Genomic DNA, 1,072,227 nt, shown 5'->3' with positions numbered 1-1,072,227 from the left:
TAGACAATATCTGTACAGACGTCGCAGATATTTATAAGAAAAATTATTTTATATCAGAGGGAGACTTTGTACAAAAGTCGATTGCTTGGGTACTTTTGTCTCATTCGTGTTTCAACCGTGAAGCAGTTGTGTTTGCATTGCTGTGTTTCGGTTTGAAGGGTGGGATATGGCGTGAATTTACTGGATACAGAGGAATAACACCCGAGTCCTCAGGAATGGCAACGCATGAGGGGTATCATTATTCTTTGTTATGTCCATGGTACTGCTCATATATATAGGCGACGGTTACCATTTTCCATCAGGTGGGCCATCAGCTTGTTTGCCATTCTAAGTTGTATAAAAAAAAAAGAAATTATTACAAAATAAATAAAAGTAAATAAATACGAGATTGTATTAATAACACTAATGCGAGTCGAAACATTATTTTGTTTTTAGTTTTAGTCTGTTTATCTGTTTATGTATTTACTCTAGAATCACGTAAAAACTGCTGCGTCGAATTGAATGCGGTGTTCGCTGTTATTTTCTTTAAAGTCGAACTTAAAAAGTGATGTATATTTTATATTGACACATTATCTACAAATGGTCTCTTTTATTGTTTTTTCTACTTCTGAAATCCATGTGTATGAAGACGTGAATGATCCTCCCCCATAGACTGCCTTTGCCATTTGGGATATTTGCCAGTAGTTGCCACGCTTGGCAGGCATGTTGGCAACTACAGTTAATCTCTGGTCATGTTTTAAAAGGAATGCTGCTGCCCATCAGTCGACCATAAAGTTCTCTTAGTCGCTTATTATGACACCCACGGGAAGGGAAGGGATGATCCATTCTACCGAGGCCGCACGGCGAATACGCATACATATATTATATATATATATATATATATATATATATATATATATATATATATATATATATATATATATATATATATATATATATATATATATAAAATTGGAACTTCTTGTCCCATTTTGTTCACAAGTCGAATGTCGTGACATTGTCACAAACATATAGTTCTACGGATCACAAAAACCTGTCCAAACAAATCTGAACCCATCAACGCCATGTTGAGGTAAAACTAGTATAACAGGAATACATTTTATTGTAAAATATAAAAATAAACGGTGTTGTTTAGAACGAACAATATTCTTAGAATATAAACATAATAAACCGACAGATCACAAAGATATAGATGTGAAATCTAGTGACTGCGTCAATATCTAAGAAGAGCATGGCTGCCATAATATTTGTCCACTATTTGTTATTTAAATAATTTAAGATTTTCCACAAAAAAAAACTCGTTTTAAATTGTGGCAACACTCATCATCATGTTCCTACCTTTATCCCAATTATTATTTGGGGTCGGCGTAATATGGTTTTATTTTATTTTTAATTGAACACATTACAAAAAAAAAAGTCTGGTACAAAATTCTCATTCTCTCCCAGTCAACCTTTGGCAAAACAGAAGTTTAATTATGCGGTAAAAAAATTGTAAATTGTTGCAAATAAATATTGACACGTACGTATCGATATTGACTTACAAATCACGACACATACAACGGAGAACTACTGCACATTATGATTACTTATATAAATATACATACATGAATACATTAAACAATCGTCAAGACGTCAGTGGTGTTCTTCTCTAGAAATCTGTCCGATTCTAGAATACATACGGGTATGCGACCCCGGCCTCCCGAGCCGTTGCAGTGTCCCAGTCCTTTCCGCAACTGCAGTGTCCTCCCCTTTCCTTTCCCACATAAGTCCTTTATTCTTCTTATTTATTAATTTCCTTTACGCATTTCCAATGTTCCCTTCCTTTTTTCCTCAATCCTTTCCTCCATACCGTAGGTAGCGGAAACCAACAACAAATGCATTCCCAAAGAGAGCGCGTAAGAGCTGCGTATGCGACATCTGTTTAAATCCGTATCTGTGGAAGACGACGCCCACGAATCCAACGTTCATGAAGTAATCATATCAATATTATGAAGAAAATTATATATACAACAAAATCGTCTTGAAGAAACTTCAAAGGCAAAGCAACTTTAAACTTTAATGATGAAGTGCTAAAAGTTAGAATAGCTCGTCATAGTATTGTAGTGTTGGTGATGATAAAATTTGCATAAGCGTGTAAGTACCGTAGTATTGTGTTGACAGCAAATGGTGCTGGTGTTATTCGACACTTAGCTGGCCAGTAAGTACAATGTATGTATATATATATATTATTTCAGCCGTTGACTGTCCACTGTTGGATATAAGCCTTCCCCATAAGGGGATTATTGTCAGTAGTTGCCACGTTTGGCAAGCGGGTTGGCAACCGCAGTTAGGCTTTTAGAGATGTTTTAAGAGGAACGCATCATCATTCGCCCTCCCTTAGTCGCCTCTTACGACACTCACAGGAAAGGAAGCGGTGATCCATTCCATGCCGAGACACATGTGGCGATGTAAGTATAAAATATAGTTTGGGGGGTAAGGGATTGTTAGTAATGGAGACTGAGAATCCCATTGCTAGCAATATACCCAACCAGGTCGACCTCCTCGCGGTTCCCCCTGGAAACTATCATGGTTAATTCCTGATGAATTCATCATGATGGGCTAACTGGCATGTTTCCATTCTCATCTATCACCCTTCACTGGTGCTCCGCCAGCGTATCCCGTTAGCGCAGGCGGGGTTACCATACCATTTTCACCCATCAAAAAAAAAAAGTATAAAATGTATGTTTACATATTTTATTGGAAATATAACACTTTTCAACCGACTTCGAAAATAAAGAGGTTTTCAATTCAGTTGTATTTTATTTTATGTCTTGTACTTTATAACTCCGTCAGTTATAAACATATTTGGAAAACTCTTTTTTTTTTATCTAAAAAGATATACATACAGAATAGTCTCGTAGAAATTTTATCAAAATCGATTCAGTACTGTAGTTTTTAAATCATAACCCTACTTTTTGAAAACAGTTTTTTTTTATACAACTTAGAATGGCAAACAAGCTGACGGCCCACCTGATAGAAAGTGGTAACCGTCGCCTATAGACATGAGTAGTACCATGGACATAACAGAGTATACTGTTTCGCCCATGATACCCCCCATGCGTTGCCATTCCTGAGGACTCAGGTGTTATTCCTCTGTACCCGGTAAATTCACGCCATATCCTACTCTTTAAACCGAAACACACTTCAAAAAAAGATTAAACGAACCCTGAAAACCTGATTAGACTCTAATTTACACATAAAGGTAACAAACATCTAGAAGTCATATATATTTTTGAGTGTGTATTACACAATAATTTCGTAAACTCTAAACCGATTTTGATATAGCTTTTCGCGATCGATAAGGTTTACTTTGCTTATTAAATTAGTCACTGTGTTTTGTTATTTACTTATTAGATATGTATTTGCGCTTTATTTCACCACTTAAAGAATAAATATTAATTTATTTATCAGTTATTAGTGGGATCTGTTATTTACTGTTTACAAGCAATTTGCAGACAAACTTAAACATGTCACAGAACAATAGACATCACGGAATACAATATGACAACTTTCTTTCAAATAAAGAATTTCGGTGGAAAATGTGTTATAATTTTAATTATTTTATATATCAATTAATTTAACTTTATGGACACTCATTATTATACATGGTTTCTTTCATACATGTGCTTATATTACTTGCACAGTGCACACACCCACTCTAACTTGCCTACCTCGCTTTGGAATTATAATTTTTGTTTGTATAAATAAAATCCGTTATTGGCTGTATTCATAAGAGACTTAGCATGTAAGTTATTTTTTAAGAGCTGTGGATTTTTGTATAAAATAAAATAAAAAAAAAAATTAAAGAATAATAATATTAAGATATAGTGAAATTAAAAAAAAAAATTTCTACGTTAAGAATAACAGTAATAGGGTTTAATTAAACCTATTCGAGTTGTACAGTGTAACATACAAGCGTGTAAAACATTTGTCTATGGTATTTCTTCTCGTTTGTTGGTAGTGGCAACATTTTTGTTACATTATTACCGGGTTGCCAGTATTTGTTATCAGGGAGGGAATCAACGCGCGATAAATTGTATGGTGATAGAGATTCCTATAACCACGGATTCTTGGTACATTCATAACTCAGCAGGTATCTTTATGATGGGCTCGAACAAAGGGCTTGATTATCTCTTTATTCTGTAAACGACCGAATTAAATAGTTAAAAGAGGCTGGAATGTTCTGGACTTACGAAGGCACGTCATGTGGATAAAGGACTCTCATTTCGGACAACTCATTTGATGCTCTCAACGATGTGTGATAAAAAAAAAGATGTTTAGATAATTTAGACAAAATTATTTTTACTTCAAATTAATGCATGAAGCATTTTACAGTAGTTAGTTAGTGGTATTACAAAATCGTTATCAAATAAATAAATGCGTATAATATTAAAATTAATAAGATTTTTACAAGTTTACTTTCAAAATATAGTTTTTTTTTTTTCTAGTCAACAAGACATCTAATAATTTAGATTAAATTAATTTATTATTTATTTAATATACTCTAGACAATTTAGAGCAGCGATTTAATAATTTGTCTGAAGATGCCTCATTTAGAGGTGAAACACGTGTCACAAAACGTGCGTGAACAAAATATCAGTCGGAGATTGATGGCTAATATGAAAGATTGTGGAACTTCTCGTAGTAATAGGCATAGTAATCAATCTTCGGATGTTGGCAGTCACACACTAATGGTAGTGGAAATAAACAAAATTATTCTAACCAACTGATGTCTAAATTAGTCTAGATATTCTTGGTTGTACCCCAAAATATAAGTTGTCTTATTCTTATAACACAAATTATCCTAGTTTAACGCAGCAATTGGTGTGACTGTGTGCTACTTATTTATTCATTTAATAATAATAATATAATTTATAATATAATTTATTTGTTGAAAAACACGGTATACAGATGTTAGCAATAATATGTTAGGAACAGGCGTGTTTTGCCAAAACAATGGCATGCACAATTTTTATATTTATGGTATTTTTAATATTTATTTAAAGTCTAATACAGCCTTTCTCAAAGTGGGCGATAACGCCCTCTTGTGGACGCTGCAGGCCTAAAAAGGGGCGGTATGAGACAAAGAAAAAAATGGGGGCATTCTGTAAAGGCTTGGAGAATGATTTGTAATTGGAAGTAATAGTAGTTTTTAAGTAGGTTGAAAAATGGGGGCGCTAAAAATTAATTTATTCTCAAAGTGGGCAGCAGACAAAATAAGTTTGGGAGCCCCTGGTCTAATACATCGTCTGTAACGCGAATACGCCATATATAATTTCGTCCCAACGGCGTATATAAAATAGTTGGAGTTATGTCGTTCGCAGGGGAGCGATTATCGTCGTATCTCCCGATGGTGTCGCATATTGTTCATCACTGCACTGTAGATATTTCGAGGCGCATGCTAATTGGTACCGGCCGCGGGCTCCGCATGCCATGCATAGTCCTCACAACATGTTTATTCACTGTTCCTACCTACCATATATTCCACTTTCGTATTTTCCCGCCGTTTTGAAAGCTAGAAAGTTGGATGTGCACAGTCAAGACATATAAAGCCTGATGATACTTCTGTATAGCTTTTTATTAAATCAAATTTGCATGCTTACAATTTTAAGGCAATTAAACAGATGTCAAAAAATTCTGTGACATGGCCATTGCAGGTTTTTTTTTAATAGATAATAATGGAATTGTAACCCCGCCCGCGCTATCGGTATACACCGACGGGCCACCAGTAAAGGATGATAGGCGAGTATGAAGTAGGTCAGTTAGCCCATCGTAACGAATTCAACAAGAATTGTTCACGATGGTTTCCAGGGGGAACCACGTGGAGGTCGACCTAATAAGGCATATTGCTAGCAATGGGGCTGTCAAACTCCATTGCTAACAATCCCTCCCCCCACCCCCGATAGCGCGGGTGGGGTTGCCATTCCATTATCATCCATTAAAAAAAAACTATACACCCCATGTCGTAAGTGTATACCAATTTTTACAGTGGTCGGTTAAACCGTTAACGCGCTATGAGGTAACAAATTAACAAACTCACTTTCACATTTATGATATTAGTAAAAATAACAAAACCACAACCAATAAACTCAATTACGTTGCGTACTACTAAAAAAACCACGACTTCAATTATAAAAAAAAACACTAGTTACTTTTGATTTAAAAACTAAACTACTGAACTGATTTTGATGAAATTTCCACCAATCTGTAAATATATCGTTTCAAATAAAAAATAAAAAAAATCCCTCCATTCCTTGTTATCTCCGCGAGCGTTATGAATATTTATATTCAAGAGACAAACCACTTCGCCCACAGATACGATTACTTCTAAGAACTCCACCACATCATACTCAGGCTTTTGGGAATTCCTTTACAGTTATATCCATTCGACTATGGAATAGTCTGCCATCCGAAATAAGGGAATTGACAAGTATAGGCATGTTTAAGCGTCGTCTAAGGGAGCATTACTTATCACTATGCTGATGTATCATGTATATGTGTATGTATATTTATATATGTTTATATGTGTATATATTTATGTATATGTATGTGTATATATGTGTATATGTATGTATGTGTAAGTATATGTGTATGTTTACAGGATTTATGTATTTTATGTAATTTATAATGTGTAGTTTGTATTATTCTTTGTGTATACATATCTTATGTGTTTATACAATGTACGCAGATTGTATGACTGTCTATTTTTATTTTTAAAATAACACAATTTACATGAAAAGGTTTTGCTGGAAGAAATCTCTTATTAGAGATAAGCTCGCCTTTGTACATTATGTTTCAAATGAATTGTGATTAACATTATATTTTGTGTACAATAAAGTATAAAGAAAAAAAAAGGATTTTCCAAATCAATTCACAATTGACAAAGTTATGAGACGATAAACATTAAAAAAAAACATACAAACAAATTAAGTACGTTCTTTTTTAAATTGATTGAAAACAATGAGAAAAATCCTATAAGTTAACGTACCATGACATTAACAGCAAATAGATGTAACCATATCTACAATAATTGAACGCAATGTAATCTCCACAATGATGTTACATCTGGATTTATTGAACGCTTTTCTATTACGCTTAACCGCATCGAATTTAATTAGCTGTTCACACGGAAGGATGCCAGAACTAAACGCAAACAATTCTCCTCTCTCTCTATATAGTATAAAGCTATTGTTACATTGTCAAAAATTGTAATTAATAAATGTGTCATTTGATACCACGGGGGTGTATGTACATGGGTGTTATTTAATGGGTGAAAATGGAGTGGTAACTCCGTCTACGCTAAAGGTATATGCTGCGGGAACTACAGTGAGTGATATGTAAATATGAAAATAGGCAAGTTAACCCATCCTGCCGATTTCCACAACGCACGCAAGCACGCCCCCCCCACACACACACACACACGCGCGCACGCACGCACGCACGCACGCACACTCGCACGCACACACACACACGCACGCACACACACGCACGCACTCACGCGAACACACACACACGCACAAATATTTTGTATGTTTCTCTAATAAACTAAAAATAAAGTTACTATAATTGTAAGCTTCCTTTAAAAAAATAAATAAATAGTAAATTGAATATATATAATGTATAATGAGAAATAATTAACACGATAAGCTCAACAATCATAGTAAGTACACGACGTACTCCAAACTGATACCACTTTTATAGTTCCACTAGTGTTTTATATATATATATATATATATATATATATATATATATATATATATATATATATATATATATATATATACATATCAAAATTATAATTTTAAAACATTACATCGACAGATACAAGGATGGTATGAAAAAATTCTAATAATTCTTTTTCTTTTTTCAAATATATTATATGGCTTCTTTCCAGCCATTACCAGTAAGAAACAGCGTTATAACAGCTGGGCGGTTATCTCGCAAAACAGACTAGTTCCGAATTAATTGCCGCGAGCAATCATCCGGGCGAACTGAAACCGATATCTTGGCTGAGATGAAATGCTACCAACTGTTATTGGCTCTAACATAATTATAATAACAATAACTTCTGTGAATAAACTAATTTACTATCTTTATTCTTCAATAATATATTTTTATTTATTTATTTAACTCTTTATTGCACCATAAATAAAAATATACAATGACAAGTGAATAATTCAAATGAAATACAGTAACATAAATACAGATTGAAATATACACATAAAGGTATATTTTTTTTTATTATTATGTAACTTAGAATGCCAAATAAGCCCACCTGATGGAAAGTGGTAACCGTTACCTATAGACATGAGCACTACCATGGACATAACAGAGTATACTGTTTCACACATGATACCGCCCATGCGTTGCCATTCCTGAGGACTCAGATGTTATTCCTCTGTAAATTATGTAAATTCACTGCCATATCCAACCCTTCAAATCGAAACACAGCAATGCAAACACAACTGCCCTGCCTGCGTTAACGGTATACACGGGGCACCAATGAGAGATAACAGGTGACGATCAAAGCAGGCCAGTTAGCCCATCGTGACGAATTCAACTAGAATTAACCGCGATGGTGTCCAGGGGGAACCACGTGGAGATCGACCTGATAGGATGTATTGCTGGCAATGGGCCAGTTAGACCCCATTGCTAACAACTCCTCCCCTCCTCCCAACTTCAATTGTTCTATAAAAGATATCCAGTAATTTGCTCACCAGATTACCATTGTTTCTGCCTACTCTAATGGGAGACAGGCGTGACAGATATGTATGTATGTATGTATTACCTCTAGGGAGCAAATTTTAGATGATATTTCGTTATAGCTCGAAAAACGATCTCTTACGTAGCTACAACACAACGTTAGAGAAAACTGTGATCAATGTCACAAACGCAAATAATAACACACCATGTGTGTGTATTTGGTTTTTTGATTATCACAGACTTTCTACACGGGTTACGTTATCATTCACTGACAAATATACCTACACACACTTTCTCATGTAGATATTGTGATGTAATACAATTAGATAGGGGGGGAAAGGGATTGTTAGTAATGAGATTTAACAGCCTCATTTCTAGGAATACACCCAATCAGGTCAACTCCACTCACCTCTCCACGCGGTTCCCCCTGGAAACCATAGTGGTTATTCATTTATTTATTTATTTATTTGAAAATTACTCACCACACTTACAGTCTCCCAAAACGTGTAGTGAGCCACAGGTTTATTTTACAAACTTACAAACTTTAAACAACATTATAAAAATATATCTATTTTGTCATTTAATATGTCAATATTTGGCTGCTGAGCAATTTCTTGTCACTATGGGCCAAATGACCTGTCATCATCCTCACCTGTCACCCTTGACTGGTAACCCGTCAGTGTATACCGTAAGCGTAGGCAGGGTTACCATTCCACCTCTATCTATCCATTTAAGAGCTGCGCTCTTGTCGGTGGAGCAGTAGATATAAATTCAGGGCTGTGATAATGGATGAGATAATATCATAATTACCTATGTTACATATAAATATATAAATACATAAATGTAAATATGTAGTGTATACATGTACGTGTATACACTACATATTTACATTTATTTATATCATACTACCTTATCCACTCATTTTTTATATACAACTTAGAATGGCAAACAAGCTGACGGCCCACCTGATGGAAAATGGTAACCGTCGCCTATAGACATGAGCAGTAGCATGCACATAACAGAGTATACTGTTTCGCCCATGATACCCCCCATGCGTTACCATTCCTAAGGACTCAGGTGTTATTCCTCTGTACCCAGTAAATTCACGCCATATCCCACGCTTCACACCGAAACACAGCCATGCAAACATAACTGCTTTATGGTTGAAACACGAATAGGACAGAGGTACCCAAGCAATCGACTTTTCTACAAAGTCTCATACATTTATACCTCTTTACAATTGGTGACCATGAATTTGTATTATTTAATCATTGCTGTCAATATCTGAACTGTAGCAACATGGATTTTAATTATTTTATACATCAATTAACCTGACTTTATGGACACTCATTATTATACATAGTTTCTTTCATACATGCACTTATATTACTTGCACAGTGCACACACACACTCTAACTCGCCTACCTCGCTTTGGAATTATAATTTTTGTTTGTATAAATAAAATCCGTTATTGACTATATTCATAAGAGACTTAGCATACAAGTTGTTTTTAAGAGCTGTGGATTTATGTATAAAATAAAAAAATAAAATAAAAATAAAATCTTTACCCATAAAAAAAAAATACAGGTTCTTGTATCTACATTTTGAGAGACAGTTCCGAAGGTGGTACTCGCTTAATTAAATTTTGCTGGTCGACTTCTAGACAATAAAATAAGTAATGATCGAATTACTACCTAACCGGATACCATGCAATCTATGTAAATTATATAAATGCACAAATCATCTGTAACGTAACACTATACCTAGTTCCAAGTTTTTTTTTTTAATAAATGTAAAAGGCAAGAGGAAATGGCAACCACAGTCTTTTAGAAAAAATTTAAGAGGGATGCTGATCCCCATCCCCTTACCGTTAATTAGACTACATTAGTTCTCTAAGTCGCCTCTTACGACACCCACAGGAAATGAAGGGGTGGCCAGGACCGGGACCGGGACCACACGGAAAAATTACATGTTACCAGTTATTATATAAATATTTTTAATTTATAAAAATTCAATTATATATTATCTGTACTTAGATCGAGTTAACTTGATTATAATAATATGCTAATAACCGCTCCAAATGCTAAACAGAGTCGACAGAGTGGCACAAAACGAATTAATTCGCTTACTTGCTATTAAGCGTATTAATTTTTTTTTTTATTTTCTTTTCCAGAATGAACGATGCATTTGGAGCGTGGTAATCATGTACATATATATAGTCAGCAAAAAAAAGTACTAAATATACCTATAACTTTTCTTTTAATTTTTTTATGCAACTTAGAATATTAACCGTCGTCTATAGACATGAACAGTACCATAAACATTTTATTATATATGATTGCCAAAGAGTATATAACCAAGGGGTATTGCTTTACGCTACAACATGTCTGATGTCGATATCATAGACAACAAAATAAAAAAAAATTAAAAAAAAGTGAATTTATTTAATACTCATAATTAAATGGTTGACGTGGGTTCAAAAGCGGACCTACTTACCCAAATGGGATGTTATATGTATAAGATTTATTTACACATTTTATTATACTTATAAATTTATGTTTGATCCCTTGTTTCCGCCGTTTCTTTTAGTCCGTCAATTCTTTAATCTTATCAAACAAACTAACTAATCAGAAATTATGCGTACAAAGAGCGTCCAATGTCAATAATCATGATACACCTAAGTACTACCTTTGAGAATTAATAATTAAAACAAAATTGCAAAATAGTAAATAATAAAGTATTAAATGACTATATATAAATTAAGAAAATATTATGAATTGCCAAGAATTAACACAATTAATAGATACTTATTGTGAAATTAATAATCTACATATTTATAAATTAAAAAAAAAATTAGAAAGCAGGTTTTTTGTTACCTACATAGAGTAAGCGTAGCTTAACCGATGGGGAAGAAAATAACGTGTGACGACCTTAAATATATTGAAAGGAGTCAGTGGATCCAGATCGCTCAGGACCATTCCTCGAGGCAGTCTATGAGGGAGGCCTATGCCCAGCAGATAATGGCTGAAATTATGATGATAATGACATAGAGCAAGTTATCATTACATGTTATCTACAGCGTTATAATTTGCGTCTTCAATTCTGTTATGAAATTATTACTTTTGATAAAAAAGCTCTGGTGATGCAATGAGTTTTTAAAGATATTCTTAGACGATCAAGTAACTTGAGTTGAAAGCACATATGTTGCTTATAATATAAAAAAGAAGAAGCAATTACGTATCTATTCCATGTATAGTTTGTTTTGTGGCCTGTAGAAAAACTGATTAAGTGTGCAATTATATATTAATGAATATAATAATGGAAGAGGAATGACTGTAGCACAGATCAAACAATCGCTACATGATATAAGAGTTGACACTGTTGTACTCGATAAATTTAAAAATATTCTATGCAATCAACTAGCTGTATAAACAATAAAAAAAATATCCATAGTACCATTTATAATTTTGAAAAGAAGCGTATATAATTTTTTCTTTCCATTTTTGTGTACTTTATATAAAAGTCGTTTACTTGGGCACCTCTGTCCCATTCGTGTTTCTACCGTGAAGCAGTTATGTGTTTCGGCTCGAAGGGTGGGATATGGCAGTGAAGGAATAATACCTGAGTCCTCAAAAATGGCAAAGCATGGGGCTATCTTGGGCGAAACAGTATACTTTGACTCTGGTATGTCCATGGTACTACCATGTCTATAGACGACGGTTACCACTTTCCATCAGGTGGGCCGTCAGCTTGTTTGCCATTCTAAGTTGTATAAAAGAACACAACACAGCCATGCAAATAAAACTGCTTCACAGCAAAAATATAAATAGGGTAGAGATATTCTAGGAGATGACTTTTATATAACATCTGTCTAAAATATTGCTATTCATAGCTATTATAATAATTTAATTTAAATATTTCAAATGACTTATGATATAAATTTTTAAAATACTATTAACTGGTTGCACGCCTAAATTTTATACAAACTTACTTTATTTGAAGTGAAATATATCTGGATAGAATATAATCTAATATAATCTGTGGTCATTTGGCTGATGGCTTTCGCCAAAGTCACAATAAATGAAAAAAAATCTGTGGTCAGCCCCATATTGCCAGATTGGATATTTCTTCGCAATTTTGGGTCAAACATTTTCTGTTTGCGCAACCTTGGAGACATGAAATTCTTAAAGAAATGTTTAGAAAAAAGTAAAACGTACTTGAAAAAAGTTTAGTATATGTTTTTGACTGTTTTAATATTTGTAAAGCGATTTTTAAATATATCGGTACTGGTATATATTAATAAAGGTAATAAAACAAAGGATAAGAAATGTTAAATGAAGAGAATTTTTCTTTTTTCGTTGCTTTTTTTGTAATTACTTTGTAATTACATAAAAAAATATAATATCATGACACATGTTTGTTAGGTAAAGTGAACGAAATCCTATCGATTTGGAGGATTATTTCACATTTGGGTAAATATTAAAAATAGTATCTGGCAACCCTATAACCAACAGTAGTCTCTAGTTTTCTTTAATTAATCTGTAATCATTGATATTTTGTCTTATCGGTTTTCATTTTTATAATTTTTATAAATTTTGTATTCATAATAACATAAACAAATAAAAATTACATCAAAATCACACATTAACTAGTTAAATTAAAGTTTTTATATACATGCCAGAACAAAAGGCAGTAATAATATTATAAAACGACCATGGACGATATAGAAAAGCTTAGTTGTAGTGAGTGCTTCTCTCATTAAATAAAATTAAGTCTTTATGCAATTTAATATCGCTAATATATTACCCTTGTTCTAGAAGAAGAGATATTAGAAGTTAGTGATATGGAACATTCAGCCAACGACGAACACAAGGATGCCGATGATAAACCTAAAAAAAAGAAGAGAAGACGCCGTGAGGTAGATATGGTTAGTTGCATCTAACTTCATCTAAATTCTATTTATTTTTTAATTAAAAAATCACAGGAATCCAATTTATACTTCATACTGCAGCTGCTATCTTCGCTGTTCTGTTAATATTGACGTCCACACGCAATTACAAAATCGCAAGTCAATCGCCGATCACTAAAGATGCTACTGTGTAGACTATTATTATTGCTTTTGTTATTATGAGTTTGTGGTTGTTCAAAATACCTTTTAAAATTTATGTAGAGTAGAAATTAAGTAGATCTACATATATATTAAATTATTTATATTAACTTTCCGTATTAAATCTCATACACACACAGAGGTCTCTCATGTGGTCACTGCCTATATTCTATCTCTTACAACTTATTGCTGTTACAATTGATCATCGTGGCACACCCTCAAGTCTTCATAACATTATTTACACTTTTAAGCTTCTGACATTTTAATTTTTAATTTTTTTTTTTTAATTTCATACTATTAATTTGCTATCACATTCACTTCTTTCTTAATCTTTTATTTAAATCATAATATAGAATTAGTTTTGAATGTTAGAAATAATTTGTCATGAAGGCACTTATTTGCAGATAAAATTATCTGACGATGATGATACTGATGACGAGGGGTTGGCCAAAAAGCTGATACGACGATTGAGTCCCGGACCAAACTCCCCGGCATCACATAGAGAGCCTCGTACATGTGTACTGAAGGTATTATACATTTATGTAACAGCAGAATATCCAATTAGAATAGCAATAGTTATAAAACATTAAAGCAGGTTGCGACTTGATCATTTATAATACATTCAGACATAAATTCATAGCAATATTTCATTTTTGTCACCAATCTCATAGTTCGGAAACAACCAATATTGTCATCGATATATAAAAAACCTAAGATACACAGTTAAATATTAATTATATTATTAATTTAAATTGTACATTCATTTCTAATCATGCAGTGACGTTTGTAAACACATTTTGTAAAAATGTGACTGGGAAAAATAGTTTGAAGTTTCATATTTATTATTAACAATTATATTCCACTCATGTGGAGTTCTAAGACTTATTTCCTTTAATTTCAATGTAGGTCAATATTGAATTGGAGTATAAATCTAGCATTTTTTCATATTTATCTTATGTAAAATAAAAAAAAAATATGAACTATGTTATAAATAGCTTTTTTTTTTATAAAATTAAGTAAAAATAATATCGAACTCATACAGGCCAGTCAAAAACGTCGCCCCCTGTCCCGTCTCCTGGAGCAACTACTGCGTAACCTGGAGAAACGTGATCCGCACCAGTTCTTCGCGTGGCCTGTGAATGACAACTTTGCCCCTGGATACTCCACCATCATCAAGAGGCCAATGGACTTCTCCAGTATAAAGCAGAAGATAGATGATAATGAATATAAATCCCTCAATTGTTTTATTGTAAGTATTCATATAGCAAAATTTGAGAATTATTTGAAAACTAACTTTTATACATGACTTTGTCTGTATGACCTATATGTGTTTACTGACTAGTAAAAGTAGCCGACGTGCTTCATCCTATATATGTGTACTAAATTTCTAAGCTGTTAAGATGCTATAAGATACAAAACAAGCTTCAGTGTTTTACGTCCCAGTGTTCCGCCTCGTGCTGCGGGCGACAGCTCCCAGAAGACTTGGAGATAAAGCTGAAACAATTTTCAAAAATAATAGACATAAACTCAGAAAATTCGTGTTATATGTGTGTATATATGTATATATACATACACATATAGTATTAATACATACTTTAAAAAAATATTGTCACCTTTTTGACATAAACAGCATCTTTGACAATATTATACAGAGATTATGTAACAATTGTCCGCAGAGTGACTTCAAACTTATGTGCAACAATGCCATGAAGTACAACAAACCTGGCACAGTATACCACAAGGCGGCGAAGAGACTCCTCCACGCTGGCCTGAAGCAGCTCACGCCGCAGAAACTGCGCCCGTTGGGAGATATACTGACCTATATGTACGAGATACCTATACGAGAACTTGGATTTGATATCGGAAAAATGGATGTGGTAAGTACTTCACCATTATACTCTGGATTAACTAGTATACGCCTATCTTAATATAAGAATCTTAAGCGACTTTCATCTGAATCTACTTGGTAATTTAACCAAGACAAAAATCTGCAGGTTAGGCATAGCCACATGTATTGTTTCTGCATTCTGTGATCTTAAAATTATTTATGTCTCTTTAAATACATCATTATTATGTTGTATCAATTTAGACCTATTAGTGTATTTATAATTTCTAATATTAAAATTAAAAAAAAAAATTGCACACAATGTTGGACAGAATTTATTAAAGTGAATTAAAAATATATATTTTATATGCACTGCAACCAATGCAACAATGTTACTGATTTAAATGTAACTGGATAATGCCTGTACATGAAAGATATTAAAAAAATAATATAAGGAGTTTTTTAATTGGAGCTATAAAAACTATAGAAATTTTGTTTGTCTGTCTGTCTGTCTTAATGTATGTTTGTTTCGGCATCACGCAAAAAATACAATGCCAAATTAAATGCGGTTTTTTTTACTGTTGTATCCCTAAAGGTCTAATTTATATTATCCGGTTTATATTTTAAGCGAAGCCACTTAGAAGTGGCATGTATGAACTAGTGGGCATAAAGATAATATTTCATACAAAATGTACGAACACAATGTTATGCCCACTAAATTATGTGTGAACCTCAAAGATTTATGATGATATCATGGACACATGGTATACCAGGGTGTGGCCCAGAAGTTGATCACAGAAGTGATGTAGGTAGCTTGAGAATAAATGAGATAAAGCAAGAACAAAAATGATAGCTTCAAATGCCACACTCTTGGGAACATTCCATGTAGTGTGACATGTGACTTTAGTTACATTAATACTTACCGATTACTTACTTCATTAATGAAAGACTGTCCAAAAAAACTGACTTCAATTGTGACAAAACCAGTTACTTTGATATAAAAACTGAACCTATTTTGATAAAACTTCTATCAGACCAATCTGTAAGTATATCCTTTCAGATAAAAAAAAAACAATTTTCCAAATCGGTTAAGAACTGACAGAGTTATAAGGATACAAACAAAAAAAAATTCGGTCAAATAGAAACCTCTTTATTTTTGAAATCTGTTGAAAAAAAAACTATTTATTGTTTTCAAAATCCTTATAGTCGCCATATATATTATTTTAAATTACAAGATTTTATATATTAAAAGTTTGGCCGAATCTCATGAGACGTAAAGTCCTGTGGTCCGGCCGTAGAATAGGCCACCCCTTCCTTTCCCGTGTGTGTCGTAAGAGGCGACTAAGGGAGGGCGAGGGATGGGCAGCAGTGTCTCTCTTAAAACATCTCCAAAGCCTAACTGCGTTTGCCAATCCGCCTGCCAAGTGCGGCAACTACTGACAAAACACCCCAAGGGGGAAGCTTATGTACAGCAATGTACAATTAAAGGCGTGATGATGAGTTGAAGATGATTAAAGTAAAATATTAACTGTTGATCCCGTAGAGTAAACAGTGGTGAAACAATATTAAAATTTCCAATTAGGTAGACTGTCTATTCGATTATGACGTTTCCTATATAGTTTATGTTATCCCAGTATTGTCCAGGCAATTGGTGTGATTGTCTGGTACCATTATTTTACATTTTTGTTTCATGTATTTATTTATAATTTAGTTAATTTATACAAGAAATGAAATTGAGTTCATTAGCGGTATATAATACTAGGAATATAAGATCTTTTAACAGGTAGACAAGAAGTGCCTACATTTGATTGTAAAATTTGTGGATTTTACAGTAAAATGACGTCCTATGGCCAATGTGCCCCAAACCAGCGGCGTCGGATCCTCTCGTATTACGTAGTTTTAATACTAATTTATTCTATATCATTGGAACATTTCAAAATACCACTAATTACCTCAGTTTCCTTCTGTATACAATTATTATTTCAAATATTTATTTGTGTCATTATTATATGTTGTAAATAGATGTGAATCCTTGGTACATAAATGAATGCAATTTTTTGCAAATTGTGTAAATGGTAATCACATGGAATTGTATGTAATATGTCTATATACCTGTATCTATGTACCTATATATCTGGATTCCAAGCTCTCGGGCAGTATCTAATGAAATCAGTTTCTAAATTTAGCTACATAATAAGTGGACATGAAATTTGTTTGAAAAATTAATTGGCACGGTAGTCTATTTCGAATAAAAGCCATCTAGACATTTAGACTACCAAATGGGTCAATGAAATTTGTCAATGACATAATAACAGGGTTTTTTTTTTTAAATTAATAACTAAATAATAAAGTTTGTATACTCATGTTAATATTGTTTTTTAATGAAAAGAAACAACTTAAATTAATACAAAATTGGTATGGGAATAGAAATTGAAACTATTCGAAATATGTGACTAAATTAACGACAATACACACTGAAAGACTATTTTTAGTATGAATCGATTGTTTTAACAATTGTTTCATTAATGAAAATAAAAAAAATATATATATCAAACCAAATCATGGAAAAACATGACAGTTGATTTTACAAAGCAGACATAACTTGTTGATAATCGAAATAGTTAAACTACCTTCACTGTAAATATTTATGTTTACCGACAACACTATCTGAGTATTACTAAAACGTTGAAAAATCGCTTTTTGCAATGCAGCCTCTTAGGACGTACGGGCGAAAGGTGAACATTTGCAATATTTTACATTTAGGAGTACGTAGTGTTCTGTATTTAGTAACATTAGCGATTTATTTTGCTTCACGAGGTATGAGTGTTGTTTTGTGGATTTATTAGACGATGGATTCCCATTGTGCATGTGTGAATTGCCTGGATTTTGGTTTTTGAGCTATACATAATTAATGGCAAGTTAATACATGAATATATATTTTATTTTTAAATAAACAATTGTATAAAAAAAGTGAAAATTATATGAATTGTGAATAGCTCACGGACCTTCCCGCCCAGCAAGGCTCCTCCTTCAAAATGAAGCGAAATTATACTTTATGTCAACAGCACAAGGTGTTAAAACGCAGCAGCCCGATGAAGAGTGGTGGCTCAGAGGCGGAGGTGGCGTCGGACGGTCAGGACCGCCAAGATTCCGGGGACAGCGTGAAGATACAGATGGAGGCCGCCAGGGAGCAGCACCGGCGTAGACTGGCGAAGAAAGGTGAGACAAACCTTAAATATTTTACTCGACCCACTGAAACTGCGCAGAGATGTTGCATCTCTGTGGATCTTCTACCGAATTTATCATGGGGAGTGCTCTGAGGAGTTGTTCGGATTGATACCTGCTGCTGACTTTCACCACCGTACAGCCCACCATAAACTAAAATTTCATCCCAACCATCTGGACGAGTGGTAGCGGCGTTCCATCGCGCGTTTTTCAAGGCACTTTCTTCCACGTACAACCACTCTTTGTAATCAACTTCCAGCAGCAGTATTTCCAAACCGATACGACATTATAACCTTCAATAAAAGAGCATATTCCTTTTTAAAAGGCCGGCAGCACACCTGCAATGCCTTTGGAGCTGTAGGTGATCATGGGCAGCGGTAGTCACTTACCATCAGGTGAGCCGCAAGGTCGTTTGCCCCCTGTGTTGTAAAAAAAAATAGAAGAAAAAGCAATATGGTTCTGATTTGATAACGTAAAAAAAAACTTTTTTTATGGGTGTAAAAGGAATGGCGACCCTGCCTGCACCATCGGTACACACGTTTCGATATGATATCCGATAGGCTGGGATGGTAAAAGCTGGCGGGGCACCAGTGAGAAATGATGGGTGAGTATGAAAGGAGGTCAGTTAGCCCATCGTGAGGAATTCTACAAGAATTAAACAAGATGATTTCCAGAAGAAACCGCGTGGAATCGACCAGATAAAGTGTATTGTTAGCAAAGCAGTTATTAGATCCTATTACTAACAATGCTTATTTTAACTAATGGTTACATAAAAAAATAATTCCTTAACATCATACTTCTGGTGTTTCCGCAGAGGAGGATACGATCTTCCTCTATATTACCAGAGGGATACTTTTTACAAAAGTCATTTGCTTGAGCACCTCTGTCCAATTTGTGTTTCAACCGTGAAGCAGTTGTGTTTGCATAGCTGTGTTTCGGTTTGAAGGATGGGATATGGCGTGAATTTACAGGGTACAAAGGAATAACACCTGAGTCCTCAGGAATGGTAACGCATAGGGGTTATCATAGGCGAAACAGTATACTCTGTTATGTCCATGATACTGCTCACGTCTATAAGCGACGGTTACCACTTTCCATCAGGTGGGACATCAGCTTGTTTGCCGTTCTAAGTTGTATAAAAAAAAATATTAGCCCACTGTTATTATCTCTTACATCATATTACAAATTTACTTGCAGCATTCCCACGTATGGACGCGGAGGGCAAAACGACGCTGTGCCTCGTCACACACACGGTGGAGGGCACCGGGGAAGACAAGCCACTCACCCTCGGGCGTTACATAGGCAAGCTCACGCAGGGCACCGGCTCGTTGCACAGTAAGTAGAACATTCATTAATTTCTTAGCCACTTCTGATGAATTAATTACTAGTAAGTAATAGGTAAGTGCCACACGATTACTCCACTCGACTGGTCCTGGAGACAGGACACCCTGTTGATGGAGGAGAAAGAGGAACCGAGCACCGAACAATTGGGAGTACAGCCCAAAACTCCCTGATCTTTGTCCATTCAGAATAGTTTGTTTCCTATATTGGCCTCGATCGGGTTTGAATCTGTAATAAATGTTTTATTTATTGTTTTTGAGGAAAACTTAGGGCTGTAATAACTTAATAATTAATTATACATGACAACAATAAGCTAATTAGAAGCTACCACATATTGTTAAGATCCAATACTATTTCTTAACATAAAATATTTTTTATTGTAAAACCATAAACTAACAATGTAAATTTTATATATGGAAACACTGATTAATGTAGCATTGCAACACAGCGATCTGTTTTCGCAGCTCTTCCTCCATCAAACATCAACAAGCTACGGCCTTGTTGGGAATGGATGGCGCTACCTAACAATGTCGAATATTATGTATTATTATTATACTCCCCAGCCCCCCGCGAAGACCGCAGGAACCTGGCGAAAGGCGTGAAGCCGCTCAACTACGGCCCATTCAGCTCGTACGCGCCCTCTTACGACGGCACCTTCGCCACGCTCACCAAGGAGGAGTCTCATCTCATATATCACACATTACGTGAGTATATCCATATCCATGTATATTTATCATCATAACTACCTATCAAGGGCCATAGCTGTACTCATTCCATAAGAGAACTTAAGTGGAACGATAACTTCGCGGGCTATGTTGGTTTACGCTGGCGAGCCACCGGTGAGGTATGATAGGCGAGGATGAAACCAGGTCAGTTGTTCCATCGTGACGAATTCAATTTTTTTTTATACAACATAGAATGGCAAACAAGCTGACGGTCCACCTGATGGAAAGTGGTAACCGTCGCCTATAGACATGAGCAGTACCATGGACATAACAGAGTATACTGTTTCGCCCATGATACCCCCGTGCGTTGCCATTCCTGAGGACTCGGGTGTTATTCCTCTGTACCCAGTAAATTCACGCCATATCCCACCCCTTAAACCGAAACACATCCATGCAAACACAACTGCTTCACGGTTGAAACACGAATGGGACGGAGGTACCCAAGCAATCGACTTTTGTACAAAGTCTCCCTCTGGTGAATATAATTAGTTTTCAGGAAGGACCGTTTGGGAGTAGACGCTAACAATATTTCGTATACAGGCGGAATTGCTAGAATCCTTTTATTGCATAACTATTAGGCTTAATTCTTTGCTAGTTGCCGCTAACCTGGGAATTAAGGAATATAATTATACACAAAATTTAAAACAATATTTTAATATTTTTTATATATGCTATAGACAAAATCATTCCAAATATCTAATAATTCATCATCATGTCGTTTTACCGTACCTACCAAATCGTGTGGTCCTAGCATAGAATAGGCAACCCCTTCCTTTCCCGTGGGTGTCGTAAGAAGTGATTAAGGGAGGGCGAGGGATGGGCAGCAATGCCTCTCTTAAAACATCTCTAAAGCCTAACTGTGGTTGCCAATCCGACTGCCAAGCGTGGAAACTACTGCCTAGACCCCCAAGGGGGAGGCTTATGTACAGCAGTGGACAGTTAAACGCTGATATAATGATGTGGATCCTAAGGAATTGCAATGCATGAGAGGTGCCAGGCACAGACGACAGCCACCAGCCACTTTCCCAACTAGCTTGTTTGCCATCCTAAGTATCATAAAAAAATATATTATGTCAATATATATTTTAGCTAATTTTAAAAACACATTCTCTATTCACCTATGCTTTTTATGAATATATAATAATTATGTCTTAAGGATATATTATGCGATAACTTCAATCAATCAATCAAATCAAATTAAATCAATTCAATTAAACCGATTGATTTTAGGTAATCCTTTTATCAATCTATTTATTTATTTATTAATCGACAAATTTCACTCCCATCTTGATCCCACCATTGGAGTAAGTTATTGTAAAACATAATTTAATGTTTTGCACAGCATCAGAGACTGGACAAGGCAACGAGGAGCTGCTGCGGTTCGCACCGGACTCGCCCTGGAACCTGTTCTACGACATGGAGGCCCTGTTCCCCGACAAGAAGCAACAGTCGGAGCCTGCGTCGCCCAAGGACGACAATGTAATATTTGTTGTGTTTACACTTTTTTCCTTAAAATACAAGTTTTGAAGACATAAAAGTAACACCGGTTATTGGATTAAAATTGATGCCTATAAAATCGTAGGCAGCTAAACGACATAAAATCTAATAGCATAACATAAAATTTCTATAGGAAAGCATTGTAGTTAATTTGAATAGCTAAAACTTATGTGAAGCAATCATCTATTGAATTTAAAAAGCTATACCTATATCAAATACCTCAAGAGTTTGTTATGCCATATTATTATTTATTTGTTAATTAGTATGCTTTTTCCTTTAAAATGATTGTACACTAAGTATAAATAGACAGTAATTTAAATGTTAAATCTTATCAGTATCACAATTGCTAGGAGACTAAATAAAGATAAAACAAAACAAATGATATGAACTTCCGCAAGATAACACCCGCAAGACAACACCTAGTTCAATAAAATATGTAAAAGTTATAATATTAATAATTACTATTACTTCTGATGTTTTCAAATATTTAAAATATTTGAAAACATCAGAAGTAATAGTATTAATAATAAATTTATTTACTATCAGAACACTTTTGGTTTCCAAAGAAAGACTTTGTACAAAAATCATTTGTTTGGACGCCTCTGTTTCATTCATGTTTCTACCGTGAAACAATTCTATTTGTATGGCCGTGTTTCGGTTTGAAGGGTTGGATATGGCCTGGATTTTAAAGGGTACAGAGGAATAACACCCGAGTCCTCAGGAATGGCAATGCATGGGGGTATCATGGGTGAAACAGTATACTTTGTTATGTCCATGGTACTGCTCATGTCTATAGGCGATGGTTACCACTTTCCATCAGGTGGGACGGCCCACCTTGTTTGCCATTCTAAGTATTATAAAAAAAAAACTTTTTAGAATTTAAATAATCAGAAATATTAAAAGTTGTTCATTTGTTTATAAAAATTGCCACAATTCACTAAGCTCAAGTCTTGATTTAAAATTTCAATCCAGGACATATCGAAGATCAAAGTGGACATAGATGAGCTCCGGTCGCTGTCCGAGTTGGGTATCGACGTGGACTTCCTCAACGACGTCGAAGAGGACATCATTGCCTCGCAGCACGACTACGGCATCGCGAGCGCGCTCAAGCACACGTACGAGCTGCTCGTCAAGCTCGAGAAGGAGCAGAGAGACAGGTCAGTAGTACACAATAATATTTTTTTTATGCAACTAAAAAAAAAGATTAATGAACCTATCCGATAGATAGATAGATACTCTTTATTGTTTCCTCCAAAAGATTACAATAGTAAACTTATTATAAATATAAATAATTACAAGAAATAATCACAATGAGAAAACAATGGGCGACCTTATCGCTAAGAGCGATCTCTTCCAGGCAACCTTTGGACGGAGAGGAGTAATTATAAACAATTTGGTAGGAGGCACGATGAAAAATTTAGACTGTAGACTGATAGACTTTAGTATCGGTCACCTATGGCTATGAACAGTATCGTAGACAACTCTGTCAACATTAGTGTCTAAGTGTCGCTTGCGCACTTACATTTGACGTTAGAATTTGAATCAATGTTTACTAAAATTATAATGTAACGGATACGTTATGTTTGATGGATACTACTTATAAAGATTTGCATGCTTATATGGCGAAACCTACTGAACATTAAAAGACAAACTGTAACATCATATTATCTATGTTTCTGGCAAATAAATTATTATTATTATACAACCTGGAAGAAAAATTAATATGTGTTTTTCACTGTATGCAATCATGGGATATGGCGTGAATTTACTGGGTACAGAGGAATAACACCTGAGTCCTCAGGAATGGCAACGCATGGGGGGTATCATGGGCGAAACTGTATACTCTGTTATGTCCATGGTACTGCTCATGTCTATAGGCGACGGTTACCACTTTCCATCAGGTGGGCCGTCAGCTTGTTTGCCGTTCTAAGTTGTATAAAAATAAAAAATTTAGATTCTGGGTGGTTGTAGTCATTATATTTTTTTTAGTGTTTAATCCAAGGTTGATATAAAATGCCGACTTTCCGATATAATTTTCCATATATTTTTTACGCCTTATTTGACAAGATAATATTTTTTTATTTCTACATTATAGCAAAGACATGTTACAGATACTGCCTTAACATACCGCCCGCCATGGACACGCTGACGTGTCCATACCATTGTACCGACTACAAATTCACATAAAAAAACCACAAATACATATCTAACTAATACCAACTCCATACATACTTAACGGAACTTAACATAGGAGCCAAATTCTTATATAACTTAAAAATATGCAATACAAATCTTTTAAAAATATTTTTATTCAGACTTCCACCGATATTTTGGTTTCACGCTAACTAGGTTTCTGTTGTACTTTTTTTAAACTAGTTCTAGAAATTCTGCACCACATATAAGAAAATATAGCAAGCTTGAAAACTATTTCTGGTAAGTATAATACATATAATATTATATATCAATTTGTTGTTTATTTAATGGCATATTATATCTACTTTAAATTAACTATGTTATTTTTGACAATTTCTGATATCTGTTTATTATTTCCGCTATATTACTGTTTTATAATTTTCCTTAAGTTATTTATTTCTATATTATTTTTGTACATGTATATCTATCACTATACATTTATTTATTAATACATTTTATTTTCCTTTTATAGCATGTATCGTATTTGAGATTCGTCTCAGAAATATTTTTATGTTCTCTTACACTGTCATGATAAGGTACATTTACCCTATATTCTTTATTTTTCTTTTTAGTTGCCTTTCCTTTTTCGAAATTCACTTGTTTGGCACGTCTTTTTATCTTTAACTTCATTATACTCTGTTACTCTGTAATGAAGTTTTTGTACATTGTCTTAATCCTCATTAAAATGTACTAATGATAGAAACAAATCTCTAAATGTGGACCATTCTAAGTAATTTCCAGTAAAAATTGGAATATTTATTCTGGGAAACTGAACCTGAGATGACTTTGTACTACTCTCCGTTACATTTGCTTCTACTTTCTTATCAAATTTATTTAAAATTTGTTTTAATTCACTTTTATATTCTAAATATAGCTTTTCCGTCTTATCATAAACCTCTTCCGTTACATAACCTGAATTATTTAATTGACCTGAGTCACTACAATGCATAAGTTCTCTGTGGCCAGAAAAGAATTCAACCCATAATGACTCTACTATCTCGAGTCGTGTTTCGATATATTCCTTAGTGAGTCTATCTTTAGGATTCTTTGTAAAATTTGATTTATTTTTCTTTATCCTTGAATGTAAATCGTATTGACATTTAATAATAGAATCCACGTTCGTTAATGTTAAAGAAAGTTAGTTCTATTCTAGTAGCAGAACAATAAAAACAAAACGTAAAACAATGAAATTTGATAACTACGAACAAAAAGTTCTCATTGTCTAATAATAATTACATTATTATGCAACCTTCATAAAATTATTATACGTACAATTTTCAAATTTCGAACGCAACGACAACTCTCGGTCTAAGAAAAAAATAAACTTTAATTATAACACAACAAAATTCAAATGTTCGTGAAATTATTATACCACTAAATTTGAAAGTCCGTAAAATTAATCGATAATTTTAACAAGAAATGTTTATCTGCTTTCCTTAATATGCAAAATCTTCTATGAATTCACTACTTTAATGTTATTCAACATTATTTACCCACTTTAAAATATAAAATATTTATAAAACAAACAGAGCGCATACACAACTCGCACCGAAAGCATATAATTAATTTGCCGTAAATTTTATTAATGTTCCGTGCACCATCTCAAGGTGCTCCGTGTCTCCGTGTCGACAACCTCGAACTGGATACCGCTCATACGTCAATCCTTCAGGAATTACCACCTGATTCATCTAATGTTACTACGTCGAACCTTGACGCCTTGCAAAAGTAGATGATATACAATAATCGCTGCCAATTATGACTTTCCGATATAATATTCCGTATATTTTTTACGCCATATTTGACAAGACAATATTTTTTTATTTCTACATTATAGCAAAGACATTACAGATACTGCCTTAACAGTAAGGGGTATGTTCAGAATTTGCGAAACTATAACAAATGCTGCTAGAGCAGTGAAAGTAGAGGTCTGTTTTTTAAATTCTTTAAAGTGGACGGTGTTTAGTCGTCTTTCTGTGGAGACTTTACTGGTCTTGATTTCTTACACAAGTTGTTTATGATTAGTCTTCACAATGAAATGAGATATATTTGCAAGACCCTTGTACTATGTATTCCCAGTATTATTGTACACGTAATAATGAATGTTGATTATAATAACTTCGTATGTAGTAGAAAATGTTGGAGAAAACCTTCCGGGATGCTGGCATTAGTTTATTTTATTGGAATGACTATTGTCAACCATCAACCATAGTTTTAATGTTTCTACTGGATAGAAGGTTCATGATTTCATAATCCTTCGGAAAGTCTGTATGAGGGTTTCTGATAAAAGACCACGCTGTCAAGTCCAATCGAAAATGTTGTTAAATCTAGGCTAACAAGTAACATCTGACTTTTGCTTTCAATGGAAAGTACCTAGTAGGGATTCGAACGAATATATGGTAATTAAGGTTGCATTAAACTCTTTTTCCCTTTGCACTATTTTTCTGTCTAGACATATCTGCCGATTGGGACTGGTAGAGAGAGGGAGAGAGTTGTTTATGGTAGCACGTGGGTAGTGTGATACTGATAGTATATGTTGTGCTGTGGCAGGCTGTCGGCGCCGCCGCCGTGGCACCTGCAGCTGGCGGCGCGAGCAGGCGGCGCCGAGCGTGAGGCGGCGCGGCTGGCGGCAGCGTGCCTGCGCGGCATGGCGGCGCGCGTGCCGCCCGCCAGCCTCGCGCCGCTGCCCGCGCTGCGCCGCGCGCTCGGCGTCACGCTCGACCACCTCGGTGAGTAGCACCGCCACACCGCCACACCGCCACACCGCCACACCGCCACACCGCCACACCGCCACACCGCCACACCGCCACACCGCCACACCGCCACACCGCCACACCGCCACCACCACACCACCACACCACCACACCGCCACACCGCCACACCACCACACGACACAGGGGGGAAGGAATTATTAGTAATGCGGACAACCAGTCTCGTTGCTAGCAATATGCCCTACTAGGTCCACCTCCACGTGTTTCCCCCTGAAAACCATCCTGCTGAATTCCAATGTACTCGTCAAGATGAGCTAACTACTGACCTGCCTTTCATTCTCACCTATCATCCTTCACTGGTGCCTCGCCAGTATAACGTTAGTGCGGGCGAAATTACCATAATTATCAATTTTAAAGAAGCCACACACCAGCACTCTATACACAAACTCGCACCGCGCCGCGCGCTCAGCATATCGCTTGACTACTTTGATGAACTCTATCTCCAAATATATATATATAGTAAAGCAACGTCCCGCCACCCATGTAATACCCAATAGTGATGAAGGGATGTCTGAACAAATATACCTCCAACTATAAAAGAAACACCTTGGTGAGCACTTCATACCAGCACGCATTCGCACCACAGTATATAACTGCGGAGAAATTTAAAAGACAAATAATTCTCTCTGCAATCCGCACTTTAAACTCATCCACTCTTCTCCCCGACAGACACCCCGATGGCGGTTGACGACTTCGAGCTGGAGATGCATGAACAGCGCGACACAGTCTCCGACCTGGACTCGAGGTCCAGCCATGACAAATAAGAACATACAAGGAACCGAAGAAGAGATATTGTTTACAATATTTGTAAAAATAATAGCAATTAATATAAATTAAAATCCTTTAAGTATTATTAGTTTTTTTTTTTTTTTATTTGAAAACGACAACTGCCTTTCTCAACTGAAACTGCATGGAGCGGTAGAAAAATATTAGTAAAAAATGCATCTTCTACAGACTACCTGAGCATATTTAAGTCTGATATACGTATAAATGAAAATTCTGTTAATGCCCAATAATAGTACCTACTACAAATAAAAAAATCTATTAATAAATTTATTACTAATTTAAAATATGGTTATCTCTTTTCTATGTTCTATTGGAACAAACTAGTTCAAGTTCGCCGTTGACTAATGGATATACTCTAACACATTGTACCAATGCTTTTTTTAATCTATGATAAATAATCCCGTCAGCGCTATCAATATCGTAATAGTCGTAGAATACTGACGGATCCGACAAAGATTACATATAAAGATCCGTCAATATTCTACCACTATCACGATATATGTACTGTTGTCGAGCCACTAGTTGATATGATAAGCAACGATAAATTCAGATCAGTTCGCTATTTTAAGGGAAATAAAGAATGTAAAATTTAAATTTGTTATTAAAAATTTATAAATTCGTGCATGTAATGGAACGAAACGTATCGTTTGACAGTGACAGATGACTGACGTTTGATAAAGAGTGAACGACAAATTATCTTTTTGAAGACTAGGCAGCATGGTCTCCGACCTTAGCCTGTTCCAAACGGAACAAACGTATTAAAAAAAAAAAAAAAAAAAGAGTGAACGAATGTGTTTGGTGAGATGTGTTCGAGCGAGATATCAGATAATTTCTAAGGCGTAAGATAGAAAATAGAAAGGATTCGAAAAGTTCGCGAAATTTCACATACACCATTATTTATTTATTTATTTTTGTGGTACAACAACGGATTACAAACAAAACTTTTAACAATAGAATACAATAGTAGCATTATAAGCTTGCAATCCAATTATAGTTGTACTCAACATTCACAGAGATGAAACAGAATAGGTTGATTTTTACTACAAAAAAGAATTAATGATAAAAACTACATACAAAACGAGAATCAAAAACAAAACTACCAAACTATGCTTATAAACTATTAGGTTATCAATGTATGTGAAGTGCTTCGATACAACATTCGATTATATCGAATTCATTAGGAATTTTAAAGACAATGGTTTCTAAAGTGGTCCATGTCGAAGTAGATACGACAGGATATGTTGCTAGTAACAACTCCACTAGACTCTAGTGCTAGCAGTCCCTACACCTCGTCGCCCCCCGACGCACATTAAATGTCCTAACCGAAGACGAAAGTCTTTAACCACTGCGTGTTGTCAGTGATGAGCTATGAAACTGAAACATGGTTTTACACGATTACCCGTGTAGATAGATAGATAGATAGACAGATAATTTATTTGCATCACTTACAGCACACACAAACAGCAAAAGATACAAAAGCAAAGTGAAAAAAAATGAAAAAGATACATGTACAAAAGATTAAAAAAAAAAAACCAAAAACAAAATCAGAATGCATAATAAATTTTTTTTTTCTTCATGCGTGTGCCACAGTAATGCAAAAAACGTACAAACGCTTTAAATTATTCGGCGAGTTATAGAGGGGCTATGTTCGGAGTTTCTTTGCGTGAAGGAATCCGAATTGAAGGTAACTTCAAAACAACTAAAATCGCCGATATAACCCGAAGGATAAGCAAGCTGAAATGGCAATGGTCTGGTCACATAGCTTGAAGGAGCTATGGAAAGGATAAACTTCTTATATCGGTTATGCGCATAGATATATCATAGGGAGACTTTGTACAAAAGTCGATTGCTTAGGTACCTCTGTCCCATTCGTGTTTCTACCGTGCAGCAGTTATGTTTGCATGGCTGTATTTCGGTTTGAAGGGTAGGATATGGCGTAAATTTACTGGGTACAAAGGAATAACATCTGAGTCCTCAGGAATGGCAACGCATGGGGGGATATCATGGGCGAAACAGTATACTCTGTTATGTCCATGGTACTACTCATGTCTATAGGCAACGGTTACTACTTTCCATCAGGTGGGCCGTCAGCTTGTTTGCCATACTAAGTTGTATAAAAAAAATATTCCTTTGCATCAAAAATATGTTTCACCCCATGAAATAGAAGCAACAGTTTCAATTGTCACATAATTAATATAACTCTCGCTATGATCTATTAGTTGCAAACAAGTATCAAAATTAGTTCAGAATTGTAGTAACATAGCTATAAAAAATACAACAAGTTTATATTTAATATTTCATATTTTTTTATAGTATTAGGTAAAAGCAGCTGTATTATTCGTTTCTACAAATAATACTATTTTGTGAGGCTTCGTTTTTTGTACGGGATCGACTAACTGAAAGTAACCTAATCCAGAGGTTAGAGTAACGGCTGTAACCCTTCTTACCCTCTAAATAAATAAGGTCGCTGCAAAGTGACTATATACCTATTTCTTCTTAATATAAAATAAAGTAATACGCAAACTTTTTATAGGAAACAGTTTATAGAATTATGCTGATTATTACGGGAACCCAATATGAATTGTAGTGGAGAAACGAACTACCAGTCCCGTTGATAGAAATATACCTCATACAGGTCGACCTCCACGCGGTCCCCACTGAAAACCATTTCTATCTGACCTGCCTTTTCATTCTCGCCTATCATCCCACACTGGTGCCGTGCACGCGCTTCCTTCCAGAAATGTGATAACTGACCTGCTTTCATCCTGCGACCTGCTGCCTATCAACTGTCACTGGTGCCCATCGTGACAGGGGGGAGAAGGGATTGTTAGTAATGGGAACTAGAAGCCCCATTGCTAGCAATATACCCTGTCAGGTTGACCTCCTCGTGGTTCCCACTGGAAACCATCATGATTGATTTGTTGTTAGATTCGTCATGGTGGGCTAACTAAACTGCTTCATTCTCACCTATCATCTCTCACTGGTGCCCCGCCAGTGTATACCGATAGCGCAGGCGGGGTTACCATTCCATTATCATCCATTAATAAAAATCTGTTTATAATACATGGGTCGATTCTAGAACAGTACACTAGAAAAACCATAGACATAGTATGACGTAGTCTAAGGGGAAAACATCCCACAAAGTGACCTTTCACCCGTGTCACACGTCATCGACGTAGACAAAATGATTTCCTATGAGTATGAATGAGGGTCGCGTGTGACCAGGCGCGCGCCGGCTCTCACACGCGCGGCGCACGCGTCGCGTCCTTCGCGAGGGATCCACGCATTGGGGGAGTGTTGCCGCCGTGAAATTTTGCTATTATATCAAGTACCTACTCGATCAGGCTTATTTTTATGCCATTTCAAAACGGAGTGCTCTGGCCCAGTGGTAAAAGACACCCTATCTCAAATATCATGAGTTCGTATCTGGTTGATAATAAAAATTATGTATAAATTTAAGTTTTCGGTGATGGAAAACACCGTTAACTAAACTAAATTAATCTGAATAATGGCGGTAGACTCGACCTACGCCACATTGGATTCTAACATGCTTGCCTAATTGTAAACTTGTCAACGAAAACGGGACAACTTTTTGTCAGCTAATTTGACAATTAGCTGACAAAAAGTTGTCCCGTTTTTAGGACTCGACGCTCTATCTATATAATATAAGATACAAAAGCATAAATGAATAAATTTTAAAGATTGATGCCAATGAGGATTCATTTTGAGCAATCGGTTTATGTAAAGGTTGTGTCAAATGTACTTATATGTCATTAATCACAATATGTTATAGATTTTTTTTTACGGTTGTTTAGGCCATGACCTTGGCCTGTCTACGTTAATTGAAGCTGTCGCTGTACAATACGCTCGATAGCGGGAAAGGGATTGTTAGTAATGGAGACCGAGAATCCCATTGCTAGCAATATACCCAACCAGGTCGACCTCCTATGCGGTTCTCTCTGGAAACTATCATGGTTAATTCCTGATGAATTCATCATGATGGGCTAACTGGCCTGTTTTCATTCTCATCTATCACCCTTCACTGGTGCTCCGCCAGCGTATCCTGTTAGCGCAGGCGGGGCTACCATACTATTCCGGACCACCGCTCCCATAAAATTGTATATAGTCTTATAATTATTGTTACTTTACAAATAGAAATAGTTTATAGCTTTACCTTTAATAGTTTTCATAATTTGATAATGTTCGATACAATATTTCATATAGTTTATAGTCTTTTATAACCGATAGTTGATAGGAATAATATAAATTTGTCAAAAACTTAAAGAAAATGTGTGTATACATAATAGTAATTAACAGAATTGTTTACAATTACATAAAATAGATTATAGAATAAGAAATGTTCATAGAAAAATAGAAATTGTTGTTAAAACGAGATAGAAAATCCTGAGTCTTCAAAGCTCGAGCTCTGAGGGCTCGCAAGTCTTAAAGGCTCGAGTCTTAAAGGCTCAAAAGTCTTAAATAAAGGGTTCGAGTCGAAGCTCGAGCTTTATTTATATATCTGATAATATTAAAATGAAATATTTTTATTTAATTGTGGTAAGTACGTATAAAATGAAATAAAAGGATAGAAAGTAAGAATATTTTATTATATAATGAATGATAATTCGATTTTTAACCGTGCATCTACCAATGCTTCTACCTTCTCCCAAGAAAGAATTCTGGCTTTCTTCGGAAAGAATGCTGGCCATATAGAATAAACTTCATCTAAAGGTCATTTATGTTCACTTGTTGATTTTTATGTTTTAATAAGGACCCAGATGATGCCTTTTCGTTTCGTTCACTCTGTATAAAATCAACATCGCCATGACGTGATTAATGCCTTTCCAAAATGGAGTGCGATGTTTTAATAGAAAATATATGACGGCATACCTTGCACAACAATTTGTATTTCTATTTGTGTTTCTTAAATGCTAAAGCATCATATTCTGTAAGCGAAGTATCAGTAGTATCAAACTCAATGTCTTCCGATGTTACATTATCTTCCTCAATCATTTTGTAAATCTAACAAACTTTAACCAGTAAAAACTACGATAAAATGTATTATTACTTAAACCAGGCAAACTGCACTACATGAGTGGCGTATACAAGTAATTATTACAATAATATTTATAGTAATGTGGGTAGTTCTAAAAACTAGCGATAACACTAAGTCGATGATTAAATGAGTCGAAGACTCGGGAAACTCGAGCCTTTTAACAACTCTAGCCATACATATGAGGTCATATCTATGAAGTCATATATATATAGTCATATCTATGTAGTCATATCTATGGAGTCATATCTATGAAGTCATATCCATGGAGTCATATCTATGAAGTCATATCTATGAAGTCATATCTATGAAATCATATATATGGAGTCGTATATATGGAGTCATATCTATGAAGTCATATCTATGAAATCATATATATGGAGTCATATCTATGAAGTCATATCTATGAAGTCATATATATGAACTCATATCTATGAAGTCATATCCATGGAGTCATATCTATGAAGTCATATCTATGAAGTCATATCCATGGAGTCATATCTATGGAATCATATCTATGGAATCATATCTATGGAGTCATATCTATGAAGTCATATCCATGGAGTCATATCTATGGAGTCATATCTATGAAGTCATATATATGGAGTCATATCTATGAATTCATATATATGGAGTCATATCTATGAAGTCATATATATGGAGTCATATCTATGGAGTCATATCTATGAAGCCATATCTATGAAGTCATATCTATGAAGTCATATCTATGAAGACATATCCATGGAGTCATATCTATGAAGTCATATCTATAAACTCATATCCATGTAGTCATATCCATGGAGTCATATCTATGAAGTCATATCCATGGAGTCATATCCATGGAGTCATATCTATGAAGTCATATCTATGAAGTCATATCCATGGAGTCATATCTATGAAGCCATATCTATGGAGGCATATCTATGAAGTCATATCCATGGAGTCATATCTATGGAGTCATATCTATGAAGTCATATATATGGAGTCATATCTATGAAGTCATATCTATGAAATCATGTATATGGAGTCATATCTATGAAGTCATATCTATGAAGTCATATCTATGAAGTCATATCTATGAAGTCATATCTATGAAGTCATATCTATGGAGTCTTATCTATGAAGTCATATATATGGAGTCATATCTATGGAATCATATATATGGAGTCTTATCTATGAAGTCATATCTATGAAGTCATATCCATGGAGTCATATCTATGAAGTCATATCTATGAAGCTATATCTATGAAGTCATATATATGTAGTCATATATATGGAGTCATATCTATGAAGTCATATCTATGAAGTCATATCCATGGAGTCATATATATGGAGTCATATCCATGGAGTCATCTATGGAGTCATATCTATGAAGTCATATATATGAAGTCATATCTATGAAGTCATATCCATGGAGTCATATCTATGAAGTCATATCTATGAAGTCATATCTATGAAGTCATATCCATGGAGTCATATCTATGGAATCATATCTATGGAGTCATATCTATGAAGTCATATCCATGGAGTCATATCTATGGAGTCATATCTATGAAGTCATATACATGGAGTCATATCTATGAAGTCATATATATGGAGTCATATCTATGAAGTCATATATATGGAGTCATATCTATGGAGTCATATCTATGAAGCCATATCTATGAAGTCATATCTATGAAGTCATATCTATGAAGTCATATCTATGAAGACATATCCATGGAGTCATATCTATGAAGTCATATCTATAAAGTCATATCCATGTAGTCATATCCATGGAGTCATATCTATGAAGTCATATCCATGGAGTCATATCCATGGAGTCATATCTATGAAGTCATATCTATGAAGTCATATCCATGGAGTCATATCTATGAAGCCATATCTATGGAGGCATATCTATGAAGTCATATCCATGGAGTCATATCTATGGAGTCATATCTATGAAGTCATATATATGGAGTCATATCTATGAAGTCATATATATGGACTCATATCTATGGAGTCATATCTATGGAGTCATATCTATGGAGTCATATACTATGAAGTCATATCTATGAAGTCATATCTATGTAGTCATATCTATGGAGTCATATCTATGAAGTCATATCTATGAAGTTATATCCATTTGTATTCTCCCAAGAAATAATTCTGGCTTTCTTCGGAAAGAATGCTGGCCATATAGAATAAACTTCATCTAAAGGTCATTTATGTTCACTTGCTGATTTTTATGTTTTAATAAGGACCCAGATGATGCCTTTTCGTTTTGTTCACTCTGTATAAAATCAACATCGCCATGACGTGATTAATGCCTTTCCAAAATGGAGTGCGATGTTTTAATAGAAAATATATGACGGCATACCTTGCACAACAATTTGTATTTCTATTTGTGTTTCTTAAAATAACACCATTTCCAACAAATACGCGGCTTTTTCGACACCATAGAAGATGCTAAAGCATCATATTCTGTAAGCGAAGTATCAGTATCCATATCACATACTCCATATATATGACTTCATAGATATGACTCCATGGATATCCAGTATCCAGTCATATCCATGGAGTCATATCTATGAAGTCATATATATGGAGTCATATCTATGAAGTCATATCTATGAAGTCATCTATGAAGCCATATCTATGAAGTTGTAGGCTACCAACCTCTTTCAAACCTATATAATTACAGAAAAATCAATAGTGACGTTCTTGACAATCTTCTTGTCTTAGCAATTTTACGGAACTATATTTTGTATCGCGACTTATTATATCTGAATTTATTTACTGTAAATATTATTAATTATACAATCTCGTACTAAATCTTTCTTTCTTTCACTCCTTCTGAATTTATATATATAAATATCATCAAGCCCACATCTCTACATCTCTACACTGGTGACTCCCTTTTGAACATTTTCATTCATCGATTTTTGGAAGAAAAAAAATGACGGAGAGCGGCACCGTTTCCACAGTACGAGACGACACATCATCCGAGGTATTTAAAGTCGCAATTAAAGTTCCACCATTTTGGCCAGAAGAGCCAGAGATATGGTTTGCTCAAGTCGAGGGCCAATTTGCTATTTCAAAAATTACCAGCGATCTAACAAAATTTAATTATGTAATCGGACAACTCGACCATCAGTTTTCTAAAGAAGTTAAAGACATTATTATCAGTCCGCCAGCAGAGGGGAAGTATGAAAAGCTGAAATTGGAGTTGGTTAAGCGCCTCAGTGCATCCAAAGAGAAGAAGGTGAAACAATTGCTAATGCATGAGGAGCTAGGCGACCGCAAGCCTTCGCAATTTTTAAGGCATTTGCAGAGCTTAGCTGGACCAAAGGTACCAGATGAATTTCTTCAAACAATTTGGACCAGCCGTCTTCCTGCTCATATTCAGACCATCCTTGTGGCACAACCTAACGCAGATTTAGATGTGTTAGCGGATCTAGCAGATAGAATTATGGATCTCGCACCACGTTCACCTCAAGTTGAAGCGACAGCTCGTGATGATGCAGCTGCAGGACCAAGTTCTAGCAATCATATGGCGAATGAAATAGCGGAGTTGCGCAAGCAAGTAAAGTCACTTACTATGCAACTAAATCGTCGCCAGCGCTCCAGATCTAGGAAGCCTCAACGTAGCCGATCAGCATCAAGGTCTCATTCTAATTATAAGAAATTTCCCGTTTGTTGGTATCACCATAAGTTTGGCAGTAAAGCTAACAATTGTGTCAAGCCATGCGATTACAATCAGGAAAACTAACAAGGCAATCGATAGCGGCGACCAGCGATTGCCCAACCTCCTGTAGTCGCCTTTTCGTTATGGATCGTAATACAAAGACCCAGTTTCTCGTCGACACCGGAAGCGATCTCTGCGTCTTTCCACGATCACTACTACGACAACGTCGGCCCAAGACCAACTATCAACTGCGTGCTGCTAATGGTAGCGTCATCGATACCTACGGTTACGCACATTTAAACCTAGACTTAGGTCTACGTAGACAGTTTCCATGGCGTTTTGTAGTCGCTGATGTAACAAAGTGTATTATAGGTGTAGATTTTTTATCCTTTTACAATTTAATGGTTGACTGTCGCAATCAACGTTTAGTAGATAATACCACTACACTCACTGCTACAGCTTCACTTTCACACCCATCCAACACAATACAGTCTGTAAAAGTTTTGATAGGTGATTCTAAATTTCATAATATTTTAATTGATTTTCCTGAAATTACACGACCAGCAGGGGTACATAGGACTATTTCACACAACACAGTTCATCACATACGCACTACACCTGGCCCACCCGTGCATTGCAATCCCCGGCGTCTTGCTCCGGACAAGTTGAAAATTGCCAAACAAGAGTTTGAGTCCATGTTGGCTAATGGCACAGCTAGGCCTTCAGAGAGTCCGTGGGCATCGCCATTACATTTAGCTCCGAAAAAAGATAACGGTTGGCGTCCTTGCGGAGATTACCGTATGCTAAATGCACGGACGATTCCTGATAGGTATCCGATTAGACATATTCATGATTTTACTCATTCCATTTCTGGATGTAAAGTGTTTTCTACTATTGATCTTGTTAAAGCCTATAATCAAATACCCGTAAGTGTTCAGGACATACCGAAGACTGCCATTACAACCCCATTTGGTCTATACGAATTTCCGTATATGACCTTTGGTTTAAGAAATGCAGGTCAAACTTTTCAAAGATTTGTTGATGAGGTGACTAGGGGATTGGATTTCTGTTACTGTTATTTGGACGATTTCCTCATTTTCTCCAAATCTGAAGTTGAACATGAGCAGCATTTACGTATTGTCTTTGCCAGGATGAAAGAATACAACATTGTAATTAATACTGCAAAATCGGTCTTTGGCGTATCGGAAGTAACCTTTTTAGGCTATAGAATTTCCGAAAAAGGTACTAGGCCCCTGGATACTAAAGTGCAGGCGATCAAGGACTTTCCTCCACCAAAAGATGTAAGGCAGCTTAGAAGGTTTTTGGGCATGATAAATTTTTATAGGCGTTTTCTGCCTCATGCTGCCCAAATCCAGGCTCCACTTAATTCTCTTTTGGCAGGTTCAGTTAAAGGCTCTAGTCCTATTAATTTAACTGGAGACACATTAAAAGCCTTTGAAGCCTGTAAAGAAAGTCTCTCGAATGCTGCACTATTAGCTCATCCAGATTGTGAATGTAAGCTAGCTTTAGTCACAGACGCCTCCGATACAGCTATTGGTGCAGTACTTCAACAATTTAAGAATGGTGCATGGGAACCTTTAGCATTCTTTTCCCAGAAACTCAGCCCTTCTCAACAAAAGTACTCACCATATGACCGAGAGCTATTGGCAATTTATAATGCTATAAAATACTTTCGTCATATGCTTGAGGCTAGACATTTTACAGTCTATACTGACCATAAACCGATCAGTTTCGCTTTCCATGAACGGAAAGCCAACTGTTCGCCTAGGCAGTATAGACATTTAGATTATATTTCCCAATTTACCACTGACATTCGTCATATTTCGGGTAAAAATAATGTTGTGGCTGATACATTATCACGTGTTGATGAATTGCAAACACCAGTCAGTTTGAAAGCCATAGCTGAAGCACAGGAAACTGATCCTGAATTATCTAATTATCTAGACGAACCAAATTCTTTACGTCTAGAGAAACGAGAATTACCTGGGAGTTGTATCTCATTGTACTGTGATATCAGTACAACAACTCCTAGACCATTTGTTCCTAAAACCCTCAGAAAGGAAGTTTTTGACAGCCTTCATTCTCTGAGCCACCCCGGGTCTAACGCGTCTGCTAAAATGGTAGCTCAACGCTTTGTATGGCCCGGCATCAGAAAGGACTGCAGAGTGTGGGCTAAGTCTTGTCTAGCTTGTCAGCGATCTAAAGTAAGTCGTCACGTGTCTGCTCCGTTGGGCACTTACGACTTACCTCGAGCACGATTTAAGGTAGTGCATATTGACCTTGTCGGTCCCATGCCTCTGTCTCAGGGATATCGGTATTGTCTCACTGCCATCGACCGTTTTACAAGGTGGCCTGAAGCAATACCGATAACCGATATTTCAGCTGAAACTGTCGCCAAGGCTTTACTTTCAGGCTGGATTGCTAGATTTGGCTGTCCTGAACAAATTGTTACGGACCGTGGCCGCCAATTTGAATCGGCGCTGTTCGAACAATTATCTCAGATTACAGGGTTCGAACACAAACGAACTACAGCCTACCATCCAGCGTCTAACGGCCTTGTTGAAAGATTTCACAGGCAGCTTAAGACTTCCATCATGTGTCATGCGAATAGTACTTGGACGGAATCTCTTCCGTGGGTACTATTGGGCATACGAAGTTCTTTTAAAGAAGACTTACAAGCTTCTTCAGCAGAACTTACCTATGGAGAACCTTTAAGACTTCCAGGCGAATTTTTCGACAACCATTTGGAAGGTTCTACTGATGTCACTGATTTTATGGCTCGTTTACGTTTATTCGCCAATAAAATCAAACCTGTTGCTGCTTCTCGTCATAGAAGTGACAAAATATTTATTTTCAAAGATCTTGCCACTACCAATTACGTTTTCCTTCGCGAAGACGCATTGCGTAGTTCTCTCCAACCAGCATATACAGGACCTTATCTTGTATTGCTCAGAGGTGACAAAACCTTTAAATTGCTAATCAAAGGTAAAGAAGTCACTGTTTCGATAGATAGGTTGAAACCCGCCTACATTTTAAACGATCACACCACACTTAACAACCAAGACACGAACAATTCTGTAGCTAGGACAACCCGTTCTGGACGTCGTGTCCGATTTACAGATTTTTATCGCCCTTAACCAGGTCTCATGGGGGGGAGTGATGTAGGCTACCAACCTCTTTCAAACCTATATAATTACAGAAAAATAAATAGTGACGTTCTTGACAATCTTCTTGTCTTAGCAATTTTACGGAACTATATTTTGTATCGCGACTTATTATATCTGAATTTATTTACTGTAAATATTATTAATTATACAATCTCGTACTAAATCTTTCTTTCTTTCACTCCTTCTGAATTTATATATATAAATATCATCAAGCCCACATCTCTACATTTCTACAAAGTCATATATATGGAGTCATACCTATGGAGTCATATATATGGAGTCATATCTATGGAGTCATATATATGGAGTCTTATCTATGAAGTCATATCTATGTAGTCATATCTATGGAGTCATATCTATGAAGTCATATCCATGGAGTCATATCTATGAAGTCATATCTGTGAAGTCATATCTATGGAGTCATATCCATGTAGTCATATCCATGGAGTCATATCTATGAAGTCATATCGATGGAGTCATATCTATGAAGTCATATCTATGAATTCATATCTATGGAGTCATATATATGAAGTCATATCTATGAAGTCATATCTATGTAGTCATATCTATGGAGTCATATCTATGAAATCATATCTATGAAGTCATATCTATGAAGCCATATCTATGAAGTCATATATATGGAGTCATATCTATGGAGTCATATATATAGAGTCATATCTATGGAGTCATATATATGGAGTCATATCTATGAAGTCATATATATGAAGTCATATCTATGGAGTCATATCTATGAAGCCATATCTATGAAGTCATATCTATGAAGTCATATCTATGGAGTCATATATATAAAGCCATATCTATGAAGTCATATATATGGAGTCATATCTATGAAGTCATATCTATAAAGTCATATCCATGGAGTCATATCTATGAAGTCATATATATGGAGTCATATCCATGGAGTCATATCTATGGAGTCATATCTATGTAGTCATATCCATGGAGTCATATCTATGAAGTCATATCTATGAAGTCATATCCATGGAGTCATATCTATGGAATCATATCTATGAAGCCATATCTATGGTGTCATATCTATGGAGTCATATATATGGAGTCATATCTATGGAGTCATATATATGGAGTCATATCTATGGAGTCATATATATGGAGTCTTATCTATGAAGTCATATATATAAAGTCATATCTATGAAGTCATATCTATGAAGTCATATCTATGAAGTCATATCCATGGAGTCATATCTATGAAGTCATATCTGTGAAGTCTACATGAATGGCGTATACAAGTAATTATTACAATAATATTTATAGTAATGTGGGTAGTTCTAAAAACTAGCGATAACACTGAGTCGATGATTCAATGAGTCGAAGACTCGGGAAACTCGAGCCTTTTAACAACTCTAGTCATACATATGAGGTCATATCTATGAAGTCATATATATGTAGTCATATCTATGTAGTCATATTCATGGAGTCATATCTATGAAGTCATATATATGGAGTCTAATCTATGAAGTCATATCTATGAAGTCATATATATGGAGTCATATCTATGGAGTCATATCTATGGAGTCATATCTATGGAGTCATATCCATGGAGTCATATCTACCAAATCATATCTATGAAGTCATATCCATGGAGTCATATCTATGGAATCATATCTATGAAGCCATATCCATGGAGTCATATCTATGAAGTCATATCTATGAAGTCATATCCATGGAGTCATATCTATGGAATCATATCCATGGAGTCATATCTATGAAGTCATATCCATGGAGTCATATCTATGAAGTCATATCTATGAAGTCATATCTATGAAGTCATATCTATGAAGCCATATCTATGAAGTCATATATATGGAGTCATATCTATGAAGTCATATATATGGAGTCATATCTATGAAGTCATATCTATGAAGTCATATATATGGAGTCATATCTATGAAGTCATATATATGGAGTCATATATATGGAGTCATATCTATGAAGTCATATCTATGAAGTCATATATATGGAGTCATATCTATGAAGTCATATCTATGAAGTCTACATGAATGGCGTATACAAGTAATTATTACAATAATATTTATAGTAATGTGGGTAGTTCTAAAAACTAGCGATAACACTGAGTCGATGATTCAATGAGTCGAAGACTCGGGAAACTCGAGCCTTTTAACAACTTTAGTCTATCTATGTAGTCATATATATGGAGTCATATATATGGAGTCATATCTATGAAGTCATATATATGGAGTCATATCTATAAAGTCATATATATGGAGTCATATCTATGAAGTCATATCCATGGAGTCATATATATGGAGTCATATATATGGAGTCATATATATGGAGTCATATCTATGAAGTCATATCTATGAAGTCATATATATGGAGTCATATCTATGAAGTCATATCTATGAAGCTATATCTATGAAGTCATATATATGGAGTCATATCTATGAAGTCATATCTATGAAGTCATATATATGGAGTCATATCTATGAAGTCATATATATGGAGTCATATATATGGAGTCATATCTATGAAGTCATATCTATGAAGTCATATATATGGAGTCATATCTATGAAGTCATATCTATGAAGTCATATCTATGAAGTCATATCCATGGAGTCATATCTATGAAGTCTACATGAATGGCGTATACAAGTAATTATTACAATAATATTTATAGTAATGTGGGTAGTTCTAAAAACTAGCGATAACACTGAGTCGATGATTCAATGAGTCGAAGACTCGGGAAACTCGAGCCTTTTAACAACTCTAGTCTATCTATGTAGTCATATATATGTAGTCATATCTATGAAGTCATATATATGGAGTCATATCTATGAAGTCATATCTATGAAGTCATATCTATGAAGTCATATCTATGAAGCCATATCTATGAAGTCATATATATGGAGTCATATCTATGGAGTCATATATATGGAGTCATATCTATGGAGTCATATCTATGAAGTCATATCTATGAAGCCATATCTATGAAGTCATATATATGGAGTCATATCTATGAAGTCATATATATGGATTCATATCTATGAAGCCATATCTATGAAGTCATGTATATGGAGTCATATCTATGAAGTCATATCTATGAAGTCATATCCATGGAGTCATATCTATGAAGTCATATCTATGAAGTCATATCCATGGAGTCATATCTATGAAGTCATGTATATGGAGTCATATCTATGGAGTCATATCCATGGAGTCATATCTATGAAGTCATATCTATGAAGTCATATCCATGGAGTCATATCTATGGAGTCATATCTATGAAACCATATCTATGGAGTCATATCTATGGAGTCATATCTATGAAGCCATATCTATGGAGTCATATCTATGCTTCATCTATTCTTATTTATTAACTACTTAACGCTAATCGACTGCAATTACGCATAAACCATGGACGGCTATTATTTCCACCCTAGGCACGGATGGAAAAAACCTTCAATACATGTAAATGAGACAAGTTAGTACGTATATACATAGTAGCTACCTGTTGTAACTATACCGGGGCCGGGGAGAAAGGGATTGTTAGTAATGGAGACTGAGAATCCTATTGCTAGCAATATACCCAACCAGGTCGACCTCCTCGCGGTTCTCCCTGGAAACTATCATGGTTAATTCCTGATGAATTCATCATGATGAGCTAACTGGCCTGTTTTCATTCCCATCTATCACCCTTGACTAGAGCTCCGCCAGTGTATATCGTTAGCGCAGGCGGGGTTACCATACCATTTTCAACCATTACAAAATCTATATAGAACCCCGCCTATCCAGACATTTAGCCCAGAGAACTGACACAGTTCTACACTAGATTGTAGTGTACTCCAGAGATCTCAAGATCGACTTCCAGTCAAAATTTCTAAATATATGAATCCGGATAATTTAAAAGTTATATCCAAGTACACACTCACACACGCACACGCACACGCACACGCACACATAGTCTGTATTTTGTAATTAACTTTGCCTAAGTTATATATTAGAAATAAGTTTTAATGTTAAGTTTATTCTTGCACTTTGTATCTAATTATTGTTACCTGTGTATTATAACACTAATTGGTCGCCGTGTATTTGTGTAGTCCATGGAGATGGGGCACTGGTGACTTGTAACACAGGTTCCTCTAAACCCACCGCAAGCACCAGTCTCTCACAAAATTGGTCTTCATATCAAATTGTACCTCAAGTTGTCACTTTATACTACCTTTTGTGAAGAGAAAATGAACCATTCATTCACATTTACGTTAACTACATACTTGTTTTTTTTTATTTACCATCATTAAACTGCCCGTCATTCTATTCCCATAACAATTTATTAGTTCCCATAATTATATAGAGTTAAGTATGTTTTTATATATCCTAGAGTGCCCATTAACTTTATTACTCGATAGTATTGTCCATTAATCATTAATTTATAACTATATGTTCTAACTTTATGAAACATATATTCGTATAAATTAAGATTGTGTTTCATAAAAAAACCGATACCAGAACAAAAGATACCAGAGATACCAATAATAATATTAGATTATTAATACATTTGAAATAAATTAGAAATTAGAATACCGGAACAAACATATATAAATAGACATGAATTAAAAAAGAAATGGTCTGGCTTGTATTGTTCTTATTAAGACCCCTAACATCGATATCACTGGGGGGGGGGGGGTGTAGTAATAGTAATGTGGACTACCAATCCCATTGCTAGCAATATACTCTATCAGATCGACTACCACGTGGTCCCCCTGGAAACCATTGTACTGAATAACAAATGTATTCATCACGATGGGCTAACTGACCTGCCTTTAGGGAAAGGGATTGTTAGTAATGGAGACTGAGAATCCCATTGCTAGCAATATACCCAACCAGGTCGACCTCCTCGCGGTACTCCCTGGAAACTATCATGGTTAATTCCTGATGAATTCATCATGATGGGCTAACTGGCCTGTTTTCATTCTCATCTATCACCCTTCACTGGTGCTCCGCCAGCGTATACCGTTAGCGCAGGCGGGTTACACTTCCATTTGGATGAAAATAAAAAATAAAAAAACTATATCGCACCCATAATATCGACGTTAGCTAGTTACAATTCTATCATATTAGTAATATGGTACCAGTTCGCGCCTATACTGCTCAGTTTGCTCCCACTTATCAGGCCTTATTCCTCCGCTCAATTCTCTGATTGCTCAGCAGCCTCAGTTATTGATATATTTAATGACAAAATTGATATATTTTTAAAATGTTGTTTAAAGTTTGTAAGTTTGTAAAATAAACCTATGGCTCACTACACGTTTTGTGAGACTGTAAGTGTGGTGAGTAATTTATAAATAAATAAATGTAGTTATCTTTATATCATCCTGCCCTTATCCCTATTGTTTGGAGTCGACGTAATATGATTTTATGAATCTTCTTCTTCCTACCCTTATCCCAATCATTTGGGGTCGGCGTAATATGATTTTATCCATATTACAAAAAGATTTGGTTTTTAGTTTTACGACCGGCCACCTGCCTGACGTCAACCCTCTTTGGGAATGCATTTGTTGGTGATTTCCGCCACCTACGGTATTGTGGAAAAGATTGAAGAAAAAAGGAAGGGAACGTTGGAAATGCGTAAAGGAAATTGGTGAATGAGAGGAATGAGGGACTTATGTGGGACAGGAAAGGGGGGGGGGGACACTGCAGTTGGGGAAAGGACTGGGACACTGCAGCAGCTCGGGAGGCCGGGGTCGCATACCCGTATGCCCTTATTCTAGAATCGGACAGATTTCTAGAGAAGAACGCCCCTGACGCATGATTTTATGAATATTACACAAAATTTTTACTTTTGGAAAACCAAAAGTCTAAATTTTGTAAAGCATCACTTTCGGTTCAGTGTCTCATGTACCATGTACAAAATATCAGTGCTTTGCTCTTTTGAGGGCAAAGCAATAAACTTTGTTGTGACCATTTTGTGTTACTGTGGCACGCGCATGAAGGAAAAAAATGAAATTGTTGTTTTATATATTTTGCTATTAGTTTTTTTTTTTCTTTTTTTTTTGTTTTTAATTCTTTTATCTCTCTTACTGTGTATGCCTGTATTATGTGTATGTTTGTATTGTTATTTGTGTGCTGTAAGTAATGCAAATAGATTACCTATCTATCTACCATATTTATGTATATGCTCATAAACTTATTTAAAAATATTATAATGTACACTTAGATATGACTACAATTTTATTATAGGTATTTCAACGTGATTTACTTGGAGACGTTATGTGGGTAGAAGTCGGACGGCGTCCCACGCTATCTGCGCGACATACTTGGCGGCTGTACTTACACATTTCAACGGGCAACCTGTAACAGACAGAAGCGTGTGGGTCACGTGACTCGTATATTGTATACTTACTTTAGAAAAAAGTTTCGTAAGTATATATAATATAAGTAAAAAATTTTAATGTAATTACTACAGGTTTAACTTACATGTAATTCGATCGAGAAAGCTTGACTAGTTTCGGGATCAATTCGTGATCCTTATACATGAGCGGCTGTGACGCGAACGAGAGACTGATCTCTAAAAGATAAACCTGTAGTTATTATATTAAAAGATTTTTACATTTCCTGTCAATTAAGAATCTCACTAGTTTCCTAAATATTGTACTTCATTCCGTCGCGGTTTCTCCTAACACAAGCAATCTTTGCTTAACAGGAGATACCAAACCCTGTAATGTAACTAACTACCTTTGTATAAAGAAATAAATTTATTATTATTATTATTACTTTTCCACCAACTTCCTTTACTCACTCTCAATATCCTCCTCCTTTCTCCTAAATCCTATTCCCCATACCGTAGATATTAGATATCACTAAAACGTATTTTACTAAACTAGGTGTTGTCTTGCGGAAGTTCATATCATTGGTTATTTGATTACAATTATATTGTTTAATTCCGCTACCATTAGTATGTGTGCGACTGCCAACACTAGAGATTGACCACCACTATTACTACCAAAAGTTCCACAATGGGATATGGCGTGAATTTACAGGGTACAGAGGAATAACACCTGGGTCCTCAGGAATGGCAACGCATGGGCGGTATCATGGACGAAACAGTATACTCTGTTATGTCCATGGTACTGCTCATGTCTATAGGCGACGGTTACCACTTTCCATCAGGTAGGCCGTCAGCTGGTTTGCCATTCTAAGTTGTATAAAAAAATGTTTAAAAGTGGACAACGAGTAGGTTGTGAAGATGATGATGATGGTGATGATAGTATAATATAGATAACACACACGAATAAATGTGTAGATTAAACTATGTATCACATCTCCCATATATATGTAGAACTAACAGAATTTTTCATCGTGCCTCCCACCAAACTGTTTATAATTACTCCTCTCCATCCAAAGATTGGCTGGAAGAGATCGCTCTTAGCGATAAGGTCGCCCATTGTTTTCTCATTGTGATTATTTCTTGTAATTGTTTATATTTATAATAAGTTTACTATTGTAATCTTTTGGGGGAAACAATAAAGAGTATCTATCTATCTATTTGTTGTAGTATAATATAAAACTATAGTATAGTTTCTGCCTACCCTTATAGGAGACAGGTGTGGCAGATATGTATGTAGATACTTAATAAAAGAACTATTAACACTTTCAATATTTTTTCAGAGCCAAAACGAAAAAATAGATTTTGAGAAACATCGTTTATTTTTTTTTAACGGACCTTCCACTTAATTTTTAATTGGATTAAAATGTCGACTATACAAAGTGGGAATAAGGAAAAATATTTGATTATTTCAATCAGAGTGGGTGTCGTAGTGCAGGCCAGAAATAAACAAATTTCTGGCCTGCACTGCGACACCCACTCTGATTGACATACAGACTTTAAAAAAAAAAAGGTTATTTATTGTTTTTTTTTTTTTTTGTGTATGACTCCGATTATGCTGGTTCCGTTTGCAATAAATTTTTAACTCATTAGTATGATTACTGAAACGTGAGGTAATTATTTATTTTCTTTATACAAATTAGAATGGCAAACAAGCTGACACTTACCATCAGGTGAGCCACGTGCTCGTTCGCCTATAACCGTCTCCAAGAACACAGCTATGCTATAACAAAATTCATCATAATCGATTCAGCGGTTTAGACGTGAAAGCGTAACAAACAAACTCACTTTCGCATTTATAATATAATATTAATTAGGATTCAAGCGAAATATATTTAACTAACAACGCCATCTAGTGTAACTAAAATCTCTATATAAAACTACATTTCTTAAACACAAGCGGTTAATCACCATTTACAAATTTATTATAATTTTAATTGTTCAACAATAGATGTTGTTTAATCGTTCAAAAGTGAATGATAAACAGAGCGAATGTTGGACTTACCCCACAATCACCACCCCATCCACCCCGCTGTCACAAGGGAAAGGCAATCAAACAAAAAATACTTTACAATCGGAATCAACAAAAATAAACTTTATTTTTTTAGCTATAAAGTGTTGTTTGAATGTAACAGATAACTTTGTGTTCGAGAAATCAAATACAGTGTGTGAGTAATGTTTTTTTTTTTATTGTGAATTGTGTTTGTGGCTCCCATCAGTGGTATTGAATCGGTATAATTATAACGGTTGTGAACTCATGCCTGCCTCCTATATTTACCAATCATTTTTTTATTACTTAATATAGTAGCAGGTACTTTTATTATATTATAAATAATAATAAAAAAAAACAAATAAAAACTTACAAATAATAACAAAGAATTCAAATTTTAATGTAATAATTACCGACAATCGGTGGGGAAGAAATGTTCTTGAGTGGCGACCCCGTACGGGCGAACGCAGTGTAGGACGACGCCCTATTACATATAGTGACGACCTGAAATGCGTTGCAGGGAGTCAGTGGATGCAGGTAGCTCAGGACCGTCTCTTATGGTAGTGTATGGGAGAGGCTTATGTCCAGCAGTGGACGGATGATGACTGAAATGATGATGATGATGATAATTATTACATTCACGTTTACTTATAAAGACTACAAGTGACAGACTTCAAATCAGGTCGACCTTCGCCCGATTCCCCCTGGACACCATCCTGACAATTTTATCGTTGAATTCGTCCCGATGGTCTAACTGACCTGCCCTTTCATTCTCACCTATCATCCCTTACTAGTGCCCAACCAGCTTATACCGTTAGCGCAGATGGAGTTGCTATACCATTATCATCCATTAAAAAGAGACCGCGCGTATACCAACTATGTTTAATACAGGAGCCCAAACCTTCTAATCTTTTACTATGAAATAAGCGGTAGCCTTGGTCGCTACTCAACATTTATTTAAAATTCCATCTCTACATCCCTAGGGATAGAATAGTCACGTCAATATAGTAAAAAGAGTGTCTCAAACGGGGAAAAAATAATAAAAACAATTCCCTTCCGAATACCCTTTTTTCATTGATTCCGTAAAAGCATTACCTACATAGAGATTAAAATTGAATTTCTTTCATTTTGTTATCATAATTCATTTAGTATCGACGCAGTTGTACCGTAGAACGATTTTTATTCGCGTTGAAAGGGTATCAAATATAAAAAACAATAAAGTGTCCACTTTATATTATATTGTAAATAGATAGATAGATGTTTATTGTTTCCTCCAAAAGATTACAGTAGTCAACTTATAGTTACAAACAATTACAAGAAATGTTCACAGTGAGAAAAAAAATGGGCGACCTTATCGCTAAAAGCGACCTTGCGGGCAATCTTTGGATGGAGAGAAGTAATTATGAATAGTTTGAGAGGAGGCGATGAAAATTTTGTTTTTAAAAACACATGGAGATGTAACCCATGCAATATACTTATACATAGACATAGACATACACATACACATATACATACACATACACTTACATATATACATATACAACACAAAGTTAACCAGACGCATAACTAACTTAAGAAGATGACAACTTCTGGATACTTAGTTATTGTTGAATTTGTAAAATTAAAAAAATTGGGCAATACTTCAGTACTTAATTTATATTTGAAAATAAGTTTCGTAAATAAACATTATATTTTAATGTAACTACTACCTGCTTAACTTACGTGTATTTTAATCGTGAAAGCTCGACTTCTTTCGAGACCATTTGGGATCCTGGACGCGAAACATAAGACTATTAACTAAGAGTCCTGAATTGTCCCGAAACTAGGTTTTTTTAGTGTTTTCAAGATTTTTCGTCTAAAATAAACTTAATTTAAACCGATATTTATTACATTAAAGTATTTGGAAAAATGTGAATTCATCAAGAATTAACCATGATAGTTTCCAGGGAGAACCGAGCGAGGAGGTCGACCTGATTGGGTATATTGCTAGCAATGGGATTCTCAGTCTCTATTACTAACAATCCCTTTCCCCCCTATGATCGTGTATTAATATTAGGGGTATTCTTCCAATAATAATAATAATTACAATCACAACATGTTTTATTTTTCATTTCCATTACAATCTGCAGTACAGCACACATCACCATAGAGTAATTACCGATACAGAGCACCTCCACAGACTATATCAAATTCAAATTCAAATTCAAATTCAAAAATCATTTATTCATGTAGGACATTTTAGCCGCTTATGAACGTCAAATTTTTACATTATAATTTTATTTTTTTCCCTACCGTCCAGTTCGGTATATAGATCCAATTGAGAAGAACTGGCAAGAAACTCAATTGAATTACTTTTTTTTTTAAAGCCAGTTTATTTACAATGTATATTTATATAGGTGTATATGTCTAACATTAAATGAAAATTCAGTGCATGAACAACTACTGCCATGCACACTCGTCATTCAAGTAATCGTTTAGTGAGTAATAGGCTTTGCTCAGTAAATATGATTTAACAGATGTTTTGAACTTATTTAAGGGTAATTCCAACATATCCTTTGGTATCTTATTGTAAATTTTTATACCTATTGCCATAAAAGACCTATTAACTTTTTCTAAACGATACTTGGGGACAGCAAGTTTGTCTTTAAATCTAGTATTAATATTATGAATATTGTATTATCTGGACATAACATAAATAATTTGTCACAGACTGTGTCGTACTTTTAATGAATTTTCAGGTAAATGTCCTTAAATTGATATCGTCAACTCACGTCTAAACGCCTTCAAAAGCATTTTACAATCAGCCATCAAGTCTCTTTGACATGTCCATATTTTAATGTATTTTTATCATTTGCATGTACTTCACTGTTATTTACCACATTCATATGCTTTCTTTATATAACTTTATAATTTAACACTGTTTGCCGACTGCTTTAACCATACTCGTGTACTGTGTGTACACGAGTCTGGGTCTCAATCTAGTTCATACTATTGTCTGTCTATAAATGTTTATCATGTTATTGATTGTAACCTGTTGTGTCCTGGGGGGAAAGGGATTGTTAGTAATGGAGACTGAGAATCCTATTGCTAGCAATATACCCAACCAGGTCGACCTCCTCGCGGTTCCCCCTGGAAACTATCATGGTTAATTCCTGATGAATTCATCATGATGGGCTAATTGGCCTGTTTTCATTCTCATCTATCACCCTTCACTGGTGCTCCGCCAGCGTATACCGTACCATACCATTTTCACCTATCAAAAAAAAACCTGTTGTATATACCTTTAATAAATAAAAAAAAAAGATTGCATGTTTATTTTAATAGGACTTCTCATATATACCTAGAAAAATAATCATAAAAACAATTTAATTTACCGAAGTATCCCTAATGCCATATTTATTATATTATTTATTATAATTCATTATACTCATACCATTATTTGCCAGCAATTAATATTATAAAATTAACTACTATGTGGTCCCAGCATAAAATGGGTCACTCCTTCCATTCCCGTGGGTGTCATAAAAGACGACTAAAGGAACTTAATTGTTAAGGGATGGACAGCAGCGTCCCTCTTAAAACATCACCAAAGCCTAACTGCGGTTGCCAACCCGCCTGTCAAGCGTGGCAAATACTGGCAAAACCCCCATACAAAGGGAATCTGTGTTCAGCATTGGACAGATACTGGCTGATATAAAAAAAAACTATATTATAAATCACTTACAGAACAAAAAATAGTAGTCCTTGTTAATTAACCAAAATATACATACATCCGTAAATCATTAATCTCATTTTTTACAAAGGACAAGGCAAAAAATAAACATACGATGACAAACCTGGCAATTTTTTTTATCCTATACCTTAATAAACTATTTCCCATTACTTTTTTTTTTATACAATTAAGAATGGCAAACAAGCTGACGGCCCACCTGATGGAAAGTGGTAACCGTCGCTAATAGACATGAGCAGTACCATGGACATAACAGAGTATACTGTTTCGCCCACGATACCCCCCATGCGTTGCCATTCCTGAGTACTCAGGTGTTATTTCTCTGTGCCCTGTAAATTCACGCCATATCCCACCCTTCAAACCGAAACACAGCCATGCAAACACAACTGCTTCACGGTTGAAACACGAATAGGACAGAGGTACCCAAGCAATCGACTTTTGTACAAAGACTCCCTCTGGTGACTATTACTACAAGAGACCTACCGTATTGTACAAACTTCAATATAAACAGTGAATGTCAGATTAATCTTTTAAACAAACAAAAATATCGATTATTTGTAGATTTATAAACATCGATGGCTAATCAAATTCCCATAGAGTTTCGCACAGAGCTGAGTGGCGCATTATTTTGCGAATTGCAAGTGAACAATAGGACACTAGCTACAATAGAGCGTACCCTCTGTTACCACCTGTCCTAATATCCCACCGACTCTTCTCACGCCTACAAAAAACGGGTTATAGATTAAAAAAATAATGTGCCCTCAACTTTTTACTGTACAAAACACGAGTAGGTTTTGTTAAAGACCTGGGAGACATACGGTTGTCTGTGACTTAACAATTGAATATTTCTTTTAATGGAAACCGTCATCAGTGTGCGCTGACGGAGTACCGGTGAAGGATTTTAGATGAAAATGAAGTCAAAATAAATTACCCATTATGTCATTTTTCCTAGTAATTAACCACGGTAATTTACAGACAGTACAGTATAAAGATCGACGCGAAAGCGCGCTCTCTCTTAGGGGGAAAGGGATTCTTAGCAATGGAATTTGACAGCCCCATTGCTAGCAATATGCCTTATTAGGTCGACCTCCACGTGGTTCCCCCTGGAAATCATCGTGAACAATTCTTGTTAAATTCGTCACGATGGGCTAATTGACCTACTGCATCCTCATCTATCATCACCAGCCCCGCCGGTGTATACTAATACCGCGGGTTGGGTTACCATTCCATTATCATCCATTAAAAAAAACTCTCTCTCTCTCTATCTCTCTCATACACACACACACACACACACACACACACACACACACACACACACATACACACACACACACACACACACACACACACACACACACACACACACACACACACACACAATTATTTTTACTATATTTATTTATTTTGTACGTATTAATAGCTACGACACAGCACTAAAAATATATTGTCAATTAAGCTTAGCTGTCCAAAATGAACTTCTTTTTTTATTGTTACTAACCTCGCCCAACAACCGAAATAAGTGTTAAATTAAGTCAATAAATTAGCAGGTATACGTGAGTAGCGATTGTAATTCTTTCTAAACTGAGACGGATTAATAAAATTAAATTACTACATTTAGATTTTTAAGCAAAACACTCGAGTATTATTACCGTATTATGTCGTTGTCCATGTATTTTTAGTAACATTTAATTAATTAGCTAATATACCTAGATTGGGGGGAAAGGGATTGTTAGTAATGGAGACTGAGAATTCCATTGCTAGCAATATACCCAACCAGGTCGACCTCCTCGCGGTTCTCCCTGGAAACTATCATGGTTAATTCCTGTTGAATTCATCATGATAGGCTAACTGGCCTGTTTTCATTCTCATCTATCACCCTTCACTGGTGTTCCGCCAGCGTATCCCGTTAGCGCAGACGGGGTTACCATACCATTTTCACCCATAAATATATATATATATATATATATATATATATATATATATATATATATATATATATATATATATATATATATATATATATATATATATATATATATATATATATACCTAGATTGTAAGTCCGATAATCAGCACATTCAGAGGCACACGTATATAAAGCTGCTGATATTGTCTTTGTATAGTTTGTCCTAAGAATGGATGATAGTGTTTTCGGCCGTATATTTTTTTTATGCAACTTAGAATGGCAAACAAGCTAACGGTCCACCTGATGGAAAGTGGTAACCGTCGCCTATAGACATGAGCAGTACCATGTGCATAACAGAGTATACTGTTTCGCCCATGATACCTCCCATGCGTTGCAATTATATGCATATAAATATAGTAAAAATATTAATGTAATAGTTACATACAACCGGCATTAATTAGAAATTTTATTACGATACGCAATTACAAATATTTACTAAAATTTGTATGGTATGGCAATAGAGTTATATCTATTTTTATTATTATTATTTCAGCCATTAACTGGCCAATGCTGAACATAAGCCCATAAGGAAAGTTTTGCCACTAATTGCCACAGTTAGCAGTCAGGTTGGCAACCACAGTTAGGTTATGGTCATATTTTAAGAGGAACGCTACTGCCCATACCTCGACCAAAAGTCGCCTCTTACGACACCCACGGGAATGGAAATTGTAGCCCATTTTAAGCCGAAATAACACGGTAATTTATATCTATATTATATTTTGAATAAGAATAAATGTATTGAACTCAATCTTGATGCGTGGACATTTAGTCGCCAAAGATAAATCTAATATATAAAATTCTCGTGTCGCGGTGTTTGTTACCAAACTCCTCTGAAACGGCATTACCGATTTTTATGAAATTTTGTGTGCATATTAGGTAGGCCTGAGAATCGGCCAACATCTATTTTTCATACCCCTCAATGATAAGGGTGGCCCACACCTAAATATTTTTTTTTTTATTTTATTATGATTAAGCATTGAAAAATACATACAAATTCAAACTTTCACGCTTTTACAATAAACTCCTGTTTTTTAATCGCGATTTTTATATTCTGTAATAGAGTTGCAAGATGGCAATCGAATATAATAATTGTAGTACGAGAAAATTTCATGTATATTTCTAGAAATAATGTATATGGTAAAACAACGTTTGCCGAGTCAGCTAGTAGAAATATAATTTTATTCGTCCTCCTGTTCATGACAATTTATATATATATATATATATATATATATATATATATATATATATATATATATATATATATATATTATATTTATTTATATATATATATTCTTAACTAGCGATCCGACTCGGCTTCGCACGAGTAGACAGAATTTTCGAAAATCACTACATAGTATAATAAAAAAAATTCAGCCAATTTTACTGATCGGTTATTTTATAGCATTTTATATGTGACTTTTACATATAACTTTCTTATTTACGAACCAATTGAAACATAACAAACGCTATTTAGCGTTTGTTATGTTTTAATATTTATTAAGTGAACTAAACCGCAATGCATTAGTGAAAACCGCATTCAAATCGGTTAAGACGTTTTTGATATTAGTGTGCACAAACATACACAGATAAACAGATAAAAATTCTAAAAATAATCGTTTTATGTTCTGCTGCGTTCATAAATATAATAGTTTTTCTTATATATCTTCCATGTACAGACAGCGACCAGTTGCGTTTTTATTATATAATATATATTGATTGTAATAAAAAATATAACAAAAAGTTTTTATGCCAATAACAAATTTTGTTGGAGTTGCCAACAATTAACAAAGTCCGTTTAAAATTCACAAAGGAATTGCGTAATAAAGAAATTCGGTGAAATTAAAAAAAAATCTTCTTATTTGATATTGGTTTAAAAATGTATAATACTTTTAGGTACCTGTGTTTAATTCAAGTTCAATACCACACTGCAGGCACAATGATCCCATTATGTGGCGACAAAACGGCACTTTTTACCAACTGCCTATCGTAAGACGATAGCTCTGAACGGATTACTAACAGCACAATGCCCGCTATAGGATTGACTCCTTTTGATAACAAATCTGATGGGATTAGAACTCTTTCGAGTGCGGACAGATACGCGACACTTTTGTTGAAAACACTCCGTAAAAAAACAATGTGTGCACGCATAACAAACCATGCGTGGTTATCAAGAGCTGCTACAATCACGGTTGATTACAACGGGAGAGATTTTTAGGCGTTAATTTCAATATGTGATAAAATTTTTGTATTAAAATCTTTTAGATAGGAATAATTATTATTTTACTGATTTAGGTGTTATCTTGCGGAAGTCAATACCATTGGTTATTTGATTACAATTGTTTAATTCCGCTAGCATTAGTATGTGTGTGACTGCCAACACTCGGAGATTGACCACCACTATTACTACCAGAAGATCCACAACCTTCCATATTAGCCATCAATCTCGGACTACCATTTTGTTCACGCACTAACGAGGCATCTTCAGGCAAATCAATAGAAATAGAGAGAATAGATTGTTTGAAAAATGTATTTACACAATAAATGAATTTTAGAAATATATTAATTGTGTGTTGTATATATGTAGTTACTTGATTTTTCATTGAAATTGTTATTATTATTAATTCAGATTAATTATTATTATGTTATTTGTATGTGAAATTGTTGTATGTTTGTGATTTTGCACTTGTACAGTCTAAAACTCCTATCATATTCGACACAATGTAATATTGTTATAGAATAAATTGAATTGAATTGATCGCTACTCGAAACCTAGTTTAACCGGTCGGCGGTTAACAGAAGCCGGTTTGATTCGCAGTTTGGAGAATTTAATAGATATTCCATGAATATACTTCATTTTCATTGTACAAAATCAGAAAAAATACAAGCAACAGTAAAATAACTATTGAATAAATATTGGTCAAATAAAAGATTTTTTTTTTATACAACTTAGAATGGCAAACAAGCTGATGGTCCACCTGATGGAAAGTGGTAACCGTCGCCTATAGACATAAGCAGTAACCATGGACATAACAGAGTATACTGTTTCGCCCATGATACTTCCCATGCGTTGCCATTCCTGAGGACTCAGATTTTATTCCTCCATACCCAGTAAATTCACGCCATATCCCACCCTTCAAACCGAAACACAGCCATGCAAACACAACTGCTTCACGGTAGAAACACGAATGGGACAGAGGTACCCAAGCAAACGACTTTTGTACAAAGTCTCCCTCTAGTAAACAACGCAGGTGGTAAACGAGCATGCGGCTCACCTGATGGTAAGTGACTACCGCCGCCCATGGTCACCCACAACACCAACGGCATTGCAGGTGTGCTGCCGGCCTTTTAAAAAGGAATATGCTCTTTTTTTGAAAGTTATGTTGTCATATCGGTTCGGAAATACTGCTGCTGGAAGTAATATAATATAAGTAGGTACTATTTTCTCGTGTTCTCTCTTTATCTTCCTTATTCCTGAGTCCTCAAGAATGGTAACGCAAGGGAGGTATCATGGGCGAAACAGTATACTCTATTATATCCATTGTACTGCTCGTGTCTATAGGTAACGGTTACCACTTTCCATCAGGTGGGCCGTCAGCTTGTTTGCCATTCTAAGTTGCATAAAAAAAATAGAAAAAAATCTTTCAGTTTCATTCTCTCCTATTGTATGTGTATTTTAGGATTTTTATGTATATATATATATATATATATATATATATATATATATATATATATATATATATATATATATAGTGCTTTGTCTTTTACGTGTACCCAATGGTAATTTGCCCTTAGTATAATATGGCATCGTATAGCATTTACCCTTAGTATAGTGTCCGCCATAAAAAGCTTATCGTACGCAAACACAATTAAAATATCGTTAACCCAGTTATGAGGGGAACTTGATGAGAGACTCACTAGGAATTTCAGCATCTTAAAATTATATCGACTCTATATAATAAAAGACTTCACTGATTGTCTCTAAATCTGGATTAATAAAGTTTGTTTATTGAAAAAAATATTTTACCCAAGCATCTGATATTGTTTCGACATGTAGGAAGTATTATAACTTTATTAATAACAACGAAGCGATGACAACGAACCCACGTTCGCTTCCATGTTTTTTCAATTGCACATTAATTATAAAAATATGATTTTAATATTTTCATAATATTGTATATCACAATATATATGTATATGTTGCAGTCGAAACTCTTAATCAGTCAAAAGTTTTTTTGAACGCATGCTTTAGTCAATAATACTTATGACTAAAATAACAGTTAAAAATGCTTAACCTATTTTAACATAACCGCAAATATGCGGGGGGAAAGGGATTGTTAGCAATGGAGTTTGACAGCCCCATTGCTATCAATATGCCTTATTAGGTCGACCTCCACGTGGTTCCCCCTGGAAACCATCGTGAACAATTCTTGTTGAATTCGTCACGATGGGCTAACTGACCTACTGCATCCTCATCTATCATCCTTTACTGGTGCCCCGCCGGTTATACTGATAGCGCGGGTGGGATTACCATTCCATTATCATCCATTAAAAAAAACCGCAAATTTGCAGTCAAAAGTACTTTTGACTGGTTAAGATTTTTGACTTCAACATATATTTTTTATGTATTATTAATGTGTACAATAAAGTATAAATAAATATTGTATAATAATGTTAAAATACTTATTACAGTCGAAAGGAACATCATCTGATTTTAAATGTGTTTAAAAGGCAACCTGACCTTCTGGGCGGGCGGCGCAACGCATGGCGGGCGGCACGCCGACGCGACGGCGCGACGTCGCCAACCGCGGCCGACCGTCCGCCGGCGTGTGCGCCGGACATTCCTGATTATTTGCTAACACTAAATAAATGTAATTGAATTAGCTTGTTACTTTTCTACATATATATACAAATTAAAACAAAAATTGGTGGAATTGGACAACCAACATCAAAGTACGATAAGTAAATGCGACGAACTGCAGGCTATTATCGATTCATTTGACCAGTGTCGACATGCTCACGATAGTGCGTTAAACCGTATCCATGAGTTGGAATGCCAACTTGCCGAAGCTTATAATGAAATAAATACATTAAATAGTAGAATGTGTGACCAAGAAGCTGAAAAAACTATGACGTTATATGCCGAATTAATGGACCACAGCTTATGCGATAACCCACTTTACAGCAGCAAAAATACTTCCAAGACTAGAAAATCTATATTTTCGAAGAAAAAACCGAAATATCTTATTAACAGAGAAAAAAAAAGTAGAAAATATATGAAAATAAGTAAACAAATTAAGAAATGTAATAAATATTTGACAAAATATAAAAACTGTGTTTTAAAAACAGATATAGAAACTGAGGAAAAATTCGATAACTACTTGAAATATTATGAAAATCAATTCTGGAGTAACAAATTACAGTTTGATACAAACACTACTAAATTATTGCTGCATATAAAGGAGTTGGAATCTTCATTGCAGTCTATTAGTGACAAATACACAAGTGCCCAAATTCAAATATACAAACATAATGTGGTGGTCAAGGAATTGATTGAAATCAATTCAAGAGAACCAAGTGGTATATTGGAACAAGTGGTGGAAGAAGAACCAAGCAGCACCACAAAACCCAATAGTCTTTCTTTACCTATGGTACCAATTGCTACTCACACACAGTCAAATTTATCATCTGACGACTTTACCCGACGACAGATACATAATAGTAATACTGTATAGTACTCAGATAGAATAGGAATTAACTTAGGATTAATTATGAATAATTGTATGTCAGAACAAATCGTAAATAATTGTATACCCGATGCCCCATTTAATTATATTGTAAAACAAATGTTATGTAATCAAAACAATTACAATAAACACACTACTATTGTATTTTTGATAGGAAATAGTATAGGTATTTCTCAGAAGGACTTGAGATATCTTCTTAAATCTGTCTCAAATATGACTATAAAAAAATTTATTATATGTACTTTTCCTTATTCGGTTTCATTGTCTCGAAATCAGAACCAACAAATTTATAGACTTAATACTTTAATGTATAACATGAGCTGTTTTGTTGAAAATATTCATTGTTTTGATACAAATAAATTTGTAAATAATTTTAAATTGACTGAAGGTACATTGTACCTCTCACAATTTTACAAACGACAGTTAGCTACATTGTTAGCTTATAATATTTTACATAGTCCTGTTATAAATAGTATAACAGTTAAACATAAAAATTGTATAGGATTTAGTAATTATACTAATGATTATTTAAACTTAGTTTACTGACAAAGAGAAAGCCAAAACATCTTAAACTAGTTCATCAAAATATTCAAGGCTTTCTTGGCAAAGAATTACTAATAGAATTATTTTTAAATGAATTTAATATTGACATTCTATGCCTCACTGAACATTGGCTAAAAATGACAAACATGTCAATTCACATACCGAATTATAAAATCCAGAGTGTATTCAACAGACAAAACTCTATAAGAGGAGGGTCTATTATTTTTGTAAATAAAAATATTAAAGTTAAAGAGCGTAAAGATATAGTAGCACTTTCTAAGGAATGTGTTGTTGAAATCTCATGTACAGAGTTGGATAAATATATAATTATATGTGTATATAGACCCCCAAACTCAGACTACGTCAAATTTGAGTCCATCATGGAGGATGTACTGAAATTAGCATTTAAAAGTAATAAATCTATATTAGTATGCGGGGACTTTAACGTGGACCTTCTAATTGATAGTCCTATGAAGACAAAAATCAATAGTTTGTTTAAAAGTTTTGGTCTAGTTCATGTCTTCTTAGAACCGACGCGAATTACATGTAATACAGCAACATGTATTGACAATATATATTGTAATTTTAATATTTTAAATAAATCTATCATAAATACTTTACCTTCGGACCATTGCGGACAAAGTGTGACATTTACATGTAATGAAATTACGGAAGATACCTATAAACTCTATAGACCAACAACAGCATATAAATTGCAGAAATTCAGAGATAGATTAAAGGAAAGCCTACCTTTTTTAAAGTATGATGATAATAATATAAATCCTAGTACATTATATGACCGATTTTTCAATATAGTAAAATCTCATTTTGATAATAATTTTCCAATTAAGAAGTCAAAGATTAAGAATTCAAAATTTAGTGAATGGTCTACGTTTGGTATTAGAAAAAGTAGAGAGAATATGTATCAACTGTATGATATCAAGAGCTATTTGCAAGAACCTATTTTTGTTGAATATGTGAAAAATTACTCAAAAATATTTAAAAGAGTGTGTAACGCTGCTAAGATCCTTCACTTAAAACGTAAAATTACAACATCTAAAGACAAAATAAAGACTACGTGGAACATAATAAACACGGAAATAGGTAACAAAAAGTCTCCTCAGTTAAAATATAGGCTGAAAACTGAAAATGGTATCGTTGATAAAAATGATCAAGTTGCTCAAGTTTTCGAAAATTTTTTCTCAACAATACCTTTAAAAGCAACAAAATCATTAAATTCGTCACCTGATTTAGCTAAACAATTATTAAAAAACACTGTGAGTTCCTGTATCTATGATTTTAGGTTTCATTACATAAATTCTTCTTGTATAATAAAAGCCTTTAACTCTCTCAATCTGAAAAATACGGAAGATATTTGGGGTATGTCAGTAAAGGTAATGAAATCTGTAATAAATGAAATTGCTCCTCATCTGGCTATAATATTTAACAAGAGTATTGATCAAGGAGTGTTTCCAGATCTAATGAAAGTTAGTAAAATAATGCCGTTATTTAAGTCTGGTGATAAGGAAAACCTTACTAACTTTAGGCCAATCTCAATTCTACCAGTATTTAGTAAGATTTTCGAAAAATTAATTCTTCTACAAATGTTAGACCATTTTAATTTACGTGACTTACTCCACAAGCAACAATATGGATTTACAAAAGGACGATGCACTGTTGATGCCGGCATTAATTTAATGCAATGCATTTTCAGTGCATGGGAGAATTCACAAGATGTAATTGGTGTATTTTGTGATCTTTCTAAGGCATTCGATTGCGTCGATCATAAAACTTTATTAATGAAGCTTGAACATTATGGAGTTAGAAATAAGTCTTTAGATCTCTTAAAATCTTACTTAAATTCAAGAATTCAAATAGTAGAAGTAAACGGTGTCAATTCTAGTGGATCTTATATTGAAATGGGTGTGCCTCAGGGATCTATTTTGGGTCCTTTTCTTTTTCTTGTATACATGAATGACTTACCGTATCATGTTCAAGATTTGTCTGATATTGTATTATTTGCTGATGACACTTCACTAATGTTTAAAGTGAATAGAAATACACATAACCTTGACCATGTAAATGTTGCTTTGTCTAAGGTTTTGATATGGTTTACGTCAAATAATCTAGTACTTAATTCAAAAAAAACTAAATGTATCAGATTTTCCATATCCAATACTAAGCAAGTGAATACCGCTATTAGATTAGACCACCAGGATTTAGACTTTGTAGATAGAACCACTTTTCTTGGCATAGTAGTTGATTATAAGTTGCAATGGGGCTCCCATATATTTGAATTAGCCAACAGGCTGAGTTCAGCTGCTTATGCTGTTAGAAAAATCCGACAATTAACTGATACAATAACAGCTAAGCGTGTATATTTTAGTTACTTTCACAGTATCATGTCATATGGCATTATATTATGGGGGAGGGCTGCTGACATCGATACAATCTTTGTACTGCAAAAAAGAGCAGTTCGGTCAATATTTAATTTGCCTTCTCGGGAATCTCTTAGGGAATATTTTAAGCAAACAGGTATACTTACTGTTCCCTCGCAATATATATACGAAAACATTATGTATGTACGTAAAAATATAAATCTTTTTAAAAATAACAGTGACATACATAATTTCAATACAAGAAATAAAAACAAATTGAATGTTCCTTGTTATCGCCTTAGAAAAGTCAGTACATCTTTCATGGGGAACTGTATACGTTTTTATAATAAACTTCCAGATGACGTTTTACAATTAAATGAAAGAAAATTTAAGACATATATAAAAAGGACTCTCTGTACAAAAGCATATTATAAATTAAATGACTATTTAAATGACAAAACTGCATGGATTTGAATTTTGTATTAATGTGAATTGTATTGTAAATGTAATTATTGCATTTTTTCTTAAATCAATATTATTTTCTATAGTAATTATTATAATTATAGATTGACGTATCATAAGTATCTGTAACAGATGTATATGAATAAAGATGATTGATTGATTGAAAGAAAGGCTTAATAAAAAAATAAATAAAAGAAAACTTATTAAAATATAAGTAGTAATTTATTTTATATCACTATATTTCTCTTATTTATTAGTTTTTTTGTATGTATGTACCTGAGTGTATGTACAAAATTTTTGTATGTATGCACCTATAATAAAAACATTAATACTCCTTTTGATATATTTAATTTTATAAATACATTTATATGCCAACATAACAATTAAAATACAAACGAAAAATATAACTTTAATTTATCTTGTTTCATTAACTTTTTTAATCTTTGTTCAATTAAGCTTGATTCACTCGAAAAAAATACTTCAAACAGTACAGAGGGGGCGCTGTAAATATGAATAAAGCGTTAGGTACTAAGTCAGTGAGTCAGTAAATCCATATATACCTACAAATGATCCCACGCTTCTCAGCCCACCCCTTCTCCCAGATAACATTCACACATACACTCCGGCGAATAAAATTGCATTTCCTAATTGTTACTCATTTTCCCACCGTGCGCCTGACACGCGGCGCTGTGTACCACCCAGTGTGAAGCGATACGAACTATATTCAACTCTATTATTTCACATTTAAACTATAAAATCCTTTAAGCGACATAATAACAAACATTCATAATAGTTAATGTGGCGTTTGACCCCCCAATTTCAGTTTAATAACTCCAAGCACTATCAAAATACAGTCCACATTCGCTTATTTGAATTACGAATCGAAATTTGTCTAAAAAAAGTTTTGCAACTTTCAAATGGCATAACAAAAGAGCGTTATTACAAAGGAATAAAGGTCACAATGGCATTGATGGTTGTATGTTGAATTTGTAAAAATAAAGTATGGTATCCACAGGGCGAGCGCTAAGGGTGGCGGCACACGGATCGCACGCGGCAGCACACTCCAGTGGCGTCGGTCCACGCGCATGCACGTGTCGCCTCCAGATACCGACGAAGTGTGGCCAAGACATTGATAAGACGTGCCTTATTATGCACCTTAAGTGATAGAGTGACAATAACAAACACGGCTAGTGACGGTAATTAAATATTAGTGACCGTAATAAGTGATAGATTTTTTTGTGTATTTGAAAAAAGTGACTATGGAATACCATCACCGTCATATGGAGCAGTCCAGTTCCTCGCTGCAGCCTCATCAGGGGCAGCCCCAGTGGGGGTACGGGTGGGGGCCGCCGGCGCCGGCGCCTGCGCCGCCAGCTCCTGCGCAACGCAGTAAAAGAACCCACTCGGAGAGCGAAGACGATGCGTTTTCAGAAGAGAGCAGCAAAGATGCGCAGTGAGTATATAGCTATGTTTATTATTGGTACACGTGTTTTTTATATTACAATATTTTTTGTAGCAATTAGTAATAAATAAATCAATTTTTTTTTTATTTTATTTATTTATTTTCTCCACAAATCTTACAGAAAGTTAAATGAAAAAAAAAATACAACTATATATGTATGTATAATTTAAATGGTCTGTAAAACTTGTGGGAGACTGGACCCAAATATTGAAATCAAATATTTCAAAATTATAAATAAATATTTAAGTTTAATGCTTTTAACATATTTAAGAGTTCTTTTTTATGATAAATTTTAATTAACATCGGTTAAATAACTGAGTACTTGCTTAATTTACATAATACAAGAAAATAAAATATATCCTATTGTACCTTAGTATTTTTTTTACAATACTATTAAAAAGATATTAATATTTTAATTATTACTTTAAAAATATAATATCTATAATTTTAAACACGCCTGTTTGTAAAATATTCGTATATTAAAAAAAGAAATAAAAAAAATGTTTAACATGAACAACAATTAACTCCATATCTACTCTATCGAATAATTCCCACAATACAAGGATTCTAACAAGATTCTCATTGGAATTAATATACAAAATACCTGCTAGCAATAGCAAACTACGAATCATACATTAATTAACCAAATTGAGTGATTTGTCACGTTGTCGTAGTTGTGGTTACGTCGTAGCGTCAAAGGTTGTACGCGTGTAGCGCGTGCTACGGAATGACACGCGTCATTCTAATCACAAATAGTAATTCTGTTTTTACTGATTAATGATAATAATAAAGTTTATTCTCTTCACAATACTAGTTGTACATCTATTATATTCTAATATATTTATTTTTGAAGGTAACATAAGTTAATGTAATTATATTGTAATAATATTGTAAAGAACTGAGGGCCTACCAAGAAATGTTTTCCGAAATTTCGGAGCCAAACGAAACAGACATTTGATGTTAAAATTACATAATACATGCCGTTTGGAAATATTAAAAATGTTAAAATATTGTTCCTTTGGACTTTTATTATAAGGATGTATGACGAACGAAATGTGAAACTCCATTTATTGGTCCCATTTTGGTATAAATAAAAACACGAAATTGAGTCCGAAATTTCGGAATTACATTTCATGGTAGACCCGCTGGTGTCTGAAATAGGATAGACCTGTGTCACAGATCACCAGGTCCTCACCCCACGGTGTTGGCACTATTTTACAATTTGTTCTGGTTATAAATATAATAATAACATTAATATATATATATATATATATATATATATATATATATATATATATATATATATATATATATATATATATATATATATATATATATATATATATATATATATATATATATATATATATATAGTTAAGGTTATACAACCGATATATCCTACACACACTTACACAACGTAAATTATTTTAATAATATTTCCATAGTTGTAATGTAAATAAATAAATTTAATACGTAACTTTCAGTAAGTTTTCCGTGTCATCGTACGTCAGACTCAATAACCATGTTTTAAGTGCAGTTTTACAATTGAAGTACGAATATCAATATGTGTTCTAAACACGATTTATGTTATTATAAATATGATAAATATTTATTTATTTATTTAACTCTAAATAAAAATATACAATGGCAAGTGAATAATTCAAGTGAAATACAGTAACATAAATACACATTGAAATATACACATAAAGGTACAAAAGGCGGTCTTATTGCTAGGGCAATCTCTTACAGACAACCTTTATATAGATTTATATATTTTTTCCATTGTTTTAATAAGTAAACCTGTTGTTAAGACAGTATTCTTTACTGAACTTCCCCCCCCCCCCCCTCCGTTATATACATAAGCTTTATATGCATTCTGTATAAATAACTATACAGACAACCTTTGGTTAAAGGAGAACAGATAGAAATGGGCAGGTGGCGCAGGAGTGAATTCATAATTTTCGTGCATATTTTGTTAAAACACATTTGTGACAAATAAATATTTGTTATAATAATAAATATTCATTACCAATATACCAATAATTGTAGCAGATATAAAATTGATGTCGGTGAAAATTTAGTAGAATACTATGTTTTACCATAGGAATAAGCACTAGGACGTAGGGATGCTATATAATTAGCAATATGTATGTAGTATAGGCCTAAAAAATCGAAGACAGCTAAATCCAAGTCTATTTTTTTTATACCACTGAGGTGGCAAACAAGCATACGGCCCACCTGATGGTAAGTGGTTACCGTTGCCTATGAACGCCTGCAATACCAGAGGTATTACGCGCGCGTTGCCGACTCTGAAGAACCCTCTTTACCCCTTTTTGAAGAACCCCATGCTGTGTCTGTTGGGAAAACCTCGGCAGGGAACTCTATCCAATATTCAAGAAACTACAAAAACTAATATTTTGTTAAGGATATGGAACGATATTCTATATTTTAAACCAGATTGAAAATGAATTCGATTTTATGGCATTTAGCTACCTTTGATTTTATAGGCTCTTTTTTTTTTTAGAGTTACGTCTATATACTGGTCTAACAATGAATATAATAAAAGTCGGTTATTCAAAAAATAATATTTGATAACAGACCTTTAACATATTCAAAAATAGATATCCGACCGATATGGGTGATTTCAATACAATTAATTGTTAAGCTACATTTATATTTTTAATGACAAACAAACTGACTATTGCTCTATTTTTATTATTATGTCAATCATTAACTGTTCACTACTGAACTTAAGGGAGTCCTATATTCAGTACTAGTGGCCCGTCCCGGCGTCGCACGGTTTGAATTTTTTAACATTTCCCTTCACTGCTCTGCTCCTATTGATCGTAGCGTGATGAAAAGTATACTATAACCTGGTCAGGAGTATGAAGAATAATTGTACCAAGTTTCGTTAAAATCCGTCGAGTAGTTTTTGTTTCTATAATGAACATACAGACAGACAGGCAAAAATTTTACTGATTGCATTTTTGGCATCAGTATCGATCACTAATCACCCCCTGATAGTTATTTTGGAAATATATTTCATGTACAGAATTGACCTCTCCACAGATTTCTCTAGAGATTATTCTGTAGGTAGACAGACTGCCATAGTAATAGCTTTTCACAGAATGATATATATACACTTTTAGAGGAAACAATACAGAGTAACTATCTTTCTATGTATATCAGGTCAACTGGTAAACAATCATACGCCACTTTCCAGATCCCCAGGTGGCGATTCGTGCCAGCTGATGACGCGGAAGCGACGGCGCGGCGTGATCGAGAAGAAGAGGCGCGACCGCATCAACACCTCGCTGACGGAGCTGAAGCGACTGGTGCCGGCCGCCTGCGAGAAGCAGGGCAGCGCCAAGCTGGAGAAGGCGGAGATACTCCAGCTCACCGTTGACCATCTGAAAATGTTGCATTCCAAAGGTAGGTTAAAATTTCATTTCAATCTTATATATTGATTTCCAATTTAATTCAACCTCCGAAAAAAGGAGATTTATTTAGATTTTCAATATCTCTGTATTCTGTCTGTATTGTACACGATATCTTCATTTAATTTTGTGGCGATTGAATCGTGCTTTCTTATAAAATATACACCAGTTTACTTTTTTTATGCAACTTAGATTAGCAAGGAATCTACATGATGGAAAGTGGTAACCGTCGCCTATGGACATGAACAGTACCATGGACATAACATTTGGGTGATCCATTTCTACACAGCAAGTCAGTGTGTTGTGGAGCTTTTTTTTTATACCACTGAGGTGGCAAACAAGCATACGGCCCACCTGATGGTAAGTGGTTACCGTAGCCTATGAACACCCGCAATACCAGAGGTATTACGCGTGCGTTGCCGACCCTGAAGAAACCTCTTTACCCCCTTTTGAAGAACCCCATGCTGTAGTCTCTTGGGAAAACCCTGGCAGGGAGCTCATTCCACAACCTGAGTGAGAGTTTGTTTGACTCTTAATCGCCTGATGTTTCTCCCAGCACTAAATCAGCAATGTGAACGAAAAAAAATCAGCATGTGAAAGAATACACTGTTTCGCCCATTATAAATGCATTACCACTGATCAATTGGTCTAATTTTTACTTGATTATAAAATTTTGTTGAAATCCGTTCAGCCATATTCTCATAGCAATGTGTAAATAGAAAAATAAATATTAATTTCCAAAGTAATTTGTCTAGATTTTACTACATTTTTCTATGCCTAGCTAATTTATTCGAATAATTACCCAATATAATGTATAAACATACAGTCTTTCCGATACAATTTTATAACAGTTATAATTTAACTGTATTTGCAAGAATATTTAAAAATGATTTAAAATTGTTCTCTTTTATTGTACTCGAATCTGTTAGAGCAATACAACGTTATATCTTGGAAATAGCAATAGAAAACTATTCCCGTTAGTTACCTGTGTTCGAAAGACTCATATCAGACATTGGCTGCACATTTCCGCTTCCTGCAATTAATAAAATGCATAAAATACTTTGTAAAACGTAAAGAAGTGCATTCGTAACTGTACAACTGACGATAAAAACTACTTGGCAGGTCACAAAAGCAAATGTGTGCAGTTATTTGATTCGCTTTTCCTGTTTCTCGACTACCTTAAAAAAAGGAGCTTCTCAGTTTAGTTTCATGTGTTACTTATTTTGTTTTCATTTATTTATTCTTTATTGACCATATTACAAAAAAAAAACATTTGGCTGGCTTAACGGTATATAGCATATTTATTATAATTATATTAGCCATTTTTACCAGAGGGAGACTTTGTACAAGTCGATTGCTTGGGTACCTCTGTTCCATTCGTGTTTCAACCGTGAAGCAGTTGTGTTTGCATGGCTGTGTTTCAGTGGGATTCGGTGGGATATGGCGTGAAATTACTGGGTACAGAGGAATAACACCTGAGTCCTCAGGAATGGCAACGCATGGGGGTATCATGGGCGAAACAGTATAGTCTGTTATGTCCATGGTACTGCTCATGTCTATAGGCGACGGTTACCACTTTCCATCAGATGGGCCGTCAGCTTGTTTGCCATTCTAAGTTGTATAAAAAAAAGGTAGGTAGTACAAAACACTAATGATCATCAAGTCATTTTTTGTAATTTTACTACTTCACAAAGTAAGTCCAACCAAGATGAAGATTCACGAAACTTGATTACCCTTTTCATACAAATACTACATGCCAAATGCAACTAAAATTTGAATATGATATATTATATATGATGTATTATATTATTCTCAATTTTGTGTATATAATATATGACATATACGTGTAAGTATATTTGTTATTTATATATATTTATTCGTTTATATATGTAATTTTAGTATGTACGTATATCAATAATTACTAGTACCGCATTCGAGTATTCTGACACTTCCCTATGGTTGACTGGGAGAGAATGCTTTTAGCATTAAGTCCGCCATGTACACATATATGTACTAATGAATAAATAAATGTGAATACTATACACTATAATACGCTATATAATTAAACCTTATTTCCCATTTTATAAACAAATTCGAGACTACGTCAAAACAATTTATCGGTATTCTACAATGATAGAGAACGCATGCGGGTCGTTACCGCATCGGTGGCGTCCCGTCCCATCCCGTCCCGTCCCGCAGCGCGCTCCCAGCTCGTCCCGACATTAGATGCAGTTGTTTCCCACGCAGTCCTCCCTTCCGGGTCCACGCGACAGGTGGACCAATTTTTTATGCTCGACATTCGAGTATACAGGAATTTGAGAACAATATGATATTGCCGACTGCGGTGCTACTGTTTACGAGGTTCTACTTAAACGGGAACTTTACCACAGTCTCTATTGCTAAATAATTAATAATATTATATAGGTAGATAGATAATTTATTTGCATTACTTACAGCAAACAAATAACAATACAAACATACATATAATACAGACCTACACAGTAAAAAGAGATAAAAGAATGAAAAACAAAAAAAATCAAACTATTGATTGTATTTTTTAAAATAATTATTTACAATAATGGCAAGTAAATTTCATGTAAATATGTAAAGGAGATATCATCACATTATCATCATCATCTCAGCTTTTAACTATCCACTGCTACTGCATACAGTTTGCCAACCGCAGTTAGGCTTTGGTGATGTTTTAAGAGGGACGCTGCTGCCCATCCCTCGCCCTCCTTAGTCGTCTCTTACGACATCCACGAGAAAGGAAGGAGTGGTCTATTTTATGTAGGGATTATACTGCAGATATAAAGTAAAATAATATAAATAATTATAAATCATTGTTATAAATATTAAGTAGAATGTTACTATTAGAATGTTCACCACAACGTTATTGACAAATGTCTCTAATTATCCTCTTAGTCCCAAAGGCATGAATATATTTTTATTTAATTTTTTACTATAACAATGGTAATGAAATATGTCGCCGTGTGCTCCCATTAAATGAACTACCCCTTCCTTTCGCGTAAGTATCATAAGAGGCGACTAAAGGATCCTAATAGTCGATAGATGGACAGAAGCGACCCTCTTAAAACATCATTAAAACTTTTTTTTTTCAACTTTGAATGGCAAAATAAGCTGATGGCCCACCTGATGGAAAGTGGTAACCGTCGCCTATAGACATGAGCAGTACCATGGACATAACAAAGTATACTGTTTCGCCCATGATACCCCCCATGCGTTGCCATTCCTGAGGACTCAGGTGTTATTCCTCTGTACCCAGTAAATTCACGCCATATTCCACCCTAACCTAACTGAGTTTGCTAACCCGCCTGCCAAGCGTGCCATCTACTGACAAAAACTTATCGGCAAGCCCTATGTTTAGCAGTGGACAGCTCACGTTTGATATAATAATGAAAAATAATTCGAAATGATTCATACAAACCGCTCTTCCTTCCGAGGTTACTGTACCGGAGGGCAATCACGTGGATGCCTCCAATTAGTGGTTTACCGGACAATGACATATCGACCGTACTAATTCGTCCACAGGTCAGTGTCTAAGTTTTAATTCGCCGTCGTTGACCGCGTGTTCAGCGGTTCCGAAACCGCACGTTTACCGGACATATCCGGTTTCCGGTTTCACTAAAGGTTAACTATGAAAAGATGATTGGCAAAACAATACGTGTATGATAGTTTACATGAAATATTAACTAATTGTTGATAACTTACTTGTTTTATTTCATTGTTTAATAATATATTAATAAATGGAAGAGATCGCTTTTAGCGATAAGGTCGCCCATTGTTTTCTCACTGTGATTATTTCTTGTAATTGTTTATATTTATAATAAGTTTACTATTGTAATATTTTGGAGGAAACAATAAAGAGTATCTATCTATCTATCTATCTAATAATCGAACTTCATTCTAAATGTGTTTTCAGCGAAAGAAACTAAGAGAAGAATTAGTTTTAACCCGTGACTTTATTCGTTTCATCCGGTTATTTTTTATTAAATACTTATTTTATTAGTGGGAAAGGGAAAGAAAGAGATTGTAATAAAAAGATTTAGCAGGTTACCCTTCCATGCGAATCTAATTTAATCGTGGTTAATTCTTGTAGACTTCATTACAGTGTATTAACTGACCTGCTTCATCCTCACCTATCATCCTTCACTGGTGCCCCGCCAGCGTATACCGATAGCGCAGGCGGAGTAACAATTACATTTTCACCCATTAAAAAAAATACTTATTATTTTCTGTTCCAAATTGTGCCTTATATATAATATTAGTAATAGTAATAAGTAATAGTAATAGTAATAGTATATAATAGTGCCTTATAATAATAACGCCTTCTATATATAGAAGGCGTTATTTTCATATATAGAAGAACTCTTCTATATATAAAAGAAATCTTCTATATATAGAAGAACGCCTTCTATATATAATAGTATACTATTATATATAATTTTTAGAGACATATGAGCTATTTAAAAATTTCAAGAATATTGTCAGATTGATTTATTATACAAAGAAATGACAACATACATACAAACAAACCTTTATCAAATTTTTTGTATTAGTCAGGAAGAAGAATGTTTACATCTCCTGAAAGTACTCACGTGTAATAGGAAAGTAAAGTCCATTATCGACTTAAAAAATATTAATTTAATATGCGACTGGCCACAAAAAAGTATAAAAACTTGACCACACCATCAAAAGTCGATCAGCTGAGTATCAATTACCGGGCCAGGTAGGACATACAGACCGACACCTGGCGCCGACAAAAACACAAACAGGAAGCGATACAGATAACGTACCTACACGAAACAAAGTCGGGACTTAGTGGCTTATTATTTGTCTCTCTCACTACTAAGCAGAGTTGTCGAATTGAAAAAAAAAATAGTATTCCGATATTAAATGGGTTACCTTTGCCATGTTAGCCGTGCCAGTTATATAAAAATCACGTGTCCGCCCCCCACGTGGATTAGGTGGTCGATCCGGACGTATGGTTAGACTTTAGGGGGCTTATTTACTTTATTATTTAACTCTTTATTTCACTTAATAATAGGTATTTTAGGGCCGCCCTAGACGGACGTATGTATGTCGACTAAATAGGCGACGTGCTAAAGAAGGGCCAAATTAAAAGTACCCGTAACCGGCGAGCGTGTATGAAAAGATTGATGAATGTGGAAGAAGCGAAAGAGGTTTGTTTGAATCGAAGCATTTGGCGTTCCATTGTTTCTGCCTACCCTAATGGGAGACAGGCGTGACAGATATGTATGTATGTATGTATTTCACTTAATATATAAAAGAAGGCGAGTACAAAAGAGCATGAAAAGGTCGAAGTGTCACAGGTTATTCTGCCTGAAAAAGTCCGTCTTTCAACAATAATAATAATAAATTAAAATATACAATGACAATCAGAAAATTCAATTAAAATACAGTAAGATAATATACAGATCCAAATATAAACATAAAGGCGGTCTTACTGCTAGGGCAATCTCTTAAAAATAACCTTTGATTAAAGGAGAACACATAGTGGGTAGTGACCCAAAAGTGAATGAATAATTTTTACACGCATAAAATACATAAGCTATAAATATTGCACAAAAATATAAAATACATACCATTTACTAAGTTTATCTATTAATAATTAAAGGTTTAAATAAAACCGACTTTCGTCTTGATCACATTATAAGTAAATATATATATATATACCAGAGGGAGATTTTGTACAAAAGTCGATTGCTTGGGTACCTCTGTCCCATTCGTGTTTCTACCGTGAAGCAGTTGTGTTTGCATGACTGTGTTTCGGTTTGAAGGGTGGGATACGGCGTGAATTTACTGGGTACAGAGGAATAACATCTGAGTCCTCAGGAATGGCAATACATGGGGGGTATCATAGGCGTAACAGTATATTCTGTTATGTCCATGGTACTGCTCATGTGGACCGTCAGCTTGTTTGCCGTTCTAAGTTGTATAAAAAAAAATACCAAAACAGATTACATCATTTTAATATAAAAAAAAAATAATAATCATCACAATTAATTCACAATTGAGGATCAAGCATTTTGTTTAAAAACAATATTTGTTAAAAATTAATATTTCTACATTTAGAAATTGCATTCACCGCCTACGTATTTCTCGGTTCGCCCAATGCTTGACTGGTAGAGAACACCGTCCGGTGTTTATAATAATAATAATATACTTTATTATCCAGACTACAATGTGGTCCATTTTGTTAGTAACAATTTTCTTACAATCTATGTTAGTAAAAAAAAAAACAAATTGATTTAATTAAGCAATTCACCCAGATGTGAGCCAGCCGACTAGATCAGCATCTGAATGAAATGCCCAATTATAGGCGAGTTATATTTCTCGCCTGTTACTTTAAGTCCGCCATATGTACATAGAATTTTACTGTGCATTAAAGTTTAAATAAATAAATAAATATTCAAATTTTTTAATTTAATTTCTTAATTTAATTCAGACAACTTGAGTCTATTTTTTGTTAATAAATAAGTAATTAAAAACTATGTTATCAGTTAATTACTAATAGGTAACAATCTAGTCCTCTCGACAGGCAAAATATATTAAACGGTTTAAAAAGCTCGTTTTTACTAAAGTTCGTTAAAAACTATAAATTTATATAATCTAGACATGACTAGTATTTAATGCAATAATGAATAATCTGTTAATAGTCCCAAGAATTCTATTCTATTTCTTCCCAATGAGATCGGAGTCAACCATACTAGTGTAACACTTTCACAGTCAAAAACAAATTTAAAGTCTCCTCCAAAGAAACAAGTTGCTAAGATCTTTATTTAGTTATTAAGAACTTTATTTACTTATATTACTTATTTAAACAACGAAACAGGATTATTTAAATGAAACTTGATCGGATTTTAAACAAGTTGAAGCTTTGTTTCTTCTTAGATAAACAATTCTATTTAGATTTTTTTTTATATATGGAAATGCTATGGTAACGGTATGGGATGGTTAATGTTTTCAGGATTCATGTATACATTTTTTTTTATACAACTTAGAATGGCAAACAAGCTGACGGTCCACCGGATGGAAAGTGGTAACCGTCGCCTATAGACATGAGCAGTACCATGGACATAACAGAGTATACTGTTTCGCCCATGATACCCCCCATGCGTTGCCATTCCTGGGGACTCGGGTGTTATTCCTCTGTACACTGTAAATTCACGCCATATCCCACCCTTCAAACCGAAACACAGTCGTGTAAACACAACTGCTTTACGGTTGAAACACGAATGGGACAGAGGTACCCAAGCAATCGACTTTTGTACAAAGTCTCCCTCTGGTAAATAAGTGAGTTCCTTACATGACTTCTAAATACCCGAATAGATTTTTTAATGAATGACAATGGAGTGGTAACCCCGCCTGAGCTACCGATATAGGTATACTGGGAGTCCGAATTACTAACAATCCCTTCTATTAAGGCGGGGCCTTAATAGATTTTGATGTATGGGGTAGGATTAGAATCTTTCCGAATGGTCGCGTACGATGCGGTTTCAGAGATGTTTTCTCCCACGAATACTTAGATTATGGAATGAGCTCCCTGCCGAGGTTTTCCCAAGAGACTATAGCATGGGGTTCTTCAAAAGGGGGATAAAGAGGTTTCTTCAGGGTCGGCAACGCGCGCGTAGTACCCCTGGTATTGCAGGCGTTCATAGGCTACGGTAACCGCTTACCATCAGGTGGGCCGTATGCTTGTTTGCCACCTCAGTGGTATAAAAAAAAATAACACTGTTTAAATTTTTTTTAATTGTTCGTTTTCGGCAGCTTGTCGTGTTTTTTAATTTACGTAACAGAACGTTGCTTGTTTATCTACATCTACACTAATATTATAAAGAGGAAAGATTTGTATTTTTGTGTGTATGTTTGTAATGATTAAACTTAAAAACTACTTTGCCCATTTCAATAATTTTTTTACTGTTAGAAAGCTACATTCACCCTGAGTATCATATATTTATTGCTAGAAAAGATTAGGAATCCTTACTAAAACTTTAGTAACGTAACTCAAGGTGTAAAAAAATGCTATACTCGTAAAATATCTTTGGTCGCGTGCGCTGCGGAAACTACTGGTGATAGAACAAAAGTATGTTCTACATATAATATTGAAGAAAACATCAATAACTACAAAAAACGTCGCGATACTATACGTCCAACTAGTATCGTTATGTCACAATGACCACTTTTTAAAATGTAAAAATGTCCGCCCGTGCCGAAGCCGGGACGGGCCGCTAGTCTTTTAATAAATCTATTTAATAATGGCGAATAAAACACCATTATGAAAGACATTGCAACACATTTCATATGATGATAAGTAGGATTTGAAACCAGTAAAACCATATCTCACGCACAGTACATAATCTGTTATTGACTTACGGGAGGGTAGCCGACCCTCATGGTGCCGGGGTGGGACGCGGGAGTGCGCGGGGTTCCCACGCTACCCTGGACAAACAGACGGACCGATAAACGCTAATCTAAGCTGACTGATTGTATACACAGATAACTAAATATTACAGCTTATTTGCTAAGTTGGGTAAGATTGCTGAAATCTAATACCTATGTTTTGGGGGGAAAGGGATTGTTAGCAATGAAGTTTGATAGCCCCATTGCTAGCAATATGCCCTATTAGGTCAACCTCCACGTGGTTCCCCCTGGAAACCATCGTGAACAATTCTTGTTGAATTCGTCACGATGGGCTAACTGACCTGCTTCATTCTCACCTATCATCCTTCACTGATGCCCCGCCAAATTTAACCTAACTTTTTTTGTAAAATCATTCACCATAAAAAGTTACATCATCAGCAAATAACATGAACTGTATTTTATTAAAAAAAATCCAAGCGTATCCGCGCCGGATCACTAGCAAATATGCATGTTTTTGCATATATATATGTATACATAATAAACTTGTCTATATATGAAAAAGAACGAGACGCCAGATGTTATTGTCTCGTTCTAACTCAAGCAGATAGTCGTTTGCCATTTATCATTATTCTTTCACGAAAAGACACGTGACCTCTGTCTTCATTTGGGAACCTTACTCATATATAAACATACTTTGGTACGTCTGTGTTTATGTAATAAAACATCTAAACTAAATAAAACATTAATTTTTTTATTAAAATGTAAAAAATCCATTCAGAAACATTTTTTTTAATTATCGTTAAAAAAAAAAAAGTGGCCCATAGCTCTAATCTACATTCGCATTAACCAACCACGTCTATTCCATTGTGCCGAGTGACAAGCGGAAGCGTGTAACTATGCTTCCGAGGAAGGGTTGTCACACCTGCGGGGGAAAAAAATCATGCCAACTGCGGAAAGACGGATGGAAGGAAGGGGCCGACAATGGCGTCTTAAGATATTTTTAAGTGCTATCATTAAAAATTATTTCGGAATCATTTATTATTCCAATTCAGACTCAATAAATAATAAAATATTTTATTTTCATTTTGAAAAATAAAAAAAAGTCAATGTTAATACTCTAACAGTGATAACATTTTATAACTAAGGAACCTTTCCATGCTTTGCACATATATATGTTTTTGCACATTTTAAAAATAAAATACAATCCATACTCACTAATAATGTAGCTTTTGACCGTGCGGTCCCGGCATAGAATAGGCCATTTCCTTTCCCGTGGGTGTCGTAAGAGGCGACTAAGGGAGGACGAGGGACGGGCAGTAGCGTCCCTGTTAAAACATCTCCAAAGCCTAACTGCAGTTGCCAACCCGCCTATCAATCTTGGCAATTACTAGCAAAACTCCCCTCATGAGGAACGCTTATATTCAGTAGCTAATATGATGATAATGAATGTAGCTTTCAGGTGAATACATTTTTAAAATTGGTTAAGAATTTTTTGAACTTATCCAATACAAACAAAAAATCTTACCTCTATATATATAAAAGATAAAAACATAGATTTTTACCAGAGGGAGACTTTGTACAAAAGTCGATTGCTTGGGTACCTCTGTCCCATTCGTGTTTCAACTTAGAAAGTTATGTTTGCATGGCTGTGTTTTAGTTTGAAGGGTGGAATATGGCGTGAATTTACTGGGTACAGAGTCCTCAGGAATAGCAACGCATGAGGGGGTATCATGGGCGAAACAGTATACTCTGTTATGTCCATGGTACTGCTCATGTGTATAGGCGACGGTTACCACTTTCCATCAGGTGGGCCGTCAGCTTGTTTGCCATTCTAAGTTGTATAAAAAAAAAGATAACATTCCATAATTCAATAATAATAATATAATTTATTGTATAAATTACTTACAGTTTATCGTCCAGAAATTGCGAAACTGCTGAATACTATGCACTATCAATCAATGAATCAATTAATAATGAAATTAACTTAAAAATCGTAATTATTTATATAACATTTAAATAATAAATAAATATTACTTAAAAAAAAATAAAAAGTGCAATGTTCCACCTTAAATGAGACCACAAAATAGGACCTTTTATATCGATATTAAGCAATTTCAAGTATCCAATTAAATAAATAAAGATTACGTAGCAATGTTTGCAGCAAACTTTATGTTCACCCTTCGCCGTACGGCCCGGTGGCCTACTCCCGGGGCCAACTATTTTAGACCCCACATGTAATAATGAATGTTCCATTTCTTGAATTCTCTTATAAAACCCGCGAAGGGAACAAGAGGTCTATCTTCTCTGGCTTCCACTCGTCCCTATAGGAAGAAATCCGGACACTTGGGGATCCCGTTACGATTGTTCCATCTCTTTCCCGCCTCAATTGATCGCCATTCACTGTGGACTCGTACAACTTGTTGCGTAAGGGTAGACGCACGAGGGGCGTCGGGACATCTTGTTTTCTTGCATTTCATTACATTTCATTGTCCGCGAATCCGTGATTCTAATTGTATATATTCTCAAATTATATAAGCCTCTAATTATATATTTATATATTCATCTATATCTAAATTAATTTTTTTAAAGAGGAAAAATTTTATTGCCCGTTCGTACGTAATGGATAAACTAAAAAACCATTTAATCTATTTAAAAAATTCTTTCGCCTATTTAGAAAGCTACATTATCAGCGAGTAACGGGCTATATACTATTAGAAAAAAATTGCTAATTAAAACTACATACATACATACATATCTGTCACGCCCGTCTCCCATTAGAGTAGGCAGAAACAATGGAACGCCAAATGCTACGATTCAAACAAACCTCTTAAATGAAAACCTAACCTAATTACAACTAATATACAATTTATTTTAATATCCATCTGCCCGTACGAAGCCGGATTTTTTTTTATGGGTGAAAATGGAATGGTAACCCCGCCTGCGCTAACGGGATACGCTGGCGGAGCACCAGTGAAGGGTGATTGATGAGAATGAAAACAGGCCAGTCAGCCCATCATGATGAAATCATCAGGAATTAACCATGATAGTTTCCAGGGGGAACCGCGAGGAGGTCGACCTGGTTGGGTATATTGCTAGCAATGGGATTCTCAGTCTCCATTACTAACAATCCCTTTACCCCCTACGAAGCCGGATTAGCTAATATATAGTAAAATCATAATTATCCTGCAGAAATGATGTCATACGTGTGTATTTTATATATCACTGTGTGGTCCCAGCATAGAATGGACCATCCATTCCTTTCCATGGGTGTCGTAAGAGGCGACTAAGGGAGGACGAGATATGGACAGTAGCGTAGTGTAAAACCTCAGTAAAACCCAAAATGTGGTTACCAACGTGCCCACCTGCTAAATGTGGTAGCTACTGGCAAAATCCCTTAAGGAGTTAGTTTTATTATTTATAATCTTGTTTCAGGTCTGGATACATTCGCGTACGACCCCCAGAGATACGCCATGGACTACCACAGCATCGGGTTCAGGGAGTGCGCCGCTGAGGTCGCGAGGTATCTAGTCAGCTGCGAAGGCCTGGACATCCAAGATCCTTTACGCCTTAGGTTAATGAGCCACCTTCAATGCTTCGCTGCTCAGCGGGAACTAGCAGCGAAGTCAGCCAACTGGGGATACCCACAGTATCCCTCGACGCCTGTACCCCCGCAGCCCCAACATGGATACACGGAGTTGGGTCACAGGCAGGAAACTGCGACGAGTACCGCCACAGCGACAGTGACGGCACCCACAGCGATAGCGGCACCTTTATCAGCACCTCCAACTTACCCACACTACCCCCCAGCGCCTCCAGCCCCTCCCGCGCCCCCCGGGCCGCACCCCGCCCCGCCGGCCCCTCACTACCCCGCGCCGTACCCTCACCATCCGACGCATCATCAGTACTCCCAAAACAGTTCGAAACCCTACAGACCTTGGGGCGCTGAGTTAGCCTATTAGAACTGTTATATCAAATTTAATTTATGATTCCATTTAAAAGACAAAATTTAACCTAAACGATGTAGGGAGGAAGAGATTGTTAGTAATGCAGACTACCAGACACTTTGCTATCAATATACTTTGTCAGGTCGACCTCCACAAAGTCCCTTCTGGAAACTGTCGTGCTGAATTCCAGGTGTATTTATCACGGTGGGCTAACTGACTTGCCTTTTCATTCTCACCTATCATCCCTCACTGGTGCCCCGCTAGCGTATACCGTTAGCACAGGCGGGGTTACCGAAAATTTCAGAAAACGTAACATGCAAGTTGCCCGCATTTCACATAGCATTATTTATTTATTTATTTATTTTTAAAAGGTACGTCAACAGTGTAAATACAGACATTAATTTTAATTGATATACAGGGCTTGCATCTTGCATTTGCACCAATTACAAATGTACACAACATTTTCTTAAGTCATCGATTACATATTAACAAAACTGACACCAACAGAACAATAAAAAAAAACATACAGGCGATAACATAAGACAATACTTAAAATATACAATTATTAAAGTTATTAGAACAGTGCACACAGAATTAAAATTATTGGTTGTGGAAAAATTATGGTAGTATTACGAGAGAACTTTTAGAATTTTTGAATGACTTCGTACATAGCATGCCAGGTGCAGCCTACCGTCGTCTCTCAAACACATTTGATATATTTAACTATTGTACTACATTATACATATTTATATAATATAATTATTAATATTTATACATTATAATTACTCTAGCCACGATAAATTTATATCGCTAAGTCAGTGAAAACCTGTTATTGGCTTTTTATATGGATAAGTTGTTATTGTTTTTTTTTTTAGCTATAAATTGTAAGCTATTGGTTTTCCAATAAATAAATAAATCACAGAATTGATCGAAATATTTAATAACTCACAAATTTGTCGACTAGAACATGAACTCACGACCTCTGCGATTTAATATATAAATTGCCCAACGTCCCAAAATTCCAAATTTATTCTCGTTGTAATATTTCATGTAACGAAACATAATAAACGCAATTTACGATACTTTTGTGTTGGAAAACGAATTTTAATAAATTTTTATTTCATTCAGCCTTCAAACGTTCCAAGTAAAAAGCATCGGATCATCCGCCTATATTAAAAATGTCTCGCATCTCACGGTAATAGCATTTTTATAATGTAAGCCATATATTTAGAAATCTTAATATCATCGTTTTTAAATTACAAACAAGCCGAGTTCGTTTCCTATATATACCTATCAACATTCTGCATATTACGAGGACACGATTATATATCATATCTCAATATCCTTTTAATGATATCTACCAGAATCTACCAGAGGGAGACTGTACAAAAGTCGATTGCTTGGGTACCTCTGTCCCATTCTTGTTTCTACCGTGAAGCAGTTGTGTTTGCATGGCTGTGTTTCGGTTTGAAGGGTGGGATATAGAGTGAATTTACTGGGTACAGAGGAATAACATCTGAGTCCTCAGGAATGGCAACGCATGGGGGGTATCATGGGCGAAACCGTATACTCTATTATGTCCGTGGTACTGCTCATGTCTATAGGCGACGGTTACCACTTTCTATCAGGTGGGCCGTCAGCTTGTTTGCCATTCTAAGTTGTATAAAATTTTTTTATAATAATGGAATGGTAACCCCACCTGCGTTGACGGTATAGGTACACAGGCGAGGAACCAGTGAGGGATGATAGTTGAGAATGAAAAGGCAAGTCAGTTGGCCCAGCACGATGAATACGCTTGAAATTCAGCACAATTGTCTCCAGGGGTGACCACGTGGAGGTCGACCTGACAGAGCATATTGCTAGCAATGAGACTGGTAGTCCCCCATATCCCAATATAAGGTATACTATGATTATATATATACTTTATTGCACTTATAAATTACACAAATAATACATTTATAAATATTGTAAGCAAATGTGGGTTTATTTTTGCAAGAGATCTCTTCCAGCCAACCCAATATAGTAAGAAAGCATGTAATTTATATGGATGACTTAACTCTTCCATCTGTGAGAGGTGATTTATACTTATATGTATTTTTATAATTAATTTTAAATGGAATCAGTCAAAGTTGTAACCGATCTCAGAGTTTAAAATAAATGTCTAAATTATACATAGTTTTGCACTGTGCTGTTGTATTATATTATAATTTTATATATATATATATATAACTATTTAAGTTGTGTGATAGTAACATAGTATATTTGTTAAGTCTATTTAAAGTCGACAGTGTTAAAGCCAAATTGTAAGCTTTAATGGTAGGCGAAGTCTTTGATATATCGTGTACAAAGTTATTTATAGAAATAGATATTTATAAAAAAGAAAATATTAAAATATGTGCTCATTTGTTATTGAGAAATGGTTGTGAAAAAAGATAAAGTGATTAATAATTATCATACATAGGGGATCAATTAAAATACGTAATTGGAAGAAAATAAGTAATATTTTTTTAACATCAAACTTTTTTATATAAAAGACATAGATAGATACTCTTTACAGTTTCCTCTAAAAGATTACAGTAGCAAATTTATTATAATATACTAAAAATTTTAACGTACTTTATCCCTACGATATGTTGTTTACTTTATATAGATACTCAATTAACTTTACTTGTGTGTTCAAAATAGCTTAATCGACAATACAATGCTTTGATATGATATGCAAAGATGCTTTTTTTAATTATAAAGCACTATTATACCTACTTGTACAACAATTAGTCCATTACCTTAAGGTTGTCTTGAAAAGATTGCTCTCAGCAATAACACCGCCTTACTGTACTTATACAATTGTATCGTTGTGTTTGTAAATTGTCTTGTTTATTTCCTATATTGTATAATGCAAATAAAGTATACTCATTCATTCATTCATACAATATCAATTAACTGTACAGTATTGTAAATACACAAAAAAGTCTGCGATTGAATACAAAAAGGAAAATTAAACTATTTTTCTAGAGGAAATTTTTTTTTTTTACAAAACTAACCTTCCACACCTGTTAATTATAAAAACGGTGTCACTGTCCCTCAACGTGCTCGCCATTTGCTGTCGAATAAATTAAATACCTATCCACAGGTGGTCAACTAAGGTCAGAGTAATTAAACCGAGCGACAACCCTGGCCAGCTGTCCGTGCTGAGGGCGCAAACACCGCTACAAAACACAGGGGAGTCAACTGAATAAATTCCGTACTGCATGGCCGTGCCACTTCAATAATCGTATGGGATATCGCCACCCCTGTGTTTCCCACGATTGTCCTCCCTCTCTCACGTTACACACGGATGTTTCCCTCTCGCTCGCGCTCTACTTCCGTAGGAAGAGACGCAGGGTGCAAAAACATTGTTTTTATACATTCGTGTGTGAGCCGTGTGTCGGTATTCGTTTAAAATTGTAGGGAAGTGGGTGTTTGATGGTTGTTCTCAACGGGGAACTAATGTTATTACTGCTTGTTTTGAATTCCTTCCGAAATATACAGGTTTGTATTTGAACTACTTAAATTTATATAAGCGGTATTAAGAAGTATCCACTTATGGGAAAGCCTATTTTCACCAATAAACCTATTTTTTCCGGAGACTGTCCAAAAGTCGATTGCTTGAATACCTCTGTCCCATTCGTGTTTCAACCGTGAAGCAGTTGTGTTTGCATGGCTGTGTTTCAGTTTTAAGGGTGGGATATGGCGTGAATTTACAGGGTACAGAGGAATAACACCTGAGTCCTTAGGAATGGCAACGCATGGGGGGTATCATGGGCGAAACAGTATATTCTGTTATGTCCATGGTACTATTCATGTCTATAGGCGACGGTTACCACTTTCCATCAGGTGGACCATCAGCTTGTTTGCGATTCTAAGTTGTATAAAAAAATGACTTGCATTTTTTTATACAACTTTGTATTTTGGCCAAGTGTGGCAACTACTCGCAAAATAATAAGGGGAGGCCTATGTTCAACGATGGGCAAGTAACAGCTGATATACCTAATAATAATAATAAAATCATAAAAAATACACCCGAATTGAGAACTTACTTCTTTTTAAAGACAATTGAAAACAGTACCTCGACCGTTTCATTCTTTGCACATATTTTTTTGTTAAAACCATTTTTTAAATTCTTTATGCCCGAGAAAAGGAGGGTGGATTGTTTTTACAGCCGCAGTTAATTAAAATTTTAATAGGATAAAAATATTACGTACAAAGTACCCAGTGTCTGAATTAAGTGCTCTGACATAATGGAGAGGTGAAATATCGTTTACGTATATATATATATATATATATATATATATATATATATATATATATATATATATATATATATATATATAGCTATATCTTTGTCTATCTAATAAATAAATAAATAGTATGACTAAGAAGGGGAAATGTAATGTAAAATTACGTAAATTTTTCATATTGTTAATAATTTGCACGCCGACATAGAGGCAGAATATATATGTAAATGTAAACCTCTTTCATCGAAAACTACTTACATTCTAGCAAAATAAATTCATTTCATTTCATTTCTAGTCTTGTTAAAACTCAAAAACGGCTTGACCGAGTTAAATATTCCTATTTTGTTTCATTCGTTATAATACAGAAGTGATTTAAATGGAACAAAAATCTAAACAAACCCTAAAGTGCAACTGAAAACCCAAAAAACTTTTGTAAAATTCTGCGTCACACCAATTGACTAGTTCTCAATCTAGGAGTCTCTGTGTTACAAAGAAACCAGGCAATTAACATCTATAGACACCACTTCAAACACTCAGACCCAAACCGACTCAGAAAATTTCGATTCCTAAATCAGTCCGACCAAGAATCGAACTCGGGACCTCATTTTCACAAAGCAACTTGCCCACTACTGCCATAAACATCATAGCAATGGGGGAAAGGGATTAATAATGGGTTCTAACAGCCCCATTGCTAGCAATATATATATATCGCGTCAACTTCCACGCGGTTCCCTCTGAAAACCATCTTGGTTAATTCTTGTGGAATTCTTCATGATAGGTCAACTGACCTGCCTTCATCCTCACCTATCATCTATCAATGGTGCCCCGCCAGCGTATACCGATAGCGTAGACAGGGTTACTGTTCCATTATCAACAATTAAAAAAACCCTCACAGCAAAGGGAGGGAGGGATTGTTAGTAATGCGGACTACCAGTCCCATTGCTATCAATATATCCCGTCAGGTCGACCTCCACGTGGTCCCCCTGGAAACCATCGTGCTGAATTCCAGGTGCATTCATCACGATTGGCTAACTGACCTGTTCTTTCATTTTAACTTATAATGCCTCACGGTGCCCCGTTGGTATATACCGATAGCGCAAGCGGAGTTGCTATTCCATTATCAACCTTTAAAAAACCCCTCATAGGAATGTGGTTTTTTTATTGGTGATAATGAAATGGTAACCCCACCCGCGCTATCGGTATACACTGGCGGGGCACCAGTGAAGGATGATAGATGAGGATGAAACAAGTCAGTTAGCCCATCCTGACAAATTCAACTAGAATTAGCCACGATGTTTTCCAGGGGGAACCACGTGGAGGTCGACTTGACAGTGTATATTGCTAGTAATGGGGCTATTTGACCCCATAACTAACAATCCCTTTCCCTCCATAGGAATGTGGTGTTAAAGATGTCTTTTCCTTAGCCAGCGAGCGGTTTGTTACGTGATATTAGCCACGCGCCTGTCTATTGCATATCAACAGGTCAGATAAAAACACCACCCTTGGGGTGTGAACATACTGTCAATAGGGCAACGACCCTAAAGTCAATTCACCAAGTAACAAGAGCCCAAATAGTATTGGTTCTTCAAAGTAACACATACTTTGGAACTGTCTTTAGTATAATATTATTTTGATTTTCGGTTATTTTGATCTTTGCAATAATAAATAGTATTGTTTTTTTTTTTAATGTATATAACTATATAATTATAAATATATGAAGAAAGTAGATAACATCTTTATATCTGCTTTTCTATTAAATGACTAAATTTGATAAAAAAGTAAGATAACTAAAGATGTCAAATATGAAATAAAATAGATACTAGAAAATATAAATTAGTAGCGAGCCGCCTTGGCTTCGCACGGGTGCAATCCTGATACTAAATATACCTACATACTACAGAATGTCCTTATAAACAACGTTTAAAGCTTTTTTTGTCATTAGACAATACAAACATGATAAAGTGCTATTCGATGCGCTATTTAAAAGCACGCGCCGCCGGCCGTGCCGGTACCGCCGTACCGCTATGTATCTGCATATTAAATCTATAATATCTTCGGAAATATTCATTTAAATTACATGCTGTAAAGGGCTATATTGATCTATATTAAATGGTCAATGTATTTAAGATACTTAATTGGATAAAAATTAGTAGTGATTTTAGCCATTGGTATTATGGCCCATGTACTTTTTTTTTTATATAAATCAATACCTTCCGTGGCACAGTGATAGGCATAAGAAGAGAGAATAAGCGTATATGTTTTTTTTATCGTCAGACAAAAAGTCTTAACCTCTATATATAAAAGACAAAAACACAAATATTATTCATTATTTTTATAGCACTGAAGTGGCGAACACACTTTATGGCCCACCTGATGGTAAACGGTTACCGTAGTAGTACTGTTTTTGGTTCGATCTCAGTCGTGCCAATTTAGGAAACAAACTTATTTGAATTCGCGTCTCGATGTCTGGATGTTCTGGATTATACTCCCAGTTTCCCAGTTCCTCACAACACAAGGTAAGTCCTAACTTGAGAATCAGGGGATTGGCGTGTGAAACACAACAAATACGGTGGTAGCCTTTTTTATTAGACATAGGTTCATCACAATATAGGCTGACAATAAAATTGGCATTTCGCCCGTACGGCTTAGCTTGGCTTTCGCGTCCCTCCTGGCTGACGGTTTGACGTGCGGTGGTGGCTGTGGCTAGAAGGGGGCTTAGCTTGGTACGCTTGGCTGGCTAGTGGCGACATCTCGTGTTTGTAAAAAAAATATAAAAATCTCTGATTCTACAAGATTAATCGTATAAAATAGCATCCGCGTGAATGGGACATGAAGTAGCCTAATTTATTCTCTATCGTGTAGCAAATTTTAATAGCTATTGGTTAAGCAAATATGGCGCTAAGAGATAACAATCAAACAGACTTACTTTCCCCTTTTATAATATTAGTGAGCAATAAATATAATATTGGTGAGCAAATTAATAAAACTCCTCGCGTCACAGTCGCTCATGACTAAGGATCACGAACTGATTCCGAAACTAGTCGAGTTTTCGATCTTTTATTATACGTAAGTTCAACCGGTAATTATTACATTAAAAAAAATCCTGTCAATAAAAAAAGAATCTAAAACTTTTGATGGGTAGAATTAAAAAAAAATCGTACCCGTAACAGTGTGAACAAAGCCTTGCTGGCTGTCTTGTGAACTCATTAATTAGTCAACATATGTGCATACAATCAAACAAGAAGTCACAGAGATTACATAAGATAATATCATTGTTAATGACTCGTTTGAATTTCATCTCGTCTATTGTGGACGTGACCAATTACTTTGTTGTGTAATGTAAAATAATAAGTCTACGCATTTGCGCTTGCGCAGATAAGGGACAGTCCCCGGCGCACGTTTTGGTTTATTAAAATAGAAAACAGAAAATTTACAGGGTCCAGAGGAATAACACCTGAGTCCTCGGGAATGGCAACGCATGGCGGGTATCATGGGCGAAACAGTATACTCTGTTATGTTCACGGTACTGCTCATGTTTATAGGCGACGGTTACCACTTTCCATCAGGTGGGCCGTCAGCTTGTTTGCCATTCTAAGTAATATAAAAAAAATACATCTTCATATCAGCCGTCTGTTCACAGTTGAACATAAGCCTCCTCCAGGGGGGAAAGGGATTGTTAGCAATGGAGTTTGATAGCCCCATTGCTAGCAATATGCCTTATTAGGTCGACCTCCACGTGGTTACCCCTGGAAACCATCGTGAACAATTCTTGTTGAATTCGTCACGATGGGCTAACTGACCTGCTTCATCCTCACCTATCATCCTTCACTGGTGCCCCGCCGGTGTATACCGATAGCGTGGATGAGGTTACCATTCTATATCACCTTTAAAAAGAAAGGCTTCCTTCCTGGAGCGTTTGCCAGTAGCTGCCATGCTTAGCTGGCGGGTTGATAACCGCAGGAACGCTTTAGTGTTGTTTTAAAAGCAACGCTGCTCCTCATCCTTCGACCATTATGTTTTTTTAGTCGCCTCTTATCACACTCACGGGAAAGGAAGGAGTGGTCCATTCTATGCCAGGACCATGCCACGATAGTTCTGGTTATTCTTTTAAAAAATTGTATTTACTTAAAAAAAAAATTGATAGAAATAATTTGGGTTTATTCAAATTGAAATTGGTATGATTAGGTATACATATAAGGTATACATTAAATGGAATCGTAACACATAATTAACTCTTATTGTGGATTAGTTTGGTTTAAATTAGCATTGGCGTCACAGTATATTGTCGCAGCGTTACGGTTCCTAGTTAAGATAGCTAAAATATTACATTACATATTCATATGCAAAACGCTCGCACAATAACTTATGTATTACCTTTTTTCCTATCATCTTTATGAATAGTCGTTTCGTATTACGATAATTTTAAATAAAATAAATTATTTATACATGCTTGGTCGAGTTAGGAACGCCATTACCTATTTAAATTTTTTTATATATTATATGTATTACCAGAGGGAGACTTATCCAAATGGCAATATAACGCTTTGTTTTAAAATAAAAATAACATTTATTGAAGTAAACTTAATTAAGCATATATACAAATATGTAATTTATTAGTAATTAAATTTTAACATAGTTTTTAAATACATATACTAATAAGAAAAGGACTCAAAATTGTTTATAATAAATAAATTAATTAAATACTCACTTTTTTTTAAGCTACCGCCCAGTTTGTATTGCAGTTTCGACTGAGAAGAACAGGCAAAAAACACAGCTGATTCTTTTTTTTAAATAAAAGTCGAGATTACAACAAAAAAATTATGATACTCACAAACTTCATATTGATAAAAAGAAAAAAAAAAACTACAATCAATCACATAATTCTTGAACCGACCAGTGTTAAGGTCCAGATTAACTGAACTACTAGTAAACAGTGTAAAAATAAAAGTGTGTTTATTTGTTTATTTATAACTTCGGTGCGCCTTAACAACTCAACTAATACTTATGAAATTTAGCATGCACGTAATATTCAAGATGGCTACTTTTTATCTCGGTCACACAAACATTGCCACGGACACAGCTGTGTATTAACTAGCTAGTTTATTTTAAAATCTTATAGTTACATAGAGATATATATTTCTTCTTAAAATATATAATCTAAATATAAATCTAGCTACTTTATAACAGATATTAATGTAAAGTATATTCAATTAAATTTTTTACATGAATTACGCAAGTAGTAATTTCATATTTAAATTGTATCGTAAAATCTTTATTATACATAATTTATACTGAATACATTAAAAGATTTAATATACAATGGCGGACTTATCCCATAAAGGGATCTCTTACGGTCAACCTTTGAGAAGCTGAAAGAAAACTATAGTATGCACAAGGGAAAAAACAGTACAGCTTTATTTTTAGCATCCTATTTAAATTTTATCATTCTTTCATTTATCAAACATTTGATTAAATACCAGAAATCTGTATGTCTGTTTTCCGCATCGCAACAATCGCAAGAAATTACTATTACAAAAAAAAAAAAAAACTAAAACTAGCATTTCGCAAAGTATATGCAAACATTTTTTTTAGCTCAAGGCAGAGAGAGATACGACAAGTTTGAACAAATACAATCATTTGCGAGCACAAATACCGGAATTGTGCTCTCAAATAGCGTTTTGTCACTGACACGTGCGCCTGCGCACCGCGAACACATTCAATGGCCACTTACCGACATTATGTTTTATCATAACAAATATAATCCTCAAATTAACAAATCAGTACGTCTGTTTGTCTGCGGCCGCTGGAAAACTTGAAATACCCGTTTTCAGATTTAGCTAATACTACTGAGTCGAGCATTGAATATTGAGAGGGTATCGACAATGCAGGAAGGATTATGCCATATTTGACAAGCCATAATTATATAAATAATAATAATAATAAATATGTACATACATATCAGCGTCAATCGTCTACTGCTGGACATAGACTTCCCCCCTGGTGAGGTTTCGCCAGTACGAAGTAGTAAGTTGCTACGCTTGACAAACGATGTAGTTTTCAACTATGTGTCGGTTTGAAGGGTGGGATATGGCGTGAATTTACTGGGTACAGAGGAATAACACCTGAGTCCTCAGGAATGGCAACGCATGGGGGTATCATGGGTGAAACAGTATACTCTGTTATGTCCATGGTACTGCTCATGTCTATAGGCGACGGTTACCACTTTACATCAGGTAGGCCGTCAGCTTGTTTGCCATTCTAAGTTGTATAAAAAAAAAAAACATGCGCCGTATGTTCCGAGCTTAGAATGTACCACCCCTTCCTTTCTTTTCCTTTAAATGTAGTAGTAATAGTAGTAGAAGTAAATAATCGAGGAACAGGCAGCGTAGGTAAGATGAATAGAATGGGAAGGGATTATTAGTAATAGGAAGTTTAGTTCTCGATCAAGCAGTATACCCTATCAGGTCAACCTCCACGCAGTACCTACTTGAAACTTTAATCATTACTTATCATTCGATTTTCATTAAAAAAAAAACTGTACAACTGGCAACCCTATTAAAGTCACGTGCGACAGCGCGCGGTCACAAGTAGTGACGTCCGCCTGACCGACCCGGCGACCGTCCGCGCGACATACCTGCCTGCTGTGACGTAACACTATGCAACGTTACTTGTATACGTCAGAAACAGTTTTATATAATATTAACATATTTTATTGTAAAATTAAACTTTCGTCTTAACAAAACATTTTTTTTTATACAACATAGAATGGCAACCAAGCTGACCCACCTAATGGAAAGTGGTGACCGTCGCCTATAGACATGAGCAGTACCATGAACATAACAGAGTATACTATTTCGCCCATGATACCCCCCATGCGTTGCCATTCCTGAGGACTCAGGTATTATTCCTCTGTACCCAGTAAATTCACGCCAAACATACAAAACAAATTAAACAGAAGAAAGGTTCTTGAGCGGCAACTCCGTACGAGCAAACGTAGTTTAGGCCGACCCCTCCACTAGATGGAATGACGACCTCAAGTGCATTGCAGGGAGTCAGTGGATGCAGGTCGCTCAATACCGTTCTTGATGGCAGTCTATGGGGGAGACCTATGTCCAGCAGTGGACGGATAATGGCTGAAATGATGATGATAGCAACATTAGAGTAACAAATTAAAAAAAAGAATCAACAAAATCCATTTATAACTAGCGAATAATAATAATAAATAGATTTATTTTCTCTTCCCAATTCCATCACAGTGAAATACAATGAGAGGGAGGGAGAAAGAGAGAGTGAAATACAAATACCAGAGGGAGACTTTGTACAAAAGTCGATTGCTTGGGTACCTCTGTCCCATTCGTGTTTCTACCGTGAAGCAGTTGTGTTTGCATAGCTGTGTTTCGGTTTGAAGGGTGGGATATGGCGTGAATTTACTGGGTACAGAGGAATAACACCTGAGTCCTCAGGAATGGTTGCCATTCCTGATGGGGAGTATCATGGGCGAAACAGTATACTTGGTTATGTCCATGGTACTGCTCATGTCTATAGGCGACGGTTACCACTTTCCATCAGGTGGGCCGTCAGCTTGTTTGCCATTCTAAGTTGTATAAAAAAAAGACATACTTATATTAAGGTAATCAAATTATAAATTTAATTGTGTGAGACTGGTGCTCGAGATGGGTATAAGAGTACCTGTATTACAGCTCACCAGGGCCTCATTCCGCAGGGTTACTTACTAAGTACTTGTAATATAATAAGTAAATTCAATGTAATAAATATAATTTATAGGAAGAGATAATTAATTATAATTTTATATACATAAATAAATAGAAAAGTATATACAGTTTTTTATAACCTCTTTTTTTAATTCTGTTAAAGATTCTTCTTCTCCTTCAGTAATGCCTGCCTATTTTTTTTTAACAAAACATGAGCAGTATTTCCCAACCTTTTTGAACCAACCTGAACATTTATAAAAAAAATTATTTATATATTTATCTATGATACCTATCTAAATAAATGTTTCTAGTGGAATAAATTTAAATAGTTAAAGATAAAAAATTTCCTTAAGATCACTGGCAGCTGGTAGGGTGCCTAGGATACTTGCTGCATTTCCACGCTGAATAGCAATGGAAATGCGTTGACCAAAGTATAGGCCAGCCTTCTGGTCGCCAGAATTTTCCACCAGCCGGCGTGAAATCTTTTTAAAAAGATTAATGGCTTCGGGGCCCCATGGACCCAGAGTTTCAACTCCAAACGCCGCAAATATATATCCAAAATTTTTATGTCCCCACATACATAATTTTTCCTGACAAAGTTTACTTGACGACTCTAATCGCCCAGTTGATATTTTGGTAACGTCCAACCAAATTATACCTATTAAATATTTACAGCTTTTTTTTTATTTACTTTATTTTTTGTTAATGTTGGCACGAGCAATCGCTTCTAGTCCATTTTTTAATTGCCCCCCGCCCTTCATTATCAAATTGCCTCCCTGTGAGGCTCCACGTTAGGAAACACCGGTCTAGATTCTTTCCAGCCTAAGTCGTTAATTAAAATTTAATATAAATAATAATCAAAAATCCTAAGGTCAGTCTATAAAGAGAGGCCAATATTCAGCAGTGGGTGACGATAATACGTAATCAAACGAACTTTCGAATAAATTAAATTGCTTCTTCAAAACTATAATATATAATATACATACTTTTTAAGTAGGTATTTGGCGAAAATATCACTTAACATATATACAAAGAATATTCGCTTGAGTACCTCACCTTTTGAGTTCACTTAAAATGTCTAAGATATCTAAGTACACTTTATGACGTCAAACCTCCAGCAGCGTAAGATCACGACCTCTAAATAAAAATATCCACAAATAATTCGACAGGAACTCTTATATATACATACAAAAACCTATCAAAGAGAACCTGTTTGGTGTCGCGACGTCATTATAAGGAACACAAAGGGCTATCCCTTTGTCCGTAGGCCATTATCCCGAAAAAATGTGAACAAAAATATAATAATTGCAAACTGGTAGATACTGGTTCGACGAGATATTGTAAAGGAATATCTAGACTTGTTCTATACAAATATACCGTACCTATTTCAATAATCTAAACGCCGCATTCGTGAGTTACTGTTCAACCCAATAATAATCTGGTTATGAATATTATTGTTATTATTTATTTATTTATTTCTTTATTGCACAATAAAACTTTGTACAAGTGACGAGCTTAATGTCATATGGCATTCTCTACCAGCTAACCATTAGGTAAGAACAGAAAGCGTATGAAGAGCAGATGCGGTGAAAAATATGTAACATAATTATAGCAACATACTGATATAATTATACATAATAATACATAATAAATACACATATAATGTATATATATAATATATACATAAATAAATTGTTTATAAACTCCTCTCCATCCAAAGGTTACCTGGAAGAGATCGCTTTTAGCGATAACGTCGCCCATTGTTCTCTCATTGTGATTATTTCTTGTAATTGTTTGTATTTATAATAAGTTTACTATTGTAATATTTTGAAGGAAACAATAAAAAGTATCTATCTATCTATTTATTTCGAATAAGGCACACCATCAGTATAGTATATTATACAAAAATTCAAAAAATAATTTTGCTATAGCAGGCGTAGACAACATTGACTACAGATTACGTGCATATAAATGTCATAATATAATTAATTAATATAATCAAATTTTTTTAAAAGTTTATTAAGATATAATAAGATTCTGGTCAGGCTCCACTCACGAGGGCGCTACGTCTGCTCAATTTTTTCACTGTACTGCCACAGAGTTTCACAGAGCGGTAACAAATTACGCAGAAAAGAAATTTTAATATTTATTTTTTATAGCATAACTAGCTGACCCCGCAAACGTTGTTTTGCCATATACATTATTTCTAGAAAATATTTTTTTTAGGGGTGGGTCACCCTTATCATTGAGGGGTATAAAAAAATAGATGTTGGCCGATTCTCAGACCTACCGGATATGCACACAAAATTTCATGAAAATCGGTAAACCCGTTTCGGAGGAGTTTGGTAACAAACACCGCGACACGAGAATTTTATATATTAGATTAGATTTTTTTATTATAATTTTTTTTCCATTATTGTATCATTATAATGTTTTATTACGTTTTTATTATTATTATTATTTTCCATTATATTTGGTTCTTTAGTTTTCGGTGAGTGCATTGGTAAATCTGTAAAGCTCACCAAAAATATGTATATATATATAAATAAATAAATAAATAGTAATTCTTTCATTATTTCACTCCGGTCATTCAACTGGCAAGTTCATCTCGTTTATTTATTATCAAGTTAAGTTTCGTTCGCAATTGTTTTATAAATATAAAATTCAGTAAATTTCTGATTAGGTACCGAGTGAATTTCCCAAGAGAGATTTCGCCATTCGAGCGTGGATACTTTCTTCTAGAATTATTAGTGTATCACTAAATCTGTTTTATCAACGTGATGGGGCTAGCGTATTTCTTGTAAGTATGGTTTGGATCTCTGAAAATTATATCTACAATTATATATTTTTTTAAAGCATGGTTTTTAAATGATTTCCATTGATATTCGAACTTCTTCTCCTTCTATCCTTATATATATATATATATATAAAACAATTTATTTATTGCGCACAAAAGATTAATATATAAGAAATAGATGCTCAATAAGAATATATATATATATATATATATATATATATATATATATATATATATATATATACAAAAGAACTCATAGATGATATACTCATAGCTTACAATTTCAATAATTCAAATATTCCTATCTCTTCTTTACACAGTTACTTTAGTCCTTTGTAACCCTGTTGCTCCTAATTATCTTAAAGGGCGAAGTACTAGTCTAGTCCTCTTAGTCTAGTGCTAATGACCAACTTAGGTTAATGACCATACTTTGCGCAATGTCAACAACCTCCGACTCAAATTTCCCGCTCATTCTTCTTCCTTTTATTCTAATTCCTTTACTGTCCAGGCAGTTCGCCTGTGGAACTCACTACCTACTTTTATTCGATGCGCTCAAACTCTCACTAGCTTCAAAACCTCTGTTAAGTCCTATATATATATATATATATATATATATATATATATATATATATATATATATATAATAATATATATCACTTCCCATTAAAATTTACTACTCTTATATTTCTTATTTTTAATTAGTGCAGTAAAATATAACAAAATAATAATTACTGACTACAAGCACACCTGTCATCCCTCCCTCGTACACCTTCATCGTAAATCAATAATAATAATAAAGGGGGGTTTTATTTAATTAATTTAATATGTGGCACAATCATCTCTAATATATTTCTCAAAATAGCAATTATATTTTTACAAAATTAACAATATCAAAATTTTTTTTGATAAATATATAATATCTAATGTTCTCAAATAAAAATATAAACATTCCAGTTTTTATTAATTCCCATTGGAGTATTTAAGATTATTTTCCTGCGAGGCTCCGGGACCTTTAAAAAGGCACAATATGTACTGACAAAATATCGCTGCAGTAGGATTGTCAATCGCCAACGACTTGTCAATCAACTCGATTCACTGGCATTGTTTAGAGATGTTTCAACTCTTTGAGTCTTTTATGATATACTGGGTGTTGCCCACGACTTTGTCCGCATGATATTTGTTATTCCTGTTTATGTGTGTATCGATGTATATACCTATCTATTTGTTATGTCTGGGAATACTGGACCAAAATTAACAAATGACGTGTCGTTCTGACTCTTTGCCTTAAGTTGAAATGACTTTACTTAAAAAGATTAGGTACTAAGCTGTATAAATTACTATAGTTTTTTAACTATCCCACAGAAACTCTTTAATTTTCTGTGATTAAAAGTATAAACTGTTTCCCAATATAATTTAAATCGGTCCAACAATTTCGGAGATTAGCTCGAATAAACAGACAAACAGAGAAACAAGAAACTTGAAAAATATCAGGATGTGTTCTATTTTACCTCTAACATCCTTCGAATTCGGGTTTTAGCGTTTTTTTTTTTTTGTCTATGTACAGACATCCCAACCATCTGGATGAAATTTTTCTGATATCGCAGGTACTTATAGTACGCGGTAATTATTTACCATCGGGTAAGACGCATGCCCATTTGCCTCCTATGTTATAAAAAAGGAAATGTCCTAGGGTGGACACCGAACAATACTACAGTAGGTACAGCCCATCTGGTTATTCCTCCCCCCCCCCCTTCTTATATACACCTATGTTTATAATAGATAAAAATTGAATGCAATTTCTTCGCTATCTTTACAGTTCCAGCGTGATGGGTGAGCATGAACGCAGGTAAGTCTATATGGGTGAGATAGTGCATAGCATATGCAATAAAGCAGTGGGATTCCTAGGCACGAATGATATCTGTAATGTTGCAAACATTGCTGCACTGCCATACTGCGGTGTTCAGTTACCATCAGGCTAACCGTATGCTAATGCGTTTATCATTGTCCTAAAACACGTCTAATTATTATAAATAAAATTCAATAAAACAACATGATAAAATTGACAACTTTATATTTTTTATTACACTAACTTATCATTACTTATTGTAAAAATATAATTGTACGAAAAACTAATTATAATGCTGGCCAAATAAAGTAGATTAAATGAAAATTATTTGTTCCGCATCCTGTTTGGTCTTTCCGCGTTTCTGCTCGTAATTCTAGAAATATTTACTAGATATATACTTAAATATGTTCGATTTATAATGGCTATATAATATAATTATTTACAAAATAATATAAAATACAATACAATAAGATTGGATTAATATTGATAATATGTATCTCAAAACACAAATATCGTCATAGTCGTAGAATACTGACGTATCTATATATGTAATCTTTGACAGATCCGTCAGTATTCTACGACTATGACGATATGTGCCACAAAATCATGACAATTTCATGATCCTTAAGCTAAGATAACCCTGTGTTATACGATTAACCAACCAACGAACATCTGGAGAACAACCCAGAACTCCCAAAGTATCTGAGTAATCCGGTTTGTGAGTCCGAAATAATTTCGAAAAGTTTATTTATTATATACCAAACTGTACACATGTGAACTTATCCCTTAAAAGAATTTCTTCCAGTCAACCTCGAGAACACGAAAAGAGAAAGTTCATTACTTATAAAAGGGATTCTAAAATCAAATACACAAAAAATAATTAACATGAACTATAATAAAATAAGTATAAAATCAATATGAGATTTTTACTATCCATGTACTGTAGTGGAAGAGTACCCATACTCTATCTTTGGATTGCAAAAATTTATCGCTAATTGGCAAAAACATACTTGAAAGAAAGAAAGAAATAATTTAATCGAAGAAGTATGCGGCCCACACAGTAACTTCTTTTTAAAAATAAATAATTACTTGGGTGCTTTCTTAAATAAATCATAGATAGTATATATATATATATATATATATATATATATATATATATATATATATATATATATTCTCCTTCTATCCTTCTGTCGTCGTGTCATATATAAATCTGTCTTTTACCCGTATATATGGGCAAATATACAGATTTTTTTATATATTTTATTTTTTACGATATTTAATATTAGGTACAATAAACAGAAGTATAAGAGAGACAATGGGATAAAATTCCCCAAAGTTAGTTTCCCTCACAGTAATATAAATAATAATAAGCTGTATGTGAGCTAAGCTTTAGTTCCCCTTATTTATAAAATTACTATGTAAACTAAATAATAGACTAAATAAACTAGACTTCTTATAAAATTGTAAAATGGCATTCTTAACTTAAAATGTCAACATAGACAACAATTCAAAATACATAGAGTACATACCAGATTTTTAAATTACATACAAAAATTGATTGTACCACATTGAAGCATAATTGTACCAACTTGTAATTCAGATAACCCGATACAAAAGGAACGCGGACAGAATGTTCAAATCCTTACCGCTAATAGAATTTACACACTTGAGATCAACAGAAGTAAACAACTAAATATAAATACACTTAGAATATCACATTTACTTTGGTAATCTGTACATTTGAAAGTGCTGCTAAATATCGCCAATACCTGAAGGTCTACCATGAAATGAAATTCCGGATTTTCGGAATCAATTTCGCATTTTCGTTCATACCGAAATCGGACCAGTAAGTGGAACTCAATATTGTATATACATATCGTAGTAGAGATTGCTTGGTGATAAAGCCGCCTTTTGTACCTCTCATTATAATTTACTGTATTTTTTTTTTTTTTGGTGCAATAAAGTGTAAATAAATAAATATTTTGTTAGTCACAAATCCTACCATAAAAATCCAAAGTAGTTGTAGTTTTAACATCGAATTTGTGTTTCGTTCGGCCCCGAAATTTCGGAGAACATGTCATGGTAGACCCTCTGTTCTAATTAGAAACGGATGCAAGAATGCATCAACTGTCGTTCATCATTATCACAAGTCAATAACGATTTTTCAACACTGAATTATCTAAATGACCGTGAAAATTTCATACGAATTTATAAATAACTATGTGTATAATAAAACATTACCTTAAACACTTCCTGATTGTACCGTCAAGGAAAAATATTTTAATGCTGTTATTTTTAGTACTATAATTCTACATATTCTGTTTATTTTCTTTATAAATAAAAAAGAAACTAGATTAAATTTGATAATTTTTTCAACCTGACTATTTTAATGTTCTATCTCGGGTTATTATGGCCAAAGGACTATAACTGTAGGAAATATCAGTAAATACCACGCCTCGCCACGCACGCCAGTTACAAGATCTATATAATTTTAAGAGTGTCCTATTTTGAAAAAAAAAAAACTAAACTGTATTTCTTTGAAGTATTTGTAGAGAAACACTACAGATTTCAATGTTATTGATCTAAGAATTAATTCTATTTAATAACAAGTTTTAACATACTATTATTTTGGTAATATTGGGCATAAATTTTTAGCAAATCTGTATTATCCTGTTTATGAGCTTTTACATTATAATTTGTTACCGCCATTAAAAAGATAACATCAATATTATCTATAACATGTTTCTGGACGATAACTGGTGAAACTACACCATCTGATATGGTGTTTGCACACTACAATCAATGGACTTTCGATACTGGACTCTTTTACACTAGATTATCAACTGAATCGATAAAGCTGTCATTGATATGCTGTTACCAGCAACTTTATCCGCATAAATTAGAATGAAAATTTACTATTTGTTGGTCTTAGGATATTGTATTGTACTTTAACTTCCATAATCAGATTTTTTTTATCATATTTAGTATTAAGTTACATATTATCGTCATCGTCATCATATCAGCCTTTAACTGTCCACTGCTGAACATAAGTCTCCTCCTTGGGGGTTTTGCCAATAGTTGCACCCTTGTGGATTGGCGACCGCAGTTAGGCTTTAGAGATGTTTTAAGACCAACTACCTATCTCTCGCCCTCCCTTAATCGCCTCTTACGACACTCATGGAAAAGGAAGGGATGGCCTTTTCTATGCCGGGTTATTACCGTCATTATACCAATCGTTAGCTGTCCACTGTTGAATATCCCACATAAAGAGGGATTTGCCAGTTACGTATAATTTCACAAAATCAGTACAACATCTAGCAGCACTCACAGACACAATCCTATTTTTAATTTACACACAAGTCTTTAATCTTCAGTTCATAACGAACTAACTAATTCGATGTTCTCGTTAATGATATTCTGCGTTCTCTCATCATCACCGTCGTCACCCTTATCACTGTCTCTTTCCGTTTCCACTTCATAATCAAGGAGAGTGAATTCTGTACGGATGCTACTACTGTCTTCACTGTCGTTAACATTAAAATATGTGACGGTAGCATAACAAACAGGCGCCCTAACATGGGCTGGGCTGCTTCTAGCCGAGTCGTAAGCGGAATCCGACCTTGCTCCGTCGAAATTGGACTCGTTATAGTTCTCTAAACTTTCGTTCCTTGAGCTGTAACTATTGTAGCTGCTGTAATACGAAGTGTTCTCGTATGAATCGTTGTTCGCAATTCTCAGCGGCGGTAGCGAAGCTCTGCAAGCGCAGAAACGTTGGAGATCGATTTCCGAGCGCGCGTCGACCGTCCCGCTGTACGAAGGTGAGCGCATGAGCGCGGGCGATATGCGATTGCGCGGAGTCTTGCGGTTCTTATTTCTTTTGAATAGTTTAAAGGCCTGAAACAAAATAATATTGTTAATAAAAATTACAAAAACAAAAATCTAAGAAACTGCCAAAGTTTTGTATGGGCTCCTAACCCACCAATCCAGGGGGAAAAGGGATTGTTAGTATTACCCATACCCAACCATGTCGACCTCCTCGCGGTTCCCCCTGGAAACTATCATGGTTAATTCTTGATGAATTCATCATGATGGGCTAACTGGCCTGTTTTCATTCTCATCTATCAACCTTCACTGGTGCTCTGCCAGCGTATCTCGTTAGCGCAGGTGGGGCTACCATACCATTTTCACCCGTCAAAAAAAAACCCACCAATCCGAGAGACTTCATGTAAATAGTACATTTTGCGCTCTATTTTTATTTGCTCCGCAAATAATAAAAACACGTTTGCTCTGGCAAAACCGAACTCTTAAAAAAAACAATGTCAATGTAAATATTCTTACATCTTACATTCAAATCTGTTCAGGTAAAAGTTATGATGAAATTATGTAACTTACATACATACACGCATAAATCCTGGAAACATTATACTCTTTCTTTGGACAGTCGTGTAAAACAGCGTAATCTATGCTTATCGTTATACTACGTAACCATATGACGTTTATACACGCATATATGTTTTTTTTAATAGATGATAATGGAATGGTAACCCCGTCTGCGCTATCAGTATACGTAAGCGGGGCACAAGTAATGGTTGATAGGTGACGATAAATGTAGGTTAATTGGTCGTCATCAGTTATTTAAATGAGAATCAGAAGATCTCAGAGATGAGACCTTGAAAAATGGGGCAAGAAATTGCCATAATAGTTTGTTCTGCTTTCGATTGAGGATTCGCCCTCCAATTTCTAGAGTTTCTAAGCCGCCTCACAAGACCTCGGATGTATTTTTTTATGCAACTTAAAAAGGCAAACAACTTGACGCCCCACCTGATGGAAAGTGGTAACTGTCGCCTAAAGACATAAGCAGTAATATAGACATAACAGAGTATACTGTTTCGCCCATAATCCCCCCACGTGTTGCCATTCCTGAGGACTCAGGTGTAATTCCTATGTACCCAGTAAATTCACTGCCATTTCCCACCCTTCAAACCGAAACAGCCATGCAAATACGACTGTTTCACGGTAGAAACACGAATGGGACAGAGGTGTCCAAGCAAACGACTTTTGTACAAAGTCTCCCTCTGGTATGAGTAATAGCCTATTTTGAGTATTTTGAGCATTTACCTTTTTTATATTATCTGCTAATGCTTACTACATTGAGATATGACAACTTCCGAGTGCTACTATATTGTGTTCGTAATATACATTTACTAGAAGGAGACTTTGTACAAAAGTCGACTGCATGGGTACCTCTGTCCCATTCGTGTTTCAACCGTGAAGCAGTAGTGTTTGCATGGCTGTGTTTCGGTTTGAAGGGTGGGATATGGCGTGAATTTACTGGGTACAGAGGAATAACACCTGAGTCCTCAGGAATGGCAACGCATGGGGGGGTATCATGGGCGAAACAGTATACTCTGTTATGTCCATAGTACTGCTCATGTCTATAGGCGACGGTTACCACTTTCCATTAGGTGGGCCGTCAGCTTGTTTGCCATTCTAAGTTGTATAAAAAAAAATACATCGCAAAACATTTTAATGCGATAATTAAACTATATTTATGGCACATACGATACTATAAATAAACATGTCAAATATATGAAGAAACGTAACCAATGTTTATCTCCTTATAAACGCTACGCAATGCTTAATAAATTCAAAGTGATCCATGAATGAATTAAAGAAAGAAGACTCTTTATTGTTCCCTTCAAAGACTGACACAGATTATAAATATAAACAATATGTACACAAACAAAATTAATACTTAATTACATATACATACATTCTTTTTCTTTTTAAGCTACTTTTGATAGAGGAGCTATTCATTTTCATTTCATATCAAGAACTGTTCTGGGTAGTAATTCTCCAATAGTAAGATTCTGTAAAATTATAAACAGCTGCAGTGACCAGGTCGATATCAATTTTTGATACTCCAATTGTTTTTGTACGAAATATCTATAAATATATAAAATGAGTCGTGCTGCTGGATCTGCTTGTGGATATGGTGGCTTTAGTTGTTAGTTGTTAAGCATTTAATAATAGTTGTAAGCTATATATATATTTCTCCGTACTTATTGTTATACATGTATCAATATATGCTGTGTTTGCCTATAAAAAATATATAAGTGTAACACTGAGTTCTAAGCTCCATAATTGTATATATATATATATATATATATATATATATATATATATATATATATATATATATATATTTCATTTACTATAGATATTTTCTGCGATTACGTCCATCCATTCAATACCGACTTTTGCAATCAATACGGTTAACTTCCATATTTATTATCTGACGTTGAAACAGTTTTTTTTTTTTTTACAGAAAAAAACTTGTGTGTTTGTTGCGAAGCAAAATGTACTCGTAATTTGTTTTATCATTTTTTTTTTTTATTTTACTAGTATAATATGTAATCTATGTCGTCTGATCCCAGCATGAAAGAGGCCCCCTCATCCTTTCTCATAGATGTCTTTAGAGGCGACTAAGAGAACTTAATGGTCGAGAAATGGGCAGCGGCGTCCCTCTTAAAACATCATCAAAGCCTAACTGCGGTTGCCAATTCGCTTGCCAAGAGTGGCAACTACTGGCAGAACCGCTTAAGTTAAGCAGTGGTCAATTAACGGCTGGTATAATAATATCTAAATTCGTCATCATCATCATCGTATGAGCCTTTAATTGCCCACTGTTGAGCTGATCTCATTAATTTAATTAATCTATATTTAATTAACATTGATATGGCCACGCGATTCCGCGTTCTAAACTCAAACACTTTCAATGTCATTTACCCAGACATTAGAGGCACTTCTTGCGGAGACTTTGAACTTTATTTTTTACTTTGACATTCACTTTTTTTTATGGCAATTACTTTATTAATTAAATGTGATCACTAATTAAATAATATGTAGATCATAATTAATTTACAAAATATGTTGCAATAAGCATTTTTTAATCGAACAATAGTAAATTATTTTTTTGTTAAAAATTAAATAAATATTTTTTCTTTTTATATAGCTACAAAATTCAACATAGATATAATAGGTATAAAATGATTTCGCAACGTTAATTTCTTTAAATAACAGATATTGTAAGGATGCATCAGACGAAGGGTCGCATGATTGAGGGACATAAAAAAATAATATTTCAGTCTTTCACTCGAGGTGACAATTAAATGGAGTACCGATGACCTTGATAACTTGATGTTTTTGTGTGGAAATAACGCGCAATTGGTTTCGTTATCGCGAGTCCCAGATCATATCTGTTGTATCTACACTGGCAGTAGGTATTTTTTTTATAACAAAAATAACAATTATGTTATGAATAGATGTAATAGAATGATTAGTTAAGTGTTTTCAATATTTAGTTTATTTGATAAAACATTTAGACATGGATGAAAAAAAATCGTTTTGATTTTAAAAATCAAATGACTAAACCTTAGGTTATTAAAACGCGGAAAATATTATTTTTGCTCGAAACGACAAAATTTTAACAATCAAGGTTAGTTTTTCAACAATGGCTATATATACACAAGTGAAATCTAATTCATAAGATAGATAGATACTCTTTATTGTTACCTCCAAAAGATTACAATAGTAAACTTATTATAAAAATAAATAATTACAAGAAATAATCACAATGAGAAAACAATGGGCGACCTTATCGCTAAGAGCGATCTCTTCCAGGCAACCTTTGGATGGAGAGGAGTAATTATAAACAATTTGGTGGGAGGCACGATGAAAAATTTGGTTAGTTCTAGATATGGGAGATGTAATACATATAATAATATAAATATTATCCCTACTCATTATTATTATTATTATATATATATATATATATATATATATATATATATATATATATATATATATATATATATATATACTGGATGTTTTGCCCATAGAAATTGATTTATTTTTTTATACTTCAGAGGTGGCAATGGCAAAGGCAAACAAGTAAACAGCCCATCTGATGGTAAATGATCACTGCAGCACATTGACGCCTGCAATACAGGGGTGTCACGTGCACATTGCTGATACTGTAGTAACTTTTTAAATTCCTACAGTATTGTAGTCTCTAGGAAAAACTACAGCAGGGAGCTCATTCCACAGTCTAAGTGTTTACGAAAGGAATTCCCATCAAAACCTAACTGCACGCGATCATTTAGGTTCGTGTGTGTGAGGATGAATTCTCTGTCAGTAGCAAGTGGTGTACTAATAATTAAAAATTTTATTTTACACAAAAAAAAACTAATTACAATTGTAGCAAAACCAACTATTTTGATTTAAAAATGAATCTATTTTCATTTAATTTTTATAGGATCAATCTGAAAGTAGGTATATCCTTTCGAACAAAAAAATAATTCTCGAAATCTGTTTATAAATGACCGAGTTGTGAGGTAAAGAACATAAAAAAGTGACCCTCCCTCATGTGTCCGGAGAACTAAATAAAAGAGCTCAAAATTTTTTGTCATACAAATGGACTACGGACGTATCTGTGAAAAATATACAGTTATATGGTAAAATATTAAAAGATTTTTTTTTTTTATTTTCACCATTTATACACATCATATACAAAACAGTTGGTCTGAAATAAAAATTGATATAAATTTTACATTTATTATATAAGTAAATAGATATTATTATATTTATGTATTTATAAGTAATATTATAATGTATATTAATATTTAATTTAACTGTTTATTTGTAGCTAATGTATTGATTAGTATTGACGTTGTTTGTACAGTACTCGTGCATTTCGGCTGCCCGCTACATGCTTTCTCACTGTATTGGGTTGACTGGAAGAGATCTCTTTCAGAGATATGTCCACCCTTGCTCACAGTATTTATAAATGTATTATCTATTTAATTTACAAGTGCAATAAAGGATACATTTAAATTTTATAGCATGACTCGAAGTAGTGAACAATTTGATCACTTTATCAAAGTCGCCCGCCATATCTCATAAAATTATCACTGTGATGGCCAATCAACCTACTTCCATAAAATGAAATCACATCCCATAAAGTGTTAATTAATTGTCATTGAGAATTGTTCGGCCAATTGCTCGAGTCGTATCAGTTACGATAACAATACGAATATGTCACCAGTGCGATGCACACTGAAAGGGACGAACGACAATTCCAAGAGAGACAATACCAGAGGGAGAGTTTGTACAAAAGTCGATTGCTTGGATACCTCTGTCCCATTCGTGTTTCAACCGTGAAGCAGTTGTGTTGACATGGCTGTGTTTCGGTTTTAAGGGTGGGATATGGCGTGAATTTAATGGGTACAGAGGAATAACACCTGAGTCCTCAGGAATGGCAACGCATGGGAGGTATCATGGGCGAAACAGTATACTCTGTTATGTCCATGGTACTGCTCGAGTCTATAGGCGACGGTTACCACTTTCCATCAGATGGGCCCTCAGCTTGTTTGCCATTCTAAATTGCATAAAAAAAAAGATGCGAATTGCAACAAAAAAAAAGGTTTCAATTGTAACAAAACCAGTTATTTCAATTTAAAAACTATACTACTTAGCCAGTTTTGGGAAAATATCTATGAGATGTAAGTATGTATTTTTAGATAAAAAGAAATAATTTTCCAAAATGGTTTATAAATGACAGATTTAAGAGATAATAAACACCAAAATGTCTTCTTTTTAAAGTCGATTGAAAACTCAACCGTCGTAATTGCTGTTATAATTTCTACTTTCTCGTTCTCAATTTTCACTTAAGGATATTCCTTCAAAAGATCAGTCTGTCCGTGTATTTTGTTTTTTTTTTCTTTATGACTGGTTTCTTTTACAGTAACAATTTCTTTTCTTTTACATATATACATTTTAAATTGAAGAACAATATTTTGTATGTAACAGCTTTCAGAAATCCAACATTTATGTACATGTGTATAATCAGAGCAAAGAAGCAAATAATTTTATGATAATAAAAAAAAATTTGTTACGTTTACGTTACTTTAATTCTAGTTACGAACAATCGTTACTACGCCAATAACTGTCAATGCGAATCGGCCTAGTAACATTATAGAGACATCGATAATTTAGGAAGAAGGTTGCGCGATTAGGGGCAATAAAGTCGGTCCTAATAATTGGGAGCCAATGCGATAACGGGGCCGCGGCCTTTGCCCCAATGCCGCATGCATACTCCAATATTATGTACGTACATAATGACTACGGGTGTAATGGCTGCCGCTGAATTAAAATATAATATTTTGCAATTATATTTCGATTTTTTAAATTACTCTTAATTGTAAAAGTTAATTGTAAGAGATCCCTCTATGAAATTAGTCTGTCATTGTATATTAAATATTTTATATGTGTTCAATCCAATATATGTATGTATAATAAATATTTTACAATACAATATTTTTAATAGCTTTTAATCCATGCCATTTTTACAAATGTACCTGTAATTTCAAGTATTTCTGAACGGATACGACATCATAACCTTTAAGAAAAGAGCATATTCCTTTTTAAAAGGCCGGCAGCACACCTGCAATGCCGTTGGTGTTGTGGGTGATCATGGGCGGCGGTAGTCACTTACCATCAGGTGAGTCGCATGCTCGTTTGCCCCCTGTGTTGTAAAAAAAGGGAGTCAGTGGTTACCACGCATGGCAGACGGGTTGGCAACCGCTATTAGGCTTTGGTGATGTTTTAAGGGTGACGCTGCTGACTTTCCGGAATGCGTGCATTGTCCCGGAAACTCTTAATTTCCCTATTTCTTATGCAACTATAGTTGCATATTTATTATGCAACTATTATTCTTGATATACGAGAGGGCACTTCATATATGTAGTACATCATGTGATATCGTGCAGTGTGACACACTCGCGATACAAAACAATTCAATAGGCGGCGATAGCCTCAATTGGCTTACAAAGGAACTGCATAAATCGCTTGCGCTATTATTTATTTATTTATATACTTTTATACATTCACTTATAATTTAGATATAAGGTTATAAAAAAAACGTACACAAGCGGACTCATTCTTTCAAAGGATTTCTTCCAATCAACCTTAAGAATCCAAAAGGGGAGAAAAAATATTATATTATAATCTTTTAATATTATAAATGCAAAAGTTTGAAAAGATGGATGGATGTTTCGCTCTCTCAAATGGACGTCTCACGTTCTCTTTCACACAAAAACTACTGAACGGATTCGAATAAAATTTATTATTATTATTTTTTTAACAAAATTCACATCTGCCCTCTTAAGGTGATGGCAAACTAAGCCCAGGAGATACAGCTAGTTAGTTATACAATTAACACTGTTTCAGCAATACAATAATCATTCGACCCGGGATTCGAACGTACTAAGTCCTCAAAGTTATGTACGAATGAGACATTAAAACTATCGTCATGGGAATATTAGGAGGGGGCCGATAGAACACCTGCCTTCTGCTAACCATCGCACACCATACTCATGCAACGCCAATATGAATATCTACCACACCGTGACCAATAGTTGTTTTTATTCTACCCGTGTATTACCAGGGCCAGTGAATAATGGTAATCAATTAAGTTGATTTTTTTTTTATTCTACCAGCTCGATCTGATGAAGTAAATACCTTATCTCTCTCCAAGCGGAGAAGTTGTAGCAATTATAGTGCTAAAAGCACTTCAGCTGCTGCTAACGACATGCTTGCTTACTGTATTGGGTTGGCTGGAAGAGATCTCTGTCAGAGATAAGTCCACCCTTGCTCGCAACATTTATAAATGCATATACAATGTAATTTACAAGTGCAATAAAGAAAATATATATATATATATATATATATATATATATATATATATATATATATATATATATATATATATATATATATATATATATATATATATATATATATATATATATATATATATACCTATCAGGTTGACCTCCGCGCGGTTCCCCCTGGAAACCATTGTGACCAAATTCGTCGCGATGGGCTAACTGACCTGCCTTTTCATCCTCACTAATCATCCCTCATTGGTGCCCCGCCAGTGTATACCAATAGCGCAGGCGGGGTTACCATTCCATTATCACCTATTAAAAAAAAAAAACAAATACACAAACAAACTCACTCTCACATTTATGAAAGTAAAGACATTGTATTATGTCAGTTTAATATATTTACGAAGTTATGAATGTCACATATTGAAAGCAACACGCGCGTGAAATAAGCAGCGTCTCGTCCCAGCAACAAACCGTACCGTCAGTACTTTGTACTCCATATTTAAATATTCTGAACATTAGCATCGTTTTCAAAGGAATAAATAAAGTCTTACAAAGTATTTGCTACGCTTGGCAGGCGGGCTGGCAACCGCAGATAGGCTTTTGCTAATGTTTTGAGAAAGACGCTGCTGCCCATCCCTCGACCGTTAAGTATCCATCTATGCGTATACCATAATAGTGAAAATCCGAACTCATCCACTCTCTCTCTATTCTTATCTAACTTGACTTTCATTTGACTTTCCTCTTAACAGGGCCACTAATTCAAGCATTCTTTTCCAGCCAACTCTATTCCAGGCCATATCTTTGACTTCTCTATACGACCTATCTCCTAATGTTGGGGGGAAAGGTATTGTTAGTAATGGGGTCTAATTGACGCATTGCCAGCACCCTGTCAGGTCGACCTCCACGTGGTTTCCCCTGGAAACCATCGTGGTTAATTCTAGTGGAATTCGTAACAATTGGCTAACTGACCTGCTTTCATCATCACTTGTTGTCCATCCCTTACTAGTGCCCCGCCAACGTATACCGTTAGCGCAGGCGGGGTTACCATACCATTATCATCCATTAAAAAATGTCTTCAATTATTAAATCTCATCCTAAGAAGGTCGACTATTTTTTACACCTTAGATTTTTTTAATAAATATACCAAAAAATATATATATAAATACTTTTTATACGTTTACACAAATTGGGTCAACGATTGACGGTTGCTAAGACAAACAGTATAGAAACAAAATCGACTGCGCAGTTACAATATTCGAGTGTTTTCTATCGTAAGGAAACCGTGTTAGTTTACATGAGTAAATGGGGAACTATTAAATACATGGAACGTAGACAATTATTCATATCTATGTAGGCAGATATAAAATCTAATCCAATATGGATTGAGATCTGGGTTGAGTTTCCTACGTCCAAACAACGTAGTGGGTATACAATACCGGAAAATACCGAGTTCTACCTTATTAAATATATCACAGCACTATTCATCATCATATCAGCCTTTGATCATCCATTGCTGAACATAAGCTTCCCCCGGGGTTTTTTTTTTGATGGGTGAAAATGGTATGGTAACCCCGCCTGCGCTAACGGTATACGCTTGTGGAGCACCAGTGAAGGGTGATAGATGAGAATGAAAACAGGCCAGTTAGCCCATCATGATGAATTCATCAGGAATTAACCATGATAGTTTCCAGGGAGAACCGCGAGGAGGTCGACCTGGTTGGGTATATTGCTAGCAATGGGATTCTCAGTCTCCATTACTAACAATCCCTTTCCCCCTCCTCTTGGGGGGTTATGCCAGTAGTTTCCACTTAGCTGGCCAGTAAGTACAATATAAGTATATTATTATTACTTCAGCCGTTTTTTTTAAAGGATGATAATGGAATGGTAACCCCGCCTGCGCTATCGGTATACACCGGCGGGGAACCAGTGAAGGATGATAGGTGAGAATGAAGTAGGTTAGTTTGCCCATCGTGACGAATTCAACAGGAATTGTTCACGATGGTTTCCAGGGGGAACCACGTGGAGGTCGACCTAATAGGGCATATTGCTAGCAATGGGACTGTCAAACTCCATTGCTAACAATTCCTTTCCCCCCTACTTCGACCGTTAACTGACCACTGCTTTCTCCATAAGAGGGACTTTTGCCAGTAGTTGCCACGCTTGGCAGTCGAATTGGCAACCGCAGTCAGGCTTAAGAGATGTTTAGGAGGGATGCTGCTGGAGAGGGACGGGCCTCGCCCTCCCTTAGTCGGCTTTTACGACATCCACGCTAAAGGAAGGGGTGGCCTATTCTATGCCGGAAACACATGGCCAATAGCGTAATTAAGTTTATTTAATTGATTGTTTTTTTTTTTCGTTTGTGTACATATTTATAATCTGTATTGTTCTTTGAAGACAGCATTTTTCAACAGATTTCATTCATTCATTCGCAGCTCTGACATGATAGTAAAGAAGAGAGACTGTTCATCAAACCTCTTTGTGTTTCGGCTCAAACAGTCAACACGAAATTGGTTATACTTGCTATCTTGGACTGAAAAAGACATAGGTATAGTTTATACTCGTGAATCAATTAATCCAGATCACATGAACAAAGATCAAGCATAGACTAATTTTAAATAAAAACATGAATATCTTTATCTAATAACAACGATTTAAATTATTTTAATTAATATTCTACTAAAATTAAGCACATTAAATGTTAATTAAAGCGGGCATAATGTAATTTAATATATAATCACAACAGCATTCACGGGATCGCATGGGCGAAACGAGGCAAAGGACATAAAATGTACTCGGCTGCACGTAATCTGTGACTCGCAAAGCTTTCATTATACGTTCAAGATATAATATTAACGATAGAAAATATATACAGATATGTTTTTTTTTTTTTTATACAACTTAGAATGGCAAACAAGCTGACAGCCCACCTGATGGAAAGTGGTAACCGTCGCCTGTAGACATGAGCAGTACCATGGACATAACAGAGTATACTGTTTCGCCCATGATACCCCCATGCGTTGCCATTCCTGAGGACTCGAGTGTTATTCATCTGTACCCAGTAAATTCACGCCATATCCCACCCTTCAAACTGAAACACAGCCATGCAAACACAACTGCTTTACGGTTGAAACACGAATGAGACAGAAGTACCCAAGCAATCGACTTTTGTACAAAGTCTCCCTCTGGTTGAGAATCACGGAAATTTCTGTCCTATCTAAAGCTTTACTAAAGTAGCTCTCTTTGCGTGTACTGAGAGAAACAGCACAGTTCATTTTGACAGATATTTTATGGGCTAATTTTATTGATTTTTTTTTTATGTAGAGTCGTACAAAAATGATGGTATAAATGCGTGTAATTGTATATTTGTAAATTTTAGTTTTTTTTTTAAATAATGAATCCATGGCTTCGTACATGCCATGGTAACTAAATAGGTTACATTTGATTTATTTTTATGCAATTTAGAATCGCAAACGAGCTGATTGCCCACTAATATATAAAAAAGAGTCATAATATGAAAAATTACGTTACTTCTTTTATGTATTTTTCTTTTGTTAATTTTTTATTTTGTATATATACTCATTTATATCTTTTTTTTTCGTCTGTATCTACATCTGTTGTTATTTATTTGTTTGTAAGTAATGCAAGTAAATTATATATCTATCTATTCAGTGTGAGAGATTAAAAAGTTTATATCAATTTTCTACGGATATTTCTTTATACTCGCTTAAAGAGATGCTTTTTAAAGATTTCGATTTTACACTATAGGTAATATTAATTAGCACAGTTCCATTTATTAAATTATTAATAATTTAAGTGATTTAAATATATTATTTTAATACAATTTATCGCTTTTATATAACATACATTTTCTGCGATGTTTATTTTTGCAAATTTTAAGGTTGTCAAATATCTCCCTTCCGCCTTTTTGTCTTTTGAATTTCGCGCCTATGTACAAATTCATGAGAAGCAAGAAGTTCTTAACAGTGTTTATATTTATTAAACTGTAATGCACATTGAAACTATGTATTATACTCGTATGGCGGACTTAACACCGGACGGTGTACTCTACCAGTTAACCATTGGGCGAACCGAAAAATAAATAAGCGGTGCATTATTGAATAGAGGAAATATAAAAAATAATACTTAAAATATAAACATATAATTAAACTAATATATTAAATATATACCTAAAAATTAACTATAACAAACAATTAACTTTTTTAGAAGAACAAAAGAAACAATCTACGACTCAGAGTTACCAGCAAAATTAAGTTTAAAGGGAAAGTGACATTTGAAACTATGTATTATCCACTATACAAACCTATTGCGGATCATAAGGGCACACAATTTGTGCGTAAAAAGCCGTTGTAGATACAAATATAGAAATATTGCCATCACTCGTCGGCTCCCAGTACAACGGATTTTTACGCGACCTGAATGCTTTCAACGGTATTAAAATAAATTGAGTTATGTTTACACTTCCATTGGCAATCTATAAAATGTTAATAGAAATAAAAATCCTTAGAGAATCAATTTTTTCCGTACTTCTTTTTTTTTATACTACTTAGAATGGCAAACAAGCTGACGGCCCACCTGATGGAGTGGTAATAGTCGCTCATAGACATGAGCAATACCATGTGCGCGTGTGCGCGTGTGGGTGCGCGTGCGCGTGCGTGTGTGTGCGTGTGCGTACGAGTGCGTGCGTGCGCGTGCGTGCGTGTGCGTGTGTGTGTGTGCGTGTGTGTGTGCGTGTGTGTGTGTGTGTGTGTGTGTGTGTGTGTGTGTGCGTGTGTGTGTGTGTGTGTGTGTGTGTGTGTGTGTGTGTGTGTGTGTGTGTGTGTGTGTGTGTGTGTGTGAGAGAGAGAGAGAGAGAGATTATTGTTAAATTTAAAAAGTTATTCTTTCATAACAGTAAATTGAAATTGAAGCTTAAATTAACAATAAAAAAATTTCACCTAACCAACATAAATATCATATTAATTAGTACACACCTTATTTTGTCGTGAAGGGTAAAAAATTAATAGCGTATTGCCACATAATACCCTACTATTCACCTATGACATTGTCCACCGAGAGATCACCTACTAGTTGATTGATAGTAGTAACAGATACGAAGATCATATCACGATGAAGGCAAATGTAAGTACGTTCTTGGAAGAATACCTAAGCATACCGTTGATTGACACTTCATTACCTGTGACATTGTTCACAAAGGAAAGATAGATTACTAACATAGATTAGAAATAGTAGTTAGTAGTTATATTACCACAGATAAATTACTTCTAATATCTTTGTTCTAATATTATTTATTATATAAGATTGCAATTAGACAACGTCTGTCTGTACATTGGAGATGTGTTTACGAAAAATGTGTTTAAGAATAATTGATATGATTAATTTTAATAAAAAAACAATACTTCTTAACATATCAATAATTTTTATTTGTTTGTATGTGTGTCTATCTCTCTATTAGTCTGTATGTATATATGTATATTTGTTCTGGTATCACGCAAAAAGTACTACACTAAATTGGCTCCCTTTAAAGTTATACCTACTCCTGAAAGTCTAACTTAAAATTTGGTGTATATACATATATGTATTTAATATGTATTGATATTGTATCTTTCAAATTTATATATATATATATATTGATTTTATATTTATTTTAATTTCTGTTTTGCACTACTGCTGCCCATTTACTACTTCCTATGCCTCTTTTAGAGATAAGTTCGCCTTTGCTAACATTGTTATTAACTTATTGTTGTTACTGTATATTATAGTGCAATAAAGAATATATATAAAAAAAAAACCTTTTCTATATGGCGTAAGTGTCGATATAAAATATATATATTTAGAATGGCAAACTCTGGTAGGTCAGCTACTTCCAAAAACTACACATTCGAAGTTGCGGGAAAGTGGTAGTAGGTAAGAAATTCATACGTCATCACGAACTGACTGTTTGTTGGAAAATATTTCAGTGCCTATGAAAACATTATTAGGTCTGACGTCAGTAGAAATTCCAAATATGAGGTAAGTTTTTCAGACATATTGAAAGCATTGTAATTTTTCTTTTTCTTTTCTTGGACCTCTTGACATATGAGATAAACCCTTTTTAACAGAAACCGGGAATGTTTAAGTACCACGAAATGAGTAAAGATAAAATATTGAGGAACTCAAAGGGAAACGCCTCTTTTTATTATGAAATCATTTAAAAAGTTATAAAATTTAACAGATCTATATATGTATTTATTATTTTTTATGTTCATTCAAATTCTCGATCATTGCTATGTCGATATATATATGCACACAATGCGCCTAAATTCACACTTTTAGCTTATTTTCATTACAAAAATCATCTTAAAAAAAAAAAAGAAAATTATTTAAAAATGTAACGACAATTACCTAATAATTAATAAAAATATTTTTTATGTAATTTAGAATGGCAAACAAGCTGACGGCCCACCTGATGGAAAGTGGTAACCGTCGCCTATAGACATGAGCAGTACCATGGACATAACAGAGTATACTGTTTCGCCCATGATGCCCCCCATGCGTTGCCATTCCTAAGGACTCAGATGTTCTTCCTCTATACCCTGTAAATTCATTCCCATATCCCACCCTTCAAACCGAAACACAGCCATGCAAACACAACTGCTTCACGGTTGAAACACGAATGGGACAGAGGTGCACAAGCAAACGATTTTGTACAAAGTCTCCATCTCCTATCTGGTAGTATATCAAATATCTACATGGACCTAAAGGTAGTGCATTTAAATGTCATTTTGCAATAACGTGACTCAGTATATTATACATTCCGATCGCTAGCCACATTGTCTTCCAATAAACATAATGTATTCGATAATAATTCAATATATTATGGACTTTTTAAAGTAATTAATTACGCCCACAGTATGACACTTCCTGCGGCCAGTTGTTGCTATCAGACGTTATAAATCAATGCACTCAACAGTGCATCAAAACAAACGTTTATTACAATGTGTTCTCACTATATGACAGACATACACAGCTGCTGGTTTAGTTGATAACAAAATTAAAAATAAATTACATATAAGTAGTTATGTTTTTTTTTTTTTGGTGGATGAAAATGGAATAATAACCCCGCCTGCGCTAACAGTATTCGCTGGCGGTGCACCAGTGAAGGGTGATAGATGGGAATGAAAACAGGCCAGTTAGCCCATCATGATGAATTCAACAGGAATTAACCATGATAGTTTCCAGGGGGAACCGCGAGGAGGTCGACCTGGTTGGGTATATTGCTAGCAATGGGATTCTCCGTTACTAACAATCCCATTCCCCCAAAAACCCCATATTTTTTTTTAATAGATGAAAATGGTATGGTAACCCCGCCCGCGCCATCGGTATATACCGACGAGACACCAGTGACAAATGATAGGTGAGAATGAATGCAGGTCAGTTGGCCCACCATGATGAATTCGACAAGAATTAAACATGATGGTTTCCAGGGGGAACAGCGAGGATGTCGACCTGGTTGGGTATATTGCTAGCAATAGGATGCTCAGTCTCCATTACTAACAATTCCCATTTCCCCCCAAAACCCCCTATTGGAGAAGGCTGTGTTCAGCAGTAGACATTTAAAGGCTGGTATGATGATAATTACAAAGTTTTACACTAATGAAATTAGTAGAACAAGATTACAATTTGAAACAGTTAAAAATAGAAATACGATTTTACACAGTTGTTAATGTTTTTAAATATGCGTTGATGTAACTGTTCTTACTTTAATATTAGATCTAATATATAAAATTCTCGTGTCGCGGTGTTTGTTACCAAACTTCTCCGAAACCGCTTTACCGATTTTCATGAAATTTTGTGTGCATATTGGCTAACTCTGAGAATCGGCCAACATCTATTTTTCATACCCCTCAATGATAAGGGTGACCCTCCCCAAAAATTTTTTTTTTTATTTTTTGACATATTTTTCCATTTTTATTTTATTATGATTTAGCATTGGAAAATACATACAACCTCAAATTTTCACCGTTTTACGATCAAACACTGTTTTTTAATCGCGATTTTTATATGCTGCAATAGGGTTGCAAGGTGGCAATCGAATATAATAATTGTAGTACGATAAATTTTCATGTATAGTTCTAGAAATAATGTATATGGTAAAACAATGTTTGCCGAGTCAGCTAGTTTACTTATAATGTTTAAAGAATATTAGTGTTGTTAAGCCATATATGTCAATTATCTACAAGTCTGTATGTAGGCGTTTTTTTTTTCTATATAATCATTTCATCACTACATCATTTCATCTCTCTATATACTTACTTTGTACGCGTATGATTCAATTTTATCAATTAACTACAATACATAGATTTCTCCTTTTGTATATATTTCGATACACATTGTCTATTTTTATATACCATAAAAAAAATTGTAACTATATTTTTTTGTAATGACTGTTTGTACCGAAATAAAATAAAATAAAAAATAAATTATACGTATAGGAGTTCTCCCTAACCTAATAATTTTCATCGTGCCTCCGATCAAACTGTTTATAATTACTCCTCTCCATCCAAATGTTGCCTGAAAGAAGTCGCTTTTAGCGATAAGGCCGCCCATTGTTTTCTCACTGTGATTATTTCTTGTAATTGTTTGTATTAATAATAAGTTTACTATTGTAATCTTTCGGAGGAAACAATAAAGAGTATCTATCTATCTATGTAATAATTTACTTAACATTACTAATTGGTGCTACTAGGTTTCACTACATAAATATGTCAAACGTAATAACTGTCCTTCCGTCTGTTTTATCAGTATTTATCTAAAACGTTTGCATAGATAACTATGTCATAATGAACGCTTCACCACACAGACTTATCAGTGTAAATCATTCGGTGAATATGTCATTCTGTGGGGTGTCCACAAACAATAAATTAGAACAAAAATCAAATATAAGATAGAAGCATTGATGCTTCTAATTGATGAATCAAATACATCAGCCAATATGAAAACTAGTCAACTATGTCTAGTTTAAGTATTTCTTGGTCGCAAACCCAAATAGTGCAATAAAATATATATATATATATATATATATATATATATATATATATATATATATATATATGTATATATATATATATGTATATAATTTAAAGATACAATACTAATACATATATATGTTACAAACATACCTAAACCTAAATTGTATAAGTACAGTAAAGCGATCTTAGTGGTGAGTGAGACAACCTTATAGCTATTGTATAATTAACAGAATAAAACATTAAGGAAAATAATTATAAGTATTAAGTATATATAAGTACCTATAATAGTCAAATAAAAAAAATATATTAATAATAATAATAAAGTGATTAACTATATACGAGTATAATATATAATGTGGAAACCGCTAAAGTAATAGGATACTTTTTTTTTTGATCGGTGAAAATGGTATGGTAACCCCGCCTGCGCTAACGGGATACGCTGGCGGAGCACCAGTGAAGGGTGATAGATGAGAATGAAAACAGGCCAGTTAGCCCATTATGATGAATTCATCAGGAATTAACCATGATAGTTTCCAGGGGGGACCGCGAGGAGGTCGACCTGGTTGGGTATGTTGCTAGCAATGAGATTCTCAGTCTCCATTACTAACAATCCCTTTCCCCCAGTAATAGGATACTATTGCGTCTAATCCTGGGGGAAAACACTCGCATAACACACAAAGCTGTGGCTTCTATTTATATGACTCGAAGTCTACTAGTCTAATTTCGTAGGCAATGAAAGTAGTACAAATTTTCTCCCGTAAATTCTGTCCGTAGATTTTAAATAGTATAAGAATGTAAACTTAGATTATATAGGTAGAGCATCGAGCCTTGAAAATGGGTCAACTTTTTGTCAGCTAATTGTCAAATTAACTGACTCTTTTTTTTATCAGTATTCTATATTTTTTTTTATACAACTTAGAATGGCAAACAAGCTGACGGTCCACCTAATGGAAAGTGGTAACCGTCGCCTATAAACATGTGCAGTATCAGTCCATAACAGAGTATACTGTTTCGCTCATGATACCCCCTGTGCGTTGCCATTCCTGAGGACTCAGGTGTTATTCCTCTGTACCCTGTAAATTCACTGCCATATCCCACCCTTCAAACCGAAACATAGCTATGCAAACACAACTGCTTCACGGTTGAAACACGAATGGGACAGAGGTACCCAAGCAATTGACTTTTGTACAAAATCTCCCTCTGGTAATTCTATATACTTACGCATAAAATTTACATATACATAGTTAATAAATAAAATGAGTGTTTACGCATTAAAAAGATGGGAGAATTATAAGACAAAATTAATATAGAAGTTATAAAGGAATCACTCATAACTATTTATCATGCAGAATTGTATGAAAAAGTTAACCCGTTTTTCTCGACACATTTGTATGGAAACTATCTACATAATCTAAGATTTTGACTTACTTAATATCACGCGATCGTTTTCGTGAGCAGTCGCATTTCGCATTCCGCATCATATTTGGGTGACCTTGCAATAACATGAAGTTCGTAAGTTTATATTTTGTAGTTATAGTCCACCCGGCCCACCTAGACTACAGCTTACTTCACACTGGACTAATATTTGACTCACTACACACATTTTTTTTTTAATGTACCATGAGTAAAAATCCATTTTAACACGTTCGAGTAACAAACATTGTAACGTGTAAATATTTTTACAAACTTTCACATTTGTAACACTAGTATTCGTTGTAGGACGCTTTCGCGTCCAATAATAATAAGATGTATCTACAGACATCGGACAGTTAGAGTTTTATTATGTACATAACATACATTTAAATTGAATGTATGAAAAATAGGTGGCCGGGTTTTCAGCAGCAAAATGGTTCATGAACGAATAACAAACGTAAACACTGCCGTCCCACCTACAGATGCTTTATAGGTTTGGTTTGTGCCTGTTATTCTCTCGTCGGCGTTTTGTAGTATTATTTATTTTGTGGCGGCGCCCCCAATTTTCAACCAACTTCTAAAAAGAAGTTTTTAATATTAATAAATGGTAATATCCGATATCTATATATAGAGTTTTTCTGAACATTATTGACCACCCATTACGATATCGTCCATACCATTCGGATATCTATATTCATCACTAGCTGTTGCCAGCGACTTCGTCCGCGTTTCTGTCGTTTTTCGTAAAATAAGTAACCTATGTCCTTTTTTTTATACAACTTCGAATGGCAAACAAGCTGACGGCCCACCTGATGGAAAGTGGTAACCGTCGCCTATAGACATGAGCAGTACTATGGACATAACAGAGCATACTGTTTCGCCCATGATACCCCCATGCGTTGCCATTCTTGAGTACTCGGTGTTATTCCTCCGTACCCAGTAAATTCACGCCATATCCCACCCTTCAAACCGAAACACAGCCATGCAAACACAACTGCTTCACGGTTGAAACACGAATGGGACAGAGGTACCCAAGCAATCGACTTTTGTACAAAGTCTCCCTCTGGTGAGGGAGACTTTGGAAACTAATATTTAAATAAAAGCGCTTCAGAATCAATCCCAATGTGGAAAAAATAATGATACCTCTCCATCTTTTCCTATTTTAAACTCTTTTTGTATATCAAATTTATCTTCTGCATTTATAATATTTCTGATTAACTATTAGTTATTTGTATAAATTTGAAAACAACTCGACGGAAACGAATTGATATCAAAAAAAAAAAAAATGAAATCGCCCCGAATAGACGTGAAAGTACAAGATAATATAAATTGACGCCGTCGAATCGATGTGGTGTTGATTCGATCCTAATTTGATCGCGTTCAAATCACCCCACGGATTGGATTATTTTCTTGCGTAATAATTTAAATTACGGATTTACGGTTTTTGCACTTCAAGCTTTGGGTTTTGAAACCACTGGTCTCATCAAATTTGAATAACCGAACTTTGACTGCAGCCCTAGGGTCCTAAGTTTGAATCCCAACCTAAGCCTCTAACGCTCAGGATATGAATGAGTTCCTGTCGAAGTTTTCCACTACAGCATGGGGTTCTTCAAAGAAGCGATAAAGAGGTTTTTTCAGGGTCGGTAACGCGCGCGTATTGCCTCTGGTATTGCAAGCGTTCATAGGCTTCTGTGATCACTTACCATCAGGTGGATCGTATGCTTGTTTGCTACCCTAGTGATCATTTGATCACTTGCTTTATACTTCGAAGGACTCTAAAGCAGTCGTTCGGGGGGGAAGGGATTGTTAATAATATGGATCTAACAGCCCTACTACTTGTAATATAGGGTGTATCAGGTCGACCTCTACGGGGTTCTCGCTGGAAACCATCTTGGTTAAATTTTTATAAATTCATCATTACGGGCCAATTGACCTGTTTCCAATTGACAGAAGTACACAAGCAATCGACTTTTGTACAAAGTCTCCCTCTGGTGAACCACCTTTTCTAAAGTCGGTTAAAGTATGACCACTCCCACAAATGTCCTGTGTAGGTCCAATTGAAATTAACTATTAGAATTTATTAAAAAAAAACTGTAACACATGTTAATAAGGAACGCATGTCACTTTGATCGGCCGGAGCATCGAACCGAAACGGCTCTTATCTGAACATAATCACATAACGACGAGTTATCAATAAAACATAATATATAATTATAATAATTCATTCGTTCCAGATTTAACCTTTCCAATGTTGGTGCATCTAGAATTTTCTGGATTGCTACTCAAGATTTTATTACCAATAATGGTATTTACATATAAAACATAATATCTATCTAGTGAAATATATTCGACGTCTATTCAGTAATCTATCAACGTTCTGTAAACGTCTTTACATGTAATTTATTTAAAAAAAAATTATAATAAACAAATAATAATATTAAAATAATAGTAATAATACTTAATCACGAATTTTCTCTTTTGAAGGCAAAACAATAAACTGAGTTGTGGCCATTTTGTGTTACTATGGCACAAGCATGAAAGAAAATTTTTTTATTTTATTTTTTTATATATTTTGCTTTTTTTTTGTATAATGCATTCTTTTTTATTTTTTTACTGTATATGTCTGTTGTAAGTAATGTAAATAAATTAATATATCTATCTATCTAATTATCATAAATACATAGGAGACTTTGTACAAAAGTCGAGTGCTTGGGTACCTCTGTCCCATTCGTGTTTCTACCGTGAAGTAGTTGTGTTTGCATGGCTGTGTTTCGGTTTGAAGGGTGGGATATGGCGTGCATTTACTGAGTACAGAGGAATAACACCTGAGTCCTCAAGAATGGCAACGCATGGGCGGTATCATGGGCGAAACAGTATACTCTGTTATGTCCATGGTACTGCTCATGTCTATAGGCGACGGTTACCACTTTCCATCAGGTGGGCCGTCAGCTTGCATGCCATTCTAAGTTGTATAAAAAAAAATAACAAAAATATATAAACAAAAAGAATCATAAAAATTAAAATTAAGATATAGTAGCAAAGAAAAATAGTATGAGAGAACACGGGGGTAAACCGATCGAATCGATTGCTAAAGTAGTCATCAACATCGGTACAGATTTGGGGTAAATGTCGCGATATTAAATGTGTTAATTGTTATATTACTAACTGATCAATTGATTTTTTTAAGGATGACAATGGAATAATAACCCCGCCTACGCTATCGGTATATACTGACGGGGCACCAGTGATGATAGATGAGAATGAAGCAGTTCAGTTAGCCCAACGTGACGAATTCAACAAGTATAAAAAAGCGTGTACAATTTTTAATAGGTGATAATGGAATAGTAAGCCTGCGCTAGCGGCGCACCAGTGAGGGAGGATAGGTGAGAATTAAAAGGCAGGTCAAGTAGCCCATCTGGAATTCAGCACGATGGTTTCCAGGGAAGAGCACGTGGAGGACGACCTGACTGGGTATATTGTTAGCAAAGGGGCTGTCACACCCCATTAATAACAATTCCTTTCTCCTCCTCCCCAACAAATGAATATTTGGTATATGTATATTACTAGCTATATCCGGCGGCTTGGCCCGCGTGGTTCAGTACATAAAGTATCCCATATGCTATGTTTTTTTATTGGATGAAAATGGAATGTTAACCCCGCCTGCGCTAACGGGATACGTTAGCGGGGCACCAGTGAAGGGTAATAGATGAGAATGAAAACAGGCCAGTTAGCCCATCATGATGAATTCATCAGGAATTAACCACGATAGTTTCCAGAGGGAACCGCGAGGAGGTCGGCCTGGTTGGGTATATTGCTAGCAATGGGATTCTCAGTCTCCATTACTAACAATGCCTTTCCCCCCACCCCATATGCTATGTTAGGATATCTCTCTACACGTGTAGAAAGTTTCATACAAATCCGTTTAGTAGTTTTTGTTTGATAAAGTATCTAATAAACATCTATTCATACATCATTATAAACTTTCCCATTTATAATATAAATTCCTATTAATTGTGTATAATATTTTTTTTTTTTTTATAAATATCAATCGTATGCACCTACTTTGGTATTGCATTATTTACAATTCCAAAATTACTAACTACCCTACTAATTTGCTTCGTACTTATAGAAAAGAAATCTTAGATGAATTACGAAAATTTACAATCTAATTAATATTTAAAAATATTAAAAAAAAAGTACTTTAAACATATTGAACAAACAAAGTTTTTAAATTGTATTCGTGTACTAAAAATTTTGATATTTAAAAAACACATATAAACGTATACTAGTCGAAATGAATGCGAAAATAAACTCACGTTTAGCCACCGCCTCCTGGTCTCCGTCAAAAAATCAGTTAAAACCATCTTCACTGTCACTAGACACGAACTAACGTACGTAAGTTGTACGCTGTTGCGGTACGCACGGACGGACCGGCTGTCACAGTGGGAATGCGTGCTGAGGGAGCCGGCACGTTTGTTTTAAGTTTCGCACCGCCACCCTCCGCCTCCACAGACCCACTCCCCCGCACACGCACCCCTACTATCCACTTCATCCCTCGAGTCCTCGGGGACCACTGTCCATGGGAACATTGGGTACAGTAATTAAATTAGAATGCGATAAAGAAACGTACCTAAGCCATTGTGAAAAGGTTTTTTTACGGGTGAACTAAATATGCATTAGATAACGTAGATACCTACTGAGTTTATTTTTGAATATTATGTTGTTGACAGTCTCGTTTCTTATTGTAAGAAACAAGAAATTAATTGTATTGGACTATTTGTATTTGTTATTACTTATTCTCGTTTTAACTTTTATATAGTTTTTAGTAGGCTCAATGCTTTTAACTAAATAAAGTCCCGAATTTGATTCTCGGTTGGATCTAACATTATCAGCCCACTATACTTGACTGCTGGACATAAACACTTACGATCTGCAAATCCACTTTCAGTTATGACCTGTCTCTATACATCCACAAAATGATTGCCAATTTACGATCTCTCCTCCAAAAAAATGCCCACTAAATTATCAAGCCCAAAAGAAATAGAATATTATAACTACGACTGTACCCTCAGACATAAGTATGTAGTTTAATTTGTCATTACTTGAGGTTTATTATTTACATTCTATAATGTTATTTCTACAATAAAAATTATTAAGAATTCAGAACTTCTAATGACTTTACTTCTCTTGCTAAATACATCATTATTGGCATTTTAGTCGATTGGTTATTTACACGCACAACTAGTAACACCGTCGACTTATCACATATTGTAAATAATAGGATCGAGTACTATTCTTAATCTATGAGTAAGATGCAATAGCATAGATAACAAACAATAAAGATGACAGATAACAATATTCATTCTATGCCTCCACCGCCGAGAGTCAAGCGACGATATCGCGGTCATCTGAATAGCAAATAAAGCCACCGGTTCCACCACAGTATACGTGGAGTTGCGAACAAATAAATATTGCTTAAAAATGACTAAAATTGTGGACGCAGCGATAACCGAAAACGATGAAAATGTTTTGGAGGTACTTTGCAAGTTTGTAAATATTTTTTGCGTGTTTATGTGTAGATTGTTCTTTGCAACAAGCAGTTTTTTGTTCAAAGAAAAACAACTACTCGAATCGTCATATCTTCTTGTTCTTAAGATTCTTAATGTACCAACAGAGAAACAATAAATAATTTTTCATTCTGCATCATAAAATTAATACAGAACCAACACGGGAGTGAACCGAAACGATTACAAATGGAAATAAATACTGTATAGTACCTATATTATATTAGACTCGCCCCGATGTTGCACGGCTTAATTACAAAATATAAAATTTATATATTTATAAAAATGTTTATTTAGAACTTATTGCACATACAAAACATTCGGAAAAAAAATCTAAATGATAGTAAGACCGGATAATTCGTAGTGTTGCCAAAAAGAAGTAAGCGGAGAAACAAACTCGGACAACGACTTTGTTATTTACTATTTTATTACTGAAACACTATTTATTTCTTCAAATAAATATAAAAAATATATTAAAAGTATTATAATCAATATATTACTTTAAAATACTTTGTGTTTTTGCCATGTAATTCTGGCATAGAATGGAGCATCCCTTTATTTCCACTTGGTGTCATAATAGGCAACTAAAGGAACTTACCGGTCAAAGGATGAGCAGCAGCGTTCCTCTTAAAACATCATAAAAGCCTAACTGCAGCTTGACAACCCGCCTGCCAAGCGTGGCAACTATGACTGAACCTCCATTATATGGGAGACCAATATTTAGCAGTGGACAGTTAATGGTTGAGATGATGTCAATCAGAATCTGTATAATGAAGTTCCATCAAGACGTCAAACACAAATAGTGCACAATAGACTAAATGATCTAGTTTCAACTTTCAACCACTATTCTTCATACATACATCATTAGGCCCTCGCCTGCGTACACAGATAACGCAGGCTGGATCACCATTCAAATTTTTATATAAAAAGTAAAAAAAAACATTAAATATATTACATTTCTATTTTACACACGTTCATAGTATACGTGGGTGTGCCTTTGGCTGTTCATATGTAAGAGGAAACGTGAATGCAAATCTTCTGTGAGAGACGTTTACTCCTCCAGTCCAGACCTTGGGCACAGCATTGAAGTCGTATCCAGAGCACGACGACTATTATGTATTATATATATCATGTACACCTACAGTTGACATACGATATGTAAATTGCACCCACGTGTAATTTGAAAACTATTATTTTTAAGAGCGTCTCAAAAACGACCATTTTAATAGTAAAATTGTGTTCTACAAAAAAAAAACAATTTAAATCAGTTATTTTGATATAAAAGTAAACTACGAGGTTACTGGTGACCCAAGAGCTGGTAGCTACTTTGCCCAAAAGATAAGTTTGGCAATCCAAAGAGGTAATGCTGCCAGTATCTTGGGTACGCTGCCTCGGTGTGGTGCGTTGGGAGATTACTTTTAATTGTTATTAGTATTTAAGGAATTTTGTAAAAAAAAAAAAATACCTAATAAATACTATCTTCATATATAAAAAAAAAAAACTACTACATCTATTTTTATAACCTTTCTATAGGACCAATTGGTAAGTATATCCTTACAGATAAAATTTACATAAAAAGAATCCCACAAATCGGTTTAAAATTGAAGAAGTTATGCGTTGACAAATATTAAATTAAAAGCGTATAACCAGACTATCAAACACTTTCATTTTGAAGTTATTTGAAAAAACAAAACACGTCTGTATTTCTAAGCAAGATCCAAATGTAATAAATTAATTGATTCGTTGTATTTTCTAGTATGTAGCCGATTTTTGAATCGATTTTCATCATTATTTTTGAAATTGATACTGTTCGTTCTCATATTGGTTCGACATTAATCCGTCTATCTCGTAAAAATAAAATCCCTTTAACAATGTAAGAAAGGTTGTCTCCCTAGGGATAAGACCGCCTATTGTACCTTTATACCTATATTTTAACCTGTTCTTTAAGCTACTGTATTTCACTTGAATTCTCTAATTGTCGTTGTATATTTTTCATACAGTTTTAAAATATTAGTAGGACTTAGTTGGAGGTTTTAGAAATTCTAGCTGAAATTCATTGAACGTATTGCACATTCAAAGCTTTATAAAGAGCTTACGGTAGCAATGAACGGTATAACGAAGCTATAAGCATTTATTCGTATTTGCCGAATACAATTTAGTTTTCTTTATACTTTATTTATCTACATACTAGGTTAATCCCTAATAAGATAATCTAAGAACTGTTTGACCAGAGCTTTTTATAAAAATAAATTAATTTAAAATTATTAAACCTTAGATTATATTAATAGTGTCTCCATATAAATGCTTCAAGAAATGCGGATCAAGTTTACCTGATAAATAGTTATTATATTTTTTATTTTGTTTTATAATTTTTACATATTTTTAATGCGTAAAAACTCATTTTATTTAGTAAATAATTAAATATAGATACGTCAAAATACATTGTGTGCGTATGTTTATAGAACATTAATAAAAAAAAACAAGTCAGCTAATTTGACAATTAGCTAGCAAAAAGTTGACCCTTTTTATAGACTCGATGCTCTATCTATGTAATCTAAGTATTAAACATATAATTATGGGGGAAAGCGCATGCGCACGGAATGATACTATTGCTACCACCCGAATTAATAAAGTTTGTTACCGATATTCTTTATCTTTCTGTCTTTCTCTCTCTCTATATTTCTCTATCTGTCTCTTTCGTATAGATGACAGTAGACCACGTAGGGATCTGTCTAATAGATTCTTTTTAATACATGATAAACAAATGACAACCCCGCCCGCGCCAACAGTATACGCTGGCGAGACAGCAGTGAGGGATGATTGGTGAGGATGAAAAGGCTAGTCACTTTTGTCCAACATGATTCAGCACGATGTTTTGCAGGAGGTACCACGTGTTGGTCAACCTGACAGGATATTTGGCAAGCAATGGGACTGGTAGTTCGCATTACTTACATATCCCTTCCCCTCCCATGTCTAACAAGATATATAGTTAGTAAACAGGGTTGTTAGTGCCCATTATTAACAATTTTAGCTCTCCCCTACCATCAGAGTGCTAGTCTGAAATTTTAATTTGACATTATATAAATCTTTACTTTCGAAATTACTACAAGCAGTAGAACAAATCTTTTTTAACCTTTTAGTTCTAATTGCAGTATGATTTTACCAGAACTAAGCGAAGGAAAATATCACTTTTTGTTCTTTTAATTCTATTTTACATATATAAAAATAAATTTAGACTTCAAATTCAATAGAATACCTTCGCGGTCTATAAATTAAGTATACTACATATAATATATCCTTAGGGCACACTGCAATAAAGTACTCGGTCCCTACAGATTTCCAATTTCAATAAAAGCAGTCTTGCACAACAATGGATTAATAAAAATACTGAGAAGGTATCCAATGGCAAGTTATCACCTCGAGGCAACAAGGTTGTCCCCGCCACGTGTCCACCGAACGATTGCAAAGGAAAGGATTTATTTTAATAAAGTTACATGCACACAGGCTGCATCTTTGTGTACCTCCTATGTATATGTGGAGAAAGAATTATTGAAGGAAGTAATGGGGATATCAGTTCCATTGCAGGCAATAGAATTTGGAATCAATCAATCTTTTGGAATCAACTTCCAGCAGCAGTATTTCCGAACCAATACGATAACATAACCTTAAAAAAAAGCATATTCCTTTTTAAAAGGCCGGCAGCACACCTGCAATGCCTTTAGTGTTATGGGTGATCATGGGCGGCGATAGTCATTTACCACCAGGTGAGCCGCATGCTCGTTTGCCCCCTGTGTTGTAAAAAAACCCTATCATCTCAACCTTTACGCGATTTCCCCTGGAAACCATCTTGATTAGTTCTTGTAGAATTCACCAAGATGCTTTGGTATTAACTTACCTGCTTTCATCCTCACCTATCGTCTCTCTTCTCTAGAACTCCAATACGAATTGGAAAAATTTGTTTTGAATGATAGCTCATATCTTGAAGGAGATTATAGGCTATTCAACATCATAGTACGAAACCCGACGAAGCCGCAGGATGTAGTTAGTATCGTATAAAAAGGGAAATCTTTCTCAAAGTAGTCGCGTTGTCAAATGTAAAGTAGACAGTGTGTAAATGCCTTACTATAAGGGGCACTTTACCCCCAAGCCACGAGCTGCGGGCCACGCTGCCCGCCCTGTGACAAACAATATGAGTTAAGACACGCGGATGAATCGTTCTTCTAGATGAGGCATTAAAATTATTTATTTTATAGTTTATTTTTTAAAACACTTTTGTTCTTGTAATTCAAAGTGAAAATATAGAATAACATGTGAATAGATGACGTATAAAAAGCAACTTTTATTTTAATTTAAGTGTTTTGTTTTAATTTCAAGAGTTTACGAACCGATACGACATCATAGCCTTCAAGAAAAGAGCATATTCCTTTTTAAAAGGCCGGCAGCACACTTGCAATGCTGTTGGTGTTGCGATGATCATGGGCGGCGGTAGTCACTTACCATCAAGTATGCCGCACGTTCGTATGCCCCCCCCCCCCCCCCCCCCTGTGTCATAAAAAAACATTAAAAAAAAAACATAAACTATTCAGTTGTCTCTTCTAGATAATACCAGTTATGTAACAGTAACAATTGTAAGCTTTTATAGAGAACTACTTACCATACTTTTTATTGTATTTAGCATGATTAACTAGCTCCGCTTGCGGTTTCACTTACCTACGCAGTGCATTTTTATTTCCTATGGAAAAAAAAACACTTTTTTACCTCCAAATTCCAACGATGGAATAAAAAGAGTTATATAATATTAATAATAAATCTCTTTATTTTCAGGTATATACCCATAATTTACATTTATATATATATATATATATATATATATATATATATATATATATAGAGGGGAGTATGAAGAAAAAACCATTTTAAACGATTTAGAAACTTTCCATGTCATGTAATCAAAATGTAACTGTAATAATTTGTAGTAATATAGTAGTCCCGTGTGGTCCGTGTGGTCCCGGCATAGAATGGACCACTCCTTCCTTTCCCGTGGGTGTCGTAAGAGGCGACTAAGGGAGGGCGAGGGATGGGTAACAGCGTCCTTCTTAAAACATCTCCAAACCCTAACTGCGGTTACTTATCCGCCTGCCAAGCGTGGCAACTATTGACAAAGCCCCCCCCTGGAGAGGCTTATGTTCAGCAGTGGACTTAGGTTTTGCGACCTTAGGTGGAGTAAGGGTTTGCGACCAAAAAATACTTAAGATAGATACAGTTGACTAGTTTTCATATTAGCTGATGTACTTAAGTTTTTTTTTATGCAACTTAGAATGGCAAACAAGCTGACGGTCCACCTGATGGAAAGTGGTAACCGTCGCCTATACACATGAGTAGTGCCATGGACATAACAGAGTACACTGTTTAGCTCATGATACCCCCCATGCGTTGCCATTCTTGAGGACTCAGGTGTTATTCCTCTGTACCCAATAAATTCACTGTCATATCCCACCCTTCAAACCGGAACACAGCTATGCAAACACAACTGCTTCACGGTAGAAACACGAATGGGACAGAGGTACCCAAGCAATCGACTTTTGTACAAAGTCTCCCTCTGGTACCACTCCACTCGCACGTTTTAAATTAAGCGCATTGAACTGAGGTGAACTTGGCTCGAGGTGCTTTAATTCGAAGTCCTTTATTTACAACTTGTTAAAACACTTCCAGTAATCAAACTTCGTTAAATTGACATTAAGGCACCAAGAGTTACAAGAACATAGTTAATTAATTTAATTTATTCACCTCTGTCATTAATTTGTATCATAGTCCTCGTGTGAGATTGTCGCCCTCTAGTGTCAAGTGTTTTTGGCCACTCACTATAGGACATAGAGCTTCATCAAGATGAAGAAAGAAGACGCCACGCCGACATACACAGACCACCAGTGTATGTCGGCTTCAAACCCAGTGACCCGGAAGTTGTTGCCTCCGGGAGTTGAAGCCGGGGTAGTGGGGTACGCCCCGAAGCCCCTACCTCGCCCGCCCACACCATCTGGCGGGCAATGAGACGCCTTGATTGACTGATAGAACATAGATAAAAAAAAGACCATAAAAATAAAATATTGTAATCAATTTATTTTTATGCCTATCCAAAATAAACTGGTATGAGGAACGATCCAGCGCCTTTAGACAATTGCATGTTTCGATACATACAATATCGCTACCGCATGTGTGTATAGAAATGGCATGACATTGAGATGACAACGGTGTACAGCATTTTTTTTACAGCATAACCAAATAAAATAGTTATTAATTTAAATATTATTAATTTTTGCGTTTTGAATAGACACATTTATTTGCCAAAACGTTGGTTTTACAGATCTTGATTTATTATGTAAATTCATTATTAGGTGCAATAATAAAGTGAAATCTTATGTAAAGAATTATATAATTGAGAAATAAATTCAATATTTATGTAGGAATTACAATTAACAAAGAAAGACTATGCTTTTCGTAGACAAAACACTTTTAGAAAGAAAAAAAAGGTAAACATTAAAAAAAAATTATAGAGTAGAGAGTTACAGTCTATGTTATGTATAAATGGTTATAAGCGCAGTTAGGCTTTGGTAACGTTTTAAGAGGGACACTGCTGCCCATCTCTCGACCACTTAGTTTCCTTAGTTGCCTCTTACGACACCAACGGAAAAGGAAGGGCAGGTCCATTCTATGCCGGGACCACACATCTAACATACATAATATTGGGGGAAAGGGATTGTTAGTAATGGAGACTGACAATCCCATTGCTAGCAATATACCCAACCAGGTCGACCTCCTCGCGGTTCCCCCTGGAAACTATCGTGGTTAATTCCTGTTGAATTCATCATGATGGGCTAACTAGGCCAGTTTTCATTCTCATCTATCGCCCTTCACTGGTGCTCCGCCAGCGTATCCCGTTAGCGCAAGCGGGGTTACCATACCATTTTCATCCATCGAAAAAAAAAACATACATAATATTAACGATAAGGAAAGGAAATTCCATAAAGGAAATCTTTAATTAATTGTGTAAACATTCGTATGTTAATTGCATTGTGATTTGTTCTAACCCCATCTACGACTAATTTCCACGAACGTGTTTCTTGCAATCTCACACGACGCCGATATTGAAATGTAGCTTTAATTTCGAACTCTATTGCAATAGCTTAGAGTTCGTTGTGCACACAAACCTTCGTATCCGTTGTTGACGCGTATCCTTTGAGTTCAATCAACTAATATGTTTGATCGTTTTGTTTGTCAATCTTGTGCTGTTTGTTTGTTTTGTTTGTAAATAGTTTTTGAACTATATAATAAGTATAAGTATGCGTTCGGTGTGGTGACCGGGGAAGAGTAATGTTACTTCTTTCTAAAAACGAACCTATATTTATTTGAAACTAGCAGCTAGTTTCCCGGTTCCCCCTGAAAACTATCATGGTTAATTCCTGATGAATTCATCATGATGGGCTAACTGGCCTGTTTTCATTCTCATCTATCACCCTTCACTGGTGCTCCGCCAACGTATCCCGTTAGCGCAGGCAGAGTTGCCATACCATTTTCACCCATCAAAAAAACAAACCGAGCTTAGAATTTGGGACTATATTGAAAGCAATATTCCTACGACTGCTGAACGAATATCGTCAAGGTCAATCAAAATAAAGTTACAAGAAATATACCAATTGTATATGTCGTGAATGTATTTTTATTTATTTTAAATAAAAATCTGCATTTCAGTCAAAGTTTGCATTTTTTTTTTCATATTAGACAATTTGAATATTTTTTTAAATTTTACATAAACTGTCTAAACAATGTTTCATACAAAAACAATAAAGGGGTTTTGCATTACTTAAAAATAACTGCTCTTAACACCAATGTCTTTTAAATTCTTTCAAGGCCCAGTTAATATTAACATCTTTACTATAATGTGTTGAACTAAATCGAGAACAATATTAGAATTATTTAATAAAGTGGAGCGATATTCTCACAGTTCTGAATTTAGAAATTCGCCTAAAGGATTAAAACATTTAATATCAATCAAAGAAGTATCAAGAACGCCTGGCGACAACTTTATTAAACCTGTATTATTAAGAGTACCCACTTCAGGCACTTTATTTTAATATAAAATATTCTGTAGTGCTCAATTTAGGTGAAGTTACTGTCGCCTTTATCGAGGGTGAAATTAGAGGAGTTTAAAAGAGAATTCTACTGGAAAAAATATATATTTCTTTCAAATAAACATGTAAAAATATCGAAAAAATTTTTGCAGACTAAATACAACTAGATGCGCCATATTTTAAACGCACAATTGGGACTTAATGCGATATAAAAGCTTTTACAGGTAAATAGTACATACATACCTGTTTCTTTATGGAGGCATTTCGACGTGGATTGCACCATGTCGTGATCACGACAGGACCAATAGTAAGTAATAGGGCGTTGCTAGCAACCTACCTTACACAGAGTATCAGATCAACCTCCACGCAGTTCCTCCTGTAAACCATTATAGTCAATTATTGTAGACTTCGTCGCATGCCAACTGACCTGGTTCATCGTCACCAAACATCCCTCACTAGTGCCCCGTCGACGTATATCGATACCGCAGACAGGGTTACCATTTCACATCATCTAATGTTCCATCCCAACCATCTGGACGAGTGGCGGTCTTCCACCGTGCGTTTTTCAAGGCACTTTCTCCCTCGCACAACCACTCTTTGGAATCAACTTCCAGCAGCAGTATTTCCGAACCGATACGACATCATAACCTTTAAGAAAAGAGCATATTCATTTTTAAAAGGCCAGCAGCATGCAATGCCTTTGGTGATGAGATTGATCAAGAGCGGCGATAGTCACTTACAATCAAGTGAGCCGCATACTCATTTGCCCCTTGTGTTATAAAAAAAATCCATTTGAAAAAATAAAAAACTAATACTGGCAGGAAAAAGTCGTTTAGAAATTGGATGCTTACTTAGATACTAGCATCGCATCGTCTGTGTAAACGTGGAGCGTAAACAATCGATTAATATCTATAGCGGCGCACCCCTGGTGGCGCCACACGTACACTATACAGTAGTACAGTACTGGCCTGCACGCAGGGCTGCACCAATGGAAAAATATTTATTTATTTATTAAATATTCTTTATATTAAGTCCTTACATATGAAATCAGCGTTTTATCGTACTGACCACTTTAATCTGAAATATCTCCTCTTTGGTTAAGAATTCCAAATTCAAATTTATAAATTCATATAGCTGGTATATTTGAGTTTTGAACACAGTCCTTCATTTGTTTTTTCCTCGTTATTTTTTTCCTTGGCGTCGCTTATTACCGCACAGTGGAAAACATGAAATATCGGTATATTCACGAGAACGAGTTCTACCGTGGCACCAGTACTGCAGAAACAGCTCAAAGGATTAATGATGTGTACGGCGCTGGTGTCGCAAAAGAAAGCGCGGTACGTTTTTGGTTTCAACGTTTTCGTTCTGGAAATTTCGACCTTCAGTAACGGTGGACGTACAGACCGTAGACGGCCGGAGACCAAAGTGGAAAATAAAGAATTAAAGGCTGTTGTGGAAGTGAATCCATCACAAAGTACTTCAAAGATAGCTGCAGGCTTCGTGGTGAGTGATAACTTTGTATTAATCCACTTGAAGCAAATCGGGAAAGTAAAAAAAACATGAACGATGGGTACCTCATGAATTGAGTGAATCGAACTTGCAAACACGCGTCCACTGTTGTGTTACTTTGCTCAACCGACACAATAATGAAGGGATTTTAAATCGAGTCATTACTTGTGATGAAAAGTGGACACTGTATGATAATCGGAAGCGATCGTCGCAATGGCTGAACCCTGGAGACCCAGCCAAATCGTGCCCTAAACGAAAATTTACTCAGAAAAAGTTACTTGTGAGTGTTTGCTGGACTAGCGCCGGTGTCGTTCACTAACCTGCCAACTGACCTGCTTTATCCTCACTTATCATCAATCACTAGTGCCTCGACAGTGTATATCGATAGCGCAGGCGGGATTACCTTTTTATTATCATTTATTAAAAAGAAATCCCTTTTTCCAAGGCAACAAGATCATTTTAATAAATATAAATATTTTGGCAGCCCTATGTACTGCGTGATATGTACCATGTACAGGGTGTACTTGACACACACTACGTCGTTATCATAGCCTTAATATAGGATGGAACTAGTTTATAATGAGAGGATGATCGTTAATGATGGGGACTAGAGACCCCATCGCCAGCGACTTGTTAAGTCGTTCTCCTCTAGAAATTGCTTTTGGTAACCCAATCAGGATACTAAGTATTAGTATTGTAGTAGCAATGGAGTTCCATTTCTGACAATCTATATATATATAAAAATTAATGCCACTTTCCGTTGTAATTTTATAATTCAAGACGGGCTCACCTATCCAAACCAAATGTTTAGGCTTTGTTCGGACTATTTAGTAGACGGTTTATGTGAAGTTTGTACAAAATCGGTCGAGCGGTTCTTCATTTATCACATTTTTTGTGACAAATGAATACAATAAATGGCGGATCTTTTTATTAATAGGGATTTTTGTGTCAAAGTCAAACGTTTTTTTAAGATGGGAATTGTGCTGTCAAATTGAAACTGTTTTTAGTGTTGACAGTACAAGCATGTTGTTATGTTATTCATGCGGTCATTTCATTTTGGACGTGCTTCGATTAAAGCAAATTGTCAGCGATATTGATGTTAATTTTTTTTTATTATTTCACTATATACGTAGCGAAGCACGTACCGGGCCGCTAGTATATGTATATTTAATAGTGGATTAGTGTCCTGATTACTATTCGAAATATTTTAGTATGTTGAAATTATTTTTACTGCTACTATGTTTTGTTTATTTATTTATTTATAGGATTACCAATATAAGATACAGGGAAACATTTTAGTACAATACACTTGTGAATTATGACTAACTGTTCTCACAGGGGGAAAGGGATTGTTAGCAATGGAGTTTGACAGCCCATTGCTAGCAATATGCCTTATTAGGTCGACCTCCACGTGGTTCCCCCTGGAAACCATCGTGAACAATTCTTGTTGAATTCGTCACGATGAGCTAACTGACCTACTTGATCCTCACCTATCATCCTTCACTGGTGCCCCGCCTGTGTATACCGATAGCGCAGGTGGGGTTACCATTCCATTATCATCCATTAAAAAAAAACTGTTCTCACATTTGTTTATTTTATGCAACTTAGAATAGCAAACAAGCTGACGTTCCACGTGATGACCGTCGCCTATAGACATGAGCAATACCATGTACCATTTAGACGCTACCACAGCATGCTTTGTGTTTAAGGAACATTATATTTTATACTGCTATGGTCTAAAGCATACGGCCCGTCTGATAATAAACGGGGTTACCGTAGCCTATAGACGCCTATAACACTAGGGATGGCACGCGCGCGTTGCCAACCTATGCTGTAGTCTCTAAGGTAAGCCTAAAGTTAAAACAATTTAGCAATAATACCCAAAAAAATGTAGCCAAATACATACACACAGTACATTTTACCCCACTGTGGGAACATTGCACGGCGACTGTCCCACGATCGGCAAATCGCGGCGACACGTGCCCGCGAATTAATCTCCGTTCACCCCCAATCACCCCATTCGTGGAAGCATGGAACAATATGATTTAATGCAAAATAATAAAGTATTTTTTCCAATAAAACAATATTAGGTGGGCGTTTCTCGGTCTATCTAAATAAACGTTATTATTCTGAATTCAACTTTTCGGAATTCTGTTCGAATATTGATTGTTGCATTTTTTAACAAATTTTTTTAAAGTCACATTATTGTTTGTATTTTTTTTTTTCAATTTTCTTTATGTAGATTTACGTACGTTGTAGATGTCCTAAGAGGCAACTAAGGGAATGAATAGTCAAGGAATGGGTAGCAGCGTCCCTCTTGAAATATCACCAAAGCCTAACCACGGTTACCAACCCACCTGTCTAGCGAGGCAACTATTGGCAGTGCACCCTCTCATGTATTATATGAGTACAAAGCAGGGTTGCCATGTGTCTGGTATTCTATCGACCCGTTAAGTATTTCAGCACTTTATTATATGTTTGGTATGACAAAAAACCTGAAATATAGACTGTTTGGTATTTTTTTCTAATTAATTTTTCATCCTAATAAACAATTTAATTGTTAGAATTAACCCAATCGTGTGATGCACGGATTACGGATCGTGCATGATCCATTTTTTCTTGCTCGTGCACTGAGCACTTAATAACGTTTCTTAGTTCCTGAAACCTACATGGTCTTTTTCTGTTGTAATATTTGTTTGAAATGTAATTATGTAATTGAAAAAGGAAAAAGTAAGTCAGAAAAAATATAACTGTTATAATATTGTTATGTTACCACTTTCCATCAGGTGGGCCGTCAGCTTGTTTTGCCATTCTAAGTTGTATAAAAAAAAGTTTGCTAATTGCTCTTGAGCAATGGTACTTTGTATTATAACAATAATAAATAAATGATTAAAACTTTCTTTTCGCTCACTGTTCGGTATTTTTTTTAAAAGTCCTGGCAACACTAATACAAAATCGTTGGATAAATATCAATATGTTTATTTATACAGACTTATCTTAGACTTAGATATATAAACTACATTATAAATCTATCTTTTAAAATTTTAATAAGTGTTTTTATTATTTTTTACACAATTATACTTATTTGCCTATTTATAATAGGTTTTATGAAAGGATCAGCACTTATGACAATAAAACTATATTTATAAATAATAGATTTTCATCGTGCCTCCGATCAAACTGTTTATAATTACTCCTCTCCATCCAAAGGTTGCCTGCAAGAGACAGCTTTTAGCGATAAGGTCGCCCATTGTTTTCTTATTGTGATTATTTCTTGTAATTGTTTGTATTTATAATAAGTTTACGATTGTAATCTTATGGAGGAAACAATAAAGAGTATCTATCTATTTATATTTGACATATTTGTATATACTTACCATGTTTCTTGTAAATAAATATTCATTCATTCATTCATACGTTAATCTTTCATACTCAATAAGCACTTAAGAGGATTAAGTGCAAATTGAGAGCGCATAGCAATTTCGGAAAGCAATTAAATATTTTTGCTCGTTAAACAAAAAATTAACGCGCGCATTTGAGTCGCGCGGCGCGTGGCGCTCGCGTGCCGCGCATGCGCCGCACTTGTTGCCTCTCAATGAATCGTGACACATATAAAGCTTTTTAATGGAGATTATAAGCACTTTCACTCATTAAGTATATATTTTTACTCTATCATTATTTACTCTTCGCTGGATAACAGATTATTTTATATTTTGCATATTCGATTACCTATTTGAATCTATTACTCTGTTTAAAATGATGAAGTCGAAATATAGAAGGCATAGATAAAGAATACCTGCAGTTCCCAACGATTATGGTTTCATAAAAACATTATGATATTGATCACAAACATAAATTATAAAGCTTTTAAACAATATTTACCAGAGGGGGACTTTGTACAAAAGTCGATTGCTTGGATTGATGGTTTCAAGGGAAGACCACAAGGAGGTCCCCCTAACCGTGTTTGCTAGCAATAAGACTGGTAGGCCTGGTTATCTTTTTTTCCAGATAGTATTTATATTAGTTGTATAAAAAAAATATTAATATAAAATCTAATGCATAATTTATTTATTTTTTGATGTTACGAGTATATTTTTATTACCAGAGGGAGACTTTGCACAAAAGTCGATTGCTTGGGTACTTCTGTCCCATTCGTGTTTCTACCGTGAAGCAGTGTGTTTGCATGGCTGTGTTTCGGTTTGAATGTGATGGTGTATGGCAGTGAATTTACTGGGTACAGAGGAATAACACCTGAGTCCTCAGGAATGGCAACGCATGGGGGGTATCATGGGCGAAACAGTATACTCTGTTAAGTCCATGGTACAGCACATACCTATAGGCGACGATTACCACTTTCCATCAGGTGGGCCGTCAGTTGGTTTGCCATTCTAAGTAGCATAAAAAAAATATGATTAAATTTAATAATCGCTGACTCGACCACAATACATTTTTTACACAATTTTTTTTTAATAATTTGTATTTTTTTGGATGATATAATGGAATGGTAACCCAGGCGGGGTTAAAGCTAACGGTATACACCGATGGGGAAATAGTGAGGATTAATAAGCGATAATGAAAAGGCAGATCAGTTAGCCCATCATCATGAAATGTATTATCTATGCATCATTTATGTAAGTGTGTATCTACAATATATATAATACAATTTTATTTTTGGCTGTTACACAGGTTACACTCTGGGTTTGTTGTACGCGTCCGTGTAGCCTAACTTCAGGCTGTAGCTGAAAATCAGTGCTTTGCTTTTAAGCAAAACCATCACTGAGCTGTAGCCTATTTGTATCACTGCGACACACTTCGTGAATACATATTTCCATACTTTATCTTTTGTTTTATATTTTAAAAAGTAAATAATCTGATTGTATAAACTCATTTGTTAATTTACGTGTGTCATAAATGGCTCAAATAAAGTGTTTTTCTATCAATCTATCTATCATGAATACGCTTGGAATTCAACACGATGGATTCTAGAGGGGACCGTGAAGAGGTCGATCTGGTTGGGTATGTTGCTAGGAATAGGACCCTTAGTTTCCATTACTAACAATCCCTTCCCCCCCCCCCCATTAATTTGTATTTAACTTAATACGCAAATGCCAAAAAAAAACCCTAGTCACATTTACACACTGATCTTAGCCAAAAGGCCGAAAACGATAAGCCAATCATTTTCGTTATGTAGAAACGCAACTATTTAAACAATAGTGGTGTTTTTTATAGTCTTAGTTGCATCTGTAGCTATCAATATAATTTTTTTTTATTTTTTCTTTACTTTCAGTGCACTTACGTGCTTAGAGAATGACTTATATTCTTAAGTAGGACAGTAATGTTTTAAAATATTACCATAACAGAAAAAAGTGGAAGGAATCAAAAATGTTATTTTCTTATAAAAAGGGAGGTCCCACCGAGATTTGAACTCGGATTGCCAGATTCAGAGTCCAGAGTGCTAACCATTACACCATGGGACCTTCGAGAGGAGACTTGAAATCTTCTTTCACATTCAAAAGCTGTAATACTGAAATATCGGTAATTAGTAAAGATCGTCTATCATCGACCGTATCGCATTTTAGAAGTCAACTTCTTAATCAAACTAAACCTTATATCATTGACATAAGGCTAGTTTTTATTTAAACTTGTGAATTATAAATAAGCACCAGAATTCTGCTTCTTTAGAGTATGGAGATGTAAACATCAAAGGCCGATGGCATAGGTGTCCCAAGTCATACGTCTATTCACTTAAAGCTCCAGAGGGAGACTTTATACAAAAGTCGATTGCCTGGGTACCTCTGTCCCATTCGTGTTTCAACCGTGAAGCAGCTGTGTTTGCATGGCTGTGTTTCGGTTTGAAGGGTGGGATATGCCGTGAATTTACTGGGTACAAAGGAATAACACCTGAGTCCTCAGGAATGGCATCGCATGGTAGGTATCATGGGCGAAATACTATACTCTGTTATGATCATGGTACTGCTCATGTCTAGGCGACGGTTACTACTTTCCATCAGGTGGGCCGTCAGCTTGTTTGCCATTCTAAGTTGTATAAAAAAATGAATTCAAGCTCATTCTTATTTACTTAAGTGTTATATAGCTAACTTGAAAAAAAAAGCCCGAGTTGAAATTGTGCTTGAAATTTTAGAACTGTAGTCGCTATGTACGGATCTGTCTGTGTTTACAGTTTGATTAAATAAAAAAAACCACTTAGAATTTGATATATAGTAACATAATAGTGTATAAATATTAATAATTAATTTACTGATATCCATATTTGAATATTTGAAATCAATAAAATCTAACGGTGCAATAATAAAATCGTCTAGAAATTAAAAACATTGTGCTCGGTGATTGACTTACAGTTTGTAAAAATACGAGTATGTATGACTTAGATAACAGTCAATATAATTAAATAAATAAATAATAATAATATTTATTCAAGAAAGATACAGTTGCATAAGGTACATTTTACAATTTTTACAATTTATATTCAACGAGGAAATATCTGCATTACCATCAGTCGCCAAACCAGGCCAGACCTGTATCTTGGAGACTATGAGTGCGATTACCTATTTAGTACACTTTATTTACAAAAAAAATAAATAAGGAAAACTATATGAAAAGGTGAGTGCGTGTGTGTGTGTGTGTTTTTTTTTTAACTCACTTGACAAATATAACGAAATTTTAATTAGACGATGTCTGTACATGGAAGAAGAAAGAATATTTTTTTAGAAATTTTGTCTATGTATCTGTCTGTATATTTCAACCAGTATCACGCAATAACTACTGCGCCAAATAGCGGGGAAAATTCAAAATTTATAAATAAAAATAATAATACTAGTCATTTATAAATTTTGTTTTTAATACAAAAATCTATTTTTTTTTTCTATTATAAGCTGTGGAATTTACACACATTAATTTTGCATGCCTACAATTTAAAGCTATTTAAGAAATGTCAAAAACTTCTGTCACATGGCCTTTAATACGAGTATGTTAAATGTGTGTTCAAAGCAAATAAATATTACATTTTATTTCAAATAAAGTTTTTGCATAATGATTTGACACTTATCGAAAAAAATGTATCATTAAATAGTTAAGATTTGAACATTCACAAATATGTCAAACAGTATGTGATAATAATGAAAATTACTTATAAAATTAATTAGATAACTACTTAGATATTTTCAGCTAACTTCAAAAAGAAGGCTCCCAATTCGGTCGTATTTTTTTTGTGTATATTACCTCATAATATTTATATGAAAGGATATACTTACAGATTGGTCTCATAAAAATTTCAACAAAATCGGTTTTTTAGTTTAGTTTTTAAATTAAAATACCTGGTTAGGCTACAGTTGAAGTTGATTTTTATTTTTGTTGTATTACCAATACTGTATGTGTATATAGTACTATTTAGTAGTGTACACAATTTAATCATTATAATATATTTTTACCGTAAAAAAAAAAACTGTAACTTTTTTTCTTTAATTTAGAAATTCCTATTCGCTGACTTTCACATTTCTTCTTCTTCTTTTTTTAATGGCAATCGGTCGCCATTTTTTATTATACTATTTCTGCCATCGTCATGTATAAAAGGCTCGTAACTCGAACATTATTATTTTCTTAGAAGTAATATTCAAAATACATCACAGTCGTAACAGACAAATACGTATTATCCGATCGTATATTTATATATATTCAAAATACAGCTCTTCAATTTAAACTACATGTTCAACGTTGCCGCCATTTTTTAATTGTCCGACTTTTAAATTTTGAAATGAGTGCATATTCCCTTTAGTGTAGTGACTGAACGCGTACCTAACTCGATTATGTTATTAACATCATAATCGAATGTAAAGCGATTGGTTAACATCGATCATCGGTTTCGACAGGCGATCGTGCAGGAAGCCAACATGTGTCGTTGATTGCCAAGTGAAAATTTATTAAATTAACTTTGTATACAATAATATATACACAGATAAATATAAAAACAATTTCTTTGAATGCTACAAAACAGATGCAAGGTAGACTGTGATGCAGAGTATAACTCATTGGAATTAAATAAGATTTAACTATAATTATCAATTATCTAGTATAAATGTTATTATATTAAAAGTAGATTTTTCTAGGCATAGGCCTCCTCCATAGACTGCCATACGGAACTGTTCTAAGTCATCTGCATCCATTGACTCCCTGCAATGCATTTGAAGTCGTCACTCCATTTAGTGGGAAGTCGTCTTACACTGTATTTGCCCGTACGAGGTTGCCACTCAAGAAACTTTCTTCCCAATCAGTTGTCGGTTCTTCGAGCTATGTGACCAGCCCATTGACACTTCAGCTTGTTTAACCTTTGTACCACCATAGTAGCTACTTATTATATCAAACGGGTCATATGCTAATATTGTCACCCTCGTTGTTAAAAAAATGCATTTTTTTATTCGCATTATCAGACGCAAAATCGAGTATTATTTCAATATCAAACTAGGAAATAACCTATACACATATCCCTCTGTATTACTCACCATTATCATTAAATAAAATAGATTGCATCAAAGTTATCGAATGACCATACCGCTTTATTGCTTAACAATTAGTTGTCGGTCATACGAATGTCCTTTTATTCTGTAGTTCTCTACGATACTACCACAAGCTCTATATCTGCTGTATAGGGTTCAAATTTCTATGAAGCAACATTTCGAGGGTGTAACACAAAAGCTAACTGACCAGTGACCATGCAAGTGACCACTTAATTTATAACAAGTGTCCAAAGAAATAAAATAACACTCATCGTAATATCATTTTTATTTGTAACAATATTTACACAAATGTCCGGGACGGTCAGTATAACATGTAGAATAAGCATTATTTACATAAAATATGTATGTATGTATATATACAAATACATATTTTATATATTATTTATAAATAGAGTATTCTCAGTATACCTATTATTTTTAATTTCTAAACTTTAGAGTAACTTCACACAACAGAAAAAAGATTCTATAAAATACTTAATAAGAATATTTAATATGTACATGAGAAATAATAAAATATTTTTGCTAAATCTAGCTAGCTTACTTTAATCACCAGGCTTTGTATAAAAGTCGTCTGCTTCTGTACCTCTGTCCCATTCGTATTTCTACCATGAAGCAGTTGTGTTTGTATGGCTGTTTCAGTTTGAAAGATAAAATATCAAATATAGAAATAACTTTACAGTGTACAGAAGTATAGCATCTTAGTGCTCAGAAATGGCAAGTGTGAAGGGTATCATGGGCGATATAGTGTACTCTGTTATTTTGCTGGTACTGTTCATATATATGAAAGATGATCACAACTTACCATCAGGTGGACCGTCAGCTTGTTTGCCATTTAAGTCGCATAAAACAATTCGGCAAAACAAGCGACGTGCTGAAGAAGAGCCAAATTAAAAGTACCCGTAACTGGCGAGCGTGTATGAAAAGATTGATGAATGTGGAAGAAGCGAAAGAGGTTTGTTTGAATCGAAGCATTTGGCGTTCCATTGTTTCTACCTACCCTAATGGAAGACAGACGTGACAGATATGTATGTATGTATGTATGTAAAAAAATTCGGCTTAGTACATAAGTAGCTATTTTACGAATAATATGCTATAGTCTATAGTAATCACTTTATTGCATTCCTATTTATTTACGTATATGTATATTAAGTAAATATATATTATTTATTGAATGCCTTACTTCATTGGATTAGAAATTACTCAATGTCTATATATAAATTTTCATTAACAATCAAAACTGCATACTCATAAAACTGTACTCATAAATATACCAGTTGTAACCAAATCGTAAATCAAGCAATATATAATAAAAATATGCAATGAACAAATCAACTAAATTTATAACAGTCAACATCTCGTAAATCTATAATTGAATTAATCGGGTCCGACTCAAGTTAATCGAATTTAGTGGTTGCCCAATGAATGTGCCACTAATGATAACGTGTGCCTCGACAATTATAAAGCGCCCCATCCCTATTCAATCTGACCGATTGTACTTTTCGAAATTTAAAATTTGAATGTTTCTTTTCTAGAAACAAATAAAAGAGTTTTTTTTTTTTTATTTGATAAATAAATGTTAATATTTGGATTCTTTTTCATGTAGTATCTATGGTAATAATGTAAATGTATTACTCACATACAGCCCTAGTGCTTTTTTTTAAACTATTTACTCAGTGGTTTACACTTGTTTAATTCTTAACTTGCAGTATAAAAACAAAATTATATGCTGGTTCAAATAAAAATATCAGGTAATAGGTCAATAATATTCACATAGGAGTGTTAGACTTTCTTGGCGTTAAATACTACATAAGTCATATTATACCTTTAAGACGTCTCGTCGTCCATAGATACTTTTTATATTAAGAAAAGTCAAATAGTGAATTGTGTTTTCTTTTTTTTTTTGTGTAGTTTTCTATTTGGCTCTGATACTACCCACTTACTACTTCTTATGCTTATGTGTTAGGTTGACTGGAAGAAATCTCTTTTAGAGATAAGTTCGCCTTTGCTTATTTATTTATTTATTTATTACATCTACTGGATGAGCCTTACAGTCTTCCAATACGCTCACCCAGGAAATCATCAGTACAATAACATATTTAAAAAAGGAATAATACACATAAATAAATTTAATTTCTAAATTTCTGCACACTAACACCTTGTGGTCACTCGAAGAAACTCCGGTTATTGTTATTTGAACTATTTTGTTACTAATTTATTATTATTACTGAAAATTTTAGTGCAATCAAGAATATATATAAAAAATTTTACTTATTATCAAGATTACAATTGCAATCTTTACTTCATAGAGAGAATTCGATTTAATATTTTTTTTTAGATTTGAATTTCGGATACAGACTAGGTACAGAATTTTTTTTTTTCATTTGAGAACGAAATGTTAAGTATCACACACAAACCCAAGAGGTTTAAGTGGTACTAAAATCCATAGTTTTTTTTAATGTTAGTTAAATAATGCATGCTTTGTACAAAAGTCGATTGCTTGGGTACCTCTGTCCCATTCGTGTTTCAACCATGAAGCAGCTGTGTTTGCATGTCTGTGTTACGGTTTGAAGGGTGGGATATGGCGTGAATTTACTGGGTACAGAGGAATAACACCTGAGTCCTCAGGAATGGCAACGCATGGCGGGTATCATGGGCGAAACAGTATACTCTGTTATGTCCATGGTACTGCTCATGTCTATAGGCGACGGTTACCACTTTCCATCAGGTGGACCGTCAGCTTGTTTGCCATTCTAAGTTGTATAAAAAAAATATGTAGTTTATAATTTATTTTACAGCTAAAAGTAACTAATGATCACTCTACCACACCAATGAAATTGATTAAAGAAAAATTTAAACTGTCTGTCTGTATATTTGATGACAAGCGTGACCGATTGCAACAAAACAGTTTTTAATTGCATCAACATTTTATAGCAATGTTCACATTAATATTCATACATCTGTTTGTGTGGCGAGTTGCAGCGGTGACGAATGTGATCCGTGACCGATTTATGACACGCATTGCTACTTTTTATACAACTAGTGAACCCACCCAGCTTCGCACGTGTAAATGGAATTGTATGGCGTGTAAATGAAATAACAATACAGCCTTCTACTCGTATAGGTGAAATATTTTTTTAAAATAGATTACAATGTAACAAACAATCAAATCTTTGTTTATAATATCAGTACAAATAATTATAATTTTTGGAGCAATTATATTTATTTAGATTTTGTTCCGTAAGAAAATACATTATATATTTGAAATTTTTTTTTATACAACTCAGAATGGGAAACATGCTGACGGCCCACCTGATGGAAAGTGGTAACCGTCGCCTAAAGATATGAGCAGTACCATGGACATAACAGGGTATACTGTTTCGCCCATGATACCCCCCATGCGTTGCCATTCCTGAGGACTCAGATTTTATTCCTCTGTACCCTGTAAATTCACACCATATCCCACCCTTCAAACCGAAACACAGCCATGCAAACACAACTGCTTCACGGTTGAAAAACGAATATATTTGAATCATAACAAAAAAAAATGACTAGTAATCTCGATATTCCCATATTTAAAACAATAAAATCATAGATTAAGGATAGTCATTTTATTCAGAATCTTTTTAAAAAGCTTTTTGTACCATATTTTATTGGGCAACAAAGATATAAATCGTCTACCTATCTACAAAGAACAAGGAAGTGTCGCCTGGAATTTACAATTTATTTATAAAAAGACTTATGTACATTGTGTAAATAAATAGTGCTACACCTGTGTGCCTGTAACTATAAAAAACTAACAATTTATCATATATTGGGTTTGCTGGAAATTTCTTTCCGAAATAAGTTCGCCTTTATGCACTATTATGTTTAATTGTTGATCTAATATAATGTATACAATACAGAATAAAAAAATAATAAATCTACGAAAACGTAAAATTTATTATTTACCTGTGTTTGAAAAGCAAGTAAAAATGGAAGGTAGTAGAAATATATTAATGATATACACTGATGCTTGGTACTATCATTTCTTACGAAGATTTATATAAATTACGGATGAAATAATTTTCTCTGCATTTACGAAGAACTAGTTGTAACTTATGACTAGGCTGTATGGGGCATGCTCTTTGCCTGTCCAATTTTGAAGGAATTTTAAAACAAGAATTATTTGTAAAATGTAAAATAAATTTAGTAGAGTTATATAAACAGAGATTATTATAAAATATTACTATAACAGAAACTATAATATATTAAAACATAACCTCTATACTCGAGTAAATCCTATTAATTGATAAAATACTTATCAAAACGGTTTGAATTCGATTTATCGAAACGAATTTTAGTTACATTGTCTACCATTTTTTTTAATATATCGACAGATGATATCGTGAGCTTACGATTTCTTATGTCAATCCCATATAATTTCTACTGTTAATTTATCGAATCGATTAGTAGAATAAATTAATAAAGCTATGACGTGGCGTACACACGTACCTCTTCCTTCTGGGAAACGCTTAAGAAAACTTTTGAAGTGTGAGAATTTCTAAGTTAGAAATGCCTTTTGTAATAAGTACAATAGAAGAAGAAACTTGATCATTTGCCGAATATTGCTTAGTCGACCTAGGTAGGTATGTACTTCCGAAGTTTTAAAGAGAAGAGGCGCCAGCGGAACCCTTATTAACTTAACGAAGCCTTTAATTGCAATTTCGAATGAGACTTGTATACTTAGGTAGTACTTTTCTCTTTGCGAGGAAACAATTAATTAATACAAGAAAGGTAAAAGTTATATACATTTTAAAAGTGACAATGCCGTTTGTTTGATTAGAAAATGACAGTAAAAACAAGAGTATATTTTTTTTTTACTTTATTAAGAAATTTGTACTTTACCTACTTTATTAAAAAAAATACTTTATTAAAACTGTTATACAATTACATATTATGCCACAAAAAAAAAAAAACAAACCATCGACTTGAATCGCAAAACCATTTATTTCGATTTAATAACTAAATTACTGAACCAGCTTTGATAAAAAATTTATGAGACCAATCTGACAGATAAAAATATTTCCAAATCGGTTTCTAAATGAAGGAGTTCTGAGATAACAAACATAAAAGGCAGCCAAAGCCAAATTGACAACTTCTTCCTATTTTTTAAGTAGTTTGAAATAGGAATTTATCATATATAAAATAAAAAAAAAGATAAAAGATCAGTTTGACGAGACAGCATACGAGACGCGCCGTTATACCTACTGTCTAAAGTAAAAATTTCGGGTTAAAGAAGACTTCCGGATGAAGTCGAAACGATTGTCAGTCACAACAAACAGTCAGTTTATAAAATTCCTGTTAAAAATAAGTATATAGACATAATTATTATACCTATTTAAAACTGTTATTACTCTTTTGTATAAAAAAAAAAATAACATTAAACAGCGCTGTAATGAAAATACTGAATATAAGGCATTAATTCCTTCTATATCCAGCTGTGAACCTATTAAGCACTCATTGTTTTATTTAATTTCCATATTTTTAGAAATAATTAATTATTATATATATAATTTTATATATTATAATATAATATGTAAAATTATATTAGCAAAGTTTAAATAAATCAACCAATAGTGCCACCTATGTCCACTTTAATGCAACTTAATACTAAATAAATTCACAACAGATGGCAATACAATCGAATAAACATTTCACATTCAAATAAAATTCATAAGTATTAATTTTATTATAAACTAACGCTTTTTATGCATTCTACATTTACGTGTAAGATTGTAATTCACTTATGTTTCTATTTCAACATTCGGAACAACACTGCATTACAATTTGACAATGACAATTCATTTGAAAAAATTTTGATTTGACATTTCTAAATAAACAAACGTTACTAGCGCGTAAACCATATCGTACGAATCCGTATCGATTTTAATTGTAAACAGTCAGTAACACTGCTACAATTTATGTATTTTGTAAATAGTTACATATCGTAATTTGATCTTTAGCAAATAACATAGCTAGATGTCAACACAGTCGAAAACAATGCCTATATTAGAGTTAAAAGTTTACGTGAGAGTCGTCGCTGCGGTGTTCTCAGTAAGTAAATATAAATATCAGTTTACTGTTCCGCATACACATGTTTACCTTTTACAAAAACTTGATGATACAGGAGTAACGTTAAAACAAGTTTTAACGTAGGTGTTTTTAGCTAATATCTTGCAATTACCCCCCAATTTTGCCTCAAGCTTTATCAAAGATTTTTTTCTTTCTTTTTTTTTAATTCTTTTTTATTTTTAGAGAATTTATTTCTATTTAAATAGATCCCATTATTATCTTTGTCTCTTTGAAATTTGTATATCAAATTATGTTATTATAAATAATCTGTAGTAACAAAATTTTATTAAAATAATAAGTACCTATCCACCTATTATTTGTTCTAGATGTAAATATTGAATGAATGTCCCAAGCAGTCTTTAAAACTATAAGTCACAAAATTCTAAGAACTACCAACAACTAAAAAAAAAAAATAGTAAACATGGAAAATTCTTGTAACATAATTTGATAAAAAAAAATATAAGGGTCAATGTGAACCATAAGAGACATGTTATGAGAGATAAAGTATTTATTAAAAGTAATTTTCCATGATACACTTGCATAAAAATATGTTTGTTCAAATATGAGCATTCATTATATTGTACAAGATTGAAAATATTTGAGCTGAGCAAATAAGGCAAGGTAACAGAGTAGCTGTGTTTACATACTACTGTTATCAATAATAAAACTATATCCTATGTTCTATGTACATACATAAGCCCCCCACCTTTCTTTAGAAACTTGAAATCCATTTGCCAAACTTGGTACAATTTGTTAAATGTCTTAGGATATATATTTTTATGCACACAGATTGACAAACTAACGGCCTACTTGATAGAAAGTGGTAACAGAAACATGAGTGGGAATTAGATGCTCATTAGATCACTTTTATATAGTCACCCCCAGTTTCTATCCCTCTTTTTTTTTTCAAATTATTTAAAAATAATATAATTCAGAAAAAAAATTGCTATTTATTTGTTTACTATTATTTCAATACAAAAACATGATGAATGTTAAATAATTGTACCAAGAATAAGTATAAAAAGAAAAAAATTTACTTAGTTTTTTTTTAAGTTTTTTAAGGTTGGCTATCCTTGTCAACCTAATCAATATTTTAAGAGAGGAGGGATTGTTAATAATGGAGACCAAAGCCTGCATTGCTAGCAATATACCCAACTAGGTTCACCTCCACATAGTCTCCCTAGAAACCATAGTGCTGAATTCCAAATATATTCATCACAATGGGCTAACTGACCTGTCTTCATCCTCACTGGTATCTCTCCAGCATATACAGTTAGCACAGGTGGGGTTACCACTCTATCATCACCCGTTAAAAAAAAAATATTTTAATGATTTATCAAAATTTTCAGATATCATCATCAACTGCATTTGTGATGGTGTTGCTTCGTTTATTGTATCCAGATCTGTACTACTTAGAACCATTAGTTGGCAGTGATTTGGGTAAATATTTGTAATAATAAATTATATTAAAACCTTATCTGATAAATAGATAGATAACTTAAAATCTGATGTATGTTTCATCTTGATTCAATGTCTAAAAGTTGTATATTTTTTGAGTTTATTACATCTGAAATCCAGGTGTACAAAATAAAGAGTAAAAAGCTAATTTAGTTTAAGCCATAGCGTCAATAACTAACTGTAACTTAAAACATATTTTAGGATTTAATTTATCCATTTCCCACATTTCTTTAGAATAATTTTTAAAATATGATTGGGTATCTCACTCAAATATTATTTTGTTGTCTTTTTATTTATTTAGTTCTTTTTATATTTTCACAAACTTACACTTATAATAACGGTAAGGTTATTTATGCTTTAAACTTGAAATAATACAGTGAAACTACTTTAATTAGATGTTCAATTCATGTCTATAGGGTCGGTTATTCCATCAAGTTGACTATCAGCTTATTTGGTATACCAAGTCATACAAGACAATACTTTTCCATATTACTGGTTTTTACTACTTTTTTTTCTAATTTTTCATTAAATTGTATCAGATCAATATCTCGTATGACTAACCAATATTATTGGTTTTCATCTTCAAGAACTAATTATCGACCGTTATTGACACATGCTGCAACCTAAGATGAAGCATCATTCTCAACTAAAAAAAAAGTCCAATATTTAAGATTTATGGAGGGAAAGAAATATTTTTATTGAGTACTCACTAAAGATTAAGCATTTTCAATAAATAATTTTCTATAATTCTACCTTCCCATAACCATACCCTCCTTCTATAGTTTTTAAAACTGGAATTAACACTGTGATAGTGTTAAATTTTAATACAGTATTATATAGATAAAATATAATATATACTATTGTTATTATTTAATATTATACAAATTATAATTATGTAAATACTATGATCCTTATTGCTCGAAATAAATTACTATTTTATTCTATTAAAATTATCTCAATATCTCAGCCAGGTTATATTCATTCGTAGATAAATGGATATATAATGTATTTGCATTACCATCACAACAAACATAGACATACATAAAAAGCGATATAAAAGAAATACATATACAATATATATATATATATATATATATATATATATAAAAGAAAAAACATTACGTTTCGTTTCGTGCGTGTGCCATTAAAACACAACTCAGTTCATTGCTTTGCCCTCAAAAGAGCAAAATACTCCTATTCTGGCCAAATCATATCAACCGATAACTTTCCACCACTCTCTCCAAGTTCCCCCACAATGGGGAGTTGGCCAAGCTTGACAGGCAGGTTGGCTGTAGTTAAGCTTTGGTAATATTTAAAGAGGAATGCTGCTGCCCATCCTTCGACTTTGAAGTTCCGTTAGTCCCCTCTTACGACAACAAGGGGAAGGAAGGGGTGGCCCATTTTATGCTATACCGCGACAGCAACCAGGTATATACCTGAATGCCGTCGAACAGACACTATATATTCTGTTTGAATAGATGTTAATGAAAATGTAAACAAACAAATAATTGACAATCTGCTGATATTCAATAGTAGTACAAATAAAAAAATCGCTTAATTGTCTGAATGTTTCGATTTCTTAACAATTTCTTATTGTGTATACTTCTGTATCCATTAAAAAAAAAAACTTTAACGCCATTTCACAAATTTTCCTACTATGTTAATTTACATCTCTTAACACGTTCAGCGCCACGCGTATTTCTACAGCAATCCCGTTCAGGCCACGCGCGCCGCTTCGAAGCGCTGGTACTGCAGGAGCTGGTGTTTCCTATCGTAGTAGAAGGTAGTTTACGTTTGGAACGTGATTCCTATAAATTTTAAATAAATTTTCTGTAATTCCGTAAAATAGTGTAAAATTTTATAGCTCTCATGTTAGGCCGCGTCAGCCATCGGTGTCAGTGACAGCGTCAGACACCGATGGCTGACGCGGCCTAAACGGAAAGTCTAGTGTCAGCCACCGATGGCTGACATGGCGCTCAACGTGTTAAACACCATAACTTATGTACTGAAACCTTAATAAAACTACTTTCTCGTCATCCACAGTAATCCATTACTTCATATCCGGTCTGATGGTGGTGGCCAGTGGCATCGGCTTCTTGAACAGCTGCGTGGTGATGAACCGGAGCGCCGTGCACAACACCGGCCGGAACATCACCACGTGGTTACTGCTGGACTCGCTGTTCGAGACGAGTCGAGTGGTTTACGTGTTCATATGTGAAATAGTACTGAAGGGCAAGGGAACAGTACAGTTGTATGAACTGCTAGTCAGCGCTGCGCAATATTGTAAGTATCCACTCCGACAGCAGGGTTCTTCTATGCTACTTCATAACCTTCGAGAAATGAGCATATTTGTGATGTTTGTGGGTACATCATTAATGTATGACATTTGTAAATGTGTACCTACCTCTCAATCGGGATTTGCCAGTCTGTTGCCGGCATTAAAACGTATAGCTGATTAACTGTGTATATATTTAAAACTATATCCCAAAACAGTATATTTTGGCGACGAGGTATCAAACTCAAGCGTGCATTTAGTCATTTAGTGTAGTGGAAGTAAAATGGCTAGTAGTGGAAGCATGTTCGGTGGCAGTCTCAGCTTCGATCATAGAACGCAAGAATGGAGCATTTTTCAAAGCCGTTTTGTACAATATTGTGCAGCGAATGATATCGACGATAACACAGACAAGGCAGGGATAAAACGCCGTGCGTTGTTACTCACGGCGCTGGCTGAAGATACCTACCGAATAGCGATCGATTTGACCTTCCCGACCTCTGTGGAGGTTATCGACTACAAAGCGTTGATTAAAATTTTAAATAATCATTTCAAAAGTAAAAAAAGTTCCTTTGGCGAGCGACTCAAATTCAACTCGGCACAACAACGACCGGGTGAGGAGTTAGCGGAATGGGCAGCTCGAGTGCGGAATTTGGCTAAACATTGTGGATACAAAACTGAACTGGAAACAATGCTTCGAGATCGTTTTGTTCTCGGTATGGTGCCTTCGAAGGAGAAAGAAAAGTTATTTGCTGAAAGTGTCGAAACTTTGACCTTTAACCAAGCTTTGGAGATCGCTCAAGGTGTGCAGTGTGCGCGGCAAGCATTGCAAGGGGTGGACATGGATGCAAGTGGAAGAGTGCTGGCGCAGCCGGTGTTCGCGTTGCGTACAGAGCGCAGTGAGCGCGGCGGCCGCAGTGGCGACGGTGGCGGCGGCGGCGGCGGGACCGGCGGCGGCGGCGCGCCGCGGTCTGGCTCGGCGCCTGCAGCAACGGCGCGATTTTCGTCGCGAAATGGTGCAAATCGGTGTGATGTGTGTGGTTATAAAAATCATTCAAAAGATAAGTGTCGATATGCCGAGTTCACATGTAGGAAGTGCAATCAAAAGGGACATTTGTTACGGATGTGTAAATCGAACGTAAAAAGTAATTATTTTTTGGCTGTGGATGATGACGACACTGTTAAAGGTTATGATATGTTTAATATAGAATGCATTAATGGTGAGCCGATGCGGCAGGCAGTCGAGATTGATGGTTGCAAAATAATGAGCGAAGTCGATAGTGGTAGCGCTGTTTCTGTCTTGCCTTATAGTATATATCGGTCCGCGTTTGAAAAGAAAAATAAGCTTAAACCGTGTGAAGTTGTTTTGAATTGTTATAACGGGAGCAAAATCTCACCTGTAGGTTACATAATGACTTCAGTCACTTTTGAAGGTCGCATTAAACCAATTAAATTGTTTGTAATAAATACACAAAACAATCAACCAGCCTTATTAGGTCGGGATTTCATTAGCGCATTTGATTTACATTTGTGTAGGGTCGGTTGCAATAATTTAAATGTTGAAAATATTAGTGATTTATTAAAAAAAAAGTTTAGTGATTTATTCAAAGATGAGTTAGGTACTTTTAACAAATATAAAATAAATTTAAAATTAAAATCAGACTCGCCATTAAAATTTTTTAAGCCTCGCCCGGTACCCCTTGCTCTTCGAACAAAAGTAGAAAATGAATTACAACGTCTTTTGGAATTAGGAATTTTAGAGAAAGTAGAATATTCTGATTTTGCCACTCCTATTGTACCCGTTCTTCGGTCAGATGGTAATATTAGAATATGTGGTGACTTTTCAGTGACATTAAATAAGGCTATATATTCAGATAATTATCCATTGCCCCGCATTGAGGATTTGTTTGCTAAACTGCATGGAGGGGTTGAATTTTCTAAATTAGATCTTTCTAGAGCCTACAATCAATTAGTACTAGACGATTCAAAAAAATTTACATGTATAAATACACACAAAGGTTTGTTTATATACAACCGTTTAGTTTTTGGATTGTCAAATGCGCCATCTATTTTTCAACGGACAATGGAACAATTATTATCAGATATCGAGGGTACTTGTATATTTTTGGACGATATTTTAATAACAGGGGCGACTAAAGAGGTACATCTTAAGAGGTTAGAGGAGGTGTTAAGTCGACTGCAAGAAGCTGGCCTACGACTAAAATCTGACAAGTGCGAATTGTTCAAAGAATCGGTGGAATATTTAGGATTTAAAATAGATCGTAACGGCTTACATAAATCGGAAAAAAAAGTTGAAGCAATTTTAAACTGTACAAGCCCAAAAAATGTAAATGAATTAAAATCTTTTTTAGGTATGGTTAATTATTATAGATGCTTTATTCCTAACACTTCTAGTTTATTAAATCCACTGCATACTTTATTGAAAAAAAATGAGAAATGGAGGTGGGATGCGATACATGACGAGACATTTAATATGATTAAAAAGCAATTGGCATCGGAACGGGTGCTGGCGCATTACGATCCAGTGTTAGCCACTGTGGTGACATGTGATGCCGGTCCAGCTGGACTGGGCGCTGTGCTGGCCCAGCGGCAAAGCGACGGACGCGAGCGGGTCGTTGCTTATGCGTCTAGGTCACTTTCCAAAGCAGAACGTAATTACGCACAGATCCAGAAGGAAGCGGCTGCTATTGTCTTTGCTATAAAAAAGTTTCACTACTATTTGTACGGTCGTATGATTCCATTTACGCTTCGCACGGACCACAGGCCACTTTTATCAATTTTTGGAAGTAAGAAAGGGGTACCGGAAATGGCGGCCAATAGATTACAAAGGTATGCCTTATTTTTATCGGCCTACAATTTTAACATAGAATACATTAAAAGCGATCAAAATGTTGCCGATTACCTGTCTAGATCGGTATTACCGGATCAGAATTCCAGTAATAATGTAGAGGACCAAGCTTTATATATAAATTTTGTCACGGATACAATTTTGAAACCAGTGACTATAACAGATATTAAAAAAGCTACAGCTAGCGATAAATTAATTAAAAAAGTAATGGGTTACATCGAAAAAGGGTGGCCTACCAAGATAACCGATCCAGAATTAAGGCCTTACTATAACTGTAGAATAGAACTATCAGTTGAGAATAACTGTTTAATGCGTGGCCATAAATTAGTTATTCCGGCTATTTTTAGGGAACAGTTATTAAACGAATTGCACAATTCACATTTCGGAGTTGTTAAAACGAAAACGGAAGCTCGGAGTCGTATGTGGTGGCCTCAAATAGATAAGAATATTGAGCAAAAAATCGGCTCTTGTAGTATATGCGGCGCGCTTCGAAACGCGCCACCGCGCGCTCCGCTCGCGCCGTGGCCGTACCCTTCGCAGCCATGGGAACGTATACATCTAGATATGTTGTATATAGACGGAAAATATTTCATGGTAGTGATAGACGCACACTCTAAATGGTTAGAATGTTTTTTAATGACGACCACTACTACTGAAATGATTATTTCTAAAATATGTGAACTGTTTAGTAGGTTTGGGTTGGTGAAAACTATAATTACTGACAATGCTCCTAATTTCTGTTCAAATCAATTTGATGAGTTCTGTAACAAAAATGGAATACAACATTTAACTATCGCACCCTATCATCCACAATCAAATGGGCAAGCAGAAAACAGTGTAAAAACTATAAAAAAGGCTTTAAAAATTATATTACAAGAAAACAAAACACAGAAAACTATATTACAACAATTGAATAAATTTTTATTTGATTATAGAAATAGTAGTCATTGTACTACCGGTTTTTCTCCAGCCCAGTTGTTGTTGGGTCGGTCTTTACGTTGTAGACTCGACCTCCTGCTGCACGTGCCAAATGCGGATAGGACAAATAATTTAACAGAGTCAGTATCAGCTACAGCCAATTCTAATGTTGAAAATAAACAGACCTTACAGAGTAAACAATACGGAGGACATCGCAGAACTGATTTCAAAAAAGGAGATAAAGTTTTAGTTAAGCAGTATTATAATAATGGTAACAAACATATTTGGCAATTTGGGATCATATCTAAGGAAATCGGTTCTAGGATGTACAACGTGTTATTACCGGGAAGTAAACAGTATGTAAAGAAACATGTGGATCAAATTTTAGCTTATAGAGGCTCGGATAAAACTTATGAGGTTGATGATGTAAGCATTATTGGAAGCTTTGAACAAGAATATGAGAAGAGCACAGAGGGCCAAGAAGATTGCATATACGAGCAACAAGATCAAAACAGCGATTCTTCATTTCAATCATTACCGGAGAACATCCATAATAGTATGATGTCCAAATTGGGAGAGGAGCGAGCTGGTGGGGAGGAGAGAATATTAAGTGATAACAACGCGTCGAGTCCGATACCTCTAGGTTCGGATCCAGTGCAGCCTCTCAATGTGCCATCAACTGATAATAATGAACACACCTTGCGTCAAAGACCCCTTAGAGCGACTCGGAAAAAAATAAATTATAAATTGTAATTGAGATATTTTAGGCTGTTCATTGTTTTAGATAATTTTATACTACTGGTGGAGGGATGTGATGTTTGTGGGTACATCATTAATGTATGACATTTGTAAATGTGTACCTACCTCTCAATCGGGATTTGCCAGTCTGTTGCCGGCATTAAAACGTATAGCTGATTAACTGTGTATATATTTAAAACTATATCCCAAAACAGTATAATATTCCTTTTTAAAAGGCCGGCAGCACACCTGCAATGCCGTTGGTGTTGTGGGTGATCATGGGTGGCGGTAGTCACTTACCATCAGGTGAACCGCATGCTCGTTTGCCCTGTGTTGTAAAAAAAAATTAGAATGGCAATCAAGCTGACTGTCCACCTGATGGAAAATGCTAATCCTCGTCTATATCGAACACAAGAACAGTATTAGTGCCATGGGCATAACAGAATATACTGTGTCGACCATGATATGCTACATGCATTCCTGAGGACTCGGGTGTTATTCCTCTGCACCCTGTAACTTCACTGCCATATCCCACCCTTCAAACTGAAACACAGCCATGCAAACACAACTGCTTCACGGTAGAAACACGAATGGGACAGAGGTGTCCAAGCAAACGACTTTTGTACAAAGTTACTATCTACCTGTAATCACGTCGAGTTAGCCCCCGATCGTGAATTTAAATTGGAATATGTTGTTTCCAGTGCTGGACAGCTTCCTCTACTGCCAAATGATTCTCAGACACTAGTACAGGCGGGAATTATTCGGTTGACACTGCTATCCATCCGCAGCATGCGGTCGGCTTCCCGTGAGAATTAGTAAGTGTTGTTACATTTTAAAAGGCCTATATTTAGTATAAATAGTATTATTTATATTGACTAAAAATTTGGTTATATTTTTAATTAAATATAATGAAAAGGTTTAGGCGTCGAGTAGACGAGTGACAGCGTAGGCAATTGATCTAATAAATGTATAGAATTTAAGACACCTTTGGAACCAAAACTTCATTTTTTTTTATACGACTTAGAATGGCAAACAAGCTGACGGCCCACCTGATGGAAAGTGGTAACCATCGCCTATAGACATGAGTAGTACCATGGACATAACAGAGTATACTGTTTCGCCTATGATACCCCCCATGCGTTGCCATTCCTGAGGACTCAGGTGTTATTCCTCTGTACCCTGTAAATTCACGCCATATCCCATCCTTCAAACCGAAACACAGCCATGTAAACACAACTGCTTCACGGTTGAAACACGAATGGGACAGAGGTACCCAAGCAATCGACTTTTGTACAAAGTCATATTATATTAATGTCTTCTCATGAACTTTCTCAAGGGACTATATGTTATATCCCTGATGTTACAGGCATCCATAGAACGTTATGAATTATTGCTCAACAGGCAGACTGTATGCCTGATTTAATCCTCATTACATAAAAAAGTAAAAAAAAAAGTGTGGTCCCGGCATAGAATAGGCCACCCCTTCTTTACCCATAGGTGTCGTAAGAGGTGACTAAGGGAGAGCGAGAGATAGGCACCAGTGTCCTACTTGAAACATCTCCAAAGCCTAACTACGGTTGCCAATCCACCTGCCAAGCGTGACAACTACTGGAAAACCCTCCAAGGGAGGTGCTTACATTCAGCAATATTATAATATGATATAATATTTAAAAAAAAGTGTAAATAGACTGTATTTTTTAATTGTGCATCTTGGAAATGTTATATGGTTCCATACATTTGTAAACGCGAAGAAATTGCACGAATCGCCACTCGTAATCTACTCAGCACCTAAGCTGATGCAGCGTCAATTTATAGCAGCTAAATGTTATGCCAATGATTATTGATGCCTTATGCAGCAAATATTTCTTCAATAATCCCAAAGTGTAAATTTAGTAAAATACATCGAAGATCGAAAACTGTCGTCTACCAGGCAGCTTAAATATAGACCTTTTGAATGAATGATGCATCGCAATAAACTATTTTTATAATTTTACGAAACAGGACGGTGAAGGTAACTGTTACTTATTAGTTATTTCACCACAACTGTGATCAAATTAATATATTACGTAACTGGCAATTAATATAGGATCTATATAGCTCGTCAAGTTTGTTTGTGGCAGTTCTGCGGTGGGAAAACGTGCGGTGGAGGGAGGAGAGGTGTATATCTTTTTTTTTTTTTCATTTAAGTTTCCTCTTGTAGGTGCAACTAATTCATGCATTTTCCTCCAGCTACCTCTATCCCATATCTTTGACCTCTCTATACGACATGATACCTAGTATTTTCTTTATCTGTCCCATGTAGTTACTCCTCGGTCTTACCCTTCCTCTTTTGCCCTTTATTTTTCCGTCTGGGCAAATCTAGAGGGCAAAAGGGATATATCTATCGGTGACTAAATCTAAATTGGATGTAAGCAAGACATATTTTGCATGAGGCCCTTTGGTAACAGAGTCAGATTAATAAAATTTAAAAAGTGCAATTTTGGCCGAAAAAAATATTGAATTTTACGAAACGCGATGGTTTTAGCACCTTACGCCGCCTCTGGAGGGAGCACGTTATATACGCTCACGAAAATGCGTTATTTCCAGTTTTTCCACTATACTATTCAAATCTTATTAATAATTCAGTTGACAAAAAATTATACACTCACGAAATAATCATACAGAGTATAAGCAGAGACATCAGAGAGCATACCACTTACATAAAGAACACACAATGTGCATCAAAATTGTCGAGCAGCGTTGATTTTCAGCGAAGATCTAGAAAAATCGATATATTATGCATATTATATCGATATATTATGCATAATCGATATTTTATGCATCTACACCGTTTACCTCTCCGCCCGACCCTCTAGGGAGTGCCACGTACAAAGTTGACTGTGAACGGTGCATTCCAAAGACGACTGTAGTAGTTTGCTAAAAATTAAGTTTCGGTTAATGTACATCAGTTTGTTTCCTATTAGGTGTAGTATTTATATAGAGTGTCTTATGTTTATTTTGTGTGTTAATTAAGTATGCCAGCTTTGAACAGCTAGAATTATGGAACTCAATTCGTAATCTGAATTAGGCCTCTTCTAAAAAATTTTATTTGTTAGTTTAATTAACATAATTTAAAATGTAAGTGAAATTAAAATGATTCTTGTACAGAGAGGCCTAGATTAACGTCATGATAAAATATATACTGTGCCTCCTAATGTCAAAAATGTTATAAGTGTCACAGAATATGTAAAGATGAGAGCTATAAAAGCGAATGAAGCAAGAAATGTGTGTATGAGTCGAGTTCAGTGTCATAATTGACATATTATTGGTGTCTGAGGCCAGCCTTAGGGGTATTTAACCAATGATAAATTATCAAATTGTCACAGATGTTTGTTTGGAAGATTAATAATCTATATTCTCATTAATGGGTAAGTAAAATGTATTATAAGTTTATATTTGTATGAGATTCTTTAACTGTATAACCTTCAAACGCTAAATGAAAAATTATGGATAAGAGTTGGTCTAAAATTACCATTTTTGCAATTCACCTATTTGGCCATTTTCTATAATACTCTAATGAAATGCATGTGTTTCTATCGAAAATCACACTTTTATATTACTAAATTTTTTAAACTCGTTAGCAAAAAAATCACTTGTTAAATACAGCTATCGTGTCAGAAACTGCCAATTAGATGGATTGCAAATATGGACTGTTATGTAATTGTACTAAAATGGCCATTTTAACCGTCTGACAAATAATCTGAGAAATGACACTCACTTTATGGCACCTTGATTCGTAAAACTGTCCCCAATTGCCCCATTTACGATTGCCGCCGTGAATATATATTTACAATACTATATATAGTACCATGGTATCTTTTTTGTCAATATTTTTATATTTTTTTTTTTTCATTTAGCATCTAAAACCCCACCTAGTAAGTTTCATTTTATTTTAGGTTGTAGTAGATTTGAGATTTACAACTGTGATTATATACACAATATTTTATTAATATCACTATTTTAGTTATATTTAAGCTACTGTAATAAATCACAGCATATTTATATACTTGATTTATAATCATCACTTGTAGGAGTAAATGAAATAAATGAAAAACTCTACTCTCCAGGACTCGAACTTGCGTTCTGTCAGTATTACAAAGAGCTATTAAAATAGCCACATTAAATGAATCATATAATTAGCCTGCGAAACGGTACGTACGTGTTACGTACTCTATGTAATATACAAAATATGATTCGCCTAAAGCAGCTATTTTAACCTCCCGAGTCCACTAGCATACAGAGAGCCATTTTTTATTTCAATTCACATGTCACATTTAAAATTGTATTAATTGGCAACAAAAGAATGATGAATTTTCTTTGCTAGTCAAAAATTGTATTGCAATTTTTTATTTACCTCACGTATATTATTAAGATGAAATAAAACAAATTTTTTCATAGTTTATCTTTTTAATCAGTGTGGTCGTCAAAAAATATAGTAAGCAGCTATCAACACTCCAACAGGCTAACAGGTGGCGCTGCGCACGCCCCTTCGCGGCTTGCACACGGCGAATATATGGCACAAGTGTCGTGTATTAAGAAATAATCAAGTTTATAATACATTTTTGTCTGCATTTAGCACGGTTAGTAAAAAATCTTACATGTCTTTTCATGGAATTTAATTATTTGGAAATAAAAAAAGTTCTAATATGATATAGTTTATAATCAATCAATACAAAACTGTCTATACCAATAGGTACCATAGTAAAAATACCTATTTTAATACAGAGGCCTTTTTAACTCTCATGAAGTATTATTTCAAGACACTAAGACACGTTTGATTTTTGTTTACAAATTGTATCGTGTACACAAAAAATAATTAAGTACTTAGTAAGTAATGAGTTTTACTTAGTTTTATATTTAGTAAAATTAAGTAAAAAAAGAAAAAAAATAAGCGAAATATTCGGGACTTGACGTGAAGTCCAAAATTCGAAATATAATAACATTCGTCGAAGCATTTACTTAAAAAACATACATACACACATATATATATATATATATATATATATATATATATATATATATATATATATATATATATATATATATATATATATATATATATATATATATATATATATATATATATATATATATATATATATATTTTTCCTGAAATTACTTCTCCGAGTGCCTTGAGTAAATGAAATCCTAAGACTAACAGGGGTCACATATATAAATCAATATTTACAATTAAATTAATCGATTTATAAAAATAAATACATCAATAAATTGTTTCAAAAACGACAAATCGAGTCTATCGTGTGTATTACTATTTACACAAGATTTAATTTAGGACCCATCATCATTACAATATATTCATTACAGTAACAAGTTGACAAGAACAAAATACTACAATTTAATACTACCCTCATATTTATAAAAAATAAAACCTCATAAACCTACTTTAACTATTACAGTGTTTTGTCACTTTCATTCAAACTGAGAATTAAGCACAAAAGAAAGAGACGAAAACATCTCAATAGTTAAAATATGTTTATCCCTTTCAGACCCAAGATTTTTTTTCTTTCGGATTAAATGTATTTTCGTGTTTCGGAGCCAAGCCATCTTGCCGGCACGCACGAGACTACTACACCACCTAACCGCTAAAATGATTTCTTATTGGCTGGTTTAGAATCTCACTATCATGTTATTACAGCTTCGTGCGTAAAAATGAATTGCGCGCGGTTTTAGAACTTTTTAAAGTTACAACTCACGCCCGTATCGTTCAGGTCTGAAAGGGATATGAGAGTTTATATGATGTATTTACGAATTAGGAGTTAACAGTATAGCGAGAGAAAACGTCAATATTTCAAAGATACGCTTCCAACGACACGTGTGCCATCCGCCCTAATAATACAATGAAGCTACTCCTCACTCGTCGTTGTCCAACAACAAACTTATGATAACACTCAACGAAACCTTAACAATGTACAGTTTTGTTCGATTAACGACCTTATTCAATACGCCGACAGTGCACCGGCCAGTGCATGTTAAATGCACGTAATTAACATAATATATGGTGTATTAAGACGCAGGTTGCGCAAACTCAGGTCAGTATACAATGTCACATTATTTGTATCCAATTTGGAACGTACAGTTAGATTGTCACTGAAATAACTATATATTTTTAATGTCTAAAAATTCTTTGTTTTTTTTTTATATACTAAAATGGTGGCAAACAAACATACGGCCCGTTTGATGGCAAACGGAATTACCGTAGCCTATACAAGAGAAAGACGGTTTCGAAACTCTTCGACATTAGAGAAAGCCACCCTCACACGAGTAGCAAGTGTTGCAATTTTCAAAAATAGAACGCATCTACTTATATAAGATTTGTGAATACTAAAGACAACTTGAAATATACTAGTTATTTATTTATTATTATTTTTTTTTTACAACACGGGACAAACAAGCATGCGGCTCACCTGATGGTAAGTGACTACCGCCGCCCATGGTCACCCACAACACCAGCGGCATTGCAGGTGTGCTGCCGGCCTTTTAAAAAGGAATATGCTCTTGAAGGTTATGTTGTCGTATCGGTTCGGAAATACTGCTGCTGGAAGTTGATTCCAAAGAGTGGTTGTGCGTGGAAGAAAGTGCCTTGAAAAACGCACTGTGGAGGACCGCCATTCGTCCAGATGGTTGGGATGAAATTTTAGTTTATGTTTACCAATAAATAGAACTCAAAATACCTAATTCAAACCCCAATTTATATGTGAGATAATCAGACAACGAGAAGAAATATTTGGAATCTTCTAGAATGTTTTATTTTAGCTTCCTTATCACAGTCATAAATGTTAGCCTAGCAGCTTTACAAGTAGGCCCGATACGATTCTCTTGTGTACATAAAAATCAATTATTTAGTGACAATATTACAATCTTAATTATATTTATTCGTCATACTTATATTTTACAGACTGGTATACTGTTCCTGGATTCAATTTCTGTGACATTAGGATGCTAGTAGATATGAACACTTCGTAGTAACATGATGTCAATGGCCATATTTGGTATACAATGACAGAGACAATGGTGGTAAGGTGGTTTACTTGACAAATCATGTGTTTTTATGATATATAACGATCCTATATATCACTTTACAGATTACTGAACACAATATGATATTAGGTATGTTCATATCTGAGCGCGCCCTTGACCCTTTACACAAAGTCATGTTTACAGTAAGTAATCGAGAGAGAAAAAAATTTTACAAAGCAGCATTGTAGATAAGCAATGTAATTATTACGTTTTACTTATAATTTACCCTGTACATTAGCCTTGTTTACAGAGACGCTTACGTGGATCCCCATCGCGAGTCCCATCTTAGACAACGTTTCATCAGGTGAGACTTATCAATAGCAGGACAGTTAGGGAGAAAGGGATTGTTAGTAATGGAGACTGAGAATAGCTATTGCTAGCAATATACCCAACCAGGTCGACCTCCTATGCGGTTCTCTCTGGAAACTATCATGGTTAATTCCTGATGAATTCATCATGATGGGTTTAACTGGCCTGTTTTCATTCTCATCTATCACCCTTCACTGGTGCTCCGCCAGCGTATCCCGTTAGCGTAGGCGGGGTTACCATACCATTTACACCGATCAAAAAAAAAAAGCAGGACAGTTTCAATAGTAAAAAAATGCAGAGTTTAGTATGATACATAATAGATACATTTTAAACATATAATTATTGAGACCAATACACAGACATATTTAATTTTACTATATTAATTTTTAATATATTGGACATCAGTCGCAAGACTTATAACCAAATGCGTAGAAAAACATGTGATTTAAAAAAAAATCCTAGTCGTAAAATATTTTTATGAGGGCAACACATCTGTCCTCTTAATAATAATAATAAACTCTTTATTGCCTGCAATAGAGATGTATACAAGGAGTATTTGTACAGAACGTGCATATACAAGAGGCTGCCTTATCGCTAAAAACAATCTCTTACAGACAACCTGGCATAAATAGTAGATAAGTACAGAGAGAAAGGTAGATGGCGCTAGTCAGAGTCAATAAATACAAAAAAGAAATCAAACAAAATTCTAAATATTATTTATATAAAAATAAGATTACAATACATATATACATGTAAACATAAATATACAAGAATACTAAATAGATCAAAGTAAATCACATGTAGTAAGCATAGAAGCAAATTAGAGAGATAGGTAATGAGATTTTACCTGCCACTTGAACGAGGCAAGAGATTGTGCTGGTCTAATGGAAAGAGGCGATTAGTGATCTATTCATCATATATAGGCATGTATATAACTGTCATGCCTATAATTACGTGTCATTTTTAATGAGAGATATGCACTTGAAAAATAGAAAGAAAGTAGAGAGAAATATAATAACTCAATCATGACATTGTCAGATATCGAAAACAAAATATAAAATTTAAAAATATACTCTAAAAAGGTGCGTTCTGCACAGTCACTTTCTTCTACAAACATAGATGTAACCCTGGAGCCTCGAAGTACGCATCAAATTTACACCTCTGTAAACAAGGCCTTATAAAGAAATAGAAGGTAATGTATGCATAGCCCAATCGTCATCTTTGATTGCCAGTCAGCAGCGTATCAAGCACTCGCATTACAATACTCGACCAATAGAAAAAATACACGCGAAAAACTTCACACACTGCCGCCTTTAACAATTAAAAAAAATATTTATTACAATAAATATGGCTGTATACGATGACACTCTTGTTCCACTCCCGTATTATAATCATAAAAAAATATAAACCCACCATCGCGCGTATTCTGACGTCACATGTCCGAGCACTTGGATGGCACGAAACTAAAATATATATACATATATATACATATATATATATATATATATATATATATATATATATATATATATATATATATATATGCACTCATCACCTAATGTGTCCACTACGAATAATCACTCTGGTAAACATCTCGAAATTCATTACAACTATTGCTTGATGTACGAAAATACTATATTTTATAGATAATGGCACTTCTAATAATCTGTATTTTTTTTTATATATAGATATATATTATATCTGAAGGAGGAAACATTATATTTATAACACTAATCATTAGCAATATACACTCCTTCAAATGCTAATCTTATTGTACGATTAATCTCCACACGATCAAGTTCAATAGAAATGCATCGTAACTCGAATACAACAGCATTAGTAGAATTTCATTATATTTATTAACATTTCGCGTTCTGTTACTGGGTTTAGAGGACATCACTAAATTCATTGTCACAACCTACTACCGTATATGAATGTACAAGGATCGTGTTCTTACTATATGTATATTACAATATGAGAGATAATTTGAGATCTAAACAATAAGGAACTAAAATTATATCAATAATATGGATACCTAACGATTTCTGTTAATGAGAAAACATTGCAATAAAACTGGATTTGATCGTGGTGTCGTTTGACAGGACTGTTTCCGGGGTCCATTATGACACGTCATTCTAGAATGACAAGTTTTAAAAATAGTGAATGACGTTAACATTAAGCTCGGAATTATCAATCCTTTCAAATAAACGACACGATCGGAACGAGTATTACGAAAAATATATTAAATTTGAATAATTTTCAAAACTAATGAGCTATAATTGTGGATCTAGTCCCAAATAATATTTTCATGTATGAAAACGCGTTCTGACTATACGATGGCATATATTTTCTTTCCTTCTATTACACATAGTATTGAAAATGTCTTAACTGCGTTTATATTTTATATAAACCTACCAGTACCCTACCACAAACATTTCCTGTGGTGAGAACTATAAACACTGTTAAAATACAATTTACGAATTCGTTCTCTTTGAACGAATGATTTTCTTTCCTCTTTTATAATAATCTCATTCATTATTCAATACATTGACTCGCAATCATGCATTTTGCAGTACGAGAAGCCTAACTTCTCAGTGCATGTATTACAACACGCAAATTGCAAACCGTTTACAATAATACAATATTATGTAACCCACACAGGTGCAACGTTGACTAGAACGAAAGAAAATATATTGACTGTTCACCATAGAAAAATTAGCTATCATACACAGCAGTTATCGCGTTGGACTCCTTAGAAACCAAGCGCCATAATGCGTAACAACACTAATGTATCATTCTAATAAATTGCTGATAAATTGAAATTGTCTATGACACGTTTCGTTCACGATCGATAGAATCGATCGATTAAATCAATCTGCTCACGAAAATCGGACTGATTACCTATTCAGAGACAAATTACAGTTCGATCTACTCTATCGATCGTGTGTCGATTATAAATAGTGTTGTTCGCAGACATGTTAATATAAAACATTTCCTAACAGAAAACTCAACCAGTGGCGGCAGTCTAAACAGACAGTGACCGTCTATTGACCGATTCCAGTTGTTAAATCGTGACTAGACAAATATCGTCATAATCGTAGAATACTGACGGATCTGACAAATATATATAGATCCGTCAGTATTCTACGAAGCCTGGCTTTTTTATAATGTTTTTTTTTTATAATTTAAATGAATATTTTGATCTTAAAACTCATTAAATTAATAATAATTAACATGTAAACGAAATTATGTCTACTTTATTTTAATTTGGTTATGTTTACTCTTTGTCTTGTTAATTGTATTGTCAAATATTTCATATTTATTTGTAATCGAGTAATGGTAATAGCATTTGAATGTTTCGATGTTAATATAATTACCTGTTCTTAAATTGTAGCATGCCCGATAGGGTATAACTGTTGATACTGATGTCAAATCCAAAGCAATGGTTACTGCTATATGTATGTACACAGTTAGCAATAAAATTATATTTTATTCTATTCAAACTTAGATGCAGGTAACCTAGATGTGTTAGAAGGAGATTTGCAGTCGATATTCAGACTGGCCGGTACGCAGATGAAGTATATTTGAAAAGAGAATATACTGATGTTTACTGGGCATTTGGTATAAAAATTTATAAAAGCTATATCACAATTTATTCACTGTGATTTTTATATTAAGTTTAATTTATATACAATCTCTTTTTTCGTATATCTATATTGTTTGACAAAGAAATGGAAAACGTCAAAAAACTACCAACAGTAATTGTTAGTTCACGCATACAATAGAAAAAAAATGGACTGTTTTTAGTAAAACGATTATGGTCACTATCTACATATCTTTAGCGTAAGTAACGCGCAAGTGTAATCGAATAATTACGATTCAACAACTGATATTGATCGATAATCGATCGATAACTATCGAGACATGCCGGCACAGTCGAAGAGTGGCGATACGAAACGTCACGTACGAACAGCTAGGGGGATATGTCTCAGTATCCTTAACAGTGTAACCTATATATTATCTACACTAAAACAAATATTAACACACTACACTAGTTACTAGCCTATCTCTATGTCACCGCACAATTCATTCACTAATCTTGTGACACTAGTTCGAAAGAAATCATTCATCAGTCCATTAATGGCACGTCATTTTGGCCAAAACTGGTATAAATGCAAAAAGCCAATTAAAAAATAGGCCGATTTAGAGATCGGCGACTCAAAACGAGCCACTCCGATTTTAGGAACGCTGTACAATTGGCACCCCTATTGAAAGCACCTCGTATGGAATACATTTGCGGGTACAAATGATAGTGGACGACAGCGTTATGTATGATGCAGTGATATGACTGCGTATTCCTTAACTAGAAAACGTAAAAGCTATCAAATATGGACTATATTACATGAGAGAAGCACCCAATGTATTGATAGTTGCAGTTGTTCTGCACAATATGAAACACCGCATGTCCTTGATATCGACAGCCGTTCGACGCTCTCCTAGTTCGTACAAACTATACGACATGAGAGAGTTTTATGTGGGATAAATGTGCAAATAATTTAAAATTTAAATTTCTGTCTTCATGTTGCGAGATTGATTGTACGGACAAAATAGATAAAAAAAACGCACAAATCTCAGGCTAGCATTACATTGAATAGACATTACGCTAATGAAAAGAACAGTCGACAGTAATGTACATCTTATCGCCGTTTCATAAAATTTCACCATATTTTTCTTAGTATTTACAATAGAGAATTATGAACGACATCGTTCTTTTCGCGTAGTGTACTAACAATAAATGTTTAACAAATGAAAAAAAGGCAACGGGATATCTTCTCAATGTAGTACCATCTTTACCCTTGTCTTGCGACAATCCGACACATTATTAGATTGAGAATGGCCGGCAGCGGGATATCCGTTCAATGTGAAACTACCTTTAACGTGTTATGTGGCGGTATCAACACTAAATCTAACAACAGCGACGAATCCTAAGTATACCGTAGGTACAAAATACAACGCAGGCGGGTGCTCGATGATAAGATATCTGTTTCATGTGATTCTATCTCTATCCGTACGTAGTCATCAATACTGACGCCGCCGGTACGTGATCGACGACGGGATTTGCGTCCAATGTGACAGTACCCTTACCCGTACACGTAGTACATCACGACAGCGTGTCGGCGGTGGCAGCGGTGGTGGCGGCGGTGGCGGCGGTGGCGGCGGCTAGAAGTTCTGCTGGCGCTTGCGCTTGAGGTGTATGGCGTCGAGGATGGGCTGCCGCTTGCGCGTGTAGCGCGCGTGCAGCTGCTCGATCTCGGCCTCCATCTCCGCGTCCAGCCGCGCCATGCGCGCCTCCAGCTCCGCCACCGGCAGGAACGACAGCTGCACACACACGCGCACACATACTATATTCATATCCCGTCTATACTCGCTTTTATTATATTAAATTATGTACCCGCATTTTAGTTCAAATAAAGTTATTATTATTATTTTGTTTGTGTACATATTAATAATCTTTATAATTTGTATCATTCTTCATCTTCGAAGAATTAAGTGTTTTCATTCCTTCAATATTGAAAAAGTTTAAATTTGTCTGCCATTTTTTTTACTTAAATAAATATAACAATGCCTTACAAATATTTTAAAGATATATTTTTAAATCATTGCTATATTGAAAATATAAAAGGGAATTTATTCAGTTTAAACTGGTAACATTTAATTTTTATTGAAAGTTAACAATCATTGCGTTTTGTTTATGAAAACAATATTTAATTATAAAAAGCAAAATACAGGGTAATATTAGTACTAAGCAATAAACAAAGAAAGCATGAAACAAACCAAAATACAAGTTTTACACTACAATACTAAATTTTATGTAAATTGAATTAGTAAACTAAACACTACATACAGACTCGCCTTCTCATTTGATGTTAGTAAGAAATGTGATGATAAATTATAGAATCGTGATTTAATAAAAAATATTTTTTAATCTTTTAATTATTTCATTTGATTTTTATTTCCTGAACGATTTTCGAAAAAAGATTTTCTCAATTTGCCTTCACTTTTTGTGTGTTACACAAATTTAAAATTAGTTTTAACTATATTTTTTGTATACATACTAATTTTACCATGACCATAGCAAGGCATAGTTTTTTTTTGCAGAGTAAAATTTACTTATTTCGACAAAGGTTCGAGAAAAAAGCATCAATTCATACCTCGGCTGCATTCGCGAACGCGCCTGCGTGGTCACACATCTCGTCGTTAATCGATGTGCGTGTTGACGATTCAAGTCGCTTTTATTTAAAGTAAAATGTACTTGTTACATGTATAAAATGTTAGTCTTAGATTATATAGATAGAGTATCTTCATACAAATTGTTTGGAAAAAATATGTCAACTCATATATCCATGTGTGTGTAAATAGGGTTACCATAATGTGTATTAGTGGAAGATTTGGGAGAAAAAATATTTTTAAATTGAAAGTTAAAAAACGATAAAAATTTTAATATATTTAAAAAATAAGATATTTTATTATTATTATATTAATTCGTAATTATACTTATCATTACTAATTATTTTAATCATGTTTTCATTTTAAAATAATAAAAAATGGCCGCTAGTTTAATTAATACATGTATATTAATTTGTCATACGGACATATGTATAAAAAATAGTTCCCAAATCAAATAAAAAAAAACTTATCTGGGAAATTTTTAATCCAATCACTTGCAACACTGAAAAATGGCGCGCTTTTTATATAAAAAAAATATATGTGTCATAATTTAATCAGTCAAACGTCAATCAAGTAATCTGACTAGACGTTGACCTGTTATAGACAGTCGATGCTCTATCTACGCAATCTAAGATATTAGTGAACAGCGGGAGCACACGGGTCACGCGGGGCGGGTGCGGACGCGACTTACGCGGAGCGGACGCGGGCGCGGACGCGGACGCGGGCGCGGGCGCGAGCGCGAGCAGCGTGACGACGTGCAGTTGACTTACGAATTCCAAGTTGCCGTCGTCCGCGAACGCGCGCTGGAACGCCAGCGCGTTGGCCGCCGCCGCCTCCGCGCCCGTCACCGCGCTCTCAGCGCTGCAAACCGCCGTAGTCATTAAAAAAAAGTAAGGACACAAGGCATCCGAGCATGCAGCCGTTGGTAGTAAACAAATACCATCATTTTCCTGGGCTTATCCCAGTTATTTGAGGTCGGCGTAATATGTTATTCTTATAACATAATATTTTGGCTTTTGATTTTACGATTGACCATCTGCCTGCCGTCAGTCCTCCTTGGCAATGCATTTGTTGGTGGTATCCGGTACTTACGATATGGAGGAAAAAGTGACAATGTTGTGGGAAAGGGAAAGAGGTGGCAGTGCAGTTGCAGAAAGAATTTTTTTTTATACAACTTAGAATGGCAAACGAGCTGACGGCCCACCTGATGGAAAGTGGTAACTAATGGCCTCACTGCTAGTAAGCTCTGTCAGGTCAACCTCCACGCGGTTCTCCCTGGAAACCATTGTGATTAAGACTTGTTGCATTTATCATGATAACTGACCTCTTCCATCCTCACCTATCACCCCTCACTGGTGCCCCGCCAGTGTTCGCCGATAGCGCGGGCAGGGTCACCATTCCATTTTCAACTATTAAAAAAACCCTCCCTTTCCCGTGGGTTTCGTAAAGGGCTACTGAAAAAGGCAAGGGATGGGCTACAGCGTCCCTCTTAAAACATACCTAAAGCCTGACTACGGTTGACAATCCGTCTGCCAAGCGTGGCAACTACTGCTAAAACCCTCTAAGGTGTGTGTGATGTAATTAATTATACAATAACAACAAACTAGATTTTTGTAAAGTACTCATAGTGGCCGAGGCGATTTATTTTCCGAAGAAAATAGATCGATACTTCCTCCGCCTGGGCTATTGGTTCACGCTGACGAGGCACTACTGATTTTTTTATACAACTTAGAATGACAGACAAGCTGACGGCCCACCTGACCGTCACCTATAGACATGAGCAGTACCATGGACAGAACAGAGTATGCTGTTTCGCCCATGATACCCCCATGCGTTGCCATTCCTGAGGACTCAGGTGTTAGTCCTCTGTACCCAGTAAATTCACGCCATATCCCACGCTTCAAACCGAAACACAGCCATGCAAACACAACTGCTTCACGGTTGAAACACGAATGAGACAGAGGTGTTCAAGCAATCGACTTTTGTACAAAGTCTATTGAAGTGATTGCTGATAGGCGAGGGTGAAATTATCTCAGTTGATCCATCGCGACGAATTTTGATAAACTCAACCGAGTCAAATTTCTGCGGTAGTAGAGCTGCTCTAACAACTGACTATTCTACCCTCCCCCTCGTCACACTGGGTCAAGTTATTTATGCTTGGTGAAGGATCAGTAATGAGTGGTACGATGGTTAGTTGGGTACTGACAGGTCCTGGTCGTCGGGCAGCCGCCGCAGCGCGATGCCGCCGTTGGGCGCGGCGCCGAGGTGGTTGAGCTCCTTCTTCTCAAAGTGGTCCAGAAACAACGGCCGGTACTTCGGTCGGTTCGTGTCCATAGGATCCGTGTCGTGGCCTGCCGGCGGAGAGGAAATTTATTTATTTATTTCATCAACTGGATGAGCTTTACAGTCAATCACCCATCATATTCTCACCCAGAAAAGCATTGGTACAGTTTGAATAACTATTGTATGGATATTTTAATCAAATACTTGTAATTAATTTTTAATTTGTATTTAATCATCATTTTTTTTTTTCGTTCCTCTTGTTTGTTCATATTTTGCTTTTGTTAACTCCTATTTTTGTTGCTTTGTGTACAGTGCCTTGTTATATTGTTGCTACTTGTGAAAACCTATTAGTGGCTTATTTTGTGATTCTAAACTGTATCTTTTTGCAACATATACAACTTAGAATGGCAAACAAGCTGACGGCCCACCTAATGGAAAGTGGTAACCGTCGCCTATAGACATGAGCAGTGCCATGGACATAACAGAGTATACTGTTTCGCCCATGATACTCCCCATGCGTTGCCATTCCTGAGGACTCAGGTGTTATTCCTCTGTACCCAGTAAATTCACACTATATCCCACCCTTCAAACCGAAACACAGCCATGCAAACACAACTGCTTCACGGTAGAAAAACGAATGGGTCTACAACGTACTTTATCCATTATTAACATCTTTCATAATAATATTGTAGAATGCAATAAATTGAATTGAATTGAATGGGACAGAGGTACCCAAGCAATCGACTTTTGTACAAAGTCTCCCCCTGGTGAATTGAATTAAAAGTCCCACTATAGTTCTGAAACGACTGTGTCAGCCGTGTCGGAGAGTACTCACGTTTCATGGTGGCGAGGTCGAGGTCGAGGTCCGCGTCTGCGTCGGGCTCGTTGATGACCATGGTGCCGAGGTCGGCGGCCAGCTCGGCGTCGCGGGGCTCGCGCGCCGGCACCAGCGTGCCGTCGCCGCGCGGCTGCCGCATCGTCGCCTCCGAGTACTCCGCCTCCTGCCGCCGCCATCACCACCACCACGCACATCACATACACGCACCTCCACTGGCTAACACTCTCACCACGATTACTAGCAATACACCCTGACAGGTCCACCTCCTCGTGGATCCTCCAGAAAACCATTGTGTTCACTTCCAAGTGAATTCATCACGATGTGCTAACTGACCTGCTTTGTCATGCTCCTACCTACCTATCATTCCTCACTGGTGCCCCGCCAAAGTATACCAATAGACAGGTTACCCATCATTCCATTAACACCATTTAAAAAAAAATCGCCTATAGACAAAAATATAATCTGATACCTATATTTATTGCCATTCCCGAATATTAAGGTGTTTTTTTTAATGGGTGATAATGAAATGGCAACCCCGCCTGTGCTATCAATATACACTGGCGGGACACCAGTGAGTGATGATTGGCGACGAAGAAAGCAGGTCAATTAGCCTATCATGACGAATTCCACTAGAATTAACCACGATGGTTTCCTGGGGGAATCGCGTGGAGGTCGACCTGATGTATTGCTAGCAATGGGTTTATTAGACCCCGTGAATAACAATCCCTTTCACCCCAATATTAAGGTGTTATCTTACATACCCTATAATTTGACCATCATTTTTTAGCCATAAAACCGAAACATAACCACGCAAGCGCAGCTGCTTCGCGGCATCACCTCGAATGGAACAGAGGAACCAAAACAGACCATTTTTGTAGTCTCCCCGTGGATATCCACAAAAATAATCTAAATAATATAAAGGAACAACAAGCTGTTAGTCATGGAAGACCTATTTTCAACAGTGGCCACTCAAGGGCTGAGAGTAATTAATGATCTCTGAGATCTTTTCTAGAGATAAATCCACTTTTACTCGCAATATTTAAAACTACCTTATCTTAATTTACAATTACCGTAACGAATATATATATATATATATATATATATATATATATATATATATATATATATATATATATATATATATATATATATATATATATATATAATGTAAAGTGCTTTGCGTACGTACCGAGGCGAAGTTCTTGGCGTTGCCGGCGGCGTTGGCGGTCCTGAAGGCCTGGCTCTCGCGGATCTCGCGCGCCTCTGCGATCATCGTGCTCAGGATGCTGGGGTGCTTTGCATTGCCTGCCATTTACACACAGTTAATTTTTAACTTTCGCATTGTTTACACATATTTTTAAATACACTATCAGGACTTAACACGATGTAAAAGCTTTTACAGGTAAATAGTACCTACATACCTGCTCCTTTATTGCCAACGTTCCGACGTGGATTACACCACGTCGTGGTCACGACAGGACCTGTCTTGTTTTTTCATCCCGTTAAATCCCAATTGTATATTTAAAATACATTTACACTAGTGTCCGACCGAAACAGGTTTTACAGCCGAAACCGAAACCGAACTTTCGGCCTTGGTCTCAGTTTCAGCTGAAACCGAAACTTACTGAAACATATCTTAAATTTCTCTTCTATACTGAAATCTAGTGTATTTTTACATAATTATTTACACAAACACACAGATAGTTAAAGAGTAATATATATTTATATGTAAAAAGATATTAAAATTAGAACTTACTCTTGGAAATAAACTTAAAAAAAAAAACAACTTTCAGTTAGATACACACACAACACAAACACACACAAAGTTTCGGCGCGGCCGAAAGTTTCGGTCAATTTTTTGACCGAAACCAAAACTAAGGCTGAAAGTAGAAATTCTGGCCGAAACTAGCCGAAACCGAAACCGAGAGTTCGGTCAGACACTAATTTACACACATATACGCACTGGTAGTTACACTGTCAAAATTAAAAAAAAAACGGTGACTTCAATTGTTATAAAAATTAATAAAAGGCCAATAAGAAAATAGGTACAACAACATACCAATAAACTCGTGCGCAAGTAGGAACTCTGCGGTGGCTCTCTCGTCGGGGTTCTTCACCAGGCACTGGCTTACAAAGTCTATAAACTCGCTCGACCACTGGTCCGGCTCTCTGGAATCACACACCACAATAGTCACACAGAGTAAACATTTGCATTGACAAGCAGACGGGGAGGGGGAGGGGGGGATTAATATGCGCTGATGGCTACATAAGGACGAGGCCAGGTCAGTTTGCCGAATATAGCGAATTCACTACTCTTCTCCATCCAAGGGTTGCCTGGAAGAGATCGCTCTTAGCGATAAGGTCGCCCATTGTTTTCTCACTATGATTATTTCTTGTAATTATTTATATTTATAATAAGTTTACTATTGTAATCTTATGGAGGAAACAATAAAGAGTATCTATCTATCTATCACTAGAAATTAATTACCAAATTAAGGTGTCTAAAGAACTGTGTCGAGGTTGACCTAACAAGACATATTGTTAGCAATGAGGACTAAGATGCCCATTACCAGCAATACCTTCCCCCTGGAGATCGTCGTTGTTAATTAATTAATGTGTCCAATATGCATAAAAAATCTAGGCCTATGTCCATATATCTATATAACACTTGTAAATCATTAAATGATTACCATAAAACCCGTACGCACCTGAAAGAGGGCGGCGGTTTAGTGGGTATCATGAATATAGCGCGCATGGGGTGTATGTCCCCGTAGGGCGGTTTGCCCTCGGCCATCTCGAGCGCGGTGATGCCCAGCGACCAGATGTCCGCCACGCAGTCGTAGCCGATCTCCTGGATCACCTCTGGCGCCATCCAGAACGGCGTGCCGATCACTGTGTTCCGCTTCGCCATCGTGTCCTGTAACGTTGGGTCATTTAACTAGAAGAAACCACGAGAACTAGTATGGGACCCAAGGCCTAAGACAGGGAAAGGGACACAGGAGCCACCAAATAGTATTGCCTCTATAGAGCAGAGGTAGCCGACTTGATTAGGCCCAAGATCTACTATTTACTGCCGAAACCCTGTGCGATCTATAAGAGGCAACAAAGAGAATTTAATTGTCGAGGGATGTACATCTACATTATGTGGTTCGCTCTGGATATAATTATAAAATATTGTCCAACAGCGATAGTATAAAATTAACAAATGCCGCTAAATGAATGCCTCTGAGTCTAGTGCTTAGTCTAGTTAGAGATCAGGGGACAATACGTAGCATCAGTTTCCAAATAATCAGAAAGTAATATAATAATAGAATAAGAATAGAATTAGCAAAACAAGTTTTTTTTTTTTATACAACTTAGAACGGCAAACAAGCCGACGGCCCACCTGATGGTGGAAAGTGGTAACCGTCGCCTATAGACATGAGCAATACCATGGACATAACAGAGTATACTGTTTCGTCCATGATACCCCCCATGCGTTGCCATTCCCGAGGACTCAGGTGTTACTCCTCTGTACCTAGTGAATTCCTCTTCTACTGACATTGACTCTGGTCAACAGTGTCATGAGCCCGTATCCGGACTTGAATATATTGACTTGTAAACTTGTCGAGTTCCGCAGAATAGCAATCGATTATTTAAAAAGCGTCCAGTAATTAAATGTTTGTACATATTGTAATTGCTAAGAGAGTGAATTGGGAAACTGTCAAGCTCCCTTAGTTGGTAAACATAATAAATAAATAAATGATAAATAAAATACTACATTGACACTGCAAAAAAAAATTAATAATAACAATGTATCAAACAATTCCATTTATTTAGATATACATTTGACTAAAACTGGACTTAATAAAATTTCCTGCACCCTATAACCAGTGTCTTTCAACCAACCAAACCACCCACCTATAACCTGGGGTCTTTCAAACGTAGCATGAAAAAGCACTTAGTGAGGGAGCATAGTGCGGCCAACCGTTGGGAGTAAATCATTCTCTTTTCGGTTCATCGTGTTCATAGACCATGTTGCGTCTGTGTTCGCTCAGGTTGGTGTGTGTGTGTTTGTGTGTGTGGTGGAAACTTACTGTAAGCTGTCCAGCAACACCAAAGTCGGCAAGCTTCGCGTGCCCCTCCGTGTTGAGCAGAATGTTCCCCGCTTTGATGTCCCGGTGGATTTTTCTTCTCCGATGCAAGTACTCCAGTCCCTTGAGCGTGTCGCACAGGATCGTCGCGATCTCGTCCTCTGACAGGGTCTTCTTTCGTAACCTCATTATATCTGATACTGAACCGGCTCCACAGTATTCCATTACGATCTGGAAACAACAAATATATTTACTTTTTCATACCAGAGGGAGACTTTGTGGATTGCTTGGGAGTCCTCAGGAATGGTTGCCATTCCTGATAGGGGGTATCATGGGCGAAACAGTATACTCTGTTATGTCCATGGTACTGCTCATGTCTATAGGCGACGGTTACTACTTTCCATCAGGTGGGCCGTCAGCTTGTTTGCCATTCTAAGTTGTATAAAAAACAATACTACGTATAATAATAATAATAATAATACGTATAGACTTTAATCCAAATAATCAGCATTTGTTTATATATATATATATATATATATATATATATATATATATGTATATATGTATATATATATATGTATATATGTATATATATATATGTATGTATATATATATATATATATAAAAGATACTATTGTTATAATGAGTTTGTAATTCGTCCGTTCCTTTCTTTTGTACATGAATTTATTATTATTCACCAACTCACCCACAGGTCTGTATTCTTGAAGTAACTACCGTAGTACTTGACCACGTAGGGGCTGTCACACTGCTGCATGATGGAGATCTCCTTGATGATCTCCTGCAGGTCAGTGTCCACCGGCACCTGCTTGATGGCCAGCACCTGTCCGCTCTCCTTGTGTAACGCCTGCAATCGATCGACAGTACAACTTGTGAGTTGTTATACATAAAACAGATAAACACATACCAAGGATCCAAAGGGCAAAATCAATAATTTAGAAAGATTGGCTTTAGTACCGGGCGCTCCTGGGCAAAATTTTATGACGCAGCGTCCCGATGGCAAAAAAATGTCACCTAAATGCAATGTGAGCCGACAGAAATAATTTATACTACTGCGGATATCATCGTTTTTCAATAATATTATAATCAATGTTAAAAACATTGATATCGATCCAAATAATAAAACATTACTAAAAAAAATCTTTTGGCGACACGGTCCTGCTATTTAATTTCAAAGTAAAACCATCGAAGTTTATGGGACCCTTTACTGAAGCATTTTTCATTTTTTCATTTGCCCTTGAAATATATTATAGTGATTACTGTACCATCATTCATAATCAAAGTAGCAATCAGCAATAATAAAACTTATCTAAACTAACAACATATATATATATATATATATATATATATATATATATATATATATATATATATATATATATATATATATATATATATATATATATTATTGCTTGTATTATATTCCATATTTTCATCATTTCTCCATCTAAAGGTTGCCTGGAAGAGGTCGCCTTTTCGCCTTTAGATTATCATTTTTTGTAATTGTTTGTATCAATAATAAGTTTACTATTGTAATCTATCTATCTAATATTACTGAAAAAAACTTAACTGATTTAAAAAAAAAATACCTATTGATAGCAGCGAGTAACATAGGCTTTATTTTATTACAAAAAACCGAGTGAGGCCTGAACAGGTTTAGAATTCATTTATACAAAGCTACAAATAAAAAATCAAATAAATATCTGCCAAAACAGATCCCATTAATAGATATTTTCTACGTATTCGGCATTCGGGGAGGGTATTAGCTGCATCGTAAGGCGATTAACATCTGACCTTCGTAACTCGAGGGGTAAGCCGAGCGCCCACCATTTTTATGTTAGAGTGAGAGTATTTTATAAACCGTTATTTAATAATTAATGTTGTGCTATTCGGCGTGTCGGTCCTGGCATAAAATGGGCCAAGGAATGGTCTTGCCCGTGGGTATCGTAAGAAGCGACTAAGGAAGGACGAGGGATGGGCAGCAGCGTCCCTCTTAAAACATCTCTAAAAACTTAACTGCGGTTGACAATCTGCCTACCAAACGTGGCAACTACTGGCGAAACTCCCCTTATGGGAAAGGCTTATGTTCAGCAGTGGACAGTTAACGGCTGAAATAATAATTAAAAAAATATGCTATTGAATCACAATTTCTTCATTTCTTGCTCGTCAACATTATTATATTAATGGATATTCTATAAATGCTTATTGTATTCAAAGAAATTATGTAATTTGCGTGTCTATACGCTTAATCTCGTGTAATCTTTCTTTTTTTTTATTATTATTTTTCAGTGGTATTTCGTGGCTCACCTTTGGCCGCAACAGAATATCAGTGTTTTGCTCTTTTAGGGCAAAGCAAAAAGCTGAGTTGTGGCCATTTTGTATTACTGTGGCACACGTATGAAGAAAAAAAATTGTTACTAATTTTATGCATTCTGATTTTGGTTTTGTTTTTTTTTTTTAATTTTTGTACATGTATGTTTTTTTATCTTTTTTCACTTTGCATTTGTGTCTTTTGCTGTTTGTGTGCTGTAAGTAATGTAAATAAATTATTTATCTATCTATCTATCTGTCTATTGTTGTCCATGTGTTGTTGACATTGCGGTGGATGCGTTCAGAATCGTGCTTCTACAAGTCTATTGTATTGCCCTGTACTCCTGGAATAGAATATGTCACCCCTTCCTTTCCTGTGGGTGTCGTAAGAGGCTACTAAGGGGACTTAATAGTCAAGGGATGAACAGCAGCGTCCTTACGTCCCAAAGCCTAACTGCAGTTGCTAACCCACAATAAGAAGCCCATTTTCAATAGTGAACAATTTACGACTGATATAGTATAATATGATCAGTCTATTGTATTTATTGTTATAGTACAGTAAAACTTATAAAAAAAAGTAGCCAAGCTTTCTATAGGTGAGAATATTTAAAATCAATGAAGTAAGTTTTGAATTTGCACATTATAATCAATATAATCTTTCCTCTTTATATGTATAGAGTGTTGTTATTATTATTTTACCCCATTGACACCATTACGGATTATCGTTTTTTTTTACAACACAGGGGGCAAACGAGCATGCGGCTCACCTGGTGATAAGTGACTACCGCCGCCCATGATCACCCACAACACCTACGGCATTGCAGGTGTGCTGCCGGCCTTTTAAAAAGGAATATACTCTTTTCTTGAAGGTTGTATTGTCGTATCGGTTCGGAAATACTGCTGCTGGAAGTTGATTCCAAACAATAGTTGTGCGTGGAAGAAAGTGCCCGATGGAGGGCCGCCACTCGTCCAGATGGTTGGGATGAAACTAGTTTGTGGCGGGTTGTACGGTGGTAAAAATCAGCAGCAGGTATCAATCCGAACAATTCCTCAGAACTCTTCCCATGATAAATTCGGTAAAAGATGCACAGAGATGCAACATCTCTGCGCAGTTTCAGTGGGTCAATGATATATAAAACAAAATTTCTCGTTTACTTTAACTCAAAATTTATGGGGTGGCTTTTAAAAAAATATAAATCTGGAAGAAACGTCGTAATTAAGTGTGTTACGATTGTTTCTGGGGTGCGTAACGTAATGCAATATTTATAACGTGAAATGATTACTTACGCCACTCCAGTTTGGAGGTTTCTGGTCACGCAACCGTTGGGGTGGGCCGTGGAACACATCTGCTACACTTACAATTACGTAATGTACGAGTACAGTAGGCATGAGTAATATGGATACCAATCCGATACCTACATATTGAGTATTTCTGAATATTGATGGCGGAAAAAAGGTATCGCCCATATCGGTCGGACATCTATTTTCTAAGGTGTTAAAAATCTGTTATCCAATATTATTTTTGGACGAGACTTTTAACTTATTTATTATTGGATTAGTTTATAGTTATTGTAACTAAAATATATAGTTACTGTTACCAGAGGGAGACTTTGTACAAAAGTCGATTGCTTGGACACCTCTGTCACATTCGTGTTTCAACCGTGAAGCAGTTGTGTTTGCATGGCTGTGTTTCGGTTTGAAGGATGGGATATGGCGTGAATTTACTGGGTACAGAGGAATAACATCTGAGTCCTTAGGAATGGCAACGTATGGGGGGTATCATGGGCAAATCAGTATACTCTGTTATGTCCATTGTACTGCTCATGTCTATAGGCGACGGTTACCACTTCCCATTAGATGGGCCGTCAGATTGTTTGCCATTCTAAGTTGTATAAAAAAAAAAAAATTACGTAGCCCTAATGTAGAGACATGATTGATTGTTACGGTAGGACATTTCAAACACACGATACAAATATTTATAACTTCATAAACGTAGTTCTCAATTCGGTTTTTTCTTCAGTTTGTCACCTCAGACCTCCGTTAGTTGTACACCGATTTGGAAAATTCTTTTTTTATCTCAAAGGATATACTTACAAATTGGTTCCATACAAATTTTATAAAAATCGATTCAGTAGTTTAGTTTTTAGATCAAAATTACTGGTTATACATTAATTTTTTGGGACAACTGTAAAAACTCCTATTACAAACTCGTTTCTTGTTTGAATTTCGAACTCACCCTCGTGGTTATAGCTATAAAATAGTGTGTTGCTCCCCGAGTTAATACACATCACTGAGCTGTAAACCATATTGGATTGCTACGGCACACACGTGCGGACATTTTTATAAGCTCTGTGTACCCCATATTATTCGTTAGTAGTGTTATGCTCCTACATTTGTGTGCTAAAGACGTATTTTTTTTTTATTTATCCAAATATTTAAAATTTAAACCTTGAAACAGTATTAGATAGGTAAAAAAATAGTATTAAGTACTATTATGGATTGAAAAATGATATTATCGGTAAAGGCTCGAGTTTAGAATATAAAGTCATACGACAGTCAGAGATTGATGGCCTAATACAGAATAATTCAATATTCATAAAGAAAATAGGTAATTTTTTTATATCACTGAGGTGGCAAACAAGCATACGGCCCACCTGATTTTAAGTGGTTACCGTAGCCTATGAACGCCTGCAATACCAGAGGTATTACGCGCGCATTGCCGACCCTAAAGAAACCTCTTTACCCCCTTTTGAAGAACCCCATTCTGTAGTCTCTTGGGAAAACCTCGGCAGGGAGCTCATTCCATACTCGTCGTACAACCGCGTTGTACGCGACCATTTAGGCTGTATGGTGTGAGGGCTATTTTAATCACCATCGCGAAAGAAAATTCTAATGAACAAGAATTATCAATATCGATGCAGGTAGGGGGGAAAGGGATTGTTAGCAATGGAGTTCGATATTGCTAGCAATATGCCCTATCAGGTCGACCTCCACGTGGTTCCCCCTGGAAACCATCGTGAACAATTCTTGTTGAATTCGTCACGATGGGCTGACTGACCTGCTTCATCCTCATCTATCATCCCTCATTGGTGCCCCGCCGGTATATACCGACAGCGCGAGTGGGGTTACCGTTTCATTATCACCCATTAAAAAAAAATCGATGCTGAATTAGCGAAGCAGTTGCAGAACGTGCATACAAATAAAAATATAGACGGATTGAGAATTATCCATTACATCCATATTATATTATTCACTGAAGTGGTTATCAGAAGCTCTCAGCTATTACAGTAATAAACCTTTTAAAGAATTGAACATACATATTGCAACAATGTGTTTGTATCTAGTGTTTACCAGGGGGGAAAGGGATTGTTAGTAATGGAGACCGAGAATCCCATTACTAGCAATATACCCAACCAGGTCGACCTCTTCGCGGTTCCCCCTGGAAACTATCATGGTTAATTCCTAATGAATTCATCATGATGGGCTAACTGGCCTGTTTTCATTCACATCTATCACCCTTCACTGGTGCTCCGCCAGCGTATCCCGTTAGCGCAGGCGGGGTTACCATACCATTTTCACTCATAAAAAAAAAAGTGTTTACCTTGTAGACGCTGCCATATGAGCCCTCCCCTAATTTACAAATAATGTCGAAAACTTCCTCGGGCTGCCGCGTGAGACTCTCCTCGGATAGCTTCTTCAGCTCACTGCAACAAACACAACAATGATTACATTTTACAAATAAACGGTATATTTTAATGTAATAACTACTGCTTTAAGGGGGGGAGGGATTGTTAGTAATGGGGACTACCAGTCCCATTGCTAGCAATATACCCTACCAGGTCGATCTCCCCGTGATCGCCCCTGGAAACCATCGTGCTGAATACCAAGTGTATTCATCACGATGGACTAACTGACCTGCATTTTCATTCTCACCTATCATCCATCACTGATGCTCCGCCAGCGTATACCTTTAGCGTAGGCGGGGTTATCATTCCACTATCATCCACTAAAAAAAACTGCTTTAACTTTATTTTAATGCATGATAATGGATGATAACACTAGCGGGACACCAGTGAAAAATGATATGTGAGGATGAAGCAGGTCAGTTAGCCCATCGTGACGAATTCGACAAGAATTATTCACGATGATTTCCAAGGGGAACCACGCGGAGGCCGACCTGACAGGGTATATTGCTAGCAATGGAGCTGTTAAACTCCATTGTTAACCATCCCTTTCTCCCTACCGCGTTAACTTACGTGTAATTAGATAGAAAAAACTTGACTAGTTTCGGAATCAATTCGTGATACTTAGTCATGAGCAATTGAGATGCGAGCACGAGCCTGACAATATGCCTCGGCCCGCTATGTAATTATTAAATGAAATCCTTTTTTATCTGAAAGGATATACTTACACATTGGTCCCATAGAAATTTTATTAAAATGAATTTAGGAGTTTACTGTCTAAATGCAAATATCTGGTTTTGCTACAACTAAACTCGGTTTTTTTTTTCTAAGATCAGAAGACAATCTTAATTATTCTTAAAAATAATGAGAATCAACTAAAAGCGAATCGTTTATAACAAAGGTATTAGATGGAGCGTTCGTTTAATTTACTTGAGGCACTTTGTTTCAAACGCGCCGCAGTAAGAGCCATCTATTTGGGTGGCTCAAGACTGATCGCCGGTATATGATAGGTATTATTTAAACGGCCAGACGCAGACACATAATGCAATGTTAGGGACTACTCACACTTATTAAGCTCCATTCGCGTTTCGCTAAACGATTTTGGTCACACTTATACAGCTCTGGAAGAAAGCAGCCGCGTACGGCGTCGTAAGAATGAGAAAAGCATAGAGTGCTATCTCCGCTGAAACGCTTGTCTACTGCGTACGACGTTGAATATGCTGCATTTCGTAAAAATAAAATAATTATAATTACTATAAAATACGTCTGCACTCTTTAATGCTTACGTACATAATGATTACGCAATAATAAATCAAATTAATGCAGAAACAATACAGGTCGCAACTTGTCGACAAGGAGTGGCGAAACATCCCTGTAAAGAGCCGTTTCGCCGCGTTCGACGGTGAATGCGACGGAACAGCGCTGAACGCACTCTTCAGCATTCACATGATAAATACACATTTATCCTCATTTTATACTGGGTTGCCGCGAAAGCAAGAACAGACGCGGAAAGCTGAATGGATACGTACACGTCTACATACAAAATCGTTGTTTTCTATGGACAAAAGTTGAATAGAGTTGAATAAGTGTAAGTAGTCCCTTAGCCCGCACCACACCGAACCAATGTTTCCACATAGTGCAAATATATAAAGACGTACAATAACGAAAGTGTACGTAGAGTATATATCGGAGCAGAAACATAGAGATTTCTTGAAATTCGACGCACTTTTTCAAGACCTCTATTCAAATACAATAAAATAGCAAATATTCACCATCGTCATCATATCCGCCTTTAACTGTCTACTGCTGAACATCAGCCTCCCCTTTGGGGGGTTTTGCCAGTAGTTCCCACGTTTAGAAGGCGGATTGGCAACCGCGGTTAGACTTTAGAGATGTTTTAAGAGGGACGCTGTTGCTCATCCCTAGACCAGACCCTAGACCCTAGTCGCCTCTTACGCCCACCTGCCAAGCGTGATAACTAGCGAACCCCCCCCCCCTATAGAGAAGGTATATGTTCATCAGTGGACTGTTGAGATGTAAGATGGAATAGTCTTATATGAATAATAATTCCCTTTGTAAAATCCAAAACTATTTTTTCAATATAACATCTTAGTATGTAAGAGACTTTTTTTTTATACAACTTAGAATGGTAAACAAGCTGACGGCCCACCTGATGAAGTAGTCGTTGCCTATAGACACGAGCAGTACCATGGACATAACCGAGTATACTGTTTCGCCCATGATACCGTACCGCCCATGCGTTGCCATTCCTGAGGACTCAGGTGTTATTCCTCTGTACCCTGTAAATTCACGCCATATTCCACCCTTCAAACCGAAACACAGCCATGCAAACACAACGGCTTCACGGTTGAAACACGTATGGGACAGAGGTACCCAAGTAATCGACTTTTGTACAAAGTCTCCCTTTAGTAAAAAAGACGTTAACAAAACTTTTTCATTACGTACTTAGCAACATATTTGTGTGGCTTCTGAAACTGTTCAGTGACAATTATAGCTACCACGGTAATTATCCTACCATTAAACAAATCATAGGAATGCGCGTCTAATTTTACTGTTGTTGATTTATAGTTCTGCAGCGATAATGCTGCTCCTAAAACGCTCGCTTTAGCATTAGGGTTGTCAATCCACAAAGAATAGTATTAAATTAATATAAAACAAAAACTTGGAGCCCTATACTTATATAGTGCTCGAAGAATAATAACAAAAAAAGAACAAAAAAGTTATAGTAATGACTTATCATTACTGTAACTTTTTATGTCAATCATTATTTCTTGGCCTTAGTCACCACCAAGTACTTACTTATCCGTGTGGTCCCGGCGTAGAATAAACCACCCCTTCCTTTCTAGTGAATGTCGTAAGAGGTAAATAAGTGAAAGCGAGGGATGGGGAAACAGCGTTCCTCTTAAAACATCAAAGCCTAACTGCGGTTGCCAATCCGCCTGCCAAGCGTGGCAACTACTGGCAAACCCTTCCAAACATAAGTCTCCTCGGCTTATGTTCAGCACTAGATAATTAAAGCCTGATATGGTGATGATGATTCAGTACTTACTATTAATAGCAACAAAGCAAAAAAACACGATACTGGTATTTAATTTTACATGAAAGCGTTAACTAGGTTATAAATAATAATTCAGAAAAAAAAACTACAATACATAAATCAAATTAAATTTAGACAACCCTACAATTTCTTATCGATATTTTTTATTTTTTCATTTTGTATTACTGCATCTCAAAGCTTTTTAAATCCTATACCCTCCCACGTACTCGGCTTACGTCATCCACGGGTAGAAAATTCTGCGAATCTGGTAAGCGGGGTTTACTTAGAAAGAGACCTGTTGTTCTCTAAGCGGTAACCCTAATCACCAGCCACTTTTATGACCTCAGTTGACAGTGTCGCGTCGTCACCTGGACATCACCAAGTGGTGTGGCGGTTATTTTGAACACTGACGTCTACGCTGTGCGCTGCAGTTGTGAACTATTGCTATGTTACATTAACACTGCAGTTTTAAAGTTACAGTTTCAAGTGAAATAGATCCCGGACAAGACGGTTCTGTCTTTAAAAAGGTGGATCTTCTTATTTCAGATCTACTTGCAAACAACCGACTTCAAAAAGAAGGGGATATATGATTCGGTCGTTTTTTTTTGTTTCAATAATAATAATAAATACTATCTTTAATAAGGTCACTGGGACCCCACATAATTTTTTACAGTACTAATTTATGTAACCAGAACTCATACAATTTTTATACAGTATTAATTTACCTCATAATTCCGTCAATTGTTTTAAACGATAAGAAAAATTATTTTTATCTAAAAAGATATAATTTGCTAGTTGTTATAGTAAAGGAATTTTGTTGCGCTCAAATCATAGTTCCTTAGTTTTTAAATATTTCTAATTTATTTTAAATCTGGAATAAGGAACTATTTTGGTTATGATCTGATATTTGTTTGTGTATTATTTTTAGTTGATGTTTGATAAATTACGCTCGCTAAAAGTAGATATTAGTATAACATACCCCCTCCAATGAAAATAGCTGCATCCAAATCAATTTTTAAAAAGTTATTAAAACACCATTTATTAACTAAACAAAAACTTGGGTTGGTCGCCTGGTAGCGACTGCTTTCAACATAATAAATATTGTGGTGATTTATTTATATTGTATTTTTAATTAATTAATAAAATATATTATTTATGCATCATTTATATAAGTATGTATCTATATAATACAATTTTATCTTTGGCTGTTACACAGGTTACACTCTGGGTTTGTTGTACGCGTCCGTGTAGCCTAACTTCAGGCTACAGCTGAAAATCAGTGCTTTGCTTTTAAGTAAAACCATCACTGAGCTATTTGGGTCACTGCGACACACATGGCGAAACCATATTTTTATATTTTATCGTTTGTTGTATATTTTGAAAAGTGTAAATAATCTGATTGTATAAACTCATTTGTAAATTTACGTGTGTCATAAATGGCTAAAATAAAAAGTTTATCTATCTATCTATATTAAGTGCATGTTCATAGTTTCAAATTTCTCATTTAAGTGATTTATGTATAAATCTTTAGAGAAATAAAGATCTTAAACCGTAAACCGTATCTGATATTTGGATATCATCGTCGTCATCATATCAGCCATTATCTATCCACTGCTGGACATAGGCCTCCCCCATAGATCTGTTTTACAAGTATATAAATCTTTCTTTATTAAGGCAATAACATGGATAATATAAAAAAGATACTTTTAATAAAAAAGAACCGATTAATTTTAAAACTACGCTCTCTAACTGTATAAAAAAAATGGGGGGAAAGGGATTGTTAGTAATGGAGACTAAGAATCCTATTGCTAGCAATATACCCAACCAGGTCGACCTCCTCGCGGTCCCCCCTGGAAACTATCATGGTTAATTCCTGATGAATTCATCATGACGGGCTAACTGGCATGTTCTCATTCTCATCTATCACCCTTCACTGGTGCTCCGCCAGCGTATCCCGTTAGCGCAGGCGGAGTTACCATACCATTTTCACCCATAAAAAAAAACTATATAAAAAAAGCACGAATTTTGTTGTAAGCACGGATTACTGATAACAGTAAAGAGAGCGGAGATATAATCGCTGGAATATAACTTTTGATAGCACGGCTTGCACTTGCTACGTTCCCACGCATCGATTTATCAAACTATACAAACTTTGAGTACATCTAATAAAAGACAGTTCGGTTTCCTCACAATTTGTTAAAAAATAAGTTTAGGTAAACATCAAATGCAATTTATACCAGTCACGTGGCAACCAAGGACACAGCTCACCTGATGGTAAGCAGTTAGCGTAGCCTATAAACGCCTACAATATCAGGGGTATTAGGCGAGCCTTGCCAACCCTGAAGAAACCTCTTTACCCCTTTTGAAGAATCCCATGCTGTAGACTCTTGGAAAAACCTCAACAGGGAGCTCATTCCATAACCTGAGCGTTCGTGGGTGGAAACATTTCTGAAACCTCGCTATACGCGACCATCCAGGCTCCAAAATATGAGGGTAACTCCATGACAATAGCGAGTTATTCGATAGTAAAAAATGGTCCTGAGCCTAGTACGTTGCACACGCAAAGTGAGGCATAATATCTCCTAAAACTTAAGAATTTGATACCGCTTGCAACCCTGAGATCATCGACAATTCTCATAGCTCGTCGTTACACTGTATCGACGGGTTCAAGCTGATATCTAGGTGCTCCCGCCCATAACCGACAGCAATACTCCATGTGGTGCCGGTTTTGCGATTTATAGAGCAGTAATCGTTGATCGGGCGTGAAGTATTGCTCCGCTCTATTAAACACAATATACATATATAATTTGATTTAAAATGACCACTTTCAATTAATATGAGACAAACACGAAAGCAAACCCTGTAATCACAATTTTCCAGCTCTTACCCCATATTTTTTGTGATTGACGTAATAGTAAATCGTTTAATGAATTACCAAAACTAGTACCCAGTATTTCTAATATCATGGAATTGAATCTAAATCCTCTATTTCTAGAATTAGCACTACAATTATTGAATCTGTACTAATATCATAAAGAGAATAGATTTGATTGTTTGTAATGAATAACCCCCAAAACTACTCAACCAATATTAAAAAAAAATGTCACCTATAGAAAGCTGTGAAGTTTCCGTGTGGTTGCGACATAGAATAGGCCACTCCTCCCTTTCCCGTGGGTGTCATAAGAGGCGGCTAAGGAAGTACAAGGGATGGGCAACAGCGTCCCTTTTAAAAACATCTCCAAAGCCTAACTACAATTGCTAACCCGCCTGACGAGCGTGGTAAATAGTAGTAAAACCCCTCAAAGGGAAGGCTGTTCAGCAGTGGACAGTTAAAGGCTGATATGATGACGATATAAAGCTGTATTATCAGCGAACACCGTAAGCAAAATATTTATATAAAAAAAAATACAAAAAATGCATATCTCTATAATCTTCGCAACCCAAATTATCAAAATATAATATGTTTGATTTCGAATTATAATTTTTCTTTTTTCCTATCTATACACCCGTGCGAAGTCAAAGCGGATTGCCAGTAATAGATAAGTTTACAAAATCAACCCCATGAATAGAATGAAAAGCATTAACGATATACTCACAAAACACCACCCACAACACCCGCAGAGCAAATCCAGAAAGAACAACATGGCAGCGAGCTATTGAAACGAAAAGTACATACAACGGGCAGATACGATATCGGTGCTCTTATCTGCCCCATCCGTATCCGGACCCGTGTCATTCACTCGTCTATTTTGTTTAATTACAACATTTATTTTACGAGCTGGGGCTGAATCCAATGCCGTGTTCGAGCCGGGGCTGAATCCGATGCCGTGTTCGAGCCGGGGCTGAATCCGATGCCGTGTTCGATATTTGTATCTTTTGTGCCATTGTCTGCACACTGCAGATTATGCAGCATTCAAAGATTTTGTTACTCTCTTACGATGTTGCGTTGTAAATTTTTTTTTATACCACTGAGGTGGCAAACAAGCATACGGCCCACCTGATGGTAAGCGGTTACCGTAGCCTATGAATATAATAATATATCCAGTACTTATATTAATTGATATAGAAACCATTGGCACTTTTATAGACGTGTTCTGACAATGTATAACTAAATATTTTAAACTGACTACAAAAAGGAAGAAGTCCTCAATTCGGTTGTTTTTTTTGTTTATATTTTTTTTTTTGATTGATGAAAATGGTATGGTAACCCCGCCTGCGCTAACGGGATACGCTAGCGAAGTGGTGCTTCGTGAAGGGTGATAGATGAGAATGAAAACAGGCCAGTTAGCCCATCATGATGAATTCATCAGGAATTAACCATGATAGTTTCCAGGGAGAACCGCGAGGAGGTCGACCTGGTTGGGTATATTGCTAGCAATAAGATTCTAAGTCTCCATTACTAACAATCCCTTTCCCCCCTTTTTGTTTACGTTTGGTACTTTATTTGTTTGTTACGTTATGAAGCTGACTTCAATTGTGACACAAATTTTATTTAAAAACTAAACTACTGCATCGATTTTAATTAAATTTTTATGACACCAATTTGTAAGTATATATCCTTTCAAATATATGAAGACGGAGTTGGGGGGAAAGGGGTTGTTAGCAATGGAGTTTGACAGCCCCATTGCTAGCAATATGCCCTATATCGACCTCCACGTGATTCCCCCTGGAAACCATCGTGAACAATTCTCGTTGAACTCGTCACGATGGGCTAACTGACCTGCTCCATCCTCACCTATCATTCTTCACTGGTGTCACGCCGATGTATACCGACAGCGCGGGTGGAGTTACCATTTCATCATCACCCATATAAAAAAAAAAAAACTGACGGAGTTGTGAGGTAACAAACAAAAAAAAACCAACTGAATTGGAAACGTCCTTCTTTTAAAGTCTCTTGAAAACGATCAATTTCACAGATTGATGATGAACTATGTGTGCTGTAAGTAATACAAATAAATTATATATCTATTTGTGTATCTATATATCTAAACCAGCTGCTTTATAAATAACCTAAATGAGAGATGCACATGCAGAGGAAACTGTACACAAGTTGCTTGTTATTTTATTGTCGCGCACAACAAAATAACATTACATACAAATACATTTACCAGAGGGAGACTTTGTACAAAAGTCGATTGCTTGGGTACCTCTGTCCCATTCGTGTTTCAACCGGAAAGCAGTTGTGCTTGCATGGCTGTGTTTCGGTTTGAAGGGTGGGATATGGTGTGAATTTACTGGGTACGGAGGAATAACACCTGAATCCTCAGGAATGGCAACGCATGGGGGTATTATGGGCGAAACAGTACACTCTGTTATGTCAATGGTACTGCTCATGTGTATAGGCGACGGTTACCACTTTCCATCAGGTGGGCCGTCAGCTTGTTTGCCATTCTAAGTTGAATAAAAATAAATATAAAATAAAATACGAATAGTTTCACGTGGCTGCGTATTCCTCGGAGACACAGTCCATTTATAGAACAGTATAAAATAAAAACAGTTCGCGTATTGCTGAAAGGAGTACACGATTTACGACATACTGGCACGATATGACCTGAATAGGATATAAACAACTATGAATCTTTATAAACTGTACCAGACAGGACAGAACAGTAATAATAACATCTTTATATAATTGTTAATAATTGTTAGTAATGCGGCCTACCAGTCCCATTGCTTGCAATATACCCTCTCAGGTCGACCTCCACGTGGTTACCCCTAGAAACCATCGTGCTGAATTCCATCCAACCAAGTACATTTATCAGGATGGGCTAACTGATCTACCTTTCATTCTCATCTATTATATCATCTATCACTGATGGCCCGCCAGCGTATATCGTTAGCGCAGATGAGGTTACCATTCCATTATCATCCATTAAAAACAACGTGGCGGTGAAGAGTAAAAATTGTTGGTAACGGAAAGTAGAGATCTCACGCAGTCGACCTCCACGAAGTGCCTACAGGAAACCATGAGGTACTATCGTAGGGTTTATATCTAGGAAATTCATCACGATAAGTCAACTAAGCCGAATGCATTCTCACCAATCCTGTGCATCATGCACAGTGGTGAGAATATTCTTAGAAGCATGAATAGTGGAGTTCCTTATAATAACGTATAGTAAAAACTTAAATGGAATTCCCCAAAGTTGTCACGAAAACAAGAGTGAACGAGTACACGAAGGCATAGCTGCGGGCAATGACTTGTGCTATTATAAAATTTTTTTCAATAATGCAATTCGTTAATAGGGAAAACATTGTTCCACTTTATAGAACTACAACTTAAAAAATAATTGGAAACACGTAGGTCACGAGGTAACTACTCATATTGAAATACTTGTAAGCACTTTAAAATTAAAATTAAGCGATTACACTTCAGTGTTGTATGTTAAATAAAAAAAAAAAAACATAGCGCGATATATTATATACTCGCATACCATATGTTTTACTTATTATTATTTGTAACGATAAAAAATCAAAAGGTTACGCAAATCTGCTACATTTCTAAGATATGACTTCAAAACGTACCCCTGGGGACGATCATTGGCACTCATTCTGTCAGCGCGCCTTTTCTTGCACGTGTTGCAGTCAAGTGTCGGTGCACCACCCTCCCACACACCACTCTTCCAAAACACTAACCTGCCCTCACTATCCATGAGGAGTTATCATTGTCACAAACCAATAAACATTAATCGCGTACACAAGTCACCAACTTTCACAGAGTACAGTGATAACATAAACATTTGGCTGAATAATATTTTTATATAAGTCATTCGTTATCGAGATCTGTTATGTAAATAGTACACACGTTTATACCACAAAAGATTAGACGCTGCAAAAAGTTATCAGTGCAAAATGATTCATATTCCGGCACACATTTAGCAAAACAACTGAGCAAATAGTTTTATAACGATGATCCTTATAGCACACACAAGTTGGAGCGTTTACGTAACCAAGCGTGCGGCATCCATTCAAAGGAGACTAACAAAACTTCACTCCCGAAATAAACACTTGAATCCTGCCAGATCGCAGCCGGCCGAGAGACGGCAACACGACCGTTTCCTACAATGTCTTGAACCAAACTGCCTTTGATGTTCAATTCAAGTTTCCAAGTTCAAATTTCAAACTCGATTCTAGGACATGGTAGTTCTGTGCCAACTGGGAAAAGTCACAGCCTAGAATAGATCGTAAGATTTACAAGTTATCTTGGTGTTGGTAGTGTAAATTTCTTTGTTCGTTTAGAAAGCTCCTGCATGCTGACACACTTCAGAACTTTCAACCTGACTGGCAAATATGAAAAAATAAAACGCATCGACCTATATTCGCCATGGATTATGTATTTATCGGTTTGTAAAAGAAAGAGAAAGTAAGTGATAACACGCAAGGGCGCAAGTTAATTATAGACATAAATAAGTGCAACTCCACGTACTATGGACCAGTAGACTATAGAATAAAATATTTCGATAACAATGCAGATAAAACCAATAAATAAAGTCAATGCACACATGAAATCCATAAATCAGGAGGGAACATTAACTTTTTTAATGTCAGCTAGCTATGTGATGCGCGCACGCCGGACTGGCTCTGTGCGGCACTAGATAAATAAAACCGCGTGTTGGTCCATCTATAAATAATACACGCGGATCCTACTCGTTACATCGAGGCTGACACCTTCTGTTTGTAAGCTATGCACAGTTGTTACTGTCGTGAAAAAGCAAGCAACGATTGAAAACCAGATTCCATGAAACTTGTAATAGTTACAAAGCCGGTTTAAATGGCCATAAATGACTAAGACAACATAATCGAGAAGGACTTTTGTATTTAAAAAATGCAGGCAATAGTTCCGATGGTATGGCTGTAACTATTTATCATTCTTATAGGGATACTAATATTATGCAAAATAAATGGCTCGTAGAGTAAATTGAAGTGGGGTTTCCTCTGGGAGATACAACTGGACACATAACTTTTCCTTCCTCCTACACAAATGATTTATTTAAAAAAGTTCCTACATATCTGTTTATGAATTTGTCTGTTGTTTACTAAACATTTATGTCGATGACTTCAGCCACTAAAAGGCTATGCGTATAATTTTACTGAACATGCAAATTTTGCGGTTCGTCAAATTTATGAAAGATGAAGTATTATCGGAATATTTTCCCAGGAACTGCACAGATCACTTCCACATTTGTAATTGGCAAGAGTTGGCTGATCTAATATTAATGAGACGACATTCCTGCAACGTTTGGCACATTCGTGTTTCCGTTCCGTTTGCGATATTCTCGCGTGGGCAACCTTCGTACAATGAACTGGGGATAGAAGACACACTGTCTACTGACACCGATCTCATTGTCTATGCATGAGTGCGTATGCAGGACTAACAACCGCAAATAAATATAACTCTATTTACCATATCAAGGCATGTTTTGCGGGTAGAAGTCTTTTCAAAATTAGATATGCATTACGTCCACGTATAATGGCATGACGCGCTCTTATGTTATCCGAAATCCCGAACTCATCTAATATTCTTTGAATATTAAGTGAACTAACATACATATATATATATTGTTTGCGTTTTGAAACTATATTATGTTTATTATGTGGAATTGATTTAATGCTGTAGATTTTAACTAAACTGCTTATTGAACTATTTTGAGTACTAAAAAATGTAACTATGTAATGTATTAATTTACATGTTTTATTTGCTTAACCACATAGTATTATAATATTTTAATAACCGCTTTTATCAAATTATTTTTATAAGATATAGATTTACAAGCAAAATACTTTATAACTGACATTTGCAATACATATGGGAGTACGACCCAGATGAGCGTTCCCTGTTTTCTCACAACACAAAGTAGGTATCCTAGCTTGAGAACTAAAGTATTTAAATTGTTAATAAATACCAATTAAAATATGAATAGGATATATTTTAATCAACAATTAGTCATGCTATACGGAATATTAATTCTAAATCAACTCAAACCACCCAATTACCGAGAATAACCGCCTCGAGGTCCTAAAAAGGGCACGTGCATAATTTAAAATGTCGTTAAGCAAAACAAAGCCGCAATGTTAATCGTAACAACATTATTCGTAACACATAGAAAAAAAATATTCATAAAGGAAAAACAGTAAATATGCAAGCCGAACCAAATAAAGAACATTGTAATCCAATCAACATTGTGTTGGAAAAATATTTGGACTACGAATTAATATGGAACTTAAATAAAAGTAAATCCAATGGAATGCAAAAAGAATTATTAATAATATATTCAGAATTTGAAGTGAAATGATTACGAGACAAGTGCATCTAGGTCCTCGTACTTCTAGATTGTGGAATCAGTTCCTGTTTTCAATTTTCCCTTCACAATATAGGGAATTAAAAAACAACGGACCAAAAAACATTTTAATGACCAGGAACGGACAAGCAACTCCTCTCGTATTGCAAATGTTCATGAACGACGGTAGCTGCTTTCCATCAGGTGCACCGTCTGTTCGTTTGCCTGCCTAACAATAAAAAAACATTTCCATAGCAAAAAGATTTTTTAAAATTCATTCAAAATTGGGACTTTACCCAGTAATATAGCAGTCAAAAAAAGATACCGACAACATATTTTGGATGTCGTTTAAAAATCAAATACTGTCGTGGTGAATAATAACGAACTCATTATGGTATAATATAGTAGCAAATGGCAAGTGTGTGGGAAAGAGAAAAAAGCGCATACTGAAAGTCGAGACAGGTCAGCCAAGATCGACGACCCAGAAACGGCGAACGCTCGCTTACATAGACACATTGGAACATGAAATATCACACTTTACCTATACTATGATATCCGCCCACATCGACAACGTATTGTCCAATCCTATAACTGTAGGGGAAAGGGATTGTTAATAATGCAGACTACCAGTCCTATTGCTAGTAATATACAATATCAGGTCGACCTTCACGTGGGACCACGTATCTTGAAACCATCGTGCTGAATTCCTGATGTATTTACACGATGGGCTAACTGACCTGCCTTTTCATCTACACCTATCATCCCTCATTAGAGCCTCGCTAGCGTATACCGTTAGCGCAGGCAAGGTTACCATTCTATTGTCATCCAAAATCCTGTAACTGCGTACAGTTTGTATGAAACCCAAACCCGTTATATCCCATTCCGGGATATTCGGGTAATCATTCTTTAATTATACATTAAAATTTCAGAGTATTGAGGCATATTGGCATAGTATACAAGAATACCAACACAATGTACTATGAGAATCATAGTGTATCCTATGATGTTCATGGTACTATTACTATACATGTCTATTGGCGACACCTTCTAAATTTCAGGAAAAAGGCATACAATTTCTCTTCTATACTTATGTCGCACCTCCAGATTTAAAAAAATAAAAACCTATATCTTACAATTATGTTTGTATCTATTAAAATATTAACAAAATCTTTAAAAAAAATAGGATATAATGTAAAATTTACAGGCAGCAGGGAAACCACAGAGACAAAAAAATTAAAATGACCAAATGTAAACCAACAATATTGCAAATATTGTGAAACACATACCTAATTTATGATTATTATGCTTTTGAGGCAACTTTCATGTCTGGTTGTGTGCACGTGATTCGATAGCAGTCTGTCCTGTGACAACTAAGCAGAAAGGAATTTAATGATTTACAAATAATTTCTGACTAGCTTCTTGCTCGCTATCTCGTACGCGTGGAATTCAGAAATAGGATAAGCAAAGAAATAAACAACTTCTGAAGGGCATATCAAGCTTAAGGATACATCACTTTTTAAGTTAGATCTTAAGGAATATGACTGTGAAATCGCATCCAATTTGGTGAAGTAATTATTGCCTGATGCTGCGAAAAACATATAGGCAAACAGAAAGACAGAAAATTTCAAAAAAATATTGTTTTGGTATCTATTCGTCATCATATCAGCCTTTAACTGTTAAAGATAAGCTTCCCAGTTGGTAAGTTTTGCCAGTAGTTGCCACGCTTGACAGGTGGATTAGGAACCGCAGTTAGGCTTTAGAGTTATTTTCAGAGCAACGCTGCTGCTCATCATGCCCATGTCTCGTCCTTCCTTAGTCGTCTCTAATGACACTCACGGAAAAGGAAGGGGTCACCCATTCTATGCCGGGAACACACGGTGTTTGCATTTGGTATCTATTGCTCTTATTAAAACTTCCTATTTCATTCTGTCTTAATTATGGCCAAAGTACAAAATATATCATTTAGTTACAATTTTATTATATTAGTAAGATAGAGAAATGAAAGGTGTTCAAAATAAGTCCATACTGTACTAGATTGCTGCCGTGGAAATCCAATTATTTAAATATCGTATACATATTAACATGGACGTACATTCCCACAACAAAAACAATGACCGCCAATCTGGGCTATGAGCATCGACAGGATATTTGACTCACTAACATTGAATGCGCCTTAGTGGTAACAATGGCGCTCGTCACATAGTACTGTTCGTAAGTCATTCTGATTCGACTTAATGTTTATAATATGTAGATCACAAATGAAAACTAGAGGTTGACAGCTATTGTCAACAAGTTCCTTTGAATTAAGAACGACAAATCAATTTATTCGGAAGCGACTTCTATTCGGAAGGAAGAGGTGCTTAATTTATCGTGCATTCATTTGTGTTTTGAACTCATATTTATACTATTTTATTTACGTGTTAGTCCCATATTATATACTATACCATATCAGCTATTAGCCCTTCTTTGGATACTGGTGGAAATTTCCATCATAACATTGAGTGCCCAAATATTATATAAAAGAACAATTTTACTTTAATTTGATCGTGTCTGGATACTTTTTTAATGTCCATTGCAGAAAAAAAAAACATAGCTGTAATTTTTTTTTTTTCATTTTTCTTTTAATTTTGAACATGAATTATATCACCTTGATTTATTTCACCAATAAAAAAAATCATGCAAAGAAGGGTTAATTGTCTATCACTGCCTCAATTAACAGGCAGATTGACAACAGGCCTTTTGGATTAGGCCTTGGTGATATTTTAAGAGAGACACTGCTGCCCGCTTCTGGACTGTTAAGTTCTCTTAGTCCCCTCTTACGACCCTCACGATAAAAGAAGGGGGTGTCCTATTCTGTGCCAGGACCATACCGCAAAGTCCCATATAAATACTACAAAAAAATGAAATTGAAGCCGCGATTTTTCTTTATGGAAAAAAAACAAAATATAAACACACGATTACACGTTCTAATTTCAAAAAATTAAGAACTTATTTGTAATGTTCACACATAGTTAATTGACGAACGTTTCGTAAATACCTTCAAAACATTTATTTGATATTTGTTTATTAATCACAATGGAATTTATGTAAATAATTATTGATTTTGTTTGTGTATATATTGTTGAACTTTATAATCTGTCATTCTTTCAAGAGAACAATAAAGAGATATCATTCATTCCTTGAAATTAACACTTTTTTCTGCGTACCAAAATGTATTTGTTTGTACAGTATAAATATTATAAAGAGAATAAACTCTCATTTACTGCCTAAAGGAGAATCAAATAAAAATAGGTTTCCCAATGGCCACTTACAAGATTTGTACAAATGCTGACGAGCGTTACATTTGGCCTTGGACAATGAATCGTTTTGCTTCTGTGGACATTTTAATTGAGTTCAACAAAGTCTTCAAGACAGCCTTACGGTCAACAAAAATCGAAAACAATACAAAGTACATGCGAGTTCCCACGTGGTAATCACCTAAATATATTATACAATCATATCTGTACAATAACATGTCTGTTATGATTATTTCCAATACCTGATTATTAGGAGAAAGATATTGTTAGTAATGAGGATTAGTTGCCCCATTGCTAGCAAGCCCTGTCAGGTCGACCTCCACGCGGTTCCCCCTGGAAACCATTGTGACTAATACTTGTTGCATTCGTCACAATGGGCTAACAGACCTGCTTTAATGCTTACCTATCATTCCTCACTGGTACCCCACCAGTGTATACCAATAGCGCAGGCGGGGTTACCATTCCATTATCATCCATTAAAAAAAAACCTGAATATTTAAAAACAATGGCTATTTAGATCTTTAAAGTTATTTTCTTCTTTATAACTGAAAATGATAAAGAATGTAACGGTCCATTTACTGGGATTTGGTAACCATTGCCCATTGAAATGAACAGCATGGTATATTTCATGTCATAGTACTATGATTTCAATTCCGTAATACCCGTAGCACCCATCATACATTGCCATTCCTGAGGAATACAGTGGTATGCAATCGTTCCATGTAATTTCCTATAGTTTTGCCTGTCTTTGATTAACTAACATTGCCAATATACCCAGACAGCGGGTCTACCATGAAATGAAATTCCGAAATTTCGGACTCAATTTCGTGTTTTTGTTTATACCAAAATCGGACCAATAAATGGAGTTTAACATTTCGTTCGTCATACATCCCTATCATAAAAGTCCAAAGGAACAATATTTTAACATTTTTAATATTTCCAAACGGCATGTATTATGTAATTTTAACATTAAATTTCTGTTTCGTTTGGCTCCGAAATTTCGGAAAACATTTCATAGTAGGCCCTCAGATCTATCGAGTTATGACGAATGTCAACCTGATGGTAAGTATTGCCATAGCGATAAGATCACCTTTTGTACCTTTATGTCTAATTTTAATTTGTACTTTATGCTACTGTATTTCACTTGAATTTTCTAATTGTCATTGTACAGTTTTATGTTTTTGGTGCAGTAAAGAGTTAAATAAATAAGTAGTAATAAACATATTCGTGAAGCATCGAAGATATAGCATTAGAAAGCAAAATAAATAAAGATATATTTCTCTCCTACGCCAAATTTATTAAAGAATACATAGAAAAAAAACAAAGTAACTTAGTCGATATAAATGCATTACATAGTTCATTATAAATAACGAATCGTCATCATATCAGACTTTAACTGTCAACTGCTGAACATAAGCCTCCTCCTTGGGGGGTTTTTGCACGCCTGCCAAGCGTGGCAACTAACCACGCTTGGCAGGCGGATTGGCAACAGCAGTTAGGCTTTGAAGATGTTTTAAGACAACGCTGCTGCTCATCCCACGCTCTCCCTTAGTCGCCTCTTACGACACCCACGGGAAAATAAGAGTAGGTCTATTTATTTATTAATTAGTACATAACATATATGTGTACATGGCGGACTTAATGCTAAAAGCATTCTCTCCCAGTCAACCATAGGGAAGTGTAAAAAAAGTATGCCGGGACCACATTTATAATTAAATGTTGTAATAGCTTTGTTCTCACATCTGTGTAAGCTATTTATTTATTTTATTTCTCCACAAATTTCACAGAAAAATACATTTACATGAAAAAAATACAACTATATATATATATATATATATATATATATATATATATATATATATATATATATATATATATATATATATATATATATATATATATGTATGTATGTATGTATAATTATGCCATATAGCTATGAGAAATGAGTGAATATTTAGTTTGCGGTAAATAATCATAGCCCACATTGGATAAGTAAAAAATATCAAGAACTAAAACAAATCGGGAGCCATAAAAGCTATTTTGGAGTCAATTGACGCCGACGCAATCATTATACTTCTAATGCAAAGGACAACTAAAAGAAACTAGCACAATAATCTGCGAATGTCTTCAGTCTCGTCTGTGGGTGGATATTTTTATACACGTGGCGATATACAAAGAAATGTTTCATACAACTTAAAATGGCAAACAAGCTGACGGCCCACTTTGATGGAAAGTGGTAATCGTCGCCTATAGACATGAGCAGTACTATAGACATAACAGTGTATACTGTTTCGCCCATGATACCTGCCATGCGTTGCCATTCCTGAGGACTCAGGTGTTATTCCTCTGTACCCTGTAAATTCACGCCATATCCCACTCTTCAAACCGAAACACAGCCATGCAAACACAACTGCTTCACGGTTGAAACACGAATGGGACAGAGGTACCCAAGCAATCGACTTTTGTACAAAGTCTCCCTCTGGTTAAGAATTTCAAAGAGTGATAATAACACAATCACATGCTGAGGCTGGGGGGGAAGCAGCTCAGTTTCCATTAAGCTTCTATATTTGAGACGGTTTCACTCTGTATAAGTAGATCCAACTTGGTAAATTTTGCTCCACAAAAACAGCCACTAGTGACATCACTATTCTTATTTGAAAACGAATAAAGGCATCGCTGAACGAGATGATTCGTAGACACGTTACTTGTGCCATAAAAAAATTATAAATGTGAAAGTTTACAACAATGTATGGATGGATCTTTGTTAGTTTCACACAAAAACTACTAAACGGATTTCAATAAAATTTGGTACACGAATGAGTTATATCCTAACGTAGTGTAGGATACTTTATGTACTTACTGATTCATGCGAGTGAAACTGCAAAATACAGATAGTCCTATTAATATTATAAATGTGAAAGTTTGCAACTATGTATAGATGGATATTTGTTACTGTTTCACGCAAAAAACTACTAAACGGATTTCAATAAAATTTGGTACAGGAATGAGTTATATCCTAAATTAGTGTACAGGATACTTTATGTACTTACCGGTTCACGCGGAATACAGTGGATTTAAAATATTTGAATACAGAATGCGGAATCATGACTACTAGTAAATAGATAAGTACAATAGATTTTGATACGAATTTTTTGCTTCGCAAAGAACAACATGCGCTTGTGATGGTCCCATATTACTTTTGTCACGTAATCGTCTGTAACGCGAAAGTAAACCTTATCTATTTCTATACAAATATTAAAATCAATTTAGAATTAACGACGTACTTGATCTAGTAACATAATTGCGAAAAAACATACACGTAAATCAGGGCCTCTACCATGAAATTAAATTCCGAATTTTTTGACTCAATTTCTTGTTTTTGTTCATACCAAAAGCCTAAGAAACAGCGCTTAACATGTCCGTTCATCGTAAATCCTACCATAATAATCTAAGGGAACAAGATTTGAGCATTTTAAAAATGTTTAAACGGTATGTTTTATATAATTTTAACATCAAATTCATGTTTCGTTCGGCCCCGAAATTTTGGAAAACATTTCATGGTAGGCCCTCAGTAACTTTTCGAGATTGTACGGTACATATAGACACAAGTATCTGAACAAAATTCAATTATAATTCATACACACTATTGTATACACATACCTCCATCCGCTATTGATAATTCTAAATTCCAAATGATAATACAAACTAGCTAGCTAGAATTTTCGATTTATAACCTATCACTCTCTTATAATGTCGCTTTCTGTTGATGAATAAATGAACAAACAAACAATCAAATCTTTCCTTTTGTATTAATAGTATAGATATTGTATTCGATATTTTTGTGCATTATAGGTTTTTGTATTTTGTGCACGAAAAATTATTAATTCACTCTTGCGCCACTTACCTACTTCTATCAACTCCTTTAACCAAAGGTTGTCTGTAAGAGATTGCCCTAGCGATAAGACCGCCTTTTGTACCTTTATGTGTATATTTCAATCTGTATTTATGTTACTGTAATTCACTTGAATTATTCACTAGTCATTGTATTTTTTTTTGCTTATGGTGCAATAAAGAGTTAAATAAATAAATATTTCGTTATCACTTTGTTGTTTACTAATCGGGGCGGTGAAAAGTTGATCGACCTCGTGGGGCCGAAGCTTTTGAGGCTTACTCATTCATCGGGTAACAAGCGCACAAGAAAGCTACGCATAAAACCAGGAATTTACTGCACAAACTGGTTCGTGGCCGCTGTGTAGAATTGCAGATTCAGTTACCGGTTTAACACTGGGGATATTGTTTTGTTTGAATCGGATGCAATTCTGAATTGGGACTAATTTGTCAGACAATATTTTTCAAAACTGACCAAGACCCTGTATGTACACCGGACATGTACATCGTGTGTCTACAAATAGATTTTGCTCAAAAACAAACGGGCTTTTGCTTAAAAGAAAACGGATACTTCAATCGAGCAGTTTTTTTTTCCGCAAAAGAAAAACATGAAGAAAATTAATAGTTATTTTTTTTTATACAACTTAGAGTGGCAAACAAGCTGACGGCCCACCTGATGGAAAGTGGTAACCGTCGCCTATAGACATGAGCACATAACAGAGTATACTGTTTCGCCCATGATACCCCCCATGTGATGCCATTTCGCCCATGATACCCCCCATGCGATGCCATTCCTGAGGACTCAGGTGTTATTCCTCTGTACCCTGTAAATTCAACGTAATTAACGAATATGCTAATAGTTATACAGATTGCCGTGTAGTCTTTTTTATGGATGATGATGGAAAGGTCGGGGTTCCATTCCATCATTATCCATACCCTACGTTATCGATATACACTAGCAGGGCATCGGTGAGAGGCGATAGATGTGTATGAAAGCAGGTCAGTCAGTTCATCGTGACGAATTCCACTAGAATAAACCACGATGGTTTCCAGGGGGAACGGCGTGAAGGTCGACCTGATAAGGTGTATTGCCGGCAATGGGTCAGTTAGAGCCCATTACTAACATTCCCTTTTCCCCCTGCCGTGTAGTCTTGTCATAGAATGAGCCCTTCCTTACCCGTGAGTGTCGTAAGAGGTGATTAAGGGAACTTAAAAGGTCAAGTATTGGGGCAGTAGCTTCCCTTTTAAAACGTCATCATAAGTCGATAATATCATAGTTTTAATCTGCCTGCCAAGTGTTGCGACTACGGACAACCCCCCCCCCCATGGTAAACTGCAATAAAAACCACTCCTGTTCCTTGTGGTCTATGGAGGAAGCTTATATTGGACAGATAATGGCTGAAATGAATAATTATACTTGTAAATGAAGTACTTATTATAAATTTTTTTTGCAATGGAGGAATAAGGCATTGTTCAGCCACCAGTGCTAACAGTATACAATGGCGGGACACTAGTGAAAAAATGGCGGGAAACTAGTGAACAATGAAACTAAGGATGGAGACTTAACATCTTTCAACGTGAATTGAATCGCGTCATCTTCTTGTGACAATTCAAGCAGTTTTTTCAGCCACTCTCTATTATTACTATTATTGGTGCAGAAAATATCAAAACATTGGCAATATTATTCATGTACACAAGTACTGTTTACCTGTAATCGCACTGAGTTAATTGTGAATTTATAATATATGTAAACAATGTGAAATTTTAAAGCTAACTGAAAGCAAATCAGTTTTTTTTATAATACAAGAGGCAACCTAATGGTAAGTGACTACCTCTACTCATAAGCATCCGTAACACCAAAGACATTACAGGTGTACTGACAGCCTTTTAGTAAGGAATATACTCTTCTCTTGAAGATTACAATGTCATATTGGTTAATATATAAATACTACTGCTGGAAGTAGATTTAAATGCATGATTTTACATGGAGAACAATGCCTTGAATAATTGGCTTATTAAGACAAATTCACTGAGAATTAATTGCCATTGTTTCCAGGCTAGGCAGCAAGGAGTTCAACCTGACAGACCATGTTACTAGCAATGCAACCATTAATTCCTGTTACTATACATATACAGAAAAGAGAATACTCTACTCCCAACAGTTGGATGCACTATAACGCCTCACTAAGTGTATTTTTATGGTATGTTCGAAGGGATTACAGGATTAAGAAAAAGGCTTTCCACAATATAACTATATAGTTCAGGTACAGGTTTGCAGACTTATTTATTTAATTACAATATAAGATTATTTTATTACAAACTTTAATTGTGGAAAAACCAGTTAATTTGATTTAAAAACTAAATTCCTGGACTAATTTTAATAAATATTCTACAATACCAATATGGAAGTATATCCTCTCAGAAAAAAAAAACAGTCTCCTTCTTTTTAAAGTCAGTTGAAAAAAAAAAATAAACAATTCATTGACTCAATCATAAATCAGATTACTGGTGTTCATTAATACAAATAAAAAATTAATTATTTGATGAATGTTTTGATTTGTTACTAATTTCATGTAGAGGTATTTTTTAATATTACAAATTTGTTGACTTTTCATTAAGATCAACACAGACTATAAGTGATAGACATAGATAAACCACAGTTGGTTTTAAATTACATGTATCAAATGCATTTGGAATTTAATATTAACATTATTACTTAGTCATAATATTTGGTTCAGATTAAAATGTATTTGTACATATCATGATAAGTAATTTATGATACATTTAAATATTAAGAGCTTATATTTTTTTATTTAAAAAAAAAATGTTCACAACTATGAGATGGTTAACATATCACTCAATATGACCATATTAATGAGTATAGTACAAGCAAAAGGGATGTTCAAGTATGAAGGCCTATGTTCAGCAGTGGACACAACAGCTGATAATAATAATAACCCACAGATTGAAATCTTGTCTGTATTTTTTGCAATTAGTGTTATCTGTGACTTTATTGTTCCTAAAAGTTTTAGATTTAAAATTGTTATTTGTGGGTATTCAACATTCATTGTAGTACAATCTTATTATAATCATTTATTTCATGTTTGCATTATTGATATAAGTATGTCACCAGTGAAAATTGTAACAAAAAAATGTATGAGTGTATATTAGTCTTTACCTTCTTCTTAAAAAAAGAAAATAAAATCATAATAGGTGGGGACAGTTACAGATTTGAAAATGGAATAGTATTATTGACTGTTATACTTTTATAGAAACATGTTTATTGCCCATATTTATCAAATTATTTTTATAATAATACCTACTATGTAAATTACTACTGTTACTAAAACATGTCTAGTACATAAATAATATATTTACAATTAGAATCATTCAGCAAATATTAATAACTGAAAAAATTAAGTACCTATCGGCGTAACCTGAAAGCAGTCACATAACGGTTGTGTCTAGAATAAACAACGCGAGTGGCAAGTACCTAGCACCGGTTTCATCTACAGAATTCGAAATTGTCAGGTAAATGGGGCAATTGCAAATAAACTTGAAATAATAAATAAAATTAAATAAAACTTACCTTTTCGATGACGTTTCCGTCATTTTCGCTTGATCACTTTTCAGTCACACAATAGAAACACATAAACAAATGTTCATTATCTTTAGATTATCACTAAAGGTAAACTTATAGGCATTCTATGATGAATAAATAGAAAATATAATCAATAATAACAAAAGGGATTTAACAAAAAATTAAAATTAACTCCTGGTGGATGTACACACAATACACAATGTACAATCGCCGCTAACCGCCATCTGTCGTCTGTCTCGTCTGTCGATTTGCAGCTGTCAATTCTAGTTATCAATCACGTCTAGTTAATAATCACGTCATAGAATCTGCACAGATAATAGAGAAAGGTAATAAGTGATGCGTTTTAAAGAAGTTCAAATAGGTAAATGGGTATGTTATATCTAATATTCTTTTTAACAATCCTGATCTACTACGATCCACAGCAATATTTAACAAACCAGCGACATTTATGCATTATTTATTCAAATATTATTATCTTTACTTTTGCACTTATTTATAGAAGTCTTATTAAAAAACTATGTAGAGTGAATGAACCTTCATTATGTTTTTTTTTTTACATCGTTGTTATGGCAACTTGCTTATACAAAAGCATGGCCAATGGCCGTGTTCAAAATTTTCGTGTTTACTGTCATGTTGTCAAGTTATAATGTAACCGGGAAACAATTTTATTATTGATTAAACTTTTGTAGTTAATTGAATGTTATATGTAAGGGTAGATTGTGATTACGAAATAAATCTGGAATAATGTTCAAGAACACTTTTCAGTCAGGGTTTCTGTCAATTCTTTACAGTATAGGCAGTAAACCTTTACAAATCTGGGATAAAAAGGTTCGAAATGGGCACATAAAGAGGATAACAGACAACGATATACAGAGTTTAGTGCTGGAAATAGTTGGTACCAATGTTAGTACGACGTACATTACTTGTCCCGCCGATCCGAAGAAGACCCTCGGCATTAAGTTACCATTTTTGGTTATGATAATTAAAAACCTCAAAAAGTACTTCACGTTTGAAGTTCAGGTCAGTAGTAACAATAGATTTCATGTTAAAAACTGCAGTTAAAAGTAGCAGTTTTGTTTTTATTTGTTTTGACCCTATTCTATAATAAATAATATTATGGCTAACTTTCAGGTGTTAGATGACAAAAACGTTAGAAGGAGATTTAGGGCTAGTAACTATCAATCTACAACAAGAGTGAAGCCTTTCATCTGTACTATGCCGATGAGACTCGACGAGGGATGGAACCAAATTCAATTCAATCTAGCTGATTTCACTCGTCGAGCTTATGGCACAAACTATGTTGAAACACTTAGGGTCCAAATACATGCTAATTGTCGAATAAGAAGAGTATACTTTTCTGACAGATTGTACTCGGAAGATGAGTTGCCAGCAGAATTTAAGTTATTCCTTCCTATACAAAATAAAGCTAAGACAGCAGTTGCAACATAAAATTCATTAGTACAAATATAAATATGAAATGGTTTTATCAATAATTAATTTAGTAAATATACCACTAAGTCTATCTTATTTTTCTTAGTAAATATACATTCTTTATCACCCTTTATTATAAAGTTTTATATTTGTGTTGTCACTTGAAAATAAAAACACAAATAAATCCTTTTTTATTTAATACCAGATAAATACCTTTTACAATTTGGTAATATTATTTATCATTATGAAAATTTATATTAATGAAGTAGAATGAACACTATAATAAAGATTGCCTTTTATAAATAAACTCTCTTGAGTGGAACATGTATAAATTAATACTAACTGTACATGTGTGTATTTGCACAAGTATTGTTTTTTATCTAGGTGTCTTATCACTTTTTCTTACATGATACATAAATATACAAAAGTGGCTTGAGAACAAACAATGTTCAACTAAATTCCCAGTTAGTTACATAATTATGTTTAATTATAAATAATACAGGTACATAGTTATGTACATACCTGTATTATTTTTATTAGATTGAATCTGAGATGCCTTTTCTCTAAATTGATCTCTAAAATTAAAAATTCTATTTTATAGGTACCATAGTGAAAACTTTTTTTTATAAGGACTAATATATTTTAACTTTCTAATAGATTGAATTAAAAATTGTTATAATTTTGGTTTATGATGATTTATAAAACAATAATTTTGCAAAATAATCAAATTTAAATATTAAACAGCAAGCTTAAAGAAATGATGCGTCAAAATCGCCTCCATTTATTTACTAAAATGAGTAAAAAGTTAAATATTATGAGCACCATTATCTATTAATTTATTATCGTGACTTAATGAGACCAATCGTTAATTTTCTCACTCATTAACTTTCCGCTGATGGAAGATACGGTTAACAAATAATATGATCAACATGAACTGTCTCATGTTGATCATATTATTAATAGAGACAGTAGCTTTATCAGTGACATTCTATTTCTACAGGCGGCGATAGTAATGGATTTAATTCTCTATCTAGCACGTAGTTTTAGCTACTCTTGTAAAATGATGATGGATCAACAATAAAAACTTATAAACCGTTAACGGAGGCTATTAGACACGTGACAGACGTTTTAGTGTCTGTTTAGACCACAGATAATAATGATTCATTATTATCTAAGAACTGTCTGTGGCAGACAAACGTTTTAGTATTGCTTAGTACTAAATTAATTGATTACGTTTTATCGATTGTTATCCATTGTGATCCAGCCATTATCCATCTACTGCTAAACATAGGCCTCCCCTATAGACTGCCATTAGGAACGTTCATGAACCACTGCGCTGTCACTAACTCCCTGCAATGCACTTGAGGTCGTCACTCCATTTAATAGAAGGTTGTCCTATATTTTTTTTCGTTGGATTAAAATGGATTGGTTACTCCGCCTGCGCTAATAGGATATGCTGGCGAAGCACTAGTGAGCTACATCAGTAGCTGTCCCCTTAAGGGCAGTCGCCAATTACGGAATCCGGCCAGACCGACCGAATATAGATTATTTTGAGTTTTTTTTTAATGGATGATAATGGAATGGTAACCCTCCTGCGCTATTGGTATACGCAGGCGGGGCACCAGTGAGGGGTGATAGATGAAAATGAAAACAGGCCAGTTAGCCTATTATGATGAATTCATCACGAATTAACCATAATAGTTTCCAGAGGGAACCGCGTGAAGGTCGACCTGGTTAGGTATATCGCTGGCAATGGGATTTTTTAGTGTCCATTACTAACAATCCCTTTAGAGGGAAGGGATTGTTAGTAATGGGGAGGTTAGTCCCCATCGCTATTAATATACCTTACCAGGTCGATCTCCACGCGGTTCCCCTTGGAAACCATCGTTATTAATTTATCATTGAATTCGTCACGATGGGCTAACTGATCTGCGTATTCATCCTCACCAATCATCTCACACTGGTGCCCTGCTAGTGTATACCGATAGCGCAGGCGGGGTTACCATCATTCCATTATCATCCATCAAAAAAAAAAACAATCCCTTTCCCCCAAGGTTGTCCTATACTGTATTTACCCGTATCCGGGGTCGCCAGCCAAGAAATTTTATTCTCTATTGGTTGTTGGTTCTTTAAGCTACATAGCTAAGCCTAGTCACATAACTAGGCCATTGCCACTTCAGATTGCTTATCCTTCGGTTTATGTCTGTTACTTTGTTGTCTTACGAATATTCTTGTTTCGGATTCTGTCATGCAAAGCTCTCTTCCTCCTCCAAGTATAGTCCTCTCCATAGCTCGCTGAGTAGTTTAAAGCTTTTGCGTACGAGCAACTATGTAGGATCATGTTTCAGTTCCATAAGTCATCGCTGGCAACACGAACTGATTAAAGACCTTCGTCTTCCAACTTTAAAATATTTTGAAAGAGAATTCTCCAGCGTTGCACAGCCGAGTTGGATTTGTCGGTTAACTACTCGGTCGCATTTTTTTTAATAGACTATAATGAAATGATAACTACACCTGCGCTAACAATATACGCTGGCGGGGTACCACCAATGACAGATTATAGTTGAGAATAAAAAGGCAAGTCAGTTAGTCTATCGTGATGAATACATTTGGAATTTAGCATAATATTTTCTAAGGAGGCTACTTGGTGGTCAATCTGACACAATATATTGCTAGCAATGGGACTAGTAATCCGTATTACTAAGTTTAAAACTACCTACCTGCTTCTATCAAATAAGCAACATAAAATGTATCATAGATAATCTAAGGTATAAATAATATTGGAGTCAATTCTGTAAAAATTAATACGTATTTTTTTCACATGCTGCTACCTCGGTACAATATTTACCACTATTGTTTAATGTACCAAATAGAATTTACATTACTCACAGTCAGTCAGTCAAAATATAGGCAATTGTTTTATTGTCCATGTTTTTCATAAAAATTGATGTTAATAAATAGCTAGGTTTTTTAATGGCAATTGTCGATATCAATATTTTGGATTTATGAATATACAGATAGTAATGCAATACTATGGATATAAATTTGTTTTTTCATTGTGTTGTCACTATCTACAAAAAGGTAACATGCAATTCTATTTCTAAGTTTCATTGAGATAAGGCCGGTGTCAAATCTTACTAAGTAGTGATTAGTGATAACTTGTTCTGTCATTACCTATTTTACTTATCTATATGCAACTAAAATGTTTTTAGTTCTTCAAAAATATATTTCAATAATTATTATTTTAATTTTTATTACACAATGTAACGCTAATGATATTATAGGATGCGGTGGATTTGTCAAGAGTCATGTTAGTTTGGATTTTTCTAAAATAGATATAGGCTTGTAAGTTAACCTAACATCTTACATTTATCAGATTATTTGGATTTATTTTCCTTTATATTACTAAAAATAAAATTGGTTTTCTAGGTACACTAAAACAGGGAGTCTTAAGGAGAAGACAGAGTGCGCACCAACAAATGGGTATTATTTCCTACCGTTGTATGAAAAAGGAGAATATATTTTAAAGGTACATCCACCGGCGGGATGGAGTTTCGAACCATCCCAAGTGGAGGTGACGGTAGATGGCGAATCTGATAAGTGTGCAACTGGCCAGGACATTAATTTCTTTTTCAATGGCTTTGGCATTACGGGCAAAGTGATAACTGCAGGTCAGAAACAAGGCCCCAGTGGCATATCAGTTGAGCTGGTGAATGATAAAGGGGAAGTGAGGACCACGCTCACCACAGTTGGCGGCGATTTCCATTTTACCCCTGTTATACCTGGAAAGTATACTGTGAAGGCTTCTCATCCAAGGTATGTGTTTATGTAGTGTTGTTTTTTTTTCTAGCTTATTAGTATTCTATGGCTTCGCCCATTGTTATATCATGATATTGAATAGCCTATAACCTTTCACAAGGAATGAGCTATCACTTGCAATTTTTTTTTAATTGGATTGGTAGTTCCAGTAATTAGTATATTAAAAAACACACTCTTTTATTTTATTGCATTAGTAAAAATATATAAAAGAAAACTATTAATTTGACAGTATTTTTATGTATTTCATAAATTGTTGTATATATTATATACGTTGTATATGTTCTAGAGATTATATTTAAATTATGAGTTAATATTTTTAACCTGTCTTTGCATGATTTTTTTTTATTGGTGAAATCAAAGTCATGTAATCAAAGTGATATAATTCATGTTTAAAATTAAAGGAAAAATGGTTAAATCAATACATTTGACAGCTATGTTTTTTTTTTCTGCAGTGGACATTAAAAATTATCCAGACACAATCAACTTAAAGTGAACTTGTTCTTTTATATAAGTTTTAGGCATTCATTGTTATGATGGAAATTTCCACCAGTATGTAAAGAAGGGTTAAGTATTTTTTTTTTACATGAAAACAATGATTATTGTAAAATATTAAAATATTTGTATTTCAGATGGAAGTTAGAGCCAGCACAAGCTGTAGTGCAAGTGAAGGAGGGTAACACGGTTCTTCCAGAGGGTGTCCTCGCTGTAAAGGGTTATGATGTGAAGGGTTCTATAACATCATTTGGCTCTGTCATAAGTGGAGTTTATGTGCTCTTATATTCAAAAGAGGTTATTATAATTTTCAGTTTGTTACCACTAATTTCACATTTCATACATACCTAATCCTACCATGAGTGGTCAAATGACCCCTTTAAAATAAAGTATGTATCTTAATATAGAAAGAGATTTGAGCCAATCTGATAGTAAATAAGTAAATAATAGTAAGTTGTAAATATTGAAAAATAGGTTGTATGTATATTATGGGAAAAGTCAATAAGTTAAATTTTTTTTTATACAACTTAGAATGGCAAACAAGCTGATGGCCCACCTGATGGAAAGTGGTAACCGTCACCTATAGACATTATCAGTACCATGGACATGACAGAGTATACTGTTTCACCCATGATACTCCCCATGCGTTGCCGTTCCTGAGGACTCAGGTGTTATTCCTCTGTACCCAGTAAATTCACGCCATATCCCACCCTTCAAACCGAAACACAGCCATGCAAACACAACTGCTTTATGGTTGATGATACAATAACATTATACATGAAAATTTTTAAACTGAATATCAAGAATGGTCATTTGACCGCGCTTAGAAGGTTTAATGTTAAAAAACCTAACCAACCTTTCATAGTAACTTATCAATCTATTTGCTTACATGAGATATACTTTCTGTATCTGTATATATAAAAAAGTATTTTTTTTTTATCTAAGATAAAGTCTGCAAAATTATAAACTGCCTGTATGTCTTATGAGTATACTGCATTGATATAAACCACTTTGGGTGTCATAAATTGTCTATCTGTGTATTAAATCTCATTCAAACCCATCCACACATTTGAGTTACATGTTCATCATAAAATTAAGTTTTTTTTTGTTGATCCTATATTACCATTTCTTTTCAACCCTTTAATGTATAACAAGAGATGACTAGACGATCCTAGCAAATATTTTAGAGGATAGCTATGCATATGAAGGAAATTAACAATAAAACTACTAACCATGGTCACCATGGAAATAGTAGGTTAATATTCCTATATTATGGGGTAAGATCCCATGCCTAACATAATATGTTAAAGTAATGATAATTAACCAATAGATTACTAAATATATTTTTTTTTCTAAGATCTTTTTTATCAAATACAAATAACTTTATTTTGTTTGAAATGTGGTAAAAAGGATGGTACATAATTGGTAATAATACATTGTATACACTCTTCACCTATATCTATATTTTTTTGTCAGCAAAATCCCAAGTTTCGAGTGGAAGGTTGCAACACTGCTCTACTGCAAGGAGTCTCAGATGCACCCATATGCCATTCAGTGACTGACACATTGGGAGAGTTCAGCTTTGGACTTGTTCCCGCTGGGGAGTACAGGCTGGTAGTCCTCAACACACCGCCGGGACAAGTGTCTGTTACATACAATGTGAAGCCGGACAAAGTCGCATTCTCTGTGCTACACGACAGCTTGTATATCAAAGATGCCTTTGAGGTTAGATTTTTTGTTTTATTAATTTAAATTTATTTACAAATTACTTCGATAGTGGCTAAAAGAGTTATTTTGATTTAAAAGCTAAACTACTTAACAGATTTTCATAAAATTTCTATAGGGCCAATCTTTAAGTATCTGATAAAGATATATATATATATATATATATATATATATATATATATATATATATATATATATATATATATATATATATTTATATATATATATTTTATCTGATAAAGAATAATTTTCCAAGTTGGATTAAAACTGATGGAGTTAAGAGGTAACAAACATTCTTTTTTTTAAAGTCGGCAGAAAAGGAAACATTAACAAGTGTGTTCTCTTTTTCCATACAACATTTTGAATGAAATTGGCTTGTATTTTTTTTTTTTCTTATATATATCTTCAGGGATTTCCTAGCTAGAAAAATAATGAATTTATGACGGGTTGATTTAGTTTGTATCAAAATTGGTCATGCAACTGCTTTGAGTATTTCATTATTTTATAGTTTTACCAAATTTACACAAAGAATAGTTATTGTTTTAAAATTTTACAAATTATTTCTTTAATTAATATTTTGGGTTACCGCTTTCTACTAGGTGAGCCATCAGCTTCTTTATTGTCCCAAGTCGCATAGAAAATGTAATTGAATGTACCACAGGTGACAGGATTCACAGTGGTGGGCACGGTACTGGCCGCAGTGGGCGGCGCCGGCCTGAAGGGCGTCCGCGTGTTGTTGGACGAGCGGCCGGTCGCCACCACCGACGCCGCTGGCAAATACACGCTGCCCAATTTGCAGCCCGGCACTTATACACTGGAATTTCAACATGGTGAGTTGGGTTAAGAAATTATTGATTTATTTGTGAATATTGTTTGAAGATAAATAGATACTCTTTATTGTTTCCTCAATAAGATTACAATAGTAAACCTATTATAAATACAAACAATTACAAGAAATGTTCACACTGAGAAAACAATGGCGGCCTAATATCACTAAGAGCTATCTCTTCCAGGTAACCTACAAGCAATACACAATGTATTTGATCTACATTTCTTTCTTTTTTTTTTATTATTTTTTTTCAGTGGTATTTCGCGGCTCACTATTGGCCACAACAGAATATCAGTGTTTTGCTCTTTTTAGGGCAAAGCGAAAAGCTGAGTTGTGGCCATTTTGTATTACTGTGGCGCACGCATGAAGAAAAAAATATTGTTACTAATTTTATGCATTCTGATTTTGTTTGTTTTTTTTTTTTTGAAATTTTTGTACATGTATGTTTTTTTATCTTTTTGCACTTTGCATTTGTGTCTTTTGCTGTTTGTGCGCTGTAAGTAATGCAAAAAAAAAATATATTTATCTATCTACCTATAACCTTTAAGTAAGGTGTTTTTTTAATTTATTTACAATAATGGTTAGAGGTGAATGGACGTTTGGAATGAATGGTTGAGTGCAATGATGGTTGCTTCATCTGTCATACAGTGCGAAAAAAGAAGTAACAATTATAATGAATTAAATAACACTAGACTACAAATATTTTAACAGTTGCGTTATTAGTTATAGATATATACATGTAACATATTAGTTTGTTTGCTACCTTTATACTGTTTCAACAATTTTAACCAATTATTATGAAATTTGGTATACATTTACTATTTAGGATAGAGAAGTATATAGGTATAGGTGACTTATTGTCTTGGTCTGTTAATATGAGTTAATACTAGGATTGTATATGATGTAGTTTTAGATTATATTTTTTTTTATACAACTTAGAATGGCCAACAAGCTGCGGTCCACCTGATGGAAAGTGGTAACCGTCGTCTATAGACATAAGCAGTATCATGGACATAACAGAGTATACTGTTTCACCCATGATACCCCCCATGCGTTGCCATTCCTGAGGATTCAGGTGTTATTTTTCTTTTATTAAAGTTGAGCTGTTTTTGAGGCTGAATGTATATTATCAGAGGGAGACTGTACAAAAGTCGATTGCTTGGGTACCTCTGTCTCATTCGTGTTTCAACCGTGAAGCAGTTGTGTTTGCATGGCTGTTTCGGTTTGAAGGGTGGGATATGGCGTGAATTTACAGGGTACAGAGGAATAACACCTGAGTCCTCAGGAATGGCGACGCATGAGTATTGTTTGCCATTCTAAGTTGTATAAAATATATATATATATATACATATATATAATGTAAGGCTGTAGTAGGGTGCAGTAGACGAAGGTTTAAGGCGGTGCCACGCGCGTGTTACAGAGCAGTGCGAAGTGGAGGCGCGGCAGTTGTCTGTGCTGGCGGCGGGCCCGGCGCCGGTGTCGGCGGCGGCGGCGGCGGCGGCGGCGGCGGCGGCGGCGCGCTGGCGGGTGTGCGGCGGCGTGTCGCCGGCGCACGCGCGGCGCGTGCTGCTGGCGCCCGACACCGGCGCCGGCGACGTCCACACCGCACACACCGCACACACCGCACACGACGGTAACCACCACCACTTGTCTCTTTTTAAGACTGTTCCTGCTGAATTTTGCTGAAGTATGACATCGTCGGATTTAACAGTTGATTTTACTTTATACTTTATATTTAAATGTAACTTATTTGTAATTAAGTCGAGAACGCTCGACTAGTTCCGGGACCATTCGGAATCCTTAATAAACTATCCTAAATAAATAATGCTGATTATGTGTGATATAAAACTTCAATTGTCACAAATAACCAAGTCATGGGACTATCACATGTAAACACTATTATCAAAACCGATTCAGAATTGTCAAAGATATCATGTAAAATGAAAAAAAATACACAAGTAAACTAAAAAAATATTTTCATAATGCCTTAAAAAAACAATCCTTATATTATTAAATTAATTGTGCATATTTACAACACTATGGTTTTATATCCAGGTAAATGGTGCACTTTCCTGCCGCCCGGCGTGTATACAGCCAAAGTGGATGTCAGCGAACAAGAACAGAGAGATGGTTTGCAGTGAGTATATTTATTACATAATAGAATCTCTTAATTATTTCAAATACAGTTCAATAATTACCTCATATTTTCATATATGACATGTTACAATAGATAAATTGTTAATGTTCAAAATTACCCCAGGGGTAACTTTGAACATCAATAATCATAAAACATATTCGTCTCTTGAGAATTCACCAAATGATTAAAAATCAAGTAATGATCATTTGATAGAATTGTTTATAGATTATAATAATTATAATAATTTTGGTGGATGTCACTATACCGTATGACGAGAACCTCGTGAAAGCCGAAACCGAGAAAAAGAGAAAATATCTCGACCTGGCTCACGAGGTGACCGAAATGTGGGGGGTGGCGTTCACCGAAATCATTCCAATCGTTATGTCGGTGAACGGTCTTATCCCAACCAGTCTGGAACAACATCTCAGACGGTTGAGATTCCGAAGCAATTCACTCCCGCGAACGATGCAGAAGGTAATGCTTATAGATACTGCCCGCATTGTACGCCGGTTTCTCTCGCTGGGGCCCTGAACACCGGCCGATTGTGCTCCTGCCGGGGGTTAGTTGCCATCTCCTCTCCTTAAGAGGGGAGATGAGAATTTTAGTAAAATTTAAAGAATAGTAGTAATGTATCTTTATTGGCATAAATCATACAGCTTTTAAATTTAGAATTCCCTGATTTCCGGGTTTAATTAAACCTATATTTGAGAAGTCAGTGACTTCTTGTTTTAGTGAACAAATCAATTGTGGTGCAATAATAAAGAACATTTACAACTATAATGTAACTTATACAAATAGATAAATTATTGATTGATTATCATTGATCTGTTATTTTAGTTTTAAAATGGAACTCAATAGATGGAGCTTATTATATTATCTTCCCTTGTCCTAATCATTTGGGGTCGGCATATGGTTTTATCCATATTACAAAAAGTTTTGGTTTTTAGTTTTACGACCGGCCACCTGCCTGATGTCAACCGTTTTTGGGAATGCATCTGTTGGTGGTTTCCGCCACCTGTGGTATGGAGGAAAGGATTGAGAAAAAAAGGAAGGGAACCGAAATGCGTAAAGGAAATTGGTGAATGAAAGGAATAAGGGACTTATGTGGGAAAGGAGAGGGGGGAGCTTATTATATTATATATATATTATTTTTAATATTGCAAGGAAATTTATAGTTATTGCCTATAATCCAGTAAATAGGAATTTATACGGATTACAGTCCCCTCCTGTGTACAGTTTATGTACCTATTTCTAAAATGTTTTTTTGTTCTTTTCAGATTTTACCCACTCACTCAAAAGGTGTCGGTAGTCAACGCGCCAGTAGATGGCATCGTGTTCTCACAATTGAAGGGTCGGCTCACCGGAAAGATAAATTGCATAGTGCCCGCTGACTGTGCATCGTTGACAGTCACACTGCGAGCGCTGTCCGTCGACGGCGGCTACGTGGGCCAGCCGCTCACTACTGTTGCTAAAAGTAAGTCAAACACGTTACCTGGTGGTACCTTTACTTTTTTTTTAATGGATAATGGAATGGTGACCTCACCCGCGCTATCGGTATACACCGGCGGGGCGCCAGCGAAGGATGATAGGTGAGGATGAAGTAGGTCAGTTGGCCCATCGTGACGAATTTAACAAGAATTGTTCACGATGGTTTCCAGGGGGAACCACGTGGAGGTCGACCTAATAAGGCATATTACTAGCAATGGGGCTGTGAAACTCCATTATTAACAATCCCTTTCCCCCCATTGAGAATGCATTGTGATTAGCATAATAGTATAATCTTTATTTATTTAAACACGCTAAAGTCTAAGATGTTACATTAGGCAAAGAACATTCGTGCTTAGCTGACAACGTGATAGTATGCAAATTTATTTAACATTAGCGGCCTGTCCCGGCGTCGCACGGGTGGACGTCTTTACATTTTAAAAAATGACCATTAAGGCTGCACAGGCGACGGAAGCTTAAAAATGGAGTAACTCCTCCCGTTTTCCCAACATTTTCCTTCATTGCTCTGCTCTTATTGATCGTAGCGTGATGAAAAGTATACTATAACCTGTCCAGGAGTATGAAGAATAATTGTACCAAGTTTTGTTAAAATCCGTCGAGTAGTTTTTGCTTCTATAACGAACATACAGACAGACAGGCAGACAAAAATTTTACTGATTGCATTTTTGGCATCAGTATCGATCACTAATCACCGCCTGATAGTTATTTTGGAAATATATTTCATGTACAGAATTGACCTCTCTATATATTTTTTATAAGTATAGATAAACAACTAACATTTTGTTTTTTGTTTAGGAAATGTTTTACATCATAAAAACTAGGGGGGAAAGGAGTTGTTAGCAATGGAGTTTGACAGCCCCATTGCTAGCAATATGCTCTATTAGGTCGACCTCCATGTGGTTCCCCCTGGAAACCATCGTGAACAATTATTGTCGACTGCGTCACGATGAGCTAACTGACCTACTTCATCCTCACCTATCATCCTTCACTGGTGCCCCACTGGTGTATACCGATAGCGCGGGTGGGGTTACCATTCCATTATCACCAATAAAAAATATATATATATATATATATATATATATATATATATATATATATATATATATATATATAAACTATTTACATTCAGCCAAGTATACATTATCTTTTTAAATAAATTGGCATTGAAGTAAGTAAAGTTGTTTCCGGCGTTGTGGTTGTACAGACGGCGCGTATGAGTTCTCGGAGGTGCTGCCGGGCAGCGTGGAGGTGTCTGTGGAGGCGGAGGCGCTGTGCTGGCGGCGGCGGCGGCTCGGCCTGCAGCTGGCGCACACGCACGCCGCCGCGCCCGACTTCCACCACGTCGGCTACGCGCTGCGGCTACACCTCGACCACCCCATCGAGGTCAGCTACACACTACGCACCATACACCACCATACTAGCTTTGTAGCTTGTTCTCTTGTCAGCTAATATACTGTGTCGGTAGCATTCGTATAGCGTATCAGTACATTATGCCACTTATGTTTAAGATATAATGGTTCGTTATGAAATACCCATCAGTGTCACGAATCCAAGGCGTCCATTTTATAACAAGTGTTAAATACTCATATAAATGCGCTGTCGCAATGCACTTCTGTTATTGATTCTGGAGTCTAGTTACATACCTATATATACACATATATATATATATATATATATATATATATATATATATATATATATATATATATATCTTTATTTCTTCTTTATATATTGTCTTTCTATTGCTTATATGCGGAAGAGGTAATGCTGCAATAAAAAAAAATGAAATGAATTCTATTCTGAATACAGTTGTTATAAAATGCAAAAGTAAAGGTGTTTTAGAAGCTTGTCACACAGTTACGTTCAAATTGATGAACAGATTTTATTTAAATTTGGTTGGAAGCTCATTTTTTCTATTATTGTGTACATGTATTATTAGTGTGTGCAATAAAATACAAATAAAATAAAATTTTTGATTTTAGTGTCATTCATCACCATTTGATGTTACGTCATCACATCAGATCTATTTCATAAACTGAAAATTTACATTACGAAATTGTTTTGTTTCAATACAACTTAATGAAAAGTAAATCAAATTATATTGGAAATTGTCACAGAAATACTCTCTAGAATAGAATAGTTAGCTGTTTTTTGGTTATATCTTACGGTTGGGTCAATCCTTACATTTTCATCGAGCTTTCATTTTTTTTTTTATAAAAAAATAAAAAAAAAGCTCTATTAAAACAGACCGTAGTTTGTACATGCACGATGCATGAAGTTTCGTAATGTAAATGTTTTTTTTTAATGGATGATAATGGTATAGTAACCCCGTCTGCGCTATCGGTATACATTGGCGGGGCACCAGTGAAAGATGACTGATGAGGATGAAAGCAGGTCAGTTAGCCCATCCTGACAACCTCAACTAGAAAATAGCCACGACAGTTTCCGGGGGGAACCACGTGGAGGTCGACCCGACAGGGTATATTATTTTATCTTATTTTTCGCATATGGGGTCATCTAAGCCGATGCACGTCGACCCATACGGATCTTTCGTGCTTCCCCCTGCCTTATACCATCATTTCATAGATCCTATGTGTTACCCTAACGATATCCCGCGGTTCAAGATATCTGTAGTCCCGTGGCTCTGGATAAACCGTTCCCAATAGACTCATACGCATACTTGCCAACGAATCGCAGGTGCACATCAAGTGTTCCATGGATTCCGATTTGTCCCCCCACAGTCAACACACACAGGGTACAGGGTATATTACTAGTAGTGGGGCTATTTGACCCCTATTACTAACAATCCCTTTGTCCCCTAATGTAAATAGTACAGTAGCATAGTAAAGAGGTGCAGGTACAGAGCGAAGCGGTCCACAGATGGAGTACAAGAGCGAGGACGGGAAGGTGGAGGGCGTGTGGTCGGTGCCGCGCGGGCCCAGCGTGCAGTGCGTGGCGGCGGCGGGCCGCTACCAGCTGACGCCGCGCGGCTGCCACCGCTACCAGCCGCCGCACTACACCGCCCTCGCCGCCGCCCACCACCAACCACAGGTTCGGTTTTGACTAGAAATTTCCATACCACGTGTGACAATAGGAAATACTTTATTTTCAATTGCGTGTATAATATACTATATATATATATATATATATATATATATATATATATATATATATATATATATATATATATATATATATATATATATATATATTTTATACCACTGAGGTGGCAAACAAGCATACGGCCCACCTGATGGTGAGCGGTTACCGTAGCTTATGAACGCCTGCAATACCAGAGGTATTACGCGCGCGTTGCCGACCCTGAAGAAACCTCTTTACCCACCTTTTGAAGAACCCTATGCTGTAGTCTCTTGGGAAAACCTCGATGTTATATATGTGTATATATGGAGTATTGCTGTCACTTATGGGCCGAAGCACCTAGATACCGGCTTGAACCTTTCGACTCGTTGCAACGACGAGCTATGAGAGTTGTCGTTGATCCCAGGCTCACAAGCGGTATCGAACCCTTAAGTCTTAGGAGAGATTTTGTCTCACTCTGCGTGTTTTACCGCCTGTACAATGGATTGTGCTCAGAGGAATTGTTCAATATGATTGCCCACAGCTATTTTCTACCATCGTACGGCTCGCCATCAACAGGGAGTTCACCCTCATGTCCTACAGCCTCAATGGTCGCGTACTGCGCGGTTTCAGAGATGTTTTCTCCCACGAACACTCAGGTTGTGGAATGAGCTTTCTGCCAAGGTTTTCCTAAGAGCCTACAGCATGAGGTTCTTCAAAAGACGGGTAAAGAGGTTTCTTCAGGGTCGGCAACGCACGCGTAATACCTCTGGTATTGCAGGTGTCCATAGGCTACGGTAACCACTTACCATCAGGTGGGTCGTATGCTTGTTTGCCATCTCAGTGGTATAAAAAAAATGTAATTTTAGTATGTATGTATATCAATAATTAGTAGTACCGCATTCTAGTATTCTGACACTTCCCTATGGTAGACTGGGAGAGAATGCTTTTAGCATTAAGTCCGCCATGTACACATATAGGTACTAATGAATAAATGAATATGTGTCCAGGAGTTGCGTCTGACGGCGGCGGCGCACGCGGCCGTGGTCCGGCTGCTGGCGCCGGAGCCGGCTGACGATGTGCAGCTGCATCTCGTGTGTGGCTCGCGCACTGCCACTGCAGGTCCGCTGCAGCCGCGTCCGCACCCCGACGGCGGCTACGTCTTCGAGCACACGCTTTACTTAGCCGAGGTCAGTGCTGACATATATTTATTTACCAATTATTTTCCCGTATTTATATCTTGGCGGTAACTCTGATCTCCTTCCTTGTAACTGAATAAATGAAATTTGATATGTTCATATTTTGTATACAGGACTAATAGAGTTCACAGTAATTTTGTATTTTTATTAAGTTGTTTTTTTTTTTTTTTACTTTAAACAGATAGAGTAATTTTGTAGAGAATAATTTTTTACACTTTGTTGTATGTTATGAATTTTGAGTTACTTTGTTACCACAGTTACTCCAAAATGTAAAATTTGTCTTAATAATATAGAGTTAAAATCAGTAAAAGATTTATTTTAATAAATTGATAATTAAAAGAGTGCATATTAACATGAGTGCGATTTTTTTGCCACATAATAACATTCGCCAATAATTAGCATTTATTTGTAATAGTAGTAGACTTTTTTTTTTAAATAAATCCGACACTAATATTATCTATGTATTTTTTTTTTATACAACTTAGAACTGCAAACAAGCTGACGGCCCACCTGACGGAAAGTGGTAACCGTTGCCTATAGACATGAGCAGTACCATGGACATAACAGAGTATACTGTTTCACCCATGATACCCCCCAATTTAAATTGAAATTGTTGTATACAACCCTATTTTAGTAATCTGTAACAGTTTTATGGTTTCAATAATAATTATTAATGAATTGTTAATATTGCATCGTAATATTGCGTGTACGAATCGTGAGTGTTTTGGTCCCCGGAGCCGGATGGCGAGGCGTGTGTAGCGTGATCGCGTGGTGTGGTGCGCAGGGCGAGACGTGGTCGGTGGAGGCGCGGTCGCGGCGGCTGGTGGTGGCGGGCGGCGCGGCGCGGCTGGCGGCGCGCGCGGCGTGCGGCGGCGCCGGCGCCGCGCTCACGCTGCGGGCGGCGCGCGCGCTCACGCTGGCCGGCGCGCTGCGCCCGCCCGTCGCCGGCGCCGCCGTCACGCTCAGCGCCGGTCAGCACCTAGTATCACTATATTACTAACTAGCGAGCCGCGGCCGCACGGATTGCCAGTAGCGAGATCTAACTCTCTCTCTCTTCAGTCGTACACTCTTGGCAGAGTGGTCGTGGTTTTCACAATGACGGTGGATCGTCGGTGAGGCTCTCCTTCGCGATTGAGGTCCTCGCAATATGTCTCCATCTACTTCTGTTCGCCGCCGAGCGAGAGCATTCCACAATAGATTTCTGTGTGGCCGTTTTGATGAGGTCAGTCCATCGAGATCTAACAGCCTACCCTAACGGGTCGACCTCGACGCGGTTCTCCCTGGACACCATCGTGGTTATTTTTGATGAGTTCATCACGATGGGCTATGACGCGATGACCTGCCTTCTCATCCTCACCAATCATCCGTCACTGGTGCCCCGCCAGCGTATCCCGATAGCGCAGGTGGGGTGTCCATTTCAGTTTTCATCCATTAAAAAAAAACTAGCGACCCGCCCCGGCTTCGCTCGAATGCAATGCTGATACTAAATACACCTACCCACTAAAAAATCTCCTTATAAACAACGTTTACAGTTTTTTTTTGTCATTAGACAATACAAACATGATAAAGTGCTTTAGAGCGAAACGCGGCCTACGACGTGCTATTTATAATCACGCGCCGCCGGCTCAGCCGTTACCGCCGCACCGCTATATCCTTGCACTTTAAATCCGTAATATCTTCGGAAATATTCATTTAAATTACCTGCTATAAAATACCATATTGATTTATATTAAAAGGACAATATATTTAAAATATTTAATAGGATAAAAAATAATGCTGTATTGATTAAAATCACTTCATAAATAAGCCAATTTTCCCCATAAATTGTAAAGGATAAGAAATGATTATTGTTGGTTATCCTTAAGAGATAGATATATACCATCACAGACTTTTTTATTGACCTTCTTAAGGTGTACAATACTGTAGTACATTATTTTCATTTATCTCGTGGGTTCCAGCCAGCGTTTGCAATTTAAGCGCTAAAAAATATGTTTATTTACGAAATCATATTAGAAACCTCTAAATTTATCAGTGTTTCTCTACAATATTATGCATGTATTATACATATAAACCGTCCTCTTGAATCACTCTATTAAGAAAAACCGCTTCAAAATCCGTTGCGTATTTTTAAAGATTTAAGCATACATAGGGACGGACAGACAGTGACAGCGACTTTGTTTTGATTAAATATCAGTAAAAGACTGGGTCGTACTTTTGACAGCTGCTTTAATTCTCAACAACATGGCCGCCTCCCTAGTGTTGCCCTATTATAAATATTATATAAATGCCAAGTCAGCAACATATGGAAATATATTTAAAACATAATTCATTCTATTACAGACGACTTAAAACTAGTGCAAATAACGACAGAGGACGGCACATACAAGTTCGGCCCCCTAGACGCGTCCAAGAAGTACACCATCGTGGCTGAGAAGGAGTCGTACGTGTTCAGCGGCCCGGAGGGCCCGGACGACGACAGCGTCATCACGGCGCACAAGCTCGCCGAGATCACCGTCGAGCTGCGGGACGAGACCGACGACACGCCGCTACAGGTCGCTATACTTTTTTTTTTATACAACTTAGAATGGCAAACAAGCTGACGGCCCACCTGATGGAAGGTAGTAACCGTCGCCTATATACGCCTATAATAGAGTATACTGTTTCGCCTATGATACCCCCCATGCATTGCCATTTCTGAGGACTCAGGTGTTATTCCTTTGTACCCTGTAAATTCACGCCATATCCCACCCTTCATACCGAAACACAGCCATGTAAACACAACTGCTTCACGGTTGAAACACGAATGGGACAGAGGTACCCAAGCAAACGACTTTTGTACAAAGTCTCCCTCTGGTACAAATACTTGTATTGGTAAATGGCTTAATAAGTTTATCTATTTATATTTATAATAAATCTGTAGAGAGGTCAATTCTGTACATGAAATATATTTCCAAAATAACTATCAGCGGGTGATTAGTGATCGATACTGATGTCAAAAATGCAATCAGTAAAATTTTTGTCTATCTGTCGTCTGTATGTTCGTTATAGAAACAAAAACTACTCGACGGATTTTAACGAAACTTGGTACAATTATTCTTCATACTCCTGGGCGAGTTATACTATACTTTTCATCACGCTACGATCAATAGGAGCAGAGCATTGAAGGGAAATGTAATAAACTCCGTATTGTATGCCGGGAGCACGGTATGGGTGTTGTACTGTTAGGCTGAGCGTTGTCCCGTGCCGGCAGGGCGCGCTGGTGTCGGTGAGCGGCGGCAGCTACCGGCGCAACGCGCAGTCGGCCGCGGACGGCTCGCTGCGCTTCCCGGCGCTGCAGCCGGCGCAGTACTACGTCAAGCCGCACATGAAGGAGTACCGCTTCACGCCGCCGCACCACATCCTCGCCGTCGCCGACGGCCGCCACCACCGCATCACGCTCAAGTCAGGGACATTCACTACATTACTTCAGCTCACCCAAATGTGGCAACGTCGCAATTGTCTGTCGATTTGTTTTAACAATTTTCAATATTTCTCACAAATTTTTTAAAAGAGTATTATTTACCAGACTTTGCACTCGTATTTCTACCGTGAAGCAGTTGTGTTTGCATGGCTGTGTTTCGGTTTGAAGGGTGGGATATGGCGTGAATTTACAGGGTACAAAGGAAGAACACCTGAGTCCTCTGGAATGGTATCATGGGCGAAACGGTACACTCTGTTATGTCCATGGTACCGCTCATGTCTATAGGCGACGGTTACCACTTTCCATCAGGTGGGCCGTCAGCTTGTTTGCCATTCTACGTTGCATAATAAAAGAAAAAGTAGCTGTGCCAATACACTATGCTCTACTATAGGAACGTAGATGATTTTGACTTATTATTATTAGAAGGAAACTGTATACATATCATCATAATGCTCCTCGAGTCCAAATAGTAATGGCTTCAGGATACGGTTGGGTTTACCTCGTCGCTGTAATGTGTGACACATGTTTGCACGAGAGCGTATTGACGAATTTTACGTAATACAGCGCAAACGATTCGTTTCACTATTAGGCAGAGTCAGTGTTAGCTTTAACAGTGTTCTGGAGACTTTTTTTTTGATGGGTGAAAATGGTATGGTAGCGCCGTCTGCGTTAACGGGATACGCTGGCGGAGCACCAGTCAAGGGTGATAGATGAGAATGAAAACAGGCCAGTTAGCCCATCATGATGAATTCATCAGGAATTAACCATAATAGTTCTCAGGGAGAACCGTGAGGAGAGCGACCTGGTTGGGTATATTGCTAGCAATGGGATTCTCAGTCTCCATTATTAACAATCCCATTTCCCCCCGTTGGAGACGATTGCTAGTAAAATGGACAGTCCTATCCAAAAATATCGGATGGGATAGGTTAGAGTGTGTTGACCGCTCATTTTCTAACTTAATTTAAGTAAATTATAACAAACAAACTGGCCGTTGTGTTGTCTGAATGTGTTTGTGATGAGCCGTCCGTGGCAGGGCGCGGCGCGTGGCGTGGTCGTGCGCGGGCCGGCTGGCGGCGGCGGGCGGCGCGGGCTGGCCGGCCGTCGAGCTGCGCGCACGCGCTTCCGGCGACTGCCCGGCAGAGGGCGCGCTCACCGACAGCGACGGCGCCTTCAGGTAACGCTCGCCACTACACAGGGTACCGCTCGCCACAACATGGGGTACAGCTCGCCATAACACGGTGTACCGCTCGCCACAACTAGGAGTACCGCTCACCACAACACGGGGTACCGCTCGCCACAAGACGAGGTACCGCTAGCCACAACACGGGATAAAGCTCACCACAACACGGGTAACGTTGACCACAACGCGGGGGTAACGTTTATCACAATACGGGGATAATGTTTATAACGGTGCAAGGTGATATTTAGTGGTGGAGGAGGCGGGTAACTAGTATAACTCTACGAAGTTAACGGGGGTCCTTTTAATACTTAATCCTATTTATTATATTGTATAATTTCTTTTTCATGGAAAATTTATATTTTATTTTCTCAAACATGCTTGGAAATGTGAGCATTATTTTGATAATCTTCTTCGAGATAAATCAAAATTGCCGTACTGGCCAGATACACGCGGGCAGCGGCCGGCAAAAGTTGTATGAAAATCTATATCTGTCGTGTTTTGCGGCCAGATAAATTACTATGTAAACACATATCTGTCCTGTAATTTAAAAATGGATTGATCTTTTACTTCGAAACATGGCTACCAAGGAGGTAACTAATGAAAGGTTTTATTTAAATTTTGAACTGGCCTGCAAATAAAAAACTGTTTATTGGAAAAAAAAAACAAAGGAATATTATGGCGCGTGAAAAATTAATATTGTTCGTTATTCGTCATTGAACTTAAAAAGTAAAATTGTGTTTTTAATTTCCACACATTGTTTGAGAAAAGTACTATACAAGCCTTGGCCACAACTGGGCATTAATGGACTCACGTATGTGTGCCTCGGCTACGCCTCGGCTCACATTTGCACGTTCGTCCATCAATGCCTCAGTTGCTGGCCGCTGCAGTAATGTACTATTATGTAATTTTATGACTGATGTCACTGCATTTATTAAGTCACAATCCTATTTTAATTCATAGGTTAAGAAAGATATGTTTGTTTTACTTTACATTTTCCAAGTAATCATTGTCATCTATTGACAAAACACTCGTAACATTAACAGCAGTATGTTTGACGATACATTTTATAAATCCACAGAATCCGCGGTCTAGTGCCTGGCTGTGTGTACACCATTGAACTGAAGGAATCCTCGAATCCAGAGTTGGCTGGACTGAAGCTGGTTAAGGCGCCACCCACTATCGAGGTTGGTCAAATTTCTCATATTTATATATCTTGGCTTAATACCATATGGAGTTATATACTAGTCCACCGTAGACAGGAGTAACAGAAAATATTATGGACGATGCAATGTGCTGAGCACATAAAAAAGCAATATTAATATGAAATAGGAAATATATAAATAACATACATATAAATTTACTGGGTACAGAGGAATAACACCTGAGTCCTCAGGCATGGCAACGCATGGGGCGTATCATGGGCGAAACAGTATACTCTGTTACTGTTTCGCCCATACTGCTCATGTGTATAGGCGACGGTTACCACTTTCCATCAGGTGGGCCGTCAGCTTGTTTGCCATTCTTAGTTGTAAAAAAAAAATTACAGATAAAAGACAACAAGGACATAGAGAACGTGGTGCTGATAGCCCACCAGCGGCAGCAGGCGACGGACGCGAGCGTGGTGGTGTACACGCCGCTGGTGGAGCACTACCGCACGCTGCGGCTGCGGCTGGTGGCGCTGGCCGCGCCCGCCACCAGCCTGCTGGCCGCGCGCCTCGACCCCGCCGGCCTGTCGCACCACCTCAACCCCGGGCTGCTGGTCGCCCTGCCCCGCCTGCTCGCCGACAACGCCACCTACACCCTCCACCTAGACTCCACGCTCTCCAAGGCCACGCATCACTACGACGATCAAGTACACTACTTCGTCTCTGACGGACGCTTCAAGCATTTCTACATTGAGTTCTTGCCGAAGGTTTGCAATTTGATTATTCAATTTATTTTCTACAGACAGTTTATTTTTATACAGTTTGGAGAATGCGATATGGTAGTGAAATTACTGGGTATGGTGGTATAACACCACATTTCTGGGGGGGAAAGGAATTGTTACTAATAGAGACTGAGAATGCTAGCGATATACTCAACCAGCTCGATCTCCTCGCAGTTCTCCCTGAAAACTATCATGGTTAATTCCTGATAAGTTCATCATGATGGGCTAACTGGCCTGTTTTCATTCTCATCTATCACCCTTCACTGGTGCTCCGCCAGCGCATCCCTTTACCGCAGACGGGGCTACCATATCATTTTCACTCATAAAAAAAAATACACCTGAAATTCAGCACGATAGTATCCAGGTGGACCACGTGAAGGTTGACCTGACAAAGGATATTGCTAGCAATGGTACTGGTAATGTACATGTGGCGCGTGTGCACCGCGTGCAGGTGAAGAGCTCGGAGCAGGAGCTGCGGCAGAGCTCGCTGCTGGCCGTGCCGCTGGCGGCGCTGCTGCTGCTGGGCTACTGGCGGCGCGGCCAGCTGCTGCGCCTGGCGGCCGGGCTGGTCCGCCCGCAGCGGCCCGAGCGGCACGAGCGGCCCGAGCGGCCCGCGCGGCCCGACCTGCTGGACCGCGCCAGCATCCACCACATCGTCTCCTCCGTCAACGCCGCCGGCAGGAGGACCGCCAAGAAGAAGTTCGTGTAACTCTGTCGCTCCCTTCCCTTTGCTGTTATGTTACGAGGGTACTATTAAGCGACTACCGAAAGCAATTTCTCGATTCGTCTAATTTTATTGTAACTGTGATTATAAATTGTCTATGATAACATGGCATCATTATCGTCATATCAGCCGTTAAATGTCCACTGCTGAACATAAATTGGGGGGGGGGGGGTTCCAGTTCCTCCAAAATCCAAAAAATTAAAAATGTCAGTAAAAATATTTATAAGGCTTCAACCAAGGAATATAATACCCTTCTGACCAGATCACCACTAAAGATGTTCCAGCACAAACATAAATAGAGTACCACAACAGTATATGGTCACACATTGTAATCAAGAAGTTGGAGGGACGTGATATGTTAACGTAGACAATCTGCATGTACCCAATTCTAGTGTACTGTCAGCATGTTTCCCATTCTATATCACTGAAAAATAATTGTTTAAACCAGTCAGTACTATTGTACTTATTAAATTTAATATTATTCGTTTCAATTTGATTTTGTGATGTCGACATCTGTAATAGTACATTACTGCAGCGGTTAGCAACTGAGGCATTGATGGACGAACGTGCAAATGTGGGCCGAGGTGTAGCCGAGGCACACATACGTGAGTGCCCGCATGTATCTGGCCAGTACGGCAAGTTTGATTTATCTCGAAGAAGATTGTCAAAATAATGCTCACATTTCCAAGCATGTTTGAGAAAAGAACTATTTTGTATTAATTTTGTTACTAAAATATTTCTTAAAAACCTTAAATACATGCCAATGGTATTGTACTGGTATTTTTCATGATATTTATTTTGGAATATTGTGAAATATATAGATTAATTAAAATAAAATATGAAGGTTAAAAAAACAGTCATTTAATCAAACAATAATAATATTTTAATAAATTTGAACAAATTTCTTTTTTACATAAAAATAAATAGCATTCAAGTGTAATGTTATGAAGTTTTTTTTTTTTATAATTGTGATTATACTGAAAATAATTTATTCTGTTTTAAATAAATTTATTAGTATAATTATGAATTATGAAATGCTATTTAATTATTAAAAAAGTCACTAGATTAAATTAAATTGAACAATTCAAGTAAGTACATAAATTGTAATGAATTTTATTCAGGTCATAAAATATCTATAAATGTGAATTATTTATTTATTTAACTTTTTATTGCACCATAAATAAAAATATACAATGACAAGTGAATAATTCAAGTGAAATACAGTAACATAAATACAGATTGAAATATACACATAAAAGTACAAAAGGCGGTCTTATCGCTAGGGCAATCTCTTACAGACGACCTTTGGGTAAAGGAGTTGATAGAAGTGGGCAGGTGGCGCAAGAGTGAATTAATTATTATGTAGGTATTTGTTTTTTTAATACATATTCCTAATTCCCAGGTGAAGTAATGAATTAAACTATTGTTAATTATATACAATATTATTTTTAAATACCCTCATAATAAAATATAATTTATTTAAAAAATATACATCAAATAGTAATTTATTTTACAATTTATTTCCAATGATTTTTTTTTATTATATAAAGTTGCGGTACATAAGTGGATCGATTAATTTATTACATAGATGTTTTGTTGTTTTTTATTTATGAATTGCATTTACATTATGTGGAGATGTGTGATTTATTTCTGTCTTATTTAAGGGTGAGAATAAAATGGTATGTTGTTTATTGTTGTTTAATTATATAAAAAAATAAATATTCTTGAACATGTCGTCATAGTCGTACAAAAGTCGATTGCTTGGGTACCCCTGTCCCATTTGTGTTTCAACCGTGAAGCAGCTGTGTCTGCATGGCTGTGTTTCGGTTTGAAGGGTGGGATATGGCGTGAATTTACAGGGTACAGAGGAATAACATCTGAGTCCTCAGGAATGGCAACGCATGGGGGGTATAGGTATATAATGGTACTGCTCATGTCTATAGGCGACGGTTACCACTTTCCATCAGGTGGACCATCAGCTTGTTTGCCATTCTAAGTTGTATATAAAAAAAAATACTGAGGGATCTGACAAACAATACATATATAGATCCGTCAGTATTCTACGACTATGATTGTATACTCTGTTATGCCCATGGTACCGCTCATGTCTATAGACGACGGTTATCACTTTTCATCAGGTGGGCCGTCAGCTTGTTTGCAATTCTAAGTTGCATAATAAATAATTAAATAGAAATGGCATATTTTTTTTGTATATTTGATAAAGAGATGCCAAGATTATTTACTATTTGTGCCATGTATAGAAAAACGAACGTATCTTGGACTTGAACGAGCATTTCTTAAAAGCTATAATACTATATAAGCGAGACGTCTTCCAATATGCTTTCTTATATCTCAGTTCGAAAACAGCAACCTGCGTTAGAGGGCGCGCGCGCGCACCGTTTATCTATCGTAACATCTGTACCGCCGCTCGCAGTCCGCGAGGGTGCGTGGCTGGTGGTCCCATAGCTTTGCATTCTCTTTGCTGAAACAAACATAAGTTTGCTGAAACAAACACCGTTAGCGCAGGCGGGGTTACCGTTATATTGTCATCCATAAAAAAAAAAAAAAAATTTTATAAGGAAGGCCTATGTTCCACCAGTAGACAGTCAAGTGTAATGTTCCAATATTTTTTTTTTTTTAATGGGTGATAATGTAATGGTAACCCCACCCGCGCTATCGGTATACACCGGCGGGGCACCAGTGAAGTATGATAGGTGAGGATGAAGCAGGTCAGTTAGCCCATCGTGACGAATTCAACAAGAATTGTTCACGATGGTTTCCAGGGGGAACCACGTGAAGGTCGACCTAACAGGGCATATTGCTAGCAATGGGGCTATAAAACTCCATTGCTAATAATCCCTTTCCCCCCAATGTTTCAATATTGTCACATTTATAATCAATAAATTCTCTTACCGCGTAGAAACACTTTTGTAAGAGCCACTTCGACAGGGTTTGTTTGAATTGTTTATGACCTAATTCTTTATGATTCACTTGATGATATCGAACTCACTTGACGAAGTAGAGTGCGTACGTGGCGAAGAAGCTACGTCCGGAGCGCGCGTGTAACTTGCACAGCGCTAGCTTCTCACAGTCCTTCTCACTGTAACAAACATAATCTAATATATAAAATTCTCGTGTCGCGGTGTTTGTTACCAAACTCCTCCGAAACGGCTTTACCGATTTTCATGAAATTTTGTGTGCATATTGGGTAATTAATGTAATATTTTTAATGTAAGGGTGACCCACCCCTAAAAAATTTTTTTTTATTTTTTTTAACAATTTTTTTTATTTTTATTTTTATTTTAATATGATTTAGCATTGAAAAATACATACAACTTTAAATTTTCATCGTTTTACGATCAACCCCAGTATTTTAATCGCGATTTTTATATTTCGCAATAAGTGGTAAAACAACGTTTACGGGGTCAGCTAGTATTAATATGAAATTGGTGTTTTGTACGGGAGGAATATAAAGTCAATTTTAATACTAGTAAATAAATCGATACCCCCCCCCCCCCCCCATCCTTAAAGCTGTCACTGGGTTTACTACCGTATTGGTTCCACATTCATATTTCTTTCATGTCAGTTTGTCGAAAGACTGTTTAAAATTATGTTCCTCCTTGATGCATATCTCCTTGTTGTATATTGTATTAATGTGAATTGTATTGTAATTTTATTTTTACAATACAACTTTAACTGTGTACTTAGCTGACGGCCCACCTGATGGGAAGTGGTAACCGTCGCCTATAGACATGAGCAGTACCATGGACATAACAGAGTATACTGTTTCGCCCACGATACCCCCCATGCGTTGCCATTCCTGAGGACTCAGGTGTTATTCCTCTGTACCCAGTAAATTCACGCCATATCCCACCCTTCGAACCGAAACACAGCCATGCAAACACAACTGCTTCACGATTGAAACACGAATGGGACAGAGGTACTCAAGCAATCGACTTTTGTACAAAGTCTCCCTCTGATGAATGAAGTAAATGTAATTATTGTATTTTTTTTAAATTAATATTATTTTACATATTAATTATTATAATTATAAAGTGACGTATCATAAGAATCTGTAACAGACGTATGTGAATAAAAATGATTAATTGGTTGCATTCTATTGTAACCTTCGTTTGGTCCTCATCTTGGCGTATCCACCGTCGTCGAAGCTGCCAGATGTCAACGACGGGTTGATGAACCTCTTCTGCACGTTATGCACTTTATAAAACGTGTTCATTGACTCTGGAAGTAAATTGTTAGTTCGTGAACGATACGTATGTAAACAGTTATCGTAACATTATGAGAAGCAAATTATACCTCTATAAAAGGTACCTCTGTCCCATTCGTGTTTCAACCGTGAAGCAATTGTGTTTGCATGGCTGTGTTTCAGTTTGAAGGGTGGGATATGGCGTGAATTTACTGGGTACAGAGGAATAACACCTGAGTCCTCAGGAATGGCAACGCATGCGGGGTATCATGGGCGAAACAGTATACTCTGTTATGTCCATGATACTGCTCATGTCTATAGGCGACGGTTACCACTTTCCATCAGGTGGGCCGTCAGCTTGTTTGCCATTCTAAGTTGTATAAAAAAAAATATTTTAGTAATAATAAAAAGAACATTTTCACATCTATATAATCAATCAATACTTAATTAATCAATATTAAATTATCAATACTTATTTAATATACATATAATAAATCTGTGGAGAGGTCAATTCTGTACATGAAATATATTTACAAAATAACTATCAGCGGGTGATTAGTGATCGATACTGATGTCAAAAATGCAATCAGTACAATTTTTGTCTGTCTGTATATTCGTCATATAAACAAAAACCACTCGACGGATTTTAACGAAACTTGGTACAATTATTCTTCATACTCCTGGACAGGTTATTTATTTATTTATTTATTTAATACTTTATTGTACACATTAGTTATAAAAATATGACAGAGGTAAACAAAAGTACAAAGGCGAGCTTAACTCTGATAGAGTTTTCTTCCAGCAACACCCAAAGTGGAAAGGAGCATCAATGTCAGCGGATACAGCAGTGTACAATTTTTAAATAGCCAAAATTAAATTAATTAGATTATATTATATAGTACAAATACACACATACATATACATAAATATATACCTACATCTATGCATAAACCTACATATACATACACATATACATACAATATACCTACACATATAGATAAATAAATATATGTTCATAGAGATAGAAGATGCTCTTTAAGTCTACTCTTAAAAATATTTAGGGATTGACTCTCACGGATAGATATGGGAAGAGAATTCCACAATCTAGCAGCATGGACGGTAAAAGATCCACTATAGCGCGTAGATGAGTGTGAAGGGAGTTTGAGGATAAGAGATTTCGTCGAACGGGAGGACACGTCATGGGGAACTAGGAAATCAAAACGTTCACGAAGATAGGAGGGAAAAGTAGGGTTATATAGAACGGAATATAAAAACGACATTATATGAAAGTCTCGACGCCTTCGAATTGGCAGCCAATTCAATTTTGTTCTATAAGCGGAGACATGATCATATTTACGCAGACCATATATGAAACGTATACACAAATTCTGTAATCTCTCTAATTTGTTTAAAAGCTCTTCAGTTGCATCAAGGTAGGATATGTCGGCATAATCAAGAAGAGATAACAGTAGAGCTTGTGCCAAAGTAAGCCTTGTCTTAAATGGTAAGAATTTTTGCAATCGTATACTTTTCATCACGCTACGATCAATAGGTGCAGAGCAGTGAAGGGAAATGTTAAAAATGTCTAGCCATGCGCCAGTGACAGATGACTGATGAGGATGAAAGCAGGTCAGTTAGCCCTGACGAATTCAACTAGAATTAGCCATGATGGTTTCCAGGGAACCACGTGAAGGTCGATCTGACAGGGTACATTGCTAATAATGGTGCTTATCTGCCCCCATTACTAACAATTCCGTTCCCCCCAAAAAAAGGAAGGGGCGGCGCATTCTCTGTTATATTATAGTATTCTTTAATTAAAACTAACATTGCAACGTACCAATGTGTTCTGAACTATCCAAAGGTTTGGGTTTAGCACTGGCGCAAGCCACTATCACCAGCACGAGCGATACAATCTTCACGCACGCCATTGTTATTGAAATCTTGTTTTCACTTCACCAATTTTTTTTATAATAAAGTTTACAGTAAACGATGCGTTATATATAATTCGAAATCAGCCCACCACTACCGCGTTGTACGTGCTACTGACGCGCTTCGCACTTTTCTAATTATTTGAACATATTTGTTATATTTATATAATATTTTTGTTCAAATTATTTGTATAAATAAATGTATTTGTTGAAGACGCTCGGCTTTCAATATATTCTTAACGGTAATCCAGATAGAATTGTGTGTTTAAAGATATTTCAATTTGTTTTTTTAATGCAACTTAGAATGGCAAACGAGCTGACAGCCCACCTGATGGAAAGCGATAACCGCTTAGACATGAGCAGTACCATGGACATAACAGAGTACACTGGGAGGGGTGGGGGTGGGGGGAAGGGATTGTTATCAATGGAGTTTGACAGCCCCGTTGCTAACAATATGTATATAATATTTAAACCGCAGGGAGACTATACAAGTCGTTTGCTTGGGGTATCATAGGCGAAACAGAGCTCTGTTTTTTTTATGATAATGTTATGGCAACCCCACCCGCGCTATCGGTATATACCGGGGGGGCACCAGTGAAGAATAATAGGTGAGGATGAAGCAGGTCAGTTAGCCCGTCGTGACGAATTCAACAAGAATTGCTAACGATATTTTCCAGGGGGTACCACGTGGAGCTCGACCTAATAGGGCATATTGCTAGCAATGGGGCTGTCAAACTCTATTGCTAACAATCCTTTTTCCCCCAGTAATGGGTGTACCAGCCTCATTGGCAGTAATATATCCTGTCGGTCGACCTGCTCGAGGTTCTGTCTTCCTGGTAACTATCGTGGTTAAGCCTGGCTCTCTTAATTCTTCCATGATACTTAGAATAGCGCCGTGTGGTCCCAGCATAGAGCGGTCTTTTCCTTTCAAGTGGGTATCGTTTATAATTACTCCTCTCCATCCAAAGGTTGGCTGGAAGAGATCGCTCTTAGCGATAAGGTCGCCCATTGTTCTCTCATTGTGATTATTTCTTGTAATTGTTTGTATTTATAATAAGTTTACTATTGTCATCTTTTGGAGGAAACAATAAAGAGTATCTATCTATCGTAATAAGCGATTAAGGGAGAGCGAGGATTTTTAAACATCATTAAAGCCTAATTGTGGTTGCCAATCCACTTGCCAAGCATGGCAACTACTAGCAAAATCCCAATAAGGGGAGGTCTATGTTTAGCAGTGAACAGTTAACCAGCAGATAATCTGCTGGACTACCTGATGGAATGTGGTAACGGTCGCCTACTATCTCTGTAGTACAGTGTACTCTGTGATATGCATAGCACGTCTCATACCTTGCCATTCCTGAGGACAATGGTTTTAAGACTCCGCATACAAGCAAAGTTATGTGGACATTGTAAAGTGGACATTTGTGCATACGATTTCTATATAAATATCCTTTGTTTGAATACATTGCACTGCGATTATCACTACATTAGTTTTTTTTTTGATGGGTAAAAATGGAATGGTAACTTGCGCTAACGGAATACGCTGGCGGAGCACCAGTGAAGTATGATAGGTGAAGATGAAGCAGGTCAGTCAACCCATCGTGATGATATCGACAAGAAATAACATGATGGTTTCCAGGGGGAACCGCGTGGAGGTCGACCTCAGAGGGCCTATTGCTAGTAATGGAGCTATAAGACCTTATTACTAGCAATCCCTTTCTCCCCTCACTGCATTAGTTTGGCTCCCGGCTTGTTTACCAACTAGTTCCAGCAATACTCCACCAGAGTGCGTGTTCATGTAAACACCGCAAATAGTCATGAGTCATCTGGATATGGAACATCAGCTTACATATTATTTGTTATAGGACTTGTTTGTTTTGCAAACACTGTAATCAAAACTGGTAAAAAAATGGATGTAATCTCTTCACTGACGCACTTTGTATTCCCATGTGAATGAGGTTAAACGGTTGTTCATACATTTACATCATTGTTCATGTTTGTGCCGTGATCAATATAAATTTTTAAATAAATACTACGTGTGATGCAAGTGGAATAGTAATGATAGAGGGGTTTAAGTCTCGGTTGAAACATTTTTACAAAATGAGTAATTTATTTACGATTAAATTGTGTTCCATAAAAAAAAAAAAACGATTTTAATTGTGGCAAAACCAGTCATTTTGATTTAAAAACTATTTCTTTTTCAAAATTGTTTAATTATGACTTAACCCGTTTTAATAAAATTTCTATGGGAACAATCTGTAAGCATATCTTTTCAGATAAAAAAAATGATTATCCAATTTTTTTTTATGCAACTTAGAATGGCAAACGAGCTGACGGTCCACCTGATGGAAAGTGGTAACCGTCGCCTATAGACATGAGCAGTACCATGGACACAACAGAGTGTACTGTTTAGCCCATGATACCCCCCATGCGTTGCCATTCCTGAGGACTCAGGTATTATTCCTTTGTACCCAGTAAATTAACGCTATATCGCACCCTTCAAACTGTAACACAGCCATGCAAACACAACTGCTTTACAGTTGAAACACGAATGGGACAGAGGTACCCAAGCAAACGACTTTTGTACAAAGTCTCCCTCAGGTAAATTAGCTTACAACTGACGGAGTTATGACGTAACAAATATAAAAATATAACCGAATTGAAAGCGTCCTTATTGACGTTGGTTTAAAATAGACAAAACAACGTTGGCCCGGCTAGTTAGTAGCTAAAACAATAAATAATGAACTATTAATAAAATTATATCCTGGATACATTATGTGTTTGTGATTACGAAATGGCCTGAAATTGGAAATAAACATTTCATCAGCCAATCTTATATTGCGCAATATTTAACAAGAGTTGCCCATTACGGAGGTAGCTCAAATATAAAAATATAATGTCATTGTAAGTCTATATTAATAGAATTCACATAGACCAAACACATTTGGTAATTTATTATTAATAGTTATATTGTTTTAGTTAAGTTTTCTTGAAAACTCTAACGTTTTCTAAAATGTGCTAGTAATAACTTTAATACAGTTTTCACTATTCGTTAGTAGAGGGCGCTGATTGTTTTTTTTTCTATAAATGAAAATATTTTTAATTTAATGGAATATGAAAAAATCTATTTTTATATAATTAAATGTCATTTTATATCGACTTTTTAATGTACTATATTTAAAAGTAAACAAAATAAACATTTATCTGTTTGAAAGTAATTACAATTAGTTACACTAGATGTCTCTTTTCATTGTAAATGTACAGAGAGATTGCTAGAATTGTAAGGAACATTTCCGAAGATTCTCGACACCAGATCGCGCTCCAATCGATGGTATATAAAGGCGGAGGTGCGCACTGCGCATTGCAAGTAAACAAAACAGCGTTGAGACGTCAACTGAGCCCGAAGTGGAATACAAAACGAAACTTTAAAAATGTCACTGGTGCCGTATTGGTTGAGACATCTGAGGAATCTAGCCTACAGGGATCCCATCGCCAGAGTCTTCGAAGATCCCTTCGCAGTTTTCGCGAGAGATCCCTTTTTCCGCGACCCTGTGAAATACATAAGGCAAGTGACAGCGCCGTTGGAGTCCGATCATGGAATCGAAGGAATTTATTTCGATTCTGAGGTGAAAGTAGACGGGAAAAAGGTCGAAGTGCATTTGGATGTACAGAATTTTACCCCAGATCAGATTCAAGTGAAGACCGTTGGCAATGAAATCATGGTGGAGGGGAAAAAGGAGATTAAACGCGAAGACGGCTGGACCAGGAGCAACTTCGAGAGGCGGTTCCTGCTCCCCGAAGGTTTTCCCCCGGAACGAGTGGAGTGTCATTTCGACAAGGGTAAATTGAAGTTGGTAGCGTTCAGAGCGGAACCAGTTACGGAGAGGACCATTCCTGTACAGGACAAGTCATCGTCCAGCGGGGAGAAGTCATAAAGTTAAATAACATGATGTAATACTCGGTTATTAATATGTTATTATCATTTAATTAGACTGATTAATTTGTAATTTCTAGGATTCATAATAAACATTTACCCTGTTATTCATAAAAACTGAAACGTCTTATAAACATAGCTTTCGAAATGTTCTGTCAATCTCTTTCAAATTGAGAATTTAACGCACAAGAAAAGGACAAAAGAGTTCAATAAATTAAATAGGTAAATGAATTGAAGTTTTTATGAATAAGGGGATACGATAAAAAAGAATTGCCGGTTTTATTTCTTTTTACCTGAGATATCCTGTATACCTTAGATGGCAGTGTGGTCCCGGGATAGAATAGGCTACTCCTTACTCGTGGGTATTGTAAGAGAGCGTGAATTTACTGGGTACAGAGGAATAACACCCGAGTCCTCAGGAATGGCAACGCATGGGGGGTATCATGGGCGAAACAGTATACTCTGTTATGTCCATGGTACTGCTCATGTCTATATGCGACGGTTACCACTTTTCATCAGGTGGACCGTCAGCTTGTTTGCCATTCTAAGTTGTATAAAAAAAAGACAACCAAGAGAAGGCAAAGGATGGGCAGCAGCGTCCCTCTCAAAATATCTCCAAAGCCTGACTGCGGTTGCCAACCCGCTTGCCAAATGTGGTAACTACTAGCAAAACCATCTAAGGGGGAGGCTTATATTCAGCAGTGGACAGTTAAAGGCTGACATCATAATGGCACCCGAGATATTTATTTACCACTATTTTTAGACAGATTTATATGCGTCATACAAGCTGATGGCCCACCTGATGGAAAGTAGTAACGGTCACCATAGATACAAACAATGCCATGGATTTCTGTATCGCCTAAGGTGTTTTTTTTAATGGGTGATAATGGAATGGTAACCCCGCCCGCGCTATCGGTATGCACCGGCGGGACACCAGTGAAGGATGATAGATGAGGATAAAACAGGTCAGTTAGCCCATCCTGACGAATTCAACTAGAATTAGCCACGATGGTTTCCATAGGGAACCAAATGGAGGTCGACCTGACAGGGTACATTGCTAGTAAATGGGGCTATTTGACCCCATTACTAACAATCTTTTCCCCCCAATATAGATGGCTCTACTTACGTTGGACTGGTCATGCAATCGGATTTTTAGACGTTGAATTATTATATTATTTGCATGAGTGAGTGAAACATTAGTTAGAAGCCGAAGATAGGTCATTCCAGTTTCTACTGAAAATAGATCAAAATATACGTACATTTATATTATTAAACACTATAGTTGATTGACAGACAACGAACATAAACTGGTGTTTCTTGAACGAGTACATATCATCGTGGTCGTGTGGTCCCTGTATAGAATAGGCCACCCCTTCCTTTCCCGTGGGTGTCGTAAGAGGCGACTAAGGGAGGGCGAGGGATTTTTTTTTTATACAACTTAGAATGGCAAACAAGCTGACGGCCCACCTGATGTAAAGTGGTAACCGTCGCCTATAGATATGAGCAGTACCATGGGCATAACAGAGTATACTGTTTCGGCTGGGGGGAAAGGGATTGTTAGTATAAATTATATTATTATTAATATGAGTATAGTACAATTTCCGGATTATCCGAATATTCAATTATCCGGACTTATTCTGCATATATTTTATTAAGAGTACATACTATATGCCTCTTTAGATTGATCGTACATAACTCTCTTTACAGGGGGGAAAGGGATTATTAGTGATGGAGACTGAGAATCCCATTGCTAGCAATATACCCAACCAGGTCAACCTCCTCGCGGTTCCCCCTGGAAACTATCATGGTAAATTCCTGATGAATTCACCATGATGGGCTAACTGGCCTGTTTTCATTCTCATCTATCACCCTTCACTGGTGCTCCGCCAGCGTATCCCGTTAGCGCAGGCGGGGTTACCATACCATTATCACCCATAAAAAAAAATTTGTACAGTACAATTTCCGGATTATCCGAACATTAAATTATCCGGACTTATACTGCATATATTTTATTAAGAGTACATACTACATATATGCCTCTTTAGATTGATCGTACATAACTCTCTTTACATCATACCTTGAAGTAGTCGATAGAAAAATTGATGGTCAAATTCACTTAAGGCACACTCGTATTCATTGCTTAAGCGTTGAAATATTTAGCAATTCGTTTATTACACATAGATACGATGCATATAGATGAGATAGGTAGTATGAGATGAACTATTTATTAAATTTAAATTATTTACCAACATCTGGCTAACAATGATATGCCAATTAGAAGGAATTTTTAACATGTAATTATAATCGGTACTAATATTTTATTAGTAAATATTTACTTTAATCTATAGGTACTTAAAATAATCTATACTTAAAATAAATCTGTAGAGAGGTCAATTCTGTACATGAAATATATTTACAAAATAACTATCAGGAAGTGATTAGTGATCGATACTGATGCCAAAAATGCATTCAATAAAATTTTTGTCTATCTATCGTCTGTATGTTCGTTATAGAAGCAAAAACTACTCGACGGATTTTAATGGAACTTACTACAATTATTCTTCATACTCCTGGGCAGGTTATAGTATACTTTTCATCACGCTACGATCCATAGGAGCAAAGCAGTTAAGGGAAATGTGTCTGTTACATCAAAACCACTGAACCGTGGGAAAGGACATAGGTTACTTAATTTAGGAAAAACAACGGAAAGGCGGACGTAGTCGCGGGCAACAGCTAATGAACAATAAAATATTAAGATTTCAACTGAAAAGAAGTCAGAGAGAATTTTAACTAGACTTCGAGTACGCAAAAAATTACGGTAGCGGCATCTATTCCATGTGGATCTGTGGACGCGTTATAAATAGCCGTTTATTTTCAATCTATTTGCTGATACAAACATGCCTGATGGTTTGTATTGTACATTATTTGTACCCGCGGTACAGTGAACATAGTCGACTATTTTTGATTTCACATGGACACCAATCATTATTAATTCAAGGGGGGAAGGAATTATTAGTAACGGGGAGGTTAGTCCCCATCGCTATCAATATGCCTTATCAGGTCGATCACCACGCGGTTCCCTCTTGAAACCATCGTGACTAATTTATCGTTGAATTCGTCACGATGGCTAACTGCAGGTCAGTTAGCCATCGTGACGAATTCAACCTTTTCATCCTCACCAATCATCCCTCACTGGTGCCCCGCCAGTGTATACCGATGGCGCGGGCGGGGTTATCATTCCATTATCATCCATAAAAAAAAAACGTTATAAATTTATACTCATTTACAGGAGCTTACCTACGGACAACTTTACTAAATTAGTCGAGTATGGAATACTTGTTTAGAATTTATTTATTTAATTCTTTATTGTACACACCAGTTATAAGAATATGACAGAGGTAATCAAATGTACAAAGGCGAGCTTAACTCTAACAGTTTTCTTCCAGCAACACCCAAAGTGGAAAGGAGCATCAATGTCAGCGGATAGAGCGGTGTACAATATTGTGACAATTTTTAAGCAAACTAGTCAAAATTAAACTAATAACATTATATTTAATTGTATAAATACACGCATACACACACACACACACACACACACACACACACACACACATATATATATATATATATATATATATATATATATATATATATATATATATATATATATATATATATATATATATATATATATATACGGATAGATATGGGAAGAGAATTCCACAATCTAGCAGCATGGACGGTAAAAGATCCACTATAGCGCGTAGATGAGTGTGAAGGAATGATTTTGAGGATAAGAGATTTCGTCGAACGGGAGGACACGTCATGGGGAACTAGGAAATCAAATCGTTTTTTTTTTCTTCTTCTTTTGTGGCGTTCACAAAATCAAATCGTTCAATAATATAAATAAACATTTTTTTTTTAATTATTTTCAATACATTGAAAGGTTATACACGCATTAAAAAAAGGTAGGTACAACGACAAAAGCAGCAAAAAACGCGGTAAATAAAATAATGTTGCCACACACAAAAAAACAAATACAACCATTTTTTAACAATACTACCAATCTATTTATCTATTTTAATGCTAAATCCCTTGCGGGATAGGCATAGAGACAAGAGTGTCTAAGGCAAAGATTTTTTTTTATCTTTTTTATTTAGAGGCTTTTATCCCGAAAGGATATGTCAGCCTCATCATACCCTAATCTTAAAAAATACCTCACATACTTAAAACATAAATACATAAATAAATAATACATAATATCTTAGTAGTCTATTTTAATAAAGGAAATTATTGATACAAAAATATAGTAATTAAAGATTTTGCCATTCCGGAATATGGTTCTGCGAGTATATTTGAAAATACACCAAACTCCTGTCTATTGAGACTATATTTTTGTATCAATACTTCCCTTTGTGTTTTGTATTTTGTACATTCGGATATCATATGCTGAACACTGTATTAACTTATTATTATTAACTTATACTTAATTTCACGCCATCGTTTTTGTGAGTAGTCGCATTTCGCATCATATTTGGATGACCTTGCAATTACATTAAGTTCGTAAGTTTATATTTTATAGTTATAGTCCGTCCCGCCCACCTAGAACTACAGCTTACTTCACACTGGACTGATATTTGGCTCACTTCACTACACTCGAGTGTAATTCCAAACAGTAATACATGGTTCTCGCTGCGTACTAGTGCATTTTACATTTTTTGTATATTTTGTGTTTACCCATTATCATATTTGATATTATATATGTTTATATTATTAAATTAAATAATAAATATTTTTCTGTTTATTATAAATAAAAAAATGTGGCAGTGTACTGTGTGTATAGATAATTAATTGGCTTTGTAATTAGCATTGAAGTATGTCAGTTATTAACTTGAACAATGTGTAGAATAAAACCTTACGTTAACAAAAGAAATCTTAATATTTAAATACAATAATATTAGAAAGGCGATACGTTATATGTTTATCGCTTATTGTACTTGTTTATTTAATATCTGAAAACTAGTTACACTTATATTTTTAATTATTTACTATTTCTATGAGTATTATTTATGAATTAATTGTATGATTTATTCTACAATCAGAGCAGAGTGCCTGAGAGTAAGTTTCTTGGAATGTAATAAATATATATTGTGATGAGATATTAAATAACTTTAATGGATTCTTAAATGCATTAGTAATAATATCCCTTATCTATATACCTATTTATGTCAGAGAAGTGTTTACATTATATATATTTGTAGTGATTTTAAACGTTCAACAATACTTATGGCAGAATCACAATTGCCACCACTAGGTGAGTACCTACTTAATTTGTTTGGGGTTAATATTTGTGCACAACGGTGATAAACAAGCATACGGCCCGCCTTATAGTAAGCGGGCGTTATTATCTATGGACGCTTGTAATGTCTTATGACTCGTGTGCCTTCTGTTAACTCTTGTATTTAGTAATTTTAGGGGGAAAGGGATTTTTAGTATTTTTTTTATACAACTTAGAATGGCAAACAAGCTGACGGCCCACCTGATGGAAAGTGGTAACCGTCGCCTATAGACATGAGCAGTACCATAGACATAACAGTGTATACTGTTTCGCCCATGATACCCCCCATGCGTTGCCATTCCTGAGAACTCAGGTGTTATTCCTCTGTACCCTGTAAATTCACGCCACATCCCTTCAAACCGAAACAGCCGTGCAAACACAACTGCTTCACGGTTGAAACACGAATGGGACAGAGGTGCCCAAGCAATCGACTTTTGTACAAAGTCTCCCTGTGGTAGCCATATGTAGCCATTCCTGAGAAAGGTGTAATGCCTCTGTACTATAATTTAATATCTATAATTTAATTCTTAGCTAGTTGTGAATATGTTTCAGGTATCAGACATCTGATCGCGTTGAATCATATACTGGTTCGACAGAAGACGAGGCTGATAAAGAACAAGTACAAGGTGCTAGCTCCTGATGGCAGCGAGCTGCTGTACGCGAAGGAGGATTCGAGTGTACTCAACGCAATGCTGGGCGGCAGCCAGCGCTCTTTTCACATTGACATATTTGATATGGAAAACAAAGAGGTGAGGGAGTGTACACATAAAAAATTACGATTTAAAAGTGCTTGTAAACAAGTAAATAAATAATATAATGTAAACAACAAAATAAAGATGATTTGATATTGAATTTATTAATAAATAAATTAATTAAAAACTTGCTTATATAAATAGATTTTGTTCGTCGTAACACAAATGTTAAATTTCTTGCTTTTTTTTTCCTTTTTTTTGAAGTCGATTGAAAAGTATTTAGATTTAAAGCAGCATGGCTCGTTTAATGATAATTAAGATATAAATATGGTAACTCATGTTTCTGGCTCTCATGTTTCTTTCTGAAGTCCGTTGATAGAAAGAGAAGACATCATCTTTCTACCCTTATCCCAATTAGTATTTGGGGTCGGCGTAATATGTTTCCTATCCATATTACAAAAAGTGTTGGCTTCTAGTTTTACGACCGGCCACCTGCCTGACGTCAACCCTCTTTGGGAAGGGGGAAGGGATTGTTTATAATGGGATCTAACAGCCTCATTATTAACAATATATCCTATCAGGTCGACCTCTATGTGGTTCCCCCTGGAAACCATCGTGGTTAATTCTTGTGAGATTCGTCACGATAGGCCTGACCTGCTTTCATCTTCACCTATCATCCCTCACTGGTGCCCCGCTAGTGTATACCGATAGCGCAGGCGGGGTAACCATTCCATTATCATCCATAAAAAAAACCCTCTTTGCGAATCAACAACAATTTGGGCTAGAAAGAGAAATACTGCTATAAAAGTAATAACAAACAACAAAACAAACAAAACAATAATCTTGATAGTCTTTGTTTTTGTTTTTTAAATATTTCGTTATGGAACATACGACATTGTTCAATGGTGAAGTGTCCAGAAAGATCGATATTTTATTATTCGAATACCATGTACGATCATAGATATCATATTATATAGATATAATTTTTTTTTAATGGATGATATAGGAATGGTAATTCCACCTGCTCTAACGGCAGTGGCGTAACTATACCATTTGGGGCCTGTGGCAAATCCTGATGGGGTTCTATCAGTAAAAATAAAATACTCAGGTACAATGTAAAAAAAATCTGAGCTTGCGGCCTTTTGAGCCGGGGTACTTTGGGTCGGGGGCTCGTGGCATTTTGCCAGCCCTGCCACCCTATTGTTACGCCACTGTCTAAGGGTATATACTTGCGGGGCACCAGTGAGGGATAAAAAGTCAAGTCAGTTAGTCAATACACCTGGAATTCAACTATGGTTTCCAAGGGGAACCATGTGAAGGTCCACTTGACAGGCTATCAATGGACTGGTAGTTCGCATTAGATTACCAGAGGGAGACTTTGTACAAAAGTCGATTGCTTGGGTACCTCTGTCTCATTCGTGTTTTAATCGTGAAGCAGTTGTGTTTGCATGGCTGTGTTTCGGTTTATAGGGTGGGATATGGCGTGAATTTACAGGGTACAGAGGAATAACACCTGAGTCCTCAGGAATGGCAACGCATGGGGGGTATCATGGGCGAAACAGTATACTCTGTTATGTCCATGGTATTGCTCATGTCTATAGGCGACGGTTACCACTTTCCATCAGGTGGGCCGTCAGCTTGTTTGCCATTCTAAGTTGTATAAAAAAAAATAGCAGAAAGGCATTTTTGAATTCCGAGATACTCATCAGATAAATTTAGTATGGGCACGATCGACCCGGCTCCCAGGTATCCTGTTAGCGTAAACCAATGGAGGTTACAAGAGGTTACCATTTCATGTCATCCATATAAAAAAAAAGACCAAAATTTACAGGTGATCACCCTTCGCCGTCCATTCACGTTCGGACCGGACAAGATGGACGTGTCTGTTTGCGGGACGCTGGCTTGCGTGGTGCGGCAGAAATCCACCTTCCTGAAACCTGTGCTCACCATTAACGATGCCGTCGACCGGCCCGTGCTCAAGATCAAGGGACCTATCGGCCGCACCGGCATCTGTGATTTTGACGTATGTACCTTCTTTTTCTTCGAATTCCACTCCTATTGGAGGTTTTTTAATGACGTGAAGATGACAGGGCACCAATGAATGAAGATAGGTGAGGGTGCACTCGGGTCAGGCGGCTCATTGTGATGAATTCATCATCATCATCATATCAGCCATTATTTGTCCACTGCTGGACATAAGCCTCCCCCATAGACTGTCCTAAAGAACGGTCCTGAGCCACCTGCATCCACTGACTCGTTGCAACGCATTTCAGGTCGTCACTCCGTCTAGTGGGAGGTCGTCCTATACTGCCTTTCTCCGTACGTGGTCGCCACTCAAGAACCTTTATACCCCATCGGTAGTCGGTTCTTCGCGCTATGTGACAAATCCATTGCCACTTCAGCATGCTTATCCTTTGGGCTATGTCGGTTTTTTTTTATTCAATTTAGAAAGGCAAACAAACTGACGGCCCACCTGATGGAAAGTGGTAACTGTCGCCTATAGACATGAGCAGTACCATGGACATAACAGAGTATACTGTTTGTTTCGCCCATGATACCCCCCTTGCGTTGCCATTCCTGAGGACTCAAGTGTTATTCCTCTGTACCCTGTAAATTCACGCCATATCCCACCCTCCAAACCGAAACACAGCCATGCAAACACAATTGCTTCACGGTCGGTTATTTTGGTTCTTTTGCGGATATCCTCGTTTCGGGTTCTACGTAATGAATTCACTACAAATTAATTATGATAGTTTTGGGAGGGGACAGCATTGAGATGGAGAACATGAGTGGGATGACTGTCGCTGTGAGGAGTGAAGTGACACTGTAACTAACTACTAGCCACATATTATTGTATAACTTTATAAGCTTGTGGGGGGAAAAGGATTGTTAGTAATGGAGACTGAGAATCCCATTGCTAGCAATATACCCAACCAGGTCGATCTCCTCGTGGTTCTGCCTTGAAACTATCATGGTTAATTCCTGATGAATTCATCATGATGGGCTAACTGGCCTGTTTTCATTCTCATCTATCACCCTTCACTGGTGCTCCGCCAGTGTATCCCGTTAGCGCAGGCGGGGTTACCATACCATTTTCACCCATCAAATAAAAAAAAACTTCATAAGCTGGCAACGTTGTAGCTGATGAGTATTGATAAGTGAAGATGAAGTCATTTCTGTCTTGATGAGTTTACTAGGAATAGACGAATAACAATTCCGTCTTCATAGTGAAAGAGGGGCTTGAATGTATCTTTGTACAGACTTCCTCTAGCGACAAAAATGACGTCTTGGAGATGCGACTAAAGTGAAACTCAAAATCAAGCTTAATGTATTATTTAACCCTTCTTTGCATTATTTTTTTATTGGTGAAATAAATCAAGGTGATATAGTTCATGTTCAAAATTAAAGGAAAATGGTTAAAAAATAAATTTGACAGCTACGTTTTTTTTTCTGCAATGGACATTAAAAAGGTACCCAGACACGATCAACTTAAAGTGAACATGTTCTTTTAAATAAATTTTGGGCATTCAATGTTATGATGGTTTCCAACATTATGCAAAGACGGGTTATACATCGTAAAGATAGCTCCAATTTTTAAAGGAATGTATACCATTGTTGCAGATTTTAACACTGGACAAGAGGCAGATCGGAGTAATCAGGAAGAAGTGGAACGGAATGCTGCAGGAGCTGTTGACCGACATAGACTCCTACGAGATTCACTTCCCCCTCGACTTGGACGTGCGCTACAAGGCAGCTGTTATAGGAGCCTGTTTTCTAATAGTGAGTAACGTTTATACGTAGTCTTATTGGAGTGTAGCAACCAGTAAAAGCTTAGAACGGGTGGCGACTTGGGCTGGTGGGGCTTAGAGGAGCTAGGTCTAAGAAGGACGCAACAGAAACGACGCGTCAGTAAAAGATGGCGTCAAATTTGACATTGGTGTTTAATAGCGATTCAGTTAGATTTGCCTCCAAGAGAAAAAAAAAAAAACTATTTTCGACAGTGTTCAAAACAAAAGAGGTGGGGGGAAAGGGATTGTTAGTAATGGAGACTGAGAATCCCATTGCTAGCAATATACCCAACCAGGTCGACCTCCTCGCGGTTCCCCCTGGTAACTATCATGGTTAATTCCTGATGAATTCATCATGATGGGCTAACTGGCCTGTTTTCATTCTCATCTATCACTCTTCACTGGTGCTCTGCCAACGTATCCCGTTAGCGCGGGCGGGGTTACCATACCATTTTCACCCATAAAAAAAACGAAAAAGGTTGTTTCTCAATTTAGTTATATTTTTTTATAGTTGTTACCTTATAACTCCGTCAGTTCTAAATTGATTTAGAAAATCTGAAAAAATATCTAAAATGAATAACTTTCCCCCCATTCCAGATATATTCATCACGGTGGCCTAACAGACCTGCCTTTTCATCCTCACCTATCATCCCCCACAGGTGCCCCGCTAGCGTATACCGTTAGCGCCTGCGCTACCATTTCATTATAATCCGGAAAAAAAAATATTACATACCTACTCGTTTGGAATCTTTTACTGTGCGTTTCTGCTGTACCACTAATATTGTGATGTTTTCTCTTTATTTCAGGATTTTCTTTTCTACGAGATCTGAGGATGTGTCCATTATGTAGTCGACGAATGTGTGCTGATTGTGAAGACTGCTGACTCTCTGTTGTTCTTTAAATATGTCTACTATTTTATACCTTCGCCTTGTCGTCGGTGTTATACGAAGTCTGATAAAAAAATAACCGTTATTTTCAAATTTCGTAAGTTACGTATGTTCGATTTTCGCATTTTTTTTTCTGTTATGTTGGTACACATGTCTGTTATATATGTTGGCAATATCAGCCATTTTAGATTGTCAGTTTGTTTTTGACAGATAAAAAGGTTAGTCGTGTTTTGGTGTGCTCTTCGATTTTTTGCTATTCGAAAAAATGGATCAAAGAAACTGTGTTAAGTTTTGTGTAAAAAATGATATTAAATGCGCAAGGACATTTAAAATGTTAACTGTGGCGTTTGGCGAGTTTGCTATGAGCAGAACACAAATTCAATCGTGGTATAACCGGTTTAAGGAAGGCCGAGAAGATGTCAATGACGATGCTCGTCCTGGTCGCCCGAGTACGTCCACAACCGATGAAAACATTGAAGCAGTGAAGAAAATGATTTTGAATAATCGTCGAATCACTATCAGAGAGGTTGCTGATAATGTTGGCATATCGTTCGGCTCCTACCGTTTGCGATACCAAAAAGCGCGTTTTAGAAGTGTTTCGAGGATTGGAAAAAACGCTGGCATAAGTGTATTATATCTGGGGGGAGATTACTTTGAAGGGGACAAGATGAGAATGAAAACAGGCCAGTTAGCCCATCATGATGAATTCATCCGGAATTAACCATGATAGTTTCCAGGGAGAACGCGAGGAGGTCGAGTTGGTTGGGTATATTGCTAGCAATGGGATTCTCAGTCTGCATTACTAACAATCCCTTTCCCCCTATTCCAGATATATTCATCACGGTGGCCTAACTGACCTGCCTTTTAATTATTGATGAATAAATAAATACTTATTGAAAAAAATTAAAATAACATTTATTTTTTGATCAGACCTCGTATTTAAATATATATAATGTTTATCAATGTTATGTTTGTGCGATGGCAACACTAGACGAGGCGGCCATATTGTGGAGATGATTAAAAGATCTGTCAAAAGCTTGACACGGTCTTAGTTCACTCTAATTAAATTAGTAATAAACAAGTGAAATCGAATACATAACTAAAAGTCGGGATATAGTAATTAATTGGTTTTGACTGGGGTAAAATGTGTCCTATATGTCCGTTGTCCCAAAATAGCTACAGTAAGTTCTTCACGTTTAGTTAAAATCATGTTATTTTATTTATAACTAGATGCAAGCGAAGGCGTGAGGGTAGTAGTAATTAACTTAATTTGTTTTTAACGCATGTTAAAATGTTTTGGTATCCAATTCTTGTGTATTTCGTATTTAAATAAACAATAATGTTTATGAATATAATAAAAGAGTATATTCTATTTATTTTATACAATAAGTTTCTCATGGGTGGCGTCACAGCTTAATGCTCGAGGGACGGATAGCAGTCTCTCTTAATAATAATAATTATTTGCCAGAAACATATTTAATTAATATGTGTTATTGTGGATATTTATTTATAATAAAATAACTAATAATTTTATAATGCTGTTTCTTTATTCACTTATATTCCACAGATAGAGAGAAGAAATACTTTGCCGAACGCACCACGGCTGATAGGTTTTATAATAGTGAAATCATGAATATCCGGAGGCTTGGTAACAACATTTTCATTTATTGCATTAATTTTCTCTAAAATTGTATGGCAAATTGAACCATCTCCCACTTTTGAATCATCAGTAGCCATTGTAAATAATAACACAAATGCCAAAATTAAATGAAGTTATTTTATTATTTAGTAAATTAAGTTATTTAGTAACTGATAATGCAGTTTTATTGAAAAAATATAAATATACATAAAGAAATAAAAACTTATAACCAGAACATTCAAAAGCAACGGCGACCTATTCCACAGATAATATCTATATATATATTATTTTTATTATCATAGATTGAGAGTAGGCAAAAGCATAAACTTATACATTCTTAACAATATGAGGTTACAGTTTGTTTTTTTTTTTATTGTTCAATATGTTTCGCTATATTTAATAGCATGCAAATCTTTATAGAAAGTATTCATCAAACATAATGAGTCTTAAAACATCACCAAAGTCTAATCGCGATTGCAAACTCGCCTGCCATGTGTGATGAATTAAAACCCCCCCTGATGAAGGTGGTTTATGTTCAGTAGTGGACAGTTAACGGCTGCTATGATGATGATGGTGATGATGAAGATGATATAATAAGTAGACACCCATTATTAACAATCCCTTCTCCCCCACCAGTATTGGAGCTGTTAGACCCCCAAACCCCCTAACTCATAATTCTTTACCCCCCCAAGCATTAAAGTGATAATGATATTTAATTTTTACTAGATTTGGGTGAGAAAAGGTCACCCGCCAGCGCTATCGATATATATTTGTGGGGTACCAGTGAGGGAGGATGAAAGCAGGTCTGTTAGCTCATCGTGGTGAATTAACCACGGGAACGGAGATGAAGTTTTTTTTTTTTTTTTTTTTATATCAATCAATCAATCAATCAATGATCTTTATTCATATACATCTGTTACAGATACTTATGATACGTCAGTCTATAATTATAATAATTACTATAGAAAATAATATTGATTTAAGAAAAAATGCAATAATTACATTTACAATACAATTCACATTAATACAAAATTCAAATCCATGCAGTTTTGTCATTTAAATAGTCATTTAATTTATAATATGCTTTTGTACAGAGAGTCCTTTTTATATATGTCTTAAATTTTCTTTCATTTAATTGTAAAACGTCATCTGGAAGTTTATTATAAAAACGTATACAGTTCCCCATGAAAGATGTACTGACTTTTCTAAGGCGATAACAAGGAACATTCAATTTGTTTTTATTTCTTGTATTGAAATTATGTATGTCACTGTTATTTTTAAAAAGATTTATATTTTTACGTACATACATAATGTTTTCGTATATATATTGCGAGGGAACAGTAAGTATACCTGTTTGCTTAAAATATTCTCTAAGAGATTCCCGAGAAGGCAAATTAAATATTGACCGAACTGCTCTTTTTTGCAGTACAAAGATTGTATCGATGTCAGCAGCCCTCCCCCATAATATAATGCCATATGACATGATACTGTGAAAGTAACTAAAACTATAGAACTTAGAATGGCAAACAAGCTGACGGCCCACCTGATGGAAAGTGGTAACCGTCGCCTATAGACATGAGCAGTACCATGGACATAACAGAGTATACTGTTTCGCCCATGATACCCCCCATGTGTTGCCATTCCTGAGGACTCAGGTGTTATTCCTCTGTACCCAGTAAATTCACGCCGCACACACATTCAGTAAAGTCAACTTGACTTGGTATATTCCTAGCGCCCATCGCTATTTCATGCCACTAATAATCGCCTCTGAGATGCTTTAGTTGGTTATAACATAAATCTAAACATTAATCAATAAAACTAATAAATAAAATAATTAGATATTTAATATATTTTATAACATAATTATATATCTAATTATTTGAATGAAAGTTAAATTTTTAATAATTAATTAAAAAAATTTAAAAATCAAATTGTAAGGGTTGTTCCTGGAAACCTATAACCTACCAGCTGTATGTTCACCTAGGACATACATTAAAGCTGAGTGGAGCCATTTCAGTGCATTTTTGGATGTAAAAATGATTATTTTATGTTAATTTTTAATTATGGTAAATTAAGTTTAATTATATGTACATTTTATTTGCTCATTTTTATTTTCTCGTTTGTTGTTTATATTGTATTTTTTACATTGCACTGAATAAAATATTTTTCTTTCTTTCTTTCTTTCTATTACCACATTACTACCTACCGGATTTAACTGTAAATCTAAACCAACCAGAGCCCCACTCAAACACACACGAAAGATATCACAGTATTTATTTAAGGGCAACCAACAAAGTATACATTTATATCAATTTAAAATACATGATAATATGGTTACATTATAAAATGCTGCCTTGATTAAAGGACACAAAGACACGCGTAATCATATTATAATACTGTAAGAATGAAAAATGATAAAAACTACAGTACTACATAGGTATACAATAAATAGATAGACTACAGTAATATACTAGATTTGTACACTTATAATCTATACATATGTGCGATGATGCATGCGATGCTGTTAATAAGCTGATTAAATTAAACTATAGAATTTATACAAAGTATTTTACACCGTGCGTTTTTCAAGGCACTTTCTTCTACGCACAACCACTCTTTGGAATCAACTTCCAGCACTTCCTCTTGCTAGGTCCAAACCATCGTGCTGTATTCCAGATCCTGTCCTGAATTATTGCGATGAGCCAGCTTACCTGTCCGTTTATTCTTACCTGTCATTCCTCACTTGTACCCCACCAAGGCACAAGGCACTTCCATGCACAATCACTCTTTGGAATCAACTTCCAGCAGCAGTATTTCCGAACCGATACGACAACATAACCTTCAAGAAAAGAGCATATTCCTTTTTAAAAGGCCGGCAGCACACCTGCACTGCCGCTGGTGTTGTAGGTGATCATGGGCGGCGGTAGTCACTTACCATCAGGTGAGCCGCATGCTCGTTTGTAATAAAAGTGGATTTGAATTTGTTAAAGGTCGTGTTAATATTAATATTAGGCAATCGTGACAACTGACAGTATTGTGGGGGGGAAAGGGATTGTTAGTAATGGAGACTGAGAATCCCATTGCTAGTAATATACCCAACCAGGTCGACCTCCTCGCGGTTCCCCCTGGTAACTATCATGGTTAATTCCTGATGAATTCATCATGATGGGCTAACTGGCCTGTTTTCATTCTCATCTATCACCCTTCACTGGTGCTCCGCCAGCGTATCCCGTTAGCGCAGGCGGGGCTACCATACCATTTTCACCCATCAAATAAAAACTGACAGTACTGTAACTGCATTCTGTTAAATGCTGAAAAATGGTCCAGATTTGTCTTCAAACGCTTTGTATTAAATAGAAGATATGTACTATTTACTAATTATTTATTTTAATAACTAAATTAATTTTTATAATCGTTACAGCCAAATATTATTATTTTTCTCAAACGTGCTTGGAAATTTGAGCATTATTTTGACAACCTTCTTTGAGATAAATCGAACTTGCGGTACTGGTCGAGCAGCGGCCGGCAATAGTTGTATGAAAATCCATATGTGTCGTGTTTAGCGGCCAAATAAATTACTATGTAAAATCATATTTGTCGTGTAATTTAAAAATGGAACGATCTTCTACTCCGCAACATGACGATCAAAGAGGTAACTTATCAAAGGTTTAATTTAAATTTCGAACTGGCTTGCATATAGAAAGCTGTTTAGTGAAAAAAAAAGTATTTTGGCGCGTAAAAAACTATTGTTATTAGTTGTTCGTCAACTTCATCATTGGTTTTAAATACTTTTGTATTTGACAAAATGAGTTCAAGTGAAGACAATGAGTGTAATGAAATTATTTTAACGCCACCTGAAATTCAAGAGGCAGCAAGAGCCGTAGTAGAAAACTTGTTGCCGCCAAATTCTAAAGAAAAATATTCGAAAATCTATGAAAATTTCGTTCAATGGAAGAATGAAAGAAAATCGAAATCCTTATCCGAAAATGTTTTTCTGGCTTATTTCGGCGAACTCGCCAAGAAAGTGAAGCCTACAACGCTTTGGGTCATCTATTCAATGCTAAAATGCACAATTTTAATGAAACATAACGTGAATTTGAATAATTTCCGCGCATTATTTGAGAAAAGTACTATACAAGCCTTGGCCGCAACTAGGCATTGATGGACTCACGTATGTGTGCCTCGGGTTCCCCTCGGCCCACATTCACACGTTCGTCCATCAATGCTATTCTTGCCGGCCGCTGCAGTAATGTACTATTATTTTCGATCGACTTAAAAAAGAAACGTCAAATTTTACGTCAAATTCAATCGACATGAGAAAGAAAAGAAAGTCAGAACTGACGGAATTATGAGGTAACAAAACCTCATAATTCCGTCAGTTCTGAACCGATTTGGATTTTTTTTTATTTGAAATAATATACTGCGCATGGTGTCGAGTAAGCTTGTATTCAAAAGAAAATTGTCCAGTTATCTGTGAAATCAACAAATACAGCCATAACTACATATCACTTACTAATTAAATAAAGATAAATTTTTAATTATTTCACCGCATAATCACATTTCTGTTTTGTCAAAGGTTGACTGCGAGAGAATGCTATATAGTATTAAGTTCGCCTTTTGTACCAGACATTTTTTTTTTGTAATGCTAACCGCATTAAAAAATAAATAAAGAATAAATAAATTGTGATTCATAATATATTGTGAATCATAATTTATTTATAATCTGTTATTGTGTTTAAATAATATAGTTAATAATAAATATATAATACATAAATATAGTTTTGTTTGTTTTTGTCACAACTACAGTCGGTTTTTATTTTTGGGACACAATCTTTCATTATGTTTCATGCATTATTTTAATTAGAGCAGCTCTTAAATGCAGACACAAGTTATTAGCAAACAAGACGAGAAGTCGAAGTCGAGATGAGTTCATCAATTCGTCTATTTCTTATAGATAGACGGCGAGCGCAAGACGTTCATAAGAATTAATATTCAGCTAGAACTGACACTATATTTTAATATATATATATATATATATATATATATATAACCGGTTTAATTTACATGTAATTAGATCGAAAAAGCTCGACTAGTTTAAGAATCAATTCGTGATCCTTAGTAATGAGCGATAAAATTATTGACATTCTTTATTAATAAATATATTGTGTAGTATTCGTATGCGCCTGGCAATAGGTACAAACTCAGCTTTTGCTGGACTGATGTTCGATCAGCGCTGATTTTCAGTTTTCACCTAATCTTAACACTAGATACAAATACAAACTTGCTGTTCGGGTGGGGGGGGGGGGGGGGGGGAGGATTGTTTGCAATGGAGTTTGGCAGCCCCAAATATACCTTATTAGGTCGACCTCCACGTGGTTCCCCCTGGAAACCATCGTGAACAATTCTTGTTGAATTCGTCGCGATGGGCTAACTGGCCTACTTCAGCCTCACCTATCATCCTTCACTGATGCCCGGCCGGTGTATACCGATAGCACGGGTGGGGTTACTATTCCATTATCATCCATTTAAAAAAAAACTTGCTGTTCCGAAGGATCATTTAAAAAAAGTTAATAGGTCTTTTATGGGAATGGGCATTAAATGTTAATAAGATACCGAAGGATATTTTGGATCTGCCTTTTAATAAGTTTAAAACTGTTATTAAAAAACACTTATTGAACAAAGCCTATAAGCCTAAACTTTTAACACTTAACGACTGTGTATATACGTAATGTTAACAGTGATTTAAAAGAGCATATTTCTTTTCAAAAGGCCGGCAGCACACCTACAATGCGGCTGGTGTTGTGGGTGATCATGGGCGGCGGTAGTCACTTACCATCAGGTGAGTCGCATGCTCGTTTGCCCCCTGTGTTGTAATAAAAAAAATAAAAAAAAGAGCAACTGTTGTGTTTCTTTGGGGGTTTTTCTCAATAAATAACAACTACCCGAATTATGCTGAATATTAACAAAAAAATGACGATTTAAAAGTGCTTGTAAACAAGTCTATTTAAATAGAAATGATTTGAATTTGATGACTTCAGTCCATCGTAAAGAATTTACTACGAATTAACCATAATTATTTCTTATGGTAAAGGTCGATCTTAAAGGATAAATGGCAAATTTTTGACTTCTAGCAGCGGTTTTATCATATCGTCACCTCTATGGCAAATTAACGATTCTGCAGTTTTTTCAAATTTGACATTTCTTTAAAAATCTACATTTTGCGTCATATTACTTATTGTGGCTTATTTTCAAATTTCTATCTCTAACGGTTAAAGAAATCGAGTAGCTCGAATCCCCATATTTTTGTGATATACCCAAAGTAAACTTACGTAGCATATTGTTATAGTATTTTCTATAATAAACACTTTAATTTGAAAATTTCAATAATTTTTTATTATAATATAATCAATTTTTCAATTCTGATTTAGTTATTTTACATGAATGATTGCTATAACGTTGTTATTTAAACTGAAGTTCTCTCCAAAACACGTGATTTATACCTTTGTATATTTACAAAAGTGGCACTTTCGTAAGTTTAGTTTGCCAGATATTAAAATAAATGATTTTCTTTGGCAACTTACGAAACTGCCACTTTCGTAGATTTGCTGTTGTATAACTCAACACCTAGGAACTCTCATGTATGAAGGTGCAAAGTAACGAATATGCATTTATTTCTGATACTTGTAATATAATAATAATAATTCATTAAGCGCATTCAATAAAAAACAGGATTTTAAAACTAAAATGTTAGCATGATCTTTTACAGTAGTCTTCTGTCAAAAGTTATTTGCATTCTAATGTTTCAAAACGTTCCCCTGTAAAATGTATCTTTTTCAGTTTCATAACTTTACCATAAAGGTGACGATATCATAATATTACTTTGTTAAGTGCGAATAAACTGACAACCCTAACAACCCATGTGTGTGGTGTTAAGGGCAGGTAGCAGGTACATTTTGTCGGCACAGCCGTTTCCGCAAAATGTATGAGTGTCGTTTCTAGTCATTTTATTTATTCTTATGGCCGAGCCGCGTATAAAACTCGCTCCTCAATTACTTGAGAGCACCGGGAGGTAAGGTTCATTCAAATAATTCCGTTAGATGTGATGATTAAAGTCCGCGAGATTACTTCTGGCCGACACCATGTCTAGGGTTGTCTATGTAGACTTGTACTTACATTTGTTCGATAGGTACTCAATTTGCTGTACTCTTCTTATGTACTGTACTAATTAAAATGAATAATATTTTAAAGAAATTTATTACAGATTAGCTTAGAATAGTATTGAAAATATCTTCCGAGCGTAGTAACAGAACACAGAAGTATTTACATGATTTTAATTGACTTAAAAAAAAAGGAGTATTGTTATATTTTTTTTATCTTATAACTTCGTTATTTATAAACTGAGGACCTACCATGGAATGTTTTTCGAAATTTCGGAGCCAAACGAAACACAAATTTGATGCTAAAATTACATAATACATGCCGTTTGGAAATATTAAAAATATTAAAATATTGTTCCTTTGGACTTTTATAATAGGATGTATGACGAACGAAATGTTAAACTCCATTTATTGGTCTGATTTTGGTATAAACACAAATACGAAATTGAGTCCGAAATTTCGGAATTTCATTTAATGGTAGACCCGCTGGTATCGAGTTTTTTTTTTATCTGAAAGGATATACTTTTAGATCTGTCTCATTGAAATTTTATTAAAATCGGTTCAGTCATTCAATTTTGAAATCAAAATAATCGGTTTCCTGACATTTGAAGTCGGTTTTTGTGTGTTATTTTGTGGTACACAGTATTAAATGATAGACATTTTGTACTGATATTAAAACGTCAATAAATAGTCGGGGGGGGGGGGGGGGGTTAGTAATACTGACCTGCCTTTCCATTCTCAGCTATCATCCCTCACTGGTACCCCGCCTGTGTATACAGTTAGCGCAGGCGGTTTTATCATTCCATTATGATCCATTAAAAAATAAATAAATAAATAGGCAGGTATTTATATGGTTGGTTGGTTTGGTCATTTGGAGAGGATGGATGAAAGAAGAATTACGAAAGAGATTTATCGAGCAAGAATGAATGGAGATGTCGGTAGGGGCCGCCCTAGACGGACGTATGTCGACCAAATAGGCGACGTGCTGAAGAAGGGCCAAATTAAAAGTACCCGTAACCGACGAGCGTGTATGACAAGATTGATGAATGTGGAAGAAGCGAAAGAGGTTTGTTTGAATCGAAGCATTTGGCGTTCCATTGTTTCTGCCTACCCTAATGGGAGACAGGCGTGACAGATATGTATGTATGTATTTATATAGATAGATCAGCTGAATCCGCAAACGTTGTTCTGCCATACAAATTAGGAACAGGGACACCCTAATCACTTCAGTGGTATGAAATATACTTTACGACCTATATTACATTCTCATACCTATCAAATATACATAAAAAGATTCATAAAAATCGGTCGAGCCGTTTCGGAAGAGTGTGACCAAAATACCTTGACACGAGGCTTTTATATATACATTACATATACATTGATTGTTACATGACCTTGTATAATTAGTTTTGTAATTATCCAGAAGTTGAGCTATAAATATTTTATACTTAACAAAAACAATCAACATTGGTTTACAATTAAGGGTGTTTATATTTATAGCCTTGGCTGTGTGGTCCCGGCATAGAATAGGCCACCCCTTCCTTTCCCGTAGGTGTCGTAAGAGGCGACTAAGAAGAGCGAGGAATGGGCAGCAGCGTCCCTTTTAAAATATTTCTAAAGTGTTTAAAGCCTGACTGCGGTTGCCTATCCGCCTGCCAAGCGTGGCAACTACTAGTAAAACCTCCAAACAAGGAGGCCTATATCCAGCAGTGGACAGTTAAAGGCTAAAAAAAAATACACACATACATACATACATATCTGTCACGCCTGTCTCCCATTAGGGTAGGCAGAAACAATGGAACGCCAAATGCTTCGATTCAAACAAACCTCTTTCGCTTCTTCCACATTCATCAATCTTTTCATACACGCACGCCGGTTACGGGTACTTTTAATTTGGTCCTTCTTCAGCACGTCGCCTATATTATATCGATGATATATCTTTAGCTTTATTAATTTATTCAAAGTTTATGTTAATTTTTATTCTAATGTCTATATAAATGCGGGAGATTAATGAACTTACTGTGTTCTTATAGTCTCCGACAATTGTTACGACTTCATCCGGAACTTTAGGGGGCATTTGGCGGCTTGCATCGCAGCATCTCGCCTTGCACTGCGGGTCGCAGCTCGCGTAGCCCGTGATTACGTCGGTGCGGGCGGGAGTGGGGGGGGGGAGACAGCGGTGACTAGAGACAATATATATATTCTTTACTGCACTAAAACATACAGTAACAACAATAAGTTAATAACGATGTTAGCAAAGGCGAACTTATCTCTAAAAGAGATCTCTTCCAGTTAACCTGACACAGTGGCATAGGAAGTAGTGAGTGGGCAGTAGTAGTGCTAAACAGAAATTAAAATAAATATTTACATAAATTATAAATAATTATATGTATATATATGTCGGAGATGAGTAGCTGCATCTCGTGTAGTTATCGTTGTTGAATAACAATCGAAGAATTGTCAACATTTCTAAGTGTTTATTTTAAAAGTGCTCTACCTACTGTGGGCGACAAAGGAAACTAGGAATGGAAATTGGAAATATATGTGTATTGGTCAAAGGAACTTAGAAGACTAGGGCCGTGAAGGCAAGCCAAAAGGAAACAATAGACTTGCGTATCAATTTCGAAATTGGTAAATAATAATATATAGCTATAAATAATATATGTGGCCTGTACTCTTTTTTTTTATACAACATAGAATGGCAAACAAGCTGACGGCCCACCTGATGTAAAGTGGTAACCGTCGCATATAGACATGAGCAGTACCGTGGACATAACAGAGTATACTGTTTCGCCCATGATTTTTTTTTTTTTTTATACCACTGAGGTGGCAAACAAGCATACGGCCCACCTGATGGTAAGCGGTTACCGTAGCCTATGAATGCCTGCAATACTAGAGGTATTACGCGCGCGTTGCCGACCCTGAAGAAACCTCTTTACCCCCCTTTTGAAGAACTCCATGCTGTAGTCTCTCGGGAAAACCTCGGCAGGGAGCTCATTCCATAACCTGAGTGTTCGTGGGAGAAAGCATCTCTGATACCCCCCATGCGTTGCTATTCCTGAAGACTCAGGTGTTATTCCTCTATACCCAGTAAATTCACGCCATATCCCACCCTTCAAACCGAAATACAGGCATGCAAACACAACTGCTTCACGGTTGAAACATGAATGGGACAGAGGCACCCAAGCAATCGAGTTTTGTACAAAGTCTTCCTCTGGTCTAATCTAACTTTTATCATTGTACCGCTCGCCATCGACAGAGAATCTATCCTTACATGCTTGAAGCACAAGGTCACGTACAGTGCGGTTTCAGAGAAATTTTCTCCTATAAACGCTCAGACTATGGAATGGGCTCCCTGCCGAGGTTTTCTCTAGAAACTACAGTATAAAGTTCTTCAATAACATCTGAGTCCTCAGGAATGGCAACGCATGAGAAGTATCATGGGCGAAACAGTATACTCTGTTATGTACATGGTACTGCTCATGTCTATACGCGACGGTTACCACTTTCCATCAGGTGGGCCGTCAGCTTGTTTGCCATTGTAAGTTGTATAAAAAAAAAGCTATATAAAATAAAGTGTTCCTCCGCTTCTTAATGGTTTGTAGCGTGGACCAGTTGGACTAGCAATTTGCCTGTTCCCACAATTTTTACTCCGCGAATCCATTTACCAGTTCATTATTCCTCGATCCCAGTCTTTCAGATCTCCGCTGATTTAATAATGCTAATTTGTGTCAATTACAATTTAAAAATGCGATTTTTATTTAACAATGTAACATGATATTAAATAATTAAAGATAAGTAATTAATGTACAGAAAAAAAATATTTTTTTTTTTAATTTAATAGTAAATTAACAGAATATAAATCAATACATTAATAAAATAAATATTACATAACACAGCATCAAATGTGTACTCCAATATCTGCTCCGCATAACATTCACTATTTTTTTTTTTTATTGGATGAAAATGGTATGGTAACCCCGCCTGCGCTAACGGGATACGCTGGCGGAGAACCAGTGAAGGGTGATAGATGAGAATGAAAACAGGCCAGTTAGCCTATCATGATGAATTCATCAGGAATTAACCATGATAGTTTCCAGGGGAACCGCGAGGAGGTCGACCTGGTTGGATATATTGCTAGCAATGGGATTCTTAGTCTCCATTACTAACAATCCCTTTCCCCCAACATTCACTATTATAAATATTAGCAGAATATCAACTATAGATTTATATTAATAAATTTACAGTTTAGTATAAACACAGTTTAATTATGCTGGGGGGGAGGGGGGGGGGAAGTTAGTAATTGTGAGGTTAATCCCTATTGCTATTGATATACCTTACCAGGTCGACCTTTACTCGGTTCACCCTGGAAACCATCATGACTAATTTATCATTGAATTGGTCACGATGGGAGTTATGGAGAAAGAGCAAAGCTCGCCTTGCCATAATTCAAGGAGTACTGACACCAACACTCATGTATGGAAACGAATCGTGGGTATGGCAGAAGAAGCATGAAAGTAAGGTAAATGCTGTGCAGATGAGAGCTTTGAGAAGTATGTGTGGTATTACTTTAAAAGATAGAGTAAGAAACAGTGTGATTAGAGAGAAGTGTGGACTGAAAGACGATGTAGTGACAAAAATCGAAAAAGGAATGTTGCGTTGGTTTGGTCATTTGGAGAGGATGGATGAAAGAAGAATTACGAAAGAGATTTATCGAGCAAGAATTAATGGAGATGTCGGTAGGGGCCGCTCTAGACGGACGTATGTCGACCAAATAGGCGACGTGCTGAAGAAGGGCCAAATTAAAAGTACCCGTAACCGACGAGCGTGTACGACAAGATTGATGAATGTGGAAGAAGCGAAAGAGGTTTGTTTGAATCGAAGCATTTGGCGTTCCATTGTTTCTGCCTACCCTAATGGGAGACAGGCGTGACAGATATGTATGTATGTATGTATGGTCACGATGGGTTAATTGACCTGCCTTTTCACCTTCACCAATCATCTGTCACTGGTGCTCCGTCAGCGTATACCAATAGCACAGGCGGAGTTACCATTCCATTATCATCTATTAAAAAAAATATAACACTGCTGAGATTGTTATGTACATTGTTATATTTTCCACACATGCTGATAATTGGATTGTAATACGACATATTATTATTATAAATCGGTTTATAAAATAGTTTATGCATTCTTTTATCACCTGTACAAAATGGGAGGGAAAGGGATTGTTAGTAATGGAGACTTAGAATCCCATTGCTAGCAATATACCCAACCAGGTTCCCCCTGGAAACTATCATGGTTAATTCCTGATGAATTCATCATGATGGGCTAACTGGCCTGTTTTCATTCTCATCTATCACCCTTCACTAGTGCTCCGCCAGCGTATCCCGTTAGCGCAGGCGGGGTTACCATACCATTTTCACCCATAAAAAAACCTGTACGAGATGAAACAAGACTCAATAACGCGCTAGTGTTTTATTTCTAGTTTATTCAATCAATCAATTAGTTGTTTTATATATAAAAAAAACAATGTAAGTATCTAATACGCGTGTCCGTCAGTACAATCGCCAGACAAATGGACTCTTTATTATATTATCGGCCACTTAAAACTCAATTTATTCAGTGTATCCTTTTTACGATATATAAAGCTCATAAAAGGTTATTTTTATTTATACCCAGTTATTATTTACGAGCTTCTAGTGGGGGGTAGAGGGGGTGGGGGTTTGGTTTATTGTGAGTTGATAAAAAGTGGGGAGGGAGAGTGGCGAGTCTGGATTTTAAAATCCAATGGTATTCTTTGATTTATATAAGCATTTTTGTGTTGGTGGTATTTAAGTAATTTGTAAAGACATTTGTCGGATATTTGGGTACCTCTGTCCCATTCGTGTTTCAACCGTGAAGCAGTTGAGTTTGCATGGCTGTGTACAGAGGAATAACACCTGAGTCCTCAGGAATGGCAACGCATGGGGGGTATCATGGGCGAAACAGTATACTCTGTTATGTCCATGGCTCATGTCTATAGGCGACGGTTACCACTTTCCATCAGGAGGGCCGTCAGCTTGTTTGCCATTCTAAGTTGTATAAAAAATATATATATATATATATAGTTATCCGAAGTATCTAGCTAGTAAGCTAGAGCACGTCTTCGGCTGTGTGGTCTTTGAAATTAAATTAATTCATAAATATGATTGAACCTGCCTCCCATACGAGTACATAACATCTGTGCTCATCATAATATGGTTGCAAATTTTTAAAGAACAAGTGTTTATTTTGAACACTTTGATAACTGCCTTATCAAAGTGAAGTTTAACATCAAAATACACAGTGATAGCGTTTTTGAAACTCGTGATACTAAAAAGTGGCAATAATATATTTAAATTATATTGGAAGTGACACACAAGTTTTTACTCTCAACGGTTGGCCGCATTATCCCAAAGAGGGTTGACGTCAGGCAGGTGGCCGGTCATGAAACTAAAAACCAAATCTTTTTGTAATATGGACAAAACCATATGCCGACCCCTAATAATAATTGGGATAAGGGTAGGATGATGATGATGATGGTGATTGGTTGCATTATACCAGTTTACTAAGTGTATTTTAGCACTATGTTTAAAGGATCCGAGGTTATAGGATGCAGAAAAAACGTCTTCGAAAAGGCCATTCCACATTGTTACGGTATAGTCTATGTAAGAATTGGCAAACTTATCTGTACGCGAGATCTGGCAGTCTACTGTGTATTGACCGCTACCGTGTAGTCGCTAATCCATCTTTATGGTGCGACATCAGAAAGGGAAAGGCAGAATGTGGGAATGGTTCTTCTGAGCACTCCTTATGGAATAGACGGTGGAAGATACTATGGGAGGTTATATCTCTACAAAATCGCAGAGGTTCTAAAGTTTTCCTCGCCTCAGTGTAGTAATGTGTTGTATTCTTTAATATCTGTGCTTGGGGGGAAAGGGATTGTTAGTAATGGAGACTAAAAATCCCATTGCTTGCAATGTCTGGGTATATTGCTCAAGTGACTTGACTTGAGTCAAGTCGACCTCCACGTGGTACCACCTGGAAACTATCATGGTAAATTCCTGATGAATTCATCATGATGGTCTAACTGGCCTGTTTTCATTCTCATCTATCACCCTTCACTGGTGCTCTGCCAGCGTATCTCATTAGCGCAGGCGGAGTTACCATTCCATTTACATCTATTAAAAAAAATATCTGTGCTTAAAATTTTTTACTATTATACTTGTACATTCGGCATTACGACTCATTGTCAAACTACCCGCAGATGTATATGAAACGCAGCAAAAGCCTATAACGATACGCAATATTACCATTATTTGTGTTTTAACACGTAAAAAGGAACGGCTACGTGAATGCCTGAGTATTACTCTTTATTTAGTCAACAAGCAAACTTGATACTTTGATTTAAGGTACAATTTTGCTTCTCGGAATAATCGTGGTGTAGTTTCCTTGGTGTTATATTTTTCAATCGATTTCAAAAAAAAAATAAAGTTCTTAATTCGGTCTTTTTTTTTTTTTTTTTTCATGTTTATTACCCCATAACTCCGTGAGTTGTAAACCCATTTGGGAATAAGCACGCCATCAGCAGGAAATCCATCCTCATATCCTAGAATCAAAATGGTAACGCAGCTTGTGGAATTATCTTCCTGCTGAGGTTTTTCCTAAAGATGCAAGCATGGGGTTCGTTAACAAGGGTGTATTGAGGTTTCTTAAGGGTTCGCAACGTACGCGTGACATCCCTACCGTTACAGATTTCCATAGGGTACGATAACCCCGTTTACCATTAGATGGGTTGTACGTTTGTTTGCTACCATAGCAGTATAGTTTTTTTTTTATCTGAAAACACTTATTTTCGGATTGACCCCATAGAAATTTTATCAAAATTGATTCAGTATATTAATTTTTAAATCAAAATTACTGGTTTTGTCGCAATTGAAGAAGTTGACAAAATTTTTTCTGGAATACACACTTAATTATTATTGATTATTTTTAAAAGGTGTTAAGGCCAATATTTATTTATGTTCTATTCAATCTACTTTAGATAGTCTCTTCCTATGTGTTCCAGCACTTTAGCTATCGAACTGAGACGTTGATCCTAGAATATACGTACGGCTCGCCATCGACAGGGAGTTCATCCTCATGTCCTACTAGAGATGTTTCCTCCCACGAACACTCTGGTTGTGGAATGAGCTCCCTGCCGAGGTTTTCCTACTACGGTAACCACTTACCATCAGGTGGGCCGTATGCCTGTTTGCCACCTCAGTGGTATAAAAAAAATACGTTGCAGATAAATCTACTAAGTCTAAGTCTATTAAAAAAAAAATATTATTGCATGTACTTCATAATTTACTTTGAAATACGTTTTTGCCATCAAAATTCAGATTTCTAGTGACAAATTAATAAGTATATTACTACATTATTAACGTTTTAGTTCTTTATCAGAGTACTTCTTTAATTATCTTTCAGAAACGTAGAAAATTATTTCAATTGTTTTTGACAGATAATTGCGCCGTTGCTGTACGTCGTCATGAACGTTCTCAAGACAAATTTTAGTTTTTGCAAAAACCAGACTTTGGAAAATGGTCTTTCGAATTAGTTTTGGTTGCTAAATATGGCTTTTATAGATATTTAAATGGAAAAACTCAGAAGTAATAAACTGTCAGATTTATCTACTGACTTCCAAGACTATAAATGTCGGTCGAGTCGTTTCATTTCTGCTTTCAGATTATTAGATTAGATTTCATTAGTGTGAATGATTCAAAAGTTATTAGTTATGTGATTTATTTATTAGAATGGGCGTAAACGTTTATAAGTAATTATAGTTATAGGTAGTTTGTTGCAGCAGTTGTGTTTGCATGGCTGTGTTTCGGTTTGAAGGGTGGGATATGGCGTGAATTTACAGGGTACAGAGGAATAACACCTGAGTCCTCAGGAATGGCAATGCATGGGGGGTATCATGGGCGAAACAGTATACTCTGTTATGTCCATGGTACTGCTCATGTCTATAGGCGACGGTTACCACTTTCCATCAGATGGACCGTCAGCTTGTTTGCCATTCTAAGTTGTATAAAAAAAAGGTAAATATTTAATTTTAAATTTTCGCATTGTTTACACATATTTTTAAATACACTATCACTTAATGCGATGTAAAAGCTTTTAAAGGTAAATAGTACTTACATACCTGCTTCTTTATTGCCGACGTTTCGCAGTGGATTGCACCACGTCGTGGTCACGACAGGATTGAAGTGAGCGGCGTCTTCGTCTGGCAGCTCGTGCAGTTTCTTCGTGTACCCTCACATTGTCACTATTATTATCTAGAGCTACCCTACACACCGCATTTACGATATCCACATTGCGTTTAAACAATTTGCGCGTATTTTTAGTGTACTGATCACTGGGTCTCATGCTGATGAAAACCTATTGAAATTTATTGAAATAGGTAAGTATATTGGTAAAAAGATAGTGAATGTAGCTCAGTTGGATAACGCTTGACAACGGTTCGGAGGCTCTAAGATCGAATCCCGGTCTAAACGTCTGATTTTCAAATTCATGTTTAGGTCATTTATCGCGTGATCCAAATATATTCTGAGAAATTGTTTGGTTTGATACCTGCTGCTGAATTTGACCATTGTACAACCTTTTACAAACGAAAGTACCACCACACAATTGCTTTAGTGTTACCACCTGATCGGGTGATCATGAGTGATTACCACCACCTATGATCACCCGATCATGGGTGGTGGTCGTACAACCATCGTAAAATCGAAAGTACCACCACATCTGTAATTGCTCTAGTGTTGCGGGTGATCATGGGTGGTGGTAATCATTCACCATCAGGTGGAGCCGCATGCTCGTTTGCTCACTGTGTTATTAAAAAAAATAACGCATTAGAGGGCACGTAAAGCAAGTCTGAGGTTGCCGGACGACAACGTTATCGTCATCAGAAAATTTATAAAAAATGGTTGTTTTAAAAACTGATTTTAAATGTAGTCCGCTTAATGACAGTGAAAAATAAAGAAACAACGAAATTCTATCATTATGCCCGAAACAATTTTCCAATTTATTCCTGAACGTGTAATGTATTTTATTAAAAAAAAAAAAAAACAAACACACAGATTAGTTTTTTAACATCATTAATCAAGTCAATTTGAATTTGTCGTTACGCTACTCCAAACCGGTGATTACCAAGTGCAGAGTCGCGCTGTGTTCACATTACAGACGGCAGGCGTGGCGTCCTTAATCACCGCAGCGCGAGTGTGGTACCCATTGTAAAACAGCACAGTGGGCAGACCACTCGACCGCGAAATACGATAGCGAAAAATCTCCATAGAAGAGTGAAAACGGGGGCGCCGCTAAATCAGTGCCCCTAACACCCGTGAAAAGGTTCAGATAAACGAAAACAATTCTTCGGCGGAATTTATTTGCCCCTCTAATTACATTAAATGCCCTCCCCCCCCGCGCTCCTAGCGACACCCTCCCCCCACTAACCCGGTTAGGGAGTAGCCACACGATCCCGCTCGTGGTTTTATAGCTCAGTCAAATTTAATGCCGGTATTAATTTTCTGCCGGTTTTTATTAGGGGTGCATCGTTGTAAAACACCTTTATTTTATATTTTTGTTAACGTTTCGTCCAAGTGGTGGCTTTTTTCTGCCTTATTTTTCAAGTTTTTCATGTAAAATAAATAATCAAGTTGGCAGTTTTTTTTTGTGAATCATGAATTTACAGTAAGATACGAAAAATGTTTTAGCGCGCACAATTTATTTTATTAATTTGAAAATACTGAATAAATTCCAGTCTAGCTATGGGTAATATGGATGCCTCTAATGGATGGTTTACGTTTAGCAGTAAAAAATTAATATGACGATTTTTTTATTATTATTTCAGCCTTTAACTGTCCATTGCTGAACATAAGCTCCCCCATAAGAGGAGTTTCGCCAGTAGTTGCCACGCTTGGCAGGCGGGTTGGCAACCGCAGTTAGGTTTTTAGAGATGTTTTAAGAGGGATGCTGCTGCCCACCCCTCACCCTCCCTTAGCCGCCTCTTACGACACCCACGGAAAAGGAAGCCTAGGCCTATTCTACGCCGGGATTATACAGCATAGATATGACGGCGTACGGGATATCACGATTACCTGCCTTTAACTACCTCATCAAATATAGATAGATAGATAGATAATTAATTTGCATTACTTACAGCACACAAATTACAACATAAATATACAAAAAAGTGAGATAACATAAATGATAAAAAAAAATACATAAAGCTAAATACAATTTTCGTTTGTGCGTGTGCCATAGCAATACAAAATGGCCACAACTCAGTTTATTGCTTCGCCCTCAAAAGAGCAAAGCACTGATATTCTGTTGCGGCCAAAGGAACGAATATCACAGTGGAGTATACACATTTATTATTATGTTTTTTTTTTTTATGAAAATGGTATGGTAACCTCGCCTGCGCTAACGGGATACGCTGGCGGAGCACCAGTGAAGGGTGATAGATGAGAATGAAAACAGGCCAGTTAGCCCATCATGATGAATTCATCAGAAATTAACCATGATAGTTTCCAGGGAGAACCGCGAGGAGGTCGACCTGGCTGAGTATATTGCTAGCAATTGGATTCTCAGTCTCCATTACTAACAATCCCTTTCCCCCCTTTATTATTATATTGGGATTTAAAACAAACAAATCTAATTCCATTTATTTACACATGTGTTACCGTACTGATGCTTATCTGGATGAGTGTATTGAGTGATTGTAAAGCTCACTCAATTGATAAAATATTAGAGGGAGACTTTGTACAAAAATCGTTTGCTTGGACACCTCTGTCCTATTCGTGTTTCTACCGTGGAGCAGTTGTGTTTGCATGGCTGTGTTTCGGTTTGAAGGGTGGGATATGGCGTGAATTTACTGGGTACAGAGGAATAACAGCTAAGTCCTCAGGAATGACAAGGCATGGGAGGTATCATGGGCGAAACAGTATACTCTGTTATGTCTATGGCACTACTCATGTCTATAGGCACCGGTTACTATTTTCCATCAGGTGGGCCGTCAGTGTGTTTGTCATTCTAAGTTGCATAAAATAAATAGATAGATAGATAGATACTTTTTATTGTTTCCTCCAAAAGATTACAATAATAAACTTATTATATATATAAACAATTACAAGAAATAATCACAATGAGAAAACAATAGGCGACCTTATCGCTAAGAGCGATCTCTTCCAGGCAACCGTTGGATGGAGAAGAGTAATTATAAACAATTTGGTGGGAGGTACGATGAAAAATTTTGTTAGTTCTAAATATAGGAGATGTGATACATATAATTCACTAGTAACGTTTTATCTACGTAGGCACAGATAATATAATACTATGATGTAGGTATGCTATTATTTAATACAGTTTTGTCATAATATTCGTTGCGTATAAAACTTTTAGCCAAATTATATTCTATAAATGTGAAATGAATAGATAGCCCACGAATGTGGTTTGTATGTAAATGAACGTATTAAACGTAACTATAGGCATGCGAATTGCGTTTAATATTAAAATATTATTATGTATGAGTAGGTATAACGTTCGAGGCTAATTCTGCGGTTTCTCTTGAAGCAACGGTAATTATCTACTACGAATTTATGTTTCTGTAAATATAACTATATAATATAGTATAAAACAAAGTCGCTGTCGCAGTCTGTCTATCCCTATGTATACTTAAATCTTTAAAACTACGTAACGGATTTTAAAGCGGTTTTTTTTAATAGATAGAGTGATTCAAGAGGAAGGTTTATATGTATAATACATGCATAATATTGTAGAGAAGCACTGATACATTTAGAGGTATCTAATGTGATGTCGTAAATAAACATATTTTTTTGCGCTTACATTACAAACGCTGGCTGGAACCCACGAGATAAATAAAAATAATGTATTACAGTATTGTACACCTTAAAAAGATCAACAAAAAAGTCCGTGACGTCTATCTCTTAAGGACAACCCACAAAAACCATTTTTTATCCTTTACATTTTACGGGAAAAAAATGGCTTATTTAAGAAGTGATTTAATGCAATACAGCATTATTATTTATCAAATTAATTACCTTATATACATTGTCCATTTAATATAGATCAATATGGCCCTTTACAGCATGTAATGAATAAGCATGCAGCATGTAATAAATGAATATTTCCGAAGATATTACAGATCTAAAATGCTTATTTTGTATTATTAATTGTTATTTTCTTTACCTATCCCAAAATTGAAGTACCGCGTTTCACGTGAAGTATTCACTGTTCATCCCAAAGGTTGACTGATAGAGAATGCTACTAGCATTAAGTCCTCCTTTTGTATCTTACTTTATTTTGGTCAATAAAGTTATTTAAATAAATATAATAAATATATGTAGAAATATAGTGAGGCGCACAATACTGGAGAGTAAAGTCTTGTGTTTAATAAATGAAATTGTAAGGCCATCACAAATCACCGTGAATTAATGTCATTGAAATTAATAAAATCGGCTCAGTGCCTACTCCCCCTCCCCCCCTCGCCCCCCACAAGTCACCGCCGACTGGGGACGATCACCTGTAGGCCTTCTGCAATACCTCTCATTGACGATTCAATTAAATATTTAATCTCATTGGCATTTTTATAATAATACATTTTTCTTGATTCGTTTTATTTAAAGCTAAAATTAAGGTTTTTTTTTAAATCATATTATTTACTAGCCATCCGACACGGTTTCGCACGAGTAGATAGAGTTTTCTAAAATCTATACCTACATATAATAAAAAAAAGTTTCAGCCAATTCAGCTGATCGGTTATTTTATAGCATTTTATATGTGATTCTTTAGATTGATATAACTTTTTTATTTACGAACTGATTAAAATAAAACATACACTAAATGTTAAGTGGAGCCGCATTCAAATCGATTAAGCCATTTCTGAGATTAACGTACACAAACGTACAGACATTTGTATTGTTGTATTGCGTTCATATAGCCTCCCTATAATAGTTTTTCTTATATATTTTCCATGTACAGACAGCGGCCTTTTGCGATTTTATTATATGTGTATATTAAATATTTCTTTAATGTGGCATGGGGATAACTAGCAATAGGATTTCATAGCTCCATAACAAGCAATATATCAGGTTGATGTCCACGTGGTCCCCTTCGAAACCATCTTACTGAATTCCATCACGATGGGCTAACTGACCTGCCTTTTCATTCTCACCTATCATCCTTCACTGGTGCCCTGTCAGCGTATACTGTTAGTGCAGGCGAGGTTACCATTCCAAAAAACCCTTCAATCGCTGAAATTTCTTAGAACTTAGGTGTTATTCTTAGTGTCCTGCAAAATCACTGCCACATACCACTCTTCAAATCGAAACACAGCCATGGAACTTATAGCTGCTTCACACCAGTTCGAGTGAGATAGAGGTACCCAGCAGACGACTTTATGCACATTCCCTCCTTGTGAATTTCTAATTGTATGTTGTAAATTACTTACATGTAATCAGCTAACTTGAGAGTTGATGACGTTTAGACAGCAGGTAATTGGTTTAGTTATAATTAGATTAAAGTTAACTAACGATACATAAACTATTTGGTAGCCGAATCAATAATAACTGTCTCCCTGCAACGCGACTGATGACAAGTCGAAGTCTTGGGCCATTAATTAAACATATTTTGGGTAAATTGCGGTGAAAATGGCAATTAATTTATATATATGTATTTATTTATTCATTAGTACAAATATGTGTACATGGCGGACTTAATGCTAAAAGCATTCTCTCCCAGTCAACCATTGGAAAGTGTCAGAATACTCGAATGCGGTACTACTAATTACTGATATACATACATACTAAAATTACATATATAAACGAATAAATATATATAAATAACAAATATATGACATATACTATATTATACACGAAATTGAGAATAATATAAAATACTTACTGCTCGGATAAAGTAAAAAAGTGAGCGTGAACGTTTTTTTTGAAAGACAGTTTAGTCGGTAGTCTCTTAATGTATGTGTTTGGGTCGTAACTTGGTGGCGATTCCGTATTGCAGTGGGTGTTGCACAAGGCTCACTAAAATCTCGCGCGGAATGTATGCGCCTGACACTCCGCCTGCGCTAACGGGATACGCTGGCGGAGAACAAGTGAGAGGTGATAGATGAGAATGAAAACAGGCCAGTTAGCCCATCATGATGAATTCATCAGGAATCAACCATGATAGTTTCCAGGGGGAACCGCGAGGAGGTCGACCTGGTTGGGTATATTGCTAGCCATGGGATTCTCAGTCTCCATTACTAACAATCCCTTTCCACCCAAATGATCTGTATTGGTATTTGTATTTATAATTTGATTTATCTATTTTACACTCTGTATTTATTATTTATCGTATTATTTTTGCACCATATATGTTATGCTTTATATACAAACCCTATAGACGCTTTCTCCTTTCGGGTTCTCAAAGTTGATTGGAAGAAAACCTTTTAAGGGACTCCGCCTGCCCTTTTTGTTATAATTTTGTTTACTTCCGTTACCATTAGTATTTTTTTTTATACAACTTAGAATGGCAAACAAGCTGACGGCCCACCTGATGGAAAGTGGTAACCGTCGCCTATACACATGAGCAGTACCATGGACATAACAGAGTATACTGTTTCGCCCATGATACCCCCCATGCGTTGCCATTCCTGAGGACTCAGATGTTATTCCTCTGTACCCAGTAAATTCACGCCATATCCCACCCTTCAAACTGAAACACAACTATGCAAACACAACTGCTTTACGTAGAAAGACGAATGGGACAGAGTTACCCAACCAATCGACTTTTGTACAAAGTCTCCCTCTGGTAAAATGTATCATACAATTATCGTTATGTTAGTTTTAATAAACGTAATTCCATCTCTTTGATGGAATTTCTCTATGGTTGCCATTTTGCACACATAATTGTAAATAATTTAATTAAATTTGTTCTAGTAATTCTATTTATAGTGACGTATATACCTCCATTTGAACGCCATCAATTCGGGTGCGTTATTTGAACGGAGCAAACTGGCGAATTGATTTAACTATCGGAATTGGTTTTGCGTTTGTGCGTTCATAAACAGATACATTACGCCTACACTGCGAGTTTATGGTCGTAATTAACGAGTCAATATGTTTGTTTACTTCGGGAAATGAAACTTCCGAACTGATGCCGCGTTCACAAGTTTGCACGTGAATGGGGGAACTAGAATTTACGTTTATTGTACCAGCTGAAATGTACGGAAGTCTTGGAACGCCCGAGTTGTGCATATTTTGACGTGTTATGACTTTTCATTGGAGGATTTTATAAATATATATATTCTTTATTGCACTTGTATGTTACATATAAAATAATGTATTTATAAATGTTGCGAGCAAGGGTGGACTTATCTCTGACAGAGATCTCTTCCAGTCAACCCAGTACAGTGAGAAAGCATTTCGTTAGCGTTATTACGTAATAAAAATCCTATTGGGTTGCAAGATGACAATCGAATATAATAATTGTAGTACGATAAATTGTCATGTATAGTTCTCTAAATAATGTATATGGTAAAACAACGTTTGCCGAGTCAGCTAGTAATACTATAATAATTTAAATTTTCAATCGACTTTAAGAAAAAGAAGGTTTTTCTTATTTGAACGTATTTTTCTTATGGTGATTTTTATATTATTATTTATTTATGAATGGTGTTATTTAATAAGCTGCCTAAGGAATTAAAGTCATTGAATGATTTAAATATCTTTAGGACAAAATTTAAGTCGTTACTGCTAGAAAGTTGTTTGTATTCAATTGGCGAATTCTAATTATAGTAAATTTGAATATATACCTATATTGTTTAAGTTAAGAGATGACTCTAATATTTGTTTTATGCTTAATTTAATTTATATTTTATGTACTGTATGAAATTATTGTATATATATATATATATATATATATATATATATATATATATATATATATATATATATATTTGTTTATCTCATAACTTCGTCATTTATTAACCGATTTGGAAAATTATTTTTTTTATTTCAAAGAATATACTTTCAGATTGGTCCCATATCAGGTTCTCGGTTCGGTAATTTCATTTTTATATCAAAATACTTGGTTTTACTACGATTACTACAATTCTGTAGTAATCGTAGTAAAACCAAGTCTAAAGAGTCTAAGATGGAGTTCGCAGGCCCGTGGCCTGCGAACTCCATCTCTTATCTTAGACTCCATCATCTCTTTCCATCAGGTGAGATCGTGATCAAGCGCTGGATCCTTCAACAGTAATATGGCAGTGAATTTATAGGGTACAGAGGAATAACACTCGAGTCCTTAGGAATGGCAACACATGAGCGAAACAGTATACTCTGCTATGTCCACGGTACTGCTCGTGTCTATAGCCGACGGTTACCACTTTCCATCAGGTGGGCCGTCAGCTTGTTTGCCATTCTGAGTTGCATAAAAAAAATAAAAAAAGTTTAAAATTGTGGTTTTTTTTTTGTGAAACAAAATCTATTATACTCTATACATTTCGTCATGAGTTAATAGGTGTTATTTGAGTTTTATACGTAGATATATATACGTTTAGTCCTTAAGAGATCGAATAACAATGAGAGCAATCAAAAAGCAATTTGCGCTATTTGTTTTTCGTGTAATCCAATTTACACCGGGCTGCGATGTGATATTATCTACGTAAATTTACTTGCAATTTCATCAAAGCGGTTTCATGATACGTAATCCCTCCGTTTTGATGCTGTACAGTACTTTTATCACTTGAATTCATATTAATTGTACTATAATAAAACTGTATTATACAAATACAGGGTTACACAGTTACATGTTTTTTTGTCCTGCCTTACAAATTAGGACAACCTGTGCCTTGTAAGCCAGTTCCTTCAAACACACAAGAACTAATACTTTGTATTTGTACATGTAGAATTAACAATTTTAAGCTACAAACATAAACAGGATAAAAACAATAAAAAAAAGGAATGTTTAACTAGAAGATTACAGTTAATTAAATTTTTAAATCTTTAACGTTCAGTGTATGGTGTGTGAGAAGGTGAACAGTGTGAGTTTGTGTATGTTTAAAGTGAGAGGGAGTTTTGTTTGTTCTTATACATTTATATAGATAGATAGATAGATACTCTTTATTGTTTCCTCCAAAAGATTACAATAGTAAACTTATTATAAAAATAAATAATTACAAGAAATAATCACAATGAGAAAACATTGGGCGACCTTATCGCTAAGAGCGATCTCTTCCAGCCAACCTTTGGATGGAGAGGAGTAATTATAAACAACTTGGTGGGAGGCACGATGAAAAATTTTGTTAGTTCTAGATATGGGAGATGTAATACATATAATAATATAAAAATTATCCCTACTCATTATTATATAAACATATATATATATATATATATATATATATATATATATATATATATATATATATATATATATATATATATGTATAAATCCAGTAAATATATTAGTCTTATCTATATTGATTCTATACAATATATCTCGTATACTGTACAACTTAGAATGGCAAACAAGCTGACGGCCCACCTGATGGAAAGTGGTAACCGTCGCCTATAGATATGAGCAGTACTATGGACATAACAAAGTATATTGTTTCGCCCATGATACCCCCCATGCGTTGCCATTTCTGAGGACTCAGGTGTTATTCCTCCGTACCCAGTAAATTCACGCCATATCCCATCCTTCAAACCGAAACACAGCCATGCAAACACAACTGCTTCACCGTTGAAACACGAATGGAACAGAGGTACCCAAGCAATCGACTTTTGTACAAAGTCTCCCTCTGGTAAAACAATGTCTTTCTTTCGTCTTTTTGAAAATCCATTAAGTGGTTCATAGTCGTCGTAGTTTGTAAACCAAGGTTACTTGTGATATAAAGAAAAACGTTCAGCGTATAAATCAGTTTAGTAAAAACGGATAGTGACTATTACAGTGTAGATACGCAATATGGGATGCGAACAGGTGCGCCGAAGGGTCGGCGGGCTTGAATGGTGCGCTGCTTACTTGATTCCCTACAGTTTTTATGAAGAACGTGGTAAGTGAATGTTCTATGTTAAGAGCGTTCATACCTTTAGCTATGAATTGTAAGTCATATAACGGTGTCGCCATCTAGTGTCATAACTTTCCAGGTCATTTACGTTATACGTGAATACGTCTGACGTGGCTTACTGAAGAAATGCGATAACAAAGAAATTAATTATTTATAATAAATGATATAATAGTTTAAAAAAAGCGCTTGAATATTTACAAAGACGTACGTACAACTTTTTCGTTTTCGTTTGCATAAGGTAAAGGAGTTAAGGACTATTTTGGATTCCAAATTTTTTTAATTTTGCTCGCAAGAAAAAAAAAAGAAGTAATAAAGAAAATATAATAGCAAAATGTTTCTTTAATATTTATGTTTAGAATGATGGCACTAGGCAATGTCTTAATAAATAAAAAAAAAGTACAGTGTCTATGGTTTTATTTTAAACATTTGCTGCTGCAAACTATCAGTCATTATTCTAGCATATCAGCGTAGCATTTCTTTCTAGCATAAGGGGAATATATTAATTTTATTTGCCTATTATTACACAGACTAGGCCATTTGGTATAGGGTTTAGATACTCATACAAATATTCATACATCATTATTTATGTAGATTCGGAATAAGGAAAAAAATAATTATGAAAAACAGAAAAGTAATTTGTTGTTTTTTTTAATTCTCTTTTTCGATCGTTATCAATTTTAAGTAAATACAAATTTGCCTGCAGTGAAAACATTAATCTAAGAACATCAACACAAATCTGAGAGTTCTAAAGATATCAGATGGTAAGTGCTCATTCATATTTAACGTAATAAAGCGATAAATTTTTTTTTATACAACTTAGAATGGCAAACAAGCTGACGGCCCACCTGATGGAAAATGGTAACCGTCGCCTATAGACATGAGCAGTACCATGGACATAACAGAGTATACTGTTTCGCTCATGATATAAAGAGAAAACATTAGTTTTTATTAATTGTAGTGAATAAAGTGAATAAACTCAAAAACTACTCAACCCACTTTAAAAATTCTTTTACCAGAGGGAGACTTTGTACAAAAGTCGTTTGCTTGGGTACCTCTGTACCATTCGTGTTTCTAACGTGAAGCAGTTGTGTTTGCATGGCTGTGTTTCGGTTTGTAGAGTGAGATATGCCACTGAATTTACAGGGTATAGAGGAATAACACCTGAGTCCTCAGGAATGGCAACGCATGGGGGGTATCATGGGCGAAACAATATACTCTGTTATGTCCATGGTACTGTTCATGTCTATAGGCGACGGTTACTACTTTCCATCAAGTGGGTCGTCAGCTTGTTTGCCATTTTAAGTTGTATAAAAAACCTATAGAAAGCTACATTATCAGCGTATAACATAGGCTTTGGATTATTTTCGATAATTCCATCTCCCCGTGCGAAGCCAGATCGCTGGTAGGTACTTCAATTTAGAATTAAGCACCTAAACTCATCCACATTTGCTTCAAACAAGCTGACGGCCCACCTGATGGAAAGTGGTAACCGTCGCCTATAGACATGAGCAGTACCATGGACATAACAGAGTATACTGTTTCGCCTATTATACCCCCCAAGCATTGCCATTCCTGAGGACTCAGGTGTTATTCTTCTGTACCCTGTAAATTCATGCCATACCCCACCCTTCAAACCGAAACACAGCCATGCAAACACAACTGCTTCACGGTTGAAATACAAATGGGTCAGCAAGTAAACGACTTTTGTACAGTCTCCCTCTGGAATAATTTTAGAAACTCATTTCAATTGGTTCATACTCTAGAGCCTAGATGGTCGCGTACAACGCGGTTTTAGAGATGTTTTCTCCCACAAGCGCTTAGGTTATGGAATGAGCTCCCTGTCGAGGTTTTTCAAAGGGACTAACTACAGCACGAGGTTCTTCAAAAGGAAGGTAAAGAGGTTTCTTCAGGGTCGGCTACAGTAACTGCTTACCATCAGGTAGGCCGTATGCTTGTTTGTCACCTCAGTGGTATAAACATAAAGGTTATGAATAGCAGACAAACATACACGTTTCTATTCGATATTTTATTATTACCAAAAAATGCTTTGTTAAAATTTAATTTCTTCCGACAAGTTCCACTTGTTTTTTCCGTTCCACCATAAAACTTTCCTTATTTCGTCATGAGTTGGCAAAAAGGCTTTTTTCTTGAAGAAAATTATTTAATGTTTTACTCCAAAAAAAACAAAAGTGACCTCAAACGTGATAAAATTAATATGAGAAACTTATCGATTATAAAAGAAATTTATAAAATCGGTTCAGAAGATACAACGTAAATATAAATTAAGATTAATTATATTAATAGGAGGTTATTACTTATTAAGATTGCTTACAACAACAAGACTACTTTTTAGCACTTTTACCAATTATCTACGAGTATATGTATTGGCGTATTAAAGATTTTCAGCGAGGAGGGGGGAGGGGACTCTTTGAAAAAGGCAAATTATATGTTCTCAGACACATTAAAATTAATTGTGCATAATGAAAAGCTCCGCTTGAATTCTGGGGTAAGTATCAGACAATTCTGGGGTGAATAGAACTCACCCAGCCCCCCTTCCTAAATACGCCTATATACAATACAATACGAAATATATTCATACACTTAAACGTAACTTTTTCTTCGACATAAAATACAAGATAAATTTAAAACCGTCTCATTAAATTACATAAATCGCCTAATCGCAAATTTTGTTTAGTATGAATGTATCCTATACATTTCAGCGCTTATTATCTCCGATCAGCGGGCGTGGTGCGCATTCGCGGTTCTACATTGAACCATTTCTGCCGATTACAGACCGGACGTGGGCGGCGACGGACGATTTCTGCACCGCAAACACGCGAACGTATATCGCCTTAACTATAAAGAAAGTTAACTTGTAGCTACTCTGTGCATCTCTAAATTCGTAGAAAACGTATGACCCACTAGATGATACTTGCGACTTTGTCTGTGTGAATGGATTTTGATTGATAGCATTTAGCATTCTTTGCATTAACATTCAGCCAGTTGTAGTTTGTAACTTATATATTATTAATACTAAAGTTACATAGATTATAAATATATAGATTGATTTTAGTCAGCCAAACGTCGATTTGACTTGATTTTTAAATATTTTTTTTTAATAAATTGTTTTCACTTTGCAAGTAATTGGATTAAAACTTTCCCAGATTTTTAAATTAGAATTGCATATATATACAATGTGGAATGACCTTTTCCGGGACGTGTTTCCTTCGCCCTATAACCTCGGATTCTTCAAACGTGGCGTGAAAAAGCACTTAGTGAGACGGCATAGTGCGGCCAACCGTTGGGAGTAAATCATTCGATTGATCGTATTCATGGACCATATTGTGTCTGTGTTCGCTCAAGATGGTGTTGGTCACATGCGCTATAATCACAGACGTATGTTATAATAGAAAAAAAAAATAGAACATATCGAGTTTCATAAACGAGTCAAGATTTAGTCTTAGGATTTAGTCAGCTAAATTTGACGTTTCGCTGACAATTTTTTTTATGTCCGAACTAAGATCAAAAAATTATAAAATCTTTGAGTCGGAACATGAAGCGCCTTTTTCAGTGTTGCAAGTAACTGAATTAAAAAAATCCTAGATAAATTAAATTAAAATTTTTAAATTTCGAACTTTTTTTATCACATGACACGTTACCTTCTTACCAGAGGGAGACTTTGTACAAAAGTCGATTGCTTGGGTACCTCTGTCCCATTCTTGTTTCTACCGTGAAGCAGTTGTGTTTTCATGGCTGTGTTTCGGTTTGAAGGGTGGGATATGGCGTGAATTTACAGGGTACAGAGGAATAACATCTGAGTCCTCAGGAATGACAACGCATGGGGGGTATCATGGGCGAAACAGTACACTCTGTTATGTTCATGGTACTGCTCATGTCTATAGGCGACGGTTACCACTTTCCATCAGGTGGGCCGTCAGCTTGTTTGCCATTCTAAGTTGTATAAAAAAAAAAAAAAAAAAAAAATACCTATAAATTTATGTGGATCTATTAATGAAAATGGCGGCCATTTTCAATAATTTAAAAACGTAAATCTTTTGTATATCTGTACTCAGTAATAAATGAAAGTATTTAGTAAAAATAAGCATCATTACGAATTATGTACACTGTTTATGTTGTACTTTTAAATATAGTTGTAAGAATTTTGTATATATATATATAATTCTTATATTAGAACATTTATTTTCAAATTCAACTTTATAATATAAATTTTTACATGTTTAGAAAATGTAGGAGAATAGTTAGTATACTTTGTAGTAGTATTGTTAACACAGCTCAGGTGGTCATTTTTCCTACTTACTTTAGGAAAAATTACCACCTGAGCTGTGACCTATATTAATAAAAGTATATGCTGGGAGATATTCTATTTAAATAATATAAGTTATTATAATATGCATGCCAATAAAAATAAAGATAAATAAATATTAAAAGTTGTATGCAAAAACAGAAATCAATAACTCAATGTGAAAAATTAAAGAATATAACAACTTTCAAACAATATTCCAATATTAGCGAAATAACACAATGATACGCTATCTTTGTCACAGTTAAACCATAGAGTATCTTTATTTCATACGTGTCAAATCTAACGTCAAGCAGCATTGGGACCGGTTCTGAGATGCTATCTCTCTAAACTTATCTCTAAAATAAAATTTTCAATTTGATATTACAGCGAAACCTTTATTCTGAGAAACAATATGAATTTTATTTTTAATAGATTTAAGTCCAAATTATAATAAATTTAGTTTAAGATATGTGTTTCGGTTTGAAGGGTGGAATATGGTAGTGAATTTACAGGGTACAGAGGAGTTGCATCATGGGCGAAACAGTATACTCTGTTATGTCCATGGTACTGCTCATGTCTATAGGCGACGGTTACCACTTTCCATCAGGTGGGCCGTCAGCTTGTTTGCCATTCTGAGTTGTATAAAAAAAAGATAATATTTAAAAGAGATAATTTAGCAGAACTATCAAATTAAAGATAACATTATGAGACAAGTTACTGTTAAGAAAAATGCTGACACAGAATCGATTCCATTGTTCCTTTTTTTCGTTAATGTTGTATTAACAAAAGAAAAAAAGAAAACGTAACTCACTTTTAGGTTTATAATATTGATAGGAACAAGCCTAAGGAATAAGCATATGTGGTGCTTACGTCAGACCTAATGGCGTAACCGCCGTCAATGAGCCATAATTATATTGATTTTTATATTAGCCATTATCGTTAAGAAACCCTGATTGTATTATAATAAAGAGAAAACATACATAATGACGAAGAGACACGAGCATGTTAAATAAACTTGCTGAGGTTACCTTATTACTAGTTTGTTTCTAGCTGATAGGATCACTAGATGTCAATTCAATAATTTAGAAATTTTATATCTGTCTGTATGTTTATTCCGGTATCACGCAAAAAACTACTGCATTAAATTACAATAAGGGACATGGCACTTGAATCACCCTCAGACAGACTTGAACTATGTCGACGTAGTTTTGACGCCGAAAAAAACGACTGTTCATGTAATCCGGGAATGTGAAGGTCAATATTTAGAAATCCTCGGAACAGTGAGGTTGCTACATGAGACCTTTGAAGAACCTCATGCTGTAGTCTCTTGGGAAAGCCTCGGCATCGAGTTCATTCCTTTACCATAAATAAATAAAATTCTGACATTGAAGTGGCAACATAAGAATGTTAAAGCAAAATTTTTAAAACAATTATAAAAAAATGTTAAAATATTATAATATTGTTTATTCGTTGTTATATTTAGTTGACGTGTAAAGACTCCAAGTGGCAACAGACAAACACACTTTCACATTCACAAAATTAATATTTGCCTAATGAAGATATATTCTTTTAGTAATTCGTACGGCCTACAACCGGATCCCGGGGCGGCGCGCTAAGCCGCAGCTTAAATACTTTAGTCAACGGACTTACATATAGATTACTCGAAAACAGAATAGATGGGCCGCCACAAGATTTATGGTCCGTTATAGATAAAACTCCATAACAAGTATATCTCCCTATATTTCCCGGGGGTATTGTGTTTGACGGAGAACTTTTTCGGATATGCTTAGTAATTACTACACTTCCATTGTACGCCCACGAATATTTTTAATAATATATACAGCCGCTCCGGGGGTCCCGAGATCGAATCTCGCGTTGAACTTGTGAATTTTTCATCATCGTGTTTGGATCGTTTAAAAATTATTAACTTTTTATGTTATTATGGGTGATATTGGAATGGTAACCCCGCCTGCGCTATCGGTATACACTGACAGGGCACCAGGGAGAAATGACAGATGAGGACGCAAGCAGGTCCATTAGGCCATCGTAACGAATTCTACAGGAGTTAACCACGATGGGTTCTGGGGGAATCGCGTGGAGGTCAACCTGATAGAATAAATTTCTAGTAATGGGGCTGTTAGAGACCCATTAGTAGCAATCCATTTCCCCCTCTGCTTCGGAGGGTGTAAAGCTGTCGTCTGGTAATATCAAAGTCACATCAGAGGCCTACCTGTCCACGCAGCCTTGGCAGTAGAGGGCGCCACCTTTATACGACAAATAAGATAAAAAGTCTTATAAATATTTTAGAAAGAAAGAAAGAAAAAACTGATTTACTGAACTAGGTGTGGAAGTCCACAAAACCTATTTTGTTTTATTCCGCTACCGTTAATATGAGTGCGGCTGCCAACACCCGAAGACTGACTATTATTATTATTGCTAGAAGTTCTACTTTCCATATTAGCCATCAATTTCCGACCACCATTCCGTACAAGCACGTTTTGCGACACGTGTTTCGCCTCTAAAGGAAGTGTTGCCAACAACAAAGTTGTATCAACTTTTTCGAGTGTTGGCAGTCGCAGGCATAATTATTGGGATAAGGATAGAAGGATGTCGAGAACTTTTTTGTATTTAGTTAAATGTGATGTCTTTCTACCTTTTAATTCTGTACCCCACAAAGTCTATTATAAAGTCCGTTTTTAAAGAACTGTTGTAACACTGTATACCAGAGGGAGACTTTGTACAAAAGTCGATTGCTTGAGTACATCTGTCCCATTCGTGTTTCAACCGTGAAGCAGTTGTGTTTGCATGGCTGTGTTTCGGTTTGAAGGGTGGGACATGGCGTGAATTTACTGGGAACAGAGGAATAACACCTGAGTCCTCAGGAATGGCAATGCATGGGGGGGTATCATGGGCGAAACAGTATGCTCTGTTATGTCCATGGTACTGCTCATATATATAGGCGACGGTTACCACTTTCCATCAGGTGGGCCGTCAGCTTGTTTGCCATTCTAAGTTGTATAAAAAAAAACACTGTATAACTTAGTTCATATCAGCTATTAACTGTCCACAGCTGAAAATAGGCCTCTTCCATAAGCGGAGCTTTGCCAGTAGTTGTCACGCTTGGCAAGCAGGTTGACAGCTGCAGTTAGGTTTTTGCTGATGTTTAGGAGAAACGCTGCTGTCCATCCCTCGCTCTCCATTAGTCGCCTCTTACGACCCTCACGGGAGAGGAAGGGGTGGCCTATTCTATACTGGGACAACTTGGCAACTAGGTAAGTTAGAACTCAATATTTATATATTAATACGTAAGGCAAAAACTTTGTACTCCTTTTTTCGAAAATTGCACGGATGAAAAAGTATGACATTGTTTATAACCCAAGAATTTTTTCTTTCAGATTAAATATATTTTCGTGTTTTGGAGCCAAGCCATCTTGCCGGCACGCACGAGACTACTGTACCACCTAACCGCTAAAATGATTTCTTATTGGCTGGTTTAGAATCTCACTATTATGTTATTTCAGCTTCGTGCGTAAAAATGAATTGCGCGCGGTTTTAGAATTTTTTAAAGTTACCTACAACTCACGTCCGTATCGTTTATGTCTGAAAGGGATATAGAGACAGTATGCACAATGCTAATATATTTTTTTTAAATTATGCATAAAAATACATCAAATCAATAAAAAAAATTACACATACTACCATGTATTTAATACACACACACGCATACATACCTTTAGTTTATTGTTAAAGTCTGTGGTCAAGTCGAGAATAGATTAATATTGTTTGTCTTTTAAAATTATCTGTCTATAGTCTTATTGAATGTCAAACATAACCGTAATAAATGGATTTATTACAATATATGTATGTTTCGATCACTGGTCGACTACTAGTTTAAGTTGAATTGTTTCACCATTAATGACGTCCTAAGTTTGATTTTTTTTATACAACTTAGAATGGCAAACAAGCTGACGGCCCACCTGATGGAAAGTGGTAACCGTCGCCTATACACATGAGCAGTACCATGCACATAACAGAGTATACTGTTTCGCCCATGATACCTCCCATGCGTTGCCATTCCTGAGGACTCAGGTGTTATTCCTCTGTACCCTGTAAATTCACGCCATATCTCACCCTTCAAACCGAAACACAGCCATGCAAACACAACTGCTTCACGGTTGAAACACGAATGGGACAGAGGTACCCAAGCAATCGACTTTTGTACAAAGTCTCCCTCTGGTAAAACACGTACTATTTGGGATTGAAAAGTATATAAACTAATTGCATCGTGATCAAACAATATCATGCGATCGAAGTCGCGGCTAAAAGTTAGTGTATCTATGTGTAGGAGTATTTTTTTTCTGTGACGAAGCTACAAGTATATTATTATTAATTCAAACATGGAGTGATGTCAAACGATGTCATTTTCTTTGATATCTTTTTAATATTCTCCCCCGTGAAGGACTGTCTTATTAACTTCTGATTACAAAGCGTAATTCCATCATATTTTACAAGGATAACACAGAAAGTCGTATTGAATTTCAATATTGTTTACATCGATGTATTATAATTGTTACTGGCTTTATCTGTGCTTATGAAATACGAGTATTTAAGAAATTATAGTTTTTTTTTTTAAATAATAGCCAATATAAGCTAAAGAAATCGCCATGTCTCGATAGTCATATGTCGTGCTATTATAAAAAAATACAGATAAATAGAGAACCACCAGAAATTATCATTAGAATTTCCCAGAGGGAGACTTTGTACTTTTGCCGATCGCTTGGGTACCTCTGTCCTATTCGTGTTTCAACCGTAAAGCAGTTGTGTTTGCATGGCCGTGTTTCGGTTTGAAGGGTGGGATATGGCGTGAATTTACAGGGTACAGAGGAATAACACCTAAGTCCTCAGGAATGGCAACGCATGGGGGGTATCATGGGCGAAACAGTATACTCTGTTATGTCCATGGTACTACTCATGTCTATAGTCGACGGTCACCACTTTCCATCAGGTGGGCCGTCAGCTTGTTTGCCATTCTAAGTTGTATAAAAAAAAAAATTTCAAATACTAAAAATTCTCTGTATATTTTCCACACTGATTACTTCGGCTCCATATCTAGTTCGCTTTCCTCGCTATGTTATATATTTGGCGGGTACATAACCTTTTTTGAAGATGATAGATTGGTTAATATCGATGTACGACTAAGACTAATTTAAGGAGAAATTCCAATTCAGAGAGAAAAGTCGATTCCTCTATAGAGTCTAGAGACTGGTATACCTATTTGACTGTTACATAGATAGATAATTTATTTACATTACTTACAGCACACAAATTACAATAAAAAAAAAACATACACATAATACACAGTATAACAGATAAAAGACAGAAAATAAAAAAGCACAAATAAAAAAAAAACAAAATATATAAACTGACAATCTCCTTTCTCTCCCTTCCTTCATGCGTGTGCCATAGTAACACAAAATGGTCACAACTCAGTTTATTGATTTGCCCTTAAAACAGCAAAACACTGATATTCTGCTGTGGCCAAGAGTCAGTCGCGTAACTCTTCATTAAAAATAACAATAAAAAGAAATATAAATAAACTGCATTGTATGTGTCCATTACATTCGCCTCCATTTGATATTATATTCTAAATAAATAAATAAATAAATAAATAACAGATACCATTAGATGAGGGGTAGTCAGAGATCACTTTCTGTCACATTCAGGTATTCAGGCAATAAATATTTCCGCTATGTACCTATTAGCTAAGGCAATTTTTTGTTTATTAATTAAAAAAAAAATTAAGTTCTTGTTTAAAATGAATGTTATTCAATAGACATTATTGATGTATTTAAAACATATTTTATATTCAATATATTCAATTATTGATTGTACCAGGGATGTTTTTATCGAAAGGGTTTACTCTTGCTGTTGATTTCATACTATTATTAGACCAACTCTTGCCTAGATCAATGTGGAAAATTTTATCGAATGGATAGGAAATTTTGTTGCAACGGATTAAAGTTTCTTACTCTTTCACTCATAAACTACTAAACGAATTTTAATGAAATTTGCTACACGGGTAGATACATAGATACTGTTAATTGTTTCCTCAAAAAGTTTTTTTTTTGATGGGTGAAAATGGTATGGTAACCCCGTCTGCGCTAACGGGATACGCTGGCGGAGCACCAGTTGTATATGCCGTAAATGTATTTTTATTTATATTAAATAAAAATCTGCATTTTAATCAAAGATTGCATTTTTTTCCATATTGACAATTTGAATATTATTTTTAATTTTACATAAACTGTCAAAACAATGTATCATACAAAAACAGTAAAGAGGTTGCATTACTTGAATATAATTGCTCTTAACACCAGTGAAGGGTGATAGATGAAAATGAAAACAGGCCAGTTAGCCCATCATGATGTATTCATCAGGAATTAACCATGATAGTTTCCAGGGGGAACCGCGAGGAAGTCGACCTGGTTAGGTATATTGCTAGCAATGGGATTCTCAGTCTCCATTACTAACAATCCCTTTCCCCCCTCCTCAAAAAGATTATAATAGTAAACTTATTATAGATACAAAAAAATAAGGGGAAACTTGTAACGTAACACATAGATGTGTAGTCCTGGCATAGAATAGGCCATCCCTTCCTTTCCCATGGATGTCGTAAGAGGCGACTAAGGGAACTTAATAATCGAAGGATGGGCAGCAGTGTTCCTCTTAAACCATCATCAATAGCCTAATTGTGGCCGCCAATCCACTCGTAAACCGTGGTAACTACTGACAACCCCCCTCCCCTCCCTAATAGAGGAGGCCTATGTTCAGCATTGGACGATTAACAGCTGATATGAATAGGTTATTTTTTTTTTAATGTTTGTAAACAAATTACACTCTCAAAATAATTGTATTGCTAAGTGGTTTTCGCATCTATATTGGTGCCTCTTTAAGATAGGTACCTTATCTTAAAGAGCATTTTAAATTAATCTTCGCTATCCATACTTTAATGCTACGTTTTTTTAACAACCTTTCCCTTATGACTCCTTCTCTTTCCACTGAATTTTATCACAACTCTTTCACTGTTCCTAGCGTAAGTTATGGAATTCATTGCCTGTTGTCATTAGAAGTGTTAAATCCATTGATGCTCTCAAGTGACAAGTAAAAGATTATCTTTTTTCTATCTGAATGGTTTTTCGAAAAGTCGATTGCTTGGGTACCTCTGTCCCATTCGTGTTTCTACCGTGAAGAAGTTGTGTTTGCATGGCTGTGTTTCGGTTTGAAGGGTGGGATATGGCGTGAATTTACAGGGTATAGAGGAATAGCATCTGAGTCCTCAGGAATGGCAACGCATGGGGGTATCATGGGCGAAACAGTATACTCTGTTATGTCCATGGTACTGCTTATGTCTATAGGCGACTGTTACCACTTTCCATCAGGTGGGCCGTTAGCTTGTTTGCCAATCTAAGTTGTATAAAAAAAATTGGCATTCTTTATTTATGTATTTATATAATTGTTATTTTATATTAATTTATTTTTCTTATGCTTACGATTATATATATTTGTTATATGTATATATGTATGTACATATATGTATTGTATATAGCTAATATTTTTTTTTATAAATTCGATAATAGATACTTGTAATTATTTTTCTTAATGTTTTACTTTCTTAATTATACAATATTATCATACAAACTTGTACAACAATTAGTCCATTAACCTAAAGTTGTCTTGAAAAGATTGCTCTCAGCAATAAGACCGCCTCACTGTACTTATACAACTGTATCGTTATATTTATTAAATGTCTTGCTTATTTTCTATACAAATATAATGCAAATAAAGTATACTGATTCATTCATAACCATACAAGCATTTTTGAAGGGCCAGCATGCAATTTCCGTTGAGAAGAACGGGCAAGAAATTCAACTGTGTAGCACAATTTTTTTTTATACTACTTAGAATGGCAAACAAGCTAACGGCCCACCTGATGGAAAGTGGTAAAGAAATTTAGATTATTATACAAATCAAGTACATTATTGTATATATTGTTTAGATTGTACACGCTCACTTAAATAATAAAATTCATCCACCTATATAGAAGCTACGGACAGATACATACAGACAAAGGTTTTTTAAACAAACAAACGATATCCTCTTTTATAATATATACAGATTTAAAATAACTGTTACTATGTCATTGTAAAACTCTCCAATGATACGCTCTCAGATTCGAGCCTAATGATAATTAGGGGTTATTTATAACCCCGCCCAAGGTCCGCGACCACTGAACCCCCTGGGCAAGCTAGTGATTATGTTAAGCACCTATTATTAAAAGTGATGAGTCGCAGCTAATGGTGGGAGTCCAACACAGTAACTGGTATATACAATAATAATAGATTTATATTTATGTATTTACAATTCTGAAAATAAATGGCAACTACGATTCGTTTATAACAAAATCAAATATTTTGTAGAGATGATCTAAGCGATAGTATCTGGATAAATGTTTTTTTTCTCAAACATGCTTGGAAATGTGAGCATTATTTTGACAATCTTCTTCAAGATAAATCAGAATTGCCGTTCTGGCCAGATACATGCGGGCAGCGGCCGGCAAAAGTTGTGTGAAAATCCATATCTGTCGTGTTTTGCGGCCAGATAAATTACTATGTAAACTCATATCTGTCCTGTAATTTAAAAATGGAATGACCTTTTACATACATCGAAACATGGCTACCAAGGAGGTAACTAATAAAATGTTTTATTTAAATTTCGAACTGGCTTGCAAATAGAAAGCTGTTTATTGAAAAAAAGGAACATTATGGCGCGTGAAAAATTATTATTGTTCGTTAGTTGTCATTGAACTTAAAAAGTAAAATTGTGTTTTTGATTTCCGCGCATTGTTTAAGAAAAGTACCTACTTGTATACGTTACCAGAGGGAGACTTTGTACAAAAGTCGTTTGCTTGTGCACCTCTGTTCTTTTCGTGTTTCTACCATGAAGCAGTTGTGTTTGCATGGCTGTGTTTCGGTTTGAAGGATGGGATATGGCGTGAATTTACTGGGTACAGAGAAATAACACCTGAGTCCTGAGGAATGGCAACGCATGGAGGGTATCATGGGTGAAATAGTATACTCTGTTATGTCCATAGTACTGCTCATGTCTATAGGCGACGGTTACCACTTTTCATCAGGTGGGCCGTCAGCTTGTTTGCCACTCCAAGTTACGTAAGAAAAATCTTATAAATCATAAATTAATATTATAAACACGAAAGTTTGTAACAATGGATGTATGGAAGTTTGTTACTCTGTCACGCAAAAACTATTCAACAGATTTGTATGAAATTTGGTTTATGGGTAGGTTACATTTTTAGGCGATATTTTTAAATTTGGGAATAGCCAAAAGCCGCAGGGTACTAATACATCATTCTGGTGGGGAAAGGGATTATTAAAGATGGAGTTTGATAGCCCCATTGCTAGCAATATGCCCTATTAGGGACACGCACACGCACACGCACACACACCTCTCTTTTCTATAATAAATATATGTAATAGTATTAGAAATAAGTACCTTATGGAACCTCAAATATATTGCATTAATTTTCTCTTTTTTTTCTTGTTTAGTTATGTATTTTATTTTTTTATTGGGCACAGCAAGTACGAGAGAGGAGCACAATGCTTTTTTCACTTTAGAAATAGTCTAAGGATCTGTTACAATATTATCCAGTCATTGAAATTGTATCACGATAGGTACGTATTTTCTTACTATTATTATTATTCATTATTTAAGTATTGCTGTGTATCTATTGGTATCGTAATTGTTATTAGTATTATATAGTTATTTAATATATTCTGTATTTTATAATTATTTATATTCATATTGTACAATTAATTAATAAATAGTTTAATAATAAAATTTCAGCGATGTCAGTTTTAGCTATGTCTTAAATCATTATCAATTCATAATTAATTATTTATTTATAAATTACAAGATAAATTCTTGTATTATATATCCGTAAATGGGATCGTTCAGATTCGTATTAATAAAACTTTAGGAGTACCATAAGCTCCACACGACACAGCGTATAAATAAATATTATGGCAGCCGTAAATTGTCAGTAATTATTTCACATGGTTTTTTTGGTTTAAGCTCGTCCATTTGTTTTGATATTGCAAAAAAAACCTATTTGTTATATGTGACAAAATAAATACGTGGGGTAATGGGTAGAATATGGTAGTTAATTATTTTTTTATTGATACTTAGAATGCCAAATAAGCTGACGGCTCACCTGATAGAAAGCGGTAACCATCTATAGATATGAACAGCACCATGGACATAACAGAATAAACTATTATGCACATGGCACTCCTAATACGTTGCCTGGGGGGAAAGGGATTGTTAGCAATAGAGTTTGCCAGCCCCATTGCTAACAATATACCTTATTAGGTCGACCTCCACGTTCCCCCTGGAAACCATCGTGAACAATTCTCGTTGAATTCGTCACGATGAGCTAACTGACCTACTTCATCCTCACCTATCATTCTTCACTGGTGCCCCGCCGGTGTAAACCAATAGCGCGGGTGGGGTTACCATTTCATTATCATCCATTAAAAAAATGCGTTGCCTACCCATTCCTGGGGATTAAGATGTTATGTCTGATATGGTATGATGATCTCTGTACCCTGCAATTTCACTGCTATATCCCACCCTTCAAACTGAAACACAGCCATGTAAACGCAATTACAAACCATTACAAACAAACAGGTAAAATTTACAGGGTACAGAGGAACACCTAAGTCCTCAGGAATGGCAACGCATAGGGAGGTATCATGGGCGAAACAGTATACTGTGTTGTGTCCATGGTACTGCTCATGTCTATAGGCGACGGTTACCACTTTCCATCAGGTGGGCCGTCAGCTTATTTGCCATTCTAAGTTGCATAAAAAAATTATCGATTTCAACCTGTATAAATGTAACGCACACGCCTTACCAGCTCTCCTTTGAATCTGCTACTTAAACATAATGGTAAGATTAAAAAAATACATTAAATAAAATGTCGCTTATAAACAAAATATATTCGATTTTTTACTTATTTCGTGTTCTTTAAAAAAAAAAGTCACGTCTTTCTCAATGTTAACCTTGTCTGATATTCCGATAATGCGATTTTGGCTCGATTTCGACCCAGTTATGTTTATCTACTCATAAAATCTATTCAATGACTTTACTTGAAACTTGAACAATGAAACAGGAAGATAGAAATACAGACAGAAAAATTATATTAACGGTCGGCTTAAATTCGAGTGCGGATCATTTATTCATAAAATAAAATTCATAAAATTGAGTGGCAGGAAAACTTTTGATAAAAAAAAAATATTTAATTTATATCACAAACTCGTCCATGTTGAATTATGACCGTGATAATTCAATCAAAAATGTTACATTGAATTTTGAGACGTCAAAATTTCTCTTTATTACTAGTAAATGATGGAATACGCGACTATAACTATGGCTAATCTATTCAGTAATATTTAAATATTTTATGACATATATAATTCAAATGGACATAAATTTCAACTGTCAAAATGTCGCAGCGTTTATCTCTAAGAACATTAGGTTTATGTCAATAAGGACTATAAATTATCTATTCACAGACTTATCTATTATTATCTATTATATGTTAGGTTACATAAATATTTAAGCTCTATCAGAGTCATTTGTGATCTTCTTAAAATAATGCATATTTTTACCAACTGCATCCAGCGGCTTCTCTAGCATGAATTAATGCATGAACGTCCTATGTGATAGGATATAACCTACTTGTGTACCATATACTATTAAAATTTTACCAGAGGGAGACTTTGTACAAAAGTCGATTGCTTGGGTACCTCTGTCCCATTCGTGTTTCAACCGTGAAGCAGTTGTGTTTGCATGGCTGTGTTTCGGTTTGAAGGGTGGGATATGGCGTGAATTTACTGGGTACAGAGAAATAACACCTGAATCCTCAGGAATGGCAACGCATGGACATAACATATAGTCTGTTATGTCCATGGTACTGCTCATGTCTATAGGCGACGGTTATCACTTACCATCGGGTGGGCCGTCAGCTTATTTGCCATTCTAAGTGGTATAAAAAAAAAGATTACATAAATATTTAAGCTCTCTCAAAGTCATTTGTATTCTTCTTAATATAATGCAATGGGGTGGGGGGGGGGGATTGTTAATAATGGAGACTAAGAGTCCCATTGCTAGCAATATATCCAACCAGGTCGACCTCCACGTGGTCTCCCCGAAAACCATCGTGCTGAATTCCAAGTGCACTCATCACGATGGGCTAACTGACCTGTCTTTTCATTCTCACCTATCATTCTTCACTGGTGCCCCACCGGTGTATACAGATAGCACAGGTGGAGTTACCATTCCATTTTCATCCATAAAAAAAAATAAAACAAGACCCAACTAGTCTATACATATAAATAAAATTGGAGTGTCTGTTCGTAATATTGAAATAACCGTTTTCTATATATATATATATATATATATATATATATATATATATATTGTCTGTCTGTCTGTCTGTTTGTTCCGGCTAATCTCTGAAATGGTTGGACCAATTTTGACGGGTTTTTTTATTGGCAGATAGTTGATGTAATAAGGAGTAACCTAGGCTACATTTATTTTAGAAAAATAAAGTAATGTTGCAATGTCCAAGTACTGTCCAGTACCGCGCGCAGCTCACAATGAAATTAAGTAGGTATCATAATGATAAAAAAAAAAACTAAAAAATGAAAGAGTCGACTATTTTTTTTGATAGATGAAAATGGAATAGTAACCCGCCTGCGCTAACGGGATACGCTGGCGGGGCACCAGTGAAGGGTGATAGATGAGAATGAAAACAGGCCAGTTAGCCCATCATGATGAATTCATCAGGAATTAACCATGATAGTTTCCAGGGGGAACCGCGAGGAGGTCGACCTGGTTGGGTATATTGCTAGCAATGGGATTCTCAGTCTCCATCACTGACAATCCCTTCCCCCCTTAAAGAATCGACTATTAGGCGGAACGAAGTTCGCCGTGTCAGCTAGTTTGAAATAAATCTATTAACAAAACATTTATGCATGTATGCAACTAGCTAGCGTGTTCATCTCGCTTGTTCTATTAAAGCTGCATCCAATGTTGTGCCTTACAATTTAAATTATACGCGGAAAGTTGAAAGTAATAACTAAAAATTCATGCGGCGACCAAGTTGTGTGCAGAGAGGAGTTATGACGCCACCGCGCCACGCCGCTGCGTTTAGTGTATCCACCAATACTGCTATGCGCCACAGGACTATACCTTTTTATTTAAAAAGCGATAATGGAATGGTAACCCCACCCGCGCTATCGGTATACACCGGCGGGGCGCCTGTGAAGGATGATAGGTGAGGATTTTTTTTATACAACTTAAAATGGCAAACAAGCTGACGGCCCACCTGATGAAAGGTGGTAACCGTCGCCTATAGACACGAGCAGTACCATGCACATAACAGAGTATACTGTTTCGCCCATTACACCCCCCTTTGCGTTGCCATTCCTGAGGACTCAGGTGTTATTCCTCTGTGCTCAGTAAATTCACGCCATATCCCACTCTTCGAACCGAAACACAGCCATTCAAACACAACTGCTTCACGGTTGAAACACGAACAATTCTTGTTGAATTCGTCACGATGGTTTCCAGGGGGAACCACGTGAAGGTCGACCTAATAGGGCATATTGCTAGCAATGGGGCTGTCAAAATCCATTGCTAACAATCCCTTTCCCTCTTAGAACTATACTGTAGCGTCTTATATGTAGGATCATATATGAATTATTTAGGAAAATCCTTACTTTGTATTTTCACCAAACGTAGATATTTTGGGGAGGCCTGTGTCCAGCAGTGGACAGTTAAAGGCTGATATGATGTTAATCATGATTTACAGTTTTATATTATACACGTGGCCGTGCGGTCCCGGCATAGTGTAGGCCACCCTTTCCTTTCCCGTGGAAATCGTAAGATGCAACTAAAAGAGGGCGAGGAATGGATAGCAGTGTCCTTCTTAAAACGTTTCCAAAGTCTAACTGCGGTTGTCCAAACGGTTGCGGTTGGTAAAACCCCCTATGGGGAAGGCTTGTTATTGGCGACCGGCCGATGTAAACTCTTTAGACGTTATTATACTTTTTTATATACATTTACTTTTAGAATGTTCTTATTATTTGTAACTTCCATTTTATATTTTTTGACATACATCATATTGTTCTATTCCTTGCTTGCTGTTTAATACATTTATTTCTCTACTAAATTCCGTGTCTACATCATTTCATCACCTCATCACAGTCCACCGTTCCGTAATACTTGTGTTCAGTAATGAATAGTTAAAGGCTGATATCGTCATAGTCGTAGAATACTGACGGATCTGACAAAGATTACATATAAAGATCCGTCAGTATTCTACGACTATGACGAAATGATGACGATGATTATAAACGTATACGTGACATACTATGTAAGCCATGCACGTACTTAAGAATGCCTGTTGATAATCGCTGGACATATTATATATATATAGACTTTGACATAATTTTAAAATTACTGTTCGACTTTACCTTTTGTCTTGTCCTTCATTGTTCTAATATAAAGTATAAAATTCTTTCTGAATATATTTTTTCTTTCTAATAATCACATTATATCGTCACCTCTATGGCAAATTTACGAATCTGCAGTTTTGCAATTTTGACGTTTCTTTAAAAATCTACATTTTGCACCATACTACTTATTGTGACTTATTTTCAAATTTCTATCTCTAACGAATAAAGAAATCGAGTAGCTCGAATCCCCATATTTTTGTGATATACCCAAAGTACAAAGTGGCACTTTCGTTAGTTTGCCAGATATTAAAATAAATTATTTTCTTTGGCAACTTACGAAACTGCCACTTTCGTAGATTTGCTGTTGTATAACTCAACACCTAGGAACTCTCATGTATGAAGGTGCAAAGTAACGAATATGCATTTATTTCTGATACTTGTAATATAATAATAATTAATTAAGCGCATTCAATAAAAAACAGGATTTTAAAACTAAAATGTTAGCATGATCTTGTACAGTAGTCTTCTGTCAAAAGTTATTTGCATTCTAATGTTTCAAAACGTTCCCCTGTAAAATGTATCTATTTCAGTTTCGTAAGTTTACCATAAAGGTGACGATATATTTCACAATTTAAAACAAGACCTATAAAAACGATTTTTTTAGATAACAAAAGATGATTAGTTAAAGTGGGATTTTTGATGTTAACTGGAAGAATGTTTTACTTCATGTATTTAAAATCTCATTAGGCTTCTGTATGATTCTTTTTTTTTATCTTTTTATTTAGAAGCTTTTATCCTATAAGGATATGTTACCCTCATCATACCCTAATTTTATAAAATACCTCACGTATTTAAAACATTGATACATAAATAGATAATACATAATATCTTAGTAGTGTATTTTGATAAAGGGAATTATTGATACAAAAATACAGTAATTAAAGATTTTGCCATTCCGGTATGTGGACCTGCGAGTATATTTGAAAATAAACCAATCTCCTGTCTATTGAGACTATATTTTTGTATCAATACTTCCCTTTGTGTTTTGTATTTGGTACATTCGGATATCATATGGTGAACATCGTCCAACGTGTTACAAACATCACAATTCGGATTATTAACTTTTTTCATGAGAAAAGCGAATTTTGCATTTGGATAATGCCCTGAGCGTAATCTAAGAGTTGTAACAACGAAAAGGCTTCTATATGATAGAAATGCTTGATCACAATAATCAAAATATATTTCTTTTATTTTTACAAACTATATATATTTATTTTTAACTATATTTTCGATAACCATAATATTCAAACTTCACTTTGAGAGCTGCTGTCCGCAGTATGAGACGAGACGTTGTGACGCAAAACGCCGTACATTCTCTGTGTTTCTTCTGCGGATATCCTGCTTTCGTTTTCTTTCATGCAAAAAAAAAAAACTTTAAATGATCAATTATTATTTATCAAAATAGCTGTATCAAAATCATAACACTTTTTTTTATTCGGCCACGAGGATCTCGTGCGAAGCAACCGGACGGCATACGAAGCACGGCCGCCTGCCAGGAAATGGATGAGCAACTTCCGGGTGTAACTGATCATGTCGCAATCCCACGTTGATCTATTGTCGAAAATGCCGGGAGACTATTTGGCACGTCTTCGATATCGAATACCAAACTCACTAAAGTGATATACTAGCTACTCGCCCCGGCTTCGAGTAGTTTTTTGAAAATAAAATATGGCGCATGTTACTCGCTGATAATGTAGCTTTCTATAGGTGAAAACATTTTAATATCCGTTAATAATTTTTTGAATTTTTTAAATCATTTACGTATTTTCTTAATTTTATCTATTAGTTAAAAAAAAGTACAATATTTCCCCATAATATGAACTAATTTAGATTCCTCAGTGATGTAAAGAAAAATGTAGCTGTTTTTCGAAATTCACAAGATGTCATTATATCCATTCATATTTTTCTTGTTGTAAACTTAACTTTCATTTGAAAAAAGCAACAGCTGTGTTTCTTGCTCGTTCTTCTCAACTGAAATTGCATTTCGAACTGGGCGGTAGTTTATAACAAAAACGACTATTCAAAAATGCTTATAATTAAGTTTACTTGAACAAAAAATATTTATTGTTTTACAAAATTCACATCTCCTCTCTTAAGGAGAGGAGATGATAAACTAACCCCCGGCAGAAGCAGTCGGCCGGGGTTCAGGGTCCCAGGGAGAGAAACCGGCGTACAATGCGGGCAGTATCTAAGAGCACTGCTTTCTGCATCTTTTCCGGGAGTGAGCCGCCTCGGAATCCCACACGTCAGAGATGTTGTTCCAGACTGGTTGGGATGAGACCGTTCACCGACAAAACGATTAGAATGATTTCGGTGGACGTCACTATTATTATTATTATTAAAGAACCATTCGCTCCAGAAGGCAGTGAGTATTCTTGATTTTCATTGGCTGAAAGTCCATGATGTTTTGTCTCCTCCCCATAATGACAGTGCCACGAACAGCAATCAAAGTCATTGTATTTAAATGTGTATGATATGTTATGATGTCGAACGAGGTGCATGTTACACCACCGTCCGGTTAGAGCTGGCAATGCATGTTTGTGTTCCCGCCAGCTTCGCAGTCGCCAAACAAATGCGCGACAAAGCAACCGCGACACGTGACACGCGACACGAGACTATAGTCTATTTGTCACCCACGTCTCTGACGTCTACTCAAGCTTCTAAAAAACACAAAACATTATCAAATTAGATTCAGCAAAGTCTTTATGTGATATGTACATAAACAACATCAGTAGATTTATCTTATAAAAGTTTTTAAATTAAACGACGTTGACGAGTTCCAGAGCATAGAAGTAGGCACATTGCCTTGTGTAATGAGGTATCGGGTTCGATTTTTGGTTAGAACAATGTAGGAAACGAAATTTTCTTAATTAACTTAGGTCTTTTGGGTGAGGCAGGGTAGCATAAGGACAACATGATAAATATGACTGTGTAAGAATAAATAAGTCTTTTAAAAATATTAAAAAAAAACATTTGTTTAATGATTGTTTTTAACTAGTTTCTACGTGGTTTCCCTGAGAATTGTTAGGATAGGCTATATGATCTGGTTTCATCTTCATCTACCATGTCTTACTGATAATGCGTAGTTCCAGTTATCATTTAGTAAAAATATATTGAATTATTATAATTAAATAACTTGTGACAAATGATAGCAGTGATTTTCGCTCGCAATTTTCTGATGTCATACTGTTAATAATTGGTATTAAAAGTATAATATTTAACTATGGGTTTTTTGATGATGTCTCTATTTGCTCGCTTTTTATAGTCTGCGGTGATTTTATTTCATTATTAACCGAAAGTAGCTCACGAATAGAACAAAACACAGTGACTATTTACGATTTCATTTTCTAGCATTTTACATGAAGCGATATAGCAGCTGTGATTTATGATTTTGCGTATCATGTGATATTTCACTAGCTACATATGTTATATTCCAAGCCTAATAAAGTCCCTATAAAGTATACTTATTACAAAAATTTTACAAGCGTCCTCGCTCTAAATTATTTTAGGACAACAGGTATCGTTGGCGTAAAAACCTCGAAGCTTTTACGTTGAGACGAGAGGCGTTTAAAAAGGGTCGTACAGACGAGTATGTATGGATCATTGTGCTTGTCGTAAAACGGTGTAACACACGTGCGTTGACTACATCAGTGTGTATTGAGATAAGGGAGGGGTGACAAAGACGATCATAAAATTTGATATGTATAATTTCACGTACTTTTTTAATTATTAATATTTACCCGTGATTTCGCATTACAAGGATAATTTATGTCAATTTACAGGAATGAAAACTAAGTATATATATATATATATATATATATATATATATATATATATATATATATATATATATATATATATATATATATATATATATATATATATATATATATATATATATATATATATATTTTAATTCTTGTAATCATTTTCAATTTTTTCACCGCATAATTAAATTTATTAAATATCTGTTTTGCCGAAGGTTGACTGAATGACTGAATATAGTATTAAGCTCGCCTTTTGTACCAGACATTTTTTTTTTGTAATGTGGTCAATAAAGAATAAATAAATAAATGTAATGACGATTAGTTGAGCCGTCGAAGTGCCAAGAAGAGAACGAAGAGGAAGAAGAGTGCCATGAGGTAACAAACAAAGAAAACATTTTCACCTTTATAATATTAGTAATGATTTTTCTTTTATAAACTACGTGTCCACCTCTTCTTTGCACGGGTGTACTGATTTTATTTTTTAGTTTTTCTTATGCAACTTAGAATGGCAAACAAACTGACAGCCCACTTGATGGAAAATAATAACCGTTGCCTATTTAGTTTATTACTACGTGGGTATTGAATTCGAGATATTTAACGTTGTATTTAGTTGAAAATGATTCATTAACAAGTACGGAGTGACATCAAAAAAGTAAGGCGGGCCGGCGTCACGTCCTCTATTCACTTCAACATCAGCCCAGCGCGAGTATTTAAAACAACATATTTACTTACCGTTCTTCTGCAATGTTAATTAATTAGTGACGCCAAGGGTTTAGATTGTTACGGATCGGCGGCTTTGGGTCTCCGAAGGCGGGGGTTGTTGTGCAAACACGTTGTTATGATTCGACCTAATTAGATACGTGGTATACGAGAAGTGGGTAACTAAAGAGTTGTAGTTTTATTACGTAATATATCATCTGAAATTATATTCCTATATCCTAAGAACGTCTCAATACAAACACTTTATTAATTCTACCAGAGGGAGACTTTGTATAAAAGTCATTTGCTCGAGTACTTCTGTCCCATTCGTGATTCAACCGTGAAGCAGTTGTGTTTGCATGGCTGTGTTTCGGTTTGAAGGGTGGGATATGGCGTGAATTTACAGGGTACAGAGGAATAACACCTGAGTTCTCAGGAATGGCAACGCATGGAGGGTATCATGGGTGAAACAGTATACTCTGTTATGTCCATGGTACTGCTCATGTCTATAGCCGACGGTTACCACTTTACATCAGGTGGGCCGTCAGCATATATATGTAAAACAAAATTTATTAAAGGTCGAGTTTCACAAAGAAACGACTTCAATTCTAGTAAAACCAAGTAATTTTGATTTAAAAAAATAAACAACTTTTCTGTTCATCCCAAAGGTTGACTGCTAAAGAATGCTACTAGCATTAAGTCCTCCTTTTGTACCTTATTTTGTTTTGGCAATAAAGTTATTTAAATAAATAATCCAATAACTGATCCAATTTTGATTCAATTTCTATAGAACCAATCTGTCAGATAAGATAAGAATTTTAAACTTTCGCTTTGTTCACACATATTTTAAAAATTATCGGGATTTAAAGTGATAAAAAAAATTTTGCATGTAAATAGTACCTACATACCTGCATACCAGTCCTGTCGTGACCATAACATGGTGCAATTTACGACGAAATGTTGGCAGTAAAGAAGTAGGCATGTAGGTACTATTTACTTTCAAAACTTTTTCTTTGCGTTAAGTTCAATTAACGGTACCTCTAAATTATCCTCGACACCCTATAACTAGAACATTTAGCTTACCGCGCTGCAGAACAAACCTAGCACTGCATCAACCTCTGGCCAGGATTAGTGCGTCATACAATGAAATTAATGCCAAATTACCTGAAATTGATATAGTGTATGACAATTCGAATTCCTACAGGAATAAATTGCTGAAGCACTTTGTACAACAATATTATGAAAATTAACTCTAATTATCATAATATATATATTTTCTTAATTTTTTAATTCCATTCACTGATAATCGTATTTTCTGATATTGCTCACAACTTAGGTTACATGTTTGTTTTTATTATTTACTTAATTTTCTTGCACTGTATAACTATGTTAAAGTGAATGCTGTGAATACCTTTAATAGGCGTGTGCATTAATATTGTATTGTATTTAATGTTTGTTATACCTATATGTTATAATGCAATATGCTGTTGGTGTTCCTTAAATAAATAAATAAATAAAGTTCCGATAGTGTATTTAAAATATGTGTAAATATTTAAAATTAAAAATTAACTAAGAACGATCTACTTTAAACGGTTTTTTTTAACAATGATAATGGTATGGTAATCCCTCTGAGCTGTCGGTATATACTAGCGGGATACCAGCAAGGGATAATAGGTTAGGATGAAAGACTATCATAGAAAATTCGACAAGAATTAACCACGATGATTTCTAGGGAAACCCTGTGGAGGTCGACCTGACAGGGCTTACTGCTAACAATGGGGCAGTTAAGCCCCATTATTAACAATACCTTTTCCCTCAACTTTCAACGGCTCACTAAGTGCTTTTCCACGCTCCGTTTGAACGATCCGACGTTAAAAGACTGTACTAATTGCGGCGGTACTCCGTAATTACGTCGTCAATACTGAACCGATTTTGATAATTCTTTTGTAATTGATACGGTATACCCATCTTAATTTTGTGCTATCGAAGCTGCTGTTATTCTTTACGGCGCTTATGATTACTTCTCCATAACGCGACTTTTACAGTGTGAATTAGTACATAAAGTATCCTGTGTACTAAATTAGGATATAGCCTATTCGTATACCAAATTTCATTCAAATATGTTTAGAAGTTTTTATGTGAAAGAGTAATAAACACCCATTCATTAATCCATCTATGAATCCATCTATAAAAAAATTTCGAAAAGAAAAGTACAAAAATAAAAATGCATTTTTTAATTTTTATTATCACACACGCGTACATGTATATACCTATATATTCTTATATAGGTATATACATGTAGGGTCACTCTAGGAAATAAATTCCATTAGATATATATAGATAGAATTGAGAATACACACTCTCGAATTGTATCACTAGCGACATAATGTTACCATACTGTTCTGATAGATGCGTATTGGTGCAACTCGCCAATGCAAACTATTGTAAACCGATCCTAATTATAAGCTAATTCCTAACTGCTGTTTCGTTAGTGCAGTATAAAATTGTCATTGGCAATGGATTAGATTTATATCGATGTTGGATTCAAGAGTTATTCTTGTGTTTGTTTGTTTGTTTATTTATTATTATTATTGTTTTATTTTTTTAATTTAGACTTTAATTGAACTCAATTTAATTTGATCGCTTTCTATTTGTATTCTATTTTTTGTTTGCGTTGGTTTGGTCATTTGGAGTGGATGGATGAAAGAAGAATTACGAAAGAGATTTATGGAGCAAGAATGAATGGAGATGTCGGTAGGGGCCGCTCTGGACAGACGTATGTTGACCAAATAGGCGACGTGCTGAAGAAGGGCCAAATTAAAAGTACCCGTAATCGGCGAGCGTGTATAAAAAGATTGATGAATGTGGAAGAAGCGAAAGAGGTTTGTTTGAATCGAAGCATTTGGCGTTCCATTGTTTCTGCCTACCCTAATGGGAGACAGGCGTGACAGATATGTGTGTATGTATGTTCTATTTTTTTTTGTTTTGTTTTTGTTTCTTTTCTTCATGTGAGTCGTACGCTTCTTCGATTAAATTCTTTCTTTCTTTCTATATAAATAAATACAAATATTTTCACGCTAATGTTATTTTTGTGGGACAAAATGTTCATGCATTTAGGATTCAGCGTGTACTGTTATCATGTCAGTGTATCAGGAGCGAGCTTAGTTAAAACTCTTGTTCGTGTGAATGATAGATGAGCAGAGGGTTGGGTCGAGCGGCGCCGGGTGTCGGCACTAATTAGCCAGCCCATGAATAGAGAAGAGACCCCGCCGCGGTTTACCGTGCAACATTAATGTCTGCTTATGAAAATGATTGCAGCTGGATGGCGAGCTATTTTTAATAAGGTTTAATTTTTACATAATTGTAGTTGGAAACAAATGTAACAATAGTATTTTTAATAAAAGAGAACGTAATGGCTTGAGAGTTTTATTACTGTAATATAAACGCACTAAAATGTTCTGAGAGTAGGAATAATTTACATTTTTTTTGTTTTTTTTTTTTGCTAAGACAGAGATTTTATAATTTCATTTTAAAATTTCAAAATTTAAATTATGCAAAATGTTATAGTTGTGTAATAATAATGTTAGATCTTGTATTGTTTATTTGAGAAATAGTTTTTTTTATTTATTTAAATCAGTGAATAAAGTGTTACTTTATTCACTGATTTAATTCATATTTAAGATAATAAATACAGTAAATTTTTATGAGAGGTGATACAAGGTTTACCAGATTTGTACTTTGTACAGTTTTGTACTTTGTACAAAAGTCGATTGCTTGGGTACCTCTGTCCCATTCGTGTTTCTACCGTGAAGCATAGCAGAGGAATAACACCTGAGTCCTTGGGAATGGCAACGCATGGGGGGTATCATGGGCGAAACTGTATACTGTGTTATTTCCATGGTACTGCTCGTGGCTATAGGCGACGGTTACCACTTTCCATCAGGTGGGCCGTCAGCTTGTTTGCCATTCTATCTATCTATCTATCCAGTATGTAATATATGTATTATCCGTGGTCCCGGCATAGAATAAGTCGCCCCTTCCTTTCCCGTGGGTGTCGTGAGAGGCGACTAAGGGAAGGCGAGGGATGTACAGCAGCGTCCCTCTTAAAACATCTCCAAAGCCTAACTGCGGTTACCAACCCGCTTGCTAAGCGTGGCAACTACTAGCAAAACTCCCCTTATGGGGAAAGCTTATGTCCAGCAGTGGACAGTTAAAGGCTGAAATAATGATGAATAATATAATCCCAATACAGTTTCAATTTATTACTTAATAGAGTCAACAATTTCAGTAGCATTAATCGCAGATAGAAAACTGCTAGACCACAAAGGTTCCTTACGTTTGTAAGTTCAGTGAACCGCGAGATATTTGCTTACAAGTATTATAAAAGTCGTTCACCTCTTAAGTATATGAAGCTACTAAGAGTATCAAATGAAGCTCCTTACTACAGAAATTACAATAATTATATTGTAACAGTATCGGTGTGTGGAAAAGTGAAGTAAATTTATTAACCGACATCAAAAAGTTTAATTCAGTTGTTTTTTTTTTAAGTTTCGTTAGCATCATCATATCAGGCTTTAACTGTCCACAGCTGGACATAAGCCTTCCCCTTGGAGAGTTTTGCAAGTAGTTGCCACGCTTGGCACGCGGATTGGTAATCGCAATTAGGCTTTTTTTTCTAATGGAATGGTAACTCCGCCTGCGCTAACGGTATTCACTAGCGTGGCACCTGTGATGGATGATAGGTGATAATGAAAAGGCTGTATTAAAACGTATGAATCAAAGAATGAATGAATGAAAACTCTTGATTGTTTACTTCAAAGAACGATACAGATTATAAAGGTTATCACGTTTCTGTAATTACTTGATCTGTAATACTATTAGTAAGTAACATTTCATAGAAATTTCTTATTTCTATATAATTCATAATAATATGGTTCATAAGAAGCACACTTAAGTCTAAAAGCTCACAGTGGCTCGCCAACACACGTATACATACCGCCGCAATTATTAGATAAAGAATTATTAAATTCCAAAGAAAAACCCAGAGGGAGACTTTGTACAAAAGTCGATTGCTTAGGTACCTCTGGCCCATTCGTGTTTCAACTGTGAAGCAGTTGTGTTTGCATGGCTGTGTTTCATTTTGAAAAGTGGGATGTGGCGTGAAGTTTACAGGGTACAGAGGAATAACACCTGAATCCTCAGAAATGGCAACGCAAGGGTGGGTATCATGGGCGAAACAGTATACTGTGTTATTTCCATGGTACTGCTCATGTCTATGGTTACCATATTAAGGCGATGGTTACCACTTTCTATCAGGTGGGCCGTATGCTTGTTTGCCACCTTAGTTGTATAAAAAAAATAAAGAAAACCTACAATATAATCCTACTAAGCAACTATTTCAAATGCGAAAGTTTGTGAGGATTTACTCTTTTACGCAAAACCTACTAAACGGATTCAAATGAAAACTGAAACACAGATGGGTTATATCCTAACTTAAAATTTAGGATATTTTATATGAAAATACATGTGGGAAAAACTGCGAAAGTACCATCAGTATAATCGTTAACTGTTCACTGTTGGACATAGGCCTCCATCTATTTGGGAGTTTTGCCAGTAGTTGTCATACTTGGTAGGCAGGTTGGCGATCACAGTTAGGTTTTAATGACGTTTTAACAGTGACGCTGTCGTTCATCTCTCGACTGTTAAGCTGCAAAATACATTTGGTAGGGGGGAAAGGGATTGTTGGTAATGGAGACTGAGAATTCCATTGCTAGCAATATACCCAACCAGGTCGACCTCCTTGCGGTTCCCCCTGGAAACTATCATGGTTAATTCCTAATGAATTCATCATGATGGGCTAACTGGTCTGTTTTCATTCTCATCTATCACCCTTCACTGGTGCTCCGCCAGCGTATCCCGTTAGCGCAGGCGGGGTTACCATACCATTTTCACCCATCAAAAAAAAATACATTTGATATATGAGTGAACAATTCAAACTAATTTTAACCTAATATAAAACTAATATGACCCATAGTGGAATACACTGCAAATGGCAGTTAAAATATTTACCTTTACTCATCGAGGATAGGTTTATGAAGCGAAACAAATAATATATAAATGATAATTATGCCGAACCGTTCCACAATGTCTCTGGTACAATGTTTTGTAAAATGTGGTCGTATTTATTATACGTATTTAGCAACATGTGAACAATTGCTTTTAATTAAACGCGACTCGTTCCCATTATTTGTGGCAATAGGAATGGCGTTGTAATTCTATGTGTATATACTTCTGATATAAAACAAAATTGAGGCCATATATATATATATATATATATATATATTATACAACTTAGGCAAACAAGCTGACGGTCCACCTGATGGAAAGTGGTAACCGTCGCCTATAGAAATGAGCAGTACCTATTTATATACATATATATACATATACATATTTATATACATATATATAGCTATTAACGCGTGATGCTTTTGTAGGAGAAATTTACCGAACTTTTTGCGTATACATATTGGCTACTTTACATGGAGCGAGTTCTGAGAAGCTTCGCAACATTTTCCACAATATCTGTCATTTTTATGAATGTATGCTTAAACTTATTTCTATACAAAACTTTTAAAATACAAGGAATTTCATCATCAAATGATATGATGAATATACATTTTTTTTTATACAACTTAGAATGGCAAACAAGCTGACAGTCCATCTGATGGAAAGTGGTAACCGTCGCCTATAGACATGAGCAGTACCATGGACAATATGATATGAATGATGTCTACCGCCACATTTTATTATCGCATCACTCGTCATCGTCACCTTCACACGCTTGAACCTAAATGGTCATGTACGGTGCGATTTCAGAGGAATTTTCTCCCGCGAACGCTCAGGCTGTGGAGTGAGCTCCCTGCCGAGGTTTTCCCTACAGTACAGTATAAGGTTTTTCAAAAAGGATATTTTAAGGTTTCATGAAGTACTGCAACGTGCGTTTTTTTTTATGCAACTTAGAATGGCAGACAAGCTGACAGTCCACCTAATGGAAAGTGGTAACCGTCGCCTATAGACATAAGCAGTACCATGAACATAACAGAGTATACTGTTTCGCCCATGATACCCCCCATGCGTTACCATTCCTGAGGACTCAGGTGTTATTTCTCTGTACCCTGTAAATTCACGCCACATCCCACCCTTTATAGCGAAACACAGCCATGCAAACACAACTGCTTCACGGTTGAAACACGAATGGGACAGAGGTACTCAAGCAATCGACTTTTGTACAAAGTCTCCCTCTGATTCTGCGACTTCTCTAATGTTGTAGGCATCTATAGGCTACTTATATCACCAGACAGTCTGTGTGCTTATTTGCCACATTTGTGGTAGAAAAAAATCATTATCAACTCAGCCATTTTCTGTCCACTACTATTGATAAATTCAAAATCTTAATCTAGATTCTAAACAAATTTAAAAGTATTCCATATTTAAATGTCAAACTTGTTCCAGTATCGATCTTAGTGATTGACGTAACAGAATTCAATACATTTATCGATATGTAAGTTCGAGCCAGATTTTTTTGATATTAAAATCTGTCTGAACCAAGCCTCAAAGATTTTTTTTTTTATACAACTTAGAATGACAAACAATCTGACGACCCACTTGATGGAAAGTGGTAACCGTCGCCTATAGACATAAGCAGTACCATGGACATAACAGAGTATACTGTTTCGCCCATGATACCCCCCATGCGTTGCCATTCCTGAGGACTCAGGTGTTATTTCTCTGTACCCTGTAAATTCACGCCACATCCCACCCTTCAAAGCGAAACACAACCATGCAAACACAATTGTTTTACGGTTGAAACACGAATGGAACAGAGGTACTCAAGCAATCGACTTTTGTACAAAGTCTCTCTCTGGTATCTAAATTTCATAATACTAATATTCATAAAAAATATAGATTTTGAAAATATACTGAAGTAATACATATGGAGCAAGTTTAACTATACAATTGAGGGTAGGGATTGTTAGTAATGTGGAATAGCGACCATAAAGTAAGTATATTCATTTCGAACTCCACGCGGTGCCTCCTGTGTGTTAAAATTAACCATCGTGGTTAATTTTAACTCGTCATGATATCGATATAACTACTAATATTGTATAGATACTCTTCATTGTTTCCTCCAAAAGAATTATAATTTCGTTCATTATCATTAAAAAAAACTCACATTAAACGGTTTCATTAAAATAATAAGCATAATAACATGAATAAGATAATTAAAAAAAAAAAAATAATAAACAAATCGTATTATTTATAGGAACAGCATCAAGCGGTATCGCTGCTACCGATCGATACCCGAGTGGGTGGTCAGATTAATATCAAATCAATTTTCATAACATTCAAATAATTCCATCAATTCTGCTCACAATGCGTCTGTCAATCACGAGACGGATGAGCTCTAAATAATTTCTGAATGACAAATTAATAAATACCAGAGGGAGACTTTGTACAAAAGTCGATTGCTTCTACCTCTGTCCCATTCGTAGTTCAACCGTGAAGCAGTTGTGTTTGCATGGCTGTTTCGGTTTGAAGGATGGGATATGGCATGAATTTACTGGGTACAGAGGAATAACACCTGAGTCCTCAGGAATGGCAACGCATAGGGGGTATGTATCATGGACGAAACAGTATACTCTGTTATGTCCATTGTACTGCTCATGTCTATAGGTGACGGTTACCACCTTCTATCAGGTGGGCCGTCAGCTTGTTTGCCCTTCTAAGTTGTATAAAAAAAACCTACAGGCATTTTGACAATGGGCTGATCACACAGCTCGAAGAATCGACAACTGATGGGGAAGATAAGTTCTTGAATGGCGATCCCGTACGGGTAAACGCAGTGTAGGCCGACCGCCCAACTAGATGGAGTAATAACCTCAAATATATTGCAGGGAGTTAGTGGATGCAGGTGGCTCAGGACCGTTCCTTACGGTGGTCTATGGGGGAGGCTTATGTCCAGCAGTGGACGGATAATGGCTGAATAGATGATGATCAAGGCATTTTATGTCGTTTTTTTGTGACACTTAAATTGGCAAATAAACGACGCGTTTTTGCGCTTTCGTTATACGCGAGCGTATACCAAAAGCGCAAACGCAAGTGCTTGGGATCTCAAACCCAATACATAGCCCAAAAAAAGCCGTAAACTTTAACGTAGTGATTACTTGCTTAGTATAGTTACTTGTCTGCTAACGGAACGCATGGCAACTAAAGTGAAATATTATATTATAAATCGATTTAGCTCCTATTATTATTGAGAGACAAGCTTTTTCAGGCAGAAAAACCTGTGACACTGCCTTTCAATAATCTTTTGTGTTCGCTCTTGTTTTTGAAGTTCGCTGCTAATTCCTATAAGTGATAGGAATTTTAAGATGTTCTTTGTAGCGATGTTTTTTGTCTCCTCAGGATTTAGAGTGTGTTTTCCAAAGGAGATATATCGTTTATGTATGAGTGGGCTACAGCCACACATTCAGTACTGCGGCGTTTCTTCCTCACTGTGACAAAATCTGCAAAAACTTTTTGGACACAAGCCTAGTTGGGCCATATGCTTGTTTAGTTTGTAGTGTCCGGTGAGAGCCCTTGTTAATTTGAGCCCTATTTTTACTCAAACGATTTATTTTCTTAAAGTAATTTTCTGAAAACCCCATAATCAGGGTTTTTGAACGATTTAATTCTGGCAATAAGAGCCAACTGTTATTTATAGATTTACCTATAATAAATGTAGTTTTCCTATTGCGAAAAGTTATTATTTTTCGTCGTTTGAAATACCCGTTTTTCTCATTCACACCGAGCGGTAACCGTAACCCTGTCACCGGTGTGACAAGCCTAAATATAATGCTTATGAGATTCCTTTGATATAGCCGCCCCATGCTGAATAGTGGAACCAATTAGTTATAACTAAATCATAGTGCCCACGTGAAAAATTATAGCTTTGATGTTTATATTTCGACCATAATGTTACGTTGACAGAATTATTTTTAGTGTATGTATTATGATTCTTAATGCGTGTAATTCTTAAGGAAATTATGATAATTATTTCCGGATGATCATGAACTTTTTTCACGAACACTCAGATTATGGGCAGATAATGAGCTCCCTGCCGAGGTTTTCCCAAGAGACTACAGCATGGGGTCCTTCAAAAAGTGGGTAAAGAGGTTTTTTCAAGGTCGTCAACGTGCGCGTAATGTCCCTGGTATTGCAGGCGTTCATAGGCTACGGTGACCACTTACCATCAGGTGGGCCGTATGCTTGATTGTCACCTCAGTGGTATAAAAAAATGAAGTCTATGCGAATTGAGGTGCTTTCATTTTTATGTATTCTTCTTCACTGGTGATTCCTCAGTGTATACTGATAGCGTGGGCGTTACTATTCTTTTATCATTTATAAAAAAATCTGAAATGTGAGAAAGAGAGAAAGAAAAATTGATTCAATTGGGGTAGTCAGATATTTTTTATGCAATTTAGAATGGCAAACAAGCTGACGGCCCACCTGATGGAAAGTGGTAACCGCCGCTTATTCTGTTTTGCCCATGATACCCCTCATGCGTTGCCATTCCTGACTACTCAGGTGTTATTCCTCTGTACCCCGTAAATATGTAGGATTGTTAGTATCAGGTCGACCTCCACGCGGTTGCCCCTTGAAACCATCGTGACTAATTTATTGTTTAATTCGTCATAATGGGCTAACTGACCTGCCTTTTTATCCTCACCTATCTATCATCCCTCAATGGTGCCCCGTCAGTGTATACCGAGAGCGCAGGCGGGGTTACCATTCCATTATCATCCATAAAAAAAAAACATAGTATGTGTACCAGCTAATATTAGAAATAACTGTACACTGCACAAAAATAAACCAAACACGACACGTGAAAGAAAATCCAGGAACACCCAAAATGAAAGTCTCCACACCGACCCTCGGACCTTCGGAACATTGGAACTTGCTTCTCCTGTCTTTATTAATTCCGAAGGAATTACCGGGGATTATTTACTTTACTACTTCCGTATCAATGAGTTGCAATGTCGGGAAATGCGTCAATGGAAAGACCGAATTAAGTATAGTACCTAATATATATTAGTACTAGCGATCCGCCCCGGTTTCGCACGGGTGCACATTACATCACATCACATTAGAAACCTCTAAAATTATCAGTGTTTCTCTACTATATTATGCATGTATTATACATATAAACCTTCCTCTTGAATCAGTCTATTAAAAAAACCAGCTTCAAAATCCGTTGCGTAGTTTTAAAGATTTAAGCATACAAAGGGACGGACAGGCAGCGACAGCGATTTTGTTTTATACTATGTAGTGACGAGAAATACATGTATGTATTTACGTTTGTGGGTGACTTTAATATAGAAATCTAATATTTTAATTAAACTATTTTATTTCCTCTATAATTAATACTTCTTTGCATGCATTTTTTTATTGGTAAAATAAATCAAGGTGATATAATTCATGTTCAAAATTAAAGGAGAAATGGTTAAAAAAATAAATTTGACAGCTATGTTTGTTTTTTTTTTTTTGCAAAGGACATTAAAAAGGTATCCAGACACGATCAACTTAAAGTGAACTTGGTCTTTTATATAATTTTTCGGCATTCAATGTTATGATGGAAACTTCCACCATTATGCAAAGAAGAGTTAAGTTGTCTACCCAAAAAAACAACTTAAATTGGAGCCAAACTAGTTAGTAGTCGCTGTGTAGGTACGGCATAGAATGGGTCATTCTTTTCCGTGGGTGTCGTAAGAGGCGACCAAGGGAACTTATGATTGAGGAATGGGCAGCAGCGTCCCTCTTAAAACATCTGTAAAAACCTAACTGCGGTCGCCAACCCTGCCAACTACTGGCAGCAAAACTACCAGAGGCAAACTTTGTACAAAAGTCGATTGCTTGGGTACCTCTGTCCCATTCGTGTTTCAACCATAAAGCAGTTATGTTTGCATGGCTGTGTTTCGGTTTGAAGGGTGGGATATGGTGTGAATTTACTGGGTACAGAGGAATAACACCTGAGTCCTCAGGAATGGCAACGCATGGGGGGTGTAATGGGCGAAACAGTATACTCTGTTATGTCCATGGTACTGCTCATGTCTATAGGTGACGGTTACCACTTTCCATCAGGTGGGCCGTCAGCTTGTTTGCCATTCTAAGTTGTATAAAAAAAAAAGTTTATGGAAAAGGCTAATGTTCAACAGTGGAGAGTTAACGGTTAAAAATAATAATAGTAAAAAAACAAACTATTAATTTTGGTTTAACAACTAAATTACTAAATCAATTTTGATAAAAATTTTGACGCGTCCAATCTGTAACTAAATTCTTTGAAAAAAAAAAAGAAATTAGTTTAAAACTGATGGAGTTATGAGGTAACGAACAAAAAAAAAATTGCACTGAATCGAGAATCACGTTCGTATTTCGAAATTGAAAATAATGTTGAAAAGTAAACATATGAGAATCCCTTACAGAGGAAAATACTCAGAACTCGACTACATTATATACAAGTTGAAATTTGAAGACCTCCTTGGCGACGTCGAGAGTATATCGTTCGCATGTACAAGACAGGGTCCCGAGGTAATTTGTAATCCTATCTAGACGGGGCACATTTAAATTCTTGTAAATCCTCAAACTTAATAACGCATAATACTTGTATCAAGTCCCGACCCATGTTAATAAAGTTATGCAAATAAAGAGTTTTTGGTTGTACTTTTTTTTTCTAAACTAGCTTTTTATTATAAACTAGCGGCCCGTCCCGGCTTCGCACAGGTGGACATTTTTATATTTTAAAAAGTGGCCATTAAGGTTGCACACGCGACGGAAGCTTAAAAATGGAGTAACTTCTCCCGTTTTCCCAACATTTCGCTTCACTGCTCTGCTCCTATTGATCGTAGTGTGATGAAAAGTATACTATAACCTGTCCAGGAGTATGAAGAATAATTGTACCAAGTTTCGTTAAAATTCGTCGAGTGGTTTTTGTTTCTATAACGAACATACAGAGAGACAGACAAAAATTATACTGATTGCATTTTTGTCATCAGTATCGATCACTAATCACCGCCTGATAGTTATTTTGGAAATATATTTTATGTACAGAATTGACCTCTCTACAGATTTATTATAAGTATAGATTTGATAGCATTGGTATATAATAGTGACTCAGTAGAGTCAATATGTGGCCTTATTTATAAGTTATTAATTATTTACAATTTACCAGAGGGAGACTTTGTACAAAAGACGTTTGCTTGGGCACCTCTGTCCCATTCGTGTTTCTACCGTGAAGCAGTTGTTTGCATGGCTGTATCTCGGTTTGAAGGGTGGGATATGGCTGTGAATTTACTGGGTACAGAGAAATAACACCTGAGTTCTCAGGAATGGCAACGCATGGGGGGTATCATGGGCGAAACAGTATACTCTGTTATGTGCATGGTATTGCTCATGTTTATAGCCGAGTTTACCACTTTCCATAAGGTGGGCCATCAGCTTGTTTGCTATTCTACTCGTAAGTTTTATACCCCCCATGCGTTGCCATTCCTGAGGACTCAGGTGTTATTCCTCTGTACCCAGTAAATTTACTGTCATATCCCACCCTTCAAACCGAAACACAACCATGAAAACACAACTGCTTCACGGTAGAAACACGAATAGGACAGAGGTGCCCAAGCAAAAAACTTTTGTACAGTCTGCCTCTGGTAATTCTATAATAATATATTAAGTAAAATAAATAGGAATAAGAATTCAGAGTATTGTTTAACAATTCTCAAGTATTAACGTTTCATTGCAAACCAACGGCCGTGACGATGAGCGAAGGCCTTTGTTTAAGAAATAATGTCTCACTCAGTTCACAACTTTATCCCCGTTTGTAGTGACAATACAAGTAACACCTTATTGAAACATCCGGAGTTTGTGAACCTTGAAAAATGAAAACTCACAACTTGTTGGAATTTAGAATTGTTGGAATAAGGAATTTTTGAATAGGGTTTCCAAGTTCTATTCGATATATCGATAATCGAAATTTTGAATACTGATATTCGATTCTTTGGATCTCGATTATCTACACTAATATTATAAAGAGGAAAACTTTGTTTGTTTGATTGTAATGAATAGGCTCAAAAACTAATGGACCGTTTTTAAAAATTCTTTCATCATTCGAAAGCTACATTATCCACGAGTAAAATAGGCTAAATTTTATTTTGAAAAAAAAAATAGGTTTCCGTAAAACATTTGACACAAGGTGTAAAAAATCAACCAGAAAAGTTACTTATTTTGCGTACGCTGCCTAAACTATAAAAGATAGAACCATAAAATGTTCTAATTAATTGTAGATCTATTAAATATCTACAAAAAAGTCCGCGACACATTATACCCATCTATGTCGAGTGAGGCACAACAACCATTTTTTTATTTAAAAATCTTGAATTTTTTTGGACTACATTTAAACGCATTTATTTTACTCATGCTATTAATCCTTATCAAAATAAATTATTTCATCACTAAGTACAGTTTATGTAAATAATATTTGGTTTTTGAATGATTAAAATTGGACGGTTTTGTTTTGAAGTTATGGCATGGCAAATTAAAATATTACTGTTTCCAAAAATTGCATATTGCGATAACCAAGATCCACGCGGGCGAAGCCGCGGGCGAAAGCTAGTAAATAATAAATGAAATAAAAGAATTTCGAATTCGATTTTCGTGAGATCGATTCATCTGTTCGTCGTTCTCATGGATCGATCTCAAATCATACGATTTAAATCGATTTAAAATATCGATATTGTTTATTTAAAATCGGAATCCTTATTCTAGAGACGTGAAAGCTCTTGAAGGTTATTGACGGGGACACAAAACTAAAAGTTAACTGTGTAAATTAATTTAAGCAGATAATATAAGCGACGGCTCTTGAAATATTATATCTGGGACGAGTTGTTAGATTTAAGATTATAATGAGAATTGTTTGTTTTGTAATAATTTCTTGAAACTGAAATGGAGGCCTTTGTTTAGAACAATATTGTCTTTATTATAAAAATCTATTTATATTTCACTGCTAAATATTTTATTAAACTAGGTGTTTTTATCATTATAATTTCAGCCATTATCCGTCCACTGCTGGACATAAGCTTCTTCTCTGTCCCATTCGTGTTTCAACCGTGAAGCAGTTGTGTTTGCATGGCTGTGTTTCGGTTTGAAGGGTGGGATATGGCGTGAGTTTACAGGGTACAGAGGAATAACACCTGAGTCCTCAGGAATGGCAACGCATGGGGGGTATCATGGGCGAAACAGTATACTCTGTTATGTCCAGGGTACTGCTCATGTCTATAGGCGACGGTTACCACTTTCCATCAGGTGGGCCGTCAGCTTGTTTGCCATTCTAAGTTGTATAAAAAGAAAAAAAATTCCAGACACTGCCATAAAGAACGGTCCTGAGTCACTTGCATCCACCGACTCCCTGCAACGCATTTCAGTTCGTCACTCCATCTAGTGGGGGGTCGTCCTACACTGCGTTTACCCGTACGTGGTCGCCATTCAAGAACTTCTCTTTTCTATCGGTTGTCGGTTTCTCGAGCAATGTGACCAGCCCATTGCCACTTCAGCTTGTTTACCCTTCGGGCTGTGTCGGTTATTTTGGGTCTCTTGCGGATATCCTCGTTTCGATACTGTTAGCAATAAACCCTATCAAGTGACCTATGTTATCCTCATCTATGACCTTTTACTGGTACCCTGCCAGCATATAACGATATACGCTGGCGGGGTTCTAGTTAAAAACTAGGATCCTATAGTCCAAAAATACCATAAAAATACAATATTACATCCTGATTGATATTAAAGGCTATGACGATTGTCCCCATGGTAAATGCCATAAAGAACTAGATGTTATTTAGCAGAAATTCATCACTGGTTAGTTCATTATACAGATTGATACAGGCTCCAAGTAGTGATCAATTTATGATATAATTTGCTTGATAGATGCCTTATTCTAAACAAGGCATTTTTAAAGCAAATTAGGTGAACTTGTCGCAAAAACTGACTAACTATCTAACTAACTAACTCCGTCTAGGGCGGCCCCTACCGACAACATAAATATGTATTATTTAAGTATATATAACTTATATTCATCCATGCCCCTAATCAGTCATCTGTTATTAATTCCAGAATCATTCGTTTTCCTTCTCATCCGAGCGACCGTTCAAAAATAATCAATTCAATTATTCGTTCAATCATTCGGTAATTTGTGTGGGCACGGGTTGGGTGTCGATGATTTAAAACTTGGACAATTACTTTAAGAGTTGCCATAGAAGCTTCTAATAAAATTGAATTTTCTTTATCTATAATTTATTACTTTTATTTTATGCAACTTAAAGTGGTAACTGTTGCCTACACATATGAGCAGTACCATGGACATAACAGAGTATACTGTTTCGCCTACGATACCTCCTATGCATTGCAATTCCTGAGGACTCAGGTGTTATTCCTCTGTACCTTGTAAATTCACGCCATATCCCACCCTTCAAACTGAAACTCAGACATGCAAACACAACTGCTTCACGGTTGAAACACGAATGGAACAGAGGTACCCAAGCAATCGACTTTTGTACAAAGTCTCCCTCTGGATTATAAAATGTATTTTATGAATCATATATATATATATATATATATATATATATATATATATATATATATATATATATATATGTCCACGGTACTGCTCATGTCTATAGGCGACGGTTACCACTTTCCATCAGGTGGGCCCTCAGCTTGTTTGCCATTCTAAGTTGTATAAATCTTGTAACCTCATAATTTTTTTTTCCAGTTCAATAGCTTTGCTGTGTGACTCGCACGTTATCTATGTATGTTATATTACATGCCGTTCTCTCACGCCTTCGAAATTCCTAGTATTAAGTAACGTGAACACGATTTAACACTAAACAAATGAGGCGCGAGGTATTGTTTGCATATTCGTAATTTCCCAGCAAACAGAAGGGTTTACTCATACTGTATTAATTGATACGGGAGCTATTGACAGCGCATCGTCTAACGTAATTATAATTTAATAGATTAACTGAACACGCTTCAAACACATGCACGAAGCTGCGAGAGCAAATGTGGATGAGTTTAGGTGCTTAATTCTAAATTGAAGTACCCACCAGCGATCTGGCTTCGCACGGGTAGATGGAATTATCGAAAATATTCCAAAGCCTATGTTATTCGCTGATAATGTAGCTTTCTATATGTTTTTTATACAATGAATGAATAAGTATACTTTATTTGCATTATACAATATAGGAAATAAGCAAGACAATTTTACAAACACAACGATACAATTGTATAAGTACAGTAAGGCGGTCTTATTGCTGAGAGCAATCTTTTCATACAATTTAGAATAGCAAACAAGCTGATGGCCCACCTGATTGAAAGTGGTAACTGTCGCCTATAGATATGAGCACATAACCGAACCATGGACATAACAGAGTATATTGTTTCGCCCATGATACCCCCATGTGTTGCCATTCCTGAGGACTCAGGTGTTATTCCTCTGTACCTTGTAAATTCACTGGCATATCCTACCCTACAAATCGAAACACAACCATACAAATACAACTGCTTCACGTCAGAAACACGATTGGGACAGAGGTGCCCAAGCAAACGACTTTTGTACAAAGTTTCCCTCTGGTAAAAGAATTTTTAAAATCGGTTAAGTAGTTTTTGTGTTTATTCACTTCATTCACTACAATTAAAAAAATCTAATGTTTTCTCTTTATAATATTAACTGTCCACTGCTGAACAAAAGACCCCCCTTTGGGGGGTTTTGCAAGTAGTTGCCACGCTTGACACGGCTGATTGGGCAACCGCAGTTAAGCTTTAGAGATGTTTTAAGAAGAACGCTGCTTCCTAATCCTTCTACCATTAAGTTCTCTTAGTCGCCTCTTACAACCCTTATGAGAAAGGAAGCGGTGGCTTATTCTATGCTGAGACCATACAGCCATATTCTATAGTACCGTTTTGATAGAATAAAAAGAAGGAGACTTTGTATAAAAGTGGATTGTTTGGGCACCTCTGTCTCATTCGTGTTTCAACCGTGAAGCAGTTGTGTTTGCATGGCTGTGTTTCTGTTTGAAGGGTGGGATATGGCGTGAATTTACTGGGTACAGAGGAATAACACCTGAATCCTCAGGAATGGCAACGCATGGGGGGTATCATGGGCGAAACAGTATACTCTGTTATGTCCATGGTACTGCTCATGTCTATAGGCGACGGTTACCACTTTCCATCGGGTGGGCCGTCAGCTTGTTGGCATTCTAAGTTGTATAAAAAAAAACCTTTACACCATTCGTATCTTGCAATATTGTTCGTTTGAATCGAATGAAGGAATCGATGAAGGCTTAGTTCCTTTGCGTTTTCCATTGCATTTAAACTACTAGGTACTTCTGACGTTCATTCGACGTCGATACCATAGGATTTCGGTTTGATTTGGTTTGATAATTAATATCTTAGATAGAAAATCTTCTAGTTACTCTGGAAATAATAAATTACGTACGTATATATTTATATTTGGAGAAAGAAGGCTCTATTATGTCCACAGCAATAAATAACCTAGTTTTTGTTCTAATGCCTCTACTCTGTGATTACGTAAGCTCTCACTAGTATTTAGTATTATAAATGTGAAAGTGAGTTTGTTTTTTGTTTTGTTTGACAAACTTTTTAGCGTCTTAACTGCTCAACGAGTTGGCATACTATTTGGAATGTAGAAAGACAGGATTCAACCCGAACAGTAAATATATTATGCTCATACAGATAATGTCGCGAGTAAAAATATTATATATATATATATATATATATATATATATATATATATATATATATATATATATATATATATATATATATATATATATATGTAATCATTGTCCTAACCTTCAACTGTCAACCGCTGAACGTAGGCATAAACTGCCATAAGGAACGGTCCAGAAGCATCTGCATCCAATATATATATATATATGTTTGTGTAATATATATGTTCCTATATACACATGTGTAATGTAGGTAATATGAGGAAAACTTCGGCTGGGAGTTCAATTCACAGTCTAAGCGTTCGTGGGAGAAAATTTCTCTGAAACCTAAATAAAAACTATTATAATAAATAAAAAAATTAGATGTAGTGTAACTATTAATAACTCTACACAGATAATAAATGAAATATTGTCCATTTATGTTTATAAATCCAGTGTCATCGTGTAGTAAACAATTGGCAATTTATCTTGATTTATATCCATTCAAACCAAAACAGTGTCTGCTCTTATAAGATATTGCTAAATTAATGATAATCCAGTTAAATGATGAGCAAAAGGATGGATTGATGTAGCTCTGTTTCATAATTTATTTTTATTTAAACAACTTTATTGACCAAAATTAAAATAAGGTTCAACATGCCTTAGCCGGGTGAAATTTTACAAATAATAAGTTCATATAGTAGACAAGTTTTTGATTTCAAAAACTTAGAGACCCATTTGGGTCTCTAAGTATTTTGTTATGCGGTTTTGTAGAGTTAAACTTCCCTAAAGAAATAGTAAGAAATCATCGAAACAAAAGTAATGTATTCTTTATTTTTTTTTTCTCAATAACTTATCAGCCTGGATTAGGATTCTAGTGTCGTAGTGAAAGGCCTATTAATTGTTCACATCCACAAAAATAATTAAGGTTTTGGTAATAATAGTTTAGGAGAAAATAAATAAAGAAGGCACTAACGAAAAATTTATAAAAATGCAAATTTCTCGAAAACTACAAATGTTTGCAGAACATACATGGGGGTGTTTAGAGAAACCCTTGGACCCCTCTATCGATGGTTTTCGTTTGGACTACATGAAACCAGACACCCTGTATAAATAAATAAAATATAAAAGAAGACGACTAGCTACTATTGTTGTAATGAGTACATAAGGTGAGCATTGACTCTTCTTTTGAACATGAATTTATTTGAAAGTTCTCGGATATCCTGAGGCAGTGCACTCCAGAGTCGTGAAGCTTGGCTGGTCTAAGTCTAACTTAAAGCTAAATTTAAAAAGGTATCTAGATTTTTTATTGAACTTATTGTAGCGTAACAAATTCCATTATTCCATAAGGATAAGTTTATTTAAGAGGTATACGCTAGCGGATTACCAGCGAAGGATGATAAGGATGCTGTCACAACAGTAGCTCCATTGTAACGAATTTACCAGTGATTAACCACGATGGTTTCCAATGGGATCGCATGGGGGCCGATCTGATAGGGTATGTTGTCAGTAATGGGGTTGTTAATCACCATTATAAACAGACTTTTCCCTTCGACTATAGGAATTCAGCACCTTACACATAGTGCAAAATATAGAAAATTCGAAATAAAAAAAAATATTTACAAAAAACAAACAGTCTCGCCAATACAATTTTGGAAACGTTTACAAGACCTATTGTTTGTTATTACAGTAAACTACTAGTAATTGCCGTATGGTCCCGGTATAGAATGGGCCACCCCTTCCTTTCCCATGCATGTCGTAAGAGGGACTTAGGGAAGGGGAGAGATGGGCAGCAGCATCCCTCTTAAAACATCTTCAAAGCCTAAAAGTAGTTGCCAATCCGTCTGCCAATTGTGGCAACTACTGGCAAAAGTACCCAAGGGGAAGGCTTATGTCCAGCAGTGGTCGATGATGATGATTCTTTTTAAAACAAGATTATTAGTACTAGCCAAAATTACTTTTTCGAAGCAAATATTGTTATTCGTGATTCATGTAATTCGATTAACTACCTAATGAATTACGATTGATAAGTCAAATTGCTGAGTGTACACCAACCAACGGAATAAAATGTATACAATTGTCGAAATAATGTTACATTTGTACATTCAGTAACGTCATATTCAAATTGTTTGTGAAATAGAAATAGACGCGAGGTGGCGCGGTTCAAACACCTACGCACGCGAATATTTCAATATGGCGCGATGAATTCGCTCCTGATGCCTTTTTATGTGACAAAAATTGAGTGAAATACATATATAAAAAAATGTCTCTACAAAGGGTGAAATTCCAGCTTGATTTACTATGAAAGTTTCTGTATCCAATATTGTTGCGAATATTATTTCCATTTAAAAATATTGAAGTGTACATCCAAATTGTTGTTTTGTTGAATCAACCAGTTCTCGCTGCGATTCTATGTGGTATAAATTTGATTAGTCATTAATAAAAACTTTTGTGTTACATAATATGAAGAAAAAACCTAAATATTTTTATATTTTTTTTTATACTACTTAGAATGGCAAACAAGCCGACGGCCCACCTGATAGAAAGTGGTAACCGTCGCCTATAGACATGAACAGTACCATGGACATAACAGAGTATACTGTTTCGCCCACGATACCCCGCATGCGTTGCCATTCCTGAGGAGTCAGGTGTTATTCCTCTGTACCCTGTAAATTCACGCCATATCCCACCCTTCAACCCGAAACACAGCCATGCAAACACAACTGCATCACGGTTGAAACACGAATGGGACAGAGGTACCCAAGCAATCGACTTTTGTACAAAGTCTCCCTCTAGTGAAGTGTAGTGGTTAAGTGGTAGCTTTCGAACTTAATAATTTTAACCATTTATTTATATTAATTTCTTTTTGCTATTGTTGTATACTCTTTAGAATAAAAAAAAAGAATTATTAAAATCGGTCTACAATTGATGAACTAATCGGTTGGTATAAAAAAAAATATACAGTCAAACATAAAACTTAAGCTTCTTTTTTGAAGACGGTTAAATATGTAGAGAAATGTCGATATCGTTTTAAAAATTGGCCATTTCAAGCATTTTTACTCGCTTGTCTTTTGGTACGAAGTATCAGAGACGTGCTCAAAAGGCTATCTCAATGTGGAAGCCGGGATATGGTAGTCAAATTACACGATACTGAGGCATAACGAGTAAGTATATTGTTTTCAGGTGATAAAAAAATATTTCAAATCAGTTTGTAAAGACGGCGTTATAAGGCAACAATTATAAAAAGAACACAAAAAAATACACTTTCTTTTTTGAAGTCGGTTGAAAAAGTAGATTTTTCCACAAAATAAAAAAAAATTACTTTAATGTTAAGAAAATAATATGGCAGTTTTACAGGTTAAATACGAATAACACCCGAGTCCTCAGAAATGGCATCGCATAGGGGTATCATGGGCGAAACAGTATATATACTCTGTTATGTCCATGGTACTGCTCATGTCTATAGGCGACGGTTACCACTTTCCATCAGGTGGGCCGTCAACTTATTTGCCATTTTAAGTTGCATTAAAAAAATATATAATCGAGATGGGAGTAAAAAAAAATTTTAAAAATTAGTTCACAATTAGTTAAGTTATCGAACATATAAGAAACATAGACGCAGCGGGGACCTCCCTGTGAAAGTAGCAGAAAAAAGAGCCTACTCCTTTTCCGAAGTCGGTTAAGAATCAACAAATAATTTCGCACAGGACGCAACTAATCAAATACTTTACATTCAATAGCCATCAATCTGTTATGACTTTCAGTTTTTCATTTATTTAACGCGACTGTAAGTTGCTACTGAAAAGGATTTTCGGCGGCGGCGAGGGCGGGCGGGCGGGAGGGCGCGGCGCGGCGGCGCGTCCAGCCCGGCAGTACCCGTCCGGTATCCGACGAGAGCGCGCCCGTGTGCACCCGCCCTAACCGGTACGAACACCACACGCCTGCATCTGTGCCGCGTAGTGATCTGTGCCAAGTACATAGTGACGTGTATACAATTATGTTGCATCTGTGAAATTAGTGTCTGTGTGCTCACAACTGGAACAGTGGCTGTGTACTACGTCTAGCTCGCGGCGACGTCCGTGGCCGGTACGGGCCAATAAAAATATTTAGGTAACAATTGCAGATTTATATACGATAAGATTGCGTGATTTACAGGTCAATTAACGTTGTGACATTTTTATATTGATTGTTATATCGAATAGGTTTGTTGACCGATTAATAGTGGGTACAAGCGTGCGTTTTTTTTGGACGGCGCCTAACTTTTTTTTTATTAAATTACTCACAATAACTTTAGAGACTTTTATAACGTGAATTTACGTTTTCAGACTAGAATATAAAAGTTTTGAATTTGAACTTGTTTCATTAAGAGTTTTATTGAAGGGATTGCAATGTTTTTAAGTCTTATTTAAAAGATTTTTACGTATTCATAAAACTGTTTTATTTTAGTAAGCTTCAATTGTACCTTCTACAAATAATTAAAAAAAAATAAGTGCCATACAATCACACTAAGGGCCTGGTCCTCAAGATTAGTTACCTTTATGAAGAAGAGTAATCAGGCAACTAGCATTTAGGGGCCTATAACCTAAAACACTCGGTCTAGAGCCATTTCAAAAAGTTCCTCTCTTAAATTGGTCCGACCAGGTATCGAACGGGGAACTTCATTTACTCAAAGCAGCTCGCCCACCACAGAGGTCCTTAAATTATATTCATTACACGTTAATTAAACATCAAGATTAAAAATTACTTTTTCAATTTTTGCGATGTAGATTACAGTTACCAAATAAATTTATTTTAAATAACAACAAAGGATAGAAGGAAAACAAAAAAAAAAGCATGCACATATATGATAATACCAGTGCGTGTTTAAATATAACTCAGTGAAGTTTTGTCCCATTTTTTTATGAGTGATAATGGGATGGTAATATCGCTTACGCTATCAATATATGCTTAAACGGCTGAAAGGATTTGAATGTAATTTGGTACAAGGGTAGGTTATATTGTAACTTAATACGTAGATACTTTAGAAGTATTATATACTGATAGATACGGCCAAAGTCGCAGGATACAGGTAGTAAATAACAGTTCTTTTTTTAATGGGTGAAAATGGAATGGTTTGCCTACGTTATCGGTACACGTTGACATGTCTTCAGTGTAAGAAGATAGGTGAGGATGAAAACAGGGCAGTTAGGCCGTCGTGGCCAATTGCACAAGAATTTATCACAATAGTTGTCAGGAAGAACCGCGTGGAGGTTAACTTGATAGGGTATATTGCTAGCAATGGCGCTGTTAGATCCCCATTACTAACAATCACTTCTCTCCAATCTTAATAGTAGAATAATATTCTTCTCTTATGGAAAGAGATGGGCGCCCAGCTGTGGAACTGCAATGAGCGGGTTTGAAGTTGATATGTTAAATAATAAAATCAATTTCAATTTTAATTTCAAAACTGAACTACTAAACCGATTTTGGTTAAATTTCTACGAGACCAAGCAAAAAGAAAAAAAATCAAAATCGGTTTATAAATGACTGAGTTCTGGGGCTACAAGCAAATCAAATACAAGCGAATTGAAAATTTTGGTTGATTAAAAAACTTCCAATAGATCTGTAATTTGAAATTATGGATAGATATTATGGTCGCTTCAACACATATAGTGTTTTGATAGCTTCGCGGCCTGGTCGTTTATTATTCTAACTGATATATGTGACTCTCTTGTATTTCCATAACTGTATTTCGGTTTGAAGTGGCATGTGGCAGCAATATCTAAAATACCTCAAAGTTTGAAGATGATCTTTAATGACATAGTCCTACACGGTCGGCAATATGCAGAAACTTCAAGATACTCAGCGAGCTTTGGAGAGGGCTATACTCAGAGTTTCTTTGCATGATAGAATCCAAAATGAGGATATTCGCAAAAGAATCAAAATAACCGACATAGCCCGAAGGATAAGCAAGCTGAAGTGGCAATGGGCTGGTCATAGCTCGAAGAATCTCTCGAAGACCTCCTATTAGATGGAGCGACGACCTCAAATGCACTGAAGAGAGTCAGTGGATATAGGTGGTTCAGAAATGTTCCTTATGGCAGTCTATGAGGGCGACTGAAATGGTGATGATGATGGCAGCAAAATTCCATAACATTTTGATTTTTTAATCGTCCGGAATAGCAAAGCATGAGTGACAACTATCGCTTTTCATAGTCAAGTTCTTAGCTTGTTTGCCATTTCAAGTTGAAAATAAATTACAATGCCCAAAAGATAACATTTATGTTTTTGTCGTTTAATTTATATTTCTTTTACGGCGAATACCTTTAATAAATAATTTTATTTCACGAGATGTTAGTGGGCTTTGCTCACTGTTGGATTAAATTTGAATGTGATTAACTGGAATGTTAGCTTACCACTACGGTTGACTACAATCTAACATTATGGTCTTGGGCATATTTTTTTAGATTACATATTTATGGGAAGTTTTTGGAATATTTTCCAATATTACATTATTATAAATTTTAACATGATTGGTCAAGTCGTTAAAGCGACAAGAGGTAGTAAACAAACTCACTTTCACATTTATAATATGACTAAGGATTAGGATTGTTTTAATTATAAACTTTTTGTTGGTGGACCCTTTTTTATTGTATCAGCGGGTAATTGCCTACTGTGGCAGTTACCACGCTTGGTAGGTAGATTAGCAACCGCAGTTTGGCTTTTGGTGATGTATTAAGAGGGACGCTGCTGCCCATCCTTCGACCATAGCTCCTTTAGTCATCTATTACAGCACCCACGTGAAAGGAAGGGGTAGCCTATTTTATGCCAGGAACTACACTGCTACCTATAGTAAAACCTTATTAAAAGCTATTATAAAGTTGTGTTTGTAACTGATTAGTGATAAGATCATTTCCAAACAATGGGCATGGCCGACGCAACGGTGCTCTGAAAGTATTTTTTTTTTATACAACTTAGAATGAGAATAAACTTATATACTTAGTATATAAGTTTAGTATTTACATTCAATTTTAAAATTATTATAATATAATATTTAGTATAATACCAATTTTTGCCGTGTGGTCTCATATGTGGTATGATTCCTTTCTCGTGGGTGTCGTAAGAATCGACTAAGGAAGAGCGAAGGATCAACGTCCCTCTTAAAACATTTCTAAAGCCTAACTGCGGTTGCCCACCTACCTGCCAAGCGTGCAAGCAAATACTGGCAAAACCCCCCAAGGGGGAGGCTTATGTTCAGCAGTGGACAGTTAAAGGCTGGTATAATGATTTAATGAATTAATATATATATATATATATATATATATATATACATAACGACAGACACAGTGAGTTAATAAAATTCCCGTTGTGCATGTCCCAATATTAGTTGTTTCTTTCTCGGAAGTGCGGTCGTGGGTCTCATTCTGTATTCGCCGCTTATTTACATGGTATTGGATGTAGCAGACAAGCTGACGGCCTGGCTGATGGGTAGTGCTAATGGAAATGTTACTCAATACGAAGATAACACCATGAGACTCATGGTTTGCCACTTCTGAAAATTAAATTAGACTTAATTATTATTAAATTTTCGTATTTATTTCAAATAGAAGAAGGTTCTAGATTCGGTTGCATTTTTTTGTTATACAACTTAGAATGGCAAACAAGCTGACGGCCCACCTGATGGAAAGTGGTAACTGTCGCTTATAGACATGAGCAGTACCATGGACATAACAGAGTATACTGTTTCGCCTATGATAACCCCTATGCGTTACCATTCCTGAGGACTCAGGTGTTATTCCTCTGTACCCAGTAAATTCACGCCATATCCCCCACCCTTCAAAGCGAAACACAGCCATGCAAACATTGCTTCACGGTAGAAACAAATGGGGAAAGAGGTACCCAAGCAAACGACTTACGTACAAAGTCTTTTTCTATTTTGTGCTTTTTACCTCATAACTTCATCAGTTGTAAATCGATTTGGATTTTTTTTTAATTGGAAGGATATACTTATAGATTAGATTCATAGAAATGTTAAAATCGTTACAGTAGTGTAGTTTTTAAATAAAAATAAAAGACTGCCATAATTAAATTTGGTTTTTTTTTTTGAGGAACATAATCTTATAAATAATGTGGTTGCAACATCAATTTTATGAAATATATGTATAATAATATCACGTCTGTCTGTTATTTGTTTATTTCTAATATATATATAACAATTTTTAATATGGGTTTCAATGTCATTTAGATATTTTTAACGGTAGGTTTGTATGTACAATAAACTGTAGAGTTCCTACAGCCTAATTAAAAATATAATTAGTAATGCCACACTTTGTTTTTTTTTTTTGATGGGTGAAAATGAAATGGTAACTCCGCCTGCGCTAATGGGATACGCTGGCGGAGCACCAGTGAAGGGTGATAGATGAGAATGAAAACAGGCCAGTTAGCCAGATGAATTCACCAGGAATTAACCATGATAGTTTCCAGGGGGAACCACGAGTAGGTCGACCTGGTTGGGCATACTGCTAGCAATGGGACTTTAGTCTCCATTACTAACAATCCCTTTCTTCCCTGCCACACTTTGTTACAAGTACATTAACTTTTTAAATATTGTCCATTTTCGTTCGCTGAACTATTAAATATTCCGTACCTCTATGTAGTAGGATATTTCATACAAGTTCAATTCATAATTACGTGTGGAGTTTGAAACTGTTCAACTTTGTCACAACAATCGATTCATTAAAACATTTAATTGGATTTTAACGCGTCGCAAGACAATATAAAAGGCACAGCACGCTTTTATTATGCACATTAATCATACAAGAGATTACATCGTGTTGTTTACCGACAAAATAAACAAATGCTATAAATATTACGACAAAAGTTTTGGGATACAAATAAAATCATCCACGAAATAATTTCCTTTTTATAATAATCTGGTGGATGTGTTCGCGTTGTTATTAAGTTAAATAGGGTTTGTTTAAGTTAATTTAAACGGTTATGATTTTACTAGCGCTCCTAGGAGACTTGTCTACATCTACATCTACGTTAATCTACGAGTACATCTACACTAATATTATAAAGAGGAAAGATTTGTATTTTCGTGTGTATGTTTGTAATGAATAAACTCAATAACTACTTTGTCGATTTCAAAAATTCTTTCACCATTAGAAAGCTACATTCACCCTGAGTAATATAGGCTATAAAAGATTAGGGGTCCTTACTAAAACTTTAGTAACGTAACTCAAGGTGTAAAAAAAATGTCGCTGTGATGAAAGCGCTAAACGTCCGCTGATGAAGGCTTCCGGAGGAAGTCGAAACAATTGTTGGAAACGATAAAAACACAGTGAGTTCATTAATTTCCCGTTAACATATGGCTTCAAACAGAAGAAGGCTTGAAGAAGGATTGTATTTTTTATGTTTGTTACCTCATAACTCTGTCAGTTGTAAACCGATTTAAAAAAAATGTTTTTTATTTTATAAAAGAAATACTGACAAATAGATTCCATGGAAATTTTATCAAAATCGGTTCAGAACTTTAAGTTTTAAAAACAAAATAACTGTTTTTTTTTTACTATTAAAGTCGGTTTTATGTGATTTTTTTTATGGGTGAAAATCGTATGGTAACCCCGCCTGAACGAAAACAGGCCAGTTAGCTCATCATGATGAATTCATCAGGAATTAACTATGATAGTTTCCAGGGAGAACCGCTAGGAGGTCGACCTGGTTGGGTATATTGCTAGCAATGGGGTTCTCAGTCTCCATCACTAACAATCCCTTTCCCCCCGGTTTTATGTGAATTACAATCTTTGTGTCCTGTCTGTTATCTCAAAATTGTCATTTATAAATAAATAAATATGGAAAATTCTTTTCTTTTTATTTGAAAGGATTAAAAGAGAATTTAAGATTTCATTAAAGTCATTTTGGTTAAAAACGAATTGGTTTTTAGATTTGAATTTTTGCCACGAAATCTGTGTTCTTTTTTGGAGAGCAAAATTTACTTATTCACGCATTTCTTGATTCATTCATAAAGTTAATTAACCTCACATTCCCAATATATCTTTAATAATCTCAATTAATTACATTCTTACACGAGTAATAGAATAAAGATTAAGTGATATTACATGAAAAATAATATCTATGTTCAGCATCTAGTTTTGTATAACTCATAATAACCTATAGTATGAGTTAGACAAAACTAAATTGCTTGGGCTTGATTTAAGTGTGATTGTATAAGTATATAAAAATCAGAGGGAGACTTTGTACATAAGTCGATTGCTTGGATACCTCTATCCCATTCGTGTTTCTACCGTGAAGCTGTTGATATGGCAGTGAATTTACAGGACAAGGAGGTAACTAATAAAAGGTTTTATTTAAATTTCGAACTGGCTTGCAAATAGAAAGCTGTTTATTGAAAAAAAAAAACAAAGGAACATTATGGCGCGTGAAAAATTATTATTGTTCGTTATTCGTCATTGAACTTAAAAAGTAAATTTGTGTTTTTGATTTTCACGCATTGTTTGAGATAAGTAATATACAAGCCTTGGCCACAACTAGGCATTGATGGACTCACGTATGTGTGCCTTGGATGCGCCTCGGCCCACATTTGCACGTTCGTCCATCAATGCCTCAGTTGCTGGCCGCTGCAGTAATGTACTATACAAGCCTTGGCCACAACTAGGCCTCAGTTGCTGGCCGCTGCAGTAATGTACTATTTACTACGAAAAAAGTAGAAGGTGGATTCGATTATACGCAAAGATAGTTTAGGTTAGACCTCTTGCGCTGCGCTGTAGTTTTATATTTTTAATATTAAAATAAACTACGATAATAAAACAGATTCAATAGGTTGAAGGCAATGGCGGGCTTGCGTCGCATCAGGACATTATTGGGTCTGTGGGAAGAATTAGCGATGGTCGGTGACTGGCGCGGGGCGGCACAGTGTTCAGCCCTGATCCGTGACCCACTCCAGCCTTTGTTGCCGTAACCTTGTCACGTATGATTGACGGTTATTTATAATCGAATAATATTACAATATTTTACTCCGACACTACGACCGACAGTCGAGTAAAATATTGAAAATTTTGTGTCCTATGCCCCTCCGTCTTCAGTTGCTTGAATACCGGGCTGTTGGCATGTGTAAATCTTATTTATTTACTTTCAGTATCTAATTTGCATTCCATTAATTTTAAAACAGGTGAGGAGGAAGGGGTTGTTAGTAATGGGGTTTTTGGTTGCTAATAATACACTCTATTAGGTTGACTTCCACGTGTCGAATTCGTCACGATGGGCCAACTAGCCTTTTTTTTTAACATCTGGAAAATGCTTTATGCAGACCCATACACCTTGTGGGAGGTGAATGGGTACTGTGGGAATCCCCCCGTAAGATGGGGGTGTACCCACCAAAAACCAGGCGATATACCCTCAAGGTGCCATATGTCGGAGACATGGGTTCGCTTTCGCACTCACCAGATCTCCGACGGCAGCGACCCGCCCCCAGATGGTAAGAGCAGGTCTCCTCTCTCAAGGTAGGGTGGATGGCGTGCTCACACTAACACTCGGGGGATGCGCCGGTATATGCACATCCCCCAGGATGGGCCAACTAGCCTGCTTTCATCCTCATCTGTCATCTCTCACTGGGGGCACCAGTATATACTGATAGCACAGGCGGGGTTACCAGTCTATAATCACTCATTAAAAAAAATAAAACATTAAAATAGGAGTGTTGAAATGTTTCTATGTCCTAATTTTTCGTGTATGTTGTATTATTATAGCCTATAGTCATAGATATAGAACCATAGACAAAAGAATACACTGTGAAGTTCATGACACCCATTTTGTGTGGTCCATAAACTTCACCATGCAATCTTATACTGCTTAGTAATTTATATTCACACAAATTCATTTATTATTTATTTAATTCAAGTATTCAAAAAACTTCTTTTTTTTTCTTGTACTTGAACTATGTAAAAGTTAAGGACATATATAATGCTATGTAAATTTATAATTTAGTTGAATGGATTTTTCTATGATATAGATATATACAGATATATTCGACTGTATTTTTAGGTAATAAAGTACAAGTTGTTTCAGTTATTAAAAGATAATAATATAATTTCTCCGGTTATGTGGTCAATTAGTTAGTGTAATTTGTTGAACATTAAATTTATTAATTAATTCTAATTTAGCCTGAAGGAGTTTCTCGACAATTATTAGTAAAATTGGGGACAACAATTACTATTATGTGATTATCCATAGTTTGTCATAGATTGTCTTTATTGGTTGTACACATATTTGTTTAATATATTATTAATTGCTGTGACTTCGTACATGTGGATTTCTGAAGTAAGGAAACCAGCGAAGTTGACCATTTAAAGATGGCATATTCAGAAAAAACTTACACTAAATATTAAGTTAAAGCTTCAAATGCAACTTTTACACTATATCCCATTTAATATAGTAATTTTAAAGTGATGCTGAAACAAATATACGGACAGACAGACAAGCAAAAATTCTATACTTTTTTGCTTTATATATTGAACTGAGGAGTTAGTATATAATTTTTTTATAAATATCTAATTTGTATAAAAAATCGTCAAGTTATGTTTTTATTATATTTAGTAAGGTTAGTATAAGATAAAATTATTATTTGGTTTGTATTGTAATTATAATTTATTATATATATATATATATATATATATATATATATATATATATATATATATATATATATATATATATATATATATTAGTTTTAAACTCAAATTTGCTTTAGAATTATATTTTTCGTTTTTTTATTTTATATTTTATTTTATACAAAAATCCACAGCTCTTAATAAAACAACTTACATGCTAAGTCTCTTATGAATACAGCCAATAACGGATTTTATTTATACAAACAAAAATTATAATTCCAAAGCGAGGTAGGCGAGTTAGAGTGTGTGTATGCAAGTAATATAAGTGCATGTATGAAAGAAACCATGTATAATAGTGAGTGTCCATAAAGTTAGGTTAATTGATGTATAAAATAATTAAAATCCATGTTGCTACAGTTCAGATATTGACAGCAATGATTAAATAATACAAATTCATGGTCATCAATTGTAAAGAGGTATAAATGTATGGGTGGGTAAGGTAGTGTGACATAAATAAATGTAAATACGTAGTGTATATACGTACATGTACATATATGCAACATAGGTAAGGTTTGTACAATTAAAATCTATTCTTGGCTGTATTTATAACAGACTTAGCATGTAAGTCGTTTTATTAAGAGCTGGGGATTTTTGTATTAAATAAATAAATTAATTAATTAAACACAATGGAATAAATGAAGTTACATTGAAATAGAAGTATTTTAAAACTGTGAGTAATTTAATAATCTTATTAGTATTTCATTGGGATAAAAACGTCGATAAACCTTTAAAGCAGTGACGCAAAGAAATTGGAACGGCGCCTCCTGGCTTCCACTGGTCTCTTACATTATACATTTGTATAAATAATTCTTCCATTTTATGTCATTTCCCATTTTGTAACGAGTTCCGGGACTGTGCAAAGGTGGCTCGAATACTTACTTAACTACTTAACTTAAGTAGGTACTTATCTTGAGAAATACTAAATAGACATTCGCTCATTGTTTTTTTAAGTATTTCCTGACGAGTCTGGCGGTGAAAGTGGGATTTGTTGTAAAAGTATTTGTGCACGAAATCACATTTGAAATAAAAAAAAAATTATAATCGATGTTTATTGATGTTTTATCCGTTTTATATTTGTATATGTACTTCTTATTGGAACATACCACTTTCCATCAGGTGGGTCGTTAGCTTGTTTGCCATTCTTAGTTGTAAAAAAATATACAATCGAATTGAGAATCTTCTTCCTTTTTTGAATAATCATGTTTTTTTTTTTATGGGTGAAAATGGTATGGTAACCCCGCCTGCGCTAACGCGATACGCTAGCGGAGCACCAGTGAAGGGTGATAGATGAGAATGAAAGCAGGCCAGTTAGCCCATCATGATGAATTCATCAGGAAATAACCATCATAGTTTCCACGGGGAACCGTGAGGAGATCGACCTGGTTGGGTATATTGCTAACAATGGGATTCTCAGTCTCCATTACTAACAATCCCTTTCCCCCCGTATAAATATTTAAAAAAATATATAAAGTACAAACACCTTTATATGTTTGTATGTTAACAAACATTTAAACGTAATCGAGTAACGACTCGATCTCGCTTAAATGGCTTAATGGATTTAAATTAAATCCGGTACCTACACGAGTAGGTTTTATTCTACACATGCAATCATTTAGATATTTATTCACACGGACAACGCCGCGGGGAACAGCTAGTAGAATAATTATAAAGTAAAGATAAACGTGAATGATAATTGGACACAACAAACACTCAAACGAATCTAAATGTTAATTTGTTAAGTATAAATATAATATAGGTAATATAAGTATTAGATATAGGGCGAAAGATGGGTAGCAGCGTCCCACTTAATACAATTGTAAAGCCTAATTGTGGTTACAATCCCGCCTGCCAAGCGTGCCAATGGGAATAGGGGAATGCTTATGTCCAGCGGTGGACAATTAACGACTGAAATACTAAGTATTATATGTATATACCTATGTTATTTTTTAATTACTGTTTTAATTCAATATTAAATTAATTATATATGCACGTAATCTGTAGTCAATGTTATGTACGCCTGCTATAGGTTGCAGATCAGAATGCTACACAAAAAATGATATTTAATTCATGTATATTTATTTTGTATATAATGCATTCAAATACGTACATAATATAGAGTTGTTACAATATTCTTATGATGAGTAAGTACATGAAACCTTTTTTGGGTGTAGCAAAATTTTATTGATAGTTAGCTAATATACATGCGTTAATTTCGATTAAGAGAGGGAGACTTTGTACAAAAGTCGATTGCTTGGCTACCTCTGTCCCATTCGTGTTTCTACCGTGAAGCAGTTGTGTTTGCATGGCCGTGTTTCGGTTTGAAGGGTGGGATATGGCGTGAATTTACAGGGTACAGAGGAATAACACCTGAGTCCTCAGGAATGCCAACGCATGGGGGGTATCATGGGCGAAACAGTATACTCTGTTATGTTCATAGTATCGCTCATGTGTATAGGCGACGGTTACCACTTTACATCAGGTGGGCCGTCAGCTTGTTTGCCATTCTAAGTTGTATAAAAAAATAAGATGTCAGATTATCTTTAATTATTTTACATATAATTTGTTTTTGTTCGTTTTAAATAGATTTATAATATCTATACTGTTGGTGTGCCTAATTTCTAACAAATAATTATTACGTTGCACCGTTATTAATATTTTCTGTTATTCCAGTCTACAGTCAACTGATAGATAACGCCATATGGTGTTAAGTACGCCATTTGTTTTTTCTCGGTGTATTAAAGTTTAATAAATAAATACATAAATAAAACAATTAAGCTAATTCCTAAGAAATTCATCTGTCCGTCTATTTATTGCACAGCTACTGCGTTACGAGATTACGTCGCCAATTCTGGACCGAATTCGATAATTCTTTTTTTCTATCGATGGGGTTTATTTCCTTATTGCGTTCACATTAATTTATATGTTGATTGAAACGGCCATTTTTGTTTTAGGAGAAAAAAAACTTACTGTGAAGCAAAATCTACTTGTAAATGCGATTTCGTGTTTTAAATTGAAATGTTTTAAATCCAATATGTCTATGAAGCCCCTTGCATTTTTTCGATGTATTTTGTGGAGTAAAATATAAAGTACTTTGCTTTTATAAGTTTAACAGTTTCTAATTTCTTAACGTCTTCTCTAATCATGAAACTTAGTTTGATGGATTTTTTTTAACAAATGAGTTTACTCCTTACATTGAAGGTTTAGGTGTTTATCCTATTCTAATTTTGTTATACTTTCTTGCTGTTTTTTTTTTTAAAACAAAATTATGTATTAAAACTCGAGAACGGCTGGACCGATTTGGCTAATTTTAGTATTGAATTATTTGTACAAGTCCAGGGAAGGTTTAAAAGGTGATTGAATATGAAAGTTGTTAACTATCTTTAGGATTATTTTTATGTAGATTTTTTAATTAATTCTTTAAAAAAAAATTAAATTTTTATAATTAATGGATTACTTTTGTTAGATCTTTTATTTATCGATCGAGACAGTACGAAGTGTGCCGGGTTAGCTAGTATATATAGGTATTATATTGTTATACAGTGTCTCTTTTAACTGTACAAGTGCGCTGCGCGGGCACGGTCAGCAGTGTAACCTTGTTACGGAGTTGTCTCCATGCATATTTGATGGGAGTGGATTGGGCGAGCGCAATGTCACCTTGGGGAGATCGCGTCGCGAGTTTTCGGTTTAAAAATAAAATAAATCGCCAGTATCGCTAGTAAAAGTGTCGGTAAACTAAATTATAGTTTAAAAACGTTTTTAAGACTATTCTCTTACTTGGCCCTTATGCAATATTAGTTAAAATTTAAAATTTAAAAAAAGTTCACTTGAACAAAGGTTTAGCATTTATAATTACTATAACGTGTTAAAATAGCTTATAGTACCCATATGTTTATATATTAAATAAGGTAATGCTAGATCTGACTTAATTACTTTTTTTTTATACAACTTAGAATGGCAAACAAGCTGACGGCCCACCTGATGGTAAGTGGTAACCGTCGCCTATAGACATGAGCAGTACCATGTACATAACAGAGTATACTGTTTCGCCCATGATACTCCCTTATGCGTTGTCATTCCTGAGAACTCAGGTGTTATTCCTTTGTATCCAATAAATACCCAGTAAAACTTACGGTATTTATTTATAAACATATTCAAATTGAAAAAAGAACAAGCTTGTGTAATTCAAATGAATTAAAATTGCTAGTTGATATAAATTTAGATAATGTTTAAAGCGCTGTCGACTTTCTTCTACCCGCCATATTATCAGAAATACTGTGTCACGGACAAGTATGAGTCCTCGCTTGTGGTAAGAAATGTAAACAACTTAAAGACAATTTCATTTGTAAAAGTGCAAAATTGAATCAATACCTGATTGCAATAATAGGTATAATATATACACACTGTACAATAATATAAAGAATAAAGTATTTTTTTTTTATACAACTTAGAATGGCAAACAAGCTAACGGCTCACCTGATGGAAAGTGGTAACCGTCGCCTATAGACATGAGCAGTACCGTGGACATAACAAAGTATACTGTTTCGCCCATGATACCCCCCATGCGTTGCCATTCCTGAGGACTCAGGTGTTATTCCTCTGTACCCAGTAAATTCACGCCATATCCCACCCTTCAAACCGAAACACAGCTATGCAAACACAACTGTTTCACGGTTGAAACACGAATGAGACAGAGGTACCCAAGCAATCGACTTTTGTACAAAGTCTCCCTCTGGTATATAATAACAATTTACTAATTTTCAAAAATGAAAATAATTTTAAACACTTTAAAAGAGCTTTAATAAAATATTTAATGGGGAAAAGTTAAAGCACACTGCAATAATATTTCAATGACGTAATTTAACTGCAAGTGTATTTATTTTTAATGTTATTACCAGTGCATGTATAATAATATAATTCGATATTTTATGTAACTAACATACATACATCACACACAGTTTACAGTTTGCTCCCACTTATCAGGCTATTTCTCTGCTCAATTCTCTGATTGCTCAGCATCCAGATATTGACATATTTAATGACAAAATAGATATATTTTTAAATTGTTGTACAAAATTTGTGAGTTTATAAAATAACTCTATGGCTCCACTACACGTTTTGGGAGACTGTAAGTGTGGTGAGTAATTTTCAAATGAAGAAATAAATATCTGTCACGCCTGCCCCCCATTAGGGTAGACAGAAAGAATGGAAACAATCTATGTAACTTAGCCTTCATTAGAATGCTATACCTTTACAGAGTTAGTGTTGAAGTTGTACTTAAAACGCTTAATATCTATAGATAAAATATAAAAATGCAATAAACGATTGAGTAGAACTAAAAAAAAAGACTTATAGAAAGAAGGTAATGCTTTTAGGTATAAAGTACCTGGAACGGGAAGAACGTAGAACTTCTTTTACACTCGTTATTTAACTGCAAAAAATAAATATTTTTGGAGGGTAGGTTCAGTAGGTAAATAATATTGTCTGGTTTACAAATTGGGAATCTGTAATTGGCTAATGTTAAAATAAAATAAAATAAAATAAATAAAAATATAGGCCTCCACTTATACTGTCATAATGAACGGTCCCGAGCTACCTGCATCCACTGACTCCCTGCAATGCATTTGAGGTCGTCGCTCCATCCAGAGAGGGATCGCCGTGCACTGCGTTTGTTCGCATACAAGGACCTTTCTCCCCATCGGTTGTCGGTTTTTCAAGTTATGTAACCAGCTTATTGCCTTTTCGCTTATTTATCCTTTGGGCCACATCAGAGAGTAAATTGAAAGTTTTTTTTCTATGGTAGCGTACAAGGGACTTAGATGAGTTTCAAAATCTTATATATAAAATTCTCGTGTCACGGTGTTTGTTACCAAACTCCTCCGAAACGGCTTTACCGATTTTTATGAAATTTTGTGTGCATATTGGGTAGGTCTGAGAATCGGCCAACATCTATTTTTCATACCCGTCAATGATAAGGGTGACCCTCCCCAAAATATTTTTTTTTCATTTTTTTGACAAATTTTTCCATTTCTATTTTATTATAATTTAGCATTGAAAAATACATACAACTTTAAATTTTCATCGTTTTACAATCAACCTCTGTACTTTAATTGCGATTTTTATATTTCGCAATAAGTGGTAAAACAACGTTTACGAGGTCAGCTAGTATTTTATATATATTTCGATATTTTATTGAGAAATTATTAATAAATAATTACTCAGTATTTATATCTTTTATTATCATTACTTTAGTATCTATTTACATGTAGTTAAACTATCATGTGGACCGGTAACTGAGCGGTTTTGGTCATAATAGGAAATTTGATATTGCATGGACACAGAACCGAATGCCCACCATACCGAATGGCTTGGTTCACGTACAACCGACTATGCGGGAAGATCTGTTCATGACTTTGCTTTGGCTTATGGTCTGACGCAGCTTGTTTCCTCGCCTACGCGAATACCTGATGTGTTGGACCATTCACCTTCACTGTTGGACCTTCTGCTGACCACCCACCCAGACAACTATGTGATTTCCGTCGAAGCTCCGCTTGGATCGTCGGATCACAGTCTGGTGCGGAGCGAGGTGCCTCTCATGAGTCCGATTCCACCACGTTCCACGGGTAGACGTCGTGTTTGGCACTACAGGTCAGCAGACTGGGATGAGATGCGGATTTTTTTCGCATCTTACCCATGGAGGCAGGTTTGCTTCACACTGGATGATCCCGACGCCATTGCCGATTCCATTGCTGATGTGGTGCTTCAGGGAATGGAATTATTTATTCCTAACTCTGTGGTACCTGTCGGTGGGAAATCCCAGCCCTGGTATGGAGCCTCTTGTAGAACAGCATCTCGTCTGAAACAGGAGTGCTTCCTAACCTGGGCTAAAGGTGTGGCGATGCGAGATCCTAACACCAGTGCTCTTAAAAAGAAGTATAACTCTGCCTCTAGGTCTTTCAAAAGAGTTATAGCCACAGCGAAGTCCGAGCATATTAGTAGAATTGGCAAGAGATTGGCTAGTTTGCCCTCTGGAACTCGAGCTTTCTGGTCTCTTGCCAAAGCTGCACAAGGGAATTTCTGTAAGTCATCTTTTCCACCATTGCGCAGGGAGGATGACTCGTTGGCCCAGAACGCTAAGGAAAAGGCCGATCTTCTTGGATCCATCTTTGCGTCAAACTCGACATTGGATGACGGGGAGAAATCACCACCGACCATCACGTGTTGTAGGAGCTCTATGCCTGACATTAAATTCACGCATAGCTCAGTGCGTAGAGCACTTTTCTCCCTCGAAATCCATAAGTCGAGTGGGCCCGATGGTATTCCTCCAATTGTGCTTAGGACGTGCGCACCAGAGTTGGCTCCGGTTCTTACGCGTCTTTTCCGGCTTAGCTACTCATCGGGCATAGTCCCAAAGTTTTGGAAGACTGCTCTGGTGCATCCGATCCCTAAAAAGGGAGATCGCTCAGATCCAGCTAACTATAGGCCCATAGCTATCACTTCCTTATTCTCGAAGGTTATGGAATCCATCATTAACCGTCAACTGCTCCGGTACCTAGAAGAGCACCAGCTGATCTGTGATCGCCAGTACGGCTTTCGACAGGGACGTTCGGCTGGTGATCTTTTAGCTTACTTAACACACCGATGGGCAGTGGCAATCGAGAGTAAGGGAGAGGCCTTAGCAGTTAGTCTGGATATCGCGAAGGCCTTTGATCGGGTGTGGCATAGAGCGCTGCTTTCAAAGCTACCTTCATTTGGGTTGCCTGCGAGACTGTGCATTTGGGTCGCCAGTTTTCTCAAGGAACGTAGCATTAAGGTCGTAGTCGACGGAGCATGCTCTGATTTAAAACCTTTGAATGCTGGTGTCCCGCAAGGCTGTGTACTATCTCCGACTCTGTTTCTTCTGCATATCAATGATATGTTACAGATAAGTAATATTCATTGCTATGCAGACGACAGTACAGGAGATACATTATATACCGGTCATGCAAAGATCTCGCGGGCACATACCGATGAGTGCCGGAATAGACTTGTGTCTGAAATCGAAACTTCACTCCATCAAGTTTCGATCTGGGGTGAACAAAATCTTGTCCAATTTAACCCCAAAAAGACACAAGTCTGCGCGTTTACCGCAAAAAAGACGCCGTTTGTCGTATCTCCTCACTTTCAGGGCACTTCCCTTGATAAAAAGTCGAGTCTAGGAATTCTGGGCGTTGATATATCTTGCGACGTCCAGTTTTGCGGTCATCTGGAGGAGAAGGCTAAGATAGCTTCCAAAAAGTTAGGAGTGCTCAATAGGGTGAGACGATATTTCATGCCAGAACACCGCCTGAAATTATATAAAGCCCAAGTCAGGCCGCATATGGAATACTGTTCTCACCTGTGGGCAGGAGCGCCACAGTACCAACTCCTTCCGTTAGACCGCATTCAGAGTCGGGCGGCTCGAATTATCGATAGTCAACGCCTTACTGTCCGGCTTGATCCACTGAAACTGCGCAGAGATGTTGCATCTCTGTGCATCTTCTACCGAATTTATCATGGGGAGTGTTCTGAGGAATTGTTCGGATTGATACCTGCTGCTGATTTTCACCACCGTACAACCCGCCACAAACTAAAGTTTCATCCCAATCATCTGGACGAGTGGCGGTCTTCCACCGTGCGTTTTTCAAGGCACTTTCTTCCACGCACAACCATTCTTTGGAATCAACTTCCAGCAGCAGTATTTCCGAACCGATACGACAACATAACCTTCAAGAAAAGAGTATATTCCTTTTTAAAAGGCCGGCAGCACACCTGCAATGCCGCTGGTGTTGTGGGTGATCATGGGCGGCGGTAGTCACTTACCATCAGGTGAGCCGCATGCTCGTTTGCCCCCTGTGTTGTAAAAAAAAAAAAAAAAAAAAAAAACATATAAATATGAGATACATCTGAAATTATACGCGTTCATTGGTACACTTCATTAAATTTATAATTACAACATAAATGTGGCTACAGTTGCAGAGCGTATTATAATTCCATACATGTCCATACAAAGGCTTGGATAAAATCTGCACAAATTAACTGTGGACGCCATTAAATTCTAACTGAAATTTAAATAGAAAATGTGTTTCGTTATTCTAAAGATTATATATATATATATACATGCGTGTACTTGTATTGTATGTTGGTTACAAAATGAATCCAAGTTGAATTTCTATCATTTTAATAGATTTTTGCCCCCTACTTTATATATTTTATGTGGTTTTCAAAAATAGGAAATCAATTAAATAGTTCACTTCTAAATGGCGTATCAATGTGAACTATACACCAGATAGGTAGACAGACAAAATTTCTAAAAATTATTAGTTTGATTTTTTTTTATACAACTTAGAATGGCAAACAAGCTGACGGCCCACCTGATAGAAAGTGGTAACCGTCGCCTATAGACATGAGCAGTACCATGGACATAACAGAGTATACTGTTTCGCCCATGTTGGCCTGTTCTATGCCGGGACCATATCGCTATACCATCCATACTATATTTATTTATTTTATTTTATTTGACAAAAACACAAAGTTATAAAAACAAGATACAATGGGCCCCACACTAGGCGAACCTGTATCGTGGGCGCCCGACAAAGATTAACAAATCACAAATGTGTTGTAATAAAAAGTACATAGTGGGCGGGTATTAATATAAAAAGGGGTATAAAATTGAAATATTGAAAAAAGTAATAAAATCAACAATATAAATACACAAGCAATTATAAAACACTAATAATATTAATTATTAATTTTGTAACCAAAATTACTCAAAATTTTTGTCGCTCTTTCACTTTTTTTTATATACCACAGAGGTGGCAAACAAGCATACGGCCCACCTGATGGTAAGTGGTTACCGTAGTCTATGAACACCTGCAATACCAGAGGTATTACGCGCGCGTTACCCACCCTGAAGAAACCTCTTAACGCCACCTTTGAAGAAACCTATGCTGTAGTCTCTTGGGAAAACCTCGTTCACATTTAAAAATCAAACATAATTGAACAAATAATTTACAAGATTAATAATACATTCCAGAAAAACTTAAATCCAATAATATAGATGGGAATGGAGCTTATTAGAATAATTTGTTTCTGTCTGTACGGCGTTCGGATTCCTTTAATTAGTTTTGATTAATTACGTTCAACTATTCGGCAATTAGTTACTGGCACAGTCATTTGTTTTTAAACATCTGTTCCAATACGAATTTATATCTACAATTGCTCGTGCTTGGATTGTTTTATATTATTTATTATATTATTTTAAAGTTATATAATTTATATATATATATATATATATATATATATATATATATATATATATATATATATATATATATATATATATATATATATATTATATATATATATATGAAGATTATTATCATTTAGCATTTAGCAGTGAATTGCATGAGCATTAGTTTATTACAAGGATAAATATCTAAAATAAATTTATAAGCTTTATTCAATTTTAAGTTTCTTCAACATTATTACCTTACACACATTTGTAATGAATAAACTCAAAAATACTTACCTAGTTTTTTTTTTTTTATTATTTAACTTACAGTAAGCTAAATTATCAGCAAGTTAACTGTGCGTATTTGATTTTATTTAAATAATTTAAAATTGTGTTTCACAAAAAACCTAACTTGAATTGGAGAAAAATTAAAGTTTACAAAATTTACACGTGACCAATTTGCGAGTATATCCTTTCAGATAAAAAAAAATCCTAAATCAGATTATAACTGACAGAGTTACGGGATAACAAACATGAGAAAAGCAAATTGTAATAAATTGAGAATTCACCCATTTTATTGAAGTCGATTGAAAAGGAAAGATATGATTTGTAATGGATAAACCATAAAAGATACCGTATTTAAAAATATTATTTCCCCTACTGAAAACTAGACTATCAGGAACGTGGGCTGTTTTTTTATTTTAAAAAATATTAGAGTTCTACCTATTATAAAATATATATTTACGCATGCAAATTAATGGTAGGTGGCTAGTCAATTATAATACAGACTGTTCTCTATCTGGATTATTGAATATTTTACAACTTCACTAATATTATAATAACCGCTAAAGATAATTGAGATGAGGTAAATTTAAATCAGATATCGGGGTGGATGAAATTCCCTTAGCGAGCTGTATAGAGGCCAATGCTCGGAATCTCGCTGCGTGATAGAATCTGAAATGAGGTTATCCGCAGAATTGATGATCGATGGGAAAGGAAAGTTCGCGATTAACGAACTTGTGTGGGCAAGCGCAATGGAGTATGGGATGAAAATATGTGGCGACGACCTTTAGAGTCAGGTGGCTTAAGGATAGGCGAGTGCAGTGAAGTATAGGATACATATAGGATAGAACACAGAAGGTGACGACCTTTAAAACGGAGGTTTAAAGTTCATAGTGTGAGTTTATCGTATTTATGTTACTAGCTATTATTACCTGTGACTTTTAATGAAAAATGATATAAAAGGCGGTCTTGTCGCTATAGCAATTTTGTACAGACAACCTTTGGTTAAAGGAGAACAGATAGAAGTGGGTAGGTGGCGTAAGAGTGAATTGATAATTTTTATGTGGCTAGAAAAAGCTATATTGTAGAAAAATATCAAATACATATAATTTATTAAACTACTTATTTATTTATTTATAGGATCACCAACATAGGATACAGCTAAACATTTCAATACAATACACTGGTAGATTAGATCTAACTGTTCTTACATTTATAGGCAACCACAGCATGCCACTGGTGCGTCGGCAGCGTATCCCATTAGCGCGGGCGGGGTTACCATGCCATTTTCACCCATAAAAAAACCCGCCTGCGAAGCGTGTCAACTACTGGTTAAATCCCCTTTATGGAGGAAGCCTATGTTCAGCAGTGGACTGGTATGCCATTGTAAAAGATCTCAAATAAAAATGTGAAATTTTTATTCTCTTTCCTTATGACCTCAATATTACGATGATTTATTTGGTATATTAAAATTTGGTTCAGGGAGCGCAGATTGCCGAATGATAATTATAATTAATAGTCTGACGGTGGCGCCCCCTGCGTTTCTGGGTCGTCTTAAATGTAATATGTATGAAAAGTTCAAAACTCGTTTTCATGCTGAGACCTATATTTCTTGGGGAAACTTGTTCGTGTTTATATTCATACAACAGCTAGGTTTCAAATTGTATTACTTTCTCTGTTAAATTTAATATAAATATTTTTTTTGTCAATAAATTTCGCGGTTGGCTTTTGGCCACAACATAATATTAACTGTTTTGAGGGCAAAGCGATAAACTGAGTTGTGACCATTTTGTGTTATTTTGGCACACGTATGAAATTAAAAATTATGTCGCTTCATTTATGTATTTTCCTTTTTTTTTTATACAACTTAGAATGGTAAACAAGCTGACGGCCCACCTGATGGAAAGTGGTTACCGTCGCCTATAGACATGAGCAGTACCATGGACATAACAGAGTATACTGTTTCGCCCATGATACCCCCCTTGCGTTGCCATTCCTGAGGACTCAGTTGTTATTCCTCTGTACCCAGTAAATTCACGCCATACCTCACCCTTCAAACCGAAACACAGCCATGCAAACACAACTGCTTCACGGTTGAAATACGAATTGTTGTATGTATTGTTTTATTTCTTGGCGAACTTCGTATCGCCTAATGGTCAATGAATGCCATGTTACATATTAGCTGAACTTAATTTATAATTTTATAAAAGCAATACAATGAATACAATACAAATATAAAGTTCAGTACTTTATTAAAAAAGACACCAGAGGGAGACTCTGTACAATAGTCGTTTGCTTGGGCACCTCTGTCCCATTCGTGTTTCAACCATGAAGCAGTTGTGTTTGAACAAATACAAATGAACACGGTAGAAACACGAATTGGATAGAGGTGCCCAAGCAAAACGACTATTGTACAACTTTAACTAACTTAACTAACTTGTACTAACTTCTAAGGCTTTAGATGTAAGGCCAATTCTATGCCGGGACCACAGGGCAGATGATGTTCACGAAGTAGCTGCTATAGATTTCGAAGAATTGCTCTTTTCATTGCTGCGTTACTCTCTTGACGCCCATCAAGATGCTCCACCATACTGTCCATTGTTGTTTTTTAATTGTTCTATATTTAAGTAGCTTGATATATATTTTCTTGTTTAAACAAAATAAATTTCTGAACGCAACATACAAATATATGACAACCAATTAATATGTCAATCGATTTTCATTACTGATGCTACATTTTTTAAATCTAAAATACGCGATTATAAAAAAAAAATTGTTTTGTTTTGTGTTTCTAATTGTATTTCCTTTAAGTTATTAGATTTATGTCCATGTGTGATAACATTTTTTTGACACTCAGACTGACGTAAGCCTACAGCAAGCAAGACTCGTTGTAGAAAAGGGATTCTTTTTTTAATTGTTCTATATTTAAGTAGCTTTGTATATTTTCCTTAGTTTAGACAAAATAAATTTCTGAACGCACCCGTAAATATTTGACAACGAGCAAATATGTCAATCCTTCGTCATTACTGACACTATTCTACAATTTTAAAATCGAATTTACGCGATTATCCGCATATTGTGGATATGTCTTGTCGATTCGAAACCGCTATTTAAATACGTTCTTTAACTTGAGAGGAGAATTGATCGTACCGAATGGATGAACATTAAATGTTTGACAGGTATGGAACCCATGAACATTTTGTATGGGAAAATGTGTTTTACTTTTATGTTATTTTTTCGTTAATTTTCCTATCGTTTTAAAAGTTATTCCGCTATTTGGGACGCTAACAAATTTAACAAATCAAAAAACTATAAAAGTCGGTTTAGTAGTTCTCGAGTTATAAATGTTTTAATATGTTTTTAGTATCTATCTATATATGTAATTTATAATAAATGATTCTGATTGATGTAATATAAAGTTATGATGATCACTGTTGATCGAAAAAAAAAATGATTTTATTATTAAATGTAAATATCAAAATTTTTTTATTAAATTATATTAACTGCACAAGTACTATTTTTTTTTAAATAATACTACATTTTTTCTACTATCTACTTACCCGCGCGAAGCCGCGGCGGATCGTTAGTGTTATTTATGAAGTGAAATATATTTTGGTGTCGGTTGCCATAATATAAACACGATCTTGCCGTGAGCAATATAAGTTCACATATTTGGTATGTTAATTAAATCTCGACTTTGTGCCTTGTATGTATTAAATAAATTATCCCGTGTATGTTGACATTGAATACGCTACCAGACGGGTGTTTTGGTGTTTGTGTTCAAGTGAAATACGACCTTATTCTATTACCGAAAGAATACATGTTGCATGCTGGTTTTACGATCAGTTACTAACGTATCGTTCAAGCAAATTGGAATCGTGTTAGAAAAAGAATAGTGACTTATTTTGAACGATAATAGTTGGAGTATTGTAATTTATATTACATGATTGCCATCTGTGAAATTACTTGTTTAGGAGAAAGTTCGTTGTTTCGAATTGTCACTAATAAATTACCATGTGGATTAATACATTACCAAGTTCCGGGTTCGATTCTTGTTTGGGCTTATTAAGAGAACTTTTGCTCAAATTAAATTTTCGATGTGCAAACTCTCGGAGTTTGTTTGTAAACAAAAATAAAGAAGTTTTTAAATGATTAATTCAATAAAAAATAAATACGCATGCAATAAATGGCTTATATATTGCGGAAAAGTTTTTTTTTTAATATTTGAATACCGAAAAAAGAATCTACTAATAAGTAGATTTTTAACGATTGCGATGTAGCTGTGGTGCAATGGTGAGCACATGGCTTTACGTTAATAAAGTTTGGGGTTCGATTCTCGGTCGGATCAATTTAGGAACTGAACTATTCTAAATTAATGAATCACTAAATAAATAAACATAGACCTTAATATAGGAGAGTTTTGGCAGTATTTGCCACGCTTGACAGGCGGATTGGCAACCGCAGTCAGGCTTTTGGTGATGTTTTAAGAGAGACGCTGCTGCCCATCCCTCGACTATTACGTTCCATTAATCGTCTTTTACAACACCCACGGGAAAGGTAGGGGTAGCCAATTCTATGCCAACTGAGGTTTGGAGAGATTAAAATGAAACAATAGCGAGCAGTGTAGGACGACACACCACTAGTTGGAGTGAGCACCACAAATGCATTGAAGGGAATCAGTGGATGCAGGTGACTCAGGACTGTTCTTTATGGCAGTTTATCTTTATGGCAGATAATGGCTGATGATGATGATAAACTTCACTTGAATTATTCACATGTCATTGTATATTTTGATTTATGGTGCAGTAAAGAGTTAAATAAATAAATAAATAAAAGGCGAGCAGATATGGGTGCTCAAAACACAGATGATTTGAAAATGTCATCTTTTTTTGGTGTTATTTAAATAATATTTTCTAAAATAAAACACAACTTGTACATTGTATCACCAGTTATGAATAATGTAACGGAAGTTTAACATTTATTTTGCCAGTTTAAATTTTTTTTTATACAACTTAGAATGGCAAACAAGCTGACGGCCCACCTGATGGAAAGTGGTAACCGTCGCCTATAGACATGAGCAGTATCGTGGACATAACAGAGTATACTGTTTCGCCCATGATACCCCCCATGCGTTGCCATTCCTGAGGACTCAGGTGTTATTCCTCTGTACCCAGTAAATTCATGCCACATCCCACCCTTCAAACCGAAACACAGCCATGCAAACACAACTGCTTCACGGTAGAAACACGAATGGGACAGAGGTACCCGAACAATCGACTTTTGTACAAAGTCTCCCTCTGGTAAATCAATGGTAATTCAATTTGAATATAATTATTTTAAATATACCATTTCAGTTTCGCGTACTAGCGTAAATAGAACATTTATCATTATCAAACGAAATGTTATTCAATTTAATAGGTCGGCACAGTATATTTGTCTGTCAAAACTTTGGGTTTTAATTAAAAAAGCACATACATATTTGTTTACATTTCAATATGGCCCTTTCAATAATAAATCATTTGGATGACTGAGTTTCGTTTAATTAAATTTAGTCATAAAAATGCATATTAATAATAGATGTATTTAAAAGGGGAGGTCATTAAGTCATTAATTAAAAAAAAACAACGTGCATTGTCTGAAATTATGTATGATTTTGCAAAATAAAAAAACATTAAATTAAATTGAATCCACTGTCGAACATAACATAAGCCTGGCGAGGGATGGGCAGCAGCGTCCCTTTTAGAACACTTCTAAAACCTGACTGCGCTTGCCAACCCGTCTGCCAAGCGTGGCGACTACTAGCAACATCCCTCGTTATGGGAGAGGTTTAGGTTCAGCAGCGGACAGTTAATCTATACTTATAATAAATCTGTAGAGAGGTCAATTCTGTACATGAAATATATTTCCAAAATAACTATCAGCGGGTGATTAGTGATCGATACTGATGTCAAAAATGCAATCAGTAAAATTTTTGTCTGTCTGTCTGTATATTCGTTATAGAAACAAAAACAACTCGACGGATTGTAACGAAACTTGGTACAATTATTCTTCATACTCCTGGGCAGGTTATAGTATACTTTTCATCACGCTCCGATCAATAGGAGCAGAGCAGTGACGGGAAATGTGTTTGTTACATCGAAACCATTGAACCGTGAGGAAGGGCATAGGCTACTTATTTTACGAAAAACGACGGAAACGCGGACGAAGTCGCGGGCAACAGCTAGTAGCTGATATAATCCACGGCTTCGTCCGCGTGGATATTTACACCTACCGGGATAAAAAGTAGCTTATATCCTTCTGCATCCCAAATATTACATGTATGGTATATTAACTTTCATAGTAATCGGTTAAGTTGTTAAGGCGCTGTGTACTGATCACCAAACTTATTTTCACATTAAGTATAGAGAGACGCGTAGCACGTTCGTAGAAGTTGCAAAGTGAAACTCGTAGCGAGGTTTACCCATTGCGTGTAGAGGTGCTACGACAAGTAAAGCGGTTGTTACGAGGTTTTAGGATAGTTCATATATTTTTTACTAATTACAAATATAAAAATCAGATTTTTTTATACAATTTAGAATGGTAAACAAGCTGACGGCCCACCTGATGTAAAGTGGTAACCGTCGCCTATAGACAGGAGCAGTACCATGGACATAACAGAGTATACTGTTTCGCCCATGATACTCCCCATGCGTTGCCATTCCTGAGGATTCAGGTGTTATTCTTGTTGTTATGTTTTTTTTTTAACGAATGATAATGGAATGGATCTGCGTTAACAGTATACACTGGCGGGTCACCAGTGAAGGACGATAGGTGAGAATGAACGGGCAGGTCAGTTAGTCCATTGTGATGAATATACCTGGATTTCTTTTTTTTTTATGGTGCGATATAGTATTTAAGGCATCCCGTCCTCGCTACTGGATACGGGTGACGGAATGCCTATACAAGAGGGTACATGGTGGGCGCAGTTTAGACGCAACATTTAAGGAGCATTAGGAAGGTACTACGGCCGGATACTGCAACAAATGAGTATGTGGTCGGCTCCCGAACTGGCGACCTCTGCTGTCTACCGGTCCCCAATTTGAGGGACGACCAATCACCGGCACACCTGGAATTCAGCACGTTGGTTTCCAGATGGAAGTAAGAATTCCAGATTGTATGTAGAGGTCGACCTGGTAGGGTATATTGTTAGCAATGGGACTGGTAGTCCGCATTACTAATAATCCCTTCCCCTTATGTGAGTTTGTTTGTTTGTTACCTGTTAACGCCTTAGCCAACATGAACAACGTAACTGCCTACCTATAATGTTTGTATAACTATAATATTGTTACTCTAAGTTTAATTTACTTGATTGTAAGTGCTAGATATCATATGTTTTAGTTAAATCTTGTTTTTGTTTGTGAAAACCTGTAATTGGCTTTTTGTCTTTAATGTTTTTTTTTTTATTATGAAATTTTCTAGTTGTTAAGAATAAGATATTCTTTATTTCCTTTAACAAAATTAGCCTATGGTACAATATAGCTATGACCCCACACTAGGCAAAGCCTGTCTCGTGGAAGTCAAAGCAAGTCATTTTACAGTTATGATGCGGCGGACAGGGCTAATCTAATTATATAATGTTTCATGTGAGTTTGGGTACACGTAGGTGCATGGTTTCTGTGTGGGTGTGTGCGTGTGCGCGTGCGGGTACGCGAGTGTGTGTGAGTGTCTCTCTCTCTGTGTGTATGTGTCTCTCTCTCTCTCTCTCTGTGTGTGTGTGTGTGTATAAGCATGTGCATATGTATATAGATGAAGGTAGTGAATATACAGTTCCGTCCCGTTCCGCCCCGTCCGTGTGTTGGTTTTTTTAAATTAATAAAATAAAATAAACCACCATAAACCAAGCGCATATAATAATCTTCTATCGATTACTCCATTTAAAGGTAATTACAGCCTATAAGGTAGCGAAATAAATAATGAACTCGGAAGCTATAGCCAACGGATATTTTTATCCCTTGGCCCAAGTTTATGGGACATTAGGCCATAATCATTACAACTGCATTAAAATTTATGTCACCTTTTTCATTTGTACGTGATCAAATGAGAGCGGTGCCGATACGCGAAGCCATTATCTGCTGCGGAATATTTTAAATAAATCCAAAAATCGCTTTATTATCATTTATCATTACTGTGTTCTGTGTATTGAGGTAAATATATATTCAAATTTATGTATTAGTAGACCTTTGGTGGTGTAGTGGTTAAATACGCTGCTTTATTATCCAATGGTCGCGGGTTCGATTCTCGCCCAATAAAAATATTTGTATTCTTATGTATCAAGAGGTGAAGAGACTCGCTGAAAATCGTAATGAGTGGCAAGAGCTCCACCGACAAGAGCGCAGCTCTTAAATGGATAGATAGATGTACATATATCCTAAATGGATGGATGCCAAAATTTTTCGATGAGTATTTTTTTTACTCAAAATTGCAAAAAAAAAACAACCAATTTGGCAACACTGTTTAGTATACAAGAATTATATAGTTAGGAGTCGGTAGTAGTGACATCAGCTGTTGACTAGACCCTGAAATGTGTCTTTGTCGGCACGTCCGCGACCGCGGCCGCACCGCGACGCGCGATGCGGTCGCGATAAATCCTCACGCGGACTTTTCCCCCTTATCGCTTCAAATTCCCCCCTCAACTCCCCCCCAACCCCTGCCGGCTCTTGTTTGTCGCCGCCTCACGTTTTTGATTTAACTTTTTCTAAAGGATCCGCGAGGTTACGCCGTAAAAACAACTTATTGCTCCCGATAATCTGCTGATATAAATCTGGTTGAATTTATTTACGCTATTTCCCTACAACGCAATTCCGTCTGATCAATAATTCATCCGTGCATATCCTCCGTCAAGAAAGTGCCTATTTAAGTCACTGCCCTGCGAGATAACAAGTTCTGACGAGTGTAAAAACGTTCCTTTTTCTTGAGCAGGATTCGTAAACGAGAGCACAATTATTGACAAAAAAAAAAATGTTGCCCAATCGAAAATCGAAGGCGACGCGCCCGAAGGAGGATGAAATAAGGAAATAAAGGGAGCACAGCAACTGAACACACGGCCGGCCGGCGTCTACGGACAAATTAAAAAATATGCGACGCTTTCGGATTGTGTTATTTTGCATAAAACTCTCAAATAAAATATGGCGGAGCCGCATTCATTGAATATTCAACGCCGAGCCTGTACCGGATTAAAATAATATTTTATGGAGGCGTCAGGAAATTAAATATTTTTATTGTTTTTCTCACCTGCAATAAGTGCGACATCCCGCCGGCCGTAAACTTTAATGAGTCTAATATTATTCTTATTATTTCGTGACAAATCAATTGTACTCTCAAATGGAATTAAGGGGAATTTAAAATTGAAATAAGTTGCCTAAAGACTTAAATGAATATATTTTGCTTTGCAAAAAGGCAACGACAAAACAAACGATAAAAAGAACGTTTTTTTTGAAGACATAAGAGGTCGAAATTATATATTTATAATGTTGAATTTACAATGTAGATATTGCTTTCAAAAATTAGTATTTTGTTTCATAAAAAAATTACAAATTCAATTGTAATATTTGAATTAATATTATGAAGAGAAAGGATTTTTGTATGTTTATTTGTCAATAAAACTTTTACCGATTTTAAAAATTCTTTCACCTATAGAATGTGTTTTTTTTTTATGAAAAAAAAAAACGATAGAAACCAATACTGAGCCAACAAGGAAATAAACCCTATCGGTAGCAAAAAAAAAAAAATGTCAAAATATATTCAGAATTGCCAATGTAATCGCTTAAACCAATCAGATTAAAAATACAGACGAATTGGGAACCTCTTTCATTTTAAAAGTCTCTTAAAAAGGAAAATCCAAATATGCAATTATTATTTTGAATTCTAAATACATTGAAAGGATTGTTTCAAATGTGAACCTACATAATGTAATGTCAACCATTCTGCATACCATAACTCGGATTCCATGTCCAAATTCTAGTTCATGTGGCTGTGGCTTTTAGGCATTGTGTCAAATCCAAAAGGACGTATTGTTTGTATTTCAAATCGATCGATTATATTTCATGCAATTCAAATATTAATAAGTAAAATCAAACATTGTGTAAAAAAATATTTGAATCTAGTTCACAATCGGTCAAGATATCCTGAAATATATCTAAATAAAAAATAAAATTGTAGATTTGAAAAGCTACTAATTTTTAAATTAGATAATAATTAAGTCACTAAATTTCTTAAAAGTCGCTGAAAGGAAAGGGAAATAAAGAAAATATTACTTATTTTTAGACCCTGTACAGGCAAAAGCAGTGTAAAATTACTTCCCAGTAGATGAAGTGATGACCTCGAATATATTACAGTTGGTCAGTAGATGCTGGTGGCTAGGGAACTTTCCTTATAATGATGATGTAAATGATTGAATGAATGATTTACTCGTCTTATCAGAGCTATTGTTTTACGCTTGTTGTTGTATGAGCTGTTAACCATCCACTGCTGGACATAGCATCTCTTATAAGACGGGTTTTGCCAGTAGTTTCCATGCTTGACATGTGGGTTGGCAACCGCAGTTTGGCTTTCAGTGATATTTTAAGAGAGCTGCTGTCCATCCCTCTCTCTCCCTTAGTCACCTCTTAATACACCCACGGGAAAGGAGGGGCTGGCCTATTCTATGTAGGGTCAACAAAATAAACATAGTATAATAAAATAGTAGAAAAAATAATAGTAAAAAAATTAACGTTTAAAAATATACAAATATTGATTGGGACTGAGAATGGATTTAAAAAGCGCGTAGTACAGCAGCGGTTATTAACAAATTAATTATTAATCTAGACATTAGAGAGTGTATAGTTGTCTTTTTTAAAACATTATAATTTTATAGATTTTGCAATCTATTTAAAAATGCAGCTTGCAGAACAAACTTGGGCCGCGAATCACCTATCGTCCGCATAACGCGTCTGTATAACGATATTGTAAAAACCAAACCTGAACTTGATATTCACAACGATAGTCACTCTGTGTTTATGGCTAAATTAAAATGTTGATGTATATATATATATATATATATATATATATATATATATATATATATATATATATATATATATATACTCATATATAAATATTAAATGATTTGTAAATTATATCAATATTATTTTTACACTCACTACTTCCTATGCCACTGCGTTAGGTTGACTAGAAGAGATCTCTTTTAGAGAAAAGTACGCCTTTGCTTACTTTGTCACTAATTTGTTATTATTACTAACTGTATGTTTTAGTGCAAATTAAGAAATTTTGGTGCAATTAAGGACGGATGAATGGTTATTATTATACCTTGTTCAAAAGTCGATTGCTTGGGTACCTCTGTCCTTTCATTCGTGTTTCAACCGTGAAGCAGTTGTGTTTGCATGGCTGTGTTTCGGTTTGAAGAGTGAGATACGAGTATGCCGTGAATTTACTGGGTACAGAGGAATAACACCTGAGTCCTCAGGAATGGCAACGCATGGGGGGTATCATGGACGAAACAGTATACTCTGTTATGTCCATGGTACTGCTCATGTGTATAGGCGACAGTTTCCACTTTCCATCAGGTGGGCCGTTAGCTTGTTTGCCATTCTAAGTTGTATAAAAAAAAATATCATGCAAAAATTACTAAACGGATTTGAATAAAATTTGGTATAAAGGCAGGTTTTTTTTCTATCTTAGCACATAGGATACTTTATATACCAATTCATGAGAGGGAAGCCGCTGGATGAAGCTAGTTAGTTATAAATATTTTCACCGTCCACCATTACTTGGGAATATTGGATTAAAAGATGATAAAACAAGTTCGTAAATGAACAAAGTGTCACTTGCGACAAAGTCTTGCTCTGTTTCACATTTAACTAGTAAGTGCCGGCCCCAGTGGGAAACTTTTACCGTTATAACCGGCGTGAACGCAGCCATTTTAATAAAAGTACTTCAATGCAGTAGATAACCCCTTTGTAGACCTTGGAAACAATGTTCCATGCTTTTAAAATAGGTATATAAGTAGTGCATAATAATGCTGCGTCGAAAATGTAAATTTTTTACTAACGGACTTTCGTTGGTTAGTTGAGGAATTTAAGGGGAAAAGAGTGAATATTTGAATGGAGTAGATATACGCGTACATAGAATAGGTAACATTACATTTAACCTTTATTAAGTTGGTTTTTTTTATGAATTAAAATGGTATGGTAACCCCGCCTGCGCTAACGGGATACGCTGGCGGAGCACCAGTGAAGGATGATAGATGAGAATGAAAACAGGTCAGTTAGCCCATCATGATGAATTCATCAGGAATTAACCATGATAGTTTCCAGGGAGAACCGCGAAAAGGTCGACCTGGTTGGGTATATTGCTAGCAATGGGATTCTCAGTCTCCATTACTAACAATCCCTTTCCCCCCTTATTAAGTTGGTTTCATTCGTGCGTTGATTTGCCGTGTGGTTTGGGTATAGAATGGGTCACCCCTTCTGTTCTTGTTGGTGTCGTAAGAGGTGATTAAGGGAACTTAATAGTCGAGAATTTTTTTTTAATGGGTGATAATGGAATGTAAACCCTGCCTGCGCTATCGGGATTCACTGGCGGGGCACCAGTGAAAGATGATAGGTGAGGATGAAGTAGTTCAGTTAGTCCATCATGACGAATTCAACAAGAATTGTTCACGATGGTTTCCAGGGGAAATCACGTGGAGGTCGACCTAATAGGGCATATTGCTAGCAATGGGGCTGTCAAACTCCATTGCTAATAATCCCTTTCCGCCCAATAGTCGAGAGAGGGGCAGTAGCGTAGGGTATTTAAAAAGAGATGCTAGTCTAGAGACCAAAGTCTAGTATGATATGATATGTTTTATTGATGATGATTACCAGCGAGTAACACAAAGTCTACAAATTGCGAACATCGACAGAATAGATTGGATTGTAAAATATAGAATCTAATTAAAACTCCGACGGCGACACTCTGATAGAATTATGTCTAATAATTACTGTAGTACGTACTGAACGACTCGCCGTCCGCTGATTTATTGTACCGTGTCTGTTGATCGTTATATATTTAATGAATCATTATTGTCTCACTGATTACTAGGGGTCAGTACTATGTAGCAATATTTATATATTTCAGTTCAGATATCTATAGATTGATTCAATTCAACAAAAAATCCAACATAAGATCTATTAAAACAGATAATCTAAGATGTATGAATATAAAACCACTCACATACACGCTCACACACACAATCACACATGCGCACATACACATATACATATATTGACCCACACACCGAATTAATTCATATATACTCACACATTTACATACAAATACACATACATAACATACACTCTATAACATAAACTCGTGTCACACTGTTTTTACTTATATTTTATAATGCATTCTTATTAACCCTAGCATATAATTTGTTTTTGTTTTAATGTTATACATATCGAAAGCTATTTATTTTGTATACGCACTGTATCTGAATTTTTTTATGTACTCACCATCACCTTTTTTTGTGAAAGTTTTCATGTGTATAATTTGTACTGTTCGAGGTAAGGGTCCTGGTGACTTGTAATACAGGTTTAACACCTAGTACAGGCACCGGCTCCCACAAATAATATTGTTAAAATGTTTTGCAAGTTATAGATATCAAGTCCTTAATTGTTTGTGGTGAGAAATAATAATAAATAAATAAATAATAATAATTACGAATATGTTAAAAGTCGGTTATCCAAAAAAATAATATTAGATTACATACTTTTAATATATTCCAAAATGGATATCCGACTGATATTAGTGATATCGAAATGGGTGATGCCCTTTTTTGCTATCAATACACAGAGGCACCCAATATATAGATATCGGATCAGTATCCATATGGGTACTTATTACATAATAATAACAATAATAATAATAAACTTTATTAACAAATACAGGGTTACACAGTTACATGTTTTTTGCCCTAGCTTACAAATTAGAGTAACCTGTGCCTTGTAAGCCAGTTCCTTCCAACACACAAGAACTAATACTTTGTATTTGTACATGCAGAACTAACAATATTAAGCTACAAACATAATAAACATGATGATAAATAAGGAAAAAAAAAGAAATGATTGTTTACCTAGAAGATGACAGTTAATTAAATTTTCAAATCTGTAACGTTCAGTGTGTGGGTGTGTGAGAAGGTGAACAGTGTGAGTGTGTGTATGTTTAAAGTGAGAGGAAGAGTGCTATTAATGTGTATATTTACAGATATTAAAATTTATATCTATAATAAACTACGCGATGCGATTTCAGATTTTTAGTAACTACATATACTTGTTTTAATTTCTCTTATCATTTTGAAAAAAAAAAAAAAAAAAAGCTCGCCTTCCTATAATTCAAGGAGTACTGACACCAACACTTATGTATGGAAGCGAATCGTGGGTATGGCAGAAGAAGCATGAAAGTAAGATAAATGCTGTACAGATGAGAGCTTTGAGAAGGATGTGTGGTATTACTTTAAAAGATAGAGTAAGAAACAGTGTGATTAGAGAGAAGTGTGGACTGAAAGACGATGTAGTGACAAACATCGAAACAGGAATGTTGCGTTGGTTTGGTCATTTGGAGAGGATGGATGAAAGAAGAATTACGAAAGAGATTTATCGAGCAAGGATGAATGGAGATGTCGGTAGGGGCCGACCTAGACGGACGTATGTCGACCAAATAGGCGACGTGCTGAAGAAGGGCCAAATTAAAAGTACCCGTAACCGGCGAGCGTGTATGACAAGATTGATGAATGTGGAAGAAGCGAAAGAGGTTTGTTTGAATCGAAGCATTTGGCGTTCCATTGTTTCTGCCTACCCCAATGGGAGACAGGCGTGACAGATATGTATGTATGTATGTACATATACTTGTATAAATGACTAGCTACCTTACCTTCTTATAAGTTAATATAATAATATTTTATCGTTTACAAGCCACTATATCTACTTTCCATCAGGTGGACCGTTAGTTTGTTTACTATTTTAAATTGCTTAAAAAAAAAAAAACTGTAAATGTCCTACGACAAGTATTTTGTTTGCAGACTATATGTCCGTTGTGTATGTAAACCTTCAAAGTCCTTTACACTGTTGTATTATCAAGTACTTAATTATAAGTGGAGTAATTAACTCTCAACTCAGTACTTACACTATCTTTTGATCAACAGAGACAGCTATAAAAGCTTTTATCGTCTTCAAAATGGTCTTTACAGTGTACAAATTTCGAATCGCATCTCATTTAATGGTATTTGTTACATTAAACTGTCGTTATAACTTTTGAAATAAAACAGATTTAACCGTTGTGTGTTATCACATCGGGATGGCTCATCTCGCCCCATCGTTGCGTGGAGCCTTAATCTGGAACGCTCTAGAATGTAGCTGTTGGAATTCTATTACTTTTTAACTGAATATTCCACTTATCTGCGAACTTCGAGTGCTACTCTTAACTTTACGTTATTTTACACTCGACAAGAGTCTGCCTCGGAATTTGGAGTTTAAATAACTTGCTCATAATTTACGTCGCTACTGCAGCTAACTCTTGAGCGTTTCTGGATTTTTATGTTAGGTACAACAGTGTGTTAATTTATTGATATATAATTATATTTGTAATTTGATGTTTTTGTACTGATGATGCTGACGGCCCACCTGATGGAAAGTGGTAACCGTCGCCTATAGACATGAGCAGTACCATGGACATAACAGAGTATACTGTTTCGCCCATAATACTCCCCATGCGTTGCCATTCCTGAGGACTTAGGTGTTATTCCTCTGTACCCTATAAATTCACGCCATATCCCACCCTTCAAACCGAAACACAGCCATGCAAACGCAACTGCTTCACGGTAGATACACGAATAGGACAGAGAAAAAAAAAAAACCAAAATTTTTTTGAAAAAATTTTTGTTTCGATATTCATTAGAATTGAGCAGAACACGTTGCTTAAAAAAATTTTTCATCGTAAGATCTCAAAACTAGAAACTTTGAGCTTTAAAATCCTTTTCTTAAAATTCCAGTACGACCATTTTTAAGGGAAATACAGCTACTTAAAAAAAACCTTAAAAAATTTGGAATTTGTTTTTTTGATCCCTTAATTTTTTCCTCTGGTATATAATATAATGACAAGTAAAAAAATATCCTATATTAACAGTTATCTTAGTCGGTGCGAGTGAAGTGGTCGGATACCGCTGTATGCGAGTAATTATATATATATATATATATATATATATATATATATATATATATATATATATATATATAACATAATATGCGAACACTATCATAATATGGGGTTGCTTTTAATATTTGAGTGGAGTGCCGCTCGACCTACTTCCACCATAAAAGTATCCGTCAGAACGGAATCATTAATTCATCGCGCTAAAGTGAATGCCCTGTACGCGAACGCACACACTTTGTACAAATTATTCGCTCTTCATTTGCAAGATGAATAGCTCGTGTTACATTTTAGACAGCACCTAAAAATATGCTGTGCTTATTTATGTTTGAATGTGCAGAATTTGTGGTATCTTTTTTTTTTTTCATAATACGACTAGTTGCTTCCCTGGCTTACTTTCCCTGGATTTCCCTGGCAACGTAGCCAAGCCGTAAACCATATTACCTAAGTTTAATGTTATATATTAAACTTAGGTAATATGGTTTACCCGTGTACTTAATTTAATTCAAATCCATTCAGCCATTTTAGACAAAATCGAGCAACAAAAATTTAAATATCTTTATAATTTCTCAGATTTATAATATTTGTGAACTTCAGAAATAAAACCCAACTTCAGGACAAACTGGTTTTGCCTAGGTTAAAGAAGCTCGCCCTCTCTTAGAGGCCTCTTAAGACACCCACGGGAAAGGAAGGGCTTATTCTATGGCGGGACCACACGGCGATTGAAAAGAGCTTGTAATGAAGATTATTTCTATTCTACTCTAATACACTAGGTATAGGGGAGAAGGGATTGTTAGCAATGGAGTTTGACAGCCCCATTGCTAGCAATATGCTCTATTAGGTCGACTTCCACGTGGTTCCCCCTGGAAACCATCGTGAACAATTCTTGTTGAATTCGTCACGATGGGCTAACTGACCTACTTCATCCTCACCTATCATCCTTCACTGGTGCCCCGCCAGCGTATCCCGTTAGCGCAGGCACGGTTACCATACCATTTTCATCCATAAAAAAAACATACACTAGGTATATTACTTTTCCAATGTATGACTACGTTCATTTGTCGGGTTTCACAGCCCGTGTCTTAATAGTTCGACATATCTGCTCCATAATTCTTCTGAATCGAGTATCGAGAAAACACTGAGTGACGCTGAGATATCGGAATTTCAATATCCCGCTCGCCCTGCCGAGTGTCGGATCAAATAAATATTGTATGTAGGGCCCGTTATTGCTTTCAGCAAGAAAACAATAGTCCCTAAGTGTTATACTCGTATTGAGCAAGTAATGGTACCCGGTCGCTATATAACAGTGTGTTTGCCCAACGGTTTCACTCGAACTTTCTAGACGCACACAAACCGCTAGAGGTCCGTCGATATTGGACTCATTATTGTTCACAAGCCATTTCAAATATGACGTCCTATTTGAATATAAATCTTAATTAATTCAAAGTAGAATTTATTTATTTATTTAAAGGAACACCAACAGCATATTGCATTATAACATATAGGTATAACAAACATTAAATATAATACAATATTAATGCACACGCCTATTATAGGTATTCACAGCATTCATTTTAATATAATAAATACAGTGCGAGAAAATGAAGTAACAATTATAATGAATTAAATAACACTAGACTACAAATATTTTAAAAGTTGCGTTATTAGTTATAGAAATATATATGTAACCTGAGTTGCAAGCAATATCAGTAAATACGTATATTTATACATCTTCATATGTATTAACTGAAAGTTACAGATTATTGTGCTTCCGATCAAACTCCTCTCCAACTAAATGTTGTGCCGTATATTCCCAGCGTAGAATAGTCTACCCCTTCCTTTACCGTGGGTGTCGTAAGAGGCGACTAAAGGAATTTAATAGTTGGTAGATAGGCAGCAGTGACCCTCTTAAAACATTAGCAAAGCCTAACTACGGTTGTCAACCTGCTTGCTAAGAGTGGCAACTACTGCTAAAAGACTCCAATAGGTGGAGGCCTATGTTCAATAGTAGTGTTCAATAGTCAATTAACAGCTGATATGGTGATATGTATATATATATATATATATATATATATATATATATATATATATATATATATATATATATATTACAACACAAGGGGCAAACGAGCATGCGGCTCACCTGATGGTAATGGGAATATGCTTTTTCCTTGAAGGTTATGTTGTCGTATCGGTTCGGAAATACTGCTGCTGGAAGTTGATTCCAAAGAGTGGTTGTCCGTGGAAGAAAGTGTCTTGAAGTATGCACGGTAGAGGACCGCCACTCGTCCAGATGGTTGGGATGAAATTTTAGTTTATGGCGGGTTGTACGGTGGTGAAAATCAGCAGCAGGTATCAAGATAATATATATATATATATTATATATATATGTATATATATTATATATATGTATATATTATACATATGTATTTTCGCGCCGAATAGAAATTCATTTTCTGATGACTGAAATTGTCGTTTTTATTTTCAAAACAATGGAACGAAGAAATATCAACAGAAAGATACACCATTTCCGTATTCTAAATTCAAATCGTTTATCCGCTATATTTACATCTCGTCTTCCAATTGCAATTTCTTTGGAGAGCAAATTGTATTGCATTGTAAAATCTTTATTGTACATAATTTACATTGGCCACATTAAAATCGCTGTAGATCTACGCAGAGTACCAAATAAGCATATTTTTAAAAGAAGTCCATTTAATTATTTATTGGGTAAAACCAGCACTAGTTACATGTGATTCAATAGTTACTATATCACATAATGTTTGTCGTAGTTTTGATGTATAATATATATATTTCATATATGTTGTTTCCTCCCACGAACACTCAGGTTGTGGAATGAGCTCCCTGCCGAGGTTTTCCCAAGAGACTACAGCATGGGGTTCTTCAAAAGGGGGGTAAAGAGGTTTCTTCAGGGTCGGCAACGCGCGCGTAATACTTCTGTTATTGCAGGTGTTCATAGGCTACGGTAACCACTTACAATCAGGTGGACCGTATGGTTGTTTGCCACCTCAGTGGTATAAAAAAAAATTATACAACCATATACATACAGAAATTTACTTTTGAAAGATTGCAGAATCAGTAAACACGCCGTGTAAAGGAAGCAAGCTCTCGTATTCAGATGGAAAAATGGTGGGGAAATTGAACAATTTTTAACATATACAATGGATTTTAATTTCATTGTCACAGACGACAATTATTGCGGACTTTAATTAATACTTATTCGGTAGACTGTCGAAGATTTTCCGTTAAATAATTCCTTATGTATGCGTGTGTGTGCGTATGGCTTAATATTGTCATTGAGTGACGTCAGCGTGACGTAAGATAAGTATTATGAGATTTCCCTCCCCGAAATGTTTCTTCTGTGTGAATGTGTAATGTTGCAAGTATTGACTTGTATGTTCTTAGTGTGAGTAAGGATTCTGTATTACATAATGTATTATATATAAATTGAAATAAATTGTTTAATGTGTCGTTAAGCATCAAATTCGAGAATGGCTGGATTCGTGGATTCATGGATTTTTTTTATACAACTTAGAATGGCAAACAATCTGACGGCCCACCTGATGGAAAGTGGTAACCGTCGCCTATAGACATGAGCAGTGCCATGGACGTAACAGAGTATTTGGAAAAATTACTTTGGAAAATATAAAAGTACTCAGATGTCATTGAACTGATGTAGATGAAATTTCGTATATGTGTGTGTATTGTTTACTTTAATTTGAGTTTGAGAGAAGGGATAATTTTTATGACGATACAAAAAAAAGTCTACCCGGTAGATGGCGGCCTAGTCCTCTGCACACGCACTCTCCTCACACACTCATGCATACAACCTCTATATATATATATATATAGATCTCAAAGGTCATCTATTCAAATTTGCCCAACATAATAAAGGATTAGGATTCCACAAAAAACAGCTTCAATTCTAGCAAAACCAATAGTAGACTTCAAACCTAAAATAATTTTGATAAAAAAAAATATATGGGACCAATCTGTAAGTATATTATTTTAGAAAGAAAAAAAGATTTTTTCAAATCGCTTTAAAACTGGCGAAGTTATTAGGCAACAAACATAAAAATAAAATAACCGAATTAAAAACCTTTTTTCATGAAGTCGGTTGAAGCACTAAGTCGATTAAACATATCAATAAACTAACTGGAAATAAAAAAAAAAAAACACAAGCGTTTAATAATGATAATAAAGTACAGAAGATTCACCCCCACATCTACCCTCATATTATAAAATACTATTAGTTATTTCATTCGAAATCGCTTCAGCCGGTGTGGATTCGAGCGAACTGGCAAAGACAAAACCTTTTGACCTCCGCCAGACCATTTCAAAGGGATATATTTTATTTTAGATCCACTCATTGCTTTCTCTTGATTCTATAAAGGCGGGATTGTTTATTCTGGGCTGCGCAAAGTGAAATATCTAATGTTTTTATCCTATTGTAAAAGAAATGAGAATTTTTTTCAACGGTGAACGCATAAATCGTTAAATATTTCGTAAATATCACAAACCGAGTAATCTTTTATACCACAAAGGTGGTAAATAAGCATACAGCCCGTCTGATTGTAAACGGTCACTGTAGCCTATGGACGCTTTCAACATTAGTGGTGTCTCGTGCGCATCCGACACTGAAAAAAATTGCTATTATATTAGCTACGTTATAGTAGATACCCTACGTAAAAAAAAAATAAACTTATTTGTTTTATTAATCTACCACTAAGTTTGACATGCAATTTCAGCTGAGAGAAGAACAGGCAAGAAATTCAGTTGTTATTCTCCCTTATACAAAATGTTATTAAAACGATTTTTTTTAATTAAAAAAAAAAAATATACAACTTAAAATGGCAAATAAGTTGACGGCCCACCTGATGGAAAGTGGTAACCGTCGCCTATAGACATGAACAGTACCATGGATGAACTGTAGTATTGTAAGTCTTAACTAGGTAAACGGAGCATTACTGAAAAATACTCTAAGCATTCCTAATAGTATGAATGAAAGATGAATGAACTAATGATGAATAAATGAATAATGAACGAATGATGAATAAATGATAAATGAAAGATGAATGACTATTGAATGAATTTTTATTCACTAAATATTGGTGATTGTCAGTAGCAGATCTTAAAATTAATTACAATTGTTTAGCAATATTAACCATTATATAGGTGTGTAATTTTTTTTTATACAACTTAGAATGGCCAACAAGCTGACGGCCCACCTGATGGAAAGTGGTAACCGTCGCATATAGACATGAGCAGTACCATGGACATAACAGAGTATACTGTTTCGCCCATGATACCCGCCATGCGATGCCATTCCTGAGGACTCAGGTTTTATTCCTCTGTACCCAGTAAATTCACGCCATATCCCACCTTTCAAACAGAAACACAGCCATGCAAACACAGCTGCTTCACGGTTGAAACACGAATGGGACAGAGGTGTCCAAGCAATCGACTTTTGTACAAAGTCTCCCTCTGGTAAAATGTAAATGTTCTTTTATAATAACTAAAATAATACAATCATATAGTATTTAATATGTAACATTAACAAAATTGATTAGTATTCTCTAATTATTTGTCCATTAAATTGCTATTTTTGTGTGATTAAAAAACGTTTACGTGACAGCGTGTCATTGCATGGTTGTCGTGACAGAACGGGAGTCAGAACTAGCCGGCTACCCGTTAAATACCATAACAATAGCTATACTGAAACTTTATTTCCCGGCGCCACTAATTAGAGGGCAGCACGAGAGTCAACTACTCGCTTTCCCTTTACGAAACCAGGTCGCATAGTAATAATTGGAAAATAAAAGAGTGCTATTGTGCTTATTGGATTTATATTGCAGATATAAATAAAGTTGCTGTGATGTTGCCAATGCCATTTTTTGATAGCAACCGCCCCGTAATAATTCTTTTTGAAAATAAAATTGTATTGACTTTACCTACCGTTCATATTATTCTTGTATAGTTTAAAAGGATTTTTTAATATTGAATAGAAAATTGTACCAGAGGGAGACTTTGTACAAAAGTCGATTGCTTGGGTACCTCTGTCCCATTCGTGTTTCAACCGTGAAGCAGTTGTGTTTGCTTGGCTGTGTTTCGGTTTGAAGGGTGAGATATGGCGTGAATTTACTGGGTACAGAGGAATAACACCTGAGTCCTCAGGAATGGCAACGCATGGGGGGTATCATGGGCGAAACAGTATACTCTGTTATGTCCATGGTACTGCTCATGTCTATAGACGACGGTTACCACTTTCCATCAGGTGGGCCGTCAGCTTGTTTGCCATTCTAAGTTGTATAAAAAAAAGTCATTAAGCTTACATGAATACAAAATATTTTTTTATTTCTTCCAGCTGAGGTTAGAGAAAAATACAAAAAAATTGTCAATTTTTATGCCATATTGTAAATTATGTAAATTTTCTACGTAAATTGTTTGTAAAAGAAGTGGAATTTAAACTATGAATTATTTTGGTTTTTCATTTCATTTCATTTATTTATTTTGTGATACATAGGTAGATAGTCCGATCTTATATTGTATTATATACTTAAATGATAATTACGTACATAATACCTTCATAAAGTTTCAGCCGATTCAACCGATCGGTTATTTTATAGCAATTTATATATATTAACACAACTTTTTATCTATGAACCGATTAAAATAAAACAAATACTAAATATCAAGCAGAGCGTACCGCACCGCATTTGAGAAAACCGCGTTCAAATCGGTTAAGCCATTTCTGAGATTAGCATGTTCAAACGTACAAACAGATAAAAATTCTTAAAATCATTGTTTTGGGTTCTACTGTGTTCATAAAGCTATATCAATTATATATATATATATATATATATATATATATATATATATATATATATATATATATATATATATATATATATATATATATATATTATAGCTAATTTATATTATTATAGCTATATAACATATAATAGTTTTTTTTATATATCTTCCATGTATAGACAGCGACCAATTACAATTTTTTTATTATTATATATATATATATATATATATATATATATATATATATATATATATATATATAGTAATAAATTAAATGAAAATATTGGTACAAAACTAAATTTTTACATACACAACCATATCAGTGGTCATATTAAAAGATCCAGTTTGGTTAGGAAAATAGGGGAACAATAAAGAGCTAGAGAACAAACGATCAATACATATGTACATACCTTATATTTATATTTGTTAGTGTAAATTAAACTTTTAATGTAAACATTTGTATATAAATAAAGTTGCATCAAAGTGTCTGTTGTGTTGCAGTCAACGTGTTTCTGGAAACAGTGAGTTGTACAGTTGATGGTAACATGTTGACAAGTTTCACGCAGCGAGCGTAAACAATGGCCAACATTACTCGAACAAAAAAAGTTTACGTTCGTGAACATGTTTATAGAAGTTAATTAAAGATAGTAGAAGCAATCACACAAAATAACATTTGTATTTCTCTAAGTTGCATAAACTTAGAATGGCAAACAAGCTGACGGCCCACCTGATGGAAAGTGATAACCTATAATATAACAGAGTATACTGTTTCACCATGCGATGCCATTCCTGAGGATTCTGGTGTTAGGCCATTTTGGTCGCATAATTTCTCATTATATATATATATATATATATATATATATATATATATATATATATATATATATATATATATATATATATATATATATATATATATATATATATATATATATATATGTATATTATATATATATTTTGTTTTTCTTTAAATTTATAATTGTTTATGTTTTAGTTGTAATTGTCACAGATATGCGGCAAATATTTTTCTTTTTTTCTTTAAATATATATATATATATATATATATATATATATATATATATTAACTATTTTATAAATGAACAATGACACATCTAAATTCCATCATCGTAAATTCAGACGTCACGAACTGACAAGCGTTTATTGTAAAAGAAAAATAATAAATGGCGTACACACGAAGAGGGTAACATAGTTTTTTATTACATCTGTCCATGATTTATTGACTGCCATGTAGTATGTATACCGTGCAGTACTTTCGACTTATTATTTTGATTAATAGCCGGAGTCTTACGAATTATAATTGATGATCGGCCCAACGAGAAACAGGCGCAGAATAATGGAAATGGTATTTGTGATGTCGATATCAAATTTCAAAGAACTATGCTATCATCTTCTGGAGATACCGGAGGGAGACTTTGTACAAAAATCGATTGCTTAAGTACCTCTGTTCCATTCGTGTTTCAACCGTGAAGCAGCTGTGTTTGCATGGCTGTGTTTCGGTTGAGTGGGATATGGCGTAAATTTACTGGGTACAGAGGAATAACACCTGAGTCCTCAGGAATGGCAACGCATGAGGAATATCATGGGCGAAACAGTATACTCTGTTATGTCCATGGTACTGCTCATGTCTATAGGCGACGGTTACCACTTTCCATCAGGTGGACCGTCAGCTTGTTTGCCATTCTAAGTTGTATAAAAAAAGTTTACTATTGTAATCTTTTGGAGGCAACAATAAAGAGTATCTATCTATCTATCTGTTTATATTCCTGAAGGTATACCTTAAAAGCAGGTATATGTTTTATCTAGAAATATTATCTGGAAGTGGTGGAAATCCAATTCAAATACATTGGATTTCCTATTTCTGAAATCTAAGCATATATCCCACATCCTAACATACGAATACAAGGGGTTTTTTATCCTAAATAATACAGACTAAGTCGCGAGTTACAACTAGTGATAAATATTAGGTTTTATTACAGTGTTCTTCTTTTAATTTTAGAGTTTCCTCTTGTCGGTGCAACTAATTCATGCATCTTCCTCCAGCCAGTTCTATCCCAGGCTATATCCTTGATCTCCCTATACGACATGACACCTAGTGTTTCTTTTATCTGTCCCATGTAGTTATTCCTCGGTCTTCCTCTTCCTTTTTTGCCCTCTATTTTTCCCTGTACTATGCTCTTAAAAAAATCGTCATGTCGTATAAGGTGGCCCAGCATTTTGTCTCTTCTATTCTCTATTATTTTAATTAATGTTCTTTTCTCGTTCACTCTTTTCAGGACTTCCTCACTCGTTAGTTTTTCTGTCCAGCTTATCCTTTCCATTTAGTGGCCCAAATATAAATGTAGTCCTGCGGTTAAATTTTACAAATGTATGGAATGAACTACGACAAAGTTACTTCCCGCCACGAACGCTGTCCCAGTTCTCGTATATTTGCAGAACTTAATCGCAAAAGTTGAATTAATTGCACATTGCATAGGTGGAAGGTTTGTGTCACTGACCTGGATTCGTAACAGTACGGTATCTGTTTACTATTTAGTTACCACGGCTTTGTCCGCGTGTAAATACATAAAATATCCTATGTGTTAAGTTGGTATAACTTATCTATGTATCAAATTTTATTCATACCAATTTTTTTTTATATACGACTTAGAATGGCAAACAAGCTGACGGCCTACCTGATGGAAAGTGGTAACCGTCGCCTATAGACATGAGCAGTACCATGGACATAACAGAGTAAACTGTTTCGCCCATGATACCCCCCATGCGTTACCATTCCTGAGGACTCAGGTGTTATTCCTCTGTACCCAGTAAATACTCAGTTGTTTGCCATTCTAAGTTGTATAAAAAAAAAATAGAACCAAATGTCAATTCAGTTAAGAGTTCTATAAGTATATATTGTATTTTAATGTAAGAATCTAGAATGCGCGCACTCGCGTCACGGCTGCTCATGACTAACTGTCCCGGATGGTTTCGAAACTAGTCGAACATACTTGAATAAAATACACACGTAAGTTACATTAAAATATAATTAGGTTTACAACAGATTTTTTTTTGATGGATGAAAATTGTATGGTAACCCCGCCTGAGCTAACGGGATACGCTGGCGGAGCACCAGTGAAGGGTGATAGATGAGAATGAAAACAGGCCAGTTAGCCCATCATGATGAATTCATCAGGAATTAACCATGATAGTTTCCAGGGTGAACCGCGAGGAGGTCGACCTGGTTGGGTATATTGCTAGCAATGGGATTCTCAGTCTCCATAACTAACAATCCCTTTCCCCCCTTACAACAGATATTATAAAAACGCATGGTACGATTAGGTAGTGACAAAGTGAAAGGATATGAATTCGACATTATTTTTAACGGTTGAAATCCCAGCAATATTACTTCCCAATTACAGCGGAAAATGGGTAAAACGAAACTCAAGACCGCATTTATAAGTACTCATTTTTGCCTTTTAATAATATAATAGGTACTGATGAGGTTTTCTTAGAAATTATAAAAATATCCACCCTCCCACGAACAATCAGGTTATGGAATGAGTTCCCTGCCGAGGTTTTCCCAAGGGACTATAGCATGGGGTTCTTTAAAAGGGGGGTAAAGAGATTTCTTCAGGGTGGGTAACGCGCGCGTCATACCTCTGGTATTGCAGGGGTTCATAGGCTACGGTAACCGCTTACCATCAGGTGGGCCGTATGATTGTTACCCACCTCAGTGGTATAATCAAAAAATTTTTTTTTTATATTTAAACAAGAAAAGAAAAAACGTGTTATTCTTGATTTATAATTACATAATACTATATAATTATATAATTACAGTGCACACTTTACGAATATATAATAAGAAATAATAATGCAAATAAACTTTTTCAACACGCTACAAAAAGAAGGTTTTTTAATTGATTTGTATGTTTTTGTTTTAATGTTTGTTACCTTACAACTCCGTCAGATTTTTTAAATTTTAATTACAACCCCGATTTGGAAAATTCTTTTTTCAATTTGATAGGATGTACTTGTATATTGATCTTATAGAATTTTTCCAAAATCGATCCAGTAGTTGCTAGAATTGAAGTCGGTTTTTTTGTCATTAGGTTAGGTTACTTTTATAAATTAAGGAACTGTGTACCTCTTTTGCATTACCTTTGCTAAGGAACTGTAATTTCACTGCCATACCCGTTCAAATTGAAACTACAGGTAATATAATACTATCTGATAACACAGCTCTGTAAGCATAACTGTTTTTTTTATACAACTTACAATGGAAAACAAGCTGACGGCCCACCTGATGGAAAGTGTTAACCGTCACCTATAGACATGAGCAGTACCATGGACATAACAGAGTATACTGTTTCGCCCATGATACCCCCCATGCGTTGCCATTCCTGAGGACTCAGATGTTATTCCTCTGTACCCAGTAAATTCCCGCCATATCCCACCCTTCAAACCGAAACACAGCCATGCAAATACAACTGCTTTACGGTAGAAACGCGAGTGGGACAGAGGTACTCAAGCAAACAACTTTTATACAAAGTCTCCCTCTGGTAATTTCATTGCAGAAACATGTGTAGGAGAGAGGGACCCATGCAGATGAGTTTTGTACAAAGTATAAATAATAAACGCTGTGTAGATCCCGACATGGACGGGCCACCTTTTCCTTTTCCATGGATGTCGTAAGAGGCGACTAAGAAAGCTTATGGTGGGGGAATGTACTGCAGCGTATCTCTTAAAACATCCACATAACCAAACTGCAGTTGTTAACCCACATGCCAGGGGGGCAAGGGATTGTTAGTAATGGAGGTTAAGAGCCCTATTGCTAGCAATACACCCAACCAGGTTGACCTCCCCGTGGTCCCCCTTGGACACCATTACGATGGGCTAAGTGACCTACTTTTTTCATTCTCACCTATCATCCCTCACTGGTGCCCCGCCAGCGTATACCGTTAGCGCTGGCGGGGTAACCATACCCTTATCATCCATTAAAAAACCACATGCCAAGCGTGGCATCTACTTGCAAACCCCTCAAGGGGGAGGCTGTGTTCAGCAGTGAACAGTTACCGGCTTATACAACAAGTATAATAATAGTTAATACACTCGTAGGCAGAAAGTTGATTTAACAAAACGTATTGGTTGAAATCAGCTTACACTATTAAACACAAAATGTATTTTAGTAGAAACAGAAAAAAAAATAACAGAATTTTCTATATCAAATTACAGTCCTGGGGGACGGAGTCTAGACTTAAACTTAAATATTCACCAAATATTATTCTTACAGTAGTGTATTTTATTCTACACTTAGATAAGTAGGTATTAAAGACTTTCTAGGTATAAAGTTACTTTTTTTTTAATATAAATATAAGAAAAATTAAACATTATATATATAATGTTTTACATTAATGTTATATATATATACTTTATTGCACTTGTAAGTTACATTATTGTTACCTTTAATTTTTTTTATTTGACAAATTAATATTTAGTATAATTAGCTCACATATAACATATAAGTACAAAGACAATTTTTTTTTATACCACTGATGTAGCAAACAAGCATACAGCACACTTGATGTGGGGGGAAAGGGATTGTTAGCAATGGAGTTTGACAGCCCCATTGTTAACAATTTGCCCTATTAGATCGACCTCCGCGTGTTTCCCCCGGGAAACCATCGTGAACAATTCTTATTGGATTCGTCACGATGGGCTAACTGACCTGTTTCACCCTCACCTATCATGTTTCACTGGTGCCCCGCCGGTGTATACCGTTAGCGCGGGTGGGGTTACCATTCCATTATCACCCATTAAAAAAAAAGTATACTAGATGTAGCCTATTTACATTATAAAATAATTTCATCCATGATCCATGTAACTTAGTGTCGTAATATAAATTTACTTAATTAGATCTGAAATATGAAAATATGTTCTCTTTTGTTATAGGTATGTATATATAACTGGAGAACGGAGATTTCTAGATATTACTGCATTTGTCGTCTCATAATTGTTTCAACTTCTTCAGGGTGAGTACAGTGTTTACGTCACAGCATCTTGTCACGCACTGCTGACCACAGTCCAGAGGTTCGTAAGGATATACGATATCATATCAGTCGTTGACTATACATAAGATCTTATTGAGCACACTTATTCAGCGTCATTCAGCTTTTGTCCATAGAAAACAACGATTTGTATGAAGACGTGTATGCATCCATTCAATTTTCCGCGTATATTCTGATTTCGCGGCAACCCAGTATAAAATGAGGATAAATGTGTATTTATCATGCCAATGCTATAGAGAGCGTTCAGCGCATTCGACGGTGAATGCGGCGGAACAGCTCTTTACAGGGATGTTTCGCCACTCCTTGTCGACAAGTTGCGACCTGTATTGTTTCTGCATTGATTTGATTTATTGTTGTAATCATTATGTACGCAAGGATTAAAGAGTGCAGACGTATTTTATAGTAATTATAATTATTTTATTTTTACGAAATGCAGCATATTCAACGCCGTACGCAGTATACAAGCGCTTCAGCGGATATAGCATGCTATGACGGCTTTTCTCATTCTTACGACGCCGTACGCGGCTGGTTTCTACCAGAGCTGTATAAGTGTGACCAAAATCGTTTAGCGAAACGCGAATGGAGCTTAATAAGTGTGAGTAGTCCCTAACTGAACATAGGTTCCACAGAGGACAGTTCTCCCTTGGGGAACATTACTAAAGTCTGAAAGACTACCTATTTCCCTTCTTTATTCCTTATTTATTATTATTTCCCCTGTAACGTACTGTTTTCGACAGTCTCATCACAGTCTATAGCCAGACATAATTATCAGGCGAGGGAAGTACAGAGGCATATCTGCTGTCATATACTATTCATTGAAGAGCTGCCGCGGTAGCGTCGACAATGCCGTCTTTTTTCACAGTAATTTATAGCGAACCCCGCTATAGGAGGCGCGCCATTCTATCCAGTGATGTGCCGAGCCGGCCTTTTTTCATATTCCAGTATTTTACAACTCTTTAAAGAAATAATCGAATAATTCGAGTAAAATAACTCGAATAGGTTTCTTACTATATTTACATTCGAATATTTAATTCTATCGCCGTGTAGGTCCTGGCATAGAATGGGTTTCCTCATCCTTTCCCTCATTAAGGGAAATCTCTTCCTTTTGCTTTTTGTCGTAAGAGGCGACTAAGGGAACTTAATGGTGGAGGGATAGGTAGCAGCGTCCTTTTTAAAACATCACTAAAAGCCTAACTGCGGTTGCCAATGGCCCTGCCAAGCGTGGCGACTACTGGTAAAACTCCTCTTCTACGGAAGGCTTATGTTTAGCAGTGGACAGTTAAGGGCTGGTATGATGACGATGATGATTTAACTCTCGTATTCGGGATACGAGAATTCGAGTATTTAGTTGGACTCGAGTACATTTTGAATTCAGATGTGAACTCGCTTTTGATACCTTACTAGATATTATTATAGTATTCTTTTAATGCTATAATATACGAGTAAAATAAATATGCATTTATTCAATATTAATAGTAATTCAAGTAAATTATTTTGATTGAAACAGATATATCTTGGTATTTTAGATAAATCACAACCATATGAAAATCGTAAATACTCGAAACCTGTATTCGAATAACGTTTTATTTCGAATACTCGAATGTGTGAATGCCTATTGGGGATTCGAGTCAGTACTCGAGTCACTTGATTCGACACATCATTAATTCTATATGGGGGCGTATAAGATGGATAGGTATTATTAGTACAACGTTGGAGAATTTATTACAAATATAAAAGATGTGAAAATGAGTTTGTGTGTATGATACGTAGTATAAATATGAAATTTGTATAATCGTAAAATTCGACGTATTTAATATTTGTTATAGGGTTGGACACTACTTCTTATCAATTGTGTCCTAGATTAAGCAGACAAAGTCGCTGGCAAAGCTAGTATGGAAATAAATATAAATAGATATATAATACTACCATAAAGAATATTCACTTTGACTTTGTTGGAAGAGGACTCCTCGCCTTTGTACATTTGCTTACCTATCTGTTTTAAATTGTCAAATATATAAATTGATTATAAAATTTAAAAAATTAAAAAAATTATAAAATTTAAAATTAGAAAAAAATTATTCAGAGAGACTTGTGTACTTTTATTAGAACAATGAAGGGTAACAAGATAAAAATTAAAAACGAACAGTAATTTTAAAATTATGTCAAAATTTATATATTAAAATGTTTCCAGCTATTATCTACGCTATGTCTTATTTTTATGTAAATTTTGTGTGTACAATAAAGTATAAATAAATACAGTCATCATGATGTCAGAGGGAGACTTTGTACAAAAGTCGATTGCTTGGGTACCTCTGTCCCATTCGTGTTTCAACCGTGAAACAGTTGTGTTTGCATGGCTGTGTTTCGTTTTGAAGGGTGGGATATGGCGTAAATTTACTGGGTACAGAGGAATAACACCTGAGTCCACAGGAATGGCAACGCATGGGTGGTATCATGGGCAGATTAGTATACTCTGTTATGTCCACGGTACTGCTCATGTCTATAGGCGACGGTTACCACTTTCCATCAGGTGGGCTGTCAGCTTGTTTGCCATTCTAAGTTGTATAAAAAAAAGACATGTCTATATTTTGGTGATCATATTATTGTATCCGGTGTAGGAGCCTGTCTACCACCATCAGTTGGATTAATTTGATTTATCTACGATGTCCGTCGTCGAAGATGAGTTGGAAAATGTAAATTGACACTAAATGGATAAGGAAATAAGTAAGGGTATGATACCGTATAAATCCTACAGATATAATAATATTGTAAATGAACTATGCCTGTATATGGGAGATATTAAAGAAAAAAAAAATGAGAGATCATAATAAAACTATTAGATGCCAAAAAAAATATTTTTTAGAAACTTTGCCTCTCTCACTGTCTGTATCTTTATTCCGGTATCACGCGAATATTACTGTACCAAATTAGATGCGATTTTCACAGTTATATTCTTGAAGATCTACTGAGTACTGGTATACGTTTTATCTTGATATGCCATATCTATTTCATTGATTTGTAAATAGTTTTTCTACTTTCATAATTTATATGTAAGAAGTAACGGGTACTAAGAAAGTAGGCTACGGTAACTACTTAACATCAGGTGGGCCGTATACTTGTTTGCCACCTCAGTGGTTTAAAAAAAAGTGGTTTAAATTAATAAAATTGGAAATTAAACCACATTTTATATGGATAAGTTCATGGGTTTAAGAGACTGTTACGAACTTACTAATATTATAAATGCGACAATGAGTTTGTTTGTTATCTTGTAGCGTAAGTAAAGAAATCGGAATCGGAAATTATATTTTTAGAAATTATGAAGAGAAACACTTGATACGACACGACGAACTTATGAACATTATAATAGAAGGTAAGATAGAAGGAAGGAGGGGGAGAGGGAGACCGAGACATAGTTACATCAGGCAGATCAAGGAACGAGTTGGTGTCGTGTCGTATCAAGAGGTGGAGAGACTCGCTGAAAATCGTAGTGAGTGGCAAGAGCTCCACCGACAAGAGCGCAGCTCTTAAATAGGATAGATAGATGAAGAGAAAATATTTCAGTTGTAACTGTTTGCCTCCGCAGGAACAATGGTATAGAGATTCTATTGTACCCACGTACTTGCGAGATATTGGGATAGCTTCGGGGATTCGGGAATGGATTGTTGGACGACTTACCTCCAATATTTGTGAGTGACATTCTTCCAAGTATATAATAAAAATATTTTTTTAGGACATTTTTTTACAAAACAAAAACTGTCCTCTATGGTTATAAAATTTTTATGGCTATGTAGTGTTCAGTATATATATTTTTTTAATTAAATGAACTAAATCTAATTAAATTAATATTTATTGAAATATCACAAAATACAATGTACATACATAAAAAGTGTATAGGATTTTATAGTTATTTTGTGACGCCATGTAAAGCCACGACAATACAAGTAGAGAGCCTTACAATTCATCATCATCGTCATCACTTCAGCTATTACCTGTCCACTGCTGGACATAAGCCTGCCAGTGATGACGTATGCAAAAGCTTCAAACTACTTAGCGGGCTATAGACAGGCTACTGATTGCAGACAATCAAAATTGGCCGTACCTATGTTGAATCAACGACTATTAAAACGTTTATTACATCTAGACAGAAAAAACCTCAAAACAATGATAGGGACAATAACGGGTCATTGTCCATTAAACAAACATCTATACACAATAGGAGCCACAGACAGCCCTCTATGTCGAGGCTGTTTCAACGCCGAAGAAACGGCAGCTCACGTAATCCTGGAATGTGAGGCTGTGGCCCATCAACGTTTAGAAATCCTCGGAACGGTGAGGTCGCTCCGTGAGTCCTGTAAAGAACCCAGGAAGCTTCTGCGCTTCTGGACGGAGCTAGGTTGGCTGCACTAGCCACGACTCATACGCACAATGGCCCAAATGAGAGGCTAATTGCGGAAAATGGAGTCCCTTTCACATTCACATTCACATATAGAAAGGGGATTTCTTGGAGTTTCTTTCCCTAATAGAATCTGAAACGAGGATATCCGCAAAAGAACCAAAATAACCGACACAGCCCGAAGGATAGGCAAGCCGAAGTGGCAATGGACTGGTCACATAGCTCGAAGAACTGACAACAGATGGGGAAGAAAGATTTCTGAGTGGCGACCGCGTACGGGAAAATGTAGTGTAGGACGACCTCCCAGTATATGGAGTGACGACCTGAAATGCATTGCAGGGAGTCAGTGGATGCAGGTGGCTCAGCATTGTTCTTTATGACAGTCTATGGGGGAGGCTTATGTCCAGCAGTGGACGGATAATGGCCGAAGTGATAACCTACACGTGTACCAAATGTTCACCAGAGGGAGACTTTGTACAAAAGTCGATTGCTTGGGTACCTCTGTCCCATTCGTGTTTCAACCGTGAAGCAGTTGTGTTTGCATAGCTGTGTTTCGGTTTGAAGGGTGGGATATGGCGTGAATTTACTGGGTACAGAGGAATAACACCTGAGTCCTCAGGAATGGCAACGCATGGGGGGTATCATGGGCGAAACAGTATACTCTGTTATGTCCATGGTACTGCTCATGTCTATAGGCGACGGTTACCACTTTCCATCAGGTGGGCCGTCAGCTTGTTTGCCATTCTAAGTTCTATAAAAAAAAAAAAAAAAAAAAAAAAAAAAATGTAATTCAAATGCGTTTAATAGTTTTTACGTGAAATAGTTCTCGTTTATAGTAGGATCAGTAAGTACTGTAAACAATTTTATTGATAAAATTTTGAATGTTCCACAGTTACGTAGTTTAATTGCATCTATTATTCGCGTTCAAATAACTCCGGTATATGAAACAAGCGTAGTTTACTACAGGAAACAATGTACCACTGCAGCGCTGCAATAACAGATGCGCCGCCGAGGAAGTTTTGATTGCGCTCATTACCCACCGCTGCGAAGCGCTCTTATTGCTTATATTATGTAGGCCACGTTCAGACCGAGCGTAAGCGCATAGTTGACTAGCTTTTATAGCGTGCCAACAGTCATACAGTTTTCGCTGTAGTATTCATTACTGAATATAAGTCTCCCCCTTGGCGGGGTTTGCCAGTAGTTGCTACGACTGGCATGCAGATTGGTAACCGCAGTTAGGCTTTGGAGATGTTTTAAGAGGGACGCTGCTGCCCATCTCTCGTCTTCCCTTAGTTGTCTCTTACGATACCCACGGGAAAGGAAAATGTGGCCTATTCTATACAGGGACCACACGGTCCCCATTCCTCATGAATATTATAAATTAGCTATTTACCGTGGTTTCACCCGCGTGAATCAGTACATAAAGTATTTTGTGTATAAAATTAGTATACAATTATACCCTTCCAAAAATATCGCAACAAAATCGCTTCAAGAAGAAATTTTGGCACTGAATCTGTTTTTCTCCTAATTGGCTACAGGGTTATGTCGCAATAAAATATATACGATAAGCCAATAAATATAATGTACTCGTACATACTGTATTTTGCGATGCTTCGTTAATTTCTTAAATTAATTGTTCACTGTTTGATATTAGCTTATAAGCAGTTGGTTCAGGACTGTTCCTGAACCAACTGCTTACAGGTTGCTGCTTACTTACCTTATGACGGTCTATGGGGGAGGCTTGAGTTTAGTAGTGGACGGATAATAGTCGGTATGATGATGACTTAAGGACTTTATTTGGATTTACAGATTATCTGGAACACATTTTAGGCTCCACTCAGTGAAGCGCCTTCTTACATTGCTTTTTTTATACAACTTAGAATGGCAAACAAGTTGATGGCCCACCTGATGGAAAGTGGTAACCGTCGCCTATACACATGAGCAGTACCATGGACATAACAGACTTTACTGTTTCGCCCATGATACCTTTCACGCGTTGCCATTCCTGAGGACTCAGATGTTATTCCTCTGTATCCTGTAAATTTACGCCATATCCCACTCTTCAAACCGAAGTCATGCAAACACCAATGCTTTACAATTGAAACACGAATAGGACAGAGGTACCCAAGCAAATGACTTTCCTGCTAATAAGCTCGCTACTCGAGGACTTTCCTTCCTCATACGTTCTCACAGCTGTATAACCAAGCTATTGATACTTTACTTCGTAATATTGTAACAAATATTGAATACTTAGAGAATATAATACAGAAGTGAAATGGAAAATTATTTTTCCTGTATGTAAAATTTCATAAGTAAAAAATTTTATCGGTTATTTTATATCAGGCACATAGAAATTCATCGCCATAAGTAATATCATGATTAATTAACAATAGTGCTCTCAGCAATATTATGTTGGTTAAGCTTTAAACAAATTGTTTCTGTAACAGTAAAGGTATATGTAAATATGCACGGCTTCATACAATTTAATTAGCAATTGTACTCCTTACAAGATAGGGTTACATCGGACCCTTTTTGAAAATGAATGTAGGAAAATTTAATTTTGCCTCTTATTTCTAAGGCAATTAAAATTAAAATGCATGCGATATTTAACAAGTGTTTAGATTATCTTAATCAAAATTTAATTCGCCGTTCAAATGATAAACGTAACGACTACCATACGCTGTAGCTATGTATGTATGTCGCAGGGAAATAAGGATATTAGGAAGTTTGCGAATAAACTGTTATATATTCTTGTTAAAGAAAATTAGCGATATGACGTAATACTATAATATGTTCAGTACCATATGATTACACTGTATATAACTGGATATGTATATAAATTATCTAGTAAAATGGATTTTTAACAGCTATTTCTTGCGGCTTTGTTTATGTAAATAAAAAAGCAACCTATGTGTTAGTACAAAATTTTAATTTAACAATATCTTTAATGTGATAAGATTTTTTTTATTTATAAAAATTTGTATATTAAATTGATTGAAATTTTTATTTAAAAAAAATTTTGCATCACAATTTTACTAGATTCAGTTAAGAGATATAACGTATAACTAAAACTACTCTATTACTTTGTCATATCAAATTTTCTAGCTAGCTAATGTTATAGCAATCTTTTAATCTGCTTTACTCACGTAATAAATTTGAAATCGCCCTACTATTTACAATACACTATGACTTAGCAATTCGACGAGATCTAATAAATTAGAATAATCGACGTCTTCCGTGATTTCCCTAGGTATTTTCCAAATTAGCTAACATCATCGTTTTGCCGCGACACCTATAAGCGCTGCGTTCGGTGCGTAAGAGTCCTTATTTACGATTTAGGTCGTGATAAGGGGATCTGCTCTCGCTCCAGATACAATTAAAATTAAACGTGGTTAGTTAAATTGAGATGTTATTTGATAATCATTTCTATGGAATATAGTTGCCGTTTACTATTCGAAATGAATACAACATTGTAATATGAAGGTAGTTTATAATATATTGAATTATATGGCGAGAAACATTGTAGGATTATAAGCTTGTAAGTTACCTCTAAACGAGGTATTTTCAGGCATATTATTAGATCGCTGCTTGGAGCTAAATATTAGTTACCAGAGGGAGACTTTGTACAAAAGTCGATTGCTTGGGTACCTCTGTCCCATTCGTGTTTCAACCGTGAAACAATTGTGTTTGCATGGCTGTGTTTCGGTTTGAAGGGTGAGATATGGCGTGAATTTACTGGGTACAGAGGAATAACACCTGAGTTCTCAGGAATAACAACGCATGGTGGGTATCTTGGCGAAATAGTATACTCTGTATGTATGTATGTGTATTTGTCCTTGGTATTGCTCATGTCTATAGGCGACGGTTACCATTTTCCATCAAGTGGGCCATCAGCTTGTTTGCCATTCTAAGTTGTATAAATAAAAAGTTAGTAAACAATTTCGCGTATCAGTTTGGCAGTTTGGGTGCCGAACCGTTAACACTAGGCTTTAGGTGAACCTGTCGCAAAACGTGCGTGAACAAAATGGCAGTCGGAGATTGATGGCTAATATGGAATGTTGTGAAACTTCTGGTAGTAATAGTGGTGGTCAATCTTCGAGTGTTGGCAGTCACACACGTACTAATGGTGGCAGAATTAAATAAAATAATTGTTATTAAATAATCTTTTTTTTTTTTTTTATACAACTTAGAATGGCAAACAAGCTGACGGCCCACCTGATGGAAAGTGGTAACCGTCGCCTATAGTCATGAGCAGTACCATGGACATAACAGAGTACACTGTTTCGCCCATGATACCCCCCATGCGTTGCCATTCCTGAGGATTCAGGTGTTATTCCTCTGTACCCAGTAAATTCACGCCATATCCCGCCATATCTGCTTCACGGTTGAAACACGAGTGGGACAGAGTTGTTGTCACAAAGGTGCTTCTTATAGTTTCAATTTTACATGAGACGTTGTGAGTGTGGATTTCTTTTACATTTTAAGTTTTTCGTTGAATATGTTTTGTTTTAACTTGGGAGATTAGTTTTTTCTTGATATGTTTGGGTTACATAGTAACTTTATGCATTTAATACTTAACTAAATACCCGTAATATAGAAAATTAACTTTACCTATTTACGTAATATAATTTCGATTTAATACAAAATCAAACCGTTCTTCAAGCGACATCTGATAGCTTGAGGTCATTGACATTCCTATTCTTATTTGCTAGCATTGTACTTACGTCGATCGATCGCCTGCAACCTCTGCTAGGTTATTGCTCCATCTGAACGCCTTACATGGTGTTTCCTTCCCAAAGGATAAGTACTACTACTAATAAAAATAAAAAATATAATATCTCTCGCTTTGTCTAAAAAGGTAATTTAGTACCTATTTATATAGGTATTTTGAAAAAGTCAAATTCATAGCTCTACAGTCATATAACTCATGATACTCCCGTATTGGTCTTTGTTTTGTCAGAATTGATATTTCAATACTAAATTGTAATAAAATAAAAATAAAAAATTTTGTACCTAAAATAAAATAAAATATTAAGGGGTAGGTCACTCTTATCATTGAGGGGTATGAAAAATAGATGTTGGCCGATTCTCAGACCTACCCCGATATGCACACAAAATTTCATAAAAATCGGTAAAGCCGTTTCGGAGGAGTTTGGTAACAAACACTGCGACACGAGAATTTTATATATTAGATTACTCTTTTATTATATATTTTTGTATTGAAATGATTTGGGCACCGCGTCTAAACTCAACATGATATGGCGTGAATTTACTGGAATGGCAACGCATGAGAAGTATCATGGGCGAAACAGTATACTCTGTTATGTCCATGGTACTGCTGATGTCTATAGGCGACGGTTACCACTTTCCATCAGGTGGGCCTTCAGCTTGTTTGCCATTCTAAGTTGAATAAAAAAAATGTATACCTATTTTATGGATACGTTTATAAAATTTCGTTTCTGATATTAAAGTCGAAGTTCATAACATCTCATTCTGTTCAGACATTGAAAAGTATTCACTGAAATGAACCCAAATGATGAGATCGAATCGATCTATTTGAAATTTCATTTTAAATATATAATTTAATACCTAATGACAAGTTTATTGAGACATAAAATATTATCTAGATCGGAGATAAGTCGTTGCCAAGGCTAGATTTATATGTAAGACACATGGGTTGTCTTGTAGCAATGTGTTGTTAGAACGTGGTTAGGACTCGTTGATTTGTAGCATAACATGATACATATGCTTAAGTTTATGTAAGTTAATTTGGATCTTGTTAGCAAATATGCCGTTGAAATGGTTACATCACAGTTTACTATTTAATCTGATAAAACGGGGGAGTGCGTGTTTATTTTGTGTAAAGCGATTTCTCTAATGTGCTCTGAGGATTTGCGTGTACTTGTATACTTGTTTATTTGACCACTCTCGATTGGCTTCCGTTCAATTTATTCAAATCCATTTAGCCGGTAAAGCATGATTCCATAAAAATCCTACAAATATACGAATATCTTTACAAATTTTTGTTGTTTACTGCTTTTTATCAGTCTGTTTGACTGAAAATCAAATTTTATCGTTTGAACAAATTACTCCAAAATGGCATAACTACTGGAAAAATTTGTCAATCATAACATACTCAAACAAAGGGGGAAAGGGATTGTTAATAATGAGATCTGACAATATTATTGCTAGCAATATACTTTAACAAGTCGATCTCCACGTGGCTCTCCTTGGAAATCATTAATTTTTGATGAGCTCATCACGATGGGTCAACTGATCTGCTTCATCCTAATCTATCATTCCTCACTGGCGCCCCGTCAGTGTACACCAATAGCGCAGGCAGGGTTACCATTCCATTTTCATCCATTAAAAAGATACACTCAAACGAGTAATCGAAAATCTCCCTCTATTTTGTTGTCGTTCAAAAGCCACACGATATCTCGCTTTTAATATTCTCCCAGTTTATTTGTCAATATTTACGTTCGCAATTAACTCGTGAAATGTTTATTACTAGTGTACGACTGTAAACTGTAAGTAGCCGCAGACCCTCCTACACCCTACACGAGACGTGAAACAGACCTGAATACGCCCCATTGAAAGTAACAAATCAGATGCACAAACAACCTGACGTATTTACTACCGATATTTATCATTAGAACTGTTTTAAACATACAATCGATGGATTTAATGGTTTAATGAAATTAAATGAAATGAATTTATTTTGCTAGAATGTAGGTAGTTTTTGATGAAAGAAGTTTATATTTCCCATATACATTCTGCCTTTATGTCGGCGTGCAAATTATTAACAATGTCAAAAATTTATTCATTCTACACTATATTTCTTTTCATTAGTCATATAAATCAAATACATACATAATTTATTACAATAAAGAGAAAATAAAACTTAAGAGCAAAAGTGCCAATTACATCTTTAGTATAGGTTGTCAAGTACATTTGTTTTTTTAGTAAAATATTCATTGATATTATAAAAAACTGTTAAATAACAGCCAATCTTTAAGTTTACGTTTGAACACAGTATGAGTTGTTATTTCTTTAATGTAATTTGGTAGATGGTTGTATACTTTAATAGCCATGCAGTATGCATTTCTTTTATGTAAATTAATAGATTGTTTGTTGTTTTAAATTATCACTTCATCCAAGAAAAATGGGGCACAAATGTTAAATTTGAAAGGGTAGTTTTCACAATTAGTCTTTATTTTTTTTGGTCGTGTCATACACGATACTGTTAAATTGGGACTATTTTTTGTTATCGATTATATTATCGTCTAGGATTTATTGTTGTTTTTTAAAGGTTGATGCTATGTTTTAGAAACAAATTTTTTGTGTCAGTTAACGGTAGACGGTCGTCATGTTCTCTGCAGGTAAGTTACCTAATTCAATAGTTAAAATTGCTTCATATAGTGTAATTTTTTTATGTTTATTACTTTGAGAAAGACCAAGGAATAACTACATGGGACAGATAAAAGAAACACTTGGTGTCATGTCGTATAGGGAGGTCAAGGATATGGCCTGGGATAGAGCTGGCTGGAGGAAGACGATTGAATTAGTTGCACCGACAAGAGGAAACTCTTAAATGAAAAAAAAAAAACTTCCATATTATTAGTAGTTCGTTATTCTACTGATGTTTTCTCTATTATAAACAGTTCCAAAAAGTATTTTTTTATACTTCTGAAGTGGCAAACAAGCATACGGCCCACCTGATGGTAAGTGGTTACCATAGCCTATGAATGCCTGCAATACCAGAGGTATTACGCGCGCGTTGCCGACCCTGAAGAAACCTATTTACCCCCCTTTTGAAGAACCCCATGCTGTAGTCTCTTGGGAAAACCTCGGCAGGGAGCTCATTCCATAACCTGAGTGTTCGTGGGAGAAAACATCTCTGAAACTGCGTTGTACGCGACCATTTAGGCTATAAGGTATGAGGGTGAACTCCCTGTCGATGGCGTATTATAAACAAACAAATAAAGCTTTAAGTAAAAAAACAAAAATAAACAGGTCATTAATTAAGTTTAAAATAAAACAAATTACATTTACGTGCGTCTTATTTTCTTAAATTACTCTCAGACATTTGTAACTGCATTTACAGTGGCCTTTCTATACAGAGTGTAGAAAGTGCATATGATAAAACACTGGGTTTATTTATAAAGTAATTAGGGATGCGGTCGTCCCAACTGAGTGACTGGCTGCTCGTTAAAGTGCCGAGTATTTTAGTAACGCAGTCCACTTTAATCTAATCTTCTGTTACTCACACATACGGATACAAATGGAGTACTTATTCTGAAGTCGGAATTTTCGCAGCATGTTTTGTCCATCCCGCAAAAGCATTGTGCAAAAGCTGCCAAATTGAAATGAGATTAGGCTGGTCATGGCGGCGGAATGGCGACGAGATGTAGGCTAAAAATTAGTTCTGAATGATTTTTAGAAAATTTTAAAGGCGATAGAACCAGATGTAGATGGCGGAGTGAGAGTTCGTACTTTCTAGAATTTTTTTATTTATGATAATGAAACGGTAAGCCCACTCCACTTGCGCTATCGGCATATACCGGCGGGGCACCAGTGAGAGATGATAGATGAGTATGAAGCAGGACAGTTAGCCCATCGTGACGAATTCAACAAGAATTGTTCACGATGGTTTCCAGGGGGAACCACGTGGAGGTCGACCTGATATTGCTAGCAATGTCGAACTCCATTGCTAACAATCCCTTTCCCCCCAAGGTACATCGTTTTAAATCGTGCACAAGTAATTATTAAAATGGATTCAGAATTAACGATGGCATATACAAAAAAGAAACGACAGATAAATCGGGATTCTTTCTTTAGTTCTTTCTTTAATCCTTTTTCTTTTTGAAGTCGCTTAAAAATACTGTCATCAGTCATTCTGTCCGTCTGTCTCTACTGCTGTAAATAGTGAATGGGTCATTATGATGGATGGCTACATTACACAATATAATACTCGTATTATTGAAGCCATAAAGCTGAGAGTCGAGTATACTAAAAGACTTTGGGAGACAAAAATTGATTTGTTTTTTTTATGCATTTGTTTTTAATTAGATACAATCTCTCTTTAAGAAAATAATATAAATTATACATGTTACATATAACAAAACAACATAATAATGTAGATTACACAATTATATAATAACATTACTATTTTACTTTGAAATTAGGAAAATAATAAAAAAAAAATTAATGTAGCAGTGTTTGTGCAAAGGACCTAACTCAGCATATGTCGCAGTTTCAAATCTGAAGCTACGACACTGATTTTCAGTAGGCCCTAAATACGTACCTCACGGACACATGTGTGCAAGAGATGTTATTTTTTCTAATTTATTTAATTCTTTATTGTACATACCAGTTATAAAAATATGACAGAGGTAATCAAATGTACAAAGGCGAGCTTAACTGTAATAGAGTTTTCTTCCAGCAAACCCATGTATAAATATATAATATATAAAACAGTGATAAATATTTGCTGAACTTAACTTTGCAGTTCATATATGTATTGCAAAGTTTATGCTCTTCCTGGATGATTAAAAAGGTCAATTTACTGGGTACAGAGGAATAACACCTGAGTCCTCAGGAATGGCAACGCATGGGGGTATCATGGGTGAAACAGTATACTCTGTTTTGTCCATGGTACTGCTCATATCCATAGGCGACGGTTACCACTTTCCATCGGGCGGGCCGTCAGCTTGTTTGCCATTCTAAGTTGTATAAAAAAAAAATTAGAATAAAATAAAATATATGTGCACTGAAATATTGATGTCGTAATAAATTCGATGCTCTTTTACCTCACATATGCGTATTTAATAAAAGAATACGGTCGGATCTTAATGTAGGTCAGGCATTAAGTGTTTCGACGACCGCCATTGGGACATTACACGCTCTAACGTGATGCAAGATATCGTCAATGGATTGAAAAAGGGCGTACTAAAGCACTCTCCAAGCATACTGTTCCGTTTTAGTGGCATTAGGAGCGTGCATATAATATTAGGGACCTTTTATGTAACCTAGTTATTTATTTATAGATTCTTAAGTTAAAACAACTTGTAAAACACGAGAAGTTAATCGAGAACTTTTCCTTTTTGAAGTCAGTTGTAAATCTGTCTCTCTAGATGAGTGGCTAAATTTATCTGTAGAGTAGATTCGGTTAGCTCTGATATGAGAAGTTTTTTTTATACAACTTAGAATTGCAAACAAGGTGACGGCCCACCTGATGGAAAGTGGTAACCGTCGTCTATAGACATGAGCAGTATCATGGACATAACAGAGTATACTGTTTTGCCCATGATACCCCCAATGCGTTGCCATTCCTGAGGACTCAGGTGTTATTCCTCTGCACCCAGTAAATTCACACCACATCCCACCTTTCAAACCGAAACACAGCCATGCAAACACAACTGCTTCACGGTAGAAACACGAATGGGACAGAAGTGCTCAAGCAATCGACCATTGTACAAAGTCTGCCTTTGGTACACTGGATGTCGCTATTTCTTTCTATCTCATGGACTTGCTAGCGATAACGATTCTATTAGTAGATTCGTTTATTATTTGTTTAAATCTAATCTTATTTTCCATTTAAATTTCAACTATTTCAGATGTTCGACATTGTGTATCAAGTATTAATTGGATTGAAGAATATATACAAAAATAGTCTTAATCATAGTTTTTTCATTTTGTCACTTTATTTTATATTGTCAATAAGTTTATCAATCTCATACATAATGGTGTTCATACTGTCAATTAAATCCCATGTGAATAGCAATAAATAATACTCTGAAAATTAGTCTGTTTGTTATTTCTCTTAGAGTCTTAACAGTTTAACTAATTTTATTAAATTGTAATGTATACGTTCATAGGCTAACCACTTACCATCAGGTGGGCCGTATGCTTGATTGCCACCTCAGTGGTATAAAACAAAACTACGAGAGATGAAGAAGGACGTAGGCTTCTTTTTATCCTGGTCATTGAATATATTCTGGTCAGGCGAGTAAAATTGTTGACTTGAGAGGGTATATTGCTAGCAATGGGGCTATTAGACCCCATTGCTAAAAATCCCTTTCCTTATAGAATCCCTTTATTTATAGAAGCGTCTTACTCTACAGTAGTTGGTATCTGTTAATAACATCAACTTTGATTTTGTTACAATGTAAAAATAACTTAAAATCATAACAGATTTTAACTTCCCATCGGGTACTATTGTTAGGTGATCATTAGCCGGGCTTCCAGCTAAAAATAGTCCGCCCCGCCCCCTCGCGGAACGTGTTATTAATCAGGCGTATTTCTGTCGGTCCGTCACGCGTATGTCTCTGTGATTTATACGGTCATTACAGCGCAACGATGCAGATCCCGATGGCCTGTGATTAAAATGTTTCAGGATTATACACGTTATAGTATTTTTTTTTTTCAAATTGAATCAATAGTACATTAAATGCTACAAAAATAGCAATTTTTCATGTATGTATGTATGAACGATGTTCGTAGATACGATGAAATTGTTTTTAATCACATTGTATACTTTTTTGAAATAAAACGTCAGTTTCAATGGTCACGAAATTTTATGTTTTGCTGTATACACCCACACACATATGTATAAATATATATACATATGTGTGTGTGTATATACGTTTTTTTTTTATAAAAAAAGCACTTTCTATAGGTGAAAGAATTTTTAAGATCGGTAAAAGATTTATAGACAAATAAACATACAAAAATCCTTTCTCTTCATAATATTAATTCAAATATTACAATTGAATTTATAGTTTTTTATGAAGCAAAACACAAAATTTTGAAAGCAATATCTACACACACACACACACATATATATATATATATATATATATATATATATATATATATATATATATATATATATATATATATATATATATATATATATATATAATATAGAGGTCCGTACAGGCAATCTTTACTAATGCTATAAATGTAAAAGAAATAAGTTTGTTTGTTTGTTACCTTAACGATTTAACCGATCACTATGAAATTTGGTATACAGCTACTATATAGAATAGAGAACGACATGTACTACATTCTATTCCGGTAATAAACATATCTCGGTTACGTGGACGAAGCCAGTTATTATTATACGACAAATATTGGAGTAAGCCCTATTAATTGCGAAGAGAATTTTAAAAATCAGTTAACAATTAGCGATGAAATTGAGCAACATAATTCAGACAAATTTGAGAACTTTCTTCCTTACAAAAGTAAATGTTAAAATAAATAATGATAATTAAAAATAGAAATGTTAAAATAAATAATGATTGATTAAAAGCAGTCAAAGGACGCTCCTAAAGCTGCTTCAATAAATCAAACGATAAAAATATTTCCAATGAAAGGGAACAATAGGATGTATGACTGGATGTAGGATGATACTCTTTGGAATCAACTTCCAGCTGCAGTATTTCCGAACCGATACGACAACATAACCTTCAAGAAAAGAGCATATTCCTTTTTAAAAGGCCGGCAGCACACCTGCAATGTCGTAGGTGTTGTGGGTGATCATGGGCGGCGGTAGTCACTTACCATCAGGTGAGCTGCATGCTCGTTTGCCCCCTGTGTTGTAAAAAAAAATGTACTCTATTGCAGACATTGTCCTGCAACACTTTCTCGTCATTCAGTAATTGAAACTTGTTCGTTGGTCGTGTCCAATTGAACTCTATATTCGTTGTTTTGTTGCTTCGTAACGTAAAACAACATTGTTCCTCTGCAGTGTCCTCAATTTAGAAATGGTCGGAACGATCGACGAAAGGATTGTACCTAGAGAACGTTACGGTTTCATTTGAAATCGTAAAATACACGATATGTTACAGAAAGTTGTAATCTTCTACATGTTAACTATATCTTACCAGAGGGAGACTTTGTACAAAAGTCGATTGCTTGGGTACCTTTGTCCCATTCGTGTTTGTCACGCTCACGCCATATCCTACCCTTCAAACCTAAACACAGCCATGCGAACACAGATGCTTCACGGTTGAAACACGAATGGTACAGAGGTACCCAAGCAATTGACTTTTGTACAAAGTCTCCCTCCGGTAAATGTATGTGGGTTGCACTGAAAGAGTGCCAATGAGGGATGATAGGAGAGAATGAAGTCAGGCTTCTGACTTATTTGGCTAATAGTGACAAATTCACCAAGAATTAGCCGCGATGGTTATTAGCGAAGTATGAATGGAGGTTGACTTTACTGATATAGTAATATCGACCGTAGATCCTAATACATAAGTACAAAATGAAATAAAGCGATGTCTTCGCTTTGAGTTTGGTTGAGATCAAAAAAATGAATTGGGAGAGGAGAAATTTATATCGATTGACGCGTCTACGAACCGTGAGATACAAGTTCACGCGTGAGCACATCTCGCTCTTCCATGTTTCAGTAACATCAGAGCACGTAAATAAGATATGAATATGTTTGTTCAAAATACCGATATCACCTGTCAAAGGACAAATCAAGGATGAAATGTTTTAAACGTTCGAACCCATAAAAGCCTGCTCGTGGAACGATATTAAATGGAAGCAAAAAATATTACGGCAAAGTATAAATGAAATGTAACATATACGTAGTTAGATTTTAATTGCGAGAGTTGAGCCCTGAAGTAAGTTGGCAGGATGATACAATAAAATTCTAAGATTAAAAAAAAAATCTACCAGAGGGAGACTTTGTACAAAAGTTGATTGCTTGGGTACCTTTGTCCTATTCGTGTTTCAACCGTGAAGCAGTTGTGTTTGCATGGCTGTGTTTCGGTTTGAAGAGTGAGATATGGCGTGAATTTACTGGGTACGGAGGAATAACACCTGAGTCCTTAGGAATGGCAACGCATGGGGGGTATCATGGGCGACACAGTATACTCTGTTATGTCCATGGTACTGCTCATGTCTATAGGCGACGGTTACCACTTTCCATCAGGTGGGCCGTCATCTTGTTCGCCATTATAAGTTGTATAAAAAAAAAAAATATGTAAATCACATAAAGTATTAAAATAAAATAAAAAATGGTTTTTAATTAAATTCTTTTAATTTGCAATTCTTTTAACCGCAGTTTTTTTTTTGGGAATTTGATAAGCATGCTTCGGTATTGGTTACTTTTTTAAAATCTCAGTAGTCTATTACACCGTATCAAATTCAGCGTGAAACTCGATAAGGTTGGTTCAAAAACAAATTATTATACCTTAATCTTTATTTCTGTTCCCAAGCCGTTGGCTGCGACATTCATTCCAATTTATTACCCAAATAATTCGTTATTAGTCGGCAGAATATTATATTAGATCGGGGAAGGTTTTCGGAACGTGTCAGGTCATTTAGGTCCTTTTAAATTGCAAGCTCACTGTTTCCGAGTTCATTATTAAATTTAATTGATAACCGAAAGTGCGGGAAAGAGAAAATGAGAAACTCAACCCTTGCAAGGGGATTTGTAAATTCTCCAGTTTGGGAATGTCAACCGAGATAAGGTTTTTTTTCTCTTTTTCGTTTCAATATTAATAAGTGGTTTAAATAAAAAAAAAAATAGTTGATTATGGTGCTATCTTAATGAAACTGTTTTTGTTAACACGCGAAAGATATCGCCTTTTTACTTTTTGTTTTATCATGAAACACAATATTGGCCTTTTATTAAGTCTAAGAGAATCACAATAACATGTCATCCGTTAACTGTCCACTGTTAAATATAAACTTCTCTTATATGGGGGATCTTGCCAGTAGTTGCCAAGCTTGGCAGTTGGGTAAAACAACACCAACGGACAACCGCAGCTAGGCTTTGGAGATGTGTTAAGAGGAACGCTGCTGCCATTCGTTGGACCATTAAGTTTTCTTAATCGCTTGTAACGAAACTAGAAGAATATTATACTTAAAATATACGATATATCATTTACTGGATTTTTTTTTATACAACTTAGAATGGCAAACAATCTGACGGCCCACCTGATGGAAAGTGATAACTGTCGCCTATAGACATGGGCAGTACCTTGGACATAACAGAGTATACTGTTTCGCCCATGATACCCCCCATGCGTTGCCATTCCTGAGGACTCAGGTGTTATTCCTCTGTATCCTGTAAATTCACTGCCATATCCCACCCTTCAAACTGAAACACAGCCATGCAAACACAACTGCTTCACGGTAGAAACATGAATGGGACAGATAACCCAAGTAATCGTCTTTTTTTAAATTATTATAAAAACGAAACGCCTGTGGATGCATTTGGTTTAGGATCGTTCCTTATGGCAGTCCTTATGGGGGAGGTTCAGCAGTGGACAGATATTGGTTGAGATGAAGATAATGATAGTTGTAGAAACTCTTTTCAGTCAAGTAATTTTATATCAATAATACACTAAACCACTGGGAGGGCAACATAACGAATGAGGTATTAAATGTGTATCTGGCTGTAGTTCCTAAACCATCTTTTTCCTTTTTATTCGTCTGTGTCTTGATGTTTAGGAATAAGCTTAGTTATTAATTTTAATTCTTCTTCTTTTCATTTAAGAGTTTCCTCTTGTCGATGCAACAAATTTATGCATCTTCTTCCAGCCAGTTCTATCCCAGGCCATATTTTTGACCTCCCTATACGACATGACACCTAGTGTTTCTTTTATCTGTCCCATGTAGTTATTTCTTGGTCTTCCTCTTCCTCTTTTGCCCTCTATTTTTCTCTCTACTATGCTTTTAAAAACATCGTCATGTCGTATAAGGTGGCCCAGCATTTTGTTTCTTCTATTCTCTGTTATTTTGTTCACTCTTTTCATGACTTCCTCGTTCGTTATTGTAACTGATTTTATTGAGCAACTTATTTTCATTCATTTTTTTAACAAAAGTAATTTAAAATAGATTATGATCATCAGAGCGTGCGTGGTTGATAAATGCCTTGCGACATTCATTCATTTCATTTCATTAAATTCACTTCTTTCAGATTTACTTTTGATTTAATTACTATACGTCAAATATTCTTCATTGATATCAACATTTGTAAAGAAATCTGCGATATTATCAATAATTATGATTTTACATTTTTCATATAAGAGTTTAAATTGTGACTAATCAATTAGAGTATGATTATTTTAATGAGCTATTAAAGTTGCAAACATTTGATAACATACATGTACAAGAAATTAATACTACTACTTTGGAAGTCTGTTAGAAAGCCAATGCGAGCACGTTACGTGTACCCATGTTGTAGAGTTTAAAACTCGTTGAATATTCAGCAACTTTTATAACTGACTGTATCCTAACTTCATTAAATAAAATATGTTATATTACACGGAGTGCAACGAACGTTTTATGGGATATATTTACATAAAGTGCGTATAAAATGCAGGCGAGCTTGCATGTTGACGAGGCACGCAGCGCGCGCCGTGTCTACACATGACTCCCTGTAATTAATTCTTGCTGTGCTCTATCGCTGCGAGACTTTAATTCCGCGAAACATTACGACTAATAATTTACTAAAAACATTAAATAAAAATAAATAAACATGGACTTTTGTATTTATAAACATATCCGAAGAAATTCACAAAGACAAGACATACGAAACAAATCGAATAACTATAATTCTGAAGGATGAGACAAAGTTATCTACTGTAGGCACAGATATTAAGCAGTATCCACTCAATTCAAACCGTCTGTTGACATCATGATATCCTTATCATGTTACCACTAGGCATTTCATTAATGTCTTGCGACATTACATTTCTGAGTAATCAAAGTGATCATAAAGCTATATTTTTACGAAGTTTTCCTTCAGTTTACGATGCTGTTTATATCGAGGATCAACAGGCGCTCGCGCTTCACCCGGGTCTCCCACTTGGAGTCTTTTATGGCCTGCAGTCAACATCCGGAGAATTTTTATTGCCTGTACAACTGTTTATTAAAATATAAGTAAGTAAAAATGGGGCCCGCTTTGGATTGGTTTTGAGATTAACCACCGTATCCGATTGCGGTTTATAGCGCTCGCAGTTTTTCTTTTATTACTTCATTCGGATCGCGTGAGTTTGGTGAAACCGTGAATTAAGCAATCATGATAACATTAGACTTTATTTCTATTAGAATATTGGGTTCGTTAAAATTCAGAATAGTAAAAGGTAATGTGGTCATAACAGGTCAGCCAAGTAATCGCTTTCTTGTACTTATTAAAGCTATAGGCATTAAATAAGGGCTTAACAATTTAATACCCGTAAGGCAAAATAGCTGAAATTTTAAGGTGTTTATTTTATATCTACATTTTCTCTGCTGATTCCATCACTAATCGTGTGAGCTATTGTTATTCCCAAATAGACTTCGTTATACATGAAGGATTTAAATTTCTTACCAGATTTTGGTTTTGTATGTTCTTCAAGTAACGCTTTAAGTATGCTTATCACTTTCAAAAATCTGAGATCGATTCCTTGGGTTTCTGAGAGTTAAACGATACATCGATTAAGCTGTCACCGCTTCTAAGATGAAATATAGATATTCCAAATTTAGATTGTCCAAGGTCTTTTCAAATTAAAACGTTTATTTTATATCAACAAGGCGGCGTCTGATTACATCAAAGCTAATATTTGAGGGGCGCGATATCTTTGATGAGTACCCGCGATCTGGCCAAAACTTTCCTATTGCTTTCGAAACTCCGACAAAGATTCATTGCCTACCGTTGTATTCGTAAAACTGTTCTCGGATGCGACATCGTCAATCTTTTTGGAAGGGGGGAAGTTTTAAAAATCGACGTTGTGGGGATAATATCTGGAAATCGTCCGTCTGATATCGGGACAAAGCTGGATTGACTTTCCTTGTCTATTACGCCCAAAAGCAAAGTTTGAGATGTCGTTCTTTAAGTGGAAGAAAATGTAACCATTGTTGCGAGATTTGAATTGTAATTGATTAATTCTATTCGTAAAAGTCAGCGAGTAGAATAATAATCTTGACATGGAAAGTGTATTAGGAAAAAAGTTTATTATAACTTTAAGTTTCGAATTGCTTGCTTGACTTGTTAAAGAATTGTTCTGAAATATTCATGAAGTGGAACTATTCGTGAGTGGTCTAGGACGTAATAACGGTACTTCGAGTTTGCAGTGCAAGGCGCATGCACAGAGGCATTGTGATGGCATTGTTATCGATGATGTATGACACTACTAGTATAAGGTACACATATAGCAGTGCTGTTACTAGAATGCAAGATGAGATTAGAGTCAATAGATGCAGGTGGCTCAGGACCGTTTCTTAGGATAGTCTATGGGGTAAGCTTATGTTCAGCAGTTGATGGTTAACGGATAACAGCTGATGTGATCATCATCATATCAGCCGTTAATTGATCATTGCTAAACATATAGGCCTATGTTTTTTAAAATGAGGCCTTTAAAATAAGGAGTTTTATTAGTAGTTTCCACGCTAGGTAGGCATGTTGGCAACCGCACCTAGCCTTTGGTAATGTATTAAGAAAGACGCTGGTCTTCATACCCTGCTTATAAAGGTGCCATAGTCACTTCTTATGACACCCATGGAAAAATAAGGGGTGGACCATCCTATGCCAGGACCGGGACCGGGAGTTCTACAAATATTATTTGACTCTATTTGGAAAAATATTATTATCATTCTTTGTATGAGTAGATCCATAGAAATATAAAATATACATTTCTTCCCCCACTAGTAATTCTGATCCTAATTTGCCAATAAATGAAAAAACAATAATTTTAAATTAAAAAAGATATTTAGACAAGGATCTCTTAAACGTTACCCAAACGATGGCCGACGACGTCGAATATTTGATTACTTCCAATTCAAAGCTCGTTATTAAATCCCTTATTTCAGCAAAAAAAAAAAAAAAAACGTAATTAAATTAGAAAGAGAATTAGTACAATAATGAACGGTTGAGTGGGGTGTAAGTGTTCTAAATTATAAGTCAAGATCAAAGCTCATCTCGTTTAAGTGCGCCCTTCTGAAACAAGGGCTGTTGCCGTTCAGAGGGCTAATTTGGAATGTTGGATCCCTGTTAATGTTAAATGATGACTCGGTGGTCAAGAATAAAAGCATTATCAATATCAGCGGTTGTTGACAAAGGAGATTTAACTGTAGATGTTAATAATACGATGTACGTTCAAATAGTGGGTTTCTTTCTAGACCAATTTAATAAGCAAATGTAAATAGGTTGTTTTGTTTTATACAACTTAGAATGGCAAACAAGCTGACGGCCCACCTGATGGAAAGTGTTAACCGTCACCTATAGACATGAGCAGTATCATGGACATAACAGAGTATACTGTTTCGCCCATGATACCCCCCATGCGTTGCTATTCCTGAGGACTCAGGTGTTATTCCTCTGTACCCTATAAATTCACGCCATATCCCACCCTTCAAACCGAAACACAGGCTTGCAAACACAACTGCTTCACGGTTGAAACACGAATAGGACAGAGGTACCCAAGCAATCGACTTTTGTACAAAGTCTCCCTCTGGTATTCGTTGTTATTCGTGAGCCCGCGAGCTTTATCTATCTAAGATAAAGCTACATCGTCATTTTCAATCAGGTGAGATTGTCGTTAATTGTGAGATCCATTAACAGTTAAAATAAATAGAACAAACCTATGACATGACCAACATACCACTACACTACTGTTAGTAGAACATTTTTTTTCTAAAACATATGCAAGATCTCAAATCTTCTAATTTTTGTATTATGGCTCAATCGAGTATCATTAGTACAAACTCTGTTTTGTATAAGACTCATGCCAGTCGGTATTTGTTCATTGCTAAACATATGCCTCCCCCATAAACTGCTATGAGGATTGGAGACGGCTCCAACGGAAATAAGCTAAGGAATTGCCTTAATGCAGTATACCGTTTTGCCAGTAGTTACCATGTTTGGCAGGCAGATTGGCAACTGCAGTTTGGTTTGTAGCGTGCAATATTAGTTACATATAGTAGTATTTATTTACTATAATAGAAATTTCGTCATTTGAATTATTAATAATAAAAAATCGCAATACTGTATACAATTTAAAACAAGAGCGAAACTCTTCAAAAATTCTATCAAAAAGTTCAAAATGTAATTTAATCTTTCAAACTTTCGAGTTTCGGGAGTTACTTTTTAACATATTATTCCGTTCCGAATATACAATTTTAGGCCTTAATTTACTCGTATTTTGTTTTCGGAAATTTCGCTTTATTTTCACATAACACACGCTGTACTGGTTCTATTATGCAATCATTACGAATACAGTCGTTTAGTATTAAAATTTAGCTAAATTATTTACTATAATAACAATGTTGTTATTTAAGCAACTTAAAAAATGGGAAGGGTTTTTTTATTATTGGAGGGTCCCGCGATTGATCACGATTTCACCTGATGGAAAGCGATGATTTGGTCTAAGGTGTGGCTTGCGGGCCCACCAATAGCCTATTCGCATTTGCCACAAATTAGTGCAGATTATATTTAGAAGAAAAACATAAACAGGAAGTAAGTTCCACATTTTGGCCGAAGCATGATGAAAGTAGACGCAAAGTGCTTCGTGCATATAAATGGTGCTCTCGCCCCATCTGATCGTCCGATGTCCAAAAGAGTGAAGGAGGAATCAGATCAAATAGTTCTTAAGCACACTCTTCAAAATGTAATGGGAAGGTTTTTAATTAATTTTTATATTTTTCTTGTATGTCATCCAATATTTTCGCCAATTCTGGACCGATTTTGATAATTTTCTTGCAATCGACAAGATGTTGTGTATAAGCAATGTGTTGGTCTTGCTATATATGCCTATATTGTCTATTCTTTGCGGAATATCTCAAATTATGTAAGTCTATGTTTCTAATTTTAGCAAACCAAATAACTTATTGGGTAGGCAGAAAGAATCGATTTAAATTTTACATGGCAGATGTGAGCGAAGTGTTAGTCCTCGAAACGTTTACACTCTGACTTGACTTTAATAAATTATAAGCTTTAAAATAGAATTCATCATACACATTAAATGTAAATACAATAAATGCTAGATGTTATTTTACGGAAGTCCGATTAGAATTATTTTGAGTTGATAAGAATTATTTTGTTTTAATCTTTTACCATTAGTATGTGTGCAATTAACAATACTCGAAGATTTACTACTATTATTATTATCAGAATTTCTACAATCTTTCATATTAGCTATCAATCTCCGATTGTCATTCCGTCTATGCACCTTTTGTGACACATATTTCACCTCTACATGAAGCATTTGGAGGTAAATTATTAGATCGTTGCTCGGAGCCTAGTGTTAGCAATTCGTCATCCAAATTGCGAATGACTTTATTAAAATTAATTAATACAAATAATTATTTAAATGACTCATAATTAACTAACCATCAAAATATAGTAACACTGCGTGATCACTGTATCTACAATATCCTGCGATTATTTCAACCTTTATAAATTTTCGGCTATAAAGCGCCCCGTTGTCCGTTACTTACGTTTGCAGCGGAGCTTTGATTAAACAATATCTCTGTGCCACAGTCTAAAAATAAAGTTTTTAATCTATCCCAGACCGGACGTGACGTGGAAACCGTGTCAAGCATAACAGATACGTGAAACAATGGCTTTGATGATTCATTTCATAACTCTGCAGTCACGGATTGTGTAATTGTTGGAGATCTCTGTTTTTACCTTCTAATTATCATAATTATCATTACCTCTGTCCCAATTCATGTTTCTGTCGCGAAACAGCTGTGCTTTATGGCTGTATTCCGGTTTAAATAGTAATATATGGCAGTAAAATTACAGAGTACGGAAGTAAGACATTTCAGTCCTCGGGAATAAGGGGTACCATAGGCGTAATTGCATGCTCTATAATGTTCGTAGTATTAATCATGTTTGCAGGCGACAGTTTCTACTCTTTATCACGTGGACCATCAACTTATCTGTCATCAAAGAAAGGAAAAATATCAACTGTGAAATTAACATTTTCCATTTCTTCTTGTTTTTTGTTCATTCTCACATTGTTATGATAATAGTCTTTTGTTACAATTTAAAACAAATAAAACAGTTAAAATAAAAGCAAATCATGTCCGTTCAGTCGTGTTTTATTAATTGCAAATTTCACAGTCTATTGAACATTTTTAAATATATATTTTTTTTTCTAAATCGCTACGAGATAAAATATATTCACTCAGACATTTCTACTGGTTTATAATTTTATTTTAGTATAAAAACTGTAAATCATATGGTTGTCTCCTTTCTTCTTATGCATTTTAGTATTATATTTCACCAAACGGCTTTCGAATATGGTTTTCACAGTTATGTTCCAGTTCATCATCGTATCAGTTTTTAACTGCTTATTGCAAAATATAAGCATCCTCTTTGGGTGGTTTTGCCAGTAGTTGCCACGCTTGGCAGGCAGATTGGTAACCGCAGTTAGGCTTTGAAGATGTTTTACGAAGGACGCTGCTGCCTATCCGTCGCTCTCTCTTTATCGCCTCTTACGACACCCACGAGCAAGGAAGGGGTGGCCTATTCTACGCCGGAAACACATCCAAATATGTTGCATATTTTATCTTAATATGCCATTTGAAGTGACCTAATTCATTGGTTTTGTTTACTTTTGAAATGCACGCGAACGACGATACGGCTAAAAAGCTATTTTACTATATTGTTAACTAGCGACCCGCCCCGGCTTCGCATGGGTACAATACTGAACCCACTCTTATCCCTAACATATACCATCGCGGACTTTTTTGTTGACCTTCTTAAGGTGTACAATACTGTAGTACATTATTTTGATCTATCTCGTGGGTTCCAGCCAGCGTTTGCAATGTAAGCGCAAAAAAATGTGTTTATTTACGACATCACATTAGAGACCTCTAAATTTGTCAGTGTTACTCTACTATATTATGCATGTATTATACATATAAACCGTCCTCTTGAATCAGTCTATTAAAAAAAACCGCTTCAAAATCCGTTTTAAAGATTTAAGCATACATAAGGACGGACAGACAGTAACAGCGACTTTGTTTTATACTATGCAGTGATGATTACGTACATATAAGCCACGCCTGACTCCAATTGGGGTAGGCAGAAACAATAGAACTCCAAATGCTACACCGATACAGATCTCTTTCAGTTTTTGCACATTCATCAATCCATTCACACCAGCTCACCAATTCCGGGCACTTTCAACTCGGCCCTTTATCAGCACGTCACTTATTTAGTCGGCATACATCCGTCTGCGGCGACCCCTGTCGACATCTCCAATAATTCTCGCACCATATATATCTCTTTCGTAATTTTTCTTCCATTCATCCTTCGCAAATGAGCAAACCAATTCAGCAGCTCCATTTTTATCATTGTCACTAATATTTCTAAAAACACATTAATGTCTTTTAATGTTAGATCACTAACACTCTCTTCAATAATATCGTCATAGTCGTAGAATACTGACGGATCTGACAAATATTCCATATATAGATCCGTCAGTATTCTACGACTATGACGATATGTCTTATTGGGACTAGGGATACATCCCGCGGTTTTGTCCATGAGCAGATAGTGATGTTGAATAGCTTATAGCCTTCCTCAAGAAATGGTTATCAAATGCAAAAAAGATGTTTCCAAACTCTACTGGTACTTCCAGAAATTATCGCATACAAATAAACAAACTTATTCTTCAAAAGGGCAATAAAGAGGTTTCTTCAGGGTCGGCAACGCGCATGTAATACCTCTGGTATTGCAGGCGTTCATAGGCTACGGTAACCACTTACCATCAGTATGCTTGTTTGCCACCTCAGTGGTATAAAAAAAAACTTATTCGTAATATTATATTCATCATCATCATCATCATATTAGCTATTAGTTAGTGCACAGTTATGGCCACTGCTGAATATAGGCCTCTCTTATAAGCGAGATTTGGCCAGTAGCTGCCACGCTTGGCAGGCGCATTGGTTAAACCCAGTTAGGCTTTGGTGATGCTCTATGAGGGGCGCTGCTACCCGTCCCTCGGTCATTTAGTTCCCTTAGTCGCCTCTTAAGACATACATTTACCAGAGGGAGACTGTACAAAAATCGTTTTGCTTGGGTACCTCTGTCCCGTTCGTGTTTCAACCGTAGAGCAATTGTGTTTGCATGGCTGTGTTTCGGTTTGAAGGGTGGGACAAGGCGTGAATTTACAGGGTACAGAGGAATAACACCTGAGTCCTCAGGAATGGCAACGCATGGGGGGTATCATGGGCATAACAGTATACTCTGTTATGTCCATGGTACTGCTCATGTCTATAGGCGACGGTTACCACTTTCCATCAGGTGGGCCGTCAGTTTGTTTGCCATTCTAAGTTGTATAAAAAAAATACGAAAAAAGAAAGGGTGGCCTATTCTATTCCAAGCCAAACGGCTGGCTTTATTTTATAAGTACACTTTGAATTTAATTTACAAACAAAATGTTAGGCTTAAAGTGTTCAATCTTATTCTACTACAATATATCCATAATTAATAACATAAGTTACTTTGTGTTCGAAACGAGGACTTTTAATAGACATTAAGCACTCTCTTTTTGTGTTAAACTTATTCGCTAGTAGTTTGTTGTTTTTATAATTTCCACAAACTTTCTAATAAGCTTAATGACTTTCAGCTGAGTTCCACTAAATTATAAATAAGAGAAGCGCTAAAAGCCCGCGAGTGTATTACTGACGTTTTTAGTATTTCCGTTTGTTTTAACTCGGGGTCTTCAAGTTTTGTTTGACGAAATCCTTGCTAATATTTTATTATGAATGTGGACGTTTATTTGTATCTTTGTTCTTGGTAGTTTAACGGCTCGACTAATCGTCATGTAACGTCTACACTACATTTTGGTATGAAGAAGTATATTAGATAGATACTCTTTATTGTTTCTTCTAAAAGATTACAATAGTAAACTTATAATAGATACAAACAATTACAAGAAATGATTACAGTAAGAAAACAATAGGTAGTGTTATCGCTCAAAAGCAAAAGCGGTCTCTTCCAGACAACCTTTGGATGGAAAGGAGTAATTGAATGAATAAATGAATTGTTATTTACTAAATATTGGTTATAAAAAATTTTGTTTGAGGTCACTGCCAACTGGTAAGGTATCTAGGAGACTTGTTGTATTTCCACGCTGGATGGCTTTGGAGATGCGCCGACCAAAGTATGTATAGGCCAGCGTTCTGGTTGCCAGGTGGTGTTAAATTTATTATTAAAAACGTATTTTATAAATTTACGTTAACAATCTACGTGCTCGCTATAAAAAAAGAAGTTATAAAAATATTAAACAGATTGTCACTTTTTAAATTTAAAAAGTTTCTAGTTTTTAAAAGTTTAAACAACGTTTTCGTGTGACAACTTTTTCAATATTTGATAGTGTAGTGGTTAAGTTTTGTTGATTTTAAGTTTTTAATTTGTATCTGGGCGTTAAGTTGTTTTTATATTTAATAAAAAAAAGTATTCCCATACTTGATCCTATTAATATTATAAACTAGCGGCCCGTCCCGGCGTCGCACGGGTGGATATTTTTAACATTTCCCTTCACTGCTCTGCTCCTATTGATCGTAGCGTGATGAAAAGTATACTATAACCTGCCCAGGAGTATGAAGAATAATTGTACCAAGTTTCGTTATAATCCGTCGAGTAGTTTTTGTTTCTATAACGAACATACAGACAGGCAGACAAAAATTGTACTGATTGCATTTTTGGCATCAGTATCGATCACTAATCACCCGCTGATAGTTATTTTGGAAATATATTTCATGTACAGAATTGACCTCTCCACAGATTTATTATAAGTATAGATATGAACATTTGTAAACAAGTTTATGTTATTTGTAGGATACTCGTATATATCGTGTTCCACGACGGTAACCACTTACCATCAGGTGGGCCGTATGCTTGTTTTCCTCCTCCTCGACCTCCCTTCTTTGAAAACTCATGATCGTATATACTTACTTTATATGAATTTTACAAGGTTAAGTATCCTGAAGCCTACACGGGAACGGGTAGTTTCAATTTTATTGGCCGCTTCGGGAATTTCATTACGGAGTGAACTCCGATTCTTAACTGAACCGTAACTAATTAGTTCTGCTTCGTTCGTTGTTATTTATTTTGGCAAACTCCCTAATTATGTTCCACCTAAAGCGTGCACGTTTATACCAGTGTTGCCATATAATCGTTCTACAGCGTTTATTAATGTTTTAATAATTTAAAAATCGATTATGTAATCAATTATTTGTTAATAATAGATTAACAATACTATTAAAAATATATTTTTTTTTTACTAGGTGATAATGGAATGGTAACACCGCCTGCGCTAACGGTATACGCTGGCGGGGCACCAGTGAGGGATGATAGGTGACGATGAAAGCAGGTCAGTTAGCCTATCGTGACGAATTGCGTTAGAATTAGCCACGATGATATCCAGGGGGAACCACGTGGAGGTCGACCTGATAGGGTGTATTGCTAGCAATGGGGCAGTTAGACCCATATAGTGCAATAGAAGAATAATAATATATATTAGGTAATGTTTACTTACAGTATGCTGGGTCTATGTTCAGCATGCTGTAAGTAACCATTCCTCCATCCTCCATAGACAATACGCTTTAAGGAACAATCCTGAATCATCTGCATCCACTGACACTAACTGACAGCTGAGGCTTCTCTTACACTCGTTTGCCACTACCCATCGGTGTACCTAATAGGGGGGAAAGGGATTGTTAGTAATGGAGACTGAGAATCCCATTGCTAGCAATATACCCAACCAGGTCGACCTCCTCGCGGTTCTCCCTGGAAACTATAATGGTTAATTCCTGATGAATTCATCATGATAGGCTAACTGGCCTGTTTCCATTCTCATCTATCACACTTCACTGGTGCTCCGCCAGCGTATCCCGTTAGCGCAGGCTACCATACCATTTTCACCCATAAAAATAAAAAAAAAAACCCATCGGTGTGTTAAGTAAACATCTATAACGGCGATATCTTCAGAATTTAATAATGCAATATTAGAAAGCTTTTAAAACAATAATATTGTGTTAACTCTAAACTATTTTCGCGTGTAATCATAAAGTTTGGTTATTCGACCACTCAGTTTCAGAGGTAGAAACTATTCAGTGAATTTCAAACTATTGACATGTATATAAATGTATTGATATTGTGAAAGTTTTGTGTTCTGTATGCAATAATTTATTGCTAGAATGAAAGACGATGTAGTGTATTTAAAAGGGGATGTTGCATTGGTTTGGTCGTTTGGATAGGTTTTTTTATTATAGGTGAAAATGGTATGGTAACCCCGCCTGCGCTAACGGTATACGCTTGCGGAGCACCAGTGAAGGCTGATAGATGAGAATGAAAACAGGCCAGTTAGCCCATCATGATTAATTCATCAGGAATTAACCATGATAGTTTCCAGGGAGAACCGCGAGGTTGACCTGGTTGGGTATATTGTTAGCAATGGGATTCTCAGTCTCCATTATTACCAATCCCTTTCTCCCCTCCGTTTGGATAGGTTGGATGAAAGAAGTGTTTCGTCCAATACAGCGAAGCTATATACTGAGTTGTGGCCTTTTTATATTATTGCGATACATATATAATCTTTTTTCTCCATTATGATGTTGTGGAAGCTATAATTTTATTGTTTTTTTTTTAAGATTTTACATATATTCGATTGGAGCTTAGAAATAAATGTTATTTTTTTTAAATAAATTTACAACTCTCCTTTTAATGATGGAAACTCTTCGGTAGAGGTTAATGGATCATAATAGATTGGTAAATCAATACGCGCTGTTGATTTTTTTTATAATGAAATCACCAGGAATTAATTATAAGGGTTTCCACGGAGGATCGCGTCGAAGTCAATCTGTTAGGGTATATTGTTTGCGATGGGGCTATTAGTCCCCTATTACTTATATATTGAGAATGTTAACACAGATTTAAAAGAGTAACTTGTGAGTTTCTTGCGGGTTTATCTTAGTAGATAACAAGTATCCGAACCCAGCAGTAGTTTTATACAAAATGACGGTTTAAAGTATTCACAAACAAGTCTATTTGACTTTATTCAAATTTGATTGAAATATAAAAAAACCAATTATTTTACAGTGATTCTTTATTTGACGTGTTTACATCCATTATGGCATTACATATTGGACAAATGTTTCTATTTACAACTGTATATCATTATATACATTGTTTTCATTATACAATACATACATACATAATTTTATTTATGTATTTCAATTATATCAATTCAGGGCCTTTCAATCAAAACTGTATTTTCAGGGACGATTACCTGATATCATGCATCACACATCACTGAAATCACATGTGAATCTAAAATGTGAATATTGTATAATTTTTAAATATACGTGTTAGAATTTAAGGTATTCGTTTAATGTAGTGAAAATAATAAAAAAATAACACCAGCAATATTTTTTCAGGTCGAAGCTGAGCGGCGTAGGAACGTTCGCGGGACAAATGCGTCGCGTGTGAGTGGGCGCGCCTCGCGTGTGAGTGCGCGCGTGTCGCGTGTGAGTACACGCACGTCGCGTGTGAGTACGCGCACGTCGCGTGTGAGTACGCGCACGTCGCGTGTGAGTACGCGCGTGTCGCGTGTGAGTACGCGCGCGTCGCGTGTGTTGCGTGGTGCGCGGTGTGCGCGGGCATGAGCGCGCATGCGCGCTAGCGAGCGCGATGCAACGCGCGCGCAACGCCGTCGCCCACCTCGCGCTGCTCGTGTTGGCGCATTTGACGCCGCCAGGTATGTTGCTTGCTACACTTACAAAGAACCTCGCCTTTTTCAGTCACTATTGACGATTTTAATGATTAATTACTGCTATTAACTTTGAGTGAAATATTAGTCAATATTGCAAATACGTCATTATCATTACAATTACAAGATTGATGGAAAGTGATAAAAAAATTAATTATTATTTAATTAAACCTTATTTATTTTTCGACGTTTTATATTTTTTAATTCTATATAATATACAAATGAGGTTACTAAAGCCTACTCAACGCCTGTAACACCAGAGACTTCAAGCGTGCGTTGTCGTTTCTTAAGAAACCTTATTACGCCGTTTTCGAAGAACCCGATAAGAACTTAGATGGAAAGTCGGAAATATCTATACTTGTTTACCTTTTGTGCACAGTCATTGTGTATGTAACGTAATACAATACAAGATTAACGCGACCAATTTGTAAATACTAAGAAACGATAAAGCGAATCGTCTTACGGGAATATTCTAGAAAAGAAATGTCAAATACACGAATTTTGGGGGGGAAAAAAATATCAGCGGGCATTGTGAATTCGCCGACAAAGGATACCGGCCGGATTAATCTCGCGCAGGCAGGGACGACTTTTCGAAATGTATAAAAAGGCAGCGTCGACACCGCACTAGCCAAAAATTGTTTTATCTCGCAACTTCCCTCCCCCGCTGACAGAAAGGGCGATCCTTATTGAAATTGAAAAGTCTTCGAGGGTTCGCCCGTATGAATAAACTTGATAAAATTTACCTAATCGTAAAAAACTTGGGGGCACTTTGACTGTGTTGAATGTAGCCAGTTATGGTTGTACGGTACGTTGTCAATCACTGAATTACCTAGGCACTTGGTATGTATTTTAGATAATTTTTTAGCAATTAAAAAAAAGGGGAGAGGTTTTTTTATTCGATGAATGAATGATATCTCTTTATTGTTCCCTTCAAAGAATGATACAGATTATAAAGATCAACAATATGTACACAAACAAAATTAAAATTTTAATACATAAACTAAGTTACAGAAATTGTTGATATTTTTTTTATGTTTGTTACTTCATAATTCCACCAGTTATAAACCGATTTGGAAAAGTCTAAATAATAAAATAAAGGTTTTCTTTCCTAAATATAATCCTTATACTACCAAAAACAAAAAACAAAAAATTTCAAACATAAACGAACGTATATTATAATAATAGGTGTATACATACTTTTTACTGTACAGTACTGTGGTACAGATACAAGATATTCTGTTTCTTTTTTCTAAAAATAAAAAATATTATTTACAGAGGAATAACACCTGAGTCCTCAGGAATGGAAACGCATGGGTGGTATCATGGGCGAAACAGTATACTCTGTTACGTCCACGGTACTGCTCATGTCTATAGGCGACGGTTACCACTTTCCATCAGGCGGACCGTCTGCTTGTTTGCCATTCTAAGTTGTATAAAAAAAGAGGTATATAATCGTAATGATACCTTACTTCAACTACTTAAATTCAATAACATATTTTATTAATCAACGTTACATATTATATTGTTATTCGCCGTGTGGTCCCAGCATAGAATAGGCCACCCCTTTCTTTCCTATCAGTGTCGTAAGTAGAACATAATAGTCGAGGGATAGGCAGCAGCGACCCTCTTAAAACCCATTCAAGAAAAGAACATATTCCTTTTTAAAAGGCCGGCAGCACACCTGAAATGACGTTGGTGTTGTGGGTGATCATGGGCGGCGGTAGTCACTTACCATCAGGTGAGCCACATGCTCGTTTGCCCCCTGTGTTGTAAAAAAAAATCTTCCAAAGTCGTAACTATGGCTGCCAACCCGCCTGTTAAACGCGGTAACTAATGACAAAAACCTTAATACGGGAAGGCCTATGTTTTTATTTTTATTTTTAATGAATGATAATTGTATGGTAACCCCGTATGCGGCTATCGGTATACACTAGCGGGCCATCAGTGATAGATGACTGATGAGGATGAAAGCAGGTCAATTAGCCCATCCTGACGAACTCAACTAGAATTAGTCACGATGGTTTCCAGGGGGAACCACGTGGAGATCGACTTGACAGGGTATATTGCTAGTAATGGGACTATTTGGCTCCATTACTAACAATCCCTTTCCCTCCGGAAGGCCTATGTTCAGCAGTGAAGAGTTAACAGCTGTAATAACGATGTTAATGACAAGTGATACACTATAAAATAATGATAGTTTATACAAGGCTTGTAGTATTCGATAGTTTAAAGACTATTTGTTGTGAATAACGGATTATTAATCCATCCATAGTTAATACGAAACATAGTTTACGAACGTTTCTGAACGGAAGTTAATCGACAGTCTACGTTGGGGTGAGAGAGATCAAAGCTATCGTACCGTTAGCTAAATAGAACTTGGTTATTTTACGAGACACTAGCTTTTACCATCGACTTCGTCCTCGCGCTTGGGATATATCAACTGACTGGAATAAATTATAGTCTTATATACCAGAGGGAGACTTTGTACAAAAGTCGATTGCTTGGGTACCTCTGTCCCATTCGTGTTTCAACCGTGAAGCAGTTGTGTTTGCATGGCTGTGTTTCGGTATGAAGGGTGGGATATGGCGTGACTTTACTGGGTACAGAGGAATAACACTTGAGTCCTCAGGAATGGCAACGCGTGGGGGATATCATGGGCGAAACAGTATACTTTCTTATGTCCATGCTGCTCATGTCTATAGGCGACGGTTACCACTTTCCATTAGGTGGGCCGTCAGCTTGTTTGCTATTCTAAGTTGTATAAAAAAAAAAGTTTACATTAATTTAATTTAAATAACTTTATTGACCAAAACAAAATAAGGTACAAAAGGCGGATTTAATGCTAGTAGCATTCTCTAGCAGTCAATCTTTTGCAACACTGAATCATGAACGCGGTACTTGCCAGCTCGTTTGCCATGTATATATATATATATATATGTGTGTGTATATGTATATCGCAATATATACATTACACATACATATATATATATATTGGATGCAGATGCTTCAGGATCATTCTTTATGGCAGTTTATGGGGGAAGCCTACGTTCAGCGGTGGACAGATGATGGTTGAGACAATGATGCTATATATATATATATATATATATATATATCTATATGTGTGTGTGTCACAAGATAGGTGTGTAAAAATGTGTATAAATCTAAATTGTTTATGTATCTAACTTCACGACACAGGGAATCCTTATATGAAGTTATGGGAACAAATGTAAAATTGAAACATGTATTTTTGGATTAAATAAATATGATAATTATTATTATATTATCTGAGATAAAACTAGGAACCCATATGAAACATACATTGATTCACGCAGGCAAAACCGCGGAGTATAGTTAGTTGTAAGATAAACTGAGATATCAGTTAGTGAGTATAACGATAAATACAGCAGGATATAAAGTCAACAGAATTAAATCAGCAGCAATAAAATAAAAGGACCAATGTCTGTTGAGAATGGCTCTGCAAGTAGCAACCGTTTACGAGTATGACGTATGAGCCCGCCGTCAGTACTTGCATTAAAAGAAACAACTCTATTGCAAAAACAAGTTATAAAGATTTTTATGTGACTTAGAATTATAAACAATAATAATAATAGATAAATGATGTCTATGATATCCTATGATAACGAAGTATTTAATTTTAATTCAGAATACTTTTAGGCGTAACTTGTATAAGAGAGTATGTATAGATAGTTTTTGTATCAGTATTTTAAAGTTTCCTAATTTGTATTTAGAATGTTTAAAATTGACAAATGTCTACATACAATTTTTTTTTATTTAATTTTTAGGAAAGGATTTAAAAAAAAATATTATTTCATTAGTTCACCTGTACTGTGCAAAGAGTATATATTTAGTGCAAATATGATTTTCAGATCACTATTAGTTCTTTTTTGTAAATAAAATATAGATAAAAAAAACAACAACTTAATGACGTTGGAACAAGACTTCAATTAGAATCTTGGAAATATTTTAAATTAAAAAAAAAAATAAAAACTTAATTTTCTCTTACTCGAGAAGCTTACAGCCTTACATAATGAATAAAGCTTCTTCTGCTCTGAATTACTACGTAAATTAACATTAAATGTAACCTATCAAGTCAAAAAGGCATAATCCTTCTTTATTAACTTTCTAGTGCCATCGAATTATCGATGAAGTTAGTTTCTTTGACGAGCTAGTAATAACTTTAATACCCTTTCAAAAATTTTTAATATCGATTGATTTTCAAATAATATTATATGAGCGAGAAATCAACTGATCAAGCACTTTTACAAATGTTTATTATAGTGATATGAAGCCCATAACTTACTTGAGAATTTACATTTAGTTTTTATTTTTTCATGCTTTTGTTTGTTCCTATTATTTCTCTCTGTGTTATTTTGTATGTAGTACCGTTAAACTAATAATTTTTTTACTTATTTATGACAACCTGTTAGTAGCTTAGTTTGTAATCCTAGACTATAATCCTAGACATCTATATATTCTTTATATATATAAGTAAAAAGTATTGTTGGTTAAACAGTGCATCATATTTGGAACAAGCGTAGTGGAAAAACAAAATTTCCAACCCTATATTTATGAACATCCCAAACTTCGGTACAAAAGATACGCAAGATAAAACTGTATATATTACCTTTCCCTACACCGTCGTGGTCCTACACATTGTACTTACAAAGAACGTAGGTACAATCTTGTTTAGTTTTATTTATGTCCCAAAATATTCCGACAAGGGCACTGCTCAGGTCGTCCCACGGGGCCGCCTAACTACCGAATAGTTCGCGTCATTGTGCATACTCTACAGGGGTTAGTTTTGAACTAAAGCAATTGTTGGCCTTCTCCAAGTCCCAACTTGTTTGGATGGCGATAATACTTTAGTTTATGTATGTTTCGCATTTTAGTAGTTTTTATCATGTGGCCACATTCACACTCTAGGGTATAAAAACATCTAGAATCTAGACTAGAGGGATGAATGTAGGTCTTGTGGAAACTATATATATCTATCTATATCTATATCCATCTATATAACGTACTAATCTATACTTATAAAAAAAAATTGTCTTGCCTGACTATCAACGCACAGCCAAAACTGTTAGTCTAGAAAGCTAAAATTTGCAACATAGGTTTATTTTATAAGTTTCAACTGACAGAGCATTTCTGAAAATTTCAACTTAAATGGAAAACACTTTACTATATGTGCAAAACTGCGAACAATAGCTAGTATGAAGTATTTCCCAAGAATCGTTTAGTTCAAGCTCATACTTGACCTGGTATCACTCTGTGTCAATATTTTCCCTTATAACTCTCAGTCAACGTAACTCTCAGGATTTGAGTTTAGATTTGCCGTAATAATATTATTTTGCTCCCTTATGATTCAACGATTCTTCAATAGTAGCTTAGTATCATTGTCTGACAAAAAAATATCCTTATAGGTTTTCATATTACATGAGATCCGTCCGACGCCGGTTTCCGTGCGACGGACCCAAGTCACTCGACCACAATCTAATAATGATTGCGAGTTGCGAGCTCTTGAAAAATGTACGCGTAATGTGGAAAGACTAGCTGCTGCCCGCTTTTATTGCCTTTTTTGTATGGAACCTAAATATACGTACCTTTCCCTGTACGTGGGTCAACTATGTAAGGGCCTCAATTTTATTTCGGTCTCATTGCGGTAAAGAGATGGTGTCGATGTTTTTTTTTTGGTCAACGTTATAGTTTTAAAAGTACTTCAGAAACAGATAGAGCCTAATTTTCTGTGTGTTTTATTTCCAGAATTAGCAAATATGATATTTTGTTCAACTACATACTTACTAGTACATGCACTTTGGACAACTGCAATATGAAGAACTTGAAATTCCAAGCGCATTACCCAACCCTGTAGTTGTCTTTTGGGAGACTTTAAACAGAAGTTGTCCCCATAAATACATTTATCCCATTCGCCAAACAACTGTGCTTGTATTTGAATGTGTTTTGTTTACAAAGGTAAAACAAGTACGTAAGTGAAAATCTCGATTAGAGATTTAACACTTTAGTACTAATGAATGGCGAAGTATTACGAGTACTATGTCGATATATGTAGCTTCTTATCATTCTAAATATAAAAAAAAATGTCTTGTTAATCTACAAAATCTTGTTAATCTACATCTTATCTATCTTGCATAAAAGAAATATTTATAATTATATAAAATAATTTCGAAAAAGATCTTCTCAGACCCAGCTGTTATCCCGGCTATTACCTGGGACTGCTTTTTGCTTTTTCTATTCACTTTATATGATTTTGTGCATCTTCTTCAGACGGAGCAATTGACTCGCCTGTTTTTAGTCATGTTCTGTTAGGAAGCATTTCTTGGGGATTTGATATTATTTCTACATCAATTTAGGTATTAAGAACTAATTGAAACTGTCTTGGAAGAAAAGGATTGTTGGTAATGGGTTCTAACAGCTTCATTGCTAGCAATATACCTTATCAGGTAGACCTCTCATGCGGAAATCATCTCCCCTGGAAATCATTATGGTCATTTATTGTTGATTACATTACGATAGGCCAATTGGCCAACATTCCTTACTTTGCCAGCATATTCGACAGTGCAGGCTGCTATACTATGTACTTAACTTGCACACATCAAAAAAAGTTAACTGCCGGTTTCTGTATGGCGTGTTGATGACGGTGAAGATATTTAATGAAAATTATATAACTTTTTTACTTAAGTAGATCGCATTGAAAAAGTGTCTAATAATGGAGTAGATTATACGACGGGACGTTTGAATAAACAAAGAAATGTGAACGCGGTGGCTTTATGATAGGCATATTGTGTCGTCTTTATTTATTCATACATACAAAGTAACCGTAGAAAAAAGTATATACTTATTGTCTCCATCCGGGTGCTCTGTTCTAAGAAAACGACTTTGTAGCTTCGGTATTGCTAATACCATAGAGGGAGGTCAATTTCGACCCTATTCCCTTTGACGCAAACGTCAAAACTGATGCACAAATGGATGGATAAATAAGGAATTCAGAGAAATTTATACTAGAAAAGCTTTATAAAGGTTGGCAAGGTGGATAAAATAAGAATTGTATTTAGTATTATTATAAATTAAAATGACATTATTAAGATATGTTTTAATATAAAAAGCTATGGGGTTTCATAAAACTTTAAATTGAAAGATGATCAGATTATTGAAATATTTACCAGAGGGAGACTTTATACAAAAGTCGTTTGCTTGGGTACCTCTGTCCTATTCGTGTTTCAACCGTAAAGCAATTGTGTTTGCATGGCTGTGTTTCGGCTTGAAGGGTGGGATATGGCGTGAATTTACAGGGTACAGAGGAATAACACCTGAGTCCTCAGGAATTGCAACGCATGGGGGGTATTATGGGCGAAACAGTATACTCTGTTATGTCCATGGTACTGCTCATGTCTAAGCGACGATTACTACTTTTCATCAGGTGGGCCGTCAGCTTGTTTGCCATTCTAAGTTGTATAAAAAAAACGATTGCGAATATTAGATTTGTTTTTTTAAAGTTCATCATCAAATCATTGACGAATAGAAAAAAGGAAAATTCGAGAAACGGTCAAGAAACTGAAGTCAAGGACAATAAAAGCAGGCTTGTTCCTAGGAGGAACAATTTGCAGGATTCTCAATACGCTTGTATTTTTTGTATATAAATCATACGATATTATTATCAATTGTAGATGGATTTTGTTTGTTAATTTAAAAATCGATTCCAGCCTTTCACTCACTTTGGTTTCTTCTTTTTCTGATTTAAGTAGCTGCGTTGCCATTCCTGAGGACTCAGGTGTTATTTCTTCAAGAAAAGAGCATATTCTTTTTTAAAAGGCCGGCAGCACACCAGCAATGCCGTAGGTGTTGTGGGTGACCATGGACGGCGGTAGTCACTTACCATCAGGTGAGCCGCATGCTCGTTTGCTTCCTGTGTTGTAAAAAAAAAATAACATTAGGGGCATCACGCCTCGTTAATTGAATCTGAATTGACAGTCACTGTTAGTTAAAACAAGATCTTCCAAACAACAAACTATTAACCTGCACATCTATCTTAACTCGATTTTGTAAGTTAAATAAAGTAATCTTTTCACGTATCTGGAAGAACCGGTAATCGAATGAGGAAAAAGTTAACGATTCAATATACTGTACAGGCAAAGGTAGAATCGTACCCAGTACATACATGAGTGATGACCTCAAATAAGCTGCAGGGAATTGATGGATGTAGGTAGTCTCGGTCGAGTTTTTGAGACAGTTTACGGGAGAGGTCCATTCAGCTGTGAACAATGGATGACTGAAATACAAAAAGTCGGTCAAGTGCGAGTCGGGCAAGCGTGACGAGGGTTCCGTTCAAAATCATCAAGTTTAAATTTTTTTGTGATATAACTACAAATTTGCAGTTTCGGGTTTTCCTTTACTTGTGCTACATGAAATTGCTTCTTGCCAAATTTTATAGTTCTAGGTCAACGGGAAGTACCCTATAGGTTTTGATTCCCTTTGCGAATGTCAAAATATGTAATATAAATTGAAAATAAATGGCCGTAACTTTCGATTTCGTCGAATTAGATGCTTGATTTTTTCACCGCTTTAAGAAATTACAGACCTGAGTATACAGTATTAATTTCAACTTGATATCTCCACGTGCTCCTAAGAAAAAGGGTCTTGACCCACACGGCGGACGGGCCACGAAGTGATCCTACAAGGGTTCCGTTTTTTCCTTTGGCGGTACGGAACCCTGAAAAGAAACTTAGTCCTTTCTTTACAGTCTCCTTCTTCGTAACCTAAACGTCGAGTATAAACCGAATAGGCCAGTAAACTTTGTATAGGCGAGTAAAAGGCCTACTGCTCGAGTGTCCCGGGGGACGGGACAAATCGCATGTGGGAGGCTTCCGGCCGCCGCGGATGAGTCCCGGACTATGTGGGAACAAAAGACGGGACGTCGTTTAAAGGGTTTGCTCTGCTCAGGAAGTATCGGTTTACTGTTTAAATGATTTGTTTCTAACATCTTGATTATGATAGACGTATGTGAATATAGATCCGTATTTAAATGGACTAATTTTGTGCAATCCTGATAAGTCTTGCACTATTTATGTTTACAGGCAACGGTAACGTATTTTCGTCATTCTAAGTTGTATAAATAATAGTTCACCCAGCTTTTAATGCTGATTCTTATGGCATGAAGCTCTTGAAACATCTCTCTTTTTAGTCGTACACTTTTGACAGAGTGGTCGTGATTTTTATAATGATAGTGGATTATCGATGAGACTCTCCTTTGCGACTGAGGTCCTCGCAATGCATCTCCGTCTACTTCTGCTCACAGCGGAACGAGAGCATTCCACAATAGATTGCTGTGTGGTCGTTTTGATGAGGTCAGTCCATCGCGTTGGTGATCTACCCCGAGAACGTTTGCCTTGTACCGCCCTTTGGACAATTAGACGTTCCATATAATTTTTATTCCGGAAGATATGGCCGAAGTACTTGAGAATTTGTATTTGAACAGTCGACGATAATTTCTCTCCGATTTTCAGTTCGTTCAGAATGGAAACGTTAGTTCGGAAGGTAGTCCAAGGTATTTGCAGCAGTCGTCGCCAGAACCACATCTCTAGAGCATCAATTTTTCAGCGTTCTTGTTGCCTGATCGTCCAAGTTTCTGCACCATACAGGAAAATTGGAAAAACCAAACTCCTCATTATATGGATTTTGGTGTTCTTCGTGATGTTGCGTAACTTGAAACATAGTACTCAGTAATTAATTCCCATTTATATCATATCATAAACCAGATATATACCGTATTAATTACAATTCGGTACTATCCCTAGTCAATTAAGACTAAAGTATTCCATGCATCGATGTTGGATTAACTCCAATTTATGTTGTAATTTTAATTTAAAATTTCACAGTTATTTAAGCATGATTGAGTATATTTTCATATTTATAATATTACTAAAATATTTTTCGGTAGACGGTAAATATTAACAGGTTCTTCATCAATTTATTTTCTGCAATAATACGAGTAAATACCCAATAGTTTTTTAACATCATCAATACAGTGTAATAATTCTGCAAGCAATTGGAACAATCGCTTATCGTAGGTAGATTGTAGATCTATCCTTGCCTTCAATTGCTATCTACAATGAACAATAACCCCGAGCAAGGATAGCATTACAATGCAGATAAATTTTAAGAGGATTACGCAATACCTACGCTAGTTTCACTTTGTGGCGGATTACCACAGTTGTGTGGGTATTTCCTCACTTTATCACAAGTCCTCTCTCTACTTGAATAAGTATCAAAGAGCGGCTAATAATATAATCCTTACTATGTCCAAATAGTTAAGAGAAAACTTTTAGCGGACATGAAAGGATAGTTTGCATAAGGGAGTGGGCGGGTCTTGATCGATATTACAACCCCGTGCATGTATTATGTGAAAAGTTTCAAGCCAAGGTTTTCTCACGAGAGTTTTCGTGTTCTTATACGAAAACTTGACGTTTTGACGAGAGGAAAATTGGTTATTCCATTACCATGAATACCTATGAAAGGGTATTTTGCTAATATATAACAAGGTGGGACTTTGATATCGAAATATTTGTGTTTTCCTGTTTCCCTTTCTATTTATTCATAGCATGAGTTTCTTACAAACTACTTACTATATTTGAATACACTTTGAGTTTTAAATTGTTGTTTATTTTCGAATACGTCAGATTTTAAAAGGTAAGTTATTTTCTTTTATGTTTTTTTATGTTTGTTACCTCGTAACTCCGTCAGTTGTAAACCGATTTGAAAAATTCATTTTTTATCTGAAAGTAAATATTTATAGATTAATCCCATAGAAACTTTATCAAAATCTGTCCAGTATTTTAATTTTAAGACCACACTAACTGGTTTTGTCACAATTGAAGTCGTTTTTTTATGAGACTTAATATTTTATTATTATTAGAAAAATATTTACATTTTTTTTTGCGGAAGTATGTACAAAGTTCCACTAAGTACCGATAATTATAACTGTTATTTTTACCTGTTTACTAATGTAATTTACCTGTATTAACTCTATTATAATCCATACAATTTCGTCAATTTGCAGAAAATGTTTTTTTTTTGTGCAACTTAGAATGACAAACAAATCGATGGCCTACCTAATGGAAAGTGGTAACCGTCGCCTATAGACATGTGCAGTACCATGGACATAACAGAGTATACTGTTTCACCCATAATACCCTTGATGCATTGCCATTCCTGAAGACTAAGGCGTAATGCTTCTGTACTCTCTAGTCACTGCCATATCCCACCTTTTAAACTGAAACACAGTCATGCAAACATAACTGATAACAAATGTGACAAGTAAAGCAACTATTTCGCTTACTAACTAGTATTGGAGGATATATAAATACAATATAATTTTCGCATACCCTCAATATAATAATATGACCAGACAAATGATCCTTTACCTCTGTGTCAGGTTGAGCCGTGTTACAAAACCATTTTTACCACAATAAACGAATGGATCTTAACAAAGGTTAAACGAAGCTTATTAAATATGCTTTGTTACTCGAACTTTGATACTCGAATGTCAAAATCTAAATATCTATGCCATTGTTAATAAAATATCAGATAATGTAAGTATAACTTTTATAGTTCGTGACCTTATATTATATAGATAGTCTCCGTATGAATGTTTCTAAGAAAGCGAGTCAATATTTTCATAAAATTTTGCGTAATAAATAGTTGTAAACAAAATCCCTTTAAAAACTTCTATATTTGTTTTATCTTATAAATTTTACACCTTTTTAAACGGTTTTATTTAGCTCGACCCGTACGGTATTTATTTATTTGGGTCAAAATTAGAAATTGGAATTTAAGCACCTTCCCGTTGTCAGATTGATCTGAAATTTGGTACACACATTTAATTTAGATGACAATACAATATAATAAAATCAATAACATTATAAATCTAAGATGGCCGCCGATACAAAATGGCGGATTACATATTTTTCCTTAACCCCCGCAATATGGGTATCAAATGAAAGGGCTACACTAGTAAAACATGATGATTATGTCAAAATATCAAATTCAAGATATACGCCGTTACAAAATGGCGTATTAGGTGGGGGCATGATTAGTCGTATCGAGAACAGTTGCGTCTAAGATTGTGTGACGTTAGAGGGGCAGATAAAAAAAAATAGGTAATTAGATACCTCGTTAGTAAGCGGTAGTTATACCACCCAAGTTAAGGTAATAGGTTAAAACGTGTCGAGGACTGTATGGCATTAGGGTGGATAAAAATGTAATGTCGTAAGCGCTTCCCCCTCAAAATTGGGCGCATCTTGTTATATATTAAGCCTTGCCCCTTTACTGGACTGCGGGGGGGGGGGGGGTAGACCGTCAAAATGCCCCTTAATCGTGGGAACAACATGGTAACAATAAACAAAAAATACCAACAAATATAAATAAGACTGGAGGGTTACCATCAGTACTTGAAATATTTGTAGGTGCAAAAGTAATGTTGCGGTCCAACATTGATGTTACAAAAGGATTGTTAAATGACGCTATAGGCCACATTACAGAAATTTTTTGGCCTCAGTTCCGTCGAACCCAGATGTACGAAACAGATATATCATCAGTTTTAATTGACTTTGGCACAGACGGCATGCACGTTATTTACCCTAAAGCCATACAGTTTCCAGCAAAATTCAATTATGATACGGCTGAAAAAAGGATGTTGCCCTTAGTTTTGTCATGGGCATTCACCGTCCATAAAATGCAGGGCAGCACCGTCGACCATGCAGTAGTATATTTGGGCTCAAAATTGTTTGAGGAAGGACAAGCATACGTGGCTCTAAGTCGAATCAAGTCTCTGGACGGGCTATGTATTGAGGAATTAGATTGTACTAAATTATCAGGTAAGAAACCATGTAATAATGATGCACTGAATGAATTAAATAGAATGAGGAATATTCGGTAAACAATTTCACTAAATACTAAAAACAAGAAAATAAAAATCGGTAAAAAAACTTTTAAGTTAAACGGTTTTATTTTATGTGCACTGAAAACTACAAAATAAATAAATAGTTACTTACCTATCAACCTACGTAGGTGATCTCGGTCATTAATATCTCTGATGGTAGTGGTTGTCATAACATGAACCATGTCAGCGGCCGAAAGGCAGTTCATGAGAGAACACTAACACCAGGGTTTGCTTGGTAGGTAAACTAAGCAGCCCACACTATAACAAGTAGGTATTTTGACCTTCTAGTTCAGAAATATTTTAGTACTAGGCAGAATAGCTTTTAGGCATATTAGACTAAAATAAAAACGTGGGGCCCCTCTGAAATCATACCTATAGCAGAGCATATCTTATACTTTGGTAGATCATGAGCTCGGCGTTCGCTGGTGAAGCCGTAACGGCTGGTTATTGATGGTCAAAACCTCCAGTTACGATTATAGTAAGTCGATTCAGCGGACCCTGGACTCCGGAGCTATGAGGTTTCGGATGCGACCGGGATAAACCGCTAGGATGATGATGATGATGACGATTATAATAAGTCGATGCAATCCACACTTAGTATAGTAGAAAGTAATACAGAAATAGTTAATGGGCCCCACGTTTTTATTTTAGTCTAATATGCCTAAAAGCTATTCTGCCTAGTACTCAAATATTTCTGAACTAGAAGGTCAAAATACCTACTTGTTATAGTGTGGGCTGCTTAGTTTACCTACCAAGCAAACCCTGGTGTTAGTGTTCTCTCATGAACTGCCTTTCGGCCGCTGACATGGTTCATGTTATGACAACCACTACCATCAGAGATATTAATGACCGAGATCACCTACGTAGGTTGATAGGTAAGTAACTATTTATTTATTTTGTAGTTTTCAGTGCACATAAAATAAAACCGTTTAACTTAAAAGTTTTTTTACCGATTTTTATTAATGCGTAAAAACAATTTTTTTTTATTAAATAATTAAATATAGATACGTGAAGGTATACTGTGTTCGTAAATATATAGGTTTAGGAAATATGTAAGTATATGACGATGAGGTATTTGGTGGGTATGCCAGTAGATAAATTAAAGTCTGACTTACTGTTGTAAAATGTTTAAATACGTTCACACAATGTTCACAACTCACATAAACACATAAACACAGAAGGAGAAAGATTATACAAGCACAGATACGAGGTTTGTCCGGAAAGTACGTATAAAAGTTTTTTAAAAATTTTATTTTACAATTATTCAGGTAAATCAATTTTATCCCCTTCAAAGTACTCCCCCTGTGACATAATGCACTTGTGCCAACGCCGTTTCCACTGTGAGAAGGCTCCTTGAAAGTCCTCTGGTTGTAGGTTTCTCAGCTGCCCCGTCGTAGCTTTTTTTATCTCATTTATGTCCCCCAAATGCCGCCCCCGAAGTACCAATTTGGTTTTTGGGAACAAGAAGAAGTCACACGGGGCCAAATCCGGCGAATAGGGGGGTGTTCGGTCACCGTAATGGAATTTTTACTCAAAAACTCACGGACAACAAGAGAGGTGTGGGCAGGGGCATTGTCGTGGTGAAGAATCCAACGCCCCTCTCGCGCCAATTCTGGACGAACTCGTGCCACACGAGCTTTGAGGCGTCTGAGCACATCGACGTAGAATTTTCCATCAACTGTCTGGCCTGGAGGGACGAATTCTTGATGGACAATCCCCCGAACATCGAACTCTTTCTCGGCCCTCTCTGAATCTTTTTAGCCACTTGTGGACGGTTGGTTCCTTCACAGCATCATCCCCATAAACTGTTCTGAGATCGGCAAAAATTTCACGGCCATTCTTGCCGAGTTTCGAGAGAAACTTGATTACGACGCGCTGCTCTTCAACGGAAGCGGGCTCCATGCCGACGGGGTTTCGTTAAGAGGTAACTTCACAGATGGCGTGACAAGCCAGTTCGCACCGCACGGCGGTCAGACCAGAACTGAAGCATTGTTAGGGACATAAGGAAGGGGTCCTGCGCTTACCTGGCCTCCCCACTCCTCTTTCTCGCATTCCAGAACACTTTTATACGAACTTTCCGGACAGACCTCGTATATACATTACAAGATCTAGGACACAAACAAAGATAATAATTAGCGAGCATATATATATTAAATAAGCGAAAGCGACATTCAAATATTAAAACAACTGTCCAGCAAAGCGGTAGTTTTCGATTGGTCTATGCGCCCGCGCAGGCCGCGCGGCTACCGTCACGAGTTAAAAATAGATCGAGCGGCAACGCTACTCGACTGCACGTTTTCATTGCCTCTATACGATTTTAGACCAGCCGGCACGATTTCCCGTGTGTAAGATATATAAATAAATATATGTGAATAAATATTTGTAAATAAATAAATTAAATATAATATTAATTGTGCAAGTCATTTACAATATATAAATAAATATTTGTAAATAAATAAACAAAATTATATTAAATATGTGAGTCGTCTACACCACCCCCCACCAGAGACCGTCAAGGGCGATAAAAATCTGTAAATTTGACACGCCGCCCAGAACGAGTAGTACGATCTTTTTGGATTTCTGGTAGGGATTCCTGTTCCTGGTCTGCTAATATGAAAGCCGGTTTCAATCGGTCTATGGAGACCGTAACTTCTTTATTTTTATGCAAAATTTTGAAAAATTTTTCCCCCCTTATTATCACCTTATGCGGACCAGAATAAGCGGGTTGAAGTGAACCACGTGATGTGTCTTCACGTAGGAAGACGTGATCACTAGTATCTAGTTCTTTATGAACAAAACATTTTGGGGTACTATGATGTGAAGTGGGTACTGGACGTAAATGTTCAGCTATTTTTCTCAGGCGGGCGGAAAATTCAGAAATGTCTGTGGTTCCGGGTACGTTGGCTTCAAAAAATTCACCGGGAAGTCTCAAAGGCTCACCGTATACCAACTCAGCAGACGATGCCTGTAGATCCCCTTTAAAGGCGGTTCTGACGCCGAGCAGGACCCATGGCAGAGATTCTGTCCACTGATTATTAGCATGACATACTATTGCCGCTTTAAGTTGTCTGTGGAAGCGTTCCACGAGACCGTTGCATTGTGGATGGTAAGCTGTTGTCCGTTTATGTTCAAAACCGGTCATTTTAGATAGGCTTTCGAACAGAGCCGATTCAAACTGTCGCCCACGGTCAGTTGTAATGACTGTAGGACAACCAAAACGGGCAATCCAGGACGACAGCAAGGCTTTGGCAACGGTTTCGGCAGTAATGTCTTCTATCGGTACTGCTTCTGGCCATCGTGTAAAACGATCTACAGCAGTTAGACAATACCGATAGCCTTGCGAGATTGGGAGTGGACCCACCAGATCTATATGAATCTGTGTGAAACGCGCACGTGGTAAGTTGAATTTACCAGGAGGGGCTGTTACGTGCCGATTAATTTTTGCACGCTGACACGAAATGCAGGCGCGTGCCCAGTCCCTACAATCTTTTCTAACTCCCGGCCAGACAAACCGTTCCGCGACTAATTTGGCGGTAGCGTCTGCGCCTGGGTGGCTTAAGGAATGCAAGCTATCGAAAACTTGCTTCCGAAAAATCTTTGTAACAAAAGGCCTGGAGGTCGCTGTACTGACGTCGCAATACAAAGGTAAGTGACTTCCAGGTACTGTTAGTTTTTCGAAATGCAAAGATGAACCTTCCTTGATTAGTTTTGCTAACTCGGGGTCTGAGACTTGACTTTCAGCTAACTGTTCTAGGCTTACAGGTGCGCTCAGCTCATCAATGCGTGACAAAGTGTCGGCCACGACATTGTCCTTACCAGATATGTGACGAATATCGGTGGTAAACTGAGATATAAAATCTAGGTGTCTATACTGCCTAGGCGAGCAGTTTGTCTTCCTTTCATGGAATGCAAAACTAATCGGCTTGTGGTCAGTATACACAATGAAATACCTAGCTTCGAGCATGTGTCGGAAATATTTAATAGCCTCGTATATTGCAAGCAGTTCTCGGTCGTAGGGTGAATATTTTTCTTGTGAAGGACTTAGCTTCCGAGAGAAGAAAGCTAAAGGCTCCCATAACCCATTTGTAAGCTGTTGTAAAACAGCACCCAACGCCTTATCAGATGCATCTGTCACCAGTGCAAGTTTAGCAGTGCAGTCTGGATGTGCTAATAATGCAGCGTTGGATAGTTCATCCTTGCAAGCTTCGAAAGCTGCTAGAGTATCAGCTGTTAGACTAATTGGATGTGATCCTTTAACCGCACCAGTCAGTAAAGTATTTAGAGGGGCTTGGGTTTTAGCAGCTTGAGGAAGAAATCTCCTGTAAAAATTGAGCATACCCAAAAATCTCCTCAACTGACGTACATTAGTGGGAGCAGGAAAGTCTTTAATTGCTTGCACTTTAGAGTCCAATGGTCTGGTGCCGCACTCCGAGATACTGTAGCCTAGAAAGGTTACCTCTTGGGCCCCGAAGACACATTTAGACGTGTTTAAAAGCATACCGTAATCTTTCAGCCTGGCAAAGACCATACGAAGATGTTCTTCGTGCTGCGCTTCGCTCCTAGAAAAGATTAAGAAGTCGTCAAGATAACAATAGACGAAATCAAGTGTCCTGGTCATCTCGTCCACAAACCTTTGAAAGGTTTGACCAGCATTCCTAAGACCAAAGGTCATAAATGGGAACTCGAATAACCCAAATGGTGTTGTTATCGCCGTTTTCGGTATATCTTGCGGGCTAACAGGTATCTGATTATAGGCCTTGACGAGATCTAGCGTGCTAAAAAATTTGCAGCCTGAAATGCTATGGGAAAAGTCATGAATGTGCCTAATTGGATATCTGTCAGGCACGATACGGGCGTTAAGCATTCTATAGTCCCCGCATGGACGCCAACCGTTGTCCTTCTTTGGCGCTAAATGAAGAGGCGACGACCAAGGGCTCTCCGAAGGTCGGGCTGTGCCGCTATTAATCATCGAATGGTACTCCTGTCGAGCAATTTTAAGTTTATCGGGTGCTAAACGACGGGGTGAGCTAGCTACTGGAGGACCTGGGGTCGTGCGAATATGGTGAACAGTATTATGTGGTGTGGCGTGATGTGTACCAGCTGGTCTAGTGATTTCCGGAAACTCGTTAAGAATTTTGTGATACTGAGAATCACCAGTCAAGACTTTCACAGAGTGGACATCTTTACAATTTGCAAAAGTAGCTACTGAAGCTATAGATGTAGTGTTATCTATAAGTTTTTTATTGCGACAATCAACTATTAGATTATAAAATTTTAAAAAATCTACACCAATAATAGGTTTTGTTACATCAGCAACAACAAAGCGCCAGCTGTAATCTCTATGCATGCCAAGATTTAAATTTAAATGTACATAACCATAAGTAAATATGTTTGAGCCATTGGCTGCACACAACTCAAAATTTGTCCGAGCACGACGATCACGTAGCGCCGACCGAGGGAAGACACAGAGGTCGCTACCAGTGTCGACCAAAAACTGCAACTTCGAATGTCTGTCGGTGACGAACAGGCGACCAGTAGTGGAAGACGGGCAATCGTCAGCCGCCATTATCGATTGCCCATGGAGTTTCCCGCTTGATAGTCGCAGGGGCGGACGCAGTGACTTGCCTTGTCCCCAAATTTACCGTGATACCAGCATATTGGAAATTTGCGGTAATTAGATTGGGACCGCTGATTCGACGGGGATCTGTTACGCGTGGTACGTCTTGAAGATCGCTGCTGGGATCCTCTGCTTCTTTGTGTCGTGAGACTTTGAAGTTGTCTCCGAAGTTCAGCAATCTCCCTTCTCAGGTCGCCAATTTCAGTGCAAGAAGACGCTTGGTTTAATGAAGCGACTCTAGGCGTTGATGTTGTAAGATCGTTTACCCTGTCTGCTAAGTCTGCTAAGTCGTCGAGATGAGCAGAAGTAGGTTGTCCCGCTAGCACAGTTTGGATACCGTGGGGTAGACGGCTGATCCAAATAGTTTTAATGAAGTCGTCTGGAACGTCTACCCCAGCGAGTCCTTTTAAATGGCGAAGGAACTGCGATGGCTTCCTGTCTCCGAGCTCCTCATGCATTAACAATTGTTTGAGTTTATTCTCATTCGAAGCTGTGAGTCTTTTGATGAGTTCAGCCTTAAGTTTTTCATATTTATGAGTCGCTGGAGGATTAATGATGATATCCTTCACCTCTCTGGAATACTTATTATCTAATTGGCTAATTACGTAATTAAATTTGGTTGCGTCGTTTGTAATGCCAGATATTGAAAATTGTCCTTCTACTTGGGCGAACCAAATTTCCGGTTCCTCAGGCCAAAATGGAGGTACACGAATCGCAACTTTATATACTTCCGATCCATCATGAGACCCACGAGAAAAATCTCGTCCGTCATTATTCTCGTCCGTGTTGACATTGGACCTGCGCCCTCCACGTTGCATAGCGCCTTGCTGCGCGTCTAGAGATTCTTTTTCCATGTTCTAACGGGGTCACCAGTTTAGGAAATATGTAAGTATATGACGATGAGGTATTTGGTGGGTATGCCAGTAGATAAATTAAAGTCTGACTTACTGTTGTAAAATGTTTAAATACGTTCACACAATGTTCACAACTCACATAAACACATAAACACAGAAGGAGAAAGATTATACAAGCACAGATATATACATTACAAGATCTAGGACACAAACAAAGATAATAATTAGCGAGCATATATATATTAAATAAGCGAAAGCGACATTCAAATATTAAAACAACTGTCCAGCAAAGCGGTAGTTTTCGATTGGTCTATGCGCCCGCGCAGGCCGCGCGGCTACCGTCACGAGTTAAAAATAGATCGAGCGGCAACGCTACTCGACTGCACGTTTTCATTGCCTCTATACGATTTTAGACCAGCCGGCACGATTTCCCGTGTGTAAGATATATAAATAAATATATGTGAATAAATATTTGTAAATAAATAAATTAAATATAATATTAATTGTGCAAGTCATTTACAATATATAAATAAATATTTGTAAATAAATAAACAAAATTATATTAAATATGTGAGTCGCCTACATAGGACACTAATAAAAAAACGAGTCAGCTATCTTATTCGTGTTTCTACCATGAAGCAGTTGTGTCTGCATGGCTGTGTTTCGGTTTGAAGGGTGGGATATGGCGTGAATTTACTGGGTATAGAGGAATAACACCTGGGGTATCATAGGTGAAACAGTATACTCTGTTATGTCCATGGTACTGCTCATGTCTATGAGTGCTCAAAAAATGAGTCAGTTAATTTAACGATTAGCTAATCTATGTACAATATATAATCAGTAGTTTTTTTTTGATGGGTGAAAATGTTATGGTAACCCCGCCTGCGCTAACGGAATACGCTGGCGGAGCACCAGTGAAGGGTGATAGATGAGAATGGAAACAGGCCAGTTAGCCCATCATGATGTATTCATCAGGAATTAACCATGATAGTTTCCAGGGGGAACCGCGAGCAGGTCGACCTGGTTGGGTATATTGCTAGCAATGGGATTCTCAGTCTCCATTACTAACAATCCCTTTCCCCCATATAATCAGTAGTATTCATTGAAATGTAAATGATGGATGTACCTTTTTTGTTTTCACTGACTTATAATAAATACATTGATATTAGAAAGAAAAACTGTGTAAAATGATTAATCATAGACAAGGAGCAATAGGAACATGTTATGAATGACGCATATGTGATAAAGTAATATTCATAGTCTGCAATAAAGTTGAACAGTAACAACTTCCTCTTTCGTATAATGTACAGAATTTGGTCACGAAATCATATAATTTGAATGAAAGAGCGAGTCTTTTGTGATATTTCAATATATAACGACAAACGAGTTGCGAAGTTGCCGGATCAGAATCCGACGTGAAGAGTTTAGGGTCTCGAAGACATTTTCGTGTCTACATAGTTAATGGTAATTTTTGTCTAATTCGACAGGAGGGACTTTGTACAAAATTCGATTGCTTGTGTACCTCTGTCCTATTCGTGTTTCAACCGCGAAGCAGTTGTGTTTGCGTGGCTGTGTTTCGGTTTGAAGGGTGGGATATGGCGTGAATTTACAGGGTACAGAGGAATAACACCTGAGTCCTAATGTATAATCCGGCGATAATGGAAAATTAGTACCGCCAGTGCTATTGGTATACACTGGCGGGGCATCAGTGAGGCATGATGAGGCAGAAAACGAGTTATAGCTTGTTGTTAATGATGATGCTTTATATTATTCCCAAATTCGTGTATAATATAGTATATATCATATATGTGTAAGTATATTTGTTATTCATATATATTTATTCGTTTATATATGTAATTTTAGTATGTATGTATATCAATAATTAGTAGTACCGCATTCGAGTATTCTGACACTTCCCTATGGTTGACTGGGAGAGAATGCTTTTAGCATTAAGTCCGCCATGTACACATATTTGTACTAATGAATAAATAAATAAATGATGTGACTTGTGAATTTTGAAAAAATCTTCAAGTAAATGTTTGCAATAAATATTTTATAAGGTACGAAACCCTATCGTTCTGATACTGCCTTGCTTACTTTACCGTTCGTAGAGGCTAAACGTTAAAATGGAGGAAAAGAAAGGCAGTTTCGTTTCAAACGGCCGCGGTAAAGAATCGGCTTCCAACTTTTAACCAGTTATAACTTTTCGCCGTTTGTCCTTTAACTTTTTGTCGGTTTTAAAACTTCTGCAACTGAATTTAGAAAAGTCGACACTGGTGGCATATTTCGTTTATGTGGTAATGAGGAAATGTCTCTATTATTTGAATTTATTGTATTTACAAGATTCTTCAGAGATATACTGGATTTATTATGTATATTATATCTATTACTTATTATTGTACCAGAGGGAGACTTTGTACAAAAGTCGATTGCTTGGGTACCTCTGTCCTATTCGTGTTACAACCGTGAAGCAGTTGTGTTTGCATGGCTGTGTTTCGGTTTGAAGGGTGTGATATGGCGTGAATTTACTGGGTACAGAGGAATAACACCTGAGTCCTCAGGATTGGCAACACATGGGCGAAACAGTATACTTTGTTATGTCCATGGTACTGCTCATGTCTATAGGCGACGGTTATCACTTTCCATCATGTGGGCCGTCAGCTTGTTTGCCATTCTAAGTTGTATAAAAAAATATTAAAGAGCACCACCAAGCTTTTTGTTATATCAGCCGGTCATTGTCCACTGCTAAACGTAGCCTCCCCCATAACGGGGATTTGCCACGCTTGGCAAGCGAGTTGGCAATCGCAGTTTGATTTTTGGTAATGTTTTAAGAGGGACGCTGCTGCCTATCTTTCTGCCATTAAGCCCCTTTAGTCGCCTCTTACGACACCCACGAAAAAGGAAGGGGTGGCCTATTCTATGCCGGGACCTACATGGCTAAATCATCTTTTAATATTGTTATTATTTTTTGCAATTAAGCGTAAGATAAAAAAAAGTAATATTTTATTCTGTAAAACACAAATTTTTAATCTTAATAAAATTTATATACGACCAAGACGGGAGTAAATCCTGTGCAAAAATTATTGTCAATATCATGTATTTCAATAAATTGTTATTTAGTTGTTGTTTTGTTAAATTAGAAGTGAACTTGAATACTCTGCCATTTGAAATTGTACAAAACTGTTGTTTATTACATTGTAAAATTATGTTAATTAGTGACTGAGTAATAAAGTATGGTATTGTTATTTATATAAATTTATATAAAAATTAGACATTCTGAGCTACTTATAATATCAACTCATTTCAGTCTGGTAATATCGATTTAATAAATGTTAATTAGCAATTTATAGAAATACAATCATAATTATAATAATTATATTAAGCTTATTTAGTTCTATATTGATAAATTGAAAGGAGAAATTACGTCAAAACATCAAAATAAACGACAAAAATAATGAAGGATTTGTTATAAATACAAAGCTTTGCTTAGGACTTGATTTGCATATTCAATTCATTTAATACCTTAATTAGTAGCAATTAATTAATAGAATATTTAATAAAAATATCAAACTACCCTCAAAATAAATAATCCGTGTTATATTCATAATCATAAAGTCTGATGTTTTTTTATGCAACTTAGAATGGCAAACAAGCTGACGGACCACCTGATGGAAAGTGGTAACTGTCACCTATAGATATGAGCAGTACCATGGACAAAACAGAGTATACTGTTTCGCCCATGATACCCCCCATGCGTTGCCATTCCTGAGGACTCAGGTGTTATTCCTCTATACCCTGTAAATTCAGTGGCATATCTCACTCTACAAACCGAAACACAGCCATGCAAACACAACTGCTTTACGGTAGAAACACGAATAGGACAGTGGTACCCAAGCAAACGACTTTTATACAAAGTCTCCCTCTGGTTAGTCATAAATTATTTATCATATTTCGTACAGTTTCCAATCAAATCTGACAGCTGAACACACCAAATTAGTATCGAAGGCTGAAAAAAATTTTGACGTTTTTGACTCACGTGTTTTTTTAGGGAAAAAAATTAGATTTACTAGTAGAATTCCTTCTCAAAAGAATTCTAATAAATTATTTCGATTTCAACTCCTTGGATTTGGACGAGACGGCATGGAAAGGTTTTATATAAAGAAAATATCCAGCAATATTAATAGCCACAACAAGCTTGATATTAAAAATTTGAAGACGGTCTATTAATATATGGAACGCGTAACTAGAGTTACAATATAGGCTCTAAGAATTTCAATATGATTAAATTTTCTCGTTTTTTTTTTTCCCAGCAGCGGCGGACCCTTTGATGATTGTTTATATCAGACTCGGACGTTTATTGGTCGCCGAAGTTTTCCAATTTGTTGCCAAAGAGTTATGAAGTTTGCTCAATATCCATCTTTGATGTTTGAGTTATTTGTTATTAGTTAGACGAGTGGACGGGACGTGGCGTGAATTTTTGGTTTGTTTAGCAATTTTATTTCACCTAATAAATATTTAAATAATATTTTTAAAGGACTCTGCGTTTGAGAGTCCTGAAATGTTCAACCTAGTAGATCGGGTCGAGTAGCAGGATGGTTAAATTTTTAACCTTTGAGGTTAAAATATTTTATAAATGTGAAAGTTTGTAACAATTGACGGATGCGTGTTTTTGTGAAAGAGTAATTTTATACACAAAAACTACTGAATATAAGCCTCCCCCTTGGGCGATTTTGCCAATAATTGCCACGCTTGGCAGGCGAGTTGGTAACCGTAGTAAGGCTTTAGAGATGTTTTAAGAGCGACGCTGTTGCCCATCTCTCGCCTTCCCTTGGTCGATTCTTAAAACATCCACGGGAAAAGAGAGGTGGCCTATTCTATGCCGGGACAACATGACAAATCTTAGCAGATAGGGTACTTTATATAGTGATGGAGGCAGGTGAAGCCGCCAGATATAGCTAGTATGGAATAACTGCAGTCATGATTACGAAGATGCTATTAGAAATGCAAAAGAAATTATATTATTAGAAATATCTATGGCAATTTATTGATGATTTCGTATTTACTATATATATATATATATATATATATATATATATATATATATATATATATATATATATATATATATATATATACATACGTGTGTTTCAACACTTCCTGAGTCGGTAGGCGACATTCTAAGTTGCATTTAAAAAAATATATTATTATTCCGGCCAATTAACATATCCCGGTTACGCGACCGAAGCTGCCGGTATAAGCTAGTTGACAGATAAACCTGGTGATTTAAGGTGTGATTTTTTTGTTCTTTGAAGGGAACGCATCGGTAAGTTCTAAGAGTGTTAAGCCTGGTTTTACTTTGCACTGTTTGTTCGAATGTTGAACATCATTCGGCGGGCCCTGGGCAGGGGTGTTAATTAAGAAGATTTTTCGAGCGGTCTACTTGTTTATTCGAGTTCAGAGTTAAACAAACTGGCGGACGATGCGAATATCATTAGAGAGTTTTCGTGTTAATAAAAATGCATCCCTTTTTCGAGCGCGCCTGTTAAAAGAGCTCTTTTAATAATTCGTAAACAAATTTGTATGATTTTTTTTTATATAATAAAAATATATAAATGTGAAAAAATCTCGACGTGTATCTACGGGACGTATATTTAAGTGGTAGTATTAAAATGTTGTTAATTTATTACATTAATTCTTTGCAAATAATTCTGTCCTGTAATGAAAAAAATATAATCGAATTATGTTCAAAAGAATTTGTTAAAACAAACAAAATATGTTCCAATTTTTTGAAGAAAAAGTCTAAAATTAATACTTTAATCATCATCAAGGTCATTACCATCATATATTTTTTTACTCTATATCCTCACATGCAGTTTAAATATAAGGAAATATTTTTATACTTCAGTAAAATTAAATTCTGTTTCATTCCATTAGTTGCTACATATGGAAAGGATAAACTAGACAGAAAAACTAACGAACGAGGAAGTCCTAAAAAGAGTAAACGAGAAGAGAACATTGATTGAAATAATAAAGAATATAAGAGGCAAAATGCTGGGCCACCTTATACGACATGACGATTTTTTAAGAGCATAATAGAAGGAAAGATAGAGGGCAAAAGAGGAAGAGGAAGACCGAGGATTAACTACATGGGACAGATAAAGGAAACACTAGGCATCATGTCGTATAGGGAGATAAAGGATATGGCATGGGATAGAGCTGGCTGGAGGAAGATGCATGAATTAGTTGCATCGACAAGAGGAAACTTAATTGATATAAAAAAAAATTTGATATAAAAATTATAGAATGTAATAATTTAAGTAAATTTAATTAAAAATGCTTGTTTAGTTAGAGTTGCTAAATTTCGTAATTAAACAAAAGGTCAGTTCTGTTACAATAAAATTAATACATATTGTTTAATTGTTCAATTGACTTCAAAAAAAATTCGCTTGTATTTTCTTTTGTATTTGTTACTCCGTCAGTTGTAAATCGATTTGTAAAATTATTTTTTTATCTAAAACAGTATGCTTAAAGATCAATTAATCTGAAATGTTATGGAATCTTTTTATATCTAAAAAGACATATTTACAGATTGGTTTTATACAAGTTTTATCAAGATCGGTTCTGTAATTTAGTTTTTGAATGAAAATAACTATTTTTATAAGTATAATATAGTATAAATTGTTGTAAGTTACGCTGCCCTTATTCTATTTGACATGAAAATATAATTATTGTAAGATATCGATCAATTCCAAAATGTTTTTAAAAATAATTAAAAATTTAGAAAAAACAGCAACAGCGATTTGAACTTATCTGAAGACGTTATAAGCATTAAAGAGGAACGCGCAATCAGGTTAAGTATAAAAGACATCGTTTACATCAGCAAACCAGTTTCCATCTCCGCGAGCACAAACAAAGGGGAAAAAACTCGTTAATTAACGCACCCACACCCCGTGGGCCCTCGGCGCCCACCCTCGGCTCGTCGCGGGCGCGGGGGCGAGAATTAAAATAAACAGAAATATTAACATTTGTTAAGTCGGAAAAAAGTTCTACAGCCGCTAAACGCAGAAAGGGCGTGGAGGCAGGTCGGCGGCCGCAACTTGGAAGTGTTTCACGCATTTGCTTAGAAACCGTTTATTACTGTACCTAAATTATATGTTGGATGGGTAGCAATAAAAGTTGCCTTCCCTCCAGTTACTAACATACTTAATTTTACTGCTGAACTTTAGTGGAACAACTCGTCATTTATATACGAAATGGTACTTTTAATGATCACGGCGCTTAAATTTCAGCTCGATGCTACCTTGGGCTTTAGAGCGAATTAATTTTAATACATAACCTTATCATTATTATGCCATCCATGCAATCGTAACCTCACTATCCTAAGATTTAGGGTCTTCCAATTATGTCTGTTTGCAGTCATTCGTTTATTCTATCTTTAACATCTTCATTAATATGGCCGAATAGCCATGATTTGTAAACAATTAAGAGATCTCTTTCTAGGAAGTCAAAATCCTACAATATGTATTGTGAATTATTTGCATTACGAGATTTACATTTAAATATTTGAGCAGATCCATAATTATCTATTCATTGCATATCAATTTTGATACATTGGTTCTAAACTTATTTCTTCATACATTCTTCTAGAAGAAATACTACCACTAATAATTACTCCTCTCCATCCAAATGTTGCCTGGAAATTTACTATTCTAATCTTTTGGAGGAAACAATAAAGAGTATCTATCTATCTTTACCAGAGGGAGACTGTACAAAAGTCGATTGCTTGGGTACCTCTGTTTCATTCGTCTTTCAACCGTGAAACAGTTGTGTTTGTATGGCTGTGTTTCGGTTTGAAGGATGGGATATGGCGTGAATTTACTGGGTACAGAGGAATAACACCTGAGTCCTCAGGAATGGCAGCGCATGGGGGTTATCATGGGCGAAATAGTATACTCTGTTATGTCCATGTCTTTCCATCAGGTGGGCCGTCAGCTTGCTTGCCATTCTAAGTTGTATAAAAATAAAAAAATATCTATCTATCTAATATCTCGGAGTCGATGTGATTTATTAAATATTACCAGAGAGCTATTTACAAACATTGATACAGTTTTCTTGTTAGTACAAAAAAATCCAAGATATTAGTACATGTAAATCAAAATTGTAAAGAATACGTCTCAAAAGGTGAAGAGTTAGCTAATAATACATGTGACGGAGATATCTCAAAGAATTTACATACAAACATACCAAAATTGTCTTCCAAAGGACCGTTCACGAATCCCGTCCATTTGAAAGGTATTGTTATTGTAACAACTGACCTTTGTAATGGTGTCAAATAGCTTCCGATTTTATTCAGCGTTTCACCATTTAAGTCCAGATGGTGTGTGAAGGGCCGGTAGGGAGAAATATCGGGAAATTGATTAAGGTGAGAGGAAATGAGGATAAAAAATTATCTACCTCATTAATGGACTTACTTATACGATCATGAATTATAATATGGATGGGCATAGAAGTGAAATCGAATTAATTCTTTTAAAAGTGAATTCCCCAGTGAATCCGAACATTCTATTACGTGAGCTGTTAGTGTATTTATTAACACCTATCTTAAGCTCTGTAAAACAATTAAACATTATGGATTCTAGAATAAGGATATGTCATGAGATGGGATGATGAGCATATGACTCAAAGGGTGACAGGCGTAGAAGAAGAAACAAGGTATCTTGGACGACTAAAGATTGATATATATATATATCATATCAGCCGTCTGTCCACTGCAGAATATAAGCTTCCCCCTTTAGAATAATGCCAATACTTGCTACGTTTGCTAGGTGCGTTAGCAACCGAAGTTAGGCTTTGGTGATGTTTTAAGAAGGACGTTGTTACCCATCTTTCGACGATTAAATTCCCTTAATCCTTTCGCGCGAAAGAAAGAGGTAGCTCATTCAATGCTGGGCATATATATTGTTTATCGTTTCTGCCAATTATTTCGACTTCGTAAGTTTTCTTCAAGGGGCTTATGGCGATTTGTATCACAGCGTCTTGTGTCGCACTGTGCATGTGAAGATGTGAGTGTGAACGGGGATGGGGACAGAGTTAACAGTAGCAGGAGTCAATGGTGCTGTCAGAGATGAGTGAATGTATCTAGTTTGGTTACAGTTTGACTGTAAAGGGCACTCGTCTTTGCTGCTGTTGTCTTTTTTTATTCAACTTAGGATGGCAAACAAGCTGAAGACTCACCTGATGGAAAGCGGTAATCATCGCCTGTAGGTATGAATAGTGCTATGGACATAATGGAGTATATCCTTTCATCCATGATACCCTCCATGCGTTGACATTTCTGAGGAGTAAGGTGTTATTCCTCTGTACCCTGTAAATTCACTGCTTTATCCCACCGTTCAAGCCGAAACACAGCCGTGCAAACACAAATGCTTCACGGTCGAAACACGAATAGGACAGAAGTATCCAAGCAAACGACTTTCGTACAAAGTTTCCCTTTGGTATATGGTATACATATGTTTTCCCGTTATACGTGTATATAAACATAATTATAAAATGTATGTTGGTTTTAAAAATAATAAGACAAATGCACTCTTGGAGCTTACAGTTCAATACATTGTTCCTATATATCGTACGAATGTACAGTAAATAATCCCACGGGCGTCTCTCCGCATATTCACCCCACATCCCCACAGCGTGTCCAGTGTACGTGTCTATAACGTTTACTGTCATATCCTTCCACTTTTATTACAAAAGATATAAAAGTCAGAAATAAACAAGATAGTATCATCGCTGGTGGAGTTAAATTTAAATAACTTATTAGCATATATAAAGTATCCGTCGAATATAATGCATTTATGGTACGTCATATACTTTTTACTGCGGAATAAAAATAACTAGATATGTAGCTAAGGACGTGGCGAAATGAGGGGTGTTATAAGGCTGAAGCTTTTGTGTTTATTTGTAGTTTATTTTTTACAACACAGGGGGCAAATGAGCATGCGGCTCACCTGATGGTAAATGAGTACCGCCGCCCATGATCATCCGCAACACCACCAGTATTGCAGGTGTGCTCTTTTCTTGAAGGTTATGTTGTCATATCGGTTCAGAAATACTGCTGCCGGAAGTTGATTTCCAAGCGTGGTTGTGCGTGGAAGAAAGTGCCTTGAAAAACGTACGGCAGAAGACCGCCACTCGTCCAGATGGTTGGGATGAAACTTTAGTTTATGGTGGGTTGTACGGTGGTGAAAATCAGCAGCAGGTATCAATCCGAACAATTCCTCAGAGCACTCCCCATGATAAATTCGGTAGGAGATGCACAGAGATGCAACATCTCTACGCAGTTTCAGTGGGTCGAGTCGGACAGTAGGTTGTAAATCATCCTATCAGCCCTTAACTGTCCACTACTGAACATAAGTCTCCCCCGTGGAGAGTTTTGTCAGTAGTTTCTAGGCTTGGTAGGTAGATTGGCAACCGCAGTTAGGCTTTAGGGATGTTTTAAGAGGGACGCTGCTGCCCATCCCTCGCCTTCCTTAGTCAGCTCTTACGACACCCTCAGGAATGGAAGGGGTGGCCTATTCTATGTCGGGACGACACGGGCATAGGTTGCAAATAGATGAGCCGATTTTTATTTCAAAGCTAATCTTAAATTTAATTGACTGGGTTAAGAAATACAAAATTTTATATTTACTACTTGGAACTTCTTATGAAATAAATATTTTTTTTAATACAACTTAGAATGGCAAACAAGCTGACGGCCCACCTGATGGAAAGTGGTAACCGTCGCCTGAGCAGACATGAGCAGTACCATGGATATAATAGACTATACTGTTTTGCCCATGATACCCCCCATGCGTTGCCATTCCTGAGGACTCAGATGTTATTCCTCTGTACCCTGTAAATTTACTGCCATATCCCACCCTTCAAACCGAAACACAGCCATGCAAATACAACTGCTTTACGGTAGAAACACGAACGGTACAGAGGTACCCAAGCAATCGACTTTTGTACAAAGTCTCCCTCTGGTTAAATACTTACCTACTCTTTCGAAAATCTAATTGTGTTAACAAATTCCATTGTAATAATATAAAAATATTTTTCATAATTTCGCCTACCACATTTAACATATAAGTTTTTAGTACTTTTCCCACAAGAGGAAAACAATGCTTCAGGTATTTTAGAAATCTTACCTCGGGTATTTAATGTATCCAAATGGAGCCACAGCGACATAGAGAATAAAGTAAACACGTCGGTAACCTCCACTGACCTTTATATCAATTCTCTAGTTCATTATTCAGTGAAAATTATATATCTAGCAATTTTTAATCTAATAAATTACGAACTAAGGTGTATAATCGAATACATACTTATATAGAGATTTAATCTGTATTTATTAAAAAAATAGTACATTACTGTAGCGGCCAGCAATTGAGGCATTGATGAACGAACGTGCAAATGTGGGCTGAGGCGTAGCCGAGGCACACATACGTAAGTCCATCAATGCCTAGTTGTGGCCAAGGTTTGTATAGTACTTTTCTCAAACAATGCGCGGAAATCAAAAACACAATTTTATTTTTTAAGTTCAATGACGAATAACGAACAATAATAATTTTTTACGCGCTATAATGATCCTTTGAGTTTTTTTCAATAAACAGCTTTCTATTTGTAAGCCAGTTCGAAATTTAAATAAAACCTTTTATTAGTTACCTCCTTGGTAGCCATGTTTCGAAGTAAAAGGTCATTCCATTTTTAAATTACAGGACAGATATGAGTTTACATAGTACATAATTTATCTGGCCGCAAAACACGACAGGTATGGATTTTCATACAACTTTTGCCGGCCGCTGCCCGCATGTATCTGACCAGTACGGCAATTTTGATTTATCTCGAAGAAGATTGTCAAAATAATGCTCATATTTCCAAAAATGTTTGAGAAAAAGTAATTTGCATTGATAATTCTGTATTACTTAATATATTTTTAATATTGAGTGTGCTAGTATGCCTCTATTATTGACTGGTATTGATTTCAACTAGAACGGAAGAATACCGTTTCATTTCTATAGATTATTACTTAATACCTATATCCGGTATAAGATATGTAGATTTTTTTATGCAACTTAGAATGGCAAACAAGCTGACGGCCCACTTGAAAGTGGTAATCGTCGCCTATAGACATGGGCAGTACCGTGGTCATAACAGATTATACCCTGTACCCTGTAAATATCATATCCCATCCTTCAAACCGAAAAACAGCCATGCAAACAACTGCTTTACGGTCGAAACACGAATGAGACAGAGGTGTCCAAGCAAACGACTTTTGTACAAAGTCTCTCTCTGGTATTAAAAATTTTAATACTTATATACACTAAATATAGCTTTGTTTTTTTCAACTTCTTTTAAAAATAGAACGAAAATACCATTAGGAAAAGGTTACGTTACATATTTTACAAACTTCAATATCTATGACGAAAACAATATGAATTTTTAATTCGAACGAAGCTTGGAATCTGTTCCATTTGGCCGACAACCGAACAGAAACAGCCTTCCGTATTTTGTGGGAACATTAAATTGTGAGGCTTTTTAATTTGCCCTTCCGCCGATCTGTCCGGTGGTAGGTCGTAAACGAATTTTTTACAGCCGCAATCGAAGATCTATTTGTGTAATGAACTGTGACATTGTGAGTGAACGGATCCAGGCGAATACTTGTTGCTCGTTGATATAACCGAATGGCCTAAATAAATCCATGTTAGAAACGCAAAATTCAGAATGTAATCTTATTATTTCTGCTCCAATGAAAATTCTGAATGTGAAGTCCTATTATATGTCTTGACTAACCTAGCCGATATGTGTAGTACACATGAATTATGGTACTCTAAAGATTTCATTGGAAAAGTTTGATTATTCGAATGGTTTAGCCAAATGAATTCATGCATAAAAAACTCTAGATTTTGGATGTAGGTCTCAGTTGTCTCAGCAAAGTCAAACTTAATAGTAATTAAAGTAAATCACTCTATAAAATAAGTAAAGCTGAATTGAAAACGAAATTAGCTAATTAATCCGTTTTTATTTACTTTAAAAACTCATTAGTCGCAGAGTATTTTAAACAGTAACTTTTCTTAAATAGAACTCAAAGAAAAGTAAATTAAAAGGGAGGAATGTAGATATTCGTGTTCTGGATAAATCGTCAAAATCACCTAAACAAGTGGAGATAATTTTAAAATTTAAAATACGGCGACATTATATATATATATATATATATATATTATACGATGCTTCATTCCTCTTTCAATTATAATTACATCCCCAGAGACATAGAGTTAATAATTTTTTTATTAAACTAAAAAAATACCTAAAATTTCCCACAAATAATGTATATGGTAAAACAACGTTTGCCGAGTCAGCTTATATATATATATATATATATATATATATAGGATATGATTAAAAAATCTAGCACATTAAAGATAACATACACTAAACATAATAATTACTATTAGTAAATCTAGGTCAGATTCAAGTGGAAATAGCAATATGCGTTTAAATTAAGTATTTACATTATTTTTTTAATTATTTAGACTAACTTAGGATCTAAATGTTTTTCTTCTCTCGCTATCACGATCAACAGTGTAATATGCAAAAAACAGGCTAAAAACAAAAGTTAAATAATTCTGCAAACAATGAGAGAGCCAAGTACAATTTTAAGACAAATAATTAGGTATTTGTATAACTATAAGGCCCCGAATGGTGACGATGTGATGAGCTAAGTCGTGGAGTTCCTTAAAATATGGTTGAGCGCAATGATGGCTGGCTCATCCGTCATACTCGTGAACGGGCGCTGCTTGTGGGGACTGGTCTGCTCGTTTGCTTGTTTACTTTACATTTAATAAGAAGTAGAACTTTATTATAATTATAATACACTATTACAAATGTAATATCTTGTATATAATAATTTGAAAAAGTAACTATTGTGTTTCTTGTGGGTGTGTCTCAGCAGATAAGAATATTCCGAACTCTGTCATAAAAAAATGACGATTTAAAAGAGCCTGTAAACAAGTCTATTGGAATAAAGATTATTTCTATTCTATTAATTTTTTTTATACAACTTAGAATGGCATACAAGGTGATGGCCCACCTGATGTAAAGTGGTAACCGTCGCCTATACACATGAGCTGTACCATGAACATAACAGAGTATACTGTTTCGCCCATGATACCCCCATGCGTTGCCATTCCTGAGGAGTCAGGTGTTATTCCTCTGTACCCAGTAAATTCACGTCATATCCCACCCTTCAAACCGAAACACAGCCATGCAAACACCAATGCTTTCCGGTTGAAACACGGATGGGACAGAGGTACTCAAGCAATCGACTTTTGTACAAAGTCTCCCTCTTTTCTATATGTCTAACACAGCAGACCTTATGAGTGCTGAGAAGGTAATGGGCATTGTTGTGTATTACACAGATACAGCGACGCTGTCCTAAGTAAATACTCGCATTACAATCGAATATAAGAATATTCCTAGATTTTCTGGATGTTATATGTTTATATCTACCTTTTTCGCTTTATAGATATTAGAGACGTGACAATGTCAAGTACCTTACTCTTTATTTCTTAGTAGAGATTTAAAATGTAATGGTTTTGAATAGGATACAAAGGATTCATATTATCTGAAGATGTATTTAATTACACAATACTAGAGGCATTGCAGGTGTGCTGCTGGCCTTTTAAAAAGGAATATGCTCTTTTTTTAAGGTTATGATGACGTGTCGATTCGGAAATACTGCTGCTGGAAGTTGATTCCAAAGAGTGGTAGTGCGCGGATGAGAGTGGCTTGAAAAACTCACGGTGGAGGATCGTCATTTATCCAGATGGATATAAGAAAGAAACCAATAATAACACTTGTATATACAACTGACAATTAATTTATTACTAACATTCGTTTATTGAATCGAATATTCATTAATTGTTTGTATCTTCACTATATTTTTATATAACTTTTAACATTTTGTTAGATCATTTATTGAAAGTAACAATACGCCATTCGAGCAGCAAACATCAGCATGCTGTGCAAATTTGAAAAACCAACAGTTTGTTCACGAATAAAAGTGGAACTAAAAGTCATGTATCAGTTAGGAATGGTTAGCTACAATTTGATGTGCGGCATTGTTCCACCGATGGAACTATTGGGACAATCAACTGTGGACGCGGCGAGCCACCGGTCGGCTTCAATTAAAACTGACGGTGGGACAGTGTGCGGTGCATATCAAACGGTGCTCGAATTGGTTTTATTCGATTTTCCACCACCAACATCGGATTACGTAGGCTTATCTGTTTTTAAGCAAATCTCTTCTATCATTTTATTATGTGCGTATGAAGAGTAGGTGTCTTTTTCTGCAAAAATTAGATTTGTTACTTTATAAAACTTAATCAATTGAATGAAATTTTAAAAGACGATGTTAATTTTAACGCTTGATCTTAATATATCCTTTATTGTACTGAAACATAAAGTAATAATAACGATTATAAAAGCAAAGGTGAACTTATTTCTGCAAGAGATTTCTTCTATTTACTAACCTAACCTAACAAAGTAGTATACGAAGTAGTGCATGGGTAGCAATAGTATAAAATACTAAATGCTTTTATGGACCGACAATCGTTAGAAAATAGGTGACAACGAAAATCATGTGTTTAGTAGCGAAAATACGACCAAACGTAAAACTACTTTTCAAGATTAAGTTAGATTGCTTATACTTTTGCAAAGGGTGTGGTAATATTTTTTGAGGATCGGTAACGGTCACGTTATTTTGCTGGTGTTACAGTTTATGGGCTACAGTGACTGTTTACGGGCTGCATGCTTGTCTACCATTTTCGTGATTTAAAAAAGTGGGCTGTGCTTTATATTTCTGATTGTAACTAACGATATCCTGCGAATGAAAAATGAGTCTTATGAAATTTGATATTCTTATTAATTCTACAACTTTATGTCATGTCACAATGACATTACACAACACTCCAGGTATACCGTGTTAGTAACTTATTATTGCTACGGCACTCAACTTTTTTTATCTCTGTACAATATTACGTCGCGTGACTATGGGCTCTCTGGATTAAAAATCAAATTTTACGAAAACATTTCTTATAGAGAGGGAAACAATTTAACACTGTGACAAGCTTCACTGGCGTAATCCATTTCTTAGAAAGCTATAATTCAAATGATTCGTCCTCAACGCTACGTCTTAGACAGTAATCCTAATTTTAAATCTGATTACAGTTTTCCGGCTTGTATTTGTAAATGGCTTTGAAAAATGTTTTTCCCTATCAATCACTTTTGATTTGGTATGAATACCGTTTCAAGATAAATAAATGTAATTCGTTTATTTTATTTTCAAGAGGCCAAATCTAAACGTGCTCCAGAAACCCGAGTAGTGTAACTCTTTTTTCAAAATACTGAATCTTCTCTCTTTTAGGCAACATTTAATCCTGATTCTTGATCAGTGGCCATCTTTTACCATGTGTTTTACAAGGCACTTTATTCCATACACAGCTACATTTTGGAATTGACTTTTAGCGACAGTATTATTGAACCAACGTGACATCGTAACCTTCAAGAAAAAAGGATATTACTTTTTAAAAAGCCGGCAGTACATCTGCAATTGCTTCTGGGTTGCGGGTGCTTATGGGTGGCGATAGTCATTATTCGGTTGTGTCATATCTTTGTCTCCCATGTAGACATTTCAGACGACTTTTGTACAAAATATTTCTCTCTTATATATATTGTTTGTGTTCCTTTATTTCCTGCGATCTATAATGGAAATAAAAGTGTAAATAGTTTTTAGACTTGTTGGAATAGTTGACACTTAGTCACTATTAAATATTGATGTTGAAAGTGTTGTTGTGATATCGTATTGTTATTCTATCACGCGTCACGCGTGTCACGTGATTGTCGGATCTCAATTAGGGCAGTGGATTGTCCCAGAGGTGTTAGTGTCGCCGCTAGTTACTAAACACTCAGGTGTGGTGTCACGCGATATCATAGGGCCGCTCTTTTAGGCTCTTCAAACCTATTAAAGTTTTTAGGATTGATTTAGGAGGATTTAAATTGTAACTTGTTGTTTGTCGTGGCTTTGCCTATGTTCGTTAGTATATAAACCATCTTATGCTCTAAGCGGTATATAAACTATCCGTGTACTAAATATCGTTCAAATCTGATCAGGTGTTTACACATCACCAGGTAACAAAGTGTTTTGCTAAAAGTTGTCTGGGAGAGAATGCTATATAGAATTAAGTCCACCTTTTATATCATATTTATACTAGCCGTATCTTGTTGCTTCGTCCGCGTAAATCATTATATAAAACACTTAATGTATTATGTTAGAATATAACCTAATTATGCGATAAATTTATTTCAAATCCCTTTAGTAGTTTTTGCGTGAAAGAGTAATTCATTTATTCTTACAAACTTTCTCGTTTATAATAGTAGTTGAATTTTAGGATTACCAAAGTCTAATCTGGAGTCTGAATGGATTATATTAAAGAACATGTTTACAATTTTTATCCTAATAACCATCATCATATTAGCCTTTTACTCGTTCGGAAGTTTTGGCAGTAGTTGCCAAGCTTGGCAAGCGAATTAGTAACCGCAGTTAGGCTTTGGAGATGTTTTAAAAGAGACACTGCAGCCCATCCCTCGCCCTCCTTAGTCACCTCCTACGACACTCACGGGAAAGGAAGGGGTAACCTATTCTATATCGGAACAACACGGCAATTTATCTTGATACTTTAAAAAAAATACTTTTAACTTAAAATTGTTACTTCTTCTGTCTACCATCACATTCACACATTTAGCGAGAGCTCAACAAAACACAGTGATGATCCATTTACTTGGTGAAAAGACAAGTATATGTTGTGCTTATTACGTATATGTTTCATCACACATGATTATATTTCGAGTTTTTCCTCTTTTTGTACTTTGTTCTTTCTTACAACATCCTCGAAAATAAAAGGTGTGCTGACGTATTATATTTTTCTGCTGTCATCACAGGGGCGTGTAAAAATCAAAAGTAAGGCGGGTAAATGTAAACCTGATAAATTAACAGGTGATCCATGGCTTGATAAGCACTGTCCGTCGACGGTAGATGGTATCGCGCGGTCGTTTACACATGTCGCGGGCGGTAATGGCGCGGTCGTCGTAGACAGATTGGCCGGTGTCACGGTATCATGTCGGACAAAGGTAATTCTGTAACTTTTTGAACCTGTTTCAAAAAAGGTGATTCTCATTTCGACTACATTTTTGTATATATGATAATAGAAAGATGTATGAAATGGTACTGGACGAAGAGTGAATGAAAGGTAAGCGGGGATAGAGACAGGAGATATAAGACGAACGACGTAACGTGCATGACAGGCGAATTGTGCGCGGGTGATATAAAAATAAAATTAAATACAAGTTGTTGTGAATTAAAATATATCGATGAGGAGAATGGGCAGCAGCGTCCCTCTTAAAACGTCTCCAAAGTGGCAACTACTGGCAAATCCCCCCCAAGGGGGAGGCTTATGTTCAGCAGTGGACAGTTAACGGCTGATATGATGATGATGATGAGTTTGTTTGTTTGTTGTCTCTTATCATCATTATCTTAGTATTTTTTTTTGATGGGTGAAAATGTTATGGTAACCCCGCCTGCACTAACGGGATACGCCGGCGGAGCACCAGTGAAGGGTGATAGATGAGAATGAAAACAGGTCAGTTAGCCCATCATGATGAATTCATCAGGAATTAACCATGATAGTTTCCAGGGGGAACCGTGAGGAGGTCTACCTGGTTGGGTATATTGCTAGCAATAAGATTCTCAGTCTCCATTACTAACAATCCCTTTCCCCCCATTATCTTAGTATTATATGACATACCAGCTCTATATAGTATGGAGAAGTATATAGGCTATTATTTAATTAAGTTAATCAGCATATTTTATTAAAATTTAATTGTAAATTGTTAAGTTTATCAAAAAAACAACATTACCTTATTATATTTTATGGCAGTCGTATATAAACACGGAATCACACAGCTTTCCTTGGGTCATTGGCAACGTAACCATAAAATCTGTGTGCGTGAATAATTCAAAAGAGAAATTGGTGCTCATGCGTGAATGTTTACACGCAGTGTGTCGTGTCGCGTGATCGTTGCCGGCTCAATGGCTGTGTGTGTTTGTTAGCTGTCGCGGGGTTTAAAGCCACGGTCAATGTCGACGGTATCCTGTTTGAAAAATATTATTATATAACTATTTATAATACCACTGATTTCGTACTAGGTATGTTATTTTTTTCTTTAAAAAGACAATAAATTTTTATTCTAAGCATATTCGAATAGTTATTTTTTACGATTCTACTGCTCGATCGGAATGCAATCTTGTTCTTTTATATAAGTTTTGGGCATTCAATGTTATGATGGCATATTGCTAGCAATAGGGCTGGTAGTCCGCATTACCAATAGTCCCTTCCCTCCCGACAAATTCACCTGTATACGTTAGGTGGCTACTGAAAATGTAAACTTTCTATCATCTTGAATCTATTTCGGTCGCAAAGTGTGAGTTACATTCACGTGTACAGGGTGCGGTGGATTTGTAACAAACTATGGTTTCTCGGTGTTGATGACCCGTTACCAATATGTTGCTTGTGTTCTATCAGTCATTACATCTTTCATAGTATTATAAAAGAGAAAGCGTGTTTGTTTGTGAGGGAAATGTTTACTCTTTGTGAGGGGAATACAGCTTTCGCAGTTTCCAGATTTTGTAACCTTTGTAGAAAAAAAAAGTGAGTACCGGTTCTACGTATAACCTTTAATCTATTCTTTGTTTATTTTTTTTTTATGAATGTTCATATATACATTTAAAAATAGAATCAATGAGAATAAAGATAAAATTTTATCATTAACCGTCAATACTTTTATATTTGGGGCATAAAAGGGTGCAGTCTATTTTATACCCCTGTCATTGTTTATAACCCGATTATACTGACACAGTTGTGGGTAAAATATAAGTACATTTTTAGTGAAGTGAACATATTTTTAATATTTTACCGAATTATTAAATATTAACCAGAGGGAGACTTTGTACAAAAGTCGATTGCTTGGATACCTCTGTCCCATTCGTGTTTCAACCGTGAAGCAGTTGTATTTGCATGGCTGTGTTTCGGTTTGAAGGGTGGTAAATTTACTGGGTACAGAGGAATAACACCTGAGTCCTCAGGAATGGCAACGCATAGGGGGTATCATGGGCGAAACAGTATACTCTATTATGTCTATGTTACTGCTCGTGTCTATAGGCGACGGTTACAACTTTCCATCAGGTGGGCCGTCAGCTTGTTCGCCATTCTAAATTGTATAAAAAAATTTTATAAGTGTGAAAATTTGTTTGTTTATTTGCTACCTTTTCGGCGCTTAACGGTTTAACTGATCACTTTGAAATTTAGTACACACGTACTATATGCGATGGAGAAGGATATAGGCTTTAGACTTTTTGTCCTAGTCCGTGAACATACACCATTCACGCGGACAAAGCCGCGGGTAAGAGCTAGTGATGTTACATGTGAATATTTATTTATAGAATTAAAGTTATGTTGAGTTCGTGTAAGCTTCAACGTGAAACGTTAGCTTTCCATATTTCGTTATTCGATTATGGTTTAATATAATAATTAATTTAATGATAATATGTTTATTATGGGATTATAATTATTGGAGAATCATAGTGTTATTCTAATTTGGGATTTGTAGGAAATATCTTGTAGTACAATGGATATGCCATAATTAATATATAAATAAATATATGTGTATTGTTCAATGAAATTGTAAGCTTGCTTTTATAATTATTTCTATCCATTTTTAAAAGTGAATAATGTAATTATATATATTCTTTATTTCACATGTAAATTACATTGTTAATGCATTTATAAATATTGTGAGCAAGGATGGACTTATCTCTGACAGAGATCTCTTCCAGTCAACCCAGTACAGTAAGAAAGCATTTCGTTAGCGGGCAGCTGAAGTGCTACAACTATTAATACATAAACAAATATACAGTTAAATAAAATATTAAAATATATAATAAAATATTACATAAATACATACACTATAAATAAATATTATACCTCCCTGCTTATATAATAAATGTTAAAATAAATGAATGTACTACTTACAATAGAAATTTAGTTAAATGATTTTAAGGTTTGACAGTTCAATTATAAAAATGAAAAATTAAGTAATTCATCAGCATCATATATTTTTTGAATGGGTGATAATGGAATGATCACTTCGCCTGCGCTATCGGTATATGCCGGCGGGGCACCAGTGAAGGATGACAAGTGACGATAAAAGCAGGTCAGTTAGCCCAGCGCGTTGCCAACCCTGAAGAAACCTCTTTACAATTGTTTTAAGAACCCTATGCTGTAGTCTCTTAGAAAAATCTTGACAGGAAGTTCATTTCATAGCCTGAACGTTGGTGGGAGGAGACATCTCTGAAACCTTCTAAAGTTTTATTATTTTTATTACAAGACGGTGTTTATCAGGCATAAAAACCTGCGTCACTGCGTCCTTTCCATGATCTTTTGTGCTCGCCCTTTTTTAAACTTCGTTACTAATTCCTATCAATGATAGGAATTTTAAGATGTTCATTGTAGCGATGTTTTTTTTTATCTCCTCAGGATATACCGACTAAACCATCTTTCAAAAAAGCGTTCACGCTCACTTTTTATCTTTATCCGAGCAGTAAGTGCTTTATATTATTCTCAATTTCGTGAATAATATAGTATATATCATATATGTGTAAGTATATTTGTTATTCATATATATTTATTCGTTTATATATGTAATTTTAGTATGTATATCAATAATTAGTAGTACCGCATTCGAGTATTCTGACACTTTCCTATGGTTGACTGGGAGAGAATGCTTCTAGCATTAAGTCCGCCATGTATACATATTTGTACTAATGAATAAATAAATAAATAAATATAGAGTGTGTTTTGCAAAGAAGATATATTGTTTATGTATGAGTGAGCTACAGCGACATATTAAGTACTGCGGCGTTTCTTCTTCATTGTAACAAAATATGCAAAGACTATTTAGGCGTAAGCCTAGTTAGACCGTATGCTTGTTTACTTTGCAGTGTTCAGCGAGAGCCCTTGTACAAACATATTATTTTAGCCCAAAATAATTAATTTCTTAGAGTAATTTTCTGAAAACCCCTTAATCAGGGCTTTTGAGTATGCTCTAAGGTATTATAAAAATAATACTAATTTGTTTTTATTTAATAAATATAAGGAACTTCTTGGAAAATCTAAAGGCTCGGAATTCTCACTAACGAAACAAATTTATGTAAATACTCGTTAGCAAGAGTTTTTAGGGCACACATTTTAATCGAATTTTTTATTGCTGACATTAAGAACTATTGGTGTTTTAAACACATAAAATGTTTAAATATTGATACGTTAATTAAATTATATGGTTAAATTATGTAAAAATGTTTCATATAATTAAACTATATACATAATTTCGTAAATGAGCGTGATTCGTATTTTAAAATAAGTATACACAAAAATATTAACTTGAATTCTTTAATGTAATATTTTTTTAATTGGTTCATATTTTTCAAGGATCGAAAAGGTTGTTAAAGGGTCGGGTGCATGTTTCTACCAGGTTTACTATAGTGTTACATTATTTATTATAAGGTATTTAAATCAACAAAGAGTGGTTTCTCCTTATTAATTTATTATTGAACATGAAATATAATCCTTTAATGTTCAGTATTATTCAGTATACGTTTACCAGTTGTGTCCAAAATGTTAAAGTTAAGGAAAAATACTATAAGGGGTCCCAATAAGACCAACAGATTGAAAGCAATAATTTTTAAGAAATTTTCAGACAGAAAGATGTCTGTCTAATTAAAAAATTTCTTAAAAAATATTTGCGATTGGTTAGTAGTTTATAATATTAGTATATTTTTTTATGTAGTATAGTTTTTACCAGAGGGAGACTTTGTACAAAAGTCGATTGCTTGGGTACCTCTGTTCCATTCGTGTTTCAACCGTGAAGTAGTTGTTTGCATGGCTGTGTTTCGGTTTGTAGGGTGGGATATGGCGTGAATTTACTGGGTACAGAGGAATAACACCTGAGTCCTCAGGAATGGCAACGCATGGGCGGTTATCATAGGCGAAACAGTATACTCTGTTATGTCCATGGTACTACTCATGTCTATAGGCGACGGTTACCGCTTTCCATCAGGTGGGCCGTCAGCTTGTTTGCCATTCTAAGTTGTATAAACATATATTTGAATGGAAAAGTACTTGCTGCTGTGTGTGCTATATGTATACAAAAATAAAAGAGGTCGTTCACATTATTTAAATTTGTTTTATGAATTTGTTTGGAACGCTCCTCATTTCTCAATGCCATCTGTCGCTCTCGTCGTTTGACAGACAGACTTACGCCTCTTCAAGTGTCTTAGTGTATATTTAGATTGCAAATTGCTTTTTGGCTTCTTTAATTAAACAATTATACGAATAATGTGTTTTGTGTAGATCTGTAATTGAGTAAATAGTTCTTTTGAAACGGATTGATGAATATTTCCACTGTGAACCTACCAGCACTCTATTTGTAAGCAATTGTACGAAGTTAGAGGTTCTCGATTCGTCAGTAATTTTTCGTGTATATGTTATGGAATATTCTTTTTTTATACAATTTAGAATGGGAAATAAGTTGACGGCCCACTTGATGGAAAGTGGCAACCGTCGCCTATAGGCATGGGCATAACAGAGTATACTGTTTCGCCCATGATACCCCCCATGCGTTGCCATTCCTGAGGACTCAGGTGTTATTCTTCTGTACCCAGTAAATTTACGCCATACCCCACCCTTCAAACCGAAACACATCCATGCAAACACAACTGCTTCACGGCTGAAATACGAAAAATCAAATCTTTTCCCGATATAATATTAGTATAGAAGAATAATAAAAGGTGAAAATTTTTTTAACCTTGACTGTTATCATCATATCAGCCTTTAACTGTCCACTGCTGAACACAAGCCTCCTCTTTGGAGGTTGTGCCAGGAGTTACCATGCTTGGCGGCGGATTGGCAACCGCAGTTAGGCTTTAGAGATATTTTAACAGGGACGCTGCTGCCCATTTCTCGTCCTCTTTAGTCGCCTCTTACGACACCCACGGGAAAGGAAGGGGTGGCCTATTCGATGCCGGGACCACACGGCTTTATACTATAGTACTAGAAGTTACCACGCTTGGCGGCGGATTGGTAACCGCAGTTAGACTTTAGAGATATTTTAACAGGGACGCTGTTATTCCTCTGTACCCAGTAAATTCACGCCATATTCCACCCTTTAAATTGAAACACAGCCATGCAAACACAACTGCTTCACGGTTGAAACACGAATACGACAGAGGTACCCAAGCAATCGACTTTTGTACAACAGTCTCCCTCTGGTAATTTTTTTAAATATTTTACATTTTATTAAACAGTTAATTGTGGACCGATTTTGATTATTCTTCTGAGATTAACAGGAACAACCGTTTCTTCTGAAAAACTGCTTTTTGTTAAGTAAAACTTATGTGTAAACACGCGATTACGCGTTTTAAAATGTTTTCCATGAAATTGTATCTATGAAATATCTCGTCATTTGTTTCTCTCTTTTTCTCTCTCGCTGCGTCTATATGTATGTATTTTGCTCCTTTCTAGAGCAAAATACACGTATGTAGGAAACCTTTCGTCTTTCTTTGAATTTTGTTTACCAAACTGGAGACTATACCAAGGATTACTTGAGTACCTCTGTCCCATTTGTGTTTCTGCTGTGTAACATTGCATGGTTGTGTTTCGGTTTGAAGGGTGGGATATAACAATGAAATTACAGTATATAGTGGCTTAACATCCTAGTACTCAGAAATAGCAATGCATAAAGGGTATCATGGGCGACAAAGTTTACTCTGTTTTTTTTTTTTATACGACTTAGAATATCCATGGTACTGCTGCTACCACTACATAGGTGGTATCATGGGCGAAACAGTATACTCTGTTATGTCCATGATACTGCTCATGTCTATAGGCGACGGTTACCACTTTCCATCAGGTGGACGGTTAGCTTGTTTGCTATTCTTAGTCGTATAAAAAAAGCACTAAATTCTCTATATTTTCGGAGCAAAATACTTGTATAAAACATATTTATAATTTACTGTCGGCTATTTGATCGAGTGTCATTTACGACGCGTGTCAGCAGCGCTTACCAAGTTTACGGTACGAGAAATGCTTTCCTAGAATAGTAACACTAAAAGCCCTCGTGGTTTGCCCTATTTACATCTGATAATCGTGGCGACGGGTTTACGAGCTGTCAGATGAGGTACTATGATATAAATCACCCTTTGAATGCTGGCCAGATATAGGATACGTGTCAGAGATAACGCTCAGGGTTTTTGAAAGCTGTAGATGTACATTTAGGATGTAAAAAAAGATTTTTTTTTTTATTTTAGTTTACAATTAATATTTTTTTTATTATTAATTAAATATTTTTTTTATTACATTACATTACAATACATAAATCATTTCTTATTGCAGTTAAATGTATTTACTATTTTATAAATGGTGCAATAAATTGTAAATAAATAAATAAATAAAATAATTTCTTTTTTTTTAATAATACAAGCTTAGAGTTCATTAATTTTATAGAAATCTGTTTCGACTTTACATGAATGCACTAGTTTACCTTTCATCATCATCATCATCATCATCATCGTCATCATATCAGTCGTTATTTGTCTCTTGCTGAACATATGCCTCCCTCATAGACTGTCATAAGGAACGGGGTTGCTCCTTATGGCAGTTCAAATAGGGAGGATTTGTCAGTAATCGCCACGCTTGGCACCCGGAATGGCATACGCAGTTAAGCTTTGGTGGTGTTTTAAGAGGGGCGCTGCTGTTCATCCTTCGACTATTAAGTTCCTTTAATCGCCTTTTATGATACGCACGGTAAAATATAAAAATAAATACATTTTTGTATAGGCAAACAATATACCATGTGGTCCCAGCGTAGAGTGGATGAAGAGGCAATCCAATCTACGCTGGGACCACATGGTATATTATTTGCCTATACAAAAATATATTTATTTATAGGGCTTATTAACGATTATTAAAATTGTACATCAAAATATATTCGTTACATGCGTATGAAAATTCCGTAAGAGCCCATACAAAGAGTGCTGTGCCCGGCAATGAAATTAAATAACAAGCAACAATAAGACTATTAGGCTTAGGTTAGTATATAATATAAAATATATATGAGACACGTGGAATATATAGATAAATACACAATAAGTAAAATAAGTTTCCTATTATACGTTGATAATTATCACAACAAAAATAATGACACCTCAAAAGGGAATAAAAGAATATTACAATACAATAGTCGCAGAAAAAAATAACATAGTCTTTTAACAACCGGACAAAAAATCAACAAGCTTGTTTGAGGTATTTATTTGGTTGTAAGTGGGGAATCCAATCTCACAAACGCTGGATCGTGCATTTGCCGAATCCCGCGTCAATTTTGCGGGATTATGCACGCAGGATCCGTGAGTTTGCGGGATTGAAAAAAAATTGAAAGAAATGTCTACAGTAGGGAATTCCTCATGAGGCATTTGGAGATTTCCCTTGTGGATTTTACTCAAATAATGTCAAAATATTGTTTACATGCTTAACGATGATATTTTGTAAAAAAACCTGTATTGATGTTTTATTGAACAAAAAATTGCTTATAGATTTTAAAACTGGTTATCTTTACTATAAACTAGTTACCCATACCAGGATTCGCTCGCATGTTTTTTTTTTTTAAATAAAATAGTCAATATTACATGCTGGTAATGTACCTTTCTATAAAAAAAAATAATTTTTACAATCAAGTATTTTTTTTTATTTATCCATTACAAATAAAAGTTCATATCTTTTGTCTTCTTAAATATTTATTTATGCAAGTTAGAATTCCCAACAAGATTATGGCGAACCTGATTAGAAGTAGTAACAGTCGCCTATAGATATCAACTGTACCATGGACATAACAGAGTATACTGTGTCATCTATAATACACTTTATGTGTTGCCATTCCAGAGGACTAAGCTAATATCTAGTTTTTTTCATGGAACTTAGAATGGCAAACAAGTTGACAACAGAGGTACCCAAGCAGATGACTTTTGTACAAAGTCGCCCTCTTGTAAAATTAGAAAACACTTCAGAATTCTATTGCCATAAGTATTTAACATAAAAAGTTTTATAACTACATTGTTTCCACAAATACAGTAAATCCGCGGGATCTCAGGCCTCAGTCCCGTAGTCTTATTGCATTGTGCTCCCACAAGACTGTGACCTGGTTATAAATATAACACAAAGCATCGATTCCCGAACGAACTATAAAATCGATCGAGTTCAGTGGACAAAAAATAACGGGTATTTCCATGGTTCGTTTGACGGGCCGGTATGGAGATGAATGCCTCGGGAATGGGGAGCTGGCGAGTAATTCCGCTGTATTGGAATGGATTGGATTTTTTCATTTATGATCCGATGCATTTATTTACAGGGTGAAATCATTAATATGTAGTCTTTTAAAACAAACCGAATATAATATTGGATACTGGAGACCATACTCAAGAAATCAAAGTTTGCATTGAGATAGTTCGCTTGAATTTCTTCAAAATGAGTAAAGTTCTGTGTGATAGAGGTCTCTAAGACTATTTATATTACGCTGCTATGTCTTCTCTTTACTAAAACAGAGAAATGAACTCTCGCATAGAACTCATACTTTGAAAATCTCATGGTGTGACCAAATCATAAATAATGAAGCATTAGACAGGCTTACGAAAGAGTTAGAGCTTATGAATACCGTTAATCATCGGAAAATGTCGCACTTTGGTCAGGTCATGAGGAATGAAAAGTACAGGATACTCCAGCTAGTTAGCTAAAGCAAGATTTTTGGTAAAAAAAAAACCGGGAAGAGGCCGCATTTATAGCTGAAGATCCTACGGGAATGGTTTGGTTGTACCATCACCTCAACCCCAATCTTCAGATTGTAATCTTCATAAAGATTGCTATTATATGTTGTACAACCTTCGATAGTAGTGAAACTCAAAGAAGAAGAAGATGTAACTTAATAATAAAAAAACAGAGGATCTATGGGGTATATCTGTTAAAATACTGGATAGTATAATGGAAATTATTGCGCCCTCTCTTGCTTTTATTTTCAATAAATGTATAGATGAAGGTAAATTTCCTAACATAATGAAAATTAGTAAAATCATACCGCTTTTTAAATCTGGAGATAGGAGTGACCCAATAAATTATAGACCTATATCCATACTCCCAGCACTCAGTAAAATTTTTGAAAAAATAATCCTTATGCAACTTGTCAGTTATTTCAATTTAAATAATTTAATCCATAATAGTCAATTCGGTTTTTCCAAAGGTCGTTCAACTACAGACGCAGGTGCAGAGTTGCTTAGACACGTATTTGCTGCATGGGAAACTAAAATGGATGTGATAGGTGTTTTTTGTGACCTTTCTAAGGCTTTTGATTGCGTTGATCATAATACATTGCTAAAAAAACTTGCTTTTTATGGCGTCAAAGACAATGCTTTAAATTTAATAAAATCTTATCTATCTGATAGAATACAGAAAGTGAAGATTAGCAACGCTACGTCTGACGGGTCACTTGTGCAAATGGGTGTACCTCAAGGATCTATTCTCGGTCCATTTTTATTCCTAGTTTACATTAATGATCTCCCATATGCCATGCAGGATAGATGCGGCATAGTATTATTTGCAGATGATACTTCATTGATTTTTAAAGTTAATAGAATGACTAATAATTATGACGATGTAAATAGTGCTTTGCGGCGTCTCCTGCACTGGTTTACAACTAACAATCTTATGTTAAACGCTAAAAAAACAAAATGTGTTAATTTCTCTCTGTCTAAAAGTTTTAATACTAATTGCAATATTAAATTAAATGACGAATCTCTCGAATTTATAGAATCTACTGTCTTTCTAGGAATCACACTAGATAATAAAACACAATGGGGTGCACAAATTCAAAGCCTTGCAGCGAAACTAAGTTCAGCAGCTTTTGCCGTGCGTAAGGTTAGACAGTACACTGATACTGATACTGCTAGATTAGTCTATTTTAGTTATTTTCATAGTTTACTCTCTTATGGAATATTACTATGGGGAAAAGCGGCAGATATTAAGAATATATTCATATTACAAAAACGTGCCGTTCGAGCGATCTACTGTATGAAGAGTCGTGACTCATTAAGAGAGAAATTCAAAGAGGCAAATATTCTCACCGTTGCTTCTCAATTTATATATTCAAATATCCTATATGTTCATAAAAATCTTGACTTATTTCCAAAAAACAGCAATATTCATAATATTAATACTAGATTTAAAGACAAACTTGCTGTCCCCAAGTATCGTTTAGAAAAAGTTAATAGGTCTTTTATGGGAATAGGTATAAAAATTTACAATAAGATACCAAAGGATATGTTGGAATTACCCTTAAATAAATTCAAAACATCTGTTAAATCATATTTACTGAGCAAAGCCTATTACTCACTAAACGATTACTTGAATGACGAGTGTGCATGGCAATAGTTGTTCATGCACTGAATTTTCATTTAATGTTAGACATAGACACCTATATAAATATACATTGTAAATAAACTGGCTTTAAAAAAAAAAAGTAATTCAATTGAGTTTCTTGCCAGTTCTTCTCAATTGGATCTATATACCGAACTGGACGGTAGGGAAAAAAATAAAATTATAATGTAAAAATTTGACGTTCATAAGCGGCTAAAATGTCCTACATGAATAAATGATTTTTGAATTTGAATTTGAATTTAACAGAATTGGACAATGGAAGATCTTCAGGGTTTCAGTATAGTGCGTGCATCGCAGCGTCTTACCTTGCTGCGTAGGAGTAAAGCGTTAAATTCAAATTTCATCATAATCATATCAGCCGTTAATTGTCCACTGCTGATCATGAGCCTTCTCTTTGGTAGGTTTTAACAGTAGTTGCCACGCTTGGCAGGTGGTTTGGCAACCGCAGTCAGGCTTTTGGTGATGTTTTAAGAGGGACGCTGCTGCCCATCCCTTGACTGTTAAATTCCCTCAGTCGCCTCTTACGACGCCAAAGGGAAAGTAAGCCGAGACTACATGACAATGAAATGATGTCACAAAACTTCCACGTGGATTACACAGAACATTTTGACCGGGTGATGCTGCGTGAAATAGTTAGTAGTAAATATATATTACAATGCCTACAGGATTGTTTAGATTCGGGAATGTTGAGTATTTAATTGAGAAACTAATTCTCAAACAGGTATTGAATAGAAGGAAATTCTACGCATATTTTATTTCTCTTCCTGGAATTCATGAACAGTTTTCCATGAAACTTTTAATTGTATTCATATCATACGTGTACATATATATATATATATTATATATATATATATATATATATATATATATATATATATATATATATATATATATATATATATATATATATATATTATACAACGTTTTACAACTCGTATAGTATCCAATTCAGTATAGCCACTCTCAAAAATCCATGCACAATTATCGGTTTCACATATGTGTAAACACCGTTCTGTTGAAACGAGAAATAGCGCCAGAATTGGATGAATATCAAGTAAAATCAAATTTAGATAAATGTATAAGTCAGTGTAGCATTTATTACTTTGATGATATAAATATAAAATAATAAATAAAACTTTAGGTAAACACCTTTAACAAAAATAATTTTTTTAATTAAATAAATTTAAAACAAAAACTACACAAATTTATAAATAACGTGGATATGAATAGAAATAAATAAGGGTTCTATGCCCGTCACTGGTTGAGCCAACCTTGTCCTTCCCAGGTCTGGAGAGGTGGCAGGCACGAGAGTTTCTGCGGCTTGGCGTGTAGGGAAGGCTGCTGAGCTTCAGAGCAAGTGATGATGCAATGCTGGCGGTATCTTGTACCAATAATAATAATAATAAATGTGGGGGGTGACATCTACCGAAATCATCCCAATCGTTATGTCGGTGAACGGTCTTATCCCAACCAGTCTGGAACAACATCTCAGACGGTTGGGATTCCGAGGCGGCTCACTCCCGGGAAAGATGCAGAAAGCGGTGCTCTTAGATTCTGCCCGCATTGTACGCCGGTTTCTCTCCCTGGGGCCCTGAACCCCGGTCGACTGTGCTTCTGCCGGGGGTTAGTTGCCGTGTCCTCTCCTTAAGAGGGGAGATGAGAATTATAGTAAAATTTAAATAATAATAATCTTTATTTCAAACAGTGGATTACAAAATTGATTAACAACGGTCCCCATATGGGTCGAGCCTGTATCTGGGGAACCTATTAACTAATATAATACAATCAACTACTGGCAAAACCTTTCCAATAAGGTGAGGCATATGTTCAGAAGTGAGCAGTCAATGGCCAATATGATGATGAAATGTGTGCTGAGGAGTAATAAAAAGTTTTTAGAGTTTCGAATAATCTGTACGTTTTTATGGACTTTTGGCGCTGACTGTACCATAGAAAACCTTTCAAACTCTATGCTTATTGGTTCCAACAATATCTCGTGAAAATTAATTAATGTCGCCTATTTAAAATTCAATTTCGTTTAAGCAATGTTTCATTAATAGACTATTGAAAATGGCCGCCCGGTCCACTTAATTTGAAGTTTCAATTTTAGTTAAGTTTAACTCGAGTTAGGGACTCGCAAGCCAAGTACTAAACCAGCAGGGTTCGAGGACAATCGACTCGGTCCTATTTCTGAGTATTCCTTGGTTCCAACTTACAAGAGATTCGGTTAATTGGTTCTCCTTACAAAACCATATATCGGGTCCTTTCTCTTACAAAACCATACATCGGGTCCTTAGACATTGGGAAACAAAGTTTGAATTTTGTTCTTGAACCACGAAGTTTGCAACTCTCTAAAGAGGCCCACTTCGTAAATCATAAGGAGAGTTCGCTCTACGGAAAAAAACAGCCATTTCAATCGTAATGAAATTATATTAGTATATATGCATATATATTAATTTATTAAAGCTAACATATGCAGTATGAATACAGAGAGAATATAGTATAAAGCCGTGTGGTCGCGGCATCGAATAGGCCACCCCTTCCTTTCCCGTGAATGTCGTAAGAGGCGACTAAGGAGGGCTAGAAATGCAAAGAGGGCAGCAGCGTCCCTGTTAAAATATCTCTAAATCCTAACTGCGGTTATAGTGTGAGCTAAGCTAAGCGAACCTAACTTCGAATAGTTTAACTAATTCTATGCGCTAAGTAATAAAAATAACCTTACCTGTCTACCCACTGGTGGTTGTTACATTACAGAATTTTTATAATATTTATCATTTGAAATAAAATAACTAAAGTCAGGAGCTTTTAGTTTAGCTCCCAGTGTGCGCTGCGCTCAACAATACGTCGGTTTGGCCTGCATCAGTCCAATTTTGCGTTATTTACAGTTCTTTTCAGTGCTATATGTTTGCAGTTTTTGCTTTGTTTGTTCAAATCTACAAATATGGGAGATTTGTGCACACATACGAATGCGGGTAAACACAAAAAAACGATAGGAAAGAATTAAAATTTACTTTGAATATTTTTCTTTTTGATCGCTTGGCTTATACAATTTGCTGGCTGTTGATTTTACAAGGACCCAAGATGGCATACGATAATAGTACTAGTAGTAATATTAAATTTAGTTAATAATTTCGCTAAAAAAGAAGATTTCGCTAAAAAAACAAATGCACTTCACAACCTACACTAGAAATACAGTTGTTAAAATATTTTATTAATTTGGACAACTATTGTACAGTCTTTTATTTTTTCTGTTTACTGTAATAAATAATCATAATATATTGTATGACTAAGAAAAGGAAATATAATGTAGAATATATATATAAATTTATTATATTGTTAAAAATTTGCACGCCGACATAGAGGCAGAATGTACACGGGAAATATAAACCTCAATCATCTAAAATTACCTGCATTCTAGCAAAATAAATTCATTTCATTTCATTTCATTTCAATAATTTTAATTGATAATTCTGTTGCAATAAATTAAATATAAAAAGGGAAGAGAATCAACACGGGGTTAAAACATTATAAGTTCAAAATATAAATCAAAATACTAGCGACCCGCCCCGGCTTCGCACGGGTACACACTACATCTCATTACATTAGAAATCTCTAAAATTATCAGTGTTTCTCTACTATATTATACACATAAACTTTCCTCTTGAATCACTCTATCTATTAAAAAAAAACCGCATTAAAATCCGTGGCGTAGTTTTAAAGATTTAAGCATACATAGGGACGTACAGACAGCGACAGCAATTTTATTTTAAACTATGTAGTGATAGTCATATCGCGTGACGTACACACAAAAAAGTATATATGTAATTAGCTACATCTCGTAACTCCATTTCCGTGAATTAATTCATAAATTATCCTATGTACTAAGTTAGGGTGTAACCTACTCGTGTACCAAATTTCATTCAAATCCGTTTAGTAGTTTTTGTGTGAAAGAGTAACAAGCATCCATCTATTTTTTTTTTCATACAACTTAGAATGGCTAACAAGCTAACGGCCCACTTAATGGAAAGTGGTAACCGTCGCCTATATACATGAGCAGTACCATGGACATAACAGAGTATACTGTTTCGCCCATGATACCCCCCATGCGTTGCCATTCCTGAGGACTCAGGTGTTATTCCTCTGTACCCAGTAAATTCACGCCATATCCCACCCTTCAAACCGAAACACAGCCATGCAATCACAACTGCTTCACGGTTGAAACACGAACGGGACAGAGGTACCCAAGCAATCGTTTATTGTTACTACATTTCACATTTATTATATTAATAGAGTATAAGCCAATTGAGAACATTTTGAAGGTACACGAAATAGTATTTCGTGTAATATTATACTAAACATATCTGTGAACTAAACCTATTCAATGAGGAAACCCAACACAATTTCCATTTGATAATTGTTGCGTGCTAACTGAGCACTTAGCAGAAACCGGAGCAATTACTAAGTGTACCGTGTCGTCTTAATTAGCACACTTTGATAATACCCTTTTGATATTACCCACGAGGTACTCTGTATGTGTGATAGGATTAGCAAATCAAATAATTAGCGAAGGAATTATATTAAGATGTATAACCAGAGGGAGACTTTGTACAAAAGTCGATTGCTTGGGTACCTCTGTCCCATTCGTGTTTCCCGTGAAGCAGTTGTGTTTGCATGCCTGTGTTTCGGTTTGAAGGGTGGAGTATGGCGTGAATTTGTAGGGTACAGAGGAATATCACCTGAGTCCTCAGGAATGGCAACGCATGGGGGGTATCATGGGCGAAACAGTATACTCTGTTATGTCCAAGGCACTGCTCATGTCTATAGGCGACGGTTACCACTTTTCATCAGGTGGACCGTCAGCTTGTTTGCCATTCTAAGTTGTATAAAAAAAAAATATCTATTGTGCTCATGGTATTGTTCTTGTCTATAGGCAATGATTACCACGTCTTTTCAAATGGGCGGTAAATTTTTTTGCCATTATAAGTGGCATAAAAAAATATTTTATTAAAATTACCTATTTTAAGTATCATATTATATATATATATATATATATATATATATATATATATATATATATATATATATATATATATATATATATATATATATATATATATATATCATCTTAGCCGTGTGGTCCTGGCATATAATAGGCCACCCCTTCCTATCCCGTGGATGTCGTAAGACCCGACCAATGAGAGGGCGAGACATTAGCAGCAGCGTCCCTCTTAAAACATCTCTAAAGCCTGATTGTGGATGCCAACCCGCTTTGCAAGTGTGGCAACTACAGGCAAAACTTTCCTTATGGGGAAGGCTTATGTCCAGCAGTGAACATTTAACGACTGAAATGATGAATAATGATAGAATGCGGTAACCGCTTACCGCATCCTATGAACCTATGGTGGGCCGTATGCTTGTTTGCCACCTCAGTGGTATAAAAAAATCTCTGACATTCCTGTTTAAATTTTATCCTTATATTATTCACAGAGACAAGTCTCAGAATGGATTCTATTACGGATTATAAAGCATTTGGGTTTATATATCGACAATAATTTGGAAAAATAAATGTCTGTTTTAAGACTAAACGGTCAATTAAACACGAAATGGCGTTTAAAACAGCAAATCTTAAAACAAGCGTATTTCATCCGAAAGATATGTATATTTATGATGGGCCTTTTCCTTTTTCTGCTTTCCCTTGCTAATTTTTGTGTACTTTTGAATATTTTGAAATTTAAATAGGCCGCGGTCGCAAAAAAATGCTGAATTCGAGTTTTGCGGTTTCTACGCAGGCTTTCGTAATAACATTGTTCGTCAACAATGCCATATTTTTATATAACATTTTTTTATATATATATATATAATTATTTGTATAGGTCTTTAATTGAATTTATAAAAGGGGTTATTGTATTTCCTATTGTATAAGTAATATATTAAATTAATTGTAATATTCATTTAAAATAATTCATTCATTCAAAATATATTTGAATTATGGGAAAGGAAAGGTGGCCCATTCTGTGACTCGACTACACGTCAATCTATCTATATAATCTATCAATATATATATATATATATATATATTTCTATTGTAGGTAGTATATTCATTTATTTTAACATCCACTGTATAAGTAGGTAGATATTATATTTATTTATAGTATATGTATTTATGTAATATTTTATTATGTACGAGTATCTTAATATTTTATTTAACTGTATATTTGTTTATGTACACTAAATATTTATAGTTGTAGCACTTCAGCTGCCCGCTAGCAACATGTTTTCTAACTGCATTGGGTTGACTGGAAGAGATCTCTGTCAGAGATAAGTCCACCATTGCTCGCAATATTTATAAATGCATTAACAATATAATTTACAAGTGCAATAAAGAATATATATATATATATATATATATATATATATATATATATATATATATATATATATATATATATATATATATATATATATATATATATAATCATAAAAATAAAAATTAATCAAAACGCAAAATTCAAGAACGCTTAAACAATTTCATTGAATTTCTTATATTCGTTGAAGTTTGGATAGAGAAAAATTGAAAAAAAGAAATTGCTCAGAAAAATTTAAATTTCTATTTTTCTTGTTTTCTTCTAAGAAAACGGTTTCTAAACCGTTACTAGTTACTTCTACAAATTCAAACATTTCAATAGCTTTTGATAAATTTAGATTGTGATTAAAAAAAAGCGGCAAAACCAGTTTGATTAAGAAACTAAATTATTGAATCGACATTGACACAATTTCTGTGTCAATCAAAGAACCAATCTATAAGTATATTTATATATAATAAATTTCAGATGAAAACAGAATTTTCAAAATCCGTCTATAACCGACAGAGTTGTGAGGTAACAAACATAAAAAAAGTAAGAATTGAAAAGAGAAGAAAGAGAGATAGCGTGAATTTACTGGGTACAGAGGAATAACACCTGAGTCCTCAGGAATGGCAACGCATGGGGGGTATCATGGGCGAAACAGTATACTCTGTTATGTCCATGGTACTGCTCACGTCTATAGGCGACGGTTACCACTTTCCATCAGGTGGGCCGTCAGCTTGTTTGCCATTCTAAGTTGTATAAAAAAAAAATATCTGTTATTATTCTGATATCTTATATGTACATAGGTGTGTTATTTTGAATTTTCTATAGACATTCAAGATTATTATTTCGCAGAAAAATATAAATGGAGAGCGGGTCTGGAGCGAGCGTTCCGCGGTGTTTCCGCCGGACGGGCCTCGAAAGAGGAATGAATCCGGAATGAGACCGTCGCCAGTATATTATTATGCTGAGCTTTTATGAACTATGTTCGACCGCTTCACTATATTTAGTGTATTTTGGTATATAGCAGTGCCACATGTCGCTTTACCTTTATTGAGAGTCTTTTCATTCAAGAGTGTCCTCTTGTCGGTGCAACTAATTCATGCATCTTCCTCCAGCCAGCTCTATCCCAGGCCATATCCTTTATCTCCCTATACGACATGACGCCTAGTGTTTCCTTTATCTGTCCCATGTAGTTATTCCTCGGTCTTCCTTTTCCTCTTTTGCCCTCTATCTTTCCTTCTACTATGCTCTTAAAAACATCGTCATGTCGTATAAGGTGGCCCATTTTGCCTCTTCTATTCTTCTCTTTATTGAGTACGGGTTCGATTTTTCTATACTACATACTATGGTGGTAAACAAACATATGGCTCGTGTGATGGTAAAACACCTTTAAGTTGTTGACCCTTAAGAAACCTTAATATACATAATCATGAGCGACTGTGAGGCGAACACGAGCCTGACTGTGTGCCTCGGCCCGCTGAGCACGAGCTGTAGGCTTTTGACAATAAAATTGCTAATCGTTATGGTAGAACACTTCCCTTTAAAGGATACTAAAGATTTTTATTTCATCCTGTAAATGTCGTACACACGTTCCCTCGAACTGTATTTTAGGAATGATTATTGATAAATTGTATTTTTATTCTGTAACTACACAGAAGTATAAAATTAATTTTTGATTGTATAATTAGTTTAAATAATATTAGATTAAATGACCTAATTTTATCTAATGTTGTAGTTTCAATAAAAAACCCAACGAATTATACTCGAATCATCAAAGGAGCTTTAAGAAATGAATAGGTAGGTACGTATAATACGATCGATGGACTTTATAATTAGATTTGAGTCTTAGTGGAATACTGCTTCCCCAGTGTCAAATATTAATCAAAATTAATTGTATTTCGGTCCCTTGATGAAGACTAATTCATCGATTTATACTATTGTAAATATTATATTGAGAGCGCCGGCAACGACGTAGTTCAACGATATACTGCTCTCCCTTGAAGATTTCAAATCTAAAGACCCTCAGTTGAAAATTGATCGACACTAATGTTATGGAAATTTTAATTTTCGATTAATACCATGTTAGAGATAATTTCATCCGATGGGGAATGCTGTTTATATTTAATAAGAAAAATATAATGTATATTTTGAATTTTTTGCGTAAAATGTTTCTTTCCCTTATCTTATATGTATTCTTTCATTAATTTCAGACAAACGGATTTTCTGTTCTCAAGCTATTCAGCAATAAAAGCGCTAACCATCGGGGACTGTTTTGATATGTTTTTTTCTTTTTCATCTCTCTTATTTAAAAGGATTCTTTTGTTGTTGCTACCAATTTACTTATATTATTTTTAATCGACTGTGACCCAAACTTATTATCTCTTCTTCGTAACCTTGAGTCTCTCTTCTTATCTCTCTACGATATGTTACCTAGATTATTTCTTATATCTACTTTTTTGTCTTTCTCTTCTACCTTCTATCTTTTATTTTTAAAATAATGGAATCTCTCTCTCTCTCTTCGTTTTCAGTATTATATATTTCAATACATTCCCATTCGTTGTCTTTTCTCTCAAATTTATCATTTCTATTTTCCGTTATTTTTACATTTGTTATGGCTCTTTGTAAATTATTTTCTTTATTTTTTCTCCATATAAAATAGCGATTATTTATATACCTGTAATATACAAACTTGTGCAATTTTGTACAAAATTTCACTATGTTTACCTTAAAAGGGTGTCATAAGGTAAACTTTCGATGTATGACAAGCTACATCAATAGTTCACATGACAGGTGCACGGAGCGAGCCGACAGGCAGCGTTCACATCGCCCCCGTAGCCGGCAAGCGTTACAAGCTATGTGCACGACATTCGAAGTTGTCACATTGATTTAATGTTCGCTTAATCGCCACGTCGATCTATCGATAGCGACGAATCCGTTTTAGTTGTAACGGTATCAATTTGTATCATCTCTCTGAGGTTAGTTAGCCAGTTAACCAGAGAGAGTTGCTAGCTATTTTGTCGAATGGACGGTAACTAGATAGATTTCTGAAAGAATTGGATTCTCATTTGGCCCGTTTTTTGTATATCATGCAATATCTTTATTAATTTCGAAACGTTTTAGGAAATTTATTTTGAAATCTATAGGATTTATTCTCGTGTTGGTTTCATACTAATTTTGTAATATTAAAGCTGTTGCTATATGTATTCTTTACAATATTGTTGCATTGCAAGATCAGTTTGTTACTTCTCAACGTTCATTGAATTTTATTTACTTTTTAATAAAAATAGTGACTAGTCAATATTAATTTTATTACTAACACTGTATATAAAATATGAAAGTAGTGTTTCTTAAACAAAATATACATTTATAATTCCATATTTATTCCAGTCATTGAGTTTACGGAGATCACACTTTGCCGGAGAACATTAATTGCTTTGAAGTTGTGTCTTTTGTTCGCAAGTTTGTTTGTACCGACGTCGATGCCAGCATCTGATAGTTCCAGTCTTTGTTTCGCGAGCATAAATTAATTAGAAGACAGATTCGAAGCACAACTATTCGCCGACTGTAAATTGTGTAAATGGACTCAGTTCGCTACGAAAACTCAATTGTTCCACCCGAAACGATAACGTGAAATACTTCGAATTTCAATAACACAATGTTGTGTATATAAAGCAACGTGTAACAATAACCCCGGATTATAGAATTAATGTAGGATATAATTATTGATTTGCAAGAATTTACGTGCTCGAGGCTTTCTACACTTTACATAGTATCTCGCATCGGAATAATTCAGAGTTGAACATGAAGGTGGATATAAAGGGAGGGGATGGCCAAACAAAAGATGAATGAACCTTGTGAAGGATGTTACGTGTAAAAGAATGGTGAGCTTGGGTCCATTATAAGGATCAGCGGAGAAAGGGAATCTACTGTGTTGGATATTTATATAATAGGACAAAGAAAATGCTATAATGATAATAGTAATTATTCAGAATGAGCTAATATAATTCACAAATTCATTATAATAAATAAATTACAATTTACGTTCACTACATCTGAAAAGTTACAAAGATCTAATGTTTCTGAGAGACTTCCAAAAATGAAAGACTGGCATAGCTGAATTTTGAATGGTCTAAATTATATTTGCTGAAAAGTTCCACACCGAAATCGGTGTTGAAGAAAGAATCAAAGGCATCACTAAGTATAGGTACAGAAGAATAACACCTGAATCCTCAGGAGTGGCAAAGCATGGGGTATCATGAGTGAACTAGTACACTCTGTTATGTCCATAGTACAGCTTATGTCTATAGGCAACGGTTACCATTTTTCATTAGATGGGCCATCAGCTTGTTTGCTATTCTAAGTTCCATAAAAAAAGTAACATAAATATAACATAAAAATCTAATGTCGCCGTATCTAGTAAATTCATTGTCATAGATAACATAAATACTGACAAATGACAACAATATGATGTTAACAAAGAAAAATACGCTTGTAATCTTGTGAAGCTAGGCGCAGTTACCTGCGAAACACGGAAATTAATAATTCTGATACTAATAAATCTATTTTATTGTGTGCCCAAGCGGTGGAGATAGCGCTATCCGTCGTCTAGGGACGAAGTTTTCTCATCAATTACTACTTAGACGCGCCGCCTTGTTTCCGTAGACAGCTAGTGAGTGTAGTATAAAACTTTGCAACATGCACACAAAATATGCAATATCAGTTCAAACAAATAATTTAATATTAAAAATGTATAACATTGTTAAAGAAAAAAGCACAGATTAAGGTGTTTGGTTTAAATTATTTGCCTTGGATTATATAGATAGAGCCTCGAGCCTCAAAAACGGGTCAACTTTTTGTCAGCTAATTATCAAATTAGCTGACTCGTTCTTTTTTATCAGTGCTGTATATACTTACGCATATAATGAAGATACATTGTATGTATACGATGTATTATTTAATAAATAAAATGATTATTTCGTAATAAAAAGGTGCAGAAATGATAAGACAAAATAAATATAGAAGTTAGTAGCAATCACCCATAACTATTTATCACGCAAAATTATATGAAAAAGTTGATCTGTTTTTCTCGAAGCATTTGTATGGAGACACTCTATCTATATAATGTAAGTTATTTGGATATATTCATTTCTATATGACCACCTCCGTGACTGTGGTGGGCACGTTGCTTCGCGTGAATAGGGTCTCGGGTTCTGATTTAGTACCTAGCTTTTATTAATTAAAAAATATTAATAATATCTGAATATTTTGATTTGAGCAGTTCTTGATCGAATTTTGTATTGATTTGTATAACTCAAACTGTAAGTCAGTCGTATTTGTTTGGAGTAGGGCTTGCGATTTTCAACCTCAAATATAATTTAGATGAACTAAACGGAAAGTTTGTCGATAACGTCTCACCGAATCCAATGAGGTTCGTAGCAGAAAGTGCCCAACTTTCGAACGAAACTTTGAATTTGTTATACCCCAGATATTTGGCACAACGTATGACCTAAAACTGTTTATATAGATTTTAACAAATGTATGTTTCATAAAGATTAGTATCAGTGTAAAATTTTGACCATAAAACTGCGTACAATGTTAGGAATCTGATTTCTCGACGATTCTGCATTGATGTGGTTGTTGGAATGTTGTTAAATAAGGATAAATAGATTATAGAGGAGGATCAGCATGTAGTTTGTTTAAAACTAACAGCGTTGCAACCGCATTCGGCTTAGTCTAGTTAGTCAGTATATAGTACTCTATCAAATATTGACCACAATCAGTATTCGACGATGCTGCGTTGATTAAAGCTTTATTTATTTTATTCAAATATACTTCTATATTTAATAAAAAATTGAGAAAAAACTACACAATCTGCTCTACGTGGATATCTATCTGTGGTATAGAAGCTTCTAGATGATTAACTGTATTTGAGGTATTATTAAATGCATATTTTGGAATCTCCATACCGGTTAATTAATATTCTCAATACTGGGAAAGCATAATTACAATTGGTAAAGTTTCGAGGTAAATTTGGAATATTTAATTAATTTGTAGAATTTTACAAGTAAATTAGTACACCGTATTGATTTAGGTATCAAAAGACGACCAAATAATGATACAGTATTTCCATTTATTATATTTTTTTCTTTACGTCTTTCCAACATTTGGGGTGGACTGTTTATAGTTGAAATTGTCTCCCATAAAACAGTTTGGATTGTTTTTGTGAGATGGAATTGTATGAGTTCTATAATAGGTTCAATAAATGGTTATTTGGTTTGACCAAACACGCATATTTTGTTACTTAAGTATACGTCTATAGGCGACGGTTACCACTTTCCATCAGTTGAACTGTTAGCTTGTTTGCCATTATAAGCATTATTATCTATAGCTATTGCATAAAAAAACCTAGAAGTTAAATACATTTCTGGAGTTGCTTCAGCTGCTTGCCCATCTAAAAGGCATTTAAAAATTCCCTTTTAAAAGGCCGGCAGCACACCTGCAATGCCGTTGGTGTTGTGGGTGATCATGGGCGGCAGTAGTCACTTACCACCAGGTGAGCCGCATGTTCGTTTGCCCCGTGTGTTGTAAAAAAAATCTATGGGCCCCTTAAATCTTTTAATATAGAGGATATTCATGTTTTATGTAGTCGTCTTGTATTCCTTCCTACATCTGTAAGAGTACCTTTTATTACTGACAGTGACAAATCTATTCAATTACCATATGGTTTAAATACAGCAAAACATTTTTAGCTACCATCGTTTAATAATGGATAGATAGATAATTTATTTGCATTACTTACAGCACACAAATAACAATAGTCATATATAAAAAAAAGAGATAAAGAATGCATATACAAAAAGAAAGCAAAATATATAAAACAAGTAACAATTTTCTTCGTACGTGTGCTATAGTAACACAAAATGGTCACAACGTCGTTTATTGTTTTGCTCTCAAAAAAGCAAATGACTGATATTCTGTTTTAGCCGAATGGCCAATATAAATTGAACTAGTTCAAATACTAGATCTTAGTAGGTACAATTAGAATTTGGTATTCAAATAAATTAGTCGTTTCTCACAATTTGTATCACTATAAGATTACAACGGAATATCTAGCCGCGTTGCGGAATAGTGCGGAACTATTCGGAGATTGCGGAATGAGTGGGCGGGGCGGTGGGGGGCTGGTGGGGGCCAGGAGTCATCTCAGCGCAGGATATTAAACTGAAACTGTGCTCTCAGATTTATTACCCCATAACTAATATTTACCTGTTTGCGCGCTGCGAGTTTGCTATTTAGGCCAAGCAGTCGGTTAGCTTGGTCCTCTTTCTTATGGAAGAATAGCACTTGTTTACAGTTAACTGACTTTTTATAAGAGAGAAGATTAAATTGACCATCGGTTCTTGGCCTACATAATTTAAAGTTTTAAAAGTTGTTTTTAATACCAAAGGGAGAGTTTGTACAAAAGTCGATTGCTTGGGTACCTCTGTCTAATTCGTGTTTCTACTGTGAAGCAGTTGTGTTTTATCATGGCTGTGTTTCGGTTTGAAGGGTGGGATATGGCGTGAATTTACAGGGTACAGAGTAATAACACCTGAGTCCTCAGGAATGGCAACGCATGGGGGGTATCATGGGCGAAACAGTATACTCAGTTATGTCCATGGTACTGCTCATGTCTATAGGCGACGGTTACCACTTTCTATTAGGTGGGCCGTCAGCTTGTTTGCCATTCTAATTTGTATAAAAAAATATATAATTGATGGTAATGGAATGGTAACCCTGCCTGCGTTAACGATATACGCTGGCGGGACACTAGTGATGGATAAGGTGAGAATGAAAAGGCAAGTCAGTTAGTCCATAGCGATGAATATACGAGTACCTGGAATTCAGCACGATGGTTTGCTAGTGGAACCATGTAGAGATCGATCTAATAGGGCAATGGAACTGATAATCCGCATTACTAACTTATCTTTCCCCTATAGTTTTTTTTATAAATAATCCCGTTATTCAGAAAAACTTAAAAAAAATTCAACCAACCTATTTTAACTATTACATTTTTATGAATAAGAAGATTAGTCTTTAAAAAGGAGTCTAAGAAGTCTAACTTTAAGAAGGATCTTATTGCTAATAAAATAACCTGTCAAATAGATCTCCACACGATTCTTTCTGGAAACTGACGTGTTTCTTGCGAATTTGACATGATGGATCAAAGGATCTCACTTCGTTCTCACTTATTGCCCCTCACTGATACTCCGCTAGCATATACTGCTAGCGCAGGTGGGGATACCGTTCCATTATCACATCACTCATAAAAATAAACCCTAAAAACTTGAGTATCTATACATCGTAATAATTTGACAGCATAAAAAAATATACCTTGGCCTGCCAACAGGAAAAAAGTAGCACGATAATTTATCTATGTCTACTCATATATTAAAAAAAAAATACATGTCCTGACTCATTCATCATTGCCAAGCTGAAATTGCTGTAGCTATAACCATAAAAATTGGCAAACGCTTTTGTTTTACGATGCAGAAGCTCGCTAAGAACTAGTATTTTTTTATCGCACTACAAAAGAGTTGAAAAGTGGGGTTTAAAAGCACTAGCTTTTAAAGTCTTGTAGGTAGTACAGTAATAACATTGAGAATCTGATTAACTTGGAAAATAGTAAAATAAAAACAGTAGGTAAATATTTGGTTTCTATAGGTTTGAAATTTTGAAATAAATTATAAAACATATAATGAGTAGGGATATATATTTTACATTATTACATGTATCATATATCTATATTAAGAAATAATAGAATTTCATCGTGCCTCCGATCAAACTGTTTATAATTACTCCTCTCCATCCAAAGGTTGCCTGGAAGAGATCGCTCTTAGCGATAAGGTCGCCCATTGTTTTCTCATTGTGATTATTTCTTGTAAATATTTATATATATAATAAGTTTACTATCGTAATCTTTTGGAGGAAACAATAAAGAGTATTTATCTATTTAGTATTAATAGTTGTTACAAATTAGCTGCATGCTAATGATATGCTTTTCAACTGTATTGGGTTGACTGGAAAAGATCTCTGTCAGATATAATTTAATTTAAATTAAAAGTTTCATGGAAAAGTGTACATCAATTCCAGGAAGAGAATAAAATATGCGTAGTAGATCATTAAGTACTCTTAGTAGTCTCTTACGACAACTAAGGGAAAGAAAGGGATGGCCCATTCTATGCTGGGACCACATGATACAGTACGGCCAAAAAATAATAATCCTAACAGTTTCAGAATTGCGGGTGGATTGGGACCGTTCCTTATGACAGTCTATGAAGGGGGGGGGGGGGGGTGACTGTGTTCAAAATTGGACGGATAATGACTGATACTCGTTTGACATACATACATAAAATACAGAAGAAATTAGAATTTATTTTTTGAAGTGCCAAAAACAAAACTCGAAACAGAGATAATATTTTAAAGATTAATTCTAGTTCCATACTTTTATCTTATGGTTTAGAAGCTGTTACCCGTGACTTCGTCTGTGTGAACTGGATATGGTCTTTGATCATAATAAAAAATAACCTATAACCTATTAATGGTGGGGGGAAAGGGATTGTTAGTAATGGAGACTGAGAATTCCATTGCTAGCAATATACTCAACCAGGTCGACCTCCTCGCGGTTCTCCCTGGAAACTATTATGGTTAATTCCTGATGAATTCATCATGATGGGCTATCTGGCCTGTTTTCATTCTCATCTATCACCCTTCACTGGTGCTCCGCCAGCGTATCCCGTTAGCGCAGGCGGGGTTACCATACCATTTTCACCCATAAAAAAAAAACCTATAAATGGTGCGTCCTGTATTTATAATTGTTTATATTCGGCTCTTCTATTACATCGTAACAGTGTTCCGGCAAATTATAGACCTGCCCATTGGATTAGATTTTACCATTTCGCACTTTTATTATGCTATACTAGTGACAAATTGGTTTCATATAGCTTAGTCGATGAATGAAAAAACCAACATTGAGATAATGGTACAACTTCCTAGTTCCTTTTTTACTTTAAGTACAAATATGTGAGGATGTAATGCAAAAAGTATTGAATGGATTTGATTTGTTGCAGGTGTTAATGGGCGGTGGTAGTCACTTACCATCTCGATGAGCCGCATGATCTTTTTTTTTATATAGCTTAGAATGGCTAGCTGAAGGCCCACCTGATGGAAAGTGGTAACCGTCGCCTATAGACATGAGCTGCACCACGGATATAACAGAGTACACTGTTTCGCCCATAATACCTCCCGTGCGTTGCCATTCCTCAGGACTCGGGTGTTATTCCTCTGTACCCAGTAAATTCACGCTATATCCCACCCTTCAAACCGAAACACAGCCATGCAAACACAACTGCTTCACAGTTGAAACACGAATGGGACAGAGGCACCCAAGCAAACGACTTTTGTACAAAGTCTTCCGCTGGTCTACTCCCTGTGTTATATACAGAAAAACAAAATAGTACAAGAGTAGATCATTTTTAATTTTAAATTATGTTTACTTACAGTGAAGTTTCATAAAATCATTGGCATTCTCTTCCTACGATCAGGATATAACAAAGGTGTCTTTTAATGAATTCTCTTTTATTAGTAAAACTTTATTCAGTTTTCTTGTTTATAAAGTGAACTTTTCTGGAAATAATGGCGAGTTTAGTTGTTTTTTGTTTTTTTTTTTTCTGTTATTTTACGAAACAGTCGTAAGAATACTTAAACATTGAAGAAAAGAAGCGCCATAGACTTGTTACACAGAATTTTGTTGAACAGGCATTTGTAGTCAATTATTGTATTGCAAAATACATTTTTATTTTGCAGACTTACAGCTTTGCTAATTCAATAGAAATTTAATATCAAATAAAAATTGATACAAGAATAAGTTTGTTGTAAGTTGTTTTATTTGTTTGTTGTAAATTTAATATCAAATAAAAATTAATACAAGTGTAAGTTTGTTGTAAGTTGTTTTGTTTGTTGTAAATTTAATATCAAATAAAAATTAATACAAGTGTAAGTTTGTTGTAAGTTGTTTTGTTTGTTTGTTGTAAATTTAAATCATTAAAAATTAATACCAGTGTAAGTTTGTTGTAAGTTGTTTTGTTTGTTTGTTGTAAATTTAAATCAATAAAAATTAATACAAGTGTAAGTTTGTAACGTTGCATGTATTGATGTTTCTTATTCTTTCATGCAAAAACTACTGAACGGATTTTAACTAAATTTGGTGCAGGGGCAAGTTATATCCTAATTTAGTGTACAGGATACTTTATATATTGATAGACGCGGGTGTAGCTGCGGGATATAGCTAGTATAAAATATATCGCAATATGTCTCGATATTATTATTACTTCACCTGTTAACTGTCCACTGTTGAACATAAGCCTTAGCCATAAGGACTTTGTTCCATTCGTGTTTTAATCGTAAAGCAGTTAGTTGTGTTTGCATGGCTGTGTTTCGGTTTGAAGGGTGGGATATGGGGTGAATTTACTGGGTACAGAGGAATAACACCTGAGTCCTCAGGAATGGCAACGCATGGGGGGTATCATGGGCGAAACAGTATACTCTGTTATGTCCATGTCGTTCCATCAGGTGGGCCGTCAGCTTGTTTGCCATTCTAAGTTGTATAAAAAAAAAAGTTTTGCCAGTAGTTGTCACGCTTGGCAGGCGAATTGGCAACTGCAGTTAGGCTTTAAGAGATGTTTTAAGAGGGAGGTTTCTCTCCATCCTTCGATAATAAGTTCTTTTAGCGCCTCTTACACTACTATTTTTACCCACAAGAAAGGAAGGCGTGACCTTATGCCGGGGCACACACGGCGATGGGTTGCTATATTTTTTAAATAAATTTTATTACAGCTTGGATTATATTGGGCTTTCTTTATTACATTACTCGTTTAGTAAATTGATGCACTGATTAAGGGAATGTAATCTTATGTATACAATAACGTAATAACCCCTATTCCAGGACAATAATCAATGAAACCCGTGCAACTCCCGGAGGAGAAATTTATTCTTATCTTGGGGTTCACAACGAATTTCATCAGAAATATTAGACTTCATTTTATACCTACATAATGAATTGAAAATAATATTATAATATGTTTATATTTAATAATCTTGATTTATTTGACATATTATAAAATAATATGAAAGTTTGTAACGATGGATGGATGGATGTTACTTTTTCACGCAAAAACTACTGCACGGGTTTGAATGTAGTTTAGTACACGGTTAGATTACATTCTAATTTAATACATAGGATACGTTATGTATTGATTTATGTGGATGAATTTGGGGATATAACTTGTAAGTAACTAAATGATAATTATAATATTATTATTATATTATTATTTCAGCCATTAACTGTCCCCATAAACAGAGTGTTGCCAGTAGTTGCCACGTTTGGCAGGCAGGTTGGCAACCACAGTCAGGCTTTTAAAGATGTTTTAAGAGGGACGCAACTACCCATCCCTCCCAATTATGATATAGTAAATAAATAATAAAAATACAAAATAATATTCTAAATGTGATAGTGACTATAATCTGTTACCTTTTGGCACCCAGTCATCATAAAATTTTACATAAATTTCATATAGTGTTTAGGATAGAGAAGGAATTATATGACTTTTTATTCCTGTTAATTAATTTATCATAAGTAATAATTTTAAATGACACATATGTAAATAAATAATCTGTTAATATACTTTTTTGATAGGAATTCAATTTTTAATATTAGAGTTTATAAGCCCGCATAACTCAATACATAAAATATCCTATGTATCAAGTAAAGATAGGATATCTTTACTTGATGTGTACCCGTGTACCAAATTTCATTCAAATCCGTTCAATAGTTTTTGCTTGAAAGTTAAATTTCGCATTTATAATACTAACAGGATTATTTAAAAAAAGTAACGGTTCAGTTTCTTGTGGATTATTTCAAAACTCCGTTGATTTGGGATACACAGAAAAAAATATTTAGAAAGATTTTATGATTAAGTTTATTATAATAAAAAATATTTCTATTAAATTTTAATAGAAACGCTTACATTGTGGCAACTTGTTTCTGAAACTCACGGTATTAACACGAGATATTTTCGCTCTCAAATGACTCGGGGTTAATGCGGTAATGCCGTACGTACCGCGGAGCCACGGTATTGTTTATTTTATTGTGTGACGACATAAAATGGCGGATAAAACAATGTATAGAGCTGCTCCACTGTTTTGTCTGCCTGAGCAGGTGGTTCTCCAATCACTTGTATTTTTTCCCCTTTTGTATATATGTCACGCAATATCTTTGTCAATTCGGAGATGATTTCAATGATTCAATTTATATGTAATAGATAGATTTTGACTTCGTGTTACTTTGTCTAATTGTACCACATTTTAGCAATAAATTTCATTCATTCATTCATTCTTGATCGAGATTGTTGTCTTTTCCTATAAAAAAATGATAGTTAACTCATAACTCTGTCAATTCTAAAGCGATTTCAATTTTTTTTTTATCTGTAAGGATATACTTACAGACTGATTCGATAGATATTTTATCAAAATCGCTTCTTTAGTATCTAAATAAATTAATTAGTTTTGTCATAATTTAAATTAGGTTTTTTTTTTGTGGGACCCAATCATACATTACTACGTAGTAAATTTTTTACTATTTTTGTTGTAATTCTGTATTAGTCGTAAAATAAATTGTATAAATTATATACATTGTAATATTATATATGTATCTTGTAATACGTTGTATACGTTTATAAATGGGAAAGGTTTGATTATTTGTTTGTTTATAACTCTAAAATTTATAACTCTAAAACTATTCAACCGATTTTAAAAGTCCTTTTATTTGTAGAAACGTATTTTATCAGCGATAAACATAAACTATATATTGTTATGGAAAATTTTAACTACCCGTGCGATGCCAGGTCATAATACTTGTGTTTATAAATACAAAATGTTAGTACCAATAATGCTTTTATAATATTATTAATTAAATACATATTTAATAATAAAATAATAGCTTTATAATAAATAATAAACTATTACACAATATTTAAAAAAATCGAATCACGGCTTCGGGTTACCGTAAACCTACCAAAAACATATTTGCAAACTGCGCAACCGTTACAATGCAGATGTCGTGCAATAAATATGGTATTCAGCAACTCACGGTCCGATGTAAGCCACGTAAGTGTATCCACGTAATACAGCGGCTCTCAAATGACTCGAAAATAATACGTAAAGCTCTGCATCAAACGTTATTGTTCATTTTTAACGTTCGACATTTCGACGCATAATGACGCGTGCCCACGCCCTCCCGCAGGGTTGACGCTATTGTAATATATTTTTATTTTATTATTATTTTTTTTTATAAATATTGCTTATTTGATCTCGAAAAATGTGTACGTCAGCGTAATTGTATAAGAATTTTACCAGACTGCACAATTTTTTTTATTAAATATTGCCGTCCCTTGGAAATTGATAAAACTCTGATTCTATGATTGGATTTAGTTCAATTGAGCGGAAAATTGGCATTTTTATACACAGTTCAAATGATTTCGTAGTCAGAGGTTACCAGCGTTATAGTTACCGATCGTATTATAACTAAAATAATGTAGATATAACGTTGGCAACTATTACTTTCTAATCTCAGTATCAGGCTGGAGTAATCCCAGCCCAAACTTTTGAATTTTTTAATCTATGTTAGTATTATTTGACAATTATTGTCACTTGCTTTGCATTTTGGAGGGCACGTAATGCAGTAGCTTACTATAAGTGTCCTTCGTACCCTTCATGTCCCGCTTTCTTTCCGTGATGGTGTGTGGCGGGTGAGGTGGGGGCTTCGGGGCGAACCCCATTACCTCGGCATCTTCTCCGAAGACCACAACCTCCGGGTCACTGGATTTTTTCATGTATAAAAAAGACTGTACCAGTACTGATAATATCATTATTATATTTGATTATTTACAACATTTTTACATTTCTTACTAGGTTAAAACAAGTGTAAAATATCATACCAGAGGAAAACTTTGTACAAAAGTCTTTTATCGCTGTCTCAGTCGTGTTTCTGCCGTAAAGCAGTTGAGTTTGGCTGTATTTCGGTTTAAAGAATGGAACATAGCAAAAGTATTAGAAGGTACAAAGACATAATACTCTTATTATCTACTCCTCAGGAATGGCAACGCATGAAGGATACCATAGGTACTGCATATACTGTTATATCCATGGTATATTTATGTATATAGGCGACGATTACCACTTCCCATTAGATAGGCCGTTAGTTTGTTTGCCATTTTAAGTTCCATAAAAAATAAATAAATATGTCTAAGCGTAGGCAGCCCTGTGATATGAGTGAGGCGCGGTTGCAAAGCGCGGCGCGTGCGGCTGACGGCTCGCATGCGCCGTCACACGAGTGATCGATGTTCGACGTGTTGCACAACACTACACAGGCGTTAAACAGGCACTTTTTCTTTCTTTTTTTACTGTGACCAATTTTAGGGTTGCGTTTTAAGATTTTTGTTAATGTAAACCAGCCTTTCCCAAAGTGGGCGATAACGCCCCCTTGTGGGCGCTGCAGGCCTAAAGGGGGGCGGTAAGGGACCCAGAAAAAAAATGGGGGCGTTGTGTAGAGGCTTGAGGGGTGATTTGTTGATCTTGAAGTAGTAGTGGTTTTTAAGTAGATGGGGGGGGGGGGAGGGCGTTAAAAACGAATTTATTCTCAAAGTGGGCAATCGACAAAATAAGTTTGGGAATCCCTGATATAGACAATGATAGAGTTTATTGATTTGTTATTTGATTATTTAAAAAGTCTTCCACGAAGACGACGTTTTTTTGTATTGTGCGATTATCGAACCCACAATTATTGGAAAGTGAGGTAGCGTGGTAAATAGGTACGTCATCAAGGTATAAAATAAATATATTGAACTACAGACAGTCTGTGACGTGTGACAGGCGTGATAGCACAGCGCGGCGCGTGCGGCTCATGGCTCGCATGCACCGTCACGTGACAGTGATCGATATCCGACGTTCGACCGTCCGACGATCGTTGCACAACACTACACAAGCACTAAATAGCTGAACAGCCATTTTTATACGCTGTTCAATATTAGGGTAGCGTTTTTTTAAATAAATTTATTTAATACTACCGGTACGATCCGGCTTCATACGGCTAGATAGAATTTCAAAAATAATATATAGCCCATGATAGTCGCTAATATCGTAGCTTTATGTAGGTGAGAGAATTTTCAAAATAGACTGAATAATTTTTGAGTTTATCCATTATGAACAAAGAATAAAGAAATGGTAGAGAATGCCATATGGCATTAAGCTCGCCATTTGTACAAAGTTTTATTGTGAAATAAAGAATAAATAAATAAATAAAATCTATTCTTTTTATAATATTAGAATAGACTAGAAATTACTCGAAATTTCGTTTATTGTTAAACGTAAGCCTTTTCCATAAGAGGAGTTTTGCCAGTAGTTGCCACGCTTGGCAAGCGGGTTGGCAACCGCAGTTAAGCTTTTGGAGATGCTTTAAGAGGGACGCTATTGCCCATAGTTCTACTATTAAGTTCCCTTAGTCGCCTCTTACGATGCCCACGGGAAAGAAAGGGGTGGCCATGGTGGCATGGAAAACGCCACCTCGTATTTTCCCATGGGTGTCTAAGAGACGAGTAAGGGAAAGCGAGGGAGGGGAAACAGCGTTCATCTTAAAACATCTCCAAAGTCTAACTGCGGTTGCCAATTCGCCTGCCAAGCGTAGCAACAACTGGCAAAACCCCTCAAGGAGAAGGCTTACGTTCAGTGATGGACAGTTAAAGGTGATGATGATGAAGATTATACTTGAATGTGAATGTGAATGTGAAAAAGACTCTATTTTCCGCGCTTAGCCTCTCATTTGGGCCGTTGTGCGTATGAGTCGTGGCTAGTACAGCCAACCTAGCTCCGTTACCGTACCGTTACCGTAGCTCCTTCCTGGGTTCTTCACAGGCCTCACGGAGCGACCTCACCGTTCCGAGGATTTCTAAACGTTGATGAGCCACAGCCTCACATTCCAGGATTACGTGAGCAGCGGTTTCTTCGGCGTCGAAACAGCCTCGACATAGAGGGCTGTCTGTGGCTCCTATTGTGAATAAATGTTTGTTTAATGTACAATGGCCCGTTATTGTCCCTATCATTATTTTGAGTTTTTTTTTTTCTATGTAGATGTAATAAATTTATATAGTAGTATACTTATAACGTTCTGAATATTTTATAAGTCACTTGTTATTAAACTGAAATGTTGACTAAAAGTCGTACATAAATCTATCAATAAGAAGTTTTCAACTTCTTGGAAACTATTTCATATTTCATTTTCCAAGTTCGCAAACACTTTTTACGAGAATTATAAGAGAAGGAGCTATTCAATTCGTTTGATTTTTTTATGAATAGGACGGATGTTGGGAAATTACTTAGCCGCTTCACAGCCAATTTCGACAATACTTTTTGTAATCTATTGATTGTAAAAAGTATTTATTTATTTATTTCTTATTGCATTCCATAATATACTTAGTAGATAACATTTCAATTATGGACCGTGTTGGGCACAGCAAGTACGAGAGAGGAGGACAATGCTTTTTTCACTTTAGAAATAGTCTAAGGATCTGTTACAATATTATCCAGTCATTGAAATTGTATCACGATAGCTACGTATTTTCTTAAGTAGATAGTAAAATAGTATTTATTACTACTAATAATATTTAAAAAAAAAATAACAATTAAAAAGAAAAGAAACAATTCATTTCGCTGGTTGCTGAAGCCACCTCAGCTGTTGCTGTGTATGCACACCAGCGAGATGTACCTATACAGCGCTGATTTTTAGGCGGCCCTTTAACTCGTTAAACTTTAGCATGCGTGCGGGTCGCCAATACCCATTTCTCGGTCGGGAGACTCAATACACTTAATAATAATATAAGCCTTCAGACAACATATTTTTTTTATAACAACTTATTATTTATTTAATTGCTGTCGTCTGTTTGCTTATTAACAAAGGCCTCCTCCAACTGCCTCCAATGGTCTCTATTGCTAGCAATTCTTGTCCAAACTCCACCTGCTTCAGCCCTAATGTCATCTACCCATCTTCTATGTGGTCTTCCTCTTCTCCTCTCCAATACACTTAGCAATAAATAAATAAAAGATTATAACCAAAACTAATTTTTATATATTATACATTTTTACCCGATAGTGTTTACTCCGTTTTATTTAGCTAAGTAACATTATATCTTCAACTGACGAATGGGTATAAATCTTGTTACTATTATTTGATTTATTTGTGTAGCAATATATATTTGCCATTAGCTGTATACCGTGGCTTTGCCTGTATTAATCAACATACAGATACAGATCATTTATTCATAATTTAAAAAAATACAAGTCCAGTTTCAATTAATTATGTCATTCCCATTGAAAATTTGTCATATTTTATTCTAATTTCGAGAACATAGCGTATATACATACATATATAAAGTATCCTATATGCTAAGTTAGGATATAATCTATCCGTGTAACAAATTTTATTCAAATCTGTTCATCGTGCGTGAAAGAGTTACAAACATTCATCCATTCATTCTTACTAACTATAGTATTTATAGGATTTCTAAAAGAAATTTATTGTGTTTTAGTACACTGTAAGAGTACCTTTAAATTATAATAAATAATATATAAAATAGATAGATAGATACTCTTTATTGTTTTCTCCAAAATAAAAATAGTTCACATAATTATTGATAATATACTTAAGACTTGACATAAATTCCTTATTGGTATAACATATGGAATATAATTATTATTAATAATAATGTAATTGTTAAATTTATTTGAAGATATTGAATATGTACTTACACACATTTATTGATTTGACTTGATAATTGTTTGAGAATTGTTTTCCTTTTTTTATTATTCTATAATCTTAATAATCACTAAGTTAAATTTGTATCCTTATTTAAACAATAAATTAGATTTGCTTGCCTACAATTTTAAGGCAATTGAACATATGCCAAAAAGTTCTGTCACACGGCCCTTATAATGTCAAATGTCTGTTTAAAGCAAATAAATATTTCATTTCATTTCAAAAATAGTAAACAAATAATAAATACAAACAACTACAAGAAATAATCATAATGAGAAAACAATGGGCGATATAATTAAATTAAAAATAATTAAATTAAAAAGTAAAAATAGTTGAATTTTGGCAGCACACATTGACGTCGCTAATCTTGCTGTATAAACCCTCTTAAACAATCATTGTGAGATCTGGCAATGAAAGTAAGAGACAACGTTATATGTATGAGTGAGAGGTCAATAACAGTATTACCTCAGAGTAATTTATCGGAGATACATTACAGTATCGGTATAGAGAATGCTGTTATTGACTCCACCCTCATTTGAGTTGATGACAGGGCGTGTTAAATGTCAAAGTCGTGTTTTGGAGCGAAAATTCCGGAAAAAATATTTTTAATGCTTACCTGTTCTCTTATCGTGGTAACAAAAAAATAAAAATGTTGTTATCTTGTGACGTATTTAATACTTATCATCATATTAACTGCCTTTTACTGTCTACTGCTGGACGTAAGCTGCTCCTTGAGGGGTTTTACCAGTATTTGCCATACTTGGCAGGCGGATTGGCAACCGCAGTTAGGTTTTAGAGATGTTTTAAGAGGGGCACTGCTTCTCATCCCTCGCCCTCCCTTAGTTGCCCTTTTACGACACTTACGGGAAAGGAAGAGGTGGCCTATTCTATGCCGAGACGACACGGCCTAAGGTTATAATAGCCCTACTTATAGACCACGAATACAATGTATTGGAATCTGATTAACTAATTTAAAAATTAACCTATTTTTAGAATAGAATAGAATATTAGTCGAAGTGGTATATAACATGAAAGGGCTTCATTTGTATCTCTTAAAACTGATACTTATTTCTTTTTAAATTGTGTAATTTTTTACTTGTAATCGAAAATATAAGAGAAAAAGCCATATATTTCTTATCTCCAAAGTTTATAACAAATTATAAAGTCTATATATTAGTATTATAGACAAAATAAAACTATGTTTCTAACTAGCACCGTTTTTGAGAAATTATCAAAAACCCTCCAAAAAATAAACAGACACCTATGCGGTCTGGTTTTTAATCCAAATTATGGCCCAAAGTAAAGTATTATGAATTGCAGTATCAATAATATTGTATATTGTCTATTCCATATACGAGTTTTAATAAAGGTTATTTTATCTTATTACTGTGTGTGTACGGAACCCTCGGCGTGTAAGTTTAACTCGTATCTGACTTGTTTCTTATTTATTTATTTACAAGAAACATGGTAAGTGTATAGATGTTACAATAAGTATAAGTCATCATATTGCGCCATAATTGGGCATGCAAATATTAAAATTTATAAAGAATAAATGTTAAATAAGTAATTAAAATTCGAAATGTTATATAACAAAAAAAAAAATACATCAAAAATGTCAGACACTTGTCAACAATAAAAAAGAAAGAAATGTCACTGTCAAATCATGGACTATTGATAACAGCTGCATTGTAACACGATAGGTAATACAAGTAGGTTGTTTACCTTTTTGTATCAAACACTCTTGCACACTGTAAAAGGACTCCTCAACAAGCCAATGTTTTAATGAATCTTTAAATTTTCTAAATGGGAGTTCTCGTATACTTTTCTGTATTTTATTATAAATTTTAATTCTTTTTGTGGTCGTTTATATCTATTTAAATTTACTGCAAATTTTATTATGATGCAAAACAGTATTATAATATTTTCTTGTCATCTGTACATTTCAAGGCTCGTCGAATTTTCCTTTATCGCATTTAATAAAAAACCATTTCATTAAAACATGTCGGAATTAGGGCGAACAAAAAAGGCACGCGGCGAAACATGTTCTTTATTGGAGTCAGCCGCAGCATCGGAAGCAGGAAGTCGCCCATCAGCTCTTTGACATTTAATACCAAATGGGATACAGTGGAATCTAATTTAAATACAAGGGGTGATTTTTAGAAACCTTACCACTGAATATGTAAAGGAATTGTTGCCCTAATTAAATCTATCTAGCTGTCTACTTTTTAAGTTATAAAATCTTTAAATTAGGTTTAGAAAGAATCCCCTAAACTTTTCCTAAGTTTATTTAATTGAATACTAGTAATTTGGCCCGACTTCGCTCAGATATGGTACACAGAACTTTCTAATATAATATATAGCGTATGTTATTTCTTGATAACGTAGCTTCCTAAAGGTAAAAACATATATAAAAACGGTTGGTTAACTTTTGAGTTTATCTAAAACGAACAAACAATCAAAATTAATTCTTATTTACTAATACATAATGTTTTTAACGTAAGTAAATATCACGCACTACATATGTATTTTTGTCCAATTATTTGGAATCAGCGATTTCCTCGCATAAGTTTTTATTAAGGTTTTTTTGCAACTTAGAATGGCAAACAGGCTGAGGGCCATCTAATGAAAAGTGATCATACTGTTTCGCACATGATACCGCCCAATGCTTTGCCATTCCCGAGGACTAAATTGTTATTCCTTTGTACCCTGTAAATCCACTGCCATATCACACCCTTCAAACCGAAACACAGCCATGCAAACACAACTGCTTCACGGTTGAAACATGCATAGGACAGAGGTACCCAAGCAAACGAATTTTGTACGTAACTTTTTTTATACAGGCATTCTCATAAATATAAACAGAATTCTATTCTGTTATTAATCCATGATGTCCCACTGCTGGGCAAATGACTCCCTCATCTTTTTCTAATACATCAAGCCATCGCATCTTGGGTTGGCCTCGGCGACACTGTCCATCAGTAGGCATGCATTGGGTAGAGATATTTGCTTACCTCTCGAGACCTTTGCGGCTTATTTAACTCGCCCAATCTCATTTAAGTTTGACCGACTTCTGAACTACGATTCTAAAGCCAATTTGAGAGGGAAGTATAACTAGAATTTAGAATTTTTTTTTTTTATTAAATGAAAGAGAATCTTTGTATTTCTTAGTTTTGTATTTATACTTTTATTTCATTGGATAAGCAAATCAAAAATATAACTAATGTATGCATATGTCTATTTAAAACAGTTTTAAGAAAATTTACTTCATTAATAAATCTAGCAAAAGCTAGTTTGAATAAAAATTCTAAAGGTACATACACACATATTAGAAACAACACTTTATCGCGATTTGGTTCATGTGGAACGATTTTTATCAGATTCTTAGGAGATATTTTCTTACGTACGTTGTAGAAGGAGTATATAATATTAAAAATTTTGTATTTTAACCTCAAAAAAAGAGATGATAGGTCGGACAATCATTGTGCCAGTGAATTAAATTTTTTTTTCATACATTTTTTTTATTTTTCATACAACTTAGAATGGCAAACAAGTTGACAGCCCACCTGATGGAAAGTGGTAACCGTCGCCTATAGACATGAGCAGTACCATGGACATAACAGAGTATACTATTTCGCCCATGATAACCCCCATGCGTTGCCATTCCTGAGGACTCGGGTGTTATTCTTCTATACCCGACAATAATACAGGAAAACTTTAAATGTAGCCTTTTTAGTTAAAAATAACCACCGAAATTGATACGCAGTTATTCGTAGCGGAGGAAGAAAGAAAATATAAAATACAAGTTAAATTAAAAACCTACGTCTTTCGAAGTTTCTTATTAAAATTTTTTTTTTAATATCGAGTAAACTTAAACACGTAAACAATATCTTTCTTGTACAAGATCCGCTATTTTTTAAATAGAAATGCCCCGGGGACCTCTTCACGCCTACCGTTTCTTGTTTCTAACATCAATTAATAAAGCTGTCAGCGTAACACTTAGCTGTTACTATCGGGGGTGCGAGCTGCATCTGCGACTATTCAGTTTTATTCATAAAACCATAGATAATCTAAAAATAGTTTCCTTTGACGCAGTCACATGAACAGTTTTATGGGTTCAACGAAGATAGTGTCATGTGTTTTAGAAACTTCAATATTTTATGCGTTTTTTTTTTTAAACCATAGACACAATTTAAAATTTTTTGTACGTTTAATAGAGTTCGATTTAATACCAGAGATTTCGGAATATTACTTAATAAAAATGTCAACAAAAGAATGATTGATCTGACCATAGACAATCTTCTAATTATTTATTTATTTATTTATCCAACGCATAAAATACATTGTGTAGGACAGATACTACATTATTACAGTCATTTAGAGTCAAATATAATTATACTGTTTTTTTTTTTACTTTTAGTTTACTTCATTATTTATGTAATCAATACAGATATGTAAATAGAATAATTATTTCGCACTTATTTAATGTTTTTTTATACATACATTACATTGTTATTCATATAATAATTTAATATTTTAGCTCCAAAATTGACCGCAGTTTGATGTTACATTTTTTTATTAAACTTTTTGAATAATAATTAACTTAAATGAATGATTGATTGTAAGTAATTTAATTTGGAAAGTATTTTTGTGATAATATCAACGACTTTGTAACCTTTTCATTAAATCTATAGAAATAGTTATAATTAAAAAGCTTATTTAATTAACAATCCAATAACGGTATCTGCAGTCAGTATACTTTATTAATAATGTCTGACGTTAGCATTATGCTGTTTAAGGAGAAACTAAATGTTTATTGTCCTTTGCCGCTCTAGATATTACCTAGGTACCTTACCACGCACGCACGCACGCACGCACGCATTCATACACATCATCATCATCATCATATCAGCTTTTAACTGTTCACTGCTGAACATAAACCTCCCCTTAGGGAGGTTTTGTCAATAGTTGCCACACTTTGTAGACGGATTGCCAACCGCAGTTAGGTTATGTTTTAAGAGGGACGCTGCTGCCCATTCCTCGCCCTCTTTAGTCGCCTCTTACGACACCCACGGGAAAGGAAGGGGTGACCTTATCTATGCCGGGACCATACTCATACATATAATGATAAATAAAACAAAAATTAACAATAGCCATAAAGTCTTAGCAAACATACACCAATACATTACTGGATCGAAACGAACTACTATAAATAAAACATGCTCGAAAAGAATTAATAAAAGAATAATAGAGATGATGGATGCAAGAGAGAGATAGAGAGAGAGAATGTAAGCATAAATAAGAAAGGACAGCTCTGCCAAGTACTCTCAGATTAACAATCTGAAAATTAATATCCGGAGCTATGGATGCTCCACAAGAGGGAGCAATGGAAAAAAAAATACATTACTAGACTAAATCGGTTCACACTTCACATTTGCGAAAGCCATCCGCACCTCTTATTCGCACTAACTTTTATAAAACGGCTAAGCATCCAACTTGTTTGTGTTACTGGCTTGAACCAACTTACTGCTTGTTTATTTGTTGTTTCAGGCTGAAACTTATATTGGCCCACTAAACCCTCCCTTGGGGTATAACGATAGTTGCACATCTATACACGTATAGATAGTGAGACCGTGTTATAGCAGAGGGAGACTTTGTACAAAAGTCGATTGCTTGTGTACCTCTGTCCCATTTGTGTTTCTACCGTGAAGCAGTTGTGTTTGCGTGGCTGTGTTTCGGTTTGAAGGGTGCGATATGGCGTGAATTTACAGGGTACAGAGGAATAACATCTGAGTCCTCAAAAATGGCAACGCATGGGGGGTATCATGGGCGAAACAGTATACTCTGTTAAAGGCGACGGTTACCACTTTCCATCATGTTTATATATGTGGTTTAAATTATACCAAGTATTACGTTCACTACAATATTAATCGCTAAGATATGAAAACTAAAATATTATTAAGAAACAGGATTGCCAGATACTATTTTTAATTTTACCCAAATATTAAATATTTTTTCTCGAAATAGATACGATTTCATTCACTTTTCCTCAATCACAAACTCGTGCCTTGTGACCACGAAGTGAACGATGAAATAAAGGCCGTCGCCTACGCTTAATTTTTTTAATCGTCTTTGGCAATTTCGTTTCTACCTTTTTTAATATATTTTATTGTATTTTATATCGCTATAAGTTTTTCAACTTTTTATATACTACTTAGAATGGCAAACAAGCTAACGGCCCACCTGATGGAAAGTGGTATCCGTCGCCTATAGACATGAGCAGTACCATGGACATAACAGAGTATTCTGTTTCGCCCATGACACCCCCCATGCGTTGCCACTCCTGAGGACTCAAGTGTTATTCCTCTGTACCCTGTAAATTCACGCCATTTCCCATCCTTCAAACCGAAACACAGCTATGCAAACACAACTGCTTCACGGTAGAAACACGAATGGGACAGAGGTACCCAAGCAATCGACTTTAAATACGTAAACTGTCAAAAAATTATCCAAATTTCTCCAAGTACATTTCACTTTTCTCCAAATATTTCTCTAAGAATTTCTTATTTTCAAAATATCACGAAAAAATTAACCAAAATTGTGAAAAGATACTCAATTTGGAATCGCTGTACAAATGGCTTTTATAATGTAGCCATTAAAACCGTATGTGATTTACAAAAATACTATAGACTGTGTAGGATGGGTTTTTTTAGGTTTCATATTTTACGGCTCTGGATGCAAGTCTTTGTGCATCCATTCTATAAAGATTGAAGTATTGAATAATTCATTCCCTGATATTGATACATTTCCATTGATTAAAAGCCAGACTTATAGATTAAATTCGGTTACAATCCATAACGAGTTCCATACGCAGAGTTGTCAGATGTAATTTTTAGTTTTTTTACTACTTTCAAACACTTTTTCTCTAAGTTTTTGTTTATTTTCTATTGATAAATAATGTAACTTTTTTTGTTGTTAGCAATAAATCTTTTCTTTTTTTCTAAGTTGGTATGATTATCTTCACGTTTACCAATTACAAGTTTGTATCAACTTTTATTTAATTTACTATAAAACTACACGTGGGCGACAAAAATAAAATCTTCTGAAATACATTTATTTTTATTTACCCAAATTTTACCACCATAAAAATGTTTGCCTAAAATTGCGATAAAATACGTAATCTGGCAATACTGTCTGTACGATCGCACCCGCGCTAAGCGTCTAGTCGTAACATAACGACTAAGGAATTGTATACAGTTGTTATTTTATGTGCGTATCGAATTACGTGGGACATTATGCAAAATACATCATTAAAATTCTGCGAGCAGGATAAAAATTGTCGGGAAGTGCAGGGTGGGGAGGGCGTGGTGGTCGCCCCGAGGAGGTTTCACAAACCATTGCCGTATTGCGGTGTATGACGATCTAAAAAAAAACAGTATCTTGTTATTATACCGTCTATTGGTTGGTTGTACGTATAAATCTTCATTATATGCTGTCGGTAGCCATTTCAAGCTGGATAAAAAGTAATATAGGTCCTTCACGATTCGTAACTTTTTGATTTTTGTTTTTTTTTTTTTACATTCTGACGTTCTGGTGAAATACTTAGAATTTCAGTTCATTAATTCACCAAGTACCGACATCTCTTCCTTTATCTGACTCAAAAAAGAGCTAGCACAAAGTAATCGCTACATAGTATAAAACTAAGTCGCTTCCCGCCGTCTGTATACTTAGATCTTTTAAACTACGCAACGGATTTTAACGTGGCTTCATTAGTAGACAGAGTGATTCAAGATGAAGGTATACTGGTCATTTATTGAAATAGATAGATAGATAGATACTCTTTATTGTGTCCTCCAAAAGATTACAATAGTAAACTTATTATAAATATAAACAATTACAAGAAATAATCACAATGAGAGAACAATGGGCGACCTTATCGCTAAGAGCGATCTCTTCCAGGCAACCTTTGGTTGGAGAGGAGTAATTATAAACAGTTTGATCGGAGGCACGATGAAATTCTATTATTTCTTAATAAAGATATATGATACATGTAATAATGTAAAATATATATCTCTACTCATTATATACTATTATATATTATATTATAAATATAACGATAATTGTTTTAGATGTCGAAAGAAATCAAATATATCAAAAAAATAATAATATGAAGGCATTGTTTCTTTTTATAAAGACTACAAAAAAGCGATGGTATTCTATATTATACATAATATAGTCATACCAGAGAGAGACTTTGTATAAAAGTCGTTTGCTTGGGTACCTCTGTACCATTCGTGTTTCAGTCGTGAAGCAGTTGTGTTTGCATGGCTGTGTTTCGGTTTGAAGGGTGGGATATGGCGTGAATTTACTGGGTATAGAGGAATAACACCTGAGTCCTCAGAAATGGCAACGCATGGGGAGTATCATGGGCGAAACAGTATACTCTGTTATGTCCATGGCACTGCTCATGTCTATAGGCGACGGTTACCACTTTCCATCAGGTGGGCCGTCAGCTTGTTTGCCATTCTAATTTGTATAAAAAAAAGGAAGGGGCGGTCCATTCTATACCGGGGCCGTACAGTATTGAGATTCATATTGAGTACTATGTGAATGTGAATGTGAAAGAGACTCTATTTTCCGCGCTTAGCCTCTCATTTGGGCCGTTGTGCGTATGAGTCGTGGCTAGTACAGCCAACCTAGCTCCGCCCAGAAGCGCAGAAGGGTTCTTCACAGGCCTCACGGAGCGACCTCACCGTTCCGAGGATTTCTAAACGTTGATGGGCCACAACCTCACATTTCAAGATTACGTGAGCAGTGTATTGAGTACTATAAATGTACATAGATTTATTTGATTGTTTAATATTATAATTATACAGTTGTAAGTTTAAAACATGACTAATTTAACTTCAAACTAAAGTTTTGTCTACGTGGTTCGGTTAGACAAAATGCTCTTAATACCGTATTCAGCAACTGTCTACTTGTTCCAATATCTCATTCTTATTCTTATTGTATATTTACAAACACTTTAAGTGTATTATTTCAGTACAAAAACGTAGAATGACTTTGTTGAAATTGTAACTTTGGATCCTTTTAAATGACTGCAATGCTTAACAAGTTGTTTGCAACTTTACCGTCACCAGTGACTTCTTTAGACAGCTCGTCTTGTATTTATTAACATGATATAAAACAGGACTTTTTTTGTATATATTTTAACGATATATTTTAATATTTAGTTTTTTTTTTTATTTATTCTCAAGATAATACATGTTTACTCACCGTGTTTTTATCGGAAACAACAAAAACAAATTTGTTGAGAAATTTGATATAACTTTTAAAAATAATAATACATGATTATTATAAAAATCAATTCTTAACGTTATTCCAAAGTAATCTTTGTATTAAGTTTGACATTGTAAGTATTGTTTTCTTTTTTTAATAAACAGATTTATTTATTTGTAGTATTTCCGAAGTGTTTAATATTCATAAAATTTATTCTAATATAAATGTACTTAATAGGTAAATATATAAAATACGAATTTTAAACGAAGGAAAATCCGCAATTATTGGTATTATTATAATATTTAGCTTTTACGATACTTAGAATGGAAAATAAGCTGATGGCTCGCCTGAAGGAAAGTAACCACTGTTTATAGATACGAATAGCACCGTAAACAACACAAGATATCTATTTACCAGAGGGAGACTTTGTACAAAAGTCATTTGCTTGGATACCTCTGTCCCATTCCTGTTTCAACCGTGAAGCAGTTGTGTTTGCATGGCTGTGTTTCGGTTTGAAGGGTGGGATGTGGTATGAATTTACAAGGGTACCGAGGAATAACACCTGAGTCCTCAGGAATGGCAACGCATGGGGGGTATCATGGGCGAAACAGTATACTCTGTTATGTCCATGGTCTGCTCATGTCTATAGGCGACGGTTATCACTTTCCATCAGGTGGGCCGTCAGCTTGTTTGCCATTCTAAGTTGTATAAAAAAAAATTACATTTTTTTCTAATATAATCGTTGATTTTTATAAGATGCTTAATTGTATGTAGTCATGTAAACATTGTTTTAAATTAGTATGAACATCTAAATTGTTTTCCTTTCATTATATTATAGCCTATAAGAAAAAATACAGTAAAGCAAAGGGTGGGAAAGGAAAGTGTATCATTTAAGCACGTGCCCGAGCAAAACGTAAGAAGTTTGGTTACACCGGTGTTACCCAACGTGGGGTCCGCAAGGGAGCGATTTGATAGTTACGGGGGGGGGGGGGGCAATTAATAAATGGACTCGAAGCGACCTTAACCCTCCTGCTCCGGGCCTAAATGGCCCAAGGGTTAAAATCGCAATATGCAATGCTACGACTAGATATCGATACCAAATTTAACAAAAAAAAGTAAATAAAAAAGTGTTCTAAATATTTATTAGGTGTAATTTCGTTTGACATTACCAAAATATCAACTGGGCGATTAGAGTCGTCAAGTAAACTGTACCGGGAAAATAATGTATAAAAATTTTAGAAATGTTCAAGTGGGGCATGGCACTAAAAAGGTTAGGAAACACTGGGTTACAACATTTCGCCAGTTTGAGAGGCGCATCGCGATAGCCACGGGTCGGCCGGTCGTCTACTAATTATACCGCATCCATCACCATCGGACGCCAATTGATTAGGTTATGTCGTTTTTTGTGACGTCACGGGATTAATGCTCTGTCAGCTCACATCGGTACTAATAGTTAACGTCGAACGACAATGTTTGATTAGAACGGATATTTTTTATATGAAACCGCAAATAAGGTCGAATCTCCATTATAATGCTGGGGCTCTACCGTGAAATTCCGAATTTTCGGACTCGTATTTTTGTTCGTACCGAAATCGGCTCAATAAATGGAGCTTAATATTTCATCCGTCATAAGCCGACCGTAAGTCCAAAGAAACGATATTTTAATAAATGATAGGCCCTCGGAGGACCTACCATGAAATGTTTTTCGGAGTTTTGAGATCGAACGAAACACAAATTTGATGCTAAAAATACATAATACACACTGTTTAAAAATGTTAAAATATCGTTCTTTTGGACTTTTATGGTAAGATTTATGATGAAGGAAAGGTTGAATTCCATTTACAGGACCAAATCGGTCCGATATGAACAAAAACACGAAATGAGTCCGAAAATTCGGAATTTAATTTTATGGTAAACTGCCTGGTCTCGGTCCGTTCTTGATATGGTTATTTTAAAGAGTTCGAAATTGATCAGCATGGGACTGGATTGTAGTGTGTATACAAATATTATAATAAAAATATTTTATTAAAGTTACCTGGAAGAGATCGCTGTTTAGCAATAAAGCTGTCTATTGTTGTCTCTTTTTTTCCTTTTCATGCAACTTAGAATACCAAACAAGCTGACGGCTAACTTGGCGCAAAGTAGTAATTGTCGCGTATAAACTTGATTCGTCTGACCATAAAAAAATTAAACTTTCGATAGACACTTGTCTATTGCAAGTTTAACTTTTTTCTAGTAAAGTGTGGTAGTAGCTCAATATCTGTATAGACCTCTTACTACAAAAGCGTGTCTAACATTTGGTTATATGTTTAAAAAAAAAAAAGAAAGTTTATATTATTAAAAGTAAAAGGTAAGTAATAAACTTTATAATAATAATTTGTATTATTATGTTGACTAAACAATATTTAATAATTTAGACTGAGTTTTGTTAAACACCATTTAGACCATGTCTAAGGTTCTTCAAAAAAGGGGTAAAGAGATTTCTTAAGGGTCGGTTACGCGCGCTTAATGCTCCTGGTATTGCAGACATTCATAAACTACGATGACCTCTTACCATCAGATTGGCCGTATGCATTCAAAGTCGGGCAGCTTGAGCTAGCAATTGTTGATGATTGGCGCCTTACTGTCTGGCTCGACCCACTGAAACTGCGTAGAGATGTTGCATCTTTGTGCATCTTCTATCGAATTTATCATGGGAAGTGCTCTGAGGAATTGTTCGGATTGATACTTGCTGCTGATTTTCATCATCGTACTACCCGCCATAAACTAAAATTTCATCCCAACCATCTGGACGGCTGGCGGTCCTCCACCGTGCGTTTTTCAAGGCATTTTCTTCCACGCACAACCACTCTTTGGAATCTACTTCCAGCAGCAGTATTTCCGAACCGATACGACAACATAACCTTCAAGAAAAGAGCATATTCCTTTTTAAAAGACCGGCAGCACACCAGCAATGCCTTTAGTGTTGTGGGTGACCATGGGCGGCGGTAGTCACTTACCATCAGGTGAGCCGCATGCTCGTTTGCCCCCAGTGTTGTAAAAAAATGCTTATTTTTCACCTTAGTGGTATAAAAAATACAGTGTTTAAAATATTTCTTGTAAAAAGATCGTAAACACATGTATCTTGTAATATCCATGGTATAATAAAACGGGCGGCATAGAATACACTAAGAGACTCAAGTTACCATTTTTGCGTATTCTTGAAGATCAAAGGTCTGTGCATACTACGTAACTTGCATAACATTCAATTTTAGAAGTTGAAACCTACATTCTTCACGACTCTGGAACGCGCTTCCTGATGCCATTAAGAGACTACCGACTAAACCGTCTTTCAAAAAAAGCGTTCACGCTCACTTTTTATCTTTATCTGAGCAGTAAGTGCTTTATGTTATTCTCAATTTCATGTATAATATAGTATATATCATATATGTGTAAGTATATTTATTAATCATTTATATTTATTCGTTTATATATGTAATTTTAGTATGTATGTATATCAATAATTACTAGTACCGCATTCGAGTATTCTGACACTTGCCTATGGTTGACTGGGAGAGAATGCTTTTAGCATTAAGTCCGCCATGTACACATATTTGTACTAATGAATAAATAAATAAATAAATAAAAACCGAACTAAAATAAACTTTTATAATTAAAATCTAGCGTTAAACCTTGTATAATGTATTCCTAGGGGCAAAGTGTGACTGCATTTAATTAATTCGTACACAAATGTAAATTACGCTATCATCAAACTGCAAGGTGCATGCTAAAGATAAGGGTGCCGTTACACTGGCGCCACGGCCCATCCCTACAAGTTTAATTAATTAACAGGTTATTTATTCGCTAAATTAATTTACCACCCGGCGTTATCTTATTAGCTTTATTAACATAAATATTTTAATTTTACAACCGAATTTTATGTTAAATTTTGAACAACTATTTATTATTATTATTTCGTTTAAGAATTTTTGCGACTGACTTTTGGATTTTAGCCACAACAGAATATCAGTGTTTTACTCTTTTGAGGGCAAAACAATAAAGTGAGTTGTGACCATTTTGTGTTATTGTGAGTGATGCTAATAAATTATATATCTATCTATCTAGCAACCACAAATAAGCGAGACTAGTGCAATTCGTCGACAATTAACCAGCAAATAAACTCATTATCTCAGTTTAATATGTTACGTGATTGTAGTGATATTATTTTATTAGCTGTTAGCTAAATTAGCTGTTTTTTTTTTCCAAAAGTTACTGGTTAGTTGGTTAGAACTATTTTGTTTATTCCCGCTTTCATTAGTTTGCGTGCGACTGCCAACATTCGATGTATGACTACTATTATTATTACCAGAAGTTATTTAACTTTTAATATTAGCCATTAATCTTCGATAGTCATTGTGTCCACGCATATTTTACAATAATTAAACTTACAGAAAATGGCAATAGCTGAGCTGCTTGCCTGTTCTACTTGACTGGAATTGCGTTCCGAATGGGTAGTAGAACTACGAAAAAATGACTATTCAAATACCTAAGTTTACTTAAATTTTTTCAGAAATCAAAATCTAAATTTCCAGTAACCGCTTGATAAATATATTATTGCATGTTTCACGTTTTAGTTCGCTAACAGCACTTTTTAAACAATATATTAGGCTAAAAATATAAACGCCCTTAAATATACAATTTGTATGAATGTATATTACTGGAATAGGCAACGAGTAAACAAACTGGTACATACGAATAGTTCATAACCTAGACACTTTTTGTTCTAAACTAGCTGGTTTATTATTATTTAACCTAGCTATTTAGCTAGTTTGAATAAATATTATATATATAGCTAGTTATTAGTTTTATTTTTGTAAATACACCCCAGTGAAAGTGTAATAACAGGTTGCAAGTGTGACTTTGTTCACGTTACGTTTGATTTATGTTTGAAGGCTATTTCTGTAGTAAGAGACATGAATAATGTATAGATTCCGTCTGACCCGATTTTCTGGACAGTATTTTAACACTCACGTTTGTACTTCAAATAGAATCGATGATATTATGTGTTTTGATTGGTACTAAGGCTCCAATTTCTTTTTTCTTTTCCTTATTCCCTCTTAAACAATCTTGGACTTTTTAAGTGTCTTAATAAATGGAGATATCTTTTTTTTAATACTTAATAATCTTACATTTTGGATTTATTTATTCATTAGTACAAATATGTGTAAATGGCGGACTTAATGCTAAAAGTATTCTCTCCCAGTCAACTATAGGGAAGTGTCAGAATACTTGAATGCGGTACTACTAATTATTGATATACATACATACTAAAATTACATATATAAACGAATAAATATATATGAATAACAAATATACTTACACATACATGATATATACTATATTATACACGAAATTGAGAATAATATAAAGCACTTACTGCTCGGATAAAGATAAAAAGTGAGCGTGAACGCTTTTTTTGAAAGACGGTTTAGTCGGTAGTCTCTTAATGGCATCAGGAAACGCGTTCCAGAGTCGTGAAGAATGTAGGAGAAAAGAGTTTGAAGCGTAACCAGTACGGTGAGAGGGGTAAGATAATTGGAGAGTTTTTTTTTAATTTTTTTTATACAACTTAGAATGGCAAACAAGCTGTGGCCCACCTGATGGAAAGTGGTAACCGTCGTCTATAGACATGAGCAGTATCATGAGAGTATTATTGGAACGAAGGTTACGTTAGGTTTACAATATTTTAAGGTACATAACAGTAATAAAATGGTACATAACATATAAAATTTATAACTTTGTTAATTCTTCAACATGGATCTACTCCAATAGCCACTCTAATTTACTATCCCTTCCTTTTTTTCTTTCCATTCTAAGCATAACCAGCTTTGGCTCTTAAATCGTTACATTATCTTTCAAGCCAATTATAAAGGAATTTTGACGATACTTTTAACAATATATATATATATATATATATATATATATATATATATATATATATATATATATATATAACAAGCATATTTAGGTACGTAACGTTTAATTTAACATATTTTTAAATGATTAATGTAGGGTATTTCTGTTACTATCAAATTATTTGGTCCCAGCATGCGTCATTACTTTCTATCGCGTGGTTGTAGTAAAAGATGACTAAGGGGATTTAATGCTCGAGGGATGGGCAGCAGCGTCTCTCTTAAAGTGTCACCAAATGCTAGCTGCGATGGCCAAACCACCTGCCTGAAAATTAAAAATTTTCTCATAGCAACTGGTAGTTCATTCCAAAGGCGGATTCATTCCATAGCTGTACGGCTATGGAATGCTTTACTAGCTTCCATATGAAATATAAAATATCTTTTAAAACAAAATTTAAGGACTTTTATTTGAGCAAGTTGTCATCTTCTTAATACGTTTATATGTCTGGTTAGCATACTTATTTCTTGCATACTTTTCGTGAACAGTATTTATATATTTTTATGTATTTGTATAGGTGTTTATATGCATGTATGTATATGTGTATATGTATGTATGTATATGTATATATACATATACATATATGTATATGTATGTATATATATATATATATACATACATATAATAATGAGTAGGGATAATATTTATATTATTATATGTATCACATCTCTCATATTTTTTCATCGTGCCTCCCACCAAATTGTTTATGCTTGGAAGAGATCGCTCTTAGCGATAAGGTCGCCCATTGTTTTCTCATTAGGATTATTTCTTGTAATTATTTATTTTTATCATAAGTTTACTATTGTAATCTTTTAGAGGAAACAATAAAGAGTATCTATCTATCTATCTAATATGGTGGCTTGTCATAAAATCTAGTGCGATGTCTTTAACTGGATGCTCTCAGACGATATAAGGTTTCTGGTATTAGAGGTATGTAATAAATAAAATTGTGCCTTCAGATAAAGAGGCGTTGAAGGATTATAGAGAAAATCATGGAGAAGAGATAGGATGTGATTATTTCGGCGAAAGAGATGATTGCTTATTACCTACACACAGATCTTTTAAAGAATGAATGAATGAATGAATTTTATTGCAAAAAATTTAGTACAATAAGATCATATGGTAGTATTATAATGATTTCACACATTTTGTCATTACTGACGTGCAACAGTCATTACATAAGTTATGACAAAATAATGTTTTAATATGTAATAATATAATAAAATCGTCATAGTCGTAGAATACTGACGTATTTTTATATGTAATATTCGTCAGATCCGTCAGTATTCTACGACTGTGACGAAATAACATGTCAAATTTTTAAACGTTAATAATAATTGCAATATACAGAAATGTCAGTGGGTAATAATGGTATGGTAACCCCACTGCGCTTCCAGTGACTATTGATGAATTCGTCACGATGGGCTAACTGACCTGCCTATTAGTCTTCACCAATCATCTCTCACTGGTGCCCCGCTAGTGTATACTGATGGCACAGGCTGGGTCATCATTCCATTATCATCCATTAAAAAAAAATACTAACAATCCCTTCCCCCCTCTGAGGATAAAGTTAGGTTAGTTGATTTATCGTAACTAATTTACTAGGAATTTATCACAATAGTTTCCAAGATGATCGCCTGGAGGTCGACCTGATATATTCCTAATAATCTCTTCCCCTTGTGTTGATGGGTCGTTATGGTATAGTGTAGACAGATATATAAAAATAAAAAATAAAATGTTTGTTCACAGGCGCGTGCGACGTGGCAGGCGGGGCGGGATCAGTGAACGCGCTGCCAGCGGGCGGCAGTAGTGCGCGACTAGCGCCCTCTTTCGATGCGGCGACGCCGAGAAATGTCACAGCTCTTGTTGGGAAATCTGCATACCTGAGTTGCCGAGTGAGGAACCTGGGGAATAGAACGGTAAGTCAATTTTACTTTGCACTAACAGCGGCGGAAGATTTTATCTAATCATGTCTATATACCGACCGATATATAAACGAGTACATATGTAATTGGGAATTATTGAACTCACTGTGTTTTTGCTTATGCCGATAATTGATTCGACTTCATCCGGAAGAATTCTTCAGTGGGCGTTTGGTGCTTTGCGTCACAGCGTCTTGCCTTCAGTGTAAGTTCATTAAATTCTCATTGTATATGTATATCGGTATAGATATCGAATAATAATGGACATACGGATAACATGACATTAAAAATTTGTATAATAATGTTATTATTTATAAATATATTATACATTATGTACTTATCCTATTTTATTTATTGTTTAGTCAAATAGCTAATATAGGTAACATACCTGTCTATATAGCTATATAACATGGCGGGTAATACTATGTTGTTAATCATCGTCATCGTCATCGTAATCAGCCCACTGTTCGACGCAGGCCTTTCCTAAAGCACGCCACTTAGAACTTATATTTATTTGAAAACATAAAATTTAGTTTACCCTCTATTTAATATTGAACAGTTTCATTTCGTTGCTATAATGTTAAATCCTGTTATAAACCATTCGTCCACTTTTCATGTAGCGTTTCCACCGTCCGTCTGAAACAGAATTATGAAAAACGATTTATTTTTCAGGTGTCGAATACTGCCAATAACCACTCAAAACCATAAAGTTATTAATATATTTTGTAGCATTTTAACAGGAATTTATTTAATAGTGAATATTTATCTCATTCGATGTTTCGATAAGGTAAAAAAATATATTTTTATCTCGTTATAGTAATATAATGTACCATTTTTTACGACTCAATTTATATATGATAGGATTCGATATTATAACATCTAATTATAATAGATATTACAATAAAATATTAATAACAGTCAATGACGTCATCTTATAAACTAAAATAAATACAACAAAAACCATCAAGAACTATTCGAATAAAGATCAGCGGTGGAACAGTTGAGTTTCCGTGCCTTCACCGCAGTCGGTTGCGTTTAATTGCTCGTGATAATTGCGTGAGGTCGACTTTCCGCTCAGCGCAGCTCGGTGGAACGCCCGCTTTCCGCTACCGCTCGCAATGGACGCCCACCGCATAGAAATCCGTGGACGTTACAAATTATTTCGACTTGACTTCTGTTTTTTTTATTTATTGACTCTTTAATGATAAACAGAATCAGTCATTTTCATATTGTTGATTTTTATCTTTACCTTTCCGAAAATTTTATTTTTGGAACTTAAAAAGGTCATGTGCTTAATCAGAAAACTTCGATGGTTTTATTTAAGTAGTAAATTTGTTTTTGAACAACTTCCAATATACTTTCTGTTTTCTAAATTTGTACATATTTTTTCGACTATTAATATTAATTTGTTGATACTCGACTCCTCAAGATTAATTCGAATATTTTTAACCTCGTTAATTACAGTGTTTTGTCATGTCTTAGGGTTTTTGTTAACTGATTTAAGAAAATCTCCTTTTTTCTCTCAATTCGTCGGAATATTGTTTTTATGTATGTTCCCTGATTATTCAAAAACGCCTGGACCGTTTCGGAAAATTCTATTTTTGTCAGGAATACTATACTTTCAGATTGCTTCCATAGAAATTTTATCAAAATCGGTGCAATAGTTATACCATATTATAACAACAAAGTAATAGGATTTTTTATTAAAAATATTTGATTTTACCGAAACTAAATAGTTTTTTTTTTATTGTACTTATTTGTTACTGTATTTCACTTGAATTATTCCCTTGTCATTGTATATTTTTGTTTATGGTGCAATAAAGAGTTAAATAAACCAGAGGTAGACTTTGTACAAAAGTCGATTACTTGGGTACCTCTGTCCCAAACGTGTTTCAACCGTAAAGCAGTTGTGTTTGCATGGCTGTGTTTCGGTTTGAAGGGTGGGATATGGCGTGAATTTACAGGGTACAGAGGAATAACACATGAGTCCTCAGGAATGGCAACGCATGGGGGGTAACATGGGCGAAACAGTATACTCTGTTGTGTCCATGGTACTGCTCATGTCTATAGGCGACGGTTACCACTTTTCATCAAGTGGGCCGTCAGCTTGTTTGCTATTGTAAGTTGTATAAAAAAAATGAATAGGTAGGTATTAAATTAAATATAATGGAATATCCACGCTTAGATAAGTGAATTCCTGGGCTACGGATGTCGCCTTCCGTGGCGCGCCGCTCGACTGCACATCAAAACTAAGTCGCTCTAGCTGGATCGGAACTATCGCATTCAATGCAAAATATTCGCTGTAAGCGTAAACAATTTGTCCAATAGCTGTGCAATTTGCTATATATAATAATAATATAATAAATCTTTTATTTTCAGATATATAACCATAGTTTACATTCATTGCGATTATAATTTAATTATAAATGATTAAAAAAATTTACATTATTAATTATACGTACAAAATATTATTATACTTTTAAATACATATACATTAATTAATAAAATTTAACCAATTTAAGATTTAAAACCAATTTAAATAATTTCATTATAAAATCTTTTGTCGTCAGGTATGCGGTGAGGAATACTGTCTTTATAATAGGATTACGTATTGTCCATTAATCTTCCATGAAATTTTGCCTTACATATGCGTAAAATAGCAAAAAAAATCATTAACCCTGTTCTCTGCAAACATGCCAGACGCACTACACCGCCATGGCAAGTCGAGCATCGCTCGGAATAGGTATTGCACACGCAGTGTGTTATAAGCTCTCTTCGTATAACTATACCATAAATGGATGGTGTGAAAAGCCTGACAATAGGACTTGAACAATATCAATTTGATTGTCGAATCACTGTTCGAAGCTAGTCAAATTGACATTTTTTATTTATTTTATTTTATTTATTCTTTAGTAAAAATATGTGTACATGGCGGACTTAATGCTAAAAGCATTCTCTCCCAGTCAACCATAGGGAAGTGTCAGAATACTCGAATGCGGTACTAGTAATTAGTGATATACATACATACTAAAATATTTATGTATGTATGTAACGAGTAATGTGTATTTAGTTTTAAAAAAGTCGCTTATTTAAATTGATATTAACTTGTCACCTATTAAACAATTTATTTCGTGCATCATCGTCATCATCATCTCAGCTATCATCTGTCCACTGCTGGACATAGGCCTCCCCCATAGACTGCATATCCTTCCCTTTTCTACAAATTTATTATTTATTTCATTGGATGTCCTACTTTTGAATTACTAGATTGTATCCTACAAAAAAAACCGAATTTAAATGTGGTAAAACCAGTTTTGTCGATTTTAAAACTGAACTACTGAATCGATTTTGATAATATTTCTATAAAACCAATCTGTAGGTATGCCCTTTCAGATAAAAAAAGGAAATTTACAAATCGGATTATAACTGACAGTTATGAGGTAACAAACATAAAAAATGCAATTGGGAGCCTCCTTTTTTGAAGTCGGTTGAAAACTTTATACCTACTTACATAAATAGTGTATTTCTTTTATATCTATGTCCATAATTCGCGAACGTAAGACGCTCCCACCTTTAATTATTGTACTCATATAAGACTAAGCCTGTATATAGTCGAATCGTCGACTCGTTAGAACGTTAGCTTTGAGTTCGGGCCAGATAATTGAATGATGGAAGCGAACGGCCTCTAAAGATTAGGGATATTACTGATACAGGGTGCGAGCCGGCTCGGAGGGGAAATTATATGAATTCTTGACTGATTTGCTCTCATCCCTCATTTATTGGCAATGCCTTTTTGATTTTTACTAGATTAATAAAAGATCTAGATCTTTCGAGCGATTTCAAAAGGCGAAATTCTTAATTCGACTTCTTAGTCGATAAACTAATAAAGTTTTATCATTATATGTTTTTAACTAATAGAAGTATACTTTTAAGATAATTTTGCTATTAATTTCATTTTCATTATATTCGGTTTTAACTGTCCACTGCTGAACATAAGCCTTCCCTTTGGGGGTTATGCCAGTAGCTCCCACGTTTAGCAGGCGGATTGACAACCGCAGTTAGGCTTTGGCGATGTTTTAAGAGAGACGCTGCTGCTTATCCCTTGCCCTCCCTTAGTCGCCTCTTACAACAATCACGGGAAAAAAGGGGTGGCCTATTCTATGTCGGGACCGACCCCTTTCTTTCCCGGGAGTGTCATAAGAGGCGAAAAAGGAAACTTAAGGATCGAGGGAAGGGCAGCAGCGTTCCTAAAGCCTAACTGCGGTTGCCACACGCTTGCCAAGTATAGCAGTTACTGGCAAAACGGTATTTCACGCCGGAACACCGCCTGAAGTTGTATAAAGCTCAAGTCAGGCCACATATGGAATACTGTTCTCACCTGTGGGCAGGAGCGCCACAGTACCAACTCCTTCCGTTAGACCGCATTCAAAGTCGGGCAGCTCGAATTGTTGACGATTGGCGCCTTACTGTCCGGCTCGACCCACTGAAACTGCGTAGAGATGTTGCATCTCTATGCATCTTCTGCTGAATTTATCATGGGGAGTACTCTGAGGAATTATTCGGATTGATACCTGCTGCTAATTTTCACCACCGTATAACCCACCACAAATTTCATCCCAGCCATCTGGACGAGTGGCAGTCTTTCACCGTGCGTTATTCAAGGCACTGTCTTCCACGCACAACCACTCTTTGGAATCAAGTTCCAGCATTAGTATTTCCGAACCGATATGACATTATAACTTTCAAGAAAAGTGCAGATTCCTTTTTAAAAGGCCATCAGTACACGTGCAATGCCGTTGGTGTAGCGGGTGATCATGGGCGGCGGTAGTCACTTACCATCTGGTGAGCCGTACGCTCGTTTGCCCCTTGTGTTATATATATATATATATATATATATATATATATATATATATATATATATATATATATATATAAACATTATTTGCATTATCTGGTAAAAATACATTATAATAAAAAGACCAGATGTACAACAATAAGACTATGATTCATAGTGAATGTATTATTGCAGTGTAATACTACATGACAAATGTATCTAATTTACTTTCCAGTGAGCGAGGATAAAATTTAAATTTCATATTTATCTCCAGAGATGGAGATATATCTATTTTATGACATACGATAAGCTATGTATTTATGTTTAGTGCCCTATATGTTATGTGTAATGCGCGGCTTCAGATGAATAACTGATACTTTCCGTTCTGTTAACTGACTTCAAAAACAAGTGATTCTCAATTCGATTGTATTTTATTTATGTTTGTTACCTCATAATTTCGTCAGTTCTAAATCGATTTGGGATTTTTTTTTATCTGAAAATATGTACTTATAGATTGTTCTCATAAATTTTTTTTTTGAAGTCCAAAAAATAGTTTAGTTTTTTAAATCAAGGTAGCTAGTTTTGTCACAATTGAAGTCAGTTTTTTTTATGGGTCAAATTTTTTATGGACATTTTTTTTATACAACTTAGAATGGCAAACAAGCTGACGGCCCACCTGATGGAAAGTGGTAACCGTCGCCTATAGACATGAGCAGTACCATGGACATAACATAGTATACTGTTTCGCCCATGATACTCCCCCCTCATGCGTTGCCATTCCTGAGGACTTAGGTGTTATTTCTCTGTACCCAGTCAATTCACGTCATATCCCACCCTTTAAACCGAAACACAGCCATGCAAACACAACTACTCTACGGTTGAAACACGAATGGGACAGAGATACTCAAGCAATAGATTTTGTACAAAGTCTCCCTCTGGTATTTGTATATATTTAATTCAAAATATTGTTGTTGTGTTTAACTATATAATAAACTGTTTAATTATCTAATTAACTTGCAAATTAGATTTAAATTGTATTTACAGACAAATTAAATGTATGTTTACAATTGAACTAATACCGGAATCGTCGTGTCCGAAATTGATTCAGCTTTCCAACTGTTCATTTGTAACATTTGAACGGACTTCCAATGCACATGTCCGCCGGATTACAACGGATTATGTACGTTTGACGGAAATCTCCGTCCGGCTCCGTCGGACAGTGGTCAACCAGCCATCGATGTCCGATCTACCGCCGGATTACAATCCGCATACAAAACAAACGCCAAACGCAAACACGCGGATTTGCAAACGTGCAATTGGTTTCGCAAATGCCCACTGTGACTGCGTTATAAATTCATTTAATTTTGGCGAATTTCGCGGGCTGCCCGAAATTATTTCTTTGTTTACACTTATTCAAATACACACAACGAGTTTCAGAATTGCGCTGTGGTGGATTAAAGGGGTTTTTTTTATGGATGCTAATGAAATGTTAAGCCCGTCTGCGCTAACGGTATACGAGTGAGAGATGATAGGTGAGAATGAGAAGGCAGGTCAGTTAGCCCATCGTAATGAATACAACTGGAATCTAGCACAAAGGTTTCCAGGGGGACTACGTGGATGTCGACCTGATATGGTATATTCCTAGAAATGGGAATGGTAGTCTATATTATTAGCAATCCCTTTTTCCCAGGATTAAAGGGTTTATTGTTCTTTTTATACCATTGAGGTGGCAAACAAGCATACGGCCCACCTAATGGTAAGTGGTTACCGTAGCCTATGAACACCTGCAATATCAGAGGTATTTCTCGCGCGTTGCCGACCCTGAAGAAACCTCTTTACCCCCCTTTTGAAGAACCCCATGCTGTAGTCTCTTGAGAAAACCTCGGCAGCGAGCTTTGCCAAAATGCAAAATTTAGGTACAATAATGTCAGTCAACAATTCACATTAGTCAGTAAATGATAATAATTTAATTACAAAATAAAATAATAAATAAATAAAACAAAATACATAAAGACAATTACTTTTTTTATTCTACAATGGAGGATCGATAAAAGGTATATTCCCGCCGTTTGCAATTATATTAAGTACAATATTTTTTTTTATTTTCTATAGACCACTAATGCTGCCATAGACAAAAAAAACTTAGATTAAGAAATAATATGCTTTGCGTTGTCTCCGTCTCTTTCCATTCCGTGCGAGTTTTAGAACACAATAGAAAGAGACGGAAGACAACATTTTTTTTATGAACGATTACTGAGACTGAAATGCAATCAATAGTTTCTCTACTTCATAGTTCAACGAGTTTTCTGCTAAAATAATTAAACGTTCCATATTTTTAGTAAAATAGCAGTTACAATAGATAAAACCCTCGTCGTTGTTTTCGATTCTTATGATAACATTTTAGGGCAAATTAATTTTAAGAGAGAGAGACAATTATTCATTTGACAATTTTCAAGGGAAATTTCCTGCTTCAATTTAGGTGTTTTGGTATTTAATGATTGAAAATAGAATATTGAAAGCTGTTTCGATTTGTTTAATGGGAAAGGTTCATTGTAAATATTGTTTTGTAAATATTTTCAACTGAATACACGGCTGTGTGTTTATAATTTTAAACAATTTATGTAATTACAATAGTATATAGCACATTATCAGTCAATGGACGCAGGTGGCTTAAGACCATTCTTATGGTAATCTATGGGGTACGTTTATTTTCAGCAATGGACAGATAACTTATTGTCTTATAAATTTCTTAGAAAAATCACTTTCCCTTTAAGCTTCTTTTGCTGGTTACTCTGTTTCAATCATAGATTACTATTTGCTCTTCTATTGCAGTTGTTTCATTTAATTGTTTTATATTGTTAAATTTTATGTATTTATTTATTATATATATATATATGTATTTATTTATTTAATATATTATGTGTATGTTTATATTATATGAATTTATCAAATATTACTTTTTTTTTTCTCTATTCAAAAATGCACCGCCTACGTATTTCTCGGTTTGATCAATGGTTGACTGGTAGAGAACACCCTTTGGTGTTAAGTCCGCTAAATGTACATAGATTTTTACTGTGCATTTAGGTTTAAATAAATTTAAAAATTTACCAGAGGGAGACTGTACAAAAGTCGATTTCTTGGGTACCTCTGTCTCATTCGTGTTACCACCGTGAAGCAGTTGTGTTTGCATGGCTGTGTTTCGGTTTGAAGGGTGGAATATGGCGTGAATTTACAGGGTACAGAGGAATACCACCTGAGTCCTCAGGAATGGCAACGCATAGGAGGTATCATGGGCGAAACAATATACTCTGTTATGTCCATAGTACTGCTCATGTCTATAGGCGACGGTTACCACTTTCCATCAGGTGGGCCGTCAGCTTGTTTGCCATTCTAAGTTGTATAAAAAAAAAAACAGCTGATATGATGATGATGCATAGTATTAGGTAAGAATTTTGGTATTTCATAAGTTATTATTACCTGAATTTAACCCACGTAAATGACTATAAACCCAATTAATAGCTGTACTAAAATATTTCTTAATATATTCGTTTGAATTTGACTAAACTCTAAAGATATTAAAACTTTTTTTTTTTTATATAAGACGCCAATTAATTTTATAATAAAATTACTACGTTATTAATCTCAAGTACACGTAATTAATATTGTGTTTAAAAAAAAAGGATTTGGACTCAAAAACTAAACGACTGAACCAATTTAGATAAAATTTCTATGTTACCAATCTGTAAGTATATCGTTTCAGATAAAAATAAGATTTAACCAAATCGATTTACAACTAACGGAGTTATGAGGTAACAAACATGAAAAAAAAAACAACCTAAGGAAGTCCTCACTTCTGTTTGAAGTCGGTTCAAAATATACATTTTCTTTAGAAGTTCTCCCTCGTTTTGAAGTCGCTAAATATTTTTTTATTATTCGTCTTTCCTCTGATTGTCCTTGAGTAGCTGAATACACAATGAATTGAAAAAAAAAAAAAGTCACGTAGATTCAATTCCAATAGATAATGTTGTTTACAAAGCCAGGGCGGCTAATAAAGTGTCTTATAAGTGTTTTGTCCAATATTAAACTATTGATTCTAAAGATTAGAACGCTTCGATAGTGTGGTAGGTATGAATGAACTGTAACTTGAATTTTTTGGATGAATAATTATATATATATATATATATTAAAAAAACCAGAGGGAGATTTTGTACAAAAGTCGTTTGCCCTCTGTCCTATTCGTGTTTCAACCGTAAAGCAGTTTTATTTGCATGGCTCTGTTTCGGTTTGAAGAGTGGCGTGAATTTACAGGGTACAGAGGAATAACATCTGAATCCTCAGGAATGGCAACACATGGGAGCTGTCATGCACGAAACAGGAAACTTATATATTATTGTATATATATATATATATATATATATATATATATATGCATTATTTATTTTGTACAGGTATACATTATTAGTTGTTATTTTCTTTGCTTATCCCAATAATGAAGTACCGTGTTCGTGATTCACTGTTCTTCCAAGATTGGCTGGTAGAGAATGCTACTATCATTAAGACCACCTTTTGTACCTTATTTTATTTTCTTCAATAAATTTATTTAAATTAAATTAAATTATCAATAAAACTTGATAATATTATTGGTTAAGATCTTCATATCAGAAGAACAGTTGCTTTAAACGTTGCAAGTTATAAACTGCGGTATCCACCGATTTATAAGAGGAAACAAATGCTAATTTTTTTAAATGAAAATTCAATAGTTATTCCATCAGCACTATTGGTTTATACTAGTGGTTGGAATTTATAAAACTTTAATGAAAACTAAACAATATCTAACAGAGTCAAGGAATAAGTTTATGCGGACGAAGCCCCGGTTAATGGCTAATCTACTAATCCAGTACAGAAACAGTAATCACGTTTCTAAACACATGTGTTTGTGATCCTCTAATGAATTTCGAGTCAATAAACGATAGAACCAATGATAACAACGTATTTAGGAAAAGAAAATAAACATAAACCTACTGTTTGTAATCAGTAATAGTAACCTCGATAATTCATTCTGATATGGCAATTTAAAATGCTCTTTTATTTGGACGATTTGCCCTAATTTTAAACAAGGGTTGTTGTTAAAACTGCAGGAGAAAGGATTGTTGTTAGAGACTCTATTGCTAACAATACGTTACTCTGTCAGGTTGAACTCCTCATGGACCATCTAGAAACCGCCATACTAAATTTCGGTGCAATTGTCATGATGGACCAACTGGCTTTCTTTCCTCCTCACCTACATTCCTTAATAGCTTATACCGAAAGCGTAGGCGGAGTTCTTTCACACAATCTGTATTAAACTGTCTCATTAGACTCGTTATGAACCTAAACTGTACTTCCCAAACCTCCTACATCTCTATATACTATTGCAAAAGTTTCAAAAATTAATTCTAACCTAACTGCTTAGCTATTGTTTTTTAAAAGATATATACTCGGAAATGTGGGCATAGTGAGTGCTGTTATTACTTTGAGGAAAGTCTACAAATGCTTCGACGATTTATAGTCATGTGCATATTTATTTTATTTAAGAAAGATCAAATAAAAAAAAACAAATAAAAGAACACATCTGCGACATTATATTGAGAATGACATGTATATCAAATCTATATACGCAACGTATGTTTCTCGTAACGGTCCTTAGCCAGTTTAATGACTCCAGATCAAAGGGCCCGGCAGTCGAGCGCGCCCTTTGTTTCCACTGTGAATGCTTTCGTATGTGTTCTTTGTGTGCAATTACCTGGAACCCCATAACCAGTATATTAAAAGAATAAATTGACTGACATCTCAATGCGCGGCCTATTATCGATGTGTCACTAAATCCGAGAAAAGAAACAATACAAATGTTTCTATTATCAGAGAAGTTGTAACCTGCAGCTTTCTCCACGTGAATTATGATTTTCAAAAAAACGAGGTTAGATAGATAGATAGATAGATAGATACTCTTTATATAGTACACTTATTATAAATATAAATAATTACAAGAAATAATCACAATGAGAAAACAATGGGCGACCTTATCGCTAAGAGCGATCTCTTCCAAACAACCTTTGGATGGAGAGGAGTAATTATAAACAATTTGGTAGGAGGCACGATGAAAAATTTTGTTAGTTCTAGATATGCGAGAGGTTGTTAATTTATCTATATTTTTTGGATAGTGATTAAACCGTCATTTCATAGCACTGTATAATGTTTTTAGATTTATATATATTATTTAGAATAAGCGATGTTATTATAATTAGCAAGGGTCATTATCACCTTAATGCCCTTATTTCAATCATTTAGGGTTGCCGTAACATGTTCTCCTCTTTCATCGTCTTCATTCACAGTTATTTTGGCATTCACTGCTTTTCTACCCATATCATCTTTTGCGCACTCCATTCATTCATCTCTTCTTAGATTTTCGTTTACTCTATAACCGTCTACATTCATACTGAACACTTTTCTTAGAATACTATTGTCATCCCTCCATATCACATGCCCATATCAAGAATTCATATTTTCTCTTAATTGGAATAAAAGAACATGTAAGAAAATTTTATTTGATTTCCCGTCAATGGAAAGTATTGAACTGATTCAATTTTCCAAACTTGAACAGGTCTCTGATTATTATTTTTTTGGCCATAAAATTCTATAACAAGACTTTATACAAAAGTCAATTGCATCTCTGTCCCATCCGTGTTTCTGCCTGGAGCAGCTTAGCTTGCATGGCTCTATTTCGAATTTGAAGGATCGGACATGACGTTTAGATAGCAGGATACAAAGGCATAACATTTTAGTCCTCAGAAATGGTGACACATGAAAGGCACCGTGGGCACTACAATGTATTTTACAATAATGTGATACTGTTTTACGACGGTATTTTGTAACCCCGTCTGCGCTATCGGTATACACTGATAGGGCACCAGTGATAGATGATAGGTGAGGATGACAGCAGGTCAGTTGGCCAATAGTAAAGAATTCAACAAAAATTAACCACAACGGTTTCCAGGGAAGACCGCGTGAAAGTAAATCTGTTTGGGTATATTGCTAGGAATAAAGCTATTAGAACCCATTGCTAAGAATGCTTTTCCCCCGTTTTAGGATGTTTATCATTATTTATGAGGAGGACCATTAGCTTCTTTTCCATTATAAGTATCGTAAGAAGTCTTAGATATCTATAATCCATAACCTTAGATAGCTTTTACAATTATGAGGGTCAGTGTATCCTTTCCTAGAAATTAAGACCTGAGATTCTATTTATGCGTATATTCTGCGAATGGTTCGAGTAACTGTTCTCGGTACTGTGTTCTTCACTTGACTTGTAAGACATCTTTGGATTATGAGGGATAATCTATCGTTTGAGAAGGGTTTAAGGATGTACTATAATAAATAGTTGAAGCAATGTTCATATTTTCAACGTGATGTAAATAATAGGCTTTACCAAACAAATGTATATGGTACGAAGAAATCAAAGTTGGGTTTTGCGAACACCAGGTTAATACGAGTACCTTGTAATTTCACTGCCATATCCTAACCTGGAAAATGTAACACGGCCATGGCCAGCTTTATGGCAGAAATACGGATAGTTATGTGTAGTACCAGGCGAGATGCTGTGATGTTAACACCATACTCACCCTAAAGAAGACTTCCGGACAAAATCGTAAAAATTGTCCGAAACGACGAATATACTAAGGTCACTGAATCTATTTATTTATGTTCAATTACATATTTATAAATAAATAAACTAATCAGGTGCGAATTAAAGTCACATGCCGAGAGGCTCATATATAAAATATGATAAATCGATAGGGAATGAAGGAACATGATGATTCCGTACGGGCAAATGCAGTGTACGACGACCCTCTTAGTTGGTGAGATATAGCGTTGTGACGGATGGATAGACAGACAAAGTTGCAGCAACGTAAGGGTTTCTTTGTATCATTTTGGTACGGCACCCCAAAAATGAATATAAGTTTTAAAAATAATAAGCATAAATCCACGCGGAATCTTATTTTAGAAGCAGGCATCTTGTTTAATATCTGCTCATAACGTGTACGTGTTTTTCAAATTAGAATTCCTATTTCGAAGCCATTATTATGGGAATTTAAATGTAAAATCATAAAAATGTAGATATTATTACAAAAAACAATTGTACTTTGTAAGATTGCCGATATAATGAAATGAGAACGTTTTAGGAAAAGGTCATTGAGGATCGGGGAAAATTAAAATTAATGCCGTGCTACGTCTTTGCCGTTCCTCTGTTCTGATTTCTAATAATGAGGGAAATACAGATTTCTATTTTACTTCACTGAAGATAAAATACGTATTATATTTCTGAGCTATATGTATGTATGGCCATGTGATCCCGGTATAGAATAAGACATCTCCCCCATTCCCGTGGATGTCGTAAGAGGCGACTAAGGGAGAGCGAGGGATAGACAGCAACGTCTCTCCTAAAACATCACCAAAGCCGAACTGTGGTTGCCAATTCACCAGCTAAGCGTGGTAACTACCGGCACAACCCCCCAAGGGCTTATGTTCAGCAGTGGACAGTTAAAGGCTGATATGATGATGATGATGTATGTATCAAGCAAAGTTCTGCTTTAAGAAGTTCAACTTTAAATAATATGGACTTTTTATGCCATTTAGAATAATGAACTAGCTGAAGGCCCGTATGATGGAAAGCGTTCACTTTTATGCGTTGCTATTCTTGAAGATTCTGGTGTTATACCTTCGAAACCTGTAATTTTACTATCATATCCTAACTTTTAAACGTACTTCCATGTTAAAATTATGCAAGAAATGAAATTGAGAATTCTGTGAAGTAATTAAATAGCTAGTAGTTCATTTAAATAATTAATTATTTACAGTCAGTCTTTTGATTTGTAAAGCAGATTTATCAAGGCCCTTCAACTGAGTACAACGAACTGTACAGTTTTGGGCAAATCTCAACTTTGCCATTACAGTGCCTACGGTCTTGTTTAGCATCAGCTATGTATATACAGTCTAGATGTATCCTGACTGTCCATGTGAGTAGCTTTGACGTGGTCTAGTGTTTTGAGTAGTCATGCTCACTAAAATGTCCAGACTTGTGGCGGCGTGGTGGGCCGGGTCATTGGGCTCCCTAAAATATGGTCGAGCGCAGTGATGGCTGGCTCATCCGTCATACTCGTGAACGGGTGCTGCTTGTAGGGACTGGTCTGCTCTAATCACTATGACTGATTTCCTCTTATTAATTGTTTAACCAGTTGGTTATGTATTCAATTTTTTTTTCTTTTTGAGTATTTAATTGAATTAGTGCTAATTGGTGGTTTGTATTCACACAATTAAACTTAAAAATGTAAAATAATAATAAAATTATTTAAAAGAGCATCACGCAAGTTTCTTGCTCGTTCTTCTTGTGATGAGACAGCTTTCCGAACGAGCGGTAAATTAAAAAAAAATGTAATGACTTTTCAAAAGTGCTTCAATGTAAGTTTATTTGAATAAATGATTTCTATTCTATTCTATTCTATTCTAAAACTTTCATCTCTAACTTCTTTGAGTTTGGTTTCGTTTATGTATAGGTTAGTGGAACTACAATCTCGTTCTCTGGCCCATAATATACCTATACAATTTATAAAATTATATTATAGAGGATAATTATGTGGCTAATTTTCAGTTGCTTTTGATAAACTTTTTAAAGTACTAGTCTGACGCTGCTATTTTTCTGCGCGGCGTCAAAATTGTTTTGTTGTCAAGCAAAAGTATTTGTAAATACATGATTCTAAATTTAAATCTCTATAAAATATCTCATCGTTTAGTGACGTGCTTGAATTTTTTTGTGGAGCAAAATGTTTTATACACGCGGGTTGTTCTTTAAATTTCCTATGAGGAAAAGGATATTTATCTTAAAATTTCTTTATAAACATCTTCAGAGTAAATTCTTAAACATCCCTTTCATCAAGTTAGACTTAAATTTAGATTGGATATTGAATGGATTTCATCAGGGAAAATTTAGTAAGCACCTTGGTAAATCTATTACGTAAAGAGTCCCTTAGAAAATACGAAGTTACCGGGTTTGAAAACAGCACAGCAGTTGATTTTGACTTAGCTGTATAAATTTCTGTTTGAATGTGAAAATAATATGTTTTGAATTATTTCCTTTATGTGTTTAATTAATAAATACAATTTACAAAGTATAAATACATGGGACAGTACGTACGAATGTAGTTAGTTGGACATTCAAATTTACAGAATATCTAATGAAAATGCGAAAGCTTCTTGTATGTATCTTTTTGAAAGACGGCATTGTTAAATTACAGTGTATGGTGGCATCACTACAGTTCTCAGTAATGGTAATACATTTGTAGTACCATGGGTATCAGAATGTATCAATGTTATATTTACTACGTTAACATGGCACGCCCCTCCAACATATTTCAATGTGTGTGACCATATACAGACATGGTGTTCTGTTTGTGTTTGTAAGGAATCGTCTTCGTTAGCGGTCTGGACAGAGAGTATTATATTCCTTGGTCGAAACCTTGTAATTATTTTTACTGGCATATTTTTAATTCTTGGATTTTGGAGAGCATGCCATGTGTAATAGACAACCTATACTATGTAATATATATAGTACTGACTTAGTATACAGACGAGTCAATAATTACTATGTATCGTCACGTCAGCCCTCAGCTTGTGTACTATTACAAGTTCCAATAAATACTACTGGACAGCGCCATCTACGCCTTAACTGAGCGAAACTTGTACCATAGACAATCGATTACTTAAATACTTTTTTTTTTAAATAAATATACTGTTGCTACTGTATAATATAATAAAGAAGGGGGGAAAGGGATTGTTAGTAATGTAGACTGAGAATCCCATTGCTAGCAATATACCCAACCAGGTCGACCTCCTCGCGGTTCCCCCTGGAAACTATCATGGTTAATTCCTGATGAATTCATCATGATGGGCTAACTGGCCTGTTTTCATTCTCATCTATCACCCTTCACTGGTGCTCCGCCAGCGTATCCCGTTAGCGCAGGCGGGGTTACCATTTCATTTTCACTCATCAAAAAAAAATAATAAAGAAAGAAATAATTTATTCAAAGAGTTTAAGGATTGTTAATAAATAATTAATATATCTTTTTATTTCAGTTATATATCTACCCATAGTTTATATTTATAGCGACAATAATTTATTTTAATTATTTACAATTTATACAAGATCTGTTTATTGTGGCGCTAGTTTAACTGTAAAATTAAGGGATTGTTAGTAATGGGGTCTAACTGCCCCTTTGACAGTAATATACCCTACAAGATTGACCTCCACGCGGTTCCCCTTGGAAACTTACGTAGTTAATGTTGAATTCGTTATGATGGGCCAACTGACACCTATCCTCCTTTACTGGTGCTCAGCCAATGTATATCGATAGCCCAGGTGATTATTTCATTTACATCCATTAAAAAGACTGTAAAAGTTCATACCGACTAATTTCAGTAGAAATTTAGATGTCCCAGAATCCAGTAATGAAATAAAAATATAACACTTTTAAATTTTTCCTAACTACCTTCATTTAGATAGACATCTCTTTTATCTTAAATCGTTTCTAGGAAGATCATTACATTACCGTAGGCTTTTTTATAGCTTCCAGGAGTTAAAAAAATATATAAGCATTTTATTTCAAAACGAAATTAATTTAGTCAGCGTTACCGCAGATCTAGATTAGGCTTGGTATTATTTTCAATTTTATTTTACATTTCCAATGAAATTAAAAGAACTTTGATCTTGATAAAGCTATTGCAGATCGTATTATGAAGTGCTTCTTTTAATTTCAAAAGCAATGCTTATCTACTTACCTCGTATTTACGAAAACGAAAATTAATCTTCGAATAAAATAGATATACATTTAACTGAACGTGAACATTGATAGATTGAACGTACGGTCTTGTTTATTTTTAAATACATATTTGTAACCGATATTTTCCAATCTCCGATTCTAAACCAAACCAAACAAGTCTGAAAATATTTTACAACGTATAACCTACAATCGTGAGTCCTGAATATATGAATGAAAATTAAACAAATACAATATTTTTACGATTAGATATACTCCCATTTGTGAATCTGGCTAAACAGTATACTCTGTTATGTCCATGGTACTGCTCGTGTCTATAGGCGACGGTTACCACTTTCCATCAGGTGGGCCGTCAGCTTGTTTGCCATTCTAAGTTGTATAAAAAAAATATATGAAAAGAAAAACTAAACATAATTAGTTTATTTAATAATTAAATTCTATTTCACAAAAAACCGAGATTCATTGCGACAAAACCAGTTATTCTAAATAAAAAACTAACCTTGTGAACTAAATTTTTATAAGGCCAATCTATAAGCATATCCTTTCAGATATTTAAAAGATTTTCCAAATCGGTTTACAACTGACGAAGTTATGGGTACAGAGGAATAACACCTGAGTCCTCAGGAATGGCAACGCATGGGGGGTATCATGGGCGAAACAGTATACTCTGTTATGTCTATGGTATTGCTCATGTCTATAGGCGACGGTTACCACTTTCCATCAGGTGGGCCGTCAGCTTGTTCGCCATTCTAAAAAAATGTAGTAGGAAATAAAAAAAAAAACAATGAATTGAAAACCTGCTTCTTTTCGAAATGGATTGCTTAAATAAAATAAACTTTAATATAGGACCAAATTAGAAATAATCCGATTTTGATTATGAAATAACTATTAAGATCAGTTTTGAAATGAGTTTTGAAAAGATATAAAATAAAAAATATACCGATATAACAACATTTACATGGAATCAACACGTGTGTAAATCCGTAGCAAAAAGAACGAAGAAAATCGATTTATTTTACATCGTAATCGCATAACATAGTCGAAATATGTATCTATGTATATATTCGACAATTATTCTTCTAAATGTTAAAATTAATTCATAAAAAATGGGGGGAAAGGAATTGTTAACAATGAGGTCTAATTGACTCATTGCTAGCAATACACCCTATCAGGTCGATCTTCACGCGGTTCCCCCTGGAAACCGTCGTGGTTAATTCTAGTGGAATTCGTCACGATAGAGGTCTGTTAACCTGCCTTTCCATCCTCACCTGTCATCCCTCTCTGGTGCCCGGCCAGCGTATCCCGATAGCGCAGGCGGAGTTACCATTCCATTATCACGCTTTAAAAAAATCAGAAAAAATAAAATCAATTCGAAAGTAACGAAAATATCGTATAACAAAAACTTTTGAGTAGTCTTTGTACTACTATGACGGCAAACAAGTATACAGCCCGTCCGATGGTAAACAGTTACCGCAGTTTGTTGACGCCTGTTACGCTAGGGGTGTCACGCGCGTGTTGCCGATTATAAGAAACCTTTTTATTAAAATTTATTATTGTGTCTAATAAAAAAAATAAAATACGAACGAATTGAGAAATAACTGTCTCTTAAAGTCACTTAAAGTTGCCTATATATTTTATGTATGTATGGAATAACAACATCCCACCTCGTCACCTGTGACGCCGTACACCCCCTGAAGAAGACTTTCGGATGAAATCGAAACAGATGTCGGAAACGACAAACGTAGCAAGTTCATAAAATTTCTTATATATATATATATATATATATATATACATATATATCGTTATTTTTATTGTTTTCTCATTGTGATTATTTCTTGTAATTGTTTGTATTTATAATAAGTTTACTATTGTAATCTTTTGGAGGAAACAATAAACTGTATCTATCTATCTATCTATCGTTAATAAAGGAACACACATTTTAAAAATAATATCACGTAAAATTATTGTTTGCATCGTCTCTTTTTTTGCTGTATTCCCGTGCATTTATTTACCCGTGCAAACATGTCATTCATAAATTTCTCAAGTGTTACACTAAAAGTACCAATAGGAATATGCCACAAGATGTTAACAACTAACGTCCTGGTCAACGGAACGCTGCTGAGTTGGAAGCTGTCCAACGCCCTCCCACCTCGTCCACCCACCATCCGCGCCCCCCACCCCGAGCCTAGATCGATACCGACTCTATTGCTGAATTATCGCCTCTCCTCTTTCGGTTTCATGAACCTGGTTGGCCTCTTACAGAATACGTGAACGCATTATTTTACCTACTAGCTGTGCCCGCGACTTCGTCCGTAGTCGTAACATATAATAACTTTCTTTTTTCACACTATTCTTTTTTTACTTTTTAATTGTACTTTTTGCTTCAGTCGTAAGTATTTTTTTGCCTTATTTTCTTTTTTTTAATATTTTAATTATTATCATCAGAATTATAGTTGTATATATATAAGGTGTTATATATATAATGCCACTTTTCGTTGTAATTTTATAACTCAAGAACGGGCTCACCTATCCTAACCAAATGTTTAAGCTTTGTTCGGACTATTTAGTAGATGGTTTATGTGAAGTTTGCACAAAATCGGTCGAGCGGTTCTTCATTTGTCACATTTTTGTTTAACAAATGAATTCAATAAATGGCGGATCATTTTGTTAATACGGATTTTTGTGTCAAATTCAAACTTTTTTTAAGATGGCGATTGTGCTGTCAAATTGAAACTGTTTTCAGTGTTGACAGTACAAGCATGTTGTTTTGTCATTCATGCGGTCATTTAAAACTATTTTTTTTATTATTTCACTTTATACGTAGCGAAGCACGTACCGGGCCGCTAGTATTTGGATATATGAATGTATATAATATGTAGTAACAATATTTATACTTATTTTAATATTAAATACACAGCTAACTTAATTTTCTGCTTGCCTCATGGTTGACTCGTAGAGAACACCATTATTTGTTAAGTTCGCCATATGTTGTGTTTGCATGGCTGTGTTTCGGTTTGAAGGATGGGATATGGCGTGAATTTACTGGGTACAGAGGAATAACACCTGAGTCTTCAGGAATGGCAACGCATGGGGGGTATCATGAGCGAAACAGTATACTCTGTTATGTCCATGGTACTGCTCATGTCTATAGGCGACGGTTACCACTTTCCATCAGGTGGGCCGTCAGCTTGTTTGCCATTCTAAGTTGTATAAAAAAAAACAAAAGAAAAAAAAATGCACACTTACTGATATTCCATAACAGTGCATTAAACATAATAATAAACATAGTTTTTTATTGCTAAATATTGCTCTAATTACAGTTAATAAACTTCTGGCTTTACATTAATAAAGTTAGCAACTAACAATTGTTAATTGAATTTTAAATAAATTGAAGTTTAAATAAATAAAATTAAATAAATATATAAACATAATTTAATTACTTTTCATTATAATTTGTAGAATATGGAATGTTTTCATAAAAAATAATTATCCAATTGACATAGAGCTCTAGATTGTATGTGATTTTGTACAATGGAGATATTAAGTTAGGAACAAGTTATGTAAATACAGTTAATCCTTTTTGATAAAATATACCTACATTAACTTTTAGAATTCGCGTTGCATTGTTTATTGTTATTAGGAGGCGGAAATTGAAGCGATCTTTTAAGTAAACTATGATTATTTACCATAATGATTTCGACATATTGACCAGGTCGCATCGGCCAAGGTCACAAGTGGACTAATATAGCTTCATCTTGTCTTCGCTTTCTCTTTAAAGATCCGTTCAGTGCTATCTACATACCATAAAACCTCAGTATAGGGATGTAATTTATAGGAAAATACTTTTGCCTAGGGGAATTAATTTTTATAACACTTTTAATAAATTTAAAACTGTTATTACATTACTGCAGCGGCCAGCAACTGAGGCATTGATGGACGAACGTGCAAATGTGAACCGAGGCGAAGCCGCGGCACACATACGTGAGTCCATCAATGCCTAGTTGTGGCCAAGGCTTGTATAGTACTTTTCTCAAACAATGCGCGGAAATCAAAAACACAATTTTATTTTTTAAGTTCAATGACGACTAACGAATAATAAGAATTTTTCACGCGCCATTAATGTTCCTTTGTTTTTTTTTTCAATAAACAGCTTTCTATTTGCAAGCCAGTTCGAAATTTAAATAAAACTTTTTATTAGTTACCTCCTTGGTAGCCATGTTTCGAAGTAAAAGGTTATTCTATTTTTAAATTACAAGACAGATATGAGTTTACATAGTAATTTATCTGGCCGCAAAACACAACAGATATGGATTTTCATACAATTTTTGCCGGCCGCTGCCCGCATGTATCTGAACAGTACGGCAATTTTGATTTATCCTTAAGAAGATTGTCAAACAAATGCTCACATTTCCAAGCATGTTTGAGAAAAAACACTTATTGAACAAAGCCTATTACACACTAAACGATTGCTTGAATGATAAGCGTGCATAGTGTTAGTCGATCATACATGGACTTTTTAATGACCATATAATTTAAGACATAGTCATCATTTAAATAAATATATGTGTACCTATTTATATATAAATGTATTAACAGAAATTTAAAAGAGTAACTGTTGAGTTTCTGTTAGTATTGGAGCCTGAGAGCCCAATTGCTAGCAACATACCTAACCAGCTCAACGTCCCTGAAACGTCAACGAAATCATCGTGCTGAATTCCAAGCGCATTCATCACGATAGGCTAACTAACCTGCCACTTTCATTCTCACCTATTATCGCTCACTGGTGCTCCGCTTGCGTTACCGTTAGCGCAGGCAGGGTTACAATTCCATTGTCATCCATTAAAAAAGCGGTCGTCTTTCGATTATTTAAACTAGACGCAGTAAAAAATTTAATATCCGACGATTATAATGGGATTGCCTTGTTTCTAAGAAAAAAATCCCTAAAATAAATAAGATAGAGTAAAAATATATAAACATTTTTTTAATACAAAGGTTCAAATCGGCTTAGTAACAGCGAAAAGATTTATTAAGAGTCACGATTCTACGCTAGAATTGATTTCAAGTGTATTAGATCATATGTATTAGATGTTATTGAATGGTTCAAATACCAGAGTCCCTTGTCTATGAACGTAGGATGAAACGGAATTATCTCGTGGCAAAGGTAAAAGGTAAAATGTCCAGTAATATGGAAGATTGAAAAGATGTTTAGTTGTTTAAATGTTCGTTACACAATTACGTGGAAAAGGATTAATCGATTCCAATGAATTGGAGGACAGAAGGGGAAAAATGTTGGGACACTTGATACGACACGACGAACTTATGAACATTATAATAGATAATAAGATAGAAGGAAGTAGGGGAAGAGGGAGACCGAGACATAGTTACATCAGGTAGATCAAGGAACGAGTTGGTGCCGTGTCGTATCAAGAGGTCAAGAGACTCGCTGAAGATCGTAGTGAGTGGCAAGAGCTACACCGACAAGAGCGCAGCTCTTAAATAGGATAGATAGATAGATAGAATTAATTTTTATACATAGATAGAACACGTCCTAGATTAACACATAACATACTTTAAGTCCTAATTAACATAAGCAAAGTCGTAGGATTTAGATAATGAAAAATTATTTTTTTAAAACTGAAAAATATGATTATTTAAATTTTAATTTTGGTAATAAATATGTTACTGTTACCACTTTTGATGATTCTTTTATGTTAATCAACTAATTTTATCACAAAATATGTAGCATTATTTTTATTACATTCTGAAAACTCGAGGATTTTTAAATGACAAACGAGCAAGACTTTTTGTAATATCGACCTCATGATAATAATTGGCAATCATTACCTAATAGCCTACAGAATTGTTTTAGAACACTTTAATATAATATTATTCTATGATTCTACTATGAGATTCAGAATGATGTTGTTCGCCAAAGCGGAAGTAACCTCAACAAATTCAACTGTTACTCTATTCCAATCTTTTCAAATTCATGTCGTGTATCACCGATTCGGGGACTTTGTTTCCGTCCACTTTCTCTCACAGTCAATCAATATGTCCCGGACACGCGAACAACTTACAAACTTAGCGAATCTTGTATTATTTTACATTTATAAAGTTTTGGAAGACTGCTTTGGTCCATCCGATCCCTAAAAAAGGAGACCGCTCAGATCCAGCTAACTATAGGCCCATAGCTATCACTTCCTTATTCTCGAAAGTCATGGAATCAGTTATTAACCATCAACTGCTCCGGTACCTAGAGGATCGCCAGCTGATCTCAGACCGCCAGTACGGCTTTCGACGGGGACGCTCGGCTGGTGATCTTTTAGTTTATTTAACACACCGATGGGCAGTGGCAATCGAGAATAAGGGAGAGGCCTTAGCTGTTAGTCTGGATATTGCGAAAGCCTTTGATCGGGTGTGGCATAGGGCACTAATCTCAAAACTACCTTCGTTTGGGTTGCCTGCGAGATTGTGCAGTTGGGTCGCCAGCTTTTTTTTTTTTTTACAATTCAGGGGGCAAACGAGCATGCGGCTCACCTGATGGTAAGTGACTACCGCCGCCCATGATCACCCACAACACCAGCGGCATTGCAGGTATGCTGCCGGCCTTTTAAAAAGGAATATACTCTTTTCTTGAAGGTTATGTTGTCGTATCGGTTCGGAAATACTGCTGCTGGAAGTTGATTCCAAAGAATGGTTGTGCGTGGAAGAAAGTGCCTTGAAAAACGCACGGTGGAAGACCGCCACTCGTCCAGATGATTGCTTTCTTAAGGAACGTAGCATTAAGGTCGTAGTCGACGGAGCATGCTCTGACTTAAAACCTGTGAATGCTGGTGTCCCGCAAGGCTGTGTACTATCTCCGACACTGTTTCTTCTGCATATCAATGATATGTTACAGATCAGTGATATTCATTGTTATGCGGACGACAGTACAGGAGATGCATTATACACTGGTCATGCAAAGATCTCGCGGGCACATACCGATGAGCTTCGGAACAGACTTGTGTCTGAAATCGAAACTTCACTCGATAAAGTTTCGATCTGGGGTGAACGCAATCTTGTTCACTTTAACCCTAAGAAGACACAAGTCTGCGCGTTCACCGCAAAAAAGACACCGTTTGTCGTATCACCTCACTTTCAGGGCACTTCCCTTGATAATAAGTCGAGTCTGGGGATTCTTGGCGTCGATATATCTAGCGACGTCCAGTTTTACGGTCATCTGGAGGAAAAAGCTAAGATAGCTTCCAAAAAGTTGGGGGTGCTCAATAGGGTGAGACGGTATTTCACGCCAGAAAACCGCCTGAAACTGTATAAAGCTCAAGTGAGGCCACAAATGGAATACTGTTCTCACCTGTGGGCAGGAGCGCCACAGTACCAACTCCTTCCGTTAGACCGCATTCAAAGTCGGGCAGCTCGAATTGTTGACGATCGGCGTCTTACTGTCCGGCTCGACCCACTGAAACTGCGTAGAGATGTTGCATCTCTGTGCATCTTCTACCGAATTTATCATGGGGAGTGCTCTGAAGAATTGTTCGGATTGATACCTGCTGCAGATTTTCACCATCGTACAACCCGCCATAAACTAAAATTTCATCCCAACCATCTGGACGAGTGGCGGTCCTCCACCGTGCGTTTTTCAAGGCACTTTCTTCCACGCACAACCACTCTTTGGAATCAACTTCCAGCAGCAGTATTTCCGAACCGATACGACAACATAACCTTCAAGAAAAGAGCATATTCCTTTTTAAAAGGCCGGCAGCACACCTGCAATGCCGTAGGTGTTGTGGGTGACCATGGGCGGCGGTAGTCACTTACCATCAGGTGAGCCGCATGCTCGTTTTCCCCCTGTGTTGTAAAAAAAAAAAAAAATTTATTACATCACATTATATTGCCATAGTCGTAGAGTACTGATGGATCTGACAAATATTTCATATATAGATCCGTCAGTATTCTACGACTATGACGATAATCTGTATGATCTGATGATGACTGTATAATCTGTATGTCCGTAACTATGGAAACAACAGAATTACTCCTCAGGTTGACCACTAGATGGAGTTGTTGAATTTTTATGTGTGTTCTACAACGCGATATTAAGATTTCTAATCTGTGTATATAAGCTCAGGAATATATTGAATAAAAAAATAAATGTCATGTGGTACAAGGGTATATTTATTTATTGAAACAAAAATTAAAACGTACCTATAATCGTGGATTTGAATAAGGGTTTGTTACATGACATTACATCATATAAATTTATATTACTAGTGGCCCGATCCGGCATCGCACGGGTGGACATTTTTACATTTAAAAAAGTTGCCATTAAGGCTGCACACGTGACGGGAGCTTAAAAATGGAGGAACTTCTCCTGTTTCCCCAATATTTCCCTTCACTGCTCTGCTCCTATCGATCGCAGCGTGATGAAAAGTATACTATAGTCTGCCCATGAGTATGAAGAATAATTTTACCAAGTTTCGATAAAATTCGTCGAGTAGTTTTTGTTTCTATAACGAACACACAGACAGACAGACAAAAATTTTACTGATTGCATTTTTGTCATCAGTATCGATCACTAATCACCTCCTGATAGTTATTTTGGAAATATATTTCCTGTACAGAATCGACCTCTCTACAGATTTATTTTAAGTATAGATTAATGAATGATAATTGACGTCAGGCAGGTGGCTGGTCGTAAAACTATAAGCCAAATCTTTTTGTAATATGGATAAAAACATATTACGCCGACCCCAAATAATAATTGGGATAAGGGTAGGAAGATGATGATTAATGAATGATAATTGTTAATAACTAATTAAACACTAACAAAAACAATATTTTAAAATAGTAATTTTAAGGATAAAGAAATAAAGGGGTTATTTTATTTTATTTATTTGTTTTATTATATTACATACTATACAAGCCTCCACCTGCGACTCTGTCCTTGTGACCGCGATATGTTGACCGACTAGAATATAAAGCGTAAATTCTTCTCCATTCCATATATATTAATTAAGGCGTTAAAGCATTATAAGGTAACGAACAAACAAACTCACTTTAACATTTATAATATTTGTACGGATTACCTGTACATATAATTAGTTTCAGTAATGTACTTTCATATCACAAAACGTCCGTATTTTTTTAATGGGTGATAATGGAATGGTAACCTCGCCTGCGCTATCGGTACACTGGTGGGCACCAGTGAGGAATGACAGGTAACGATGAAAGCAGGTCAGTTAGCTCATCGTGAGGAATTCCACTAGAATTAGCCGAATTTGAAATTTAATTATTAGGGAACCGCGTGGAGGTCAACCTGATGGGGTATATTGCTAGCAATGTGTCAGTTAGATCCCGTTACTAACAATCCCTTTCTCCCAAAAAAAGAGCCCTTATAGCAATTTTGATACTCCGTCGAATAGTTTCCACGGTACATAAAATGAAAACAATGAAGCGAATGCATATATACTGAAACTAGCATAAAATAAAGTTACCAAACAAAATTTAATCTAGGTCCTTCTAGCCGGACAGTTTTTTCAGCGACCGTCGTTAATATTTTCAGGGTAACGCGCACTAACTGAAGTGTATTCGAAGTTGACCCTCCATCCATTGGGACCTATCTCTAAAACAAATTGATGTAATTTTTATTAAATAATATTTAAAAAAAATGGATAGTTAAATAGAAATTTTTATATATTGTTATAATACATATATGCTTATAAAAACTGCTTGAAACGTTCATTAATTGAGTTTTCTTTTTATTTGGTTCCCCTTTCCGCTTGTGGAACTCCTACTGCTCCCTTAAGTAAGATTTATTCGTGAGTCTAAATAATTAAAATACTAGCTTTTACCCGTGTCTTCGTCTATGTGACCGGGATGTTTACGGGCCAGTATAAAAATAGCTTATATCTTTATCCATCCCATATACTATGTGTTGGTTAAGCCGTTAAGGAAAAACAAACAAACTTACTTTTACATTTATAATATTAATAAGGTAATTAATGTATATGTATAATCATAAAGCTGGTATCATAGTTACAATGCCTCTGATGTTACGGATGATCATGGATCGCCATCCATGATCATTTATCATCAAGAGAACTACATGTTCGTTTGTCCACTGTTTTGTAAAAAAAGTCTGCAAAATCATGGCTCATTGGCGGCGATAGTTGAGCTCGTATGCCCAATAAAAACCTTATTATAAAAAAATAATTTCCATTCAGCATATAGGTGCATACATATTTACAATAAAATTATAATCAGAACTACATATTTCCAATTAACTTATAACCAATCTTGGGAATATTTTAATCGAGCTATTGTATATTTTATTAAGATCACAAAGAATGAAAATCCTACCTACCAGGTTTTGCGATACGAGAATAATATTTTTCCTTCTGGGAAAGTGAATTTACATGTAATAAAATATGAGAAGCACAGGATAATTTGACAAATCTAATTTTCCATTTCCTGAGCTTGGAATTTCTTGGAGTTTCCCTGTGAAATATTGTGTTTTAGTTACTTTCCTATTTGTTGTACTACACAAAATATGGCGAAAGAGCACTGCGGTGGTCCCAAAGGTAAGAGACAAAGAGTTTATGTTACAGCTCACGTGTATTCACTTCTGAAGATGCCTAGTAGATTTTTTTTCAACTAAAACTGACCATAATACTTCGAACACAAAATTGATCAATTGCGTTTTCAATTAAAGGACGTCAAAACTACTAAGTCAAATTCAAGGTCAAATCAAAGTTTGCAAAGCGTAATATAATTGGAAAATTAAATCTGCTGCTTTAACTGAATCTACTGTCCAGTACTATTAAATTAATCTATCTATCTACTCGTATCTAGAATTTACATCTATCTTCTATAATAATCCGTTTTTTAGGTAATTTTTGAAAGTTTCTTTCTTAGTCCCTTCAATTATATAATCAGTTTCGTTAATCAAAAGTTTTGTTGGTTGATTCTATTCTTCCTCTGTAAAGTCGTTGTAACCAATTCTAGCTTAATCTTCTTTAGCAGAGTCGATCTTTTCATTAGGATCGATCTTCATATGGGATTGGAAATGAATATAGTTTGAAACCGACATAACTTGCAGGATAAATATGCTGAAGTGCAAAAAACCGAGTACATAGCTCGAAGAAGCGACACCGATGGGAAGGAAATGTTCTTGAAGGGCGAGCTCGTACGAGAAAACGCAGTGAAGGATGATCTTCCATGAGATGGAGTGACAGCTCAAATGTATTACAGGGAGTTAATTCAGGTGGCTCAGAACTGATCTTTATTATAGTCTATGGGCAAAGCCTGTGTTCAGCAGTGGACAAACAACGTCTGATATGATGATGATAGTTATATCATTCTCTTTCATCACGCTGCACAGCTTCCTAAGAAATGATCGATCTCGATAAACAACTTTATGGTCTAAACACTTTGAACTATATTTGCAGTGCTGATTGCAATACAGTTGTAAGACATGATTATGAATCTTTTTTTTTATACAACTTAGAATGGCAAACAAGTCTGCACTTTTTATAGTTATGCAAGGAGCTCCTGTTCCTACAGAGTCTGAAACTAGATCGGCATTACTTAAGTTACTTACGAAAGTAAATCCGATATAGATAGTTACAATGGACGGTACTTCATTTCAGCCGATATTTCTGCAATTCGAAGACGAATATCCTGCATGAGAAAGAACAAAAACACCAGACGTAGCTGTCTTATTCTATCTTATATATATGGAAGCAAAAACGCATATACCGACATATTCGTTTGCTACTTGCATAGCTTTTGTCGACTGCCCTAGTTTGCAATGAGCAATGCATTAACTGTGTAATTGTTTAAATTTATTATAACTTTAATAGTCACAAGGGAAATGGCTTTGTTTATGTAAATATTCTTTTGTTATTGTTCCAGTTTCAATTATTAGTTCGGGATTATTTAAGACAGACCCTCGTTACAAGTTCCGCAATTACGCTCCAGCGGGCTGACTTTGTGTAAATAACAGAATCTTCAACTAATTTCATTGCGATGTTCTAGGGGGGGTTATAAAATTATTTCACTGGCGCTGTGTGTTACAATAAAAAGGGAAATAAGAAAAACATTTATACCATAAATTACGTATTACTTTAATACTTCTAGTATTTGGTCGTTTTTTTTTATTTTATACAAATTAGAATGGCAAACAAGCTGACGGCCCACATGATGGAAAGTGATAACCGTCGCCTATAGACATGAGCAGTACCATTGACATAACAGAGTATACTGTTTCGCCCATGATACCCCCCATGCGTTGCCATTCCTGAGGACTCAGGTGTTATTCCACTGTACCCAGTAAATTCACGGCATATCCCACCCTTCAAACCGAAACACAGCCATGCAAACACAACTGCTTCACGGTTGAAACACGAATGGAACAGAGGTACCCAAGCAATCGACTTTTGTACAAAGTCTCCCTCTGGTAATAATCTGGTGGTATTCTAACTTAGTGCAGACATAGTCGGTGAAAACTTAATATACGAAAGAGCACTTGAATATATTTTATTTAGTAATAATTATAATAATTATTAACTAATAAAATAATTGATTATTTCATCATCATATCAGCTATTAAATGTCTCTGGACTTTGTCTGAGCGACTAATTAAGATATTTGTATCACCACTACATAGTATAAAACAAAGTCGCTTTCCGTCTGTGTGTCCCTATGTATGCTTAGATCTTTAAAACTACGCAACGGATTTCGATGCGATTGTTTTTAATAGATATAGTGATTCAAGAGGAAGGTTTGTATGTATAATACATGCATAATATAGTAGAGAAACACTGATAATTTTAGAGGCTTCTAATGTAATGTGATGTGTACCCGTGCGAAGACGGGGCGGGTCGCTAGTGTAAAATAGAGTGAAGTAAACACCGTATGCGAGTATGTTTGTGCGTACGAATGTTATTTACATCAATTTTAGTAACACACTCACATGATTTACAAGCATAACTTTCGTAGAGAGGAAAAATACGCGAGCTTCTCTCTTTGTACACTATCCTATTATTTTTCTCGCCTGCTATAATAATTCAATTTGTGAACTTAGCGAATTGGGTACTCGGAACAGAGTTTGCTTAAGGAAAATGTCGGTTTCGAGTGAAAACGGTCATCTATCAATACTTGTTAAGGTATAGGACGGTTTCTTTACCACCTTTAATCACAAATTTTAATGATTTTATATTACAATGTATTGACATGAATAGATACAAAAAGTGACAAAATATTATTGCAAATGTTTATGTTATTATGATAAAATTATTTTAATGTTTTGTTTAATAAGTTTTTATATTTGCACGCCTACACTGTGGCAGAATAAGATTGGACTATTTTTCTTGTGAAGTAACACCTAAAAATGTACCTTATTCCAGCAAATAAATGATTTCAATTTCAAAATTTTGTTAAGACTCCAAAAAATTGTGAGATGACTACCGAAAGATATGACAATTACTATTTTTTTTTAATGTTTTGCAATCCCATAATTTGAAAACATCAATTTCTCCCACAAACACTCAGGTTATGGAATGAGCTCGAGGTTTTCCCAAGGGACTACAGCATGGGGTTCTTCAAAAGGGGGGTAAAGAGGTTTCTTCAGGGTCGGCAACGCGCGCGTATAACCTCTGGTATTGCAGGCGTTCATAGGCTACGGCAACCGCTTACCATCAGGTGGACCGTATGCTTGTTTGCCACCTCAGTAATATAAAAAAATTCTTCTGTATATATTTTTTTATGTTTACTACTGCCTATCCAAGTGGAAAATTGCGTAGCCGTAACACGACTACTAGGAAATTCGGAAACTTTTTCTTAGTAGCCATTCATAATTCGAAAATATCAAATTTTTTTTTTCTATATTCGGTGTCTATCTAAGTAGAAAATTACAGGGTGTAACAATGAAATGGTAATTCAAAATAAATGTATTGTATTGAAAAACGTCATACAAAAGTTTGAAGCCACTACTTAGCAAAACAATGATTTGTCTCAGATTACTGTTATGTTAATGGAGTGAGAATAGCCACAAACGCTGTATGAAATCAACTTTAATTACCAATCGAAAATGACCATACATGGTTAACAGAAATTATAATCTGTACTTATAATAAATCTGTACAGAGGTCAATTCTGTACATGAAATACATTTCCAAAATAACTACCAGGAGGTGATTAGTGATCGATACTGATGCCAAAAATGCAATCAGTAAAATTTTTGTCTGCTTATCTGTATGTTCGTTATAGAAAGAAAAAATACTCGACGGATTTTAACAAAACTTGGTACAATTATTCTTCATACTCCTGGACAGGTTATAGTATACTTTTCATCACGCTATGATTAATAGGAGCAGAGCAGTAACGGGAAATGTGTCTGTTACATCAAAACCACTGAAACGTGAGGAAGGACACAGGCCTATTAAGACTATTTTACGAAAAACGACGGAAACACGGACGAAGTCGCAGGCAACAGCTAGTACTAAATATACCACCACGAGGTGCAGGAACCACGAGGAGGTGGACCTGGTTGGGTATATTGCTAGCAATGGGATTCTTAGTCTCCATTACTAACAATCCCTTCCCCCCTTTTTTAGATTATTGTTGCGCAACAATCAACTAAACGAAGTGATAATAGCGTCAATCCCAGTGTGAAAGCAACTCTAACTGCTAATCCGACACGGCCTTACACCGAGGTACTAATAGCTCTTAAAAGTTTGCCACTCTTCGAACAGACACCGGCCTCCAGTCCGCGGCCAATGTATTTTAGTCACGTTATTGGCGGAAGTAATTTAAGCGGGACAGAATAAGAATGTTGATAGTCTTTATCGTGATAAAGCCGGAGTATGGATCAAGTGCGGATTATTGCTGAAAATTCACGGTGTTCAAAATTTGCTGGGAGAGGAGTTAGATTATTAACTTGGACTATTTATAAGTTATAACTTTTTTTTTGTCCATAAACTGTATTATTTTTTCTTTGTTTTGGACATTGACTTCATGAGCGAACTTCAGTCCTTAAGTAACATCAGAAAATTATGACATACTTGTATTATTTTCGCACATCAAATTAAATTTATGCAGCTTTTTAGTTGCATTTCCTTTGTCAAATTTTGATTATATTAGTTAAAACTATTCGACAATTTTAATAAAATTAATTTACAAAAAAAAAAAACAAGGATAAAAACAAGCAGGTATTTAAAAAATGAGAAACACTAAATGAAATTGATATAAAAATGATAAAGAAGGATAAAAAGCAAACGGCAAAAACAAGAGCCATATTGGAGCGGAATTACGAAATCGTTGATTACTCCTCACTTCCTTACAGGAATTATTCCTTAAAAAAATGAAAAACGACGGAGGACTTCCCATTTTTGTTTCACTTCGCTGACTAAAGACGATTGTGCAAAAGAAATATTTGTAACAGATTTCTTTTTATGTTTTAGTTAAATTTTCATATCTGTAAGACGAGATTAAATCTTTACATCAAAATCCAAATTCACAAACTATGTACCTCATCATTTTTAAACACGGAGGATCAAGGTTTCGCTCAATTTTAATTTATTTATTTTGTCACGTTCTTCTGGTCTGTCAGGATGCCTTCACCCGTGGAGTTACAATCACAGCGAGATTAGTTCATTATTATTAAATTTGATATAGCAGTAATAGATGCTTGTATTTGTTTGATAGAATTCGATATGAGTAAGGTATTTTTGAAAAATTCCATACATTTAATATATAAACATTTGTCTAAAACTTCATCTAAGAGCTTTACCTATATATGTTAGGCTGTTGTTATCTCAGGTTATTTTTCATATTATTTTAACATCGAAAAAGGAACAGAATTTTATTTTTCTATATTTTATAAAACCATGTTCAAATTTTAGCTAACATTAAATAATTCATTTTTAAAGTGTAAGCTATTACATTTCGTTTGTAGCTTATTTGTCATATGTATGTTTGTATCTTTCTTTATCATGTCTTTTGTAAAAATTTCAATATTAACTAGAATAATATTACCAAAGTCAGTTTAGAATTTACGATCCTTTTCTAAATTGATTGACAAAACAAACTACGGTCCAATGACAGTAATTAGTTTTACTATCAATATAATATAGTGAAGTCGCTGATAATAGAGCCAAGCCTTTCTAACTAAGTTTGCAACGATAGAGTGAGTTGACAAACTCTCCGTCGGCCATAAATCTGCCGTTTTATCGAACTTGTGACGCGGGTCCCACAACACGACCCTCAATTGGACACAACTTATTCGTGAACAATGCGACGTTACAACTTACAAGATAGTACTCAATTTTAACTATTTTTTGACCTGTTTGTTCATTTTTAAGCTTCTCTTTCAGGAGATATATGGTTTCCAGTTCGCCCGGATCTCTTTTTGTGTAAGTGCTGTCTTCGCCAATTCTGAATTGATCTTAATAATTCTTTTTGCAAAATAGTGTCTCTTTTTGTCACAAAAATACACATTATTTTTCGGCTATATCTAAATATATTCATTCTTGCGCCACCTGCCCTTTTCTATCTGTTCTCCTTTAACTGAAGGTTGTCTGTAAGAGATTGCCCTAGCGATAAGACCGCCTTTTGTACCTTTATGTGTATATTTCAATCTGTATCTGTTACTGTATTTCACTTGAATCATTCACTTGTCATTGCATATTTTTATTTATGGTGCAATAAAGAGTTAAATAAATAAATAAATAAATATATCCGGACTTTTAGTGTAACGGTACCTTTTGGCGCATTATCCCCTTAAGAATTATGACTAATTCTTGGCGAATTCATCACGATAGGGCTAATAGACCTGGCTTTTATTTTTCTAAATTTAATCCTCATTAATCATCTCTCACTGATAGTATACCGTCAGCGTAAGCCTGTAAACAATGACTATTTTATACCATTACACCCATAAAAATGGTTTGATGTCTTGGTAAATGAGGTGTTAACGATACCTAACAATATTAAATCTACAGCATGACAACAGTATAAAATCAATATTTATCTCAGCCCAGGATCATCCACTGTTGGACACGGATCTTTTCAATGATCTGCTTATTGATCATATCTTTCGTCATAAGATCCTACTGTTTTTTATGAGGTCAGCTCAGTCCATGGCTTGCCTCTCAACTTTTCTCCAATCGGTTCTTGATCATCATCCCGCCATCTTACTTGATCAATGCCCGTCAATAAAAATAACTTTTAAATCTCATTTCACATTTAGATTTTTTGTGGCTCTGTAACGTCCACTTATTATAATCGTATCGAATGAAACTTTACTTACAATTCAGCCGCAACTATGTGTAGAACCCTGACCAAGATTGTAAATGTCGCGGAGATCTCATCAGCTATAAATCTGCCAGTTTATCGCTGTTCTGACGCGGGTCTCACTTTACAATCGAACCCTCGATACTTATATTTACTATGTAAGATAACTATATCGTTGCACTAAACTGAAATATTAGTGATTCAACATGCGATGGCAATAAAGCTGTTACTATTTTAACGTTTCATTGCAATGTAAAGACTTCAGCATTAAAATTCTGATTTTTCTGTGCAAATTTTGAAATATCGTGAGATAGTTTTAATGTTGCAACTGTATTGTTGTGTATCATAAACATGTCTTTATAGGAATATAACATTCTTTTATGAGAATTAAGGAAGTATTTTACCTTACTTATTACCGCACTGTCCAAGCCGTTTGATTTTATTTCGAATTTTCTGTCTTTTGCCCTGCGTATCAATACATATAGATTTAATTAGCTCAGCACAGTTGCTATATTTCCTTATCTAATGACGTTAATAAATCTATCTGAGTCTTTAGTGCTACTATGTATTATATTACATTTTTCTCATAGTTTGAGTTAAATAGAGTGTATACAATTTATATTTTACCAATATATTATTTTTAACTGTCTACTGCTGAACATAAGCCTCTTTTTTGGGAATTGTGCCAGTAGTTGCCATACTTGGCAGCCGGATTGGCAACCGCAGTTAGGCTTTGGAGATATTTTAAGAGGAACACTGCTACCCATCTCTCGCCTACCTTTAGTCGCCCCTTACGATGCTCACGGGAAAGGTGGGGGTGGCCTATTCTATGCCGGGACCACACGGCCAATATACTGACCTAGTATTACCTAATTATTAAACTGTAAATAAAAAGTAAGTGTATAAAGTTTGAGTTAGCATTATAAAAATCCGCCAGTCCTTATACAAGTACAGTTCGAACAGAAAACTTTCTATGAGTCTCGATGCAGATTCGCTCGACTCTGAAATTGATTTTCAATTTGCACAGAGTTTGAATAACAGCTTCAATATAGTCAGTTATATTTAAAATACTCTTAGTAACTTCAGAGATATAATTGCCATTTTCTACAACTGTCGCAGAGTTGATGAAGCCGGCTTAGGCCTGTACTTTGTGGAGACGTATGGATTAGAGATATATTCATTAGTATATGATGATACAAATAACAAATAAAATCTTGTTGAAGAAACGGATTAGTTGTATTCATTTACTAATCCATCTTATTCTATAACAAAAAACAATCATTGTAATATTATTGTTTATACATTTATACATAATTGTATGATTACACTGCATGATGTAATCTTTTTAAAAAGATCCAAATTAAACTCAAAAAATATGGTTGATATTATTATTCATTTGACTAAAAAAATGTCATGAAATTCATTTCAGAATAAGTTAAAATAACGTCATTATATTTTATTTTAAGCTGGTTTTAATACAATTCATAATTCGTACGGCCAATATTTCTCAAATTTATTTATTTATTCATACCTAAACTTGATTCATACATATTGTATTACTTAATATTCTAGATGTTATAGTTTTGAACTTTGAACTAATAATTTATTTTTATTGCGTCTAAAATTTCTTCTATATAAAAGATCTCTAAAGCTTTATTAAAATTATCAATCACTTCTGCTCTGAAATTAGATTAATTAGTTCATTTTCATTATCCATTGAAATTTAATTAAAAATCAATTTTGTCATTAATTAGGCTCACAATCAATGTACCTTCACCGATCGTCTCTAATATTTCTAGGATTTGTTTCCAAATTAGTTATTTCGAAGTACTTCTTCTTTAATGTATCTTTTTAGTGAAATTGTAGGTACTACATTGATTAGAATAATAAGGTTCCGGATTTAATTCTCGGAATAACCGATTCAGGAAATTAACTTATCCAGTTTATCTCGGGTCTGGGTTTTTTACTAGGCTGTCCAACAGATGTGTATTGTCAGATTTCTATTGTTGACTCCCTAATTGTTTTATTCCATTCCTGCCACGAGCGTATCGTAAAAATACGATCTTTTTCCAAGTGATTAAAGTCTGCTGAAAGCAGTTGAGTGAAAGTTTTGCAGACAACAGTGAATCGCTGTTTTCGCTAACGGCGCAGTCATTAATCATTACTCTTTCCCAGATAGAAAGCAGATAGAGCTTTAATGATAATAGTCTCCGAATAATGTAACATGTAAATTTGCGTAATCATTTTTGTAATATTACAGGAAACAATTTGATTGTTATAATATTAAAATGCTAGCAGCAAAATTGATCTATTATATTTAAACAGATTGTAACGTGTATGTAGAAGTGTCTGGAACAAGCATTTATATTAGAAACAGTATAAGAATTGAATATTCTGAGGATGCATATATTCTATCTATCTATCTACCCTGTAGAAAGTTTAAACTGTAGACAGATATATACATAGATAGTAATAGAGAAGACAACAGTTTTGTGTGAGTAGTTACTGAAGAATCGTAATTTGTTCATTCTCATATCGTATTGCTTTAAGCACTTATCTGTGAATAGATCATCAATGATATTACAACAAAAACTTATTATAATTGGAATGACAAAAATATAAGGACTAGTAAAATGGATAGTAGACAAAAAAGGATGCTCTTTGATCACTGTGAGTAATCAAGCTATAGAAATAATTTTAAACAAATTGAACGCATGTTTAAACATACAATTTTTTTTATACAACTTAGAATGGTAAACAAGCTGACGGCCCATCTGATGGAAAGTGGTAACCGTCGCCTATAGACATGAGCAGTACCATGGACATAACAGAGTATACTGTTTCGCTCATGATACCCCCATGCGTTGCCATTCCTGAGGAGTCAGGTGTTATTCCTCTGTACCCATTAATTCACGCCACATCCCATCCTTCAAACCGAAACACAGCCATGCAATGCATGTATCTAAGATCCATTTATACAAGTTTACGAGTACGTATTTACTTCTGCCAATATACTAAAGAAATAGATTATTATGAGCAACAAACAAGAAAATTAAGGAAGTAGACCTACATAATTTTAATAAAACTAACTAAATTGTTAAACTCAATATCTATTTGAATACGTGTCTATTTTTAAACCAAACGTTACGTCTACATGATATCGCGTATCGATGGCAAGCAATTTCATTTTCTGAGACGTACAATGTTCCACATACTTTATTATTCGACGTGTAGGATCGGCAGTCATCTGTATTCCTTCCCTTTGTTCGATTTAAATTCCTCAGTACTGGTATGTATGTCTTTGCCTCATTCCAATATTTCAATTTCTTTCCTAATCAATAGCACAATCCCTAGTATTGTTGATAAATAAACATTTTTTAGAATCTGGACCTTAAATATCTGTCAGATTAAAAAAAAAGTTGTTTGTTTTTTTATAAAATATCATCTGCTTCATATTTATTTTATCTATATCCATCGATTTTTTCAAGGTTTCTGAGTAATCGTTGTTTAGAATAGAACATTTTATTTGCCTTGAATAGGTGACAACAGAGTTCTTTTTGAATAAGTAAAAACTTCCTTATTCAGCTAATATTAAGCATGCAAATAATATTTTTTTTTTCTAATACAAGTACCAATAATTAATTTATAATTTACAGTACTGTGCATACTATGCCACGTTAATTATTATACATATTATAATTTGAATTAATAAATTAAGTAGTGTTTTTTACAATATTTTTAATGTCAGCAGATGTTAATATCAAATAATATTTACATACAAGTGGCAAATGTAAATTACAAATATTAATTCAATTAGTACAGTATGTCATAGTTTACATTTACGTCAATTATGGCACGCTAAATATTATCACGTTTGTGCTCAATTAATTAATTCACCGAATTTCACCGAACACTTTTGCAAAAGCCACATCGACAAGGTTCAAGTGATTAAAACCTAATTCTTTAAATTATTCAGGGATCGTATTAAAACAGTTTTGTACACTAATTTTAACATATCACATTTTTTTTATAGACTGATTTGAAATTGTCTCGTATTTTATCGAATAACGTTGTACAGCAGTAGTGAATTTATTAAAACACTTTTCGACAAATACTGCTGTGTTTCTTATTTCATAACTTTAAATACACAAAGAATTTAGTTTTCCTGGCCTTTATAGTTTTTTCTCGTAACTTTAAAATTGTTATCACAAAGAATTTATAACAGTGTTCTCATTTGCTTGTATTTCTCGAATATTTTCCGTTATACGTATTTTTTTTTAATTGAAGAATAAATGTAATATAAAAATGACTCTTTACATCATTACTTTTAATAATTTTTTTTCAATTAGAAGACATATAATAAAAATAAAACCGTATGTATGCAATATTTAAAAAATAAAACTTGTACCTGAAAAAATAAATATGTTATACTATTTACAATCAATAGAATTGTTGCTATGATACTGGCACGTTTCGGAAGCGAGTTATGGGGAAAGATAGGGCCAAATAATGCTGCGAGGGTAAATTGGTGAAGATTGAATATACAATAGTGTGAGTGGACCGGGCGGACCCCACTCAGGTTTTGTTCAGCCCTCATTATCGGAATATACGTGGTCAGCATTCCGAGAGGGAATTCCACGTAGGCTCGAAACTTGGACCTCTTTTAGGGAGATTCCGTAAGTGATATATCTATTATGGAATCATTGAGTCTGAATGAAACAAATATGTATTTTATTTTAAAGTAACAGGTTAGGTATCTATTTAACGTTGGTCTTTTCTTTGATAATTATTTATGCAAACTTACACTATTTATATGAGTATATAATACCAGAGAGAGACTTTGTACAAAAGTCGATTGCTTGGGTACCTCTGTCACATTCGTGTTTCAACCGTGAAGCAGTTGTGTTTGCATGGCTGTGTTTCGGTTTGAAGGGTGGGATATGGCGTGAATTTACTTGGTACGGAGAAATAACACCTGAGTCCTCAGGAATGGCAACGCATTAGGGGTATCATGGGCGAAACAGTATAGTCTGTTATGTCCATGGTACTGCTCATGTCTATAGGCGACGGTTACCACTTTCCATCAGGTGGGCCGTCAGCTTGTTTGCCATTCTAAGTTGTATAAAAAAAAATTATGTAATGATTATAACTGTGAGTAATAAAATTATACAATTTTAACAACTTCTGTACCTTGATTACATCTAGGTATATTGTATAAGTATTGTTTATGTATTATAAAGAAATTTTTTGAAAAAAAAAAATCTTTAATAGTCCCGTGTGGTCCCTACATAGAATAAGTCACCCCTTTTCCGTGTGTACCGTAAGAGACGACTAAGGAAGGGCGAGGAATGGACAGCAGCATCTCTCTTAAAACATCTCCAAAACCTAACTGCGGTTGGCAATCCACCTGACAAGCGTGGCAACTACTGGCAAAACATCCGTAAGGGGAATTTATGTCCAGCAGTGGACAATTAAAAGCTATAACGATGATGTTTAATAAAAAACCACAGCTCAGTTAATCAAATAAAAAAAATATCTAAAGATTACCTGGAAGAGATAGCTCTTAGCGATAAGGCCGCCCATTGTTTTCTCAGTGTAATATTTTCTTGTAATAGTTTGTATTTATAATAAGTTTGCTATTGTAATCTTATGGAGGAAACAATAGAGGGTATCTATCTATCTATCTAATCGTACTCCAACTAGAATAAGGTATAAAGTGAAACAGAGTTCCCAGTTGTTAAACTTATTCACTTGACCCTACACTATCACACTGAGTATTCAGCAGTTATTTTAATCGTACCCCATTTCATTGGTGCCATTTCGTTTCGTTTATATAAAGGGCATTATTTCCCGGGCCCTTTCGCTGCGTCCAATAAATAACATATGTTATGATACCGTTGCGTATTTATTGGAACCGGCGCTTAATAAATCGAGAAAGGATATTTTTCTGTATTTTTGTTGTTTTAAAATATACAAACGTTCAACTGTATGTGCATTATTGGATCGACAATAAATCATAGAACCATCGATCATTCGATAAATTATTGACATTGATTTTCTGATAATCATTTATCATAATTTCAAGTGTAAAATTTCGACCTCTCTTTCCCATCGCTCGTTGGTTGTTTTGCTTGAAGTGCATATTGTATCGGTCGCTTTGGCTGTGATTTGAATATCAACCGACTTCAAAACGAAGGTATTTCTCAATTCGGTTACAGTCATATTTTTTTATGTTTCTTACCTCATAACTCCGTCATTTGTTAACCGATTTGGAAAATTCTTTTGTTATTTGAAACGTTATACTGACAGATTTGTTTTGTAGAGATTTTAACAAAATTGGAGCAGTAATTTTGTTTTTAAACAAAATAAATAAATTACTGGTTTTGCCACAATTGATTTTTTTTTATGGAATCCAATTGAATTTTTATAATTATTTTTGTAATCTATAAATTGATAATTTTGCGGCGATCGAAGTTGCAGTTATTCTTTGCAAAAGCAAATAAATGCTTATTGCAAAGTAAAATTTAGAACGCAAAATCGCGTGTCATTTATGGGCACGCGATTTCGCGTTCTAAATTCAAATATTTATTGTAGGTATATTATATTATACACGAATTTCCTCGCCGTATCGTAAGTGCGCGTGCATTCACGATTCAAATAGCTTTTTGCAGGGCGTAATATTTATATTTCGTATTATGGCTGTACAAAAAAGAATATTGAGAGCACCAATATATTTATTAATCACAAAACTCGAACATGAAAACCAATAAACCACACCGGCCATGACCATTTTTCGCTGGGTGCTACTGAATTCGCGTGGGATTTATTACTTTTACGTTGCACGCGATAACGCCTCTTAGCAATTGCTCCTCTGAGATTTTGGTATCTTATTATGAAACAGATTCAATACGAGATTGTAAATTGAAAATAATGAAACGAAATACGAAATAATGTAAATATTGTTATATGCCTGAATCATAGATATTTATGGGAATGTATTGGCATAAACTTTTGTCTATGACATAATTTGACTAGTTGTTTAAATTCCCCAAGAAAATCTTAGGAGTGTGATTATAAACTATAGCAAAAAACAGGTAAACGCAGAGAAAAATTGATAAGATAACCAAGTCACTTCAAGCTCGCATATGCCTCATAAATTGTAACACTTTAGGATTATTAACAGAAAGAAGTTTATGTACTAAATACATATAATAGTAAAATAATTGGATGAACCAATAAAAACATTAACAAGATTTAGAAAATAGCAAAAAATTATTAACATTAATACGTAGTGAGAAATCAAAAATAAACCTGCTTTGAAGTTTGATTTTACTTTTTTTTTTAAATTTACACATTTAGACGCTAGTTTCCGACTCGATACGAGATATTAAACTAACTTCAAAAATAAGAAAGTTCTCAATTCGGTGGTATTTTTTTATGTTTTTTTTTTATACAACTTAGAATGGCAAACAAGCTGACGACCCACCTCATGGAAAGTGGTAACCGTCGCCTATAGACGTGAGCAGTACCATGGACATAACAGAGTATACTGTTTCGCCCATGATACCTCCCATGCGTTGCCATTCCTGAGGACTCAGGTGTTATTCCTCTGTACCCTGTAAATTCACGCCATATCCCACCCTTCAAACCGAAACACAGCCATGCAAACACAACTGCTTCACGGTAGAAATACGAATGGGACAGAGGTATCCAAGCAATCGACTTTTGTACAAAGTCTCAATCGACGTTTGATGCGTCATAGCTCCCTTAGTGGTAAACCGATTTGGAATTTTTTTAGAAAGAATAAAAAGAATAAATTGGCTCCAAAGAAATTTTATTAAAATCGGCTATGTATTTTAGTTTTCAAATCAATAGAACTGGTTTTGCCATAATTGAAATAGCTTTCTTGTGGAGCATCACCTTAATTGTCAAATTTGATTATATTTAACTAGTGTGAGTGTTTAATTGGATAGACACACACACTATTATAATATATGAATACACGCCTATTCACAAGCACAGGTAATGTTATGTCGTAAGTAACATTGAAGTTAGCTCGTGCGTGATTTGCGAGACCTGTATGAACTTTTTGCTCGTGCCAACGAGAATTTGGTAGAAATCAGGTAACAAATTGTGTATAATGTGTACACACTTTTGTAGTTGATAATTACGATTGGAATTTTATTTTATTCTTATTTTGTTTCAATAAGTATGATGCCCACAGCCACTTTCTACCATCGTACGGCTCGTCAGCGACAGGGAGTTCATCCTCATGTCCTACAGCCTCAATGGTCGCGTATTGCGCGGTTTAAAAGATGTTTCCTCCCACGAACACTCAGGTAGTGGAATGAGCTCCCTGCCGAGATTTTCCCAAGAAACTACAGCCTAGGGTTCTTCAAAAGGGGAATAAAGAGGTTTCTTCAGGGTCGGCAACGCACGTGTAATACCTCTGGTATTGCAGGTGTTCATAGGCTACGGTAACCACTTACCATCAGGTGGGCCGTATGCTTGTTCGCCACCTCAGTGGTATAAAAAAAAACATTACAGAGCATTAACAATGTTACATTAATTTATACAGTACAATAATATTTTGTTCAAGCCTCCTCAACCCTCCAAAAATATGCGTACACAGCATGATCAAAACACAAACAAACAGCTAAACAAGTCTGTAAACACAATATAATTTATACAACAAAAAATGATTTAACCTACACATTAACAACTATAAATGTAAATATGCAAGGGTCTACACGACAAAGCGTGACCTCTTTCTGTTTTCCTAGTGTATCTAGGATTTTTTATACCACTGAGGTGGAAAACAAGCATACGGTCCTCCTGATAGTTAGCGGGAACCGTAGCCTATGAACGCCTGCAATACCAGGATAAATGCACGCGTTGTCGACCCTGAAGAAACCTCTTTACCTCTTTTTTGAAGACAGGATAACTAATAACTGAAAATTTGTCTTGGGTCTATATACGTATACTATTATCAACTCATTTTGGGTAATCATAAAAAAAGTTTTGCATTTTTTAAAGCGAAAAATTAATCTGACCGCATCCTACCACTATGGTCTCTACCACAACAATCTGTACTATATTCTCCTCAAATATTCTCAAATTTATAACTTTATAAATGACTTAGTAGCGTATTTATACTTAGTGTACAATCCTATAGTATCTGTCATTAGGAATCTAACCCTAGAGAGGATAAAAAAAATAACTTGATCTTATAAAGTGCTTGACAAATTAACCAGTGCAGACGATGACACACAGTCGAAGAGATGGAGTCCAGTGATAAAAGAAAATGTGCAAGTTACTAAAACAGGGAAAAATCTGGTGATATCGAGAATTTTTACTGTCAAGGTGATTTTGGAGCGAGTTCCGATAATCGGATTTCCATCTCTGATGAAAATAAATATTGATGAGAGAGGGTTTGATGGGTGAAAATGGAATGGTAACCCCGCCTGCGCTAACGGGATACGCTGGCGGTGCACCAGTGAAGGGTGATAGATGAGAATGAAAACAGGCCAGTTAGCCCATCATGATGAATTCATCAGGAATTAACCATGATAGTTTCCAGGGGGAACCGCGAGGAGGTGGACCTGGTTGAGTATATTGCTAGCAATGGGATTCTCAGTCTCCATTACTAACAATCCCCCCTAAGAGAGGATAAATAGATGTATTTGATTTTATGATTCTTTAATATGATGATTATCCATAAATGATACTAGCATTTTTTAAGTTCCTTCGGGACCATGACTCCTGCAATAGGGAATGCATCCTCACACGGTTAAACCTAAATAATCATGCACAGGCGATTTCAAATAACTTTTCTCCTGCGAACGTTCAGGCTGTGGAATGAGCTCTCTGCCGAGGTTTTCCCTAGGGACTATAGTATGGGGTTTTTCGAAAAGGGTATTAAGATTTCTTAACGTGCACGTGACTTCCCTAGTGTTGCAGGCATCCATATTCTACAGTAACCGTTTACCATCAGACGGGCTGTTTATTTGCCAGCTTTATTGTATAAAAACAGAGAAAACAGGGTCGAAATAATGACGAGCTTAAAACAAATAAATTATCATAATAAGACTTTGTTCATTACATACTTGAATGAATCCGAAATCTTAACCCGTTACTGACTACGTCGACGACCCGTCTCCGTCTCTGGTTATGCAGTAGCGGAATATTCATGAGCCACGCGCCTGTGCCGCGGCTCCGCCCGTCCTGTTATTCCGCAGTAATCGGCGCGTAAATCAATTTCCGCCTACCCTCGGCGCATTGTAGTAACAGCATACAAATTATATCTTACGCGATGCGTCACGTCGTATATTTGGACCAGCTATCAGGCCCTGCTCTGTGAATGTTGCGCAAAAATGAGAATACTGGGAGTTACGTGAAATATCCAGCGAAACTATGGAATCATGAAAAATGAGGGTATTTTAATTTACAGTCAAAACTCAAGTTTTGTTTGAAAAGGCATCTTTTTTCGAACTTCTGAGTTGAAATTGAATTTCTAACTAGGCAGTAGATTTATAAATAATAGTTCTTCTATTGAAATTAATAAAGATTTTTACAAAAATAATAATAAATAAGTTTATATTATTTACTTCCCTTTGAAAAAAAAATTTATGATACGACATAACGCTTTATTTCATTTATTATTAACAAATCTTCACAATTATTACGAACTGAGTGTGTTAATAAAACTCTTTCGTAAAGGATTATTTTTAAATTAAAAAAATTTCACAGTTTTATTTTATCATGTTCTTTTAGAAATAGAATATTTAATTTTCCTAGACTTTCTCACAAGGAAGATATTATATCTTCTTATCTCCAGATTAGAACATAATTTCGCGGTTTCCCTTAGGTGTTTTACTAAATCCCTAGTATTTACATTTTCCAGCGACTTATACACAACTCACCTTGAACGCAAATAGATGTGAGAGCTCGAGGTGGATATCATTCTCTAGATTAGGTGGTCTACCATGAAATGAAATTCCGAATTTTCGGGCTTAATTTCGTGTTTTTGTTCGTACCGAAATCAACCCACTAAATAGAGTTTAACATTTCGTTCATCATAAATCCTATCCCAATAGTCTAGAGGAACGATATTTTAACATTTTTAATAATTTTAAACGGCACGTATTATGTAATTTTAACATCAAATTTCTGTTCCGTTCGTCCTCGAAATTTCGGAAAATATTTCATGGTAGGCCCTTAGCTTATTGGAGAAAAACTGTGATATGTGTTACAATCAAGATGGAAGTAATTTAACATTTTTAAATAAATAATAATGAAATTCTAAAGTTAATTTTAAATAATTATAGTATAATTAGGTAACAATGTAATATTTGTGTACAATAAATTATAAATAAATAAACAAATAAAATATATATCTTACCAAATGTGTTTATTTTCAGATTTTTAATTTTTTTTTTATATACCATATTACTACTACGTTCACGAGAATATGGCTAATACTACACATATACCAAATTTTAGACTTATTGATTGATCCGGTATGATATCAAGAGGTAATAAATTAACTTGAAAATATTTTTCTGTATAAGTTTTTATTGAGGAAAAAATATTATTATTTTAATTTGTTAATTAGTTTCTCGACTTAGAAAGAGTTTTGTATTGTAAATTTTCATTAAAAATTAAAAAATATTTTAGTAGGCGTCTCTCACCTAATGATATCATTACTTCCAGTGTGTTCGTACAATTTATTACTTAGTTTTCGTATTTCTTAATTTATATTATATTCTCTAATAAATATTTATCCTTGAAAACTTTTAACTTAACAGTATAATTGAGCTCAAAGTCGATCTACTGTTCACCCCCTAATGCCCATTTGCTTGTTTTGTTTCCGATGAATTTTTCAGGTAATCCCCCCTGTCCCCCAACCCCTCCCTCCACCAACGAGATAATGTATTTTCTTCGTCTATTGTTTGGCGTGATTCATCTAAATCACTTCGCTTTTTATGGTTCAGCGCCGAAATGACAAAACGGGATGTCTTTGAAAGCTTTATTAGTAATTGACTTTGAGCTAGCAAGTTCCAATTTACTAACGTTTTAACTCAAATAAGTCTCTAAAGGATCCGAGCTGCTTTTTTAATTCAGTTGAGTGGTGAGTAATCTAGCAGCAAAACGTGTCTGAATAGCAAAATTTTCATTCATTTTTCAACTAACTTGTAGAATTGGAATCGAATCGCTAAGTTTTTACTTTATTTTACCTTATGAACCTATCAACGTGACGACTGTCGGACACAGATCTTTTATTTAAATATTTTTAATTAAATAAACTTGTCTACAAAATAACTTTACTTGGGCACCTCTGTCCCACTCGTGTTTCTACCGTGAAGCAGCTGTGTTTGCATGGCTGTGTTTCGGTTTGAAGGGTGGAATATGGCGTGAATTTACTGGGTACAGAGGAATAACACCTGAGTTCTCAGGAATGGCAACGCATGGGGGGTATCGTGGGCGAAACAGTATACTCTGTTATGTCCATGGTATATCTTAAATTATTTCTTTTTTTTTTATATCTACCTACAATTAACATCTACCCTTAAATTTGGAATGTTTTTATTAGTAATGACTCTTTGCAAATGAATGTATGTGCATAAGAGAACACCATGGCCTATTATTATCACGCTGACCAAGCAACGAGACGTGGTGTAGGGATTTGTTTCGGATCTTCATTGCATTATGCTTTATTCCCTTAGTCACTTTTTATCACATGCATGTTATAAAAACGAGTAAGTAACCATTTGTTATCTATGTTTCCACCAGGTCTCTTATGGGGAATACCGATAGAACCCAATTCCAAAGAGTATATCCATTTTTATTTTACCAGAGGGAAACTTTGTACAAAAGTCGATTGCTTGGGTACCTCTGTCCCATTCGTGTTTCAACCGTGAAGCAGTTGTGTTTGCATGGCTGTGTTTCGGTTTGAAGGGTGGGATATGGCGTGAATTTACTGGGTACAGAGGAATAATATCTGAGTCCTCAGAAATAGCAACGCATGGGGGGTATCATGGGCGAAACAGTATACTCTGTTATGTCTTTAATACTGCTCATGTCTATAGACGACGGTTACCACTTTCCATCAGGTGGCCCGTCAGCTTGTTTGCCATTCTAAGTTGTATAAAAAAATATGTGCTTCACATTTACACCATTATTACATACACCTAAACACTTAATAAATACTTTAATATGAAATCACCGCTGATAATTCCAAAGCGGTAATAAATGTAAGTATCTCGAGAGACTATAATGTTATGATGAATAAGATAAGAAGTGTTATTAACAGATTCCTAGAATTTGTACTGGAACAATATAGCAGGAATTTAAGTTGAAAATCGTCTCGGAAACTTATTTCTTTCAAACCGTGTATTAAATATGACTTTGGCAAGATTGTTTTGAATAGAACCTGAAAATATTAAATTTCGAACACGAATTCCTTCTAAAGGTAAAAAGGTTGCAATCAGGGAAACTGAATGACTTTCTAAAAGGAACATGGATCGATAAACTGCGAAAAGTTTCGACCTTTATTCTTTATTGTGCACGAACATAATGTTAAGAACAATTAATTTTAAACGTAATGTACAAAGGCGAGCTTATCTCTAATAAGAGAATTTCGTACAAGAACAAACACAGCGCTTCCAGGTATTAAGTTATTTTTTTATTTAACTCCTTATTGCACCAAGAACATAATAATAAATAATGACATATAAACAATTCAAATAAAATACAACAATATAAAGTACTGATAAAAATATATACATAAAGGTACAAAAAACGCGCTAGGGCAATCTCTTACAGATAACCTTTCATTAAAGGAGAACATAAAAGTGGATAGGCGGCGTAAGAGTGAAATAGTAATTTTTACATACATAAAATACAAAAACCTAAAATGCACAAAAACATCAAATACATATTAATTATTAAACTACTTATTATAACAAATAATATTTTTTCAAATATGTTTGGAAATGTAAGCATTATTTTGACAATCTTCTTCTAGATAAATCAAAATTGCCGTACTGGCCAAATACACGCGGGCAGTTGTATGAAAGTCGTATCTTATATCTGTCGTGTTTTGCGGCCAAATAAATTACTATGTAAACTCATATCTGTCCTGCAATTTAAAAATGGAATGACCTTTTACTTCGAAATATCGCTACCAAGGAGGTAACTAATAAAAGGTTTTATTTAAATTTCGAACTAGCTTGCAAATAGAAAGCTGTTTATTGAAAAAAAAGGAACATGATGGCGCGTGAAGAATTATTATTGTTCGTTATTCGTCATTGAACTTAAAAAGTAAAATTGTATTTTTGATTTCCGCGCATTGTTTGAGAAAAGTACTATACAAGCCTTGGCCACAACTAGGGCATTGATGGACTCACGTATTTGCACGTTCGTCCATCAATGTCTTAGTTGCTGGCCGCTGCAGTAATGTACTAATACTACATATACATACATATAAATATATACATAAAAAAGGAATAAAGTAAGAAAGGAAAAGAGTAACTACAGTGAAAGAAATTGGGTTTTGACTTGTCCTTTAAACGAATTTCTGTTGGTGTGGGAGGCTCAATTATTTTTTCAATTTAGATTTTTATATTCATAAAGTTTTTGTCATAACATATTCCCTTAGTAAGAGTAGATTCATAGTGTTTTGTTTCGCTATTGCCTTACATTTTATCCGTTATTGTGAAAATTAGTGCTCAGAAAAGTCTATTTTCATTTCTACAAGCATGTAATATGGTAAAACGAGTCATGTTTCCTACCAGATAGATTCAGCTTAATTTAGGAATCAATGATAAACTTTGTATTTATACAAATATACTTTCCACTACTAAATATAAGCTCTTAAGAAGTGTTTGCCATGTTTGGCAGGCGTGTTGGCAACCGCAGTTTGGTTTTGGTGATGTTTTAAAAGAAACGCTGCTGTCTCAACCATTAAGTTCTTTTAGTCGTCACTTTCAACAACTCACCCACGGGAATGGAAGGGATGGCCTATTCTGTGCCGGGACTCCAGGATTAATATTTTAATAATAAACACATTTTTAGTTTTTGAAAAATCAAAGGTGGGAATCAAGATTATTACGTATACCTGTTTTATTTGACTTCAGAAGGAAATAAATAATAAAAGGGAAATAATAATAATACAAGTATAACGAGTGACAATTTCACATCGAATAGCCAAACATCAAGCATTGTACGCGAGACACTTACAAAGTTGCATTATAAAAAGAAATATTTATTTTTACACTCGCCTTTCAATGTTCAATAGCGATAAAAGGCAGTCGATGGCTTTCAGTTTGTCATCTCGATAATTTCTTCCTTCTCCGGTAATTGTTGTCGACGTGTCAACATTTATTCTCATGTTTGCGTATACATTTTCTCGAGTAAATACAAAATTATTACCCACCCAACCGTTGCGCGCAGAAATGTATCGTGTGTAATAAGTATTTGTCTTGTACGGAGAATTATTATTGATACCATTGTTCCTTATTTGAACAGAAATCTCGTAAACATTGGCGAGCGTTGATTTTGTAATATTTAAAAAAAGAAGGTTTTTTTTTTTAAATTCATCTGTCATATCTATATCAAATCAAACCAAACCAATCATGCCATTTGATGTGGCGAAACATAATGGACATCTTATAAACTTCACAAATGCAACACCTTTTCTACAATGTTTCTAGCAAATAAATTTCATTTCATTTCATTTCATTTCAAACATTCTACATTCATATATCTAAAAACATTCTACAATCCACCATCAAGTCTTTCACATGCCCATATTTTTATATATTTTAATTATTTGCATGTACTTCATTGTTATTTACCACATTCGCTTTCTTTTTATCATTTATAATTTAACATTGTTTGCCGACTGCTTTAACCATGCTGCGTGTACACCTGTCTGGGTCTCAATCTAGTTCAAACTATTATCTTTATATAAATGTTTATAATGTTATTGATTGTAACCTGTTGTGTATACTGATTAAATAAAATAAAAATAAAAATTCGTATGTACTTATGAGAACTGCACACTTTGTTGATGTTTTTTAGTGTATTACTCAAGCTGTCCACATAATGTAATTGGATTGTAACCTAGCTGTATTACTTCTCACACTACTTGACAAATGTGGCTTTATGTCAGACTCTTTCACCATCCAAGCTTCACTACTCTGGAGTGTACTGCCTGAAGGTATTCAAGAATTTCCAAATAAATTCATGTTCAAAAGAAGAGTCAATGCTCACCTTATGTACTCATTACAACAATAGTAGCTAGTCGTCATCCTTTATATTTTATTTAGTCATATATTTATATACATATTTCTTTATATTTATATAAGTATTATTTATTTTGTACAGGTATACATTATTAGTTGTTATTTTTTTTGCCTATTCCAATAATGAAGTACCGCGTTCGTGAATCACTGTTCACCCCAAAGGTTGACTAGTAGAAATTGCTACTGGCATTAAGTCTGCCTTTTGTACCTTATTTTATTTTGGTCAATAAAGTTATTTAAATTAAATTAATGTAATTATAGATACTATTTCAGTCTTTTTTAATTATTATTATTTCAGCCGTTAACTGCCCAGTACTAACATAGGCCTCCCCCATTAGGGGAGTTTTGTCAGTAGTTAGTATTATTTGTTAGGCACTTATTTTTTTTTATTCCCAATCATGGTGTCACACCACTATAGAATCCTTAATATTCGGGTAAATCCAACTTGTTCCATAACTCAAGGTCGAATACAAAATATTAACAAGCGTCAACTATATCAAAAAATATTTGATCCACAGCGACACCTCGCCAAGTGTCACTCAACAAGTCGGGCCCAGCAAATTACACTGTTTATTTGGATCAAACAAGTTCTGGACCGCCAGGTCGGGTCAAGTGGTCCAACCCGTCCAACTCGGCGTGGGGGGAGTCCGCCGTAATTAAAGCGAGTCTCGGCTCTAGCACTCCACAATTAGGTCAGGTATCAATCGGGGGGTGATGGCGTAACGAGCGATCTTAAGGTTGCCAGTTACTGACCTATTAATGGCGGTATTAATTACTTGGTAATAGACTTGTTTCGTCGATTCACTATCGAGATATTCATTGATAAAATTATTCACTGCCACGAGGAGTTTTAACAGTGTTTTTTTTGCTAAACGAGGAAAATGGTGTTAGATTCTTTTAGCTTATTCAGTTTCATCTTGCTAATAACGGTTTTAAATTTAATTGGCATAATCATTTTGCAATGAACTGATAATTATTTTTAGAACTTACACTTAATTTATTAATGGAAATTTAATTAATTTACTCGTTATCTTTTCTGGCAATTGTTTCAACTTCATCCGGAAGTCTTTCTCAAGACGAGTATGGAGCAGTCGTCGTATTGTCTCACTTTGTCCTGCTAATGAACTATATAATTAATAATAAATTAAACATGAATGTTGTTTTTATTATGTAAATACAATTAGGTGAACAGATTTGATTGAAATTTGATACAAACTACACACGATGCTGGATGAACACATACGAGCAACTAAATATTTTCGTACCAATGGTAAAGTTTTTAGCAAGTGTCCTCGCTGTGTTTGATTTTCAATTGGTTTTACCATCAACATTTAAAATAACAGTAAAACTAACTATTATATCAACGACTTTATTATCATTATTTTTAATTTTATAAATTATATTTGTATAATTTAAAGAGACAATTATTATATTTCTAAAAGATAGTAATCATTCTTTTTCATGTGGTCTCCATTTTTGTTATTGGATTCTCATAATAATATCAATAGTATGTGTCTATCCTAAATTAAATTTATTGATCAAAGTCTTGTTTGAACATCTAATTATAATAACGTAGAACCCTTTCAGGTTCAGTTCTATACAAATTACGTATAGACCTACAGACAAGTGATACGACGTGTAACATTTTATTGGGACAATGTATTAAACTGTTGACTTCACTGTCACTAACAGCAGGATCGTAATTCGGCGTTACCTTTCCAAAGGCAATATCCATCAATTCAATTAATCTATACTTGCAGCGTTTGTTTAGGCGGACCTTTCACAAAATTGCAAGCTTATAAATGGCTCGAACTGAATATATGATGATAAAGAGGTCACGCAAGTAAACTAGGGTAAAGTTGATCCAACGTGATAAGCTGTTGACAGTTCCACGTTCCAATTTTAAACTGTTGATGTAATTTATTTTATAAATAAACTTTAAAAATAAGGAAATTGTCAATTCGGTGGTATTTTTTTTTTATGTTTGTTACCTTATAACTCCGTCAGTTCTGAATCTTTTTTTATCATAACTGAATGGATATATTTACAAATGAGTTTTATAGAAATAAAATTAAGTAAATATATATTTATTTATCTCACAAAATATCAACATAATAAAACTTACAGCTAATTTAATTAAAATCGTTCTAATAGTTTAGTTTTTAAATCAAAATGACTTTATTTACTAATGTATTGTGCATTATTTTCTTGTAACTTTATTGAAGACAATTTTTTTATGTAACTTAGAATGGCAAATAAGCTGACGGTTCTCTTGATGGAAAGTGATAATCGTCACCTATAGACATGAGCATATCATTGGCATAACAAAGTGTATTGTGTCGCCCATGATTCTCTTCGTACGTTACCATTCCTCAAAACTGAGGTGCTATGCTTCTTTACCCTGTAATTTCGTTGTTCATCCTACAAATTGAAATACAGCTATACAGACAATTACTTCAAAGCAAAAACACGAATGGAACAGATATACATGTAGCCAAGCAGACGACTTTTGTACAAAATCTCTCTGTGGTTAATTTGATAAGACATTCAGAATATTTAATTGAAACTCGTGTTACAATGCAAATTACTTGCGTCTAGAACTCATTATAGCTATGCCTACTAATTCTGAAACTGTTCGACCTTCGTGCATAGTGTAATTCTACATTTATTTGTGTTGTAAACACTCGAATATAGTGTTTTGTCTAGACAGTGCTAGCAAATTGAAGGTATTATTTGAAAAACAAGTCATTACACGAGTGTACTATTAAAGGAATGATGTAGCAAATTGGTTTTAGTTTGTCCATAATTATTTATTCAATTAATTCATAGTGAATGCTGTCTACTAATCAAAAAGTTAATAAGTCTGCAAGTTTGAAACATTTACTCTTACATACATATTATGTTATATTGTGTAAATTGCGAAAGGCATTCGTTTATTTAGCGTTGTTTCAAAATGATTGGATCTCTAGTTTTATTGTAAAACTAATATTGGTTCACAATTAGTAAATGAATCACGAAACAGACGCACATAAAGCAGTTGAAAATCCCAAATATATTGCAGTTAAAAGAAAACGTAATAAAAGAGTTTTTGAGATTATAATGGTAACTCCACCTGCGTTATCGGTTTACGCTGACGGTGTACCAGTGAGGGATGCACCAGGAGTAGCTGGGGGAAATTCAGGTCAGTTGGTCCAAAATAATAAATTCACAACGGATGTGAACCACGATGTGCCCGGGCGACGGAGGCGGATTTCACGTGAAGATCGACCTGAATTTCTTTCACTAAAAGTCTTCGTAAACACTCCAGATAAGGAGTTTGGAGTGTTTATGAAACTTTTATGGGTCTGAATGCCAAAACAAATTTATTTTCTTATCGAATTTTTTACCAAAGGTAAATGTAAATCCGACTCTATTTTCCTCGCTTAGCCTCTTATTTGGGCCGTTGTGCATATGAGTCATGGCTAGTACAGCCAACCTAGCTCCGCCTAAAAGCACAGATGCTTCCTGGGATCTTCACAGGTCTCACGCAGCGACCTCATTGTTCTGAGGATTTCTAAACGTTGAGGGACCACAGTTTCAAATTCCAGGATTACGTGAACAGCCGTTCCTTCGGCATCAAAATAGCCTCTGCATAGAGGGCTTCTGTTGTGTATAAATGTTTGTTTAGTGGGCAATGGCCCGTTTTAAAAGACATATTTCGAAGTCTAATCAATTTTGTTTATAATATAGTAATTGATAGTACAATTCCAAAATACTAGTTCCCAGACAGCACAATGCATTATTAATGGAAAAAAAAAATAATAAAGAAATTGACACAGGACAAGAAAAAAATGCTATATTACTATTTTTATACTATATTCACGTGTGTACAGCTATAATTTATACATGAATTATGCCATTTTTTATACATTAGAAGTATGGTATTACGTATATAGTGCAGTGGCTTTTATTCGAAACCGGAGAGTCACTGACCGAGATGGACTATGTACTTCTCTATTCTATTTAGTGTATAACCAAGTTTCACGGTGATTAACCAATCACCGTGAAAGCCGTCAAAGTGATAAACAAACTCACTTTCACATTTATATTATTAGAAAGGATGTAAAACATTTTGTATTTACGTAAGAATCTTCAACTGTTTCTTAAAAATAGCGATCTTAATAATCTTAACGCTAGATACAAATAAAAACCGAGGTATCGTTTAGAAAAAGATAATGGGTCTTTTATGGGAATTGGCACTAAATGTTTTAATATGATATTTTGACGTGCTGAAGAAGGGCCAAATTAAAAGTACCCGTAACCGGCGTGCGTGTATGAAAAGATTGATGAATGTGGTTCTTCCACAAAAGAGGTTTGTTTGAATCGAAGCATTTGGCGTTCCATTGTTTCTGCCTACCCTAATGGGAGACAGGCGTGACAGATATATATGTATTTATGATATTTTGGATCTACCTTTTAATAAATTTGAAACTGTTATTAAAAAAAAAAAAACATTTACTGAACAAAGACTATTAAATACTAAACGATTACTTGAATAATAAACGTGCATGGTATTAGTCGATCATATGCGGGCTTTTTAATGACCATGTAATTTTAGATACAGTACATTTAAATTAATATATGTGTACTTATAATATACATATGTTAACAGAAATTAACCAGAGGGAGACTTTGTACAAAAGTCGATTGCTTGGGTACCTCTGTCCCATTCGTGTTTCAACCGTGAAACAGTTGTGTTTGCATGGCTGTGTTTCGGTTTGAAGGGTGGGATATGGCGTGAATTTACAGGGTATAGAGGAATAACACTTGAGTCCTCAGGAATGGCAACGCATGCGAGGTATCATGGGCGAAACAGTATACTCTGTTATGTCCATGGTACTGTTCATGTCTATAGACGACGGTTACCACTTTCCATCAGGTAGGCCGTCAGCTTATTTGACATTCTAAGTTGTATAAAAAAAATTTAAGAGAGAAACTGTTGAGTTTCTTGCGGGCTCTTCTTAACAGATAACAACTTTCCGAACCCTGCAGTAGATTAAAAAAATACGATTTAAAAGCGTTTGTAAACAAGTTTATTTGAATAAAGATACGAATAATTTGAATTTAAATTGAAATTTATAGACTTTTTTTACTCACAAATTTATTTTTGTACATTCTAAACTACGATTTAAAACATTTATTGGGAATCGGAACCTCTGTAGAGTCGTTGACTGGAGTTTATTCAGCAACCAGAGTGGGCTGTGTCGACCTACTTTTTCAATTGACTTCAAAAAGGAAATAAGGTTTTCAGTTTGTTTTTTTTTATCTTAATTAAATTATCAAGAATCAATAATCATTAATATTTACTGTATTTGTTATTTCTCTTTTTACTTGGTGCAATAAAGTGTAAATAAATAAAAAAATTAAATAAAAATTGAAATAGTGTAAATACTTTTAGATTAATTCTTGATGGACGGATGAATGAACAAAATCGCACCATAAGCATTTTCTTTATACCTTTTTCTATATACAACCCTAAAAATAATTGTATTATACCTACTATATCTTACTAATTATTTAGTATATTACAATATATTGTACATGGAGGAGGGGATTATTAGTAATGAAGAGTGTCCATTTCTAATAATATACCACGTCAGGTCGGCCTCCACGCGGTCGCCCTGGAAACCATCTTGGTTCATTCCTGGTGATTATGCCACGATGTTAAAACTGTCCTGCTTTCATCACTGGTTTCCCGCCAGCGTATACCAGCGTAAACGGGCTAACCATTCCGTTAGGGGGGAAGGGGATTTTTAATAATGGAGACTGAGAATCCCATTGCTAGTAATATACTCAACCAGGTCGACCTCCTCGCGGTTCTCCCTGGAAACTATCATGGTTAATTCATCATGATGGGCAAACTGGCCTGTTTTCATTCTCATCTATCACCCTTCACTGGTGCTCCGCCAGCGTATCCCGTTAGCGCAGGCGGGGTTACCATACCATTTTCACCCATCAAAAAAAAAACCATTCTGTTATCATCCATTAATAGTATACCTATGAAGTTTCTGCAAAGTTATAAATAAATTATAAATAAAAATTAGGTCTTCTTTCGAGACACTCATTATTATTTCCAATATAGGTCATTCAATACTCCAATCATGTTTCTACGCTTGCTACAATAAAATATATGTCATATACATATATTCTAAAAGTTTTTTTTTTTATACAACTTAGAATGGCAAACAAGCTGACGGCCCACCTGATGGAAAGTAGTAACCGTCGCCTATAGACGTGAGCAGTGATTTTAATTCCTTCACAAATATCTTACTAATCAGCTTAGTGGTTTGGCAACCGATAAATCTTACTTTGTAAATTCTAAGCTGTAATATCCCATAACTGTGGAAAATACACGCTGTGTGGTCCCCGCATAGAATGGGCAAACCCTTCCTTTTCTATGGGTGTTTTATGAATGTTTTATGTTTTAATTTTTACTAGCTGTTGGCCGCGACTTCGCGTTTCCGTCTGCTCTACACCTATTGATCGGAGCGTGATGAAAAGTATACTATAACCTGCACAGGAGTATGAAGAATAATTGTACCAAGTTTCGTTACAATCCGTCGAGTAGTTTTTGTTTCTATAACGAACATACAGACAGACAGACAAAAATTTTACTGATCGCATTTTTGGCATCAGTATCGATCACTAATCACCCGCTGATAGTTATTTCGGAAATATATTTCATGTACAGAATTGACCTCTCTACAGATTTATTATAAGTATAGAAGATAGATAATATTATAAAAAGGAAATATTTGTTTGTTTGTTTGTAATGGATAAACTTAAAAACTATTCAACCAATTTTAAAAATTCTTTCACCTATAGAAAGCTACATTGTCAGTGAGAGTATATGTTACTCATTTTTGTAATAGCTATATATTATTTTTAAAAATTCTGTCTAGTCTAGCAAAAGGAGACTTTGTACAAAAGTCAATTGCTTGGGTACTTCTGTTTCATTCGTGTTTCTACCGTGAAGCAGTTGTGTTTGCATGGCTGTGTTTCGGTTTGAAGGGTGGGATATGGCGTGAATTTACAGGGTACAGAGGAATAACACCTGAGTCCTCAGTAATGGCAACGCATGGGGGGTATCATGGGTGAAACAGAATACTCTGTTATGTCCATGGTACTGCTCATGTCTATAGGCGACGGTTACCACTTTCCATCAGGTGGGCCGTCAGCTTGTCTGTCATTCTAAGTTGTATGAGAAAAAAGCAAAGCCAGGATATGTTATGAGTCTATTTATAAAGATAAATGAACAATTATTGCTGACTCAACAAGTTCACTGGAACTTCAGGAATCGAGTCACGTGCGCGGGACACCTCTAATTAAGCGAGTACCCGGCAATTGGGACAGATTCTAAATGGCCCGCCTATCAATCCTACCTTATACGGTCGTTTGAGAGAAAAATGGCGTGCCCCGACCAGGTGGGATGGAATCTGGAGACTCGTTATGTTGACGTAGTTCGCACGACATTTTTATGCTAACTTTTTTTTGTCACAAACATAAAAAAATGGGACGGAATTTAGAACTTCCTACTTTTCTGAAATCGGTTTAAAGTTCTTTCTCATTTTAAAAGACAATTGGTCACAAATTTTGATCCAGTCATATTAAAACCTACAAAATTGCATGCATTATACGAGTATAAAGAGAACTTTTGTCGGGGGACAAAATGTACCACGGCACAGTCTCATAAATGTCTCGTAAATAGCTCCCATATATAATTCAGGATGGATAGAACTAAATACGTCACTGTCGAATAGTCACTTGACGTGTGGGCAGTCAGGTGGGATAACACTGGAGTTTAAAGCAACAGTCACACTGCGAGCTAAACAAATTATGCTTCGTTTAGATCAGTAATATACATCCAACTATACGAACTAAGTAAAGCTATGCAGAGTAAACTATCTGAGTTCTCACTTAAAACTAAATGAAAGATCGACTCATTACTCATTGACTTGTTAGCTAGCATTGTCAGGTAACCTAGGTCGCCTTGTTTCTTTGTCTTTGTAATTTACAGTATGATAAAAATTCTCACTGGAGGGAGACTTTGTACAAAAGTCGATTGCTTGGGTACCTCTGTCCCATTCGTGTTTCAACCGTGAAGCAGTTGTGTTTGCATGGCTGTGTTTCGGTTTGAAGGGTGGGATATGGCGTGAATTTACAGGGTACAAAGGAATAACATCTGAGTACTCAGGAATGGCAACGCATGGGGGGTATCATGAGCGGAACAGTATAATAATCTTATCAAGATTTTTTATATTTGGATTTCCATGGTACTGCTCATGTCTATAGGCAACGGTTACCACTTTCCATCAGGTGAGCCGTCAGCTTGTTTGCCATTCTAAGTTGTATAAAAAAAATTCTTTATTATCAGACAAAATATTTTATACATGTTAATAGTAGAAATACACTTTCTACTATATTGGCTGGCTGAATGGCCGCATTACAATACGGAGTTCAAACTTTTAATATTGTGATGTAATATGGTCATCCAGCTAACCGTTTTGCATGCGGAATGTATAATTTAGTAAACCTGCGGAAGATTGCCGTGTTCATCTCACGAGTATATCTTATTATCTGCTAATATCTCCATGATTTGTTTCAGCTCTCTTTCTCCTTCTGCATACTAATATCGCTAAGATTTATAAGTTGGCTAAGTACCTATAAAGAATGTTAAGTAAGGGTAAAGTCAGATCAGTCATATCGTGATTACTTCTCTAGAAATTAACGACATAGAATTATAATGCAGATCAAATAGAGCTCAACCTGATAAGCTATTAATGCTAACAGTGGCAGCACACCTGCAATGTCGCTGGTGTTGTGGGTGATCATGGGCGGCGGTAGTCACTTACCATCAGGTGAGCCGCATGCTCGATTGCCCAGTGTGTTGTAAAAAAAAATATCAATATGTAAAGATGAATATATGTCCAAATTGATTATGTAGCTAAAGTTTATATATATATTAGTTAATAAGATTTGTAAGTAGAAGAAGGCCCATGACTTCACGACACAAGGAATCCTAGTGTAAAGTCTTGGGAACGAAATGTATAATTGATACATGTCTTTTTGGTTTCAATAACTATTACTATTATAATAACAGCCTCCATTATTATTAATATGAACACACTAAGTTTGCTTAGCTCTCAGTGTGACTGGTACTTAACGCGAAATTTCCAGCGTCCCACCGTCCGTGTCCGTGTCCAGCTGAGCGGGACATTGGTTCGGACGGCCGCTCGAAATTAACTCCTGACAAAAAATAGAGGAGCACTGACAAGAAATGGACGGAATCTTAAATTATCGCTGTCCGATCGGTGATTTTTCGTATCTCTATGTAGTTGGCAGTTGTAATTTGTTGTGGCACTTAGCTTGGAAAGTAATAGAGATTGAGACAGCATATTTATTTGTTTCTTAGTTTTTATTCAGGACTTCATCCGTGTGAACGGGACGTGTTGAATTAATGGAATAAAACATGACTTATATCCTTCTTTATCCCAAATACTATAGATTGTTTATGATAACATGAACTGACCCTCCAAAATCCAAAGAATTAAAAACTTCCAGCTACAGTATTTCCGAACCGATACGACAACATAGTCTTCAAGAAAAGCGCATATTCCCTTTTAAAGGCCGGCCGAAAACTTGCAGTACCGTTGGTGTTGTGGGTGACCATGGTCAGCGGTAGTCACTTACCATCAGGTGAGCCACATGCTCGTTTGCCCACTGTATTGTAAAAAAATGTGTGATAATATTTACAAGATTTCGACCAAGAAATATATCAAACTTTTTGTCAAATCGCTACTAAAGACGGTCAGACACGACACGAACACAAACAGAGTACCACGTCTGTATATGGTCATACACATTGAAGTAAATAGTTGGAATGGCATGCCATATTAACGTGGACATTTATATATGCGTTTCAATTTAATGACAATTCATTTTTGATGCATCGTTGTGGTTTATTACCTTATAAATAAACAAACTCATTTTTTTAATATCAGTAAGGATTGTGTCTACGCACATAAGGAGAAATAATGCACATAATGTTCTCCGTATAGCAACACCAGACAAGCCGTTGCTATTCACCCCGTAAACACCGAAGAGATAGAACTGTCAAGTCTATTATAAAAAAAAAAAAAACTAATATCTTTTCAAGAGAACAAGTAGATGTGTGTACAACGTAACAAAGTTTTCAAGTTTATTAAAATATAAAATGTACAATCTATCTGTATATCTATTCATTAATAAATATAATAAGTCAAGAATAATATTTTATTTACGCCTCTAGAAAAGGGAAAAGATTGGTGATCGAAACAGATTGAATTCAGGAAACTAATATTACATACACATTAAAAATATCATTATATCTATCCACTGCTGAGCATAGACCTTCCTCTTAAACTGCCATAAGGAACGGTCCTGAGCCACCTGCGTTCACTGACTTTGACCATATATTTGAGGTTATGACTCCATCTAATGGGAGCTTCCGTACAGGTTCGCCATTCAAGAGCCTGTCTTCCCCATCGATTGTCGATTCATAGAGCTATGTGACCAGCCTATTGTCACTTCAGGTTGCTTATCCTTTGGCCCATGTCAATCATATTGGGTTTTTTGTAGATATCCTCGTTTTGGATTCTGTTACACAAAGAAACACCGAGCATAACCCTCTCCATAGGGCGAGAAAGGGATTGTTAGTAATTGGGGCTGAGAATCCCATTGCTAGCAATATACTTAACCAGGTCGACCTCCTCGCGGTTCTCCCTGAAAATTATCATGGTTAATTCTTGATGAATTTATCATGATGGGCTAACTGGCCTGTTTTCATTCTCATCTATCACCCTTCACTGGTGCTCCGCCAGCGTATCCCGTTAGCGCAGGCGGGGTTACCATACCATTTTCAAGCATCAAAAAAAAAAGTCCTCTCCATAGCACGCTGAATAATTTGAAGCTTTTGTATACAAAAAATAAAAAATATATTAGTAACATAAATAAAAAAATGTTGGATTAATGTCACACGCGTCATGTGTTACCATACTAAGGCGCAAAGTCTGTAAATGGTATGACATTGTTTTTATAAATACATACATAGAAAACGCCAAGACTACGTATAGTTATACTCGTAGACACAAATGTTAGTGAGCAGGAATCGATCCTATAACGATCGTAAGATGGGACAGTTAACCGCTGTACCGCTCATCAGTAACCTGATCTTACCTAAATCATTTACAAATGACGCTGGATTTGAACTACAATTGGTTATATCGTATAAATCATGCAAATACCAGAACAGCCAGTTCTGTCACAAGATTATCCCTTTTCACAAGTTCGCGTTTAGTTTATTTCGATGCCGGCTAATTGACGTTGATCGATTGCGTCGAATCGGCGCCTTTGATCTGCCGCCTTGTGATCACAGCCGACGACATTTGTTTATTGGGGAAACGTACATACAAGCAGATACGACTGTCAGGGTTATGTACACATTTGTCGGGGATGGGGGAAGGGATTGTTAGTGATGTAGTTCGATGACCCCACAGTTAGCTATACGCTCTACCAGGTAGTATAACTATCATGGTTTCTAATGAATTTGTCACGATTGACTAACTGGCCTATTTTCATCTTTGTCTAACATCCTTCAAAGCCGCCAATGTATATATACTCGTACACTGGCGGCTTGATAAACCCATCTGTACCTATAGATAGTACAGATGGGATACCATTAGCATCCATCAAAAAAGTGTCTGGGGTTTTTAATAAATGATAATGGAATAGTAAAACCGCCTGCGCCAGTAGTATACGCTAGCGGGGCACCAGTGAGGGATTATAGGTGAGACGAAAAGACAGGTCAGTTAGCCCATCGTGATGACTAGACCAGGTATTCAGCACGATGGTTTCCAGGACTACGTGGTGGTCGACCTGATAAGCTATGTTGCTAGCAATGAGACTGATAGTCCGCAATACTAACAATCCCTTTCCCCAACTATTGCTTTTAAGCAAAACTCTCACTGAGCTGTAGCCTATTTGGGTCACTGCGACACACTTGGCGAAAATATATTTCCATATTTCATCTTTTGTTTTATATTTAAAAAAATGTAAATAATCTGATTGTATAAACTCATTTGTTAATTTACGTGTGTCATAAATGGCTCAAATAAAGTGTTTATCTGTCTATCTGTCTATCTATTGGGATTACCGGGTTTATTTTTTAATTGACGTTATATAAAATTGACGTTTTACGACTTTAAATTTGGAATGTAAGCTGAACTATTTTTTTAACTAAGTCCAGTTTCAAAATTAATTTACAAAAATTCTTAATTGAGAGGCAAAAGTTAGACATTCCAGCAAGTTACCTCTATGTTCCATTTGTCTGCTAGATAGACTGTCATATCTGTCTGTTTACTGTATAATCTATCTATTTACTGTATGGATAATCTGGTAGTATTGTTTTATTGTTACCCTATTCCCTTTGGCTGCAACAGAATATCAGTGCTTTGCTCTTTTGAGGGCGAAGCAATAAACCGAGTTGTGGCCATTTTGTATTGCTATGGCACACGCACAAACGAAAATTGTATTTAGCTTTATGTATTTTTTTTTATCGTTTATGTTATCTCGCTTTTTTTTTTGTATATCTATGTTGTAATTTGTGTGCTGTAAGTAAGTAATGCAAATAAATTATCTATCTATCTATCTATCTTTTATGAAATGGCAAACATGCTAACGACCATCTGATGGAAAGTCACAATAGTTATAGACTTGAGTTTTACTTGGAGTATTACTTGGATATTGTTGGGATGTAACCACTTTATAATACCTACCAATAGTTACGTTTGTAACGTTTCTCTTAAAATATCACTAAAGCTTAACTGCGATCGCCAACCTGCTTATCTAGCATGTAAACTACTGAAAATATCCTCCAAGGGGGAAACCCATGTTCTGCAAAGGAGAGTTAATGGCTGGTATGATGAACATTGTAAAGGTAGTATTTGATCTCTTCAGTATGCAGCGCGCGTCTGTCACTATTATTACCTTAAACTTTGAATAGCGTATTACGATTTGAGAAATTTTACATCTCACTATAAAGTGCACAAAATTTTTGCAACCGCATTGTGTTTCATTGTAACGTTTACGATGCCTCGTAAAATAAGAACAGTTATATCTAACTAAAAGCAGCGTATAACGAAACGTAAATGTATAGGTATTCAATAGCAAATGTATTTTGCTTGTCGTATACATAGAAAAATCTACTTTATTTCGTAAAGAATGGAGTTTGTTTTGCATTAAATGGATTGCAGTTGGAAACGGCAAGGAGTACAATGCAGCGAGATTTTGTTCCGCGCCGTGCAACTAGGCACGTCGCGTTGACTTGGTTATTTAGGTGAAAACTTCAGCCGTATAAGTCGCCAGCTTACCTGTGTCGCTAGATTTTGAATATAAACTTTCACAATAAATATGTACTGTGTAAACTGTTTGTACACGGTACACTAATATTGTGATTGTACTTCGTCTCAGTTGCATACTCTGTGTTATCTGGGAATATGTACATTAAAACATGCTTTTTTTTTCATTTTTTTAATGGGTAAAATGGAATGGTTACCACGCCTGCGCTATAGGTATACGCCAGCGGGACACCAGTGATGGATAATAGGTGGGGATGGGGGGGAAAGGGATTGTTAGTAATGGAGACTGAGAATCCCATTGCTAGCAATATACCCAACCAGATCGACCTCCTCGCAGTTTTCCCTGGAAACTATCATGGTTAATTCCTGGTGAATTCATCATGATGGGCTAACTGGCCTGTTTTCATTCTCATCTATTATCCTTCACTGGCACCCCGCCAGCGTATCCCGTTAGCGCAGGCGGGGTTACCATACCATTATCACCCATGAAAAAAAAGAATACTCGTATATCCCGCCGAGTGTACCCATGTTGAGTATTACATTTAGAATGAATGAATGAAACAATGAAAATAGTCGATAAATGCCACTGCTCGAAGCCAAGGGTTGTTTGTAATGGGAATCAGCGACTTCACTACTTGCTATATAATCTGTTAGGTCGACCTTTACGCGATTACCCTTAGTATGGTTACCATTACCACTACAGCATGGGGTTCTTCAAAAGGGAGGTAAAGAAGATTCTTCGGGGTAGGCAACGCACTCGTAATACCTCTGGTATTGCAGGTGTTCATAGGCTACGGTAACCACTTACTATCAGGTGGGCCGTATACTTGTTTGCCACATCAGTGGTATAAAAAAAAGTAAATTAATTACGATTCGCCGTCTGGCCTGGCTTCATTCTCACCAATCATCCCTCATCGTTCCATGCGTTTACCATTCCAATAATTTCAACTACAAATTTTCTGACTACCCCACCAAGGGTTGCAGTCGTAAACATATTCATCGTCTACTCTACTCGCATTCATAACTGAAAATCAGTGTTTTGCTCTTTGAGTAATATTCCACACCAAGCTATGAGCTATTTTGCATTTCTGAGGCACACATTTGCGAGTATATGTATATATTTATTAATCCGTATGCACCAATATTTGTTTGTACTCTTTATTAGTGTTTGTCTTGTCATTGTATATTTATGTGCGTTAAAGATGCAAATACATTTTTTATCTATCTATCTATCTCACTCAAACACGAAAGCATCGACGAATCTGTCATCTCAGCGACAAAACTGTTACGTCAAACGAACTATTGACTACGCGACCACGTCATAACTCAGCGTCCCAATATCGTACATAACTCAGCGATCGCAGACAGTGGGCAAAACGTACTGGCCACGCGTTATAGCGCAGTCCCAATGTTATAGCCCCATTTATTACCAAGAGTGCAGAATATATCATGGACATAGGACACCATCAGAACGCATGTGTGCTTTATAGATGTTTGTCCTAAATCCAGAGGAGATCGTGGCCAGATTTCGCGGTTACATTTTTTATATTGTTCATTTTATTATTTGAGATTCTAAAAGTTAATAGCTTTAGATTTAGCAATCTAAACTAATATTATAAACAAAACTATCTGTTGTAATAAATAAAATAAAAAAATAATCTATTTTTTTTAATTTATTACTAGATAACCAAATAGAATTTTAAAAAATAATATACATCCTATGCTACTGGTTTTTTATTCATTACAAACAAACAATGAAAAACATTTAGAACTAACAAAATTTTCCATCGTGCCTCCCACCAAATTATTAATTACTCCTCTCCATCCAAAGGTTGCCTGGAAGAGATCACTCTTAGCGATAAGGTCGCCCATTGTTTTCTCATTGTGATTATTTCTTGTAATTATTTATATTTATAATAAGTTTACTATCGTAATCTTTTGGAGGAAACAATAAAGAGTTTCTATCTATCTACATACTCTCTGTAATATTTGTATAAAATACCGTTAGAAGCTGGGGTTGTTGCTTGCTGCTTGTTTAAAGCACATAATAATTTTATGACGAAATTCAGAAACATATTTCTCTAGCGAGAGTAGGTACCATCCAAAAACTTTACAGACACTTAAATCAGCCTGTTAACAACGTAGTTTATGATATATTGCACGTTTTTAGGTCACGTATTAGTCCATATATTATTATAAAATAACATTACGTAAATACTATATTTTTATTTGTTTTCACAAATAACATAAGAGTTACAAGTTAATGAACTGACTAACATTAATAGAAATTAAATTAGAATTTGACTTAACTCGCCTAGACCTTTTTTTATTACCAAAAACACAAAATGCAATTATAAAAATATCATCAAAATTAATGTATTCATTTCTCATAAAAAAAAAATAAATAAAAAAAATTTGCATACGTTGAGATACTATTCAAGAATTCATCAGATATTACATTCAATATTAAGTAAATTCTACATTAAGCGATATAAAAGGTCTTTTGTTACGTTAATAATCTTTTCTGTTTCACGACTCGTTGGTTTTTGGTTATCCCACTAAAATGTTTCCATTCATTATATAAACCTTAATGCTGAGGCTAATAATGAACAATGCCTGAAATATATTAAAATTATATTACAAAGATATATGTATAATCATTTTTAACAGTGATAACTTTTGATTGAAACTCAAATTAAAATTTATCTAAAGAAATGAATATGTCATCTAATTATTGAGACACTGACATTTACTAAAGTTATCTAATAAGTCTTGACGAATTGATTGATGAAGTAAAATTTTGGAGTAATATTTCAATCACTTCAAATAATATTTCAAGCCTTAAATTTTACTTCATTAATTTTACATTATACATATAAATTTAAAAGGATGTTTGTTTTGTTATTTATTTATTATGCGCTTGAAATATGAGATACATGGTGTTACAAAAAGCATAAGTACAAGTAAGTAGTGTGTTTCACCATACATAGGCATATACGTGTTGAGTCCTTAATATATATATATATATATATATATATATATATATATATATATATATATATATATATATATATATATATATATATATATATACATATATATATAATAAATAACGTGATAACTACATGACATAATTTAATTTTACACATGACCTTTTCCAATTTATTGTGTAGATTTTTATCGATAGTGCAATATTAAATGTTGTTATTGGAATACCAGTTTTCAGTATACACGATGATAGTTTGTATTATACAAACACAATCAATCAATCAATTAATCTAGCTATTTATTAATCCAATTAATCTAATTAATAAATTAAAGAAATAATTAAAACCTCGGTACAACTCTTCCTAATATTGTAAGTGTGTTAGTAAGTTTGTTGTCATTTGGTGCCTTAAGGGCCTAACTAATTGCTATGAAATTTAATACATAATTAACACATAGTATATGAGATGGCTAAGGAGATAGGTTGTTTTTTACTTCGGAAAATCAATACATTGTAGTCGCGTGTACGAAGTCGCGGGTAAAAGCTTATTTTCAATATATGCGATGATACCGTATTTTTCAATTCACTTACAACCAATCAATCAATCTATATATCAATCCAATAAATTAATCAATCAACCGGTCTGTCATTAAATAATTTACATTAAAATAGGTAAATTTACCACATTTTAAATATGCAGTTCGAACAAAGATGTGTCCAGTAAGCTTCTGTCGATTTGTGGCGAACCAATTCCAATTCTGCATTCAGGCAGTAGCCAACGATCGCCAGATCAGTTTAAAGTGCTAACATAAACCTCCGCCGACCACCGAGTCCATATAGATAGAGAGGACTTTCTAACTTATGGCTCACGCTTCTTATTTTACAAGCATTTATTTGACTTCACTTTATACTTTAATGTCTTGGGTCTTGAACTAATTTATTTTTGCGCGTAGTATAACTACAAATAGTATGACTAAATTATTATGGTGTCTCAAGAATTAATGTAATGATATAATGTGGTAACACGAGTAACCGTGAATCAAGGCTTGTCTTTAAAAATAGGTATATTTAATATCTTTAAGAATATATTATCTTTGGTATCTGTGGTACGCACTAGATTAAAAAAAAAATAGTTTTAATTTAGGTAAAACGTAAATAGAACGTATATTATTCACAATTATAAAGGTAACTTTCTTAGAGAAATTGGTGTTAGCTACCACCTGAGAAATACTAAGGAGTTTATAAACTTAAAAATTAATTTAAAATTAATATGTGACTAACTTTCATAAGAAATTTTAAATTAACAAAGAAACGAAGACTTAACATTTAAAAAACTAGACAGCTTTATTTAATAGATAATGAAATTAAACTTTATATCATTGTAATAAGGTTTACATTTTAAATAAAATTAATATTAGGACATTGATTAGTAATATCCTACTTTAAGACATAAGATACTTTATATACTCGTAATGTATTACACGAGCAAAGCCACGGGATACAACTACGTTTATTTAAAGGGTATATTACTGTAACATTTATTAGTTTTATGAAATCTGTTATTTTGACTCATACGTATATGTAATGTAATTAGAGTACGTACTTTCTGTTTTTCTCTCTTTCTCTCTATCTTTTTGTATTTTTTTTTAATAGTTTGCTGCATTGTCTGCTCGTTCAGTACGACTCCATGTCTATCGGCTTATAGCAAGCACAAAGCCATTTGCGGCGATGGCGCGGCAGTGTTTACGTTGCATAATGCTCTCGGATTTCCCTACAATAGGTTCTGATTGAGTGACGTCGTGGCTAGTCCATCAATCCATCGCTACTATTACAAATTTCAGTCATTTATAAATATAATATTTAATATAACCTACCTTGTAATTTGTGGGGGGAAAAGGATAGTTAGTAATGGAGACTGAAAGTCCCATTGCTAGCAATATACCCAACCAGATCGACTTCCTCGTGGTTCCCCCTGGAAACTATCATGGTTAATTCCTGAAGATGAATTCATCATGATGGGCTAACTGGCCTGTTTTCATTCTCATCTATCACCCTTCATTGGTGCTCCGCCAGCGTATTCCATTAGCGCAGGCGGGGTTACCATACCATTTTCATCCACCAAAAAAAGAACCTTGTAATTTGCATGAATTTTAGGTGTTGCTTATGTTAGTCAAAATAAATTAGGAATTACTATAACAATATTATATAATATTATGATAATTTTGCAATATTTACGACGTAACATTTTGCTTGTTTAAAAGCGAAACGAAAGATAAAAGATACTGCATTCAAATTGTTTTTTATTTAAATCAATAATTGAATCTTATTCGTTTTAAAATTAAAAATGAATTACATTATTATTAATTTATTCATGTATTAAGTTTTTGTTTATTTTTACAGAACTAATCTAACTATTTCTGTCTTCTATGATATTTTTTTTACAGAAAAAAAAAACAAAGCGAAAGAAGATTTCATGAATACCGTATCAAGTACAATAACCTGAATATTTTTATTTTCATAAAATCAACAACACAGCTTCATAGGGCCTTTTGTTTACCAGAACAACATTGAAGATTAATTAATGATTCAAGTTCCTTTATCCTATTAAAGGACGCGTAACTTTAATGAAAGGGGCTGCTTGGGGGCGCAGGCATGATTAAATTTTGCTGATTTTTGTCAACAAAAGATCTTCAGTCACTTTGTGTAGGCATAGACAAGTTATTTTTATAAAAATACTAGCGACCCGCCCCGGCTTCGCACAGTTGTGATGCTGATACTAAATATACCTACCTACTACAGAATGTCCTTATAAACAACGTTTACAGCATTTTTGTCATTAGACAATACAAACATGATAAAGTGCTATAGGACGAAGTGCGGCCTTCGACGCGCTATTATATAGGCACGCGCCGCCGGCCGGGCCGGTACCGCGGCACTGCTTTGTCCCTGCATTTTAAATCTATAATATCTTATAAAACCTCTAAATTTATCAGTGTTTCTCTACAATATTATGCATGTATTATATATATAAACGTTCCTATTGAATTACTCTATCTATTAAAAAACCGCTTCAAAATCCGTTGCGTAGTTTTAAAGATTTAAGCATACATAGGGACGGACAGACAGCGACAGCGACTTTGTTTTATACTATGTAGTAATAATACTATGTTGTGATAATGATAGTGATTAACAATTCACCGCGTATTATTATCACATTCTGCTTCTGCTTCATCTTGATAATATTAGAGCTAATTTTAAACTCGCTCGTTCGCTCTCTCTAAAAAGAAGGGGCGAGACTAGTTGTGGTTTAATTAATACAGTTTCGTCCAGTTTTTAATCAAGCCGCTTGCAATCGGTTGCAGTGCTCTCAAGTTTCAGTATTAAAACATGAGTTTGTACAGCTATCTTGCTAACGAGAAGAACTTTATACAGAAAATATTATAAAGGTGAATCTTTATAAAGATACATCTGAACATGATTGTTTTTTTTTTATTTTTCTTTTATACCACAACCATACGGCCCACCTCATGGTAAGCGGTTACCATAGACTATGAACGCGTGCAATATCAAAGAATTACGCGCGCGTTGCCAACCCTGAAATAGTCAGCCTACTATAGGGCACTTCTGGTCATATTTGGATGTTAAAATGGTCATTCTATAATAAATAGTTAGGGTGCTTTTTTAATTTTAATGAGGCGATATTTGAAGGCCCTAAGTAAATCCTAATCTACTCATTCGATTTCACTTCTCCACTACGTAAAGGGATTCTATCTTCGTCTACTTGGAACATAATCATTTCTTTTTTCGATCTATAGTTTTACTAACGTCTGGAAAAATTAACTGTGACATACAAAGAGACAAAGAGATATCTCTACTCGACACTCTGTCTACTGAACCGTAAAAACTAGTCCAAAGTTTCCTTTTCCCATAGAGCTCATCGTACGCACAGTAAGTTTTGCCATAAGAACTCTACTTTTCCTGCCCTCCCTTAAGAGCATTCATACCAAAGATTCAAGACTTTTATTTGTGAATTATGCGTATAAATAAACACAGATATTTTGTTCAACATATTTAGCTTATAATGCATGTATATATATATATATATATGTATATATATATATATATATATATATATCAGAATTATTTGTAAATATTGAAAAAATATTTTTTATTATTTATGATTAATTATTAAATAGTTCTCTGATAGTGCATTAATAGGTAATTATATAATAAACACATAAATATAACATTAAAAAATGCTGCAGATACTTTATATTTTGATTTTCCACATTCATTCCAAATTCAAATTTTTAGTAATTTAAAAAAAAATTATAACAGGATTAAGGTTTTGATTTGTTATCCGAGAACTTATTAAATGGTCTATCAGAAATATTGTAAATTGTTCAATTGCTTTATAATTGATAATTCATTCCGACTTTAATTTTGAGGTCTTTACAAACCTCTAGTACAAAGTAACGAAGGAAGTGAAAAGGCGACTAGTACACCGACGTCACGGCAGCACAGAATAAAGGAAGATATTTATGTACAAATAGAGCGAATTAGTTTCATCTAACTTATAGCTTGATCCTGTTCATACATTCTTATTAATCTTCTTATTGTACGCACACTTTTTACTTACGGTTTACTGGCAGAGAACTCTGACAAATTTAATTTTTTTTTGTACAACTTAGAATGACAAACAAGCTGACGGCCCACCTGATGGAAAGTGGTAACCGTCGCCTATAGACATGAGCAGTACCACGGACATAACAGAGTATACTGTTTCGCCCATGATACCCCCCATGCGTTGCCATTCCTGAGGACTCAGGTGTTATTCCTCTGTACCCTGTAAATTCACGCCATATCCCACCCTTCAAACCGAAACACAGCCATGCAAACACAACTTCACGGTTGAAACACGAATGAGACAGAGGTGTCCAAGCAATCGAGTTTTGTACAAAGTCTCCTTCTGGTATAAATGGAGACTTTGTACAAAAGTTTTTCGCCTGTTATAGATGTTCATTTAATATAAATTATAACAAAAACTAAAATATATTATACACAAAGTCATACTTCTTCTACTAACATTTCATCCGCCGCCTTATGTTAGAATACTCATATTAAAAATAAAAAAGTTGCCACATTGGTATGAATGCTCTTAACGTTTCAAAGCCACAAGTTTTTTACAAGTCACCGCATACTCCTGGGAAGCGTTTGGGCTCCCTGCTCGATAACTCCGCTGCAAACAAAGAAAGGAGGCGGCTCTCGTGAAATATATCATTGGAAGTGGGTGGTGACGTAACGTGTCCGTGGTTAGTGAAACTTTGTCTCGGTGAAATCTTTTGGATTTTCTTACTTTCTTAGTACTTTATTAACTACTAGCTGTTGCCCGCGACTTCGTCCGGGTTTCCGTCGTTTTTCGTAAAATAAGTAGCCTATGTTCTTCCTCACGGTTCAGTGGTTTTGATGTAACAGACACATTTCCCTTCACTGCTCTGCTCCTATTGATCGTAGCGTGATGAAAGTATACTACAACCTGCCCAGGAGTATGAAGAATAATTGTACCAAGTTTCGTTAAAATCCGTCGAGTGGTTTTTGTTTCTATAACGAACATACATACAGACAGACAAAAATTTTACTGATTGCATTTTTGGCATCAGTATCGATCACTAATCACCCCCTGATAGTTATTTTGGAAATATATTTCATGTACAGAATTGACCTCTCTACAGATTTATTATAAGTATAGATAGATTAGAATTTTCTATGCATTCAGTCGTCTTACCCTTAGCATTGATATAATACATTTAATTCACAAGACACGATCTCTATTATAATAATAACAAATTAGTTACATTATTAATTTTTAATTCACAAAAAAAAAACAGTAGTACAGTTACTTTGATCTAAAAACTAAACTACTCAACTAATTTTGATAAAAATTTTATGGGACCAACCTGTGATCATATTCTTTCAAATAAGGAAAACCCAAATCGGTTTTGAACTGGCAGAGTTATAGGGCAACAAATATTAAAAAAAAAATGCTCTTGGTTGTGTAGAGAGGTCAATTCTGTACATGAAATATATTTCCAAAATAACTATCAGGGGGTGATTAGTGATCGATACTCTCTCTACGAACCTCTGTCATTTTGAAATCGGTCGAAAAACGTTTTGAATTTAGTACTTTATTTGCTGATAAAGCTCTTGGATTAAGTAACACCAAAAAAGGATCTTTTTTTTTATATACAACTTAGAATGGCAAACAAGCTGACGGTCCACCTGATGAAAAGTGATAACCGTCGCCTATAGACATGAGCAGTACCATGGACTTAACAGAGTATACTGTTTCGCCCATGATACCCACCATGCGTTGCCATTCCTGAGGACTCAGGTGTTATTATTCCTCTGTACCCAGTAAATTCACGCCATATCCCACCCTTCAAACCGAAACACAGCCATGCAAACACAACTGCTTCACGGTTGAATCACGAATGGGACAGAGGTACCCAAGCAATCGACTTTTGTACAAAGTCTCCCTCTGGTGATGGATCTTCAATTGTATTTTAAAACGAATAAAATGCACCATTAAATATTGTGATCTTTTGTATATCGCAAAATCGTCTAAGTTATTGAAATCTGACTAAAGTTTAGGCTTCGAAAGAAGCAAGATTTTGTTCTGTAAAAAAAAAAAGCAGTGGCCTCAATCAATTCAATTGTCACAAAATTAATATGGTTCCTTATACGAGTGCATACTATCTATTACATAAAGAATTAACAAAATCGGATTGAAATTGTCCCAGATAGAACGTAACGAGTTTAAAAAAATAAAAGAATAATTAATTGAGCGCCTTCTCCCCGTGGAAGTCACTTAAAAACAAAACTCAACTTAGAAAGGTTATTTTTGTTTACTTTAATATTTTAATCCAACGGGAAGTTGCTAGATTTTAAATTTATTTTTCGACGTCAACAAAAAATTTCTTGACGTTCAAAATTGGTCATTAGGTTACGTTTCTTTTTTTTTAAACTTCCCTTCCATTTTAAATAAATTTCAAACGGCCAATGTGATTTTGTTGGGTAACGTTTAAAATTACGTAATGGAATTGAATTTTGTTTTGTAATTCAAGATATTTTCTCCACAAATATAGTGTGGTCGATAAAGGAGACCAGGGAACATGTATATTAAACAAACTTAGGAAATTAGCCCTTCTTTGCATAATTTTTTTTATTGGTAACATAAATAAAGGTTGATATAAATCATGTTCAAAATTAAAGGAAAAATATTTAAAAAAAATAAAGTAGGCAGCTATGTTTTTTTATACAATGGACATTAAAAGATATCCAGACTCGATCATTTTAAAGTGAGCTTTTTTTTAGATACATTACTAGAGGGAGACTTTGTACAAAAGTCGATTGCTTGGGTACCTCTGTTCCATTTGTGTTTCTACTGTGAAGCAGTTGTGTTTACATGGCTGTGTTTCGGTTTGAAGGGTGGGATATGGCGTGAATTTACAGGGTACAAAAGAATAACACCTGAGTCCTCAGGAATGGCAACGCATTAGGGGTATCATGGGCGAAACAGTATACTCTGTTATGTCCATGGTACTGCTCATGTCTATAAGCGACGGTTACCACTTTCCATCAGGTGGGCCGTCAGCTTGTTCGCCATTCTAAGTCGTATAACTAACTAAAACTAAACTAACTAAAATTGAATGTCGGTGGGTTGTACTCCACACATCGTGTATAAAGAATAGCGTCTAAATGTTTTATAAACATACCCACATACATTTATATTCTTCCTTATCTTCTTTTCTCATTCTCCCTTTAAACTTAACCTTGCTGTTTACTCTGAGTCATTGTTTGTTTTTTTTCTCTACTAATACAACTGTCGCTAATTGTTGGAAACAAGTTATATTTTTTTTTTGATAGGTGAAAATGGTATAGTAACCCCGCCTGCACTAACGGAATACGCTGGCGGAGCACCAGTGAAGGGTGATAGATGAGAATGAAAACAGGCCAGTTAGCCCATCATGATGAATTCGTCAGGAATTAACCATGAAAGTTTCCAGGGAGAACCGCAAGGAGGTCGACCTGGTTGGGTATATTGCTAGCAATGGGATTCTCAGTCTTCATTACTAACAATCCCTTTCCCCCCAACAAGCTATATTGTATATAGGAGAAAAAAAAAAAGAAAAAGATTTAATTTTGCCATCTTCAATGCCTGTATCTCATGTCAATGTAATGTTTAATAACTAAAAATTTAATCTATCTACACTTATAATAAATCTGTAGAGAGGTCAATTCTGTACATGAAATGTATTTCCAAAATAACTATCAGCGGGTGATTAGTGATCGATACTGATGACAAAAATGCAATCAGTACAATTTTTGTCTGTCTGTCTGTATGTTCGTTATAGAAACAAAAACTACTCGACGGATTTTAACGAAACTTAGTACAATTATTCCTCATACTCCTGGGCAGGTTATAGTATACTTTTCATCATGCTACGATCAATAGGAGTAGAGCAGTGAAGGGAAATGTTAAAAATGTCCACCAGTGCGACGCCGAGATGGCCCATCTGCCATGCAAACACAACTGCTTCACGGTTGAAACACGAATGGGACAGAGGTACCTAAACTATCGACTTTTGTACAAAGTCTTGTACAAGGACTTTGGCAGTCCTTATAAAGTCCATCTCGACTTTTATATCTTGACTATATCATAATCCTCTAAATTAGCTAATCATGTTTTTTAGGATTTTTATATATTCTTTGCTTCATCATAACATCATCATCGTCATCATCATCACCGTATTAGCAGCTAACTATGCGCTACTGAACACAGCACTTTCCTTATTAGGGAATATTGCCAGTAGTTGCCACGCTTGACAGGCGAATTGGCAACCGCAGTCAGATTTTGGTGATATTTTAAGAGGGACAGCTCATCCCTCGACTATTAAGTACCTTTAGTCGCCTCTTACGACACCCATGGGAAAAGAATGGGTGGTCCATTCTATGACGGGATCACACAACAGGTACGGTGGGGGAAAGGGATTGTTAATAACGGAGTCGAACTGACCCATTGCTAGCAATACACTCTATCAAGTCGTTCTCCATGCGGTCACCCTTTTTTTTACGTCAGGAAAAATGCATCATGCAGACCCACACAGCTTAGGGACCGTGTGGGTATTGCCGGACTCCTACCGGCTAAATAACCTGACGATATACCTCCCATCTCATAATAGCGACGGCGCCGCGGGTTCCCGCTTTGAAGTCTACCGGGACACCGCTAGAGACCCATCGAAGGGTGACTCCCTATAGGCGCGCTGGGTATATGCTGCGCGCCCACTCTCAAGTGCGGTTACCCCTGGAAAACATCGTGGTTAATTCTAGTGGAATTCATCACGATGGGCTAATAATGGGACGTCACAAGTTAAATATTCCTTTAAACTCGACAAGAGTGTTGAAACGGTCACGGAACTGTCACCGGTGCGTGCTGGCTGTCCTAATTTGGAATTAACCGGGAAATTAATTAATTATTAAAACATAAACGGTATTTATGTAACGTTGAAAGCAAAAATTGGAGGGTAGCGTTGTAAGTCGCATGAATAAATAAGTACATGCAACCGTATACTGGCGTATAGCAATTATAGCCATTTAATTTTCACTTAAAATAAATGTCGGCGCTTTTAACATGTCGCTTTAGAAATCGACACTGGCGATAAGTTGAGAATGGAATTTCGATTAATTTAGTTTAAAAAAATTATAAGTAGAAATAGTAAGCAAGATGAAACGATAAAACTGTTTATAACCACACCTCTCCTCTCTACTATTAGGTACATATGTAACATATGTATACATAACATATGTAAGATATATAATATAATATAAATAACAGAAATACATTTACGTGAGTGGTATTATAAATGTAACAGTGCATTTTGTGATGATATGTTTGTTTGTATGTTTACGTTTATAAGCATTATTTACAATTATTTATCAGGTGAGCCGTCATCTTAGATAGATAGATAGATACTTTATTGTTTCCTCCAAAAGATTATAATAGTATATTTATTATAAATAACAAACAATTACAAGATATTTGTAAATTATATATATATATATATATATATATATATATATATATATATATATATATATATATATATATATATTAATAATTAAAAATTGCTCTCAGCAATAAGACTGTACTTATACAATTGTATCGTTGTGTTTGTAAATTGTCTTGCTTATTTCCTATATTGTATAATGCAAATAAAGTTCTATTTCTTTAAATCTCTATCCGAAGGTTGCTTGGAAGAGATCGCTTTTAGCGATAATTTACAATTTCTTGTAATTGTTTGTTATTTATAATAAATTTACTATTGTAATCTTTTGGAGGAAACAATAAAGTATCTATCTATCTATCTAAAATGACGACTCACCTGATAAATATTTTTTTTAAATGGGTGCTAATGGAATGGCAAACCTCCCGCGCTATCGGTATACACCGGCGGGGCACCAGTGAAGGATGATAGGTGAGGATGGAGCAGGTCAGTTAGCCCATTGTGACGAATTCAAAAATAATTGTTCACGATGGTTTCTAGGGGAAACCACGTGGAGGCCGACCTAATAGAGCATATTGCTAGCAATAGGGCTGTCAAACTCCATTGCTAACAATCCCTTTACCCCTCCTGATAAATGATTGTAAATGATGCTTATAAACGTAAACATATAAACATACAAACAAACATATCATCACAAAATCCACTGTTACATTTATACCACTCATGTAAATGTATTTCTGTTATTTATATTATATATTATATGATATATGTTACATATAATATTTATTTAATTTATAAATTGATTTTGTTAGATCAATGCACCGCCATTTACTTTCTCTGTTTAGCATACAGTTAATTGGTATAGAATGCCATCGGACATTAAGTCCGCCCTGTAGACATTTTAATGTATGCATAAGTATAAATAAATAAAGAATAAATAAATATATTATCCTTCATTAGGACTTAGGTGTCTCAGTCTTTGTACCTTTAGCAGTTTTACTGCCATATTTCATCCTTTAAATCAAGACATTGATATGCAAGTGCTTGTTCAAAGCTTTTACTATTTATAGAACGTAGATTTATTTGTAATATCAGTAAGAGATTTAACGATATCTATACAAATATAGTTTTCCCTTTCCTTTTTCAATACATTTGATTCTATTTTATAGTGGAAAAGAAGAATCATAGATACTCCTATTTAATATGCATGCCATTTGATGTGGCAAAATATAATGGGCTTGCTGTAAACTTGACAAATGCAACATCTTATTTACAATGTTTCTGGCAAATAAATTCCATTTCATTTCATATGAGGGAGACTTTGTACAAAAGTCGATTGCTTGGGCACCTCTGTCCCATTCGTGTTTTTACCGTGAAGTAGTTATGTTTGCATGGCTGTGTTTCGGTTTGAAGGGTGGGATATGGCGTGAATTTACAGGGTACAGAGAAATAACACCTGAATTCTCAGGAATGGCAACGCATGGGGGGTATCATGGGCGAAACAGTATACTCTGTTATATCCATGGTACTGCTCATGTCTATAGGCGACGGTTGCCACTTTCCATCAGGTTTCATGATTGGATCATACAATACTTATAACAATTGTTGTTTACTTCGTGTTTTGAGGACATATAATTTAGTCCCTATTATATATATTAAACCCCTTCTACTCCCTTTTTTATTAATATAACAAATTTGAATATAAGTTTCTTTGTTTATTAGTTACTTATTAGTACTTTAACGGCATACCCAATCGCCATAATTTATACACGTATTCTGGATGGAGAATAACATGAGCTACTGTTTGGACTGGTCAAGATAGATATCTCGGCCACGTAGTCAAAGTTGCCAACAGTAGTAAAATAATACTGGGATAGTCTTAAAATTGAGCAAGGTGACGTATTGAAAAGGGGCTAAACTAAAAATACCCATAACTGATGGGGTATACGAACAGATTGATGGTGTGGAGGGAGCAAAAGAGGCCTGTGAATTGGAGCATTTGACGTTCTATCATTTTCGCCTTCCTCAATGTGGAACAGGCGTGACGCATATATAATTTTCAAGCAAGTTTCCTAATAAAAAAGATTTCCAACCCGTCTAATGTGTTACACGACATTTTTGATATTTCTGAACGAATTTTGATAATTTTTTTGCAATCGACTGGCTAAATCTTGTAATAATTCCCTATTTAATCTTTGTGGAGCCAAATTCAACTTGTCACAGAGCAAAATCTACTCGAACACACAAGATTCTGAATTTTTAATTCGAACTTTTTAACGTCCTAAATCCTGGCAAGTTACGTATAGAAATATTATATATCTTAAGGATAGAACATAAACAACAAAACAAATCTTGTGGAAAAAAGAAACAATTTCTTTGATTTATTTTTCTACATGGCCACGCAGTTTATGAATCAACTCCTAAAAAAAAGTTTTAGATAGTTCACTTTTTCTATTTTCTCTCGTATAATAATAAAAAAATAAATCTAATGCGACTATGAAATTGTGGTTTTAATTTTTTTAAATGATACGTTAAACCATAATGCACGGACAGACAATTTTTTTTTGGAATCTGGATAATTCTTGCCGTCATAGTTTGCATTAGGTGCTATGGAAGGTGTATGCCATACGTCATCTAATGTGTGAACCAATATGCTACATATACATGTTAACAAACCTAAAGCAAGCCAGGCGTGTAGTTACATTGTATCTGATTGCGATTCCATGTCGCTCCCCTAATAGCGCATCGACAATATACACATACGAGTACAATACGAGGCACACATGATACCATTATCGTAATATCGTCCTTCGGCGGAATGTGTTCAATAAAAATAATATAAAGCAAGCAATTTCGTGTCTCCCCGCTGGAGGTGTTCCCGCATTAATAGTTCCAACTAGTCGTTACACTAATGGGTATTTTTCATAAGCCACACATTCCAAATATGAATTGCAAATTGCTGTATAAATATTTGGTTTTACTCACTGTTGCTTAATATACAGTTAATATTTTTAAATGTTCATTTCTCTATAAGAGTGACGAGTGCTTTGTCACAATCTCATTTTCTTACTAAATGTATATTTTTCCTTAAATTTGCAATGGCATGTTTAAAAAGACTACTTGCTTTCACGTCTCCAAAAAATCCACCTGCATTAATTAATAAAATGTATATACAGTTTTGATATTTAAAGGATTTTCCGTTTATTCAATATACCTATATTTAGTATAAAAAAATAATTGTTGAAATATGGTCAAAATCAAAAATAATCAAACATGTAATCCTTGTATCGGTTAAAAATTTGTTTTATTTTAGGTAAGCATGTATTTTGTCCACAATTATGTAATTAAGTTTGAAATGGATTATTGACATAATGAAGGATCCATAAGGACAGAAATTCCTTTTGAAAATAATAGGATTAAAATGTTAAATGCAGGCAAAATTCGTCTTAAAGAGTCAGACAAGAGCATAGATCGCAAGAGCGCAGAATCTAAAGCAGTACTTCCAACAGACGTAGCGGAGGAATTAATTACTAGAGATCTAATATTTACTCGTGAGATGCTGAATAGACTGTTACTTGATTCGCCTCCATCAACATCTTTGAATGTAAATCTACGTACACCTCGAGGCAGTGATTGAGATCGTTTGTCTGCGGTTCTGTACGTCGTACCATGTATTGGGGTATTAATTTGTATGTACGAAACGTAGGGCGTTGCAGCTTCCAGACTGTTGTTCGTTAAGCGCTGATTGCATACAATAGCTATGTAAATCCCAATAATACTGTTTGCTTCCACTGTATCGTTGACAAAATACATAAGTACTAAAGGTTTAATGGCAACCTTGGATCACAGATTACCCAATTTGCAACATTTACGTATAAAAACCGACGACAAAGGCGATTACACTAATGCGATTTAATGTTGACGTTTTGAGGTGTGTAATGGATGAAAATGTTTAGGCTGATGGATTAATGGGGAATGATAGGTTAAAATGAGATCAGGTTAATTCCGCATTATGAAAAATTTGCCAGGAATTTACTACGATGATTACTTAGGCCTAACAAGGTTCATGCCTAGGCAATGGATCCGCTAGTATTACTTGTGACAATGCAACATGTTCTACCTAGTACTATTAGCCTGTACTTTTGAAAATTGGGCGTCACTTTCTTGATGAAAATTTTTATTTTAAATTTTTCTTTTATATTATGCATTGTTTACTTAGTTTTATATATTACGACATCCTGGGGATAAACAGTGGCACAAAATTATATTTCCATAGTATCATACAAAATCTACGTGATTGGGAAACAAACATAAGTTCTACGTTTCTAATGTTTATACGTTACTTAATTGATATCGTTCTATCTGTTATTACTACTGGCAGACAACAATATTTTAATGTTGTGGCTAGTAACATTTTCCTCAACAACAAAGATACCTCTACGTAATTTTTTTTACAAATAAAAAAAGGAAATCACGGCGCCACTGATTCCGTGAGATTAATAGATCCAATCATTATTATTAATCGTTGACCATCACGTGCATGCGTCGTGATACCGACTTTTCCTTATTGTCCCTTATATTTTATTTCATTCTGTCCTCTTGGCTGGGATACGCTCGCTTAGTTTCTGTAATAAAACGATATTTTTGCACAAATTGATAAATAGGATTGTGATTAGATGTGTCTTTGCTCATGAATTTAAGGTTTCTTTTTTGTCTTGGCGTATTTTGTTAACAGTATTGGCGTATCTTCTTATAGAAATAATAGATAAAAGTGAACAAATATGTGAATAACTGAACAGACGTTAGAAAAGATTAATGAATTATTTGAATACAGTCACAGTACATTTTTGATGCCACAGTGATTTCAGTTGTCAGCACCCTAAAATGCCTTTTCACTGTAAGCATTCTAACATATGTATATATAATTAACAACTTATTAGCAAGGGTAGGCTCATCTCTAAAAGAGATCCTTCCAGCCAACCTAATGCAGTGGGAGACAAAATGATTAGTATTCTTAATATATTGTAGAGTGTATTAATTAACTGAACTAAAATTTTAATGAAATTTAGTATGCAGATTGCCTGGCTAATTTTCACAAAAAATTAAATGCACAAATATTGGCCTTTATAATTTTATCAGTCTATTATTTATTTTCAGGTAGGTATTTTTAATCACTGTAAAAACTTCTACATTTAATCAGTTTACAATTCCTTTAAAACTGTTCAGTTAACGAGCAAGCTTTCTAGTTACAATATTACGTACACAATTTTCATTCATCATGGATAATCCAAATTAAATTTGGATCTAATTAAGTTAATTATAACGCAGAATTTCACGTGAACAACGTTTCACCACATGTGCTGATACTCTTATATCCCATATATTATTTAGCAATTAACCGCCTTGCTTGTTCCACTTAAAATTAATAACATAATACATATTACAAACTGTGTTTGTAGGGCGCATAGATAAATTTAATAAATAATGGGCAAGTGTTAGGTTGACTTTGAGAATTCCATCAAAACTTTGCTCACCTGAGGGCTGCAACCCTTTGTGGCAATTTGTCTGAACACGGCGAAGCGTAACACTAAATTATAAATGCTTCCTATAATTAACCTTTCTAATTTTAATAACAACTCCTTTATGGGAAATGGGTTTTGTCGTACGGGTTACACAAACAAATTTGGAGGGAGATGAGAAATATGTTTAGAACATTCACCATGGGAGGAGGCATGTTATTTTATATAATTCTTTTTTATGATTTTTTGTTGGAAGGAAGACTTTACTATACTGTACTATCAATGAAAGTGTATAGTTTGTATTTGCTATCAATTTTTTTACAACTAGCAAGACAATTTAACTGAGAAAGTACTGTAATATCGCTCTCACAAATAGTTAAAACACAAGATTCAATTAGAAAACTAAAGGAGAAGTACATGCAGCAAGGAGCAATACAATAATTTCACACCGAGCTCAGCAATAAAAAAGCATTTAAGAGACACGGTACATTTGTAAGTAGATCTAGACAATTACCTATGCTTGAATCGAAACACGCTTGTTTAAATTTACAAAAGCCTTTATAGCGATTTAAATAAGGTCTAGAATTGTATAATTCAGTTTCCTATTACCATAATGTTCAATTATTTCCAAGAAATATATGCAAAGTAATATGCAATGTAATTTTGTAACACGATGCATTTAAGTGATAAAGTGTAATTTTAAATAAAAAAGAGTTTCTTAAGAATCTTGTATGTACACCAAAAGAATCTAGCGATGAATTAAAAACTACTTCTTTATTTCCTGATACTTTTATTAATTTTAACAACATTACAACATTTACAATACAACAAAATATAATAGGCGCCGTCTGGTCGCAGCATAGAATATGGCAGCCTTTTTTTCCCGTGGATACCGTAAGAGGTGACTAAGAGAACTTGACGATCGAAGGAGGAGCAGCAGCGTCTCTATTTAAACATCTACAAAGTCTAACTGCGGTTGCTAATTCGCCTGCCAAGCGTGACAACTACTGGCAAAACCTTCGTATTTATTGGTTTAACTCTAAGATTTCATTTTTAATGTAACTTTGAATGGCGAACAAGCTGACAGTTCACCTGATGAAAAGTAAGTAACCGTCGCCTATAGACATAAACAGTATTATAGGCATAACAGAGTATATTTTGTCGCTCATGTTACCCTTCATGCATTGCCATTTCCTTGGACTAAAGTGTTATGTCTCTATACCCTATAATTTCATCGCGATCTAGATATAGTATAAGATTACTTATTGTATCGTTTACTATTCGCACTTTATATATCATCCCACCTTACGAAATTGATTTTGATTTCATATACAATGTAATAACTTTGAAATTTTGTATTCAAAACCGAAACACGCGTATCAACAAATACGTCGTGGAAGAAAATTCATCAATATTGGAGACATCCCACACAATTCGCGGTATTGTACGTGAGCTGGGTGGATTCTTTCATCCAATGCGTCCTTCCAAATAGATCGATCACTACAATGTTGCGGGGCTATCGCTCAAAAACGACTCTTACACGAGTCTCGCCGACAGTTTGGCAGGGCCCCTTTGTCCTTACAATATTATCTTGTTTTTAGGTCAGCATCAGGTTATATTGTTGTTTCCAATGTTTATTGTTGTTGTAATAAATTCCTCCTGGAATGGCTTTCTGTGTTATCTCCATTTACGGCACGCCGAGGGTGCTCAGAATTTAGAGCACGCTCTCCCATTGTGTTGACGTAGTTTTAAATATTTTGATTAATTTATAATTGTAATGTTATATTTTGTCGTTGTTAGATATTTGAATGATTGCTGATATTAGAGATTTACACTTTATCAGCTTTAAATCTATTACTTTGTATGCGTAGTTTTCAGTAGCAGGAATATTAACGAAACAGACCACTTTTAGATGGCATATGGATATAAACACCAATATTTTAAGTAAAATCTTCTGGAATAACTGTCAAAAAGGCCATTCGATTTGGTGCAGTAGTTTTTGCCTGATACCTGAATAATCATACAGACAAACTAACAGAAAGACAAAATCTCTAGAAACTAATGTTTTGGCTTCTGTTATTCTATCATTTGTAGTAGGCGACTAAGGGAACTTAATATTGGAGGAATGAACAGCAGCATCCTCCTTAAAACATCACCAAAAGCCTAATTGTGGTAACCAACACACCTTCCAGGCGTCGCGACTCAGTAGTCGCGACGCCTGGAAGGTGTGTGGTGGTTAGTTATGTGTGGTGGTTGGTTGTGTGTGGTTGGTTGTGTGTGGTTGGTTGTGTGTGGTGGTTGGTTGTGTGTGGTTGGTTGTGTGTGGTGGTTGGTTGGTTGGTTGGTAAGAAGTCTCCGGATATGGGGGGCTTTGTCAGTACATAGCCCCCCATATCCGGAGACCTTTGTTCAGCGGTAGACGATTGATGGCTGATTTGATGATGATTATTATTATTATTCCTATAATTTTCGATGAACGCGAAGGATACTTTGAGCATTACAGAGTATTCTATGATATCGATGGTGTTTTTTTCTATAGGTGAAGTTTGTTAATTTGTGCACCATCAGATTATTTACTATTTACATGATGTGATAATAATATATTCGTATGAGATTGTGTTTAAAAAAAAAACAACTTTAGTTGCAAGTTATTCAAAAACCAAACTATTGAACCGATTTTGATAAAAAATTTATGGGAAAATGTAAGTACTTATATCATTCCAAAGAAAAATGAATTTTCCGAATCGATTTGCAACTGACAAAGTTATGAGGTAATAAATATAAATAAAAAAAAATATATTGTACATTGGAATCGAGAGCCGCCTTTTTATTTGAAGTCGATTCAAAATGTACTTAAATATAATGTACATAAAATACATAAGAATTTGGTATACTCAATTGTATGCTGTCTACTGTATTGGGCTAGCTTATTACTAGGTAATCTATCCACACATGTATTATGTTGTATCCACAGTTTCAAATAAATAGCACAAAATTTTTCTTGGGTGTATCGGTAGGGAAATACAAAGTTATCCTATCCCTTGTCCCGACTCTGCCCTAGGGTAATCCCGTACTTGAAATAAGCACTCGTCTGAAACAATGTGATCTGTAGAAGACTTTGGTTAGAAGCAAGAAACTATATCTCGAAGCGGAATGAAACTTGCCAAGAGTACTCTGTGTGGATGTATTTCAAAGATTCAACTTAGATTGCATTTGTTTTAGTGTTTTTTTTTCCTTTCTGCCATTCTATTGGTATCAGAATTGAATGTGGCATGCGCTTTTGTAGAGTATCTATCTCTAAAAATTTAATATTGTAGCTGGCTCCATTCTAAATACATTCTTCATAATAAAATATATTAATATATAAAGGTTATCAGTAACATACTGCGTCGATCCCAAATAGATGGTAAAAGGCAAGACAATGATGATAATATCAAAATCATCAAACGATTTGTTAATTGTTGATTCTAGCTTGAAAAAAAGAATGCTTTTGGATCCAATATGTAGCTTTGTTATCGGGATCTGGTATTGGTGCGAAGCCTGGACTGATCGCTAGGAATAATATAAAATTAAATATATTTTTAAATATTAACCCTATTTTAGGAAATCTTAAGATTTAAAGTTGAAAAACAACAGTAGTGGGGGTATTAATTAAGTTATATATTGTACGAATTATTTATTGTATTAATTACTTTTAATTAATTCATAAATAAAAAATTTAAAGTTAATGTAATAAATTAGAATCCAATATTTTATTGAATGTTATTTCAGACAATTCATGTTTTTAGAGATCTCTTCTTAATGGAACAGCGACCCCGCCTGAGCTATCGTATACGCTGACGGGGCATCAGTGAGAGATGGTAGGTGAGGATGAAAGCTGGCTGGTCAGCCCATCGTGATGAATTCCACAAGAATGAACCACTATGGTTTCTAGGGCGAACCGCGTATATTGATAGAAATGTGTCTGTTAGACTCTATTACTAACAGTCTTATTCCACTCACTTTAGTGACCTTTTACCTACCTATATGGAATATTATAGCAAAATTATAAATTACTTCACAAAAAGGTGTCGTCGAGACAAAAATATAAAATGACATTAGAATTTTATAGACAGCGTCCAATGGCATACGACACAATAATATCACCGTCAATGACCCGCGTAATGCTTTGTAATTTTAAATTACATCTGACCTTTTCAATTTATTCTTTGAACCATTGTTTTCGGTAACGAGAATAAATGTTTTATAAATAACGACGTTCAAATTGCCCGCCTAAATATCTCGTGTCTAACACTAATTACAGTGTTAGGGCTTCCCCGCCAGACACGTAGCGTGCTTGTGGTTAATTGTGCACAGTACGTGTTAACGCCGTTTTAAATCAATTACAAACAGTGCATTTACATTTTTTAGCAACTTCCAAAAGTAGTTTTGAATTCGCCTGTGCTTTTGATACAGCATGAGCTTATTAAACAAAGTTGCATCTCGTTAGTATAAGTACTTTATCATTTCTGATATTTATTATGTCTAATTCTTAACATAGAGCTCCCTTATAGAGTGCCACAAGGAACGATTCTGAGCCCCCTGCATCTATTGAATCCCTGTGACGTATAATACGACATCGTCGCCCCATCAAGGGGGGACTTACAATAGCAAAGTATAATAATACGTAGCTTGACAATTGTATTAAGTGACTTTAGGTTCTCGTCTGTATTTTTGTGGTTACATCATGCGATTATGTCGCCAATTCTGAACGGATTTTCAGAATTTACTGCCTATGATAATTTAAGATATCGTTCTTCTTTACGGAGTAAAAGAAACTATTTTTTATGCAACATAGAATGGCAAACGAGCTGACGGCCCACCTGATGGAAAGTGGTAACCTATAGACACGAACAGTACCATGGACATAATAGAGTACACTGTTCCGCCCATGATACTCCCCATGCGTTGCTATTCCTGAGGAGTCAGATGTTATTCTTCTGTACCCTGTAAATTCACTGCTATATTCCACCATTCAAACCGAAACACAGTTATGCAAATACAAATGCTTCACAGTTGAAACACGAATGAATGAACGAACTATTTGAAGAGAAGCATTTTTTAGTTTTACCATGTTGACTATGTAGTCTCGGTATAGAATGGGCTACCCCTTCCTTCCCCATCGGTATCATAAAAGGCGACTAAGGAAATTTAATAGTCGAGCGATTGGCAGCAGCATATCTTTTAAAACATTACTAAAATTCTAACTGCGGTCGCCAACCCGCCAGCCAAGCGTGGCAACAACTACTGGCAAAACTCACCTTGTGGGAAAGGCCTATGTTAAGCAGTGGATAGCTGACCACTTATAATAATATTTACAAAGTGTCATTCATAGATATGATGATTGAACATATTGTTTTTTTTTTTGCATAATGTATTTGTGATTGATGTATGTGGAAGAAGCGAAAGAGGTTTGTTTGAGTCGAAGCATTTGGCGTTCCATTGTTTCTGCCTACCCTAATGGGAGACAGGCGTGACAGATATGTATGTATGTATAATGTATTAGTCTCACAATATATTTTTATATTACAATAATAAATTGCATATGAATACAAATATTTTAAGTGTTTACTTTTATTTAAGCTTTTTAATTATTTTATATGTTTTAACCGGTGACTTCAAAATATAATAAAAAATTTATATTTTTAATTACATTAAAATATAATTTTGGCTCCAACTTTCACCTCCTTTGAGTTTGCATATCTAAAATGCAGCCAAAGTTTTACTACTCTCATATTAGTGGACTGCGCCAAAGACTCGGTTTGAACTCTTCGTAAGTAGTTTTAATACTCCGTCGGTCAAAGGAATTTATGTTAGTTTTGAGTCCAATCAGTGTTAGAACTGACTGTATTACATAATAAAATATTATTATGACAATCCTGTTATGAAATTACAAATGCGTAAGTTTGTAACGCTGGATGGATGAAGGACGTTTATTACTGTATCATGCAAAAACCACTGAACGGATATGGATGAAATTTGGTACACGGATAGGTTATATCCTAACTTAGTACATAAGATACTTTATATATGTATTGATTTCCGCGGGCGACGCCGTGGAACATAGGTAGTATAATAACAATATAATATATGAAACAAATATCTTTATAAATAATCAGATTTTTATCACTTCTATGTTTCAATAAATAATCATGAGAATATTTTTATTTTATTTAAATTATAATAAGTATATTTGAATGGTTATTTATTACGAATCTACCGCTTGGTTCATAATGCAATTTTCGCTAAGAAAAACCTGGCAAAAAATTCAGCTGTTACTATTGGATATAATTTATCCATATTTATAATACAGAAGACCCTTATTTTTTTTTTTTCTTGTTTTTTAAAGTCACAAACAATGTATTGTTTAAAACATAAATAATGGCTTTTCCTTTGTTTCCCATATATTCACGCTTCCATGTCAAAGTGAAAGGAATACTTTATTTATTTGTGAACAACATCAAGGTACAGAATTGGTAAACGTTATAATTGATTGCTTTGTACTGTTTCGCTTCCATTTGTGTCAAGTAAATTATTAGGAACCAGACACCCCTCATACCTATTTAAAATGTGGCTCTGTGGAGTTCAAACGATGTTGACACATTCTTTGTTTTGTGTTGGTTTCATTGCTTAAATAATAATAACATTTCCTTCCTCATATTCTATTGTTCTCTTGAATCCAGTTTCAAAATTAATTGGTACTTTCACTATTTGTTTAATAAGTGTATTTTGTTCTACAAAGAAAAAAACGGCTTCAATTTTATATTGACTCATAATTAATAAACAGGGTACTATATTGTAGACATTAGATTTGAATTTTAGACCGTAAACAGAATTTTCTTCGCAAATCATGGCATAATTAATATTAATTGACTTCTCACTATCCTTGTTTTAAAACAACTAAAACGAACTGATGATGCTATAACTTTCCGTGGATTTAAAACAAGAAATCATGTCTACAAGTAGACTTATCGTTCAGAAGTAGCTCCAATCGCTATTAATATTGGGCCAGCATTTCAGTAAATCCTATTCAATACAGAAAAAATATCAAAAATATAGTGTGGATGTTAAAATAATACAAATCATAAGAACCTCTCTCTTTTGGAAGTCACTTAAAAATCCCCTTGGTCAATTATTCAACCATAGTAACTTAACTCGTGCGTGTACTTCACACGTTCCATGTCAGCTAATTAACAGCAATTCGTATTCAGGCATCGGTTCTATATCACCGTTTACTACTCTGGTGTTAACAGCGATCGTTAGCAACAGCCGGCCAAGGGAGAAAAGTAACTATTTTATTGCCTATAACGACTGCAGCGCACGTGATCCCACCATCGGAGTCCGACATCACTCTAAAATTACCCAACATTACCCCGCCACATTACCCAAAGTTGGCTGTCCCTGCGTGCGCTGGAAATTTTATCATCCGCAAATACGGCTCACATTTGTCCGATCCGGACCCTTTCGACCTTAAACTGCTGCGAATGTCGTTCAAATCACATTTGCATATTGCCATCAAAACAGATATCCAAAGGTTGCTACTGACGACACAAACGACATTCTTAACCTTCGCTCAGGGATTTTGTTCATAAATCTTTATTCCGAAATAAATGTCCAGGAATGGCTTCTATTTCTGTAAATATTTTAAAGTAAGGACAAATTGATTCAATATTAATATTATTAAGAATTATATTCTAGTAATTTCAATTAAAATTCCAGAAATCCTTTCTTAGTGCTCTTTTACGTTATAAGGAATATTTTTAAATTTCGTGAAAACAAAAACAAAAGAAATTCAAATGAAATTTAAATTTCACGAAGACGTTAGTAATCGTTGTGTTCGATCTGCTGCCATTTACACTTTTGAGGTGTATTAAAGTTTAATAAATAAATAAAATATACATTAAATCTCATTCATCATCATTCTGTAAATGTAAAAGATAAATATAGTTTACATAAAGAGGCAGATCATGAACATATAAAAAAATGCAATCCGATCATCATTATTTCCAATTCAATGAAAACGAACAATAGTCTGAAATGGCACGCATTCCAGTTACAGGAGCAGTTTACGTGGACCGCGTTTAATTCCGGCTCGACAATCAGTTCCCGGATTACGGAGAGGATAAAAATACAAACAAAGCAAGACAAAGGCGTGACAAGGGTAAAGGGCGCCCCTTATCTGAAACTCCAGGCCAGACTTTGTTCAATTGTGGAAGAAAAAATTCAGTGCGTTAGCTTAGACGACTACTGGTCGTGCATTGCTACAAAAGCACTTGAGTGCCGAGTTTAAATGTCAGCTATTAATGGTTCTAAAAATAATAAGGATAATAATGTTAAATTCTCCTAAAAAACAGTGTAATCCTTCTTGTAAATGGAATGTGACTTGATTACATTATATTTTTTAATATGAATACATATTCATAATAAATATCCGCTTTACACCACCTCGGTTGGGGTAAAAAGACAAAATGAAGTATTTTGCATGAATTTTAAAGTCAATTAGAATAAATTATTTAATGAGAGTTTAGAAACAAAAGGTAAAACAGTAACTGATATTTTATCATCAATTTGCTAATTTGCTTTAATATCTCTATACAATTTTGTTCTACGATCAAGTTTATATTTTTAGAATCAGTGAACATGTAAACTTACTGGAGGAAGTAAAAAGCAAAACTGTATTACTGTGTACTATCCACTAACCAAATAAAACTGTTCTCAGGTGGGAAAACAAAGGACCGCAATAAATTATGTAAGATAAGTTTTAGTAAAAAATACGACGCATGTACGCACGGACACTGTTACGTAATCCAGTAAAATTTTTATAGTACTGTGTGTTAGAGATTCTTTGTGCTTTTGTATTAAAAATATTAGGTATTACCTTGAATAGAGAATGTTGAAAAGCTAGCTGTTTATTCAAGCTAACCATATAAAGTGCATTTGTACTCAAACCACAATTGGTTACTGCAGTTTTCACTCTCTGGTATTCATCTATTAATATTCCTTGAACTCTATATCACGTTTTATGTATTAAAAGTTAGAAATAACTTTAATTAGCTTTATTTAATTTAGATATAAACTCTCGACCTTTCTATAACTTTTTAATAAGCATAGAGAGTTGTCTGGATAGAAGCTCCACGTGTAACCAAATGATTGGTTAAGCAATTAACGAGTACCTTCTGTTACACTAATTGACTACATCCTTACACCACAACGATGTATCTAACCATTGGCTACTACCAAGGCTTTCATATGTATAATAACTCAATTAGTTAACATCTTAACTAATTGGCTTCCAAATTTTACAGTATAATAACTTAAACTTACCATCAATTTATTGTGAATTAACCAGAGGGAGACTTTGTACAAAAGTCGATTGCTTGGGTACCTCTGTCCCGTTCGTGTTTCTACCGTGAAGCAGCTGTGTTTGCATAGCTGTGTTTCGGTTTGAAGGATAGGATATGGCGTGAATTTACTGGGTACAGAGGAATAACACCTGAGTCCTCAGGAATGGCAACGCATGGGGGTATCATGGGAGAAACAGTATACTCTGTTATGTCCATGGTACTGCTCATATCTATAGGCGACGGTTACCACTTTCCATCAGGTGGGCCGTCAACTTGTTTGTCGTTCTAAGTTGCATAAAAAAAAACCCACATTCATTAAAATTTGTTTAAAAATAGTTACAATTGGGTTTGTTCCCAGTTGAAACTACTTTTTAAATTGATAAAAAAAATGATGTTTCAGAAGTACCATCTACAGACTTACATAAATAATTCGTTGTCACTGATTTTTTTTAAACACATGGGGTAAACGAACATGCAGCTCATCTGATGATAAGTGACTAACACCGCCCATAATCATCCACAATACCAAAGGTACTGCAGGTGTGCTGCTGGCCTTTTATAAAGGAATATGCTCTTTTCTTGAAGGTCATATCATATGTCATATCAATGTCATTTCGATTCGGAAATACTACTGCTGGAAGTTGATTCCAAAGAGTGGTTCTGCGTAGAAGAAAGTGTCTTGCGTACGGTGGAAGACCAGATGTATAGAATGAAACTTTAGTTTATGGCGGATTATACGGTGGTGAAAATTAGCAGCAGGTATCAGTCCGAAAAATTCCTCAGAGCACCCTCTATAACAAATTCGGTAGAAAATACACAGGGATGCAAAATCTCTACGCAGTTTCAGTGGATCGATTCGGACAGTAAGGCGCTGATCATCAATAATTCGAACCGGCCGACTTTGAATGCGGTCTAACGCGAGAAGCTGATACTGTGGCGCTCCTGCCCATAGGTGAGAACAGTATTCCAAATGGAAGCTCCATTTGAGCGAACTTGAGCTTTATACAAATTCAAGCGGTGTTCGGGCGTGAAATACCGTCCCATTCTATTGAGCACTTCTCACTTTTTGGAGACCATCTTAGCCTTTTCCTCCAGATGACCACAAAACTGGACGTCGCTGGGTATATCAACACCAAGAAATCCTAGACTCGACTTATTATCAAGGGAAGTTTTCACAATTAAATAATCTAGCTATGTCACGTTTATAACACGAAGCAAAACTTCATTATTTCTAATTATTCTATGTATTTGAAAAATTTGCGAGGAATTCAAGATCCTACTAAATTATGTAACCAATTTCCAGCACCAGTATTTCTGAATAGATACAACATTGAAACCTTCAAGAAAGGAGCATATTCCTTCCTAAAATTCGGCAATATACCTGCAATTTCTTTGATTTTGCAGATGCCTAAGGATGGTGGTGATCAGGTACCGCCATGTGAGCCGCATGCTTATGTATCCTTATGTCATATTATAAAAAATACAATCCCTAAGCTAAAACAATATAGAATTTCATGGAGACCTAGCTATTCTTGCTCATCTATACCTGAATTCTAACAAAAGCCAAAGATAATATTAATCAGCTGTTAATATTTGACAACCTTGAGTTATGATTTGTGATTCTATGTAATGAAAATTTAACGATGTTACAATATGAGTAATGTATGAGAATTATAAATTTACAACAGCAAATTCAAGTGAAGCAGCAGGTACAATGCAAGTTTGGACGGTAGCCGAGCAAAGTTTCATTCGATATCTCTCGCTTGTTAAAGGGAGGAATTTGACTTCTACCATTGGAGTTGTCTACAAAGGGTCATGTACCGAACTATCGGTGGGGCGTACTCTACAAATATTAAGTTTCACGTACAAACTTAAATGAGAACTTACCATCTACATGTATCAGGTAGCTTTATTATTAATTAGGATTCAGTTCTCGTATCAAATTTAATAGCGGTATTCCAAATCGGAGTATTACTAATACTGTTTAATTGAAGCAAAATAAAATTTTTATTTTTAATTTTGTAATAAAATTGTTATCGATTTGGTGGTTTGGTAGGGTTTCATAAAAATATATTTTTAATATTCTAGTGCGTATGTTGACCAGAGTACATGGTCAATGGTGTCCATGTTATAATAGGTATGTGAAGCATATCAGACAAGTGAATATAAATTTGTGGAAGATAAAAATATCTTAGTGCCTTAACCACGCAATCCCATTCGTGTTTCTGCCGTGAAGCAGTTGTGTTTGCATGGCTGTGTTTAAGTTTGAAGGTTAGGACATGACAATGAAATTACAAGGTACAGAGGCATAACACCTTAGTCCTACAAAATGGCAATGCATGAAAGGTATCATGTGCGACACAGTATACAATTATGTCTATGATAACGTTGAAATTTATAGGCGGCGGTTACTACTTTACATCAGGTGGACTTTCCATCAGCTAGTTTGTTAATCTAAGTTGCATAATAAAAAATAGCTCAATAATTATTAAGCATTAAATTTTATTCGATTACTGTGAAGTAATACGCTGTACTATAAATACCGCTTACAACTGAGAAGCTGCGTTTCAAGGAATACTAACCCTTTACTAACTTTGTAGATGGCGCCACTAGGCCACATAAAACATATTGCTTGCTAGTATTCGTGGCTCTAGGAACAAATTATTAGCGGCAGTTCGATACAAACGGGGTATTTTCATCAGACTTGGAAATAACTAGGCGCAATTTCGTACGCTATAAATATTATTGTATTGACGTCATATACTCGTATGTAAAGTTCATTGTTAAACATAAGCTACTTATCAAGTGAGGTTCTTAATAAAGAAAAATGAAATTTACCAGAGGGAGACTTTGTACAAAAGTCGTTTGCATTTCGTTACATTTTTATACAACTTAGAATGGCAAACAAGCTGACGGCCCACCTGATGTAAAGTGGTAACCGTCGCCTATAGACATATACAGTACCATGGACATAACAGAGTATACTGTTTCGCCCATGATACCCGCCATGCGTAGCCATTCTTGAGGACTCAGGTGGTATTCCTCTGTACCTAGTAAATTCACGCCATATCCCACCCTTCAAACCGAAACACAGCCATGCAAACACAGCTGCTTCACGGTATATATAGCTGAAATCGATCATCTAGATATAGTAAACAGTGTATTCATGCCTGGGAATACATATAATAGAACAAATATCACAAATAGCCTACTCCTATTGACTATTACAAGTATTATCCGTTATAGAGCAAGCACGATCGGAATTTGTCCAATAGTTGCTTCGACGTTTCGGAAAGTTCCTTACGCAAATTCTTTATAGCTACAGAAACATCGTTCGTATAATTGTTTAGATCTTTTTATCAATCTATTTCACTGATAGAATACTGTTTTTAAGGACGGTTTCAATTTTATCCAGGGTTACCACATGTAATTTTTTTTTTACCAAATTAATCATTTTTTTTCAAATTAATACGATTTCTTTTACTTTACCCAGTCATAAACTTGTGTTGCTTTTCATTACGTTTTGCTAAGTAACCACTACGCGGATGACAAAAACATACAGCCTTCTCTGTTATTTATATATCTACTGCTATATATTTTACAAGTACCGAGACTGTCCGGAAAATAATGCATATTTCTCCACGTCCAATTCATTTTTCTTCAATTATTTCTCAAACTATTACTTTCCTCAAAAATATATAAACAAAAAATTGTATCCAAAATAGTAAAAAAAAGTCTGGCAACACTGATGTTACCCTGTATGTTGATACATCGGAATCTTCTATAAAGGACCACTAATGTGTTGTGTTGACACACACACACACACACACACTAATGTAATGGACATTTTTGTTGTCAATAAACATTGAAAAATGTGGGTAGCTGCTAAAGGGAGATATAAATAGCAGGCTTAATGGAAAAGCTGTATGCGCGGTAGATACCTGAACTTTTATTACGTCACATTAAAGTTCAGAATTGCTGCATTAAAACATATTCGCGGCGGAACGGCGCAGCGATGCAGTTCAGTTAATAAAAGTTAGGATATTAAGTACTGACAAACAGGACGTTTTTACAAGCCGGAGCGTTAGTTTAATTAGGGTCATAAGTGGTGAAAAACCGCCGTGGTAAAGTTTTGCTCGCGCGCGGTTTCAGCGGTCATTTGGCGGTGACCACATAAACTCTAAGGTTTATTTCCCAAAATGCCGACGTTTATGTTGATAATATAATGTTTTCTACGTACTATTAATTTGTCATTATTTTATTTATTTAATTTTTTTTTATACAACTTAGAATGGCAAACGAGCTGACGGCCCACCTGATGGAAAGTGGTAACCGTCGCCTATAGACATGAGCAGTACCATGAACATAACAGAGTATACTGTTTAGCCCATGATTCCCCCCATGCGTTGCCATTCCTGAGGACTCAGGTGTTATTCCTCTGTACCCAGTAAATTCACATTATATCCCACCCTTCAAACCGAAACACAGCCATGCAAACGCAACTGCTTCACGGTTGAAACACGAATGGGAAAGAGGTACCCAAGCAATCGACTTTTGTACAAAATCTCCCTCCTCCCTACATTTTACAAACAAGCGAAACAGTATACTCTGTTATGTCCATGGTACTGCTCATGTCTATAGGCGACGGTTACCACTTTCCATCAGGTGGGCCGTCAGCTTGTTTGCCATTCTAAGTTGTATAAAAAAAATTATAACTTTTTGTTTTATTTGTTATTTGTGTATTAATAATGTAAATAAATAATTTATCTCTCTATCATATGGGACACATTATCGCCAAAAGTATGTATTTATATAGTAATATATTGATGTATGTATGTATATATTTCATAATTATGTATAAGTTTATGTATTATATGTGCATTTCTTATGTGTATATTATATTTATATTGTGTATTGCCTTAATGTGTTACTATAATTGTCACATATTTTTCACCACATCTGCCCTTCATACGCTTTCTGTTTTTACCCAATGGTTAGCTGGTAGAGAATGTCATATGGCATTAAGCCCGCCATTTGTACAAAATCTTATTGTGCAATAAAGAATAAATAAAATATATATATAAAGAGAATAATTAATCATAATTTTGTATACTTGTATATCTAATAAAAATCTCTCTGTTTTCAGGTAAGCGTCAATCTTGTTGGTAACACTCTTAGCTAATATTTTTAAAGGTCAGTATTCTATCCTATTAAAACTAAAAAAGGCTATTTTTAACCATACAGTTTACCTAACTGTATTGCTGGAACCTGTGGGGTTACTCTTGAAATATGTTCCAATAGATTGATATTGGAATTGAAACGATTCACACTCTCGAACTGCAACACTCCTGATATTTTTTTTTACAACACAGGGGACAAACAAGCATGCGGCTCACCTAATGGTAAGTGGCTACCGCCGCCCATGATCACCCGCAACACCAGCGGCAATGCAGGTGTACTGTCGGGCTTTTAAAAAGGAATATGCTCTTTTCTTGAAGGTTATGATATCGTATCGGTTGGGAAATACTGCTGCTGGAAGTTGACTCGCGATATAATGTTACCATACTGTTCTGATAGATGCATATTAGTGCAATTTTCCAATACAAACTATTTTTTTTTTTTTGATGGGTGAAAATGGTATGGTAACCCCGCCTGCGCTAACGGGATACGCTGACAGAGCACCAGTGAACGGTGATAGATGAGAATGAAAACAGGCCAGTTAGCTCATCACGATGAATTCATCAGGAATTAACCATGATAGTTTCCAGGGGGAACCGCGAGGAGGTCGTCCTGGTTGGGCATATTGCTAGCAATGGGATACTCAGTCTCCATCACTAACAATCCCTTTCCCCCCTAAATACAAACTATTGCAAATTGGTTCTAATTTTAACTTAATTCCTAATTATTTCATGAGTGCAGTACAAAGTTGTCGTTGACTTTGAATTGATATTAATATTAAATTTAAAAGTAGGCATGCAGATCCAGTTTAGTCCTTAACAGAATTTCACTGAAATTATTTTATTTTAATCAACTAACTGATACGAACACAATGTTTGCAGAGAAATGAAATAAAATATAAAATGGTATACTCGTAAGGTTCGAATGGAAACATTCGTACAATGTATTAATAATTCCTTTGAGGGGAAAACTTTCTACAAAATAAAAATAAAAAATATCTATAATTTAATCAAAGTTATGGAAACAAATGAAAGGAATATTTTATTTGTATTTCTATATAGGTATATATTTTGTTTTGGACTTCACTACAATTCTTTTAGTTTTGTTCTATCTAGTTTAAAGAATTTAAACTGTTCCTCTAAGAATTAATCCTGAAATATCATCATCATCATCATCACTACATAGTAATAAAACATAGTCGCTGTCGCTGTCTGTCCGTCCTTATGTATGCTTAAATCTTTAAAACTACGCAACGGATTTTGAAGCGGTTTTTTTTTTAAATAGATAGAGTGATTCAAGAGGAAGGTTTATGTGTATAATACATGCATAATATTATAGAGAAATACATTATAAAATCAAATAAAAGAAATTTTTAATATGATATCGTAAATATTTTTTTTTGCGCTTGCACTGCAAACGCTGGCTGAACCTCACGAGATTAATCAAAATAATGTACTACAGTATTGTACACCTTAAAAAGGTCAACAAAAAAGTACCCGATGGTATATGTCTATCTCTTAAGGATAACCTACAATAACCATTTTTATCCTACGCATTTTCCGGAGAAAAATGGCTTATTTACAAAGTGATTTTAAACAATACAACATTAATTTTTATCCAATTAATTACCTTAAATACATTGTCAATGTTATATAGATCAATATGGCCCTTTACAGCATGTAATTTAAATAAATATTTGCGAAGATATTACAGATTTAAAATGCAGGGACGTAGTGGTGAGGCGGCACCGGCCCGACCGGTAGCGCGTGCCTATATAATAACGCGTCGAATGTTTATTAACAATGGCAATTAACAATGTCAATTATCAACAATGTCTGCAAATAAATATTCATTCATTCATTCAAAAAAAAAATGCTTTGTAAATTAAAACTTATTACTAACAACTGAACTGTAGCTGCCAAAATAGAGACATACAGACAGTTAATTTCATTTCGCTTAAACGGTAAAGCCCGTATCACATATACAAAGATCTTTATCACACAATTCGGTCGGTTTCTAGTACGGAACCCTGAAAACAAATAGCTGAAGCACGCGTACGTGACTTAGATGGCGCACCGCGACGTGATTTTATCTAGAATGTGCGATTTCCCTAATAGGGGGAGAGAGGCAGATTACTTTAAATTGGATGACTATTCCCTTTGAAAAAGTAACACCGAGATACGTGTATAAGTTGAATGAATTTATAACGACACAGAAAGGAGAGAAATGTCTGTGAAATATTCTCATTAAAGAAAGTATTTAGTAAATTGGACCAATAGTGTAATAATGTATGCTGTACATAACGTTATTTGTAATCTATACTTATAATAAATCTGTAGAGAGGTCAATTCTGTACATGAAATATATTTCCAAAATAACTATCAGGCGGTGATTAGTGATCGATACTGATGCCAAAAATGCAATCAGTGAAATTTTTGTCTGTCTGTCTGTATGTTCGTTATAGAAACAAAAACTATTTGACGGATTTTAACGAAACTTGGTACAATTATTCTTCATACTCCTGGGCAGGTTATAGTATACTTATTATTACGCTACGATTAATAGGTGCAGGGCAGTGAAGGGAAATGTGTCTGTTACATCAAAATCACTGAACCGTGGGGTAGGACATAGGCTACTTATTTTACAAAAATCGATGGTAACGCGGACGAAGTCGCGGGGAGCAACTAGTGTAAAATAAATAAATAAACAAATAATTAATTAAATAAATAAAATTTTATTATAGGCATAAAACGTCAGCGATCTAGCAATAAGATTATCTCGTATCCTATCAGTAAAATTAATTACACTGCAAAATTGAATTACCGCCACTCAAGCATTAACTGCTTGACCGCGCGCTTTAAAGCGCCTTAACCGTATTACCTCACAAAACACATTAACGTTCAGCGATAAAGCCGCTACATACAGCAATCTATTTTTGCACAGAGTAATATCGCGTGTCACGATATCGCATTGCAATAAATCGCGCGCTCACGGTCCGCGTGATGTTATTTAACGCGTTTGACACGCGATGAAGCGACGTCGTTTGCCGACACGTTATTATTTGCATGTCAAATATATATATACAAAAATAATCATGCCAAGTACACTGTGAAGTAGCGACAACTTAAGAACAAGGGATTACATAGAAGGAATGATAAAATTGTCAATTCATAACAGGCTAGTGCATAGAAAATGTTATACGGCCGTATAACCCTACCAAATTCAGATACAACCTGCTTGCATACTTTCTACATAAACTGTGTCGAATATATAATCTAGTAATGTAAAATTTGTTATTGTCAAATATTTGACATATCAAACATTTTTAAACATTACTCTGCTATGAATTGACAAAAGTAGCAATTGATGGTGTATATTTCGTCCTCATTTTACTAATTATATTTGCATAAAAAGAAAGGAGGCAACCATATGATTTACAGTTTTTATTTTATCATTTCTTATATGTAATTCCTTGTTCTTAGGAGACAACCAGTACTGAAGGTCTCTGTTCACAAATATGGATCTAGCTTAGAACAGTTAAGGGCTGATATGATAATTATGATAGTGAGTTTATTTGTTACATCATGACACCTTAATCAATTGTCATAACATTTATTAATATTATTTATCAAACACATATTTGTTGGTACGGGGAAGTATATCGTTTATCCCAGTCCCCTGTTACAGAAACAAAGTCGTGTGCACAGCTAGTAGTTACATAAAAAAAACAACTGACATTTCAAAGTAAAAATAGCTGTCAAGTGCAAGTTACGTCGACGTTGACAAAGTTAATTTATACAAATTAAAATTATTTTGGAACGTAATCGTCGGAGACGAAATGAGTTTTTGAATGAAAAATTGATTTTTTTTTCTCAAAATCTCAAATGGCAATATCAAAAGGTACTTATTTAAAAAATACGGGTACATAATTTTATATAACTAGTCTGGCCATAAATAACATACTGCTACATAAAAACTGATCTTTTTTTTAACTTTTTAATTATTTTAAATTAAGAACACATTTATTATTTTAAATACTTTTTAAATTTCGTGAAATTTCACATAATTTTTCGTGTTCATTATCAAATTACGATATGGAATGGGGTAAAGAAAATAGGATTGCAGTAATCGCCTTAGACAAAGTGGGTATGGAGCCGTCGGTCATATTCTGGACATTTCAAAAGCTTGGCATCAGCCGTATGTTCGTATATCATACTATCAACAGATACAACAACACTTCCTCTGTCGAAGACCAGAAAAATCGGGGCGGCCGCGTACTGTTAGAACTACAAAGGTTGTTAATGCTGTTAAAGCCAAAATTCGTCGAAACCCCATTAGGAAGCAAAAAATTTTTTCGCGAGTAATGGAGACTCCCGCTAGGACTCTGTCGCGTATTATAAAACAAGACTTGAAGTTCGGTGCTTATCGTCTATATACAGAACATGCCCTAAATCAATCTTTACAATTAAAGAGAGTGGATCGATCAAAACGCCGACAAAAACAGATTAAAGGCCTGTATAAAAGGTGGCCATTTCGAATAGAATATTTTTTTATTATTTGCCGAGACTTTAATAAATATGTAGGTATCAATTTTAGTAATATTAAATAACCTTATAAAAAAATGCAAGTTCATTTGTAACAGAACTTATGGCTGGACTAGGTATATATCTATTTAACATAGGTTGTATATTTATTTAAAAAAAACCCGTGCAAAGCCGGGGCGAGTCGCAAGTAATATATAATACTTCTTTGTATGTGTACGCTATATATGACTATATATAAATGGACAGCGGGAAAAAAAAATACCTTACATGTCTTTCAACAACTTAATGGTAGTTCCTCACGAATGCACTTCCATTCGTGCCTACAGACAGTTCCCACACATTGATTTTTCAAGAACAAAGCGACTGAAATTATTTTTAAAATAACAGAACGCTAGTTGTTTTCGATTTTTCGCATCGCAACCGGGAGTTTGTATTGATTTTACGAGTATGTTATAAAACCTTTTAAATAATAGAAACCTTTAAGTACTTCTAAATTAATTGTCTAACTTTATCAACTTATTTAGACATTTCTAATATCTACACGTAATTCGTAAAAGTTTGTATTGAATAATTCGATTTTTCAAAGAAATCGCATGTTTTTATGACTTGAAAAATAAGGGAATTTTTATAAGCGTATATTTTATTGTATATGTTTGCCAATTCTGAATCGAACCTAAACTAGTCCCGTTTGTTAACAATTACTCTTTTGATGATCATCATCTTCCTACTTTTATCCCAATTATTATTTGGGGTCGGCATAATATGGTTTCCTCTTCCATTCTTCTCTATTCCCAGTCATTTCCGCATTCACTCCCATTCTGGCCATATCGTCTTTCACACAATCCATCCGTGTCTTTTTAGGCCTTCCTCTGCCGTTATAGCCATCTACATTCATTCTTAATACCTTTTTTAAAATATGCTTCTCATTCCTGTGCATCACGTGCCTCTGATATTACTTTTTTGATATGAACAATTACTCTTTTGATATGACCGTTACTGATACTGTTCTCACCTATGGGCAGGAGCGCCACAGTACCAACTCCTTCCGTTAGACCACATTCAAAGTCGAGCAACTCGAATTATCGATAGTCAACGCCTTACTGTCCGACTTGACCCACTGAAACTGCGCAAAGATCTTGCATCTCTGTGCATCTTCTACCGAGTTTATCATGGAGAGTATTCTGAGGAATTGTTCGGATTGATACCTGCTGCTGATTTTCACCACCGTACAACCCGCCACAAACTAAAGTTTCATCCCAATCATCTGGACGAGTGGCGGTCTTCCACCGTGCGTTTTTCAAGGCACTTTCTTTCACGCACAACCATTCTTTGGAATCAACTTCCAGCCGCAGTATTTCCGAACCGATACGACAACATAACCTTCAAGAAAAAGTATATTCCTTTTTAAAAGGCCGGCAGCACACCTGCAATGCCGCTGGTGTTGTAGGTGATCATGGGTGTAGTACTTACGGTAGTTACTTACCATCAGGTGAGCCGCATGCTCGTTTGCCCCCTGTGTTGTAAAAACAAAAATAAAAACACTAATCATAAGATAAAACGTTATCAGTGTCTGTTATCTCTGTTTCTATTATATTGATGTACCAATATCACGATGATATTTCAATTCAGCAATTAAACTTCGAAAATACATTTGTTTTCACTATCAATTTGATATAAAAGTAAGTAATATTAAGTATTTTAATTATCGTTCAAATAGCCTCACTTCTGTACAGTTTAATCAAAGGGTTAGAGCAATTTGAATTAATGTATTCCTTTGTGAAGAACAGATGGCAATCAATTGAAGTAAAATAACACTAAGAACACTTACACAAGTTTTTAATTAAGAAAACCGAGTTTCTAATAGAAGGTAAGACTATATAAGTAGTCATTCGTGCCTCGATCACCGCAAGACTTGTTAAACTTTATTGTTATAGTAACAAGTGTCATAGTAATACAACAATCGCCTGGTTCTCATGTTAATGTTGTTTTTATAATCACAGTTCATAACAGCAATAATAATTGAAATTTTGAATAATACAGGCTACAATAAACATTTAGGGATAAAACTCAGAGTAACCTCACTTGAGCTAATTCATAAAAGTTCTATTTCTAAATTAGCACGATCGAGAATCGAAACAGAGACCTCATTTACGGAAATGAACATGCTCACTATTACGCCAAAGAGGTGTGAAATGTTACAAAACAAATATCTAAACAAGAATTCGTAAATCTTCCAACTTGAAAGCTGTGAATAAGTCAGAATTCGTACGTTGACTAAATATAATTTCGCTAAATGGAAAATTGTCACCCACTAGTCCGGAGTTGGGAAACAGACAACGCAGCGGCGGTGGCTTGTCAAAACGCTCGTCACAAACTGCCAACTGCGGTTAGAACTCTAAAAGTTGACACACAAACGAATACAAACCCTATGGCGGATGGCATAGAAGTTTTTCTGAGTGGAAAACTCGAGAGCAGTGTAAATAACAATATTCCAGCTAAAGGGACAGTTCGCGAACTGTCAGCGTTTCTTTTCCCAACACCAATTTTCCTCGTGACATTTTATTTTTTATTTATTTTTGCTGCTTTAATTTTCCGTGAGAGTATTAAGGTTGGTTAAATTGTCTAATCATTTGACAAAATTTTGTTATTTTAGAATTGTGTAATATATTTGAAGACTAACAACCTGCCCCATCTTTGCACTGCTTTTTTTTTAATTAAGTAACGCTCGTATTACAGCTGATAATGTATCTTTCTGTAGATGAAAGAGTTTGAGTTTATACATTAAAAATAAAAATAATCAAATCTTTTCTTTTTATAATAGCAACCTCTCTCGTTGCTTTTCATGCATGTGGTCCCATCGTCGAGCTAATTTAGAAAACGAACATTTTGTCATAATCGTAGAATACTGACGGATCTGACAAATGTTACATATAAAGATCCGTCAGTATTCTACGACTATGACGATTTCTGAATCGTCTCAGGTCTGAATGTTCTGGATTAGGCCCCAAGATTTTCGTTACCTGGTTCCCCATAATATAATAATCCCCAATATTAACATTGTATCCTTATTTATTTAATATATTACTTTTGGATGACTATACTTTTAAGACAATAGAATTGATACCAAAAGTTCTATCACAAGTTAAATGCTTTAAACACACAGTTAAATACCAGAGGGAGACTTTGTACAAAAGTCGATTGCTTGGGTACCTCTGTCCCATTCGTGTTTCAACCGTGAAGCAGTTGTGTTTGCATGGCTGTGTTTCGGTTTGAAGGGTGGGATATGGCGTGAATTTACTGGGTACAGAGGAATAACACCTGATTCCTCAGGAATGGCAACGCATGGGGGGTATCATGGGCGAAACGGTGTGCTCTGTTGTGTCCATGGTGCTGCTCATGTCTATAGGCGACGGTTACCACTTTCCATCAGGTGGGCCGTCAGCTTGTTTGCCATTCTAAGTTGTATAAAAAAAAATGTCTGTTTAAAGCACATAAGTTTACTATTGTAATCTATTGGAGGAAACAGTAAAGAGTATCTATCTATCTATCTATAAATATTTTATTTCATCTCATAACACGAGGTATCATAGATTGAGGACTAGGCTACTGGTACGTTCGTATATTTGGTACGTTTTGTATAAAAAGAATAACATTGACTGCGGGGGGGAAAGGGATTGTTATTGATGAGATTTAACAGCCCCATTGCTAGCAATACACCCCATCAGGTCGACTTCCACGCGGTTCCCCCTGGAAACCAGTGGTTAATTGTTGTTCAATTGGTTACTATGGGCTAACTGACCTGCCTTCATCCTCATTTGTCACCCTTCACTGGTGCCCCGCCAGTGTATACCGATAGCGTAGGCAGAGTTACCATACCATTTTCATCCATTAAAAAAAAATTTACTGCGACATTAATATGAATTAAAAAGTTATAAGTATAATCCAGTAATACCTTTTTATTCATAGAAATGAACACCTTTTTTTTGTTTTTGCAACTTAGAATGGCAAACAAGATGACGGCTCACCTGATGGAAAGTGGTAATCGTCGCCTATAGACATGAGCAGTACCATGGATATAACAGAGTATACTGTTTCGTCCATGATACCTCCCATGCGTTGCCATTGCTGAAGATTATATATATATATATACGAGGTCTGTCCGGAAAGTTCGTATAAAAGTGTTCTGGAATGCGAGAAAGAGGAGTGGGGAGGCCAGGTAAGCGCAGGACCCCTTCCTTATGTCCCTAACAATGCTTCAGTTCTGGTCTGACCGCCGTGCGGTGCGAACTGGCTTGTCACGCCATCTGTGAAGTTACCTCTTAACGAAACCCCGTCGGCATGGAGCCCGCTTCCGTTGAAGAGCAGCGCGTCGTAATCAAGTTTCTCTCGAAACTCGGCAAGAATGGCCGTGAAATTTTTGCCGATCTCAGAACAGTTTATGGGGATGATGCTGTGAAGGAACCAACCGTCCACAAGTGGCTAAAAAGATTCAGAGAGGGCCGAGAAAGCGTTCAAGATGACCCACGTTCAGGACGTCCTTCCACTTCACATTCCGACGAAAACGTGGAAAGAATTCGAACTTGTGTTAATGGAGACCGTCGTTTAACGGTCAGACAGGTGGCTGAAGAGCTTAATTTGGGCGAGAGGGGCGTTGGATTCTTCACTACGACAATGCCCCTGCCCACACCTCTCTTGTTGTCCGTGAGTTTTTGAGTAAAAATTCCATTACGGTGACCGAACACCCCCCTATTCGCCGGATTTGGCCCCGTGTGACTTCTTCTTGTTCCCAAAAACCAAATTGGTACTTCGGGGGCGGCATTTGGGGGACATAAATGAGATAAAAAAAGCTACGACGGGGCAGCTGAGAAACCTACAACCAGAGGACTTTCAAGGAGCCTTCTCACAGTGGAAACGGCGTTGGCACAAGTGCATTATGTCACAGGGGGAGTACTTTGAAGGGGATAAAATTGATTTACCTGAATAATTGTAAAATAAAATTTTTAAAAAACTTTTATACGTACTTTCCGGACAAACCTCGTATATATATATTTTTATTTGACGTTAGACATTATAAATGAGGGAAATAGTATATGACGACAAAAAGAAATCGTCAACCTACTTCTTTTAAATAACTACTTCGTTTTAAAATCTCTCAAAAATCTTACTATTTGTGAATGCATCTATTGTTCTAGTAAAAATAATGTATCAGTAAAGACAATATTCAACAATGGTCTTGGTTCGTGACATAATTTCTAAAGGATAGAAAGAGAAAACACATCGTTAGCACTGCGAAATAAGTTGACTCGAGTGCGCTTGATTCCAGTCGTTTCGACGCATCTTTTCTTTGTTCCTGCACAATTCTGCACTGTAACTGCTCTCTGGAAAGAGTAACATTTACTAAGACAAAATCATAGAGTACAAAGGCAAATTCAGGAACCATATTAAATTTGAACATTAGATTTAGAATTTAATTTTTAACCGACTTCAAAAAAGGAGAAGGGTTCTCAATTCGATCGCATATATATGCTGTTTTTTATACTACTTAGAATGGCAAACAAACTGACGGCCCATCTGATGGAAAGCGGAAACCGTCGCCTATAGACATGAGCAGTACCATGGACATAACAGAGTATACTGTTTCGCCCATGATACCCCCATGCATTGCCATTCCTGAGGACTCAGGTGTTATTCCTCTGTACCCAGTAAATTCACGCCATATCCAGCCATAAAGATCATGACGGTATTAAAAATAACAATTACCAGAGCGTTCCTGTATCCACAAAGATAGAGTTTTTGAAATAATATATTTTTTTAAAAATGGGCGATAATATGAACTAAAAATAAGATATTAAAAATAAAATTCTACTACCACACTACCAGCCTTTTAGGACATTAATTACCTTTTTTTACTTTATATTAAAAATAAATAAAGCAAGTTCGTTCGTTCTCACTCTAAATATAGCCAGTCTAGTTTGTAGTAAAATTATTGGCGCAAAGCAAGCCTTTGAAAAAATCTTCACTATATTTTTAATGTTAAATACTTGTTACACTAACTTTTGAGCAATGTATAAAAACACAAAGATAAATTATTATTTTTAATGAAATAATTTTTTTTTTTAATTTATAAAATTGTCACTTTAATATCTATTTATAACAAAATTATATATTAATAACCAAGGATATCTGGATGTACAGTGGTATTTTACTGTGCGTTTGGCATTTTTTTCCACGCACAAGCACACTTTGGAATCAACTTCCAGCAGTGCTATTTCCGAACCGATACGACATCGTAGTCTGTAAAAAAAGAGCATACTCCTTTTTTTACAACAAAGAGGCAAACGAGCATGCGGCTCACCTGATGGTAAGTGACTACCGCCGCTCATGGTTACCCACAACACCTACGGCGTTGCAAGTGTGCTGCCGGCCTTTTAAAAAGGAATATGCTCTTTTATTAAAGGTTATGTTGTCGTATCGGTTCGGAAATACTGCTGCTGGAAGTTGATTCCAAGAATTCAAAAGAACTCCTTTTTAAAAGGCCGGCAACACATCTGCAATACCTGTGATGTTGTGGATGATCATGGTAAACGGTAGTCACTTACCATCAGGTGAACCGCATGCTCGTTTCCACCCTGTGTTATATAAAAAAAAGTTAAAACCTCACAAGTCTGCACAAACCAAAGAAAAATCTTCGCGAACAACAATCTTGTTACATACTAGCAACATTAGTTACACTGACGTGGACAAATACTTGAATTACTAAACAATTTACCATTCTGAAACTACCCATAACATCGGTACAAGAAAGTAATAAATCGCGGTCGCAGCCCGTAGGCAAATAGTGCAGTCGCGATGTAAATGCGATTCGCGATTTGATCGCGTTCCGCGATTTATGTGCCGGGTGGCGACGGCGATGTTTGTTATATGGCGCGCTGTCACGCCATCGGGACGCTCATCACGGTTCACGTTATCCTTTGATGTTGCCGACATTATTACATACTCGTAGATATTATGTAGTGAAACTTGTGAAATTCTATATTGGCGATATTGTAAAATTATTATACACTAACGGCCCGTCCCGGCTTTGCACGGGTGGACATTTTTACAACATTTTAAAAAGTGGTTATTGTGACATAACGATAATAGTACTGCTCATGTCTATAGGCGACGGTTAACACTTTCCATCAGGTGGCCCGTCAGCTTGTCTGCCATTCTAAGTTGTATAAAAAAATCTATATAGATTCCTCTAAACATTGATGGCGAAAAAAAGGTCATCGCCCATTTCGATATCGCCCATATTGGTTGGATATTTATGTTCGAATATATTAAAAGAATGTTATCCAATATTATTTTTGGATAACAGACTTATAACACATTCATTATTGGATCAGTGTATAGATATTGTAACTAAAATATATACCTCTGCATAGAACCCTACCACAAATCACGGCGCGGCATACACTTGACCAGTCTTTACATAAAAATATTGGCATCCGAATAGATTATTAGAAATACGAGCAACGTATTGCAACTCGTGCGACATGGCAACTTTATTTATTAGTCTGCTTTTCGTATATCCAGACCGGTGGCTTACGGAAAAGCGCATTCCTTGTCAGACACAAAGGCATTCAATACTTAACTCTTGCACTTATTTAGCACATCGCTTTCCAAGTAAACCTTTTCCACTTCTTGCTACGTGGAGTGTTTACAATTTTCGGTCTATTTTCTTTTTTACTCGACGTTGGAGCCAATATTATAAAAGGGAATGGAGGGTTTTTTTGATGGGTGAAAATGGTATGGTAACCCCGCCTGCGCTAACGGGATACGCTGGCGAAGCACCAGTGAAGGGGATAGATGAGAATGAAAACAGGCCAGTTAGCTCATCATGATGAATTCATCAGGAATTAACCATGATAGTTTCCAGGGGGAACCGCGAGGAGGTCGACCTGGTTAGGCATATTACTAGCAATGGGATTCTTAGTCTACATTACTAACAAACCCTTACCCCCGGGAATGTAGGGTTATAATTTTACTAGTTATCCTTCCTAATATTATAAATGTGACAGTGAATTTATTTGTTTGTTACCTCTTGGGCTTGGACGGCTTAACCAATTACTATGAAATTTTGTACATAGGTATTATAGAGACGGAGAAAGATATAAGCTACTTCATACCGACAAATGAACGGTTGGTTTGAAGATAATTAAATAATCATATGGCATATAAACAGTTTTTACTCGCGACTTCATCCGCACGACCGAAGTATGTCGATTAATCAATATAAACAGTATCCTATTTTAAGTAAGATAACAAGCGAACAAACAAGTAAATAAACAAACACACTTTTACATTTACTATATTCGTTTTGCCACATCTTTTTATACTAATACTATTAGAATAAGCATCAAAGAGAATATAGCTTACTCTACCAGTGTAAAAAAGGAAGGAAGAAAAATTCGAAATAAATCCGATATCAAATAAGCGTGATAATAGTAGTCTATATTCTTCTCCACTTGTGAAAAGAAACGTTTACCTAATAATGAAATTAGGTCCTCAAGATGAGGTCTGTTCCAATAAATGCAACATACACATATCATGCCATACCTGCATCTTCAACTACAATATCCACAATGTAAAGCAAACAATTTTCGTCTTATAACCTTCAAACATAGCGTGAAAAAGCATTTAGTAATGCGAAATAATGCAGCCAAGCTTTAAAAGTAAAACATTTTCCATTTTTGTTGATCCACCATATTGTTCTGTATTTGCTCAAGACGATGTGATCACGTATCGTATTATAAGAAAAAAAGTAAAAACAGAATGTATAAAGATAATATACCTATCTCTTTCATCCAAAAATTACTTACATAAGAGAGTAAAACAAAGTAAATTAATTTTATTCCAAGAATATTAAAGGTATAATTGATTAGATAAAGGTTAATATCCAAAACACCCGGACCCGAAACACCTTATTTCATACATTGGTCCAACTTAGAATTAAGCCCCGAATCTCATTTTACTGCGCTGCGTAGGTCGTTAATCAAATCGCATATATGCTTATTTATTCCTTCGGTTGGTCGTAACTCCTAATCGCACGAGATTTTGCTCTGAAATTTCCTTTCATGGTAGATCCACTTTGGCAAGGTTTTTCAATTCTGAGAAACTAATAAAATATTGAGCCTATTCATCATACCAACTGTTGACTGTCGATTACTCAACAATGGCCTCTCTTTTAGGAGGGTGGGGGTTTGCTAGTAGTTTCCACATTTGGGCTTCGGCGATGCCTTCAGAGGGACACTGCTGTCCATCCCTCTATCATGAAGTTCCCTCAGTTGCCTCTTAGGACATCCGCGGGAAAGGGAGGGGTGGCCCATTTCATGGCTGGGCCACACCATTGAGTCTGTTATTTTGCGTAAATTTCTAAAGTAAAACAATAATGTATATTTAAAGGAAAACATATAATATATTAATGTATAGACTAATATTTAAATTTTACTGTAGGAAATTTATAGGTTTCAACTTTAGAAACAAAATTGCGAGGCTTAAAAGATATGCAAACAATTACAGTATTTTTAGCATTCCAATTTTTCACTTTTAAAAAAGGTAACCAAATGAAACTCTAGAAACTCCAACTTATTTTCTCTAAATTGTGCCACATAAATAAAACTGAACAAAACCCAGCTTAGAAAAGGTTTCCATCGTTTACGCGGAAACTTTTTAAAGAGTGACGCGTTTATCGCCAAGAACGCCATAACCAATCTTACCGAAAGCTCTTTTTGCGCAAAATCTGATATTCCCTTTTCAGTTATTTCCAAAAATAAAGGACCTTCACTCTTTGGAACAGAAGTTGCGTCCTCTCCAGTTTACTTCCGCGGACTTTCTGGTTAGGGAATAAGTCAATCAATCAATCAAACTTCACTGAAGTACTTCACTTTTGCACGACGTTAAAAGAAGTAAAAAAGTTCATCAACAACATTCGCTGCGAAAGTGATAACCTTAAAGTCTGGTTTTAAAAACAACAAATAACATTTATTTCGTGAACCATACTAATGAATCAATTAGTTTTGAGTAAAAGCCTCATTTAATTGCAACTAAAATTTGATACCCAGCTTAACCACAATATCCGTAGTTAAGTTTGTAAGATGCATAATCTTGGGCACTTGGCTGGTCGGCCCAAAGGGTTAGGGTAAGATAGGGATTTAGTTAATATCCACGAAGGGTAAGAGTCTTTATCTGATCTTCTTGAGACAAAACCTATCAATTACATGCTTTTTAAGTTTTCAATCTTACTAATAATACTGCAGTAAATCTATGCTTTGATATATCAAACTTTATCCTATTTTATTAATTTACTAAAATAAGAAAATTCTATTGCATACTATATTTCTATTCTCATTGCGAGTATTAAAATTCTTGCTGCCAAAGTATTCTAAGCAGATTAATTCACCTGCATTCCGCTTTAAGTGAAGGTTATTAAACTAATAATCATATATTTAACCAGAGATATAATTTTACCAGAGGGAGACTGTACAAAAGTCGATTGCTTGGGTACCTCTGTCCCATTCGTGTTTCAACCGTGAAGCAGTTGTGTTCGCATGGCTGTGTTTCGGTTTGAAAGGTGGGATATGGCGTGAATTTACTGGGTACAGAGGAATAACACCTGAGTCCTCAGGAATGGTCAACGCATGGGGGGTATCATGGGCGAAACAGTATACTCTGTTATGTCCATGGTACTGCTCATGTCTGTAGGCGACGGTTACCACTTTCCATCAGGTGGGCCGTCAGCTTGTTTGCCATTCTATGTTGTATAAAAAAAAAATTAAATTTCAACTATTTAACTGGCACATTGTTATTTTTCCTTTGAGACGTCCTGCTTATCTTTAATAGCTGTAGGCATTGTATAAATTTTATTGGCAATATTTACTTTATTATTTTTTGTTTCTTAATTAAGAGAGTGTTGAATTTACATTTAACGACAAAAATAATTTTATTAAAAAGAGGATATCTATAACTAGTAGAATATTATTTATTTCAATTTTTTTTTGTACCAGAAACAAAAATATACAATAACAATTAGAAAATTTAAATGAAATACAGTAGCATAAATTATAGATATATTATCCAGAATTATCTTTTAAAAAGCTCTGTGGTATAAATGCCATGTATTTTTCAGTTATTGCAGAAAGAGTAAACTGTTAGATTCGAAGTTTTCTATTTAAAAAAGAAGAAATTGGCTTTATTGTCACCAAGGTGGTGGTTTAGTTTTGTATTAGGGATTTTTCTATCTTTTGCATTGCTGTATTGTACTCGTTGGTCCATGTGTTTGTACTGGTGTTATGCTCAATTATTTACCTTGAAAACATACTTATTTTGGAATGATTTGTGCTTGAAAGAATGAAATTAGGTAACTCTTTTTTATACCACATGAGATTCCAACATCCTGAGTAAACACAGAGATGGCATAGTCTATAAATACTATAAATAAAAAACGTTACACTTTCAACGGTTGGTTGCAGTATGCAGACTTACTAAGTGCTTTTTCACGCTACGTTTGAAGGACCTGAGATTGTAGGACGAGGAAAACACGTCACGGATTCACGTAAAAGTTAGTAAACTTATTTGTACGCGAACACAAGCAGTCTACTGTGTACGGATACAATTGCTGGCCCGTTCTCGTTGTGCGATATCGGAAAGAGGAAGCTGGAATAAGGGAATGAAGTTCTTCTGAACACTCTCCATCGAATAAGTGGTAAAAGACACTGAATATTAAACCATGTATACATATGCAAAAGCTGTGCAGAAAGGTAGTGCCAAAAACAGATGTCAAATAGAATATTAATATATATAAAAAAAGGTTGACGGACGAAATTGTAAGGAATAACAGATTTTTCTAAGAATATTGAATGTACTTAGAACTGGGGATTTTGTGATAAATATAATAATGTTTAGAACATCTAAAATTACTACTATCTACCTCATAGCTATCGGTGTTATATTTTAATGATATTTTCCAATCATTGTCATCTGTTAATCATTCAATTTGTAACTTTCCTTGCAAAATGTTCGTGTAAATTCGAGGAGCCGTTTATATAGAACAAACTAAAAATTAAATCTGCCAAAAACGCAATATAAGTATAATCCAACGCAAAACTTGTTGCCTACCGCGTATTCTTTTAATAATGAGAAGCCACTCACGAACATCTCGAAAGATCCCAGCCTAAGCCTTTATTCCATTGCATTTGGTTTATTACGTCCTATCATCAAAAAAGTAATGAAAGCGAAATGAAATTTTGCATATAGATGAGTCGGATCCCAGGATCCCATCGCGGCCAAAGGCAGGGTATAAAACGGAAAGGCTTCTGTACTACACTCGCTCGTATTGTAACTATATTATTTTTTTGTTAGAATTTACCGAAATATTTTTTTACTTAGTTCTATTGTTATACCTTTCTATATCATTGTTACCTTTGACGATCTTGTCGGACTCGTCATGCAATAGTTACAGGTTTGAATCCAGGATAATGCCCAATTTTTTTATCGTTATTTGTTTTTTTTTTGGGAAAAACGTTATGTTTGTAATAAGTTATCTAAATTCGCAGAAGAATAACAGAAGTTGGCATCGATGAAGCCTCGATAAATTTAGTAGGTTGTCATAAAATGGCTTTTTTAAGCACCTTAAAACTCAATTCATTTGAATTTTCAACCTAGTTCATACAAGGAAAAGAATCTCTATTCGGCTGTATTTTTTTGTTTGTTACTTCATAACACCGTCATTTACGAACCTATTTGGAAAAATCTTTATCTATATAAAAGCATATAATTTCAGATTAATTTCTGTAGAAACTTTATTAAAATTTGTTTAGGAATTTGGTTTTAAAATCAAAACAACCATTCTTACCACAATTGAATAATATTTCCTATTTTGTAAGCATAGTCGCAACAAATAACTTTTTTTTTATCGCTAAGGTTCACTCCCATGTAGGTTTCATATTAATTTTATACCGTTGGAAGTAACTGTTTGTCTTTGTCAAGCATAAACTGTCTTTTATGAACTAATATCTGCTATAGGCCACACGACTTCCCATTCTCAATTTAAATTTTTTTCAAACGAATGTGACATACGAAAATTTATAACAATTGATGGATAGATAGATGAATAGATGGATGTTTTTTACTCTTTAACGCAAAAACTACTGAACGGATTTGAATGAAATTTGGTACATGGGTTGGTTATGTCCTTACTTAGTTATACTAAGCTAACACCAGAGGGAGACTTTGTACAAAAGTTGATTGCTTGGGTACCTCTGTCCCATTAGGGTTTCAACCGTGAAGCAGTTGTGTTTGCATGGCTGTGTTTCGGTTTGAAGGGTAGAATTTTGGCGTGAATTTACTGGGTATAGAGGAATAACATCTGAGTCCTCAGGAATGGCAACGCATGGGGGGTATCATGGGCGAAACAGTATACTCTGTTATGTCCATGGTACTGCTCATGTCTATAGGCGACGGTTACCACTTTCCATCAGGTGGACCGTCAGCTTGTTTACCATTCTAAGTTGTATAAAAAAAACAATGATTAGATTAATTGTGATTTGATTAGACTCGATCATAATCGACACCCGACGATTATGAGCTGACTCTATTATCTAATAAGCAAGCAGTTATTACCGTCACGTGTGAGCGAACACCCGCGAATGTCCGCATGTGCATAAAACGGCGCAATAAAAAAAGGCTGGTAAAAATAAAAAGCAAATTCGCCGCAGCGTATCCCGCGCCCCGCGTGCTCGAGTCACGCCCGCTACCGTAAAATCGAAATGTTGACGACTCCGCGTTTATATAAGTGCCTACTGCTTACCGTCGTAAATATTATACGGTTCTTATGAAATTATATTCACAATTATCCATTTGTAAATATCGAGAACCTGGACTGTTGAAGAGTGAGAAGTATGGACGAGTTTACAGTCATGAATCAACGTTATCAGCTTTTAACTGCTGAACATAAGCCTCCCCCTAGGGGGGGTTTGCCAGTAGTTACCACGCTTAGCAGGCAGACTGGCAACAGTTAGGCTTTGGAGATGTTTTAAGACGGTCGTTACTGCCCATCCCTTGCCCTCTCTTAGTCGCTTCTTACAACACCCACGAGAAAGGAAAGGGTGGATATTCTATACAGGGACCACACGTTTCTTGTATAATTTCTTTTAATATAATTGTTAAAAATTGTTACAAATTAAAATGGTGATGGGGAGGCCATTACATTATATTTATTTATAATTTATAATAATTTAAATACAATTTCCATTATTTATATTATATTATTATTCGTATTGTTCTTGTAAGTGTATCTTTACTCATTTAATGACATTTAATAATTTAATTATATTTTAATGTTTATCAAACACAAGGCACGCTGTGGTTCCCTATAAATGTAAGAACAGTTAGATCTAATCTACCAGTGTATTATACTGAAATGTTTAGCTGTATCCTATATTGATGATCTTATAAATAAATAAATAAATAAATAAAATAGCGTAATATATAGATCTTGAAAAAGTTAAATACTTTCTTATAAAACATATATATTGTATAGAACCTCAATATACATATTCAGATATTAAGAACATTACTGTTAACTCTATCTATAATGAAAATATAGTTTGTACTCAAGTACAAACTATACTTTCGTACCTCATTCAAAGGTACTAAATTCAAAGCCATATCATAACGTAAGACTCAGTTTAAAATTGTTTGTATTTAATACTAAATTTACTTTTTTTATGCAATTTAAAATGGCAAACAAACTGACGGCCCACCTGATGGAAAGTGGTAACCGTCGCCTATAGACATGAGCAGTATCATGGACATAATTGAGTATACTGTTTCGCCCATGATACTTTCTGAGTACCTCTAACATTCCTGAGGACTCATGTGTTATTCCTCTGTACTCTGTAAATTCACTGTCATATCTCACCCTTCAAACCGAAACACAGCCATGCAAAAATAACTGTTTCACGGTAGAAACACGAATGGGACAGAGGTGGCCATGCAAACTACTTTTGTAGATAGTCTCCCTTGGGTAAATTTTGGATTTGGAGGAAACAATAAAAATATCTATCTGTCTGACTATATATCTATTTATCAGTTGTCGATTCTATGCTAAGATAATACTGATACCAAACACGATCATACTCCAAAATCATTAACTAGAACACGATGTTTCCTCCGTTCCCGAAGACATCTTAGTTAGTGGTCAGTTTAATGAGCAAAAATGTCACCAGTTTCCCCGAATTTTCCTCATATCCACCGCTAGCGACCTCTGTAAATCAGCATTTACGAGGGATACGTGTCTACGAGCTTCGGCTACCTGATGTACTTATGTGCTCCAGAATAGATACTTGATATTTCGCTCACACTATCGTATAATAATCTATAAGATTGACAATGAATCCATTATGACTGAGAAACTAAAGATTGATCAATAGAATCAATAGCATCGATAGAAAATATAATAGGGTTTATATTTTATTTATTTATTTATTACATCCACTGTGTGAGCCTTACAGTCTTCCAATGCGCTCACCCAGGAAAGCATGAGTACAATAACGTACAAAGAGGAATATTACACAAAAATATTAAACAAAAAATAATACAAAAATACTCTACTGAAACAAAAAACGTGTGAACACAAATACACTGTGGTTACTCGAAGAGACTTCAGCAAGTTGGAGGCAAATAATCTATAGTAATACTATATATATATATATATATATATATATATATATATATATATATTAGTAATTACTAAACTTAATGGAGTTGAGCAATAAAAAGATAACCTGCTTCTTTCTAAAGAAAATATGTATAATAATAAATAATGAAAGTTTGTCTCTCAAAAAAAACTTAAGTATATCTTTTCAAATAAAAAAAATAATTTTCCAAATCGTTTTAAAACCGACGAAATTATGAGGTAACAAACATTAAAAAAACCGAATTTATAGCCTCCTTTTTTTGGAAGTCAGTTAAAACTCATAGCTCTACAAAATGTTCGTTCGTGAGCCATCAGTTTAATATGAGAAATGCCTACTAGAAAATACTTATTTTAAATACACAACCGGGACCTACGTCGTACGTAATAGTACCTACATACACACCTACCATTGTTGACGTTTCAAAAATAAACTAACTAAAGATGCTTAAACCAAAATTGCAATATCTCTTATTTAAAGTACATAATATAAAGTTTAGGATGATAATTAATTTCAAAACAAAGTTTATATTTTTATTATTAAATAGATAGCGGTTACGTTCATGGCATACTATAATTGTTTGTTTTGTAACAGTAATTACTGAAATGGAATAATTTATTAAACGTGGAATAAATATTCATAACATACCTCTTACATTTATTCATTCCATTCGTGTTTCAACCGTAAAGCAGTTGTGTTTGCATGGCTGTGTTTCGGTTTGAAGGGTGGGATATAGAGTGAATTTACACGGTACAGAAGAATAACACCTGAGTCCTCAGGAATGGCTACGCATGGGGAGTATCATGGGCGAAACAGTATACTCTGTTATGTCCATGGTACTGCTCATGTCTATAGGCGACGGTTACCACTTTCCATCAAGTGGGCCGTCAGTTTGCCATTCTAAGTTGTATAAAAAAAACCAATTCATTTAGCCTGTTTAATTGTGGACGACAAAGGAAACTAGGAATGGAAATTGGAAATAAAAAGGAACTTAGAAGAGTAAGGACGTGAAGGGAAGCCAAAAGGGAACGATAGAAATATAATAGATAGGTAAACTATAAATAATACATGTGGCCTGTACTCCACTGTATTAGTACATTGTTATGAAGAATTGAGAAATATTTAGTGTTAGACATTGTGTAAGGAACACTTCACCTTTTTTAATATTCACAGAACCCTAAAACGTGGGCCTTTATCCGCTATATTGTACTGGTAACAATGGAAGTAATTCCACTGTTTTATTTCATCAGAAATGCTGCTATTTTTTTCTGTCCGCACAATGAGGTAACTTATTAGAGGGACACGTTCTCTTTGGGATATTCTGTACAAAACTGGACGCTGCCTGAGAGGCAATAGGCATTCGCTTTTTACAATATATACAGAAATATATCCTCTTATTGACAAATCTTGAAATCGTCTATAAACTTAATATAACTATTTTTAATGTTTTGTTCCTTTCAATCAAATGGATAAGTTGCCACAAAAGAAAAAGACAAAATATTTATAAACGAAATTTCATATATATATATATATATATATCGAATATATATGTATCGAATGATTGCATTTAATGATGTTCGGGAAACACAATTTGCATTGCAGGGAGTCAGTGGATGCAGGTGGCTCAGGACCGTTCCTTATGGCAGTCTATGAGGGAGGCTTATGTCCAGCTGCGGACAGTTAAGGCTGATATGATGGTGATCGCAAAATAACTCCAGATCATAGTATTTTTAATTTCTTCCTGTAGAGATGTTTCCATTTTAAAAACAAATAAAAAAAATAAAGAAATCCTACTAGCGTTATAAATGTGAAAGTTTGTTAAGCTTAAAACCGCTTAAATGGCTGGCTAACGGATTTGAATGAAATTTAGTGCGCGTATGGACTTTATCGTGGATTAACCTGTAGATACTTTTTGTCGTATATCATGAGAGCAAAGCTGCGGGTATCAACTAGTATTCTGAATAATTAATATTTTTAGCAAAAAATCATTTTTTTGTACAACTTAGAATGGCAAACAAGCTGACGGTCCACCTTATGGAAAGTGGTAACCGTCGCTTATGGACATGAGCAGTACCATGGACATAACAGAGTATACTGTTTCACCCATGATACCCCCCGTGCGTTGCCATTCCTGAGGACAGAGCTGTTATTCCTTTGTTTTCTGTAAATTCACTGTCATATCTCACCCTTCAAACCGCAACACAGCCATGCAAACAACTGCTTCACGGTAGAAATACGAATGGGACAGAGGTACCCAAGCAAACGACTTTTGTACGAAGTCTCCCTCTGGTCTATTTCTATTTATTATTTTTTAGGATTAGTAACATGCGTGTGACATTTTAATCCTCAGGTATGGCAACACATGAAGAGTATCATGGCCGACAGAGTACACACTTTTATGTCCAAAGTACTGTTAGGCGACGGTTACCACTTTCCAGTAGGTAGACCAATAACATGTTTGCGATTCTAAGTTGCATAAAAAATTATGCGTAATAAAACTGCTACAGTAACCGTTTACTCATTAATACTAATTAAATAATCATTAAAATCAGTTCCAAATAGACGAAGATCTTTATAGATATCATAAAGTGAGTTTGTATATTACTTCTTGACGCTTTAATGACTCAATTAAGTGTCATGAAATTTAGTATACTCGACTCTATTTACGATGGAGAAGATTCTTAAACTGTTTTTTATTCTTATCACTTGGACGAAGTCGCGTTTAGAAAATAGTAATAATCGAAACCATCTTTTTTGAAGTCGGTTAATACAGTGTGCGCTAAACCGAGCCTTGAACTCTGCACGGAGCACCTATGTTAAGGTGTATCGTGATTAATTAGGTCGTTATTTATAATGTCCTGGTTATCCGGCAATGTGATTAATAGGCCGCAAGGAACCTAACAGGATCCGGTGTGCGCCTCTCTAGTACTTATATGTATAGTTTTAAGATACTACCAAAAGATAAACCCCACAAAACTTCAATATTTTTATTTTTTATCTTATAAGACAAATTCTGAACGAATATCTAAATTATTTTGTTAAAAAATATGTAGGGTTTTTTTTTGATGGGTGAAAATGGTATGGTAACCCCGCCTGCACTAACGGGATACGCTGGCCGAGCACCAGTGAAGGGTGATAGATGAGAATGAAAACAGGCCAGTTAGCCCATCATTATGAATTCATCAGGAATTAACCATGATAGTTTTCAGGGAGAACCGAGAGAGGTCGACCTGGTTAGGTATATTGCTAGCAATGGGATTCTCAGTCTCCATTACTAACAATCCCTTTCCCCCCAATATGTAGGGTTAGTTTCTAAAATTAAGAAGTATTTTTAAATCGTATAGTTAAGAAGATATATAAACGCATTATATATATATATAAAGAAGATTATAAACAGGGAGTCAGTGGATGCAGGTGGGATCTGAGCCAGGTCTACGGTACCTCTGTCCCATTCGTGTTTCAACCGTGAAGCAGTTGTGTTTGCATGGCTGTATTTCGGTTTGAAGGGTGGGATATGGCAGTGAATTTACAGGGTACAAAGGAATAACACCTGAGTCCTTAGGAATGGCAACGCATGGGGAGTATCATGGGCGAAACAGTATACTCTGTTATGTCCACGGTACCGCCCATGTTTATAGGCGACGGTTACCGCTTTACATCAGGTAGGCCGTAGCTTGTTTGCTATTCTAAGTTGTATAAAAGAAAATAGAATAAATAATTATTGGTGATGATGATAAACAATTTTTTTTAATTCGATCATATCCTCTTTTTTTTTAATTAAAATATTTTATTTTATTCCGTAATAAGTATGTTTTATTACTAAACTATACTTGAAAGATTGTATTTTTGTAAAAAAAACTAAGAATGTATGGTACATACAAAACTACAGATCTACAGATATTTAGATATAATGGAAGGATTATTTACTGGAATATATGCTGATCTCCGTGACGCAGTGGTAAGCACATTACGAGTACTTTGCTTAATGAGGTCTTAGGTTCGAACTCGATCGGACCAATTTAGTAAACGTACTTTTCTAAACTAGTTCGAGTCTGAGTGACCTTGGTTGTGGCCCTAAGAGTAAGACACTGTGAAACCAGTGGCGCCTAGGTTTTTTTTTTATTTTATACAACTTAGAATGGCAAACAAGTTGACGACCCACCTGATGGAAAATAGTAACCGTCGCCTATAGACATGAGCAGTACCATGGACATAACATTGTTTCGCCCATGATACCCCCCATGCTTTGCCATTCCTGAGGACTCAGGTGTTATTCCTCTTTACCCTGTAAATTCACGCCATATCCCACCCTTCAAACCGAAACACAGCCATGCTAACACAACTGCTTCACATGGTAACACATAGCACTGAGTATTCTAGCTTTAGGACTAGGCTATTGGTGTGATTGCCTTCCTTTGCCTTGGCTATCGTAAAAGGCGACTAAGAGAACTTAATGATCGAGCAATACATAGCAGCCTTTCTTTTAAAATATCACCAAAGGCTAAATTACCAACCCATGTGCCAAAGCCAGGAAGACCTATGTTCAGCAGTGGACAGACATTGGCTGAGATGATGATGATGATGATTGAAGTGATTATATGATACTTATCACTATTAATTTGTGATAATAATTTCCACCAGTGACCTACTTTAAATTCTATTTCAATGTAAAGAGTTTACATTATTAAATACCTCTCATTTCCTCTCCTCGAAATAAACATGACGCGATTAAAGAAAAGCGTATAGTATTTTCAGCTGGCAACAAGAGCATACACATGCATACATATAGCAGTACACAAGTGCTATTATTGTTTCGTAGCATCATTCCATAGTTTTCCACTAAAGCGGAAAGCGTACTCAAGGAATAAAGACCGCAATACGAAACGAATATCTGTTACGTGGTTAGCATGTGGTTATTTTGTATTTCGCGTTATGATTGTGACCATAATTCATGTTATTTATAATATAAATGTATAATTGAGGTTGTTTATTATTTCTTATTGAATTTACAGGGGACAGAAGAATAACATCCGAGTCCTCAGGAATGGCAACGCATGGGGGGTATCATGGGCGAAACTATACTCTGTTATGTCCATGGTACTGCTCATGTCTATAGGCGACGTATACCACTTTCCATCAGATGGGCTGTCAGCTTGTTTGCCATTCTAAGTTGTATAAAAATGAAATTACTCAAGGCGACATAGCTAATATCATTGTCAATAATTTAAGTTTATATACCACAAAGCAAACTGACTTTAATTACAATAAAACCAGTTATTTTGATTCAAAAATCAAATTACTAATATCCAGTAAATTCACACCATATCCCACCCTTCAAACCGAAACATAGCCATGCAAGCACAACTGCTTCACGGTTGAAACACGAATGGGACAGAGGTACTCAAGCAATAGACTTTTGTACAAAGTCTCCCTCTGATAAATAAGTAAGTGATTATTACCTGTTCCTAGTTGTATTCAGCGACTTTGATCACTAAAATTTAATTAAAAAATAATTGTATAATCATCATCGTATCATACTTTAACTGTCCACTGCTGAATATAAGCCTCCCCCTTGAAGGATTTTACCAGTAGTTGCCACGCTTGGCAGGCAAGTTACCAATCATAGTTAGGCCTTGGAAATGTTTCAACTGACGCCGCTGCTAATCCCTCGCTCTCTCTTAATCGCCTCTTACAACACTCACGGGAAAGGAAGGGGTGGCCTCTTCTATGCCAGGACCACACGGCCAAATAAATAAATAAACTTCGTTCAAATCCATTCGAATATTTTAGTTATAAACTTGTTTATGTTTATAACATTAACCAATCACTTTTAACTGATTTAGAGAACCATAACTCAAGCAAACTGACTGCAAGGCCACATCTATGTATCTAAGTAATATTCCTGATAATCTATCCACTATCAAGTTGGCATTCTTGGCATCGCTCAGAGGAATGTGCTAGAAACAATAAATTAAAAATCCGCTATGTAGTAGGCGCTAACTTTTTAGCTTCGGTCGTAGAAATCTTTTCATAGTGAACGTTTCATAACTCCGTGAATGTTGGGTACTGTTTTTGATGAATGTACCTAATTTGTTATAGTGCCTGCGGAGTCGACTGTTCCTTATTGTTCTACTCGTATTTTGTTCTATGGACACGTCAAATGTACGTAAAATATCATAATAAGTTTAACTTACCAATATAAAAAGCCTATAATCTTTCCTTCACGACAAAGGCCTGGTAATGTGCGTTTACCAAGTTTTTAAGCGCTTTAGTAAAGCGACTTTTTATGTAAATGTAATAGATATATTTTGCTAATTCTGAACTCGACGTCTGTTTATGTTACAATAACCAACGTTTGATTACGTAATTTTTGTATGAAGTGACTAAAGTATTCCTTACTAATATTATAAATGTAAAAGTGAGTCTGTTTGTTACTTGAAACTTAATATGGAGGTACGCTATATGGAATGCAGAAGAACATAGGTTGCTTTTTACCCTATTCAGTAAATATATCCCGAACACATGGACGTAGTCAATGGTAAAAATTAGTAAATATACAACTGTCTCATACTACCTCCTCATAATACAAACTTAGGTTAGTTCGAGGCTAGATGGCGGTATGTCCAATATTATTTATTCAATAAATAAATTAATACTATTATGTCATATTTACTAGTAAGTCACGCCTGGTTAACCATGTCTGATGACTTCTATGTATAATTAATTAATCAGGTTTTCTAGACTCTCTAGGACGATTAGATGTAGACCTCGGGGCGGATCTCTTTGCTTGAACTCCGAAGACGATAACCCTCGGGTCGCTAGAACTATGTCTCACTTAAGAGTGAGATGTGGTCTTATGATGTTACTGGACATCCTCTTCTCTCCTCCGAATTTTTTTTAAATAAATATGCAATGGGCTTCTGTGTATTACGAAACTGATCTAAAAACTTTGGACACTAGAGGGCGACACCAGTAGTAGCAGTCACATTATAAGTAACGTCAGTGACTAAAATAGATGCAATGTTAAAGATCAAATTAACACTTATAGCAGTTTCTACTAAAATGCTATAACCATTTCGGGAAACCCCCGAATTTGCTTCCATTAAACAATTAAAACACGTCCAAATTTAAATGTTTATGCAACAAATTATAAACTCAATTTAAAAGTTGTCTCACAGTAACAATATGGCGGCTGTAGACGTTATAATAATAAAATGAAATGTTTATTTGTTGAAATGAAATGGTGAATTTTGTTAAGAAAATTTTAAACGTATTTGGAGAGGGCAAAGAAAACACTTGGTAATTTACCTAACAGGTGTAATAATATAAGGTAAATGATTCCAAGTACCCAAATACAAAATTACCTTTTACTCACAATCCACTTCGAAAGGAAACGGGTTTTCGATTCGATTGTATTTTAATATTTTTAATACTAAGAATTAATTTATTTCCAACTTATTTTAATTACTCGTTTTATATTCGAAAAGAATCACTCCGTGTTCCAGGTTCAACTCATATTTTGTCGAATTTTTTTGTGGATTTTAGTTTTTTTTCACGCATACTTCTATTTCGTTGATGAGGAATTCCCACATATTTCATTCAAAATTCGAATTCATCGAATTGTAAATTTCAGTCCTCCTTTGAAATTAAGTGACTGGTATTCCCTCCATGGTGTAATAATGAAATGTAGTTAGTTTACCATTTAGATTAAACTGTAGCATTTCCATACCAAGATATACATTTTCATCAATAACAGGAAATGCCATCAACCTATAACTAATTTCATATCTTTTATTAAATAGAAACACCTCTCGTTGTAAACTATGCTCAAATTTAAATAACAATCTACCTGAGTCAGGACTCGGGTCACCCAAGGGAGACATTTTGTTTAATTGTATGTAGTTACAAATTTTGATTGGAAATCTCTGTATTTTACAACTATTAATTAATTTACAAGATCTTTACCTCTATTTTTTGGTGTAACTGCTGTTTTTCAGCAGTTACATAAAAAAGGAAGGTATTTTTTACAAATGTATATTATGTAAATTGTCTAGATCTTTAGCGTAACAAAATTTTAGGATATCAGAAGAATTTCTTCTCGCAAACATCCAGAAATGATCACGCTGCCTAGATTTTCCTTAGTGATCAATTCGTGGGTTTCAAATAAGAAAAAGGCATAATCTTAATCGTTTACCATCAAACGAACCATACCCAACATTGTATTACTAAAAAAATACATGCACGCTATTCAATAAACTTAGCTCCCATAACCGTGGGTTGCATGACAAAAACCGTGACGTAGGTAATCACCGGACTCTGCAATTAGACGTTTGTTACCAGATTATCCCGGCTTCAGCCCTGGACAGTTTATTTATCACATTAATCGGGACCAGTCGTAATAACCTTTGGTTTTTAGTATTCACAACGACACGTCGGCCGTTTCCATTTCGCTGGATAATTTTATAAGGATTATAATAGTTTAGCATTTGCATAATTATGTAAGCTGCTTGTTAGTGGTCGCGGCGGATTCCTTTCGCGTACGACTGTGCGAGATTAGGCCCTTTAGTGTATGTAGTTACGCTCTGGAATTAAATACACATGACCTTTGTTATGTAATAGAAAGAATTGAGTAAAATATTCCACGAAATAAGCATAGATTATAATATTAATTGTTTGTTAGTTTTGCGATAGAGTACAAAAACAATGTGTTTCCACTAATTTCCTTTTCCAGAGTATTGAAGAATGTTTTTTTGTGAAAGATAATGATAGCTGCTCTAGTTTACACTGGTGGGCTATCAGTGAGGATGTAGTCAGTTGGTCCAGTAAAAGAAACTATAGGAATGGCACAGTTTATCCTACGATAATCATTATATAATTTAGGGTATATGGTAGATCACTTGTATAAGATAGTTTGTTATTTTCAGTAGACAGCATTTATGTAACAAAAAAATAACAAACAAACCGATAACCCGCCTGATAGAAAGTGGTAATCGTCACCTACTGATATGAATAGTAAATGAACAAAATACACTATAATATTCTTGGTACCGCTTATGCATTGCTATTCCTGAGGGCTAAAATGTTATGCCTCTGTACCATGTATTTCTATTGCCTTATCCCTTATTTCTCCTTCTTCTTCTTAACGAATCAATGGCAAGACAATAAACTAGATGATTGCAACTCCGAACTTGGCTACCTGGGCTGCATTACATGTGGCGTCTAGTAACTCCTGCAGTGAACAGCCAGTAGGACAGAAACTATTCTGTTCTTCTTGCCCTACTGAGGTGGGCCACGATTTGTTTCACGCCAGATAGAGTCCAAAACGGTCCCACAGAAAAAATCCTATCTGTGAACATTGTCTGTGCTGTGGCCAACCTGGGTCCGCAGCATCTGGGTGGGTCTATTGAGCAACTTTCATAACTGCCATGTTAATTGATACCCAGATGAAAGACTCTGAAATAATGAAACAAAAGGAGCTGGATGGGTTATCTTCTCTCGCCGCGTGCGATGCCTCGCTGGTGCAGTCTGAATGGTTGCAGGGTCGATGAACGCAACGTTACTGTTACGATTTTAAGGCGCTAATGCTCAAAGCTGTAATGATGCATTGGACCTCCCCTAAAACCCAAACCTAGCTATAGAAATAGCTAATACACAGTAAAAACACGAGAGAAATAGCGGCACCAAAAAACGTATCTATTCAGATGAGCTTTGTATAAAATATCATTCTGGTAAAAGTATAATAAAAGCGAAGTAACATCCAACTTAGGTATTTTTGCCAGTGAGTTTTAAATCCAAGATGACAGGGGTCAAGCCAAGTCGTCTCTAAGATTGACGCAAAGTTAGAGGAAGATTTAAAATTGTCATATTTTTTACCTTTTCTCATTTTCACATTTTCTCATCTTGTCGATTACGATCACATTTTGTAAATCCGGCGAGTGAATCATTAAGCTACGGTGTCGTAGTCGATTGATTGAAAGATCAACAGGCTTATATCATACTAGTTCCTGCCACGTCTTCGTTCACTGTGAGATTATTAGAATCTATTTTTATAAGAATTATGAATATAAAACAAAACTAGGATTCCTTTTCTTCTACTTTTGGAACTTTTGGAAAATCTATTTGTGGGATATTTAATATAATAAGGATACTCTGTGTAAACTTTACCACAATCAGTACTAATTTTTATACATAAAAAAGGGAGAATTTAAAAAAAATCATCGGTATCGGTTTAGTATTGCATATACCTTATTGCTATGCATCTACAGACTGTTCATTTCTTAAAATATTCAATGCACAGTTTTGGCATTATTCAAAAATTAAGTAAAGCAATAAAGGAACACTACGAAATGCCATAGTTGGAGAGATAGCATGTTCCATACAGGTGAAACCGAAGAATACAACAATTTTAAGGTCAAGCCCTTGCTGGGTAGCGAATATTTATTCTAGTTTAAATTAAAGTTAAATTGTGGTAGTTAAATTCTTCACAAAGCAGGGCTCGTTAGCTACGTCCCTGGCAAAGTGAATTTTGAAACGTTAAAGAGATTGCTAACAAGGGTCCTGAATTACTTGGTTCGGCGAATAAACGAATAAATAAATTTTTTCCTTCACTCTATCGCCTCCCGGCCTCTGCGCGGGTGCTTGGTGTTTCTTGGAAGTAGTTCCAATTCAAATCACTTGTATTGTCCAGAGACAATCTCCGTATTTAGATTTATCGATTCGTATTATTTTGGAAGTGCCCTCAGAGTGAATAATGTGAATTGTACAAATATTTACAATAAAGATTGTGCACATTTGTGTCGGAATGTTTTACCGAAATCTGAGTTGCCGAAACTATCTGCTAATGGTGTAACTAAGTTTTTGATAGATATTATCGTAAATACTAATGCAATAGTAATGTGCCATGTGTTAAACGCATACTTTTATATTACAAAGACTCCTGATGTCACAGTTCTAAATTGATTGAAAACAGACAAAAATATCTTGACAATATTGTGTGTGGAAATAGATTTTCTAATCTTATTAATATGCGTAAGAGAACATTAATATTTGCTATTAATGATGAATCATACGTAGGTATCATCAATAGTAACTTGGATACACTCTGATCGTTCTTTTAAAGATTTTTTTTTATTTTATTAATATAATAGCCGTTTTCTGTATGAATGCAGTCATTCACATAAACACAGTACTGTTATGAATAATGAGGATATCAAGCAAATAATGGGAACATGACAATGTTCTTTTTGATGTAAACCTCTCTTATTTTGAATGTCTTTACCGAGATCGTGTTTAGTACATTCGTCATTACATTTACATTTGTACGTTCTTGTTGAGAGTGAGATATGTTGTGTTGTTAATGTTCATTAACTAGTGAAATAACTATACTATAAAACTAGCTGACCTAGCAATTAATGACTTATATATATATAGAACGATAATTTTATGAACTTACTATGTTTGTCGTTTCCGCCAGTTGTTTCGATTTCATTCGGAAGTCTCCATCAGCGTCACGCACTGCGGGTTGTACTCGTCTGTACGGGCGAGGGTAGGAGTTAAGAAAGAGGTGGCAAAAGTTAACGGTGCTGCCGGAGAAGAGGTGCTGCATTCAATCACGAACATGCATATACGAGTAGATATCGTAAAAAAAATTTACATCAGTTTTAAAAGGAATATGACTACATATATATTTCAAATTGGAGCAAATAATCATATATTGTATATTTATAAAATTTAAATCGGTTGAGCCTTTTTGGAGATTAGCATGAACCAATATCGTGACACAGGATTTATTAAGATGTAAATTTTTTGTTTCTAAATAATTGTGATATATTATATTTGATTCGTGTGTTACTTAGCAAGCTATCTAAACATAAACAGAGGTAACTTTATAGAAATTCTCAGTTCCACCAGTATTTCTGACCCCCAAGCAATGGTGCTCTCAAGAATTTGAGTTAGGTTTGAAAATAACCGAAAATGACAGAAAAATTATAGAATACAGAGGCATAACACCATAATTTTCAGGAATGACAACGCATGTGAGGTATCTTGGATAATATATTATTATATCAAAGTACTGATGTTCATATAATATTTAAAGGCAACGATAACCATTTTCTATCAGAGAAGCCGTCAGACTGTTTGTCATTTGAAATTTTATAAAAAAATAAATCATGACTTAATGTGTAAACTTTACTCCACACAATGGGAAAGAATGAAACGCCCGTATACTATATGCTTTCACTCAATCTAAATCCACCTTCAAACGATTTTTTACAAGAGTTTTGAGAGATTACTGTCATTGAGATAGCATAAAATATAGAAGCTAAAATGTGGAGAGATGTTCACACAACGCGAAAAACAATATTAAAAGTCTAATAATCTGGCTTACGTGTAATTGCTATTTCAGGCAACGTACAAAACAGTTTTCTATCATACAAATTAAATCCACGAAATGAAATCCTCATATGTAATTTCCTTCTGGGAATATTTCAAAAGGATTTCACTATGTTCCCACAACAAAAGATACGTCTCAGACGCGAGCCACACTTCCTCCACGTAACCTTCGCATACCACCTGAAAACGACACAGCTCCGCCTCGAGGTAATTTCGTACAAACATGGAAACAATGTCATTTTGAAGCCAGAAACGTTATTTGTATTTGTGAGGAAATTACTATTCGAATAATATAGTCTTTGTTTCATATAATTGCTGTGTTCCAGTGTGTTCTTATTATTGCATTATCCGATTATTTTATAAACTGCTTCATAACTTGTATTATTTATTTATTTATTTATTCATTAGTACAAATATGTGTACATGGCGGACTTAATGCTAAAAGCATTCTCTCCCAGTCAACCATAGGGAAGTGTCAGAATACTCGAATGCGGTACTACTAATTATTGATATACATACATACTAAAATTACATATATAAACGAATAAATATATATGAATAACAAATATACTTACACACACATATATGATATATACTATATTATTCACGAAATTGAGAATAATATAAAGCACTTACTGCTCGGATAAAGATAAAAAGTGAGCGTGAACGCTTTTTTTGAAAGACGGTTTATTATTTTATTACTGGTTTTAGTACTGCTTTGTATACGAAGATAACTATTCTCGAATCAGATATACACAACAGCATTGAAAAAGGTTTTAAAATAGTGCAAATAATAACTGTAATAAACTAGAGTTAAATTTTTGCTTTAAAATATTCGTACTATCTTTGATCTAAGATGTAAAAAAGCTGCTCACAATCTATTATGCAAGAAGTATTGTATTTGTATTGTATTGTATTAGTCATTGACTATCTACTGCTGTACATAGCCTCCCCCATAAGGGATGTTTTGCCAATAGTTGCCGTGCTTGGCAACCGCAGTTTGATTTTTAGTAGTGTTTTAAGAGCCACCACCATAAGCTCCCTTACTCGCCTCTTACGACAGCCACGGGAAAGGAAAGGGTGGCCCTATGTCGGGGCCTATACAGAAAGAAGTAGGTATAGTATCTTGTAATTTTTATGGTAACAAATGAAAAATAACATATGAGTATTCATGGTGTTATTCGTGGTAGCTTTATTTTTAATTGGCTTATCTGCTATATCTTTTTTGCTACCTAATTTTTAATCTTTTACGATAAACAAAGGCTGACCAATTTTAACCATATTTCTCTTTCTCTCTCTAATAATACTCAGATCGATAACTTTTCTGTGCCATGTATACCTAATGTTGTTACTCCAGCGATCTAGTAGTTTTCTTCGTCCGTCCCTCAGACTTTATATTTGTAATGTTTATAACAGTTTTAGTTTACGTTTCCATACTTATGAATACCTAGTAACCCTGTTTTCAACTTTCTAATATAACTCTATAAGATAAATTTGTCTCCGGAATCTTTCATAATTATATAACATGAAAATTTACCTTTTCAGATTTTGTAATTTACAAAGTATTTTCAAAGTTGGTCTACAGTAAATTTCCAGCTAAAGCTGCCAACAATTCAGCTTGATGTCGTCTCTAAATATCGTAAAGGAGAAATCGTGAAATCGTTTATATTTGAAACGTTTACAAGAATTATTTGTTCTAATCCTGTTTCAATAGGCACCTTAACCTATCTAGCTGTGTACTATGTATCTATACTTCTATATAATAATAATAATAATAAACTCTTCATTGCGCACAGTAGAGATGTATACAAGGAGTATTTATACAGAATGTGCATATACAAAAGGCGGCCTTATCGCTAAAAGCAATCTCTTACAGACAACCTGGCATAAAGAATGGATAAGAACAAAGAGAAAGGTAGAGAAATAATGTATGACAAATAGTTATTTCATGGCTAAAACACAAAAACAACAATAAATTTCTATATTTTGCAATTTTCTTCTATGTTAATCATTTAGCTTGAAAGGAACATACATTAGTTAAATATCTAAATTGGTTTATAAACGTTTGACGTTTTTATGAGCAAGAGGCCTAGTTATTACTGTAACAGGATATTAAAAGTATTTACATTCAACATCCACCATATTGTTAGGAAGATAAATGACTATTTCGGGACCATTCGTATATGTTAATACGTGGTAAGCTTTTACTGCCAATAATGTCAGATGACATTTATGATACCGCTCATGTGGTGTTTGTCAGTGGATAGTGTTGAATGAAGACTGCAAACAAAGTTATTAGTTCCTTTTCATTTCAATTTCGCGGGTAATATGGTAAAATCTGTGATTTTAATATAAAAACAGATGGGTCAGGGGTGTCCTCAGCTAGTGATTTGTTCGATTCTTGAGTAAGGACCCATGAATATGCGATCACGGCTTTTCAAGCCACTGCTGTATTGGACCAATATCCCTTCCGCAACTGTAGTCTCTCTGTTACCCTTTTCCCTATAAACCTTTCATTCCTCTTTTATCAACTTCCTGGGAAAAACCCAGTATTCACTCCTTTATTCTGAATCCGTTCCTCCATAAGGTTAGTCAAAGATACCACAAACAAATTTGTTCTCAAGGAGGATTGGCGTTAAAATTATATTAAACTGTCCTCAAAATTTTGGGATAAAAGCAGAAAGATAGTAGACATGACTGACATAGAGATGAAAGTGAAATGTTTCTAAATTTCTACAAAAATGTCTAGTCAATTTGGAAATAAACGTATTAGTGTCAAGAACACTTCTTCTTAAATATGACAAAGATGTTAAAATTAGACAAAAATATAGAATTATTTTACATGAACTTTTTATAACACTTAGAATGCTTAAACAACTAATAAAAAAACAGAAACCGTCGCCTATAAACATGACCACGAATACTACAGAATATATTGGAGGTCGTTGCTATTCCTGACGGTATACGATGGTATATCAGAAAATAACTGTTTAATACGTAACACATCTATCCGAGTGTTAACCAAAACATTTTGTAGCAACGTTTACAAAAATTCACACTCCTCACAGATCGTGACATCAACAAGTTACAAATGGTTCCTGTGCACAAGCGGAGCAAAGTGTAGTATCAATCACTATGACGTCACTAGAGTTGGTGCCACCGACGTTGTGTTCGGTGAGCTCGATGGAAGTTTAAAAATACTATTCGCTTGAATTATACTTGGACATTTTATAAGGAATATAAAAATGTATGTTTACTTAGTAATATAGTCTTCCATTTTGTTTATGATCATCATCATCGTCATCATACCGGTCTAGCTTAGGCTTGGGGGTGTTTTACCATAGTTGCCATGCTTGAGTGGCGGATTGGCAACCGCAGCTAGGCTTCAAAGATGTTTTAAGAAGGACTCTGCTGCCCATCACTAGCCCTCTCTTAGTCGCCTCTTACGACACCCACAGGAATTAAAGGGGTAGCCTATTCTATGCCGGGAGCACACGGAAGTTTTTGTTTTTAATAGAACTGTTAATTTAAAGCGAATTCAAACAGGAGAAAGTTTACAATCCGCATGAATTTTGTATGAATACTTTATGCGGAGATACTGATTAATTATGCTCGCAATTAATAGGATTTGTTCCAATGTTCATCATTATGTGAGTATAAATGTTACTCGATGTTTTTCTTTGCGGTACCGAATCCTGCTAATTCTGGAACGAAATGTATGATTTACAATATCACTGTCTAATTTGAAATATATTAAATACAATATGTCCATAAAACGACTTGTCGATTAATTGGACATCTAATATATTTTAAAATAATAATAGGGAAATGACTAGACAATAATAATATTGCCACAATTGTCAACTTATTATTTATTCAATAACTAAAACTAAATAATTTACTGCCGTTAGTCGTTAATTGATTTAAAAAAATCTGATGTTTGGGCTAAGATTAAACCTTGGGGTTTTGGGACCGCAATGAAATTTACTTCCAACTGTTCTATGTGCTAACTAAATACATAATTTTAGGAATCGAGTTAAATGTAATTTTACTCGATTTCTACATATAATTGTGTATTTAGTTATTACTTCCAAATTCATACTACAACACTGTTCTGAAGTCTATGTGTTTGACTTTCAACTATCTTGCATCCTTCGTGTTGTCTTTATTATTCAGTTAATCTTTACTTCTAACGTTACGTAACAATTTGTTTGTTAATATGACACCTTAATAAACATGAAACGTGGTATACACGTAACATTTAGAATATAAAACGGGTATAAACACTTTATTACCATCAATCGACATACTCCGGTTATATAAAGAAGTCACGGATATAAAAGTTCACATTGCGCTTAAGAAACAAATTTAAATGTTTGGTACATTTGAATTCGTTTCTTAAGCTCACGATGAAACAAAATACTGGAATTCCATTCGAAATATCCTTAGAATGTAAAAATATATGTTCTCTGTATACTATCTAAAGAAATAGATGAGGCAATTCTAATTTCAGTAAATGTTTATTCCTTCCGATATACACACCAATACATTCTGTAATTTTTTAACAAAAAATAATCTATCGCAAATTGCAGGCGTGTCACCAGATGCCATATTACAAACGAGTTTGTACACAAACCGAACAAAGTAGCATCAATCACATGATAAACCGAACCGAGCGTAGCGCTCACAATATCAAATGTCGTGTTACGTAGCAACTTTAAAAGCTCAATATAAATATTTTTCCAAGAGTTCACCCACAAAAATATTCCACATGAACAAACAGTTTTATTACAATCAATTTGTATACAAAATGGCTAAACTTTTACAATTAAAACTTTCGGAATACGAGGTGTAAATGTAGAATACTAATTGCGATATTTCTCTTTATCACACTCTGTCGGATCAACATCGTAATCTGCGTCTGCTATTTCTTTACAGTTGTTTAATGTGTCATATAATGATATCATATTTAGAGAGCTGTCATCATCATTTCCTTTCGTTTTCTGAACGTCGTGTTAAAAAAGGTTAATTTAAAATTTTAATCGTGTCTCCATCTATCCTTTAATTCAATCTTGATCGTCTTTTAATGTCTAGTCGACAGTTAGTCTTTTATTTTGTTGAATGTTTAAATATACAGCAAAAAAGAAAACCGGTCAAAGAGAGCGTACTAACTCCCCTGAAAGTGCATACACTGCGGTGTCAAAAGTGGTTCTGCAACACGTTTATGTAAATAAATTTATCTTTATCATATATTTAACATGCACATTACATTTCTGGAGTTGCAAGTTTCCGTGTACTATGGAAACCTTTTACTATCATATTAGTTGTATGTTTATTGACTACATTTTTAATATAAAAAAGACAGTTTCATCAAACGGTAAGAATTAATGAAATTCTCTGATTTGTCCACTAGTCTTTCCATATGAATTAAACTGTCTTGACTTTTTAAATGTGAACGTTATTTTTTATTCAATTTTTTTCAAGTTTCAGTTACATTTACCAAGTCGCCTCTCCAGCAACTTGACTATACACATCGTTATTAATGTGAGGCTATTTTTTTAAATATATTTTATTCGGTTGTAAGGTCACGTATATGTAGTGCTCGTGCACAACGAGCAGCCGCCATCAAATAATAAAGGAGGCACCGAGGGAAATCTAACGTTGTCCTTTGACCCTACCCAATTACACGACAGCACATAAATATTCGAGCATCCGTGGACCGCGTACGTAACCCTTTAGTAGCTAAGACGCTTGTCCAAATCCGATGAAACGAGAGTATTCCAAGGAAATTATTGGATGAACTTTTAAGCTTATTTTTTTTTATACAACTTAGAATGGCAAATAAGCTGACGGTCCACCTGATGGAAAGTGGTGACCGTCGCCTATAGACATGAGCAGTACCATGGACATAACAGAGTGTACTGTTTCGCCCATGATACCCCCCATGCGTCGCCATTCCTGAGGATTCAGGTGTTATTCCTCTGTACCCAATAAATTCACGTCATATCCCACTCTTCAAACCGGAACATAGCCATGCAAACACAACTGCTTCACGGTTAAAACGCGAATGGGACAAAGGTACCCAAGCAATCGACTTTTGCACAAAGTCTCCCTCTGGTAAAATTCAATGATATTATTATATATTTTATAATTAGAGCGATGGGCAGCAGCGTCCCTCTTAAAACATCTCCAAAGTCTAACTGCGGTTGTCAATCCGCCTGCTAAGCGTGGCAACTACTGGTATAATCCTTCCTCTAGAGGGAGGCTTATGTTCAGCAGTGGACAGTTAAAAGCTGATATGATGATGATAATTATATATTTTAATCCGACAACGGATTGTCAAATAAAGCATTTTACTCATATATGTGTGGGATAGTGTTGGAACCTTACACTTTTGTGTTACACTTTTGTAAAACGTTAGAAAATCAGAAGAACACTAGATTTGAATTAACACATTTGTAATTTTCTAATAACATCTACAAATTTACAACTACAATGTATTAGATTAGATTAGATTTCTTTATTTGCGAGAACATTGTTTTTTACAGATATTGGTCTATTAGGTGTTTTTCTGTATATAATTATACAATTATACAATCCTTTCTTTCAATTCCTCTGATTCGCAGATTTTACTCAATATTTTGCAAAATCCACGAACACCAAGAAACGTCCTATAAGCAATCAGCAATGACCCACCTAAAAGTACGAATAGTACCTCACAAACACCGCAATATATGCTTTTGTTTCAGTAAAATTTCTCCAAGTTTGTGAAACAAGGCGATTTCAAAGGAAAATTCTTTTGCACTCCAACTTTTTCATACTCGCAACGAAACATAATAAGGTTTTCTTTATAGTTAGAAAGCTCTGTGCTGTTAATCAAATAGCCCGTCACACTTCAGACATGGTCTAATTTGGAATTCCTTTATATGAGCGCCACTAACACGCCACCCCCTGGCGTGACTTGATTGCGACCTCATTTTTTCCAAACAGTTTCAACAGCTGCTTTGTTCGGTATGACAGACGTCCATTTTGTAATACACCTCGTGTTATAAATAAACAAAACACCATTTCCGCAAATTTTCCTGAAGTGGCCGCGTAATGTACTCGTACCGTGTCCGCAGCCGTAGCTGTCGACAAGGTAGGCTGCGCATTTTATTACAATGAGCTACGGAAGTGTTTCGTATAATTGGTTTCGCTTTAAAAATGTAAAGAGTTGCAGCTTTCTCGAACTGACCGACGTTATTTCTGTAAAAATATTAAACGTATTTTTCTCGCCTAAAGAACAGTTGGAAAGCTACTTAGTTCTGTAAACGAATGGTAACGTTGTAAAAGAACAAAGTGTCTTCTTATTCTTAAGCAGCTCTTTCTAGGAATTGCAACGCTGTATTATCGTGTTGAATTTTTTATTTTATTATTACTTTACGTAAAAGATACAGATCGATACGAATACGCTGTGTAGTCCCGGCATAGAATGGGCTACCACCTACTTTCCTGTGGGTATCGTAAGCGAACTTAACGGTCGAGGGATGAGCAGCAGCGTTTCTCATAAAAAAATCACCAAATTCTAACAGCGGCAGTCAATCCACCTGCCAAGTGTGGCAACTACTGGCAAAGTCCTCTTTTATGGGGGAGACTTATGTTCAGCTGTGGATGCTAATAGCTGATATCGTGATGTTGATGTATTTTACAAGTAGGCTCGTTCTTACTTCATAATTCCTTGTTAGATCATGATAAAATTTATGCAATTTTAATTAGTAACCCCAATTAATTACAAATATAATTATTAAATTGTTCATACACTTAAAAAAGTGGAACATAGAACCTTCTCCTTTTTTTAAGTTAGTCAAAATACTAATAACAGGCGAATCGGAAATTTTCTCCGTTTGGAAGTTGCTTAAAATTATCAAATCACCCCATACTTGTGTTACAACCGGAAAATAAAGTTATTAACTTGTTTAATTTTACAACTAAACACCTGAGAAGAGTTTGTTAAAAGTTGCTATTACTCTTCTGCTTTCACGTTTTAAAAACAGGTTATTTCCTAAGATTCCTTTACTGGATTCATTTGTGCTTCTGCAAGCAAAACACGAAATAACAACTCTGGAGTTAACTGTTGGAGTTTCACCACTAAAATAGATTTTGCTTAATATTCTAAAACTCTAGTCAATCGGAAACCTAATAAGCAATTTTGAAATTTGATAAATAGGTTATCAAATTATTTCAAATTGACCCAGCAAAGTCATCAACTGGCAACTTAATTGCTTAGTGCTTCACAGGCACCGGAAAGTGGTTTAAATAACAAAGTAATAACTTTAATAATAATGTACTATCGTTTAATTTCTCTAGAGCACAAAACGTTTCAGCGAAAACAAATTTTGGAACTTTGGCAATAGAATAGAAGTCAAATTGTAGTTTGCCTCATCATCCGAGGTTGGGGGTGACATTTAATCATCTTATAACGTGTAGATAATGAACCCCTTTGAAATTTCAGTATGTACGAATTTAATTTACTTGGCCGGGGTTGCATTGTAAATATCTACTGATTAAATACGTTCAACTATTTTGGCTTGATTGAATAACAAATATTATTAGCACTTATATTGATTTTATCAATATAAATGCTACTAAAAAGATTTTTTACATCAATACCGCTTAAACAGATTTGTGTATATAATTGTTATTCAATGACGCTATATAATATATGAACAGTTAAAATACGTTTGGCATATACATGGACAAAGTGTTTTTTATGGCAGAACTGAGAGATATAATAGCTAATATGCCAATTCTAAAGATATGGGTTTTCTCCTACTCTCTTTCTCTGTCTCTCTCTCTCTCTCTTTCTCTCTCTCTCTTTCTCTCTCTTTACGTCTTTAATATAGAATTGATTATTTTTTAACCATTCATTAATCTTTTAATGCATTCAGGTATATACAACAACAGTAGCTAATTATTATCTTTTATATTTTATTTATTTCAGTACTATTTATATTTTATATATCTATTTATTGGTATATATAATTATGTATGTATTAGTTATTTTGTTTAGGTATACATTATTACCCGTAATATTTATAATTGCCTTTAATCATCTACAGCAACTAGGTTTCCATCAAAAACGTATTCAAATCGATCCATTCCCTTGGAAGCTGTGCTACCACAGACAGATTACTTACAAGGGCTTCATACTTCATTGTAATTGTTTATATCGGCTTTACTAGCGTATTAACTTCGGGATCGCCCAAGTAGCTTGCGTTAACTTGGCTTCATACTTATTACACTTCACTTTTGAATCGAAGATTGACAAAGTGAAATGAGATATTTTAAAATTTTCTTCTACAAAAAAAAGCGTTATTTATCGTAGCAAAGTTAATGGAGAACCAACACGCAAGTAGATCCGAACTGTTAGAAAAAGAATCATTAATCAATTTGCAATTGGTGAAAATATCGCGTGGTATAAACAGAAAAATACTGTTAAATTGAATATGCGCTTTAAAAACTTACTAATATGATAAAATTAATGCATCTTTATACAGGAGATATTAAATAAAAAACTATATGAAGACACTTAATGAGAGGAATAGAAACCAAAACAACATTTTCTTGAATTTTGTTTGCTGGTCTGTCTACTTGTATTTTGATACAACTTAGAATGGCAAACAAGCTGACGGTCCACCTGATGGAAAGTGATAACCGTCGCCTATACACATGAGCAATACCATGGACATAACAGAGTAAACTGTTTTGCCCATGATACCCCTCATGCGATGCCATTCCTGAGGACTCAGGTGTTATTTCTCTGTACCCAGTAAATTCACGCCATATCCCACCCTTCAAACCGAAACACAGCCATGCAAACACAACTGCTTCATGGTAGAAACACGAATGGGACAGAGGTACCTAAGCAATCGACTTTTGTACAAAGTCTCCCTCAGCAATATCAGCAAAATTACTACATTGAATTAGAAGCGATTTTCATATTATTTTTTCCATAGTTATTTTGGATTATTAATGACTGAAGATCTAACTTAAAATCTAGAATCTCCTTTGTCACGCCATCTAAAAGTGGTTACTTTTTTCCATAATCCACACATACTAAGTTGCTGACAAAAGTTTTATCTAAAACTTGATACACGCCGACAGTGAAATATATGTACTGTTAGAGCCGTAGATCCAAGTGAACCCGATGGCATAGTTGTGCGTGTCAGTGTGAATTTGTTTATTTGATAAATGTGCCGGCGAATGTTGGGATCAGCGAGGCTGTGTACAGAGCCGCGGATTTGGGACTACTTAGGATTCCATCAGCATGCGGATATGGCTTCGAGTGCAATAATAAATATGTAGGCGCCCTGCCTCCCTAGGCACATAGAATCGACAATGGTCAGAATTAAGTACTATGGGTATTTTGATTATTTTATTAAAGAAAAACCAACAGCTAGAGAATTTTATAAAAAAAAAAAGGAAAGAAAGACAAAAAGCCAATTACAGGTTTTCATGAATAAAAACAAGAATTACATGACATCGCTAATACTTACAATTAACTGAATTAAACTTAGTTTAACAACATTATAGTAGTAGAAACATTGGTAGACAGTTATGCAAAATAAAAAGTAGAAATCACACGTTCAAAAGTAAACTATCAAAGAATCACTGAATCAGTACATTACAATGTATTCTGTGATATTATAATGCTATTCATTTTACCATACACTCGACAGTTATCACTTTACATCTGAGGTGCCGTTAGCTTGTTCGCCATTCTACGTATAAAAAAAAAAGAATAAAGCGTGCTCTAAAAAAATACAGACAAACTAAAAACGAACCGCCCTAGACAAAGTATAAACGAATCTATTGATAGAATCGTTATCGCTAGCGAGTCCATGAGTCAGAATGAGACAGCGACATGTGCTGTCTTGTTCTTTCTAATGGAATCGCTAACTAGAACGATTCTCTCGATAGATTTTTTTTTATACAACTTAGAATGACAAACAAGCTGACGGCCCACCTGATGGAAAGTGGTAACCGTCGCCTATAGACATAAGTAGTACCATGGACATAATAGAGTATACTATTTCGCCCATGATATCCCCCATGCGTTGCCATTCCTGAGGACTCAGGTGTTATTCCTCTGTACCCAGTAAATTCACGCCATATCCCACCCTTCAAACCGAAACACTGCCATGCAAACACAACTGCTTCACGGTTGAAACACGAATAGGACAGAGGTACCCAAGCAATCGACTTTTGTACAAAGTCTCCCTCTGGTGATTCATGCATTACCTTTTCTAGATGGACTCCTTACTTTGAAAGTAGTTTAAAAACGACAGGTAAAATCAACATATCATCCTAGATAAGATTTTCAGTGTATACAATTATCGCTCGATTGGTTTCTAATTGCATGTGCGGATCTGATTGGCCCCTACTGAACCTAAACTTTCCGGATCCCTACATCACTTACGCAACCTTACTCCCTACTCCCCAATATCGGTAAGCCGTTAACATAAAAGCTAATTTTCCAAGCTCATATTATTCGATATGTTACCCGTCCGCATTCCCATTCGACTTAATTCGATTTCGTGATTACCCCCCGTAGTTGGCCGGTAATTATCACGTCCCAATGACTAGAACGGGCCAATAATGCGTGGTGTATGCACATAAACATACTGTAAGGCTATTCGACTTTTTATTACAGTGTGTAATATAATGTAGATTAAATCTAAAAAAACATTATGATATAAAGGAAAATTTACATTAGTAGGTGAGTTAATTAGAACTATTTTAATACGTTATTAGTAAAGGTGCGACAACCAACGTTTGAGGTTTGGCTACTAATAGCGCTAGATGGCGTGACAATCTCAAATGAAGTTTGTAGAAACTGGTAGCTCAGAGCCTAGCAAGGAACACCTTATGGCAATCTATGGAGGGATCTACATTAAGCAGTAATGAATTAATAACAGAAATAATATTTAATCTGAAATTATTATGATCGTGCATACATCTATCTAATCGCTTCAGTAAGCGTTTTTGTGAAGAAAAACAAGACGACACATGCCGCTGTCTCATTCACTAGCAATAACGATTCTCTCAATAGATTCGATTGTACTTTGGCGTGTCGTATTAATTTTGTCATTGCTTTTTTTGCGTTCAAAATCGAAAACTGAGTTACTTTTCGTATTTACTTAAAAGACATCTTTACGTAATGTTTCAATTTAAACGTTTCTTGGCCCACTCGCTCACTGTTATTACCACCACTTAAATTTCTAATAAACTGCCAATAATTATCACGTACCGCCGATTTGGACGGCTCTAATAGTGGTGATATATTATTGGTATATTCCATTGGAGGAGTCGGCCCCCGGGCGCCGGCCGCGGCAATTTATAAGCCCAAACTGATACGTCGTTCGACCATTCCGCACGTTATGTAGACCAAACTTGGAGTATCCATTTACATTAAGGCCGATGTTTCGGAAATACATATTGGGACCTCTTCAGCATTGCGTTGAAAATGTTACATTTTAAAGTAGTTTCAGATGGACGTTTTAATTAATTCAACTATTTTTTTTTATCTAATCCTCTGTTGTACTTTGACTCGTTATATAGATAAAAAAAAAGTAAGAAATAAATAACGAGACAAAGCAAAGGGAAGAAAAAAAAGACTGAAAAGAGAAAAAGAATGGAAAGAAAAACGGATCATTTTTATGTGAAAGGGCGGTAAACGAGTATGCGGTTCACTTAATGGTAAGTGATTACCGTAGCCCGTGGACATAGAGAAATATTTATTGAATGACACTAAACTACCGTAAAAGAATAATCCTAAACTATATAATATATCTTTTATTCAATAGTGTGCTTCTGCCGTCGACTTATCTAACAGTGGGTTCATTCCACACTACACTCGAGAGCATTATCAATTTCTATATGTGTTTACATCTCTTTTAAACGGCGGGTAACATGTAAAGGAAAAATACCATAAAGTTGATTATCAAGAGCATAACAATGCTATAATTATAAAAGTTCGTGGAGCGTGTAAAACGAAACGCGACACAAAGGGAATAAAGGGAGACATTTGTAATTTTTAACTGAACGTTGTTCGTATAGGGGTGTAGGTGAGTTTTTGTCGTCGTACAAACAGCGCGTTCCATTGTCGCGGATGAGATATGGAGAGGTTAATTAGCTTGTAAATTGAAGGTATTAATAATGGAATGGTGGATGCGAGGTGTAAGTGGATGGATCATAAATGGCACATCTAAAGTGCCGCCGTCGTCGTTATACTCGTATTGTGACAAGTGTTTTAGGATGCTTCCCGTAAGATTGCTTTATATATATATATATATTGAATGGTCCACTGAATTTGATGTTATAATAAATAAATAATGAGAGAAAATCGGAATAAATCTATCTTAGAATAATATATTTCATTTATATTTTACTTCTTAAATACTAGCTGCATTTTAATTGTAGCTTATTGGTAAACTAACCAGTATAAAGACCCCAAAAGTCATCATTTCGAATCAGTTCGAAATATTTTTTTTTTGTAAGTCACTTTTAATTTCTGACTGACTCTCTGGTAACAGATCTAGTTAACAATGTCAGTAACAGCGATTAGAGATCACAATACTTCAGCACTCACACTACTTTCTTGCGTATAATACTATATATGCGCTAAGGTCTTGTCTATTTCCCGCTTTATTCTGTGCATTCAGACGATATTTACTTATCCACTATTACTAGTTTGTGCAGACTCCAGTACCCCTTCCTTCCCTTTTTATACATTCCAAATTTCAGACGACTTACTCCTGCTTTGAGCGTTCAGAGATAATCTGATTATTAGTTCTCACATGTCCGCTCAAATGCCCCTAAGGGTAAGTACATCAAAAATCACATATATTTACTTTAACTACACACTACTACTCGCCGTTTGGTCCCAACATAGAATGGGCTATCTCTTTCTTTCCCATAAGTGTTGTAAGAGGCGACCAAGGGAACTTAATAATGGACTGGAATTAATTAGTTAATTAGAATTAATAAAGTAATGGACAGCAGCGTCCCTTTTAAAACATCACTAAAAGCCTACCTGCGTTTGCCAACCCGCCTGCCTGCCAAGCGTGATAACTCCTCCCCTTATGGGAAAGGCTTATGTTCAGCAGTGGACAGTTAACAGATGGTATGTTAATACACTAATTTTTTACTACATAAATATATACAAGTTTTGTCTGATGACGCCTTGTGGTAGTAGTCACCAGGCAGCCACATACATGCAAAGCTGTAATGTGTTATTGATGTTCCTACTAACACCCTTGCTATCTCTAGACGTTACGAACGCTGCCGGTCTCTTAGCTTAACGAAATAAACTTATAAAGAAAATATTAATATAATTTAAATGTAAGTGAATATTTTTCATTTTCTTTGCAAGCATATTCCGGTCAGGGCGCACGTTTCCCTTATAATGGAGGTAATGAATAAAATTATGTCCCACATTGAATTACTGGCTCGTTTAATGTATTTTATTTGGCACATTGACCCCACGTTTACTGACAAATTCTCGCTGAGCGGGAAAAGGTGTACGGAATGTCACCATTTACAAAAAGAAATATGAGTCGCTTCCTCGACAACTGTAAAATGTAAATAATTTTTGAGAATTACAAATTAGAAGAATTGTTCGTACTTTTTATGAATTTTTAATATTTATTTATATTATATGTGTATGTTTATGTAAAGTATACATAGAATAATAGGCATTTTATTTGGTTACTTTTTTTTGTGTTTACTGTGTCTGACTTGCGCCGTTTATCTTTCTCTCTATACTTATTTACTATTTATGCCAGGTGCTCTGTGAGAGATTGCTTTTAACGATAAGGCCGCCTTTTGTATATACACATTCTGTATAAATACTCCTTGTACACATCTCTACTGTGCGCAATAAAGAGTTTATTAATTATATAATACAATGGAAAGCCAAAGGAACTAAACCATACAGCTTGATCTTCCACAAAGAAATTATTTTAAAAATAGCAAAGAGTTGCTAATATTTTCATTTATTTATTCATACATTCTTCAGCACTCATTAGAATAGTCACAAGCCATAAGTTTTAAAATTTTAGAACGATTAATGTATAGAAATATCACATTTTATTATTCTCCAATATTTTTGCTGTAAAAAATTCAAAAACAGGATTTTGTGATTTTTTAATTTAAAAGCAGTTACTTCCACACACAACCACTCTTTGATATTAACTTCCAGCAACAGTATTTCCGAACCGATACGACATCATAACCTTATACGACATTAACCATAAGAGCATATTCCTTTTTAAAAGGCCGGCAGCACACCTGCAATGCCGTTAATGTTGTGGGTGATCATGGGCGGCGGTAGTCACTTACCATCAGGTGAGCCGCATGCTCGTTTGCCCCCTGTGTTGTAAAAAAAAACCCTGTCAAGTCGACCTACACGTGGTCTTCCTGGTAACCATCGCGCTGAATTCCAGGTTTCTAATTATATTGTTATACTTAGTTCTCTCATTTATGGTACTGTGTGAGTCGCATGATTCTATGAATAAATTCTTTCTTTCTTTCTAAATACATAATTCAGGCAAGGCCGGTACGAGCACAATAATATTTGTCGGATAAACCCGTCTTTTTAGGTTTTTTTTAATGAATGCCTGCCGCCTGCGCTAACGGGATACGCTGGCGGGGTACTAGTGAAGGGTGATAGGTGAGAATGAAGGCAGATCAGTTGGCCTATAGTGACCGATTGAACAAGAATAAACCACTTTGGTTTTTAGGGAGAACCGCGTGGAGGTCGACCTATTACTAACAATTAGTAACAATCCCTCCCCCCCCCCCCCATTTTATTAGGTTGTGAAGGATGAGAATATTATAATAAAATCACACTACACATTCTGATCGAGTCATGTGATCGGCTCATACAAAAAACAAGTTCGCATCGCCGAGTTAATACTGCTCAAATGACACTATGAAATCACACGCCGCGTCCCCTCCCTATAAATAACTTGGTATTTCATTAAACGTTGAGCCAAATTCAACATCCACTGCAGTCAGGGTTGTCAATAATATTTTATTAAATACATAAATGGTTACTAACTTTTACCCGAGGCTTGGTCCGTGTGTGTGATCGAGATCCAAAGCAGCCTATATTCTTCTCCATCCTATATAGAACTTGTGTAATAAACATAGAGTTTGGTAAAGCCGTTAAGGCGCTATAAGGTAACAAACACTCGAATTCACTTTTAGAAGTTACTAAATTTTAGAAGGATAATTTATTAAAAGATTTTTATTAAAATTATTTTTTTACATAAAATAAATTACAAAATATATAATTTAATTCAATTACAATTACTATTATGCACCAGTTTTATATATAATTTTATATATATAATTTGGTATATATATATATATATATATATATATATATATATATATATATATATATATATATATATATATACCAAATAAAATTATTTATGCCGCTAACAATTTTGATCCTATGAAATCCAAACTATTATTCAATATGTAAGTAAATAAATAATTAGTGCGAGGCAGCCCTAGTGGGCTCATGTTAGGCCTCGGTCAGCACGTGCGCTGTTTAGCCCCGTGTCAGCATTGTCACCGCGTCGAGACAGTGGATTGATGGCGCTCCCGCAGCCCGCAGGCCACTGCCCGCCCGCCGCCCGCCGCCCGCCGCCCGGCAACCACACAAATATATGACAGGATTATTTTAGTTAATTGACTGACCAGTTAACATATCCTCAGGAATTCTCTTACAAATATTATATTTTTTATGTAATGTAGAAAAGCATACAATCTAATGGTTTGCTTGTGGCAAATTGGTAACCTTTTTTTTGTACAACTTAGAATGGCAAACAAGCTGACGGCCCACCTGATGGAAAGTGGTAACCGTCGCCTATAGACATGAGCAGTACCATGGACATAACAGAGTATACTGTTTCGCCCATGATATCCCCCGTACGTCGCCATTCCTGAGGATTCAGGTATTTATTCCTCTGTACCCTGTAAATTCATTGCCATAACATAAAACACAGCCATGCAAACACAACTGCTTCACGGTAGAAACACGAATGGTACAGAGGTGCTATTTCTTAGGACTAAGATATCTTCTCTTCTCTTCGTACCCTGTAATTTCACATCCCTTCAAAACACACCCATGCAAGCACTGCGGATTGATGGCAAGAACACTCGTAGGTCAGATCTGGTATAAGTACTCAAGCAATCGATTTTGGTATAAATTCAAGTATTTATTAAAAAAAAAAATAAAAAAAAAATATATTAATGTTTCTTTTAAATAATGAAAGAAACGTTAATAATTGTTTTTACTAGAAAAGCACTCTGTCTTTAATGAATAATAAATATGAAATGAAACCTAAGCCTAAATTAAACAACGGCGTGGGAAGGTAAAATATTTCAATTTATTTATACGTGTATTAACATTATATATATTTTTTTAATATTCTGTATATTTTAACATTTCCAAATGAAGGGTCACATATACATATGTTATTATAATTAAATATTTCATCCGTAAACACAATAAAATATCCATTGTACGTAAAAGGAGTAAATAAGTATATTTATTTCACGGTTACTCACCCAAGACTCTAATATCAGCAAAAAAGATATAATTCAGGACGACGCCATTTGGGATTTGCCAAAGTCCACCATTTATTATAAATGGAACAATTCTATGTTCACGTACAAATAAGTCGTGTACAACGGTACTACAAGTTATTAGGCATGAGGCGAGGCAGCAGAACAATACGAATGTCGAATCGAGACAACATTATTACGGGCAGCCTAAACAAATATTTGGAGGTACGCTTACATCTAGCTTACTTCCACTTCACCTAAACGAGGGTTTATAGCAGACCACAGAGTATTTTCATACATCTTGTTTCCAACTATAATAATAAGTTAACGATATTACACTTTGGTAGTTTATTTTCAATCGTTTATTAAATTGATTTCAGAATTTAAAAAATGGTTGTTTAATTTTTATTATTCTATGCTTCTATGCTGTTTAAAATATGCTTGAACACAGCGATGGCTGTCTCATCCGTCATACTCGTGAACGGTTGCTACTAGTAGGGATAGGTGTAGCTTTGTAGCTTTTTATTTTCTTCCTTTTATAGATACGAAATTTGTGATGATCATTTTATCCATTCGTAGTTTTTGTTATAAACTTAACTTTTATTTAAAAAAGCAACAAATGTGTATCTTGACCGTTCTTCTCAGCTGAAATTACATTTCAAACTGGGCGATAGATTTATAAAAAAGTGACTATTTAAAAATGCTTATTATTAAGTCTATTGGTATAAAAAGTATTCGATATTTTTAATATTAAAAGTAATGAATAAGATTCTTGGAAGCTACTAATCAGGATTGTCTGATGCGATTTTTTATTATTACTAAAATTTCTAATAATTTTTCTCTAAATTAATATGATTTCCTTTATTTTACCCAATCATTTACTTGTGTCGATCTACGTTTTGCTATATAATCAAAAAGCGAATGATCAAAAAATAGCAACGGCCTTCTCATCGTTTACCTCTTGTTACCTTTTATTACTATAAATATATCGCTATACATTTTTCAAGAAACGAAACTGACAAAAAATTTACTCTAATTTCTTTAAACTCATTTTACTTTTCTCCAAGAATTTCATTTCATTAAAAATTTCGCGAAGAAATAATTTTTTACCCAGATTTGCTTAAAAACAAGCTAGTAATGGTACTGGTGATGTAATGTGACAATTTTGGCTATTATAAATACATTTGGCCAGAAAGAAGCCGCAATTTCAGTCGAGACAAAACGCACAGATTTAAAATGCTGTTATTAATAAGGTGAGTTCTTGTGTCCAATTGTAGATATAGCTAGCTAACAGCGGCAGCTTTAGTCGTCATGAAATTAAAATGGACAAACAAACCATATAGTTAGAAAAATTCATTAAAATCAAATAAAAACTGATTGCGTAATCGCGTAAAATTATCACAAAATAATAGATAAATAGAAAACCATCTCTTTTGAAAATCTATTTCTATTTAAAATTATTTTACTAGCAGTTTAAGTAGATTACCTAAACAATGAATAAAAAACAAAATTCAAAACGTCTGCGAAAAGTAGTGCTTCTATATTTTTAAAATAGATAGACCACAATCTTACTAGAAGTCTAAAGCACCACAGACGAGCTCTCGCTTTGACTTTAATCTCTCAAAGGAACAAAGAAATCAAAAATCGTCACGTCTTAGAAAATCCCTACAGCTCGGACGGTGCTCGGTTGAGTGGCTGATGTTTTACATCGTCATTTTCTCCACAAAGAACAAGAATTTAAAGAAAGTTACTAAGAATGTTCTATATTGAAGCCGAAAGTTTGATCCTAAGGATAAACGTGAGCAAATTTGCTAATAGGAACAAAAAGCTCTTAGCTGAGGTACAAAAACCGAGATGGAAAGTTGGGTAGACATCGGAGACAATATGGTAGCGCGAGGTGACAGCTAACGAGCGCATTGTTGGCCGACCCCGCAACTCCGTAACCCCCCAACAACCCCCACACCACCATCCAAATGTGAAAAATTACAAAGAAATCTCCATTTGGCGAGTCACCCCTGAAATAAGGTGACCTTCAATTTGTTTTTGAGGAAAAATCTTACTTTCTGTCCCTTCAACAGAATATCTCCTAGTTTTTGTTATTAACTGTAATAAGTCCTAATATCTGTGCCTCTAGTGAGAAAGGGTTCAATTCAAAATGGTCACTTTTCAGGAGAGGCAAAAAACTATTTTAAATAAAGAAAAAAAATTCTGCTGCTTTTATTATTTGCTAATTGAACAAGTTAGTGATTGCATTTATAGTAATTTTTTCTCCTCTTTCTTATGAAATTGTCGGTTTTTGTGTAAAACCTATAGTTTTAAAAATAATTCTATTATACCTAATCACACTTAAGAAAAATATTAAAATTATGATGTGAAGATATCGTTACGATTCTTATACCATTCGAAAGAGAAAAATTTTCTTATTTAAAGTAGCCTAAAAAAGAAAAAGGCTATAACTTGAGTTATACCCTTTCTCACTAGAGGCACAGATATTATCTTTACAGAAATGATCATACTGCTAAAATATTCAGTTATTATTTTTAAGATATTAGTCATTATAATAAAAGATTTGATTCTACTAGAGGAGGAATTTTTTTTATTTTTTTATAATTGCTTACAAATGTTTAAGTCTATTCAGAAAGGAACGATTGTACCAAAGACTAATATATTTTTTATGTATACTTTATTAGACATTATATCAAATGTTAATAATCTATATATAATTTAATTTTTTTTTATTATTTATAATGAGTACTTTGTGTATAAAAAATATATCCTAAATTCGTAGACATATTAAGATAATCTCCACTCCATGACAATGATTTCAAATAAGCAAGAGATCAGTAAATGCAGGTGGCTTAGGACCATTCGTTGTGGCAATCTATCAGGAAAGGCTACATTCAACATTAAAAAATTAATGACCAAAATGATGACAATGTAACTGTTTATTATTTGAAGTGATATGACCTACGGCAAGGATCGTGGAGCACATGCGACATGCCGTGACGGCGAGCCGTAGCACGGCCGCCGCCGCCGCGCCCACTTTATCAAATTAGATAGGTACATCCAGTTTCGTCATTACGGAAGCAACAGTTTGTGAGATAATGACTTCGTTACAATAACAAGGGGTCCGCTGAAAATAACAGTTATTACGTGTTTCGTATTACCACTTTGGGTAATTTTGTTTCCTAATTTTTGGTGTTAATGACGAGTTTGTCACATTAAAACAATGCTCTTGAATTAAAATTATAGCACTCGGATTAACTGTTTAAATTACTGTATCTGTATCGTGCTTCTTTATCTCTTGAAACGTTATCCCCGTTCTCTTTCTTATCTACTGTTCAATTTTGAAGGGTTTAGCTTGAAATGACCGAGGATAGATACAGATGGGGTTTCATTTGTCTTGCCCGTTTACTAGCCCTCATCTCGAGACCTCTCAATCTAAACCCACGCACGAAAATACGGGCGTAATAATTATTACGTGGCATTATATAACAATGTTGATATTTCATTTAAATTTTATCGTATTAATTTCACTTGTACGTCTCAAACAACTTCCAGGGAGTCCAAGAAAATGACCTTTTTAATTGCCACCTTCATTATTCACCACAAATTCCTTTTTACTGCCAAATGTTAATTAATTCATTACAACGGACAATAAAACGAAACTGAGGCGGCAGGTACCGGCGCGCTTATAAAACGAACAATTCGCTTTTAATAGTTCTGTTATGGTAAACAAGAGCTATTCGCATGGTTTTACGGGCTGAGCACATTCACGCTTTATGACACCTCACAATTTCTAGCTGTAGGCGTTGTTTCAAGATGTTGCCGCCCGTAAACAGTGTCGGGGGCTGCGAATATAGCGCGCCAAAATATGTGATGTGCCGTAGTGTAGTGTTTTTTGTATTAACATCTTGTATTATGACAATATAGTATTGGTTACCTTTACAGATACTCGAGCACAGTAAGTTATGGTTATGCTTCCATAATATTTTTAGTATCCGTGGAGATAATTAAATAACATGTAATAAAAAAAAATTGCAAATAGTTAAACTTTTTGTATAAAGAAATAAGCGTAGCATGTTAACAGAAGTACAACAGAAAAACTTATATCCAATTTCAATAAAAAAATATCTAACTTTTACTACTTTTTTTACTTTTAACCTTTTACCAGAGGGAGACTGTACAAAAGTCGTTTGCTTGAGTACCTCTGTCCCATTCGTGTTTTAACCGTGAAGCAGTTGTATTTGCATGGCTGTGTTTCGGTTTGAAGGATGGGATATGGCGTGAATTTACTGGGTACAGAGGAATAACACCTGAGTCCTCAGGAATGGCAACGCATGGGGGGTATCATGGACGAAACAGTATACTCTGTTATGTCCATGGTACTGCTCACGTCTATAGGCGACGGTTACCACTTTCCATCAGATGGGCCGTCAGCTTGTTTGCCATTCTAAGTTGTTATACAACTTAGAATGGCAAACAAGCTGACGGCCGGAAAAAGAAAAAGCAAATTATAACTGCAACAGGGCAATTGCAACAATTTGTAGTGTTCTAGTAGCCTAGTACTTGAAAACAATTGTCGAAAATTCGCGACATTTCTGTAACAGTCAACGGCGATGTCTCACCGGGGACTCATTGAACATACACATAAATTCCACCTCGTACTACCGATTGCTACAGAATTCCATTTCAAAATATACATTATGCATCTTATTTCATAATTTATTTTATTCTACCGAAGTTTATGTTGAGAATTTGAATGTACTGAACGATGTTACATGCTGACTCTATTCTATAAACGAACCTGAGTTTTTTTTTATACAACTTAAAATGGCAAACAAGCTGACGGCCCATTTGATGGAAAGTGGTAACCGTCGCCTATATTCGTGAGCAGTACCATGGACATAACAGAGTATACTGTTTCGCCCATGATACCCCCCATGCGTCGCCATTCCTGAGGACTCAGGTGTTATTCCTCTGTACCCAGTAAATTCACGCCATATCCCACCCTTCAAACCGAAACACAGCCATGCAAATACAACTGCTTCACGGTTGAAACACGAATGGGACAGTGGTACCTAAGCAATCCACTTTTGTATAAAGTCTCCCTCTGGTAGAAGGAGACTTTTTGATTGTGATTTTGTAATATATTTTGGCGTTTGAAAGATATGTATTCGATTAAATTAAATTGTGTAAATTATTATACGATATATCCAGAAACTATTTTGAATATAAAAGATCAGATAAATATTTGGAATTGATCCCTGCTGCTGATTTTCACCACCATACAACCCGCCATAAACTAAAATTTCGTCCCAACCATCTGGACGAGTGGCGGTCCTCCACCGTGCGGTTTTCTTGCAGCAGACAGTGCCTTGTCTTCCACGCACAACCACTCTTTGGAATCAACTTCCAGCATCAGTATTTCCGGACCGATACGACAACATAACCTTCAAGAAAAGAGCATATTCATTTTTAAAAGGCCACCAGCACACCTGCAATGCCTCTGGTATTGAAGTTGATCATGGGCGACGGTAGTCACTTACCATCAAGTGAACCGCATGCTCGTTTGCTCTCTGTGTTATATAGAAAAAAAAATAGTAGTAAAAATCTTTTTACAGAGTTATGGAGTTAAATCTCACATTACTATAGTGTTACAGTTACCACTTTCCATAGAGTGGGCCTCTTTGCCGTTTCATGTACAATAAAATAAATCTGGATAGTAACGTGTTACGGGGGAGCTTATTGAGAGAGGGAGAGAGCTCATATTTCATCACTTTTTTATCGAAAATAAAATATATTGAGTGGAATTTATTCTAACAATCATATTGTTTCTTACGATAAAATATTTTAAAAGTGGCAGTATCAATACACTTTACAATAATATTTATATATAATTCCTTCCTTTCCCGTGGCTGTCGTAAAAGGCAACTAAGGAAACTTAATAGTTGGGTAATGGACAGCAGTGTTTCTCTAACAACATCACCAAAGGGTAACTGCGGTTGCCAACCCACCTGCCAAGTTTGGCAACTACTGGCAAAACTCCCATTGTGGGAGAGAGTTATTTTCATATAATGGCTGAGATAACGATGGTCATGATGACCTACATATGAATAAGTTATTTAAATACATAAATAGTGTTACAGGGGTCTTCATAGGCTAGAATAATCGTTCATTATCAGCCGGGCTGTACGTTTATTTAGCAACTTTGTGGTTTAAAAAAAATATAAAACTATAAGTTTATCTCTTTCAGATATAAATCATAGACAAGTTCCTTGTCATGCATGAATCTATATAAACGAAATATTAAGATATTTAAGAAAAACTAACGTTTTCCTTCGCCGTATGTGCCCCGGCATAGAATGGGCTACCCCTTCCTTTCCCGTGGATGTCGTAAGAGGCGACTAAGTGCGGACGAGGGATGGGCAATAGCGTCCCTCTTAAAACATCTCTAAAAACCTTACTGCAGTTGCCAAACGTGGAAATTACTGGCAAAACTCTTTTTATGGGAAAGATTCATGTCCAGCAGTGGACAGTTAACGGCTACAATAATAACAAGCAATACAATAATAAAACTGAAGTTCACTTGCCCAATATTCATGTTACGCGAACGCAGCAAGCAAACATAATAACACGTCAGTCACGTTACGTCTCTAAACACAAAAACCATCCGTCAGTATCATCTGATATTTGAAGCCGGTATTAATGGTTAAATCCACGGCCGACCCGTTTAATCTTTCAGGTCACACTATCTAATTAGTCTTGCGCGCAGCAGCCCGCGACAATGTTAATGTGCCGACTGAACAAGTGGTTTAAACTGCAATCTAAATGTACTATTATGTTTCTTCCCACTAGGAGGGACCGCTGGGGTTGCGATGCTCACTTAACGATGGAATTTTAATTCCATGACCCATTTAATTATTCTGTTTCGTCGCAAGACTTTTTTATTTAACAACCGTGACAATCAAGTTTACGGCCCCGTTAATAATAAGCCACCAAGGCTTAATACAACAGCCTTTAGTCGCATATCACATATTTGACTTGTACATTTTGCTGTACATGTTGGAATTGTCTTGTTTTTACTCACACATTTCGTATTTATTTTGTACATAGGGAGACTTTGTACAAAAGTCGATTGCTTGGGTACCTCTGTACCATTCGTGTTTCTACCGTGAAGCAGCTGTGTTTGCATGGCTGTGTTTCGGTTTGAAGGATGGGATATGGCGTGAATTTAGTGGGTACAGAGGAATAACACCTGAGTCCTCAGGGATGGCAATGCATTGGGGTTATCATGGGCGAAATAGTATACTCTGTTATGTCCATGCTACTGCTCATGTCTATAGGCGACGGTTACCACTTTCCATCAGGTGGACCGTCAGCTTGTTTGCCATTCTAAGTTGTATAAAAAAAACGTATTTCGCTTTGTATATTAGAATAGGCAAGATAATTTATAATCACTACATATTTGACTTGTACACATTTTTCTATGTTGGAATTTAAAAAAAAATAATCTAAAAAGTATGCTTTGGAAACATTGATATAACGATTTTTCATTTTCATATTTTTTTGGGGACCTAAAAGAAGCTTCTCTTTTGGGTTGTATGTTTTTTGTATTTGTTACCTCATTACTCCGTCAGTTGTAAACTGATTTTAAAAATTTCTTTTTTTTATCTGAAAGGATATACGTACAAACTGATCCTATAGAAAAATTATAAAAATCAGTGGTTATGAAGTAGAAAATATCTATCCTAATATAAGAGATATTAGGATAGATATTATCTTCGCACTTCGCACATTATCGATAAATTATTTTAATTATTCCCATATTATCGGTAAAAATTCACTGCCTCAAACGGTACAAAGTCAACTTTTATTATTTTGTCCTTCTAATGTGAAATGTATAAGAGGCACGAATCGTTTTTAATGCGAGCTTCCCAAAGAAACGCCTCAATAATAGTACGCCTTTTCAATTCCTTGTCCAATTTAACTTTTGAGCGTATTTTGCGTTAGGCGTCCAGGGTGGTCGGGAAATGTCGAGAGGTTAATATTAAGTCAATATTTGTATTGATAAAACCGATGATTATATTTCTCATACTAAAACACTGTTGTTTGTTTACTGTGCTAAGGGATTTCTTAAAACGGCAATAAACTGCGATAAGAATTTTTGATCACTCAAATGAGTCGTTGATCACATAACGAAGATTGTGTTTCATAAAAAAAACAAGTTAAATGGTGACTAAATCTGTTATTTTAATTTCAGAACTGAACTACTCAACTGATTTTGATAATTTTTTTATAGGATCAGTTTGTACGTATATCCTTTCAGATAAAAAAAGAACTTTCCAAATCGGTTAAGAGTTAACGGAGTTATGAGGTAATAAACATAAAAAAAAAAATTATAACCGAATTGTAAAACCTTCTTTTTTGGTTTTCAAATTTCAAAGCCAATTTGAATGATCCAATTATTATTACTATTCGAATGTACTGCTACCGCTATTTTCACTATTGTAAAAATAACGGAACCCTAAAAAAAACAGTACGCAAACATTTATTGGGTCTTAAGAATATAACAAAATAAAACATTTCTGTTATTTATATTCACCACGCGAATAATACATCCCAAATTCAACTTTCCATTTCGTGCATGACATTTTATAACGTCGTAAAACCAGGGCTTCAGTCTCGTGTTCTGTTTGCAGTGTTTTAGCGCGCAAAAATTTTGCCATACACTCGTATGGCGTATTCTCGCCGCAATTGAAGGATCCGATCATAATGATCCCGTTGGATAACATATTTGTAGTCATATCCGCGTTTATGGTTATTAGAACATCCGTACATTACTAGTAAGGAAGCCTTTGAGATACGAGCGGAATGTAAAGGTTATGTAGATAGAAACGTACCAAGTGATCTTGTGTACCGTATCATTACCAGATTAGATTTTGCGTACAACTTCTCATCTAAATATGACTTAATTTTCTAGTAAGATAATATAATTAATTATATATATATATATATATATATATATATATATATATATATATATATATATATATATATATATATATATATATATATATATATATATATATATATATTTCCGTGTTTGAGAAGTATAGGATACTGACTCCGGATCTATATGAATAGCAAAAATATAATATGTAAAAAATATAATATATCTATTATATACACACCTTACATCTATGTACTTTAAATATCAAAAACGAGACCTTAAAAAAATACATAAAGATTAAAAAAAAGTCTTCGAGATCACTGCAAACTGGTAGGGACTAGGAGACTTGCTGCATTTCCACGCTGAATAGCTATGAATATTTTTTAATGCTTTTTTTTTTTAATGCTTAGATTTGTATTTCGCATTTGATTCTATCCCTATCATCATGAGTTCATCTTCAATTATATAAATACTCATGTCAATTATATCTTAGACAAGTCCAAATTAAAATACTAAATATAATAAATTGTATACAGAACAGCTAAAATATTTATTACTGTTGATATTATTTTAATTAATATATGCAAATATTAATCTCTCGTTTGACTAAAGACTGATATTGAATGACAGATGTATTTGACATTTACTTTCGTACGTCAACGCTTCATTTTTATTCGATCTGCGCTAGAGTGCAGACGTGCATTGGCTTCATAGTATCAAATTAATAAAGATCAATATAAAACACATATAATTGGATAGTCGCTCTTAAGTTTTATTTATTCATAGCCCATTTTTCCATAATTATACTACATAAAACATTTATACATATTTCATTATTTTTAAAAAGTAATGTATTGAATAAAAATAACATTCCTATAACCATTTTTATAATGATAGTTTAAAGTAGCTTAATGGCAGTTCAATCATTGATTTTGGTATTCTATTACGTACTCAAGGGTCGTTATATCACAATAATGTTGATGCAGTGTTATATCAAACCATATTTACTGGAAGAAAATTTAATAGTCTATAAAAAACCGTTAAAGCAAATAAATATTTCATTTCATTTAATTTCATTTAATTTCATTTCATTTCATTTCATTTCAAGAGCCAGCAATGAGACAAACTCGCTTTTATATTTATAATATTAATAACCATTTTTTATACAATGAATATTCTTAACACACGCAGACGCACACACCCACGCGCATACGCACACGCACACTCACGCACGCACACGCACAAGCACGCACACGTACAGCGAGAAAGAGAGAATGAGATTAAAAAACTCAACCGTGCATCTAAAATTGTAACAAAATTCCCCATTACACGTACCGTCGCATAAGGCCACTCATCTACCATAATTTAATTATGTATTGTGAACACGGGGTAACGCATCGAGGGACAATTCCACGACAAATTAAGTTGTAACTTTGTTTAGGCGTAATAGAGACGGTTAGTGTCGCCTTTGGGAATCCGCTTTATATTTTAATTGTGCAGCCCGGAACAGGTTGTGATGGTTTTAAATTAATGTACAGACGGACATAGTGTTGGGACAGCCCCGAGCTCCATGCTGCCAGCAATTACTGGGCATAATACCAAATGCAGGTGAAACAACATATTTCGTTTATAATTTACATTTGTTTACCTGTTGGTCATGTCCTACCGAAAACTTGAATCTTATATTTATTTATTTATTTTATTTATATATATATATATATTATTGCACTTGTAAGTTACATATAAAATAATGTATTTATAAATATTGTGAGCAACTTTGGACTTATCTCTGACAGAGATCTCTTCCAGTCAACCCAGTACAGTAAGAAAGCATTTCGTTAGCTGAAGTGCTACAACTATTAATACATAAACAAATATACAGTTAAATAAAATATTAAAATATATAATAAAATATTACATAAATACATACACTATAAATACATATAATACCTACCTGCTTATATAATAAATGTTAAAATAAATGAATATACTACTTACGTTAGAAATTTAGTTTAATGATTTTATTTGTCTTAATTATTTACCAAGATCTTGCTTTGATATAAATTATCCATTATGCGTACTTAAAGCGTATGTACAGAACATTTATTAAAAGTATAGTACAAATTTGTACTTATTTTTTTATTCCAATTCAATTTTTAAGACGTTTACCTTTTATTTGATATGTCTCACCAACCTTATCGTACCCTGAACTAACTGCATATACTTTAGAAACAGCCTCTTGGCAAAAACACAGTTTATCCACCACGTCGGCATGTAAAAAATAGGCACCATATTTCACATGCGTGTAAACAAAGGTCACGTTATGTATGCCAAACATTCCGATGACAAATCTGTCGTGTCGCCGGCCGACTCGGGGCCGGTATCGAACGCTTATCGCCTTTATAGAAGTTGGAGGGCGACGCGAAATGAAATATTCCAATCCTTTCATCCAGAACGACCAATGGCGCGAGTCGCGATGGCATCTTGGGATATGTACCTACTTTCGTACAATACATTTACAATGTCTGTAGATATTGCCAGTTCTTTTCGGATTCTGGTAATCTACACTAATATTATAAAGAGGAAAGATTTGTATTTTTGTGTGTATCTTTGTAATGAATAAACTCGAAAACTACTTTGCCGATTTCAAAAATTCTTTCACCATTAGAAAGCTACATTCACCCTGAGTACATAGACTATATTTATTGCTAGAAAAGATTAGGGATTCTTACTAAAACTTTAGTAACGTAACTCAAGGTGTAAAAATGCTATAAAATATCTTTCGTCGCGTGCGCTGCGGAAACTATTGGTGATAGAACAAAAGTATGTTCTACAATATTGAATAAAATATCAATAACTATAAAAAACTTCGCGTTGGACATATCCAACTATTATCGTTATGTCACAATAACCACTTTTTAAAATGTTGTAAAAATGTCTACCCGTGCGAAGCCGGGACAGGCCGCTAGTCTCTCTCTTCAGTCGTACACTCTTGGCAGAGTGGTCGTGGTTTTCACAATGACGGTGGATCGTCGGTGAGGCTCTCCTTCGCGATTGAGGTCCTCGCAATATGTCTCCATCTACTTCTGTTCGCCGCCGAGCGAGAGCACTCCACAATAGATTTCTGTGTGGCCGTTTTGATGAGGTCAGTCCATCGCGTTGGCGATCTAGTCTGGCCGCTAGTACTCGTAGATTGATAAAAAACGACCATGAATACATTATATATTATATTATTTATAATGAAAAGGAATGGTAATTTCTGTTCATAGCTATTTGCATTAAAACATTAATTCTTTAAAATATACATAATATCACGTATTCTTTTATATTTTCATACAGTATATTTAGTTAACAAAGTCGTAACATATTAAATTTGCAATGACCTAATTTGACTCGGATTTTGTCTAGAGTCTAGACTACTGATATTTAAATAATATAATTTTACAAACTCAATTGTAATTATGTTATTGTATAGCACTTATTATTGATATGTTACGTAAAAGATGAAACATTTGCATTCCTATTGTTTAAAGGCATGCTACAGCGCTGCCAGCTGGAACCACTGTTGCATCAACATAACATATCAGACTGTATGCAAATAAATGTTTATTCATTCATTCAACTGTATTGGAAATTAAGAGACACTCTTAATTTTACTGTAAAATTTGCGTTTTACATATAAAAAATTACATGTAATTTAAAAAAAAAATTCCATACCAGAGGGAGACTTTGTACAAAAGTCGTTTGCTTGAGTACCTCTGTCCCATTCATATTTCAACCGTAAAGCACTTGTGTTTGCATGGCTGTGTTTCGGTTTGAAGGGTGGGATATGGCGTGAATTTACTGGGTATAGAGGAATAACACCTGAGTCCTCAGAAATGGCAACGTATGGGGGGTATCGTGGGCAAAACAGTATACTCTGTTATGTCCACGGTACTGCTCATGTCTATAAGTTACGGTTACCACTTTCCATCAGATGGGCCGTCAGCTTGTTTGCCATTCTAAGTTGCATAAAAAAAATCTCGCTGTCTCATCTTATCTATTACTTACTAATTTCCATTAAAAAGAGTACGTTTTATTGTATATCCAGTATAAAAAAAATTATATAATACATACTAATAATTAGAATTAATAGTATGTATAAATTTTAACAAATATTTTAACAATGAGTTTGTAACTATTTGAAATACTTATTATCCTCTAATTTATAACTTTCTTGTCTTTGTAAATTTGTTAGATTCTTTTAGTGATCCCGGTCACCTAAATGGAATCCTGCATGTTACTAGCCATGTGGACAGTTAAAATTGGCATTCTAAAAAGAGTTGTCATCTATCTAAAAAAAAAATTGCCAAAATATCCAATTTTAGTTTCTCAGTATTCTCAGCCACAGTAACAAGTTTAGCGTCAACTTTTCAATACGTAACTCGATTTATGGCAAAGTTGGCTCGGGTCTCTGCCGTAAACTGAGAAACCAAATTCAGCGGCAAAAGTGAGTGTTCATAAGTAATTCGATCACGACTCACGGATTACCGGCGACTTTTACGGGGACGCCTTTAAAACAAGATCTTGTGCCGGCGAATTCTCTTTATATTTATTGTAATGAAAATTTCTTAAGTTCTTCTTAAGTATATGTAGCTTTTATCATAGCTACGCGATGCTCAATAAGCGATTGTAGGCATCCATTAAAACAAAACCACCTCTATAATGCTAAAATAATAATAACATTAAAGTTTTTTTTTTATATAACTTAGAATAGCAAACAAGCTGACGGTCCACCTGATGGAAAGTGGTAACCGTCGCCTATAGACATGAACAGTACCATGGGCATAATTAATTTTATTATATAATTTATTTGTGTACCAAATTTTACTTTCGTCTGATTAAGTACGTAACAAAATTTTAAAGTAAAACACTTTTACAAACTTTACCAGTTTACCAGAGGGAGACTTTGTACAAAAGTCGATTGCTTGGGTACCTCTGTCATACCATTCGTGTTTCAACCGTGAAGCAGTTGTGTTTGCATGGCTGTGTTTCGGTTTTAAGGGTGAGATATGGCAGTGACAGGTTATTAGGTTACAAAGTTTACAGGGTACAAAGGAATAACACTTGAGTCCTGATGAACGCATGGAGGGTATAATCTGTTATATCCATGGTACTGCTCATATCTATAGGCGACGGTTGCTACTTTCCATCAGGTGGGCCGTCAGCTTGTTTTCCCTTCTAAGTTGCATAAGTAAACCAAAAGAATGCATGGAGTTATCAACGTTGATGAGACCCTATCTCTTTTAGCACTTAAAAACAATATTTAAAGGTCGTCACCTTCGCTAAAACTGTTAAACTGTAAGAAACTTCTTTTATGACTGTTAAACCTGCGATTTAAACGGTTATCTTATAAAAGTAAAAAAGTACCTGAAGTAGTAATGAAACTTAATCGTCTCCTAAAGAGGAACAATAAAAAAGAATATTAAGACGACAATAAAGATGTTACGAAATATTAAAACTGTAACTTATACAGTTAACTTTTTAGAAGCACTTAACTAAATTAGGTTTTCACGAAACGCCTATACCTATTGCATTTTACATTTTAGTATTTAGGTAACAAAAGAAAAATAATAAAAATCTTATTAAAGATTTTCATTTTTAACTTCATATAAGTAACAGTTATGCCACAAAGGATCTCTCATTATTTGAGGACGGTATAAACCTACAAAATAACAAATTAACTTGATTCAGAATTTACTTAAACAATAGTAAACACAGCTCGTTACTTAACTATAATATAATAGTAAGTATATTATTTATCAAATGCGGCAACAGTTAAATCTCTCAGTTAGCAGTTAAGACGAGCTAACTAATAAAACCCCAATTCTCAAACTAACCGCACACTAGACATTTACACCTTATTGGCAAAACGGGCGCGGTCGCTACGCGAGTAATGCCCATAATACTTACCGGATATTCGGAAAGCCGGACCCTGAAATTGGGTCACTGGGTAGAAGACAGATGGCCACCAGCATCCCGGCTAATTCCGAAGAATCATAACTTTGAGTGGCCAATATATACATAGATACGTGTTAGGTTATAAGGGAAAGTAGGCGATACATAAATGTAATAAGACATATGTCTGTATGTACAAAAATGAATTTAAATTAACCTGGTTAGGTAGGTATACAAAATTTCTGTCAATCTGATTATTTAACCATTTGCCATATGTGATATTTTTTTCCTTGCGGCGCGAACCAATCACGTTAGGGGGGTAAGGGGGGAAAGTAATTGTTAGCAATGGAGTTTGACAGCCCCATTGTTAGCAATTTGCCCTATTAGGACCTAATTTGCCCTATATCGACCTCCACGTGGTTCCCCCTGGAAACCATCGTGAACAATTCTTATTGAATTCGTCACGATGGGCTAACTGACCTGCTTCATCCTCACCTATCATCCTTCACTGGTACCCCGCCGGTGTATAGCGTTAGCGCGGGTGGGGTTACCATTCCATTATCACCCATTAAAAAAAACCAATCACGTGATCCATATATATTCATTGATCGGGATGAAAAATAGCTTATGCCCATCACCATCCCATGTAGTTTTTGTAAATAAAATTTCATAGTGACTAGTTAAGTCACTAAAAAGCGAAATGGCAGTAAATCCTCACTTTTACATTTATAATATTGCTGAAAATAATCTCCCGTGTAGATTGCATATTATGACGCCATTTTTAAGGTCCTTTAAAAAGGGGTTCCCAATGCGTCTGATATTACGCGACTACGTTGACAATTCTAATTTGACTTTCAAAATTACAATAATTTTTGTACAATCAATCAAATTTACACCCCTGTTGGTCCCATTTTAACTTTTTAACGATAGAATTTGCCGTTTTTCTTTGCGGAACGGAAAACTAATTTTTTTATACATCTTAGAATGGCAAACAAGCTGACGGCCCACCTGATGGAAAGTGGTAACCATCGTTTAAGGACATGAGCAGTATCATGGACATAACAGAGTATACTGTTTCGCCCATGATACCCTCCATGCGTTGCCATTCCTGAGGACTCAGATGTTATTCCTCTGTACCCAGTAAATTCACGCCATATCCCACCCTTCAAACCGAAACACAGCCATGCAAACACAACTGCTTCACGGTTGAAACACGAATGGGAGAGAGGTACCCAAAAAATCAACTTTTGTACAAAGTCTCCCTCTGGTAAATTAATGCAGCCTACATATATCAATGCAATAACCTGACCTTGACCGGACTGTGCTAGAATAGTCGCTGCAGGTTTTCTCGGCAGCCCAGTCTGTATAGACTATATATGAATACAGTCTGCTCTTGATCTATTTAGAATTCTTCATATATATATAGTACATAAGACTTTGTTTTATAAATCATAGTTACGTCACTGTGAGAAAATTAACTATGGCAACATTTTTATAGATTCAATTGTATATAAAAATATTCATATAAAGTATGGATTAAGTGAACCCATCCAGTCTCTAGGTACTCAAAACGATAAACAATGTAAGAGTAGAAGTTTTAGAACAAAACTTAAGGATTTTTATTTGAGTAAGTTGTCATACTCTTAATTTGTTTATTTGTCGGGTTAGCATACTTATTTCTTCAGATATATAAAAATATATATATAATATATATATATATATATATATATATATATATATATATATATATATATAGTAGAGTAGGGATATATATTTACATTATTACATGTATTATACCTCCATATTTACAAATAATAGGATCTTCATCGTGCCTCCAATCAAACAGTTTATAATTACTCCTCTCCATCCAAAAGTTGGCTGGAAGAGATCGCTCTTAGCGATAAGGTCGCCCATTATATTCTCATTGTGATTATTTCTTGTAATTGTTTATATTTATAATAAGTTTACTATTGTAATCTTTTGGAGGAAACAATAAAGAGTATCTATCTATCTATCTATTATAAATTTCTTGTGTGTTTAATGAATAAATAAATAAATTTTATATCGGTATCTCAGTCACGCAGACTCAATTGCGTCTGGAACTAGTAGGTACCATATAAATTGATATTTCAATCTATGCATATTTAATTTGGGTAGCGTATAGCCACGATAGTACTCGTTTCCAGGCACAAAGACTATACATAGTCAAGTGCGGGCCTGGCCATTTCTACGGCATTGTTCCTGAACATTGCGGCCCTTCACCTCGACCGCCCCACACCATTCCGGCCTCGGCTTCACAAAACGTGGAATTAAGATAAAAGTTGGTTTGTCTCTTCACACGCAAAGCCCTCCTTCGCCGCTATACATATCATATGAGTTCCACTTACCTACTACACTTTTAACTTTAAACGAAAAATTCTAAGAACGTTCACCGGAAAATTTGGAACAGAGAAGAAAACTCTACGCATACAAGTGATTCCATTACCGTTACGACGTGTAGCTGGCGAAATGGGAAGTGCCCGAGTCAGTATAATAAGAGAAATCGTCGCGTTCAATGAGAAATAGATAAACAAAGACAAGACAAATGGATAAATGAATCCAAACAATCCCTGTTAGTATCCTCGAAGTGTAAATAGACAAACAAAAGTGGGCGAAACAAGTGTCGCGCTACACCAGCCCCTCGCCCCCTCCCCGCGCGGACCCTGCCGCGTGCCGTCGGCTCCTAGAGATAGGGTTGACACAATATTTATTTAACTAATATAATATTACGTCTAAACATGAATTTTATTAATTTTGTATTGGCATTTAGTACTAAAAAATTCCTCAGTGATAATTATTTTTTTTTTATTTTATACAAAAGTCCACAGCTCTTAAAAAACAACTTACATGCTAAGTCTCTTATGAATACGAGTACAACCAATAACGGATTTTATTTATACAAACAAAAATTTTGATTTCAAAGCGAGGTAGGCAAGTTAGAGTGGATGTATGCAAGCAATATAAGCGCATGTATGAAAAAAACCATGCATAATAGTGAGTGTCCATAAAGTTAAGTTAATTGATATATAAAATAATAATATACAAATAAATATTGCATATATTTAATTAGGAAAATGAAGGTAATAACTGTTATTGTCTGTTAATGAATTGAATTAAGTAAAGTTAATTATATTTTTAAAAATCTGGAAATGTTATATAATAACACAATCCGACTTAGCCGTATTTTGGCATGTTTCTTTTCTTTTATAACTTATCTTCATGTATACTTTATATAGATATAGCAATTAAGAAAACGATGTACCTAACTATATAGGCTAACGACCTATTCGCAGGTAGGCCGTAATTATGGCAACTATTACTACGTCTTGTTAGCGTACGAACGTGATGGAACATCGCTCAAAGTTACTTGTATTAATAGTAACATATATTACATCCCGAAAGTCTTCATCAATCTAAAACCCAATATCCATGTCAGATGCAGGTTTCAGAGTTATTTCTATAATGTTGTAAACTATATTTAGGTTACATTATCTATTATAAGTCGATGCAAAAAAAATAGAGCATCCGCTGTAAATCAGCACTGTAGCTTTTTGGCTACACTCACACACGCACGCACACGCGCACACACACACACACACACACACACACACACACACACACACACACACACACACACACACACACACACACACACACACGTACGCACACATACACGCGCACGCGCACACGCACACGCTCGCGCGCACACACACACACACACACGCACACGCACACACACACGCACACACACACTCACACACGCACGCACGCACGCACGCACGCACGCACGCATGCACACAATATTTAGTCCATAGGCAAAGTTTAGTAATTTAACAAATTCGTAAAAGTGTATATAATTCAATAGGTTCCCCAGATACAGGCTAGAACCTTATCAAGGCATAGTCAAGCAATTCTCGTGACTTACTGTTTTGTATAAAGAAAAGATAAAGAAAAATAAAGCTGAAGAAAGCATGACGCTAAACGGGGACCATTTGGGGAAGCATTTTGCCAAACATTATCTAACACCTTCATCCCCTATTCACATTATGTTACTTTGTATATTCCTTTTTTTGTAAATAATGATTATAAACAATGGGGATTAATTATGTTAATTAATCTCCATTGTTTAATTATGTATTATGATTAATTATGTCCAGCTGGGGGTCACGTGATTGAAAATTGTAACTGTTGTCCATAAACATGAACAGTACCATCAACATCACAGAATGTACTGTGACAGCCATAATTTCTTATTTTCTAAATGTAATATAAGTTTAGTATTACGCCTCGGTTAGTTACAAAACTAACATTTCTCTATACTATATGAGAAAATTATGCTCGGTTACAGAAAAAAAAAACATTTTTTTTAACCAGTACCGGACATACTAATAACAAAATGTTTTGTAGACAAACTATATGCATTCAAAATATTTGAATTTAGAATCATGTTTAGAAACATGTTTTTGCTACACAGTAAAAATTTTTGATGTGCAAAATCAATTTCGATAATGTCATCACATGACATATCTACAAAAAAATAAGGCCAAATAAGTTTCTCTACATTTTGTGTTCCGATTGAAAATAAAAATTGAGTTTAACAACTACATATATATGGTAAATCAAAGACGTCACACCAACCCTAGTATTTCGACATTCTGCCAATTCAGTATTAATGGTAGTGAGGTTTTCGCTAAGACGTGAGATGTCTTCGAGTGTTAACCTCTGTCTTGAGAGATTCGAGTCATTACATAACACAACCACGTTATATTATTAATGATTGTTAACAAGATATGCAAGACAAGCAGACTATCACTTAAATAATATTTTAGTGAACTAAATGTTATATTAGATGGTCATGGTAGAAGGTCTATATCACTGGTTAGTTGATTAAAATTATTTTATTTAAATAAATTATTTACTAAAATAAAATTTATTTTACAAGAGGGAGACTTTGTACAAAATGCGTTTGCTTGAGCATATCTGTCCTATTCGTGTTTCAACCGTGAAGCAGTTGTGTTTGCATGGCTGTGTTTCGGTTTAAAGGGTGGGATATAGCAGTGAATTTACAGGGCACAGAGGAATAATTCCATAGTCCTCAGGAATGGCAACGCATGGGGTGTAAGTATCATCGGTAAAACAATATACTCTGTGATGTTTATGGCAGTACTCAATTCTACTACAAAACGTAATTAAACTATTAATAGGCAAAATAGGAATGACAGCAAATGCCTTCGTTCGTATTCTGGCTTCTCTCCGGCTGCAACATTCATCAAGATAACTAAGTCAAGTATATTAAGAATTCCCGAGTTACTATAGTTAATAACATAAAAGCCATGTCAATTACTTAAAAAAATAACAGTATCGAATCAAAATGTACTACGTAATTAATATAAAACACCAACAATGCAGATAAATTAAAAACCTCATTTTTTGGAGATCGCTCAATAAAACTTTAAATCCTTTCTCGTTTTATAATCAGCATACCTGTAGACATTGAAAGCAAAGTCTCAAGAGCTGTAATTATTCACAAAAATCGCAATTAATTTCAAACAAACCTATATATTATGTTTTAAATAAAAGCCTAAAAGTATTTAGTGTCGCCAGTGACTTACGGCTTACAAAACTTCGGTCGTTCGTTATATTAGCGCAGATTTACTGTTGAATTTGTCAAAAGTATATTGTTCTGAATTATTGTTAAGAAGAACTTTAGCTTCTAATTTAAGAATAAATTGGCAGACGTTACAGAGAGCTTGTTTGTCACCATTTGTTGATTGTTCCCATTGCAGTGAATATAACATTCGCCTGCCCGCATTTCGTGGATTTAAACAAAGAGTTACAGTCAAGAGCGTTGGGTTTTTTTTTTTTTTGTGTAAACAACTTGTTTTTATCATTTGATTAACGCTTTGCTTAATGTTTATATTAAGAGAACTAGTGACCTATACGGCGCAGCAACTTTCTAGTTCTAGTGTTCTACTAGAATGCTTTGAAGAAGCTGCTTCGAGATTGAGCACGACCGAATATGTAAGAACGCTCTAAGCAACTTTGCACGCTCCTGCGTCATTTACTTCAACTTCGCCTTTAGGAACAAAGATAGAACACCAGAGTAACTCTATTTCCGTTTACACAAAAAAAACTTTAATAAAGAGAAACAGAATGGACTCATTTGGTTTTCATTTCAAATTTCATTTCAAAGTCGAACGTGAGGAGAGCATATTGGAGCAAAAGGGGCGGGATCACCATCATCACTTGGATTAATTTTGTTTGTTAAAACGAAAAATAAATCATGAATTTTCAATGCACGTGTATGTTTAGAGGAATGACGTGACTCGTTCACATGTCACTTCATTTCTGTTTGACGAGGATCGTGATAGGGAACTCTCATGACACTGGATTCGATCTAGATGACACGATTCTTCGATAATAATTTCCGGTTTACGATTTTTATTAAAAAGTACCTATGTAATCTTTGTTACTCGCTGATAATATAGTTTTCTATAGGTTAAAAAATAATATAGATAGACGGCTAATGCAATACTTGTATTCTTTTGTTCACGGTTGGTCTTACATCACCTGATAAAGTATGGTGGTGACCACGTTGGCAATAACAAATTTAAAGTTTTTTTTTTAATTGATAATTTATGTAACTTTTTTGTTGTTGGCAATAAATATTTTCTTTCTTTCTTTCTTTCTTTCTTTCTTTCTTTCTTTCTTCTATCTAAGACGAACCATCTGAGTTATCCAGATAGAGGACAATCTGCTATTGTTCCCTATCTATTTGAGGTCTGCATATTGTTTTTCAGATATTTTATCATTCACTCAGTTTTCAGACAGTTTCAGAGATTCATACTATGCAGCTATCTATTATTAGATCTCCCTCTTCCATTCTTTCAGTATTATTGTGGATGGTCGTAAACCATCCACAATCATACTGAATACTTTTCTTACCTCATTCTCTTCATCTTTGACCATGATATGTTTATCAGCATAGACTTGAACAGTCCGAAGTTATATTTTTTTAGAAGATGAAAGCAGAAACACCATTCTGCTTTTGAACAGTTTGCAAAGACCAATAAAACGTACAAGTTTGTGCGAATGTGTAGAATTTTCACTACGTGAAACCCTAGTGTTCGTCATAGAAACTGTAGACTTTGTACAATGTAATCTACTCGGATATCCCTGTTCTTAACTATTACTTCTCGGACTAAACAGTTCTGCTAGCATTGCTATATTATCTGCTAATATAGCTTGAAGATCAAGATATGTTATTAATATTACAGGGAAAATCCTAAGGATTAATTGTCACGCCTCCATACCTCGTAATGTCAGTGCCATAATTCACAAAAGAGCTTACATTTCAAACCACAAGACAAGCTATATTTCTTCAACTCGAAATAAAGAGGCACAAAGCCACCTCAGACACAGGCACAGATAGCATTAAACTCGACGCCAGTGTTCAAATTTAAACGACAAACATCTCGGTGCGTGGGTAGATATTCAAAAAAAGTTTTTAATCTCTTATTTCACCGTGCACCCGCCCACCGAGGGATTTGGACGGATCGTGTGATGAAACACGAGTGTTCACCGCTAATTATGACCCGGCTGTTCTGTTTTCATTTGTGTTAATCAAAAGTGCCTCGACTTGGCACCTGTGACAGTTTCCTCGCCCAAGGGTTTAGAGGTAAAGTGACATTTTCTTTATTTATTACCTTCGTATTTTGTATGTTTAATTCGGTTGCTTTTTAATTAATGCCTCATTAATGTAATACGTTGAAAGTATGTTTTGTTATGCAAATAAACAGATTGCCGTGTGTGCCCCGGCATAAAATGGGCCACCCGTTTCTTTCCCGTGGGTGTCGTAAGAGGCGAGTAAGGGAAGACGAGGGATGGGCAGCAGCGTTTCTCTTAAAACATATCTAAACGCTTAACTGCAGTTGCCAAACCACTTGCCAAGTGTGGAAATTACTGACAAAACTCCCCCTAGAGAGGCTTATGTTCAGCAGTGGACAGTTAAAGGCTGAAATAATAATAATAAAAAAAACACTAAAGGGAGACTTTGTACAAAAGTCGTTTGCTTGGGTACCTCTGTCCCATTCTTGTTTCAACCTTTAAGCAGTTGTATTTACATGGCTGTGTTTCGGTTTGAAGTGTGGGATATGGCTTGAATTTACAGGGTATAGAGGGATAACACCTGAGTCCTCAGGAATGGCAGCGCATGGGGGATATCATGGGCGAAGCAGTATACTCTGTTATGTGCATGGTAGTGCTCATGTCTATAGGCGACGGTTACCACTTTCCATCAGGTGGGCCGTCAGCTTGTTTGCCATTCTAAGTTGTATAAAAAAAATAGAGTATTTTATCTTACTGAAATTAATATTTGATTAATATTGTCACTATTCTTATTTTAAAATAAATAATACAAGATGATATGTGACGAATTATTTCGTAGACACATTAGATTTAAATATTTGACATGCAATATTTACCTCCACACCTTCAACTAAATATGATTAAGAAGCTTATAAAACCTAATACGAACCTTGATTGGGGGGAAAGGGATTGCTAGTAATGGAGATTGAGAATCCCATTTCTAGCAATATACCCAACCAGGTCGACCTCCTCGCGGTTCCCCCTGGAAACTATCGTGATTAATTCCAGATAAATTCATCATAATAGGCTGTTGTCATCCTCATCGATTACCTTTCACTGGTGCCCCGCCAGCGTATCCCGTTAGCGCGGGCGGGGTAACCATTTAATTTTCATCCAATAAAAAAAAAATACGAACCTAGATCAAAATCACAACATAAACTTACTCAGGTTTAACAAAACAGCCACATATGTAGGAAGGAAACAGATTACGTAAAATCCTAGTTTTGCAGTTCAGATCTGCCTTCACCGGCAACGATTTCCATTTTTCACTTCTCCTATACAGATAATATCTATATGTATATTAAGTCGTAATCTTTATTGAATTTATTTAACAAGTGTTTATTTGATATATTCAGAGCATTTTTATAGAGTTTATATATATATATATATATATATATATATATATATATATATATATATATATATATATATATAACAATGTTAGCAAAGGCGTATTTATCTCTAAAAGAGATTTCTTCCAGTCAACCTAACACAGTGGCATAGCAAGTAGTGAGTGGGCAGTAGTAGTGCTAAACGAAAACTAAAATAAATATTTACATAAATTATAAATAATTATAAATATACATATATACACACACACATACATACACACATATACATACATACATATAAATACACACAATGATGACAGTCTTATATATTATATACATACATATAGTTATTTTATTTATTAGGCGCACATAACAGAAATTTATAAATACATACTTAAATTATAACATGCAAGTACATTAATGTATTGATCAGGTAAACTTGCCACAACATGTGCACACAGCGTGATCCAATAATAAATGCGACTGCAACAAAGCAAAATTTAAACGTAAAAAGAAACATAAACATAAAGAAAGTGAAATAAAAAACAAAACAAAATTATATAAGAAATTTCTAAATATTACATTATTTTATACAAGAGTCTGATAGTTGTATATATAACTATAGGTAACAGTACCTATAGTTACATTTAATACATAAAATTCTCGTGCCGCGGTGTTTGTTACCAAACTCCTCCGAAACGGCTTTACCAATGTATATGAAATTTTGTGTGCATATCGGGGTAGGTCTGAGAATCGGCCAACATCTATTTTTCATACCCCTCAATGATAAGAGTGACCTACCCCTAAATATTTTATTTTTTATTTTTTTGACAAAAATTTTTATTTTTATTTTATTATGATTTAGCATTGAAAAATACATACAAATTCAAATTTTCACGATTTTACGATCAAACACTGTTTTTAATCGCGATTTTTATATACCGCAATAGGGTTGCAAGATGGCAATCGAATATAATAATTGTAGTATGATACATTTTCATGTATAATTCTTGAAATAATGTATTTGGTAAAACAACGTTTAGGCTAGTATACCAGTATTATAGGAAACCTATAGTACAAAGTATTTTTCATTATATAAAATCCATGTGGTTAAAAAGTGTCTGTATGTATATAATAACTAGTTTTTTCCCACAATTACATTAGCATTAATTAGTGTATAAAATAACTTATACATTAAATAAGGATAAGCATGCTATAATGGCAATGGGCTGGTCATATAGCTTGAAGTACCAACAACTGGTCGAGACGAATGGATTTGAGTAGCGGCCTCATACAGGCAAATGCTGTGCAGGACGACCTCCAATTATATGGAGCGACGACCTCAGATGCCTGTAGAAATCGGTGGATACAAATGGCTCAGGATATTCCTTTATGGCAGTCTACGGGAGAGGTCTATGTTGAGCAGTGAACATTTGACGGCTGATATGTTAAGTTAGAATATAACCTATCTGTGTATCCAATTTTATTAAAATCCATTCAGGCATTTAATTATACAAAAATACATTTTTTTTATACCACTGAGGTGGCAAACAAGCATACAGCCCACCTGATGGTAATTGGTTACCGTAGCCTATGAACACCTGCAATACCAGGGGCATTACGCGAGCGTTGCCGACCCTGAAGAAACCTCTTTACCCCCCTTTTGAAGAACCCCATGCTGTAGTCTCTTGAGAAAACCTCGGCAGGGAGCTCATTCCACAACCTGAATGTTCGTGGGAAGAAACATCTCTGAAACCGCGGAGTACGCGACCATTGAGGCTGTAGGACATGAGGATGAACTCCCTGTCGATGGCGAGCCGTACGATGGTAGAAAGTGGCTGTAGGCATCATATTGAACAATTCCTCTGAGCACAATCCATTGTACAGGCGGTAGAACACACAGAATGAGGCAAAATCATACATCTTTACAAATATTCATATTTCCAATATTACAAGTATCGAACATCGAAATTTTTAATACAATTAAAACAGATGTATCCATGCAGCCGATTATAGGTATATCGAATATTCCTCTCCCTCTTCCAAGTTCTTATATTTTTTATATCTATTTGCAATTTCCTAATAGAGAAGGCTTATTTTTATTACACCCCAATACTGTAACATTTGCAAGCTAAAAGGATGTACTAAGTGGGCGGCCGTCAGCTTATTTACCACTTTATGTATAAAAATAAAGTGCAAACAGCCCTTTTACACCCACCATCATTTGCGTCGTTAAGGACATTATAAATGTACAGTAAGTAATTTAAATTTACATTCAGTTAACTCTCTGTATGATGACGAAGTATGGCTATATGGCGAATTATGCCAATTATTATCATATTTTAATATATAAAGGTGTTCTTAACTGTGATTATGTGACCAATATATATTGTAAAGTTTACATGAGAATCGCCGTGTGTCCTCGGCATAGAATGGGCTACCCCTTCCTTTCCAGCGAGTGTCGTAAGAAGCGACTAAGGTATTAAGTCCGCCATATGTATACTTATATTATATAATTATGCATTGAAGTTTAAATAAATAAATAATGTAAAATATAAATAATAATAAATAAATAACATTGAAATTATTTCAATTTAGTGTGCGGAGTCGTATGTAAATTTTGCTTCACAACAAGCAAAACACACAGGTTCCACAAAGAAAATTTAAACTATTTCGTTACAAAGTTAATATAGGATCAACATGGGAGTTAACCTATAGTTAAGTTATGAAATGGCAAAACTAATTCATAATTTTAGTTAAAAAAATATTTATTTATTTAACTCTTTATTGCACCAAAACATAAAAATAAACAATGGCATGTAAACAATTCAACGGATATACAGTAGCATGGAGTACAAATCAAAATATACATATAAAGGTACAAAAGGCGGTCTTATCGCTAGGGCGATCTCTTACACCTGTGGTTAAAGGAGAACATATAAAAGTGGGTAGGTAGCGCAAGAGTGATTTAATATTTTTTACGTATAATGCACATTAGTGATATACTCCCGTAACTTCTTTTTTTTTTTCATTTAAGAGTTACCTCTTGTCGGTTCAACTAATTCATGCATCTTCCTCCAGCCAGCTCTATCTCAGGCCATATCCTTGACCTCCCTATACGACATGACGCCTAGTGTTTCCTTTATCTGTCCCATGTAGTTATTCCTCGGTCTTCCACTTCCTCTTTTGCCCTCTAACTCCCGTAACATAGATATAAAAATAAAGTCAGAAAAATTAATAACGTCCTTTGCATTTTCATACAAAAATAATTATATTATTGATAACCAATCAACACAATACACGCAATTACAGAGGCTGAGGTTAATAACTAATTAATTGTAGTTTATATACCTAAAACCGCAGAGCAGTGTGTAACCGGCGATGAATAATAAGGACATAATGGCATCGAATATATTGCAATTGCATCGAAATACACATAACTGTGTATTTCGATGCAATTGTTTTCAATCTTTGTAAAACCTTTTTGGTAACTGGATTTCATGACTTTAACTGCACCTCATAACACTACATCACAGGGGGGAAAGGGATTGTTAGTAATGGAGACTGAGAATCCCATTGCTAGCAATATATCCAACCAGGTCGACCTCCTCGCGGTTCTCCCTGGAAACTATCATGGTTAATTCCTGATGAATTCATCATGATGGGCTAACTGACCTGTTTTCATTCTCATCTATCACCCTTCACTGGTGCTCCGCGTATCCCGTTAGCGCAGGCGGGGTTACCATACCATTTTCACTCATAAAAAAAAACACTTCATCACAACACCTATCGCATGTAGGATAGACAAAAATATACTACGTCTTATATGTGTGTACATATAATATCCCCCGTGTTTTTTTTTTATACAACTTAGAATGGCAAACAAGCTGACGGCCCACCTGATGGAAAGTGGTCCGTCGCCTATAGACATGAGCATTACCATGGACATAACAGAGTATACTGTTTCGCCCATGATACCCCCCATGCGTTGCTATTCCTGAGGACTCAGGTGTTATTCCTCTGTACCCAGTAAATTCACGCCATATCCCACCCTTCAAACCGAAACACAGCCATGCAAACACAACTGCTTCACGGTTGAAACACGAATAGGACAGAGTAGTAGAGGACATTGATAAAAGAAAAAAAAGACAAAGGGTAGATGGCACACTAATATATATGTGTGTCTCTCTCTCTCTGTGTGTGTGTATTTATATGTATGTATATACACATAAACATACACATCCTTAAAAGCACACATACAATAAGAGGAAAAACTGGAAGATAAAGAGAGAACACGGGGAAACAACACTGAAATGGAGAGATAGTAGGATTTAACAGATTTATTTATAAATCTGGAAGCAGATTAAAAAATAAATTATATATATAAATATATATGACAATTTATATAAACTCAACGCAACTCATTTTAAATATATGAATTAATAAACTAGTATATTATATTGACAAGGTTCAATATTAATATACTTGAATTACCTATCGTGTTACAATGCAGCTGTTATCAATAGTCCATGATTTGACAGTGACATTTCTTTCTTTTTTATTGTTGACAAGTGTCTGACATTTTTGATGTATATTTTTTATATAACATTTCGAATTTTAATGATTTATTTAACATTTATTCTTTTTAAATTTTAATATTTGCATGCATGCATTCGAAAAAGGAATGTTGCGTTGGTTTGGTCATTTGGAGAGGATGGATGAAAGAAGAATTACGAAGGAGATTTATCGAGCAAGAATGAATGGAGATGTCGGTAGGGGCCGCCCTAGACGGACGTATGTCGACCAAATAGGCGACGTGTTGAAGAAGGGCCAAATTAAAAGTACCCGTAACCGGCGAGCGTGTATGAAAAGATTGATGGATGTGGAAGAAGCGAAAGAGGTTTGTTTGAATTGAAGCATTTGGCGTTCCATTGTTTCTGCCTACCCTAATGGGAGACAGGCGTGACAGATATGTATGTATGTATGTATTTGCATGCCTAATTATGGCGAAATTTGAGGACTTATACTGATTGTAACATCTATACACTTACCATGTTTCTTGTAAATAAATAAATAAATATAAATAAATATATAAATAATACTTACTAGCTTTATAACAAGTGAGACGTGAATGCAGTGTCGCTCGACATGATTGATCTGATAGTAGCCAATCCTAGTCGATTCATTTGACAAAGCATATTAATGGATACAATATCAATTAAATTCAGATCATTGCTAATGGATCACTCATTAGGGTAATTGCTGCCATCTTTGTGTCAGTTAATATTCGAGGTAATAGATTATATTCAGAAAATTATATACCCAGTGATCGATTTGAAATGTTAAATTATTAAAATGGTTTATTTTTACGCAACGTTATTTTATCTTTTATGTTACGTGTTACAAATAAATAAACTTATGTCTACCACATTCATTTTGTTTTTTATATGTTTTTCTTTTTATTCTAAATTCAAAGTAAAATAGTAATGTTATTATATAATTGTGTAATCTACATTATTATGTTGTTTTGTTATATGTAACATGTATAATTTATATTATATTTCTTAAAGAGCGATTGTATTTAACTAATGATATCATTTAAATGAAAGGTTTGTTTAGTGTATGTGTAAATAAATAAATAAATAAATAAATAAATAAATAAATAAATACTATAGATATAATGTATATAATGTAATATAATGTTGAATGAACAAATGAATTTTTATTTACTAAATATTGGTGATGGCCAGTATCAAATCTTAAAATTAGTTACGATTGTTCTTTTTTTTTGTATCCCTCTGAATACGATTACAATCATGGTTGTATTTATTTATTTATTTACACATACACTAAACAAACTTTTCATTTAAATAATATCATTAATTAAATACAATCGCTCTTTAAGAAATATAATATAAATTATACATGTTACATATAACAAAACAACATAATAATGTAGATTACACAATTATATAATAACATTACTATTTTACTTTGAATTTTGTATTTCTTGTATAGTTGTATTAAAATCTGGTGTATGTTCTTGCTACGCTATTTAGAAATAGTCCATTCATTGGCTCCAAATCTACGCATATCAAGTTTCAGGTAGTTATTAGTTTACATTCGCAATAATAACGAAAAAATGAGAAAAACTTATTAAACTACATTTAACCTTAGACAGAACTCAAGCTGATGACCCGCCCGATGGAAAATAGCAACCATTGCCTATAGACATCACGGCTGATACTATAAAGTACACCATGACATGCATGGCGCCCCTCACGAGTTACCATTCTCGTGTAAGTGGGGACTAAGACGTTACGTACCCGCCCCCGTATCGTGTAATTTCAAACTCAACTAAGTCATATGTAATAACGTGAACTATTACAGGAAAGCGGCAAACTTTCTAATGGCTCGTAACTTTGACAAATAGTATAAGCGATCCCTTATAATAGGTGCGTACAATTACTCTAAACCTAGCGCATGTCATAGTCCCTTATCACGGCGCAATAAAGTCGCGAATCGATCGTTTTAAGAAGTGTATCAGTAAATGTGGAAGGTGATGTAATCCAGCGAGGTGAGGTGAACCATTCGGAATGTGTCGTTGGCCTTTGTTAGTCGGCCCTCGGTACACAATGGGCCGCTATCTCGAACGGACGGAGTTTGGCCCTTTATGCAAATGTGCGTGCTGAGCTCGAGATGGAGTTTATCAGTGGCGTGTTTGTGATAAACTTACAGCGGAATTTAAATAGAAATATAAAATAATACCATTTATCTATACTTATAAATGTTATAAAGATTGCAAATATTCGATTTTTTGTATGTTTTTAACTTAGTTTAATTATTTCAAACTTAACATTTAACTTAATTAGTTGTTTGTATACATGGATCTTGCCGTCTGTGCCCTGGTATAGAATATCATTCCCGTGGGCTTCGTGAGAGGCGACTAAGAAGGAGCTAGGGATGGGCAGCAGCGTCCCTCTTAAAACATTTCCAAAACTTGACTGCGGTTGCTAATATATTAAGCATCAACATTATCATCGTCATCCTCATATCAGCACTGCTGAACCTATATAAGCCTCTCGCTTGGAGAGGGGGGAGGGTCCAGTAGTTGCCACGTTTGGCAGGCGGATTGGTAAACACAGGTTTTGGAGATGTTTCAAGAGGAACGCTAGTGCCGACCTTCGTCTTTCCTTAGTCGCCTCTTACGACATAAGGAAAGGAAGTGGTAGCTTATTCTATACCGGTACTACACGGAAATCTGCTTACATACACAGAAGATATATTTTTTTTGTAACATAACTCTATTATGTATTAGTATCGAAATCTCGATCTTATTAATGTAATTGTGCAATATATATAATATGGCTAATTTAATCAAATAAGTATCTTATTTATAAAGTTTTTGGAAAAAATCCCACAGACGCTTATAAATTGACGTCGTACGTTCGCGTTTAAATTCCCAGCTCGTGCCCTGAAGGGCGGCTCGTGTTAGCCTCGATATCCTGTGATATACAGAGGTTAACTTAATACCCCAGCCATCTCGGTGAAGTGTCGTAACATTTGAAAGAATCCATATATATTTTTTGAAGGTGTTTTTAAAATATTTGCTTCTCAGTCATCGATACAAGGCAATGAACAATAAATATATTAAAAAAAAAAGTATAAATAACGAATTTATGAGTCGTACTGTAGTAATTTCAATATTCAAAATTTGAAAATGAGATTTAAAAAATATGATAGTAAAAGAAAAAAATCCCTATTATTTTTTCGTCAATTTCATGTTTTTTCTTTAAAATGTGTTTTGACTAAAATCATTCTTCGTGTCGTCCATATTTAATGAAATGACTTCAAAGGTTATAATAATTTTACTGTTCACTCAAAATTTATTCAGCAGAAGCCAGCAACTGTAATTATTTATTTATTTATTTATTTATTTATTACATCTACTGGATGAGCTTTATAATCATCCAATGAAGGAGAGCACCCAGGAAACACATACATACATATATTTCCATGAATGATTATATGATTCGTAGATTAGATATCTTACATTAACAATCTATTAATGTGAAACGCGGAATCGTGCACATACCTAGATTTTGCGAAAAAACAAGTTTTTGCTCCACTAAAAAAAACAATGGTTTTAATTGCCACAAAATTAAAATGAGAGACGCTTAAAGGTGCAACACCTGTAGATGAAAGGACTACAAGCTGGTATGAAAACAATGTCTATAGGAAGGTTATATAATTATAAATATAGTAGACCCTATCTATTGCAAAAATAATTAAAATCAATTAGAATTCACGACGTAATCGTGTAACAAAAATCAGACGAACACCTTCTTTTTGAAGTTGATTGATAATAATTTTAAATAGGTTTTTTTTTTTTGGAAAACGTACATCTTAATGACAATCAATACATAATCAAATTTATATCTATGTTAAGCCATAAATCGTTTTCACATAAGCGTATTTACGCAATTGATCGGTTTTTACATATACAATATATATATATATATATATATATTTACTTATATATATTATATTACTACATGTCACAAAAATACATACTTTTAATATATAAAAAAGAAACCAAAAAAGTTTGTCAGGTACCTTAACGTTTATGAAAAAAAAAACTATGAAAATCGACTCAGAATTGGAAATATAATCGCTTTAGATAGCCATAAAAAAAAATCATAATAATTTTGAATTAAAAAATTCCAAAGTGGAAAAATTCTTTAAAAAATTACTTAAAAATAACAAAACTCTAAGAGACATACCTATGTAAATTTCCCACGAACGAAATCACGGCACTGAAATAACCAGATATCTAGAACGAATTTTATCGTCCGAAAGCTTTAAGAATAAAAAAGCATTTGATACAATAAAAAATGGAGAGCGTCTCGTCGCCACTCGTAAAATACAGATACATGTATCTCGAGAGCTCTCATGCGATATGTATAGAACTAGGTGCAATTTATTTACTATTTAGTGTTACTACGTAGTGAGATACCGTGAAGGTACTTGATACTCTAAAATAGTATCCTATAGCGAATCGCCCTAACCGAGCCAGTAAGTTACCAGCTCATTTCATAAATGAGTTTTAAGTTAAACAGTCAATCTGTCAATGGGTCACGATACTAGACTATTAAGCCAGTGGCGGGAGTATTGGACCTACGTTGGGCGCCAAATTTGGCCAGAGTATAGTCTATCTTTAGTGTTCAGGGCGACTCGCTATAAATCGCTATATAATAAAAGGAATATTATAAATACTTAAATTTAAGATTATTTAAGTAAAAATTATTGAATTATATTTTTTTTTTTATTTGGACGACATTATTATTTTTTATAATATAATAACGGCAAAGAACCCTATAATTGTTTTTATACTAAATTAGTCAATTTTTCATTCATTTTTAAATATTCAACACCATAATATATATTCTTTATTGAACTTGTAAATTACATTGTTAATGCATTTATAAATATTGTGAGCAAGGGTGGACTTATCTCTGACAGAGATCTCTTCCAGTCAACCCAATGCAGTTAGAAAGCATGTTGCTAGCGGGCAGCTGAAGTTATACCATCTTATTTTAAACAATATATTGTAATAAATACTCATAATATTAATTTAAAAATATTTCTCCCTGTTCTCAGTATCTTATAATTTCTTCTCGACAGACAACATAACTTTCCGAAACTGCAGTAGAATCATAAAAAATGTGACGATTTAAAACAGCTTTTGTATAAGCCTACTTAAATAAAGTTTTGTCTTTTTTTAAATTTTCAATCTTTATAACTAATCGTAGCACAGCACTTGTCTTATATTGTGGAGAGACACGACGCGATGTCTATTGTCTTTATGGTATAATTTATTTCCTATAATATCATGACGATAAATTCTAGCCGTGCAGTACGGACGGTGAATTATAAAAGCGTTCATGGTTGATCAAAAACCTGCTACAGTACGCTGTACTATGATGCTGCACCAGTACCAGTATAGTATATAATCCTTACTAATATTATAAATGTGAAAGTTTATGTGTTTATTTATAGCGCTTTAACGTCTTAACCAAGCATTATAAAATTTGCTATACACGTGAAACACTCTTATAAACACCATACTTTTTCACCTCATATTGGGTATCTTTTTTTAATATATTCTATTGAATTTATATACTGGCGTTAGATTATAATACTAAAATTATTAAAATACTTCCCCAAATTTAATTTTCTCAATAAATTTCTCCAACAATTTCATTACCCGAAAATTTCGAAAAAAATACCCAATCTAGCAACACGGAAAACTTCACTAATAATCTTGTAATGTCGGACTCCAAATGACTTGCATCCAGAGCCGTAAAATACATTAATAAAAAAAAAAGATAATAGTAATCTCGTACTGTTCTTATTTTAAAACAAATAATATTCACATTCGATTGAAAATATTTTAATTTAGAATGTGAATCTTGTGTCTAAACATTTACAACGCTTTCGCTTCGCAACAACCTGTCTTTTACTTTACCAACTTTTTTTAAAATGAAACCAATGCTTACAAATCAATCAATTAGAAAAATACAGACCACAAAAATACAGAGATGTTCTTTCTATTGTAATGTCCTAAAATATGTATACAGCATATCATTAATAGAATGATAATATTTTCCGTCTAGCCTGTCGAATGTCGTCGACTATGAACTACGTTAAATATTGATGAGCTGCATACGCGATAAAATATTCAGCATCGAGACACGACATCACAGAATTAAGAGGATGGAAGGAATATTTTGTATAAAGTCCGATATTGAATTTAAAATCCTTCAGCGTTCGTCTCTGTTCGTGTACTGATTTGAGATGTTATGTAGTTTCGCAAAATTGAAATCGTATTTTTAAAACTTATTTAAAATTTATGATTACCATCAAACTCTTAGTGTTATACCATCACTTTGGTGATAATTGAACGCTTTCTAAGTTAAAGACATCAATACTGATAAAGACTCTGAAATGTCATCCAATAATTTTACTGACTTAACTCACCCTAAAGCCAAAATACAGCATGTAAGCATAGTTGCTAAACAGGAAAATAAAAATGAAAACGAATGGAACAAAGACACCAGACTTTTGTATAAAATATCACCACAGTGGATTAGTTTGTTGATAATAGAATTATGTGAAATCGTGAAGTTTTTTAAGGGTGTACATGTAATAGTAACTCTATGCTTTCAGTATACAGAGACGGAGCATTTGTGATAGATGATAGGTGAGGATGAAAGCCCATCGTGACGAATTCACCTGGTTTTTTTTAATTAATCACGCTGGTTTCCGAACAGAACCGCATAGTGGTCGACATATCATATCGTTCTCCACGCGGTATGTTGCTAGCAAAGGGGTTACTAGTTCTAATTAATATTTTTAAATAGCATCTTCTATCTCTATGAACATATATTTATGTATCTATATATGTATGTATATGTGTATGTGTGTGTAAGTATATGCATAGATGTAGGTATGTATTTATGTATATGTATATGTGTATTTGTACGATTAAATATAATGTAATTAATTTAATTTTGTCAGTTTAAAAATTATACACTGCTGTATCCGCTGACATTGATGTTCCTTTCCACTTTAGGTTTGCTGGAAGAAAACTCTATCAGAGTTAAGCTCGCCTTTGTACTTTTGTTTACCTCTGTCATCTTCTTATAACTAATGTGTACAATAAAGTATTAAATAAAATAAATAAAAAAATCCCTTCCCCACAACTTATAGGTGTTTTTATTTATTAAATGATTATAGAATGGCAACCCTGCCCGCGCTAACGATATACACTGATGGGGCACCGTGAGGGATGGCAGGTGAGATTGAAAAGGCAGGTGAGTTAGTCCATCGTGATGAATACACCTGGTACCACGTGGAGATCGACCTGACAGCATTACTAACAATCCCTTTCCCCCTCCCAACTCTTAGTTATTAGAATTACACAATTGTTATATTTGCGACCAAAATCAATGGATCTACACATCTTAATACATGTAGGCTAGTCTAGCACTTGACGTGATCTGTCACGAAGCTACAAAATGTGGACAATGCACGTACAGTGTTCGAATATCGATGAGACGGTATTGGCTATCGAATATTTAGAGGCAAACTACGGGCTGGACATAAATCGTGTTAGACTTAACTCACGTATGGACCCGTGTCACAAATGGCTCGTTCATCTTTAATATGTGTGAGGCCTAGTTCTTTATAATTTTGTCAATATAAAAATATAATGTAATTAAATGGGATTAAATATGACTATTATAATAAAACTAACTTTTACCCGTGACTTCTTCTGTGTGATCGGGATATGTTGATCACTAATCGTGATAAAAATTAGACTATATTTTTTTTCGATGGGTGAAAATTATATATTAACCCCGCCTGCGCTAACGGGATACGCTGGCGGAGCACCAGTGAAGGGTGATAGATGAGAATGAAAACAGACCAGTTAGCCCATCATGATGAATTTATCAGGAATTAACCATGATAGTTTCCAGGGGGAACCGCGAGGAGGTCGACCTGGTTGGATATATTGCTAGCAAGTAGACTATATTCTTTTACGTCCTATATAATACGTGTTAAATATCCTAGTAATATAAATATTATTTGTCATATCTCACCTTTCTAACCGGATAGATGGAAGAACGGACACACGAATACACGGAGGCACGCATGCACGGACGATCACAAGCACACGCACACGCACACGCGCTTGACACACTCACATACACACACACAAGCAAGGATTATTTACTCGGCAGACAAAAAATTGTTACGTTGCCATCTTTTGCAAATTGGTAAACAATAATTTTTATAAATCCAACCCAAAAGTGAGCTTCGCAATTTCATATTAAAGTTTATTCTAGCTTAAATCTAATTCCATCGACACCTATAAATTTAATAAAGTACAGACGGCAGGTCGCCTTTCGCTATTCACTGCTCCCCTGGGGACCGTGAATTTCGTAACATCCCCAGTAGCAGCAGCGATGTCCTGCGACTTTAGCGATGTTTTTTTTATCTTTAGGCGATACCACGGTAGAGGTCTTCTTGCGGCTGTCAAGTATTAATAAATAGAACTCTTACAGTGAACACTCTAAGATACCTATTAGAATACCGTTACGCATTTTCGATAATTGAATTCTTTTTAAATTTTTTTTTTTTCGCTACTTCGTTCTCGTGCATTTAAGGAATAGAAAAACCAAGGAAAGTATAGTTTTGTTCATTAGATTTCCTTTACTTTTAGACGACGTATCAAGACAAAACATATGCTAGGTTTTAATTTAGACCCTCACGCATATAACTGCGAAAAGCGCATGCAATTTGGTGTGGTAGTTTTTTCGTAATACCGAAACGAACATATAGACAGACAAATAGACGACACGAAATTTCTGAAAAATATTATTTCGACTTCTATTGGTCTTGTTTAGACTCCTTATATCATTTTTTGTTAATATCTCCCTTGTATAAATATTGTTAAATATCGTTACAGTTTTATTACATTAGTCAAATTAACAAGATATTTCTGGAGGCCAGCTTTTATTACTATTACTTCCTTATTACCATTCTCCTAATAATATAATATAAAATTTTAGTATTATATTTCAATGCTAAAATGACTTGCTAGCTCTTAAACCTTTAACCGCTCCACCAGTTGTCATAAAATTAAATATACACATAATATATTAGCATTCACCAGAGGGAGACTTTGTACAAAAGTCGATTGTTTGGGTACCTCTGTCCCATTCGTGTTTCAATCGTGAAGCAGTTGTGTTTGCATGGCTGTGTTTCGGTTTGAAGGGTGGGATATGGCGTGAATTTACAGGATACAGAGGAATAACACCTGAGTCCTCAGGAATGGCAACGCATGGGGGGTATCATGGGGGAAACAGTATATGTCTCTATTATGTCCATGGTACTGCATATGTCTATAGGCGACGGTTACCACTTTCCATCAGGTGGGCCGTCAGCTTGTTCGCCATTCTAAGTTGTATAAAAAAAAAATCAAGACATTAATACAGACTAATTTCTATTCCAATTAAGCAGACGAAGTCGCGTGCATATATATGCTCAACATATTTTCTTGAGGGGAAAATAGAATTGTTAGTAATGGGGGTATTAATCCCCATTGCTAGCAATACTGTCAGGTTGACCTCTACGTGGTTTCCCTTTAAAACCATCATGTTTTCTTGTTTAATTCGTCACGATGAGCCAAATGAACTGCTTTCGTGTAATAGTTGAGCCTGTCATTCCTCATAAAAAAAAAATCGTAAAGTTATTTTACATAATTATTGATTTTAATTCTGATCATATTAAATTTCCAAAATTATTTGCAATTATTATTTTTATAAATGATGCAATAAAGTGTAAGGGACTGGCTGAAAACCAGTGCTGTGCAGCTGTACTCTCGCAGTATCAGCTAAGCCAGTTTCCTTTTGCCTAATGTGAGACACATCTTATATATGTATTTTTCTAGCAATAAATATTTTTCTCAAACATGTTTGGAAATGTGAGCATTATTTTGACAATCTTTTTCGAGATAAATCAAAATTGCCGTAGTGGCCAGATACATGCGGGCAGTGGCCGGTAAAAGTTGTATAAAAATCTGTCGTGTTTTGCGGCCAGATAAATTACTATGTAGATTCATACCTGTCCTGTAATTTAAAAATGGAATGACCTTTTACTTCGAAACATGGCTACCAAGGAGGTAACTAATAAAAGGTTTTATTTAAATTTCGAACTGGCTTGCAAATAGAAAACTGTTTATTGAAAAAAAACAAAGGTACATTATGGCGCGTGAAAAATTATTATCGGTATTCATCATTGAACTTAAAAAGTAAAATTGTGTTTTTGATTTCCGCGCATTGTTTGTGAAAAGTACTATACAAGCCTTGGCCACAACTAGGCATTGATGGACTTACGTATGTGTACCTCGGCTACGTCTCGGCCCACATTTGCACGTTCATCTATCAATGCCTCAGTTGCAGTAATGTACTATTCTGTTCTATTCTAAATAAATAAATAAATTTCTCAGTCAAAATCTCAATGCAATTTCGAATGAAATGTATACATATAATGAATTACGGTCAATCAAGCATTAGTACATAACTACAACAATTTAAATGTACTACGCAATTAATAAGTATTATCAGTATCTATAACCGTTACCGTCTGTTTCGTTTCGCATTCGGCGGAATGTTCAGTAAAATAAACCTTTATCCGTTGGGGGCGAGGTGGGGACCTCTCGCGTGCTCCGACCTCGGGAGGATATTGCGAAATATAAAAATAACAGTTACATTGAAAGGCTGGCATTAGGTACTTACACCATCCTTATTGAGTACTGCAATGTATAGCGAAGCGATTACTTCAATCATAAATATATATCTTGTAAAAATATCACCATTACATCAGCAGTTCTTCACGCCAGACCTCATTCGAAGTAGTTTTCTTTTTTTATTCAACTTAGAACTTAACTTAGTGTATAAAAAAAAAGTCAAAGCACATGTTTATTGTAACCAAAACGCAAAGGAATTCGTAATTTTTAAAAACAAATGTCACCCTACCAAAACAATAACATAGTAAATCTCTTCAGATGCTAAACGTCGTTCTAACTAGCTTTTGTATGTAAAAGAATTTTCGCGTGACGTGCAAATCCATTTCACAATGTCAAAGGAGACATGTCTCCTTTCAACTTTTGGCATTATTAAATTTTGCGGCCGCCCTGCGCCGGCCCTGTAATCCAGATAATAAGAAGCTTCTTTCTCAAAATCCTATTTAGCGTTAAAAACCCCACGAAAAACTTATTATAAGCAAATCTAATAGCAGCAGCTTCCCGTATTGGTGGCGACAGTGTGAATTAGGGTGTCCGTGTTTTAAGGAGTTAATACAAGGACACGAATGAATGAATGAATGAATGAAAACACTTTATTGTTCACTTAAAAAAATACAGATTATAAAGATTAACAATATGCACATAAAAAAAGATAAAAAATTATTTACAAAGGTCATCAACCCGCTTGGTAAGCATGGCAACTACTGGCAAAACCCCCTATTGGGGAAGGCTATATTCAGCAGTGGATAGTTAGTGGTTGATATAACAATAACAAGATAAAAAAGACAAAAATGGTAACAATGACATTTTAAATAGAAATGTTTCTGATACATATTTTTTCATATTTGACCAACAATTTGATGTCCGTAGCATGATCCCCATCCCATGTCGCATAAAAGGATAATAAAAAAAATTCATTTCAGTAAAAGCTTACCTGGTGGAAATTGAAAACGGTCGCCTATAGATAGACATGATCTCAAAATACATAGAAATATCCATGGTACGGTCTCATACACCGCAATTTCTACGAACTGCGGTCCTCCGTTCTGAACACAATACCGTGAAATTGTTCGACAATTTTACTGTTAAAAGTTCTCTAAGTACACAATCTATTTTTATTGTAAGGCAATCCGGATTGACTTACGTATATTTTTGTCGCGGTTGCTCGACTAGTTTCCCGACTATCCGGGACGGGACGCCTAATCAATTTATCTAGTGAACCTGAGTTTTCTTACCTTTAAATTTTTGTATATAACTAGATAACGAAAACTTAATAAATTTATTGTTATTTTTGGCATTTTTTTATTGTTTCTACTTATCCAATTACATATATCTAACTTTTACCCGCGACTTCATCCGTGCGATTGGAATATATTCATTTAAAGGTTGCCTGGAAGAGATCGCTCTTAGCGATAAGGTCGCCCATTGTTTTCTCATTGTGATTATTTCTTGTAGTTGTTTATATTTATAATAAGTTTACCATTGTAATCTTTTGGAGGAAACAATAAAGAGTATCTATCTATCTATAGTCACTGTCTAGAATAAAAAGTAGCCTATATACTTATTCATTATTTTTATTAATTTCCATATTATTTGATTACGCAGTTAGACGCTGTATGTCAAAAAACAAAATAACATTTAAAAAAAATAGTAAAATTTAAAAATAATACCGTTAAAAGTGTCCGACATTTTCATAAATCCGAACTACCTCACACACTGAAATAGTAATTGTACAGATATGGTTCGAGTCGTGCAATATCCCGAGCTGAGCTCAAAGGTTGCGGATCCGAGCGTGGCTTGAGGGCCCAAACGAGATTAGGCCCAGTTCGTACAACGAAACGATCCACCATAATTGTTACGCTATTACACTAATTTGCGCGCACCTCCATTACTGTGAGAGGCGCGTCCTTATATATAATTACGTTATATCCAGCGCTCGTGTCGCGGTGATGAATCCGAGTGGGATTCCTCTGAAAACATTACACGCTCGACGTTCATATTCAACCGACATCAAAAATGGGAAGTCCTCAATTCGGTTGTATTTTTTTTTTCGCTTGTTATCTCATGCCTCTGTCAGTTCTAAACCGATTTGGAAAATTTTTTCTTTATTTGAAAGGTTATATGTGCGTTCTGGTTCTATAGAAATGTTATCAAAATCTGTGCAGTAGTTTAGTTTTTAGACCAAAATAACTGGTTTAGTCACAATTAATGTCAAGTTTTTTTGTGAGACACAATCTTTATTCTTTATTATACACAAACCTAATGATAGGAACAATTAATTTTAAATATAATATACAAAGACTAGCTTATCTGTAACAAGAGATTCGTTCTAGCAAATCTTTTTAAGTTAATTAAATTGTTATTTAAAAATAAACCAGAGGGAGACTTCGTACAAAAGTCGTTTGCTTGCGTACCTCTATTCCATTCGTGATTCTACCGTGAAGCAGTTGTGTTTGCATGGCTATGTTTCGGTTTGAAGGGTGGGATATGGCGTGAATTTACTGGGTACAGAGGAATAACACCTGAGTCCTCAGGAATAGCAACGCATGGGGGGTATCATGGGCGAAACAGTATACTCTGTTATGTCCATGATACTGCTCATGTCTACAGGCGACGGTTACCACTTCTCATCAGGTGGGCCGTCAGCTTGTTTGCCATTCTAAGTTGTATAAAAAAAATGCATTCGAATTTTTTACCTTCTTATTTTTAAAGTCGTTGGAATAAATAAATAAAATAATATTTAAATTCAGTTTCCGAAGCGTAAACTTGGTAATAATAAATTTGTACAGTTGGTTTTGAAATAAAAATATATAAAATATATAATATTCCGTCAGCCTGTACCTCTAGCTTTACTCCGTATACTTAAACGTAACTATTCCATTTATTCACTTCTCGTTGGTGCCGTCATCGCCTCCCCAGCAAATGGCACTTCCTAAAACTCCGAGTTATTTGTTTAGAGCGAACATTCCCAAACTACAGTGGGCGGCCGGCTGCTCGTTCATTTTAAAATAACTGCCAAATTGTAAACATTTCATTTCAAACTTGCTTGATGAGTTCTCCAGTTTAAATAATATAATTGTATATATTTAAATTGAATAAAATAATATAATAAGATTACCAGTTCAATCCGGATTAGACCGAATACCGATGGAGTTTAAAATTCCTTTAACACTTTGATTTCCAGATTAAATGTATGTGTGTGTGGTTTTTTTTTGTTTATTTTTGTTTGAGGTAATCATTTTTTTTATAATATAGTATTAATAGTGATAAATTTATTTATTTTATTTATTTATTTATTCATTAGTACAAATATATGTACATGGCGGACTTAATGCTAAAAGCATTCTCTCCCAGTCAACCATAAAGAAGTGTCAGAATACTTGAATGCGGTACTAGTAATTATTGATATACATACATACTAAAATTACATATATAAACGAATAAATATATATGAATAACAAATATACTTACACATATATGACATATACTATATTATACACGAAATTGAGAATAATATAATATAAATTTATTTGTTAGAATATGGTACAACAAGATGACAGTAGTAAATAAAATCTTATTACATTCCGCTGTTCCCAGCGTACAAATATTTATTTAATTTATTACAATCAGCACGGGCACAACTATCCAGTTAATTACTATTTTTCAATTATATAACTCTAGATTTAGTATATTTTATAATAAATATTAATGTTAAATGTCAAAACTAACATTTAATGGAAATAAATCACAATAACAAAGGTATTGGTAAAGTAATAATAAAATTATTTAAAAGAGCAACACGCAAGTTTCTTGCTCGTTCTTCTTGTGATGAGACAGCTTTCCGAACGAGCGGTAGATTAAAAAAAATGTAATGACTATTCAAAAGTGCTTCAATGTAAGTTTATTTGAATAAATGATTTTCTATTCTATTCTATTCTTTTGTCGTTGATAAATTCATTAACAGAATATATAATTATAATAAAAGTTATATACAATTCATGAAAACACACGTTTCTCGGAGTGTCCTTTATTAAGACTTTTATTAAACTAAATGGCGAACTTGCTGTGAACCCACCAGAGGGAGACTTTGTACAAAAGTCGATTGCTTGGGTAGACAGAGGTACCTCTCTGTCCCATTCGTGTTTCTACTGTGAAGCAGTTGTGTTTGCATGGCTGTGTTTCGGTTTGAAGAGTGGGATATGGCGTGAATTTAGAGGGTACAGAGGAATAACACCTAAGTCCTCAGAAATGGTAACGCATGGGGGTATCATGGGCGAAACAGTATACTCTGTTATGTCCATGGTACTGCTCATGTCTATAGGCGACGGTTACCACTTTCCATCAGGTGGGCCGTCAGCTTGTTTGCCATTCTAAGTTGTATAAACAAAATTAATGTTTTTTATGCTATTTATAATGTCAGAATATAGAGGCAAGTAATGTAAATATAAGATATATGATTCAATATTAATATTTTGTTATTTTGTTGCAGGTAAGCAATCAACGTTATCAGCTGTACCATTGGGTAATATTAAATACACATATATTTAATTATACTTGTAACTTGACTTCATCATGCCTCCCACCAAATTGTTTATACTCCTCTCCATCCAAAAGTTGCCTGAAAGAGATCGCTCTTAGCGATAAGGTCGCCCATTGTTTTCTCACTGTGATTATTTCTTATAATTGTTTATATTTATAATAAGTTTACTGTTGTAATCTTTTGAAGGAAACAATAAAGAGTATCTATCTATCTATCTGAATTAAATACAAAATAATTTAAGTGCAAAATAGCAATTTCAATTTAACAAAACAAAACGTGAACAATGAAGACTTTGTACAAAAGTCGATTGCTTGGGTACCTCTGTTCCATTCGTGTTTCAACCGTGAAGCAGTTGTGTTTGCATGGCTGTGTTTCGGTTTGAAGGGTGGGGTACGGCGTGAATTTACTGGGTACAGAGGAATAATACCTGAGTCCTCAGGAATAGCAACGGATGGGGGGTATCATGGGCGAAACAGTATACTCTGTTATGTCCATGGTACTGCTCATGTTTATAGGCGACGGTTACCACTTTCCATCAGGTGGGCCGTCAGCTTGTTTGCCATTCTAAGTTGTATAAAAAAAATACACTAACATTAGAAATTCTAATACAGATATATTTTTTTTAAATTTCATTACATGGAATGTGTAAACTCGAAGAAAATAACATTAAATAGAGACAAATTTCAAAAAATTAATAATATATATATACAGCTTTTCGACTTAGACATGGCGACAAGAAAAATTCGTTCACACATTTTTAGTGGTGATCAAAAGCCTGACTAATGGCCGGCCATTCATTACGAGAGGCCAATATCTTTTTTAATGAAGATTTTACGTCCAAGAGGCGAAGAAGCGTACTTAATATTTTATTTTAACAAAACTTTTCATTAAAAAGTATAATTATACTGAAGAAAAAATAATATTTGTTCAAAAATAAATGATATAATGTAATTCTTTAGTAAATGATTATAAATTCGACATCATGTTTTAAATTATATATTATATTAGAAACTTATTATTCTATTATTATTACACATAAACACACACACACGCGCGCACACACCCACGCGCACTCACACACGCACACCCACATACGAACGCATTCATGAACCCCCACACACGACCGCATTCATGCACCTCCACACACGACCGCATTCATGCACCTACTCACACGCACTCGTTCACATTTCACTTACCCTCTCACCCATACTAATAAATACACGTAACTTATTTTTTTTTCTAATTTCATTTATATACTTGTATACTCTTACCTTAACAAATCAAGTAAAATATTTGTCCTTGAGTTTGGAAGCCTGGTGATCTGTAAGACGGGTCATCCTGTACCGACACCAATCTCTCCCAAAGGTTGTTTTAAATTGTAACCAGTTACGAGGTTTGTCCGGAAAGTACGTATAAAAGTTTTTTAAAAATTTTATTTTACAATTATTCAGGTAAATCAATTTTATCCCCTTCAAAGTACTCCCCCTGTGACATAATGCACTTGTGCCAACGCCGTTTCCACTGTGAGAAGGCTCCTTGAAAGTCCTCTGGTTGTAGGTTTCTCAGCTGCCCCGTCGTAGCTTTTTTTATCTCATTTATGTCCCCCAAATGCCGCCCCCGAAGTACCAATTTGGTTTTTAGGAACAAGAAGAAGTCACACGGGGCCAAATCCGGCGAATAGGGGGGTGTTCGGTCACCGTAATGGAATTTTTACTCAAAAACTCACGGAACGATCTTGGCGCAAATTTTTTTCATTTGAAGTTCGTTTCTTAGAATTTCGTGGACCACGGTTTTGCCCAAATTAAGCTCTTCAGCCACCTGTCTGACCGTTAAACGACGGTCCCCATTAACACAAGTTCGAATTCTTTCCACGTTTTCGTCGGAATGTGAAGTGGAAGGACGTCCTGAACGTGGGTCATCTTGAACGCTTTCTCGGCCCTCTCTGAATCTTTTTAGCCACTTGTGGACGGTTGGTTCCTTCACAGCATCATCCCCATAAACTGTTCTGAGATCGGCAAAAATTTCACGGCCATTCTTGCCGAGTTTCGAGAGAAACTTGATTACGACGCGCTGCTCTTCAACGGAAGCGGGCTCCATGCCGACGGGGTTTCGTTAAGAGGTAACTTCACAGATGGCGTGACAAGCCAGTTCGCACCGCACGGCGGTCAGACCAGAACTGAAGCATTGTTAGGGACATAAGGAAGGGGTCCTGCGCTTACCTGGCCTCCCCACTCCTCTTTCTCGCATTCCAGAACACTTTTATACGAACTTTCCGGACAGACCTCGTATATAAGGTGTAAGTTTTATTATGTTGTTATTTTGTGAGAAAAATAAATATAAATTTACACTTATAAAAAAAAATTCTGAATAGAAAAATATAAATAAAAACTATTAAAAATAAATAATTTACAATTAATTATTAAAATGTACTAACATTCTACTGTGTAGTCCTGACATAGAATGGGCCATCCCTTCCTTTGTCATGGGTGCTGTAAAAGACAACTAAGAGAACTTAATGGTCGAAGGATGGACAGCAGCGTCCTTGTTATAACATCAATAAAGCCTAACTAGAATTGCCGACCCGCTTGCCAAGCGTGGTAACTACTAGCTACATTCCTTGCCCCTCTCTCCTCCAATGGGAGGGCCTATGTTCAGCGGTGGACATTTAACGGTTGACATAACTAACATTCTAATAATTAATTCTTAGAATTAATTCTAAATTCGAAAACGAGATTATTAATTTTAAACTTTCACGTTATTTACACACATTTAAATTCACGATCGAAGCAAAATTAATTACAGTTGAATAGTACGTACTTATATAATTTTTTGTTGCAGCCGTTTCGAATTTTGTTATACAACAAAAGTGTTGTATAAACATACGATTTGCCTGATGGCAAGTTACTGTAGCCGTCTGCAACATCAGAGACTCGTCCATTACCGATTCCACAAAGTACTCTATAACTGTACTTCCTTTGTAATCTTTGTTTGCCATGACAATACCATAATTATGTTAGAATAAAGCATTAGGAGTTGCGCTAACGATGCGCGACTTTACTAATTCGACTACTAATTATTCGACTGAGCAATTCATTCGGATTATTCGAATGATTTTTAAATCAATCGATTACTAATTTTATTTACCTACTATTTTTATTAGACTACTGATTTCATTCGCTATACGCTTTTACTAATAGCTAAAATAATTCATTAGTAGTTGTTCGTGTACGATTGCTTACGAATATAGCCGAGTCGACCCGATCGCTGGAATGTCCTTTTTCAATGGTCAAGTGTTGCCAATTTATATTTAGTAAAAATTAGCAAATTTCAATACTCCTAATGAAATTGATTAAGAAACAAAATTTTTAGTAATAATTATTATAATAATAAATTACTAAAAATTATATTATAAATATATTGGAAATGAATTTAGTTGACCGCAGGTTTTTTTAAGATATTAAAATAGTGGATACAAGAAAAAGACATTGTCTTCATTCCTCTGATTGAATACTAATTAGTAAAATTATTCGAATATGAAAATTAGTATATTACTCATTTAGTAATCGAATTGTATAATTAGTAATTACTAATTGTTCGAATAATAAAATTATTCGGATTCGCGCACCGCTAGGTTGCACTACTCATTCTCCCCATGCACTGTTACACAATAAGTGTGAGGACTCTTCTATTTTTGGTATTTGACAATACAATGCATTATCTATACTTGTTTATACGTTGTTATTTGATAACTGCCCACAGCCACTTTCTACCATCGTACGGCTCGCCATCGACAGGGAGTTCATCCTCATGTCCTACAGCCTCAATGGTCGCGTACTGCGCGGTTTCAGAGATGTTTCCTCCCACGAACACTCAGGTTGTGAAATGAGCTCCCTGCCGAGGTTCTCCCAAGAGACTACAGCATGGGGTTCTTAAAAAGGGGGTAAAGAGGTTTCTTTAGGGTCGGCAACGCACGCGTAATGCCTCTGGTATTGCAGGTGTTCATAGGCTACGGTAACCTCTTACCATCAGGTAGGCCGTAGGCTTGTTTGCCACCTCAGTGGTATAAAAAAAAACTTTTATCTAAACTTGTATTAGGAATGTTTTCTTTTACGATATTTTTATTATAAAATTGAAGCAATCGAACGTGTTATCATCTTTTTAAAAGAGTTTTTTTACACACGTAAGAAGTAAAAATAAATTCAGAGTCTGCCTTACTAAATTAGAGTTGCGTCCTCCTTTTATTTGTAAGCTCAAATTTGCCACAATCAGATCCATGTTTCTTTTGGGTGAAAAATTCAAGGATATTAATAAGTTACATTTCACCTTTAATCCACAGTCTTAACATTTTTATTACAAGTTTGCGTCTGGTAGAAAAATTAGGTATCTGAAAATTTCCTATTTTCCTCTTCAATATACCAAAATTCTTTATTCCTTTTTGACAACTTATTATGAAATTCAAATGCCAATGTGACTAAAAGCATATTATATTACTTATTATATTATATAAAAAATATATTATCAATCGTTATGGTAATACCATAAAAATACGATGTGTCTTTTCTATCAAGCAATTCCTCGTCATTGGAAGACGTCGTAAAAAACAACTGAAGGAACAAAGCACAATAAGATAATTCGAGAGAAAATAAACTGCAAATATTCAAGAATGCAAATTATCAGCAACAAACAATTAACAGTAACAGAAACAAAAAGTAACGAAAACGTTGCCAGCACAACTATCAAAGCGAGATGATTAAGCGAGTGCAGACTAGGTCACTAGCTATGAATAATCATGAGCCTCATTTCCGCAGTTATTACTGCATACTAATTGGAAATTAACGGTAATCAATCAACATAATTTGTGTGTGGTAGCAATAGGCTGGCCAAGCTAATCCTGAAACCACATTTGTCGCTCTAGCCCGTTGATCTGATGACGATAAACATGTGCCACCCATTTCTACTTCAGCGTATCCTCTATGGAATAGTTATGTGTGATGAGGAATTGTTTGAAAGATGGCTATGGCCACCTTTTAACATTTCACCACTCGCCATCGACAAGGAATTTATCCTCTCACACTTGACCTAAATGGTCACGTATAGTATAGATTTAGAAGAGTTATCGCTGTTATTGTCGGTTTTCTCAGGCTATAGAATTCCCTGCCAAGGTTTTTCCTAGAGTCTATGTTTCTTCAGATAGGTTATATTAAGTTTTCTCCAGGCTCGACAATGTAAACGTGACGCTCCTAATTTTGCAGGCGTCTACGAGTATAGGCTGCAGTTACCGTTTACCATCAGAGGGGCTGTATGCTATACCAACTTCATAGTATAAATAATAATATAAGACTAACAAGGAAGTAAAATTTATTGATTGTAAAAAGAATTGGACAATTCAAACTTTGTAACGCAATCGCCAGAAAAAATACAGATGAATTGAAAACTTTGTCCTTTAGTAAACCGCTTAAATGTTATTGTCAGCGGAAATCTTTGTTTGAAGTTGTCAGCCGTCATTCAGGATTCGAATGTTTTTATTTCCAATGAAATTACTGGATCCTGTGACTTTACAACATTACGAGATCTTCAAATCGTAACAAACACACGAGCGTTACCTCTGCTTTCATAAACATGAAGGATTATTACAGCTGTTTACCATTAGGTGTACTTCATTTTAACTATTGTTTCATACAAAAATCTATTAACAACAAAATTCACTACTGCTGTACAACAATATCTAAAAAATACGAGACAGCCAAATAGATTAGTTTTAAATTGTATTCCAAAAACAGCAGTCTATAAAAAAAATGTCATTGTATGTGTACGAAACTGTATAATGCAATCCTTTAAGAATTTAAAGAATTAGGTCTTAATCAATTTAAACAAATCTTGTCGACGTGGCTCTTACAAAAGTGTTTCTACTCGGTAAAAGAATTTATTGAGTACAAACGTGATAATATTTAGTGTACCATACTTGACATAAATGTAAGCTGTGACATACTCGTATTGTACAAATTGAATTTAAATCAGAGGGAGACTTTGTACAAAAGTCGATTGCTTGGGTACCTCTGTCCCATTCGTGTTTCAACCGTGAAGCAGTTGTGATTGCATGGCTGTGTTTCGGTTTGAAGGGTGGGATATGGCGTGAATTTACCGGGTACAGAGGAATAACACCTGAGTCCTCAGGAATGGCAACGCATGAGAGGTATCATGGGCGAAACAGTATACTCTGTTATGTCTATGGTACTGCTCATGTCTATAGGCGACGGTTACCACTTTCCATCAGGTGGGCCGTCAGCTTGTTTGTCATTCTAAGTTGTATAAAAAAAAAAAAAACTATATATTGTATTTGCTACTTGTATGTGATTATTATTTGAAATTAGCATCTTAATATTAGAGTAATAAATATTATTATCAGATGAGAGCATTCAATTATTAATCACAGTAAATTTCAATATCACTTAATTATTTGGCATGTTGACAAAACAGAAAGTTTAATTCTGTTAACGTGCTTTGTTCAATCCAAGTAGAAGGGCTTCATTGTAAACAAGAAAATTAAGCCAGCGAACTAAGGCGCCCACTGTACGATAGGAAATCTCAATTGACAGTAATCAATGCAGTTTTGTAAAATCAACAAAATTTCTTTGGTTTTAAATTGCGTATTCATTATTCGTTCTATTAAGATGGATTTACAGTAAAACAAACAAATTACACTAAACATGAATAGAGTATTCCTGTATCGATCGTGTTTTCGTCGTGAAGTAGTTGTGGTTGTAGAGCTGTGTTTTGGTTTGAAAGGTGGAAGATGACAATGAAATTACAAAGTATAGAGGCATAACATGTTAGTCCTCAGGAATGGCAACGCATGAAGAGTATCATGGGCGATACAGTCTACTCTATTATGTCTGTGATACTGTACATGTCTATAGGCGACGGTTACCACTTTCCATCAAGTGGGCCGTCAGCTTGTTTGCCATTCTAAGTTGCATAAAAAAACTAACAGTTTCTGGTACAGTAGTCGAAGAACCTTTGCGAATTTAATCCAAACATACTTTTAGATGCTAAATTCCCTATTACTTATAATCCTTATCGTTTCTAATAAAATAAATGTGAAAAGGAGTTTGTTTACCATCTCTTGGCACTTTAAAACCTTAACCAATCACTGTGAAATTTAGTATACAGAATGTAGAAGTTCATTTGCTGCAATTTCATTCCAGTCAATAAACATATCCTAGTTACGTGGACTAATATTCTACAAAATGGAGATTAGGGGCTGCTTTTTATCATTATCGTCATCACCATGTCAGCCTTTAATTGTCCACTGCTGAACATAAGCCTTCCTCTAGGGGTTTTTAAATAGATGATAATGGAATGGTAACCCCGCCTGCGCTATCGGTATACGCAGGCGGAGCTCCAGTGAGGGATGATAGGTGAGAATGAAAAGGCAGGTCAGTTAGTAGTCCTTCGTGATGAATGGACTTAGCATTCGGCTTGATGGTTTCCAGGAGGGACCACGTGGAAGTCGACCTGATATTGCTAGTAATGGGACTAGTAGGCCGTTTTACTAACAATCGCTCCCCCCCTCTAAGGAGGTTTTGCCAGTAGTTGCCACCCTTGGCAGGCGGATTGGCAGTTAGGCTTTGTGGATGTTTTAAGAGGGACGCTGCTGCCCATCCCTCGTCCTCCCTTAATCGCCTCTTACAACACTTACGAGAAAGGAAGGGGTGGCCTATTCTATGCCGGGACCACGCGACACTTTTTAACATATTTTTAACATATCCCGGTCGTATGGCGAAGTCGCCAGTAAAAGGCGGTATCATATAATAAAAAAACAGCAAAACAGTAATGTAATAAGTGTGTAACTCACCACCAATCATTGTATCGTCGATCTGCCGCTCCCTTATCACGTACATCTGACGAATGGGACACAGTTAGTACGAGATTTACGACGTTTGTATCGCTGACATCACAAAGTGATCGCCACGTGCCTCCAGCAATAACGGGACGGCACGGGACGGGCAAAGTTGAGCGTTTGTGTCAACATCGTGTTTGTAACAAATAATGAATCTCTATCAATAAAAGGTCAAGGTTTATAATCTGTAAGTGACAACCTTTTACTCGTGACTTCGCCCGCGTAATCAGGATATGTGAAAATAAAAAATAAAAAATATTTATTTACATAACAAAATTTGTACAATACAAAGATCATTGCTGTGTGAGTAAGTGATGTCACCTATATCAAAAGGTCACGGTCCTCCATAGCCATGAAAATACAAATCACAGTACCATCAAATGAATATTAATACATATATGAACATTAATACATGGTATATTGTTAGTGGTATATGAGTATATCTAAACGCATGCCTGCGTGCATGCGTGCGTGCGTGCGTGCGTGCGTGCGTGTGTATGTGAAATGTGTATATATATATATATATATATATATATATATATATATATATACTTTGGATTATTTTCGATAATATACAGAACTTCAAAGTCGTAAGAACTTAAAACTGTAAAAAATCTTAAAAATAAATAAATTGACATTGTATAAATATGTTTCATCCTAAATCTAGACATTGCACGAGGAAAAGAATTAATCTAACATTTAAATACAAAAGTGCTTAGTGGATTTCTTTTATAGCTGCTTAATTAATTAAATTATTTTCAAAGGAGAAAAGCCGCCATACAAAGGAATGAGCTTTCTACAATTTCGAGGATTATGAATAAAGTCTGTGGAAAGCATGACGGACAAATAAATAAAGTTTTCCCAGTAAGCCGTTCAAAGAGAAAAAAGAAAAATCTAATTTATTCGAAAATACTACTTATTTCACGGTTTAGTTAATCTCTGTTCTTAATAATATTATAAATAGTGAGTTTGTTTTTTGGTTCATTATCTCTTAGCGTCTTAACAGCTTAACCAGAGGGAGACTTTATACAAAAGTCGATTGCTTGGCTACCTCTGTCCCATTCGTGTTTCAACCGTGAAGCAGTTGTGTTTGCATGGCTGTGTTTCGGTTTGAAGGGTGGGATATAGCGTGAATTTACTGGGTACAGAGGAATAACACCTGAGTACTCAGGAATGGCAACGCATGGGGGGTATCATGGGCGAAACAGTATACTCTGTTATGTCCATGGTACTGCTCATGTCTATAGGCGACGGTACCCACTTTCCATCAGGTGGGCCGTCAGCTTGTTTGCCATTCTAAGTTGTATAAAAAAAAACGTATTCTATAATGCCCATAGCGTTGTTTGATCTATAGATTTTAATGCATTTTTATTAACCCTAGCATATGATTTGTTATTGTTTTAAAGTTATACATATCGAAAGCTATTTATTTTGTATACGCACTGTATCTGAATTTTCTTTATGTACTTACCATCACCTTTTTTGTTAAAGTTTTCATCTGTATAATTTGCACTGTTAGAGGTAAGGGTCCTGGTGACTTGTAATACAGGTTTAACACCTAGTTCAGGCACCAGCTCCCACAAATAATATTGTTAAAATGTTTTGCAAGTTACAGATATTAAGTCCTTAATTGTTTGTGGTGAGAAATAACAATAAATAAATAAATAAATAGAAGACTGCAATCACTTTTTATAGAATGCTTCATCAGTTTACTAATCTAAGTTGCACGACAAATCCCATATTATGTCTATATAAAACAAAGAACAGACAAACAACAATTTGTTATAACAGAACTACATACATCTGCCGTATACAAATTTACTGTAACTAACTGACCAATCGAAACAGTCCCTACTGTTTTAAATATATTGCTCTTCTAATAAACAATGAATTATTATGCATTCAGCACATTAGCGAAATGTACAGTAAACACTTTGTGATATTCACACATTAGCTGTCGTTGGCAGATCGTAGCGGCTAATTCTAACGGCTACAGGACAGCACCCGATTTTACTAAAGTGTCGAACACTACACATTTGCAGCAACGACGTTCAAAATTCAAATTATTTTTAATCTAATATTCTTGTCTACAAGCACTTTTAAATCGTCATTTTTTTCTAATCCATTGCAGAGTTCGGAAGTTTGTTATCTGTTGAGAAGAGCCTGCAAGTAACTCAACATTTACTCTTTTAAATCTCTCTTAACACTTAAGTTCATATATATTTATTTAAATGTTTTTTTTTTTTTATTTAAGAGTTTCCTCTTGTCGGTGCAACTAATTCATGCATCTTCTTCCAGCCAGCTCTATCCCAGGCCATATCCATGATCTCCCTATACGACATGACACCTAGTGTCATTCTTTTATCTATCCCATGTAGTTATTCCTCGGTCTTCCTCTTCCTCTTTTGCCCTCTATTTTTCCCTTTACAATTCTATTTAAATGTACTATGTCTAAAAGTATATGGTCGTTTAAAGACCGTGCACGATCGACTAACAATATTCACGTTTGTTATTCAAGTAATCGTTTAGTATGTAATAGGTTTTGTTCAATAAGTGTTTTTTAATAAGTTTTAAATTGTATTAAAAGGTAGATCCAAAATATTCATCGGTATCTTATTATAACATTTAATGCCCATTCCTATAAAAGACCTATTAACATTTTCTAAACGATACTCCGGAACAGCAAGTTTGTATTTGTATCTAGTGTTAAGATTATTGAGATCGCTGTTTTTAAGAAACAGTTGAATAATAATTTAATTTAATTTAATTCAATTTAATTCCTGCGTATATACAATATTTCATTGCAATAATCATTCTAGTAAATACAATATTCATTTCAGTGAATTACCCTATACTATATTATGAATCAATTGTAACATCTGCTTTCACTGCTAAATTGTGCATAACTAAGATTGTATCTGGCTCTGAGAAAGAATTTAACACCTCATAACATATAATATCCATCTGAAAGGTTAAATTGTTTCCGACAAAGTTCATTTTGTTTCATCCGTAGGGAATCCTTCATCTTGAATTGCAATATGTAGACATAAATGTAATGGGATATTGCACTTATGCTATTTTCTAATATGGGTATCATGGGTATCATAAGCGACACAGTTTACTCTGTTACGCCCATGGTACTGTTCATGTCTATAGTTTACCGTACTGAGTTGCATAGAAAAAAACTAAGCAACAGTATTTGGATCTGATCTAAGATCGAATTTTACAGTTCAGTGATGACGAAAAATTTTTCGTAAGGGATTTTGAAATCTAATATCTGATATTTTTTAGTATATCGAAGAATGCAGAAGATGGGAACGAATTACTCACGTGTTAGGTTAAAAACATCATGTCGACGATGCCTAACATCAATTTGATGATTAGAGAGAGGGAAAGAGATTAAAATTTACTATACCACTATATTTCAAAAAACAGTGTTTCAATGTTTGATAATAAGGTCCCTAAAGCCAAAGATTTGGGTTTTTTTCGTAAATAGATAGATAGATATTTATTTTTATTGTTTCCTCCAAAAGATTACAATAGTAAATTTATTACAAATATAAACAATTACAAGAAATAATCACAATGAAAAAACAATGAGCGACCTTATCGCTAAAAGCGATCTCTTCCAGGCAACGCTTGGTGAATCACTTTTCCGTCTGTATATCGCTCTATATCTTTATTCGTCTTACTATAATTGTGTAGCAAAATAATTATTTAGTAGACAGAAAATTAAATTCATATTGTGCGATCCAACAGAGACCCAATGATTGTCGGATTGAACAATAGGGCACCTAGTCGGTCTGGTCTATATCAGTGCCATTCAGATGCTAAACAGGCCCGCATCGCACGGACAGACGGCTCGACCTATACTTATATACCTTATCTCTATTACGATGTTTGTGGTTGGGGATTTGACCTGGTTCTATAATGGTTTCTTGAGGCCTTATTCAGATAAGAGTAAAAGCCGGCAAAATGTAGATAGTTGCTGTATTATAATAATTTATTTTTTTGAGCCAAAAAAGATTTTTTATCAATTCGATTTCTTGAGGTTTTTTTTAATTCTAACCATCTAATATATATAAAAAATATATAAGAAGAATCAAGTATATTTAAAAAGTATTTTAAGGGTATAAACATAATAACAGAATCCTGGCATCGATATCCAATCGAACGTCTTCTAATTATGCTCGAGCACGTCGAAGGGCTTTTTTCCACGTTCCGTTAAGAAGAATAGAGCTAGCAAAACAGGCTCCTCTTCCACTAGCACTGACTCTGCTCAACGGTGTCGTGAGCTTGAATCCTGACTTGGATATATTGACTTGTTAAGTTGTCGAGTTTCGCAGAACGGCAATAAGTTATTTAGAAAGCGTCCAGTAATTCAATTTAATTATTGTTTTGCATATTGTGATCCCTAAGCGAGCGAATAGGGAAACTGTCAAGCTCCCTTAATTGCTAATTATAGGAAATAAATAAATAAAATATTACATTTTAATATTTTAAGCCTCTGTTTAGAATTTTAATGCAATAGATATTTATGAATAGCTTTACCGTCTGTGCTCAGAACATTACAATAATATGCTAAGAGTACGTGAAATTGTAACGTTAATGTCAAAGACATTTATCTTACAAATTTTGTACTTTCCTCTTCAGTCGTACACTCTTGACAGAGTGGTCGTGGTTTTCGCAATGACAGTGGATCGTCTATGAGGCTCTCCTTCGCGATTGAGGTCCTCGCAATATGTCTCCATTTACTTCTGTTCGCAGCCGAGCGAGAACATTCCACAATAGGCCGCTGTGTGGCCGTTTTGATACTATCCTACTACTGTCTTATTAACACCCTGAGGAGTTTTAATAAGTTTCTGCTTACCTCAAACTACCTACATATCAAGCATTACAAACATATAGTGCACTGAAGTCGAGAACTAGCGAGCGATACATATAATAATCGCCAATAGTCCAAGAAACAGATAGTGCACTGAAGTCGAAGAATTGAAATGACATTAAGGAGAGTGGAGTATCTCTGGAACTGAGACGGACTTTATTTTTTCTACGTTTTATGACCTAAGGACATTGTAACTACCCACATCCTGATTTATTCTACCTAATTATACACATATATTATTTTTTATTTGTACTTTTTACTTATTAATATATTATACTTATTCTTTTTTTTTTTGCATTTTCTTGTATGATTCTAATAGCAAATGCGACAATGGCAAGGTTTTGATAAAAGAGTTAAGACTCAGAAAAAAGAAAGTGACAACTCATTTAATGGAAAGTGGTTGTATAATTATGATATATATACGGACAGGATCATAAAGAGCACTGATTACATTATGACAAACTTGCGTATATTCTAAAAACAATTTTAGGATTAATACATTTATTTTAACATATCATATAGTAAGCCATAATATTCTGAATACCCTCTTGACAATTTTAACAACACTATAATCGATAATTGTGTATATAAATTAGGACAATAATAAATTTAAACCGTTGTAATTCTAATTAGGCAATTATAACGTTAATATTTTTGAGTAACCTAGTTACTAAGTTTTAATTCTATATATGGCATCTAATCAGGAACATAACTAATGAATTTTATAAATGTAATTGAATATTCTATACTTAGTAAAACTACACAAAGACCGATGTGTTCCCATCTGTATCTGTCGAGCGACTAACAAAAAAACCGCCTTTAGCTCGTTGTCTAATACTTGCTTCCTGCTTATGGCGTGGCGGATGTTGTAGTGGAGAAAAATTAATCAATTTCTTGACTGTTTTTTTACACGACGATAACAATTCATTATCGCCATACATACACTACTTATATCACTACTATTTTTTTATACAACTTAGAACGGCAAGCAAGCTGACGGTCCACCTGTTGGAAAGTGGTAACCGTCGCCTATAGACATAAGCAGTACCATGGACATAACAGAGTATATTGTTTCGCCCATGATACCCCCCATGCGTTGCCATTCCTGAGGACTCAGGTGTTATTCCTCCGTACCCAGTAAATTCACGCCATATCCCACCCTTCAAACCGAAACACAGCCATGCAAACACAACTGCTTCACGGTAGAAACACGAATGGGACAGAGGTACCCAAGCAATCGACTTTTGTACAAAGTCTCCCTCTGGTAAAAGTACTACCTTTTTATATCCTGTGATTAAAACTTGTGTCTCGCGCATCGTTACTCTGCCATATTAGTGGGTAAGAAGGCAGTACTTACCCAGGCGAGGTGGAAACTTAACTAACTAATGATCAACTAATCAACACCAAGCCAAGCTGTGAGTGCAAGGAAGAGTTAAAAACACAATTTACAGAAACAGCTCTGTCTACGTTTATACAAGCGTATATCGAATAGTCCAAATAATTTAGATGAATGTACATGAAATATGGTATCATTTTAAATTCCTTCTTGCAAATATCCGACAACTACGTTTTATTTTTTGTATGAAAACTTATTGAAATAGAAAAGGAAAAATATTTATACGAGATTTCAAATATGAATAGAAAATAGAAGCTAAAAAAAACATTTATATGATCATTTGACAATACATGTACTTCAATGAATGCCGAATGCTTCCACTCAGAATATGTTCTGATGTTCGACAATACCACGCCGCTGATTTTTAATGGGGCAACCGAATATGAGACAGCGTTCATATATTCATACAATAAAAGGAAGTTAAAATAATTACTTAAGTTTAACATTGAGAATTTCGAAAGAAAGAAATCTCTTAAAAAAGTTCCAAGTGGAAAGCAAAACTAAAAAATTTCGAAACCTTTTAATATGAAAATACATTTGCAGGCTGTTCAAATGACGATAGTATGGTTTAAATTGCTGTGATGGTAATCCTATGAGAATTACTACATAACCTGTTTACCATCAGGTGAGGTGTGATCATTTTGACTGGCTACTATAAAATAAATCATTCAAGTAGTTTATATTATAATTCTATCATCGTCATCATCATATCAGCCGTTAATTATATTATTATTATTATTACTTTTGGCAGGCGGGTTTTTTTTTAATGGATGATAATGGAATAGTAACCCCACCCGCGCTACCGGTATACACCGGCGGGGCACCAGTGAAGGATGATAGATGAGGATGAAGCAGGTCAGTTAGCCCATCGTGGTGAATTCAACAAGAATTGTTCACGATGGTTTCCAGGGGAACCACGTGGAGGTTGACCTAATAAGGTATATTGCTAGCAAGGGGGCTGTCAAACTCCATTGCTAACAATCCTTTTCCCACTCTGGCAGGCGGGTTGGTATTCTCAGTTAGGTTTTGGTGACATTAAGAGTTATAGTTCCATATTTCACAAAAGTTTACTAAGATCAAACATGTTTTTTGTTTTTTTTTTTATATTGCGTATTCCGGCAAATATTAAATATATTCAAATATTAAGTTGAAAAATTTAAACTTCCTGCAGCTCAATTCGACGAGATTGAAACCGCATCTCTCAACTATCCGGGTTTAATGTACTTCTAATTACTTATAACGACCTAGTCATTAAACAGTTGCTATACTTCATAAAACTCCCACTAATGTCATAGATAGATAGATAGATACTTTTTATTGATTTATCCAAAAGATTACAATGATAAACTTATTATAAATATAAACAATTACAAGAAATAATCACAATGAGAAAACAATGGTCATATATTCTCTTTTACTGATTTAGTCATTGCATCCAATAATACTAATATATACTCGTATATATATATATATATTAGTATATAAATATAAATATATATATATATATATATATATATATATATATATATATATATATATATATATATAAATATAAATATATATATTAGTATATAAATATGGCAAACAAACTGACAGCCCACCTGATGGAAACTGATAATCAGTAAATATAAATATTAATGAGAAATGACACAAAAGGCGGCCTTATCGCTAAGCAATCTCTTTGAGACAACCTTTGGGTAGAGGACATTCCAAAAAAGACAAAAGGTAGGTGGTGCAGTATTATATAGATACTAATGTGTATATATATATTCATTTCACTCATAATCTTATTTTCTGATATTACTCACAACTTAGGATACGTGTTTGTTTTTATTATTTACTTCATTTTCTCGCACTGTATAACTATGTTAAAGTGAACGCTGTGAATACCTATAACAGGCATGTGCATTAATATTGTATTGTATTTAATGTTTGTTATACCTATATGTTATAATGCAATATGCTGTTGGTGTTCCTTAAATAAATAAATAAATGTGTATATAATCGAAACATTATAAGTAGCTATCTCAAAATCAACACATATTACATATATTGGGTTTTGACTCGATCTGACATCCAGAGGCTATCAGACCGTCACTCCATTAGTGCCACATCCGACATTTCACCGCTTGGTACTTGAGTGAATCGCCCCAGAGGATTTCCAAGTAGAACCCTTTGATACGACTCGCTCGAGTGACCGTTACCATCATGTATTGTGTTGAAGCGCATCGTACCCATATTGTTATCACACATGTATTACAAATTGCGGCCCACAAATCTGTACATATCACAGTATATATCTATATATATCACAATATATGGCCGTATATAGTTCTCTTATAACGAGACCATTCTTGTGAATGAAGTATTTGTTTTAAATTGAACAATAAATAGGTTATTTTTTTTTAAATCCAACATGGGGATTTTGAAGAAAACATTACGTTGCCGGCCTTTCAAGAAGGCATTAATACTTTATAGAAATCCAGAAACTCTTTGGTTTTACCTCTGATGTTGCTATTATATATATTTTACGGTATTCACTTACCATAAGATGATACGCGTGTGTGAATGGCAAACAAGCTGACGGCCCACCTAACGAAAAGTGGTAACTATCGCCTATAGACATATAAAATACCGTGGACATAACAGAGTACACTGTTTCACCCATACCTTATATATACCCTTCGTAAGTTGTCCTAGGACTAAGGTGTTTTTTTAATGGGTGATAATGGAATGGTAACCCCGCCTGCGCTAACGATATACACTGGCGGGGCCCCAGTGAGGGATGATAGGCGAGTATGAAAAGGCAGGTCAGTTAGCTCATCGTAATGAATTCAGTACGATGGTTTCCAGAGGGAACCACGTGGAGGTCGACCTGGTTGGGTATTTTGCTAGCAATGGCCCCTTAGTCTCCATTATTAACAATCTCTCCCCCCCCCCCCCCAAGACTAAGGTGTTATGAGTTGGTACTCTGTAATTTCATTGTAATGTCCTTTCAAACCAAAACATAGCGATGCAAATAAAATTGCTTCACGGTAGAAACACAATTTGGACAGGGTTACCAAGCAAACAACTTTTGTACAAAGTCTCCCCTTTGGTAAAAAAATATATAAAAAAGTGTTCGACATAAAAACGCAAATTTTTATCATATGAAAGAAAATAAGAAATATTTTTATTTAATTAAATTTAAATTTAAGCATTTTTTTATATTTATTTTTTCGTTACCGACACTTTCACGAATTTTTCGGAACGCAAATTTAGACAAGAAAATCAGGTACAAAATTCAACTGCCGTTTTTTTTCAATAAGTTTAAATACATAAATAATGAATTTGTGTGAATACAAACTACTAAGCAGTATTAGATTTATATATATATATATATATAAAATAGCATTTATTCAATACAATACTTAGATATTATATTGTAAAATAATATAATTAGCAAAAAATATTATCATTAATTTTAAAACATATAAACCGTTTTAAGTAAAAGCCATGTTAAAATATATATATTTTACTTTAAACATTGTAGCAAAAACACAATATTACAGGAAGACAAAGTCTCAGATCAGTATTTAACCTATCGCCATACTTAATACATGAACAGAAATCACATTTACAATATTCCAAGCGTTAATTGAAAACAACAGGAACCAATCGGGAAAATTGGATGTCACACAATATTGTTATTTGTTTCGAAACGTGCTGTGTATTTTATAGTACTGTAAACCCGAACGCCTTTATTTATATCATTGGAATATGCTATTAAATTGCTATTTCTATGGAGTTTAAACGGTTATTGTCTAACAAATATTTCGTAAATCCTGTCTGTTATTACTAATTCCACTTTTATTACTAACTAGCTTGTGTCTCGCGGGTTTTTCTACGTGAATTTGGAGAAGAGTGTTCTGTCTGTCAGTCCAAGATATTGCTGTATTTTTTATATAATTAAATATGGCAAACAAGCTGACAGCTTACCCGATGGAAAATGATAACCAGTAAATATTAATGAGAAATGACACAAAAGGCGGCCTTATCGCTAAGCAAACTCTTTGAGACTACCTTTGGGTAGAGGACATTAAAAAAAAAGGCAAAAGGTAGGTGGTGCAATATTATATATATATACTTACTTATAAATACAAAAACACACACTACTAGCACACATAAAACAAGGAGAGAATAACGAAGAAAAATGAAGAGAGAACACAGGAAAATTGCACTAAAGCGAGAGATAGTAGGATTTCATAGAGGTTTTGAAGCTAGTACATTGTTACATTGCTTATTTCTAGACTGCCCAGCTAATTTCCCCGAACACAAACCCCCAATTTATTACAGTAAATGTACAAATACTTGCGAATAACTTGCGAATAACACCATACATTATTTAGGCCGTTAACACCGATGCTGTGTTCATAATAAAAAAGCGGGATGGACCGGACGTAATGTCCAATTCGACCCATATGGCCGCCCGCATAAAAACTAACGGCTAACCCTTGTTTAGTGCGCTCGGCCGCTACCTACCTAATCATTATTAAAAGTGCCACTTTCATGTCGTCGTTACTCGCGCCAAGCTTCTAAGATTGAACACCAAACTTGGTTTGTCTTGGCACAATTAGGGCCCCGTCCTGCCCTTGGGGGATAATCTTCGGCCCAATTATAAATCACCAACTTGGGTATATACATAAGCAAGTAGTCGGATAAAGTTGATCCAATGTTTATCTAAATTATAAAAAAACAAAATTCAAAATATAGTTTCTACAATAAATAAAAATAAATCCTTACACTCGTCGTATATATGGAAATACAATGTTTGATATACACTTATTGTTATTATTTCACCCGTTAACTGGCCACTGCTGATCAGAAGCCTTCCCCACAGGGGGAGTTTGGCCAGTATTTGCCACGCTTGGCAGACAGGTTGGCAACCGCAGTTAGGCTTTCACATTTGTTTTAAGAGGGACGCTGTTTGTCCTCCCTTAGTCGACTCTTACGAGATCCATGAGAAAGGAAGGCGCGGCCTATTCTACTCTATGGCCGGGATCACACGGCGATATACACTTATTGAGTTGTAATGTATGAAATAATATAAAATTTAATAAAAAATAAACTATTTACGAAATATACACAATTTTCTTCATCATTTCAGCCCTTATCCGTCCACTGCTGAACATAAGCCTCCCCTATAGACTGCCATAAGAAACGGTCCTAAGCCATTTGCATCCACTGACTTCCTGCAATGCATTTGAGGTCGTCACTCCATCTAGTGGGTAAGTCCCACACTGCGTTTGCCCGTACATGGTCGCCACTCAAGCACTTTCCTTCCCCATCGGTTGTCGGTTCTTCGAGTTATATGACCAGCGTATTGCCACTTCAGCTTACTTATCTTTCGGACTGTGTCGGATACTTTGGTTTTTTTACTTATATCCTCGTTTCGGATTCTATAACAATAAACAAAGTCCTTAAAAAAGTATAAATTTCAATACTTTCTGGTACTCCTGGAACTTAATCTAATCTCTAAAAATATTATATGAATTTTATTCATTTTTTTTTCTTTATTGCACTTGTAAATTACAGTGTTAATGCATTTATAAATGTTGTGAGCAAGGGTGGACTTATCTCTGACAGAGATCTCTTCCAGTCAACCCAATACAAGTGAAAAGTATTACAATTTTCAACAATATGTTGCGTATTTTATGTGTAACATTTACAAATAAACGATTTTAAACATAAAAATATATTCATACAATAGTTTATTATATTTGCTTAAAACAAAATGTAATTAACGTTTATCAAAATAAGTAATCTAATCCATTACAACGAGCTTTTTATGAGGATAAAATATTCTCTTTACAGAATATTATTTGGTTGTATAGTTTAAGAGATAATTTGAAATCAGCAGCCGCACGGACTTCAAAGCTCACTAATGAACTCATTAGCCCCGGTTTTCAGGAAAAAAAAAACATAATTATATAGGTGGGAGCTATACTCGGATTTGTTGGAATGGCAATGGGTCGGCCATATAGCCTAAGCAACCGATAACAGATGTGGAAGAAAGGTTCTCTAATAACGTTCACGTGTAAAAAAGCGCAGTGTGATGGAGAGACAATCTCAAGAGTGTTGCAAGGGGTTCTGAAATGCAAGTAGCATAGGATCGTACTTTATAGCGTAATATGAAAGAGACTCATGTCCAGCAGTGAACAATGGAATCGTTCTAATGATGACCATAGATGGACCATAGATGATAGTAATTTTTGTGACATTTACATAAGGACATAAACACATTTTTATACTACCATGGTGGCTAAGAAGCATACGGTTCTTCTGTTAATGAATAACATAGTACCAGGAGTACAGATGACGAGGAAGGTCACACGCGCGTTTATATTTAATGACATCATAATCAATTTAAGGGTAAGAACAAATTCCAGTCTTCCAGTCGAAAGGCTCTTACTCAGCACGTGTCGGAAGTCTTTTGGGCTCACGCAGATCTTCTATAGGAGTCGATACAGACAGTACTATACGCGACAATGACAATTTTAGTATTAAAAATATTTTCTATAACATAGGTACATTCTTAGTTATATCGCTAACGATTCCGAAGTCGCCCCGTACAAAAACAGAAGAAAATATTATGTATTTGCGGAAATAAAAAAGCTGAATAATCATTAGTAGCCGAGTTAACCCGCTCGTTCCGGATATCGGACTTCTGTTCCTCGTTTTTTTTCCTCGTTCTTATTCCTTAATGCAATCATTACGAGTATTACGGAATAAACATCTTTTTAGTAATCGAGCTGAGATTCCGCTTTTCTATAATTCGGCTTTAAAAAGGAGGTTCTAAATTCGGATTTTTTTTATATTTGTTACCTCATAACTCCGTCGGTTTTAAACCGATTTGGAAAATTTCTTTTTTAACAGAAATGATATACTTACAAATTGGTCTCATACAAAATTTATCAAAATAGGGTTGAGTAGTTTAGTTTTTAAATCAAAGTAGTTTTGTCACAAGTGAAGTCGTATCTTTTTTCTGAAACGCAATTTTAACTTTTCCAATTTAGTCGAAAGTGGCATTTTAGAAATATAATTTTAATCTGTAGTAAAACAGTACGTAGTAGTAACGGCAGAGTTTCTTCGGACGCGCTGAGCTTTACAACTTTTGAATCGGATTTGAACGAATTATTTTGCATTTAATAACTCATTTCTTGTAGAAGGTTTTAAGCTATTCGACTTCACGATACGAAGCAACCAATAAAATGTGTGAAACTACAATCTAAACCTATTTAATTCGAAACTTGGATCTGCGAGATGTATGCTGAGTCAGCAGTTCAATTATTCAATTTATATGTAAGCGTACCATGCCGGTATCACATAGCAACTATTCTAAGAAAACTTGTAATTTGCTCTGTTTTTTTTAAATAAAAACTTGCAGCTGTTGGGTTTTCTACAATAAAATAAATAAATATATGCAGTAGTATTTATTATAAAGATACGCTTGTCAGCTAATCTCACAATTACGGAGGCTGCCAAGTACGACATTGTTCAGGCCAGGTTAAACTTTTAAACGATCAGGGCCAACTTGTAATGAGTTGTGCTCGCACCGCACCGCTCGTTTCTACTACATTGTATCACAACTTACCGGCAGCCATTTAAATAACAAATCCCCGACTATACATACTGTGTTGCAACTTAATCTTGCTCCCACATTGTCATAGCAACTGACCCTATTAACAGTGTCCTGCTCTCTCTGAAGAATTCGGCTTAGTCCCAATGAAAACTGGAGAAGGACGGTTTATAGTATATATAGTTGCAACATTTTTTTTTTATACAACTTAGAATGGCAAACAAGTTGACGGCCCACCTGATGGAAAGTGGTAACCGTCGCCTATAGACATGAGCAGTACCACGGATATAACAGAGTATACTGTTTTGCCAATGATACCCCCCATGCGTTGCTATTCCTGAGGACTCAGGTGTTATTCCTCTGTACCCAGTAAATTCACGCCATATCCCACTCTTCAAACCGAAACACAGCCATGCAAACACAACTGCTTCACGGTTGAAACACGAATGGTCTAAAATCTATATATTAGTCCAATAACGGATATTTTAAATATAGCTTACTCAATAATATAATATCGAAATGAATATACCTAGATACCCAACCGGTATGGCGAATAACTGGTATGAGAGCTGAGAAGATGAAAAACGTCGACGCTGAAAACATTTTAAAATCCTGTCTCTCTCTCTCTTCGTTCTCTTCATTACTGAAGGTCGTGTCCTTGAAAGGTGTCTGTTGCCTCTCTTATGATGTTATTCCATTTTACACGGTCTTCAGCTTCTCGCAGGGCAGCTGCAATCGACAGTCCCGTAACGGCAGTTACTTGGTCCGACCATCGATTAGGCGATCGTCCGCGTGGTCTTTTCCCCTCTATCTTGCCTACAACCATTAGTTTGTCCAGATTGTCGGACTGTCGTCGAGCAATATGACCGAAGTATCAAAGGATCCTCCGATAGCAGACTGTCGAGAGCCTATCTTTTATGCGGAGTCGCGTCAGGATAGATCCTGTCACTGATAGAAATTAGAAGCAAACTTTAAAAAAAACATGTACAATAGATCACTGAAGTCGCAGCGTTACACGTTTTTCTGCCTCACAAAGCCCATTAATCAATTATAATAATAATTAAGGCCGATATCATAATGGGTAATCATATCTTTCTATTGTCAGTATCCGAAGGAACCCAATATATAGATATCGGAACGGTAGTGATATTATAGCTTAGCTTGACAGCTTTTGACTGCGGTCTAAAGATCACTAATTTGAACCTCAAACTAAACCTCTGGGTTCCAATTCATGTTTGAATCATTCTGGTAAATCACGTTAAAGACCTAGTAACTCTTGACACTACAGGACGATATCCTGACACGATTAATATTAGAGTGTTGATTTTTAATCCCGTAATAAAATTATGTTTGAATTTTTTCTTTTTAAAAAAATTAACAAATTAAAAAGCCTCGTTAAGTCTAGAAAAAGTAAATATAATTAAATTTGTAATTTTTATATATTCATACAAACATTTTTAACTTTAAGAATTCAGAGAGAGCCTTCACAACAAATACCATTTGGACTGAGTTAATAAGCAATAAGCAACAAACAATAAACAAGTACCTTTACGTTTAAGACACCTGCATTTTGTTAGCATTTCATTTAGCTGAGCCAACAGATGATAGCCCGCTTAGTGTCTCTGCTCCACCGCTGAGCAAATTTCATAAACAACCTTATGTAAATAGCGCGCAAGTCGCGACTCTTAAGTAAAATCGATGAGCTACACCGAAAAGACAAATGGTTGACATCAATCGAACAAAATGGAACCATGCGTGTGGCTAATACGAATGCTTTTCGTGCATCAGCACATATATGATATTGGTTACATATGTGAATAGATATAAACGATCTGTTTACGTGGCGAACGCTGTGATGTTTGCTTTTTTCTTCGAATCATTTCCGGTTCATCACAGGGCGGTGTGCGGGTCGTCACAAAATTATTTAAATAGGACGCGAACTGGCTTATTGGAAGACGCTCTTTGTATTGATTGGGCATCATTTGCGTTGCCAATTATTTACATGATGTGGTATTATCGGCCGCCAATTAATTTTATATAATTACTAGCTGACCCCGTAAACGTTGTTTTACCACTTATTGCAAAATATAAAAGTCGCGATTAAAATACAGGGGTTGATCGTAAAATGATGAAAATTTAAAGAAGTATGTATTTTTCAATGCTAAATTATAATAAAATAAAAATTAAATTTTTTTTAAAAAAATAAAAAAATATATTTTGGGGTGGGTCACCCTTATCACTTACGGGTATGAAAAATAGATGTTAGCCGATTCTCAGACCTACCCTACCCTACAGTGTGCATATTGCACACAAAATTTCATAAATATCGGAAAAGCCGTTTCGGAGGAGTTTGGTAACAAACACCGCGACACGAGAATTTTATATTTTTTTTTTTTTTTACAACACAGGGGGCAAACGAGCATGCGGCTCACCTGATGGTAAGTGACTACCGCCGCCCATGGTCACCCACAACACCTACGGCATTGCAGGTGTGCTGCCGGCCTTTTAAAAAGGAATATGCTCTTTTCTTGAAGGTTATGTTGTCTTATCGGTTCGGAAATACTGCTGCTGGAAGTTGATTCCAAAGAGTGGTTGTGCGTGGGAGAAAGTGCCTTGAAAAACGCACGGTGGAGGACCGCCACTTGTCCAGATGGTTGGGATGAAATTTTAGTTTATAATATATAAGATAAACGCTAATTGGTAGCAAGAATTCTATTCAAATCGATGGATCGTTCAATCGCCAAATTTCCAAGTAATTGGCTTGCATTTTGTGTAATGTAATTATTTTTTTTATCGGGACCTTTGGTGCGGCGCAAGGGTTTGATTTGCCGAAAATCGAATGGCCAGATATATCTGCAGATACATTAATTTGATGGTGACCCGTCGATTCGGACATAAAACCATTTTTGTGTCAGGAAAGTATTTCGTTAATTAAACGAGGACATTCATGTACGTATGCATCTAAATGTAAATTGAGTAATTTTGATCATAATATAAAACATTTTTTGTTCGTTTTTCTCTTTTATATATGTGTACGAGTATATATGTATATATATATATTCTAATTACAAAAATATTTTCAAACATTCTAATAAATTGAAATGTTTATAAAGATTTGAAAAAAATCTTTAAAAAGTTTTTTGCCGGCCATTTATAAACTTTTCAATATAGTTGATTATAAAAATTTCATCTTTAGAATATTAGATCGACTTAAAATAAAACTAAAAACAACATATAAAATATAATATAAGTAATTAATTTAATTTAAAAGTTAAACAGAATAAAATAATTTGTATTGTGTAGTGTTTATGCAGGTGGATAACGCATATACGAATTTTCGTTCAAACACAAATAATACTGAAAGAGAAAATAATACGGTTTCAAAACTATATTTTATTAGACCATTGTTTCAGGATGATCGCCTGCATTCAAATTAGAAAGGTGAAACGGACCCAGCTCAATAAATGTTGTTTTTGAAATAATATCACTCACTCCAATAATGAAACTTTGATACTGAATGGTAATAACCAAAACATTGACGCATATTTTAATGCAAATAATGCTCTAGAGTTATTTAAGTGTGCCCACGGGTAAATCGGGGAATTATAGAATACCTCAAATTTAATGCCATAACGCTAAGCCCTCTGTTTAAAGCTTCCGAGTTCGAGCTGAAATATGTGGGAGTATTAAGAGAGGATTTAACTATGGTAATATTCATATCCACCTTGATGTACAAATGTGGAGTTTCTATTAAATACAAAATGAAATCTAAATCTGTGTAGGTATGTTTGACAGAATGTGAGTACTAGCGAAACAAAACTTTATTCCCATGTACAATTTAGTACAATTCAGAATGACAAACAAGCTGACGGCCTACCTGATGGAAAATGGTACCATGGACATAACAAAGTACACTGGTCGACCAGGATACCCTTCATGCGTTGCCATTTCTGAGAACTAAAGTGTTATGCCTCTGTACCCTATAATTTAATTGTCATATCCCATCCTTACAATAATATTACAAAAAAACAATAACAAATTGTAAAATCTTATATCACCTCGAAAGCTAAATATTAGATTGGGAGTTCAAAATTTTTTTACAATTATTAACAATTATTACCTAAAGACTTACTTAGTTACCAGAGGGAGACTTTGTACAAAAGTCGATTGCTTAGGTACCTCTGTCCCATTCGTGTTTCAACCGTGAAGACGGATATGAAGAGGGATATGGCGTGACTTTACTGGGTACAGAGGAATAATATCTGAGTCCTCAGGAATGGCAACGCATAGAGGGTATCATGGGCGAAACAGTATACTCTGTTATGTCCATGGTACTGCTCATGTCTATAAGCGACGGTTACCACTTTCCATCAGGTGGGCCGTCAGCTTGTTTGCCATTCTAAGTTGTATAAAAAAAAAAAGAAAAATACAACGATCGAACCCCAAACCCGACACTTAACAATCTAAAAGCACGTCACTCCTATACTCATTCTATTCTATATAATAGGGAAACAGTCGTAAAAAAAAAACAAACTTGTTTATTAAAAAGTGAGTTATTTTCGTTATTGTTTCGTGTCAAGCCGTCGTCGTGGAGTCGCGAGCTCATTTAATTGTACCGTGATTTACAGCGAGCCTGCGTGCCGCCATGTCGCTGACGCTAACGCAAATCTTGAGCTAGGAACACACTGGCGCCATATGCTATGTAGCGACGCAATACAGTGGATTTAGACTAAAGGATTTAGCTAGAATAACCAGAAGGTTGGAATTAAAAGAACAACGTAATGGAGTTGATTTGTTTTATACCACTGAGGTGGCAAATACGGCCCACCGGATGGCAAGCGATTACTGTAGCCTATGAACGCCTGCAATACCAGAGGTATTTCTCGCGCGTTGCCGACCCTGAAAAAACCTCTTTACCCCCTTTTGAAGAACCCCATTTTGTAGTCTGCTCATTTCATAACCTGAGTATTCGAGGGAGAAAACATCTTTAAAACCGCGTTGTACGCAACCATCTAGGCAAATTACAAAACAATTCTCAAAATAGGTTCAGAATCGCCAAAAATATTTCATAAAATGCAGTCTCTTTTAAAAATGATTTGTAATTTCTACTGCACAAGCAAAGAATACTCATAACAGTTTAATTTACACGGAAATTAGAGATTTAGAGAAGAAACTTGATGTTAGACTAAATTCCACCTTCGCAAATACTGTCTCTCTCTCTCTCTAATGTGCTTTTTAAAAGAAATAAAAATGGAAACTTACTAGCGTATCATGATCATGGAGCTAATCGTCATGATATTCCATGACACGCTAGTGAGTTTCTATCTTTATATGTTTGGCTGTTCTAGGGCCATATAAAATAAACACTACGCATGAACTAGAATTTCATAATTAGTAACATAAAAATTATAAAATGATTACAATAATAATAGGGTTTTGTATTACGGACTGATGACTAATCCACCGATCATTGGAAAGATTGGGCGAAACAATATACTCTGTTATGTCCATGGTACTGCTCATGTCTATAGGCGACGGTTACCACTTTCCATCAGGTGGGCCGTCAGCTTGTTTGATATTCTAAGTTGTATAAAAAAAATAAGATATTTAACGTCGTAAGCTTAAAGTGTAGGCGATGGCAATATTAACGTGTGAGGAAAATTATGATCTGAATAGAGTTAGAGAAAAACTATAACGTATGTTTCAGTTGACCAGTTTGGAAGCAAGAGGAACCGAAAAGAATGAACCGTTCCAGAGGAAGACTTTGTATAAAAGTCGTTTGCTTGAGTACCTCTGTCCCATTCGTGTTTCTACCGTGAAGCAGTTGCGTTTGCATGGCTGTGTTTCGGTTTGAAGGGTGGGATATGGCAGTGAATTTACTGGGTATAGAGGAATAACACCTGAGTCCTCAGGAACGGCAACGCATGGGGGGTATCATGGGTGAAACAGTATACTCTGTTATGTTCATGGTACTGCTCATGTAGTTCCATCAGGTGGGTCGTCAGCTTGTTTTCCATTCTAAGTTGCATAAAAAGACCTTGCTCTTCAGAAGTCTCAATGCTTAAATTGTACAAAGAGCAGATTCATGTACCACTTCCACTAATAATTTGTCAACTTACTACCTTTGTGCTTATTACTTATAATAATATAAAACATATTTATTTTTTGTTTTATTCCAACATTTTTTTTCTCAACTACATGTACTATATTCATTTATAAAAATCGATCTATTAGCGTTAATATTTATAAAGGAACGACTGGTAAAAAAGCCGGTCAAGTGCGAGTCGGACTCGCACAACTAGGGTTCCGCACAAAATTATCAAGTTAATTTTTTTTTGTAAAATAATTGCAATATTACAGTTTTTGGGATTTTCCCCCTTACTTGTGCTACTTGATATTGCTTCTTGACAATTTCCATGATTCTAGGTCAACGGGAAGTACCATATAGGTTTTATACCCTTTTGCAAATGTCAGAATATGCGATATTAATTAAACATAAACGGTCGTAGCTTTTGATTACATCGATTTAGAAGCTTGATTTTTTTACTGCTTTAAAAAATTGCAGAACTGAGTATATGGTATTAATTTCAGTTTGAAACTTCTACGCGTTCCAAATAAAAAAGGGTCTTGGCAAACGGACGGACAACGAAGTGATCCTTTAGGGTTCCATTTTCTCCTTTGAAAGTACGGAACCCTAAACATGATAAATATTGATCATTTTTGACTCATACATTTTGTTTGTCTTTTATCTCTCTTCACCACCCCATTTGGAAGGCAGTCTAATGAAAACGAACAGACAAAAAACTCGCTATATTATCAAGTCTAACTTGAAGTGTACAACTTGAGAAAAATCTTATAACTTACAAGGGCCTTGTAGGAGATCGCTTGGGATTTATAAGAATTCAGTGCTTTAGCGTCAAATCACCAAACTTCATTACAGTTTCCAAACTTTATTTCTTGCTAGTAACAAACTGAATTTTAATCGTCTTCTTTTACTAAATATTCTTTTGTACGTACTTTTCGCGACGCCGAATTGCCAAATTTCATTAAAATCATTACAACTATCAAGCTAAATATATTTTAAACATTATTTGTTTAATAGTATGTGGATAATAATGCACTAAATGCAATTTTATTATCCAAAAACCTATCAGCGATTGTAGTTACAGATAGAATGGACTAAGCTGAATTAATTAATTTCCAAAATGGCTTTATTGGATTTAGGTAATTTATAGCAAACGAGTTTTGGGAGAAATTTAATTCGAAACTTGTAAACAGATAACAAGCGTATAGCGATACAAAACTTATTATTAATAATTCAGTCGTTAACTGTCTTCCCCATAAACCTTTCCCATAAGGAAAGTTTTAGCCAGTAGTTGCCACGCTTAGCAGGTGGGTTGGCAATCGCAGTTAGGCTTTCAAAGATGTTTTAAAAGGGACACTGCTGCCCATCCCTCGTTTACTCCAAATTCATTATTGTTTCATAGTAATTATTATGTATGACCATTTGTTTGTTAAATACTTACAGTTCTTAAAATTAATGAGAATTCAAAGATTGATATAACCTTAGAACAATAATATAGATTCGGCCTGAGCTTATTGACTGTTAGAATCCTATGCAAAAATGGAAGGATGTAGGAATCAAAGGAAACCTACATTGACTTATCACGATTTGATAGATCGTGATTTAGAGGAAAAATTAAGAGTATTTGAAACCGACGTGTACGCATAAGACCAATGAGGAATATATACAAAACAAGATATTTATGTATATATATATAGACGATTTGTCTACAAGTTCCACCTAGCTTTATTATTTAGCTGATATTTTGACGACTCGACTACCGTACCTTAACATTACTCGGCTAATCTCTTCTTAATCAGTTTAATACCAATAATTATTTTACTTTTTATCGTTCTGATCCCCACTGTTTCTAGGAAAGATTACAGTCTTCCTGCGCGGGCCGGTTTTGAGGTTAACATGAAAGCTTGGAACATTTAATAGGAGCTTTGACGTATTAATTGCCACCCCGTAACAGAACTGTGTTTTCAATTAGCCGTTTATTTTTAATCACGAAACCTTTAACGTGGAATAGAATAAAATTTATGTTGCTCAAGTTAAAGAAACTGTAATTTTCTTAGGTACTTTAAGCGATGTTTCCACAGATGACCTTGTAATGGCGTCTGCAATTAATATAAAAAGCCCTTCGGCTTCCTAATGTGGAATGAATTGCCTCCGCCAGGCCGCGTGCTCCCGCCCATTTGCGAACCTTTCTAATCGGCAAACTTTCCTCTACGGGTGTATACACCTTAACTGTCATAACATAAAGATCATATTGCAGCGCAGCGGGCGAGCTCGTTTGTTTGCCCGCTGTTGTGCTCGACTTTTCACTCCATTTCACAAACGTTTTTATTATTGTAATCTGAATTCCCGTTTTCCGCCAGTCACAATTGTTAGGGCACCCGGTGTTTTTAGTTCGTCTAAACATAATGATCGACTGACTCCGCTGTATTATTAGATTAAAAACGTTTACCTATGGAAACGACGACGTACTCCATTTGGTATACGTATTTGTGAGTTCAAGTAGATTCTGAAACTTTTTCAATATTTACTACTGTTTTTACATATGGCTGTCACGCCTGTCTCCCATTAGGGTAGGCAGGTTGTTTTTATACTTAATATATATATATATATATATATATATATATATATATATATATATATATATATATATATATATATATATATATATATACATATATATATATATATATATATAATAAAACCTGAAAATGATTTCAAATCCAATTAATATTTATTAAAATATCACAAAATTAGTAAATTAGTATTTTGCACATACTTTTTTTTAAACGCAAAAAATGTAATTTTTTGTAAAAGTATTTAAACGTAATGTAATATCTCAATTGACATGCATGTATATTAGCTGCATATCGATTAAATGTTGCTACACCCAAACGGGATCCATATACTTACTCTTCATAGGAATATTGTACAACTCTATTTTATATACATTAAAACGTTAAAATAAGTAAATAAATAGTAAAAAGCTGATAACATAAAAAAAATCATAAAAAATAATTACAATTTTTTTTACAAAATGTAATTTCTTTATTTATTTAAAACTGTAACTTTAAAAAAACAACCCGCCACAAAGTAAAGTTTCATCCCAATCACCTGGACGAGTGGCGGTCTTCCACCGTGCGTTTTTCAAGGCACTTTCTCCCACGCACAACCACTCTTTGGAATCAACTTCCAGCCGCAGTATTTCCGAACCGATACGACAACATAACCTTCAAGAAAAGAGTATATTCCTTTTTAAAAGGCCGGCATCACACCTGCAATGTCGCTGGTGTTGTGGGTGACCATGGGCGGCGGTAGTCACTTACCACCAGGTGAGTCGCATGCTCGTTTGCCCCCTGTGTTGTAAAAAAAAACTATATTCATATAATTTGCATGCTTAATATTAGCTGAATATGGAATTGTCTACTTATTAAATGAAAACTTTGTATCACATATTCAAAGCAAATAAAGTATTCTATTTTATTCATTTCATGATAAAAATACATACTGTTAGTAGCTTAACCAATAACAATATTTTATACCGCTCTACCTGCCGACATTGGTGCTCCTTTCCACTTTGTGTTTGCTGGAAGAGAACTCTTTTAGACTTTCAGAAACTCGCCTTCATACATTTGATTACCTCTGTCATATTTTTATAAATAAGTGATGTGTACAATAAAGTATTAAATAAATAATTAAAGAGGGAGACTTTGTACAAAAGTCGATTGCTTGGGTACCTCTGTCCCATTCGTGTTTCAACCGTGAAGCAGTTGTGTTTACATGACTGTGTTTCGGTTTGAAGGGTGGGATATGGCATGAATTTACTGGGTACAGAGGAATAACACCTGAGTCCTCAGGAATGGCAACGCATGGGGGGTATCATGGGCGAAATAGTATACTCTGTTATGTCCATGGTACTGCTCATGTCTATAGTCGACGGTTACCACTTTCCATCAGGTGGGCCATCAGCTTGTTTGCCATTCTAAGTTGTATAAAACAAAACAAATAATCCCCTAAGAGTTATATTATGAAATTAAATAATATTTTATGCAAAGAATAACTCAAATACATTTAATTTCATACATACCGAGCCGATCGAATACACGAGTAAGAGTTTACGTAGAGACGTACATATTACGTGATGTATTTAACTGGTGGGCCACGAAAGCCTTCAATATTACTGGCAAAACTGGAATAGAGCAATTTCCGTTACAGGAAAAAATGAATGCCTATTCAACCATTAAACGACTAAACGTGACACACATATTTACATGAACAATTTTATCTCTTTATTATACGGAAGAAAAGAAAATTGTACTGTAATACTTATATACCAATACTCAGTATATATAATAATACTGAATTACTTTATTATTCGATGAGATATAAGTATTGATTATTATGTTGAATTTTGAATTATTATGTTTTAATTCAATGGTATTTTTGTGCTATAATATGTTCCCCTATATGCATATATTTTGATCAGAACTAGTTTATGGTAATTCACAGAATCAACAATAATCAATATAATATTAGTTCCATATTCATTTTTGTGTCGATTAAAATTGCCTTTTTTTGTTTGTGAAAGGCATGTTCAACTCGATTGACACAAAATTCCATGTTCTAAATTCAAATATTTCAAGTCTAATGTCTGACTTTAAAAAGAGCGATAAGTGTGGAAATAGTGTAAAATAAAATAAAAACAGTGAGATTAACGAGTCAATATTAATGTTAATCGAAGGACCAGAAAACGTATAGTATTTATATACTATGGTATGCAGGTTGTGGTGGATGTAAAGTCCAAAGGCACTTGGTATTATTGAATATTTATTATTTTAAAACTATATATAAAGTGACGACGTGTTATACGTGCTGAGTGGCGGTAGCGAGAGAGCTCGAACGAACGAGTCAGAATGAATGATTATTAAACATTAACCAATATTAATGTTAACACCATATAAGTCGCGGAGCAAAATTATATTTGTTACACCAACGGGAACCGTGATCACTAACTAGTAAAATAAATCCGTGTCAATCCAGCGGGTATGCACGGCATTAGATAATCAAGAGAAATAACATTTCCCAAACAGTATCCTATTTGAAAGACAAGCGATGATATTTGCACACTATGTGGATAAATTTAATAGTCGGGTACGTAATAAATCCGCATTCTCTCGATGGGGATTAATGAGTTTAATTAACATTTAACCAATACGGGTTTGAGATGCGCGGGTCGAGCTCACGTTGTACTGAGTTATACGTAGCAAATTTTGTTAATAGCACGTGTGGAGCATCGCACCTGTTATATGTTGAATTAACATTTTACTAAAGTATTTGATATGCGCGGGTCAAGCTCAGTATTGTTACTGAGTTTTAAGTAACACGTTTTGTTTATAATTGCGAGTCACATCACTAGCGTGGGACGTGGTGCGTGTTACGCTTTTAATGTTTTTTTAATAATAATGATAATTAAAATCTTTATTTCACTCATTAATACGATTAAATATGAAGTCCCTAACCTCCGAATTAGGTATAAAACACCTGTGTTCCAGGAGACATTATTTAACATATGCGATTTCGTGATGCCCGAATCGAATCCATTATCAACAATTCTCTCCCATTCTCCTCTCTCTCAAATTACATAGTTCTACTATGCTATCAAACTGGCCGTGTGATCCAAACATATAATAGGCCATTCCTTCCTTTATCTCCCTTTATGACCTCTTACGAGACCCACGTCGTAGGAGGTCACTAAGGGAGGGCGAGGAATGCGCAGCAACGTCTCTTTTAAAACATCTTTAAAGCCTTACTGTGTTTGCCAATTCGCCTGCCAAGTGTGACAACTCCCGGCAACCCCTCTCACCCCCAAGGGGGAGGCTTATATTCAGCAGTGGACAGTTAAAGACTGATTTAATGATGATACTCTCAAATATTCCTACAAATAATTTCATACAATAGTCATTTACAATCTATTTCAGCGCGCAACTCCCTCACAGATACCAAAAGATTAATTATTAGTGATATCAACAAATTAATTCAACATTAATTAGAAAGTAAGTAACGTGGGTCCATCCTTGTCACTCACCAAGATTACCCAATCAATGTCGCGAGACGCAAACACAAATCCGTCCGGTGTCCGGTGTCCGGTTTTGGCGAGACATTACCGGCGGGCGCGGTGCCCGTGTGGGACAGCGAATTAATTAATGTCCCGGGCTTAATGCATCCGAAACAAACACAGCTCTGATGAAATTGAAACGTATCTGGGTGAGTGTACGGAGCTAGTAGTCGACACTGTTTATCGACGTCGAGTGTAGTGAATAATAAGAATAAATAATATATTTTGAAACATAATTATAATATATATGCAGATATAATGTAACACCACGTGCTCCCGGATAGGTCGCCCCTTCCTTTCTCGTGGATGTGGTAAAAAGAGCCTAAAGCAAATTAATATTTGAGGGATGGACAGCAGCGACCCTCTTAAAACATCACTAAAACCTAATTGCAGTTCCCAATCTGCTTGCCAAGCGTGGCAACTACGGGTAAGATCCTCCCTATTGGGGAGGCCTATCTTCAATAATAGATAGATAGCGGCTGATACAGGGGGGAAAGGAATTGTTAATAATAAAGTCTATTATCCCCATTGCTGCGGGATTGTTAATCATGAAGACTAAGGGTGGTTCATTGACGAATAACGAACAATAATAATTTTTCACGCGCCTTAATGTTCCTTTGCTTTTTTTTTTCAATAAACAGCTTTCTATTTGCAAGCCAGTTTGAAATTTAAATAAAACCTTTTATTAATTACCTCCTTGGTAGCCATGTTTCGAATGATAATTCCATTTTTAAATTACAGGACAGATATGAGTTTACATAGTAATTTATCTGGCCACAAAACACGACAGATATGGATTTTCATACAACTTTTGTCGGCCGCTGCCCGCATGTATCTGGCCAGTACGGCAATTTTGATATATCTCACATTTCCAAGCATGTTTGAGAAAAAGTACTATATTAAAGGTACGTCTAACATATAGGAATTTTAATGGATTCATAAATCAATTATCTAGGCAACCTATCAGGATCTATATGGAGGTTCGGAAAATGTCATATACGTCAAAGGCATTTCAGCGTCTGACCATATCGTAGCAATGAAGCTATGAATCACGTGCCTATTTCGTGAAAATTTACTATTACATAATTGGGAAGCGCCGCGGTATATTGTGCCGTTTTCTAGAGGTTTTCCCAAGAGACTACAGCATGGGGTTCTTCAAAAGGGGGTAAAGAGGTTTCTTCAGGGTCGGCAACGCGCGCGTAATACCTCTGGTATTGCAGGCGTTCATAGGCTACGGTAACCGCTTACCATCAGGTGGGCCGTATGCTTGTTTGCCACCTCAGTGGTATAAAAAAAAACTACACCTGTATAACCATGTTTCAGTTTTAAGTGTCTTCATCTTCATCTTCATCGTCATCATCATTTCAGCTATTGTCCATCTAGTGCTGGACTTGGTGTGACTTTGATGTACACATACTATATAGAATAAAAAGGATATAGGGTACTTTCTAACCCGGTCACTGAACATATCCCGGATGAAACCTAATATTAGTATAATTGTAAAGTTAAAATATTATTTGTCCATCCATTTTAAGTACAAAACAATAAAATTCAGGTATAAGTGATCTTTTTAACATACTTATTGCCTATTCGCCACAACATTACAAGTACTGTCGAAGTACCTGGTTTATACGACATACAGCAGGTGCATGGGAATTGCGTAAACGACGTACAGTGATGTCGTGCGAGTCCGTTACAGTTAGGGTTGCCAATTAGAAAATATTTTAAATAATCTTATAACGCAGATTTTAATTATGAAATGCTTACAAATATGTGAGAGTGACTTAGTTTGTTTGTTTGTTACCTCCTAGCGCCTTTACAGCTTAAACGATCAAAATGTAACCAGCGGCAATACTATTACAATTAACAATATATATATTTATTTTTAATATTTTTATTCATTTGATAATATTGTATAATTTAATTCTATTTTAATATTTCTTAAACACAAAGCATGCTGGGTTGCCTCGAAATGTAAGAACAGTTACCCTTAATCCACTAGTGTTTAGCTGTATCCTATAAATAAATAAATAAATTTATACTTTACACACTAATATTTTTTTTATACAACTTAAAATGGCAATATATAAAATAATATAAAAATATGGCAAACATAAGAAAATAAACACAAGTGAGCTTAACTCTAAAACAGTTCTCTTCCAACTAAACGAAAATGGAAAGAAGCAACAATGTCGGTGGGTAGCGCGATGTACAAAACTATGACAATGTATATCTATGATATTAGGTGTTGTTAAAGGCAAATTGTATAAAAAAAAATCCGGAAAATTTCCAACCAAAAACCGGCAGTCCGGATAAATCCGGTTAGGTGATAACCCTAGCTACAATGGCTCACGAGCGATCAATACGGTGATAACTAGGCCGGCGAGTGCGGTTTCAATGTAACCCGATGAAGGGAATACACGTTCATTGAAATGTAACCAGCTCGAATTAGAGATTCTATAGGTACGGTTCAATACTAAAATTATACCCTTACTAATAGGGTCGGAGAAGGGATTCATATTAATAGTTAGTATTTGGAGCGAAGGCCTTATTACTAGCAATATGTACTTACAGATCGACCCCCGTGCGGTCCTCTTTGGAAATCGTCGCGATTATTCTGGGTGAATCCGTCACGAGCTTAGGGGGAGTTACCATTCCATTTTCATTTTCCTTACGAATTATGAATCGGAAAATAGGTAATTTTATTGACCCCTTAGGGTCTTACCTAACCTATCATCAAACAAAAATTACTAACACCAGCATTGCTGTACATATTCCAAATGTGTAAATTTGTTCTAAAACACTGTACAAATTTTAAGAAAGAAGAAAAGTGTTTATTAAGGAGAAAGGTTGCACAGAGATCACTTATAGTACCTCGACATAGATTGGTATTGTACAACAGGATTTGTTACTACATGGGAATAAAAATATATATTAAATTACCGACAGAATACAGAGGTCTGACAGACAAAAAATTAATGAGAAACTTTACAATTGGCTTACTGAGAAATGTTTTTATTCACTTAATGGAAAATTTTAAAGACAAGTTTCTAATTAAACATTTGCACGCCACACAGCTGAATTGAACTAAAAGATCATATTTTTAACATTAAATACTGCTAATATAATAATAACATGTATTCAAGTAAATATAGTTATCATTCATTTGTTTATTTATTCATTCATTCTTCATTCATTCATTCATTCATTCGTTCATTAGTTCTTTCATTAATTCATTGTCCTGAACTGCACGCGTGTTTGGAATAGAAAAAGGCAAGCTACTTTCTATTCAAAACAATCAACATATTGCAATCATACAGACGAAACCGACGACAAAAAGTAGTTAATTATAAATACACAGTCCTGTTTCCTAATTGAGTATGTTAAATCTACGAAGGAAGCCTATTCTTATTTCCTTACTAACATTATAAATATCAAGACGAGTTTGTATGTTATCTCTTGACTAGAGGATTCGATCCCGGGATCTCAGTTTCGGAATCCCGGTATTATCTTTTAGTAATCCCGAAATCCCGGGATTAAAAAAAAACTCGGGATTGTATTCTCTATTCTTGACCCACTTAACAGTTCAACCAATTATTATAAAATTCAACATACATATAGTATTTGGAATATAGAAAGAGATAGACTACTTTTATCCTAATAACACATACGAAGTCACGAGAACAACTAGTATTCTTTTAAGGATAATAAATATTCATTCAATACAAGTATACTAAAATAATAAAAACATGAACGAATCATTGAAATTGTCTGCAACTAGTTCCCTCAGTTTTATGGGGTGAGAACATGGAGATATATTGTCCAGGAAGTTACGTAGTAGCTATCTTATGGGGGAAAAAGCCGGAGGTCATATCGAAGGTCGGATATTTATCGCATGCAGTCTCCTATTATAGCGAGAGCTGAACTTTCGCCCTTACATGGTTTGGTAACGGCATTTACTATCGATTTCATTCATTTATTAATCAGACTTTCATTGACTCATTATCATATTTTCATTAATTCATTGTTATATTCATCTTTAATTCATTATGTTCATCATTAATTCATTATATCATTATTTCATTCATTCATTATATAAATAATGATGAATTATTGTAAAGCTCGATTACGTCATCATCATTCTTACATTTACTCAGTATCAACGTCATTGGTCGAGTGTTCAAATCTAACCAAAAGTTTTCATTATCAGATTATACTTCATTGATTCGCTAGCTTTTATCCGCAGCTTCGTCCACGTGGCCGGGATATATTCACTGACCGGAATAAGATGGAGCCTTCACAAGGATATAAGACGGAGAAGGCTGCATTCCATATAGAACGTGTATTTCAAGTTTCATAAATATTTAATTTAATATTCTTAACACATTAATGCGATAAGAGGTAACAAACAATGTATGCATAATTTTTGTTAGTATATTGTTTTATACGTTTAATAATATAATAATAATAAAATCATTTATACAGCTACAAAATATAATAATATTAATGACAACTTTATACATTAAAATAATAATTCTGTTGTAAGCAGCTGTAATGGTCCCCAGTCAGCTTAAGCTGCAGCATGGTGCTGCAGCGCTGATTTCCACAGGATTAAATGTATAATTCACTATTAATTCGACCTTACAGAAGGTATCAATATTATATATAAATATAATAATATATAATTTATTGTATAATATATACAATACAACAAGGTATTATGAGGATATAAGATAGAATAACTAGCTGACTCGGCAAACGTTGTTTTACCATATACATTATTTTTAGCACTATACATGAAAATTTATCGTACTACAATTATTATATTGGGTTGCCATCTTGCAACCCTATTGCAGCATATAAAAATCACGATTAAAAAACAGGAGTTGGTCGTAAAACGGTGAAAATTTGAGGTTGTATGTATTTTTCAATGCTAAATCATAATAAAAATAAATAAAATAAAAATGGAAAAATTTGTCGAAAAAATAAAAAAAATTTTTTGGGCAGGGTCACCCTTACCATTGAGGGGTATGAAAAATAGATGTTGGCCGATTCTCAGATCTACTCGATATGCACACAAAATTTCATAAAAATCGGTAATGCCGTTTCGGAGGAGTTTGGTAACAAACACCGTGACACGAGAATTTTATATATAAGATTATGTATATCACGTTATTTAAACATTTGTGTATTCAAAATATAAAACATCAGTTATAATTTGTTAATTTATCATAAAATGTATTAATGTTTTATCTTTCAAAATATTTATTTAATTTACAAATTGTTTTTGTTACACCAATGCACCGCCATTTACTCTCTCTGTTTATCGTAACGGTTGATTGGTAGAGAATGCCATCAGGCATTAAGTCCGCCCTATACACATATTGTAATGTATGCCAAAGTATAAATAAATAAATAAACAAACTTACTTTCACATTAACAATATTTATAAGTATTATTATTGTAAAATAGTTATTAGATAAAGCAGTTGTGTTTGCATGGCTGTGTTTCGGTTTGAAGGGTGGGATATGGCGTGAATTTACTGGGTACAGAGGAATAACACCGGAGTTCTCAGGAATGGCAACGCATGGGGGCTAACATGGGCGAAACAGTATACTCTGTTATGTCCATGGTACTACTCATGTCTATAGGCGACGGTTACCACTTTCCATCAGGTGGGCCGTCAGTTTGTTTGCAATTCTAAGTTGTATAAAAAAAAAGCTACAAATATATATAAAGATACGACGAAGGACAATCACAGTAATGATACATAAATGCAACCCCGGGAATCCTTGACCAGCTCACACAAACTGTGAGCAATTTTCCGTAACCGCACGCTGCTTTGTTTGGTTCTAAGGGGGATATTACACTAGCATGGGCATATAGCACAACAATATAAGTACAACAAAATTAAGTACAATATTTGTTAAACATTCCAGTGTTGTTGAAACATCATTATCTTAATAATTATACGAAAGATTGATATACTTTTTATTTTACTTGCATATGACAGTGTGATATCCCCTTAAAGATAGGCATGGCGGTCGCAATGACAAGTTTAGGAATAAATCAGTAAAACTAGATATAAATTTTTTTTTCAACTTGTATTTATATTGTACTAATTCAAATTTACTGTTCTGAAGTATCATTTAGAAAAAAATAATATATCTCTTTTTTTTATACAACTTAGAATGGCAAACAAGCTGACGGCCCACCTGATGGAAAGAAGTAACCGTCGCCTATAGACATGAGCAGTACCATGGACATAACAGAGTATACTGTTACGCCCATGATACCCCCCATACGTTGCCATTCCAAAGGGAATACATCTTTTAAGGGAATGGACACTAAATGTTATGATACCGAAGAATATTTTGGATCTACCTTTTAATAAGTGTTATTAAAAAACACTTATTGAACAAAGCCTGTTACACACTAAACGATTCCTTGAATGACAAATGTGCATGGTGTTAGTCGATCATGCACGGACTTTTAACGACCGTGTAATTTTAAACATAGTACATTTAAATAAATACACATAATGTTAACAGAAACTTAAAAGAGTCATTGTTTTATTGCGGGCTCTTCTTAACAGATAACGACTTTCCGAACCCTGTATTCGTAAAAAATAACTTGCGTATACTCTGTTATGTGCATGGTACTACTCATGTCTATAGGCGACGGTTACCACTTTCAATCAGGAAGGCCGTCAGCTTGTTTGCCATTCTAAGTTGTATAAAAATAATTTAAAAAAAATTAAAAATGCTTGTAAACAAGTCTATTTAAATAAAGATGATTTGAATTTGAGACTTAAACATAAAAACAAGATGAAATGAAAATAACGTTATTTTATGCAGTAAGTAAACAGGGAGTGATTCTAAGTCAGCTTGCAAGATTTAGCTTAAAGTACAGTTAAGTAAGACTAAGGGGGAAGGGATTGTTAGTAATGGAGAGGTTAGTCCCCATTGCTATTAATATACCCTATCAGGTCGACCTCCACGCGGTTCCCCCTGGAAACTATTGTGACTAATTTATCGTTGAATTTGTCACGATGGGCTAACTGACTTGCCTTTTCATCCTCACTTATCACCTCTCACTGATTCCTCGCCAGTGTATACCGATAGCGCAGGCGGGGTTACTATGCTATTTTCACAATTTAAAAAAACTGTCTAATATATAAGTTTAAGCTTTGTTCACAAAACTGATCACAAATGATTTTGATGATGATCTCACCTGTATGATAGTGTAATAATACACTTATGGTGCTTTCATTACGTCGCAGCGCCATCTGTCCGTCGACCAAGTGCCAAACACTCGCGTTACACGCCACATAAATCCTTTGATCTGTCGCCCATAGCCGTCTGAATCGATGCACAGTGATGTGCGCTCCACCGGTCACGCCTCTCAAATTTTGCTATTTTGACTCGCTTAAAATAGTTACGGAAATAAAAAAGAAATTAATAAATACCCAGTTTATTTATTTATTTAAGAACAAGTATTTTAAATAAAGCTAATTTAAAATGTATTCATGCCCAACCATGTATCAACAAAGAATCAAATTATTTTTTTATACTACTAGAAGTCACAAACAAAGTAACGATTTGTTATACCAAAAATAGAAACTGTTGTCACCTTTTTCCTCTAGAATGTCAAAGTTACGATTTTTTTCTAGGATAAGTTTTTTTTTTTTTTAATAGATGATAATGGAATAGTTGACCCACCCGTGCTATTGGTATACACCGGCGGGGCACCAGTGAAGGATGACAGGTGAGGATGAAGCAGGTCAGTTAGCCCATCGTGGCGAATTCAACAAGAATTGTTCACGATGGTTTCCAGAGAGAACCACGTGGAGGTTGACCTAATAGGGCATAATGCTAGCAATGGGGATAGCAAACTCTATTGCTAACAATCCCTTTCCCCCCTATGATAAGTTTTTAAATTACACATAGAGGAACCATTTTTTCAGTGAAACTATCAAAATAAATTAACTGCCAAAATTTGATAAATATTTTTATGATTTATATCTAGATAGATAGATAGATACTCTTTATTGTTTCCTCCAAAAGATTACAATAGTAAACTTATTATAAATACAAACAATTACAAGAAATAATCACAATGAGAGAACAATGGGCGACCTTATCGCTAAGAGCGATCTCTTCCAGGCAACCTTTGGATGGAAAGGAGTAATTATAAACAATTTGGTGGGAGGCACGATGAAAAATTTTGATGACAATGAAAAAAAAAATGAAAATCTACATCGCGGTCAAAGCGTGCGTCTCGCTCACCCCCATGCTGTGTCTGAAGGTTCCTACCTTGTAAGGGTATAGTTCGACGGTATTTCAGCATTCACAAAGAAATGTATGAGTCTCGCATCTATTTTCTAATTATTGTTATGTTAAGAGTAAATACTAGCGTTTCTATAATCATCATTTCAGCCACTTCACATTTCATTCATTATCCGTCCACTGCTGGACATAGGCCTCCCCCATATACTGCCATAAAGAACGATCCCGAGCCTTCTGCATCCACTGACTACCTGCAATGCATTTGAGGTCGCCACTCTGTCTAGTGCGAGGTCATTTTCCACTGCGTTTGCCCATACCGGATCTCGACTCAAGAACCTTTCTTCCATATCGATTATCGGTACTTCGAGCTAAGTGAACAGCCCATTTTGCCACTTCAGTTTGCTTATCCTTTGGGCTATGTCGGTTACTTTGATTTTTTTGCGGATACCCTCGTTTCGGATTATATCACGCAAAGACACTCCGAGCGAAGCCTTCTCCATAACCCGTTGAGTTATTCGATGCTTTTGCATACAGGCAATCATGTAGGATGATGTGTGTGGCTCCATAAATCATCACTGGCAACTCACACTGGCGTGTTATGCCAGTGATGACGAATCCGAGTAGATAAATTCAACTTTGACCTCTCAGTCGAAATTGGACTTACCTATTCGGATTCTTTAAGGAACATTTTCCAGTACGCGACGCGGCCAAACGCTCGTATTCATTCAAGCGCACATTTAGTGTTTCGTTTTATTCGAACATAAAGATTAGAGAGAGAGGTGTGCGGCCATTTCCTGCGCCGCCATAATCCGGCTCTCAAGTCGGCAAATGAGCAACCAAAAGAAACTCGCCAACTCAGTACAGTTTAAGCCACAAAAGATGAAGATGAATATACTAGTTTTTACCAATATTCCAGCGTGCAATTGGCTCAATTAAAGTATATATATATATATATATATATATATATATATATACTAGCGTCCCGACATTTTATTTTATTGATTGCATTTTTGGCATCAGTATCGATCACTAATCACCCGCTGATAGTTATTTTGGAAATATATTTCATGTACAGAATTGACCTCTCCACAGATTTATTATAAGTAGGTATAGAAGATTATAATACGCTCCAAAGGCTCACTCGTGTTCCTATCATGCATGCATTTCTATAGACATATTCTTACACGTATAACTAAACTATGCAACCGACTCCCATCAACAATTTTTACAGGATAGATCCCTTCAAGAAAAGAGCATATTCCTTCCCAAAATGCTAGTAACGAATCTGTAATATGTAATTCCTCCGATATTACGGATGCCTATGACCGACGGTAATCACTTACCATCAGGTAAACCGCATGCTCGTTTGCCCATTAACCGTTGTACAGTGAATGAGAACATCAAGAAACCATAAGAAAATAACATATAGTGTAATAAAAATAAAAAAGTCTTTCCATATGGGTATTGGTTAAATAAATAGATAAGTAAGGATTCGGAATTTTTATGTAAATATTATGTGTGAAAGTACAAACGAATAAAGGAGTAAAAGAGATTAGGGTTAAAAGTCCAGCTAAAGTAATAGATAAAGTGAATCGAATTGAAAAGGGTTTGAAGCGTGAAAGGGACGAAGAATTGACTGAATTTATATAAAAGCGCTTTCTATAAATTTGATTTTCATTTTAAATAATCTATACCTACACGTGAAAATACTTGACTGATTGATTTACACGATAAACAGTTTGACCCGCATTCTTGATGCACCTACTTATATCTAAAATTCCCACGAGAAGAGAATATAATGGATTCCGCGCGTGTTACGTTGCCAGTAGAGAAATATGCCTAATAACTTTTTCTTGTTCAGTAAAGTAGGGAAATATGAAATAAAAAAACTCACTACAATTAGCCGTGTAATATTGAAAACGCAGTGACTTACAAAATTTCATGTCATTATAAGTTTTCTTTCTTTTTCAAAATTTCATTTTAGTCTTTTTTTTTATACAACTTAGAATGGCAAACAAGCTGACGGCCCACCTGATGAAAAGTGGTAACCGTCGCCTATAGACATGAGCAGTACTATGGAGCATAACGGAGTATACTGTTTCACCCATGATACCCCCTATGCGTTGCCATTCCTGAGGACTCAGGTGTTATTTCTCTGTACCCAGTAAATTTACGCCATATCCCACCCTTCAAACCGAAACACAGCCATGCAAACACAACCGCTTCACGGTAGACAGAGGTACCTAAGCAATCGACTATTGTACAAAGTCTCCCTCTGGTGTTTGTTCTAGTTTTAATGCTGGCTATAGTCAGGATCAGATTTCCAACTGTTCCTATTATTTGCATATCATGTTAATACATATTTTTTAAAAATACTCAAATTACATTAAATAAAATATAATTTCATGAAGCCAGTATGGCATATTATTTTGTGATTAATACAATAAACTATTTTATTATTTACGAGTATGTTCTCCAAAATTACCGCTTTCATCGGAATTAATATTGTAATAGTCTCATATTTAATGTAATGGAGTAATTATTTTCCACCATTATTCATGACTATAAAATATAAAAATTATATTTTTAAAACAATAAGTGCATCGGTTATATAAATAAACCAGAAAATCAATAATTATTTGACTTTCATTAATTAGATATTATTAAAATAATTTTGTTATGCTTGACCATAAAACAGGCCTAAACTACTTTTTAACTTAACGAATTTAATAAACGAATATTCATTCGTAATCAACAATAACATAAAAAATCCATAGAAAAATAAACGACTAAATTAATAAATATACCTCATAATAATAAAAATACCTCAAATTAAGTTTGCTTGAATAAAAATATTTTCAACCACAAATAAAATGGGTTAAGCCAAGACTAAGCGAGATAGTTAAAAGAACTGCGTTATTTATTAAATAGTTTAACTAAATATAAAAACACAGGTACTTATCGAAGTTATATCCCGTTTCACTGATACTAATGTAAGAGTAAAGATTACATTGTTTGTTTGTTTTTTTTTTTTGCTACTGAGAATGGCGAACAAGCTGACGGCCCACTTGATGGAAAACGGTAACCGTCGCCTATAGACATGAGCAGTACCATGCACATAACATAACATATTGTATCGCCCACGATACCCTCCATACGTTGCCATTCCTGAGGACTCAGGTGTTATTCCTCTGTACCCTGTAAATTCACTACCATATCCCACCCTTCAAACCGAAACACAGTCATGCAAACATAACTGCTTCACGGTAGAAACACGAATAGGACAGAGGTGCCCAAGCAAACGGCTTTTGTACAAAGTCTCCCTCTGGTATATAGTAGATATACACAAAAAACTACTCAACAGATTTTTAACTTATATAAATTTTCACTTATACGAGTAGAAAGCTACATTATCAGCGAGTAATATAGGCTGTATATTATTTTGGAAATTCTATCTATACGTGCAAAGCCAGGCCAGATCACTAGTGCAGATATTTTTTCAACAAGTCTGCTACAAAACATAGATTTTAAGTATATATATATAAAAAGGTTTCGTATTTTATAAATTTCACAGCGCACCCGTTCTAAATATTGGCCACCGACGTCGCTTGGCAACAAAATTACCACTTGCCAACGTTTTATGTTGCGAACGTGATAGGTGGCGGCACTAACGCACTGTCTATATTCCCCTTCAGTTTAACACGAGATAAGCCTCCGACAACGCTAAATATTCCTACAGCGGAAACTGCAATTTAGTATAACGAAGTGTAATTGCTTCACTCGCTCTTATCAGCTCGAATAATCTGAAAGTCGTAAAGAAATAAGTGGGCCCTTTCAAAAGAAGCTTGTATTATTCTAAGCGGGAATAACCTCTGAGACAATGAAAACTCAAAGTCGATAAGTAAGCACAGCGATTTAACACCCCGATTCTAGAAACAAAATGTTTTCAGAGTCTCCGAATGGAAACTCCATTTGTTGGATTTAATTTTGTGCCAGTTCCCTTGAAGGAATTCCTGCGCAGTGCCGTAATATTTCAACAACAACTTTACTCCGTTTTGCTATATTCGAGCTGCGTTTCAACGCACCAGTGGATACTCGTTTGTTGAGTTAATCAATAAAGCATCAACAGTAATATTGTTATCTATAATACTTTAAAACTAAGAGAAAAATAAACATACTAATTCTTATCGCGACAAATTATCACAAATATGTTTTTCTAACGAACCTCAAAATACTAATTTGAGAACAGAAGCTAATAGTTTATTTTAGAATATTTATATATCAGTGAATGACTATTATAAGAGAGAAACAACATTAGTAAGAGGTAAAGCCTTCACTCGTGCAAGTAAACATGCAGATGCGAATGCAGCACAAAACATAACTTTGAGCAAAGGCAATAAGTTGCTCTCTTCCAAAGAGTCGCTCGACTACTGACGAATTTGCAATTTGTATTGAAGGAATAAATTACGGCCCACTAATAAGGGAATTCACTTTATTTTATAACCAAAACACGGCCTACGGTTTCGTAACTATATAGGTACATTTTCTCTATTTGCATTACCATACACCTGCTATCGTATTGAATATTAAACAAGTTCTTGGCAGGAACAATATAATTTGATATGCATATAACGTTTTGTATAGAGAAATATCATATCGTATTTTGAATATTGCTAAAGATACGCTGAATGCAGTTTGTAACTTTTCAGAAGTCATCAGAAAGTTGTGTAATGTAATAATTACCAAATGTTAGCATAAATACTTTGAAGACATTTTCAAGAATTATTAATTTTGCAATTTCAAATCAGATTAGATGTTATATGTCCACTGCTGAACATAGGCCTCCCACATAGATTGCCATAAAGAACGGTCCTGGGCCATATGCATTCACTACCAATGCTTTTGAGGTCGTTACTCCATCTATTGGACGTTTTCTCGTACGAGATCGCTACTGAAGAACCTCTCTTCCCCTTCGATTGTCGACTCTTCGAGCTACGTGACTAACCCATAGACACTTTAGCTTGCTTATCCTTTGGGTTATTCGGTTACTTTGGTTCTGTTACAAATGTCCTCATTTCAGATTTCATCACTCAAAGAAACTTGAAGTTTCTCTTCGCCCTCTCCATAGCTCGCTGAGTAACTTGAAGCTTTTGCATACGGGCAATTGTGTAGGACCACATTTTGATTCCATCAGTCATCGCTGGCAACACGCACTGGTTAAAGACTTACGTCTTCAAATTCTATGGTATTTTGGATGAAAAGATGTGGCGTAGTTTCCCGAACGCTGCCCAGTCGAGTTGGATTCATCGGTTGACCTCTCGGTCGAAGTTGGGCATAGTTCGTGTCAAAATCGACCCAGTAAATGGAGCTTAACATTTCGTTCATCATAAATCCTATTCTAATAGTCCAAAAAAACGATATTTTAACCTTTTTAATAATTTTAAACAGCATGTATTATGTAATTTTAACATCAAATTTCTGTTTCGTTCGTCCCCGAAATTTCGGAAAATACTTCATGGTAGGCCCTCTCGTCTACAACTTCGAGCGAAGAGCGTTTGCTTTTAGACGTTATCTACTCAATAATGGTATCACGTAATTAAACGATATCAGGCATATTATATTCATGTAAATATCTCGTTATAATTAAACAGGCGTGGTAACAGCATTGTTCCCTAAATTACATTTACAAAACATCTATTTAAAGTTAAATCTAAAAATAAAACACACTGTCTATTGTTTACCTATATAGCTTACGGGAATTCAATAGAAATGAAATGAGAATTAATTTCAGGAATTGGGAAACTTATTGTATCGCACGTAGCAACAAAGTATAATAAGATATTCCAAATATGGTTATACTAGTTTTTAGACGCGACTTCGTCCGCGTGATAGGAATATTTATTTAGATATGTTAGATATGGCTACCGGAATAAAAGATAGCCTAAATCCTTCTCCATTCAATATAGTAAGTAACGTGTATACCAAATTTCATGATTGGTAAAGCCGTTAAGATGTTATAAGGTAACAAACAAACTCACTTTCACATTTATAATATTAATAAGGATATGCTACTGTATTAATATTATCGTTCTCCTTAATAAGGTATATTTCATTGTCTTATATGTACATAACATGTTTCGTAATATGATTTAGTAAATAATTTCATTAAAAATAATCCTAAACCTTATTATAATTGTGTGTGTATATTGTGTGTGTGTGTGTGTGTGTGTGTGTGTGTGTGTGTGTGTGTGTGTGTGTGTGTGTGTGTGTGTGTGTGTGTGTGTGTGTGTGTGTGTGTGTGTGTGTGTGTGTGTGTGTGTGTGTGTGTGTGTGTGTGTGTGTGTGTGTGTGTGTGTAAATTTACTAACATTAGTTTTAAGAATATTGTTACTAATAAATATTTAATGGACCAAAAAACAACCATCTGGACGAGTGGCGGTCCTCCACCGTGCAATTTTCAAAGCACTTTCTCCCACGCACAACCACTCTTTGGAATCAACTTCCAGCAGCAGTATTTCCGAACCGATACGACAATATAACCTTCAAGAAAAGAGCATATTCCTTTTTAAAATGCCGGCAGCACACCTGCAATGCCGTAGGTGTTGTGGGTGACCATGGGCAGCGGTAGTCACTTACCATCAGGTGAGCCGCATGCTCGTTTGCCCCCAGTGTTGTAAAAAAATCCTATCTTTCAAGTTGGAGCGAGTAACAGACATTTACAAAATATTAAAATTGGTCGAACGATTTTGGAGATTTTGAAGATATCGCACAAAAGTCGAAACAATTGTTTCGAGTTTTGTGCGATACTGCGACGTAAACACCATACTCACCCTAAAGAGAACGTTTACCCCAGGCTCCGAGCAGAAGATGCCTCGTTTAGAAGTGAGACACGTGTCACAACATTTGCGTAGGCGGAATGGCGGTTGGAGATTAACAGCTAATACAGAAAGTTGTAGAACTTCTGGTAATATAATAGTGTTATAACTTTTAAGTGGCTTACTGTTGTTATTTATATTTAATTACTGATTTATTATAATTGTAAGCTTTTGTCAAAAATATAAAATAGAGCAGTCAATCTTTCGATGTTGGCATTCGCATTAATTGACTTCCCTATGGTTGACTGAGAGAGAATGCTTTTAGCATTAAGTCCGCCATGTACACATATTTGTACTAATGAATAAATAAATTGTAGCGGAATTAAACAAAATAATTCTAATCAATTAACCAGCGATATGGACTTCCGCAAAATACCACTTAGTTCAGTAAAATATTAACACCCTAAAGATAACTCTCGGATTAAGTCGAAACATTTGTCGAAAATAACAAACATAGTAAGTTCATAAAATTACCATTGTCCAATTATATACGAATTGATTGAATGTGTCTGACCTATGGATTTAATGACGAGTATCCGCTACACCGCACTGGCGAGTATAACTGTGAGTTTCAAAATAAATTTTAATTCTGTTGCTTTCAAAATCTCCCAAATTAATGGTCGCTGATGATTCCAACTTTCACCCTTCATTGTTTCCATTAATTAATGAATAAGGATGACTTTCGAGGGACACTCGACTCTGTCATTCCGAGTATTGTCTTCCTCTCGGTTGACTTTCGTATTATCAATTAATTTCTCGTTTATAACTCTTCGATTGTTTTCGAATAAATTCTACCCTAACATTATATTCATAATAAATAAATGAGCAACGAATAAAATTGACTGTATAGATGTTTTGTCTATATTATTATTTGTGCTGCCAATATAGCAAACAGGAATAGACTGTAGTACGTAACAGACAAGGTAAGGTCCTGTCGCATGAAAAATGCACAACTGAAATTAACGCTTTGGACACATTTTATTTTAATTTTAATGATAATATTGAAAAATCTTTCTTTCTCATGGGTGTAGACGACTAAAGGAACTTAAAGGTCGAGGGATGGGCAAAAATGTCCCCCTTAAATCATCACCTAAAACTTAACTACAGTTGTCAACCTGCATAGCAAGCATGGCATCTACTAACAACCCCCCCCCCCTTATGGTGGGTTCAGTTATGGAAAGTTAACGGCTGATATGAATGAATTAGTGCATTGATTTGTAATTGGTTAATAAAATATTTTGGCATGAACATCTGATGCCACTTCTTATGACAGTCTAAGTTTAAAGCTTTAGGTTTAACAGTGAGCAGAAAATAGTTGGATTTACAGTACTACAAAGAATATGTATACCGACTTCGTAGTACGCGAAAGCCTCTAACGTGGCTTATCGGACAATAGCTTCACGTGCCCTCCGAAGCACTATTGTAGTAAGTGACAATAATTTTTAAACGATCCAAACATGAATTTCCAAATTCAGAATTTTCGGTTAATATTTTATCTTAAGGTCTCCAGAGTGCAGTCAGTTTCACTTGTCCCTACCAACACTTCTCTGCTGGTCCGTAATTTTTCACAACCATTGTGCACCAGAAAGAATAATGATCAGATTAATTTGTCACCTCTTATACGTTCACGTTCAAATAAAACACGCGAAAATATAGCAATAATTAACAGAAAATAAATCAAAAGTAAGTGCTAGTATATCAAGCCATAAGTATTTATCAATAATCGACATATGAAACAATGGCAGCCTTATTGTTCGCCACAGTGCCACAGACAATGGGTGCACAAATGGTTTTTATACACAGCTGAAAAGGTCGCTGCGAGAGGTCGTCCGTATAAAGGTGACTCCAATATTATATCTGTCGAGACGTAATCAACGTTATAAGATAATAATAATAATAAATCACAAACCTAATGATACCAATTGGACATTATATTCAAAGATTGATTGGCATCGAAATTACGAAATACGTATAAATACTTTTGCGTGAAATATATATTACCAATGTGGTTTACGAATTAGGTATTTAATGGTAAAAGTATCTGTATATAGACCATAGATATATCACCAGAGTGAGACTTTGTACAAAAGACGATTGCTTGGGTACCTCTGTCCCATTCGTGTTTCGACCGTGAAGCAGTTGTGTTTGCATAGCTGTGTTTCGGTTTGAAGGGTGGGATTTGGCGTGAAACTACTGGATACAGAGGAATAACACCTAAGTCCTCAGGAATGGCAACACATAGAGGGTATAATGGGCGAAACAGTATACTCTGTTACGTCCATGGTACTGCTCATGTATATAGGCGACGGTTACCACTTTCCATCAGGTGGACCGTCAGCTTGTTTGCCATTCTAAGTTGTATAAAAAAAAAATATTAATACGTAAAGCAAAAATTTTGTACCTCTTTTTACGAAAAATGCGCGAACAGAGAAGTATAAAATTTGGCACACTTATAGTTTATATAGAGAAAAGGATGTACGATTCATTTATTATAATAAAATGTTGTGGTCGAATTTCGACCACGGGTCGACCACTAGTTAAGTTTATTCGACGTTTCAAATATGTTGCACTAATCGTACTTATAAGCAGTCTAAACTACATGAGTTTTAAACTGTATTACCAGATTATTTAACTAAAGTTTAAAATACGTGTATCATGCTTATAATTTTTAATAAAATAGATATTCAAGTATAATAAAAATAAAAGGCCTAGCCTGACTTAACATGCAAACATAGACCGTGTCCGACTGAGGAAGATTTCAGACAGAGAAAGCAATAGATAATAATGGAAACCTGTAAGACTTAGTTTTCTCTAACAATACTGCAAAAAAACAGCCATAAAGATAGTTTGATAAATTTAACCATCTCCTGCAGTCCATATAAACTACTAAAGAGACCAATTCTAGCATATCAATATTTCAATGTCAGCGGAACGCGTAGAATAACTGAATACGTTTTAGAATGGAGAGTGCATGACACAATTGAATTACTTTGCATCCCCAACAACACAAGAGTACGAACATCATAAAATATGGGAGTATTCCTATAGAGTTGCTACAGAAGCGTTCCACTCAACTGTGGTTTTAGTGAAAATTAGATGAACGCGACACGAATGTCTACGGGCTGTGAGTTATGGCAGCGTGTGACAACAATGCGAGTGTGTTACTAGCACGCCACTGCATTTAGTCCTTTCTTCTCTTTCGCTTACAACAAATTTTCGTACGGATATCATGTGTTGTCTAGTTTGTATATTGTACTTATGTACATAATAAATTAATGTCTTTTATTTGCATTATACGACTGGGAATAAAAAAAACGTAAGCAATGAATTCGCTTATGTAAATACAACAAACAGTCTTATGGCTGAAAGAAATCTTTTTTAAGATATCTTTAGAATAACAGATACAATGTTAGGAATAATAAGAAATTTAAATATAATGTTAACCTAGCAAGACTCTTTATATAAAATATTAATATATTAATTGACCGGGAAAAAAGTATGTCAAATTTTATGATAATTTGTCGAGTCGTTGATGCATTAACAAGAAACTAAGTTTCTCTCGCAATTATAATGCAAATAAAATTTAGTTGTGGATATTAAAGAACAACTTCGTAAATCTTGTATCATCTTCTAATAAATGTAAGCTTTCCAGACGCTAAACAACATATTTTTAGTGTTCGATCAATGCTCAAAATTTTAGGACTTAATATGAATATATTTGTAGAAAGGTCTTGTCATCAGCTATAGTTTTAGAATGGAAAAACCTGAGGCTTACTGCAGCTACCTCTTCCTGACTCTAGAGCTCCAGAACGGTGTTCGCAGCAAAAATTCAAGTAGAGGCTACAATAGTGCTGGTGGAGTTGGAGACACGCGTCCCACAATCACGTGGCACGTAGCTAGCGCAGATAATTTAATTTGTGTGGCGGTACAGCGGTTTATGGTGCGGAAAGATATTCTGTAGACGCGACTCGGGCCGAACAAATGAGCCCCTTTACAGTTCTCCTAATGTCGTACGAAAAACGTTTACGAGCAGAAATAATCTTAATGCTTCAAAATTAATCTAAATAGGCCAATTTTGAAACAGAGACGGCTTTATTTATCGAACCATTTCGGTAGGCGCGCAAGAGAAGTGGTAGTGTTCCGGATTATGGTTAATACCCAAGTTTTTGAGTATTACCTTATGTTCTTAACAGTTTTAATAGAAATATTATCTTGAAACACAGCCTACCTTTAATATGTACCCTTAATAGGCTAGTGAAACTACCAATTATAATTAAGTCCTCTAGTAGATTTTTGAAACATTGTGCATTCCTCTTAACTTGCTTAACTAGTCCAATCTTCCCATTTTGATGGAGTACATCAGTTTTTATCTTTCTCTCTCTTTCTACCTCTATATGTGTACGCTTTGAAAAATTATGCACATCTGTTAATGCCATTTAATTCTTCCAATCTTTCCAATATACTAAAATCCGTCTCTCTCTCTTTCCCTCTCCTCCCTGGGTGTGTGTGCGTGCGTGCGCGCGTTCGTGCGTGCGTGTGTGCGTGCGTGTGAGTATGCGTGTGTGTACACGTTATTATCAATTCTAATCTACTGTTTAGTTAGTGTTAATTATAACGTAATATACGTTTAAAGCCTGCCGTTTTTTTGTAAAGCAAAATCTTCAGTGTAATCCATCACCTTTAGTAGCGAAATCATACATAATTTACAAGACCTAACCTTGTGTTTTACATAGACATTGTATTTTTTTCTACTGAATAAGATTAGCTCGCATACACTAGAAAATTGGCAATTTACCACGACTTTGTTGTTACTAACCAGGTACGTTTTTACGTACACAAAATTACCTAACGTAGTATGATTAAACATACAGGTCAAATAGTATTCGTAAGTATTCATCAAGCGACCTCAAAAAGAAGTACGAGTAGCTTCTTAATTAACTCGATCCAAAGGAGCTTCTCAAGGTTCTCAATTTTTTTGTTACTATGTTACGCAATATATCACAATTCTGTACAGATGTTGATAATTTATTTCGCAATTAATGAATTTTACAATTTATTACAAAATATTAGATACGATGACCGTGTGGTCCCGGCATGGAATAAGCCACGCCTTCCTTTCCCGTAGGTGTCGTAAGAGACGACTTAGGAATGGACTAGAGGGATGAATAGCAACGTCTCTTTTAAAACATCTTTAAAACCTAACTGCGGTTGTCAATCCGCCTGCCAAGTGTAGCAACTACTGCCAAATCTCCCTATGGGGAAGGCTTATGTTCAGCAGTGAACAGTCAAAAGCTGATGATGACAATGGATGATGATAATTAGAGACGAATAAATATCAGAGAATGCGACATTGATAATGACCATCCTAATCCTGACATCTCTACAAGTTACAACCTCATGATCGTTCCCGAAACAGTCCACAACTATACTATTAACCCCTTTATTGGGCCCACTCTAATAATGTAACCTAATCGAATGAGTGAACAGATGGCACATCGCTGGAGAAGTCCGGATATTTTACAAGTATTTATGAACATTCCGTAATGTGGCAACATCTGGCCTCTGCACTTTATTAAGACTCCCCCTCCTTGTTAACTTACAAAAGTGTGCTCCTAATATTGAGTATCGTTCGCCTTCATCTTATTATACGATTATGGCTGATAGTATCGATAAATGAATATAAATTGGTTCCACCACTATTTATTCTGCAGAATACAAAAATTTCGATGTTATTTTTATACAACGAAGATAAAGAAGGTAAGCCAGCACAGGATTCAAAGTTCCTCCACGTATAGCCATTGGAAGTATCAGTCACAAAACTGGTTGTTTGTTACCAAAAGATGAAGTAAAGGAACCAATACATAGGTCTCTCTTGAGTAGTTCTAAAATACCCAATGTAATTGTATCTTTTTCTTCCCGATCTTTCAGATACAATATATATGTTATACTTGTATGTGTTATTAGTATTTACAGTAAAGTATATACCTTTATTGTAATCAATAGCTATTGTCCCAAAAATGAAATATAAATACCTATCACAGAAGTAAGACTAACAATCAATATCATAATATTTTTGCAAACTTTTTCCAAATACTTTCAAAGTCGACTCGAAGACATCTTTATTTGTCATAAGTCCATCATTGTGTTTACCGTTTCTTTAATATTTGTCCAATTTATTTCCACAATGTGGAAAATGCACAATAAAGAATTCTTAAGAAACACTTTCTAAGCGTCGTTTCACATCATTGTTTATCAACATTGCTTTCATCTCCACTGTAGGTACCTTACAAGACTTGCGCACTGATGACATGATTATGAGTGTATTTGAAATATTGACACTCGACAGGGCCCGATCTAGGAGAGGAAGGGGCAATAAAATTCAGCCGATTGACCGTTAAAAAGGTCGGCAAATAATATTTTTGCTCGAAGTCGCAAAATTGTTGATACTGGCACTGATGACCTTCGATTGCCCGCGTTTGTACATTCAGCGACGCAGCTCCACAGCTATTTCGGCATATAACAGCGATATGAAAACGTTGAAGAGCTGTCGCGGCATCGTAAAACGCGCTGAATATACTCGTAGATGAACTGTAGGCTGTATTTACGAGGACGTAAGAGTACGAGTATATTGCATAAACGGTACACACTTTTACGATTCATATTTGTACAATTATTAAGAATAACATATTAGTATTTTTAATGTAGATAATGGAATGGTAACCCCGACTGTACTACACGGTATACGCTGGCGGGGCACCAATGAGGGACGACAGGATAAAGAGGCAGCCCAATTAACCCATCGTGACGAATACACTTAGAATTCAGCAATATGGCTTCCAAAGGGGATATCCTAACAGGATATAATAGGATATTGCTAGCAATGGAACTGGTAGTCCGCATTACTAACAACCCCCCCCCCCCGAATATATTAGCATTAACATTATACATTCTTATCAACAAATTCGATAATAAAACAATAAACAATTGACTAATCAGAGCTCCAGGTATGCAACCTGGACTCAGATCAAGGAGATGGAAGAAATAATTAATGGGTCATATTTATGTTCCATTGCAGACATAGTCTATGGATAATTCCACTGGAAATCTTTACCTGTACATTATACTTCGACCTGGATCCGAAGCCTGTTTAAGTAACTCTATACGAGTAATTTTTTTTTCTGGTTCTTATATTAAAGTAATCAAATTATAAATGTAATTGTGAGAGACCGGTGCCTGAGATAGGCAGGATTACTTACTAAGTACTTATAATATAATAAGTGAATTCAATGTAATAAATTTGATACCGATATAGAAAATTTAAAAAACATAAAACAATGATGCTAGAAATTTACATATTAATTTATGAAAAATACCTTGTCAAAACAAGTATGAGGAGTACCATGATGTATGTAGTACTTGTCTACTATGTAGTTCATGTCTATAGGCGACGGTTACGACTTTCCATCAAGTGGGCCGTCAGCTTGTGTGCCATTCTATGTACTATAAAACAAAAATTCATTTTAAAGAAATTTGGAATGAATGTAGTAAGAAAATCACTGACATTACGGATCTTTAGACCTCGTAGAATATTCTACATATAGTCCTATTATATATTTCTGTTATTTTATTGGATAATAGACTTGTTTACCATTTCAAACACATACATTACACATACACATTTTCATACAGTATTTTTAATACGAGTATGTTATCAAAATGAACGATTACTCACACAATATACGAGTATATAAAAGTTCGTCTTTCGGCATCTAGAATAATCATCATTTGAACCCCCGCCCCCGTCACCCTACACCCCCTCGCCCTACCCAGAATGCCTCCCTGGGCTTCTTTGACTGATATTCCCATTATGATTGGACTGAGAAATTACATTGGGCTGAGTTACATCACAACAATAGTATTGCTGAGTGTAATTGTAGTGTTTCCTAGAATAATTCATAAAATAATGTAGAATATTGAATTTATTAATTTTCTAAAAATACGAGAAACGCCTTGTTATAGATATAAAACTTCCTTTTAGTAATTCATTTTACTAGGAAACAATAATGATGCCTAAAATACACTTATTTTGCAAAAAAAAAATGCACATTCATTGTTGCTCAAAGGAATAAAGAACTGCCGAACGTCGTTCACAAAAAATATATTTTCCCCGTAGCCTGAAATATTCTACTATTATTAAACAACAATGTTCCATACAAAATAAATCAATTGTCGATTTGTTGAAATTCATACTAGAAATACCATAAATAGGAGGAGGAAAGGGATTTTTAGTAATGGAAACTAAAGGTCCCATTGCTAGCAATATATCCAACCTGGTCGACTTATACGTGGTGCCCCCTGGATATCATTGTGCTGAATTCCAGGCCTATTTATTACGATGGGCTAACTGGCGTGCTCACCTGTCATCCGTCACTGGTGCCCCGCCGGCGTATACAGTAGCGCTGGCGGGGCTAAGTAACAACTATTGATTGGAAAAGAGAAATATAAATCTGTGGGGTTACTCTTAACATAAATTCAAATAGGTCGTTTTTTTTTATGCAACTTAGAATGGCAAATGACCTGACGGCCCACCTGATGAAAAGCGGTAACCGTCGCCTATAGACATGAGCAGTACCATGAACATAACAGAGTATACTGTTTCGCCCATGATACCGCCCATGCGTTGCCATTCCTGAGGACTCAGTACCCTCTGTACCCTGTAAATTCACGCCATATCCCACCGTTCAAACCGAGACACAGCCATGCAAACACAACTACTTCACGGTTGAAACACAAATGGGACAGAGATACCCATGCAAACGACTTTTGTACAAAGTCTCCCTCTGGTGGTCTGGTCGATATTGAAATTGAGACGTTTCGCACTCTCGAATTGCATCACTAGCGACATAATGGCTCCATATTGTTTTGATAGATGCATTTTAGTGTAACTTAGTAGTACAAACTATTGTAAACCGAACCAAATTTTATAATTTTTCAAATTTGAAGAAGAAGGAAGGGAAAGAAAGGAGATTGTTAGTTTATATATATATATATATATATATATATATATATATATATATATATATATATATATATATATATTTTTTTTATTTTTTTTATTTGTGCTTTTTTATTTTCATTATTTTATCTCTTTTACTGTGTATTATGTGTATTTTTTTATTGTAATTTGTGTGCTGTAAGTAATGTAAATAAATTATTTATCTATCTATCTATCTATCTAAAATATACTGACGAATTAAAAAATTTCTCTTTTAGAATTTGTTTAAAAAACATAAAATTGATTCCCTTAATAAACTGTCCGAAAATTAATTCCGGACATTCAAAAACATAAAAAAAAAAGTTAAAATTACTGACTTTAAAATCATTTCTCATCAACGTAATACTTTACCTGTCAACTTAAAATGCATTAAAGGCTTTTAAATTATTATTTAAAAAATGACATTTCATTGAATTGAAACGTCGATCATAAAATGAGACAGTCCGTTTGATGTTACGTTTATTAACATTAAAAATTTATCGTAACTTTTCAATTTTGCTCTAAAGTCTCTAATTACTTTTATAATCACCATATTTCAAAACTCAATGGCAGCTTCATAAAATCATTGGTTATAAAGAAAAAAAATTATTACTTTTATAATTTACCTTTTCACAACTTTTACGTAATTTAAAAATAAAAAAATTGTCTCAATTTAATTTTTTTTTTTTTTTTTGTGTAGATACGCGTTTTTTTTTATACAACTTAGAATGGCAAACAAGCTGACGGCCCACCTGATGTAAAGTGGTAACCGTCACCTATAGACATGAGCAGTACCATGGACATAACAGAGTATACTGTTTTGCTCATGATACCCCATGTGTTGCCATTCCTAAGGACTCAGGTGTTATTCCTCTGTACCCAGTAAATTCAAGCCAATAATAGCCAATAATAAGAGTAATGCACTTATAAATTCACATCCGAATATGTAAGGATTTTAAAATGTCTGTGCACAAATTTTTAGTTTCTATTTATATTTTTTTTTTATATTTATATAAAATCCATATTATATCGAATTTCTAAATATTTGATAATAAAACGGTGCCTCGTGTTGGTGCAAACTGAAAATCACCGCTGAATACATATGAGTCCAGCGAAAGTTGAGTTTGCACCTATTGCCAGGCATACGGGTACTTCATAATGTATTTATTATTATACATATGTACTACTAACATTGCAATTATTGTAACGTATTCATTAAATATGGCAATAAGTATTATTATTAAGGACATTCACAATTTAATATTATTTTTTTCGTTTGTCAATACTGATGTTTATAATTTTCTTTGCAATCCATATTAGTCTCTTTTTGATTGGAGTCTACGAAGACAAGGTATGAATAGATTTATTCTTACATCTAGAATAAACAGTAAAATCACCAAGAAAATTTATTGATTATTGTGATCCTATTTAATCTCAAATATAAAATTGAATAAAACATTTGAAATGTTTGCGAAAACAAACAGGAAAAACTGAAGGCTGTAACTTTCAATTATTTTATCTCAGATCTGTGCAATACTGTATTGAGTATGGATTGGAACCGTCCAGAGACCATATTTTGTAGAGCCATCTTTACGTTTGTGTTGTTCAGGAGGCAAGCTCTCGCTGAACTCTAATCAAATCAACTGAGCGAGTGTACTGTCCGACCACAACATGATCTTACGTTACCTGTAACGGACAGTTATTTAGTGCCTTGCAAAATAAATTACATGTACTATTCAATTCAGTTTTAACAGAATCATATATGATTTCTTATTCATCATCATCATCACCATTATTATTATCATCATCGGTATTTTCTTGCTTTTACCTTAACTCATTAACAACTCAGTGTTAAGCGTGAGTCTTTCCCTATAAGAAGTCCTTAGCCTAGTCGAATCTTCAAGTTTTTTATCTTTTGCATCGTAATATCGTGCCTGTTCCCTTAGTCATCATCTTGGAATGATAAAAAATGGAATGGTAAAATATATTCTTACAACCTCACTACACATTACTTCTTGACCTTGTCCTATTACATTTAGGATAACGTGTATTTTCTCCATTCTTCTCAAATTTAAATCAACTTAATATTCACTGAAAGAGCTTCTAATTAATAAATGAGTACTTTTAAAAGAGCGAGTTAACTATGTACTTTAATGTGATTATTGTCTATGGGCTGCAGTAATCACTTACCAATGTGAATGTGAATGTGAAAAAGACTCTATTTTCCGCGCTTAGCCTCTCATTTGGGCCGTTATGCGTATGAGTCGTGGCTAGTACAGCCAACCTAGCTTTGCTTAGAAGCGCAGAAGCCTCCTGGGTTTTTCACAGGCCTCACAGAGCGACCTCACCGCTCCGAGAATTTCTAAACGTTGATGAGCCACAGCCTCACATTCCAGGATTACGTGGGCAGCGGTTTCTTCGGCGTCGAAACAGCCTCGACATAGAGGGCTGTCTGTGGCTCCTATTGTGTATAAATGTTTGTTTAATGGACAATGGCCCGTTATTGTCCCCATCATTATTTTGAGGTTTTTTTCTATCTAGATTATCGTGATTACTTACCATCAGATGCACATGGCCGTTTTCAACCTCACATTCTAATACGAGGTAGTCATTAATGATAATTCTTTCTAGTTACTGTGAATATGTTTATCAAATATGGCTATTCAAATGTTATGTGGTATCTATATTTTGCAATCAAAATTTAAAACGCAATAATATTGACAAAACAAAAACGTCCAATTTACACTAATAATATATTATGTCATTTCAATTTATTTTATTAAGTAATCAATCAAACATCTCAAAAGACACTTGGCCCACTTCGTGCTCAATTAAATTAAAGCTTGGCATTGGTATTGAACATTTATAGCAATATAACTTTGTAACAATAAGCCCAAATGGCAAAGCAATTAATAATAAATTCTCAATTTCTTGTAAAAACCGCAATATCAGACTCTATAAAAAAAAGTTTGTAAAAGAACAACAAAAATTTTAAACATGTGTTAAAACATAATGTAAAACCCTTAAAAACAATTACAAAAAAGTATATGGAAAATAAAAACAATGAAATATTAAATAACTACCCTAAATAGTATTATAAATATGTAAGTGAGTTTGTTTGTTACGCTCTCACGCCTAAACCTTTACATCGATTATGATGAATTTTGGTATAATGATAGATGTGACCTTGGAGACGGTTTTAGACTATTTTTCCTTGCGACTAAATTATAGGAGGTGGAATGAGAGAGGGGTAATTTTTATATAAAACTTTATATTGCATTAAAGTTTGTAGAATTATTGTTTATAATTCATGATTAAAATATACATATTTCTTTTTGCAAACTACTCCTTCAAGAGGTTGAAATAAAGGAGGAAAATTTATAAGGAAAAGTCGTACTCAAATGATTACATTCAGCACATTGGACTATGTTCGTTTACCTCGTTCATGTAATTGACAAAATTGTCGTAACATTGTATTGTGTAGTGAAATAACATAAAAATATTATTTTTGCTACTTTTTACGCTTACTACTATAACAATTCGATAGATGGCGCTGAACAACTTTTACAACGCAGTATTACTTTATTTCATCACAATAAAATGATTACAAAAAGATAAATCTTTTTTTCGCTCTGGACGATAGTTTGTCTTTTAATATTTTCAGATTTGTTGGCTTATATCTAATTCTACTTTTTCACGTTTATTTTATTGTATCAATTTTTTTATTTTTATTTTATACTTGGTTTAAATGGTTATCTGTATTTAGTTTAATATTAATAACATTATAATTTTATTATATTTTACGTCGTTTACTTTTCTATCTCTACCTATGCCAATAATCCGAATTGTAGATCAAAATTAGTTTTAACGCAAGTAAAACCGCGGGTAAAATTCAGTAACTTATAACTCTGTACCAGAGGGAGACTTTGTACAAAAGTCGATTGCTTGGGTACCTTTGTCCCATTCGTGTTGCAACCGTGAAGCAGTTGTGTTTGCATGGCTGTGTTTCGGTTCGAAGGGTGGGATATGGCGTGAATTTACTGGATACAGAGGAATAACACCTGAGTCCTCAGGAATGGCAACGCATGGGGGGTATCATTGGCGAAACAGTATACTCTGTCATGTCCATAGTACTGTTCATGTCTATAGGTGACGGTTACCACTTTCCATCAGGTGGGCCGTCAGCTTGTTTTCCATTCTAAGTTGTATAAAAAAAATCGTATAATTTTAGTACTTGCACTACAGTACGGCCTTCAACTCGAACCTCAACAATGTACAAAATAATATAATTTTTCGAGACCGATATGTTAAATATTACTATAACAAAAACAGTGATAAAATATAGGAAACAATAAGAATGCAATTTATTGGCTCTCCAAACGAAAATGCCGATATCAATGCAAATCGAGTACGCGCCCTGCAGAGCAATGTTAATTCCAGATCGACTTACATCACCACGCCGGGCTTGGAATACATACTGAAGCAGTTGAGAGTCGTCGAGGTAGCCGTACTGAATTTGTCTCCTACATCTATACTCCTACCAGTGCACAGTACATTGCTCGCTTGATTGCTGACCTGTTACACGTAGCAAATAGAAGGCGAGAGTCGAATGGCGCGGTCGGAGAAAATCTCGGGGTGAACGGAGTCTGCGCGGACCGGTAATCGATAAGGTTCCAGCTTCAGAACGACCTGGTTTGTGCAAATGCACCCTGTAACCTATATTGGCAAATTATGTGCACTAAACGCATCAATATCATTATGTTATGGAGGGAAAAGCCAACTGTCGTGTCCTATCAAAGCAGCTGTCTCGGAAATTTAAATCGAATAGAGAGAAACAAGCAATAAGAAATCTCTTGACGGTTATGTACGTGCTCGTCGTTGGAAATTTGTATGCAGGGATATAAAATTACATTTAGCTATTTCTCTTTCGCTTTGTTATACAGTTGCTATCTAATCCTCAATAGTGTGACATATATATTGAATATTCATTAATTCATTTCAAGTATTTACCAGAGGGAGACTTTGTACAAAAGTCGTTTGCTTGAGTACCTCTGTCCCATTCGTGTTTCAACCGTGAAGCAGTTGTGTTTGCATGGCTGTGTTTCGGTTTGAAGGGTGGGATATGGCGTGAATTTACTGGGTACAGAGGAATAACACCTGAGTCCTCAGGAATGGCAACGCATGGGGGGTATCATGGGCGAAACAGTATACTCTATTATGTCCATGGTACTGCTCATGTCTATAGGCGACGGTTACCACTTTCCATCAGGTGGGCCGTCAGCTTGTTTGCCATTCTAAGTTGTATAAAAAAAAGAAAAAATAAATAAATTTATATTAATTTTTATTATTTGATTACCTTAATACATTACTATGAAATGTAAGACATATTTATTCGACAATTATATTTAAAAACAAAATTTAACGCTATACATACATCGTCAATAGAATGATCGCTTAGAGTCAAATCTTTGTCTTTAAAATATTAATAATTCTAATGATATAGTTAAGTAAATAGATATATTGTTACCTTTGATCTTGTAATAACTTGAACACAACCATTTCCAACTTATATTACCGCCTTAAAACAACGTTTCACTGGAATAGTTAACAACTTTACCTACGATTTATCTTCAAGATGACATATAGGAGCCAATCTACGAGTAGTTAAGTTTGCGGTACAAGACATAATAGCCATACCCTACCTCAAGTAATTACCTTCACATAGGCATTTGTTGCGCCGCGGGAATCTCGCTCGGGAATGGAGGTGTATTAGTAAACGGCGACGTTACATTCGTACTATATCGCAGTGCTATTTATACACAAATGAATATTAAGGAAACACAAACAGCCTCTCTGATAGTTGATTGATATAATTTGTGTGGTAATTGGTTTAATTCGAATATGTAGGAAAGGAGGAAGGAATTAACTTACTTGTCTATCATGACTAACATAATAGCTGGTCTTGTGTTACGTGGCACAAATATCAATATATTACTATTTGGTTATATTGTTTAACTCATACATTTTGATGATATTAAAAAACTTAATAATCGACACCTAGGCTAGTTTGAAATTAAAAAAAACATGCATATGGGTATCTAAAAAGATCATAAGCTATATATACTTTTTCTAAATTATAGGAAAAACATTTATTATATATAATTATAGCTTTTTTATTTTCTAAAAGAAATAATCTAGATAATCTTAAATATCAAAATAATTTCCAAGTTTAGTACGACCATTCGGATATTACAAAGTCCATAATAAACACTGTAACACCAGATGAAAACTGATTTCTAAAAGAGTCTATAAATATGTTAATAAAAATACATTATTCATAATATACGTTATTGAAGTTACCCGTATAAAATCTCAGAAATGGTGACCACAATACCAATAAATACCAGTTAGAATAATCGCAGATGCATTTTGCTAGAACAAAAATTGTATCAGCTTCAATATGCACTACATTTTTCGGATAAAATGCAAGTAATACTTTGGCGTAAAGGCAACGCATATCTGTCAAGGTAATTACAATACTCTTCACTGTTTTAAGAAAGGAGTTCTCTTCTCTTATACTTCTGATTGAATTTGTTAAAGTACTTCAGTGCGAAAGCTGTAAGGTTTTGTAAACAATGGTTCTTTGTAAAACACTATTTGTATCTTTCTCTCGCTGTATTGGCTACTCTCTTTATTCTACCAAGTGAATGTAACAAGATTAGTTGCTAGCGGTTAACACCAAATACATTTTTACCACAATAGGTTTTCGGTTGTTTCAAATAATTCGTTTAAAATGTTTTAAAGTAGATTTAGCTTCGGATCAAATAACTTTTGCTCCTTAAACAAAAAGCAACCATTACAATTATTGTGGATTAATTCTGTCACAATTGAAATGGCCGTTTTTCTTTAATTAATTATAGTATCGACGCGGGAGTAGACCCTATCTATTGCAAAAATAATTAAAATCAATTAGAATTCACGACGTAATCGTGTAACAAAAATCAGACGAACACCTCCTTTTTGAAGTTGATTGATAATAATTTTAAATAGGTTTATTTTATTTTATTTAATTTTTTGGAAAACGTACAGCTTAATGACAATCAATACATAATCAAATTTATATCTATGTTAAGCCATAAATCGTTTTCACATTTGCGTAATTACACAATTCATCGGTTTTTACATATGTAATATATATATACATATATATATATATATATATATATATATATATATATATATGTATATATACATATATATATACATATATATACATATATATATATATATATATATATATATATATATATATATATATATATATATATATATATATATATATATATATATATTGCTAAATATTAACTCTCGTAAGTCATGCTATATTGTATTTTTTTAAGGTTATAGAAAGAAGGAAATATTTTCAATAAATTATGATTTAAACATTTCTTAAACTAAAATTACAACAGAATGGACAAGAAATTAATTAGTTGCTTTTTCGCTATAAGTTTAATTATATAAATAATGAATTTGTATGAATAAAAACTACTAAATCATAAATAATTACAATATATGTTTACATTTATTGTTTTAATAGAAAATCTACGTTGTCTAATTTGGCCTCTACGTTTATAGGCAAAAGCTGGCAATTCGTTTACCACTACTTACTACTAGATAAATTCTAATCATTTTCTCAACTCAAATTTGTTTAATTAAACGAATAGACACCTACTTTCCGTTTATCGAACTTGAACGTTGAGCATTATAATGATTAAAGAGAAAATTAATGTTTAACTTGTTAATCAATTCACTATGTACTTTATAATTATTATTTGCCCTAGTTTATAATTAAACTACATCCCAATTGTTACTATTCGAAAATAATTTAAATTTACTTCTAGCGATCCGCTGTTAAAGTATTATGGATAAAATATCAAATTGAAAATTTGTATATAGAATGGAATTTTAGAATCGACTCGTGTATATTCTGTGTACCAAATTCCATTCATACCTGTTCATCCATTTAAAATTTCGTATTCATGATAATTATCAACACGAATTATGTATTTATATACCTATTTATATAGATAGTTTTCATTATAAATACGTGACAAACAGCTAGTCGATTCTACAAACTAGCCTAGTCGAGTCGACAAACTAGTTAGTCGATTACAATTATTTTGTTTAATTCCACTATCATTAGTATGCGTGTATAAGTGGAAATTTTACTAATAATAATAGTAGTCAGTCTTTATATGTTGGCAATAGCACACATACTAATGTTAGCGGAATTAAACAAAATAATTTTACTCGACTAACTAGTGATATGGACTTCCGAAAAATAAAAGCTCAGTGAAATAATAATTTATTGTTATTAAATCCACTGTTTCCTTGGCAAATATATTGTAAAAACGAGAATTCCCTCGTGTCAGTACGAGTATGTGATATGTAGGCTTGCCTAACATGAAATATAGAATAACACGTGTACATATAATAATCTAAAACCACAGTGGTAATAGAATAACCTGTTAGTATTTTTTTAAACAAACTATTTTCGAATTTCTATTACTATTTATGCTCGCTGAAATTTCAAAGTCCTAGTTGACAACTTTCACCTTTTTGGAATTAGGTACAAAAAATTATTAATTTTTTTACAAAATTATCATTTTATTAATTTTGTAATTTATGATAAATTATTATTACACATTATTTCAATCGTTGATTTAAAATGAACAATGCCATTGTTGAGTCGTGAAGGAGGAAGAACCAAAAAACTTCTAGAATGTGTTAGCAGGAATAGTCCTGACTCGCCTGTAACTACTAGAATTCTATACAGGTAAAGCATAGCTTTAAGTTCAACGTCTTTTTGTTCGTCTTGATCACCCCATCAATCAACAATACAGCCCCTCGTACTCCAGTCAAAGGGCATTAAACCCCCAATACTGTCAAGTTATTCAAAAGTTAAGAGGCCATAATTCTTTAGTATGTAATTACACTGGCGACTTGATTTCATTGCCCATTGATAGAGTTTACTACGGCTCGGCACGATAGGTTCCGGCTCAGTTGACAAGGCGGGTTGTTAATGTAACATAATATGGGTTAAACACCTTATAAACATTTTTATAAATCACATGTGTTTCAGTAATTTGAAAGAAAAAATAAAACAAGAAAACAATTCAAAAATATATGTAGAAAACAAACAACTTTAATCATAAACACAAAGTTTTATAGATACCTGCCATGCCTACAAGAGGTTTCAAAGATTTAAGAAAAATATAATGTAATAACATTTTGAATTTAAACTATGAAATATTGATTTTTGCAAATTCATTTTGATATTTTACTGAACTAGATGTTATTTTGCGCAATTTTGAATCACGGTTAGTTGATTATGATTGATGAAAATAATTCTTATTTTGTTTAATTCTGCTACCATTAGTATGCGTGCGGAATTAAACAAAATGGTTCTAATCAATTAACCAGTGGTATAGATTTTGCTTCACGACAAATCGTGTTTTGCTCCACAAAAATACGGCAATAGCTTCAATTGTTCCAAAATTAAAATAAAATTAACACAAAATAAAATTTCATTGATGTGAAAAGAATCGTGAAAATCTTAATATACCTTCTACAAGGCTAGACTGATGCTCCTCTTAAAATGCGAGGGAAGCATATATCCAAAGCGGCAATTTTTTTATATAATACAAGAACATGCGACTCACTTGATGGTAAGTGACTACCGCAGCCCATAAGCATTTGCAACAAGGGAGAAATTGCAAGTGTGTTGCGGGCCTTTTAAAAAGGAATATATTCTTTTCTTGAAGATTACGATGTCGAATCCATTGGGTAATAAAAACGCGCAATAGAAGCCCGCTACTAATTTAGATAGTTATGATGAAATTTTAGTTTCTAGCGGATTATGTGATAATGAAATTTATTCAGGTATCAGTCCGAACAATTCTTCAAAATTACTACCAAGTAACGTGGTCATTACAAAAAAAAAATGCTTTTTTGCCTGGAACGACAAAACAGCTAAATTTATGCACTAGCTCTCTATCTTTATATTATACTGTAACACTGCACACAGTATTGAATAATATTCAAACAGTAAAACAACATATGAGCGTATTAATACAACAAGAGGTGATATGTAACGCAGACACTAACATATGGGCCGCAAAGAGCGCACTTCACTCGCGCTGACCCACATAAACTATAAGCACGAGTACAGTATACATACGCTCATACTGTAACTGTACTAGTATCTAATACTCCGGCCCTATCGGCCCCTAATAAAGTTATCCCGGCCTAACACAATATTTTTATGCGGCCCCGATATATTTCACTTTATTGCTACTCTTTCGCGAAAGAATAAAGAAAATGTAGATACAAATATTTATAGTAAAATGGATATTTTCTTTTGTTTTGTTAAAATATATTAGCTTAATTAAAATGGCGTTGACTACAGTGCGCGTTTACCATCAGACGGGCTGTATCCTTCTTTGCCACCTTCGTGATATAAAAAAATTGAACAATATTTTATCACAATTGAATTGGCAAACAAGTTGGCAATCCTTTAGAAGCAAAGTGGCAACTGTCGCTTAAAAACATGAATAACAATAAATATTAATGGTACTCAGACGAATATGCCTTCGTACTCTGTAATTCGCATGCTTCGAGCCATCAAACACAACTGTTAAACAAAAGCCACTCGTGGTTTGGCAGTCTGAGGTACCTAGCGGAACGTGTATTATACATACAAAATGGCTTTAGATTCTTGGAATTTATTACAAGTTAGTTATTAGTTTCCATCTGGTGGGCCGTTCGCTCGTCTGTTTGTTTACCCAGTAGTTTAGAAGATAACCAATGCAAGTCATTGTTTACTAAGTAGTATACTCGTAGTTCTGTCGACTTTACAAACCGCTTACTCACTTCTAAATGTCACTCAAATACTACGAGTATTGACAAATTTGCGTACTATCTCTACATTGCAACAATTATATAAAAATAGTACATAATGTAATATATACATGCATGTAATATATACATTCGAACAAATTATGAAATTATAATAATACAGTATAGCATTATGTCCACTACTTCGTAGGCGTACATTTTAAAAGTAGGAGAACCAATGAAATATATTTCACTTCTAGATGGATATCAAAATAAATAATAACATACACCAGAATTTAAGTCAGACCTTCAGAAATACAACTGTGAACTGCGTCAAATTTGGTGCAGTAGTTTTGGCGTGATACCAGATCAAACATACATAATTATTGTTTTTACTTCTATTGCCATTATTAAAATCTCTCGTAACAATTTTTTTACAAATATTGTCTAGGCACAATATATATATATATATATATATATATATATATATATATATATATATATATATATATATATATATATATATACTGACGGACTCATATATCAACGCACAGCCAAAACCGTTGAATCTTGAAATTTTGCAAATAGGTTTTATACATAGGTTTTATATAACGTAGATAAACAATAAGGAAGTAATTTTAAAAGTTCAACACCTAATGGGGTAACACTTCCAAAATCCACGCATATGAAGTCACAGGTTAAAGCTAGTTTTAATATATTATTAAGATTTCAAACCAATTTAAAAATTGAAGCCGCTGAGTGTATATAGGTGTATTTTGGTTTGATGAGTGGCAGATAGTCGCAAGCATATATCTATTATTACTGTTGTACACGACGTCAAGTGAATGCGATTCATAAAACCACATGTCTCCCCCGAATCCTATAAATGAATATTCATATGTTCTCATGAATAACCATAATTTTATAATTACGTTTCCATATCCAACGTTCGAGTCCGTGGTTTCACAATTATTTGCAAAAATAATATCTGTGTGCGAATATTTATTTGCAGTAATTAAATTGGCAAATGTTTTCAATGAAATTGGATAACGGCGTTTAACAATTCGCGGCTTTTCATTTTGCTCTGAAACAAAAGAATTGTCATCGTGAACACACGCACCCTGATAAACGATGATTCTCGTATGTTTCATATTTAGAAAGGTAATAGGAAGTAAAAGGAAGAGTATACTATGTCTCTATATATCATATATATGATATATTTAGATTAAGAAATGATACGTACGAAGACATTAAATAAATTATACAAAAGTAAATTTATTTATTTATATATACTTTGGCCTACATTAAAATATATGTACAGGGCGGACTTAATGCCTGATAGCATTCTCTACCGGTCAACCGTTACGATAAACAGAGAGAGTAAATTGCGGTGCACTGTTCTAACAAAATAATTTGTAAATGAAAAAAACATTTTGAGAGATAATATACTTTCAAAAATTATACATACATAAATCACATACAATAAATAACTATACATAGTATATACTTCTTGACGGAATTAATTTTTATTATATAATTAGTAATAAGAAATTTTGATTTTTAGTTTATTTTAGCACAACATGTGACCACGCTATCCTGAGTGAACATACATACAACATAGCCCTTAAACACGGTCCATCGAAAAGAGAATGATTTACTCTTAACGGTTGGCTGCATTATTCCGGTACTCTTTCACGCTGCGTTTGAAGGATCCGAGGTTATAGGACGAGGGATAACATCTTCTGGTGCCTTGATTTAGAGCGTAAACATTAAATATACGAATTTCTAATCAATTTGTAAAAAAAAGAGCTCCTTTTCAGTCTCAATCTTCAATCAGATTGTGTTCAGAAGAATTATTCAATATGATACCTGCGGCCAATTTCTATCATCGTACGGCTCACTATCGACAGGGAGTTCACCCTCATACCTTACAGCCTAAATGGTCGCGTACAACGCGGTTTCAGAGATGTTTTCTCCCACGAACACTCAGGTTATGGAATGAGCTCCCTGCCGAGGTTTTCCCAAGAGACTACAGCATGGGGTTCTTCAAAAGGGGGATAAAGAGGTTTCTTCAGGGTCGGCAACGCGCGCGTAATGCCTCTGGTATTGCAGGCGTTCATAAGCTACGGTAACCGCTTACCATCAGGTGGGCCGTATGCTTGTTTGCCACCTCAGTGGTATAAAAAAAAATCAACCCTAATCCTATAAATACTACCAATATAGAAGTTTACCAATAAGTTGAATCGTAATAAAAAACTTATTTATCAACATGAATACTAGGTAAGTATGCAATAAAAGTATTAAATAAGTGTTAAGCACAATATACTAGCAACATATTGGCCAGTGCGAATTTAGCCTTCCAAAGAACAAAGTGGTATTATTTCTTCTACAGACTCTAATAATAATTCTGATCCAAAATTTACGAGCGCTACATTAATCCGCTGGACGCGGGGCGGCGCGCGGCTGCCCCGTCCGCGGGGAAATAACAAAACCGAATAAATTCAGCCGGTACATAATTAAAACGACAAATGTCCAAGTATTATTGACGTTGGCGGATGATACGGCAAGATTGGTTGCTGGGTGGCCGGCAGTTGATACACGTTTGCCAAATGTTGGCAGCTAATTCACCAACATTGTAATGTACGTTTATGACGACTCGTCGCATTTTATGGAGTGGTCTACATCATTCCGCTTTATTATTTTGTTACAATTATGTATTTAATTGTAATTTATGCATTACCTTGACTGAGATAATGTGCCGTGATGAAAACCATCTGTCTCGAACGTACTAAACGTAGATAACAGAAATATGTAGTATCGCGGAAGACCCCCAGCGGCGAGTGATCTAGAGCTTTCAAAAGGGATTGTGACAGTAGCGCATTTTATTTTTAATACTAACTGTATTTGTTGTGACAAAACATATCTAAAAAGGTTGAGCCCGAGTGAATCAGAATCAAGTACATATTGATTTTCACGCGAGTCGCGTCGGTAATTAACTTTATTATATACTGAATAAAATATTATTCCAATACGGTTCAAAATACGCCCAAAAATAACAATCTCAACAGAACACTTGATAAAATAAATAATTTTCTGAAATTGAATTAATAATGTTTACTTGGAGCGCGAAATGAATTATGATAAAACCCTATTGAATTTATGTTAAGTGGAAACAATTTTTATTATTTTTATCCAAGAATTGTGGGTAACCGGCGCCCTTGTACAACGAACTCATTACATTTTAAATTAATGTAAAATTATATTTTAAAACATTTCGCCCAATCAACATGGCTTAAATTTTCTCAATAAGAATAATATAATTATTATATTTTATTAAAAAATATATATTGTAACAATTTGAATTTGTAAACTGAATATCCGATTGTTTATTGAAGATACTTGTATGTTACGAGAAAATGTAAAGAACATTTGGAGACACATTCCAGAAGCTCAGAACTAGAAGACTGGCATTTCAGTTTTTAGAATTTTATAGCATTAAGGTATAATATGGATACTCTTTATTGTTTCATCCATAAGATTACAATAGTAAACTAATTATAAATGCAAACAGTTACAAGAAAATATTCCACTGAGAAAAACATTGGGTAGCCTTATCGCTAAGAGCGAACTCTTCCAAGCAACCTTTGGATGAAGAAGAATAATTATAAAGTATGACTGGAGGCACGAGACTGTTCATTATTTTTAAATACTATAAATGTAAAGATATAACACGTACGGTAGTGAGAATATATATACATACTTAAATAAATCCATATAGACATATGTCAGTGACAATCCTGGATAACTACTAAAACCCTTCATGTCACAAACTCCAAAACGCAAAAGTTGACACGTTTACACCCAGCGATGGTCACATACCTACCACCTAGCGGATCGTAAGGTCGATTGCCAAACTGTGACGTTAAGAACCTGGTTGTACACGAGTCATAATAGGATTTGCTTTGCACGTTTAAGCCGATGTAAACGTGGTAATCCGTTAATATTCGTATTACGTCATGAGCACGAAACTCCAATTGAACTCGACGAATTATGTAAAGCAGGTCTTTTCTTTTTATTATACCATGAAAAGTGACCAACACCATCCTGAGTGAACACTGACACAACATGGTTAGTGAATGTGATCAACCGAAAAGACAAAGTTCTACTATATTGGCTTACTAAACGCTTTTTTACGCTACGTTTGAAGGATTCGAAGTTATAAAAATAACATCACTGGAAAGGTCATTTCACATTAAGTTTTATTATGGTTCTTATAAGGTGGATATTTTAATAAATCGACCCTGATTTCATATCCCAAGAACTGAATTATTGTAAACAAACTCTATTTTAAAATTATTTGGGCAGAGAATCGAACCTCCTTTGATTATATTGACTTCAAGAAGAAAGTAATCAATTTCAATTTAATACAATATCTGGGGTCATTATAAGCATCTAAAATTAATCTTATATAATATAGCCTTATGTTATTTATGTCCTTACCCTGTCTTGATAGTAATTTCCCTAAGATGGTCCATGAATACGATCAACCGAAAAGAGAATGATTTACTCCCAACGGTTGGCCGCACTATGCTCACTCACTAAGTGCTCTTTCACGCTATGTTTGAAGAAGCCGATGTTATAGGACAAAAGATGTTTTGAGATATAGAGAGATACATATATAATTTATTTGCATTACTTACAGCACATACAAATAACATCAGATATTGGTACATATTTAAAAATATGAAATAAAAGAATATGTATACAAACAAAAAAAAAAACAAAGGGAAAGTATAAAAAAGAAGTAGGATAATTTTTCGTGAGTGTGCCACAGTAATACAAAATGGTCACAATTCAGTTTATTGCTCTGCCCTCAAAAGGGCAAAACATGATCTTCTAGATATTTTGATGATTTGATATTCTGAAATATATACGTTTTAAACCCAATATCTTATTTTGAGACGTGCATATTTCGAGCGGAAACATTAGATATGCGAATTTCCAATCAACTTGTAAAAAACTCAGTACTCATAAAGAATACTAGAGCAAAAAAGTTGTGTTTTAATACTTTAATACTTAAGTATTAACCCTACAGTGCATTCTGTACCATATCTGGTCAAATAAAATAATGAAGTCTACTGTTCGTTTAAAGACACCTAGCGTCATTTGTCGACCGACAGAATAATCTTTATACATTTAGCAACGGTTTAGTAATGGCAGTTGTCACCAGTACGTGTTAGCTATCGATTGATATTGTATTTCGTACACAATTTCAAAGATCGACGCCAACTCGTGGTTTACGTAAATAGAAAATTCTTAAAAAAATATCTTTTTGAATATTTGGAAGCGGAAAAAATACATTTACATTGGAAATAGTGTATATTAAATGAAGGTAAGTTATTTTTTGAAATATTACTGTTTTATGTTCTAACATTTAAACTTATTTAAGAGTACCAGATATGGCACATCATGCATTAGTTCACTTCTAACATTTTGTTTCGGTTGGAATTTATTACAGATTATGGTGAAGAAGGTATTATCTAACGAGTTGATTGAGCAGTATTTGGATGTACCGTTAGGGAATGAAGACGGTCAAGGCCTTTTTGGGTGTGGAAAATGATGATAAGATGGCGAGAATCAGAGAAAACTTGCACCAAATGAATAAAGATAGTGACTCTTAAAATTATATTGAGCCTACCAGGTATGCATAATTTTCTTCTACTAATTGTGGTACTACCCTCGCTGAAAATGAGAATGAAAAATCAACAAATTCTCAAGCCAGCACTTCAGGGCCAAGTACGTCATGACACCAAAGTAGAAGTTTTTTCACTATGCCAGTTTTGGAGTTCTTTCTTGGAAAGTATAAAATAAAAATGCACACTAAAAGATGATATTTGCGTTTATTTTAACATTTTCTAGACATTGTCACCATAAATTGCTGGCTACTGCACAAAAGGGTAGAAGAATAGAAGAATGAGCTAACTCAGATTAAATTAAAAGATTTTAAACTGGAAATCGATAAAAGACTTTGTATGGGTGGTCCATCATTACAAAGAAAAAGTGTAAGATCGCCTTCTACCACAGATGACATGATCGAGAAGAAGAAAAAAAGAGTAATCCTTCCCCCTCGAGATGTAAGATTTGATAAATTTGATCATCTTCCTATATGGAATGAGAAGAGACAATGCTATAAGTATCCACAATGTAAAGAAAATACATATATATTTTGCGAAAAGTGTTGTGTTGAGTTGTGTTTGAATAAAGACAATAATTATTTTAATAAATTTCATTCATAAATAAAGCTATTCTTAATGTAAAACTAAATATATGATTATGTTCATTGTTCCTAATTAAAAGCCAAATATTAGTGTTAATGCATACTGTACCACATATGGAACAGAATTGAAAAAATAAATATCTACAAAATCAATGAATTTTAATTGTTATTATTATCATTTACTGTTTAGACAGTATATAGAACCACATATATTTTTTTGACACAAATTTAAAAAATCTTGCATTGTAGGGTTAAAACATTCCGGCACATATCCCTGGTTCGAAACCGATGTAGTGCTAGTGATTTGGAAATTTGATATGTTGTAGCATAAAAACTGTATTACCCGAGAGTTATACGACCAAACGACGTTTCCTAACACTGCTTGGAAAACAATATTTTAAAATGACGTTAGGGGACGTTGTGCTAAATCAAAAATCTGACTTTTGACGCTCACTGTCGTTGCTTACCGGAACGTGTTAAGGTTTCTTCAATATTGAAGTCAATTTTATCTAAAATTGTTAAATAAGTAATGTGAGCATACTTAATGAATGTAACATCAATTAGTTTTCCTTGGTAACACCCAAGGATAATACTATTATTTAGAGTCTGGAAGCGGATTGGTTTAGTGGGATTACGTCGAGAGTGGGCACTGCGCGGGTCTTAAGACTTTGTGAGGTGGGACGCGGCTTTTATCAGAGCTAAGTACCAAGTTCGGTGGGAAGGCGCTTTATGAATAACTTATTCTTAGTTTCCCAAATTGTGGTCTTTAAGTTTATCTATATAATCAGTTCCTAACCTGACAAATGTTGTGTCCTCCACCACCACATGCCGGTTCCAGTGTTTTCTCATCAAAACTATCTTGGGACTGGTTGAAACCAGCGCTGTGCAGCTGTACACATTGCACTGGAACACTCACAGCATCAGCTGAGCCAGTTCCTTTTGCCTAATATGAGACACATCTTTTTGTATTTTCTGTTGTTTATCTAGCAATAAATAGTTTCTGTTCTAGCGTATCTTATCTCTGACGTTGAAGTAAATAATATACATTTAAAAAATCCCATTAAAGTCAACTGTGCAGTTTATTTAATTTTGAAAAATATGATAGGCATAACACCTTAGTCATAAAATATAGCCTATCAGGTCGACCTGCGAGCGGTTCCCCCAGGAAACCATTGTGGCTAATTCTTGTGGAATTCGTCACTTTGGGGCAACTGATCTACTTTCATCTTCAACCATCATCTCTCACTAGTGCCGATAGCATCGGCAGTGTTATCGTTGTATCCTTACACAATAAAAGAATCTTAATCGTAAGAATAGTACCACATGATTTGTATTTTGATGTTACAGTGCATACCATGGTACGACCGAACTAAGACTCTATAAGATGGTCCATCGACTTGTTTACAATTAGTAAAAAAATATAGACTTTGGTCAATAAAGTTATGTATTGTTTATCTATTACTTTATGTATTAGTAAACCGGCCCGGGTTTTTACGGACAGATATAATTTTTTATTCTTATATATCCTATGTTACTCTCTGTTAATGTAGTTTTCTGTAGGTGAAAGAATTTTAAAATTGGCTAAGTAGTTTTTAAATTATCCATTTATTAATTTGCTAATATTAAAAACTTTTAGTGTAAACAGAAATTTGAACTCTATTAAATCTAAGGTAAGGCCAAATATTGATATACAAAATATAAATCATTGCAGCATATTATATACTTGAATCCACATTTGTAATTTTAAAATAATAATACAAGATCACTATCTAAAGTCCAAACGAACCACCGCCTCCTTTATCGAGGCCAATCACAGTACAAAGAGACGGAAATCTTCCCATTCATTGGCACGTGTGTTTCTATCTGTATTGCGACTTTTTAACGAGACCTCGACATGAGCGGGGAAATTGCAACGACGTGCCTAGACGACTCCTCCTATTTACAGGATAGAAGGCAGCGGTAGGGAATTATGGGTTCATGCAACAGTCGTGTGTTGCACTTCTTTTAATGGGCACAAAATGGTGACGATAATTTTTTTTATTCTTTATGTCAGCCGTTAACTTTCCATTGCTGAACATAGGTCTTCTACATAAGGGGGAGTTTTGCTAGTAGCTACCACGTTAGGCAGGCGAGTTAGCATCCGAAGCTGGGTATTGGTGATGCTTTAAGAGGGACACTGCTGCCCATCCCTAAATTATTAAGTTCCCTTAGTTGCCTCTTAGGACACCCACGCGAAATGAAGGGGTGGCTCGTTCTATGCCGAGACCACACGGGTATATATTTAGTTACTAATATTATAAATGTGAAAGTGAATTTGTTTGTTTCTTACCTATTAGCGCCTTAACGGCTTAACCAATTACTATGAAATTTAGTATATATGTATTATATACGGAATGGTTATAAACTATTTTTTTATGCAACTTAGAATGGCAAACAAGCTGACGGCCCACATGATGGAAAATGGTAACCGTCGCCTATAGACATAAGCGCTACCATGGACATAACAGAGTTTACTGTTTCGCTCATGATACCGCACATGCCATTCCCGAGAACTCAGATGTTATTCCTCTGTACCTTATAAATTTACGCCATATCCCACCGTTCAAACTGAAACACAGCCATGCAAACATAACTGCTTCACGGTAGAAACACGAATGGGTCAGAGATGCCCAAGCAAGCGACTTTTGTACAGTCTCCCTCCGGTATCGATTTATACTCGCAAAATTTTATGAAAGTTATTCTAATAATGCTAAAGTAAAAGATCTTATATACCAAAGTATTTACTAGAAGCTACAAAGCAAGCGCGATTTCACCGTCTCGTCCTGTCAGCAATGGAAGATAGCACTCGATTGGCGACGTCTGAACGATTCAATTTGTCGCGTATGATCGGCCACGAGCGCACTCTATCGCCAACATGCCGGTTACATTGAATACTAATACTATTAGATATGCAAATGGTATCAAACTTAGAGTTTATTTAGTGTTATCACAGATAATGTATTGCTATATATTATTAATTAGTATTACTCTATTGTCCATTGTACTGTTCATGTCTATAGACGACGGTTACCACTTTCTATCGGGTGGGCCGTCAGCTTGTTTGCCATTCTAAGTTGCATAAAAAAACATTATTTCATTCGCTTATCATGTATATTTGACATTTTCAATGTCTTTTTTATTTATTGTTATTATATTTAGATATTAATTATAAGTTTTAAGTATTTAATTACATTTAGAATTATATATTTTGTCGTGAATTTAAAATAAGTAAAGAAAATATTGTCTACACAAAAATTCAAGACTTTATCCACATATTTGTCTCAATTCAAATAAGAAAGTTTTTTAAATGCCTTTCTTTTCAGTTTAGTGAATGCATTTCTTTGAAACTCTATCCCCATTACTAGTAAATTAATGGATAATCCTGTTATAGCAAGAACAAAGTTGTCCCCATTGAAAGTACTTTTAAAATGTTTCAAGAAGCAATATTTATTAAAAAGCACTCTCAGAATTCATAAAGAAGTATTACTTATATTGAATCAAGCTTATATTTTATATTACCAATACAAGATTCTCTTACATCTCTCCACACCAAAATATAGGATATCCAACTTGAAGTATCCATAACGTGACACAGAATTTATTTCCAAATATCATAGAGTTCAAATTTCAATACGAAAATTATTATGTTTATTGATATTACAGAGTATTCAATATTAACATATATCTATGTGGCGTCACTCCACGCATTTGGGTTTCGAATAAATTCTGTGGTTTGCAACGTCTATATTATACATACTTAAACTATAACCAAGGGTGGGCGATACAGATCATAAATAACCAACTCAGTCGAAGAGGTTGACGTGACCGAGAAAACGGTCTGAACTCACCATCACCCCGGCCCAAATTCATATAATTATTTAAATTTTTATGTATTTATTTATTCTTTTAAAATAATTACAACATTATGACAGCAAAAGCCAAATCAATGTTGTAAACCCAGTGTGCTAACATACAAAGTTATAATAAATATATTTAACCCGACTCTAGATATATCTAAGCCGCTTCTAATATCTTTGGCAGGCTACTACTAAAAATAACAATGATGTTTATAATATTATTTTATAACCGTACTGCGTAAATTAAGGGAGCAGTTAATATTAATAGATAACTATATATTAGATATTCATAATCCGATATCGGGCCGGTATGGGCGAAGCCGTTTTATATTACCACCAATACAATGTATAGATATTGAAATACGTAGATTACGATATATAAAGGTATTATAACTCGATATCACTCATAACCAAAGAGAGGATTTGTACAAAAGTGGTTTGCTTGGGCACCTCTGTCCCATTGATGTTTCAACCGTGAAGCAGTTGTGTTTGCATGACTGTGTTTCGGTTTGAAGGGTGGGATATGGCGTGAATTTACAGGGTACAGAGGAATAACACCTGAGTCCTTAGGAATGGCAACGCATGGGGAGTATCATGGGCGAAACAGTATACTCTGTTATGTCCATGGTACTGCTCATGTCTATAGGCGACGGTTACCATTTTCCATCGAGTGGGCCGTCAGCTTGTTTGCCATTCTAAGTTGTATAAAAAACAACCTACAATACCCATACCTATCAATATTTATGCTTCTCCTATTTATCGAGAAACTTTATGCTTGGAATTGGATACACACCTTGGTACACATGTTTATATTAAATTTACCTCCATGAACATCCATGTGCATGGTACCGGGGTCGAGCGCAGACAGATATTTGCTGCCCGCATAGTTAATTTGTTACATATAGTGTGTCTCTATGGGATTTGTATATTCATTTGTATGAATCCGTATTCATGTACTAGTGTACAGATGTTTAGAAGCAAATTATTTTAATTGGCATGAGAAAACAATTTTTTTTTTTTAAATAATTCAATTATGTAATTTTTTTTTAGTTAAGTAACCACCTAAATCTATTTTTTTATGACTACAATACTAGCGATCCCTTCTGGCTTTGCACGGGTATATATAAAGATAAATTCAATTTTTTTTACTTTAAGTTACATTACCCTATATTTCGTAAATATCAATTTTTTTTTTTTAAATAATAGGAGTATACTGCCTATGTTACTCACAAAGCTATCAGCTTTCTACAGGTGCAAGAATTAAAAAAAAAACAGTTAAGTAGTTATTGAGTTTAAACAAAGATAATCAAACAAACAACCAAACAGATAAACAAGCAAACATACAAAAAACTGAATCTTTTTATAATATTACTAGTTTTTACCCGCGACTTCGTCTGTGTGTCCAACATATGTACACTGATCAGAAGAAAAAGTTTTCTATAACCGTTTTCAGGTTCTCTTCTCAGTTATTTATCTCTATATCAAAATATATAATAATCGATTCATCGGTTTAGAAGTTAAAGGGTAACAAACAAACAAACTCACTTTTACATTTGTAATATCAAGGATTATACATTTAGATTACGGACTAGCACTGAATATAATTGCATCAAAGATTTCGGTTGTTCTTGGGATTGCATATGACGCGTTTGTCCCTTGTCTAGAAGAACAATGAACAGACATCAATAAAGGCCAATTCACAAAGTAACTAATCGAATAATTTAAACGTGAAATCCATATAATAAAATATAAAGATCCGATCATTGTCTCTGGCCGCAATGATGGAAGTTTGCCGCTTAATCAGACCTTATCGGAATTCAAAGTGCTCTTTTGAAACTGACAATCGTCCATTGAACGCTAGAATTGGAAGTTGTATTAGTTGCGGTCGCCGAGGGCCCCGGCCGACGCTGGCACTCCTCTCCTCGCGCCGATATCCCCGAGCCGTGTTGGACTTTATAAAAGTCCCGCAACTTTTTCTTTAGAAACAGTTTCTGATTCGCCGCTTCCTTTAAACTGTATACCCAATGGGCCGAGAGAAACCGTTGTGTATTTTTTGCTACACTTAAAACAGTTGGTAGCTATTGTTGAGACTTGCATATTGTTGACTGGAAGCTTTGTTTTCTTTTTTATTTTAAAGCATTATACTTACTTGCCTCTACAGCACATGGGATTTTAATTGGGCTGAGATAGAACTCGTTTATGATAACGGCAGGAATCTTCATCATTTTATTCTCAAATGGAGCACCAGTGAAGAATGAAATGGTGAAGATGAAGTCAGAACAGTTGGCCCATAGTGGCGAGTATAATAAGAACTACCTTTACCCGCAACTTTGTCCGCGCGACCGATATACGTTCACTGACCGGAACAAAAAGTAGCCTACACCCTTGACCATCCCATATAGTACGCGTAAATTTAGTAGTGATAAATTAAACCTTTTTTAATGGATGATAATGGAACGGTAGCCCCGTCTGCGCTAATGGTATACACCGGCGGAGCACCAGTGAGGGATGGTAGGTGAGAATAAAAGGGCAAGTCAGTTAGCCCATCGTAATGAATATACCTGGAATTCAACACGATGGTTTCCAGGCCAATCACGTCGAGTCTAACCTGATACAGTACATTGTTAGCAATGGAACTAGTAACAAAGTAAATAAAGAGGTTTCTTCAGGGTCAGCAACGCGTAATACCTCTGGTATTGCAGGTGTTCATAGGCTACGGTAACCACTTACCAGTAGGTGGGCCGTATGCTTGTTTGCCACCTCAGTGGTATCCAACGTAAGCCAAAGTAATCCACATTACTTACAATCCCTTTCCCCCAGATTAAGCCATTATGACCCTATAAGTTACCTACCAAATAAATAAACTCACTTTCATATTTATGGTAGATATTAGTTAGAATTAACCGCAATGTTTTCCAGGGGGCTCCACGTGAAGGGCAACCTATCTTTCTAGCAATGTCGCCAATCAGCAATATTAGCAAAATGTTGCAGACTGGCATCTCCATTGTTAACAATTTTCTACCTTACTAACTTTATTATTGAATTAAGTTTTACAGTAATATACATGAATTATATTATAAACTCATCACATGTTGATACAAACACTGTATAACTCACAGACGACGCCTACAAACATTAAGTTCGTCTCATTGCTGTAACAGTGGAATTGAATTATGTTAAAATGTTTTTGCCCATAAACAAACTAGTTAGGCGTGATTTATTTCGCGTCGCTCCAAAGCTAGAAATTAGCATAACGATATTTTTTTCATTCATCTTCATAACGAACAACGCGCTGTGATCTCGTAAATTCTGTAAAAAAAATTTACGTAAGCCAATTAATACTGGCTTTCGCCAAACCCAATTAGTCTTGAACCAATTAAATTACTATGTCACGACCTTTAAAAATAAGTTACCCACTCTCTTGATATAAAACGGAACTGATGAAGTCTGTTGGGAGTGTTTTTATAAAAGCTTATTTTCTCGTAATATCACCGTTGTATTAGCTATGCAAAGGCGTCCATTACTGGAATCAAGTAATCGCTGCGGGACTGGAATAATTACCATACTTTCCATTCTAAGAATGCTGAAACAGTATATTATTCTAACTAGGCATAAATCAGCGTCTTAGAGTGTTAAAGAGAGTAGTCTCCTCGAAATGAATTCTCTCAAATGGGGAACTAATAATCACTTTTCCGGGCAACGCGCAGATGAAACGGTAAGGAGATAAAATCCCCATCGAACTATTCCAGAAGCAGTGAAGACAAAGACCGCCCCCCCCCCTCACACTCCACCACCTCGCCTTCCCAAGAGCTACGCCAGCGAGCGTTCTCAAGTAATTGATGTTATCTGGCAATATCGACGTTTTTCACTGTAATGAACGCAGGACAGCCAACAGTCCTTTGTGTAGCGCAGACAGATCTCCATGTCTTTTGTTTCTATTGACGATTGAACAAGTCACTCGGTGTAAATCGCCGCGCCACTATTTCTCACTTGTAATGACTTTAAGCGATTTGAAAGAAACAAAGTGAAGTTGCTATATTTCTATATTTGTGGCTGTAATTTTTGCTGAATTGTCATTGAAGGGATTTTTTCTTGTGTATAAATATACTATTGACTTGTATAAAAGCACTACTCCAACGTCATATTAGGGTGTTGAGGGGGGGGGGGGGAGGGATTGTAAGTAATGTGGATTACTAGTCCCATTGCTAGCAATATACCCTATCAGGTCGACCTCCACAGAGTCCTCTCTGGAAACCATCGTGTTGAATTCCAGGTGTATTCATCGCGATGGGCTAACTGACCTGCGTTTTCATTCTCACCTATCATCTCTCACTGATACTCCGCCAGTGTATACTGGTAGCGCAGATTGGGTATCACTCCACTGTCATCCATTAAAAAAAAATACGATGTTGAAGAATTTATTTTTCTTTTTCTTTAAAATAAAAAAAAAAAACCTGTTATGTGCCCGCGACTTCCATGTGAGTGAGGTGTATTGATTGGCTGAGATAAAAAGTAATTCTTGCCTCCAGACTAAACTTATGCCAAATTTCCTAACTATTGCATTAAAGTTCCAATAGTTAATAAATAAACTCGCTTCTAATGTTAATAAGGATCGAATGTCATTTACCACAGATGCGATAATTGGTTTGATCGATCACCCATAACATCTGAACCCTTCACTTGCAATAATAATCAGGAATCAAATTTCCAAGCAACTACAATCAAACGAATTCAATTCAATATTCAATTTGAATGTCAGACGAAATTTAAATTGAATATCGATGATGTTACATTTAATTCTAATTATAATATGATTACAAAGTCACTTCGTGGTAACAGAGCAGTCTTATATTGATCTAAATATGATGAAACAATTAAAATAAACGATGGATCCAATCTCACGATTAATCGTTGTATCAGTGACAGCACTAATGAGGGAGTGGAACAAACAGATGGCACAATTAGACTTGAGTACACTAAATAGAACACGGCTGTTATAGATAGTAATAAATTTATTTGCATTAAACAGGGTAGGTAACGGTGGTCTTGTATTACATAGTCTCATGCCTATTTAGCCATTACAGTATGGCATGCAAATGTCCCATTTTGATAGGAACCGATTAATTTATGCATCGACAACTATATTAGATATTTATCTATTTTTTTTTTTTGAAAGATTCGTCAACAGTGTAATAGCTTTTTTTTTTTACAACACAGGGGGCAAACGAGCATGCGGCTCACCTGATGGTAAGTGACTACCGCCGCCCATGATCACCCACAACACCAGCGGCATTGCAGGTGTGCTGCCGGCCTTTTAAAAAGGAATATACTCTTTTCTTGAAGGTTATGTTGTCGTATCGGTTCGGAAATACTGCTGCTGGAAGTTGATTCCAAAGAATGGTTGTGCGTGGAAGAAAGTGCCTTGAAAAACGCACGGTGGAAGACCGCCACTCGTCCAGATGATTGGGATGAAACTTTAGTTTGTGGCGGGTTGTACGGTGGTGAAAATCAGCAGCAGGTATCAATCCAAACAATTCCTCAGAACACTCCCCATGATAAATTCAGTAGAAAATGCACAGAGATGCAACATCTCTGCGCAGTTTCAGTGGGTCAAGTCGGACAGTAAGGCGTTGACTATCGATAATTCGAGCCGCCCGACTTTGAATGCGGTCTAACGGAAGGAGTTGTTACTGTGGCGCTCCTGCCCACAGGTGAGAACAGTATTCCATATGCGGCCTGACTTGGGCTTTTTATAATTTCAGGCGGTGTTCTGGCATGAAATATCGTCTCACCCTATTGAGCACTCCTAACTTTTTGGAAGATATCTTAGCCTTCTCCTCCAGATGACCGCAAAACTGGACGTCGCAAGATATATCAACGCCCAGAATTCCTAGACTCGACTTTTTATCAAGGGAAGTGCCCTGAAAGTGAGGAGATACGACAAATGCGGCTTTTGCTAAGTAACCATTTACGTAATACAATTTTAAATTTATTTAATGGAAGTTAGTACACTGAAATCTCATCGCAATGCTTAGTTTTAAAATAAATTCAACAGTAATCAATGAGCAGTAGGTTTCAAACTGGTTTAAGAGGAAGTGTATGTTCAATAGTGGATAGTTAACGACTTATGTAATGATGATAAGATTTCAAATGCAATTTGTCAAAATTAATAATGTGCGGATTCAAGCTGACTCGAGAACTTACTCGAATAGATACCCGAGTACCTAGTTACTCGAATTCTCAATAAACACATCTCGGATACACTGTACTCCGACTCGTTACTCTATAATTTTTTTCTGTATCTATTTCACCGTCTTAAAAATATTTTTCTTAATTACCAAAGGAAAATTTAATATATTACTAAATATTTATTGTCTTCGTAAAAAAATAAATATTAGAAATCAATAGAAAAAGAGCTCGAGATTGTAAAGTACCTACTCGAATACAATTTAGTATTCAAATACTTGTCTGAGCCCTTAGACTCGAGTTAGGATTCTCCTTTCTTTTTTAAAAAAGTTATTTTTTTAACAAGTATCAAAATTCACGAATACTATAAAATGTCGCCAGTCGACGCTACTAGTAAAATTTTATATCTGAGAAGAAACCTGAAATGTTTTAAAAAACAAGAAATTGCCGTCAAATTATACCAGCTCAGGACCGAGCAAGGAGATATTATTTTATTGAAAAATGTGGTGGGTTAAAAAGTTGTTGCTCGCAAAAACCCTTCAACCTATCGACTTATACATAGTCAAGTGGCTACCAATTGTATTTTGAAATTAATCTCTTTTTATTTTGTTTCCAGGTACGTTTCATGAGTTTACATATGATACCTAAACGAAACAATCGTCTACAATCTGTAAGTTTATTTTTATATTTCGTTAACTTCATCATTCACAGTTTGAAACATTATGAGTAGGTAAACTAAAAAAAATATTCACGCCTAGTTATAATAATGACAATAAAACGATAGAAAAGCAAACAAGATTGTTATTAAAAAAATAACAATACCCTTTTGTGTTGCCAGGCCCCAAAGGAAATGATTACTCTTCCCTTTAGCAACTCTTGCAGAATAAGCACCCTTATTCCGCGTCAGCGACACCCGATCGCGGCAGGGTATTGAGCACGGGCCCAGGGGAGGGACAGGAGGATGGGTCGCAGTTGGACGCTAGCCACAACAGCTGAATGCATAAATCGCGACACTATCGGATTCAGCACAGGTGGTCTCTCTAGTGTCCGAAGTACGCCTCGGCCTTTCCTAAAATGAATTTTTTGCTGAAAAACTCCCGCGCGTGTAATCTGCCTACATTTTTAATGTAACCCGACCCTTCGCTTGAATTTAAGAGGCTCCGTAATGTCACTTTCGGGGATAATGTTGAGAAAAGAAAATGCGTGAGTAGGATTGTAATATGTATGGACGTTGAGTCATCCCTTTCCACTTAATTTAACTCAGCTGTGACTAAGCGGCGTTCAAATTATCTATATTACTACGTATTAACCATCAATATATTGTTGAATGAGTGCCATATATAAAAATGTATTCAATCAGAAATAAGCAAGTGGAATTTAGATATTTTTTTCAACTAGACTTTTGTTTTTATGACTTCCATGGGTATGTGGTTACTATTAATTAGTAAGTATCATGGGCGAAACAGTATACTCTGTTATGTCCATGGTACTGCTCATGTCTATAGGCGACGGTTACCACTTTCCATCAGGTGGGCCGTCAGCTTGTTTGCCATTCTAAGTTGTATAAAAAAATGTTGTTTCTTTTTATTTTAGTATTTAATTCTTTATTTTAGTATATAATAGTGTATTTTTTATTTTATTACAGATTTTTTGACCTTATTAAATCTTGATGATCGATAGAAAAGAACATAATCATATCTATTTATTTATTTATATTAAATCCGTTAAAGCAAATGTAAAAAATCAAGTTGCAATATCAATTATGTAACAGATAAATGGGAGGATTTACTAGCTTATAGAATCAGATTTGCAGTAATGAGTTTAAATATTAGTTACCTAACACAGTAATAAACTAATGTAAATGAAGTAAAGTAAGAGTACTTGCAAACTGTCTCATTTCCCTGTTCAAGACACATGTTTAGATATTAAAAGAGTAACGGCAGGAGGAATTTCATTTCCTGCCACAAGTCTACCCGGTAAATGTCAAAACGGCGGGGGAATCCTACGTCGCTACGTACACTTTCTGTGTACACTAGTTAATCTTAATGTCAACGCAAAACGCCTTGGATGTTTACATCACTCGGAGATATCATCATCCGCTCTGTTCAAGCAGCACATTACTTCGATATTATGTGTTTGTATATGTGCGTGTTTATAATTTAACGATGTTTTTAAGCAACTTACAAAAAAAAGAGGTTTCGATTTTCAATTCGTCTCATTAGGTGTGAGTATTTGTGTGCGTGTGTGTAAGTGCAAATACATGTGTGCGTGTGTGCTGTCGTTATATATACGTTGTTACGTTTCATAATTTTGTAATGATATTAATCATTTAAATATACAAGTATATTAGTACCAAACTTTGTATTTATGACATTATAATAGTAGCCCACGATTGACTAATTTTTTTTTTATTTCAATAAACTTAATATTCCTTCTTTTTACAACATACGTATGGTCTGACGCAGCTTGTTTCCTCGCCTACGCGAATACCTGATGTGTTGGACCATTCACCTTCACTGTTGGACCTTCTGCTGACCACCCACCCAGACAACTATGTGATTTCCGTCGAAGCTCCGCTTGGATCGTCGGATCACAGTCTGGTGCGGAGCGAGGTGCCTCTCATGAGTCCGATTCCACCACGTTCCACGGGTAGACGTCGTGTCTGGCACTACAGGTCAGCGGACTGGGATGAGATGCGGATTTTTTTCGCATCTTACCCATGGAGGCGGGTTTGCTTCACACTGGATGATCCTGACGCCATTGCCGATTCCATTGCTGATGTGGTGCTTCAGGGAATGGAATTATTTATTCCTAACTCTGTGGTGCCCGTCGGCGGGAAATCCCAGCCCTGGTATGGAGCCTCTTGTAGAACAGCATCTCGTCTGAAACAGGAGTGCTTCCTAACCTGGGCTAAAGGTGTGGCGTCGCGAGATCCTAACACCAGTGCTCTCAAAAAGAAGTATAACTCTGCCTCTAGGTCTTTCAAAAGAGTTATAGCCACAGCGAAGTCAGAGCATATCAGTAGAATTGGCAAGAGATTGGCTAGTTTGCCCTCTGGGACTCGAGCTTTCTGGTCTCTTGCCAAAGCTGCACAAGGGAATTTCTGTAAGTCATCTTTTCCACCATTGCGCAGGGAGGATGACTCGTTGGCCCAGAACGCTAAGGAAAAGGCCGATCTTCTTGGATCCATCTTTGCGTCAAACTCGACATTGGATGACGGGATGAAATCACCACCGACCATCACGTGTTGTAGGAGCTCTATGTCTGACATTAAATTCACGCATAGCTCAGTGCGTAGAGCACTTTTCTCCCTCGAAATCCATAAGTCGAGTGGGCCCGATGGTATTCCTCCAATTGTGCTTAGGACGTGCGCACCAGAGTTGGCTCCGGTTCTTACGCGTCTTTTTCGGCTTAGCTACTCATCGGGCATAGTCCCAAAGTTTTGGAAGACTGCTCTGGTGCATCCGATCCCTAAAAAGGGAGATCGCTCAGATCCAGCTAACTATAGGCCCATAGCTATCACTTCCTTATTCTCGAAGGTTATGGAATCCATCATTAACCGTCAACTGCTCCGGTACCTAGAAGAGCACCAGCTGATCTGTGATCGCCAGTACGGCTTTCGACAGGGACGTTCGGCTGGTGATCTTTTAGCTTACTTAACACACCGATGGGCAGTGGCAATCGAGAGTAAGGGAGAGGCCTTAGCAGTTAGTCTGGATATCGCGAAGGCCTTTGATCGGGTGTGGCATAGAGCGCTGCTTTCAAAGCTACCTTCATTTGGGTTGCCTGCGAGACTGTGCATTTGGGTCGCCAGTTTTCTCAAGGAACGTAGCATTAAAGTCGTAGTCGACGGAGCATGCTCTGATTTAAAACCTTTGAATGCTGGTGTCCCGCAAGGCTGTGTACTATCTCCGACTCTGTTTCTTCTGCATATCAATGATATGTTACAGATAAGTAATATTCATTGCTATGCAGACGACAGTACAGGAGATACATTATATACCGGTCATGCAAAGATCTCGCGGGCACATACCGATGAGTGCCGGAATAGACTTGTGTCTGAAATCGAAACTTCACTCCATCAAGTTTCGATCTGGGGTGAACAAAATCTTGTCCAATTTAACCCCAAAAAGACACAAGTCTGCGCGTTTACCGCAAAAAAGACGCCGTTTGTCGTATCTCCTCACTTTCAGGGCACTTCCCTTGATAAAAAGTCGAGTCTAGGAATTCTGGGCGTTGATATATCTTGCGACGTCCAGTTTTGCGGTCATCTGGAGGAGAAGGCTAAGATAGCTTCCAAAAAGTTAGGAGTACTCAATAGGGTGAGACGATATTTCATGCCAGAACACCGCCTGAAATTATATAAAGCCCAAGTCAGGCCGCATATGGAATACTGTTCTCACCTGTGGGCAGGAGCGCCACAGTACCAACTCCTTCCGTTAGACCGCATTCAAAGTCGGGCGGCTCGAATTATCGATAGTCAACGCCTTCTGTCCGACTCGACCCACTGAAACTGCGCAGAGATGTTGCATCTCTGTGCATCTTCTACCGAATTTATCATGGGGAGTGTTCTGAGGAATTGTTCGGATTGATACCTGCTGCTGATTTTCACCACCGTACAACCCGCCACAAACTAAAGTTTCATCCCAATCATCTGGACGAGTGGCGGTCTTCCACCGTGCGTTTTTCAAGGCACTTTCTTCCACGCACAACCATTCTTTGGAATCAACTTCCTGCAGCAGTATTTCCGAACCGATACGACAACATAACCTTCAAGAAAAGAGTATATTCCTTTTTAAAAGGCCGGCAGCACACCTGCAATGCCGCTGGTGTTGTGGGTGATCATGGGCGGCGGTAGTCACTTACCATCAGGTGAGCCGCATGCTCGTTTGCCCCCTGTGTTGTAAAAAAAAAAAAAAAAAAAAAAAAAAAACATATTTTAATACGTATACATTTTTATATTGTGTGTGTGTGTGTGTGTTTTTTTTTTTCTAGAATACCCAAGTAAAATTCCCTGCCTTATTTCCGCAATGCATGTGTCAAGCGAGTTTCACGTGGTATTCCATTTCCTGCCGCAAGCCACCTGAGAGCGGTGCGCGACCAGAGGACTGCGTCAGGGGACGCTCGCTACTTGTAGCTCCAAAACGAATTATTAGCTTTCATGTTTCACGTAACTATGTTGTTTCTACGATGAATTGTTTCGATTGATACGAATACATAGTAGATACTGTTACTGTACATTAGTAAATGTTAGTTTTGACTAACAAATCTTAGGATTTTCTACGTCTAAGATATTTTTTATACTTACATCAAAGACGATTAATGTCAAAATAGAATACAATTTTTGTTTCCATCTGTACGCCATCTATTCAAAAATTCGCGAAGCTCTTGCGTTCCGAACTCGTTTTATAGTCGATAAACTTTGGTTTTATGGTCGGTGGCGTGACGTCACGTCGGAGCACCATCGCCTAACTTACCAAGTACAAACGCTTCTATAACAACCACTATCACTTTATCACTATACTTTAATCATAAAAACTTATCGCACTTCACAGTTGTATTAAGTACACGCTGTGCCTTCAGTTACAGTAATGGTGGAGTAAGTTTACAACTTTCGGTACAAACAAGTTTTATAGTTGGGTGAACTAATCGATTCGGGCGGTGCCTTTTTGGTAACGTATTAAATATACAAGGTGTTACAAACTAAAGGAAAGAGTATAAAAACCGAAGTACAACAATGAATATATCTATTTATGAAAGTGAAAAACTTTCCTCGGCGAACACGTCTCGAAGTCGTAGTGAAAGTTTGTAAAGGTCCATGGATCTTTGTCTCCGATACGCTTAAACGATATTGAATAAAATTTGGTACACGGATAAACTAAATCTTGTAATAAAAAAATTCACATTTATACTCTATAAATAATATATTCTTCGTTGGTATAGCTTGTGTCATCCATCGTCATAGTCCATCATCATCATGTCCATTATAGATTGTGCTTACAGGTATCTTTTTGATTAAATTCAAACCTGGCATGGTAAGCCTCTACTGCTCGGTAGGCATCCGAAAACACTTCGGATGCCTCACTTCTACGAACTAACCTACACAAGCAATAGAACCCCGATCCATAACCTGTGTTCGTTATTTAATTATTTCTATTACTATGAAAGCATGTAGGCTACAGTCAGTCTCCGACTCTTGGATCTGAGAGGAAGGGATTCTCAGTAATGGAAAGTAGTAGTTGCATTTCTAGCAACATACCCTTTCAGGTCGACCTCCATGCTGTTCTTCCTAGACAACATCGTGGTTAGTTCCTGATGAATTCGTCGCGATAGTCCAACTAACCTGCTTTCGTCATAATCTATATCATCCCTCACTGGTACCCCGTCAATGTATGCCGATAGCGCTAACGGACTATTCCATCATTAGTCATTATTAAAAAAAGACATTTAGATCTTCTTCAGTAAACAGAGACCAAATTGGCATCGTCTTCTTACTCTTGATGCACCGCCTCCTTTCGCTGTGTCATTTATCAATCTTTTATCTATTTAAAACCCCAAGAACAGCAGCGCATGAGGGACACTAGTAGTGTATTTATCGATGTCCATAATATTGTTTATATTTACGTGCAACTTTCCACTTTCACTTGTTACCCATTCCATTTCATATAAAAAAGTTTTTCAAGGCACTTTCATCCACGCACAACCACTCTTTGGAATCAACTTCCAGCAACAGTATTTTCGAACCGATACGATAACATAACCTTCAAGAAAAGAGCATATTCCTTTTTAAAAGGCCGGCAGCACACCTGCAATGCCGCTGGTGTTATGGGTGATCATGGGCGGCGGTAGTCACTTACCATCAGGTGAGCCGCATGCTCGTTTGCCCCCTGTGTTGTAAAAAAAAAAAAGTTACATCCTACGATAAATACTAATCGAGACGATATAATTGCAACACAATTGCAGTCTAAAGAACTTGTTCCTTCCGTTCAACCATTTTTATCGTTGCGTCTTCAAAACAATTTCAATTCTGTCCCATTCTGAAGTTCAAAACGCTAGTGTATGTGTCGACGTGAAATAGATTTTATTTTAAATTCCACATGGAAACCCGAAGTGTGAAATCAGGGATTCACTTTGTAAAAATGCTCAAGTGTTTGGCGAGTGGCTCAGCCGCGAGCGACTGGGACAGTCAGATAGGGTTGTCGGCGAGTACAGCGATCAGACAAAGAAAATGTAAATTACTTGTTTGAGAGGCGTCTATACGTCATAAAAAAATTGATTGTAATCACTGATTATAAATACTGTAATTTTTTAAGTAAATGTGCCTGTCATTAATTTTAACACCCAAACTGGGTTTATGTTATCTATGTGATATACAATAAATAAATAAATAAATAAAATATTCTGTTATACATATTAAGCTGTTGAAATCATAATAATAACACTTTATTATTTAGACTACAATTTGGTCCATTTTATTAGAAACAGTTTTCTTACAATGTTAGTAAAAAAAAGAAAAGCAAATAAATAAATCATGATAATTACAACGTACAAATTATCAATGTGGTCGATTCTGAAGCGCTATTTCTTATCCTTAAAATTAAAATTTTATATCACAGCGAAATGCTTATTCTAAGTGTCAATAGGAACTGAATTCCTAATAAATTTAAGTCTAAATCATAACGAATTTAGTTTATAATGATCCACAAAACAGTCATTTCGCGAAACTGTTCAATTAACATATTAGGTTAAGAAATAGAGAAATATCACCTCTGAATCGACCCCAGTACCTAACATAGCGTAGACAACCCTGAAGCAGTACACAGTACGCTAGGAATGCGAGACGTTAGCTTAAAGCGGTTCAGCAATGCTATTCACTAAAAATTTACCGCAACGCTGCGCCCGCCGACGAGCTTTAGGCTGATCAGCCTTGCGAACGACCGTGGCTACAGCGCTGCGGTAATTGGTATTCACTAACGTGTCAAACCTCATCGACGAACTGTAGGCTGTGATAACTCGAGGCTGCGCGCACGGACGAGATAGGGCTTGCAACAAAAACCGTAAATTGAAACCGGTAATTAAACAAATATAGTGTTTTATTAGTAAAGAAAATGTTTTATTGAGTTAATAATGTTGTCTGAATAAACATTTAGCAAAATAAATATAAATTTATTCACTAAACATTTAATTTTGTCTTTTAACTTGAATTTGAATAAGCTTGTTTCCATGGCCGTAAAAAAGACTAAGATGTCACGCCACGCCAAACAACATTCCAGACGCGCGTTTTTTGTATTTGTCTTGTTTAGTTTCTACACTAAGATAATTCTTTTTTTAAATTAATTGAAATTCATAACTTTGGATCTATCTATCAAATAGGTAAGTAGTACTTTTTAATTATTTGTGTGATCTTTTAAATAGAGTTCTATTATATTTCTAATAACTAAAATAAATAACTATTTCGTAGCATGTCAAGAAGTGCGGTTCCTTCTCAAGAGCAGTTGGAGATGCTGGTGGAATGCATGGAGGAGCAGCGATGGCTTGCGACAGGCCATGCACGAACAGCCAATGCTAGGGACCGTACTAAAGTCGCTTGGGGAGACATTGCTGTTAAACTAAACAGCGACGGCCGTGGCTGTTTAAAAACATGGCAGCAATGGTCTAAGGTTTGTTTTTACCTCCTTTTATAGTACATAAGTAAGCATGTATAAAATGTTATGCATTTCTAATAAGTATTTATTTTCATACTAATATTTTATAGTACTGGAAAGATAAGAAGGCTGCAACAAAAAGAAAAGCCAGCCTTCTAAGGGTGGCAAGACAAAAAACTGGTGGTGGTGCGGTGGAGGAATTAGCGCTTTCTGTTGTAGAAGAACGCATTATAAATATAATGGGTGGAGAAGGCTTTGCTCACGGGGATCGTGAACTAGAAATTAACCCTTTCCATGTATGTTCTCTTTTTATTTATTGGCTTTTTTATAATAATAATTATTATTTTATTTTAACCATCATGACCTAATTTATAATTTTCATATAAATTGTACAAAAAAAAATATTAAGTAAAATATTTCATTTATAGGAATCCAGTGAAGATCATCCTAACAGAAAAGAGCTTGAAGAAGCTATTTCTTTGGTGTGTATATTATAGTTTGCAGCATAGATATTACATATTTATTTTTTATAATATCTTTTTTTTTAATTATATATATTTTTTATACAGAATATACCCAGCGCTTCTACATCAGATGTGGATTCATCTATAAGTATCTTACAGGTATTACATACAATTAAATTTAATATAACTGTACACTAACAGTACATATAATATTTAAATTTTTAATATAAAATTTAATTTTGGTTGTACAGTCAATAACAGTGGAGCCTGGGACTATACCTATATTAGCCACAGGAACTGAAGAGTCTACACCTTCTATACCAGTATGTATATGTAACAAAAATTTTCTAATTACATATTGCATGTAATGTAACTTATATTTATTGTCTGCAGGATCCACAGCCAGGACCATCATGGCGGAGGGATAATCTGGAGAGTATTCCTCAATACCCTGCAGAACAACAGATGGTAAAACTGCATTTAATAATGTGTTAGGTATTAGATTTAGTCCGTTAAATTTAGTTCTTTTTTATTTATTTTTAGTATGACAATAGACCTACACCACCGCCACCATCATCACCACCACCACCACCACAACCACCACCACCACCCACCACTTCAAGACGCAGTGCTACTTTATGTAAGTAATTAATCATAATAGTGGACAAAATTAAACTGGGTATTGTAAATACATAACTACTTTATATATTTTGGAATTATATGTGTAATTGGTTTTGTTGTTATTAGCTCCACGCCGTCGTTTAACTGCACCACGACGACGCTTACTCCGGCGCTCACCTCCTTCACAGCGGCAGTCTCAACTGAGAAGTCTTACAGAGAGATTTGTCGCTATAGAAGAGCGCCGAGTAGAGACAGAAAGGATCTTGGCAGAGAACCAGCGAGCCTTAGTTCATGCCTTACAACAAATAAGTGACGCATGGCTAAGGCAAAGTCAATCCCTGTCAGATTTAGTTCAAAAAATAAAAAAATAAATCTTTGGTAAAGCATTTTTATTTCAACTTAATTTATTTATTCATTTAGAATATGAATAATATTTTAAGTAAACTTACAAATGTTTCTGAATAGTCACTATTTATGATTCTACCACCCATTCGGAATGCAATTTCAGCTGAGAAGAACAGGCAAGAAACTCAACTGTTGCTTTTTTTTAAACAAAGGAAATTTTACAATTGAAATTTGTATAAATACAGACTTTGACAGTCATGAAACATGAAAGTCATTTGAAATTAACTTAATTCATGTCATTAAACATCATTAAACCTATTATCTAGTCATTTATAACATATAAAAAATATCCAACACTATGAAGTATTGTAGCAAATAAATAAATTGAATTGAATGGAAATTTAATATATATATCATGTAATAAATTAATAATCAAAAAGTACAGAATTTCAATGAAACTGAAAAATAAAGTACTTTAATTAAGTTTATATAAATAATATTTATACATATTCCCTATTGCATATGTACATAATATTATAAATGTAAAAGTATGTCAGCTTGTTTAAATTTAATTTGCTGTACTATGAAATGGATGTACATTTTACTACTTATTATTAATATTTAACATACGATTAGACAAAAAAGCTACAATAAAAATGAAAAGTATGTAATATAAAGTACAAAAAACATAATATAAATAGTCTTAAGACTACTGCATTTTCTTTCCTGCTTCTTTGATCTGTGAGATGGTATAGATGAATATGCATATCACAAATAAGACAGCAATCAGTGGATTTTGATATTATGGTGAGAGTCCAAGGGTTTACACTATTAGAAGGGTTCTAGTCACCTGAAAAATAAAAGAACATGAAATTATTTTCTTTTTCATTACATTTTTATCTAATGACCATATCATAAAGGTCTTAAGTTTTACAATCATGATTGTGAAAGAGATTATTGTTTGTCAGCCTAAACTGTATTAGATTAATTTAACAATAATAAATTGACATGAATAAGTAACTTATTGCATGGGTAATTGAGTCAAATTGAGTGATTTATAATATTTTAACACTTAATTATTTTTATACATCAATAGTCATCAGGTGCATGGACCACATAATAGGAAATAGTTACTATAGTTTATACCGACCTACAATACCAGTGGTGTCATTATGCATACAAAAACTTTGTTACATATGACGAGCACGCCATAATTGACGCACTACTTGTGCTCTACATAAGCGCCCAGTGGCTACATTGTCTTGAGACAACTGAGCTTGTCTCAATGTGCCAAGTATTCTTTTTTCCTGTTCTAAGTCTGTGGAGGCTAAAGTTGGAGAAGATAATCCTGCACGGTTACAAATGTTGTGTAGGACACAACAAGCTACTACTATTTTTGAAACTGTTGTGGGGTCATAATGTAACACTCTATGAACTAATAAGCATCTAAATCTCCCTTTTAGAATGCCTATTGTTCTTTCCACACTGTTTCGAGCAGTGCTATGCATAGTGTTGTAGTGTTCCTCAGGCGTTCCTGGGTTTGGGTTATTAAAAGGGGTCATCAGGTAGGGCCTCTGAGCATATCCAGAATCACCTGAAAAAAAATAAAGAATAGTCATTATTTGTAATATATAATATTCCACAAAGTAGTTCAAAGATTGGAACCTTACCAAGCAGGTATACTACTTCCCCATTATTATGAAGTTTTTCTAGATGATCTTTAATTATACTATTTGTAAAAACAAAACTGTCGTGGGTTGCTCCTCCAAATGTCACATCTACATGTAAAATATTCAGATCAGCATCATTTATCTGGATAAAGAAATGCACTTACATATATAGTAGAACAAATATTAATATCAAAAATTATTCTGAATATAATTGCCAATAACTTACAATCATGACATTTCTTGCATGATAGCCTTTTCGGCAATAATAACGTTCTTCATGTTGATGAGGTCGAACCATTGATACAAGTGTACCATCAATGCAACCCAATACACCAGGGATCTTAAATTTTTCATAGAAACTGAAAATAATACCAATATATAATTCATATACATAAAAAATCATAAACTATTTAAAAATTTCTTAACAAAATATACTTTTTGTTATGCACTTAGGGATTGTTATGTTTCTTTCTTTCTTACTACCTTTGTTTTAAAGCTTGCCTTTCTTGAGAATTTTGTGGAAATCTTATATATTTCTGGACAATATTTATATTGTTTAACGCATCTATAACTTGATGAATTGCTCTGGATGCTGAGGGTTGAGAGATTAAAGTATCTAAATTATTTCCAATAAGTTTTTGGTAACTTCCATTACCCAAAAATGACAAAGTACATAATATCTACAAAAAAAATTAATGATTATTATTTTATTTACATAATAATATCAAACAGTAAAGTTGAAATTACAAACCTTTAGCCTGAGTGACAAACCTCCGGAACGGCGGCACACAGGCATATATGGTGCTAATTCACTTTCCAACATATTAATTAGGTCTTCAGACAGTCTGTAATGTCGAATATAATCCACATCACGTAAAATTGTGCGTGTATTTCGCAACTGCCTTGTTTGTTGTCGTTTTTTGTAATCATCTTCTTTTTTAGTTTCTTCTAACAAATGGATCATTATACATAAACGAGCAGCCATCGTTTTTATACACAAATTGATAATTTCAATGCTATTAAATATCACAGAATTCAAGAAAGAAAGAAATATATTAGTTGAATACTATGTAAACAGCGTAGAAAACAAAGCTTTTGAATTTGACATAAGAAATCGAGGCTGTAGGCTAGGCTGTCGGCGAAGGCGAGGCTGATTTTTGTTAGTGAATACCAAATACTATGACAAAATGTCAAATCGCACAGCCTTGAGTAGTTCCCGTTTACGCCGCTCGTCTTTGAGCTCGTCTTTGGGCGCTAGTGTCGCGTCTTAGGAATTAGTGAATACCATTTCAATATTTCATCGCTGCGCCAAGGCTGATCTCTAGGCTGTTTGTTTAGAGAATAGCACTACAGTTCAGAGTTAGGTATCAGCCGTCAAGAAGGCGCCGACTCGGGAGGCCGGGCTGTCGCGCGAAGTATTCAACTTCCTGAACGTTCTCCATTTTTATATTATATTAGATATTTTTAACTCGGATGGAAATTGAAAGACGTCGCAAGACTGACGCGTATTATTACATTACACCGCCTCGCTGCACGACGACACGCGGATATTAATTTTTATTATATCCAGTCTAATTATGTCTGAATTCTAATAAAAGTACATATAATGTTAGATAATTGAAGACGTAATTAATATCAAAATTGTTTTTACAATGAACAACTTCAAAAATAAGAAAAAGAACAAAGATCAATGACGTGTTACAAAAAATAAGAAAACTTAAATGGAATTGGACTGGACATATAATGAGAACCAACAAAGAAAAATGGACGAAGGATATAATAGAATGGTATCCTAGAAATGGGAAAAGACAACGAGGAGGACAAATCAAAAGATGGGAGGACGATTTACCTAAAGGATGGAGAAAGTCAGCTAGGGATAGGGGAAAGTGGAAACAGTTGGGGGAGGCCTATGTCGACAGACAACCTGACTAACATAATGGTTGCTAGAAAGCTACCTTAGTAATAAGTAGTATATAAGTTAAAGTAAAAATGTCAGAGAATAAAGGCTTTATTATATTATTATTATATTATATTACATATAATGTTAGATAATTGAAGACGTAATTAATATCAAAATTGTTTTTACAATGTGATTTGATTGTTTCAACATCTTTCTGCAAAGTGTAAGTAGGTAGACATGTCGCAAAGTTTAAACTATAGCCGAACTTGTATGTCATTAACTGCTTTGATTAAAAATGTACTGCTATGTTTTTAAATAAATATTTTTAATAGAATCTTAATTCATATGTATCTTTAATGGATGATAATGAAATGGTAACTACGCCTGCGCTAACGGTATAAGCGGGCGGAGCACCAGTAAAGGATGATCAGTGAGAATGAAAAGGCAGGTCGGTTAACCCATCGTGATGAATGCACCTGGAATTCAGCACGATGGTTTCCAGGGGGAGCTACTTGGAGGTCGACCTGACAGAGTATATTGCTAGCAATGGGATTGATAGTCCACATTACTAACAATCCCTTACCCCCAATTCATATTTATCGATATTATAACATATTATATACCTTACAATATTAATTATAATACTATATCATACAAAAGGAATGGCAACGCATGGGGGGTTCCATGGGCGAAACAGTATACTCTGTTATGTCCATGGTACAGCTCATGTCTATGGGCGACGGTTACCACTTTCCATCAGGTGGGCCTTCAGCTTGTTTGCCATTCTAAGTTGTATAAAAAAAATGTCTAGCTTTTGCCCGCGAATTGGTCCACGTGGCCGGGATATGTTTACTGTCCGCGTTAAAAAATACCTATATCGTTCTCTATCCCATATAATACGTGTATACCATATGTCATAGTAACTGGTGAAGACATTAAGGCGCTTAAAGGTAACAAACAAACTCACTTTCACATTTATAATATTACTGAAGGTAGTAAGGATCATCGAACGAAACATGAATGACACATGTTTTATTCTCCCACTTTTTAATTTGTCATGTTTTGTAGAAATATTATATTTAATTTTATCACAATTTCGAAAACTTTTTAAATTCATGTTACCTATATCTTTGATATATGCCGTGTGGTCCCGGCATAGAATAAGCCTCCCCTTCCTTTCCCATGGGTGTCAAAAGAAAAGAAACTTAATAATCGAGAAATAGGTAACAGCGTCCCTTTTGAAATATCACTAAAGCCTATCTGCCATTCCCAACCTACCTATTGAGCGTGACAACTACTAGTAAAACCACTTTTATCTCGGAGGCCTATGTCCAGCAGTGGAGAAACAGCTGATATGAAGATGCTGATATATCTTTGAACTCCTCAATTCATCAAATCATTAGCTATAATTTTTTAAAATCACTCATTGAATCTCAATTACTATACTTATACATAACTCTAAACATAATGCATTCTAATAATAGGTTACTTAAATACATGTTCCCTTTACGCAAATAAATAAGAAAACTCCAGAAGGAGACGTCTTGCTCTCCCGCGCTTCACAGGCAGTGCACACATGATGACGTATTTTTCACTTTATCCGCAATAAAACCCGCGGGAGCGTAATAAAAGGGTGACAAGCCAGTTTGTCTTGCAAGGGTAAACAGGTGAGGCGAGGCGCACCCATGCGAGACGAGGCGAACCGACGGCCTCACGCGCCGAAGCGAGCTGACTCGGGGAATTTCATTTGCCGACGACGCCTGATGCTGTCGGGTGGAGCCGACGTTTGCGCCAACAAGTATGCGAGAAATGCGACCTGGAAACAGTCAAAGAGCTATTAAGATGGAACACAATTACCGAACAACAATAAGAGGCAATTTTGACGCGTGCTGACGTGGAGCGCCATCAGAGTAATGTTTGTTTGTATATTGTTGGTATGTAAACCGTAATTTGCAGCGCTTTACATAAGATCCGTGGGCGTCAGCTGGTTACGCCTACGTTCGAATAATTCAATTAGATGCTCACTACAGCGTTGATGTTTTCCACGAAAAACCTTGTGGAACGGTGCTTCTATGCTTATCCTTAATGTATAGTGACACGTCTTTTATACAGAGCCGCGCTTGTAGGGCAGCTCCGATCACGGATCTCATGCGGGCTTTGAAAGCTGAATGGAGGAAAATTTCAAAGGATGGCCAATGACCTGAGCGGTTGGAGTGCATAAGATTGCATTATGATATCGTGTTACTGTCTTCAGCTAAACCACTTCAATAGATTTTAAATGACAGTAATGCATCTATTATGTGTGTATTTATAAAATTCTTAGAATTACACATCACGTGCCACCGACTAAATTATTTATTATCAAATACTCGTCTCTGTACAAAGGTTGTTTTCTCTGTGCAATCTAATTACTTATAACTTGTATTTCTGCCAAACACGAGTTTGCTGTACCTAATCCTTTGAAGGGAACAATAAAGGGTACCTTGTTATCTATTTATGTATCGAAAGTAATATTAAAGATCTTTTCGCTGCATTTAATTTAATAACAATATTTTACAATGAAAATTACGTTGCTTCTATGAAGAGTATTCTCCAGCCAAGTGTTTTTTTTTATACAACTTAGAATGGCAAACAAGCTGACGACCCACCTGATGGAAAGTGGTAACCGTCGCCTATAGACATGAGCAGTACCATGGACATAATAGAATATACTGTACACTCCATGCGTTGCCATTCCTGAGGACTCAGGTGTTATTCCTCTGTACTCAGTAAATTCACGCCATATCCAACACTTCGAACCGAAACACAGCGATGCAAACACTACTGCTTCACGGTTGAAACACGAATGGGACAGGGGTACCCAAGCAATCGACTTTTGTACAAAGTCTCCCTAATAGTCCTAATAGTAGTCAAAAAGCTAAAAGTATCTTCTAATTATCTTCGTCTATTCGCTCCCTTTTTTCCGTTACTGTTTGTCTCACGTAAATCTTCCATTCCTGCTCACTTCTCAAACCACATATTTTCAAGAGAACACTCACCTGATCTATAGTATATCTAAAGACACCTCTAGAATACATTAAAAGGTATTGAGCGCGAAGTATCTAGCTTTGTGTAATGCGTGTAACTCAAAAAAATATTAGGCCAAACTGCCATTAGGCATATTCGTGGAAACTTTTCATGATTTATATCACATAATAATGCCATTTACATTCTCGATCGTATCTCCTCAGTAATTAAGAGTCTGCTAATTGCAGCAATATGTCAGGGTGTAAATTTATTCGCACCGTTTGTTGGCCGACGGTTTGGCGTAAATAATATTGTCAGTACCTAAAATTGGGTGTACAAATCGCGTGACAATCTTCAATCTGAGAATTGTTGCCTCACAAAAGAAAGAAGGATACCATTTAAAATATTTTGTACTTTGATCATAGATAATAATATATCTACTCTTTAATCTTGTTATTTAATGATATTACCGGAAATGTAGACAAGTTAGATATATCAAATTGCATGTTTATAAGTTTAGACACAAATAAATAACAACTAAACAAATATATAGTCCGTAAGTGGAATTATGCCGTATGGTCCGAGCGTAGAATGGGACATTCCTTCCTTTTCTGTGGGTGTCGTAAGAGGCGACTAAGGGAATTTAATAGTCGAAAGATCAGCAATGTCCCTCTTAAGACAAATCCTAACTACAGTTGCCAACTCGCCTGTCAAACGTGGTATTTACTGGCAAACCCCCAAGGGAAAGTCATATTTAGCAGTAAACAATCATTTATGACGAAGTGGATTCATCCAGAATCCAGAAAAAGTGGACAATTCTGCGATTTACACAAAGAATAGTATTAAAATTGTGCCAATGTTGGATGTAATATTGGTAGATGGTATTGACGACGATACTTTTACAAAAACTGACTCTAATTTTAAAGGAAATCAAGAAAATGGTAACGTCATCTTTTTTATTTTAAAAAGTATACAATTATTATTATTACTTTTTTACAACACAAGGAGCAAACTAGCATGCGGCTCACCTGATAGTAAGTGACTACCGCCGCCCATGATCACCCACAACACCAGCGGCATTGCAGGTGTGCTGCCGGCCAATTATCAAAATAGGTTAAATATTTATATTTATTCTTTATTAACTGCATTACAAAAAAATGTTTAGTACAAAAGGTGTTCTAGTGTATTCACTATGAAAGTCCTAAAACTGGAACCCGACCCTCCTAATAAATAATTAGCGAATCCCGTAGCCCTGTGAAAGCCTGCTGAACGTATTTTCTTACGACTAGTTTTCACATCTTGATGTACACAGTCTATACTAAACTTGTCACTTGAACTTTTTAATATAAGCTGTGTGAAGCGTAGACAGACGTTATAAGGAGCGCAGCAGGCTCCTTCTGTTTTATTAATTATTCTCTATAATGACAATGCGATCTTAAAAGATGAAATGCATTTAATTAAAGCCATCTTTGAAAGGATGTTCTAGCGTCGGTGAACAGTTCTACAATTAATTAAACGTTAGATCTAAGGAGAACGTTAGTTCTTATTCTACGAAAGTATTCTTTACTCATTAAATGAATGGAAACTGAAAATATTTTAGCCGAACAATTAATGTAGAGGTCAACTCGACTTTTGGACTTATTGAATTTCCTTTTCGTGATTCGTAATTGTTCTGTGCAAAATTAAATTTTAAAAATTAATTTCTACTCAAATTTAAATTGTTAAAATGTCTGTTCAAAACCTAAAATAATTACTGACAATTGAAATGAGAACAGCATTTTTAAGATATAAATATATGAGAATGGAGTATTTTGTGTTTTAAAACGTGTTACAATAACTGTATTGTAACACGTTTTAAAACAGACAGTACAGTATGTACAGTGCACATACTGATGTGCACTGTATTGTATGTATACAATCAAGTATGCCACGGGTGATAGTGGATGATGAATGAAAACTTGTGTATACTGGATACACAAGTTTTCTAACATATTGTTAAATTGTAAAATTAAAGAATTCTGCTACAAATATATGATTAAAAAAATTTTTGATACACTATTGTTTAATATAAATGTTCATTACCATCGTTTCACAAGCGGTTTTTCAACGCACTGTCAGCCCACAAATACTATCTAGAAATTAGGTAAACATAATAATAACAGGATAGGAGAAAAAAGAAAATAAAAAAAGGGTAGAAGCATTACTTTGCCGCATTATTCCCTACCAATGAACTGTGTGAGCCGGGCTGATATCTGACGACACATAATACCCGTTTCGTTACATGAAATTTGTGTAATGGCAACCGTAGATAGGACACTTGGCAGCGAATTATTCAGCGATTAATTTGATTTGTGTGGGGGGCAGGTAATTTGGTAATTTGCTCGCGCCATCCACCGCACTAATGAGTTATGGTCGAATTATCTGACGTCGACAGCGCACGTGCGCGGTACGCAGTTCCCGGTTATGTGTTTCTTATAACTATGTAATCATATATAATAATCATTTTAATAAAAAAAAAAAACAATAACAATAAATAAAATATTAATTCCTCGACAAAACACCAATCGATATATATTACAATAAATATAACAGACGCAACCTTATCTCCTTTTAAATGACCAAGCCAACATTTCAAATCCCCCCCCCCTTCCCCTTCTAATATATTTTAAATTCAATAATTGACCTTTAAGATATTGTATAATTTACATCAAAATCTATCATAAATTCTATTATAATTTAACTAATAAAAAATGTGTCATCAAAAAAACGATTGGCAATTTAAATTTATTTTCATTAATATATTATAATCGTAATTTTTTCAAAAAGAAAATAGACATACATAATTTTTATTTGTATTTTAACATGTTTATTTTTTATTTATTTCTTATTACATTCCATAATGTGGTTGGTACATAACATTTCAACTTCAATTATGAACCCTATTGGGCACAGTACGTAGGAGTTAATGTATTTTAAATATATTATTTTTTAATGGATGATAATGGAATGGTAAGCCCACCCGCGCTATCGATATACACAGGCGGGGCACCTGTGAAGGATGATAGGTGAGGATGAAGTAGGTCAGTTAGCCCATCGTGACGAATTCAACAAGAATTGTTCACGATGGTTTCCAGGGGGAACCACGTGGAAGTCGACCTAATAAAACATATTGCTAGCAATGGGGCTGCCAAACTCCATTGCTAACAATCCCTTTCCCCCCATTTTAAATATTGTTCACTACTTTAGTTCTTATAATTTTACACTGTGGCAAGAGCAGCAAATACTGTTGTTTCATTAGCTCGTGATGTTTCTGGTTAGCATGTTACTCTGTGCACTTACAATTTTTACCAAAGATAAAGTCTCAAACCGATTGCGTACATCCTTACTAATATTAAAAATGCAAAAGTGAGTTTTTTTTTATCTTAATTATTTTTTAATTATTATTTGGGGTCTGCGTAATATGTTTTTTCCTTCCATTCTTCTCTATCCGCAGTCATTTCCGCATTCACTCCCATTCTGGCCATATCATATTTCACACAATATATCCATATGGCATATTTTAATTTATAATGAGCCTCCCTCTTGGTGGATTTTGCCAGTAGCTGCCACGCTTGACAAGCGAGTTGGCAACTGCAGTTAGGTTTTAGAGATGTTTTAAGAGAGACACCGCTACCCATCTCTCCGCCATAAGCTCCCTAAGCCGCCTCTTACGACACTCACGGGAAAGGAAGGGATGGCTTATTCTATGCCGGGACCACACGGCCGTATATATATATATATATATATATATATATATATATATATTACAGCCATATATGTGTCTATTCACAAATAATTCAAGAAACGTAATTTTCCAAATCGGCTCGAATCTGTATTTTTAATTGCGCTGCTAATTGTTCGACATGTGGTTTTTCGTGGTAGAGAGAGAACTTACAATTTGTGGAACGCCAAATTAGTGTTTGTATAGATTAGTTTGCAGTTAGTTACTTATTTATTTCATGTTTATTACTCAGTTTCGACGTTTCACTGAGTTTGCTAGCATGGAGAAACTGTATTAATTCTTAATGCACATTTAAATTTTAATTTCATGTTAATTCCATTATAGCTGCGTAAACGGTCATTGAAAATTAATAAAAAGAGATTTTATTTTATTTTATAAAATGAAAATAAATACGCTTACAATTCTAATGAGGAGTGTTGCCGTAATAATAAACGTAGAACTCACCACGCCCAGAGGGAGACTGTACAAAAGACGTTTGCTTGGGTACCTCTGTCCCATTCGTATTTCAAGCGTGAAGCAACGTGAAAAACAAAAACAAAACAAACAAACAAAAAACAATCAGTAATGTAATGCTCCTGATAATAAACGGTTACCGTCAGGTAAAGCCGCAGGATACAGGTACTAACTTAACTTTACGAATACAACATCACGCTATCATCTATTTCGTATTAAAAGTATCTTCCTAGTAAGAATATAAAATATTTTCAAAACAAACATGTTTCCGCGATGGAAGGTTGCCGTACGAGCATTGTTTGTGAGAAGTTCCGCTGCGCATCAGGCAAACATATTTGTTGTCTTACGCAGAGTGGCGAGATAGCTCCACAAACAACCAGCTTTCGCCATCTAGTTGCCACGATATTTAGATAATAAAGTATATTCACTTCATGTGTAGACACAAATACAACAAGTCGTTGAACTTGGTATTATAATTGCCAAAGCTGGGATCACGCGAATCCCTCGTTACTAATTCACTACACAAATCCGAGTTAGGGAAACATGGGCTGCGCTGAACACTGGATATCATATTAATGACATATAAATATGATTGATAGTCTTCTTTTGCCTACAGTCACTCTGGTTATCCATCCGAGCTTAGGAGCTTAGCATATGTAAATAGACAATTGGAGGAACTTTAAACAAAGTTGCCAGCAGAGGATTACTAGGCTTTATTGCTTCTGAGTAATTCGTAGGTTATTTTAGGTTTATAATATACATAACTCGCCTACCTCCACCGAAAGGGCCAAGTTTAACATACTCGTAACCCACAAAGGGAATGTATAAATAACATAGTATAACGAACTCTCTTCTCACACTGTATAAATAGTTTGATAAACATGTAGAAAATGAAAAAGCTCTCTTTGGATCCGGAATATTTTAAGGTATGTTGTTTCCTACATACAGACATAAGGTATATGCATGTACATCATCAGTATTTCAACTACCCACAGTCTGTTATACATTTATTTATTTTATTTATTTATTCATTAGTACAAATATGTGTACATGGTGGACTTAATGCTAAAAGCATTCTCTCCCAGTCAACCATAGGGAAGTGTCAGAATACTCGAATGCGGTACTACTAATTATTGATATACATACATACTAAAATTACATATATAAACGAATAAATATATATGAAAACAAATATACTTACATATATATGATATATACTTACAGATGGGCAAAGCACCGGGTTTAAACCCGGTGCTTTGGTAAAAACCCAATAAACACCCATAAACTCCCATAATCACCCAAAAAAATAGGTTTTTACGTATTTTTTTGAAAATATGTAAGTAATACCAATAAATTATTTTTATAAATTGTATTGATCAATTCTACAATATTAAATAAAACGTTAACTAATAATATTTCAGGAAATTTTAAAAATCTATATATAATAAAATGAAAGTAATTAATTTTCAGTGTTTTCATGTTGCAGTTGATCAACATGTTGGCCTTTTGCTTCCCGTAGATACTTTAAAATTTCTTCATAACACCTCGTTCGCACACATGGCCGTATATATTTAAATTCTTGAGCCACTAACAGTCCGAAATACTCATTTCTTTTATCCTCTTCTCCATAAATTAAGCATTTAGAACAGTTTGTTTCTTCTTTCAGTAAATTTTCTTTTACTTTATCCTCGTTTTTTTCTTTGTTGCGACGACGCTGGGTAAATCATCTGGACACTGGGTCTCACTATCGCCAAATATATTTGGAGATCGGCTTCGGCTACGGCTTGGCAGACATTTTTTTCTTTCTACAATTTTAAATTAAATTTATTAGAATAAATGCTTCGAACACACGCGATCTAAGTACCTTTTGTGTTTATTATACCTTACCTACCTAGGTATAAAAAGAGTACTTACGTAGATTTTCTTTTATTAACTGTTTTATACGAAGATCTTGATCTCTCAAATTAGCATCCATTTTACTTCCAGTGATTATCAACTAAATTAATAATCCACAAAGTATTAAATAACGTTTTTATGAAATATTTAGCACAAAAACAATACCCTTTAAATATCGATCGTCAGTAACTGTGGCTGACTTACCTATATTCTAGCAAGCAGGACTGCCAGATGTGAAGGGGAAATCCCCAATAAATTGTTGCATGTGACTGATGATGTGAGCATGTTCGTTTCATAATAAAAATGTTGCCAGGTAACCAAAAAGTCGTATGTTTTTGTGCGAATTACGATCATAATCTTTACGATCGTACATTAAAAAATAGACAAATAATAGTATGAGTACGATTTAAATCGTATATCTGTCAACCCTGCTAGCAAGACAGCGACAAAATCACGTTGCATAACAATGTAGCCCAAGCTTATATCTTATGAAATATACGGAAGAGATACGGACTTAGAAAAAACAGAAATGTTGTTCTTTGTGGAAGTCATTGATGAAATTCTATGTATTTTAGCCCGCAAACTTTCTTCAAACAAAAACAGCGCCATCTAGTATCGAGTTCTGTAATTATCTCTTTGTTTATGGATTTGAAGTAAGACCGCCACGCATGCAATACATTATGACTGGGGATTCCCCTATTCGTCGACGCTGAATATGAGGCGACGACAATCACTGTCAAACGTGTTCACTATTACTCTGACTCTGGTAACGTGACTTCCTGGTAACGTGTTAGGTAGGAAAAGCAGTAAAAAAGTGCATATTAAGGGAGCAGATTTGAAATAATATTTATACTTAACAAGAAATAATTAAAGGTAAGTGGATTTTTGAATGATACAATTATATCATGATCACTTAACAATTTTAACTTAAAATTAGATGTATTATTACAAGCTTTTATTTAGCTTGCGTTATGTAAATAAAAGTATGTAGGTATGTTCGTATGTTGATGCAATTATCCTCAATCCTCAACCGACTGGGATAAAATTTTCCATACACGTTTATTTTGGATGATAGTGCATAGTTAGCTGAGAGTCGTCATTGGATAATAATGGTGGATAGCCTAAGATGTGTACTAGATATTTATTTTTAACATAATATGCGTAAGTACCTAATCGAATTAAAGAAGTTGCTGAGAAAAATACAGAACAATACGATAATAATTTTACAAAGGTTTTTTGTATTTATTTTATTATTTTTTTAATAAATTTATTGTAAATAACAAGAAATAATCATTGTAAAAAAATAGGCACTCTATTGTTGAATTTTCGTCAGACCAACTAATCATCGTTCATTTTTTTAGGTTCAATGGGGAGACCTAAAGATTTACGCATATGGGAGCACTACCGTACTTTACCAAACAAGTCTGTTTCTTGCAAGCTTTGTAATAAGGTCTACAAATTCAGTAATGCTGCCAAAATGCTTCAACATCTTATCACTTGTCCAAAATCTCCAGAAACATTAAAAGACTCTATGAAACTTATAAAAGATAGCTCGTCCAAAACCAAAATGTCTGGACTGTCAGAGATAGAGACAAATGATTCTTTTATAAGCCCCTCGTCGTCTGCTAACACTACAATAAATGCTGAGTTTCAAGACACCGATGATCATATAAAAACAGAATTAGCGAGAGCTATATTTGTAACAGGGACGCCATTATCGATGGTGCAACATCCTTTATGGATACAATTTTTCGAAAAATTGCAACCAAAATTTAAAATACCTTCACGTAAAGCTTTAGCGACAAAATACTTAGATAAAATATATAGAGAAATGCGTTTTGAGTTAAATGAGGAACTAAATGCTTGTAGTTACTTACACCTTCAGTGCGATGGCTGGTCTAATTTAAGAAATGAAGGAATAATAAACTTTCTTATATCAAAACCTCAACCTGCATACGTTAAAAGTTTGAATACAGAAAGTAATCCTCACACTAGTGAATACCTTAGCCAAGAAGTTGAAAAAGTAATGAAAGTGTATGGAGCAAATAAGTTTCTTGTACTTATTGGCGATAACGCTAGAAATATACAAAAGGCATTCGAATTAACAAAACTCAAATATCCACATGTTGTTCCTCTCGGTTGCTGTGCACATATCCTTAACTTGTTGTGCCAAGATATTGTAAAGATACAAGAAGTAACTGTGTTTATTATGCAAGCCATAAATATAATAAAAACTGTTAAAAGGAGTCAACGATTAAGTTCCTTGTTGATAAAATCAAGGCAGGGTGAAGATTCTACACAAACACTAAAATTGCCTTGTGCTACAAGATGGGGAAGTCATGTTACTTCGTTAAAAAGTTTGAAAGCAAATAAGATAGCTTTGCAAATATTAACAGTTAGAGAAGATGTGGTAATTTCAAGAGATATTAAAGATTTAATTCTAAGTGATGATTTCTGGACGAAGACAGGGGAATGTATAAGTATTTTGGAACCAGTCACTGAAAGCATATTTTACTTAGAGAGCGACCAGAATCGTTTGCATCGCACATACATTACATTTAGAGATGTACAAGCTAAGATACGTTTTGCATTAAATGAGATTTCGACATTGAGCGAAGAAAGCAAACAGCAGATTCTAACATCAGTATCTTCAAGATGCAATATGGCAATGAGGCCAATACATTTTGCAGCATATATTCTAGACCCCAGGACTCTAGGAGTCGAACTTACTCAAGAGGAAGAACTTAAGGGTATGGAGTTTATCTACAATTTAAGCCAACACTTAAGTTTGTCAAATGTAATGGCAGATTTGGCGTGTTATAAAGCTAAAGAAAACTTTTGGGCCAGAGGATTTGTATGGAGCTCATTAGATAGCATTGAGCCCCTAATATGGTGGAAAGGTATTTGTGGTTCCACTGAGTTAAGCAAAGTAGCGATTCGTATTCTATCAGCTCCCTGTACTTCGGCAGCCATTGAGCGTTCCTTTAGTATCCAAGGCTACATACATAATAACAAAAGAAATCGACTTACAACTGAAAGAACTGAAAAAATTTCATTCATTTGTTATAACTGGAATCTTAAACATAAAGCTGAATGCGAGGACATTCAGTTTAATGAAGAAAATACCTTAGAAGCTTTCATTGAGCAAGTAAATGAACATAACAGTTTAGACGAAATAGAGCCTATCGAACCTATACAATTCATCGCTTGTAATAACTCTGAATCTGACAGTGATTGACTGTAGTTTTACATTTTACTTTCATCTCTTTCTTAATAAACTCAAAATCAAATTAAAAGTTTTTTATTCTGTAGGCTGCATAATAATATTGTCTATGTCCAGTATAGTGGACGTCTTGCGGCTGAGATGACGATGATGAAGTACAAAATCATAAACACCCAAAAATTTGGGTGTTTATGGGGTTTAAACCCAATAAACCCAAAACACCCGGTTTTTACCCACCAGACTTTAAACCCACCCAGGTGGATTGCCCATCTCTATATATACTATATTATACACGAAATTGAGAATAATATAAAGCACTTACATCTGCTTTAAGAGCGATCCTGAGTCACCCGCATCCATTAGCTGCTTCCAATAAATCTGGAGTCATCCCTCTGTCTAGCTAATCAATCTGTAAAAATTTTTCTTAAAAATATCGCTATTTATGAACTGTATTTCTTCATCAGCTGTCGGTATTTCAAGCATATACATATATCACATATACAGTTCAATTTAATAAACAACACTTTCCTTGCAAATATCAAACTATGATGGAAATCTGGCCATGAAATAACACACACTGTAAGCCAACTTAGTGTAACATGTTTAAAACGTAGCTGTGGTATAGAGCTGAACTCTATGTGACCATATTACGTATGCAACGTCTACGTCGGCTGTACGTGCCTGGTGAGAGCTCGCCCTTACAGCCCTCGCGGTATTAGTATGCCAGGGGCGTGCTACTTTCACTTTTTCTCTGAAATGTCTCACTAAAGCTTCTATGGAAACGCATTAGCACTCATCCAAGGGGGAAATCTTCGTATAGTTCGCGTAGTGCCACTCAAGAGGGCGAAATTGTGTTGATTGCCACTGAATGGTTGAATACCGCGGAGTCCATTTGCGAGTGCTGTCAGGAACAGATCATCCTAGTTGATACGCTCGTCGCACACACGAGATACTTTGGCCACTGTTTTTGTTGTACTACTGTATACTTACTATCATTATACGTGCGCAAAATCGTGAAGTATTTTACTTACTGCCTGTAATCTTGGATAATCTTCGAATATATTCAACCTAAATTATATATGTCGACGATTTTCCACGTCCAGGACTTTTACCAGAGGGAGACTTTGTACAAAAGTCGATTGCTTGGGTACTGTCTGTCTCATTCGTGTTTCAACCGTGAAGCAGTTGTGTTTGCATAGCTGTGTTTCGGTTTGAAGGGTGGGATATGGCGTACATTTACTGGGTACAGAGGAATAACACCTGAGTCTTCAGAAATAGCAACGCATGGGTGGTATCATGGGCGAAACAGTATACTCTGTTACGTCCATGGTACTGCTCATGTCTATAGACGACGGTTACCACTTTCCATCAGGTGGGCCGTCAGCTTGTTTGTCATTCTAAGTTGTATAAAAAAAAGTAAAATAATAGTTACTTTAATCGTGAATGTACCGACAAACGACGAGATATTTCCATTCCTGAGGACCTGAGGAAGTGGTAACCGTCGCCTATAGACATGAGCAATACCATGGACATAATAGAGTATACTGTCTCGCCCATGATACCCCCCATGCGTTGCCATTCCTGAGGACTCAGGTGTTATTCCTCTGTACCCTGTAAATTCACGCCATATCCCACCCTTCAAACCGAAACACAGCCATGCAAACACAACTGTTTCACGGTTGAAACACGAATGGGAGAGAGGTACCCAATCAATCGACTTTTGTACAAAGTCTTTACTATTATTTTCTTGTTAATAGATTGTATGTTAACATCTTTCTCTATCAATCTATCATTAATTGATACTTGATAGATACGACCAATAAATATCACCAGACTATATGTCTAGACTAGTCTATTGTCAGGTTAATGACTCGTTTGTTTATCTTTCTATTATATGGATTGAAATAGACTGATCATAATTAATGATTATAAATAGCTCCAAGTTGTCAACGATATCAATTTTGATGGACTTTCCTAAATTTATTATGTTTTATAGATATAATAAATGGAATTGGCTCAAGTGTGATTCTTCAAGCTTTGAAAATATCTGGGAAAAGTTTTTGGAAATGTAAACTAGTGATTCCTTTGCTAGCAACGTACAAGAAACTATTTTTATTAATTCCTGGTAAAACCTGGGCCAACTGACCTGATTTCGTCCACACTTATTATCGCTCTTGGTAGTCTATCAGCGTATACCGATAATGCAGGCGGGGTTACCATTCCATTCAATTATCACCAAAAAAGCTCATCGTGCAAAATACAGATAGGTACTACAAAACAAGATAAATCGAGTTCATTAGCATTTTTTTATAGAATGTTTTATCGAAGAAACTGTATATTTAGAACTAACAAAATGTTTCATCATGCCTCCTACCAAATTGTTTATAATTACTCCTCTCCAACCAAAGGTTGCCTGGAAGAGATCGCTCTTAGCGATAAGGTCGCCCATTGTTTTCTCATTGTGCTTATTTCTTGTAATTATTTATATTTATAATAAGTTTACTATTGTAATCTTTTGGAGGAAACAATAAAGAGTATCTATCTATCTATTTTTCCCAAAAACCGAAGAACTAGGTTTTATTTTCCGGAAGTTCATGTTACTGGTTAGTCTACATTATTATTGCTCATATGTTATTAAAAGGATATAAATACGGCGACAAAAATTGAGTCATTCGCAGTTTAGACCCCAAATGATTAACACAAGGCTCCGAACAGTGATCTATTCATTTACTTTTATATGCCTCATTTATAGCTAATACGTATCGCAAAATGTGCGTGAACGTAATAGCGGTTGGAGGTTGATAGCAAATATGGAAGGTTGTAGAACTTCTGGTAATAATAACAGTAGTCAATCTTCGAATGTTCGCAGTCGTACGAAAACTAATGATAGAGGAATTAAACAAAGTAATTTTAATCAACTAATCAGTAAATAGACATATGTCTGAAAGAAAAATGACAAAACGTATTGAGCCCTTTTTACGAGATCGATGTGTTGAACTCTCAAGGTAGCGTGGGAGCCTCAAAATTATTTATAATTTTTCCGCTAATGTTTCACAATATAATACAAGCAGTATTCGCTAAGAGAAAACAAACAACTTCCTCATAGAAACATGACGTGACTCGTAAAAGGAATTTAATGATTTCCATGCCGCTCTTCATAATATTTATTTAGGTATACGTTTACTACTATTTATAAGTGCGTATTCGGTTGTTACGCGACAGCAAACAAACCAGATTGTCAGCGTTCGTGCGCACTAATCCACAGAAAAATAGCTGACTTGCAATAACGTCTCAGCATTATGCCGGGAATTGCTCGCCACAATATTGTCTCGTTTCGCTTCACGTTCCTTTGTACATTTTTGTGCATTAGAGCAAAAACGGCATTCCCTCCAAAGATATGTATATAATCCATTGACAATGGATCATTGTTGCTTGTAATCCGAGCTCCTTAGATCTGGAGATCAGTCATTTGTTAGCGCCAAGTTATTATAAAACAAACAAATACAAGATGGTCCAAAAAAAACGTCATTTCATTTCTATTACTTTTATGTCTTATTACAGTCGTATCTAAGTATAAAAGATTATACTAGTGTACTATATATAATATAATTTACTATATATAATTTATAATAAAATTTTAACTAGACTATGTCTGTACATGGGAGATATTTAAGAAAAATTAATATGTACGGTCTTAATGAGACTTGTAAATAATAATAATAATAAACTCTACTAACAAATACAGGGTTGCACAATTACTTGTTTTTTGCCCTAGCTTACAAATTAGGCTAACCTATGCCTTGTAAACCAGTTCCTTCCAACACACAAGAACTAATACTTTGTATTTGTACATGCAGAACTAACAATATTAAGCTACAAACATAATAAACATGATGATAAATAAGGAAAAAAAAAGAAATTATTGTTTACCTAGAAGATGACAGTTAATTAAATTTTTAAATCTGTAACGTTCAGTGTGTGGGTGTGTGAGAAGGTGAACAGTGTGAGTGTGTGTATGTTTAAAGTGAGAGGAAGAGTGCTATTAATGTGTATACTATTTAGATAATATAAAATGGATAATAAAAGATGCCAAAACAATCATTCGTTCATATCAGCCTTTAACTGTCCACTGCTGAACATAAGCCTCTCATTGAGGGGTTTTGCTGTCAGTTGTCACGCTTGACAGGCGAATTGGTAATCGCAGTTAGGCTTTGGACATGTTTTAAAAGGACGCTTCTGCTTATCTTCCGTCCTCCCTTAATTGCTTCTAACGACACCCACGTAAAAGGTGGCCTATTCTATGCCGGGACCATACGGGAAGACGAAAATTTTTAGAAATTGTATTTGTCTGTCTGTATGTTTGTTTCAGCATCACCCAAACCTACTGCACCAAATAAGATGCGGTTTTGTCGGTTATGTTCCTAAAGGTCTAACTTAAAATGTAATGTATATTGATCCGCTACAGAACTGATCTACTTCATCGGTTTATTTACTTCCAAAACAACGCTTACAAAGCAGCGGGCAAAAATTTTGTGCTTTAATAAATTCGCTAAATAAATTACATAATGGCATCTAACCAACTTAAATCTTGCACAAATGGGTACTAAGACAATTGATAGAAATACTAAAATAATCATAACAATTAAAGATTCTTTATTCCTTTATTCTTTATTGTACATAAAACATAATCACAATTCATTATAAACATAATGTACAAAGGCGAGCTTATCTCTAATAAGAGATTTCTTCCAGCAAAATTAGATACTTAATTTTTGCTGAATTTAAATGAATAAAATTATTACCAATGATTTAAAAAAAAGTATAAAAAAATGCACTGTGAATTAAGTAGGGCGTAGAGATAGAACAATCGAAAAAAAATTAAAGGTGATAACAGTTGAAGACACGCTAGACGTATGAGTGAAATGCACGAATACCAAGTCGTAGCACCCACAAAAAAACTCTACAACCTTGTGAGAAAACCAGGTATTTTCGTTTAAAATCTAAATACTGGACCTATTTTGATAAAATTTCTATTGGATCAAACTATAAGTATATCCCTTCAACAAAGAGATAACAGAAGAATTTTCGAAATCGGTTTAATGAGGTAACAAACATTTAAAAAATACCACTGATTTAGGAATCTATTTCTTTTTTAAGTTTTTTTTTTTATACAACTTAGAATGGCAAACAAGCTGACGGTTCACCTGATGGAAAGTGGTAACCGTCGCCTATAGACATGAGCAGTACCATGAACATAACAGAGTATACTGTCTCGCCCATGATACCCCCCATGCGTTGCCATTCCTGAGGACTCAGGTGTTATTCCTCTGTACCCAATAAATTCACGCCATATCCCACCCTTCAAACCGAAACACAGCCATGCAAACACAACTGCTTTACAGTTGAAACACGAATGGGACAGAGGTACCCAACCAAACGACTTTTGTACAGTCTCCCTCTGGTGACAGTCTGGTAAGTCGGTTCAAAATACTTATACATATGTATGTTGTTGATAGTGGTCAGTAACAAAGCCGTGAAGCTTATGGTTTGATCCGTATGTAAAATATTATTCTATCTTGTACTGAATTAAATAATTTGTTTTTTTTTTAACATACACAGGTCACACATAGAAAACAAACAAAGACGCAAACAAACAGCTTTCTGTTTCTTAATACTGTTGCAAATAGACCGAGAACAATTCAAACTGAACTCGGCAAATCTTTTCAAACGATAATTAAATTTTACAACGACAGCGTTTTGTGGGAATACTTTCATTCACATAAAATCCAGACCAATATAACGTAAAATCATAAAAGTCAAATACAATTTTGTATTTGATATGAATGCTCCGGCGAGATATAATACGAACAAAATACGAATTGAATGCCAATGACCTTGGCTGTCGTTTAGAAAGCACGATTTATTGAAAAGTACATATAAATAATTCTTAGCCAGGAATATTATTTGACTTAGGTGTACATGTAACATTATTTTACTACATTATTTCACTAAAAATGCCTCTGAATACTCACTTAGTGGTATCAATCAAATGTCGTAAGAGGTGATTAAGGAAGGGCGAGATAAGGGCAGCAGCGTCTCTCTTAAAATATCTCTAAAGGCCTAACTGCGGTTGCTAACCCGCCTGCCCATCGTGGCAACTACTGACAAAAATCCCCTTATGAGAAAGGCTTATGTCCAGCAATGGATAGTTAACGGCTAAAATAATAATTTAAAAAATTACTCTTTTTTTTTTACAACACACTGGGCAATCGAGCATGCGGCTCACCTGATAGTAAGTGACTACCGCCGCCCATGATCACCCACAACACCAACGGCATTGCAGGTGTGCTGCCGCTCAAATATAGGTGTACTCAAATATATTTCTTTATTTAAAAATTACTTATAATTAACTAATACTTGTTACTTGTTTTAAACAAGTAATCCTACTATAGTATACATGAATTTATATACCGAGGTACATGAGCGAAGCTGCGGGATACAGCTAGTTAAATATGACTAAAAGTCAGTTCTAATCCGATTTTGATTGCGTTGTATAAACCCATATTGTAACATACACACTGAGAACCGTCCTCCACTGCATAATAGAAGTATATTAAGGTAAGTGTTCCATTCTTTGTTTCGTAGTGTAGGAGAACCCTTCCGAATGAGTTGGTACGCTTGCCGAGTTACCACTCTTTAAAATAAACTGCGGACCGTCCGTATTTCATGCTTTCCGCCTCAGTGCTTTGCGACGATAATCAATAACGTGGATGTAAAATCATATCTGGATAAAGCTATGAATTTCAAGTTGTTTTGCAATTTGAGTATTTTTAATTATTTTTAATTAAATTTTAATTTAATCTCAGTCCTCAGGAATAAGAATGCATAAGAATTCACACGAAAAGATTAAAAAAATTAACAGAAAAAAAACAAGCATTAAAAAAATACCACTGAATTAACAGCAGCAGTATTTCCGAACCGATACGACAACATAACCTTCAAGAAAAGAGCATATTCCTTTTTAAAAGGCCGGCAGCACACTTGCAATGCCGTAGGTGTTGTGGGTGACCATGGGCGGCGGTAGTCACTTACCATCAGGTGAGCCGCATGCTAGTTTGCCCCCAGTGTTGTAAAAAAAAAACCTACTTCTTTTTTAAGTCGGTTCGGTCGGTTATTTTCCACAGTTATTTACATTTACAATAATAATTTACAATCTAATTATACTATGAATACTATATTAATATTTTTGGAAAAATATCAGTACCACCATAATTAAAATTAATTAAAACCCCATTGCAGAGCATGGGTCTCACTGTAGGAGAATATTAAACCACTATCTCCTAATTAGACGACTATGAACTATAAGTATAGTGTTTAAAGACCCTAGTCGTCAGGCAGAGGAGATTGTTAGTAATGAAATGATGATCTAATAACTCCGTCAAGTCAACCTGCATGCTGTCCCTCCTTGATGTAGAGATAGCATGCAGGTTCACTTGTAGCCTATATACGTGTCACGTGCTCGTTGCCAACCCTGAAGGAACCTTAATATACCTTATTTAAGAACTCCATATATTACAATATAAATAACACATGAGCATCCTTAATAAGCCTCTTTGGTACAGTCACCCAATTACATAGAGAAGAAAGTAAAAAATTGTCATAGTTAAAAGTGTTGGTGGCCTCCATTTTGTCAATGTCGGGGCCGAAATAAGAGCTCGCCCGTCAACCACCCACCGCACCGCTAAGGTCACATTCACAGTGAACGGACAGCAACAAACTGTTCACAAAGAGAAATAGAAAAAAATCTGCTTCATATGACATACATAAAGTAAAGATTACAGTCGATTATTATTATTATTATTCAGAGTTTGTTCCTTTCAGTTTTGGTTGTAATGTTTTATGTATTAGTTGTTAAGCGTGTTGAGTCTCCCATCCGAGAAATAGGTATTGGCGACCCGCACGCATGCTAAAGGTAAAGGAGTTAAGGGGCCGCCTGAAAATCAGCGCTATATAGGTACATCTCGCTGAAGCTGTACATATATAGCAACAGCTCAGGCGGCTCCTATTACCAGCAACATTAATTGTTTTTTTTTTCTTTTTACTATTTTATTTTTTTATTTTCTTAATACTGGTAATAAAGGTTATCTATCTATCTATCTAAATTTAGGAAAATATTAAAAAAAAATACAAGAAAAGGGGAAAAACAAAGAGCAGTCTTAACGCTAAAGGAGATCTCTTCCAGGCAACTTTTGGATGGAGAGAAATAATCCATATATGTCACATCCTTCAATAGAATATGTAATCAAATGAATAATTGACCCGACCATAATGCAGTCTGTTGATGTCAAATAATAGTACAAATTCAAATCCAATTAACTGATTGAATGTTTCGATTTATTTCTACATAATTTTATGTACGTGTTTCTGTGATAATTTTAACAAAATTAGATTATCTTTTAAGTTGTATTGAAACAGACTATACCTTATTATTACCGCATGGATAAAAATAAAATGAAATGGAAATAATCTTTAATCACCATTAGTTTACCAGAGGGAGACTTTGCACAAAAGTCGATTGCTTGGGTACCTCTGTCCCATTCGTGTTTCAACCGTGAAGCAGTTGTGTTTGCATGGCTGTGTTTCGGTTTGAAGGGTGGGATGTGGCGTGAATTTACTGGGTACAGAGGAATAACACCTGAGTCCTCAGGAATGGCAACGGATGGGGGGTATCATGGGCAAAACAGTATACTCTGTTATGTCCATGGTACTGTTCATGTCTATAGGCGACGGTTACCACTTTCCATCAGGTGGGCCGTCACGTTGTTTGCCATTCTAAGTTGTATAAAAAAAATCAAATACAGCTGTTTTAAACTGTAATTTTTATGACTCTACTGCTGAGTAATTAACCGAGAATAGATAAGATGGATGAAAGAGATAAAGATAGAGAATGGAAAATAATAAATTGTAGTATTTTTTTTTTTTTCATAACCGAAGCAACTTACAAATTAATGTGACTTGCATTATTTTGTTTCGTAACTCAAAAAAATGTACATTTATTATTTATTTTAAAAATAATTTCACCTGTTTTTAAGTTCTCACAGTTATACTAACCGCGTTATTCCTCGCTCTGCGCTCGGTGTGACAGAGGCCTAACTATGCCAGCCATCGCGACTATAACCACGATCTCTTTGTCTCGTTTTTCATCACGCCGCCAACTAGAGGGCAGATTAAATACTTTGAGGCAGCGGCGCCCAAATATATCCGTGGCTGTTGGCGCGCCTTTGTTCCGCGATGCGTTATCAAGCCTGTTTAGAATTATTAATGCCGGCTGCGTAAAGCCCTTTTTTGTTATCCCGCGCACCGCTCTATGTTTGTAAAGAAATGTTTCCACTATTTACTTTTCTCTTAAGCACTTCAATTTTCTGTACTAGTACTGTTTACTTTGCGTTTAATTTTCTTCAGATCTTTGCTTTAGACTTGACTGTGTTATTTATTCAAGATCTTTGTAGGCTGGCAAAAGCTGCTTGGTATGCTGACGGGAAATGTTATTTCGCACGCGAATGATCACGGATTCGGATAACGTATCAAAACAATTATTTGTATTGTGTATAAGAAGTATTTGATTCTGAGCGTAACACGAGCTTAGCTTCTGACTGTAAAGCTCAGACTTTAAGCTCCCGAGTTCAGACCTAAGAATAAACATTTTACCTCTCTTGATTGTTACTATTTTGCTTGCTCTTTTGTATTAAATCTGCATGTTTTCTAATGTGACAGTTTTATACATTTACCTGAGGGAGACTATGTACAATAGTTGTTTGCTTGGATACCTCTGTCCCATTCGTGTTTCAACCGTGAAGCAGTTGTGTTTGCATGGCTGTGTTTCGGTTTGAAGGGTGGAATATGGCGTGAATTTACAGGGTACAGAGGAATAACACCTGAGTCCTCAGAAATGGCAACGCATGGTGGGTATTATGGGCGAAACAGTATACTCCGTTATGTCCATGGTACTGCTCATGTCTATAGGCGACGGTTACCACTTTCTATCAGGTAGGCCGTCAGCTTGTTGGCCATTCTAAGTTGTTTAAAAAAATGCTCTCTTTTAATTCAGAACACAGCCATATAAGCACAGCTATTTGATAGTAGAAACACGAATGGGAATGTTACCCATGCTGATAATTTTATCAAAATCTCCCTCTGTCAAAATACATATAGACTTTGTAACTTTACGATCATTATGAAGTCTTCATTGCTGCTTTCACTATCAACTAGAATTGCCGTATCTTTAATCATAACTAAACTTTAACTATCAAAGAATCTTTCCCAGAAGCCGTCTGAATGATGCAGCATTCTATCTGGATTAGGAGCCGCCAACCGTCATTAGTCGTTGCTTCTAATTAATCATGCGTCTCGCTCCATTACCTACCAGACTATTGCTAATCACACCTTTAGTTGTTACATCTTCAAAGGAAATATAGGATTCTCGTTTCCTTATTGTACTATATTGAAGCATATTTGTTTGAACTCTGTAATGCCTACATTTTCATAGTAAATGCAATACTGAATATAAGAAAATTATGTATACATATTTTCTTCATTACCCTAAATCAATAAACAACAGTAGTATATAATTAGAAATATTGTAAGTAATCGTGAACTTGTCTTTTTTTTTTATACAACTTAGAATGGCAAACAAGATGACGGTCCACCTGATGGAAAGTGGTAACCGTCGCCTATAGATATGAGCAGTACCATGGACATAACAGAGTATACTGTTTCGCCCATGATACCCCCCATGCGTTGCCATTCCTAAGGACTCAAGTGTTATTCCTCTGTACCCAGTAAATTCACGTCATATCCCACCCTTCAAACCGAAACATAGCCATGCAAACACAGCTGCTTCTGCTGGTTGAAACCCGAATGTGACAGAGGTAGCCAAGCGATTTTTGTACAAAGTCTCCCTCTAGTAGTCTGTTTCTTGATGGTAATCAAAAAGTTGACAAAAACTTCATCATCATCATCATATCAGCGTTTAACTGTCCACTGCTGAACATAATCCTGCCCCTTGGGGAGGTTTGCCAATAGTTGTCACGCTTAGTAGGCGGATTGGCAACCGCAGTTAGGCTTTAGAGATGTTTGGGCTGCTGCCCAACCCTTAGTTGCCTCTTTCGACACCCACGACAATGAAAGGGGTGGTCTATTCTATGCCGGGACCACACTGCACTTATACCTTAGAAATGTTAAAAAAATTTCATTACGTTTAACCAAGTGTTTGTTTATACATGAATCTCACGTGATTGAGCGCTAACTTGGACCGGTTCAGTACGGTGATTTGCTTTCCTCGAATCTGTCGCCCTTGCTACTTGTACTGACCTTCATAAATCATGCAAATCGAATGTTCTTAAGTAAATATTAAAGATTTCCCCACTGGGGAATTACTTTGAGTTTAATTTGCAATTGATTTGTTATTCACATGATCAGCTGCTGCTGCCTAGTTCGCGCTTTGCACATAATGTACGTTAATTTTACTTTTTTTTTTTGCGACATCTATAAAGGCAAATGAACCGATAGATAGTGGTAACAGTCAGAATATAATTTGATATCTGTGGAAAAAAAGAAAAAAATATTTTTATTTGGCGCTTATCAATAACATGTACAACTAAAACATAATTGTAAACTTAAAGAAAAAGGAAATATAAATATATACTTATACCTAATTAGAAATTATGCAACCAAAATGGTCACCACTCAACTGAGTGTTTAGGCATTCATACGTAACGCCTAAACGCTGATTTTCTGTGGTACCAACGTGAGTGGTAGATGGCGCTACCGAGTGCGATACCAATCCTGAGGACAATAGTGTTATGACTCCGTGCCCTACAATTTTTGTAATGTATCTTATATCCATGTGTAATATTGCCGTGTGACCTCGTGGTTCTCGTGGGTGTCGTAAGCGGCAACTAAGGAGACTTAATGCTCGAGAGATGAGCAACAGTATCCCTCTTAAAACATCGCCTAACTGCCGTCGCCAACCTACAACTACTGGAGGGAAAGGGATTGTTAGTAATGGGGTCTAATAGCCCCATTCCTAGCAATATACCCTCTCAGGTTGACCTCCACGCGGTTCCCCCTGGAAACCATCATGTTTAATTCTTGTCGAATTCATCATGGTGGGCCAACTGACCTGCATTCATTCTCATCTATCATCTTCCACTGGTGCCTCGTCGGTGTATACCGATAGCGCGGGCGGGGATACTAATCCATTTTCACCCATTAAAAAAACCTACAATTACAGCTGAAGTAATTGCTTACTGTCAAAACTTCTCTTACGCTGGAGGCTTTTGTTCATGCTGATATGATGACATTCATAACTGCCGGTAAAATGGACTCTCATCCTTAAAATATTAGCTACGTCAGATTTTTACCACTAAGGTGGCAAACAAGCATACGGCCCGCCTGGTGGTAAGCGATTACCGTAGCCTATGAACGCCTGCAATATCAGAGGCACGACACGCTCGTTACCGACCCTGAAGAAAGATTCTTATCGCTTCTTTGAAAAACCCCATGCTGTAAGTCTCTTGGAAAAACCTCGACAGGGAGCTTATTCAATAACCTGAGCGTTAGTGGAAGGAAAAATTTCAGAAACCGCGCTGTACGCGACCACGTAGGCTCTGAATTAGAAAGAAATAAAAGTGTCTTGACCACTCATTTCCTAACATAGTTTAAGTAAATTATGACAAAGTGAACTTTATGAGATGTCGGTAGGGGCCGCCCTAGATGGACGTATGTCGACCAAATAGGTGACGTGCTGAAGAAGGCCCAAAATAAAAGTACCCGTAACCGGCGAGCGTGTATGAAAAGATTGTATAATGTGGAAGAAGCGAAAGAGGTTTGTTTGAGTCGAAGCATTTGGCGTTCCAATGTTTCTGCCTACTCTAATGGGAGACAGGCGTGACAGATATGTATGTTTGTATGGCCCTTAGGTTGTCTGAATAAATAAATATATTATTGTTATTATTTGCATCGCAAGACTCTTTCATGCCGCTACTTTTAAAAAGCACATAGAGGTAAGATATATATGCAAGTACAATGTGTGTGCTGACATAATGTACTTCGAATTTATATCTCTCAAATCTCACTCGCTAAATATAAGTGATACCAAAAATATATTATGCGTTCTTTCAAAGTCCGGACTGGTATAGGCGTCACGAATGAATGCTCGGTGGTTCAATGTGATGAAAAGGCGCAATTTTCGGGATACGATGCCGAGATAGGTTATCTTTTTGTGAGGACGCCGCGGGGCGGCGGGCGCGGAGCCAGCGGCGCGGGGCGGGCTCGGATTAGTACCCAGCTTTTAGTTTGTGAAAGCCGGTTTTCGTTTCTCGGTAATATATGTTTATATGCCATTTTGCATTTACATAATTAATTTCGAGTATCTATTCTATTTGAATAGGACTCGCCGGTCGTCTATTTGGATTGCGTAATATCCAATTCACTAGTAGCTCGTGATTTTCACAACTTTGCGTAGATTTAAAATTTCTATGTACTATATATGTTAATTATTACTTAAAATCGATCGAATTCTATAAAAAAAAAAACATGTTTTTATACACAGTTCTCAAAATACTAGGGATTCGTTATGTTTGGGCGTTTCCAAAAACTCCTTTCTAGGTTCTGTTCTGTTACTATTTTGAATTAGAAAATTACCATAGCATAGGACATAATTTCGATCAGAGATGTTTTCTCCCATGAACACTCAGGTTATGGAATGAGCTCCCTGCCGAGGTTTTCCCAAGAGACTACAACATGGGGTTCTTCAAAGGGGGTAAAGAGGTTTCTTCGGGGTCGGGCAACGCGCGCGTAATACCTCTGTTATTGCAGGCGATCATAGGCTACGGTAACCGCTTACAATCAGGTGGGCCGTATGCTTGTTTGCCACCTCAGTGGTATAAAAAAAAACTTTCCCACTACATTAAAATGATATTTTTCATCTAGAAGTTTTAGGTCTTTCACCTGTACTAAGAACCAAATAAAAACATTTTATGTTTACTCAAATTTACATAGTAAATCTAAATGAATATTAGTGATGTTGTAAACAAACAATATCAGACGAAAATTCTATTTGGCGGATTTAATTTGTGTTGGGACATCGTAAAATATATGATGATAAGTGATGGCACCCGGCGCTTAATTTAATTCGCATGCACCGTAATGACATTAAGACCTTTCACTTCAAAGAGCGACAAAAATTTGTATAATTTTGTATCAAATAAATAGGTAGTATCAACAGAGAAATATTATTAAAACATGTAAATATATATATTAATATAATGATAGATATTTGTTACTCTTTCACGCAAAATCTACTAATCTGATTACAGTGGAATTTTGTACACGGATAAGTTACATTCAAACTTATCACATAGGATACTTCATATATATTCAAGGGAGTAAAGTCGTGGGTTAAAGATAGTCATAAATAAAAATAATTTAAAATGATAATTTGTACAACGTTAACATTTTATTTACTAAATGAAAATTTGGATCGTATCTCCAGTTGGTCGGATAAAAATTGTTTGATGCTTAATCCTAATAAATGTAAGTTTGTGGTTGTTGGGACAAAAAAGTTGATAGCTGATATAGAAAGAAATAAACCATGTATTAAAATCAATAATAAACCTATTGATCAATTAAAAGAAGCACGTAATTTAGGATTAGTCATTGATCCTCATCTTCGTTTTGAAACATATATTATGCAAACGGTGAAAGTCTGTTTCTATCGTCTTAAGTTGCTATATCGATTTCGGAAATATCTAACTGTGTCTACTAGGGAAAAGTTGTGTGAGGCTCTTGTCTTATCCAAATTAAACTATGGTGATGTAGTGTATGGCCCCTGCTTGTTGTCTAGAACTGAACGACTGATCCAAAGAGTGCAAAATGCATGTGCCCGGTTTTGCTATCACATTCCTCCGCGCCATCACGTTACTCCTTTCTTAAACAATGCCGGTATCATGAAAATGTTTTCACGTAGGAAGTTGCATCTTGCATGTTTAGTGTTTAATATAATAAATACAGGTAAACCTCAATACCTTTACGATAAATTATCGTGGGCGCAAGAGCATAGTATATATAATTTAAGAGTAGCTTCTATACGTTTAAAGGTACCACGACATAGAACTGCAAGTTTTCAGAGAGGGTTCAAATATGCAGCTTCCAAGATCTGGAATGACCTCCCGCCTCCCATAGGAAATTTAAAAACAACTTATACTTTTAAAAAATATGCTAAAAACTATTATTTAAATCTACAAAAAGCATGTAACTCCTTGTGATTGCATAACATTGCTGCTTCGTTGTATAATATAGTGTTGTTGTATTGTTATTGTATTATTGTTGTACATATCTATATGGGTATATCTTGTCAGTTAAGTGTATGTATGTATGTGTATATATATATATATATATATATATATATATATATATATATATATATATATATATATATATGTATGTATGTGTATATATATGTATGTGTGTATATGTATATGTATATGTATATATATATATATATATATGTGTGTATGTGTGTATATGTATATATATATGCGTATGTTTGCTGTCGTCGTTCGTAATGTCACGTATGGGCACCACAGAATACACAGGTCTACAACGGAAAAGTATTCGAAATAATTTTAACAAATTTCTACTCAACTACCCATGCTGAATACAAATTGACAAGTGAAAGTGATTTATTAGTTTGAGTTTTTGCAATACTTGACATTTTCCGAATTTAATGATTCTACCCTCACTGAACTTGATAATGCTGATTATATTTACTTAGTCGGCATCGAATGTTAAAAATATTATGTTTAGTTAAAGTGATCTGTATTACTAAGTGATAAAAGTATTAAAAATAAAAAAAAATACGTATAATTTATAGCAAAATGTCTCGAAAATGTGTAAACAATTCCGACAATTTTTGTTACATTTGTGGTGAAGTGATATTTAATAAGCAAAAGTGTTCAATATCACCTGCAATAAAAAAAGCTTATTATTACTATTTTAACGAAAGCATAAAACATCAGGATAAAAGCTGGGTTCCACATTTTTGTTGCAATCCGTGTGCTACAGGCTTAAGAAATTGGCTGAATGGCAAAAAACCATCATTTCGATTTGCAGTGCCAATGCAGTGGCGAGAATCGACAAATCATGCAACTGATTGTTATTTCTGCCTGACAACCCATGTATTTGGAAAAGGCAAGGGTGTTTCTAAAAAAAAGAAAAAAACCATAGTGTATCCGAATGTACCATCGGCTACTCGTCCTCTGCCGCACAGCAATCTTCACCCGATTCCGAAACGTCCTCATATTGAGGAAGATGAAATTACACTTACTTCACCATCAATTTCTTCAATGTCAGAATCCGAAGTACCTAGTACGTCATCACAGCCACACAGGATAACACAAGCCGAATTAAATGATCTTGTAAGGGACTTAGATTTGCCCAAGAACAAAGCAGAACTTTTAGGATCGAGACTGCAACAATGGAACCTATTAGAAAGTGGTGTGAATATTACATCTTTCCGTACTAGACAAAAAAACTTAACGCAATATTTTGAAATGGCTGAAAGTTTAGTTTTTTGTATAGATGTTAGTGGTTTGATGAAAGCTCTTAAAATTACGTATAAACAGAATGAATGGCGACTTTTCATAGATAGCTCGAAGTTAAGCTTGAAAGCTGTTTTGTTACATAACCGAAATATTTTACCTTCGATTCCTATTGGTTACGCGGTCCATATGAAAGAGTCTTATGAAAACATGAAAACCCTTCTGTTGCGGATTAAGTATGATAAACACCAATGGCAAATCTGCGGGGATTTGAAAGTCGTAGCTCTGCTGCTCGGACTACAATTAGGCTACACGAAATTTTGTTGCTTCATTTGCGAATGGGATAGTCGTGATAGAAAAGAGCATTATAAAAAAAAGTTGTGGCCCCATCGTCAGACACTTCAACCTGGACAAAAAAATGTTAAAAATGACCCTTTAGTTAACCCACAAAATGTTTTACTTCCGCCATTGCATATTAAACTAGGACTGATGAAAAATTTCGTAAAAGCAATGAACAAAAATGGAGCTGCTTTTCAATATCTTCGCCAGAAATTTCCAAGATTAAGTGACGCTAAGGTCAAGGAAGGAATATTTGTAGGTCCTCAAATAAGAAATTTATTTAAAGATGATAACTTCGACTCGGTTCTAGAAGGTAAAGAAAAAAAAAAGCCTGGGATGATTTTCGCCTTGTTGCAAAAAACTTCTTAGGAAATAAAAGGAGTGACAACTATGCTGAACTTATAGAAAATATGTTATCATCATTCCAAAAACTGGGTTGCAACATGTCCTTGAAAATCCACTTTTTACATTCGCATTTGGATTTCTTTCCGGATAATTGTGGGGCTTTAAGCGATGAACATGGGGAGCGCTTTCATCAGGATATTGCCAACATGGAAAAGCGATATCAAGGCCATTGGAACGTTTCAATGTTGGCGGATTATTGCTGGACTGTTTGTCGAGATATTCCAGAAGCAGAATATAAGAGGGCAGCGAAGAGACCACGTCGAAATTCCACTTATGATTAAAAAAACTGTATAATTTCTGTAAATTTTTTCAAAAATCGTCTTATTTTTTTTTCTAAATAAGGGAAACTAATTTTAATGTTTATTAATTATTTTTGTGTTTAGTACGTGGAAATCAATAAAAAAATCTACTTTCCATGAACAATACTTTTTTAAAGTCAAAATTTGTAGACCAGTGATATCAGCGCTGTAGCAATTAAATTGCTGCAGCACATGCTGAGTGGTGACCATGTTGGCAATAATAAATGTAAAGTTTTTTTTTTTTAATTCATAATGTATGTAACTTTTTGTTGTTGTCAATAAATGTTTTATTTCTTTCTTCTTTCTTTCTATTTATTTATTCTTTATGGAATCAATATATATATATATATATATATATATATATATATATATATATATATATATATATATATATATATATATATATATATATAAAAAATAAACTACTTGAAATTATAAGTGGACTGTATAGGGGGGAAAGGGATTGTTAGCAATGGAATCTGACAGCCCCATTGCTAGCAATATGCCCTATTAAGTCGACCTCCACGTGATTCCCCCTGGAAACCATCGTGAACAATTCTTGTTGAATTCGTCACGATGGGCTAACTGACCTACTTCATCCTCATCTATCATCCTTCACTGGTGCCCCGCCGGTGTATACCGATAGCGCAGGTGGGGTTACCATTCCATTATCATCCATTAAAAAAAAAAGGGGACTGTATTTTTTGTTGTAGACAATTTTATAAGGTAACAACTATTCCATAGGATGGTTACCAAACATTCCTTACTGATGCCCCACCAGTGTATACCGATTGCGCAGGCGGGGTTACTATTCCATTATCACCCATTAAAAAAATACAATGGTATGTACATGTTATTCCAGCTCTTACTCTAAGTCAGAGAACTAATTTAATTTATAATACAGCGGACCACTCCACATTTAAATCGCATTCGTGTACAGTAACACATTCAGAGCGAGTAAGGAACGCCACAGAGTAATGTAACACCAAAGAAATAGTTTCAGCGTGCAGTAAACAAACGCATTCCAACTCACTCGCTCCCCCCCCCCTGCCCACCCGCGCCATGCATAATCCGCATAATTAACTTGTCAGACGCGTTCGTATTTGCATACTGTCTCATTTACCGTACTCCCGTTTCATTTGGAGTATTTCTTAATTCACCAGCTCGGTTACGTTTAAAAAAGTGTTTTTTTTTTTTTATGGATGATAATGGAATGGCAATCCCACCCGCGCCATCGGTATATACCGGCGGGGCATCAGTGAAGAATGATAGGTGAGGATGAAGTAGGTCAGTTAGCCTATCGTGACGAATTCAACAAGAATTGTACACGATGGTTTCCAGGGGGAACCACGTGGAGGTCGACCTAATAAGGTATATTGCTAGCAATGGGGCTGTCAAACTCCATTGCTAACAATCCTTTTCCCCCCTTAAAAAAATGTTAAACATGTATTAAAGTTATTGTGTCGCTAATGGCGTGAATTTATTACTGTCTAGCTGATCCCGTCACTAAGCCCGTCTGGATTTGGTTAATCCAGTCATGAAAAGGATTGTGTATGTGTGTGTGTGTGTGTAGATATAAATCATATGTTTATATATACAGTGTCGCCTATCGAGCCTTTAAATTTCAGACGCTTCAACAATTTCTATGTCGCAAGAAAATTAAGATTTTTTTTTATACGACTTAGAATGACAAATTAGCTGATGGCCCACCTGATGGAAAGTGGTAACCGTCGCCTATAGACATGAGCATTACCATGGACATAACATAAGTAAGGATTATAAAAACCATAATAACGATAGTTTTCTGCATATCCTATGCAGGAATCGCTGCATGGTCCCGGCATAGAATGGGCCACTCATTCTTTTCCCGTGGATGTCGTGAGAGGCGACTAAGGGAGCTTAAAGGTTGAGAGAGGGACAGCATCAGCTCTTTAAACATTACCAAAGCCTAACTGCTGTTGACAACCTGCCTATCAAGCATGGTAACTACTAGCAAAACCCCCTTAGGGGGAAACTTATGTTCAGCAGTCGACAGTGAAAGGCTGGCATGATGGTATCCTATGCAGAAAACTATTTATTGTTCTATCAGCCATTAACTCTTCACTGCTGAATATAGCGTCCCCCATAAGGGGGGTTATGCCAGTAGTTGCCAACATGGATTGACAACAGCAGTTTGACTTTTGGTTTCTATCTCAATATTCTTTTACAATATTATGTATTATAAATTTTGGGGCATTTAATATCTTTCCCTAGATATTTTACGAAATAATCTGTATCCCCACTATCCTGCGGCGTCTTTATGGAGTCATATCTTTGTAATTGGATGCAGTACAGTAAGAAAATAGTATGTTTAATAAACGGTATAATAATCGCTAATTGAGCACTGCACGTACTGGCTTAATGTGTCGCTCCACCATTTCTATCTTAATTTCCTTTATTTCGTATTTAGTCGTATTATTTTTATTATTATATTACATTATTTTATTATATATATATATATATATTACGTTATTAATAGTTACAATTATACAATTGAAATATACGTATTTTACACTTGGTAGTGACGTCTTCTCGTCGTTCCAATATATCCCGCAAAATCTTCATATTCTAGAAAGCGTCGACGCCGAGTCGCTTTACAATATTGATAACTGCATGTAGATATTTCTGTACATCGGCATATCAGCCTTTAACTGTCCACTGCTGAACATAAGCCTCCCCTAGGGGGGTTTTGCCAGTAGTTGTCACGCTTGGCAGCTTTGTTTTAAGAGGGACGCTGCTTACCATCCCTCGTCCTACCTTAGTCGCCTTCTATGACATCCACGGGAAAAGAATGTGTATCCTATTCTATGCCGGGACCACACGGTCAGTTTTGTATATATATTAAATATAAATTCGAGATTTTTTTTCTTTTTATACAACTTAGAATGGCAAACAAGCTGACGGCCCACCTGATGGAAAGTGGTAACCGTCGCCTACATACATGAGCAGTACCATGGACATAACAGAGTATAGTGTTTCGCTCATGATACCCCCCATGCGTTGCCATTCCTGAGGACTCAGGTGTTATTTCTCTGTACCCTGTAAATTCACTGCCATATCTTACCCTTCAAACCGAAACACAGCCATGCAAACACAACTGCTTCATGGTTGAAACACGAATGAGACAGAGGTACCCAAGCAATCGACTTTTGTACAAAGTCTCCCTCTGGTTATTCGAGAATAAGATTCATTTATGATACGTATGTATGGAAAATTAATTTTGAAGATCAGTTTTATAACTAGAGGTATACTTGATACAAGTTATGTTTGAAACAGCTGTGCTTTAATACTTATGTTTTTTTTTCTATTTGAAGAGTGTCTGTAAAAATACAAGGTACGGAGGCATGGCATCTGTCTTCAGGAATAGTAACATATTAGGGATATCATGGGCACCACAACATATTTTGCTATGTGCATGATCCTATTCGCATCTTTTCACTCTCCATAAGGGAGGGGAAAAGGGATAGTTAGTAATGAAGATTAGCAACTCTTACTAGCAACCCTATCAGGTCGACCTCTTCGCGGTTCTCCCTGAAAACCATCGTGATTGATTCATTGATGAATTTGTCACGATGGGTTAACTGACCTGCTTAATTTTCACCCCGTCAGTGTATACCGATAGCGCAGACGGGGTCACCATTCCATTATCATCCATTAAAAAAAAACTCTCCATCAGGTTCCATCAAATCCATTACCATCAGGTAAGTCGTCAGCTTGTATATCATTTATATTTATTTATTTAAATAACTTTATTGAACAAGAGAAAATATGGTACAAGAGGCGAACTTGATGATAGTGGAATTCTCTACCAGTCAACCTTTGGGATGAACAGTGAATCACGAACGCGGTACTTCATTATTGGAATAGATAAACAGTCAATAATGTATACCTATACACAATAAATAATATATACATAATTATACAACTTAGAATGGCAAACAAGCTGACGCCGCACCTGATAGAAAGTGGTAACCGTCGCCTATATACATGAACGGTACCGGTGGACATAACAGAGTATACTTTCTTTCGCCCATAATACCCCCAAGCGTTGCCATTCTTGAAGACTCAGGTGTTATTATATATATATATATATATATATATATATATATATATATATATATAATATTATATTATATACTTTATTGACCACATTACAAAAAAATGTCTGGTACAAAAGGCGTACTTAATACTAAATAGCATTCTCTCGCAGTCAACCTTTGGCTAAACAGAAATTTTATTACGCGGTGAAAAAAATTACAACAAATACAATAGAGATTATATAAATATACACACATGAATATATTAAACAAATATAACATAAATGTACATATTATGTGTAATAAAAATAGATACATACAAATAAATAAAATAAATTATATACGATAACACAATATTCTCTGCAATATTCATATATAAATAATAATTAACCATTTTTTTGTATTTAATACCTCAGAGAGACCTTAACAGAGACTACTTCTGAATAATCAGCTAAAACCTATATAATTATTTGTCAAGCCCCCGTAGCTCCCAGACACGACTTTGATCTTCACATGTACAGTATTTCGTTTAATCTTCTTGTTTTTGTTCAGAACATATACGTACTTAGGGAGAGATTAGCTAAAGTGAAACATGTACGTGAATAGATAAATAAGTCTTATCGGAAGATAAAATATCAGCTTTATACGTAGGTTTATTTAATATTTTGAAAAACAACGTCTTTTTATACAGATTACAAATCTGGATAATAATAATTTAATGGATTTAATCCTAAATGTTAGTAACATATTTGCAGTATAGGTCTCGGTATAGAAAAGGCCATCGTTTCCTTTCCCATGGATGTCATAAGAGACAACTAAGAAAAGGCGAGGGAAGAACAGCAGCGTCCCTCTTAAAATATCTTTATAGTCTAATAGCGGTTGCCAATCCACCTGCCAAGCGTGGCGACTACTGACAAGACCCCCCAAGGTGGAGTTATGTTCAGCAGTGGACAGTTAAAGGCTGACATGATGATAGATAGATAGATAGATATAATTTATTTGCATCACTTACACAAATAACATTAGCTATTTGTACATATTTACAAAAAAAAATAAAAAAATAAAAACTATCAACTTAATAATCCAATAATGTATGTACAATAGTTGAACAAAACCAATAAATAACTCTTACTGATAAAGAGGTTCAATTTTAATTTAACTAGACTTCACGCCGTGCCATTTATACGTATTTATTGTTATCTCGTGCGAACATAAAGTAAAATGGAGTATTATCCCACAAATATTTCAAATATGATAGTTTGTTTGTGAAGATATTTGGATATTTATTACTCAATCACGCTTAAATGATTTAACCTTCATTAAAATGATTGCTGTGCCCTTACGGAGTTCGTGTTGAAGTTGTACCCTAAATGCTTGAGATCTATGTTTTTTTTTTAATGGGTGATAATGGTATGGTAACCTCGTCTACGCTATTGGCGGGGCACCAGTGAGGGATGACAGATGAAGATGACAGTAGGTCAGTTAGCCCATCCTGATGAATTAAACTAGAATTAGTCACGATGGTTTCCAGGGGGAACCACGTGGAAGTCGACCTGACAGGGTATATTGCTAGTAATAGGGCTATTTGACTAACAATCCCTTTCCCCCTGAGATCTATGTTGTTACAGCATGGAAATGCAATAAACGATTGAACTGAATTGAATGGGTGAATGGATGGCACATGGGTAGGTTACATCCTAATTTAACGCATAGGATATTTTACATATTATTCAAGCGGAAAAAGTCGTAAGGAACAGCTAGTCTCATTTAAAGTATCTGAAAGTATCCTGGTTATTGTATCAAAAACTATTAAGTCAAAAACTTTAAAATTTGCACATAAGTTCCATACCTATGCACTTAATTCTCAACTTTAAACCAATTTACTATTGACGAGACACGCAAAATCTGAATTACAAGTACATCAGTTCAATAAAATTAGGTATACAAAAAAAAAATACATACTTTTTCATATGTAATTTAAAATAATTTTAAGTATAAATCTGCCAGCTTACATGCAGCCGCAGTGGACTGTAATAAATTCGAGTTTACTATAAACCAACGTCCACCGAGAGCACGTTTCGATGGCTGTAAACTGAAAATGAGAACGTATGGATCAAGCATTATGCTTCACACAGCTATAGTATTACCAGAGAGACTTTCTACAAAAGTCTTCTGCATGGGTAACTCTGTCCTCGTCTTTCTACCGTGAAGCAGCTATTTGAAGTGCATTGATAATGAATTGTGGTACAAGTTGCAAGGTATGGAGGCATAACGCTGTAATCCTCAAGAATGGCAACGTTTGATGAGTACCTACATACCATAAGTGTCATAATGTATTCTGTAATATCCACGGTATTGATCAAGTTCATACCCGGTTACCATTTACCATGACAGAGTCAGCTCATTTTCCATTCCATTCTCCATAAAAACAATGGTCCTCTCTCCATCAAAACCATAGACCTCCTGGTCAAAGCAGGTTTTTAAGACTAAAGTGATATAAAAAAATAACGTATCTGTCAAAGAGATAGAAAAAAACAAAGTTATTAAAGTTATGGCAATTTATTCCAGTTGTACTTACTTATTACCATCACATTAAAGTATTCCTTAAAAGGAATCTATCGATAACTCATTAGTTCGGGGCCTTACAGTCGTTTAAGCTATTGCGCGCTAAAGATACGAGTTACTACTCCCCAAAGACCACTCTATTTTCTTTATTTAAGAAGCCAATATGTCTGCTACACGTAATTGATGATAATGCTTTAATTATAACAAATAATCCGGCCACATATCCGGAAGCAATATGTTCAGGGTCGGAGTAAGTACGTCAGTGTACAGTGTACAGTGTACAGTGTACCCGTGCGGTCGACAGTATCTCACGAATTAATCTTGTTGACGGGGGACGGGGGACGGGGGCCGGAGGACGAGGGACGGGAGGCTACAAAAAGGCGCCGCTAGGGTAAACAGATAACTTATCTCGGACGGACTTTCAACTAAATTACTCGTATTATATATGCGCGCTATCGAACTGGGATACGGCCCTGTTGTTCTTTTTGCGTATGTTGTATCATCTAGATTCTTCTCTAGAAATCTGTCCGATTCTAGAATAAGGGCATACGGGTATGCGACCCCGGCCTCCCGAGCCGCTGCAGTGTCCCAGTCCTTTCCGCAACTGCTGCTTTCCCCCCTTTCCTTTCCCACATAAGTCCCTTATTTTTCTCATTTACCAATTTCCTTTACAAATTTCCAACGCTCCCTTCCTTTTTTCCTCAATCCTTTCCTCCATACCGCAGGTGGCGTCCTTTAATAACCTTTTCTTTTTTAATGCAACTTAGAATGGCAAACAAGCTCACTTGATGCAAAGTAGTAACAGTTGCCTATACGTGAGCAGTATCATAGACATAACAGAGTATGCTGTTTCGCCCATGATACCCCCCATACGTTGCCACTCCTGAGGACTCAGGTGTTATTCCTCCATACCCTGTAAATGTCATATCGTACCCTTCAAACCCAAACACAGCCATGCAAACACAACTGCTTCACGGTAGAAACACGAATGGGGCAGAGGTGCCCAAGCAAACGACTTTCGTACAAACTCTCCCTCTGGTAAAATAACCTAACTAATAATATAATATAAATAAAATAAATACATAACCTAAGTAATCAACAGATTAATTATAAATATTATAAGGTTTTTTTTTTTTTTTTTTTTTATAGAACTTAGAATGGCAAACAAGCTGACGGCCCACCTGATGGAAAGTGGTAACCGTCGCCTATAGACATGAGCAGTACCATGGACATAACAGAGTATACTGTTTCGCCCATGATACCCCCCACGCGTTGCCATTCCTGAGGACTCAGGTGTTATTCCTCTGTACCCAGTAAATTCACGCCATATCCCACCCTTCAAACCGAAACACAGCCATGCAAACACAACTGCTTCACGGTTGAAACACGAATGGGAATGAGACCCATGTTTGCGCGGTGAGACATTAATAGGCTTATTATATTGCTTGTACCCGTTGGTAATTACTTTGTAACATATCTATCACTGTATAACTATATTTTTGGGTACAAAATCATTTGTCCTCTGGTTTCTCAACTAATTCAACGTAGCACAATCTATATAGTTAGTACCACAGATTAGATTACATAAACGTAGCATTGTTTATTTGAATTAATTCGCCTACGAGCCGATGATCCGTCTGCACAATGACCCGTTTGTCTCTGTATACTGTATACGAACAATCATTACCTTAGTTTGAGGTTGAATGTGCTTGAAGAGATTATATTAATGTACTATGCAATTTGCAATGAATTAATATCTTTTCGTTTTGTTTTCCAGGTATGTCTCCTTAGTTTATAAATGGGGAGCCTTAACGTAATAGTTACCTGCAAATCGTAAGTTTGTTTGGATTTTTTAACAAATAATAAATAAATAGAATAGGCTACCCCTTCCTTTCCCGTGGGTGTCGTAAGAGGCGACCAAGGGACGGCGAGGGATGGGCAGCAGCGTCCTCTTAAAATATCTATAAAAGCTTAACTGCAGTTGCTGACCCGCCTGCCAAGCCTGGCAACTACTGGCAAAACTCCCCTTATGGGGAAGGCTTATGTTCAGCAGTGGACAGTTAACGGTTGAAATAATAATAATAAAATTATTATCGTGTTCAAAAATGTTTTTGTTTAATGCAAACAGGATTCTTGAACTGGCAGCTGGAACTAGTAGGCACGCAGTTAGAAGGACTAAATTCTGAGTATCTCTTTTCTGTAAGGTTCAAATTGCGTAAAAAAACGTAGTACTTTATTTTGGCTAATGCTGATCCTGATATCTATGATCTTACAAAAGAAATTAAATCTTTCCATAGAGTAAATGGAAATTAATAGAAATAAATACAAATTCAAAGGCAACAAATTTTATTATGAAGAACTAATGTTCTCCAGATTTAAAGAAAACAATAACGATGTAGTTAATCTTCTTTATTGTATGCAAACAAGAAAAGTCATAAACTAACTTGACGATCACAGGTGATATTTTCGATATAAAACCTAAATATATCCAGATTAACCGACATGTGCCGAAGGATAAGCAAGCTGTGGCAATGGGCTGGTCACATAGCTCGAAGAACCGATAACCGATGGGGAAGAATGGTTCCTGAGTAGTGATCCTGTACGGGTAAATGCAATGTGGGACGAACCCCCACTAGATGAAGTGACGACCTGAAATGCATTGCAGGGAGTCAGTGGATGCAGGTGGCTCAGGACCGTTCTTTATGGCAGTCTATGGGGGAGGCTTATGTCCAGCAGTGGACGAAAATGGCTGAAATGATGACATCCAGATTCTTTGCTCAATGTGCATCCTGAACTACTTGATGGTTTCAAGTAACGGTAATGCTTTACGATTTTTTCTTGTGAAAATGCTATAAGCTACGAGTACAATCAATCAACAGGTCGCCAAAAACTGTCAAATCTTTTGAAAATTATGATTTTTTTTATACAACTTTGAATGGTAAACAAGCTGACGGCCCACCTGATGGAAAGTGGTAACCGTCGCCTATAGACATGAGCAGTACCATGGACATAACAGAGTATACTGTTTCGCCCCTATGATATCCCTCATGCCATTCCTGAGGACTCAGGTGTTATTCCTATGTACCCTGTAAATTCACGCCATATCCCACCCTTCAAACCGAAACAGTCGTAATCTTTGTAACTTTATCGCTTCCATTCATAGAATTTCACTTCTACTTGTTAAGCTTCTCGGTCGCTCGTTAGTGAGAATGGTGAGGTATTAATGGCGTTGACGCACGGTAAATAATTAGGGGGGTAATCGACCGAGAAAGCGGTAGGTGAGTCGCGTCTTGTTTAGATGGTAGATACAAATTAATGAAGCTCGCCCGCCGGTCGTTTGTCTAGCTCGATAGTTTTTTTGTTGATAATATTTATTGCCTTCTCTATGGAGGCCGGATTGTTTTTCCAGATGATAGCAGTAATCTTTTTTTACTACTGTAAATAGTAAGCAAACTGTAATCTCAACTGACGGAAAGTGAAAATGAGTATTGGGACATCCTAGCAAGTAATGTGGAGGCAAAGTTAGTGCTCTGTCTTAAAATCACAAAATTTAAAGTTTAGATCACTTGCGAGATATCCTTCTAACTGAGATCGATGCAGATAATTTGTCTTAAGATAATGTGTAATTAATCCGTGTCTTATGGTACCTTGACCACCGAAACTAAAATGAAATAGTAGTCCATTACCTTCAATACGCTATTCATTTACAAGCAGATCAGTTGTCAGGTTGTTGCAGATCATCAGGAATGATGCGTCATAATTTTCAGAAGAATCACATAGAAATAAACCTGCAAAAGGGTATATTGCTCGCAATGGGCCCTGTACTTCTTGGTACTTACGAACAATCAGTAAACGAGATGATTCTGCAATAACCAGATGAAGACACAATCCTAGGCGAACTCCTGGATGGATATGTTCAAGATATTTTAAACTACCTTCTGCAAAATGCTGAAGACTTCGCTAGTATGGGCATACTTTTAAACAAAAGTGAAATTCAACCTTTTTACACAGTGCCACTTTTCACTTTTATTCAAAATCCACAAAAATAACATGCAGTACCATGGACATAACAAAGTATACTGTTTCGCCCCTATGATATCCCTCATGCCATTCCTGAGGACTCAGGTGTTATTCCTCTGTACCCTGTAAATTCACGCCATATCCCACCCTTCAAACCGAAACAGTCGTAATCTTTGTAACTTTATCGCTTCCATTCATAGAATTTCACTTCTACTTGTTAAGCATTTGATATATTCCAAGAAATCCGAGAGCTGATAGAATAAGAATGAAATATATCACCATTTCATTTCGTCTCCATAAGATCCTAAAAGACTATTATAGAAACTTTTTTACGATATATCACCAGAAGAAAGAAAACTCGATATATTGGGGATTGGGGTGAGCCTCGTGACTAGTGGGGGAACATTAATGGGTCGCTATACCGATGACAATGTTAAGGGCCTTTCACTAAACTCTACAAAGCATAAATACATATCTGTTACTTTTGAATGTATACACCCTTATTTGTATGGGGTCGTGGGGCGCCGCGGGCTTGGAAGCAACGGTTATGAAACATCATTCATCACAAGCACCCATTATTATGATAATTCGCGGCCATATTCATGCAAATAGACATATCTGATGCACAGCGGGCCCGCGTAATGCGTAATGAACGTAACATTGCAAGCGTAAACTTGGATAAGTTCGTCTCCGAGTGGCGTAACGGCTCAAGGACGAGGTTATGGCGTATGACACGTAAACATTTTAATTTGTGGCCGATAAATTTGTTTTATATACGGTTTTTAGTGGTTTGCATTTTATGCGGAGGTGAACTACGGTTTTTTAGTGGCTATTGAGACATTTTTAGGACCTATCGGTTAGAAGTTTATATAATATATTACATTTAAATTATGGCCTTTGTTTCTTTGTTTGTGATCTTATACTCGTACTATATGGATTGAATAAGGACATAAACTGTTTTTTATCTCACGTTAAATTCGCTGGTAAAGTTAGTTTAGTATTCATAATTAAAAGAGGGTTACACTGAAAAACCACTAAACGTTTGTAACAGCAAAAGCATCGCCCATATGTCGCCGACCTTTTTTATTATAAAGATCTCTTTCTACAAATTAGAGACTGGAATTCTTATACAGACAACTGTGTATAGGAGATATTGTACCAGTCGTCCAACGGACACGTTTAAACAGAGCAGTATTTTCCGAATTATCATGTAATCATTCGAAACATGCCCCAAGCGTTGAACTATTGGTTGTTTCTTGTTGTACTATTGTAGTGTCCCTCTAGCAACATATTCATAATTGGTTATTGATGATTACAAAATCGTATTCAAAAAATTTTAAAATGAATTTAGAATTTTTTTTTAATGGATTATAATGGAATAACCCACCCGCGCTATCGGTATGCACCGGCGGGGCACCAATGAAAGATGATAGGTGAGGATGAAGCAGGTCAGTTAGCTCATCGTGACGAATTCAATAAGAATTGTTCACGATGGTTTCCAGGGGGAACCACGTGGAGGTCGACCTAATAGGGCATATTGCTAGCAATGGGGCTGTCAAACTCCATTGCTAACAATCCCTTTCCCCTTTGTAGTAATATTTTCTCTAGTCTTACTTCACTCTACTCTTAGATCATCTCTAACGAATACACAATTGTAGTAAGTAGTTACTAAACTCAACTAACTAATTCATCTTACATTACCTAGGCACAGATATATGTAATATCAACATCAATTACAGACATATCAGACTGTCACAGGTACATCACTCACGTTAGTAATATAATTAATCTAATTGTAATGTAATTTCATTCCATACTCCATAACCATCCACCATACCAAGTCCTCCATCCACGTATAATTCTGTCAAATCCACATCAAACTATTGTTTATTTATAAATCAATGAAGATCAAAATATTTAAATGCAGGTATATAGGTTTCCAACACAGTCGATTGCTTCGTTTCAAGATTCTCCTTCGTTTAAGATTTAGCACACGCACGCCATTTCATTTATAAATGCGGTGGCCAACTTGTGTTCCCATTTGCACTATATTAACGTAACAAAGTGTCTCTATAGGTAACAACTGTAATAGTTATTGAAAAATATGTCATTTTTAATTTTTGTCTGACTAAATAATTAAATACCTATTTTACATACAATGTTGAATGTGTACATAATAATGGCTTATATTTCTAAAAACAATAAATAATATTAAATTTCTATTTTATTTCATACAATTATTCACCAGAATTATTCACTTTGTACAAAAGTTGATTGCTTGGGTACCTCTGTCTCATTCGTGTTTCAACCGTGAAGCAGTTGTGTTTGCATGGCTGTGTTACGGTTTGAAGGGTGGGATATGGCGAGAATTTACTGGGTACAGAGGAATAACACCTGAGTCCTCAGGAATGGCAACGCATGGGGGGTATCATGGGCGAAACAGTATACTCTGTTATGTCCATGGTACTGCTCATGTCTATAGGCGACGGTTACCACTTTACATCAGGTGGGTCGTCACCTTGTTTGCCCTTATAAGTTGTATAAAAAAAAATTTATATGAGTACTTAAAAATGAACCATTAATAGTAAGACTTATTGATAAATGGTGTATTCAATTACAAAAATATATACAAAGTACAGAAGTGTAACGTATTATGCATACGTTAAAAACTGTCACACTTCCACCCACTTTCTGACATCCTGTTAGTTCTAGACCCGGACGTTGTATGGCAAGAAGTGTGCTCTGTATTATAGATATGTTATTGCCGGGTACGTGACCTTCTAAAAGCGCGATATTTGTTGAGAAAGAAATATTAAAGCAATTCTTCGGGCAAAAAGCCGTCCAGCGTCGGATATAGGGCCCCGGGGACAAATTTGACGTTACGATCGCACCGCGTCCCCCTCCCGGACCGCACTTGTGTGGTTATCACCACTAATTTATGACATTGCCGCATACAACTTTTTGATACATACGCGATAGTTTAAAGTAAAGACAAATTTATAAGAAAATGTAATCTTGCTGGTTACTCTGTTTGAGTCATAGATTGCTATTTGCTCTTCTATTACAGTTAATTCATTTATTTATTTATAAAAAATACACCAACAATATGTTCACAATAATTAAATAGACTATGTACAATGTTATCAGTAAGTAAGTAATGAAAAATGACTATTCAAAAATACTTATATCTAAGTTTATTTGAACAAAAACATTTCTTTCTTTCTTTCTAAGCTTAAGGCTAGATGAACATATCAATTAGAGGCGTATATAGCTTTTACAGATAAGTGTTAACGTATACTAAGTAACAATTATATAATTAGTGAAGACTTAATTACCAATCTATATTATTAATAAGCCTAGTAAACTGCACTAAAGAATTACCAAAGATGTCGATATCATGGTCAACGTTTACGGCTTTATTATACGATGATATTGTTTTATATAGTAATATTTTATGTTTATTTATATATGTATTTATTATATGTTTATTTATTTAACATATTTTGTATAATATGTTTATGTATGTGCATGTGTGTATGTATATGTGCTTTATTTTTTCCCCTATTAAATAATGCACCGCCTACTTATTTCTCGGTTCACTCAATGGTTGACTGGTAGAGAACACCGTCCGATGTTAAATTCGCCAAATGTACATTTAATTTAATTGAGAATTAAAGTTTAAATAAATAAATAAAATGCAATATTTAGGATAGCATTAGGTATTTTGTTGCAAATGTTATAATTTTTTGACAAAACATCACCCTATTGCTGTCACTGTGATATCCAGTTTTCCATCCATAGCTAAACCATAAACCATGGCATATTAATGTAATTAAATCTATTATATAATATTCAATACAACATATTAAACATGTCCCTTGTTGTTCATAACAGTTCAAATAAGGTTTTTATCAATAAGGATTAAATATCAGACGGCTTAGTTATTACTATATAAAACACATAAAAGTGCTTCAATATATCACGAAATAAATTAATATTTCAACTCGATGTGTAGCCAAGCCTCTTAAGTTACATACATGAATCTAAAATATACATGTAAATTACGACTTAATCGCAAAGTAATTATAGAATGTTGGGCTTGAATATTAGATTATTTGAAGCCATCACCAGGCACGGCTAATGGTAAACTAGTATCTAACGATTTCAATAAAGTTTAACGATTAGTAAAACCCACTGAACTAAGTTATTTATAGGATATGTGATAGGTAGACTGTTAGACGCCCTATTATTATCGGAATCAATATTTAGCCAACATTTTAAGAATATACGAACTATAAATTCGATACAATGAAATGATGTTCTGTAAATGACTTCAATTGTTTGTGTAGGACGACAGAAACTGTCTTTGTCTCACTCATTAGTTAAATCTACGGTATGAAGCTTTTACTCTATAAAGCCTTTGTACTAAAGTCGCCTGTATATAAATACAGATACTTTTTTTAATTATTTTTTTATACATCTTAGAATGGCAAACAAGCTGACGGCTCACCTGGTGGAAAGTGGTAACCGTCGCCTATAGACATGAGCAGTACCATAGATATAACAGAGTATGCGTTGCCATAAGGACTCATGTGTTATTCCTCTGTACCCTGTAAATTCACGCCATATCCCACCCTTCAAACCGAAACACAGCCATGCAAACACAACTGCTTCACGGTAGAAACACGAATGGGACAGAGGTAAACAAGCAATCGACTTTTGTACAGAGTCTCCCTCTGGCACTTTTTTTAATGGATGATAATGGGATGGTAGTCCCGCCTGCGTTAAGACGATAAGTGAGGATGACGCAGGTCAGTTAGCCCATCGTGATAAATTCAACAATAAATCAATCATGATGTTTTCCAGGAAAAATCGCGAGGAGGTCGACCTAATAAGGTTTACTGTTAACAATGGACTTGTTAAACCTTATTACTAACAATCTCTTTACTTAATTCAAAATTTTCATATGAAGTTTGCAATTTATAAGTGATATCTGTTAAATTAACAACATATGTACGCTATAGCGATCCTTGTTTTCTCTTATCGCATAATAAATTTATTATGTATATTATATTTTATTATTATATTATTATTTTAGCCGTTTACTGTCCACTGCTGGAGATAAGCCTCCCCCATAAGGTGGACTTTGCCAGTAGTTGCCACGCTTGGTAGGCAGGTTGGCAACCACAGTTAGGTTTTTAGAGATGTTTTAAGAGAATGACGTATGGGTTGCAATTCCAAAGCAGGTCATCTGTATTAAAGTCAAGCTTACGTTTCGTTCATTCAAAGAAATTAGGTTAAGCTATCCGAAGTTTATTTCAACTTTGACCGCCTTTCCATTGGGGAGGTCGCTATCTGAGTCTCTATCTTTTCATTAAAGTAAACTCAATTTGCATCTCATTACAAATACAATTCACCTATTTACATGTGCTGTATATAGAAGAAGTTACATAGAGAACGTTAGAGAATAATATATAAAAAGTTTTGTAAGAAATATAGTAACGAGCCTCGGTTCAGAACGATTTTTTTTTAATAAAATACGGCTCATTTTACCCGTACGCATGCGCTATTAAAGTGTTTTTAAAATCGGTAAAGTATATTTTGAGTTTATTCATTACAAACAAAAAATTAGGACTCCTCTTTATGTATTAGGTTTTGATGGACCCTGGTTTGCAAAATGGTGTCCTTCAGGAAGACGAATTTATAAGGCATAATACCCTAGTCCTCTGGAATGGCAACATATGGGGAGAATTATGGGCGAAACTGTATACTCTATTATGTCCATTACCACTTTCGATCAAATGGGTCGTCAGCTTGTTCGCCATTCAAAAATGCATAAAAAAAAAGCTAAATTGTAAATCGCACATGACAAATTACGTTTTACTACATTGTTTTGTTTATACAATTAAGGAGGTGAAAAAGCGCATGACCTCCCTGATGGTAAGCAGTTACCGTTGTCTTTGACTTTTGCAAAACTAGAAATATTATCTCCATGTTGCCGATCCTAAAGAAATTATATCGCCTTTTTGAAAAACCTTATGTTGAGGTATTTTGAGAAAAGAATTCTAGAATATGAGAGTCCGTGGGAGGAAACGATCAAAGTTTAGTTATTATTATTAGTCAATGAAGACAATTTCGATTCTAATGCATGGGAGTAAACTCCCTGTCGATGGTGAATAGTGCGATAGTAAAAAATAGCCATTGTATAAACAAACTACTAAGTATATCCCACGGTTTCGTCTATGGTTGTACAGTAATGGCGAACCATCTGTCAAAAGAATTTTTGTAAACTTTGTAGTTCTTTGTAGTTCCAGAGGTAACTTTATTATAATTATATAGACATAACATTCGTGTAGACCCGGCGTAAAACAGGCCACCCCTTCCTTTCCTGCGAGTGTCGTAAGAGGCGACTAAAGGTACTTAATGGTAGAAGAAAGAAAAGAAGAAAGCTAGCGTCCGTCTTAAAATATCTCTAAAAGCCAAATTGTGGTTGCCAACCCGCTTGCCAAGCATGGTAACTACTGGTAAAACTCTCCTTATAGGGAAGGCTTATGTTCAGCAATGGACATTTAACGGGTGAAATGATGATGAAGTGATAGATATTAATTTTGTTTAGGTATTTTACTTTGTCTATGGTAAATCGACCAATATACAAATGGACTAACCATAATTTTAAAAGATTTCATTAATATTTATTCAATAGTTAAAACAAACAACATACGCGTGTCCTACACATAGTAAATTTTGGTGGTTATTTTAATAATTCGAGCCGAAACTTTCAAACACTTGTCTAGTCTAGTCTAGTCAAACAATAAAGCGTTTAAGTATATGAGCGGACGATGTCGGTACATAACGGAATTCATTGGCGTCGGCCCGGTATACTTGACAAAAGTTTGAGTACATTGGCCGATGTTTGAGGAGCGGCGCCCGTGTCGTTTGTTAGTTTACACGCTGGTTTACTGTCAGCCCACCGTATATTCCAAGTTTATGTTGAGGGTCCGAGACTAAGATTAATATCCCACTGACCACTCCCCCCCCCCGCGTCCTCCCCACCGCCGTCCCTCTACTCCGCCTTTCAGCAAGCCTCCATAGTTTCCACCCACGCCGATGCCGAAAACTAATGCAATAAAAGTGTAACATTTGTCTGTTGATACGCTTCTTGTGGCAATATACTGTAAACTAGCTATTGCTGTGTTCTTATTCGGAACATTATTTATACGCGCCATTTTTATCCGACTGCGAAAAGAAAGGAAGTAGTATGTATTTAAAAACATACTATGTACATTGTCATTATCATCATATCTGCCATTATCTGTCCACTACTGTATATTGGCCTCCCCCTATTAGGGGATTTTGCCAATAGTTGCCACACTTGGCAGACGAATTGGCGACAGCGCTTTTTTATGGATGATAATGGAGTGGTAGGCGGGGCGCCTGCGCTAACGGTGTTTGCTGGCGGAGCACCAGTGAGAGATGATAGATGAAAATAAAAAGGCAGGTCACTTAGCCTATCGTAATGATCATGATGGTTTCCAGGGGAGACCACGCGGAGGCCGATCTGACAGGGTATATTGCTAGCAATGGAACAACCGCAGTTAGGCTTTAGTGATGCTTAAAGAAGGACGCTGCTGCCCATTCCCTTAATCGCCTCTATCGACACCCACGTGAAAGGAAGGGATGGCCTATTCAGCTAACCAGGACCACACAGCTATTTCATGTTATGGACATATATAGAAAGAATGTTTAACGTAAGTTTACAATGTTGGTCATCTTCATAATGTAAACTTTGAGAGTTGTGCGTGTCACGGATTCTTCTGCGTCAATTCTGAAACAACTTTAATAATTCTACAATGGAGAATATTTTGTCCTGTGTTAGTCGTCAGTAAATTTTTTCATGATTTTTTTGTCTTTTTTTTTTTTTTTTTTTACAACACAGGGGGCAAACGAGCATGCGGCTCACCTGATGGTAAGTGACTACCGCCGCCCATGATCACCCACAACACCAACGGCATTGCAGGTGTGCTAAGTCTTAATCTATAGAACTCTTCATTGCGTCATCGATCCAATATAGCTTAATGAAAACATCCGACGTATCTTTGGAACTTATTATGAAAGTTTTAAACCTAACAATTTTACGTATTAAATGAGCTGAATAAAAAATTGGTACTAATCGCATACAAATTATTTTATATATAAAAAAAATCTAAAATGAACTTTTTTTTATACAACTTAGAATGGCAAACAAGCTGACGGCCCACCTGATGGAAAGTGGTAACCGTCGCCTATAGACATGAGCAGTACCATGGACATAACAGAGTATACTGTTTCGCCCATGATACCCCCCATGCGTTGCCATTTCTGAGGACTCAGGTGTTATTCCTCTGTACCCAGTAAATTCACGCCATATCCCACCCTTCAAACCGAAACACAGCCATGCAAACACAACTGCTTCACGGTAGAAACACGAATGTGACAGAGGTACTAAATCTGTAAAATTAAAAACAAATATTAATAAGCACCCTGTTGTAATTGTAACGTTGTATGTGACGTGAAGTGATGCCGTAACCGTGCTACGCTCATAAATAGGATCGACCCACATTCACTACTCACAAGTTAAAATTAATAATATCAATATAACTCTCAATTCGTTATCGGGTTTCACCCGAAGAAGCCATTAGTTTCCCGCCCAATATGTAACGTTAGCAGCGAAACGGAAAATCAATCATTTATTCCACTAAAAATGTTTTCCACAAAACGAAATCCAATTACCAACAAAAAAGGTTATGGAATAATAATAATAATAATAAACAGATTTATTTCTCTTCACAATTCATTACAGTGAAATACAATGCTCATATTAATCAAATTATACCTAAATAAAATTGTGAGAGACTGGTGCCTGAGATAGGTATAAGAGTACCTGTATTACAAGTCACCAGGGCCTCACTCCGCAGGGTTACTTACTAAGTACTTGTAATATAATAAGTGAATTCAATGTAATATATATAATTTATAGAAAGAGATATTTAATTATAATTTAATCTGGAAATTGTCTGTGCGTGCATGTGTGCGCGTGCGTGTGTGTGAGTGGAATGAGCTCCTTGCCGAGGTTTTTCCAACAGACTACAGCATGGGGTTCTTCAAAAGGGGGCTAAAGAGGTTTCTTCAGGGTCGGCAACGCGCGCGTAATACCTCTGGTATTGCGAGCGTTCAGAGGCTACGGTAACTACTTACCATCAGGTGGGCCGTATGCTTGTTTTTGCCACCTCAGTGATATAAAAAAAATCTCTGTGTTCTATTTTGCAAGTTTTTGTTAGTTTACAGTTATTATATATATTTTAATACACTACCCATAACAACCGTTATGGTTACTGTATTGAATTGCCGTGTGGTCCCGGCATAGAATAGGCCACCCCTTCCTTTCCCGTGGGTGTCGTAAGAGGCGACTAAGGAGGGCGAGGGATGGATAGTATCATCTCTCTTAAAACATCTCCAAAGCGTAACTGCGGTTACCAATCCGCCTACCAAGCATGCTAACTACTAACAACCCCAAAAGGAGGAGGCTGGTGTTCAACAGCAGATAATTAGAAGCTGATATGAATTAAAAAAACAAGGACAACCCATTACCATCATCTTCACCTTAAAACAAGGACAACCCATAACCATCATCTTCACTTTAAAACAAGGAGAACCCATTACCATCATCTTCACCTTAAAACGAGGACAACCCATAACCATCATCTTCACTTTAAAACAAGGACAACCCATAACCATCATCTTCACCTTAAAACAAGGACAACCCATTACCATCATCTTCACTTTAAAACAAGGACAACCCATAACCATCATCTTCACCTTAAAACAAGGACAACCCATTACCATCATCTTCACTTTAAAACAAGGACAACCCATTACCATCATCTTCACCTTAAAACGAGGATAACCCATAACCATTATCTTCACCTTAAAACGAGGACAACCCATAACCATTATCTTCACCTTAAAACAATATTCATCTACTTTCCTCAACTGACTTCAAAAAGAATACAGTCTACAGATAAATCCCACAGACATTTTAACAATTTATTATTTTTTAAATCTAAATAACCGGTTTTTTGTCACAATTGATAGCGATTTTTTTTTGTAAAACAATTTAATTATTATGTTTACCCAATATCCTTCATTATAAATTTTGGTAATTTTTGTACCTAATATGTAGTATTTACTCCTGTATTAGTCCCGTATTATCTTGTGTAGTTTGAAGCTATCGCTTTCCTTTGTGCCTTGTTGCATTGTGCAGCATGAAACTGTTTGTTGCAAAACTAAATCTAAGTGTAGACAGAAATCGAGTTCAAACGCTCCGAGTTCTAAATACAAACACCTTTTGTCTAATGTATCTACAAAACGTTACGTTTATCGTATGTATATAATATGTTAATCTAAATATGATTGGAATACATAAGTTTGTGTTGATATTTCATCTTGAACACGGACCGTAAACATGTTTACTACTATCGGATACGTCACGTTTTTAAAAAAGTATTTAATATTGTATATTTATTTATTCTAGAAAACTATTTTTATAATTTATATATCCTATTACATGAAGTGGTCTATTAATAAATATAGATTCACGCGATGAATCGTGCGCTCAGCTAATAAATTATATTTTCCTCTCTTATAATCTTGCAACATATATTTATCGTCTTTAGGGTGGTTGAATATGGATGAAATACATGTTATATTTTATTATACAGTAATATATAATTTTCTTGTCAAACCTAAAACAATATAAAAACTCTCGGATTTATTCTCACAATATTTAAAATATATAAACTGATCTCGACTTTTAGCAGTAACTTTTAGCATAGATGGATAAAAATTTAATATAACAAAAATGCTTTGAATGTAATTGATGATCATTGGCGGCGGTAGTTACACTTACCATCAGATGAACCATGCTCGTTTGCCCCCTGTGTTATAAAAAAAAAATGCTTTTCTCTATGAAAAATTACAAACTGCAAGGTTTAACCATATGCATTTGACAACAAACCTTGTTCTCCAAGTATGTCACGAACAAATTGGTTTCAGACGTGGCACCGCCACAAAAATGTACCCATTCAATTTAGCTCGAACAAATATAATTGAATTGTCGAAACCATTATTTGGCTTTGAAAGACTGAAGGATTTTAAAGAAATAGTAAGAAGAGAACACATTGACAAATCAAAAACAGAAACCTAGAACTTGTTTATTTGTTATCCAAGTACTATAAATATATATTAAATTTTGTATATACGCAGAATACGAGATAGACAAGACGCTAATCTACTTTTTATTCCAGTATACATCCCAGTCAATTGTTGGCACAATCTTAACGTTTCATTATACCTTAAACTAGTAGAGGATAAGTTTTGGAGATGAACAATTCCAAATTTAGCTAAAAATCAAACTTTGTAACTGGCAATCCCTGGTCGTTATACTAATCATCGCTTGATTGTCACAAATTCCTGTGGACCTCATAAACAGCACTCTCATTTTTTTTTTTTTATTTCTTGTATAAAATATTGTTAATTACTTATTTCACGCTGCTTCTTTCCTGACTTCTTGTAGTAAAAACTTCAAAGTTATTTAACGGTCCCGAGTCCTAGTTCACTGTGCAATGCCGTCTCAAGCCTGCACTTTAATTTGTGTAAATTAATGCTAATATACATTTTCTCTCTGGAACCTCGTTCGGCACGACGACATTCGGTACTTTTTTGCAGTTTTAATTTGTACCAAATTGTGGACCTATTTCAATAAGAATTTCGGATCTATTAGCATATTATTAGATTACATTTGACCGCTCGTGGAAATGACCTTAGTTTGTAACGTTTGTCCTTCAGACATTCAAAACATATTTGTTCACAAGAGTAAGATATAAAACTTTATGTCTGCATGTTAATTCACATTGTTACGAACAGTAACAATCCGGATTCAAATCTGAATGCTCTTGAAATCTTATCACGCGAATAGAATCTTATGTTATTGTCCACAATTGGTGTGTGGGTTTGAAAATTATCATTAACAATGTCGAAAATTTTGTTGACTGTTTTCTTAATAATACTATATATTGTACATACAGTCTGCGTATAATATCTATCTGCATTCTAATTTCAGGGTTGCAAGCTACGAAGTTTGATTTTAAGCTTAATTTGAAATTGTTCTTCTCAATAATGTTCTACTAGTTCTAGTTATAATGAAACGCTAAGATTGTACAACGGACTGTGCTCAGAGGAATTCGCATTCAGCTTTTTTTTTCTGAATGTGTTTGCTGTTTCGTCGTGTGTCCGGTGAAGCTGTAAAGGCCGTGAGTGGCCTTTACAGCTTCACCGGACGCGAATGCAGGGGCGAGTGCTGATGGCACTCCAAGCCCGCGAGAGGGGAGCGACAGAGGTGTCGACTCTTTCTTATGGACTGCGGCGCATTCAGCATCGCACCTTAAAGCCTAGATGGTCGCGTACACCGCGGCTTCAGTGATGTTTCATCCCACGAATGCTTAGAATATGGAGTAAAAAAAAGAATAAGCTTCTTGTCAAGGTTACAGAAGAGATTACAGAAATCTTCAAAAAAGGAATAAAGAGGTTTCTTCAGCTTCAGCAACGTGCGCATAATGCCCCTGGTATTGCAGGCTTTCATAGGTTACGGTAACCTCTTACCATCAGGTGGGCCGTATGCTTGTTTTCCACCTCAGTGATGAACAAACACATCCTCTTTATTAACCAACACTTAATTATCCAAAATTCTTCAATCCAATTATATTTTTGGCTAATAAAATTCTCTGACTATTTTATTTCTCCAAAATTACTTCAAACATACAAATTTTTACACACAATTATGAAAAAATACGCATTCTAGCAACATTAATATTCTTTATGGGGTACCAAAACGTCGCATACTGGTACATATAAATATATTCCTAATAGTGGTACTTACATCACATACTCGATGAAAATATACCATAAAAAGCCCATTAAATGTATCCATAATGTTAAATGGATATCGTGTACAGTGTATCTCCATTTTGGTCGGTAAGTGAGTCGCCGCGAGTGCGTCGTCGTATCACTGCGTCTTCAAACGTTTAATTTAACGCCACATTAAATTCTCTATTCGCCGCCGTTTGCTTTGTGATACGATAGAATGTATGAAATTTGTGAATTGAATCTAAAAAATGAATTGTATATCTATGTTCAATATTATAATATTTTTTATTGTTGCCCCACATTTTACTCTACAAATCAAAACACAGCCATGCAAGTATAGCTACTTTTTTTATGCATCTTACAATGGCAAACAAGCTGACGGCCCACCTGATGAAAAATGGTAATCGTCGCCTATAGACATGAGCAGTACCATGGGCATAACAGAGTATAATGTTTCGCCCATGATACCCCCCATGCGTTGCCATTCCTGAGAAATCAGGTGTTATTCATCTGTACCATGTAAATTCACTACCATATCCCACCCTTCAAAAAGGATTCTTAGTGTTCCACTTCCATTCTGATGATGAAAATTCGTACTCGGTCAAATATTTTTCCGAGTTCATAAATGCCTTTTTCTCAGCCAGTCCTGACAAACAAGCTGAGTAACGGACCCTTGTAATTCTATTATCAACAGTGTCATGTTATTTGAAGAGACGATTCCTATATTTTATTTATTTTATATATTAAGTTTGCTAACAAATCACAACATCTTGTAAGTAATAACAACGTCTGTAACATTAAAAAATATTTTACAATAAATGTCATGTGTATAGGCGACCATCGCCAGTTTCCATCAGGTGGGCCGTCAGCTTGTTTGACATTCTAAATCGCATAAAAAAATCCTATCGATTTTGAATGCCCCAAAAACTATAATACATAATTTTGTAAAAAAATAATGAGAATTATCAGTGTCCTTGTAAAGCATCACAAAATGTCTTTAACATCTAACCTATATAAATCCCATGTGGTCCCCCTTGAGACTTCCTGTGGGCGTCGTAAGAGGCGACTAAGAGAGGGCGAGGGATAGGCAGCAGCTTCTCTCTTAATATATATATATTAATTAATTAATTCTCTTAATTATTATATATATAAATATATATAGTTATTATTGTATGTTTTAATGCAATATATATGTATTTTAAATGGAAATGGACATGTGCTACTTTTCATTCCGGGCGCTCAACAAATCCCTATCACGGAGAGGAAATCACAGATAAAAAGTAGTGTATGAAATGAAATATGCTTTATTTCAAAGACACTATCGAGACTTATTGTTATTATTGAAAGACGGGCTTTTTCTAGACAAAAAAGCTTGTGACTTTGCGACCTTACATGATCTTTTGTGCTCGCCCTTTTTTAAAGTTCACTGCTAATTCCTATCAGTAATAGGAATTTTAAGATGTTTTTTGTAGCGATATTATTTATCGCCTCAGGATATAAAGTCTAGTTTCTAAAGGAGATATACCATTTATGTATGAATGAGCTACAGCCACAAATTAAGTGCTGCACCGTTTCTTCCTCAATGTGACAAAATCTGCAAACACTATATGGGCATAAGCCTAGTTGGGCCATGTGCTTGTTTAGTTTGTAGTATCCAATGAGAGCCCTTGTTATTACACACGTATTATTGTTACTCAAAAGAATTAATTTCTTAGAGTAATTATTTAAACTCTATCGGAACTTAACGCGATGAGAAATGTTTGCAAGTAAAGTATCCAAAGGTTGGCTGGAAGAGATCGCTCTTAGCGATAAGGTCGCCTATTGTTTTCTCATTGTGATTATTTCTTGTAATTATTTATATTTATAATAAGTTTACTATTGTAATCTTTTGAAGGAAACAATAAAGAGTATCACACTTGTTTTTATATTGCCGACGTTTTATCGAATTAAGTCCCAATAGTGTATTTAAAATAAAGAAAACAACGAGAAAGTTTAAAATTAACTATGTTTTCTTTCATCTTAAATTACAATTCAGAAAATGATAACCTCATATTAAGCATAAACAATACTTACATCCCGAAGTTTCGTCCTTCAATAACATAATCCGCCAGTAAGTAATGTTATAATTATTGGTAATTTAATAAACCTATAGGTAGGTTATTTATAATTAGATATGAAACTATAGAACAGAAAATCAATGCATATTAAAGTAAGTAGATTCATGGTATGCGGGCGTGTGGATGTGTATATAAGTATACGTATATACAGTATGAGATTATGTAAAGATTTGTGTGTGTATGTGTGTATGTGTGTGTGTGTGTGTGTGTGTGTGCGTGTGTGTGCATGTATGCATGTGCATGTGTGTATGTGTATGTGTGCATATGCGCGCGCGCGTGTGTGTGCGTGTGTGTGTGTGTGCGTGTTTGTGTGCGTGCGTGCGCGTGTGTATGCGCGCGTGCTTGCGCGCGTACGAATACATTTAGTCAAAGTTCCATATACAAAGGTAATTTAGTCATTAACTCTCGTGTTCTTAGGTAATATCGTTTATATTAATATGTGTTGATAATAATGTTTGTTAGGTTGATCTACGCCGAGCTAACGCTAACGTTACAAAGTTGCACTATTACAAGATTATGTTAATTCATCACAGATCCTACGATATGTGTGTTACAGGTCATGATGTAATTCTAGTTCGTAATAGGCTACATTATATTTAATAATATTATAGAATATATTAGCATTAACCCGCGACTTCATCCGTGTAATCGCGTAAAAGTATAATTTAAAAGGTGGGATATGACGTGAATTTACAGGGTACCAAGGAATAACATCTGAGTCCTCAGGAATGGCAACGCATGCGGGGTATCATGGGCGAAACAGTATACTCTGTTATGTCCATGGTACTGCTCATGTCTATAAGCGATGGTTACCACTTTCCATCAGGTGGGCCGTCAGCTTGTTTGCCATTCTAAGTTGTATAAAAAAAAATTATTTATTATCGCGCGGGAATGGAAACAAAATAATCAGCTATAAAAATATGTACTTATTTATTCAGTTCTAGGAGAACTAATAGTCTAATATTTAATAATACTACACATATTACTGTAATCCTGTATCAATGAATAACTTCAATAAAAGATATTGATAATGTATCGAGCAAAAGATGAGACGCAAGAAGTAAAATGTCCATTTTCATAATAACACTTCATGGCGGCCACTTTGTACGGGTCAAACAGTCCGATGTGATCCGTATATATATAATACGAACGGGTGGCTTGCTACAATAAATCTAATATGACAATTATAAATGATCTCAATTTAAAAGCGAATTCGTTTCATGGGAGCGTATGGAATCAGATTACGAGCAATCGGCCCGTTCATCTGTCAAGGTATGAGACGAAAATACTATTTGTATGGAATGCTTACGTCATGTTTGGTGTATGATTATTGACTGTATATCAGGTTCCCTTAACACATACAAACAACTTCGTTCCACCATAGTATAGGATTAAAAATGTTTACAATACAGAGATAGATAGATAGATAGATAGATAGATAGATATTTTTTAACAAACATACACATAATACACAGTAAAAGAGATAAAAGAATGAAAATAAAAAAAGCAACAAAAAAACAAAAAGCAAAATATATAAAACAACAATTTCATTTTTTTCCTTCATGCGCGTGCCACAGTAACACAAAATGGTCACAACTCTGGCAGCAAAACTTGAGGGCAAGGCAATAAACAAAGTTTATTGCTTTGCCCTCAAAAGAGCAAAACACTGATATTCTGTTGTGGCCAAGAGTCAGTCGCGAAATTCCTTATTAAAAATAATAATAAAAAGAAATATAAATAAAATGCATTGTGCGTGTCCATTGCATTTGCAGAGAAGTAATATTCACATACGCATCGATAGACGAAGGTATGTTTCAGAGAAATATTACATTTTAAAATATTAAATTCATGATAAGGAGCTTAATTCTTTGCAGAACAAATTTTGTGTATACACTATAGTGTTTATACATAAATTCTGCAAAGCAAAGGAAAAAATTTGTGGATCGACGAAAACACTTCACTACATAGTATAAAACAAAGTCGCTGTCGCCGTCTGTCCGTCCCTATGTATGCTTAAATCTTTAAAACTACGCAACGGATTTTAAAACGGGTTTTTTTTAAATAGATAGATTGATTCAAGAGGTAGGTTTATATGTATAATACATGCATAATACAGTAGAGGAACACTGATAATTTTAGAGGTTCCTAATGTGATGTGATGTAATGTGCACCCGTGCGAAGCCGGGGCGGGTCGCTAGTAATATATATATAGGAGTCGCATACGCGTGTCGCTCTGCAGAACAATCTTATACTGGTACTGTCATTGTACCAAAATTTCAATTGACTTACCGAACAATTTTATAAGTAATTTACGTTACTTTGTAAGTATATTTATATGACCACAATGTGTAATAGTTCTCCAATGTATATTTTACATAGTTGGGGTATATTGATATGTCTGTAACTATTTATCTACAACAATTTTCAATGTTTTTTTCGTCGCATAATTACATCTCTGTTTTGCCAAATATTGACTGAGCGAGAATACTATTTAGCATTAAATCTGTGTTTTGTATCAAACATTTTTTTTTTTGTGATATGGTCAATAAAGAATAAATAAATTCTTCGGGTCGTCAGTCACGCAAATAATCTTTTAATTTGTAACTACAATTTTTTTATACAACTTAGAATGGCAAACAAGCTGACGGTCCACCTGATGGAAAGTGGTAACCGTCGCCTATAGACATGAGCAGTACCATAGACATAACTGAGTATACTGTTTCGCCCATGATACCCCCCATGCGCTGCCATTCCTGAGGACTCAGATGTTATTCCTCTATACCCTGTAAATTCACGCTATATCCCACCCTTCAAACCGAAACGTAGCCATGCAAACACAATTGCTTCACGGTAGAAACACGTTGGATAACTTCATCAGTACCGACTTGGAATCATCTGTGCAGTAGAAATGTAAACAGTGAGTGGAGCCGACTCCGTGAAGGCGGTGTCCGTCTCCATATATTGTTAGATACAATGCTAGATGCCATTTTTCACAACGACAAAGCTTTGCTTTGTGAATTCGCTCCAAATCATGAAGCTTTAGATGTAATAAATTAAATTAGGAGCCGGCGCGCGGCACCCGCCATTCTCATGCAAATTTGCGCCGTAACGCATCGTAATAAAGTCCCCGCGGCGCGCCCCCTCTCGACAGATTATGAAAATAGCCGTAATGATGACCGCTCCAGAATATTTGCCTTTTTCTTGTTCAAGAAAAAACTGTTTCTTTTAAGTGTGCGGCAGACGCTCCGTCGCTGCCTCCGACACGAATTCCCTCCGTATTTTTTTCGTATTTATTTTTGTCGTAAATCTTTATTATCTGTGCTTAGTTACTTTATGTGTTTTACGAGAGAATTTGGTGCACGTCTATACAGTACGTACAGCTAGTGGATGTCAGCGCTCGCCCCCGTACACGGGACCATGATTGGAAACATGATTAGAGGAGTGACTTTCGAAGTGAACTCACAAGACACACTCCCTAGTCGATGTGCACGACGCTACAACATGTATCTAGACGGATTATTGACTTAATTCCCTAGCTGTTCAATTAATAGCTAGAGCGAGCAAACTAGACTAAACTGTAAGATACATGATGGCCTCATACGGGCGAGCTCTCTAGGAAAAGGTATTTTTACAACGAGTTCTGTAGTTTTTCAGTACATAAATATATATTTAACTATCCATGACTTACAATTTTATCCGTGAGCATTAAATATATTAGATAAACGTTGATTTAGTATATGATCTTAACTGTGTTCCAATTTTCAACTTCTCTGCAACCGTTTCTGCGTAACTAATAAAATTTAAACGTAACAAAAATCCAAATATTTTTGCAAAGTTTTGTGTTTACAGGAAAAGAATTCTTTTAGAGTTAAGCTCACCTTTGTATCTTATTATTATAATTTATTTACCTCTGTCATATTTTTATTTATTATTAGTGGGTATAATAAAATATAAATTAAATAAATAAAGTTGCTCCCTCTTAAGAAAAAAGGAGAGAATTATGAGAATTATATGGTGAATAAGTATCCCACAGTATGTATTTATTTCTGTAATATATTTGTGTGTACAAATCTCTTGGAACCTCACCTAAAGGAAAGTCATGGCTAAATCTATGATGAAATGCGTCTATCCAGAATATGACCTTTAACCTATGACTTAAGTCGAAATTTTCTCGGGAACGCAAAAACAACGAGAGCATTCCACTCCTATACATTTCTCACTAAAAACAATGACGCAAAGTTGTGAGAATGTGTGGAATTCCCATAGAGTAAACATGAACTACGTGTATGAGGTTTTGCAGATTAAAAATATCTTTCGTAGCTTGAACTACGACGCTACGTACAGTAGCAATATAGTAGCTACTCGTAGCACAAATGTGTAGCTGTAAACGTGCTACGGTTTGGTCTACCTGCATACAAGTATAAAAAGCTTGATTGTTACTTACCTTAACTGAATGTAAAATATTCGTATTTTTTTATGGATGATAATGGAATGGTAAACTCGCCTATGCTAACAGTATACGCTGGTAGGACACCAGTGAGGGATGATAAGTGATAATGAAAAGGCAGGTAAGTTATCCCATCGTGATAAATACACCTGGAACTCAGCACGATGGCTTGCAGGAGGGACTTCGTGGAAGTTGACCTGACAGGGTGTATTGCTAGCAATGCTAGCAATAAGACCGCATTACTAACAATTCCTTCTCCCCGCGGGGCACCAGTGAGAAATAACAGCAGTGACTATGAAAGCAGGTCAGATAGTCCATCGTGAAGTTTCCAGGGTGAGCCACGTGAAGGTCGACCTAGTAGAGTATATTATTAGCAATGGGGTTGTCAGACCCCATTACTAACAATCCCTTTCTTCCCAACTTATTCATATTAAGAACATGATATTTTCTGCTAACATATATTTTTTTCACTGCTGAACATAGGTCTCCGCATAATGGGGATTTCGCCTTAGAAAGCGAGTTGGCAACCGCAGTTAGACTGAAGATGTTTTAAGAGGGACGCTGATATATATATATATATATATATATATATATATATATATATATATATATATATATATATATATATATATATATATATATATATATATATTAAAAATATAAGTCTAAAAAAAAACAGCTAGGACGACCTTAACGATACAGCACTAGCACGATAAAGTGTTAAATATACACCCTGTTTATTAGATCCTAACAAGTCATTACACTATCTAAAAAGTAATAAAAGAGTTGAAATATGAAGGTACTGGTATATTTCCCCTCGCACAGTATACGAGTATTTCACAATACGTTCTTCTAAAAGTCATAATAATTTTCTCCACAATATACCATTTGTTCATAGAGCTCTCTTATTGCTTTATGCCCCAATTCCTTCGAGGTCTATTAGTATTATTAAATCAGTCACTACGCCCCTAATGCCGCGACTTATGGCTGAAAATCGTACGGCAATTTAATATAAATCTAGAATACGCTATATATAGTAGGTACGTTGAAAATTACGATCCTTTCAAATGACGCCATTCGATACGCTCCAATACGTAGAACGAGTATATGATAGGCTTTTTCCATGTACAACACCTTCTGAGCTCACTTGATGAAGGCTGGCATAATGATTATAACAACTTATTATTTATTTAATTGCTGTCGTCTGTTTGCTTATTAACAAAGGCCTCCTCCAACTGCCTCCAATGGTCTCTATTGCTAGCAATTCTTGTCCAAACTCCACCTGCTTCAGCCCTAATGTCCTCTACCCATCTTCTATGTGGTCTTCTCTCTTCTCCTTTTTTTGTCTCTCGTGTACCAAAACATTATCATTTTACTCCATTCAACTCTCCCTCTAATTGTATGCCCTGCACATTTCCATTTAAGTTTTTTAACTGTGACTGTAACATCTTTAGTTTTTATGTGTTTTTTAATTGTGCTAGTTTTAATCCTGTCTGATAATCTTATCCCCATCATACTTCTTTCCATGGTATACTGGCGATTTTGTAGTTTTTTTTTTAAATGGAGATAATGATACACAGCTATATTATGGTGCCACTTACATCGTAATTATTTCTGTCGTTAATCGTCCATTACTAAACATAGAGCTTCCCATGGACGGCTATAAGGTAAGGTCCTAAGCCACCTGCAGTCACTGACGACCTCTGCGCAGCCTTGTATACGTTGCTTTGCGTAAATGAAGTCCCAGATTCAATTCCCGGTCGAACCAATTTTAGAAATTAACCTATATGAGTTATTGTTTTAAATTTATATGGCCTGGGTCTGACCTTATAACACAAGGTATCCTGGCTTGAAAGCCAAACTAATAAGTGTCATATAATCGATGCGATTACATGGCACTGACTCTCTGCAACAAATTTAAAGTCTGTCTATTTAAAATATTTATTTGTAAAACATAAACAGCAATCGGAAATTAAATTAATTATAAACATGTAAGATATAAGACGAAGAGAAACAACTTGGAATACATACATATTAAATTGAACGTGCAATTTTACATTAATATTTTTCGAATATTTTTTTTTTTTATTTTATACAAAAATCCACAGCTCATAAAAAAACAACTTACATGCTAAGTCTCTTATGAATACAGCCAATAACGGATTTTATTTATGCAAACAAAAATTTTGATTCCAAAGCGAGGCAGGCAAGTTAGAGTGGGTGTATGCAAGTAATATAAGCACATGTATGAAAGAAACCATATATAATAGTTAGTGTCCATAAAGTTAAGTTAATAGATATAATTATGCCTGTAGTTAATTTAATAAACAAAAAGTAAAGTACATAAATACTTAAGCAAACTATAGAGAGATCGGGGTGATCCTGTACCACCTGATGCAGGCAAAGGCAGACGTGCTTGGGGATCACCTTTGATATAGTTAGCGAATTGTTTCTAAACCAATAGACGTATCGACACTGGAAAGGTAAAATGTATTATGTATAATTTTGGAACTTGTTGAATTTTATATACTCGGATATATATATATATATAGTTGGTGACGTTTTAATCAATATAATAATTGCGGGATAAAATGACCAACCACAAAAAAAATCTTTAATTTACGCCCCAAAACTTTGTTGTTACCAATTTTTTTAAACATTTACTGTGATATCTATTATCACTTAGTTTGCCTTTTAGTTTTGTTTTTTTTTTTTCTATCTTTTATGTATTTTGGCAGTCCATCTTCGACATGATTTATCATTGACGGATCGTATACCAACTTAACTCCATTAAACACACATTTTTTTGGCTTAAGCTATGCATGTATTTCCCTATATACTCGTATTCGGAACCAATTATACTTCGCAAACGGGACACTAAGCGTAGTAGTAAATTTATGGTTTATTTACTCGGTTTTGCCTCAAATTTTTCTGTTTTCATTTGAGTTACAAGTATTTAAACACGCACTTACGAGTTTTATCTTTATTCACACGAAAAAAGCCGCAGTATACGGCTAGAGTTGCGTAGGTGACGCCGGCACGCGACAGGCACGGCGGTGACCCGTAAGAGGTCTTTATAAACCTATATTGTGTTTACTGAGGCCCGAACGGCGTGAGCGGGAATATAAATACGCCACTTACCCGCCAGGCCCGCCGCCACCTACCACCTACCATCGCCGCGCCGCCGCTCCGCCGACACCGTCCAAACTGCAAATTGTCTGATACGTAACGATATACGAAAATAGATATTTTAATATGCCAATATACTTAATATTTAAAAGCAATGACAGCCCAGTTGGACAACGCTTCACTGCGATGTTATATATATATTCTTTATTGCACTTGTAAATTACATTGTTAATGCACTTATAAATATTGTGAGCAAGGGTGGACTTATCTCTGACAGAGATCTCTAATTGCTAATAGAGGATTTTTATAAAATATCTTACGTATACATAACATACGTATTCACTAATTACCTAATAGAGTGCGCCTGATATAAAATTAGTTTTCAGATACGCATAAATACTACTTAACAGCATTTAAACAATTAAAAGAATGTTATTAATATCACCTACCCTTTGTCTTTTTCCTCAATGTCTTCTATCCGAATGTTGTCTGGAAGAGATTGCTTAGCCATAAGGCCACCTTCTGTTTCGTTCTCATTAATATTTACTGTATTTTTTTACTTGGTACAATAAATTGTAAAATAAATAAATATTAATGTATAACATATAGAAAAAAAAAATGCCAGAAAAAAATAATTACAAAAAAAACACAAAAATATATAATAAGTGTCTTATGTTAGGCAAAAGGAATTGGCTCAGCTGATGCTGCAAGTGTCCCAGTGCAATGTGTACAGCTGCACAGCGCTGGTTTACAGTCAGCCCCTCTCTTAACTAAATACAGCAACGATGCAAATGGAATAACAAATAAATAAATTACAGTTAAATACAAAATACGAGTAATACCTTATTGTATGTAATTTCGTTGTAACAATACAATGTATCATTACTCCCTCCATGTATACATCAGACCTACTTCACAACTATTAGTTTCAATCAGCCGCTGTTTAACATCTATTAGTCACGTCTGCTACGTCACGGATCCTGTGTCGTCACGTCAGATCTATGACGATGTTCCCCTGTCACCCCACCACCCCACACAGGATCTGTGGCGGGAGGGGATAGGATCGCGGAGATGGGTATGAGTTGTAATCACTGCTGAGAATGTCATGCAAATAGTTTGAAAGGGATCCAGTTATGAAGCTCAGTATTAGAAGCATATAAATGAAATGAAAACCATCCGTGAAATATGTAGTTGTAAAGGAGTCATTTCAGGAACGTACAGCGCCTGCATCCCGTCAACGTACCTACACTATATAATAATAAAACAAATCTAATATATTTTTGATTTTAATATAATTTTTCTAAAAAAATTCTTTGTTTTCTGGCACAAAATAAATTTACAAACTAAGTAGACATTTGACGAACATATTGGAAAATGCATGATATTTTCATCAACATAGATTGTAGCAATGACGTAAGATTACTTGATTGTATTGTTCATTTATAAATGCATATTAGTGCCTTGTACGATTTAATAATATTAAACTTTAGATTATATAGATAGAGCGTCGAGCCTCAAAAACGGGTCAACTTTTTGTCAGCTAATTATCAAATTACCTGACCCGTTTTTTTTTTTTTAATTTAAATATATTTTTTTATATACTTACGCACACAATTTATGATATAATTAATTAAATAATATAATATAATTTATTAAAAAGGCGCCGAATTTATAAAACAAAATATAGAAGTTATAAAGGAATCATTCATAACTATTTATCACGCAAAATTGTATGAAAAAGTTGGCCCGCTTTTCTCGAAGCAAACGTCTAATAATTAGACGTTAGATATTATAATCTAATTATTAACCGTATTAATAATATTTATTTGTTAATACGTTTAATAATTGTTTACAGTATATTTTAGTCACTGTTTTCATGAAACTAATTTCAAGTGCCTAAACCTACTTAAAATGTGACTTTGGCAGTCTGTCCATTATTCTGTCCTTTATCTTTACTAATAATAGCTAGTATTACTGGCTTGGAATCTAGAATAGTTTTAGATATTATTGACCCAACCTTATGAGAATATCTGTAATAAATTAAAAAATAATTAATTGCCATCCAATTAAAACTAAAATGTGTTAATGGTTTATTTCTCACGACGGAACTTATGTATATATCCAACTCATTTTCACTTTTTACACTAATATTGCGAATAAAAATAATTTCAATTAAATGGTATTTTATAATAAGACGCCAAAAGTGCATTTAATGTAACGTGTATATTGTTTGTATTTTAGCATGTAGCGGATAGGACGTCAGTAATCGCCCGAGGGACGGGATACAACCAACAAATCTTCGTAAGCACGACTCTAAAGTTCCACGTTTATCTCCGCATGAACGTTTTGTTTGGAAGCGATCTCGTGAAATGTTTCATGTTCGGTACCACTTACATAGATAGTCACATGGCTTTGTTATCTTTAGTTCGTGTTTCGCCCTGAATTTGAACGAATTCGAAACGGTAGGGGCTATCCAAAAGATACAAATGCTTATGACAGGCAGAATGTTTTTCATGGTCATAAATAGAATGATTAATGAAATATTTCGAAACATTTTTATTACTTGGAAATGGAATGATAACCCTGCGTGTACTATTAGTATACACTAGTGAGGCACCAGTGAGAGACGATTGAGATGAGTGACAAATTCCACAAGAACTCCGAACCTATACGACAACATAACCTTCACGAAAAGAGCATATTCCTTTTTAAAAGGCCGGCAGCACACCTGCAATGCCGTTGGTGTTGTGGGTGACCATGGGCGGCGGTAGTCACTTACCATCAGGTGAGCCGCATGCTCGTTTGCCCCCTGTGTGGTAAAAAAAAATTACCCATGATAATTTTTAGGGAATATCGCATGAAAGTCGACCATATATGATATATACTAGCAATCGAGCTTAGATACATGGCTAGCAATCAAATTTAGATCTATTGCTAAAGGTATTTGTCCATATGTACATATGCCTTTGATATGAACATAAGTGTCAACTCACATTTCACCGAGCATATTAGAATCGAATCTAGAGAGGAAGCCTTCGACGGTTACTCAGTTTAATTAATTGAAGACTTTTTGCATAGCATTTAAATAAACACAATTTAACGTTTCATGCTTCAACAACTTCGTCGATCGTAATAGAAAGATAAAACCGACATAGGAATAAATAAATAGATTGCAACATTTAATAACACAGGTTCAGAATTGACGAAGATATCGCGTAGCATATGTAAGAGAACGATCGCGATGAAAAGATATAATGATATATTAATATACAGCAGCGATAAAGTCGTGTATTCGTCGTTCAAGATTTTTCAGTGAAATAATAACCCTCTACGGGGAAACGAGATAGGTGCCTGCTTTAAACGTACAATAAATTTCCATCTAACTAGACATATTACATTCAATTACGAGTAATATGTAAAAACATATACATAAAAGAACTTCAGGCTAATTGAGTGCCTCCTTGCTTTTAAATAGAATCTAAACTCGATTTGTATTCTAACACAATGATATACCTTCCAAATATTGTCTTAGACAGAGAAATTAACTCCAACTGCCTTCCTCTCGACTTAAACTTTATTCCTCAAGCCCTTATGTAATGTCTGTAAACATTTATAATCATCTACCGCAAACATTACGAAATGAACAGAACAATAGAGTATTCATATCACAATTAAAACAACTATTAGCTAAAAAATGTTATTATGGTCGGCAACGCACGCGTAATACCTCTGGTATTGCAGGCGTTCATAGGCTACGGTAACCGCTTACCATCAGGTGGGCCGTATGCTTGTTTGCCACCTCAGTGGTATAAAAAAAAATGTTATTATGATATAGATGAATATTTAAATGATAAAATTTTAGAATAAAAAAAATAACGCATAACATATAAATATTACTGGTTTAGTTAAAAACACTAATATTGATAAGTATACTAATAAAATGATATAAAAGTATGAACAACTACATTAAATTGCATTAATTTAAAATAAAACGTATGGAAACAAAAAAAAATATTAACACCATTAAATTAACTTGGATTTTAATTAGAATTTAATTACATTGATGAAATTGAAATTGAATTATTTAATTATTAAAATCTTTATAAAAAATTTAAGGATCGACGCCCTCCCCGCTTCTAATTGCTGCGCCCGACACGATCTACAATGTACTATATCAATTACTAACATCTTTTATAATAATATTGTAGAATGCAATAAATTCAACCTTCAAGAAAAGAGCATATTCCTTTTTAAAAGGCCGGCAGCACACCTGCAATGCCGTAGGTGTTGTGGGTGACCATGGGCGGCGGTAGTCACTTACCATCAGGTGAGCCGCATGCTCGTTTGCCCCCTGTGTTGTAAAAAAAAAAAAAAAATTGAATTGAATATTATTCTTAGATTTGTCTATTCATAGCTACCTAGCTCTATATTTAAATATATACAGGACAATCAATTAGGCCCTCTTCAGTTGTACTCTCTTGATAGTCTTTTGAAATCGGTCCATTGTGTTGGTGAATTGCCTTGTGAACGTTTCCTTGTATTACCGATACGACAACATAACCTTCAAGAAAAGAGTATATTCCTTTTTAAAAGGCCGGCAGCACACCTGCAATGCCGCTGGTGTTGTGGGTGATCATGGGCGGCGGTAGTCACTTACCATCAGGTGAGCCGCATACCCGTTTGCCCCCTGTGTTGTAAAAAAAAATTTAATCTTGGTTTGTTAGACGCTTCGATTGGTTTAAAAGGAGTTATTATTTAACTCGCTGCTTCCTTTCAACCAACTTCAATAAAATGTTTGTGTTTCACAAAAAAGTAACCAACTTTAATGGTGGTAAAACTAGTTATTTTTATTTAAAAACTGACGCAGTTATGTGGTAACAAATGTAAAAAAACAACAACCGAATTAAGAACCTTTTCTGAAGTTGGTTGAAAATAAGGAGATTTTGTACAGACGAGGGAGAGTTTGTACAAAAGTCGATTGCTTGGGTACCTCTGTCCCATTCGTGTTTCAACCGTTAAGCAGTTGTGTTTGCACGACTGTGTTTCGGTTTGAAGGGTGGGATATGGCGTGAATTTACTGGGTACAGAGGAATAACACTTGAGTCCTCAGAAATGGCAACGCGTGGGGGGGTATCAAAGGGCGAAACAGTATATTCTGTTATGTCTATGGTACTGCTCATGTCTATAGGCGACGGTTACCACTTTCCATCAGGTGGGCCGTCAGCTTGTTTGCCATTCTAAGTTGTATAAAATGAAAGTTCTCTTTTCGGTTGCACTTTTTTTATGTCTGTTACCTCATAACTCCGTCAAACCGTTCGTGTGAACCGATTTGTAAAATTCTATTTTATCTGAAAGGATAAACTTATAGATTAATAGAAATTTTATCAAATTCAATAAATAAATTATAGTTTAGTTTTTAAACCATAGAACTAGATTTTTCACAACTAAAAATATTTATTGTTTTTTTCTGGAACACGATCTTCATGCGTAATAATATAATCAGTGCGTTCCAAAGGCCATATTTATATTTGCAAATGTTATTAATATGGTCAAGTTCCATTTAAACGAACTGATAAACAGCTGGTATACAGAGGCGCCTATACCTCACAACACTTCACGTTTTACTAGCGGCCCGTCCCGGCGTCACACGGATGGACATTTTTACCATTTCTTTTCTTTGCTCTGCTCCTATTGATCGTAGCGTGATGAAAAGTATACTATAACCTGCCCAGGAGTATGAAGAATAATTGTGCCAAGTTTCGTTAAAATCCGTTGAGTAGTTTTGTTTTTATAACGAACATTCAGAGAGACAGACAAAAATTTTACTGATTGCATTTTTGGCATCAGTTTCCATCACTAATCACTGCCTGATAGTTATTTTGGAAATATATTTCAGGTACAGAATTGACCTCTCTACAGATTTATTATAAGTATAGATTAGCTGTCCACTATTGAACCTAAACTTCTCCCATAACGAGGGACGTTGCTAGTAGTCGCCACGCTTGGCAGACGGGTTGGCAAGCGCAGCCAGGATTTAGAAGTATTCTAAGAGGGACGCTGCTGCCCATCCCTCGCCAGGTTTATGTTATGTTCGACAGTGGATTCAATATAATTTAATGTTTTTTTTTATTTTGTAAAATCATACATAATTTCAGATAAATGTTATTTTGCGATATTGCAATATCATCATATTGTGGAGTAACGGGGCAGTTGCCAATTACTATTATTATAATGTATTGAAGCAACTTGGGTAGCTGTGTACACTTCGCATCAACGTCAATCTTAACAATGATATATCAGAATCCCGTGTCACGATGTTCGTTCACGTTAATCTACGACTTAATGCTCAACTAAAACAGCTTCAAGCGATTTTCATGAAACTTATTAAATTTTCTTTTTAAAAGTCTCCAGCAGTACACCTGCACTGCCTTTGGTTTTGCGAGTGATCATGGGCGACGGTAGTCACTTACCATCAGGTGAGCGGCATACTCGCTTGCTCATTGTATTACAAAAAAAAAGGAAATTTTGTAAATATATATTATTTGCTTCAATTTAAGAGATAGGCTGTCTGTAAGATATGGCCCAGTGAAAAGAATTCCTTTTGTAGGTACAATAGGTAGGTTTCTTCAAAATATAGATGTACTTGTAAAAAACTGTACTTGAAAAATATAGATCATTTTAATCTGTAGTTTATGCTACAGTATTTCACTTGAATTTTCTAATTATCGATGTATATTTTTATGTTTTTGATGCAATAAAGGCTTAAATGAATAGTTTTAATGCTAATAAGAAAAAATGTGCTCGGTAGATGGCGATAGAGAGCAAAATGTCTTTTACCGGGTCAGTTATTAATACCTAATATAAAATCTAAATACTAGAAAAAGAAACGTACCTGCTCAAAGATATCTATCGCCGATAACTAGATTAATCTCAACTGTCTAAAATTGACCGTCTATACTTATTGGTTACATTGATATGGCCGTTTATTTACATTTTTTCATAACATTCCAAAAAGTAGGTGTGTTTGTAAATTCAAGAATATTGCAAATTCAATTCGCCGACTACAATCCGACTGGATTTCGTTTTTCCCTTTCATTCCTTCCGCTCATATTTAATACGAGTATAATGTATCCAGAAAAGACGTACGCTTTTCAAACTAAAAGAAATTTAAATAAAAGCCTTCCATGCATGAAAGCAGTTCACTTCATATATTAATGTATAAAAATAATTTTATACAATTATTAAATTCTGTACACGTGTACCTGTACATTGTACAGTTTTTAACATGTTATATTAAATTAATTCTGTATAACTACTTGCTATTATATACGAGAGATTTAGAATAAGAATTCTCTGAAATTGCAGCTTATTTTGAAAAGAAATTGAGTTTGTAACCGAAGAAGAGTTTTATCTCTAAGGCTAATGGAAAAATAAACTATATCTGACGTCGAGTTTTAGAAGCGCATGTAGTTCTTAATTATAATCCTACTAGAATTTTATTATTATTACTATTTTGTATTGTGACTAACTTTTTGTAACAATAGGATAAATTTATTAACCCGGTCAGGTTAAAAAGTAGCCTATATACTTTTTTTATGCGACTTAGAATTGCAAACAAGCTAAATGGCAAGACAGCCTACCTGATGGAAAGTGGTAACGTTGGGGGGAAAGGGATTGTTAGTAATAAAGACTGAGAACCCTATTGCTAGCAATATACCCAACCAGGTCGACCTCCTCGCGGTTCTCCCTGGAAACTATCATGATTAATTCCTGATGAATTCACCATGATGGGCTAACTGGCCTGTTTTCATTCTCGTCTATCACCCTTCACTGGTGCTCCGCCAGCGTATCCCGTTAGCGCAGGCGGGGTTACCATGCCATTTTGACCCATCAAAAAAAAATGGATGATAATGGAATGGTTTTTTTCCCATTCAGATTTGAATGCGCGTACCCTGCGGTCAGTCTATCAAGAACATGCTATGACTCAGCTCATTTACTTTAGTTTTGCCACAGCACCGTGACATTTAATACTTTGATTGTACACGTATTTTTATACGTAGCATGACTAAGCACTCTCCGTATCGTATAGTATGTCATTGTTATTCAGCGTAGGACAAACAAGATAACACAGTGTTACTACTTTTATGAACAAAACATGATAAAAGTATTTCATAACAATCCAGTACTTCAACATCATCATATCATTCTACCAGAGGGAGACTGTACAAAAGACGTTTGCTTGGGTACCTCTGTCCCATTCGTGTTTCTACCGTGAAGCAGTTGTGTTTGCATGGCTGTGTTTCGGTTTGAAGGGTGGGATATATCGTGAAGATTACAGGATACAGAGGAATAACACCTGAGTCCTCAGGAATGACAACGCATGGGGGGTATCATGAGTGAAACAGTATACTCTGTTATGTCCATGGTACTGCTCATGTCTATAGGCGACGGTTACCACTTTCCATCAGGTGGGCCGTCAGCTTGTTTGCCATTCTAAGTTGTATAAAAAAAAAGTGATACTGATAGGACGACAGATATGCTAACTGATGTTTTCTTTTCAAATCCTAGCAGACTACCGTTAAATTATAGAAGAGAATTGATTAATGACATCGATAATTTTAATATATTAATACACTTAGACCCTGTAAGCACCCATTCACGAGTATAATAGAAGATTCGGCAAGAATTGGCTATAAAAAAAAATCAATATAAATACTTCACAATAGAAAATTCAACCCGTAACGGGACGGAAATAAATCATTTGGGGAAACCATTCAATCCGCCGGAGGACGATGTCTAATGCTTAAATGAAAACATTCTGCCTTCGATTTCATAGCTGGTTGGAGAACAATGCGCGGCTTTATTGCCGATGACCTGCCGCCGGCGGTGACAATAGCCGGGACAAAGCGGCACGGACGCTCCCGTCATACTCGGCGACGCGGCCACCAACAACTAATAGCGTTGCTTCGCTCCTTCATTGTGCCGTGTGCTAGAATGTTCGCTAGGTGCTGCTATTTAGTCAAGTATTCCAATATGACCATTTTATATACAGTTAGAGATTGGTTCGACTATATATGTTCGCTTTAGGTCCCGGCATAGAATGGACCACCCCTTCCTTTCCTGTGGGTGTCATAAGAGGCAACTAAGGGAACTTAATGGTCGAAAAATGGATAGCTGCCTTTAAAAATATCTGTAAAAACCTAACTGCGGTTGCCAACCTGCCTGCCAAGCGTGGCAACTACTAGCAAAACTCCCCTTATGGGGAAGAGTTATGTTCAATAGTGGACAGTTAAGGGCTGAAATAATAATAATAATATGTTTTCTCTATGATACATCATATCTCCATTTGACCATCGGTCGGGCCGTATATTTGTCACCTGCTATTGTAGTACGTAAAAAAAATCTTTTTTTAATGACTAGGGTTTAACCCCGTATTCGTTTCAATTTTATCACAATGTCCAGTATATTGGCCAATTATGAACATATTTTGATCATTTTTTTCACCGTCCATAAAGTTTACTCTCTTGTCTGTCCCATATTTATTAATAACTAACTAGCTGTTGTCCGTGACTTTGCACGTATAATGTTTTTTTAATGGGTTATAATGGAATAGTAACTCCGCCCGCGCTGTCAGTATACTCGTACACCGGCGGGCCGCCAGTAAAGGATGATAGGTGAGGATGAAGTAGGTCAGTTAGCCCACAGTGACGAATTCAACAAGAATTGTTCACGATGTTTTCCAGAGGGAACCACGTGGCGATCGACCTAATAGGGCATATTGCTAGCAATGGGGCTGTCAAAATTCGTTGCCAACAATCCCTCTCCCCTCGCACGCGTGATGTTGGGTTTGCTCTTATTGAGATTTTCAAAAAAATCTTTTTTTAGCTTATGTATTTTATAATATAAACATAGCTTGCTTACATTATAAAATAAACATAGTTACACTATGTTCCAAATGTCAACTTTTTAGACTTAGTATATTTGTGTTGATAGTCAGTCAGGACAAACGATTTTATTAATGTAGATAAATGATAAATTGTAGAATTGTCTTCGATTATTAAACGTCTAATTAAGTATAAATACAAGCACTAATTAGTTGTAATGATTATTTTTATTTTTTCGATAACGACATCGAGCGTCCGTAGCCTGCATAATTAACTAATTTATATAATAACAAACATAATTTAAATCATCAATTTCACATTTCAATGTCTCTGTCTTATCGTGGGTACCAGATAACTTTGAGAGATAAAAAGTATTTGCTCGGTTGCTAAACATTTATTTATTTATTTGCATAATTATTTATTTATAGCAAAGTAACAGAATACAAATACATTTATAAAATAAATTTTATAATAAATACAGCATCGAATTTGTACTCCAATAACTACTTTACATTATATTCAATATTTTATACATTAAAAGAATAGCGACTATAAACTAAATAAATTGACAGTTTTAACATAACATTGCTAGGATTGTTGCAAGATATCAAGCTCCTTACATACATTGTTATAACTTCTACACATGCGGATAATTGGATATCATAATATGTCCGTAATCATACCAGAGGGAGACTTTGTACAAAAGTCGATAGCTTGGGTACCTCTGTCCCATTCGTGTTTCAACCGTGAAGCAGTTGTGTTTGCATAGCTGTGTTTCGGTTTGAAGGGTGGGATATGGCGTGAATTTACTGGGTACAGAGGAATAACACCTGAGTCCTCAGGAATGGCAACGCATGGGGGGTATCATGGGCGAAACAGTATACTCTGTTATGTCCATGGTACTGCTCATGTCTATAGGCGACGGTTACCACTTTCCATCAGGTAAGCCGTTAGCTTGTTTGCCATTCTAAGTTGTATAAAAAAAAATCATACCGTCGTCATAAGATGGTAAACAGTGAAATCACTAAAACAAGTGTAAATTATTGGCACAATAACAAGGCGGCCGCGCAATAACATTATGCAAACACAAATGTCCGTCGCGGCGTAAAATCGAATTTGAATAAAAGTCAATATCCTTTCTTCACAAAATTAAAATCAAGGGTCCTACGATCCCATCTCGGGCCCTACCGCACTTTCGGCAGGCCGCAAAATCAGCGGTTGAAAAATCCAAATGCCAAATAAGAGACTAATGCGTTTCTGATATCCCAAAGGTTGACTGCTAGAGAATGTTGCCTTTTGATCTTTATTGATCAAATAACAATCATCATCATCATCTTCCTACCTTTATCCTAATTATTATTTAGAATCGACATAATATGTTTTACTCATTCAGTCTTCTCTAATGATCAGGTGACAATATAGTATTTAAATAAATTAATAAAACTTGCTAACAAATTGTTAAACTAATCGCTGTATCTTTTGTTCAAGTGCAATAAAGAATATATAGGTATATAAGTGTTTGTATAGGCAGATCGTTCTCTCAATTGTAATGTATTGTTATGTATTCGTTTTGAGAAAATTTGAACAGTCACAAACAAATCTATGGCTTTTAAGACATTTCTTAATTGTTTTATCTTGTCCATTTATTATTGTACCTTTCTTTCGATATGTCCCATTTTTTCACCCTACAAACCACTCACATAACTACACCAAAAATCTCTATATCTTTTTTTTTGTTCCAATATATAAGTTTTGTATTAGGTTACATTAAATTTAAATCAAAATGTTTTTTTGAAAATGAAATTGGTGTAAAACTTGTAAATTTGCAGCTTTAGTTCAATAGATATTTTGAAAAAAGTTCGACAATATTTTTCAATAAACAACAAGAATATGAAGACTACATCAGTTTCACATTGAATATTATTAAAAATCATTTTCCATACGAGGATACGTTTTGTAAGCTTCTCTTACCTATTGTTTCAAGTGAACACTTGAGACATAAGATTGTATCTAATAATGTAACTTGGCAAGAAAAGAGGCAACTATTTTCATCAGTTCTTCGACCTTTGTTATCTCTCGGAAAATCCTCGAAACTCGAGCTACTTATTCCACTGATTAACTTTCTCGTTCAATTTCAAAACAATACACCCGGCTTCCCAGACGTCCCCCACCACGATATCGTATACCATACGATGTATAAAACTATCTTACATACGAGTATAATACGTCACTACATATTGTTTTGTTACAAAAACTATTCTTATGTCGCGTGTAAATATTCATGCATGCGTAAAATTAGTTTATATTTTCTTTAAAAGCTTGCTAAATCATTAGTAAAAATCTTCATGTATGATAAGTCGTCAAATGTTACGGCGATCGTTGTGCAAGCGAACAATCTCCAAAATAGCGTCTTAAAAAATATGAAATCATCAAAAACTCGAAGAATTTAATTGCGTTTTAAAAAACCGACTTCAATTGTGGCAAAACCGGTTATTTTGTTTTAAAAACTGAACTACTGAACCGAACTGAACTGATAACATTTCTATGAGATCAATCTATCTAAACAAGTATATTTTATCAGAAAAGAAATTATCAATAAGAAAATAATAAAAAATCAGTCTATTTAATTAAATACCTTGTAATTTTATTTTATTATATAAATTTCGATGACAGCAGTACACAGTAAAACCACAAGATTTGTATTATTTGTTCCGTTTGTAACATAAAATTATATCTTGTACTCAATATGTAAGTAATACTCCACTGTGTGAATACCACCTACAGATAATAATTTTTGGTCCGTTCTATCTAGAACTAATAATATTATTAATATGGTCTATTCCAAATGATTAGTGCGGCCTACAGTCTGACCTTTGACCGCCATATTATCTATTTATAAATCTATAAGTTCGTCTCCCATCTAATAATCCATTTTCTCAACATTTACGAACAATGTCAACATAAATAAAACTTTTACACAAATATACAACACGTTACAAAAAAAATCTGTAGCATTCAAGTCCAGTGTATAGAATGAAATCAGTTTCAAGTATGAAATCCGCCGACTGTGCGGCCCGGCGCGTATCAAGCCGCAGTGATCCCGCGTGATCCGGAACTCGCGGACGGGGCCGACCCGGGACTTAGCAAAACAAGCCCCGCTTACTTACATAAAACTTGCCCTCTCGACCCCCGCGCTCGAGACTTCTCGCCCCGACGCCGGACTGACTTCACTCTTTTATAGTATACTCCGAACCCAAAGAAAGGTCGGAAGGTCGATTGAAAGCCATGTCCATACCTAAATTAATTTATTTAATCGTACTACACGGACGAATGATACGTTGGACCACTCCATCGTGTGATTTCAGAATGTTTTCATACGGTGTATCCGTAGCTTGTTTCCTGAAATGAAAACCACAACGTTATCGTAGCGACTCGATCAGTGAAATACTAGTAACACATTTTCACGTCCTTGAATAATGCCAATTCTAAAGTCGTTAAACTTTATTCAAAGACTTCCAAGCCTGTATGTTAATAAAGTAATACTGAACTATTTATCAGACAAAAGCTTAAAAGTAGATAGATAGATACTCTTTATTGTTCCCTCCAAAAGATTACAATAGTAAACTTATTATAAATATAAACAACTACAAGAAATAATCACAATGAGAAAACAATAGGCGACCTTGTCGCTAACAGCGATCTCTTCCAGGCAACCTTTGGATGGAGAGGAGTAATTATAAACAATTTGGTGGGAGGCACGATGAAAAATTCTGTTAGTTCTAAAATATGGAGACGCGATACATATAAAGTATGTAAAGTACTTTTTACAAAATAAATATATTTTTCTCAAACATGCTTAGAAATGTGAGCATTATTTTGAAAGTCTTCTTAGAGATAAATCAAAACTGCCGTACTGGTCAGATACACGCGGGCAGCGGCCGGCAAAAGTTGTATGAAAATCCATATCTGTCGTGTTTTGCGGCCAGATAAATTACTATGTAAACTCATATCTGGCCTGTAATTAAAAAATTGAATGACCTTTTACTTCGAAACATGGCTACCAAGGAGGTAACTAACAAAAGGTTTTATTAAAATTTCGAACTGGCTTGCAAATAGAAAGCTGTTTATTGAAAAAAAAAAACAAACGAGCATTATGGCGCGTGAAAAATTATTATTGTTCGTTATTCGTCATTGAACTTAAAAAGTAAAATTGTGTTTTTGATTTCCGCGCATTGTTTGAGAAAAGTACTATACAAGCCTTGGCCACAACTAGACATTGATGGACTCACGTATGTGTGCTTCGGCTACGCCTCGGCCCACATTTGCACGTTTGTCCATCAATGCCTCAGTTGCTGGCCGCTGCAATAATGTACTATTAAACACATAATTTTAAATAGAAAAAATTGATAATGGCTCTAGCTAATATAGCTAATAGCTTAGTCTATATACACGAAAATAACATTTATATAAGTATTAGATGTATTAATTATTAATAAACTGAACTAACGACGTGTGCAAATGCTATATGAATTATAAATTGCGACTTTACGAATATTTTCGGCGACACCCGCAACTTGTGGCGTTACAATAAATATTTAAAACCTTATCGCCAAATCTGGTAATAGTAAACCACAGATTGCTCGTTACCCTGAAATAGCAACACACGAGGAGCACGGGGGGTACCATGAGTGTCACAGTGATTCTGCGAATCTTCCATCAGAGGGAGCGTCAGCTTCTTTGCCATTCAAAGTTGCATAAAATAAATAAGTGATAACGAAATAATAACAGAAAAATTGTTTCCCACAAAAAAAAATCTTTTTTATTATACCACTAAGAATAGCAAACAAGCTGACGGCCCACCTGATGGAAAGTGGTAACCGTCGCCTATAGACATGAGTAGTACTATGGACATAACAGAGTATACTGTTTCGCCCATGATACCCCCTATGCGTTGCCATTCCTGAGGACTCAGGTGTTATTCCTCTGTACCCTGTAAATTCACGCCATATCCCACACTTCAAACCGAAACACAACCATGCAAACACAACTGCTTTACGGTTGAAACACGAATGGGACTGAGGTACCCAAGCAAACTACTTTTGTACAAAGTCTCCCTCTGGAAAATTGTGACCAAATCAATTATTTTGATATAAAATCTAAACTACTAAACCGATTTTAATAAAATTTATAAGTATATCCTTTCAGATAAGAAAAATATGCAACCGAATTGAGAATTTGCTTCTTTTGGAAGTCGGTTCATAAGACTCGTAATGCCAAGCGAAGTGGTGTAAAGTTACAAAGCGATATTAATCCTTAAGAAAAGCATTTATATGGTTTATATTACATATTACACATGTGTCGAGTAGCATTATTAACACTTGAACTGATAAACTGCTTAGCGAAGACACGAAGAGGACCCGGTTCGGAAGTATTTGCCGCCCACGCCGGGTATAAATACCGGCAACATTGTTTTGTTTGCGCCAGTTCTCCCGCATTACGCCACAGTACTCCCTCCCTCCATTTGCTGTCGCGGTATGGTGATATACCGCCCATTAGAAGCCTCCAATTTTTATCTAAACTATGTTGTTTGTGCCACATAAAATGACAAATAATAAACACTCGTCTGACAAATGTACGACCTTGTAAACAATGTTATGTGATTTTATAATAAGTCCAATTAGATATATTTGTACACTAACTGTATCCCGCGATTTTACTCGTGTGAGTAAGTACATAAAGTATGAGCTCACTTGAGATATATAGGGAGAACCGCGAGGAGGTCGACCTGGTTGGGTATATTGCTAGCAATGGGATTCTCAGTCTCCATTACTAACAATCCCTTTCCACCCATAAATTTGACATTGATTTTAAACCCACTACCAGCCCAAATACGTTATAGGGGGGATTCCCCCTAGAAACTATCATGGTTAATTCCTGATGAATTCGTTATGATGGGCTAACTGGCCTGTTTTCATTCTCATCTATCACCCTTCACTGGTGCTCCGTCAGCGTATCCCGTTACGACGGGGTTACCATACCATTTTCACCCAACAAAAAAAAATACGTAATAGTAGCAGTGTAATGACCAATATTTCAGACTGTTCAAAGATCACCCTTGGCAACTGGACTTTAATTGAACTTAGCCACTTATTTATTATTGCTGATAATAACGTTTTGTATATACCAATTGACATACGGGTCAACACGATGACTCGTATCGTGGTACATACCTATACCACAGATAATAAATATAATCAACTACCATTATCCATTGTAAAATGTATGTACAGTTTATTTGCAATTTATAAGACATAACATAGTGTAATGTAACACAAAATATAGTGGCTATAAAGATCGACGTGAGGCAGTAATATTTTAAAAGTGTATAGGGCAAGACTATAAGATGATCATTAACCCAAAATGGAGTTTGTATTCCCCGGTGCATACTCCATTAGGCTTGGCGGCACCGTTCAATATTACATCGTCCTTCCTCTTCTTGTCCCGGGACAATGTCACTATCTTATTTTCTTACTTCCCATTTTGAGACATCGTGCAGAAACGCGTCTCGCGACAATTTGTAATCAGACTATTGGTGTACGAGTTGGGAATATTAAGCACAATAAGTATGGTCAAAAGATATTGAAATACGATGAAGGTGATACAGACATATTTTTTGATGGGTGAAAATGGTATGGTAACCCCGCCTGCGCTAACGGGATACGCTGGCAGAGCACCAGTGAAGGGTGATAGATGAGAATGAAAACAGGTCAGTTAGCCCATCATGATGAATTCATCAGGAATTAACCATGATATTTTCCAGAGAGAATCGCGAGGAGGTCGACCTGTTTGGGTATATTGCTAGCAATGGGATTATCAGTCTCCATTACTAACAATCCCTTTCCCCCCTCTATCGTCGTATTATACCTATATATTCAGGTATCAGATATATACTTTATCTTGTCATTTAAAGTTACCAAATTATTGTAACTGAAGATTCATCGATTATTTATTCTAAAGACTTATTTAAATTTGATGCCTTTTTATAACCATTCTAAGATGTGAATATTTAATATAATAATACAAGTAATAGGGAAAAAATATGTTTCTCTTTTATGTATTTTTTTTATATGTAATGCAAATAAATTATCTATCTATCTATCTAATTCTGGCAATATACACTAAATTGAATTTATGTCTTCCGTGATAATTTTAAATATCCTTGATTCTACGATATATACAGAGCTAACTATACAAATATCTAGTTTTATTTGTATTAATACATCACAGTAAGCGTTGTTTAAAATCAATTGTGCCCGACATACTCGCAATTTCCTTTGACAAGTAAACATTTACTAATATCGCTGTTACCTGCGTACCTGATACGAGGCGACTGTACACAACTAGTACGAAGGATGCTCACTACTGTTACTGTTCAAACTCTGAAACGTTATCAGCCGTATTACATAACAAAGGCTCAACATCGTAGAGGGAAGCCAAACTTTCCAGCGGCAAGCAAACGAGTCGTGACCCAAAAAACAACTCGAAAAACACAACCGTTAATTAAATACTCCGCAAGCCACAAACGCGAAAACTCGTGTTTACCAAGACAAAAAAGCATAAACAAAAACTGTTTAAACTTTGCGGTGCGAGCTAACAAGACGCGGGGCCTTTAGTGAGCCAGAACTCCATGTAGGTAGCGGTTAATAAAACGAACGAGTAATAAAGCGCTGGCAATTTTCATAGAGATGGCTGATTTGCATGCCAATGGGAGCTGTGCCTAAAACAACCGCCGCCAATATTAATGCCAAAAAAATACTTCAAACGAGCGCGCGCAGCCCTTTGAACTCCGCTCCAGTAGTCCTTGAGGCAACCGCGTTCACCCACTTCCCCGTAACAGCGTTGAGGGCTTTTCAAACCTATTGAAAATTAGGTACCGGGAAAAATAACACATTGTTATAAAACTCCAGCCACCCAGCTGCCAGCGTAATATAAGGATAATGATGGCCACCACTTCACTGCCCACCGTACTGTGCATGCCTATAAGAACAATGTTCTATATCTTTTATATGTAACATTATTACTATTAGATATATACAAAATTAAAATGTATGTATATTTTTTTTTGATCGGTGAAAGTGGTATGGTAACCCCGCCTGCGCTAACGGGATACGCTGGCGGAGCACCAGTGAAGGGTGATAGATGAGAATGAAAACAGGCCCGTTAGGCTATTATGATGAATTCCTTAGGAATTAACTATGATAGTTTCCAGGGGGAACCGCGAGGAGGTCGACCTGGTTGGGTATATTGCTATTAATGGGATTCTCAGTCTCCATTACTAACAATCCCTTTCCCCCCAATGTATGCATATTAAAGAAACAAAGATATACCCGTATTAAACTGTCTGTGAAAGAACTCGTATTTTAGATGTGTTTTTTTCATGTAACTTAGAATGGCAAACAAACTGTAATTTCATTACTATATCCACACTTCAAACTGAAACATAACCATACAAGTACAGCTGCTACACGGCCCCACAAAGTTCTACACCCTTCTACATTGCTCGCCAGTATTACCTATTGGTATATGCTGGCGGGGCACCAGTAAATGTTATAAGGTGAAGATGAAACCAGGTTGATTGATGACGAATTCAACAAGTATTATTTTCCCTTTACCCCTCAAAGTTCCGTACCAAGTGTGCCTTTGTTAATCGATCATGCACGGGTTTTTTAATCACCATCTAATTTTAGACATAGTACTTTTAAATAAATACCCATACTCGTAATGTTAGCAGTAATTTAAAAGAGTAACTGTTGAGTTCTCAACACATAACAATATTCCCAATCCGGCAGTAGATTTATAAAAAAATATATTTGAAAATGCTTTTAATCAAGTCTATTTGGATCAAGAAGATTTGAATTCGGAATTTGAATGTGATCGTTGTTTTGCAGGTGTCATGGATCCGTCACCGCGACCTGCACATCCTGACGGTGGGCGGGTACACGTACACGTCCGACCAGCGGTTCCAGGCGACGCACTCGCCGCAGACGGACGACTGGACGCTGCACATCAAGTGGGCGCAGCAGCGCGACGCCGGCGTCTACGAGTGCCAGGTCTCCACGCAGCCAGTGCGCTCCTTCTTCGTCACGCTGCATGTAGTAGGTCAGTCCGCTTACATCTTTATATATATATCTCTCGATGAGGATGTCACATACGTTAAATTTTATTTCAACTAATTGAAAAGATAACAAAGTTTTGGAATGAAAATTATTAATCGCTTTTTTTTTTGTATTACTATTGGTCACAGCTAACTGTCGTATAATCGGAACAATTATTCTTTTGTTTACATTTTCATTAAATTCTATTGAAACAGGGTATACCATAGTTATATTTTGTCTTGCAAATGCTTTACCAAAATTGCGATTCAATATCGCACATTATCATGGCTAATCTAAGTAATTCAATCGACGTAAGACTTGTGGAAGAACAGGAAATAATGTGGATATTGATTCAATGTAGCTATCTCTATACACACACAAAGGTGGACTTTGTATTCGTCTTTGCACATTTGTTGATATTACAAATGAAGAAATAAATTTGCATTTTTTATTTATTCTTTTCTAAAGATCAACAAAGGCTGTTTTATAATCCGTAGACAGATTATCCTCATCGCGTGCTTAATTCGTACTGTACTCTAGTACTTCAGTTACAACTTCAATGATCCAGAAAATACATATTGCGATCCTTTGATAGCGCTTCCCGTGTGTTAGTATTGTAACCTTCGGGCTAAAATTACTTCAAATGCCTAAATTCATCCATGTAAGGGATTGCCCTCAGGACTCTGCCTTACATATGATAAAGCTTTGATATACCAAATACATACTCGTAATCTAAAGCAGATCACTTCGAAAATAAACTATTGATTGGTTGTACAGGAACGTGTATCCATTTGGATATACATACAGCACTCTTGATAAAAGATTGAATAAAAAATACTAATATAAAGAAAAACAGTGTCTATTGAATGAACCAATCGCATCAATTAAACACGATTGCGTCCTGCGGTTTGCGAAACAGCACGTGCCGGACAGACGTCGCGATGGACAGACGGGCGCAAAGACAGTGTTTAGCGATAGCCCGCACCGACCACGTTGACGTAACAATATTTACCTTCCATTCCATCCCGCATTTCAGCGATGAGAGCGGCGCGGGGTGAACAATTCCGGCAAATGGCAACTCGAAAATGCGATGCGGAATCGGCACCGAACCATTGTCACGGAACATTTTAACATATTTATTGGAGCGGATGGGCGTGCTTTGAATTAATCGGGTGGCTCGCACACCCAAAACAGCAATTTGTTGTAAATCCAGAGATAAAAGCGGATGGCGTCCGCTCCGCTCCGCGCCCGCCGCCGCCGGCCGCCGCATCTCGCCCGCACTCGCCCGCAATCGAATTCATCACGGGCCCGATTGTGTTTGTCTAAATAAACGGACCGAACGCGTATACGGGCTTATTGTAACCGATAGCAAAATATTACCGTTCCGATGATACGATAACAATATCGTCGTCCAAACGGGCCCCAGGAAGCCGGCGCGTAATATCATTGGCGACCACTTGCTGAAAGAATACGAATGTTTCGGTAGTTCGCCAGCTCTCGGGTAATGCAATTCTCGTTGCGTCCGTTCAGCTGGAGGCGTACGGCTCAGTTGGACGGGCGCCAGCATTTTACAAATTGAGATCGTTTCATATCAATTCAACCCATTATAATTTATCGTCTGAATAACAAAATATTGTAATGGTAGCAATAAATTGCGAATACTAGTTACGTGCAGTATATTTTAAAGCAGCACGCGTGTATACAATAATGCGACAATTTGTTTGCGTCGTGTACCCCATCCCGCTTATAGCTCCCATTACATAAATTATTTCCTCACTAGATGGCGATGGCGTCTAATGTTGATAACTGTACTCTATATACTTAATACCTGTATATACACAAAACAGAATAACTATATACATATTACATATAGAACATCTAAAATATAACCTATACTTTTACAGAAACAAAATCAAACACGCCTCAAGCTTTAACCTTGTAATTTGTTTTACAAAAAAAAAAAACAGCATCTTCAATCATAATAAAATTTATTTCATACCACCCAACTCCGTATCGAACACAAAAAGAAATAGCGATTTAGAAATACCGAATATACTGCGCGACATAATAAAAAAAACATATCAACGAATTGAGTGCTATGCCCTTTTAGGAGTTGCTTAAAATATTACATTCATACAAATGTTATTTCTGCTCATACTATAGAAACGTACGCGGTATGCCCATAATTCTGGTTAATGCTCAAATTACATCCGATATATATAATAGACTTCCTAGAACATATTATTCCAAATTAATTCCTTTCACCATCAAAGAAAATCTCGAGCTATAAGAACCAATGAATATGTTAATCAAGAAACTAAGGAGTGGATTCCATTATTTACATAGTTCAACAATTCAAATTAGAAATTATCATTTCAAATAACATAAAGGCGGCGCTGTCTGGCGGCGTACCGGGCGCAATGGTTCTGTTATTGTTGGAATTACGACTGTCAACACAATTACAATGTACTCGTATCTGGCACTTGCAATTGGACAGTATGTTCCATAATTGTTTTTATCTCTAGCTGTTTATATTATTTGCTAGTAAACCAGAAGATATGTGGTGCTGGAGAAGGATGGAGAAAATTAGCTGGAGGGATCGAATTAGCAATGAGGAGGTCCTGCTTAGGGTTAAGGAAAAAAGACAAATTATTAGGACTATCGAGGGCAGAAGGGGAAAAATGTTACGACACTTGATACGACACGACAAACTTATGAACATTATAATAGAAGGTAAGATAGAAGGAAGGAGGGGGAGAGGGAGACCGAGACATAGTTACATCAGGCAGATCAAGGAACGAGTTGGTGTCGTGTCGTATCAAGAGGTGAAGAGACTCGCTGAAAATCGTAGTGAGTGGCAAGAGCTCCACCGACAAGAGCGCAGCTCTTAAATAGGATAAGCTAAGTAAACCAGAATAGTATTCATTTATCAATCTTATTGGCAATATAAGCCATATCAATAGATAGTCATTGAATCTATACATACCAGTAAATCTGTAGAGGTCGAATGTCTGTACATAGAAAGAAACGCTAAAAACCGAATCAGAAGGATGTCAAAAGAGAAATAGATTGTTTCAATTTTTTTGTTTCTATGTTTGTCTGCTTATCTCTGCAACTGTTGGACCGATTTAATTACAATTTTGCACAGTGATGCCTTACATCTCCGTTCACCATTTTAATAATTTTAAATACTTTTAATCACGGAAAATTAAAGAGTTCCCGTGGGATAGTTAAAAAACTACAGCAACTTATATAACTTAGTACACAATCTACTTAAGTAAAGTCATTTTAACTTAAGGCAAAGAGCGAGCACGACACGTCTTTTGTTAATTTTGGTCCAGTATTCCCAAACATAATAAATCAGTAGGTGCATACACCGATACATAACTAAACAAGATTAACAAATACCACGCAGACAACGTCGCGGGCAACAGCTAGTTAGAAATATCATTTTTCCATGAAAATATTCTTAATTTATGCTTATATTACGTTTTTAATAAATACTATAATAATTCTTACATAAAAGTTATAATTTTTACGAGAATTGTGAAAACTGATTCAGTCTTAATGGCGTAATCGTGAAACATACTGGTAAAAAATTCAAACGAATCGATAACCTCCTGCCTATCAAAAGATAGCCGTTTAAAAATATAATTAATAAGCCGTGCCATTCCAGAACAATTTTTATCAAAGGCCTTATCTATGAGATGACCTATACAATAACGAATTTTATTTGTTTATTTATTTAAACAAACTACAGCGCTTTATAAAAAAAAAAAAAAAACAAAAATATTTATAATAGGTTTTTTTTTATACAACTTAGAATGGCAAACAAGCTGACCACCCACCTGATGAAAAGTGGTAACCGTCGCCTATAGACATGAGCAGTACCATGGACATAACAGAGTATACTGTTGCACCCATGATACCTCCCATGCGTTGCCATTCCTGAGGACTCAGGTGTTATTCCTGTGTACCCAGTAAATTCACGCCATTACCCACCGTTCAAACCGAAACACAGCCATGCAAACACAGCTGCTTCACGATTGAAACACGAATGGGACAGAGGTACCCAAGCAATCGACTTTTGTACAAAGTCTTCCTCTGGTATAACAGTATCAATTCAAATCAAATTGTAAATATTCAAATCCTTAAATTCATTTGGAATTTTATTATACATATGAACGCACATAGTAAGGCAGTTTCTTTTATATTTGTCTGATCTTGGTATTTCTGTTAGTACAAGTCTATCAGGATCTCTTTTTAATCTGCAGTTTATATCCTTCCAACATAATACAAATGTTAACTATGTTAATAAATTACATATAACATTACATATGTTTTATGTATGTGAGGTATTTTTTAAGATTAGGGTATGATGAGGCTAACATATCCTTATAGGATAAAAGTTTCTAAATAAAAAAGATAAAAAAATTACATATAAGCAACTGAACCGAATTTTGATATTCAACTAGAATATAACCTATGTAAATAACAAATAAAATACTGCTATTAACGTAAGCGAGCAAAACTACAGGTTATAACTAGTTTTGGTGTAAATCCAAGCTTGTTTACCATTGAGTCAATTGTATGCATAGATAATAATATGGATAATATAATGGTGTTCGTGCAGATTGCGACGAGATCTACCAGCGAATGTTCGCCGACGACGACCCGCTGAACATTAGTGAGTTTTGTCGCGTGCCATCGTTTGTTTATGAAACTAACAGCTTTATAACATCCGTACCGTCGCCGGCGCCCCGGTTTACTGGTTGTTTTTATTGCTACAATTTCTCACTAACAGTTTTGCCGTGTGACAATTTGTGAAATGTTTTGGATGTGTTGTTTTGCTAACCTTATAAAGTAATGTATCAAAGCGTTTCAGCTGGCTTGTATTTGTAACTACTTCGAAACCGTGTTATGGAGTGAGAACTGTCTTATGTCTTATGTTATTGAAATGTAAAATTTAAGGTCATCAATTAGGTTCTTGTTCATTATTTTGCCTTATTGCCTTTTGGTAGATAAATAAGGATTAACTTCGCCCGTAAACTAATTATTCAACAGAATTGCTTTTAGTCTTGATGGAAAATATTTCTTTCCAAAGAATATTTCTGTTCATTTAGTAGTTAAGTAAATTGAAATTATTTGCTTTTATATAGCGACTATTATTTGAGCTTCTAAAAATATTTCTTCTTAATAATTCTTGAAGTGGATTGATATTAAGCCATTAAGTTTTTATGCAATGAGGTTAATAGTCAATTATACGGTCCGCCTGATGGTAAGCGGTCATTGTAGCAAACAATTGCTTGCAATACCAGAGACATCACTCAAACTTTACCGACCCTGTCAACATCAAGGTCTTCAGTTATGAAATATGACTATCACTGCCATATTATGCAGTAACATAAATGTGCATGTTTAAATGTGTGTAATTAAAGTTTATTTTTTAACAGTTTTATCTAGTTCGCTTATTCTACATTATGCGATATCGATTGAATATTCTTCAGAACTCTTTCTTCACATACTTAGATAAATTAAAATAATTAGCATTCTTTCAAGTAAGTGTTCAAATGCTCACTTAAATGTATTCTTCTTGTTCGAAAAACAAATTGTTTTAACACTAATTTACTCACAGAAAGAATAAATAGAACAAATTATTACCGGCCAGTACTTGAAATTTTATTAGTGGCCAGTACGAGAACATAATATACTACATCTCTGTTCCTCCGATAAAGAAAAAAGTAATAAACTACATAGATACATTATAAATGACCACTATCCAGTAACGATCATAACGATCATAACTAAAATTAATTATATAATACTGAAATCAAAATCATTAATATAATCATAAATATAATATTCTTTTAAAAGAATTGTTCTACCAGTGAATCTGAACATTTTCCCCCAACGAAATATAGGCGGAAAATGACAAAAAAAAATTAAGCCTCTCGTATTAATTTGACAGTTGGACGTGCCATACGGGGGGAGAGCGTAATATGGGGGGCTTAATTTTTTTTACCGTTTTTCAATCCAAGTTTCTTTGGGGATAATGTTTAATTTTACTTGTAAAACACAATGGTATTAGATTACCAATACCATTGTGCTTTATTAAGAATTGTTTTATTTTTTTATTATTTGTGATATATGTATGTATATCAATAATTACTAGTACCGCATTCGAGTATTCTGACACTTCCCTATGGTTGACTGGGAGAGAATGCTTTTAGCATTAAGTGCACCAAGTACACATATTTGTACTAATGAATAAATAAATAAATAAAATATTAATCCACCTGTTAAATTTCACTTCAACTTTGACTACTTTTATTTACTTAAAGTTAATATTTGTATTGTCAGAGCGCACCTGATGATTACAATAACCGTTGGTACGTTCATTGGTAATAAAATGTAAAGTATACACACCATAACTGGCGATTGTTCACAACGGTTTGTTACATGGGAGCGGCGCGCCCGGGTGCCCCGCACTCGAGCGGTACGAGCGAAAACATTCGCTTTTATAAAATGAGTCGTGTTAATTGAATCCCATCCATTCTGATATGAAAGCCGTCACTGGCAGCCCTGCCGGCAGGGGGCGCAGGGCACGGGCGGGTCACCTACGGAATTCGTTTTGTAACGTTGCTAATATTTCACATACGAGTACACTGGTTGTTGGTAATAACGAAGTAGGAGATAACAATTCATAAATAATTAATATAATTAAGAATAAATCGTAATTGCCTAGTTTTCGATATAGAATATCAAACAAATCAATTTAGAAAAATATGATAATTCGCCCTTTTTTATACAACTAAGATGGCAAACAAGCATACGGCCCACCGAATGGAAAGCGGTTACCGTAGCCTATGAACGCCTGCAATACCAGAGGTATTACGCGCGCTTTGCCGACCCTGAAGAAACCTCTTTACCCTTTTTTTGAAGAACTCCATGCTGTAGTCTCCTGGAAAAACCTCAACAGGGAATTCATTTTATGACCTGAGCGTTGGTAGGAGGAAACTTTTACGAAACCGCGCTGTATGCAACCGTCTAAGCTCTAAGATATGGGGATATACTCCCTGTCGATTGCGAGCTGTTCAACGGTAGAAAATAGGCTTGGGCATCATATTACACGATTCCTTTGAGCACAGTCCATTGTACAAACGGTAGAACACCCAGAGTGAGGCAAAATCTCTCCTAAGACTTAACTTCGACACTGCTTATAAGCCTGGGATCATGGACAATTCTCATAGCTGGTCTTTGTCGAAGGGTTCAAACTAAAGTGAGTCGAAACGAGAGTCAACTTACGATTTTGTACATATTTTCATCTCATAATTACACTGGTATGAATTTTTTTAAAAATACATAAATATTACTAATACTCATCGTTGGATCTATTTCTAATGTATATCTCTTATCTTTATTCCCGTGTTTATCTTATATATTTATCACTATATTATGTATTATACTTATATATTTATACATATATATATATATATATATATATATATATATATATATATATATATATATATATGTATAATTATATATATATATATATATATATAATATATATATATATATGTATAATTATATATATATATATATAATATATATATATATATATGTATAATTATATATATATATATATATATATATATATATATATCATATTATATTTATATCTAGGACTGGTGAACTCTCTGATCTGGAGTTTGTGAGTGAGTTCGTCTACCTGGGATCTCTCCTGACCAACGAAGGAGGAAGCGAGCGAGAAATTAGAAGAAGGACTCAAATAGCAAAGACCGCAATGAACAAATTAACTTGCATTTGGCAGAACAGAAAAATCTCAAATGCCACCAAAATAAGATAGATAGATAGATAGATAGATAGATAGATCGTTTATTTGTTTGTTACTAATCACACACAACATGTACATAAGAATAGACAATACATAAAACAACATAAGATTTATAATTGTGTTATTATGTGTGATCTGCAGCAATACAAAAAGGTCGAAGCTCAGCGTGTAACATTGTTCAAGGAACAAAACACTGATTTTCAGCTTTAACCCATTTGAGGGTACGTGAAAATAATAAATAAAATAAATACAAAATAAAAAGAGTAATATTTTTGGTGATTGTCTGTGCAGTGTGTGTATAATAAAAATAATGTAAATAGTTCAAGAGTATAATTTGATATAATTTTAACTGAGTGGTAAGGATAAAGCGAAAAAAAAAAGAAAATATTAATAAGAGAAACATGGAAAAAAAAAAAATATTAAAAATCATTACATGAGTTTGCAACCGCTAGCCAAGAAATTTCTGTGGAATGCCTAAAATTTGTTTTTTTAATAAGTATTCTTTGTGATGTTTTTTAAAACTTTGTACGGTAGTCAGATGCCTAAATGGTGGCGGGATGTTGTTCCAACATTTTGTTGCTTGGTAGCGGAAGCTGCCAGTAAATGCCACAGTTCTGTGTGCTTGAAATGATAATTTCGAACAAATGAATCTGTATCCATACATACGTGAAGAGAAATTTAGCTTTTCAAAGAGATAAACTGGCTGTTCACTTTTTATTACATCGAACAATAGACTAGCCAGATGTAACTGTCTTCGCGATTCCATATTCAAAATTGAAGCATTATTTAAATAGGGACTAATATGGCTTCGGGGGGGAATATTAAAGCAAAAACGACAACATGCATTTTGCACTCTCTGAGTCAGGCGTTGAGTTCTGGCCAATAGTCGTGGTCCATACACAATGTCTCCATAATTAAATTTGGATAAGATTAATGATTCGCATAGTGTAATACGAACTTTTTCCGATAATAAATTACGAATTTTATATAAGACCTTAAGGCGATAAAAACATTGTTGTACTACATTTAATATATGCCTTTCAAATCGCAGCCGACTGTCAAAAATAATCCCCAAGTTTCGCGCTTCTTCCACTCGTTCAATACTCTGATCCAGGATATTTACTGTAATATTTTTATTTATTATGTCAGTAATTTGTTTTGTTGATCCAAGAATCATATATTTTGTTTTGTTGGGATTAATAACCAATGCATTTTCTTGTGACCAGGCAGCAATTTTCTCCAAGTCCTTATTAAGTTTATGAGCAGCGTCAGTAATCGCAGCGGGGGCTCCAGAGATATAAATTTGTATATCATCAGCGTAACAATGAAAATTACAATAGTTTATTGCATTTTCAATGTCAGCACAATAAATAATAAAAAGAAGTGGCCCAAGTATCGAACCCTGAGGTACTCCACGGTCTACCAGCTTAGGCTCTGACACTGAGTAGGAACCATCCAGCTTTTGTATTTTTACCGATTGGTATCGGTTGCTAAGGTAACTATGAAACCATCCCACAGAGTGCCGATCCAAACCATAATATGTCAGCTTTGAAAGCAAAAGAGGTACATTTAAACAATCAAAAGCGCGAGAGTAGTCGAGTAAAGTTAAAATAGTACCATTACCAACATCTTGTGAAGCAAGAATATTATCTACAACATCCAGTAAAGCAGTGGTAGTGCTTTTACCTTTACGGAATCCTGACTGATACTTTGGCAGGATATTGTTTGTTTCAACGTATTTCAGCAACTGAGTATGAACGGCTTTCTCCAAGACTTTGGACAGAAAGGATAGAATACTTATTGGTCTGAGATCATTAAACTCGGCAGGATTATTAATTTTGGATAAAGGAGTAACCAATGCATGTTTCCATTGACTAGGAACTTTAGACGTAACAATAGATTTATTAATTATGTTGGTTATAATTGCTAGTGTACGAGGAAGAGTCAATAGTATCATGTCTCTACTCACCCGATCACTACCCAATGCATTAGATTTTATTGCCGAGATATACCTAGCAACATCACTCTCTGACACCGGCTGCAATCGAAAACCAGCTGTACCATACCTATGAAACTCATAGTAAGTGAGTTTTGATAAAGACACATTATTCGGTCCAGGTACATTTAAAAAATGTGCATTAATGTTGTCGGGGTTATTGAAAAAGGACGGTAGTATATCACTTTTAGGGGAGTCCACGGAAATATTTTCCTTTAACTTTTTCCAGAATATTTTACCATTACTTTGTTGAGAGTTTATATGATAATTATAGTAAGCTCGCTTTTCCCGATCGATACTACTGTGAACGAGATTTTTAAGGTCTTTATAATATTTATTGTGTACCTCCAATCCTGTCCTCCTATACATTAACAGTGCTTTATTACGCAAGTCAATCATACGTCTGATGGTATCGGTTACCCATGGTAGTGAATGTTTGCCATTAATTTTAATCCTTTTTTCAGGAGCATGTCCATCAAAAAGGAATAGCAACATCGAGTTAAAAGTGTCGACCATCAAGTCAACACAAGGCAGGCTATTTATGTATTCCCAATTTATAGAATTTAAATGTAGATTAAAATATTCCAGGTTAATATCCCTGATGGGTCGATGTATAAAATATTTAATTGGCATTTTACACTTTTTTATTGTGAGTTCGAAATTAATCATCGCATGCCCCAAGGAACCTCTAATAAAATTGTTCGAAATACTGCGGACCGGTGCATTAGTACACACTAGGTCAATAAGCGTTTCAGTGTCGGTTGACAAGTGTGTTGGCTCAGTGACTATTTGCGTGAGGCTAGTATAGTGTAGAAACTCTACTATTTTTTGTGCATTATTATTATGCAAATTCAGCATATTAACATTTAAATCTCCCATAAAAACCGTATAGTCATAATTAGAAAAATAAGTCACAGTTTCCGTTATAGCATCCAAAAAATTATCAATGTTCATCCATTGAGGACGATATGCCGTACCGATTAATATATTGTAGCAATTAATACGCGTAGACAACCACATCTGTTCGATACTAGCCGCTGGGTGTTTGAGTATGCGCACACGCACATTACGTTTCACGTAGAAGGCTAGTCCCCCCCGCGGCCGGCGCGCATGCTTACCGGTCGCGGTGAGCTATACAGTCTGTAGTCGGCGACGGCGGGCGCACATCCCTCCTCACCCGAGCGAAGCCATGTTTCATTTATTGCAATGAAGTCGGCGTTGAAACGATTCACTGCAACTATAAATTCGTCTCGTGCTGTATTGAGTGACCCGGCATTGTATAGACCTAACTTAATGAACTTATTTGAATTGAAGAATTGTATGATGTATAAAAATAAATACCACAAAGGAGTCAACACAAGGTAAGCATGCGTACTTAGTTCTGTCATTGTAAATGTTGCTAGTATAACGAACAATAGTAGGCGACGCCGACGTTACCATAGATAGAAGTGAAGTGATTTTAGTGCGTTGTATAGTGTAATCTATGGATATATAATATAACATAAATATTTTCAAGTACCCCTGGATTGCAGCAGATTCGCACAAGATCATATTAACATGGCAAACAAGATACAAATAAAATGAAATATGGTCATTCATCTTTTTAGAACAATACATGAATGATACAATAAATAGTAATACGTAATACAGATTTAAATAACAATTAATAAATAATTTATACACGCTGAATAGTTTATACATGAAATAAGTAGTTATATTGATTTTGTATTGTTTCAGATTATGTGAATATATGGATGATACAATAAAAAGTATATACATTATGATAAAAATTGAATAGATTTTACTCAGTATGCTATACAACACCGACAAAATGGAATAAATAATATAAAATTCATAACTAAAGTTTAAGTAAAATACTGTGGATATATAGATACCGATATTGACATATGAAGTGACCTTCAGTGGACTTATACTTACCTTATTCGTTTTGAATTTGAGTTGAGCCAACTGCGTCAGACCCAAAAACCCTAAGAAGGTCCCGATCAGTTCGAATGCGCAGAGGAAGAGCATCCGTACCGTGGTCTTGTCTTACAAATATTCTACCACTGCTGGTCCACACGAACCGCCAGTTGAAGCGCCCAGCAAGTTCCCGTGTCCGTCGAAACAGGAGACGATTGACCCTTGTCAACCTTTCGTTAACATAGAAACGCTGTGGTGGCCCGGGCAGACCGGTGTCTGATGTGGTGGCACCCCTCCGTACGCGAGCAGCTTTAAGCAGTTGATCACGAAGAACTCTGCGGCCAAGTCGAATAACAATGAGACGGGGACGAGAATGTTTAGACGATGATGACGACGACTCCTGCGGCGCCTGTACTGGACCAACCCGCATGACGCTGACCAGATCCTCGTCAACCAACTTGACACCCAACTTGCTTGCAATAGTCATGACAATGTGAGGCAGACTTTCACCCTTCTGTTCGATAATGCCCGAAATCTCGATGTCGTTTAATAAACACTCTTGGTCTCTATCATTGAGTTCTGTCTTTAATTGTTCTATAGACCCTAAAAGCTTTTCTGTGCTTCTGTCCTCACCTCTCTGAGTGCTTTGACGTTCGAGAGATTCGACACGAGCACTAAGATGATCTATACGCTTATCACACTGGTCCATTCTAGATGTAAGTTTATTAAGAGAATCATTAAGAATGCTCATTTGAGATCGCGTGGCTGCCATCTCCTCTCTGAACAAGCGAATTTCATGCAATAATGACTGTTCGCTTGAAATCTCTGACGGCCCATTATCCACCACACTATTCTGACCAACCGACGGTAAACTCTCCGGCGAGTCATGAGGCGCCTTGTCCGGACCAACAACAGCAGCCCCACGACGCCGAGTGACATTATCGAGACTAGTCCGTACTTTGATTTTCCCGATATTTTTGTATGGAGTCGAGTCATGGACAATAAGAGCAAAGGAGCGAAAAAAGATTGATGCTCTCGAGATGTGGTGCTGGCGAAGGATGCTGAAAATTCCCTGGACAGCAAAGCGCACAAATATATCTATCCTAACGTGACTCCGCATAAAAGATAGGCTCTCGACAGTCTGCTATCGGAGGATTCTTGGATACTTCGATCATATTGCTCGACGACAGTCCGACAATCTGGACAAACTAATGGTTGTAGGCAAGATAGAGGGAAAAAGACCACGCGGACGATCGCCTAATCGATGGTCGGACCAGATAACCGCCGTTACGGGACTGTCGATTGCAGCTGCCCTGCGAGAAGCTGAAGACCGTGTAAAATGGAATAACATCATAAGAGAGGCAACAGACACCTTTCAAGGACACGACCTTCAGTAATGAAGAGGACGAAGAGAGAGAGATTTATACATAACATCTCTTGTACGCATGTGTCCGTGAGTTACGTATTTAGGGCCTACTGAAAATCAGTGCCGTAGCTTCAGATTTGAAACTGCGACATATGCTGAGTTAGGTCCTTTGCACAAACACTGCTACATTCATTTTGTTTCTTATATGTTTTTCTTTTTATTCTAAATTCAAAGTAAAATAGTAATGTTATTATATAATTGTGTAGTCTTCATTATTATGTTGTTTTGTTATATGTAACATGTATAATTTATATTATATTTCTTAAAGAGCGATTGTATTTAATTAATGATATTATTTAAATGAAAAGTTTGTTTAGTGTATGTGTAAATAAATAAATAAAAAAAAATAGTAGGTCATGTCCTCGCACGCATTCCATTTACCGGTATTATTATCCCTTCAAGGACTAAATCCGTCTAAGTCTGTCTGATATATTGTTATTTTTAATAACCTGTCATTTGTTTCAAATAAAAACGTACAATAAAAAGCTTGTATAAATAATAAATAAATATTTTCCGTAAATACAAACCCAATTGCCCTAATGACATGTTTCAAGCAAACATCGGTGTCGCATCAAAATGACTTTAAATTTCATGAAAATAAAATATTAGTGAAAACGGTAGTTGTTCACGCGTACGTCCGTTTGTCGTCGAGTTGTTACAACAAAATTCACCCTTTCTAATTTAGATTGGATTTAGATTAACGACTGTTTGCTCCCGGTACAAGATCGCGCCAACTCGAGATAATGATCCTCCCCAGGCCCCTACTTCTAACTTTTAGTAGATACTCGGAGCTATAAATGGATTTTATGATATCAAGCCCTATTCAAATACTACGATAAAGGTTCTACGAAAGGAGCGCAGGCCGTATCGCACCAGTACTGTATACTCGGTGCTTCATATAAGTTAAACAAGATCATAGCGACGTAAAACGACGAAATACCTTCATCATCGATTACAACAAATCATATTAGATTTTATATTTGCAAGAAATACAGTTTATTGTTGTATCAGCCATTAACTGCCCATTGCTGAAAGTAGCACTTCCCATAAGAAGGAACCGTGCGTTTTTCAAGGCACTTTCTCCCACGCACAACCACTCTTTGGAATCAACTTCCAGCAGCAGTATTTCCGAACCGATACGACATCATAACCTTCAAAAAAAGAGCATATTCCTTTTTAAAAGGCCGGCAGCACACTTGCAACGCCGTAGGTGTTGTGGGTGACCATGGGCGGCGGTAGTCACCTACCATCAGGTGAGCCGCATGCTCGTTTGCCCCCTGTTGTAAAAAAAAGAAGGGTTTTGATTGTAGCTACCACCCTTGGCGGGCAGGTTGACAATCGCAGTTTGGCTTTTGGTGATATTTTAAAAGTGATGCTGCTGCCCATCCGTAAGTATAAATCGGTTGAGTAGCTTTTCAGTTTATCCATTAAAAATAAATCTTTTCCCTTTATAATATTAAGAGCTTACTTCAGAGGATCATTTCTATAGATTGTAGATTAATATCTCATCTTTATTTACTAACACCATTTCTGTTAGATAATTTACTGATAACTAGCTACCCGCCCCGGCTTCGCACAGGTGCACATTACATCACATCACATTAGAAACCTTAAAAATTATCAGTGTTTCTCTACTATATTATGCATGTATTATACATATAAACCTTCCTCTTGAATCACTCTATTTATTAAAAAAAAACGCTTCAGATCCGTTGCGTGGTTTTAAAGATTTAAGCATACATAGGGACGGACAGACAGCGACAGCGACTTTATTTTATACTATGTAGTGTCGTTTGCTTGGGTACCTCTGTCCCATTCGTGTGTCAACCGTAAAGCAGTTGTATTTGTATAGCTGTGTTTCGATTTGAAAGGTGGGATATGGCGCCAATTTACAGGGTACAGAGGAATAACAACTGAGCCCTCAGGAATGGCAACGCATGGGGGGGGGTATCATGGGCGAAACAGTATACTCTGTTATGTCCATGGTACTGCTCATGTCTGTAGGCGACGGTTACCACATTCCATCAGGTGGGCCGTCAGCTTGTTTGACATTCTAAGTTGTATATATTTTTTTTTTTATTAATTAAAATCAACGTAATCCGGGAGTGTGCTGCATGAATTGTAATATGAGGTTATCGCATTCAGTTGGACCGTCCTTGTACTTAATGACATTAAAATCTATTCAAAGTCGTTTAAGCGTAATTAAGTAAAGTTCACGAACTTTCATAATTATAATACCTATTACTGAGACGAACAATAGAAATACAATTCATTGTAACAACATTACATAGCCCCAGAGACTGCATGCGGCAGTAATCACGCGAAATATTTTGCAAACAATCCCACCTGGCAGCGGTAAACGTTATCGTTCTTTGATCCATCAGCTATTTTTCTCGTAATTTTTTTATAAAAAAAAAATATATTTTCGAATTTTGAAAAAATGAAGTTCTTGGATAAAAGTAAAATGAGCTTGGAGAACTGTGGGTGTCTATTTTCAAATTCAAATTAAAAAATTAAAAATCAAAATATCTTTATTTATGTAGGTCTATTCCAGACTCTTTTGATATATCAAATCTACCGTCAGTTCGGAATGACATCGAGATGAGAAGAACTGACAAGAAACTCAGTTCAAGTTCATATTTGTGAATCATACAGTGGTTTATAAGTAAAATAAAATAAAGCCAACGAAGATATAATATAAAAACAAAGGGTAACAGAACTTACAAGGCAAAGCGTAATGAAAATAGACAGAAGTGTGTGTAAGGTAAGTGAACGAAATCGTATCGATTTGGAGAAAAAATATTTTTTGATATTTGAGCAAGAATAAACAATAAAATCCGGCAACCCGTCTTTTATCCCACAGCTGGATTAATAACCTACGACTTACAGTTCCTAACAATTTATTAATATTAATGCCTACTATCCGTTCTACAAAGCCAACCAATGGACACAAGCCACTTCCCTCACCGGTGTATTGTATCCTGGACAAATACTCGCTCATACAACTATTATATCTATAAAGTACCTACATCCACTTACATGTTGTATCGTTCCATATTTTTATTTCCTTTAATATCATGTCGATAGACATATTACCATTGGCCGTGTGGTCCTGGAACAGAATAGGCCACCCTTTCCTTTCCCGTGAGTGTCGTAAGAGGCGACTAAAAGAAGGCGAAGGATGGGCAGCAGCGTCCCTCTTAAAACATCTCGACAGCCTAACTGCAGTTACCAATCTGCCAACACGTGGCAACTACTGGCAAAACCCTACAAGGAGAGGCTTATGTTCAGCAGTGGACAGTTAAAGACTGATATGATGAGATATATTACGCCTGAAATATAATAAATATATGAAAAATAAAGAAAAAAAAAATATTTTTTTTATATAATTGGAATTAAGAGAAGAGGATGATCATAATTGTCGACGCACGTAGACACTAATGTCCACAATTATAAATTATGCATTAAATTTAATTATATCAATTGAATTGTATGTACTCGCGTATTTACGAGTATTTTGAGATTGCTCCACTAATTTCAGCTTTTGTTCAAACACAAAATAGTACGAACCAGCACGATGGTCATTGACACTTGTTTCACCGGTAGACTTGATATATATGATGACTACATATACATGCATACACGCCCACACTCTCAGTAGTATAATATCTATCATTCATGTCCTATATCTTATCAGGCAGAGACAACCAAATACCAAAGCCCATTTACCTTTACCCTTACACATATCTCTCGCTTTTATTGCAAAAATTTCATAAAACATAACATGAAGTAGTAAAGACGTTTCCGAGTGAATTTTGAAATGCGAAGCGACGTTCAGCGTCTATTTAAAAACGAAAGGCTCCCGGCGGTGGAGGTGGCGAAGTGAGGCAGAAAAGGCGTTTCGGCGTCACTTCGCCACCTCATCGCCTCGGCAGGAATTCTCGCCTGCCGCCTGCCGCCTGCCGCCTGCCAACACCATCACTCGAATACTTGATAAATACTTAACAGAGATTTTTTAATTTATGTTAAATAGTGCAAATAACGTTGTGGAAAAGGAATTTGGAAACAATCGCGGTCACCACGCAAATCGGCAGGAATGCGGAAGAAAAACTCAGTGATTGTTCTCGTTCCTTGAAACAAGTGAGCGCGTCGGCAGACAGTAAGTAGGCCAAAGAATTCCAACGGCATTCTATCGATATATACGCATAATATTGGAAAAAGTTTGTTGAAATTAGCTGAGCAATACTTTGTACAAGTATCTTTTATGCAATTTCAAAGTACTTCTCACACACTTAACAATATTTACCGTCTATACGTTACACATCCGAGACTCCATATTAGTATTTGAATGTTCACTTTACAAAGAATTTACAATTGTCATAACAAATAATAAATATTTCTACAACTCCTCAAATATTTAAGTCAAACTTGCGAGAAAATGTCGGCCATAGGTCCGAGGTTAACCACTATTGATGATAGTGCTAGGAACAGATAGACCCTACGGTGACTCAGTATGCACTATCCGTAATAGTGAATTAGCAAATTATTTCTAAAAATGGATAAGTTTTAAAACGTTTGTTAAGTCTATCAAAACATTTCATTTCCAACGAGCCCCGTAGATTAACTTAATCCTCAGGAGTTTCCATTGTGTTGTGTGTTATGATTTCTTTGGTCTATAGGCGATGATTGGCAATTTTAGATATATTTACAATTTAAATTGTATAAAAAATCTGAAGGTACAATTCTATGTGTCAATTGTCATTGCAAGTTGTTGTAAAAACTTATGTGTTAGCACTATGTACACTGTACATTGCAATGAATAAGAGTACATAAAACAATACCCTAATACAGATGCTACTTTGCTTGATTCTTGGAAGAAATCTATCTATTTATATAAGATAATTTACGGTCAATTACTAAAGTACCTATTAATCAATATTGAAATAGGTTGGTAAATTAGAGAACAGATTCGACAGCAGAGTCTGTTGTTGTAGTATTGAGTGCACTTTCCTTTAATAAATTAATGCTACAGAATACAACTTCTACAAATTCTCTAGAAACGCTTGTGCTTCGATGAATTTACGGCATGATAGGTATTATCATTAAATATTTGAACTAAATTAAATACAAGTGTTTTAAATGTACAAGTATTTATTTACTATAGTCGATATAATGAAACCCCATCAAGTCACGGCTCAGTGAATTATTATCATATGTTTATAGTTATTCTACCCGCCATAAACTAAAATTTCATCCCAACCATCTGGACGAGTGGCGGTCCTCCACCGTGCGTTTATCAAGGTATTTTCTTCCATGCACAACCACTCTTTGGAATCAACTTCCAGCAGCAGTATTTCCGAACTAATACGACAACATTACCTTCAAGAAAAGAGCATATTCTTTTTTAACCTTTTCGTTAATGGACGAACATGCAAATGTGGGCCGAGGTGCAGTCGAAGCACACATACCGGAGTCCATCAATGCCTAGTTGTGGCCAAGGCTTGTATAGTACTTTTCTCAAACAATGCGCGGAAATCAAAAACACAATTTTACTTTTTGATTTCTATGACGAATAACGAACAATGATAATTTTTCATGCGCCATAATGTTCCTTGGTTTTTTTTAATAAACAGCTTTCGATTTGCAAGCCAGTTTGATATTCAAATAAAACCTTTTATTAGTTATGTTTCGAAGTAAAAGGTCATTTCATTTTTAAATAACAGGACAGGTATGAGTTTACATAGTAATTTATCTGGCCGCAAAACACGACAGATATGGATTTTCATACAACTTTTACCGGCCGCTGCCCGCATGTATCTGGCCAGTACGGCAATTTTGATTTATCTCGAAGAAGATTGTCAAAATAATGCTCATATTTCCAAGCATGTTTGAGAAAAATATATTTATTGTAAATTAAATTACTATATTTCAATTCAACAACAAAATTAGAATTCTATTAACGAAGCAATTGGCGGATTTTATGCGATGGAAAACATTCGCCGTGCTCGCAATTATTCCATACAGCATTTCCGAGGCGGCGCGTCGCAACGCTGTGATTCGAATATTTCAAAGGCTCCCACTTAATGATTAACGCTGTAATGAATTATATACCCTCAATGCGTCAGTCATTTTACCATATTAAGTATAGTCAGTCGGGATTTTTTAACTGCTGTGGACTAAATTATTAAACTTCTTAAATTGTGGTCAAACCATAATTTTTGCAAACAAGCGTACGACCTACTTGAAGTTGCCATAGTCTATTTAAACCCTACAATACCAGGGAAATTACATGCATGTTGACTACCCTGAAAAAACCTCTTTACCCCATTATTTGAATATGCTACAGTCTCTTGAAAATCCCTCGACAGGGAACTCAATAATCAATAGGTACTCTTTATTCTTTATTTTTATGATTAAAAGCAATGATAACAAATCGTCTGCTTTAGATAACAACTTTTTTCAACAATTACTGTATTGCAAACTTCTTTATTTAAATCGACATCCCTCTTTAAACATCACCAAACCCTAACTGTGATTGCCTACCCGTCTGCCAAGCGTAGCAACTACTGCCAACCCTCAAAGATAAGCCGAAAATCAACAGTAGACACATAGTATCTGATATGAGACTTATTTTTATAACTTTTTCATTACGTAAGCAATTTTAATCGTAAACTGAATTTGATAAAAAATTAAACGTTCCTTGGGAAAATGGAGTAAGAGTCAACTTTTCTTGGCTAAAAAGCCTGAAACTGCTTTATAAACAACTAGAAAGACTAAATAACTGATTAGTCGTAATTAGGATATTCATAGTCCATTAGAAATTAATTACTTTTTGATAGAGTAGAAATAAAAACCACAGAAGGCTTGTCTCTCACTTGATTAAGACTTCAAGTGGACTGGAAGTGTATGGAATTATGAATAGATGTAACGCATAAACTTTCAAAAGGCATGCCAAGGAAAAATAGTTCATGCAAAAATCCAGCATTTAAATTTTAACTAATTTTGCGATATTTAAACGTTCTTTCTAGAATCATATCAAAATTCAATTTAAATGATTCAGTATTCGCGCCTTGCCAGTACACCTAAAATGTCATATTACATATCCACAGAGGAGGTTCATTGTGTAAATGTGAACAGCGTCGCGAGGAGCGAGCCCCGTACTGTATAATCGGTACTAATCTCATTAAGATTCGCCTGTAACCGGATCGGATCTTGTAAACCGCTTTCAAATCGGATACCCTGGCGGATGTAGTATTTAGTTGAAGATGATACACGGTGACATGGGCACAGACTACGGTCATACTTAACAATAGATGTCGCAAATAACTCTATATGTAAATTGGCGTGTGGGCCCGATTTAGAATAGGCCACCTCTCTCGGGTTTTTATGGATGTCGTAAGAGGCGGCTAAGGGACCTTAATGATCAAGGGATGAACATCAACGTCACTCTTAAAACATCACCAAAGCCTAACTGCGATTGTTAACACCAACCCGACTGCCAAGCATGGCAACTACTGGCAAAATTGCCCTTATGGGAAAGCCTATGTCCAGCAATGGATGATTAACGGCTGATATGATGATGATGATGATAATGTGAGAACTGAGCGTACCACTGCTAAACTTCTTGGTGTAAAGTTACAAAAGCTTATTTTTTGCGAACCTCATTCCACACCTAACTTCAATTCGTGTTTTTATTAGCCAGATATTACTTGCTACGCTATTTTGTTAGATGGACTAGAAGATATGTTTTCCAACATTAAGTCCTAATACCAACTGCTAAGAAATTTAATGTTTTTTCTGTTTCTAAGCTTCTGGAGAAATACAACCTGAGGCTCTTCCAATCCATGGTGTTTAAGCATCTTCTCGTACATCCTAAATTCTTTCCTCTCCTACCATTCAGTGAAATAAAATCAAGTAGAAACCTATTTTGTAATAAAAAAAGTCCACCTTACATTATTTCTAATCATAACTGTAATGTGCAATATGCCTAATATCATTTTGAAAATAACATCTGTTCTCATATTTTTATCAAACGTCTAACCATTTTTCTACATAGAATTCTAAATCACAATTGATCCAGAGTCCAAGTAGGCTCTTATGAGCCTACTAAGGACCGAAAATAACATAAGAGCGTGCAGTGCGATATCTGCTTAAATCCATATCCATGATAGGTACGCAGCTCACGTCGCGTTGAACGATACACTCGCGACCCGCGACCCGGGTGTTGACTCGCTCATTAGGAGAGACCCTCTGTACATAATGTTTTGGATACATTGCCAAATAATAACTACATAGAAACAACATAACATTAATTCACAATTTTACTTTATATGATATATATACAAAAACAATAATGATATTCTAAGTACAGCTCTAATCACCTCTTTAAAAATTATAATTTGCAAATGACCTTGACAAATTTAAAAAATACAACTACTGTGGTATCAAATAAGCACGTTCCCTCTGATAAACGGTTACCGTAGCCTAACAATGCTTACAATACCAGGGATACGTTGCCAACCCTTAAGAAACCATATTACGTTCTTTTTGAAGAGTCGCGTAGTGTAGTCTAGGGAAAACCTCGGCAGGAAATGAAAGTTCATTCCACAAGCTGAGAGTTCGCGGAAAGAAACTCTGAAATCGCATTGGGCATACTCATTTCGCTTCTAGACTGTATTTATGTGTGTGTGTGTGTGTATTTAAACTGCCCGCTAAGCATCAAGTCTAACAGTTCTTCGATACAAAAAACTCACTTTCATTCATATGTAACATTATATACATAAGCATCACCATATCATCCGTCAACTGTCCACTGCTAAACAAAGGCCTCCCCCTAGAGGGGTTTTTCTAGTAGTTGCCACTCTTGGCTAGTTTACAACCGCAGATACGCTTTAGTGACGTTTTAAGAGAGAGACTGCTGCACACCTCTCGACTATTAGATTCCCAGAAAGAAAGAGGTAACCCATTCTATGCAAAGACCACACAACTAAATAATAATAATACATAGCATACCAGAGGGAGACTTTGTACAAAAGTCGATTGCTTGGCTACCTCTGTCCCATTCGTGTTTCAACCGTGAAGCAGTTGTGTTTGCATGGTTGTGTTTCAGTTTGAAGGGTGGGATATGGCGTGAATTTACAGGGTACAGAGGAATAACATCTGAGTCCTCAGGAATGGCAACGCATGGGAGGTATCATGGGCGAATCAGTATACTCTGTTATGGCCATGGTACTGCTCATGTCTATAGGCGACGGTTACCACTTTCCATCAGGTGGGCCGTCAGCTTGTTTGCCATTCTAAATCGTATAAAAAAAAGACATAAGCGTACTCTATTTTAAATGGCTGACAGCACACTTACAATTCTTCTGGTGTTGCGAAAGCTCATGGGCGGCAATAGTCACTTACCATCAGGTGAGCCGCATACTTGTTTGCCCGCTGTATTATAAAACAAATATTAATTTAAAATATAACTAATAATCGACTGAGCTTACCTCAATTTATCATCGGCTTAATATTCTATTTGGTAAGTTTGCTAAATTTGACTTAATTAGTCCAAGAGCTGAAGACACATTATTCGATGTGTTTAAGTACTCTTCAGTAATCCTACATTCAACTTATATAACTCTCCTTGCATTCCTCCTAAAACTCCTCTTGCGTTAGTATTTTTAAGCACATACTTTCTACACCGTTTTGTTGCAATTATAAGTCCGTATATTAGTATTATAAATAAAAAGTTATTTTGTTTCTTTTTTTTATATGCACACGTAATATTTGGAACGGAGGACGTAAGCTACTTTTTATACCGGTAACGTGGACAAAGTCTCGGATAAAAATGCTTATACGGCTGAATGGATTCTAATGAAATTTGGCATACCGAATGGTTTTCAGTTAAATTGAGGAGAGCAAAACCGCGTGTTACAGCTAAATAGTCAGGAATAACATTTAAATATTATTTTAATTCACAAGGAAGTATAACAGTAAGTATAATGAAATACTTGAGGCAGTAAATTAATTATTTAACTAAGTATACAGCATTAATGAGAAACGTTTCAGAGTTTGGGTCTAATTTGGGGTCCACTTAATTTTTAATGTATACATATAATTACGTACGCTATTGTTGGACTGTGTTTAACGATTACGTACAAAAAAAAACGGAAAAATTGATGAATTCAAATTGGATCGATTCCAGAAATGGGTCTAAACCTAGTTCTATTGTTCTCAGTAATTCTATTGGTACAAAGAAAGATACAACGTATTTTTATCTCACTAATTAGTAACAAATATTTTTTCTACCTACATTTTACTTTCCAAGTCATCGAATAAGTCAAAATGCCTAAATGACTTAGTCATGAACAAGTTAAGATTGCCGCAAAAACACCAACAGAGAGGGAAGCTACAAACTAGTCTTCATTATGGGACTAAGAGATCATTCCCCAACTCGCACAGAACGTGAAGAGGAACGCTGACTGCTGAGCGGAAGGGGGGGAGGCGAGGAGTAAGGAGCGGCGTACTAGGAGCGCTCCAAGCGAGCAAACACCGCGCTCACTAAATTAAATTTACCCGCGTTCATACGTGTGCATGTTAGAATAGTGCATTACAATGAAGAAACTAGGATTGCACCCATATTAATGAACGGTATTTATTTAGTTATTACTTGACGACGGGTAAATTTTGATTTGTAAGGAATTAATACAGATCTATATACAACCTTTAAGATTTCGCATAAAATTAGAGACAATATACACAAACTTTGCTTTCCTTTGCTTTAGAAATTAAAAAAATATGACTTCCGTGCCAAAAAGGAATTATTTTAAAAACTTTAAAGCCACAGTTATGACTATCTAAATCTATTCAAGCATTTTATTTACAGGTTACAAGCTATAGGTTTATTATTGTAATAGTATTTTTTATACATTATTTATTATATATGACTATTTGCTTCTAAATTAAATAAATAAATAAGATAAAGTTATAATAGTAACTCGCATACGTACATGAACCCTGAAAACTTGACATTCCTTTTTGGACAGTCGTATAAAAACACAAAAAAATTTGGTTCCTTCTCTATTAAAAATTGATAAGCTCATGTCGTATTATGCAGGACTATTTAACTAATTGACAGTCACCTGGCGAAGTTAACGAAAATTCTAACCGCATTTAGAATTTTTCCGTGTGAACTAAGAGCTCACAAATTATAGGAAAGACATATAAATTTATATAGGTAAGATTTTTTTATATAACAAACAAGCATGTGGCTCGCCTGATAATAAGTGATTACTGCCGCCCATGAGTATCCGTAACACCAGAAAAATTGCAGGTATGCTATCGGCTTTTTAAAAAGGAATATGTTCTTTTCTTAAATATTTAATTAAAAAATTGAAAGAAAAGCTAATAAAAAAATATTTTGAAACTCAAATATTTTACTTCTATCACTTTTTTTATACAACTTAGAATGGCAAACAAGCTGACGGCCCACCTGATAGAAAGTGGTAACCGACGCCTATAGACATGAGCAGTACCATGGACGTAACAGAGTATACTGTTTCGCCCATAATATGCGCTGCCATTCCTGAGGACTCAGATGATATTGCTCTGTACCCTGTAAATTCACGCCATATCCCACCTTTCAAACTGTAACACAGCCATGCAAATAGAACTGCTTCACGGTAGAAACACGAATGGGATAGAGATACCCAAGCAATCGACTTTTGTACAAAGTCTCCCTCTGGTGATCACTGTTACAAAAGTAAAAGTACGTAATTATAAAATATATATTATAAAAAAAGTATATTGAATACATTATTCAAAATCATTTTCAGCGCTCATGAAACATCATAGAATTCTTCCAAAGGTACTCGTACCGTATAGCACAGCACTGTTAAGAGGTTCATAGATAATCAAGCAGCTTGAGTCCAGCGCTTACATTTTAACTTTAATTCAAAAATTATTCTTTACATTGTACATACTACGTGAATTACCATTTTTTACATTTTCTGCTTGAAGCGAAAGCCTTCATCATACTAAGACAACGAAATTTATGACTTATAACTTTATACATTTTTTATGCAGCTTAGAATGACAAACAAGCTGACGGCCCACGCGATGGAAAATAGTTACCATCGCCTATAGACCATCGACATCGGCTAATAAACTGCGACTATAACTATGTGTGTATATAATAACATGAGCTTTTTTTTATATTATTACTCTATCGGTGCTTCAATTATTTTACTTCATTTTTAATGTCATGGTTAGGAAACACACTTCTAGTATTACCTAATTCTGCTAATTCTGAAGTCGTATTTATCTATGTTTATTAAAAAAAAAAAGTATTAAGCAACTTGACAACTGCATCGAGCGACTTCATCAAGCAGTTTATAGGCCATAAATTGCATACGTGCCTCATTCAAACGCCTTCAAAGGCCACCGACATGTTTTTTTTTTCCACAGAAAATAATATGCAATACGCGGAAAAAAATTCACACGGAAAAAAAACGCACGATGAAAATACTCTGTACGTATTAACCCTAAACGTTTCGTGCAATATTTCTCTCGTAATTTGATACCTTACCTACATTATTTCTCCTGAGGGAAGAGACAGATGTTTTTGATTCTCAATATCACGGCGAATATTTATAATTTGGAATTGAAATTCGCCCCATTATTCCGTAATTGATTTTTTTTCCTCGAAATGAATTTTTCGTTTCTCGTATCATTTCATCTCGTGCGCGTTTCTCCCACACTGCATAAGATTAACTGTTATAAAGAAAAATACCCCTCCTCCCTCCTCGCCGTGAGAGTGTAATAAAAATTTTAAACATGACATTTCCTTTGGTTGTATTCTTTTAAAATTTCATTTAATGAAGAAAAACTACTTCTGTCGTAACCAAATGAATATTGACTTGTGATCCGGCGTCTCTTATTATAAAATTATTAATATACACGTAAATATGAATGACGAGATATTTAGATAAACATATTACAATCAAAATGTTATGTTTTAAAACAAAAAGTCGTGATTCCACAAGCTCTACACTGTTGCTTCGTAACAGACAGGATTTACCTTTATAAAGAAAAATGGCGCCTTCGATCGTCATAAAATTAATATGAGAATAAAACGGGAGTAAATTCTATCAAATGCAAAAATATTACCGAAATGGGTTCGGAAAAGACAAAGATATCATGTAACATGCTTATAAAGAAATTTAATAAGGGCCATATATATGAAAATGAAAATTAATTAATTAATGAAGAAGGTTTTGTTTATTTTTGTTTTATTCTCCTTAAATAATATTTATATCGCCGGCATAACCTTCGTTTTTGAAATCGTCCATTGTTATTTCGTAGATAAATTTAAAAAATGTTGCTACATTTCATTTTCAGTGCTTTAAACTTGTTTAGTTAATGGAAGATGTGAAAAATCACGACGCTTAGTTTGCGTGCTGACAGTGCACCAAGTTTTAAATAATTAAAGCCTTTACCTTCAAGAAAAGAGCAAATTCCTTTTTAAAAGGCCGGCAGCACACCTGCAATGTCGCTGGTGTTGTGGGTGATCATGGGTGGCGGTAGTCACTTACCATCAGGTGAGCCGCATGCTAGTTTGCCCCCTGTGTTCTAAAAAAAAACAATTATTCATTAGACTAAGTATCTACAGAAGTTGCATTACCTTAAAACTCAGATAATCGGCGAATCAGATTCGCAACTCGCAAAACATATTCCTATCACAGCATCCAACTGTAATAAATGCTGGAATTTGTTACAAAATAGATACAATAATAAGAAATATCAGCTGGTCGTAGAAAATTGATAGATTAATCTAGATATGAGTCTGTCTAAATCCATCTATCTTTACTAAGCTTGTAATACATTTTTAGCATACCAGAGGGAGACTTTGTACAAAAGTCGATTGCTTGGGTACCTCTGTCCTATTCGTGTTTCAACCGTGAAGCAGTTGTATTTGCATGGCTGTGTTTCGGTTTGAAGGGTGGGATATGGCGTGAATTTACTAGGTACAGAGGAATAACATCTGAGTCCTCAAGAATGGCAACACACATGGGGGTATCATGGGCGAAACAGTATACTCTGTTATGTCCATGGTACTGCTCAAGTCTATAGGCGACGGTTACCACGTTCCATCAGGTGGGCCGTCAGCTTGTTTGCCATTCTATTTTGTATAAAAAAAAATCTAAACATAATAAATGTAAATACAGTGAACGCTCTATATAAGCAACTCATTTGAACCACTTTCAATAAAAAAAAAATCTTATTGGGAAAAGTTGCTTATAGGGGATAAAAGGAGTATAAAAATACTTACCGTCTGGAAAATATTTTTACTTATTTCTTTTACTAACTAAGCTGAGTAGAATAAATAAAATATAAAGAATGTTGCTTATAAAGATGTTGCTTATACAGAGCGTTCACTGTATAACTTAATGACAAAAAATCCAAAAACAAAAATAATTCTGTTTACAATCGATAATATTTTTTTACAATTGTCTTTAGGTACTTAATATACCAATTATATTTTGTGTATAGATACATAAGTGCATTAGATGTACAGTTACAAAACATTTTGTAATGTTAAAGTTTACTGTGTACACACTCCTACCTAGATACGACTAGAAGTGTACAAACTGACGCCATTTCACAACTACAAACATAATAACTTATCACATCTCATTAAAATATCTGTACAATTTCAATAGTTTGCTTGTCCACTAACTACACCTACTTACAGGCTATCAAGTATACCATAAATATATAAATTAAATTTGTATCCTTATTTAAGGAATAAATTAGATTTGCATGCCTACAATTTTAAGGCAATTAGACAGATGCCAAAAAGTTGTGTCACATGGCCCTTATAATGTCAAATGTCTGTTTAAAGCAAATAAATATTTCATTTCATTTCATTTCATTTCATACAAGTATATGAAATACCTGTAACAATAATAATTTATATAAGATTAAATTTCACAAAAAAATTGGACTGCAGTTGGGAAAACTATAATAAAACTGATAAAACTCGCTCAGTAGCGTGCACGTCGTTTGTAAATTAAATAAATGGTAACTTTTTTATACTTTCAAGAGTCTTTTTACGTTGCGTTGTACCAGAAATAAAATACTCCTTTACAAATATTTATTACTGCTTTTTAAACCCACAATTTATTAAAAGGCAACTAAAGAAGTTCGTTCAGTTGCAACATACACTAACAATTTTTTTTTAATACTTTATACTAGTGTAGTAAAAGAAAAACTCATTATAAATCCTACAACGAGCTTGTATGGTCATAGAAGACTAATAATAATAATATTTATTTATTAAGACAACATAAGGTTCATTTTGTTAGTTACAATTTACTTAATCTAGTAAATGAGTGGTCAAGACACTTAAATTTCTTTTTATACAACTTAGAATGGCCAACAAGCTGACGGTCCACCTGATGGAAAGTGGTAACAGTTCTCTATAGACATGAGCAGTACCATGGACATAACAGAGTATACTGTTCTGCCCATGATACCCCCCATTCGTTGCCAATAACACGTATCCTGCCTAATAGTGAAACAATTCGTTTGAACTGTATTGAATAAAAATCATCCGTACACTCTCGCGCAAACATGTGTGTCGCACTACAGCTACGAGGTAGCCGCAACAGTGTCCTGAAGGCATTATTATATTGGACTCGAAGAGCATTGCAAGTTTCTTAATTATAGTTGACCCACAAGCTACTCGTGTAGAACACCTAACAAAAGCAGGGTTATTTTGACTTGTTCTGTACACGTAGCAAACCTGCGAGCCAACATATTACTTCTAACTGCCAATGCTGTTCTTTTGCGGTCTATGTACAATATACATTACCTTCTTCTCATGCAACTCTGTCCATTATCCTCATTAATAACCCAATAATGGGTATAGGTATCTACGTATGCCCACTACTATTGTTTAATTAAGTTTATACATTACTCAGCAGTTAACCTTTTAATAAAATTAAAAAAGTTATGGCGGAAGACCTCTAGTCAAGCTGTATGTCATGTTCTGTATACTGAACCCGGCAAACACTGTTTTTGTTGTTTCAACAGACTTAAAAAAGTAAGTTCTTAATTCGGTTGTAAAATTCAATCGAAAAACCAATTTGGATAATTCTTTTTTAACTTAATAGTTATATATACAAGTTGATCCTATAGAAATTTTATTAAAATCGGTTCAGTAATTTAGTTTTTAAATCAAATTGACACTCGCCACAAATGAAGTTTTTTTTTTGTGGTATTTATGTGGTACATTTCTATTCTTATTAATAAAAAAGCTAACCTATCTCTCCTCTTGGAGTGAACAATACACATATACAAAACCTCGCTGAAATCAATTGAGCGGTTTAAAAGATAAGCGTGAACGGATATCATGATGAGGTATTTTTATTACATTCTAGTGATAGGTAAGCGTATGATACTTCGAAAGTTCAAAGCTCCGCTGCGCTCCGTCGCTTCGACGCGGCCGTTGTAGCGCGCGTAGCGACCAGCGGCGTCGGCGGCACCGGCGCGGCGCTAACGAGATATTAAAACAACGACAACGATGCAGAACACATCACTGGCTCCTTTACCCCAAAATTATCGGTGTTAACAGGCTTGTAACTTGTGCTGGAATTTATGGAAATCGATGTATAATAATAATCGTTTGGACTCAGTGTTTGGGAGGAAGCGATCGTTAGGAATCATGTCTATCACCACACGGTTCCCCCTGGAAACCGTCGTGGTTAATTCTTGTTGATATCATAACGATGGGCTAACTGACCTGCCTTTTCATTCTCACTTATCATCCCTTACTGGTACCCCGCTATCGTATACCGTTAACGCAGACGGGGTTATCATTTCATTAAATTCAATTAAAAAAAGCGTTTGGCAGAGTTCCGGAGAGATGTTCATGATTGTACTCATAATTCAAGTAATTTAAAGGCAATCAATCAATCCGGGTCTTCTTGCCCGCCTTTAATAGTGTAGGCGGGTGAGGTAGGGGTCTCGGGGTAAACCCCTTTACCCCGGCTGCATCTCCGGAGGCAACTACCTCCGGGTCGCTGGGTTCTTGAGCCGGCATACACTGGTGGTCTGTGTATGCCGGCGTGGTGTCTTCATTGATGTGGCCTCTTCTTCTTTCTTCTTGTATATATATATATATATATTTTTTATTGTTATTTTTTTTTTTATAATATATAATGTTTTTTTTTTTTTAATAATTGTAATTCTCCCCTCTCGCCCGTTCCCAGATATATATAATAGTTGTTAATAATAAATAAGTTGTTTAGTAAGGGTCGACACAAGAAGTGTGTCGGCCCTCCCCCCGCTTGGACGCGGGGGATATAATTACACACTTGGAACGGGCGAGAGGAGGAAATAAGAAAGAAGAAGGGAAATGGGGAAAAAGGGTAGGTAAGTCGTCGTACTGGTAGACGAGGCAATCACGATCACTATTCGCCTGTGCACAGGAGGTCCCTAGGCGTGGGACGGCCGTCCGGTGGACGCGCATGCAGCGGCGCGAGGCCCCTCAAGTGTTGGTGGTGTCCGCTGTCGGCACGGGCGAACATTTTGCTCGCCATGTCGACAACGAACTCCTCCACCGTTGGGACCCCTAAGCCGCGGGCGATAACGTCGTTACGGACGTATCTGCCCGCTCCCGTGCACAAGCGGAGAGCGATGTTTTGCTGGGCCTGCAGCCGGCGCCTAAGCGTCGGAGAGCACAGTGCATACCAAGCGGGTGCGGCATATGTTAACCGTGAACGGACGTAGGTCTTATAGATAGAGACCCGCGTCCGTAACGGCAACCTGGAAGTTAGCACCGGTCGGAGAAAGGCGCGCGCCGCGCGAGCCTGCGCTATGGCACGCGACACCTGCGGCACCATTCTCAACGACCGGTCGATGTCGACCCCTAGGTATCGCACGGTGCTCTCCCACGCGATTTCCTTATTAAGGAGCCTTAAGGGCGGCGGCGGTGCTGTACGACTGCGGCGGACAAGTAGCGCGACCGTTTTGTCAACATTGACGGCCATGCGCCACCTGTCCAACCACTCCGGCAGCAGGTCCAAATTTAAAGGCAGTCATGCTCTCTATAAAGTCCAGACTGGTGGCGGCATAGTGGGCCTGGTCGTTGATTCTCTTATTATTGAGCGCAATGGTAATCGACTCATTCATCATACTCGTGAACGGGTGCTATTTGTAAAAACTAGTCTGCTCTTGCTTGGTCATATTGAATAATACAAATAAATAGAACATTATTCTAATTAGAATCACAGTGTACAGATATAAAATTATTTTGTACAAAAACGAATTCAAAAAGTACCTGTTGAGTTTCTTAAGGTTAGTAAAATTTTAAAACATGACGATTTAAAAGAGTTTTTAAACAAGTCAATTTAAATAAAGATTGTTTTTATTCTATCCTAAATTTAACTATCGTAAAATGACATTGTGAGACACGCTGAATGTTATTCTCGGACTAAATCTAAGTTAATTTTATAATAAGTTTAAAAAACAATATTTCTACAACAATACTAAAATGCTACACTTTTTGTAGTCCTCAAACAGTTCCATCCTCTTTGGTTTTTTTTTTTCATTGTTGTTTAATCACCGTATTTAATTATTAACTTATCTATTTCCCAAACCCTTTAACGCTGATTGTTTTGAGTTTATTTTACTTTTACACTTTACAGAATTGTTACAATGGGTATTTCGGTCTTATCTCTTTCTTTAAGGAGCTTACTAGATATGCCAGTATTTTTTAATATTAATGTTTATTTATTGCTTCACGGGGTAGTTATTAAATTTCATGTCACAAAAAATATAATTATTATTCATTTCGCAGACCCTTTAAACAAGGATGCGAGACCGGCGTATACTTGGCATGCATTTAGTACATTTTAATGTAGAGCTATTTTTTAATTTAAATCACTTCCAAACTTCTGTTCCGTCTTAACGATCCCATTTCAGTTAATCTATCAGTGTTTGTTTATTTGAATAAATCCTATAAAGTAACGTTCTAAATAAATTAAGCAACGATGGGATTAACGTACCTAAAATAGACCGACTTCGTCCTGAATAAATAAAGGTAGAAAATAATCGAAATAATATTCAATTCAACTCTTACTTTCAACAGAGGTGAGAATAATTTATTCTTTACATAATTAATAATTGCTACTGTAGTTCGTTTATTTTTTACCAGCCGTTCATAAATTTCACGAAGTAAGTACGCGCTGCTTAAACAATAAATAATTCATATTCTTAATCTAAATAACGATACGAATTACAATGTAAATACAGCGGAATTTTACATGCTCCGGTCGCGGTATGCCCTTAATTACAAGTCGTTAGGGGTATACATCGAGCATTTGGTAAATGGCCACTTACGCCCGCGCCGCCTGCATATTAGAACAAAGAAGGCTCAATCCGCCGTCTCCCCTAATCCAAGCCCTGGTGTGCCGTGTCATAAATAAGACAGATACTGCAACAGTGGAGAAATATGACCTTAAATAATACATGCACGAAGCGGCGCCGCGTCGCAATAAAATCTCTGTACGTAAAATCTTTATAAATTCACTCGGCCGTGTACCGCGCCAATGTATGGATTATTTTGCTTGTTATACATGCTGCGAGGGTTGGCGGTGAGCAGGTCTGGTTGGTTGTGGTGGTATGGGGGCGTACTCGTAGGTCGGGCGGAAGATAGGAATGGCACATGACGCTAACTTTCGTCCCAATACATAACTAGGATATGGGTTGTTATTTTTCATTCATTACACAACCCGACGTACATTTACTTTTAAGTAACTTCCAAAACCAAGTTGTAAATGCATCTAAATCTTTTTTGTGGAAGTATTAAGAATTAAGAGATTACGTCGCCAATTCTGAACAGTTGGTTCAGAAATTTTTACAATTATTTATTAAAATAATTATTAGAATATATTTCTCCTGTTGTTCGGATATTAATTGTGTACCGTTTTTATCCGGAGCAAAAATTTGTTTGTTGCGAAGCAAATACATTTTTTCGAATCGAATTCTCTCGTTGCTCTTTACACTTGCCAAACATCTCGACCTACTTTAAAATCCTCCATTTTAAAATAGAAAGTAATTAGTAGATAGCTAGCTGCAACGCTTCCAGGCAACAGAAGCCTGACGAATGACTGAGATAACTCAATACGGCCGGGCCCCTCACCGTTATTTTCTGCTTTGCAACCGTGCACTTTATTTCCTTTAAACAAATATTTCCGTAGCTTGGAAATGAAAATTTCTAATTATAACCTAATATTTTTTTAAACCTTGCATAGTATATTGACCCCTGACTGTGACCTGTAGTCAGTTTCATGAATAATGCCGCTAGATTTCAGTCCGGTATATCAATTACAATTAGCCCTGTCTATAAAATCACTTCAAAAGCCAATTAGATCATGGAACTACATCAAATAAATATTGAAATCAATTACTATCATTAATAATTTATTTTATAGTCATTAATCAAGATAAAAGTAGACTAATCAATTTATTTCAATGTACACAACAATTAACAAATGTACTTTAGCTTATTGAAAGAGGTCTGTCTAGCATGGAATCTCGCAAAACTTGCCAATACAAGTTTACCTTTGTATAAATTTATTTTGTCTTTGCGTCTGAGCATTGTAGACAAAGAAGTTGACACAAGTTTTGATACTTCGCCTCGGCACCGCCATCTGTTGTCGACAGAAGGGATTAAAATATAAATTTTTACTTTTAAGTAGTTTATAATGTAGCAGCACGGTTAAACTTAAACATTTAGTTTTGCTCGAATCAATATCGTGTTTATTCGAATAAATTAGTTCACAGACTTGTTTGTGTATTGTTTGTTTCTGTTTGTTAGTAATAACAGTAAATTTTAATGTTTATTTCCAAATATTTAGATCACTTTTACTAGTGTTAATAATATTCTGTACTGTGTTTCTAAGGAGTAATTTAAATAGAGCATAAACAGTAATGTATATGAAATGGCGTCGTGTTTAACAGTGGATGAATAAAACGACGATAAAGTAATAATTAATCTATAAAAACAAAAGCAACAACCAGGCTTCTGGAGATTAAATACTCATAAAATAAATGTATGAATAATAGCAACTTTATCTGAGAATTGGTAATGAAGAAAATATTTTTTTTTTATACAACTTAGAATTGCAAACAAGCTGACGGCCCACCTGATGGAAAGTGGTAACCGTCGCCTATGGACATGAGCAGTACCATGGACATAAGAGAGTATACTGTTTCGCCCATGATACCCCCCATGCGTTGCCATTCCTGAGGACTCAGGTGTTATTCCTCTGTACCCAGTAAATTCACGCCGTTCCTCCACCGTGCGTTTTTCAAGGTACTTTCTCCCACGTCCTTTCTTTCTTTGGAATCAACTGCCAGCAGCAGTATTTCCGAACCGATACGACAACATAACCTTCAAGAAAAGAGCATATTCCTTTTTAAAAGTCCGGCAGCACACCTGCAATGCCGTAGGTGTTGTGGGTGACCATGGGCGGCGGTAGTCACTTACCATCAGGTGAGCCTCATGCTCGTTTGTCCCCTGTGTTGTAAAAAAAAAAAATCCCACCCTTCGAACCGAAATACAGCCATGCAAACACAACTGCTTCACGGTTGAAACACGAATGGGACAGAGGTACCCAAGCAATCGAGTTTTGTACAAAGTCTCCCACCCTCATTAATGATAAATATTAAAAATGTACGAACAAAATGCCTTCTGTAAAACCTTCTGTAAAAGACATAGATACAAATAACACGAGTATTAGACAAGTCAAAAAGCCTGGTAAGCAGGCTTCTGAGGCTGTATGTTGTGGTAAAGACATATGTACGTACATACTATTAATTCTACTAATATTATAAATGTGGTGGTTTTCCCAAGAGACTACAGCATGGGGTTCTTCAAAAGGGGAGTAAACAGGTTTCTTCAGGGTCGGCAACGCCCGCATAATACATCTGGTATTGCAGGCGTTCATAAGCTACGGTAACCGCTTACCATCAGGTGGGCCATATGCTTGTTTGCCACCTTAGTGGTATAAAAAAAAATTAAACAGCTAAAGATCTGGAATACGTAGTGCTAATTCTATATACCTGAAATTAGTATTCTCATTTCTTATGAAAAAGCATTAATGTTCCGATGGGCGTGGTGGCGGGACGCTCAAATGGCTGTTTGTAAAACACTGGCTTAATTTGCATGCTCCAGCACTTTGTAAATAAATCGGAGCAATTAACTAATAGAATAACAAAATGTTTCAAACTAACACAGAATTAACTCACGGACTTACACGACTGTCTAAATGGATTATATACCTACACTACACGATCTTCTTGTAAATATCTCGACTGAAATGTATTACTAAGAAATATGATTTCGAGTAAATTGTGCCTAAAGTTACTATAGGGTATGTCTTTAAATTTTTATTATTTTATAATAATATCAGCCGTTAACTGTCCACTGCTAACATACGCCCCCTTGGGGGGTGAACAAACTTTTATTCAAACCCAGGAGTATAGTTAAGTTTTAATCTAGGTTTCAATAAATAAATACACCTTAAACTATACCAGATGACATTTTTTATAATTATTATTAATATATTTTTGAGCTTATATAGACAGAAATCTTAATATCGCGTTGTAACATACACATATTAAATAACAACTCCATCTAGTGGTCAACTTGAGGAGTATTTCTATGGTTTCCATAGTTACGGACATACGGATTATACAGGGGGTTTGTCAATAATTGCTTAACTTGATGTGTGATTGAATAAAAATAATCCAAATTTCAAAATGGCAATTTACGTTTCGAGTGGTACTTGTCTAAATATAGGTATGAAGTTTTATCATAACTAACTATTACAGGTCAAACTGTTAACACAAAATATCTACTTAAATTAAAATTAATCGTTTGACTGCCAGATAGATATTTTACAAAAACTCTTATCAAATATCCAATTAAATTAAATCGAAGAATTAAGTTTCACTCATTTCATCTGATATTGCACGGTGCAAAGACATTTTTTTTTATGGGTTGGTAATGAAATGGTCACCTCGCCTGCGTTATCGGTATACGCTGGCAGGGCACCAGTGAGGGATGACAGGTGACAATAAAAGCAGATCAGTTAGCCCATCGTGACGAATTGCACAAGAATTAACCACGATGGTTTCCAGGGGGAACCACGTGGAGGTCGACTTGATAGGATGTAATGCTAGCAATGGGGTAGTTAGATCCCATTACTAACAATTCCTTTCTCCCCCGGTACTAGGACATTACACGATAGCTACACCCAAGTTTAAGGCAGAGCAAAAGAACTTTTTAGTAGGGCAGAAGCCATAATTAAATGACTTCTAATTTTCTTAGGGCCTTTCATTTTAAAGTAGGGTATTGGGTCTTTTAAGGCATGACGTTGCCCCTCAATACCCCAATAGCTACGGCCATGCACCATGCTCATCAGGAATTGTAGGACATGAAGCGTACCATGAACGATCCTGTGTATTTTTTGATACCCATGTTGTATCTATAATTTTGTTTTAAAGCTAAAGTGCATAGAAAATACTAATGACGTATTTGTATCTACAGCGTGTTCATTTTAATAATTCGGAACGGTTTTTGACACACCTATAGTAAAAACGTGAGCACGTAATGTAATCTTCGGCATCATTAGTCGACGCATATATTATTTCTATTAGGGGCACGTTTTACGGCCAGCTTCCGTAACGCGTTTAAAATGTTTTCCGGACGGGTGCGTCGTCGCGCGGCGTTTTTTTTTTCCGGAATGCGACGCGACCGCTAATGTGCAGTGAACGTACGCAGATACCGTAACGAGGAAGCTCGGAGGAGGCGGCGGGTCGCCGGCGACCCGGCGGCCTGCAGCAACCTCGCCTAGGAAAATTACATAAGAATAACTTTATTACTTTGAGAAAAGTCCCTCTGTGATACAATATAGCTGCCAGGGACGGAGGGGAAGGGTTTGTTAGTAATATGGACTATCATTCTTAGCAATATAGGGTCAGGTCGACCTCCACGTGATTCACCCTAGAAATCATCGTGGTTAATTATAGTTGAATTCGTCAGGATGGTCTAACTAACCTGCTTTCATCCTCATCTATCATCTCTCACTGGTGGCCCGTCAGTGTATACCGATAGCGCGGGGATTACCATTCCATTATAATCCATTAAAAAAAACACATTCATATACATTAATTCATATAATTGGCACTTTCATTTGATTTCCATAGTTTATAGGATATGATTTTTTTTTTCACTTCGAACAATTATTTTCTTACAAATAATTTAATTTACTTTTCACCGACTACAAAAGAATGAGGTTTTTAACTGAAAGGAAATACATACAGATCGGTCCAATGGAAGTTTTAACAAAATCCGTTTAAAAGTTTAGTTTTAAAACAATATACTCATAACTGGATTTGCCAGAATAATAATAATCGACTTAATAATTTTTAATTAAAATTTGTCAACATAGACACAATGATTACAGATAACGCATTATGAGGAGCTGAGTTAGCGAGCGACATGTCTATGATATGTAAACGAGCGCATCACATGCATACTTGATAAGATATTATGGAAGTGATTATGGGAATATTACCGTCTAATCCTGTAGCCCGCTGCGCCCTCAATATCCTCAATATCAAGCAAATTACACCAGATATTGGCAGTGAACGGCGAACACCACCAATTGGCTCTAACAATATGAAGTGAGCTAATAATTTTCCGTTTGAACGGTAAGAGTCATACCTCTTCATGTGATGCGACATTATTTATTTATTTTTATTTTATTTTATACTTTATTGTACATATAAAGAATACAACCGAATTGAGAACTTTCTTCTTTTTGAAGTCGGCTAAAAAAGGAAATGTAGAGATTGAGGTATAATAGCGGAGTCAATAATACAGATATTTTCAACAAATATTTTCCTCTAATTTGTATTATGTTACCGTAATGTTTACAAATACGGAACAGATTACTAGAAATCCAATCCCCCTGGACATCCGACCCAGCGAGAGACAAAATATAAACGAATTCTTACGTAAACAGTGCTGTGAAGGAAAAATATTCAATTCTTTACATTATCTTACGCGTCGTTCAAATTGTTTGTTTGTTACTTTCTTGTGTTATGACAGCTCATCCAATCGTCACAAAGTTTGCCCTACGTTTACACTATTTTAGGTAAAGAAGGACACTGCCTGTTTTTTATCTTAGTCACGCGGACGAAGCTACGTATAAAGACTAGATTAATAATGAATCCATAAAAAAAATGCAAGATCTAATTAATTCTATTATATTTTTTATACCACTGATTTGCCACCAAACAAGCATACGGCCCACCTGATGGTAAGTGGTTACCGTAGCCTATGAACACCTGCAATACCAGAGGTATTACGCGTGCGTTCCCGACCCTGAAGAAACCTCTTTACCCCCCTTTTGAAGAACCCCATGCTGTAGTTTCTCGGGAAAACCTCGGCAGGGAGCTCATTCCATAACCTGAGTGTTCGTGGGAGGAAACATCTCTGAAACCGCGCAGTACGCGACCATTGAGGCTGTAGGACATGAGGATGAACTCCCTGTCGATGGCGAGCCGTACGATGGTAGAAAGTGGTTAAATTGTTATTTAATATATTTATATATTGTTCCACTGTCTTTATTTAAGCATATATATGTATATATAAATTTTATATGTGATTAACTTCCCTATTAATTTGAAATCTAACGATTATAAAAAAAAATAATTAATATTGGTTTAAATATGGGGGTATGGGGGTATCATGGGCGAAACAGTATACTCTGTTATGTCCATGGTACTGCTCATGTCTATAGGCGACGGTTACCACTTTCCATTAGGTGGGCCGTCAGCTTGTTTGCCATTCTAAGTTGTATAAATATATATGTATATATTATATATATATATATATATATATATATATATATATATTAGATTTGAATGTCTTGTGACATACACAATCAAAAATAGTCACATATCTACAAAATAATTCATAAATCCCACTATTTCAATCTAAAATACGTCCTTAACAAGAGGTCGGAGCTCACGAGCTGCTCATAAATATTCTAAATAAAATTATTGTTTTGTGTTACATGAATCAATTATGATTTCATTGTCTGGTACTTATTCATTCAGCAGAGATGTTGTAGTGGACGGACTGTAGCCGGGTGGCCGCTCGCAAATAGCTAGTTACGTATTTAATTTGTGTCCATTGTAAAGCTGAGTCGGATTGCTGCCAGCCCAACAAAACAATGATAGTATTAACGAAACAAAATGGAAACATAAAGTATCTCTAAAATATAATTTTAAAATACTATAAGTCAACTAAAATACATGCATTTGTATATTCACTGAACTGCAACTGACCACAAAATAATCAAGAAGAAGAATATTATTTGTCTATGAAGTCCTACTATTTTTTTTTTACAACAGGGTGCAAACTAGCATGCGGCTCACCTGATGGTAAGTGACTACCGCCGCCCATGGTCACCCACAACACCTACGGCATTGCAGGTGTGTTGCCGGCTTTTAAAATGGAATATGCTCTTTTCTTGAAGGTTATGTTGTTGTATCGGTTCGGAAATACTGAATTTTCCTAGATTTAATAATAATATGTAATGTAAATGTTGCAGTAAATAAAATTGAATTATTTTCTTTACTGCAACATTTACCTTATCCGAGATTATATTAGAAACCAGTGTTTTTAAATGTTAAACCTTCTTTGCATTTTTTTTATGGGTGAAATAAATAAAGGTGATATAATTCATGTTAAAAATTAAAGGAAAAATGGGTAAAAAAATAAATTTCACAACTATGGTTTTTTTTTCTGCAATGGACATTAAAAAGGTATCCAGACACGATCAACTTAAAGTGAACTTGCATTCAATGTTATGATGGAAATTACCACTACTATGCAAAGAAGGATTAAAAATCGACCAATATTACTTTAAAAAATCATGCCAAGTATTTCCATTTTAAATTTTTACGTACAATTAATATTAATAACAGCTTGAAACTGTACAGGAAGCGTGGTGGGTCCCACTAAAATAAATTTTGCCGCGCTCCTTAATCTCAATGCGTGGAATTAAAATAAATGGGGTCACCGACAAGCTCTGTTCTACGTCGACGGCGACAACATTAAAAAAGTTGCGGAATATATCCGAAGAGTCGACGAGCCGACCAGATCCTAGTACGAAATTACGCGCACCGTTTTCAATTACGCCCAAAGTTGGGCCCATTCATTTTTTACTGAGGCCACGCTAGTTCGGAGTTCCGGCGCAGCGAAAATGTCGTTCCGGCTGTAAAGGGACCGGTCGAGGAGCGCTGCAAAAATTCCGGAAGCGAATAAATACGTAATTCGCGTTCCGTAATGGTGACCGGCTCGCCTCGCACACTCATCTCGGCCTCAATCAGCCTCCGAAGCAACTCGGAATCTGCTACTAAGACGATACGATGAGAGCGATAGAAGAGAATTATCCGTCCCATCGGCTCGTCATTTTACCGCCAAGTTTCTACTTAACGTTACCTACATGATCTTACGGGAGAGCATTTCGTTTTCAAACACCATAAATACAAAATCCATCTAAATCCTTTTATACCTAATAAAAGGGATCTGAATTCTTACATTAATCTGATAACATCACTGGCTGAAAGTATAGAACAATAAAATGCTTTATTGAAACATTAAATTTTACACTTTAAGGTTAGGAAGTGTGCCCGCTCACTTTTATCTACCCGATCCAATTACTTTTTAACCAGAGGGAGACTTTGTACAAAAGTCGATTGCTTGGGTACCTCTGTCCCATTCGTGTTTCAACCGTGAAGCAGTTGTGTTTACATAGCTGTGTTTCGGTTTAAAGGGTGGGATATGGCGTGAATTTACTGGGTACAGAGGAATAACACCCGAGTCCTCAGGAATGGCAACGCATGGGGGGTATCATAGGCGAAACAGTATACTCTGTTATGTCCATGGTACTGCTCATGTCTATAGGCGACGGTTACCACTTTACATCAGGTGGGCCGTCAGCTTGTTTGCCATTCTAAGTTGAATAAAAAAAAAACTTTCAAGCGACTTCCAAAGAAAGGACTGCGATTGAACTCATTGGTTTATGCAGGGCAATATGTATGTATGTGATAGATATATTTTGCCGTAGCTAAGTCTTTTCCAAACAACCTATTTACTGAAGATACTATTGTAGACATCACTACATAGGAAAAAAACTACAAAAAATAACAATCTTTTATATCAAAAATATCCATCTAATATAAAACTTACACAAGTTAACGTTATGTAGAATTGAAAAATATGAACAAATGTAGAAATGCGAAAACTAATTCAAAACACAACGAATGAAACTTTTCCAGATAGAGATTGAGATGTATGGTTTTTTTTTACTGTATATCTAGCTTTATACCATTATATCAGTCGTTATCTGTCCACTGCTGAACTAAGCCTCCCCCATAGACTGCCATAAGTGACAATCCTAAGCCACCTGATTCCGCTGACTCGCTGCAATGCATTTGAGTACATCACTATGTGTGTGAGCTGTATCAAATCAATCAAAAAAAATCTGAAGAATTGTTCGGATTGATACCTGCTGCAGATTTTCACCATCGTACAACCCGCCATAAACTAAAATTTCATCCCAACCATCTGGACGAGTGGCGCTCCTCCACCGTGCGTTTTTCAAGGCACTTTCTCCCACGCACAACCACTCTTTGGAATCAACTTTCAGCAGCAGTATTTCCGAACCGATACGACAACATAACCTTCAAGAAAAGAGCATATTCCTTTTTAAAAGGCCGGCAGCACACCTGCAATGCCGTAGGTGTTGTGGGTGACCATGGGCGGCGGTAGTCACTTACCATCAGGTGAGCCGCATGCTCGTTTGCCCCCTGTGTTGTAGAAAAAAAAATCAAATCAATACGAAATAATAATGAAAAAACGGTTACGATGTGCATTAGTACGAAAATTACTCTTAGCTGGTATACATTCATATGTAGATATAATTAATTAAACATAGAATAGAATAATGTATGCCCAAATGCAATACAAACAGCTAATTGTATGTTTATTTCCTGCGAGCACACCACTCCACCGTCGTGCAAAATTAACAAGACCAGAACACTGGCCACAGATCCACAGTTTAATGCTTGAACTGTGGTTAGCTACATTGTTGACCGTCGGTGGGTACCAACATTAGTTCCGTGTTATTTTTACTGATACTTTAATTTCTGCATGTTTAGGGGACCAAATAAGAGTACATTTTTTTTATACAACTTAGAATAGCAAACAAGCTAACGGTCCATCTGATGGAAAGTGGTAACCGTCGCCTATAGACATGAGCAGTACCTTGGCCATAACAGTACACACACATCCTGTTTCGCCCATGATACCCCCCATACGTTGCCATTCCTGAGGACTCAGGTGTTATTCCTCTGTACCCTGTAAATTCATGCCATATCCCACCCTTCAAACCGAAACACGACCATGCAAACACAATTGCTTCACGGTAGAAACACGAATGGGACAGAGGTACTCAAGCATTCGACTTTTGTACAAAGTCTCTCTCTATCACCATTGTCCCTTTCATTCTGAATATCAAACAGGGAACTTAATGTATTAGCAGCTAACCAACTCTTTTAGCTCGGTAATAGATTTTTCTGACGTTAATGATGATAATATATTGTATATAATCAATAAACTAACTTTATCTCATTATAATCGCTGCTAAACAGCTAGCTGTCGTAATTCCGAGTGTAGGTACACAGTGAATCTACAAATTATATAATTAATTAAGCTACAAAGCAGTATACACGTCTCAGATGCGAAGTCAAAGGCTCCGGAAGTTTGCCATCGACATATCACATTCTGTATCGCGCGCTTTAATCAACATCTACCAAATCTCCGGAGTTATTCTCTCGTACGGCGATGAAAACGTATTAAATTAAGTTGCGGAATAATTACAGAATCTGAAAGTAGCTGGCAACTCGAAAACTCAGCGAGCTCTGAACACGCGTCGGTTGAGTTTCGCTTTGACAACCGATCCGTGAAATGGGTTTACAGATAATGTTATGTTGTTCCGGCAGCACGCGCGGCGCGCCGCTAGCGCGGGAACGGATACACTTCATCCTCGCTAAAATCTGTGTCTTCATTTTGATGAGTTTATTGTTTCTACTTCTCTCCCCGGCTCAGGTTTTGTATTGTGCTCATGTCAACGTCTCAATATACAGGGGGCCTACGCAACTTTCAATTAATTTAACAATAGTTTAACAGACAGCGTGAGTTGCCACCTGAAAAGGTGCCCGTCCCGCCAAGCAATTTGCTTGCGTGCTGTGTACTGAAATATTAAATTACTGGATAGATACTTCGACATCGTCATATCGCAAGGGTCGGCTATGCGCCAGTGATGTCTCTGATATTGCACATTTTCATGAACTGTCGCGATACCTACTTTACTGCCGTCTTCATTAGATACTATTGTATCTTTCTTCGAATTGGACGCAGATCATAAAATATCATTTGATCCGAACTTGATTAACTTTGTCAATGTTTATTGACAAAACAAAGGATTCGCTTCCTGATGCCATTAAGCGACTACCGACTGAACCGTCTTTCAAAAAAGCGTTCACGCTCACTTTTTATTTTTATCCGAGCAGTAAGTACTTTATATTATTCTCAATTTCGTGTATAATATAGTATATGTCATATATGTGTAAGTATATTTGTTTTCATATATATATTTATTCGTTTATATATGTAATTTTAGTATGTATGTATATCAATAATTACTAGTACCGCATTCGAGTATTCTGACACTTCCCTATGGTTGACTGGGAGAGAATGCTTCTAGCATTAAGTCCGCCATGTACACATATTTGTACTAATGAATAAATAAATAAATAAATAAAGGAGCCCTAGACATCGTGCCCTGAATTTGTCTATAAATTTACAATATGCATATCACACAGACTTATTCATTCTCTCAACTTACCTGTACTACCTTAATATCTTGTATTTGTTCTCTAATTGACAGTACGAACAGGGAAATGATGTATGAGCAATGTGCAACGTATAGTTTTGTATACATTTGCCGTATCATTGCCAATTACCTTTAATCACCACAACATTAACTATATTTTAGACAGTAATCACTTCACTGTACTAAGCGCTCTACAGGCGAGCGTATGGACTTACGTCGTGTAAAAGTCTAACATTTTAAAAACCAACTAGAAAAAGAAAATCTGGCATGCGAGCCAGTGTCGTTAATTTTATGTAGAGAGTTTTTATCATTTTTATACAGCAATTTACAACGTAATGTTCTTTTTTTATTTTTATCCTAACGTCTATTCCTCGCTTTATTTTAGTATACCTCTACATAGGACTTAACAGTACTTACTTTCAGTTTGTTTATAAACTAGCAAGTGGTATTCTATTCCCCAATGATGCCAAACATAATGTAGAAGTTATTGATTTCGAAACGGGTGTCTAAGTAGGTAGGGGACTTTGTACAAAAGTCGATTGCTTGGATACCTCTGTCCTAATCGTGTTTCAACCGTGAAGCAGTTGTGTTTGCATGGTTGTGTTTCGGTTTGAAGGGTGGGATATGGCGTGAATTTACAGGGTACAGATGAATAACACCTGAGTCCTCAGGAATGGCAACGCATGGAGATATCGTGGGCGAGACAGTATACTCTGTTATGTCCACGGTACTGCTCATGTCTATAGGCGACGGTTACCACTTTCCATCAGTTAAGCCGTCAGCTTGTTTGCCATTCTAAGTTGTTTAAAAAAAAAGTAAGAATCAAATCGAACCTCATGCGCTTCGAAATTTTTCAGTCACATCAATATTATTAGAATATGGTTTTTTATATTTCAATAATATTACCAAGTAAAACCAATACTTAGTAACGATAATGGGAGTATTGTTACAATCTTTGTAATATTGTCCTATCATGTACCACAAACAAGACTCCACTGTTTCATCCGACCCTTGGCCAAAGTTGTATCGTTTGTCGCCACCGAAACATATTTAATTTCTTTTGATCGATATCTTTTCCCCGGATAAATGAGGAGGAAACTGAATTTTCGCAACAATGGACCGCCGAATGAATGAGTGGTTGTATAGAGTGTTTGTGAGACGGGTAACGAATGAACCAACTACTCGACGGACTTTTTTATACGGAAAAACGAACAAACCCTGGAAAAATATCTATACCGTTTAAGTTTATTATTTAAGATTCTAAAGCAAATGTGCTGCTTTAAAAATTTAACAAACGCGATGATATCCGCGATGAATACTTGTGAAAGATTGACAACAAGGTTAAATTTGCAATAGACGGTATTCAATATGTATTTAGAAGTGTTCTATCTATATATATATATATATATATATATATATATATATATATATATATATATATATATATCTATCAATTTAAGAGATGCGCTCTTGTCGGTGGAGCTCTTGCCACTCACTACGATTTTCAGCGAGTCTCTTGACCTCTTGATACGACACGACACCAACTCCTTCCTTGATCTGCCTGATGTAACTATGTCTCGGTTCCCCTCTCCCCCTCCTTCCTTCTATCTTACCTTCTATTATAATGTTCATAAGTTCGTCGTGTCGTATCAAGTGTCCCAACATTTTTCCCCTTCTGTCCTCGATAGTTCTAATAATTTGTCTTTTTTCCTTAACTCTAAGCAGGACCTCCTCTAGACAAAATAAATTCTATCTATGTTATTTAAAATAAAAGGCGTTTAAAATAATCAATTTCATTGTAATAATTTACAAATATTAAGACATAAAACTGACTAACACTAACTAAACAATATTTAAACACTTATACAAATTTTTGTTAAACATTGTTTAGATAAATAGTATTTTCAATTTTATTTTGTAGTAAGACCTACGTTTTTACTTTGCCGAAAAATACAGGAGATTAGACTATAACGACATCCTCACGTGTCTATATAAGGAAATGACATTGTAACTTTCCATCCCTGGTCGACGGTTCAGAGACGAAATAGGATGTAGTACTACAAAAGAATTTTATAAAATGCTTGGTCTTGGAAAATGGACGCGAAATATAGTGGCGAAGAAAAACAAGGACAGCTCACTCTACTACTATTAAGATATGTAGCTTATTTTTTTTTATATACAACTTAGAATGGCAAACAAGCTGACGGCCCACCTGATGGAGAGTGGTAACCGTCGCCTATAGACATGAGCAGTACCATGGAAATAACAGAGTATACTGTTTCACTCATGATACCCCCCATGCGTTGCCATTCCTGAGGACTCAGATGTTATTCCTCTGTACCCAGTAAATTCACGCCATATCCCACCCTTCAAATCGAATCACAGCCATGAAAACACAACTGCTTCACGGTAGAAACACGAATGGTGCTACTATAAGATTGTGTTCCATACAAAAACGACTCCAGTTGTGACAAAAACTATTATTATATTTTGATTTAAAAACCAAACTACTGAAAAGATTTTAATAAAATTATAGCACTAATCTGTATTCTTTCAGAAAATAATTTTCCAAATTGATTCATAATTGACGGAGTTATGATGCAACAAACATAAAGAAAATAATCAATATCAACACCATTTTAGCCATTATTGGGCATCCACTGCTGGGCATAGGCCTCCCCCATAGACTGCCATAAGAAACGGCCCTGAGCTACCTGCATCCACTGTTTTCCTGCAATGCATTTGAGGTCGTCACTCCATCTAGTGAAAGATCGTTCTACACTGCGTTTGACCGTACGGGTCGCCACTGAACTTGTACTGACTTTGTACAAAAGTCGATTGCTTGGGCACCTCTGTCCCATTCATGTTTCTACCGTAAAGCAGTTGTGTTTGCATGGCTATGTTTCGGTTTGAAAGGTGGGATATGGCGTGAATTTACAGGGTACAGAGAAATAACACCCGAGTCCTCAGGAATGGCAACACATGGGGGGTATCATAGGCGAAACAGTATACTCTGTTATGTCCATGGTACTGCTCATGTCTATAGGCGACTGTTGCCACTTTTCATCAGGTGGGCCGTCAGCTTGTTTGCCATTCTAAGTTGTATAAAAAAAAATACAGTTACTCAAACATACAAATCCATAATAGTGTATGTGTAGCATCTATACAAGTAAACTACATACTCGTATACCCTCCGTGGTCTGCTAGGACAGTGACACAGTGACAAACGCGATGCACTCCCGTCCCCTGCCGCGGCTGTTTTGATTGATGATCAGCCGGCAAACCTTGTACATACATACATATGTATGTACATACGATACCAACATGTATTCGTATTACACGAGTACATTTGGCTGTGGCTACACAATATATGTTCATATTCGTAATGTATTAATATTAATGGAGCTAGGTTTAAATAACTTCTACTGATTTGTCATTTATTTTATCATAAAAAAAATATTGTTAAAACAGATATATAATACTATGGAATCGTGACTGTTAAGATCCAATATTATATATTTAACAGAAAAAAATTTTTATTCTAAAACCATAAAGTAGCAATGTAAATTTTGTATATGGAAACACTGATTAATGTAGCATTGTAACACGGCGATCTGTTTCCGTTCCGGCTTCCTCCATCAACTTTCATACGGGTCACTGTGAATTTCTCACTCTTATAAAATAAATAAATAAATTAAAATAATTTCAGCGCATTTTGATTCCAACAGTGATTCCAATCTATCTATTGAAAGCGAAATTAGATTACCCTACAATGATCAGGTACAATGAGGTGCTCTAAACCTATTTATGTCTAATATTAAAACATCAATTTGATATTACAGCAAAATCATTATTCTAAGAACAAATACGACTTAAATTCCAATATATTTGAGTCATATTTATTATAAATTTTCTTTGTAAATATCAGTTATACTAAACAGTGATATCTGTCTATAATTAACTTACACATTTACACATGATTTTTTTTTTCTTCTTATGTATTTAGTTGTGAGTTTTCTTGTTTAAATTGTTGGCGGATTAATAAATAAATAACTAACGATCCGTAAAACAATAACTACCTAAATAAAATGTTAAATTAAGGCATAGATTCTAAAAAATGTTGTGTCAGAATCGGGTCAATTATGTATTTGCCTTAGCGCGGCAACTACTGGCAAAATCCTCCTTATGAGGGAAAAGGGATTGTTAGCAATGAAGTTTGACAGTCCCATTGCTAGCAATATAGGCCTATTAGGTCGATCTCCACGTGGTTCCCCCTGGAAACCATCGTGAACAATTCTTGTTGAATTCGTCACGATGGGCTAACTGACCCGCTTCGTCCTCACCTGTCATCCTTCACTGGTACCCCGCTGGTGTATACCGATAGCGCGGATGGGGTTATCATTCCATTATCACCAATTAAAAAAAAAGCTTCCTTATAGAGGAGGCTATGTTCAGCAGTGGACAGTTTTTTTTTTATTGGATGAAAATGGAGTGGTAACCTCGCCTGTGCTAATGAGATACGCTGGTGGGGCACCAATGAAGGGTGATCGATGAGGATGAAAATAAGCCAGGTAGCCCATCATGATGAATTAATCAGGAATTAATCATGATAGTTTCCAGGGGGAACCGCGAGGAGGTCGACCTGGTTGGATATATTGCTAGCAATAGGATTCTTAATCTCCATTACTAACAATCCCTTTTCCCCAGCAGTGGACAGTTAACAGCTAATACGACAATGACAATGAAGACTTAGTTACCTCAGTATAGTAACTGGAATGTAATCACAGACATAATGGCAAAACACAACGTAATGGAACATAATATAATAGGTAGTTAAAGTATAAGAGGACAGGCTGTGTTGTCAATGTTTATGTAATAATGTATACACGTAATCTGTTGTCGCGAATACAACGTGCAGAATCATGATGATTGTCATGTAATGATGCTCGTATCACAGATTACAATATTTCTGCGTAATATTAATAATTTATTATCTTGTTTATATAATAAAATTGTAATAAAACAATGTCTGTAGGTACATGGGAAATATTTAAGAAAAAATAATCTTAATAAGGAGATTTTGTACAAAAATCGATTGCTTGAGTACCTCTGTCCCATTCGTGTTTCAACCGTGAAGCAGTTGTGTTTGCATGCCTGTGTTTCGGTTTGAAGGGTGGGATATGGCGTGAATTTACTGGGTACAGAGGAATAACACCTGAGTCCTCAGGATTGGCAACGCATGGGGGGTATCATATGCGAGACAGTATACTCTGTTATGTCCATGGTACTGCTCATGTCTATAGGCGACGGTTACCACTTTACATCAAGTGGACCGTCAGCTTGTTTGCCATTCTAAGTTGTATAAAAAAAAATAACAATAAAACCAAAAACAGTATCATTTAGAATTTCTTTTAGTACGTTTGTTCCATTGTGGAACAGGCTAAGGTCGGAGACCATGCTGCCTAGACTTCAATATGATAATTTGTCTGAAATGATTTTTTTTCTGTCTGCCTGTCAGTCTGTCAGTCTGTATCAGTCTGTGTGTGTATGTATGTGTTTGTATCCCGGCGTCACTCAAAAACTATTGCACTAAATTGAATGAAATTTCCACAGATGAATTCCTGAAACTTTAACTCAATATCTGGTATATGTTTTATCTTGATACCCAATCTAGAAATGGTGCATTTCGCTAGCTTTCCTATCTCTGAAATTCATGCATAAAAAGTAGAGAGCGAAAGCTAGTTTAGTGATAAAAACATATTTTATTCTCCTGCGTATTTACCATCGTTTTAGCTATTATTGTTACCTCAGAAATTTGTTTTTTACAAAGACATTATCTATGATGGCCATCATTACTACATAAACAAACAACAATATATAAATATACACGCAGATACGTGTATATGTATCCAACGTGTAATATAATACCTATATCATTGATAGTTATATTAAAATGAGCATGGTTATACAAATATATAAAACATTGAGTTTAGTAAAACCACATTTTGCACTAATTTCCGACTCGCCGTTTACAAATTTCCATTACGTGAACGATCGTCATGTTAACTAGAACCGAAACACAATGCATATGTACAAATCTTTAAATACCTCTCTTTATGGCGATCCGAACTGTACCAAGCTGGAACACGTTTATTAATACAGTTTGTTCTCGCCGAGCGAAATAAAAATCCCATTTACGGCACGGGCGGGAAAGCGTGTTAGGTGCAGGCTAAAAGCCGCGCCAAGAAGCGGACGAAAGTGCACGTGCTGCGACAATTTTATTGGATTTCCGCATTTTGTGCACACCGCACCCGCGTCGCTCCCGCGTCGCAGCCGCGTCGCACCCGCGTCGCAGCCGCACCGCAGCCGCGCCGCTGCAATCACGTCGCCTGTGGAGAAAGTGCAGAGATGCTGAAATTTCTGTCCTAATAGCATTCCGCCCAGGATTTTAGTGTAAAAGCGTAAACAGCCGCGTGGCGTAATACCCGTCAGGGCACGGCGCTCGCCTTCTGACAAATTCATATAATCTGATTATCTGCTAACGAATTCGTTCGTTACGAGTCGAAATGCGAGAGCAGCACCAGCTTCGGCACGAAGCCATTAAATAACTGAAATGCCACCGATACAAAGGGATTCGCACCCGTTTTCATGTTGAAGATATTTAATGGGAAAAATCAGCTCTGCAATTTCAGAAATGTCTGAGAAAATGTCGGTCCAATTCTTAACAGCAAAGATCAAATCCATCTCATTGTAACTATATTAAACAACAATATACTTACATTTTAAAGGAACTTTAAAAAAAAAAAGGAGATTCTTAATTTGGTTATATATTGTTGTATGTTTGTCACCTCATAACTCTGTCAGTTGTAAACCATTTAGGAAAATTATTTTTTTATCGAAAAGGATACACTTACAGATTAGTCCCTCAGAAATGTTGTCAAAATCTGTTCAATGGTTTTGTTATGACAACAAAATAACTGGGTTTGTCACAACTCAAGTCGGTTTTCTTATTGTAGAACCCAATTTAATTATTGTCTGTGAACTAGTTCATAAGTACTTACGCTTAATTACAAATACGTAAATGTACTTTATTGATTATAAATTGCTGAATAATAATGATTGCGAATTTACACAGCTGACTGCAATTTATTCTAGTATTTTGTGATAGTCTTTGAATAACAACACAAAGCTTGGAGGATGTCAATGAACGGATAGACATCTTACCACGGCAATCAAGATTCGATCGGACCTTCAGGTGTCGAAAAGAAGCCTTTTCTTGGTACCCAGTACTCTGTACGGAACCCAGAAAATATACGGGTAACACACAATAATACATACAAAAGAATGGAAAGAGCCTGATGTTAAAATACCGGTATCAGCTTCAATTACAGTACAGGCAGCGGCGGCGGTTCATTCCGTGTACACAAGTACGTATTGCGCCGGCTCGATTTATACGCTCATAAAGGGGATTTATATTTAATTCCTATCAAACGAACGGCCCGTTCCCGGCATCCCAATTATTTTTTCATTCCGATTAAAGAGAAATCAATTAAAAGTTCCCATTAAGTAGCGAAGTTCAGTTATCTCGCCGTGGACGCGCTAGCGCCATTCGTTACAAGTTCTCAACTTTGAAAACGCCATCTGGCGGAAGTCACTTCAGTATAGTAGCGCTTTTTAAACGACTTCCGAAAGGAGTTATATAGTTACATAGATAGATGTGCATTATTTGCACTGTACTTGATAGGCACACATATTAAAACACACACGTTAGAAGCGTAAGTTAGAAAGCAGACTCATTATATCTAAAAGCAATTTTTTAAAGTGTTTTCTTTCTTTCAGATAGTGTCAAATTAAATTGAAAAAATGATGCAGTTATTTTGTAGTGTGTATGTATATTATTGGATTTCTACGCTAATTCTGAACAGATTTACTCTCTACATCCTTTGTCTATAGTGAATTATATTAATTCTTTACTTCCATTGTAGATACAAAAGTAGGCAAAACCCCCCAAAGAGAAGGCTTATAAAATATAGCAGTGGACAGTTAAAAGCTATTATGATAATAATAATAATAAAAATAATGAGGATGTCACCACACCGCATGACGAGAACTCGTGAAAGCCGAAACCGAGAAAAAGAGAAAATATCTCGACCTGGCTCACGAGGTGACCGAAATGCGGGGATGGCATCCAACGAAATCATTCCAATCGTTTTGTCGGTGAACAGTCTTATCCTAACTAATCTAGAACAACATCTCAGACGGTTGGGATTCCGAGGCGGCTCACTCCCGGGAAAAATGCAGAAAGCGGTGCTCTTAGATTCTGCCCGCATTGTACGCCGGTTTCTCTCCCTGGAGCCCTGAACCCCGGCCGACTGTGCTTCTGCCGGGGGTTAGTTTGCCATCTTCTCTCCTTAAGAGGAGAGATGTGATTTTTCGCAAAAAAATAATAATAAATCTTTATTTCACTCTTTGTTACAATATAGTTTGAAGTCCCTAACTCCCGAGGTAGGTATGAAAAAAACCTTTGTTTCAGGGGTTAGTGCCCTCTTCTATATGTTGTTGTATTACATTTTTAGTGAAACAGAGATGTAATAAATACATGATGATGATGATGATGATGATTTATTGTGGCGCAAAATCTATAAGTTAAGAGATAAAATTACAATGTTATTTTGTTCGAATTATAATTGAATTGCTAGCAAACAATTACAATATTACGTGGCGTCGCCCGGTGCGATACTTACTCCCGATAAAGAAGAAGTTTTCTTAATTGTTTCGTTATCTCGCTGTGCCCTACAGAGGGGTACAGGCGGGACGATTCAAATTATTTGCTTTATTAGATTTTAGCCTTTTCCTCTCGCAATCACGTCATTCAAACTCTATATCCTTCCCTTCCCCGGCTGCTATGCTTCAATCATTGAGGAATTAACGTAAAGATTCAGTTACAGCATTTCATTTGTTTGACACCTGCGTGATATAAAAAAAAAAAAAACTTAAACAATTCCAATTTTAAGATAAATGTCCAACAAAAAGAAACAATGTCTGTTATAAACAAAATAATTGAAGTCAATTCATAATCGATAAAGATATGCGTAACATAAAAAAAATACTATCAATATGGGAACTTGCTTCCTTTTATAAATCCATTGAAAAGGCATACATCATAACATCGTATAAAAGACGGACAATAAAAATAAATGTAAGTATATACTTATTTACATAATATTTTAAGCTTATAATAAAATACACAGACATATGTGTAGCAGCGGCAAAAAGATATAAATAGAAAACTCTTATAAGAAATATCCCAAGTACACACAATAATCTCTTTTCAACACTCTCTTCAGGAGACCAACTCTTCTTTAGAATAAGACCAATTCTTATTCGATTCTGTATTATTAACTTGACCGTAGCTGGCAGTATTGTTGCCGGAAATAGTTGAATATCAATTTATTAATCGGTGATTCGATTGAGGTTACTAATCGATTGTGTATTCGGTATTACGAAGTAACCGACCGCATCGATAAGAAGTACTAAAATTATTTATATATATATATATATATATATATATATATATATATATATATATATAACTAATTCTTGCCCGCCACTTCATCCAAGTGCCTTTTCTGCCCCAAATACTAAATATGTACCTAATTTCATAACGATTATTTGAACCCCTAATACGTAAAGATGCATAAACAAATATACTCGCTTTCACATTTATAATATTAGTAAAGATTCTACAGATAATAATTATATTATATTAGTAAACCGTTATCAATTAATAATCGATTAAATCACATAAACCTTTTATCGATACTGATCTCATTAAACTCTTTCAGTTTATTTGTCTATATCAACCGATTATTCGATTATTCTGAATGAACACTATCGATTAATTGTTTAATCGAGTATTACTAGCTAGGCAACACAACACTAGCTAGCCGGTGGAACTGGGTCAAATTATCTGTTACCGACGGATCACTTGTGCAATGCAGCCGAGAGAAAAACAAATAAAGTCTCCGACTCTCCAACTCGACAAAGGAATACCAGTGAGCTCCTGCATATTTACGAAGCGACACTGATTTATATTTGAAACAACAATACCTAATCAACCAATGTCGAAATGGAAAAAGGAATCTCAATACCATTGTCTTGATTACATAGATAGAGTGTCTCCATACAAATGCTTCGAGAAAAGAAAAGCGGGTCAACTTTTTCATACAATTTTGCGTGATCAATAGTCATGAGTGATCCCTTTGTAACTTCTATATTTATTTTGTTTTATAATATTTGTATCTTTTTAATGCATAAAGATTTATTTGATTTATTAAATAATTAAATAAATAAAATAAATTATATAATATAATATTTAAATAAATTAAATTTGATATTTTAATTATATCAAGATAAATTATGTGCGTGATTACATAGAATACTAATAAAAATAAGAATTTAATAACCGCATCCAATTTTGTGAATAATTTTTGTTTAACAAACATATAAACAGACAGACAAAATTCTATCGTCGTCGTCATCTATACCCCACGTCACGCGCAGGCGGGGTTACCATTCCATTATCACCCAATAAAAAAAATATATATCCAGGTAGTCAGTATATGTTTATATTAATTTATTCCATGTATAGCAGTGTTTTTCAAAGTGTGGATCGCGATCTCTTGGGGTCCCCGAGCCTCTATAAGGGGGTCGCGGAAGTTCCCGAAGCAGTGAAAAATCAACAGTTCCGTAAATACATCAATCAATTACAATACATAATGAAGTATCTATAACAGACATCGTTAAAAGTCTGTTTTAAATACTTTATTATGTATTATTTATTTTATTTAATCGATACATAACTGTGAATATAAATACAGCTAGTACGGATTTCATAATAAAATTCAGAAACATTCGAAACCGTGGAGGGTAGGAGGTCGCGAGATATTTTTACGTAATAAGGGGGTTACGTCATGAAAAAGATTGAAAAATACTGATGTAAAGTACTCCATACAATCCATTGTTGTTTGCAGTGTATCTAAATATTAAAAAGTACCAATATACAACAGTAACAAAGACTGGCAGCCCGTAACGATGCCGCCACCGCAGATAATACACAGTATTATACTCATATATACTGTGCCTACCACTGTTCGAGTGTGAAGCTCCTCCGCCGCGCGCCGTCACACGGGCGAACGCCCTTATTTTTCGTATAACAAATTTCACGCGAGTACAAAGTTATACTTTCCAAGTGCGAGGCTAATGTTGAAATGTTTCACTCGGCTGTAATGTACACAGCCAGCTCTGCGGGGCCAGGCCCGGCTACAGGGGGCTGCCAGGGGCTAAAGGATCACGCTTACGGATTTTTCCTTTATGAATAATCATTGTACTGAAATAAATTTGTAAAAATGGCATAAATTTATGAGCATATTAGTCAACAGAAATTAATCGTACATTTTGTTTGTCCGTTTAATTTCGACTTCACCTAGCTATTTTACTCGGGTGATTAAAACCGCCGAATGAAGTGAGGTGAGTACGTTACATAAATTTTAGTAAAATACTTGCTTTTTGGTATCCTTATATTAAGTATTATAATTGGGTTAAACTGGCCTGCAATGTCTGTTCTTAAATTGCATACCAAGAAATAGCGATCTCTTTTTTACATACATATCTGTCACGCCTGTCTCCGATTAGGGTAGGCAGAAACAATGGAACACCAAATGCTTCGATTCAAACAAACCTCTTTCGCGTCTTCCACATTCATCAATCTTTTCATACACGCTCGCCGGTTACGGGTACTTTTAATTTGGCCCTTCTTCATCACGTCGCCTATTTGGTCGACATACGTCCGTCTAGGGCGGCCCCTACCGACATCTCCATTCATCCTTGCTCGATAAATCTCTTTCGTAATTCTTCTTTCATCCATCCTCTCCAAATGACCAAACCGACGCAACATTCCTTTTTCGATTTTTGTCACTACATCGATCTTTCAGTCCACACTTCTCTCTAATCACACTGTTTCTTACTCTATCTCTTTTTTACTGAAAAATTATTATATATAATATAATATTAGGTAGTTATAACAAATATGTCGACATAATATGTACTTATACTCTGATATATTACCTGTTTAACTATACAACTTTCTTAATGCTGTTATTACACAAACTAACATAATAAGGCAGAGCTATTTTATTAAAACATTACACCCTAAATTAGTACCTGTACATCCTCTAAGACATAATGTGTCAACTGAATCAGCGAGCAGAGAGCGAGCAATTTGCAATCTTTGCAGAGAGGCTGCGAATAAATAATTAGAATGCCCTTATTCTGAGCCTCGGTATAAATCTGATATTAGAAGGAAACAGGGAGGAGCAGGAAACCCATACACCTATATTATAATATAAATGTAGCTACATTTTTATCGTATGTACCTATGAGTGTACGCTATGAAAAACTGCTGGACGAATTTTAATGAAACTTATCACGATGATAACTTTTTTTTTTATACAACTTAGAATGGCAAACAAGCTGGCGGCGCACCTGATGAAAAGTGGTAACCGTCGCCTATACACATGAGCAGTACCATGGACATAATAGAGTATACTGTTTCGCCCATGATACCCCCCATGCGTTGCCATTCCTGAGGACTCAGGTGTTATTCCTCTGTACCCTGTAAATTAACGCCATATCCCACCCTTTAAATCGAAACACAGTCATGCAAACAACTGCTTCACAGTAGCAACACGAATGGGACAGAAGTACCCAAGCAATCGATTTTTGTACAAAGTCTCCCTCTGGTGAGTATAGAGGATACTTTTAATTATGATACAGTGTCTCATTCATATAGGAAAATACAAATACGAGTAAAATACTCGTGCACCCCGTGCAAACAACGCCGCGAGCACAACTAGTGCGGAATAAAAATAACAATTCCCATGAATATTCTCAATTTCGTGTATAATATAGTATATATCATATATGTGTAAGTATATTTGTTATTCATATATATTTATTCGTTTATATATGTAACTTTAGTATGTATGTATATCAATAATTAGTAGTACCGCATTCGAGTATTCTGACACTTGCCTATGGTTGACTGGGAGAGAATGCTTTTAGCATTAAGCCATGTACGCATATATGTACTAATGAATAAATAAAAAATAAACTAATATTAAAAAAACTTAAAAAAGAATAAATATGCATATATCTATATCCTGATAACTGACGAAGAGATACAAGATATAGGAAAATTCTTGAAAGAAGAGCAATCGTATCTTTCCCAACACAAAATAAAACTATTTTTTTGTTATGGATGAGAATGGAATAGTAACTTCGCCTGCGCTGTCGGTATACGCTGGCAGAACACCAGTGAGAGGTGATAGCTAAGAATGAAAGCAAAGTGATAAAGTCTACAAGAAGTGACCACAACAATTTCCAGGGGGAACCGCGTGGAAGTCGACCTGATAATAAAATATTATAAGAATATATTGCTAACAATATAAGAAACTATTTTATCAGTATGGATTTACCGCAAATAATGATTATTTTTACTACATCTTTTCTATAAAAACCAATTTATTGGGTTCTAACAAAGAATTCTATGGCCATTCTCACTTATGGCCAGACTTCCCCCATAAGTATATACTACCACGTTGACCAGGCCGCTTGGGACAGGGTTTTATTTTTAGCTCCTCTTTTCTTGCACTGGTGTATTACGCTTATCGTAGTCTCTTTTTACGGCATCCTGGTGATCCGTGGCGAAAAGGAGTGATTACACATTGTATCTTTGCCCCGTCACCTACGGATCATACCTATTAAAACTTATAGCTCGTTGTGCACCCCGTGAACGTTCATATTAACCTCCACTCTATATAATGACAATGTCAACACAAGGCAAGCGCAGCACCCACTCACGATACCGCGGGATGTGCACCCCGCTACAAGCGCTGCCGACGACGCCGCTACAATATCCGGCCACTCAACGCAACTGGGAACTGCAATAACATCTACTCTGTCGCCCACACCGCCGCCGCGCTCTTTATTAAAGCACTAATCTTATATTGAAACTAGCAGCGAACTTTAAACAAGGGGCGAGCACAAAAGTTCATGGAAGATCCCAGTGTCACAAGTTTTTCTGCTTGAAAATGCCTGTCTTACAATAATAATCAATATATGTATTAAAACTAGTTTTAACTGCAACTTCGGCCGCACGTGTTAATAATCCTAAATAACTTCTTTATACGTTGATATATTAAACAGTATTCATATATCGCCAAGGCGCCAAGACCTAACAAACAAACTCACTTTCACATTTATAATATTAGCAAAGATTGACATCTGATTTGTAATTAACAAAACCCATGGATTGTAGATACATCTCCAAAATATCATTTCCGCATGGAGCTAGTCGGTGAAAGGAAAAAGAGATCCCTTGTCATTAATTAGTGCTTAATTTGACAGTCGCTAACTCCATTACGGCTAAGCCATGAAGGCTTCCAGGCAAACGAAATGAAACAGATAGTGTGGCGAGTTCAATACATTATCCTCAAATAGAAAGCCCTCCCAATATATAAAGTTATCTCAGCGCGTCAGTGGAGGATACACTTGACAAACTGTTACTTAGGGTATTAAAGTTTAAGCTGTTAGGGTATCCAGGGAAATGTGAAGTTGGCTAGCGCCGTATATCTGTCTAAACAACATATGCTGACAGTCTAGCCCTTGAGGAATCATCTCCGCCGCGGCCCACTACTTTAATACTCGATCACAGGACACGTGTATCGAGTCTAAAAATAAATTTACACTTCTTGTTCTTCTCGTGCTCCTAAGTTTGTTTTGTGGAACCTGGCAATTATAAAAACAATGGCAATATATATATATATATATATATATATATATATATATATATATATATATATATATATATATATATATATATAGAGCATTCTATTCTATAGTAGTTGATATAAATTCCCAAATATTTTGTTATATTCGGTGTTCTTTCAAACTCATCGGGCTTTAGCTCTATACTATAACTATTGTTCTGCATTTTTTGATGCTTCTCAGTTTTAGAATAGGATTTCTAATAAAGTAGGCTTTATTTCTTAATAATAAACTTTCTCAAAATAACAAACAAGTCTATCAACTACATGGTACAACAATATCATTAAATACTATTTAAGTACTTAGAGTCGAATCTAATAATTTTTAAATCACAATCAAAACATAAAATAAATTAAAGAATCAGAAAATAACTCAACTGAAAATAACTTTGTAGAATCAGTTTAGACGAGGTAGTATCATAAAAATAATAAAAGAATATAGTGAAGAATGGCAATGGCGAGGGAAGTGCATGGCCGATGGCAAGACGCCAATAAATCAAACGAACAAAACGCGACTCGCTAACATCTCGAACGAGAGTTTAAAGCAAAAAATGCATGCAATGTATCATCTATCATATTTGGAAAGTCCCCTGTCGGGAGGAAATCGCTTCTCCGCGACGGAGGAGTTATTGAATTTCCAATTTTTCTGCCACCGCTTGGGGATTTTATTTGTAATTCGAAATGGTGCCGGCGCCGCGGAGACTGCGCCGCCTGCCCGCCTGCCCGCGCCAAGCACAAGCTACACTAGCGCTTGCTCGAACACTTTACGGAGCGTTCCGAACTATCTGAAATCAAATAACGCACTAGGACGGTCTTCTTCTTCTATTATTTCATTTCTTTTACTAGGACAATGATCAAACGAATATTGTGGAAACAAACTTCATAGCTATAAATGTAGAAACCACTGTCTCATCTTAGAGTAAACTTAGAGAAATATAAATAAATGGCTTTAGTTAATAAAATTGTGAATCTGATCCTTATTGTATTGAAAAATCTAGCTGTATACCGCGGTTTTGACTGCATGTATCATTATATAAAGTATCCTATATGCTAAGCTAGGATATAGCCTACGTTTATACTCAAATCTATTCAGATCCGTTCGATAAATTTTGCGTAAACGAGTAACAAAGATCCTACATCCATCCTCACATAAAATTAATAAAATAAAAATTAAAGAAACTTTTATAAAGATGTCATACGTGACTTCAGAATCTATTAATGTACTATAGACGACTAAACTGATAGCATGGTAATACATGCAAGCAAATAGTTTGTATGCATTCTTTTAGGTCGTTCGTACATACATATAATACACAAGTCTAGGCAGCACAGAGCAGGCGGGACGGAACAAGACGGTGGGAGCACTGATCCGTATAGTACAAGAAAACGCAAAACTGTTATTTATGTTTCATTGTTTCTGGTATTTTATAAGGTAACAAAATAATATAAAGTTAAACAGAAGTTTAACGTTAACGAGCACGGCTTGATGCTAAGCTTTCAAGTAATGCGATAGTTTGCTAATCACAGTCTGATAACTCGCTGTAATGGAAATGTGTACTCGTATTGTTTATGTGCATTGATCGTGTATTGTTTATGTAAATGGGCATTGATGGAACAGTAGCAGTGTTACGAGTAACGCCTTTTGTGTGCTTCTATAGGTACCTTACAAGGTATTTTCAAGCAAAATCAAAAAGAGGAAGATTATTACTTCGTTTTTTTTTAAATATTTATTACCTCGTAACTCCGTCAGCTCTAAGCTGATTAGATAAATTCTTTTGGTCTGAAAGGATTGGTCCCATAGGAATTTTATCAAAAACAGTTCAGTAATTTAGTTTTTAAATCAAAATAACTGGTCACAATTGTTTTTTTTAATTATATATATTTTAATTATATTTTGTATATTTATAATCTATTGTACACACTAATATTTGACGTGTAACTCACTGACAATGGTACCTTTGTATATATGTATTTTATCCCTTTCAGACCTGAACGATACGGGCGTGAGTTGTAACTTTAAAAAATTCTAAAACCGCGCGCAATACATTTTTACGCACGAAGCTGAAATAACATGATAGTGAGATTCTAAACCAGCCAATAAGAAATCATTTTATCGGTTAGGTGGTGCAGTAGTCTCGTGCGTGCCGGCAAGATGGCTTGGCTCCAAAACACGAAAATATATTTAATCTGAAAGAAAAAAATCTTAGGTCTGAAAGGGTTATATTTATTCATATAGTTTTCATTTTATACGTGGATTTTTAATTACTATACTATTCTCATTGATCGATTGCCATTTAAAGTTATTTGTTAATTAAATATAATATTGCCATGGTGTAGTGAAACTATAACTCATAATTAAAGTGTGCCCTACATTGTTATTGTTATTCGGGTAGGTGTTAAGCGGATGCAATAACAACGGCTCGAAAGCGGTGTCCCGGGTTCCGAGTCCCGAGTCTCGAGTCGAGTCGATTCGAATCGAGCCGAGCCGAGCCGAGCCGAGCCGAACCGTGCCGTGCCGAGCCGTGCACGGATTTTAATTAACTTTATTGCGATCATAATATTATATGTTTGCTCTCTTCTATTTTGTACAAATTATGTAAACAATTACAAATCTTCTAATTAAAATGTATTACGTAGGATAAGGAGGCGTCCGCGACATAATATTCAAATTTAATAGCATTATCTTATATCTAAAATTCTCGTGTCACGGTGTTTGTTACCAAACTTCTCCGAAACGGCTTTACCGATATTTATAAAATTTTGTGTGCATATCGGGTAGGTCTGAGAATCGGCCAACATCTATTTTTCATACCCCTCAATAAAAAGGGTGACCTTCGCCAAAAAAAAATTTTTTTATTTTTTTGACAAATTTTCCATTTTTATTTAAATAGCATTGAAAAATACATACAAGTTTAAATTTTCACCGTTTTACGATCAACTCCTGTTTTTTAATCGTGATTTTTATATGCTGCAATAGGGTTGCAAGATGGCAATCCAATATAAAAATTGTAGTATGATAAATTTTCATGTATAGTTTTTTAATAACATATATGGTAAAACAACGTTTGCCGAGTCAGCTAGTCTTAATATATAAAAATCCCGAAACCATTCAACCGATTTTAATGAAACTCGAAATAAGGCAGCTTTTATTCTGATAAGAAAACATGGACCCGGTAAGAGAAAAACAACGTTTGCCAGATCAGCTGCTGTATTTATTATGTTTGTTTGTCATATTTGTAACTGTTGTACAACAACAATGAATCTATTTATGTGAAAATCAACGGACAAATTAAGTTTGTGTTACAAAAAAAACTAACTTCAATTATAACATAATCAGTTTTTTGTTAAACTAAACTACTAAACGAATTTTAATAAAATTTCTATGGGACTACTTTACAAGTATATTCTTTTTTTTTATACCACTGAGATGGCAAACAAGCATACGGCCCACCTGATGGTAAGTGGTTACCGTAGCCTATGAACACCTGCAATACCAGAGGTATTACAGGTATTCTAAACCGGTTTATAACTGACGAAGTTATTAGGTAACAAATATAAAAAATACAAAATAATAAAATACAATACTGCTTCATTTTGAAGTCGGTTGAAAAGGTTCTCTAGAATCAAAGCATCGTCTGCTTTTGTACCAGCAAGTTAACCATTGAACTTCTTGCATTTATCATATTTTAAAATATTTGAGTAATTTAAAAATGCAATTAAAATTATTTGATAGCATTGTCTGATATTTTATAAAAGTAAATATTTTAAAACTTTAAATGTTATATTAGTTATTGATGAAGCTGTTAAAAAAATAAGAATAAGAGTATTTTTTTATTTCCTTAAACACAATTAGCCTATGGTACAATATAGCTATGAGCCCACACTAAAAAAAAATATAATAAATAAAATAAAGGACGAATAATATATCTTGTATGAGCTAAAACGTTATAACAGCAGAGATCCGCCTACACAGGCGTCAAAACCAATCTCAAATATGTGAAAAATGTATGTTTTAACTTATATACTCTCAAGAGATTTAGACAACATGTATACATTTTTTTTATAAGTATATTCTACTCGTATAATTTCTATTTAATACGGCATCTCGAACAAGAAATGTCTGCTGCCATCCTGGACACCCGATCGTTCGATGGACGAATGCGCACATGTCCACTGCGAGTTCAATCCCCAATACTTTATACCTGCAGTGTACTCTGATCAGATTATCTCCATTATCTAGATAGATCTATCTCTGATTAGATATCAACATAAAGATAATTCTGTTCCGCTTGGGACGTGCTGACCACGTTTATCACAAGAATTCCGCAATCACAATATACCCGCTAGTGCGCCCATTAAGCGGCTTTAGCTAAGGACAGTTTCGCAATTAAAACTTTGGATCACATCATAATCACTGTTCGCATACGGGCGTTCACTTCGTAATCCTTCATTACGGGGACGCGCGCGGAGTCGCAAGAAACGTGGTTAATGCAATAGAGAGCCAAGCGATTAAACCAATTTGCAAGCGAGCGGTGTTAAGTGTACGACTCCGCACAAAACCTGCCGCGCAAAGTGCTTCATGGCCCAGATACTAAATTATTCTATATTGTGATTTACTTTCGCGCGTTGTTACCAAGCAAGTTGCGATCTCTAATGGAAATATCATCAATTTAACAACAATACATAAATTAATTTCGTTTAAGTTAACAAAATTTTCATATAATGTTCTGTAGTAAAATTTGTTCGATTCTCGATACCTGTTTGACTTCAGCTCCTACATAATATAAATTTATTTATCTTATTCACTTCGAAGATTATAAAAAAGAATTATGGTCGACTCTTGGATTTTTCTTTTTTGGTTTATTGTCTCTGAGTTTATTATAACTTTCTCTATACTAATTTACCTGTATTATCTGCTCTACCCGTCTCTATCCTTCTGTACCCGTAACCGGCGAGCGTGTATGAAAAGATTGATGAATGTGGAAAAAGCGAAAGAGGTTTGTTTGAATCGAAGCATTTAGCGTTCCATTGTTTCTGCCTACCCTAATGGGAGACAGGCGTGCCAAATATGTATGTATGTATGTATCTACTCTGCTAATATAATTAAGAAATACTTAAAAGTGACGATTCATTACAAATCAATCGGTATCTTATTCCACTGTAGACCAAAACTTTTTATTCCATAAACGTCTGTTATTTACTCATAAACGTGATACGTGCTCTGCAAATGAATAATGGCGTCTTATTACAATCGCAATAAATAAAGTTACAGATGAAAAATGCGTAATAATATTGCGGGGAGCACTCATTAAAAACAATTCGCTTACACAGAGTAGGTCTAAATGGCTCACTACTCTTTGTATTGCCGAGTGAGTAGCCTGGTCCGTGCCGCGAAATATGACGTCATAAAGTACGGAATTAACTGAAATGGTCCATGTTCGAGATACGCACAAGTTTCCGTGGAATACTCAATTCGATTATTGAGCTAGTGACGCGGCACTATTACATGCATAAGAATAGAATGTATGAAGAATACATCTATCAATTAAACATTTCCATTAGATGCTTTTAGCATCTTTGTATTCTGATATCAAACAATAGTAGCTCCGGCAATTGTTTTACGTAGCAGCTGTCTGTAAACAATCGATCGACAAAACAAGCAATTTTTATTGTCAATTCTTTACATCGTACTATTAGAATTTCAGAATGAAATTTCCTCTAAACATGAGCTCACACTACTACACTGTTATGCGTTAAAATTATTTTGTGTTATGTTATTTATATACAATAAGGAATAAAAAATACTTTATCATTACTGCAAAATAAATTTTACTAAAATCAATAAGTCAAATGAAAACAAGTTGATTGATGAGAAGGTTTTAAATTAATAAACTTGTGGAGCGCCCGGCAAATGATGCACAGTTAGCTATTAACTGTTGATCTCGGAATGACTCTGTAACGAATAATGCCCTCCATTAGCCGCTACGAGGACGCCAACTTCTGTGTGCTACGAGACGCGTGGTTTTCTCTTTGTATTTTGCTAAGTAGTACTTATTATACGTATTACCTTTTATATTAACCTTGTAATATAGTAGCCACAGGATTATTACAATCGATTCCAGTACCGAAATGTTTTATTTACCATCAACCTCTAATGTTTTTTAGGGGGGAAAGGGATTGTTAGTAATGGAGACTGAGAATCCCATTGCTAGCAATATACCCAACCAGGTCCACCTCCTCGCGGTTCTCCCTGGAAACTATCATGGTTAATTCCTGATGAATTCACCATGATGTGCTAACTGGCCTGTTTTCATTCTCATCTATCACCCTTCACTGGTGCTCCGCCAGCGTATCCCGTTAGCGCAGGCGGGGCTACCATATCATTTTCACCCATAAAAAAAAACCTCTAATGTTGAATAGTAACTATCAAAAGTCATACTCAATTATTTATTAATCTTAATTTCGGGGTTGCCCGACTAGTTTCGAACTAGATAGGTATAGAACTTGATATAATTATTGAGTAACCAAGAAGTGAATGCGTATGTAAATCCAATAAAATAATCAAGAACCCCGAAAATTATTCGATTTTGAATATCAAACCTAATACTATCCTTATACGATACATGTATATATGTATATCTATAGCTGTATCTGTATCTGTTGTTTGCCACATTTTTGTATTCAAGAAGCGGAAATTAAAAAGTTGTTAGTGGTTGCCAGATTGTGGTGACAAATGGGGGCAGGGCGCCGGTGCAGCGACCCGCCGGCTGCGGCTGCGGCTACGGCGACGGCGACCTAGCGACACGACTTTATTCCGTTTAATTGCTATTTAATGGCGGCACGGCATAAATCAACTAGAATCAGAGTCGCTCGGCGCTACAAGACACTGGTAGCTGCGACCCGACAACAATTAGCATTATACTCTCAACGCAGATTCAACGCCAGACCATAGGATAAACAAACTGTGTAGAATTGACACTCACATGCCTCCCTTTGTGAATGCGCGTGCCCGCATCTAAGCCCCGCATACTTTAGAAGGGTTGTCACAGACTTATACGCATTTAACAAATAATTTTACATTACGTATTACACTTATGACGTAACACACGACAGACTGGGGGGAAAGGGATTGTTAGTAATAGAGACTGAGAATCCCATTGCTAGCAATATACCCAACCAGGTGGACCTACTCGCGGTTCTCCCTGGAAACTATCATGGTTAATTCCTAATGAATTCATCATGATGGGCTAACTGGTCTGTTTTCATTCTCATCTATCACCCTTCACTGGTGCTCCGCCAGCGTATCCCGTTAGCGCAGGCGGGGTTACCATACCATTTTCACACATTGAAAAAAAAAAACACACGACAGACGTGCGAGAGAGCAAGATCCAATCTTTCACTGCGGTATATGTTGCTTGTTTGTTTTCAAGCCTTGACTCATTTTGCTCTTTTCTTCTTCGACTCTCGTGGGCCATCAGAGTTCCAATTAATTCATTACTAGTGATCCAGCCTGACTTCGTACAGGTAAATTGGTTTTCCGAAAATAGAATGTAGAATGAAAATAGAAAAAAATAGATGATAATGTAGCTTTCTATAGGTGAAAGAATTTTAAAATCGATTTGTTAGCTTTTGGGTTTATCCATTACAAACTATTCTCTTTCTAATATAGACCAATTCACAGCGTGTATACCTAGATATCCTTACCTCCAGGCTACAGAAGTAGAAATTATTGTCATGAGCAGACTTTCTTCTTTAGTGGCGCTGTAGACTTAAGTCGGACTTGTGACACGCCCCGGCGATTATGCTAATAGTTTAAAACTAACGTTATGCTTCCCATGTGGAAATCCCTGTAACGTAAATCTCCACCAACTTTGGCAATCATGCAATGTCAACAAGACATTTGTAATTATAATTGGTAGTGATTATTATTTATGAAATGGGACAATTTACAACATTTGCACTATCAAACGACCGAAACTAATTATATTATGATATTTAACGATTAATATATTTAAACAATGATAATACTCATTCAACCATTTTTTTTTTTATACAACTTAGAATGGCAAACAAGCTGACGGCCCACCTGACTGAAAGTGGTAACCGTCGCCTACAGACATGAGCAGTATCATGGACATAACAGAATATACTGTTTCGCCCATGATACCCCCCATGCGTTGCCATTCCTGAGGACTCAGGTGTTATTCCTCTGTACCTAGTAAATTCACGCCATATCCCACCCTTCAAACCGAAACATAGCCATGCAAGCACAACTGCTTCACGGTTGAAACACGAATGGGACAGAGGTACCCAAGCAATCGACTTTTGTACAAAATCTCCCTCTGCCAATTCATATGTCTAAGATTATTAAGCTGTTTTTAATTTCTAAACGTAATATCGTTTGTACGTTGTATCGCTTGCAGTGTTTTTATATTTTGTGCAACATTTATGGAGTGTCCCTTCTAAATATAAAATATAGATAAGTATAAAATTATTTTATATTCCGTCGCCACTTTTCGTAATTTATTCCATCCATTCTGTGTTATTGATGATGTTGTCCTTTCCTTACATTATTCACCCTTGTGAATTTTTAATTAAAACATTTTACATAAGTGTTTATTTTTAGAACGATGCTGAGTCAAAACACAACGGGTACATTTACAATGTTCTAACCTTTACACGGTACTGATTCAAATCCAGAAAATCAATATTCTTTTTGTAGAACACCTATACACTTAACTTTGCCTTTTTCTACTTCAAATGTTTTTTTATATATATATATATTTTTATATATATATATATATATATATATATATATATATATATATATATAAATACAATTTCAGATACGTATATTCCTGATAAAAACCCGCAATATATACTATATTCGAGTCAGAATACGAACTATCTGAAATGACAATGAAAAAACTCTTAACGTGTGCGCCGAATAGGCGGAGAGCTCGCTGTTTTCTTTACGTCACCCACACTCAATTATAATTTTTCTGCTACCATACAGCTACCACTAAAAAAATTTATTCCGAAAAAAAAAACTGCCGTCTGCGGTAGTCTCTAGATAAAACCAACCGCTGTGTGGTAAGGGGATAGGATTTTTATTAGGGGGTACTAGCAACTCCATTGGTAGCAATATTTCGTGTCGTCGTCTCTGCAGACCCCTAGAAATCGTCATAGTTAATTCATAATGAACTCATCACAATGCGCTGGCTGATTTAACTTGATTTTCACCTATTATTCTTCACTAGTACTTCATCGGTATAAACCAATAGCAGAGGCAGGATTAACATTCTCTTTTTTCATGATACTTAGAATGACAAACGAGATTAGAATTATTTTGTTTAATTCCTCTATCATTAGTATGCTTATGACTGCCTACACTCGAAAATTGACTACTATTATGTTAGACAATAATCTCCAATCACTATTCAGTCCACGCACGTTTTGTGACACGTGTTTCACTTCTAAACGAGGCATCTTCGGGCAAATCAGGTGAGCCGCATATTTGTTTACCCCTATGTTAATAAAAACATATAAAAAAGAGGACCGCCCACCTGATGAAAAGTGGTAACCGTACCGTGACGGTAAAAAGACGGTAAAATATAATCTCGGTCGTATTCCTCGACGTGATCGCCCGACACGACACGACCGTTAACGAAGCGTGTAAAGCGCAGCTGAATTCTGCATATCATAAGCATATTAACCGCTATTCATTTGTATTCAGCGGCTTAATTAAGGAGATTCAGCACATTTATTCAGGGTTAAGCGTTGGGTGAAGCGTGCACTTGAAACTAAGTGCATTCAGGCGGCTGTAATGAGGACGGCGAACTGCAAATGTGTCGCCCTGACCCCTCACCACTGCCCTCCCCTCCCCGCCCCTCCCACACCCTCACCGCCCGCTGCATAATGTATGGCTCTCGCGAATTAAACCAGAGCACTTGCGTCGCTCTCTGCCGCTGATACATGGCACGCACTGAATGGTGCTCCTTTAAACTAGGTCCGACCGATACCTCATTATTCAAAGGTCGCATTAATGCTGAAATTTATCTATTCACGTGTTAATGAAAAATAAGAGACTAGTTTTCCGTTTGGTCCCGGCATAGAATAGCCCATCCCTTCCTTTCCCATGGGTATCGTAAGAGGCGACTAAGAGAAGGCGAGGGATGGGCAGCAGCGTCCCTTTTAAAGCATCTTTAAATACTGACTGCGGTTGCTAATCTGCCTGTTAAGCATGCCAACTACTGGCAAAACCTCCCAAGGGGAAGGCTTATGTTCAGCAGTGGACAGTTAAAGAATGATATGATAAAGAGGATGAAGAGGATAGTTAAACAACAATAGAGATTATCAGATACCAAGATCCCTTCCAGATGCTTGCAATAACCTACATCGTAAACAAACACATATGAATTAGATTGGTTTAACTACCCACACTCTTTTACATACGGCTCTCTCATGTGACTAAGTCGGCGAACTGCTCGTGGACGTAACTAATCAATAAGTATAAATATAACGTTGGCCTAAAAAAATTGCTACACGAACACTCGTCATAATATTCAATTTGAAAACTTCTGTAAAAGGCTCTTGATGGTCGGGGGCCGGTGTGCGGGCGACACTGTCAAATTGGAGACATTAATCAACAGTTAGGGTGGAAGTTGAGCGGTTTTCCGATAATTGAATTGCACAGATAACTAATTATGTAAGCCGCTTCTACACGAGTTACCGTCGGCGGATTACGACCCTTCAATATACAATATAATCTATTACTTGTTTCTAAATATATTTCTATTTCCACCAGCGAAATTATACGCACCATCAATCAGTGATACTCGTAATAAGAGGCGCAACTCCCAAAAGTCTACTTCCATAGAAATTAATGAAAATGTGAACAAACGAATAACTGACCCGACCATAAGACAATTTGATCATATTCCATAGTAGTACAAAACAAAATCTATTAAGTGATAGTAATGGTTCGATTTATTACTAATTCTAATGTTTCTGTTATATTTTTAATCAAACTTGGTCACCTTTTCACTAAGTACCATTAAAACAGAGGGAGACTTTGTATAAAAGTCGTTTGCTTGAGTACCTCTGTCCCATTCGTGTTTTAACCATAAAGCAGTTGTGTTTGTATGGCTGTGTTTCGGTTTGAAGGGTGGGATATGGCATGAATTTACAGGGTACAGATGAATAACACCTGTGTCCTAAGGAATGGCAACGCATGGGAGGTATTATGGACGAAACAATATACTGTGTTATGTCCATGGTACTGTTCATGTCTATAGGCGACGGTTACCACTTTCCATCAGGTGGGCCGTCAGCTTGTTCGCCATTCTAAGTTGTATAAAAAAACAGATCATCGTATAAGTGTTGTTCTCAACACACTAATGTTATTCACGTTTCTTTTATAGGGTTTCTATCATAATATAATCTATATTTAAATCTAAATTGCTTGCTTCATTTACAATTACCTGAAACGGATATTGTTTTTGCAATAAAAGAGAATGGAATTGAATCTTAGAATCTTTCATTGGTTCAACATAGTGACCGTTGAATAAATAACATGGTGATCGAAAAGGGCGGGAAACGTTTAACATGGCGACATTCTAAAGAATGAAACTAAAATTTAAATACTTGACGCTGGCAGAAATGGTCGTAAAAATAAAGACCGATTGTCATTGAAGAAAAGAAAAGAAAAATAAAATACCTGAAACGTATAGTAAACCTATACTTTACAAAGTCATAAAATATAACAAATTTACCTAAATTGTCATTAAAAATATCAGTATCATCGTGTTTGAACATTGAGCAAAAAATAACCTGATAAGTAGCAACAAACTTCTTGATACACACGAGTGAATTTGAGGAGTTATTGCATAGATTTTTTTAAACAAATAAATACGATTATTATCGATCAATGATTTACAATCAAAAACATATAGATATCTAGTTTATATAGAAAAATGCCAATCAAATTTCGACCGTATACTAAATATGTAAAATATTGTTTCCAGTGCCATCGGCTCGGATCCTGGGCGGGCCGGACCTGCACGTGGACATCGGGTCGACGATCAACCTCACCTGCCTCATCCAGTTCAGCCCCGAGCCCCCCGCCTACATATTCTGGTACCATGAAGACGAGGTGAGCGGACGCAAAGTAATTATTCACAACATATCTTATAAACTATTATAAATATAAAGAAATATAAATATTTATGTAGGAAAATATAAATACTTACTAATATTATAAACTAGCTAGATCCCACGGCTTCACCTGTGTGAATCAATACATAAAGTATTCTATGTGCTATGTATTTCATTCAAATCTATTAACGGAAATGAAAGAATAATAAATATCCATCCATCATTCCTTCCTTACAAACTTCGCAAATACAATATTAACAGGATATGAAAGTTTATAAAGATGTTTAAATTATATTTACACGTTTGTATGTTTGTTACTCAATCACGCTTGAACGACTGAACAGATTTTAAGAAACTTCATAAACTAGGTAGTATAGTAATTTAGTAACTAACTAACTAACTAGTAATAATAACTTAACACATAGGACAGTTTATATACTGATTGAAACAGCTACAAAGAAATAGTTAAATAAAAACCGATTTCAAAATTCTATAAAGAACACCACAGATCAAACAGCATTTTGATATTTTTTTTTTATTTAGTCTTTTTTTTACGCTGCCATGCTTAAAATCATAATCATCTCGTGTCAAATACATATTTTGTTATCCATTAGGTGGGACTCTCATATGGAAATATAAATATTCGTATATAGATTAAGCAATATTGTTAGCAATAACTTTCTTAATATTGTTTCAAATAGTTTTCTATTAATACATTACAAAAATTAACTGATACGACAACGTAACTTTAAGGTTAAAAAGGCCGGCAGCACACCTGCAATGCCGTTGGTGTTGTGGGTGATCATGGGCGACGGTAGTCACTTACCATCAGGTGAGCCCCATGCTCGTTTGCCCCCTGTGTTGTAAAAAAAAAATATTAGACATATTATAAAAATTTCAATTAATTGCCACAATATCTACAGAATTAGAGACTTCAGATAAATCTAAGATTATTATAAAAAAATAATAAACATCAATCTATCTGAACAAAATTTGCACAGTATTTGACAATACAGAGATCCGTTAAAGCGGCAACTACTCGGTATCTCGTCAGCTAATAAGACGGCTGCATAATCAATGCATTATATTAACGCATTTAGGCCAATTGATTGATGACCTGCGTACACAAATGCAGACATCACTCCGACACGACAAACAGAGACGGATGTCAAATGTTTCGCTGTCACACAGTAACTATACAAGCCTATTATACGATTTCGCCTTGCTATAAAGACGGCAACTTCAATCTAATAAAATTAATATGAAACCATGCTGTAGTTCATCGGTAAGAGTCGACACTCGTGGTAATAAAAAAATACTATTTAAAAATGCTTAAATCTAAATTTACTTGAATAAAAATATTTCTTTCTATCCCCCCGCGGGCTTAGAGTACCATCTGCACTTGCCCCTATACACGCGCCCGGTGAAGCCGTCAAGTCTATCTGCAGCCAATAACAAATACAGCTCGGAAAAAAAGCATTGTAAAACCTGTTAAGAGAATTATAAAAATCAATTAAGAATTTACGAAATTATAATGTAACATATACACAAAATAAGTATGGAAATAAACCCTGTTGCGAAAATTATAAAACTCAATTGAGAATTTACAAAATTATAATGTAACATATACACAAAATAAGTATGGAAATAAACCCTGTTGCGAAAATTATAAAACTCAATTGAGAATTTACAAAATTATCATGTAACATATACACAAAATAAGTATGGAAATAAACCCTGTTGCGAAAATTATAAAACTCAATTGAGAATTTACAAAATTATAATGTAACATATACACAAAATAAGTATGGAAATAAACCCTGTTGCGAAAATTATAAAACTCAATTGAGAATTTACAAAATTATCATGTAACATATACACAAAAACTACAGGACAGGCGAATTGAAAACGCCTTTCTTTTAGAACTCGGTTTAAAACCCAATTCACTGTACAGGTAATGTAATTAGAAAAGATTAAGTTTCATTGCACATAAAACGAAAATAACGCCACGAAACTTAATAAAATATAGAAACAAAATAACGACTAGATCGTAAACATTTACAACGATGCCTCAAAATCGTGCTAACTATCTACACCTATTTCTAACTTCGCCAATTTAAGTATATGTGTTAAATGTGACATGACTAAATAGAATAGTATTTGCCACTATTATTTATTTCTTAGTAGTATTTATTTATACCTATGAATCTAAACATGTTGAATTAATGTATGAATATTATCTAGGAAAGTAGAGGAATTGATAATTATACATAGCTCCAAAGTTATCCCCAAATATATCCCTAGCGACATCTTCCCGTTGAATTTATCCACAGTACCTCGTCCGTTGCTCCCGCTAATAACTACATGTACGAAAGGATACGAGAGCTGCATGGAAATGAGTAATCTTCGCTTAAATACCACACTTCATTAAGATAATACAAATTCAAATAGCACCCCCCCCCCCCCCCCTCCGCCCTCCACACTCAGTGTTGAACCCCACGCACGACTGTACAACGAGCTGGGGCCTGCGTCGACAATAGAAGTGTTCCGTCACGGCGTATATACAAAGGTATATACAACGCGGATTCATATGAAAGGAGAAAACATACCTTTGATGTTGTATTCGATATTAATATTTACATTCAATGCAGTTTCTTACCGGCGCAGCTTTCAAAACATAATGAATACTCTTTGAGCTTTTGATTATTAGTAGATATTATTGCCTTGAACTTGGAGAATATGATAAATTAATAGAAAACTATTAGAATAGGCAAGTAAGCATAAAACTCTGGGATAAGAGAAACATGACAACGTAAAATTGGGAGGTTACTCCAAAACAACAGCCCGAATTTATGAAATCCAAAACTCTTTTTTACTATATCTAACATGTATCTCCACTATAGCTGTAGGATCACAGCACTTAATATAACAAGGTAAAAGATCTGTCACGTATCGGACACAACATATACAGGGTGAATCGAAATAGTTCGCATATTTTGAAGGCGGTGTTGACAAAAATGTTGAGCTCCCATACTAACACAGCTCGTCCAGCTGTGGTTTTTTGTGTTGCTGAATTTTTAATTTGTGAAATGTTTGTGAAATGTTCTATAGCGTGGGTAGGTTCCGCTAACAATTTCGGTTTCGTCCTGAGTAGCTAAAATTAACAGTTTCGCCCGTAGAATGATGATCAGCGGCAGTTGTTTACAAGGCATTGGCACTAATTAGTCTTAATTGGTTAGAGGCTCGCTCCTCCGCTCCGCGCCGCGCCGGTGACGGTTCGGAAAAGTTTACGCGAATTAATTTGCGAGTGTTACTGAGCGACATCTGCGCAGACGCCGCTCCGCGCGCTTTATTAGTTCGCTAACTGATTACACGCCTGAATACTAATACACAAATTGAGAAAGTTATTAAATGAAATTAGAATATGTAACGCCAGCCGCCAAACTCGACTCTAACCGAGCCTTAACGTTCAATAATCATTTATATCTAGATTAACTCAAAATTATGCTGTATTTTAAATGCACTAAAACATTTCTGATGCATTCCAAAATCCCTAACATTGTTTTCAAGTTGATCGACCATTGAATGAATGAATGAAAACTCTTTATTGTTCCTAACAAAGAATGATACATATTATAAAGATTAACAATATGTACACAAACAATAAATGTTTGATTACATAAACTTGATTACATGAAAGCAAGATAAAGAGGCAACAGTGGGCGGCCTTATCGTTAAACAGCGACTATATTTATAACTTGATCGTGTTCTTTATTAATAGAATATTAAGATTGGTGTATTTTTTAAATTTTAATGGCTTTTATAATTTCACTTATATTGTCTTACATCTAATTTATCTTTTATATTCATTTCGTTTATATTGAAATCGGTTTTTGTTTAAAACAAATTCTTATTCTCCACAAGGATAACTATAAAGTTTGGCTCTACTTGACATAATCATACATTTAAATAGATAACAAAACTTTCTATACTTATTTTGATATTAAATAAATTAAAAAGAGCCTGCTTGAAGAACTTGAACTCTGGCTAAATTTCGCGTCGCAATTTCTGCATGAAATTATGCCGAAAAACTTTGAATACCAAAAATAGTTTTTATACATTGCAGTATCTAAGTAGAAACAATTTACCACGCTTAGTTTGCATACAGGCTGAGATACGTGCGTCGTATATTACCGTCTATATCTCTGATACAAGATACGTGTGTGCGCGCACCGGTACACATCTTTGCTTGTCTTTCTGTGCGTGCTGGTGTGTGTGTGTGACAATGTGGGATGCGGTTGTGGTGAAGCAGGTGATATCGTACGACTCGTCGCGCGGCGGCGTGTCGGTGGTGACGGAGAAGGGCGCCGCCACCACGTCGTACCTGCTGGTGCAGGACGCCGCGCCCGCCGACTCCGGCCGCTACTCGTGCTCGCCCTCCAACGCGGAGGTCGCCTCCGTGCGGGTGCACGTGCTCAATGGTAACTACTATAAACACATATGTACATTATTTTAAATAATTGTTTATACTGCTTACAGCTTACCTGAACGAAAGTGGTAACCGTCATCTATAGACTTGAAGCACCACGAACATCACACAATAACATGTAGTTTTTCTTACATCTTTTGCATTATATAGTTCATTTACATATATAAAAAATCTATCTATCGAAAGCATCGTGAGCGTAAAATGCATCCCTGTCTTATAGGGGCACGCTATCTTATTAAAGCTCTTAAAGACTCGAATCGGAGCCATACTTAATGGGGGCTTGTGACGTGCGCAGGTGAACGTCCGGCGGCGATGCAGACCGGCTCGGCGGGGCTGTCCAACAGCTCGCACTGCATCATCGCGCTGCTGGCGGCGTGCGCGCTGCACGCGCGGCTGCTGCGCGCGCAGCTCGCCAGCTGATCGCGCGCGCCCGCCGCCGCGCGATAGTCGCCTCGCATCGCGCACGCCACGTCTCCATGTGTTTTATTAACGTTTCGTGACCGACTCCGCACAATGTGCATAGTGAATTATTCAAATAAATGTTACGAAATTTCTCGTCTAAATAATTTTAAGCGGAAACTTAGTTTTCGATTAAGTAAATGAAATTATTTAAAGAGGTTAGATATAATATTTAAGATTTTTATGATGAGCGAATATGTAACGTCAAATCACTGTGATGAATGTTGATTGCATTAAGATGTAAACCAGATCACCGCGACACGCGGCGCTGCTGTCGCGCTTAAATTCTAGTATCCTAGGATCATGGGCGTAGCTAGGGGGGCTAAGGTGGACTGTGGACCCTTCCCCGAGGTGACCCTCTCCCTAGAAAAATTAGTTTATTTCTACCGTCACCAGAATTAGTGGTAATGAAAATTGGTTAATTGTGATTGCCCGTGTAACTTAATGTTCCACAGAGAAATCTAGCTACGCCGATGCCTAGCAATGAAAATATTATACATAATTGTACTGTTGCATCCTCCTTTAATGTCTCCTAGGACATTTTACAGCGTGTAATGTTCTGTCATGGATGTGTGTACATGTTAACGATACCATATAAGTACTTGTATATCGACGGCTGTTAAATATTGCGTGGTAAGGCCGAGCGTGCAGTAACAAGTAGCGTCAATGTTTACTAGTAATACATTATAGACATTAAGCGAGAAGTGGAACATGAAGAAAGTGGAAGTGAAGAAGCAAGACATGTACATATAAACAGAAATCTCAAGCACTCGGTTCTCTCTGGCTACCCCGTAAAGGGTTCGTGAAACTATATAAATAGATATATATCTAGCTATTGTTTTAGATTCTTTCATAAAGCGCCGAATAAATACATTTTATATACTTAAAAGCTACAATTTCATCGACCTTATAACAGTCCACTGCCGAACATGAACTTCCCTCTTGGTGGGTTTTGCCAGTAGTTGCCACGCCTGACAGGCGGGTTGGCAACTGCAGTTAGCCTTTAGAGATGTTTTAAGAGAGACGCTGCTACCCATCTCTCCACCATAAGCTCCCTTAGTCGCCTCTTACGACACACACGGGAAAAGAAAAAGTGGCCTATTCTATGCTAGGACAACACGGCAAAAATTGTACCTATTACGTGTATGAAATGTGTCCGGTGTTGGATAAAGAAGGACATTTATGTTTTAGCACAATTTCTATTTTAAATCTTGATAGGTAAGTTTTTACTGGTATTTTAGTAACATAATAATAATAATAAACACTTTTGTATGTCGACCGACTATACCGACTGTCTTGGCCTTACCACCCGACGTACCTCTATACTCAGTATGTACCCATCTCTGTTATAACAATTGTAAATAATAGTCTCCCAGAAATAAATAGGAAACAATTTACTTCAAAAACAAATAATGGACGATGTATGTTGTTGCTCCCGACGGGGATTGTAAATACATAATGGAATATGGATGTTGTAACAAATGCAAGTTATAGATCTATTATAGTGTATATTAATAATGTCGTTAGCTAATAAAGGTATCATTCGTTCGTTCGTTCATTCGTTCGATTACTGAGCGGCCAGCACGAGATGAGATGCACAAAGATAGACATCGCGACAAGGTCCGTTCACACAGACCGGCTCGGAGAGGAGAACAGATTTAGATCGCGTTTAAAATAAAGATGGTTATTCGATTAGAATTATTTTGTTTAACTCCGCTACCACTAGTATGCATGCGATTGCCAATACTCGAAGATCTACAACTACTGTTATTAGTAAACTTTCTACAACGTTCCACATTAGCTATCAATTTCAGGTTGCCATTTATACAGATTGCTGCTCGGAACAAACGATTGATAGGTTTGTTTAAAATAGAGTTTTAGAATCATAGAAATAAGATTTATTTTCACACCTCACTGCTTTTAGTACATAAGAATGCTCGAGAATCTATATAAAAGAAAAGTGAAATGTAAAAATAAAATTAATTCAATAGTCTAAAACTCTATATAAAATGCTCTCCTCTCCGAGCCGGTCTGTGCGAACGGACACTAAGTTTGTACTAAAAACTTAGTTGCGCCTCTAGCGGATAGATTCGGAAACTCAGATTTTAATTCAAAATTCGAGTAAACATGTAAACATGAACAAGATCTTGACGTAAATCTTTGTACTACTTATAATAGACACTGTGGACGTGTCAGCAACGATGGACCACAGCACAAATCGGTTTAGTGTGGGGTCCTATAAATAGAACAATTCAATAATTAACTATATGGCAGTGGTGCCCCTTAAATAGTATATTTCGCACCATGCCTCCTGACCAAGTAACAATTGACAATCATAGAAACACTCGACGCTGTTTCTTTTATTATTTAAAATTTTAGTACAAAATATTTTCTAATACCGATATTTGGCTGCTAAATTATTGAGCAAATTAGCTAAATTAATAGAAGTCATGAATAATTTCATACTAGGACTCTACATTGCTGCCACGCCGCAAACTTACACACTTGAATATAAGTGGTAATTCACACACCACTGATTTACAGATTTACTGCAATTTGATAAGCTTCTCGAAAGTACTGTTACCATTTCGAAATTTGAAAAATCTAATTTTTTATAACAATAAAGTGAAATTTTCTTCATTAATAGAATCATTTTGCAAGAATTTCTAACAATAATGTAATCTTAATTAAAACGGTCATTCATTCCAAATTCACGAATTCCAAATGTAGGTAAATGCGAACTCCTCATACATCAAGACGAATGGTAACCCCCATGAGAATGCTAACTCTAATCAATTTATTATGTAAATGTAACAATCTCACGAGCCCTTAACAAAATTGTTAATTTAATTTCATTATATTCAATTCTTAGTAAAATTTTGTATTTAAAATACGAACAAATAAATATTAATTTATCGTAAATTATAATTTAATTATAAAAACGTCGTGGAACAGCCATGAAGCCACAAGGCTGACAGATAAAAATGATATAATATGTAATACTTAGGTAATACTTTTTTTTTATTTATTACATACATTATAGATAGAGCATCGAGTTTCAAAAACGGATCAACTTTTTGTCAGCACATTGTCAAATTAGCTGACTCGTTTTTTTTATCAGTGTTCTATACACTTACGCATACAATGTATCTTAACGTATTATTTAATAAATCAAATGAGTGCTTACGTATTAAAAAGATCCAGAAATTATAAGACAAAACAAATATAGAAGTTATAAAGGAAACACTACTACAAAGTAACCAGAGGGAGACTTTGTACAAAAGTCGATTGCTTGGGTACCTCTGTCCCATTCGTGTTTCAACCGTGAAGCAGTTTTGTTTGCATGGCTGTGTTTCGGTTTGAAGGGTGGGGTATGGCGTGAATTTACTAGGTACAGAGGAATAACACCTGAGTCCTCAGGAATGGCAACGCATGGGGGGTATCATGGGCAAAACAGTATACTCTGTTATATCCATGGTGCTGCTCATGTCTATAGGCGACGGTTACCACTTTCCATCAGGTGGGCCGTCAGCTTGTTTGCCATTCTAAGTTGTATAAAAATAAAAACACTCATAACTATTGATCACGCAAAATTGCATGAAAAAGTTGAGCCGCTTTTCACGAAGTATTTGTATGGAGACACTCTATCTATATAATCTAAGGATTATTTTAAATTATATTAGAACAATGATTTTTTAAAGAAATAACGTTACACGCCCGTGAGGTAGACATATTCTTTATTCCGTTTATAAATTTCACCATGTTCTCAAATAACTTAAAAGATATACAAATGCACTAATCAATATTAGATGCTCTAATGAGCATCTTGTTCTAGCTTCATTCTCGGCGCGCTTGTGAACTATCACCCTTTATAATTTATTATAATATCATTTACCGTGAGACTATCACGTGGAATATTCCGAATGAATGTTCGTATCCACACACGTGGAATTCAATACATGTCACGTACTTATAAATCATTTACCCAAAGTAACGTTTTTTGTTCATAAAACTAAGAACCGATTTGCACATAGAACCTGCATTTCAGTTTAAATGACCTACAAAATTTTTATGTTATTCAAAACAAAGCAAAACAGCTATACAACCGTGGTGTAATTAATATAGAATCAAAACGGAAGTAAGCCTTATCGATGGCAAAAGGAATTATCATAATCGGTTCAGAATTGGAGGAAATTATCACGTCATATGTAAGAAAGTAGTTAACTAACATTATAGTTTAATGCTTAATTTTAAACTTTCGTATAATTTACACATTCGTATTTATACTCTATTGGGACTTAGCAGAATGAAAAATTTTGCAAGTAAATAATACTTACATACCTGCTTCTTTGTTGCCGCCATTTTGACGTGGATGGCACAACGTTGTGGTCATGGCGGGACCACGTCGAGGTAATTATATTATTATAGTTTCATTTCCAAATAAATGAATCAGTCGCGTGTATTGTTAATTGTTAAAACAGATCGTGGAGCCACTTACGGACGTAATTACTTTAGCATATGAACAAACAACTATTGTTATGGATTTAAAATAAGTTGTTTAAGAGCCCGTGGTAACAAATTTTCTTACTTCGATTTCTATTTATTAATTATAGTTGTCGTTTGCATTTATTTCTTTCCAATAAATTAAGTTTTTTATACATATCTACGAGGTGTTTAACGAATTACGTTTTGTATAGATATTTACGTAATTTCTAATTTATTTATCAAAAAAAATTCGATATGCTTTGTACTGTTTTTTTTTTACAACACGGGGCAAACGAGCATGCGGCTCACCTGATGGTAAGTGACTACCGCCGCCAATGGTCACCCACAACACCTAAGGCATTGCATTGTCCAATAAATACTAAATAATTGTCAATATAAAATAAATAATGTGCCACGTTTGCTATATTTTGATACTTCATACACCATCAAATATATATGATCATATCCGAATGTCTCAATATACACAGCTCATAGTATATTTTCAATAGACAGCAGTATAATGTTTCCAGTATCATCAACTAACCCACCTTGAATTTATGACCTATCAATATACATTATACTCTTATGTATTTGATAATGTAGCTATCACTAAATTTGATAATAAAATAAGTACTCGGGGCTAAAAAAAATTATTAAAACATAATTATATTCAATGGTAAATGGGGCTTATAAATTAAATTGAAAAAACACACACACACACAATCTACTTGACTTTTATATTGTTATATTCTATTTGTTGTCGCCGGTAGATACAATTTCACTATCATAGGCATAAGATAGTACGAGACAGCAATGTCTGCGTCTAGTTCTATCTCATGCATGCACTTTTTATGATTTTTTTTTGTAATAATAACCGAGGACATTTTGATAGATTTTGATAGACATTTAAAAATTTTGCCACAAATAATTTAATTATTATGCGATGACTCCTGTCATGAAGCATCAAATCTATCATTAAGCATATTTAAATCAGTCTAAAAACCTAACAAATATGATAAACTACGATACACAAGCGAGATTTATTTTTCGGCAGATCGATATATTGTAATTACTCTAATACTTACGTGTTTATTGTAAAGTTTTGTATTAAGTTTGTCCAAGAATACACTTGCCCTACCCTGTTTTTAATTATCTATAATTACAAGTTAGTAAAGGTCGAACGATTTTTGAAAACGTTCTGATGTATGTTAATAAGCAATTGTAAATTACGAGTAATACAAAATTGAAAATGTTTTTGTATAGAATACAATGTAAATATACATATAAATATAATAGAACAAAGTTTTACAATAAAATTGAACTAAGTAGACGCCGGACACTATGAAATGTATGATACGGAGATTATGTATGTAAGACATAAAACTTTATGTATACATAAACCGAATAAGTTTGTTTTCAAATAAAATATTTAATATTTAAGTAAAGCATTATTTTATTTGCCTCCCGATGTCAGTTACCTGCTATTAGATTGTAGTGAACCACTAAACAAAAGTGAAGTGAAGAACTGTAAACATTAGAAACCATTTAATTAATTCAAATGGATTTAACTGTATATATTTATAGTGTGAAAGTAAGTAATATAATGCCTATCATAATTGTTACAGTATTATAATTTAAAGGACAATAAAGTCAAGTAACTGAGAGTAGTGAGGTCACATACTTTCTATATAACGAGGGTGGCCTATCAGACATGCAGTGTACCTGATGATAAATGCTCACAGCATCCCTTAAACTGTTACAATACCAGAAACTATAATTGGATTATTAATTAACACGAAAATCTTAAGAAGTTTATATACTCAAACGCCATATCACATACTAGGAGAGCAGAATCACGCAGGAGGTGTCAACATATGTGGTTTAATTAGACGTTGTATTCTCAAGGCGACAAATATTATTTTATTGTGCCTTTAATACTAATTTATATTATATGGAAAATTGCATTCCGCCTGTCTAGTAGATAACGTTCTCACCTCCTGTATGGTTCTGCTCATTTAGTACTTTATGCAAAGACAAATGTCTTAGAAAAGTCAAATCATTTTACGAAATTGTTTAAAAAAAAAACAAATAGTCATTGGAAAAGAAAAATAGCAGGTAGGATTAGTTATCTGTTCTATTACTTATTAACCAATGATGTACCACTGCTGGGCAAAGCACTAATTACTTAATACATTTTGCAATTCTAAGATGCATAAAAATAATTATGTCCAATTTGCCGAAGGTCTACATATATAAAATTAATTTTGATTTTTTTAAACACATGAAAAATAAGGTAAGTACTATAAACGGCTAAAACCAAATAAATTATATGTCTTTATCAAAATAGCGTAACGTCGCATCGAATGCCATCGTCTCATTCCGAGGCACACGTAAAAGGATAAACGGCCGTCCGCTCGTCGTCGGTTTGGTTAACCTCAATTCTAATCACGAGCGGCTCCATCGCATCGGGATGTAACTGCGAAACTTCGCTAACGAGATCAATTTGATCAGCCTCTTCTTGCCGCTGTGATTTATTACAGCCGCTTGATCGATTCGTCCCAAACGCCACACCCCGGCGACGGCGCTAAAGCGATGACGGGCCTTCACTTCCACGTACGCCGATGCCCATTTTATGATACATTGTAATTTCTACTCTGGACGACTGATCCCATATACAGTTCAACGATGTAGCAGTAAATTGGAATGTTCGTGAACGCACTGTACAAGAAAACGGTCCCAATCAAGAGTTAGTATCTCTAGTCTAGTTAATTTAACGAGACCACACGAAAAAAACACAATACTTCCAAGTACCATTTACTAGATTAAGTAAAAATCAAACCGACTTTAAAAAATGAAACAAAAACTGTAAAACTCATTAAAAAGCGATCAATAAACTGATTACTTATTGTTACCTATTAATTTAAATAAAATATTACATTTACCTGATCCGTTTGAAGTCGGTTAAAAAGTATTAACGTATTAAAGCTATTGATAATATAAATAAGAACTTAATTTAATTCTATGTTATTTTTTATTAATTTCACAAAAATACTTTAATGAGGTGATGGATAAAGACATATAGAAAGAAAGATTCTTAAGTGGGAACCCCATTCAGGCTAATATAATGAGAGCGACCTCCTGCGACATGAAGTGACGACTTCAAAAGTGTTGAAGAGTGTAACATACTTATGTACGACCCTATGTCGCTGCGCAGGATTGTATTTTGCAACGCACGGAATATACGAGAGCCCTATATGGCCTTCCGTGTATTCCGCAACGGTATTTTGTTTTTATAATGGATGATAATGGAATGGTAACCCCTGCGCTAACGGTATACACTGACGGGGCACCAATGAGGGAGGATGAGGTGAGAATGAAAAAGCAGGTTAATTAGCCCTACGTGCTGAATACACCTGAAATTCAGCACGATGGTTTCTAAGGGGGACCATGGGGAGGACGAACTGATAGGGTATATTGCTAGCAATGAGATTGATAGTCCCTATTATTAACAATCTCTTTCCCTCCTCCCGCAACGGTATTTTTTTGATGGGTGAAAATGTTATGGTAACCCCGCCTGCGCTAACGGGATGCGCTGGCGGAGCACCAGTGAAAAGTGATAGATGAGAATGTAAACAGGCCAGTTAGCCTATCACGATGAATTCATCAGGAATTAACCATGATAGTTTCCAGGGAGAACCGAGAGGAGGTCGACCTAGTTGAGTATATTGCTAGAACTGAGATTCTCAGTCTCCATTACCAACAATCCCCTCCCTCCTCCCGCAACGGTATTAGGCCACGACAGCGGACGATAGATAGATTCAATACTTATAATAAAGGTGATGAAGACTCAAGGATAATCCCAAGATACAGGTAAATAATAAAAAAAAACCTTAAACTAAATTTAATGAGTAAATTATATTATTAATTAATTTACATTACTGTATACTCTGTTATATGCTTGGTACTATTCGTGTCTATAGGCAACGGTTACCACCTTCCATCAGATGAACCGTCGGGCCATATCATCGCCGTCATTGTGTAAAGTAGAACGTAGAGCTCAGCTGCCACAGAAAACGGTCCCGGGACACCTGCATCAATGAAGGTTATCCTCATATCATAAATAAATTAATATACTTATATAGTCTCACACCGATATTTCCCAAAGCATTGAAATAAAAAAAGATGTGAGGCGGCGTCAGTTATTACTGGATGCAGGATGGTGAAATATAGTAGCATAATAAAAACACTGAGTTGGTAAACAACACGTGCGAGCATAATATGGCTGTGTAGTGTGTGTGTGCAGACGCGGACGTAAATAAAATTTGCAGGTACTCATTAAACAAAGTTTAATAATAAAACCACTGTGAAGCCCTCCGTTTAATTTTATGAGTATACGCAGAATCGTAAAGTTCGTACCGCACGCGTATTCGTACGCACACGCCTCCCCTGGAGGGACGTAATTGTTATTCATCTTTGATAACTCACTCGCCGTGCAAAAACTCTCAGGTTAACGTAGTTGTTTGCGCCCTTTTGCCCTATTTGTTACATGTGGATGCACTCATTTGTGGGCTCGCTATGCCTTTTTATGCAGTAACCAAGGACTTTACAAATACAGTGAGACCTTCCGCAAACGAGAACAGTCCTCGCTGCGTCGACTTTATTTCCAGTCATATAGCGTTGAAATAGGCGCGCGGATACGTGGCGAATCGCCGACAAACACATTGGGTAAAAGCCTATCGTAATATTATATTTACCAGAGACTCAGCGTTATCAGGGGGATTACGTTTAATTGCGTACATGTAGATACGTTGTCGTTGTCAGGAACCAAAACAGGTTGTTTTGTTGTTTAAAGTTTGTACTTACACTACACAATATAATTTTTATTGAAAAAGTTATAATTGAATGATTAAGGGCCCCGGTACGATCGCGAAATTAGTCGATTATTATATGTATTTTTAAATGCCCCGTGTTATAAAAATACTTTTTTTAATACGGGGTAACCGAGCACGCAACTAATGCTAAGTGACTATCGCCACAGACACACAACATGGGGGGAATTGCAAGTGTGCCTTTTAAATGGGAATATGCTCTTTTCTTGAAGATTACTATAGTACATTACTGCAGCGGCCAGCAACTGAGGCATTGATTAATGAACATGGAAATGTAGGCCGAGGTGTAGCCGAGGCACACATACGTAAGTCCATCAATGCCTAGTTGTGGCCAAGGCTTGTATAGTACTTTTCTCAAACAAAGCGCGTAAATCAAAAACACAATTTTACTTTTTAAGTTAAATGACGAATAACGAACAAAATAATTAATCACGCGCCATAATGTTCCTTTGTTTTTTTTTTTCAATAAACTGCTTTCTTTTTGCAAGCCAGTTCGAAATTTAAATAAAAATAGTACATTACTGCAGCGGCCGGCAAGAGAGGCATTGATGGACGAACGTGTGAATGTGGGCCGAGGGGAACCCGAGGCACACATACGTGAGTCCATCAATGCCTAGTTGCGGCCAAGGCTTGTATAGTACTTTTATCAAATAATGTGCGGAAATTATTCAAATTCCCGTCATGTTTCATTAAAATTGTGAATTTTAGCATTGAATAGATGACCCAAAGCGTTGTTGGCTTCACTTTCTTGGCGAGTTCGCCGAAATAAGCCAGAAAAACATTTCCGGATAAGGATTTCGATTTTCTTTCATTCTTCCATTGAACAAAATTTTCATAGATTTTCAAATATTTTTCTTTAGATTTTGGCGGCAACAAGTTTTCTACTACGGCTCTTGCTGCCTCTTGAATTTCAGGTGGCATTAAAATAATTTCATTACACTCATTGTCTTCACTTGAACTCATTTTGTCAAATACAAAAGTATTTAAAACCAATGATGAAGTTGACGAACAACTAATAACAATAGTTTTTTACGCGCCAAAATATTATTTTTTTTCACTAAACAGCTTTCTATGTGCAAGGCAGTTCGAAATTTAAATTAAACCTTTGATAAGTTACCTCTTTGATCGCCATGTTGCGGAGTAGAAGATCGTTCCATTTTTAAATTACACGACAAATATGATTTTACATAGTAATTTATTTGGCCGCTAAACACGACAGATATGGATTTTCATACAACTATTGCCGGCCGCTGCTCGACCAGTACCGCAAGTTCGACTTATCTCGAAGAAGGTTGTCAAAATAATGCTCAAATTTCTAAGCATGTTTGAGAAAAAATTATTAGTTACCTCCTTGGTAGCCATGTTTCGAAGTAAAAGGTCATTCCATTTTTAAATTACAGGACAGATATGAGTTTACATAGTATTTTATCTGGCCACAAAACACGACAGATATGGATTTTCATACAACTTTTGCCGGCCGCTGCTCGCATGTATCTGGCCAATACGGCAATTTTGATTTATCTCGAAAAAGATTGTCAAAATAATACTCACATTTCCAAGCATATTTGAGAAAATAATGTTGAAAGTTTAGCAACTTAGTCTTAGTCTGTTTATTATTTTTGCAATACAATAATGTTGTATAAATAACAATTTGTAAAAATATATATTGTCATTTACTATCAGTTTCAAATACGCCAGTGCTCAGTTTATGCCGTTTCTCTCAATGTGTGGGTGCCCTCATCCGTTATCTAGGTCCAATCGAGCCGAGCATGCACCGCGCCCGCCTGCGCAGCCCTACCACTGTACTAATTATATGAACTCATATTTAATGGGACGAGCAGCACGCGCCCGCACTGAATGATTGTGTAACAACAAAGTGTATTAAATTCCGCGATATTGTTAATTGCAGCAGCTGCGTCAAATCCATTTGAAACAAGTTCACATCGCGCCGTGCAATTAGCCCCTACTTACAGCGAATAAAACGAGCAATCAATTATCTTGAATATAGAGATGACATTACAATATGTTTTCCTTGGAGACTTAAAGGCTGCCGGTGAGCAATTATTATTATACTTTGAAAAAGTCTCTAGCTATCTAGTTTATTAAATTATTTCTTTATTGTAAGCCCATTTAACTAGCTGAAATGTTATAGAAATAATAATATAATAATTGAATACTGTATGAATACTCTAATACTGATATGAGAGGAAAATTTATGAAAACATTTGAATATCTGTTATTCAGTGATGCTTATACTATTGCTGTTTAAGCGTATACTTGCTAGGTATTTATCTAATAATGTATGATTTTAATGTATTATTATACTTATTTAGAAATCTTCGTACCACCTACTGTCTAGACGTAAAAAATTTATGGCGACCTTTTTTGCAAATTGGAATGGAAAACAAGCGGACAATCTACCTGATGGAAAGCGGTAACCATAGCCTATAGACAAGTACAGCGCCACGGGCATAGCACAATGCACTGTGAGGCGCACAATTCCCTCATGTAATGCCATTCCTGAAGACTAAAGTAACACAGTAGTAGTAGTGAAGTAATTTCAATGCTATGTATCGTTATTTAAACCGAAATAAAATCACCAGAGGGAGACTTTGTACAAAAGTCGATTGCTTGGGTACCTTTGTCCCATTCGTGTTTAAACCGTGAAGCAGTTGTGTTTGCATGGCTGTGTTTCGGTTTGAAGGGTGGGATACGGCGTGAATTTACTGGGTACAGAGGAATAACACTTGAGTCCTCAGGAATGGCAACGCATGGGGGGTATCATGGGCGAAACAGTATACTCTGTTATGTCCATGGTACTGCTCTTACTATAGGCGACTGTTACCACTTTCCATCAGGTTGGCCGTCAGCTTGTTTGCCATTCTAAGTTATATAAAAAAATAAAATAAAAGCTGCTTAGCCACGGGCTTCGCGGCTGAAACACGAGATTTCAAATTCATTAAACCATATATTTTAACCATAATTTGTGTGTGTTTCTTATGCAACTTAGAATGGCAAACAAGCTGACGGCCCACCTGATGGAACTTGGTAACCGTCGCCTATAGACATGTATTTATAAAAAGTCTCACTATTTACTAATAATATAATCAATTTGAAATATTATTTATACATTAGAACTTAATGAACCGAGGACATTACTGCTCGTGTGAACGGTCGCAGAGTATATTCCCGTGTCGCGCACCATGGCGCCGCCCCGCGACCCACTCCACAGCCCGCCACTGTTTCATTATAAATTGAAACCCTTGTACATGACGCTCAGTAGGACTTCAACTGGAACATATTATAATATTAAATTGATAATAAATATATTGAGAGCATTCCGATGTCGGAAAGCGGTCATTGTAAAGAAATTGTTATTCCTTCTTGACCCGATTGATTTTTTTAACAAACATACCTATTTTGAATATGTATTTATTAAGGTTTTAATCATACTATGGGCAGGAGCACCACAGTACCAGCTCCTTCCGTTAGACCGCATTCAAAGTCGGGCAGCTCGAATTATTGATAGTCAACGCCTTACTGTCCTACTTGACCCACTGAAACTGCGCAGAGATGTTGCATCTCTGTGCATCTTCTACCGAATTTATCATGGGGAGTGCTCTGAGGAATTGTTCTGATTGATACCTGCTACTGATTTTCACCATCGTACAACCTGCCATAAACTAAAATTTCATCCCAACCATCTAGACGAATGGCGGTCTTCCCCCGCGGTTTTCAAGGCATTGTCTTCCACGCACGACCACTCTTTGGAATCAACTTCCAGCAGCAGTATTTCCGAACCGATACGGCAATATAACCTTCAAGAAAAGAGCATATACCTTTTTAAAAAAATCGGCAGCACACCTGCAATGCCGTTGGTGTTGTGGGTGATCATGGGCGGCGGTAGTCACTTACCATCAGGTGAGCCGCATGCTCGATTGCCCAGTGTGTTGTAAAAAAAAAATTATTTATTAAGGAATTAATAATAGAATTTATTTGTCAGAAACGTACACAGTTATATAAATATGTTACTGTTTTTTTTTTAATATTCAGTATATTTCGCTTTATTTCATAGCATACAAATTTTTATATGTAGTATTCATAAAAAAATGAATCTGTTACTTTATAATCTTAATTATATTATATTTAATTTAGTTTAGACTCTAAACGCCACTCTACACTTTAGAGTGGCGTTGTACAAAAAATTACATTGTGACTGCTTTCACGTTTATGGCCAAAATTTTATAACATGATGATTCATTAACTTAGATTCCCATACAAGCTTGTTGTGAACACAGTCGTAATGTATGTCTATGTACGACTCCTACTAGCCACTCAGTAGGCTATATTACTTTTTCCACTTATTCGCTCACACCCACTGTCCCGGTCCAGTATCTACGACCCCATTTAGCGGAAAGCCGGGGGTAAGTACTCTCGAACGTTCGGACGTAGCGAGCAAGCAGTGGCAATAATTTGCTAGATATTAATCTTACGCCTCGCCTCCAACACTAGAAATTGTTTTCGTTCGAACGTTTAATATCGATGATGTACAGCGTTGTGGGCGCCGCACGGTGCCGCACGGTGCCGCACGACGCGGCACGGCGCTTGCACTTCACTGCGCTGTCAACTGCACCTTTATTCACTTCATATGTAACCAATTATCTTCTTATATTTAAATATTACACTACTCGGTAATAAATCATTACTACTACTACTTGTGTAAGGGTGGCGCCCTCTGGTATTAAGAATTTATAACTGTTCACTGCTGAACATAGTTCTTCCTTAAAACGGAATTTTTCCAGTAGTTACCATGCTTGATAAGCAGATTAGCAACCGCAGTAAGGCTTTCGTGTTTTAAGACGGACGCTGCAGCTCATGCCCCGACTATTGTGTGCCCTTTGTGCCCTTTACGACAGCTACGGAAAAACAAGAGGTGGCCCATTCTATGCCGGGATCACACGGCAATGTATCTGCATGTATATGCATGTACATGCAAAATATAGAATTATTAAACATAAATATTAAAGATGCCAAACAAAACTGCATCACACGGATGCTGTATCTGAAATATCTAAGACAGTGAGATTATAAAGTCATACCTGTCTAAAAATAATAAAAATAAAGTAAATGGTGCAGTGGTGCGACAGATTTGCATCTTTATTTAAAGAAAATAACAGATAACATAATCTCTTTATACCAAGGACACATGTGTCATAAAAATCTAGACAACGAACACCTGAAGCTTCGTTCGGGACACGAGCCAATCAAAGAAATACAACGTCTATAAAATTTGCTTCAGACTAGTTGAAAGTAACAAACGGCGCCAAGTTATCTAAGAACTTATTAGAAAACGGAATGTGCGCTCGAAGGGCCGCCGTGAACGTGGAAATAATGCCGACCCCATTACATCGTGCAGCTGAACAATTTTGATTAAGTACTTCCGGAATTTTCGTTATTAGCCCTTTACGAAGGGCTCCAGTGAATAGGGTGATAACAAAATTGAAAATATATTTAATAAAATAATGTACACACGCTACGTTTGGAAAAGTTATTACGTTTAGACAAGTACGGTTTCAACCTGAAATGAAACCGTTTGCCCAGCGTAGTGACTCTACGTGAAATGGAAGTTTCAAAACCAGTCAAACCAAAACAAACTGCTAAATCGCCGCATTATGTACGATGAGTCAAAATCAGCAGGAGCCTCGTGGGATACAAGTTTCCACAATTTCACTTGTAGAGAACTGCGCTTTGACCTATGCCCTATGCGTCGATCATTCAAGGAGCCCGTCAGTTGCGCAAAATTTTCACAACCTTTTAACACAAGCTTTTATTTAAGTTACTATGGTGTGTTCATTTTTCTGTTCAAAATTTGCAATACATTGTATTCCTTTTGTAATTACTCCTTTTGTAATTTGTAATACTTATGTAAATTTAATAACAGTACAAATGCGAGCCGCTTTGATGATATAGATGGTACTCATAGGTCATAAAAACGCGTTACCTGTATGTGATAAATCCATCGTGTTTGGGCACGTTTGATGTGTTTTGACAAAAACCATTTCCTGTCCGGTGCCCAAGGTCCGATGTCAAAGTCCGAAACGTGAAGGCTATAAAAACGTGTTTTTAAAAATGTTTGTCAACAGGCCTGTTTATGTTTTGTTGAATATTAAGGCAAATTTATTAGTACTCGTATATAAAGAGAAGTATTAGAAAGTCTGATGTCGCGACATATTTTATAATATCTCATTCGGAGTTGTTTACAACAATTAGTCATAAATAGTTATCAGTACTATTTACTTTGCAGATATTAGCTCTGGTTTATTATATATATATATCTAATCGTCAGTGAACGGAGATAAGATTTGCCGTGGAGACACAACTACCGCAACTCTAGTTTGTGATACAAATACTGCTCTAATAACTTTTAATACATTTTTTAATTCATCATAATTTAATTCATTATATATATCATAATTAATAGCTTATTTTCTATCCCATCACACCCCATTGAAGTCCCATTACTGATACCAGACTCTTTCTAAATCCTTACGAAGAGAGTGTAATTTCAAAATTTCTTCCAATCTTCTCTCTAAATGACTTTAACAAACCAGTGCATTGCTCTCTATTTTATTTTAATTATTTATTAAACTTTAATACACCAAGAAAGTGTAAATGGCGGACTTAACACCATATGGCGTTATGTACCAGTCGACCATAGACAGGAATAACAAAGAATATAATTGACGGTGCAACGTAACGCTATTAAATTAAAACAATAATTTAAACATAACATACATATTCATATAATACTTATATTATCTACATTATACATAATATATTTTACACATACAATAATAATAAATATATAATGGACGAAAAACTACTTAGATTTGTATCTAAGTAGTTTTTCGGGAAATAACAGCATCAGACAAAGCAAAGTGTCTAAAATATTACGATTCTATGGGTTTTAAATAAAAAGAACGTAGTTTGCTTTAATGCAAATTTGCTTGGGGCGGATCTAATGCCAAAGGGTAAAACATTCCAGTGCTTGATAGCCTAAATGGTGAAAGTATTAAAGGAAAAGCCAGTATAGTAGACAGAAACATGGAGCAGGAGGTTTCTAGAAGACCGAAGGCAACCGGTCTTGATGTTATCTTTATTTTATTAATAATATGTAAGTACAATCGGTGAAAAAGTAATATCTGTCATATCTGTCCCAGAACGAATGTTGCTTTTCAGTTTGCAAGCTTTCTATAATAGTAGCTACTCGAAAATTACTGGTTATTTTTTATTTCTCGCTTGCTTTTGTAGGTATTGATCTGCGTTTTTGTAACATACACAGATGGCCCATCATTCCGGTGATGGGGGGCAATATGCACCGCAATAGACCTGTGTAACAGCTACATGAAAAAGACCATTTACTCACGAGCCCACAACATTTACCAGATACGCCTCTTGTCCACGTAATGGCCGCCATCTAAAAGTGATATGTACCGAATTACATTTAAGCACTTGTCATTATACTTAGCGCGTGATAGGTGAATAGGGTGATAAGTTAGTAATATCGCTGAAAACAATTACGAAAATGTAACTTACATATTCAATAAAACATTAAAAATTTCACTCAAACACTCAAAATTGTCATAACGTTACACATACCATGTTACAACGTACAGAATATATGTACATATGTAGATAGTACATAGAACTTATCTTAGAATATAATTACTATTCTATTTTGCCAATGATGGCTGGGAGAGAATGCTATATAACATTAAGTTCGCATTTTATACCAGACATTTTTTGTAATGTGGTCTGAAAAGAATAAATAAACAAAATAAAATAAATATTGCCTTTACTCATTTTTTTTTATGATCGGCACAGTATCTTATATATTCCCATGCTATATATCCCGAAATTAAAATAAAATTACAAATTAAAATTTCATAACTTACCACTCTATCATATCTACGAGCTAGCCCATAACATACTTGTAGATAGACATATCAAAGTGACAGATATAAACCTGAACTGTAGTCTATATTATATGCTCTCTATTTCGTTGCTCCTCTATCCCACAAACTAGTGGAATCAGTTTCACATCTTTATTCTATCCTCAACGAGGTCTTTAGAAACTTTACGGTCCACATTAACTCCATAGTACAGCACACGCTTTTACAATTTCTCTGGTTTAGCACTGCGACTCATACGAGGGAAACTGAAGTGTTCAGCATCGTCAATTCAACAATATGTAAAGGCAAGAACGTTTTAGTCAATTATAGCCAAGGTTCTACCACTACTATGAATATAGAGTCACTTTCAGAATAGCAAGCAATTCTTTAAGCAACAAATCTCACTCAAAACTAGTTTATACTACCTCTTAACTGGAGGCCGCATTATCGCTAAAATTCCCTACAAATTTTATACAATGGCGTGTGACGTGACGTCACTCGGCGAACGTGTGACCATAACAATAAATTCAACCCGTACTCGACTATCTCAGCGCCAGTGTTCTAGAAGGCGTTTAACGGTTGTAATAAAGTGTCAAAATGTGTGCACATCGTGAGTCGTGACCGCGCACCACCGCGCGTTACCGCCGCACCGCCGCTCCGCCGCGCCGCCCCAAGCTACGCTATGCTACATACGAGTAGCTAACACCACACGAAATCACGCCGTGGTAACTATACATACTTACATAGCCGACAATATTTTACAGGCGAATCACAGCTTGAAGAGTTCACTGTAAAAGATATTAAAATATAAATGGTCTGATTTAGTAGAAAATAGGACTAAAGTAACCCAATTCAGATTCATAAGAAGTGTAGGTCTTGCTACAAGAGGACGTATGTGGATATTATACTGAAACCGCTTTGCGAAGACCTCAAGAGAAGGAATAAAACTACTGTAATATAATAATCCTTAAGAATATAGGTGTGTATTATCAAATTATATATACTACTTAATGCAAAAAATGCTTTTAAATATTACAGCAACGGAGCGTAAACAATTTCGATTTATTTTAAAATCGCATAGTGTACGTTTCTTTATTAACATCGAACTTAGTTTATATATATATATATATAGTGCATTATATAGTTCTAATCCTAATATATATATATATATATATATATATATATATATATATATATATATATATATATATATATATATATATATATATTAGACCTAATAAAGTAAGTCAAAAAGTCTTGCTAGAAAACCTTGAGCATCCTTTTCCTATACCTACTGTCTCAAGTTTTTTCCAAACAAAAAGAATGAATATTCCAATTTTAAATATCAAAAGCAAACGACGTCCTTATGCCAGCGATGTTTCACAGCGGCGCAGCGGCGTCACGTCGATGGCGCCATTTTTCACGGCCTACACGGAAACGCTCTAAACAGCGGCGCTGGGTCGTAGCCCGCACACTCCACGCTCCGTGCGACGCCGCACCACACCGCACCACACCGCGACACGCCGCGCTCTCAATAATTTATGAGCTAAAGTAATCCCGGACATGCACTCATCATATTGCTGCTGCTCGAACATCATGACTGTCATGTTTTATCTAATGATTCCCTGAAATAACACATTATGTTTTACATAAATACACACATATACATACCTGCAACTTAGCGTGAGAACTAAGGAAGTAAAAGCATTTTTAGGATCTTGTCTATAATCTAATTTAACTGTAATGAGTACTATATACCTACTGGTGTAGGTCATCTGGTGGGCGATAAGTGTGAACAATTATCACGAGTACAATACCGAGTGTGTAATACAACGAAACATATGCAGCCGTTCGAGACAGGCAGACATTTGAGCAATAAAGCCTATCGATGAACGTAGCATTTAAATCATTTAACTGTTAACTGTCTGTTACTGAACATGGGCCTCCCCGATAGACTGTCTTTGTAATTGGGACGTTTTGCCAACAGTTGCCACGTTTGGCTGTTTTAAGAGGGACGCTGTTGCAGATCCTTCAGCCGTTTTCTTTAGGAGCTTCTTACGATACCCACGGGAAAGAAAAGGGTGGCCCGTTTTATACCGAGACCACACGGCGGATTAGAACTATACAATGCACTAAATCGGTACGTAAAAAAAGCACTAATTAACAAGAAAAGGTGCTGTGATCTTTTATAATCTCTCTCTTATTAGAAAAAACAAAGTCATTTACATCCAAATTAAACAACTCGGCTATTAGATATTTTAATGAGAAATGGTAACAGAAGGCTGAGGTCGGAACATACCAGTACATACGTTTGCCCTGTTGATGTGTAGTAAGTCTCAGGGCAGTCATTATAGGCTGCGGAGGTCGTAGATTCATTACGGGCAGTAATTAGCACACGATGATAATGATAAATTCACTCGTGCGACATCCTCCCGCGGGACCTCTCGCGGAGTCCCCGCTCACACCAACTCGGAAATGTCAACATACAGAACACTTACACACGCAAACAAACCATCACTCCCCCAGTCAGAGACTGTTCTAGCAACGCACATCAGCAGCCATATTATTGTCGCAATCTTAATTCTCTTTACTTCAATTATTTATTGCATTTCCATGCTATAACAATCTATGTAAGGGTACAGCTTCAACGTGAACCCTGTAAGAGCACAGCAATCATTTTAATGCAGGTTAAATTACATTAATTGTGAATTATTTAATGATAAAATTTGACAAAACGAATATTTGTTTATACTTATTAACATTATTGTGATATCATTCTTTTATTTCTGTCTAACAATTGTTATTATTTATTTAAAAGTTTTTAATATCTGAATATATTGATGATTAATTGTATGAAATATTGTATGTATAATTTTGAACTGTCTGTGTACATACATACATGTTTGTATGGCGTACAGGCTAAACATGTCGAGCGAGATTGTATTGTTAACATCTGCATATATTTATACGCATGTTTTATAAATGAATAATCATGAAATCTTGAAATAAACTATACCTACATCTACCATAATGATGTTGATTGAACATCGCGCCATGTTTATCGCAAATATTGTGTGTAGTTTCGTTGTTATAATTCTTAATATTTTTGTTTTTTTAACCCCCGTGTGGGTGTAGTCGCATATTTCTGTAGAATAAAGTTCCTTTCTTTCTTTCCATATACTTATTTCAAAATAGAACCCATTAATTGTAGACGTAATTGTCGTGATTTGCGTATCTTACGTATGTACTTTGGGTATCGAAACCAAACAAACTCTTTTATATTATTGTTAGGTAGCTGCATAGTTTTTCTATTTCGGTGTAAGTAGAGACCTATGCTCTATAAAAACTTGGTCTGTCAAGATATAGCTAACTAGGTTTGCCGTCTTTTTTGAATACCAAGTTCTTCTGCGTCTTTCACTATTCGATATTGCATAGCACGGCGCTTTGACTGCATATTTTTAGAGTTGCAGACGTGTCAGCCTACTTTGAGAAATGGTAGAGAAATGGAGAGAAGACTCAATCTCTTGTTATATCTGGTAATACAACGTATTTATTTTTTTTTAACAAAATACGAGTAACATGATAAGGCGACAGTAGTGCGATCGCTGCATCCTTACATGTGACTGGTACAATAATAGTAGTATTATATTATCTGTGGGTTGGAAAAATGGTGTCTATAAATTAATTATTATTTTTATTATTATTTATTGTAACAAATATGCCGATCAAACAGATGCAATACACAGGATAACAAGCCGGGATCACAAGGACAATAAAAAAAATTCAATTCTGGCAAAACTAGTTTTTTTTATACAACTTAGAATGCAAAACAATATGACAGCCCACCTGATGGAAAGTGGTAACCGTAGACATAACAGAGTATACTGTTTCGCCCATTATATCCCCCATGTATTGCCAGACTCAGGTTTGTCAGATTGAAGACTCAGGTGTTATTCCTATGTACCTTGTAAATTCACGTCATATCTCAGCATTCAAACCGAAACACAGCTATGTAAACACAACTGCTTCACGATTGAAACACAAATGGGACAGAGGTACCCAAGCAAACGACTTTTTTTACAAAGGTTATTATTTAGTTATTTTAATTTCAAAATTAAATAATCGAACGGAAATCTATATCCTTTTAAATAAAAAAAAAACAATGTAAAATTTATTAGTTATAAGGTAACAAACAGAACAAAATACAATTAAATTGAGAATCCCTTTCTTTTTAAAGTCGGTTTATAAAAAGGTGCCTACCTACTAGAAAATTATTTTAATATTTTGATCAATAAACCTTGGGTGAATCGTTCAATATCTCGAACGATTGTATCGTATGTATTTAGTTTTATTTCCTTTACACGTTATATATACAACGATAAACTGTGCTCTTACGATTTACGGCCAAAAAAGAATTAGATTCTTATGTCTGGCGGTGGTGAGCAACCACTAGACAGGTGGCTGCCATAACACTCCCCCCCCCCCCCCCTATAATAATCGTAGCGGAAAATCTCGAATATATATTCGGGGGCCGCTTCGGATTCGGCACTCTCCGCGCTCCTCTCACTAGTCATGCTTTATTTTCTCTGTAACCGACAAGGGTTCGGGCCCATTACGTGAATACACTTCGGCTGATATTTTTATAATATTATTTAATTATGTACTTACCTAATCTAAGTTGTTCGTCTTAAAAAAATAATTTCCCCCGAGCACTCCCGTTAAAATGTGAACTTTTATGAAACATTAAAAGGTAAAGCAAATGCTTCGCAAAGAAAGTTCGAGAAAACAAAAATACCTACCGAGCTCCGTCCCCCGACCGCGCGCTCGTGTGCTAACCAAATCAATCGCTGCCGACATGACTTGTACATTGCACGCGTCATGACCAGAGAGGGTATTTTCAAAACCTCGTTGCTAGCAATATACATCATGGGGGGTTGGGAGGAAAGATATTGTTAGTAATGGGGTCTGATTTCCCTATAACTAGCAATATACCCTTTCAGGTCGACCTCCACGCGGTTCCCTCTGAAAACTATCGTCAGGGGAAGACGATGACGAAAAAAAATGGCCGCGCGGGAAATTTTTTAATAGATGGCGATACTAGTCGCGATTTACCATTAATGCTTCCGTAAGTTTCAGAAAACAAACAAAATCATTTATTAAATATGTATACTTTTATATTAAAAATCTCCTAAAAACGTAAAAATGAATAAAATACATTCTCAAACCAAAACTCATTATTAAAATTCAAAAATTGTTTTATTTTTACCAGGAAATTATTGTGCTTCGATCTAATTAGCATTGTTTGTTAACGCGGTCGTGCTACAAGTTTATACAATCATTTCACAGATGGCGCTGTTTCTATTTAGTGCACTACTAAATCTGTTTTACCCGTTTACCTGAAATTTATAGATACAGCGTTGCTAGATTGGGTACTTTTGTCGCAATTATGGATAAAAATTAATTGTTTGCGAAACAAAAATCTTGGTAAAATGTTTGAAAATAAGTCAAAAAGCTTTGGAGAAGTTTGCTTATTTTTTTTATTTATTTTTTTTTTATTTTACATTTGTGGTATCTGTAAATCAGACAGCGTTATATAATTAGTATAGTATTTTTCGTCGTTCTCTTTGTAGTTACATGACAAAATGTAAAGAAATTGATACAAATTTGTGCTTGAGTACAATGAAGAAAGTTCTATAGGTTTGAAGAAAAAATATTTAACATTTGAGTAACAATTAATTATTATAATGGCAACCCTGCGGCTAGAGATCTACCTACATTGTGTTAGCATGTTATTGGGATTAATAAGCGACTACGTGTATTTCTGTTTTTCGATTTTAATTGTGACCTAGCTTGTTCTAACTGGACTCTGACAAGTACAAATCAGATGACAATGCAATATTAATATGACATAGAAACTCCGTAATTAAACGACGCAACCCATCGAGTTTGGACTCGTTCAACTCGTCTTGACGAGTATTTTGATACTAGATCGTAACCAGGGCCTGATGATGGAGTTGCAAGGTGGCCATAGAAACTCCTTAATTAAACGACGCAACCCCATCGAGTTTGGGCTCGTTTAACTCGTCTTGACGAGTACTTTGATACTAGATCGTAACCAGGGCCTGATGATGGAGTTGCAAGGTGACCACAGAAACTCCATAATTAAACGACGCAACCCCATCGAGTTTGGGCTCGTTTAACTCGTCTTGACGAGTACTTTGATACTAGATCGTAACTGCAATAAATATATCATTCAATAACGCGTTGTGTTGTGGGGTCATCTATTCGCATTTGCTTCAACTTTCTATAAACGAAGACACAGTGGATTAAACATTGAAAAATTATTATTATCCCAACATAAGTGATAACGAGCGAACTCTGTAGAAAAGCAAGAAAAATTCTTCATTGAAGCGGGCTAACAACACTATTGAGCATTTCTTTAAATAGCCGAAAAAAAAAGGCAGTTCTCAGATCGTCGGTTGGTCAATCTAATCAGAGTGGAACGTCTTATAAGACGTTCACTTTGTTTAGACGTGTCAGTGTGTCTAGCGTCTGCGTGTCTAGTGTCTGTGTGTCTGAGTATCTATTGTCCGAGTGTCTAGTGTCTGAGTGTCTAGTGTCAGTGTGTCTAGCGTCCAGTGTCTGAGTGTCTAGTGTTTGAGTGTCTAGTGTCCCAGTGTCTAGAGACTGTGTGTCTGAGTGTCTAGTGTCGCAGTGTCAGTGTGTCTGAGTGTCTAGTGTCTAGTGTCTGTGTGTCTGAGTGTCTAGTGTCTGTGTGTCTGAGTGTCAAGTGTCTGAGAGTCTAGTGTCTGAGTGTCCAGTGTCAGTGTGTCTAGCGTCTGAGTGTCTAGTGTCCCAGTGTTTAGGTGTCCGAGTATCTCAGTGTCTAGGTGTCCAAGTATCTGAGTGTCTAGTGTCTGAGTGTCTAGCGTCCGAATAATAACAATAATTTATAATAATAACTTATTTATTTGCTCGAAATGTGGTAATAATAATGGTCTTAAATATAATAGATCTACACATTTCGCCTTATCTAAAGGCATGCAAATTTAGTATTATAATTTAGTGGCTTACGTATATTAATAGCCTAGCAGGATCGATCCATAAATATTGGCAGCTGCACACATACTAATGGTAGCAGACTAAACAAATACAAATACAAACTAAACAAAAACATAACAAGTCAATAATATAACAAATGTCATACAATACAACTGAATTACACATTTACATTTAATTTTTTAAAAAGTCATTTATTGAATAAAAATTGCATTCCAGTAACCACTTTTTTAACCGTAATTTAAAGTGACTTACTGGTAGTTCTCTTATTGTTTTTGGTATTTTATTATATATTTTAATAATCATTATATCACAGTTTTGTTGATAAATTGTGGTTCTGCAGATGGGCAGTTTCAACATTGTGGGATTACTTGATGTGACATTATTCATATTCGAAAGTTTTGTAAAAAATTGTGGGTTTTGTTTCGTGCCTAGTCTAATGTCTAGTGCCTGAGTGTCTAGTGTCTGAGTGTCTAGTGTCTAGTGTCTGAGTGTCTAGTGTCTGACACTCGGACACTAGTCACTCAGGCACTAGACATTCGGACACTAGACACTCAGACACTAGACACTCAGACACTAGACACTCAGACACTCAGACACTCGGACACTCGGACACTAGACACTCAGACACTAGAAATAAGACACTCAGACACTAGACACTCAGATACTAGACACTCAGACACTAGACACTCAGACACTAGACACTCAGACACTCGGACACTAGACACTCAGACACTAGACACTCAGACACTCAGACACTAGACACTCGGACACTAGACACTCTGACACTAGACACTCAGACACTAGACACTCAGACACTCAGACACTAGACACTCGGACACTCGGACACTAGACACTCGGACACTAGACACTCGGACACTAGACACTCGGACACTAGACAATCAGACACTAGACACTCAGACACTAGACACTCGGACACTAGACACTCGGACACTAGACACTCGGACACTCAGACACTAGACACTCAGACACTAGACATTCAGACACTCGGACACTAGACACTCAGACACTAGACACTCAGACACTAGACACTCAGACACTAGACACTCAGACACTAGACACTCAGACACTAGACACTCGGACACTCAGACACTAGACACTCAGACACTCGGACACTAGACACTCAGACACTAGACACTCGGACACTAGACACTTAGACACTAGACACTCAGACACTAGACACTCAAACATTAGACACTCAGACACTCGGACACTAGTGTACACTCAATTTGCACATTCAATTCCTGTTTCCAAATGACGTCTTTTGGAGCAATAGTAGTAATTCAAAATATTACTGCAAACGGTCAAAAATTAAATTCCACGTTCCAAAAGTTCCGTCGTGGGTAAAAGCGAGTGGATAATAATGGCATCGTTAAGCTGCTTGCGATATTGGTACTACTCATACACAGACACTAGACACTCAGACACTAGACACTCGGACACTAGACACTCTGACACTAGACACTCAGACACTAGACACTCAGACACTCAGACACTAGACACTCGGACACTAGACACTCGGACACTAGACACTCTGACACTAGACACTCGGACACTAGACAATCAGACACTAGACACTCAGACACTAGACACTCGGACACTAGACACTCGGACACTAGACACTCGGACACTAGACACTCGGACACTAGACACTCGGACACTCAGACACTAGACACTCAGACACTAGACACTCAGACACTCGGACACTAGACACTCAGACACTAGACACTCAGACACTAGACACTCAGACACTAGACACTCAGACACTAGACACTCAGACACTAGACACTCGGACACTCAGACACTAGACACTCAGACACTCGGACACTAGACACTCAGACACTAGACACTCGGACACTAGACACTTAGACACTAGACACTCAGACACTAGACACTCAAACATTAGACACTCAGACACTCGGATACTAGTGTACACTCAATTTGCACATTCAATTCATGTTTCCAAATGACGTCTTTTGGAGCAATAGTAGTAATTCAAAATATTACTGCAAACGGTCAAAAATTAAATTCCACGTTCCAAAAGTTCCGTCGTGGGTAAAAGCGAGTGGATAATAATGGCATCGTTAAGCTGCTTGCGATATTGGTACTACTCATACACAGACACTAGACACTCAGACACTAGACACTCGGACACTAGACACTCTGACACTAGACACTCAGACACTAGACACTCAGACACTCAGACACTAGACACTCGGACACTAGACACTCGGACACTAGACACTCTGACACTAGACACTCGGACACTAGACAATCAGACACTAGACACTCAGACACTAGACACTCGGACACTAGACACTCGGACACTAGACACTCGGACACTAGACACTCGGACACTCAGACACTAGACACTCAGACACTAGACACTCGGACACTAGACACTCAGACACTAGACACTCAGACATTAGACACTCAGACACTAGAGACTCTGACACTCAAACACTCAGACACTCAGACACTAGACACTCGGACACTCAGACACTAGACACTCAGACACTCGGACACTAGACACTCAGACACTAGACACTCAGACACTAGACACTCGGACACTAGACACTTAAACACTAGACACTCAGACACTAGACACTAGACACTCAGACATTAGACACTCAGACACTCGGACACTAGACACTCGGACACTAGTGTACACTCAATTTGCACATTCAATTCATGTTTCCAAATGACGTCTTTTGGAGCAATAGTAGTAATTCAAACGGTCAAAAATTAAATTCCACGTTCCAAAAGTTCCGTCGTGGGTAAAAGCGAGTGGATAATAATGGCATCGTTAAGCTGCTTGCGATATTGGTATATGCTGGTAGGGCACCAGTAAAAGAATATAAATGAAATAGGTGATGATTAAAGGTTTTGTAAGATTTAAGAACTAAGCTACTACACCGATTTAGATAAAATTTCTATAGGACAAATGTGTCAGTATATCCTTTCAGAAAAAATTCCAAATCGTAAATGAATAAATTTATTTGCTTGAGCTGGCGAGCGGCTAAGAAAGTAGCGACATCTAACGCACATATGAGCAACTAAAAATTAAGTCGAAGAATAAACCGACTTAGAGCTTTTCACTTGTTTGTTCAAGATGATGTATCTGTACTAGTATAGTATTATATTATCTGTGTTATTATCCATTAAAAATATATAAAACGAAGAAGCATAAAGGTACTTATGGTGCCATAGAAATGTAATCAAATTCGGCACAGCAGTTTAGTTTATAAATCGTTATAACTTGTTTTGCCAAGATTGAAGACGGTTTCTTGTGAAATACAATCTTAAATTATAAAGGCTGTTAGTAATGGAGACTAAGAATCCCATTGTTAGCAATATACCCAACCAGGTTGACCTCCTCGCGGTTCCCCCTAGAAACTATCATGGTTAATTCCTGATGAATTCATCATGATGGGCTAACTGGCCTGTTTTCATTCTCATCTATCACCCTTCACTGGTGCTCCGCCAGCGTATCCCGTTAGCGCAAACGGAGTTACCATTCCATTTTCACCCTTCAAAAAAAAATTATAGGGATTGTTAATAATGAGATTTAACAACCCCGTTGCTAGCAATATACCCTATCAGGTCGACCTCCACGCGGTTCTCCCTGAAAAAACCATAGTGGTTAATTCTTGTTCAATCGGTCACTATGGGACAACTGACCTGCCTTCATCCTCACCTGTCACCCTTCACTGGTGGCCCGCCAGCGTATGCCGATAGCGCAGGCATGATTACATATCCATCTTCACCCAAACAAAACCTCAAATTATATAGTATCACGTATTTAGTAATACGCAAGACCTTCCCATTTGTAACAACGCATTACAAACTGACAGAATTCCTGGCACGTATCAAGCAGTTGGTTGATTCAGGTGTTCCAGTCGCGGATATTGATTTAGCTGTTACTTGTTATTGTTAATAGTTATTGTAGAAATTTCTTTCATACCAACTATAAGAATTGTCGATGATTCCATTCTTACAAGCAATATTCAACCTTTCTTAGAGGTGATTTTATCCCACTCTGCGTGTTCTATTGCTTGTACAACGAATTGTGCTCAGAAGAATTGTTCAATATGATGCCCACAGCTACTTTCTACCATCGTACAGCTCGCCATAAACAGGGAGTTCACCTTCATGCCTTAGAACCTAGATCGCGTACAGCGCGGTTTCAGAGATATTTCATACTACAAATATTTGTACTGCTGGTGTTCGTAGGCTACAGTAACCGCTTACCATCAGATGGGGCGTATGCATAATGCCACCTCAGTGGTATAAACAAATACTAATTTACCAGTCCCATCGGTATCTGATATAATGAATAATGTGAAATAAACTTTATCACTTGCCTTGAACTATTGTATGTCTTTATACTCTTACTGCGTACATAATATAGTATATCTTATATATGTGTAAGTATATTTATTATTTATATATATTTATTAGTGTATTTATGTTTTATTTTTTATTTTTTATATAACATAGAATGGCAAACAAGCTGACGGCCCACCTGATGGAAAGTGGTAACCGTCGCCTATAGACATGAGCAGTACCATGGACATAACAGAGTATACTGTTTCGCTCATGATACCCCCCATGCGTTGCCATTCCTGAGGACTCAGGTGTTATTCCTCTGTACCCAGTAAATTCACGCCATATCCCACCCTTCAAACCGAAACACAGCCATGCAAACACTACTGCTTCACGGTTGAAACACGAATGGGACAGAGGTACCCAAGCAATCGACTTTTGTACAAAGTCTCCCTCTGGTAAATGTAAATTTTAATACGTATATATATCAATTGATATCAACACCACGTTCGAGCATTCTATCACCTCCCAAGGTTAACTAGGAGATAATGCTTTTAGCATTAAGTCCGCCTTGTACATAGCATTATCATATCAGCCTTTAAGTGTCTACTCCTGAACGTAAGCCTCCTCCTTAGGGGCGAATACAGTTAGACTTTAGAGATGTTTTCAGAGGGACGCTACTGCCCATTGCTCGCCCTCCCTTAGTCGCCTCTTACAACACCCACAGGAAAGGAAGGAGTGGCCCATTCTATGCCGGGACCATAAACATGAACAGTATCAGTATTCGCCCATGATACCCCCAATGCGTTGTATTGCTATTTTTAAGGACTAAGATGTTACGTCTCTGTACCCCGTAAATTCACCTTACAAAACAAAACACAGCCATGGAAACATAACTGCATCACGGTAGAAACACGAATGGGATAGAGGTATAGAAACAAACGACTTTTGTACAGTCTCCCACTAGTAAGTGGTACGTTAAAGAGTAAATAAATAAATGTAACAACAAAGTCATTACAATGACTTTTATTATAACTACATATAATATATAAGCTATTAAATTACTTAAAAATGTGTTAATCACCCATTCTAGAACATTCATCGTTCGCTATCAGCTGTTGATAACAATATTGTTTATGTATCGGTGTGTGCAATGAAAGTAGATACCGAACGAGGCCCGAGCAAGAGGGTACAAACGTCGCAACAATGTCGTATCACAGTGCACTGCTCTAACACATAGTTAATATGTATATGTATATATTTAATTACAAACTACAGCCACACGTGGCATATTACGTAGTTAATATAATCGACAGTACTGTGAACTATCTGGTGTAATCAATCGAAGTGGTATCAAAAAGCAACTAAAATATATTCCATGTAGCATAATAAAACTGTAAAAACGGGTTAAAAGAGTTCTTGATAACTCGTAAGTGACGCACAAAAGGAAAAATTGTATTTAGCTTTATGTATTTTTTTAATCATTTATGTTATCGCGCTTTTTTATGTATATCTATATATGTTGTAATTTGTGTGCTGTAAGTAATGCAAATAAATTATCTATCTATCTATCTACCTATCTAAGCTGTAGTAAGGCTGTTAAAGTAATTTTATTAATTGTACAAGAGTATTTTGAGCTCCAAATTATAAATTCAAAGGTTACAGAATGCCTTACCTGAGACAACTGTTCAAATTTCATAAGGATAAATAGACGCTGCTTGATTTGACCTAACATAAACTTTTTATTTTGTTAGTTATTATTTTTTATTTTATTTAGTATGTTTGATGGGTTTGCTCTTGATTTTACTTTACCTGATGGCAAGTGACGATAGATCCAGGATCATCAAAAACCAATTCACTTTTAAGAATATCAATTGTACAACAATCCTCCCGGAATGGCCGGGGGACTCCGTAAATAATGGTTAACATCCAAATTACTCGACGACGAATTACTCGACGCAATAATTTCTTACGACTTTTTCTAAAATTAAACTTATTTTAATTGATTTGATGATTTGATGATGGTGAAAAACCAACCGCCAAATATTAGATGCTGCTCAAAAGCAATAATAATATAAAAATATCAAATATTTGAGATTCTAAACACCACTGGCCTGTCCCCAATTTGTTAAAATCTTTCCGGGTCGGTTCCTTCTAATGTTGGCAACTGGCAACCCTAATCTTACATCATTTTTACAAGTAAAATTTACATCAGGGCCGTTACGAAGTATCTCAAACATAAAGCACATTTTCATAAGAGACATCATTCAAAATTATAATTACTATTTAAAAAAAATATTTGATATGTCCCAGGGTCATCTAAAGATATTGCATTACATTTCATTCTAGTTTTATGTATTGCAACTTGTAATGGCATATAAACTCGCAACTTTATGTTTTAAAACATAATGGGGTCGATTCTAAGGCGCTATTTCTCTAAACCTAACTGAAGACCTAATGGGGGAGAAGGAATTAAAAACCTCATTGGTAACAATATACTCTATCAGGTCAACCTCCTCGTGGTTCCCTCTGGAAACCATCGTGATTGATTTATTGTTAAATTTGTCAAGGTGGGATAACTGCAGATCAGTTAGTCTTTTGATTCTCACCTATCACTCTTCACTGGTTCCCCAGCAGCGCAGGCGAGGTTGCCATTCCATTATCATCCATTAAAAAAAACTAAAGACATAATATTTTTATTTGATAATTTCGTGGAATTACTATTTTACGGACTATTATAATAACTGAATTTATAATATTTTTCACCTTAATCTATTAAAAAATTATTTATTTTATTTTTATTGAATTATTTCATCAACTGGACGAGATTAACAGTCTCCCAATACGCTCACCCAGTAAATCATCAGTACAATAATACATTATGTGTAATTTAGTAGGAATAATATTAATAAGATTTAAATCCCATAACAATAATATGATTAAAATCACATTATATTTACTACTTGCATCCCGCCCGCGGCTTCGTACGTGTAGATTTCAGAATAAGGAAACCAATGAAAAGGACTACTTGTAGATGGCGTTTCAAGAATGTTCAGGCGCATCACTAGCAGAAAAACATACACCACATTTTTAATTAGTTCTTCAAGGATACAACGATAACAACCCCATCCAATTTGATGCAGTATTTTCAGCATGATGTCGCTACAAACATACAGACCATTTTTATAAAATTATTGTTTTGACCCCTGTTGGTCGTATAATGACCCTTATATAAAATTTTCTTAAATACATTATATTCGCTACTTCGTACATGTGGATTTCAAAAGTGAGAAAATCAAATAAATAACGTAACGCCAGAAACAACATACAGACGGACAGACAGGCAGACAATTTATTTGTTTATTTTTTGACAGACGTTTAATAGGGATTGGTCTTATTAAGTCACCTTCTATTACATTTTCTAAAATATCTATCGTGAACAGACATCGTTTGGTTACAATTTTATTATGTTAGTAAGATTTGCATCAAACGTTTTCCACTCGGAATTTTTCGGCAGTAGGACACGTGAACAGCGAACTTATTTATTTATCATACAGAGTTTTGAGTTGGATGTAAATAAATCTCATCACACGTTATTTATCACTTTTGTATATTTAGCCCTGTATGTATTTGGTTATTAAACCGTGCACCTGTTAGTCAATACCAAACGTAATGTGGAAATAATTGTGCAACTCGTTGAAGTGGCAATACCGGTTCTTACTAACTGTGGACGCGGCGTGCATCGCAGTGCAACTATATACTCGTACCCAGGTGATATGATGCGTGCGCCTCCTATGAACAATATTCATCGGACATATGCATATATGACACAAACCGTACTAATTTCAAATTAAAATGAAAAAGACTAGGAATATCTAGTCTGTCTAGAAAAGAGATCTATAAGGAAAAAGTAACCAAGTTTATAGGAATTATAACAGAAACATTGTACATGAAATTAATAGGAAATCGAAACAAGGAATCAATAGGTACTATGAGACATCAGCAGACTGCCTTCCAGTCCGTTTAACTATTCGGCAGTCTATATTGTACTCAAATGATTACGCAAGTACGTAACAAAAATAATTTATTAATTACTATCACACAGATATAAGATTTTTATTCGCATATAAACCTCACAATTCAATAACGTCAATGTACACCCGTTTTATATTCTAGCTAGTGAGAACAGTAGAAACACACACTAACAGGATTATACGTCTCACACGCGCCGGACACACGGACAGTTCGAATTGTTAATAAAATATTTAACACAGGTCGAAGGTCTAGGCCGTCGTAACAGTTTTATTGCGCAATTCGTCGAGAACAAGGTCCGCACTAAATGACCGTTACTCGGTGCTGCACCCTCGTGGCCTCTCTAACTGAACAGGTACGTGTAAAGGACGGTCACCAGGATGCCCAGCAACACCGGGAACTTCCACGAGCTCACGAAACTGCTCTCCTTTTCGCCCTCGTCCTTCACCGTCCAAGTCACCGATTGCTTCTTCACCTCCACCCTGTCTTCGTCTACTAGTGTACCGATTTTGTACTTGACCATCAGCTCTTTAGCGTCGAGGCTGTGGCCGACGTCGTTGAAGTCCTCGGTGGCATCCTTGCCGGCTACGCCGAGCAGTACCTCGTGGCCGCCGGGATGCTCGTCTAAGAACTTAGTGACATCGAACACGTTATTGTCGATGATGAACACGGCATCGTTTTTGTTGTTTCGCTCGGCGATCTCCTTCCTGGTGAACTTCCTCTGGGCCATGTTGCGTAGTGGTCACGGGCGGGCTCTTCACTCGGCGGGCGATCACTAGCTGCCAGTGCGCGGACGGGCCACGGCCGCTCCGAGCCGGCAGGTTGTCCCCACCACGCCGCGCCGCGCCGCGCCGCGCCGCCGCCCGCGCACCCGATAACGATACTGATCTCCGCCGTTTATCAATGATGACATGCACTTTAAGCTGACATGTATTCTATAATTTTACTTTTGAATTACTCACACACATATACACACATGGATTATGCATTATGGGAATTTATATTTACAATCTATTGTTCTGGAATGTACACTAAGACACAAAGCGTTATTCATTTATATATATATTTATTGACGTTATGCAATCAGAATTTGTTTACAACTATTTACTGTCTAAACTGAATCTTAGTAATTACCTACGAGTATAAACGTATTGAATGTTATCTATAGATTAGTAAGTAAAAATACTACATAAGTATTACAAAGCACCTGATAACCGTAAAAAATATATCACGCTAATCAAAGTGACATCATTAAGTATTTGTATAAAACATCGTATAGAAGTTGGTAACTAGATAGATAGATAATTTATTTACATTACTTACAGGACACGAATTACAATAAAAAAAATATACACATAATACACAGTAAAAAGAGATAAAAGAATGAAAATAAAAAGCAACAAAAAAAAAAAACAAAATATATAAACTAACAATTCCCTTTCTATCCTTTCCTTCATGCGTGTGCCATAGTAACACAAAATGGTCACAGCTCAGTTTATTGCTTTGCACTTAAAAGAGCAAAACACTGATTACTACAAAAAATACTACAAAATTATTACTATTGACGAGTTTTATTTTGGAATACATTTTCCTTATTAACTTCAACATCGTACCTAATCTCCACTGCCGCAGTGTTGCTGTATCTGTTGAGGAAAACTTAAAAAAAAATAAAACAATATATGCACAAATACGGCACATCATTCGTTTAATGAATATTCTAGTAAGGTAACTTTCCCTAACTAAATTGGCTATTACTAAATAGTTGTAACGTTTTTAGATACGAGTACAGTCACAATGGAGACTATTGCAGTAGAGTTCTACAGGAGAAACAAGTAGAGGAGTATGGCGACGGCGGCGAGAGCGAGCGGCGGGCCGAGCGTCGCCAGCAGGCTGGCAGTGCGCGCGCCCTCGTCGCTGGCGGAGGCCTCGTCGGTGGACGCCACGCCGCCGCGCCGCCGGTTGTGCTGCACCACCTCGCCCACCGCGTACTGCGCCATGAGCTGGCGCGCCTCCTCGCTGTGTCCCACGTCGTGGAAGCCCCGCGAGGCGTCGCCCCCCGCGTGGTCGAGCAGCACCTCCGCGCCCCCCGGGTGCTCCTGAAGGAATCGCGTCACGTCGTACACCACATTGTCGATCACAAATGCGGCGTCCCCTCTACGGTTCCGACCCTCGATTTCTTTCCGTGTAAACTTATTCTGCGACATGGCAGCAGACACTGTCACGGGCTGCGAATGGCAACTGCGCTGTCGCCGCGCCCAACAATACGGGTCGCCAGCAGGGGTCAAGCGAACGTGATATGTCTTTCACCGATGACTTAATTACAAATGTGACCGATAATAATTCATTAGCCTCGTTAAATCGCTAGGTAATAATGCCGGCGCAGATCATTCGTTTAATATAATTTATGCAGTCTCTTGTTATTTCATATTTTAAGGCAACAAATAAAGAATACTCTCTTTAGAATGGTATATACTGAATGAGGTATCCAGCGATTATTTAATTGTATCATCATCATCATGTCAGCCTTTAACTGTCCACTGCTGAACATATGCCTCCCCCATAAAGAAGGTTTTGCCAGAAGTTGCCACGCTTGGCAGGCGGGGTGTCGACCGCAGTTTTGGTGATGTTTTAAGAGGGAGCCTGCTGCCCATCCCTCAACTATTAAGCTCCCTTAGTCGCCTCACACAACACCCACGGGAAAGAAAGAGGAGTCTTATATCTACATATATAGCTACATTGATAGTGTAGTCACTAGAAAAACTGCAATCGTGCAACAAAAGACAAACCTTCTTCCTTGATGTTATTACTCCAGTGATGTTGTACTCGTAGCATTCATATTAGATTTGTCAAAGTTCCTGGAAGTGATGTATATATATATATAAGCCCCGTAACTGACACAGGCGAAAAGAAAGGAAATTAATTTCATTGTATTCTGAAGACATACATGAATATTGTCAATCGTCCTTATTAAGCCATTTTGTCGCAGCAAATATACGTTCTGCCGTTAAATTGCAAACATTGATGAGGTTGTGTACAACAAAAACTAGACAAACGAATATTAACTGCTCTTGTTTTTGTTGCACCAGAGAGTTATGGCATTCTTTTTTTTTTATACAACTTATAATGGCAAACAAGCTGATGGTCCACTTGATGGAAAGTGGTAACCATCGCCTATAGACATGAGCAGTACCATGGACATAACAGAGTATACTGTTTCGCCCATGATACCCCCCATGCGTTGCCATTCCTGAGGACTCAGGTGTTATTCCTCTGTACCCAGTAAATTTACGCCATATCCCACCCTTCAAACCGAAACAGTGCCATGCAAACACAACTGCTTCACGGTTGAAACACCAATGGGACAGAGGTACCCAAGCAATCGACTTTTGTACAAAGTCTCCCTTTGGTCTGGTCTTCCTCCCTTCCAATATATTTTATTTCTTACTAATTGTAACTTACGAGTTCTTCATAAGAATAGTAAATTCCTATGAAGAAACATATTTCTTCATAGGAATTTACTATTCTTATGAATTTACTACCATTCCTACTATTTCTATTTTTTCGATACGATCTCAGATTAGTATAGAATTGTCGTTCGTATTTGTATTAAAAAGTAGAGCGAATACTCTGAGTCGATACATAAGATTTCCGTAAACAACGGAAACCAGTAAAACGTCTAGACTATATTGTATACCTACGCCTGTTTAGGACCAACTATATTTGTATATGCTAAACGTTATTCCATCTCAACAAGTGAATATCTATTATTATCTAAAGGTAATAAAACAGAGATACGATACGTACTTTGTGATGTTCATTGTATTGTGGTTGGCAGCTCATGTCGTACGGTAACGAATCAGATAATGTCTTACCTACTCGTACATGAGTTGCTTGCTTCCAAAATAAGTGCTGCTTACAAACTCACGTGTTTTGATTGGAACATGGAGGAAATTGAAAGGATTAAACTGGACAGAAAAAGTAACGAAAGAGCAAGTCTTGAAAAGAGTGAATAAGAAAAAAACATTAATATTTATTAAAAACAATAGAGAAGAGAAGAGGCAACATGCTGGACCACCTTATACGACATGATTTTTTAATGAGCATACTGAAAGGAAAAATACCTCTATTTTTATTTCTCGGTCTTTTGCTCTCGTCTTTTGCTTTTGCGAAACTTTGTCATGTCGTATAGAGAGGTCAAAGATATGGCCTGAAGTAGAGCTGACTGGAAGAGAATACATGAATAAATTAGTTGTTTCGACAAGAAGAAACACTTAAATAAAATATATATATATATATATATATATATTAATAATACTCGTATAGGTATATGTAATATTATCAGGAGGGCATACAAGTCACAACATTTCTATTGTTTATATTTGTGTTTATCCGCCTCTGAGAGAATTATTTAAGAGAACAGAGAAGGAAACTTCCACCATCAATTACAACTTGCTCACAATATAGCGTGAAAACAAATGGACACTTAGCACTCCGTAGTTGGCAAGTAGCTGGAGGTTGCAACAAAACACACATTGTTTTTAGACTATTGAACGGAAGCAGCAAACAGACTGAGGATCCACTTATTTCATTCATTGCTCATAAACACCATAAATATCCCAGTATATGCCAGTCACCACCGTCTCCCTCGTGCCTCTGACATTACATTTTACTCTCATCTTACATCAATACGTAACATAAAAACCACATTTTGCTGCTTCAAATATATAATACCACTGCAGAAATAATAATAAGTACGACGCATGCTACTTGTACAGATAATAGTGGTATAGGTATCTACAAGTCTACAGAAGTCACACAACATTTACGAATAATAAAAAAAACCATCGATTAATTGGTCAGACTTATTTTGTAAACGTTTTTTAATCGTTCAACTTCTTATGTTAACTTCGTCCTAATCATCCAACAGAGGATATTTTTAATCCCGGCGTAACATGAGGGTTGTTCTGAGTTGGAAACTTTGTTTGCCGGATGTTTTCGGTATCGTAGCTAGGTATTCCCCGAACGAATAAAACGATTTCAATACGGTTTTTTGTCCGAAAACTGAATTGTTTTTAGCTGCGTTTGACTCGACGAGCATCAAGTCGTATAGATTCCAGATTATGCGTCAGTTTATTGTCTTTAATAATTTTTATTTGTTCATAATAAGAATGGGAGCAAGTGGAAGCAAGTGAATCTTTTGTGTATACTTGTGTATGTAGTGGTATAGATGAAACCGCACAAGAATATTCCGACACGTGACACGAGCCGGCGGAATAACACGTTGTAAGGAAACTGCAAAGTGTAATAACGAAAACTCACCTAACTTGTAAGTGGGTACAACGCACAATATTTCACACGGGGCGCTTGTTTCATTCGGCTTCTTCGCCCCGCTGCCGGCTCCACTCACCCCCAATACCGTTCACCCCACAGCTAAATGCTAAATGTACAAAGTTTGCACTCTGACCCACTTGCCTCCCTCGCTGATGTATCAGGGTTCAATACTACTGTGATCTTTAACATGTAAATGGGCACGAACAAAGATAACAAGCCCCTACACATCTACCTATATACAATATTATAACATGATACGAGCAAAACGCTATTCAAAGTATGTAACACGATTTACAAATATTACTTCTCTATACAACTAAAAATGGCAAATAAAGTAATGATGGAAAGTTGTGACCGTCACCTATAAACTTTACCAGAGGGAGACTTTGTACAAAAGTCGTTTGCTTGGGTACCTCTGTCCCATTCGTGTTTCAACCGTAAAGAAGTTGTTTGCATGGCTATGTTTCGATTTGAAGGGTGGGATATGGCGTGAATTTACAGGGTACAGAGATATAGCACCTGAGTCCTCAGGAATGGCAACGCATGAGGGATATCATGGGCGAAACAATATACTCTGTTATGTCCATTGTACTGCTCATGCCTATAGGCGACGGTTATCACTTTCCATCAGGTGGGCCGTCAGCTTCTTTGCCATTCTAAGTTGCATAAAAAAATAAACACTAACAGCACCATAAAAATCTTGCAATACACATGAAGCCAGTAGGCTGACTCTTTCCTGAGAACTAACGCATTGTCACCCTGTAATTTTACTGCCATACCAAAGAATTGTAACTTAACGTGTAACTTAATGTAAGGGGGAGTTAGAAACTGTTAGTAATAGAGACTTGCAAGACCATTGCTGGAATTATTCCCTGTAAGGATGACCTCCTCGCGGTCCTCCCTAAAAGCCATCGTGCTTAATTTCAGGTAAATTCATCAGGATGGGCAAACTGACCTGCTGTTTCATCTTCACCTATTATGCCTCACCGGTACTGGTACCATTTCAGGCCATTTCATAGCTAAGCATTAGCACCGATGTGTACCGGAATAGACTTGTGTCTGAAATCGAAACTTCACTCCATCAAGTTTCGATCTGGGATGAACAAAATCTTGTCCAATTTAATCCTAAGAAGACACAAGTTTGCGCGTTCAAAGCAAAAAAAAAGACGCCGTTTGTCATAAATTGTAAACAATTTGTAAACAGCATCGTTAATCAGGTACATATTCCCTTACTGAGTGCTAACACATATCACAATTTCACAATAGGCACCTTCGGTTATATATAAAGCAATAAGATTTTCTCAGCTATTCAAATATGGGGCTTAACCAAATCTGAAACTTAGCGGTAAAATACGATCCGATTATTTTCCGAAGGCGCGCGGTGTCAAATATACTTTTGAGGAACAAATTGAATTTACTAGCCATGAACAACTACTTACCCACGACTCTTTTTTTGTTAGTAGTTGCTATGCTTGGCAGGCGGATTGGCAACCGTTATTAGGCTTTGGTGATGTTTTAAGGAGGACGCTGCTGTCCACCCTTCGCTCTCCCTTAGTCGCCTCTTACGATACTCACGGAAAAAAAGAGGTGGCCTATTCTATGCCGGGACCACACAGCCAATATTATATTATTATGGCGAATTGTCTCAAAAGCTAGAGCAAAAAAGAAAAGTCAGCTATAAAATACTAGAAAAAAAAAGCTTTACAGATTATTTAACATTTGTAAAGGAAAAATACAATTATTGACATTCTTGTTACATAGCTTTTTTAACAAACTGAATGGTATTGCAATTCCGTCTGGGCTATCGAGTTACGTTGACAGAGCGGCGGAGTACCAGTGACGGGTGATGGGTGAGTGAGAATGGAGACAGGACGAATAGTTTCCAGCGGTGACCGCGTTGAGGTCGACCTGACAGGGTATATTGCTAGCAATGGGGCTATTAGTCCTCATTATTAACAAACACTTTCCCCTTCGCTCCTTAACACATAAATAGATACATGGAACAGAAGAGCAGCCGGCGAGCTCGGCTGTCGAGCAGACCAGTGCTCGGGGGGTGTTCGTTAGCGGCGCTAATTAATGATCCCGGCTGCCGTATTAGCATCCTCGCTGAATTAATTACTTTTGATTAATTGCACGCGGTGTGTGACAAACGATATTACATTATAACCGCGAGATGCCGGCCGCTCAATTTAGCCTCGGATTCACGGTTTAATTATTTAAACAAGTATTAGAGAAACAGAATCGTACAATAACTATGTAATATTCTATTGTTCTTTATTTGTATAATAAACAATTCATTACCGTTGGACTTTGCGTTCAGTGCTAGTTCATAAAACGCGGACATCTTGAAGTTTTATATAAATTTTGTGTTCTCTAGTGAGATATCAGTGGTTATAAATAAATAAAAAATAGAAACCAAAGTGATAAGGCATGTTCCATGATACATGTTGGAATGCGTGGAATTTAAATAACCTTCTAACCTTATACATGTTTCATATCAGCATTTAAAAAATATTATAAAAGGATATTGTAATTAGTTAAAACCAGAATTTTCATTATATAAGATTTGAAGTACACTTAACGTTAACGAGTTTGTTTCACTTTCTGCCATCTCATTGCACCATTCATGTCATCCGTCATTCATCTCAACCCCAACATTTTATTAATAACAAGTTTTTTTTTTCTCCTACATGTGAGATGAACTCCACCAGATAGGGGGGAAAGGGATTGTTAGCAATAGAGTCTGACAGCCCCATTGCTAGCAATATGCCCTATCAGGTCGATCTCCAAGAGATTTCCTCTGGAAATCAACGTGAACAATTCTTGTTGAATTCGTCACGATGGGCTAAATTCCATGGACTATAGACCTGCTTCATCTTCATCTATCATCCTTCACTGGTGCCCCGCCATTGTATACCGATAGCGCGGGTGGGGTTACTATTTCATTATCACCCATAAAAAAAAAAGAAACTCCACCAGATGAACCTTCAGCTTCACCATTTCAACCATTCTTAGTTGCATAAAAAATATACAATGTTTCACTTTACTATTTTTTTATTATTATTATATTAGAACTTTTTTTAATAGCAATTGAATTACAAAAATATTTTCCGTCATATTTACACGACTGCCAAAGACAGGAGGGAATGAAAAATAGACGGGCAAAATTCAACAAATTCAGATCACATATCACATTATATATAGCCAATATGTAGATAAGAACTTCTATATTTAATAACTTCATTAAATCTAAGAACAAGATTACTCTTTGCTTTAGATCTGGTCTCTTTAATCTATGGTATAACGTAGTATTTAGCGTACTTCCGAAATCTTTGCTATGGGAGACAAAACAGTAAATAATATTTATAGGATAATGCACATGATATTGTACTCGCATTTTAACATAGATTATGAATATATCTGATATGATTTATTTAATAGTAAGATACTAACTTGATCTTGGCAACACCACAAACTGTCATTCGTCTGTCAAAATATGTCATACAGTCGACAATGGACCGGCGATCTTTTAATTACAAGTGCATTTGTTTATATATTTTTTATTAACTACAAACATTTGACTGATTCTATCTTTAATATTTGTGATTTTGCATGACTTTAAAATAGCTACCAATTTCTTAGATTAATTACTAAATGCAAGTTTGTAATAAAAAGTATGTGTTTATCGTAAAACATTAGGTTAGGAAATTTAAGAAAAGATCACCAACAAAAAATGAAACTGGTAAGTCTATAACAATATAATAATACGTGGAATCGGTGCTATATGATTATGACATTTTAGTCCATTAGAAAGAAGTTAATGTAATGTAACCATAGTTGAAATTATAACATCACTGTTAATGAAATTTATAATAAATTAAAACATTTAAACAATTACCCATTTTTTTATTTAATACTAATGTTAAAGTCAATTATTTGTCCATTCTAATTTTTTTCTTTATCATAATTATATTAAAACAACTATGATTTGTTTACATGGTGTATATTTCCATAGTATAACAGTGTGGCATGTTGTTCTCAGTACTGCCTAAGCAGCGACGCGGCAAAGCCGTGCTTCGTGCTGTCGTTCAAGGAGCTGCTGATCATGCTGGACTGTGGGCTGTCAGCACACTCAGTGCTCAACTTCCTGCCGCTGCCGCCCGTACCCAGCACACGCCTCGCCTCACTGCCCAACTACACACCACCACATATCAACGATCCACTGCTCGAAGGGGTCACTCATTATTTATATAATTATTCTTTAGAAAAAAAGAAAAAATATTAAAATTCAATTTCCAAAACAATTATTGATATTTTTAAACTTAAAACATTTTTTTTTTATTAGCTTTATCTACAAATCTATTACTATTATACTTCTTATTTCTTATTTTTTTTTTTTTTTTCAGGAACTAAAAGAATGTTGTGGCCGAGTATTTGTAGACAGCATCCCGGAGTTTTGCCCACCGCTTGATAAGGTTGTGGACTTTTCCCAACTAGATGTGATTCTCATCTCCAATTATACGTGCATGATGGCACTTCCATTCATCACAGAAGATACTGGTTTTAAGGGACAGGTGTATGCCACGGAGCCTACTTTACAAATTGGCAGGTACTTAACACATAAAGGCTTGTATATTTTATGATATTTAATATGACATTCATATGTTTGAAGATTAGGGTTTTATATAAATTTTTCTATTTTTATATATATACTAGTGTCATCGTTATTGTATATATAAAAATAGTCTAAGATTACAAATTAAAACAAAAGTAGTAATTAATAAAGAGGGCATTATTGCATTACATATGACATAGGTTATAAGGGATTGAATTTATTTATTTCTGTGGCACATCAACAGATTACAAACAAAATTTTCACCAATAAAATACAACAGTAGCATTAAAAGTTTGCAATCCAATTATAGCTGTACTCAACATTCACAGAGATTAAACAGCATAATTATGTTGATTTTTAATACAAAAAGAATGCTAATGAATATACAAAATAAGGACCAAAAACAAAACTACCAAATTGTGCTTATAAACTATTGGGTTATCAGTGTATGGAAAGTGCTTCGATACAATGAAAATTTCAGTGGCTCTAAGATTTATGTACTCCAATCAATTGTCCTCCAATTCATTATTTACACATTTAGGAATGGGTAAAAAATACAATGAAAAATGGTGATGTTAACAAATTGTACAGCCTGTAATTTTGCATAATTGAAAAAATGTAGTCATCAACATTATTTGTTACTGTTGGCTATTTTTAAGTGGCTGTCAAAAGAAAAAGGTTACTATTTAATTTTATTTTGGTATGCAATTATATGGGGGCAATAATAATGGCGATAAGTGAGTTGTGTTGTGTAAGTGTGAGTGGGCGCGGCGGGTGTGGCGGGCAGGTTCTACCTGGAGGAGCTGGCGGAGTGGGTGAGCGCGGGGCTGGGCGCGGGCGGCGGCGGCGGCGGCGGCGGCGGCGCGCGGCGCTGGAAGGAGCTGCTGCACGTGCTGCCGGCGCCGCTGGCGCTGGCGGCGCGGCCGCGCGCCTGGCGCCGCCTGTTCGCGCCCGCCGCCGTCGCGCGCTCGCTGGCGCGCGTGCGCGTCGTGGGCTACGACGAGCGCGTCGACGTGTACGGCGCGCTGTCGGCCACGGCCGTGTCCTCGGGCTTCTGCCTCGGCTCCGCCAACTGGGTGCTGCGCTCGGCGCACGAGAAGGTGGCCTACGTGAGCGGCTCCAGCACGCTCACCACGCACCCGCGCCCCATCAACCAGGCGGCGCTGCGCGGCGCCGACCTGCTCGTGCTGGCGGCGCTCACGCAGACGCCGGCGCACAACCCCGACCACATGCTGGGCGACCTGTGCGTGCACGCCACGCTCACGCTGCGCGGCGGCGGCTGCGTGCTGTGCCCCGTCTACCCGAGCGGCGTGCTCTACGACCTGCTCGAGTGCCTCTCCGCGCACCTGGACGGCGCCGGGCTCGCGCACGTGCCGCTCTACGTCGTCTCGCCCGTCGCCGACTCCTCGCTCGCCTACAGCAACATCCTCGCCGAGTGGGTCTCCATCGGCAAGCAGGCCAGTCTCCCCTCCTCCCGCCTCTCACTTAAACACGTGTACAGTCAAAACGGTCCACCACACTGATTTGTTTCAACTTAAAAAAAAATCTCTTTATCGATTTTCAGTACATGGGACCCTCAGAAAGTTTTGCGACATTAAAAAAAATATTCTATAGGTAAATATATTTTTATTACATCATTTCAAAGTACTCTCCACCAGCCTCTATACAAAGTTTCATGCATCTGAACAAATTTTCGAAACACTTTTTCCAGTCCGCCGCATACACCTCGTTTACAGCCTGCTCGAACGCTGAGAGCGCATCGTCCGACACCGAAAATTGTATCCCTTTGAGCTGATTTTTTATTTTTGGGAATAAGAAGAAGTCACACGGTACTAGATCTGAGCGGTAAGGAGGGTGACCCAGAAATTTGACCGGTGTGCTGTCTAGGAAGTCCCTCGTTTTGATTGCGGTGTGGGCGGGCGCATTATTGTGGTGGAGCAGTAGTAGCCCGCGGAGCCCTGTGTTTGGTCACTTGTTGCTCACAACAGAGAAAACTTCTGCCATGCATTTGGTAGTACACCATTCGGCGTTAATGCTTCTTTGGTTTCGTAAAGGAATTGACACCAAGTAGCACCCAACCGTGAAACACTCAAACCGCCTTCTGACGCTTTGTTTCCGGATCGTATTAATAAATCCAAGATTCATCACCTGTTACGATGTCGTAAACACGCCAAGACGAACCTGCATCAAATTTATCTATCATATCATGGCACCATTCCACCCTTGCCTGCTTTTGAACATCGGTGAGGTTGTGCGGCACCCAGCGTGAAACTATCCTCCGCACCCGTAGATGCACATGTAGAATCTCGTGAAGGCTTCCTGATCCAATCTGCAGTATATACTGAATCTCTTAGTACATACCAAGAGATTCGTCGAAGTCGATTCAACTCGTCTATTGTCTTGGATAAAATTTTTCACTGCTAGCACGTTTTCTTCCGTAACAGACGTCAAATGGCGACCACTTCTTTCTTCATCCCCCAAAGTTAGTCGACCGCACTTAAATTCATTATACCAACGATACACGGTTACCTTAAAAGGGCCTTCATCCATGAATGTCATTTGAAGTCTATCGTACGATTCGTCCAGTTTCAGACGGTACTTAAAATCGTAAAAAATCATTGCGCGAAAATGTTCTCGACGCAAATCCATTTTTCAATGCGACACCGTAATTTTAATTAGCTCGCAAAAAATGTGGAGGGAAGTTTTGAATTTAGAACGTACCTATTTTTACTTATAAGTAATCATATTTTTAAATAAATTATAACTGGCCAGTTTCACATACTAAAAACTTTTTCTTGCAATACTTTCTGAGTGACTTGGTACGAGCGTTCTTACATGTTTCTTTTTTATTGGTTTCATGTTTCTTACATCCTTCTTTGCATGTTTTTTTTTTTTTTTTATTAGTGAAATAAATCAAGGTTTCATTATTCATTTTCAACATTAAAGGAAAAATGGTTAAAAACAATTTGACAGCTATGTTTTTTTTTCTGCAATGGACATTAAAAAGGTATTCAGACACGATCAATTTAAAATGAACTTGATCCTTTATATAATTTTTGGGCATTCAATGTTATGATGGGAATTTTCATCATTATGCAAAGAAGGGTTAACTTTAATATTGAGTTTAATTTCAACGATGGAGTTTACTTTTTTATGGTTACTCGTAACGATAAGATAATATATTTGTATCGTGTCACAGGCACGCGTGTATCTACCGGAGGAGCCTTTCCCCCACGCGGCGCTAGTCCGCAGTGGTCGTCTCAAGCATGCACGAAATCTACACGACGATGCCTTTAGTGCTGATTTTCGTCAGGTACTTATTCTTTCTGTCACTTTGTTTTACTATTACAACAACAATTATTAAAATGTGTACTAGTGACGTTTTTCTTTCACTTCGCAGCCGTGCGTCGTGTTCTGCGGACACCCGAGTCTGCGTTTCGGGGCGGCCGTGCACCTAGTCGAACTGTGGGCCAACAACCCGGCGCACGCGATCATATTCACAGGTGAGACTCGGTCCGGCTTCGCCGCGCCACCTGGTCGGCGAGCGCGGCGCGATCATAATGTCGTTCGTGTTGTCCGCAGAGCCCGATTTCCCGCACACGGAGGCGCTGGCGCCGTTCCAGCCGCTGAGCATGAAGGCGTTCCACTGCCCCATCGACACGTCGCTCAACTACTCGCAGGCCAACAAGCTCGTGCGCGAGCTGCGGCCGCGCGAGCTGGCGCTGCCCGAGCAGTACGCGCCGCCGGCGGGCGGTGGTGGCGCGGGTGGCGCGGCGGGCGGTGCGCGCGCGCAGCTGAGCGCGGAGGTGCCGACGGTGGTGGTGCGGCGCGGCGCGGCGCGCGCGTGCGGCGTGCGGCGGCGCGCGGCGCGCGGCCAGCTGTGCGGCGAGCTGGCCGCGCGCGCCGCGCCGCGCGACCTGCGCCCCGGCCTGCGCGCCGCGCCGCTCGCCGCGCTGCTGCACCTGCGCGACAACCGCCTCGAGCTGCGCGCGCCGCCCGCCGCGCCCGCCGCCGCTACCGCCGCCGCCACCACCTCCACCTCCGCCGCGCCGCGCCTGCACTGGGGCGCGCTCGACGTCGAGGCGCTGGTGCGCGCGCTGGCGCGGGAGGGCATCACCGAGGTGCGCGTGGAGCGCGGCGGCGGCGGCGGCGGCGGCGGCGGCGGCGGCGGCGGCGGCGACGAGGGCTGCATCGTGCACCTGCCGCGCCACGACACGCTCGTGCACGTGGAGCGGCACGCCACGCACGTGTTCTGCGAGGGCCGCGCCGACGTGCGCCAGGCGCTGCAGCGCGCGCTGGCCGCCTGCCTGCCGCACGTCTAGCGGAAAATATTTCAAGATTCGAAGTCGTGCTCGCGGGGCTCGCTCTGTATAGCAGCGACCGCTATCCCTCGATCTACAGAAATAATTGCGTGTCGGAACAATTATTAAAGAACGCTCTGGATTACCCCAGATATATAATTGTATATTAAAATTTAACTTCAATATTTGAAGTTAATATATTTAAGTATTAGTAGCTGTATAGATAATATAATATAGTTCTGCGTGTCGACTGTTATCGCCATCCCTTCCGTATACAATTTTTTCAGGAAACAAAATATCCTAATTTTAAATTTTAATTTCAGTATAATTAATCGTAATAGAGCCTCCTTATTCTCATAGCCAACAATACTTTTAAACTGTATTAATTACATTATGATTAATACTAGAAATCCTTATATCTATGTTAACTTATGTGTTATGTAGTGTTTTGTATGCGAGTCCCATATCGTGTATAGATCTTCTCCATCTGGTTCCATTTCTCTTTTACCTTGTGCTTTATTTAAGACTGGCAACACAGTATAAATCGATCTTAAAAATTATCACTCTATGTAGCATAGAAAAGAAAATACATACGTTAAAAAAAACTGTGCTACTATTTTGTCATTTATATTTGGCTATCTATCAGTACATGCATAATGTAACTTTCTATTATTCTACACAGAGTGATGACTCGCACACACACACAATATACTCTTTTGTGACATATAATTTAATGTCGAGATTTTTGTAATAAAAGGCTAAGAAATCATTTCTACTTTCATTATACGAAGTACCACACGACGCACCACATGGAAAATGGCAACTGTACTTACAAGATGTTACAGTAGCTGCCTGCTCGCACACATCACTAAAAAAATCTAATTGTACAAAACATGGGGACTGTCGTTGACAAGTCTTAGTCTACCATGGATTTTATATTATATATTAACAGAGAAATATCACCTGAATCCTCGGTAATGGTAACGCATGGGAGATATCATAGGCGAAACAGTATACTCTGTTATGGCCATGGTATTGCCCATGTTCATAAGTGACGGTTACCACTTTCCATCAGGTAGGCCCTCAACTTGTTTGCCATTCTAAGTTGCATAAAAAAATCGTAAATGGCCACGATCTCAATGTAACATAATTGAAATATTGCCAATTGATATTATATATTCTATAGATATGAACAACTCCGTACTTCAACGTCATACATATCTACATCTACGCTCATGATATCTGTCATGCGTTACCATTTCTGAGAACTGAGCTCTTTGCTTCCGTACCGTGTAATTTCACAGCTGCTTCGGCACTAACACGAATGAAACGGAGCTTTTTGCCCCGTTATGCAGGCGACATTTGTATAATGCTTTTGAAGGCAGTCTCGATACGATATAATTTGATAATACTTTTCTATAAAGAAATAATTCTAGGAAACATTTCTACAGTTTTTATATTGAGCCCCTTTCGATATCAAGATATGTCGTACAATTTTTTTTGACACCCACGTGTTTGTTTTATTTATATGCTTACCCACTAGTTTTTATCCGAAATATTATATTTATTTCGGAATTTTAATTTCTCGTGATAAGATTTTTTGCTTCCTAATGGGGTTTCGACGAATTCTGGCTTTAACAGCATTAACAGCCTTTGTAGTTCTAACAGCACGCGGCCGCCCCGATCTTTTCTGATCTTCGACAGAGGAAGTGTTGTTGTATCTGTTGATAGTACGATATACGAACATACGGCTGATACCATGCTTGAAGCTTTTGAAGTGTCTGGAATGTGACCGACGGCTCCATACCCACTTTGTGCAAGACGATCACTGCAATCCTATTTTCTTTAATCCTACAGTGGAAATTTCCATCATAACATTAGAAGCCCAAAAATTATATAAAAGAATAAGTTCACTTTAACGTCCATTGCAGAAAAAAAAACATAACTGTCAAATTTATTTTTTAACCATTTTTCTTTTAATTTTGAACATGAATTATATTAACTTGATTTATTTCACTAAAAAAAATTATGTAAAGTTAAAACCTCATTTTATATTGTAATTTGATAATGAACACGAAAAATATGTGAAATGGCGCGAAATCAAAAGAAGTTTTTAAAATAATAAATGTGTTCCAAATTTAAAATAATAAAAAAAGTAAGGAAAAAGAAAACTCGGCCACACTTTGTTAACTTATGCTTGCAGAGTTGTATAAACACGAGGGACAAATAACAAAATAATGTCACAATTTATCACATAAATAACTCTTGATATAATTTATTCAACATAATATTATAAGTACACCACATCAAAAGGTTTCATTTGCATTACTTATTTGTAATTATACAATACAGATTAGATAAACGCTTGAAAAAAATATAAACATTACACGAGGGCACGATCACGATCGCTCTCAAACTTTAAAATCTGCAAAATTGAGATGTGCCGAAATAAAAACTGTTAAATTAAGGATTATAGACGCTGCTTTAAATGTCTAACGATTGATACCGTTCGCTAGCCAACCGCCTACGAGAAAATCCTTACAGACAAGAAGAATGTTATCATAAAGTGGTTCCTCAAAGAAGGTACTTAACTTTCTATAGAATAGGTACAGAGGTATGGGATTCTACAGACACTACTATATTTATTACAAATGTTTACTTTTATTTAAGTATAATATAACGCGAACTATTGCAAGAGTAATCTGTAGGTTGCTAGGTGAGGTTGTTGAAATATGGTAGAGTGTGCGGGCGGGCGGGCGGGTGGGCGGGCGGACGGCTACGCGTTGAGGTCCATGTCGGCGAAGATGTCGGAGCGCGTGGCGACGGCGAGCGCGTAGTGCGAGTTGAGCTGCAGCAGCAGCTCGCGCTCGTCCAGCATCTCGAGCGCCTCGACGCGCGCGCGGTCGTCGTCGGGCAGCGCGCGCCACACGGCGTGCATGTCCCAGCAGCGCGCCGCGTCGAAGCCGAGCGCGCGCAGCCGCGCCGCCTGCGCCGCCGGCGGGCCCGCCGCGCCCGCCAGCGCCACGCCGCGCGCGCTCAGGTTGCGCACCATCACCTCGCCGAACTTGTCGCCCAGGTTGCACTGCTCGTACACCAGCAGCGCGCTGCGCGGGAACGCGGCCGCCAGGTGGCGCAGCAGCGCGTCCGCCGCCTCGGGCCGCAGGTACACCAGCACGCACTCGGCCAGCACCAGCGTGGGCGGCGCGCCCGCGCCCTCGCCCGCGCCCGCCGCCTCCAGCTTGCGCCGCACCTCGCCCAGGCAGCGCAGGTCGCAGCCCACCAGGTGGTACCCGTCCGAGTGCAGGTCGCCCTCGCGGATCATCACCTCGCCGTCTGCAACCCCACACACCGCCCTGTACTTCCCTGTGTGTCTTCTCTACCCCACACTTGATAACCCAATCATAATAGTGGACGCCTTCAACAGCTATTCCCAATAAACTATATCCAAATATATCATTATTATAAGTATTAAATGTGTCTATGTCAATCAACATTATTTATTATGAATTAAAAAAATATTTCAAAATATCAACTAAATCCTAGAATGGTTATTTAATTTCATCAGCACTATCACTGGATTCCGTAGCTCGGTTCCTTCTCTGTGACCCTCGCTTACTATACATATTTACTTCTGTGACTATATATATTACAAATTACCTTCGTTACTTATTTTCTCAAGCAGCTGCTTGTTCCTTTTGATTATGTGACATTTTTTTGATGTAACTGCTGGAAAATCAAGCTCAATAAAGTTGCCTACAGCCTGGGTGGAATCCTTCAGCCTCCAAAACAGAGTATCGAATCCACAGCCTAAGTTGATAATTTGACATTTGGTTCCACATCTCTGCAAGTAAAGACAAATATCCAAACTTATTAGAATAATAATACTCTTTACAACCTACTAATACTATACAATACAAATGTGACACAGTAACAGACTCCATACAAACCGACAAGTCATTCCTCAAGAATAGTAACTACCTACCTACTACAATGAATGTCTGAGTATTCAGTGATCTCTATATAGCTGTATCCAGGCAATGCAGCCATTACAACTCTTTTTCAGTTTTAGTATACATACATCACTCTTAACTTTTTTGTCATTCCAAGTTCCAAAAAAAAAAAGAAAAATGTTCAAGTAGGCATAATTTTATATATATTTTGTATTATAATACAACAATCTGGGGGAAAAGGATTGTTAATAATGAGATTTAACAACCCCATTGCTAGCAATATACCCTGTCGGGTTAACCTCTACATGGTTTCCCCTGGAAACCATAGCAGTTAAGTCTTGTTTAATTGATTACTATGGCCCAAATGACCTTCACCCCTACCTGTACCCTTCACTGGTACCCTGCCAGCGTATACCGATAGCGCAGACAGGGTTACCATTCCATCTTCACCCAAAAAAAAAATACAACAACCTTTTTGATTTTATTTATGATTAAATTGCACAATTGTGACTAACTACATAACAAAAAAATAAGGCTCAAATGAATAAATTATTCTAATTTCATAATTGCTAATTATGACAATAACATGTATTTCCTAAAATAGTATATACACTATATATATATATATATATATATATATATATATATATATATATAATTTTCATTCAATCATTCATAGAGTTCACTAAAAGATTAGAGGTAGAGATTTGGTTAAGAGCCCTACATTATATAATCAATGTTGCCTGGAAGGGCTTTATGTAATCATATATATTCTTTACTCAACTCAGATATATATTAGAACACAATAATGCTAATCTTAATCATTTAACAGTTAAGAGATAGTATGAGTTTAATATATTTTTTTTAAGAAGACCAATATACAGTCTATAGCTTTATATTATAAATTACAAATTTTTGACACATTGATGAACTTTCATATTTATATTATTTATATATTTATAGTATTATTAATACTGTCCTAGACACAATACAGTATACCCTAGATACTGTAATATGAAAAAAGTTTTACATAGATACATATGTCACACCTGTCTCCCAAAGTTTTAACACTAAAATATTAATTAATTACCATCATTGATTTAATACACACACAAGAATATAAATTAATTGAGTACGAGTATGTTACTGCTACTAAATAAATGCATAGCAGCTTTAACTTGTGCAGTTGTAACTGACCTCTATAAATTGATGTATAAACATCTCCATAGCTCGAACTCTGGCATAGTACCCACGATTTATCTCAGGTGCCTTTCTGTCTACGTGCCTAATGAAATACGGAATATAGTCGTCCTTCCAGTAGCCTAGCTCCACTGCGCATCTCTTGCATTCTGTGGCGTCGGTGTTAGTTGCGATAATTGCCTCATCTTCCGCACTCCATGATACTATATTATCCATTATAATGTTTTAATGGACTTTTCTAATAAAACATAACGATAAAATAAACAATTTGGTTCTGCTATACGCAGCACTACGCTTTAAATAAATATGTAAAAAAATGTTTTCATATCACACTGTCTGCAGGAAGTTGATGGACGATGAATAAATACACTCTTGAGATATTTTATTACTGAACATAACACAGAAATCTCCAAAATAATTGCAATTATTATGAATTTATTTAATCTTCTTTTAACACAGAACAAGACAGAAGTTTATTATAGTTTACAATTGCCTATATGATTTGACATTGACAAAGGAATCAATGTCAAGTAGACATATACCTATTAAAAATATAAATTTAGACTTAGGATTAAAACTATTCCACAAAGCCGGAGAGAACAACAATAACATTTACATACATGATAGTTGAAATCTAAGATGAATATAAAGTTAAATAAATAAATAGATAATAATTAAATTGCACCTATCAATAAATCCATGATCATGAATATTAAAATCCCTCTCGTTCTATTTCTTTTCAATTTATTTTTAATATTCCTTTTTGTTTTTTGTTTGTTAAGTGACATAATATACTTTAAAGTTGGAATAGGTAAAAATAACAGGAAAGTGAACATTTAGTTTAAATTTAAGAGCTGTAGTTTGAATATACCTACGCAAAAAAATTATAAAATTCGTAAGGTACAATATTTTTTTTTATCACTACCATGCTTCTTATATAGTGCAAATGATATTTTAATAAAGTTAATAATCCTTTGAAGCATTAATTATCAAATGACAATTTTATAATTTTTCTAATGACCCCCCTTTCTCGTTTCTATTCATCCCAAATTCGGGATATGTAGAAAATAAAAACATTCTAGATTGCGAGATAACCAGCCATATATATCTATTCCGAAATCTTTGTAATATATAGTCAAATTTAGAAGTTTATAATCCCGAATTGTATATTGAATCATCAAAAGTTACTTTATAAATTAACTAGAAAAATATTGATATGACGTTTTAAATTGTATATATTTACCTCGTTCTATGGTATATAGACGAATGTTGACGTTGACAATTGCAGATACCTACCTACTAAGAATAGATATCACTTTGACAATGACATTTCTTTGTTTAGATTTTCTGTTTCAATTTCATTTCAGTGATTTCAGACTTTAGAAATTAGTGAATATTATATATTCACTGTACTTTTAAAAAATAACTTTAAAATTTTTTTATAATTTTTATTTTATTTACCACTATCTATATTTGCAATAAGTATACAGAATCATGGAATCACAATATGACAAATTACCTGTTATTTTAGTAAGTGCGAAAGATACAAGAACCGCCCAGGCTGTAATTTCAGGTACTTAAATCGTTGTTATTAATCCAACTAAATAAATATAAACAATATATGGTTTAGTAGGTACCCTCGTCCTTTTTTTGGCGGCTTTATATTTTTGATCAAATGTAAACATGTATTGAATATGAGGTGCATAATTTTGTCCTGATCTATAAATTTATAATTACTTGTTGCGTTTATTAATTTCCAGAAATAATTGATAACGAACCACCAGATGTCGATAAAGGAAATGAAGACTCCCCAAGGTATATTTGGAGAATCGTCAATAAATATTATACCGCAGATGTGAGATTTCATCCACTCGCTGACGGTGAAGAGTTGCAAATAGATGAAAATTTAATTGAGGGACATGTTATATATCTCGAAGAAGATGAGGTAATCTAATATCTGTCCTATTAATATATATTATAAATGTGAACATTTGTAAGAATGGATGGCTGGATGAATATTTGTTACTCTTTCAAGCAGGAGGAAAGAGATTATTAATAATAAAATCTATTGGTTCCATTGTTAGAAATCGATCTAAGCTCCATTGCTAACAATATATTAAGTCAACCTCTATGCTGTTCTCTATGGAAACCACATGATTAATTTTTATAGAATTCATCATATTGGGTCAATGGACCTGCTTTCATCTTCACTAAGCATTCATCATTCATTCATCAATCTTCATCTTTTACTGGTGCCTCACCAGTGTATACTGACAGTACTGGTTGGGTTACTTTTTATTTTCATTACAGAAATGACAGATTCAAATGAAATTTGCTATGCAGGTAGTTGTATCCTAACACAGCATATAGAATACCTTATGTACTGGTTCACACAAGTGAAACTTGTTTGTGGTATAATGTGTTGATAATAACAATTTGATTTATATATATGTTTAGTAGTGACATATTTTTTAGATCAAAATCCATGTGCTAGGGACTCATTTGTGTTTGTTTTTATTCACTGTTATAACAGTAAAATAGGTTGTAGTATGAGTCTAGTAGAAAGCATAACAATTACTTAATAAATAATAGATTAATAATTAAATTATGTTCCACAAAAAGAAAATTGATTTTAATTATGACAAAATAATTTTTATTATTTTCATTATCATATATTAGTTATTTTCATTTAAAAACTAAACTGTTGAATTAATTTTCATTAAATTATTAATGAACCAATCTGTAAAGATATTCTTTAAGATAAAAAAGTATTTTCTATGTTGTTTTATACCTGATGAAGCTATGAGGTAACTAATATTAAAATAAATTGAGATGAGAATTTTTTCGTTTAAGTCGGCTAAAAAGTAATTAAGATGGATAGTCTTTTCTTTTAGACTAAAGATTTAATAAAAATAGTGATCAAATTGTACTTAATTGTTTTGTAATGTGTATGCGGGCCCCGCAGTGCACGGAGGCCACGGCGCAGCGGCGCGCGGCGGCGGCGCGCGGCGCGGCGCGGCGCGGCGTGCGGCTGGCGCTGCCGGCGCGGCGCGCGGGCGACGCGGCGGGCGGCGCGGCGCTGGCGCGCTGGGCGGCGGCGGCGCGGCGCGAGCTGGTGCGCGGCGGCGTGCGGCGCGCGCGCCTCGCGCTGCACGCGCACGCCTGGCGCGGCCTGCGCCGCACCGACGGCCCCGCCGCAGGTCAGTCGCCGCCACTGCTAGCACCGCACCACACCGCAACTAAACGGCTCCTCCGCTCCACGTCTGCCGTCCACGTTTCCTCTATGATATTTCGTAGGCGTACATATTTATGTTTACACATCATTTTTGCTTCACGATAAATAGTTTGCTAACCGTTTCGACGGTCACGTAGTAGAATTATATGAATCTTTTTTTTAAAGTTGCTTAAAATCTCTGCTTTACTTTCGCAACAGACTAGTGTATAGAAAGTGTTTGATATGTCAATTATTTGTCAATTACAAATTTTACACTACTAGATTATATATTGGACACAGTTTATGTAGAAAGTATGCAAGCAAGTGTATCTGAATTTGGTAGAGTTATACAACCGTAAAACATTTTCTATACGCTAGCCTGCTATGAATTGACAAAATTAGCAACTAATAGTATATCTTTCGTCTTCTTTTTACTAATTATATTTGCATAAGAAGAAAGGAGGCAACCATATGATTCACAGTTTTTATCATTCTTTTTATGTAAATCCTTGTTCTTAGGTAAACACGGCCATATTTTTGCTTATAGAGCAAAATTCAAATTCAAAAAAGGCTACCAATCCAAGAGTATCAAAATTTTCATATAATATTGTTTTCCCTTCTTCTCCGATCTATCATCATGAACAATTTGATTTCCTAGTTCCCCATGTCATATTCACTCGTTCGTCCAAGTTACTAAGTCTCTTATTCTCAATTTTTTTTTATGTTTGATAATGGAATTGTAACCCCATCTGTATATGCTATAAATGTATTTTTATTTATTTTAAATAAAAATCTGCATTTTTATCAAAGTTTGCATTTTTTCCATATTGACAATTTGAATATTATTTTTAATTTTACATAAACTGTCAAAACAATGTATCATACAAAAACAGTAAAGAGGTTGCATTACTTGAATATAATTGCTCTTAACATTCCGCCCGCCATGGACGAATAGTCCATAACCTAAGTATTAGAAAATTAACCATAACATATTGCTGTATTACATAAATATTTAACCCCAAGACCAGTTAACAATAGATAAATAAAAAGCTATTTAACTCATAAAATTAAAAACAACATATTTCAGAGACAACACAATAAAGCATTAAAACATTTAACATTCCGTCCATCACTGGTAAACAACAAAGTTTTGAAATTGGACGCTTAATTATCGAATTTTTGCAATACAAGCTAACTACGCGAGTGATACCGTCTTTTCCTGGATGCAACTCTGTAATTTGGTCAAACAACCATTTAGCTGGTGGAAGATTATCTTCCATTGCTAATATTATATCACCTACTTTAGATCCTGCTGTACAATTAGCCCATTTGTATTTATGAAAAAGTATATCAAATGTAGTATATCTAATAAATTTTTCGTTTCAAAAATCTTCTATAGATCGTTATTATGCTATTCAATTTTTTTATCTTGGTATAACCATTTGCATTAATATCTGTTACATGAACCTTTACAATCCTTTCTTTCAAACGAGTTTCATGCCTCTAGGTTCTGTACATACGTATTACATCCAAAGAGATTTTTCTAAGAGAGCTGTAAGTGTTATACCACGCAATACACAATCTACAGGATTTTCTTTCAATGAAACATGAGATCACTGTGACGAATCTAATCTGCCATGTATCTCTAAATTACAATCAGCTATAATAGTTTTCCAGCGACTGCGATGATAACTCAACTAACATAAAACCATTGTAGAGTCAGTCCACACATGCATATTTGCTTTTGGAATATTTAAAAGATCAGTTACTTTGCTTAACAATTTAGCTAGCAGGACAGCGCCACATAATTCGAGTCGAGGTAAGGATATCTGTTTAATTGGAACTACCTTTGTTTTAACTTTTACTAAATTGCAATGAATTTTATGTTCACAATCTATGACTCGAATATATACCACAGCGGAATCTATGACCACAGCGGAATCTGCAATATTCGAAGTATCACTAAAATCATGTAACTCAATAATTACATAATAATTTTTTTCTTTTCAGCCGTCTTCGAAGTTTGAAATGTACTAATTTTGATAACAAATCAACTTGATACGCCTTCGATTTTTGAAGAAGATACGGAGGCAATTCATCGTCCTAATCTACGAGTATACCTTCAATCTATAGTTTTTGGATAAAAACCTTAGAGGAGCAACCCAACCCAGAGGATCATATAAACATGAAATTCCCGAAATTACTTTTCTTTTCGTTATAGGTGCGATATTTTCAGAAGATTTCACCGTGAAATGAAATTCATCATTGTTCCGGTTCCAGGTAAGTCCTATTAGTTTTGTTACATCATCAGATTTTATTTCAAAATTGTTTGCTTTTTCTTTATCATTGCTTTCTTTATTATTTCTTTCTGTATCAAGACATTTTAGTAGATGCATTTTGTTACTTATCCACTTTTGCCATTCAAAACAACTTCTTTTTAATAGCTTGTTCAATTGTCGACACATCTCAATATCTTCCTTTTCAATGTAACAGCCTGTCATAATATCATCCATGTAAAAGTCAGACTTTACCCGCTCAGCAGCCAATGGAAAATTATGACCTTCATCACAAACAACTTGCTGTAACGATTTGACTGCCAGATACGAAGCACAAGAAGTACCAAATGTGTCTGTCAAAAGTCGATAATCGTGTATTTCAGAGTGAATATTTTCTCGCCATACAATTCTTTGAAAATTTACGTGTTGTTCTGCTACTTTTATTTGTCTGCACATCTTTACGATGTCAGCTGCCATACAAATTGGATATTTACGCCATCTCATGACAATATGTCATAAATCTAGCTGTAAAGTGGGCCCTACCGTTGAAGTGTCGTTCAAGGATATACCGTTACTACCCTTGCCCGATGCATTAAAAACCACCCTTGCCTTAGTAGCCGTTCTTTTTTCCTTAACCACCGCGTAATAAGATAAATATACTGCAATAACTTTATTTTTATCCGATTCCTCAGCAATTTTCTCAATGTGTCCAAAAGTCAAATATTCATTAATAACACCTGAACACCGGCGTTTCAAATTTGAATCTTTTAAAAATTTGCGTTCTAGCCCATACAATCTTTTTATAATAATAGCTTTAGAATTTTCACATTTAAGAGAAGGATCATCGCGAAAAGGTAAGTTAACTACATATCTTCCAGATTCATCCCTACGTGTTGTTGCTGCATAATAATCTTCACAAGCCTGTTCTTCAGGAGAAAATATGTTAGTTATATAAGAAAAGGGATCATCTTCTAACTCCCAGAAACGTTTTAACAAATCAACATCAGTAGCGTGAGTATGCATACTAGCTATGACATTATGACAACCCTGCGAAGAATTCTGTTCATATATCTGACCGGACAATATCCAACCCAAGTAAGTATCCTGAGCTATTAATGTGCCACTTGGACCTTTCATTAAGCCAGGTTTCAAGATATTGCCATACACCTCCGCCCCTAATAAAATGTCAATTTTATTAGGAGAATTAAAATGAGGATCCGCTAATTGAAAGGTTTGCAAATCTGGCCAATCTGACACTATACATTTTCTTTCAGGCAATAAAGACGTTACTGTATCTACCACTGTTACTTGGATTTTAAATGAAGGATCATACCGCGACTGGAGATTGACAACAACAACGTTTTTGGAAATTTTGTCATTACTAGTACCACCTACTCCCGAAACAATGCATTTACTAGGTACCTTTTTTAATTGAAGGAGTTGTACAGCTGCTTCCGATATAAAAGATGCATGTGACCCTTGGTCTAACAAAGCTCTTAGTACCTGGGTTGATCCATTTTTTGACTCAGCTTTGATAATAGCTGTGGGTAAAAGGACTTGTCCTCGTTTACTTCCATTCAAAAAATGGGATGCTATATTTGTCTCTGTTGACTGAGATGAATCTTCAACTTCTTCAACTTGTGATGTAGTATCGACTACATCTGCAATAGTTTGATCTTTGGGATGCAATAATGTGTGATGCCTACGCTTACACACATGACACTTGTTAAGTACACGACAGTTTTTTGCATTATGATTAATACCTAAGCAGTTAAAGCACAAGGAAATCGATTCAGCAATACTACGACGTTTATCAACATTTTCCTTAGAAAACTTTTTGCAATTGTATAACCTATGATTTTCAGAACAATGGGGACATGTAATATTTGACACAGTATGCAAAACCTTTGGATTATTAGCATTAATCTGAACAATTTTTGGCTTATATATGGGTTTTACGAATTCCAGAGCATAAAAACGCGTTTCTAAAAACTCTTTGAAATGTTGAAATGACGGTAAATCTTTAGATGACTGACTCACCTGCAATTCCCATTGTTTCCGAGATTCAGCGTCCAATTTCAAACCCATAATATAAATTACAATAATATCCCAGGACTCCGTATCAATACCAAGATTCGATAGCTCATGTAAACAATCAGTGGTTGTATCTAGGAGTTCCTTAAGAGCACTAGAAGATTCTGCTACTATGTTACGTTGACTGAAAAGTCGCTTTAAAATACAATTTGACATAAACCTTTTATTATTATATCTATCTGTTAACATGTTCCTACATTTTATATAATTAGATTGAGTAATCGGTACATGCCTAATCAATTGTTCTGCTTCACCTGACAGTTGGGTTTTTAAATAATGCAATTTTTGTACGTCATCTAAAACGGGATTGTTGTGAACAAGCGAGAGAAATAAATCGCGGAATGAAGTCCATTCAGTATACCGGCCTGTGAACACAGGTATTCGGATTCTGGGTAATTTAACCAACGAATCTGCCTTAGAAGAGTTAGGTGAAACTTCGCAATTACTACTTGAGGTACAACACTTAACATTAGATAAAGCATTTTTTAATTCTACTCTATAATCTAAATAAGTTTCAGTCACTAGTTCAAACACTTCATCCTTGACATAATCGGTAGCATTTAAAACATTAGGTTCATACAGAGCGATTAACTTTTCATGTTTTGAGGTAAAATTTATGTATTGTTTTTCTAGAATCTGAAGTCTTGTTTCTAAATAGTTTTCATTTATTCTATCCCTCGGCGCTTTTTTAAAATTTAATCTTGCTTTTTCTATTTGAATTTTAATATCTTCTAAAACTCGTAGGTTTGCATCCATTTTCAATAAATTTTTTAAGTTTCAATATTTAAACGAAGAATATTTTCTAAGTCGAATGTCAAATTGTACTCACAGTTTTCCTTGATACTAATACAGAGACTGACACACTGCTGCAATTGATACTAGAAAACCACTCGATGATAGCAGCGGAGTCTCCGTCCTCGGCCGTCGCAATATTTCTTACCGTTTTGCAATTGAATACCACAGCTCATCACAGAACTTAAAACGGTAGCAATTAAATCATCCGTTCGGCTCGTAGGACCAAAATGTATATGCCGTGAATGTATTTTTATTTATTTTAAATAAAAATCTGCATTTTTATCAAAGTTTGCATTTTTTCCATATTGACAATTTGAATATTATTTTTAATTTTACATAAACTGTCAAAACAATGTATCATACAAAAACAGTAAAGAGGTTGCATTACTTGAATATAATTGCTCTTAACACCGTCTGCGCTAAAGGTATACGCTGACGGGGCACCAGTGAGGGATGATAGGTAAGAATGAAATGGCAGGTTAGTTAGTCCACCGGATTAATACACTTGGAATTCAACATGATGATTTCCAGAGAGGACTATGTGGAGGTTGACTTGACAACCTATATTGCTAGCAACCGGGATCAATTTCCCTATTACTAACAATCCTTTCCCAGAAAATGTAGGTACGCGTACATTCACGTAGTTAATTGTTACTTGTAATATATTGTAATATTATAATTGTATATAATATTGTACATTTACCAAGTGGAGACTTTAGAATAATTGAAGAGATATTTTTATTGTTTTTATACATTGAACAGTGCATTGTAAACCAGACTATTCCAATACGGCGGCTTGACGAGCGTGTACAGCCCTACAAACACAGGCATCTTGGGTGTATTCTGTGACAGAACTAAAGCGCTCGCCTTCTTGTGTAATCGCATCGAAACGTATAATTGCAGATGCAGCACCGCTGGACGAGTCGTCGTCGGAGGAGTGGGCGGGCAGCGCGAGCGAGGAGGAGGCCGAGGAGGAGGGCGGGGAGGAGGAGGTGGAGCGCGCGGAGCTGTTCGCGGCGGCGCTGGGCGCGCTGCCCGCGGCCGCGGCCGCCGTGCGCGGGGAGGCGCGCCGGGAGGAGGAGGAGGAGGAGGAGGAGGACCGCGCCGGCCGCGAGGCGCGGCTGCAGCGCGCCGAGCAGCTGGTGGCGGCCTTCTGCCGCGCGCTCGGCCGCCGCTGACGCGCCGCCGCCGCCGCCACCGCTCAAATAGTATCCCTCGAGCCTGAGCCTCCGCTCCCGTCGTACCGTGTATCATATATTGAAAGCATTCCTAACTTGTAAATTATTACGCGTAGATATTATTAAGTTGTTACGAATAAAGCGATCGTTTCGTGTATGCTGCTAGTTTTTTTAAAAAATGTACTATTCATTTGTTCTGCGCTGCCAGTGCTCGCTGGCGCGGCGACCCTGGGTATAGTTATAGACGAGGATGAGTATGAGCATTTTAAGAGGAACACTGCTTCCCATCCCTCGACTATTAAATTCCCTTAATCGCCCCTTACGACATCCACACACACACACACAGCAAAACTTCTTAAAAATAACTCTTTATATTTTTCAGAAATGAAAACAATTGAAGATAGCATGGTCCTCACAGTGTATTGTTGAATATATATACCATATATATTTAAAAATTACGTAAAATTTTCCAAAACATTATTATTATTTCAGCCATTAACTGTCCACTGCTGAAGCTATGTGTCCCCCATAAGGGGAGTTTTACCAGTAGTTGGCACGCTTCGCAGACGAATTGGCAACCGTAGTTAGGCTCTTAGGGATATATTAAGGGGGGCATTGCTGTCCATCCATTGATCATGGGTTCACTCGGTTGCCTCTTACGGCACCCATGGGAAATAAAGAGGTGGCCTATTCTATACCGGGGCACATACCTTCTATCTCTATCCAAAACATAAAGGAAATTAAATTGCGAATGTCGCTGCCTATTATTTATTTATTATAACAATACGCTCGGCGAAACGGCCTGACAAATATTACATTCACGACGTCAACGATTAACATAAATGCCTCTGAATTAAGAGGGAAGCATTGTTAATAATGAAGGGAGAATCGTTCGAATCTTACCGATATAGGCACCCTATTAATTACCCCAGAAACCATCATAGTAAATTTGTCACAGTGGGTCAACTGACACGATTTAGGGGGGGAAAGGGATTGTTAGTAATGGAGACTGAGAATCCTATTGCTAGCAATATACCCAACCAGGTCGACCTCCTCGCGGTTCCCCCTGAAAACTATCATGGTTAATTCCTGATGAATTCATCATGATTAGCTAACTGGCCTGTTTTCATTCTCATCTATCACCCTTCACTGGTGCTCCGCCAGTGTATCCCGTTAGCGCAGGCGGGGTTACCATACCATTTTCACTCATAAAAAAAAAACACCCGATTTCACTGATCATCCCTTACTGGCGCCCGCCAACGTATATTACTTAGCTACACTCGTAGCCATTATCTACTTTCTCAATTTTTTTATGAAAACGAAACGCCCCCGGTCGACTCCGCTAGTGAGGGATGATTGCCGAGAATGAAACCAGGTCAGTTAGCCCATCAGGATTAATTCACTGGAAATTAAACACGATGGTATTTAAATAGTATTTCCGAACCGATACAGCATAACCTTCAAGAGTATATTCCTTTTTAAAAGGCCGGCAGCACACCTGCAATGTCTCTGGTGTTGCAGGTGATCATGGGCGGCGGTAGTCACTTACCATCGGTGAGCCGCATGCTCGTTTACTCCCTTGTGTTATAAAATAAATGGTCTTGAGAGGGGAGATCTACTTGACATCTTGTATTAGATCCCTTTACTGATAATCATCTCTCCCAGTTCCCACATGTAGAAGGAATGTTATTTGTTCTGGTGATATTATTTTATGAAATGAAACTGCATTGTGTATTATTTGGTTCGCGTTTATTTGGGATTTAATCAATCAAATAAAGCTCTTACTTTTCTGTAAACTATTGTGCCATTTACAATCATAGGTACCTAAGTGATATCAAATTCCAAGCCAACCTCTTATCCTGATATGTGCAGTGTTACCCAACATCACAAACAAACCTTTGCTTTCACTTCTGACTGTCTAATGTGAAAGTTTTAATGGATACATTCTAATGGTGATTGACCAAACTCAGTACTGCACTTTGATGTCGAGTAGCGTTAGAACATTTACAATAGGTGGCGCCACTGAAAGAATACATTAATGTAAGCTACGCTTGAGACCATCGCTGCTGATTTGTATGTGACTTCACACTTTAAATAGTTCACCTTATAGAAAATCTAATCAAGAGTGGCCGGGACACAGGGCGCTACCTCGTGTAAGTGTTCCAGGTGTGTCACAAACAAACGTTTAATTACCTCCATACATATTATATTCTTTATTGCACTTGTAAATTACATTGTTAATGCATTTATAAATATTGTGAGCAAGGGTGGACTTATCTCTGACAGAGATCTCTTCCAGTCAACCCAATGCAGTTAGAAAGCATGTTGTTAGCGGGCAGCTGGAGTGCTACAACATATAACAGAAAAAGAATTTAACATAATCAATATATGTAGCTCAGGGAGAGTAATATTAACTAAATACGTTTGCATATATGTATATATTAAAAACTTTGTTCTGTAGTCTGTATATATGTAGATAACCATACATAGGTAATATTTATATTTTAACTGTAAGAAAAAACTAAATGACTTTACATATTAAAGCTCATAATAACGGGTGCGCGATAATCTCAAAACTAGACGAATATTCTCGAAGGAAATACGCGTAAGTGAATCTGGCTTGTCTATAGACAATATTTAGTGCTTAATTTAAAAGCGTATTCAATCTAGCGCCGTTCTATTGTTGGTGCGATTTCGTTAAGTTACAATATCACTAATGACACGCAATATACTGATCGGATATGAGTGAGGAGCGATTCGTTGCAACGCGTCAGTAAACGTCATCCGGTCACCTGCTTTGAGCCAGATCATGCGCATATCTGGTGAAATGGAATGAACGTTCAGATGTAGTGAGAAACCCGTAGGGCTGTACCACCACCACCGCCAGAGAGCCCGGGCACTTTCGTACCATAATAACTCGGTTAATGTCCCACTAAGGCCACTAGTTATTCTCTGGAGAAAAATATTCTTTCTTTTTGACCTTGTATATTGTTTACATTTTGAAGATGAAAGGAGTGGTGGCGCAGGTAAGAGGAAGGCTACCGACACGTACATCGTAAGCATATTTAAAGGGAGGCAGGTGCACCGAGCCCACCCAGGATCAGGAGCAGCGCTCTCAGCTATGGGCAGAGACGTATCTAGGAGTACATGTGCGCCTTTTATTAAAGACATACTCCCTTGATAAATTATCTTAAACAGGCCAATGATATAGGTACACAAATAATACATAATACACACCGCGGCCAATACAATGCCATCACGCAGGGGGAAGGGGTTGTTAATAAGGGGGTCTAAACGCCCAATTGTTAACAATATACACGTGGTTCCCCCTGGAAACCATCGTGAACAATTCTTGTGGAATTTGTCACGATGGACTAACTGACCAGTTTCATCCTCACCTGTCATTTATTACTGGTGCCCTGCCGGTATAAACCGATAGCGCAGGCGGGATTACCATTTCATTATCATCCATAAAAAAATGCCATCAAACGGAATCCGTACTATGTACCTACCTATATTTATTAGACTAACAAAAAAAAGGGCATCGTGTACTGCTTGAACGCTTCATAAGTTCATATTTAACAGTTGGGTCTCTGTAGTAGTCACGTAATGGACATGAATGGACTACGTCCGCGTAAATTTACTGTGAACCAACTCCAGAAATTCAAGCATATTGCACATGTTTGTGTTAAGTATACACCTAGGGGTTTCTCATTAAATCTGCTCATTAGAAACAACCGCCGTGCTCACCCACGGCCGGAGCAATAGCAATAGCTTCACAACGAGTGTCCGGCGCTTGTGCGCGGCGAGCCGGAATGTATATGATAATATACTTAGTAAATAATCTATAGCATATAACCGTTCAACATATTTGAGGCACTTGGACGCGGAGATTGCAGTTGTGTGAGGCAGCACACGCGGCCGCACGTGGGCACACGCAGCCACACGTGGGCACACGCGGCCACACGTGGGCACACGCGGCCACACGTGGGCACACGCGGCCACACGTGGGCACACGCGGCCACACGTGAGCACACGCGGCCACACGTGGGCTCACGCGGCCACACGTGGGCACACGCGGCCACACGTGGGCACACGCGGCCACACGTGGGCACACGCGGCCACACGTGGGCACACGCGGCCACACGTGGGCACACGCAGCCACACGTGGGCACACGCGACCGCACGCCACCGCACCCAACGAGCGCACTCCGCGTGTTACAATTGTATATTATAATTACATGTGACATGCACGCACTAGTCACGTGCCCAGCTAGCCACTGATGTGAGACAGTACAATCCTCTGATCGACAGCACGGCCCTGATACGACTATATTCGCGTGGGCGAGCTTTGCCCGTTCACTCATGTTCGTATTCGGCAAGTAAGCAATTAGAAAGCGATTTTTTTTAATACATACAGGAAGGCAGAAGGGTGGCCCTCACAATAGCACCTCTAAATTAGACCGGTTCATGTCGTCTCATATTAAACTTCAATCGAGAACAGGACACGTCTCCAACTGAGTTTACTTTCAATCTTGTACTACGCATCAAAGTTTGTTTTCTAGTACAAGCGATCATATTCGATTTATCGATGTCGCGTCGTAATTACTAATTTAAAATTACTCTGTAAATTTTATATAATGAATAATATGTACGAGACACCAATCACGTGTCAGACAGCCAGTGTGTCTCACACCAGTGCTACTGAATCTACTAAGGCCCATATAAATCGAGATACAAAACTCTTATCCCGAGTGTGCAATCATAGAAATCATATAAAAGCGTATCGTGTAATCCTACGCGCACACACACACACACACACACACAACATTTGTGCTAAATACTAACTATTATCACACGCAAATGCCTGGCATCTTAATCTAATACTAAATAAAATGTGTATCAGTTATTCTATCGAACTGTCGTGGTGGCGTGGTGCCGTGGTGGCGTGGTGGCGTGGTGGCGTGGTGCCGTGGGTGCGAGCGCTGTACACTTTACATTGATATTGGGCGTACAGTAACCGGCGTACATATGACGCATGTGAACAGGTACAAATCTGGTACCTAAATACATACATCACACTACCTGCAGGCCGGGTGCGTATATTTTTTAAATTACATACCCGGCACTATTCTCGCGACTCCCCCACCATCGTTTGATAGAATAACCATAACAATCAATATTTTACTTTTTTATTTGTAGGCACAAAACAGAATTATCTGTACTGTTTGGTGTGCAAAATGTGCGCTACGCTACAAGCGTAATGCCTACATTTTGTACACTCAAAATTATCAACTAACTATCTAGGTATTTATACTTAGTGATAATATTACGTCACGACCTTATCACTGCCAGCTGTTCGCGAGATGTAACGCACACGATGGTGTCGTTTTAAAAATCGTATAACTTTTGAATATGTGTACATACCTAAGTATGTATATGAGGTGGCGTAAACTGTATCCAACGTCCAACTACGAACTAGCAACGATAACCGCGACGGCATTATAAAATAATCATAACAGTAACATTCGATAATTCGTACAACACAATAGAATTACAATATTGTTAACATATTATTAATACAACAAATTATAAACAGATGACATCTACAACAACGTACATATAATTATATATAAATATATGTCAAACAAAAACATAAGACACTTTTTAACAACAATACTTTTTAATACATGTTAAATATAAACAAACATGGAAACAGCTTGTAGTGTCACAAATGTAAAATCGACGTCGGCGAGTGTAACTCGGCGACGAGTTGTGCAGCGTCACTGCAACCACTGGCGTGGTCACGCCTTCAATAATGCCCTCCTCCAGGATAATTACTCACTTCACTGGTAAAGGCCAACTTGACAGTAAACCGAGTATCATCGCATCGAATATCGGGTTACCTATATAGTACACATCCATACATTCTAATACATGCCTTTCCTATTCCTAAAATCCTTTCCCCAACCCCGTCCCCCTATCTTACAACACGCAACCATGGCAGTGGAATTAAAAAAAAATAACATACCCCAGGGAGGTACCAGTAACCATGTTGCTGGAGAATCCTCTCTCGAGCAACCACGCTCGGGCTGCCCTGCGTATTCTGGGGGGGGCAAAATTCCGCTCTTTGGAACCAAGGGCAAACGAAGCAAGATTTCTACGGCATCCCCTTCGCTCAATGTGAGCTTCTGCAATATCAGGGGATTACATTCTAACTTAAACGCTGTTCACCACCACCTAGAAACGGCGCGGCCGGCATTGCTCTTTCTAACGGAGACACAGATATCCTCTCCAAACGAAACTTCATACCTAACGTACCCGGGATATAAACTTGAACATTGTTTTGTTTCGCGTGCCGGTGTATGCGCGTATGTCAGAGAGGATATCTGCTGTCGCCGCCTTGGAATTCTTGAAGGTGCGGACCTGTCTATTTTATGGCTGCGCGTAGACTGCAATGACCATCCTCGCGTCTATGCATGCCTATACAGGTCCCACAGCGGTAACATCGAAACCGACCAACTCATTGAGCACGTCCAAATGACTACAGATTCCCTGCTCGAACAGATTCCTTCCGCTGAAGTCGTGATTCTTGGCGATTTTAATGCCCACCATACCGAATGGCTTGGTTCACGTACAACCGACTATGCGGGAAGATCTGTTCATGACTTTGCTTTGGCTTATGGTCTGACGCAGCTTGTTTCCTCGCCTACGCGAATACCTGATGTGTTGGACCATTCACCTTCACTGTTGGACCTTCTGCTGACCACCCACCCAGACAACTATGTGATTTCCGTCGAAGCTCCGCTTGGATCGTCGGATCACTGTCTGGTGCGGAGCGAGGTGCCTCTCATGAGTCCGATTCCACCACGTTCCACGGGTAGACGTCGTGTTTGGCACTATAGGTCGGCAGACTGGGATGAGATGCGGATTTTTTTAGCATCTTACCCATGGAGGCAGGTTTGCTTCGCACTAAGGGACCCCGACGCCATCGCCAATTCCATCGCCGATGTGGTGCTTCAGGGAATGGAATTATTTATTCCTAACTCTGTGGTACCTGTCGGTGGGAAATCCCAGCCCTGGTATGGAGCCTCTTGTAGAATAGCATCTCGCCTGAAACAGGAGTGCTTCCTAGCCTGGGCCAAAGGTGTGGCGTCGCGAGATCCTAACATCAGTGCCCTTAAAAAGAAGTATAACTTTGCCTCTAGGTCCTTCAAAAGAGTTTTGGCCACAGCGAAGTCAGAGCATATTGGTAGAATTGGCAAGAGATTAGCTAGTTTACCTTCGGGGTCTCGAGCTTTCTGGTCTCTTGCCAAAGCTGCACAAGGGAATTTCTGTCAGTCATCTTTTCCACCATTGCGCAGGGAGGATAACTCATTGGCTCTGAACGCCAAAGAGAAGGCTGATCTCCTTGGATCTCTCTTTGCATCGAACTCGACGTTGGATGACGGGGAGAAACCACCGCCGACCATCCCGCGTTGTAAGAGCTCTATGCCGGATGTTAAATTCACGCAAAGATCAGTGCGTAGAGCACTTCTCTCCCTTGAAATCCATAAGTCGAGTGGGCCCGATGGCATTCCTCCAATTGTGCTTAGGACGTGCGCACCAGAGTTGGCTCCGGTTCTTACGCGTCTTTTTCGGCTCTGTTACTCATCAGGTATAGTCCCAAAGTTTTGGAAGACTGCTTTGGTGCATCCGATCCCTAAAAAAGGAGACCGCTCAGATCCAGCTAACTATAGGCCCATAGCTATCACCTCCTTATTCTCGAAAGTCATGGAATCAGTTGTTAACCATCAACTGCTCCGGTACCTAGAGGATCGCCAGCTGATCTCAGATCGCCAGTACGGCTTTCGACGGGGGCGCTCGGCTGGTGATCTTTTAGTTTATTTAACACACCGATGGGCGGTGGCAATCGAGAATAAGGGAGAGGCCTTAGCTGTTAGTCTGGATATTGCGAAAGCCTTTGATCGGGTGTGGCATAGGGCACTAATCTCAAAACTACCTTCGTTTGGGTTGCCTGCGAGATTGTGCAGTTGGGTCGCCAGTTTTCTTAAGGAACGTAGCATTAAGGTCGTAGTCGACGGAGCATGCTCTGACTTCAAACCTGTGAATGCTGGTGTCCCGCAAGGCTGTGTACTATCTCCGACACTGTTTCTTCTGCATATCAATGATATGTTACAGATCAGTGATATTCATTGTTATGCAGACGACAGTACAGGAGATGCATTATACACCGGTCATGCAAAGATCTCGCGGGCACATACCGATGAGCTCCGGAACAGACTTGTGTCTGAAATCGAAACTTCGCTCGACAAAGTTTCGATCTGGGGTGAACGCAATCTTGTTCACTTTAACCCTAAGAAGACACAAGTCTGCGCGTTCACCGCAAAAAAGACACCGTTTGTCGTATCTCCTTACTTTCGGGGCACTTCCCTCGATAATAAGTCGAGTCTGGGGATTCTTGGCGTCGATATATCTAGCGACGTCCAGTTTTGCGGTCATCTGGAGGAAAAAGCTAAGATAGCTTCCAAAAAGTTGGGGGTGCTCAATAGGGTGAGACGGTATTTCACGCCAGAAAACCGCCTGAAACTATATAAAGCTCAAGTGAGGCCACACATGGAATACTGTTCTCACCTGTGGGCAGGAGCGCCACAGTACCAACTCCTTCCGTTAGACCGCATTCAAAGTCGGGCAGCTCGAATTGTTGACGATCGGCGTCTTACTGTCCGGCTCCACCCACTGGAACTGCGTAGAGATGTTGCATCTCTGTGCATTTTCTACCGAATTTATCATGGGGAGTGCTCTGAAGAATTGTTCGGATTGATACCTGCTGCAGATTTTCACCATCGTACAACCCGCCATAAACTAAAATTTCATCCCAACCATCTGGACAAGTGGCGGTCCTCCACCGTGCGTTTTTCAAGGCACTTTCTCCCACGCACAACCACTCTTTGGAATCAACTTCCAGCAGCAGTATTTCCGAACCGATACGACAACATAACCTTCAAGAAAAGAGCATATTCCTTTTTAAAAGGCCGGCAGCACACCTGCAATGCCGTAGGTGTTGTGGGTGATCATGGGCGGCGGTAGTCACTTACCATCAGGTGAGCCGCATGCTCGTTTGCCCCCTGTGTTGTAAAAAAAAAAAAAAAATGCCAGTTTTTAATAACTTCAATTATCGTACATTTTATAGTCGGATTAGTCATGCACGAGTCGACCGTTGAATGACTAAGAGCGATTTAGATAGTATACGTACATATCGATGATATGTTAAATGTATTGATTGCAAGCACCATCTAAATTATTACTCGCATTGCCTTTTTCCAAGTTCTCGTTTAAATTTATCTATAGATACTTCTTTAACCACGAATTAGGCCTTATATTTAAGAAAAGTTATTGAAAAAGGCGAAGAATACTCAACGTCGTTCAACAAACTCATACTAAATACACTAGTGTTTCGCTTGTCCCGGCGCGGCGGCTGCTGCCCCTCGCGGGGGGACTCTACCGTACTGCAAACGTTTACAGTGCAAACAAGTCGTATAAACTTTACAAATTCATTATTCAATTATAATTTAACTAGTGAAATTTTCATTGGAAATACCGGAGGAGGTAAGGCATGCGTTAATAACGTCACTCGTGTAAAATTAAGGAGATACTCCATATTATTTGCATTCGCAAGTTCGCTGTAGCAACGAAACTAAATCAATATTCTTTATTATACAAGACGAGAAAAGCACGAAATCAAAAGGTTTCGTCTACTTTGACAATGGGGACACGTGTCCCAGGTACCCGCAGGACGATACAACGCTACGGACCAGCACCGGCTGTGTAGGCCGGCGCTGTCTGCACAACACAGGGAGTATACACCAATCAAAATGCTGGAAATGCAGGCGTGCACGTTGTTAACACATGAATTCCTCCGATATCCGCACCCTGCACTACTACCGGTCGTAGCGTGCATGGCAGCAGTACAGCGCGCGTCACTGTATACAATAACAATATCGTACTATTGGTTTCGACAACATATATGTATATAAAATTACAACAACAGTCAGGTCCCACAGCCGAGCGACGGCCTTCCCGGCCGGGGCGCAGGCCTCGCACAGGCAGCCTTTACCATCACAATCCACATTTTTCATACAATCGAAAACGAACCTCCAATTATTATAATGAGATATTTATAGATACTATTCACACTGGCGCGTCTTCGGCTGATTCAGGAGCGAGCCCCGGTAGGCGGCCGTGCTCACTGTGCAACCACGTACCAAGTACATATTCAGCTGTAGAGCGTGGCACTCGCGCGACTTGGACATGTTTTGGACTAAATTGAACTATATGTCACATCACAGATGTATATAAGTAGACAAAACAATTTCAAACAATAATAATTTCTTAAAGCGTTCATTACTTGTACCTGATTTCAGGTGATCAACAGAGCTCGTTAGTTTCAGCGACAGCGAGATCATTAATTCATAGATAGATACTATTAAAATTATAAATCATTCGAAATGTAGAACACCACTTATTATATAATTGTATAAAAAAAATGCATTAAGTGTGCAAACAATTCGAGCGACGAGACGCCGCGCGCTCTCACAGAGACCGCCGTCGCACCTCGCATGCACTCTTACCAAATACTTATGCTCAAAGCGTTTAATACTAAGTCGGCTCCAACAGAGGCCGCTGATTATTTTACATTAAAAATGAGACGTCTTTATCCTCGCCGTGTAAAATGCCACATATAAAGTTATTAAATAATTAATAATGCCACGTGTCAATGGTAACATGTACATTGTGATGAATAAATGGATCAAGAACTGAACACGCGGCAGGCCACTGTACACAGCTCGTCATATACCCAGACTGTTACAGCCGCAGCTCGCCACTGTTGTCAAATTACGCACTCGGTCACTATAGCGATAATTATATTTTTTTTACTATCGCGAAAGAAATATTTACTTGAAATGAATTTGGCGTCACTTCGCGTTCTGCGAAGTGACGACCGTGCCCTGGAAAAGTGTCTTTTCATGAATGAATACAAAGAAAAGGGAAAGGGGAAGACGTCAAGCGACACGGTTAGCAACGGTTCACAGGAATATGAAACGATTGAATCTTGTGGAGAAGGATGCAGGTAACAGGAATAGACGGCGCCGCATGTTAAGGAAACCTGACCCCGAGGAATGGAAAAAGGCGAGATATCTGATACCCACTCGCAGTCGTGGAAAGATGAGCAACGGTATGCGCCTGTGACGAGTAGCGTTTTTGTGGAGCTACGAGTGTGACGAGCACCGGTCGCGTCGTCACGGCGAGGGGGGTCCACGACGAGCTGCGGACGGCCGCCTTGATTGTAGCGTAAAGTAACAAGGACGGGTGCGACGGAGAGAGCGTACAGGTGGCGGGTCAGGCTGTGGGCGCGGGCGCGGGCGCGGGTGGCGGCGGGCGGTGCAGCAGGTCGCGGCGGCGCAGCAGCGCGGCGAAGTACTGGTGCGCGAGGCGCGCGATGTACTGCGCGCGCGGCGGGCCGGCGGGCCACCAGCCCTCCAGGAAGCCGATGTGGCCGCCGCGCGCCGTCACGGCCAGCGCCACGCGCGCGCTCGCCGCCGCCTGCGCCGCCGGCATCACTGCAACCACCGCCGCGCCACCGCACGCTACACTCTCGCCTCGCCGGATGTTCTTTTGCGCGGGCAGCCTTAATTTGCCCCGTAACCTAGCCCTCCCCTCCTCGCCACACCAGAGTCCCGCCAAAGTCAAAATATAAAAGGTTCCTCTGTATAATTTTGTTTACGGGCGAATGAGGCGTTTTTCGTATCCCACTGAGACTGAAAGGCCCACTTAGAAATTTTTAACACCCGCCTCGTACCGCCCAGCGAAGAAATTAGAAATGTTTTTCTGTAGTACCTGCCGGCCGATGTGATTAAATCTTAATAAGGATTATTAGTAGTGCAAGTTGCACACTGCTAGTACACGATTACTAGCCGATTTCCATGCGGTCCGTCTAGAAACTTTAATTTCTTAATGGATTCGTTAGGAGTGGGCCTCGATCTGTTTGCCTCCTCATCTATGATCCCTTAACTTCACTGATGCCCGGCCGGCGTATACTGACGACACAGACGAGATTACCATTCCATTATCATCAATTATAAGAATAACAAATTACATAAATTTCCAGAAAAAAATTTCTTTGAAGTTAGCTCGAATGACGACTGGTCACCGATCGCAATTTTCAATCATCCGACACCCTTCGAGATAGCCTAAAAGACGAAAAATCGCTTAATCTAGCAATACTGATGCACTTAGACGCACTACCGTGCCTCGCTCACTTCGACAATGATTACTTCTTTTCATCGAATGATCCCGTTTGTCATCCTCAGTGACATTTACAATAGTAGCCCAATTACCTTCCGTTTTTATAGAAGATTTGAACCCCGTAATACATTGGAACTTTTCGTTCTTAACTGTTCCCCTGCTCGGTCGTATGTGTGAGTACGTCCAGGGCTGGCCCTAGCCTATCTAACGCCTCTGGGTAAATTTTAAACGGCACTCCTCCAAAATAACTAAACAACGAGGGCACCGTTTTCCTGAGTATATTTTTCGGCGACGAAAAGTCTAATCTAACCAACTATTTTGTAAATCGATTTTCGAAAACAAAATCTTTCACTAGAAAAGATGCGGATTGTAAACTCACCATGCAGCGGCTGGAAGGGGTCGTCAGCCGCGCAAAGACACAGCAGCGGCACCCGCACGCGGTGCAGCTTGTCGCTGAGCGAGGCGGCGCGGTAGTAGGCGTCGACGGAGCCGAAGCCGAAGTGCTTAGTGGTGAAGGCGGCGTCGAACTCGCGCACGGAGCGGCAGCGCTGCACGGCGTCCCAGTCGAGCGCCGCCGCGCGCAGCGCCGCGTGCGCCGCCACCGTGCGCCGCAGGCTGCGGGCCATGTGGTAGGACAGCAGCGCCGCCGGCGGCCGCTGCATGCACTCCGCGCCGCGCACCACGTCCAGCGGCGACGACACCACCAGCGCCGCCTGCACGCCGGCGTGCTCGCCCTGCTCGGCCAGGTAGTGGCCCAGGATGAGCCCGCCCAGCGACACGCCCACCGCCAGCAGCGCGCCGCACTCGGGCCGCGCGCGCAGCGCCCGCACCACCTCGGCCAGGTCGGCGTGGCTCAGCGCGCAGTACAGGCGCGGCGTGGTGATGGGCAGGCCGCCGAGCCCGCGGTTGTTGAACACGACGCAGCGCGCGCCCAGCGCGGCCGCGGCGGCGGCGAGGCAGCGCACGTAGTCGGCGTGCGCGCCGCCCGTCAGCCCGGGCAGCACCAGCAGCACGGGCGCCGCGCCGCCCGCGTCCTCCGCGTCCTCCGCGCCCGGCTCGGCCCAGTCCAGCGCCACCTGCCCGCCGTCCGACAGCTGCAGCACCTCCCTGCAGGCGGCGGTGGCGTGAGTGCGGCGCTCGGCCAGCGGGCGGCGTACGAGATGCGGCGAGCGGCCGCTCACTTACCGGCGGTAGCGCTGCGGCGGCAACAGGTGCGAGCGCAGTATGGACCCGAGCACGGTCTGCAGGTGCGACTCCACGCACCACGGCGTCGGCCAGTAGTGTTCATCTAGCAGCGGCACATTTTCCTCCAGAAACTGACGAAAATCCCCTTTACGACATATCAGTATTGGTTTCTAGAAAAAAAAAATGTCCTTAACAGTGACCAAATTCACACCTCGAATACTGGTAGGTATAAGTGTATACGAATTATACAATCACATGTTGCAACTCGCAAAGTAGGTATCCACCAAAAACCCGATGAATCACCACAGTACCAGGTTTGTTCCCAGAAACTGTTCTGTCCGTAATGATGGATCGACCCCAGTATAGTTTGACGCTGTTACTTTCGAAGACCGGAAGTCACTCGTTTTTATAGTATAGCAATCTCTCATTCACGAAGCTATACTTGAGAACTCTCTTGATGGAGTATTCTGGCTACCGTATTATCTTTTTGCAAGTATTCAGTGTTGGCAAACCAAAACAACCCGAAAGCTCTACAGGATGGCGACATGCCTGACGGATGTCACACTCTGAAGAATGGCACTGAGCCAACCTTCAGAGTGTGCTTATGGTAATTGACGTCTTAACTACTCGATTCTGTATTGTACAGATAAAACCCTCACTCCGCTCCGAAGAGATCACCAATTTTAGAGAGTGCATGGTGGTCTTTGTGTTGACGTACAGCCCGTGAAGGTCTTTAAGGTCCTGTTGAGAGGCATTTCAAGTTGCACTTCAACCTGCCGATCCTCTTTAGTTAGAGAAAGAGGGATGAATCCTTTGTCACATTTTAGGACCTCTCTATGCATACTCTCATTTCTCTTCTTCAGCTAATATGACATTGATAGCCTCAGGAAGCTGTCAATGCCATATTATATTTCCTCAGCCACAAAATGCTGAACTGATTTTCACAGTTCTTTTTGCAACCAATATTTATTTACTTTGTCAGTGCCACTTTCATTTCGTTATGATTGAAGCTGCCATTTTTTTTAATGAAACAAAAAAACTGCTTGTTTTGTTTATTGTTTGCAAAATATATTTAGAAGAATAATCTATATGTGGATGCACAATATTTACCATATGGGTGTCTATGAAACAAGTAGCATCAAATTCACTGTCGATGATGTACTCACTAATATGAACCAACATTTGATAAAGACATATTAAGCACAAAGTGCTTAATTTTAGTGTATTAATAAATTAATACATTTCCTTCTTTCTTTTCAAATATTAATTATAATAACTGCTGTGAGTACAAATAAGCTCTCATGCCATCAATGAATATTTTGTTACATTGTAATCATATTACAAAAATAATCTAATCTGTTAAGTAATCTTAGTAACCATATAGTGTATCATAATTTATTGGCAACCATAAATTTTGTATAAACCAATAATACTTTTTATAGTACCTTCATAATACTGTCAATTACTGACAAGCAATATGTTATCACACCACCAAAATAGGTGATGTTGTACATAGGCATTGTAATGTTCCATGTTGATTTTGCAAGTAGAAAGGAACCTTGGTGGTCCATTTGATTCTTATTGGGATGAAAGCTATTGTAACTATCAAAGCAAACATTTACAAAATTCATTAAAATTGAGCAGTTTCAAAGATTAGTGTGAATACATATACATTAGAACTTTGATAACTCAAAACTTGATAAGTCTAAATCTTTAAAATAAATAAGTAAAAAAATTGGTCATTCGCTTCGGCTGAATCCTATAATAATTAATTAGCTTTTGTAACTCAAACAAAATATTATTTCCGTCTAAGGTAGTTTCAAAGAACATTGTCTAGGGGAGGCCAGACCTCTTAATGTAGTCCCATATAAACTCTTAGACATATTATCACTCATATGTATCCTGGGGTGGGCACTAGGCAAATTATAGGTTAGTGTGACTCATTCTGTTCCCCTTGCATATGTAAATGTGAAGACAATATATTTGGTTCATTATTTGAACTTGAAAAATATTTATACAATCTTTAAATTCCTTAAATCAATGACTTTGGAAAAATCCACTTCACTTTAAATTCCTTGTTAACTTTGAAATACTCATTAACTCAAAATTTTAGTATTTTTCTCAATATTCTAGTTATTAAAATTTTAAAAGTACAGACTCAGATATAAAATTGTAATTAGTGAATGTCACTACTGTGACTCACTGGAAATATTTAGGAAAAAATTATATGAAGAATTAAGAAGAGGAATAGAAGTCACAAATGATAAATTGATAATTTACAGAATTTGATAATTGAACATTAAAAAATTAATTTAATAAATAAAAAAAAATTATAATCAATAAAATAATAGTTTTCTTCATATTTCCTTGTAGGAAGATAGAGAAGCCCTCCTCTTTCCCTTCATTCACTTTGTGTATTAATTAGACAACAATAATATGAATTGCAAGTGTAAAAAGTATCATTTGTATTGATGTCTTAATATAATAAAATATTCATAAAACTATTCAGCTTGTTCCAAGAAACATGCTCAGGTAAATTAAAAAATTACTTTTAATAAATATAGTCACATAGTGATAATTGCAGAGCAATACAATGGTTGTTATTATTATAGGAATCTTAGAAGCACTAATGCAAGGACTTCATTGATAAAAGTAACTAGATAAGTTTTAAACTCTCGTAACTGCAATGACTCTAAATTATGACTAAAGTAAGGTCATTTGTATAAAGACATTTAATATTATTTTTAAAAGCCATGTACACTGACAAAATGTAAAAATAAAATTTAATATATATAGTGAAACTAAATAAACTATATGCTTTTATCATTATTAATGTCAAATAGGAATTTTCAAATAAATAATTATTTTTACCTTGACTGCCTCAATAAGATAATAGGTTATATATATTACAGTTATAGAAAAACCCACTAATAGTTCTTTTTTCACTTCAAATATGTACATAAATAGGCCTAGCATGGTTAAAAAATAAATGAAATGTATAAACAGAACAAAAATAATATTTATAATTTCAAACTAAAACTAAAACATAGTCACAATATCAAAAAGTACTTTAAAAAAATGACAAACTGAGTGACAATGACAGTGAGCCTGAGCCACAGATTAAAGAAGACTTTGACACTTATTAGCAATCTCTAACGAATGAAGTTAAAATTTATAAAAATACTATAAGTATTTATTATTATTTTAATTTGAATACTTAAAAATATTAATTAGCTTTAATGTGATAATTTTCTCTGTCAATTCTTTTACAAAATATTTGTTATGGTTCTAAAGATTGTAAATATTAAGCATATTTTCACGTAAAACATGTAATTGTAACATGTTTTCTCAGTTATTTATATTATATTCAAATAAGGCACATCTACTTAAAACTAATTCCACTTCCATACGTGAAAATAATCAGAAATTATTTTGATCATACTTTTGCCAAAACAGCTTTGAGCTCATATTGTGTAAATTATCATATACATATATATATATATATATATATATATATATAATCCCAAGTCTATGGTACCATTTACTAAATTGACGCATATTTACTGTCAAGTTTCACTTCATATTGTGAATTCGCAAAGTGCTGCCAGATTCAGCAATTTGTGCGTTTTAAGCTATTACGATTGGCAATATAGCCTAACTAAAAAAAAAATTAGTAACTTTAGGCTACATAAAATAATTATAATCAAATTACGAAAATTTTGGCAATTTTTATGCAACTTTAATAGAACCTTACAAAATTGCTTTCATCCGTAACAAAATGATATAAAGAAACCTTTATATTGCGTATGAGTTTGTCCTTCTGCCATAGCGTTTTATCTCAGCAATTAATAATGCCATCAACCTAAAATTTATCATAGTTTTAGAAATCGTTGGCACATACTTTTTTCAAAAGAAATAATTGAAAACATTTCACAATAACCTTATTACAACTGAAATTGGACTAGTAAGATATATGGAATAACTTCATTTGTGAATTTTAAAACTACCTTTTAATTATTTTTATACCATGTTGATTTTGATATATGACCAAATATATATATATAAAAAAATTATTCCCCCACCTTTATTTTCAAAGTTTATGAAGTAAAAACTCTGAAATAATTATAGTTTATAAAAAAAAGAAGAAAATCAAATTTAAGAATATATATGAGTAATATAGTAAAATAAAGCAATATTTCTAACTTGCACAGTTTTTGAGAAGTTATCAAAAATCTCCAAAAAGAAATTCGGGATTAAGACTGGTTTTATTTATTTATTTATTTATTAGAAACCAACGGCGTTACAGTTAAGATTTACATACTAGTATTTAAAATATTAAGGCTAATAACAGGTTTCTTATTATTATAAAAGTACAAAATTGGTTTGCGCAAAAAAGTACAATGCAGACATTCAATCACAATACACTCAAATACAAATATTTACCAATGCATGTATGTTACAGTATATTCAGTACTGCTATATTTATTTTATCCAAAAAATAATTACTATTACGTATCTAATTCGTATAAGAAACACAAAAAAGTTTATTTTATTTCATATCTGTGTATGGGTCTTTGGGCGTATGAGTTTAACTTGCATGTGACTAGGCGTGAGAGAAGGGGTATATTGGAATAAAAAATATTGGGCGACTAGACTACTCAGTGACCTATATTTGGCGAATTTTAGTCCATTGTATCTGGCAACAATAGTTTATATATTCGTTTCGTTAGTCTATTCACGATGAATTATTAGACCAGACGATTATAAAATATTTTTGAGTTTTATTTTATTTTATATCTAAGAAATAGATCTGTTTTCAGACTTAGGCTAAAGTGCAATTTATATCTAATAGGTCTAATATGAGTAACTAGTCATTTCGCATAGTAATTTTGCTTGTTTATAATACACAAACTTGACACAAATTATTAGTTTATTATCACGATAAAAATGAATGGTACTAATTTGGTTAAATGTGCTAAACGCTGCTTATCGGGGAGGCTCTTGCCCTTGTATAGGTGAGTAAAGTTTTATATCGCCAGAGTCCTCTAGATGTTACATATTCCCTCATAACAATCTCCTTGGACTTTGTACCTCAACGTTCTCGTACCTAGTGTCCGAGTGGTTCGTCCAATGTAACTATTTGCTCCCCTAACTATTATTTGGGTAAGGTCAAGGCTGTGATACAAAGTCCAAGAGGAGTAACAAGGCAATCACTAAAATATAATTAAGGAAGTAAAATAATCTTTTAGGGTAAATACATATTTATTTTATGTCCATATTCATATTATTCAAATCCTAAGATTACTCATTTAACTAGTTATATCTAAATTGATGCCATCAAATTCATTAATCTACTTTTATGGAATAGTAATGCCACCTGCTTAAATTTGTTTTTGTTTTATGTATATATTGTAAATAAAATTGTTTTAATTTAAATCTGCTGATGAATCTTCTTGTGAATGTTACAGTTGGCCACAGGCTGGTAGTTTTTCTTACTAAACTGAGTTAGTCCTTCAAACAGTATAATACATTTGTCAACAAGTATTGTTGTTCTGGTAAGCGACAGTTGATGCTGCTGCTTGTTTTAGGTGAAGTTTTGGTCCCAGTACCATCTATGCACAAGTTTGCATTAGAGCTCGTCACCAGAGCAAAACTTGACTCTTATATAATATTAGGATAAAACATTTACATAATATTCCATTCAGAACATGTAAATGAGAAAATGACCAGTACTTAATTTTCTTTACATTTAAAGATTTAAAAATTGTAGCAAGGTATTATAAATTTAGTATACAGCTTTCCAATAATGATCCTATGATTTCTTTTTATTTTCTACCAATTTGGATTTTTTATGAAAAACTTACTTTAGTTTTAAAAAATAAAACTAAGGAATAATAAAAATGTAAACTATTTTGCTTATTATATAATATACACATAGATGCCCATTTCCTACATAGTACTACATGCCAACATAAACTGTCCTAAATAAAGATAACAGTTATGACATTGTTGAGTAGGTCTCCACCTAATGATATGAAAGTGATCTTTATGATTTATTTTCCTTTCCCTAGTTTTACAATTTGGTGTCAGTTTTATTTGAAAAATAATAATACATTTAAAGCACTTATATAATTCACATATACATATACCTGATTAAATATGTTGTTTTCATTAAAGAAAGGCACTCAAGTACAAGTTGGACTTGAACAATGAGGGTTGAATACAAAGTCATCAAGTTTAATTTTTTTTCATAAAATAAATATAAATTTATTAATTTTAGATTTTTTCCTTTACTTGTGCTACATGATATTTTTCATGATTCTAGATTAATGGGAAGTGCTATATGTTTGATTCCCTTTGTAAATGTCAAAATATGTAATATAAATGGAATATAACAGCCATATCTTTTCATTGTGTTAATTTAGAAGCTTGATTATTTCACTGCTTTAAGAGATTACAAACCTGAGTATATGAAATTAACTTCAACTTGATACCTCTATGCATTCCTAAGAAGAATGGTTTTGACAGATGGACAGACGGACAATGAAGTGAATCTATAAGGATTCCTTTTTTTCTTTGGAAGTATGGAACCCTAACAATTTTAAAATTTTGTGTATATGGCATTTTCACAACTCTCATCTCGCTGTATAAACTTCTTATCTATTATATTTTCTTCTATAGCACAGTTGTTACTTTTAACATCAATGTGAGTACTTTTTGGGAGGTTATACATTTACTAGAAAGCACTTTATACCCGTGTTCTTTACCAGCAGCTCTGTCATGCTGGGTCGGAATCTCAAAGCCAGCCAATTCAAAATGAGCCATTTTTTGGGTAGGTATTTTTAAATATGATTAGTGTAATGAATGTCCGCGGGCGGTTGCAGCGTGCAGGGCTCGCGCGGCGCGGCGGCGGCGGCCGAGCGGCGCGGCGCACGGCAGAGCGATTCCTTCGTGCTGAACCTGTTCCGCGGCCGTTTCGAGACAGCACAAGTGTTCCCCTACCCCGAGCCGCTGTCGGACGACCAGCGCCAGACCTTGCAGGAACTGGTGCCGCCTGTTGAAAAATTCTTCGAGGAGGTCTGTATTCCTGTAATTTTTTCGTGCCGCTTGGTTGTACTGCGTGCACCGAGAGTGAACAACAAAAGTGATAAATGTACAAACGTAGTGACAAACATTTAAACCTTTCCTATAAACTGTTTAGTCGCTTTATTTATTTTATTCAATTCGTGCTGCGTTTGTCGATCCAGTATAGTGTTGAAACTATTCAGAAAACAAATTATTTGGTAGTAATGAGGTTAACCTCCATATTCATAAAAACTAAAACCTTCTACAAACCTATTGTCTTGACTATTGAACTGGTTTGTGGTTTGGCGCTGTCTTTCAAATTGAGAATTGAGCGTAAAAGTAAAAGATCGACGAGTTCAATAGTTAAAACAGGTTTATGAGAGATTTGACGTTTTTATCAATAAGAGGGTAAGTTGACAATAATCAAATAACCTTGCTATGGAAGACCTTTATACCTTTAACAATATGTTGTTTGTATTCTTACGTAAATGTTACAAAATATCAATTTTATACATATAAGTATGTGTTTTAAATGTAGATAATACTATTTGTAGGTCAATGCTATAAGTCAGTGGATTCCTTGGAAGCATCCCAACCGACTCTAGGTACTCGTACTTGGTATGATATGGCTTATGTTAGCGCTTATGTTGACTGTATTTGTGCTTTATTTGATAATGATGTGTTCCACAAAAACAGCCGACTTCAATTGTGGCAATACCAGTTATTTTAATTTAAAAACTAAACTACTGTCTAGTTTTTAATATATATATTCAAAGTCGTATCACTGCACACATATATGATAGAGTAACTAGGACACGTCGCGTTTCTCACTCGTCTACTCGGTGACGTCCTCAGGTGAACGACCCGGCGAAGAACGATGCGAACGCGCAGATCGAGGAGGCCACGCTGTCGGGGCTGTGGGAGCTGGGCGCCTTCGGGCTGCAGGTGCCCGGCGAGCTGGGCGGGCTCGGCCTCAGCAACACGCAGTACGCACGCCTCGTCGAGGTACGCGAGGACATACACGGACCCGGGGGTAACTGCCCCCGGACTTGAAGCCGGCCTAAACGGGACTTCCCCCAGGGGCCCCTCCAACTATTCCCCAAGGGTCTGAATACCATAATAAATTGATTGGGCGTCTCTGCTTACCCCGTGATACGTTTTATGGGTAATCCATTTACTAGTAAATGAACCGCCTACTTAATTTTCTGCTTGCCTCATGGTTGACTGATAGAGAATGCCATTAGGTGTTAGGTCCGCCATATGTACATTTATTTATATACCTATATATAATAGCTATATATTTACCAACTACAGTGAGCAAAAAAGATATGATTTTGACCAGTATATGTATGTATGGTCATCTGTCTCGTAACTTCTAGACTACTTATTATAATTTGAAAAATCGTTGGTGTACACTGGCGGGGCACCAGTGAGTGATGATAGATGAGGGTGAAGCAGATCGGTTAGCTCATATGTGACGAATTCAACAAAAAGTAGCCACAATGGTTTTCAGCGAAAACCACGTGGAGGTCGACTTGATAGCGTATATTGCTAGCAATGGGGCTGTTAAACCCCACTACTAACAATTCCTTTCCCCCCGCTAGTTCTAGGGTATGTGACATCACATTGAATATGTTGCCTTCTAAACGACAAAGTCGGGAACTGAATTTTTTTTTAATGATGAAACGTCGGATATCAAAAGAAAAGGTTTAATTAGAAACTAATAAAGGTTTTATCCTTTTTTTTTATCTATCTATATATAATCCTCTAATGTATTCAATACATAGCCGTGGTTGATTACCATGTACGCTAATAAAACAATAGATTGCAACGGTAGTGATCGATCGTAAGCCTGACGATGGATGTAAAGCGCACGAGGCGCGATATGTGAGCAGGGCGTCGCTGTGTGTGGCAGGTGGTGGGCGCGCACGACCTGGGCGTGGGCATCACGCTGGGCGCGCACCAGTCCATCGGCTTCAAGGGCATCCTGCTGTTCGGCACGGCCGAGCAGAAGGCGCACTACCTGCCGCGCGTCACGGGCGGCGAGTACGCCGCCTTCTGCCTCACCGAGCCCTCCTCGGGCTCCGACGCCGGCTCCATCAAGTGAGCCACCACCGCGCACGCACGCACACGCACGCACACGCACACGCACACGCACACGCACACGCACACGCACGCACTACCCGTGGGAGCAGGAGAGAAGGAGACAACTTTTTTATATATCTGCAACAAGTTCATCTAAACTTTTTTTTCATTGTCAGCATAACAGTAGTGTAAACTGCGGGTCTACCATGAAATAAAATTCCGAAATTTCGGACTCAGTTTCGTGTTTTTGTTTATACCAAAATCGGACCAATAAATGGAGTTTAACATTTCGATTATCATAAATTCTATCCTAATATTTCAGAGGAACGATATTTTAACATTTTTAATAATTTTAAACGGTACGTATTATGTAATTTTAACATCAAATTTGTTTCGTTCATCCCCCAAATTTCGGAAAATATTTCATGGTAGGCCCTTTGTTCTGTATCGTGCGCTGCCTGCGCTCGCATTTTTTTTGTCTTTAATAGTTTTTTTATGGCTTAGAATGGTAAACTGTCAAATAACCGTATTGTATTAGTATTATCTTGTTATTGTTTTTATAACAGTAAGTACACTACACTGTTTATATGAATGCTGCCGTATCAGTAGATAAGAGTGTTTACTCTAGATCTAGACCGGTGTTAGCCGAGCGCAAGTTACCGTTATCTATGGACACCGACACCGACATGATTATAAATAATCACAGCATTAGTCAATAATTACTGTGGGAGTGGTTTTATCGGATACGATAAAAGCACGGCCACTTCTATTTATAGCGGCCATGTATGTAATCAGATTTAATCACATATCGGTTAATTTGTCGCCATAATGTCATCGCGCGACTCGTGCCACGTGATTATTGTAATAGACAGTACGCATGGTTTGATATAGTAATATTACACCAAATCGTAATACGCTTGATTTAAATTCTCAATTGAGACTGTCGTTTGTATAAATAATTTATACTTTACTAGCGGCCCTTCGCGGCTTCGCACGGGAGGACATTTTTACAACATTTTACATTTATATCTGTACCTACCTAGCTACCTATTTTATAGATATGCCTGCCCCACTTGCCCCTCTCCCGCACATCTAAAATAGGTATGAATAACATGTACAACGCGACAGCGTTATTTTTTCTATTTCTATGACTTATTAAATTCGTAATATCTATTAAGTTGAATAGCCGATTTAAACAATATGTTTAAAAATATAAACACAAAGCAATAATTATCGCTGACCATTTGCTTTAATCGAAGTACGTCTAAAATGAAATGACCGCATGAATGACATAACAACACGCTTGTACTGTCAACACTGAAAACAGTTTCAATTTGACAGCACAATCGCCATCTTAAAAAGTTTGAGTTTGACACAAAAATCCGCATTAACAAAATGATTGCCATTTATTGAATTCATTTGTTACAAAAAATGTGATAAATGAAGAACTGCTCGACCGATTTTGTGCAAACTTTACATAAACCGTCTACTAAATAGTCCGAATAAAGTCTAAACATTTGGTTTGGATAGGTGAGCCCGTTCTTAAGTTATAAAATTACAACGAAAAATGGCATTAATTTTCTAAGTGAATAATCTGTAATTTGTCAGTAGTTGAATGAATTTTTCGTTCAATTACAAATCATCAATTTAAAATACAAAACATAATCCTGCTGTATACAAAACATAACTTTAGTAAAAAAAAATATTTCCAAAATAATACAATCATCAAATTCATATGTAAACATATCAGTGGCTACGATAGAGATTTGACAAAGATGGTGGATATCAAAATTTTACCATTATTTCAATATCATATACACAGATGATTTATTTGCATCACTATACACTATTAGCACCACACACATAACATCAGATAATGGTACATACTTACAAAAAAAAAAAAAAAGGACAGAAAAGAATTAACATAATTTGTCGTGAGTGTGCCACATTAACACAAAATGGTTTACTAACATATTGTTTACCTCTGCTTGTATATATGCAATGTTCTTATGTATAACTACAATGTCATATTTTAATTTCCAGAACGCGAGCTGTGCTCTCTCCGGACGGCGACCACTTCATACTTAACGGATCAAAGATCTGGATCAGCAACGGTGGCATCGCCGAGATCATGACGGTGTTCGCGCAGACGCCCATCGAGAAGGACGGCAAGACTGTCGACAAAGTATGCAATATCTCATAGCACTATTGTAACACATACTAGGTAGCCGTGTAGCTCCCGGCATACAATAGGCCACCCCTTGCTTTCCCGTGGGTGTCATAAGAGAACTGCTAAGGGAGCTTATGGTGGAGAGATGGGTAGCTGCATCCCTCTTAAATTTACCAAAAGTCAAACGGCGGTTGTCAAACCGCCTGTTAAGCGTGACAACTACTGGTAAAACTCCCCTTATGAGGGAAGCTGTGTCCAACAGCATACTAGGTAAGAGTTGTCAGGTTAGGTGACGACGGGCAGATGAGAGGAGCTGCGCGGGCAGGTCGCTAACGCTGTTGATGCTTCCATTGGACAGGTGACGGCGTTCATCGTGGAGCGCTCGTTCGGCGGCGTGTCGTCGGGCCCGCCCGAGAACAAGATGGGCATCAAGTGCTCCAACACGGCCGAGGTGTACTTCGAGGACGTGCGCGTGCCGACGCGCTGCGTGCTGGGCGGGATCGGCAACGGCTTCAAGGTGGCCATGAACATCCTCAACAACGGCCGCTTCGGCATGGCGGCCGCGCTGGCCGGCACGCAGCGGGCCGCGCTGCGCCAGGCGGCCGAGCACGCCGCCACGCGCACGCAGTTCGGCAAGCGGCTCGCCGAGTTCGGCGGCGTGCGCGAGAAGCTCGCCGACATGGCCATGCTGCAGTACGTCACCGAGTCGCTCGCCTACATGGTCTCCGGCAACATGGACGCCGGCTGCCAGGACTACCACCTCGAGGCGGCCATCTCCAAGGTGTTCGCGTCGGACTCCGCCTGGAAGGTGGTGGACGAGGCGATCCAGATTCTCGGTGGCATGGGCTACATGAAGGCCACGGGGCTCGAGCGCGTGTTGCGCGACCTGCGCATCTTCCGCATCTTCGAGGGCACCAACGACATCTTGCGGCTCTTCGTCGCGTTGACCGGTGAGTGTGCCGCTCCTCGTCGAAAATCGGACTCCGGTCGCCCACCGTAGTCTAGTCGGTAAATCGAGCACGACGGGAGTCGTGGGAAACATATCTCTTTTGCTAGTTCACGTGCACAGAAATAATTTCGGTTACTTCTCTATCTGCTCTCTCTATTTTGCTTTATATATCTCTCTCTATTTGATGAACTGCTCCACTAAACGTATATGCGCTGGTTTGCTTCTGATCCGAATCAAACTTATGTATTTTACCGAAAGGCTTTTACCGAAAGTTTAGTACGGTTTTATATAAATTCGTCGGCGCCCCTCGTGATATACGGCGCTAACCGGCTGTTGCTGCGGCTGCCCGCAGGCATCCAGTTCGCGGGCTCGCACCTGCAGGAGCTGCAGCGCGCGTTCAAGAACCCGACGGCGCACCTGGGGCTGATATTCAGCGAGGCGGGGCGGCGCGCCGCCGGCGCCGTGGGGCTGGCGCGCGGGCCCGAGCTGGCGCCGCTCGTGGCGCCCGCGCTGCGGCCCGCCGCCGCCGAGCTGGGCCGCGCCGCGCTCCACTTCGGCCGCTGCGTCGAGGGCGCGCTGCTCAAGTACGGGCGCGGCATCGTGGACGAGCAGTTCGTGCTCAACCGGCTCGCGGCCGCCGCCATGGACGCGTACACGGCGGCCGTGGTGGTGGCGCGGGCGTCGCGCGCGGCGCGGCTGGCGCTGCCGGCGGCCGAGCACGAGCTGCGCCTGGCCGAGGCGTGGGCCGAGCGCGCGCTGGCGCGGGCGCCCGCGCTGCTGGCGGCCGCGCGCGACGCCGCGCCGCTGCGCCAGCACGCGCGCCTCGCGCGCCTCGGCGCCGACGTCGCCGCCGCCGCCGGCCAGCCCACGCGCAACCCGCTCGGCCTGTGACCACACCGCCCCGCCCCGCCCCGCTATACTCCTCTATTTTTGATATAGTAAATATTTATTTATAGTTTCCCGGCAGTTTCATTTGAAAATCCTCGAGTAACCTCAGTGTCGGCAGCCCGCACTAAAACTCCCAGCAGTTACAAAAATACTACTTATCTAATTTTTATACAAGTAAATATTTTCTATTGTATTTAAAACGTGACGCCGAGAGTTTTTCCAACGAGCGGCCACAGTTTCGTGCGAGACGCAGTCCAGCCGTGGCTCGACAAAAATAAAAAAGAAAAAAAGGTGCCCGCCGCTCGAGCGGTGACCGACTAGAAGAAAAAAAGAAGTCCCGAATATAACGCTATGAAAACTGAAACAAAAATCAATTTAGCATCGATATTACATTTACCAAAATATTCAGGCAGGCGGCCGGTCGTAAAACTATAAGCCAAATCTTTTTGTAATATGGATAAGATCATATTACAGCGACCCCGATTATTAATTAAGATAAGGGTAGGAAGATGATGATGATTACATTTACCAAAATACACTATGTAGTACAAAAGGCAGTTTTATTGCTAAGCAACCCTGCCATACAAACTTTTGGTAGAAGGAATTAAAGATTAATGTATACAACGAAGCAAGATTGTGTGTGCTTGATTTTTTGGCATAGTGATATTAGTATGACTGACATTACTTGGTTTGTCCTGGTTCATCCTTTGCTCATTTGTAACTATAACAAATAATACTTGTTTAAACAATTTTATTTCATTACACTTTCCAATTACACTTATATTTATAGCTTTCAGGCATCAGTACTTTAAAGTATCTAGGTTACTATTGGACTGAAAATTATATTTTTACACTCATAACTTTTCGAGAGTACGAATTCTTTTTCCGTTAAAAATAGAGGGCGCTAGTTTTGCAATCAAATCAAATGCTCGATCGTGAACTCGCTCATAGTTTCACAACTTTATTTATTTATTCTATTTATTTCATTACAATTTTCTAGAAATAACTAAGTATTAAAAATTAACTTATTTATAATTATATTGAACCTTAACATTGTGTAATTGTTAATTTAATAATGTGTTTTAGTAAAAATACTACATAGTCATTTAAATACCTTATATTTCTTTTACATAAGAATACGAATGCTTACAATAGTTTATTCTATTATAAAACATTGATATCGATTAATTTGTTAGTTTGAAACATTCAAATACTTGTTTCAAACACTTATTTAATTCACTTAAATAGAAATAATAGTCAAATGAGAATCTTAATTGCTGTTTGTAGCGGAAGAAAATACAATCATTTAATTCATTTAAATAGAAATATTTTTTTTTATCTTTTTTATTTAGAGGCTTTTATCCTATAAGGATATGTCAGCCTCATCATACCCTTATTTTATAAAATACCTCACATACTTAAAACATTGATACATAAATAAATAATACATAATATCTTAGTAGTGTATTTGATAAAGTGAATTATTGATACAAAATATAGTAATTAAAGATTTTGCTATTCCGGAACGTGGTTCTAGTCGAATGAGAATCTTAATTATTGTTTGTATAAAAGGAAAAACAACCACTTAATTTATGTTTATCGCGAATTAACTTTATGATTTAATAGAAAATCATTTGCGTTTATGAATATATTCTACATTTATTTATAAAGGTAATACCAAGTTTATTTTTCCTCGTTCACAGCTATCGATAATAACGCTTGCGTATATACATATCATAGTATGAGTACAGGTAATGCATATGAACTTGTTTTTTAAAAAAAGTCGAAAAGTTTATTATGAAAAGCTTTTTAAAAATGCTTACAGTATCACACACTAAGAAAAGTTTACATTTAGTTTTTAATCAGTCATTTTAGTCTGTTTTTTTTTTAAACTGAGCCTCAAATATATTTTGCATTTTACGTTTCATTCTCGTTAAGGTATCATTAAGGTTAAACTGGTCGTTGTAGACAACATTTTTTTCTAAAACTCTAATAGCGTTAAGAGCCTCACATATTGTTGGTGGTTGTAAGTGCTCTTGATGGTCTTGCTGCTCTTCGTTTTCTTCGTCAGTGTTGCGATTGGTACTTACAGCTTCTGCAAGAATCTCTTCCTCAGTAGCTGAAGCGCACATACGGCAACATTGTCATCTATTGCAATAAACTAATCTATTTCAAACCCCGGTTCTGTAGCGGTAGATCTGTGCAACTGAGCAACTAATTGAGCTAGTGGTACGTTGTCATCTCCATCGGTAGCAGATTGTATTGTTGCCCTAGCGGAATATTATCATCGTCCTCCGCTTGTGATGGAGAGAGATCTTTAAAACCTGTCTTTTAAAATCTTTAAAATATCTTTTAAACCAATTTTTATCAAATTTTGTGTGCATATTGGGTAGGGCTGAGAATCGGCCAACATCTATTTTTCTTATCATTCTTTTCATTTAGGGGTAAAGTATTAAAATTGTTATTATACCGAATTTGGTAATAATTTATTCTTGCAATACATATAGAACACTAATTTATATTTTAACTGATTTTATAATTATTTATTATCATGATAGATGATGATGCTTGTAGTTCATTCCTTCTGCTGCAACCTACCATTGCAGCAGAAGGAATGGACTACAAGCACACGGCGTGAAACTCAAATACGAATGAGACCGAAGGCAGAAAGCTCCTGGAGATAGTTGAAAGATTGAATATCACCGTCCATGGACTAAGAGGTTACTACTCATTATTGCCACGACTCAAGAATCTCCGACGTGCTCGAAATCCCCCTCTACAAAGGGCTGTACAACCGACCGACGCAGAAAGTCCTCTTAGAGGACATCCAATCCGGTCACTTGCCCGTATGCATGAATATTCAGATGATCCCGGTACATCTGATGCCACAGACCCCGCCCCACCGGAGTGTCTGAGACAGATTCATGGGTCAATGCATCAGAACAAGCCAACGATGACAATTTCAATCTCAGTCGATGCCAAGGGACTCGAAAGACCTGTCAGTCGCCATGTAAGCAGAAAATTAAGATGCGATTCGACCGTTCACAAACAAAAAAACTCGTGTTGGATATCAGCCGCAACACTCAATAATCATGTCGCCATACACTGCATCTGCAGAGACTGGCAGGTCGCAAGACACCCACCCTCAAGGCGAAGTTGAACCGCTTATCAACCAAAATCAAGAGCGACATCGACTTCCATAGGAAGGAGAGCTGGGACCGTCATGTGGAAGCCGACGACGATTGGAACAGTATCCACCGCTTATGTCGCTAGCTGACCAAATCTCAGGCCCCAGTCCTACTGGCGAGCGACGGGAAACTGAGATACCGCGCAGCAAATCGTGCGGAAATCTACGCGGACCACCTCGAACGCTAGTTCCAACCTAACCCGGCTTTGGACATCGTACTTGTTCCTAGAATAGACAAATTCGTCGAAAACTACCTGGCAACACTCCTGTTACCGCACGAAGACCAGGTTGTTTTTACGCCGAGACAAGTGCAGCATAAAATCAGAAATACAATATTTTAGAATGGTCCCGGCAGCGACAATATCATTATTATGGTACTGCGTTACCTGGTGCCGCACACTATAGCGGCACTGACGCATCTGTACAACACGATATTGTGCGCACAAGACATTTCCCAGACCCACGGAAGATAGATTAAGTCATGCTGCCTAAATCCGCCAAGAATGTATTGCAACCCGAGTCATACCGGTCAACAATAACGTTGTTGCAACACATAGCCAAAGGGTTTAAAAGGCTGTTCCTCAAACACCTACAGCTACACTTGAAGCCACAACCGGAGCAATTTGGGTTTAGAGCGGAACACTCCACGATATTGCAACGCAAAATTACAAGTGCTCACAACAAGTGTGAGCACATCATTGCAGTACCCCGGGATATGGAGAAGGCGTTCGATCGCATATTTTTTTTGATACAGCAGGTGAACGCCGGCGGACTATCTTTAATCCACTCCAAGGACCCGCGTATAGTTATGCACGGCGGAAAATTTAATAATAATAATAAAAGAATAGGTCAATTTGAAATACAAGAATAGATAGATTTGTTTTCAATGCACAATAAAACACCAAGTAAACAAGAAACAAAGGAAGTTTATTACAATTTTGAGGTCCATTTACAAAATATAGAACCGGAGGCGGGTCGGGCGGCGGCGAGCGCTAGACGTCGACCTGCAGCGAGGAGTCCCAGGCGCGCGCGTTGACCTGGCGCAGCGTGGCCCGCAGCGCGGCGCCGGGCCCCAGCGCCAGCGTGAGCGGGTAGGCGGCGCCGCGCGGCCGCGCGTACAGCGCCTGCAGCGCTTGCTCCCAGCGCAGCGGCCGCGCCACGTGCCGCGCCAGCGCGCGCCGCACGTGCGCGCCGTCGCCGTACGGCCGCGCGTCCGCGCCGCCCAGCACGGCCACGCGCGGCCGCGCCGCCGGCACCGCCTGCAGCGCCTCGCGCAGCGCCGCCGCCGCCGGCGCCATCAGCGGCGTGTGGAACGCGCCCTCCACGCGCACGCGCGCGTGCCGCCGCACGCCGTGCTCGCCGCCGTGCCGCTCGAGCCAGCGCAGCGCCTGCAAACCGCCCGCACCTCCTCATTTCTTCCCTACATCCGTTCGACTCGAGATGAAAAATTGCAAACTTTCTAGTACTTACTATGACTAAACCTTTAAGAATCGGCATTTATTATAGCGGCGGGAGTATAAATTGAGCAACTATGGACTCAAAATTTTATATATAGGTTAGATACTCACTGGCACCCTTTAAAAATATCTCCATTGAGATATTCAGTCCGTTGTGCCAATTTTGGTTGGACATATATTTATTTCGAGTACTTATCGTGTAGAAGGCTATACATAGACCTATTTTTATAATTGTGCATCTCAGTTGACGTTCATTCACAGAAGTAGGTATAAGCGTATGCTTCTAAGAAAAGAATATTAAATATATATATAAAAGTTTTACTAGGTGGGCCAGCGGGGCGACTCATTTGCCACTCCGATACGCACTTACCGGTGCCGAGTATAGAAGAGCCAAACTGTCAATACTGACCTCCTCGTCGCCGGCGACGACCTTGCAGTTCGGGTAGAGGTAGTTGGCGACCTGGCACACGGGCGCCTCGACGCCGCGCTCGGCCGCGTGGTCGCGCGCGCGCAGCAGCGCGTGCGGCAGGCTGGCGTCGGCCGCCAGCCACACCGTCAGCATGCCGCCGCGCCGCTCGCGCGCCGCCGCGCGCATGGCCGCCGTGCGCAGCTCCACCAGGCGCAGCGCCGCCTCGAAGGGCAGCGCGGCCGCGAACACGAGCGCCGCGATCTCGCCCAGCGAGAAGCCGGCCACGGCGCGCACGCGCTGCAGCGCGGCCGGCCGCTCCTCGCGCACGCGCTCCACGGCGGCCAGCGCCGTCACCAGCACGGCCGTCTGGCAGCGCGCGTCCAGCTCCGCGGCCGGGCCCTCGGTGCACACGCGCCACACGTCCCACCTGCACATGCACCGCATGCCCGGGGTCAGCTCGCCTCGTCACACGGCCCGTCGGTCGCGACCGTCCGCCAATAATCTGTCGCGCTGATTTATATACCCGCATGCCCGTCGACCGATGCGAGCCATCCGTTGTTTGCGACCGTTAACGTATTTACTGTTATAGATACTGTGGCGGCGACTTGCGCGGGAGGGAGTTGATGCCAAGGATTGGCGGAACCATATCTGGTGATGTACCTCGTCGGGGTGATCTCCCCACAGTCGCTGTCTTGCCCCTCCCTCATCCTTGACTATCATCCCCGCTAGTATATACCGGTAGTGTGGGTGGAGCAAAAAGAGGAGGGAAAAGGGATCTTTAGCAATGGAGTTTGATAGCCCCTTTGCTAGCAATATGTCCTATTAGGTCGATCTCCATGCGGTTCCCCCTGGAAACCATCATGAACAATTCTTGTTGAATTCATTACAATGGGCTAAATGACCTGCTTCATTCTCGCCTATCATCCTTCACTGGTTTCTTTTAGAAATGATCATGGTGAATGCAATGTAACCATGGTTCATCAAATGTAATTATAATGGAAATCATCACGATGAGTTAGCCCATATACAAAGAATACTGTGTTCAATAATGAAATTAAATAACTAACAACAATGAGAAAAATAGTAGTGTTGGGTTTGTATATTATATAAAATATATAAAAGACACATGTAATATAATAGATAAATACATAGCGACATGCTGAAGAAGGGCCAAACTAAAAGTACTCATGACCAGCAAACTCGTATGAAAAGATTGATGAATGTGGAGGAAGCGAAAGAAGCTTGTTTGAATAGGAGCATTTGGTATTCCATTGTTTCGGCCTACTCTGATAGGGGACAGGTAGGACAGAAATGTATGATTGTATAAATTAAAAAAATTTTACAATATTTTAGGTGATTGTTACTTAAGATATTTGAAAAGTACATAAATGAAATATATCATGGTACAGCATACAAGGTAGTACTTTTAATGCCAATTAATATGGGCAAAGCAGTGGGTTACACTTACACCTAGTTTATTTATAAAAGGGGAAGATTTAAAAATCACTGGTCAGTAGAGACCCTTAGGGGAGGGTCCAGTAAAAATTTAATTTACGAGTTAACTAGCAAAAGTACTCTGTGAACACAAATTATGAACACAGTATACCTACTACGTACCCGACAACACTAGAAGCCAACTCGTATAATTCTTTGGCAGCAGGTATATTTGAAAGGAGACGGCCCATGCCGACTCTCTGTGATCCTTGTCCAGGAAATAGCAATATAGTAGTCTCTTGAGGCTGCACCCGTTCTGCAGGGCCACTTTCAGGGCCGGTGGCGGAGGCCGCTCGCACCGCGTACGGCTGCGTCGCCCACTGCAGCTCTGCATCCGACGGCTGCGCTTCACCGAAACTACTGGCATCTTCCAGAAGACGTCGTAGTGGAGTGTCACTCGGTTGTGTGCCCATAGACCGACTTTTACTGCTCACGAGCAGGGTGCGGCCAAAGCAAATTCGACATATTAATTGTTTCATAGCCATTTTCATATTAAATTATAATTTTATAGAAGCACTTTCTTATCATTAAATAACAACACACATTGTAATTATCGAAGAATAAGGTTATAGAATAATATTTCTGTTCATTGCAAACATTAGATAATATACGATATAGTTCTTTATACTATTCATATTTCCACAAAGATATTGTTTAAAAAATTAAAAATAGGTAAGTACTTAACCTATAATAATAATATACCAGGGTTACCAGATGCCAAATTTGATTTTTACCTAAACGTCAAATATTATTTTCTTCAAATCAATGAGTTTTAGGATTTTTACCTTACCATAAAGTTGTATCTTTTTTTCACTACGTTTTTCCATGTATCACAAATTGTGTGTGTATTTATTAAATTACTTGGTTTTCTTAAAGTCTAAAGATTTGTACATTTTTTATATACTTCGAGGTTGGAGAGAATTGAAACGAGAGAGAGGTCAATAGACAAATTAGCTAGGATTGTCACTTTGGTAAGTATTGTATAGGTAAATGTAAGCAGTGTCCCTAACGTAGTAATTATTTGCTCGGTAGGGTTTCTGTACAAATACCTCGCCATTTTTTTTATTTTTTACTGTTCGATCTAATTCACCATCACTTAGTAGTAGTATAATAGTAGTAACTGAAGTGCCGGAAATCGTTAATCTTTAAACTAGAGAGACCGCCGAAATTGCAAAATATGTATTCAGTCAACCCTCTTTAGGATTAATTTTTTTTTGTAGTTTCCGTCAAGAAAGGATTGAGGAATAAGAGGGGAACGTTGAAAGTGAGTGCTCTGTCTGATATTCTATAAATAGATGATGATGAATATTATAATATTCTTTATCATCTGCTTACCCTTATTCCAATTATTAATTGCGGTCGGCGTAATATATTTTTCTACACTAAGGTATTATATGTAAAATTTATGCTTCAAGTGAAGTGAGCCTTCACTCTCACATTTTCATAGAATTTTTTTATTTAGGTAGCAATCACTAATTTCCCTTGGTTATGCACTCTTTGGTAGAAATAAAAAAATGTATCTGGCAATACTGTTTCCAGAAAAAAGTTTTTAGGACAATTACTAAGTGACAGCATCCTTTTAAAATTGACTAAAATAATCTTTTAGATTTTATTTTTCTAACAATTAACCATAGAAATAACTTTCCTTATTGCTGTTATAGACAATATTTTATGTGTAATACTCATAATTTACTGGCGAATTAACAAATATTTCTATAAATTTTCACAAAGAGCATCTTGAATCGAAGGCGTGAGAGGGTTTACGGAGTGATAGGTAAATCACGTTTTCTTTACTGTCTATAGTATGTTTTCTTTAGCAAGAAAACACCACAAGTATCAATGAATTTAAATTTTCCATGATTGTTAACAGAATTCTCATATAATAAAGTTATATTAAGCGGTAATCCATTGGACATGTGGTAAAATAATCGAGTTACATTAAGCCATAAGGCTGTCCTCTCACCAAAACTTTCTACTGTAATGAACTTGTTGATTTAAATTTTTATAGTCAATTGTGTTGTAGATATTCCAATGTATGTAGAAAATTCGGTGTTAATAAAAATTGACAATATGGTAGTAACGGTAGTGTGATTATGAATTGCAGGGCAGGATGGCTCGTGGCCAGCAGAAAATTCAGTCACAGGCAAAAGCTGCCGAAAAACAAAATAAAATAAAGAAACAACAGGGACACAGTGCCACTGATCAGAAAAAAGCAGCTCAGAAGGCACTGGTTCATGTTTGTGTTGTTTGTAAGGTAAATTCACAATTTAAATTTTCTGATACAAACAAAAATTTAAACGAATACTCTCGTATTCATAAAAATTAAATGCTTCTATAAACCTACTTTAACTATTACAGTGTTTTGGGACTGTCACTCAAATGGGAATTAAGCGGAAAATAAAAGGACAAAACATTACAATAGCTAAAATATGTTTATGAAATACTTTGTTTTTATGGATTTATTATTAATACATTATTGTTTACATGTCTCAACTTTTATCTGCTGTAATTTATTATAACTGTTTTTTGTTATTGACCATGGGGAATAATATGTAAGGTAAAATAGATAAATGTGTTGATGTAGTGATCACTGATCCTCCTGTGACACCTCTCTTAGGCCTTCGTCCACCTCCCTGAGTCTCTGTGTCAAAATCCAGTACAGATACTGATTAAATCTACACTAATATAATAAAGAGGAAAGATTTGTATTTTTGTGTGTATGTTTGTAATGAATAAACTCAAAAACTACTTTACCGATTTCAAAAATTCTTTCACCATTAAAAACCTACATTCATCCTGATTAATGTGGTGTACAACTATTATCGTTATGTCACAATAACCACTTTTTTACATTTTAAAAGGTGATAGAAATACTGACAAAAATTACACCATGTTATTCATACTTCTGTTTAAATCCTTATCCAAATAAATCATATTGTTTTCAAAACTGTTTCAATTTGTGTAGATTACTTTTTGAATTGTTTATATCGGCTATTCTATTCAATAGATATTAGGAATTAATAAGTCATAGAAATAGAAAAAATAACGCTGTTGTCTTGTACATGTTATTCATACCTATTTATTAATCCCTATTCAAATAAATTATTTGGTATTCAAAAATGTTTCAATACCAGCAGATTCTTTTTTTTTTTTTTCTCAAATCGTAGGTATATTCCATTCAAAAGATATTATGTTGAACAGTGTAAAATGTTGTAAAAATGTCCACCCTTGCGAAGCCAGGACGGGCCCCTAGTATTTAATATATTTGTTAGTTGTATGTTTGTAGTAGTACAGGGCAATGTCATAGTTTTTCTTTTTCTTTTTTTTTTTTAGACTGTCCAATTTTTTTTTTTACAAATGTTTATAGAACCTGATTCTGGTCCATTTACATAAAAAAAAGTAAACTCTAGGTATATTAGAATCCATAACTTTATTTCTTATAATTTTGGTTTATTTTCTGACACAAAAGTAATTATGAACTGAACATTTGCAATCATAGATTAAGTATAGCATCTGTAGGTCCAATAAATAAGATACATGGTGACACTAACAGCATGAGATATTATAAACTGAACACTGATATATGAGAGAGATTGGAAATATTTTTTGTCTTGTTATGAATAACCCTTTATTGTATGCCTCAATCTATTTATTAAATGCACAATTTTACTAATTAGTAATAATGTAATACTGGTGCACAAATAAATATTTGACCGACATGTTGTACATAAATGAGTAAAAATTTGATTTTAAGACTAAGAAAATTAAGACCTGACCCTAATTTAAAGTCATATCCCAGATTACATTTGTTATTAAAAAAACCATGGTGAACCACTTTGTGACATACTAGTTACTGTTACATAGGGTTGCAACAGTACCCCCATACCTGAATAACTGTTCCTAATCACTTAATATTATAAAGCAAAGTCCCCCTTAATAATGTTTTATTTGCTAATGGTGTGACAATGACTGGGCCTGAAAGGATACAATTCCTATAGCTCCAAACAGACAATACAACATATCCCACGCTCCACATGTAGTGAAGATTCAATAATCTCCATGATCAATAAATCAATAATCAAAATGATTCAATAATTTAGAACAGCACTCATGTTTAATAGATCACCATTAAACAGGAGTGTTGCTCGAAACTGAAATATGAGAGAATTCATTATAGTTGTATTATTACTACACTAGATGTTACTAACTGTAGAGACTGTATTTGCATCTTATAAGTGCAAATAATTTATTGCATACAAAACGTAATAAATGCTATGTGCTCATTGCAGGCGCAGATGCCCGACCCCAAGACTTACAAGCAGCATTTCGAAAACAAGCATCCCAAGAACGACCTACCCGAAGACTTGAAGGCTATCTAACACTTTGCATTTCTTTAGTAATATAATTAATTAAAATATCTACCTATACATAATTATTTAAAACTGTTTGTTCTATTTGTAGACAGCTACCGTACTGTATTAAAATGTTTTACATGAAATGTATTAGTGAACTAGGTGACACAGCCCAAATATCTCGTAGATATATTTTGATTGTTACGTTCACTTTTTTATTATTTCATTATTCCTTTCTTTGTGTAAAACAATGATAACCAACAAATTGTTTTAAATGTAATTAAAATTTGTAACGTGCGATGTACTCTGTACTAAACCTATAATGTTACAGTTGTACTACTAAATTGCATTGCATTTTTTTACTACAATATTTTTACTTTCATTTTTTGTATATTTAATAGGGTATATCTAAAGGTCTGCAAATAATTTATCATTTCTCTAAATTTTTTTTTTTCATCTTTGCACTGAAATATAATTACTTAAAGATATTAAGTAATTTTTATTTTATCATTTCACCTGATGGAAAGTGGGAACATCAGCTTTAGACAACAGTACCATGGGCATCATACACTGCGACTGTCTTCATGCCATTCTTCATGTGTTGTCATATCTAAGGACTAAGGTGTTCTAAACTCTAAACATTAATACTTTATCGCGGGGGGAAGGAGATTGTTAGTAATGGAGACTCAGAGTTGGGTATATTGCTAGCAATATACCCAACCAGGTCGACCTCCTCGCGGTTCTCCCTGGTAACTATTATGGTTAACTTGTAATGAATTCATCATGATGGGCTTACTGACCTGTTTTCATTCTCATCTATCACCCTTCACTCGTGCTCCGCCAGCGTATTCTAATAGCGCAGGCGGGGCTACCATATCTTGGAGACGTAGAACGCGACTGTTAACATCTTTCTAGTAGGATACACGAACCAAAGTGCAGAGTGCCGTTCACTCATTCTGCCATCCTATGTTAATCTGACCAATGGTCCACAATAATAACATATGTATTAGAGTCTCCTTGAGAAACTAAATATCGACCTTAATAATATTAAATACACAATACAACAATTATATGCTATAAATACAGCGAATATATATATATATATATATATATATATATATATATATATATATATATATATATATATATATATTTTAATTGTTGATAATGAAATGGTAAACTGCCTGCGCTATCGGGATACGCTGGCGGGGCACTAGTGAGGGATGATATGTGAGGATGAAAAGGCAGGTCAGTTGACTAACTGACCTGCCTGCCTGCGATAGACTATCGTGACAAATTGCACTAGATTTAACCACGATGGTTTCCAGGGGGAACCGCGTGGAGGTCGACCCAATTGGGTGTATTGCTAGCAATGGATCCTTTAGACCCAATTACAATCCCTTTTCCCCTAAAGGGCACTTGAAGCACGCGAGAGGGCAGCGAAGAAATGTTGATTGTATCCGATAGATTGCGAAATATATATAAAAAATAGTTATAATGCAGTCCATTGTAAAATGTTTGCGCTCGACTTGGAACAGAATTTCTTTTTTTTTTATACAGCTTAGAATGGCTAACAAGCTGACGGCCCACCTGATGGAAAGTGGTTACCGTCGCCTATAGACATGAGCATAACATGGACATAACAGTGTATACTGTTTCGCTCATCATACCCCCCATGCGTTGCTATTCCTGAGGGCTCAGGTGTTATTCCTCCGTACCCAGTAAATTCACGCTATGTCCCACCCTTGAAACCGAAACACAACTGCTTTACGAATGAAACACGAATAGGATAGAGGTACCCAAACAATCGACTTTTGTACAAAATTTCCCTCTGGTAAATGGGAGAAATATTACGAGGATTCTATCCCCGATGAGAATTTACCATCGTCTTCATGCAAACCATGATTATTCTGTCTACAAGAGGGTACGACTAGAGATTTAATGTTAAAAAACTGCCGTATACGTAGCACGTTATACTTACGTCTATGGGGGCCCTATAATGTATGCAAATTGAAGCCGGCGCACAGTTGTCGTGCTCGGCGTCGTAGGTACTACCGGTTGCTGGCTCAGCCTTCCTAACAATCATAACATGAAAAACGAGCCATAGAACCGTGTCCCGAATCGGGCGATGGTGCGTCCATTTATGAATCGCATACTAACGGTTAAGGGTTCCAGAGTACAGTCACGGAAAAATAGTTTCATTGTTATTCTAAGTGGGCGTGTGTTCATAGGCAACGCAACATTGATGACTTCATTGACATTTATATCTGTGAAGATTCTTTATCAGAACTATCAAATCCTAAAAATATGTCTTCCATTTCTGTTGATGTAAATTTTATTGGCTGTGTCAAATGCCTTGTATACCCTAAATACCAAATAATAGTTTGTATGAAAGCGCAACAGCGTACGGTTCGGTTCACTGAATCTTCTTGCGATGACGGCTTATTATTTATATTTCCGGAGACTTGGTTGCTCAAAGTTTACAAATTACAGTGCCCTATAATATTTCACAGATAAATTATAAGCGGTATTTTAACAAATGAAATAGGTTCCTGCCACCCTAATATAACGCAGTTAACTCTTTTGCTAACGAGGTGTCCCACCCAATACGCTCATAAGAACGATATATTCTATGGATAGAGGTGATGCACGATCTAATGATATATAAGCTGCTTCGGGACTCGTCATGGCCCAGAACCCATACTATCCGGGGCACGGTTCTTTCTGTGCTAGAATATTACAAACTAATGGTTCGTCGTGGTTTCGCAAGTTTTATTCAAAATAAATACAATCTATGTTACTCACTAGGAATGTAGGTTTTTTTTCAACATAACTAAAATGTAAGTAGCTCTATCACAATATGAACCCGTGTGCGTGTGTAGTGTCGATTATTGAAGCGGGACAGTATCGACAGACATCGCGAACTTACTGCCCTTGACCATTGGAGGCGTTTTTATCGAAATTTATTTATTTAGATTTGGAAAAATATTTTCAATAATTTAGAAAATAGCAAATTTAAATAATAATTTATACATATAGAAAGTCTCGATCTTCCCGTTTCAATTTCATCGATCAATGTTTGGTTTAGTTACCTATATTACTAGCATATGTTATTAGCCTTAGTAGTAGTATTAGGTGCAAATTTCTCTAAGAATTAAAAACAATTATTCTAAATATGATTAAATCCATCTGTTATTCATATTAAATATAGTGCAGGCCGACAATTACTATAAAACAATGTTTGGAAAATGTTGCTTAAAACTAATATTATGTAGTATCATATCACAGGAGTTTCAAGTAAATAGATCAAAGACACCGACAGAGAGTCACCATGACGTACAGATATCTCATATTCCTTCGCAGCGATTAGGCAACGTGGGGATACATACACAGCATCGGTGCCTACGTTTTACCAGACTACCTAAATCGCACGAGTAACGCGACAGCGAACTTGTAGTTTGTCTAGCACGCTCCGTATTTGTAACTTATATATCGCTCTTGTACTTGTCGCGCTGCACAACGGTGGACCGTAGAAGCGCCGCCGGAGCTACATCTTCTCATAGGTCTGCACGTGGCCGCAGTCGAGGCAGGCGCGCTCGTACGCGTCGTCGTCGTCGGCGGCGGGCCGCTCGGGCCCGTAGCGGTGCTGGTGCGCGGCGTGCGAGCGGTCGTACAGGCTCGAGCGCACGTCCATGCGCAGCTGCCGCAGGTGGCGCTGCGCGCGCCGCCGCTGCAGCAGCTCGCGCGCCTCGCGCCGCCGCTCGCGCTCCTCGTGCAGCCGCTCGGCCGACCCCCACACGGCCAGCGCGCGCTCCTCCACCTGCGCGCGCAGGTACAGCCGCATCTCGCCGTGGCCGGGCCGGTGCGGGTTGCGGCGCCGCACGCAGCGCAGCGGCGGCGGCCGCGCGTCCAGGTCGCAGTCCTTCAGGAGAAACTCGCTCTTGGCCTCGGTGCGCGGGATCAGCGCGTGCGCATCCTCGTCGTCCCTGGGGAAGGAGGTCCGGGTTCATGACCGATCCTCGACGGCCGCGCGGCCCGCCGCGGACCCGCGTCGATACCGACCTGCAAGCGTCGCAGACGTGGTAGTCGAACGAGTCGAAGAGGAAGGACTGGGGGAAGGGCCGGTCGCAGAGCAGACAGTGCGGCTGCTCGGAGGCGTGCACGAGCGGCGCGGGCGGCGCGCGCAAGCGCGGCGCTGGCTCGGCGCCGTCGAGCAGGAAGCCGCCGCCCGAGTCGAGGCCCGCGAGCGCGCCGCCGCCGGCCGCCGCGCCGCCGCCGCCGCCGCCGCCGCCGCCGCCGCCGCCGCCGCCGCCGCCGGGCCGCTGCGGCAGGCGAGCGTCCCGCAGCGCGCGCGCCCGCAGCCGCTGCCGCTCACAGCGCGCGCGCTGCGCAGCCGTCAGCGTGTCGCCGCCGGCGGCGTCCACCGCCGCGCCGTCCGTCTCCGGCCCGTTCATTGCGGTGTCTTGTCCACACGCTCTGTGATTAGTTTTGAGCGTATTAAAACTATAGTCGAAAGACTTTTACTGTATGATCCAAAACTGATTTGCCTGGAAATTGCTTCATTATTAAAAGCTGTTGCAGGTGTAATTAACATGACAAAGTTGGTAGATTCATATATTTTAACTGACTTGCAACTGACAATATTAACAGATAAAAATGATCTTATTTACTAAATACAAATATAGGAAATTAAGATAAAAATAGTGAGGCAACACATTGACCTAGTATGTGCAGTGCCAAATTAATAATTATTAAACTTGTTAATAAACAAACAATTCCCTTACTGCACTGCACACAAATATAGATGACTCCCTCAAAGCTGTATTCAATCTTGGTCTCAGCTAAAATTACTGTCAGTTATTTCTGATTTAAATAAAACAAAATTTAAATCAGTTCTATATTAATTTTGTCATATTTACATTCTAGAAAATGGTACATAATGATGGAAAAAAAGAAAAGTTGCCATGATCTAAAAAAAAAGTTACTAACACTATAATACATACCTACACATATCATCATAGTCATAGAATACTGATGAATCTTTATATGTAATCTTTGTCAGATCCGTCAGTATTCTACGACTATGACGATATGTATTCTCATACATACTTTGAGCGTCATGAATACTACTTAACAAGGAACATATTAAATATTGTAAATCCGTAATTGCTATGAATGGATTTTATAATAAATAGATATTGAGAAAAGGTTTATTAGTTAATGGGGTATAACATAGCCATTGCTAGCAGCAATATACCATATAATAATAATACATTTATTCAGCTACATTTATACATTAAAAATAATAATTTCATGGTAGCAGCTGTAATGGTCCCCACTCAGCTTAGCAGCACGGTGCTGTAGTGCTGATTTTCAGCGGGGCCACCACTTGTGAAATGGGATAAAATTTATACACTATTGATTGGACCTTAAAGAAGGTATCATATATCAGTATTATATATCAGGTCGACTTCCATGTGGTTCCTTCTAGAAACTAACATGGTTAGTATTTGAATTTGTCACGATAGGCTAACTGATCTGCTTTCATTCTCGTCTAATATCTCTCAATGGTACCCAGCATATACCGTAGCGCAGGTGGGTGACCATTTCATTGTCACTATTTAAAAAAAAAAAAACACTTATATGGATATCAATCATGCCACCCATACTTGTTTCGGCAATACATATACTAGAAAAATAGGGTGGCATACCCTGTCCACGCTATACCATATAATATTAAAATACTTTAAAATACTAATGAAAATTACAGGTTACGCGGTTAGTAATTTTGCACTATATATTTACTCCGTTCGTAGGGCAAAATTACAGGTGTACCTATTTTTTTGTAACAAGTTTACAATCTTCAGAACTCACACGTTTATACAAATAGAAGACCACAAAACTTATAAAATTGTCTTTTTCTGTCTTATGGACAACTGAAAAATCATTTGATTATTTCCTTTTAAACTATTAATTACTCCGTGTTCTGATGTACGTGCAGATCACAGATTAGAAAGTCTAAAGCAAATCAATACATCTATTCTTCTAGAATGCTGAGAATACTAATAGATATTAAAACAGAAAATATTACAATATAAAGTTCCAAAATTAAATAAATAAACAAATTAAGTACACACCACAGATTAGAGAAATTATGTATAATGCACAGATTAGAGTCTTGTGCCGTTACATGACATGTGTCAATGTCGATATAGTTGGTGGCATAAATTTAAGATAGTAGAAAGAACAAGAAATTACATAGAAGCAATGATAAAATAAAAATTGTAAATTAATTTTTCTTTTTTTTTTATCACTATATATCAATCCCACTGTTTTAAAAACGATATTACGAAATTCATAAAATCACTGAACGAACTTCTAAATACTTTCAAAATATAATGGGAGATATAAATATTAATATAGCGCCAGGTATCTTTGACTATGATTGCAATAAATATGTCATGCCTGTATAGATACTTAAAACGAAAAAACACGCAAAACCGACAAGCAGTAATATGCATGTAATATTCATATTAGGTAATTAATAAGAATGAAAGTATAATTCGCTAAAATTTAAGTCTTTAATAAACTGAAAATCTTCCATAGTTGTTTGACATATAAAATCTATGACAATTAATAACTAAAACATTCTCCTAATATTTAATGGCATCACGACATTCACCTCTAGGTCTTAAAATTCTGTGTGATAATCTTGAAGCCAAGCAGGTGGCCGACGATCCCTGACAGAGTGTCGAACAGATACCTCCGTCTCAGTAGGAGAATGTTCAACAGGATGTATTTCTTCTTGAGCCTGGTCTCTTTCAGGTTCAGTTAACAACGGAAGATTAGTTGGAGCCAAATGTCTGTTGGAAACCGTAGTTTCCCGACCATTCTGCAGACGGACTTGAGAATAAAGTGGATTTACATTAACTACTTCTAATTCTACAACTAAGGGATCATATTTACTTCTTCTTACCATATTTTTCATGAACACAATCTGGCCATCCGTTAACCATGTGGGGGTTTACTGACCATTGGATGACCTACGGGGGTGTAAAAATATCCTTTCATGGGGCGTGCAATCAGTGCTCGTACATAGTAATGAGCGAATACTATGCAATGCTTGAGAAGTAACCGATTCCCATGCATTTATAGGCAATTTAATAGAAAGAAGTGAAAGTTAAATAGTTTTCCAAATAATTCCATTACAACGCTCTGTTTGTCCATTTCCACAAGGATTATATGGTGATGAATAACTAGTAGCTACTCCTAAACCACTCAAAAAGTCCTTTAATTCCGATGAAATAAAAGATGTTCCTCGATCTGAGTGTATAAAAGTAGGTACTCCAAATATAGCGAACAATTCAGTTAATTTCCTTTTAACTGTTTCAGTACTCATATATCCGGACACGGAAAGGCAAATGGGAACCGAGAATATTCATCTACTATGGTTAATAGATATTTATTTTGTGTTCTACTAGGTAAAGGCCCTTTAAAATTCATTGAGATTCTTTCAAATGGCATAAATGCTTTTATCAAAGTTGTTAACACATGAAAACTATTTGGTATTAAAGTAGTAAGTCTTCTTTTATTTCATAAAATTTAAAATATTTAAAATATTATAAATAAAAGCAAAATACAGCTAGAACACTAACATTTTTGGTGCCGAAACCCACTTATGAACAAAATGAGTAATCCAAGTGGTGAAACAGTGCAACAATCAGTTGACCTCAAGAGACTTCGCTTCGAACGCGGTCGCTGTAAGGCGACCATTACACGGTTGGAGACTTTTCTCTCATCAGGGGTTGCTGACGCTGAATCGCTACGGCTCCGTAAGGGGGCTCTTGAGGATGCTTATAAAAAATACACCGCCATCAATGCGGACATCATGTATTACGATCCAAGCGACGACGAGGATGAAGCCCAAATGGAAGAACGCTATTTTTAACTGTGTGCTGCTTTAAATCAGCGCACCATCATCAAGACTCTTCTATCAACAAGCTAGATGAGCTTGTTCTTGCTGGTTCGAAGTTTCCGCCCATTGTAATAAAGGTATTTGATAGAAAGGATCTGGCCGACTACGTGCCGTTTATTGAAATCTTTACAGCTCTCATTGATAGCGACCATAATCTAAATAATATACAAAACTAATTTACTTAAAGTAATATTTGCGAGGTGAACCGCTTAGTATAATAGATAATTTTTTTTTTTTTTTTTTTTTTTTTTTTAATATTCAATTTTTTTTTTTTTTTACACATGTTTCTGATTAAACATGAAAGATATAAAACGTTGATCTGTGATAAACGTGAATGTTCGTCCTATAAGAAATTGCCTCCATTTTCTTAAACTTTCGACATTTTTTTTTTTTTTTTTTTTTTTTTTTTTTTTTTTTTTTTTTTTCAATAGCGGGGTGGGGTAGAAAGCTACAGGCCAAACTTCTTGCGAAAATGTAGCAGCAATTACATAGTCTGAAGCATCAGTTTCTACTGTCATTTGTATGCTACTGTCTATAGTAGCAATCGTAGATTTGGCTATCTCAAATTTTAGATCCTTAAATACTATTATAGCATCTCTCGTGAGTGGAAATGTATAATGATTAATCAATGGTTGTATTTTGTGTGAGAATATGGCCGAATCAGTAATATTAAAGAGAATATGGTCGTATTCAGAATATTGAATATAATTCAATACATTCAATATTCTAAGCAAGACACCGTCCTGTGACCTAATGGTAATTAGTGCTACCGCTGGCCATAAGACGTCGACACTGAAAGTAATAGTACCACTATTGGGCACAAGATGACGCACATAAAGTAATAGTGTTGTAGTTATATAGTTGGTACTAGGTTGGTTCCTATACGTCGAAAATAATTACGACTCGGGTATGGTCATAACACTACTTTATTTAATATCATACAGTATTGACAACTCGTGTAAATAGAGCAACAGCGGGCAGCGTGGCGTTTGGTGTTGCGCCGTGTCTCAAACTGGTGCGGGGAGTCGGTCGGCCAGGTAAGAATAGGCGTTGGCGCAAACCGGTTTTGTAGCCGGAGCTCCGCGCGCATCGTGTAGGTATGGGTCGTTTATATCTGATGACTTTTATAATTATGTGTGATATTCATTATATGTTATTTACACGTTATGTATTTATATATTATTTAGTGGTCGCCACAATGTCACCAACAGCTACAAGATGTCGCTACTGAAAGTTTAGAAGTCGCTATAATTTTCTCTGACTCAATCGGGATATGTAGTCTGGATGGTTCGGTTCGGTTCGGTTCGGTTCGGTTCGGTTCGGTTCGGTTCGGTTCGGTTCGGTTCGGTTCGGTTCGGTTCGGTTCGGTTCGGTTCGGTTCGGTTCGGTTCGGTTCGGTTCGGTTCGGTTCGGTTCGGTTCGGTTCGGTTCGGTTCGGTTCGGTTCGGTTCGGTTCGGTTCGGTTCGGTTCGGTTCGGTTCGGTTCGGTTCGGTTCGGTTCGGTTCGGTTCGGTTCGGTTCGGTTCGGTTCGGTTCGGTTCGGTTCGGTTCGGTTCGGTTCGGTTCGGTTCGGTTCGGTTCGGTTCGGTTCGGTTCGGTTCGGTTCGGTTCGGTTCGGTTCGGTTCGGTTCGGTTCGGTTCGGTTCGGTTCGGTTCGGTTCGGTTCGGTTCGGTTCGGTTCGGTTCGGTTCGGTTCGGTTCGGTTCGGTTCGGTTCGGTTCGGTTCGGTTCGGTTCGGTTCGGTTCGGTTCGGTTCGGTTCGGTTCGGTTCGGTTCGGTTCGGTTCGGTTCGGTTCGGTTCGGTTCGGTTCGGTTCGGTTCGGTTCGGTTCGGTTCGGTTCGGTTCGGTTCGGTTCGGTTCGGTTCGGTTCGGTTCGGTTCGGTTCGGTTCGGTTCGGTTCGGTTCGGTTCGGTTCGGTTCGGTTCGGTTCGGTTCGGTTCGGTTCGGTTCGGTTCGGTTCGGTTCGGTTCGGTTCGGTTCGGTTCGGTTCGGTTCGGTTCGGTTCGGTTCGGTTCGGTTCGGTTCGGTTCGGTTCGGTTCGGTTCGGTTCGGTTCGGTTCGGTTCGGTTCGGTTCGGTTCGGTTCGGTTCGGTTCGGTTCGGTTCGGTTCGGTTCGGTTCGTTCGGTTCGGTTCGGTTCGGTTCGGTTCGGTTCGGTTCGGTTCGGTTCGGTTCGGTTCGGTTCGGTTCGGTTCGGTTCGGTTCGGTTCGGTTCGGTTCGGTTCGGTTCGGTTCGGTTCGGTTCGGTTCGGTTCGGTTCGGTTCGGTTCGGTTCGGTTCGGTTCGGTTCGGTTCGGTTCGGTTCGGTTCGGTTCGGTTCGGTTCGGTTCGGTTCGGTTCGGTTCGGTTCGGTTCAGGTTCGGTTCGGTTCGGTTCGGTTCGGTTCGGTTCGGTTCGGTTCGGTTCGGTTCGGTTCGGTTCGGTTCGGTTCGGTTCGGTTCGGTTCGGTTCGGTTCGGTTCGGTTCGGTTCGGTTCGGTTCGGTTCGGTTCGGTTCGGTTCGGTTCGGTTCGGTTCGGTTCGGTTCGGTTCGGTTCGGTTCGGTTCGGTTCGGTTCGGTTCGGGTCGGTTCGGTTCGGTTCGGTTCGGTTCGGTTCGGTTCGGTTCGGTTCGGTTCGGTTCGGTTCGGTTCGGTTCGGTTCGGTTCGGTTCGGTTCGGTTCGGTTCGGTTCGGTTCGGTTCGGTTCGGTTCGGTTCGGTTCGGTTCGGTTCGGTTCGGTTCGGTTCGGTTCGGTTCGGTTCTGTCGGTTCGGTTCGGTTCGGTTCTGTTCGGTTCGGTTCGGTTCGGTTCGGTTCGGTTCGGTTCGGTTCGGTTCGGTTCGGTTCGGTTCGGTTCGGTTCGGTTCGGTTCGGTTCGGTTCGGGTTCGGTTCGGTTCGGTTCGGTTCGGTGCGGTTCGGTTCGGTTCGGTTCGGTTCGGTTCGGTTCGGTTCGGTTCGGTTCGGTTCGGTTCGGTTCGGTTCGGTTCGGTTCGGTTCGGTTCGGTTCGGTTCGGTTCGGTTCGGTTCGGTTCGGTTCGGTTCGGTTCGGTTCGGTTCGGTTCGGTTCGGTTCGGTTCGGTTCGGTTCGGTTCGGTTCGGTTCGGTTCGGTTCGGTTCGGTTCGGTTCGGTTCGGTTCGGTTCGGTTCGGTTCGGTTCGGTTCGGTTCGGTTCGGTTCGGTTCGGTTCGGTTCGGTTCGGTTCGGTTCGGTTCGGTTCGGTTCGGTTCGGTTCGGTTCGGTTCGGTTCGGTTCGGTTCGGTTCGGTTCGGTTCGGTTCGGTTCGGTTCGGTTCGGTTCGGTTCGGTTCGGTTCGGTTCGGTTCGGTTCGGTTCGGTTCGGTTCGGTTCGGTTCGGTTCGGTTCGGTTCGGTTCGGTTCGGTTCGGTTCGGTTCGGTTCGGTTCGGTTCGGTTCGGTTCGGTTCGGTTCGGTTCGGTTCGGTTCGGTTCGGTTCGGTTCGGTTCGGTTCGGTTCGGTTCGGTTCGGTTCGGTTCGGTTCGGTTCGGTTCGGTTCGGTTCGGTTCGGTTCGGTTCGGTTCGGTTCGGTTCGGTTCGGTTCGGTTCGGTTCGGTTCGGTTCGGTTCGGTTCGGTTCGGTTCGGTTCGGTTCGGTTCGGTTCGGTTCGGTTCGGTTCGGTTCGGTTCGGTTCGGTTCGGTTCGGTTCGGTTCGGTTCGGTTCGGTTCGGTTCGGTTCGGTTCGGTTCGGTTCGGTTCGGTTCGGTTCGGTTCGGTTCGGTTCGGTTCGGTTCGGTTCGGTTCGGTTCGGTTCGGTTCGGTTCGGTTCGGTTCGGTTCGGTTCGGTTCGGTTCGGTTCGGTTCGGTTCGGTTCGGTTCGGTTCGGTTCGGTTCGGTTCGGTTCGGTTCGGTTCGGTTCGGTTCGGTTCGGTTCGGTTCGGTTCGGTTCGGTTCGGTTCGGTTCGGTTCGGTTCGGTTCGGTTCGGTTCGGTTCGGTTCGGTTCGGTTCGGTTCGGTTCGGTTCGGTTCGGTTCGGTTCGGTTCGGTTCGGTTCGGTTCGGTTCGGTTCGGTTCGGTTCGGTTCGGTTCGGTTCGGTTCGGTTCGGTTCGGTTCGGTTCGGTTCGGTTCGGTTCGGTTCGGTTCGGTTCGGTTCGGTTCGGTTCGGTTCGGTTCGGTTCGGTTCGGTTCGGTTCGGTTCGGTTCGGTTCGGTTCGGTTCGGTTCGGTTCGGTTCGGTTCGGTTCGGTTCGGTTCGGTTCGGTTCGGTTCGGTTCGGTTCGGTTCGGTTCGGTTCGGTTCGGTTCGGTTCGGTTCGGTTCGGTTCGGTTCGGTTCGGTTCGGTTCGGTTCGGGTGTTTTCTGTCGCTATTTTTCTTGCGACAACCTTCTTATCTGTATATGTCATAACTGTGTATAGACTGAGGATTTTTTTTTTTTTTTTTTTTTTTTTTTTTTTTTTTTTTTTTTTTTTTTTTTTTCCCAATGTATAAATTTTGTGTATATAAAATTGTAAAACTATGTAAATATAAAATTGTAGACCATGTATATAACTGTGTATAAACCTTTATCGTCTTAATCAACTATTCTTGCTCCATTCTCTCTTGCCACGACCCTCAGCAGAGACTTTGCGAAGTTAAGGAATATATCCCTGGTTTCTTTATTTTCAAATATGTATTCCATATTGCTTTCAGACAGTGTTGCATCCAATTTGAACTCGTAGTCAAACCGTTTTTTAGCGAATCTTTGGCAGTCGAAAAGTATATGCTGTATGGTTTGCGGGGTTTCACTGTCACATTGGCAGCTGGGGCTATCTATAAGTTTAAACCTGTGAAGATATGATCGGTTTCCTCCATGTCCGGTGAGAAGGTGAGTTATTGTATTATCTATTTCTATTTCCTTTACTATCTTATATGCTTTTCGAATATCTGGTAAGAATATTTTTGTTACGGCTGCTGTGTTGGATTCTATATATAATTTTTGGCACTTATCTAGTGATTTTTCCCTTAATACCTTTTTGGCGTACGTTAGAGGAAACCGATCATATATGGGCCTTGTCTTCTTTTTCAGAGCCGCTGTCTTGGCGAGGTCGTCCGCGCGCTCATTGCCAATTATTCCTGTATGAGCTTTCACCCAATAGAAGCATACTTTTCCACTGCATTGTTGGAGATTCTGAATTTTTTGCCGGATCTTCGTGGTGAGGGGGTGGAGTGGACATGGATCTGCAATACTCTCTAAAGCTGATCTCGAGTCACTCAAGATGTTTGCAGTATGGAATCTCGACTTATTGCACATTGTCTCGATGGCTTTCAGTATGGCTGCTAATTCCGCCTGGAAGACGGAGCAAAAATCTTCCAGGCGGAAGCTGGTTGAGTAGACTTCTTTACCATCGATCCAACATGTGACAGAACCGCCGACTTTACCCTCTATCTTGCTGCCATCAGTATAGAACCTCGGCCAGTTATTATCTATAACCTCATCTAGTTCGGTTTGACTGCTTATGATTTTAAAAGGAACTGTATTTCTATTGGTTGGATGTGGTAGTAAGGAGACCGGTGTGCGACTTTCAAATTCTCTGCCAGGCAGCGCTCTCAAGGGTTCTCCCCTCTTAATTAAGTACAACTCGGCCTGTTCGATCGCTTTAATTTTGAGGGGAAGAATCCCCGCAAGCACCACGCTGGCAGAGAACGAGGTAGTTCTATGTCCTTTACATATTTTGATTGCGAAGAGCCTGGTGACTCTGTCAAGAATTTTCCCAACATTGTGATTCGAGGTGGTATGGGCCCAGCAACTGGCGGCATAAAGGATGGTCGGTTCTACAACTGATTGATAAATTAACTTGAGGACACCGGGATTCAGGCCCCATTGAGCCCTGGCCATCTTAGACACTGATTTATATATGTTTAAAGCCTTTGCAGAGACAGCGCGAATGTGAGAATTGAAGTTAAGGTTCCGGTCTATGGTTAAACCGAGAACCTTAACTTCATCCCGCAGTTCAATAGATGTTCCGTCCATCACGAGCCTAGGAGTATGATACTTGAGTTTCTTGGTGAAGAGAACTGCTTGCGTTTTGTGTGGGGCAAATTTGAGCTTAAGCTTGTTGCCCCATTGAAGTATCTTTGAAAGCGCTTGGTTCAAGTTTCTCTCCACCTCCTCTCCAGTGCTACCCTGGGCTATGAGGAGTATGTCATCTGCAAAGGCTTGTATGTGTACTCCGTCATATTGGGAGGGTTCAAGTGCCTGATTCAATTGAACGTTCCAGAGAATCGGTCCACAGACCGATCCTTGGATACAGCCCCTATTAGTTTTCTTGTTAACTGTTGCACCAGAGTAATTGATAGTTATTTTCCTATCCGACAAATAAGAGGTTATCAGTTGTAATAAGTCCTTGTCGATTCCCATGGTATCCAGCTGTGTAATAATAGTGGGCCACCAAGCGGTGTCAAAGGCTCCTTGAATATCGAGGGAGACGATAACTGCCAGTTGTTTAGATTTTATGGCATTTTTAACTATGCTCAGTGAGTCGTATAGTGCGTCCTCTGTACTTCTTTGTGGAAGGAAGCCGTACTGGTTGGGGTGTAAAGAGCCCCGACCAATAAGGTCCCACTGTAGTCTCTTCACAATCATTTTCTCTAGGGTCTTCCCTAATAGTGAAAGAAGGCCTATGGGTCGATATGACTTAGGAATGCTGTAGTCTTCCTTGCCAGGTTTAGGTATAACCTTTATATGGGCCTCCTTCCATACTTCAGGGAAGTAACTCAGGAGAAGGCACCGGTTATAGATCGCTAACAATACTTCTGGGCATGTCTTAAAAGCTTTTTGGCAAATATCTGCAGTGAATGCGTCCGAACCTGGAGCTTTTTTAGAGTTGGCATGCTGCAGTGCTGAGCGTAACTCCTGTTCCGTAAAAAGATCAATTTGCCTGTCGATGGGAAGATTCTTTGAAGAGATTTCTATTGATTTTTGCCTGATTTGAGTATGTTCGTGATTGTCTTTTGTGGGATCGTCTTCTGGAAAAAAGGTGTTGGCTAGGAGGGCTGCAGACTCATCCGCCGAGAGTGTGGTGACGTTATTGTCTGTTAACAGTTTTTCGCGGACATCTTTGCTGGAGTGTTTTATGATTCTGTAGGATCTTTGCCAGACCGTTTCTCTTTCTTCACCCGTACAGAATTCTTTCCAGCTTTTTGTGATCGCTTGCTGTATCTCCTTCTTATATTGTTCTTTTTTCCTTAGGTATTCCTCTACTACAAAGCTTCTAGCATTGGCGTTGGCCTTCTTTATTCTGTTTCTGCTTCTCTTAAGTTCTGCTTTTAAGTTAGAGAGGTCTGAAGTCCACCACTTTGCAGTATTTGTAGATTTTTTACTATGTAGCTTGGGAATCGAGTCGTTGCAAGCACCGGTTAGAGCGTCATGAAATTTCTGTACTAAATTTTCAAGATCAGTAGTGTTTTTTGTGTTCGATATTGTTTCAGTGTTGATATTCTGTTGTTGGAGGTTATTAATAAGTGTTTCTTCAAATTTGTTCCAGTCGGCTTTTGCAGTAAAGAATACCCGTGTGGACGAACCAGAGTGTGTATCAAGGTTTGTAGTGACTTTAAGGTTAAAGGTAATCGGGATGTGATCCGATAACGAACAGAGGCTTGGGTTTATTCGCCAGTCTGTAATTATGTTGAGGATCTGTGACGAGCAAGCCGTAATATCAATGATGCTTTGGCATGGTTGTCCTTGTCGATACACCAGAAATGTCGGCTGCGACCCTTGATTGAGGACTTCCATCCCAAGCTCTGCAAAAGTGTCCATTATTTTGCTGCCTCGTTCGTCCTCGGTATCACATCCCCACCACTGACTTTTGGCGTTGGCGTCACCCGCAATGAGAAGGTTGGCAGTTCCAGTCGAGTCAACAATTTTACGAAGAGTGTTCATGGTTTGTTCAATGTTGTGCGTCTTATCTAGGTAAACATTAACAAAAGTATACGTTTCATTGCCAACGATGATTTTTAATCCAACCATGTCCTCTGTAATCCAATCTTGACTTTCGATTACACGTATAATTGGGTTTAGTATGACAATGGCTGCCCTTACCGGGTGGCTTCTGTTATGTAGCTTTTGTATGACTCGACTGTTACTACCAACACTTAAGTACCCTTTGGAGCCAACGTAAGGCTCTTGAAGCAGCAAGACTGAGTAACCTTTCTGACTGGCTTCTCTCAGGCATTCTTGTGTGGCGGAATGTCCCCTCCCAAGGTTAATTTGTACTATCTTGAGTTTCTCCTGTGCGTTTTGGGCATTTGTTACCCTGACTGTATCGACGCCCTTAGCAGTATAGAACAGCGGCCCTTGCTATTCCATCCCATTTCTGCCAGTCGGGGCAGTCTTGGCTGTATGCTGGATGTGGCTCAAGGTCTCTCTTTGCCTTTTTGCAGTTACAGCACTGAGGGGTCAAGTTCCTATTTGGACACACTCTGGTATCATGCTCTTGGGCACAATGCCCACATCTAATCTGTTCATTACATTCAGCCGCCCTGTGATTATATCCCATGCATTTGTAGCACTGGGTCAGAGGCGACTGATCGACTGCAGGCACCAGTTGCAGGCCGATGTGAAGCTTTTGCCCTTGAACAGCTTTCCATATCGGAGGCGATACTTCCAGAATCACGTTCTTGACTTCCTGTGTTCTACCTTTGGTCCTACGTAGTGTCCTGACCTGCGAATTGGGAGGAAGGGAGCCAAGCAGATGTCGATTTTGGCTGATGACCGCCTTCTCAATCTGTTCATCTGTGAGGCTATTTACAACTCCGACAAGCCTAATTTGTGGGAGTCTATCCCTTGTGCTTCTAGCAGAGATCTGTGTGCATTTTTGGCGTATCGCCTCCTGAAGGGCTTTGCGTTCTTCTTGGGACCCGCATGCCATCACAACCTTTTGGTTCCTGATCTTGGTTACTCTGCTTACGCCAATGCCTAAATCGATGACGTTAACGTTCTGTTTTACTTGGTTTATAACGTCATCAGACGTTTTCCTGGGATCGGCCGATTCAATTAAGACCGCGTAATTCGGCTTGCTCAAGGCTTCAGCATAACTGCTAGGACGGCGCGGTTTATTTTTGTTACTCTGATTGCCTGATTTGGGTTCTACGATAGGTGCTACAGTTGCAGTTGACGGATCATTCGGCTTCTTAGCATTTGGTCCGTTCACAACTGCACTGGTCGCCTTAGCGTTTTCTTGTATTTTAGTCTGGACTTCTTTAATTTGCTCCTTGATTTCATTGAGAGCAACTTCGGTGTCAAGGGCAGTGCCTTGTTCGTGCATTATTGCCATGACTTCCTCATGTCTAGCCTCTTTCATATCTAAGATGGCAGTTTTCGCTGTGGAGATATCGGCTTTTATGGCTTCTATCTTATCATCGAGAATCCTGTCCAATTGCTCTTTAGTGACGTGCATTGCGGAGCAGGCTTCTTCCCGCTTAGTCAGCTCTGCCCTTAGATTGCGAATCTCCTGCATTATTGGGTCAAGAGCTGTAGCTGTGAGTGAGTTTAGATCTGTCTGTCCGTCACTATAGATTTTATCCGATTTGTTTCTCTCAATGAGGGCCTTAATTTCACTGAGCTCGCTGCGTACAGACGTGAGCTCCTGTTTATGTGCAGCGGACTCTGTCTCGATCTCCTTTATGCGGCGGGCCATGGAGTTACCGGCTATCCAAGCAATTTGATTTGCCGAGTCGATGGCTCTGTTTCTCATATCCGCAGTGACAGACTTGGCCTGTCTTAGGATTCTGACAATGCCCAATGCCAGAGTTTGCACGCGTTCCGAGCAGTCAGTTCCTTCTACTACAACATTCGACTGAGTACTTTGTGAGAGAGGTAACGAGATAGCTGCTGAACTATCATCAAAAACACTGTCGTGGCGGCTGAGGCTGGCGGAGTTTGAGTCTGTTATTGGTCTCCACGTTGGGAGAAAATCAGTGGATGAGGTACCTGAAGAAGGGGGGGAAGCCTGAGGGGCCGCAGAATCAGCCTTGCGAGCCTCGGCTGACTCCGACGGCAAGTTGACGGGTCGCCTGACCGGTGACCGTGCTAGGATCATTTTCAAGTTTTACGCTAACTGGGGAAGCAAAGGTGAGTAAGAAGTTGACGGGGGGGGGGCTGCTGAGAGGCAGCACTATCAATTCCAGAACGAAAAAGAACGAAAAAGAAAATAAAAATTTTTTGTCTCGAAAATTTCCACCTTATACAGTGAGAAAAATGGGCGGGTGGGCGGGCAAATTTTTCGCAAAAGTGCTCCTATGGGGACAAGTTGTCTATGCACTCGGGACGGAACAGCACGGGAAAAATACTAGAAAAATTCCAAAAGCGAAAGAAAATTGAGAAATATAAAAATTTTTGATAGTCTCGAAAATTTCCACCTTATACGAAAAAAGACAATTTACGAAAAATACTTGCAACGGGGGTAGGGCGGGTGGGCGGGCAAATTTTTCGCAAAACAACTTTGACAACGAGGGACAGCGAGAAAACAGCGAAATTCCAGAAAAAATTTTTTAACTATGATATGGACAAGTGTGGTGTCAATGCACTCGGGACGGAGCGCACAGCACGGGAAAAATACTAGAAAAATTCTATATGCGACAGGGGGGGAGAAAATTGGGGAGAAATAGTACGATTTCGTGTAGGTAAATAGTCAAAATTCAGGGGGTTGACGGGGGTAGGGGGATGATAGGTAGACTAACGACAACAGGGAACGAAAACTAACTAATTCAAGGAGAAAAAACGACGAAAAAAGACAATTTACGAGAGAATTTTTGAGATTTCTAAATAACAAAAAACTACTTGCAACGGGGGGTAGAAAGGGGTGAGGGGTGCAAAAACTATATTAAACTGCAGGGAGCGACTAGACAACAACTTTGACAACGAGGGACAGCGAGAAAACAGCGAAATTCCAGAAAAAATTTTTTAACTATGATATGTTATTATTGAATCTTGGAGCGCTTAGGTAGGCTCGGTTCGATGCTATTTCGCAAAAGTGCTCCTATGGGGACAAGTGTGGTGTCAATGCACTCGGGACGGAGCGCACAGCACGGGAAAAATACTAGAAAAATTCTATATGCGACAGGGGGGGAGAAAATTGGGGAGAAATAGTACGATTTCGTGTAGGTAAATAGTCAAAATTCAGGGGGTTGACGGGGGTAGGGGGATGATATGTAGACTAACGACAACAGGGAACGAAAACTAACTAATTCGAGGAGAAAAAACGACGAAAAAAGACAATTTACGAGAGAATTTTTGAGAGATTTCTAAATAACAAAAAACTACTTGCAACGGGGGTAGAAAGGGGTGAGGGGTGCAAAAACTATATTAAACTGTATGGAGCGACTAGACAACAACTTTGACAACGAGGGACAGCGAGAAAACAGCGAAATTCCAGAAAAAATTTTTTAACTATGATATGTTATTATTGAATCTTGGAGCGCTTAGGTAGGCTCGGTTCGATGCTATTTCGCAAAAGTGCTCCTATGGGGACAAGTGTGGTGTCAATGCACTCGGGACGGAGCGCACAGCACGGGAAAAATACTAGAAACATTCTATAAGCGACAGGGGGGAGAAAATTGGGGAGAAATAGTACGATTTCGTGTAGGTATATGGTCAAAATTCAGGGGGTTGACGGGGGTAGGGGGATGATATGTAGACTAACGACAACAGGGAACGAAAACTAACTAATTCAAGGAGAAAAAACGACGAAAAAAGACAATTTACGAGAGAATTTTTGAGATTTCTAAATAACAAAAAACTACTTTCAACGGGGGGTAGAAAGGGGTGAGGGGTGCAAAAACTATTTTAAACTGCAGGGAGCGACTAGACAACAACTTTGACAACGAGGGACAGCGAGAAAACAGCGAAATTCCAGAAAAAATTTTTTAACTATGATATGTTATTATTGAATCTTGGAGCGCTTAGGTAGGCTCGGTTCGATGCTATTTCGCAAAAGTGCTCCTATGGGGACAAGTGTGGTGTCAATGCACTCGGGACGGAGCGCACAGCACGGGAAAAATACTAGAAAAATTCTATATGCGACAGGGGGGAGAAAATTGGGGAGAAATAGTACGATTTCGTGTAGGTAAATAGTCAAAATTCAGGGGGTTGACGGGGGTAGGGGGATGATATGTAGACTAACGACAACAGGGAACGAAAACTAACTAATTCAAGAAGAAAAAACGACGAAAAAAGACAATTTACGAGAGAATTTTTGAGATTTCTAAATAACAAAAAACTACTTTCAACGGGGGGTAGAAAGGGGTGAGGGGTGCAAAAACTATATTAAACTGTACGGAGCGACTAGACAACAACTTTGACAACGAGGGACAGCGAGAAAACAGCGAAATTCCAGAAAAAATTTTTTAACTATGATATGTTATTATTGAATCTTGGAGCGCTTAGGTAGGCTCGGTTCGATGCTATTTCGCAAAAGTGCTCCTATGGGGACAAGTGTGGTGTCAATGCACTCGGGACGGAGCGCACAGCACGGGAAAAATACTAGAAAAATTCTATATGCGACAGGGGGGGAGAAAATTGGGGAGAAATAGTACGATTTCGTGTAGGTAAATAGTCAAAATTCAGGGGGTTGACGGGGGTAGGGGGGATATATAGACGAACGACAACAGGGAACGAAAACTAACTAATTCAGGAGAAAAAACGACGAAAAAAGACAATTTACGAGAGAATTTTTGAGATTTCTAAATAACAAAAAACTACTTGCAACGGGGGGTAGAAAGGGGTGAGGGGTGCAAAAACTATATTAAACTGTACGGAGCGACTAGACAACAACTTTGACAACGAGGGACAGCGAGAAAACAGCGAAATTCCAGAAAAAATTTTTTAACTATGATATGTTATTATTGAATCTTGGAGCGCTTAGGTAGGCTCGGTTCGATGCTATTTCGCAAAAGTGCTCCTATGGGGACAAGTGTGGTGTCAATGCACTCGGGACGGAGCGCACAGCACGGGAAAAATACTAGAAAAATTCTATAAGCGACAGGGGGGAGAAAATTGGGGAGAAATAGTACGATTTCGTGTAGGTAAATAGTCAAAATTCAGGGGGTTGACGGGGGTAGGGGGGTGACAGGTAGACGAACGACTAGAGGGGACGAAAACTAACTGATTCAAGGAGAAAAAACGACGAAAAAAGACAATTTACGAGAGAATTTTTGAGATTTCTAAATAACAAAAAACTACTTTCAACGGGGGGTAGAAAGGGGTGAGGGGTGCAAAAACTATATCAAACTGTACGGAGCGACTAGACAACAACTTTGACAACGAGGGACAGCGAGAAAACAGCGAAATTCCAGAAAAAATTTTTTAACTATGATATGTTATTATTGAATCTTGGAGCGCTTAGGTAGGCTCGGTTCGATGCTATTTCGCAAAAGTGCTCCTATGGGGACAAGTGTGGTGTCTATGCACTCGGGACGGAGCGCACAGCACGGGAAAAATACTAGAAAAATTCTATATGCGACAGGGGGGGGAGAAAATTGGGGAGAAATAGTACGATTTCGTGTAGGTAAATAGTCAAAATTCAGGGGGTTGACGGGGGTAGGGGGATGATAGGTAGACTAACGACAACAGGGAACGAAAACTAACTAATTCAAGGAGAAAAAACGACGAAAAAAGACAATTTACGAGAGAATTTTTGAGATTTCTAAATAACAAAAAACTACTTTCAACGGGGGGTAGAAAGGGGTGAGGGGTGCAAAAACTATATTAAACTGTACGGAGCGACTAGACAACAACTTTGACAACGAGGGACAGCGAGAAAACAGCGAAATTCCAGAAAAAATTTTTTAACTATGATATGTTATTATTGAATCTTGGAGCGCTTAGGTAGGCTCGGTTCGATGCTATTTCGCAAAAGTGCTCCTATGGGGACAAGTGTGGTGTCTATGCACTCGGGACGGAGCGCACAGCACGGGAAAAATACTAGAAAAATTCTAAAAGCGACAGGGGGGAGAAAATTGGGGAGAAATAGTACGATTTCGTGTAGGTAAATAGTCAAAATTCAGGGGGTTGACGGGGGTAGGGGGATGATAGGTAGACGAACGACAATAGGGAACGAAAACTAACTAATTCAACGAGAAAAAACGACGAAAAAAGACAATTTACGAGAGAATTTTTGAGATTTCTAAATAACAAAAAACTACTTGCAACGGGGGGTAGAAAGGGGTGAGGGGTGCAAAAACTATATTAAACTGTACGGAGCGACTAGACAACAACTTTGACAACGAGGGACAGCGAGAAAACAGCGAAATTCCAGAAAAAATTTTTTAACTATGATATGTTATTATTGAATCTTGGAGCGCTTAGGTAGGCTCGGTTCGATGCTATTTCGCAAAAGTGCTCCTATGGGGACAAGTGTGGTGTCTATGCACTCGGGACGGAGCGCACAGCACGGGAAAAATACTAGAAAAATTCCAAAAGCGACAGGGGGGGAGAAAATTGGGGAGAAATAGTACGATTTCGTGTAGGTAAATAGTCAAAATTCAGGGGGTTGACGGGGGTAGGGGGGATGATAGGTAGACGAACGACAATAGGGAACGAAAACTAACTATTTCAAGGAGAAAAAACGACGAAAAAAGACAATTTACGAGAGAATTTTTTGAGATTTCTAAAAACAAAAAACTACTTGCAACGGGGGTAGAAAGGGGTGAGGGGTGCAAAAACTATATTAAACTGTATGGAGCGACTAGACAACAACTTTGACAACGAGGGACAGCGAGAAAACAGCGAATTTCCAGAAAAAATTTTTTAACTATGATATGTTATTATTGAATCTTGGAGCGCTTAGGTAGGCTCGGTTCGATGCTATTTCGCAAAAGTGCTCCTATGGGGACAAGTGTGGTGTCTATGCACTCGGGACGGAGCGCACAGCACGGGAAAAATACTAGAAAAATTCCAAAAGCGACAGGGGGGGAGAAAATTGGGGAGAAATAGTACGATTACGAGTAGGTAAATAGTCAAAATTCAGGGGGTTGACGGGGGTAGGGGGATGATAGGTAGACGAACGACAATAGGGAACGAAAACTAACTATTTCTCGGATAAAAAACGACGAAAAAAGACAATTTACGAGAGAATTTTTGAGATTTCTAAATAACAAAAAACTACTTGCAACAGGGGGACAACAACTAGAAAGGGGTGAACTATGATATGTTATTATTGAAAAACTATGCTATTTCGCAAATGGGGACTGTAGTCTATGCACTCGGGACGGAGCGACTAGACAACAACTTTGACAACGAGGGACAGCGAGAAAACAGCGAAATTCCAGAAAAAATTTTTCAACTATGATATGTTATTATTGAATCTTGGAGCGCTTAGGTAGGCTCGGTTCGATGCTATTTCGCAAAAGTGCTCCTATGGGGACAAGTGTGGTGTCTATGCACTCGGGACGGAGCGCACAGCACGGGAAAAATACTAGAAAAATTCTAAAAGCGACAGGGGGGAGAAAATTGGGGAGAAATAGTACGATTTCGTGTAGGTAAATAGTCAAATTTCAGGGGGTTGACGGGGGTAGGGGGGATGATAGGTAGATGAGGACAATAGGGAACGAAAACTAACTATTTCAACGAGAAAAAACGAAGAAAAAAGACAATTTACGAGAGAATTTTCGAGATTTCTAAACAACAAAAAACTACTTGCAACGGGGGGTAGAAAGGGGTGAGGGGTGCAAAAACTATTTTAAACTGTAGGGAGCGACTAGACAACAACTTTGACAACGAGGGACAGCGAGAAAACAGCGAAATTCCAGAAAAAATTTTTCAACTATGATATGTTATTATTGAATCTTGGAGCGCTTAGGTAGGCTCGGTTCGATGCTATTTCGCAAAAGTGCTCCTATGGGGACAAGTGTGGTGTCTATGCACTCGGGACGGAGCGCACAGCACGGGAAAAATACTAGAAAAATTCCAAAAGCGACAGGGGGGGAGAAAATTGGGGAGAAATAGTACGATTTCGTGTAGGTAAATAGTCAAAATTCAGGGGGTTGACGGGGGTAGGGGGGATGATAGGTAGATGACGACAATAGGGAACGAAAACTAACTATTTCAACGGAGAAAAAACGAAGAAAAAAGACAATTTACGAGAGAATTTTCGATATTTCTAAATAACAAAAAACTACTTGCAACGGGGGGTAGAAAGGGGTGAGGGGTGCAAAAACTATATTAAACTGTATGGAGCGACTAGACAACAACTTTGACAACGAGGGACAGCGAGAAAACAGCGAAATTCCAGAAAAAATTTTTCAACTATGATATGTTATTATTGAATCTTGGAGCGCTTAGGTAGGCTCGGTTCGATGCTATTTCGCAAAAGTGCTCCTATGGGGACAAGTGTGGTGTCTATGCACTCGGGACGGAGCGCACAGCACGGGAAAAATACTAGAAAAATTCCAAAAGCGACAGGGGGGGAGAACATTGGGGAGAAATAGTACGATTTCGTGTAGGTAAATAGTCAAAATTCAGGGGGTTGACGGGGGTAGGGGGGATGATAGGTAGACTGACGACAATAGGGAACGAAAACTAACTATTTCAAGGAGAAAAAACGACGAAAAAAGACAATTTACGAGAGAATTTTTGAGATTTCTAAATAAAAAAAAACTACTTTCAACGGGGGGTAGAAAGGGGTGAGGGGTGCAAAAACTATATTAAACTGTAGGAGCGACTAGACAACAACTTTGACAACGAGGGACAGCGAGAAAACAGCGAAATTCCAGAAAAAATTTTTCAACTATGATATGTTATTATTGAATCTTGGAGCGCTTAGGTAGGCTCGGTTCGATGCTATTTCGCAAAAGTGCTCCTATGGGGACAAGTGTGGTGTCTATGCACTCGGGACGGAGCGCACAGCACGGGAAAAATACTAGAAAAATTCCAAAAGCGACAGGGGGGGAGAAAATTGGGGAGAAATAGTACGATTTCGTGTAGGTAAATAGTCAAAATTCAGGGGGTTGACGGGGGTAGGGGGGATGATAGGTAGACGAGGGACAATAGGGAACGAAAACTAACTATTTCAACGAGAGAAAAACGACGAAAAAAGACAATTTACGAGAGATTTTTTGAGATTTCTAAAAACAAAAAACTACTTGCAACAGGGGGTAGAAAGGGGTGAGGGGTGCAGAAACGATTTTAAACTGTAGGGAGCGACTAGACAACAACTTTGACAACGAGGGACAGCGAGAAAACAGCGAAATTCCAGAAAAAATTTTTTAACTATGATATGTTATTATTGAATCTTGGAGCGCTTAGGTAGGCTCGGTTCGATGCTATTTCGCAAATGGGCTCCGTTGTGGACATGTGTGGTGTCTATGAACTCGGGACGGAGCGCACAGCACGGGAAAAATACTAGAAAAATTCTAAAAGCGAGGAAATAGTCGATTTCGTGTAGGTAAATAGTCAAAATTCAGGGGGTTGACGGGGGTAGGGGGATTTCGAGGACAAAAGAAAAAAACGACGAAAAAAGACAATTTACGAGAGAATTTTTTGAGATTTCTAAATAACAAAAAAAACTACTTGCAACGGGGGTAGACAAGGGGTGAGGGGGTATATTAAACTGTA

The 1,072,227-nt window shown here is 35.9% G+C and overlaps 26 protein-coding genes, 2 long non-coding RNA genes and 1 other non-coding gene across 49 annotated transcripts; 16 read left to right on the top strand and 13 right to left on the bottom strand.

The window, feature by feature from the left end:
* Positions 1-13,257: 13,257 nt before the first annotated feature.
* LOC113518070 (bromodomain-containing protein 7-like) lies at positions 13,258-28,276 on the top strand. 8 transcript variants are annotated; one of them, XM_052892912.1, is made up of 13 exons: positions 13,259-13,484; positions 13,563-13,660; positions 14,254-14,376; positions 14,892-15,098; positions 15,526-15,726; positions 18,386-18,409; positions 18,740-18,893; positions 20,097-20,234; positions 20,804-20,944; positions 22,308-22,444; positions 23,435-23,619; positions 27,203-27,381; positions 28,093-28,276. In XM_052892912.1, exons 1-13 carry the CDS (start codon positions 13,457-13,459, stop codon positions 28,185-28,187), a joined length of 1,710 nt encoding a protein of 569 aa, XP_052748872.1. In that variant the 5' UTR covers positions 13,259-13,456; the 3' UTR covers positions 28,188-28,276. The 8 variants fall into 8 exon arrangements, with proteins under 8 accessions (XP_052748874.1, XP_052748872.1, XP_052748871.1 ...); XM_052892911.1 differs by having other exon boundaries at positions 13,560-13,660; XM_052892910.1 differs by having other exon boundaries at positions 13,260-13,484; positions 13,563-13,669.
* Positions 28,277-36,203: 7,927 nt separating this feature from the next.
* On the top strand, positions 36,204-37,016 carry LOC128200236 (uncharacterized). Its single transcript, XM_052892963.1, has one exon. It carries the CDS (start codon positions 36,204-36,206, stop codon positions 37,014-37,016), a length of 813 nt encoding a protein of 270 aa, XP_052748923.1.
* Positions 37,017-64,230: 27,214 nt separating this feature from the next.
* Positions 64,231-83,541, top strand: LOC113521014 (hairy/enhancer-of-split related with YRPW motif protein). The gene is made up of 3 exons (XM_052892948.1): positions 64,231-64,769; positions 68,002-68,210; positions 80,054-83,541. The coding sequence occupies exons 1-3, from the start codon at positions 64,576-64,578 to the stop codon at positions 80,578-80,580; spliced, it is 930 nt and encodes a 309-aa protein (XP_052748908.1). The 5' UTR covers positions 64,231-64,575; the 3' UTR covers positions 80,581-83,541.
* On the bottom strand, positions 68,059-89,971 carry LOC128200231 (uncharacterized). Its single transcript, XR_008252628.1, has 3 exons — positions 89,548-89,971; positions 69,201-69,248; positions 68,059-68,188 (listed from the first exon to the last, which is right to left on the bottom strand). It is a non-coding gene; the product is annotated as an uncharacterized LOC128200231 (long non-coding RNA).
* A 7,431-nt stretch (positions 89,972-97,402) lies between these two features.
* On the bottom strand, positions 97,403-123,878 carry LOC113518419 (uncharacterized). Its single transcript, XM_026903329.3, has 2 exons — positions 123,688-123,878; positions 97,403-101,091 (listed from the first exon to the last, which is right to left on the bottom strand). Exons 1-2 carry the CDS (start codon positions 123,733-123,735, stop codon positions 100,573-100,575), a joined length of 567 nt encoding a protein of 188 aa, XP_026759130.1. The 5' UTR covers positions 123,736-123,878; the 3' UTR covers positions 97,403-100,572.
* Positions 123,879-139,975: 16,097 nt separating this feature from the next.
* Trnaq-cug (transfer RNA glutamine (anticodon CUG)) lies at positions 139,976-140,047 on the bottom strand. Its single transcript has one exon. It is a non-coding gene; the product is annotated as a tRNA-Gln (tRNA).
* Positions 140,048-148,956: 8,909 nt separating this feature from the next.
* On the top strand, positions 148,957-162,397 carry LOC113518420 (uncharacterized). Its single transcript, XM_026903330.3, has 4 exons — positions 148,957-149,194; positions 150,562-150,652; positions 152,714-152,953; positions 158,169-162,397. The coding sequence occupies exons 1-4, from the start codon at positions 149,120-149,122 to the stop codon at positions 158,210-158,212; spliced, it is 450 nt and encodes a 149-aa protein (XP_026759131.1). The 5' UTR covers positions 148,957-149,119; the 3' UTR covers positions 158,213-162,397.
* A 333-nt stretch (positions 162,398-162,730) lies between these two features.
* LOC113518233 (serine/threonine-protein kinase hippo) lies at positions 162,731-207,651 on the bottom strand. 2 transcript variants are annotated; one of them, XM_052892951.1, is made up of 11 exons: positions 207,393-207,651; positions 184,205-184,307; positions 178,982-179,140; positions 178,279-178,506; positions 176,911-177,119; positions 176,262-176,371; positions 175,392-175,507; positions 174,200-174,365; positions 173,288-173,432; positions 171,852-171,942; positions 162,731-170,232 (listed from the first exon to the last, which is right to left on the bottom strand). In XM_052892951.1, the coding sequence occupies exons 1-11, from the start codon at positions 207,413-207,415 to the stop codon at positions 170,074-170,076; spliced, it is 1,509 nt and encodes a 502-aa protein (XP_052748911.1). In that variant the 5' UTR covers positions 207,416-207,651; the 3' UTR covers positions 162,731-170,073. The 2 variants fall into 2 exon arrangements, with proteins under 2 accessions (XP_052748911.1, XP_052748910.1); XM_052892950.1 differs by lacking the exon at positions 207,393-207,651 and adding an exon at positions 193,867-194,429.
* A 305-nt stretch (positions 207,652-207,956) lies between these two features.
* LOC113519220 (cilia- and flagella-associated protein 20) lies at positions 207,957-208,931 on the top strand. Its single transcript, XM_026904273.3, has 2 exons — positions 207,957-208,424; positions 208,536-208,931. Exons 1-2 carry the CDS (start codon positions 208,149-208,151, stop codon positions 208,851-208,853), a joined length of 594 nt encoding a protein of 197 aa, XP_026760074.1. The 5' UTR covers positions 207,957-208,148; the 3' UTR covers positions 208,854-208,931.
* Positions 208,932-211,978: 3,047 nt separating this feature from the next.
* Positions 211,979-232,600, top strand: LOC113509486 (nodal modulator 1). Its single transcript, XM_052892824.1, has 18 exons — positions 211,979-212,180; positions 212,265-212,651; positions 213,284-213,443; positions 214,623-214,871; positions 215,533-215,701; positions 217,121-217,333; positions 217,756-217,837; positions 219,115-219,311; positions 220,548-220,726; positions 222,224-222,394; positions 223,432-223,611; positions 224,405-224,591; positions 225,961-226,172; positions 226,871-227,061; positions 228,114-228,254; positions 229,339-229,444; positions 229,807-230,172; positions 230,639-232,600. Exons 1-18 carry the CDS (start codon positions 212,038-212,040, stop codon positions 230,894-230,896), a joined length of 3,591 nt encoding a protein of 1,196 aa, XP_052748784.1. The 5' UTR covers positions 211,979-212,037; the 3' UTR covers positions 230,897-232,600.
* LOC128200201 (uncharacterized) lies at positions 231,757-237,094 on the bottom strand. The gene is made up of 4 exons (XM_052892828.1): positions 236,956-237,094; positions 235,039-235,153; positions 233,922-234,011; positions 231,757-233,393 (listed from the first exon to the last, which is right to left on the bottom strand). The coding sequence occupies exons 1-4, from the start codon at positions 237,044-237,046 to the stop codon at positions 233,312-233,314; spliced, it is 378 nt and encodes a 125-aa protein (XP_052748788.1). The 5' UTR covers positions 237,047-237,094; the 3' UTR covers positions 231,757-233,311.
* A 3,295-nt stretch (positions 237,095-240,389) lies between these two features.
* On the top strand, positions 240,390-241,250 carry LOC113522123 (heat shock protein Hsp-12.2-like). The gene has a single exon (XM_026907799.3). It carries the CDS (start codon positions 240,478-240,480, stop codon positions 240,979-240,981), a length of 504 nt encoding a protein of 167 aa, XP_026763600.2. The 5' UTR covers positions 240,390-240,477; the 3' UTR covers positions 240,982-241,250.
* Positions 241,251-245,661: 4,411 nt separating this feature from the next.
* On the top strand, positions 245,662-253,221 carry LOC113522295 (phospholipid scramblase 2-like). Of its 3 annotated transcripts, none has more exons than XM_052892826.1 (6): positions 245,662-245,700; positions 246,083-246,294; positions 246,871-247,067; positions 248,842-249,033; positions 250,632-250,790; positions 251,605-253,221. In XM_052892826.1, exons 2-6 carry the CDS (start codon positions 246,267-246,269, stop codon positions 251,626-251,628), a joined length of 600 nt encoding a protein of 199 aa, XP_052748786.1. In that variant the 5' UTR covers positions 245,662-245,700; positions 246,083-246,266; the 3' UTR covers positions 251,629-253,221. The 3 variants fall into 3 exon arrangements, with proteins under 3 accessions (XP_052748786.1, XP_052748785.1, XP_052748787.1); XM_052892827.1 differs by lacking the exon at positions 245,662-245,700 and adding an exon at positions 245,836-245,854; XM_052892825.1 differs by lacking the exon at positions 245,662-245,700 and having other exon boundaries at positions 245,765-246,294.
* Positions 253,222-325,757: 72,536 nt separating this feature from the next.
* Positions 325,758-953,397, top strand: LOC113517735 (zwei Ig domain protein zig-8-like). Of its 5 annotated transcripts, none has more exons than XM_052892942.1 (8): positions 325,758-325,976; positions 406,977-407,296; positions 498,650-498,819; positions 871,041-871,251; positions 875,881-875,934; positions 942,390-942,517; positions 946,832-947,000; positions 947,304-953,397. In XM_052892942.1, the coding sequence occupies exons 2-8, from the start codon at positions 407,230-407,232 to the stop codon at positions 947,426-947,428; spliced, it is 924 nt and encodes a 307-aa protein (XP_052748902.1). In that variant the 5' UTR covers positions 325,758-325,976; positions 406,977-407,229; the 3' UTR covers positions 947,429-953,397. The 5 variants fall into 5 exon arrangements, with proteins under 5 accessions (XP_052748902.1, XP_052748901.1, XP_052748900.1 ...); XM_052892941.1 differs by having other exon boundaries at positions 946,829-947,000; XM_052892940.1 differs by having other exon boundaries at positions 942,390-942,532; positions 946,829-947,000.
* Positions 783,195-785,353, top strand: LOC128200228 (proline-rich protein 12-like). 3 transcript variants are annotated; one of them, XM_052892937.1, is made up of 9 exons: positions 783,195-783,619; positions 783,708-783,906; positions 784,002-784,187; positions 784,320-784,373; positions 784,461-784,514; positions 784,607-784,678; positions 784,749-784,823; positions 784,899-784,995; positions 785,103-785,353. In XM_052892937.1, the coding sequence occupies exons 2-9, from the start codon at positions 783,709-783,711 to the stop codon at positions 785,345-785,347; spliced, it is 981 nt and encodes a 326-aa protein (XP_052748897.1). In that variant the 5' UTR covers positions 783,195-783,619; position 783,708; the 3' UTR covers positions 785,348-785,353. The 3 variants fall into 3 exon arrangements, with proteins under 3 accessions (XP_052748897.1, XP_052748899.1, XP_052748898.1); XM_052892939.1 differs by lacking the exon at positions 783,708-783,906; XM_052892938.1 differs by lacking the exon at positions 784,002-784,187.
* Positions 785,786-788,114, bottom strand: LOC128200227 (putative nuclease HARBI1). Of its 2 annotated transcripts, XM_052892935.1 has the most exons (6): positions 787,743-788,114; positions 787,475-787,671; positions 787,218-787,350; positions 786,992-787,133; positions 786,472-786,915; positions 785,786-786,171 (listed from the first exon to the last, which is right to left on the bottom strand). In XM_052892935.1, exons 1-5 carry the CDS (start codon positions 787,974-787,976, stop codon positions 786,512-786,514), a joined length of 1,110 nt encoding a protein of 369 aa, XP_052748895.1. In that variant the 5' UTR covers positions 787,977-788,114; the 3' UTR covers positions 785,786-786,171; positions 786,472-786,511. The 2 variants fall into 2 exon arrangements, with proteins under 2 accessions (XP_052748895.1, XP_052748894.1); XM_052892934.1 differs by having other exon boundaries at positions 785,786-786,915.
* LOC128200226 (uncharacterized) lies at positions 797,364-801,517 on the top strand. Its single transcript, XM_052892933.1, has 2 exons — positions 797,364-798,900; positions 799,389-801,517. The coding sequence occupies exon 2, from the start codon at positions 799,394-799,396 to the stop codon at positions 801,263-801,265; it is 1,872 nt and encodes a 623-aa protein (XP_052748893.1). The 5' UTR covers positions 797,364-798,900; positions 799,389-799,393; the 3' UTR covers positions 801,266-801,517.
* On the top strand, positions 880,815-883,597 carry LOC128200229 (uncharacterized). The gene is made up of 2 exons (XR_008252626.1): positions 880,815-882,462; positions 882,839-883,597. It is a non-coding gene; the product is annotated as an uncharacterized LOC128200229 (long non-coding RNA).
* A 26,869-nt stretch (positions 953,398-980,266) lies between the features above and the next one.
* On the bottom strand, positions 980,267-981,043 carry LOC113517733 (cytochrome b5). The gene has a single exon (XM_026902478.3). It carries the CDS (start codon positions 980,959-980,961, stop codon positions 980,575-980,577), a length of 387 nt encoding a protein of 128 aa, XP_026758279.1. The 5' UTR covers positions 980,962-981,043; the 3' UTR covers positions 980,267-980,574.
* Positions 981,044-981,911: 868 nt separating this feature from the next.
* LOC113517734 (cytochrome b5-like) lies at positions 981,912-982,976 on the bottom strand. The gene has a single exon (XM_026902479.3). The coding sequence runs from the start codon at positions 982,433-982,435 to the stop codon at positions 982,049-982,051; it is 387 nt and encodes a 128-aa protein (XP_026758280.2). The 5' UTR covers positions 982,436-982,976; the 3' UTR covers positions 981,912-982,048.
* Positions 982,977-988,988: 6,012 nt separating this feature from the next.
* On the top strand, positions 988,989-994,644 carry LOC113512764 (integrator complex subunit 9). The gene is made up of 7 exons (XM_052892896.1): positions 988,989-989,304; positions 989,605-989,796; positions 989,969-990,171; positions 990,965-991,634; positions 993,377-993,490; positions 993,578-993,680; positions 993,760-994,644. Exons 1-7 carry the CDS (start codon positions 989,296-989,298, stop codon positions 994,497-994,499), a joined length of 2,031 nt encoding a protein of 676 aa, XP_052748856.1. The 5' UTR covers positions 988,989-989,295; the 3' UTR covers positions 994,500-994,644.
* Positions 994,645-996,724: 2,080 nt separating this feature from the next.
* LOC113517910 (leucine carboxyl methyltransferase 1) lies at positions 996,725-1,000,128 on the bottom strand. Its single transcript, XM_026902655.3, has 3 exons — positions 999,626-1,000,128; positions 998,136-998,319; positions 996,725-997,811 (listed from the first exon to the last, which is right to left on the bottom strand). Exons 1-3 carry the CDS (start codon positions 999,842-999,844, stop codon positions 997,255-997,257), a joined length of 960 nt encoding a protein of 319 aa, XP_026758456.2. The 5' UTR covers positions 999,845-1,000,128; the 3' UTR covers positions 996,725-997,254.
* Positions 1,000,129-1,000,949: 821 nt separating this feature from the next.
* Positions 1,000,950-1,009,342, top strand: LOC113517911 (uncharacterized). Its single transcript, XM_052892823.1, has 4 exons — positions 1,000,950-1,001,201; positions 1,001,389-1,001,573; positions 1,002,594-1,002,828; positions 1,008,911-1,009,342. Exons 1-4 carry the CDS (start codon positions 1,001,123-1,001,125, stop codon positions 1,009,183-1,009,185), a joined length of 774 nt encoding a protein of 257 aa, XP_052748783.1. The 5' UTR covers positions 1,000,950-1,001,122; the 3' UTR covers positions 1,009,186-1,009,342.
* On the bottom strand, positions 1,002,793-1,025,894 carry LOC113519322 (phospholipase ABHD3). 2 transcript variants are annotated; one of them, XM_052892822.1, is made up of 4 exons: positions 1,025,548-1,025,894; positions 1,022,677-1,022,846; positions 1,021,871-1,022,598; positions 1,002,793-1,002,909 (listed from the first exon to the last, which is right to left on the bottom strand). In XM_052892822.1, exons 1-4 carry the CDS (start codon positions 1,025,650-1,025,652, stop codon positions 1,002,830-1,002,832), a joined length of 1,083 nt encoding a protein of 360 aa, XP_052748782.1. In that variant the 5' UTR covers positions 1,025,653-1,025,894; the 3' UTR covers positions 1,002,793-1,002,829. The 2 variants fall into 2 exon arrangements, with proteins under 2 accessions (XP_052748782.1, XP_052748781.1); XM_052892821.1 differs by lacking the exon at positions 1,002,793-1,002,909 and adding an exon at positions 1,010,913-1,020,806 and having other exon boundaries at positions 1,025,548-1,025,889.
* Positions 1,025,895-1,027,386: 1,492 nt separating this feature from the next.
* LOC113514068 (very long-chain specific acyl-CoA dehydrogenase, mitochondrial) lies at positions 1,027,387-1,035,903 on the top strand. The gene is made up of 7 exons (XM_052892901.1): positions 1,027,387-1,027,691; positions 1,029,561-1,029,753; positions 1,030,597-1,030,746; positions 1,031,657-1,031,844; positions 1,033,870-1,034,011; positions 1,034,355-1,034,946; positions 1,035,298-1,035,903. Exons 1-7 carry the CDS (start codon positions 1,027,624-1,027,626, stop codon positions 1,035,834-1,035,836), a joined length of 1,872 nt encoding a protein of 623 aa, XP_052748861.1. The 5' UTR covers positions 1,027,387-1,027,623; the 3' UTR covers positions 1,035,837-1,035,903.
* A 4,023-nt stretch (positions 1,035,904-1,039,926) lies between these two features.
* LOC113510935 (probable malonyl-CoA-acyl carrier protein transacylase, mitochondrial) lies at positions 1,039,927-1,043,109 on the bottom strand. The gene is made up of 3 exons (XM_026894483.3): positions 1,042,504-1,043,109; positions 1,040,887-1,041,313; positions 1,039,927-1,040,408 (listed from the first exon to the last, which is right to left on the bottom strand). The coding sequence occupies exons 1-3, from the start codon at positions 1,042,869-1,042,871 to the stop codon at positions 1,040,013-1,040,015; spliced, it is 1,191 nt and encodes a 396-aa protein (XP_026750284.2). The 5' UTR covers positions 1,042,872-1,043,109; the 3' UTR covers positions 1,039,927-1,040,012.
* An 801-nt stretch (positions 1,043,110-1,043,910) lies between these two features.
* Positions 1,043,911-1,047,220, top strand: LOC113510934 (zinc finger protein 706-like). The gene is made up of 3 exons (XM_026894482.3): positions 1,043,911-1,044,154; positions 1,044,485-1,044,634; positions 1,046,670-1,047,220. Exons 2-3 carry the CDS (start codon positions 1,044,491-1,044,493, stop codon positions 1,046,757-1,046,759), a joined length of 234 nt encoding a protein of 77 aa, XP_026750283.1. The 5' UTR covers positions 1,043,911-1,044,154; positions 1,044,485-1,044,490; the 3' UTR covers positions 1,046,760-1,047,220.
* Positions 1,047,221-1,049,483: 2,263 nt separating this feature from the next.
* On the bottom strand, positions 1,049,484-1,052,895 carry LOC113510936 (DNA repair protein complementing XP-A cells homolog). 3 transcript variants are annotated; one of them, XM_052892922.1, is made up of 4 exons: positions 1,052,607-1,052,895; positions 1,051,032-1,051,208; positions 1,050,795-1,050,992; positions 1,049,484-1,050,718 (listed from the first exon to the last, which is right to left on the bottom strand). In XM_052892922.1, the coding sequence occupies exons 2-4, from the start codon at positions 1,051,184-1,051,186 to the stop codon at positions 1,050,280-1,050,282; spliced, it is 792 nt and encodes a 263-aa protein (XP_052748882.1). In that variant the 5' UTR covers positions 1,051,187-1,051,208; positions 1,052,607-1,052,895; the 3' UTR covers positions 1,049,484-1,050,279. The 3 variants fall into 3 exon arrangements, with proteins under 3 accessions (XP_052748882.1, XP_052748881.1, XP_052748880.1); XM_052892921.1 differs by having other exon boundaries at positions 1,050,795-1,051,208; positions 1,052,568-1,052,895; XM_052892920.1 differs by having other exon boundaries at positions 1,050,795-1,051,208.
* A 6,315-nt stretch (positions 1,052,896-1,059,210) lies between these two features.
* LOC128200235 (uncharacterized) lies at positions 1,059,211-1,064,716 on the bottom strand. Its single transcript, XM_052892961.1, has 2 exons — positions 1,062,971-1,064,716; positions 1,059,211-1,062,906 (listed from the first exon to the last, which is right to left on the bottom strand). Exons 1-2 carry the CDS (start codon positions 1,064,714-1,064,716, stop codon positions 1,059,211-1,059,213), a joined length of 5,442 nt encoding a protein of 1,813 aa, XP_052748921.1.
* Between the last annotated feature and the right edge of the window lie 7,511 nt (positions 1,064,717-1,072,227).

The sequence above is a fragment of the Galleria mellonella genome, unplaced genomic scaffold, assembly GCF_026898425.1.
Source record: "Galleria mellonella isolate WM207_F2 unplaced genomic scaffold, CSIRO_AGI_GalMel_v1 utg171, whole genome shotgun sequence".
Lineage (NCBI taxonomy): Eukaryota > Metazoa > Arthropoda > Insecta > Lepidoptera > Pyralidae > Galleria > Galleria mellonella.
The sequence above is the reverse complement of the archived record's forward strand: the minus strand, read 5'-3'. Positions and strand labels throughout refer to the sequence as shown.

What these genes read in the sequence shown, in the direction of transcription:
- LOC113518070 (XM_052892909.1), top strand. Translation starts at nt 13,457, where the DNA reads ATGGACGATATAGAAAAGCTTAGTTGTA. An exon ending in GACGCCGTGAGGTAGATATG is followed by an intron (nt 13,670 to 14,253) that starts GTTAGTTGCATC and finishes ACTTATTTGCAG; the next exon opens with ATAAAATTATCTGACGATGA. An exon ending in CTCGTACATGTGTACTGAAG is followed by an intron (nt 14,377 to 14,891) that starts GTATTATACATT and finishes GAACTCATACAG; the next exon opens with GCCAGTCAAAAACGTCGCCC.
- LOC128200236 (XM_052892963.1), top strand. Translation starts at nt 36,204, where the DNA reads ATGACGGAGAGCGGCACCGTTTCCACAGTACGAGACGACACATCATCC.
- LOC113521014 (XM_052892948.1), top strand. Translation starts at nt 64,576, where the DNA reads ATGGAATACCATCACCGTCATATGGAGCAGTCCAGTTCCTCGCTGCAG. An exon ending in GAGAGCAGCAAAGATGCGCA is followed by an intron (nt 64,770 to 68,001) that starts GTGAGTATATAG and finishes GCCACTTTCCAG; the next exon opens with ATCCCCAGGTGGCGATTCGT. An exon ending in GAAAATGTTGCATTCCAAAG is followed by an intron (nt 68,211 to 80,053) that starts GTAGGTTAAAAT and finishes ATCTTGTTTCAG; the next exon opens with GTCTGGATACATTCGCGTAC.
- LOC113518419 (XM_026903329.3), bottom strand. Translation starts at nt 123,735, where the DNA reads ATGGTTTTAACTGATTTTTTGACGGAGACCAGGAGGCGGTGGCTAAAC. An exon ending in CCAGGAGGCGGTGGCTAAAC is followed by an intron (nt 101,092 to 123,687) that starts GTGAGTTTATTT and finishes ATTTTGTTTCAG; the next exon opens with GCCTTTAAACTATTCAAAAG.
- LOC113518420 (XM_026903330.3), top strand. Translation starts at nt 149,120, where the DNA reads ATGTCAACACAGTCGAAAACAATGCCTATATTAGAGTTAAAAGTTTAC. An exon ending in ATTAGTTGGCAGTGATTTGG is followed by an intron (nt 150,653 to 152,713) that starts GTAAATATTTGT and finishes CGTCATCCACAG; the next exon opens with TAATCCATTACTTCATATCC. An exon ending in AGTCAGCGCTGCGCAATATT is followed by an intron (nt 152,954 to 158,168) that starts GTAAGTATCCAC and finishes TGTTGTTTCCAG; the next exon opens with TGCTGGACAGCTTCCTCTAC.
- LOC113518233 (XM_052892950.1), bottom strand. Translation starts at nt 193,994, where the DNA reads ATGGATAGTGAGGGCAGGTTAGTGTTTTGGAAGAGTGGTGTGTGGGAG. An exon ending in CATATGGCAGCGTCTACAAG is followed by an intron (nt 179,141 to 184,204) that starts GTAAACACTTTT and finishes GATCGATTGCAG; the next exon opens with GCGTTACACAAGGAGAGCGG. An exon ending in GTGTTGCTGGACAGCTTACA is followed by an intron (nt 177,120 to 178,278) that starts GTAAGTTTCCAC and finishes CCAACGTTACAG; the next exon opens with GACACGATGGCGAAGCGGAA.
- LOC113519220 (XM_026904273.3), top strand. Translation starts at nt 208,149, where the DNA reads ATGTTCAAGAACACTTTTCAGTCAGGGTTTCTGTCAATTCTTTACAGT. An exon ending in ACTTCACGTTTGAAGTTCAG is followed by an intron (nt 208,425 to 208,535) that starts GTCAGTAGTAAC and finishes GCTAACTTTCAG; the next exon opens with GTGTTAGATGACAAAAACGT.
- LOC113509486 (XM_052892824.1), top strand. Translation starts at nt 212,038, where the DNA reads ATGTTTTTAGTTCTTCAAAAATATATTTCAATAATTATTATTTTAATT. An exon ending in TCTAAAATAGATATAGGCTT is followed by an intron (nt 212,181 to 212,264) that starts GTAAGTTAACCT and finishes TTGGTTTTCTAG; the next exon opens with GTACACTAAAACAGGGAGTC. An exon ending in GCTCACTACTGTTGCTAAAA is followed by an intron (nt 219,312 to 220,547) that starts GTAAGTCAAACA and finishes GTGGTTGTACAG; the next exon opens with ACGGCGCGTATGAGTTCTCG.
- LOC128200201 (XM_052892828.1), bottom strand. Translation starts at nt 237,046, where the DNA reads ATGGCGTGCGTGAAGATTGTATCGCTCGTGCTGGTGATAGTGGCTTGC. An exon ending in GGATAGTTCAGAACACATTG is followed by an intron (nt 235,154 to 236,955) that starts GTACGTTGCAAT and finishes ATTTACTTCCAG; the next exon opens with AGTCAATGAACACGTTTTAT. An exon ending in TACGCACTCTACTTCGTCAA is followed by an intron (nt 233,394 to 233,921) that starts GTGAGTTCGATA and finishes TGTTTGTTTCAG; the next exon opens with CAAAGAGAATGCAAAGCTAT.
- LOC113522123 (XM_026907799.3), top strand. Translation starts at nt 240,478, where the DNA reads ATGTCACTGGTGCCGTATTGGTTGAGACATCTGAGGAATCTAGCCTAC.
- LOC113522295 (XM_052892826.1), top strand. Translation starts at nt 246,267, where the DNA reads ATGGCAGAATCACAATTGCCACCACTAG. An exon ending in ATCACAATTGCCACCACTAG is followed by an intron (nt 246,295 to 246,870) that starts GTGAGTACCTAC and finishes AATATGTTTCAG; the next exon opens with GTATCAGACATCTGATCGCG. An exon ending in TAGGAGCCTGTTTTCTAATA is followed by an intron (nt 250,791 to 251,604) that starts GTGAGTAACGTT and finishes TCTTTATTTCAG; the next exon opens with GATTTTCTTTTCTACGAGAT.
- LOC113517735 (XM_052892940.1), top strand. Translation starts at nt 407,230, where the DNA reads ATGCAACGCGCGCGCAACGCCGTCGCCCACCTCGCGCTGCTCGTGTTG. An exon ending in GGAACCTGGGGAATAGAACG is followed by an intron (nt 498,820 to 871,040) that starts GTAAGTCAATTT and finishes GTTGTTTTGCAG; the next exon opens with GTGTCATGGATCCGTCACCG. An exon ending in CGTCACGCTGCATGTAGTAG is followed by an intron (nt 871,252 to 875,880) that starts GTCAGTCCGCTT and finishes GTGTTCGTGCAG; the next exon opens with ATTGCGACGAGATCTACCAG.
- LOC128200228 (XM_052892937.1), top strand. Translation starts at nt 783,709, where the DNA reads ATGTCAAGAAGTGCGGTTCCTTCTCAAGAGCAGTTGGAGATGCTGGTG. An exon ending in CATGGCAGCAATGGTCTAAG is followed by an intron (nt 783,907 to 784,001) that starts GTTTGTTTTTAC and finishes AATATTTTATAG; the next exon opens with TACTGGAAAGATAAGAAGGC. An exon ending in TTGAAGAAGCTATTTCTTTG is followed by an intron (nt 784,374 to 784,460) that starts GTGTGTATATTA and finishes TTTTTTATACAG; the next exon opens with AATATACCCAGCGCTTCTAC.
- LOC128200227 (XM_052892934.1), bottom strand. Translation starts at nt 787,976, where the DNA reads ATGGCTGCTCGTTTATGTATAATGATCCATTTGTTAGAAGAAACTAAA. An exon ending in GTTTGTCACTCAGGCTAAAG is followed by an intron (nt 787,672 to 787,742) that starts GTTTGTAATTTC and finishes TTTTTTTTGTAG; the next exon opens with ATATTATGTACTTTGTCATT. An exon ending in ATGCAAGAAATGTCATGATT is followed by an intron (nt 787,134 to 787,217) that starts GTAAGTTATTGG and finishes TTCTTTATCCAG; the next exon opens with ATAAATGATGCTGATCTGAA.
- LOC128200226 (XM_052892933.1), top strand. Translation starts at nt 799,394, where the DNA reads ATGGGGAGACCTAAAGATTTACGCATATGGGAGCACTACCGTACTTTA.
- LOC113517733 (XM_026902478.3), bottom strand. Translation starts at nt 980,961, where the DNA reads ATGGCCCAGAGGAAGTTCACCAGGAAGGAGATCGCCGAGCGAAACAAC.
- LOC113517734 (XM_026902479.3), bottom strand. Translation starts at nt 982,435, where the DNA reads ATGTCGCAGAATAAGTTTACACGGAAAGAAATCGAGGGTCGGAACCGT.
- LOC113512764 (XM_052892896.1), top strand. An exon ending in ACGATCCACTGCTCGAAGGG is followed by an intron (nt 989,797 to 989,968) that starts GTCACTCATTAT and finishes TTTTTTTTTCAG; the next exon opens with GAACTAAAAGAATGTTGTGG. An exon ending in TTAGTGCTGATTTTCGTCAG is followed by an intron (nt 993,491 to 993,577) that starts GTACTTATTCTT and finishes TTCACTTCGCAG; the next exon opens with CCGTGCGTCGTGTTCTGCGG.
- LOC113517910 (XM_026902655.3), bottom strand. Translation starts at nt 999,844, where the DNA reads ATGGATAATATAGTATCATGGAGTGCGGAAGATGAGGCAATTATCGCA. An exon ending in TTATACATCAATTTATAGAG is followed by an intron (nt 998,320 to 999,625) that starts GTCAGTTACAAC and finishes CTTTACTTGCAG; the next exon opens with AGATGTGGAACCAAATGTCA. An exon ending in TGAGAAAATAAGTAACGAAG is followed by an intron (nt 997,812 to 998,135) that starts GTAATTTGTAAT and finishes GTGGGGTTGCAG; the next exon opens with ACGGCGAGGTGATGATCCGC.
- LOC113517911 (XM_052892823.1), top strand. Translation starts at nt 1,001,123, where the DNA reads ATGGAATCACAATATGACAAATTACCTGTTATTTTAGTAAGTGCGAAA. An exon ending in CGCCCAGGCTGTAATTTCAG is followed by an intron (nt 1,001,202 to 1,001,388) that starts GTACTTAAATCG and finishes ATTAATTTCCAG; the next exon opens with AAATAATTGATAACGAACCA. An exon ending in TATATCTCGAAGAAGATGAG is followed by an intron (nt 1,001,574 to 1,002,593) that starts GTAATCTAATAT and finishes CGGGCCCCGCAG; the next exon opens with TGCACGGAGGCCACGGCGCA.
- LOC113519322 (XM_052892821.1), bottom strand. Translation starts at nt 1,025,652, where the DNA reads ATGCTAGGCCTATTTATGTACATATTTGAAGTGAAAAAAGAACTATTA. An exon ending in CCGCCGCAGCGCTACCGCCG is followed by an intron (nt 1,022,599 to 1,022,676) that starts GTAAGTGAGCGG and finishes CGCCGCCTGCAG; the next exon opens with GGAGGTGCTGCAGCTGTCGG. An exon ending in CCCCTTCCAGCCGCTGCATG is followed by an intron (nt 1,020,807 to 1,021,870) that starts GTGAGTTTACAA and finishes CGGTGGTTGCAG; the next exon opens with TGATGCCGGCGGCGCAGGCG.
- LOC113514068 (XM_052892901.1), top strand. Translation starts at nt 1,027,624, where the DNA reads ATGAATGGTACTAATTTGGTTAAATGTGCTAAACGCTGCTTATCGGGG. An exon ending in AGTACGCACGCCTCGTCGAG is followed by an intron (nt 1,030,747 to 1,031,656) that starts GTACGCGAGGAC and finishes TGTGTGTGGCAG; the next exon opens with GTGGTGGGCGCGCACGACCT. An exon ending in GCTCTTCGTCGCGTTGACCG is followed by an intron (nt 1,034,947 to 1,035,297) that starts GTGAGTGTGCCG and finishes GGCTGCCCGCAG; the next exon opens with GCATCCAGTTCGCGGGCTCG.
- LOC113510935 (XM_026894483.3), bottom strand. Translation starts at nt 1,042,871, where the DNA reads ATGAAAATGGCTATGAAACAATTAATATGTCGAATTTGCTTTGGCCGC. An exon ending in TTGGCTTCTAGTGTTGTCGG is followed by an intron (nt 1,041,314 to 1,042,503) that starts GTACGTAGTAGG and finishes GTGCATGTGCAG; the next exon opens with GTGGGACGTGTGGCGCGTGT. An exon ending in TCGTCGCCGGCGACGAGGAG is followed by an intron (nt 1,040,409 to 1,040,886) that starts GTCAGTATTGAC and finishes GGCGGTTTGCAG; the next exon opens with GCGCTGCGCTGGCTCGAGCG.
- LOC113510934 (XM_026894482.3), top strand. Translation starts at nt 1,044,491, where the DNA reads ATGGCTCGTGGCCAGCAGAAAATTCAGTCACAGGCAAAAGCTGCCGAA. An exon ending in ATGTTTGTGTTGTTTGTAAG is followed by an intron (nt 1,044,635 to 1,046,669) that starts GTAAATTCACAA and finishes TGCTCATTGCAG; the next exon opens with GCGCAGATGCCCGACCCCAA.
- LOC113510936 (XM_052892921.1), bottom strand. Translation starts at nt 1,051,186, where the DNA reads ATGAACGGGCCGGAGACGGACGGCGCGGCGGTGGACGCCGCCGGCGGC. An exon ending in CACGTCTGCGACGCTTGCAG is followed by an intron (nt 1,050,719 to 1,050,794) that starts GTCGGTATCGAC and finishes CTCCTTCCCCAG; the next exon opens with GGACGACGAGGATGCGCACG.
- LOC128200235 (XM_052892961.1), bottom strand. Translation starts at nt 1,064,716, where the DNA reads ATGATCCTAGCACGGTCACCGGTCAGGCGACCCGTCAACTTGCCGTCG. An exon ending in AATGGGATGGAATAGCAAGG is followed by an intron (nt 1,062,907 to 1,062,970) that starts GCCGCTGTTCTA and finishes CAAAACGCACAG; the next exon opens with GAGAAACTCAAGATAGTACA.